The sequence below is a fragment of the Anser cygnoides genome, chromosome 2 (genome assembly GCF_040182565.1).
Source record: "Anser cygnoides isolate HZ-2024a breed goose chromosome 2, Taihu_goose_T2T_genome, whole genome shotgun sequence".
NCBI classification, from domain to species: Eukaryota; Metazoa; Chordata; class Aves; order Anseriformes; family Anatidae; genus Anser; species Anser cygnoides.
In genome coordinates, this window is record NC_089874.1 from 6,837,501 (window position 1) to 7,802,624 (window position 965,124).

Consider the following 965,124-nt stretch of genomic DNA (forward strand, 5'->3'; position numbering starts at 1 on the left):
ACATCAAGCTGGAGCCGGAGCTGTGGATGATTTTAGTTCTGGTCTGCTCCAAATTCCAGTCATGCCTGTCACAGGCCCGCAGCCGCTCCAATTGTCAGGCACAGCCCTTTGTGTTCCTAATCACCCCTGAAAAGCCCTCGCTTCCGCGATATGGCCGGGCACCCCAGCGTGGTTGCATTTGGGGCCATGGGGTAAGGTGGTCCTGCCCCTGCTCTTGAATGCCCAGATGCTTCAAGAGGGCCTGGAGAGAACAGGGCTGGGCTCTGGTCACCAGAGCCAGAGATGGAGATGCTCTGCCTGCGAGAGAGAGCTGAGAGATGGTGGCACCCAGACCAGCCTTGGTCTGTGGTCAGCTCAGGTCCACCAGCTCAGGTTATATTGTACTTTCTGCAACAGACAGTGCTGCAGGATAAGTCAATTAAATACCTAGGGCAAAGGATCATCCACTTCAAGAAGTTTTTCCCATTTCCATGTACCTTAAGCATCCCACCAATTCCAGCCATGGGTGGAAGCTGTACTATTAACTACCAAGCCCATTACAATGATAAATAAACAGATAGTTTAACTGCAGCCTCTAATTATTCACCATTTTAAATCCTTCCTTCCAACCTATATGCTCACGCATCCTTCAGTCACTCTTAGCTTTAAGCAAGTTGGCCTGGGCAATGCTACGTTCTTGTTTAAACATTGCTCATGGTGCCACAACAAGTGGCAGGCACTGCCTTCTGATCCCTCGCCTTGCTAAAGCCCACCCGGTGGGATGCAGCTCAGCGTGATGCTGCTCAGCTGCTGCAATGGGCTGAATGCTGTGGAGGATGCAGAGGCTCACAGACAAATGAGCTTGCTCTGAAAAAAAAAAGAAAAAAAAAAGTTACGTACCATCCCAAATCTCCTGCATGGCTTGGCTGGAGGGGAGAGAGTCTCAGAGGCCTTGGGAGTCAGCTGGTGATGAAGATGAAGGGTTTGGATACAAATCAAAGTGCCTGCATACTTGGGAAAAAACAAAATTAGAAAATTGCATTGAGTTTAAAGCAAGTTAGCACTACCACTGACTGAAACAGCTTCTTTAGACCTGGATTCTACAGGTGAAGTCCTGCTGAGCAGGTCCTTACAATTATCCTGCTCCCTTTCCTGTCCAAGGAGCTGGGTACAGTACCAGGTCTGCAGCCTGATCGAGCTCTGGTTTCTGGGACAAAGCACACCCTGATTTCAGTACAAGGTGCATTAGGTAAGGACCGGCACAGCCCATGCTTCCACGGACAGCTGTCAGCTGGGCTGCTAATGTGCGAATATCTGAACTTCACCTCCAAGCTTTGATAATTCGCTATGCCTTTTCATTAGCTGCATTTTCCTTCTGGAAACTACCATATATCTATGGCACTACACCTTTACAACACAAAACCCAAAGGGTTTTATACCCTCCCATGAGTGTTTCTAACTATTCCCAGTTCTCGTTGCTAGGAAAATCTGCTTCTCCAGGATGCTTACACTGCTCATGTATGCAATACATTTTCCAGATTCCTTCCACCTTCTACTCCTTTCTACTAGAGATGTGCTCCAGATTGAGACGATTAAGCTGAAGCAGAGGAAACACTGGGAGCAGGTTGGCTCATCAGGTTTATAGTAGAAATCTATTCTGAAATCTGTGCGAAGAGACACAGTGCACAGACATTAGTACAGCCCTTTGGTTTGCATAACTTCAGCCTTGCTTTTAATAAATAAGCATCCAATAGAGGCCACCATCCTCAAGAAGTAAAATCCCTACTTTCACTAAAAATACATGATATAGTAGTATATTAACCAGGATATGATGGTGATTTCATCTTCTACTCTATGACAAGGCACAGCAAGAGCCAACTGCTACCTAAGGGATGGGGAGCCCTAGGATAAGGATAACATGGAGACATGGAAAGGTACAAGCTACATCTTACCTGCAGCACCACCCTAAACACAAGTCTGAAGTCACCACTTCCAGACAAAGACTTTAAGCTGTCAGAGCTGGTCATTTCTGCCCTGTATCTCTGCCTGCTTAGTCCTGGCTCCAGTAGAGCTCACCTGGTTTGTCCCAGTTCAGAACTGGGCTCTCCAAGCTCTGCTAGGATTTATGCTAGCCCAGTAACCAGAAGTAATGACAGGGAACAGGTCCTGTTGCATGAGGCTCTGCAGAAACATGAGATAAGAGACCATATCTGCCCCAAGGAGCTCATGAGCTTTGTAGATGAAACAGCAAATGGCACAGAAGAGAGAGGAAGACATTGATTGAACATGGCATAGTGTTGCAGGTTGGGTGTCTGAATGCCACACAATGATTATGCTGCTACAACACCGCTTAGACTTGTATTTCCACCCCAATGCACTAAATCCTTCTGAGGTTAAGCTCACCCAATTTAGGAATACAAGTAACCTCAAAAAGCCCCATTTTGGAAGCCTCTACTCCTTGGGAAGCCAGTGACAGAAAGATGACGTTGCTCTAAATTCACCTCCAGGCAAAGTAGGCTTAGTCACTGCTGTGAAATTGTTGCCTTCTTTCCTGCCTCTCTCCTGCCTTTCCCGACTGCTCCCCATTTGACACTTTTCACCGTGACAGTCATCAGCCTGTGTATAACGTAATCAAAAGGCTGCTTCTGGCTTCAAGCCGTTCCAGAAAAAAATTTTCCAAGCAACCTACATTAAAATGCAACCCCTGTCCTGTACCTTCTTCCAATGTAACTTTCTGTTCTTTTCCTCCTCTCCATGCTTTTGGGTTTAGGGTGTTTTGTTTTGTTTGTGTTTGCTTTTTTTTTTTTCTTACTATCACATTATCCCATGTTGCAATTGTAAAACCACATTATAAAAGCAGCCAATATTGAACTAATTTTATCACAGGGCTAGTAATAAAGTTTAACACCAACTATAATATTGTTGTACAACAGAAATATTGCAACAGAACAGTAATATCCTGTTAAATTCATTTTCCATCCAACACCACAAGATCTGTTGAAAGATGTTAAGGGTGAAGGGTTTGTAGGTTTTTGTTGTTGTTTGCTTTATTTTTGTGAAGCACCATAAATGCTTAAATTTCATTTAAAAAAAAAATACATCGCAAGTTTGGCAGTAATCATTCTGGTGATATGTCTAATGCCTTCATTGTCTGAAAAGTAATGGATGGCCAGTAGCTAACCTGCAAAGCAATGTACATCATTAGAACCTGTTCATGGAAAGGAAGAGGTAATTTTAACAAGGTCCCCACCACTGCAGTATCTTGTCCCCTCGTAACGCTTAATATATTTATTCTTAGGCACCCCAGAGAATTAGAGGCAATTATCCTTTTTTTTCGTGGGAAAAGAAATGGGTAAAATGTTAAGCAGCTCGCCCCTGGTGACACCACAAGTTTTATGACACTTCATGGATCTGAATCAGCATCTATGGGGCAGCGGCTGGGCTGTTTGCTCCTCCCATGGGAGGAGGACAGGGATGGCTAAATGCTTTACCTTGCAACCATCCCTGTCTGAAAATGATGGCTACTTTCTGCTGCCTCCGAGGAAGGCCTCATCCACCTGTAGGAATGCACAAGATTAATTAAAGGCATTTTTTTAAAACCAATTAATTTAAACAGGTAGAAACCCTTTTGTAGATGCTCTCAGTGGATTTAAACCTTTATAAAAAAAAGTCTGTTTAACTTGAGGCTGTACATTTCCTAGTTTTGTCCCAAACATCTTTTGCATTATTTCAACTGCTTCTGTTTTTAAGCCAATTTTAATTAAGCTCATGCAGTCTGTGTGGTCAAATCCCAAAGGGTCTGTAAAAAGACAGGCAGAAACACTAGGAAGAGGAGCCCAAGTTGGTTCAAGGAAGTCCCAGGCATCACAGCACAGCTCTTTGGAGGTGCCAACTCATTTTAAGTTCAGTATGTGGATGGTGAGACAGATGAATTTACTGCCTCCATAGAAATTAATCTAGGTATTAATGAGTTAATTTGTCCACAAACAGAAAAAGTGAGACTCCCCCCGAAAAATGAGCAATGGTGAGCAGCTTGCTATGGAAAATCAAGAGCAAAGCAGGAGGACACCCCATGTCTCCCAGAGGACAGTGCTGCTGGCTCCCTGCCTTCTCCCAGAGCAGGGCTAAATGTGGCCTGAGGACAATGCTCAAGCCTGAGCTTTTCAAGCTCTTCAAAAGCTATTCTCTTTTTGAAAGGTCATTTAGTGGTTCTTTATTTGTTAATGCATGTGCCTAGCAGACAGTAAGTAGACTGAAGCACGGAAGTCCTCTCTGAGCTCTATCCCACTCTTTTCCATCTTGCTGTAACTACAGCTCAAGGACACTACTGCTCCCAGGGTTTCATTGTTTGGGTTTGGTTTTGTGGCTTTTAAACCCCCTTCCCTCCACTGAGCTAAGCCTACGCTTTGATTTGTCAGTCTTTGATAGTCCCCAGAATGGAGATGGTCGTGCAATAGTTAGTGACTGTCTCTCACTGTTGTAGATCTTGTTTCTGAGGGCAGAAATGAAAGCCCATGGAAATCTCCTGGTCAGACACTCCATGCAGCTATCTCTTTGGATAGAGGCATTTATATTACCATGAAATAGCTCTGATAACAAAGCCTTTTTCAGTTAGGTTAACAAGCATTGTCTTAAGCCTATGCCCTAAAAATGTCTTTAAAAAATCTGCTGTCCTGCAATCTGAGGCCATTTGTCCTGTGATGAGGTTTACTTTGAGAGCTGATGTGTGCAAGGAATGGTCTCCAGGACAGCACTGTGTGCATGCGTGCATGTACAAACATTAAAGCCACAACCAGTATGCCCTGGTGCTCAAAATAACTTCGCACTTCTAGTAGGAATTGTAACCTTCATAGGAGCTTTGCTTCAAGTAATAGATTGAGGATGAGAGGAAAAAAAAAATCCACTCTGAGGGATTTTTTTTTGCATTGTTAGTTTATTCCTCTAGAAACTAAGAATTTTGTGGTGGAGAGAGATAAAAGGGGAGAGGAAAGGTCTTAAGGACCTGTGAAAAGCTGCAAGAAAGAGGAGAATCAAAGGACAAAGTCACAAACCAGAGAAAAACAGATTTTAAGAAGATTTTCAGAAATCAGGTGGTGATATATTAGTGGAATGATTTCTCATGGCCATTCTCCAACAGAAGCTGGAGAACATGAAAGTCTGTGGGCCAGGTAAGTGTACACGAGTCAAGCAGAAGCTTCGTTGCAATTGGAAAGCAGAAAGACAACAGGATAGTTGAGCTGGTGAAAGTTTGCAGGTGAACTCTGGGAAGGAGGTGGAGGATTAAATAACGTCAACAAAATGTGACAAGAATCAAGAGGTAATAGGGGGACTATCACCAAGCAATGATTTTCTAAATCTTTTTTAATGTTTTCTAAAGATGTGCTTTGATTTCTGGTGGGAACAACAATGAGGGGATTTCCTGCCCCTTGCATCTTAAAGCACTTTGTGATGCAGTGACAAGTGGACATGAAAGGGACCTTTCTGAACTGCCACAGGTTTATACACATTCTGCAAAGGTGGAAATAACATCACGAAAGGGACAAGGTTGGAAATAAGTAAGTCCACTTAAGACATTGTCAAGCTATTGTCTACTAGAAAAAAATAACATGATTTCCTTTCCTCTTTCCCCAAATTTACTTTTCTACCAGGATAATTATTTACTTAACTTCTCTTAAACTATCCCAGATTTGCAACAATTTAAATGAGTAAGACTTTTTACATTATTCCCCTACAGAGTGATTTACCCTCGCTGAGAATTTTGAACATATCCGGAAAGGTAAAATCAATCCAGCTTGAAGAATGGCTATGTGTAATCCCATAGTGCAGCCCGAGGGAGGCTTAAGAAAAGCGTATGAGGGTGTGAAGCCAAGACACAGGTTTTAAGGCCAGGAGAGACTGATAAAATCAGCTCAGTTTATCTAATAAAAGAGCATGGATTTCCGGAAATGCTCCAAAGGAAACCCCTGAGATTACACAGCACATCTGTGGTGAAGGTGGAAAGTGAACCCAACATGTCCTGCTGCAGCAGGTTACCTGCAAGACCACAGTTCAATTCTTTTAGACTGAAGCAAGCTAGCATTTCCTTTGTATCTCACATACATGGGGTTACCCTTTACTTTTCCTGTATCTCACATGACTGTGACATGGGACCATGCCCTCAAGCAGGCAGCAGAGTAAATCAAAGAGTGCAAATTGCTTGAAAAATTTGTGCAGGAGGATAATGAAAAATGGAGCCAAAAGCAGTTTTCTATGAGGAGATACTGAGAACAACTTTTCCTGAAAATGGAATTATTCCTCCTGTTGGCATAAGCTGTTCTTTCACTGTCTTTCCTGAACCCTGATATTCAATGCAAGAAAACTAAGCAAAATCATTATCTGGATGGTTAAACCCAAGTTGTCTTCTTCTGAATGATTTATTTGTATGGTTTCATGTTGTCCTACAACCAGACAAGTAAATGCCTAAAAAAAAAAAAAAAAAATGTAATTTACTTCTCTTGTCTTTACTTACCAGAAGAAAGTTTCAAAGTTGTCTTGATAGCATGTCCTTCTCTTCCCCCTCCAGCTACAAAGCCATGTACCTCATATCTTCCACACTTCTTCTGCTTGCTGCCTTGCTTTCCTCTGATCATAACTTTGCATAGATCGTACCTTCACCTGAGTGTCACCAATTCTCTTTTAAATGCTCTAAGTGGTTTTTAAATGTCAAAGCTACCTTGCTTTTAACAGACTGTGCACACAAACAGAAGGGACTTAAAAAATGCAAAGGAGTCAACTGTTAGAGATAAGAAAGAAAAGCCCTTATCTTGTCTAAGGTCTCGCCATCCTCACTAGCTCTGGACACAATCACAGAGCAGAGGCACCTGGATCCTATACAGATACTGCACGGAGTTTTTCTGCCAGGAGAACCTAGAACTTAATTTATTGTACATGTTTACCAAGCTGTCTTTGGGGACGTCCATAATGATTCTGTTTTTGTCTGGCAGCAAAAGAGGACAAAGGCGCAGCAATGTGAAGAAAGATACATTAGCTGTCAGAAGACAAGTAACACATCTTGCTAACATTCTCCATTCCATTTCCCCCCAAGTAGCTTGGAGCAGTGTTTTCCTTTTAAAAGTATCCTATCACCTCTGACAGATGGATTAAAGCTTAAAAGCATCAATATTTTGGGAAAGTGGTACCTGCTAGCAAGGTAGATATAGGTTTGTCATTCAAGGGGTTTTATATTTCCTATGAGGTCCTTTTTCTGGAAAGCAGCAACCATTTATTTTAAACTTTATCTACTGGTAGAGTTTTTCTTTTTTTGTCTTTTTTTTTTTTTATTTTGTTTTGATTTTTTTTTCAGCAGACACCTCATCTGTCAGTAGTGGGGAAGGGAGGAAGTGCATTTCCTTAGCTATGCTGAAAAGTGAGCACTTAAAAACTGCCATTGCACTTGCTCAGAGTGGGTTACCAGGAGGTTATTTCAAGGGATTAGATGACAAAAAGGACGAACGCTACCCCAGAAGCAGATTTAAAGAGTTCTGATAACTGAACTTTTCTTTCTCTCCCAAGAAAGACTGAATCAGTCATGTTGTTCGTATTCCCCATCACATTTCTGATGGGCTGTTTTGCTTATCTGGCATTTCGGCTCAGATGCATCCCACCGAATAGTAGGCAGAGACACCAAACTTAGGACTGTCATTATCTGGGTGCCAGCTACAGTCACTGAGAAGAGAGAGACACCTCAGGAGAGGGATTCACATCTGAGGAGGGTGAATCATGCTCTCAAGATGCCAGTATTTCTCCATTTCTCAGGATGCTGCTGGCACAAACAGCAGTAAGTCAGTACAATGAGGCTTCTAATTTAGGAACCTTGGTGAAATGCCTCAGATTTGATGGGTGAATGTAGACTGGTGAATCTCTCTCTCATCATAACTGCAGCTTGATGGAAAGAGAGATATCAAAGACACTCACCTCTTTGCCGCACAGGACTCCTATGAAGGGAGATGAGCAGCTGAATAAAGGAAAAGAAGAATAAAGAGAAGAGAAACTTGGAGCTTTCTAAGAGGAAGTGATGAAATCTACCCTGCTATTGCCTTTCGGCTTTGTGAGCTGAGTTACATGGCTTCTTGTCTATGCCACCTCCACAGCCAGAAGGCTGCTCAAATACGGCATAGGATTCTGGCCCAAAGCTCAGGCGGGAGCATAGCTGAGGATTTGCACGCTGTTTCCATCTGCTCCCCAACAAGTCCTCCCCAATAACTTCATGCAGTTGAATGCATGCTGTCCTGGGAAGGTCAGTGCTGGCATGGCCAGGGACTTTGGCCCAAACTCTCAGGGGGGCTGGATATATTCACTAGAAGGATGGAAAAACATTGGCAACCTCAGTGCAGTTCCAGAAGAGAAATTTCCCTCCCAGAGACTCTTTGATCTACAAAGTTTTCTCATTCACAAGTATTAACCAAAGTACTAAGAGTTAAAGAAACTGAAGTACTTTAGGGGTCTAAACTGTGTTAGGAGGTAGAAGAGCAGGCACAAGTTGGGAAACAGCACTGAGCAGCTCAGCAATGTGATCTTATTTGAAGACCCCAGCTCCAGGATGTCCTGGTTGCTGTCTTTGCGTTGCTCTTCTTTGAGCCTTGATAAGTAAGCCTTCTCCAGAACGGTCCCAGCTCTGCCACTTCCTGCCCCAGAACTATCTCCAAATTATTCCCTACTGTGCTCAGGCCCACAGAAGCATCAATGAGATGCTTGGCAGAAGCTCTCTCTTGGCTGTGTTCAGGTTTCCCAGCTCAGCCCCTCTGGGCTGTGGCTGTATTGGCAGGGCTGGTGCAGCTCTCCTCCCGTTCCACTACCTTAGGGAGATGATGGCTTCCCAGCACCCTGATTCCAACCATCCTGAGCTCAGAAGTTCATTTTATCAGATCCGGAGCACTCCGTTCTTTCACACATTTGAAATGAAGGTAGGAGATGGAGAATTCAGGATTTTGTCTTTGCTCATTAACCAGTACTGGCAGATGGGTCCCTGCAAACATCAGGACGGCACATTAGTGTCCATGAAAGACACGATGCATCTGAGCACAGTCACACCAGATACCCTTGGTACTAAGGAAGAGGCATCTATAAAGGGCATTCAGACCACTAGAGATCTAAATCATGCAGCACAGGCTTCTGTCATTCTTCATAAAGAAACCCCAGAACAGCTGCGCTATGGTGGGACATGAACAGGATGAAAGGAGGGTGCTGATGCCGTGGGGACATATGACATGTTTTGGGTCACAAACCAGACATGAGGGCAAAGCCCTTGTTTCCCATCTCCCCTTATCGATCACTTTGGGAATCCCAAAGTCATGGCTTAAAAAAGAAAATCCAGTGTCCAGACTGAACATGGGAGTCAGGATAGGAGCCTAAAGACCATGCTCAGAATAGCATGAAGTGGGACTCCAGAACCCTTGTTACTCCAGGATGGGCTCCCAAGTGCCTCGTTTTACACATCTCAAACCTGTGGGTGACTATAATTATCAGTGTTGCTTGGCTGCAAGAATCCCAGGGAAACGAGCATTTACAGGGAGATTGTGTACCACCTACTACCACTTGCAGGCATTCCCATGAGAAACTCCAGTGAAGCCAAGGATGCTACATGAGTGGATAGTGTTGAATCTCCTGGTGAAAGAGGTTTGCAGCCTGGTCCAGAGAATTATTTCAAGCCTCTCACAGGTCCTCTGCAAATCACTGAATCATTTCTCTGCTCACAGACATGCACACTGCAAGTTTTGCCCTGCACCTAATGGCTTTCCAGTTAATGGCTACACGAATTAAAAATAACGTATTCACTGCACTGTGTCATGTCCCTGCACACATGTGTAATAGCGAGACACTACAGGCACCATAATACACAGTTTTCCAGACACTCTGTAATAAGATCTGATAGTTTCAGTACCTTTTTGGTTGCCATTTTTCACCTGAGTGACATGCTTATCCGTTTTGGTATATAAACTTCTACAAGGTCATCTAGGATGCTGTGTTTTACGTTGATTGATAGCACAGTGCAAAGAAGTGTGACTGATCATAGAATCATAGAAAAATTAAAGTTGGAAAAGACCTTAAAGATCATCTGGTCCAACCATCCCCCTACCACCAAATCACCCACTAAACCATGTCCCTAAGCACCATGTCCAACCTTTCCTTGAAGACCCCCAGGGACGGCGACTCAACCACTTCCCTGGGCAACCCGTTCCAATGCCTGACCACTCTATCTGAGGATACGTCTCCTAATTGTTTAACTGTTGAAGAGTAGTGCTCTTTGTTCAATTCTTTGTCTTAATTGTTGAAGAGTAGGGGCATGATGTTTCCATTTTTCCACTCACCAGGGACATCACCCGAATGCCAGGACTTTTCAACTGTGATGGACAGAGGCTTGGCAACTACATCAGCCAGTTCCCTCGGGACCCTGGGATTCATGTCATCAGGTCCCATAGACTCGTACCTGTTTAGATTCATCAGGTGGTCTTGAACCTGCTCTTCACTTACAGCGGGTGGGACTTTGATCCCCCAGCCTCCATCTACAGGTTCAGGGAAATGAAAGACTTGGGAAGCCCGTCTACCAGTGCACACAGAGGCAAAGAAGTTGCTGAGTACCTCAGTCTTCTCCACGTCTGTCGTTACCAATTACTCAGATATAGAAACTCGCTCCTAATACAAGAAATTAGCCACCTATAATCACTTACACACTACTATTTTCACCCCTCAGTCTATTTTCACAAGTGTTAAGGGTCCATGGTGGCCCTCGGGGACTCCTCCTGTCACCCCAGCACAGCAGCCTGAAGGAAGCTGGGTCTTTTCTTGTGCTCTCTTCCTCAAGGCTCTGTGCAGAAGGGATGCCACCTCTTGCACAAGGGCTGCAGGATGGGAAAGAAGCACTCACACAACCCCTGAGAATTGGCAACAGAGTGGTTTATTGCCGGGACACCTCGCAGGTAAGCCTGCAGGATGTCTGTGGTGTTTGGTGGCTCCAAGCTAATGCTTGGGATGGAGCCTGAGCGACGAGTAGGGAGCTGGCCAGGCACTCCTGCGATGCTGTTTGTGCTCTCTCATGGCAGAGAGCGAAGACATGCCAGGGTAGTCCCAGGTCTGATCTGGCCGAGGTGGATCCACTTCCATTGGTTCCTCCGCCTCTTCTGGTGGACCCAGCTCCATGGGCTCCACGGTGTTTGGCAGGAGGACAAGCCAGTCCTTGCCCTGGGACTGCCCAAACAGGATGCCTTCCATCGGGAATGTTTTCAGGCCAGGGTGCCGCACCAGGGGGTCATCCAGTTCCACGCACAGGTCCCACGCCACTGTCCAGTTCATTCCCATGCATGGTTTTGACGCTGCCGTCTGTTTTACGGCCATGGCTGGGTCCCACGCTGTATTCTGGATGACAGGCACACCTCTGCTCCCCGCGGCTGTCCAGCTGACGCTCCTGCTTTCGCTCCATGCCACCATTATGACACTGGGAAGGCCCAGGCCCCCTGCTGCTGTATGGCTGAGGGGGCGGCCTGTTCCCCGCGTCGCTGCGGTACCAGTGGTACCGCCTGTAAGTGTCTGTGGGCTGGGTGCCAGAGGTACCTCGGGCACTGGTGTTTCTTGTGCTGCAGGTGCTACCCCTCTGCCCATGACACTTCTCCTTCTCATTAGCTGCCTTCCTTGGTGCTTCCTTGGACTGCATTGCTGTCCTCACACCAAGAAGGGCTGCCTCTCGCCTCCTTGCTTCTGCTCTTATTCCCGCCACACAAGCTGGCTGTCAGAGGGCCTCGAAGCTCAGCGAGTGGTGGGCCAGCTGCAGGGGTCCTGTTTTATAGGGCCTGGAGCACAGGTGGGGCAGTGGTGGCCACTGTGACTTCAGCAAGCCTCTGTGATGGAGCGGCCCACGCGTGGCCAAAGGCGGCTGTGTTGGGAGCGGCCTGGAAGATGCCCTCATGTGGAGGAAGAAGGAGGGTTGGGGGGCTGAGGGCCCCTTTTCTGGGGCTGGCTTCCCCGGGCCATTTGGCTTGCCAGAGAGAAAGGCTGCCCCATGCGATCCTGCCTCAGCCCGTTTTTCTCCAGATCTCCAAGGGTTAGGATCTCTCATTAACAAAAGAAAACATCAACAAAACCAAAACGGGCCAATTCAAAAGGATAAAGCAGTCAAAACTGAAGTACCCATCATGACTGTTAATAACTTGCAAAAGTTTTTACTGCACATTTGGAATGTGACGGTAAAATTCTGCAACACGCACATGGTGTGGGAGGAATAGAAATTACATTCAGAGTCTGAGTCTGGAAATTTGTGCCTGAACAGGGAAAAGCAAGGGATGTGTTTAATCAACAGGCTCAAGCACTCTCTTCTTACATGAGAGAAAAAGACAGCACTTAAACTTGATAACTCCTTACAAATAACAAGTGAGGAATAAAGATAGGACATCAGCATTCCTCAAGAGGGAGAAGAAACATGAAATGGAGTTAGAATTAAACATGTCCTTTACACACACACATGCACCATGTATTGTAGAGTACAACGTGAGTGCACGTCTAGTGATTTCCCTATCTGCACTCCCAGCTGGATTACTGGTGTCTTATCTCTGCACCCTGCAATACACCCTTTTATAAATCATATGCTTGATTCACCGGGGGGGTTGGGAGCTTCAGCTGAGAGTGGGGTCCTCTGGTGGGAGTCGTTAGATACTCCTCAACCTCTTAGTGACACAACAGCATTGAAATGAGTAAGAGGAAGGAGACTGAAGCACTAAAAAGGGGAAACCTTTGTTTAAAAAGGTTTTAGCAAAGCCAGGAACAGCAGTCAGGGTGTCTGATCTGAGGGCGTTGTGCCCTCAGTAGGAAAAATCAAGTAAGCAATGTTGGTCTTGTGTCCTAGCCTGCCAGGGCAACAAGGGCCACCGTCAAACACCCAACTGGATTTTATTTTAAATGGGAGCAAAAGAGGCAGGATAATGAGGAACTAAAAACTTCTCTCCTTCCAGCTGGACATCTAAGTGGGACTGAACTCATCCTGGAGAGTAGCCCGACCTTGATCAGACAAGAAACAAGCCACTGGGGCTTTCCTCAGCCTTGGGGACCAGGAGCCAGACTTTTTGCCTGATTCCCAGGCATCACTACGGTTTTCTATAAAGAGGTCATCCACCTGTCCTGCCACAGCTCCCAGGCAGCGCCAAACATTTTCCCAAGCTGATACCTGCTGATACCAGTGCTGTCACCAGTGGGTGTGGAGGAATGAAGAAATCCATGGGCTAGGGCTTCTGGGCAAAGGTGTTGGCCCACCTCCTTCATAACAGGCTTCACCAAACAGAAATTAGTTCTGGTTTAATCAGAAAACAGGGATCGACACTTCGGTCATCGTAAAGCTTTTGCAGACCTCAGGGAGATTCTTGAAATATTCATGCCCCATTCGCATCAGACAAAGATCTTGCATCTCCCCTCCTAGCACCAGTTCCCTGCATTGGCTAGAAAAGCTTGGAGGACAAGTGCAGGCAGCAGCTGTAGCAGAAACAGCGCTGAAAATAAGGATATAAATGAGTGACCTGCAGATAGCAGGACCTTTATTTTGCCACTAGAAATACTGTCATTCAAGTGACCCTATCGATAGCACGTATGTTCTGGAAAGTCTTCCCAGCACAGGCAGAGCTGGTAGACTTGGAGCTTAAAGGCCACAGGAACCAGTCTGATTATTGCATGCAACCCTACATTGTTACACCAAGAAATGCACCCCAGGCTTCCTGCATCAAACATTCACATCTCATGACTGAGATAGAGCTCTTCTTCTCAAAAGGCACCCAAATCTTGATTAAAGTGGTTAATTAACTTCATTGTAAAAGGGAGTGCTCTCCTCTTTGACTGATTTCATCCTAACTGCTAATTTTAAGCTACGAATGCTACTGGACTGTCTACTTGAACAAAGAGGGGCTTCCCAGGAAAGATGCCTTTCAACTAGGATATAGCATTTTTTCAAAGCAAAGATGAATTTCCCCTCTCTCTCTCAATAGGGAGAAATGAGGTTCTGACTACTGTAGTGTCACTCACTGAAATGACAGGTTAAGGATAAGTGTGTATGATTGCAGACTGCAAGATGGTAAAGTATATGCAAACCCTTTTCAAATGCCAGAGTATGTATTACTGTCTTTTCATCCAGGAGATAAATATATATATATATAAATATATATATTTTTTTTTTTCACTATGTGAAAGGTAGATATACTCACTTTGGGCTCTGTGTTCTGATTTCATACTGCTATAAACTGACTTCCCAAGGGCTCTTACAGATTTGGGCCAGCGCCAGCAGAGCCCTGGACCCAGATCTTTGTTTATTAAGCCCAACTTTATTTTACTGTTTCAAATCCCTGAAATCTTGTGAAGCAGTTGTGAGAGCACCTTGCCTCTTCAGATCAGCGTGACTGTGCCCACCCTCCTAATCCTGTGCAAAGACGGAAGGTTAATTAAGCCTGTGTTTGATTTATAAATGTTATCCCTTCTGCAGAGCAGAGTGCAACTCCAGCTAAAAGGCAATACTGTGCTTATTTGACTTCTCCACTGGCTCTTCTCTACATGCAGTGGTTTAGGATATAAATAGTGCTTTAGGGCAGTGAGTGGTTCTGGCGAAAACTAAGCGCAACTTTTGAACAAAACATGAAAAAGAGTAACTTGAATCATACAATGATTTCTAGGAAGCTGAAGCAATTAATTCTTTCCTGGGTAAAATGTAAGCCAAAAAATAAAACTTCGCTGTCCCGTGGTGACAGCAAAATTTAAAAGTATGGTATTAAAGAAGGCAGAATTCCCTGCTTGTATATGAAAACAATGTTTTCATTTAGACCAGTGGAAATCTGGACTAGTTCCATTTGGACCTCTGAATTTGCTCTGGATTTACCCCAGGGTAAATGAGAACAGAACACAATCCTCCTTCCAGGTTTTCTTTTTTACTCCTTCCCATTAATTTCTAAAGAAGAATGAGGGCCTAGTATCATTACAGCTCCAAGATATTCATTACCACTGGTATCTGCATGGATGTAAATATTTGTGCTCCCTATGGTACTCCTCTTTTTGGCAGGGCTCCTTTTTAAGGGCAACCACCCTCCAACTCCATTCCTGTAATGTTACCAGCACCTTGGCAAAACTTATATCAAATCCTGAAGAGTTGTTCTTATTTGCAATAGGGAAATAAAGAATCTGAAGCTGTGTACATCTAAGTTAGTGTAGGATATTTCAGTTCAGACAAAAGAAGATGACATCCTTGGGAAAATGTACTCCATTTATGAGTGAAGATGGTTATAATTGATAAGGCACCTATTCAAAAAAAAATAATTTAAAAATCAAAATCAACCAAACAAACAAACAAAAAAAAAACTTAGAACAGACCTGGTTTCATAATGCAGTGCCCAAAATGGCACCAAGAGTATTTCACCTCCTGTTAGCATCTCTACTACCTTCAGCCAGTCATGAATCTATGAAAGCAAATGCTGTTTGTACATCCCACACCTGACACAGCGAATCAAACCAGCCCAGGTTTCTGGGGCCGGGACAAGCTTTCTGTACTGCCCCAATGCTCCTGCAGTGGGGACTCGGTCTCTCTAAGCTGGGTACCAAAGTGTTGGGCTAACATGAGGGTGGAAGATGATCACTCAGTATTTTTTGCCACCATGCTGGTGACATCTCTGGAGACTTCTTGGAAATAATGGCAAGATCACAGAGATCAGGGCAGAGGGATGTGTCCCACAGATGACTATAATTTGTTACTTGAGTTAATAATAGGAAGATCATGAAGATGCTTTCTGTTATCCTAAGCAGAGCCTAATTTCTTTTTACTTATACTATTCTAACTCCATTTATGCCCCTATTCAGCAGAGTGCTTGCAGGCTTGACTTTCAATAGGAGAAGAAGTCCCATGGAGGTATGTCCTCATGCCGTGAAGAGATGCCCTGAGGCTGCAAAGCCAGACGGGGCTCACAGTGAGTTTGCAGGTGCCGTCTCCGGAATAGATTTGCCAAAGGGTGCAGGACAGACAGCGCTGCTGGCTTCAGCTGGACTGAAGGAACTTTTTCAGGGCTGGACCCTGAACGGAGCCAAGTGTCAGGGAAGAAGCCAGGGAAGTAAACCCAGACCTGGCTGACACACTTCGCACCCATAAAGGGAACCTCAGTTAGATTCATGCTCCCGAGCCAGCCCAGCTGCAGCTCAAAATTCAGCCTAATGTTTGTTCTGCTTTCCTGCAGGTAATATCCCTGTAGCAGTGGTTTATGCTACTGTAAGAAAAGTATTTTAAACACTTTAATGGCCTGCTTTATATCCATCCTTTCCTTCAGTGGGTGCAAATAATTGCTGGTGCAATTTTGTACCCCCAGTTATTTGCAGTTATGGTGTGTGTCATTGACGTGTCTAACTAGCTGATAAGATACGTGGGTGCAATCAGATGCTGTAATTAGAAGTTTAAATGACACGAACTGCACCCACACATAACTGCAAGTGCAAAATCGTATCCGTAACATCTCAGAAGCAACAAAGAGAGGAAGGACTTGGAAATTTGTCCCTGCAAATGTTAATTTGCATGGCAATAAGCTTGAGCCTATTTGGCAAATACACTTTCATTACACAAGATTTAAGCCAATTGATTCTAAACAACCTGAGAGTGTTCAGACACTTAGCGTTAGACACAGCATCTTGAAAAATTATAGTAGTCTGCTCAACTAGGGCAAGGAACTTTTCCCTTCAGTTAGGTAACATGTAATTCACGTCTTCGTTATTGCCTTCACTGTGGCAAGAGTAAGCAAGAGTCCTCGCTTGTGATGACAGATTTTTATAACGATTTCTCAAGGCTGTAGCACAGTGTAAGTACATTTCGTATTTCATGATAAGCAAATGGCATGTAACAAATAAGAAGGTTTTTGCTCTGGAGTTTCTCTCAGCACCATAATCATATAATATACAGCCATATATTCCAGCCTAATGCAAGCCAGAAATTATAATCTGACACCTCTTTGTAGTCATTATCCAAAGCTTTGGGAACCTTAAAGGAGTGTTCCACTGTTTTACTGGGAAAAGACAGATGCATTTTGAGGTTAAATCAGAATCACTGGTGTTGCTCTTATTTCTCCCCCATCTGAGCCCACATGGCTCCACACTTAACCTTCCCCATGCACTGCGGTGTGCACAACACCACTGGAAATATTTCCTCAAGCTGTTTATTATTTCTCCCTCTTCTGTCCAAGGGAGGCCAAGTGAAAAATTGAACCAAATCAGACAGTACAAGCCAAAGAAAAGCATAAGAGAAGAAAGCACAGAAGGACAAAATGAAAAAGCTGAGAGAGGGGGAGATCGCTTCCTTACATCCCTGCTCCTGTGTTTTGGCTCAGAGCTTGGCATTCCCCCTTGCTGGTAGAGAGCGGTGTGAGAAGCCCATGGCAGAGTAATGCAGTGCAAGCCCCGGTGTGATGCACCACTGCAAGCCTTGCTTGGCCTGCTGAAGGCAGGAAAGCAGTTTCCAGACAAGGAGCCATCGCTTTAGCTCTTTAGGGCAGCCAAAATGCAGTGGTGCCTGCTCTGAACCCTCCCCAATGACTCCAGAGCCACATTGTCCTTCAGCTGTCCTGCGCCTGCTTCTACCGCTGGGATATTCCTGCACCCAAGTGTCTGAGGAATTTCAAAGCTTCAGGAGACATCCATCCCATGTTCAGGAAGTTTTCTATTCCTCAGACCCCAAAAAGTGTCAGCCACATCAGCTCAGGAGCCAGTACCTCCTGTGTATTTCAATGCAGCTCAGACCCCAGTGCTTTCCTGCTGCATCCAGCTCTGCTTCTCATCTCCCGTCTACTTCAAATGCTTCACAGCTGACCCTAGAAGAAACAAGCCAAAATCCCAGCTACCCCAGAAGCAGTCCCCGGAGAGCATGACTCGCTAATGGCAAACAGCTGCAGTCATTAATGTTATCTCAGGGGATCTAGGCTTTAACAGCGAAGGTCCCAGGTTCAGATCCTGTTGACAGACTGTAAGATTAATACTAACAATCTTGCCTAGCAAAATACTGCAGGGATCACCTTCTCCGAGGCCTCAGGTGCTTGGGAGAGCAGGCAGCCGATGATGTATGAGGCACAGTGTTGTCCTCTTGGCTGGGTAAACAGAATGATGCCCTGGTGGCTTTAAAACTTTTTTTCCCCCTACTTTTTTCTTCCTTTCTCTGATGTTTTGCATTATGGCTGTCCGTAGACTGATGGTTTCACATCATCCAAACCAAATGTCTGCTCTCCATTAGGACCAAGGTGTTTTGCTACGTTCTGGGTGTTTCTACTGCCTTTTTTTGCTGCTGAAACTGTGGAGATGCTGGAGGTATCATCCAAGCCATGCCCTTCAGCTCCCCAGACCTACCAGCTAACAGTAGGATGTGAATATGGATTACAAAACAGCAGGTTCCTGGGTCAGCATGGGACCAGTGCATCTGTAGCCTTTGACTTCCAAAATTCAGTGCAAGGCAGAGTACCTGCTGCTGGTGGTAATTCAAAAGTGGGGCAAGACAATCTCACTAAAGCAAAACCACTGAGATGAAAAGGATTAGATAACATCAGCCACGTTTGTCAAATCAGCTGGAGAGAGCTCTTGGTCCAGCTTTCAGTAGACCTCTGGCTGCATGGCGCTGCCTCGAAAACACCAACCTTCACCTCCATCCCCTGGGACACAGGAGAGGGCAGAGGAGCCACCAGCTACAGATAAGGTTTGGCTGTGGTAATAAGGAGGCCATTGCAGCCATGAATAATCTGTTTTCTACAGTCTCCACAGCCCGTGTGGTGTGAAAAGCTGGACAAGGATTTGTAAATGAATTGAGCCCAAGAGTAATTACACGTTCCTGCAGATTACTTGGTGCCGTAATTGCACTTAGTATTTACCATGTGACCTAAGCCAGAAATAATCATGTATTTACTTTATATTTATATTGTAACGTGCCATGTACTGTAATTATACTGCCACTCCATGGTACTTAACACATCATCGAATGTTCCACAATTATCATGTTAGTAAATAGCACTTACCGAGATTTGTGGCCTGTAATTTCAAGCATTACCTGCTAAAGATTTAGTGTAGCAATGTCAAAAAACCTGTTTCTTGACCATGTCATTTCATATAAAAAAATGCTAAGTCCTAGAACTTAGAAATCAGTTTTTTAAAATTCATAAATTGAAAATACAAAGGAAAAGCTAGATTTGGAATTAAAGGTTTTTCCAGTAAAGTAATCGTCCATTCCATAAAGAATTCTCTGAATCCTGCTACTCAGGGTGGCAGCAGATTAAAAGTGAAAACTTTCAAACTCGTGTGATTAAATGGAGGTGTTAAATCTAACTTGAGACTCTTAAATAAAAAATATTTTGAAAGAAATTAATATCTACTCAACCTCTCATTTAATTCTGATTAAATCTTTGAGTGGCTAAACCCAAAACTTTTACATTGGATTTTCTGAATGGGCTTATGCTTACATATACATTTGCTCTTAGAAGCATTCCCCTGGATTTCAGTAGTTACTCATGTGACTAAAGTCAAGCATGTGCTTAAGTGTTTTGCTGGTCTAAAGCCAAGGTTTAAGTATGGAAGTCTTAAAATGTTGGTCAAAGTAAACTCAGTTAAACAGGAAAGTTTTAGAATATTTTTTCATGATTGCCCCTTCAGCAGGATTTTTCCATACTGTAACAATGATGGATGCCTGGATATCACTTGCCTCTAGTAAAAATTCAGTCAGGACTCAAGATTCGCAGTGAGGGACAATCATCATACTAAGTATGTTACAAAACCTTTAACGAAGCCATCCCAAGCTTCCCTTCCTTGCTGATGTTTTATTTCTTTGTTTGATACAGGGCTCCACTGAATGGCATCTAATGTGGAGACCCAAACATGGAATTAGGAATACCTTTTTTACCCCTCTAATTTAAGAGCACAGACAAGCCATTACTTTAAACCGAAGGATGAAACCCTGGTTGCACATGTGGTTGGCAGTTCTGTTGTTGAAGTCCTCATAGCCCAATTTTCTCCCTCAAAACCTGATCTCTTACTTCAGCCTTGATCTGCCCAATATATACAAATGAGCTTAACTTTAAACACTGATAGTACCATTTACCTCATTAACTAGAGCTGGATGAATAATTCATAATGCATAATTTATCCAATGAATCTCACTTCTTTTTGTGTTTGTGAATTGTCTGCAAATAGATTCTTGATTGGACTCTTCATCTAAAATTATTTGCAGGTTTCTTCGGTGAATCATAATCAGTCTGCGGAGCATTTAAGCGGTGCATAGCGAGCAGTCACAGTTTGCAGCTCACGCTGTGTGGGTTCGCTGTAGGAACGTCAAGGTAACGCTCCTGTTCCCTCGATGGAAAAATCTTATGTAACTAACCAACAGCAGTATGAATTCTGAACTGCACATATGAGCGTAAAACTTGGAAATTCACACCCTTGCTGAGTGTTGTTGTCGAATTGAGAACCTTCCTTCAGCGAACGGTCAAACGGTACTACAGGAAAGTAAATACCAAAGCTGCAATATGTGCCTGCAGCAAATCTGCGGGCTGGGAAACATGAGCAAAGTTACTGGAGGGCAACACATCTCAGCCTAACAGCTGATCCATGATAGCTGTCCCTGTGAACGCTCCCATTAGGAGGCAACCTGAATTTATTGAGCCTTTCCTCGGTGGAGGTTAAACCAGCAGATTACCTTGCACTTGCTGTGGGCGAGGAGTTCTCATATGGATGCAAATTGGCAGTCACAGGGGGACTTGTTCATGTTTCTAAGGCCTGAAGGTTTTTTTCCATCTAGCTACCCTATTTACTGTAGAGAAGGAAGATCTCACCCAGGCAAAGTATCTTCTGCAAGGGCAATGCAATTACTTGCAAAGTGCTCGGGTCCACTGCCTGCATTAAAGCTGGTGGAACTAGAAAAACTCTTGTCAAGCTTTTGTCATGAATACTGCACTGGCCTCTATGAGCAGAGACAAGAAGCCAGCCTGCTTTCGACTACCATAGCTCCCACCACTGCTTCACTGTATGCAAGTGACCTAAATTTGGTGAGAGAAGTAGCAGAGAATCCCTTTTCTAACACCCCCCCGCCCCTCGTTCTGCAGGGCTCCCTGAGCAAATCCTTCAAACCCATTGACCCTATCACAAGTTAAGCACTTGCTTTCCGTAAACCATGTGCTTACGTGCTTTGCTGAGTGGATTTGGTTTGCTAAATTAGGACTTTGGTTCTAAGTTGGGAGATTTTGTCTGATTAAATCAATCTTTACTATAAAGGAACATAATAACCCTTCAAAAACAGAAACAGACAAGCCCAAAACCGATGCAGTGTAGCCCAGGGCCACGTTCAATATGTAAAGATTAATACAATTAAAAAAAAAATGCTGCTGTCATAAAACAGTCCCCAAGGTGGTCAGACGCAGAGTAGACTTTCAAGTACATCATTTTGCAGAGAAAGAGGCAGCAATGAATATGCAGAAGAGGATTGGAGCTGTCAGGCGAGTGTAGATGAAAGCATGTGACCAGTCACCCCTTTGACCTGCGCATCAGATTTCGAAGGGAAAAGGCTAGTTTTCAGGCTGCCTCCGAATACAAAGCAACCACGTCTGCGACCACTTCACATAGTGCTGAGCAAAAAGGTGGGTTTTGCGGGAGGAAGATCACAAAAGCAGGGAGGATCTCCCAGGCTCAGCATTTGTTCGAACATGAAGAAAAAGTCAAAGACATTTTTTAACGAGTACGGGGCTGCGTGTTGCTCCAAAGAGACCATGGGGGACCAGAATTTTTTACTTTTCAGAGAGATAGATGCTGTGATTATCATCAGCCAAGATAATGGACTCACTGTTCCGGCTTTGCCATGTCTGTCAATTTTGGCACAATAGTTTGATACAAAAAGTGCGAATGGAAAAGATGGCAGTGAATAACTTCTATGACATTAGAGCAGGTGAGCTCCAGTGGTAACGTGATATATTTTTTTCATGCTTGAGGAAATATTTGGTCTTGGCAAGCACATTGTTAGCTTTACTACACAAGGCTGTAGGACGAAGGAATGACAGGAGTAGCACAGGAACGTATTCCCTGCATTGATCTGCCATCAGTTTTTAAGAAAAGTCTTGGAACTAGACATGGTAACTGCATTGGGCTTCTCAAGGGAAAAGATTATCCTCTGTGCTCTGGTCTGTGCTGGCAGACATTTAAAGACAAGGGATGTACAAGTACTTCATTGCGGACATCTTAACAAGCAAGTCACCCTGGATATCTGCTCCAGCTCATGAAGGAATGCCTGAAAATTCAGGCTCTATGATCTAGAACGTGATCATCCATTACTCCCACCTGGTTTCTGGTATCAGCACACTGCACCTCGCCCTCAAGACAAGGAGCCAAAGACGAGCCCCCAGCTTGCAGGGGGTTAATGCATGGGGAAATAGATTAACCCATTTCCTGGCGAGATCTTTAGTGTAACCTCATTCACGCCACAAGTAATATGAGCAAACTTCATGACCCCTTATTGTTTTCTAAGCCTGCCTGTAAACATCACCAAACAGTGAGTCCTGAATCCAGGACCAACAGTGCCCCAGGAATGCCCTGGCACTCACAGCAGCTCCTCCAGCCACTGTCCAGCCTCATCTTTGCTGGACCAGCTACCAGAGAAGCCAAGCGTCCCACAGCACACAGTGGGGCATGTGTCCCACCGATGAGTTTGGGTAATTCTGAGCCACTTGCTCTCTCCCATAAATTCTTTCCTGCAGCAAAACATTCTGATGTAATGAACATTTTACACGAGCCATGAGCTTAGAGCTTTTGCTGCTATGCATGTGCCATTGATTAGAGTGGCTGCAGATGGTTTTATTTTAGATAATCAAGCTTGCTGGGGTTTGCCAGCATCAGAACAAAGGCATAGTTTCCCCGCTTACTAACCAAATTTGCAGCCAAGACACTTGAATTGATCTCAGCTCTGATGGATGGTGAGAAAGTGGGGAGGGGGGAGAGAGCAGCTTTCCCATATACCTCAAGCCAGGTGGCTCATACCTCTGCACACCACATTTTACCTCCACATTAGAGGAACTGTATTCCTTTTTGCTCCTAAACAGGGCAGGAAAAAAAAAAAAAAAAAAGTATCTTTTTTCTTTAGCAACTCCCATGCTGCCCGGCTGTATTATAACAATATACAGAGCTGCCGAAAACAAAGGAGAAAACAACAGCGGTCACAACAACCCATGCAAACACTAAAGCCTCCAGAGCTGGAATTCCTCCTGTGAGATGTCCCCTCTGAAGTCTCCAGCCCATTCTGCAGCACCCCGCTTCGCGTGTCACTCCTCGAGTGCTCCTCAGTTGTTCCCACACAGCTGGAGAACCTCTGGAGGCTCCTTCCCTGGGGAAGCTGGCCAGGGAAAAGACAAAAGAGTTGTATGATGATACAGGACATGGAGTCATTCAGACTAGATCTGTTTAAACATTCATGTTGGTCTCAAAAGAGCTTGGTTTTATGGGACACGGACTAATTTTCAGCCTCAATGAAACCTGAAGAAAGGTATACAGCAGCTTGCAAGATCTAGTTGTTTGACTTTTTGGGTGTCTCGGAGATGTGCAGAGCAATGGTGGTGTTTAGGTACAAATCAAAATGTCCCTCTCTTTGCCCTTTCCCAAGTGCAACAAGATGGATAGAAGCAGTGGGAACAGATATATGGGATCCTTTGCCAAGGCCAGATAAGCAACACCTCTTGCTCAGGCTCTGCACGGAATATCCCCTGTCGGAGCCTCGGAAATGCATCTGCTTGCCAAGGTGTTGCTGGCTCAGACAACAAGAGAGCTGTCCTCTTGCAAGCAGTCACTCTGTGGCCTTTGTTTAAAGCTACACATTGTACCTATAGAACAAGCGGCCTGAATGTAAAGGGAGAGAAGAAAAAAGAAAAAAAGAAAAACGCAGAAAAATGAAAAGAAAAAAAAACATGCAAGAGATAAATCAATAGCAAGCATTTAGCAGCTGGGGTGACATAGACAAAGTGCATTTAGAACCACAGACACTTGACTTCAGGGCTGGGGGGAGAGGGTTGTTTTATTTTGTGCTTTGCTTCTTAATATTTTTCAGATTAACAGTTTGCAATTCTCTGCTGAGCTGTAAGGTCTCGGAGGCACTGCCTGCTGGAACGTTTTGATCAGTGTAAGCCGGGGCATTTCCAACAGACAGGTTTATTAACTGATTTACTGACCACATGAATTTTGCGTAGCTGAAACTATTTAGTTGGTCTCTTTCTCTCCCCTTTCCCCGCACCTCCCGATTATTAATCATCAGGGAACTTTTTTGCTTTTGCATGAAAACAGCCCCCAGACAGTGCTGCATTGCCTCTAGTCACACACAACATGACAGGTCCACCACTTTGCCAAAATTTTCCTTCTGCAGCAAACTATGACACAGGGCAAATGGGACTTGTCCTCTGCATGGGAGATGTTTTGAAAAGATGTAATGCTGTTAAATATATTTTCTGGACCTACTGAAGATAATTGCTTATAAATTCTACTATCTCAGAGAATTTTGGAGTCAGCTCCATGGAGAGCTCCAAAAGCCGCCTGGCCATGGGCGTGGGCACCCTACTCTCGGTGGCCCTGCTGGAGCTGGGGTTGGACCAGGTGGACCCAGAGGTCCCATCCAACCTCAACCAGTCTGTGTTTCTGTGAATTACCACTTTGGTTCAGGTGGCACTGAGCCACCAAAGGTTTTTCTGTGGGCTCCTTTAGGGGAGCCAGGGAAGCGAGATCATTTACAGCCAAGAAAGGATTCACCCTCCAGTTCAACAGCAATGTATGCAAGGTGCCACCTTAGATATTTGACCACCACTTTTTGTTTCTTTTTTATATATATATATATATATAAAATATGCAACATGCAGAATGCAAACAGCACACTGTGTAACGATTGCCCAATCAAAATTTCTCCCTATTATATGGACTTAAATTTCCAGCTCAAGGAAAAATAGCTTATATAAAGAACACCATCCACGTTTAATGATGAATTTACTCGTTTGAAGGACTTGCTTTATGTTCTTTGCAGTGGAGCTAGTTAGTTAAAAAAAAAAAAAAATGAAGAAAGCAAAGCTCTGAAGGAAACATTTTGCAAGAAAACCTTTCAACATTTGAGCAAGAAAGCTTCAAAAACTTGCATCTGTTCTCCAGCAAGTCAAACCATAGATATTTTTCTTCTCTCTCTCTTTTTTTTTTTTTTTTAGCATTAACATTTTCATGTTTGGAACATTTCTGTTTCTATTACTTTGCATTGACTGTTGGAGTACAAAGTTTTCTTAGTGCAAAACATCCATCCGAGGATTTGAAGGAACTTCACCCAAGTTCACTAACACACATATTCTCATGAGTTCATGGTAATCATAGGAGATATCGTGGCCACCAACTTTCATGCAGAACATAAGGCAAAGAAAAGCAAAGCCACTCTTGTAGGGTCCCAAAGTGAGCTTCTGTTGGCAAAACGTTGTCCACGTTGCCCAAATCTATTTGTGCTTTGGCTCCAAACCCACCCCTTCCCAGGGACAGAAGGATATACAGAGGAGGTCCTACAGTGACAGCATACCCCACTCCTTCACCTTTCCCTATCATTCATCAAATAATCTCAGACATATTAGAACTAGCGAAGCCAGTTTTCCTGCAGGTTTAACATATATGGAGGGATTCTCTGGTGTCTCTGAAGAGCCATGCTCACACGGCAACCTTTCTCTAGGGAAGGCATTAAAGGGTTTGCCTCTGTACTGTCTATTTTAATGAAACTTGTAGGACTGAAATATCTGTAAGACCTATGTCAAATTTGATTGAAATAGGCCAGCAGGCTTAGAAGGTAGCAAGGGAATACATGCAGAGACACAGAGATCATGTAAGTCTTATTTTCTAAGAAAAATAGGCTAGAATACATTCCCAGTCTTTTCTTACACACACACACTTACCTGTTGAAAGGTCAATGATAATTTATTACATGGTTATATTTTTGTTTCTCTGTGCAGAAACAAGTGTCCTACACTACAGTGACATCCAGTGTCCTGATGGTCTATCAGAAGAAAGCTGTTCTCAGGGTATTTTTGGCCTCAGTAGAGGCAGAAATATGGAGGCTGCTTACTGAAGGTCTGTTTTTGTAATATTGGCAGCCTAAGTTTGCAAACAGCGACAGCATCTATATGCCAAACAGTAAGGCAACCCTTGGTTTTCATGGTACAGCCAATTACCTTGCTGTGGAATTATTTTTCCCAAATCAGTTTATACAAGTTTAGCTCTTGGCACGAATCTTTCAAAAAAAAAGTGGACCTCACTAAATCACAAGACAAAGACCTCTTTCAGAGGCTTGTTAAAAGAATAAGACCTGTATGTAAAGTGATATCCTCATTGTGAGTATGTAAGGGGATCTCCTGTGCAGTCAAATGGAGACCACTTTCCTCTTAAAGGGACTTTCTCAGAAGTGGTAAAATTCTTTTGCCAATCATTGAGCCGTTCAAATCCAACTCAGAAGATCAACACTTGTCAGTACCTGACAGCTATCCAGTTACCTTCATTGCAAATTGACCAAGAGGTTTTCAGCCATGCTCATGCTGAACAGACAATCCCATTAACAAAGCCTCCTATCGCAGATTTAATGCCAGGGTTCTCCATCTGAATAGCGACACAACCTAACAGGGCCATGAGGAGCAGGTTATTCCCTCTTCCTTTCAGGTTGTTAAGCCCAGGACAGAGCCAAGACACATCAGTAGCCTGGGTTTATGCTGCCTCTGTACATGGTGTACCTGTTCTGTAGATAAAAAAGGAACTTCAATTTCCAGTGCTGTCAATGCAGTGACTTTTAATCAGTAAATTCCCTCTCTAAGACAGGCAGGGAAAAAAAAAAAAAAAAAAAAAAAGTCCTCATCTGAAAAAAATATCAAATGCATTTTCAGCCAGAAGACATAAATATAACCAGAAAGCCATTTGGAAATGCTTTCATCTGACAACTGACATGCTTAGATCATCTGCAGCCCACCCTGTGCTTTTCTCACTAGAGAAATTAAACACTAGGAGAGCTGCTGCTGCTTTGAATACTCCCCTTAAATATTTTCTGGCACAGACTCTCCCAAAGGCAGCAGTGGTAGTCTCATTGCTCAGGACAGGCAAATCTTCCTCTCTTTTTCATGAGACGTGACAGTGGGTACCCTGGGACATGGGAAGAAATAAGTTTAGATTTAGGAGAAGTAGCTTTCTTGGGCGAAACTACCTACTGGAGAAGGCCTGGCACTCACCTCCAGGGTGGGGATCCTTGCTCCGTTCTTGCTTGTGCACATTCACTGGTTCATTTTGGATCACTGGCTGAATTCTGGAACAGTGCCTGATTCATTTTGGATCCCCAGTTAAGCCCAAAATCCCAGTTTGTGCCCCAAATCTCAGTTTATGCCCCAAATCCAAGTTTTTGCATGTGTATTTGGAAAGCATTCCCTTCCAGTGATAACCTTGCTGAGATGTCCATGCCACTCAGGACACTAGATCAGAGCCCTGATATGCTCTGTAAAGGCTGGGTCCTGCTCCCTCATGCTGCGAGGCCCTTCAGGCAGTCAGGCAGACATCCACAGCTGCCCTTGTCCAGCAAAGGTTCATTCACAGTGCTGGGACATGGTGTTCAACAAGGCCATCACAAAGTTCAACTAGGCCAAGCCCAAGCTCCTGCACCTGGGCTAGGGCAATCCCAAGCACAAATAAATACTGGACAATTAGTGGATTGAGAGTAGCCCTGAGGAGAAGGACCTCAGGGTGCTGGTGGATAAGAAGCTCGACATGAGCCAGAAATGTGTGTTCACAGACCAGAAAGCCAACCGTGTCCTGGGCTGCACCAACAGCGGCGTGGGCAGCAGGGCGAGGGAGGGGATTGTCCCCCTCTGCTCTGCTCTCGTGAGACCCCACCTGGAGCCTGCGCCCAGCTCTGGGGCCCCAGCACCAGAAGGACGGGGACCTGTTGGAGTGGGTCCAGAGGAGGCCACAAGGATGCTCAGAGGCTGGAGCACCTCTGCTGTGGAGCCAGGCTGAGGGAGTTGGGGTTGTTCAGCCTGGAGAGGAGAAGGCTCCGGGGAGACCTCACAGCGGCCTGCCAGGGCCTAAAGGGGGCTGCAGGAGAGCTGGGGAGGGACTCCTGGTCAGGGGGTGTGGTGATAGGACAAGGGGAAATGGCTTTAAACTAAAAGAGAGTAGGTTTAGATTAGATATTAGGAATAAATTCTTCACTCAGAGGTTCGTGAGGCCCTGTCCCAGGCTGCCCAGAGGAGCTGTGGCTGCCCCATCCCTGGCAGTGCCCAAGGCCAGGCTGGATGGGGCTGGGGGCAGCCTGGGCTGCTGGGAGGGGTCCCTGCCCATGGCAGGGGGGTTGGGATTAGGTGGGCTTTGAGGTTCCTTCAAACCCAAACCATTCTGTGATTCTGATCCCAAGCAAATGCACATTTGAAGTCTAATTAGGAGCTCTCACTCGCTGTGGGGGTGGCAGTGACCACACAGTAACATTAATTGCAGAGGATCTTGAGGCTCTTCTGGCTTCATGTCCAAGGTGTAATTTAAGATGCTCAGAGTAAACTGTAATTCTTTGATGAGGGGGTTCATCCAGCCACTTCTCACTTCAAGCCCCCATGAAAGCATAAGAAGTGGGTAAGCTGCCGTTCTCAGTGATTTCCAGGAAAACTATGAGTGGTAAGCAGGCGGCCTAAATCCCAAAATTGTCTTGTTTTCTTGGTTCACCAGAGGACAACTTAACAGCCAGGGCATGGTGCAATGTTGAGTCATATCTGCACATCACAGCTGACTGAGGCACGTATGCAGCTTTACTCCAAATCTCTGCAAATCCATGCAAAGTCCAAATCCATGCAAAGGTCTTGCCTTTAAGAGTTTTCTGAGGCCTGGATGAGCTTATACAGACAGGAGTGCTGTTTTGAGTCCTGGATTTTGCAGGGCAGAGAGAGGTTGGGTACACTGATGGTTGGTGCTGCCCCAAGGTCCCTCCTATAGCCTCCTGTAGAGAGCAGAACAACTTTCCCGCAGCAGAAGCACCTGCTGGAGAAAGAGTCCTAACTAATAGGGCTGCAAATTAGCAATCCTCCATGAATACATCTTTCAGGATTGAAACATTTGTTGAAAGCTGGACCCTGGCCAGAAACAAGCATTTGGAGAGTGCCTAAATTAAGTTAACGTTTGCAGCCATGATAGACTTAGTCTAAAACACTAGGACACAATCAGTCAATTGAGTTATAGCATCTTAAACTGGCAAGGTAACTAATTGCTTCTCGTTGTGAGTTAAGCACAATATTTTATATCTCAGAGTAAAAGGGGAGAGCTAATCTGCACCTCTTGTAAAAGTAGGTAAAGAATATGAACATGGATAGCTGTGGCGTTGCAGTCAGGAAGAATCAGATAAGGCCATTGCCACTTTTCATGTTCCTGTGTGCTGTATTCCTATATATATTATGCAAATCCATGTGATCCTTTCATTTAGAAGCAGTTACATTTCACTGGCATATGCCTTAGTGCAGATGGAGTTGCACAATTGTAAAAATGTCTGGTCCCTAATGCCAACATAGCTTGGGTCACGTCTCTAGTATTCAATAAACCTAGTTCTAGAGTGGCTAGTCCTGCATCAAAAGCACTGTGGCCAGAAAACACAAATGCAATGCAACCATAATAAAAAAGCATCCACACCTCAAAAAAAAAAAAAAAAAAAAAAAAAAAACAGACAAACCTAGATTCAAATATAGCTACGTGTATTCAAGGAAATTTTCTAGTCCTGAAAGACTTCACAGCAAATGTGGGTTGTTTGCCCATACCCTTCTATCCAGGTTAGGACCTCTGTCCTCTGGTGGTCAGCAGATAGGCAGTGTGAAGACCAGATTGCACACACTGGCTAATTTATGGAAATGCAATTGTGTCAGTCAGTGTATCTACTTCATGTCAATATAGCTTCCTGTGTATTGCATAAGCCACACCATTATTTTTCTAGAATGAAGGTAGTGTGGACACATCAGGTACAATCTGAGTATTTGTGGGCATTAGAAATGTCTTAGATTATCCTGTATGGACCTGGTTGCCACTACGGACAGGTACAGGTCTTCTGTGGGTCCCATCTACCTGGCCAATGAAGACATCTCAGTTACCCAAGAGCACCTCAAGCAGTACCAAAATTTGCCTAAATCTTTTATTTAGGAAAATGAGTCATACCCATAGAGAATCCATAAAAGTTACAGTCAGACATGCACATCAGCAGCTGAAGTAAGGGAATAATGTTACTTCTATAAGCTATATACTCAAACTGGTTGGCGTGATTGTATATTTATGGTAGATTTTTTTTCTGAAGTACCTCATTTCACAAATCCATCAATGAGTGTAGCCATACAAGGAGGCAAGCAAGTACTACTGCATTAGCTGTCAGCCACCAGGGAGCAAGGAGAGAAGCTGGTGGAGCCAAGGGTGAGCAGTTCTGGAGGAGATGTATATAACTACATCCCAAAGCCTGTCATCCAGGTTTGCTTAACTGGCCTCCCTGATGTCAGACAGGTCTATTTCATTTCAGATTATGTTTGCCTGTGGCTGTGAATGATCAGGACTCATCCTGACAATTTTTCTGTAGTCACACTCTTTTGTTTACTTTCAATAAAAGTGATTCCAGGAGCTGGGAATTTATGAAAAGTGTAAATATGTTGACAGTGCAGCTATGCTAATGTTGGTGTCTCAGCCCTGGACTACCTCTTCACACCACAAACTGTACTCAGACATTACGGGCAAGATGAAACAAATTCTACCACCAGGAGAGATCTGGCCCATGGGCTACTGAAAATGCCTTTGCCTCATGTGTGAAGGTGCCCTAAGTCCATCAGTTAAATGCATAGTGCATCTGGTCTTGCAAGCCAGGACTGCAAGACAATTTGAACTTAGCTGGAGTCAGGTAGAAAACTGCCTCAGAGCATCAGACTGCAGGAAAACATTTCACCCGTGCTCCCCTTATGTACCATCGCCTCCCCATTCTGCTTTGTTTTATGGAGTTTTCTCCCTTTTCATGGACTATTCCTTCAAAAAGCCCAAGTCACTAACCAACCACAAAGAAGGGTGTTATGGCCAAGGGTTTTAGGATGGCTGTCATAAGCAGCTGAGTAAATTATCTCATAATGACAAGCTCCGCAGCTTTCCGTGGTGACTGTAAGCCACAACAGTGTCCCTCTGGGGCAAATTCTGGATAACTGTTAGCCAGAGAAGATGATGGAGTTACACCAGAGATGGTTTATATCGTCTGCTTTACATGTGCACAAGGGTTAGAAAAGTTGCAAGGAAGGTTCACTCGAGGTTTCACAGCTGATGGTGCCAGATCAACTGCAAAACCTCCTGGTGGTTTAATGGTGACGCTCAATCTCCCTCTTTGGAGGGGACAGAACGTAATGGTACTCAGCTGTGACTATGACTATGCCAAATACCATTTGCTCATCTGAGATGAGCACAGATGGTCATATTTCCCTCTGTTTATTTTTGCTGAATGGCCTTTTCAGCCTGCCTAGTCTATGACCTTCTCCTAAAATGGGTGGATAAGGTTTTGCTCTAATGCTGGGTTTCTTCTTCCTTCAGGAGGCAAAATAAAGGCTCTGCTGGTATTGGCTGGGAGGGCACAGGTGGACAATGTAGCCTTCGTGCTTTCAGTTTATTCTCTGCAGAAATGCAATAACAGGTACTGCAAAGGCATCCGGGTATACATGTGAAGACTGTCCAACTTGCTGCTTCTCAAGTACAAGTTGTGTAGACTGTAACAGGAACCATGAATTATTGCACTATAACTTAATTCATGTCACTTTTGATCTTCAAAGTAAAACTGCAGTCTAATATAAAAAGATATTCTAATCACTACATTTAAATACAAAAGGGAGTAAATCACTAAACAATATTTTAGCATGTCAAAGGTAATAAAAAAAGGAATGACTAATAATGAAACAGCACCTACCATCCTGGCCACTGATGAAAAGGGAAATTGAGAGGGTGTGGTGGCCTCTGAGGATCCTTCAGATTGAAGGGCAGAGAGCTGGTAGAGTCTAAGCATCATGAAAGCTCAGCTCTGCCAAGCCCTGCAATATCACTGCACACCTCACACTGCTTGGTGACTCAATTTCTAAAGCCTCATCTCTTGTAACCACAGAATCGGGTATGAAGCTTAGAGAACAGCCTCTCTGCTCTGAATAGCTCTGCCAGCAGAAACTGCCTTTGGAGCATTGATACCTTAGGGGGAGGGAGCCACGGCCCTCGGGCAGAGATCTGGGTTCACAGGACAGAGGTGCTCCGACCCGGGGCAAGGAAGGGGTTTTAATGCAGGCAGGAAGCAAGCGCTGCTCTCCTTTTAATTTTCAGTTTATCTAATAAGCTGATGGCTTCGGTGTGTCAAGAGCAGTAATGAAAAGCATGTCTGCTGCATTTATTATGGAAGAGTTTGAGGCCCTTTGTACTGGGTCATTCATAAATACATAACAAGAGGCACCATAGATCAGTATTCACATCTTGTACGAAGTAGTAAAAATGAAGAGTGAAAAACATCCGTTGCCTCAAAAAATAACAGCTTAAACAGAAAAAAAAAAAAAAAAAACACAAAACCAGTATCACCTCCATTTTTGAGGAAGGAGGAAGGAGGCACAAAGGGAAGATCTGTGTGATCTTTGTGAGGCAAGGATTCCTGCACTGACTGTTATTCTTGTCCATGGAGACAGCAAACCTAAAGGGATTGCACCAGCAACCAATGAAGCTGCTCCCTGGAGCCTGCATCAGTCCTACAGGACATGACTGGATAAACCAGCCATGCATATAGCATGCAAATGCAAGGGGACAACCATTAAAAGTGTCATGGATACGTCCAATGAGCTGCTCAAGGTGATTACCAGGGGTCTGTGGAAGAGGCTTAGCATGAAATTAATCTCCCAGAGCTCCACCAGCCTCCAAAACTCCCCCATTTTAGTAAGATTTCAGGGAGCATAACACCACGTGGGACTTGACCCACTACCTACCAACATACCTGTTTATACTTTGTACCACTTTAAAGATTCCTGGTCTTTCTTGATCCCTAAGTCCCTGCTTGAAAGAAATGAGACACTGGTTGAGGCAAAACCTACCTGGGGTGTAAACAGTCGGTCTCTGAGGGATTGGCAGTGGGACAACTGACTGCTGGACAAACGTGTGATAATACTGGCATTGTTGCAAGACATGATCCTGATCCGCACCACAGTTTTCCTTCAAGGGGCTGTATGTCTTATTTCAACCTTTTTCACCCAAGTTTGGAGGACATGCCAAGTCAAACCAATACATGATAGGATTTGCTGAAGCGAGTTGCAACCAAAACACTTACTTTTTTATTATTATTATTCTTTCTCATCTTCGTGAACTAGCAATACTACAGTCCACGTGTTTTGGATGACAACCAGCAGGATGGGCTCCAGCCACGCTGCCTCACTCATTGCGTCATGCGGCTGGATTACGTTGATAGGCAGTCTCAGATCTCCCCTTGGGGTGTGTTAGTAACATAGAGTCCCATTGGCTCTGAAACAGCTTGAACTTCAGAAAAGCAACCTTCAGCACTTTGTTCTTTAGGACAAAGGTGCTCAGATATCACCCTGATGGGACCTGTAGAGTGATTAAACAGAGTCCCACAGTGGTCCTGTCTCCCTCTCTTGGTGGACACCAGCACATTGCAAGGGCACCCTGAAGCCAAACTCATGCCAAATTGCCTTGTTTGTACAGTATGTTTCCAGCCTGGAAACAATTTCAGCCCTACTGAGCCATCAGTTGCTCAGATAGCTACTTCCAGAGGTGCCTGGAGCTCTGTTTTTTCAACTAACCCCTTAGAGTTAGATGGCAGCAAAGCAAAACCACTGGCAAGCCACGGCAATTTCCTAACCTCAAACACTTTTACTCCTAGGAAAGCACAGAGAGCAATCAATTATGAAAAACAAACAGCCTTTGAGAACATTACTCTTCTGTGCAGCCTGTTCTAGGGGAACCTGTCCTGGACCTCCATTTTCCAGGCTTACTCAGGAGCTCAGGTGGGAAATTCCTGATTTTGCCTCAGAAAATCTGAGTACATCAATGACCTCTCCCACCTATTGTCAAAAGGTCAAGTCATGATGTTGCAAATCCAAATACACCCCATCCGTGGACTACTAGATCCTCCTCAGACACATTTCAGAGCAAACCTCATTCAAAGCCAATAGTCTTCATTAACAGCAAGCCTAATTAAGGGGGGAAGATCCCTCAATGGCTTCTTCACTCTGGTAGCTCTCCAGAAGAACTTCTACCCACTTAGTGTAAATCATTGTACCCAGGATGGCTCTGATCAGATTGGGAATGTTTCAGCCCCATCTGCGTCTTCAAGTAACAAAGCAAGTGCAGGGTACAAAGTGGCATAATAAAAGTTTGGGTTTGCAACTTATCACAGATAGGGTTTATCACACTGAAATACATTTAAAATAAATAAATAAATAAATAAATAATATTAAAGAAAAATATAATATCTGATGAAGACAACTTTAGAAAGTTTTAAAAGGCAAAAAGGTTATCAATCATCTTTGAAATGTTCAGGGCACTCCCAAGCATGAATACAGGCTGGATGATGAGTGCATTGAGAGCAGCCCTGAGGAGAAGGACCTGGGGGTGCTGGTGGATGAGAAGCTCGACATGAGCCAGAAATGTGTGTTCACAGACCAGAAAGCCAACCGTGTCCTGGGCTGCACCAACAGCAGTGTGGGCAGCAGGGCAGGGAGGGGATTGTCCCCCTCTGCTCTGCTCTCGTGAGACCCCACCTGGAGCCTGTGCTCAGCTCTGGGGCCCCAGCACCAGAAGGACAGGGACCTGTTGGAGTGGGTCCAGAGGAGGCCACGAGGATGCTCAGAGGCTGGAGCACCTCTGCTGTGGAGCCAGGCTGAGGGAGTTGGGGTTGTTCAGCCTGGAGAGGAGAAGGCCCCGGGGAGACCTCACAGCGGCCTGCCAGGGCCTAAAGGGGGCTGCACGAGAGCTGGGGAGGGACTCTTGGTCAGGGGTGTAGGGATAGGACAAGGGGAAATGGCTTTAAACTAAAAGAAGGTAGATTAATTTTAGATATAAGGAAGAAATTCTACACTGTGAGGGCAGTGAGGCCCTGTCCCAGGCTGCCCAGAGGAGCTGTGGCTGCCCCATCCCTGGCAGTGCCCAAGGCCAGGCTGGATGGGGCTGGGGGCAGCCTGGGCTGGTGGTCACTGCCCATGGCAGGGGGTCAGGATTAGATGGTCTTTGAGGTTCCTTCCAACCCAATCCATTCTGGGATTCTAAACTCTTTGCAAAGATTTAATGGAGTGACATTTAGCAATTCTCTTAGCTGGTTCAAATCAGCATTTTGTGAACCAAGATCGGCAGTTTCGCTGGCAGAATTTGTAGAATTACACTCTGTGCCTGTTCTGTGATTAACAGGATAGAGTTAACCAACTAACAGCAGATTTCCTTCACTACTACAACACCTCAATTTAGAGTCAAACATCACTTTTTTCATTAATATAAAGACTGGTGCTGCTGAGCAATATTTAAGCCGATGCCCTACAAAGTTGAACTCCATGCCACTTGCATTTAGAGTCTTGGTTTTCCCTTCTCATGGCCACCATTCTTCATTTAACATTTTTTTTATTTTAAACCAATGGATCTCAGAGTCACGCAACATCCCTTCAACCATTTGACACACACCTGTGGAGATGCTTTCTCTAAAGAGCAAATTTTGCTCTACTGGGAGAGCTCTGAGCTCGCTGTGGCCAGCTGTGGGGTCTCCATGGATAATGTCACATGGAGAGCAGGCTGCCACGAGCTCCCACTGGGCTCAGACACCACAATGTTGTTTTAGTAGCTAACAGAGCTTACACACATTATCTGCCCACAGACAATTAAGAAGCACACCACCGTTGCAACACACCATGGCAGTCATGGTTGTGTATCACTATTAAGTGTTCTCCTCACTTGGTGCACAGGCCAACGTGGGGAGCAGAGACAATTGGGATGGCTTAACAATTCGAGGTGCTGTCATCAGTGGAAAGGAGAAGGAAAAAGTACTGCTTGGTGCTGGTGAGTGAGGCAATTTTCTCATGGGCAGGTGAATAATCTTAGTTTAATGAAGGAGAAATTGTGATCTTTTTAATGGGCTACTCAAATTATTACCTAGGGGGAAAAAAAAAGAAAAGACAGAAAGAAAAAAAAATACTGTTCACTTCTGCCGCTAGCCTCCTCTGAAAGACCCAGCTCAGATGGATGGCAGCACTGGACAGAAAGCTATCAGCCACTTTACTGATGAGCCTCGCAAATATTAACCCTATATAAATAAGTAAGGGCTTGACTTCACAGAGACCGATTATTGGAAATAGAGACAAAATTGCTCATTCTACAAGCCCCTGCTTAAAAAAAATAGGTGGGTAAGAGAAGAATTTAAAAAAGATTAATGGATGTTGTCACAACCTTCTTTAATGACAAACAAGGCTGTCAGGGCAGGTCTCTGGCCCAGATCATTCACAACGTAGCCTAGGTTTGGGCTAGGAAAACAAATGGTCACCTGTCACAGCACTGCAGTACTTTCATTCAGGTCCCTATAAGTGCCACTGATTTAGGCACGGGGAGATATGCTGAGCGGTTTTATCATCAACAGCCAAGTTAACTGTGCTTCTCCAGTAGGCTGCACAATCATCCCCTGTAATATAGCTTACTACCTCCATGCCTATTCCTTGCCAGAGGAGGAAAGGCATGGAAGGGAGCATTCCTCTCTTACCCAGCCCTTTCAAAACCAAAGGAGCAGCAGGGACAGATCCTGCCTTGCGAGGCTGGGAGCAGGGTCCGGGTCTGGCTGGGTCTACGCCAGGAGCCCATTAGATTAGCAGACATTCCCTTGTGCTCGCTCTGTTGGCTCAGCAGGCAGGGAGTTAGCAGACATCTACTTTCACAGCTTGTTTCTAGTTTGGGGGGGAAATACCATCCGCATATCCCAAGTGATTCCATCAAATATAGATGGTGTGAGGGCTTCTGCCATCTTGCCGAGCTCCTCGCTGATTCCCACAGCAGACAGAGAGGAGGGAGGTTAAGCAAGGATAATGAATGGCTGTAGTGGCAAATAAAAAGGTCCGTGATTTCCCAGAGGAAAAAATAAACGGTGATATTCTCCCACGTCGCTGTATATTCCAGCTCAGTGTGCACATGTTCACAGAAAAATCATAGAAAAATAGAGCTGGAAGGGATCTTGACCATTCCCCTGCCCAAAGACAGGGTCAGTAACACTCTTCTGTAAACATTTTGATAAATTACAATCTTTAATATCAAGACCAACACAAATGTCATGGGGTTGCAGCACTAGCGCCAGGCTGAGGAGTGACTCATGTTCCCTATTTCCCTGGAGCTATCCGTAGGCTGCCTTGAGACTCAGGTAAGCATCACTGTACAATTCATGCCTGGATAAATACAGTGGTAATAAAGGATAAACGCTTTTGCTCTTTATTTTAGGTGTAAAATTGGATTGTAGCATTTCAATGGTCACCCAAAATAAAAGGTCCAGGTTCATGTAAATACAGGAAATATCTCTGCAGGGATAAGGGTCGTGAACAGTTTGGCACTTTTCTGCTTGTAACGTAACTTATATGCCTTCACTCAAGAACTCCTCCCAGTAGACCTGAAGGTGTTTCCAGACAATCACCTGGAAGTCATCTGCCCATCTTTTCCCTCCACAATGTCCAGCAGAGATACTTGGGCACGGAGAGGAGCAGAGATGGTGCCATGAGTGCCTTGAAGACAATATATTATACTCCAGTCTGAGAGCACTGTAGTAGGGGTATTATCAGGCCTGCCTTAGGTGTAAATCTATGGCTATGTTTAAAAGAGGGTCTCGTTTTGCCCCATTAGATACAAGACAGCTCGTGGTTTATGAACCCGCTATTGTATCCACTTCTGGGAACCAGGCTTCTAGCACAGGGCCTCACAGTTGATGTACCAGGTTCAATGTCCCCTGAGTGTCCAAATGCTCCAAACCCACAGGAAAATTCCTGTGTGATTTGTTTGGTGGATGCTGCCAAATTCTCCTACTGAAGGGTAAGGATTTCACTGGATCCAGAGCAGACTTTTTACTATTCCATTTACAATAGGGAACATTCTTTAACTGCTTATTTCTGTGCCGCTGTTGTGTCTGAATGGATTATAATAAGGGTTTGTGATATGCACGAGTACAAATGGGCTGGCTTAAACAGAGCAATACTAATTAAATAATAATACATCAAACTGAGTCTCATTTTGTGACATGTCTAGCTGTGTTAAGTATCCCCTTGCATGCATAATTGTTCTCCTTCATTCCAAAAACTTCAATAATTGACTTTTATTGCTCAGGCATAAAACATGTACCAGGACCTCTAACACACCACCCTCCTGTCATGCCTTGGAATTTGTCACACCTAAGGTACAAGACTGTGACTGCACAAACCCACAGAAATGCTTGAGATCCCGACGTGGGGCTGATCTCCTTTCCAGAGGTGTTCACAGTCATGTGGCCGGCAACAGGGTAGAAAGAGAGAATACTTGAAGCAAAATGGGACATTTGCATTTTAGTCTTTGCCTTTTCCACAAGCAACTCCTCTCCCTCTCTTATTCCTCTAGCTGTAAACCAGTAAAATCCAGTAAAGCACATATCTCTCCCAGCTCTCTCTCAACTTCAGCCTAGTTTAAGCAGCAAGCCTTTCCAGGAAGAGACTGTTTGCAGGCTGGCTAAAACCAGAAGACTGTAGCACCCACCTTGGCCTCCAGGTTTCATTTTGGGGTACATTGCAGTGACACTAAGTAATAACAACAGTGTCTTCTTGCTCCATTGCTACTTGAAATATAAAGCAAGATATACTAAACACACATGCAACTTGGTATGGAAATCTCTGGCTCCTTCCGAGCTGGTCTAGGCTAATCACAGCCAGAGTTCATATGAAGATAGTTTCATGGGGTATTTTTTAAACAATAACAGAAAAAATACAACAGCTCATTTTACATTGCCTGATTGTGTTTATACTCTAAGACAGAACCGATCATGTCATATCCATAAACGTGATTTCATAGATGCTTCTTAATCCCAGACTGTACTTCTGTGCCTGGAAGGGTTACCAGTTACTCAGGTCAGGTCTCCATTACAGGTCAGACACCTGGAGACCACCAAGACACCAGCTCATATTTAGATGGCCTTTGAGAGCTGATGCATATTGCTGATCAGTTAATCCAATCAGGAAGGAATTCATCTCATACTTTCAGGATGCTAAAGGTTGTGGAACTAATGTCAGCTAGAAGCCTAGGCTTTTCTCCTGCATGCCTATGCACCTTCAGAGGATGGGCAGCCTAGTGCCAATATCTAAACTGAAGGTCTTGTCATTGCAGCTGCCCTCACTTTTGACTGCAGAGGAACCTTGTTAGCTGATTAAATTAGGCCCCTAACTTTCATAAAGCTCAGGTTAGGGTATGATTTGTCCCACCTACATGATGTCTTGAAGCCCAGACATGGAGATGAAGCCCGGATTTGGACATGAAGCCCAAACGGCTTCACTAGAGCAGGCTTCCCAGCTGCTGTCCCTGAAGGATGAGCAGTGCACTCATTTCAGGGCAAAGCATGGAGCCAAGAGCTGCCACCAATGGAGAAGATGAGGACAAGATGAGGACACCAAATTTGGGAACCCCAACCTAATGCTTCCCCAGATAACTGTGTCCGCATTCTGGGAGTCCTTCACTACTGGCAACAATTACGCCAGAACAGATTGGCCTCCTGAGATGCTGAAGCTAAAGTTAACCTCTCCCACAACTCCACCTGGAACCCATGAAATATATTTCTCTTCCCAAGGGTGAAAAGCCCTATAGTGTCTTCTTCAGAGATTCACTCCAAAACTCACAGGCTCACTGGGCAGCTGTCACCTTCAGACACAGGCAAGGTCAGCAGGATTCATCTTTAGAGGTCTGATTTTTGGAGGTGCTGAGCACCACTGTCTCCCAAAGGGAATGTGGCTGCTCAGCACCTCTAGAAAACAGGCTCCCAGATGCCAACACATAAAGCACAAGTGAAAAAAAAAAAAAAAACCTGTCATAATATCAAGCAGTTCTCCCCTGGGCCTGCCCTGATGTCTATTACCATTACAGCTCAAGGCTCTGCTTCAGCATTTATCTGACAGAAAGAGCCCATTACCCTGAGAAAATAGTTTCTTCCCCCATTGACGTTATCACTTTATTGAGTTTTATATTAGGTATTTTGAAATATTTACCAGAAGGTGTAGATATTACTGCATTTTTTAACTAAACAATGTGGAAGGTACAGAGGGAATGGCTACAGCTACAGCACAAAACTAAAGGGTTGGGGCATACCTTACTCTGCTACAACCCTCTTAGTTGTCCCCTGGGCATGTTGCTTAGCTTCTTTTGGTCTGTTTCACCACTTTCATATTAAGATGGGGTGTTTTCCCCTGGGTCTTGGTGTCCAGGGGTGATCTGCTCCATCTCCCCACCACCACTGCCATCTGAGTGGCAAGACAGAGGAGCAGGAACAAGTGCTAGAGAAAATTCAGCTTAGCTGATAATATTTATACAATAATTCAGTAACAGCCGCTCATAAAACAGACCCTGCCCCATAAAATTTACAATGTAAAGCAGACATATAAATGGGATGAAACGGCAATAATATAATGTTATAGGGACTTGGTGTAGGGAAGCTGTTGACCAAGGCCATCCAGCCTTGCATGGACAGAGGCAAGAACTGGGCCCAGCTGGGAATTTGCCACCCCTGTCCAGCACCCTGCAGAAAAGTTGCCTCTCCAGCAGCCTTTTTTTCTGGGAACAGTTATCTGCCCATTGACTGTGATGCTTCCGGATCCAACATGAACTTCATCTAGCAGACAGCCGCTATCAGCCTGAAAGGACTTACTTTCTTTAGGATATCCAAGGCCTATATCCGTGGCAATTTCAGTCAGCTGAATGCAGACAATAGCCACACTTATCTGAAATGCTGCAACACTGGCAGCTAATGCACGCTAAGTTAATCACTGGCATATTTGTAGACTGCCAAGTATATAATAGCGCGATAATGAATTTGTATGGCTGGGCCTATAAAAACTTTGCTTTTTATACTCAGGCATTTTAATTGACACAGAAATACATTTTAAAAGAGAAAGCAGGCTTGATGAGGTCAGCTTAAATTCCTTGGTATAATTACCAAGTCCATTGAACACAAATCTGAAATCATTTAGGTTAAGTTAATAACTTATGCCTTTAGTTTATAAGCACCACATTACATTTCAGGCAGCTCAGATCTTGGCTTTGCTAAAGTGGCCTGGCCTTTAATAAATTCCTCCCCACGTTTTTCATGTTATAGTTCTTTTACAATCATGGTTTTCAAATGGCAGTGCAGGTACAGTGTGTTTAAATCACCATAAATTAGACTTTTTATTTTTTTGTCTGGCTATAGCACCTTTATTGTAAGTCCTCTACTTTTCTTTCAGCCACAAAAGTTATTACAGGCGCAGATCGGAAATGAAAAATAAGCCATGCACCGTCTGCGAATGTCCCATGCCAGACCCCTCCTGGAGCAGGATCACTTTCAGAGTTTTCCAGAGGATTTCACTCCAAGTAAGTATTCCTATCATCTTGGTCAGAGTGACCTTCACATTTACCATCACTGTAGATGGACAGACTTGTATTTCATATAGCCCTGCATCATGGGGGCATTCAGTCCACAGGATGGTACTCAAGGTAGACCAGACTTCTCTTTGTTAGACAGGAGGCTTATTAAAGCTTGTAGGAGGAAAAATAAAATAATAAATAAATAAATAAATAAATAAAATCCATCACCTAAAGCTGAAGCTGGAATTAACCACTTGGTCACACATTTCTGAGGAGGTTGGTTACCCATCCTATGATGGGTAGATAAGTCTCCCACTGCCTTTTGCAGTTAAACTGGAGTGATGCAGTGGTGGAGTGATGATGATAATAAATAGGAAGGAGTATATTGGAGACCCCCTAATGGGAGAAAAGGCTCTGTTTTTTTGCTAAGCAACCTGGGGAGAGCCTTTGGGAGGTGGTGCTGGCACCTGTGTTCAGAAAACTTGCCTAACCAAAACACACGGTGTGCAAGTGGCTTGGGGTTTGCAGTTGGATAAAGCAGGAGTTGTCCATTCATGGAATGGGACGTGCCTGCTGCCGGACTGAGGCCAGGAGACACGCACAGAAAGCATCACCATGGGCCATGTTGGGATGTGGCATGGCAAGAATTCCTTTGGGCAGCATCCTTCCCCCTGCTCCCTCCTGCACAGCCTCCTTTGACCTGTGCAAGTCCATCTTTCCCAAGGATGCCAGAGAACCCCTGTGCACAGTATTAAGATAAGCAGTAAATAATGCTGGGAGGAATGTGCTGAGCCAGCTGGTCCTTTGCACCCTGTAGGATGCACAGACCAAAGAGGCATCTGCCACACATGTCACGCAGATGAAGCCAACTTTGCATTCAACAACTGCACCAAACAAAAGATAAAAGCAGTTTCAGCATAATAGATCATTCAAAGGGGTTCCAAATCCAAGCTCCCGCCCCTCCCTTTGTACCCTCTCTCCAGGTTGCTTAGCAAAAGCTGATTTTTATTTCCAATTAAAGGATTTCAGAGCAGCTTTTATTTATTATTTATTATTATTATTGTCTGACCACTTTGAATCATACTGCTGCATTCCAGCTCTTTAATCTAATCAAAAAACTGCAGCACATACAATTCCTCCCTGTGAAATGCTCCCATTTTTTTGTTTAATGTTTTGCACAGTTACACTCAGGTTTTTGGTGTATTTTTATCTGGCTCCAGATTCACGCTTGAATCACCACCAGCCCCACCAGCAAACAGGAGTGGGGCGGCACAAGGAGCAAAAAACCTCCTCTCTCACCGTGTTCCTGGGATCTTCTTTACTTGGAGAGATACTGATATCACAGAGGAGCCTACAGAGCCCTGTCATGTTTAATGTGCACAGGCTGACACTAAGACAGCAGCTTGAAATGCAAAGGAACACAAGTACAGTAATTGCAGCATCTTGCGGTGGTGCTCACAACGCCGCCGCGCTCCTGACTGCCAGCCAAGAGGAATTTCCCAGGGGGATGTACAGTGAAACCTTCCTCTGGTGGGGCCAGACAAAGTGATGTTTTGTTACTGAGCGGTAACAAAGAAAATTCTTTTAATTCCGTGCAATGTGAACCTCCAGGTTCCAGCTCAGGTTTTGTGCTGTTTACATAAGGAATGAAATGAGCACCAGCCACCGGAGCACTTGTGGAGGGCTGTGGAGGTGCTGAGTCCAGAAAGGGCATATTTTTCAGAAGATGCCCAATGGCAGAGCAGTGCCCGAGTCCTACCAAATGATTAATGCGAGTTTTGTTCTTCTATCTAATTGGAGATTTTGAAATTCCTATGGCAATCTCATACAAGCTCTAGATGCACAAACAAGGCTCACCGTGCTCGAGCAGCTCCTCACCTGAGTCTCAAGCAAAGAGCCTGCAAAAATGAGTTAGCTCAGTCCCACAGCCATGCAGGTGGATGAAGTAACCTGAAAAGAAGTGGTTTTAATGGTTTGGAGGCTAAAGGTATCTGTGGCTGCTAGGGGCAGAAACAGAGAAGACAGACATGCCCCTGGAGCATCCCTCAGTGTGTCCAACAAGAGGCCGCAGGAGGAAGCAGCGGGGGTGTCCTAAGAAATGATGGGGGTCAGCAGGACGAGGGAGGATGGCAGCCACTTATTATTAATCCTGTTGCACAGGGCAGACCTTCCATCACTCCTATGATGGAGAAATGTAGGGTTCAGTCCTGTGGATATAGTTTTTAGGTACAAGATTCAGACACTATGGCCACCTACATCCTGGTTTAGAAGAGGAGCTGAGGTAAGTGGGCTCAGGTTTCAATGGGAATTAGGCAACAAATACTTCAAAAATATTTTCAGAAATATTTCAGGTGCCAAACTGCAGGTCGGGAGTGCTAAATACCCCTAAAAATCCACCCCTTGTACAAGCCAGAGTGTACAAGGCTAAATCACAGAATAAACTGGGATGTGGGGATCAGATACAGGAAAAAGCAGATGTATGATGGGTGATGTGAGCTTATGTCTGTGCTTTTATCCCACAGCAAACACAAGGCACTTTGGACTGGCCCAGTTCCTGGCAAAAAAAAAGAGCCTGACACCATCTCTGTCTGGGGGCAAACTGGCCACAAATGTCAGGAGGGAATAGAAATCCCCTGGAACTGAAAAGTGAAAATACAATATTTATCACAGCTGGAGATCTTCTAGAAGAAAAAAGAAAAAAAAAAAGAAATAAAAGAAAAGAAAAAAAAAAAGAAAAAATCTATCTCTACATTTTTCTTCTGTAATCTCTCTATGATCAGAAGAGAGTGGGCTGAATATGTTGCAGCAGATTACACTGCCGTTATTTTAGGACCCATCAGAAATACTGTAATTTTCCTGAAGAATCCTGTTATCACAAAATTGCAGCCTAATTTGGCATGCTCAGAGATTTCTGTAGGTCAGATAAGATTTGAGTAAACATTTGAATCTTTGGCTATATATCTGAACTGTACTCGTCAAGCACTGCTAAAACACAGTTCACGATACAAAGGAGGGTCTCCCTCTGCCTTTTGAAAGTCTGTTCCGTATTCTGAAGGGTTCTAACAAACCTAGGTTTCATTTCTTTAGAGTGATATTTCCTGAGGTGCACTTACAGATAGCGAGAATTGTGATGAGGTACAACCGCTCAAGATTCAAGATTTTTGACTTTCCATTTTCTTTTCTAAGTTTTAAAGTTCAAAGTAAAGTTTTATTACAGTTCTTATTATAAGCAAACATTGTGCGAAATCTTCCAAGATCCCAAAGATCCACATGCTAACTGTTTTTCTTAAAGGCCGGGAGGCACCATTACAATGATCTTTTCATTTGACCTCTTCTATAACCCAGGCCAGATGAACACCTTTGACTCCAACACCTCGAAGCAACATCCACTTAAGAAATCGTTTGTTTGTTCTGAAACATATGGAGTCGTTTCCCCACCAGCTGCCTGAAAACATACTCAGACAGGGGGTACGGAAGAAGCTATTTGGGGTTGGGGATGCCAGCCCCCGGGCACATTGTCCAGGATCTACCCAACGATTTAAACCCAGCATCACAGAGCCTCTGAAATTGCAGTGGTTTAATTTCTTTAAAGATAGTATCCCAGGCTGAGTTTTTTTACTGCTCATTTTACTGCTCAATTCTGTTTGTAACTTATATGACACAATCAAATGGAAAACTCATGAGATAGGAGCTAACAGTGACCTCAGCAGTGGTTTGCAAGGTGACGCTGTCACAAAAAGCAACATAGAAATACGTCTTTTGGCCTATTTAGTTTTTGTTTTTTTTTCTCTGGACAGGCTTTAGGCATTTTACCAATATTATCTAGTGAAGGACAATAGGAGATATTTTCTACTGAATTTTGTTGTGGTGACTCAAAAAACTGCTGCCCCAAGTGCTCACCCTGCTGCTGCACGGGTAATGACGACTCCTCCACACACTGCCTGTCCTTCCCCCTGCTGCTTCGGTTCACATGCCAGCATTTTAGCACAAGTCCACTTTCACCGGACAGGAGAGACACCCGTGCGTGATGACATCTGAAATCGCAGCTACAGGGTTTGTCAGCGACCAGCTGTGAGTGATCCGTGTTTCACAGTGCCCTTTCTCTGTGGTTTAACAGGGCTGTCTCCATTTCAGAGGAAGCAGAAGCAGAGATGAGCACCCCACCACACTCCCACAGCAACCACCCCATGCTCCATTCATCGTCTCATGGCCAAAATTGTAGAGACCTAACCTCCCCTAAAACTGCTGCTGTGGATACAGGCCATAAGGTTCTTGGCTCCCCTTGAAACCCATGGGGATGACAATAGATGATGAGCTGTATGGGGAGAAGAATATAGTCCAACAGAGCTATTCACTTAGGGTAGAGACAAGCCAATAATTTAAATAACAGTGATTAAAAAAGAAACCCACAAGACACCTTGCTATATCTGCCTTAAACTTCCTGCGTTTGGATCTGCCTCCACATGTATTATACTCAAATCCTTTCTAGTACCATAGTTACATCTCAGAGTGGGAACCATTCAACCACTTAATGACCTAAGGCTAGATCCACAGTACAATGAAGGCATTCAGATATATTCCCCAATCTGTGATAAGCCAGAAAAAATGTATATCACATTCCTATCTTACAGGATTTTTTATTTTTTTTTTTTTGCTTGCTTCATAACAAATGGGGCTATGCAGAAAATTCTACATGAAATGCAGGAAAATCCTGCTTTCTCTGTGTTCCGAACACACAAAAACATATCCAGGAAACCCTGCCATACTGCACTGAAGGGGAAAAAAAAATAAAATTGAGCGTTTGCGGAGCAGAAAGCCTACCTGTCTTCTCTTTGGAGATAATCCTTTTACGGAGCAAAGAAATTCATAAAGCCCACAGCTGCTTTTGATGTGTTGGACTTCAGAGGTCTCCATTCTTTTCTCACGAGACTCCATTCACACCCAGGAGCAGGGGCAGGTCATGTTCACTCCAGACAAGTGCCATTTCAGGGAAATGTGGCTGCTTTGGATATTTTTGAGGTTGCCAGAAACAGCTCAAAACCCAAATATTAGGAAACACATCCAAATGACATTTTGACAACTCTTACACTTTTTTTTTTTTTTTTTTAATAATTGGCCAGTGAGGTCAGGCTGCATCCCCATAAATCAGGAGTGAATCCACCAAAGTCAGCACGGTTTCACCAGCATTCAGATGCTGCTTGGTAAGGAGGACTTGTGGCTACTCCTTTCCTATCCGCCATTTCCAGGGACTAGCAGCCTGTGAATTACTCCAGTCAGAAGCAGGGCAACAATAAAGCGGGTAAAGCATGGTGACATTTTCTCAGCTAGACGGTGTAAGCAAACAAACAAAAATACAAAGGGAGGAAAACAGTCTTGGCACAGATGGGCTCTTTTGCATGTTGCTTTCCACACATAGAGCAATTTAATCTTGAGTCAGCACGAGTTAGCAAAGGAATGACAGGTTGTTACAATTACAAGCTGCTTTGGAAGTATTACTATCAGTGCTGCTGCTATTTATGTTCAGTATTGTTATTGATGCTATTAATACTGCTTGTACAAGCGTTTAATGTTACTGTACCGATGTAAATAACATCTGGATTAACAGTTGAGAGAACAACATGATGCAAAACAGATTGATGGCTGAAGAAGGAACATTTATTGGGTCACATTTCTGGGTTGCATTCCTGCGGATGTTGTGCATTCATGCTACAGGAGTCAACGGGAGGCTTTTCTAAATAAGCACCCCAGGATCTGGCTTGCGAAAGAGGACTTGATGCTGTGATTTTTTTTTTCCTGCCTCTGCAAGGATGCATTTGTTACAAGATCACATTGGCAGAACTGACCACAAAAACTCTAAGTTTCAGTCCTTCTAAATTAGCCACGAGGAAGCATTATCCGAGAATTCAAACCAGACCTCTCTTGGCATCTTGTTTGTATTATTTGTGGTCTCTGATTTAACACCACAAGCCACCCTTTGCCCCAAACTGCTTTAATCACAGCCATACCTAGGGGCTCAGCAGAGACCTGAGACTCGCCGTGCTGAACGCTGCCTGTACACAGACGAAAAGCTGATACATGCTCCAGAGACTGTGTATGGTCTAAATAGATGACAGGAAAAAGGAGACTGCAATCTAGCTTCTCTATATAACAAACCCCTGAGGGACTTCGATAAATGTTCATTTTAACAGGGTTTTCACTGCAATAAACTTTTTTCAAGTCGCTGCCTTGGATGTCTGAATTGGATAGCATCACGGGGCACTGTTAGAAGCCCCCTCCAAATCTGTGGGGCTCTCCCCACCAGCTTCCCAAGCAGCCTGACCTGGCTGCTGGGACGTGGTAGCACAAGCAGAAATGGAGCTTGGTCCCCTCCAGGTGGCCTGGAGATATGCTGGGGCACTGTCCACAGAGGGAAGGGCTCAGCTGCTTCCCTACAGGCACCCAGTGTTGGTTTAGGTGCTGGCTTTCTGCTCCTGCCCCAGGAGGATGCAGGTCTCCACAAAGTCCTGCATTGTAGCTACAGCTAGGCAACTGAATTCCACCCCAAAGCAAGGACTCAGTGCTCTCCTTTTAAGGATCACTGCATACTCCAAGAAGGTGCTTGGGGCACATCAACATCAGCATTTGCTGGAGCAGCAAAGCCCCTCATGGACCTTGTTCACCATATTTTGGTACAGGCTCAAAGCACGTGAAGAGGGTTCCTTCTCACGTAAAGGGCTATGGAAGGTGCTCTTTGGGAACACATCTAGTAATGTCTGTAGGAGTAAATACTTTTTTTTTTTTTTTTTTTTTTTTTTTTTTTTTTCCCTGGGGTAAAATCCGAAAGCACATTGAGGATTATTGGACTTCTGTACCAAAAGTGTTTTGTGTTCTTTCACAGCTTTGCTTTTCCAGCGCTGTGCTGCTTGGTACACAGGCAAAGTTTATGTTGCCTGTAAAGGCCGCTGAAGTCAGAGACAGCAGAAATTAAAGGAAACAGCACTGAACTGAGCTGTTGCCAAGGGAGTACACCCCTAGTTTAGAATCAAAAGTTTGTTTCTGCTCTGCTCCACAACCTACCAATGAGACATAGACATTTCCCTGATGCACAACCCCTGGTCCAGGTTGCATTCCCAAATGGATGTGCCATTATCCCTATTTATTTAGGGATTGTTAAAGCTCAGATGTTTCCAGATTATGTCCCCCAGTTCCAGCCATCATCCCAGGGCTGCATCCTCCTGCCCCAAACCGCTCAAGTCCCCATCACCCAAGCACAGCACACAGAAGCTGATCCTACACATTAAAAAGCAAAGGTTGCTTTTTAAAGGTAAAGCCCTCCTTCCTGCCTGGGAATTGCAGGCTTAAGAGCAAACCTGTTCCACGTGCTGAGCTTTATGTTAAAAATAATCCTTTATATTTAAAAAATATCGTTTATATTAGCATGTAGATGAGGTTCATCCGCAGCCCCTCACTGTAACCAGGCATGACAGTACATGTGTTCCCATGGTGTCTATGAGGGACCAGTAGAGAGAGAAATGGCCTCAAATAGCCAATATTTAAATTATATTTTTAAAAGAAATGAGTAAAATATTTAAAATACTGCATATAAAATACCAAATATACACACCTTAAATAAATAAATGAAGCTGCTGGATCCAAGTCACTTTCTAAGCATGTTTGCTCTGGTAGCAGGAGAACAAAAACGGCTCTTGCAGCTGAGATTGTAATAAACAGGGTGTTATAATAGTGCATTAAAACTGCTTTGTTCCTTTGGTTTATAAATGGGAGCCACAGTCCCAGGTAACTGCTCTGCAGCCATGGGAGGCCTGTAGGAGCTTGCAAAGAACCCAGCTATTTGGATTTTAAAAGCAGAACCTGAAAACCAGGGCCATTTTTGTGTCTCTTCTGATCACTTCAAGTTCTACCAAGTGTTCCCTCCTTTATTTATTGGGCATTTATCCTGGCCATGTTTCTAGGGAATGGAAAACTCCTCTGGAGAAGCTTTTCCAAGCAATCGACATTAAAAGTTAAGCATCTTAACGTCATACAGAAGAACTGTCCCCATGATCCAAATGCACATGCTAAACCCTTTTATTCTCTATTGTACATTGATTATATTCAGTGACAAAAAGGTAAAAAAAGTGATTTCCAGCTGCAGTAGCCCAACCTATACGAGATTTTATGCCTATCAGTGAAATACACAGAATGACCCATTTAGTTTTACATTACAGGTATTTCAACAGCTATCATCACCAGATTGCGTGATCACCTCATCAGAATTAGCCATTAGAGAAAGAAAGTCGCTTTTTAAAACGTGAAACCTGCAGGCAACACAGAAAGCTACATATTAAGTACATAAAAGTACATATTTTAAAAAAAAAAAAAAAGGCAGATTTTAGCTTCTACAGTTTTTAAACCTGTAGCATTAATAGGCAGATTTGAGAGGCAGAGGTATGATCCACACATACAAGGCTAATTCAGCATGTCCATTGCTGGTGTCCCAGCCCGGCAAATCCCTCTGCATGGACACATCTCCCCCTCCAGAAGCAGCTTCTTCAAGGCCTGGTATCTCCCTTGTGTTTTAAGTAACCCTCTCTGTTCTCTGTGCTTTCACTCTGGTTTTCCTGCTTTCAAATCATTTCTTATTGTTATTTGAGTTGCTTGTTCTGGTGAGAAGTGAGTGCACGCTAACAAATTACCTTATACAGCATCTGACATTGGCATCAACCTGAGGAATGGGCCAACGCCAGAGCAGATCTGGCATCTACAAGAGTCTCTTAACCTTTACATGAAGCAGTTGCTACCCAAGGGATAAAAGTCCATATCTCAGGCTGCTGTGAAATTCAATGTAGGTGCTCCAGGGTCACAATTACTCTGGAGCACAAGGTAAAGAAAGACATTTCCCCTTGGTAGTGTGGACAAGGGAGCCTTGGAGGGAATTTGGGAAGGGCTGTGTTCTCAGAATACTTAGCCATTGAATTTCATAGGGAAGCCCTAAGAGAAGAGGAACATATAAGAGTCAACGTCCGGTGATGGTCCTCCTGTGACACAAAGATTTGTTTTCTGAAAAATCTGATAAACCTTTTACCTCTGTCCAATTCTCTGCAGTGGCTTTATTGTAGGGCACCCAAAGAAAGAGCTCCCAGTTTCATCAATGTCATGATGTGCCACTTATACTGGCATAACTCCACTGAAAACATGGGAGGTACAACTGGTTTACTCAGTCCTAAGGAAAAACAGCATGAAATCCTCTAATATACTAATATCTGTCTCACTTGTGGAATGCAGTCATTGAGTAATTTTTACTTATGTACTTCAGCTCACATTATTCCCTGATCAAATAAGTTTATCTTGCAAATCCTGTATCTGTAGCAGCAGAGTACTCTGAAATCTGAGCACAGTGGGTCACAGCTTACTTTCTGGAATATGAGTAGTTCATATTCCAGGTGATGCACATATGGCAACTCAAACCACTGCATCAATAGGTATCAGTTGTTTCCACATTTTAATTTTTTTTTTTTTTTCCCTAAACACCCGTGGGCAAGGACAACGAAGGAAGTGGAAAGGCTATTCTAAATCCTCTATTCCACTGATGTCTAGAAACAAAGATCTTCTGACATAGCATATTTCAATGTCCTTTGTTTAACCTTCCCCCTTGAAAGATCGGAACACGGAGTCTTTGTTTTCTGGTGCTTTGTAGGCTAACCTACAGGTTATGCTTTGATAAATATCCAATGAGCTATGGAAACATCAAGGCTTCTCCTTAAGATGCGTAGTTGCTATTTTGTCTAACATCTACTATTCTTGTTAGACATTATCATAAGTATTTAGGAGGGCCTCTCTGCCTCTGAAGCTCTGTTTGCTGTTAGTACAGCATGTTAAAATACTCGGTGCTGGTATTTTATCTGTTTTAGCCACTTAAGACTTCATCGGGTCCTTTAGAATTCACACTTCTGACTCCGCCTCAGGAGAGGAGGCAGCGAGCTTCATCTTTACAAAACAATCACGTCCCTGGGGCTCGACACACACTTTAAAACAAAAACAGAAACCCAATAGGAGTGATGTTGCAGTGCTCTGGAAGCAGGAGGCTGATAGTAAGCGACTATCCTGGCATAACATGAATAAGCTTGTGGCAAAGCTCCTATCACAGCCATGTCCATGCATATTACTCCTGATATACAGCAGGATGTATGCATTCCTCCAGTCTTAGTCACAGGAATTCCACCTTGTCGAGCTCATTGGCAGTTCCAGACCCCATAATCCTAGGTTAGGACAATTTCCACCAGGGCTGCCTCCTAGGGAGGATATGCTGCACTGAAAAGCAAAACCATTACTGTCATTACCGATGACATACAAAAGTCTCTGGAATAGAAATTGGTGGGATAAACCTACATGATAAAACAGCAGAGAGGAAGTGGCTGCTGTCAGGGCTGCTTGCTTTGCGCACTGCGTTTTGCTTCAGATCTTCACTGCTTTGAGATGTTGGGCCTAATTCTCTCCCGGATTACAAAGTGCTCTAAGTGCTTTTCCTCTTGAGTGTATTCCCTGGAGTCACCTTTCCTTTCTGAGGTTAGCCTCACTACTTCGCAAGGTCAACTGTGTCTGGATTTTTTTTCAATGCAGTTTCAGCTGAAACTCAGGCCAGCAGTTAGTCCCCATCAATCCCCAAGTGACCAGGATGAAAACGTCTGTACAGTTAATGTCTCCCTCTTTTCTCTGTGAGAACAAATGTGCCTGGCACTATCTAGTCTAGGAATCAGAAGACAGAATCTACACCTCTCAGGAGAGAGACGACAGACCCATCTTCCAGTAGGAATAGAGGCTAAAAGACCTGCACACCTCCAAGATGAAGTGTGGTCCATTCCTGGGAGGAATTCACATCCCTTGTTGCATGTGGATGTTGGATGAGCCAAGCATGTCCTCAGCTGCCCATAAGAATCTGCCTCTTTAGATTTGCCGTCCTGTCCTTAGGTTACCATCAAAGTTTGTCATTTTAATTAACCCAGGCTGCTGAAGATCTTGCCCAAAAGACAGGGCAAGAAAGTAAAGCATGATTCAGTCTAACTTATGGTCCAAGCAAATTTTCCTCTACAGACGTTAGTGAGCATACTTGTGCTAGGGCCACATCATCATTTTCAATTTCCAGATTGTTTTACAGACATTTAACAAACCACGTAAGTAATTCATGGCACGTTTGGGACAAGTTAAAGATGAACTTATGTTTAAAAGATTCATACCTGCTTGAGATGCCTGGGGCTGGAACGGAATAAAATACAGTCTCCGGGTTTATTGTACATGGTGAATGATGAATGGCTGTTTTAATGCTAAGGGACTCATCGGGACAGAACGCAAAGTTGCAATGCTGGAATGTTAGGTTAATGTGAGCAGAGGAGCTGCTACAATTTTGGGGAATAGGAAAATGCTTAAATTGTAAGGCTGTTCCACCTGGGAAGGTGTGGAGAGCAATTAGCACCAGAAGGCAAAGGGAAGGTGCAGGTGCCTGCATTGCCCCAAGCAAATATACCCAAGAATTTTCTGATGGATGAATGCACCAGAGTCTGCCCGCTTCCTACATGCAAGAAATGCACAGCTAAAATAGCACAGAGCATCATTTGGAGCATCTTGCAGAGCCTCCTGCAGCCGGAGCAGGCTCCTCAGGGCAAGCTCCCATCACAGGCTATTGCTGAGATAATTATTATTTGTGACAAAGTGGAAAACTGTACTCTGTCCCTTCAGGGAGGAGAAATGAGCTGTAGTGGGGAAAGCAAACACGTGCTGCATATGCAGGAGCATTTCGCGTCAGTGCAGTGCATGCACGCTGCCTCTCCTCATCATCCCACTGCACCAGAGGGACTGAAGCCCCAAAGAATAACCAGGACAGCTCTTCTGCAGTAGGTCACTCTGACCAGAGCCTAGCAGTTGTCACCTCCACAAATGTGTCACCTACAATGCCATCCTCTCACTGGCATTGTGTCAGCATGTCATATAAGACCGGGACCCTTGGGAAATCCAAGCTGGCAAAAACGGGAATCTTCCAGGGGAGGTGTTAGCATTTCCCATCCTGGTTTCAGCTGCCCTTCACCAAGCACAAAGTGCCCTGCTCTAGGACGAGGCCCCCTCGTGCTCCAGGAGCAGCAGAAATACTATTAAAAACACAAAACACAGTGACACATACTTTAATTCTGCAAACACTGGTAACAGCCCCGATAGTACATTCCATCATAAAGCCATTAGATAACATATGCACATTTTGGAATCATCTCATTTTATATGTTCCTCATTAAATGTATTTCCTTCCGAGTGCTTTTTCCTCTTGAAGAACACAGACCACATTTATAACTAAATCTCATTTCGGCCATTTTCCCTGAGAATAAGCAAAACATGCTGTTACTCAGCATGCTTTCCCCACCAAGCACGCTGGGTGAGGGAGCAGGATGCGGGCATGGGAGCCCATGGCCACACGCCTGCAGCTCCACATGATGAAGGTCTTCTCCATCCCCTGATCTGCACATTTTCTGCACTTTTCTGCACATTTCCACCACCCAGGCTCCCCCTGTCTCTTGCAGGCAGTGCTGTCAGTGCACCCACAGAAATACAATCACACATTGCCTCTTCCAAGCACTTGTTCTCTGCTGTTTTTTTTCTAGCATGCACAAAGCCCTCTTTCTTCACAAAAAATGAAAGGCGTGTGAAAGAAAAGCCTCGAGAGCCAAGGCAGTGGCCTAGCCTGTGTTAACGCTTGATTCCCAACTGTCTTTTTTTTTTTTTTTGCTGCAGTTGTTAAGGAACCCCATCATCTACATATGGGGAAACCGAGGCACAGAGGTTGGAAAGAAGGTCACTCAGGACTTCATTGTGGTCTTCCACTCACACAAGCACATGCTAGCAAAATCTCCAGCGTAGGTGCAGGTGATGTTAAACGTTTGCCCATTGCAAATATGCCAGCATTGTTAGCAGATAACGCAAGGCCTGATGAAGGTGGGCCCTGTCACTGGATAAATGGGCCCCTTCCTAGGGAAACAACAACAGACCCTCCCAAAACTCAGAACACAAAAAGTACACTCAAGTGGGTTTTGCTTCTCCTGCCTCTGTTGATGTTTGGCCACCACAGATCCCCCACTGATTTCCCAAAACCTCTTCCACCCTGAGGTTTCATTGAAGGTTTGCATTAAATGTGCCCCCTCAGAGGTCTTTTGACATTTGCAAAGCCCAGGAAGAGCTTTATGCATTTGTGAAGGCCATGTAGGTGCCTGTGAGGAACCACAACAGCCCACAGGAGCCCTAATTAGCACCAATTACATCTCTGATTGAGCTGCCCTGACTCCATGGGTCGCTTGGGGAGCTGCCACTTGGGTGTCCACACTGCCTGGGACAAGGCTGGACCATGGGAGGCCACGAGCACCCCAGGGGCACATTTCACATCCTCCAGCTGCTCTTGCAGAACTTCCCAGGTCCTCCATCCACCCAGGAGGAAATCATGGGGAGTTATCACCCGGTCAGCCCACGAGTGGTGCAGCTTGCCTCTGTGCTCTCAGGCAGGCCCAGGCTCCATAAAGCTTCCCGCAGTATCACAGGAAAAAGGTAAATAGCCCATCTGTGGAGCAGAACATCACAGGAAAAAGGTAAATAGCCCATCTGTGGAGCAGAACGGGAGAGATGTCCCCACACAGCCCAGCCTGCTCGACTGCCTGCGAGAGCCTGACGGTGACAGAAGGGCAGAGCAGGAGCATCTCAGCCACTGCTCTGCAATGCGCGGCTCTCGCTGGGCGCTCTCTTTCTGAAACATATGATGCACTAATGACGCCACCCAGGGATGACAAGCAGCTTAAGAGCTGGCTCTATCCTCTGGACACCTGGCACATTAAGCCATGCAGCAAGCGGCATGTGCTGGCTTGGGAAAAAGCCATTACCGCTTTGGAGAGCCACCGGGCCCAAATGTTAATCCAGTGCCTTCACCTCCCCTATTGCTATTAATATCAGAAGAGAAAGGAAAAAAAAAAATCCAGGAGGAGGAATTGACTTGGCCATTGAAGCATGTTATTAGATTACTGATTCAAACCTCAGATGATGAGCTGAAATAGAATAGTGTAAAATAACAGTGAATTAAACCTGGGAACGCTGATGTGGTGTCTAATCATTACAGACTAACGATACCCATCCCGAAATCAGCCCATGCTTTCTTTTCTGAGACTTAAGGACCAAAACCTGTCATAATGTGTGAGAGAAGCCCAACACCTCAAACCCAAACCTGGACATTGCTGCCGAGGAGCTGCTGCAGCAGGTCAGGGTTGGGTCTGGTACCCCATGCACTGCCAGGGCAGACGGACCTGGCTACATGAGAGTTTGTCCCCAGGGAAGCTCTCCTCACAACTGGAAGTGTGTTTTTCTTCCTCGTGCATGAAGGTTTAAGTGATTTCCATTGCCTGTATTTTTGCAACCTTAATTTAGCATTCAGTTAGGTGGTGTTGCAAAAGGCTTCCAGAAGGGTTTGAAAACTAGACTGGAGTCAAAAATTGCTGCCAGGAGCCCCCTCCTGCGACACAGAGGAGGGTCACAAGCTTAGGTTATCTTATACATGGGCATTTAATGTACCTCTGGGAGGGCAGATAAATCCTTTATTTCCAACGGTGACCGACACCTCAACATTGTGTTGCTTTATCTGCAGAGAGAATTGGCTCCTGCAGAATTTCAGGGCTGCTGAAAAGACTGAAAACCACCCTTACACCATCGTCTGCATGCACCAGAGCTGCAGAGCCCTGTGACATCTCTGTTCCATAAACATACAGTTGTCCCTCCTCACACTCAGCAAACCTTCAGGGTCTGTTTATGTAGTCACCCAGAGATGTCGCACATCAAAGTGATAAAGAGCAAAGGTTGCATAAAAAACACAGGCAGCTTTTGGACTGAGAGTGCAATTGCAAGAACCCCCGGCTTTTATATTCAGGTTCTACCTGCTCTCCACACTGAGAGGACAAAGCTGCCCTCAGTGGATGCTTAGGTCAGCCACAAAGCAAATCCTCTTATGTCACCGAGGCCACCGAGCCACCCACAGAAGTGTCAACACCTGGTCTCAAACCCTACCCAGGACCAAGCACTGGAGGAGCAAGTGCTGCAATTGCCAGCACACAGACAAACTGTGAGCTATTAGGAGTCTAAAATAAAATTCTACCACATACAGTGTAAAAATAAATAAAACAAAGCCCTTTTCTAATTAAATAGATGATGAAGGGGAAAGCTAACAAGCGGTGCAGCTGGGAACCCTTTGAAATAATTAGATCTACCTACTTGGCTCTAAAGTTTTTTTTTACTATCAGGAACATCAAGAAGGGTGTCAGCAAGAGACCTTCTCATTTCTTAGGGGAACGGCACTGAAGGATTTAAAGCCTATTGAGAGAAGCCTGGGATTCTTTAAGTTCACTGAAGCCAAAGTAATTCACCCTGAATGCAGGCCCTGAAGGTGACTGTAGAGCTTAGAATAAGGATGTCAACACCGTGCTTTCATCGTTTGCTAGCAGAGCTGGTGCTGCACATGGAGCTTGCCTTGACCATTTAATTAATAAAGGGACCCACGCAGCTGGAATTAACGTGAACTTTCAAAGCATCAAAAAGTCCAGCAAAGGATCAAGCTGATATTTTCATTTATATATATTAGCTTATTCTGGGCCATTGTTGTACACCTCATTCACATGATACAGCAGCCTCTTACTCACACACACCCCCTTACATATTTCCTTTCATTTTATCTCCACAGTGCTCCTGTGTGATGGGGGCTATCACCAATTAACACTGACAATGGGAGCTGGAAGGGAATTTTAGCAAGCACAGTAGGGTTTTTTTCTCCCCAAAATCTTTGAGGAAAGGGATTATTTCCCCCCTACCCCTTTAAAAAAAAAAAAAAAAAAAAAAAGAGGAGCTCCGTGCCAATGTTTCTCTCTGATCTTTTTTTCTCTTCTTTGTTTTCCTCTGTATCTTTTCCTTCTTTCTTTCATTTAACACCAAACAATAGCAAGGAGGATCCTTCAAGAATATTTTCATTGTAGTGTGTTGAACAGAGCTGGCTTCAACGCTGCCAAGTCAAAGCATTCGCTCCACTCATCAGCACTCCACGGGGTCCTATAAATTAGCCTGTGAGAATCCAGCAGTTATTGCTACCTCCAGTCCTTGTAAGCACTGCCTTTCCTCTTCTTCCCATGCCAAGGGACAAAGGTCTTAATTAATATGATAACAAAACAGTATCTGATAGCTTTTGTCTATTTATAAACTCTACAGTTGCTGTTTCACTCCTATAATTCTCAAGCAAGATGGGGCTTCTGGTTAAAGCAGTCTGCAAACATGAGTGATAAGGATTTCGAATTGACGCAGATGGTCTAATCAAACATAAGACCTTGGGCTCAGTGCTCACATCGGTGGATGACATTTTCTACCTTCTATGTTCAAGAGAACAGAACAGATAATCAAATTGCCTCTTCTAGCCTTGAATCCTACTGATCCTCGGTACTATGAGTTCATCCACTATCCTGGTTTTCATGTTTAAGCTCTGTAGATAATCATCACTGAACCCACAGTGGATCACTATTCCAGATGCTGAGGATGCATGCACTTTAATGATCCATGCATCTTTTAGTTAGGTGGCAAAACAAGTAAAAATTGCTTCGTGTGAAGTCCCTTGTTCTAGGGAATGTTAAGTCTTTAAAATTCATCTCTTCTCTTATTCTCAATTAAGCGCCCACTGAGGCCATTGCAAAGATTGCTTGTGATGGCCTCAGTGGGTATTTAATACAGCTTTAAAGAGCAAGAAACTGGTTCCCAACCAGTATCTTATCAAGCAGCTGCTCCTTGGATGAGAAATAAAACTGAGACTGTAAGCAATTATGAGTGCAGCAGAACACAGATATTTTCTCAAGATCATAGAGTCATAGAATTGTTTTGGCTGGAAAGGACCTTAAAGATATAATCATAGAATCATTAAGGTTGGAAAAGACCTCAAAGATCATCTGGTCCAACCTTAACCTTCCAGTGCCACCCCCTGCCATGGGCAGGGACCCTTCCCACCAGCCCAGGCTGCCCCCAGCCCCATCCAGCCTGGCCTTGGGCACTGCCAGGGATGGGGCAGCCACAGCTCCTCTGGGCAGCCTGGGACAGGGCCTCACTTCTCACACTGGGAAGAATTTCTTCCTTATATCTACTCTAAACCTACTCTCTTTCAGTTTGAAGCCATTACTCCTTGTCCTATCACTACACCCCTGACCAAGAGTCCCTCCCCAGCTCTCCTGCAGCCCCCTTTAGGCCCTGGCAGGCCACTGTGAGGTCTCCCCGGAGCCTTCTCCTCTCCAGGCTGAACAACCCCAACTCCCTCAGCCTGGCTCCACAGCAGAAGTGATCCAGCCTCTGAGCATCCTCGTGGCCTCCTCTGGACTCACCCCAACACGTCCCTGTCCTTCTGGTGCTGGGGGCCGCAGAGTTGAACGCAGCACTCTATAAGAGCTATCTTTAGTGTCCTCACCAATCTGTGTTGAGTTCTGCTTGGCTTTTCAGGTCAAGTTTTATTTCTCCACCTCCAAAGCCATTAGCCAAATCCCTACTTCCAGGTCACACCATACAGGTGTCATGGTACACGGGTTTACCAGAGCTGCCATGTTCCACCACAGAGGAATAAAATCATAGTTAACCATCATTGTTCAATAACCTCATTTTGGGAGTCATCCTAAACATTAGGACTACAAGGTAGTGAAAGAAGAAACCATTTATTGGACAAGACATTGACACTAAGAACTCTAACATTAGTTCTGAGGGACTTAGGAAAAATCTGATGTCTTCAGTATGTGAGTGTGGTAACTTCTGTCTGTGAGTGGCCAAGGGAGGAATTAAGCATCACTAAAATTTCAGGAATCAAGAAAATCACAAATCAGCTCTGATTTGCTGTGAGCTCTCGTCTGTCTCTAAAGAGGGATACAGGTCCTGAAGCACTGATACTCCCAAATCCAACTTCTACTGAAGCAATTCAGATCCAAATGAGGTGCCCAAGGCTTCGAAGACCTGGAAAACAGGAAGGGAAAGACAAGAAATTCAAATCAGGATCCAGAACAACCAGCCTGTGGATGACCCAGAGACATCAGAGCTCAGAGGCATCCTTACCTTGGAATGGTTCAGAGGCATCCTCTTAGCTTGGAATGGTTCATACTATGCTGCAGAAAGATGCCTCTCCTGATGCTATGCCCACAAATTCTCCTCCTTGGCAGGAGGGAGAAGACGGGGCCCATTTACTAGAGTAAGTCCTGATGCTGCTGCCTACAGAGATGTGAACACATTTTCTTGTCTCTCCAGAGACTGTCTTAAGAAGAAAACCACAGGCTCTTTGGGAAGTCTCCATCTCGTCTGCTCAACCTCTTCTACCTTACAGAAAGGAGTGAGATTGACTTGCCAGTTAGCACATTCCTCTGCAGAGGAGGTGGAGGGAGTCTCTGTTTTTAGGGCTGTCTGCACTTGATATTAAAAATATTCAGAAGAAAACACATGATTCATTCCTGGAGTGAGGACTGGACATCCACAGGAAGCGTGGTGCTGGAGGTGCCCTACTTTTAAGCAATTACTGGTGATGAGAAGCCTGGGGAAGGAAGTAGGAGTCCTAGGTTTAATGACTTTCTCTGCCTCAAGGAATTCAGATCCAAGTCTCCCACTGCCCAGGAGATACCATGCCTGCATGGTCTATTGAGGACTTAAGGGGACAATACTCTGAGAGCAGCTGGGGTAACTGACAGAAATATAAACTGAAATTCTTTGATGCAGACTGGAGAAGTCAAAGAGCAAAAACTGCACAAGAGTAGATTTAATGTGTTTAACCTCCTGACTTAAATTGATAAGGATGCATCATATGCTCCAAAAATATGCCTATTTAATGAAGGAATTGTTCTCCGGGCACCAGTTTAAGACAGCACCCAACAAAGTCAAGACTGAAGTACTTCATTGATGCCAGGTACTGGTGGGAACAGATTTCTCCTCTTACATCAGGCATTAAACTGTCCTCAGCTTCCCATTCCTGCCACCTCTTGTGTCTCTTTGAAGATCCTTTTTGCACAGGCTGTTGTCAGACCAGAGCCACCACTGGACTGGAGCCTAATTTAGGTCTTTAGTCTCTCATTCTTCCCCAGGCAGTCAGAGGAGAATATGGAGGTAGGCTTATTCTCCTTCTGTGGGGGTTTATTCACCCCAGGAAATACTTCAGGGCAGAAACTGAGGTGGACATGAAGTTTAGCACAACAGGACTAGGAAGAAGGTGGGGAGAGTTGCAAATTGCAGGGCTGCAACTGAACTTCCCAAATCCAGCTGGATTGGAGCAGGCCTCCAATATCTGGCTAGCACAATGCAGCTCCCCTTTGCCTTGACCATTAAATACCTTGCAATGTTCAGACTCCTCCCAAAGAAGTCTTCCTGAAGTGGAAACTCAAGGAAGTTTCTGGATAAAACAGTATTCAATTGATTTCCACTACAGTGTCTTTTACTAGAATCCCAATGTCTCTCTGAGAGTCTCAGTTAAATATTTTGGTAGCTCCACTAGCTGCTCCTCAGTACAGCCTGACAAACATTTCACACTGGTTGCACGCCTTTTGGTTGGAAGAAATCCCAGCTTTGTTGACACTGACTTCAGTCAACTTCAGAGGGCCTCTTAACTCTGCTTTTGGGCTTGTCAACACGCATTGGACTGAGACACACTGTCAGCAGGCAGCTCCTTCTAGAAAACATCATTCGAATCCAAATTGTCTCCCAGGCATTTTGTTTTAACTTCATATTGTGCAAGTAGCACGCTTGTCAGAATGGAAAATCTGGGTTACTCCTTCATTGTTCGTATTTAAAGAAGATCATCCCTCCGATCCTGCCCCTCAACCCCAAAAGTATCACTTCCTGATCATTCAAATGTCTTCCATATGGCAATGTACAACCAAACCTAACATGGTGCTGCTGAATAATAACCATATGCAAAGACAGATGACCACAGTAGCACTTTGAGATTATTTATACTTAGAAAAATAACTTCATAAGGGGTGATTTTTAACTTCTTTTACCTGAACGATCAAATGCCATTATTGCTCTTTTGCACATGAAAATCTCACATTCCCCTCTTTTGCCTGTGGTCTCCAATAACAAGACAACACCTCTACTTTAACATGGATATTGATATATTTAGTCCTGTTTAATCAATGCACTCCTGGGGTTCTCAGTCTAGATCTCTTTAAAAATACACCACCACTTGCAAAACAGCAAAACCCCACAGGAAGCCTCCCCAGCACATCCTTCAGATATGTTCCACTTTATGCAAAGGAGAAAGTAGGGAAGTAGCATCAAAGGGAGAGCTTTGCTCATCACTCCATAAGTATAAGACCAAACACTAGTTTTACTACAAGTCTTGCTTTATCAGAAGACATTTATAGTGACCAAACTGAAAATGCAGTAGTTCTGTAGAAATTATAATCATTCACCTGAATTAAAGAAGAGCCTATAAATGTCAAGATTAAAGCCCCATGATACTAGGCTTTGTACTGAGAGTAGAAAACTTTCAGGTTTTTGAAGAAGTTCTGCTCCAAACAGCACAAGCACACCACAGGTGAGGAGAGAAAACAGTCAGAAAAGAAAACGTTTCATCCAAGAGCTTAGAGAAGGCAAGAATAAAACCTTGCTTTTCCTGCCACAGCACTTGGTGCATTTATTGGGTTCATGTGGCAAGGGTTTGGCAGCGGGGGGCTGCAGGGGTGGCCTCTGTGGGAAGAGTCCAGTAGCTGCCCCATGGCAGATCAGGGCCAGTGCATGAAATAAGGTGGATGTGGCCTGGAGGAGGCTGCGGCCCATGGAGAGCCCCCGCAGGAGCAGGCCCCGGGCCGGAGCTGCAGCCCGTGGAGAGGAGCCCCCGCGGGAGCAGGGGGTCTGGGGGGAGCTGCCGCCCGTGGGGGACCCGCGCTGGAGCAGTTTGTTCCTGGGGGATGGATGGACCCCGTGGTACAGAGCCGTGTGGGAGCAGTTCTTGAAGAGCTAATTTAGCTAATTCTTCCTCTATTTGTAATTAACAGAATCCAAGTGCAATTGGGCTGGGGAATGGCATGTTGGTAGAGAAAACCCACCAAGCTCCAGCACAGGAAAGGTCCATCTCATCACTAAAAGTAGATGTGAAGGAAGAGGAAAAAGATTGTACAAACGTGCAGTAACCTGGTTGATCCATCCAGCTTCTGTCAGCCAGCAGCTCATTTTTTTTTTTCTGAGCTGAAGTTTGGGTGCAAGCCATCATTAATAGCCTCCAGTAATGCTATTAATTCTGCTATTAAAGCTATTCATGCATCATAAGTCTGTTCAGTCCTTTTTAAGTACACTTAAAAATTTGGTCTCCACAGCATCCAGTGGCAATGAGTTCCACAGCTTTATTATGTGGAAAACACCACCTTTTGTTTGTTTCAGGTATGTCACCTGGTAATTTCATTGGGTCAAGGTAGATCTTGCATTTTGAGACAAGGTGGATAATTATTCCCTCTTTCCTTCCTCCTTTCCATCCCTGATTTTGGTGCCCTCGAATTTGTTCCCTCAATGTTATCTGCTTTCCAAATTAAAAAGACCTGACCTGTCCAGTCCCACCAGCGCTTCCTTCTGATGGAGTACAGGGCACGAACGCAATTTGTCTCCCTCAATGAGTCAAATCCACTTCAGCAGTAGCTTCAGCTTCAGCCTTTAGCTCTGTGCCCACCCAGAGAAGATGGAGGTCTTGGAGATAAATGTCAACCAGGCTAGGGAAGCAGGAAAAAAAGAGTTAGAATACAGTACTCTGAATATTGTGGCTGTTTCAGATGCAAAATCCCTCCAAGTTATTAAATGAAAAGAAAAAAGGAAAAAAAAAAAAAGAAAAAAGAAAAAGAAAGAAAAAAAATTGTGATTAAAAATGTAAATGTTACTTGCTTTTATTGTAGGAAAGAAAAGCTTCAAGTTTTTGTGCATCATAAAATAAACAGAAAATGGGATGGCTGCTTGCAAAGCATTTTGAAATTTCCTAATTATTAAATAAGGTCTGGAATAAGCTACTGTGGATTTTTCCCATGCTTCAATTTCCTTTATGTCATCTTCATTTTTGTCTCCCTTTTTCCCAGCTATTTCAAAAACATCTGAAGATCAAGTGGCTAAAATTGAAAATGAAAAGGAAGGGATGAAAGAGAGAAGAAGCAAAAGGAGAAAGAGGGAAAAAAAAAAGAAAAAAAAAAAAAACCTTGAAAAGGATTTCTCCGGAATGCAGAAGAAAACTGGTATTTTCAGTGTTTTTTGGGAGGGTCCCCACCAGGTTGTCACTGCAGCTCCCATGGCTGTGCTTAGGAAGCATTCTCCTTTTTCCCTTTGTTTGCAGCCCCTCAGACTCAAAGCGCCATATGGAAATTACTCACATTGCTCTGACTGCAGATTTGGGCCACAACCACTCCTCTCTAAACCTCATCGGAGGCCAGAAAAAAACTTCTTTCTGTGAGTGCCAGCAACAGTCTATACCTACAAAGCAAACACCAGATGCTAGAACGATGGGCAAATGTCCAAATAGATAGGACAACCCTAATTAAAAGAAGTTTTCTCATGAAAAGCTGGCGATTATTAAGTAAGAAATGCTTAGCTGGGCAAAACAAACCACACTGCTATGCTGAGTGTACTGTAATACACTGTTAGGACATGCAAAGGTATGGTTAAGTTTCCTGATAAGACAATGACAAAGGCACAGCATAAATTGTGATTAACTTACTGCACATTGTCAGAGCAGATCAGTCACTTCAGAAAGTTCTGATTTCTGCTTCTTTCCCTGGGTCTGGAAATGCACAATGTCGGGAAGTTGTCCCTATCCCAAACAGCCCTCACATTTCCAGTTTGTTTCAGCAGGACTGAGGGACCCTGGATCCAGGCTGTCCAAAGACAAGCTCTTCATGTTTCTCCACACTCCATGGACCTCTCTGCCATGCAAGGAAAAATACAGTTTTAAATGGGCAATTTGTTATTTCCTCGCAGAAGACAGCTCCCCCAGCTCTCACAGATCTTTACTGAAGTGGATTTTTTCCTCCAGTGGACTACATTATCTTTTTTCTATGATTTTTCTAACCATTTTGCTCGGCCAATGGACATGGGTTTTCACCACAATTATTCAGTATTCGGAGTGTACCAATGAGTGCTGTTCATCTAAGGGCATTTCCCTCCTGATTTGGAGACAGGCATGGCATGACATAGTCAATAAAGGTCTGGGGACAGAAACCAAGGTGTAAGAAAATTGCGTGCAAAGGAAAATTTCTGAGCTATGGGGAACCTGGGAGTACTGTTGCAAAAAATCTCCATCAGCTTCTTCAGAGCCTGGACACACGGCAACAGTGAGCGGCCTACCTATGCCCAAGTCAGCCCCTGACCAGAAAAGCCCAGTTTAAATGTTAGAACTGTGCAATTATTGGGAGTGTTTTTAAGGAGTGTTTTTTCCCAAGGTAAGAAATAAAGCCGTTGAAATGATAAGGAAGGTTTTTTCAAGCTTCAGGCTTGGATAACACTGAGACATAGGATGATTAAACAAGTTACCCTTTAGTGTGATTCAGTGATCAGAGGACAGGAGTGGGAGTCAAGGCTTCCCATTTATTCTTCTATTTACCTTTAAACAAATCCCTGATGGGATCCCTACTCTTCGCAGCCATCACATACCCATGGCTCCTCCTGACTTCAATTCAAAGTGCCTGTGTTCAGCATCTCCACCACATGGACCTTTAGTCTCTCTGGGCATTAAATTAGCCAGTGCCAAAATAGGGTTAATGCTACTGACCTTCTGTGATAGATTTTGCACCTATGTTTGAAGAGCAATTTGAGGTCCTCAAATGGGCTGCTCCAGATGTGCAAAAATCTGGCAGTGATCCTCCTAAACTAACCTTGTGATAGTTATTATGCAGAGAGCGCTGCCAGACCCAGAGCTGAAAGAGCAAATGTGTGCACAGCCATGGTGTCAGACAGGCTGGCAGGTGATTTTTGCAACACAATCCAAACTTTTTTCTTGCATTGGTTTATCCCCAAATCAATAGAGGAACCCTTTCAAAATTACACTGGCAGAAGCACACACCTTTGCTCTGTATCTGTGCACTTACTGTACAGGCAGAGCCTGTGCTGTCTTAAGCAGGTGACAGAACCCAGCTGAGGAGCACAGATTTGATATGGGCCACAAAATATTTGGGCCACAAAATATCATCTTTAGTGTACTATAAAACCAACAGCAAAAAAAATAAATAAAATAATTAAAAAAAAAAATCCTGGTTTATTCTGTGGGGCACAAAATGTGGGAAAAAAAATTAATTAATTAATTAATAAATAAAATCAGAAAGTCAAATGCAAGGACACAGGGCCCAGAAATGATGCAGGGGACGGAGCTAGGAGTTGTGAGAGCCTTCTAGGGAAAAAGGATGCAGAAAGCGAAAGGAGGGGGGACAGACAACAAGAAGTTTTAGATGATTGCTTTTCATTGGCCTAACTAGCAATAAAAACAAATTGGGCAAGCTCCTGAGAATAGCTCTTGGATAATCAATCACGGATAACAGAATTAGGCAGAAGCAGTAAGCAAGTGGCGGGACGTTAATTCAAGCTACATTTTTAACAGCCCTGGGTGAATAATTCCCAGCAAAGTATTTCCTAGCTGAAGTTTACGCAGTTCTTTTTTTTTCAGTCTTTCTTTGCCACCTGGTCAAATGCTGAATACAGTCATCTACAAAATTATTAATTACTTGGTATTCTGCACTGGATACTTTCTATCACTTATTCACAGAATCGCAGCCCGGTGAGGCTGGCAGCACCTCGGGGTCCCTCGGGCCCAGCCCCTGCCCCAGCAGGGCCACCCCGAGCAGGGTGCCCAGGCCCATGGCCAGGCGGCTTTTGGAGCTCTCCAAGGAGGAGACCCCACAGCCTCTGGGCAGCCTGGGGGTCAGGGGAACCTCCTGGGCTCCAGGCTGGGCCTACGGCCTCCTGTCCTAGCACTGGGCACCACTGAAAGGAGCCTGGCTCCGGCCTTGTTACACCCCTCCTTCGGGTGTTTACAGATGTCGATATGGCCTCCCCGAGCCTCCTCCTTTCCAGGCTGAACATGCCAGCTCTCAGCCTCTCCTCATAGCAGAGGTGCTCCAGGCCTTTCAGCCCCTTGGAGGCCCTGTGCTGGGCTCTCTCCAGCATGTCCATGCCTCTTTTGCCCTGGGAGGCCCAGAACTGAATGCCATATTACAGCCTTGTCAATGCTGAGCAGAGAGGAAGGATCACCTCTTTTAACTCGCTCGTGATACTTCACCTAGTGCAGCCAGGCATACTGTTAAGGAGCAAGGGCACACAATAGAGCTGATATTTGACATGGTGTCTACCAGGACTCCTAGGTCCTTTTCTGCCAAGCTGCTTTCCAGCAGGGTGGCCCCCAACATGTCCTGGTGCCTGGGGTTGTTCCTCCCCAGGACTTTGCACATCTCCTTGTTGAACTTCATTTGTCAGTCTACCTGTCCAGACTGTGAAAGTCTCTCTGAATGGCTGCACGGCCCCCTGGTGAGCCAGCCACTACCCTCAGTTTTGTGTCGTCTGCTGCCTCTTCCAGATCATTAATATAGATGTTAAACAGGACTGGACCCGGTATTGACCCTGAGGTATTCTGCTCATTACTGGCCTCCAACTAGACTTTGCACCACTAACCATTCGGGATCAGTAATACCTCAGCAAAGCTGTGTTTAGAATTGAGCCCCAAAAAGCCAGAAAGCCCACCACCACTAAGGAAGGGGAAGGCAATATGGGGTGGCAGCCATGTCAAGAGAAGGTGCCCCCCACAAGCACCCCCATTCCCTGTCTTGCACAGTTGCTGTGGGGCTGGCACTCACCTGTTGCAGCAAGCAGGGGTCACAGTGACTGGAGGAGAGTGGGAAGTCAGTGGGAAGCGCAATGCAAGCAGAGCAGCTCCGTGTCAGTATTACTAAGCTTACATATCCAGATCCTAAAATACTTTAATCCCTGCTTGCTTGCCATTCAAATAATCCTTGGTGTAAATAATCTGATAGCAGACTTCTCCATTCACTGCCATGTGGGATTGACCATACTGACCAAAAACCCTCTCCCATACAGATCCACTCCAAGTCTCACTTTGTGCATATATAGTACTTACTCAACGGGGTTCTCCTCCTGGCAAGCTTCTAGCAATGCTCCTATACTAGTACAGCACATAAAAGTGGCTGTACACATATTAATATTTCTCCTCCCCGTTGGAGAAAGTCTGATCTTAAAATTAGGTTTCTGCAGGGAATAAAAATAGTCACTCTGAATATTCACTGTTTCTTTATATCTCACTGCTTCCACTAGCATTCCTGTCATTTAATTTGTTTGATAGACTATCCAGAGGAAACCAATATGTGGCACAAAGACAGGGAGAGCTAAAAGATGCTGAAATCTAAGCACATATTCAGTGTCATTATCCACATTATTTGCCTGGCTCTACTATTTAAAGCTCAAGTCAAAGGGGAAGTTTTGTTTTTAAAAACAAGGACTTGCACACATATGAACTGCATCTCCTTTCCTCAGAAGCTCTACTTGGATCAGACAGGTTCAGCAATCTGCATAGAAATAGAGAGCAGCAATATTGCACTTGCAATGAAGCAGATTTAGCCCTGATGCAAACACAACAAGCACAATTCCCTGGCTTCAGTAGGAGTTCTACCTGTTTATTCCAGACTCATAGCTGCTTCTAAGCTTACTAGCCTGTTAGTGTTATCAAAATCTTAAATTAAAAGGAAAAAAAAAAAGGAAGGAAAGAAAAAACTGCTTTTGGAAATGCTTACTTGCAATTGAATGTCCATTTTCAGAGACTTTAAGCAGGCAACATATTCAAATATTGGATCGCTGCCATGGTCTGAAATAGGACAGGGAAAAATCAAGTTGTGACTCAAGTCAAAAGTAAAAACTTAAGTGCAAATACTAAGAAAGAAAAATGATGCAGCATTTGTACATAATAGAGAGCATTTCCATTAAATTTCCTACTTTGAGTAATGCAGTAATTTCTGCAGGTTATTGGCAACATTAAAAGACACAAGATTAACATTGCATGCCCTTTCTTCAGAGAGAATAAACAAACAGAGTATCTGAGCTTCAAGTATCTGTTCTTCCTGATTGGCTTGTTATAAAAATTCCCTTGTAAGACTGAAATAGTCAAATCAAAGTAATTTTGCTGTGAAGAATGTGTGTGCTAACAAAAAAATAGGTTCCCTGTATGGTGTGTACGTAAATACCAGACCTTTAGCCTAACCTTCTGGTCTCAACTTTTGTATACATACTGTGGTTGCTCAGAATGGGCACCCTGTTGTGAATATTAACTGGAGTGGCTGAAGCAGGCCTGGGGCTGATAATTATAATTTGGTCCCCTGAATGGTTGAGAAGCCCAACACAGGACTGTGCAGTGCAACTTCAACAGCACTTGCCGATGCCTAACTAGAGAATCTGTTTCAAAGGGGCTCCATGAATTGTAGGGTACAGTCAATTAACTTGAATATTAATTATCTATAATGAATGTACCCTTCTTCAGGGCTTGAAAAGAAGCAAATTACTTGGAGAGGGACTAATTAAGATGATGTAATCTTGACCATGAAGAATAATTTCTTCCTAGTGACAGAAATGATCTAATTGAAGTATCTCATTAATTAATGTCTCATGAAATTGACTGATAAAATGCCTCTATGAATGCCTCCTGAACTCGGGGCCAGCAGAGCATTGTAGCGCATACACTCCCGCTTCAGACCCTATTGCTGACAATATAATTAAGCCTTGGAAGCACGCTGTGCTCAGAAGGATTTATAACTCTGCAGTGTGGATAATCTACAAATGCAAAGTTAAGACAATGCAGCTTGCCACTGCAAGAATCCCGAAGTCAATGAGCGAAACCATGAATCAGGTATAATCCAATGGATGACAAGTGAATTCCCCCTCCCACCAGCTTTGTCAGCCTGCACCGAGACCAATCCCACAAAGCGCCGATAACCCTATACCAGGTGCTGGCAGCTCCAAATGGCTTCTTAACGGCACCACGTCCATGGACTCTTTGTATTGTTTCCGAGATAAATAGAGTCAGATTCCAGGGGGCCAATTTTCCCTTTTCCACTAGATTAGTGCATGCCTATGGATTTTAGTTAATGATGCTATAAGCCCCTGGAGAGTGAGGGGGAGCAGAAGGACCCTTCCCCCTGCTACACAGAAGGTCTTGCCTGGGAGATCGTTGTTTGCAACAAGCAAGTCTTTATGAAGAAGATTTCAGTGGAAAGTCCAAGACTTTTGACCTGGCTCAGTGTTTTTTTGGAAATGAAACCTGTACTTGAAGAATGAGATTCCTGTTATTCAGGATCACAGGAGATGTTTGCATGGTTTATCCATGCAGATGGGAGATGTTCATCACTGGGACCACCCTGTGGATGGCCGTGGCCTTATCTCTGCCTCTTGGTGGGAGAAGGATCCCATGGTCCCCACTATGGTTGGTCCCACCCGAGTGACCTGCACCCACACCCCTTTGCTTGCAAGTGTCATCAGAAAAGATGGATTAGAGCCTTCAGTAACAGGAACAGGGAGAGATCCCTGACGTGCTGTTAGCTTCCAGGTGTGCAGAGTGCTGAGATACCTGTGACGAGTGCTGTATAAAAGCTCGGGAAAGGCAGGCAAGCTTTAAAGATGATCAGCACCTCTCCAGTGTGCCTGGACTTTGAACTTAACTTGCCACACATTAACTTACCATAAAGTGGAAATAATAACCAGAGCTCCAAGACAGCTTTTTTGACAACCGGTAAATATGCTAAAAATTCATTTTCATCAGTCTGGAGTTATGTGCAAATTTGGGCTTCTTATTCAGGCAGAGTAAATCGGACCTCTAGTCTGTGCAGCTCAGGCAGGCATCTCTCAGCTTATCTTGTTGGAGTCGGTCTGCTTTGAGCAGGTGACCCTCCTTGTAGGCATTCAGGACACACACATCAGGAGGTGGTACACCCAAACCTACTCTCTCTTTTGGTAAACCAAAACCTACTCAAGGCCTATAAGCCTTTAATTGCATAAAGTGAAATGGAGCCAAAGAGAAATACCGACTGTTTCTCACCCAAGACAAGCATTTCTCCTGGTGGCTAAAGTTTTCTCCTGGCAGGTGCAGGAGTGGATGCAGGTTTTCTCAGGCTGAAGCAGCAGCTAAATAGATCTGGGTCTCTAACATCCTCTGTGAGTCTTCTGAAATGCCCACTATTTGGGAAATTTGCTGTTTTTTCCAGAAAAATAACTAAAAAAAAATACATTCCTCCAGGTTGAAGGGAACATGCTGAGGCATATAAAATGCTATTTAGGGTTCTTTATTTGGGTCAGATAACCTGGATAATAACATGATTTGGTTTAATCCAAATGGTATATATTTTAGTTTGACCACAAAAGTGGGGAAAAAAAATAAAAAATAAAAAGCATTATTTGAAAGCTTTGTTAGTAGCATTTTTCCTATTTTATCTGTTCTTCACTGCTGAGAGTCTTGAGCAAGGACCTCTAAAACTGACGGAGGTTCCTGGGCTCCAGTGAAATATGATAAGCAGTAATAAATGGTCTGTGGATGGTATAAAGGGAAATTTGAATCTCTGAGCTAACAATGATCAATTTACTACAAGCCTGCGGGAGCTAAAAATCATATAAGGAAAATGTAGAAACACAGCAGCCAGGCAGGCAAACAAGATGAAACTAGGCCAGTTTCAGGACACTATATTGTTATTTGTTTATGTCTTTCCTGTTAAAGTGAATTAAATGCCCACAGCTGATAAAAGGTTCATCTACCAGTGCCGGAGCTCCTGAGTATCTCATATTATTCCAGCACTAATTACATTTCATAAAGCTACCAAATATACCATAACTAACATTTATTGGCCAATGAAACGTTGCTGTAAGTTAATAATTACAGATATATGTAGACAATAAAAAGTGGAACATCAGCCTGGATGCAGGACGAGAGATTAAATGCTTTTGCTCTTACTGAGTATTACTGAGGGGCTAAATTTAAGACCAGAGGCCATATTGGCCCAGGAAAGCATGCAAGGACAGAGGAGAAAAAAGAAATGTGAATCTGGGGAGTTATCCAGGAGAGGGATATTTTACTGCACCCATCTGGAGTATACCTAGTGCTCTAAGACCACATATCCTTCTGTCTCTGAAAGAAGAGCTCAAATGGAGGTCCTGGGACTTTTCCCTCCGGCTTCTTACACCCAAGCAGAAATTCCCATAACCCTAGTGATAGGGGGATTTCCTATTTTACTGCCACCACATATCCCAGACTGCTTTCAGCATGCTCAGGTTTATACTATGCACAGAACAAACACCTCTTCCCTGCATCTCATCATATCTCTGCCACCTCTGCTGGTTACCTGGGGGTGGCCTCCTGTTTTGGGGCAGGTTAGGAGTGAAAAGGAGACTGACCAAAGCAGAGCTGCAATTCTTCCTGTGAACACACAGCAAACATCAGGCCTGCTACAAATTTTGTCATGCACCAAACCAGCCTTCAGCAGTCCCTGTAGAAATAGAAAGCAGGAGGTCACCTCCTCTCTGGTATCTCACCAAGGTAAGGATAAATCTACTTCTCAAACCACATCCAAACAAAATACCAGGAGTCGATGGCTGAATATTGTTAGTAGTTTTCTTCACCCAGATGGATTGGGAAAAGGTTGGTTAAACCAAAAGGGAAGCGGAGAGAGGAATCAGCCTCCTTCTAAATCTTTTTGTCACTTGGCTGCCAGGTCACATCTTCACTCCCATTGATTCCTGTGTAGTCAGTAACCAGATACGGTGGATTTTTTTCACCCTGTAGTGCTTAGAGCCTTATTTGAGCTGGCCTGCTTGGGTACAGATTCTCCCTCTAAGACTCTTACTTCCTTATGTAATGAGATTAAAGCAGACTTAAAAGAGCAGTAAGGAGATGAGGAAGGTCAAAAATGCCATTAACTATAAATAAATGCTCTGTCACATGGAAGGCACAGCACCATCATGGTTCAGACAAACCTTCCTCTGCCTGAAAGGGTAGCATTGAGCAGGCTGTCAGTCCTTGCAGACATGTCCCCGTGGGTGTGAAGGGAGGCTGGGAGAAGAGGGAGTGATCTGTGGGGTGCTGATAGCGTGGGATGATGTGTTTCTGCTCCAGCAACATCTTGCAAATAGAGACAGGATCTCTGAGTAGGAGGCCACGCTTGATTATCGTCGTGACCCCTATGGTCTTTAAGGTTTTGAATAGATACACACTCCTGTCACTTACTATCGCTAGAGCACTAATGAATCCCAGTGAAAGGTTACACGGATGGTCCATGCCAGGAAAGCATGAACTGGTGCAGACCACCATGACAATGCAGCCCCAAAACTTAAGGGAATTTTGAGGTTTAAAAAATCAAACTCATGCCTGAGCTCAAACTGAGCTTAGTGGCACTCTTGAAGTGATTTATATTCTTCTTGCTTATCACATAGATAGATTCACACCTGCTCTGTGGGGCAGCTCTGTTATGCACACACAGCCCATGTCCCTTCACCAAAAAGAGAAGGGGACACAGGGATGCCTGAGGGTTCACCCCCATGCACCATGAAGAGTGTCCCATTCCTTTTTCTTATCCTACCCCACTACTGCTAGGCCAGGTAAAGTCCTTCAGAGGTCTTCAACCGAAGGAAAAGGGACACCTGAATTCCTGAATTGACAAGATTTCCCCTCTTAGAGACTGTTCCACAACTTATGAAATGTGACAGTGCAAAGCGTGACCTAATATTCAAACTAAACTCCCCACCCCCTCAATTTTATCCCACTACTCCTAATTAATCCCCTTTGCAGCAACTGCTCGTCTTCCCTGGCACGTATAATTGCTGATTGTTGCCACAGGGCTAATTCCTCTCCACATAGAGTTGGTATAAATCTATTCTATAGGGCAGTCAGAACATTTGGGAGGTTAAGTTTTGTCTTATTTCAATTCCACAGGGAAAACATTGCAAAACTATCTAGAAGCTGTCCTATTAGCAGCGAGAGAGCAAAGATGCCCTGGGCCGGGCACTGGCGTCGTGGTGTGAGAGATGGGAACTCCCGTCTACTTGTAACCATGGCATTGCTTCAGTATATCGGCATTCACTCCTTTCAGACCCGCCACAGCACGCTGACCTCTACTATTTGCAGGTCGTTTCAGTACCATAAGTGATGAAACAAGATGTCAGGCATTGGGGAATAGCCTCCTGTGGATGTAAGCACATAGCTCCCATTAATGTGAATGGGAGTTATGCACATGCATCGAGCTGAGGATGTGCTCTCCGGTCTGCAGAACACACTTGGCAAGTCTGAGTAATCTGTGGTTGATTTTAGTTTTCTCCCCAGAGCTCCCGATGAAGGGAGATGCATGAGAAAGCTGGTGTACAAGGCATTAGCATCAAGGCACAAGTGAAAGAGCGCTCAATGGGATTATTAGTTCTTACGCAGCACAGGTAATGGATGGTGTCCTATAGGAATACTTTACATTCAGAAGTCATGAGCCCGGCCCCTCTTCTCAGTGTAAATCAGGAGCGGTGGTTAAAGCAAAGGGGAACAAAGCTAAAAGCAGAGAAAGATTTTTTTCTTTTCCCTTTTTGTGGTTAGGAGATGTTGTTTCTCTCTCCCATCTTCACTTTACTCTTGGTAGAGAGCCGCTTGCGTTGCCCATGTGCTCTGCACACTCACACTCTCTTCTGTTGATAAATGCCCCTGTTTCCTTGCTGCCAATTTGGGCCACAAGTGCTCAGGCAGGATCTGGTTGTCACCTGCGTGGAGAAAACAGAAACCCACATAGCAAAGAGGGAGAGAATCACTGGAGGTGAATCTTCACCTCCATGGGATGTGCAGTCATAGCAGAGAATGATTGGTGTATTGAGCCTACACTGGGACACTCAGAAAAATTAATTCATTTTCTGTTCACACTTTAAGTTAATTTGGATTATTTAATCCACATTAGGCTCCTTTATGCACACTCTCATTCAGAATTAAAGTGTCCCTAATTCAGTTTACAAAGTAAATTAAGCTCAGCTAAATAAGTGCTATGTTATACTTGAATGAGGGTCTGTGAAGAGATTTAATGTGGTTTAATTACCCACTTTGCATATCAAAAAATGCATAAAATATCACATTAAATTACAAAAACAATCCCTGGAGCAGGAGGGACAGGAAGCTGAAGCTTTTCCTCCCAAAATATGTCACTGGATGAGAGTCCAACTACTTCATTTTAGCTTGGGGGATCACTGTGTTATATGGGAAAGTGGAAGCCTTTCAGCAGCTTGAGTAGAGGCAGTTGACCCCTCTTCCCTGCCCCTCATCGTGACTGCAAGATAAATCTCCAGAGACACAAGGGATCAAAGTCTCCTGGCTGCTGAGAAGTGCTCTACTGGGTGAGACGGCTCACCTCTCCATTTAGGACAGTGGCTCTGAATATTGTGCACAGTCCAGCAAGTATGCTTGAGGAGATGTTCACAGATCAAGCGTTTTGGGGAGGTGGGCAGAATAGTACCTGCTCTACACGTATCCCCAGGATTTGCACAGCACAAGGTGAGGATCCAGCAGCTCAGCACTGAAGGACCCAGAAGGAAGAAGATAGCTAAGAAAGCATTGGCATTGGCTTTGCAATAGCAGGCTAAAAAAAATCTAGAAGCCTTTGGCAGGGCTCGTCTGGATCTCATGAAAAGTGGTGGTGATTACAGGGAACTGGAAAATGGCCAACATAGAGGGAAGGGAGAGAAAGAGTGGAAAACCAATTTAACTTCAATTTCTATAAAAATACTGGCACAACAAAGCTGTTTGTAAACATCTAAGAGATAGCCAGGAACACTGAGCAACACTCAGTTTGGATTTTTTGAGATCAAATCATTTTTAAACCAATCCAATGCTCTTATTTGGCAGCATAAATAGGAGAAGAGCAATAGAGATCATACCTCAACTTCAGCAACTTTATCTTTTCACAACAAGGTGAAGCAGTCTAGGTGAAACTGCTATTGAACATGCAAAAAAATCCAAGAAAAAAATGTATTTGTGGAGTAGTAAAAAACAGAAGGAGGTATATAACAGGAAAAAATCTTCAAGGTTCTGACTGGGATGTCACACTATGCAATATTTTCCTTAACAATTTGTATGACACTGTAACCTTTATGTTTACTTGTTCACGCACACACCACCACAGAGGGAGGGGCTACCAGCACACCAGAAAACACAGGGCTAGAGTTCAAAATCATCCTGGCAAATGATAGAAGTGGTCTGAAAAAAAAAAAAAAAAGGATGCAAATGAGCTTTTGTCCTTACAGATATCAAGATCAGGGAGGAACAACAACTGCACCATTACAAACCAGGAACAACAGACTGGGTGGCAGCTCTGAAGAGAAGGACTTGAAGGTTGGAGTGGATATGCAGTTAGATGTGAATCAACAAGGTTACACTGAAAACAGCAAACACCATGCTGAGGCATGCAAAGAGCACCATCATATTTAAGACGTGTGAAGAAAGCCTTCTGCTCCATTTGCTGCTGGTAAAGGCTTTGCTGGAGGGCTCTTTTCTGGTTTGGCCACTGTATGTCAGGAGAAGTTAGATTAATGGGAAAGAGAGCAGAACAAACAAACAAACAGCAACAACAACAATAATAATAATAATTAAAAAAAAAAAAACAGCAGACTACCATCAGAGAGATACGACACATGGCTTGTGTAGAAAAAGACCAGGGAAGACCAGGGAAGAGAATATGGAAAAGTGGCACTACTGTGGTTTCAAACATGTAAGAAGCATCTGCAAATACAAAGGGAATAAACTCTTTCTGATGACTGCAGTGGGTAGGAGATGAAAACTGCCACAGATTGAATTAAAGGGAATTCACTTCAGATGAGAGGACAGCTTTCCTATACAACATGTGCCAAGGTAGTCAGTGGAATCATCACTGGAGTATTTTAAGAATAAGATAGAGAAGTTTTTACTTGAGTTGATGCGACGTAGTCATTGAGGGACAGACTAGATCACTGGCTGGGGTCCCTCACAGTCTTTGTAGGTCAAAGAGTTTTGGGATTTGCTCCCATTTCTGGCAGGACAATGTGATTTTGTCCAGATCAATACATTTCTCTACTTATCAGTGTTCCCATATGCAAATACACAGAAACAAAATATTCTTCCCTTTAAAGGAAAAAAACAAATGCTCCTAGAAGGTCTGTCTGATTATAGATCAGCTGGGATGGTGCTGCCTTCTGAAAAGAGGAGGCAATCTGCCCTACTCTAGGTGGAGATCATGTAGATCAAGGTCCTCCAACTCATTTTGTATATCTGCAGTAATCATAAAAGAAAAGCTTTGCAACCTAAACAATTGTCTGTCATAAAGCCTCATTTCCTGGGAGACTGAGCAAATATAGTTCCTATAAAAATTTCACCATTTGCAGCAAAACAAGAAGAGTTTCAAGACTGCAGGAGTGTACAGAAGTAACAGAGCATCAGCATCTCTTTAACTTTGAACCTGCATCCAACCACTTCTTGCTTAAAGGACAAAAACAAAATGTGTGTAAACACAATGAAAGGAGGATTGTTTATGTGCCACCCCCATACCAGCAACCATGAACTCTGGCTGATTTTGCTTATCATCCATTAAGGGAAATGGCTATAGGTCATCTCTGTGATTACCTAACACTCAGGGGAAGCAATAAAGCTCAGCTGGAGTTGTCACACTGCAGCAAAAAAGGAAAGCAAGCCCAACTCTCGTTTTTGTTTTTCACTACATTACTTCAGTTAACATAGTGCACTGTTAACATTAACTCCTGGCCATATATTGCTTTATAGATAGACAATCAATACTGCGACTGAAATATGATTTTGTTAAAACGTCTAGGGGACTGTATGCATTTAGCTTTCACACTATTTTCAGAAAATGAACATCAATATAAAAATAATGAGCCTCATAAAATAAAGCCTAGTTCATGTGGCTGAGCTGGCTTTTAAGAAAGGGGACAGAGATTTATACTAAAGGCATCACAAAGGAAACAGCTTAGAACAACATTCAGCATCTCTTTCAACCCCAAACGAAGGACGTTCAAGGCCAGCACTGAAACACAGTTTGCCTTTGCTCAGTAGGGCATGTGCTGTGATGGCAACACTTGGCAGCAGCTCTTGGATACACCAGCAAGAGGAAACTGCAGCAGGGCCTTTGACAGGAATACAAAATCACCTCGTATTTAGAGATCATTGAAATAAGTCACAAGCCTCATTTTTTTAGTCGAGCTACTTCTGCTTATGAAAGAACACAAGAAATTAAGCATAGTTCCTCCTAGTGACTGTAGGGACACCAAAGAGGACAGGAAAGTCCAAGGGACAGTAAGGGTACTGGTACTGGTGGTGGCGATGCAGGGAAAGTCCTGCTCCTCCTAAGAGAACCAGAGCATTGCACACCAATAGGACTGTTGTCTTATATGCTATATTAGTTTAATTTTCCTTGGGATGAAAATACTGTGGGTAGAATTGGGGTTGAAACAGGGAAAAAAGGCACATTCCAACTCTTTGACAGCTACATGATGTAGCATAAACCTTCACATGCTGTACCTCAAAAAATAAGGATTGTGGATCCTCACATGTGGCATGTGAGAGTGCCGCATGCACAAGGCACAGCCTATGCTAAATAGTGCAAGACAGGAGCTATACATCAAAGCCAAGAGGAATTAGGACACGTACACTGAAAATGATTCCCCCCGCCCCTTCCCATCCCTATATTTGTCAGGATTTCCTAGTACTACTTTTGTTAGACCCTTCTGAAACATTCGTAGTGAATGAAGAGGTGACAGAGTTCTAGAAAGTAATGTTGAAAGGGAAGCCTGTAAAACAGCTGAATGACACTAACCTGAATCAAAGCTGACGGGGGACAGTTCACTTTAGGATCAGATCCCTTTTAATTCATTTAAAGCAAGTCTTCCTCTGACCCCTCCAGCATTTTCACGGGACGTCTACGTTCAGAAATGAAGGTACCAAAACTCTTTGCCAAGCCGTGAACAAATTTCTGCTCATGGCTTTCCCTTTCCACTCAAGGGACATCACAGACTATGGGATGTCCCCAAGGAAAAGACAATCAAGTGTGAAGTTCAGCTTTGACATTTCCACATTACACCTCTGTTCCAGCTAGCTCTGACCACATAGTGGTTGGTCATTGACATTGGCAGAACACCAGGAAGCACCACAAGAAGCTCTGCTCAGGATCAGGTCTAAATGTGTATCAGCCCACAAATGTTCCTCTTAGTACCAAAACTGGGATTAAACACACATCAAAATGAGCAAAAGGTACATTAGATCTGAATATCCTGAAGCAACTGACTGTACCTCATATATTGTTGAAGTTCACCAGAGATGCTTGGCTTTTCTTTTTCCTTTTGTGTGTGTGTGTGATATGAATTTATGGAAACTTTCATTTTGCTTAAAACCCAATAAAATATGAAGTGTTTAAAAAATTAGTTACTCATTTGGAGTTTTAAGTTAGGGATGTGCACAGACGGAACAACTTGCCACCCGCGTGAGGCAGGAGGAGGTGATTAAAAACCATCCCTTTTTGCAGGTGTTGTACAGTACCAACTGGTTTCTGCTTGCCTCAGGGAAAGTCCTTTCATCTATCACATGTTGTGTTACGGGTGGATTATGTCATATCAAATCCAATTACCTCATGTCATGTCAGTTCCTGACATAATGCAACAGAACATACTTGTGAGGTGCAGATCAATGTAGCACGAGGCATCCTAAATGTATGAAGGACGCAGTGTTGCTTGCACCAATAGGGTGGCTTTGGGTGCTAAAGTATCCTTTGGCAGTTATATTACTCTTGTCCTACGCAAGGGCAAATTCTTTCCTCACTACCTAGGTCTCAATAATCCCTGCATGGACTCAAAAGTTGTTCTGGGATAAATTTCTTCAGTCTGATGTAAAATGTGGGTAAGTCAGTCTGGCATCAAGCAGCCAAAGTTTCAGATCATAGAATCACAGAATGGTTTGGGTTTGAAGGGACCTCAAAGCCCATCCATTTCCAACCCCAATTCCATGGCCAAGGACCCCTCCCAGCAGCCCAGGCTGCCCCCAGCCCCATCCAGCCCGGCCTTGGGCACTGCCAGGGATGGGGCAGCCACAGCTCCTCTGGGCAGCCTGGGACAGGGCCTCAGCTCCCTCTGAGTGAAGAATTTCTTCATTAAATCTAATCAAAATCCACCCTCTTCTAGTTTAAAGCTGTTACCCAATGTCCCACCCCTACACCCCTGACCAAGAGTCCCTCCCCAGCTCTCCTGCAGCCCCCTTTAGGCCCTGGCAGGCCGCTGTGAGGTCTCCCCGGAGCCTTCTCCTCTCCAGGCTGAACAACCCCAACTCCCTCAGCCTGGCTCCACAGCAGAGGGGCTCCAGCCTCTGAGCATCCTCATGGCCTCCTCTGGACTCACTCCAACAGGTCCCCGTCCTTCTGGTGCTGGGGCCCCAGAGCTGAGCGCAGGCTCCAGGTGGGGTCTCATGAGAGCAGAGCAGAGGGGGACAATCCCCTCCCTGCCCTGCTGCCCACGCTGCTGTTGGTGCAGCCTAGGACACGGTTGGCTTTCTGGGCTGCAGGTGCACATTGCTTGGTCATGTCGAGCTTCTCATCCACCAGCACCCCTAGGTCCTTCTCCTCAGGGCTGCTCTCAGTCCACTCTCCACCCAGCCTGTATTTGGGCTTGGGATTGCCCCAGCCCAGATGAAACATTTCAAAACCTCCAAATGATGTGTTATGAGATATGGACAAAGCTTGAGTGCCTTACATGAAAGGCAGACCTATTTGATCTGCGGAATGGTCCTGACTTGAGAAGAAAAAGAAGCTCTTAAATTCAGCCTGGGTGGACTTTGGGAAACAAGAAAAACATCAGGACTGAATAATCAAACATCACCTCCTAATCCATTTGGAGAAGCAGCAGAAGTCCTACTCCCACTTCAAAATTTTCAATGCATTGCACACCACAGGCGCAAGGAGAAACAGCGACGGGTGCAGAGATAAAGACGGAGGGAGGCTGCAGAAAGGCTACTGCAGGCTGAAGAAAGCACAGAAACACAGGCATGCGTATCTCCTTCAACAGGCAACACAAGCAGCAGCCCAGAGCCTGATTAAATCGAGGAGGCTGGGCTGCCTGTTTTATATTTGTTTACATGTTTCCTTTCCTTTTTTCATTTGTCCCAGAAAGGCAAGCTCCCAGGGAAGGAATTTAATCACTATCCTCTCTCATTTAAGAGTGTGTCTGAAAGCAGCTCATGAGAGGATGACAGGACTGCTATCCTTTCCTGCTGTGAGCACAGGGAATGGTTTCCCTTTAATCCTCAGTCCTGCGACTCTGTAATGCATTCTCCACCAGCTGCACGGATGACTGTGAACATGAGGCACTACCTCTTCCAACTTCCAGCTCAAAATTTACCTTTTTTTTTTTCTGGATTTGAAGTCAGCCACTTTCTGTGCCCTTTCCCAACACAAAAAGGTGTTAGCTAAGCATGACTGTACAGACCCTGGTTTGAGCAGGCTCTGATTTAACACACGTTCCTCACTTTCCCCTGTCACCTCCCAGAGCTGGGTCCAGGGCTCACGTTGCTGCCTACTTGCAAGCTGGCAGGAGTCCCTGGATCCTGGCCAGCCCAGCTGCATGGAGTCTGGGGCTCTGCTGGAGTTTGTAGGACATTTGTGATCTTCACGCTAAAACCTAAAGGATCAGCTATTGGCTCATGTGAGATTGCAGTGGCAGGAAAGTAATGCTACAGGCAGGGGTATGGTAGAGAAAAGCATGCACCATGATTGGAGTAATCAAAAGGAGCTTTCTCCCCATCTCTTTGATATTTTCTTTCAATGCTCTTTAATACTTTTGATACGCTAGGATCCTTTTGTTTTACTCCAGTACCAGAGCTGACCTACTGGATCCTTCCCATTGCCCACATCAATAATTCCCACAAAAGTTACCCTGAAATTTCTGAAGGTTCCTCTGCTGGCATAGGGCACTGAGGGAAGAGCCCAGAGGTGCGACAACCCAAGGCTTGCCATGGAGGTTCTCCTGTCCAAGCTAGCAACCTTTTCCATGCCTTGCACTTCTTAAAAACTCCCTGGCATGAGAGATACAACTTTGTGTATTCATGCAGTGTTAGTACAACATGTCCTAATTGCTCCTGATTTATTTCATAACATAAATATTAAGTAGCAGTGTTATGACCCTTTGTTGATAACAGCACCAGGGTGATGAGGATTTTGGCACAGGATGAGCAATGTGTGCTTGGAGATTTTCATTAGATCCCTGATACTCCAATTACTCTACAAATTGCCAGCTGAAGAAATATGATCATATTGAGGAGTTGGATCCTTACCAAAGAGATCAAGTCTCCTTCCTATACCATACGTAGCTTATACACTCATGTTCTGTTCTGGCTGTTTTTACAACCATCACTAGCACAGTGTTGCTCTCCAGAGAGATATATTAAGTCCCCCAGGTGAGGACATATCTGTTATCAAAACCATCCTGGATGGCCTACCCCAATCTGCTAGGTAAAATATGACTAAGCAGCTGAGCTGTGCATTGATGCCACCATGCAAAAGTTAATTAGAAGGCTACTTCCCATAAGTAGAACAAAGACGCTTGACTTTGCTGCTGCTTTGAAGTGCCTTGTGGCGTATGTCAGGTCCTGCACGTCATGCACAGCAGTTTTATGCAGATGCACAAGAGGGAATTCCTAAAGAGGAACAGTGAGCATGGGACTATGCCTGAATTAACTAATTAATTAATTAATTTCCTTTGCACAGGTAAAGACCCTTTCAATTATTTTTCAAGATACCTGTGTGTCATCATGGTCTACACAGGGACACAAGGAAACAGTCTGAACGCAGAGGTTTACAAGACTTACCACCCCATAAGTCCTGTCCTCTCTGCCATACATTGGATTATTGCAGTCTTGGTAGCTTTGGTGAGCAGGATCCCAAATCAGTGGCCTTTATGGGAGAAGACGATCTGGAGGTGGAGCATAGGAGAGGTGGATATGGGTCGTGGCAGATCTAGGGATAATGGTCAGAATACAGTAAATTCTAAAGATTTATAGATTTAGCCTGATATCCCAAACTCGTCTAACCTTGCTAATCTTGTGCATTTCCACACAAGGCGACCATGAATTAGGTGGAATAGTTTTACACACCTTTCAGTAGCAAAAGTTACTGTAATTAACAAAGTCTTTTCTTCCTAGTGGAACAGTGGGCAGACAGACTATAGCGCTTTGACAGGTTCCATATAACATTAAAGCAAACAGTGAGATAATAGAAATCACATTTAACTGCCAATGAAGAAGAGAAAAGCCCAGCAGTTCTTATCTCAGTTTTATTAGTCCCTGTGCAATGCTGTTAGCTTTTAGTGTTGTTGATGCACCCAGTGTCCATTCCCATAATTTGTGCTGCATTACTTATCACCTGGATGGGAACGTGAGAAGAATCTAGGTGTGTCTGAGGAGCAGAAATTAAAGCAATGGGAGAGAGAGAACATCACAGCACAAAAGTTTTTCCTTTGCATTAGAGCTAGACTAAAATGAAGCTAGTGGTATGCTTACATGGAAGGCACGGTCCCTCACACTTGACTTTGGGTACAAATCTTATCTATATATGTGTTCCCCTTCCTATGAACAAAAAAACTCTCAATTATAATCTTCACAGATAGCCTCCTAATACTCACCTACACTCCAAATTCCTGACATATCAAGAAAATCACAGAGTTGTATTGCAACACCCTTTCCAGGCAAGAAGTCTCCAAGGTCCTGCCTTCAACATGTGCTGTGAAATATATCAAAAATCCTCCAGAAAGCACTGAATGCACTATCCCAGAGTCAGAAGCCATTGGTGCACCTTTGGAAGAGTGCTAAATAGTCCTGAGAAATTGGACTTGTTAGGTTGGGCACAGCACCTGACTAACCTGTCCTTGGATTCCAGCTGGATCCCAAAGGCTGTCCAGTTGTTGAATTGCCCTGCATATATCAGGCCGTGCCATTCTGGTCCAATGTAAAAATCAACCAGGGGAACATGGACAGGCAGAAAGAAAGCGACAAATACACATGAAACTGCAAGATGAGAGTCTTCTGTCACTGCAGAGTCACAAGTACCATAAGGGGAACTGGAATAAATTTGAGCCCTCACGTAACAAAATCCATCAAACCCACCACATCAGAGTGATCAGCAGGACATTTAGAATAAAGATAATCCTGCCCATCTAAGACAGGGCTGGTACCTCTCCACAAGACTTCCTTCAGCCTCCACAGTAACAGGCTTAGTTCAAACAGCAATCTTGCTGATGATCTCCTGAGGTGTCCCAGCTGATGGACTCATTTCCGTTTAGATGTCAGAGCAGCAAAGCATCTATGAACTTCATAATCTTGATCATCTTCAGCCCAGGGAGCCAGAGGCAATTGTGTTTCCATTCAAGCAAGAAAAACACTTGAAACACCAACATGGGTAGAAACACTTAACTCTTTAAAAATCTCAGCCGACGGCAGCTGTCATGTTTCAAACATGATCACTCTGGTTTTAGAAACAATAGGTCGAAAGGTACAATTTTAAATTTAGGAACAATTGGAAGTGCTTATGGACTGAACCAGGCAACCTTTAATTTCATACATGTAAGACGTGGAATAGGAAAAAAAAAAAAAAAGAAGACTGTGAAGGAGTACACTTGAAAGCCCTGGTCAACCCAAGAAGCTCCGTTATCCTCCCATGTCATGGAGGCCTTTCCACTTCCCCACCTCTCTGAGGGCCATGTGCCAGGACTTCTTTTTTTTTTTCTTTTTTTTTCTTTTTTTTTTCTTTTTTTTTCTTTTTTTTTTTCATAAAAAGTCATGAGAAGCAAAGCAGTTGTGTCATTGCATCTCATGGCATGTCACACCAGCCGTTACCACTGAGGCGGCTGAAGCTGCTTGAAGCTTAAGTAAATCCATGCCTGGAGCCCAGAGCCTCACGACATACTAGGGATCCTCACCTAAACACAATCCCAGTAACATATCTCCTTCACATTCAAATAAGAACTAAAGCATCTATATGACGTGCCCTTAGAGTGCAACCTAGGGCCAGGATTTGAACCCTGGACGTGCTCTTTCACCATGGGGTCCTCCTGCCTGCCTGGCTCTCCCTTACCCACAGATGCTACAACCCAACCAGATGGATTTTGAGCCTTGATGCCTCACAGCAGGATCAAGGATTCAGTTTCCTGGATTAGCAAAGAGAGCAGTACAGGTCACCATGCACATCAGTGAGTACAGCCCTGGCATGTCATCCTGGGGAACTTTTCCTGACACGGCTGTCAGAGGAACTCCTAGAAGCCTAAAGAGTCAATTTGCACAGCATCTACATGCATATTTTTGGTACCAAATAAAGGTCTGATTTGCACATAGGTAGAGCTGTCTCAGCTCTCATTAGTGTTCATGGTCTTTGTTGCAGGGGTGCTCACATGGCTGATTTCCATCTCCAAGTTTACAATTTGGGCTGCTTAGCTTTAGAAGTTGCAGTAAAGTGGGATGCATCAACACAAGGCTGCTTTACCAGCCTTATCTCAGCACCTCTTCTATTCTACCACTACAGCTGGGCCAGAGAGCAACTTGTCATTTAGTGTTGTGCCTAGGCATTTTGAACAGTTACCTCCAGGTTAGCAGGAGTGTACCAGCTTCGTATTGATCACTTGTCAAATATCATGCACATGGATCTGAGGCTGGTTAAGAACCATTTCCTCTAAAAGTCAATATTTATTCATTAACAACCTTTTAGCTGGTTAATTGAAAGTGACAGGATGCATTTTGCCTAACAGATTGCATTTTACTGAGTAATTTCTAATTTACAGTAAATATGATTGAAAATAAAAGTTCATTCCTGCTATCAGTTTAAAAATGGTTTGTGCTTCCAACAATTGTACCATAGGGAGCTGCTCGGCACTGATTTATTTGTGCATGCGTGTGTGTGTGCATGTTTTTTGAATTGCAGTAACTTAGCCGAGTTTGTCTCTTAATTCTGGGTATCAGAGCAAAGGGACCTTGTGGTGAAGGTGACGGCAAATTGTGTTAAAGAGTGATTATTCTACTATTTCACCTTCTGGCTCTTTTTTAAGCAGGATTAGATTTTTTTTTTCCTCTCCCTCCCTCTGGCATCTCTTACACATTTAAAAACCTAAGCACCTAGGGTTAATATGCTCCAGATAATAGTATAACAGAGATTTAAAAAACAAGTCAGACGCAGAGAACTTTGAACAACACTACTTGCATTGTGGAAATACTTATAAATGGGCACAGAAAGGAATAATAGGTGCAAAGAGATTTTATTGCCTCAGTAACAAAAGCACTCAGCTTGTTAGCATGCCTTCCCCTCAGCTCCTCTCACTCTTACAGGTGAAGAGTACTATCCCTTTCACTTGAAGTGTGTATTGCAGAGCAGATGAGAGCCTGAGGCCTCCCAGACTGTGTTCCCAGCTCAGCCAGGGTGTGGGAGCTGCTCTGAAGATAGCCGCAGGATCTCCTTTGTGTTGTGGTCCAGCAAGGTTATGTCCAGCATGCTTCATTTCCAAATAAAATGACAAGCATGAGTGTCCCTTCCACCCATCTTGTAAACTTATCCACAGTTTTGAATGTTCAGTGGGGTATGTTTTGTTCATGTATCAAGGAAAAAGAAAGCATCCAGAGCTCGAACTGAGGAAACAAGCCCACAGACAGGACAGGCATCAGATGAGAGCCCGCTTGCTCCCCAGCCCCATTCACATGGAGGGGCAGGCAAGGTGCAGCCCCTCTGCCCTAATCTGAGTTCCCAAAAGTCAGACATCTGAGACTTGCTCATCCTCAGCCTCTGTTATAGCCAGTGGTGAGATGGGAAGTGACCTCATCCTAAAATAAGCATCCAGGAGAGGTCAGAAGAACTGCCCTCTAGAAAGGGGCACTTTTCTCGCTGACAAAATGTGAAGAGATACTTTTGAGATTGGTCCCCTGAATAAAAAAGAACCGTGCAATCACTGACTTTAAACTTAAGCACCTCTAAACTTCTCCATCGGAAGCATATCTAAAGCAGATTAAATGACTCCTACTTTTAATTGATCAGTTATCCCACTGAAATCCTTTTGAACCTGCCTATAAATTTTTCAGCAGCTCCCATATGGGGCTGAGCTGCAGCAGTAGATGCTGTCCCCAGCTGATCGAGTGGGCAGATGTACTTCTGCCTACAGGTAGTTGGCAGATCAGTGCAACAAGAAGATTACACTTCTCACTGATATATTCCTCAGAGCCAGAGCCACGCTTTTGATCTCTGTAGGAATGGATAACGAACTATGAGAATAATCCACGCACAACATTTAAGTACCAAACAGAATTGTTTTCCAGTTTAATTAATAACTGCTTTGTAGGGTGGAAGGAAGGTGTAATGTGATTACAGTAGCCTTAACATATCATCAGAGACTGCTTAGGAATTGCTTTTTGACAACTTTACCCAAGCTAAGACAGCAAGCATGTACACACCAGGGAACACGAGAGGTTAGCCTTTCACAGGACACCCTGTCCTCCATTTTCAGGGCAAGTTCCCTTTCTTCCAAAGGAGAGAGCCAGAGGGGGAAGGCTGTGCCACACAAACCCCAGGAGCATTTTTCCCATCTATATTCATACACATAGTCCCACCATGTGAGCATTAATATCAGGAATGTATCATAACAAACACGTTCTATGTCTCAGTCCTAAAACAGGGTCACATTTATTAAGCAGAATTTCTTCTTTCTTCACCCAGTTTCTATTAGGTTTCACCACAAAACTCTGTGACTTTATGGTAGATTTGTCAATAAGGGAAACTTTAAAATCCAAGTTAATTTTTAAACCAATGCTTCATTTCCTCAATTATTTTGTAAAAAAAAAAGAAAAATAATTGATGAAGTACCAGCACATCATATTGTCAGCACAACTCTCCCAGGACATCCAACAACAGGTAGGAACTTTTCAGTGGTGTTTATCCAAAAATTGTCCTGAACAATACAAAAGGTGTCCCCTCCAAGTAGCAAGGGACATATGTCAACTTTTGGGGAAGAAAATAGGCATCTTAGCATTGTTTCCATTGTGTGAAACTTGGAAGTGGGCAACTAAATCCTTCCCCCCATCCTGGGCATCCCACCCTCTCAATTCACCCCTTAGCTTCAGACAGTAACCAATAAAATATTGGGTCAGTAATAAGAATAAATATGCCTATCCTATAACCAAGTTATCAGTAGTTTTCCATGGCTTTGCTCCAGTAAAGAGTGGTCCTATTTCAACGTTTTGCTTCCTGAAAATCCCCCTGAAATCCTGGTAATGCTCACAGTACAAGGTCCCACATGGACTAATAACCTCATTGAAGGACACCGGCAGCTTAAATACCTCATCTAGAATATTTACGGATTGGGAGATAAGAAATGCCATCCTTCCTGCATGACATTATGGGGAGGGGAGCAGTATGTTAAAACAGCACTTTGGACTCAGCGGAGAGTAGCATCACTGCCAAGTATCACAGCTCAGCCTGGAGACAGACCTCTTTTGTTTTAAATCTCTCTGGCTACACTTCCTTTGGGATGATGCAATCCTCAAAGCAAATTAACATACACAGGAATCTCCAGTGCACAGGAATATGTCATAAGAAATAACTATTTTTAATGGTGTCCTACCAGGGCTATGACAGAGTCAGCGAGCCAGCTGAATACAGAGATGCTTCTCACCTGCAGTACATTCAGCGGTGCCAGAAATCCAAACCACATGAATAGTCTTGAGTCTTTGTTGTTCTTTAAGTGCCCTCAATGTGGAACTGGAAAAAGAAAGAGCATTTAAAAAAAAAAATAGAAACAAAAACGGGATGTTCTGATTGCAGGCGAATCTGAGCTGAAGGTTACTGCTATTTTTCTCCTGCTTATATTGCTCCTGTTGCACATTTATAGTACAAGAAGGACTTATCTCCATGGCCTTTGAAGAGGTTTGAAGAAGTGAGGGTTTGTTCTTGGAAATCCGTTCCTCTCCTCTCTCCCATTGCTACAGAAGAGACACAGAAAATCCTCTGTTTAGGGCTCTAGCTTGGGACTCAGGAGACCAGAGTTCAGTTCTCACTCTGCTGCAGACGTCCTGGGTCGCTTTGGGGAAGTCTTTTTGCTGGCTCTTTAAAGCTGATTTCAACAGGAGAATCTCTCTGAAGCTTCAAGAATGTCTCAGTTGCTCATCTCCAAATGCCTTCAGCTTTCTCTGGCTGCAAAAATTATAATTACATCACAGTGGGAAGAAGAAAAACACAACCAACTTTAGATATTACGGCACTCAACAGAAATCTCAGCAGTCAGGTGAGAAGCAACCCCAATGGGGATGCTAGTGGCTGACGCAGACTTTGGAAGCATCAGCATGAAGAAAACAGTAAATGTGAGCTGTCAGCTTGTGAGAGGCAGTTTATGCCTCTGGTTTGTGTCTAACAGACTCTCTCCAGAGTTTTCTTAAACAGGACAAACTGCTTCCCCAGCAAGCAGCTAAACGGGCTGGTTTTCCTTCTGATATTGATTACTCTCTCTAGAGCTAGGAGAGGAGTCATCATATCCAAAGGAAATTAGATGGAGGTGGGAAAGTGTTGTCAACAGAGCTGTAAGAAATTAGGAAAAACTGCCTGGGGAAACAAGCTGACTTGTACTTCTTCTTAGAAAGGTCATCAGGATTAGGAGTCTTGGGAGAGCTTCATTAAAGTCAGTAGAAAAAAAAAATTACAAGTGGGGAAATTAATTTGGGCAGCAAGAAATTAAACTTACACAGAAAGAGACATTGAAGTCAGTAAAGAAGGCACCAAGAGGGAGATGCTGGTACAATTCACCCCAGATGCAGGGGCGAGAGAAATGAAGGGCAGGGAAGGTCCCCGTCATGAGGAACAACGAGGTGCACACTTTGCTGAAAGCCTTCCCTACAGCTCCGACCAGGTGTGCATTGCTAAGTTGGACACTAACACTCAAGGCCAGCTATAAACTGATTTTACTAAGATGTAAAGTAGTATCTGTGGTGGACAATTCTCCCAGAGTGGGGCGACACGAGCTTGCTGTGCATAAGGAAGAAGAGCTGCAAAAATTCAGCTTGGGAAAGAACTACACTGAACAACGGGGCAGAGGGTTGTTTAAAAGGCAGAAAGACCAAAGAAATGCTGTCTGACTTGCTCTGCTTCATCAAACTACTGAAAAAAAGAACAGATGTTAGCGTGCCAGGCTCATAGAGTCCTCTAGGTTGGAAAAGACCTTCATGACACCTCACAGCCCAGAGCAGGGTCTTGAAAACGATCCTTGCACATCCAAGCCAAGTATCTTACACATAATATTGCTTAGTTGACAGGAGTCAGTACCCACGTATCCCTTTCTAATTTTCTAGCATCCTTACCTTGAGAAACTCACCCTCCCGAAGTTGCACTGATGGGTGTCTGTTCTGGGAAGAGCTCGCTTTTGAAAGACGGGTGTTTTCAGAGTGGAAATTTCTTTGGAAGATTCCCACTTAGATCAAATCATAACAAAAGTGGAGAAGAAGCTGCAATTTTAAAGTGTAAATCCACGGTGTGCCTTCAAAGAGAACCCCTGAAGATGCATCTTTCTCCTGGGTTTTCACTGCACAAAGCAAGGCAGGACTGAAGCCTTGGATCAATGCCCCACTGCGCGTTATTAAGGCCCCATTTCAGCTGGGTTTCATCTTTGCTGCCTAAACATATGGCAGCTTCATTATCCTAGGTGGAACTTAAAGCAGCAAAAAAGTAAGAATAGAAAATGACCTGCTCCTGAGTCTTTGAATTGCTCCTGATCATTTTCTTATAGGACTATCGGTTATAAATAGCGTTTCCATACTAGGAAATAACAAAGAGGCCTCTTTTCCCTAAGAAGGGCAGGAGCAGACTGGTACGGGGTGACTGACACCAGCCAAGCTGCGAGCCATGGCCCTGTGATGCTCTAAGAAAAGGTACAGGTCCCCTCTTTGCCTTTTTGTGATTTCTAGCACTACCTAAAAAAGAGCTTGACGCTAGAGAGGTGTGAGACAGCATGTCAGGATGGAGGCTAATTTAGGACAATTTGGGTCTGTTTTCTGCATATTCAAAAAAAAAAATTAATAAAAAAAAATAAAAATAAAAAAGGAGAGGGGCTGATCCTGGCCTGTTATAGGTAGCTGTGGAAAAGGGAAAGCACTGGACTCTCAGTGCCCTCTGCACCACTCATCAGGACCGAAGAGCTCTGCCACCTTCAGTTTCCAGACTCACACAGCCAGAAATGAGTGGTGCAAGCCTGGCACAACAACTAAAGGGCTCCACGTGCATCCTAGCCTTGAAGGCTTCTCCTTCTAAAGAGACGCCAGCTCTGCCTGGGCAACTCGGTTACTTTCTCCAATGCTTTTTGTACATCTTCACCACCCATGGAAGTGGAAAATGATGCCCTCAGAGTGCACAGATAGGGGAAGGCACTGAAACCCGCTCCAACCATCCGCTGCCTCCACGCAGGGACAGGCACAGGGCATGTGCCAGGCAGCTCCTCTGTGCTCGTAGCAGCTTGCAGCTCTGATCCAGGGGATCCACAAGGGGCAGGGGGCTCTGCCCTACATTTTGCAGGGCACCCAGAAACCCAAACCCAAGCAGTGCAGCTCTGGGGGACATGGTTCCTTGCCAACTCCTCCTTGCAAAGCTGCTGCGTGCAGCAGGGGTGATTACGGAGACAAAAATGCAGGTACCTTTGTTTGAAAAAAAGAACAAATAAGCAAAAATGTTTGCAAAAGAGACATTTGTCATGAAAGAGGAACATAATTAACGGCCCTTCATGTGGCACTAAATATGGAGAGTAAATGAGCGCCCTCTGATCTCCAGGCTTTTATGTTTATTTCTCTATTTTGCTCTTGCTGGGGGACAAGAGCAGCTTTTCCCAACGAGAAGGCCCTCTCACAATAGCAGGTAATTAGTCAAGGGGCCCGAAGGGATCGAATCTTGTCAAGGGAAACTCATTTATACAGTCAGGTGATGAAGCCACATGATTGCAGCTGAACGCCGCAGTGGCCCATTGAGACACAACGGCACGCTTGTCACATGCCCTCCACCAAGCTGGGAAATTGCTATTTTCAGACATCCCCCTTCCCCCAAAAGGAGCCAGAAAGTGCAGCAAATAGGTTTGTGTACCCAAGCATGCATGCATGGAGTGGGATGGGGGGACCAGACCCTGCGTGGAGGGGGAACAGGCTCATGCAGCCAAGCTCCCCGTGATGCCTCACAGAGCAATCACCATAACACATCTCTCCTTAAGAGCCCTTTCCCCAGGAAGATTGCTGGCCTGTTTATAAATATTGCCTATAACGAAGCCTCACACTACCCCATGTGAGCTATCCGAGCACTATAATTAGGGCTGTGATGAATCCACATTGTTATGGATGCGCCGGACACCGAATATCAGGCCTTAAATTTCCGAGGATGCCAAATGCGAGCGTGGCAGATCAGACACTCTATCCCATTTGTTGAAAACAAATGTCTTATTTACGTTGCCCTGGTTGTAATCTCTATCCCCAAGCTGCTGTTATTAACTAACATGAGTTTTCTCGGATAGCTGAGCAAGAGACAAAGATCATCAGGGAGGCAGGAGCGTCGCGGGAGAGGCAGGATTAGGAGCATACTTTACTCAGACAATTATTTTCAAAGCCTGTGGATGTTTAGGCCTTTATTATCTCCCCAAGAGTGGCACGGTTTCCCTCTGTCTCTAAACACTGAGGTATACGACCAGCTGTTTTTGCACCACGATTCCCCATACACAGAAAACACAGCCTGTTCTCACCTGCTGGAGCCAGGAGGATATTCTGCAGTGCCCAGCGCTGATACAACACTCACCATCCCCTGGTGGCCCACCAGCACACATCTGGCCCATCTCCACCCTGAGCCCACCCTCCAGTCCAGGTCCACCCAGCACCGGCCCACTCCTCAGCCCCGCTCTCCAGCAGCCAAGCCCTGCTCTGGAGGGCTCTCTCTGGGGAAGAGCGAGGACCCTGAGCCCCATCCACGAAGTCTGGATGAAGGCAGCCCAAGCTCAGTGCTCCCAAAGCACCGTGAAGTTGCTGAAGTCAAGCCATCAGCTGGTAATACAGACCAAAGTCAGAAGAGTCGGAAGCATTGGCGCAGCTTGAAGCTGCCCGCAGGTCCAAGCATCATTTCACAGCCTGAGGCAGAAATCAGAGTGGTTTTGAACGTTTTCTAGCAGCCACCCTGAGCTTTTACCTGCTACCATCGGGAGCCAAATCTTCAGCATCAAAAGGGGAGCGAGAGCTCGTGCGGCAGGCACCTTCCCACTGCGTGCCGAGGAGATGTTCCTCTGAGGTAATTTAAAACTCAGGGCTGATTATTCATTGCTTTGGGAACCTTCCCAATTAAAACGGTCTGTCTGAAGCTAAGCTTTGAGCTTAAAGCCTTTCCTTCTGGGGCCATGGCGTGAGCTCTGCCTTGCAAACACTGGTCCCTGGGAAGCATTCCTGGCTGGGGAAAAGTACCACTAAGTACAGTCAGAAAGATGGAGAAAGCCAGGGCTGAACTTGCCTGCGCCTTTGTGCCTGCAAAACGTCAAATTGCATGCATAAGCACCTTGTTTGCGCAGGCAAATGTGGATTTAGCATGCACAGCCAGGCTCTGTGAAGTAATTTTACAGTCAGTACGTACGTGCCAACCTCTGAAAATTTGTCCTCAAACATCCTTTGGATTCCAGAGTGTATCCACGCAGGAGTCAAAGCGACTTCTGTGTTTGCGTTTGCCGTGAAATGCCTCCTCGGCAGAAATGAGGCAGGACCAAATTTTGTCCTTCCCTTTTCCTTTGGCTGGCTTTGGGGAGTGGGCTCTGGGGTGAAACACCGCTCCAGCACACATTCAGACGTAGCCCAGCAGCTTCCAGTAGCTGAGCTCAAGCCTTACTCACCAGCCTGGGGCTCTGCCACTGGCCGAGGGGTGCAGGTATTTGGGAGAGTTGTGCAGAATTGTAGGGGATGGCGAGGAACTCATACAGGGACACTGGGGAATGGCGGGTCAGGCTGAGGCTTTTTCCATTGCTCATTTTTCAAGTCCCTTGTCATGCACAAGCACACCCCCGCAGCAATAATAAGGCCCCAGAGGCCAAGAGAGGCCAGAGGTATTTAAGTTAAACTTACAGAGTGTTTTCGTAAAGTCTTTACTTGTGTCCTTTATGATCTCCCTGCTCTTTCCCATAACCTTCCTCCCTCGGTCACCATCCTCCATCCCAAAGGGTCACTGGAGACGCTGTAGGACCCCTCCTATTTCCCAACTGCCTCAAAGAGTCAGAGACTGAGAGCACCAAATACAGCACAAGATGCCCTTACATCAACATTGTTGAGCCAAAGGAGGCTGTAGGGTACCAAAGCCCAGCCCTGGGGGCCAGCTCGTGGCTGCTGTCATGTACCTCCACTGACTTCTGTGCAAGCAGACCATGGTCTTCAGCATAAGGATCACAAAAGTGTTTTCTTCTATGGTAAATAAATAAATAAATAAATAAAAGAAGAAAAAAGAGATCTTAGCTTGGATGCACATTGATGACTGGTTATTGATGCTGAGACACTGGCTTGACCTCCAGAAAGCACCGAGCACCTCTCCTGGGATGGGACCTCTAACGGCCCATCCTAAAATTCACACCACCCTGAACTAACTCCCCACTGCGGACCACATTTTCCGTAACTCTTATTGGATCAACCACCCAATTTGCAGCAAATGATACAATTCTAGAGAAAACCAGCACGCCTTTTTCCTCTTTCCCTTGAAGATCATGCAGCCCGTGTTCAGCCTGCGGCTGGTGGGAGTTTTCGCGTTTAAAAATACACGTCCCCATCCTCTCTCACATACATGCATGGCTTGCACATGACGATCGTTTATTAAAACTCCTCGCTCGGAGGCAGGCGGCTGCTGCAGACGAATTGTTGCAGGAGAGCTGGCGACGGAGGAGGTGAGCGCATCCTCACACCAACGCCGGAGGTGTCTCTGCCAAGCCGTGCCCGGCAGGTGGGCTTTCTCTCCTGCCTGTACCCTTATTTCTTGGAGCTGCCATGGGAGGAACCTCGCTGGGGCCCCAACGTGGTCCTTATGTTCTTCCTCCCAGCTGCCCTCTTGTTTGCTCGTCTTATTCTGCCTCTTAGTTAATGATGAGCTCTGATGTGGTTAAACACTGACACAGTCAGCGAGACTGACTACAGTGATATATTTTTATTATTTCTTTTGTGCAGCACTTCATTTACAGTGGTTCATATTATACCAGGAATCTGTTTAAAACACACTTTGGGGTCTCTTCTTCCTATTCACTGCATCCCATTAATGCATCCTGAAAGGGATTCTCACACATACACACTTTCTGTGCTTGCTATTTTCTGCCCTTTCTTCCCTTTACCAGTCCGCATCTCTCCATCCTGCCGGGGGATTAAGGCCATTGTTGCTATTTAAAACAGCTTCCCTTTGGTCTGTGCTCTGAAGGCTGGACGCTGGCCCATCACTTTCCCACCTGCTTGGATAGTCTCTGCTTGGGACTGAAAACCCTCATTATGTCCTTGACTTCAATGACGCAGATCTGCCGGGGAATCAGGGCCGTACACAATGGGCAGCCGGTGTGGTCCTGCCTCTGCAAGTACCAAATCAGGGCAGCCTTTCAACTGATCCAGTTGGCCCACCGAAACCGAGAGGCGATGGCTTTGTGTCTACCATTGTATGGAGAGCGGGCCTGGCTTCTCCTCCATCCTACAGCATCAGGCCTGGGGCACGCAGGTACACACAGTTGCAGCTCCATCATCCGGGCCTCATCTCCACTTCCAGCTGGGCTCAGCTTCGCGCAAGGTCTGCAATGGGGTAAGAAAAGAGCAATCGAGAAAAATGTAAGCCTTCATATAGCAATATATATGTTTATGTATACATATATATATACATCATGCATCTTATATATGGGGAGGAAACCAGCTTCTGTGCATGTTTCCTGCACTGGCTGTAACTCCACTCCTGTCCTCCTCCCTCCAGCCTGAGCACAGAGCAGATGCAAATAGGGGCTGCCTCATCTTTATGCCACCTGAACATTAAGGTGACAAGGCAATCACTGGCAGCAAGGCTAAAGCAGCTCTCCATCCTCTTAGTGTAGCTGGGGCGGTTTAAGAGACAGATCTAGGTGCTTGGGTCCAGCCCATTATGTTCAATGGAGCTGCATCCATTTGCAGCCGTGCCGCATTTCACTCCTGTAAAACACATCGACATGGGGAATAAATGAGTTTCTATAGGTCTTGGAGTTGTACACAAATGCACAATGATCTCAGATCCATCTGCTCCCCAAGGCCTGAAAGTAAAATCTGCTTCCAATCTTATGTTTTATGCTTATTGCTGTCATGCTGTTTATACACCCGAATGCTGCACATTCTCGTTTTGTTTAACATAAACAACAACTATGCACCGTCTGCTGAAACTTTGTCAACTGCCTTTTCCTTCTGTCTGGATAATGAAAAGACACAATCCAGCAAATGCATCTTATTCTAACTGTTTGCTTCCAGACGTGATACATCAAGCCTGAACATCAGAGGCGAGGGGAAAAAATTAGATGGATTTGGTTTCAGTAGATGCAATTCAGCTTAGCTTCATGGAAGTCAGAAGAACAACAGCAAGCAAGCAACAGCCAACAACCTAAAACAGTGCTGTTTTCTTCTTAAACCCATCCCAGAGCTTGCTGATATGCCATGCCAGGGTGGTCCACAACCAGGTTTATGCCTCATGGACAGATGTTGTATTCACTGGGACAATATTTGCTTTTAAGATGTCTTTAAAGCAAGACATGTACATGGAACAGCCTTCCCACCTCTGCAGTGCTGGACTTTCCTTTGATACATAAAACTGTGGGCTGCATGGACCTTGTCCAGTACAGAAATAGAGGGTAATACGAACCTTTTAGGTACTGGATGCTAAATATTTGAATGCTCATAGCTGTTGTGCCCTATGATGCATCCAGTCGACAGTGGCCAACACCTTTAGGGAAGATGAAGCTATTTCTCTTCTCAGGGTCTCCATTACAACCAAATGTGCCATGCACTGTGCTAGGCATTCTGCTCCTCCTAATTAGACTGAGCAGTGGTAATTCCCCTCTGAAAGTGAATTTTCTTCTAAATGAATGCTCTTATGCGCACAGCCGGGGTTTGAGAAGTGATGTGCAGAAAAGAAACTATCTGGCTGTCATTTTCTCCTGGACACCAGAAATGCAAGAATGTCAGCCCTGTCCAAACAGCGTGTCATTGCTGTTCCCTCAACAAAATGACATCCAGCTCCTCAGCTTAAGCTGCAGAGCTTATATGAAGAACAACAGAAAATACAGAGAAAGAGAGAAAGGAGGAGAGACATTGATAAACTGCTTTTAAACTCACTATGTGCATTACTGTTATAAAACATATGTATCATCTTAGCTTCTGTCACGCTAACTGTGCCAAATTCAGGGGGGAAAAATACATAGAAAGCTCAGCAAAGCCCCATCCAAGAATACAGAATCTGAAAACTTTAGATTTCTCTTTTTTTTTTTTTTTCCTTCTTTCTCAACTCACATATTTGTGTAATGGCAACAAAATCAGTTGCCTAAAGTTCTTTCCACCCTAAATTCACAAAGGGACACGGGTTTATGCAGGTCCCCTTCTTTACCAACAGCCTTCTTTCCTGTAGGATTTCCACCGAATCTGCTCTCCACTACCAACCCTTGGGTCTCAGGTTCCCCCTGCTCCACCTGGCCAATTGCACTATGGTGTATTTGCAAGTCCCAGCATCCGTAGCCCAAAATTCAGAGCATCCCTGTGGCCAGAGATGTTCACCCCAAGGACATAAGGATGCTCCCCAGCAGCACATCTCCGCAGAGGCAGGGTAAGGGCCAACTTGGTGCTTCACTGCTGCAGCATCCCCAGCACCACCCTTGTGCAGGGGTGTGGATTTCTGCACTGCACAAACCACTGTCTTTCTTTGGCTTACCATAGCCTCCAGGCAGATTGCAGCAGAATTTACAACATCCTCGTCGGGCAGAAAACAAACAGGAATGGGCTATCATAATGTTTTGCAAATATAGAAAGACTCAGGAGCGATGAAGAAAGCAAGAGCATGAAGAGTCATGGTAATGATAGTTACTGTTATTGATAACTACAAAATTACTGGAAAAAAAAAAAAAATAAAGCATTACACATAGCTCTTGTCTGAGCAGTTTGATCATTCCATTTCCATTTTTGAATAAAGAAAAGCTTGTTTTGCTATTACAGCTTCTGAAGCAATCTAAGCCATATGCAGGGATGCCACACACAGAAAATAAAACACACACACATCCACCACCAGAGACAGCCCGACATTTTCCAAACCTAAAAAAAAAAAAAAAAAAAAAAAATAGAACCGTGAGTTTATCCTGAATGTGGGCGAGTTCTTATTTCACTGAGACAACTTTCTGGTGAAGATGGATAAATAATCAGCTGGGAAACTAAAGCCAGTAAAAATTATTTCACTGAAGTATTTCTGGGGCCCTGGGTTTAACATAAAGCGCAATTAATCCATGCAGTTCACTGCTCAGGTGAGTGCACACACCTGAGTGAGCTCAGTTCACTGCACGTCTCCACAAGCCACACGTTTAAGAGAGGGTTGGACATTTCGATAACAAGAACAGCAAGAGTAATAAAACAAGGAGTTAAAAAAGCCCCATCAGTTCAGCAGTGATGTAAAACCCCTTGGTGGGATGGGTGGGGGAAGATGAAGACAAAAAAAGATTTTGTAGGAAAGTTTCCCTCTGAGTAAATTCTTCCATAACAGTAGCATTTTTAGTGTCTTTCCTGAAGCAGTAAGTAGCAGTAGGGTCACAGGATGGGCATTAGGCTGGATTGTGGATCGACTGAAAATCCAGTTTTCTGCCTTCCACGAGAGAAGCATATTCATCTCAAAAGAGAAAAGAAAGGTAGCTGGAAGCCAGGACCCCGGCTCTCATTCCTTCCAATCTATTTCCAGGTAGGTGTAAGAGCTGACCTTCATTTCGGCTAAATCCTGTCCCTGCTGAGGCCACCAGGGAAGCTCAGCGGTCCCCGAGACGTGGTGTTGGTTCAGGGCAGGGTGCCCAAAGGTCTCCTACCGGAGGACTGAGCAGCCAGCTAGCTTTGTAACCACGGGTGCTGAGCACACACGTTCCCCACGCTCAGCATAACCAGCTCTAAATTAGGCAACGGTGAGGTCAGTTCCTGAGGAGGCTGGAAAAAACGGAGCTGATATTATCACAAAAGCTCCTGTCGAGGGCTATGTTTGCTGGCAGCAGCACGGTGGTGTTGCTCATGTCTGGAAGTGCCGGGAATGACAACATTTCTGCAACAAAAACCCAGCCCGAGCCAACGTTCAGGAGCAAGAGAGGAGCTAGAGGTCTGGCAGCTGACCCACCTGGAGAAGGCCTCAGCTCCTGAGTCCACTGAGGAGGGCATGGGCTGCTCTATCAAAATAATAATAATAATAATAATGATTAAAAAAATGGGGACTGATGCACTGATGCTCTGAGACACAACGCCCAGCTCATCCTTGCCCTGTTCTTGGTGCTGAGCAAGGTGCTGACCAAGGTGAGCAGGTGAGTGTGGAGGAAGGATGGAAACCCACTGTGGGAGCCCTCTCGGAGCAAGCAGGTGTCTGAGATCCGGGGTGAAGCAGTCGCTGAAAGCTCCCCTGTGCTCGTGGCGTTTTGTCACCATGAATATTTAAGTAGGCCGCGGCCTGCCTGGCGCTTTGCAAACACATTCCCATTGCCATGGGGCTGCCTGAAACCTCCACCAAGACAGAGGGGACATGCAAAAGGGCCCTCAGCCTCAGGCCAACATTTCCACCCCTGGTCCATCCTAAACCCTTGACCTGAACACTTGGCTTGCTGGTTAGAGTTGTTGCAATTGGCACACTAATGCCAGCTTTTCACATCCATCAGCAGGATCCACCCCTTTCAAACCAAGGTCTTCAGAAAGATGAGTCTGTCCTTGTTCTCCCACCATCCCAAAATGCACCCAGCACCTCCCAGGGCAAATCCGGCACTGGGCTGAGCAAACAGGACACACTGCAGCCGGGAACACTGCACCTGCCAGCGCCATTTCGGTTGAATCCCATGCCCAAGGGCAGCCAGCAGCCAATATCTTGAAGACGGTAGGTTTGAGGACTCTGCTGAGACCTGAGCACTGCATAGGCTTCCTGAGAAATTCACCCACAGCAAATCCAGCAGCACAGGACAGATAGTTTGACTCCAGGTGACTGCAGCCACTCTCAGGGATCACCATCCCCAGACCAGCTCCACAAAGTGGTACATCTCAGGCTGCCCTTTCTCTTTCTCCCATCCCTTTTCTGTTATTAGAGATGAAGGGAAGCATCTTCTTCAGTGAAAAAAATACATATTAAAAAATAACCCTGATCTCTTCCTCTTGGGCTCACATCTCTCCCATGAGCGCATAAACCTCAATCATCCTGACATTTTCATTGATTCCAATGAAAGGACAAATTAAAAGCTGATCATTAATTCACAGGCTCCCTCTGCCCCTCTCCCACGTAGGAACATCGGCTTATTTATGTCAAATATTCACTTTGTGCTCTGTCCTCAAGTGTGCCATTATGCCCCAGAAGAAAACCCTCTGCATCATGAGAGCTTATTTGGGAATTACCTGGACTGCAACGGATCCTTGCCCACTGGAGGTCTCTCCTCAACCAACCCTTTCCCACCACTGCAGTCAGTTCCTAATTTTCTATGCTTTTAACCCTGTGATACCCCTTCATGCCAGCTTGGCTCCGTTTTGAATTCTCAGCAGGCTTCCAAAAGAAGAAATCAGCCTTAGGATCCTTTGACACCAGCTTGCCTGCTGTAGCCCGTTGAAATTTAATTTACTCCTCAGTGGATGAGCCGTTGGCTTGCAACCACCCTGTGCAAATCAGCTTCCATGCTGACATGCAACCACATTGCAACCAGCTCCAGTAAATGTGTCCGTGTCCTGCTCGTGCTCCAGATCTTCTTTCTGCCTGTAGCCTGACTGCTTCCCAAGTCTTTGCTTGGGAAAAATGCTGGAGTCAGGAAAAATCCTGACTCTTTTGGCCTCGGGGACTGCGTCTGCTTGCACACCGCCCCTCACACCCCACCAGCTCAGCACAGCGTTGCCTGAGCTCTTCCACCCAAACTTCATCTGCCATGAGTTGAGCTAACTTAGCATCAGCTCCCCCCACCCCAAACCAGGCAACTCTGGCTGTGGCTTTGCTTTTGCAGGGGTTTTCCAGGCAGAAAATGTGGTGCGTGTTAAAGACCCCAGAGCTGTAGCAGGAGGAGGTCAAATAACTTTGACAAAGTCACAGAAGAGAAGCTAAGAGAGGCCGTGGTCCATCTGAGGCCTCCCAGCCCCATGCATTAACCGCAGCCATCCTCGCCTTACATCTCATTTTATCCTCTAAACGCTGGAGGCTGTTTAGTGTCTCTTTTTCCTTTTTTTTTTTTTTTTTCTGTTCAAATATTTTACTAGCTGCACTGAAAAGAGAGCTACAAACAGTGGGGGAGAATCTCTCATGGCCAGAATACAATGAAGTGCATAAGTGCGAGGGATTGCTCTTTACAAAGCTCGAATCAAAGATAAACATGAAAAGAGCCGCATCCTCAGAGCATAAAACAGAGGAAGACACCATTCCCACGGGGAGCGGTAATGCCTTTAACAAATAAACTACCTCAGAGGTCAGAGAAATGTGGGGAAGGATATTTTTTTCATCCTGCGACCCACCTGAATTTCAAATCCTGGCAAATTACTAGCAAACAGCTCTGGAGAACAGCACTGAGGTGTGGGATGTGCTGCCGACAGAGCCCTTCTCCCAAGGACCCTGGAGCATTCTGAGGTCTCTAACTGAGGAAACTTCACAGCATCCCTACGAGCTGGCTGCAAAGCTCTCATCCTTAACGTGACATCAGGCCCGTATCAGGCTGATGGATCACTCCTGGGCAGCCAGGAGCACAGCGTGCTCCTTGTGTTTTCCAACCTGGAGCTGCCTCACAGAGTTTCAGGCCAAAATACCCCAGGGAAGCAGGCAGACTCCTTCCCAAACACAGGGGCTGTGGCAGGTATCTCCTGGGAGACCCTCTGAAGGGCAGGGGGAAGGCAGCATTTTCACTCGCCGTAGGAAACAGAGCACTTAAAATATTCAAAACCCCTAAAACACGCAATCTCGTGAAATTAAGAAGCACAACGACGGGGACAGCCATTTCTAAATCACTACGGAAAGGCCAAATACGAAGCCCCTATAAGCTCCTCCAAGGGACTTCATTGCCCCATGTGGATCTCCCTGCCCAGGACTGCCCCGTTTGAAACCCTACACAGAGCAGCACCCAGGAGGGCAGAGCAGTCCTGCTCACGAATCACTTCTGCAAGTTCTTCACCTCTCCTGGGATCAGCACTAGTGCGACCCCCCATGCCGGGGGCCAGCAGCGCAGAAGTCACCTTCAGCATGGCCACTGTGCACTAAAAGCATCGGGGCACGTTTGGAGCCCACCACCTTCATGTTCAGCCACCAGAGCGAATTGTTTCTGCATCTGGGGGAGATGGAAGGCTGCTGAATATTTATCAGGCTTTGAGGAAAGCTGCCCATCCCCATCAGTCCCACAGAAGCAGAGTCAGGGCTCTGCCACTGCTGGCCGTAGATGTCAAATTATTCTACGCTTACACCAAGTGTACAGCTCTGCAAAACTGCCCTGCAGCAGGGTCTACACGCCCGGACTATCAGTAATTTTATTCAACACTGACGAAAAGATGCAGGAATCAGCCTGGCAGGGGAGGGACAGGGACGGACAAGTGCCCAGGACAGACACTGGGACACGCTCAGCTGCTGCAGGCACAGCTGATGGTGGGGAGGAGGAAATCTGGGGGGAGGAAAAAAAGAAAGGAAAGATCAGAGAGGAAGCAAGCATGAGAAAAAAATGAGCAAAAAAGAAGCAGAGCACAGCTCCTTTCGCTGGTATTCCCCTAGCACCCGCAGGCAGCCGAAAAGTTGGGGGGAAAAAAGCGGTGTTGTCTTTCAGCGACTAATCCTTTGAGGGAGAAAATCAAATTGATGTATTGCCCAGGGAAAATAGGAGCCCACCAGCAGCACCAGAGGAATTCGATCGTAGGAGGGCTAAGTGAAGAAAATGCTTTTATATTTTATTCAATTTGAAGACGTCTTTTCCAGAAAAAGGGGGGGGATCCCATTGTTAAGTTACATCAGTGCTCTCCCCGAGTCCTATGAAAGCCTTCTGTTGCCATCCACGAGCGTGGGAATGGGTCATTTGGGGCACGTCCCAGCCAAGGAGAGATCCCCTTGCCAGATACCCACCAGATGGGGTTGGGCTCCCCATGGGACCCTTGTGCTTTATGTTTCAAGTCTAAGGATGCTCAGCCTGCACCGTTACCAGATAGTTATTCTGGCCAATTTATTGCCGTTTTGTTGAAATGGGACCTTCTTGCTCCCAGAGCTGGAGGTGCCTTCACCCTTTGACACATTCCCAGTCACTTGGGCACTTTTTCTGAGCTCCACCCTTGCATGTGCTACAGTTTACTGTTGATATTTTATCTGCTATGTGATGGCTGAGTTGGGTAGTGCTCGGGTTTCACCAAGGCATCTAACACAGTTACACTAGCTAGCACAAGAAACACACTGCCATAGACAAGAGCAAGAAAACACCTTGATACATTCAGCTGCCTCAAACCCCAGCTTCTAAAACAAAAGGCAGGCAGGAAAAGGTTACCTTAGCAGTTGATGGCAGGGCTGAAAATCAACTTGGTTTCCAGCTGGTGCCAAGGAAAGCTGCTCCCAAACCTCTCTCTTGCAGTGCAGATGAGGAACACAACGAAGTTGAACCTGCTCCAAAATGTGGTTATAGGGCCAGGGTCCAACATGTGCTCAGGACTGGGTAAAGGAGTGCTTTGCCTTCAATGGATTGGTAGGAGCCCATGGAAATGGCTGCAAAGGCGACCTCAGCCAGGCAGCAGAGCACTCGTCTCTTCCCCCACGCTTCTTGACCCTCAAGAGACATAGAAAGAAACACCAGTCAGACTGTATTTATGGCAAATTCACAGCTCTCAATAGGTCTTGTGCAGCCCAATGGATCGAGAATCGGCAACTCTTGCCCTTGGCTACAACACAAAGCCACCACAGGTGAGACCAGCTCTTTGCAGGTCCCCTGGCTAGCTTTTCCTGCAAAGCTCTGCCGAGTGTTTGGTCCCTAGGAGAACAAATTGTCCTTCTGCCCTTTCTGTGTGGATACACCTCACTGGGAGCAGGGAGCACTGGGACTGACATTTGCAAACTCTGGCTTGAAATCCTTTTTTTTTTTTTTTTGACCATCATTTTTAGTGATGGCATCATTATTTGCAAAGAGCACCAGGGAGACTCGGCCACGACACCCGCACTCACCCAGTCTCAAGGATGCCCAGCCTTACGGGCAAAGCAGCCCCCAGAAATGCAGCACACGGTCACTGGGGGCCTCCCATTTGCGCTGCTCCAGGTGGCCACGCTCCACAGCAAGCACGGGGCTCGGGGAGAAGAAAGGCTTTTGCACGGTTCATGTGTCAGGCACAGCCCAGCAAGGTCAATCGGTTTTGCAGGGGTAGCCAAAGGAGAGGGAAAACTGCAGCTGATCCGGAGGAAAGGGGGGAAGGGGAGAAGGAATCCGGGGCTGTGCCAAGAGCTCTGCAAACAAACCTCGCTGCAGCCTCGCAGATGAAAGAGCAGCGCCCGGCGAGGGGGCTCCGCTTCCTAGGCATAAATCAGGAGCCGCTCAAACCGAACCAGGGACACCCCGCTGGCACAGGCAGGAGAAGAATCACCCCCTCCTGGTCCCGAACAACAGCCCTGGGCCCCAGAACACACTGCCCACATCCCCGACGGGAGCAGCTCTCTCGGATGGCAGTGTGGCCACGGTGCTGTAGGAGATGCAAGCCCCCAGTGCCATCTTTGCTTGGTTTTGGGGAGCCATCGAGCTGCAGCCACCCATGGGAGGCATCCAGGGAGGCACCTCCAGCCTTTGTTTCATCCTCCCAGCCTCACTGAGGCTCCCTGGACATCCAGCATCGTGCACGGATGCCCGGGAAGGGAAAAGGACGGCTTTCCCAAGAGGAGACGAGCGGTGACAAAGACCGTGACTCGCTGACAGCACGCTGAGCCACAAGCCACTTTTTACACCCTTTTTACAATAAATATTAGCTGGAGGGGGCTGCGCTTTTCCCACTCTCCCGCCAGCACAGCCTCTCATTGTTTACTCTCCCCCAGCAGCCCAGGCGCTCTTGTTAATGTGCTGTGATTGAGCACTTCGGAGGGGACGGGTTTGGGGTTAGCTCCCGGCTCCCTTCGGAGAGCTGTTTACTCTTTAGTGATGCCTATGGCCCGCAGAAGACAGCGCTCCTCCACCCCTGCTGGGCCCATCTGCTTTGTCTGCCTGTTTTCCTGCTGCCACCGGCAGGCAGCTGGCCTGCGCGTTTCAGCGAGCGCTCGCAAACCCCTGGAGGGAAAAATAAAATTAACCCGGTGAAGAAGGGGGCTGGGGAGGACGTGGAGGAAGGAGAGAGCAGGGCGGCTGGGGAGCCTGCGAGGACAGGACCCAGCTGATATCAGGATGCTGCTGGCACCTGGTGAGGGTTTGGCCAGGTTTTTTTGTCTCGTTTTGTGTGTTTTGACCTGGAGCAGACAGTGTGCAAGAAGGCTTCATCTCTTCTTGGGTCCTAACATCCCTGCCCGATGGCAAGAGGGCTTCGGACCCCATTTCTCCTGGTCATTGTGTTGTGCCCTGGGTCTCCTCTGGTTGTCCTACCCCTGCACCTCTGTCACATCTGGCACAGGCCACCTGCAGGCACCCATCCTTTCCCCAAAAAGAGCCCAGCACAAGAACACGGCCATGGGGCTGGCCTGCTCCCCCCTGCTGTCACCCCAGCTGTGCCTCCGTCATTGTCCTGCCAAAACGCCGCACTTGGCTGCAGCCACAGCTCCCTGGGAACCCACATGTGGTCTCAAGGCTCATAAAAAAAAGGTCTAAAGAGAGCCGTGACCACAGCCACAGCTGGCACAAGCCCCGGGGCCGCGTCCATAGGCACAGAGATTTCCTGATCGATGCCTTTGGAAATTCTGGCTCTGCCTCCTCCCACAAATGAGACCCTTTGCAACTCAGGTGGAGATGTCAGCAGAAAATAAAAATGGCAATTGAGTAGAGGTCTGTCCAGGGAACCCCCCTTCCCACATTACAGCCACGTGCTGGGGGCAGGCGGGCTGATGCAGGCACATACATGCGTGCAGAAATGAATGCACTGCCTACACTTCACGTGCACCCTGCAGAGCTCACCGAGGGGGGGGGTCTTCACCTGGCGTTTCCTCTGAAGCCCCCAGGTCTGAACACTGAGAGCGACCAGGAACCAGGGAGGTCTCTGGTTTGCCTTTGTCTTCCCTCAGATCCACAGGCAAAAAACACGATCTGCACTTCCCTTCCCGGCTAATGGGGAAAGTAAGTGGAACCAGAAGTTGGCCACAGTTGTCAAGCCGATATTACATGCTTGGGAAACCGGCAAGTGTCACTGATCTCCAGGGAAAACTGAAAGTCCCTGTGCACACAAACACCTATGGATAAATAGGTGTGTAGGATCAAGCCTCCCCCAGGGGGTCTCAGCTCCTGAGCCTGCTCGTTGGGTGTCCTGCTAAAGCATCTTTTCTTCAGCTTCATGCCACCCACTAGGCACACAATCCCCTCTCCTTTGGGGCAAGGTAGCTGTGGCAGAGGGAATGGGCAGCGTGGTGCTCATCAGGGCTCCAGCTCATGCATGTGCACTGCTGCTTGCTGCCACTACAACCAAAAGACCTTTGCAAAATTTGAGCCCCCATACCATGCCCCCTCCCCAGCATGAAGAGGTGAGCGATCAACACGGCCTGCACGGCACATTTACCCACGTCCTCCTCTCCGGGTGTGGACAGCTCCTGCTGACATTAAAGAGAGATGCTCCCGTGCCTGCAGCAGAAAATAGACCCCCCTCATTGTCTGAGCTGTATTTACAACAGGCAAAGTCTCTGTAAATTACAGTTATCTGAACGTTCTGCTGGTCTGGATCCACTGGTGACACTTATTTTTCCCTTCTCTCCTTCCACATACTAGGCTTTGCCAGCACTGGTCCCATCGTGCTGCCCATCAGAAAGAGCTGCAGAGGGGAGAGGCTGAGGACATTCACTCCCCAGAGCCTTTGACAGCACAGAAAAGGGAGAAAATGCCACCTGCTACCTGATGGGGACTAATTTCCTACCTGGAAAATCTGGTTGCTAAACATCTGGCCTGACAGGCCAGCGAGATGGCTTCCAGCAGAGCTGGGGAAGGCAGCAGCAGCATGCACTGCACTGGAGCCCTTGACCACAACTCAGCAGCACCAGGCTGCCCACAGAGAGAGCAACAGCAACAAACCCCCTCATTTATCCTAAACCTCTCGTACCATAATCCTCTGCAAACCGTGCCCAGGGAGCTCAGCAGCACCTGTATGTAGGGGAGGGAGGAAAAGCTCTTCCCCAGGTGAGAACCATCCCAAAATGATGGGTGCGTTGTGCGAGTCAGGACCTCAAGCTGCATCGTGGCAGCCTATGTTTTGCAACACAGCTGCATGCTCAGAAATGAATAATTTTGCATTATGAACTAATTGTTGTAAGCTGGAGGTTGTGAGGGGATGGTCTGGGAGATGGGGAAGCTAACAGAGCAGTGCACACACATGAGACAGCACGAGGACCCCTGGGTGTTGCAGCTCAGCCTCCTGCCCCTGTTTCTTCCTCTAAGGCACATCACAAAAAGAGACACAACCTCCATCCATACTTTGGAAACAAGGAGACTGATCTGATTTTGCCTTTTTTTTTTTTTCATGAAATTGAATGAGCTTTTTTAGCAGTCTGACAACAGAGGCTTGGCATTGTCACCATGAAGCATGAGAAAAACCATGAGCCAGGTTTGGAAATCATGAGATTGGCTTAAAAAGCAGAAGACTTTTTTTTTTCCTTATTATTCATGCATCTGTTTAGAAACAATACACATTCTTTGTGTTCAGCTCCAGCCCTCTGAAATGTCAGGGACTGGGCTTTTAAGGAAATTTATCTTTTTCAGCCAGAAGGAATAAGAACTTACTTCTTTTCTCTTCTGCGATTCTTGTGTGGTTGCACGATACAGAGCTCTGGGCTTTGGGGTGGGGGAAGGAATAAAGACTTCCATGGGGCTCACTGTCAAATGACTGAGCTCCATGCTCTCACCACTTGGCTGCACAAGCCAAGAGCATCCACACTGCATGCACACACACAGGGCACACGGGGAAATCAGGGCCTGCCTTCCTATTTGTCTGCAGCGTGCTTTAAGTGAGGTTATCCTCCTGCACAAGGCGAATTTCTGCCCAGATTTGTCAGACCTGAGCATATAGACACGAGGAAACGTGGAGCCACAGTGGAGCCCACCAGCATCCCTGTGTGGAAATGCAGTTGTCAGGCTTGAGGTCTGCATCTCACCAGTCTCAAAAATGAGGTGCTAAAGCCTTCCTGTTGCTTTGATGTAAATGTTGTGGCTGAGAGTCATTGCAATGGGTCGTGATATAAACGACCCCAAAACATTTATCTGCCCAGGAGAAACCCCACTACAGTTCTGGTGTTAGGCAGAGCCCATCCCCTGACACCAGCTAATGCATACAAGCAGGACCACAGTCAGGCCCTTCATCAAAGAAGTGGGCAGTTTTCTCCAAGTCTTGCAGTAAAAAAAAATAAAAATAAAAATAAAAAATGACCATTGGTTTGCATTAAAAAGAAAACATAAACTTCTTCTGAAGCATTCAGCCATGGAAAAGCGCTTATGTGGCTCCTGGGATCCCTTTCCTTTCGTCAGACTTCACATGAAAAGCCCTCTCGCTGCTTCCCATGTCAGCATTAACTCCTCCAAAGCAATCGGCACCAAGGGTGGAAAGCAGAGCTGACGGGAAGGGAGCAGCAGTCGGTGACTTACAAGAGTGCTCGGGATCCTGCCTCGTGAAAGGTAGACAAAACCTGAAGGTTTTCTGCAGGTCTACCTGCACGGGCGTTTCTGCCTCTGATTATCCACTGCGCCGGTCTTCCAATAGCACTGGAATTGCAAAGCTAATTGCACTGTAAAAGTAACGGCCTATGAAATTTTTAATGGAGCAGATTGCACTTATATTTTTTTCCTCTGTGGTTCAATATACTTTGATATCTTTTCTCTCTCGCAGCATTTCATTCAGGCTTACAGTGGATTTATACAATTGCTTTCCTCAGCGCTATAAAGGCTGGACCGCAGGACGGCACCAGTTTGTTTTCCAGCTGGACCCAGGCAGCCGAAGCCCACAGCTGGGCACTCAAGTGTTTTGAGGATCATCCAAAAATACATCCTCACCCCTGAACCACTGATACATAGATAGGTGGAGCAGTCACTTATCACATCACAGCTGGCACGGCATAGCGCAGGCTGGGGACGAGAGGCACAGGAAGGCATGGCTGCTGGGCTCCTCCTGGTCCTCCCCTGAAAATACTGAAAATACAACCGGGAAAGGGAAAAGCAGGGGAAAAAACAAAACAAAAAAAAAAAAGTAAGAGCATGTATGAGGGACAGAAGCCAAGCAACATTTAAGGTAGGATGAGGATAAGTTTTAAAAGTCACAAGGAGCACTGTGCTAGAACGCAGAAATAAGAGGTGGGGGCATAGTGATGGCAACAAGTTCTGTGCCAACCACAGCACTCAGGGTCACATGAATACAAAAAAAACAGGGCCAACAGAGGAGGAGAAGGAGGAGAAGTACGTGAGGTATTGGAGCTCTGCATATGGGGTGAGGACAGCCAAGCAGCACAGGGATCCAGGGATGTTCCTTAGAAGACATCAAAATGAAACATTCTCTTAGTTGTTTCATATCAATGTTGTGAAATTCCTGTTCCCTCTGAGACAACAAAGTGTTCCATCTTCCATGCTGCCTCGGAGAATTCCTGGGTGAAGAATTCCAGCTCCAGCCAGTCCTAAATATCAGCAGACAGGCTGTGAAGCACCTGCCGAACCCACTAGAAGAGATGGGACCTCCTCAGTGCTGTGTGTCGGTTGAGATAAAGAGCAGTGAAAAAGAATGAATAGAAGAACTGTAGAATGCCCACACTCCAAAATTAGCCATCACCCTAAGCATGATCAGCCCCAGCCTGAGCTGAACATGTCACCCGATGAGGATGATGTTCAGTCCAGTGCTCCAGTCCCAGAGCCACCCATCTCTGTCACATTTGCAGAGAGCATCAATTTTAACAGTATGGCATGAAGCTTGCATTACTAGCGCACGCAAACACGTGTGCGATTCAGATATATTCTAATAGACAGCTCTGGCCCATGACATTCCTGCAGGTCAAAATTAAAATAAAAGGGAGAGACGCGCCGTGAGCCTCTGGTTAGACTCTGGGCTGGCTCGGCGCAGAGGCAGCCTGCAGTTAATCAGCCTTCTTTCTCCACTAACTGTCACTGCAAACAAAGGAATTAGCAGAAGGTCTGTAGGGAGCATTGAGATAATTTGGCTGGCTGAAGAAAAGAGAAAGAAAAGAAAAGCAAAACAAAATTACTGAGAAATTTACTCGCGCTGACCTCTCCATAAATATTTAGATATAATCATCATTACCTTGGAGTAAATTAAGTTATAAACAGTCTCCACAATTGCTCATGATGAATGCGTATCGGCATCAGAGAGCACTTTATTGCAAGTTAATGTGGAAACGGAGCACCTCAATCAATCAGGACGCAGAAATGCTGCCGGATGATATCAGCCTGTCTCACCCTATTCACGCTGGGCACCGTACGCTCGCCCACCCAGCCCCCCTGCCCCCGATGTGTTATGTTAACAAATACACATCGAACCGATGGCAAGGGGTACGTATGTGGAGCCAGAACAACAGGGGAAGTACAATACGTGTCCTAGGATGTGTTAGCGGTACTATTTATGCTACAGTAATGTCTACAGGGACCGAGGATGTGCCCCCCTGGTGCTGAGCTCTGTACATAAACACAGCCAGCAGCTTCCTTGGGGGGATCCATCCAACCCGACCCAGGCACCCACAATGGGGATGTCCATGGCCAAGCTAACCAACCCCCGTCAGCCCCCTTCACAGCCAGCAGACAGAAATCGGCACTTTCGGAGCTCGGCTTTCCAGACCTATTTGAGACGTCTAGTGGAAGCAGAGACCAATCGTGCCCCGGGCTCCTTCGGTGCCTTGGCTCCATCTCCGTTTGGGAGCCCCGGGTGACTGCTGCTGAAGTCAGCATCTGCTCTGCGGATGCCGATTTGATGAGACGAGTCCCATCCGCTCCGACCGAGAGGTTTAGAAAAAGCAGACAACCACACGGCAGGCAAACGGGAATCGTCTCCGGGCTGCGTTTTTGGACGTGAAACCCATGGAGCCTCGCAGGGCCGATGACTTCCCCGAGAGGTTTTTCAGAGCCCAGCTGCCAAAGAGGAGAACGGCAGAGGGAGCGTGCTGCAGAGGAACTCCTTCGCTTTCAGAGTGAGAGCTGAGAAGTCAGGAGCTTTGTTTTCCATTCCAGCCACCACGTATGAGAAAAATCAAAATTGTTTCACACTCTGCCCCCTTGGGTCACCCACCTCCATCTCCTTCCCACCCAAGCCAGCACAGTGGCACTTGCATGGCAGGTCACCCAGTGAGCTGTGCAGTGGCATCGCCTGGTAAAGGCAGGATTTAGGATTTGACTACTTCATGACACCTACCAATCACCCTCACTTTCCCCTTGCCACCACCCACAGCACCCAGAACCTAGAGGTGCTGCACACACAAGACTAGAAAGGGATTTCCATGCTACAAGGTAGGAAGGAATAGGGTATAAGACAACCGGTGATAAAAGTGTTTCTAAAAAAAGGAGCATGATCAGAGATTTCATTAAGGCTCTTGACTTCAGCAAGGTGGTGAAACTTGTGAGAGAACAAAGATTTGAAAATGGAGGGTACGTGTGCCTAAACTTCTTAAGAAAGTCATTGAAATAGGCCCTAATAACGCAAAGAGCTGAACTGGGGTCAATTCAAGAAATCAGTGCATCATGCTGTGCTAAGGTTCTTAGGAAAAACCATCTTCATCTGGTCTTCATCTCACTTCAGGGCTTTTTCTTATGGAAAAACTTTATTTCCATTTCCCATTTAAAAAAAAAAAAAAGTTATGATGTCCAGTTCATGGTGCTGCTTGGCTCGAATTTAGTGTTGGGAAACAACAACAGCAACAGACTCAACAGATGAAAAGTGCCAGACAGAGAAAATAATTAAAATGCAAACAAAGTGGGCTGTGAAGATCCTTCTCGCAAGCAGGTATTTATAGCAAGAGGTGAAAGAGAGACAGCGTAGCACTGACTGTCTCTACCCTGTTGCAAGGTGAAATAAAAATACTCCTCCTCTTATCCTTCTTGAACATAGCCTAAATAGAATGAAATAAAACTTTGCTGGTAGCTACCTCGTTCTCTGAGCTGTGGGAACTTTCAAAAAGAAGCATCATGGATGAGTTTGCCACTTTTCCTCCAACATTACGAATTTCTTCTGACAAGACCTTATCTGCTGTCAGTGCTTCCCTCAGTGCTACAACACCGACCTCCATCTGATAATTTCCCAGCCCAGGACAATTAAGCCCCCTTCCTGGCCGAGGACAGCCTCCGACAGGACTCCCACCAAGGCTCGTTTTGTCACCCGTGTCTCATCCCCACCGAGCCTTAGTCAGAGGGGAAAGAAAGAAATCTCTAAATCTTTTGACACAAGGCAAAGATTTCTATAGATACCAAAAACCTATTGACTGGCTCAGATCAAGGGGTTTTTAATTGAGTGAGCAACGTTAATTAGTAAATCTACTGACTTCTAAACACCACGAGGCCCAGGGCTTCAGATTGCCATTGTGCGAGGACAATGCAGCTTTCAAGGTCTAGAGAGCATTTTCCCTGGGCTGCCCTGCCCCCAGACACCAAAAAGTTTTGCAGCTAATTGTGGAGGCATTTGGGTGGTGGCAATCAGACATCTCTTCAGCTGAGGGAAAGGCTCAAAGGAGTCTTCAGGGATGTTTATCTTTGAAAGAAGTCTGAAAAAGAAACACAAGGTGTTTCTCGAAAACAGAAAGATCAAAGGTAAAAGCATTTGGACGGATAAAATGGCTGCAAAGATTATTACTTCTTAACATAAAAATTACTCAAATCGCTCCCATCTGTCTGCCTCCACTGCCATATGAGAAAGGAGACCAAAGGCTTAGCTCCCAATACATTAAATCCTAATAAATCCACCCATGTTTTAAGTTGTAATACATGAAACACTTTTCCTGGAAAAACTGTCTGCAGACCAGCAGCAAAGGCTTTAAAACATGTTTGTTATGGAATCAGGAAAAAAAAGGGATCAAACTGTAGCAGCTCAGCAGTGAAGGATTGCTGGAAAAGCAGAAACTAAAAATGTAATAACGGGAACATGAAGGCAGGAGGAAGAAGCTTAGCAGAAGGAATGGCCTTGCTGGGGAAAACGCACCAGAGTTTATGGCCCTGCTCTTTATTAGCTGAGGAAGTCAATGCAGGCTTCTGGGGAAAAAATAGGAAAGGAAATAAAAAGGAGTTTAAGATCATTTTAATGGTTCGAGGCCAGATTCATAGCAGACCTGTGCTGTGCCCGGGGATCTCACCTCTATTTTTAACATTCCCTGAAGTCTTCCCACGAAGCGATGACCAGGATTCTGACAATGGCCACATTTATCCTGTGCATCCGCCACCGTGCCAGCCCACGAGATCCCACCAGTGGCACACAGCAAACGTTCAAACCATCCTCTGCTTTCGGAGGTCCTGGCCCCCTTTCTGGAGACATCAGCAGCCCTTTAATATTGCAGCAGTGAGTGATGTGACATGGCTGCACATATGAGACACGCTTCCCCACCTGGAGACACCACTTTGCCAAACCGTGGTGCCTTCGTGGTCTTACACAAACTCACACGGGGACATGGATGGGCAGGGGACGTATCTCGGCATTCAGCCCTGGGTGAGGGCAGCCTGAGAATTTTTCGATGGCCACAACATCTTTGGATTTCAGCTCAAAACTCAGAAGTAGATCCAGGGATTTGACAAAATACTTGTTCACATTTCTGTGCAGGGCTACAACACATTATGCCCCTGGTTCCTGCAAGGTCAGCATTTACAGAGTGCAGCAAAAACAGGACAGTGTGAGTGACACCCTTCCTAGACGTGGCTCTTGCAGCGACACCTTTTTGCCTTGGTGAAGTCAGAGCCCGAAGGAGAGATACCTCCTAAGTCACAGACAGTTTGCAGCCTCTGGTGGCATGGTGGCACTTCACCGAGACACAAAAACATTATTTTATTGGAATTCTTTTGCAGGGTTTTGTTCTCTTGACAAGAAGAACAGCTACTGGCGCAGCAAAAGGTTCTGCTGGGCTGTTTAACGTAATCTAGAGTTAAACCTCACAAGTGGTGTTTCCTATGTCAGCTCACTGCTTCAAATCTTACCTGACGTCCTGCATCATGTATGAGACATCTGCACGACACGTCGGTGGAACAAATCCGTCAGCAGCACGAACTTGCAGGGACAAATCCATCCCTGCTCCAACAGCAGTGGCCTTACCTCAGGGGACCACTTTTGGCCTGCTGGAGTCAAATCGGATTCAGAGCAAGTAGGTCCCTATGTGCAGCTTGGAAGACAAAATGAACGACTAAAATAGCATTAGTGGAGGCAGGAGTGCCTGCTCGGTATGCCAAGATACATCGGCTCGGCTGCGGCTGTGGCAGTCACACTATGTTTAGATTCAGATTGCCACCAATCAGTTATGCCCTATGCAAATCCCTCCCCCAGTATAAAAATAAATAAATAAATAAAATAGAAGAAAAACTTCTTAAAACCTATCTTGTGTTATGCCTTCAGGGCAAATTTGCTTTTATGAGCATAAATAATTCATGCATGTTCATTTATTATTAATTAATATTCCATGAACATGCATGGTTTATCCACCCAAACAAAGCCCCACGCCCCGCGCGCCTTCCCTGCAGCCTGACATCAGCTGCTGGCTGCAGCCCGGCTGACCAAGGCATTAGATCAGTACCATTTATCACCTCTTTCTCCCCAGAAGCTGCTGAAAACTTTCTGAGCCTCCTTGCTGGTCACTGGCTTGCTCCATTCCCGGGGCCAGAATAGGGCGATTCGACTCTTCTAGGCTTAAATATTTGGGAGAAGGTGGAAATGTGGTGGCAAGAGGGAGGCACGAGGGGGAGTTAGGATTTTTGGGGCTTTTTTCCATTTCAGGGAGCATGGGTGACTGGTGAGCACGGCTGCTGGGGGTACCCGTTTCACACTCGGTACCCCATCACCAACACCCCCAGCAGCATCACCCAGGTGGAAATATCTCCCATCATGGGGACTCTTGCACGTGCCTCTGGCAACCCTGGTCTTCTGCAATTGGGGTCCCCCTCTGTGCTGAATGCCACATAAACATGGCAAAAGAGAAATCCCTGCCCCAAAGCCTTATTTTTTGGATAAAAAATTGAAGCAATTTGGAAAAAAAATAGATTTACAATGACTTTTTTCCCTTTTGCAGTGGAATGAGTTAAAGGATCTTTTCTGTTACGTTTAAGGTCTGGTGTGTCAGGTATGAAAATAGGGAGAAGGGTTGGAGGAGGCAGGCTCAGCACCATTTCATTGCTTATGGCAGGACTCGTGCCAACCACGTTTCCCTGCTGTGCAGGCAGCTGGCTGAGAGCACACAGGGATTCCCCAGCAAAGCCAGGAAACTAATGAAAATCTCTTCCACCTCAATATAGATCCTCATGTGTATTGACTCCGGCATCGGTCCACGCCGGAGAGAGGCAGCCGGATTTTTCTTCTTGGTGTCTATCCTCTGCAGATCCCACGCTCGGTGGTTTGGCTCTGATGCCTGGATCAGCCCTCGGTGCATGAGCAATGCCTGCAGAGGCAGCACGCATCCTGGTCTGAGGAACCCCTGCTGAACCCCTCCAAGCAGGGTAAGAGCTGAAGACTCAGGTCCCTGCCAGCACCCACAGGACCCCACACAGGAGATATTCAGCTCTCAAATCTTCACCGGGAAGCAGCAGCCTTGTCACAAGCCTCTCCTGGATGCTCCATTCATGTCCCAGGTCTCCAAACGCCCATCTCACCTGCATCCTGGGTTACAGACATGAGGATGCAAGGCCAAGAGCTGGATTTTCTTTATTTGGGCTGAAACATTTCAATCTCTTTATACGGTCCTATGTGAGTCCCGATTTCAAGCACAGGAATGCTGCGAGGAGATAGTAGAAAACTCCCTGTGCGTTAGACACTGGAACAGCTTCAAACCAAGAGTGAGCTGAGGCAAACAGAGACACGATTTTGGCATTTGCTAAGGGCTGAAGCAGAGCGCACGGGGAGAGGTGGAGAAGAAAGCATCACTTACAGGAGATGTTCCCATGGCACTCAGCACAACGGGGACCCAAATCCCTTGATATTCCTCAGGTGGCAAGTGGAGGAAGAGAGAAATAAGAATTTACAGCGATCTATGCACAGTTAGTGCTGGGTCCAAACCTCAGGTCTAGAGCCAGATCTCCTCCTCATCTTCGAGGACCTGCAGAAGGGAGAGGAGTTGGTCTCCAGTGGGTGTGAATTGCCCAATTTCTCCTGTTTCTCTGCAATGTTTTACACCGAAGGCCTGGGTCCAAATTCCCGCAACCTTCATGTGTTTCACAACCAGACCTGAAGTGTGTGACTCCAGCAAATACCCCGGGCACCCGCCTATCGCCTCGTATTGTTTTACAAATAGAGATACGTTCTATAACACCGAGAGTTACAGACAATTTAACACAGAGGGGCTGCTCTGGGAAAACTTAAAACTGTCATAATTCATCCTCCCCTTCCCCCAGTACAGAAATGAAAGATTAAACCTTGGAAGATTTATTAAACTGACATTTTAATAGAATTTTTAGACTTTCCCTGTTAATAGTTTAAATATAATTGAATTCCATGAAAGGGAGGAATATGGGATAAAGTCGGTGTCTCCCAACAATAAGAGCATTTTAAACACTGTGGCATATCACTACTGCATAATTTAGTCTTATTTGCATGGCCCTTAGAACCGGGAGTAACGAAAACACAAATCTAATTAAGAAAGTGAAAGAATTGCCTCTACCAGCAAACTTCATCACAAGCTCCACTACCACACACCCACCCTCCCTGAGTTACAAACACGAAACAGATGGCAAGAAGGAGAAAAAAAGAAAAGACATCACACGTCAGCTCTTGGAGAGGAAGAAGGGGGGGAGGAAAAAGAGAGAGAAAGCAGAAGGGACAGGATGGATAACTATGCTACTTGACGATGCAGCAATTAACTTGCTGAGGGTGGAATAATTCTTGCGCTGCCTCTCCGGTCGGAGCACTCTCCCAACTTAGCCAAGTAGTAGATGTATTGAGTGCAGCGGAGAGTAAACTAGTTTTCATAAATCCCAGCAGGACTCCGTTTCGCTTTATGAGATTCGTGTGAAAAATTGAAAATTCAGGTTTTTCCAAATGCATCTGTAATCAGCAGCCTGAGCTCTGCGGGTCCCCGGAGGTAACTGATCACAGACAGCACAAAGTAGGGTTTCACAATCACACTGAGCTTCTACACTGCATTTTTAAAGGTTAGACATTAATTCCTGATCAATACAAGGAACAGCAGGCTATCCCCTACCCCCATTCTCAGAATTGTCTTACGTTATTAACTGAGCCATGGCTTTGTCCTAGAATTACTTCAAATCACAACTTGGGGCTGTAAGACTCAAAGTCCCTTTGGATGCTGAGCAGAGGGGGGTGAGAAAGACCCCCAGTACCTTCTTCCCCCATACAAATCCACCAGGTCTTAGTTCTGAGTGGCATCCACATTTTGTTGCAGCCCCGTTTTATTAATATACTTTTATCCTGCTACAGGTTCGCTCAGGTCACTGATGGGTTTTGTCTTCTTCACTCAAGAGGTATCCCCTTGCTGGACTGTTGAAGGCAACAAGGCTTGCTGTGCTTGGCACGGCCCAGGCTGTCACCCAGTTAAACACAGATGGCAATGAAGACCTTTAAAGCTCAGCCATAACCACAGACCTCCTTCTAGTCAATATTAAAACAGCCATGAAATCGAGGGCACAATTCATCCTATTCTAAAAGAAACAGCTAAGTTTAATCAGATGAATCACCCCCTAAAGGTCTGTGTTTCTGTCCATTGTAAGATACATTTGGACCAAATATTGAGAGGCTTTCTTATTCAATCCCCAGAGCACATTCACATGCATACATATCCATAAACACAGATTTCATATTTTGCACTCAAAAATAAAACCAGAATTTGAAGCTTCTCCATGCCCAACAGTTCTAGCTGGATGATGTACAAACAAGCCACTCAAAGTTATTCTTCATGTCTGAGTATCCCTCCCTTAACAATGTGCCACACTAAACCTATTTTTGCTGGGTTCCTCTGTGCCGTTACCATTGCAAATTTCATTGACACCCAGAGAACTCCCTTGAGCTCTGAAAACAAACAGTGTGTCCCAAGCATCCAGTTTTCCAGCAGCTTAAGAAAAAGCAATCCAGGCTGCTCAGCAGCCTGTAGGGTTCAAAAATGTTCTGGTCTTCTCCACACTTGCATATTGGGCTGTTGTTTCTTTCCAGTCGTGTGATAGATAGGTGGTGGCTGCTTTTATGTGAAGACCTGATGCAGTTTGACATGGTCTAGGTCGGTGGCAAGAGGGATGCAAGCAGGTCAATCAATTAGATTTAGGATCAATGTTTGACTGTTGGCTATGATCCTCCACCTTCCTTTCCCCTGTGGCAAAACTCCTGGAGCTCTGAAGTTCTCAGCTGGAGACCTGGAGAGAGCCTTGGAGGAGAGTCTTGGACTTCAGGCAGCCTTCTGGGGAGGTTTTGGAAATCTTCACAGATTTCTAGGCAGGCACGGATTCATTAGCATGCACTCATGGTCTCATATTTTTACTGACTCTCTTCAGGGCTCATTTATTCCACTGAAATCAAACACAAGAATTCCCCCAAGGCATCCTTGTCAGATATGAAATGACTGGGCTACACAATGCACTCTTTCCAGGTACTGCAACAGGTACAGGAAGGTTTATTGCGGTTTTTGGTGTCATATCAATTCATTATCAAAGGGAAATTGATGAATATCCACTTTTGCTGAATTAGAGAGTCTCCTGATGGTTAATGAGCGTGAATAAAACGTTATGCAAATTAGCGGCTGAGAAGGGACTTCTGGATCCGAACTTGAATATGAAACAGGTCATTAATATGACATGTTTTTAACATCTGTTGATTGTTTCAAGTGTTACATTTGTGGAGAAAATGCCTAAGATTCAGTGAGAAGAACATAAGATACCCCTGTGCTCATGTGTGCACCACTCTGAGACCTGTGCCACTCTAGGTGTGAGAAAACAGAGAAATTCTGGAAAAACAAGCAGGCCCCTGCTCCTAGCGAGGAAACTCAGTTTATAGCCCAGATTGCTATTTGCTCACCTGTTCAGCACAGCTCAGTATTGTGTGTGCCTAGCCAGCTGTGCAGAGATCCTCATAAAATATGAATACTTCTTCCAGATACGGCTGGTTCTTAACTTGCGTTTACAGTATGAACAGTTATTGGGTTCTATTATTATTTATAAGCCTACGGTGTGAGAAACCTTTCTCTAATGCTTAAAAAGTGGCAGCTTCCCTCTTGCCCTGAGCAGAAAGACAAGGGGACACAGTAAACCAAAGTGGAACAAAAAATGAGATGTGTAGACATGACAGCCTAGATTTTCTGTAAGCCGTACAGGCAGTCTAAGTGTTTAAAAACAATTAAAACCGGGATGGATTCGGGCTTTGTGGGCTTGGCAGTGTAAGGTACAGTCTGTGTCTTATCCTGTTGGTACAATCCAGTCTGTCTGGGTTCCTTCTCATGGGGTTGCTTGTTTTTTTTTTTTTGTTTTGTTTTGTTTTGTTTTGTTTTAAGGTTGAAGAACAAGTGACAAGAGCCAGGTAAAACAGAAAAAACACAGTTTCTTTGAACTCAATCTGTGGTGTTAGTAGCTGCGTCCAAAGGGTCCCCGACACATCAGACAGGAGGAGTGGCAAGGTAATATTTTGAGGGAACCTTGCAGTGGTTTTTAAAAATGAGAAATGATTACTGTGACATTCAAAAAAAAAAAAAAAAAAAAGACAAAATTGTCAGACTAACAGAAATGTTCCTTTGTGAAAAACAGACATTTGGACACACAGTTGTATTCACATCCCTCACCTCCCCTGCAGCAGGATCAAGACCTCCCAGGAGGGCTAAGTCTGGGTAGGGAATGGTTATCATTACAGGACATTTTAAAATCTGGTTCTCCAAATCTGCAACCTTATGGTCTTGCAGACGTTCAGAGGGAAGAGGGTAGGCGGGTGGAAATGAAGGAAAGCTCCTTTCTACCTTCTCCCTGGGCAATGGTTATTGAGCTACCCATATGAAGTGGGCAAGGTACAAGAGGAGAAAAATAATCCATCCAATAAATTGCGAGCAGGGCAATATTCACAGGCTGCAGAAAAAGTGAGTTTCAAGCCACGGTAGTGACACAAGCTTCCATTTCTCCCGTCTGAGGTGACCACCCAACTCATTCCCACTTCAGGTATTTTAGGTGAGGATATTTCTCTCTGACCAGAAATTCTACACATCCAACATAAAGTTTCAGCTTCCCCAAACTACTTTCTACTATCCTGTCAGAAATTTCTACACAAACTCTAAACAGAACAGCATAGGAGCTCTCATGCAAATGAGTACCATCCTCAGGAGAATATAAAAATGGCTTTGTTCTCCTGTCATTGCTTCAGATCCAGATCTTCATTCACATTCGCCATTTATGAAAAAGAAAAGTAAATCAAGTCTTTTGCCAACAGATTTTAAAAGCTGGCACAAGTGGCCCATGCAAACCATGGTCTAGAGGCCATGACACTGATGTTGGTCAGCAAAAGGAGGAAAGCAAAATACGACAATCATTTCAACCTGAGGCACATATCCAAGGAGACACAAATAGGATGACTCTGCAAGAGAAGGCTGGGATGTGCTTCTTCGGAGACAATGCATGAAATGGCATCGAAATGAAAATTCAAGGAAAGAGGAATAAAAAGGAATGACATTTTGATATCTTCCCAGCCAGGCTCTGTGTAGTATCTGCACTTGCCCATTAGGTATGAAATCTCAATCACTGCATGATGTAGGAGTATTGATCCAATGTGTTGGTCTCCCAGCTGATAAGATGTGCCCAAATCTTCTATCTCCAATGGATAAAGATCACAAAACATACCCTTCACCAGAGCAAGTGAGAGAGCAGAAGAATAGCAATGCAGGTACTTGGGTTGTAGAGTTCTCCAAACAGCGAAGGATTCAGGTTGTAGAGATTCTCCTCAAAATCCAGGGTAGTGTTCTCAAAGCCCTCATTCCAAGTCAGACCCACCTCAATAAACAAGGGTCAAGAAGAGACGGTAACAGAGTTTTTCCATCCAAGGTGCATTGCAGCCCTCTGGATTGACAATCCAGGTTGACATAAGGAATGACAAGTCGTGATAAGGTAATGAAACCTGCAAGTCATGCATCTCAACCATGGCCCAGGGCTTGGAGGTGCTGAGACATCAGGCTACCAAGACCAAGAGTCACCTTATTTCTTGCAAGAGGACCCACAACCAAGTTCAGATGATCCTTTCCAGGGCCCTCTATTTCTCACTCATTGCCTGCCAGCAGTCACCTCAGTAGCTTCATCTCCAGCCTGCAAACCACAGTGGTGGGCTACTATATTTATTTTCCCATCACAATTAACCACTTCTGATTAGTTCAACTAATTACTGGGTGCAAGCAATTATTCTCTGACAGGCCTCCTCAGTCTTTAATGCCTGTTCCCACAAGATCAAACAGGTGAAGGCCAAAAGAAGTAAAAAAACTAAACAAGTGGGAAATGAGGGAAAGAATTAAGAAATCCCTGAACAGATCCAGGTCCTTTGAGACCCTGAGTAGCAAACAGCCGAGCTAATTAGCATGCCTGTTGCCTTGCCAGCATGCATGGAAATTTCCCCTCCAGCCCTTTTTCCTGCAGAAGTTCATGATCTGGGATACCTCCACAATACAAGCACAAGATAAGATGCCTTTGTGCATTCTCATTTCAACACCGCAATGCCTCTTCTTTGAGCAAAATCCAAAGCACTAAATCATGTCTGAGAAATTTTGTTTAGAGGGTGAATTTTGGATCCTAGTCCTCCAAGTGGGGGGATTTTCTTTGCAGCTGAATGAAGACCACTGACAATGGGAGGGATTAGGAGAGAATGGAAATGCTGACAAAGGGATAGCCTTAACTGATGGGGAGCATACTTTTATGGATCTCAGAGGCAAAATCTTTAGGAGGATGCTCTAAACATTTTAATGGCAACTGTATGTTTTCTGCCTCGGATCGTGCTAACAGAATTGAATAGAAAACAAAGTGTTAAAGACATTCATAGAAGTGAGTTTGATCTGTATCAGATTCTGTAGGATACAAGAAAAAAATCCATAGCATGTTTGACAGAGGACCATATTTGTCAGAGAATACTCGTTCCTATCGCCATTGAATTTCATGTAATTTTCCCCAAAGAAGACTGCATCCAAATAATAATAACGTGGTTTCCAGCTGTGTCTTTTTGCACCTCTGGTGGGGTTTTCAGATGGCTGGTGAGGTCGGCTGAGGTGCCAGCACCACCTTTAACTGTGTCTCAAGTCAGTCCTCTTAGAACACCCTTGTCCATGGTAGCCATGGACACGATGGTTTCTTTGTGATGCAGATGCTTGTTTTCAGAGGGAAACGTTCAACTCTTTGAGCCTAGTAATGCCACGTGTGCCATGGAAGGTTGGACATGGAAAAGGTTTTCTTAAGGAAATCGGTAGAAAACATCATCCCCTTTGGAAAACAAGCTTCCTGAGCACAGCCCTCGTCCCTGGGGATAGGCATCAGACTTGGGTATCTGTGTGGGGTGTGATGAATCCCACCCAAAGCCGATAAATGCAGGCAGGATCATCCGCAAACCAGTAGAAGAAACACCAATCCTGCATGCACACAACTTTAGTACCCCAAATGCACACCCTGCTCGAGAGGGGAAGGGCAGCGAGCGTGGCCAGGAGAGCTCAGCCCCTGGCAAACGGCACCAGGCAGGTCCTCCTGCTTTTTGAAGAAAGACAAGGGGAAGAGGGGGAGGGTTACGGCTAAAGCTAAATTGTCCCATAAAACATTTTACTACAACAAACCGATTAACATTTGACTCTGCTGTAGAATGCTGAACAATGCTACAGGCTGCAAAATGCCTCTCTGAAAAGGCGATGCCAAACAATGCGGTCACACAAAGAGCCCTTGGGGAGGCAGAGGGGCCCCTCTACGGCCCCACCACCCAGCCCATGCCTGCTTTCATCTTCACGCTAGCTACCCATGCTGAAAAGGCACAGGAAAGGTGTTTTGTTTCAAAGTAAAATCCTTCTGTAGGAAGCGTGTGCTGCAGAAAGGCAGGGCACAGCCCCCGTCACGATGGCGTTCTGCTTTCACCGCACTGACGGGAGGCGTTCATTCTTGCAAATCAAAAATACTCCTGGTGTCCTGCTTTCTGCCTTCAAAGCTCTCTACCCATGCATGAACCCCAACAGGCTCAGCCCCGGGGGTCCCTCCTGCCCCACTCGCGTGGAGGTCAGAAGCACATGGGGTCCAGGGGAAGCAACCGTGCAGCAACCCTGAGCTCAGACAGACCATTGCTCCCTCTCTCTTTTCTCCACCTCTGCTGGTACATTAATCTTCACAGAATCGCAGCCTGGTGAGGCTGGCAGCACCTCGGGGTCCCTCCATCCCAGCCTCTGCCCCAGCAGGGCCACCCAGAGCAGGGTGCCCAGGCCCACGGCCAGGCGGCTTTTGGAGCTCTCTAAGGAGAACCCACAGCCTCTCTGGGCAACCTTATACACTTATAACACTTATATTATACAACTTACATTCTTCTACACTACTGGATGAGTTTCCTAGACCTAGTGAGGAGATTATCCTGTGAACTGGACTGGGGAAGACTAAGTTCGAACTCATAGACTTTTGTAAATATATTCATTGTTGGAAATCAGCTGAGCAGCTACAAGAGTCTCTGATGTTAGACTTGATATTTTCAGTCAGCTATAAGCAATATATTTTCCTACAAACACATATGCACATAACACTTTTCATCAAAACTCTATTCATACCTTTCCTCCTTTTTCCTTTTTTTCTGCTTGCTGTTTCGGATCACAGAGCTGATCCCCACATGGGTATTGCCAGTAGCCTCTGACATTTGGGGACCCAACAGGAAAGCAACAAGTGGCTGATGTGCTGCCATTTCACCCACCTTCCAAAACACAGCAGGCTCAGGTGTCCAAGAATTTCCAAGGAAATCCACACATATGGCTGACATCCAGGAGCAGCAAGCCATGGCCATGGTGGGCACAGGAGTGTCTGAGAGCGGCTGCCATCAGAAAATCAGCATCACTTGGGAGCCTCCTGGGTGGGAAAACATCAGACCCGCTTGTTTGTCAGAGGGCAAAGGCTGATGAAGGCAAGTTTCTTGATGTGTTTTACTGGGGATTTTTTTGTGTGTGTACTCACAAGTAGAAATTCTGGCTTTATCACAGTCACGAGATGCCTCTTGCAGAGCATCCCCTCCGCTCCCCCCAGGCAGGCAGCAACCCAACAGCGATCAAGTCCAACCTACGGCTCCAGGTCCACCAGAAGCAACCACCATGTCATGGGCAGGTCAAGCAGCACTGGATGGGGGCTTGTTTTCAGGGCTCTGTGTCTGCAGGAAGGGGACTTGCTGTTCATCAGGAGGGAGAGGTACCCGAAGGAACCCCCTCCACCAAGTGGTGCATGAATAGCCACACAGGTCTGGGGTGTTTAACATCAAACGGAGAGGGAATTAAGGTGCTTGTGTCTGTGGCTGCTTTACACACTAACTTTTGACAGGATGAAAACATAACCCCCTGTTTTTGCCTTTATAAGCGATACTTGGCTTTTTCTGCTCCCAAGTTTGTCTACTGTGCAGCGTATTTCTTCTGCTGATAAATATTTATGCTCCATGATTTTGATTTATACGAAGGGCTTAAATATCATAAAGCTGGATATAACCAGCATAAAATAACATAAAACAAAGCACTAGTATCCAGAATGGGGTGGACTAAAAAGGCATGGCTCCCATGGCAGCCAAATTTTGCCCCAGAAATGACCTCTTTCCCCCCAGGAATGGCACAACTTGGCAGCTTCCCGCTCTCTGCATTACAATTGAGATTCCAAAACTGTGTGTATCAAACAGGAAAGGTGTTTGCAGTATTGCCAAGGTTACTAGAGTGAAAACATTGCAAATGTCATTTGCATGATTGTACTTTCAAATCCTAACTTGTAGCAACAGTGCATTTTAAATGAAGGTGATTTATAACTCCAACCAGAACACTAATCATATTTTGGAGTAATAGGATTTATTTGTTGGTTGTTTGGTGGTTGTGTTCTTTAAGCTCAGAGACAACAAGCTATGTTCATGAAAAGGGACATGGCTGGGCTTAAACCCTACCCCAACAACATTTTGAGAGGATTAGAAAATAAACACAAATGAACTCTATTTTCAATATGCAGTTCAGAGTCTGGGTAGTCTTTAATGTTTCCTTGCTATGAGAACATCCTAAATTGCTAAGCAAGTTCAGACAATTTCCATTTTAAATGAAAAACTCAGATTAACACAAAAAAGAAGTCGTCGTTTGGGGATCAAGAATGGATGTTTAACAGCGCCCAGCTGTTCTCCAGCTCTGAAACTCCTTACCCAAAGCACACTGGGCTCATTACAAAGCAACATTCAGTCCTACACCAAGACTAGGATTTACTGCTCAATATCTTGACCAAAGCTAAAGCTGGAAGCAGTTGCCATGTTCTCTATGACACTGGATTTTTGGGACTGACCGTTAGGTGCAGGGGCACCTATCTTTGAGTCATGCAGTATTTATGGGGAGAAACAGCTTGTTTAGGCCATAATTTAGGAGGTGCATTAAATCTCATCTCATGGCCCATATCCTTACATCGAACAAATGGATTAGATCAATATATACCACCCAAAGAGCTTGACTTTAACCTCCATGCACACCAGACTTACAGGAACAAAGGTGCTCCGTGAGGGACTAAAAGTTACAAGAAATAGTTCCAACAAATTCCCTCCCACACCTTTTTTAAAAAAAAAAAAAAAATCTTTTCCAGACATTTCTGACATATCTCTGTAAAAAAAAAAAAAAATGAAACAACCACATTTAAGCCACCTTCTAGGTCTTGTTTTAATATAACTATTCTCAGTGGAAGCCTGTTAAGCTAACCCGGTAGACGTGGGAATCCAGGAGTGCTCACGTGGTCTGTTCATGCAGCCCAGCCGAAGGGATGATAAACTTCATCTGACCACTGGGAACTTCATAAAACACGCACTAACGTGGCCACTTAAACTACATGATCATACACTTATTGGCAACTGAGTTTGGGCTAGTTAAAGGGGTTTCAAGTTAAACATCTAGAAACAGTACCTAAAGACTCCAGTTGTGCTTGGAAATTTTGACCTTGAGTATGTTCACACACACACACTGATTTTATACAGTGTGTATATATATATGTGTGTGTATATATATGTATAATTTCACATGTTCTTATACCCACATCTATAAATGAAAAAATTAATCTAAAATATGTCGCCCTGCAATCTGTCAAATAAAGCTGATATAATAAATATGTCACTTTATTTAACAACTGATGCTGAAGAGAACGAGGCAGAATGAAAGAAATCAAGACAAGGCTTAGTAAAAACACTGAGGAAGGCAGAAATTAAAGCAATCAATCACATTCTCGTGGAACGTCTACACCACTCGAAATAATATTTTATTGTCTGCTATTGATTGGATGCCACTGAACAAAATTGCAAACAATGAATCTGGTGTTATAAGCAAGAATCACAATAAGAATAACTTATTTCAAAGCCTCGGCCGCACAACAGTTTGCAGTTCCAGGCATGGAGCATTGGACTTCTTCTTGCTCTACCACTTAAACCTAGGAGAACATCCCGGTTCATTAACTACTGAAAGGTTCTTCTGCAACTCTGCCAGAAATAAGGGCACATTCCCCTTTTGCTCTCCTTTGTATTTTGTATGTGAACATGCAAACTGGCAAACTTTGGTAGAATTAGAGGGAAGGACAAGGAAGCCAGGGAGAAGTGGCACTGCTTTTTCAAATGGTGAGCTCTCCATTCAAGGAGGAGGAGGAGAACACCCCGAAGGAAAATACACTACGAGAGCAAGGCTTGGCTGTGGTGCATTCACCAGCAGCTACATAGTTCAAACCCAGGCAATTTTGTGGAAATGAAAATTTCCATGGGCCTTCCAGCAGCCCAAGTCCCTTCCCAGGTGCTTTGCCCTTCCTTGGATGGGATGCTGCCACACTGAGCTGTGCAGGATAAAGGGATGCAGGCAGGGACTTGGGCTCTCATTCAACCCTGACGGAGAGAACTGGGTGCAGGACAAGCCACAAGAGGCCATATCCTCTCGCTGCTAACCAAGACACACAATTCTCATTGAACACCCCACCTGAAGCCACCAGGATGACCCAAGAAGGTCTGAAGGATTCAGCTCCAGAAGGGATGAGTTGCCACAATGCAGTGCTTTACAGCAGCAAGAAGTACATCCAAAGCTGGTACCCAAACCCTTCTGAGCTTGGCTTGCTGTAAGGTGCAGTGAATATGTGGCAGGGCTTTTTGTGCAACAGGGAGAAAGTCCCACTTCATTCTTTCCTCTCAAAACTCACAGCCTGTGCCACCTCTACGAATGGTTAAACAGAGTACAACTCACACAGCTAGGAAAATCAAAGGGGGTGGTCTCTGTGTGTGCCATCCAATCCTGATAATATCCAGACTCTAAAACAAAGGCAGGCAGTTGTGAATGCAATAGGCTGGACGAAGGAGCAGGCAGCCAGGCTGGATTAGGAGGACACATCCCTCCCTGGGTTGTCTTATGGTCACGTTAGCCATTTGCATACACGTGTGAATGGCACGAAAACACTGGGCCAGATCCATCCACGGTGCAAACTCATTCAGTTCCAGTGGCTCTGCCCTGGGTGCTAATTGACATTTTTGATTACATCTCATATCGCGTGTCTAATTTGCCCACAAGGAGTAAGAAAGACGTAACACACAGATTAGGGTCTGGCTCCAGGTGTGACAGAAACAGGAGGGAAAAGGAAAACCATCCCCGGACCTGTGCAATATGGCCAGAGGAAGAGGTGGAGGCTTCCCCCTGCTGAAGAAGCTCTTTACTCTGCTGGTATCCAGGAATCAGGTTGTTTCTAATTTACTGTTACTCAGCTGTACCAACCCAATAGATTTTACCCACCCCTAATATATTTAGTCTCTGCAATTACAACAGGAGTGGGAGTCCCTGTGGGCATTCTGGGGGTAAAATCTCTGCTTGGTATTTGGGGGAGTGTTTGTGCATGGGCAGGAAGGATTACAGCTTGGGGGATTTGGAGTTTAGAGCTATTTTCTCCTACCTCTCTCGTATACTCCCCCTTCTCTTTCAGACTCTGTTTCGCATTAGGAGACAATTGTGCACCCATGGGGATCAGCAGCAGCAGTGCCACCTTTGTGGGGGCGGAGAAGTATTCCCAAGGGGCTTCCAGTTAATCTGGAGGAGGTTTTGGTACTCTCAATACACCCACAAGCCACTTTGGGAGGAAAAGCTCTTTCCTAATGAATTATAGTTACTTGAAAGGTTGCCTGGGACTTCACAGTAGTGTCCACAGGCAGATCCGTGGATCCCGGTGAATATGGACTGCGGATGCTTAGGGCCCAGAAATCACAATAACCTCAGGCTGTCGGAAAAGCTAAGGGGGAAAGGATACCAGTGGTTGAAAGACAGCATGCAAAGTGGTTAGTGATGGCTCACTCCCAAACCTGCAGAGGCTTGCCTCAAATCCGGGCCTGGCCAACATTTTAATTGATGCCTTTGAGGAAGGGTAGAGAAAATGTTTGTGAAATGCGTGATAGAACCCAGACTGAAAGGGGAGCGAGTGCTCAAGAGGTGAGGAGCAGGACTCAGACCAACCACGATCTGCAAGGCAGCAGTCTGGGAGAAGCAAGGAGAAATGTAGAGGGGAGAGCTGAACCTCCTGCCCCCCGGGAAGGACATGTCCAGAGCACAGGCATGAAATGAGATGCTGGTTTGTGGTCTCAGGGCAGGCAGAAGGCCACAAAGAGCCAGCCATGGGAGTGACAACCCAGTGAGAGGGCTGCAGGGAAGGGGTACACGGGAGGCAGGTGGGGTTGGGGGGGGATAGCCCCAAACCTCCCCAGCGGGAGAGCTGAGAGCAGCTGCTGCTATTCCAGCCTCCGGGCTCACTACCCAAGCCCAGGGATTACTCCTGCTGTCAGATCAATGCACCTCCTATGATCAACACGATTTTTTCCGTGCCCGCCACCCAATTCCGGGAAGCAGCTCTGGCTTTCGGACCAAGCCAGCCCGAGCCGAGGAGGGCACCGCAAGGATCTGGGGGCGCCCGGCGGACTCGCGGCAAGGCTGTGGCTCCTACAACGAGCTATTAAAGAGGGAGGAAGGAGCCAGCGAGGTGCACAAAGCCAAACCCCTCCAAACCTGGGCAGGGGTTTGCGTGCAAGGCAGGCGCGGAGGGAAGCGATCTGGCACCCTCTAGCGCGATGCTCCGGGAAGCGCTCGTCACCCGGCACCCATCGCCGGGCCCCAGCCGTGTCCCCTCGCCCTGCAGCCCCCCAGGCAGTCCGAGCCCATCTCTCCAGCCCAGCAGCCCCCTTTCTATGCCATCTGCTATCCCAAGGCACCCTATCTCCCCAGCAGAGGAGGCGCAGCTACAGCCGCCCACGAATATTTTGCCTTTTACGACTTGGCTCTCGAGCCATTGGAAAGGAAACAGCTTTCTTCCCGTCCTCCTCACCTTCACCGTCCTCCGGTGAACTTTTGGGCAATGTATGCTGCGTCACCGGAGCAGCACCAGCCTGTGAATGGCAAACAGGCACCCGCACGTTTCCCAGGAGGACATCTCACATCATCTCCAAAGCCGAGGAGCCCGCACGAAGCACGGGCAGGAGGAAAGAAGATCACCCCAGCCCAGGGCACGCCAGTCCCTCCCAGGGATTCAGACCAATTCCACAAAGCCTCCTGAACAAAACCTGCTCCTTTCCCGTGTTGTCACAAGCAGCATGGTTTGAGGGGCAGATGGGGGGTGGTGGCCTCAGCATCACCACCTGGGAAGGTGCAGGTGGGACCATGCAGAAGCCACCACCACCAGGACAGCCACCTCTGTGAGCCCTGAGACAGGGCAGGGCCAAGCCCCGATACGTTGCTGCTGGTAAATGTTGCTGCTGGTCTTGCAAGCACATAAATGCGAGAGCTCCCCTTGGACCCGGAGAGCTGGCACCTCACCAACCTTCACGTCATTGAAAAACACCCTTCCTAGTTACCTAGTCACTGACATTTTTGTTGAAGGTTTCTATTATCTGGGGAGAAATGAGTATTTTGTGCTCAGTGCAGGGCAAGCTTGCCATCCCAAAACACACAGTCCACTTTATCAACCCCTCTTCCATGCTCTTTCTTGTCCCCTTGGTCCAAAACCAAAGGACTGCTTGGGCAGAAGGCAACCCACGTATCTCCTGCCCCACTCTCCCCCCAAACCTTCCTCCTCCAGGTCCTGTGCTCCTCTGCACCAGCCAGATGCTTCCCATGAAAACCAGCTGCCAGTAATGCAAGCCACGGGTCTGGCTCAGCTCTGGTTCAAGCTGGATCTGATTTTACAATATTCATCTCGCAAGCAAGTTCATCTCCTATAAATAAACATAAAACCTGGGATGTTTGCCTGGCCCCTGAAACAAAAGGACTTTTGCTACACAGCTTAAATTTTTATTGCTAGTTAGTGTAAGAGAGGGGGAAACACAAAAGCGAGGACTGAGCCAGGATCTGTGCACGCTTTTGCAGGCAGACCAGCCAGTGAATCCCCTTAACGACCTTTAAAAACGCTTCTTGCCTGTCGTGCTAATTGCGTGGTCACTTTGTGATGTGGACACATGTTCACAGGATACTCAGCCGAGACCATCAGCGAGACAGATTGCTCTCAATTTATGCACATATTCTGAAAAGTGTGATTTTTCCCTCTTAAAGATGTAAGAAGCCTTTTTAAAATCAGCTTACATTTCCAAACCATAGACCCACCAAACTGAATAAGCCGAATTCAGCGAGCCAGAGCTATCAGCGAGGAGACTTGAGCCCTGGTCAGTGTGTTGGGATTATGACCGGATCACTTGCCCCCATCAGAAGCAGCAATATTTATTTTTTGGAGGCAGGGCAGAAGGATAAACATTAAAGCAACTCACTCACACTGGCTTTTCCACTTGCAAACCACAGCTTCCGCGGCACGTGCAATGCTTGCATCCTTTTAGAAGACCACAGAAGGATTCAGCATTGCCATAAAACCAGTACAAGAGCAGTGGCTTGCAGGAAATTACTAAAAAATGGTCTTGGCAAAATGCTAAGGGATTGAGTATTGCCTTCCCCACTGCAAAACAGCCAGCTAAGACTGTTAAATCAGGTTGCATTTTTTAATTACGGCTTACAGAAGACACAAAAGGAAGAGAAACAGGGGCCCGGGCAGGATGCTTGGTCCCCGTTTGAAGAGCAGGGCAACATCGTACTTGTCCGTGCACACAGACGTTAAGTGCAAGTGTGGTGGAAAACCTAATGCAATAATACCCAAATCACTTGAGACGCCCTGTGCTCCCCCCTCCCTTGGAGCTTTAAATAAGAAGCATTAAATGAAAGCCGGAGGGCAGGTTGTTGCTCGGGGTCAATCGATGCTTCTCCCACGCGGTCGGTGACGTTGCAACTGGCGAGGGCTCGGCCCCGGGGTTTCAGGGGCTGCGTTGGCGAGAGCAAAGTCAGAGACAAGGAGAGAAGCAGCCTGGGCTGTGGGAGCACCGAGCAGCTGAAACGACCACCTCTCTGCCCATCCTGGGGAAAGAGAAGTGCACGAGCAATGGCACATATCTGTGTTGGCACCATTAGGGGGAAAGCTTGAAAGTTAACACATTATTTCTTGGTTTCAAATGATAAGTGAATCATAAATGGATTTTTTTCCTAAATAACCCTATTACCCTACTTTTCTTGACTGCTCTTTAGTCATTACCTAGTTAACTCAAACTTGCTGGTGAATGTACTCACATCAATGCTGGTCAAAAAAAGCATTTAGGCACGTGCTTAACTCAAAGCAGATAACTAAGGTGCATTCAGTGAAACTCACCCATCTGCCTCAGTGTTTTTTTTTCTCTGAATAGGGCCCCTCCGTCGTTTTAAAAGCTATATTTCTTTTCAGCATAAAGTACTGCAGCAGCGAAAATCAATGCGTCGTGCTCCATCAGTGTGCATCTGTCACTCAGCTCCCAGCGCGGGGAAAGGAAGCAACGCACGGAGAAAACACTCACCCTGTCCCCTTCCTTTAAGAACAGCCAAGAGTAAAAAGATGCATAATTTAGTGGAATGGCTTTATTTGTGTATTGGGTTATATTCAACGTCAGCCGAGGTTATGTTCTTGTCTTCAGTTGCTGCTGGGTGTTGCTTCAAAGTCATTCTGAGTCACTGCTCTCCGTCTTCATCTGCTGATGGGCCCCCAGGTAGTGATGGAAACATAACTTCCCTTGACATGGATAACCTCCAATAAAGGAGTGACTTCTCTTTTGACATGCTGATTAGAATAAATGGGGGGAGGCTGAAGGGAGGAGGAAGGGGGCCGTAGCTCTTGGAAAGCAAAGAAAATGGGTCACATCCTGCTCTGCCTCTGTGGCCGCAGATTCACTCCGAGCTATTTGCAAGGAACTCATTAGACTTACTGCTAGGGCTATTGATGGAAATGCAAATCTTTACCTACAGTACCTTATTCCACAGCAAATGAACAGCAGCCTGGGGAAAACCAGAGAGCTGTAGTCTAGGGAATGCAAACCTCCCGGTCCCAGAGTCCGGCAGGTTGAGGCATCACCTCTCTTTTTCAGATCTTAGCCTGAAAAACAAACCCCGAGGTCTGACTTCACTCAGATTTTCCATTAGCTGTGTCAATACTGACTTTAAAGAAATTCCTCCAGGTTTCCACGAGCCTCAGTAAGGTGAGAATCAGAGCCTGAGCATTCGGTAAATCAGCCTTGGCTGGTGCAAAGGGAAAGGGCTGTGCTCAGAGGGACGCGGTCTGGCTGGCACTTTGCAAGACCAAGGGAAGTCTCCTCTGGAGCCGAGCTTTTGTTTCAGCCTGACACGAGGCTTGCCAAGGCCAGTAATTCTTTCCATTACGTTCAATGGGCTTTGGGTCAGGTTGTTTACAGTGAATTCAGCTTTGGCTGCCTAGAGCAATACGTTGTGAGATCAGCTCGCTCAGAAACCAGGTGGGAGGCTTCCAGAAAAATCCCACCCTGGTCTTCCAAAGGATCCTGCTGCGACAACGACCCAGTGGCTGTACTGGTCCCAGTAATGCTACCTGCAATGGGATCACACGGCCAAGGGCTTCCCCTCTCTAGGAAAGAGCATTAACGCTCCCCATCTCGACCCCTCAGTGGGGTCTGCACTTGCTGTCACATGCAGGCTTTCCACCGAGCACCAAACATTGTCATTTACACCTATAAAAAGCTGAATTCAGCACTCTTTCCATAAAACGGATCGTGAACCCTTACCACCACTTGCCTCTCCTTGGAATAATAAATTATGAGGACAAATGGCAGAATCATTATCAGTTTCAATACCCAGTCATAAATAGTCTTGTAAGAACACTGAAATGATGGTGTTTTATTGCGTTAGATATCACTTGCCATTAATTACAGCATGAAACTTTTGTACTTTGATGAAAAGCATTTTAGCCAGCCCAGTTATAAATTTAAAACAGCCTTAAAACAAAAGTCACCTCAAGATGTGTTGGTCTTTTTTTTTTTTTTTTTCTCTCTCTATAGATCTAAACCCGAAATAGCATTTTAAGCTTGGACAGACACAAAAGCAAGATTTTATAAAGCTATTTTATTGCATGCACATTCAGCTTTTGCATTTACGGCAAACTAACAGTACCCATGGCTATTTTTTACAGTAACATCGTTGGCAGATGGATTTCACTGGTGCAGATACTTCACACTTGGCTTGGTTTAGTACGGGTTTTCTTCGTAATGATCAAGTGCTGTTGTGAATCAACGTGATCTAGTTTACATTTCTGCCCTGTTTCTTCTGTTTGGATCATTTCTCTTCCCTTCTGTAACTGTACCCACAGAGGACAGAAACAGCTGAGTGCAGAGCAAGCTTGAAGTCAACAGAAGCTGGTGGGTTCAGCTCCTAACAAATCTGGGGGACTCCCAAGAGCTCACATAAAGAAGTTGACTTCAGCCTAACTTTAGCGCAACAAACCACAGGAGTGAGGTTAAAAACCTACATTTTCAAACATTTGTGGGATCGGCCTTTTTGATGCAGAGGTCGAAGGGCTTCCTGCTGTAGCAGTTTAAGTCGCTGCCACCGTGGAAGAGGTTATCAGCCCGTGGCATTGATCCCATTTTGCATTCGTTTACAGAAGGGATTATTCCACCCCGCTTTGGGATGGGTAATCTTACAGACACTGCAGCCAAATCCCACAGAGACCAAGATTCTGTCCTAAACTAATCCCAGCGGGACTGCTCACGTCCATACGCGAATTTACCTTGCCTAATCCAGATGCGCAGCACCATCTGTACCGACTCCCATATTTTGAGTAGACTTGGAGAAGACCTTGGAGAAGACCTCTTTCCTTTCCCAACCCTCCACGGTGGATGCTGTGAGGCCCAGAATTTGAGTTAGTCTCATGAGACCTGGCAGGCCAAGGTTTGGCTTTTGCCCTGCCAAAGGCTCTTGTTTTGCTCAGGCACACCACAAGAACCTCCTCAGAGGTATGGTGGGAATCAGCTCAAGTTTAAAACAAGCCTAGGAGTCAAATTGCCTTGATAGTCAATGGAGATGTGGTCCCTGCATTCAGCGGTGTCTTCTCGTCCTTCACATGCCTGGAAATGGCTCCCAGGAAGATTTGCTCTGTCACCTTCCTGGAGACAGGTGGAGCTGACCTGCTTGCAGTTCCCTTGCTCAGACACATCGCTGTCTGATCCCACACACCCACGTGTGCCCATTTTACTTCACTAGCCCCTAAACTGACCCTCCTATCCTATAGGTAATGCCCATCTTCCCCAAAATCTGCCACTGAACCTAAAGAGGCTTAGCAGCATATCTTGCCAGTAAAGACAAAAGCAAAGCTTTTTCCATGCTCTTTCTGACTAGGTTGGCCAACCCAGTCAGCAGCAGATCAATATATTTCCTGATTTTCCTTTTTCTGATGATTTACCTATAGAAAACCTTATTCTTGCCCCTCGCATCCCTCATCATCAGTTTCAACTTGCTTCTGGCTTTTCTAATTTCATCCATGTTGGACGATATCTGAGCTCTGAGGACAAGTGACATTCTCCAGGACTGATGAGCACCTGTAAAAACAGATGTCATTATAGCAACTGAACTGTTGCTTGAAATGGTGACCATTTGCTTTTTGACACAAAAGTGAGAAATTGGAAAAAGAAAAAAAACCAACAGCCTAATTGCTCATTTAAAGCAGCCTGTTCTTTCCCTTCTGCTTAGCCTCATTTGACAATCTGAGAGTTTAGCTCCCAGTGCTCTTGCTTAAAATATAACAGATGGCCTCTAATAAGTAAATTGAAAAGTGCAAATAAGGTTAAAACAATTTTTCTTTATTGAATATCATTAACTTCAAGGCTGTCCACTTTAAAATGCTAATTAAACCTCACTTCCTTTTGCAGGGTTCTAGTGAAGAAAGATTGCCACGGGGTAAATTCCTCTTGCTTGCAGAGGACTAACCCAGCAAGCTGATAGCAAACGGGGCTGTTACGTGCCCCACTGTTACGAAGCAGAGTTGGAACCTTTCAATTTATCTGCCCCTTCCGTGCTCCTTCCTTCCCACAAGTCTCATGCAGTCAAGAGGAAATTCAAAAAGAGGTGTAGCGTGAAACCCCGCTCTGCCCACACGGCAAACAGCAGTTTCTCCCAAGGTCACTTCTGGTCCAAGGCTAATGCAGGTTTCTGCAGGAGCAGGGGATTGCTGACACGGTGCTACAGCCCTGCCACGCGTCATGCTGCAAGCACGCAGCTCCGTGCTGCTGGCACCACGCTCAGGGTACGGGAGGTCCTCCAGCACCTTCCCCCTGCCTCGCTCCTAATTTCCAGTCCAAATTTATTCCCAGTGCGTGTCGTTTGCTTGTGTGCCAGCACTGTCCTTTGGCTTGAACAGCTCTTCTCCTGCTCTTTACCCCCAACCTGAAGGATTTATGCTGCACGATGGTATTACCTCTCAGCTTCCACTTGGTAGGTTAAGCAAGCCAAGCTTTTAGTCTCCTCTGCTAGGACAGCATTTCTCTTCCCCTGATCAACACATCAGCCCTCTTCCTCACTTGTTCCAGTTTAAATTCTGTCTTGAACACAAGAGAATCGATTTGCAAATGCCCTCCCCGATGGGGTCCCACCAGTGCCTTGCACGAGGCAATGCTCCTACCTCAACTGGAAAGGCGCCCAGCTGAGCTCAAGGACAACACTTAACCTTCATGGCCAGTTCACACTCTATATTCTAGTCACCATGTGGAAAAAAAAAAGAAAAAGAAAGAAAAAAGTATGTCAAAATCTTCCACTTCCTTTGTCACTGCTGAAGGCTGAGCTCCCAGTCCAACACGAGGCCCTGGAGACACCACAACTCCACGGCCAGCCCCATGTACACTGAAAGCAGTGGCTGTGGGGCATTCAGCCTTTTGGACAACAGCCTTGAGGTGCTACCCCACCACTGGGAGCTCTGATGCTACCTCTGCCTGGTGTGTTTGACCCCAGTTCCCAGTTTTCAGGCTGGAGGAAGCTCAGGGAGGGAGCCATGTCCACATCCCCTGGGAGCCTGGAGCACTGTACAGAAACACAGCAAGATGCATCAGGGCAGAGGAGGGGTCCCCTCCCCGAGCAATTCCCAAATCCCTCCCCCTCCAAACACAGCATTCTCACTCATCTGAGAAATTTAATTTACTTCTTCATTTAAAGACTCAGAGCGTAAATTACAAAATGCTGAACTTGGTATACAAAACACAGAACTTGATACAAATTACCTGGCCAGTCTCACCTCAGTGATTTCTCATCTAGACAATCTGGCTCGCCATCAGCACGCGGGCGTCCACCCCCTACTCCAAAATACTCATGCTCTGGACAATCCAACAGTGCCTGTCCCCTGAGTTGCAGCAATGTTTCTAGGCCAGGAAAGAAGGGAAAGAGTTTTTTGACGTTCCTCCTGGCCTGAACTGTGAGCACTTGTCCCAACGGTGGCTCTTCTTTTTTGCTATGGAAAGCCCATGAGTGATAGGAGTGACTACTGACAGGCAGGGGAAGCTGTTAGCAACAGTTGTTTAACTAAGAAGCATGCCAAAACTGCACACGGTACAGATCAAAGTCAAAAATCTACATTCACTGGGCAAACAGCAAAAGGAGACTTTGCAGAAAAGCATTTGGGAGAGTTTGCCACGCTGCAAACACGGTGAAATAGAATCAAATAAAACACCACAGACATATCTTCTGAGCCAAGAGTCACTGTGAGAAAAAAAAAATGCATTCACGCCAAAGGAAGTCTTGAAATGCAGTTTATTTGCTTATTCATCCACATGAACTGACTAAATCACGTATTGGATTAGCTACATTCAATGCCTTCTTTCTCCCTCTGCTTAAGTAGGCATTTCTTCTAAGGGACAACAATGGCAGGCACCAGAATAATTAAGCTGAGAAATTGAAATTAGGGAAACGTATTGTTGCCTTTCAACAGTATCTTTCTTGATCAAAAGGGTCTTTTTGCAATAAGCAACTGTCCTCAGGTTGAGTCATTTAGGGCAGGAATCTAACAAAGAAACGTTATCGGGAGTGACAGGAGAATGTCCCGTCCTAGCCTAACAAGCTATGGCAGCAGTGCAAAGAGATGCTCTCAGGAGACATAAGCTGTGACATCAAAGTTGTGTGAGAATCCTTTGCTCCATATTTGTTTTCTCTAATGTGTTTTATTTTAAGATGAAAGTCCTCAGCTAAGAAGCAGCTCCGTTTCTGCCCTGTTTCTCTAAGCCCTTCTTTTATGCAACGTGGCTCAGGCTGTTTTCAAGGAGAATGCCATCTTCCGACACACCGGTACTGGAACAGAGCTGAGGTTTCAGGAGGGTAGTGCATACACGTCAGTCAGAGAGTAAATATTGTCTCCCAACAGCAAGTTGAACAGAACTTTGTTTTCCTCTGTAATGCTTGTCTAAGTCTTAAGGGAGCTGTCTTTTACTGTACCAGAGTACTGAGCTTGCAGGCATAATACAAATGCCTGAAAGAGTCCAGCTTGAAGGGATAAACACGAGCAAGGGCATGCAACAAAAGGACAAAAAGCAGAAAGGTAACAAAGCTCCCAGCCCACGTCCGTTGGATATCTCCATGCAGGTGTACAAAGAGTGCTGCCTGAAGGGAGCTGGGGAGGTCAATCTCATGGATTTGACAGTAAAAACAGAGCAGTCCTGGAACAAGAAAACTTTCTCGCTGTACAATGGCAACTGGGGACAACTCCTGCCTCCAAAGCTGAGAGCAGCTTTCAATCAAGTCTTCAAGAGTTTTGACACAACCTGAAAAACTGGCTTTTTCTGCCCTTTCTCCACAAAACTGCCTTTCTACTCCCTGTGCCAGCAGAGAGGAAGGGCTCACTCAGGAGACAATTCACCTGATCTCTTGTAGACATCAGCTGTAAGATAAGAAGAGCAGCAGTCAAGAACTCCTTTCCCTTGTCACCCTCTTCTTTGATTACAAAGAGAGCCCCTATCATAGGAGACAGATGTCTCCTATATCTGGTCAGACAAATCCCACCCCAAACATAACCAAAGACCTCTGTCTGATCAGATGCTAAGAGGGAAAGGACAACCAGAGAGATGCATCCCATAGGACTAAGACACAATTTACCCAATAAAAGCAGAGTTTGTAGCAGCATCTTAACAAAAAACATAGCACAAATTTCTGTCATCCAAAAGTCTCAGAGCAAGAAACGCTGCATGCATTTAATAATATCCTCAGTTGTTCTAAGGGATAGGTTGAATTATTGAGAACTGAGGCAACCAAGATCATCTAATCTCAGAAAACCAAGAGCAGAAAACCAAGTGAAGAGTGTTGGGTTGACTTTCAGCAGGAGACAAGCTCAGTCGGGAAAGTACCACGTAAGAGAAGTTCTTAGCATCCCTCAGAAGTGGAAACAGCGGTACAGGCAAACCGTGTACAAGAAAAGATCATATCTGCTCCTGAAGGAATGAGGAAAAAAAGGGTTGTATGGAAAAAAAAAGTCTAAAAATCTTATATTCTTGTAGTGTAAGCTTTGATGACTGAAAGCTAAACCACTTGAAGAGGCTAACCAAAGAGATTTGACCTAGGCTGCAATCAAAGCACAGAGGGTGAGCAGGAGCTGTAACTGGTCTGAATAACCATGCTGAAGATGTCGTATTAGCACACTTCAGAGACATACTCAGAAAGAAGCTGGTTACCAAAAAAAATCATCCCAAATTCTTTTGCCTGGCACATCACATTGCAATTTTGACCTGCACCAAAGAAACAAAGTAATAAGATCCTTTGGTGCAGATATGATTTTATGCCCAATTCACATGTGTGAATTGTACTGAAACTTCACTGTACTAAAAGTTCAAGTCATGCGGGATTAGGACTACAGTCACCTCTAGTGAAGCTTTGTAAGGAAACACTCCTCATGGGACAGTGATCCCCTGCTATCAGAGGGAATATCCACCCAGCTGCTCATCATCCCTAGCCATATTTTTAACCGTTTCCCAATTTCAACCCAATTTATCCAAGGGTTGAGATCTAAAATCCAAATCCTGACGGTCACATGAAAAACATCAGCGGCTGAGGAAAAGAAAAATCAGAATTAGCAGCTTTCAGATAGAAAGTGGTTACAACTTGGACGTGTATTCATGACATGCACCAAAAGCAGAGAGTTTAGTTCTCTAAAACAACTGTGCTTTTCTTCCACACCCTCTAAGCTGCATACAGAAGTCTGGGGATGACAGCAAGAGAAATGCGGATAAAAGAAATTCTGCTTTGACTTTTTGCAGCTTTAGATACACTGTGCTGCTCTGTGATCTGTGGTGGTAGCCACGACTCCAAAGGAAAAGAAAGCTGAAAAACAAAAAGGTCCCACCGGGATCACACACGGCGCTACTCAGTTCAATTACTTATTAAAGCACCGACAGAGCGTGGACTTTTTCAGCACATCACTTATTCAATCAGAGCTCCAGCTCTCTCAGACCGATCCCTTAAGAAAACCCAAGCACCTTTCCCTGTTTGTTTCCAGTTGCATCACAAAAGACTTTAAAGACTTCAGGCTGCCAAGAAAAGTGTCTCTGGGTCACGGTACACCAAGAGCTTGTGGGCGAATCCTTTGCAGCTCTGACTGACTGACGAGGGCACAGGGCCATCGAGCTAAGGAAGCTGCTCGGATTTTTCCATGTAACTCCACGACCCACCTGCAACCTAAAGGGGCTCTGCTCCTGCCAGGTGGGAGCTGCGGATCAGACAGCACCGAAAAACTTCCTTGTGGCTATCGAGTGTTTTTCTTGTTTTGTTTTGTTTGTGGTTTTTGTTTTGTTTGTGGTTTTTGGTTTTTTTTGTCCAGCAGGTGAGATCAATCTTCCATACAAGTTCCAGCAGATTAATCTGGACTGGGAATAGCTCAGCAGGTCTTTAAACACAGAAGCTAGCCTTTCCTCTAGACCAGGTGGGGATACCTTGTGGCTAACCTTGAAGAACAGCAAGGCCCCTTGTTGCTAACCTTGAAGGTCCCTTGAGATGGAGGGAGGACATCAACCCACGAAATACGTTGAGGTAGAATACATTGCCTTTAGATTTGTGCTCACTAAGATGTTAATTAATTGGGTAACCTCTTTACTCCAGCCAGCCAGAACAACATGAGGTAGACAAGCTGGCAAAATGAAAACAAAACAAACAAACAAAAAAACACTTGATTTTTGAAACTACAGTACACCAGAGTCTTCCATCACTGTGGGCTCCTTTACAGGGATGTGCACATGAGAGCAAGAAACCTGTGGTTCCTTGACAGGCTAATGTGCATTTCTAGGAAAGACAAAAAGAAAACAGTGGTAGAAGTCTTCACCAAGGGAAAATCGTGTTCGACCAAACCGATAGCCTTCTATGATGGCATTACCAGCTGGGTAGATGGGGTGAGAGCAGTGGATGTCATCTACCTTGACTAGCAAGACTTTTGATACTGTCTCCCAGGACATCCTGCTACCACAGCTGAGAAAGTGTGGAATAGATGAGTGGACAGTAAGGTGGGTTGGGAACTGGCTGACTGGCCGAGCTCAGAGGGTTTTATTGGGCAACGTCAGTGTGCCCTACACGATGACCTACACCTCTGCCACCTTGCTGGAGCAGTTTGCGTGCTCCTAGCGTAAAAACCCGTCTCTTGGAGGGCCGGGGGGCAAGGCGAGGCAGAGCTGGAGGTGGTGTCAGGGAGGCCTCAGCCCTGGGAGGCCGGCACCGCCCTGCAGCCTCCTGGAGCCCACTGGGTGCCACAGCTCCATGCTGCCTAGCAACAAGCGCAAGCTGCCTCGCTATTGGCTGCGCCCAGAGGCGCCAAGGCGGGTGGCCAATGGGGCGGCGCCTGGCTGTGAGGGAGCAGAGGTGTCACAGGGCAGGGTGGGTGGCATGGTGCTGGGTGTGCTGGGGCTGCGGCACTCCAGTGATGGCAGCGCGCAGGCGAGGCACGGCCGGCGGGCTGCTTGTGGCCCCTGAGGAGTGCTTCTGGGGGCAGCTTTTTTTTTTTTTTCCTTCACTGTGTTTTCCTGAGGACGTCTTCACCATGCAGCTTTTGGGGTTCTCCACACCAGGTTTCCCCCAAGGAGTGCTTCATCATTCTGCTTTTAGTGTCTTTTTTTTTTTTTTTTTTTTTACTATGGCACTTCAGGAGTCATTTTTCGCGGAGCTTTTTGTGTTTTCCTCACCTTGTGATCCCTGAGGAGTTCTTCATCGTGCAGCTTTTGGGGTTCTCTTCACTTTGGGACCCTGAGGAGTGCGTCATCATGCAGATTTTGATGTTTCCTTCACTACAGCCCTGAGGAGTTCATTATGCAGCTTTTGGTGTTTTCATCACTGCGACCCTGAGGAGTTCTGCACCGTCCAGCTTTTGGGGTTCTCCTCACCATGTTTTCCCTGAGGAGAGCTTCGTCATGCAGCTTTTGGTGATGTTTTCACCTTGTTGCCCCTGAGAAGTGCTTCATCTTCCAACATTTGGTGTGCTGTTTTTTTCTCATTCCAGGCCCTGAGGAGTCCTGTGTGCAGCTTTGGGTGTTTTCTTCACTATGGCCCATGAGGAGTTCTGCATCGTCCAGCTTTTGGGGTTCTCTTCACGACATTTACCCTGAGGATTTCTTCATCATACAGCTTTGGGTGTTTTCTTCACTGCAGCCCTGTGGAGTTCTGCATCGTCCAGCTTTTGGGGTTCTCTTTACCACGTTTACCCAGAGGAGTTCTTCATCATGCAGCTTTGGGTGTTTTCTTCACTGAGGCCCTTGAGGAGTTCTGCACCATACAGTTTTGTAGTTCTCATCACCACGTTTTCCCCGAGGAGAGCTTCATCATGCAGCTTTTAGTGATGTTTTCACCTTGTTGCCCCTGACAAGTGCTTCATCTTCCAACTTTTTTTATTTTTTTTTCCTGAGGAGTTCATCGTACAGCTTTTGGGGGTTTTCCCCACACCACGTTTCCCCTGAAGAGGGCTTCAGCATTCAGCTCTTCGTGTTTTCTTCACTATGGCGCTTGAGGAGTAATTCTTCATGGAGTTGTTTGTGTTTTCTTCTCCTTGTTGCCCTGAGGAGTGCTTCTGTGTGCAGCTTTTGGTGTTTTCTTCACTACGGCCCTGAGGAGTTCTTCATTGTGCGGCTTTTAGGGTTCTCTTCACGACATTTACCCTGGGGAGTTCTTCATCATGCAGCTTTGGGATTTTTCTTCACTATGGCCCTGTGGAGTTCTGCATCGTCCAGCTTTTGGGGTTCTCTTCACTACATTTACCCTGAGGAGTGCTTCATCGTGCATCTTTAGGTGTTTTCTTCACTGCAGCCCTGAGGAGTTCTGCATCGTCCAGCTTTTGGGGTTCTCCTCACCATGTTTTCCCTGAGGAGAGCTTCATCATGCAGCTTTTGGTGGTGTTTTCACCTTGTTGCCCCTGAGAACTGCTTCAACTTCCAACATTTTTTTTTTAATTTTTTTTTTTCCTGAGGAGTTATTCATCGTGCAGCTTTTGGGGGTTTTCCCCACACCACGTTTCCCCTGAGGAGGGCTTCAGCATTCAGCTCTTCGTGTTTTCTTCATTATGGCGCTTGAGGAGTAATTCTTCGTGGAGCTTTTTGTGTTTTCATCTCCTTGTGGCCCCTGAGGAGTGTTTCTGCGTGCAGCTTTTGGTGTTTTCTTCACTACGGCCCTGAGGAGTTCTTCATCGTGCAGCTTTTGGGGGTTTTCCCCACACCATATTTACCCTGAGGAGGGCTTCATCACTCAGCTCATTCGTGTTTTTTCAGCATTCAGTATGGCGCTTGAGGAGTAATTCTTCGTGGAGTTTCTTGCAGCTTTTGTGTTTTCTTTCTCCTTGTTGCTACCCTGAGTTTTCTTCAGTAGTGTAATTCGTGGAGTTGTTTGTGCGTGCAGCGTTTTGGTGTTTTCTTCACTGCGACCCTGAGAAGTTCTGCACCGTCCACCTTCTGGGGTTCTCTTCAACACGTTTTCCCTGAGGAGAGCTTCGTCATGCAGCTTTTAGCGATGTTTTCTCCTTGTTGCCCCAGAGAAGTGCTTCATCTTCCAACATTTGGTGTGGTGTTTTTTCTTTCTTGTTCCAGGCCCTGAGGAGTGCTTCTGCGTGCAGCTTTTGGTGTTTTCTTCATTGCTGGGGTTCTCCCATGAGGAGTTCTTCATCAGAGAAGTGTCCAGCTTGTTTGAGGAGTGCTTCTGCGTGCAGCTTTTGGTGTTTTCTTCATTGCGGCCCATGAGGAGTTCTTCATCGTCCAGCTTTTGGGGATTTTCCCCACACCATATTTACCCTGAGGAGGGCTTCATCACTCAGCTCTTCGTGTTTTCTTCACTATGGTGCTTGAGGAGTAATTCTTCGTGGAGTTGTTTGTGTTTTCTTCTCCTTGTTGCTCTGAGGAGTGCTTCTGCGTGCAGCTTTTGATGTTTTCTTCATTGCGGCCCATGAGGAGTTCTTCATCGTCCAGCTTTTGGGGATCTCTTCACCACGTTTTCCCTGAGGAGAGCTTCATCGTCCAGCTTTTGTGCTTCTTCACTGCAGCCTCTGAGGAATGCTTTGTTGTGCAGCTTTTGGTGGTTTCTTCACTACGGTCCTGAGGAGTTCTTCATCATGCAGCTTTTGGGGGTTTTCCCCACACCACGTTTCCCCTGAAGAGGGCTTCAGCATTCAGCTCTTCGTGTTTTCTTCACTACGGCGCTTGAGGAGAAATTCCTCGTGGAGCTTTTTGTGTTTTCTTCTCCTTGTTGCCCTGAGGAGTGCTTCTGTGTGCAGCTTTGGGTGTTTTCTTCACTACGGCCCTGAGGAGTTCTTCATCATTGATCTTTTGGGGTTCTCTTCACTTCGACCCCTTATGTTTGCTTTGTCGAGCAGCATTTGGTATTTTCTTCACTGCAGCCCTTGAGGAGTTCTACATTATCCAGCTTTTGGGTTTCTCTTCACCATGTTTACCCTGAAGAGTTCTTCATCGTGCAGCTTTTTGTGTTTTCTTCTTTATGGCCCTGAGGAGTTCTGCACCATCCAGCTTTTTGGGGTTTTTCCCAAACCACGTTTCACCTGAAGAGGGCTTCATCATTCAGCTCTTCGTGTTTTCTTCACTATGGCACTTGAGGATTAATTCTTCGTGGAGCTTTTCATCTTTTCTCCTTGTGGCCCCTGAGGAGTGCTTCTGCGTGCAGCTTTTGGTGTTTCTTCACTACAGCCCTGAGGAGTTCTTCACCATCCAACTTTTGGGGTTCTCTTCACTTCGGCTCCTGAGGAGTTCCTCATCATGCAGCGTTTGGTATTTTCTTCACAGCGGCCCTGAGGAGTTCTGCACCGTCCAGCTTTTGGGGTTCTCCTCACCATGTTTTCCCTGAGAAGAGCTTCATCATGCAGCTTTTGGTGGGTTTTTCACCTTGTTGCCACTGACAAGTGCTTCATCTTTTAACTTTTGGTGTTTTTCTCTCATTCCAGGTCCTGAGGAGTTTTTCATCATGCAGCTATTCGTGTTCTTTTCACTGCGGCCCCTGAGGACTTCTTCATCGTGCAGCTTTGGGTGTTTTCTTCACTGCGGCCCCTGAGGACTTCATCGTGCAGCTTTGGGTGTTTTCTTCACTGCGGCCCTTTTTGGCATCTGCCATGTCTGCAGCCAGACCGACAGCTCAGCTACATGAAGTGTGAAGAAGGACATTCTTCTGCTTGTTTTCAATTTGCCAACCGATCCTTTCATGTAGAGCTCTTTCTTTTTTGTACTAGGAGGTGTCATGTGTAATTCTTTCTTCTCCTGCTTTTCAGTCATGCTGCTATAAATCTCTTTCAAACCATTTATGAGTTCTCTTGCCTTATTCTGTTTCAAACCATTTATGAGTTCTCTTGAACAGGCTGCCCAGGGAGGTTGTGGAGTCTCCTTCTCTGGAGATATTCAAGGGCCATCTGGACGCCTACCTAAGCAACCTGCTCTAGGGAACCTGCTTTGGCAGGGGGGCTGGACCCGATGATCTCTGGAGGTCCCTTCCAACCCCTACAATTCTGTGATTCCGTGAATTCTTACAGCTGCATCTTTTCAAAGGACTTTTCTAGGGGGAGATTTATTGAGTCTTATTCTATCTGACACTAGTCAGTGAACATGTGCAACTTTGGTGAGCTAGAAAAAGAAAAAAAAAAGAGGTTGTCTATAAATTCTTATACTCCAGACACTGCTCCTCAGCGGCCAGCCCTAATAAACCCATCACCACAGCAATACTATAATTCAGTGGTGCTCAGCTCCTGGTCTTTCGGAGTCTTGCATCCGAGTCTTTTCGCAGAGACTCCTGCAGCAAGCACACAGTGCATCAGTTACCCTGAGGAAAGCATTTTAATGCTGACACGGTACACATCAGAGAGCCCCAGCCCAGCCCAACATGACTTACCGTGGCTGGGAATGGACATACGTGGCTGCAATACAGCCTTGAACACAGAGAAGAGCTCAGGCCCTGAAAGTAGCTAAACCACCTAAGCAATACCCCACTAACAGTACTGCTAATAATCTAGAGATGCTCTGACTACCAAAAAAAAAAAAAAAAGTCCTTGTGCCTAGTAGTACTGTGCTATGAGCTGGGAGACGTGAGCTTGCTTACTTTCTTCAGCTAAGCAAGGAATTGAATCTCTTATTTCACTGGCAAAGCCACAAAGCTGTACGAGGCATCAGTCTTCTCGCTCTGGTAAGCCAGCTGAGCTACTCAAACTGTCAGCAAAACCAGACAAACCTAAAACACCTCTGAAACCCACCTCTATCAATTAGTAACCAGCTAATGATTAATGATGACAAACTAGTAGGCATCGCTTAACTTGCATTCACAAATTCCTCGGTGCCTTTCCACAGTCTTTCTCAATGACAGAGCGACTGCTGAAGGTGGAGGCTTGTAAGAAGTATTACATGTTTTAGCACTGTACCTTGGGACTCAGAATAATAAGCACATAAAAGAGATAAATGTGTATTTATAATGCCACCTTTTAAAGCAATTGCTTAAAAGAAACCTACTTTAGAAACTCGGAAATGTAATTCTTGACCCCACTGAGTAATCTTGCTAATATCAAGCGAAGTTACAATTATTCAGTTATGAACAAAAAAGGCACTGTTCATACTCACAATGTTCCTACTCATATATAAAAGGGAGAGCAAAGGAGGAACGTGCTCATTCCCCCTCCCCTCACGAGGTGAGTCATTGCAAAGGGTTCCCACTCCCACCGCAGAGATGCGGCAGGGACAAGGTGAGTGCTCCTACCCCGCTGTAAGGTGAAGAACACAAATCTGAGTCACCCATCTCCAGCAAATACTCAATAGAGAGATCTCCTCCCTACAGCTCCCTGCCTTGCTCCCTAGGCACTTTACAACTTCTGCAAGAACAGAAGAAAGACTTCAGTCATTTACATTAAAACAAGCCTACTTTATTCCCAGAAGAAATTTTATCCTAAGGGAAAAATATTGGCACTGTACAATGGTGCAGTAAAGTGTTCCCACTTGCAGAGGGTGATTTAGGATGTTCACTCAAATTCTGTGACTTCCACACACCTCTGTAGAAAGATCTGTATTTTCTCTGAGATTTTCCTCAGCTAGCATCTACTTAATCTGGACTGAAACATTTGAAGTGGAAGAGTAGCATCAGAGCAAGACAGCTCAGCATTCTGCTCAGCACTTCCAAGAAAGAAAAATGGCATACTGCTGGTATAAAAAAATAAATAAATAAACAACAAACAAAAACAAACAAACAAAAAAAAAAAAACCACAAAACCGTGACCTTCCTGCCCTGTTTCTTCTGCACACACAGTCAGCATGAAACAAAGAACTTCATGGCCGTGACACCTGAAGGAGGAAAGGAAAACAGCGTAACTGCAAACAATTATGGAGATGAAACTGACTCTTTATGAAACAGAAAGAAAGCATCTAAATCTTTTCACATCTGACCCTTATTTTCATCTTTTCAAAACTGTTGTCAGATAAAACTTTGTGCAGCTATGTGGGCATCACACAGGGCAAATTCAAGGTGTCTACAAATGCCTCTGCGATTTCCAGTTTCTAAAACCCAGTCACATCACGTTCCATCACACAGCAGACTTTCCATAGTGTCAGGTAACAATAATTCCCCTTTTCTGAGGATCCCAGGGAGCGGTCAAAAGCTTTAATCAGCCTTCACAGAACACATCCCCTACCTACTGAAGAAAAACGGGATGGAGTATGCTTCAGCTTTCTGTTGGTATTATGTGGGCAAAGATGTAAACATAGATAAATTATGTAGGTGGAAGAGGTTGTGGAATTTAGATACTGTACTAGATGGGTACGTAGAGAGTCTAGCACACTGAACACATGGAATCGAAGCTGATGGAGATGGGTGGAGTGATTCGTATACACAAGGGACGTGACTTGGTCAGCCAGCTATTCCAAAACAGCAAGCACCATCTGAAAAGCGCTCAGGAAAAACTGAAGTCACACACACAGAACAATAAGATATTTTTTTAATTAGGGTTTTGATCACAATGTAACTTTTTCCATCAACACACTCCAACTCAGCCACTTAAAAATTATTCATCTACAATGAGGAAAAAATGATTTAAACAACTCCAGTAAATTCTGAGCAAATCTCTTTTGATCTCCTTGGGAGTCCACTGCAGCCAACGTATAAATTTTGTTTGCTTATTATTTCGCAGGACAAGAAGAGGTTGGGTTGTAGATCACCTTCTGCTCAAGCTCTGCATATCTTTTCAGAAGTGGACGATAGAGCTAGAAAAGAAAAAGAAACAAATACGTCTAATTTGAAAAATCAGATTTTTAAATCACACTGCAGTTAAAAATATCTTCAGACCTGAGAAATGTAGCATCTTCATAGGCACCTGAAGGTTTCAAGTCTTTTTCCCCCAATTTACCAAAGAAAACGCTGCAGCGTCTTCCTTCTTCAAATGTCACCGTCCTTTTTACCGTCTCCTTTATAGCCTAATTTTATGACACATGCATGTTGTTCTTATTGTGATTGCGTTCTTGCTATAAGCAGAAGTCATCGGTTCCAGAGGAAGCAGCTCTGATAAAGTCACCTCTCCGAGCCTGGCGTGCCCCCCCAGTTATAGCTGTCCTGACCACCCAGGCAGAACTCTGTCCTTGCCTCCCTCCCTCGGGACGGATCGCTGCCTCTGTCCCCTCCTCCTCTGCCTTGCTAATAGGCACGCCGCCACCCCCTAGCACACTGAAATACCACTGCAAAAAGGTCCTCCCTGGCCAATGTGCTGACTGGGGCTTTCTAAAGAACACTTCCCACTCCCTCTCCCACCCCTCTTGTACTCTCTTATCTCCTTCAGCTTCTCCTCTCCCTCACGCCTTCCAACACCACAGTCCTCCCCATCTACAATGTGCTCATGGCCTGGCTCCTTGCCCTGCAATCCCAGGGCACAAACAAAGCCCCAGCTCCTTTCCACAACCACACCGAGCATACGAGTAGCTTTCTCCTATTTCTTTAGCTGGAATCCACCAGGAATTTTTAGATCCAGAATTGTTCCGGCTATGAAAAGTACAATCAAGAATCAAACATATTCAAAACCCCACACTGAATCATGTCTTGGGCTTTTGGATATGGGCAAGATCCATGCTGGGATTTGCTTCACTCATCTCCCCCCCCCCCGCCCCTTTTATTTTTTTTTTTCCTTCTGTTTCAAATTCATCACAGGACATATCTTAGAAGATGAGCTGCTTGTACATGACCGGGTTACATAGCAGAAATCCCAAATAAAGCCTAGCCCTACTGTAGGCTCCAACCTAAAACTATGATGCTTCCAGATCTGCTAAATAAACCGCTTCATTATCTCCTATGTCTAGTTTTAACTGTCTAATAAAAATGTAATTTGACATGCCACGCCAGGACAGCTTCCCTCATTCACTGGCCTTAGCATAAAGAAGGGACAGCCAGGAGCCTGTGTAGGCTCTGGTACAAACTCGAGCAGTCCTTAGGAGGATGCCATAAGGTCACATCCCTGCTGCACTGCATCCTATGGGCCGCCAGTCTAGTCTACGAGCCCTCTGCACTGATGCTATACATAATCAGGACAGTCTCGCTCCTGGCTCCGGGATCAGAGAGGTTACAGAGCCACAATGAATCATACCCAGTAAACTGAATTACTGCTCTCATCAATAAGTGAGATCCAGCATTTAAAGGCATGTTATCCTCTTCCACATAAGAGCCACAACCAACAACTGTATGTGCATGAAAAATTCAGGAGGGAGATGTTTTGAGTGCAAACTGTGAGGCTGTAGGAGAAGACAGTGCTGCTCTTGCGGGGTTTTGTGCACAGTCCTGCACTGGCCTCAGTATCTGCACCAGTCATTTTCTCAGATGAAAGAAAAGAAACATGAAGCGTTTGCAGAATTTTCTCATCTAAGAAATAAAGAACTGGAGCGTTTTGTTCTTGTGATCCAGTTATATAATGCAGTTCTTGCTTCCCTCTTCCTAAAGGGTAGTGTCAGTCTGCTGAGTGAAACCTGGAGGCACTGCTTCAGTCCCACTTCCACCTTCCTCTAGGGCAGGTGAGAGAGACCTAATAGACACGTTCTGCAGCAGGAGCCTGTTTTGATCAACTTCTCCCTTTCGCCAACATGATGTCGCAGCAGGTAAAGTACATTTCTTCAACAGATGAAGTACATCAAGGGGAAGAAGAGAAGAAGCACGTACAGCAAGCAAGCACCGTTCTCTAGCCGTGACCTCTTCAGGACAGTTTTTCCAATCCATCTCACAGTGATTACCAGAGTCTTACAATGCCTTAAACTTAAGATTAAAATAGATTAAATTTAGATTAAAATAGAGAAATCTACTCCCTCTTTCCTGTGCAACAGGCTAACTCGGTGGCCTCGGGCAAGTCATTTAACATGCACGTGCCCCAGCTCCTCTTCTCTACAGGACAGTGATGTTGAGGCCCGTGGAGGTTTATGCAGATTACGGAGTTAGCAAATAAAACCAATACTATTATTAAATGCCACGTGACTCAGCATGCCGTTTTCAACTGACTACACGGGGACCTTCGGTGTTCAGTGAAGTACATACACATATTCTTTTTCATGTTCCCGAAGAATATTGTTGCTCCCATTTCTGCTAAATGCGCACATCACAGTAAACAAAATATTGAGCAGGCAACTACAGCTGTACCAGGAGTATCAGCATACCAGACAAAACCAGCTCTTTTATTCACTGAAGCATTTATAATCAAGCTTCGCTATTTCTTACTTTGCTGTTCTGTAAATTTGGAAAACCCTCGGTGTTTCTCAACAAGGTTTCAGCACCACAGAGATGCATGGGCAAGTGTGCTCAGCTGCTAAGAAAGGAGGCTCCTTATTACCTACCCAGCAGTGTTTTTACAAAATATACAACAGCACATTCACTGGAAGGTTGGGAAGTATTATTGTTAATACATCACTCTAAATTAAAATGTGTCAAAATAAATGAACAACCACGTTTACTGATAACAGTTCCTTTTCCTGTTTATTGGACTTAAGCACTTAGCCTGCTAATTGACAAAATTCAGGCATTGGCAATAACCTTCCCAGCCATTAGTGTAAATGAATGTTGCATTGTGTACCATCTGAAAAAAATGCAGACAACAACTAAATTCAAGACCATTTCTTGTACTCTATTTATTTTCAATTGGGGTTAGAGGAAAAAAAAGAAAAAAACAGCAGCACAGTTCAAAGGGCTAGCACAAAGTTTTAAATTCCTCTTCATTAGGGAATTTGGCTGCAATACCTCATGGCTGGTAAGGGCAGCAGTGCTTCAAGCTTTTCATAAGCTGTGCTTTTCATGCCAACCTTACAGCAGATGAAGTTTGGGGCCGAAGCAGCACTGCTCCCATGAAGCACATGCAAGAAATGCCAAAGCATCAGCTGAGAACCTGGCCTGAGCATGCAGCCAGCTACATTTGTGAAAGATGCATCTCCACATCTGCCACGACTGAACTGCCTCTGCAAAACCTCAGGCAACTCCTCCTAAGCGATTCCAGGACCCTTCTTCCTGAGGCAATTATATAGATTTATTTTTCTCATTGAGGTCCAAAGGGAATAAAGAACTCTCAATGATGCATAAAAACTCAAGTACATAAATTCCCTCTCTGTCATAGCTTCAAACCTAATATATCAGAGCATGATATTTAACGAAAGTAATTACATGTATCACAACATGAACCTTATTATTGTCCATAATTTAATTGTCCTTGCTATATTATGGCCTTTTCTCCTGCTTATCTCTATAGCCTACTCTGCAACATTAGCAATACTCCGATGGCTTCATTTACAAACCCTAAACTTCACTCCTGGGACAACTTGGCCACACTCCGACAATCCCACAAATAAATAAGAAAACAGTAATGATACATATTACATTGTGTAACAGAGGAAAAACTTGACCTGCCTTTCCTGGAAAATATGTTCAAATAAATGTACCTTGCTCTCTAGTCCAAATCAAGTATGTCATCCTCGTATTTTATCTCACCACAGTACTAGCCTATAAACTTAATGCGGCTGTTAATATTTCCTCATGCAACGTCTAGAAGAATGGGACTTTGTCCCTCTACAAGCAAAACCAGCTACAAATTATTACAAGTGACAATCCTCACGGATCCTTCTGTCTCCGGCAATGCTGTGTTAGCCAATGATTGGAGCAATTCAAAATTTACAAATTACAAAGATGATGCTGATGATTATCTAATTTTAATCTACCCAAGTACATTTAATCTACCCTGAATAGATTAAAATCAATCAGTCCCTTGCAAACACTTGCTACTTTTGATAGGTTCCTTTTTTTCTTTAAACCACGTTCAAATTACTTCAGCATCAGAGAATTGCTTAAAAAAATCAAGAGAGACAGATATTTTGTTTTTAAAATCATGGCAGTTGTTCACCTTTTTTAACACAGAACGAATATGCTTAAAGCAGAACGGATATGACAGTGTCTAGAAATACCCCGAAGACGACTCCAAGGAACCACACCCCAGTCTCTTTATCTACTTCATATATTCATTCTATAAGCATATCTGAATCAGTTTAACAGGTTAAAAAATTTACTGGCTTCACAAATCACTTTAATCAAACTTCCATCGATACCTATTATCATATTTCCATAGCTGCATTATTATTACCTACTTTGCACTAAATTACCAACCTACACCAATCCTGGAAAATAACCATCCCCCTCCAAAATCTAACTCAACAAAAAATATCATTATTTCAAATCAATAAATAGGTCATTATAACTTTCCTGGGTAACAGGGTCACTTCCATAAATACACACGCTTACAAGGCAGTTCACCAAAGTCAAGAAAACCTGTTAGGCCCACATTTTCCCACGTTTTTCCTCCTTGAATTTTTGTAGAATTAATACATCTCAGTACAGTCGATAATGTAATCAAAAAATACATATCCAGAGGTAGTGAACTGCGCCATGCCTTCCCCCTACAAAGCCCTACACAGTATTACAATAAATCTGATGCTATGTCACAGGGACATGGTTTGTATAAACACGAGCAATCAACTCCAGATAACCATGTTCCCCTCTCATGCTTTTTTGTTAATTAACCAACAAGCTAAACAACTCCATTTTAATAGATTACCGAAATACATCTGAATTCTAATGCCATAATAAGGCATTCTTTTGGTCTTTTAATATATATCTATTGCTCTAGAATCTCCTGGTTATTTCTGTCGTGCTTAGTGGGTTCTGATTAATCTTTTTCCTTGGGGGATGAGACAGCTCCAAAGAGGTGAGATGACTAATTTTTGTTGTTCTGAAAATAGGGAAGGAAATTCATCAGGTTAACCCACAGATAGCTGACTTCAGCTAGCCTGGTTGAGTCATGACCAAGGATTATTGGCACAGTGATTACCACCAGAATTCTTTATGACCTGTTTGGGTATCTACAGAATTCTAAATAAGCTCAAGGTGGTGAGCCCCCACACTCTACAAATATTCTGTGAAATCATGTTCAGCTAAGAGGCTTAGGGTCAGCCACAAAGAGGAATTTATCCTCTTTGGAATAGTCTCTTCCACAGCAAAAAGTGACATTTTTGCCAGACAAGTTGCAACTTACGGGACCTCGGTTTCCACTGCTATCTCACCACACATCACAAGCTCTCTACTTCTCATCTCGTGACTTTATTTTACCTGCTCATCAGCTTAACTGAACTGGAAGAATTGTTTTGTGTGTCCTGCTCCTCCCTTCAAAAGAAATCACTTTCATTATTACAAACAATCCTGTGGCAATCAAAGAAACACTTTTTGCGTTTTTGGTTCCTGAAAAGTCCTACTGCATGGATAAGCCTTGGCACCGAAGAAGCAGCCACATCAAACTGTCGCATTTGACCTCTGTCTATAGGAGGTTTTCCTCCTTCCAAGGATGTAGCACATGTTGCCTCCAACCTCCACCAGGAAGAAAGGACAAAAACCAGACCAGATTGCTGTGTTATGACTGTTTTTTCTCCGCACTGCCAAGATTTAGCTGTAGCTGTCCAGAAAATGTAGGGAAGTGGTCCAGGCAATTTCACATTGGTTAGCCAGACTCTTTCAGAAGAGCTCCTCAGTGAGACAGAACCTAACCTCAGGATGACTTTGAAGTTTATAAAAAGAACCGTCATTTAAGTGAAAGCCTCTAAACTCAACAGAATTAAATCGGAGGGACAGGGAGATGCAGCTCTGTAAGAAACAGAATCAAACTGACTCATCACATTATGAATTTTTACTGCACTGTTCATGCTAACACACTATTACTGACAGGCCCTCTGGCTTTCTGCAGTTTCACAGCCATGAAACTAGCCAGGGAATCCACCATCAACTGTAAAATTGTAAGACAGGAAGGAAAAAAATGGTGTGGAATACATAATTGCAAGAAGCTCCTTTTAATGGAAGGAAGCTGGCAAGCAAAGCTAAAGCAGAGGCACGGTTATTCCTTTGCATGCTGTTTGGTCACTACCTTCTCTATCATTCACTCCTATCCATTGGGGCAATAATTCACTGCTGTACATCATTTAAAACCAATAAAAAGATGTGCTATGAGAGCCAGGTTTAACCAAGTGGAAAAGGAGAAGAAAAGTATCGAGAGGGAGATAATTAACTCTTTTAGCTTCCAGGCCATTTTATGCAGACAGTAAAATAGAAAGAGGTAAATGAATTCCCCACTGATCCTTCCAGCTAGGTTAGCCTGGCCCCTGCAGGGGCACAAGGTGCTTGCTGCTCTTGCAAGGCCTCTGTGACTGACAGCTGTATTCCCTGCCCTTGAGCTTTCTAGCTGAAGCAGCACTGGGGGGTCAAAAGCAGGTCTCTGAGCACTCTCCACCTCCACCAAAGGCAGCCTGTCAGCTTTTCAGCAGAGAGAGTTTTGGGGGAAAACAAGGCAGCGAGAGGAAGCTGAACCAGACACCAGGGAGCTGCTCCCGAAGCCCCTGCAGGAGCCTTCAGCTGCAACACATGCGGCACAGGCCACTGCTGTTAATTATTTTATCTTTCAAAATGAGGGGGGAAGGTTGAGCAAATGAGATCAGATCAATCAAGTTTAAATTATTCAATGTCTTAATATTTCTGAAGGGGACTTCTATTCGATTACTGAGCTCCTTCATCTCAGTTAATAATTAAATAATATGCTGGCAGGCACAATGCAGCATGATCATTTCTATTATTACTCATGATGATATCTGGTGCTCCACTACACATGTAGCTGGGAGTTAGTACCTTTGGCAGATCATTAATTTCCCAGTTTAAATAAAAGCTTTAAAACCTTGTTGCCTGTAGTTAGGGCACAGCCAAATCTCATAAATGAAGAGTGTAAGTGTCTTGATTTAAAAAGTTTCTACACAGCTGAAGATGGGGGCTTTCTAATTTAAACTCGAATTCTCTAGGAATCTTGCTATATCCTACTGTTAATTTATTATCTGGCTTTGTATTTCAGAAGCTGTTGTAAACTAAGGCCTTTGGCACTCAGTAGTGAGAGGTACAGGGTTGCACTGGAGGGCCCAAGACTGAAATTCCTTCCTTGGCAGGGATATGGGCAAGAACCGTGCTGTTAGCAACAGTGACTGTTTTGCTTTATCTCTGAAGCACAAGCTTCACCTTCAGATATGCTGAAATTCCCAGGGTGGGCAAGCTCCCAAGAAGACCTGTGACTACTGAATCCTCCCAGCTAGCACGCTATTAGCTGTTCCAACTTCAAGCGACAAGCAAAGACACAGAATTGCTGTCCTCTCTTTCAGACTGGAAGGGTTTTTCTGATGTTTTCCACCACCATGCTTTTTTCAATGCTGCTTGCTGCAAGCAAGTAAAGACTGTTTTGTCAATTATTATCAGTTACAACCTGACCTGTATCTAAAGTCTACCTATTCTATAACTTTTTCTGTCCCTTAAGGAGCAGATTCTGCTCTCTGATCACACCCAGTTAGGAGAACACGTCTCAGACCTGGATGGAGTGATCACGCAGATTACTACATTGTTACAACACTAGGCATCTCCCAGAATGAAATCAATCTTTACAATAAGACCTGTGCAACAAAATAATTCTTAAATTAATCTATTGTATTAGAAAAAAAATTAGTTAACGACTACATTTTGAAGCAGACAGGAAATGAAAAGGAAAGTGACATTTCCAAGCTTGCTCACCTCCTCAGCCCCGGTGGTTGGTGTAACAGCCAATCTAGGCTCCGGTGCTAATTTCACAACATCAGCCAAGGACACATTTGTCTCAGCTACAAGTCCTGCAATGAGAATCACAATCCTGATCAATGCAAAAAGCAAGATGAGGGATGTGCCTTGACTCCCTGGCAAATTAATACTTTATATTGATCTTCCCTGTTCAGGTCAGCATTCAGGATTGAAGGATAAATGGCGAAAGATCTTACATTCCAATGCAGTGGGAAGTAGGGACTCTGTGATTGAGGTTTTTGCCAATCACTCAATTCGTACCCTGGAGAATAGGCAGGCAGCAGAAACACTACTCAACAATATCAGTAATTATTTATGGTTACAACAATACAGTAAGCAGCAGTGGAAGTATGTGGAAGCAAGGGATTCAAGGACAAAATGTGATCCAAAAAAAAGGAAGTGAAAACAGCGTCAAGAAAACCTGCTACAAGTCATTAAATATATTGATATATAACAAAGCAGAATAATAGCGGGGTCCCTCTACCATAGCATTTGGCTTTGTAAGTGAATCACAGCATTTCAGGAGTTCCTTGCTGTACCTGCTAAGAACCCCAGGCTAACTGTGGAAAACCCTGCTTGCAGATGTACACTCTAATGTTATTAAGGAGCCCCTGTCATCAATATTTCATTTATATTAACTAGTCTTTGCTTTTACCCAATTCCTTTGCCTGGCCAACAGTGAGTCAGCTGAAGGCATCAATCAAAAATGCCATTTAGAAGCACACACAGCATGCCCCGGGGGCTTGGCTGGCAGAGTACCTGAGCGAAGGAGTCCCTCTGTCAGCATGGCATCCAAAATCTTCCCTCAAATGCTCTGTCAACCAAGCCCCAAGATTTCACATGCCAACTGGCAGAGGGAATTTACATCTTCCATACATATGAAATAACTGCAGAAACTTTAACGACGGCTCTGCAGCTCGCTTCTATTCGTGGACAAGGAGTTTGCCTGTGGCATTACGAACGGGAAAGATTCTGGTGGCTTCTGAAGCAGTAGGCAAATTTTGAGTAAAGAGTTTGGAGATTTGGCCCCCAAAGTGCAAAAAGGAACCCATTATGGCCTCGAACATAGCGATAACCTAACAGTAGTGTTTTCACAGTCCTGCCATACTTTGCCTGACAGAACCCTTGTGTCTTTTCTGGAAATAAAGCGGAGAGCATGCTGTTTGTGTTAAACACATTGACTCAAGCTTTTGGCTGTGCTGCTTTCAGATGCACGAGAGCATGTAGTCTTCAGATGTTCTAATGTGACAGCAGAATTGGCTTCTAAAATTAAAACTTGGCTGATTTTTCCTGATGGCTGATGTTATCTTTTCCATGCTTGCTGCAATGCCATGGATTTTGTATGAACCTGTGCAGAATCTATCCATTTCTTAAGGGTCAAATCCTAAAGCTTCTTAGCAGAAATACTGAGGCTAAACTGAGTTGGCCTAAACAAGGACTTTACAATTTGATCCACGTTCCTCAACTTGTTTAGCACTAAGGTATTAGAAACTTTTAAAAACACTTTAATAAAATGTCCCGTCTGGGACTGAACTCTTAAATGGCTGAGGGCCTACCCTGAACATACAACTGCATGCATTAATAAATACAACTTCATTAACCCTTCAAATCTGGGACTTGGACCACCGTGGTACAGTGAGTGATGTAGTACAACGAACAAAATGACTGCATAACCTAACATATCCCAAGATTTATTCTTTTACAAGACAAAGTGCACACAGTTGAGCATGAAGCCCAATATGCCTTGTATATCCTACGTCTTGACGTTTAAAAGCTGGAAGATATATATAGGTTTAATAACATTTACTCAGCTAGCAGTATTACTAGTCCTGTCATCCCTGCCCTCTTGGATCTTATTTGCTAGGATTGGTCCTTTGTTTGGTTTGTCCATTTCAGCAGCCCAGTTTACAGCCTGGTCCACAATCCATCGCTGCAGGAGACACTGACATCTTCAGATTGCTGTATTCTTCTTTGGAAAAGACACACGGAGATCATAACTTAATGCATTAAGCTCCTAGACCCTACCCTGCCGATCTCAGTTTCCAGGCCCTATTCCCCTGGTTGAGAAGCAGCCTTGAATCAGACTTGAATTATAATGTAAATGCTATTCTTGGGCCTGATCCAAGTGTATTAAACTAAAAAAAAAATACCCTTTGACCTCAGTGACCTTCCAGTCAGATCCACACAGCTTTATTCTCCCCTTTTTTTCAGTAATGTTAATCCCAAGTATTAACCAGCTGAAATTAAACGCCCAGACTGCTCAGAAGTATCTCCTTACAGTCTTACCGTGAATTGCTCTGTAAGCACTTCCCAAACAAGCAGAGTTGGCGGTATCAATAGTGTACACCGGTGCGTTGAACACGTCAGACAGGACCTGAGAAGTATCAAAGCTTCAGTTATGCATGCCCGTGAAAGACAAAGGATAGGCAATCCCCTATCACTGCATGGAAAAACAACTGACTTCTGTACACTCCAGCCAAGCATTTGGGTACCCATGGAAAGAGGCACCACAAGCAACGAGTCCTGAACTTGTCACACAATGGGGTATTGGTAAATCTGACCTAGAGGTGTAACTGCAGCCAGGAAATGAAGACCTATTTCTCTCCAGATCTCATTACTACAAGTTCAGAGGACTCTAAATTCGAGCATCATCTCCTTCATAAGCCCACACAATCTACCTGTGCCAAAGGCTTACATCAGGGCAAAGATATCCACTGAGGAACCCACAACTGGGTCCTCTTTTCCACCATCCAGTTTATGGCTGATCCAAGGGGAAAGGAAGGAGAGAGGAGCCAGTTGTATCTCCTCAGTTCTCAGCTTTAATACAACAAAAGCTACAGCAATATGAAGGTCTACATTTGTCATCTTTGCCTCCAGCACTCCCACCACATTATGGTTAGCAGGAAAAATGACACAGGAGCTGGTTACACAGGCTTTACACGCACTAGGAATCCTCCTGCACTTGTGGAATCCTTAGCTACGAAGACAAAGCAAGACTGCATGTTCTCAACTTTGCTTTGCAATACAAAGAAAATTGTACAGACAAAGAATTTGCTATGATATCCGACAGACACTACAGTTATTCCACCACGCACCATTCCACCCACTGCACTGAAATCTACACCAGGCATCTCACATTTAATGAATATATGCTCTATTCCCCACAGCGTAGGTATAAGAAAAAAAGATACAGAAGAGGAAAAATGAAGACAAATGTGGGTAGGGACAAAAGAGGTTCAAGAACTCTTTTTCTGAAAACACTGCCAATAAATTCATTCCAAATTAAACAGACATTTTGGTTTCATCACCCTGAGGTCTGCAGGTGTCCCTCAGGCTAGGCAATGCAAAAAGCAGGTAGCAGTTGAGATTTAACTTGTGATGGTTATTACTTTTATCAAAGGCAACAGTGTATCACCCAATTTACATCGGTATATAAGAGGCTGAAATAAGGCCAGTGTCCAAGAATCCAAACCATTCAGATTCATCATCTGCAAACCCCAATCCAGGAATTAACAGCCCCACCAACCATGGGCCCTAGGGCTTCATAAAAAAATGAGTAAGGAATTCAATTCATATATGCTATAGGAAAAATTGCATATGACATTTCTAAAGGATTTCGCTTCTTTCTCTGAAAGGTTGGGTCAAATCTGCAAATCAAAACCTTAGAAAATAATCTATTTTGGGAATTTTAAACAAAAGTGACTTGTTGCTAATAGGATTCATTGAAAGCCTGAGCTTATACGCTTAACACTCATATATACCTAACTTCAGTTGCAAGCAAGCATTGAGCAGTATGTGAGCTTCAGTGCTAGAGGACAAGTAGAAAATTAATCACAGTATCTATTAAAAGGTCCTCTGGAAATCATAAGGCCATAGAGTGCTGGTTCCACTGCCCATCCTGCTGGCCAGTAATACTGTATGGTTTCAACATATCCCACATCTGCTTCTCTCCATCCCAAACAGGTGTTCCTTGTCTTATGCTTGAATTGTAAATTCCTGTGGACAACAGAGGTCTTTTGTTTTGCATAGCTGCAGAGCCTTACACAATGCAGCTCTACTCTATCCTGAATGCTAACATGTACTGTAATACTACAAATAATAACTATCTTGTGCCACATGATTATCAAATTAAAATTATTCAAAGTTCATATTTTTAGTATGTCATTTGAAACCATGATCTCCCTCATGAATAGTTTTAAAAGAAACTGTTAGAGGTTTTACTATTAAAAATATTTCATTGTGTTTCATGTGGTCATTAATCAAGCACCAGGTAAGTTATAAAAAGCTTCCCAGAACAGTGGAAAAAAGCTGCCCTACTATGGCTATATTTTTAAAGCACATTTTCCTAAGTTGCCTCCTTTACTACATAAAATATAGGAGTTACTGAATGTTGATTAATTAAATGATACTCTTTTGTAGCCCTGGAACAAATTATCCAAAATTGAACACGATAAGGGGGGAAGCTGTTATTCTTCATGCAACTGATATGGTTTCTGAGGTTTTGATTAAATTAAAAAGGAGGACCCAATTAACCAGTGATTGAATTAAGTGGATGACACTGTATTGATCATATTATTTTAAGACACCTCTAATGAGTTTTAAAAGCAGCTCCATTGTTACACTTGAAGAGCAAGCACCACAGCAGTCACTCTCTCATCCCCACAATTTTCAGCTCTGTTTTAAAATCCCATGTTATAAAAACATCCTGTTCTCTGCCTTCATTCCACGGCAAGGAGAATCCCTTGCACCTAAACACTGCTTGAAAAACAAACTCAAACTAAACTAAATTCAAAACAAACCCTACTAATTCGACCTCTTCCTTGACATACTCTTAGTAGAACTACTTCAGCAGGGACCAATGTTTTAAGCAATTAACCCATCAGCTAATTTCCCAATGTCAAGTTCCTGAGCAAAATAACCAAAGCAGAGGAAGAGAAGTGACATCTACAGGCAAAACATGCCAAATCTGTTGTGTCCCAATCAGCTCTACACCCTATGGTTATACAAACATGCATTTTAGATGACTGAGGAGAAAGTGAGCTCTTTGCTCTTCAACCTCCATTTATTCCAACTCGGGTTTCGGAGAATGGAGGCATTCACTTTGTACAACTGCAATTGTCAAAGACTGTGGTGCACAGCTGACTTGCGGTAGCTGATGGAAAAGGATTGGTATCCACAGAAAGCAAACACCCTGTCTCTTACTAACTTCAGGGCCAGGACTCAGCCCAAGACTAAGAGAGGTGCTTTTTGGTGCAGATGCCTACCTCCAGCCTCAGTGTGTGAGGCTCTAGTCAAAAGGAAGCTTGTCAGTGCAGTCAGTGAAGTACAGAAAGCTCTTTGGCTCACCCAGAGGGAGACACCTGCATCTGATAAGTTAAAACAGCGTTTTCTTTGCACTGTAACTGACTGGCTCTCCCCTGGCTATTACAGGATTTTCAGTGACAGACCGCATACAGACATCACATCACAGATGACTGGATTCGGGCAACATGAATCCTAACCCAGAGGTCTAATTCTGCAATAGCAAAATCTAGGTGAGAGGCCTCTCGCCATCAGCAAGAGGCTTTGCTAAATCTCAGTGCTCATTTCTGCAAAGTAAAAAAACTACTCAAATATGTTGTTAGCGGCTAAGTGCCCCCACCCTAAATCCAGTGCCATCCCCCTAACGCTGATTTCACAAGGGAGGCCAACAATTAAACAGTCTGTAGAGACTAAACAACCTTCCCATCCCTTGGGAGGGTCCCTACAGGACAGGGCCAAAGTGCAGAAGCAGAGCACGCAGTACTCTGCTCCCAAGACATCTTCTTGAGACAAAGGATCTTAACCAGGGCTGGACGTGCAGCAACTGCAGCAGACGAGGAAGGTGGGAAGATGGAAGAGAGACTATACAGAAGCATAGCCTCCCCCACAATATGTGACACACTGCTAATAGGTAACAGCTGCTCAAAACAACAGGGACAGGGTTTATAGCGTGTTTTGTTGTTGGTGTTTTTTTTTCCTGTTACTTTCGCTGTTTTTTTCTGAGTGTTTAGCACCAGCACAATCCCCCCCCAGATTAAATCTAAGGTCCAACTCTGACTTTAATGACAAAAACTAGAAAAATCTCAATTATCTTAGCAAGTCTCTTCTTGATTTCTTTGCTGATTGATTTGACGTAAGTGATGAGATCTGGAAATCACCAGTGTTCCAGATACACGTTCATCAAACTAGTCAAGTATAAAAAAAAAATAAAGTTCAATACAAAATTAGCACTGGGCTAACGGTCTCTCCACATTAAATCTGAGGAAGAATCCCAAAGACCTGAAGCAGATTCATAATCTCATACCCACACCTTCCTGTGCAGCTGCAGTGGTTTGGATTCTGTACATCAAAATAAAAAAGCAGATAAAACTGTGCGTTGAGTTCAATGGATTTAATTTCCTACTTACCTGTAATATCTTCTTATTGTGGGATGCACCACCAGTAGCCAAAATCCTTGTTCTGGGCACTGCAATGCAATACAACATATAGATCAGCCTGAAATTGCATATTGTCCGGATTTGCACTACCGAACCAAGCAATGAGAACAAGGTGGTGGGAGTCAAATGGCCTGGGCTCTCTCTCTGTACCTCTAATCTACTTTCTGTAAAAAAGGAGATAAGACTAATTACCCACCTTTCCAAGCCACATTAGAACACTTCTTTAGACGAGGCAATATAAGTTTTGCTGATCTATTATTATTATAGTGCTATCAAAGTCTGGGAGATTTGCAAAAGAGATATCCAATACGAAAGGCTGAGTGTTATTATACTACAGCTCTGGTTTGAGGTCAGATTGGTTTGGCTCATAGCTGTATATATACAAGCTGACAGATAACCTTTAAAATCAGCAGTATTTTCCAAACTTGTCTCCTCGTGACGTTCACAATCAGAGTTCACGGAAACCTGCGCAATCTCTATCTGCTTGAATGACAAGGAAGTGTGTCAAAAGGCAATTAGAGATAGTCTAAGTCAATTCAACAAAATAAAAAATGATCTGAATCTTCATCCAATTCAAAAACATAGATTTGGAGGTATTGAGAAAAAAAAATTACCCTGCATTCTTTAGTCTTTAAGGAAACCCACCCTTCCTCATCATGTTCTCGAATTTCTGTCCAATGCCTCATTATTTATTTGTGCGCATGCTCCTCTGGAGCACAACATGCAACAAGCCATACATCTATTCACAACCACAATTCAGCAAGGTGTTATAAGCATCAGTAGTCCACATATCTCACTGAAATTCTTTAAAGGCTTACAACTAAATAAATGCGTAAATACTTCAATATATTATATTTTTAAAAAAACATTAAAAAAAAGACATCGATTATCCTAATCCGTGACAATAATAACACCATCCTCCTGAAAGGGGAATTTTAGCGTGATATTATTATGTTATTTTAACCTCATTTTTAATGAAAGCTAAAGATAATTTATTTCACAGAAAGAAAACTTGGTCAACTTATACTGAGGCCCTAAATGACTTCTTGTCATTTATCTTTTCAAGTACCTTAATGACCAGGTCTCTGAAGACAAAACCAGCAACAAAGAAGATGCAGCTCACAAAGGTTCCTCATGCCATTTCTTGACCCACTACTAGATTCTCAGGTGGAGTCTAAGACCCAGCTGAAGCATGGAGGACCCTATTTTGCTGATAAATTTAATTTTATTTTCCTCTTTGGAGGATATTCAGAGATGCACAAATTGGGTTTTAAAAGCCATTAGGATCTCTGTCAATGTCAGTAAACAAATAAAACAAACAGCAGAGCGATTCCTCAGGGAAAACAAGTTTCAATTATACCAACACATAGTGACAGATCCCTGCCAAGATTATCACAACAACATAATAGCACAGAAACCAGTGAAAAATAACTGGTAAGCCTCTGTTCCTAGAGACCAAACTGAACTCTGAATGATTTGCCTAGTAGTTGCAATTCTGTCTTGCTAAAACCTTGTTGTGAATATAAATTCTTGCCAAAGTACCATATCCAACACGAAACCACAGTTCAAAGACAGCCAGCAAGACAGAATTAGAAATAAATGTTTGCTACACTTCACAGCGACTGAACAAACCGAATGAATGAGGCATGCTTACTACCCCCTGCCTCTGGAAAGGGGCTTTGTAAACTGCTGGGATATCCCCATCTGGAAAGGATGGTGCATAAGACATTGGTGGTAAAGCCAGGCAGTGGCCACCCCTGTGAAAACTGCAAACAAATCTTAGCTCAGCTGCTTCTGGTACTTCCACCTGCATGCCAGCTCTCTGTCTTAGGGCTGCTGCTACCCAACTTTCCAAAAGTTTGGGGGTTCTGTCAGTAGGTACTGCATCTTCTTTCACTGGCACAGTAACTGATAGGCCAGGTAGGGCTGACTTATGCCTTCAAGCTGACTTCAGTGTCCCTGTAACAGATAACATATCTGCATTAGGAATTGAGGACTGGACAAGAGACTTCTACTCCTTGCTAGGTCAGAAGATTCAGGTTTTGTATATGTTACCATTTTAGGCCATAACTGTATCTCAGGATATTTCTATATAAATGTTTCCCTAAGAAAAACAGGGGTAAAAAAAATAGGGGTAAAATTACACTACATGTACACTTCATTCTACAGAAACCACCCATGAACCTACATTTACCCTACTTTTAGTTGAGGTAAATACCTAACAAGAGAGGAGACAGAACTTAAGCCTAGAAGTGCTTAACACCCCGGATTATCTGCACACCTATCTTAATCCAGACTAATTCTTTTGTAGGTAAACACTAAGAATTATTTCAGTAAATGGCTAGCCTACTTGATAAAAGGAAATGATGTAGTTTATGCAATGAAGTTTCTGATGTTGGTTGGACATCTCAAGTTCTGAATGGGGTCAGCTTATGAGTACAAAAACACATAGCTACACAGAAAAAATAAATAAATAAATTCTATGCTGAAGCTACATAAGGGGCAAAACCATTCATTCTTCTCCACTTTGAATAACTAGGATGGTTTGCTTCACCAAAACATATCCCAGTAGGTAGCAGCCTAGTGAACCGTAGCCATCAATATCTGACAACAGAATCTGACCCAGTGTGCTGGTGGGACTGGTCCATCAGAGCACGTGGAAGACAGATCTCAAGCGAACCCGGTGCTCCACGCTTCCAGCAGCAGCTCTGCGTATGTCCAGAGCCGAGACGACAGCTTCACTGGTTGAGTTTTATTACAAACAAGAAGGTCCCAAAAGAACCGATCCGAATTCACTGAATTTTAGGTTTATTCCTTATTTCAATCTCTCCCTTGAGACTGGGGAAAAGGCATTGATCACTGATTTCAGGATTGCCTTTTTAACGCCAATACTGTGTGCTTTACTGAACGGTGGACATTTGCTCTGAGGTGTGTAATTGGATACATCTTATAAATAAATAAAGCCCATCATTTATGTATACAGGGGCATTAACAAAGACATCGTTCATCCATCACTAGTGGTGTTCTCAGCCAGCTGTGTTTGAATCTGTCGGGAGCTACCATCTATCCCCTACGGCAGTGCACAGAAAGAACTTAAACACAGTGCTACTAAAAAAAAAACCAAACAACTGTAGCAAACATAATTCATGAATTCAGTTCTTTGACAGTTGAGAGAATCAGTTTAAACATCTTTTAATTAAAAGCTCCCTGCATAGTACCTAACCAACCAGTTTATTTCCTTCCTATTTAAAATTTTATGATTTTTTGAGAGCCGATACAGATTTTTAACCCTGTCTAGAAAGTGTTCACAGGGCATGGTGTCATCTTGCAACATGCACATCTTCCACAGATCTATTACCTGCTGCGGAATGGGGTGACTAATTTAAGGAAATTCAGTTAAAATAGTAACTCCCATGGCAGCAGACAGAGCGAGGGGGAGAAGAGACAAGTAAAGAAGTTCATTTGCACAGCAAGATGGAGCATAAGGCACTTTCCCAAACACGACTGAGATGTTAGCCCTCTGAACGTGTTACTGCTCACACAACCACCCCCACTCTGCCTTTCAGAGATCCAGTAAGAAGAACTGAATGATGTTAAAGTTCACCTCCTGGCTCTTGTTTTCAGTCAAAATACTGTTTTCACTGAAAGGCACAAAGGGGAACAAAAATCTGTCACTGAGAAGACAGGGAAACTACTGTGGTTTGTGTTACAGCAGTTTCAGTGCTCCCCAAAAGACTGAAGTTCTGTACTGATGATGCCTTCCCAGAAAAGCAAGCAGCTTCATCGCATTAAGACAAAAAGCTGGGGGGTGTGGACAAAAAGTTTTAGAAAGTACAAACTCAAAGAGCATCGCCCACGTGGATTCAGCACGTGAAACAGGAACCAGTGGCACAGGGAGAGTCCCTCCAGAGCAGCCCAACATCCCCTCCAATGGTCTTGGCGCATAACCATAGACATTAAGAAAAATAATCACGTGAGCAAACTCACATCAATCAGAAGGTTAGCACCGATGATCAGCACAAAGGAGGCTGGAGGTAGAAATTCACTCTCCTGTTCCACCCGGAGCGGAGTCAGATCACAGCGCTAACAGGTCCAGGTGCTGAAATCGATGGGAAGACTCCTGACCTCAAGGCTTTGGCTGTATTTCAGCTGACAGCAACAACATGTCCATATCAGTCCTGAATTTCACTAGCTCATGCACCGCAAAGCCAGAAAGCAGAAGCTGAGGATGAAAACCCTCCAACTTTTTCACCTAAATTTCCATTTCTATGCCCAGCCCTGATTTGTACCCCAAACTCCAAGCGCTAGCTGACATTCAAAACTCCTAAAAGACATTTCCAAGGCTTCATTCAAACAACTTCATAATGTCTTTCTCATCACAAATGAATCCATAAATAAAACAGAACAATAGAACATGCATTCAAAAAGCAGCTGATTACGCACACGAACCCACGCCAGCTATAAGCATGATTGCGAATAACTGCAATTTACAATTTGTAAGCAACAAGAAAAGTGTCAGCCCCTCCTTTATTTCTCTGATTAACTCCAAACACTATAATTTTAAAAAATATATTTTCTTGCTTTTCATTCAAGAAAAACAAAACAAAAATACATCATTATTTTGCCCCATTTATAAAACCAACGTTCCAAAATCTTCCTCCTTACAAATTAACTCTTCAAAAACTCATGCTAATCATTCTTATTCAAATAAGCACCGTGAACTGAACTCCCACTATGGCAAAAGGTTTTTGTTGTTTATACCTTTTCAAATATGAAAATATTCAAGTTACAGGTTACCAAACGGCTCTTACATCCCTGTGACTTCTAGGATTGAGTCCAAATGCACTTGCTTCTCTACCTTGTTGTGCTCTGTTACTTCTGACATCTCCAAGCATTTCATAGCACAGAAGAAACAGACTGCCACAGTCTTCAGCACGTTAGACAGCATCTGATTTTTAACTTTTTTTTTTTTAATTTAGAGATCCGTACAACTGCCCCAGTGAAAAAAACTACAGGCTTGAAGCCAAATAATAAAACAAATTCATCCATCTTTGCAATACTAAAAAGAAGACAGTAATTCATAAAAGCTATTCAAAATCTGTTTTTTAAAAGGCCTTTTTACTTGTACTTTGAAGTGTCAGCTAATTTATTACAGAGAGAAGCAAGCCATATTTGCCATACAGGTTGGCCTTTTCCTTGCTTATAAGCAAAGCTTTCATATTTCGTTAAGACTTTTAATTTCATTGAGGGTTTCAATTGCTCAACTGCATGTTAGAAGTTTTCCAGGCACAGAATTTATTTTTATTTTTTTTTAAATGCAGTGCCTGGGGAAGAAAAATAACTTTTAAGGACAGAATTGATCATCAGCCTGTATGGCTACAGCTCCCATCAAACCAGCTGTAATTCAACAGGAGAAAATAAAAGCCTTGATTTTCTCAGCAGCAATGACAAATATGCCTAATATCTTCAACATTTACACTGCTTACATAGACAAAGTCTCTACAATGATGTAGGGAAGAACGAGCATGATTCTTCTTGATCACACTGCTGCAAGGCAAGAATAATACCACTGCTATGAGCTGATGTGCACATGCCTAAGTAAAACAGAGTAGAAATGTTACCCAGAGTCAAGATTCATATGCTACTGCTAGTCTAGATCGCCTCGTGTTCTCAAGCAACAATGTTGACTACTAATAGCAGAGATTGTTCTTCATGAAGATGCCAAATTCAGCTTTCCTAAGACCTTGCTTCAATAAAGACAAAACTTTGTATTTCACAACCTGAAACTGAAAGACACCAAATCACCTAACTCTAAAATTCTTCTTAATCTAACTCACTTCAGACAGGAAGAAGCCTTCCCCGTTTTAATGGATTTCAGGAAAAATAAACGTAGAAAAAACGCGTACAAAAATTATCTTTTTAACCACACCTCACAACATTGCAAATTACCCCAAAAACACAAATAGTCCAAGACGTACTATAGGGAACCAGAAAAAAAAATTTACGATACAACGCTACTGACAATTCAGCTTCATTGACTTCAGCAGAGTTATGCAGCAAGGAAAAGTTTGGTTCATGAACGTTAAAGACTTATTTGGGAACAAGCTGATCAATAGTCATAACAGCGCTATCGCATATACATTGACAAGTGCACTATGAGACCTCTGGAATATTTGCACTTCTTGTAGAAATACTGCAGAGCTCAATTGCTTATCAATTCACTGTGATTTTTTTTTTTTTTTGAAGACGTGGATCTCCATTTGACAGAGTATTTTCTCAAAGCCTGGGCTAAATTCCAAGTGTAACGTATAAAAAATATACCCACAACTCAACACTAGAGTTTACAGGAAGCAGTTAAAAAAAAAAAAAAAAAAGCAGCCGATTCAGACCAGAAGTTTTCATAGGTACAGGCTGAATAATTTGGAAAAACCTTCCTGCAGAAGCTTTTAAGGAAAGAGGCAGAAAGCAAACGAGAAGGAAACACTTAAAATCTATTTGGTCAAGACTCAAAATGTACTTGGGGAAAAGTCCTCTCCTGAAGACATTACTACTAGACACAATTTAATAAATACTTGTTATCTCTCTGACTTGTATAAATTCTTGGTTCTGAATTAATTCCTTATAGAAAAAATAAGTCACCAGGAATTAGTGAGGTAAAATGCACTCACCAACAGAACTCAGAACTGATTTACTTCAGCTTCAATGGTTTTTTTTTTTTTGGCACTCAAAGTTTTCATCTTTTCTTTAACCGAAGTTTAAATATGGCAAGAACTGTGGAACTTAAAAATAGTGTCTTGGGAAAAATACTAATCACCACAAAAACTGTTCAGCAGTTGTCCAAACATCCATGAGGTAGCCAAGGTTTCAATTAAAGGCTCAACAAAGTGTCACCTGCTTTGATTTACACCATGCCTCCGTTAATTATTCAGAGACCCTTGGCAACACCTCTATCTTCACTCCCCACTTCAGAATTGCTGTCCTTCAGCAGATAAACAGGAAATCTGGAACCAACGGGACAAACTAACTGATTCTTAAAAAATGTTCTGAAGCAGAACTTAGAGGAGACCAAACCTTAGAGGAGACCAAAGCTGCGTGTTTGAAATCTAGCCATTACATCCAGCTATTTAATAATCTACCTACAGAGAGCTCCAGAAGCGTTAAAGGTCAGAAGAGACCATCTGCTTTATCGAGGTCACACAACTTTAACACCACGATCCCACCATCCAACCCAGCAGTGCATTTGCTCAAGGACAGTAATGCGAAGAAGATACAGAGCCTCTCCGCTGAGAGAGGCAAAGTGACAGAGAATTTACTGCGACTACTGGCTATTTTCATGCTGAATGAGACTTTAAATATTTATACTTTTCCCATCATTTAGATTTTTATCTTTTAAACTTCTAGCCAGTTGATCTTTCTGGGTTCAGCCTTCCAATTAAAACATTAGTGTAGAGCTGGGCTTCCCCTTCATGTCTTGGCACTTATAGACCACAATTAAATTACATCTTGTCTTTCTTTTTTTGATAAGCTAAGTATATTAAGTTCTGCTACTCATTAAAAGGCATATTTCCAAGACCACAAACCGCTGATGCTTAGAGCCGCTGGTACGCTACCAGTACCTAGCAGAAATGTCTTCACCACTAAAACCACTAGAAAAAAAGAGCAGGGTCAGTAAGAGCATTGAAAACATCTACCCTAGAATTACTTGATGCTGCATGTTGTCAGTTTGCCTGGCCAAATAGTTAGTAGGAAGGTACCAGTGTATAAAATGGTTGTGCAGAGAGGTGGTGGAGTCTCCATCCTTGGAGATATTTAAAAGCCGCCTCGATGTGGTCTTGGGCAACCTGCTCTGGGTGGCCCAGCTTGAGGGGGGGGTTGGATGAGGTGAGCTCCAGAGGTGCCCTCCAACCACAGAACCATAGAACAGTTGGGTTGGAATGGACCTTTACAGATCATCCAGTTTCAGCCTTAACCATTCTGTGAAAAACTCTTGATTAATCAGAGAAACTTTTGCTTGAAATCTGCCAGGATTCTTGGGAGCATGTGCCAGCTTTGAAGGTGTGCAGCTCTGGAAGACGTGCTGTGCAGAGTACCACAGGAGGAGGGCAGGCATCCTGTCGTCACCGTCACCAGAAGCACCAGAGTTTGGGAGAGCTCTCCACCAATCCATGCAGCAGTGCCGCTGGGAACGCTGGAGATGCAAACCAAGAATTCCTACTGCTCAGTTCCCTGGGCCAGAGGCGAGACGTTCACCTACAGTCAGGACCATGCAAGATGTTCCCAGAAATAGGTTTAAAAAAGAAATAAGTAAATAAAGTGACCACTACTATGATTTTCTTCAATGTGCTCTGTTGCTAGCATTGCAGCACGTCTCAGTATTTCTTCAAAATATTCCAACGTACGAAAAACTCATGCCTGAACCTGAGCAAAACATATACCCTCCCATGCCTATCCCAACTCTGACGTGGGTAATCACCATGTGGCTTTAGAGACCACGCAGCAATGTATAGTGCTGCTGAGTTATTTAGAAACATAAACCCACCATTGTTTCATTTGTAAAAACTATTAGTCCTCACACACAGCAATATTCATCCTTGCAAATCTTTTAAGGGAACTAACAAATTACATTGGCAAATCAACATAGGACACCATCCATGGAAGGTTAAAATGGGAAAAGCAAGGAAGGAGATAAATGAGCTGCCCAAGGTCGCACAAAATCAGTGGAACAACCAAGAATAGAACAAAGGCCCCTTCATTACTTAGATCACAAATGCATTCGATTCTGCATTAGTTAATCTGCACAGTCTGCGCATCAGTAGCAAGACATGTCCACAGGAGAAAATATAATAATAATCAGCTGCAAGTTCAGCATTACCTAAAGCCACAGAATATAATTAAAAGGCACAGGGTGCGACGACTTGACCTTGAATGCCACTTGAGGGAAGAGAGGAAAGAACATCCTACAGGGTATTTTGATTTTAGAGAAACCCAAAGCATGATGAACTTTGGCAAGAAACGGCTTATGATCTAGATTTGCAAACCAGATCTCTAGGAGATTTCAAATCTACTCTGCTTCTTTACAAGTTATCTAAAAAACATTAACAAAGGCCTACAAACAACAGGAAAGAGTCAATGTCCAGGGATCATCTTATTTTTGCAAAGGATAAGCCAGATGAGGAAAAGAAAATATAAAACAAGGCAACTTCGGTGTTTTCTTCACAAGATATATAAAAAAAAAAGTATTATGTTTGGTACTCACAAACGTTGCCTGTACCTCTCATTCTCCTAGTCCTGTAAGACTGTTTTGTGCTGGTGAAGAAATTTTCTTCTTGATTTTTCCTTTTAATACCTCCTGTTCCTCTCACTAGATATAACCTACAGGCCATAATGGACTTCAGAAGAATAATTAATAAGAGGGGTTCACCTGCTCGCAAAACACCAGGCAAGTTTTCCGAGGAAGGCAGAAAATCTGCTTATTTGTTTCATATACCAAGAAGGGGAGCACACAGAGTGAGTTGGAAACAGTTTGTCCTTTTTCTCCCTAAGAACTATACAGAACTTACTATCAGGAAAAAAAATAATAATAACCAACACTAATCTTCCTTATATGACTATGGTGGGTCACTTCACAGCCCAGAACCTCCTCCTTTCCGTACCGACAGCACGCAGCACTGGGGACCGCTTGCATCGGCTGAGGCTCTGAACACTACTAAACTCCTCTGTTATTAATAAACCTCCTCCTTTCCGAGAGGATTACTTATAAATGAATTTTGTGACCTCTGGCGGACTGGAACTAAACAGAGAACGGAGGGTTTTTTTGCCTTTAACTATAAAATAAATGCTATAGGAAGATGAATAGGCAGGAGCAATTAATACTTCCTAATAATTGTCATAGCGAATGGGAGAAGCACTACGTTTCTCGGGGTTTCGGAGCAGAAAGGTTCCAGGTAGCTGTTCCTTCCCGGGCTGGGTTCATGTAAATCGGATGCAGTTGCCAAGCAACAATAGGTGCTAAGGAATGAAATACAGGCTGCAGAAACCTAATAGCCTGGAGAGAACAAGAACTACAAGCTGAGATTTATGGCAGATATAAAAGGAAAAGAATCATTCTCCCACACACAAAGAACACATATACTTTATTATCAATGTCCTTAGCATGTTTTTTCTAAGGCATAATTAAGTAATAAAATCCCCACTCCACCCAAAATCAAACAGGTGTGTTTTTTTTTTTTTTTAATGCTTTGCTCATTAAGCTTTTTCGAAAAGGACCTTGAGAAATTAGCTACCAAGACAAAAGCTGAAATTTAACCCAAAAAGCTTTCCTTCACACGAGAAAGATGTCAGCTACACAGACAGCGCTGCAACTGCCAATCAGCGATCCACGTTACCTTCTTGTGTTTTTATACCCTGCTCATTAACATTGCATCTGATCATCAGAAATTCTCTTTAAGCTTATTAAGATTTTAAAATATTTTTAGCAAGTTAATTAGAATACATTAACAGAGCTCATCTGTGTTCACCCATCATGCATATTTTATTTTATTCAGGCAAATTGCTTTTAAATGAAATATTAGACCCGGGAAGGGTACACTGTTGGGCACTGTACCAAGGGGTTGTACCGTTCGATATTCCATTCCCAAACACCCCCAAAACTTCATGCCGCTGGAAATGGGGAGATCTGGTGGCAAATGGTGGGGTTTTGTGGTGCCTGCTGTATCACATTCCCCTCTAGGTGGGGTGTGGGTACATCAACCTGATGGATCTTCCTAGTACCTGAACCATCCTTAGCTGCCATCACGTTGCTGCACAGTTTCCAGGGGTCAATATAAATTAAAGGCATCAAGAGAGCACTTGAATGGGAACCCAAGGCACACACGAGTGCCTTCAACCCCTCACTCTGTAGTGGAACTGCTCTTACAGATTCATGTATTTATTTTTCCTGTTGATGGTTGCTGAAGATGTTATTTTACCTTGAGGAAGGAGCCCAACCAGAAGCTCGGGCATGTAGCACAGGTTTCTAGCAGGCAGAGGTGCACATGGACTTGGCAGAATAGCAAGAAAAGCTCACAAAGAACAAGCCTGAAATATACTTTGCCTTAGCTGGAGTTATAAATTCTTCCCTTTAATGTGCACTAAATGTCACCAAATTCAATCACCTAAAATTAAATAACAGTTTATGAGGAAAAGGGAAACAGCAAAACCTACCTTGGGGTATTTTGGGCATGCCAATTCCAGATTTTTGCTCTAGTGAGATAAAATCCATCACCAGACAGTGAAAAGTATAATAATACTATAATAAGGCGTTCCTCAAGATCTGCTATTCATTCACTCAATCCAATCAAGTGTGACATGGTATATTTCAAATTGTTCCTTCAGACTCCATCTGGCCCAAGTCCTTCCCATGTAAAGAAGGATGGAGAATGTCACTAATTTCATCAACAGTTCTCAAGCTAAGCACTTACTTTTAGAGGTCTGCTCATAGAAAAGGATGAATGAAGTTTGCCAGCCTCGCGCTTGATCCAGATTTTGCACTCTCACCGCATTTCAATTAACCGACCCCAGATTGCAGAGCTGACATGTTTGATTCAGATAGTAAAGAAAACATCCTTTAAAAAGCAACAGGTCTGAAGCTTTTGATGAGTGATCGTACAATTCATATCAAAACACATATTTAAATCTCAGCCATCGCACATTTCAAGATCTGCGTCATTAACATGGCCTGGTTTGAAGGATTTCAATAATCTCGTTTACAGCCTATAAAAGTTTTTTTCTTTATCTCCAAGGCACTTACTACTTTTAACCAATTACCATTATTTAGGTACGTGTTATTCCTGTAACCTTTCCTGACACGTTAACCTCTTCAATTCCAGTGGCTGCTCTTTCATGAACTGATGCCCTATTCGCAGTTTTCTCCCACTGAGGAACCCCAAAACTAGATGCTTTTCATTTAGCACATGGCTGAACACATCAACTGTGCTGGCATAGGGAACCTGAATCACAGCTGGGCAATTCTATGGCAAGCTCTTCCAAATGCCAAAAGACAACACCTGTATGGATGGGTGGAGTCCCTTTTCTCTGACAATAAACCTATCGATTGCATTGAACCCAAAACTACCCCGTCATAACCTTCTCCTTTTATTTCTGTATTCATTAACTCCAACACCCAAAGCACACGCTCCACCCTACCCTTTCTCCTCCAGCTTGACTGGGCAGAAGTTTTGCTGTATGAAGGAATTCTCTGCTTCAGAAAGAGATTTCGCCTCCCTGCCACGGAGCTGGCAGCAGGCAGCTGCCATGGCCAACAACGCCAACAACCTACGCCTTTGCATTAAAGGACACAAACTGTGTTGGTTTATTTTGTAACATTTAAGCAGAAATATGCCCTATCCTAGGGAAAGCACCTACCTGGAAATCGATGCACGTTTCTAACAACACCTTAATTGCAAAAGAGTAAAACGAGAACAAGCAAGGAAAGCAAGCTGACATTTTAATGCCATTTGGAGTGACCAAAGACACTGAAATATGTGGACAATTAAAAACACTCACTAAAAAAAAAAAAAAAGCATAACTAGTAGACAACAGTAAAAAAAAAAAGCATAACTAGCAGACAACAGTACAATAAAATGCAATTTAACAAAGCACGTGTTGCCACTGGCCTACCCTGGCGAGCATATGCTGTTCATAGAATGAAATCTGTGGCTCAGCTACGCAGGCCAGCATGATGTTAGCAAAACCCTACAATAACCCCACTAGAGCTGCACCTGTAATGCAGCTATGCTCCAGTTTTGCAGCCTCAGGATTTAAATGAAAACCTGAAACCCTCTGGTGCTTGCAGAAACCTCCCTGTCAACCCAACGATCCCCAGAGCAGCTCAGAGCACATTACCCACCCCAATCCCCAGCTGACTGCCTCTCCTCCAGAGAAGTCCCAGCTACCTTTACTGCAGGGCTGCAAAACTCCTCCTGTCCATCCTCTCCTCCCCTCCTCCCAAACCCATACTCAGCAGAGAGGTTTCACGATCAGTTCTTTAGGTTTTCTTCTGCAGAAGCCAAAATCTTTTGCCACCAAAAACCCAGACCCACCTAAATATGCAATGTCTCTGCAACAGCCACTGACCCTATAAATTATTCCCCGGTCTGGGTCCGTCCTCGGGGTACCTGAGATGAGTTCACCACGTAGACTTGAACACAGCATATTGCAAATCCCATCCGCATTACATCCAACCCTGACATAAAAACAGCAGTCGCCAAAAACGCACGACGCCTTTTCCCAATTCCTCACCCTTAACACATCAAGCAGCAATAATGGGTGCAATGACTTTCCAAGGGCATGTACCTGTTTAATTATTCAAAAGCAAATTGACTCAGGCACCACGGTATGAAACACTAAAATATGCAAACGAAGGAAATTATGGGGGAAAGCAACAAAAGAGGGAAAACGATCATGGTGAGAGGAACACATGGGGGCCCATTCTGATCTCCTTGCATGCTTGAGTGTCTCTGTATGTTTCCACAGAAGAAGAAAAGGTTGTGAAGTAACAGAGTAATTATTATTTACTCCTTTCAGCACACTGACTAGGATCTCGAAACCAGCTAACCGTGCCAACAGCACCCTAAATAGAGTGACATTTTCACCTATAGACATGAAGCAATTTCTGAAAAAGGGAAGTTTACACCTTTCTAGGCAATCAAATCTTATTGCTGGGAAAACACTTCTTTCAACAGAGGCTGTATATATCAGATGCAGGATCTGATCCATCAGTGATTCTCGTTTATTCTATATTAAGGTCCTGAAATACCTCATTAAATAATAAGAACAGGTTAACTGAGAGATACTTTAACACAACTTCTAGTTATTTTTCCATAAAACATGAATATCCCATTAAAACAAAGAGCATTTGATTTTGGCTTGGACCGAAACAAATGTCTTTCCAATCAAGACCTCCAGTGAATTGAATGTCTCTTGTAAGCAGGTGCCACTGTGCTATATTTTCATCCAAACTGCTGAGAATAAGCTAGAAGAAAATGGCAAAGTAAATTGAACAAGAAAAGTGTCTGATCTTGATGAATAATTCAATGATGCAATGCAACAAATACGGATTTTTTTGTTCTGGTAAATGCAGTTTACAACTGTCCTTTGCTTAGAAAAATGACCTTCTCCTTGTAATTATGCTTTTGTCTTTAGGCACTGAATCATGGTCCTGGTAATACTTGCGATTCCAGTTCACAGCTCTGACTGATCTCAAAGCACTCCACTCCTGCTACGTATCTAATCGTTCTTTAAAAAAAATAATACAACGTACAAAGATCTTCAGCTATAGTATTAGGCACCCTGCTCGCTGACTGTTCTTTAATTTATTTGGTCACTTTCCTTGGGTCTTGAAAAGCATGAGAGTATCTTTTAACAGAGCTTGTAGAGTGACAACCTGCACATGGACTCGAGCCATGGTAACTGCAGTGTGATGGACTGGTCAAGGCAGGAAAGACGCCATCTGCCAGGGATGCGGCAGCTGAGCGGACACCTAACTTCTTACAGCAGCAGCCAGAACCTGAAAGGTGAGGATTTTGAGATTCATATTCAGCATTAGCTGAAGTCTACTAAAAGTACATTAAGTCTACTTTTGTCTGTTAAAAGGTTTTAGACCAGACCCACAGGAGGAAAGCAGAACCCAGGGCTGTTGGACCACATTTCTGCCTTACACCATCACTGACTTCTTGCATTACACTGGGCAACCTTTCTTCACCCTTAAGGGTAAAACTTGTACGCTTATAAACAGGCAGTGCTAACACTAAAACTAGTGGAAACATGATTAAAAGAGCATCCACAAGGAGAAGGGGAATCAGCTCTTCTCCGTGGAGAGAACAAAGACTGGCAATATTAAACTGTGGCATGCCAAAGTTCAGTTTGTTGTGAGAAAAGCTTTTTAAGAGTCAAGGTTGCAAGACGTGGGCATAGGTTAAGCACCACTCCCATTCCCCAAGGGTACTGACCTGACTCCTTGGATAATAGCATGAACAGACACCCATCGCTCTTACTCTTATGGAAAAGTCACCATGCAGACAGGACTGCCAGAGTCACAGGTCCAGAATAACCACGGCTACGTAGTCTAATACGAGAATTCACTGGGGAAAGACCTGAGCTGTTTGCGAATCTGTTCCCAGAAATATGTCCTTTACTGTTGACAATTAGAAAAATATAAATAAGAATTCACCTGTCAGCCTTGTTGTATCCACAGCAAAGACGGTAGCAGAAGAACCCCACTCGATGGGGAGGTGGGCACAGCTGGATGATCTAATAGCCACAGACCCTGAGAAATCCTCCTTAGAGCTGTGGTACGACACAGTGCATTCAGGTCCTTGTGTAAGTCACACCTGGCATATCAGCATTAGAAGTGGACACCACATGATCATGACTTAAAAAGACTCTTTTTGCCTTTTTTTCATTTATTTTTCACCATTTCTGCTGTATGACTCTTTCTTGATGCATAGCCTTATTATAACCAAAACATATAGGAAAGAATCCAGATAGACACAAAACAAAAACAAACAAACAAAATTAACCTTACCAAACTCTACGATACGAGACATATAGTGAGTAAGACTAGCTTAAACACAAGTAAGGACACAGGAACTCAGGTGCATATTTTCTGTCCCCTGCAATATATCAGCATCTCTTGCTCATGAATACTCAGATTGCATTTGGCCAGTTGGCAGCACTTCCTAACACCTAACAATCTAATAAAAATATATTTTTTCTCTGCGCTAGACAGATCTGCCCACCTTCAACCTCTGCTACCCATAAAACACACAATTTATTCAAGTACCTTTACTCAGAGTATAATTAACCTTTTCAACGTACAAAAGCTTCTGTGCCTCTTAAATGAACAAAGAGCTATTAATGAACAAAAATACTTTCCTGATCAAATGTTTAATACTAGTTCTGGGAATACAGAGTATAATATTACTACACACACATTGTATATTATATAGTATATAGTTCACACATTCTCTTCCAGAAGGTTTCTGTTTTCTGAGTATCATCATATTAGACTGATTTTTATACACCATGAGGATACTTCAGTCAGGTTACTGTACACACTCACAATATGAAACTGCACAACACAGTCATGAACAAGAAGTCTTATCTGCCTTAATTTTAAGGTAAAGAATAAGAATAAGATGAATTTGATTTTATTGATTTCAAGGTTAGACTGTAAGGAGCCTTAACATCACACACGGACATAAGTTTTCAAGGCACAGGCCATGAGCTCTTGACAGCCCATAATATAGAGAAACAGGCCTGTTGTGTAGGAGACTTGAATCTTCCACATAAGAGATCCAAGCCCATACTGAAAAATTTATGGAACTCACAAATTTTACGTCTGCAAATCAGTGACCAAGAGGAAAGAAGGCATGTGAGTTGTTCTCATCTTCTTTCCCTGGTGCTAATTTCTTACAGGGATGAGAGATCAGGATTGGAATAAAGGCTTGAACTCACCAGTGCCCCACATCTTCTGGTGTGCACGTTGTGCGCTTTCCATCAAGGCAAATGCTAGCTTTAGTTCTGTAATTTTAGCTGTGTTTTAAATGAAAAGATGCCCTGAATCCTGCAGCAATGCAACTGTTGATCACACTCTGTTCGGTAACAGAAGTCCTGTCAGATATTTAGCCTTAGTTACCAAAAACTACCTTCAGGGAGTACAAACATTTCCCCTCTGGCATCCTGTCAGTCACAGCGAATCTGTAAATAAACTGTCAAACTCCATTCCAATCATTCCTGAATCTGTAAGGGAAAAAGTAGTAAAATTGGTGCAGCTGGTTGGAGTCCCTGTAGAACAGGGCTGATTTCACAGCTTTAATATGGTTCACTACTTCACAGCAAGTCCGATCTGATATACAGCATGCAGAAATGAGTGACACCTTTGCTAATCACTTTCTTAAACTTATCACATGTGGAGGTAATAATGGATGCAATGACTTTTCAAGGGCACGGCCTGGTTAATTTTTCAAAAGCAAACTGATTCAAGTTCTGCAAAATTAAAAATCCACTAAGACACACTGTAAAGCTATATAAATTACGGAAAATCACAAGAATAAAGGGGGAAAAAAAAAAGCTCTGGTCACAGGAGTCTTAGACTCTTATACCAGCATATAGAAAGTAGGAATACAGCAACTGCATACAAGCCAAGGATTTAACTAGAGATGCTGACTATAGCAAAGACTAGTTAAATAAAAGGGGAAAACCCATGCATTATTACCTAGAACATATTGGCACCCTTGTTTTATAATTCATAACTTACGAAGTAGTTCTGAGAGAGCTGGTCAAGAATTTTTCTGCGAGATATTTTTTGTTGGACCATGACAGCTAATCAAAGAATTTTTCAGGGCCATGACAGAAAATTAATAACTGAAGAAAGATCAGAAAAAGAATAAACATTATCACCCCACTGCCCATGGACTCACCTAGGATGTAAATCACCTGATTTAGAGTAGGAACAGAACCTGAACCGGGGTCTGCTTTATCCCACAAATTTTCCTTCACCATCAAGTTATACAAAGTCACATTGTCTCTCTGGACCAGTGAATATTTCATAAGAAGTAGAATAGCCCCAAGCAGAAGCCAGGCTGACTCTCAGCCCAAAAGCAAATGCACTGGCTTGATTTATGTCAAATCCAGGTTCAAGACGCAGTCCTGTTATCAGTCAGAAAAAGGGATTTCAATTGCCATCTCCAAAAGGAGATGTTTCATGTTTCTTCACAAAAGCCCCCTGAAGTGTAATTTTAATTCTGTGACAGCTTGAAAACAGATTTTGAAAGCATAACTTCTTATGAAACAAAAAGGTAGGTATTTGATTGCACACGCTTCCTCAGCCTCCTGCTCTTGGGACAAAAACTTTTCATGGCAATAGCTGAACACACCAGAGGAAAGGATTAGGGGTAGTTGTTAAGGTCAGTATGACTGCAATGAGTATGATGATGAAAAAAATAACATCAGCCGCTTAATTAGGGTCACCGTATGTTCAGACTTCTATACTCATCCTGTCTTTTTCAAGCTCAAAAGTTGGCTGGCTGGAAAGAGAGGAATACAAAATGCATCATGATTTACCCTATGGGCCCTGGCCTCCTGTGTGCTACATGTGTCAGATCTGACGTATCAGAGACACGCTCACCAGGCAGACTACATGGCCTGTCACCTCCTAGCTCCTTTCATAACCTCCCAGAATAAACAATAGAAATGCTACCCCACATCCATATCCTACCTAAGTTTTAAGCAAAAGCAACAATTCAGCCCTCCAGAACCATGCAGCAAACTGGTTTATTCTCCTCTTTGTGCATCCAAGTATCTCATCCAAGGCACAAATAAATCACTGTGAACCTGAAAACATCAGTGACTCTGGACTAGACCTCTGTTGATGTACAGGGTCCATAAGAAGTTTTTCCATCAGAGGATTAACCACAAAAAAAAAAAGGAAATCTCTGACCCGAATTTTATTTCCCATATAACAGCTGAGCTAGTTTATAATCCCAATCTGATAATAAGCAATTCATCCTCAGAACACCCTTAACAACCAGGAATTATCATCGTCTGTATTTTAGAGGTAGAAAACTATTCACCTACATGAAGCAGGGCTGCGTGCCATGTCTCGTGAGCGAGAAAGCAGCACCCATATCACACCACCTTTTCACTGCGAACCACAGTCAATGCTTTGCTTTAAAATCAATGAGACATCAAAATCCAGCCTGTACACTTCTTTCCATCCAAACAAAGCAATATCGTTTCAATTTCCAATAAGAAAGAAAATGGTTTATTGGATTGTCCTTTCAGTATCAAAATAAATAAATAAATAAATTTACTTCGCATACCGAAGTTTCAGTCCTAAAAGCCAGCAGTGAAACACAATCCTCTGGCAGACAGCACAACAGCTCGTGACATGACATGACCCCTAAGAAAACAGCTGACAAAAAGGGGACTTTAGGTAAAAAGAATGAAATGGTCCCAGTGGGAGTTGCTCCGGGGCACCTGTGCTAACTCCCCTGCCAAAAGCATTTTCAACTCTCCAATGGCCACAAACGATAAGAAAAACCTATGATGAAAGAAAGTCCACAAGGCTACACCTGCGAAGTGAAGTATTTTCTCAAAAATACTTCAGATACAGAGGCGGAAGCAATCAAAAAACAAAAGAAAAAACGTGTGCTGCTGTCTTTGTTTTCACCCAAGCTGAACTTCCCCTGCGATTGAATCGCTGGCTCGCTGGGGCAGCTGGCCGGGATCCTGAGCCGCGGGCAGGAAGAGCTTGTCTGGGAAATCGGTGCGGGCCTCAGGCCTGCCTCTCTGGAGACGTGCCCACAGGGACACGCTCACCCAGCCTCGCAGACCAAGGCCTGCGCCACGCTACGCCAAACTGGACCTGGCGATGAAGGAGCAAAGCTCCCGATGCCTCCCTCACCTGTCTTTACTGCTAAGGCGTGCTTTCAGGTCCCTGAGACTGGAGGAGGGAAGACTTCCTCTCAGGGGAAAAGACCACGCTGGGGAACGTTTAAATAAACTAAATAAACATATATAAGGCCATGGGACCTCGTGGGATGCACCCATCGGTGCTTAGGCAGCCTGTTGGTATCGTTGTGAGGCCACCCTTGACCACCTCTGGAGGTCACGGCAACTGGGGGAGGCTCCTGAGGAGTGGAAGGAAGCAAATGTCACTATCTTCAACAGGGGAAGGAGGATAAAGGGAACTACAGGCCACTCAGGCTCACCTCGATCTTTGTAAGGTGATGGAGTAAATCCTCCTGAAGACCACTTCCAAACGTGATAAAAAGGTTATTGGGATTAGCAAGCATAGCCTTCTAAGGTGAGGTGACTGGTTTGGTGGGTGAGGGGAAAGCAGTGGACGTTATTTACCTCAACTTCAGCAAGGCTTTTGGCACTGTCTCCCACAACATCCTCACTGACAAACTGATCAAGTACAGACTGGATAAGCGGTCAGTGAGGTGGATGGAAACTGGCTGAGCTGCTGGACTCAAAGGTGGTGATCAGCAGCACAAAGCCCCGCTGGAGGCAACTCAATGGTGGTGTACCCCAGGGGTCGATACCAGAGCTGATACTGTTCAACACTAACAGCCTTAGATGATGGGACAGAGTGCATCCTCAGCAACTTTGGAGACCATACAAAAACGGGAAGGGTTGATAAAGAAGAGGGTTTTGCTGCCATCAAAGGGACCTCAAAAGACTGCAGAGAAGGGCCAACAGGAACCTCACGAAGTTCAACAAATGGAAATGCAAAGTCCTGCACTTGGGGAGAAACAACTGAGAGCCAACTGGCTAGAGGCCATCAGCTGGAAAGCAGCTTGGAAGCAAAAGGCCTGTGGTATCAGCATGTAAAAGAGTGGTATCAGCACGTCAAGGGAGCACTGCTCAGCACAGACAAGACATCTGGAGCGCTGGGTCCAGTTCTGGGCAAGAGCACAAGAGAAACATGGACATACTGGAGCAAGTCCCATATAGGGCCATGAAGATGATTATGGGATTGGAACATCTAACCTGTGAGGAAAGGCTGAGAGGGCGGGGAGTCTTCAGGCTGGAGAAGAGAAGGCTCCTGGAGGATCTTGTCAACATGCATTAATTGTGGGGGACAGGAGGAAAGCGTCCAGGCAACAAAGACAGATTCTTCTCAGTGCCATCCAGTGACAGGACAAGTGGCAAAGGCCACAAACAAATACAAGAAATTCAAGAAACTCCTTCCAAATTATTTTTTTTTGAACTGTATAGGTGATCAAACACTCCAATAACTTTCACAGAGAACCTGTGGAGCTGCCATCCCTAGAGATATTCCAAACTCAACTGGACACTGTCCTGGGCCATCTCCTCCAGCTGGGCCTCCTCTGAGCAGGGGATTTGGACTGGATGATCTTCAGAGCTCCTTTCTAACCTCACCCATTTTACAATTCTAACTACCTATAAGCTAAAACACAGAACCATGAACAGTTTAAAAAACCCTAAAGACGACTTTAAAAAAAAATCAGCCTGAAGTGTGTGATACTCATTTACAAATATTTATTTTTCATCATTAAATGCTTCAGTTTGTACAGATGAAATACTAAGCAGCACATAAAAACCTACTTTGAAATAGAGAAACTAAATAGGGAGAAGGGAGTAGCAGCAAAACAGAAATCCGGTCATATGCCTGTAATTAGAAGTGCATCTTCAGTAGTCAGGGAAGAACAAACTCGAGATTATAAAATAACTCAAGAAAGCACTATTATGAAGGTTTATTTTTGACTAGTAAGTAAAGAAATTCTTGAAGACATGACAACTATTTTGCAGAGCAGAAGCTTGTGAAGGTAGCCAACTCTGCTTTGTGGGAGCCTATTTGACCCCAGCTAAGCCACCTGATTTCAACAGGAATTGGATAGGATCAAGGCAACACAGCGCAACTTCAACTTGTGATAATCTAGCCCTAAAGACTTTAACAAGAAACAAATGTGTCTGAAGCTACAGACCACAACAACAGCTAATTTACAACTACAGAATTGAGATAACTTTCTATCCCTCACTACAAAGGCCATAGATGTTCCACTCAAGTTTTTTATATAAATTTCTTCAGAAAATAACAGTACATCCCAGCATACATAGTAATTTGTTTTTCCAGTGAGGAAAAGAAGAATATATAGACAGGACATGACTAAATTAATTTTGAAAAACTCCTGATTTTAAAGTGCCTGGTATTTAACATTGTGATAATTGCAGGGAGGAGAGTTGTCCCCGCGTATATGAGGAGGAGAGAAAAGGAAGCTCTCAGATACTGCAGAGAAAGAGGCAGACGGACAGATTTACTTGACACGCTCTCTCAAAGCCCTGCAGGCTTCATCAGCGGTGCTTGTAAGGCCTTTGAAGTGTAGCTGTTGCACAGCTTGTAAGTCCCTTCCTCTGGAGCTGCCGAGGTTGTGGTGTTATAAGCTACTTAAGCTCCTTACTCCAGATCTAAGCAAACGGCTTGACGCACTTACAAGCTTCACTCCCTCTTATTCTGAAGATTTTAAGCTGCTTAGCTTACTGCCTTCAACTTTCAAATTCCTACAGCCAAATCCTACCCATGCACCACGCACCCACCTTTATTAACCTGCTTCTCTTCTCCTGCTCAGGATCCTGACTCTCTTGTGCCAAGTCGACGGCAGAACAAAATCATCTTTTACAAGCTTAGCCCTCCCAAAGTCACAGCCAACACCTGAATCCTATTGTTTGGCAGCTACCACTCTGCATTTTCAGGATTCACGGATTTACTGTAAAGCAAACAGGTTTTCTATCCTAACAAAGCTTTTTGTCAAGGAAGTCTATTTTTTGGTTATGGTTTTCAAAAAAAAAAAAAAATCTGCACTGGCATAACTTTGCTCTCGTAAATGTGAGCTTTTACTGTTAATTTTAGATTCAGGAGGAACTGCAGAAGCTTTTGGAAGAAGGGCTGCTTATACAGGAGAGATGAGCTTCATCTAAATCAAGCTGGTACCAGACTGCTGGCATTTACAGTTAATAACATTACAGGAGAGCCTTTAAACTAAGAAGCGTAGTAAGGCTGGCACAAATGGACATGACACGTTTTCTAGGCCTGAAATCAGACATTAATAAATCCGAATAAGAAACCGCAAAAAAAAAAGTAATTCCATTTTAATCACAGCACAGAAAATAAGCTACTGAGCCAACTGTGTAAGTGCTGCTACACAGACACTAGAAATCTAAAAAATACGATAGAAAACCTTAAGTGTTTAGTTTTCAGTGAGGATATTGACAGAAGCAGCAGAGTAGTGAAAGGCAGATAATCATTGCCATGCTGTAAAATAAAAGAACAAATCTTATTGCAAAGCTATAGAAAATCACAGCAGTGAGGTTGTTGCTATACATTAATGAAAACCTGAAGCCTAACCAGACATGCAAGCTATCTGTACCAACTTGTAACAGCGTCACAGAGTCACAGGGATGGTCTGGGTTGGCAGGGACCTTAAGGACCATCCAGTGCCACCCCCTGCCACGGGCAGGGACCCCTCCCACCAGCCCAGGTTGCCCAAAGCCCCACCCAGCCTGGCCTTGGGCACTGGAGAATGCCCTCCCTTGCCCTGCTGCCCATGCTGCTGTTGGTGCAGCCCAGGACATGGCTGGCCAAGCACACGTTGCTGGCTTACGTTCAGTTTTTCATCCACCAGCACCCCTAGGTCCTTCTCTGTAGAGCTGTTCCCAATCCACTCATCTCCCAGCCTGAATTCCTGCTTGGGATTGCTATCCGTGGAATCCATGTGGTTTGAATATCACACCAATACTGGGATCATACAACAAGACCACTTGCCCAGAATGATGACAGTGACAAACACAAAGAGACCGGAGAGACTACCCGGACAGAAAATACAGGAACACTGAGAGACTACAGTTAGCCCTTTATGAGTTAGGGTAAACATCACACTCATGTATCTACATGGTATATATGCTTTGCGCTATGGTATATATGTTAAATATGCTACAATTACTCAAGAAACCTAGAAGAAGAAAAAAAAAGAGATGGGTTCAGAAAGTTACTACTCAAGAACCCCTTTGTAATAGTTACCGTGAAGTATTTTGGTATATTGGTCTAGGAAGAGCCAATAAATCAAAATAAATAAATAGAATAAAAACCCACAACAGAAATGTTATTTCAGTGAAATGGAGTACCATAAAAAGGAGAGAGCACATTAAAAATAAAAGCAGCAGACGAGAGCCTAAAATGCTCATAAAGTAACCCGGACTATTAAAGACCAATATATGAAGAAGCTCTTAATTCAGGATGTGTTTGAAGACATGTCCCAGAATGAGGTGTCAACGAGGGAGGCACAAGAACAAATAAAATAAATAAATGAGGAGAAATAGATAAGATCCTATGTTACCCATACAGAGGGTGCATAGGAATCAAGTGTAAAATTGTTAAAATGTTCCCTGTGGGAAATAAAACCTAAAGAAATGGCAAAGGGGATACAGGGGGAGGCCAGGAGAGCACAGCATTCAAGGGGATCAATAGGGAATAACTATTCCCTGTTTCTCATAGTAGAAAATGAAATTATCAGGGGAGATGTTCAACACAAAAAATAGGGGCTTCTCACACAATGTGCAGCTGAGCTGAAGAGCTCAGTGCTACAGGATACCACGGGTGCCAAAAATCTACATGCCTTTAAAAAGCCATTAGAGAAGTTCATGGGGAAAAGTTTGTCAACAACCATTAGTTTGTCAACAACCATTAAATGATAATTAAAAACACCCTCAGGCTCAGGATGTTGCTAAATTGCAGAATGATGGAAGCTGAGAGGATATAGTAGATGTTGTAGCCTTCCCCATGTATTAGAGACCGGCCACCGTCAAACGAGGAGTCTCACCTTGCTCGTCCTTTGGCCTGACTCAAGACAGCCTTTTTAACCTTCACATTTTTCACTCTCAAATTTTTAACCTTCGCATTTTTAACCCTCACTCATTTTTCCTTTCCCCATCACAAAGTCTTTTACGTCGTCCCCATCACATGAAAGTCTGTTACACCAAGCATTTAAAAAATCCACTATCAAGTCAACAAATAAGGCAGCCTCAAATCTTGCAGACACTTAACTGTACTGTGCCTAAATTTCCAGGTATAGCCATTTTCCCCTGGATGTGTTTGTTTTAAAAGTTATGACAAGTCTCACAACCTTTATTATATTTATCATGGTTCTGGAGATTGCAACAATCTTGACCTTTTTTCCCACATCCTAATGCAATTTCAAATTAATCTTCTCTGTGTAACAAGAGTTATCAAATGCCACGGAGCATGTAAACCACATCTTGACTGCTGAGAAAACATCTCTTAACAGAACATTATTTAGGCAAGCATTTAAGCTTCATTGACCTCGCAGGTACCTGAGCACTTCCTTGCATCAACCATTTCTAATCCTGACAGCACCAAGAGTTGATGTGAGCTGGAAGTTTGCACTTCAGCCGCGAGACTTTCACTCCATCGCATCCTACTGAAAGGGCGGCTGGTCAAGATGCAGTTTTGCCTTTTTCCACCGTCATGAAGGGCATAACACAATAAAGCTAAAAGAGAAAGCATTCTTTATTTGTCAGAAGTAATTAAACATGTCACTGACTTTCTGCAAAGCTCAGGAGTCATCTGGGAAAAGAGCAGTATGTCCCCTCATCCATCTGAGTGACAAGGTCAGAGCAGCCCTCACTTTCTTGGTTGCATCTCCATCACTGACTCTGTTCATCATGCTGTAAATTAATCTGTAAAAATTTGGAGAGAGTACCTAGTGTAATTAGCCCTATCTGTCCGAATGAGGCAAAACGAGATGGGGTGGCAGCTGAGGGCTCCAATTGGCTTGTGGCTGCTGAGTGACAGAACTAGGTCAACACACCAACTTGATTTGGAAAGAGAACAACATAAAATTAACTTTGAGTCTTGTTACATTTCTGAGACAAGGCTTCAAGACCTTCCGTTACCAAGAGGCCAGCGATAAGATGCTTTATATTTTTATTCCTCCTTGCGAAAATTTTGGTTTGCATATCCAGTTAGAATCCCTCATCCGTTGTCACACATTCTTCTGCCATGCATCTCAGCCTCCCTAAAGACTCCTCTTCTCCAGGCTAAACTACTCCAGCTTTCCCAGCCTTTTCTGCTCAGGGCAGCTCCCTCTAGCCCTCAACCACTTTGGTCACCCTCCGCTGCAGTTGCTCCAGTTTATCAATGCATTTCTTGTATTTAGTGGCCCAAAAGTGGGTGCAGTAACTCTGAATGTGGTCTAATACATGCTGAATAGAAGACTAGCTCACTTCCCTCGATAGCCAGCTGTGATGTTGATGCAGTCCGTAAGCTGTCAGCCTTCATTGCTGCAAGGAAGCATTGTTGGCTCTTTTTTAGCTAGACCTCCCAGGTTCCTTTCAGCAGTTTTTCCCCCCAGCCTCTTATCGATGCAGGGAGTTCGTGTGCCCCAGGTGCAAGACTTGACATTTTTCCTTGTTGAATTTGATGAGGCTCCTGACAGACCATTCCCCTATTTAACATGCAACTTACGTGATTTATTCAAGTCACAGGCATGAGCTTCTCATCATCATATCAGAGGATAATCCTGGAGATAGAGCTGAATGTGTAAAACAGGATTAAGTGCAGATAGGATGAAGTAGTGTGATGCACAGCTCACCTCTTTGGCCTTTTCTCATTATATCATAAGACCTTTCCCAATGTTTATATTCACAGCTACTAATACGCTACACTAATAGTTCTCAATTCTGAGAAATTTGGCCCAAGCTACATCCCCGTTCAAGGGATTTCTGCAAGGAATTGCTAAGCATGCACTGGATCACAAACGACATGACTCAGTTTTTTTGCTGGCTCTCAGCAGGAGGAGAAAAATTAAAGCTAGGAGCTCAGGAAACCACCTCAGAGCATGCCTAAACACAAGTAGCATCGCTAGCGTAAGCAAGACAGTGGGATGAAAATCTCTGTAGTTAAATCTACACACAAAAAATTAGTTGAACTAGAAATAAAGCCCATAAATAAATGCATACACTTTTTTTCCAAAGGTACTTTCTTGAGTCGGAGTTGGGATTGATGGGTAAAGAAATTTTCATTGCTCATGTCTGCACAGAACCTGTCCTGCAACTGAAGAAGCAGTTACAACTTCCACCACTACTGAGCCTGCAGAAAGTCTGTTTTCTCTTGGGTTTGTTTCCTTCTAAATTTTCTGTGGACCTTTGAGGGAGACAGAAGCAGTTCGGGACTGGCTGCCTGAACTGGTAAAGTCAAGTAAAAGAACATAGGGAATCTCTTTTTTATTTTTTTGGGGGGGGGGGGAGGGGAGGGGAGGGTCTAGAAGACTTACCCTATTACATATGAGAGAAGTGCAACTAAAATGACAAGTCAAGGAAGTGTATTTATTTGGATTTTTGTATTTATATAAACCTATGTATACTTATGGATACGAATCAAGTAGGTCCTGAGGTAAAATAATTTCCGCCTCTAAGATCTGAATAGCAGGACATCTGTGTAATTAAATAAATAAATAAATAAAAAGAAAAAAGAAAAAAGAAATAAACATACCAAATCTCAGAAGTTCTAAAGACAGACTTTTCACTACAAAAATGTTCCAAAACAACTTCTCTATGGTTATTTATTAAAATTTTTAATAATATTCATAAACTTGTGCATTCCTCTTTGAATCTTGTCAATTCCAATATATTAGACAACTGGTACACTTGCCACCCAGAAGCACTTGGGGTTTTCATGTATGAGTAGCACTAGAAGGTCAGGGAGAAGTTCGTTTGTGGACACAGAAAATGGATTTGTTGAGGAAGAAGAGGAGGAAACACTGCACTGCTGCGGAAGAACATGGCATTTCAGCACACAAGGATACACCAGCTATTTTCTTTCTAGGCAACACGGGAAGCGCACTGCCTGATGCTCCATATCTTGGCAAACTGAGTGTTATAATTTTCACAAAACACAGAAGGGAACGAGGGAATCACTTCTCAGTACAGTGTGGGATTTGGTAAAGGATGAGCTGCTGTCCTCTAAGGGTCTGGACATGCCTTTTTTCCTCTCCTGGTTACAAAACAATTTTAATCACGGTGGGAAGGAAACAGTTATTCCATCCTGTTCTGTAGCTGAACCATGAATCAAGATCTGAGCTATCAATTTACCCTCAGGAATCCTTTGTTGCACAAGTTAATTTACCTCTCCTCTTATGTAAACCTGGTGTCACCTTACTGTTTAATATTGAAAGTTATTGACAAGGGAAATGCTGATTCATGAAAGTGAGATTTTGTTCTAATGCATTCATGTGAAAACAAATGAGCCAGCACCGTTACACGGCCGTTCCTCTCGCTCACATTTCATTCCAGCCCTGTCAGAATTTCCAATGGGGTGAGCGAATCCTGAGCAAATCCTGCGGCAAGTTCTTCTCAGTCAGGGGCCAATGAATTGGATTTCAAAGAAAAGCTTCGTCCTTAGTGCAGTAAGAGCTGCCCTTGGAGTGTAAAAGGGCACTACCGCTTACAGACTGCAGCTGAGCTATCTGAAATTGGGGAATTTGTTTATCTAGTTAGTTTCCTATTAATATTTCCTCCTGTCTGGTGACCAGAGATAGGATACAAGGGAACACCATGAATCAGAGGAGGGTCAGGCTGGGCGTTAGGGAAAGGATTTGCACCCAGAGGTGGTCAGGCACTGGGACAGGCTGCCCAGGGCAGTGGTCACGGCACCGAGCTGCAGGAGTTCAAGGAGCATTTGGACAGTGCTCTCAGACACAGGGTCTAGTTTTGGGGTGGTTTTGTGAGAAGCCAGGAGTTGGACTGAGTGATCCTTGGGGGTCCCTGCCAAGTCAGGATATTCTGTGATTCTATAGAGCAAAATGTGCCATGTTATGTTTGCTGTAGCCTAATCCTGATTAATATTTATACTCTAATCCAGCACTACTTATCCTCACTATTCATACACCTGCACTGGGCCCAATCATAGCCTACCAACCGCTTCAGCCACCCTGAAACCACCCAGCCATTGCAACATGAAATCCTCAGGTGGCCAGAGGACTACTCAGGAACTCTAGACATCCTCTGACAGTAAAAAGATTCACAAGTCTGGAAGAAGCACCCGAAAACATCTATGTAAGAGCATTTTCAAAATCTTCCAGAAGAGAAGCCCAAGTACCATCAGCCTCAAAACCACAGCCCACCTCCTGCCAGGGAAAGCTCTCTGTTCCTAACCCAGGAACTCCCCATCTACACGCCACCACTGCAGGCAGGCACTCAATAGCTGGCAACACCCTCTCCAAAGGGTGATGTATGGCAGGTTTTTGAGCTAGAATGATCTCATTTTTAGACCAGGCACAGAATGAGGACCCCAATGGCCAAGGGAATGGAGGAGCATAGATAAAGTACACCGACAGGCAGAGATGCTTGAGGGTGATGTTCTGGAGCCATGTTCTAAGGGTTTGTGAAGTAATGGGTATGAGAGCAAAGTTTAAACAAAGGAAGGAAGCGTTTTGCAAACTCTACAGTAGCAATTATTGAGCAGTCAAATGTGTGAAACAGCACCATGGCATGATGGTCATCATCATGGTGAGGAAAAAAAAAAAAGTTTTTTCATTCATTCCAGTGACTAAACATTACAACCTCTTTCAGTGCCTTCACAGGACTATCTTCAGTGACTCTGGATGCAGGTTGACCCAGAGACTGGAATCCCATCTCCCAAAGCCAAGTAGTACTTTGGTAGTCCAGCTACATCCTCCAAGATGTAGGGAACGAGAGACAGTAAACACCTCACAAGCCTCCGTCACGTCGCCTCCAACAGTTATCCTGCCAGAGACAGACAGCTTAACCACCGACTGAAGATGTATCAATCTGACTCACAGGGATGCTAATGAAACTAATAGTGCTGCTTACCTCGTACATTGGCAAAAAGAAGCATCTATATATAGGGAAACCAGAGCAACAGCTGTAAGCATCAGCATCTCCACTGCTTTGTCAGCATCCCACTTGTACGGTTTCCTCACCGAAGTCCAACAGTGCCTTCCAAAAGGTTGTAAACCAGTGCTGAGGTCTCATATTCTCTCTCAACACCCTGCTGCAAATGCAGCAACGCCAGAAACAGTCGCAGCTCATCCACTTATGCTAGACCCATGCTCTGACACTGCTGGAATAAAATGAAGCGAGGAGTGTGCTAAGCTGAAAGTATTTTATCCTGGAGTACTGCTAAGCTAGGAACACTTCAGTATGGGCGCTCAGAAGGGCAGCCAACTTCTTCCACAATACAGGAGGATACGATTCCTCTAGCAGCTCAAACACGAAACCTGAAGAATACCCCAGAAAGATTGGTAATTACATGTTATCCAGGGCAACGCAGCACCAGGACAGATGCAGGGGCACAGGCACGAATCATACCCAGCTGTGCAACGCAGCACTGCCACGTGTGCTTGGCTTACCCAGAGCTGCGCTGGGCCAGCCACGCAGCAAGGTGTGCTCTCCCTCTACGGTGTCCTCTCTCCAGGTGAGACTGCCACAGGGCAGCTTTGACTACTTGGCTCCATTTCACCTCTCTGGATGAATTCTGAAGAAAACACTAGCTTAAAAATGAAAAATGAATGTTTATACAGATGAGTACCCTGCCTGTGCACAAAGCGGGCTAGCCCAGGATGGCACCCAGCCTTTCCTCTTCCTTAACTAGATTTCTACTGATTTCAGTCTGTTTAGGATACAGCATCTTCAAAAATACACACCAAAGCATAAAGAACAACTCGGAAGGAGCCAGTTCTGGTGCTAGAAAATATGCTTCATTTATTTTGGATGTTTTAATCACACGGGGAGATAAATCATCTGAAACTGGCATTTTCCTCGCTAGCTACCAGTATTTTAAGTAAGCATAGCAGAAGCCAGTGAACATTTATTCAGGTGAACTCATGTATGTAATGGAGTTGCCTTTAGCAACTCTCCCTCGCTTGTGGGCCTCCTGTGACTACGCTGCCTAAAGTTTACCTTTATACTTCTCTGATGATCACAGCTGGGCAGGATTTGTAGAACTTCAGACTAGAAGGCCTTGCAGCCTGCATTATACACAGTGCTAAGAGGCCAAACGAAGAGGCAAAAGCGGCAAGAGGTTTATTGTAACACTGGTATTTTCCTAGCTCTTATCGAGCACAGCATTTAATCTGATGTATTACACTTAATGAAGAGTCAGGAACTTGTACTGCAAATAACAGATCAGATATAATTGGAATTTGTTCCACACCACTAGCCTACATACATCAATAAAAACAATAACCACATTGGATTTTGGGCTCACTTCATTTGCATTTCTTAATTTAGTGTTTAACTAATTTAACAATAGTAATGATTTAATTCAAATTAAAATCTAAGGAAAATAAAACAATTTTAAAAAGCCATTAAAGATTTCATTAAGTTCCATCTAAATTAATATTAGCTTTCTTAGTATTTTCAGTAAATGATTTTTTTCTCTCACCGCTGAAACAAACATGAAGTTTCCTCTGTGCAGTCAAGCTTTAGACAAACCTTGTTAGATTTATTGGTATTATTTCAAGCAATTAATTAATATACATTGGAGTTATTCAGAGGAAAAGCACAGAAATGGCAGGAAAATGGATGAAGCTGTTTTTAAAACACAGCGTTCAACTTAGATAATTGTTCTTTGAGCCTTTTATGCAGAGCTCTTAGGTATACACCGTCTGTTAGATCACATTTCCCATACATTTGCGGTACTGCTCCTAAGCAGCAGATGCACAGGAGTTATCCAAGCCACACTAGTTTTACAAGACATTTTTCTGCATCTCCACATGCAGCAGTCACTTGCACACGAGTGGCTTTTCAGACAAAAGAATTCATTACAGGAATACGTCAGTTATACTAATTAAAAGGGAAGTTCTGTAAGTATCCAGTCCTGCTTCCCAGCCTCTACATGGTACAGAAAAGTTATTTATATAATACCAGCTATATAGATTACCAGCTATCTAAATCTATATAGATTTAAATAAATAAATCTATTAAAAAATCTAAATCTATATAGATTTAGATAAATCCATATAGATTTAGATAGATACAGATATACAGCACATCTATAGAAACTTTCCTGTTTTCATCAGTAGAATAAAAACACCAGTCCTAAACGTATTTTTGCTCTTGCAGTCTCCAGGAATCTGCAGCTGATTTTGGAGAGTTGGATGTGCCATCACGAAGGATATATGGAGGAGGTAAGTGCAAGAAGTCAAACCAAGACCTCTCTAAACCAGAACTGCTCACTACTTCAGTTTAATCCCTTGGTTAAAGCAAAAAATGGTGAAATGCTAAGGCCTCTGAAGAGCTACCGAGCTCATTTTCAAAGCATATAGAAGTGTTGGAAATTAGGTTTATAGTCCTGCACTCTCCTGGTTCTCATGATTAACCTTTATTCATGCAAATGGCAGCAGTGATATCAACAGGAACACTCCTGCAGTGATTATGCTTGCAAGTAACAGCTTAGCTAACATTTAAAATTTGCACTGGACTGTATTACAGCTCATAACAGCAACTGTAGTTGAAAGAATTTATTAATACTCGTAAGACCTGAGTAAAAAAGGAGGTTAAAAGAAAAATAAACAAGAAGCCTTAGTCCTCCCAATTTACTTAAAAAGACTATTTCACCTTTTCAAATAGATATGCCAGCAGTTTTTTATTCTAATGTGCCACACTTCAGAAACAATGGCTCCAGATTTTCACCTGCATTTCCCTGGGTATCAGGCTTTTGCATTCAAAGACAAAATTAGGTAGGAAATACAAAGCTTTGTATCACTTTCTCTGAAGCACAAGTGTTCACTTGCAGGTAAACTTAAGTCATCTAACTAGAAGTGCACTTAATTTGAAGAGATTACTCAAGCAGCTCTCCACTTGTACACTTGTATTACCATTATAATTAGAACTACTTCAAAACAACAAAAAGTTCAATTTTGACCACAATAAACACAGAGGAAAAAGATCAAGAGCACCTTGACTGAAGAGGATGAATGCTTCTGAAAAATATCCTTTAAAATCCCTCCAGCTCTGTGACCAGTGACCGCCTTCATTCCAACGCTACTTACAGGGCTGCAACTACACAGGCTAATATATGACATTATTTTCTGCTGTTTTGTATGCTTTAAGTAGCCATTGAGAGGCCTGAAATACATCACTGATTGGCAACAATGCTGAGTGCCCTCCAGCTTTCCATAATTACCACTTCTTGAGATGCATACGTGAAAATTGCTATGTACATATAAATATTGACATTTACCTGTTAGGTAGCAGATACCAGCAAGGGAGAGAGAAGGAACTGAGTAACTGAGTAACCCAGCCCTGGAAAAACTGAGGAAAAGGTCAAGGATGTGCTGGAATAGAGCTTTCAGAAGCCTTCCTCCATAACATGAGTACCTCTCTGCAGCAGCCTTGAAGAGCAGACCACCAGGTGCACAGTGACAAACGCTGTGAAGAGCAAGTCTCAGACCTACAGGTTTCATGGAGAGGAAAACACCAGCTCCAAAACTTGCCTAGAAGACAAACTGCGCACTGTTTTCAGCCAAACTCTCTCTCTGCTCATTGATCAAAAGGTCTAGAGGCTTCAGAGCACTAACATTAACTTCAGTTCTTGTCTTAGGAAATCAGCTGCAGACTGTCCTTTTGGCATGAAGCAGTCCTTTGAAGCATGTCTTTTTGGCAGTGCCTAGTAGGGTCAAAATATAATCCTAAACCTTCTACCAACTAAGCTCACAAGAGTAATCTTTATCTATTAAAAAAAGTACATGAGAATGTCCTGAAAAAAGCTTCTATCATCGATGGAGGACTTACCTAAGAACACTGAAACTTTGGCTACCAACTTTACGCTAATGAAGTCCAATGTATATTCAGGTCAGTTAATCTGTTGTCCAAAATATTACTGGCATTTTATACTGCATATATAATACATCTGTATTGTTTAGCATTGTTACCTTCCATGACATTGTTGGCTTGTAAAAAGAAAGAATTCACTATTACGTGTTTGTGCATACCAAGCACTTTCAAGTGGAGTTTTCCAGACAAGGCATTCAGCTCGGTCACACTCCTACGCAGCTGTTCCTTTCAGTTTGTGTTACTGCAAAAGTAAAAGTACAAAAGCACGCAGATTTGTATTTCAGTAAGATGCTAGCTGATTTCTACAACCAGGAGTGAGTTGAACTTTCCTCCACCAAAGCTTCCAAAGACTTCTAAAAAGTATGCATTTCAAAAGAATCGACAGAGATAAGCACACCTAGAGGTGATATATTAAAGAGTTAAGTCTCATTTCAGTAACATTTCATATAGAGATTAACAAGCACATTTATATGCAGTAGTTATCCTCTAAAAAACTTCAAAGTTCATTCTGAGATACTACCAAAAATAAAACCATCACAAGTCCACCCTCTGTTTATATATATGTGTGTATATATATACACACACTTCTATTTTCAATTTCAAATTTCCAACTTTCAGAAATTTCTTGATATGATCTTATTAAGCTTCAAATATTGTCAGATGGAAAAGAAATACTTCAAACCAACATTAGTGATAGAGAAGAGGTTGTTTTTAAACTCACTCTCTACTTGAGTAGTAACTGATGAACAATGCTTAGCAGGTGCTCCTGGATTTAGTTTTAAGTCTGTCAGATGCTGTACAATCACTGTAAGATTGTCTCTTTCCTGCAGCTTTCAGATTCAAGCAAACTTTTTTCTTTTTGCTCTTTTATCTATTCTTTAGATTTTCCAGCTTGGAGAAGTATAGCACTGATGAGCCAAAGGGACACTGCAAAAGATCATGAAGTCCAGGCTTTCAAACATTAAAGAGAGAAATTATATCACTGTCCAGAAACTGGGATCAGGAATTTCATGTCACCTACCATATCAGCAGTGGATTTAATTCTGTGGATGCTCTAATCCCACTCTTCTGCACATCCAACCTTCCTACTTGAGGTCAGTTTTGTCACTGATTCCAAATTTCAGTCTTTAAGTGCAAAGCTAAAAAACTTTCTGCTCCTATTTTCAAAGTTCTCTCTTTGACATGAGTAAGTACTGCACTTGAAACTTATTTTCACGAACTTCCCATCCTTTGCCACACTTTACACTTGGACTAAACCGGCACTGTGAGAGCCCTGGGGCTGAGACTTGTCACTTCACGTGCACTATGCATACCTGTTCTAGTGCATAGATTAGACAAAACATATACAGGCTAAAAAGCTGTACATATACAGGCTACATTTTAAAGGTGGAAAAAGAATACCCTCCATATGCATTCTTAGGATCCACAGACCAGAAATAAGAAAGAAAAGCTGCCCAAATTAATCCTTTCATGTCTCAAGAGAATTAGGTATACAAGTAGACTGCAAAATTCCACCTGTCCAAAGAAACGGGAACTTTTATTTGGTTTTTACTTACACAAGAAATTGGGGGAGGGAGTATTTTTTTTCTTGATATCATTTAAATAAGCACTGAGTAACTGCCCTCTAGAAATCAAAGTCTGGAGGGAACCAAAGATTTAGATACTTAAAGCTGTTTTAAAAACATAGGCTCTACTCTGTTTTAAAGCAGGTTAAATCTGTCTTGCCTAACCTCATCCAACAAACACAATCATAGCTAAAAAATCACCATACATGTAGGCAAATAGAGTAGGTAGGGAAAGAATGACTTATCTAGTAGAACCCTGTTAACGCTGAAAAACTCGAGTGTGGGTTGATGCAGCTGAAAGCATTGAGACACTTAGTGCTCAGAGCTGATGCATAACGTGAGATGTGCAAGAGAAGCTGAATCACCTTAAATCAGAAAAAAGGAAAGACAGGGTCTAGGGAATCTTGGAAGAGCTGATTAGAGTTCGCTAACAGGCCTGTCACATTTGAGCAACAAAAAGGAAAATATGGAAAGACAGAGAGAGAGAGATTTAAAATAATAAATATCTAACATTTGACTCAGTGTTAACAAAGGCAAATGTAGGATTTTACGAGCAGAATGATCATCAAAACAGGGGATCACTTAGGGTGATAACAGCATTTGGTATAAATGATTAATACAAAGCAATGTTTGGATAGCTATGAATCAGATGAGCTTCCCAACAACTGCATCTCCTACAGATTCACATTTCTGAGACAGAACGAACAACTCTGATCCTTCAAACTCACCCTTCAATAGCATAAATGATCCCTTTACTAAAAACAGTATACCTATTTTTAGTAAAAAATCCATCTTGTTCTTAAAACTGTCAGAGCTTCAGAATCTACTATCACACTGTCAATTGCTGCATTGTTTGATTTCAGTCTCTGTTAACAATCTGCACCTTGCTTGTCATTTGAGGTTTGCCTACCTTCAGCTTCCAGTTATTGAACCATAATGTTTCTGCCTGTAAGGCTCTAGAGTCCTATACTGTCAAGTTTCCTTTCCCAAAGAAGGTACTTAAGGACTGCAATCATGTCATTCCTTTGCTAATCTAAATGGATTTAAAACTATAGATCAGTCTCAAAAAACAAGTGATAGAAGGTGATTTATTAGATAACCCGACTGATCTCCAAATCCCTAGCTTCTAGAGATCCATGAAGCTCTAACAAAACCAGTCAACTGACAGCTTAACTATTTTTCAGAATACTGCTTGAACAGTACATCCACTGGAACAGCTATAAACAATCTCTCCCCCCATCAGGGTACAGGAATTGAACCATTTAAATACTTGGTCTTTTGCTGACCAAACATTAAAAGTGATTGTTCAAACAATGACAACATTTCATCATTGTGTCAGGAAAGAAAGACAGATAGTGCCCCTTCCAACATTTTTATTAACTCTTCGGATTTTCTGTCTTCATTGTGTTTCCTGTATATGTATAACAACAATAAAACAAACTAAAAGCAAGACAATAGCCACTACATGAAAAAGCCTAGAGCACGTAAGCAACTTCCTTATGGCATATTAGGTCATTTCCTTCAGAGACACTTTATCTAACCCGTTTAAAAACTAGCTAGACTAATACTGTACTCTCCTGAGCCAAGCAATAATAAAAAGCCCTTTTTGTAAAAGACTTGGTCAGGGAGTTGGTAATGAGCTAACCAACCTCTCACTCCAGATCACTGGCTTAAAACCAAACCTTGCTTGATGGTGCTTAAAACCAAGCCTTGTTTGATCGTGCCTAAATGCTTGGCTGCAGGACGGCGACGCACGCCCGATGCTCTGTGGGAAACAAGAGGAGCTGCAATAAAGTTCTTGGCAAGGCATTGCCCATCTCAGGCTGGCATTCTTTTCAGCCAGAAGTTTCATCAGAAAATACAAATATCCTCTGCAGCAGTATCAATGACTTATCTGGGAGGAATATCCTGCCTTTGATGAATTCGAAAGTACTTTTTTGAGCCAACACTCCTCCCTCAAATATGCATGCCCAGTGGCACAGGGTGTTTACACTTTGTACCACATACTAAGCAGTTCACTCTGCCCCATCACTATTCATGTATGTTCCAAACTGACCATTACCACCATTCACTATTATTTTAAACATAGGACTTCAACCTCCTGTCAAGGGCACTGTCCCCTAATTATTTTTAAACTGTTTTCACTCACTTGCTGAAGCAAAAGGCCCCTAACAAAGCCATCACCCTCGTGCTGCTGAAACCCCATCAGCACTCTTGGCAGCAAACATCAAGAAACAAGCATGAAGCCAACACAACATTTTAGTATTGATTCCTCTAAGAAATTTAAATCCCGTAGGGCATAAACATCAATTTAATCTGTATGCATCTACAAAAATGCTTCACTCGCAGCGTTCCTCATTTCGGCCAAAACACTGCTACAACTCGAGTAGAAACACACTCAGCAGTGAAGACAAAGACTGACAGAACAAGTACCCCAAAGCTGCTGCTAATTTGTAAGAGAATTGGAGACTACAGCCATAGAAGCCATTCCTGTGAGGGTCCCAAAATCCGTGGCACCTCGCCTTGCCAAACCGGAGAGCCACTTATCATCAAGCAGACTAGTGACAGCCTCACGCCTCACACCTTTGGGCTGCTGTGCCTCCACCTGACAAGGTGAACAATGAAACACAACAGCTCCACGTTACACTAATTGATATTTTCTGAGGTCCCTTCGCTCCATTAGACTGCTCTCCCTGCAGACAAAGAGGCACACATTATTACTACCGTCAACCTGCTGAAAAGAACATCAGATGAAAACATCACCCGAAGAAAAAAGGAAATTGGGGAACGTGGAGTTTGCCCTTGTGCAATCTTAGACTGAGCTCTTCAGAGTGAGAACGTATATTTTCTGACTGCTGGAAAGTCAGGCCCAGCATGCTCTGACATTTCCTCATTTTTCTAGCACTGTATGACTGCCGTTTTGTGTAAGGATGCATCCCATTGTACACGTGACCAGCAAGATGCATTTTCACACGCTTGAAACAGCAGTAACATACGGCACTTAAAGAAAAAAAAACATCTCATTCTTCTAACGGTGCAAAAACACAGGCATGTCTGCGTCACCCCAGCCAATACACAGGCACCAAGTGCTGTCAGTAGAATTCAGGGCACCACCGTTATTTGCAAGTGATGGATTTATGTACGTAACAAACTGTAAATTCCATAATAAACACGGACGCAGGATTTTATGGACAATGCTTTCGCTTGTAAAACTTGGCACCTTCTATCCATCTCTCCCTGCTGATGGTAGTTAGGTGGCAGAATCAGATTCCTGAAGGTACAAACATGACACAAACAGCACAGGGGGCACCTAAGAGTATTAAGAACCCACCAACGGAGGTACACACCATGAACACTGAGAGCCATGCCCAAAGCTAGCAGCTTTTACACACCCGCCCCAGAGAATTTTTTTTACCTACAAGGCAGGATTTATTAATTACTGTTGCAGTTCCACGGCTCTGGCACAGGTGACCTAGTATTCATGCACAGATTGCCATCAACACAAAGGTTTCTATACTACCAGCACACCATTTCAACATCTATTGGCTGCACGTGCAAACACCTACTTGTGTACTGCCTTCCTTCAGCATACACAACCCACACCATGGCAATGTTTACTTCACCCACCGGTGGCCAGCAGGGCAGATTTTGCTCCCAAAAATAATCAGTTTTGTAGGTCTTCACCAGGACAGCTTCACTGGGTGCGAGCAAGGACCACCATAATGTTCTCTGGCCAGTATCAACATGAAGTTTAGGACTGCTTGGTCAGGAGTAGAATCAACTCTGAAGTTTATTAACGATTATTATGAAGATTATTAATGCATGTACTGGCAGATCACTCTAAGCCACTGACAGTTTTATAGCTGCTGTGATCACCTGTGTCACCGAGCTGCACACACCGTCATTTCTCTGTAAAGTTGCCATGGTTTTGACCAACGAGGATGGGTATGTTCCTTACTACAATAGGTCCCCAAACCAGGCAACAAGCATGTTTACACAGTCAGCATCTGAATTCCAGTTGCGAGCTTAGCTTTCAAAAAGGGATGGCTGTAAGCACAAGAAGGAAGTGACAAAACAGAAGGTGTTTATGATATAATCAAAATCCAGGAAAATAAAGGCAAAACAGCAAACCTTCCCCCTTATCTGCATGAATCTCTGAATGAGAGGATGTAAACAACAGGCACAGACCAAACTTTGCTTGTTTGTTTCTAGATCACAACGCTCTATCCAGCCCTTAAGCAAAACAGGATACAGGGTGTTACTGAATGATTTCCCCTGAAATCTGATTGAGAAAGATTAGAGCAATTAGAGCAAAGTGACACACACTTTTAAAAGCCTTAAATCACGATTAATGTACGGTCTAACTTTTCTCTCAAGGATTATCTGGTGACTCTGAGCCATTTTCGGAACAAGGCTGACACACACATTCCAGCCTCAAAGAAAAAAAAATCATGAGGCAGAATCCCCTGCCCTCTACTGGCACACGAGATGCACTGAAGCCTGTGCACACACCCACAGCCGAGCACAAACACAGCAGCTGAAAAGCTGTTTTAATTTTTTTCGTACTATGATTTGTAATTTGTGAAAGATCTATAATGTACCGGACACACCAAACTGGCTGCAAAACCATACACGTGAGATAATATTTCGGCATCACTGCACTTCTTCCTGCAGAGCCGGGCAGACCGAGGAGATTTAAAATACTGCTACTAGCAAGATAATACATTCTTTAGCCAAAAATAAATTCTAAGGGATTATCTGATATTCCTGATGCTTGCAGTGCATATCCAAGAACTCTGAAAAACAGAAATATATTCTACAAAATTCTCTTCCACGCACATGGCTTTCTGGCTTACCTGCTGCCTTCCAGATCACTGTCAGCCAAAGAGTGTTTGGCCCAGGAACTGAGAGGCAGGTTCATGACTCTGCAGAAAGGATTTTCCAGCACCTCGGTACCAGAGCTAGGAAAATTCTCAGCCATGATTCTGGCTCATTTGCACCACTGAGATGGTACCACATAAACCTCGGGATACCACAGGGAATTGCTTGTTGTGACTGACCACGTCACTTCCATCTTCTGTGCAGACCAATTTAATAAGTATCATCATGTAACTTTCTGGATCTTGTGAGCAGTTATTACTGTATTCTCTTATTGGTGAAAACAACAAACAAACAAACAAACACACACAAAAGGTTTACACTGCTGTACTTATATTTTTGAATGCAAATCTTGATTTCTGGAAAAAATAAATTGCCCATATAGACAAAGCCTAACAGGAATTGAATAAACACAAGGGTCCTGACTGTATCTTTCATCCAAATGATAAATAATCTTTTAAATCACATTAAAAACAAAAAAGCAGCCTGACACAGAGCAGCTATTAAACAAGAGAAAGTCTGGTAATATCAGAGTAATTCCCACAATGCTCATCCGTACCCTGAAACACGTTCAGAACACACCCTGTTTTCAGAGCTGTCACACAACAAATGCAGATGTAAGCCTGCCACCACCACACAAACAACAGAATATGACATTTAAATAATACCACTAAGGAAAAGTGGGAGATGTATCCAGCCTACACTACGTAAAGCAGTTCTTTCTTAAAGCAACTCATCTGTTAGTTACCAAATAGCTAGACCCTTGGGGATGAAACAAAACAAAAGCATACAAGGTTCCAAGGAAACTACAGGAACACAATGCAATCACACCCATCTCCTTTTTGCTGTAGATACCTACAACACTAAAAAAATAAAGCTCTAGAATTTTCTTTATTTTATGAAGCCACATCCTAAAACTAGTTAGGTTTTCACATGTTCTACTAAGCTTAAATGTATTTACAGATCATTTCTACTCATTTGTTTCTGTGTCAGAGTTGCCTGGTATCTTAAATCATTCTCCTCCTACTCTGGTGTTTGTCTAACCCCTGACCATTTAAAAATTACAAATGTATCCTCTTCAGCCATGAGCTTTCTAGCCTATATAAGCCAATCTTTTGGTACAGCAGAATCTATGATTGAAGGATAAACGGGTATTTTAAACATGATGTATTTGAATCTCTGTCTCCATAAATAACCTCCGCAATTAAATACTGTTTCAAGTATATAAGAAAACACATAACAGGAAAATCTTTACAGTGTAAATTTATGAGGTGGTGTTGCCACGCCTTGTGATTTGTTCCAGTGTCTCTATATTTTCTTAACTTGCAGCTCCTGGAGTTCTCTCTTCACAAACAAACAAACAAAAAAAAAGCACTGTCTTTCATGGTTATGAATAAAAGTAAGAGATTCGAGCAAATAAATGGCTCAAAGCATTAGGTCAGGATTGGCTTGTAAATTACATAAATAACCAACATTTTATTTTGTAAAATCATATGATTTCAAAAAGCCATCAAGAAAAGGTATTTCAATGTTTTTAAGATGCCACTGGCTGACATATTGGCAGACAAATCCAACAAAACAGCTTACCAGATCTCCTATTTTTTTTCCTAGAATTTCACATCACACTTATTTAAGTAAAATGCTATCCTATTTTGCTGTTTCAATGTGCTAAAAACTATATTATTAATTCTGGGGAGCAGGATGTCTTACTTTCTAAATCACAAGACAGAGAAAGGGCTTCTGCTTTATTAACAGAAAACTATGGTGAAGAGGTAAGTGACCATTTTATGGCAGGTCCAGGAGCTGAACATAGATTTCAGATTTTCAGAGTTACGGTCTTGTGCTTCAGGCAGAAGGCTGTTCTTCTTTTCACTTAACAAGCTATCGAAAATCCAAACTCTTATTTAAAAATTGACAATGCAGCTCAGTAACAATGAAATAGCAAGAATACGTGAAAAGAAGTAATCAAAGCTAAATCACCAGTCCTTCTAAATTTAACATCTGCAAAAATTTGTCCCCAGCATACTGTCAAAAATGTTTCCAAGAGGCTAGTTTAGAATTCATACCACTTTCTGTATCCGTTAGGGCATGAATCACGATACTGACATTACTGTCAGAACTCCTATCTTTGTGTTTGAACTCTAGTGCCATTAGTTCTGCAGCTTTTTCATCATACTTACTGACTTTATATCCCAGCTTTTCAGCATGAATCCTCTTGGCCATGAACTGCCCTTCAATCAAGGCTCGTATTTCCACCTCCTTTGGAAAGTCTGAAACCTGTATCAAAGAATGAATACATTAAGTTAACCAGCACCTTGCACAGTACACAATGCCAAGTCGGAGACAGGTTAAAAGTACGAGACAGATTTATAGTTCATTATCCTTGTCTTCACCCTGAAGTCAGCTTTCAACTAGGCCCAGCTCTGCAGTCACACACAAAAGGCACACCTAAAGACTCAAACGCAACCCATAACCGCAGAACTGTTGGCAAATCCATCAGTCTTGAAATCAATGCCGGATGGATGGGAAGAGGTGCTACTGTGAGTTGTAAACTCTTGGCATTTCTCGGCACAAAAAGCTGCTTAAAGATCAGTATCTCAAAAACGTTAAATTAAAGCAAGTAGATAAAATTCAAATGCATTAAGCAATGTCACAGGAGTTTAAATCCATTTCTGTCTGCAGAGAAGCAAAACAATCTTTTCATTAATTGCTATTTATAACATTTTTCTGTCCTTCTGTTAACTAGAAGAAAGGCAAAAGAGGTAGGAAAATGCTGAACTACAAACCAATACAAAAAACATCTCACAAAAAGTTGAGTTTTTTCATACACTACAAAAACAGCAAGAAGTGACTAAGCATTCATTTAAGCAGTAAGTGTTTAAAAGACCAGCGCTACACTGCAAACACAAGATAGTATCAATCTCTGTTCACCTAAGTGAGGTCTAATCAACGGGGAGTCATGATTGATTAGAAACATCTGTTGAGTTCCAATACCACCCAGAAAGCCAGGCATTTAAACAACATCCATTTCTCAAAAGAAAAAAAAAATACGAACATAAAAAGAACTTTTCATAACATAATTTTTATTTTAATTCCTGTTGTACTTGAGCTTGTGTTTACTTACTTACCACCATGGGGCCTGTAGGTTAACCAAAGACATGCAGGACAGCCAAATGAGGTCTTTGCACTCACATTTAGAGCAAGATAAAAGGAAATACTATAGCCCAATGTTTCAACACATTCTTATCTGTGTCCAAAATTTAGAAGCTGGGGACTAAGTGATACAAGTTTACCAAGCTCTCAATAACCCTAAAGCTAACCTCTTTTCAAAAATAGCATTGGCTTTAGTAAATCCACATTTTCTAGTAAAAAAAAAAATTATATTTCCTTAAAAAAAAAACAACATTTAAGTTCTAGTTCCAACTTTGTATTGTGGATGTTCTCTAGCTACAAACCAAACCTTATGTAAATCATCCCTTGGACTTGCATCAATCAATGAAATTCAAAAGCAAGCATCTCAGACCCAAAAAAAATAAAAGAAATGATAATGGCAAAGGTTTTGAGCTTTGAGAGTACTCCTTCAAGCTTTTGGACATTAGATTATTACTACCTTTTGGTTGTCACTGTTGAATCTGTGAATCCCAACTGCTTCAGGAGTAATTTCCATCACATCAAAGTAGAAACCTGCATCAAGGAACATTAAAGAGTGTCATGTTTTCTCCTAGCCCAAAGTTGTAATCTTATTTCAGCACACAGCTAAAATGATAATAAATGCATGTCATATATTTGGAAAGACATTTGAGACACCGCACAGCTTGTTTCTTAACTCATTTCAGTCCAGATACTTACTAAATTTAATTACTTTCAGTTTACAAAATAAGAGGATCTTAAACATATCTGGCTCAATGCCTCTAATACTTCATTAGAAATCCAAACAATATAATAAAAGACAACTCTACAAAAAAGCACATGCCCACCAAAACATGCACACATGCAAGTAATATAGTAATAAGATAATATATAACATCTCAGAAATAGTTTCAATAAATTATGTGCAAGAGTGAAAGAAAAAAATGGAAAAAGTGAAAGGTTAGTAAGAAGAGTACAGGAATAGGGGAACACTTCATGCACTGGATAAGATTTCATGAGTTTATTAGAGAACATCAGATATTTTAAGTCATGAAGCAGAGCTGGTCTCTGAATAATTTTGATGAGATCTAAAGAAATACAGTAACGCTTTGCAGGCAGCTAGACAAAAAGTGAGAAAAAGATTTCCCTTGTGTTGATGGCAAGTTGGTCAGAAAAGATATTCAAAAAAAGGAGACAAAAAAAAATAAGAAAATGAGAACAGAAAAACTGAACAGAATAGCTAAGAAACTAAGGGCAGTCAGCACAGCCTGTAAGACTCAGATCTTGGGAAGAAGACTATGCTGCCCTAGCAGCCCCATGAGTATTACCCCTCAAAAAAAGAAACCCACAGAAAAAGCACTGTGCTTTAGTGCACACAACCTTTTTGATTAAACATTCTGAAAGCCTGCCAGCAAGGAACACTGTGGGTTACAGATCTGCAGGCCCTACCAGGGAATTTATATCCCGAAATTTCCTTCTTGAACCTGCTGCCACCTGGCATATGAGGTGTTCGGGTAAACTTGCTGTTTTAATAGCTTTCTCAGGGACCTCCCAGATGTGACAGGACCTTCGCCTGTTCACCACTCTTCTTTCTCCATTTGTTACCCCCGTTACTCTCGTTATCCCAGCCTCACCCTAGCCACTGCCTCCGCTCATCTCCAGATCTCCAAAGCTTCCAGTGGCATCTTCTTGCACAATAAAGGGTGCAGGGAACAAGTGTCAAAAGGGAGGATGTCTAACCAGGTCCTTCTTCACTCTGCTTCCCTCAGGAACTCGGAGATTCCTGTATTTTTACGTGTATACTGTATCTTCAAGTAACACAGAAGTTAACCAAGGATACCAGTTATTGAACATGACTTTCAGGAAACAAATTTTTACAGGGTACTGAGTTATCCGAAGGAATATACAATAACACAAATTTTAAGACTTAAAGACAGTGTCCTGGTATCCCTGAAATCACTAACAAGATTTCCATCAACTTCCAATTTTTTACTTTTTTTTTTTTTTAAATATTGTCTAAAGTGGCTGACTTCTGGGTTTTAAAATAACATCTTCCCATTTTCTGAAACACCTGAATCGATTTGTCTTCTAGCGAAAAGAGATGCCTGGCCATTTTAATACCCCACAGAGACTGGATTTGACAGACAACATAACAGAGCATCTAAAAATGAAAACAGTGCTAACCTCACTCTGTCAAGAAACTCTGTCTTTAATTCGCTTTTCTAAGGAGTAGAGTCTTCTATAGCTTAATTATCCTACTTTTTTTTTTAATTAATTTTAACATATCAATTCAGATCTAGTATGATTGCAATGATTTCAAATCCAGTTCTGCAATGGTTAAATTTTAATCTTGATTATGCTCACCTTCCAATAACTTATTTCAGAACTATATAATACACCCATGAAATGTTAAGCCTTAGGAAAAAAATAATGTAAAACTACAAATACATGGATTTATTAGTATTTTTTAAATGTTTGCATCACCGTTTTACTTCATTCACTTAACAAAATGTGGGAGAAAACAGGGATGAAATGACTCTGTGACATACACTGGGGAAAATGCAGGACATCTGGGTACGATTTGATACTTCTGCTTTGTTCACATGCACAGAGCATGATTCTAGGGTAATGTGCAGAGAGCAAAACCATTGAAGACAGAGAGAAACAGCATGGAGCTACTTAACACACTTGATTTGAATTTCAGCAAAAAGCAACAAACTTTCATGAAAGCCTCCTTCAGAAATTAGTAGTTCTAAACATTCCTTAGATAAAATGCCACTAACACCTTTTCAATGACCAAAAGAGCTCTATAAATACCATTTTCTTATTTAGTGAACACTGTAGAAAAATACTCTTATGACACCCACCACCAGAGTATTTCTGAGTATACATTAGAAATTTACCTTGCTTGGCTTAATTCTTGGCCTTTATCACAACCCAAATAAAAAGTAGGTGCAACTCCCACCGAATTATGTCTCCAAGCAAACCCTGGAACTCCCAGCCCTGCTAAGGCTCATACCCAAGTTTCCGTTGTTTCCAGCAACAGTAGATGATAAGGCTTTGGAGAATTCATCCCAGGAGCCTGAAGCACAGTCATCTCTGATCCTCTCTCTCATCAGAGAGCCATTCTTAAAACTAAAACACACAAACATACCACATGCATTTTTCAAACCATTTGGCTATTTTTTAAGCAACTTGATGTTTTACTTAATACTGCTGTTCGTTGTATCACCTGAATACAGCCAGGCAAGCAAAAAGATACAATCATCTCTTCATTATGGAAAGAAAGACAGAGGAAGGAAAGTAAATAAAACAACCGTAACAAGACATGCTAAGGAAAACAGCGCAGAGATGCTCTTCTACGTAGATCTCTCCAATGAGTGAATGGCTTAGATCTACTCTGGCAGGCCATGCCAAACACAAGCTAGCTCTGAACAGCTAACATCTCCCCAGAGCTCCACGTGCAGGAGTTGCAGCCCAGAGCCTGACTTGTTGCAATTTCCTGGAGCCCAAAGCCTTGAAGAATACACACCGTGCACTGCTGGAGCAGCAGCAGGAGCTCCAATCATGCTGGCCGTGAAGCAGGACCCGTGGAGCTGCGTTTCTGCTCTGTGCCAGCACTCTCATCAAGGGCTTCACTGAGTCTGGTTGCACCCAAGAGCAAAGACACACCTGCTTTTGGACATCCCCCAGCTGGACCCAGTAACTGCTTTCAAGCGAAACGGTCCGTGCCGCGGCTGCAGAGGTAGCACTCATATGCACTGCCAGCAGTACTCTGACACAGCACTGAAAGCTCACTGTGAGATGGCTGCAAGGAGGAACAAGAGCATCTCCACACTGCATTACATCATTTATGATTTCAGGAGCCAGCTTGGGTCCAGTAAAACTTACGAGGTCTAGATCCGTGCCAGTATCTGGCGAAGGGAAGCAGCACAGCTGCATCTACACGGTTCTGTCCCAGAGCCAGTAAGACATGCTGTAAAATATGCATCTGTTGAGTGTGCACGATCTGTGCGCCCTTTATGCCATCTCCTCCTTTGTCTCCTCTGTGAATATAACACTCCTGCAACATACTGCAGCACTGGACTCAGACCCGAAGGAAAGCAGTCTGAATACTCTCCAACACGGAGTTATCACACCAACTCAGCAGGAGAGGCACAGAAATATCCAGAAAGAGGGCAAGGAAATTATTGAACATGCTCCATAGCAGCAACTGAAAGCATTCAAGTTTTCTATACGTATATTCTGCCTGGGAGTTCAGGCACTTTTCCTACTAAACCAGGCAAGTCCCCTATTAATTACACTGCTCCATTAGTAAAGGGGTGCCAAAGGAGCAGTGTCAGGGCAGGACCAGCTAGACTGGCAGAACAGGAACTCTTTACATCTGCATGGCTACAGAAGTAGCCTGTGTTCTGAAGGACAAAGATTTGGCCCTCTGCGCGTGCTAAGCTGCAGTAGAAGAATGACAGCAGAGCAGTTATTCAGAAAAACGTCTCAGTGCCTCCTATTACAAACAGGTTGTTTATAGAGCTCTTTCACACAGCAACAGTGGGAAATAGAGAAAAATTGGGAAAAAGGAAAACTTGAATGCAAAGCTTCAAAAATAACCAGCTGCTGGGAAATCACATTATGAAACTCAGTAACTTGCAGCTGACATCACCCTTTTAAGCTCCACTTCACAACACAGTTCCCACTGTCATCTACAGCATCCTTTCACCGTAAAGGTAAGGCTCAACATCACAGCTAAAAGGCAGATTTGAGCTCTGTTGAAGTTTTCAGTTACAAGCACCTACAGTTTGATGTCGTAGTGTTAGAGATACGAGGTAATCTCAGGATCCACAGGGAATGGGGTGAGTTAATCACTAATGCCATCAAATCTCCGCTTCGGAAAATGCTACCTTATAGATCTGATCATTTGTAATAACTGAAACAATATTACTACTGTGACTTACAAGAGACAGTCCAAGCAGGGGAAAAAATAATAATCCCTCTTAAGTCCTTAAGAGGGTTTTATGTGCACACTCGTAATTAACAGGCCTGTTACAGAAGTGCTGTCCACTTCCGAAAGCCTTCCCGAGGAACAGCCCTACCCATTCCTGCCAATAACTGCTGTGCTGTGCTCTGTGCAATCCCAGGGATTTAGACACTAAATGTATCTGTGTATTGTGTAAATATTTGCCTCTGACTTCTTTTGGAAGCTTTTCTGGTGAACACAGGGACTCAGTGAAGGACAGCGCAGCTTCAGGCCTTCCTTCCACCTACTTGGCTGGCGAGGGGCCAAACCATTCCCACATCACAGCAGCCAAAAGCTACCAAGAGAATCATTCTGTCAGCTGGGTTTCTTGAGATCTCAGTATTTTCCACATGCGCAGTCTAATATGTCCCTGAACAGCACTGATTATACTCGTCTATGAAAAGGAAGTCTTCACCTGCCCCATTATGTCCCCTCTGGACCACTAGAAGAGCACCGAAGTTACACAGCCCGGTCAAGCTTCTGACATTTCAGATTATTACATTTCAGAAGACTGCTACTCCTGTACATTAAATATATTACCTTCGATTCACAGCGAACTGGCCCTATGTATACATAAAAATAATTTTGTCTTTTTATCGCCATGAGAATTTATCCTTCACAACTCTGCAGTTACCCACACTGAACAACGGGAATGCCATAATCTTGATGCAGATGTTTCAGCAATAGGTTGCCATATACCGTACAGAATGCTGAACATTCTTTTCATTAACGTTTTGCAAAAGAAATAAACCACTAATACAAAGAAAGAATTATGTTATTGGTCCCAGATGTACAAAAAAAAATGGTATTACCATAAAAGTGCCATAAATGTTTGCGAATCAACAGGATTGCAGAGGATATGACCTTCTAAGGCAGGAGTCGGTTCCTGGATCCACAGAAACAATGTGTCACTTGTGCCAAGGCTAATCTGGAAGGAGAAAAAAAAAGTAATTGAAGCGTTATCACAACGTGCACGGAAAGCAATACAGAAATTAAATTAAAACCATTTGTTATTACCACTAATTGTTTTTAAATTACACATTAAGTCAATTGGATTCGTATTGAAGCTAGCTCTGACTTTTAGGTTGTCACATCAGTGAAATACATAGCAGACAGAGACTTGGGCTTTAGGGTCTAGAGCATTAGTTAAAAATAGTTGCAGTTTACTTAAAATCTTTCAGGCAGCTTGCAGATTGATAGAAATAAAACAAGCATGAAGGCAATAAAAAGAAAATCAACACTAGCAGATTAATTTAACTGATAACCTACAGCTATCGTCCTTGTTACCATTTCACATTTCATGTATCCCATTTATTCAGGGATACGGACGGTTTTCAGGAATGTTTTGACTTACTGCAATATCTCCTTCTTGAAGTCTCATCCCTGCCAATGATGCTGAAAGCAGAAGTCAGAATAACAGAGAGAAAGTTACTCATATGACTTAATTTTAGCATGCCACTTGGCACATCATAGTACACTGCACTCACTGTCTCAAAGTAGAAAAAATGGGAATTATGTTCATGATAACCTTGGCCTATACGTTGCAAAAGAGGAGCCAAGAGTTTGGGTGAGAGAGTTATTTTTAACACTTAATCAAAACGCTCAAAACAAACAACTGCAGAACTACAGGATTCTCTGAAGTTTTGTATGTTCGAGTTTGAAATGCTGCGGACCCTTATTTAACAACACACTTTTTAGTACAAAGCCTCCCACCTGCATCAGACTACTCACATATTTATTGGACTAAACCGGACTCGAATTTCTAGAGGAAAAATTTGACTTTCAAGAAATTCAGAGCTTAATCATGCCCCATAATACACATGGGAAACATACCATGATGAAGCCTACATCTTTATTCAAACCTGAATATGCTACTTTTATATGGATAAGTATTTTATTTTCATATTCTTGAGAAAAGATGACTGCTCTGCACTGAAACAGTCATGAGGATTCCAAAAACTGATCCTAAATTAACACCTTTCCTTACACTGGGATATATCAGTCTGACAAAAGGACAGCTCTAATTCTTAGGGAAAGGCTCTTTGATTCAAAAGATACAACAGCAGGTTTTGAATTCACATTTCCTAAGTTAAAAATGGAAGTAATTCGTATTACAAATAGTTTATTCTCTTAGGTGGAGACAAACCAAAACCTAAAGTCACCTCTAATTACTAGGCTACGGGGAATTCATTTGCAGTACCCAGCTTATCCAAGATGCCTATACCTCAGAAGAGCCAGTGATGGATGGCTGTTGGAAAAAGCTATTAATGCTGATAAACATGATATTCTTTCGCTGTATAAGGGAGCATCTGAGAATTAATGAGATTGATCTAGAATTTCAGTACATGCATAATGATATTCACTGAATCTTATACATTTAATCATCTCACCTGGGTTGTCTCCTGTAAAGGCTACTACTTTACAGTCTGGACTAAACCCATATCGCTGAATATAATACAGAGAAATGGACCCCTAAGGAAAGAAATACGGAGTGAAAAAAAAATGCTTAAAAAATGGAAAATGATTTTGCAATGTATGATACAATTGGTTGTAACGTAGAGCTGAAAAACCCTGGAGCAGCTGCAATAACCATTTCTGTATATTTAAGGCAGGAATATTTCATAGATTTTGAATCTTTTTTTTTTTTTGTCGGAGAACCTCATAGAAATATCCCAAGATTAGATTTTGAAATACATTAAGTAAATAGTAGCATTTTAGCTCTGGGTCACTCTGGAATTATTCACATCAAGTGATATAAACATATCCATCTATTTTGCACAGATACATGAATATTAATACATAAAAATTAGAAATTCAATGCAAACAAAAGAGGAAACAACATTAATATACATCACAACATTAAATGTGAAATAGGACATCTATTATTTTAGGGGTCAAGAACCGTATTCTTTTAAGCCACAGAGAAAACATAGGAGAAGAAAACTATCCTTAAAAAATACATGGACATTTATGCAGACTTTTGATTTGTTCCTCTTCATTACACATGATCAGCACAGGAATCATAAGTCAGCTACTTCACTAGCACTGAATTGAGAGGGATCAGGTGACAGATATCTACCCTGTTTTACACATGTACCACCTAAAGCAGTAGCTCTTTCTGTGCTGGACGGTAAGACTAAATTCATTTACACTAAGAGGTGCGGGCCTTGATTTCATCGTTCTGCTGCATGAAACGAGGAGCTCTAAACATCCCAAATGATTCAGGAAGATTAACTTATTAACTCTACAAACAGTATAAAACAAGGTCCCTGTTAAGCAACGCAAATGTTGGGTTCTGTTTCTGCAGTAATAAATACTGTGCATAGTTTTGCAGTCACCAGGTACTTGTGGGCATATGGGAAGTCGGAGGGAAGAACCCCAGTGATTCTTATCATTGCAGCATCTGCCAAAACCTTTATTTTCATAGCCCAGGGTGTGCGAGAACCCCAAGTGATCCATGGTGAAAACTATGGCAGATACAAGGTACCAGTTTTCAAAAATGTCCATTTCTGCTCTGGCATATGCATCTGGAATATCAACTAGCATAACTCTCAGGGTAATTGTACATGCATGCACACACACACACACAAATATACTCTAAGAAAGTACCATCAGCAGGACTCTCAGCACAAAGCCCTATTTCTTCCAGTAAGTTTGTGGTTGTTTTTTTTTTTTTTTAACTCTTCAAGACGGGCACATACCAGGACTGAATGGGATGGTACAGGGCTTCCCAGTTTCTCTTCCAACCCTGGTGCACAGGCATCAAGGCAGGACGCTGACCATACCTTTTCCCAAATCTGTAGCAGATTCATACCAGAACCTACAAGACACAGACCAAACCAAGAATCATAGATCGTTAAACACAAAACTAGAGTAAAGAAAACAAACAATATTGCATCAGAAAATTCCACCTTGTTACAGGTAACAGAAAGTTTACAGAAGTATATTTTACATTCAAATAGAACAGTTTCAGCTATTCTAAGCATAAAGGATACTGGTTATTCAACCTCTAGATAGCTTTCACCTGTAAAGTTATCAGAAGAGTCTTCCCCGATGCACAATGCACCAGACAAACCAGTTATACCCACATGAAAAGCAAAATAAAGAACACACACTTCCCCATCAACTCCCCCTCAACCTTTCCACCTTATACAGAGACTTCACTACAGCTACTAGAGGTGACGCAGCACTGTCACTTGCAGGTGTGCTGTGCTCATCTGAGACCTAAGCCTCTAATTTTGGGGCTAGCTGCGAGGATCAAGCTTTGAATATTAAAGTCGTGATTTTCAAAAATGCTGAACAACCCACCCGAACCCTGAAACACCTCCAAAGTCTAGATGCTGTGAACTAATTACCGGTTGCAGAAATTCAGATTTGGCCACCTAGGTCCACACCAGAACTATCACTGAATCTGAGGAAGAGCTGGGCATTTTCTGTTTCACTTCCCACTGCTTTTTTGTCACAGTCTCATTTGCGTTGTCCTGGTTTATAAAGTGAACTCAAGTTGGTTAGTGGCCAAATCTATGTAACTTCCTGAGCACTCCACATCCCTTGCTTGCATTTCTAAGATGCATTTAATTGCACATTTCATTAGACTTGAAAAATCCGTGCGCACTTCTGGTTAGTGCTGTTCAGGGACATATTAGTCTTACTCTGGATTAACAACATTTTCATTTCAAAGACTGTTTAGCCCGTGACTTATTTATCCCAGAAACACAGCCACGTTCTCAGCCGAGCACGGTGGAAAACTTCAAATTCACTTCAATTCAATACATCTTTAAACTCAGCGTAACACAAAGAAGGTGAGGCTGACCAACATGTAGAGTTTGTGGAGTACGGCTACGCTTGCAATGCTGGGACACAGAGGAAGAGAAGGGTCATAATTACATCTCAGCCAGCACATTACAAGGCTCTAGCAGAACTCTTATTCTCAACAAGAGCATAAGCCTGCCATATTCCCTGCACATACCCTACTGTTGGTTACACACGCACAAATAAGCTTACACTATCAATTCCCAGTAGCCTTTTTCACTTAATAATGAGTTTAATAATGTTTATTAACAAAATACCCATCTGTACAGTCGAATCCTAAGCACCAACAGCACGGTCTGGACCCAGTGCTTTGCACGGCGCTGTAAATAGAAAAAGTGTCGCACGCTCCAGCTGAGACACCAGAATAAACCAAGCCAAACAGCAGGAAATTTGGACTATACTTAGTAACACAGAAAATAGAATTACATTTATTAAATTCAATCAATCCCATTTCATGCAAATTAAACACTTAAATTATGCACTGGTAAATTTGGCCTGTGATGCGACAGCAGGAATTTGACAGAGCACAAAGCGTGCTTGCTCCCACAGGCAAAGGGTGCGTTTCCCTTTTCTGCTGCCAAAGTCACTACCAGCAACAGGAGAAGGAAAGATGGCAAGATTTAGTCCAGCTTTTCTCAATTCACTCTTACATCTAGCCACCCTCCTGCCTCGGTAAACTGTGTCCAGAATTGTTATCTGCACTTCCAAGACATGGAGCCTCTTCCCAAGCCTCTCCGGCTTAACGAGGCTTTCTATGAGAAAATATACGAAGCTAGAAAGTTTACTAGAAAAGAGCCTAATGTAAAAGGCCAAGAACACCTTAGCCAAATTAATCAGTGAGCAAGAGAGTCTTTAAATAAAGAGGAATTTCATTAGAAAAGGGTTAGCTGTTGTTTTTTCTTCTTTTTTTTGGTGGTTTTCCTTGTTTGTTTTCTTTTAAATCCTTCATCCCCACATCCTGCAAGCCTAGAGAAGCATTTAACCAGTGTCCTCCAATGTAATTCTGGAAGAATAGGCACAGCCTCCCATCTTTCCTCCTTAAACCAGGCAAAACACTAACCTTTGTAACTGAAAAGGTCTAAGCTTATATAGAAGCTGAAACAACACTTCAGTTTTATTGACTGGTAGATATAGTTGCAAAGAGACTTTAATATGCCCTGAGAAGAGAAAGATGAACTAATTTATCCCACCCTCAAAAACTCATTTAAAAGACGTGAAACAACTATTTTACAAGAACTACTCGTCTGTTGCCCTGGATTCATCCTATCCAGCTGCAGGCACGTGAATGAGAATCTCTAGTCAGCAGAAAACCAAGACCAGAGAGCTGAAAGCTCCCTGGAACTGCTTCTCTTTCTCCTTCAGTCACACAGGGAGCGATGCACAGTGAGTTCCTAACTCACACATGTCCGGTCATGCATGATCTATGCCGCTTCTAGAAGTTAGTAAAAAAAAAAAAAAATGGCTTAAGCACACCATTGTGAGTTTAACATAAAAATAAACAACAACCTTAGAACTAAGATCACAGGAAAAAAACAAAGGCAGTCTTTAGACTCGTCACTCCAACTAGGTACCCCATCAGCAACGAAGGTCAATAGCCAAGCCCATGGTCTAGTAAGGATTGAGGAAAGGATTAACACGTGGATGAGTAGGATTCAGTATTTCACTGCAAGCATCGCTGACTTCAAGTGACCAAGGAGCACAACTGGGACTTGCTAATATATACTGCTTATACAAAAATATAATTATTTCAAGACTGGAAAAAAAAAATCATTACAAAGACCAAAAGACACTGACTAACTGGCTTTATCAATCAGCAAGCTGAAGATCAATATTTGCATCCATTTAGAAATGGGTAAGTGCATCTATATTACAGCATTCTGGATTGCCTTTTCAGTGAGCAGTGCAGCTCTGCTGACACCAAACAAGCTACAGAAGGAGTAAATTCAGCCCAACAGGCTTCCTTCTGCAAAGGCTTCAGTTCAAAACAGCCTTAGTTGAGACAACAACAGAAACAAATATGCTAAGCTATGATTTGCCTAAGGCTCTTGGAAAATCATTTCAAAAGATAAAGCTTCTCTAGGTCAAGAGCTGAATAGCTGTTCTTTAAGGCGTCTTCTAAAAGAAACAATGCCTCGAGTGTTCGAGTTATTTAGGTCCCAGATGTATCTTACTTTTACCACCTGCACAATATAAATGAAAATCATTCTTCGTTCCACCAGAACGTAATTTGATTTTTTTTTTTTTTAAATCAATCACACAAGGTGCTCAGCCATTCATAAGCAGTGGTTTGAACCTTGCAATATTGGACCTTTAAGAAGAAAAATTCCTGAAACTGAGTAGCACATTTCCTACAACAACCCGCAAATTTAAAGAGAGAAGTTATTGTGTAGAGCTAAACAATTTGACAGGGTCTTTTAAAGACGATATGACCTGAAGTTAAACCTACAGAAATGAAGAATAGGTCTATTATCTGAGTATTATTTTGAGATGCATTTCAAACTACAATATACAGGTGCAACGTAAAAGATCAAGTGAATTGCAAGAAATCATATATGACAAGAAAACAGGTTTTTAAGATGGATCCAAAAAACTATTGCATGCATTATAATTACATTTTATTACTGGAATTAGAATTCGCTCTCATTATGTTAACAGAAGAAAAGAACGTACAAGACAAAATATAGCTTACAACACTGAAAAATCTGTTGTCTTGTAAAAAGAACTGTAACATCCTGCTTAGTTCCCTTATCTTTTTTCACACAAAAATTTAATAATCTTACATGCTCTGAACAGCAGATAACATTGATTCAAGTTATGTAAATAGCCAGAGGTGTAACAGAACAGGCTCGCCTTAGAGCTGTTTGAAAAATGCAACACATTTTCTATGAAAGTTTTCCAACGAAGCAAACTTTTGTTTTGTTTATAGTTTAAAATGTTTTGGTTTCCAACCAAACTGAAATGATCATGTTCCAAAACAGAAGAAGCACAGATCTCCCTCACTCGCTTCCAACTAGAAAAGTCAGAGATAGCATTACCAAAAAAAAAAAAAAAGGATTTATTATTTGCTTGTGTTTTAAACAAAATTTGAATTAAAATAAACACTCCCTGAAAAAATATCAACAACCAACATATTTCTTTGTCAGAAAAAAGGATCTTGGAGCTCTCACCATCTCTATTTGAAATACAGTACATAGAGCTAGTTCTGTAGGTTGGTGAGTGGCCGAAATGCTCAGCACTTGGGCCCACTGAGGAGCAAAGTGCAACTCTCAACAGGTATTGTGGGCAATAATTCATAAAAAAAAAATAAAATTTAGTTGTGAAAATACATGGCTAACAGAACAAGACCAGAAGACAAATGTAATAATCTCACAATTGCTGCAAAATAAGCGTGGATTGCCTTGCAATTTTTAAGGTCTCAAATATAAATGGGAAATCTAGTATTGAATAAGTTGTCCATTACCTAAAATTGAGGTGTCTTGCCTTTTCCTGTGAGCTTTGATGGAACAATGAAGGAGAAAAAATAAGATCGTCTTCAGACATGGGTGTCAACTATGGCTCTATAATGCAAAATTTCCTTAGAGAGCCTTGTTATCTAACCTTTCAGCTCTGAAATATATCTCCTCTTATTTTCAGAGAAGGAATCAAAAATGCTATTTAGATATAACAGCACAGCTCCCAGGAAGAAGGTATCCCTCATAAAGGCTGTTTAAATTTGCCATTTAAAAGCTGGATAGCTGAGATAACACACAACAGAAAAGAGAGACACGTGTCTGGTCACTTTTTGGTCTTTGTTATGATGAATGAAGAGATAAAAAAAAAGGTTAGATTTTATTCTTTTTAACTGAGCTTGCTTGTTTGTTTGTGTTTTTTGTTGTTGTTGTTGTTTTTGCTTTGTTTTTTCTGGCTTGGCTTTGCTTATCCTGTCAAAATGAACCAGCAGAAATTTCTCTTACAGATCCTTACTCCAGTTAGGTGTGGGGGCGTGTGGAATAATCACAGTATACATCTTGTTTGCATCCTGTGCAACTCAGAGCTAAACCAGCAAAAACAAAGAATATCAGAACTATGAAGTCTACCTGGAAATCCACAACTTTTTCATGCTTTTAAATAGATATGTCAACATTCCTTTCACATCAGAAAGTAATGAAAAAGGTACACTTTCATTTAAGAACTTTTTCTCTGGATCCATTTTATAGAAATTGGAATCATGGCATGCTGGGGATAAATAAGCAGAGCTGACAACACTATCAAGAGTAGCAACAAACCAAAAGGAATAACTTAGTTGAAAATCTAATATACTTGTAATTAAAGTTTAAAGATTGAAAATAAATGGCAGAGAGCCTGTCCCCCCCTTTTATGTAAGGTGGGGAGGGATAGAGAGGAAAATTTCCTTCTTGACTTGTCACTACCAGAAAAGCCCACACACTTACCATCACTGTAATCGATGGGCGCATAAGCTCCTAGGAAAAGGGAAGCTGCGAAACTACTAACCAAAGAGATTCTCTGAAAGGAAAAAAAAAAGAAGTGTGAGAGTGATTCCCATCAGTAGTCACTTCAAAGAAAATAAATAATTGGAAGCAGCAAATGTTAATAGATGCTTTATGTTAGACACAGAATGCACACAGAAATACACCTAGAAGGATTATTCAGTTTTATATTCCTGCCTAAGTAACGCAGCAGATATCAATCTAAAAGTAACCCCATGATAAAAGCTGTTAATAGCTCTGCTTTCTGAAACATGCAAAATATACCTAGTATATTAGCGTATTCTATGTTATCATGAATTAATTCACAACTGTGGTGTATCACAGGACCTCGTTTAAGGAAAAATACTCACCGAGAAAAAAACTGTGTGTGGATGACCGGGGAAATGCCCAGAAGACATGAATTGGTCAACCCTGGGTACAGGTCTGAGAGCTTTTCTAGTCACTCTGGCAAGGTTCTGATAGCACCTTTACGTGAGCTCTTACCTTCCTCCCACCTGTGACCTCCTCCCAGCTGAGACCCCAGCCCTCCCAGGAGTTAATCCTAGGAGCTGGTAATAACCAGCTCTGCACTAAACCACTGCCTGCAGCTCTGCCTCAGGATATGTTCCAACAATGCATGAAATCCAGCTGCAGGGCTCCTAGTACTGGCCCCTAAACGCCCTGGCCGTGTAATACAAAGCACTGATCCAACACGAACTCACCTCCATTTCAAGCCTGCTAGAGAAACTACCGAGTTAAGCAGCCAAGCTTTCTGCAGGATCAAGTATTGTATGTCCCCCAGAAGCTGGCATAAAAGCTGTCAAATTCCTTATTGTGTGCTCTAATTCAAAAGAAATATGATTGTCACCCAGTAACTAATGAGAATCAAATCTCTACTGGTGAAGTGAGCCTGCAGTGACAGGTTTTTGTATTAGCGATTATGAAACCACTGCTTCACACAGCATTCAGAGACAGACTATAGCCAGAGCTCTAAGAAGTGGTTACAATGGCCAGGAAACTTAATGATGCACTTGCTCTTCATGTGTCTCTCCCCAAGAATATGTCACATTGTGCTTAGATAACGAAGGCCTACCTTCTCTGGTGCCCCAATGGGCACTAGCTGCCTGAAACGGAAGGAAAAAGGATGAAGTTAAACTGTGAATCAGCCAGTTCAGCAAGCTGACCTAGAGGAGGAAAAACATCCACCTTCCACGTGCCACTCAGACTGCCAGGCTGCTAAGTGCTGCTTGAAGGTCCCCAAAAGCAACTCTGGCACTGAAATATTTGTGCTAGAACACAACTTCTTGCATATCCTTATTGCCAAAAGGTGCCATCAGTGCCAACCAGTCCTCAAAGTCTTAGCGTACTTAGTCTGACCAGTTCTCAGTTCCCAGGGACTTGCTCCCCACCCTGCCCCTGCTATTCATGCATCTTTCTCTAAACTTACTCTTAAACTTGTGAGCAGACTGTATTAGTGTTCTGTTTCGTCCCATCCCTTACTAGCATAAAGGTTACACAATGAAAAGAGAGAAAAAGAAATTTTTAAAAATGAAGCATTCTCCCCAGAAAACTTTGTAACCCATTTCCCCATGAAATTAAATGTTCCATGTAGAGGTGAGATTCTAAAAAACAGAAAAATTATGATCAATACTAACAAGAAACTGCAGTAATATAAAAACACAAGCCACCTGACTTCACAGGTCATGGGTGTTTTCTAACCACAGGGCAGGAGCCTTTCCTCATGTATATCATACCTGCATGGAGGTTTCACCTTGCTTCAAACCATTTTTGTCGCAGCTAGATGCAGACTTAAATTGAAACAATACAATTGCACATTGATTTCTAAAAATTAAAAATCAGAAGGAAACTACACAATGCAATTCATTTGTACTAACAGAATCAAAGTAGCTCCTCAAGGGAAAATCTATGAAAAAAAATCTAGAATTGACTGCAGTTTTTTTCCTATGCACATCTGCAGGGACGCCAGCTTTGTATGGCAGAGCAACCAGATTTCTGTATGCAGACAGACAATTCTGAGCGCTAAAATTTCAGTTGTGTGCTTAGTTACCCACTTGTATTTGAATTGCTGAACATACAACTTACTGCCACCCAAACGAAAGCCTGTTTTGAAAAACTTCTTCCACAAATGCAAGATTCAATGGAGCCTGCTGTGGTAAATATAACATTCAAAATGGAACTGATGCCCGATTATTATCCGCCTAATGACTACGAATATAACCAAAAAAAAAGCATTTTTTTATTTTAATTTTAAAAGCAAACACAAGAATAAAAATATTTTTAGCCAAAAAAAGTAATAATCTGACATCTGCACAAAATTCTTTTTAAAAGATTTTCAACTGTGATTTCCAATAAGTATATTGAAGTTGAGCCAACCTCAGTTTGCGTGTAGACCTCAGGATTCTGGCTGTAAATCTTTGCTATCTGGTTTCCTGTAAAACGCTGAGAAAGAAATGCAAATGCTTAGAAACACAAACCCTAAATGGAGTCAATAATCATTAACTCTGTGTAATGAGTTCAGTACATTGCACTTTGGATATTTAATTTGCCTGATGCATGATGAAAGTCAGTGCACAGCAGGCAATCTGCACTAAACAGGCTATAACACATAGTCTCATTATGAGAATTTTGCTCACCTTTTGAAAAAAAAAGCTTGTGAAAAAGCATTACTATCCATAATTTACACTTCAGAAATGACAGTTCAATGGAATGAATCATTCTTATTACATGCCCAGGAACCAACACTATTCAAATGCTGCCTTCGAATTCTTTAAAAGATTTAGGCTACCCAACCTATGCACCTCTCTGCGAGGAAGGTGAATGGAAGCAGGCAGCAAGTTTCATACTCAAAGAAGCAACTCCAGCAGAAGCTAATGGCAGTTTTAAGAATAATTATTTTTCATTCATATATTGTATCAAACAACAAAAATCTTCTAACACCGAACTTCTGAAACCTTAACCTTTGCTAAGTTAAAAATAAACTGTTAGTGGTATGCAAAGTCTGATTTCAAACACTGGCCTTACGATGATTCAAAAACAGAATCAGCAATTTAGGAGATTAGAGCCTTATTCTATTAAACCAACAGTAAGAGCAGCCAGGTGCCAAGATGCCTGGAGGGCAGCCCCGATCCCACTCAATGTCATAGTTAAAACAGAGGGAAGGGTTGGGAAGAGGAGATGAGTGACTGAGTACTCTCTGATAGGGTCCCGAACTTCCGAAACTCATTTCTCTCTTAGGTCGACAGCTACTTGTTAGCCTTTGAGGAACATTAAAAGGCTAATTCTTTTAACTACGGAAGTAAGCTAGAGCAGCTATCCCCAAACATTGAGTCATAACCCCAAGTAAGCCTGTAACACAAATTAAATTGTCATCTCAGTGGAAAATTGGCTGTACGGGAGCTCCCAGTGGAGAACTGGGCCCGGGGAACCACAGGCCAAGTGCTACAGCTCACTACAGTCACTGTTTCTACGCTGGTTCCTGCAGCAAAATTGCCAGTTTTGCCTAATTTCACCTTAAAATTACCATAGAATACGATTTCCACCTCTTCCTTTGTGAGGCTACTACAAAGCACAGTACTGTCGGAGGTTCTTCAAAAACACTGAATAAAATTATCTCTTTCATAGCTAATGCCTGCTCATTATCTGCTGTGGTACGACTTAACAGCAGAATTGTTTCCGTCACCCAGCTCTGCCGAGGACTTTCTTCTCACTGCTCCTCACCTCATAGGCTCGAGATCCAGTGATAGCCGCTAGGCGCTGTGCTCCTCCCACAGCCTTCTCCAGATTGCTGCACTGGGAAGCTGTGCTCGAATCCATCCAGATGGGGCTGTTACTGACAGCAAAACAAGCCTGGAACAAACAATATTCTTTATTAAGAACATCTGAGCTCTTAGAAGTCCCTGCTGGAACAATAACAATCCAGCAGACCTAGCTGTCAGCTCACAGTTCAGTGCTCTGAGGTGCCTTCTGTTCCCCTCTTGATAATTACAGGAAAACAGATACTGGACAGCACGTTGGTCAGCAGTGGAAAGCCTAACCCAACCTTCACACTCAAGGGAAGGAGCAGGCTCCACCTGCCAGTAATTCACACATGCCCTGCAGCAGGATGTGCTGTGGCAATGTATCAGTACACTCCTTTAGTAGCCAAAGCCCCAGGTCATTTTATACAAGTTTAGACCCATTTTTCAGAACGTCTCTTCAAATATTTAAGACTATCCAGAGCTGTTCTAAAAGATTTCTCTTCAGTGACTGGCATAACCAATGCAAGTGAGGCTTGCCATAAGCAATGCATGTGAGGCTTCGTACATCACCAGAGAGTATTTTAATTCCATTCCCAAGAGTTTTGCATAGATGAGATTATTTCCAAAAGTAATCATTTAAGAGATCGTTTACACGAATGCCTCCTTTTCAATATACAACTGTTGTTTCTGATCTTAGAATCACAGAACATCCTGAGTTGGGAGGGACCCACAAGGACCATCGAGTCCAACTCCTGGCTCCACACAGAACCACCCAAAAACCAGACCCTATGTCTGAGAGTGCTGTCCAAAAGCTTCTTGAACTCCTGCAGCTCAGTGCCGTGCCCACTGCCCTGGGCAGCCTGTCCCAGTGCCCGACCACCTCTGGGTGCAGAACCTTTCCCTAACCCCCAGCCTGACCCTCCCCTGTCCCAGCTCCATGCCGTTCCCTCGGGTCCTGTCGCTGTCCCCAGAGAGCAGAGCTCAGCGCCTGCCCCTCCGCTCCCCTCGTGAGGGAGCTGCAGGCCGCCATGAGGCCTCCCCTCAGCCTGCTCTGCTCTGGGCTGAGCAAACCCAGGGACCTCAGCCGCTCCTCACAAGTCTAGCACTCCAGACCCTTCAACATCTTTGTAGCCCTCCTTTGGACATTCTCTGATAGTTTTACATCCTTCTTATATTGTGACACACAAAACTGCACCCAGTACTCGAGGTGAAGCCACACAGCACAGAGTAGAGCGGGACAATCCCTTCCCTCCAGCAGCTAGCCATACTGTGCCTGATGCACCCCAAGGTACGGCTGGATACAGATCTTGAAGTAAGGAAGGTCAGGGACTTTGAAAGGAAAGCTGTTTTCTCCCTACTTCTCTTTTCAAACAAAACTCTGTCAAGTCTATATTCAAAACATACCAAACACAACAAAAATAGCATTGAGGTTCAACAATTTACTTGTTAGGAGGTTCTGTCCTCACAGCATTACACTTCCATTGTTTAAGGGGAAATGTAAATTGATTTTTTTTTTTTAATATTTTCTAAAGAAATCTCAGGCATTTCAAGGAAACTCAGGTGCAATAATATTCTTCATCGCAATTTTTTTGTTAATACAAATTAGAAAAAAATACTTACAGGTTGTTAACAAAAATATTATGTTTCCTAAAAGAACAAACAGGTTGTTACTCTGACATGAAAAGATTGTGGAATGCCCACTGACACCTGTAAGCTTTTAAAGCAGTACACACTGTCACTCAGGAGAACAGGAAATGTCAAAAGCCCTGGAGCTGAAGGAGTAACCTGTATATTTCCCTTCATGCTGCAGGGACACGCAACTCAGCTAAACATGAGGAAAGGTTGGCAATGAAAAAAGCAATGCCTAAGTATCAGAAAAACTGTAGCTCTCCCTTCAGAGCTTTTTTATGCACATTACCTTTAGTAACTGATGTAAAGGCAGTTCAGGTGATGCATTCTTTAAAATCTGGATGCTTCCTTTCTTCCAATACACACTCCCGTGTTGCTGTAGGAATGTACAGAAACCGAAGTTGGAGATGGCCTGTCAGGCTACAAAGTTCATACCCTGATCTGAATTTCAAGCTCTAAGGGACAGAGAACTCTCTCCAAACTAGGAGAAAAAAATGCACTTTTTCAAATCAAGTGTCCCATTAGAAGACAATTCAAGATTGAGCAAATCATATACTGAAACAGAAAACACAGGAGTTAATACAATAATGACCTTGAATTATACCAACTACACCAATGAAACTAGATGTACACAAAGAAAACCAAGCCCATAGTTCTTGACCCACAGCTTCATCCAGATTGCTTCAACATCTCTCTTCTGGTTCTTCTGACAATTGAAACCTGTTTGCCCCGTCTTCTGGGGCAAAAACTGGCACATCAGTGCACCTCTGCTGTCTGATCTGCAGCACAGAAACAAGGTTCTTAACAGAGAAAAGGGAGAGAGACGATGTGTGTTGGCACGTGACAGCTAAGTGAAATCTGTTCTACCTGAAAGAATCTGAATACAGCACCAAGTTGATACCCCAACTTGTTGAATTAAGAGGAAAACAAAGGGAATGCTGGTAGTCTGGAAAAAAAACCTTCCTACCTTCACTTGAGTGAGTTGGGGTTGCCTGGCAGTCCCTAACTTCTGTTCCACTGAGGAATTCTTAACAGGGCCTTGATACAAACTATGACTTTCAGACATGTTGCTCAGACTTTCAACTGAAAGCAATGAAACATGGAGATTAAAGCAAAAATTTTGATTAATTAGCCCTAGATATATCAAGATGATTAACTAAACCTCATGCATCACAATCAGCTATCATTTCGGTGCTGTCCTTACCCTGAATATAATTTTTAAGTCTGTAAATGGAATAAAGGACTTCCTTATCTCACCACAGTACTAGGAGACTGGAGAACCAACTTAGTATCAGAATGGGTTTTATAAACCTCAAAAAATGTACTTAAAGGATAAGAAATGGCCAAGCAGCATATTTGTCCTCTTTGCATCAAAGACTATCATAATTTGTTTTCTTTTGTTCCTAGGCAGATCTCCATCCTAGCCAACAAAAACAGTGCTCAACAGGACTTTACTATGCCTTCAGCAATGTCAGCTAGTCACTGTTTTTCTACCCTATTTCCACTGCACCTGGATAAAGTGAAATTCAAAATGACCCCAGTCATTTCAGAATCTACACGTATAAAGAATTTAAGCAACAGGAGAACAACTAGTTATGCACTATACTGATCTAAACTATTACTATGTAAACCTCATCCTCCCCTCTTACTACCTGCTATAGATTGCTTTGAATGCTTCAGGTTTTAGGCTACCTTGAGTAACGTGTCTTTTAATGGATGCTTACACAGAAGCTTTGATCTTACTTGATGTCTTTAAGGTCTTCTGCAATACAACTATTTAAAATTTATCAGTATACCTTGTATTATATTGAAGAAATACAGTAAGATGGATTTATTTCTTTATAAACTAACCTGGCCAGCACCAGACAAAGCTCTGACTTGAGCGAAGTTAAAGCCCGAAGATTTCATCTTTTCTAAAATCATATCCAGAGCCTACAAGAACAAACAAAATCAAGAATGACTGTAACGAGCTACCAAATTATGCATACTCACAATCCTTGGAATTAAAGAGTAAATTCATGTCATCACTGATAAGAGTTCATTGGCAGATAATGAAAAATTAGCTAATGACTATGGACTTTTCAAGAAGCTGCATAAATTAATTTACTAAGTAAGAGTCCATAAAAGAAAAGTTGAATCACACAAAGGAGGAAAAAAAAATCTTTAAACAAGCTCAATCACAAAGAATCATTCTTTGAAACCTAAACAAGCGGCAAGATTTAAAGAATTCCAATTCATTAAAAAACATCTATTAAGAGTGCCAGACACAAGACATGATTATCTTTGTCTGTTCTTACTTTTGGAAATCTATGAAATCTTTAATGGTGTGCACCCTGCACCCCATTCCACAAGATGCTAGGAATCCTCAATACTGCTGACTGTCGTGTCTGCTGAAAACTCAGGACCTCTTTAATTCAAGTGAATTTTTGCACTTTAAGCCCCTAGGTTACTTTTGTTCTTGCCACATTTTACTGGATTTTAAAACCAAAAAGTAATCTATCTTTATATAGTCCCATTCGGATCAGCATTTGCCAGACTTTCTTGACAAATGGACCACTGTAAGGCTTCAGAACTTCCCAAGAAACCATATTCCTTTATCATATACCTATATCATCATATTATTAATTTAATAAATACAGCTGTTCCTGTTTATTACGGTTCAAAAGACCAACTGCGAACAATTTACCAAATCTTTATGGATCATCAGACAGAACTACAGTGGAACACCAACTGGGGATTCCATGACCTTTTAGATGTCTTAACTATTCAAATCATGCTAGTAAAACAGATTGACGTAGCACCATGTGAGAGCAAGGGTTGCAGAATCTGCACAGAGGCAAAAAAGGCCTGCTTTTAAAACAGAAGAGAATGTTATCTGTATTTCAAAATAAACAGCAGTCAAAGTGACTGGGAATTACTGAATAAATTGCTCTTTAAACACCTGCCATTTGAGAAATCAATTTGTTAGCACAGCTTATTCTAAAAAGATAGTGCGAGTAACCTGGATGCTGCAAAAAAACAGAATTAAGCTAGGCAAAGCTACAGTGGTCCATTTTGCATATGAAACAGGAAGATGGAGGGAAAAAAAAGAAAAAAAATGGCATTTTAAAAATAGGGGAAATCCAGGAAAGGATTTTTCATGCATATAATGCTATAAATAGCAGAGAGTGAAAAAAGAAACAAAGAAACGAAATATTATGCATAACCAAAGTGGAAGTTGTTTACATTAACATCTGCATCCCAAAGACATAGAATAGCACTTTAAAAAGCAAAAAATAAGCAAAAGGACTGCAATGATTTTAATGATGAATTTCACTGTTGTTCGCAATACATATCCATTTCAATAAGAGCAAGGAAGAAGTTGAACCATACACTACAGATACTTCCAAAAGGCTGACAATAAAGCTCGTTCATACCTTGACCCACATTAGCACAGGAGAAGTGACTGTCAGCCTGTCACTGTGAACATAGGCTCCACCTTGAGTCCTACAGAAAAATGGTATTTTCTCTTGGTAAATTCAGTCACTTTTCCCCACCAAGCAAAGTTCTTTAAGTTTAGTAATAACCAAGGAGAGCTTGCAATGTTTTTTGTTTTTTTTTTGTTAGGAGCAAAGATAAGATCGGTGTTTGAAACCTTAAAAACTAAAAGCCAGCTCCTAGGAAATGGCATTAGAGACGTTTGACTCAATTGCAAAGAAAACAAATTGGAAGGAAGGGCTGTGGTCCCGAAGTAAGACCTGTGACAGACTCCAGTGCTGACGCTGCTCATTGGCTCCATGCAAGTCACGGTTATCTCTAAGTTTCCTAACTGTCACCATTAGTGGCTTGAATCTAGAAGATGAAATTCAATTTTTGCTGTTAAACCATCAAGTAGATAAATGTATTTTATTGGCACTTGTGACTATGATGGAAGAAATCTGTAAATCTGTAAATTCTAGTCTATAAATTGAGTTTATACATCTTAATGTGCCATTTGGAGCCACTGAATTTGTCTCCAAATGCCTTTCAGAAGTTTCCCTCATGCAATTTATTTCCTGTTATCATAACATTCCATCCTGACATAAAGGCGGTGCTTACTTCTGTGTCCCAAAAAGAAACAGCCAAGTCCAAAAGTCTGAAGTTCCAAAAGAAAAAAATGTTGGTTAATTTACACCATGTTGGTTAATAATACTTCACGATGGGAGGGTCTTTTTATTTTCTATTGGGAGTTCTTGCCATGCTTACACACAAAGCAAGGCAAAAGGACATACTTCCATTGCCAAGTATGAAACACAAACACAGCATTAACTTTTTCCATGCCTCCACACATATCAAGAAGACCAAAGTAGGGAACAGCCCCTCATCCTAATCCCCAAAGTTTTACATTTTATTATCCAAGTAAAACATAAAAAAAACATACTTAAATTCTGGAAGGTCTTTATCAAAATGAACACTATCCTCATAAATGACTCTCAGATGTTCATCAATTGCAATGACTTTCAGCTAGAAGAAATAAAACAGGATATTAACAAAAACCATCTAGAACAATAACTAGAGAGTACTGATAATTCATTTATAATAATTCAATTCTCATAGATGAAATGGGAAGGAAGAAGTGGGGATCACCCCAATCCATGCAACTAACTGTAAGTATGGACACAATTTTACACAAAACAAGTTATTATGCGAGTTTACAGCACTGATGTACGCTTATCCAGCAACATGTGTATTTGCTTGCTACATTTTCTCCCTCCTTAATCACGCAAGAACCAGATGCTTTGCTAAAGATCACCAAGCAAGTTATATAGTTCCCAGTTTGCATCACAGTAACCAAGCTCTCCAAAGAGCACAGTATCTTAGGTTAAAGATGTCATGCGTTGTTGGTTCTGTTTTCTTAACAGCCTCATCTTACCAAGGAAACTAGCAGACATTCGGGATACCTTGAGGACCTTCCCTCCTGCCCAGAGTGTCTGAACTGCACTCTACCAGCCTGGCAAAGCTCAGAGGGCATTTCACAGCTTCATGCTTGGCTTCTGCAGCCTGTGCAGAGCTACATCCAAATCCCAATTCCATCAAGCCGAGCTTTCTTGCAAGCACTGACTAGAAGAGTACCACAAACTAGCTTTTCTCAAAGTCACCTGGCGCAGAAGAAAAGCGTTAACAGCCTCAAAGAAAAGCAAGAACGTCGTTCGCATCCTGCATGCGTTTTAACAAGGGAGAGTGCGAACTGCCGCTAAAGGAGCAGACTGAAAAAACCTACAAAGAGCGAGTCAACTCAAAGGAGCTCTATTCAAATAATAAAACCATCCCCATTTGGGGGCGGGCTACTTCAATTTTAGCCGTACTACTGTAGGGCCTCATTTATGCACTAGCACAACTCATTACCAGGCTGGTGCACGGAGCTAGCTTAAAAACGGCTCTGACCCACTGCGGTTTAATTGGCTTTCTGCTTGTGGTGCACCCCCTTCAAACACAGTTGATCAACCTAACGTGGGTAACCTGGATATGTCTTGTCAAGCTCCCAAACTTCAGCACAGCTGTAACGAAGTGATTTATGCCCGAGGAGGGGAGGGAAGAGGCCGCGGTACCTGCTGCGTGCTGAAATCCCAGCCCAGGAAGCAGGGGGCGGCCATGTCGCGGCCGGCGCGGGGGAAGCCCTCACAGGGCCGGCTGCTCGGGGCCCTTCCCCCGGCTTCCCGGAGCCCTCCCCCGGCTTCTCAGGGCCCTTCCCCCGGAAAGGAGCCGCCGGCCCGGCCCCGCTGTGGTGCCGTGGGTGGGGAAGGGCCTGCGGGCGGGCGGGTTAAAGGAGCTGGGCGAGGAGGAGCAGCCCCCTCGTCCCTCTCCAGCGCGAAGGGGTTTGTGAGAGAGTTGCGGCTGGGGAAGAGGCTCTCCGGAGCTGATCCCATGGCAGCTCGCTGGGCTTTGCTCAGCTCCACGGCTCGGCTGAACTGCCGGCGTTTGGAGGAGAAAACGCCGAAGCAGTCGCACGGCGATCGGCCTAAACTGAGGCACAACGAACAGGGCAAATCTGCGCCACAGCCCGAAGCAATCCACTGAATTTTAATATATCATGTGTACGGGTCTTGGTGTAGTATCGCACCCTGGGTTTGTGTAAAAACACACAAAATTCTGCTTGGTTTTAGGACTTTGCATTTCCTCCTATAGCAACGTGACAGAGGCGTTGCCTAATCAAAGGAGGGCTTATCTAAGAAATACTCCCATTCTGCAGTCCAGGCTGTATCTCAGCAGAGCCTTAACGAGGTTTTGCATGCCCAGGATCCTAAGCTGTTTTAAGAGTACAAATACTTAATTTGAAATGCCCTTTAAACTATAAAACATTACTACATTTTGTCATATACTGAACGTTTTGAAGATTCTGTAAGTATTCCCAATGATTTCTCAAAGGCCCAACTCCTTAAGCTTATGCTTCAAGGTTTCTAGTGATTATTGCAAAGAAAAACCTTTAAAAAAATAATACAGATTTAAATCTATAATGCAGCCGCCATTCTAATATACTGACTTTTAAACAAATCCTACACCATCACGTCACCTTTGAATACTCTGTGTTGACAGTGCCTGTATTAGAACTCCCAAATACACGGAATCATAAAATCTTTAAATAAGAATTTAATTTAAAGTGGTCTGGGAAACATTTATAGTGTGGGGATCCCTTCAAATGCATACAGTGGTGTTGTCCAACACTTCACAGTTTAATCCTGCAAATATATCTAAATAGTTCGCAATCAGGAAATGTCCGAATGAAGAAAGCACTAACAGTCCACTTGAAAACAAAGGCATGTAGAATTGTCACCCAGTTTGTAGTTTGGCTTCCTTAAATCAGATGGCTTCCAGTGTCTGGTGTTGGTGGTTTTTTCCTGCCCCGAAGGAGTTCATGCTGGATGGACCTGTCCCGGACAAAGGTCTCATTTAAGCAAGAAGAGACTGTGAAGAAAATACAGTTTTTAAAATGTTACTAAGAACTGTTTCCTTAGTATAACTCCTACCAGAAGAGAAAGGATCAAGTAACACACCCTGGCTTTTCCATTAATGCAGAATGTGACTGGTGAGCCAGGGAGGAGAAGCTTGCTTTGCCCTTTAACTTACTGCATATTTCCGATAAATAAGTAACAGATATGGAATTTGAAGGCTTGAAGTGCTGCAGTTTTCAAAGTACAACTACTCGCAAAAAGTAAGAGAAATTGAAGTCGGTCCTGAAGAAAGCCATAAAAATAATACATGACTTCAGAAAGAGACAGCTGTGCAACTTTTGAAAAGATAATAGAAGGAGGTGGTAGTTATGCGAAAGGAAACAATAGTTTATAAATACGTAAAGCAATCCTGTGGGGAGGTAAGAATCCATTATATTATTCGGCAATGAGATCATTCAATGGACAGATTGCTGCATGAAATACTTCATTTTAAACAGCACGGAAGAGTTATGGGATTGGGATAACAACCCACGTGTTATCAGATCTCCTTAAACTGGAACAACAGTGCAAGTTTGGTAGAATCCACTCAAGGACAGAATGGGAAAGTTAATGTTACTTTTACTCCTTAGGTTTTTCTAAAGAAAAGAGGGAAGTTTAGAGAATCGTTGTCTCATCCTGTCACTCTGTTGCACATCCTTCCATCAAGTCAAATTCTCTCAAATGTAGTAGTTTGTGTGCAGAAAATTTGCATTGCTGTTGTTCCTTCTGCATTAAAGCTCCTGCTGACAGTTACTACCATAACCTCTAAAATTGTTTCTTGAAAGCAAACAAAGCTTAACTGTACAGTTACCAGTGAAGTTGCATTCACGTACCATTGATGTTTTAGCACTGACAAATCCAAAATTTCCAGAGGGGATGGACAGAATGCCATTTATAATTGAAATGTCACGATCAGAGATTAACAGCTTGAGGCAAAGCACAGATTAATCACACAGGACACATAGAGCAGGGTAAAGGGAAAAGCGAGTTTCTTCCCCTTTTCCTATCAACCTGTTTCTGCAGTTATGCACAGACCTGACAGAGAAGCAATACCTTTATGCTCTGCTAGGCCATTGGATCTTTTAGTAAGTTATAACTGTTAAGCTAATTGATGTGTTTTTTTTTTTCTTCCTGACTGTCAAGTTAACTTCAACCCCACACTCATTTCAATTCATTGCAAAACAAATTATTTTAACTGTATTGCATAATCCTACATACAAGGAGTTTTCACTTTTTATTCTCACTTTGTTTCAAACTCTGCCTCTGATCCCGGTTTTACCCTGATATAAAAACTTAGATTTAACTGCACCCTTCAGCTTTGCACAGGTGTGCAGGTAACAAAGAAATCATACAAATTAGAGCAGTGAACTCTTTCAAAAACAGTGCCAGCCTAATTACCATGCTTTGATATCATCACATCATCTTAGATGTGCCAACAAACTAGGGAACAGCTAGACCAGACCTTTGTTTGATATAAGTTAGGATTAGCATACTGACTGTAGTCCAGCTATCCTGATTTATGCAGGCCATATAAAATACTTGTACCTGCCTACAAAGGTACGAGAAGTCCATGAACAGCTACAAAGCGACCGATCCGTCTGCTTCCAGCAGATCTGGGGCCTCTACCTAGCTATTTTATGTAGTGGAGCAGCCAAATATTCTCGAGTCCCAAACTGATAGTTCACATTTGTACATCAACAGAGGTTGGCGCAGCAGAAACAAGAAGACAGCTAAGAATCATTGCACAGCCACCAGTTATGCACATGCAATACGAAGGCAGCCCATGTTAGACCTGGCACTGTTAGGCCTGCTGGCACGGTTATCCTTTTCCCAGTAAGAATTCTCATGGGTCTTTAATTAGCCTCAGAAACATTAAACATACTAAGCTGGGTCAGATAAATTCCTGTGTATTTGCCAAGTAATCTGACAGTCACATGCAATGCTGCTAATTAAGTGGGAGATGTTTACAACGTTAAGCTCCGCATAACACAACAATAAAACATCACCTAAACAAAAACCTCAGCATGAGCACTAGACCTACCTACTGGAAAGATATCTGAACAATAATAATTCTCTAAAGGTCATCCCTTTTCTGCTTAGCACCGCTGGTACTCTGTTATCACACAATCTCCAGCAATGTTCAACCAAGTACTGATAACGCGGCATACCACAGTACCATAAATTAAATACAAAGTTGCTGTTCTTTCTAATGAGACGGCTCTGTAGCATTTAAAATGTTTTCCTTTCTGTAAATATGCACTTTTTTTCTGGAAGTTACTTTTGCACTTGATTTTGTGGTAACCATTTTATTTGATCATACCTCCAAATGCTGTGGAGGGTCTCATTATTCGCTCTAAGAATAAATACTTGATGTTTAAAAGCAATGTATCTAGACAGCTGTTACCTACTTTAATTTTACTGATTGTCCTGGGAATGGGTGAAAATCTGTAAAACAAAGATCTTGCAAAAACCTTATGTACGAGTTCCACTAGAGGAAGCCCAAACCAGTTACTGAGACACAGTTGTTACATTGAGACTGAAAACACACCTTATTTAGGTGTAATCATTCCACAATCTTACTGGATAATTTAGTTCCTTATCTGCATATTGACATGCACCTGGTGCTGCATTCAGCTCTGGGCCCCCAGCACCAGAAGGACGGGGACCTGTTGGGGTGAGTCCAGAGGAGGCCACGAGGATGCTCAGAGGCTGGAGCACCTCTGCTGTGGAGCCAGGCTGAGGGAGTTGGGGTTGTTCAGCCTGGAGAGGAGAAGGCCCCGGGGAGACCTCACAGCGGCCTGCCGGGGCCTAGAGGGGGCTGCAGGAGAGCTGGGGAGGGACTCCTGGTCAGGGGCTGTAGATTCCCTGGGAGTGTTTAAGGAAAGGTTGGACGTGGTACTTAGGGACATGGTTTAGTGGGTAATATTTGGTAGTAGGGGGGTCATTGGACCATTTGGGTTCTTGGAGGTCTTTTCCAACCTTAATCATCTTATGATTCTATGATAGGATAGCGGTAACAGCTTTAAATTAAAAAAAAAAAAAAAAAAAAAAAGTAGGTTTAGATTAGAAATTAGGAGGAAATTCTTTACTAGGAGGGAGCTGAGGCCCTGGCCCAGGCTGCCCAGAGGAGCTGTGGCTGCCCCATCCCTGGCAGTGACCAAGGCCAGGCTGGATGGGGCTGGGGGCAGCCTGGGCTGCTGGGAGGGGTCTCTGCCCATCGCAGGGGGTTGGGATTAGATGGGCTTTAAGGACCCTTCCAACCCAAACCATTCTGTGATTCTATGCTATTCAAGCTCTTAGGCATTGGACTGCATTAACTAATTAAGGCGCTTTAATGAAGAGGAGCCTCTCATGAAGAATTGGCACAGGATTTCATATAACAGCACATGAATGTACAGGAACAAAAGATATAAGCAAAGAATTCAGGTGATGGCTCAACTGCACGGTCTTAGTTATATTGTCAGTTTCATGTGTTTGGGTCAATTTGCAGCTTGTATTTAATCAAGTACATAAAATCCTCCAATTTCATTTCTACTGAATTCAACAGAAGATGTTGACTTCGGAGGTACTGAATCAGGCACTGTGAAATTGTTTCTGGTTTTACATACTCCAGTTTTACAGATGTAATGTCATTGACTTCAGTTAGGTTACTAGTGATTATGAAGCGCAGTACAAACTCCTCATGAGATCTCTGCATGGAAGTGAAGTGAAGAACGTTTCTGAATAGCAACTTATTTTTAGGACGCTTTTCTCCCCTGTCTGTACAATTTCAAGTCCATATTCATTCTCACAATAGCAGTGGCACTTAACCATCCTCTTCAGAGAACTACCTTAACTAGAGTCATTTGCAAGGCCTATTAAAACTTACACACCTGCAGATTTCCTTGAAGATGAATTCTTAAGTTGTTTGTGTCCTAAAGCTCAAAAGCAAGATGTTGTCATCCAGATAAAACTTTTCATTAACAAGAGATTAACCGGTTCTTTTATGCTGCATTTGATTCTTATCAAACTCCGCTTACAGATAAGTACATTTTATTGATTGAAAACAATCAAAGATCAATTCATTCTTACTGAAACAATGCCTTAAGTGGAAAATAATAAGGGCCAAGCCTCACACTGTTCAGCATTACCCTGCAAGGATCAAAAAGCATTTTACAATCAAAAATAAATCAAAATCACATAGTTTACAGGTGGAAAAAATTGAGGCATAAAATTTACATAGCTTATCCAATTCTTTTTAGGCCCTACTTGAAATTAGAACTTCTCCTTGAGTTCCTCTATGGTTATGTCTGTTGCACGAACAAATAAACACAGGTTGATGTCATCTCAAAGAGCTATAGCCATCATAACTATATGGATAGGAAACACTCTTGAGAAGTAGCTGATATAGAAAAGACATTTAGATAGCAGTACCACAAATGTGAATGCTGCTCATCAGTAACTGGAATTTAAGACATCTGCAGAATCAAGGAAACTTCAATCAATTTCCAAAATCCTCTCAAGGTCTATTCTGAAGGCAACCCACCTTCCATCTCACCCTCTTCTCATGGATAGTTTTATGATGTCAAAACAGACTGAACATAACCATCTTGTTCATACTAATTTAAGAAAACCTAGAACTACGAAGGAAGGTAAACAGTGAAGGAAGATGTCAGGGTTCATTTGTTTAGAAAGTCTAAATTGTAAATAACTTCAGTTTCTTCTTTGACTTGCCTCTGCACACTGTCACTTCTAAACGGGCATCTCAGAAGTGCTCAGTGAGCAAGGACAACAAAACTACAAAATGAACACCAAAACCTGACCCTAAGTTTTGGATGCTGATTGTTCATACAGAGGGAGAAAGTCTAGTCCTAATGATGCAGGCAGCCAACAGAGCAAGTAGCCCTCTAACAGATCAAAGTTTAGCATTTTAATTTACTTTCCATAGCAGTTAACAATCTAAAGGAAAGTTGTTTAATCCTCAGCCCCAACAGAGTCAAGATGGAAGAAAAGGGGTTTTTAAATGCTGCCTGTGCCAGACACAAAAACAAACAAACAAACAAACAAAAACAGCACATACAGGACATCTGCTGCATTTAACTCCTCACAACCAGCACAATTTAATTTGACTTAGGTGAACCCAGTGATTTCAGTGTGGCTGCATTTACCACCCACAAAAAAAAAAAAAAAAAACAAAGAACAAAACCCGCTGTGGTTCTGCAAAGGGTACTGCACAGCACCGAGTACAGATGAAAGCATATACCTAAATACACACACATTACATAATTATATTTACCTAAAGTCCCCAAGAGATAACAAGGGAAAATAGAATCCTATCAAGGAAAGTTGAAGAAGGACTACCTAAGAACCGGGCTCACCAAACCTTCAGAGGGACTTGAGGACAGCTGGGCTGCTCTCCCTTTGATACGCTTGAACCCTTCATGTCTAAAAGCACATAAAAAGTCAGCAGATCAGATGAAACGTCTCAAAATCATTCTGAAAACTTGCATCATGGGCACCTTCATCCCATTAGCATGGACATACAAAGAACACCAAAAAAAGGTCTTGCATCATCAGAGAGTCCTGTGCTCAAACTACTTAAGCAATCCCGGACTGTAGCATGCTTTAAAGTTATGCTTTCAAATAACAGAAATACACGTGTCCTTATAAAAAAAAAAATCATTAAAAAGTAAATAATTACTATTGATTCTGATAATATTGTCTGGAGCACAAATAATAGCAGTCACCTTGTTTCTACCTTTTTTTTTGTTCTTACATTTTCTAACAATAGTCAGTTTCTAACACTTACATACTGTGTTTGAGTAAAAAAAAAAAAAAAGTATATAGAAAGTTACAGAAAGGGGATTATCATAGTAACTTTTTCCATCTCAGTGCTAGTTAAAATCTAGCTATTTGTATTCTACCTTTACAACCTGCACAAACAGTGTAGGACATATGCCTGTAATTCTCCACATGAACAGTCTGAATAATCATACATACCTCCAGTCCCAGGTGTGCAGGAAAATCCAGTGTTGCAGGAAGTGCATTCAGTCACAGTTAACTGTTAGGAGCATTTTTTAATTATCTTTAAATCAACAATTATTCCTATAAAATCCCCCAAACATTTTTTAATAAAAAATTAATTTACTACTCACAAATTAATTAGCCTGAGAATTAGTTGCATCTTTTTAAATGAGATTTTGCAACCAAGGTCAAGGGCAGTAAGCATCTACTTCGAGTTCTAAAAGCCATTGCTTTTGGATTATGAAGTACTCTCAAATTTATTTTGCCTCAAGGAAATGAAAAATTGCTTCCATTGTGTGGTGGAAGAACAGACTTAAGAGAAAATATAGCACTTCAGACTTCAGTGGATAATCAAATTAAAATCACTCAGACGACGTTTTTGAGAGGAGTTTGTTCAATTAGAGACAGACAAGTTTGTACAGAAACCTAATCATGGCAGTAAGTTTTCGAAACCTGTAGTATTGTTAGGAAATACATCTACCAGTGATAAGAAATGGCTCGACTGCTTCTATTCCTCAGCAACCTACAAGCCAAATCTGGACCTCTAACATTTTAGGACTAAGGCAAGCCTGCAGCCATACCACTCCAATAGTGCCATCTGCTGCGTATTTTTAAAGCGTACAGGGGTCTGCAGATGCAAGTGTTTAAAGACTGAATGACTGATTTAAACCAGTGTCATGATTTCAATTTTGTGTGTGTATGTGACAAGATTTTTTTTCTTTTCATTAGCAGCACTTAAACAGGCTAGGGGTACGAAGGAAGTTGTTCCATTACAGCGTAAGAAGCCATGGGTAACCAGTTTGCAAGTTTATGTCAGTGGTGTAACAAGGATTAGTTACATCAACTCACCATACATCAAAAACACATCCCTATTTACTTTGTGAGCCTCTGCAAATTAGCCCTGCACCTCATTTTATGAATCATATCCTGGCTGCAACTTATTCACAAAACACACACACGTATGTATGCACATACACACCTTGAGAGCAAGCAAAGTACGGACCCACAAATACATACGTACACACGAGCACACCTCCTGAGACCGAATCAAGATGCCATGTTCACAAGCTTCCCCTGAAAAGAAAAAACTGCAACATGTAAGGGATTGGCTCTGTAACACAAAACTTGTCCTATTCCTGGTTCCACTGATCTACCATGCCACTTGGACTCATTTGCTTAATTTCACTGGGCTTCTGTTTTCTATTCCCTATTTATATTTTTGCTATTTACCCTTGCAACCTGGGAAGAGACCGCCCTGTATAATGCATTTGTGTAGCCAAGAGCGATGGCTCTTCCACGAGCCTGAGGTGCTGGTATAGTACAAATGATTAAAAATCATAATACTTTCTGATCAGATACAAACTCACACTTTACATGCTCTTCTAATGAGAAGTTAAATGTCTGTCTTTTAAGACAGAGCCCACATGTCACATCAAAGGATGTTACCGCAGTAATTCTGCCTGCAACACACACTCGGGTTGTACAAGTCACTTTCTTAGGAGGGCAGTGAGTCAAACACTGTGCCTGGAATTTTAAAAAGCTTGGGTAACTTTTATGACCATTAATAATGTTTGTATCGAGTACCAGCTCAAAGTGTAACGGGGTTAATTAAATCTCCTGTCCCAATGTAAGGAACCAACTGCCTGAAGGTCCAAAGGGGGACTCCATGTGCCACCAAGTCAGAAGACTGAAAAAACAAGGCGACAGAGGTACTCCTTTCCACAGACCACCGTGTGTTTGTCACTGCTGAAGGCAGGATATCCACGCAGGTATACCAGAGCCATGAAACATCAGAACATCTCTTAACACAACACATGATTTTTCAAGGGTCAAGAGAGAGAAGCTAACCTGAGGAGTATCCACAGTGTCTGACAGAGTATTGTGCTTACTTTTGTCTCCCTGGCAAGGTGTTGTGGTTTTAACCCGGCCAGCAGCTAAACACCACACAGCCGTTCGCTCACCCTCCCCCCTCCCTCTCTGGGATGGGGGAGAGAAACGAGAAAAACTGAGGCCTGTGGGTTGAGATAGAGACAGTTTATTAGGACAGAAAATATAACAACAATAATAATAGTGATAATGATAATAGTATTAATAATAATAATGTGTAAGAAACAAGTGATGCACAATGCAATTGCTCACCACCCGCTGACCGATGCCCAGCCTATCCCCGAGCAGCCGGCCCCCCACCCCGGCCAGCCACCCCTATATATTGTTTAGCATGACGCCAGATGGTATGGAATACCCCTTTGGCCAGTTTGGGTCAGCTGTCCTGGGTCTGTCCCCTCCCAGCTCCTGCTGCACCCCCAGCCTGCTCGCTGGCAGGACAGAGCGAGAAGCTGAAAAGTCCTTGGCTTGGTGTAATCACTGCTCTGCAACAATTAAAACATCAGCATGTTATCAGCGCTCTTCTCATCCTAATCCAAAACATAGCACCCTACCAGCTACTAGGAGGAAAATTAACTCTATCCTAGCTAAAACCAGGACACAAGGGTAGAACAAGACAGCAGCTGAGTTAGGGAATGTGATTCGCAAGACACAAGCACTTTGGGAAGGCAGAAGCAATTAATAAGTGAATTAAAGCAGATTTACACGAGTGTGTTGAGCCGTACCAGAACTCTATGCGCATAACTCTGTAGCCAGAGCTATGTCACCTGTAAACACACAACTTCCAGACAGGTTCCTCAGATCTGTAGATTTCGAGCCCGATTCAGTCAATCATTTATAATGCAAACGAGAGCATAATTTCTGCCAGTAACTGGAAAAATACGGCACACAGGCGTTCCTTCCGCACACTGCCCTTTCACACTGTTTTTGTGTCATGTTTCTCATTGCAAGGAACCTAGCAGCTGAACAATTATATTGACACTGCTGTTTAACAGCATTATTTTCTCCCATGCGACTCTCTTGGACTCTTGTAACAGCATCAAGTGGACCTATTTCAGGGACAGAAATTTACAGCTGATACTTCAGACAGTCTCATACTTTCATTGACATGATCAAAAGCCATGCACTTTTTTTATATAATTATTAGATAACACTGTAACATGTAAGAATGTTTAAAATGTGGCTCACCACATGTTCAAAGAGTTTATTCAGCTCTCAGTAAATAAATTATTATTTCTGCAGCTTATTTCATTTTAGAGAAATGCAGAAAAACTGAATGAGTGCAAGGGAGGCATTCCTATCTCTGGCTTCCCAGTTTCAAGTGTCGTTGGCACACGCTGTTTTGGCTTTGCACCAGGGAATACTTCAAACACATTCTGAAAAGGGAGCAATAAGAACAAGGTTGTTATTAAGGTTCTCAGTCCAGTCCCCATCCCATTGCCCAAAGAAGCTGCAACAAGAATGAAGCTGGATGAAAATTAAGGAAGGGAGAGTAGAGGGGAAAAAGGCACAAAATACAGAAAGAAACCTGAAGAAAGATTTTTTTTCCCTGATGGAATTACTGTCATGGGCAGGTCACCACGACAGCACCCCTTTAAGAATTAACATTACTACATAAACCAGTATTATCCGGCCCTCTTTGCACCTGACTGTGTTCAATGAGGTTTTGTATTTCACTGTTTTTTTTGGCAAAGCCTCGTGTGCTCACAACCTTAAGTCAACATTAAATCCAACTATCCGGTTATAATCATGAACTCTGTATGCAGGAGCTCAAGACACGCTGCCCAAGAACAAGCTGACGGAAATCCACGACTTCAGAGAAGACAGCACAACTTCTGAAAGAAATCACCACACTCAGAAGAGAGTTACTTCTTCATTTAGGAAGATTTCAGATGCTTCATATTTGATTTGCTTTTTCTACCAGCACAATGAAGGAAGTGGCCTGCTTTTGCATGAGTTTTTCTTCCTTGTGGGAACAGATGGTAAAGGCTTACAAATACATAACTGGTATTTTTTCAGTGACTCATACCTCAGAGCAACAAGCTTCAGATCGTGATAAGCAGCCAACCAAGATGGATGTAAGCTTACTTGAGGAGCAGTATGACCATATAAAACAGAAGCAAAAGCTGCAGTCACACGTTATTGTATTTAAAACAGGTATGCTTAGATTTATAGGAAACGATGTGAATGTAGATGTAAAAACTTTTACTTTAAATATTGAATAACTTTGTTCTTTTCATTCTCATCTTCAAGAGAGGTACAAAGTGAATGCCTTTTCTGTCATTTCGTTGTTTGTTTTTTTTTTTTAATTCATTTCACTAAAAGGCAGTCTTAAACTAAATTAGTTTCACAGCAGTGAAACACTAACATGAATATGAAACAGATGAACGTATTTGGTATAAGGTTTTACAGATTTTAAGTCAGGAAAGTAAAGTTCTTAATACTGATGCTTACTCTTACAGGAGCCACGTACTTCACATCTATCATCAGTTTCTTTGTGCAATGTACTCGGCAACATTTCTGCTCTCTTGAATGCTTCCGTCAGAACAATCAATGCTGGGCTTCTCTCTCCTTTTCTCTTCTTCTTTACCTACATAGAGAAATGCCTTTTACAAGACTACAAGAAGCAATACCAAATATCAGCCATAAGCTGGGCTTTTGAATTAAAAAAAAAAAAATCTACTAAGTCATAGTGGGTAACTAAGATACAATCTTTGAAGAAAAGGTTTTTGAAAGCATTTTCACTGCACAAAGCTCAGAAAATATATTTTTAAAAGTAATGAAGTATCAATCATCTACCTGCTATGTCAGACAGCTTTTACAAAACAAACATTCAACTACTTTGAAGTTTTTAGTTAGACTACTTCTTACAATATTGCTCTGATATATTTTCATTCAATTTCTAAGTTAGTGGTATTGAGAATACTAAGTCCATTAATGAAGTTGTCTTTGAATGTAATATTACGTAATAATGAATGAATGTAATAATAATATGCAAAAACTGCTTCCTTCACCTCCAATATAAGTATTTAGCTCAACAAATGCAGAACTTAGGCTATTTCCACTCTTTACATTTTCTTCTACATTTTTCAGCAGTTCTTTATTTTTGCAGCCAGACCATATCATCAAAACAATTGAAAAAAAAAAACACATAATGAGCCATAAAACAGATTAACTTCTTCAGTATCATTTCATTCAAATGTCTAGAAATTGTAATGTTAAAAGAATTTAAGCCTCTGTGAGGAAGAAAAGGATATGAATATACAGGGTTATTTTTATCAGGTATGAGAAGGCAACTAACTTGAGGACAGAACAGGCCATCTAGTCAACTATTGCAACAACATAAACTATGTAAAGAAAGGAAGCAGAGGTCTGTATTTAGGTGAAATTCAGACGAAACTTCAGATATAACGAATGTATCCTTTTTTTTTTTTTTCTTCCAGTACAGCAATAGAAGATTAAAGAAAGATAAAGCAGGGCTGTACGGTTTCTAGGAAGTTTAAAATTTAGAAGTTCACATACATGTTTTCATGTATATACACATAACTCAAAACATTCACAAAAACACAACCCTCTGCATTGAACTTTTAAGCAAGCCATGTGGAAAGGATTAATGTTGCTGTTAGAAGCAGCTGATTTTTTGTTGTTGTTGTTATGCTGAGCTCTCTGTGTCCTGAAAGTTAATCTTAAACATTCCTATGGGTTGGAATTTGGAAAAACCTATTACATAGCCCAGCACTTTGAAGCTGTTACATGCATCGGTTTCCAAGAGCATGTCAAGCAGCAACAAACAGCACACATCGAGGCAGCATATTGCCCTCTGCTCCTTCAGTTACAAGCTTGAACAGAGCTGTTCAGAAATAATGTGAGTTACTAACTGATATGCCACCTGAAAACAACTTTCTTCTGTTCCTTCCCCAAAACACACAGCCGCATTCACACTTCTGCCTGTTCCTGATTATTTGAGAAAAAAAAGCTGACAAGACTTGAAACTCCCCAGGTAGGGGATGATACAGCAGTGCATTCATTATTCATTGGCTGCGAAGCAGAAAAGCAGTGTTTACTGTAGGAATTAAAATAGCATTCAGAGCACGCAGTGGCAACAGAGTAAACATTGGGCCTCTGGCTGCAGAAATCTCCAAGAATTTCCCAAGCTACCTTGAAGCAAGATCAACTTTTGTTACTTCACAACCGTAAAAGCACCTACGATGAGAGCACATGGAAAAGGCCACAAGGTAGACAACCTTGCAACAAGGCTATTATGTGCAATTTAAAAAATAATCCATTTTTTCAAATGACCAAAGATCTGATTCAAGCTTTCTTTAGAAGTTCAGAGTGCTGAATGTTTGTTAACTCAACAGAGGACTCTAACATTCCTATCAGAGCTCATTGCTCAATTTTGTGTGCCACACCTGTAGCCAAGGAATCAAATCAAACCTGAACCGAAAACCAGTTCAGGCTATTTGACTTGGACTGATGCACTACCCTGAACTCTCTGTTCAGCTCAAGCCAGCCTGGAATTCTTCCGATGACCAGTTCAAATGGTTTGAGATAAAACCTGATGTTGCCTATCAATGCCAGTTCATCCAAGAGCGTAGTTATATGCACAAAAAATGCGCAAAGCTGCATCCCTTCAGTCTCTCCATTCCTCCTTTCTCTCGCCTTTTCTCTCACATGTGAAGAACAAACCCAGCTTTGTAGGTTGGTGCTACACTGTGCTCTTCTGCAGACTTTAGAAGGATCTCCTTTGCAAGTGAACTTTTTGCAGCCCCCAAGCTGAGCTTTATTTCCTGGGAAAAGTCCAGTTGTAACTTTGATTCTCACTGTTCCACGAGAGAACACTGTGTGATCTTATCTGTAAGAATGGTTTCGCCCTAGGAAATTCTGTGAACATATTTCACGGTATAGACATGTGCAGAGACACATCCATACTCTGCGTGTCCTTTCATCTCTTCTCTCCTGGTGGCACTGCAGGAGAAGGGAAGACGTGGGCTCACGTGGTTCTCACTGCCAAGAGCCACCAAAGCAGCTCGTATCGGATCAACCTTACTCGGCCAGCTGAGGGAGCAGAAAAAATTCTATGAAACTGTGCCGATGTCACTGCTTGAGCAGTGGGAGCCAAAGACAGTGACGGAAGCCCCTCCTCAGCTGAAGCCCTGTTGTACAGGGCCATTTACTGCCAGTATATCAGCTGGGTCTGGCATCTTCAAATAGGTCCTTGTAAAACGGTATGAAAGGCAGCTATAAGGCTTTTTGTGTGCGCATGCATTTTTTAAGGCAAGATCCTATTCAAACTAGCTTCGTTTCAAATTCAAGGTGACAATTCTTTCGAACAGCTATTCAGCTCTCCTGTTTCAAAATACAATCACCACTCTGTTTTTTTCACTTCAATATGCTTTATAATTCATTTTGCAACAGACACAGTTCCTGTAACTCAACCCTGTAAATAAGGTCAGCATTCTCTTACTCCTACTCCTACTTTAAGCTGTATTTATAGTAACTGAAGTGTATTTCATTAGCACTTACAATGACAACAGTGCTGTTTGCTTATCTTTAGTATAATGGTTCAGCTTCTATTCATTTTCAAGGCACAGGCCAGTCATGTTCAGGAATCTGATGGCTGCTACATGTAATTAAGGTAGCATTAGCATTTCTATCCTTAATATCTTATACATTTCTAACAGTAACTTTCATACTGCATGAGAAATTAAGCCATAGGGATGGAAAACAATGTAATTAAAAAATAAAATACACACCTATATGCTAATGATCCCTTGTTCAGAAAAAGAAGAAAATTTCAGACTATTTTTAGGTTGTGAATACAAGCCTCAAGCAGTATCAAGTTAAACATTTTTCTCTCTCACATCACAGTACCTATCAACACACTGAGCAAGCCCCTGTTCACCTTAAGAATTTTTGCTTACAAGCAGTTAATTACTAAAAGTCAATTCTCAATCTGTGCTGTTAATGAGTCTTAGAGTAGTGCTTAGATCAATATTGACTTGATAAATCTCCATTATCTTTTGACCGATCCTATCGTAGCATTTATGTCCTCAAAACTGAACGTGAAATACTTCTACTCCGTAATTTGGCATCAAACGAACTTGTACTACTCTCAGTCAAAGATGGAAAGAGTACTGATAAACGCAGCTGAAGAGCTTTAATGGAGCAGTGTGTGCTACAGAAATTAGACCCTTAATTTCTGCCACAATAATAAATTGCATATATGCAATTCTCTTGCAGGTGCACAGGAATCTGTTCTCCCAGAATCAATGGTCAGCGCTGTTTTAATTAATAAAAAAGTTAGAAAATCGAAGTCATTTACAGAACATGTTCCCATCAGAAAGGTCAGACTGGAGGTGACCAGCAATGGCAATGTGCAAGACAACTCACCATGGCGCACTCACCTGGGAATTCACCGCCTGGCACAAGCCCCTTGTCAAGAAGTTCCCTGGGATCCTTCCGGCTGCAGGAACGGACCGTGCAGTTTTGACAACCAGAGACTGATTTCAAAGGAAAACGGCCCACTGCAGCACCAGGAATTAGAAGGTGCGAGTGAACTATCCGTGCTCAGTCAGCTGGGAAGTTCGAGCATGTCGAACGGTTTCAGCAAAGAGAACGGCAGCAACGTTTCAGAAGGCTGCCAAAAGCCTCCACTGAAATCAGCCGCTTCGGCAGTTTGGATGCAGCAATACATTTCCTCTACAAAATGCACGCCAGCTTGCCACAAACTAGACTTTTACCCTTTCCCCAATAAAAAAGCACCCAGAATTTCCGAAGCAGCAAGGAGGCTTGGGTTGTATGTCTCGCGATGAAGATCTTCAGTAACACCTAAAATTTAGTCAAAAAAAAAAAAAAAGAGTTAAACTTAAAACAGCAAAACAGTCTTCCTAGTTGCCCTGATCAACCTCCTGAAAGCCTAGTACTTTTATTAGTCAAGGAAGATCTTCTCTAAGTAATCGGTTGCTTTACAGCCCAATGTAAAGTGAGATTTTGTAACGAAGATCCTGGACTGCAACAGAAACTCACTTTGGCTGCTATTCCAGATACAGGAGCAATCTTCTGTTTGTTTGTTTCCTTCTCTATTTTCAGGTTACTTGTTTTAGAAACTAAAACTTTATCACAACAGCATTTGAAATACCTGAAAGAGCTAGAGCAAAGATTAGCAAAACTGCTAATGAAGCAACTTGGCTAAATTTCAATGCGGTACAATTTGACTAGACAAATAAGTAATGAAGCAGTATTGAAGGTGATTCATACAGTAAACATGATTTGAAAATTATCTTTCCTTTTGGAATGTTGAAAAGATATTCATGATACTTTCCAATGTATTTTTAAAATCAATGAATAAAACCTTTGCTCATTTCTATTGCTGTTTTAATGGGATATAGTAAATGGCACCTGTTCCCTATATATAAACCCTATAAAAACATACTGCTGGTTCCATTCCACCCCCAGAATTTCATTAGAAAAACAAAACTCTGAAATAGTTATTTAATTCCCCAATACCCTATAGCAACATACTTTCCTTACCAGAAATATAACGCACCTTTCTGCTGCTACAGCTGTATGCATTCAAAGGGGATATAACCATTTCACCTACACAAATATAACTGCAGCAATACAACTTCTTATGGGTAACTGCTGTTGTGGCACAACCACACCACAAATCCATGCCTTTTTTTTTTTTTTTAAAGGAAATTATTTCTGGTCTCCCCTTCCTGCAAGACCTTTATCAAAGGAGACTCTCTGTCCCAGGTGCTTTCCAATGACAAAAACCACATGCTACATATCACCCACTTCTGGAGGCAAGTGTTAGGACAGGTCTCTCTGTCAAATGTAGGTTTCAGGAAAACTGAAGACTTGAGATGCCTCCTTTTTTCATGAGGACTGATTTTGAACTATACCCCTGGCAGCCAGTGGCTCTTCTAAACTATTCCACATCTACCAGAGCCCTGAGAGGACAGCAAAACAAGGATCAGGTGGATGGCCCACAAACTTCATGACCCTACAAACAGCCTGCTGGCACATATCTCCCCTTACCACCACTGCCTTAAAATCACACCATCCACAGACAAGAAAAATGAACAATATAAAAAAAATGCCAAAGTTGCTTAGCTGTGGTTTATGTCCTAGACACAAACTCTTCTAGGCCAGAAACAAACTATCCTCTTACAACATATCTTGGAAATATGTTGTATTAGTTAATACCCATGTGCTAACAAAATCTTTTCAGAGGCAGCAGTGTTATCCACTTGTAGGAGAAACTACCATTTTCTGTCCATCCAACACAACTTCAAATCACTTAAATTTTGTAAAATTCCACTGACTTTTATTGTGCTTCATGCAGGATACTACATCTGGAGATGTTTGCACACAGCCATCACAGCCTATGCTTCCACTGCAGGAGATTCACAGCCATAAGTGTACAATCAGAGAATGGTTTGGGTTGGAAGGGACCTCAAAGCCCATCTAATTCCAGTCCCCTGCCATGGGCAGGGACCCCTTCCACCAGCCCAGGCTGCCCCCAGCCCCATCCAGCCTGGCCTTGGGCACTGCCAGGGATGGGGCAGCCACAGCTCCTCTGGGCAGCCTGGGCCAGGGCCTCACCGCCCTCATCATGAGGGATTTCTTCCTAATATCTAATCTAAATCTCCCCTTTCTTACTTTAAAGCCATTCCCCCTTGTCCTATCCCTACACCCCCTGACCAAGAGTCCCTCCCCAGCTCTCCTGCAGCCCCCTTTAGGCCCTGGCAGGCCGCTGTGAGGTCTCCCCGGAGCCTTCTCCTCTCCAGGCTGAACAACCCCAACTCCCTCAGCCTGGCTCCACAGCAGAGGGGCTCCAGCCTCTGAGCATCCTCGTGGCCTGCTTTGGACTCACCCCAACAGGTCCCCGTCCTTCTGGTGCTGGGGCCCCAGAGCTGGATGCAGCAATCCATGTGAGAATACCCGAGTACCATGGCACACAGTACTACAGTATTTTGTAAGAGCACAGAAAAGGAAAGACTATCATGGAAAATAATGCTGTTCTAACCCCTCTTGCCAAGCCTCGTTTTTTCTGTGCCATTCAACACAGTTCCAGACTTAAATTCAATCGTGTCTCACACTGATCCAGCCAACATCAGTAGACAGGCAGTGACTGTTCTTAAGGCAAAAGAATATCGAGGTTCCTTAACAAAATTCTCCAAAGATATACTTCAATAGCTTTTACTGATCTTCTTGTTCAGGACTTGCTTAGTAATGTACTTCGAGATGCCATGCTGAAAAGCACCAGCTATTACTGATAGTGATGAGTATGCCCCAGTAACTCCTGAAGAATTTTTCATTCATGTTTAGTAAAAGCAGCAGACTGGAGACATCAGTTTGGTAGAAGCATTCATTGTGATTTTTCAATGTTTTCAATTTTTTTTTGATGTTTTCAATAAACTGGCTTGCCACAGACTGGTTTCCAGCTCAGATACTGATTCCTGTTTCAGTGTAGGCATGAAACATCAATAAGCAATCATAAACACTTAAAGAAACAAACTAAAACAACAGCAAAAAACAGTACTTAGAGTACTTAAAGAAAGATTAGAAAGAAAGAAAAAAAAAAAGAAGATAAAACAGATATGAATAATAGGTATAGGTATAACAGGAATGAAATACTAAATAACCAGACATAAGAAAGTACCTGAGAGAAATATCAAGGGACAATGAATTTTTTGAACTATGTGATACACATTAGCTTTCTATTTACCTGACTTGCTGATTACAGAGTATATTGATTTGTACTGCAGCCTTTCATTACACTGGAGTGCTATTTTTGTTGCATCTCCAAGTCCGTAGACCATAAGAGAATCACATAAAGCTAAAGGAATAACTGAAAAAAATCCCATGCTAGCAAGAAGCCACTATAAAAACTATTAAAAATTTAATTTAAGATCATTTTGGCTAGGTACTTGCAGTAAAATAATTGAAAACATTTCAGTGAATGCAACTTAAGCTTTTAAATCAGTATCACAGAAATTTTAAAACCTTATCTAGCCACTTACCTACTCTATAAACCTATTTGACTAAACTAGTGATATTATTTTCTGCAAATACTTTTAAATTGTTTTTAAGGTGCTTTGAATTAGTTATCTTAATTAAACATGGACCTTGAATACCTTGATTTAAAACTCGGTGAAAGTTTATGCACGGACTAAGTAACTCAATCCTTTGTAGGCACTTTCATGCAAACATTTCACCCTTTCCTGAGTCTTCTCCAGCAAACTAGCTTGCTTTGTACTAGCTGGAGCTTAATTATGAAGGGCATTCTGCCTCTGGAGAAGTCTTTCAATTTAATTCCTAAGGACATTATGGAAGATAAATTTCAATGAATTTTCATTTGTTAGTGGAGTATTTTTAGTTCTGAGAAAAGTTATATTTCAGGAGACTAAAATATTACACAGGTACATTGCCTGAGGAGAATTCTACTTTTTTTTTTTTTTTTCTCTAAAGCAGCCTTAGTATAAATGAAAAAAAGGACACGTTCCATGAGAAAAATGGAAAACTTCAAATATTAGAAAGTCCCAATTCTCAAGTGCACCTGATTTGCAAAACCCTTTGCTGTTTGGAGCTTCTTCATGTTTGGAGATCATGGGGGAGTAACCACCATCACTGCGTTACTCTGCTTTAGCAGAGTTTTAAGCACTGAACTCAAGACTGTCATAAAAGCAAGTTCAGTAACAACACCCTTATTTCACCCATGGGCAAACTTGAATGATTTATGCACATGGGGGAGCCTGGAATCCTGAAATTCTAGTTCAGAGTGGTGTTCACAAACCACGATACCTGTGAAGTTCCCATTTTCTAAGCTTCAGTATGCAGCACCCCCACCTAGTCCCCATGACTGGGTAAGGAATATGTTTTACATAAGGACTGACCTGCAGGGCCATCTATTCTGGAATAAGTAATACTCTTGGGCAGTGCTTTCACTCATGTATCAGAGCAGTTAGAAGAAAATCCCTTAGCTGCTGGGACAACTGGGCACAGGAAAGAATTAACCCACAAGTTAAAGTATTCTTTTAATGGGTTACACCAAAAATAATGACATCTTTTACAGGCACCAAAAGGGTTCCAGGAGCAAGCTTTATTCTGATTTTGGGTAGATCCGTGTGGAGCCAGGAGTTGGAGTCGATAATCCTTGTGGGTTCCTTCCAACTCGGGATATTCTGTGTTTCTGTGAGCTGCAAACTTTTAGCAGTCTCTGGTACAAGTTTAACACCAGACAGCCCACCTGGCCTCACAGCCTGTTCCCAGCAACGGGGCATTACAGGGACCAGAGCAGGAGGTACAACGCATGCACGCGGACCATGACACACAATGTATTTCTCCACTCAGGTCTCTGAATCCAGTTTAACACCCTCACAACAAGCACAAATCTGCTCTCCATCACCACAGGAGAAACTCAGGCTCAAAGAGAAAAGTTCACCCTAGACACAGCAGCAGGGAAGAACCCCCCCTCGGCCCTTCCCCAGCATCTCTCCACCTTTGGGGACAAGCTCCCTCTCAGAGCTGACGCAAACCGCTGCCCCTTTTGCCTCGAGAGCAGAAGGGCTGCAGCTGAAAGAGCCTAGTTATCCCCTGGAAGGCCAGACTCGTGTAGCCATACTTCTTTCGAAGACCTAAAACGGCTAAAACACGCCACAGGGCAAACACCAACACCCCGCCCCCCCCCAATCCCCTCCCAACTAAGGGCAAAGCGCTAAGATGGCGGCTGGGGCTCGGCTTCAACCACGTGACGCGCGCCCGTCTCCCCGGGCTCCTTCCGGCTCAGCGGAGGCAACCGGCCTCCAGCGGCCTCCGCCACCTCCCTGAGGCAGAGGAGGCGGCCGCCATCCCCCGGAGCCCCCGAGCGGGGCTGAGGGGCAGCCGAGCAGCTCCCCCGAGAGCCCCCCTGAGCCCCTCAGGGACCTACTGGGCCCCGAGACCCGGCCTCTGCCTTGGAGGCTCAGGTGGGTGCCCCTCCCCTTCTTGGGATGCGGGGAGATTTTAGGGTCGGGGGCTGTCGCCGTGGTGTCGTGACAGGGGGAGGCTGGGGGTGGTGGCGACAGGGGTTTGGGGTTCTGAAAGTGCTTCGTGTTTTTGCCCGTGGTGCTGCTTGAGGCTCTGCAGCCTCCCATGAGCCGCGGGGGTACCAAGCAGATGCTCCGGGGAGCTCTGCTTGCCACTATTTAAGCCATATCTTTTTATTATAACCTCTATAATATTATTTACAGCTGCTGTGATATTTATCATTTATAACTGCGCTGAGAATCTTCTGTCCCTTCCCTTAAAAATTTCTTTTTTCACCCTTATTTCTGTATTTATTTTCGTTTGTGTCACCTATGAGGCCAGTTGGCCTCAGAGGACAACCCCCGAGCTACCAGAACCTCCCCCTTGCACCCCATAGCCCTGGGGAAATCCCCTCCGGTTGTTCACCAAAGCGGTTTTGAGAAAGTCCCTTTAAACCCTTACCGAAAGTGAAAGCATTTCAGGCACACTTGTCGTGCTGGCTGGTGGCAAAGTAAGTCACAAAGGCTTTGTTAGAGATTCTCTTGCAATTTAGTTACATTAAAATATTAATTTATGATAAACAGTAGATATTTTGCATATAGAGTGATAGATTTTTCTTTGTGAAGGGAAAACGTATCTTTTTTTATGCAGGATGGGAAAGGGTAAGTTTAACTGGAGACTCCAGTGTTGTTTTCTGGCTTAATAGATGAGTAAGGAATCACAAATGTACAAAACTATAAAATATCATATTCGTAAAAAGATGAGTGTACAATTTGTAGCTTTATTTATGCATTGCAACTTCAGACTTTGTCTGGATGCCCCAAAGCTCTTGATACCTTTTTGTTTTTCAGGTGTATGTTATGTAGACTTACAGGTATGAGGTGCTTCTTCAGCGTACCCTAAATATGCAAAATCAGTGTTTAAAGTTATTAATAGGAATTATGAGACATATTTTGGAAAAGGAGAACAGCTCTGTCAGTAACTTTAAGACAATCTTTGGAAAATGGAATGTGTTTGTTGCGTTCTGCTTGTAAATACTGTATTTTGCCTTGGCTGTAAGATGATAACAACATCTCAGCAAGAAAAAGCCGGGCTGCCTCACCTGGTTTGGCCAGACGCCATGCAAATTATAGGAAACAAAACAGAAGGGTTGTTAAAGTACCCACTCATACAGTTAGCCACTCTGGCTCTTCTCTGGAAGAGACTCATGTCTTTTTAGCATTCAAAGATTCTTTGTAGCTGGCTAAAGCTGGGGCTGAGATAAGGTTGACAAGTGAATTTAGGAGCTGTTGGATTTTTGCCTATTTTGTTTGTTTGTTTTTGTTTTCAGAAAGCATGTCTTGAGCAAGGAACAGTCTCTGTGCAAATGGGTAGTAGCATCTTATTCCCATATTCTGTCTCCTTCTTCCTGAGTGCTCTGTGCTGATAAACAAGAATAAGAAAATGAAACCACTCTTAAAGAAAAATGAAACCATTTAATCAGTTTTGATGCCAGTCTCAGTGCATAAATGCCAACACTTTAAGTGCCTTTCTATATAAATTAAAAGATGTCTTGCATAGGATTCCAAATGTCCAAAAGCCAAGTGTTCCATGCTTTAATATCCAAATCGATTTTTTTTTTTTTCTGTCGAGATCACTGCGTCTGGCTTTCCTTGCCCTCTCTCTGCCTTCCCTGTTTCTTGTTGTGGTTTTTGTTTGTTTTGCTTTGTTTTCAGGGACACGCTGATGCCCTCACAGAGGTTACTGCTTCCTCTCAGCTGAATAACCTCTGATGATGAATTCAGCCTAAACTATTACCCAGGAGACAGGGAACTGCTCTGTTCAGCCACAACCATCTTCTACCTAGTGATGGGAACTTTATTGCCTGGTGCAGATTTACAGTACACATCGCCTCTAATCTCAGCCTCTGTTCTTTATGTTGCTTGTGCTCAGTGTGCCTTTCCTAACTTTGCAGCGGGAGTGGGAAGAGCATCTCTTGGACTGTGACAAGTGATGCCCTGCTATGTCATTGTTATGATACCAGAATTTTACAGTTCCATTTAATGATACTGTTAAACGTGCTTTCTTGTCAAACGATTGAGATTGGGGAGACAAAGATCTCTCTCATCACTGTAGCAGATCTCACTTTGCTGGAGGGATGAGAACTTTATACTTACAGTTACTTACAGTACTGTAAGTAATACTTACAGTATTCTCATGGCGAGGCTTGTGGTACTGAGATGTTTCTTCATGATAGCTCCTTTCTGTCTTGCCAAAGAGAGTAATAATTCACGTTCAACCACCGCTGGTCTAGAAAGGCTGTTGAAGCAAGGAAGTAAGAGAAGCAGAAAGGCAGAGGTATAGCAAATACATGTTTTAAAAGGGGATTGGAATGAGCAGCCCTTTCCAGGGCAGGGCAGAAGAATTGTATCACAGAGTCTGATGAATCAGCACATTCTGTAATTCCATTTTACGTGAGAGGTTAGGAAGAGATTTAATTCCACTTGAAATACCAAGGTATTTCCAAATACCAAATCCAAAGCTTGAATTGCTCCTGAATTAGCTCTGTCTCGGTCCAGCTTTCACCTTCTTCCCAGGGTTTTTGATAATAGTGTGGTTTTCAGATTCCCCTCATCACCCAAATGCATAGGATGTATTTTATACTCCAGGGGATTGTTTGTTTGCTTTTGTTGTTTGTGTTGTTGTTTTTTCTTTCTTTGTTTTTACAGAGTTCTGCAATATTGTTTAGACTCAGTGAAAAACCACAATATCTTAATGCAGGAAAGCTATATGAAAAGACTGATTATTTTCCTTTCTTTTTCCTTCCAACAATGCTTTTGTTTTAAAAGAATGGCACAAAAGAAGTATTTAATAGCAAAACTGACAAGTTGCTTACGAGAAGACAAAATTCAGCTATGGAAACCACCATACACAAATGAGAATAAGGAAGCTGGTGAAGAGATGAAGGTAAATATTCTGTCTTGAGTTAGTGTCACGTGCTTTTCGTGTCGTATTACTGGTGTATTTTGCCATTTTTTTTCTTGCTGTTTCCTTAGGAGCTTGCACAGAAATATTCATCCAAGCTGAATATCAATGAGAATGATGCAGAGAATATGCTTGAAGAAATACGATGTAAAGCAGTTGAGCGTGGAACAGGAAATGAAAATTTTAAAGTGACTGGGATTGCAAGACTTGATATATATCTGCCTCGTAGAAAAGTAAGTGCCGTTGCAGAAAAGTTAGGATAAGTACCTTTATTCTACAGCCTTTTGAGTTCAAGTTTTGCATCTAATTCAAATGTTTTCACTTCCTCAACTTTTTGGGGTGATTTGCATAAGAGATCTGTGTAGAGGTATAAAAAATATGTTGGGGAGAAGTTCTTTAGGTATATTTTAGTTTCCCAGATACACAGAAATAGCACAGCAAAGGAATATAATAGAATATAATATTGAGAGATTAGTAATTGTCTTCCCTTTAGGATTTAATGAGAAATGATCTTTCAATTAAGAAAAGTACATTAGATTTAAGTGTCTGTCTAGTTCAATTTGATTCCTTCTGACTTAACCACTCACATTAGCAGTAAAGAGCAGATATATTTTTTCTGTTGTGAAATACCTAAAGTTGCATTAGCATATGAATATCACTTTATTACCACTATCATTGTTTGAATGACAGCTTTAATTTAAAAAAAAAAAAAAAAGGAAAACTTTAAGTGCAATAAGCAACTTGAATGCAGTGTCATCTTAGGCTGTGTGTAGATGATGATATCAAAAAGAACTCCTTTGGCTTTTAACCGTGGCATTTGGCAGGGTTCTTACAGTGACTTTACATCATCCTCGTGTAACTCCTCCAGCCCAGGCAGCTAACTACACCTACTTTAAGGTACATCCGGTGTTTGAACTTGGAAACGAGAGGGGTGGTTTTCTGTTACGATGGTACACATCTATTCTAAGTCAGGACCAAAAAACTTGACATAGTTAGAACTGCACTAAGGATTGCCCCTTTAAATCCAGGATTCAGCCTTTAGTTCATGCGTAGCACACACCAGAATAATGAAGTGAATCTGACTAAGTCGGTGTCATGCTAGTCACCCTACTGGATTCTGTGGCTACGTCTACCCTAGTCAGCTCAGCCCCCATGGGGCCAGCTGGCTGCTGTTCCACAGTCAGACATCCTGTGGATTGGTAACATCATCTCTGATGCAGTTTTGCCCAGGCCTCCTGGTGTTCTGCCAAGCCACGACCAGGTGCAGTGTGAGGGCTGATGTGGGCCAGGGACTGATTTCCATCAGCTTGGACACAGCTGCTCGGCTTTGAAAGCTGAGAGGAATCACAAGTTGAACAGAGCCTTTGGTTAGGGTTTTTAGCAGTGCAGACAAAGCCAGTCTCTCGCAACAACTGCGATCTCCAGGCAGTTCCCAGTTTTGATCCTGCTCTGTGGGAGCAGCATCTTCTCCAGTGCTCTGTATCTTCATCCACTCTGATAACAGTAAAAGAGAACTCCCCTACTTAGGGACACTTAGATTGTAATCATTGGCAACAGAAGTGAGTGGTCACTCTGGAAAAGGGCAGTATTTTCTACTGAAGACAATGATCTTAGATAACATCTGCTTCAGAAGGATTTTTTTTTGTTGTTGTTACTGAATAATTTAAAAAACACAGCACAGTCATAATTGTTCTCTCTCCTGTAGTGAAAATTAATTACTAGGGGACGTGATGGGCAAAAGGGTAGAGGGTGTTAAGTGATTGCCATGCAGTTAAACCAAACAAATAGTTTCATGATTCCTCTTTTCAATGCTACTGGGCATAAGGGAATTAATTCATTTAAAATTCCAGTTTATCTAATCTGGGGCCAGACACACTAATAAGGAATTAATCATAACTTAGCCAGTCACAGGTGAGTGGCATAATTACAAAGCAGAGTTCAGATTGGAAGTGCATAATTAAATTAGTCAGTTTAAATTGCTTGGTTCTGAATTTGGATTTATCTAATTCTCCATCTTCTGCCGTTGTAATGCTTATTTTTAGCACTGCATAGCAAGTGCAAGACTCCCTGGCCAGAAATTACTAATATGTATGCCAAGCCATAACCCTGTTAACATGATTATTATTTGAGGAAGAAATTGTAGTTGTTGTAAAACAGTTGATTAAGAAAATGTCCAAAGTATCTTGATATCATGCTCTTTTCCTTCCCTCCTCCTTACCCCACCCAATATAATTACTACAGAGCAGAAAAATCCCACTGGAAACTAGCCTGTTCATCACAGGCAAGGAGCTCAGATCACAGTAAGTGCAATCACCTTTGGTTCTTCTCTTCTGAAGTAGCATACTGTCATATGGTACTAAAAAATACAAATGGTGCGCTATTTATTGCGTTGTCTTGAGCATTTTCTTAGCATTGAGTATGTCTGAATAGGATGTCCAGCGACCCTGTAGAGCAGTTCTTCATGTAAAAAGCAGTTGTTTAACAGATACAAAAAAAAGGAAATTTACAACTGTGGAAGGAGACTCTCCTCTATAAATCACCAACAAGTACCTGGGAAGGCACCACTGATCAATACTCCAAATCTGTAACAGTTTTTTTGAACAGTGACCATCAGCTTCTCTCCCTTCTGTATGTTTAACCATACTAAAATCAGATCCTTTTCTGCCTGTTTTGCTTTTCCCATTTTGTATCCCATCTTTTCCCTAAGCGATTTCGAAAGCTTTCTGATGCTATTTTTATTTTTAGCAGCCTTTTGTAGCAAAAGGTTAAACCAGTTATGAACATATTCATTTTCAAGTTTTGTCACTATTCTAATAGAAATATTGTTTATCCTTACAATTTTATATTAATGGGTGCAATGATTTATTTCACAGGATAGCACAGGAACATGCGTTAAAAGAAAATGCTATCAAAATAATCATAAATAAGAAGCAGCTTGACCTGGGTATGTATCTCTCTCTAGTTGAGTATACTTCTGTGTTTTCCATTTTATTGCTTCTCAGAAGCAAAGTTTCTTGCAATTTTATTAATTTCTAAAATCCCCAAGGAATAGCAGTTATATTTGTCAGGTTTTGCTCTACAGGAAATGTAAGAAATCATAATGATCAAAACCTCAGAAAGAATTAGAGTGATTATATGAATCCCTTCAGAAAGTAGATTTTCATCATTTATTAAGTGTTGAAACGCCCAAAGTATGTTTAAGAGGAACCATAAACTTCTCCAAAATCCATATTGTATAACAGCACATTCAAAAACTTTTTGTAATGTCTTACACATGTTCAACTTCACCTACTTTCTTTTTATTGATTCCCTAAGCATATTTAGTTCCCTTGGAAGAGGTCAGATGTAGTTAAAGCCATAAACTTGATAATAAGAACTTGGCTTCGATTCCCACTTCATCTGTCCTGGTACTGTTGTGGTGTATGATTCTGGACACGTTTAACCTCACATTATTCCACTTTTTTTCCTGGAGATCAACTAACTGAAACACTCATATTTCTTGAACGCTTTGGAAAAAAGCAAGCGAAGAAACATACCAGTCATTTTAAAAGCATTTTTAAAATGCCAGTCTGCTTCTGGTTTCTGAATTTCTGCTGAAGAGGTCAGCAGTTGTCAGTGGTTTTGACTGAGTACTTGGGTCTAGTAATTACTGTAGTTCTCCAGTACAGTGCAAGTAAGGCAAGGGGCTGTTTAGGTTGTTTTTTATTTTCCAGTGGCAGTACAACATAAAATGGTCTCTCTTCGTAAATCCGGTATTTGTATTTCATTCATCATGCTTTATTTTGCAGGAAGAACTCTTGAAGATCAAGGCGTAACACACAATGCGAAAGTGATGGTACTTCAGCTGGAACAGAGCGATGAGGAAACTAAAAGAAAGGTTCAGGAAGAAGAACTTCAACGCAAGAAAGAAAAGGACATAAGTGACAAGATGCAAAGAACTAAGAAGGGTTTGGAGATTCTAGCAGAGAGAGGTGAGGGAGAATTGGTTTGGAGGTGGAGAGCTAGGCACTTGTTAACTCTCGAAGATCAAAACCTGTCCTCTCAGTGGCCTTTCAGTTTAGAAGAGTACCTCTACCATGACGAGACTTCAACTTACACTGTTGTAGTTTTCTGACAACTCTAAAACTGACTTTTAAGTTGATTAAAACTTCCTCTTTACTCTAACTCCTATAAAACTGGAATGCTAGAAAATGTTTGGCACTTTGAGACGGATATAAAATGAATCAATTATTATTTAATTGGCACTTGACAGTTAGGGGACTGACAACGCTGAGAACAGGCTTTAAATTTATTGTACACATAAGCACAGTGGAATAATGTATTAGCAGTCATTACACACTTTTTTGTAGTTTCCCTCAGATATGACTGTGCGTAACCATGGTTTCATTGTGCAGAACAGCTCACTTGTCATTCTGATCTATAATGTGGCTGTTCTTTTCTCACTGTGTTTGATGCTGATTGCTAGCAACCGTGGATTAAGTTAAAGGGATATAGTCAATTTAACAGTAATAATTTTTCAAAATGAGGTTAAGTGTGTCCATGAATTGCACTGCTAGATGGTGAGTTTAAATCATTTTGCTACTTTATTGTTTGAAAAATCCACAAACAAGAAACTGAAATTGAGTACGTAACGAATTCCTGCCAAATGCAAAAAAAAATACGTGAACAAAGCTGCTTTTAACAGTCAATGACAGCCCGTTTCTTACTATAATGTCATATTTTGAACAAGTTAAAAGAAGTGATTCCTTTTATTGACTTAAGGGGTAATTTAGATCCCAACCCTTGAATCCTGTATAGGGCATTTTAAAGATATTTACCACTGTCAGTTATAGCACAATGCCAGAGTGTGGCATGGAGTCCATAATGGCTTCATAGGCTCAAGGCTGTCTTCAAAGCTATGTGAAATTTAAAAAAGATTTAACAAACCTTTTGTAAACTTTTAATCTCAGCAAACTCCTCTTAATTGTCTTTTGTTTATAAGAAAAACATCTTTTCATTTTAAATTAAATGTAGGTGAGAACAAAATTGATAGTTTGGTCATAAACATTAAATATATGGGGAATGGAAAACACTGAGCTGTATTTTTGTTTTGTTTTTTATCAACTGTGCTGAGGGTTTTCTTGTATTCTGTAGACTTTATTTGATAAAGGATTTCAAGTGTCATATAAAATGTAGGTGTTTTTGTCTTCTGCAAAAAAAATCTTTACAATTCATGTAAATTAAGTTGGGTCTAAATTTCTGGATGATGATAGCTCACTAAGTAAGAGGCCCTAAAAGTTTCTTGTGCCTGGCTGGTCGAGGCCATTGGTGGTAGGTCTGTCCAAAACCAGCCTTCATATGTAATTCAGATTTTTTTAGTTTTATTTGCTTTTTGTTTAACCATGCACTTAATGACGTAATCTTATGACAGCAGTGTTATTTTGTTGGAAGGTGGTACTTGAAACTAAGACTGCTTTTTCTTATGTTTCAGAGGAGTACTTAGATCCAGATACTACTCCATATCTAGATATAGCTAATCAGACTGGGAGGTCAATCGAGATTCCTCCTCAAGCTAAAAAAGTAAGTAAAAATTACCTTATAAAGGTAATAAAATAGCTTTGTGAAGCCTAATTAGTGAAGTATGTCAAATGTGAGATTGAAATACTCAGGCTTTTGGGGGATTGTACACTGGGTCCAGTAGATGTATGCTTAATAGAAATAATTTTGAAATAAAAGTAGAACTCTATAACTGGGAATACTTTAGTCATCTCAAGACAGACCCCTAATTGCTGATATAATCGATGTAATCTTGCCTTATTTTTGTGTTTTAAGATGAGCTATAACTTTGTTATATCATACCACCTGTTGTTAATTTGAGTTGCCCTAGAACCACATGAAAATAACTTGTTCTTTAGGCTCAGTCGGTTTCAGTTGGAAACTTGCTGAGTCTCACAAAATTGGACTCTTCAAAAATAGTTTTGAGATCTTTGGCACTGTGACCTCTCTCAGATTTAAATCTGTTCACGTTCAAGGCCAACATTCTCAGCTGAAAATTTTTGGCTGGGTGCGTGCATTGAATTGTAGTAGGAGTGACACCTGATGTTGGCTGCTGAAGCAAAAGGGTGGTGGTAGACACTGTCTTTTCAGATTTTTAGATTTGATGAAGATAAATAAAAACTCTCTACAAAATGCTTGGAATTATGCCCAGTAAAAAAAAAAAGGGGGGGGGGGAAAATGAGTAGGCCCCAACATGTGTTAATTGCAGCTCTAGCATCAGTTTTCTGGTTCATCTCGAGTTTCTGGATGATTGGAAAAAGTAACTGTCCATTTCTACAATGCATATTGTCGTGATGAAGTGCTGAAAGTAGTAATTCGCACTGAGTTGAAGCATCAAATGTGCAATCACACAAGCTTTCATCACTATTGAACATGGGTGAGAAGAACTATTGCAGATTGTTTCTATCAAGAAATATTATTTGTATTTCCATTTGTCATACTGCAGGAACTAGAGTGTTTTCCTGCCACGTTCAAGGTTTAATTTTCAATTCTGAGGTTTTGCAGGAGGTGAATCATTAAAGTTTACAAGGTAGTGTTAATAACTAAGCGAAACAAATTTGATACTGGTAGGAAGTGTAGGACCTACAAAGTACTTAGTTTTTTATCAGTCATTATTGAAAATCTATCTAGGGTTTCGGTCTTAAATTTGGTACAGCATCTCATGTGTCAGCAGCATTCGTTGCTTTTAATTAGACAATACCTTAATATTAGTAGCTGGGAGGAAAGGTATGAAGCAATGTTGAAATAGTGTTGATCTTACTGAACTGATAGAATGGTACTTTTTTAGAAGGAACAAGAGCACTATTGGATTTCCTAGATATCACTTTTCAGTTATAAAAGTGAGCTGGGGGGAGTGCAGAAATGTCTCAGTATGTTTTTCATAGGCACTTCATGTTTTCAGGCACTCGTGCTGGCAATGGGTTATCATGAGAAGGGCAGAGCGTTAATGAAGAAGAAAGAATATGAAATAGCACTGCCATATTTGTTGGATGCTGATAAACACTTCTGGTAAGAACCTTTTTGAGTCCTTATACCTGGCTTTCCTGTACTCTCAACCAAATATAGGAACGCTGTTAGGTCTGCCTGTGCCTGTAATTCAGGGCCTGTTTTGCCCAGGGTTACTTCACTCCCCCTTTGCAGATGGGAAATAGCAGACAAAGGCTCTGACTTTTGGTGACAGGTGGCTTCATGGAAAACAGCTGAAACAGATACTGCCACTGGGCAATTTAGTCTTTCATATAACATAAACAAACCATCAATATTCATGTACTGGGCTATAGATTGCTGTTGCTGGACAAGCAGATACAGCTACTCTTTTGCAATTGCTCCTGTGAAGGAATAATTTCCTGCAAAGGGTGGAGCAGATAGCAGAGGTCAGTAAGCACGTCAGGGTTTCTGCAGGTAAACTATTTTGCTGTCAGCAGTCAGAACCTGAAGTTGCTCTTTTGAGAACACCAAAAGTATCATTGTCCCCATCTGCTTCTCATCTGTGTGGGCACGCAAGGAGACTGGCACAGAACCCCGCGTGATCACTTGCACTGAGGAAGATGATTGATCTCTGTCCTCTTAAAGGTTACGTGGGATTTAATTAATCCTGCATTTAAAGAGATGCTATCTTGAATAGTAACAAAATGAATTGTGACTCGTAATTCTTTGAGGTGTAGTGTTATCATTCATGTCCTATGTATTAGTGAATATGTTGGGAGATTGGTGTTTTATTAAAGTTCCATTGGTGTCAGTTTGCCTCAAATAAGAAGCACATGCTTCCTCAAATATGTGAGTGTACATACTTCTAGCATGTTGCTTCATTAGTATTAAAAAAAAAAAGGGTAAAAAAGCAAACAACCACCCCCCAAAAACTAAATTTTTGTTTTGCAGTGAGTGTAGCACAGAGCTGCTGAACACCGTCGATAATTATGCAGTGCTGCAGCTGGATATAGTGTGGTGCTACTTCCGCCTGGAGCAGCTGGACTGCTTGGATGATGCCGAGAAAAAGCTGACCACAGCCCATAGATGCTTCCAGAGGTGCTATGGGGAGAACCACGAAAGGCTGATTGATATCAAAGTACGATGGTTTGATTTAATTTAGATGGCTTTGGTTTTTTCTACATATATTCAGTTATTGCTCAAATATTACAAGGCCTTCTTGTAGAAGTTTAATGTTTTCTCATGCTTCCTTAGCTGGTTATCTAGTTGTGTCACTGCCAGCATGGTGAAAGTGTTGGACCTGACAACAAGATCACAGCAAACATGTGCTTAAATGCACAGACGCCCCTGTTCTAGACGTGATGCTTTCTCTGCATACTAAGTGCTGTATATTAGAGACTACATTTTCTTTGTATAGTCTTCTGTTGGTAACGGATTCACGTTCTTATTTATGTTTCCCCTTCTTCCTCCCTTTGTTTAACAATTCTTTAGGGAAGCTATGGTCGTGAGAAGGTTTTATTTCTACGGCTTTACCTTCTTCAGGGGATAGGACACTATCACAGCGGTAGAGAAAAGGAGGCTGCTGAGTACATTCAGAGGGTAAGATGCAACTAGGGAAAACTTTCAGGTTGTTCACACTAGGAACCTTATTCAAGGAAAAGTGCTCCTGTGTTTGGGTTCTGTGTTGCACCTACCTGTTGTTTGCTTGCTCAGAAAAATGGGGAGAAACTTTTTCTCCATTTGTATGTTAGCAACAGTGTTGGTAACACCACTTTGTGCCCTTTACATACAGGCATCTCGTTTATATGAAGAGCTGTACATAGATCCTGAAAAAGTCTATCGCCTGTCGCTCCTGGGATTCTCTGAACAGGAAGCTCGCCTTGCCCTGCGAGCGTGCCATGGGAATGTGGAGCATGCTGCCAATCTCATCACCAACAGGAGAGAGGTATGGTGCAGGACTGTATCTCTTGGGGTGTCTGTTAGATCGTGTCTTGCGTGACTAATGCACCGTGGTGCTAAATTAAGGACTTTGATTATTCTGCTTTGGCGCTGTTACTGTAACTAACAGCTTGACATCTGCTGCCACAAGTTTGAAACCAAAACTTAACAAAACAAGAGAACCTCTATCCCAAAACACATGGGATGAGAGAGCCAAAGACCTGTGGATATGCTACAGAGGTACATTGGAAGGGTTTGCCCCAGTGTTTGCTACTCAGCTCTTGCCCTGTATGCAAACAAAGCCACCATGGTCAAAGTTATCACTCCTGGCATGGGAGACAGGAGGCTGCACACTCAAGTGCTGTTAGGGAGACCGTGAGGCTGCACTGTATTGCTTTGGGTTTACAAGATCCATGAGGGGAAAAGGCTGTTCTCTGTTGGTGTGAAAGAGGCTGGGGGTGTTGTCTGGATTTGAAGCGCCTGAACTTACTTTTGGTATGTCAAGGTGGCACTTCTGGACTTCAGACACTGAAATGTGGATAGAAAGTCAAATGGCGAAGAGAACTTGCTGGCCACGTGCCCAGTTCTGACTGTATGTCCTTGGCAAGTCTTGTCTACAGGCCCATCTGCCAAATGGGTTTATCACTTACCACAGAGGGCCTATAATAGCTGTGATAGCATAAGAATCTGATCTGCTGAGACTTCAGAGCAGAAGTACAGCCACAGTGCTTGCTCATGGGAATACAACTTTATTTAGGGATGAGTGTCTGGCAGCAAAATCTATATTTAAAACAAGAAATCCTTTTTCCTCAAGAAATTCAAACACAAGTAAATCCAAGAAACCATATGCACCAGAGGAAGGCTGAAGTATTGCCATGCACAGTTAGCTTTGTAATGCTGTGTTCTTGCAGGAAAAAGCACAGATAAGGAGGGAGGAGAGAGCTAAAAGAAGGCAGCGACTAGAAGACATAAACACCTTGAAAAGTATGGGCTATTCAGAGAGAGCTGCTCAAGTAGCTCTTCATCATGCACAAGGAAACCTGGACCAAGCCTTTAAGGTAAGTGGTTTTCAGGAGCAGTGCTTCCGTACCAAAGCAAATACATTTGGGGGGTGAATTGCTTAGCAGATTTTCTGCCTTCTGTATTGGTTAGCTCAGAGCAACCCTTTTTTGAACTGTAATGACTGAACTTCCTGACCCAGTGAATCAAACATCAAAGATGGCTGAGGTTTTGCTTGTATCAACCGTAGGGCTAAACAAACATCCATACTGAGGGCTAATATGACTGCATTGCTCTATTCTGACCGCTCTCTGTTTTACTGTAGTTTATTCTGGACAATCCAGAATTATTGTTGGAAAATGATGATGACGATGATCCCGTGGCCATGGACCAGTTTCAAGTATCCCAAGAAAGTATTGATCAAGTAAGTCAGACCTTTTTCTTTCTCGGGAGCTGGTAGTCATGTTTATGAATTATGCCTTCAGCCCCACCAGATCTTCCTTAAGCGAAGCTGTACAAATATTCTTTGTCCCGTGTCCCTCGTGAGCTGTCACACTTCCATTGTCTCACATCCGCCCCTCGCAGTGAACTCGCGCTCCGGCTGAATTGTAATTCCTGTTTACTTCCTGCCCCTCACACCAAGCTGTTGTGCACAAATGCTAAGGGAAGTGTGTGCACCCGAATGCTCTAACCCTAAAAGGACAGCAGATGAGAAACGCATTCAATTCTTTAAGCATATTGTGGTGCACAAGGGAAAGAGTTGGCATGTGCCTTTCTCACCACAGGCCATCTGAAAAACTCCACGATAATTTGTGTGGCTCTGCAATTAGTGTCAGACAGGCAGGAAAACTATACTGCATAGAAAAAGTAAATAGCATTCCAGGAATGTGAATGTGCTGGAGTGCTTTGAAGTTTCCTTTTGAAAACAGACGAAGAGTTGGTCTGATGTTAAACAAGAGGCTCTTGATTCTGCTCAACATCCCCATTCCTTTAATAGGTCACTGCCCTGTTGTTAACTGTTCCAGTAAGCCAGAGTCAGTGTCCTGGAATTCCTGGTATGCAACGCTTTCCTCTGTGCGAGAGGAGTGACTGTCAGACGCACAGTCAGATTCCTGTCAGTCACTGATGCTGAATGAGCTTGGATTTCTCCATATGTACTGATTTTTTTTTTTTTTTCCCTCTCCCTGTAGCTGATGTACATGGGCTTCAGCCATGAGTCGGCAAAGCAAGCTTTAAAGGTCTTTAAAGGCAACATCCACTTAGCTTCTCAGACCCTTGCTCACTATGGGGGAGTTCTGCCTGCCTCATTGCAGCTGTCTTCTGAAGGTTCCAGTCCATCAGAAGAATCTGCTTCATCTAAAGACTCGCCCACAGAGTCTGCAGGTAAGAATTCCTGCGTGCCCCAAGCACCTAACACTAAGCACTCCCACCTACCTGTACTCATCACGCCAATTAGGATTAAAACCAAACCAACCTCTCCCTGCCTGTACCCTTTCAGAGAGCGAGCAGCAAGTTAAGACTGTCATTCTTCCTGGACCTACACCACTGTAGGTGATGATTTTTGGCTTGCTAATACCTGATTTCTGATTGCTAAGAAGTTTTATTCCAAATTTGTGCTGTACAGTAGCTGATTTGACCGCATATCCCATACTGTGATACAGCTGTAACTGATACTCGCCACTTACCAGGGAGGAGCATTGCACTCTCTCTCTCCCCCATGAGCTGTCAGAGCTCTAGGGATCCCCGTTGTACATCTAAGGGCTTTCCTACAGCCTTACACAGTAGGACAATTTGCCATCCTGTAACAGCTTCGGTAGAGCAATTTGAAACAAGAGGTGGTTTTACAGTAACTGGTTCTCGAAGAGCAGTGGTGGTGGTGAAAGGGGGAAAAGTATAAACTTCTTCCAGCAATGAAATCACCGCTGTTTTCTGGGTTTTGTTTTTTTTTTTAATTGAAGGTTCTTCTAGTTCACCGACAGACGAAGACATGGAGACCGATGCAGTCAATGAAATCCTAGAGGATATTCCTGAACATGAAGAGGATTATCTGGATTTAACACTGGAGGAGGAAGAACAGATCATTCATGAATACTTATCCTATATACAAGTACCACAGCATTAAATCTCATTACCTCTACTTCAGTTACATGCTTTTCCCCTGACAAATTGAGTTTGGATTATAAACGCATCTTCAGCTTATCTCTTACTAAATGCCTTGAATTCAGTTAAACTGTAGGTGAAACACTTAATTCCTGCGTATTTATAAATCTGCTTAAAGCCTACATTTGTGATACGTTGTAATTTATTGTCATAGCAGAAAAATAGAAGCGTTTATTTTCAGAAGAAAATTTAATAGAACTTAACTATATTTTTATTGTGAAATAAGTTGATTCACTTAGAATACAGGTAAATAAGCATTTCTATGCCATTTTAAAATACCAGCTTTAAAAATTGTTTGTAAATGAGAAACCTAGCTGATGAGGCTGTAGAGGTAACTATTTACAAACCGTTCTTTTCTTCTGAAAGATTTCTAAGAGTCATTTATGTATCCGTGCATGGATTTATACTGCGTCTTGCTTGTCACTTCATGCAGGTGTTACACAGGCAATAAAGATAACTATATGCTGCTTCAGCTTTCCGTCAGTCTTCTGTTCTTTGCTCCCAAAAAGCTGCAGGAACCCTTCCGTAAGCTCTGCGTGTGTCTAGGGGGGGTATTTCAGTTTGTACCTAAATAACCAGTTTTCCCAAGCAGCTGCCCCTCCTCTTGCAGGTACCTGACATACCTCAGATGGATCGAACTGTTTCATTTCATGCAGACCAGTTTCTTTAACTGGCTGTTGAACAAAACCCAGCTCAGCCACTATCACAGTGGTTGTACCCAGCTAAATGGGTTCTCAACGTTGTGGAGAAGTACTTGGGTTTGAGTGCCTTTTTATAGCACCCAGGTTTCTGCTCTGTAAGCACTCCTCTCCGCGTGGAAGGCAAGTTCACCGTGCGTTAGCTCTTCTTAAAAAATGTTTTATTTACTTTCAGTAGCTCCAGTCTCGCGGTAGAGGGAGCTCATGTCCTACCTGCTCCAGGCAGAGGCGCTGAAGCTGGTGGGAACGCAGAAACTAGCCAGGATCTTTGCTTAGAGGTAGGTCCAAAAAACCAAGAACCTTTTATGTGGTGCCAGTTTATTCTTACCCAGCACTTACTGATGGGGAAATGAGGGCTTGCAGTTGTGTTAGGGCGAACACAGTGCTGTAAGTAGAGCCACGGCCTGCAACACGACAGCACCATTCCAGTTACGGATTTGATAGGTCTCAGTAGTGGACTTTTTTTTTTCCTGGCTACTTTAGCCAAGGGCAGCAAAAAGCAGGGAATGATTATACCGTAAAGGAACTATTTGTGTTTACTTCACACTTGTGCATCAAGACAAATGCTACAAAAATGGGGTAGTTTTGTATCTTGTCCTCATAGGTTGAAGCGTTTCTAAAGCCAGTAATACAAACTTCTGAGGAAAAAAACAGCAATTGTTAAATCCCATTTCTCTAGAGGAGAGCACTGAGGAACCCCTGAATGATACTGAGCAAAAAATATATATATACAACAAAATGGGGAAAAAAGTAAATAGAAAAAGCATGTAGTTTTGACAAGAAATAGGTGGGAAAGCATGAATTTATGCTTTCCTTCAGCTAAAAGGTTCACAAACCTCCTGGCATGACGGCATTGCCTTATGCTAGCCCATAGGCATGCGCTGAAGGCAGCATTTGGCTGCACAGGGCTCGTTTCTCTTCTTTGAAGTGGCTCGCATAGCAAAAGTGGCAATGACAGCTCAAGAAGTGCACGTTTGTCCTTGAGGAATTTAAAATTAGCATCACAACATGCAGTGTCTGCCAGAGAAGCCATTCCTCAGTGATGTAATTCTGCCAGCACTGCCCCCGAGTAACTGTGCGTGCAGTTTTAACCCGGGTGGGAAGCATTGGCTAAAAATGTAGTTAATTTTGAACCTGTACTTGAAGACACTGATATCTTTAGCAACAGGCAGAAATGGTACTGACTCATTAATTCCGCTCCAGGAGATCTACATCTATTAAATCCATTTGTGATCTCCCTGTGCAGCTGCTCGGTGACAGGCTCTCACGTCTGCCCCAAATGCCTGCAGTTCAAAGTTTTGAACAAAAACTACGTGCCGGGCCATCTGTGCAGCTCTGTCCAGCTCTGCTGAAGGCCTGCTACTTAGCATAGACTTAAAAGCAACATACAACTAAACTGAGCTGCATACCGAGCCCGCACCCCCAGCAACCAAGAGCCACCATCTCGTAAACGTTTCCCACAGGGCCAGCGCTGAGCTACAAAGAGGCCCGCCAGAGTTACAGGGGAATTAGCCTACAGTATGCAGATGCCCTCCAAAACTGGTCTCTTAGCAGGCATTTAACATAATTAAAGCGCTCTTTCCAACTAGATGCAGAAACCTGCCGGGTAAGAGCTAACGAAGCTGCTCAGCAGGAGAGGCGAGCAGCGTACGTAGCAGCAATGACAGCCCTGACCCAGCGATGCAAGGCAGGCCTTCAGCACGCTGTAGCTGGTGTGCGTGGCTCTTCATCACGCACGATTTTTCCTTAATGTTTGTGGCTAGTCACCCCTTCCACCGGCTAGAGACACTGAGCTCCATCCGTCCGGTCGCTGGCAGGAGGCAGGACAGCTCTGCAGCACGCCTGACTGGCCCCAGCACTGAGGGAAAAGAAAGAAATGTTTTCAAAAGTGTATGTTTGTTTTTCCATGTTCCAGCCATTCTTTGCTGCTGCGCTTCCGCAGACGGCTAAATCCCCTCCAAACGCGAATAACAACCAGACAGTTATCTGTAAATGCCACATGTTTATTAGTCCGTTCTAAAAAGGAATTACAGCATTTTTATCTTGCCGTAGTACAGAATAAATAAAGCCATAAAAATAAAAACATGTGGTTAGCTATTTTTGTACTGGTTCTACAAAGAGTTATATCTGCAAATAGAAAAATATAAGAACCCTTGTTTATTCATGGCTCAGTGGTTATCAGAAAGGAATGAACCTGGAAAAAGACTGGGAGAAGTACCCTCGACTTCAACTGCTTAGTGACGCTGCCAGCAAACCAAGGCCTGGCGTAACCGCATAAGGAGGGAAGATGACAAACCTAGCGCTCTTTCCTCCAGCACCCAATAAATCTTCCTCTTTCACCTCAAAAAAAACACGCTCAAAACACCCCGTGGATAGAAGGAACACCTTTTCCCCATGAGGACAGCCAGGCTGCCCACGGAGGTTGTGCAGCCGTAGAGGTGATGCCCGCTGACCAGCTTCCAGCCCCAGCCGTGCCGAGGCCCGTCCCAGACGCACGTAAGGAGTTTCCCGTCTGGGAAACTGCGCCTGGGGAAAAACAGGTGGTTGGCAGCGTGCGTGCCCCTGGCAGCACGCACGAGATACACACGAAGCCACTGAGGCTTCCTTTGCTGAAGCGTGAGATCTTAAAGGAGGAACCCACGAGGCTGCTGGGAGGACAACTTGCTGTGCCTTGGCAATTGGCCTTGGTCTAAAAGGTCTGAGGTGTGGATTGTTCGCTCGTTTAGCGATTTAATCTCTGCCCTGATACGCTCAACTTCCCAGAGAGGCGTCCAGTCTACTTGAAACTCCTCCCTGCTAGGCCGTATCCTCCTGCCTTCGTCGGTCTGATCAGCAAAAAAAACCCGAGCCAAAGGTCAGCCTTGATAGTTGACCTCGTAGTCATGCTGCAAGGCACCTTCACTTTCTACATTCAGCTGAACAGAGGGCACACGAACAGGCGACAGGAACGGGAGGAAACGCTTCTCATTACATACCAGACAGGCGGAAGCGTGCAACACCTCTGTGCCAGAAAAAATTGGAAAAAAAAGCAGTCGTAAATCAAGTCCTTAATTACACACCCAGCACAGAGACATCACCTGACCCCCCCCCTGCAGCCCCTCCTGCCCCCAGTACTGCTCAGCTGAGAGTCAGCTGGAGGGGCAGCCTGACTTGAGTCCATCTGCCAGTCCCAGAGAATCAATCCCGGCTTCTAAAAGGTTCAAGCAAAGCAGTTTCCCGTCTCTTCCCAAGTTCCAGGTTACATGGACACAGTGGTGCAGAAAACAAAAGGTTCAGCTTTGGTCACCGATGAGAAGTCCCTTCCGGACAGTCACATTAGTTCAACGGTCTCGTGGTCGCCGTTCTCTTGCTGTACCATACAGCCGACTTTGTTGTTGAAAAGCCGAGACAGGCTTCCCTTCTGAGAGCTCCTGCCCTGCGCAGACCTCTCCTTCTTCAAGCGCCGCTTGTTTCTCTTGCATATTCCCCGGATGTCCCAAATCCTTAGCGTGCCGTCGTGGGAAGCCGTGTACAGCAACTCGTTGTGGATCTGCAACAACAGGGTCACACAGCATCAAACTGTACGGCTCAGAACGAGCACGATCAAAAATCAGAGCGAACGCAGCTTGAACCGATCCTTAAGACCTGATAGCTCATTGCAAGAGGCAGTATAAATTATCACGAAAGCTGCTGAAGTGGGATGAGATGTTACCAAGTCAGGCTTCGTTTCTCAGCCGCTTCCCAGAGCCATAAAATATAAACAGCAAGAGTTATTTATAACAAATCTACCAGAAAAGCAATGGGGAGCTAACTTCTCAGTGTCAGAGTAGGCTGGAGCTGGGAATTTCTGTGCTGGTTTCAGACTGCTGGTTTTGAAGATGAAGCTGAAGGCAGCACCAAAATCAGCACCGGTGGGTGGGTCAGGAATTGCTCTCCTTACCACCTCCCTTCTTCCTCTGCAGTACATAATCTGCACAATTCCCCCTCTGAAATCTTTTGTTCTTGCAAACCTCCAGAAATTTAACCTCAACGCCCGCCTGTAGTTAAGGTTCCTCAATGCAACATTTGCTCCGTTGGCAGTGTTCCCAGTTGTCCCCTCATCCCCAGAAGAAAGCCATCGGTCTTGTTCATCCTCCCCTTCCCGGTCTCGTTCATCCTCCCTTCCTGTGTCTGCTGGCCTGCCAAAATGCTCGTGGTCTCCCTGCATGGGCACCGAGCGCCACACGAGCCCTGCACGCAGCCCCCGTCCCCACCACAGCCCTGCCTAGCACACCAGATTAAGGTCGCCACTTCTCAGTCCTCTCCCTTCCCGGGATGTTTTGCCCTTGGGAATTAAATTACAAAAAAGTACAGAGGCAAGCTCTGCTCTCGTCAGTGCTGTGAAGTGATTCTCGCAGTTGTTACCCAACTTCACCTGCACCCAGGTGACCATCTGCTACGAAACCAAACTGCTCAACATCCAAGCATTTGCAGTTTAAGACCAGCTAGCCACATGCTAATGCAGAAAAAACATACAAGAGGAGCATATTCACAAGTACGTACGCTTGGGATCAGCTCCAAAAGGAATTTCATCCCCTCTCATTTTTCTTTCGACCTTCAGCCTGCCAGAAACGCTGACAGAGTCTCACGCTCTTCATCAAAATCCTCATCCTGTACTCGGCTTGTACTGAGATCCCCATGTGGGGAAATGTGGATCTCACAAAACACCCAGGGATTCCAACTTTCCCTCCAGGACTCCTTGCAGCGTAACTTAAACCACAAAACTGGTCTTAGCACGGCCTGCAAGGATTACTAACTTCCCCACTTTTAAACCGAAATGCCCATAACCCTTGAGGATGTGCGTGCAACTTTTGAAGGGCTTCAATAACTTCCAGAACATTTTTAACCCAGCAGCAGAGACTCTTCCATTTGTCTGGTGGAAGGTGGACCATATATCAATACAGAGCTGCTCTGTCATCTTGATACCTATAGAAAAATATATGCCGGAGGCAGTATTTTATGTAGGGTTCTATAAAGTTTCGCTTATCCTCACTGGAGCTTTTCTAAAATTGCACGGGGAACATTTGAGACTGTCACGCTTCATCTTATCCCAGCCCAACGTCACAGAGAGAACAGCCACACCAGCTCATGGAAGAACGGGGGAGAAATCAGAAGTTAAATCCCGGCAAAGAAACCCCTTTGGTACCTGGATGCAGTTGATGATGAACTTGTGTCCTCGGAAGATCTTCTGCAGGACGCCGCTCCTGGAATTGAAAGCTCTCGCACAGGCATCACCGCTTCCTGTGAACACTGCAAAGCAACCACACGGCGCGGCACGTGGCCAGGCGTGAGCAGCCACGTAACGCTAGCTCACACCAGCTCACAAACCTTCCCAAAACCAGTTCACAAAGGACCGGGGCCTATCGTCATTTGGCCTGAGCCTCTTCTCTGGTAGAGCAAGTTCTGATTGTTTTCATTTCAGCCCCCTGCATGCCTGACTTCATTTGTATTTTTCAAGCTCCAAACTCCCTACACACATCAGCATTTCACTCTGCACATACTTCAGATATCTATTTCTGCTCTTCTTTGCCATGAACATTTCCCTGCCTAAACATGCCTCAATAATTCTAAGCAGGCAATTTATCTCAGGTGTGGTTTCAAGGCTTTCCTCTAAGCCTTCCCTTTGTTTTACCATAGCTATTTCCCATTCTGATCATATGAATTTGGCCCTAGCTTCATCGTTTTTACAAACCATATTTTCCCCCCATTTTCAGCCAGAAGCTTACTATCCGTAGCAGGGCTGTCTGTGTTGAAATACCATGGTTAGATCTGGCCTCGGAGGTGAGCAGCAGGTGCAGGCAGCTTTACAAGAAGCTTTATAAACTCCTCCAGCGTGGTAGATTTCTTCAGCTAAATCCTGCAGCTTAGGGTCTTTGCAAGCAGCAGAGCCTTTAAGCGACTCAAGGCCTAGGCTATACCCTGTTTCGGTACAGCACAGAACTATTTGAGGATTTGGGCCATAACTCTTCTATTCTAGGTGCTAGATATTGTAAATGTGCTGCCAGATTTGTGTTTTTAAACTAAATTAAGCATGAGCAGGGATTTTGACTGAGGATCAGGTTTCCGCAGGGTATCTTAACATGCTCAGAGAACAATTTCTCAGCTCTTCAGGAGCTTCATTGCTGCAGCCAGAAAGCGTAAGGCAGTATTGAATATTTAGGCTGTGTACTCAGCATTATTCCCCAAAGGGAGCACATCTGCATGCTTTAAGGGTTACAAACTGTCCTCATGAACACTTACTTTCCCTTCACTTACCCCAAATTCCTCGAGTTTATCTAGAGATAAAAATTTCAGATGTGCAAAAAGCAACATACTCACTGCTCCCTGCCTTTCACATCTCTGCAAAAGCCACTAGCGTGGAAAGACTTTTACAAAACTGAAATGCCTGAAAACAGATTTCTTATATTTTGGGAGAAGCTGGGCAATGAATTCCTAAATAGATGTGAAAAAATTAACACATGGTAAATTCGGGGCTACAGTGAGAAATGAGAACAGGCTACCTACTGCCACCAGCTTTTCAACTTCAAATTAAACAGCAGGAGGCTGGGTACTTTGGGGTACACCTTCAAGAAACATCTGGATATGGAAAAATCAGCCTCATTTGATGTGGGCCTGCATAAACTCAGTTGCCGACACAATCCTGAAAAAGCATTCGTCCCATTTTGCAAAGCACTAACAACAATGTAAAGCACAGAACAAGATTTATTTTTTCAGTGCTCAGAAATCACTGAATACCTACTACACACACACACGCTGAGTAAAAACGAGTTAAGAGTTGTTTTCGCTGTGCAGCTGTCAGTTTATTTCAGCTATCAGGATTTTGCTTTTGACAAACATCCCTTACATCTTTTGAACTGCCACTCTAGATTTAAGGAGCTTCTCTGCAGCTCCGAGTTTTAAAGCAGAGCTGTTGATGTAACCCAGATTCAGCATTTAAATATATGGTTATATATGCACCTCTGTGAAACAAACAAGCAATTAATATATAAAAATAACAATTCATTTTTATATTTTACTTAAATTTCACAGTATCTTGGGAGGGTGGACAGGTTTTAAACATTCCCTTGGGAATTTTGTGTCATGAAAAAAAAATAATAAACTGAATTAAATTTTAAATGACCGTGCACCTACTGCAGGAGAGAAATAACCAAGACAATATCATTAAGTAAATGAAGCTGAGAACAAGCTTTAATATTCCCCATGCTATTAATTACAGAAGCATACTGAGGAAAGCCACTAGAAACATATTCTGATTATTTTAGGCTTAGTTCTCAGATCTGTCTGGCCTCCCTATGTGATATAAAGCCATTTAGGAAACACGTGTATATTTTTCCTGCCCTCCTTTTACTGAATTTTCTTAATTACACTGTGAAATCTTCTTGGCAACAAGCCTGTGGGTACTGATCAGACAGCAAGCAAAAAAAAATGATATCTAAAAGAAAATTACCACTTCTCAGCTGAGATTCTTTCCATATTCTAGGGCAGGTGCACATGCGACATAAACCATAACAAAGTTAATTTATCTCGAAGTATTTTCTCCACGTTTTCAAAAAGCAGAGAATGCCCACACAGTGCCCATCTGTCCCAGGTGAGCAGCTTGAATTTCAAGCTACATTAACTCCAATATTTGGTATCGAGTGCATATGCCCTGAATCACTTACTTACACTGTACCTAATAGTTGTGTTTCAATCACAATTGCAGCTACTATAGAATTGCCTTACTGTAATACAACCAATCATAGTATATAAATTCATTTTTAGGGGGAAATTTCCTCTTTCAAGAGTTAAAATGCATCTGGATTATTATTCGGTCACACCCCTACATTTTTCCATGACATGTATTCCACCCTTCACGTGGAAGGATTCAATTTGCCCTGTTTGACACCTTTAGTATTTTTGCATTTGATTTAAAAATGAGATCTTAACTAACACTATGCACACTTCTCTCACACTATCAGGATGTTCTTCACAGGCCTGACTACACGCAGCAACACTGCCTGCATTTTGAGAGACTGTGAGGGAAGTGCAGCGATGTGTACGGCAGGGACAGGGCGTGGGGCTGAGGGGGAAGAGAAAGAAAGCTGCAGGGTTGGTGGGGGTGGCCTCAGATGATTAAACTTCTGTCTGAGCCTGACTTTCTTTAGGACGGTTTTATGGAGCCTGGTCAGATCTGCACTGGTTGTCTCCTGTCTCCTCAGTAAGGATTCCTCGCTGGACCAGGCCACCATTATAGCTCAGCACAGTTATCTTGGTTTTGGGTACTCTCGATGAATTCAATGTTTTGGTTCATATTGGTTTAAAGGGTGAAAATAAGACAAAGGGAAAAAGAAAGAACACTGTTTGCCAGTGTTCCTCCTGGATTCAAATTTCAGGTTCATTTCCCCTGCCCCACCTGTCTGCATCTTTGAGCAATAACAACTTTGCAGCATAGGCTCGGACCCCTTTCCCTTCCATTTCAGCCTTTTAGCCACCTGCACAAGTTTAAATCAGAAGCAACTAGAGCACGGGGCAGTTCTGGGAGCTGAAATTAACCATCAATTATGATTAACTATTTTAACGGAGGCTGGTAGTGCTGTGGGTCTACTATTAAAAGGAAGGCCAAAAAAAAACAGGGCTTACCTGTTAAAAATCTAAGTCTACCTATGGGCTTGGTTTCGTGGTAAGTTTCCAAACACAATTAAGAAATCACTTCAGTTACTGGATTATGAGTGCGGTCAGATATTCGGTCATGTCAGACAGCCCATTTATCACCATCATACCAATAATCTTCGAAAAGAGATACTAAGGCCCAATACTGACCATTCACTTGGTCTTACGTGTTGGTCGCATAGCTGAAGTACAGAAATCACAAGCTCTGCAACTTCTAGATTAGCTTAAGACAGGTATTCCTTCACTGGGTGACGTGGATGGCAGAGAAATACTTGCTTGGGCAGTGAATGAAGGCTCATCAAGTCTGATGTCAGTGGCAGAAGAAGAACAGGCTGATAAAAGCAGAGGAGTAGTCTTGCAACCCAAACCCTGAAGCGTATCGATGACATGCAGAGGGAAAGCCAGCCAGGAGAGGGATTTAAAGAGACTTCTTGGTCAGAATATGTTATGTCAACAAGAGACGGTTATGTAAAGACACCACTGTTATCAGAGTACTGAAGGGAGGGAAGCTGAGTCCCAAGCATTCGTAAGAAGGCAAGCAAGAGCTAGAGCAGAAAGGTAGTTTGGGGAACAACTACATGGAGGAAGGCAGATTAAGGGAAAAGGATTTGTGGAAAATGAGTCTTTGAGACAGTCAGGGTCTGAACGGGAACCCTACCTGTTAGAATGAAGCAGCGAGGACTTGAGATGCGGTTCTGGTTTAGGACAATCCCTTACACAGTGCTGACAGGGTGGCAGAGGCAGGCACAGGGCTGTGCATCCAGCAGCAGCGCTTTGTGTCCACAAACTAGCAGCAGAAGCAGACTGACAGACATCAGACCGGTGAGGCCAAAGCGTGGCTGCACAAACAGCCCCCAGACAGCTCTGGATCCAAGCCACTTCCCTTCCTAACAGAAATAAAGCAGCTGCCCCTTCACATGCCAGAAGAGGGAGGTGGAAAATGGAGGGAAGATCTAAGCTTCTCACACGGAGCAGCGCAGCAGAGTTTGATACTGCACACAAAACATGCTGGAGCTGAAAAAAGTGACAGTTTCACAAGCCTTCGCAGTTACAGTATCCTCTATTAGCAATCTTTGATCAAAGACAAACATCCAAAAGGAGACAGGGGATTGCTGAACATAGGAAAGGCAACTTACAGATCCCAGCGTGGTATTTCAAAGTGCTAACGCTGTGCTTGTGAGCCTTGTACGTTTGGATTCGCTCCCCAGTGTCTACTAACCAGCACTTCACTGTCCTGTCCGCACTTCCTGAATACAAGTGCCGATTCACTAGCTGAAGGGAAGAGAAAAAAAAACATCAGCAATAGTCTCTCAGGCCTGCTGGTGAGAGAGCTGCACCGAAGTGACTCATCTGAAGTCACGGCTTCTGACTGAACGGCCTCAAAAAAGGAAAAAAAAAAAACAAACAAACCTGCATGGTAGTTTCTGCAGAGCGTAGCTGACAAGAACACTTAATTAAAACACTTTGTTTTAATTAAAACAAAAACCCCAGAACAATCTCGAGTAACGAAAAATGTAAATTAAAAAACATTTCCACCCAACATAAACCAGAGAATAACAGGATCGCTCTGCACAAGGTCAACATTTGGAAACACTAACTCTTCAACGGGTCTTGTGCCTTTGTTTCCAGAAGTCTTTTTGGACTGTTATCTAGAGATTAGTCCTATAAAACCCAAAGAACGGCACTTCGTGGATGGCCGTCATCCTCCACACTGTGTGAGCTCACCAGTGAACGAGGTTGGTTTTTCCTTTCCACTCAGACACGGCAGAGGATGGCAAAGGGAAGGATTGCAGGAGGGAAACTGAGACAGCGAGAACGTTACTGATCTGTGCCGGGCTATAAAACTAGCTGGTACGCACCAACCAACTATCCGAACCTCCCAAAGCCTGGCAGCTTCGCAGGGAGACCCTTTGGTGCAAAGAAAAAAAACTTGCATTCAATGTTCAACTACGGAAGATGAACCGAAGGCTTGAACAGCCACCGTTCTGCGGAGCTATGAGCCCAGGCAGAGAGCTGGCCCAGCACCTGAAGGCAGGAGGACGAAGGCAGCCAGTCGGACACGTGCTCTCACAGTAACCCTTCGAGGTTGTGGCAATTTGGTTCAAAGGCAGAGAGAGCTGGGAGGGAGAATCCCAACTCCCCAGGGAAACAGGATTCATGTAAGGAGTAACACCACCTTGGTTCCCCTCCTCATGCACAGATCAGAAGGCTCAAAGCAATGGGCAGAGCACTGACCCCTGAGGCTCCCCAGACGCCTCCAGGAAAGCAACTGGACCTGGGTCTTGCTCTGAGGTCGCTTTTAAGGGGCTGGTTCATCCACCACCTTGCATTATTATAAACCCTCAGTGTCCGCTCTTTACGCGCTGTTTCTGCCAGGTTGAAATGTTTTTCGCCCTCTCCCATCTCCATCCCCACTCCCAAAAGGCGTCGTTCCTGAACGGTGTCAAAGATGAGCAGAGCTTGGCCCAGGGGCAGTTTGCAGAGCTAAACGTCAGGGGGCTGTGAAACACACGCGCTGTTAAAAGCCAGCAGTACTCTGAAGCGTCACATCCTATTACTTCTCAGCTGTTGTAGCAACGGCATTAATACCATGTCTCCACCAGGGAAGAGAAGGAACGACCGGCTGAGACCTGTAACAGCCAGCCCGAGGAAGGAAACCTGACCCTTAATTTCCACGCTCGACCCGAACGGGCACGAAGAACATTGTCTGATGGCACCTGCTGAATGCAAGAGGTTGTTTTGAGCCGAGATCCTGCTGGGTTGATCTTGGCCAGGTCAATACATTTTTTTTTTTTCAGACATCCTGCTTGCAGAACAGGGGAAAAGAGCAGGTGACAGCCTCCTGCAGGCAAGTGCCACGCGGCGCTAGGTACCCGTTAGGTCGTGCCGCTTGATTTCCGCCTTGAGGTGGGTGTACAAGTGCTGAAGTGAAACAGAACGGCAGCACCGTGCCCAGAGTTTCCTCTTCGATAGATCTAAAACTCTTCTGAATGACCTGTGCTCACCCAGGTCATTTGCAGCACTGGGATCACAAGAGCTGTAACAGCTTCTGAAGGTGATGAAGACAGTTGCTGAGCCAGCCACCTCTCCAAACCCAAAGCCTCCGAGCCACCCAGGCGGCCCTGTGAGTGCCCGTACACCTCCCTCCCACTCTCCAGTTTAAGCAGGTGAGCACGGCAGCAAAAAGGATTCTCAGCAGAGGCTGGGAACAGAAATACCATCGGGTTGAACAGCCCACTGGATGTCACAGACCGAGCCTGCAGCAACACCAACAGCAAAGCCGTGGTGTTTGTAAAATGCAGAGCACGAAGTAGCTGTTAGTGGGGAAACCTAGCAAGAGCCATAGCTCAGGGTGAAGACGCAAATCAGACCCGCCACCAGCAGTACGATGCGGGCATCTCCATCTAAATGGATGTAGATACTTACAGCTAAGATGGCTCCCTACAGTCACCGCAGCCTAGGGCACGACTCGTCTCATCCTGAAGCAGGCGTCTGAAACAGTTTGTACCTTAAAACTGGGTATTTTGTCCCTGGACAAGGAAGGCTGCAGCCTTCTCAGCTGTAGCCATCTGTATCCAACTTCTGCGGCAAGGGCCAGGAAGCATTACACACCAACGGGCAGCTGTGATGGGCATCAGTGCCTGCAATTGCCCAAGAGAATATACGAAACCAGCCGGGATGCTCTCTGAAAAGAGCAAGACAGAGGCACCAGCCCAATCTGACCCGTGTCAAGGCAGCGTCTTTACTCCAGAGCTTGCTTTCAGAGCTTGCATCCAAAAGATGTGGTTATCCCCAGTGCAGACAGCCTACGGGGAGCATTTAATCCAGATCCTGATAGACTGCAGACTACAGAGCATGCTGACTTCTTCACCAGAAGGCAAAACCATGCTGTAGCTTCGATGGGGGCCAGGCCTCCCCGGTGCCCCAAGTGGCACCCCATTTTGTGTCTGGGTAGTCGGGTGCGCTCATTTTCAGCAAACACTTGTGGGCTTACAACCCTCCGTCACAAACTACCGGGCCTTTTCCCTCCCCTCATCCCAAAAGGCTCCAAAACCCATACCTAATTCCCTATCCCCGGCCCTATTCTTAGTGAAGAGTTTAACTTCCTTATGATTTAAAAGGAAAAATGTAAAATTTCACCCAATAGATTTTCCGAATATACCCCAGCCTGTCAACTATTGGTTTCAAAACGATCAGGAGAAAGAGTTACACGTTCTAATCTGCAAGTGCCTGGAGAAGCAGTGATATTTTCAGAGCTGTATTTCCCTTGGCTGGCTTTTAAGCCCTTTGTTCCCTTTGGCTAAGAGCCCAACAAAGTTCCGGATGAGGCAAAGCATGGCAAGGCGAGGCAAGGCCACCTGTAGCAGAGCACACAGCACCCAAGGGATTCGCAGCTTGGATACTAACAAGCTGAGTGGGCATTTCAAACCCAAGGAGCTTCACAGGAATAAACAAAAAAGCTGATGACAATCAGATGCCCGGTTTTAAAGCCTGAGCCAGACAGAGAGAAAAAAAATCACGGTGCTGATATCTGTAATTCTGGACTGTTCGTTTTTCCTCGTTACTTTGAGGGACTTTGCTTTGCACCAGATGCAACCCAGACACCAGAAGGAAGGAAATTCGTCTTAGTGCTTAGGCCAAGGTCCTGGAGGTGTACTGCTCCATGAAGAAGTTCAGTCAGACTGGCCTTTAAGCTGCAGTGGCAAAATACAGGTTGCAAACACCAGAGCTGTTACAGGTTTTACTTTAAAAATGCTTATTTTATGCAACCCTGCTGTTGGTGGCAGCCCCTAGACACGCCACAGCTCAAGCAAACAGCAAACCAAGGGCTGGTCTCTCAAGGCAGTCCCAACCCTCTTGCTCCGCAGGCTTGGCTGAACTGAATACTTGCCGCAGCTTAAGACAGTTTCCACCTGTATGAATGCCAACGGCACAGCAGCAGAACTGTTTAGCAGGTATTTCAACCCGCAGCTTACAGGAACGGACTTTGCTCTCCCCATTGTGTCTCCCTAAATTGCGTGAGACACAATTCAGCCCCCGTCCACGGAGAGGCAATGAGCTCACCGGTCAGATTTGGGCACGTCCTCTTTCCGAAGACCAGGGCGCTCAGACCGGCTGCCAGGAACTCAAGTTCACGTCGACCCCGTTTCCCACTGCCAGCTCTTCCTCTTCGTGGGGGTCGGCGTTCCTACAACCTGTCAGCCGGGTCTTCTGTTCACAGCTGCTTCTAAGTTCGAAATCGCCAACTTGGAGCTGCCTCAAGTTACAACTATGCGAGCCTTCAGCCGAGTTAGACTTTCAGGATCCCATTCAAACCACATTCATTTTAATGAGCTAAAGAACTCCCTGTGGGCAAGGGATTGGTTTTTTTTTTTTGTTTGTTTTGTTTTTTAACTGAGAATCCATCTAGAGTGAGCTCTCTGGTCTGGCTGTTAAAGAGCGTTTTTCGGCTTCAGTGCAGTGCAAAGCAATGGTCCTAGAAACACGACCCTTTTCTGAAGGTGCTGTACACCTTCAGATCTCCCTAATTTGTATCTTCACCCTCTGATGAATGATGCAACGAATTACAAAACGTGCGTGCACTTCATTCAGTTGATGTGACAAGGAAAACAATTCTGTCCCCGTGATCACAACAGTTAAGTGCACAAACGGAGTTCAGGCAATGGCTTTGCTCAAAGCATTCTTTTCTCCTAGCCAGCTCTAAGAGACAACCGAAGGGAATGCTCCCAACAAAGGATCCCTTGCAGGAAAACCAGAAGCAAGTCCTTGCCCGCTCTTGTTCATTTAAAACTCCTTTTGCAATTCTCATCCTCGTCAGAACGTTCACTGCAGCATCCAAGCTAAATACCAAGCTGGAGCGTTTTCTTTCTGCCAGCTTCTGGCAGCACAACTTTTACAAATACTCGGTCTGAACAATCAGCAAATGACAAAGCAATCCTTGTGACCGATTTGCAAAACCGCTTTGGAGGCATTTAGAACAACATACACAAGGAAATATTTAGGCCAGGGTTACTGCAGACGGCCACGTCAAGGAAAAGCAAAAATCGATTATTAATTACAAATAGCAGGGCTCTGAATTTTTTAAGTGGAAGCAGCAGAACGAGCTGCGTGATTCCTCTCAGCCCACCCTTGCTTCTTCCCCGTTGCTTCCTACAAAACCTCGCCGCTGGCTCTCGGACGGTGAGGGAGCACGCAGAACAGCTGCTGGCCCTCGCCTGCCAAGCTCTCGACGCGCTGCGGGAGAGCGGGGAGCGGAGCTCTGGCTGCCGCGCTGCCGGTTACCTCGCCTGACTGCCTGAGCACAGGCTGCCCCAGCACCGAGCTCAGACGCAATCCTCGCAGCAGGCGGGAAGTCTTCTGGGAAAACGTTGTCAGTCGAAGCAAGTGGCAGGAGAGGAAGCTAGTACCTGCAGCAGAACGATGAGGGGGGCACAGCACGTGCAGGACCTTCAGCCGGGACAGGACAAGGAAAATGGGAACGGCTCATTCTGTTCACTGCATCCTCCAGGATCACCAAGGAGAGGGGAAAAAGGAGAGCTAAAAGCTAACCAGGGCTTTCTCTCCTGCCGTGCTAGTTTAGAATATTGAGGCTCCTCTAATCCATGCACCTAAAGGATCTCAGAGCAACTGAGGAACATTCAAAATCCAAACGTGCCCGTGGTATCACCTCTCTGCTCTCCATACAGCAGCCCTGCAGGAAGCAAGGTGGAAAACACAAGCGTGCTTTGTGGTATCTACCCAGAAAGGCTCCTCCAGGAAGCTCCACTCACACTACAGAAAGGCTACTGGTATTTACTGGAAAGCAATGGGAACAGCCCAGACCTAATTTCAGCAGTTTGGAGCATCCCGGGGCACTCCCGGTAACGACAGTGCATTTTAAAGTTGGGGAAAAATACGGTCTCGATATCCAAGCTTTCCCTGTCCCCCGGCCAAAGTCATTTTCGCAAACTTTTTGAAAGGTCAGCCTCCCTTCGGAACCTTTTTTTGCAAAAATGAAATGAAAATAAGTACATTTTGCCCCATCGGTCTCTTCACACAAGCATATACCAGCTGGTGAGGAGGTAACAACCGCCTTTAATTGCTGGTACCAGCTCCGCTCCTCCAGGACAGGGGAGTAAAAATCTGGTGTAATTAGCAGCTCAGTCCTCTACCCCGAAGAAACTGAATTACTGCCAGTAATTAAAACTGCTGGCTACCGGGAGTGACTCACAACTACCTCCCAGCCCTTCCTGGCCCACTGTGTGAAAAATGCTATGCTAACTCACTGACACAGATTGCAACACTGACACAAAGAAGCCCTGGGCAAAGAAGGCTCCAAAAGCTTCGGGAGAACAAAAAGTCATTAGAACAAAGAGCAAAGCAAACAAACAAAAAGGGAAAAAAAAAATAAAACACACACACCTCTGTTCAGGAAGTTTCCCTTCTGTTGTACCATCTTTGTATGGGTTCTGGTGACTGACCCCTTTACAAAAGGCTGAAAATCCCACGTGGGCTGCACGGAGAGGCAGCCAAGCGGAACAGAAGGGCTCGTGTTGAACCCAGGACGAAAGAGGAAGGAATTAGGAAAGATCGACGGGCTGAAGCTATTCACCAGCGACTGTTCAAGCTGGGGTAGGGTTTAGAGGCCTTAAAACCGAAGGCTCTCTGCGGGGCAGCGTGTACCCAGCTGGACTCTTCCAGCCTCAGACACCAACCGGCGATCGGAGCGGCTCCCAGTCACTCACAGCTCCTGGAAGAGGATTTGGCCAGGAGCGCTGCCAGCACAGCCTTGGCAGCAGCGGCCCTCGTCTACCCTGAATTGTTCAGGTTTGCCAAATAGATCTTTGGGGTCTGCCTTTCTTCTCTCCTACGAGAAGCTGTGTTTGTTTAAAGCCATTGTTTAACTCCGTGCTCACAAGCAGAGGAGCACTGCTCATTCTGGGGCGTTCAAAGAGCGTAATTGAATTTCCCAGGCTTCTGGGAGAGGGTCAAGCCAGTTTTGTCTAACAATTTTAGCGAGAGCCCAATTAAATTAAAGCAAGCTCTGTCGTTGCCAGTCTGTGCCTGGGAGAAGGGCAGCAATTAAACAGCAAAACATAGCGTGACACTAGGAACAGCAACAGCTTCACTTGAGCATCCTCAAAATACATTACCACAGTATCTCAAGACCAAGCTGTAACATCCAAGCAAGACAAACACTACTCCAGGGCATCACAATTTAGCTCTTTTTTCCTTTCTAAGACTGAAGGAAAACAGAATTCCTTCAGTACCGCTGGGTTTTCAGTCCGTTAGTGTCGGCTGTGACCATCTTCTTTAGAAACAAAGGCAACTTTTATTGAACAGCTATTAAAAACAGATACTGCAGCCTCCCTAAAGGAGAAGCTGGTAGGGCCACAAACAACAAGAGCAGCGAGAAAACTGTTGTCTGATGGAAGTTAATATTACACATCTATTCAAAAACATTTAGGTTTACTTACCTACAATTAAGTTACAGACCATCATTCACCTCCTTTAAACACTCCATTACTATTTTCTGGTGAATAACTGACTTTACAGGACAAGTACGTGTTCCGTGGTTCCCCTTTTCCTTCTTCATCTCCTTAGCCCCCTCCCCTCCCCTCCAACATTATCAAACTTGGCAACATTCACCAGACAAATACTGCAAACAGAAAAATAAGGTACAGTTTTTCAAGTCACACTAATTTTTTTCCCCCTCTTTCCCTCACTATTTCTGATTTCTCTCCCCCAAGCTCTATTTCTCTTTTCCATTTTCCTTGCCCGTTCTCCTGTTTGGCCATCTCCTTCTCAGAATATGTTTGCGTGGTTTTAAAAGCAGGATTTCTTTCAGCTTTATGCTCTCCTATTATCTCTTGCCCATAAATTCAGGTTGGTTTTTGGTGTTTTCTCCTTTTTTTTTTTGGAAGGTATCTGGTTTACTCTGATTTTTACCCTCCCCCTTTTAAGTTATCCATCCCTGTGTCTGGGGGACAGGGCTCAGGTTAAGTTTCTTCGAAGTCTGGTGAACACAGACCCTATACAACCCTACTCAGAAGAACAGTGCTCCCTGCTAATCTCACACAAATTGTGGGATCTAGGAGGCTTTGAATAGATACTGGGGTAGAAATTAGACCAAGAAACCACTAGAAGCCAAGAGGACACCAGAATGTGTTATAGAGAAAGAGAAGTTGTTCCAAGACTGCAGAGCAGGATTATTTTGTTATTACATGAATGTTTTACGCTCACCATTTCTAACCTGTCCCAGAAGAGCGTCTCTGTGAATGAAAGAGACAACTGAGGCCCACACAATTAGGATATGGACACCCCCTTCGAGTGGCTCTTGACAAGGCCTCCATTCTTACCTCTAGACAAATTATGGATCCTTGATGCTCTTTGAACACTTTCAACTGCTCACCAGTGACAATGTTCCACGTTCGGATGGTGTAATCCGTGCTGCCAGAAAACAGCTCCCTGTTTGGTGCGTCAAGTATAAGGCATAAGACAGCCCCAGTGTGTCCCAGCAGAGTCTGGTAACAGCGCCCGCTGGACACCCACCAGACCTTAACAGTGCAGTCCGTGCTACCTGTCACCAGGAGGTCTCTGCTCACTTTCTCCTCCTCTTCCTCCTCCTCCTCCTCCTCCTCGAGGACATCCTTGGAGGAGTAGTGAGCTAGAGTCAGGACACAGTTCCGATGGCCCCGGAATTCCTGGATTTGTTTCTCCTTGTCCACACTCCAGCAGCGGGCTGTCCTGTCATAGGAGCCACTAAAGAGATAGTCTTTGGCAACCAGGATCCTGTCAAAAATAACATCTATATGTATTAACACTATCACTCTTTCGACATAATCTTATTTTTGTCACAATTTGAGTTCCAAGCGCACTGAAGTTAGCAAGAGTAGCATGAACACAACACATCTAACTCTGATTCAGCCTCTGTTTCAAGCACATTATTTATGAACAGACATTTTTCTACATTTCCCTGGTTTTACTTTTGAAAAGTAACACCCCTTATTCACGTACACCAATGTGGATATTTTTGCCCTGTAGCACTGCAGCTCTGAGTGTCTGTTTTTCTACAATCTTTTCCAGCAGCACTACTACTTTTCGTAAGTTATATGTGCCAATTAACAGATATTAATTTGTTAGGGGCAGCGTGGGGGCAGGTTGTGTTGTGGTTTTTCTGTGTGTTCTTGTAGTTGGCTGTGGGTTTTTGTTTTTACAAGAAAAATTATTTTTCTTGATGAGTACGTATTAGTATTTCTTTACAAATAATTACTTACAAACTGACCTACGAAAATCGCTTGGAATTAAAATACAAAATACATTCCAAGAACCTGAACTGTAACTAATGGTGTAGAAATACAAACATATTTCCATCAACAGATAGAGAGTGCAGAAAAAAATAAATTGTACAGCTAATTTCTCATACTGCAGGATCTTAAAAAAGGTAGAGCAAGAGCACCCCACTTCTAACAGTAAACTAGAGCTTGCAGCTCAAGAATTCAGCTTACTGGGCCTCCGCAATAACGAGCTGTAGCTGCACAAACACATAACGGATAAGAGAACAATCTCTGTGGTTCACATTTCCCAACTGGAGATAGGTTATAATGTTCCCTATCTCCTTTGTCAGCTGAGTTTGGTCCTCTGGAATCTTTCAAACTGGCAACAAAGACTTATGAATAGGGAACACATTTCCCCATTTGCTGATTCAAGCAAAATCAGGCCAGTGCCAAAACACAGACAGAGCCAGCCCTCCTATTTACAGGATCCAGCTACACATCGTATGTGTTTTCTGTTCGGTAAAGAACAAAAAAAACACACATAAAAAAAAATAAAAAAAATCAATATTTGACTGCTCTGTTTGTGATTAATTAAAACCATTCCAACTATTAAGAGGCACTTTACAATGGGCCGATCAGTCATGCACAATCAGCTTAATGCTAAACTTCATTTGCACGAGCAGGAATAGTAACTGCAGAAACAGCCCCGACTTTTTCCCTCTCAGTGACTCAAAGGCTTGACGTGATGTTTTTACATCTATTTATCAGAAGCATCTGTTATCAATTGAATAATTTCTTGTGGAATTTCATTCCTAGCACTGGATTCAATTCCCCGGCTGTGTGCCTTTCATTTCTCTCCTATCTGCTGTCTATGGATGTGTCAGCACTGTTGCTAGGAAAACTAATCATTACAGCACAGAACACGTGTAGCTTGCACTCAAAGGTTTACACAACCTATTTTATTAGCGCAGTAATGGAAAGTTGCAGTAAAACGACAACACACGTGATAACAGATTACAGGAACACAACGGAAGAACTCCGTGGAACCAACCTGTTAACAATTGAGGTGTGTCCTCGGTAAATGGCCAGGCACTGGCCTGTCACCACGTCCCACTTCCGAATGGTGTGGTCGGCGCTGCACGTGAAGGCAGCCTCGTTTTCTAAGTGGCAGAAGGTGATGTAGCTTTCGTGTCCTAGGAACAAGAACAGAGGTACAGACATTCAACCACAGCGCACACAGGCAGGGCAGACTAGGTGTGTTCTTCAGCTTAACTAAAGATACGAGAAACAAACAGACTAAAGCCCTAGTTTTAAATGCACAATCATGTTTTTCACATTTAAGGATTTGTGTAAAACACAACGTGTTTAATTAACAGTAGAAAACTCTGCTTCATTGATATAAGGATCAAGTGAAAGAATAAAACAGTACACTTCCACCAGTCAGGCAGCTCACATCATTTTATAAAAGCATAATGAGCTGAATTAGTATCGGTATAATAAAATTTAGACTACTGGAGTTTAAAACTCATTTTTGAAAGGGGGATGGGGGCTGTTTGTTTGTTTTAAATAAAAAAATGCTTTTGATTTCTTCTTCTGGTCAGGAAAAAAAGGCTGCATTTCAACCCAGCCTATTGATTGTTAGGACACAAACAATGTTCCTAAATTAAATCACGAAACTATGAAAAACAGAAGAGATGGAGCCTTACCAGCAAGTTTAGTTTCACTGTCCAAGCAGAATGAAACGCAAACAAAAAAAAAAAACCATAACTAATAAAATGTCAACCAGTAGTTTCCCCATTAGGAATGATAACACGAGTGAAAACAGAGTTTTCAAAACATTAGTATACTTTTAGGAAACGACACAGAAAGAAAGAATAAGAGCAGAATTATTTATACAGTAATCAGAGTATGTTGGGAATTTACTGTTACGATAGACAAAACCGCTACACTAAAATTGCATGCTGAAAAATATGGTAATGGTAGTGAAGAGGAATCTATATTGCAACCCGAGGCTTCTGTTGCTGCTTAGCAAGATGCGCCTTTGTTTTATGAAACATACTGCATTTAAAACCACCTTAGGATTTGGGGCCCAGCTTTGTCCAAGACCTCGTGTGAAATATTGCCACTTATCTAGGTAACTGATGAGACAGTTACCTAGACTTTACCTCTTACACTTTTTCATTTTTATATATTCAAAGTTTTCAGTCCAGAACTGTTTCTTCTGAAGTGTCACAAGAGAGCCCCAGACTTCGGCTGAAGCCAGTAGGCCTTACTGGGATTTAGAAAAGACAAAAATATAAAAAGGATGAGTGTGATTAAATGGAGAGAAGCGGACAAAGACACTAGAAAAACAGATCTGTGTTATACAATCAAGATACTAAAGAACTGAGGGAAAGCAGACTGTCCAGTAAAACACTTAGGTTCACTGACTGCAAAAATGTGATTTCGTTAAAATTCCTGTACTTCAAGAGCCTGTACTTCAAGTAATCAGCAAATCAGAATCCACATTACAAACACACAGTCTTGTTTTCTCTTAAGCAAATTCACCAGATGTCAAAAATTAAACAGGCCTGTAAGTAGGACTGTAAGTAAACTATACCCATCCTCATATTACTTGAAAACTTTTTGCAAAGCAGCTTAAACGGGGCAGGTCTCAACCACTGGCATTTTTCTTGCAGCAGCTTCTAATCCTGCTCTTAGAAGATCAAAACAGCATTTTGGTTACTGAAATAAAGTCTGTCAGTCAGATTTTAACCATCGATACTACTTGAGCCACACAAAGGATGCCAAAACCCCCTGTGGCAGACAAGGTCTGGTGATGGTCTGGTCAAAAGCAGCCACCACGGAAGTCTGGTCAGTTATGTTGTGGTAGAAGCTTGAAGCTGTGCTACAGATACAGTTTGATTAGTAATTATAGCTTTTATAACATGAATTTACACAAGAATTGTGTGAGTGCAGAGATATAAAATACATACAATTACATAAACAAAATACATACAATACATACAAACCATCTATCCAACCTTCTTTAAAGTTTACCCCCAAAACTAGCAGTTCACAGCCAGATTCTGAATATTATCCAATATACTCATCTTTCTAGTCAAAAGTTAATTAGTGCTTTAAATGGTTTTCTAATCCTGAAAAAGCAAATGCAGTGAGTTTTCCAGGACACAGAACTATGGCAGGATGTGGGGGAAAAGACAATACTCTATCATTAAAAACAAGCAGACAAACTAACAAAAAAAAAAAAAAACGTTTATTTTTGGAAGAAAAAAGGATCAGAAATTCCAAATGTAAGAGCTTCCTTTTTTTTCCCCCCTGTTTTAAGAGAAAAAGAACACGAGTGAGTGAGAATACAAACATAATCTTTGGTCCACAGTGTGACCCTTGCATGACTGTGTTCTGCAGAGCTTTTCCTTTCTTTTTAATTATTCAGATGTTAGTCTAAGGACAACAAATTTTGTTAATAATGCAAAAACAATTTAGAATGAAAAAGCCCAGCAATTAACATTTCTGTGTCAAATGTAAAGTTCTGTGGGGAAAAAATATCCTACTTATTAAAGTTTCTTTCCAGAAACTTTAGTTTCTGGGTCAAAAGCTTCTAAATAAAGATCATCTGAAAAATGAGAAGATTAAAAGGACAAAAAAAATAGAGAGACAATAATAAGAAGTCAAGATTTCATCGGGTTGTAAAAGAGAAGGCTTCTGGAAAGAGACAGAAGTTAAACTGCTGTGTTCCACACCCTGAGATGAAAGGATCCGTGCCTTCAGTAGTGCTGGTAACCTGTTTTGGGTTGAAAGAGCTTCTGCTTAACATTACTGCAACCAGCCCTCAGAAAAGCACAGAACAAAACAAGCATGATTTTGGCTGCACAGCAGGCAGCAGGGACTGAAAGAGACCAGAACACGCTGTGTGGCCTGTCCCAGGCTCCAGCCTCGAAAAGCAGGCTAAAGGCAACCGCCGTACCTTGGAAGTGGCCGTGGCACTGGCTGTCGGCCGTGCTCCAGAGCCGCGCGGTGCCATCCTCGCTCCCCGTGAGCAGGCGCTGCCCGTCGGGGCTGAGGCTCAGCCAGTTGATGCCTCCTTGGTGATCTGCGCACACCTTCACGGCGGAGCCGCTGTTCCCCATCCCGGCGGAGGCAGCAGAGGCTCGGGGTCAGCTCATGGGCGCTGGGCAGCCCCCTGGCACCGCCGTGGGCCTCCAGCTGTCTCCCACCGACCGACTTCAGCCATTACCTCGACTCCCAAAAAATCAGCCGGGTAGTCCTGACTCCTGCATGGGGACACAGAGCGGGGAGATAAGGACGCGCTGAATCCCACAACCTCCCCCATGGACACATCGCTGCCTCAAGCAGCATGCGGTCAGGTTCTCGAGCACCCCGTTCTCCACAGAAAGCCCTACCGTGGAAGACGGGTTTCCAACCCCTCGTGCACCTTCTCCATGGGCATCCAAGACCCTGGGAGAGGACCAAGCCCTCCCAGCCCCGCAGTGTGGGCACCTGGAGCCCTGTGCTGAGGCAGTGGGGCACGCTTCTTCTTTTTAAACCACCTCAAGGCTGAAGAGGAGACGCCTCCAAGCGGGGGGGGGGACCCAACCCCATGCAGCCCCCAGCGCCCAAAGGCGCCGCCTGTCCCCGTCTCCCTCGTCCCCCCCAGCTCCACGGCCACCACGAGCTCACCTCAGAGACCCCCCAGCCTTCCTCGCCATCCCTCCCACACGACCCCCGGCATCTCCGCCCCGGGCTCGGCTCCTTGCGAGGGGAACGGAGCCGGGGGGGGGCTCAGCTCCGGCAGGACGATCTGCTCTCACCCTGCAGCGGGAAGGGGGAAACCCTTCCCCGGCTCCCGCTGGGTTTTTTGAGGGGGTCAGAGGGGAAAAAACAACGGAGGCACTGCTCTGGGGGGAAGAGGGAAGGGCTCCCCCCGGCGCCCCGCCGCCGCCGTGCCCCCCTCAGGCCACCCCGGGGTGGGTCCCCGGCGCCGGCTCTCCCTCCATGTTAGAGCCGCTTCCCCCCGGGCGGGAACCGCGGCCTCTCCCCGGCCCAGTGCCGCTTCCTCGGAGCTCCCTCTTTGTGCTCCCGGCACGGCAGCCCCCTTTTTTCAAGAAAAAGAGGCACCCCCCAAAAAATAGAGGCGCCCCAACGCACCCTCCCCGCCTCCCCCCGGGGCTGAAGCCGCCCCTTACCTCTCCTTCCAGTCACCCGGCGCTGAGGGGGAAGAGTCGCCGGGGCGGGAGGGTCGTTCCCAGCTGGGACCCTGTAATGACCGCCCTAAAACCGAACGGATCCGACAGCCCCCCCGACCGCACACACCCGCCGAGTCCCCGGGCTCGTCCTCGGGGGGAGGCAGCGCTTCCTGCGGCACGTTTCGCCCCCTCAGGCTGCCTCCCGGCTCCGCGGCGCGGCTGCGCCATTCCCCCCGCCTCAGGGCGACCCCCGGGGGGCAGCGGCCCCGCCGCGGGCTCCCCGGAGGGCAGCCGCGGTTCTTTTCCTCCTTCCCCTTCCGAATGGCTCCAGCCCTCGGTTCCCTCAGCCCCCTGTCCCCTTCCCCGTGCTGCCGCGCCGGGGGCTGGCTTTGAGGGAAGCCATCGCCTTTTGTTCCTCCTCTCGGCCCCCCCCCACCTCGCCTTCCCCGAGGACCAGCTGAGGTTGGGCTTCTCCTCACGGGAGCCCCAAACATCCACATCTTCCTCGGAGCTTTTGGGGCTGTTTCTCGTTTAACATGGTCCCTCGTCCTCTCTGACCCATGGGCAAGCCAGGCTGGCTGCAGAGCCCCTGGCTTCGTCCAGCCCCAAAGAGGGATGTGGGGTGGTGGGGTGGGGATGCTACAAAATGGGGCTCCGCTGTGTCAGGAGCAATACAAAACAAACATAGGAAGGGTCCCATCCCACCACAATGTAATTAAATGTACAAAAGATAAGTCCATCAGGCGGAGAAGGTGATAAGAGCCCCCAGCAAGGCAGTGGTGGGGATCAGACAGGGATCCTGTTGCCCAAAGTAGTCAGCTATGAAATGGGCAGCTGAGGAACCCGTGCTGCTAAAAGCACACCTGCAAGGTAGGATATGTAGCAAAACCCACTTTTCTTGTCTCCCACTCCATTTAATCAGAGAAACACCGTTTCATGTCAAGTCACCAACCTTGAAATGGGCCCGCCAGCTCCATTTCAGGCTGTCGTGTTCAATCTAGAGGTTCACCAGACATTGAACAAGACAGCGGCCCCGCTCCTGCGTGATGTATTTCAGTGCGTGGGCTGTACAGAAATGCATGCATTAAATGGATACTTAATGGGATATTTTATTTTGCACAGCGCATTCTGGCAGACATGGAACAGAGCTAATACGTCCCGCCCAACACCAACACGAGATGGTCCTGATTCTGCTGCCGGCTGTAACCACACAACCATGGGGAGGCTCACTGGAGATGCAGCTGCAAATTTGAGTTTTGCGTGGCACGTTGTCGCAGGCCAGCCCTTTTCTGAAGGCATACCCTTCTGCACCATCCCTAGGATGAATGCTGTGCACTCAAGAAAGTAGCCAGGAACTTTTGGTGTGAGACATGAGCACTGGATTTCTTCCCTCCTGGATTTCTTCCCTCTGAAAATCACATTATCCGTGGAAAGATTTTTTTTTGGATATGTCGGCCTGGGAATCGGCTGCTCTCAGGGAGTGTCCCTCACCATCTGCTCGTACATCTGTCAAATCCACTCACAAACCACTGCCCGGAGTCCCTCTTTGGGAAACTGTAGGATAGATTAGCACTCCTTTTTGTTTTCCTGTGCTGCAATGATGTGAACACAAGGGAAAATTCAGATGGAAGGGGTATTTTGTTAGGTGGAAGGCAGGTACGGACATTTTAAACATACACATTTTAAATCTCCAGGGGAGGCTGAGCTGCAGGGAAAACCCTTGGCCACAGCTCAGGAGGCCGTGCATTGACTGCAGGAGCCTGTGGGAACAGAGGTTGTGCTGTTCCCTCCCCCTTTTTTTAAAAGCCCTTTTAAGGTTTTTTATTATTATTTCAAATGAATATTTCCTCCTGTGGTGACTGATGAAAGAATATGAGCTTTCAAACATTTTCATGAATATTTATTCATTTTCTTGGGGTTTTTAATATTCTTTTTCTATGACTTTAATCTGCTTGAATTTCAGATTATGTTTCTTTATTACATTTCTATACTCCTTTTTCGTTTTTAATTGTCATGAGGAAGGCAAAATAAAATTATCAGCTGTTTGATTTTGCTCTTCAGGGCCCAGATCCTGCAATGAATCCTTCTTCATCCAGACACACAAGGATGGGCAAGCACAAAACTTAGTGTTGCTGGTATACATTTCACTTGTCATTCTCCAACAATTTTCTGTTAGCTATTTACATAAATATAGATATTTGCATACACAGCTGCTCCTGTAACATCCAGATAAATATAAACCTTTGAGAAGGCATCTAGACGTTTATGTCTAGATTCGTACTACATGATTTGAGGGATCCAATGGCTATTGCTAAGTTTAGAGCCAAGTTGTTTAAACTCTTCTACCAGTTACCAAGGAGAGGCAAGTGCCTTCCGAATAAGGGATTTAGAGTTCATTTACATTGTCTTTTGGAAGGGGAGGGGATACTTCTTCTCCTTCCACATGGACGATGCTATGGTTCCAATATGAGCAGGTTCCCAATTCTTTTCCATTAAGTAGGATGAACTGGGGCCTTTGCCTTTAAACCATGTTTTCTTTCCAGCACAGATTCAACTTGTTCTCACATCTCTGATCTGGTAACAACATAGTGCAGGGATACTCCTTAAATCACCCCCAAGAGAGTAAATGGTCAGGTGGAAAAGCCTCTACCAGCAACCTTCATCCCAAATTACTTGTATTTAGGGTCTCACTTGACAGACCTTGACAAGCAATGTAGGCTCCATCTTATGTATAGCTGTAAAATGTAAATGCTGAAGAACACTTCCCTTAATAAGACTTGAGTGATAATGCAAATGATTTCAGTAATCTTATTGATGTAACTTGTGGGGGACGGAGAACAGGCAGCTCTGCCACCTCCCCCTTCTCAGGCTTTGGGTATGTGGATGGAATTGCAATGGTCTTTAATGGACGACAAAGGCACTTTTGTTCTGTCAAAGAAGCAGAGCCAATAATGCCCCAAAGAAGTCAGCACCAGAGCTCCACTCACCCGACCAAAAACAAAAGAATAAAGTGTGCAGCAATGCAAATTATCTTTCTTAGAGGATTAACCCCTTCCTCCACACAAACCCCTACGCATTCCCACAGAAGGGCCTCTATGTCTGCCAGCCTCTTTTCACTGAACACTATTGCTCCGCTTCAGGCTATCAACGCCACTCACCATCAGATTTGCAGATAATTAAGTATTTCTTCCTCTTTATTCACCTCAGAAAAATCACAAAAACCAACCAACTCTCTCCTGAAACTACTGTCTGGGTCCCAGAAAATTGATACTGGCATATCCCGCACTGATTTTTTTTTAATACCAACCACATCATTAAAGAGATTGAGAACAGTTAACCTCAAAAGGCCGTGTGGTGTCTCCAGTGGCAAAGTTCCTCACAGAGCAAACCTAGTCTATACTAAGAAAATTTCTCTAGTAGGGTTAAATTTGATTTTAAAATCGATCCAGTTACTCTGGTACAGTGTAAATAAAATTTAACCTTAAATAGATTTCAATGTAGCTTCCACTGGTTTGATTAAATTCAGAATGTCATCGACGTCTAAATAGCTTTGCTTGCTTTAAGGGCTGATATTGGCAAAGGCAGATTGATTTTTACATGGATTTAATTATCAGAGCTTGAGCAGATGTAGCCTTACTCTGAAGGGAGGATGGGGGAGTAGAAGTCAGCATAGCTTCATTGGTACATGGCCATGCCCCACAGACCCAGCAAGTGCATTGCTCAAAGGGAGTGGAGAAGCTACTCTCTCCTCTTCCCTGCATCCTTTTGTAGGTTCAGTAGGAGCAACATTCAGCTTTTCCTGGCCGAGCCATGCTGCAGCTAAAAGATGGGCACAGAGCTTTGCGTTAAAATGCAGCAGCATAGCTTTGTAGGATAAAATGTCTTGATTTCCCAGCCCGATGCCACAAGTATGAGGGCAAGTCAATGGAAGCCAGATAGTTCTCAGCTCTGAAAGGAAATACCTTTTAGGCAACATGTAATCAGTCTGTGGAACTCATTGCCACAGGATGCTGTTGTGGCCAAGAGTTTCACAAAGAAATTCCCTAACAATTCATACCAGCAGGACCCTGCCAGCCCTCAACATTTATCGGAGACCGCCATGTAGCTCCAGATCCATGTGGGGCCGTGCCCCCGGGGTCACAGCGCAGGGGAAGGCTGTGACCATGCCTTACATCTGGGCTGGGTGCAAGATTTCTTGGGGCCTCTTTGAAGGGAAGGGCTGGTTTGATCCACAGCCCAGCTGCAGTCTTCTTGCCATGGTAATGTCTATGTGTGGGACCACGAGCTCTTTAGAGCAGCCAGCCCTCTTACCACCCAAATAAGAAGCCCTATTGGAGTAGGGTCCCTTCCGTTGTAAGCAGCACAGGCAGGATGCTGCTTGCCTGCACAACTCTCCATGATGCCTAACACTGGAGCACAGAGCAAGGCTTTCCACTCCAGAACACCAGTACTGTGTGAAGTCTTGCTTGGGAACAGGACTGAAGAAGCTCATGTGGAAGTACGCAGACAACTGCAGGGTTGGCAATTGTATTAAGAAACACCAAAAAAAAAAAAATCATTTTGGAAAGTACATTGACCCTCCCTGTTCGCCTGCTCTGGAATTTCTTGCATTTTCCCAAGGTCATCCAAAGGCCTTTGGAGGCTCTGGGCACCAGGCTCATGTGTGCACACAGTCTGAAGCTATCCTTGCAGACTTCAGACCCAGATATCACAACTTAGATCAGCACTGCAGTTCCTTCTGAACCCTCTGTGACTAGTCTCTGTTGCAGGTAACACTGCGTGCAGGTGACAGTTCTCCCTTTCTCATGGAAGTGTGGATCGTTTGCAGTTAAAAATGTCCCAGAGTGCTCAGAAGTCTAGCTTGGGTATAAAGATTTAGCAAATTCCCCCTACAGGATAAAAAGATGGTTTGAAACTGTCACATAGCCCAGGATTTCCTATAAATGTCTACCAAGTTCTTTCGGTTTTTAATCAGATCAGAAGCAGTGGTTTCCAAACAGTTCTTTCAAAAAATACTTGGTTTTCTAGGTTTTCTATTACATCTATAACAAGAACGCCTCTCTGCTAAACTCAAATACATCTCTGCCATCCACTACTACTTTACCCAGGTGGACGGACTGCTCCCTATCAATGTCAGGAGTCTGAAAACCTGAGATTTGGAAAATCAAGTGGTATTCAATGACCTAGGTTAGATGATGGTAATATTTCTGGTAATATTGGGGTCTTAGTACCTAACCCCTGCCGGCAATGGGAGTTTAGCCATGAACTCTCAGGAGGGTTGAATTGACTTTTTGCTGTGATGAACTGATGGCTTAAAACCCACTGCTGTGAAGGAATCTTATCTTGCTGGCTAAGAAAGCAGATGTCATTTCCTAGAAATTTTTAAGATGCTACATGCCAGGACGTGTAAGGTCTTTACTGTAAACAGCTTTCCCCTCACGTAGTCTATAGATGGCAAGGTCCTTCCATCGTGTCACTATACAGTGAACTTTACTGCATCATTCAAAATCATAAATATTTACTAAATTGCAAAATAATGGTAAAAAGCTCATTTTACCCTGTTCCCTACTTTGATGGGAGCCCTGCTGTTCCTTCCAGACGGTAAGCTGGCCTCTTGCCCAGACCTTATATCTCTTATGACAGACTCCTTAAGGACCACATCTAAATGGAAGCCAAAAGAAATATGTCTTACTAAGTGACACAAGACTGACTTTCTGAGCCCGATTCTGAGCCTGTTTTAACTGATTTTGCACTGATACAACTCTGCTGGCTTTGACTGCATCGATCCAGATTTATACTGACACAGGCTGAGAGACCCAGCACTCTTGACATTGGTACAAAAAAACAAATTTCTAAAAATGCCGAAGATACAACCAGTGACCTATGCAGTATTATAACAATTGTATTCACATGTGGCCTCTGAAAGATTTCTCCATTGTTTGTCTGCCTGGTTGTCAGCAGAACCAAATCGCCATGCTGCCTTAGGTAAGGGAGGATTGTTCATGATCTCCTACACCTCCTTGATCAAACCTGAAAAGTCTTCTAGAGCTACGATGAAGATTTGGTCTTCATGGCCAGACTGCCCCTGGTCCTGACCCCAGTACAGCAGGAATTGCAATCTTGTTCCAGAAGGTTTAAGAGGGGCAGGAAAAGGCTTTTTTTTTTTTTTTTTTTTTTTTTTAATAGGATTTACTAGCACCTCTGAAGTGTGAGCCACCCGAATGCAGCATCCCAGTTGGTTTCACAGAGAAAATCTTCACATGATGCACCTACTCTTTTTAGGCACATATATTTTAATTATAAGGTGCATTTTTTTTTTCACCTACAACAAATATAGCACCGTGTTTTCAAGTACTCTTGCCCTTAGGGCTTGATTTTACTTCTAGCTGACCTAATATGGGTTTGCGTAGGGAAACTGCACTGCAACAGCCTCCACCTCTAGCCACCAGCAGTAAATTCACAGGTGACTTGAGCTCTCTGGGCTCACCAGTGAACAAGCTGTGTCTCTTTTTCTCGTCGCTGTTGGGTGAGTAGAACTGGAACACGCTGCTGCAGCCTCACCAGGCCCAAGCAAAACCCCCCTGAAATCAGTGTCATAAAGAGAGCATGAAGGACTGGTGAGATGGTGGCTGGTGTTCCGCTGGGGAGACACAAAATGGCAGCTGTAGGGTAGCAGGAGGAAGCTCGACGCCGTGTGCTGCTAATGGTGTGACAAGGTGGCGGGATGTCAGTCTGCTTTCACTTCCCAAACGTCCCCACGGCTTGCTTGGTGAATAAATCTTTCCTCATCTCTGTTCTCCTTTTTCCCTCCCCTACCAGTGTTCATCTTAGCCTTTTTTTTAAGAAGGCACCCCTGCTGGAGTCCTTTGCTGTCGGGAGGAGAGAGTGCAATTTAGCTGGTCCGCGACCGTCTGTTTCCATTCATTCCTGAGGTTTTCCAGCTGCCCACGAAAACAATGCACTGATACACTCTGGGTGGACTTGAACCATGGCCAGTGCAGAGGGTTAGGTGGGGCCGGGAGATCCGCAGTGCTTTTTGTCCTGCAGAACGGAGCGGATACCAGCGCCACACGGCCAGAGGCACGATGGTGAGGAGCAGTTTGCTGAGTCCTGCAGCCCACACGTGCCAGGTCCAGCATCCAGCTCCTCACCAGGCAAATATCAGCAAACTCAAGCATCTAAGGGCTGGGATTAAAAACAAACTGAATTTCAAGGGGGGCTGGAGCTGTTTGCACTTTCACGGGTGTAAGGTAGACAGATCGCATCAGAAAAGATGTGATATTCAGCTATTTTTTTCTGTTAAATTCCCTCTTCCTCCTTTTATCGTCCTTCTTGCTCATGCAGAGGCATAAAGTGAGTAATAAAAAATGCTAACAGCACAACTTCTTGATTTATACCGCCAGCAGATCTCAGGCAGAACTCCCTGTTGAGTTGCAGGGAACAGCCTGATTAAAAATTGATGCCACAATATGGTCTGTCTTAGCAACGACACTCGCAAGTGAGATTCATCTAGGATATAAACCGTGACATTTAAGATGCCAGTTGGGTGAAACTTGACCAAAAACATAAAAATACAAATCGGTGCGCGCAGCCCTGGGGAATAAAGGCAATTGCCGTGCCACTTTATGGAGTATCGTGTGTGACTCACTGAAGCCATTAAGTCTTCTTCTGCTGCCTCTTTTCTGGCCTCAAGAGGTTAACTTCTTCCCAGAGCCATTCACCAGGGTGGGAAATTAAAACTGAGTATGTGTGCCACAGAGCCGTGTCGGCCTGGGTACGCGGGTGAACACAGCTTCGTGTTGTTTGCCTGAGAGGTCCAATGGAGGGGTAATGAAGGGGTTCAGAAGAGGAATGTGCTTTCTGCCAGGAGTGGTCTTTTAACCAGGCCTTTGCTTATTTGTTGGGGGAGATTACTCACAGGGTCACCTGGCAAAAATGACTGGAAGTTATGAAAGAAAGGGCCTCCTGCCAACTATTTAAGAGAAAGAGGGAGAGAAGTGGAGAAGAAACAGAAGAAAGAGCAGTGAGTTGGCTGCAGGGCAAGGGACATTTTGTGATTCAGAGGAGAAGCCAAGAACCAAGGCTGTAAAGGGAGGGAGAGGACCCTGGGCTCCTTAGGAGGCTCTGTGCTGTATTCTGGTGACATTCAAGCACAAATGGAAAGCGGAGATGAAGAAAAAAGGCACGGGAGCTTATATGTGCCTCATGGAGCCTTTATGGAAGCTCTGGATGTACTGGCAGAAGTGGAGCACGGGCAGGGGTGAGCACGAAGCCCGGGGGTGAGCTGGGGCTGGTGCTGCTGGTGGAGGCCCAGCTGGTCCTCCCCAGCCCAACGCTGGGCCGTAAAACGTGGTCACTCGCTGGTCACCGCGCCCACAGAGGTGCTTTGGAGGGTACTGCTGAGATAACCCCATAACTCTCAGCCTGCACCCTTGTCAAGCCAGCAGGGCCCTCCTGCGGCCTAGGCAGGGCGGGATGTTGGAGATCTAGGCCTCGAGCACCCCGAGAGGGAGAGCTGTCGCAGGGCAGCGGCGATGCCCCCACTGCGATCCAAGGGCGATGGAAACGCACGGGCCCGGCGCGGCTCCCTGCAGCTCGCACCACTTTGGCGAAACATCTGCTCGTCTGAAACAAAATCCCTCCCTTACCCCGAGCAGATTCGGTTCCCCCTGAAAGCAATAGGAGCTGCTGCATCTGCTCACGCCACGGCCAGGCTTCGGCCCCAGGAGGATGAGGCCTTAGCTAAATCAGGCTGAGCTGCCTGCTCTATCTGACACTCTCCTGTGAATAACTTTTCTTATTACACCTCTCTACTCAAGCGCCAAACCCCAAACAGGCAGGAAAGCCATCCAAAATTCAGAAGAATTATGACAGAGGCTCAGGCATCACGGGGTTTTGGAAAGGTTATTCGTTTAGTAAAAAAAAAAGTAAATGTGCAAATCAAACTCTCTGGCAGCTTTCGTGTGATGATAATCATGCTGATTAAGTGTTTGAGCCTCAGGATATGCTGGGAACGGCACTAGGACCTAGAAAATAACCACTCCGTGCTTTTGGAAGACAGCTGCAGGCTCTTCCTGTTCTGCTCTGTAAGTGATCCATCTCCTCTCACAGATCTGTTCATTTTGGATGCAATTGCTCAAAATATGCATTACTTATGGCCATACAGATAAATACAAAGGAGACCAGCAGTTGTGCTGTTAACCCTTCGCATCCCCGTTAGGCCTGGACATGCAACGAGGAAGCAGAAGAGTCAGAGCCCGGTTTTACCTACAACTGATTTTGATAAAGCCACGGCTACATTTGCTAAGGGTATTAAGCTTAGGGAATATACTCTTCCTCTCTCTCCTCTAAATTTGTCTGTGGTTTCCATTACCCTTTGCTGATGAGTAAGGTGCTTATTCTCCCGACTTCCGTGGCGGTGAAGCAAAGAAGCAGCTGCTCAAACCAATGGTCTTGATTCACTTTCAGCCTTAAATTTGATGTATCATCTACAACAAATCAGAACTCTGCATAGGTTTAAGTGAGTGCTTGATGTATTCAGCACAGAGCTGATTTCCCAGGAATTTACAGTAGCACAGAAGGGGCAGAAGGAAAGGACGAGGACTGAGGAGATGCTGTTTACCTTGGTCAGCTGCTCCGGGACTTTCCTCCCCCCTCAAGCGTGGATTTCACAACAAAACCACTGAAATGATAAAAACAATAGCTACTTTTCTGTGGCACTGCTGAACTATGCAGCCTTGGAGCTCTTGTACGGGAATGGAAATGTGAAGAATGATCTTTAACCATATAGGAGCATATACACAACATTGGCCAGCTATTTGGCCGCCGTAAATCAGTGCAGTCGGGCTAAACAAACTCAACTGTACTACGTGGCTTGCTCGATGAGCCAGCTCCGCACCAGAGCCCCGCGCCAGGCTGTGTCCCTCTGGGACCGGCTGCATCAGCCAGCACACAGCTCCGGGACTGCCTTAATTCATAGTAATTGGCACTGCCTGCCTTCGGCGTTGGGTAATCGCACTTTGAGACTGGGAAATGAGAGCTTCCCCGCTGCTGCTGCACCCAGCAAAAGTCAAGAACTGCAAAAGGACTGAGGCTGGAGTCTCCTGAGACAGTTTTGAGTCTTTTCCATACAAGCTAAAGCATTTGCTGCTTCTTTCAAAGGATGATTTGGACCCAAATAGAAAAATCACTGATTTGACTGTTTTTGTTATTATTGTCAGTGGTATTATTCTTACTATTACCATTCCATCAAACTAGGTCGTGGGGAAACAGCACCTTCTGTAAGAAATCAGTGCAAGTTTTGAGAATCTGGTAACCTGTGTCCTCCCCTTGACCTTCCAACATCTCAACTGCAAGTTTGACCTGGATATTCAAATGCCAACTTCATAGGAAAAAAAAAAAAAGAAGAAGAAGAAAAAGGAAAAAGAAAAATACCCCAAGAACTGGAACAAGGGAAACTCTGTCTGGTATTTCTTTCCAGCCAAAGAACTCTTTAATAGCAATCTATTAGACAAATCCCAGGCCTGGGGGTCTGTTACAGAGTTTTTGGATTCTTACCAGATTTTCTTTCCTTTTTTTTTTTTTTTTGGTCTCCAAACCTGTATTGCCTGAATGCAGCTGAAAAGAAGAATCAGTCAGTGCAGTCAGAAGGTTTTTCAGTGCCATAGAAGTCCCTGTTTCTGATGGGGCATGTCATGCTTTATTGTCAAGGGAGCTGACTGTTATACATCACTTACTAATAAATTATAGAAAAAGAAGTCTGAAACCCTTGAAATGCAGATTGCCAGCTCTGTAGTAAGATCTGAACTGAAACGATAAATTCCAGAAGCCAGAATGGTGTTTGCCTACTTTTTTTTTCTCTCTTTTTTTTAAGGGTAGAAGATAAATGAATCTGGCCCCGGCCCCCAGTTGAAAAAAGCAGCTCTATTATTCTCAGAAAAATAATTTCAAAGGACAAGTCAATAATAGCAGGATACACACAAAATAAAGCCTTTGGAATCCTGTTATTATTATTATTATTATTGTAGGTTCAGATGACTCAAATGTTATTATTTTCTTCTTGCATTACCAGCCAAGAAAACCAATGACAACCACATAAAGCTCTGCAAATCTCAGCAGTTTTGGTTCCCACTTACATTACTGGAACAGCTGCTGCACTCGCATAGCTGAGCCGGTCAGCTCTGCGTGTGGACTGGACCACACGGTGCTTTCTCACTGCGAAAGCTCGAGGATGATTTACGAACAGGATTTATGTTCATCCCGCCCTGCAAAGCGGAACGAAGCCTGGAGAGTCAGGCATGTTACCGTGTCGGGGCAGGCTCGGTTATGCGCTAGTACCCCGTGGCATATGGAACATACAGCAGTGGTTCACGGAGGGGGAAGAGACTTGTTTTGGTGGTGGCTGCCTTCATGAAGGCATGCGAGGAAGGGGATGATGGCACAGACACCGGTTCAGGGGTGATCAGAGACTGATCCTTCACTATCCCAGACCCTGTGCTGTCCTAGCAGGAGCACATAAAGCCATCCCTTCCAACGGAGGGGAAGCCATTAGAACATTTTGGATGGGGCGAGTGCAGGTGTGAATGCCTACCCAAAGTGCAGGCTTACCACAACCCACCGGAGATCATCCTCTTTAAAGAAGGAATCGACATTAACAATTTCAGTATGATTTCGGGTTTGCTCCACGTGCAATTTGACTGCGAACACTGATGCATTCCTCCACGTGCTAACAGGCTTGAAGCGGGGCAGCTTGACTCGAGTACAAATGGATTTGTGCCGAACCACACCAAGATGGTCAGCCATCTGTGGAAAACACGGCGTACCTGTTTGCTCCTCAGTGTTTCTGTCCCTCCATGGAAAACTAAAACCCTTCTGTCCTTTTCCACACTTTCTTCCACGTGGGTGTGTTTGGCTTCCTTCGTTGTCACCAACTTGTCACCATTGTCACCGGTTGTACGGGAACAACTCAAAACTGATGATACGTTATTGCACCTCCTCTGCTGGATTGAACGATGGCTGATCGAACTTTTGGAGCAAGAGGACACCAAGGTACAGCCCCTACGGGAGTCCCTGTCACTGGAGATTTATGGAGCTGGCTTTAACCGCTCCGATAGACCAGGGGGGTTAGGAATTGCCGTTTGTGATGCTGAGGGTGCTGACCACATCAGGCACATAGATATCATCTGACTCAAGGGCTTCTCAGCTAAATCAGATTTATTCCTGGGCAATAATTTGAGCCCATGGAGTGAAAATCTCCAAGGCAAACCTGTTTTCACCTCAGGCAACTTCTCCTTAACTTGAATACAACAGCTAAAACCAAACTTTTCATGGGAGCCAGGATACCTGTCCGTGCTCCCAGAGGACTGAGATGTGTCCCCTTCTACATTTTTGCCCTGTCATTGCTTAGGCTTTAACAGTGGCCGTGGCTCTCCTGGTGCCAGGTTAGGGATGTCCTCTGAAGCTGCTCATTGCCTTGCTGCAGCCAGTGAAGGAGGTCACTGCGGAGCCAGGCTTTCTGCTCAAAGAACCAAGAAAACAGCTCTAGCAGACACGGAAGAGTGAATTCATTGCTACCTGATCCAAATAGGTGGCTCTGGAGGAAGAGAAAAGAAAGGACGCGAGGATCTCTCCATGTGCTGGGTAATGTAGCAATGCGAAAGTACTGTAGCTGTGCAGATGTCTTCCACAGATTCATTTGCAAAAGATATTCCATCAAATTCCCACATTATCCAGCTACAGAGAAAGGACATTCGTGTATAAAGGCATTCTGGCAGGAGCTACTGGCTTTGGGGCCAGATGTAATTCAAAGTTATTCTGAATATTACACTGCAGCAGCCTGGCCAAGCCCAGTAATGCTGATTATTAGGGCTTTCCTGGCTTTCCAGATGGAGCTGATTTCATTTAGTTCCCTCTCTTGTAATTAATAACTTGCCCCTTTTGTTCTTTTTTTTTTTGACTCTTTGTTTTATCCTGGCATTTTGTAGGACGGTTTCCAATTTACTTAATCCTTTGCTTGCTGCCTGGGTGCACGTAGCAGAGCTCGTTCAGCCATGCAGTTTAATGCCGTGCGGCTCAGATCTGTGCTGCACGATCTCACATCCACTTCCCAGCAAGCTGGCACTTCTGTCACTGAGCTTTTATATGCTACAAACACACAAATCAGACCGTTTCATACTAGAGCAATGTCAGTAATCTTAAGAACAGCCACCACCCTAACCACCAGCGTGCATATGGGATCCGTACGTTCTGTCCTTTAAACAAGTGCAGATTTAGCAAGGAGGAGGAGGGAAGAGGAAGAGAAGGCGAGCTGCGTCCCCCCGCTGCCAACGCAGTGCACGTTCTGCAGCACCACCAGGCTCATGTCCACCACATTTAGCTTTCAAATCAAGAAAAAAAGGAAAAACACAATTCCCCGCCGCCAGCTTCCAGTGATATGACGCTTCTACGTACGGAGGATGGTTTTAAATGAAGTTTTCACATGAGACTGGCTCCTTGTGCGGGGAGTGTGCTCATAAATGGGATATCACGTGTTAATAAATGATGAGCGTGTGGTCTGGAGGCATAGCACGGACATGTGTAAGGTGTGCTATAGGTAGCTAAGTGCTGGTTACACGCAACCGCACAGCTTAACCAGGCTGCCTCTTCTCTGCTTTTAACCCTAGCAGGGTTCAGCCCAGGACTGGGGCTCCTAGATACCTCCGCAGTTTAAATAATGAATATTAACCCACCAAAACACATAAACAACCTGAATTTGAGACGTATAGAAGGAGTGGACCTGCATGCAGTGCCTGTATGTCCGAGTGGGGCTGTACATCTGTGCGTACGTGCACATGCCCACGCATCACGTTAAGGAAGGGGAGGGATGTCCATGCTCCCCCCTAAGGGCTGCCGAGCCACCGAAATCTGGAATCCATACAGCTCAGCTCTCCAGGGTTTCTCAGGTCTGACCCAGCTTCAGCAGGACAGCCAAGTGTGGAGAAACCCAGGTGTGTGGATTTCTGGTCTTAGACCGCTGCTCTCGGGGGAATTGGGGTGGCTGGTTTGGATGGTTCCTCTTTCTTTTCTTTTCTTTTGTCCTCCAGCAACTCAGAGCATCTGGGATTCCTGTTAGGGCTTATTTTAAGCCCTTTGTTTCTTCATCCTTCATACTGCACCGTGACATCGAATGTGCTTCACATGAATGAAACTCTTTTAAAGGTACTCACAGTTCAATGCCCGTCTTTCTTTGGGAGCACATTTGTGGTTTTTTTTTTTTTTTTTTTTTTTTTTTAACAGATTACTGTCTGGAAGGTCACAACAAGAGCAACACATGTGACTGAATATTAACTTTTAATAGAGTGCATTGAACTCGGGAGCCGATTAGATCTTTCACGAAGCAAGAGCAATGCTAATCCTGGAAGAACTCCTAAAATCTTTCATAAGCTGCATTTAATTAAAAGAAAACGAAGTACGCAAGAGTTGATGCATGAGTTGTACATTTGTGCATCCTACTCAATGAATGAATCATTTCCCTGCCTTCTTTTCCGACCCAGAAATACCTTGCAATCCATTAAAGATGCTTAAATATTTTTACGGCCCCAGCAGGCCATGTGTCACTGCAAGCCACCCAGGACATGGCCATCACAGTCTGGAGCTGTTGTCCATCAGGGGACATCATTGCCTGTATTGCTGCTAAGGGAAACATCAACTGAAACGTTGTTAAATTCACAATGTAGGTTTTTTAGCTGTTTCCATACCCCCATAACACATATATGTCCTATATGGGCATATATGTGTCATGATGGGCCTGATGGGCTCTGTGCAAGATAAGGAGGAGCTGCTGAACACCGAGTGTGGGCTTGGGTGAGCTGAGACAGCTGGAGATGGAAATGGGCTGGGAGCACCCAGGGATGAGGGCTGTGCGAGTGGCAGAGCTGCGGCTGCATACTTTGGTGCCACCCCTAAAATGTTTTTATTTTGTTTATTTGGAATCTGTTTTTAGTATGGTTTTCAGGGTGTGCTGATCTAAGCTCAAAGTAAGTCAGGAGGAATTACTTCCATCGCCTTCGAATCAGGACCGGCGCATGGCACTCAGATGGGTCCCATGGATCAGTCAGATTGGGGCATGAGCCTCACGTGTGTCCCAGCACGGCGTGAGCAGCTCACACCCCTCTGATGTCTCACAGCACATGTGTGTAGCACCCTGACCCCCTCCAGGCATCAGGAGCTGGCTGGGTCCATCGTGTGGTGGCCTTGGACGGGACACAGCAAGCACATCTCAGACCAGAACCACACTGGGAGCGCGTTTTGAGGTTCCCCAGGTCTGATTGTCACCACCAGTTCTGGGAGGAGACCTGTGCCATCACCCCTGTGTCCTCCCTATAGATCTCTGCACCAGGAAGAATGAAATCCCGGCACGTAGCTCAAGCTCAGAAAGGTTTCAAGTCCATTCCCTCTCGAACTCATACAATCGATGGAAAAAAAATATACTTCGAGCCAAAAGCTGATGTTTAATGATTTATTCCTTGGGCCAGTGGGCAGACAGGGGGTGATGCCCAGTCTCAGCTGTTGGGTTGAGAGCTCAGCTAGACGTAGTTGACGACTCTCCTGACGGACTGGATGCTTGAGCTGCACGCCTGCCACGCTCTGAAGCTGCTGAACTCGCCCCGCTCCACCACGTACATACGGCCTCGGTAGTTGGGCTCCTCGTACAGCACCCACCTGAGCGGAACGGGAGGGTTACGTGGGGCCCCGCGGCCCCGTTGTGCAAGCTGGGCTTGGCCACGCGTTGAGCAGCTGCGTTTAGGAGCTTCTGTGCTGTGAACCACCAAGGCCTGCAGCCCCAGCCCCATTCAGCACACAGAAAGCCCCCAGAAGAGTTTCCAGCACAGCCTGGCAGTCACCCCACAGCCAGGTGGGGCAGAAGTTGGTTTGGGTTACACCAGCAACAAAGCCTGCGCCCAGAGCCTTCCCCCTTCACATTGCTGTAGGAGTTGTATGTTTATGCAGGAGCAGAGTGAGATGCAACAAATCTGATCTTCACCATACACGACAGAAACAGATTCACAGCATTCAGCGCTAAAGAAGGACACAAGTCCCCAAAAAATCTAATAAATTTAAAATTTTAAATCATAAAACCAAGCTTCAGGGTCAAGAAGCAAGGCAAGTCTGAAGAATTCCTAAAGGCTGGACAAGAAAAAATTCCTGGGGTGTACCCCAAAAGTCCCCTCAGCCCCTGGGTAAACACATTTTGGACTCTAAGGAGAAATATCCTTCTTGCTACACTGGAAATAAATCTTACCTCCTTGAGCTGACTCTTTAGCTGTGATGGGAACCATGTCTATAGCCACGCTTAGTAATTTCTCTTTTTCCTAGCAATTTTCTCTGACATTTCTAACAGGGAACAGGTTTGGGGTCTGTTTTATTCACCTTGTCTCTACGCCCAGAGTTAACTCCAACTTTCCCTTGGAGTGTAGTCACATAGGCAGAGCACTCAGCACCCTTTGGCACAGCTGACCTCTTCACCTAGCTTGGCCAAGTCTCTTTAGCATACCCGTAGCATATCCAGTTGAAGGTCTTCAAGACAGGAGCAATTCTGATGGTTGAAGAGGACACATTTTGCTGCTCTTCTTTCCATTCATCCTTTTAATACGCACCATGCCATGGTCTTAATGCGGCCACAACTATCACCTCTTTCCTCTGTTTAAATCTCTGGTGCTTTTTAATCATTTCGCCATTGCTCTGATAGTTTTACATTTAGGTTTCCACCCTGCCATTGCTGAACTTTTCATCTCTGCCTCATTCGTCTCATCCCAGAATCACAGGTCATTTTTTCACGGATCTCTGCTCCTCGTCCCATCTGCGGGCTCCGCAATGACAGCAGAGCACAAGGTTAATCTTCCAAATCATTCAGTTTTTGTGGTCGATCTCTTGCCAGACATTCAGCTGTGACATCTTGGTTAGGACCTACTGCATGTGGGATTTCCAGGGAGAAACTCCTTTAAGTCCTGCACGGGCCAGTGACTGCTGAGCCTCCAGGGTCAGACAACAGCTGCTGAGCTCGGATCAATCTGACCCAGAGCTGAAAGCTGCAGCCCTTAGGAAAAATGTTGTTTATAAAACCAGTCATCCATGAGCACTATCAAAGAAAAAAAAAAAAAAAGAAAAAAAAAGAAAAAAAAGGAAAAGCTTAGAGTGTTTAGTTGAGCCACTCCACGGACTCCCAGACATGTCTAGATTTATTTTGCACTTCTGAAGGGCACCCACCCATGTGGTCCCGGTGGTCCTGCTCCTTTCCGCAAGCGCACAGCATCGCCGAAATGTGCTCAGCCAAGACAGTTGGCTCCTGAGCGTTCCCTGCAAACAAACAAGTTCATTCTTTGGCACTTCTTGCAGCCGGTTTATATCAGAAGCGGAACTGCAAAGTCGTCCTCAGGCTTTCCTTGAAGGCTGCCCACTATCACGTACCGGCAGGGTGCCCCGAAGCCGCGTGCACCCTCGTGTACCTGACCCCACGGAGAGGGTGCTCAGCCCTTCAGCTTAATTAAGAAGAATTTACACCACTGCCATTCTCCTCTGAATACACCCCGCCTTATTCATAAGGCACGCCTGGCTTTCTCCCTTTTCTACCCCATCCCAGCAACGCATCCCTGCGTATTTTTGGGTGATCTTCTTCCATCAGCTCACCACCTCTCCCTCAAAAACTCTTGAAAAGAGCTCCCACTCCTACTTTCTGCGCCTTCCAATCACTCCCTCCCGCTGAGAACACCTAATATTGAAAATAATGCACGGCAGTAGGACAGGGCTGTTCACCTCCAGGTCGCAGGGCGTTGCTGGCCCACCAGGAGATGGTGGTTCTTCCAACCCTTCTCTAGGGCATCGTTCAGCAACGGAGGAACCCCAGGGGACAGTGCGGGGCTAGAGCAGCCCATCGTAGCCCCAGAAACCTGCGTTTCTCTCCAGGCCCATGGTTCACGTGTCCACGGGGTCAGTGGAGCAGTTGAGCAGGCCCTGGGGCAGATGGAAGCGGACGGCACGACCTGCTCTGGTGGTGAGAGCCCACCGGTTTGGGGAGCCCCCCTGCTTAGGGGAAGGCAGCGAAACAAAAGAGCAGAAGAGCAGAAGGACAGGATTGAAGCGTATTGGCAGTGCAAGGTGATGAGTGAGGACTTGTACGGCTTACTTAGCTCTTCCTTTATTTCCTAAAATTTACGTTCACCGAGGCAATGGAGTCAGTCAGCCCAGCAACGAGACGATCCTGTCCTCGAGCCCAGCAGGGGCGAGCTGATCCAGGCACAGAGCACACAACCCCCCAACATCTCCGTGCTGCGTTTCATTAGCACATAAACCCAGAGGACGCTGGAATGAACCTTGCGTGGATCCGGCTGGGGCCCTGTCAGCCGAACCTGGCTGCTCGCGCTGAAAATCCAGCAGGGCTTTGGCAGCAAGAAACCTGGCTCCGTTCTGCCTGCTCGTGGCCGGGGAGGGACGCCGAGAAGAGCAGGGGTGATGGGGGCAGGGGAAACACGCAGGCCAACGTTGGCGGAAACTCACTGCTTCACCCCAAAATTGCTGTGGCTACTAAAATTCAGCCTGTCCTGTCTGAAGGGCCTCAGTAATTAGCACAACGAACACTCAGCTGTATTGAAGTCAATGAGATGTTTACACTGGAGCCCATGGCTTGGGTTTGCCTGCTAGGAGGGGCTCTTTCTCGCTCGCCGTACCCGCACGTATACCACAAACCTGGGAATTTCAGCCTCTTGGCCTCAGGAGAAAACCAAAAACCTGCGGTCCGCTGACCCATCTCTTCCTGAAACGTGCCCTGGCTTGCTCTGAAGCCGGCCGATGGGTTGGGCATGGGAGCCCGGTGGGTGCTGCAGGTTCAGCTCTGACCGAGCAATGGAGCTCCATCCTTCCCTGTGTAGGATTCGGGCAGAATAAATGTTTGGTTTGGTTTCTCCAGGTTATGTCACTATAGTTCAGAAAAGCCCTTTTTTTAGGTGTTCTCTCCCAGACCGTGAAACAAATTCAGCTTTTTAAAGTAATGATTTCCAAGCAATCCCCTGCAGGTGGGAAGCGCGAAGCCGCTTGCCATCAAACCGCCGAGCTCCCATGGAGGCAGTAACGTCTCCGAGTGCCCCGGAACAGCGCTCTCGTTCCCAGCATTGCCTCAACAGCTGCACCAGCACCATTTCTGTCCCTGTGTCCCCAGCCCCAAAGGGACAGGAACGTGTCCCTGAGCCCCACACAATGCCAAAGGCAGGCGCAGCAAGCAGTGTTTTCGCGGCACGTGGCACCATCCACGGGCTTTGGAGGGGAAGCAAATATTTCTGTATCCAACCAATGTCATGCCGGGGGAATGAGGAGGGAAAAAAACGGCGGAGTGAGGTTTGGGCACTGCTGGAAGCTCAGAGGAGCCCTGCTTTACATCGCTCTCGGATGTGCAGGGTGGTATAGACATGCTTTTCGTCTGGGGATGAGCTGGAAAGAGCCTGCGGCTGAAATTCTCCTCATTTCTGGTGACTGCATCTCCTCTGCTCTCCAAATGGCCGAGGCAGGACTTCACCATCACCAGGCAGAGCTATCTTGACCCATGCAAGGGAAAGAAGGTTTTGTGGCCTTTATATATATATATTTGGGGGGGTGTGACTCGATATGAAAAATTTAACTGCTTGAAAGTTTCTGGGCAGCATCCCAATTTCTCCAGCTCCAGTCTCTACTACAGGGACACTTGTGGTAAACGAGTGGTCCTACAACTCTTAGCACACTCGTTGGCTCTCTCTTGGCTTTATGGTGCTGGTTCTCCCCACTGCTCAAATGCCTTTTGCTTCAAATGCTCAGTGCTAAGGGGGTCCCCAGTGGGCTCTGGCCACTGCTTCCCTTGGATGCTTCTTGGTTTTAATGAACTGTCACTGCCTGACCATAAACCCTTTTTTTGTTTGTTTTTTTGTTTGTTTGTTTTTGAAATGTGGAGATTTTGGCTGAATTGGAAAGGCTCCTGCAGAACACCCAGGGTCAGGATGTCTCAGTCACAGGGCACACCAAACTCTTCCCCATTTTGGGAAGATGTTGCTGTGGACAGAAAGTGCCCAGCATCACAAACCTGACGCACACGAGATGCGCAACATCCAGGACAGGACAGGCAAAGTGCCACAGTGCTCATGGGGCACAAAGGCACATTGCCACCCAACAGCAAGACCAAGGCAAAGCCACTCATGCAGGGCTTTTGGGCAGGAGGATGGGGCAACGCATCCACAAAGTGGGTTCATGAGGGACAGGGGAGTGCCCAAAAACCCCATTGGGGCATCCCACTTCCATGCTGCAGCAGCTGCCACGGTCTTTGCAAGAAATGTTTTAATTTTAAGGTGAGATGCCCGGGACTTCAGGTGTCCGAGGAGGTTCCTGGGGTTGCAGGAAACCCTGGAGAAGCTGCTTGCAAAGCAAAAGCCCTGACCTGCAGCACCCAGAGCTCAGCCTCTGGGAGGGTGTTAAAGAGGTGTTTGGAAACATGCACTGAAATGTTAAAAACAAAACAAAAAAGAGGAAAGAAAGAAAGAAAAAGAAAGAAAGAAAGAAGAAAGAAAGAAAGAAAGAAAGAAAGAAAGAAAGAAAGAAAAAGAAAAAGAAAAGAAAGAAAGAAAGAAAGAAAGAAAGAAAGAAAGAAAGAAAGAAAGAAAGAAAGAAAGAAAGAAAGAAAGAAAGAAAGAAAGAAAGAAAGAAAGAAAGAAAGAAAGAAAGAAAGAAAGAAAGAAAGAAAGAAAGAAAGAAAGAAAGAAAGAAAGAAAGAAAGAAAGAAAGAAAGAAAGAAAGAAAGAAAAGAAAGAAAGGAAGGAAGGAAGGAAGGAAGGAAGGAAGGAAGGAAGGAAGGAAGGAAGGAAGGAAGGAAGGAAGGAAGGAAGGAAGGAAGGAAGGAAGGAAGGAAGGAAGGAAGGAAGGAAGGAAGGAAGGAAGGAAAACCAAGTTTTAAGTTTCATGCATCTTCAAGGTGCCCCAGAGCTCTTGCAACCTTTCACCATACAAAAATCATGCCCCTTGGCAGCAGCTCCCGTTCCACACTCAATACTGGAGTCACCAAAATTCATCTTTAAACCCCAGGCTTGACTAACATTTTGAGGCTCCCCCAGACTCCTCCAGCATCAACAGGCTTTCCCCCGCTGGCTCCTTTGCAGCCGCATCCCTCGCTCTGACGCTGGCCCCGGAGGGCGTGCGGGAAGGGACGCGGAGGATACTCACGCGCCGTCGCCGTACACCTTGATGGCGTTGACGCAGGGCTTGTCCCAGCCCTGTCCCTGCAGCGAGGGGCAGTCTTCAGTGAGCTCCAGGCTGCGGCCGCTGAACCGGCTCCCCTCGAAGATTTCCATCCTGTAGTGCTCGCCGTGCTGGGGGCAGAGGGAGTGGAGTCAGCCAAAAAAGAAACAACCCACGAAACAAATCAACCCACGGTGAGTTGTTTCCCCAGCTTCTGCGAGATAAAGAGGGAAGGTTCTGGGGTGGAAACGGGAGGAAAAACTCATGCCATAACCTCGTGCCACCTCCCGGCCATGTCGAGCTGCAGCCGCTGCGCTCGTGCGGGCACATGCAGCCACCTCTTCCCTGTGAATCCCACCCCCCCCGAAAAGATGTCATAATGTTTCCCCCAAATAATTAATTAGGAATCTACAGTTCCTTACAGGAGCCGCTGTTACTTTCTTGAAGAACAAAAATAAAACAGAGAACGGGAAGGGAAACCTTCACAGCAGCATCGTTATTTGAACCCTTGAGGGTGAAATGAGGTGAATTCCTCCGGGGAGAGTCCTGCAGCCTCTCTGCAGCATAGGCACACGGGGCAGACCGAGCTGAATGGGGTTTCTGAAGCCGAATTCAAAGAATACCTAAACGCATACTTCAAATAAACCACGCCGAGGCACGGAACGGCCGGGCTGCGGTGCCAAACCCCACAGCAGGCGAGCGGATACGGCGCCTGAGCAAACATTCCTCCGGGAATCCGTGCTGCAGAAACGCCTGAAAGCGCTCACGGACATCCAGCGGGGGAAAAGAGAGGGCCAGGAGGGGAGGCGCACCCTCTGCTCTGGCTCTGGGCCCCGGGAAGCATCCCTCCGTGTAAGGACCAGCAGCAGGAGCGGTGAGCCATGCCCTGGGGTGCTTTGGGAAGGAGGTGCCCATTGCCGTGCCAAAAAGCTGCCGGCGAGAAACCCCTCCAGGCCTGGATGGGTTGGGTGGTTGCCCTGGGGGTCCCGAGGGATGGGAGAATCAAAAAGGGAGAATGAACCCAGCTTCACTTCTCTTTGCTGCTTTTTAACCTTCGCAATTATACCTTCCTCCAGGTGGTGCTTTTAAAAGCTTCGTAAGGGGAGGGCTCTCCATTTGGGGGAAAAAGAGGTGGTAGTCTGGAATTATTTGATTTCTTTTTGCCATTAGCAGAGAATCCAGATAAAATCCACCTGGAGCAGCTGCCCCATGAGCCCGGCTTGGGAAGCCCCTGGGGTGCACATGGGGATGCTGAGCTGCTTCAGTCCCTATTTGTCCCAGCACTGAGCCTCTTTGAGCATCTCGCAGCAACCCACGTGAAAAAGGCACGCCATGCCATCAGTTCGTCCCCACCTCGTCTGCAAACCACAGGAGTAACCCCATTCCCATCGAGGCCGTTGCATTTGGTGCCCCGTGGCATCTCCGTCCCCTCCAAGGCTTCATCCACGACAAGGACACGCTCGGCCAAGCCGCGGGCAGCCACTCACCATCCCCACGGGCCGGCAGGAACCCAGGCGGTCGCCGCGGCCGTTCCAGCGATGGAAGTGGGGGTACTCGCCGTGCTCCAGCACGTACTGCTGCCCTTGGAGGTTGGGGTGGGCGAAGCAGACCCAAGCCCCGCTCCGGACGCAGATGGAGTTGACCCGGCTGAGGAACCCCCGGTCCTGGAAGCTGCTGCAGGTCCCACAGACGTCCAGCCTCCTGCCCGTGAAGCATTTCCCTTCGTAGAAGGTGATCTGGGATGGGGAAGGAGAAGGGCACGGTGGTGATGAGCAGGGCACAGCCAGGCCCTGATGTCAAGCCAACAGGAACCTCTCACAGATGCATCATTTCGGGGTCGGTTTGTTTTTTAGCCACTTCCCAAAAGGAGCATGCAACCATCCCTGGCATTTTTTTTTTCCGAGAGCCGTGTTTGTTTTTCTGGGAAGGCAGCGCATCCCGCATTTACGACACTTCTCGCTCCCTCACATACTTCCAGCAGGAATGTTTAAACAGGAAGCTCCGCTCTCAAACGCGGCTCCTTTCGCTGCACCCTCCCCATCCCTTCTACCAAATTTTTTTACCTTCACCCCATACAAACCCGGGCTCCCCTGGCGAGATTCGAGCGGTTGGGTTTTACTCACTTTTCCTGAGTATTGAGACATTTTCTGCTGGCTGCTCTCCAAGACCAAAAAGGGGAAGCCAAACCAAAACCACGGAGCCGTCGGCCACCCCGCTATATAGCAGCAGGGGCAGACGGGGCTGCTGTCGCGAGGGCTTTGGGACAAAGCAGCAGGAGCCGGGGCTTTGCACGGCCGTGCTTAGTAGGCAGAACTGGTGGTACCGGGGCCTGCTGAGCGCGGGGTTTTGATTTCGGGCAGACGATTTAACAAAAGATTTGCTTGGCAGGGCTTCGGTCAATTAGCGGTGTGCATTTACTGCTCCTTTTTGAAGGATTTCTGTTTTTTTTTTTTATTTTATTCTTATACAGAGCAGACAACAAGAAAATAAGGAGAAGGAAGTCATTCGAAGCACGGCTGTTTCTTTACCAGACGGCTGTTGCTTTTTTCCCAGAGTATTCCGCCACTACTGATGTGTGGCAAATGTCCTTGGAAGACTCCTCACCAGAAGCAAGTTGCACCCCATCCATCAGAGAAATGGTTTCTTGGTCGACCTTCCAGCCCCGTTAACTGGCATCTCTGAGCACCACGGACCTCATCCCCTCCAAAGCACAGTGGCTGGGCTCACAAGCTCACTCGTGTTACTCATGATCATTGTTTTTATGAATATTTCCATCTTTCAGCACCAAAAGGCATATATAAGGCAGGATTAGAGGGATTTTAAAGCAATACCATTGACCATAAATTAATATTTCCCAAAGAACTGCAATTATGGCTTTACCACAGTGGATGCTCTGCATCTGGCACCTCAAACGCTATCTCAGAGCCCTGGCCCAGGCTGCCCAGAGGCTGTGGGGTCTCCTCCTTGGAGAGCTCCAAAAGCACCCAGAGATGCTGCCGGCCTCATCAGGCTGTGATTCTGATAGAAACCAGCCTCACGTTGTTCTCTTCTATGCTCTAAGAGATGCAGCTATGCATCCAGAGACTTTAAGAGACTTCTCAGGACAAAGAGCCAAGGAAAGCCCCAGCCCACAAACCCCACGGGGTGCATGCTTTGAATCCATCCCCAAAACTCCCTTCCTGGCGGGTTGCTCCCACCCCTCCGCGTGCCTGCAGCCTCGTCCTGCAGCGCAGCCCGGCCTCCCTCCCTCCTCGTTAACTGCTTCATTTTAAGATTACAGACCATTTGCGAAGAAAGGAGGTGATTATTAAGGATTAATCACGTACCGCCCTTTCAATTAAGATGTAAAAGTTAATGAGCGTGTGTGCTGAGCTCAAGGACGCCAGTGGTTGGGGTGTGCAGGAGGAGGGAGGAGGCACGCGTGTGTTGGGGAAGGGAGAGCATCCTTCGGCCAGCCCAAGCAAACCTGCCTCACTGCCACAGGAAAGGGGGCAGGAAAGCTGCTTGCGTCTCCATGTCCAGGAAATAATGGAGAAACAGCTAATTAATGAAGAAACAAAACCCACAAAACCGTGCCATTATCAAAATGGTTGCAGCTGTTTCCATCAGCTCTCCGGTGAGCGGAGAGGAAGACCCACAACATTCACTGCAGACCGGCCCCCAAAATAACCACGAAAGCAAGCTAACCACAAAGCTGGGTTTCCCCTGGCCCTGTCTCACGGTGGGATTTTCCCTGTGTCTCCTAAGGTGCGAGCTGTAATTAAATCTGCAGGGACTGGACGTCCTGAGACTCCAGCCCAGCTGTTAAGTTTGTTAGAAGCTGTCCAACAGGTTGGGAAGCTATTTAAGGAGACAGAAAGAGGGCGCGACCGCTTTTTTTCATATTTCTTCGAGAAAGCATGTTAAAGATATGAAAAAAATAAGGAGCCATTAAAAAAAAAAAAAAAGGAAAAAAAAAGAAAAAAAATAATACTGAAGAACTGCAAATCCTAATTCTTGGACAAAACCCCCTATTCTTTTGTAAAGGACAGAAAGGCTACAGCCCCTAGCAGCCTTTTGACCTCCCATTGGTGCCTGGTTGCAGGATCATACCACAGAATCGCAGCCTGGTGAGGCTGGCAGCACCTCGGGGTCCCTCGGGCCCAGCCCCTGCCCCAGCAGGGCCACCCCGCGCAGGGTGCCCAGGCCCATGGCCAGGCGGCTTTTGGAGCTCTCCAAGGAGGAGACCCCACAGCCTCTGGGCAGCCTGGGCCAGGGCTCCGTCACCCACATCCAACTGTGGCTGATGCCCATACTGCCGCAGATGAGCCCCACAGCTTACGATTTTGGCAGCAACACGGCATTGCAGGAGCACAGGCCCAGCCAGCCCAGGTGTCACAGCCCACAGCTCCATTTTCCCATTGTTCCCAATTTTGGCCTAAAGGTTGTGGCTGCAGCCTTGGAGGCGACATTTGCTTCCAGGTGCCCCAAAATGCTGAAGCAGCCCCAGAAGAGCGGGTGCAGGGGTGGCTGGACACCCACCGGCATCCAGGACACGTCCTCTCCGTTGGTCTCTCCCAGCTGAGAGGCACAGGACTCCCTGGATGAGGCCCAGGGCCTCCTGGAGGCCCCATGGCTCTGCTGGGGACACAGGAGGGAAGGGCTTGATGCCATGGCACACTGCTGGTGCCAGCTGCTCAGCAGCGCCCAACAAAAGCTCACCAAGAAACTCAAGGAAAATCCCTTGTGGCTATCGCAGAGCCCCTTCCCTGATGCTGAAGGCCCTTTGGCTGGTGGCTTGGCTGTGGACTTGGGGACACACTGCCAGACGTTGGCCCTCTTCTCATTGTCCCCTCCAGGCCAACGCCATTGGCATGACAAGACACTGGGCTGACGGACATCTTCTCTGACCCCATCTGGCTGGGGCCTGAGCAGGAACTGCTGCCCAAGGAGCGCTGTTTTACCACAGAAGTAGACGTGGCCGTGCTACCAGCCCACACACAACCACCCAGGACCATCTCCCCAGTGGGCCCGCCCTCATCCCCATGTCCCACCTCAGGACCTGCGAGCACAGGACCAGGCCGTGAGCATGGCGGAAACGAGTCCAGGCCGGGCAGTGCCCCAAACGTGGCCGTGACACACCACCGCCTGCTTCGACGGGGTGTTTTATGGGCTTTATGGGGGGATTTTTCCGTGCTGCTCAGCAGACGCCGACGGTCCCACAAAGATCTTTTGCGTTACGTGGCGCTGACAAGATCCTGCTGGAATACCTGAGGTAAGGTGGGGAGAAGCCCAACTTGCTCCTCCTCTGACAAAGAGATTTCCTCAAGAGAGCGGGGTGTGACTCCTGGAGGCAAAGCTTTAGGAGTGACCCAGCAAACGCTAACAGGAATGTTTATTGGCACAGGATTAGCGTTACGCCGTCCTGTGCTCAGAGGCACCTCATATGGGCAGTGCGACTCCATGCAAATAATAATTAGGTGAGCAACAGCCAAGAAGTTGCCTCGCACCCTTTGAAAGGGCCATGCTCCGACTTCTGGAAGAGCTTTGGGTATTTGCAAAGCAGTGTAAGACCAGGCCCTGTACATTTCTGTGTCTTACTGCTTTCAAAAGGCCATCTAGCTTAAAAGCTCACAGATGTCTTTATGTACTTCCATAAGAGGTACTTCTAGCTCATTAGAGGTGGCTTCACCAGCTACACAGCCACTGCTCTACACGTGGTCTTCATTGCAGATGCACCAAGACGTAACCTCTGCAACATCTCCACAAGGGGTGGCTCCCCCTGACACAGAATCACAGAATGGTTTGGGTTGGAAGGGACCTTAAAGACCATCTCGTTCCAACCCCCTGCCATGGGCAGGGATACTTCCCACCAGACCAGGTCGCTCCTGGTGACCTACCATGCATCCTGGTGACCTGCGTATCCATGACACACCCTGCGTCACCACATAAGAGTGCAGGCTCCAAAAAACCTCCTAATGCCTGCGCAAACTCTGTAACAGAATCATGGCTCGGACCTGGCCAGTTTCCCACTGTGAAAAACAGCCCCACGCCTCACAGTTGGCACCTGCTGGTCGGATTAAGCCAAATATTTTTTAGCTGCATTTCAGAGATGGATACTGAAAAAATAAGCAAAAGCTTATTGTCGGGAAGACTCTGGGCTCAGTATTAGTGCAGCTCATTGCACATCTCAACAAGCAGGACCACATAAGTGAGCGGACCGAGCTGGGACTTGGATCCCATGTTGGAAGATGTCAGAAAGTCCCAGGTTTTTGGTAAAATCCTTTCAGTTTCCATTTTGTTTCACTCAGGAACAGGATGTGGCAGAAGCATCTGGGCCACCAAGGACACCTAGCACCAGGCCCAGCTCAGCCACGGCTCCTCCGTGCCCGCGCGTGAAGGACATCTGCCGCAAGGCCCTGCCTCCCCCAGCTGTGAAGGGGGAGTCATTTTGACCTTATTAGATGAGGTTGTGAAGATTAGCCAGCCTTAGCAGCATGCTCCGAAGATGAGCCGTACTGATTACATAAGGACTAATTAGATCCTGTTGATTTCTCCTTCTCGAGAGGCCGCAGCACAGCGGCGCTAATTAGCGACCTAAGCCCAGCAAGCCTGGGTGGATCAGTGCCCGTAACACCGGCACGCAGCGGCAGCACACCTTCTGTAGCAACAAAGGTGTGAGGCCGCACATTTCTTTTAAAAAAGGTGAAAGCACACAGTAAGGTAACGACATAGGATGCCTTTTCCACTTCAGGCCGTGGCCTGTCTCATGCTTGGAGAAGCGAGCTGGCTGCAGCAGCAAGGTAACTGCAGGAGCGATGCCCGAGCTGCTCGTTCGGTGTCAGGGTGCACGTTTGGGTGTAGGAGCTTCTCTGTTCAAAGAAGCTAGAAAACAGAAAGCCTGAAGTCTTCAATTCTTCCAATGCTATAACAACTTCTTATGCAAAGTCCAGTTTCAGTCCATGTTGCTCCACCCTTGGCTGGGCAATAATGTAAGGTTACTCAGCTCAGCTACTACCAGACAGCTCCTGCAGGCCCCAGGGAGCCATAAACCCACTTTCACAGCTTTCTTCTTCTCCAGGGAACAACAGTGGGCGCTCAACACCCCTCTGCAGAAGCACTGACCACCCCTCTGCAGAAGATGGGAAGAAACATGAGGCACGACACTGCCCAGCCCCAAGGCAGACCAACTCCAAGCACCCCCCACTGCAAAGTCAATCAGACAGGGCCAGAGTTCACCCGGTGTGGAAGCAGTGAAAAATCAGCGTTACGTAGCCACCTTCTGCCTGCAGTCCATCCTCCAGCCGCTGAACAGCACCAGTCCCAAGGGTTTTGTGGTCCTCAGCACCCCCGAGCGCTTTCTGTCTTCATGCAGCAAAGCATGGAGTTGGACAGGAGCACGAGTAAGGCAGGAGCTGTTACCAGAACCAATTTAAGCCCACTCAAGTCAGAGGGAATTTAACTTGACTTATGGCAGTTAAAATTTGCTCATTTCCTCCTCAGGAAAAGGATCTTTGCACATCCACCCTCGCCAATGACCATCCCTGAAGAATAAGGCTGGGCCCCATTAAGTGTGCACCAAACTTACTCCAGCCCGGGCCAGAGAACTTGTCATTGCCTTCGTGATTTACCTTTTAACCCGTACACCATTTATTACAATCCTCAGCAGGATCAGGGCAGCTGCCAGACAAGGCTGTATGAACTCCAGGCAGGCAGCGGTTTGTTAAATACTATTTCTTGCTTCCATTCATAACACAGGGCTTCCAAGATTGCCCACCCCCCTTTCACCAGTGTAAGGAAGCAAGAAGCTGCCCACAATCCTGACTGCTGGAAGGTGCCATCCCGAGAAGTCACCTGAAATCTCTGGATCCCCAAGTGGTTCACGCTGATCATGTCCGACTACGTATTTCATTAAAACTGCAAGACTATCGCATGTGTCTGTTCTCTAGACCTTATTAGCAGAGAAAGGCTTGGGCAAGTAGAATAATTTCCATTTCTTGCTGCATGAGCCAGCCATAGGACAAAGAAAACAATCTATGTATGCCTTTTTTCAGCTCTTACATAAAATGACTTCTTGGAAGTTCTCTTTGCAAATAATCCAGAGAACCTGCATCTGCATTTGATCTCCCCTGAAAAGCTTCACCACTGAAAGCAGGGCCTTCATTATCTCAAGACTATCAAGTTGCACATTTCCTCATCCACACCCTTTAAGGCTTTAAGTGTGCTAGCTGCTAAGGCTTTAATGAAGCAACTTTTTCAGGGTTCAGAGATTACAAGTACATGTGGGCATTTTTTTTTTAATTAGCATATGGAGTATTTGAGGTGTCTGGTACTCTAACTTCCAGCTTTTCATGCCTACATACATGACAAGTCAGATACTAAACTTGCCTATTTCAAGCCATATATATATATATATACACACACATATCAGTAATCACAGGAATTTGTAACTCCCCAATACTATGTCCAGAATGCAATGCCAAAGACACTGCCTGTGCAAGAAATCATCTCAGGATCAGGCAATGAAGGATGACACGAAACAGACACATTGACCCTGAGCTCCACTGACAACCATTTTCTGAATCCTCTACAACTTCATTACCAGAAAAATTGCCCTGCTTCTGCGTTCTTGTGAAGGAAACCTGCTACACAGCTCCACATCAGCCTGCTTCTGAAATGAAAGCATGTATTTTGTCCCTGAATGAGCACACCGATGGTGCTGAACTTCTGTGATCTATCACATACAAGTTCAACTTCTGTAAGGGTATGAAAATTTAGGTAACAGAAATGAGCTTTCAAAAACCTTTTTGTCCAGGAAGCCAGTTAATCTCACATGTGGAGTTTAGACAATTTACTCAATAGTATGAGGGAACCGCTGTACAAGAAAGAGATGAGACTTTCTCCATTTGCATCATTTAGAACAGAATGAAATGCAAAAGCTACTTCTGGTTGCAAAAACATTGCAAGTTTCCCTTCCATTTTATTCCTGGCAGGAATCAAAAGTTTTCAATGGACACAGAAATGCATGAGAAAACACTTCCTTTAATAAAACATTCCCTTAAATCAGCATCTTCTTCTATACAAAGTAGGTCAACTGCACATCTTTTTAAATACATAGTTGAATTAGTTTGTTTCCAGACTTAAGGTTTTAAGGCTCATTAAGCCCTGAGTCCAAAAGCCCAGCAAAAGCTCGCAAGTGGTGGATGAAGCAGTCCAGAGCTGCAGTGGGACTGACACGGTGAGAGGCCAGGTGCCAGGAGACCACCCACCTCTCTGGATGCACAAGTATAGAAATGCCCGATAAACAACTCACATCAATTTGTTCAAGACGTGCAATTTATTTTAAGTGACATTTTTGTTTCCTTAGCAAGTCTACACGTGTAACCTGGATAAATCCACTCCATCCTGAAAGCGCTCCTAGTTACAAGGTGACGGGAGCAGTCTGCAGTGCAGGTGCATACTGGCCTGTTCCTTGGGAGAGCTGCGTGCCCTTTCCTCCACAGCTCTTACAGTTACACAAAGGAAAAAACAGCGTAGGTTGGCTGCCAAAATCCAGATCTTCCCTTCCACATCAGACCAAGGTGTCCCTTGCATCTCCTTTCCATCACAGGGCACGAAATACAGCTGAGCTATTTGGCCACCCTGGAGTTCTAGTAGCAAAAAAAAATGGTTGGGATTGCCTAAGCAATAGTCAATCCAGTGGTTCCAGGGATCCCACACTTCCTCTTAAGGCCAGTAGGTGAACATTTTTCATAAAAGCAAGCTGACATGGGGCAACTAACAAAAAATTATGAACAGAACATTAAGGTTTGCAGCTATTTTATTTACAAGTATACATTTAACACAAAGAAACACTGATATCCAAGCCTAGTTAATAGTAGTGTAACAATATGCATCATTTTTGATGATTATTCTAACCAACAAACTACACTGAAAAATTAATGCCAGTAAAATTCTTGGTCATAATATTAAGAAATACAATATATAAATTGAAAATATGATTGCTTAAAATTTGAAAATGGAAGTGAAGCCATTTGCACAGGAGTCAGAGTTTAACATAATCTGAAGGGAAAGGCTCCAAACCAACTGTTTATCTTTCAGGTTAACAGAAGAAAAAAATAAAAATAAAATTAAAAAAAAGAAGCATAGTTTATCCTTAAAGATAACGGGCAGTTTTGCTTCTTCAGGTAGAATGTATTCCCAGTGTTTTCAGATTTTGCAGTGGAATTACATTACTGAGCATGAAGACTTCCCTTGTGAAGCTGCCCCATCAATTTTTTCTGCCTCCAAAATTATCCTCTTAAAAACATCAACGGCAGTCTGCAAAGAGAGAGAACAAGATTAGTAGGTAAGAGGAAACTACCAGACACTTAAAAAAAATCTTAGTGGTTTCACTCACTATACCAACAGATAAATGCGTGTCCAAAGCACATTCTCAAATCAGAGAGAAAATAGGGTAATTTCAGTTTTGAACACAAACTTTTGGAATAGCATAAAACCCTTCTCCACAACAATCCTCAACTATTTTCTCCATCACTGCAGAGAGAGAAAGTTTGAATTGAGCCATACTCAAAAGAGAGCTAATAAAATATAAAGCAGACTTATAGTTAAGTATGTAAATAATAAATTTGCTTTGAATGACCGACAGCATTGAAGATTTTGATGCTTTGCTTCTCCAGAGAACAAACCAATTCATTTCCCCCGCGTAATCTTTAACATTCCAAGTAACTACAGAACAAGGCAGATTTTTCAGCTCGAAGCACTTCCCAGTATGAGGGTTAATTTAATATTCTTCATCTGTGAGAAGAGCCAAGTCCCTCCACACCACTGTGATGCTCTCATCTTATCTACAGTTAACAATGCGATTTGACATGGTGCAAGACCACGAAGGGAAACACAAGTCAAACTAGCCATTGTCTAATACTAACCGCTATTCTTTGAGGAAGTCTGAGTACAAAGAGGTTTTTATATTTTAAAGAGCTGGAACTAGAAGATAAGTATCACTAACACGATCAGGCTCACAGACACCCTAGTTTACCATATGGAACAAAGGACTAAGCAGTCTCTCCGCAGACCCGTGAAGCACACAGGCACCATCCATCCCTTCGCTCCCCTTCAGAAGGATGATAGCAAATACTCTTGGAGTAGGAGTCACCTTCTGTTAACAACTCCCCTTGGTCTGGTCTATGCTGAGTCTCCTTCATCCACATTTAGCACAGCACAGTCTGGTGAAAAAGGCTCTGCTGTTCTCAGGTAATGAAACTGCGTGCATGGGCTCCAAAGGGCAACACGTCGCCAGTCATGTGGATGCTAGAGAGTACCAGTTAAAAATCTTTGGATGGAAAGCTAGAATGTAAATGAGTTTAATGGAATCAGAGAGACTAAGAAAGGATGCCAGAGCACTTGAGAGATTCAGGAAATTCTATGGGAGAATTTGCTTAAGCGTAGATATCTTTAAAACAAAACGAATGAACAAAAAAATACTGAAAGAAGGGTATAGAAAGGTGCCTGGGACAACATCAAGAGCGCTGCAATAAGTATCTTACACCATACATCTGGTCTTTCCAGGATGCACTCAGTTTTAAGGCTTCCAAAAGTATATACTAGCCTCCATCAGAAAATCCAGACACTAAAACTACAACAGACAACATCCCCCTGAGACTGCCTGTAAGCAATTTTAAGAAGAATTCCTAATTTTAAGAAGAAATCCATGCAACAGTCAAATATGCTGCTGAAGTCCTTTTCTTCACTATGATATTTCCCAGCTGAAGATTCACTGCATGATCAGTACTGCAGCACACATCTCCAGTTTGGAATTGGTTCCTGATCATCCCATACATGCCATTTTAAGTTTCAAGCTTGTTTGTTTGTTTTTAATCAGCATGCAGAAGAGCACCCTGTGATTTATGATCATGTGTTTTGGCCTGACAGATGTTTTTCTGCCTCCACAGGATATAATTCTTAACTGGATCATTTCCAAATTAAACCCATTGACTAAACTGGCTCCAAACAATCTTGAAGTATTCTTAACAAGATTAGACTGAATTTTACAGTTTCCCATATTAATACCAGTTGTGCACAGTATCGTCTCTGGAACTATTTAAAATACCTGATCAGCTGGAAATAGATTATTCCCCCACATAATGAGGCTCCTCTGCAATCCAAACAGAATCTAGCAGAAGCGGCTTATTAGTCCACCACAGCACAACATGTTTCCTGGGCAAATCAGACTCTAGGAAAGCCAAGGACAAGACTCCAGTTGCTATCAAACTGGTTCCAGTACTGATTAGTTTCCCTTAGCCAAAAATAGGTGCTGTACTGATTCACAAATACACTGTACCGATGTGTCGTTACTTACAGCTGACATTTCCAATGCTTTCATTTTAACGCACAAGTTCTTTATATCCCTGCTTGAAAGCACCTCCTAAAAAAAAAAATAATCCCACAATCTATTCTGTCAACCAAGAAGCTGCGCATTCTTTGTCAAAGCCATGCTGTTTGAAGCACTGAGATGTAGGAGTTCCCAGGGCTTGTTAATTCATTTCCCAGAAAAATACACATTCACTGAGGTGGTTTAATCACTGTCCTCCAGTTAACCCACAGCGCCTCGTAATTCAGCCCAAACACACTGCAGGATTTTAGAACGAGCTTTTTAAACAATGCAGGAAACTGTTTTGCAACAAGGAATGAAGAATGTAGCCAGACTTCATATGCATCTGCCTCCATATGGCCCAATTACAGACCGCAGGTCACATCTTGCCTACAGAAAGCCATCTGGCTTCCTCCCTGGAGGAAATGGAGTGGATGTCCGCCTGGGCAACGCACACTGCCTAGGGAGCTTAGCACCTTGCCGAGTGCAAGAGACACTTGCTCACTGCTCAACTGCTTCTGCAGGTGTGTCCCGTGGTATGTAAGGAGCAGACAGCCCAGGAGGTGAATTCTTGCTGCCCAAGTCAGGAACACGCTGCCAGGAGCCAGCGCAGGAAGGTCCAAGCACCTAAAGGCAGCCCACAGCTGCCACTGTCAGCTCAGCCTTTGTTGGGCTCTGTTTCTCAAATACGCCCCCGTTCTATTATTTTAAAGAGGAAATTCTCCACTGCTCGTGCTCCTGGTTGTTCTTGGCACAGAACTGGGCAAAGGAACTTGAACAATAGTCAGGTGAGGAAGGTTTGTTTTCCTCCTCAGTCCTTTGCCAGCCCAAACACCCTCCCAGGTGAATGTTCCAGATCCCAGAGGGGTGTGGGGAGGCCGAGATCCCATGTCTCTCTGAAGCATACACCCAGCACTGCAGCTTCTGAGCTTGATGAAGATGAAATCGCTTCTTTTTGAAGAGTAATGTCCGAGCAGTTCATTTTTAAGAGAACTTTTGCTCCTTCCTTCCCCTTTCTCAAGTAAGTCCACCTAATGAATTTTACACAACTGGATGAGCACACTTGGATGCTTGTTACTCCCCAAGTTCTTCCAGTTAAAGTTGGCTTCCAGCTTCAGCTGGGTTTAAGGACCAATTTGGATTCTGTTGTATTTCAGAGCATTGCTATTTTATTGTACTGGGATTAAGACGAAGTACTACACTATGACTTCGGAGGAACAAAGTAGGGAATTCCACTTGTGAATTCCACTTGTTAGGGTTGAAGCTCCTGAAGTTAGCCCAGTGGATACAAAGCAGTTCGACATATCCAGTGCTTACTAAGCAGCTTGAGAAAATACAACAAGCACATTTAGGGTCCAGGGAAGAGATTTAATATCTGATGCTGGCTTCCAGCCCACAGCCCAAGAGGACACGATCCACATGCCTCATGTTGCTTACAAGATAGCTGATGCCCTCAAACACTTAGCATGAAGGTGCGCTTGCGCTGAAAAAAATCCAAAATTCCTGTTTTGTAGGAAGCATTTACTCAATCTGGTTAATATTTTCTAGCCAGTAGCAGTAATTTGAAAGACATCTTTTCCATCGAGTCCCAGAATTGCCTTCTCAAAGGCTAGGTATTTCCCCAGATGAGTGAAATGTTGCTGATACACAGCCTCCTCTGAAAGCCTTACCAGGTCACCAGAGTCTCAAGGAGGTGATACAGAGCCTAAAATAGATTTGACCTGGGGAACTCTTGCCAGCCACCACCATTTATCGTCACGTCAGCTCAGATCTTTGTCTCTCCTGCTTTCCACTTATTCAAAGCCACGCCATTTCACGGATGTGGTATCTTTTGACAATTCCTGGCAGAACAGGTACAGTTGGATTACGTTGATCTGCACAACTATTTTAATTGCCTGACTTTTAATTGCCTAACACAGTATGGATATGCTCCTAGAACTCCCACAGATGCTCCAGACAGGATTTTTTTGGATGAAAGCAGGAAGTGAGATGAGTCAATGCTCTCCCACCCCCCTTTAGGGGGCGAAGAGCTTCTGCTATTAGAGCCTGCAATAGGGAATACCTTCTCTGGTTTCAGCAGTTCCTCGCAACAAACAGAGCTGTCGAAAAGGACAGACCGTGTTGGCCAAACCTGAAGCAGCCTCCCGCCTCTCTGCAGCAAGGAGGCCTACTCTCCTCACTGCTGTGAAGAACGTCATGTACCAAACCAATTGCAGCCTGCACAGCAGATAGAGATTGTCATTCTGCTCACATCCACCAAATACGCACGGATAGATTTCAGAGAGACAGAATTAACAGGGTCCCCCTCACCCAGGAAGGTCCGAGCTCTCTACTGAAGTTCTGAAGCTCCAGTCTAGTCCAGCTCATCCCTTTACGCATCAAATTAGCTTTCTGTACAGTAAAAACAATCTGACGCAGTTTTGGAAGGAGCTTAGACTTGATCTTCACAGGCAAGTTATGTTTGCTGTACCAAGGCAGGGCACGAAAAGATCTGGATGAACCTCCAAGAGCAAATTGCTGCCAAGTGATGTTGACTTAAGGTGAATATCCAGCACTAAAGCATGACAATAAGCCTTGTTACTAAACTCAAAATTAACCTTTTGCCTCCCCTGCCTCGCCCCAAACCAGAGACAGTTTCAGAGCAGGAAGAGACATTCTCTCTTGATAGAATTCCATGTATGAGCTGGTTTGATCCTGTCAAATTAGGATTTGGGGGGGGGGGGGGGGGGGGGGGGGAGAATACGTGAGTTCAGAAGTCTCTGTGGTATAACTCATAGGAAAAGACACTACCCCATCTTGCTACCTGCCCGGTGTCTCTTTTTCCCCCAGCTGTAGACTTTATACTTTGCTTTCAAAGCACAATCAGCCACCTCCTTCAGCAACAAGCATTCCTCAGCAGCTGTTTGCAGGAAGACCAGGACAGCTGCCCCAGTTTTGGGCTGCTTCACACTGTCTTCTGTACATCCCAAACCCCCAAAGGAAGCACGTGAGACAGCCTAAAATCAGTCACGCGTTGTGGGCACACGAAGTGACACATTATCTCCCGAACTTCTGAAGTCAGCCAAATTTACCAGGTGTATTACACAAGAGGCACGACCTTACTACCGTACTTCCCTTCCCACAGCAAGGAGGAATTGTATTCAGCACCTGTTCCTGAGAACCTGCTTCTGACCCCAAAGGGACAGCATCTGCAATTTTAATGACCCGCACTACCCAGTGATCTGCATCCTGATGGATCACACCGACAGGACAACCTGGTAAGAACAACTTTAACAGCAAGAAATATCAAAACTTCTGGCTCTCCTTGGGATTTGTATGGAACAAGATTGAATATCTGACGATTACCACTCTGATTTCCCTGAAGCCTACGAGTTTGCTACATGAATTTCAGCTAGCTGCATAACTCAGTGCAGTACTCTTAGACTAAGAAACAGACACAAATACATGGCAGTCAATGGGACTTTGTTAGTGCAGCAGTTTAATATGCAAGGCATGCCAAGCATCACATAAAGCTCGTAGCTTCTTTGCATAAATATACCCAGCTTTTTTTCCCTTTTTTTAAACCACGACAATACAAACTTCAGAAAGTTATTGAAAAGATATTCTGTAAAATATACACTACTGTACTGTTACACATTGTGAACATATGCCAAAAAAGAAAAAAAAGTACAGGGAATAGTTTTGCCTACTCCAGATATAAAGTTGTTTTAAAAAATCAAATTCTTTTAACTGATTTATTCTTCTTCTGTACTTTCTGTGGGTTTGCGTTTGAAGCTCTCCAGCAGTAGAGAGGATATTGAGAAATTCCATGCTTTCATCATACCCAGATTTGACAAGGTTAGTGCAAATCTTAGCCAGAAACAGAAGTACCTAATTCCAAGTATTCCGTATCTGGAGAAAAAAAATCTGAATTTTCTTCCAGGGAAAATCCAACTTTACACAAGCATCTATTGTCAGTAGTTCTACAAATTATCAGACAAGAGCTATTTGTTTTGCTTTTGGGGACGCACAGAAGGAAAGAAAGGCTGCGTAAACAGGTGCTGTTCTAGCTATAGGATTGCCCTTTTGATTCTGCTGATGTTATCAAGGAGGCCAAGGATGCGATATGCTAAGTTAAAAATGAGACAACGTAAGCATTTCTTCTGCATAAGGACTCATTTGTTTAGAACTAGCCTGACAGCGTCCTTCTGACCCTATCGTATGTTCGTATTTGCAAAAAGCAGAAATTTTAATGCTGTTGAGACAAAAAAAGAGAAAAAAGAGACACAACCCTCTTGAAATGAAAATAAAGTTTTTCATTAAGCTACAAGAACCTACTGGTTTAGGCTTGAAGTAAATACGTAGGTTGTCAAATCAATGACAAAGTGTTATTAACAGCCACAGGAACAAATTCAAAAGCCAGAACCGATTCAGAAGGCATTTTAAAGTAAGTTACAGCACAAAAAATAAGATGTTATTTAACACATACTTTTGTGATAGGAAACCAGCAGGAGTAAATGTATGCCGGTTATATTGGTCAGACTGTGCAACTTCACTACTGTTCTATCATTCTGACAGTCTCTGCTGTAGACAAATCAGAAAAATGTTAGACATGGGCCTGTGAAACTATTATTACCCTTATTAGAGGGACCAAGTCTTGCCTAGACCTGAAAACATGAGGTTCATCCCCTTACACCAACTCATTCCTCCACGATAGCAACAAGCTCCTAAATTAAGGTAACTGCAGCAGATCACAGATCCTGTCCCACCCACCCACCGCACAGATACGCAAGGTTTAGTATGTCACTAACTGTTCCGCTATGCTCAGTGAAGCTTAGCTTTCAGTTCTTCATTTCAACCTCACGCTTACAGTTGCACCAAAAAAATTGTATACACAAACCTGAATGCAGACATCCATTTTGTTTCCAACAATCTACACAAAGTATCTGTACAGTACATGCAAATACTTCAGCTTCCTGTATTAAGTGAAACTCGGAGACATCCCATTACATTGCTATTCAAAAAAAATCTTAAATCTGTTACCTGATTTTCTTTAGCAGAAGATTCCAAGAAAGCTGCATTCCAGGATTCTGCTAAAGCTTTCCCTTCTTCATAGCTGATCACCCTGATAGAAGAAAAAAAAATGTGTTTCTTTATGATTCACAGAAGAATTGGAATTTGAAACTCCAGGAAAGTCTTCACGGTACTGAAGCACATAAATGCATATATAACAGGAATGTTTTGCAAAGTCTGATCCTGAGCACTTGATATTTGCTGCTGTCAAATACACAACTGGGCCAGGTAAAACTATGTGACTCAGAAAAGAGTTGTCCCAAAGTCCCGGGTTGTTCTCCTAATCTGTAGTATCATCTTATCTCTTACAGTCGTAAAAAACATTTCTGTTACTTGTTTTGATGAAAGGGTAAAGCCACTTTCTTTGGAACCCTGCAGCGAGAGTCAACATTACAACAAAAGCTCCTGGCTCCTAGTTCACATTCTGGACACAATTCCTTTGCCAGTACCTTGTTTTAACCTACATTTTGATTTTAGTTACGGAAAGCCAAGAACAAAACCAGCCTATTGCAGCCACAGGAATGCCGGCTGCTGTCTTGCATTTCACACGTACTGGAGTTCACATACCGTTCCATATGCAGGTCTTTTTTATTTCCAACCAGCATAATGGGTATTCTGTGAAAGAAAGTTCAGAACTTCAGAACAGTTATAGTATACTGAACAAAGTACTAGTAACATGCCTGCAGTGAAATGAGATGAAAGTGTCACTACTTACTGGACTTTTCCCACCATATCCAATAACTTGCCATGGATAACTTTTATCACTTCAAAACTGCAAAATAAAGGGATGAAGTCACACATGCACTCCAATGTTTATCCTTAATACCCAATACACAAGCAATTAAATGCATATGTAGATATGCTTACTCTGTGTATAGCGGCAGAACTACAAAGATGCTGAAAGCGTTACTGATTTGTGTACAATAGACCAAATGGTCCTAGAGGCAGCAACAAAGACTAGGCTACGACTATCATTACAGCCTCCCCAGTTATGATACTTGCAGAAATAAACAACATTACCCACGACTGATGTGTCTAACATACAAATGCTAAAAGCCCCACATCCCCAATCTGGTTTGTATCTGCAGTAAGAAATTTAACTACTTGAGTCCAACAACCCTGGATGAGCATGTCAAATTAAAGCAGAGTTTCAAAGAAAAAGTTAATAACAAGAAAAGTTATTAGGTTAAGCATAATCCACCATGAAAGAATTCAGCATTTTAGTTTGTACAGGAAGTTAGCTCCTACAGAATTCTTTGGTTTTGTTTACGTGAAAGCCAAGAGAAGCCCGAATTCCAACCTTCTACAGAAAGTAAGTAAACTGATCAGCAAGATGGTATTGAAACTGTGGTTATTCAGATACTTGTCAGTTCCCCTACCATATAGGTGAAGTCTGCATGACTGGAGATAAGGAACAGTACTGTGAAATGCTGAGAAGCCTAAAATCCCACTAAGAAAATCCCCTGCATTTGACATTTAGCACTTTTGAGAACAAGCTATAAACAGGGTTAAAGAGCAGATGTTGCACTCCTCTAATTACATTATGGAAAAAATGCTGGTACATGAAGTGCACAATTCAGAGTTAAGAGAGGCACAGGTTCACAGACCAGACACACAACTACACAACAAAAAAAGCGACTGAAACTTCTCCAACTTCCAAGCTTGCTAGCTACAAGCAATGTCTTGACTTGTGCTGCATTTTAATTAGAACTGAAACTCTTAAAAAATAGAGCAGCGCTCAAACTTCCAACTCCAAGTTCTCAAAGAACTGGTGCCTGAAAACACTATTCGAGCTATTCGAATCACTAAAACTTCTCACTTCCGGAGCAATAAACACGACCATATTTAAGAAGAATTTTGTGTCAAGTAAGATTCAGTTTGGAATACTTCAGAAATAATTCTTGAAGTGTTGAGTTCTACTCACCCTCTATGTTTTGCTAATAGTTCTAGTATATCCTATGGAGAAAACGAGCACTTTGCAAAGAAAAAAGTGACTTAGCGTGGCACAACTCGATCAACTTGCTGTTAGTAACTCAAATACTACAGACTCCATTAAAAAAAGTGGAATCAACGGAAGGTCTTCAGGGTTACAACGAACTTGTGATGAAAGGGAAAGAAGTGAAATTTTGGTCTTGAGAACTGCCTTGGGCTTTCAGGTTCTTCTAATTACTTCAAAAGAAAGATTTAAACAGAGTTTGGTTGTGACAAAGTTCAGATGCATCACTACATATGAAATTAGATGACCCTGTAAACTGAAAGAAAAAAAAAAATCTAAGACTACAAAACTGTTTCTCAGTTCATCTGAAGCAACAGGAAAGATCTAGCATACTAGCCACAAGATAACCGAGTCACAAATCTAATACAATCACTTCTTTCCTTCCACTATTACGCGTGTTGCTGTCAGTATAGCTAGAAAAATGCCATGCCACTGCACAGCTCAGCGGTAAGACCTCGCCCGTGGTTCCAGTGCATGATTCTGCTAAATACCCTTGAGACCAACCCACCCTCGGCTCTTCAGTTCCCAATTCTGTGCATCTGCTTATCTAGTCCAGTTGAAGAGCTCCATTTTTAGTTTAAAAAAAAGACTAAGGATAAACAGCTGATCTTTATTAATAGATCAAGGTGAAAACTGAAAGAAGTGCTATTTAAACCTGAACATGACTCTGACACAGAGATACGAGCTGCTAAGAACTACCTGGAATGAAACTAGCTTGACCAGATCGATTTAATGTTCTAGAAAGCTTTCCAAATTAATAAGGCTAAAAGGAACAAGGGTACAATTTAAGACAGATATTGACCAATCCAAAAAAGAACATCATCACATCAAGTCTCGAAACAGCAAGAGGTCCAGAGAGCTTAAGAGGTCCTTTCCAGTTCTGTCAAGCAAACAGGGTTACAGAAAACAGCTCGATGTGTGAAATACTACAGAAAATTATTAGCTGTCAGAGAGATATCCTATACAAAATCATGGAACAGAGGCAAGATACAGAATTGGAATTTAAACTAGAGCAAAAGCCCTCCAGTAACCTTGTAGCTGAGAGTCTGGGAATATTAAAAATGTAGGTCATTAGTTTTTACTCAAGTCCCATTTTAAACTTCCCAGTGGAGATCAGTAGGGAAGACAATCATTTTAAAAGGACATTTCTATTAAGTTTGCTGTCAAAGCTCACACCCAGCTCAATCAATACTCAGATCAATATATACACTTTGACAGAAATCAACAGAGATGGCAACTGTAATCTGATTGCCTGGGAAAGTCATCAAAGCTACCAGACTACCCTGGAAAATCTATTCTGCCTAAACACTGTCTTGATACTGAAGATAAGGTTCTGAACAATAAAGGATCATCAATACTTTAAATTTCAAAGGAAAAAAAAAAACTTGGATTAAGTTGGATCAAGACTAAATACTAAGGAATATACTATCTACCTACCGTAGATAATATACCTAAATATCTTAATCTGTATTAGTATTTTCACCATGATTTGATTTTTATTTTGTTTGAATGCTACAACAGAAAACAGATTCTCGTTCCTTTAATTGGGTGACTTTGGTTAAAGACACTTTTGTCCCAACAATACCACACACCAACGAACATTTTCCTCTTCACTTTAGAAGTGAAAGGTTTTCTACTTCAGTCTGGGAATACTAAGTCCTATTTTATACAGGTTACTCAGCACCAACAGCGAACCTCCGATTAAGGGGAGAAAAAAGCAAAAAGGTGGTGTATCTAGAAACACATGAAAGCCCAACATCTGTTGCATTTCCTCCAGATCACACACGCTTCCTGTTCACTTCTTCAGAACTAAAGATGAAAACCAAGAATGAAGGACTGAAAATCTGTTCAGCATTAAAGACCTTAAAAGCAACTGAAGTTTATAACCAGACCACGTCACTTCAAGAAGCACAGAAGAGCCAATAAGCAAGCTGTTTTACCTGCAATTTATGATGGTCTTACTAAAGGGATGAGCTGTTCTGTCTGCTTTAGAGGAAAAAACTTGGAATGCTTCAGCACTTGAAAAAAGTTTATCAGCTTAAAAGTAGAAGGGAAGCATTACCTTTTCTTCTACCTGAAGTAAGCAAAATGCTTCAGGTCTTAAAATAATTGTAAACAAACAAAAATAATGCCATAATGAAGATGCTGTACTGTACTAGAAAATTAAGACCGATTAAAGAATGACCAGTACTGAAATCAAGAATAACAAAGGGAAGGCACAAAATAACAGCAGAGGAGAAAACCTTAAGGAGGTTGAGACACTTGGTGCAAGTAAATGACTCCAGCTATGACAGTGTCCTCATGTGAGGGCTGCCTACAGGCAACAGTGGGGACAGAACAGATACCCTGGGAAATTTGTCAAATAAGGCATTTGAGCCAGTCTACAGGCCAAACATCTCATACTGCTATTTATATCAAAGTTTTTGATGGTTAACCAGAACAAGCCAAGACAGGAAGCCAAAGAAATCTCAGTACTGTAACAAGCTGCTAGGACAAGACCTAACAACTAGCTGGGCTCTTCACACAAACGTACAGTGCCCACTTAGATCATGTTCAAGTCCATCTTTGTAACGTATGCTCCAGCAATGAACTGTTTATTCCTGGTACTAATCCACGTAGTTTTACTTACACTTCAACCTATTCAGTTCAGCACTGCCTCGTTTCTTACCCAGTACCTTTTGTATCAGTCTGCAAAGTATCTGTGACATTTGGATCTGAGGGGAAATTTCTGAAAAACATTTTTATTTCCATAAAACTTCTAAGGTGAAAAGAAATTAAATGAATTACATTCTGGATTCAGCTCCTGCCTGAGCTATATTTTCTTTGTGTGTGTGTGCATCTGGTTAATATCTGAACTATTAGAACACAACAGATTTTATTACCTTTTTATTGACGTGACTGAATAAACAAGAATGTAGCCATTGATGTCTATGGAGTATGTCTGAGGAAATATGGAGTATTCATCCTGTAGAAAGAATATTGCATTTACAATTACTCACTGCCACAGTTGAGAACTTGATGCTAGCAAATCATGAGCAGTTTTTAGTCATACTTGTAAGACATGAGGCACCGGACCTTTTTGTACATGTAGTACTTTCAGAACTACGTTTTTTCATCGTAATGCCAGCTGTGGCTTCTTTACCAAATTAAGAGAAAGCAAGGCAAGCTTGGGACACAAGCTTAGTTAGCCTGTTAGTCTGTATACTCTACAGCTTTTTCGCTTTATTCCCTCTAAGACTATGGATCAGCTAAAGCTATTCCCAATCCTCTTACCCCGCTTAATTATCAGTTTACACTAGTACAAAACATCCACTCTGTCCTACCGCTAATTAGCCATTATGCCTCTTATCTTGCTAGTGATATGTTTCAATCAAATTCTAAATTTCAACAGCTGAAGATAGGATCTGGCACTTCAAAACTTCCAAGTGGCAATGACCGCATCTAAATTACCCAAGGGGTCCGTTAGGAAGTAGCTAGCTGTGGCTTACCAACTAATGCACGCCTATCAACTGTAGATGCACCAACTATAATTATTAGCTGCTTCATGCCAAATGGAAGTCTCCATTATATGGCAAATGTTTCATAGAAAACAAACAAACAAAAAAATAAACAGAAACTCAGACACCTAATTTCTAAACTTATTACCCCTGTAGAAAAGGAAATGATTAACTAGGTAAATGAAACAGATCGATGTACTGCACAAAACACAACACAAAACAAATCCCATGTTAAATATCTAAATTGAAACACTGCAATAGCAATTCCCAGGTAACATTTACATTTTGACAAGAGCTATACATCTTACTGTATGGGTTCTCAAATTTTTTAACCCGTGTTTCTAACGATGTTAATTTTAGCTTAAGATCACAACCTCACTGTATGTTGTCATGACTGAACAGATGGAGCAGTGCAATTACGCAGCTTAAATCTAGACAGCTAAAAGGAATCAAACTTCCTTAACTAGCAAATGGGAGGAAAACCTTTCATAAATCAACTTCACAGATTCAGCCAAAAAAGATTTCAAGAATAACACCTGCAAAAGTACCCTTCTTTGCCTTTAATGCTACACACTGACAGCAGCCTTCCCCCATCTTTGTTTAAATGCCAAACTGCCACTTCTGTTGGCCTTGTAATCCGAAAGTCAATACAGAAGGGGTCAGAGCTGGCCTGCACGCAAAACAGGTGAAAGTGCAACCCCGTAGCTATTTACCTTTATCTGGAATTAGTCTGGATTGCTACAGTTTGAATCCTGTTTTATACTCCTGTTCTGTGACCCCATACCAAGACTTCTGTTTAACTGAACTAGGTAAATCTGAATACGTAACCACAAAACGTAAAGAGACACAAGACAAAAAAAGGTAACCAAGAAAACTGATTTTCAGCTTGTTAGAAAAAAGCCTGCTATGCTTCCTGGGACTTGTAGGTCAAATTAAAAACTTTGCCAAGTGACAAAACAAACCTAGGTATAACTTTTCAAGCTGTAGCCACCTTTTCAAGTAGATAACATAAGTCTACAATATAATCTTTGCTACGCTGTATACACAAGGACTCTCTATGGATCATTAAGCAAGACAGAATTGAGAAAAATCTGCTCAAGTCACACCTTCCATAACCCAGTATCATCTCTTCCCTCAAACCCTGTGAGCCACAGCTCAAAGTTCAAGTCACTTATAGGAAGAATCAAGCTTGAAAATAACCAGACTGGGAAAAATGTTAGTTTCACATTTTCAATTTACATTAAAACAACTCTGAAAATAAACCTCAGCAACAGAGGCACGTCACTGGTGAAGTTATGCCGCCTTCTGAAAAGGCCTTTTCTTTTTCAAAGAGAAATTTTACCTTCATCACCATGCTACAGTTTGAGATGCACACAAAGTGAAGTCTACGGGGCTTGCTCTGCTGCTCACAGCCTGCCCGTCCCTCAACCTCACTCTCCTCTGCAGAATATTCCCATCAAACACTGCTTGCCCCAGTATGTGTGGTCAATATCGTGTTTCTAATCCCTTCGACAGATTACAGGATCACTGATTAACACCGCATAAATAAGGCGTGTTTATTCTTAAATCTATTCTTAAATTCTCTTCAAAGAAGGTGATCGAACATACCTAGAAGGTCACAACCCTTCTGAATACTCTCCCAGCTATAAGCAAGTGTCCTGCAGCTTTCAAGTCTTTGTGAAACGTGCTGATACTCCTTAAGACTGTTTAACACTGCTCAGCTTGCAAAAACCAAAAGGCACAAGCCCACAAATCACAGAAGCTAAGCACACATAACCAATAAAAAGTTTAGGGTAACAATACAAGGATCTATCAGTCCCTTTTCTTTTTTACATACAGTGTCTCTCAAAAGATGGAGCACTGCTATGTGTGGAACGTGCACTCTCACCTGCAATTGCTGCCAAGCAACACTATGTAATGAACACCTTTATTTCATGAAGGTGCTCACCATGCCACAGGACGGTTGTTTATTGTCTCCTCCTGCACTCCCTGCCATTACACGAAGCTCAGAAGCACGCGAGGAACCATCACTTACTCAAAAATGTAAACAAACTGCAGTAGTTTATGGGCAGCCCAGTAAGCACTACCTACACGCATTGCTGCCTGCTCTGGGCAACTATTTCATGGACACAGTCGTGGTGTGTTGTAGCTGGAGAATACAAACAGGAGAAAGTCATGAAAAACTTCCCTGTGGGTTATCGAACTGGGTTATGGACCAGTTTAGTCCATACTTTGGACCTTTCAGTACATCAGAGTTAAGGCGGTTCTTTCTTCACTTTTTTTGGCATATGTACTTTAACCACTAGCTACTGTTTCAATTTCAGTAGACAGGAAAAAAAGCCTTCACATAAATACCACACAGCTCCCTGGGGACTAAGTTAGAGGCTGAACTTCAACTTTGAATGCACGGTCGCAACCAGCTTCACTCTTCAGGAGTATGAAGAGCCGTTGCCTTACCTCTGATGAAAGATTCAGAGGAAGAAAGATGACTTACTTGGCCAGCAGTGTCAACCAGCTGAAGATGATATTCTTGGCCATTTACTGTGATCAATTTTGTAAAAGCTGGAAGAAACAAGAAACACACACACATTTCAGAATTATGAACAAGGAAAGGATCAGTAGTCACTTATCTGTGCCATTGTCAGCTGAAAGGTTAAGAAAAAGAACTTTAGTTAGAGACTTTAAAGTAGCTAGATCAGATTGCTGTAATTTCAACTAGCACATTTTAGGTTTGGAACTCAGAAACCTTAAAACTTCAAATTTCAAAACATTCTTATGCTGCATGCAGCAGTTCTTCCTTTAGAGTGACTTAAAAATGAAGAGCAAAAAGCTTTTTACATGCATTTCAAAGAGACTTCCAGGCAACTGTAATTTGTGGTAACATGAGACACTTACATACAATTAGCATCAAAGCTAACTTTGAACTTAATATAGGGTATTCTCCCCAGTTTCCAAGCAGTTTAGCAAGATCAATTTCCTAAATGTAAATACCACGAGGTAAATGATCTGCATTAAAAAAACTCTTTGGAGGCTAAGACACAGCTTCACTTATGAATATGCTAAAGCTAAATAATGAGAATTCAGCTAGCAGCTCACCACGGTGCTCAGTCAGGAAGTACATTCAGTTCCTAAGAGATGAGAATTGCTTCTCTTCCCAGGATTTATGAGATGCCAACGCACTGCGAGCTGAGGAACCTTACTCAGTGTTTGTATTATGCAACTGCAAAAGCAAAGCGTGTCAGAGCTCTTGTGGCATAATGTACTACCGAGCACTACACAGAGCAAGCAGAGCACAGAAAGCCAGCTTCAGGGCTCCGTTTTGCCCTTAGTGGTGTACTGTAATACAGTCACTGGACAGCACACATACACTGAATAAGGTCTGCGTTGTCTCCTGGTTAAGGCACTTATCCCAGATACTAAGTCATGAGAAGCTGCATCTTTCCTTGCAACAACGACCAGGGAAATAGCCAACGCTGCAGTGACACGCTGATCGTGTCCTCAACTGTCCATCCGAAGCTGCAAGGCTGACTGCTCTCGATCCAGCTGTGCAATCTCCTGCCCACGCCTTCCGTGTCTTGTACAGGCTCCCCTAGAAGCTGAAGTTCGCCAGCTTTCCTCCTCCCCGCCAGCGCGTGCTGCCCTGCCAAGCCTCCACAACACACGCATTATCTCGAGTAAATGGGCTGACTCCACGCCGAAATATCTGAAACTCTCAGTTTTGGCCCTAGTAAATCCAAGCGCCCTTTTTAAAAAGGGGCGATCCAAACAAAGCGAAGTCAAACTAACGCAGGATGTCTACACACACAGCACGGAGCGTGCGCGCTGTTTCCATCACGATACCAACAAGTGCAATTTGAATGAAGCCTCAAGAAAAGCTCCTACCATATCCTGACTGCCCCCAGAGGTACAGCTGCTGCAGCACCTGTGCACGTGAGCTGCTGCCAATGCTGCACAGAATCATCGGGTTAGGAAGGAAGAACCCACAAAAGCTCTTTGCTATGGCAGGGACAGAAGCCACCGCTTGTTGGAACAGATGTTAACGTGCAGGGTTGCCATACACAGCGCCGCTGCTTCAAGTGTGAGGGAAAACAGCCTCATCTGGAGAGCCGTCCTGCGTTAACAGGTACCCGAACAGTAACAGCCTCTTTCCGGTCTCTTGACACCTCACGCACACATCAAAGCGCTCCGTAATCAAACTAGTTTCAAGAGCCTCATGAAGTTAATATTTAAAAAGGGACTGAGACAGATGGCAGCTTTTTCAGACTATTCTGGAAGCCTAGAATAGACCAAGCAGAGACATCATCATCATCAGTACCGAAAGCAAACTGTGACAGAGCTAGGGAAGGGAAACAGTGGAGGAGTCACCGCAGGCTGGGTGAAGAGAACTGTTAGCTCAGCGCGGAGACTTCCAGCCCTAGGAACAGCTTACTTGGGCAGCACAAACCTCTTCTGATGCTGGCATAATTAACAACTCCCTGGTCTTTGCTGAAGCTTTTTAAAAACACTCATGGTAAGAATTACATCCCAGGAAAAACCTGCAGCTGTATTTAGCGAGGGTCAGTGACCCATGAGCTCCTCTCCTGTACCTAGAGGAAGCCTTCATTTCCAGGGTGATCACCTGCCGTTCTGGGACGTGTTGCTCGCTCCCATACCTACAAGCAAGACAAATGCACCCAATAACACTGTCATGGCACATCCTGGGATGACAAGAACAGATTTCTGCAGACCAGAACAAGTCTCCGCAGTCCGCGTCATAACATGGCCATCTGTGAAATGTTGCTCATCAGCTGAAGCATGGGTGAAGCCTGTTTTAACTCGACGAAGCACACAGATCTCAGAACAGGACACGCTTACAGCTTGCAGCACATGGCTCAAGTGGAGTTACACAAAGAAACTGCCATCCCATCCCACCTTCCCCTACAGTTGTTTTAGTTCTGGTGTACTGCTGCAACGCGGAGAATTGGGTGATGCAGTGACCAGCACGACTCCAAACAGGTGTATTCACGCAGCTAAGGGGAGTTTCAAAGGGAACTAAAGTCATGTTGCTGTCAGGGACAGACCTGCACAGCACAGCCCTGACTGCTGCTACGCCTCAGAAACGTAACTCCCCCAGCAACTCCATCACCTGCTGGCCACTGCTCCCCAAGACCAAGTCCATTCAGTTACACTGACATGAAGTGGTTTGCACATGCAACTCAAATGATAGCTGCTGCAAAAGCAAGCTGTTGTGATTAAGAAATGTGTTCCACGCTTATGAATGCGCTTTCAGACCAACAACTCTACTGAATAAGAGGTAGGGGAGTGGTGTGAAATGGTTCCCAGAGCTCCTGGCTGGTAAACGCAACCAGCTTATTAGCGTTCATCAGTTACTACCTTTTGCAAACCTTTCTAATTATCTTTAATCCAAGGTCAGTGCCTATCACGAATCCCTCAGGACATCTTTTATAACACTGAGATGTGTAATACAACAGAGCTATTTTGGGTTTTTCTCAGAAGCCTCATTTACACCCCTTGAGAAGGCCACTCAGCAGCAGCTTCTGGGAAGCAGCAGACTGTCACCTTCCAGTGCAGCCGGCCTGACACACCAGGGAGAAGCTGGGCCTTAAGGATGCTTCTAGCAGCCCATCCAAACCTCTATGTATTGCCTCCACAGCTACTAGGTGCCTCCAGACCCCTCCCCTTTTCTAATACACTTTTAATCACCATTGTATTTTTTAAAAAAAAGGGGGGGGGAGATGGAGATAGAAAGCCCCCAGGGGAAGAATCCTTCCCCCAGGGAGCTACCGAGCCTGTTGAGGGCAGAAGGGGCAGGCGAGTCACAGCACAGTGCTGGAGACCTCGCCAAGGGTGCCATGAAAAGCAGAAGGCAGCCAGGCAGGCTGGAGAAAATATTTGTGAGATGCAGGCAAGATGCAGCTTTCCTGCAACGCAAAGTCACTGAATTAATGATAACCGAAGAGATCCCTGCAGAGACGGGGGCAGGGGGAGCTGTGGGCACGTCTTCATTTTCAATTCCTTCTGACCTATTTGCTTTGAGCTCCAAATTAAGATTCTTGGTTTTATTCCAATAAAAATTTAAGAGTTTAAAATTCTTCTGGTCTTCGGGGAAGTGCACAATAGAAGAATGCCTGAGTTCATCTGCCTCCATCCAGCTCCGCGTCCACGCAGACTCCTTCCATGCACTCCTGCTCTGCAGTGGTTTTGCTTCTCTTTCCAAGATTTCCTCATGTAATTGTTCCACTGGTTTCTCAACCTGGCTGTCTCAAGAATAGCCACCCATCACAGCGTCACTCTTGTTGGGACATTAGGAAGAGGAAATTCTGTTTTGCTAAGCAATTAACTCACCTCCACTGCTGCCACAAAATGACACAAGTTACTCTTCCCGATGCACAAGTTTATTAGAAGCAACTGAATTCAACATGCTTATTAACTTAGATAAACTAACTTTTCTGGTTCTAATGTAATATAAACAAAGCAAAATGCAGCAGAGAAGAAGTGCTGACTTTAATGAACATTAAGTGAAACCCAATGCAGCTTATTTTCGCTGCACCACTTCCAAAGAAGGTAAAGATTTTTACATTGGAAAAGGAAACTGCTGGAATATTAGGTCATGTTCTTATAGTTCAAGGCTTATATTCTACGCATCTTGTTCCTGTGAGAGCTTAACTATAGTTTGCTTTCTATGCAGTTTAATTTTAGACTCAATTTCTCATGCAAGGTATATTATTTGAGGACAAAAGTTACAAAGACTAAGCTAACACCAGTACTGCAGTTTACTACCCTTTCATCAGTGCTGTTAAAATATTTTGATGATTATCAATAACAATTTCTGGAGGCAAAACAGAAATCACATAGGCCAGACCACTCTTCAGCCTGTATTTTTTTTTTCCGATCACTCTCTGAAAGTTAAAATGTTTTACAGGCTGCTATAAAGCACTGAAGAAATGCAACATCCTTCATCATCATCCCTTGTACATGAACTTGGGTTTCTGAACCCCTTTTCCCAGTATTGTTAATTGGATTCAAAATTACACGCAAGGAAAGCATGGAGAGTTGATTACACATATCGTGCCTTATGACCTCAGACAGAATCAGAAGCATACAGTTAGAGGTGTCAAAAGACTTGACTGATTAAGAAATTATATTTAGAAAAAGCGTGTGAAAGATTAAGAACTTAAGTCAAAGGAAGGATTTTATACTAGGACAGACTTCCTACTGTTTTGAACCTCAGGGCATATCTTGTAGGTTTTCAACCCCTACTTCCCAGCGATACATTCTGAAGCCAGAATCGACCTTCAATTCTCTACCTTTCAGAGAGCAAATTCCTCCAGCGATACCGCAGATCACAAGACTTGCGCCACAAGAATAACACTGTTTGTTTTCTGAACAAGCACAAAATCATGCGAAATGTTGAGCTTTTTCAAGATGCCCCCATGCCCAACAAAGTTTTCATGGCCATGACGTACTTAATGTTCTGCACTCCGAGAAAGTGAGCGCTGCCAACTAAAAGAGCCAAATAAGTGCAGAATTCATGCACAGCTGAATTATCCACATGTATGTAATCACGCTCAGTAGTCAACAAAGATTCTAACCAAATCCAGGCGTAGACTAACTCTGGGTGTGATGTTTTAAATGAGTATTTTTTCATATAGTTAAATGCTACCAGTGATAGATGTGGAACTAGAGAGCACAGGAGTTATGGACAATAGGTTTCTGTGGACAGAGTTTGTAAAGGGTGAAACAAGCACGTGTTTTGCCAAGGTGTCAAAATGCTAAAACAAGATACACAGACTCTCTCCACGCTTTTGACTCCTTGCATCTCAAATCACTTCCATATACATGCAGAAAACTACAAGATTACATAAATACGTCACATTTTTATAGTGCAGACAATGAAAAACTACCTGTCCCAGTTATTGCCAAGATTTAAAATACTGAAATCTAACGCACAATATCTCATTTGTTAATGGCTTTAATTCAAAACAAACCTTATTATAATTCTAACAAAGTAAAACAGGATGATGGAAACTGTTTAAGAGAGCCATAGAAGGACTAACAGATCACTCATGTCAAAAGGCAAATTATCCAGCTTGATTTGCTAAAGCAAAGCAAGAGATTCTTCAGAAAACAGTGTTTGAATTTTAGTTCCCAGTGTTTGAATTTTAGTTCCAAACAGTAAAATAATCCTGAATAAAATGTGCTGATGGCCACTGACTCCTAATTGTTATGATGTTAGTCAAAAAGTAATCTTGTACTGATGACTACTTCATTCCAACTTCCAGACTAACACACAGACTCAACATCCTAGTGCGTTAATTCAGCTTGAACTCAAACATTAAGGTAACGAGCTGCAATGTTAAAATACATATTATTTATATAGGCATTTACATAATCACGACTTCTAACAAAACTAGCTACAGAAGAGCAGCTTATCAGTTAGTTACTTACTGTTCTCTATGGTTGGATCATATGAATCAACGAACTGCCCTTCCACAAACTGAATCGTCAGTGAAGATTTTCCTGTAAAGCAAGGAAAAAAATCATGGGTATTGAAACAAGTCTGCAGGCTGTTATCACTTTACATTTGGTAGCAGATAGAGTAATTCTTATTTTTTATTTTCTTACAAAAGCCAATATGAGCTTTGTATGGTACACGTAAACTATCTATACACAAAAACTGACCTATTTTTAAATTAAGTGCCTATTCCTAGGCAACCGAGTCTCACGAACTTACAGCAACAACACCGCAAAAACTACTCGGCACGTGTTCTGCTTTTGTTTTAACACAGATCCTACAGCATTATTTAAATGCTTCTTCCAGTTGAAACAAATCTAAAAGTTGCAGAGTCCAACCCTCATAAAACTAAATTTAACGAAGCGTTATAATCGGAAGGTTCTTCCATCCAGAAACAAGGAAAACCAGAAATAATTTTCAGTCATCGCACGGAAAACTAGTCACTTGGACAGCATTAACTAAATTTGGGTTGACTAGAAGACTGGACATCTTTCCCTTGACAAAAGGATGATCTCAAGAGCTTTGAGGTCAATATACCCTCCTCTTCTACTCATCCTATTAACGCCCCACGACAGAGCAGTGGACGCAGTACTTTCAGCATAGCAATTGAGGAGGCATCCTTGGATTTTTATTTTTTTAAAGCAATTTAGCAGAAATATTTGCAGACGACTCAACATTCCCAGTTTCCATGATGCTGATCGGATCACACACTCCCAGTAAAGAACAAAACAAAATGTACTTAGTAACAAATAATAAAAAAAGGAAACTTAGTCTTGAAAGATTTTACAAGACGATAAACAAAAACGAATCACATATGTTGACCATAAGTAACTTTAAAGCTCTGAAAAAAAAGATGTTTCAAAGCATTACCAAAGCCTTAGCACAATTTCCATTACAGCACATCATCTACATTTGGGAATCCACTAGATCCTATTACATCATGTTTACTGGACAAATATACTCTTATAAAGACTGCCAAGTGTGTTAGCTGCCTTTGGATGAGTACACACTGTGTTCCTTTATGCTTCTTGCTGATGAAAGTATAAACAAAATATGACCCCAAGTTAAAATTTAGCATCAAGACCATCCTACTCAGTAGAAGCATTTCAGTGACATCAACGATAATTGATATTTTGGGTAAGCCAGTCTGCAGTAAAACTATTTTCCTGAATTAATTGCTTTGTATAAAGATTGTCCAATGGCTGTGCTTCAACCACGCTGTGTTTACACTTTGCTGGAGAAAAAGTTCCTTCCAAGCATTCCTAAAGGAGATATGAGAACAGTTTTCCATTTTTTCCCCTTGTTCTTGCTTCCTCATACAAGGCTCTTGACCTGTTCACATTCAAATTTTTTACTTTTTATGTCAACATACTTAGGAAATCGTTTTGCTAACAGCATGCTAAAAGTTACAAGTCAGACAAATAAGGTAAAGGATAAAAGTGGTGCGAAGGCAGTTCAGTATCTACACATGAAGTAAACTTCATTAACTGCAATGCTTTCTGGACTTATTTCTGCAGACACTGAGGAAGAAAATGTTATGGAGTATCATCATTTGGGATCTTGCGATTAACGAAAGCGATAACCTTCATCAACTCACTGCTTAGCTTATTCAACATCACTTCCCAGCTCTGCCACGCTTTTATCCCTTTGCTGTCTCCTATCAGTCTTGGTGGTTTATTCAAAAACCAGTACACAACCTTTTAAAAGCTGTTTTTTTTTTTTTAAAAAAAATCAACTTCTTAGATATCTTTTTCTGATACAACAGTGCAAGTAAAGGTATCATACCCAGCGCGCATCGGCTTGCAGAGAACACTGTACTGTAAACTGTTGCTTCAGCAAGGACAGAGGGGGGGGGGAAAGCAACCCTGCACATCTGAAATCATCCCGGTCAGGACAGGCTTAGGACCGAGTCTATCCATCCCAGCAGCTATCTGCAAGCGCGTGCGTTTTAGACACCACTTAGAAGGCAACAGACTTTCTAGCTATTTCTTCTTCAACTGTCAGTTTGCGAAGTTGCTACTCAAAGCTCGTGGTTCCTCGCTCTTTGCCAATGCCATTGAATGGTTTGGGTTGGAAGGGACCTTAAAGACCACCCAGCTCCAACCCCTGCCATGGGCAGGGATGCCGCCCACTAGATCAGGTTGCCCAGGGCCTCGTCCAACCTGGTCTCGAACACCTCCAGGGATGGGGCATCCACAGCTTCTCTGGGCAATAATACCAGGAGGTTAAACACTTTGTTTTAAAACAAAGCTAGGTATTCCTATATTAGACTGTTGTATCTTTTTTTTGTAAGTTTTCCACCTAGAAGGACAGAGAAGTTAAGCACAGATCATTGCTGAACAGCTTTCCCCCTAAGAAGGATCCTAAACTGAAAGGCATGACTGCTACCGGCTGTGCTAAGTTTGGAAACCGAGTACTAGGAAGGAGTCGGAGCCAACAGCAAATGCTGCATGTAGCATCCAGCTGTATTAATTACTGCTTTCCTCCCAACACTGAAAGGGAAAGAAACAAACCAAAAAAAAAGACTACAGCAGTATTCCACCACTCTCCTCCTAATTTCCTCCAAGCTCCCTAACAAACCAGCTGCAATGCCATGTTTGTGATCCCAAATGATCCTGCTTTCCTCCCTGAGCCACAGGGAAGCCCCCCAGCCTTAGGGTCAGCCACGTACCCCACGGGTAAACATACACAGCAGCATCCCGCTGCAGCAAGGCTCCCAAGGCAGGCACCAAAAATTAGGAGCCTACGTCATTACCAGCCCCCGTGCCACGTCCCAGCCCATGCCTGGGAAGCATGCAGGACTGTGTCAACAACAGCTCGGCTTGAACTTTGTCCCACAGGTTTTATTCCAGGCCTTTGAACCACGCTCACGGACAGAGAGGAGAATTCAGGTCACCGCTGAGCTCCTATCTCCTTTTTCCCCAGAAAGATCAGGCAACTCCGCTCTCGGTTTTCGGAGAATTACAACGTAAACGCACAGCCCGCCAGGCACGGGCCAAGGAAAGGCACCCAGCTGTGCTCTGCCTGCTGTGCTCACTGCACCTTGTCCTCTGCAGGCAACGGGGAAAGGGGGAACGATACAAACCAACCGTACTCACACCACTCATACACCAGCCTAGAGGATCAAAGAGCCAGGCGGCTTACGCCACGCTCTGTTGCTCGAGGGTCCATGCTTCAAAAGAGGCCCAGCTCTCACATGCCCTCGTTGGGAACAGACGCCAAGTGCTTTTTCGGTTTGCTAAGCTTTTCCTCGCATTATTCTCTACAACGGTACTTTTCCTGCCTTCAAGTTTTAGGGAAATAAACATCCGTGGAAACCAAAAGGAGAAGCGTCGTGAGCAGGAGCAAGGCGACGGCCGCTGGGAGCAGCTCCCCGAACTGATGCAGACCTGTGATTTTCAGATGAGACGCATAAAAACCTTACTGGAGGAAGGTTATGGTTTAACCTTCTGATCCTCCATTCAGCATCACAGAGCTTAAATTCCAAAGAAATGAATGAATCAAGTAAGGGCAACACTGGGGCAGGGCAACGGGATAACTCCTCCAGCTATACTTGGTTGTTGTAGCTCAAAGCGCTGGATATTTTATGGCAAAGGAGTTGTAAGCAAAACCCTACAGATTTCCTGACCGCCCTCTCCCTGGAGGGATGGGAGAGGAAGAATTCAGAGGGATGGATTTGATGGTACCTAGAATCCATGTCCCAGGCAGCTGGAAGCTCAGCTGAAGTTGTCCAGAAGTATCAGACATTTATGATTTGATGCCGGAGTGGTACAGAAAAAAGTTTTCTACTGTTAAAAGAGAAAAGGAACAATTTCCAGAGAGAAAACCATTTCAAAAAAAATAAGCTGCCGCATTTCTATTCACACAATAGACCACCTACTAAATAAAGCGGAGCAGACCACATCAGCTACAAATGCCATTGCAACTGTCAGTGCAAACCAACTGAGTTTTTTACTCGTCTTCTTACTTCTTGGACAAGAGCTGTGGTACTTCGTCTACCCTTAAATTTCGGGCTACACAACACAAGGCAGTTTACCACGAACATGAGCAACCCAGCCCGTGTGTGCTCATCAGCAGGTGGCCTCCCGAAAGAGGACATCACCTCTTCGGTGCGCCACCGGCCTGCCAATCCCTCCCCACGTCCACAGGCAGAGGGGAAGCCCAGCTGAAAGTCTCATCTGCTGCCAATTTCCCCCCGAAAGATCTCCCCAGGAGACAGAAATGATGCAAGCGGCCAGCCAGGCAGGCGAACAATGGCCCCACAAGCAAGGCATTGTGCAAGCTCGGCCCCGCAGCTGCCCTCTAACGTGGCACCGCCGCGATGACGGCCACGGGCAGCGCGGTTTGAGCTGAACAGGGAGGATTTCTTAACACTAGAAACGGGCTGCACAAGCCATCGGTAAAAAATACGATGGGGTCAAGAACGACAGCTACTGAGGAGTTGCACTTCCCTGTTCTGCTCGGATTTTAGGTGCCTGTGGTTTCTTTAACCCGTCTTTTTCACCGAAATGCCTGCTTAAGCACTGTGCTTAACTATTAAACGCTGAACAGCTGGCAGCATCTAACCCATTCATACCACAAACCCAGCATCTTACAGAAGTCAGGCTCTGAGCAGATCTACTCCTACCTACAGGACAAATCAGTTCAGATTTTGTCAAAGAAAGTTCGAGGAATTTCATAATAAAACGCTGTCAGTGGTATTAAATCAGATAACCCTACTGCACACCAGAACTGCAGCATCTCACACGCATTGACACCCAACTTGCTGTGTTGCACAAAGATTAAGATTTCATACTTAGTTATATTTAACTTGAACGTCGGGACCTTGATCTTTTTTAAAATTTGGAATACCAAGACGTGCAAAACGGAGCCCCCAGCACCTCCCCAGGGCAGATTGTCTCCTTGTCCTCAGAGCGCAGAAAAGGACCGAGATGGAAGGTTCAACCGGGTAGCAAAGGGAATTGTAGAACTGCTCTTGGACAACAGTCTTTTCACAAGATAGTAGATCTCAAATTCATTATTAGCTCACCATTCATCCCAGGCTTCATCATTAGCAATTCTCTATGGTTAATTAAGATTTTTCTCCCTCTCAGGTACTAACTACAGCTATCCAGCTGCTATTTTGCTGACCACTGCTATGCAGTTCAGTAAACCATTCTAACGCCTAGAGAAATATCTGGGTCAATGGAGAATTCTGTTCCTGAACTTCTGAAGACAATACAATGAGTTGTTTTACTCAGATACAACTTACTTCTATTAATACTACTTTTAATTACGAGGAATTATCACTTATAATCATAGCACATACATCTATTTCGAGATGCAGTTTTACCCATTTTGTAGTGATTTCCTTGTGACATCAACAGTATGGTAACAGGATTGAAAAAACGATCCTCTCATGCTTCCAGAGAAGAATCTCTGAGACAGCCTTAGAGCTCAATTGCTGCACTTCTGATATTCATGCTCAATTCACAACTCCAGGACTGCTGGCACTCCTCTCAAGGTGCTATCGGAGCTTTCTCAAGGACAAACTACAAGATTTGTACTTACAAATCCTCGAACAGCAGACGTGTGAGAACCTCAGTGAAACAACTTTTGGTTAAGTAGCGAGGGACCTCAGGAACAGAAGAGACCCTAATGACAACTGGAACAGTAGTTCAGGACACAACTAGCTCTTTTTCAACTTCTGTGGCTCTTCATGCTGTTGCTACCACTGCTCCCTGCCCTCTCCTGATCTACTTTCCCATCAGGACATAAGACAAGGTATTTGAGGTCTCAGGCAAGGTACTGTAGCAAGAACCACTCCTAGTGCAGAAGACGACGTTCACGTGACAGCCGGTAGTATGAAGAACACAAGCCTGGAGGAAGAACAGGACACGTGCTCGTTTCCCTTCCTCCTGCATTGCACAACCTTTCTGAGGTTTATCAAAGGTATTCCTCTGAAAGCCAGAAGCAATCTGGGAGTCCCTTTGAACGGAAGTCAGACGGCTTCCTCATTTCCTTCACATTTCAAAGCAGGCAAACTCACGTGCATTTGTGCAGGCCCTCGCTAGGCTGCCGGCAACAAGCCTTCGAAACACAAACCAAGAAGTCCTAATAATGCTCTCTAGATAAAAAATTTCTCTAAGGAAAGCAGGAAATCCCTGATGTGGAACAACCACTTTGCTCTATTCAGGGGCAGTGCTTGCCCCTCCATGTTCACCTACAGGTTGTTGCAACGCACTGGGTGTCAAGGGAAGTACGTCGAGAAAAATTCTGGTGTTTTAATGCAACAGCTTAGTTGACACTTCCACATGTCCATTTTGCCTCATTTAAGCCACCAACCTCATCAGATGATTATCAGAAGATAAGTTTCAGCTATTTTAGTACACAGTGCAGTTACCTCTGCTTCTTACCTTTGCCAGCAGAAAAAGAGTGACACAGTTTGCCTGATATTTCCCTTTCAATAAAGGACTTTAACTTCACATGCTAACTATCAGTTGTTAAAGACGGAAAAGCCGCTACAAGGCTTTAAAAAAAATCCAGAAGCTTGTATGGCATGCATCTCACCTAGCCACAGTATTCACAGATGGTTGCATTAAAGGGGCTTTAAACAGCTCAGGTGAACTGCATCCTGCACTCTCCTCACGACCAAGGAAATTCAGACATTCACTTGTGCAGATAAACACCATCCTCTGTATTCTCTTCAGACTGCCTGCAGACACCCTACATCCCTGCAGCTCCATGGCTAAAGCATTTAAGGTGACAGCAGAAACTCAGAGGTAACTCAACCTGCCAGGCATGTGCTGCTACCCTGATTAGTGAGTTTACTGCTAAACTAAATGTTTGGTGTTACAGTTTGATATGCTGTACTCTGAAAGGAAAGCTTGTTAAACTTAAAAATCAGACCCTAATGTTTTAGTTTAGGGCACACTTGGAGGGAAAGACTCAACTTTACACTGATTTTTCCCCCCCCAAGAGGCCAAATTTAACTCAGTGCTGGGTAGAAGTCCATTCTCCCTGTGCACACACTTCAGGCAGATAATTAGGGACCTGAATAAACCTGACCTTTCCTTGGATCACTGGGTATGTGTAACATGAAATGCTTTTGAAAAATCCTTCCAGTAACTGCCATTGTTTCATCATTAAATCAGCTTTAAAAATCTGTGCCATTAGAAATAAAAACGCCTCTTGCTTTAACACATTCCACGCATTCCCCTTCTTCAGCTTCAAAGTTTTAGTTTCAACACAAAGCAACTCCCAGCTTCCAGTCAGTTCCTTCCTGAAGCTAGGGCTTACTGGGGCGTACAACTTAAATTACCTTTTTGCAAGTCAGAAATATCAGGACGAGGAGGTTTTAGCACTTCTTCAAGAGGCAGACCTTCCTGAAGTTACCAGCACTAGCTCTCCATCCGCGGTACAGGTAGGAACTGCACCTGTGGCACCGCTGAATTCAGCCACAGTGGTTATGAGCTACGTTCCACGCACGCTGCAGGTGATAAAACAACTGTTTGGGTTCACAGCAGGTTTGCAGACATTTTCCTTATTCCATTTCTACACAACTGGCTGAAGCTAACACCAGCCACAGTGAGTCACGTGCTGCCGGTCGCCTGGTGCAGCAGCGTGCCGTCGACCAACACAGAGCGTGTCTTTCTACCCAAACTTTGCATTTCAGTTAGACAGCAGGATGAACTCCTCCCTGTTTCCTCGTGCTGTACATCTCACTGCTTTAAGCCACCTGATCTACACCACCAACAGAAAACCTCAATAGCACAGAACTCTTGTCAATATGAAAGACCTCAGTCTGTGTGTCAGTGAAACAGTTGAAAGGTCTTCCCTACCGATCCAAGGACCAGAGCCCCTGCATTTACTGTGCCCACCACAACTCACTGCTGCTCACAACAACCCCCAAGCAGAAGGCTAAATCTCTGAAAGTGTCAGTGAATTTTTCCTGGCATTATTTTAAAAAAGAAAGCCCAGGAGATTGACCCCGAGCACATCATAACACCAAGTGAATTGGAGGAAATGCAACTGAAATGGTGGGGAATGGGCCCTTGTGTGTGTGTAAAGGCACACGGAGGTATAACTGCACAATAATCACTAGAGGATCTTTGCAACAAAAGGCAGTTTCAGCCTCAGACAGGCTGTATCGCTCTAAAATTGCCAGTCAATGTAACTGGCTCTTCTGTCTTTGCTGATGGTCCAAAGTCTGGTGAACCCGATGTCAACAACTGCTAGCGCTGCACGTGGCAGCCAAAACCCACCTTTCGTGGAAAGCCTGCTGCTACCAGCGGTCAGGATGGGCACGGAGCACCATTTCCCTGCCGCGTCCTGCGCTGCGGGGTGTTCCCAAAGCTGCACGAAGCAGGAACCGAGGCACCCACCCTGATGAGATGAAGATCTCCGAGCATGAAACAGAAACGGTGTTTAGGGCTACAGAAGGATCAGTGCTGCTCCTCTCTCCCACCAGCAGTGCGGGACACGGTGAACTCCACTGTGCCTCTGTCAGCAGATGCACAGGTAGACACTGCTTAGTGACCATAAAGTTGGGCCTTGACAAGTTTAATTCTCCTGCACTAGCCCGGGAAGCAGCAGGTCAGGGCACAAGCACACTGCCACAGCCGCTACAAGGTCACAATGTCACAGCTAGTCACACCTGGGAGTCCCTGCTATAATCTATGCAAACCCATGCAACACTACAGCCAGAATACTTGAAACAGTATTTCCCTTTACAAAAAGCTTTCCCCCATGACTTTAAATCAACTTTTTAAAGTTACTGTTGTCTCTCTCCAACTCAGTTCTAGATCTTTGAACTAACTATACCTGCACCTTGGATGTTCTCTCCACTCAGGTGCCAAGTTCCTTCCCTCCGTACTAATCAGGGCTGCATACAGCTACAATCAGTTAAATGGCACCTTCAGAGCACTTGATACAGCCAGAGCTAGTCGGTGACACCTCCTCACTGATTCTGATTGCAAGCCTTGTCTTTTTACGCACTTACCACTTTTCTAGGTTATCCTTCACACCTATACAACATACTCCACACTGTAAAACCTACAAAAATGACTGAGAAAGGATTTTGTGTAGAAGAGGAACATAACAGAGCAGGCTCTGAAAACAGAAGAAAATCTGTTAACGGTAAGCAATGTTCAAAGTAATGATATGCTAAAATCACAGCATGACAGACAGGTAAAACATCCGGAAAAAAAAGCCTGCAGAAGTAAGAATAACACCAGAGTACTGAATAACCTAGTGGAAGAGTCACCAACCTTGGGAAACATTAAGGTAACATAAGGCAAGGACAGATCTAACATGACATAGTTGATTTTGTCATAGGGCAGAGAAGATGGAATAGGTAACCCATGATTTCAATGACATGTTATAAACATTTTGCCTGTCGTGACAGCCAGCTGGCTTTCTCACCTTCTGAACCAGTGCATATCCATCTGTTGGCTCATACAGTTTTTTAAATCTATCCTCAGTGCTTAAACCATCTAGTACAAAAAGGTCACAGAACAGAACTCTGATCTTTGCAAGGAACAAGAAAAAAAAAAACAACAGAACAAACAGCAAAAAAATGAATCCCCCCCAACCACCTCAAAAAAACGACACCAGGGAAGTAACTGATGATGACACCTGTAACCCGACGTTAAACTATTTTTACATTTAGACTGTCTTTCACAAGTGAAATGTCTCCCAGCCGGTCCAGCTCCAGCACACGAGGAGGTTCTTGCCAACAGGAGCTGGATTTTCCAGCTCCCAGCACTCAGCTGGCACAGCCGTGCAGCTTGGAGCAGACGAGGAGTATCAGGCTACAGCTCAAGGCCCCCAAGCTTCAGGCCGACCTTCACAGACAGAGCAGCACGCTGCATTTGTCTGCCGTGCGGGTCCTGCACACCGACTCAAAATTCTCCAAGTGTGGCAGTGGTTATTAGTCAGCTGTTATCCTGTTAAATCATAAGTTAATCCAGTTAATCGTAAATTCAAGTCTATTTTAAACACTATCTAAGAAGCTAACTACATGACATCTACTTGGCAGAAATGGGTAAAACACAAACTACTAAAGGCCAGTAGATGAAGGGCAAAGATTTACCGTAGGTACAGCAAAGCCTTTCAGAAAGGGCTTACATCCTTAGCCTTATTATTTGGAAAATAACTCCCATCTTCATTTTTGGCTGCCACGATTCCACGCTGTAAGAAGTGCAGGGGCACGGCCCAACTTCCCCCGCAAGAAGCTGCCCTTCAGACTTGGCTGCACGCGCCCCGCTCACACACCATGCTTTTTTCTCCTCCCCGGCCCCCGCCTTTAAACCCTTTCACCCTTTGGCGCACACGGCCCGTGCCCACATAAGCAGCTGGATGCCAAAGTAACTGGATGTTCAAATGACCTTCGGAACAAACAGCAGTACACCCAACAGCCCCACCATTAGCTGTAAATTATGAATGAGAACGGCTTTTTAAGATCACAATCTTGCCTGGAAATCCTAAGAGAGAAGGCATCATCTTATTTATCTGCAGCACCATTACCTTGCACTTGTTCCGAGTGGTTTGTATTGACAAAAGCACAGCCCGACGCTACGAAACACCTTCTGAGATGCCCATCTAGCAGACATTTCAACAAGCTACTCACTGAAATGCTGGCACTTTCACTTAGCTCTTCCTCTGTCCTGCCACCACAGTTTTGTGGATGAGTGGGGACAAGCAGAAGAATACTTCAGGTGTCATTAGGCTCCCACTCAGAAAAAAAGACCACGAACATATCTTGCATTTAAACAACTGTTAGATTTAAGTTTAGCGACCAACAAGAGATTTGTCAAGAATTTTGACAAACGCAAAGGAAGTTAAAATAGCACCGTTAACACCTCTCCTTAGAATTTATTCACCAGCACCAAGCCACACGGATGAAGCAGAACATCTATTAGAAACGGACACCTCCCAAGACAGCAAGGCAGAAGACAGTACTGCAGCAAACGAAGGAAGAGTGCTTGCTTATGTGCAAGTTTCAGAGCAGAAACTTCCAGTTCTAGCTCAAAATGGTGATTCTGAAACAGATTTTAGAACACCAAGAATTTGTTATTAATGGTAGACCAAGCCTTAACGCAAAACACATTCTACTGCACTAATGTCAAGTGCCTGATTGTTTTGACAGCTTGTGGGACAGATTTAATGGAGTTTTCCTACACATGATGCATCCCAGCGCTTCTGCGTGGAGCAAGAGTACCTTTAAAGGAGGTCATACATCTTGAAGGAAGTTTTGGCAATACAATCTGACAAGCTGTTGAAGCCAGACAGATGTATCCCACTAACTCAGGAGACAACGCTGTCAAGGGACACTTTAATAGCATAATTTCGCTTTGCACTTGCACATGTTGGCACCCACACGCTGAAGACCACTTATGTATTCCTTCTTTTTCCAAATTAAAATTCATTTAAGTCAGTACTCCACAGAATACAAATAACCAGCTCAGATCTTGCAGGCAGGCTGTTCTGCTTGCTGTAATTTAAAATATTTAAGGATGCTGATAACCATTCCAGAAATATTGACCCCTCGTTCATTAAAACTTTACCGCTACATTAAAAAAACAGCCGAAAGGAAGCCTCGCTGTTTAAAGCGTAATCCAAACCAAGACAGGGAGTAATGATTTCTCCACTTCTGATCTACTTAAGATATAAGCACTGCAGCTTTTCTGAACTGGTCTTCCAAACGTCACACATTAGGGTCTTTTGGTCCTTAAAAGGCCTTCAGAAATCACTTACTTAGTCTTATGCCTCCAAAAGATTAATCTTTGGCCGTTATCCACAAGCTCCTAAGGACTTCATCCAAATTCAACAACTATAAATTTCCTCTTCGTGTTCCAATTCACGTAGGAAGTCCCACAAGAAATTCCAAGCAGTTTTCCCTCCTGCGGGAACTCCCAAGGCTCACAAGCTATTCTTCGCCTGCCCTGTCTTCATCCCGACGGGCACGTTATGCTTGATAATCCAAGATCTGCACTTCAGCAGCCTGTGCTGCCCATTTATACCACCTTTCTCATCACTCTGACCCCTCATCCTTCGCACAACACTTAAAATTTGCACGCACAGCGATCAAAGCGCGTATGGCAAGCCGAGGAAGAACCAGTGCGTGCGAACAGATTCAGTACTTGCGATTCCCCTCTGTGCTGCAAGAACGGATACCTACACCTAAACGAGGAGCCGACTGATATTTGCCCACAACAGATATTCTGGGCCATAGCTGAGCAAGCACTGAAGATTGCTTTGGAATGCAACAGAGCCTTTTAGACTCGTTTCCACTGTTTTTCAAAGAAGAGAGGCAATCAGTGATTCTGTCTGGACCTTGCCTCTGATCCACAGTAGCATCTTTATCATTAAGTGCATCCATAAATTCCAAGATTGTATCACTTGGAGCATCATTTGAATCTGAAGACTTGAAAATGAGGTTTAGATTTACCACCGGTCAAACTCCTTAGTTTTCCACGATTCTGCCCGAAAGGATTAGCTTTGACTACAAGGTTATTTAGACAAGAATCTTGAAAAACTTGATTTCCTCGTGGTTCCTCAAGGCACGGTTCACCACCTTTGCAAGGCTATCTTTTCCCGGCAAGGGAACGACTCGGGTTCAGAAGGCCCGCAGCCGAAAGTTTGCAAAAAAAAAAAAAAAAAAAAAGCGTTCACGCTTATCTGGAGCGGCGGAGGAAAATACTCACAGATGTGGTTTCGTAACAGGTCAGATCGAATCAAAGTCTGCAGTGCCGCGGAGAGGCCGCTCCACCCTCCCCAAACAGCGCTCGCTCCTGCCCCAGGTCCTGCTGCAGAGCCGAGCCCTGCGACAACTTCTGCTGCTTGCTGCGTTTGCGAAGGAAATCAGTTCCCCGGGCTGGGGGCCGCGCTTCGGGCGTGCCGGTGCCAGCACACGGGTGGGGGCAGGAACCGGCCGCTGCCAGGGCAGGGTGAGCGAGGCTTGTGCCAGGCAAAGCCCCACCCTGCGCTGTACGTTTGCATCTGCCTTCGTTACAGGCAACTGAAAAAGAAAGCGGCAGCCACGGCTCTAGAGGAAAGCTGCGTTTGAAAGCCTGTTTCAGCGCTGTTCAACACCTGCCTCGGTTTACCTCCTTGTTACAAGTTCAATACAACCATCTCCCCCCCCCCTCTGCAAACAATTCAGCATCCACTGCACTTCATACGTCTCAAAAGGAGAACACGATCTTAAATGGCCCACATTCACCTGGTTTTGGTAAATTTAATAATCTGAAATCCCATGGAGACCTACATGGATTTCCTCCATAGTCTTCCCTTCCCCACCCCACGCAGGATAGCTGCCACTGGTGTGCGAGCGCAGCAAATGAAAGCAAATTTCCTGAGCAGGACTGGAAGAGAGAAATTTGAAGCAACCACCCTTCCTCCTCCCCCGCCCCCAACTCAGGAACAACATCTCGGTTTCTCACGCTAGCGAATTCACAACAAATTTGCTGGTTGCTTCAAATAGAGGCCTTTGAAAACAAAAGGAAACCTCTCAAGTCCTTAAGGAGCCAGGTTCAGAAGCACCAAGGGCAGCTCACTGTTTCTCTATACCACACTCCCAGTTTCCAGCTTCTGGTTTAGGACACGGTGGGTTGACACCCCGACAGGTTAACTTTGACTCACGCAGTACTTGCAGGGCTTGAGCGCACGTGAAAATCCCGCAGAGGAGCTGTTTAGGTTTTGGCCTGAACATACAACTGAAGCTGAGAGCAGTTTTTAACTCATGCCTTTGAACGTCACCTTCAGGAGAGCTCCTGGAAGTTAACCAGGCGTTAGTTTATCGCGTTGGAGCCGCTCTCCCCATCCCAAGCGCGTGGTTACACCACAGCAGCGCAGACCACAGAGGTGCTGTGCGCCCCAGGTCCACGCTCACGGCTGTGCTGTGCCTCTAAACGAACAGCTTTGCCATTTTATAGCTTATGAATTACAGGATCTATATTTCACTCGGTTTCCCCCGTTGATATTAGCTCTCGGTTGCATACCCAAGCGCCAAAACACTCCACCGAGCAAGCAAACCCCGCGAGCGTCACGAGGAGAGGAAGCCAGAGCAGGCAACGGAGGAGTTAACGCAAGAGCCTCGTCCTCAAATAACCCCGCCGGCTTGATATTACAGCTGAGCGCGCTGCCTCCCCTCCGCTGCTTCCAGCTCCTGCCGGCAGATGCACTGCAGCAGCCCGCACCGCTGCGCCGCGCCGGCGGCCGAGCCAAAATGCACCCGAAGCTGGCGCTTGCAGCCTCCCGGCAGCTGCCAGCGGGGCTCATCCCGGTGCCGTGCGGGGCTCGGCAAAACGTTCACCCTCCCCGTCAGCCGGGTGCCGAAGCACTCCATTTTCCTGCTCGGTCTCAGGATTCCCAACGCCGCAGACGCGACCGGTTCTGGAAATCAGGCTGCATCCCGCACCAGCTCTCATTTCTTCGCTCCTTCTCTCCTGACAGTCACACAGGCAATTTATTGCCTCCCACCGTCACCTCTTCCCCCTGTCCAGCCCCGAAGGGCTGCCTCCCCCCGGCGGCACGTGCTAACAGGTGCCATCTTTCAGAAGTGAGAGGCAAGGCTCCAGCTCCATTTTACAATACCAACCTCCTGATGCTCCAGCGACTCGTGTTCTCAAAACCAGGCTCTACTTTTCACCCAAAACAATTATCCTTACCGTTTACAGGTCTCTATCACCACTTTTTCTGCCTTTCAGGCAGGGCAACGAAGCATTTTTTAATCCCATTGCAACCACCTGGAAGCCTTTCGGTATGAATTTGAACTCGGCAGATAGTTTTGTTCAACTCTAGTTCTTTCACTATGCATCTGCACGGCACATTCACAGATCACAGCTATTTCTGTCTGAAAACTGCTCTCCACCTACACGAAAGTTTGTTATGTATAAACCTGAAAGTCACCAAGCGCTATTTATCTGGAGGAAAAAAAAAGAAAGGCAAGTAGGTGAGTCACCAGCAACTCGACTGACCCCTCTCAGAGCTACTGACCAGGAGAGAACATTTTCAGATCACCAGTTCAAATGTGTAAAGTCAGAAATTATTTCCAGAAGAGCAGCAGCAACAGCCGTATTAACAGCAAACCAAAACAAAAAAGCTGACGAGTGAGGCTGCGATAGCAACCTACCACTGAAGCACCTGCTCCAAGCGACTCCTTCCTGCCTATCTCAAATCCATCAGTTCAGAGAACCCCAGCACTAAACTCTTTTACAAAACAATCTGAGAAACCTCACTGACACCAGCATTCACAGTCTGAACTTACATTTTTTTCGTACAGACAAAAAAATAAGCAAACTGAATGCATTTTGGACAACTACACACTGCTTTTCAGAGTAAACGTTACTCCGAAGAAATTCACAAAGTTGATCCAGATACAAAAACCTTCTCGGTCGAATTATTTCCATAAATATCTAACACAGCCCAAATATAACTGGAAATAATGAATTACAGCTAAAACACAACGAGGGCAATGTAAGACAATTCTTTTCAGCAGAGGCCTTATAACTTTACGAAATCTCACACTTCATACATCAGACAGATTTGCTCTGGAATCAAACCTCAAGTAGCTGGTCCACTCCGGTCACTGAACTGACATCAGTAACCAAAGACAAGTTCTTCCCATTGCAAAACCATCAGATTTCAGGATGAAATCCACCCAATTTCTATTATCAGAACCTCACCGAGACGATCACATTTACATAATGGAATTAAACTTTCTTTTTAGACCGCTTTAAGCCCAAGCAAAACCCAAAGACGACGTTCTTGTGAGATTTCTGTCTAGCGTCATGCCACAACCTGCAGGCTATACCCACGTGTAATTGGCCTTCTCCACCAAAAAACAAGTCCTGAAGTTCCTGGCACATCCTCCGCCCGCATCTCCCTTCCCAGGCAGCAGGTCTGCACGGGAATTCGCGAGGCTGCCGCCGATCTCTCCCATCAGCCAAGCACGGTAGTTTCACCTACGGAAGGGTTGCTGGTGGTGTTGAAAGACAGAGGGAGTGTATCCAAACAAGCAGGCTCCTGAACTTTCTATACCAACAGCTACTCCGTCAAAACACCACTCCCAAGCCCTGCCGCATTTGACAACACCGGGAAAAGGGTAAAATGCGGTACAAGTGAAAACCAGGGCGCAGCCTGAAGGCAGTGACAGATTGAGACTCCCGTTTCACAAACCCTTTGAAGGACACGCCTGTCCATCACCGTGCACGCTCGCAGCCTGAAAGAGCTGCAGTCATCGATTGTAGGAACAGCTCGCTGCTTGATGTTTGTCACCAAAACGCGGCTATTTCAGGTCAGAGCTGAGAGAGAGATGAGGAAAAAAAGGTCGCTATTTGCTGATTAGTCTCATCTCAAGCACCACGCTGCACGTGCAAACGACAAGAGCTCACACAACCCAAGCATTTACCCGAACCTATACAACTGGAAGCATTTCACACCTTACTGGAGCTGGCCTCCCTCACTCCAGGGTCAAAATTACAGCTAAGGACAGCTACAGCTCTCTGTTTATAAAAGGAAACTTGCAAACCTTCAGCAGTCCTTCAGATTTCGGAATTATTCCCCATCCTGATGAAAATTAGCTCTATTCAAATGCTGCATTTTCCCCAGAAGTAACGTTCCTCATTCTCCCAAGGAATTATTGCCCAAAATCTCGTCCTAGGAAGAGATTAGATCCTCTTCCTAACCCAGCGCTTGATCGGTATTCCTGCCATCATGACGCAAAGCAAGACTTACTTAAAAGCTTCTCTGAAGCCAAACTACGTGGTTATTCTCCTAGACTTTAAAGGCATGCTTGGGTAAACAAAGGATCCAACCTAAATCTCGCAGTTTAAGTTCCATATTTTTCTAACGGCCGTACAAGATGGAAGCAAGACCCCAATGACCTGTTTCTGCTGCCTGGGCTGTTACATAAGTATTTTCCTAGAAACGCGATGCTCCCGTATTTAAGAGGAGCAGCTTTGTGGTTTTAACAGGCAAGATTTCTACCTAGGAGCAATGAGGCAACAGAGAGCTGTCAAGGGTAATGAGCGGAAAACTACTTATTCCTTCTGCTGCGTTCCTATGACTTGTAGCTGTCCTAATAAAGCTCACCGTGTCCCACAACGCCTAGAAGCGCCCTAGTCTCAGAAAACTGGAGTTGAAGAAGTTCAGCAGCAGGTCTTTACGGGCATTAGGTAACTTTTTGCCCATCTCTTTCTAGAATGCTTTCTTCCATACGAGCACTATTGCTCAAAAATGTTCTAGGCCGCACCGCCGGATTAACAACCCCATACTATTTGTGCCATCCTTTTCTCAACCGATTACATACCCTACGATCATCGGATTTTTTTGACTGTTGCTTTTCACCATCAACAGATGACGGACCAAAGCTCAGCAGCGCACCCAGTCCCCTACACATGCTTCTAAAGAACAGAATTTCAAGAATTTTTCCTTCCCACTTACACTGCCCATTGCTTGTTTTTATCCAAGGAAAAAAAAAAGAGGAAAAACAGCACACAGGACAACGAAACTGACTGCGACAAGTCACACCAAATACACTATGCAAACCGATCGACCTACTGCTGGCTGGTCCTTGCAAGGACAACACAAAATCAGCATCTTTTTTCCCCTCACCCCATCTCGAGGGCAGGCTGCAGTTATGCACAGAACACCTAAAACTCCTCTGCTTACAGAGCCTTTTTTCAATCTGGAAAAAAGGCTCCGTTTTCCAGCTTCTTTCTGCTGTGCACGACCAAAGAAATAACGCTAATTCAGCTGCTGCCATAAAAGGGTTTCTACAGGAAAGTATCTCTGCATAGAATCTTCTGTATTTTCCAGCCACGCATTATCCTCGACATCGATCTGCGCTTTTAGGCCTGATCGATCAGGAAAAGGACCCGAATGCCAAAACGCCTGCTTTCCATCGCAGACCACGAGGGCGTTACAGGTGCGGGCAGCCCCAGAGAAGCTCTGGGCTGCTACGGCCTCGTGCCGGACGCTTCCAGGCAGTTCTTCCCCTCGGGTTCGGCCGCGGTGCTGTGCCGGGGGCTCAGCGGGGCCGCGGCACCGGGGCACCACGGGGTTGTACAAGTACAACCGGCGGCACCATCTCTGGGAACAGCGCCGGCGCGATGCGTCTCTACGGAGGGAGGAAATAATGATGGTGATGATAATAATAATAATAATAATAAAAAAAAAACAGGGATTGGACTGAAATAGAGCAAAGGGAAGGGGACTTCTGGGGAGGAAAGGGGAGTGCTGGTGGCTGGGGTGCTGGAGGAGCAGTGCTGGCAGCCTGCAGGACCACGGACACGCCGCTCCCTGAGGAGGCTGCGAGCCCTGCAGCCTCCCATCCCTACAGACAGCTCCTTATCCCCGAACCACCCCAAAACCACCTCAAAACCCGCCCTGAAACCCTCCTCCGCCAGGCAGCCCGGCTTCCTCCGGCGGCCCCGGGGCCCGCAGCGCTCTGCGGCGCCGCCATGGCGCCCTGCCGGCCTCCGGCCTCCCTCCTCGGGGCCTCAGGGGCCCCCGGCCTCCCTCCTCGGGGCCTTCAGCCTCCCCCCGGCCGGTACAGCCGTTACAGGGCGGCCCCACCCGGCACAGAGGTGCTGGGGTCGGTGTGGCCGCGGTCGCCCCCCCCCACCCCCAAACGGCCCCCACAGCCCCCACACGGCCTCCCCTGAGGCGCCCCCCCCCCCCCCGCCTCCCCCTCACGCCGGCCCCCGGCTCTCACCCACGCTCCGGTAGCCCAGGATCGCGATCTTGCGGGACTTGGACGGCGGCATCTTGTCCCCCGGCCGGCCCCGCACCACATCAAGGGCGGCGGCTGCGGCGGCGGAGGCAGGCGGCGAGGAGGAGGAGGAGGAAGGGCGGGAGGCTGTGAGGGGGAGGCTGTGAGGGGGGGGAGGTTGGCGCTGAGGGGGGGGGGAGAACGCAACGTGGGGGGGGAGGCGGCGAGGGGGGGGGAAGCGCGCGCGGCACCGGCAACGGCGGCAACGGCGGCGGCCGCCCCACGTGACCGCCCGCCCCGCCCGGCCGCGCGCGTCAGCGCGTCACGGGCCCGCCGCCCGTCAGGGAAACGGGGGGGGGGGAACTTGCTGCGTCATCGTGCCGCCAGGCCACGCCCCCTCGGGGGGGGCGCGCGCGTGCGCGGGGCGCTACCGGCCGGCGGCGCGCAACGGTCGCTGAGCGCGCGCGCGGGGCTGAGGCGTTGGGCGCCCTCCTGAGGGGAGGAGGCGGGAGGTGGCTTCAGGAGCCCCCCCCCCCCCGCCGGCCAACGGCCCCTTAAAGTGCTTAAAGTCATCCCCCTTTGTTCCAATAGCTCCTTGCTGCTCATCACAGAATCCTTAAGGTTGGAAAAGCCCTCCGAGATCATCATCTGGCCCAACCACCCCCCTACCACCAACGTCACCACCAAACCATGTCCCCAAGCACCACGTCCAGCCTCTCCTTGAACACCCCCAGGGAGGGTGACGCCACAGTGAGGAAAAGTGTCGCCCTTTTTTTATTTGTTAACCTTTTTATCAGGTGAAACTCCAAGCTCCAGCAAGCTTCATACCTCAGAGAGCAGGTCCAGCGCTCACTGCATACTGAATTAAGGGAGAAGGGCTTTGTGAAGAAGCTTTTCCCCTCTGCTGTTACTTATTTTACACACATTCCACATTTTCTTGAAAAACGAACATTCTTGAGTAACAAACAGATTTTCCATGTGCATATTTTCTTTTGGGGACGTACATCCATATATCTGATGTGCAATTACACACACTATGTACAACTATACTAAATTGTTACTCATTATTATACCACATTATGTACTAAAGCAACCTAACAGTCAGATGATATTAGGGAAAAATGGTCTTGTCCCCGATGTCAGCCACTCGTTCTCATGTGCTGGCATTCCTCTGACCTGGTAAGAGGGCAGGGAACTACAGCAAAGAAACTACTTGTATGCAAAAGCCATTTGCTCCTGAAGATCAGATGAGCTCTACGGAGGTATCTACATTGTGGAGGATAGCCTGATTACACCCTTCATCCTCCGGATTATAGGATCTTCAGGGCTAAGTACTGGTAACCTGTGAATCGCCAGATAGGGTGGCCTTCAGTCAGTAGGTGCATGGTGAAAACTCAGTTATTTCATGACAAAAGAGGGGCTTATGTTCTTGGTCATGATACTGACAGCTGTGGGGGATGTTGTGTGTGCTCCTCCATGTACAACCTCTCTCCTTTCCACATACTACAGGACAGATCCCCCCCGTTTCATCCCTCTAGAGTACTACACTGTAAGGACTGGTACAATCCTGTCACACAGACGGATCTGGTCAGGTTGGGGAAGAAGAGTAACATGTAGAAACTCCATCTCTGTGAACAGCCACGTTGTTGAAAGCTCTCTGGAGGGGCCGTCCTGCCCGATGCAGAACTCTGTATTCCTTCTTGCCTTGTGTGGTGTATTAAAGGACACGAGACCTGCAGTAGCCATAGTGATCCAGCACCATTGATACTCACTGCCATCGAATCTCTCCGCAGCTGTGCTGTCATCTTTGCACCTGTTCCTTCTGAAATCACGTCATTGTCCAAAGTTTGGGCCATTTACCAAGCCAAGGACTGGAAGAACTGAGGTAGGAGTTACCTTGCAACAATATTAATGGATTTGGAAACCTGTGAAATCTGTGGGAGTCATCCTTTCAACCTCCCTAGCCTTACGTTTCATATGATTTGCCTGTAGAATGTAGGCCCTGTGCTTATCACTCTGCTCGAACCTCATCTACATTTTCAGACATGATATCCAGATCCTTCTGCATGCCCAGAGCAAGGAGTGGTAAGCACCAGTATTTTTTTCATTTCTCAGGGGTTTTTAGCTCCCTTCCTTGACACCTCTCTTTAGCTGCTTGGGTCTTTTCCCTTATTCTTTTTCTCTTATCTCACTCACCTTTGGGCTGTTGTCATTTTGTCTCATTTCTGTTAACTTGCACTTGTTCACTCTGTTTTTTTATTTAGGAGAACTTAGTACCACAGGTTCTGACCACAGGTTTCCCCGCCTCCCTTCCCCTTTACTGCCTTTAGCTGCAATGGTGTTGTTTCATCTTAGGGTAACATCCATGCTTGCTCAGCCCGAGGTGGGGCAGGAACCCAGAACTCACCCTTTGTGGCATCTTTTAAACTTGGGAAAAACCTCCTGCATCCTTTTCTTCCACTGGTTCTTTGGCAGGAAGTGACTAATCCTCATGCCGTGAGCATCTCAAGCGTTTTGTTTTGTCTTGACTGGGGCACTCGAAAGGGGCAGATGGGGAGCTCTGAGACCAGCTCCGACCTTTCCCCATACACGAGGACTTGGTGCTGTTGCTGAGTGGCCTTTGAGAACGCTCTGGGATGGTGCCACACGAGCAGCAGCGTAAGCAGAAAGGAGCTGATCTGCATCGTGAGACGGCTGTTGTTTTATTTCTAGTCGGGATAAATGGAAACGCTTCCTGGAATGCTCTACTGCAGCGCGAGAGCATAGCTTTAGCTGTGAAGCATATGTCACCATGTCTGATTAGTGCACTGTGCTTTATTTGGGCTGGTACTGCTTATACATTTTGGGCTGAGCAGCTTCACGCGCTCGCTACGCAGCCCTGCCCTGAAATTCTCTTCCCCTAACAACCTAGACCGGGTGCTCCAGGTGCGATCGCCGCAACGTGCTGAAGCAGCAGCAGCAGCAGCAGCAGCAGCATGGCTTTCCCTGTGCCCTCCCTCACACCGCTCCAGCTTCGTCATTCCTAGAGCACGTGCCAGTCGTCCTGCAAACAGCAAGGGAGTTCAGAGAGCGCTGGGACGTGCGGTGTATGCCACGCGCCCATGCTCCAGGTGTATTCCGAGCTAGTTTAGTACCTCACCTCGCCAGATACCCCTCCAAATCAAACGTACTCTTGGCACTGGTTTAGTTGACAAGTTATATTAATTTTATTGTAAATGAGTCATCAACAGGCATGGTCAGTGAACGCAACACATCAGGTATGGTCTATGTTCTAAAAATATATATATCGAAAGGGAGAAGTGCAGGCACAAGTAGAACATGTATATGCAGTGAGATCAGGACCAGATGTTGTGGCTGAGAAAAGGGAACGTGTCTGTCTTTTGTGGCCTATGTCTGCTTTGCTGCGATGGAGGAAAAACTGCGATGAATTTCATTTAGGAAACAGAAAAATACTGAACTGCTGGGTTCTGACAATACAGTACATCCAAGCCCACGAACACAGTGCTGCTCATATTCCAAATGCAGAACAGCTCCGACTTGTACATTCAGTTCCTATAACAGCAATTACCAATTTAATTACCTGCTCGATCCTCTGGCAAATCAGGACCTTCCTGAGGAATTTTTGAAGTGCGCCCAGTGTTAGCACTGGGCGTGCTTCCACATGTACAGCATACACTTTACTGCCCACAGAGGTTAGAAAGTACATCTAGTTCAATCTTCCACTTGTTCCCGCTCCCTCCTGAATTTTGACAGTGATCACATTTTCCATTATTAGGTTAGAAACACTGGCAAAATGATAGTAGAAAAATAAATTAAGGGACTAATTCACCATTAAGTGGTACCTGCAACTCCAGTCACTGGGGCTACTGGCATCACGGGCTCCTGCCCTCAGCTCTTGGTCCCCAGGGGCACGGACACGCTCCAGAGATCGACGTGAGGCGTGAGCGTGTGTCACCTGGTCCTGCCCACTTCAGTAGGAATCAATAAAATTGTCATAAAACAAGCAGGTACTAAAAAAGAGGCTTTCAAAGCTGCACTAAAATTAAGACCTGAAGTTGAGAGCAAATCGCAGTGTCTGCAGAACACTCTTTTTGCGTAACACACGTGATGTGGATACAAGGGTAGTATTAAATTACTCAGAATGACATTTTCCCCTGCAAATTACCCCTAGTAAATGTTTAATGTGGCAGTATAAGGTGTGAAAGTTCACAGAAACTCCTGAAGCAAGCCAGCTCCTCCTAGCACTGGCTGGAGAGCTCAGTACAACCAGCCTGCTGTACGCGAGGATTAAGCACGTGTGGTTTCACTTCTGCTTGGACCAAAACTGAAAGACTCCAGCTCACCCCACGCTCAACTGAATAATTCTCCTAAGACAATTTCTAACACCTAAACACATCCAGAGTAGGTTAAAACCAGCCTCCCGTCTGCTCCCTTTCAAGACCGAGAAGTACGTTAGGATAATTATCTCTTGCAGACATCTCTTGCTGGCAAGGAAATGCACAGGAAAGCACAGAAATCAATCACCTACGTCTTACCATCCTGTTGGTTAAAACAGGATCCATGTCTGCAGCATCTCACATCCCTGGGACTGAAAATCCACGCTACCCAACAGGCTTTCAGCAGAGCTGCAGGAGAAACTCACTGCAACCTCCACTGCAGCATCGCCACGTTGTTGTAAAAAAAAGGAGCAGGGGGAATCACTGCTGGGGTCTCAGCCATATAGCACCGACTGCGTCTGTCCGAAAAAGACAATTCTGCAAGAAATTGAGCTTAATGACATTTTATTCATTCATTTCTCTGGCTGAGACCTCTTGTGAGCCACGTGAAAGGGACGAGGCCGACATCAAAGCTTTAGCCGCTCAGTCATTTGAGCGCGGTACATGCTGCTGAGTCATCCCTCCCTTTTCTACTCTCATTTACTTACTCCTTTCCCTTCCTGAAGCTGCAACAAGCATTTTTTCGAGCTCTGTAGTAAACCGATCTATGTTAAAAAGACATGATTTGCTTTTGTTTATGCACCAGCACAGGTACTTGTGCCAGGACAAGGAGAGCGGTACGGTAAAGTCCCTTTTTGCTGGTGCTCTTTTCATACTTACAGTTACATTGCAATTCTACTAAAAAATTATAATTCAGAACTGAATTTTAGAAAGGAAAAATAAAAAATCTCTAAGTACAGTTTTTTATCACCGAGGAGAGGGTGGAAATTCTCTAAACACAGTTTTGCATCACCAACTGCTTTCCATGATTTTGCTAGCCCTGTGCCCACAACACGTGAACGGCACTTATAATAACGTTAAAATAAGGAGTCTGTGCATGGTTGTTTGAAAACTGCAAATTCATTCTGGCTTCCTGCATACTGATTTATGCAGACGAGCCCAAAGCTGTCTGGATGGAGCAGGGCCAAAAGACTTTGTGCTAAAAAAATATGTACATGGAAAAAAAAAAAAGCGCATTTATCAGTGGCTCAACCCTTCATTTTTAAAAATATCTTAAATATGGGGCTGAAGAAAATGCTCACAGACTGGCACCAGGTGGAGCAAGATGGAGTGATGCATTCGGGCAACTCCCTTACAAGTATCTTGTAGAGAAGGCTGTAATTCACAGGCGGCATTTACAGGTACTACTGACCACGTATCCTTAACAGCAAGTTCCAACCTACCACACATTTTCCCCTACACATACCCCACAAAGAGCAGGAGCTGCTGTTCCTAGCTCCTGTCACTCCATCTCCCCGGCGCAGGCAATGAGAGCTGGGCTGGGGCTGTCTGCGGGGCAGCAACCAGCACCAGACCCCACAAGGCCAAAAAGAGCTATTTCAACTCAACTACGGGGAGCACAGTTGGTATTTACCCAGTCAGAAAAGGTGATGGAGAAGACAACGTTCTTCAGTGAGTCAGAAACTGAGACAAGATTTAAGAGAACGGTTTTCCATCGGGTACTACACGAACATTTTTATACATGTGAAAAATAGCCAGTAGGAAAAAAATCTTCACACATTCAGTTTCAAAATTTAATTTCTTATAGGAAGCGAGAAGTTCTGAAGAAAGGGCTTTTCGTTACTATTAAAGACCTCACATTTTGTGAGCAAAATGAAACCGGTTAACCTTTTACCTCGATGTTTATACGTGGAAAAATTAATAGATCAAATTACTGCCCTTATTCCAGGACCGCATTCTCACAGAGTATTTTCAAGAGCAGTACTACCTGTGTGACACCACGACGAACAGCTGCCTTTCAGGTTGAAGGAAAACAAGAATGCCTCCATCTAGTTTACACTAACCCAAATGCACGTACTTTTATACGTGTGAAAAAACTTGGCAAGGACTGCTAAAACCAGACTGATGTTGTAGGGTTTAATTTCTTCCGTCTACAATTATAAAAAGCTCAGCTTCAAACTTTACAGTACATTTACATTAGCAAAACCCCGCAGCCTTCCTCACTTCTCAGCTTCTGTACAAGTCATATACAATCACAAGGTTCGGTTTAGTTGTACAACCATCGTTTTACACTTTAATACAGAGGAAAGCATTGTTCTCCGGCACCTCGTTTCCTCCCCGGTGCCCGTGCGTTACAGGACGGAGCACTTTTGATCCGTGCTTCTGGAATCTTCAGCTCAAGTAACATGGACTGATCAACAGGCCACAGCTTCTGCAACTCCAAGGTTTTAAATAATGAGAAAATCTACCACTTGTTTGTATAACAATCAACAGTTTATTAATGGATATGGTGAAATTTTAGCTATCCACCAAAGATGTGTAAAAAATTGTCATGAAAGTAAAAATAAATAAAGCTGTTTTTAAAATCAGTCTCGTTTTACATCTCAGTTCAGAATGCAACATTTAACACAAAACTGTCATTAAAGTTTTAAAGAAGTCTACTGATCTTCAAATTACAGCTTTTATGACAAGTCTAATGAGAACTGAAACTGATTTGGTTTAGGTTTAAAGACTTTCACATTCAAATACAGTGTCTCGTTTAGCACAATACTTCCTTTGACAGTGATGGGCAACAGTGATGACATATTGCTGTATTTTGACATAAGGCACTATGATATGAATATGCCATACACTTGCCTTATGTCACATATATCCATTGCTGACCAGTGACTTCTGTCAAATACAAAATGAAAAGGTTTCAGAATACAGTGCATTTTAATGAAGGACATCATGTGAAGTCTTCCAGCAAATGTTCTGAAGACGTTTTGAAATACAAGCCTACATTTTAACATAAGCTTTTGTCATGCTGCTTTGTTTTTTTTGCGACATCACTGGGGGGGAAGAGACTCATCATCCATCACTAAGTCCCAATACACATCCTCAACCATCCTGCTCTGTTCTATTGCAGTCACTGTTCTTGAGACATACTTGACCCAGAAACTTTGTTCAAGTTCTCCTACAAACGTTTATACATTCACAGCAGTCATTCACTTTCGTTCTCCTTTTGTTTGGCACCTGTTAACAGAAGAGGAAAGCACGTGTGATTTCCTTATGCGTATGGCACTGGGCTCACGGACAAGCACGGCTCATTGTGGATGCTGCAAAATTTGTCTGAACACATTATTGGAATCCTTGTGCTGGACACCATCTATGAAGAATACACTTCAGGACTGCCAATGTGATCAGAGCGAGGAAGGCCTTGAGCCCACCATTGCTTCTAACTTCATTGTAAAGGTGGATGTTACTAAAACTGGCTTTGAAGCACCGTTACCTTCCCTCTTACCCGTTATTTAAAAGGAGCCCAACCAAAATGTCACACCACAAACCTGTCCGTCTATTAGAAGCCAAGCTTAAGCATCAAAATGGTCTGAAAAGGTGAGGTCCTACTTGAGAAATAAAAACCACATTGGAATTCAGTTTAACTACACTGTGTTGACTGATTTTTCCTGGCTCAGAGGCAGGTTTTGATTACAGTATGGATCCAAAAGTCCTGTTCAGCATGCCCGTGTAGCATCTTGCCACTTCTCCAAGCTCTCAGACTAGCCACATGCTGGGCACTGGCTGAATCCTGCGGTGAGCTGGCTTTGGCATCCAGCTCTGGAGAGCAGGAATCTCTTGCCAGCAACCTGGAGTTACTATTTGTAATGTATAATCACCAACACTGAAAAATCCATTAAATACATCCAGTCTTCACATCACAGCTGATTTTTTCCCCCCGTGTGTACACTGGTCTTAATTCCTGCCAATGTATTTTCCTTTCTAGTCAGGGAAGAGAAATGGACACGCTTAGGGCATGATTTATCTGGTCGTTCTTACACATCCACCTCAAGAGCTGAATCACACACTGAACTCCACAGACTAGATCTGTGTTGCAGACATCCTCGCTTCATCAGACAAACCCCAGTGCCTCCTAAAAAAAACCCCTCCTCACCCCATTTCTTCCAGCAGCACAATCCTGCCCCGTGTTGCTCTGCCTCCTGTACTCTAGCACTAGACTCTTCTGCGTGCTGGCTTGGGGTGCTGCCTGACAAAACTCCACAGCTTCTTTGCTGGCTCAGTTTCCTGTTAGATCAATGAGTTAAAGCAGCTCACAGAGGCATCTGATGAGAGCGGGTGCTGTCACACGCTAAGCAACAGAAGCACCTGACCTAGAGTACGAGAGCAGGGGAACTCCCCTTTTTAATTACAGAGCACCGTTAGATCAGCTCACAGAAACGTTATCTTCGGTGTCTGTGCAATTCCCATACAAAAAGCTCTTGGTTTCTCAAAATTCGGATAAATCTCTTCTGTCTAAACTTTACTTCGTTAACAATAACTGAAAGTTTCATCATCCTTGTAGGTCAGGCGACCTTTCCCTCCAGTCACAAGGGAAATGACCTCCTCTGCCTGGCACTTTCACCCCAACCTTCTCTACATGTCTACCTTAGGAAGGACATCTACCGCTCTCATTCTGCCCCTCCATTCCCCTTCTAGGCAATGAGCCTCTTTGACCCATTAAGCTCAATTAGTTTTTTGTTTCATTTTGGTTTTTTTGAAGTACACATTTGGGTCTGTCTGCTTAGCCTGGTATTTTTGAAAGCGAAGTTGTAATCCTTAAAACCTTTTCTGTCTTTGTCACAAAGCTGAAAGAGGGCTTAGCTTTAGTTGTTGTGACACTGAAGCCATCTCATTTACACGATCAAAGTGAAGTTACAAGTAAGAACATAGAGCAGATCAGTAACTTGGGCAAAATTTAAAAAATAAAAATAAAACCCCAAACAACCAGCATAAAGTAGCAGAATGAATTATATCTACCGCTGGATACTCTTGTTAAAAGGAACCTGATCATGTTAGTAACACACTAGGGATTTCTACTGGAATAATTCCGGTAGTCTGGGGCGATGTCCCTGACATAGCTGTGCCAACAGAACCCACAGCAGAGCTAACAGCTGCGGTGCTCCGAGGGGGTGGTTTTGCAGAGCTCGTGGAAAGCACGCTAGGAACAGCTTGCCAGGGTGCAGAGATTCCGGGAGATGGGGAAGGTGCCCTGTTGCAGATGTCTATGCATGCAACGTTCATCCTGCCTTTCCTGTTAGTAACTAAGACCTCTTTTCTAAAAAAGGAAAACAGAAGACTGACAGTTAAGTATTTTGGCAGCATTTTCCTGAAGAGAAGTGAAACGTATTGAAAATTATGACCAAACAATTACAAAACTTTAAAACCAAAATGTGTTATTGTCATTAAACCAGTTACGACCGGCAAGCTGTGTGCACCACTGACTGATGGCAAACGTTACAACGCAACGTCTGTACTGTACCTGCTGGCGTGAGTACCAAAGCCTGTAGAATGTCAGAAAGGGAGATGATACCCACAATGCTATCTGCTTCATTCACTACCACCAAACGATGAACCTGCAGGCAGGGAAAATATTTTGAGATTCTTCTGTTTTAAATTAATAACGAAAGCGAAGAAATGCAAAAAATCCTAAACTAGTAGAAACAGAGAATTTTGAATCTCACACAGTGATACCAACACACTAGCCCTGCATAAATGAAAATTAGCACACGTTTAAAAAGCACACAGCTGTCTGACAACAACAAAATCATATTTGAAATACGAAGGTAAAAGCCAACATCTAGGTCTTAAAAACACTTCTGCTTTCAGATAACACCAACGCTTTTCCCCAGTTCACAGGCTCTGCCTAGCTTAGCTTGCAATCTCAATGAAATAAAATGAAATCGATTCAGGCTTCCTTCTGAGACATACTTTCTCAACAGAGAGAGTCACAGCACTGAAGCTTGTTGTATCTTGACATGCCAAAACTGTTTCTGGCCTAACTGTTCTCACAGGGCTACACAACCGCAGCTGAATGCCGGATTGGTTACAAAGTCTGGATTTTGCATGAGGACAGAAGGATTCCATTTACCTACGGAAACCCACTGTAGAGGACAATTGGGAACAAATTTACATTTAAACCGCATTTTTGAATATCGAGCTTATCCTTACAGCTCTGTCCTATGGGCTACTTTATACTACACAACTTTTGTTCTAGCTGCAGGGTAAGTAGCAGGGTGCTGCCCTGTCCTGAGGCTCAGCACCAGGAGCAGGCTTCAGCAGAAAGACCGCTGCAGAACTGGGAGAGTGCCCTAATCTCAGTCCTGGCACCAGGGCCCAGCACAACTGGGCACAGAGCTGGGTAACTAAAATCATCACAGCTGAGCCAGCTCATAAAAAAGTGAACCTAGAAAGGGTGTTTATCAAGAGGCGAGAGCCTACTCCTGGTTTTCTTCTTATCTAAGCAAATTCTCTCCCTTCTACTTAAAGTCTAAATCATCAAAATGTAATGGCAAAACGTGGAAAGAATTTCTCATTTTTTCACAGAGATGATATCAAGAAAGCTACAGGAGTCTTGATTTAATGGATATGTTAATTTTTGGCTGAGGTCAACCACTTCATTGCCAGGCTGATACAAAAAAAAAAAAAAGAGAAGCTCTGATGCATTTGAACAGTCATACCCTCCTGACACAGAGGGGAAACAAAAGGAGTGGCAAAGTGAGAGAAAATATTTCTGCATTTTCTTTTTGACGAAACCACGTTGGCGATATATTTCAGATGGGTACATGCACATACTTCATTTTTCTTCTCAGTGTAATGAATTCAAGAAAAATGGACAATATAATTGTTTCATTCCCAGTAAGATCAAGCATTTGTCTGACAGCTAAAAATAGCATCAATTACTGCCTTACTTGTAGCTTTGACTGACTCATTCTTACATATATTCTCACTATGTTTAGGCTGAACCAAAGGGTAGGAGTTGTTCTGAAAACCCAAATGTCTAAAGTTTCTTAGAATATTAACAAGATTAGCCACGTTTGGAATCTGTACATCAGCAATGCTAAAATTACTCATTTTCAGGATGAAACTAAGCTGATGCAGGAAGCTGGAAGTAAAAATTGTCTTATGTAGGTTCTAAGGGGTGGAAATTTTCACAAAGTGGAAATTTTACTCATATTAAGTACATGCAGTTACGGCCCTGAAGATGAAAAAATAAACTTGTAAAATTGAAGAAGTTAAATCTTCTGGATGGAGTTGATCACACCTCAGAGAGGACTGGTGATACTGATTTTCTTCTGCAGAGAGGCATAACAGGAAGACCTGCATACTCTTTCACCTCCACGTATAAGAATGGAATGTGTAAGAATGTAAAGAATGAAAAAAAAAACACACAGAAATCATTTAGAAGAGCAGTTTGTGAATTCTTTGTCACAAGGATTTATTTTCTGGCCTTGTTTCACAATGTTTGTATGAGAGCAGTGTGGGATTCCATATGCATCTATTAAATTTCCTGAACAATGGGCCAAGCAACCCAGCTCTGAGCTGGCATTCAAAGAATTATTTCCCTGCAAAACTTACGGCAGGCTTGGAAAAAAATTGATTCTGCCCAAGAAAAAAAAAAAAGACACACACAAAACCAAACAAACAATAACAACTAAAAAAAATAATCCCCCAAACAAACAAAAAACCCCACAAACCCCAAACTCCAAAGCTTTGAACATTCACATTCAACTAATACCGTAAGCCAGCAGTGCAAATAACTAGGCATTTTTACAGACTGCATTTTCCACATCCATTTAAGCATCTGTAAGTCTATGTATCAAATTGATACCTACGTATGTAGGTACGGAAAAATTATTTCCTTGAAGTAACCAAAATAACTTGAAGGATAAATTTGCAGTGTTTGGTCATACAACTTTTAACTTACCGTAAAGGAAAAAATAATTATAAGCAAACTCACCTCAGCCTTCACTATTCTATCAACAATGGTCTCCAGTGTTTCCAGCATACTACACTTTACAACACCTTCAAAATACTGAGAACGGTGCTGTAGGGCTTGCGTCACCGTGATATCTAGGTTATTATATGTTTTTTCAGCAGCAAGATTCTGAAAAACAAGGCAAAGAACTCACTACTCAGTAATAAAGTACTCAGTAAAGTAAATATTTTGGCATTGAGTAGACACATTTCTGGGGTAAATTGAGCCTGTTCCAAGTCCCATATTAAACAAACCAGATGCTCTTCAGTTTCAGTTTTTGGGAACAGTCAAGCATGCAATTATGTTAAACACCATATGACAGACTGGATTAATTGATAATACTGTTTTGTGATTATGCAGTAGGCTAATGAAAATCTCCTTACTTCTTTATCTGATATTTGGCTTGATGGCACTCATCCTGCTTTTGCCTCAAGCAGTAGGAAAAGGTGAAGATGGAGTTCTACAGATTTTAGAATACACAGAATACACTTTAAGAATATATAGTTTTTTGTTTTTTTTTTTTTTTTTTCCACAGGACAGGCGAGGACCAACTACTCTGAACATGAGCCATAAAGTAGATGCTACCGGAGATCCAACTAGAGAACAGATTTGGTTTCTTCACCTTTCTTATTTGTGGGCTCAAACTCCCTCTCCTGGACTGTGCTGGCACTGCCATTTAACAATTTTTAAAATATAATTTGTTTTAATAAGTACTATAGACTAATAAAAAAGTCCATCCCCAGTAAAAGCAACAGGGTTAAAAGAGTTTGAAAGCTAACATTCCCAACTTGCATTCTAAGAACAGTAGCCTGCTTGGAGCAAGAGGACTTTGTCCAGACTAGCAAAAGCTTTCCTTGTAGGAAGGATGCAAAGGAAATACATTTTGTCTTACCTGAGCAAGAAATGAAATTTACTGATGAGACAACACTACTGGAATCATTGAAACAGATACACGCAAAGTGTACATAGAGATCTACAGTAAGTAGATGACCCTGACAACTGGAATAGCATTGATGGGGTGCACTTGAAGAATACTGAGGATATACGCACCTAAGATCTTACAGATTTTTTTTGCTATAGCATAAGATATCAGCCTGATCTAAATGAAGAGAAAAACCTAGATGTACTAGTCATTCAATCACAGGATAACTATTAACAATCGTTTGCTTCTAGCGAGAGGCAAAAATCATCCTGTATTACCAGAAGGTAGACACGAAGCAATGTTAATGCCAACACAAAAAACCAATTAAGCCTTCCATGAAAAACCATGTACTAGTGTGGTCACCTGTGTTCAAGAATTAGGCAAAGTAGAACAGATGAAGAAATAGGAGCGTCCTTCAGGAGACTCCTTGTCAAAATGTCATGCAAGAAGTGCACACTGTGCAGGGTGAATTGAATCTGTCTTAATCAGTTGGTTAACTAAAGCCTAAGGAACAAAGGGTCACAATCGATATATATTAGCAAATTCATTTCTAATTGCTTACTACATATAAAATATTTAATAGAATGTGAAAGATATACTTACTATTACATCAAATTTGGAATAAATATCTACAACTTTTCCTAGAAAGAAAAATATATGTTAATAAAGTGTTTCAAATATGAAGTTAGTTTTCTTACATCCTGTTTGCATTTGTTATCTTATAATTACACAGAAAGCAAAGAGACAGGTCAAGAAGGAAAATGGAAAAAAAAAAACAACAACAAAAAATTCACAGCCCATGATGAGTTATTTCAGGCTCATCAACCTACATCTTGCATAAATACTTTTTCAATATGTTATAATATTTTTTAATGTTATATATAGTGTATATATACATGCAGGTTTTCTTCATATATATATATATAAAATATATATATGAGGGGAGGGTGGGGAATAAATCATTTGTTTATCTTAACCACGCTCTTGTTACAGAAGACTCGACACACACCTGACTCATCCACAACAGGTAACGCCGATATCCTTCTCTCTACAAATATATTCAAGGCTTTAATGATAGGAGTGTCTGGATGTATGAAGGCAATGTTGTGATAAGTTCCTATTCCAAGTTCATCCAGATTCTTCTTCATAAAGGCAGGCTTTGGCATCTCTGACATCTAGGAAAATCAGAATGAATGTATTTACTGTGCAGTTTTCTGCAAGATGCGCTACAGCTACCAGGTTCCCCTAACGACTGATACATACATTAGGAAATCTGTATTCATTCATCCATCTACAGGCTCCAAATGATTGTTACAGATCATTACAGTAATCTGCTACTAAATTTACATAAAGCTAAAACAAGCTTAGATCTAGAAACATTACTACTGTTTAAAGAACCTCTACATTAAGACAATGTAACTAGGTGTTGGGTTTTTTTTTGCTTGTCAGTTTACTTTTATAGTACCCCATCACTAAAAGCTTTTGATCCTGAGCTATGTCATTCCCACTGAAACTGAAAATTCTGCATGCTTTGTGCTTATTTTGAACTCCTGGTGCTTTGTTTGGCCTCCTGTCCATTCCTGTGGCCAACGTATGGCACAATGAGTTACGACGGTCTTGTCTCTGAGAGACGATTCATTACTCTATCCATGCAATCAAGGAAGCTTCTGAATCTGAGTAGACCTTCCAGAAAAGGACACCAAAATAGTCAAAAAGTCGAGACAAGACCCTGGTGTTTAATTGTTTTAATTTGTTTTTGTTTTAAATGACTAAAAATAAAGTAGTGTATGGGTACTCCATCAAGCTTACTTCTTTGTTATCAAAAAAAGATACGCAAAGACAAAATGCAGCGCTCAAATATGAAAGATTATAAAGACGTTTCTGAACTAAGACTTGCATTAATGTTTCAGATGTCTACCTGGGCGTGGGGGGCAGTTAAAGCAAAACATAACTTTAAATACTTACAAAAAGCTGGAGGAACTTCAGGATTCTTTTATGGGTAAGTATATAAAGTGCATTTCCACTGACAGGATCTATAACTGGCAATCTGTGGATTTTGTTTTTGATCAATGAATATACAGCATCAAAAAGGCTGAGGAGAAAAATATTTTTTAAAATGAATTTTAGCCACCAACATGTAACGTTAAGTGATACATATAGAGATTTACTAGCCCACAGAAAGTACACAATTATTTGCATTATCCATAATGTTATAGAAAACAGAAGCTAAGGGATTTCAAACTATCTATAGCGATCTGCTTACAGACATCCTAAAGCAGTAAGAAATTGTGACAGAAAAGTGATTTTCTGTGATGAAGAAATATTTCTACAAGAGTAACTTGTTTTTCAAATGGCTGCTGTCTTCACTGCTGTCTCTTCTGTTAAGAGACAAACAGTGAAAATAATTGTTCTTGCAATTAACGCATTTCAATCCCAAACTTCTGTAACATTTTCTAGGAAGAACATTTTTATGGATAAGCGTATGCATGCAATTAAGCCAAAACAATTATCTAATCATTTCACTGAATTATCACCAGGTATTAGCAAGCAGTTATTCTCAAGAGATCTGAAATATTGCTCCAGACTCCGTTCCTCTGTATTACAGACTACAATTTAGCAATATTCCAACCTATGCACGTCTATTCTCCTTTAAGTATCACTGATTTTGGTCCTAATAAGACTGTAATAAAAACAGTTTACTGCCAATTATAATAAATTAGTAAGGAATACATTCAGTAAGAACTTTGCATGTTCTGAGTCCCTTACAGGGACGAACTATCTCCATTACATACACACGAAGCCAAAATTCCCCATACTGCACTTTAGATTCCACTCCTGAAGTCAGCATTTAACTATTCCTAAGTGTTGCAGTCTGACTGTCACAAGTCCCTTTCTGGCTCAGGTCTTAAGCTGACTTGCTGTATCCTTTTAAACACATCCTACTGCATCATCTCCATTTTTATACATCTCTTTTTGCACCTTTGAAAGCAATCACTGTTTTGTTCTCATACGATATTCTTTGCAACCATTTACCATTCAAACACATTCCTTATGACTAAATTGAGTAACTTATTCATGACTTAATAGTAGCAATTATACCGAGGATATAGCATACCATTACTTCAAGGTAATCACTAATTCCCTTCATTAATTTCCTTAGATTGGGTATAAGCAATTCTATTCCAGCAACTGAAAGCAAAAATCAGAACTGTACTCTCCTGTTCTGAGATTAAATAGTACAGAAGTTTTAAAGTGATCAGCTAAAGCTGTCTCTCAAATTACCTTTGGTAAATAAGGTACAATGGCAATTTAAAAAACATTGTTTTAAAATTCCATTGAGACAAAAAGATACCTGCTGAACAAAGGTAATTTAGATTTTAATGAACGCAACCTAGTAGAAAAGCAGAACAAAGATTCAGTGTTGAGATGGAGTTAGTTTATTTCCAGTTAAGCAAAACGAAAGGAAAATCCTACCTTGCATCTGGGGAGATGTTCACTAAAGGTTTAAATGTCTCTTGTAAATAAAGCTCTGTGTATAGAAAAAGAGACCATCATCACTTAATATGAAAACATCAGCATTTTTAAGAAAGCCTTTTACGAATTCCTTAGTACAAAATTAAGTGGACAGAAGAGAAAACACATATACAGTTTCTTTAGATGTTCTACCTCTTACACACATTCACCTGTATTGACATTAAAAAGAATCCAAAGTTTTAAAACGAGTAACTGGTTACCACCAGGGGTCACTGCAACAACAGCAAATAATTTTACTTTACCACTTTCCTCTTTTCTGAAGGGGTTTGTCTGCTGCACAGAGGATTTCTATATGTTATTATATGGCATACAGCCATTTTTCCCATTAAAGTTTCTCCCTGCATTCAGCACTTCTGGTCACACCCAACCATGTTCTACGAACTTCTAGTCACATCATGCAATTCCCTCAGGTGTGACTTGTTGCTTATCTCAGTTCACTCAGTACCCCCATCATCTGATACTCATTCTGCATCCAGGTTCAGATACATTCCCATGCCAGATACTCCCATCGTCTCTACAGCCACAGACAGCCCCTTCCTCTGCTTAGTTTTCTTCTCTTAAGAAAGAGTGAGAAGGTACTAATCAGGAAGAAGCAGTGAAGCAGTACATACAAAGCATAATCACTCTGGTTCACATCGTTTCAGGTAGAAAAAAAATAAGCAGCAGGAACAAGCAGACAAGCTTTTGCTATTCCTGCTTTCATTAAAAAGTATTGGAGATAAACTAGTTATGTCTATGATTAACTAAGAATCCACTATGCTGAACAATATTAGAACACTTAAAATTAGCAATCAAGTAGTAAGTAATCTTACCCCTCCAGGTTTCTATCTTGTGCTCCTCCAATTCATAGATCTGAACCTGCAATAGGTACATGGAAAATTTAACTTTAAAGCAATGATTTTAAGCCCAAAATAATTACCCAGATTTGAATAATCTTGTTAATTTCCTCGTATTTCATTGGAGGCAATTTAACTTTTAGAGTAAGAATCCCAGCTAATTAACTGCCCAGTGCACAGCAACATTTCTTGGCAATACAAGAGGAAAGGGTGCAATCCTGCTCAATGCACAGTGCCATACTGGACCTATCATCTCAGCGGACAGGAGAGATTTTTCCCCTGCCCAGGTCGTGGTCTGGATCTCTGCTAGGCTCAAAGGCATCTCCTCGCTAATTTACCTCACCTTAAAACAATCATGCTGGGTAAACCCTCCAATGATACCTCACACACCTAAACAAGTAAAGAGCTTATTCCGATCACTACTTAATGCCAAAAAGAGATTAATTTTACTCTTCCTGGACTACAAACAAGCAGCAGCACTTGGTTTAGTGCTCAGCTCAACCAGAAGAATCACTGTTATATTTTTTTTTTCTCCCCAAGTTTACTCTTTTACTGATGTTACATTCTTCAAATGTTTTTGGGAGCTGCATCTCCACCACGCTGGTACAGCAGAAATGCTGACAGCACGCAATGCTGCTCATCTAACCTGCGTTCAGCTGGTACAGGGCACCAAACAGGCAAAAAAAACAATGTAGTGAAAGTTACTAGTTTTTTGCTGGTTTAGGTTCCTTAGCTGGCTCACAAAAAGGCCAAACAACACTGTGCAAAGGATGTGGCAAGTCTCCACCTTTTGATGGCAGTTAGCCTTCAGATAAGCTCAGCAACAACAAAGCACCAACAAAGAGTCTGGTCTTTGATGTTAAAAAACAAAAACAAGTAAACTGAAAAAAAAAAAAACCACACACAAAAAGGACACAGTCACCAACTTCCCGCTGCTCAGCAGCCATTTCACAAAGTTCTTTGTCAAAAGGTTGCATAACCTTCCTCTGGTAGCTCCTTCCACCTTGCTCACGGTTCTCTGAGAACATTTAGGATGTGAAAGCTGCCTTTCCCTCAAGGTATCAAGCTGCAAGCCAGCCACTTGCAAGAGCAGTGGCACGTGCCACAGCCTAGGCCAAAGCAGCCTGTCCTCTTTTACACTGCTCCTCCCCGTCAGGTACCTCTATAAACCCTGCTGAAGCTGAAAAGTTTATAGGTGAGGTGTAGGAGTGTCTACAAAGCCTACTACATTTGTCTTTGGACCAACGGAGACTCCTTTTGGATTACTGTCCAACATTTTTATCAGTGATTTGGATGCAGGGTGTCCTCAGTTTGCTGCTGACACTAAACTTGGGGGAGCTTTTGACTGCCTGGAGGGGCGAGGCCTTGCAGAGGGGTCTAGATGGGAGCACTGGGTGATTAGGTGCGGCAGGAAGTTCAACAGAAGGGAAACGCTGGGTGCTGCACCTGGGAAGGGGCAATGATGAGTGGCTCGAGCACAGCTGAGCAGAAAAGGAGCTGGGGGGGCTGGTGGCAGCAGGCTCAACATGAGCCAGCAGCGTGCTCCCACAGCCAAGAGGGCAGACCACATTTTGGGGGGCATTAAACACAGCATAGCCAGCTGGTCAAAAGAGGTGATTCTCCTGCTCTACTTAGCGTTGGTGCAGCCTCACCTTGAATATTGGGTGCAGTCCTGGGCTCCACAATATAAAAAGGCTGTTAAGGTTCTTGAAAACCTCCAGAGGAGGGCAACAAAGCTGGTGAAAGGGCTGGAAGGCATGTCCTAGGGAGAGGGGCTGAGGACACTTGGGTTGTCCAGTCTGGAGAAAAGGAGGCTGAGAGGCAGCCTCATTGCTCTCTACAACTTCCCGAGCAGGGGAAGTACAAGAGGAAGGTGCTGGTCACTTCTCCCAGCTTACTGATGACAGGACACACAGGAACAGCACACAGCTGTGCCAGGGGAAGCTCAGACTGGACATGAGAAAATAAACTTCTTTACCATGAGGGTGGTCCAACACTCGAGGCTTCCTAGCAAGGTGGTTATGCCCCATGCCTGTCAGTGTTTGAGAGGCATTTTGATAACGCCCTCACTCATGTGCTTTAGGTTAGCCCTAATGTGATCAGGCAGTTGAACCGGATGATCTCTGAAAGTTCCTTCCAGCTGAACTATTCTATTCCATTATCACCTTTCGAAAAGTGTAAGGGAATGTTAAATTGACATACTGTAATTAGACCACTCAAATATACCCTTTATGGATGGTATAAAAGATACCTACATGAGCAAGCTAAACCTGCTTATGTTACTTGCCAAAAAATCAGCTAAGTCTGTGGAGCACAGTCCAGTCTACTGAAGTGATCAGAAGAACAAGAGAACTCTTCAGATGCTGGCAAAATGAGGTTAAATCTCATTCTTTGACCACACCACATGGATGAAATTCCTGAACTTTCCTTATCAATCATTTAAAAAAAAAAACAATATAGTACATGGATAGCAATATGCTTCACACCACGAGGTGATGTGTTTAGAACAACCGATTAAAATACTTAAGACTTACATTTTCAGCACACTTGTACCTAGTAAGACTAGAACATTCCCCAGTGGAACATCTATTATTATTATTATTATTATTATTATTATATCTTTTTCTTCTATAGAAGACTGCATCAATCACTCATGTCAAATGTTGTCACTTCTCTGTTGTTCATCCTTCCCCTGCCCAGAGGCTGTTTTAAGCACAACCGATGGAATAGCATGTTAGGTGACATGAATAAGTGACAACAGTTAGACCTTAGGTAAAATTATATGGGAAAGTTGGTATTGTTGGAGGTTGAGAGTCATTACAATATGGAAACCACATGGAAATTATCAGTGTGCAATCACTTTCCATTCACCTTTTTTCCCCTCCACCTTGTAAATCCCCAGAAGACAAAAATAAAACTCTGAAAATTTAAAAACAAACATGATCAACTGGCTTTGAGAAGCCGAATATATCAGATATCCGCTTCATCCAACTGTTCTTGGTATTTTAGCTGGTTGAACAGTAGGTATATTTTAATTGGAAGAGGGGGAATTGGGATTTGACAGGAACAAGAAAGGGATGTAAATGTCTGTATGAACATGTAAGCAAGAGGATCTCATCAACTGCCTGCCAATGGGAATGGTAAATTACAGTTAATTGAAGCCAAGAGATCTCCAAGTGATTGTGCAACTCAGCCATGCAACTAAAATATTTCCATATGTTTAACTAGTTTAACTCGTCTGTTCTCCAGCATCATTTCCAAACCTGAGTAGCCTTTTAAAGCATCCAAGCCTCCACAAGCTAGCTTGCTGCTTAGCTCCACGTATTGCTTTCAGGATAACTCTATCATAGTTATGAGGCAAAGATGATTTACTTATTTTTTTATAGATGTATAAGTTAATAAAATCACATGAACCACTGTGTAGCTACATATGTGATTTTTAAATACAACTAACTTTTTTTATATAATTTTAAACACTCCCCCCAGCCCCAACTACATTTTTGGTTGACATTCCACATTTATACAGAGCTCTGATTACTTTGCTTTGAAACAACCTGGACACAAACACACGCAGTGATCAATAATCGAGTATTTCACCCTCAAACATTTTATATTATGTCTAATATTTAATTAGTATGTTAACATAGGTCCTTCACCCCAAATGCATTAGACAATAGCTGCAATTCCAAGTGGAGCCTGGTATCCAAACCCAAGGCTGCCATTATAGTGAAGCAGCACACAACACGTAATAAATGGTAGTACTCGTTAAGGAAATTCCTCATGTTTATACATGTATAAGTGAAGCAGACAAATCACGTTACCTGCCCAAGCTCGTGGGACCTTCATGGGCAGAGCCAGGAACTGAACCCAGGTATCTCGATACCATCCTACGACCTTGATCACAAAACTATCCTCCTCTCTTTCAGAAGAACTCAACAAGCATACTCATGACATATCTAAGCTTCCAGACACTTAAAAATAACAGCAATCAATCCCTCAAGCAGTTTGATATTTCAGTTTGTGTACCGTCTAACAACCGACAGCAGCTTAGCATCGTACTTACCATTGGAGATTTATAGTATCTATGCAGTATGTTAATGAAATCTGTAATTGTTAACATTCCTGCAAAAAGTGATAAGGAAGAAGTTCTTCAGATATATACTTAAGATAAACAGTTATGTTCTCCATTTAAAGTCATGCTATATAATTTATTAAACATTAAATCTGTGTAACAGACTATTTGTATTGGACTAATCAACTGCTTAATTTCAAAAGTATGTATATACATTTTCACATTGATACAAACCTTCAGAATAAAAAGACACAAGCCTGAATTCATATTCAAAACTATGATCTATGTGCTTCTCCTCTTTCAATCTTGCCCAAAGAAAATCTATTTCTCCCTGTATGGGACATAATACCTGCGATATTCAGAGTTAGCTCTGGTATTTAGTCACTTCAGAGAGCACCTTACTGAGAACATGCTGAGAAAGAGATGATTGCATCACATGCATATTAGAATACTGGAGCACTATTTTTTCTTTTTATAGTTCCTATTTTTTTTGTGACTGTTGCATTTATTTTTAAAGGCATGGAGAAATAGACATATTAGACAACAAATTTCAGAAGCTCAGGACCTGGAAGAGTCATCGCAATTCTCAGAGAACAGCAAAACTATGCAAGCCAGCAACAATTCGTTACTCACAAGGAGAAAACAAAGAAGCCCAATATGTCTTAGGATGTTAGACCATGGCTAGCCCCAGACCACGTTTTGCAACAGTGCAGCACCCTGAAAATTCAAGTAATCCTTAACAATATTAGAACCACCTACCTACAAAACTCTGTTTTTTACTCTCCCACAGTGGAGCTGCTCTCACACCATTTGCCACCAAGGCAAAAAAGGCCTTCTTTACCTGCAAAAGGAACGAACAGCTAAATAAATCTTTGCTCTTCATTTAGTGCATCAGACACCAACAGAAGGGTTTCCTCAGTTGCTAGGAAAAACACAGTACAGAAAGGTAGCCGGGATTCAAAACAGAACAAAAGCCACACACACAATAAAAAAACCTTAAGTTGTTTACTTCTAAGATGTTTAAAAAGCTTAGCAAGACCAGATCTGGTTTTGTTCCATTATGTGAACATGCTGTGTGAAAACCTCTGATGAACAAGTAGGCTGATAGAGCTGAGAAGATATCCTCATTAACTGCAAATTTATTCCTTTTGATATTAACCATGACAATTATTAAAAACGTCGTGCTTATGGGGGGGGGGGGGGGGGGGGGGAATAATCATCTGTAATTAACATAATCATCAGAACTACACAGTTTATAAGTATAGCTTGAGACTTGAAAATTTTACTATGTTCTAGTTACCATTTACTATAGCAGCAGTTGCACGGAAAAAAAAAAGAGAAGTTTTATTTCATCTCCAGCTTCTAGACTCACATTTAAACAAACGAAAAGAGATTGGTTATTTTAAAATATGACCAGCTAGCCTGTTTTGCTTCCGAAGAAGCGTAACCAAACTTGTTGATTTTTGAATCAACTCTCCCCAGCTTTTGTATCAGAGGTTATAGTGTTACAGTGTCAGCCTCAGAAGAGAAGACCCTTCCCTGTGAACAGGAGCCCTCTGAGGCATGCAGCGGTCAGGCTCTGGTGCACCTCAAAGTCCTGCTCTCTTAATGATATGCTTGAGCATGTTATGGTTCCTATCCTGCCCAGGCATCTAAATTGCCTTCCCATGGAAAACACAACACCAAAGTGGGCTTCAAGAGGGCTACGCTGTCAGCAGAATCCAGTGCCATATGATGTTTGACATTAGACTGAGTGTTGTAATTTATCCGTTTAAAATTCTACAAAGTTCATAAGCCCTCTGGTCCGCACCAGAACACATCACCTCCCCTGCACTTCAGTAATTTGCATGCAGCATTTCAAATGCCTAGCGCTAATCCTCTTGGAGGTGAACCACAGTCTTTAAGACTAGACTTCCGAAAGCAACCCGTATTTTTTGCAGCCTCTCTACAGCTAGCCTGCTTCTTCCCTGATCATGAGAAGCCCCTCCGCTCTCCTGACCTCGGCAGAGGACTGCTCCCAAAGCCCCTTTCTGACTTTACCAATGCTTCTGCTGCATCATCAATGAATAGGAATAATGATCCCTGTAACCACCATCCCTAAACTGCACTGAAACTGAATTAAATATATGGGAAAAAAATACCCAGCACCACGAATAAGACCATAATGCGCACACCGCGTAGTATTTCTCTAGAAAATGGTTTAATAGAAAGGTCCCGGAGGTATTAAGGCACCTCACTGACACAGGGAGGAGTCAAGTAAAACAAACATTACCAAATCCACCGCAGGAACCCACTGACTCCTAAGGAAGGCTGAAACCACAAAGAAACCCTCCGGGCAGCAACACAAAGTGTTCCCACATAACAACATCACACTTGCTCTTAACGCAGTGAAAGCTAACAGCAGCGAGCTATTTGGGGAGCAGATAAGAGGCAGAAGTGAGTTCACACAGCCTAGCTCCACCTTGGGGCAAAGCAAGCAGGTTCTAATTATTCTTCATTAAAAAAATAAGTACACTCAGACTGTCTGAAGCTGAGAACCTTCAGCTTTGGTCTCTTTTGTAAGAATGGCTGTTTCAAGACTTACTGGTCACTGTCAACTTACGTCCTACGTCTTCCATGAGAACTGTTAAGTTCAAGCCCCATCGCAGCATGAAGGTAACAGCTAATCTGGTAAAACCAGAGAAGAAAAGGGTTTCTTTCCAAATAGGAATCATGCAGCAGAACTCCTCAGGAGAGTTTACAAACTCTGCTAACCTGAGGAGAAATGCCCACAGTAGAAAAGACGTGAAATGCCAAGAGTGAGACTTCAGGCAGCCTCCAAACTCACGGCACTCATCTAGCAAGATGGTAAAATTGAGGATTGTTTTACAGTCAGAAATGATACTTCAAGAGAGAATGCCAAAAATGTACTAGGCTATAAACTGAGGCTATAGACAATCCAGGAAGAAAAGAGAGCTTCCTAAAAGGATCAGATCTTCCTCGGATTCATTGATTTATTTGCAAATACTTGTGTCAAAGCAACTCACAAATCTTCTGTTAGATGCCATCTTGTCTAGCTTTAGAAGAGAGATTTTGGAAGAACTGCGGCCTGCTGAACAGATAGATATGCTAAGATAGCTCAGAGTTAAAGTCTGCATAAAAGCCACTGAGTTCAGCTTGGGAATGAGGATATTAAACGTCTGAAGTAAGAGAACACAAACATTTAATAAAAGAATATTATATTCATTTTCCTGGGTTGTCCTTCTCAACCACAGCTTAAATGATAGTCTCATTGTTTCCTTCAGTTTTAGAATGGAAAGTGTTACACAGTTACCTTTTAAATAAAATAGCAGCGCCAACAGTCCTTTATGTAAACATTTCACTCTCATTTCAGCAAGGTCATTACAAAACAAAAAACAACTTAATTCCTACTTGCTCGAACTGCTCGCAAGCACAAACACCCCTCATCCACTCACACTTTCCTTCAGTTTCCGTGGTTTCCCAATTTCAGTTGCCCAAAGCATTGCTTGGTGGCCAGCCAAGGCGCTGGGGTGTGGAGCTGGGCTTCCGTCCAGCACATTTAGATGGCTCGGTGATGTCCGTGCAGAAAATACCCACGAGGACCTCCCTTGCAGATTATGTACAGTCTGTAGGCTTTGAAGGTTGCTGCCGTGTCCCATCCTCAGACCTCCAACAGCGCTGTTAATTCTCGACCCCGCCAGCCTCCTCCTGCGGGAGGCCAGCTTCCCGCTGCACTTCTCTGATGTTCCGTGGAGTGTTGGACTGGCCTGACCTCCACAAAGCCATTGTTCCTCAGCCAGATCCCATAGATTGTTGCTGTTCAGCGCCATGTGCAGACCTTCTTCAAACAAAGCCCTTTTGTTCTTATTAACTGCATAGCGGCCCTAACAAACAAAGGAGCTGCTAAAGGATGGGATTTACCTGCCCCGATTTAAAGGTTAATCCGACACGTATGCTGATCGTGCACACTCACCTCACCTCTTCGGAGCCAGCAGGGGGAAGCAGCTACTTCTCCGCAGCACGACTCACCAGGCTTAGACCAAGACAAACTGCTTTGCCCCTGGCTACAGGCTGCCTACTTTCTAGCTATTTCCAATTAGATGAGGAATCTCACCTGATGGGACTACGGACCTTCTCCAAAACCCTGCCCCTTAAATAAAGGGTCATATTATTGCAAAGAACAGCGACAGAAGTCCTGCACCACGTTGTACGTTGCCTCAGCGATAGGTGCCACCGCCATACAGCAGAACGAACAGGAACAAGCTTTTCTTACCGCGGGAGCTCCTTCTACCAGTTTTGAGTATGCTGAGTAAAGGCACAGAATAATTTAGGTTAGGTAGGACTTCCAGAGCTCGTTGCTTCTGTACACTACCCAAATGTTTTCCAATGTTTAAGTCTTAGGGAGGACACAACCTCCCTCCAATGTGAGGGTCACTACCAAGAAAGATGAAGCGGGACCCGTACGCAGGAAGCCCTGTGCTTCCACAGAGCCAAATACTTGGAAAACCTCGTCCCTTAAAGGTTACAAGCTCCAAAACAGCCTGACTGCCAGGCGGGGGCACGTGAAACAGTCACAGCGGACTAAAGATTTCACCAAGCTACACAGACGTTTTTTCCTCGCTGATGGGAAACACCGAAGGGTCACTCATCATTGTGACACTCCTGACCAGTTATCCCACTAGTTAACTTAAAGGGTCATTTTTGCAAGGGCACGTGCGAACGAAGAAAGCCTCTGAAAGGAAAACAGAGGAAGATTTGGTGTACAAAATTCCATGTACACACATGTATTTTTACATTGATTTACCTAACCACGTTATGCATGTAGTTACGGCTTTCATAAGTGACCAGGGGCTTTTAAACTTGTCTGCAAGGACTGCCCCATAAAGTAAAGAGGGCGTCTGCCAACAACATTACCATCACTTGTTTCATTTGCTTAGCTAAAAGGCTCTTGTCCTGGAAAAATGTTAAGAGAAAACCTGTAACAGGGTCTTGGCGGTAAAGGGTTAGTGCAGAGTAGGGTAGAGGACCCTGCTGTGCTGACAGACACATCTCCCCACCACCACGGCCTCAATGCCAACGTTAATTTGAAAAAGGTGGCAGGTAACAGAAGCGAGGAGCACAGAAGCTTCCGATGTGCCAGTACAAAGCGTGGAAAGGACAGGGAAGACTAACAGCATGGAGGGTGTTAAAAAAAAAAAAGTTCCAGAACTCCTACGGTACAGGTGCTATCCAAGGACAAGGTGGTAAGGTGCACTTCTCTTGCCTTATCTTTCGCTCCATAAACCAATACCAGGGCACTAGCCTTACAAACCTGAAAAGCCCCCTAGTGCAGCCCCAAGAAATCTCTATTTATTAGGTCGAGAAAGAAAGCGGATCCTTGATACTTTCACCGTGTCCGATTCCTGATGGATGGGTAGTCAAAGGTGAGCTGGAACATTCATTGCTGCTTTCCCTCGGCAAGTTGAAAACTTAAAAGCCTGAGGCTGTTCTCATGACGATGTTTAAGAGCTACAGCTGAGGAATTTAGTGGGAAACAGACACCCCATAAAATTCACATGTGGATGAAAGCATCAAGCTCAGATCTTTCAGGAACTCACTGAGAAACAATTATCTAAGGAAAGCTTACAAGCAACAAAGTTTTCTTGAAAATCTATTTTAGTCAAAAGCAGAAAGCAGCCAGTTTTCACCCATTGGATAAAAACAGCTGACATAGCGTTTAGAAGGTTACAGTCATATACCTGTGAGTGTAAGAATGCCGCGTGAGAATGCCACCTCAACTGGTCCCTGTATTGGGTTTACATGGCAAGGGTTTAGTAGCAGGGGGCTCCAGGGATGGCCTCTGTGAGCAGAGCCCAGCAGCTGCCCCATGTCAGAGCAGAGCCAGCTCCAGTTGGAGCAGGCTGTCCCCCTGCAGCCCACGGGTCCCACACGGAGCAGATCTCCACGCTGCAGCCCGTGGAGGAGCCCCCGGTGGAGCAGGTGGATGTGGCCTGGAGGAGGCTGCGGCCCATGGAGAGCCCCCGCAGGAGCAGGCCCTGAGCCCCCGCATTCCTTTCATTCCTTTGCTCTGTGCGTGTTTACGAGCTGCCTGGCTTGCAACTTCTTTTGGTGTAAAAATCCCAAAGAATGGGGCAAGGGCTTCCAGCCCTATGGCTGCCCTGATCTTGGCAGAGCTGGGAAAGGGAAACAAACACCCCCCCAAAAAAACTTACAGCCAATTCATGAGATGCAAGCCTGACATCTAACTGCAATGATGTCTCCTTGACGCGTTCTCCCCTGCTGCTCGCTCCCATCACTAGGAGCGCAGGTGACTCTCAGCTCTAGGAACCTATCCAACTCTTATCTGAAAAATACTCTGCAGCAATGTCTGGAGGTACTCAAACTGGTTTTCTCCCCCTTACTTTACTCTCAGCTTCTTTCTATATTACCTGACATCCTGAGACTTTTCAGTAGGTCCTTTAGCCTGGAAAAGGCCGAACACCCAGTTTTTATCTGAAGCAGTGTTTGGAACATAGGAAAATACAACACTAAGTTGAGAGCAGCCGTACTGAGAAGGGCTTGGGGGTGTTGGTGGATGAAAAAACTGAACATGAGCTGGCAACGTGCGCCTGCAGCCCAGAAAGCCAACCGTGTCCTGGGCTGCACCCACAGCAACGTGGGCAGCAGGGCAGGGAGGGGATTGTCCCCCTCTGCTCTGCTCTCGTGAGACCCCACCTGGAGCCTGCGCCCAGCTCTGGGCCCCAGCACCAGAAGGACAGGGACCTGTTGGAGTGGGTCCAGAGGAGGCCACGAGGATGCTCAGAGGCTGGAGCACCTCTGCTGTGGAGCCAGGCTGAGGGAGTTGGGGTTGTTCAGCCTGGAGAGGAGAAGGCTCCAGGGAGACCTCACAGCGGCCTGCCAGGGCCTAAAGGGGGCTGCAGGAGAGCTGGGGAGGGACTCTTAGTCAGGGGGTGTAGGGACAGGACAAGGGGAAATGGCTTTAAACTGAAAGATGGGAGATTTAGATTAGAAATTAGGAGGAAATTCTTTACTGGGAGGGAGGTGAGGCCCTGTCCCAGGCTGCCCAGAGGAGCTGTGGCTGCCCCATCCCTGGCAGTGCCCAAGGCCAGGTTGGATGGGGCTGGGGGCAGCCTGGGCTGGTGGGAGGGGTCCCTGCCCATGGCAGGGGGTGGCACTAGATGGGCTTTGAGGTCCCTTCTACCTCATATCACTTAATGAACTCTATATTGAAAAATATATATTAAAAAAAAAATCCCATAGAAGGTTCTTTAGGTAATCTTCCTCTTGTATGCTGTTAGCATCATCTCCAAATAATTTAATTCTATAGCACGGCAATTTTTGTAAACTGAAATGGAACCAAGGACTCCAGCATTCCTCCCCACATCCCACAATCATCACCTTGACGATCCAAGATCAGCATGAGTGCAGTATTCTCCAAGTATTTCATACACTTTTGCTTTGATGCAATTCCCACCCAGATGGAATGACATTTAAGACACCTTTGAGGATAAAGTAGTTTTGTCCAAACCCAGGACCTGAAGCAAAGAAGTTTGAGGGAGGTGGATCAATTTTCCAGGGAAGCTAAGCATTCACTTTCCAAGCAGTCGGAAGAAAACCAAAAGCTATTCTGCTGCCACTCACTTCCATCTGCTGTTTGAGGGGAGCCTAAGCACTCTAGTTCTTAGTGTGCAATAACATAAGAAAAAAAACAGGTTTGCCTTCTAAGAAAGCAGAAATTCTGGCATGAAGTGACTGCTGTTAGATGCCATGCTGATGGGGGCTAAGAGTAAGAAGCGAGGTCTTGGAGGCAGAGCCACTGGGCCAACTGTGTTGGACAGGGTACAGAAATTCCTTCCAAGATTAAGATCTTGCCAAAAAAAGTGGCAGGGGTGGGGCAGGGGAGGCAAGAACAATGCACGATTTTCACTGAGCCAAGCACAAACACTTTATCTACACCCTGTGTTGACGAAGATATTTCCACTTAATTGGTACAGAGGAACTCATTACCTTCCCCCAAGACTCAGGGCTGAGTGCTTCATGTTGGTTTTGAGAGCTGCAGGAACTAAGCTCCGGTGCTTGTTATCTGCAAGAGACAGGAGCAACTCCGAAGGAAAACAAAGCCTTCCAGTGCTGTCCTGCTGATTCTGGCCTGATCTCAACGAAGGGAACTGTCCTGTGGTCCGTCTCAGCCCATGTGCCAGCTAGGAGCTAACTTACATCGTCCTCTTACAGTTCTGTGGGACGGGTAAGCAAGGAGGGGTGCTCACACTCCTCAGAAACGCAGACAGCCTTAGTTTAAATTTAGCAGCTTCGGAGAGGAAAAAACCTCAAAGCCAATTAAGGAACAGACAGCCCCTTTGTAAGGCTGCACAAACTGTTATGACAGCAGCCCCAGAGACTGTTGCATGGTTCTGGAAGCAAAAGATTCTAGAGCATTCTTCCTGGAAGCCTGGTCTACCTCATCACCTTGGATAGAGGCAACACCCCAGTCAAGAATGACCTGGAGGGAACAAGAACAAAGCCATTTACTTAGTGTCAGCACGAGGAAGAGAAACAAATCCTCTTCCACTCTTCTAATGTGGAATCCACTGCATGCTCTGCAGAAGTTCCGTTCTTCCAGCTTGTTAAACCACAAATTAAGTTCCAGGAGATTATCCCAAATATTTTTTCTAGTTATGTAGTAGAAAAATAAGCAGTTGAGCTTTTCCTAGGGTGTGATAGTTACTTACAAAATTCTCTTAGTAGTAACATCTGTTTCATTACCACCTTAGATTTAATTAAACAGACAGGTTAACTAATGCAATCTTCAAGTCACTCAACTGTCCAGGATTTCTTCAGGATAGAAGGCAAAGAGAACTCTGAAAATTTGTTCTGATGAGTGTTTCCATACAAAAATGATTATTAGTTTATGAAACACCCGACAAATACCTCAAAGATAACTTCAGTACCATACTGCGCAAAAAGCCATGTATGCTTTAGTATTAAAACAAACTAAACAGATGAGGATGTCATGTAGCCAAAAGGTTAGAGCTTTTTACTCCCCCCAAGAGCTTATACAGACTTCACAAGACACAGCTACTAAATAACTGTGCCATTATCCTGCTCGTGGGATTGCAGATTACTGCTGATATGTAGCAAGGGAGTCCCTGTCCTACACTTACCTTTTACCTTTCTTTTAGAGAGTAAATTGAGAAGCACTAGCTTGTTTTGTAGCGCAGACCAAAGACAAAATATATTCAAGTAATAAATTTGTTTGAAGGCCAGACAAAGGTCTAGCCTTAAATAATCTTATAGAGATAAGCTTCAGGAACCTGCTATAAGCTATGCTGTTAAGAGCCACTTGCTTTAAATATTCAAATAGAATTCACGATGGGGTGGAAGAAACACGTTGTAATGTTTTGTTTGCAACAGACCTAAGTCAAATTTAGGCAGTAACACAGAAAAAGTGAAATGACAGTAGTTAGTACCACTAGAGAGAGTAAATCTGACTGATGGAAAGCGAAGGAAGTGCTACGTTTTACCCATACTTCTGTCTGATACAGAGATTACTGGAATGCCAATTTTCCTTCCAAAACATTTGTATCAAATCAAAGAAAAAAAAGGTCAAATTGCTGTGTCACTACACGGACAAGTTGCAAGTTAAGACACCAACAAACAAAAAGCAAACTCAGATCTGGACGTTGCTATTTTAACATTACATGTTAAAAATGTGTTAACACTTGTACTCAGACACCTCACTGAACACACACGCAGGTAACCAGTAAATCTGCACCCAGCTCAGTGTTTTCCTGGAGTCTGTTACAGATGATCCATCTATTGAATAATTAGAGGGAAAGAGAACAGTAAGTGAATGCTCAGTCACTGACAGCAACGTAGCCCTTCAGGGGACAACCCTCCTAACCCTCTCTGAGGGGCTGGGAAGTGTTTGTTCTGTTGTTTGCACTCTGGGAGATGTGCAAGGGATGAGAGACAGCTTTATCCACCAGCAGCTGCACGCTGTTGCTGCTTGCTTAGTTCCCCCACCATCCAGAGAGTCAGATTTCCAAACTTCACAGGATAGCTCATGACATCTAACTCTCAACTCCAACTCTTCATGCTCAGATCAGACTTTAACATTTCTTCAGTGTGTGTTGAAGAAAGATAGTGTCTTCTCTGGGAAAACCAAAAGGCAGGAGCTTGTCACAAACAAGTACTCACAGGTCACAGGCCAGGCTGAGCTGTAGCACCGAGGCAGTTCGATGTTTTTGAGGAGCAGTTATTTACAGGCTACAACTATATCAGCAAATTTAAAGAGTGAATGTTGCTGTAAGTCACGAGCACTGTACCAGCCAGCACTTTCCCAGACAATATTCACCATTTCTTGGGGCTCAGCACAGGCCAGGGACCATCTCAGGCAGGCAGGCTCAGTTTTCAGAGAAGTATAAGCTAAGCTATACTAAGGCAAACTGAACTATGCCAGTTAAATACGGCGTACAGAGCTCAGGTCTGTTTATTTAGGATAGCTATTGCTCAAGTCTGTGCCAAGGGACACCTTCCCTAGCTGAAGCACAGCACACTTTTCTCCCTTCCCATAGGATCAGAGCCCACAAACCCCCAGAGCTCCTGAGGAAGAAACAAGCAGGACTGAACAGACTGCCAGCCTGTTCCTGCTCTTTATTAGCTGCTCCTACTGCTGCTATTTCACGTGCAAAGCTGATAGGAAGCCTTACCATCTCCTCATTCAAGGATAAAACAAGATTTTACGTTTTTTTTAAACATTAAATCCCTCCGAGACACTGGGACTATGGGACTACACATTTTTAATGAAAAGATGTCACTTTAGTGGTAGGGCCTGTGTCACGTGCTATCAATGACCGCCTCCAATTTTCCCACAGTTAACAGTTCTGAAACACTTCTCATATCCCACGGACAATTTTCCGGGGCAGAAGGGCTGTGTGCTGTGACTTCTGTCCAGCAGAGGGAGACCAGATACCACAGTCAAACATAAACCCAGCGGCAGTTTTCCAAGGAAAGGATGAAATGGAGCTGCACAGCTTTCTTCTGTCTTCCGTTGATTGCTACAAGCTTACACTAAGGCAAAAAAGTGAGCCTTGCCACAAACTGTTTTAAGCTCTAGCACTGTTCAAAACCTAAACTCAGTTTTGAGACATTTGAGAACTTCAAGCTTTTTTCTTGTTCTTAAATTAGGAGAAAGTGATTTGGGTAGGAGTGAAACCGATCCAGGAAAGACCAATATATACAAGACCCTCTCACTCTGAGGACACTGGATGTTCCAGAAGACTGTGCTCTAAGTCATCAAAAGATGAATCAATTTTCTAGTACCTCACGACTTTGTATTAGTTGTTGATACATAAGAACCAGAACAAATTTGGCTACCCTTATAAGGTACCTTCTTCTCTACGTTTTTAATTTAGCCATGTAAGAGCTATTCTGCTCATATTCCAGACACACGTACGTGCACCAGCCACACTGACAAGACACTGAAGATTTAAGATACTGAAGGTGGAACATTAATACAATATACTAGGCAAAGAACTGCAAGGGAAATACTGAAGAGAAGTATTTAGGAAGTCTTGCAGCATAGCCCAGAATGACTGTTCTTATCAGACCACTTAATGTTTTCTTAAATAACCCTGCAATTTACTAGTTTTGCACAACGTGTGAAGTTAGAAGACAGTATCAATGCTGGAAGACAAGCATTGCTTAATATTATGTTATAAATGAGAGAGTAAAGCAATCGGGATTACATTTAATGGCACGAAGTCCAAAATATCAAAGTTCAAGCACGATGTTAAAGACGTTCATGTTTGTCACATACTAGAGTCTGAATGAGTTAACCGCAGGCTCCCCTCTACCACTCCTTCCCACCACCACTGCTTCCAAACACCTGGAGAAGGCTCAGAATATGCCCCACGATCACAGACCAAGGTATGCCGTCCGTTCTCCTCCAGCTTCATCCACAGCCATTATTAAGGATCTCAACTAAGACAGGGATTTGGTGGAAGTCAGGTGAAACATTTTCTATTACCGTTAAGTTACCCGTTTTTCTTTACGACAAATATTCAGAGGTTCCTTCACTGAAACCCTACTTTTCCAATCATTACCTCACCAACTGGAGATGAAACCCCAACTTCTTGATGTTAATAGCATTATTTCAACACAGCTCCAGTGAGGAAGGCTGGTATCGGGGGTCATTTTCTGTAGTTCATCTACAGATTTGGGGAAGCTGCCCTAATGGCTCCAAGATTCACCAGTTCATGTAATAAAGAGGAAGAATTCACCTTTCTGACTGCGATGATGACCAAGCTCAAACTTTTGACCCAGGTGGCCACTGGCAGCTGAGAAGTCAGCAAGTTATGAGCCGTGCCACAAGCAGCTGCAGATAGCAACTCCCAGCAGATTACCTCCCTGTGAGAACAAAACCTCTGGAACAAAACAAGCTACACCATTAAGAAGAGCTGAAAGAGCACCAGTTAACACCAAAATCACCATCAAGTCAAAGTACATTTGACCTTTCAGGGTCTGAAATCTTTAGTTCAGAACCGACAGTCATTCTCTTCTTGGCAAGAGGAAAGAAACCACAGAGATGTAGCACCGTGTTCTTCTGAGGTGGTGAAAACGTCAGCACGATCTGACTCCCACATCTGTGCACAAGAAGCACAAGCTTCTGTGGGACAAAGAAAACTCTGAACAGGAATGAGACAAAAGAGCCTAGGGTGAAGTATTCGGTATGTCTAAATGTCAAACCTTCACTAGTGCTTACAGGACTTGCACAATCAGAGCCTACACGAATGCTAACTGCAAGAGCAGATGCAGTTGAAAGACTCCAAACAGTCAAGACATGGCAGATACAAGGGAAGTCAGCTACATGAACCTTTGAACTCTGTGGGATTGCTGTCCCTGTGTTTGAAAGCTCTTCCTTTACAACCAGTGGCTACCACCACCTAACTGCAGACCAGATGTCTTTGCACCACAAAATCCAGCATCCAGTCAAGCACATGGAGGGAACCCTTGGGGAAGAAGCGCCTGTTCCATTCATACCAAGGTGCTTTAGGAGGAAAAGCTCTTAAAAGAAGTCTGGCTGCCTGGGTGGAGGAGAAAACAGTCACCACTGCCTCATGCCAGGTTAACCGCTATGTTCAGCGCTGCCTTCTCTGCCACCACATCAGTTAGCTGCAGGAAGTCCTACAGCTCATGGGCAGAGACTTCACCACTGCTCTGCTCAAGTTTTAATTGAATTCCAGCAATGGTAGGATACTTACCTTTGAGGACTCGGTCAAGATATCAGCATCAGAGGCAAGATATTGAAATCTCAGTGTGCTCTGAGTCTAAAGAGATTAATAAACTCCCTCATGAGTGAGACACCTGGATAATCAAGAAGTCCATTGCGGAAGCTACAAGCTGCTTTTTTTTTTTCTGAGCAGTAACTAAAGCTGTGGTGCTCTTAGTCATGCTGCAGAACTGACCATCAGTGGTATGCCCTGGTCTAAACGCTCTTTAGTGAAAAGGACCTCAGCCTGCCCAAATCAGTCTCCACGTTCCACGCATCAGGATCACAATCACACAAAGCAGGAAGGGACAGAGTGCTCTAATTATCTACCCAGCCTTCCCTTCCTTACACCACCAGTTTCTGCCTGTGCAGGTGGTGATCAACCCAAGAAGGATGCTCTTGGTCCTTGTACAAACAGACTAGTTTGTGTGCAATACTCTTGACCTGCCACAAAACTTCGCACTGTCATGTAAGTAGGCTTTCTATCTTCCAGATCATGGTACTAATTAATAATCCTCCACTACATACTAGTATCCAATATGCAAGATGATTCTGTGAATATTTTGGGACTAAGTATCTATTACATGGTTTTCTTTAACTGTGGAAGGCTGGAGCCTAACTGAGTACATTCCAGGACAAAGTACTTAACGTGCACAGTTAAGCCAGAGCAGAGTACCTTTGAAAGGAATCAGACCAAAACCAAAACAAAAAGAAATCCACCCCCAAAAAAACATCCATTGCAAAATCCAGGAAACAAAAAGCCACAGTGCTCTACCACACTGCAGAACAGATTACTCCATTTCTGTAGCAGGCAGCTATTGCCATCTTTTGGCAACCAAACGCTTCCCACAGAGCCAAGAGCCTAGCAGATGATGATTTACTGATTAAAAGCAAAATGAGAAACTGAAAACAAAAAATTTTCTGGAGACTGTGGTAATTTGTGTCATTAAGCCATCCATTTCAGTCCTAAATCATCGTACCAACATAGCAGCAACAGGCTCAGAACACCTAGATACTCTAACTACTGCACAGGGATCTTTATGTAAGATGTCTTTACAGAAATTCTCACAGCACGAAGAAGCCAATATAAATTTAGATTTTTTCGAAAGTTTTCCCAGCCAGTGACTCTAGCTCCAAACAAGTTACCTTCTTATTCTATTCAACCAGGAAGCCTCCCCACAGCTCCTCCTCTAGCAGGACATGAAAGATACAGTTGAAACAATATGGGGGCTTGCATTCAAAGTAAAGCATTATGGGAGAGCTGCTCAAATTGCATTTAACACTCAGGAAACACACGCCCATTAAAAAAAAAAAGAGAACTGCAAGCAAAGGCAGACTGAAAGGAGAATACTCACTTGTAGCGTAGTGTCGAAAACAACAAGCTTAGAGCTTGTTGGAACAATGTCATAACACTTGTGTGACCTCATGAATCGCACATAAATGTCACTTTCCGATTCTTCAAGTGCTGTAAGTAAAAACATTAGGTTGTTTTATTTAAATAACCTTAAAAAAAAAAGAGTAAAAAAGCATGCCAAATCAACTGAACACCATTGCAGGACATCCCTAAAGCAAGACTCAAATTCATGCTTTCAGATCTAGACAGACAGTTTGTAGTCCTGCACTTTGCATTTCACTTATCTTTCCTCTCCGATTAAACAGCACACAGGCAAAACGCGTTGCTCCTCCTTGACAAGGAAGGACTTCAGTACTAAACGGTTATGTTTTGGTTTTGTTTCCCTACCAGCAAGCTATTGACTATGCATACTTGGTACCTGAACTCCAGGTATGTACAAAGCAAGTTGCACGTTTAAGTAGTGTCAGGCTTAACTAAGCCAAGCTCCTTAAGTTAACGCGGTTCTGATCACACTTCTGTTCGCTCCACTTTTCAGTTTTGTATTTTCTTAAGAGGCAGTAGGCAAGTTCCACAATCAGCACCACTCCATTCAAACTACGTTACACAAAACATCACAAATCCCACAGTTCATTTATGAAAACAGGATCCATTTGGGCTGGACTCGTTTTTTTTGGTATTTTTTTGTTGTTGTTGTTCTTAAATGTGACCTGTCTGTAGCAAGGTCACACAACACAATCTATATTAAATTAACTTTGCATTTGACAAGTTCAGAGGCATATGCATACAGTCTTTAGATCTGCTTGGGTATGTTACTTTATTTAAAAGCCCTTTGGCCCTCCATTCTTCACAGCAGGTACCTGAAACTCAGTCAAGGTTAACCTCTCTATCAGACGTGCACCCTTTCAATCCTGTAATAATGAGCAGGGATTTGGTCATGTTATGCTTTTGCAGAGGGAGGAAAAAAACCCAAACCAAACCTACCTACTAACCATTGAAGAACTTTGTATTAGAAAGCTATAAACCTCAAAATCCTTGTTTGCTACACGTGCTCAAAATTAATCCTCTAGTGCCAGAGAAAATGTCACTTCCACAGGGTGGCTCAGCACAGTTTTAGTACAATCCTACAGAAGCTAAGATGAAACTCCCCTGTAAGTGGCTACGCTAGCATACAGGCAGTCTCTCTGCATACTAAGTTAAGTTCTTCAGCTCCCCCTACTCTTTAAAAAAGCCCTTTCCCCACTAAAACCCAAGCAGCAGTTCCAGAGGAATACAGAAGAGAGTTCAACTGGAAAGAAGCACAAAAAAAAATCATTTGCTGGATTTATGTTCCTATAAAGGTCAGGACCAGGAGTGAAAATAGCAGGAGCTAGGAAAAATTGATAAGAGATTAGGAAACAATGCGAGCAAACTGATAGGGGAAGAATGAGGCAGATTGACTTGGACAAGGCTGGTGCGAAGCAGCCTTTATAAGATGATACCAAAGGGGAACTGGTACTGACTCGGCAAGGGCATGTATAAGAGAGGTCAAAAAAGGCAGTCGGGAACAGAGGACGCTTTATGTAACTCCGTAATAGAGTAACAGCTTCTCACCCTCCAGCTTCCACAACAGCTTACATGGCTACTGTCTGCACAAGGCGAATGTACTGACCCTGCAACAGGGCAAGTTATGGTTGGCTTTCTTTTCTAAGAGCACACGAGAAGGAGGGGGGTGGATGAGACGCTAAGCACTAGAAACAATAATGAGAACATTTAGATGACAAGAGAAATAGCCTGGTCGTTAGGAAGTTAAGGTCGCTTCTACAGCCACCAGCGCAGTCCCTCTGTGCAGTATCCTGAATCTGTACGTCCTATTGATTCTGTAGTCGTGACAACGTTACTTTGTATACAATTAGCCTTTTTTTTTTTTTTGTAGACACAAGCATAGGAAAATATCAAATAACCAAGGAACTGCAAAGCCACCAACTGTTTTTAGCTGAAAAAATGACACCCTTAGCAGAGGGCATCATCACTGGGTACCATTCTGTCGGCCTACCAACAGTTATGCAGATGTAGCAAGGGCAGTAATTGCTGATAGAGCGTGTTGCCAGGTTTAATCAGGCAAGGTTGGGAATGGCAGGCACAGTTATGAACCCTGTACGGACCAGCACAGTAAAGATGTGCCTAGAAACCCTCCTCTTGCTCAGCACACGCTCTGCACACATACTTTCAACCAGACCTCAACAATCCTCACCCATTTGGGATGCGTGGGGTTGGTTAGGCGCTGCCATCTCACCCTAGTTTGTCTCCCAGCTCAGAAATCAGGATTAGGCACATCACCCCGGGCACCACAGAGCAACCGGTTCCTTCCCCGAGGATGGAAAGTTAGGATCGGAAACATTCAGAAGCACAAGACAGTCATCTGTGAGCTCTGTGTTTAACAGCTATAAAAATAGCTAGGGAACTCCAGCAGGGTCTAAACAAGGATGCAATTGTCCAGCTGGAACTGAGGTTTGTTTCTGCAGATCCTTATACGACAGACCAGCATAATGCACCGCTATATCACCCACCAACTAAACATGCAAAAACATAAGCCCCGCTGCGCTTCCTCGTATGCTCTAAATGGTGTCATCAAGTGGCTAGTGGAAAGGATATTCAAGACCTTCCAAGCCCTTCAGCTACCCATGAGTACTGAGGAGCTGCCTCCAGCTAGCTCTTTGTGCAAGAGCTGCGTGCGAGTTACCGGTGTACGCGGCTGCTGAAAGGAGAAGAGGTCTCCAGCAGGCTTGGGACTCCCCAAGGGTGCACTCCCACCCTCCTTTCCCACACAGCACAGGGACAGGGCAGAGTCTTCTTTACAGTTCCTTTAACCTTCGAGAGGACAAACGTACTGCCTTCACTTGTACCCAGCCACCACCGTGCTGCAAATACAAACTATCAGATACAAATACCCTGATCTCTACAGGATATTAGTATTCTGTTACTTACTTCTAGCTCTGTTTTCGCTAGAAATGCCCATCCTTTCTGGCTATTAGGCTACTGCAGTCTTGCCCCGTACCTGCAAAGCAGCACTCCCTTCAGACAGGCAAGAACAATACCTTTCTGCTTGACCTAAAGCCCCACCCAGTCTCTGCACATCAGCTCTGATCTTCACAGAAGATCACTTGCCCCACAAGCAGGAGTTGCATACATATACTGGCTATTCTTTCACCATAAATCAGCAACATACTCAGGTGTTGATACCAGAAGGGTGAACGACATGGACAAGAAGTGATGCAGATCCTCCGCTCCTGCTGGAAGAAGGGATTGAGGTGTCCAGGATTAGATTTGCATCCGGATCTCATTTGCAAAAGCCCAGTTACAGTAAGGGATGCCCAAAGCTGTATGAGAAGCCCCAGCAGGACTACAAGCTACGGTAATTCTGAGGGCAGGGCCTCCTAGGGGAGCGCTTCTCCCTGGCAGCTGAAGTGGCACGGCAGCAGCGCCAAGCACAGCCCGTCCCTGCCGCTCCTGTCAATTGTATTCCTTCTCCCTGAGGCAGAAGCCTGACATGTGCCTTTCTTAAATTGCTTCTGTAACAAGTCCTGTAAGGTGTGTGAGGATGGAGTGGCACCAGACAGCTACGGGTGTCCTGACTCAGCAAAGGCAGCTGCAAAGAAGCCCTGGGGAATACATTTGCTGGACCTATACCATGATTTAGGACGCTGCCTCCAGCCAGACCTCAGCTTCCCACAGCTGATGAGCCAAATGTTACCTGGCTCGATGACAAAACAAATTCCCAGCAGGAGGCATCTTAATCTACAGCAGGGATCAGGGGAGAAGAGTCCACTATGAGTGATAGTTTGTTTCCTTAGGGGTGTTCTCTAGTGAAAGCTTGTTTCTTGAAGATGGATCAGAAAGTTGCATTGCAAGTGGACATTCTCCACGTGCACTCCCTCCCCACAAGCCATAGGTTAAGTCAAAATACTCCAAACCCCCAGGGCTTTCTTCTGCAATTTTTTAGACAGAACACAAGCAGAAGTTACCTGAAAAGTTACAAAACTTTTGGACAATTTAAGCACCTGATTACAGCCTGTCTTAAGGTCTTTTATAGTGTAAAGTCATCACACATCCTCACTTCATTCCTACAGGCAGAGATCCTTTAAAAGGAAGACCAAGCTATTTCCCCTCCCAATCTACACCATTTTACGCACTTCAGACCAAGTAATTTTTACTCCTTTCTCCCCCACCCTCCTCTATAACAGAGATGCTTTAACTTTATTTCAGACAGTAAATATTTTGAAAAACACTGTGGCTTTTTTCCCCAAATAAAGCATGGATGAACTACTCAGCAATACTGACTCAGATCACGGTGGGACCTGGTACTAAGTGTAATTATCTATTTAGAGAGCTCTACGGTGGAGTTAGCGTCTGAATACTCCTCCTAAGTGAAAAGGAAACTTCCACAGTGTTCCTGAAAGCATTCCTCAGAAATCCCCGGTACAGGCACCTTCAGTTCCACTCATCCCTTTGCCACCACACAGGGTGCTCTTCTACTGTAGCTTCCTCAGAATTTCAAGGCCTTCAAGAAGAAAAAAAAAAGAGAAGAATTGCCTGCAGATGGACAACTGGAACCTGCAGTAGTACATATGGCCGACACATACTGAAAAGCCTTCAAACACCGCTACATAAAAGCTGATAGGAAGTTCCCCAAAAGTGTTTTCCGCAAGCCACAGGCTCTCTTTCTGTGCTGTACCCCAGCAGGCAGGCCCAGCAAGGAGATCCTGGACTGTACACGTTTCCCAGTTTCAACAACACAAAACCATGAGCTTTTTTACCTTATTATGCTCCTTGTATTTCTGCACTGGTATCCGGTCACTCTTAAAGTTTGTTCCTGGAACCACAAACACGGCATTCCACAAAAACCGTTTTCTTTCAGCTAAGAGTTAATTCCACCACAGCCCACAATCGTGCCGCTGCAGCTGTAAGAACACGCAGCAGCACTCCTGCTCCTCACAATTAGACGGAGAATTACCGGAGTTACCAGCTCTCAGGTGTTCTGAAAACACAAAGACTCCTCAGGAACCAAAACAATTGTTTGGATAACTGACATTTCTAAGTTTATTATGAAATTAACTACTTAATTTTAAAGATCCTTTAAAAAGCAGGAAAAACAGCTTGGAACAGTAAGTCAAAAATATGTTCAGCTAACTGCTTAGTCAGACAAAGGATGGCAGACCACATACAGACACATCAGTCCTTCTCTAGAGCTTCCTTACAGCAACTGGAGCTATGAAGTGCCACTGCCCAATGCCAAACACTCCAGCTTAGACCACTACCAGGAAAAACAGCTCCTCCTGGCCAGTTCAGATGGCAGATAAAGGCAAATGGGGAAGAGTAGAAGTGTACTTATGTCAGCCTCACGTGTACTAAACCCAGTTACTGGAAAAAAAGTCTTTTCCATTACAGGACACAAACACATGCATCTGTAGTTTAAGTTGCTCCAAGCCACTCACAAAAAAATAAAAAAATCAAAGCTTCAAAGATACTGAAGATCACATTTCAGATACCAGCAAGTTACAATTGTTACTGTTAGAGGCATTTTTCATCCCAATTTTTAATCAGAGCTGATCGAACAGCAATGCATCAGGTGAGGTTTATTGGTATAACCATGCTGAGAAGCTTTCCTTTTCTTGGTATAACACTTCTTTTAGTAATCTTATATTCCTTACTCATGTAAAATAACTCATTAAAAGTACTTAGTTAACAGTAATTTGTAGTAGATAAATCCATATGGCAGTGAAAATAGCAATTTGAGAATGGCTTAAGCAGCAATTTAAATTTTTTTTTTTATTTTTATTTTTTTACATTCCTAGCCAACATTCCTTTGCCACCAAACGCAGAATAACTCCACCTTTCAGAGGCCAAGTCCAAAAAACGTGGCTCCACAGCAGCATAAGCAGCAGCAGCTGCTGTTCCCCTCGTGCTAGCTGTGTGGCACCCCTCCCTCACCCGGTGCTTCTAGATTTCCACAGAACTGTTCCACAAATTGGCTGCAAACGCTGGATTGCTCAGAGATTTGGCCTTCTGGTCTTACCAGTTTTAGGTCTGTTTACCTCCTGTATCTAGCAGGTGACTCCTGCCCTTCCCATGCCCTAGAAGCTGCAGAACACCACATCCTTGTCGTGGCAGCTAGCCATTAGGTTGGCTCAGCTACATCCAACGGTGCCAGAAGACACCGGGGTGACTAATCAGTTAAATAAGGCAGTACGAGTTACAGGTAGCTCTTGGCAGAGTACACAGTAGGTGGAAGGCATGTCACTAACCTTGCTTGTTGTTCTTCTGTCTATATTTTTATCTTTAAAATGTCACCAAACCTTATAAAGTTTCTGTCTGCCCTCAGTCTGAAGTTATTGGATGTGTTGGGGCGCATCAGGCACGGCAGTGCTGGTGGGTGGAGGGAGGGGATTGTCCTGCTCTGCTCTGGTGCGGCCTCACCTCAAGTACCATGTGCAGCTTTGGGTGCTGCAATATAAGGACATGAAACTATTAGTGTCCAAAGGAGGGCTAGAAAGATTGTGAAGGGTCTGGAGCGCAAGATGTGTGAGGAGCAGCTGAGGTCCCTGGGTTTGTTCAGCCCAGAGCAGAGCAGGCCGAGGGGAGGCCTCATGGCGGCCTGCAGCTCCCTCATGAGGGGAGCGGAGGGGCAGGCGCTGAGCTCTGCTCTCTGGGGACAGCGACAGGACCCGAGGGAACGGCATGGAGCTGGGACAGGGGAGGGTCAGGCTGGGGGTTAGGGAAAGGTTCTGCACCCAGAGGTGGTCGGGCACTGGGACAGGCTGCCCAGGGCAGTGGGCACGGCACTGAGCTGCAGGAGCTCAAGAAGCTTTTGGACAGCGCTCTCGGACATAGGGGCTGGTTTTTGGGTGGTCCTGTGTGGAGCCAGGAGTTGGACTCTATCTTCGGAGGTCCCTTCCAACTCAGGATATTAGTTAATATTCTGAGTTCGTTAATATTCTGGATAACTTCTGCCACAACTTTCAAGCAGCAGGAGAGAGCAGCAGTTCTTGTGTAAGTCCCTAACACAACTGCTCCAGGAGACACCCAGACCGGACAGAGTTAACCCACCCAAAGCACAGCAGTGACAGTAGTGAGAACCACAGCCTATTCCTCAGGTGTCTCTACAAGCTGACCAACAGTCCCTGGAAAATTATTTTCAAAGGAAATGAAGGTGTTTGAATGAGAAAGATGTTCTGAGATCAATACTCCAGGAATCAGGCGTTCGGGTGGGCTTTTATCAGCATCCCCCAGCCAGGAACCAGCACTGGAAACAAACCCAGGGCTGTGCTGCGTGCAGAATCTTGCTGCAGTGATGAGCAACAGCTCTGTCTCAACCTACCCCCCAGAACAGAAATATGACTAATTTGTCAGGATAATGTTCTTTTTAAATAGATTTGAAGGATACACAGACAAATTGAATGTACAAAGTATCCGATGAAAGGCACGGGAACTGAGGGACTGGAAGAAAAGAACAAGCAGCTTGTTTTGTAACAGAACAATGCAGTACGAAGGCAGGACTTCTCGGTCTGCTGAGCTGCCTGCTCTGCAGCCAGGAGCACTGAAGAGAGCAGACAAGAAACAAGGCACCAGGAGAAGAATCAGTGTTGGACTCCGTAGGAGAAGAATACTGACTTAGATTAAGAAGGGCAAGCAGAGGAAAAAAAAAAAAAAGTGTTGTCATACTGTACCATTTGGTTTCTGCTCATTCATGAGGAAACTTCTCAGGAAGAAAGCACCCAAGTGCCAAGAAACACCCACGTAATTAGAGGATAAGACCTAGTGGCAACAAAAGATGGAAAAGGTGGAAATAGATGGTTACAAAGATGCCTGCTGTAAACAGCAGGAGATCAGTCATGAAGTTTTTAGAACATGCCTGGAACAACTTTGTTGCTAATGCAGCGACCAAGGCTAGCGAAGGACTAGTTCTGATTTTAGGAAGAGAAGAGCGAGTTTAGTCTTACACATGGAAAGCACGATGATGACAGCGATGGGGTTGGCTATTCCATGACAAGCTGAGAGGATTTCAAATGCAGGGAAGCATAAGATAGGATGCAAAGACAGCGACAAGAAATCATTTCTTTCTGAAAGCTGCAAACAAACCTAAAATACGCTGGCAGACCACACGTTAAACTTACAAGGCAGCATTATTCACGCAGCCACAGGCTACGTGATACAGACGTCGCAGATGGATGTTTCCTACCCCTGATCTAAAGGAACGCATGAGCTGGCAGCTAAAGAAAGATCAGATTGAGTTTACAGATCGGAGATACGCTGATACAAAGGAGTGATAGGAAGTTTATCTGCAGATCTCTATCAACAGCTTCTGCGGTGATCCAAGATGAATTCAATTATGTATTACAATGAGAATACGTAACTTCGGGTAGGAAGAGCACTTGACACAGTGTGAGCAGGGACACTATTAGAAAGAATAAGCTATGTCCTGTGAACTGTAACGCATCCTACAAACAGGAAGAGGTGCCAGAGGTACAAGAAATGAGGAGGAAGAATAGGCACACGAACAGGTTAGGGACAAATGTCTCGTTGCTTCGGTGTTCAGAAGAAGGTTCATTTTTTCTTAAAACAACAACTCAGAGCTAAAAGAAGCCACAACACGTCTTAAAACATGTCAGCTCTGAAGTTGTATTTGTAGTTGCTTGAGACACTGAAATAAGACTTAGGATTGCTTGCATCTGCACCTTTTTACACATAAATTTGGCTTGTGAACTCTGGAGTCTGTGCGACTATTCAGTCACTTCAGGTCACTAAGTGATTCAGATGTCATCTCCCCTCGTCACAAGGAGGTGCTTGATGCAGAGACAGGAGATATTACAGATGTAGACAGGAGACAACCTACCTGTAAACAACTATCCCCAAATTCACCAATTTCATGAAGGGGAAGATACAATTCTAGGCTAAAGGAAAGCCAGACAAATTTAGGAAGGGTCCAAACACTTAGGTACGTGCTGAAACAAGTTATTAAAACCCACGTATTTATAGGCACCTAGAGAATAAGCTTATTGAAAGCAAAGAAAACCAATGTGATTTTCAAGAACAGTTCAGTCCAACTCAGACAGGATAAAGTAGTAAGTGGATTAAGTAAGTGGATGAAAAAAGGAAGGGTAAAAAAAAACACAGCACATTTGCTATATAGATATTAAAGCAAACTTTGATGCTACTACACCTGAAAAATGGGCAGTAGAATCACCACAAGGTGATTCCACAAGTACACAAAGCAGCCCAAATTGCAGCAAAACTAAGACCTCTTTTTCAGTGAATTTGCAGGCCTGGACAACGAGGGCTGGGCATTTTTTAAGATATGAGCTCCAAAACAAACTCTTTTCAAAGAGTTTTGGTCCACCTTATATGTCATTTTTCACTAGGCAATTTGTTTAAGTTCATGCCACAGCTCTTCTGTACAAGTGCTGTTGCAAGAGGGACACACTCTCCACTTTCATAAAGCTTCACAGAACTGGGGTTTTGAAGCCTTCATTTCTTAGAAATTAAGCTGAAACTGATTACCATGTCCAAAAACTACTGAAAGAACATGGAAAGGAAAAGTGGTTTCAGTGACAAAAAAAAAAGAGCACATCCTGACCTCATCACCTTAGTTTTCTACAAGCTAGGCTCAGAGATTTTTTTTTTTTTTAAATCAGCACCTTGATATTTCACAGGTACAGCACTGCAAAAAGTCTCAGAGAATCAGGGCTCCCTTTTATTCAAAAAATTTAATTACTGATCTTCAAGTCAGGAATTGATTGAAGATGTTTCCAAGAGTTTGCAGCAAGGTTGCAGGAATTTAAGCTCATATTCATAAATGGCTTGGAGTTAGTCTTTCAAAGAATAACAGAACTGGAAAAAAGCACTCAGTCTGATGAGCACAAATTAGGGGAGTGACTAAACAGTACTACTAAGAACTACCCTACTGTTATTCATTTGATTTAATAAAGCACAAGTGGGGAAAAGGCAGTTTGCTTAAACAAAACAAAAGCAAACAAACAAAAACCCACCCCAGTTGTTACAGGGCTATTAACTCCCTCCAGAAGCTGGCTAAACAGAACAAAGCAACCTTGGGATATTGTACGGTCTCCTCCTTCAAAGGTCCTAAACGTGGAATGAGACAAACATCAGACACTGCCTAGGCACATCCTGCCTTAGTGAAGAAAAAAACGGACTAGGAGTTCCTGAGATCAGAAAATCCACTTTTCTGGGTTTTAGGCTTGAATATCTCCACTTCTCCCAAGTCAGTAAGAACCAAGATTTGTAAGAGAAAATTAATGCAAAGAGCTGCCTGAAACAATGCAAGACTCAGTTTGTTTTCAGCCCTCCATGTGTGTCACAGCACACTTTGAAATCCTGCACTGAATTTTGTTGCTCGTTTTTGGAGTTAAGAAGTCCTAGCAAACAGGCTGAGAAGTTAACGCTTTCTTTGTCCTGCTGCCCTCTGCTAGCAGGCTGCCTGAGCAAATAATTATGTGAGATTTGAGGCAGACAAAAAGCGACGAGCAGCTTAAGAAATCTCACATTCCAGAGCTAATCATAGTAACTCTGAAGTTTCTTGTCCAGGCAGGCACAGAAACTTATTTGTTTACATGCGAGAGCCGCGTTGTTTGGGGACTACCTGGGGAACTGGTAAACAATATCACAAGCCCAAGTGAGTACTTCTGACACAGCCCACTATCACCGACATCAACTGCCGGTCAAAGTTAAAGATTTGTACTTTGCCAAAAGCTGCTTCATTGTGGTTTTGTGAGTAAGGCAGCAGCTTCACCCTTCAACCTAACAGCGCTTCTAAGATTTTTCACCACAAGAAAGAAGAAATGGACCTGAAACATTTTCTAACAACATGTTCAAGTTCTTCCCTCGACAACAAGCACTGCAATTTTTCCCTAAACATCCCCAACAAAGATCTAATTTAAGATGTCGCCTGTCTGGAATGCAGACATGCTCTTCAAGATTGCGAGATGCAGGCCACAACCCAAGAAACCAAAAATGGTATTAAGGCTCTGAATATTACTATCGGGATCCATACGCTGGGGAGCTGCATTCAGGGAAGGTTCGAGGTCTGTGAGGGATGTAAGAAGAAAGCAGGCTGTATCCTGGGGAATATCACCTGTACAGGAAGGCTGGTAAAAATGGGAGCTTTTGCAGTTTCTTTAGAGCAAGCATAAATCCTACTACATACACACAGCCCACACACTTTAGAAGAGAGATACCCCTTTAAGTCTGTGCAGGGTTAGTTTAAGATCACACCGTAACAAGCAGCTTAACCAGAGCACTGTCCACAAGACCAGCAGCTCCAAAATGAGCGCACACATCCTCACCAGGCACAGCTACATCCTTATTGAACAGGGTAAGGATCTAATCTGTGTTAGTCTTCAGTGAAATATCTCCTAATCTAATCTCAAGGCATAAAATGCTTTAAAGGAAGAAATAAGTTTTTTGGCTGAAGCCTAAGGACTTTGGACTATGCTTGCTGGAGAAACAGTTCGGTCGGGTCTAATAAAACGTGTTGTAAGCATGCATTCAGGCATTTCTCCACTCAAATTTTTAAACTGTTGGTCTCAAATACTGAGTAACTACCTACTGACAACATCTGAAAGCTTTTAATCACTCAGTACGCCACTGAAGAGACGTAACTAATGGCAGGTATTGCTTGGAGCTGCACAGAAATAGAACAGACAGGTGCTAACTGAAGCAGGTGAGATCCAACACACATCAGTACAATACATTCAGCATTTAGCTAAGTTCTCTGGAACCTAGTTTAGAAGTTGTATTGATCCATTCTCTGTACCCCATTAACTGCAGCTTCACCCAAAGCTGATCCTTCTCCAACATCCAGGCAGAACAAAGTTGTATTTTTTATTTTTAAAAAGGAAAAGGAGTAGATGAGTTCAAGGAAGGCTATGGCAGAAGACAAACACACAACTACAAGTGTAAAGCAAAGCAGGGCAAAGCATTCACCTTCTGTGTTACGGCATTCAGAGCCTTCTATTAACGGTGACCACACAACCCCTTTCACTGAACGATTGATTCCTCTCTCCTTGAAACAACTCAAATCACCAAAAGTGTATCCTACGGACCTCACTGCCACAGCAAACATGCTGAAATCAGAATACTGTTCAAAGGTTTCTACAGGAAGTGTCTGTATCTATTTGTTCTTGTGCCAGCGTTATTCTTCATTCAGCTAATTTTCCTCCTTGGTGTTTACCCCTTCCCACACTCCTTAGAGGATATTTTCATACACAGGGTTATCAAGTCCCCTCCTGGCTCTCCTTTCACCATAGTAAAGGATCAAAAGCCTTTCCAGTTGCTTCCTGTAACACAACTTCTATATTCTCTGGTGACATAAATGGCCCTTTTCCATGCCTTCCCCAGTTTGCTCTCTCCTCCAGCACCTCAGGTATCTTCTGCCTCTGCGGCAGCACGAATTCATACTAAGTAGCCAAAGAATACCATGGGGTACTGAATGCTGAAAGTTTGTTTCTGAAAATACCCAGTGTCTGAACTGAATAATCAGAGAAAAGCAAGAGTCTGGGGGGAAAAAAAAAAAAGGAGAGAAAACATCTTGGAAAAGAAAAAAAGAAACAAGCTTTGAAACTTCCCTGTCAGAAACAAAACTATGAGTCTGCAGCATAAGAATGCTGTTTTTAGACAAAATTTAGGAGTGCCATCTAATTTCTGCCACAGTTAAACTTGACAACATTGACTCAATAGAATTCTTCATCAAGCTGGTTTATGTAAAACAGCAAAATCCACATGAAGTTCAGCACAGGAGGAAGGCATCTAAAAGACAAGTTAGATTTACTCAAATAGTCTTCAAAGCTCCTGTGAAAATATCCACACGCTCAGAAACATGCCAGACACTGGTGACTAAGAAGGATGAGGTTATTTCAGCTTTGCAAAGCTCTGTCTTGATGCCAAACTAGATATCTAAACATCTATTTCAGCTCTGCATAGTTATGTTTGTATCTGTATTGATTCGATTTGGCGATACCTCAGTACTAGACACTGGTGTAACACTCCATGGAAGGATTCTCCCCCAACCTCCTTGGCTTTGCCTTTATCAGTCCTCTCTGCTCACAGAGCCACAGTAAAGCTCACCACAGCACGCACCCAAAGGCGAACAGTCCCAGTATGGACAGGAGAGTTTTGTTTCAAGGGCAAGAAGCGATAAGAAAAACTGGTATCATCAACTGTGCTTCCATGGGAAATGCTGCATTCCCTAAAATGTTTGGGACTTAACCACTCCCCTCCTCCTCGCAACGCTAGTCCAGTTTTAAATGCTGGAAGCCAAAATATTCAAATAAAGTCACTGTATGCAGCTTAAGTGCCATGCAAAGAGCAAGGTCCTAACCTAACAAAGTGCTGTTGTAGGTGACCTCACAGGAAGGCCCCACAGACAAAGCCTTCTGCTCATCCAGCCTCGAGTTATCCGGGAGGCAGCCTGCTTCACGAGGAGCCCTATCGTAAAGGACAGTCACTTCTGCTGCAAGCGATTAGGAGCGGAAGGATCTCTCGTGATTATCTAGCAACAACCAGATCGAACCAACTTCAGCAAGTACTCCGCTGTCACCCTTACCACCGCCACCACCACCACGTTATTTCACCCCTACCTCATCCCTGGCGAGGTGTACCAGGGTGTACCAGACAGAATCCTTCAGATCTCCGTCGGGATGTTGCTCAGTGAAGAGGCCACGCTGCTCAAACACGGGGCTTGCTCACCAGAGTGGTCACAGGCAAGTGGCAGCATCGTGTGGTCAGCTGTGAGGCAGCACTGACACTGTCACATCTGTCACTTCTGTCACTACTGGAGCGCATGTCTCTGCAAGCTCAGCATCTTCTGATCAACACATGAAGGGGTTCTCGGGACATTTGGAAGTTGGGATGCTGTTACCCAGAGCCTCTGACCTTACATCAAGCAGTTGCTAACCCATAATGGCTTTCACTAGGAGGATTATAAAGCCACAGAATCAACTAAGTAGGAAAAGACCTCAAAGATCATCAAGTCCAACCCTTACCTAGCTGTGCCAAGCCTACCACTAACCCATGTCCCAGAGCACCACAGCTGCATGTCTTTTAAATACCTCCAGGGACAGTGACTCAACCACTTCCCCAGGCAGCCCGTTCCAATGACTCACAGCCTTTCCAGTCAAGAATTTTTTCCAAATATCCAACCTAAACCTCCCCGGCACAGCTTGAGGCTATTTCCTTTTGTCCTGTTGCTTGGGAGAAGAGAGCAACTCCCACCTCAGTACAACCTCCTTTCAGGTAGCTGTAGAGAGCAATGAGGTCTCCCCTGAGCCTCCTCTTCTCCAGACCAGACACCCCCAGTTCCCTCAGCCTCTCCTCACAGAACTTGTGCTCCAGGCCCTTCACCAGCTTTGTAGCCCTTCTCTGGGCATGCTGCACGGCCTCGATGGCCTTCTTGCAGTGATGGGCCCAAAGCCGAACGCAGCACTTGCATTCATAAAGATGTTAAAGGAACCCAGCCCCAGTGCTGAGCCCTGGGGGACACCCCTAGCGACTGACCTCCAGCTGGAGGTAACTCCATTCACCACAACTCTCCGGCCCCAGCCAGTTTCAGTTTCTCCAAAAGAATGCTGTGGGGAAGTGCCAAGAGCTTTACTAAAGTCTAGGTAGACATTGTGTTTGCAGATCATGCAGGTGCAATACTGCTAGGACACAAATCAGCTCCAACACTTCCTCAAACGTTCTGCTTTCAGTCGCTTGCAACTCTACCAGTGGTTACATGGCCTCACCTCTGCCATCAGACATTTTTCCTATGTTTGGGGAAGTGTTTTGACAATATTAAAATTTTATAGAAATTTTTCCATCTGGAAGCTCCTCCAACCCAAAGACCTAAAGCAGCCATTTTTAGAGCTCACCCTATGTAACAGAGCCGTATCTTTTACTTTGGCAAATGATCTTCAGGACAGTAATAACGCTTGAAAAGTTTGTTTCCTGAAAGACGAGTTGCTCTGGGTGCCTTAGCTGCTGTCAACTGGTTATTTCCTAGTGAAGATCAAGTAGGGCTTTCCTCACTTTAAGAGCAAGAGCTGCATCTTTTGTAGGAGCAGGAAGAGTTAGGACTGGCTGGAGACAGTGAGCACCGGGCTTCCAGAAAGAACCCAATGCAGTACTTGCACAAGGTAAGAGACCAGCGTGCAGACTGCATGAACAACCTTTACCTAAGACAGAACCGCCAAAAGTATGCTTTATGCTGTTCAAGGAAGGCTTTGTACTTGCACTGACCTGTAATTTCATACATAACGGCCATCCTTCAGCTTTGAAGAGGGAAAATGCCATGAGAAAACTTGTAAAATGTTCCTAAATAGCAAAGTGGCAGACAAGGGACGTGAGGTTGCCCAGGACAGCAGGGCACTCGATCATAACTTTTTGCATGAAGTAATAAAGCTGAAATTTGAATACCCCACAGAAGTAATTCTTCTGGAAAGTTCATGGTACCCTTGGTATTCTTAGCTGTAAGATGACAGAAAAATAAAAGTTGAGTAAATTCGGTGGGAGCAGTTGTTGACTGTAGTTTTGGATGCAAGTATTCAGTCTGACTTCAAACGGGGTACCCAGGGGGAAAAAGGCACCATGTAACAGGATTTTTGTTCCTAATGTGCTATTGTGCCTCAAATATTACACCACAAATGAACTGTAAGGCAGAGAGAGAAACGAATCCTGATCTACAACTACATAAAGTCCATTAATGCCAATTATCTCCATGTAACAACTCTTGCTACATACATTTAGGGTTCCAATTGGCTGAGGAAAGGCCCTGCAAAGCACCCCCTATCATTATCACCGCATACCCTGATATCTCAGAGCACACCTCATGGTCAAAATACCATTTCTCAACAGCTTGAACAACCACCTAATTAACATCAGAAACAAATTGCAGTTATAAAAGAAAGCCTTATCTTTCGTATTGCTAAAGAAATACGAAACACAATAGGGTTAGGAAATATTAAAGGATTCTTTCATAACCTGAATGCTTGATCCTTCAGCCTTACGTTCTGCAACAAAACCCGGCATGTACATGAACGTGCATTTTCTTGCTAACTTCTTGCAGCTATTTTTGGCCTCAGAGTGCCATTTGTTTGCGTACCTTGATTCGGATATTCATGTGGCAGCGGGAGGCTGGCAGAAAGGAGGAGCTCAGTAAGAAACCACTTCCCAGAAAACCCACGGAGCGCAGAAGGAATGACTCCAGACACAACAGTTAGTCAAAAGGGGATGCAATTACTGCTCAAAGCCTATTTCCAGAGACGGCCAGAAACAAGGGTATGACACAGGCGAAGAAGAAAGCGAGATGCAGGCCAGAGCATTACCATGAGAGATTCCACTCCAATACAAACTGTTTATCAAATAACTGCCTAAGTGCTACTTTGTGCAACAATCCATGGCAGGAGGGCGTTCGAGAGCGAGCGCATCAGCCCCGTGACCCCAGTGCTATGCCGCTGCCTGCAGAACTTTTCCCAGGCTAGGAATTGAGCACAGATACACAAGAACCATGCAATTATCTCCTGTCCGCAGAAAATGCATCGCGAAGACTCCCGGACGCCAGAACAGTTAGCAGATGCCAGAAAAGAAGTAGTTAAGCTTTGCCTCATCAGTAGCTACCAGGAGAAGCGCAAGGAGTACGCGGAGGAGGGCAAAGCCCGGGGAGCACCCCGCTGGAGAGCAGCTTGGCAGAAAAGGGTCTGGTGTCCTGCTGAGCACCGAGTGGGGCACAACCAGCAGCAGGCCTTTGCCACCAGGAAGGCTAACAGTGCCCTGGGCTGCACTGGGCAAAGCGTAGCAGGTCACGGGAGGTGATCTTCCCCTCTGCTCAGCACTGGTAAAGCCACAACTTGAATATTGTCCAGGTCTGGGCCCCCCGGTGCAAGAGGGACCTGGACATGCTGTAGAGAGTTGAATGAAGAGCCATGAAGATGATAAAGGGACTGGAGCACCACTTCTCTTAGGACATCAGCCCAGAGGAGGCTCAGGGGGAATCCTATCGATGTATACAACGACCTAAAAGGAGTGTCCAGAGAGGACGGAGCCAGGCTCTTTGCAGCAGTGCCCAGTGCCAGGACAGGAGGCAGTGGGCATGAACTGGAACACAGGAGGTTCCTTCTGAACATCCAGAAACTTATCTCAGTGACAGCCCTGCCCCAGGCTGCCCAGAGGCTGTGGGGTCTCCTCCTTGGAGAGCTCCAAAAGCCGCCTGGCCATGGGCCTGGGCACCCTGCTCGGGGTGGCCCTGCTGGGGCAGGGGCTGGGCCCAAGGGACCCCGAGGTGTCACCAGGCTGCGGAACAACTTCATTGCCCAAGCTGAGTGAATAGAAGAGGTTGACGTGGATTTGAGCCAACACTGCAACAAAGCTAGCTTCCAAAAAACATGCTAAAACTGTACCAATGGAATCAATACCACTGACAGGTACACATTTGCTTCTCTAACCCTGCTTCCACTCGCACAGCACAGGTAACTGCTGTAACACAACTGTTTCTGAAATTCCAGCTTAACAATTTACACTTTGCTTTCATTTGTTAACTAAAGCCCTTTTTCTTTTCACATTAGACCTTCACAACAATCTCTTCTTGCTCTTTTCCACGTTCATCTCATTCCCCATAAAATACAACCCCTAAGTACTCCTGACATTGATCAGAAGTAAAAACAACCCTAATATAAAACATGACTGCGTAAACACTAGTACAGAACAAGCAAAGCCACAATACATATAAAGAAAAAAAAATTGATAGTCTATCTACAGACTTGTGAGAAGTCTCTCAGCACTAATTTCAGGCTACAGTGAGGAATTCCACACCCACCAACAGATAACCTTCATTCTTTTTGAGAAGACACAGGTAGGTCAGCCCCATCCAAGGAACACTGAGCAAGATGAGTTCAGAGTCTTACATTAATAACGTTTTAACTGGAGGATTTTCTGTTTGAACAGAAAAGATACTCTGAACTTTTTACAATAGCATTTTTCCTTTTCTGATCTGACTACTGTTGGGGAAAAAGCCCTTTAAGGAGTCCTAAATAAAACCAGTACCCATTGCACTACCCAGTCTTTCTCCTCTGTGCACACGATCAGCCCACAGCCTGTCCTACCTCAGCTGTAGTGCAGCTGGTGCTGTTACACACCATCTCACTGCGATCCGCTCTTCTTCATCACTTGAGAGCAGTATTACTGAGCCAATGCTAGAAAGAACAAGTGATCAACCCCTAAGAAGTTTCCCTGATCCCAGAGAATCCGGACAGATATATTAAGTAGACAGGCTTTCAACCAAGAAGACTAGCATTCCTTTCTGGTACAGAAACGTCATGTGTAGTACTGCCCACATTAATTATGTACAAAGTGTTCAGAGGGGAAGAAGTCCCCCTTGAGTTGACAGTACCATCTTATTGAGAAGTAATCTCATCAGGCCAGACTCTGCATATTTCCTTACATTACTACTTAGACTATAAATCTTTCTCGTACTGCTTTTTCCAATGTAACTCTCTTAATTAGAATCCAAATTAAATGAATGCCTTCTGTGCTTTCTCATTCTCATTTGTGTAACCTTTGAGGAGAATGACAAGCAGGAATCCATTTCAGCATACTGGATGGCATTCAGGGAACACATTGAGCCTCATTTTCCAGCCTTTTTTATTAACCCGTTTCAAGAGAACTGCAGCATAATTTGACAAACAAGACAATTATCAACTGTTGATGGATACAGAAACTCAAAAGCTAGCAAGAAATACTCAAAATTAGAGGTCAGAAAAGTAGTTCCAAAACAAGTTTCAAATTTCTTATTTACCTTCCAATTTTGGTATTGTTGGAGTGAGTTCACTTGGAGCTTGACAAAAGATCATCAGTTAAATTATGGCTGCATCCACCTAATTAAATCTTACTAAAACGTTAAGGAAGCTTCTCAACTTCCGCATACTAACTACTTGCCATCCAACAAAAATATTATCACCATCAGATATCATCTTACTCCCCCACCCCCAATATTAGCACAAACTACAACAACTAGTGCAAAAATTTAGGTCATAAAACACGTACCGCAACTAAGCTGCCGCATTTCCGTCCGCGTCTCAATTTTCTATCAATTTCCTTCTACAGGCATCCCGAACAGTAAGTTCTGCTCCGATAATCACACCCCATTTCACTTGCACCTTACCCTCTGAATATAGCACTCCACACCCTTCCCACTCTGCTATAAAATTAGGTATAAAACCAGGTATTCATTCAATCCGGAAAGCGAGCTAGATGACAGCTTCCTTTCAAAGTTTACATACCAATTTAAACTGGTCACACATTTGCTATTAGGCAATGTCCTTTGACAGATGCCTGAACAGCTCTCACTCACCCAGCTCAAGTACCTACCCACAAAGCCTTAGTTTTGGCGTTAAACGAGCTGAGAAACAAAGCAAATCTGAAGTTTGAAAACCTGAGTTCTGTAGAAAGCTGCTGGTTATCTTACTGCAATGTTTTTAAGAGCCACACAGGCATTCAGCCTACTCAGGTGTCTCTTCCACCAACATAAAGTAGTAAAAGTGTTATAAAACCGAGTTTATTTTTTTTTTTTAAACCTGATATCCCTTTCAGATATCTAAGCTTTAGTGTTTATAGCAGCTCTTATGATGATTTAACTGTTAGTGAGTCAGCAGCTTTTAGGATCTATCTAGTAATAGCAGCTAGATTTTTGTAAAAAAAACAAACAGCAAAACAGTAACCAGTAAATTTAATTCTTAATAATCACAAAATGAAAGCCTGACTAAAATTAGTTAATCAGTTTGAGAAGAAATCTAGAAGTTCGCAACAAATCCCTTGCATTAAATATTTATATTTCATTATGTTTACAACTCAAAGGCACAAGTGTTTCATGAGAAATCAGACTCTGTACGGGCTCCTAAAAGAGCTCGAAGAATCCAATTGTCAAGAGCTTCCTTTTCTCACACACAGGAAGCTTAAAATAAAAGGTGTTACTTTTCCAGTCCAGCCCCACAGCTGCAAAAAGCACGCTGCTAACCAAGAAGGTGCCTTATTAGCATACCAGCTTAGATATTTATTTTCACAGAATGACTCAGCCTACTATTTCCAATTTTTCCTTAAATATTTGTCCTACATTTTACAATAGCAGCCACCAACTACGGAAAAACCCAGCTCGTGAAGTTTGAGGCACTTCACAACACCGAGCACACAGATTAGCAGCGCGTCCACTGATCTAATCCTTTCTGAAAAGCTCAAGACGTTCAATACGGACCTTTTTTGGGGCAAGCGAATGCTTTGGTCAAGTCAGTGAAAATATTAAAGATTCTCCACGATAATTTTGTGCTTGCAAGATAGAGAAACTCCTGCCGAGTTTCTCTGTCAGGCACAGCCCTCTGTTAAGCCACAGCTCCTAATAAAACAGCGAGGAACAAGGCAGGGGAGCTGCCACACGAGGAAAACCCAGACCACGGGCGCAGGCAGAGCCCTGAGGAGCAGGAGCCGCAGCTCGCAAGCCTCCCAGCTCTGCTCGCACCTAGCTCTCCGCGCCTATATTTGGTATCACAGGCGCTTTAGAGGAGAAAGAGGGCTTGAAAGGCGGCCGGGGCCGCCCCGCGGGCTGCCTCCCCTCAGCCCGCCGCCCCTACCAGCGGCCCTGCGGCTGCAAAGCGCGCCCGGGGCCTCTGAGGGAGCCCCCTCAGGAGGCAGCGGCCGGGACAAAAGGCGCGGGGCTGGGGCTGGCTCCTCAGCGGGGCTGCCCCTTTCCCTCCCCTTCCCCCATTTTTTTTTTTAATTTTTATTGTTATTTATTTTTTATTTTTTACCTTCATCTTCGAGCTCCAGTTTCTCCAGCATCCCTTCGGAGGCGGCCGGGAGCTGAGAGGGAGCCGGAGCCGCCTGCGGGAGGGAAGAGAGGAGAAGGAGATGAGCATCCAGCCGCCGACTCACCGGCCCCGGGGCGGCATCGGAGCAGCCGGCCGGGGGGAATAGGAGCAGGAGGCGGCGGCGCTGAGGGGAAGGCAGGCGGCTGCTGAGGGGAGCACGGGCGGCTCCAGGGCAGCCCCCTCGGCTCCCTCACCCGCTCCCCGCCGCCTCTTACACACAGCGAGAGGGGAGGAACCGCGGCTCGCCCTTCCTCCCCCTTCTCCTCGGCGGCGCCCGGCCCATTAACCCTACGCCCCCCGCGGCTCCCCGCACCCGCTCCTCACGGAGCCGCCGCCCGGCCCCGGCGCGCAGCGAGCGGCCGGGGGCGGCCCCGCCGAGCCCTCAGAGCCCGGGCGCCCTCTCGCTGGGCGCCGCTCGGCCGCCGCCGCACCTCGCCGCCTCCTCGCTCCTTCCCCCCCCTCACCCCCCCCCCCCCCCGGTGGAGGGATTGGTACGTTCCGGTTTGCTGCAGTCGAGGCCTTCGGGCAGCGGCGGGAGGGGAGGGAAGATACCACTTCCACGAAAAAAGGGGAGGAGGGGAGAGAGGGGGGTTGTTGTTTGATGGCGCCTCCCCAAAAGCTCTGCCGGGCCGATCGGCTTCCTCAGTGTATTCCCAAGCGCGGGTTCTCGCCTGGCTTCGTTGGGCCAGGGAGGTGCAGGAGGGGATAGAAGGGAGGAAAGCCCTCCGATCCCCCCCCGCCAGACGGAGCTGGTACGGTCCCGCGCGTCCACCTGCAAGGCAGCGGCGGGGAAGCCGGCGGTTCCACTGCTCGGCTGGGGGGGGGGGGGGCGTCCGGAGGGCTTCCCCGGGGTGCTGACGCTGCGCGAGCGGAGGCGCTCGTTTCCACTGAAAAGTTCCATTTTTTAGAAGTTACAATTCCAGATTAGCCCGAATTTCAGCGTCCTCCACGTCAATCGCACACCTCGGGGAAAGCCGGTCGCTAACCCCCGGAGCCCGGCGCCGGGGCGCTGCGCGCTCCCCTCACAGCCCTCTGAGGGGGCGGGGGGCGGCTTGGGAGCCTGCTGCGGGTCAGCCCAGCCCGATCGTACTTTAAAATCCCTCTTATGACCAAATGTTCTAACTAGATTCGTCAGATGTAACTTAAATTTATTTAGACAGATGTGGTGAGCTAAACCTCGGCTGTCCTGCCTGCACTGAGGGGATTCCCCGGTGGCTGTTGGGAGGCTCAGGCACGGGTGCTGGTGAGGGAGGTAAGGAGATTATCGTATGGCGCTGGCAACAAGTCTCGTGGCAGGCAGAAACGTGTGTGGTGCTCCAAAGGGGTCACGGGAGCCATTAGGGAATGTTTAAAATGTGGTGGTCCTCAAGGAGAGCCTCAAACTTCAACGGTTCAGCAAGTCTTCAGGGAGGGGAGGAGATCAGACCTAGGGTAGCACAGCAATGTGCATACATCAGCCAAGTACACGAGTCAGAATTAAAGCTGTGGTGGGAGGAGAGAACCAAAAATTATTGGAAAACAGAAACCTGCCTCTTCATCACTTCTTAATTCCAGAGAAGCTTCAAGTAAGGTATCTACACTCAGCTTACATCCCCCAAGCTGCCTCTTTCTGGGGATGCTTTTAGGGATAGACAAGGATGTTGACAATATCCAGTTCTTCTTTACCGTAGTGATCCCTTGGAAATAAAATCCTAAAATATTTCACACCTAGTTGCGTTTTTTAAAAGACTAGTAGGATTTCAATAAATTTTCTAACTGACCAGCCACAAGATGTCAAGGAAATTCATATTAATGTATTTTTAGTCTACTAATTAAAATGCTTTGGAAGCTTCTAATTATCTCCGAGAGCTATTTTTAAAAGCTCTGAATACTTTATCTTCTATGTCACGTGCCTTGATATTGATCAGTTTTTGCCTACTTTGCTAAACAAAAGAGAAGAATAAGGTGACATGCCTGGCAATAACTGCCATGATTTTGTGTCTTTTTTAAAAACCATAGGTATTTACTCCACGTAAGAATCTCCTAAGTACCAGACATGAGGAAATACAACTCCAAGGTTGTTTGTAGGTGGAAGTAACACTGAATCTTCAAAGGTGTGCATTGCATTTCACCTGCTATGAAACACGGATATGTTTATAGTAAGCCAGGTAAGCCTATTTAATGCAGTGAGCTGCACTGCATTGTGAACCTCAGAGCTTAATGCAAGATCAGGGTTTTACAGTTGCAGAAACTACACCCAGATGACGAGTATTATGAGAAAGTCAAGATAATATAAAGATAGGAGTGTAATATAGAGCAGAGATTTGTAATGTAAACTTTATAGCTATGCTGTAACATCCATACTGTTCAAAAAAGAAAAATAAAAACAACAAAGGAAATTGAGAAGTAAAGGCTGAACTCCATCCCCCATTCTGCCTGCGGTCTCACAATTTGTTTAAGCCTATCTTAGAACACGCTACTGATCACAGCGTTCATTTTGCTCCTCACTTTGCATTCTAGCTCTTTTTGTGCTTGTAGGCAACACGGTGAGTCAGAACAGGAAACAGATGCAGCTGAAAATCAAACGGACCGAAAGAAAAGACTGTTTTTTTCATCCAGATCAGTTCCTGATCCAAGTCACTGTGCGGTTGTACAGCCAGCAGTGCACGAGAAATGCCAAGGGCAAGAGTGACAGTGGGACCATACCGTCTGGAAACACCCCACACTTAAGTTCACTTAAATTAAAGGTGAAAACATTCGTGTTCATTGTGAACTACTATGGCGGCATACAAATTAGCAGATATTTTCAGCAGTCTTAGGTATTACCTCTCTCTACAAACTCTGCCTGCTGTTTTACAGAAAGATTACTGGTTAAAGACAGGAAAAATCTGTCTTTCAAAGGAGCTGTAATTCATACCAAGACAGTATTATATACTGTAACATTCCAATATCTGTTTATTGCGACTCTTTGTTCTACTGCCACAAGAGGTTTCTATTAACTATATCCTAGAGATTTGTCTAGATTAGGATTTAAATGTTTGGGCAGACATCAGAATGTATCAGGTAATTCATTTCAACTGTTTGAGTTGAGCATATACTTCATGTACTAAATATTAATGGGCAAAATAAATGTTATATATAAAAGCTTAGAAGGAAAATATATATAAAATCAAAACTTCCTGAATACATTTTTTCTTTGCCAGGTTTCAGTTCAGTTTTTACAGGGGCATTACTTAAGCCAAAAACCCAAGGACCTACGACATAACGCTGATAGGGGAGCTTAATGCAGCAGTGCCAGCAATCTTTGTAGAAGCAAAGTAAAACAAATAACTCAAGGTTGGTACAACAGCAAAAGTCATAAAAAGGTGGATGTAAACAAAAGAGGTTTAAGGACTCCTGGGAAGGCTAGGATGTAAGTTTTAATAGATAACTGCTTACTTTGACTTTGATTGTTTTCTTTAGTTTTCTAGGGTAAAGAGAGTTAATAATACTCTGTAGAAGTAAAATCAGTCATGTAAATTAAATATGCACTTATAATGAATATAGTAAAACACATCTGATTATCTAGATGTCCTTTTAGTCCTGTGTCCTGATGAAGGAATTCCTTTATTTTCATAAGGACATTCTAAATATTTAAATTACATCATTAACATCAACAGATAACTATTTTTGATGTAGTTTCCTGCCAGTTTGCCTCCCTGAATTGGTAGGAATGCGCCTACTGGGATAGAGGTCTATCGGTGGCAGTCATCAGGTCAGACCAGCTATATCAAATGAAGGAGATTCATCTCACCTGAGCTTGGACACCTACTGTGTAGCCTTTTGTACTGAATGAGTTAACCTAGGCTGCTGCTTCTACCACCAGTGGAGAAACAGACATTTCTAGAACGTCATTCACATGACCTATTTTAGACGAGTACTTATGATAAAATGATTTGTGTGCTGGACTCCAGTCGCTGTACTGCCTAGATCTCCAAATTGATTAGGCTCGTTCCACTTAGAATGTTTATCTGTAAGGGAAGGTGGGCAGAGAAAAAATAAACTAGAGGAGAAACTATAAACTTGTAACTTTGTATGTATGTATTAAACAATGTAACTTTGATTCCAAGACGGATAAGAGGTAAAAATACCCCCATTTTAAGTAGCTAGAGGAAAGGAAGATCACCGGTAACAGCCAACACAGCCAATCTCGGTCACTTTAATAACAGGTTAGAAGTCTTGTGGTAGGCAGATGCTGCATGAGTTAACAGGACTTTTGATACTGTCTTGCACGCCACTTTCCTAAGCAAGCCAGATAGTCTAGATGAAACTACTGCTAAAGGTCAGAACCATACTCACAAGGAAGGTAGTAATGTTTTTTTATCTAACTGGAAGGGTTTAAGAGAGGATTCCACAGTGGTCTATATTCTGCCTAATATAATTCACCGTTTTCACTGGGGACCTGATGAAGGAATAATGAATATATGCTTTCAGCAGTCATGCAAAGAAATGACCAGAGAATGAAACTAAATGTGAGACAGCACAAATTCTTGGAAAAAAAACATCACACTGTCTACAAAAGTGTTACAGATAAGACATGGAAAGTCTGTTCTACATATCTGCTGGTTAGTTGCCAGCTGGGATATTGGATTTGGTTTGGGGCATTGAACTCAAGAATCCAAAGAACTCTAGAGTCTGAAGAAAAACAACAATGATTGTCTAGGAGTAGAGAAGACATGGCCTCTAAAAAAAGACTTAACCTCCTCAAAAGAAGAGGACTGAAAGAAACTAAAGCCACAGGTTCAAAATGTAACATGTTTTTGCAAGAAGGAAAGTGATAAACTATCTTCTGGATCCCTGGGTTATGGAATAAGAAGTTACTTACTTAGCCGTTAGCAAGGAAGTCTTTGGTTGGAATTTGGGAGAACTTTCTGAATATAACGGCATCCTGGCTTGTATCAGGAATAGTGCAGCCGGCAGGACCAGGGAGGTGATTGTCCCCCTGTACTTTGCTCTGGTGAGGCCGCACCTTGAGTGCTGTGTTCAGCTTTGGGCCCCTCACTACAAGAAGGCCATCGAGGCCCTGGAGAGTGTCCAGAGAAGGGCTACGAAACTGGTGAAGGGCCTGGAGCACAAGTCCTGTGAGGAGCGGCTGAGGGAGCTGGGGGTGTTTGGTCTGGGGAAGAGGAGGCTCAGGGGAGACCTCATTGCTCTCTACAGCTACCTGAAAGGAGGTTGTACTGAGGTGGGAGTTGCTCTCTTCTCCCAAGCAACAGGACAAAAGGAAGTGGCCTTAAGATGTGCAGGGGAAGTTTAGGTTGGATATTTGGAAAAAATTCTTGACTGGAAAGGCTGTGAGTCATTGGAACGGGCTGCCCAGGTAGGTGGTAGAGTCACCGTCCCTGGGGGTGTTCAAGGAAAGGTTGGCCAGGGTGCTTGGGGACATGGTTTAGTGGTTGACATTGGTGGCAGGGGGATGGTTGGACCAGATGATCTTGAAGGTCTTTTCCCTAATAAACCTATGATTCTATGATAATGACAGTGAAACACCAGCACACTTCGCTGAAAACAAAACAAAACAAAAAACTGTAAAATGCCCATAACTGGAGTTTATTAGCAACAGGTTAGAAAAAGCATTTGTTGGGAATTATTTACACGTAGTTGATTGTGCTCTTGGGGAAAAGTAATTTAATTTAATCAATTCTTTCTAGACTTACTTCCTTTTGTTTCTATGTCTTTGCAGTCTTTTGAAAAATATATTTAGTCTTTGTATGAGAATTCAATGAGAAATCTTTATGTTTTGTAAGAAAGTCAAAGTTTACTAAAAATCTAATAGAAATATAACTCTGCTTTGCTTCTCCCCCCAAAACAAGCGGCCTTCATGCTGCATTAGAAAAATACTAAAATACTGTTTGAGTAAAAACAAAGTCTTTGATGACTGGGTAGGAATAGGAAAAAAAAACAAAACTGAAAAATGAAATGCTGCTGCAAATCACAAGTTTGTGTGGAACACTTATTCAAGCATTTCAACAAAGATGTTACCTGTTCTTTAGTAAGAAATACACATTTTCAGATAAATTCAAGGCAGTCTCAAAGCTTTTCCTTTTTCCTCCTCTTTTCATTCTGATCCCTGAAGGCGGTAAGTAACGTTACTGATACAGGTGTGTTGGGGGTGCCACCTGTGCAGCTCACAGTTCAGCAGTAAAGCTGAATGCCCTTCGAAGTACTTCAGAAAGGAAAAAAAAAAAACTTACCTTATAAAACCTAATGGATTGAAGAGCAACAAGAAGGAATTCCCATCTAAATGCAAATCAAGGCAAACCCATTTTGAATGCAAGAGTAAGCCACAAATGGTAATTTTCCCACCATTTGTTACTGCTACTTACAATTACAGTTCTATACCAGTCAAGTAGTTAACAGCTCTTCGCTTGATGAGCTGTCAATGAACAATTCAGATTTTTTCCAAATGTATGTCATAGATATGCTTATTCTGTAGCAATCTGTTTGTGCAAAGTTAATTTAAAAAACTGTTTATTTTTTTGGTTTAATTTAGTCTGGTTTATGAAGTGGAGAGAGACAGAAAATATCAGAAAAAAAGGTTTCATCTGCTGGTTAATCTGTGAATTAAACTCCTACTTGTTTTCTGCTAGAGTGTCATAACTGATACCAGTGGCTTGCAACAGCTGGGAAGGCTAGAATCAGTGAGTCTGAGATCAGGATCCCATCCTGAATCCCTTCCATATTTAAAAATATTAACTGCGTGATGAAAAGGATGGCTGTAGGATGACAGCCTGAGAGTCTGTTACATGTCTGGAGAACGTGGTCGGTCCCAGTGCAGAGCCCTGGCCTGGTTCTGATGCAAAGTCCTCCTTACCTCAAAAAACTTGGAGTGAAAAGAGCAGCTGTGCAGGAATTGTAGTTTCTACCATTTATTCTAAGGAATCTCTGTTCCAGCACCCAAGAAACTAGTAAGGAAGGGGATGTCTGATACAAAATACTGGATTCAAGTGTTTTCTTCCTGTACCTGGAAGGAATGCAATAAACTTTGCTCTAGTCTTAAAGAGGTTTTGAAATACTAGATGCTGTAATCGTTTCAGTGCGTAGTATGTGCAATGAAGATGGTGACAACTCAGAGATTACAATTTGTTTAGAACACAGTAACCAAATCCCAATAACAATGCGTGGCATTGAAAATGAACTTAGCGGCAGCGTTGCATGTTCTCTTACCATGCTCTGTCCCTAATCTGCACGGCCCTCAATGAGTTAGACGCACAACTAGCCTGCAGCAGGTGTGAAAGTGATGGAACAAGGTGTACCTACTCTGCATATGTTTCTAATATTGTGCAGTGAGATTAAAGGTGGCTGTAGTGGTTTCTTTTTAAAACAGCTCGAACAGCCATTGGGTAAGAACTCTGCCCGGAAAGGACTTTTTTCTTCATCCCAGCGTCATCAGAATGTGAATCCAACAGTTGTCCTAATCCGGAATCTGCTGACATGACACAGTAGCTATGTACTGCTTTTACGTTTCAGAAGTAGTAACTAGCCTCCCACTGAATTATATTTGTATCCTCACACACACCAAAAGCTATAATATTAATTACTTTACAGAGTTAATTATTAGTGATCGGGAGTTACAGTTGGGGACCTTTAGTAGGTTAAATGGATAACATACTTGGAACAGCAATAACACGTAGCCTAAAAGTGGTTATAGGAGTGCATTCAGCACCAGGAAAGATATTGAAATGAACGATGTGCATTTATACTAAATCTGCACTGCAATTATAGTACAGAGTGTTGAAATCTCTTTACCCTGAAGATATATGAACTGAATGTGGAGAGTGATTTCTAGTGGAGCGCCCTTCCTAAATATTTCTGTATGGAAATGAACTTGCAGTTTAATCCCAGGGAGTTCTGACACTGGCTTAATTGAGAAAAAGGATGGATTTAGAAAACTTCTTTTGATCTAACATCAGAAACGAAGAACCTGTCTTAGATAAGAACAGTGGCCTATATCGCTTTCCTGCTTTGTCTGAGAAAAAAAGTTGGTAGCAGTGCCAGAAGAGTTAAGCACTTCTAAAAAAATAAACCTCAAGGAAGTAAACAACCAAGGTATGGTCTAGATCCCCAGCTAAATTCTTACAGAGAAGTCAAAACAGAAGTGGTGAAGAGACAGGATTTGTTTACGTAACCTCTAATCTCTAGCTGTATGTCTGATCCTGCATCACTCTGCAACTCAGATAAGAGTTTTGCGTCAAGAATATCAAAGAGGCATTCTCTAAAGAAGCCTTTGTGGCCAATATTCATTCCCCACATTATGCATGTAGAATATAGGTGGAGACTGAATCGGTATTATCAGCATGGCATGTTATTAATCAAGCCACGATTTAAATTCTGTCCTTTTGAACACAAAGTTCAAAAAAGTTACTTGTGAGGAACTGTCTAGAGGTTGTTTGTTAAGAATAGTGATGTGATGATAGTGCTATCGCTGCAAACATGAGGATCTCACTCAGTAGTTTAACGTGTTCCTGTTTTTTTAAGTGTTCTTGTCTTAAATGTTTATATCATATATGCTTGAAAAGATATGCTTTAGCTTTTTTCACACGTGATTGAGTGCTCCCAAGTCTCTTTGAAATAGGACCTCTCTCTTATCGCACTTTGATGGCGGGAGGGAAAGGAGAAATGATTGCTGGAGAAAGCTGTAGTAATCAGCTCATAAACATTACAGTTAATATTTGTGATTGTGACAAACATACTGTGGTTTTGTTTGTTTGTTTTTAATAATAATAATAATAATCAGATTAAGCTAAATCATTGATTAAAAAACAGGTAAGCATTAACTAATTTAAAGAGGATGGACAAGAATAAGTGTGAGCCCACATTTACCTGGGGCTTCATTCACAGGCATCGAACACAGAAGGATTATTTGTGTTAGTTAAAGTTAAGCACTTACTTAAGTACTTTCGCTGGATTGAGGCCACAGTACTGCAGAGTACTCTACGGAACAGAGGCCACTGAGAATAACAAATCAAAAAAAGAATACCCAGAGCCAAATCTGATTTGAATAAACATTCACTATACACCATTTTGCTTTCTTCATCTTAGTGTCGTATTTCAAAGCCTCAACCATGGATAGTGACTTCAGTGTGCAAACACTTATTACACCAGCTATCAGTGGTGGTGTTTTTAAAATCTAAAATGAAACACCTTTTCCCTTACAAAGCCTGAAGGTAATTGATATCACACTTCAGGTTTGAGTAAACTCTGCAAAATTCCAGTAACCTATTAGCAGCCTACTGTTAAAATGGAATTTTCATGACCATCAGCAGTTCAGAAAGCCTGGAAGCAGATACATCGAGCCTAAACATCAGCAGGACAACACAGGTGAGAGTTGGAAGGATGGTTTACTGAAAAATAGAGACAGTCCAGCTCAGAGCTGAATCACCCACGATCTCGACAAAGCTTTAAGAAGGTTACATACACCTAAACTGAACAAATAATTCACTCGGTGGCACGAGCTGCACGAAGGAGCAGATAACTGCTCCCTGAACGTGTAGCAAGTGAGCTACGCAGTAAGTAGCTGCCTTCTACAGAGCTTGTCATGACTGAGGATCTCCATACTCAGTAGGACACCAGAAGTATTCAAAAGCTATCTCAAAGAGGCAGGCAAGCTTCTTTCAACACAGAGCCCATGGTTGTCTTGTAATCTCCAAATAAATCATTTTTTGACATAAAATTATTTTTCAGATGGCACTAAGTCTGCATAGCTTGAGGAACCTAACTATCCTCTGAATTACTTCCAGATCTACTGCTGATCACTGCAGGCATAATTGTGTGCTGCTTCTCCTTTATTCTGCATAAAAGAAGTCTGCAATGACAGCATCGTGCAACAGCTATCTTCCTTCTGTCATGCATGCTTTCCCTTCTGACAACCTCTTAACCATATTGTTCCGTCACTTCAGTTGTTCCATCACTGCAGTATTGTTCCATCACTGCAATTGAGACCAGCTCCTCCAATGTACCGGTTCTGTGGTTTGACACCACCTGGAAGGGACTGAAGCGAAGACTTTGCTAAGCAAGAAGCATATCAGGTGCTTCAGCTAAATGTTTTATGACTCCGAACAATAGCATGAAGAGATGTGGAAATACCGATAAGGCTTTTCCCTGTATTCCCTGAACCAGAATCGAAAAGAATTCAAATTCGTTCCACACTAAGGACCTGGGATATACCTCCAGCAAGCCTGCCACCACGCTTACATTACTGCAGTTTGTGCAGAGGTGGATACAAAAGTATTCGTGGTCAGTGGATGTGCACAGTGTGCATATGGTTCGCAAGCACATACGTGCAGACTGCTTAGACACAGTCGGTAGTTAGATGCCTGCTGGGAGCTGAAATTATTCCTCGAAATGCTCCCCAAGTTTTTTGTTGTTTGTTTGTTTTGTAGCTTATCCCAGTCTCTCAAAATAGGGAAATAAAGGATTGCATTCACTAGTCAGCGGTCTATTTGAGGAGACCTCTGTATTAACGTAGCGTGGTATCTCCCAGTTATCAGTAGTGTGAAAATGGGCTGCTTAAATTGTCCTTACAGGTAAAGTAACAGTCGAGCTATGAATAGCCTTTCTGAAGCCAACAGAATAAAATGGCACTCATTACAGTACAGTCAGGCTTAAATTCTGCTTTGAGAATTTAACATATGTCAATGATACGTATTACATACACATAGATTACATTGTATATAAGGCCTATGGAGATGTCTCTTACTTTCTGAAGTGCATTTAAGTAGCTGACTGGAAATTCAGTATCTGTTTCACCTAAATGAAAAAAATGCAGTTGGACACTAAACTAAATAATGCAGTCAGGAGTTCGCGACGAAAGTGATTGTTTCTGCCAAGATGGTCGTATTTCCAAGGTTTTTGAAACCGAGAGCATCACCTTTTAAGATGAGAAGTTCTGCAAGCCTTGGACCTTTTTATCAGGGATACTACCTCTGTGCTGTGCTGTCTGCCACAGAGGGAGCCAGAGAAAGGGCTCACGGAGGAGGGATGGCAGTGCAGAAGGGAAACTGCTGCTGGCTGGGCAATCCCAAGAGCCCGTTTGAGTTAAGCTTAGGAGTTTCAGCTGGGTTCTTCTCAGAGGATGCCCAAGTAAGGCCTTGTGAGCGAGAGACAGGATGGGGCATTCTTGAAGGAAGGGGAGCTCGTTTGGCTTTGACATTTCAGTGGTTGTTATATTCATTTTTAGTTTGTTTTGATGATATTTTAAGCTCTTGGGAAAGGCACACCAAGTTCAGAACGGATGCCTGGCTATAGATCTCCAGAAAAAAAACTGTATTTATTTAAGGTTGTTAATTGACTTAGGTAGACATTATATCGATTCCCATTTTTAAAGTAATTTCATGTTTAGTTGTGGTAAAAACGAGTGAAAATGAGCAAGTCTGCATTCCAGCGCACAACATTAAACCCGGGGCATGTGTGAGTATTTACTAATCTGTATACAATCTGCAGGACAGAATGTCCTGTGGTAATTCTTCGAAAATGATCAGTTCCTGAGAATGTCTCAGCTATTTTAAAGTAAGCTCTAAAATACATAACATGGAAAAGCAGCCTGCTTTACAATGATCTTTTGTGTAAATCTTGATGAGCTCTGGAAATGATAGGTTTCTATACATGATTATAGTCTGTAGTGTTAAAGCCTGTTGCTAAAACCTTTCAATGCAACATGCTATCTATAGTCAACTTATCTTAAGCCACTCATATCTCCTGCTTTATGAATATCTGACTTCTGTAGAACTTCTTCATGTATCTCTTTGACTCAGGGCAGTGTTACAGCATGTTTTTAAATACATGGGAAATCGAGGCACTGGGACACCAAGTGACGTACTCGTCATCACATCCGTGATCTCTGACAAGACAAATAGGTGCAGCCGGCTCTCCCTTACCTCAAAAGCATGCCCTAGCTACTAGCACTGTATTTTTCTCTTTTTTAAACTCCTTGTTTTCCTTTACAACTCTTTAGCTGAAAAGAGTGGAAATCTTGAATTCAGAGAACTAGAACAGCAACAGCCATGTTTGGGGCCATGAGGAAAAGAAGGAAGACCGAGGAAATCATCCTTTTCTTCAAAATGCAACTTCTGTATCTGTAAAATCTTGGATGATGGAAGAAACTACCTGGTGACCAGCTCGTATTATGTCCTTTTGTACCAGAGCGGTGCCCAGTGGCGTCTTGCTGTCTCTTTCTGAAGACATATTCCAGGAAAGAAAGCTGTGCACTCTCTCTAGAAGCAATTCCTCACAGTGCTTCCTAAGGAATCAGCTTTGGCAATGTCCTGTCCCTGTGTGCAGCGTGTCTGTGGGGATGTACGCTCGAGCGGTCATTACCAGTACGCTTAAGGGAAAGGGGCAGGAGGGGAATGTGTTGTCTTTCACAAACTATTTCTTCATCAGTAGCTGTTTCCACCTGTGTGAGGAGCTGGGTGCTGAGGCAGTACACACCACGGATGTTTCCAAGTAAATATCCCAACACCCCAGCTTAAAAGCCACACAGCAGCAGGCAGATAGCAATCTTACAGCTGCTGCTCTCCTTGCTGCTCGGTGATCAGCTATTTCCCATTGTCACCAGGAGCTTTCTTCTTTTCCAATACCTGTATTCATTCCGTCATTTACTCTCTTCTGAATCCTTCATGTTTTCCCCAACTCTTTTTCCGTCCTCTGTCTGCCCATTAGCTTCCTATCTCATCTCCAGTACTTGTGCTGGTCATTTGTAAGTGTTTTCACAGACAATAAAACTTGTGCAAAGCCCCCAGCCGAGCAAAGTGGCTAAGCATGCATACAGCTCTAAGTGTTCTGGTACTGCTGACTCCAACCGGACCACCAACGTGCTTAAAATTAACCACACGTTTAAGTGCTTTCCTGGATCGAGGCCATCATTGCATTGACATAAGCCAAAACAAAACAGCACCTGAGATTCAGCAACATAAACACATAGCAACCTCAACGAGACTCAGCGCTGTAACCTTCAGATTACCTTTCTTCAGTGCACTGACATTGCTGGCTGTGTTATGGCTACACTTAAAATCTGTTCTGCGAGCGTGTACGGGAAGTAGTGCTTAGGAACAATCCTCTTCAAGCCCATGCTTACAGTTTTAGAATTTGCCTGGCCTGTTTTGCTAGATCGGGCTCTTGGACAATAAGGTCCTCAGGCAAGAATCGTGTTTCTTTTCCTGCTGAAATCCTATGTGCTCATACACCGCAAACTAACAATTAGTAACTTTTTGTTCTGAGGTAGAAGGAGGAAGGCTTTCTACATGCTGCAGATTCCCTGGCTTGTGCAGGTGTAAGTGAAAAGGTGTGATAGATAACATTTTCAAAAATCTAAGGTATTAACCTTATCACTGACAATTGACTGTAACCCTAATCATGGAAAAAGACTACACTGAAACCCCCTCTTGTGAATTCTGCCCCCTCCCCTTCTTTTGCTGACCCTTCTGCCTCTGTTACCTTTTCTCTTTCGTTGTCTGTTCAGGAGTCAGACTCGATGATCCTTGTGGGACCCTCCAGCTCGGGATATTCTGTGATGCTGTGCTCTATTGATTACTTCACCGTTCTACACTTCAGCTTATAAGCTCCATATGGTAGGAGCTTTGTTCTTTATTAATCATAAAATAAGATTATGCATACCTTGGGCATTGTACAAATCATTATTGTCTTCCTAAAAACGTCTTCCACATGGCCTCGCCCTTAATTCCAGCTAAGAATGCTGTTGTGAACAAGCTCAAAGAATAAATATTTTGCATTCATTTCACAAGCACAATGGAAACATTTTTCCAAGCTGCTGCCAAGATGGTATCTAGTCCTCTTCTGAGTCAGCAGCCCATGCAGCTGACTTTCAAATGGCCAAACTTGCTTGATTGTTATCTTAAAAGAAAAAGAACACAGACACAAGCTGTATTTCTAAAGAGCTGGATTGCTCTCCTCATGCATAAGCAGACAGTGACACTGAATTATGAATGCTGCAGGAAAGAAGCTGTACAGAAGGGAGCGTTGCTTGCAATGTCCCCCCTTATTTCTCCCAACCTGAACAGTTTCCTCCAGATAGAGGAAGGGACGAGGCAACGCTGTGAGACAGAGAGACAGGAATATTGCTGCTTTATGTCGTCTGTGCCCTTTTGGTATCGACCAGCTGTTTACATTCGTTATAGCTCTGTTGGCTATTAAAGACAGTGTATCTAAAAATACAATGCAGACAAAACCAGGCTAAAAGAGATGGAGATTGGAGAGGGACTTGTAGAGTTCCCTCCCAACGATCCCAGCCTGTAGCATTTTTTGCTTATTCTTAGCTGGATTTTCCATCTCGTCAAATACATAAGCAGGCATGGTGCAACAGAGAAGGTTCAAAACATAATTTTTGTCTTCCTACAGTGCCAGATACAGTTGGTAAGAAACTGGCAGCGATCCTCTGTTAAGCTGCACCTATATATTAAATCACAAGGTGTGTATCAGGCTTGTGATCACGGATAGAGCTTACTCTTGTAAGAAGTTCCACTCTCCTAACAGTATGACAGGATGCTTATTAAGTTAACGAGTCTAAAATGGAGAAGTAAACTGTGACTGAAATCAGTTCAATGGTAAAAGCAGGCTGTAAATCCTAAACCACCCTCTTACATCACGTTGTTCATCGAGAAGCTACCTGTTTATATAGGCACATGAAGCCAGGTGCTTGGGTTTAGCCTTTTTATACCACGCACAGTGCAGGGCATACGGTGATAAAAGTAACTTTGCTTTAAGCCACTAACTTTCTCTTCAGGATGCTGGGGTCATGAGTTTGGTACCGATGTGTACCTTAGAAGAAACTCACAGATGCTCTGGTTTTAACTACCTTAGCTACTTACAGCCTTATGAGAGCTGCCCAAGCAGCTGGGAATTGATTCAACCCAGCATTTTGGCTACTCATCCCTTCTACCTAGCCTTTCTCCTTTTGATCCAGGACTAAGAGGAACAGGAATTGTACGACTTCATGCCGTTCAAATAAATTCTCCGCACAGTAAACTCATAGATAGTTGATTAAATTAGCTCTATAGAAAAAGCCACAAGCTGACACAGACACGCATTTCCTCGGGGCAGAAAAGTTTATGCAATATCATTTCTCTGCATCCTAAGATTGATTGCCATGAATCCGAGCGCCGCAACCGGAATACAAATACATTTGGAAACCAGTGTTACAGGAGGTTGTGACTGCACATTTTTTCTTCTAAACCAAATAAGTAGTTTTAAAAAATGCGAATTAGCCAATAGAAAATGACTAGTAAGATGCTTTTTGCATATTTTAAAAGGGGAGAAAAATACCAAATACGATACAAAAGGCAAGACTAATAGGGAGAAGGTAAAGGGACAGAATAGAATATTATTAAAATGGGAGTTGTAATTAAACAGGAGTGTGGTAGAGCTGAAGTTCTCTGGTTTCGTAACATTCAATTCCGAGTGAGTTTACTGGTTCGTCTATTCCTAGCGTCCCACTGAATCTCACTATGGGCTTCCCAACAACATTAAATAATTCTGTGGGCCTGTATTCAGCTCAGTGGAGCCACCCTGATGCTCTGTCAAAGCAGACTGAAACCAAATCTGGTAGACTCAGGACATTTTTCCATTAATATCGCATGTAATTGTTAAGTAGTTAAATTACACAGTATCAAAAAGCTGTTCATTTCCTAGGTTTGCAACTAATTACTTGCATGCCAACTGTTGGACAAGCATATACCATTTTTAAATTAAATGCACTTTCACATGGACAGCAACAGTTGAGGAGGGAGAAATGTTGAAACACAGATGGCTCGTCACAGCCCAGAGGATCCATTAGAGAACAGAATCATCTCCCAGAAGGAGTGCTGGTATTAAAGCACTTAAAACTAGTCTGGACACAACACTGCAAGAGCCTTCTTACTGGTAAATGACAGCCTTGCTGGCTCTAATTTTTATGATCAGTTTACTGTGGTGTAAATCAAAGCTGAATCATAGTAATGCCTTGGCACTCGTATATTTCCTTAAACCACATGAATGCTGAAATAGGGAGTTCTCGTATATTTGCAGACCGGATTCCTTTTTTTTCCCAGCCTATACTTTTTTTCTTCCTTTTTTTTTTTTTTTTTTTTTAAGTCAGCATCAGAATCAAAGAACATTTTCTGTTCTCTTCATCAGATTTAAATCTCTTTAATCAGCCAGCTTGATTACGGAGCTCTGATAGGTGGCATGGCTTTTTGGAGAGAGCCAAACTGAAGGACCTGCTGCACATATCCTGGTTCCCAGGCTGCCTGCCAGCAGCAGGGTGTGATGTAATAGTCTTTCACGCCGAACAAGTTATGAGCCCTGTTTTTGACTTTACTACATTTTGGCTAAGAAACAGCATGAATAGCCTCGCAGGGAAATGCTCCTGTTTAACAAACAGGTAGCTGCTGAAACAACCTTCCCTTTCCCTCTGTGCATCTGTGACTGGAAGGGAGAGTCCCACTCGTAGGTTATACCTCTCCTCTTCCATACGCTGGAGCAGCAGTGACTGTGTAAAATGGACACAGATGCATTCTTCCAGCCTCTCCTGTGTCCTAGACGTGCAGTTTTAAGAGGACTTACTGACACAAGCTTAGCCTAAGTCTCAGACAGCCTTCTGGCTGAGATACCTCCTTTTTAAGAAAGTTCTGGGAAATTAGTAGGCTTTAGAGAGCAGTAGTTAAGTCTACGACCATAAGGAAGGGGCCATTTGTAAGTGTGTTCTGCCTTCGTTACTTCTTCAAAGCAAAGGAAGCCCAGTCCTGTTTTTCACCAAAAGAGAACTCAGTTTGGAGCTGGCATCTTCTCTCTGGCCTGGACTCTCCTCATGCAGGGAAAGAGGAAACTCATAAAGGCCAGGAAATGATGGGCCACAAAAATGCTTGTGTTTGCAGGAGGCAGGGAATACTGTTATTTTCACAGTGTCCTATGCGTCAGTGGAAGAAGAAAGGCCAAAATGAAAAGGATCCAAGCCCACCAAGCTCAACGTACTACGTTCCGCTTCAAAACAGGGGCAAAGCGGAAACAGGGAAAACACGTTCGTTATTGAATTTGCAACCTCTCTACATTCCTTTCATGGTTAGTAATGTCACATTACAGAAGAGTTATCATTCACCACTTAACTGCCTGGAGGTTACACAGTCCAAACAACACAAGGCCGAAGTACAGAGTTGTGAACTGCACGGTGAAAAATCAAGTTGCTCCTTCCCCATTTAATGTGGTGCACGCTAATATTTTGGTGTAGCTTTGATCTCTTATCAGGTGCGTTTCTCATTCTAACCTTCTAGCTCAACCACCAGGAACCCCTACAGTCCCAGGGGAAAGCCTCTAAGAGGTGCCACAATGGTCTGTCACAGGCTCATCACATCTAGCTTTGGGCACCTAACAGAAACGCTTCAGCTAGAAATGCAAAACCTGGACTCAGCCCCTGTATAATCAGTGCAAAGGGCTGTTCAACCCACTTAAGATCTGATTTATCCTCTGCGAATGCCTCTCTGACATACAGAGACAGCCAGAGCTACCATACTCCCCACTTAAGCAGCTCACATGGGTTTCTAAAGTTAGGTGGGATAAATCCAGGCCTTAGTGATTATCACAGATATCCATTTAGCATGGGGTTAATTGCTTAGATTTGTGTACTGTGTTAAGATGATACTCGTACAAGCAGCATCTCCCTCTGTTCAGGCTTAAAAATCATTGTGAAATGCAAGCTAAGTGCTATTGAAACAAGAAAGTCCTGATTATATCTGCCGGGAAATAAATATTTTGATTCTTTCTTTCACGTCTTCTCTATTATTCAACAGATTTAACTATTCACTGCCACAGTCTCAGACATATAAAAAACGCTTACACAATCAGCTTCAAATGCATGTTCTTATAAAAATGTGTTTAATTCCAAGTCCTGATATGCAAGTTCCTATCCTCATCCACTGTTCTGTTTGGTTTGTTTTTTGTTTTTAATAATACTTCCACCTCTGGCCCCAAGGATTCCTCTTTGCTATTGCAATATGTACGGCAATCATGAATAATTTATAATAGTTTTAGGATCTCACACATTATCATCACTAATTAAACAATGCAATGAGATTTAAGTTGACAGAGCCCTGCAGATAAGAGTTCCTTGTTTCAGCTGTCAACATAAAAGCTTCCCTGTCATTAAACTGAACATCTAACAGCATGTCCACTCCGAAACCCTTTGTCATATAATTTATCGTGTTTTTAAGATATTTGGAATCGTTAAGCCAAGAAACAGTGATCTAAGTCAACAAGAACTTGAGTTTGCTTTTTACAGATCTGTTTATGGCATTTGCACTGTGAAAACAAGCACTTGTTAGCACGCAACTAAGAATAAATGAAATGTCTGAAATGCAGTATTCAAATCAGGGTTGTTGGCCTACTGCTGTCATATTTGTGAAGGAATGCAAGCGAAATAACTTACAGGGACTGAAAGACGCAACAGTCCTGAGTGAACACCCATCAGCTTCAGCTTTGTGCCCTTCTGCAGAAACTTAGCCTTTCCCTCCGAACAGTTTCTCCCATTAGGAGAGCGTGACAAATCTCTCTCTATGGCCCCTGTTGAAAATTAAACGTCAACGGCTTTGTTTCGTTCCTCGCTGATCTGTAGCTGCTGACATTTGTTCCCAAGTAAAACAAAAACCTAACGATTCACTGGCAGCCCTGCATGCTCACTCTTCTCAGATATAAATGAGAGCAGAGGATACAAAACAAAGATAATCAGGTGTTGTACATCCTACGTATCTTATATGAATTTTTCTGTATCCTTTGAAAAGGAGATAATTGAGTCCAATATATCGAGTTTTCATCCAGATTCTCTCGTGTACAGATACACAACCTCAGCAGCTGATAAATACTTGCCAAGAAGCCTGTTTCTTCTTTCTGGTATCTTCACTTAACTTCACATTGTCCCAGTCAGCAAATAATTAAAAACAAAACAGACTTTTCAGTCTTTGAGATGCTGGAATATCCTAAGATGATGTTGTTTCCCCATTTCTGTTCTGACAGGTACAAAGACTCCCCTGTAGCTGCCTAACAGAGAAAACCACATTCACATGCAAATAATATGACTGATAGACTGAAGCCTACCAGACATACATTTGTGTCCTGCAAGCCCTTAAGTTTCATAATTTGTGTATCCCAAGGCTACTTCTTACATGAAAAGGCAGTGAGTAGTCTGGAGAAGGGTTAGTGCTGGAGTTTCTGACTATAAGCATAGGATTTATTTTATTCAATGCTTTTCATTATTTATTTTTGCGTAGCAGCAGAACAGAAGGCCTGTGTTTTGCAAGGAGAGTTTGGCTTACTTAGTCAAGAAAAACAAAGGTTGGCTACAGGTACGACAGGATGTAACGAGCAGGGAATGAAAACATCTATTATTTATAAGAGCAAATGGTCATAAGCTGCCAATGAAAAAATGCAGGTCAAAAGTCAGAAACTTCCTAGCCAGTAGAGGAGGGCTCCCCAAACGAGGGCATGTGTTTTACTGGATGGCTGCGAACCACTTGAAAGTGGTATTTGAACCGTTAATAACCACACAGCACAACAGCTGCAGCCGCTACTGGGGAGCTACCGACACAAAAGCAAAAAGGTTGGGGACTGCTGTGTTAGCATGTCCAGAGACATCCTGCCTTAAGAGCAGTCAGTAAGAGCTGGGATGAAACAGAACTTGTAGTACTTCAAGAGGGAAACAGAGCTTGGGAACCTTTCTGTCCTTTACGGTTCTAGATTTCTAGATTCAGAAAAAGCCAAAGATTTTACCGTCTGAGAAAGAAAAAGAAGAAAAGCTGGGGAAAGATAAATACAGGGTAATTAACTCTGGAGACAGAACAGCATTTTCTAATTCTGTGTGGCGGGGGAATGTTGAACAGAAAGGTGCAGTTAATGAAAAGAATGAACAGGAAAAAAGAAAGAGCAAAAAGGCAGAGGAGCGCAGAAGAACAGTGATGCCTCTGAGGCTCAGGCTTGCCAAGGGAGGGAGGAGGCACGACAAAGGCTTGCAGTGCTGTTGTTGCAACAGAGAACATCAGAGGCTGGAATTCACAATTCCCAGGAACTGCTGAGTTCATGCGTTCCCAGGAACCAAAGACACCGCTCCTGTGAAGACACCACTGCTACCTGGAGTCTGCTTAAATACCCTGGTACTTCTGCCCTTTTTCCTCTGCACTCAGGTGGGGCAGACAGCGTGATTGCAATTAGTGCCATCAGACAGCAGCCGTCCCAGTCACCTCAGACTCCAGAGGCAGCAAGAAATCAAAACCCTGTAGGCCCTACCGTGAATTTCTTTTTGATATGCTCTCCTTGGCTGCTAGACCCCTCATCAGCTCTTTTTAAGGGAGATGGAAGACCAACCTAAATAAAATTTTACCCTTCTCTAAAGTGGGATTTCAGCAATGTGTTCTGGGATCTGTAGCCACTGCAAAGCTCACTTGGGAACAGTGCCAAAATTAGTTGCTATTTGGTTAAATCACAAGAGGAGCTACCACCTTTGGATTCCTAGTGCCTTGTCAACCGAACACTGGGATGCCAAGACAAGTCTGGAGTAAAAGGCGCATGAAATCGTTCTTGCTCTTCCACTGTATGGGCACACAAGCTCGAGCTTGTAGTACAAGAAACAATTACACACGACACTGTACATTTTCCAATGGAAAACTGGACACAAGATTTACTCACTGTTTTTGAGGTAGCACAGGGAGATGGTGTCATTATAGGAGGCTTGGCTGCACTTTGGGAGGGAGGCAAAGAAAATCTCTGCCCTGTGTCCGGAGGTGAAGAACAGTGAATCCGTGTTTCTAGTCTCTCGGGCTCATGCTTATAGGATTCAAGAGGAAACGTGGGCTGCTTGGTCACTTGTGTTGGGGTAGATGGAGAAGAAGAGAGGCCAGAGGCTGTAAAAAAGAATAATTACTAAAAATCATTTCTGAAGAAAAGCAGATAGAAATCTCAGCTTTACAGTAAACTTGTATTTTTTCATCACGTTTCTGCAGGCAAACAGTATGTATCTCATCCTCCCACTTATAAAAAGGAATTGCTCTGCCTTCCCATTAAAACTTTTTTAATCATTCAGCTGGGTGAGCTGTGTGATCCGTTATACAGGGAGGCGTAGTGGCAAGATAAGAGAGCTCTAAGTTTGTGTTATATTAACCTCCTGTCTGGTCCCTTATTTCTAAAGCGATCCTAAGCAGTGGTGTTACTTTCTTGTCGCAATTTTAATACTCCTGCGAATGTCAGGATTACCTCTATCTCATAGCAAGTCGCTCTAGAGCTTTAATCTCGCTTCTGCATTTTGATTATGCTAATTGTCTCACCCAACAGTTAGAACAAAATTAGGTGCAGAGACAAAAAGAAAGAGGGTATATTTCCCATGAGCCTCAGCCTGCTTTCTATAAAGCTCGTGGCAATGCCTTCATACAAACTAGAATTGTTTTCAGCAGCCTTTTAGGAGAAAGACTATTCTTATCTTTTGCTGAAAATCATTATCAGAAGCAGATCGTTTGTCTTGTGAGCATCCTGTTTTTATTTGACACATGTATCTACCCCAGCTGTATTTTAGGTTATGTTCTTAAGGCAGTTCTGAGCTGTGATCAAACACGTAATTTAAGCTGTATTTACTACCCATTTAAGAACAAGCAGACATCTACATCCAATAAGAAAATTCATTACAACATCCTTGTTTCTTGTTATAACATACTTATAAATGTATATGACATAGATCTGTTTGTGTGTCAGCAAAAAAAGGATGATTCTCTTATGCCAGCATGAGCAGAGCTTCAAATTTTTAAGTGGGCTATAGGCACCTCCAGGACCTCTGAATTTGGTTCACTTCCTGTACTTCCAGAGATCTGTGTACGTAACCAGTTAGTCCATAGTGGATTCAAGTCCACTGACAAGGAACAGATAGCTTTTAATATGCAGAAAATCCCAAGCCATTCAAACAAATGTTTCGGAACATGACAGTGCATCTTCGTGGCAAGATTGGTTCAAGCAAAGTTTCACCAGAGACTTTTGCACACCTCCATTCAAACACTTTGCACTGGTTTACACTCAGCCTCTGCTGGTCCTTGCTTTCAACCTAGGGCAAGACGTATTAGTACAGCTCACTTTATTCTCAAAGCACTTTTGCAATCAAATGTCTGATTCACATCAAGAACCCTGGTTGAATGAATCCTCAGCAATGTTTTTGTATCCTGACTTCCATTGACCTCAAAGGATGTTCATTACTTCTCAGTGCCACTGTTCTACCCCATGAGACAGCATTTTAAAGTAAACTTTGTATTTATGGAAGGTAAACAATAAAACTCAGTATTAACTGAGACGCTAGAGTCAGAAGACTAGCGATCCAACGACTTAGGAAGGGATTTATTACTTGAAGAAATAATTACTCCTGACATATCTAGGAATTAATGAGGAATTCAGGTAACTGTTCTTTTAATATCATTGTTCATTAAAAACAACCTTTCTTGATGGCTTTTACATATGAAGAGACAATAGAATCACTCATCTGGAAACTTTCAAAATGATTAAGCTAAGATTTTTTTTAAGCTAAGATGTTTTATTTGTAGTGGTATTAGTGTTCTAGTGTAATATATTTATTTCAAGAAAATCCTAACTCTCACTGAAAAAATTTAGCTTTATTGGAATCAATATTCACTCCTTCTCTTCGTTAGAGAGACCTGCAGCTCTGCTGATCAAGCAGCAGTAATCACAGATCCAGTGGAGAGTGGGTGTTATATAAATATAAGGCAGATATATATATATAAGGCAGATACAAATGTTGGCTAATGTGACATGCCACAAGGAGAGGCAAGAAGAAATGCCCTGGTTGTTTTGAATGTCCTCAGCTTCTCCTGATTTCAGTGAGGTTGGGGAGTGTTCCATATGCTGAAGGATTAAAAGGACGGTTTTTGCTTGCACATTTAGATAAACAGTTCTGGGGAAGATGCTCTTATCTTCTGTGTTTTTATGGGTGTACAAATGTTTCCTAAGCACTTAGACTGAGGTTTGAGGTGGATGGTAGCTGTAATTGTTGCAAATGGAAAACCACTAAAAGGGAGAAAAACACCATTAGATCTTAAAGTCTTACTGCAGGGATGTGCTCATTATGTGCTAATGTATCCGCAAGTCTACAGAAACGATTTCCAGTATCAGCAAGCCCTGCCAAAAGAGTAATTACCAGACATAAGGGAACCACATATTCACAGTCCTAACAAGGCTGGCATACAAGTATAGAGGACAGCTATAGGACACCGGAAGATGTGGATCAAAGGAGACCAAGGAAGTAACATCCCTTACATCTCATGAAAACTATTGTCACCTCATTATAAATGTGTAACAGCACAGCCAGGAAAAGTTCCCTACAGACAGTGTGGCTTCCATTTTATAACAACGTTCACTGATGGTGAACTTCCTCGTGGATGGCAGCTTGGGAAACTTGGCACGAGTTTTTATAGATGACAAGTGTCTGTGACTCCAGCAACTTCACTGAGAGCACTTTGATCCTCAGAACCGTCTGTTTCTCCCGGGCTCTTAAAACGTAAGTACTCAAAGGGAGGCACATTTGAGATTTAATTTTTCTATGACGCAACTTCCTCAAAGATGTGGAGCGAAAGTCATAATTATTTTGCAGGGAATTTGATTAAATTATGTAATCAGATGTTTTCAACATTTATTATTTAAAAGCCTCCCTCATGGCATTATTGTGGTATATATTTTGTTTACACTTCTATAATACTGAGATTGAGGGAATAATCCTGTAGGAAATGTTAAATAGCTTTACGATTGTTAAAACAAAAGACTTAGCTGCTATGATACAACTCAATATCCTAAACCCTACAAAGAATTTTATGAAAGCCTGTGACATGAAAGGATGAAAATCTCTAATATATCCCCAAACTAAAATCAGTTCAGGAGTAACGGAACTTTGTGTTAACTTAATCCTATTGAACTGCCTTCTAAAACAGATGGCATTGGTGTAAATATATAGGTACATATATTTGCAGTAGCTGCACTTGCCTACTACAGAAGAAACTGAAGAGACAAGATACATCTTGTATCGTATGGCTGAAAACAATTTGTTTTTAAGAAAGTACATGTTAAACAATTAGGCCTGCCACCATTTCTAGACTTTTCTATAATATGGCTGAAAAAATGCAGTATGTATCTAGGATTTTGGAGAAGAAACAGTCTTGGAGGTTGCCTGCATACTCCTCCAGTTCTGATAAGGAGATGAACTGATATGCCAAGTAATTATCTCTAATGCTAATGTTTCATTCATCAGACAATGAAATGACTAATCATGTGTGGTATTTTCATGTTAGCAAACTAAAAAAAAAAAACCTCTTCCTTTTTTCCATTAGATTAATAAAACAATTTTACACAAAAAAAAAAAAGGAGGGGTGGTGGAGATTCTAGTAGATCAGTTACTATATCACTGGCCAACAGAAAGTTTTGTCCCATGTTTTCTATTGTCCCAGTCTAGTTTTATAATAGAATCACAGAATATCCCAACTTAGCAGGGACCCCCACGGACCGTCGAGTCCAACTCCTGGCTCCACACAGAACCACCCCAAAACCAGACCCTGGGTCCGAGAGCAGCGTCCAAACGCTCCTTGAACTCCTGCAGCTCGGTGCCATGACCACTGCTCTGGGCAGCCTGTCCCAGTGCCCGACCACCTCTGGGTGCAGAACCTTTCCCTAACCCCCAGCCTGACCCTCCCCTGTCCCAGCTCCATGCCGTTCCCTCGGGTCCTGTCGCTGTCCCCAGAGAGCAGAGCTCAGCGCCTGCCCCTCCGCTCCCCTCGTGAGGGAGCTGCAGGCCGCCATGAGGCCTCCCCTCGGCCTGCTCTGCTCTGGGCTGAGCAAACCCAGGGACCTCAGCTGCTCCTCACACATCTTCTCCTCCAGACCCTTCATCATCTTTCTAGCCCTCCTTTGGACACTCTCTAATAGTTTTACGTCCTGCTTATATTGTGGCACGCAAAACTGCACATGGTACTTGAGGTGAGGCCCCACCAGAGCACAGCAGAGCAGGACAATCCTTTCCCTCCAGCATCTAGCTATGCTGTACGTGTCGTATTCATCTTGCTGTCAACCAGAAACCCCACATCCCATGGGACTGGCTCCCCACATCCCACAGGGCTGCTCTCCAGCCTCTCATTCCCCAGTCTGCACATTATAACCAGGGTTGCCCTTCCCAGGTGCATAATCCATCACTTGCTCTTGTTAAATGTCATATTGTTGGTGATTGCCCAGCCCTCTGGCTTGTCAAGATCTCTCTGTAAGGCCTCTCCACCCTTGAAGGAGTCAACAGCACCTCCTAATTTGTATCGCCCACCAACTTATTTAGTGTGCATTTGAGTCCTACGTCCAAGTCATTTATAAAAACATTAAAGAGAACTGGCCCTAAAATTGAGCCCTGTGGAACCCCACTAATGACTGGCTGCCAGGCTGAGGTAACCCCATTTACTATAACCCTTTCAGCCTGACCCATCAGCCAGTTCTCCCATCATATTATGTACTTGTCTACCTGTACGCTGCATATTCTGCCCAGAAGGATACTGCGAGAGACAGAAAATAAGGCAATTTTCAGTTGTCTTCCTCTATGACAGTGTTGTCTGTGATGGTAAGCAGCGATGGCCCAACATTCAATTCTTTGCTTATTTGCACAGCCTCAGCTTGGATCTAGCTGCACATCACAGGTTGGATGCAAGAGCTCCGAGAAGATACTGCTGTAACAGCAGAGCCCACAGCTTTGGCCCAAGATAGTATGCAACACTAACTGGCATTTACTTAGTCACACGCATACAAAAATAATGCTGCTACCTTCCCTTGCTTCTTGAGATATGTGCAACTATTTCTTTTAAATAAAGCCCTTATTTTGCATGGTATTAAATTTTACATCCACCTACTTGGGCATTCGGATTCACATCATCCTTCCACAGATACATAACAGGAAAGGATAAAGCGCTCCATTGTCATTCCCATACTCCCGAGAGAAGAAGGGTGGCTGCCCTCCTACATTCCCCGGGTGACACCCACAATTAATTCTGTCACCTGCATTTCATGCCTGACCTGGCAGGATGCATCTGGTGGTTTCTGGGAGGAAGGATGCTCACAGCCCAGTGATTCCTGCCAAAGCCTCCCTTTTATTTATCAGCAGTGCGATGTGTAGTTCTGCCCAGAGCTCCAATCAACCCCTTTCCAGAAAGAAAAAAAAAAACCAGCCCCTGCCCCCATGGACCTTTGGAGCCTCCTGCCCACAAGTTACGCTGCTAGAGATTTCAGGGATGAACTAATGATCCTTTACAAAAGGGTGGGTCTGGACAGAGTTGCACCGCCCTGTCGAGGGTCCAAAGGATATAGCCAGCAGCCTGCTGTCAAACATTTCATTTGTATTTATGTGCTTAACATGGAGTTGCTAAAACTGGTGAAAGTTACTGGCAACGAAAAATAAATCACTTTCACAGTTTGCATCTTCCTAGGAATCACACTTCAGTATTCTCTTGTCCTGTACCTGAGCAAGCAGATAATGCCATCACTAACAATAAAAAATAGCTTTCCAGGTTACTACGTAGGGATGTATTCATTTACCATTTAGACTGAAACATCTCCAAAAAAAAAAAAAGGGGGGGGGGGGGCGAGTTTCCATTTGCGGTGTCTCCAAGTGACACTTTTTGTCTGATTCCTTCCCAGGACAACATCGTCCTTTCATTTGCATTCTTCAGCTGGCAGTGAAACAGAGAAGTAGGCAGGCTGTGGCTGCTGAATTTTAAGTAGTCAGAAGCACAAGTGAATCCGAGTTGAGCCTGCTGTTCATTAAGCTGATTCACTCTTCAGACACAATACTATGTTAATTTTGACACATAAGCAAATTGATGCAAATTATGTGAAATGAAGTTTAATGCCACTTAATGGCAGTAAAACTATGAGCCCATAAGCAGGTAAATGGCTGTTTCTATTCAAGTCGTGTTGGTGACATTGACACTAAATGTTGTAAAACACATTAATTAAAAACAAACCTGAAAAACAATCTTATTATAACCCGAAGTATGATGGAGCAGCATCTATCCTAGCTGCATTTGCTTCAATCTTAATGAAGCAATGCCATGGCTCTTCATCTAGCTGCTGCGGTGTTCACTGAGAGATTTGGTTGTTTCCAAAATGATCTTTCTATTAATAATAACAATAAAAAAGGAGTAAAATACATCCTTCAAGTCACTGCATGAGCAGGCTGGATCAGTCTGACGGGCTCCCAGCCACCTGGGATCTCACCTGCAGAGCTTCCCTGTCCCACTGCAGGTGCACCCTTGCAGCTGGTTTCTGCCCTCTCAGTGCCCCAAGCTTTGCACTTTGTAATTGATTCAATTTCAAATTTCAAAGAGACCTCAAAGCCCACCCAGTGCCACCCCCTGCCATGGGCAGGGACCCCTCCCACCAGCCCAGGCTGCCCCCAGCCCCATCCAGCCTGGCCTTGGGCACTGCCAGGGATGGGACCCCAAGTCCCTCTGCAGTAAACTGATGCAGTCAGGCTGGTAATCAGGTAATTATGAACCCTACACTTTTCCTCTTGCTCTGTTGCCCAGGCACCCTCTATTTTCCCCCATCCAGGACAAAACACTGGGCCAGACAGCCTTTCGGTCTGAGCTACCTTTGGTGCCTTCATGTGCCGTGGACCGGTATCGTGTCATCAGGTCGCACCAAATGCTCTGCAGCCCTGAGGATATTCGCTGGTGGGGCAAACAGAGAGCACAGGGAGCACTTTTTGAGATCCAAACCCCCATGGTGACCCTGTGCTTTCATGCTTAGTTCATGATAGTTATTCTCCCCAGCTAGATAAGTTTTGTAACTTTGTTTTTTGCATTGCCTGTTTCCAACAGACTTGCATTTTTCCCATATTCATCAGAGAAAATTATATCAGAATATACACATACACCAGGGAGCCTTATTGTCGGAGAGACACGGCTGTTAAGGGCTGTGAACTTGGGCTTTTAGGGCAACAGGCAAGCTGCAGAAAGTAGTGCATAGGATCCAGAGATCTATACAGTTATGAATTTGCTGCTTTTCAAAGAAGAAAACATTCCTCACAGTGTGATTTTTCAGGTTCTCATGGGCAGGAAGTGCTGCTGTGACTGAGGTCTCAGCCTGGTCTCTAACTCTCAGCTTTCTGTGACCCCTTCTCCTTTGTCTTGCAAATACTGGAGAGAGCACCAGATGCAGGTTTGTAGCAGAGAAGCAGCTGTGAGCCACAAGCTGGATGGCAAAGGATGGCTCTTTCTTTTTTTTCAAGACAAATGCAAATTCCACTGCTGTTTGACAACCTCACAGGTGATAAATGAAGAGGTCCTGGTCACGGTTGAGGCACAGCACTGAGTAAGTGCCTGGCCAGGCAGAAGCAGTGAGATCAGTGCGGTAATTATGTTGAGAGATGCGACACCAGGAATTTACCAGACACTAGGCTGTGGCCAGCAAGCGTGGTCGGAGACACCAAACCATGCACCTTGCCAGCGCAAGTGGCATTGATGGGAGCGAAGCATTAACAATGATCCTCAGCAGGTAACAGCACCATGGGGAAATGCCCCGCAGAACCACGAGAAGCAGAAGCAGGAGTCTTGGCTGAGCACGTGAGCAAAGAAAGCTTTACCCTCCTGTGCATCCATCACCCACAGAGCATGGGGTCAAGAAGGCTGGGAATACCAGCCTTGCACTTTCTGAACCACCTGGCTGACTTTCCAGTCCCGCTGCTGACAGCAGAACAACAGGAGTTCAAGACTGCCGCCTTCCAAAGGACTCTTGCTGTACGCAAACCCGGGACTGCTGCTGATGGGATGTGACATTGTGCAAGCGCTGCCTCAGGGCAGCCACCGAGTTATAACAAAAGCTAACTGTGCAGTCCTGTGATACAAATCTGGAAAGTCACTAGAATGAAAATCAATCAGTCCTCTTCATTCAATCTGCTCCGTAAAGACGCGTGACATCTGTGCAAACACCCGGTTTCTTGTCGTGATCCAAACCAGATGACTCACGGGCGTGCGCCAATCCGTGCAAATAAGCCACGTGCAATAGCTGACCCTTATCAGCACAATGATAACCGCTGAAAGAAAAGCCTCCGCTGACTTCCCAGCCCGGTATCAGCACGTTAGGCAGGCATAGCACTACATCACATGGCAGAGATTCACATGGCCGCTTGTACTACGCGCTGGTTATAGCCGGCTGCTGTGAGAAACAATGCCTACAGCAGGACGACTTTATTTACCTAATACACCACCTGGCATTTTAAACTTTCACAGAGTACTTTGTGTTCGGCATCAGAGGCTTTAAGGAAATAACGTTTGTTCTTTTTTGTTTTTTTTTCATTTTACCAAAGCTGGGTCTGGCTGCTAAAGCTAACATGCAACATCTCTTTCCACATTAATCTCAGTTGTCCAGTGTAGGCTTTCCTTGCTGCTTTGTTTCAAGTTGAGCTAAATTCTCCCCTGCTGCTGCAGAAAGCTGTAAACTGCCTTTCCGCGGTGATATTTCAGGAGCCAGCACTGTGTCTCTCCATCCCAGCAGAGGAGAGGCTGCTGTAACTGCTCTCTGCCCCAGCACCTTCTCCCTGGGTTCGTTCACTGCCGCCTGCTTTGCACGGCAGAAGCTGCAAACCGCAGCGTTATCGTTGTCGTTCGTGTTTTGTTTCTGGTAGCACCAGACGAATATAACAGATAACGCAGGCCCTGACCTGAAGGATTTACATTTGGACAGGCAAAGGAAAACAAGAGGGAAATTAAGGGAGGAGAGAAGGGAGGGGCAATGCTGTGTGCGCAACATACAAACACAGGTTTGGAAGTAATTGCTTGCTAGCTCTGATGCCTAATTTCACACTGCAGATTTCGTACTCAATCACTGCACTAAATGTCAGCTTCTTAAAAGCAGCAGCTTGGGGGAGTGCAGAACGGTGCAAGTTGTTGCTTCTGTGATGATTTATGATACACTCTTCCAACACAAGTTTAAAAAAAAAGGTGGAATTGAGGCAAAGATTTTCCTGGCTCACTTGCTGTAAGTGACTTAACTATGTACCTTACTTCTGTAATACGCTAAAGCAGAAAAACACCCTGTGGAACATCTCCTCTTTACCTCTCACTTTGCCCCTTTCCCCCCCCAATTTTTTTTTTTTACAAATATATCACTAGAGGTCCAAACTGATGAAAAGACCGGTCTAAATCCTGGCCTGCAGAGCCCTGCTGAAATCGCTGTGAGCGATTTCATCTGCATACTCCGGGTAACCGAGAGACGGAATATTAATGCACGTAAAGACCACTAGGATATCCATTTACTGCATACGCATGAGAGCTCCAGAGCTGGCGCCAGGGGAATGCACACTGTAATGCTGCACACAGCCACGGCCGCTCAGCAAGAAGGCAAGTGTTCAGAGTATGCCACTTCGGAGCTTCAGAGCAGCAGGTTACAAGAGTGTCAGAGAAGAGTCTTTAGGACTCAGGTCCTGGGACCTGCACTGTATTTAATTTACCAGTTCATATTATCCTCAGTTTTCTGCTCTTGTAGTGAAGAAAGCAGCTCTAGAGCTGCTAGTAAAGGCATCAGAGTTGCAGCTGGACTGCAAGTCTCACAGCACAGCTTATTTCTGTTTATTTTCTGCAATGCTTACAAGGGCACTGAGGTGAGAGTAATTAAATATTTGCAAAGTACTCCAAATCCTCAGGGTAGCTGTAGCTAGAGAATGAAGCCATAATTCGCAATTTCTTTGCTTCTGAAATTCATGTGTTTCAAAACCTCTGTTCTTCTGTAATTAAAAGAATAAAAAAAAAAGTTTCCCTCTCTCTAGCTCTTCTCAGAATTCAACAGGAGTCCAAGGATGGCTTCAGCCTGCAGCGTTTGCCTCTCCCCCCTGCGTCTGACTCAGACTTCTGTCTCATCATAATTCTTATCTTGCTAACCTGGGAATTAATCTTTTCCTGCATACATGGCACAGCAGAGATAGTACAGTACTCTTTAAAACACCTAGCAAAGCCTTCTGAAAAAATAACTAATGACTTCATGGCTCTTGTCTGATGGAAAATAAATTGCCATGGGCCTGCTCCTGCTCCTTCTGCCACTTGGTCGTATAATTTCCATTGCCTTCACTGGCACCGGGTGATGCTTTTAGCTGAACATTACTGCAGCACACAGCACAGCCTGGAGAGTTTCAAACCCTTACCATCACGGCTTTCTCCAGACACTCACAGACTAACCCTCTCCTTCCCATGGAGCGGTTCACACAACAGTGGCTCTCTTCTGCCTTTCACAGTTAGATCGCAAAGTGACAAAGATTAAAAATAACTCCAGACCTCTGCCCTTCCACTGCAGGCCCGCTAGAGACTGATGCTATTAGAATAAGAGAAAGGAATGCCTCCCACATTTCCTTTTTTCTCACTACTCCGACTTCTGTTTGCAGGCTGATTAAAACTTCCCTCATCCACCAGACCCCTGCAAAGCCAGCCCCAGAAGCACGGCACGGGGTGCCCTGCTTTGCCTGGCTGTGAAACGAGTCACAGCTGATGCCTCCTCTCAACACCCAGCTCCGCGGTGCTGCAGGAAAGAGCCCACGTGCCCTTCAGCAGTGCACGCTTACATTTTCCAAAGGGCTGGCCAGGCAATTTTCCTCTCCAGGAAATCCTTCCCCTCCCTTGTCATCCAACCCCAGCTTCACCCCACCGCCCGTCCCAGGTCACTACTACGGCGTGCCTCCGGCACATGACAGCAGTCACATTCCTGGTTTGTTTTACCCCTCAGGGCTGTCATCCCGCTGTAAGGCATCCGAAAACGCTGGTAGCCAAAAGGACTCAGCACGCTGAGAGCGCAAGTACCTAAGCAGCAGACTCGTTGGAGCAGGGCCACCTTCGTGCCAGAGGTTTCCCCCATGCCGTGGGGAAATCTGATCTATTTAAGGAGCTCTACCTTTGCCCTTTCGCTCTGCCTTTTGCCCTCTCACACCCATTCTTGTGCTCCTGCAGGTGTCTGTTTCCCTCCCTTCTCTCTCCATGTTTCAGTCCCTGGGGATGTCGGTCCCATTCCTGCCCACCAGCATCACCTGTGGAAGGACAGCTCGTGCTGACACTCCGACTCGCCTCGCTTCATTTTTGGGTTAATACTCCTCAGCGGGGCAGGGATTTCGCAGCCTGCAGTCAGCACCTCAGGCCGCAGGCTCAGGAAGCCCGAGCCATGGCTGTTCACATACAAAGAGACAAGAGGGAAACCCCGAGGACTAACACACGTTAAAGTGCAGAACCCAGGCAAATCCAGCAGCCATAAAACCCACACAAAGCGAACACCGTGTTTGGTGCTTTCATTGCATCGGTGCATCTCCAAGCAGGTACTTTTGCAGAGGTCCTTCCTTGAAATTTCCACCTCTCTGACTACGACAACAGCACCTGAAAGCTCAGAAATAAGAGATGGAAACGAAGCTTCAATATGAATGTCAATATATTTCAAGGGGAGAAAACAGGAACAAATCCAAGCAGCTACCATGCCAGAGAAGAAAAGCAGAGACAGATCTTAAATGCCTGATCTCAGTACATCCTTCCCCGGATGGATCTGTAGAAAAGCAACATCAATAACTAGAAGATGGGCTGCATTAGGGAACGACCTATGGGCAGCCATCTTACGTCTGCTCTATGGTTTTCTTTAACTCCGCAATGGTCAAGGAAAGGGAGCGTGCAGAAGACACATATCCTCTTTTATTCAAGGCGTTAACCCCGTGTGAATCTGCACACAGCAGTGGACATGAAGAAGTCTCCAGAGAAGGCTGTGAGGAGGGAACCTGAGGGCAGGCCTGGACCAGGAGAAGGGACAGGTCCACCAGGCAGGCCCAGGCCAAGCAGCCGCTGAGGCTCTGACAAGGCTGCGGCAGCACTACGGCTGCCCCGCACCTCAGATCCTCACCGCAACCTCCACCCCACCGCCCCTCGTCTACCGACAGAGCTGGAAACGCAGCATTGAGGACTTTCTCTCAGGAAGAAATCGTGTTCGGCCCCAAATCCTCTGGTGCTCATGAGGCTCTCTCACAGGACCGCCGAGCAGGCCCCTCGCAGGTAGCGGGGCTGCGGCCGGCAGCGTGCTGGTTATGCAAGCACCGACTCAGATGGCGCTGAGCAAAGCCAGCACCGCAAAGGCCACGGCGAACAACTGTCAAACGAGGAAAGATTTCGGTCACTGCTGACTGAAGCTGGATTTAACCTAGCGGGGAGAGGCGTTGTATCTGATTACCAGCCCCGCTGCACCAGTCACTTCCCTCCTCAGCTGCACTGTTTTGACCTCATTTCTGAAAATAAATGATGAGCTGTTTTCTCCTCTTAACAAGTAACTGTTGCGCTGGAAAGCTGGATGTTTTCGGCTGTTGAAGCGAGGCAGTGCTGCAGCCTGTTTCTTGAAGCACAAGGCAGCTCAGGCCAAGGCCCTACCCTGAGCCCTGCATATCCCCTAGGAACCCTAGGCACCCTCTCAGAAAGTCACTTACGCTCAATTCGCCTCCGCAAAAAGCCTGTGACACGTTTACAAGCACTTCTTCAAGCAGTAAAGTGCTATGTATCACCCCAACTTGCTGAGCTTTGCCGATACAGGATCTGGTGCTGAGTGTCACCTGCTGCTGCCCAGCACGGAAGAACAGCCAGGCGGTACCAGAGCATCAGGCTCTGAAGAGCCAAATGGATGAGGGTTTGCGGCTGATGGTCTGGCCTTGCCAAAACCGGTCAGGAAAGAACACTGGTGCTTAGTCCTTCCAGCCCAGATTCAGAGGACATAAGCTGAGGAAGGGCTGTACTTGCCAAGAAAACCCCGTCCTTTGCTTTCCCGAGCCTCTGTTTTTTCTGACAGCTGATTATGTTCCTGACACCTCCAGAAAAATAGAAGATGACACTGCAGAGACAGCATGAACATATGATCCTTAACCCCTACCAGACCAAGAGTTTACAGACAGACTGACAAAACCTAAGGAAGTTCTGCAATATTTTCCCTTCAGCATGTCAAGAGAGGACAGGATAGTGCTGAACAGTGCTCATGGCTCTCCAGACATATCCTTAAGATTTGTCCTTGCAGGCTCTTGTCTTGGGAGCATCAGCAGTCCATTTGCAACACCTTCTTCATCACACTGTAAAGCCGTGGCTCCAAGAAACTTTATTTTTTATTTAAAAACAAAATAAAAAAAAAAACAATATTGCATTGATTAAAGAGATACAAGCTGCCACAGTTTCCCTATTGTAAAAGCAATTTAATCACTGCCTGGTGGATGATAGCTGGTATGTAAGCGGACATTCTTCTTGATGCAGAATAGAACATGAAGCATCACCCCGGAGTTCTGCTGAACTTGAACGGGATCCAGCTGGGAACAACTCGGCTGTATCAGTGTCGGACCGCGGTCGGTACAAGCTGAACACCAGCCCAGGCCAGCTGAGGTCTCCGGACCATCACGTGGCTGGCCGCCAGCCTCGCAGGGCTTGTGCCCAAGGTATTCACACCGTGCGTGGAGCCAAGAGCAGGATGTCTTCCTGCATGTGCCTTCGCCCTGGCCACCCTGATGATGCAAAAGGAGAGCTTAGCCTGACCCCACAGCACAGATCGTGCCAGGCACTCTCACCCCACAAAACCCCGAAGCCTGGGTGAAAGCAACTTCCCAGCAGAGGCTTCAAACTTCACTGAATTAAGAGCAGCAAAGAATTTTTAGAGGAGGCTCTGCTGTGCATTTAACCGTGGTGGCAGCAGTAGTGGTAGTAGGCAAGGGGAGATGGGTGTTGGATGTGCCAGCACGAGTCTCTCAGGCCAAATGGGCAGAGCAGGAGGGTTGAGAGGTCAGGAGCTGGGGGGCAGTTTCACCAAAACGAGGATTATTTGTCTTCCTCTCTGTGCTCCGAGTGCATTGCTTCATCTCGGTAAACAAAACTGCAATGAAATAAAAGGGCTCTGACGGTGAACCAAAGCTATTTAGTGTGAATGAAAATAATCAGGGCTGGGCAGGGAGCTGGGGCACAGCTGGCCGCAGGAGGAGGTGAGCGCTGCAGAAACAAAAAGGATCTGGACCAGAGCAGGGTCAGCCACTAAAGCGGCCAAGGCAAACAAGGCACAATCTGTGGCAGACCCTCAGCAGCATGCAATTAGAAAAAGGATCCCTGACGGACATCGTTAAGTAACTTTGTCACTGCACTGAGCGATGACCTTGCTTCCCCGTGCCCCATGTCCCCCCTGTGCTGACGGGGCTCCGGGCCACTGCACAGCTCCATCCTACAGCAGCATGCAAGACGTTGGTAGAGCACATTACAATCTGTATTTCATACTATTCCTTCAATCTGACACCTGAAATCAGGCAGAATCCAGAAGAAAATATCCTAATTCCTGCGCTCAAACAAACAAAAATCACGTTGTTTTCATTCGCATCGATATATTCTTCTCCATTTCTTTCCTGCTGATACCTAGAGCTGGAGCTTTAATGACATTTCGCTCTGGCTCTGTTTCCAACACCACCGAAGATAAATACATGCCAGCAGCGGGCTGAAGCAACAGTTGCTGCGGATCCAGTGTCAGAGTGTGACAGACATGTGGACGGCTGCTCTAGGTGGGGGACACGCAGCTGGGGAACCTGTGATTCCCGATCACGTGCCATAATGTGATCCAGGAAAACTCGCTCAGGCCTTTCCCTCGATCTCCTTCCTCTCCAGAGAGGAGCTGTCAGCTTCCCTCTGCTGTGCTTGTAGCCGTTTGGTTTGACAGGTGACGGGGATTTTTTTTTGTAATTAAATGAAGCCAAGACAGGGGAAATGTGGGCTGAAAACAGCGAAACTATCTGACGACAGCGTGTACGGAGCTGAGGGTGCTGGAACTGCCTCAGAACATTTACAGCCATCCACAGACCCTAGGAGAACAGACATCACAGAGGGACACGTCCAGCTCTGCAATATTCCCTTGGACCAGCTACGGCACCCCAAGCCACAGAGCACTTTGCAGGAAGTAAAAAAAATGCTTAAGCCCTACAAGATAGAATTCTTCTACAGCAGTTCATTAGCAACTAGGAAGTTCTCTTCCAGGCTGCAGTTTTCTTGTTCTGTGGAGAGAAAATTATTCATCAATACAGCTGCCTTAAAGCATGTAGTAATGCATGTCTTATCCTGCTCTGCCTCTTAGAAGGGCTAACACATGTGCTCAGACCAACAGGCAATTTTGAAGACTGAAGCAGTTCACAGAGGAGGATTTCTGAAGCAGCATTGAGTCATGGCTGAGCACTGAGTTCTTCCAGATAAATTTTCTGGCCACAGAGCTACCGAAATTGTCCCTTTAATAAAATAAGGTTATTTATACCTGTGGTGCACTGCATATCAGTTGATCAAACTGCAACTTCAAAAGGGTCTGAAGTGCTTGGAAGCAGCAGTGTGGTTAATTAATAATGCAAAACAAAGCCCAGCAGAGGCAAGACATCACCGGCAGCGTGTATGGGGCTCTGCAGAAATGAGCTTCCATTAGGCTTAACCAGCGCAGCACCGCTCCTTCCCCTGAGAACCCTGCTGCAATCTATCCCTTGAGCTACGCACCGTCTTTTGGAGTCAAACCTATTGCAGCATTTACATCAAATATATAAAGCATAGCCCGCAATGAGATGTAGATGAAAATAACCCACACATCTTGGTTTAGCAAACCATGATCGATATGCTCCCAATTAGCAGTTGGTCTTCAAACAGCGTGCAGGAGCACAAACTCCTCTTCCCTTTTCAGAGGAAAAGCACATGCTGATCATAACGCTAACACGTGGGATGCCTTTACTCTGTAAGGTGGCTAACAACAGCTTTGTTTTGCTTTTCTTAAAGGCAAGTGCCTCCAGAGGAGGCCACGAGGATGCTCAGAGGCTGGAGCACCTCTGCTGTGGAGCCAGGCTGAGGGAGTTGGGGTTGTTCGGCCTGGAGAGGAGAAGGCTCCGGGGAGACCTCACAGCGGCCTGCCAGGGCCTAAAGGGGGCTGCAGAAGAGCTGGGGAGGGACTCTTGGTCAGGGGCTGTAGGGATAGGAGAAGGGGGAATAGTTTTATACTAAAAGAGAGGAGATCTAGATTAGATATTGGGAAGAAATATAAGGTGGTGAGGCCCTGTCCCAGGCTGCCCAGAGGAGCTGTGGCTGCCCCATCCCTGGCAGTGCCCAAGGCCAGGCTGGATGGGGCTGGGGGCAGCCTGGGCTGCTGGGAGGGGTCCCTGCCCATGGCAGGGGGTGGCACTGGGTGGTCCTCAATGTCCCTGCCAACCCAAACCACTCTGTAATTTTATGATTCCAAGCTTTCTCAGTTCTGGGAGCTTTCATTTCTGACCCGCTCTCCACTGTCTGCATACCTCATCCCACTTGGACATGAAGCAGATCCTCACCTGGGTTCCCAGTGCGCCCTGGTGGCAGCCTGGCCCTCCGCTTCTCCCACAGGAGCACGGAGCCGCTGTGCTCAGGTCTGCAGCACGGGCAGAAGCAGACAGACTGAATTGCACTGAGATGCCATGAAACCCCTTTCCTTATGTTAGCAGCTGTAAAGCCTGCCCGTTTCAGAAATAAAACTTTTTTTTTTCTTTTTTCTTTTCTGAGACCCAAGCTAGTTCCATTTCCCTCTGCTCCAGGCATCGCCAGGGGATTTTTACGCCTTGTCTCTAATGCAGCCCTCACCCCTTTTGCTCAGGGACAACGGGCCCCGTCTCCACCTCTGCGGGTGGGACATCCCAGATGTTGCAAGTAGAGGGTGGGGGATTTCTGCGATTTCCGAACTGAGCTTCTGCCCTTGTTCAACAGTTCTCTCAAAAATTCCCCCCCCCGCCCCCCGGGGATGCACACAAGGTCATTTATGCGTTAATAAGCCAATGCCACTGACCTGGCCTTGGGTTTTGGGCTGTGTGTGTCTGCCCAGGCAGGCAGGAAGAACAAACTCTGCAAACCGCCACCACCTCCCTGCTGCCACGGTGGCCAAGCTGAAGTTGGGGTGCTCCAGAGCACCCCATTTGCTGGGGGGCTGTTTCAGACCCACTGGTAAAACGCTGCATCCAGCGCTCCCAGTACCATATGCCAACACCCACAAACTGCTCCTCCTCCAGACCTGGTTTCAAATGTAAATATAACCCAGCGTTCAATAGCCGTGGTGTTACAAGTTGCCTTGATGTGGCCACAGCAGAGCTACCAAAACGCTGGGTTAAATGTAGACATTTTACAAACCAATCCAATTTTAACTCATTCATTATTAGCGTCACAGGCAGCTCAGCTCCCTTCCTTGAATGTTGCACAACGAAGAACAAGAGGCAATGTTTTCACAGCAGCACGCCTCAAGCTATGCACGTGAAGCCAATATAAAGGCCCTATAAAGCCAAGTTCTGTTTCAGATGCTTGGTTTTTCATTGATGCGAGCCAGGTGAAAATTTAAGATCAAGCGAGCAACATTACACTGTAATTATACAGCCATTTTAATGCATATGGTCCTACTGTAACAAGCATAACATTTGTATGTACATATTGTATTCATCAATAGCACTGGTTTCAAATGCCAACAAAAAAAAAAATCACCAGCTAAACCTTCAAAGAGTCACGGTATTTAAAATTGTAAGTGTCGGGATTCTTCTCTGCATTTTCTTTTGGAGGCATTAAGTTTTCACAATATTTCTCTGCACCCACAAAGGGCTAGAAAATTCCAAAAGGAAAAAAAAATATCTAAATGCAAGCTTTTGTTTAGTATATTAAAAAAAAAAAATCAATGTATTTCTGATTTGTACCTATTTATGAAGAAAGAATCGGACTTGCATTGTGTATAACATGATCATAAAACCAGTAAGTATTTGTGAGTTGCGATCACAAAATCACCGATCACAAATACCCATAAATATTTGATTATTATAGTGGTATTACTGATAAAAATTAAGGAAATTAGAGATGATACCAGCTCCTCAAACAATTCCTCTGTCCCTTCTGTAAATGCTAGCGACATTTCCTACTGCACAGTGGGTTTTTATGACTTGCTATATGATGTCGTGAACGTATATGAAGCCTCTTGAATTTTATACAAAAATATTAGGGAAATGTAAAGTAGACTCCTACATCATCCTAGCAGTGCTGAAATAATGTGCTCCACGCCTTCAAAACTGATGGAAAAAGCTGCAGTAGGCGACCACGTTTTATCATTGCTGTTCCTCAGTGAGGCTGTACTTCAGGAGAGGGGAAGTGGCTCGTGATGGATTCTTTCTCTCATCTCACGCACTAGCAAAGGGCTGGCTCTAATGCCCAGTAACAATCAATGAAAGACCTGTATTGAACCTGACCTAGGCGCCAAATAAGTTATCAACCTATTCTATGCACCTGCTGGTGCTGTCCCTGCCTCAAAGAAGCTCCTAAAGAAAGGCGTTAAGACCTGACTTGCACAGACTTTATCATTTTCTTCCCCCAATTTTTTAATATCCAAAAGAATTTAAGCTACTGTGTGCAGGGCTTTTCTCCTCCTTCAGTATATAATTTTTTTTTTCCATGCATGCATTAGGTTTCTATAGCAATGTGTGTTGTTACCTAGGGTATGGCCAGGGTTGGTATTTTCCTTTGGCTGTGACATCTGATGAATTACCAGACTTACAGCCAACTTCAAGCAGCCCATACCAGCGTGTATTTGTACATGCGTACACACGTTCATAAGCAAATTAGGGAAAAAAACATAACTACTTAGCTTTTTAGAGCCCAGATTTGCAACCATTACATGTAAAAAACTTGGGCTGGACACCTTTCAGATGTTCTGTGAGTAAAACATGACTGAGTCTTCGAAGAGCAAATCTGGGAACTTTAGTAAAAAAACATCCAAGAAAAAGGAAAAAAACAAAACAAAACAAAACAAACAACATTCTTTCCAATGTCCAGTAAGGTATATTAAAGAACACAAAGTAGGCTGTCTGAGATGCCCTTCCAGGATTCCCTTATGTTTGATTTAACCTGCTCACACAACTCCCAAACTTGTCTCAATGCCGTTTAATTGAATGAAAACACATCAGCACCCTGAGACTTAAGCTGTATGTTGTAATCCCTCTCTTTAAAACCAAGATGACTTCAAATGCGGGCATACACGATGACACGATGAAGGGGCAGCCCTCCAAATACACCAAAGAACAACGTGAGCGTGGGTCCGATGGCCAAGCCACGGGACTTGGCAGTAGCGGGATAAATCCTGTGCCGTTTGGTAGCAAGCAGACACCTGGACTTAACGCGAGCCCGCTGCAGCACCCTGAGGTTAAACCCCTCGTTTTACATCTATTGCTCCATGCTGAGAACTTAGCACATGCTGTCATGCCACAGCCAAACCCTCCAGACATGGAGGTGAAAGGTCTCCATAAAATTGGGCAAACACAGTTTTGGGGAGGGTCCCTTCTGCAAGGGACATCGATGCCCTCTGCAGCAGCAAGGACGGGGCAGAAGTGGGGGTCAGAGCAAGGCTGAGGGCCCGAGGATGTGGTCAAACCTCCAAGCTTTGCCTCAGCACATCTGGTTTTTTTTCCCTCCATCATCTTCACAGTTGCATTGGGCCCGTCCTGGTGGGCTAAGCAACCTGAGCAGCCACTGCTGCTCTCACGAAGGGACAACGACAACCACAGCTGCTGAAATGCTCGCTACAGCCCTCGATCATCTCTGCTGCTGCTCCTCAGCCTGCAGAGGGGATTCCCTGCTTTGGTCCCACCAGATAGCCTCCAGGCGAGCCTGGTTTACGAGTTACGGGGATCTGGACGGAGACTGATAATGGCATCTTCGATCTAAGTGGCTGCCAAAAAAACCCTTGTGGAAATCAAGCAAAGCTGCTCGCGAGACCAGTTGAAGGTGGGGTGGTGTCTGTCAGACGTCGCAGATAACTGGCGTGCTCCTGCTGCCAAAGCGTCCAGATAATCCAGACAGCACCCAGAATTTAACATTAGTTGTACAAAATTCTGAAACCCAGCCTGCAAAACTGACAAACCCGATGGTTTTAACAAGGCTGGAAAAAAAAATGGTTAAAGTAACTGCTGGTTATAAACTCTGGAAATGAAAGAGGCCGTTTGTAAGTACTGTTTGATGCTCTGCAAGCAGGGAAGTCAATTCACCTCCTGTAAGATTTTGTGTGGGAAATAAGCGTAATGACAATCCTGGGCAAATGCCATTTTGGAGACTTTTATCTAGTGCCACCAAAGGCACAGGAGCTTGCAGAGGACACTGCAGACTCCCCCCGTCACAAATACGTGACCACAGCCTGGCTCCCTCCGGCCTTGGCACGTTCAACGTATGCTCCCCTGGGTGCACTTCTCCCACCTCCAAGCCCCTTGCCAAGGTTCCTGCTGGAGGAAGAAACAGCCACACACTTCTGCCCTGGAGCCCCTCTGCCAACTGCCACCTCCACAGCTGCCCCCCTGCCCCTCGTGCTTGTAGTGCAATGCTAACCTCTATAAAAAGTGGAATTCTGCAACGTAGGAGAGATGCGTCGCTCCCTGTCCCGTCCCTATGGGCAGGTTATACAAAATTAAATAGGAATGCTTAGAGCTGACAGAACCAGTCACTGACACGAACAGTCTCTCAGCACATTACTCAGATGAGGAAGCATTTACAGTATTTGAAAAGCCAAGCCCAGAAATTCGAATGTAATTTTTAATATAATTTTTAATACATTTACCTACAGCTTTAATAGCACACAGATGCAGGGTAACTCACTAAAAAGCACACCGGGGCATACCATTAGGTGGTATAGATCTACCACCGGGGGCATGAGTACAGCCTTGTTGGTGTATGTCTATCACACGTGTACGGCCTCGTTGGTTTAGGCTCATCGAGACCACGTCAATAACTCAGCAGTGCTGTGTTACCACTTAAACCACCATTTCGTGAACACTTCTAAGATACCATGCCTAGCCGGGCACATTGTTTGGGTTTAAATCATATCACAACAGGAAAGCCCGATTATATATGTATTATACGTAAAATAAAACCATTGGAGCTTGAAAGCCTACACATTTGTCATCCACAGCTCTCATAGTTCAGGTTCCCACCAACGCTCAAGCATCGTATGAGTTTGGCTCTCATCATCGCTGGACCCATTTTGTTTCTCTGCTTTTGAGAGTCAGGCTCTGTGGGTGCCGAAGGAGGCAGGAGAGGAAAGCAGCCCAAAGGCCCCACCTGAAAACCTCTTCTGTCTGGAGATGAAAGGCTGACATGGAGGAAGCTCTATGTCACCTAATGAGTGCTGACAGGAACGGAAAAGATTTTATGGGCAGATAAGAGGGCAAGAACTCACCCAGGTACGTTCCACAGCCCATTAAATCATTAGAATGAAATACACAGAAATGGACAAAAGAAATTAAAAACAATAATAATAATAAAAAACTTTCAAGTCTCTGCTCCTTTCTTTCCAGTCCAGAAGGTATAAGTTTCCTCCTTCTTCTCAGAAAAGGCTCAACAACCTGTTTTCTGGGGCAGAAAACCTCTTCCTGTGTTTTTGTTTGGTGACGTATTGCATTGCTACTCGTGCTACCAACACCTTTTGGTAGCATGAGCTACCAAAGGCAACACCTTTGACCTTTGACTTTCGGACTCCAAGCTGTGCGTCCTACCTCTCCCTCCTCGGTGACTGCACCGGTAAAATCACATCCATGAGCTCCAGCACCGCTGCCTCCTGCTAAGGAAATACTCAGGACAGAGGATGCTGTGTTTCCAGAATCATTCCCAGAAAGATTCAGATCTCACCGGGGATGAAGCAAAGACCGACATGGGAGAACGAATGGCAGCTGCTTTTCTTTGCAGTTCATCAACCAACACTCACATTCATCTCAGATGAATGAATCTTCAAATCATCATCCTCTATCAGTGTGCATCAGATGGTAATAGTTTAGATAAATTAAATTTGGGAAGATTGGGGGTAATGGCAGATACAGCGAGGTTACTGCAAAATGAGAATCTCCACTTAGATTTAGTGCTCACCAAACGCAGCCTCGCTGAATTCCTGTGCAGCAGGGAGCTCTGACTTCCCGGCGGTTTGCCAGCTGGGTAAACAGAGAGGTTAAGGGAAGAACAGTAAACTTGGGCCTGACACCCAGCTCCACAATATTCACTGAAATAAATGCCTCAGTGCCATAACTAAGGCACTAAGCCCCTGGGTTCACAGGTTGCTGAGGATCCCCCGTTCCACTGAAACCTGTTCTGGCATTTCTGCAGGGCTTTAGGAAGTTGACTGCAAGCACCTGGATGTGAATGTTTTTATCTGATCTCTCCAAGATCACTCAGCAAAAGCTCTGATCAAAGAATAAAATCTAAAATCTTCATTTCCCCTCTGTCTTATCTAGGTGCTATATATATACATTAACACCCGGATCCGATACGGAAAGCCTTGTCACCTGAAACCCAGCAGCGTGATTTCCTGAGCATCTTTTTAACCCCCCCCTTGTAGGAAAACCCTGGGCAAACAACATGCTGACTGCAGTGAAGAGCAAGTCTGTACCGCAACCGAGAGACGTGAAACTGCAACCATGCAGTCCCCAAGCCTGCCAGCACCTTGGGGTGTTTAGGCAGGTGTCTGAAGGCTCCCTGACACAGTGTTACCTGATTTAGCTAAATTAAAACCTACTCTGTATAGCTGCTAGGCAGCTGTGTGTAATTACAGCGTCAGAGCCAGGCACACCGACACAATCCATCAGATTTCCTCCACGTGGGCCACCTAAGTGAATTAAAATGCGGCGGTCTCCTCTCCGTGTGTTTAGCAATGTCTGCCCTCGCTGTGAAATTACAGCTTATTCCACGCATGTGTTCGGTTATCTCAAACACAAAACACAATCTCATGTTCAAAGGGACACAGTTCCCTCCAAAATCCCACTCTGCCTGAATTTCTCTGCTTGCTCTTGCTCGCCCCTCTCCCTGCAGACACAACCACAAACCAGGACAGAGAAACTGGCTTTATCAGCTTGCTTCCTCTGGGCATCGAGCACGACTTCTCTGTCTCCTTCCGAAATATAAACCTGCTGTGTTTCCCCTTTGCTCGTGTGGACTCAGAAAGAGCTTTAAAGTGGGGAACCCCCCCCCAGAAATAACCTGAGAGATTTGAAACCACTACAGAACCAGAAGCAGCTTTCCTGTCCTGGTGTCTGAAGTCCAAGTTGCCCCTTTAATTGTGAAATACTCAAAAATCGGAGTTCCCACCTGTCAAGGATGGGCTGGAGAGGAAATCCCACAGGGTAGGCGGGCCTTCTTTTAAAGCTTTCCTTCCTAGACAAACGCCTCTGCCAGAGAGCAGCAGTGGCTGGTTGAGAGGGGATGGTCTTTATGGCAGCACCCAAAAGAGGACAAAAGGGTGTGAGCTCATCCTGGAGTTTGCAATTTGTTATCATTTCAAGAGAGGCCTCGTTATTTTTCTGCCTTATCTTTCTCGCCGCCCCTAATTGCGCCATTTTTCCACTCCGGTGCTCAAAGTCTCTTCCTGAAACAAAGGAGCGAAACCCAAATGCAATATTAATAGCTGCTCCTGATGAGCTTTTAAGAGCTAGAAGGAAAGCTGGCTGAAATTCTGCCTGGCCTACGTGGGGACTGTCAGGTCCTTCTCATGGCTTCCTTGGTGGGCAGCTGGAGGAGGCTGCTGAGACACGCTGCCACCACCACCACCACCACCACCACCAGCAGTATCGCAGCTTCTCAGTGCCCCCAGCAGCTCCTCAGAGGCTTCATATCCCTTCCAGAGGCTGTGTGTGGGACTGTGGTTATTCATCCTGGGAAGACATCGGGCTCTCTGAGGCCTCCTGTGGAGCTCTGGGTGCCAGGGCTGTGGACGTGGCACTGGCTGACCCCAGCCCTCTTCAGCAACAGCTCGAGCAGAGACATTCTCATAGCACGACACACAGCAAAGGGTTTGGGTGAGCGCCTAGGACACCTAGATGCTTCAGTCTTTTCCAAATAATGAAATCTCCCTCCTCCTCCTTCCGTGATGAAGGTCTGAAGAGACATTCAGAGAAAAAGAGCCCAACAGTAAGGGACCTGACTGCAAATCCACTGGGTGCAGATCTGCAATGGATGTACATCTATGCAATGGAGACCCTCCACATGCAAAATGTTTTACACGTGAACTGTGAACACACAAGTCTGTCCCTCTGTTTATCTCATGCCTCCAGTGGGTTTGCCTCTACCTTCTAACAGTTAGCAGCATGGGCAGAAACACTCTTCATTCTCCCAGCTGCTGAGCCACACCGAGAAGTACCCGTCTGAGCAGCTATTTCCCTGCACAAGATGCATGCACACACACCCCAGGTGTGCCCAGGACAGATCACTGCTTTATGAATACGCACAGGCAGATACCAACAGCCTTGGGCTTGCACAAATTCCTAACGCGTTCAATGTTTGCTGAAAACATTTGCACAGAAATGGAAAGCTTCGTCTAAATTCAACTCTGGATACCCCCAGTGAAATTGCTGGAGCTATAGGACAGCTGGATTTAACTCTTCCACATATGTTCCTGTGCTCATTCAAGGTGCTGAGCACCTGGGAGCAGACCAGCCACGCGAACACAAGCTCACTGTGGTTAATAGGACCAAGTGGGTCACAGCGTGTGGTGCTTTGCAAAGCTCAACCTGTAGAGTGCTGTTGGGAGATAAAACTAATCTGAATGAAATAAATGAACCAGTGAAGATATTCTCTGTTTTATGCAGTGGAAGTCATTATTTGAAACACTGTCATTTCATTTCCACAAACAATAAAGCCAAAACGATTGTTTATAAAAGAAAATAATTATGAGGGAAGTAGTAAATTAGAAAAAAAAATCTTATTACCAAAATACCACCACTAGTAAGTAAACCCCCATTCAGCAGAGAGTCAGTATTTGTCCCTCTATCCATCACTAAACTATTTAAACTGGAAAAATACGGAAAACCCTCTCCAGATGAAGGTGGCCACATGAAATGGGTGCTGTCTTCTCAAGCAACAAGCAGGGCAGGTGATTCACACGATGCAAGCACACACACCAAAAAGTAGATCAGCAATGCCACTGCAAGCAGGAGCATTTGTCCCACACAAATTACACTGTCCAGCACGAGCCAGCCAGCAAATATAGTTCCCTTCACCTGAGCAGAGAAGTGCAATTTGAAATAGCAGGTCTTAGGGTGACCCTTTTGCAAGGAAATGCAGTTTCAGTTCTGGTTTTGATCTCTCCTTGGCCAAATTCATTCATCTCTCTGCAGCTCAGGCTCACCATCTTCTTTAAAAAGAGTTATTTTTTTTATAAAGACTCTTTATAAAGAGCCTTTATTTTCTTTGAAACAAATACTGAACATGGTATCGCTTTCCCTCTTTAAGCAGATCGTGGTAACTTATGGCAGATATAGAAAGTGGATCATAAAGACTCCTTAGAACTGCTACAATAAAATCTCCATACTGAAATATCTAGGCAAAAATTGTTCTGGACAAGCAACATTAAGAATGATACAGGCTCATCCAAATAGTTTTCTTCAACCAGTGCTTTTACAGACACCAGTCCTGTGACAGTCCCCCAGGACATCCCCTTGTGACCCTCCCAACCTATGGAAAAATGTGGAAAAATGACTATTTTGCTCCTCGCCCTTGCTGGCAGAGGTTGTCTTCCTTGGCCAGAATTTCCTATATTCGACTTTTCCCTGTGAATGAGCAGAAAGAAAAGCTCCAAAGCTCCTGACCTCAGCAGCAGCACCCGTGGGGCTGAGCTGCATCCTCCTGCCACAGCCCCAGCATCAAGAGCAACCCGCTGCCAGCAGAGCAGCGCAGCTTCAAGGCATCTCTGATCGCAGTCAGAAACTCCTGCGCGCGAGTAGGAGTCAGCCAGGGTGAAATGCAAGCTAGCAGTGCACTGAAGACAACTCCGACCCAATAATTCCTCTTCCTGTAACAGCTAATTTTCCTGCACAGCCTCTTCTAGCGGCTTTTAAAATCGCAGCAGTCAGGTTTCTTTTGTCAAGTCTTCCCAGCAGGTTCAAACAAGGCCTGGAAAACTGAGGGCAAGGAGGGGAACAGCAAATCATCACATCACTTCCTTGCAAAATAATGCATTTTAATACAATTCAGCTATTTCATACTCAAATCCCTCAGAACGCCAGAGCAAACACCCAGAGCTGGGCTCTGTTACTGTCCCGGTGAGATTGTCTTCTCATCTTTCTGTTTAACACGAAGGCATCTCCTCAGCATCTGTGATAAAGAATATTATTGCAAAGAACATAATCGGCTTCCCCTGCGTCTTCTTGTCCTGAAATGTTCCTTTTACTGCTAAATAATGGAAGAAATCCAAGATTTCCATGTGAGTTCCCATTTCCAGTCTATCAGCGAATGCTCTGTTCTCATCTCTTAACTGCGTGCCCTTCAAACTGTCTCTTACCCTGCAGGCGGTTTTGCTCCCCTATTTCTGCTTCTTCCAGGTGCCAGCTGAGCTCGGATGAACTCTGGCACCTGCCACGCGAGCACAGCGCTCAGGACGGTCCAAGTCGGGAATAAGTTTGGTCTGGGGGAGCAGGTGAGCTGGCACTTCTGCTATTTCTCGGTTATGTGAACCATAAAATGAGCAAAACTTCCGCCAGCTCGGTGTAGCTGATTAGCAGCTGTTGGGAGGAGAACTCTCTTAACCTGTTGAGGAATATCATTTTAGAGATATGGATAATTATGCTCCAGGAACTGCTTAAAATTATCTACGCTGAGGAACAGTATTGATATGCTATGTCCCGCCTCAGCTGTGTGTCAGGACTGCTCTCATCACAAAAACCTTTACAGGCAGCAAGCTCCACGTTTCCATTCTCTCCTGTTTTTGCCTCATTTTCTTGCCAGCTCACGAAGGGGCTCAGGGCATGGGTTGGGGCTGAGCAGGACCAAAGCAGGAGCTCCAGCTCACCTGCTGCTACCCCGGTTCTTCTCCTCCTGCCAGCGCAGGTGCCATGCAGGGCTGTGATTAAATTCCGGATCAGATCTTGTTGAGCTTCTCCTACTCATCACTTCTAAGCTCGCTTTTATCTGCTCAGCACTTCCCACCTCCCGGGTGCATCATCAGCCTTTTGCTTTCAGCCTCTCATGCCTTGACGATGTGATGCTAATCAGAATATGGGGAGATAAGAGTTAGGGAGGGTTTAGACAGAAAACCCTGAGGCTGGCCAGAGGAATAACCGGGTGACAGTTAGATTGCTTACTTAGGGAATCAATAACGATTTAGGACATTCGTGGCAGTGTGAGGATCACAAAGTGAGGCTCCTCCTGTTACTGGTTGCTCTCACAACATCTTGATGGGACTGATCGATGTTATCAGAATTTCACAGGTGGGAAAACAGGTTTTCTAATCCCAGCTGTAGTCTATGGGTAGACAACAGAGCCTACCTATACATCAGCAGCTTTCTCCACGGCACGTACCCGTCTGCATGCCCGTCTGCCCCTCGCCCCACGCACCAAGTGAAGGCAGCGAAGCTGCCACCGCTGTACAGGAGCAGGTCTAAGCAGGCACCGAGGCACCACGCTACGAACTGCCACGCTGTCAGGAAGCACTGCTCTGACAGCCCTTTGCCCAGGGGTAGAACATATTTGGAAGGAAAAATAAAATAAAATACAAGCCACTCATTTTCACGTACAAGGATTTTCTCCTCGGCCAGAGGAATGCAAATGCCATGCCGCCTTTACATTGTCTCCAACAGTTTCGCTGATTATCACACCTCTAATTCCAGTTCACACAAGCCTCACAGCACTTTCTTATTATGGATGTGCTGCTGACATGTGCAAAGGCTGATTAGATAGCTAGACACAAGCCAAGGAAATAATAAATATGCAACGCCACTTTTCAGAGATTTATTTTACTATAGGTACTTGTGTGCACAGTTGAACTTGTGTTCAGAGTCTGATCTCTGCAGTTTCTGAGCAAAAATTTTTCCAGCTATTGAGTTAAATATTCCAGACAGATAAACCACATCTTAGTATTTTTCAGGTTTATTATTCTCCCATCAGTTAGACAGGGAAGTATTATTCACTGTCCTTATTGCAGCTCATGCAAAGCTGCAGTCCTAATCCTATCAGTGGGACATGAAATGCCTCTGTGGCCATGTGCTTGTCCCACCTCACAGGTGTACCTGCTCCTCATAGTCAGTACAGGAGAAAACTACATCACAAAGTCCAAGCACACCTTTTTTTTTAGGTAAACAGCCACTGGGGTAGCTAAGAGAAGTCTTCTGGTTACATGCCGGAGTGGGCAGTCTATATATGTAAACGGGTGATGAAAATTGTCCTTCTCCTGGAGCAAGCCCTACTGCTCAGCCCCCAGGCTGGCATCAGTGGTGACCTTGTCCTGTCTAATTGTGTCGCCAAAACACTAACAAGTGTCCTGTCACTTACTGGCCGTGCCCAAAGGCACCTTTCTAATACGGAGGTGCAGACTGGGTCCAGGCTATGCGCTGCAACAGATGACCAGGGGTTTCTACTGGATCAGCCTCGAAGAGGACTCCACAAAGCTAGAAAAGATGCAGAAAAGGCTGATAGGGTCGATCAAAGGTACGGAGTAACATTTCAGATTAGGAAAGATGAGTGAAGGGAAATGATAGGACAGAAGTCTGTAAAATGAGGAATGAGATGAAGACGACAAACAGGGAAGGAAGCATCAGATGCAAGAAGCAAGGCTCAAAACAAATGCAAGGGAATATTTCTGACACACCACGTTCTCAAATGGCAGAACACTGCAGATGCTAAAAGCTTGGTTCTGAAAAGCAATTCGACAAGATCATGGAAGAAAAATTCATCAAGGGCTCCAAAACACCAGTTTTAGCTCAGAAAGTAAGCTATGAAGTTCTGGAGGCTGGGTGAGTATAAAGGGAAACCCCCTTGTATTCTTGTCCTGCTCTCATACTCCTCCCTATATCTGCGTTACAGAAAGAGGCTGATCTGGAAGGATGTTTGGTCTGACCTGGTACATTCATTCTTGTGTTTGAACTGAAAATGAGTTTCAACGCAGTAAAAAGAATAACATAGTCTCACACCTAAGCAGAAGGTGCCTTTATTCCAGTCCCATCCTCACTACAAATATCATAAACCACTTTATTTTCTGTAGCCTAAACTCCACCATTTGTAAGATGATACTAACGGGATCTACCTTTTAAAGACACTCCTAGATCTACACCTGAGCGAATAACAGGGTGACAAAGAGTTACCTGTGTTATTAACCAGACCTGTCTGTGAGGCAGCTGTGGGTCAGCATGTGCTGGTGCTCAAGTCCAAATAGTCAAGGGTCTGTGACAAAGCCTTAAAACAAGACAGTAAAAGACGTCAGGCATTAGATTTCTTTTTCAGAAGCACCAACTGGCGCTGAGTATTTAACAGATTTACGGTCAAATCCTCCTTTTTATGTTCATTTTGGAAGCCGGGGCAGGGGGCCTCGGGCTGCTGCTTTCAGCAGCGTGAAGGGTCAAGTCCAAGCCTACGTGGCCTGTTTATGGTTACAAGGGGTTGCAACACCAGAGACAGGACCAAACCTGGTGGATGCCTGACTCCTATCAGGAAAGAAGGTGGGGAGGAAAATACAGGGTGGAATTGCACTGCCTGCGGTGCGGCGAGGACGAATGCAAGTCACCTTTCAGCACAACACCCAGATGCATGGATTAGCCATGTCAGCCCAGCTTTAAAACTTGCCTGGGAAGCAAGGAAAATTAGGAGCTCCATTACAGCTGGGAGGCTGATAGTTCCCTTTATAACAGCTACTACCTGAGTTAAAGTTTGGTCCTGCAGCATTATCCCGCACTGCAGGGGCTGCAGCAGAGCCTTGGTCACGTCCATGTGGTCACCCAGGGCTGAGACAAGACCACGAAGCCACCCTCCAGCTCTTCAGCTGCAAGGAGACGTCTGGCTATTCCCCATCCCCACATGGAGGAAAAAACCTTGACTTCTTCCATCCCTTTCTTTTCTAGTTCAGGTTGACCTCCCCCTCCACGTGTGCAGCCTCCTGGGGCTCATTTTTCAGCCAGGATCAAGCACGGTTCAGGGTCCTGACCCATCACCAGCTCCCTCCAATGCAGCAGAAGCACCTCGTGAGCTCCCAGACAGTTTTGCAATTAAATTTTAAGGAGCGCTGCTCACTCATGTATTTTGTAGCAGGCTTTAATTTCAGCTGGCGGCTCACTCCCATAACACGGGCATTTCTCCGTGAGTCTACTCAGTTAGGATTAGTTTCATCAGTCTTGGGCATGGCAGGTTTCCTGTATTAGTCTCCACGTCCCAAGCTTAGTTTATGCTGCTGGGATTTCTTGCAGGGAGCTTGCTGCTTTGCTTTGTGCTCCGCATTGGAGCTTCCAGTGTTTATTTTGGGGAAATTTTGTAACGGTTTACACTAAGCCCTTGTTTTACAGCCCTTCAGTTTTTAAGTTCAAATAGACTTCACATAGTCTCTAGGCTCCAGTTTTCCTATTGCCGCTGCCAGGAAGGATCTCCATAAAGTTTTAAAGAAAGACCTGGCTGATACGAAGGAAAACTCTGGTATCCTTTTAGGAAGGAAAGGAATAAAACCAAATCTGACAGCAACATCAACAAATGTCTACAGGAGTCTTGGCAAGCTAGGGATGCACAGGACCTGAAAGGATTGTGTACAGTGAGCACGGTTCGTTTGCTCTCATCTTCTCACCAGCAGCTGAGTATCAGCAGCCAGACGTGCGCTGAGACAGCTCCCTGTCCCCAGACAGCAGTGACAACTGGGCTAGGGCTACGGGCTCTGCATCACTGGGCTTCTTCAAAGAATGGTTTACTCTGTTCAGAAGATTTACATTTCTGTTTTCACACCTCCTGTTTGGGAACGCACCGGGGATTTCTAATGACTTTGCGGCTCAGTTCCTTCATAGCCCCAAAGCTGATTAAAAGGAGCACCCAGTGAAGTTGTGTAGAATATGGGTCAGATCTCCAGGTGGTGTAAAAGCAGCAGATCTCCAAAAAACGTAAGAGGAAATATTCCTACTTTTTTTCCTTGCAGTAATATGCTTTAAGCTTGAAAAGAATGGTGGAAGCTGGGGGCTGGTGCTCTTTCTCGCTGCTCCGCCAAGGCTTTCTCCTGAGATGCTGCATGCTACCACAGGAGACTGCTTATCTTAGTTCTAGGAAGATGAACCGAAAATAAAAATTACAATTTATAATATCAGAAAAATAATGCTCACGATACAGAGGGCAGGGCAGTTAAATACCTTCACATCTCAGTGTCAGCCATGCCTGCAAACTGTCAGCCCAAAAAGGTCATTAAAACAATCTGCCCTTTTATCAAGCGCAAACTCTGATTGTGCTGAACACACAGTGCTAATTCCAGCCATCTCTGACAGCTCGATTAACCCTTTTCTGAGTGTCATACACACCGTGGGTCATACTTGAGCTGTCTTCACGCAGATATAGTTCTTTTCCCATCAAAGGCACTTTCAGCGAGCTCTGCAGCCTTTCAGCTGCGGAACGAGCTTTTCATCTTGTTGCTTCTTTGCTTTCACAGCTACCGCCCTATCTTCGCAAGGACTTATTCTGTCCCCTTCAGAGCTAAGGACTAGCTACGTTTGCAGGAAAAGTAATACCAAGTATCATTCACACTTCCCATAGTACAGAGGACTCTGTCCCCATCAGGTACCAAAACTCGCAGCTCCCATCAACTTCAACGTGAGGCAGCAGCAGCTTCGCCAGCAGCATTCGGTGTTTTCCAGGTCTGGGTCCCTCACACACTCCTGCAGATACTGCTAACGTGTTCACGACTGAGCAGGGGCTTTGATAACCTCATTATATTCAAGCACATGAGGCTAACAGGTGTGCCAGAGCTGCAGATCTCCTTACTTGGAAGACGAGATCCTTCATATACGTCTGAGCAACCCAAGCAGCATCCCACACGTTTTTTGGCAGCCCTGTGTGCTCGGTGGCAACTGCGAACCCTTCCCTCTGATAAAAAGCAACGCGTGCCCTTTGCTAAAGCTTCAAACCCACTGACACTGTGGAGTGTCAGGACTGAAGAGACTCCCCTCGAATATTTGTTTTGCGTGATAGATTATTTATAAGAGGTTTCAAATGCTCCATCCTTCAGTCAATAGCTGACTGCATAGCTTCCGCTCTCACTGCCCCTTTTGATTTCCTCGGGTTTTCTTTCCCCGAGATCAAGGTGATCTATTTTTAGGGTGGTTAAGCGAGGAGTTGCTATAGTGACAGATTGCTGATACAAACCAAGCCCCGCTGCGGATCCTCGGGCTGGCAAAGGATGGGTGCCACCCAGAGGGGGGCAGTGGCTCGGGGTGCCCAGGCAATGCTCAGCTCGGGGCTGAGTTAACGGCAGTCCTGGACTCTCAAGGCCATGCTTGATTTATACGAACTGGCCAGAAAGCAGCCTTTAACACTGGGTGCCTTTTGTATGGAACACAGATCTTGCTGCCTTTGTTGGCCCAAGAAATTCCTTGGTGTAGCTAAGTCTTGGGCTTCACTGTGGTCTTCTTCTGCTGGTACAAATGAGCCATACAAGCGTCCCAAGATGCCTCTACCTGAGGATTCAATCTGTTCTTGAAAATTTACGAAAATGAGAGCAATTGTACGTTGACACTGAGAACCGGGGGGGACAGATGCACAGTCAGGATATTTGCAACTTCAGAACCAAGCAGCTGAGCAACTCCACCAAATCACAGAAATCATAGAATCACAGAACCTTTAAGGTTGGATAAGCCCTCCAAGATCATCTGGTCCAACCCTCCCCCTACCACCAATGTCACCCACCAAACCATGTCCCTAAGCACCACGTCCAACCTTTCCTTGAACACCCTCAGGGACGGTGACGCCACCACCTCCCTGGGCAACCCGTCCCAATGCCTGACTGCTCTTTCTGAGAATAAATGTCTCCTCGTTTCCAACCTGAGTGTTAGTTGGGAAGGACCTCTGGAGCCCTCTACTCCAATCTCCCCCTTAAAACAGGTCTGTCATCAACCAAGACCAGGTCAGCCATGGCTTTGTCTAGCTGAGTTTTGAAAACCTCCAAGGATGGAGGACAGCCTGCAGTTACTCCGCCGGTGCTGCACCACCCTCTTGAGGGAGTTCTTGCTAACATCGAGCCTGACTCTTTAACTCCTTTAACCATCTGCCCCTACTAAGAAGAGCTTTGCTCTATCACCTTTTCAACTCCCCTTCCAGCAGTTGCAGGCCACTATTAGATTGCCCTGTAACCTGCAGGACAAAAAAATGCCCACTGTCCTCAACCTGTCCTCACAGGTTATGTGCCCTAGGTCCCAGAACACCTTGGCAGTCCTCCTGGAAAACCCTCTCTTGTTTCTGAGCATTGTTGTGACTGGGGGACCAGAAACTGGACACACGATTCCAGCTGAGGCCCAACCAGACCCAGGTAGTGGGGGGACAACATCTTCCCTTGACTGGATTGCTCCGTTCCTCCCTATGTAGCCCAGTATGTGCTTCGCACTACTTGTGACTAGGTGAACAGCACATTTGGGGATCACTTTCCACACAATATCCACCACAACTGTGTCCTTCCCTCTGGGAGTCAGTCACCAGTGCCCAGCACGCACTTCTGCATGGGTTCATCTCACCGCAGGAGGTGAGGGCTTGGAGCTTCCTCTTGGGCTTTTTCTTGGCCTAGTCCATGTGCTTTTTCTTGGCCCAGTCCCCAGATTTCCTATGATCCCAGAACTGAAGCTCTCTTGCACAAGGTATTGACTACCCGCAGTGTCACATCTTCCACACATCAGCTGACAGTACACCATGCCTCATCATCCAGGTTGTCTACGAACATCATCAGTCCCCATCCTGATCCCTGGGTGCTGGCCACACCTAAATGCGGCTGTTTCCCTTGGGAAAGGTCAACACTTTTCCAGTTCCTCACCCTTTCATATCAGTCCTCCTGTCAAGGAGCCCCGCACAATCCTTGCCTCTGAACATCTGAATTTTGATGCCACTATTGCAGGAAGAACCTTTCCTCTGCAAAGGCTTTATCTGCCTCATTTCTCTGGTTGTTTCCACCTCATTTCTCCCTTATCTGTATTTCTTAAATTGGTTTCTTTCCCTATTCTTGTTTATTATCTCTAATAGGGTATGCAATAATTTTGAAAAGAGTTTTAATTTTGTGTAGAGTAAACAAAATTATATAAAAGCACTGAAATGGAACTGAACTATGCTATGTCGCAGAAATCCTATAGGCTCTGCTCCTGGAGATTAGTTCTTCTTTTATTCATTGCGGATGTCTCTTAGCTCCTCAGCAGCCTGTGCAGACATCTCCACTCACGTTCTCAGAAGGAAATGCTACACCATGTACTCTCCACTCTGAAATGTGCCCCATTACACTGAGTGGATGTCAGAGGACAGATGTCTCTGAGGTCTGCAGATCTGGAAAAAACAGAAGCTTTGCTCCCACCAGGGTCTATCCAACACACGGGAGGCTCAAAGGCCACTGCACCCAGGACCCCAGGAGATGCGGGCATGCCCCAAGCAGGGGATGTGGGCATCTCCCAAGCACTTCCACAAAGCTGAAGCCTGCAGCATTTGCTACACCTCCCTCCCGCTGAGCCACGACTGTGTGACGCCAGCAGAAAGCAGCGAAGACGTCACACTTCATCTGCTCCTCCCCAACAGCACTGCCAGGAGAGGCAGGACTTGTCCTGGGAGTCCTCTACACGCTCGTGTAGCTCTTGTATGGAATAAAATAAAGCCGGGGGGCAGATGGGCAGGATCTGTTAAACAATCCGGTTACTGTAACTCCGAGAGCTTCAAAAAGCCCCTTGTTACCCTGCTGAGAACACAGCCTGGGGAAGCAGCTGTTTTCCGATGCCTGGAAAAAAACTCCAAAGAAACAACAGGATGTTCTTAATTAATATCAGCTAATCCTATCATCCCTCCTCGAGCTACTTTGCCCTAACTTTATCATAGGAGGAGCAGAAAAAGGACAGGCTAAGATGGGAACTGCTTTGTGTAAGTGTGCTGGGCTGTGTCCTTAAACCAAGCGGGGCTGCGTGACCTTTCCAGCACGGCGAATTCAAGCCTCCACACCAAGCCTGCCAGCTGCATAACGACAGCTCCCAGAGCAGCGCTTCACTCTCAAGACCTAAGCCCTCGCCTTTTAGCACGAGTCCGTAATGACAGAAAAACGGCCCAAACAATTTCGAGGCGTTGAATCACCCTGCTCAGAGCACTCCTGAGTCCTTGAACTGCTTTTAGGTTGGACAAGAATAAAGGTGAAAGTAGAAAACAGCTGAATCCTAGTAATTCCTGGGATCTGCTGATCCAATAAACCTGACAAACAAATTGCCTTAACAACATCTTTTAAATTGCACTCTTGGGCAATTCACTGAAACTTTGAGCAAGGAGTCAATAGTCCAAAACATTGATTTCAAATTAAACAGAAGCACCCCCCTACCTAAATGCTACTGTTGAGTGGAAATTCAGGCTGCGAAAACAGATCTGTGCTTGAAATTTGCTTTTAAAGCCTGGCAACAGCACTTGTAGCATAGATGCAAGGAAATATAAATAAATTGTGGTCTAGCTGAGCACAACGCGATCAAATAGAAGTCAGTCTCGGATAACAGCTTCTCACACAGTTATTCTTCAGAAAGTCAGAGCCCTTGAATAGTACAAGTAAAATAAAGAGGAGACAAAAGAAGAGCACCATAGCACTCCCAACTGGGGCAGTAAGGGTGAGAGTGCAATTTTGGTCACATGCGGAAATCAGTAATTGCAGTGATTTTGGGGATGTAAATTGTGATCCTCCAGTGTTCAGCATGAAATCACTCCAGGATGCATTCATTAAAGTGAGATGTCATATACGCAAGTCTTATCTGTGTTATTTTCTTTTCACATAAAAAATAGATCAGATAAATTATTATATTACAAGGTAACCGAGATAGCTTTCCGGTCTTATATACATATAAATATTGTTTGCTTTCAGAAACAGGCTATGTCTGCATCTGCTTCCACTCACAGTCACTATCAGTTTTCCATCTCGGTTTCTCCTTTTCCACCTCAGCAAATCACCTTTCCTCTCATGTTTGCATTTCACAGCTCTACCTAGATTTAATCTCAGCATTTGCTTTTCATGTCTCTCCTTCAGGAAAAAACATTCATCCTGCTGTTTCAAACGATGCCATTTGAATAGCAGATTTAAAGTATAATTAAGAAGCAAAAAAATGGAAGTATCTATGCTGCTGCTGCATCTGTGTCTGGGGGACAAACCCCTGCACCAACGAGGACCATAGCCACATGGACTCCCAGAACAAGAGCTCTCTCTGCCGCAAAGATGCAAGTTTTCTAAAACAGCCTGCCCAAAGGGAGGCCAATCCTGCTGCTCTCACCCATGGACACACCGCTGACAGCAGCATGTCAATGCTGAGCAATTCTCACATTTATAGGAATGTAAGTATTTTGGACCAAACTAGCAACACAGACCTGCAATCTGTAAATTGGTGCCTCATGGGAACTTGCTGTATTCTCAGGTCTATAACCTTCCATTCAAAGAAAAATAACTTAATTTCTGAAAATGAATTACTTGGAGAAGTTGCATTCTCAGACAACTCATTGTGAGGCCAACGAGTCTGCATCTCCTTTAAGAGGAAGGATGCTGCCCAGCTCCATGCCAGCTGGGGCACCGCACTGCTTGCAGCTCCTCCAATTCAGTTTCCACCAAAACAGAAGAGATTTTCTGGCTTTATTACTGTCCTAATTTACCAATACCTGATTGAAAACACCTTGCTGATTTTACTGCTTCACCAGAACAGTCCTTCTCCCCATATTAAGAATGTTTCAAAGCAGAGTGTTTATAGAAAGCAGCTGCACAGGTACCACATGAAGGCAGAAAATGGTTAAAAAAAAAAAAAAAAAAGGCCTCAGACATTTCACCATGCTTCTTGTCACTGCTTTTCTGCTTCCTGAAAACCAGCCACTGAAATTTCACAGCTTCCAGGTCTCAGAGCTCTCTGCAGTACAAGATTAATCAGTACTGATCAGCCAGGGCTACACATTTTCTAAAATCACTGCCAGCTCAACAGAGCATGAAAACCAGTAGAGAAAACCATTAACAAACCAAAGTGGTCTCAGTTTTTCATGCCCGATCTCTGCTACTGACAGCTTTAGCTGCCTTTATGGAGCAACAGGAATTTGGTTTTGGTTTTGTTGTTGGTAGTTTTTTTTTGTTGGTGTTTGTTTGTTTGTTTTCAGTGCTTTTACGACAGCTGCTGGATGGGCAGCAACCCCTTCACGCCCATTTGTTCCTCCAGAAGTTTTTTCGTGTTTTCTGTCCCTGCTCTCAGCACAATGATCTGCACCCTGGCTTGTGCCAATAAATGGTGCTGTGAGCCACACAGAAGCATCGCTTAGGTTTCCACTCGCACTTGGAAATCCTATGAGCATGTAGACCCTTCTCCAAGCTGACCCCATCATGGGTCACATTAAATATGGGTGGCACGGTGTGGGCTCAAAGTGGCACCAAGCCTCAAGTCACACCAGGCCTCACGTTGCACCAGGCCTCAAGTCACAACAGGACTCAGGTAATAATAGGCCTCAAGTCACAACAGGGGAGGTTTAGATTCCACGTTAGGAAGAACTTATTGATGGAAAGGGTGGTTAGGCACTAGAACAGGCTGCCCAGGGAGGTGGTGCAGTCCCCATCTCTGGAGGCATTAAAAGACGTGTGGATGTGGCACTGGGGGACGTGGTTTGGTGTCGGGACTCAATAGGTCATGTTGATGGTTGGACTTGATGATCTTTTTTCCAGCCTAGGTGATTATATGATTTCTGACCAAGAAGGGAAGGCATTTCCACACAGGCTGAGCCCCGCAGCTGCTAAAGCTGTCCTAAAACACAGCATCTCCTCGTGACTCAGGGATGTGCCCCTGCCCTTCACACCAAAACAGACAGGTTCATGTAATGGGGGTGCTGAAGCATGTTTGCACTTGTGTGTACAGGGTCTGAGTCCAATTTCAGCAGGGAAACTCCTAATTTAGCCCTAATTTAGACCTAAATGATACCAGGCCGACCAAGTTGTAAGGAAGGAGTCTTTGGGTGCTGATTCAACTCCACTGAGACACATCCAGAGAGAAGCAAGGAACAGGCTTGGCAGCTCCTGGGCAGCTCAGTGAGGCCAAAAGTCTCCAAATGGAGCAGTTTGAGGCGAAACACCAGGGCAGGTGGCAGCTCCAGGGCTCACTGCTTCTGACTGTGCATCAGAGAGGTTTCTGCGCTGGGTGCTTGCGGCTCCAGCAGGGAAGAAACACTTCTAACACCACACCTTTTGCATGTGTTATTCAATCCTTCACAGAATGGGTGGTGTCCTCTGAAGGGCAGAGCAATTAGCCTCACTGGGGCCAGAAAGTTGTCCCCATCAGCAATGCCATGTGCCTATCCATTACGACAAGCCACACTGTAGCAGGAGCCATTGGCTCTCCTGCCCAGACAATAGCGATTGCAATGGGGAGAAGGGAACTCTGCCAAGGGATTCAGAAGTCACATAAATTTAGGGTGATCCCCATCTTCAGCCCTGCCAAAATCATATCCTTTTCCTGCTGTTCAGTGGAGTGGGGATGGGATAGTGAGGTCTCCCCACTGGCTGCCCCTCTCCAAGAGCAATGCTCAGGGAGTTCTGCTTTCGTCCCACTGCTCTCCCTGCTCTCCATCACACCTGGTGCTCCCTCACACATTTTTCCTTTACCCCTCTATGTTCTCTCTGTCAAGTAAAATCAGAAATCCCAGATTCAGTTAGTCCAGGTGTCAGAGCATCCCTTTCTAAGGCATCAGGGGACTTTTTCCTCTTTGTACCATTTCCACCCCTTTTCTAGAAAGGATGGGAGCCCATTCAGAAGCAGACACATGCCTGCCATCAACTCTAGCAGTCCAAAATGCTCCCTGAGGTCACACCTGCACCATTGAGATGGGAAAGCGCATGCTGGTTTGCCACCATGCACTTCTCATCCACATTGAGAGCTGGCAGCTAAGAGGAAGGCACCCGTGCACGACAGCACCTGATGAGCCCCCACGTCTGCCTGTTGCAGATGCTCCAACACGCAGATAATGCTGATCATAAAACCTTCACAGTGCCTTTTGTTCCTTTGAGAGCTGCTCAGAAAGTGTTTAGCAAAGCGTAACAGCAACACGGTACAGACTAAACTTAGTAAATAATGCAAAGCTTTTGTTGTGATATTTTCCTGCAAATATTTAAGGCTGTTTAGAGCAAAAAAGCGTTTGCAAGTGTTAGCCTGTTTCCCAAAAGGAATCCAGGCTCCTTTGGGATGGCAAAGGCAATCCAAGCAGCAACGGATCCAGGGGAGGCAGGAACACAGACATCTCTGATTGTTTTTTCCCCACTCTTGTGGCTTGGTGGCTCTCCATTCATGATGACCATGGATGCAAGGAATTGACCTAGCCATGCTTTACAAGAACAGCAGATGAAAATAGTGTAGAGCAAATACTGTGCAGTGAATTGTGCCTAAAGCTGCCGGCATACCACCAGAGTGGGCTACACTCTGGATTTATGGCGAAAACTACTTATGGGAGCTAGTCAGGATGCTAGTTAGCTGCTGGATTATAAACTATTCACCGAGGAACCCAAACACAGCCTGGCATTTTTGGCATTACACTTTCAACCAGTTTGGTTATAACTGCCACAAACATCACAGGTTCACATAGCCAGAACTCTTGGGGCAGGATGAATTATTTTCTCCATGGAGGATGATAAGCAGAGGGTTTAGAGCTAGACTCTGTGGAAGCAGACTTGTAACCACACCTGTTGCTACCTGCAGTGAATCCTTTTGCAGATGCTAACTATTCCCATCTGACTGATGAAACCAAAAGAAGAGGGTCAGCTAGTGACTCAAAGTGCCATTAATCACTCAGTCAACAAATAGCACACATGCTACTGCCCAGGTGGGAATTTAGGAGTTTTCATCAAAACTTTGGGAATATTTTTGTGGATCTGGGCAATCTGTAAGCCAGATCTTTCCCTTTTCTTGCACAGAGGCTGTTACCTGTCTTTGTGCATCTCACCAACACCGTGACATTCCAAGGACCTGGGTCGTATCTCACTCACAGCAACTTGACCTTACTTGCTCTCCAGCAGAAACCCTCAGACTGTTTTAGGGCAATGCAGAACAAGCCTCAGCAACTTAGATTTAAAAACACTTGATTGTTAAAAATAGGAAAAAAGAGAAGCATTTCCTAGGATGTTTTAAAAACATCACAATTGGCCACTAAATAAATTCCAAAACATTATATAATAGAAAAACAAGCTCTCTGGATTGGCAGTCACCCATCCATCAATAGCAACTCTTCATCACCACATCTGTGTGCACCTCTCTGCACCCTCCATATGGTCCAACACAACTCATACCTTCCTCATCCCTCTGGATTTAATGCAGTGACTCTTGACCAATAAACCACATTAAAAAAAAAGCCTTGCAGACCCGTTGTACGAGTCAGCCTCTCTAACCTCGGCGTGATCTGGCTGACTCAGTGTAACATCATTTTTAAACCCCTTGGTCACAGGACACAATCGCTCAGCAGAAATCATGGCCCTTGGGCAACCACACACACAACTCAGCCCCTGCACTGTAGTTTCACTCAGTGACCAGGAAAAGTTTTTGATTAACAGAAGAAGGTCCCTAAGTGCACCTCAGATGCAACTATACCACAGCCTGCAGGAACAGAAAGATGGGTTTTTAAGTGAATTACTTATCAGACCAATATGCAATTTTATTCTACTTAAAATTCATCTTTCAATATACAATTTTAGCCCCTAACTTAGCATTTAGTTGCTCTTTTTGTATGAAAATAACATTAGTCTGAAATATACAGTCAACACTCCCTTTTGAATGGATTTCATAGAGTTTACTGTGAGGTTTACTGTAACATCACTCCTTTCCTAAAGCTTACTTCTGTGTGCTACAGGTGTCAGCTCAGATGTTCGCCCCTGGTGCAAAGTAACATATAACTAATCCCCATACAACAACTGCACAGTTCAGTCAGTGGAATTAGGAAGCACGAAATTGTTGCTCGATTACCCGATACCCCACGCTGCCCTCTCCCAAAGACCGGCATCTCTGCCTTCTGGACAGGTCGCGCCGCCGGGCCCTACCTAAGAGGCCACGAGGATCGGACCGGCGCCTCTCCAAGGTTTTGCACTGCTCCTTTCTCTTCTTGCTCCCTCTAAAACTCCCAAAACGCTTCATGAGCTGCAGCATGCGCCCACGCAGCAGCAGCTGTCGGTCATGCCCAATATCAAAGAAAAAACTCACAGCTCCAATCCAAAGGCAGAGCGAGGGGCAGGGAAAGGTGCCCCCTGTACCCAATGCCCACGTGCGAGAAAATAAAACTCCAGGAAGACCGTGTGGTTACAAAAAAAACGGGCAGCTTGCTGGAAATTCAGCCTCAAGGTGCTTGATTGTAATCTTGGTGGAGGGAGGCTCCCCAGCAGGATAGCAAAACCTGCAGGCAAGGCACTTCCAGCCTTAATCCCAGCGCACAGGAACTGCCTGCGAGCGGCTGCGGATACCGGGAGAGGCTCAAAGTCTGCCCAGCCTGCAGCTGGTGGCCGTCAGAAGCCTCAGAGAGTGAAACAACATTTCCCAGCAGATCAGCTCATGCGGAAAGGGTCAGCGAGCGCCTGCTAAGCTCCCCCGTTTAGAAAACACTAACTGTGCAAAGGCGCCACAAGCCCTCTTGAAGGGAATTGTCATGTGCAGCTCGGCATGATGACTCTTTAAAAAGGCTGTAAAAGGAAACCACCCCTATACAGACAATTCCTGGCACCAGGCGGCCCGGGCACACTCACACCGTGACATGACATCACCCAACTATTTTGATTCATGTGCGCGAGGTCTTCACAGGGACAGCCCGGCCCAGCTGCCTATCGATGAGCTCAGAAGCGCCCGGCCCTCTGCGACTAATGACTAACGGCTTAATGGGAACGAGCGGCTGCCAATTCATAAAAAGAAGGCTGATACTTTCTGGAAACCGTAGCCGGAGCTGTGGGCTGGACTTTCTCCAGTGACATGCCCTCCCTGTGTTATGCATATCCATATGCTCTGCATAGATTGCCTTGGTCAAAGCTGCTGTTTGCAAACACAGGACGGCTGTTTGCAACACAAGTGAAATCTGCTTTGTAGTCTTTTCCATCAGGCAAGCATTCACAACGCTGTTGCTCACCCCTACGGACAGGGGTGTATTACAGTAGGCGCTGAGTCCGTAAGGTTGGAGCTGTTTATTTTAGGAAAGGGTTGAGCAGCGTGGGCTAGATGTCGAGCAGGTGGAAAGGGGAGCAGGCACAACCCAAGGCATGGTCAAACTATCACAGCCAACCTTCCTACGACTGCAGAAAAAAGTTCTGTTAAATAAAAAGCTTTACCTTGAAGACACAGAGTGCCAGTCTTTCCTTTGGATATCACCAGAACTTGAGGCTCAGAGCTTTCTAAAACCAACCCCTCGTCTTGTAATCTAGAGTAATGAGAATCTTATCTTTTTCATTCCTAGGAAGAATTAAAGGTTATATCACCTTTTAGTTCTCCAAAGAAGCATAGATTTTTCTTTGTGCTCATGATTGCTCGTGGGACTTAATGTCATTGGAAAGGAAAAGAAAAAAATGGCCATGAATACTGGAGAAAATACCTTTATCAGTACAGATTTCTTGTGAGCTTTGGTCTCCCAGAAAGATCATTGTCACCAAGGCATCAATGCAAGCGTGTCCCAGGACTTCAGGGACCCAGAGTGAAGGTGCAGAGGTGACAGCAGAGCCCTCTGGCATCCTCAGCTACCAGGGACTTCCCTCAGTCTACCCTATGGAGAACACAGAAGAAGTCTCTACAGAGGGCACCTTTGTCCTTCCACCTATCGAACAAAAGAATAAATGAAATTAACAAGACATCATCTTGCAGACACAGCTCTCATAATAGCCATGTAAGGAGCTAAAATTTAAGTATTTTTTTTTTTCCCAGCATTTCCCCTCCTGACTTGTCTCCTACTTCCTTTCACCCCTACCTTCATGGCCCTAGCCACATTTCAGGTCTGCATGTGAAGTGCTTTACATCAGGTAACAAACTTTGATATAAAAAAGCCTAACATATCAGTGCTTAATCAAAACCTTTTTCCAGCTGCTCCCTTGGGGCTCACTGCTCACCCAGTGCAAAGGGGAAGCAGGGGGAGCAATGAGAGGTGGTTAGGGATTGGGAGGAGAAAGTGTTGGTGCTACCTAAATTTTTTCATTATTTTTTTCTTTGCATAATTGTAACAAGTGTCAAGCTCTTCCCACCCTGTCTGGCCTTGTGTGACCATCACATTTACTTCTGCAAGCATGATTTTCGCTGTCCCTTCCCTTCATTCTGCCCCACTGGTGGCACCACGACTGGGTCAGCAGCCCTAGTAGGGTAAGCTCCGGCTGTCCCCAAGGGCACGTGTCATGGGCCAGCTCTCAACCCACTTTCACAAGAGTTATGACCTTCATAAGTCTTTCCTGTTTGAGAAACAGTTCCCCAACGGCAAAACTGATTATTCCTTGCTGCGATTTAAGCCCACTGCTTCTTGTATTATTCACTGTGCGTACGGAGAACAGATTGTTCCCTTCTGCTCTGGAGCAGCCCTCTACATATCTGAAGACAGTTATCAAGTTCTCTTTCCAGTCTTTACTTAGCCAAAAACACAAGCAATGCTGCCCACAACACCGAAGCAATCTGGACCTCAAGTTTCCCCTTCTTTGAAAAACATTCCTCCTCCTCCAGTGGCCAAAGGACTGCTGAGAAGAGCTTAATGTCATCAGAAACCAAAAAATGTAAATCCCTTTTTAATGAGATAAAAATTGGTATTGCTTCAGCACAGAAACAACCCCCGTTTTAGTAGAGGCCAACGATAAATAGTAACTGGTGACCTCTTCATGCAGGGCCGTTGCACCAGGAGGGCTCATTCCCCCTAATTAAGGAAAGCAGTGAGACCCTGATGTTTCTGCACAGAGCTACCAGAAAATGAAACAATAGTGTTTAACAACCGAATTTCACAGTAATTTGTTAAAAAAGCACAAAGTGTTTTGAGTATGATCATTTTGTCTCCCACAGCTAATGGTCTAACAGATCCTACCATATTTACACCAGATACTACATCCTCTTAATGACTCTAGTGGAAGGATCTTATAAAACTAATAATAAAAAGCTGGGCTTCAAAGAGCTCCTTTGGGGCCATCTACATTCTGGAGACTGAAAACACAAATCCCTTCCAAACAACCATGAAATTGACTCTTGTCAAGCTACTTTAAAGGCTCCCAAATTAGTTATAGTACATCGTGCTTCTTTAATGTAGAAGAATTACACTGTCCCTTTCCACTTACACTGTTCCGCTGTTCCTCTAAGCTCTACCTCGACGGCCCAGTGTCAGGTCTAAAAGAGAGCCCAAAAAAAGGCTCTGCAGCTAAAAAAGGCCCCCACTTCTGCAAAACTCCCTTACACCAACGTCGGTCTTGGCCCCGTCAACCACCTGTGTTCCCAACCTGTCCTGCAACACCCTCCCCTGCTCAACCCAGCCCTCCATCCCCTTAAACCAGCTGTATTCTTTTTGAAAGAGAGGCTGCAGCACGCAAAACTAGAGAGACAAGCCTTCTGCTATTTTTCCCTTTGATGCATGAGGCCACATAAGGAGAGGAGTCTCATGGCAGTAGCTGCCTGCAATCCAACCCAAGAAAGCCCCGTCCACGGCCTCTTCTTGATGCTCCTTGCTTTCCAGTTCCTCTTCTCTCAGGAGAAAAGCACCTTGTGTATCCCACCACCCCATCAGCAATTTAACATGACTCTTCAGGCACAAACATAGCAAAATATTCCCACCCCTGAATGCTATGCAAAGATTTTTTCAGTGAGGTAGAACTGGGGTTTGTTAAGATTTGGTCTCCTGCCCTGATGGGAAATATGGAAAATGGCATTTCAGGAACTGAGCGCAAGCAGCACGGGCTGTCTGACCACCTCTCAGAGTCTGAGACATGACCTGATTCATCCATCTCATAGGGGTGTAAATTCTGTGCTGTGGTGAAAATACTCGGAGTGCTGATGTTTGGAACCATTTCCCCACTTGCCTTTTTAATAGAGATTTAACCAGGTATACAAATGCAGCAGCAGAGCGCAGGGCAGGTAAGGGGGAACAGTGAGTTTTATTGGGTATTGCCTGCATGAAAATGAAAAGAAAGCAATGTTTTCCTCCTCCAGATTTAAGATCTTCTTTGGTTTAAAATGGGAAGGCTAAAAAGAATATGTGACAATTAAAGCTTCATCTGGCTGCAGACTGCAAATCAACAAACCCAAGTATTTCCCTTTCCTTGATGCTGAAACTTTCCATGTTCAGAAATTCTTCTGGTTTTGTCACTGCTCATAGAAACCAAAGAAAGGTCAGATCCACCCTTAGAAGAGCAAAACATGATTCACATTTGCATTTTTACATGCATCACATTTCTCTACATTGTTCTCCTTAAAAATTTCCCTAAACTGGAATTTTTCTAAATCTCTCTTCTCAATTCTACAGGCAGATGTTCTCAGAATTACAATTTCCTATTATTGCCACCGGTACCGGGACATGTAACAAGCGTCATAAGACCAGACTGGTTTTAACTTCAACTGTATTTCATATAAAGAGCAATTTTGGAAAGTATTTCAAAATAACATACAGAGAAATGTGTAAAAGAGACCTCTGCTATTAAAAAGAAAAAAAAAAAAGAGCTCAAAACTAGAAGTGATGCAATGCACAATAATAAAGAGTATGTTTGCCGAACAACATTTGCACACCAGTTGGACAGACCATACAAGCCTGCATTTTCAAAGGGAAATACAAACTACCACTTTCTCCATCTGGTCCAAGTCCAGCTCACACCCCATAAAAGAATTGCAAGTTTATGACTCCAAGCTGGGCTCAATTACTTTCCATAATCATAACCAAGTGTTTCACTGTAATGAGTTTTTGTCTTTATCCCCTTTTTTAATAATACTTCATGCTGCTTTCACTGTACATTAAGAAAGATTTCAATCTCCGAAGCTGTCAGGCTGGCACTAAATTGGTTTTGAAAAATCTGAAAGTTAAATTTTACTTATTTTTAGAATTCCCCCAGGTGCACTCTGGGTTCCCCAGATCACTTGGTAAATTACTTATAAATTACATCCTGGCGTCTTTGTCGTGTTTTTCTATCCTACCTTTCCAGAGCTTATAATATGAACCAGCAGGAGTAGGAGTAATGGTGATTGTAGTGTTGGCATAGTGGATTTCTAGTAAGGCTCAGAACACCTACCCCAAAAGACCAATGATTTGGGACTGATGAATATGATAATTTTATCATTTCCCCCCATCCTACTAAAAAACCGTGGGGCATATGTCTGCAGCACTCCCTTTCTTGGCAATTTCAGTTTGCAATGTGAAAAATGGAGCTGTTCTTATACATGCTACAATCTGGCTGTGCTCAAAACAGCAAAACAGTATTTGATCCAGTAATTACAGGATGTCTGGTGTGACAAATGCAGCTCCTAAAATTTAATAAGTTCTCAGCTAAAGGAAAATATCTCAGCAGTAACTTCTGCAATAAAATAGTAGAGACAACGAAGTTCTTCAGAAATACTTTTCCACTCGTGCTTTTCTCATCTCTTCTTGCTTCTCTTCCTCCTTGCTTTGATCAAGTCTTTCAACCATGTCCACCCACAAAGCCTTGAGACGGAGGTAGGATTCACTGGAACTCACATATCCCCTTTTTGTCCTCTTCTTCTTCTTTTCTCTTTTCCAGTTCCTCACTGCTTGTGCAGGACAGAGCAGACTGAGTGCGTTCAAGTTGTACTGGGCATTGTGGGGCTGAACAAAACATCCCCTTCAGTTTAAACGCCAGAAAAGCTCTTTCAGCCAGCACTGAATAGGCTGCAAACTGAATGACAGCAAATGAATAGAGGCAGAAATGACTTCAAGAAACTCCTACATTAGGGGTGGCCGGCACCCGAAGAGTGAAATCCATATCAATATCCCATAATGAGCACCCCAAAACACAGGAGGCTGAAAATCACAGCACCAAAACTTCACATAAACATAGTCCTCCACTGATTTTACCTTAGGGGACATCCTCAGACATCAGCCTTACACTAACCCAGCCAGCATCCCTTCCCTGCACAGGCACAGCTCCTACATTTGCAATTCATGAGCTAGTAAGAACATTACCAATAAAACAGCTTCACACACATTTACTGCAGTTTAAACATTTGTGCTGGCACAGTTATCATAAAATACAGCTCTCAGTGACAAACACGCACATGTGAAGCAATGCCCTCATCCTAAAATGTAGACAGGGAGTTGAGATTTCAAAGTCATTTCAAGTTCTCTATCCCTCTGTTCCCCACAAAAAGCAGCCGAATCTGACAGCAGAAGCCAAGAAATTTACTTACACATAAAATAAGATGACAAACAGACTCTTTTCCTGGCTTGGCATTATTATTATCTGCTATTTTAGGTTGAAAATAATCTTCAGTGTTCCCTAACAATAAAAAATGCAGACAGTGCAACTTTGGGGTTGACAGTCATCCCACAAACGATCCCCTCCCCTGCCACAGTGGATACAATATACTAAATATATTATACACATAAAATTAGAGATGGTGACAAGCATCCTATTAGACATGTGAAACAACACAGACAACACTGACTAAAGAGAAAATTGAACCACACCTTGAAAAGCAAAATGCTTAGCTAGAAGCTAGCACTGGAGAAGCCTTCCTCGTTCCTGGCTCCAGCAACATCACTGACGATGCTCCAGTTTTTCAGTGATGGAAGAGGGGTCTCATTGTGTTCAGCTGCAAGATGGCAGCCAATTCCAGGGGGACAAACCTTTCCCCTTGAGCTCCCAACCTCCAGTCTCCAAAGGGCGAAGGAGTTTCCAGATGCTGCCTCTCCTGCCCTTGTCTGCTGTGGTGATGAGTGAGAACCTGAGGACCATGCTCAAATTACTACAGATGGCCTCTAATGTGGTGTTTATACAGAATGGACATTTTCCATTCGCTATTAACAACATAATTTTGTTGACAGTGAAAGCAGAGTCTTGTAGCTGTAGACCAGAGATGATCTGAATTAGTCTCTGAACTCAAACTCTGTAGACCGGAGATGATCCAAATTATTCACTGAACGCAAACTCTACGCTCACAAAATCCCAATGACAAACCTAGGTACCTACAGGAGGAACTTTGCCTACTTATTGTATAGCTGCTGACTGCAAATTTACATGAACCACCGAGGACATCACGCTGGCCTAGATCCCAATCCTGTGAACTAAACACAGGCATGATGCCAAAAGGGGAAATTCCGAATGGATCATCCAACCCTGTGCTGTCATTACAAAGGGGGACTGCTCCAGCCAGGGGATTACAGCAGAAAGGGAGGAATCCACCATGCGCAGGCATGGGCTGCACTGAAATTCACCCCGTGTGGCATCTTTGCAGTGCAGCCAGCTCCCCTGGTCTGCTTGTTCAAGCCACCCGTAACAAATACAGCAGATCTTCACTTGCTAGTTAACAAAGAACACAAAGGATTTGGAAAAAAAAAAATCAAACACAACTGCACAAAATCCTAAGATCTGTCCTCATTTTTCTACCCCTACCTTTTGTAACCCTTTTTCTATGAATTAATGATTCTGAAGCATCGTGATTTGCAAGCAAGGGAATGAAACCAAGCACATTGCATACTTTAATGCCAAGAATAATTGAACAGACAAATTGGCCCTGCTAACTGCTTGAGACGAACATCTCAGGAAACACCACCACCAGCTAGACCTCCCAGAGCACCTTTTTATCTCCAGCAGAAAGGAGGTGAGCATCAGGGTTTGCAGCTTCTTTGCCCAGGAAGAAGTGCCTTTCCGAAAGTCCCCCAGCAGGCTGGCACGAGGCTGGAGAGGAAGAGAAGGCGACGGAGATCTGTTGGACTCGGTGGCTCGGCTCCTTCCTTTGCAAGAACACGACACATTGTTCACACGGCTTTAAAGCGCTGTGTGCGTGAGGTGGCTGTCTCACATGCCCGAGCTCCGAGGAGATTACTACAATTAGTCGCCCAGATTACTGCAGATCTGCCAGAGCAGATGGAAGTGTAGAGGAGGAAACATTCATTATCACATACATGAGGTCTGGAAGAGAAATCATTCAACATCTTTCTGGTTTCTCTTTCCGTCTTTTTTTTTTTTTCCCATGAGATTTTTGCACCCAGATCAAACATAGCAATTCTGTTGGCCACAGAAACTTTACTGAATTTTTAAGAGAAATGAAAGCACAGTGAGAAAGACAGATCCCGCAGTTTACCGACATGGCAATTGAGGGACCTTAGCAAACTGCCAGGGTACAGAAGGAACAAACACTGAGATGGAGCACATGTAAAGAAAAGTTGGCACTGTCTCAATGTCCACAATGAGCTAGAAGCCATCCCAGCCCCAATGTCTTGATAATTCTACCAATTCATGCAATTGGCAGACAAGTAACTTGGAAAAAGGCATCCAACACATCCACAGCATCCAGCTGGTAAGCTGCTGTGACTGCAGGATGGGAGTGGATGACGGGACAGCGTGGGATGACTTGGGTTGTACCAAGTTCCACCTTTATTCACTTTGCACATGAAAATAGCAAACAGCGTTCAGTTCAGAGATGCTATATTTAGGGCTGTGTGAAAAATCTCCGTGGGTTGGCTGGGACCAATGTAGACATGACCTAGGGAAGGCTTTCTGTGTGTTTCTTTATGCCTAGATGGCAGGAGGGATGGAAACTTGGGAGCAACAATGCACTAAGAGAATATTCCTGGAAAATCCAACCCTGCCACTCTGCACAGACAGGAGAAAAGGAGTCTGAAACCTTTTCACAACTGCTCCAATAAGGGAAGGGAATGTAAAGGCTATTGATTGTGTCCCTGGGAGAGTGCCCCAGAGATGGAGTGGGCAAGAGACAACAGTAACTCCTTGTGCAACCCTTCCTTGGCTATTTAATTTTTAAGAGGTTCTCAAGAATCAGAGGACAGGTACAAGTTCTCAGGCTGACCCCAGCTCAACTCAGTTCCCAGGCCAACGCTTAGCTTCCAACCAGCATCTTTTCCTACTTCATTAAACCACATTGAGCCTCAAATTGAGAAGAGACTTCTGGAGCCATGAAATTTTGTTTAATGGTGATTCAGCTTGGCAACGCTCTGGGCCAATCACACTACTATTTTCACCTCATAAAACTCATTTGAAAATGACCCAGACAAGCACCATGGATGACCAGAACTTGTTGTACGGTGCCATCAGATTCCCAAATCTTCTCCAAGGACTGCCTTTGTGTAGAGGCTTGAGTCCTTAAAGTAGAAAGCACCACACAAAGTAGCTGCAACATAATTAATCAGTTTAAATTCCACATCGAGAATCAAAGCAGAAATCTGGTGTTACAGCAACAAAAGCTCTGGTTATCTCTAACAGCACAAAGCACTGTTCTTGAATTTCTGTGTCCTCCCCAAAAGCATCCTGCATCCTTAGCCCCCCCTGCGAGTGTCTCTGCCTTCAGGGACACGTGCCCTACACCTAGCTAGGAGCTTCCCGTGATGCAGACTGGTGTGATCCTGGCTCTCAGAGACAAGGGTGCCTAAAACAGCCTGGAAAACCCTATCAGATGGAATGCTTTTGTTGTTATTATTACTTAACACACATTTGTGGGGGGAAAAAAAAAAAGTCCCTGTCACCACCTTGGCAGCTAGCAATAAGGCCTGGCAAGTCTGCCAGTCGTATTATTTGCGTGTGACTGGAGCAAAAAATATTAAAACCTCTGTGCTAACAGACAGGAACAGAAATGATGGCTCCAGGCAACATATTCCTGTAAACCAAGTAGGCAGTTTCCAGTCATAATAAAATACTGACAGAGAGGGCAGAGGAGGGGAGCGAGGGGCACTGAAACGGGGCTGAGTGAGGAGTTTGGAGACTCCAGTTTTATTCTCAGCTCTGTTATTAGGCTACTGCTTGACTGGGGATAACTACATCTATCACTGGCCTGTGTGTTCAAAAGGCAAACACCAAAATCAAGCAATGGCTCGGCCTGGGATGAGGCAAACACAGAGACCAGTGTGGCCTGAGAGACCCAGCTGGCAAGTCGGTTTTCACACACATCTCTGACTTCCCAGCCCTGAGGAAAGACACAGCTCTGCTACAGCACCACCCAGCACAGAGAGCTTGTATTTTGGGGAAGCAGCAGCAACCTGGGGACCCTTTCTTCCCCACCCTGCGGCACGGCCCCTGCAGCCTTACGGCGCTAGGCCCAGCAGGCCCAACACCCTCAGTGTCCCCCCCCAGCCCTGTAAGACTTCATCCCTTAGCATCTTAGTGTTATTAGTGTGTTAACGAGGTTCCTAGCCTCATTTAGCCACTTGGTTTTGCGCTATGCAAACAGGAGGAGGAAAAAAGAGGTGGAAGCTTTCTTAGCATGGCAAAGGGCTTCTCTAATCCTGCAGCCTACAGGACAGAGGCAGAAGTTGCTGATAAACCTCTTAATCAAATGCGATCAAGTCCCTAATGCACAGCCAGTGCCTGCGTCCAAGGGAGAGGATAAGAAACTCTGGGGGAAACAAAATGCCTCGATTACAGAGAAACAAGGCACCCGCACGGCCTCCCAGCCACACACTTGCCAAAGGTTTTTCTTCCCCTGCACACTCTGCCTTTTAGCAAGACGTGCATGTGCTGTGCATTGCCGAGCCTCGCATCTGCTGGACGGATGAGAAATTAATTTCTAAGAATTTCAGTGATGTCAGGCATTTTCTTCTTTAATGTGACCATAAAGTGGCGAGAGCCATCAGCGGCGCTGGCAGTAGCTTAACAAAAAATGTTGACGTTGCCTGGATACTGAGCCCTGCTCCGTTCAAGGATTTGCTTGCGTCTGCATTTGACAGCAATAACTCCTCAGGATTTGGGGTTTTCTTTAATATTCTGAGAGCCATGCAAATATCTCTACTTATTCAGAGCTCTCCTCTTCTCTCCTCCCCCACTTTTTGGCTTTGTAAAATGCAAAGTAATTCTTCAACCGTAGTAAAGCCATAAATAAGAAGTCATAAAAATATTTTTCTATCCTTCTTTTTCTCCAAGGTTAATCTTTTCAGTTATATAAGCACTTTATAATATATCGTGGGGAAAGTATACGAGGATCTGTTTATATGATTAAGACTCAGCTCCTTCTTTAGCTTGTCCCAGTGACAGCATTTTATGCTTTGCATTTGCCATTGCCAAGGCTCACGCAGCCGTCTCACTGTGACCTCCAAAGCAGACCTCAGAGAGATTTAACATTGCTTTTTAGGGGCTGCTTACAGTAAGTCATTATGCTGGGTACCTGTGGATCCTGGGGAAAAAAAGAGCATTATTAAGTACCTGATAATTGTTCATTACAGTGGGTGGATTCCAGGTTTCACTGATGGCAAAAGTCCAGCTACTCCAGGGGGAAGTGATTTTTTCCCAGTCTTTCCCTTTATTGCTGTCCTGCTCCAAATATGCCTTGTGCAGAAACAGATCTGGATGCCGTTTAGTGAAGTGCTGTAGTGTTTTATAATCTTTTATGGTAAAGAATTTGGAGGGACTTGAGAGAGGGCTTCAGGCAGAACAGAAACAGAACTGAAGCACATATACAAAATCTCAAAACTCCTCTTCCCGGCAGCTAGATGGCAGAGAATTAAAAAGCCCACTACAGATCATTTTTCCAGTCTGGTTCCTGACATGTCTCCTAAGTGAGGAACGATGCACAGTTATCCCTGCGCTCTGCTGCAGCAGATCTCAGCACACCGTGGGGTTACTTTCCAAAGGAAATGATGTGCTATTTGGGTACTTTCTTTAGTGCAACTTGTTTTATTTGCTTAATAACTTCACCGCCTTTCAATACACGAGCAGCCAACAGCACCCAGACTCGTCTCTTTCAGCAATCCTATTCCAAACCCCGGTGCCCCAGACCCACAGGGCTGCTACAGTATTGTAACTCCCTCTGACTGATGCCCGCAAGCCCCTGTGAACACCACCTCTCTTCTTGTCAAGCTTTAACACTGGGATGGACAAAGCCGCAGCAATACACAGTGGAAAAAATGATAGCACTGCCTGACCAGGCTCGTTTGGTAGCAATGCCTCTTGCTGTTGCCTTCCACAAGCCTCTTGTGGCTGGGAGACGTAAGAGCACTCACTGGTTTTGAAGATGCAGAAGGCGGCGCGTGGCGATTCCCACTTAACACGCATGAGTGCACGGACAAATGCTGCCCTCCCACCTGCGTGGCTCTTCATAAATACAAAATGCAACGAGAGAGTAAAGGAGTGAAGATGGAGGTGGGATTCCTGAAAGGTACAGGCCTTCTGATCGCTTCTTTAAACACTTCTAGCAGCGGGCAGACACTGCTTTTCCACAGGTGCTTGAAGACCGTCTGGTGCCTCAAAACTTATCCCTAAAACCTGATTCAACACCCCCACACACATCTGACCAACACTCACCAGCAGCTTGTTTGACTTTAATTGGATTTAATTGCACTGACTTGTCTTAATAACAAATCTCGTGCCAAGAAACTGCAGCTGGAGCAAGAGCTGACCCAGGGCCAGCTTCCCAAAGACTTGCACCCCCCTGTCCTCTACCTTGCTGCCCCCCGGTGCCACAGAAACTTTCCTGGATCACCGAGGTGGCCGTGGCCATCCTGACCTCCTCCAGCTCCTTCTGTGGTTGTGCATAACAAGGTGCCTCACCCCAAATTGCTCCTTCTGTAATGCTCCTCCATCACCATCCCCCAAGGCTGGCACAATCCCAGAGCAGCTATCATCCTTGAGTACCCAAGAGCATTTACACACTTAAAAAAATATCTGAGATTTCCCTTTCTCACCCCTAAAGTGCGTGGTTAGAGGACAATGCATCACCATGGGGCAGGGGACAGAAAGCTCCATAACGAAATCTCCCTCGCACAGCAGCTCCACACCAACCCCAAAACTTCAGGGGATTCCTGCTCTCCCCAGAGAAATATCTTGGCTTTAAGGACTTGTAGTTCAGGGTTTATCTGACTGCATACATATATGGTACTTTTTTTTTTTTTTTTTTTTTTTCATACTGTGATGTTTTTTACACATTCTTTGTCCCAGTGGTCTGGATACTCTGGGAGCATCAATTCACAATGGTCAAACAAACATGAAGGAATTACGGCCCATCACTAAGGAATACCAGAGGGGTGGCTATTAATTAAATACATTGATATAAGTAAGAAGAATGTTAAATCTCAGCTTCTTTCTCAGTCTTTGTTTCTACAACAACGGAAACCATGGAAAAGAAAAATGTTCCTAACCACTGCAACAGAGCCCCTATCTGTTACCCCATAGCCCCGGCTTTGATTGTTTTTCTAAGTTCAGAACACTGATCCCTGCCTGTCTTTGCTTACCGCTAGTAAGAATTTGCTGATAATTCCCAATTTTTTTTCTGCAGACTGAGCTTCTGACTGAACACAGTCTGGGCAGCTGTACAAACTGGTTTGCACTAATCCCCACCGTTTGCTTGAAAGCTTTCCGTGAACACCAGTGAGCATACGAGATGTCAGATTGGTGCTAATCCTCACCACCAACTATTTATGTTTTTAGGAGGGAAGGGTCATGATGAGGCGAGGCTTTTGTCAGTGAGAGTGCCTTTGATGGCATAGGAAGTAGGGCTTTGCTCTGGCTCTGAAGGACTAAAACCAACTCTTAAGAGCCCACACAGGAAGCTATTCCTTGTTGCTCACCACCATCATATGGGTGATGAGCAAATATCACTGAAATTATTCAAAAAAATTCATTTTTTTTCTTCTTTTTTTGCTTTTCTTAATTAAAAGGTTCTATTTTTTCAAGCCACCCAGCTTCTTAACATAGATGTCTCAGCAAGGATTTACACTATTAACTCTAAGCAGCCAAGTCTGGAGACAGTTCCAATGTGTTAGAATAAGTTGTCAAATGCAATGGTCAAATCTTTCCCTGTGCCACTCTCTCAGAAAGGCAGCTGCAGCAAATCAGTTGTTTTAATTGCACGTAAGACAGCAGAATTGGACTTTCACAGGGGTAGAAGCTGCACTTTAATTACCTTCCCTGGCAGCAGCAGTGCTTTCTTCTGAAAGATGAAAAAATTCAGCTAACCACTCATCTAAATGTTTACGTCGATTCATTTTTGAACTCACTTTCACAAACAAGTTTCGGCCAGCGCTGCGTTGCGGTCACCTGCTGCTGTACTAAGGACCCGCACACCCTGAGCCAAAGCACTATATTTATTACCTGGCTACGTGTTCCAGCTGCTGTTTGTGACTTCAGTCTTGGAGAAACCCTTTGGCATGAGGTGGCTGCTCTGTGCCTAACGCTGCCCAGTGTTCCTGCAGGAAACATGAAGGCAGCAGGTGCTTCGTGTAGACGTTAAACACATCGTAAATAACACAGGCACTATGTGCCACGTGCGGCTCCTCTCGGGTCAGTATTAAGTGTTAGCTCATGTGCAATTCTTACCCATCCCAGTCCAGAAGGTCTTGACCTTGTCGCATTTAGACGTGGCGCTTTTTTTGGCATGGACTAAAGGTGGTTTTGGCCTCTGGTGCGGGGGCTGCCAGGTGGGGTGGGAGGCAGAAGGAGCCTCCACGGGTCAGGGGCTGCCCATCGGGCTCTGTGGGGGACGCAGTGGTGAGGGAAAGAAACCCCCTAACTGCAGCACTGTCGTCCTGCTGAGGTGTCAGGTCAGGTTGCTACACGCAGCTCACTCACCATTAAACTGATCCGGGAAAAGATCGTGAACGTTAAGAGCTACGGAAATCTTATACTGAGGTTAAGCAAACAAATCTGACACCAAACCTTCTGCCCCGTGCATGCAGGCAGTTCAGCACAAACATTCACAGCGCCCCTGAAATGCTCCGGATTCCCAAATAACGGCGTTCACTGATGAACATAAGATGGATGGCTTGCCTCTGCACGACTTCCCCAGCAGGAATGAATTGCGTTAGGGTACAGGTACTTGTCAATGCAATTAAATGTCCTTCCTATTGAGGGCTACGTCCTGACCCCAGTGGTGGCAGTGACAGAGCCTCCTGGGACTATGAGAGGAGGACTTGGTTCCCTGAACAACTCCAGAAATCACTACAGCTACATACATTAGAGGGATGGGTGCTTTTAGCCCTCACTGTTTGAATGGGTTTGGAAGCAAAGGGAAAAAAAAAAAGTATAATAAAGGGTCCTTAGCATCCTGCTCGAAACCTAAAGCAAAACATCCAGAGGCACACGGCGCAATCCCAGCCTCTCCGTACAGTAAAGAGGAGCAGCAGGATGCCCACAGGAGGGCACCTATGTTTCGTGGTTGTCTACGAGCTCCCAGGGAGATGCATTTTGGGCTTTGCACTGTGACACTGCCTGGCACAGCCACCCCCACACACTTATCACCGCAGTCCTGCATCACACACCTACATGGGGCTCTCAGAGCTGCTCTTCCAATTCAGTCGCTGAGAGCCATGCCAGCAGGAGATGCTGCAGGAAGCAAGCTACAAAGAAAACCCTTTTGCAATCCGCAGAAGCTGCCTATCAAATCACGCTTACAGAAACCCGGAGTCAAGCTTCAAAATAATTTAACAAGCAAACAAAAAAGCCCACAATACATTCTTTGTTTTAAAGCTGAAATAAGAGAGATCCTATTTGGATTTCATTAAACACTCAGCGCCCCATAATAGAACCAGCCAGCCCAGGTGGGAAGGAGGGCTATGAGTCTGCTGATCCACCCTGGAGTTCCCAGGCACGGGGACCTTCATAAGCTCCATGCGGGCTCAGTGTTCCTGTGATTGTCATAAAACAGTTAGGTTTTGACATTTGGACCTTTCCAGCAGTGCTCTACAGATGTGTTGGTTTAGCTGTTTAGCCAGATAACAAACTCCAGCATCCTGAAAGTGGATCAAAGAGAAAGCTACTGGCAGAGAATACCAATTACAGATTATTACTCATGGCATACAGGTGACTACAGACTAAAATCTTCCCTTCAGAAAGGTCACTGTTCAGGAAATTACTCTCTAAATTACAATCACTTCCAGCATGTTTGCTTTTCCCAGCTTTACACTGTAACTACAATTCATTCTCATCTTGCTGCCCCATCCTTTGCATTTTGCAGCACCAACCACTGCATATCCTGGCTGGCAAACCACTGTTAGTGCTTCCAAGCATTGTGCAAACCCCACCATGAAAGCCCAGAATAATGTGTACTTTGAGGAGCACGGAGCTCCAGATAACGTGCATGTGCATTCCTGTGTCTACCACAAGACTTTTCTGAACCTGATTTGGGTTCTCTGGACAGTGTCGTCCTTCGTTTGGTATGTCTGTCCCACACCATGCCAGGGAAACGTGTCAGAAGGTTTGCTGGATTATCAGAGCTCCCACAATAACAGTTACTGGCTCCCAAAACACGTATTAGCCTACTGAGAGGATACATGATTCAAACAAACTTTTTTAGAGGTCCTGATGCTTGGGTGCCATTCTTAGATCAATGTACAAAAAATAGACTCAAGACTCATTTTCTGACATCGGCACAAGACCTTGCCTGTCCTCTCCTTATTTTAAACTAAGAACAGGACTTCTAGCCTCCTCCAGCTGATGTGTTCATTATTTTAAGCCCAATAAAATCCAAACCAATTAACTCACTAGGCTAGAAAATCCTAAACCAATTAATTTTAAAAACTGCCGTCCTTGTCCTCCTCTGCTTTGACAAAAGCAAACGTGAGCTTACTTTAGTGAAATAAAGAGCGGCATGGACAGACTTACCTCCAGTACACAGATACGGGAGCATAGAAATTAGTAGATCAGTGAGGCTGGCATAACTTTAGTATTACACAATTTCCACTGCCCTTTCACCTCCGTAAAACTGCAAGTACAAAAAGGCTTTACGCTAGATCTCCTAATCCAGTCTGATATTTGCCTTAGCATGGCAATGGGGAAAAAAATCCGAAGCCTGGTGCTTTGCAGAGCTTTATACTAGAAGAGAACTTCTGTGCTTTCCCACATCCCCTCATCCCAGTATCCCATCTGCATTTAATTTTTCTGTACGCACCAAATGGGCCAACAACGACTTCATAGTTGGATGATGACTATACAAGTTGCTGTAGGTGATCCAACCACTGACTGAATTGACATGGGTGATATAGGCTCTCCTTGCCCGATTCACGACTCTCCTGGTGACTGCTGGAAGTGACCTTTTTCTGAAGCAGCTGCTGTGAGCTCATGTGATGGTTTATACCAGCTCAGCTGCCAGCCTGTGGTGTCTGCCTGTGCCTACTTCTCATGAAAATGGCCTACTAGAAGTGGGAGAAACGTCTTCCCTGAAAGACCACAGAAAAAGTAGAACTGAAATTTACTACAGCAGAAGCTGGACTGGGTGTCCACAGCTCTCAGCCCACTGAGTCATGCATCTTGCTGTATTGAAGTTGCCTCCACCACCTTTGCTAAGGGCATCTTAGAAAACTACTGGTAATTCCTAACCAATACCAAATGTTAAAGGCCTCTCTCATGTCACTGCGTTCATATAGTCATAGAATCACAGAACCATTTAGGTTAGAAAAGACCTCAAAGATCATCTAGTCCAACCTTTAACCTAGCACTGTGAGTGAGCAACATCTCACAATACCATCATTATTATTCCCTTTTTTTTTTTTTAAATGTAATGTTTTCTTTCAGCCCCATCTCAATCAAAACTCACACTGATTCAGCAAGGGCTACGTAAGAACTACTGGCTGCTGGACTGAGTCTAAAATTTATCTATACTTACTTTACTACACACACTATACCCCCCAAACTACGCATTTTTTGCCCTGTAATCAAGTTCTTTCATTCCCTATTTTTCCAGATCAGAGAACTGATTGATTCAACATTTATCATGCATTTTTGAAGCATTTTCCATGGGCTTTATCTATGAAGAAGAGCACTCTGAGAACTTATGATATATATAAAGTTTGGCTTTGATACCTTAACTGGCTGGTAACACTTCAGACTCGAACTACGTAAGACACTGGATGCACAACGCAGTTTCATTGGGATCATGACTAGTGCTCGCTAAGCTTCAGATAAAGTGATGCACTTAATACTAAGTATGTGAACAAAGCTACTAAAATAAACAGAATAGGATTTCTCCAGTACTTAAAACCAAGAACTTGCCTAGGGACTAAATTCTGAAATGATTGATCTCAATGGAAATTAGACACCTAAGTATATTTGAAAATCTGCCCTACATGTTTTCCTGGGTTTTTATACTAGAGATAGTCTAAAAGAAATACACAAATTATTTCCAAATGGTTTACTGTCTAACACTTTGAGACTTTGAAACTCTCTTTTCAGCTTTACTTTTGCTTGCATTACCGCCTGTGGGGAAACAAAGCTGCTTGCAAGAGAGCACTGCCCTGCAAACCTTCCTTACACGAGGACTTGAAGGAGATGAGCCATGAAAGGCCACCAGAGTTCAGCAACCTTTAGAGATGCTCAAAGTGTACAGTTTCTATATGTATATTTCATATTAAAATAAATGTGGAAAGCATTATTTTACTGATCAGGAATTCGAGAATTTCTCTTTCCCCTGCATGCCAGCAGTGGTCTCTAAAAGAACAAACATAAAACTAAGGTCACTGACTTCTTCTCTGTACATCACAAGAAATCAAATCTTGTTTAGTTACCAAAAGTAACCATTTATAGCATGATCCATAGTTCAAATCCCAAGAAAGAGAGAAAAATGGGAATGACTCTGGTCCCAGGTCCATTGCATACCCTACCAATGAAAGTTAGACTGAAAATTTTTCCTTTTTTTTTTTTCTTTTCTTTTTTTTGCATCATTTCATCTAAGCAATTAGCGGTTTGAAGACAGTCTGAAAAATCCTCTCTGCCAAGAATGAGCAGTGTAGAATACAAAAGTATGCTGGGCGCGCTCCACCTATGCGGATTACAGGTAACACTGACCATGGGTAAACTAAGGTGAAATGGGAAAGGCATTGAAAGATTTCTCCAAATAAATTAAGACCAATCACAATGGGTGCATTCTAACCAGAAAAATCGTCTGCTGCTGACAGCAGATGTCAGTAACTGGCAGAGGAACCGGGGCTGAATGTGGCTGGTCTTTGGCCATGGGAAGCTGTCTGTGGCACCAGTTCAGCTGCAGCCGTGCTGCTGACACATGTTGTCTGCAAAAAGTCATTTTTCTCGTGTAGGCAAGACTGAAATGAATTGTGTTAAGTCCCCTGCCTCTGTTGGCAAAGCAAACTTGAAAAATTATGATTAGATGTATCTGTGCAGCAGTGCAGGGAAGGAGAGGAAGACAGAAATGGCTCTGCTCCTTTCCTAGGCTTTATGGGATGATGCTGGATGAGACTGCACCATCCAGTCCTATGCAGCAGGCGTGGGGGCAGTCACAGCCAGACACCGAAGCTGCCATGTGGCATTTCCCTCCAACATCCCACCCGCCTGCAGGTCCAGAAGGCAGGGGAACCACGGACACAGGCTGAAAAACTGAAGGTGAATGTGGCCCCAGCTATCCAGCGTCCCAATGCAAGTTATATTGATGTGTCTCTATAGTTGTAGTCCGAAGAGCAGGAGGGTCCCAGACTATGGGTCGAGTGTATTGATTTAGCAAAGAAAAATACAAACATAGACCTCAGAAGCTTGCAGGAGGGATGTATCTCCTCGCATCCTGTATGGCATGAGAAGGAGATTCCTACAGAGTAACGGTGGGCAGCCAGCTTGATCCAATGACACATGGGATGCCCGTGCCTGGCATCTCATGCCTGTATCTGACCAAAATGCCACTTCACTGCAAATTATTACTTAAATATCATGAATACGGAGTAAAATCTTGGAGCTGTGAATTGCATGAACGTGTGAAGAAAAGCTTCAGTACTGATGTGCCACGGTCAGGAGGCCTCCAAGGTTGCAGAGCCGAATGTGGCAACATGAAACCCTGTAGGCTTTTTCCCCATTTCTTTCCTGGGCTATTGGAAATGAGAGCCACTGGCTCCATCTATGGGTAAAAACTAGTACAGTTTTATTTCCTTACAGATGGCATATTCTAACCACAAGATGTTCTCCAAAAAAAAAAAAAAAAAAAGGAAAAAAGAAACCTTTCTGGTCCTTTAGTACTGGAGCACCAGGACCCCTCCTTATGGATTATGTTAGGCACCATGGTTAATAGCACTGAATTTCAGATGCAAAAAAAATATATATATTTACTAAGAGAAAGCAGAAAATCAAAACCTTGTATTGAAAAGCATTTCCTTCCTCACATATCGTGCATGTTCACTGTTATTCAGCTCTGAGCACCTACTTCAAGGTGTTTGAAAGCTGTGTAATTTTAGATACAACAGTCTGTAAGCAGCCTTTAATCCTGTGCTAACTTATGTTTTGATCCCAACCACCACAACCCAAAGCTTAGGTCAATGGAAACCTTTTAATTGATTTCCTTTGCTGTTAAAATTGGCAGCGCCATCAATGCGCTGTGATTATTGCTGCTACTTTGACTGGTATTTTTGGAACAGGAAGCAGGATTGGAAAATGTCCTGCTGTCCTTCAGAGAGGGCATTCAGCCCTGGTAGAAAGCTTCATTTTTAATGAGTTAAATCTCACACAGCCATGTACTTTTATTAAAAACATTCCTGGTATTTGATTTTAACATATCTGCAGGGATAGCTCCCTAATTTCCACTCGGTAAAGTGATGCTCTCCTGATTTACTTGTACATGTATTATTTCTGAGGTGAGAGCTCACGCAAGACCATGGAAAAATGTAGGCTGAATTGTGTTTTCTGCCAGTGCAGGTCATCCTCCCACATTTACTTTGGATCACCTTAGTTTGCTTTACTTCTATACATGAGGTGCTGCCTTGGGCTTTGCTGTTCTGAAATTCCTGAACCAAAAGGGCTGTGCTGGGGGCCAAGAACAAATCCCAGTGAAAAGAATTCAGTTGAGCTTCCATCAGGAGGGGCCAAGGCATCTGGAGCATCTACTGCCTTTTCAAAGGTGGGACAGCGGGCATGAAGCCCCAGCCTGTAGCTTGCTGTTTCAAAGCTGTGCATACAGCTAAATATTTTTTGCAGGAAGGTATCTTTCACTTCAAGGCAGTTATTTAGGTCAGTCATGGGGTTGTGGCCAGCTGTTGAACTGGGGTAACCAAAAGGAAAAGACACAAAGATGAGCTTTTGGTTATTGCCAGAGAGAGAGAAAAAATATTAAAGATGAGCAAATGCTTTAAACTCCTAGCCTCACACTGGAAAATGTTTTAAACCTCATGTCTGCAGATCACTTGCTGCTTTAATATTGTCCTAACCATTAATATCCTTGCTGAACTGCATATATTTGAGTGGCAAAATAACTTCACTGGGAAAAGAGCAGCTACATGGGAAAGAAAACACTGCAAATGTCACACATAGCCTTTGAAATGAAAACAAGCTAGGAAGAAGTCGCTTCCAAGAAAAACAAGGAATACACAGAGTAACAGGTTAGTCTGTGTTTTGAACAAGGCGTGGGAGGAGGAAGCGGAGGAAAGACGGGGGAGTTTATTTACAATGAAGACGGCATATACTTCCCTCACATACTGCTCCAAGATAATAGGGGAAGGAGCATAGGATGGGCTCAGTTCAAGTAAAGTGAGGAAAAAAAAAACCAACTACAAACACTGTGGGCTTTTACCTGATGCTTTTTTTCAGCTGTGGATTGCGTGGGTAAGTGCAGATATGCTATAAATCAGAAGGAAAGTCTCCAGTGCCGAATTTCACAGAGCAGCTGAGGCTGGGACGGACATCTGGTGGTCTCTGGTCCAGCCCCTGCTCAAAGCAGGGCTACAACTTCTGATAGGGGTGCCTCGTCCTGTTGCACTATTAAAATCTGCAAGGAAGCAATTTCACAGCCCTCTGGTCGCCTGCTCCAATGCCATGTCACCCCCATCAAGAACATTTGGCTTATGTCTGCCTGAAGCTTCCCTTGGTGACTCCTGTCCTGTTGTGCATCCCTGACATGCCTTGCTCTGTTTTCTCCATAAACTCCCGATAGGTAACTAATGACAGCTAAAAGGTCTTCTCCTCCTCCTTTTCCCCCTATACCATGTGCTCCAACCCCAACCAACCTAACGGCCCTTCACTAGGCTCACTCCAGTATGTCCCTGACCGTCTTGTACTGGGGAGCCCAGAGCTGGACCCAGCCCTACAGATGTGTCCCACCAGAGTTGAGAAGGGGGAGGATCACCTCCCTCGACCTGCTGGCGATGCTCCTCCTAATGCATCCCAGCACACATTTAACTTCATTTCATTTTAATAGTATTAGCCCATTTCAGTTCAATAGTATTAACCCAGTGCCAGCAGCTGATCACCTGTAACTGCAGGCAAGCACAGCAAGTCCACGTGATTTCAGCACGCTGTCATTTTCAGAAGAAATAAAGCAACCTAACCCCCCTTCACTTTTAGCATGCTCCCATAGTGTCCCAAGCTCCTTGAGGAAATGGGATTTTAATCACATAGGATGTGGCAATTCTGAGCAGTGAAGCATTCGGATAGCTTCAGAAAGGTAGCCATGTGCTGTTTTAGCGCTTCTCAGAGCTCTGCAGCTTGGCACCTGCACAAAGGTCTGAAATATCTGGTCTGAGGGGTCTCTGAGAAGTCTTGTCACTCAGAAAATGCTGCTCGGCCTACACAGACTTTGCTTTGAGTGGGACTTAGCCAATTAACTTAGTGCTTCATGGTACTTAGGGTTATTCTTTCTTTGTCGCACAGCAGAATGTAAAAGTTTTGCCTGTGAAAAACTACTTAATACAACAAAACTATAGGCTTTCATAAGTTTCCTGAAGTCCTGAGAAGTGTTTGTTAAATACAATTCAGTTGAATATAGTACACCTTAAGAGTGTAATTCATTACCAACCCCTGTTTAGCACACTGTGAATAAAATCTACTTTAACGTGACAGAGTGAAGAGCGTGTATCTGCATAAGTGTCTCTGTAAGAGAGCTTAATGATGTGAAAGCACCTGGTACAGATTGCTCTGCAGATAAAAAAAAGAAAAAAAAGCTGCAGAATGAGACAAGTTATCACAGAATCACAGAATCGTCTAGGTTGGAAGAGACCTCCAAGATCACCTAGTCCAACCTCTGACCTAACACTAACAAGTCCTCCGCTAAACCATATCACTAAGTTCAACATCTAAACGTCTCTTAAAGACCTCCAGGGATGGTGACTCAACCACTCCCCTGGGCAGCCCATTCCAATGCCTAACAACCCTTTCAGTAAAGAAGTTCTTCCTAATATCAAATTATCAAATTTAATACAAATTTTAATCAACTCACCCTCAGCAAGAGGCCCTAAAAACAAAAAACCACAGACATGCAAGCCCAGCACAATTCCTGCAATGGCCCCTGGAGTAGCAGGGTCATGGGGATCTTCTGTTAGCTCAGAAATAGCATGGCCCCGTTCCAAGCCTGTCCCTGAGACAGTGATGTGACCTTACCAAAAGGATTTTGCTGACTACTGGAAGATTTCTTTATTTAATATTCTGATGTACCTAGCTAGGATCAGACTTAAGCGGTGCTATTTGCTTGGATAACTTAGTCAAAACGTCACACGATGGCTTAGCTATGCAGTGTGTATTGATGCAGGAGCAAGCTCTTCTGGGTCCACTGAGTCAGCTCCATACTGCCTGTGCAACATTGAAACCTATATGGACCAGCAAAGAGAGCTCAAATGATCTTTAATGTTGTGAGGCTTGAGAAAAAGGGGAGCATAAATAGCACGTTTAAACTTTAAGTGGAGAAGAACAAATGCCCTTGAATAGAATGATGCTTGCAGTTCAGTTGGTGTCCTTCAGAAACACTGACTCTCCTGCTTTCAGTCTCCTGAGAGTGTTTCAGAGATAGGCAAGGACTGGAAAAGGTGCCATTTCAACTAAGCTGCAGCAGAATAAACAGATAAACAAAAAGAAAAATCCAACATGGGTTTGTATAGCTGTGTTCCTGTGTACAGAAATCACTATGAAATTATTTGTTCTGATTAAAGCCAGCATTTTGAAGAGAAATCCTGATGATGAAGGTGCTTCTACACTATTTATAAGCCACAGAAAATTATCAACACTTTGCAGTAAACATACAGCCACATTTGGGTATTCGCATTGCTAATTCTGCACCTACATTGTCTCAGAAGATTTGACAAAAAATACATCATTAAGTTATTTCTTCTGTTAACAGAAAGGAAAGTCTGACAGTCCAGCACCTTCAGTGGCATGATGTTGTTCCTCTCTTTCCCCTGTAACTCAGTCCCCTTCCTACAGCCACTTTTCCCTAGGCAGAGTGGCCACAACTGCTTGGAGATCAGCACTGGGAGCCTTTACTCAACAAAAAAGCCTAAAAATCAAAGCCCTTTCTCAACCCTGCTCATTTCTGAGTTGGAGAAATGGTATATTAGTCCCCGGGCTGGTGAAGAAGCAAAATTTATTCCTGATGCAAAGTAGGCAACTGCTCTGAACCATGGAGGTCTGCCACATCTTTCATGTAGTAAAGGAGCTCAAACACCCCTTTAGTGGTCATTTGATCAGAAACACGTACCATTTATTGCTACCTAGTCAAGGCTTCTCTTTTTCCCCAACAATAGGACAAAGAGATACCAATTAAAAACCTGCTGATTCTCCATTGAGGCAAGCCTCCCTCAGCTCCCGAGATGACATCCCTTCTGTGCCCACCTCCACCACAAACCCCACGACTGCTTGAGCTCTTCTTGAGCCCTGGAGCTGACACCCAACCAGCCCTGGTGAAACTGCTTGGGAAACTCCCCCTGACATGGGAGCAGGATTCCTAAGCAAAGCTTTGAAGAGTGATTTCCCTTCTCAGCCCTGTGCAGGTGTCCTGCAGAAGTCATTCCCTACTCGCCAGCCAAAAAAAAACCCAAACACATGGTCAGTGAAAGCAATAACGAACAATTAGCACATGCCTCATCTGCACTTACTTCACTACCGCAGGTAAAGAATGGGCCAAGCCCAGAGGTACTGTGTATCTTCCTGAAATAACATGAGCAATTTCTTACTTTTTCTTGATCTGGAGAAAAACTTGATGCCCCCAGGAGAGGTAGACGGGTTAGAATTGGGGGAGGACTCTTTGGAGGAGGACCTGAAGATCCCACTGAAGCTCATTCGGCGTGGGGAGCGTGGGGGAGACTCCTGGTAGGGGAAGGGGAAGACTGTTTTGGGTGAGCCGGGGCTATGTTTGGATCTCACAGGGGCAGAAACAGGACTGGAAGGTCGGTTCTGGAGCCCTTTGGAGAAAAGGCCCTTTGAAGGGCTGCCTGCAGAGTAGCTTTCTTCCACCTGAGGAGGACAGAAAAAGGAAGAAAAAGAAAAAGCAACATTAATTCACTTCAGCTTGTGCCACTGGGATCTCAGAACTTGTCTCAACACAGTTGTTCCTGATTATTTGGGCTATGGATTAGCCAGGCCTGCCTGCGCTAACACATATAGATGCATATGTGCCACCTCTCTGGGCTCTGTGCTGCCCATGGCTGTTAAAGATGACTTGAATTTCGCAAAAAAAAAAAAAAAAGTAAAATTATGTGCATAAACTTTATTATCACACATATAATTCTGGATATTTTTAGTAATTTTTTTTTTTTTTTTGTTAGCCACATATTCTTATTCCTTCCCTGGAAAACTTAAAGACAATAAATGTACATAGGGCAATCACAACGCCCTAAAGTCTTCCTCCTGCACTTAAGCACCCATCTGTGGCATTTAAGTCTCCTCCACACGATACAGCACAGCAGAGAGCACAAGTTCCCAAGCACCTGGCAGCTCTCTACAATGCTGGGCACTGCTACTTTCAACTCCAGTCCCAAAATAGAGCGACCATTTTAGAGCAGCAATGTTCCAGCTAATTAGCCTGGCCTCCAGTTTGGGCACGACCTTTCTAACAGCTCTGACTCTTTTGGGACCTGTGCTGGCTTTCCAGCCAGCGTGAATATCTGTGCACAACACAGCACGGCACTGTGCAGGCTCGCCCAGCGAGGGAGTGGGGGGAAATCCAGAAAAACAACCCAAAAAAAGGAGCAAAGATGAAATTCTCCCCACATGCAATTAACAGAAGCCTACCCAAACCGCTGTGGGATTTGCCTGTGCCTGAGCTATATGCGGAGTTTATTGCCTTCTGGATGCACAAAACACTTCTGTGGGCACGAGGCTTCTTTTTTAGCTGGGGTCATTTCTCGTGAATGAGGGGCCTTGTTTCTGGCAGACGGCAGCGCTGGGTTTCAGGTCTGCAGGGAAGGCAACAGCAAAGGCCATGGCTTATGCACCCATGGGCACAGCGTGCTGCCTCCTGCACAAGGCATGCCGAGGTCCAAGCCCTTTGCATGCCTCCTCGCTCCCCAGTTATGCAAAACAAAAGGGAGGTATGGGGCAGACCACAACTTCTGCTTGCCAGGCACACCTGATATGCATCAGTCGAGCTAGGCAGGGGTGCTGTTGCCATTGGAAGAATGGCAGGGAAAATAACATCTTTGATTAGAACGACTTAAATGAAAGAAAGGATGAGAGCTGGAACGGATCTTGTTGTGTGGGAACTGCAGAAGGGCCTGCAGAGATTGTGGTGCCTCATTTGGGAAGGTTTCCAACCTGAAAGGCCTGTGGTACTTCACCTGGGAGACGGGCACCAACAGCATGGGTCACCAGCAGCAGCACGGAGCCCCACTGGCATGGCAGAGCCCTGCACAGCTGATGAACTCTGCTCTGTGCTCCTCTGAGCAGCACGGAGATGTCTGGCAAGATGCACAACTGCTTTTTATACCTCCCCACTTATTTTTTACAGCACGGAAAAGAATGTCTTGGCAATACCTGTCCTTTTGCAGAAGCATTAGAGGAGCAGTTGCCCTCATGGGGAAATTTTTGGAATGGATAAATCAATTCTAACTAAAGCACTGGATACAAAAACCAACAAGAGACTCTTGACTCTTGATTCTTCAGAAGAGAAAATGTAGTGTTTCATGCTTAACGCAGCGGCCTGAGCCCTCCAACTCCATCACGGTTTTGTGTGCAATCTTGAAAACTCATTTCTATTCCACATCTATTCTGCTGTGAGGACAGTATCTCCTTGAGTATCTCCTCTAAGTCCTCTGGCACACAGAACGTCTCGTGGTGAGTATTTATCATGAAGAATAGGGCACAATCCCTCAGCTGAGACCTGGAATAATTAACATGCTATAAATAAATTACTAAACAAACTGCATTTTTGTTATGGGTAAACAGTCTCAAAGTGGTAACTTTTTCATAGCGGCTTATTAACTTCACTAAAATATCATCTGTAAGTCATCTGAGACTACTTACACGTGGTTCTCTCCCAGCTACACAGCCCAGGAAACAACCAGGTAGAACAACAGCACCTCCATTCACACTGCACCTTAAACAGGTCTACTGCCAAATCTACTGCCTGAAAGCTGGGAGTTAGAAGTACATTTTCAAGTTCATTTTAGTCATAATACAAGTCTGCCACCACTACTATAATTTAGGACTGTTTCCAAGATTGTAATTTCATTATCATTTTTCCTAAAGTGACAAGCAGTGAAATTTGTAAAGCTAAGAGAAGGACGTCCTTCTGGTGCCACCTTTAATACTTCATGCATCTTTTTTTGCATGCTTATTTGTTTATAACCAAACATGGATAGCAGACACTTCAAAAGACTATGCTATCTTCACGGGATAAAGCACGTCTAGAAATGTAAAATGTCAAGGAACAATTTGTCAAATAAAATCAGTATTGCCTTGCACACACGAGCCAGACATGGAAGCAAAATGTTCTCAAATTCTGAAGAGAAGCAGCGGGATGTTTTTATTTATTGCAATCACAACCAGTTGCTTTCCCTCCATCACGCCAGGCAGTTGAATTAGCTAATTGTTAGAGCACCAGGGGCACACTGCTAAATACACATGTGCATGCTACTAAATTAAAGGAAATTACTACAATGAATTCTTCCCCAGCTGCTCCACACATTAATTACACAAAGGTTACACCCCTCATCAAAGAGGATAAATACCTGTGATTTTGCTTGGGGAATTACATCAGTATTTCTTTCTTAGAGTGTTATTGGAGGCTAATGATTGCGAGTTTTTAAAGATGATTAGGCGCTTCTCTGAATAAAATCAGCAGTAACAACAGCTATGACAGCACATGGAAAAGTCACAAGGCGATATTAATTTCCATGCATCAGCTGGGAATGCAGAAGAACCTCTGCTGTGGAAGAAACTGCAGCATCCTGTGCAGACCCAGAGTGACGACTCCAGCAGTGCTGCTGGAGGAAGGCTGCACAGCTAGATGGATCATCAGCCTGTTCTGCATGCTTTTGGGGTTAATTTCCTGAAGCTGTGACAGGCAGGTGGGAACAAAACTCCCACACGTGCTTCTGAAATATAACTGTTTCCCCTGCTGAGCTGTAGCAGCAAAAGACAGTATCGCACCTTAGTTTCTCACATTAATAACCCTTTTAGATCAATTTGTGATGGCCCAGGAAAGCCAGTGAAGCGAGAATGAGGAGAAATATGAATCGCACCCAGCAAACACACACAGTGATGTGGCTCATTTGACCCTGGCTGGATAATTGGGCTTTTGGAGATAAGTAGTACAAACACCAAACGGAAGTACAATACAAATCAAAGCACAAATAAGGCCTAATTAAACAAATTCAAAAATCGTCCAAAGTATGAAGACTGTTCACTTAATAAATAAATAAATAAATAAATAAAAAGCAAACAACTACCAAAAAAACATCCCCTATGTTGGCTTTGTGCAGAACATACACGGGGTTCTTGAGCTCTAACCCTGGGCTCCCTGAACCTTAAAAGTGGTGATGTTGGAGAGGCAGAAATCTCAGCTTCTGAGCACAGGTCTGCAGAGAACAGAGCAGCTGAAACAGGGCTACATTAGCAGCTGGGTAATAGAAGATTATGTGAGTGCCAGTACAACCCTACCCTCAGTCTGCAGGGATGTGCTCCCTGCTGAGGTTAAGCAGCCAAGCAGAGCCCCATGCTTGATTACGTGTGCTGTTTCTAGCGACTGGCTTTGGTTGTTTAAGGCTTACATAGCCTTACATAGCACTGAGTAAATGTATCCCAAAATGCCGTAAGACTACCAGTGTTCATGCTTCAGAGCACAAAAGGATCCTCAGCTGGGGACCGGGGAGAAACCTTGCCATGTTTTATAAACTGAATGATCTTAGGCAGGCTCCTAAAGCATATCCAGAGCTGACTGCTGTTGAAAATAAAGCAACAAAATGAGAGGAGACTTGCACTGCTTTACATTGAGCAGACGTGCTTTCGGTTTTCTGAATGGAACGTAAAGTGGTAGCTTGGCACCTGCCCCGAGCTGGGCAGCTCTGGAAGATTTCATCTCAGCAAACAGCATCCTCATGGCTCTCCTTGTCCTTTCACCTGGATGAGGGGCTCTCTCTCTCCCTAATCTCTTCTTCCTTTCCCACAGCAACGCACCTTAATGACTCAACTCCATTCTGTGATGGACCAGAAGGCCTGCATCTTCATTTCCCATGGTCATTTTCAACAAACTCGTCGATAACAAAAATCCCAGCACAAACCTCCACCAGTGCCAGAGTACCTCATACCAGCAAGCGAGACACAGCTGGACACAGGCCCAAACCATCACGCGGTTGTTCGTATGATTTCCCTGCTTGCTCACCACCCGCTGGGGATTTAACCTGTGCTGTGAGCACTCCCCAGGCATTACCTGGGCTCGGGGAGAGCTCAGGCAAGGGACAGGCCCAGGCTGCATGTGGCCACCCTGTGCTGGTGGGCGCAAGAGTCTGGCCCTACAGCAGGACTGGGCCCAAGCCCAGCATCTCTGGAGCAAGAGAATGGTCCCTGACCTCTCTTACTACTGCTATTGACGTATCCCAAGTATCTTGTGCAGGTAGGAATTATCCTATATAAGGCCCTTCCTATATAAGACCCTTCTCTACATCCAAAAACACCCCTCTGTCTTTGTATCACCAACAAAGTTCATTAGCATTTCTATTTTTCTGTGCCTTACTACCAAAGTTCAGTCCAAGGACTGAGCCTGGGAAGTGCCACCAGTTCTGTCCCTCCACCCAACAGTCATCTTTTCGATACCAGCCTGCCACCTTCCCCTTAAACTATTTTCTTACCTAATTTACAATCTTCTTATTTTACAGGAAAGATTAAAGCACATTATATTGAACCACTGCAGTATGATAACCCCAATGCAATGCACTGAGACCAAACTATTCGTCCTTCACCACAAACCAGACTCTCATCATCCACACATGAGCTGTCTCAGTCCTGCCTCTTCTCACACATAGACACAAGTTTTCCCAACATTGTCATTTTCTTTCTCCTGTTTTGTACTGAAATTCTGATCCCTTCTCTCTTTTGCCAACTTATGTCCTCTCTAAGAAGCCACTTGTGCTCACAACTTAGAATTTAAGGACTGCTTAACTGCAGGGAAGAGAAGCGTCCTGCCAAAGAGATGTGGCCAGAAAAAAATGAACGAGCTGTGCTGAGAAGACTCCGACCACGAGCAGGCGGAGACCGTGTCAGAGCTGGAGAAACCCTGGCTCTGTCCTTGACCCTACCCCAGCACCTCTCTGCAGCCACCTCCCCCCGTTCTCCTAGAAGCAGAGAACCCTATCATAGGCACACAGCCTCCCTCAGAGGATGCCCTCATTGCCTACTTCAGGAATCACCAAGCTAAGGCACTCCGTTGCATTTCCCTATTCCTTCACCATTTGGACAAACTCATCTCTCCTTGTGGAGAGATGTGCTACAGCTCCTCTCTGGGGTGACCGACTCCACAATCCCTTCCCATCTGCCGTGGGATTTACACAGCTCAGTATCTCTGAAAAATCTCTGGCTTTAATTCAGTTACTGGTGAATTTAGATTCATTTTCAGAACAGTCTGAAAATAAATCAATAAATAAATAAAAAGAAACCAACACCCTGTATAGAATATGAATGGGCTCAAACTAAACAACCCCCAAGCTTCAAAATGTTTCTGAATTTAAGTGAAAGTTATTAAAAGTTCCTGAGCAATTCTCTTTACTTCTCCAGCTCCAAAAAGTTAGCACAGTTATGGAGCATTTGAGTTTTGTTTGCTTTTACAACAGTGAGTTATTTGACCTTTATTTTGCCTCTTCTCTTAAAAAAAAATTTGGAAGGTGAATAACAGGAAAGGAATCGCCTCCCACCATCCTTGTCAGGGACAGTAAGCACAATTAAAGACGACACACCAGATAGATGTCTGCACTTATTTCCTGCCCTTCTGCTGAATCTCAATAAAAAGCCCTTTGATAAACTTAATTGGATGATTCCCTCATTCTGGTGGAATAAAAGAGCTCACAGAATCACAAGAGCTGACTTCATTAGTCCGAAAGGTAATGAAGGACTTACTCTCCCAGGCACCATGAGGCTGCATTCACCACCGTTAGCTCCCTTGGTTCTGCATGAGCAATAACAATCGGGATGACAACATGTTTTATGGGATCAGAGATGTCACTTCCCAAAACTAAAGTACAATGACACTTCCCAAAATTAAAATACAATGGGATGCGGCTGGCTGATCTGGCAGGTCCTGAGAGCCCTGCATGGCTGTGCGGATGGTCGGGGTTGGGTTTCCCACAGCAAGCAGTGCTGCTTGAAGGCAGAAGCATGCTGGAGGAAAGGTGAAAGCAGGGCTGGCTCCAGGTGAGATCAGGGTGGCTCCTGGCTCTGTTTCCTAACCATAAATGTTTCTGTTGAAGCAGCAGAAGAGAAGGAGGCAGGCACAGGGCAGTGCAGATATTGTCACGCGTGTCCTCGTGCCAGGCTCGCTGCATCCACTGCAGGTGCCCCGAGCCAAGGCTGCCGCAGTGCCCAAGACATGCTCCCCATCCTTCCTGCTGAGGCCAGATCACTGTTCACAAAGAAATGGATAACTAAAGGCTGAGAAAAAAATAAATCAAAAGGAGATTTGTTGTCCAGGGGAGAGGGGGATAAAAATCAGACATTTTTTTGCTTCTCCTCCCTGTTCTACCATTTATGAGTCACTGCACAAAGCAAAAACAATGCTGGGACCAGAACCAGGGCAAAGCACTCCCCTGAGTCTTTCAGTACTGGAGTCATTCCTCAGATCTTTTCTGATCCTAGTTCATCAACATTTTCCTGCATTACTGACAGCAGAACTGTAAGTCAGTGACAGATGCAGTCATAACAAAACCTACATTTTGCCCTGTTCGTTGATTTGCACGTCCAAAACACCAAAGTAATCCTTTAGCCATCACATCACATCCAGAATCTATGTGCAGCTGATTACCTACAGCTGCTCTCAAAATCTAATCAAAGTTTTGTGAAAGACTTTCCAAAAATAAAGTCTTCATTATTTGCTCCTAGGTGTAACTGCTCAGTTTGGCCAACCTGAAATAGGCAGTCTGCTTGCAAAGTGTGTTTTAAGTGACTCAGGTCATTCTGCATTGGAAAGTTTCCTGCTCTCTTCCCCCTCATTTTTCTATGAACTAAAATCTGCAATTTGCAATTTGTACAGTAATGAGCCTGTATTTCTTTCAAGTCACTGATAAAGTAATATATAGTAGAGCAACAGTATGTTTTGTCTGCCTAGAAACAAAATTTTCCACTGATGAGTCTCAACTTATTTTATCAGCCAGGTTTTATTCACTTAGTAGGCTCCACATTTTGTCAGTATCATTCCACTTTCTTAAATCTAAATGTCCTGTGCTACATTTCTATGTACATGACACCAATACATTTTCCAACTAAATGTATAATCTCATTTAAAATGCCAAATTCTCTCATAAAGAACTGTCTGCCATTAATTCCAATCAAAATGAGTCTATTGTAATAGCATTATTAACTATCCAACATTAGATATTTCATTGTTTTACCCAGGACTAATGCCACACTGACAAATCTGAAAATTATCCTAATTACAGGCATTGTAAATATTAACACAATAATTGCCTTTTTTTTTTTCTTCAGTCTTTTGCAATCTCCTCTCTGCTCCAAGATTTATTCAAAATCATCACTAATCAGCCAGTTTATTCAAAGCTGTTTTATCAGGGTTGTTTGGGTTTAATTTTAAAATGTCTAGCTGTGGTATCTTCCGTTTTAAATGCACTTGAGTCTTTAATGGGACAGAGTCACCATTATCATTAAGATAAACATCTCACCTGCTTCTTCTCCATGTAGAGAAATGAACATTTAATGCACACTTCTTTTTCAAGCTTTCCTGTATATGTTAATAACAAATCTATTCTTTCTGTAAAGTAACAGAACAATATTATTTTTCAAACTTCTTTTCTTCCTCTTCCTCTCCCCTCCATATACAATCTGCTAGTTGCTCCCCCATGGACAGTTTTCTCATATCATTTTCTTCTCACAGTCATTCACAATCCCAGGCTTTCATCTGAAAGCAATGGTTTCCTGTAATTCCCACACCTTTTCCTGTAACCTACATTTTAGAAGGAAGATCTATAAATATTCCAAGTGTTAAGAGCTCTAAAATTGCTAGTGCCACCTCGTTGCAGAGGGTCACTCATCCCTGACTGCCACCCTGCCATGTCGTACCACAATTATTTTCTGTTCTCCTGCTGCATATCATTCATGATTCTCCAGTCCTCTAAACTCCCCCTCTTCTGCTGTCTTTTCCCAGACTGGGGAAATCTGGTATATATAATTGCTTCTAAGCTCCTAGTTACCCTCATCTATACTAATGTATTTAATGATCCTGTAAGGTCATTCTGCGAGGATTCAACCCACTTCTGGTGAGTCTTTGAGTAGGGGGCAATCAACAATGCCAGTAATTTTGGACATAGCTGCCAGCACATGTATTAAAGCACTTTATCAGGCAACAAGAAGGGCCATAATATCTGCCACATGCACAAGAGCCACCTTGCTGCATCACATCATACCAAAAAAATTCTCTGCAGGAGTCTGCAGAGAATTATATTCTGACTTCAAGAGAGGAAGGTGAAAACCACCCTGTCCCTTTCCTGCCATCAGGTTACAAAGCAAAGAAGAATACATCAGCTATAATAATAACAATGCCAATGAAAGTGATCAAGGCTAAACTGCATGAAATATATGCCACATTCCCACCACTGCCAAAAAATTCTGACATGAAAAAGTAATTCTGCGCTTGAGTTCCTAGCTGTGAAATGAGGATTATTGTCACAGGATGATTGAGAGGCACTCACACGGTGAAGTGCTGAGAATCCTTGTGAAAAATGTTAATACAATTTCTAAAAGCTTTTCACAAAAAAAAAAATAAATAAAATAAAACACTGGCATTAAATTAATCACAGATCAGAAAGACAGGCTATGAACTACCCTTCTCTAACTTGATATATAGCCCAGGTGACAGAAGAGTTAAGTGCAGGAAGACATCTCTGATTAATTGCCAGTCTCCAACATGGCTGATGAATGGAAAAGTCATGGTATTGACGAAATATTGGCTTAGAGAATGCAAAAGTTACAGATCACACTGTGATTTCAAACTTGAACAAAGGAAAACCATTTCACTTGAAAGTAAACAGTAACTTGGGAACTTCTCTGTCCCCTCTGCAGAGGGGTCTGGGTAGGATGGGTCGATGGGCAGAGGCCCATGCGATGAGGTTCGACATGGCTCAGTGCCGGGTCCTGCACTTGGGTCACAACAACCCCATGCAGTGCTACAGGCTTGGGGGAGAGTGGCTGGAAAGCTGTGCAGAGGAAGAGGATCTGGGGATGCTGATTGATGCTTGCCTGAACATGAGCCAGCAGTGTGCCCAGGTGGCCAAGAAGGCCAAAGGCATCCTGGCCTGTATCAGGAATAGTGTAGCCAGCAGGGCCAGGGAGGTGATCGTCCCCCTGTACTCTGCTCTGGTGAGGCCACACCTCGAGTGCTGTGTTCAGCTTTGGGCCCCTCAGTACAAGAAGGACATCAAGGCCCTGAAGCGTGTCCAGAGAAGGGCTACGAAGCTGGTGAAGGGCCTGGAGCACAAGTCCTGTGAGGAAAGGCTGAGGGCTCTGGGGTTGTTTAGTCTGGGGAAGAGGAGGCTCAGGGGAGGCCTTATTGCTCTCTACAACTACCAGAAAGAAGGCTGTGGGGAGCTGGGGGTCAGCCTCTTCTCACAGGTAACTAGTAATAGGACAAGAGGGAATGGTCTCAAGTTGTGCCAGGGGAGGTTCAGGTTGGAAATGAGGAGACATTTCTTCTCAGAAAGAGCAGTCAGGCATTGGGACGGGTTGCCCAGAGAGGTGGTGGAGTCACCGTCCCTGGGGGTGTTCAAGGAGAGGTTGGACGTGGTGCCTGGGGACATGGTTTAGTGGGTGACATTGGTGGTAGAGAGATGGTTGGACCAGATGACCTTGGAGGGCTTTTCCAACCTTAATTATTCTATGAACTTCTTTATGTAGCACCAGCAGGACCTGGCAAACTTTTAGTTTAAATGAAATAAGATCCTGCAGTCTGATGCTAGTCATCAACCACTAACAGCAAAGATCCCATCCTTCACATTAAGGAGAAAAATGATATTTAGAATGAGATGTGCAGCAATGGATTTCATTAGATGATCTGTTTCTTATCAGAAGTTGAGCACTGGCAGCTGGTCTTTTATCACTTTGTTGCATGTTTTGAGCAGAGCTCTTGGTTAGGGAAAAAAATATCTGGGTCTTATACACTCAGTCAGAAAGGTCAGTTAAAAAAACAGTTTCAGATGTCACGCCCCAGATGATTATTCCAAAGTTAATCACACTTCCACATGAAGAATTTGACCCAGGTTTGGGAGAGAAAAAAAAACGCATCCCATGAAATTGCAAAAATGGGTAACTACTGAAATGTTATTCTAGTTCTTCCCAAGACAACTGCTCATTAAAAAGGTATCCCGAGACCAGTAAGAGAAAAAATGGGGACTTCATAAATGGTAAATTGGAACTTGTTAAACAATATCACATAACACTATACACAAGCAAGATTAGCTTTAGCATATTTTTTTCTTTGGGACTGAGATTTGTGCAGTTTCCCCAACTTTCTTTGGGAGAAATCAAGTTTCAGTTAGGAACACCTGCACTCTCCCAGCACGACAACCCTTTCCAAAACCATCATATTGTTCACTTTATTCAAACCCACCAAAAAAGTCCCTTTTGATAACACTGTTTATTTTAGCTTCCCTGGCATCTATGAGTTTCTCTGTGCTCACCAGCAACTCCTATGTCACAGTCTTAAAAGCTCCACTGCAGAAAAGAACAAGGCTAATATTATAAATATATTCAGTTACTGATGGACTGCAGAAGTTTTTAAACAACTGTCCTTTGCTGCGAGGTGTAAAGGAATAGAAACTCATGCTGTCAACAGGGCTAAATTATTATCATTCTAGATGCAGATTAGCTTCACTAAGGAGATATTTATTGCTTCACCTGCCTTGAACTATAACTGCAGACTCTTTGACAAATGGCCTATAACAGGTTTAATCTTCAGAGAGGTCCATATCCTTGTAACTATTGTCATAAGTCTACTGCGTAGCTATAGATTAGCTTTTGGGGATATCTACCGTTTATAGAAGTCTCTCTCCTCACCGAGTCCTACCTTGGCTGATAGGGGGCTTACATTCAGCAGACCAACTTGTACATCAGCACTCTGTGAAAACTATGAGGCCAGGAACCTAAACATGACAGATGCTATGCACAATTTTTATTGCTTTGAAGAATGTGTAGGCACTGACTAACTGGTCCTAAAGTTGTCCATTGAATATGCTCATCTGATCATCTTAAAGCAAGCAGACTCTGTGAATGTATTCGTTTAATCTAATAGTAAGCTGTTGGAAAAACGAATGCTGGCAATACCTCCAGAAGGATAACCTTGAGTTAATCTCACATCAAGAAGCAAATATTCCATCTTGCTTATGGGTAGATGCTACAGTTATGACTTCAGAAAATGAATGTTGTTCATTTTGCCAGTGCCATGGATGGATAGATCAAGGACACTGAACAGTTAAACCCTCCATAGCCAGATGACAACCATTAGGAGGCAACTCAAGGAAGACAGACCGACAGCCACAGATGCCTATTTGGGCACTGCATTTCTGTAGAAACACCACAAATTCTGGTAGCTAACTGTTTTCCTGAGAATACAGTTACCCAATATCACTTTATCGAATTACATCATTACACACAACACCTGCAGTTTCTAAAGGAATATCACCACAGAGGTTATCATTCTTTACAGGTGATAGCATTAAGCACTGTCATGATAAGGCCTGCAAAAGTCACAACGCTTGCCCTAGAGTATCTCTTTCAATGTGTTAATGGCATGGCAGGAAAGACTAAAATCCTGAGGCTTTTTTAAGTCTAGTAAATTGTGTTTATCACAAAGGGACTCAGCCACTACAGTGAACGTGAAGCTTTGGAAATATCCTACCTTGCGAGAAGCATTTTTGTCTGTGTTCTCCACATCACCGTCCAAGAATGGCATGGCAAAAGAGCTGAGATCCTGTCAGGAGAGAGAAGAAAAAATGATGTCCTGTACTAATGTCTTCTTCCTTCCATCAGAGCTCCCACGATTGTAGCCCACCGTGTTATTTACAAAGTGCCCACTGCTTTACCCATAGCAACCACCAAAAAGTAATAACGTGGGCTCTGACAGTTCTCCTTGCCTGCAAAGGAGAACAGATTTAAGTAACTAGTGAATAGAAAGCCCTTTGCAGTGCTTCCAATCCATCACCATCAAAAGGCACTCAGCATCTGGACAGACAAAGCAGAAAGTCCTGCAAAAAGTTTCAAAAGGGGGTGTACCCAAATCCCACAGAAAAAAAATGGAGGAAATTACAGTCTAACTATAGCTACTTACTCAGCAAATGACCTATCTGGCCTTTAGTGAGGACTACAATCTTTGTTTAAAGAGTACTCATGGTGATAAACAAAACTTGAATGAGAATATGTCAATGTTCTCAAAATATGTAACATATATAACAAAGAGGGAGAAAACAGAAATGTGGTGTTGAGGATGAGATAACCAATTCATTTTCACAAGGTAGAGAAGTCCCCTCTGTGACCAAATTCTGTGCAACTAGAGAAAATAAAGCCATAAGAAAAGCACACATGCTCATCTTTAACTAACAAAAACAAACTGTAATTATATTCTACCTCCTGCCGTCTGTTCTGTTTATGCTACTTCGTGTTCCAGCCACGAGATTTTTAGGGCTCCTTTGTAAACGCATAATGAAATTTTCTGTGTTAGTGTCAAGTTTAGCATCTGTTTGATCAGAAAAGTAGATAATAAGTAGTTCTATGAGCAAAAGAATGGTTGTCAATGTTGCGTGCTGAAGAACTAAGGCTTGGATCCCAAGCCTCGATCTCAAAGTCAGGAAAACCTCCTCAACACAGAGCCTCTCTGATGCAAGGCATCACCCTTTAAATATAATGATTCAGAGCTTCTCTACCATCACATCTGCATCTCATTTAAAATTGCTCAAAACAAAAATAAATAGCAATTTCACTTAAACTTAATTTGCGATTAAATAGAGCTTAATTAAAAATTAGCACTGGCTGAGAAGTCTGCAAGGCTTGCTTGCCAAAAGGCCTTCAGAATTCTGAACAGCCACAGGTCTAATCACATCACATTGTGTAATCATACTAAATCCAAAATATGCTCAAAAATGTGTGTAACTTGGGCATAATCCTTGCAAGTGTTCAAAAATATTCTGGTTACATAATGAACAACAAAAATAAGGAACAAAATATTGAATTACTGGAACTGAAGCACATGGGAGTAACTCGTGCCAAGCTGGAAAGGAAAAAAAAAGCAACCCCACTTGGCCAAACTGGCCCCGAGTCCCTAGGCCACAAACCAAAGTATTCATGACAAATAAGTGTGCTCCGAGCTAGGCAAATTCAATGGGAACCATCTACCAAGGCCCAAACTACAAAGCACCAGCCCAACTGTATGTCACCCTCATCACCACGCTTTGACGTGTGTTTCACGTCACATTCATTTGCAAATGAAAATGTAAGCAAATATTTCAAAATCAAAAGAAGAGTCAATTTGTTTGTTTGTATTTTCACTGTTATCAAGATTTGACAGGGTTATTAAACCAGGCACCACAGGACCTTAAAGAAAAACTTCTGTATTAATTTGCTTATTCCTACCATTAATAAAGACCAAAATGACTTATGTACTCCATATAAAAATTACCTACCCATAAACAGTGTTTATAAACATTATCAATAAATGGATTATTATATTCCTACTTCATAGGTTACCACAATAATTAAATAATAAATCTCTGTGAAGAATTTTAAGAACCTAATGGAAAGTTACACAAAATCATATCCCCTCATGTTTACTTTAATTTAGCCAAAGGATTTACCAACACTTTCTTTGACCCATCTTTGGTAGTGAAGAAGCTTGTATCTGATGTGTGCTAAATCATTTTCCATTAAATAAAACAAGGAAATAATATCTTTTGAGCTCCATATGTTAGCATCCCTATACCCCTACTTTTTGTAATTCACAAGGAGAAAACCTGCAGTTAGGGAAGGCTGGAGCCTGGAGGAAGAAAGTAGGTTTTTAAGGGGACACATACCTAGCAATTAGGGTTGAAAAAGCTCTCCAGGAAACCTGGAACAGCTGGAAATGAAACCATAACTTTTCTTTTGAGCAGAAATGTTCAAAAACAGGAAGAGGTAGGAAGGCAGAATTATTTTTCTACCAGCTAAACTTCAGTTGCCAGTTACAATTCCAAGCTTAAAAATGGATACATGCTATATTCTAAAGCCTAAAAGTATGAAAACCACCTGATGATTTTATTCTATTTTGTAATTCTCAGATTCGATGGAGGTATGTTTCCTTCATCTGTTTTCAAATGCAGAAACAGTACATCTCTACTTAAAAGTGGAAATAACTGGGGCCGTACCAGAACCTCCCTGGACAACATGAGACCTTTCTTTGTCTGCTAGCGAACATTTAAAAAGGATAATTTTACTTGTAGTCCCATGATAGAGTGTGTAAGCAGCTACCTAACAATATTTTCATCTTTCTCTTCTTCACAAAACTCCAGTTACAGAAGGAAAAATTGCATATATCAAAAGCCAGGCTGCAAATACTGCTCTCTCAATTCCAGGCTGTTGGTTAAGCAAGGAAATACTGGGTATTTATTTGCTCTTTGTGTCTCTGCAGAATACAGAACAGATTCTTCTTTCCTTTTTGTGTTGCTCTTCATCCAGAAACATACGCAGCTACAGGGTTGATGACACAGTAAAAAAAAAAAAAAAAAAAAGATAGGAACTGCTCCAAAAGTGTTTCAAAACACCTGTAGTACCTCTTGACAGGCCAATGGTGCAGCCCTAGCTCTTACTGCATATCTGACTGCTCTGATCTTATGCTAACTGACACACATTGAAGGCTTGCTCTGCCATCAACCTAGGATTTAAACTAGTCTTAGGTAGCTTTTCACCCCTACAGAAAGCTGGTGGTGCTATTATCCACCAGCCCCTCCAGCTCTGCTTCATTACACTTGGTATAAATGCTCTAGAAAATCCCATGGTTTTGGAGATACTTTAAAAATACTTTTGCAAAGGTGTACAGTGATGTGTTGGTAAGAGGAAGCTCCTTCTCATTTGAGACTGCAAAGCCCTGGCTGAAGACTAAATGGCATCACTCCTTGTATCCATCATTTCTGCATCACATCCTTGGAGAGAAAACTTCTGCAGAGACCAGTCTATGGTCATCCTTGTAATGGGAAAGGCCACCAGAGGCTGCAGCTCCTAGTGGTGCTAGCCTGGAATTAAGGCTATTCAAAGTCCATTTTGTAAAGTTTTGTTAGCTTTCTTGTCATGATCCTGTTCCTCAGTAGGTCCTTCGTATTGCTCAGTGCAGACCGACAGCCAGACATCGGTCCTGTCATGCCCCATTAGAAAAAACGAGCTCTTGAACAGTTTAGATTTACTTTACAGCCACGAGGCTGGTTTAGATTTATATCCAGACGGATATAGTGCTACATCACTCCTTCCTGATTCCTCTCTTTTTCCTTGGACAGCCCTTATATCAGAATACTTGGAACTATGTGAGAAGAAGGAGGAATAAAAATTTTGTTATTTGATATCTTGGGAAAGCAACAACAACAAAAAAGTCCCTTTCTCAGAACTGTTTTGGAGAATAGGAAGGAAAACTACATTTTAGGATAGAGAAAGCAAATATATCAGCTGGCAACATGTAGCTAAATGGCAGCAGGAGCAAGATTTGGTTCGCCAAGCAATTTTTCACCTTTTCCAGCCAGTTTCAGTTTCTTTCCTTACCAGGGAGAATTCCTGCCAAAAAAAGCCTGCCCAGACACGCTGGTCTGGACGTGGCTGCAGTTGGGGACCTTGGTGTCAGAAAAGAGTTTCCAGCAATTCTGTTGCAGAGGCTGCAGACTTAAATAACAAACCACTAAAGCCTTGAATCCAGTAAACAATGTAGTCGGAATAAAAAGGATTTATTATTATTATTTTTGTTTTGTTTCAAGGCTGCTTTGGCAGCCAGGCTAAAAAAGCTTCCCTGCAATGGCTGAAGCCGGTGAGCCATAAAAGGCTGGGCTGTGATTGACAGGTCAGAGACCTATTTCCAAAGTGTTTTGGGTGGGAGTAAGACTTGTTTTATGGCCCTGATCAACAGTAGTCTACACATCTTCCTCCTCAAAGGAAAAGGGAGAGAAAATACGATGAAAAGGGCTCAAGGTTTGAGATAAGGACAGGGAGATCACTCACCATTTATCGTCATGGGCAAAACAGACTCAGCATAGGGAGATTAATGTAATTTATTACCTATCATTAGTGGAGTAGCACAATGAGAAACCAAAAGCAAACCACAAACACCCCACGGCCCATCTCTGATGTAAGGCTGAGTCCCTCTGCTCTAAACAACTTCAGGATCGCAGCGGAGGTGGTAGCAGCATCGTGCAGTCCTGACTACTGATGGTCTCACCTACGAGACATCACTTTTCTGCTTCACTAACTTCTATGTATGTGCTAGGACTGCACCAAATTTAAGGACGTGAGATGCCTGCCAGACACCACAGTCTCTTTGTACAATATAACTCAAGCAGGAAGTATCACTTTACTGAGACTGCTTCTCAATATGGGGAGACGGCTCCTTTAATAAAATAAAGAAAACAAGATACTGAGAAATTAAGATAGGAGTGCCAAAGAGTGCTGATCTCATAAAGCATTGCTAAGAATTGCACTCCTCAGCATCTCAACATTACAAGCCTCTCGGGGTCTCCTCTTCTGCTAGCATTACTGTGCATGTCGACTGTCCTACCAAGGACAAAGAAAGTCAGGATATTTATTCACATAGTGGTGAACCACTTCTTTCAGCTCAGCCTGTGCACCAGCAGATTTTTGTTAGATCAGCCTTAGTTTTTACCTATTACAAGCCCATAGGGAATTCTGAATAGTAAATATACTACATATGCTAATAGCCTGTGAGCAGAATCCAAACTTTGAGCTCTGTGGAATAGGGTGCAGAGCTCGGCAGCTCTGATTGCATTAAAATTTTACTTTTTTGGAGAACATTTCTACCTAGAAGCCTTTTAGGATTTATATCAATTCAAATATTCCTGTTGCAGACGGAATGATTCCAAACTGACCTACATGGGAATTTCTATCCTTTTGATCCTGTTGTTTTGATATAATAGGCATAGTATCGTAGGACTTGCTACACGGCTTTATTCCTTTAGGAGTAGGTTGCTCATTGCTTTGCTTTCCTCCCTCCCCCATGCCATCTAGACTGCAGCATGTGTTTTGGAGACAGATATATAAATCGCACTGTGAGACATAGGATGCTGGTGACTAAGTCTCGGGATGACTCAATGGGAGTGGGCAGTAACAGATGTACAAAGCTGGTTACATTTGTGCAAGCCAGCTTTGTACTTCACAGGGCTATGGCAATTTATTTGTGTACTGTTACTTTTCAGGCTGTTCACATTAAAAATGAACAATTGAGTGGGTCTGGACAGTTTGAGATGGTAGAAATGAGCTATAGAGACTTTATTTTGCCCACAGCATGAAGATGCCAGAAGCACCGTGGTCCTTGGTGACTGTGCAGGACCAGTTGCACAAAATTCAGTGTCAAGGTGGACGCAGCACCAGACTTGAATTAACAGAGGGTACGTCACCTTAATTTTTTAAAATTAAATTAAAATAAATAAATGACCTGCCTGGAAGAAATGGGAAATATTCAGTCCCGAAGAGGCACAATGTAAAAAGTTAGGGAGCTACGGCTGGCTGAAATCCAACACAGAACTCAGTATGTGAAGATCACCATCCATCTGGTGATTATTCAATGTCCTATAGCAAAGAAAACTTGGCACTCAGCTGCAACAACAAACAAGCAAAGAACTAAAGAGCTACCGAAGCTACTTCTCCCCTGTTCTCACTCATGGGTTGCCTGGCTTGAGTTGCCACCACTTGGTCTGAAAGAGCTGCTAAAACTGAGAATTTCTTGGAGAAGGGGATAGCAATGAAAGCAGTAATTCCTTGATATTTCCCTCAAACAGCTGTCCAAGCTGCTCATCCTGAGTTATCCTGACCATGAGACGCTGGCAGCCTCCAGCACACCCTTCCAAACCTCTCGACTGATCCTGACTTTAAACTACAGCAAGCAGCCCACAGCAAGCGTACCCCTTCTTCTGAGGCTGTAGGCAAGGTTCATCCAAAAAACCTGCCAAGAGATTGTGGACTGCTTTTTGTTTTTCTCTCAATCTCAGAATTAAATCACCAGAACACATTCGTACACTGCTCATGGAAAAGCTGAAATTTTCTTTCAAGTCTGTGCTCTCCTGCCAGGAAACACCTCGGTATCTTCTTGGTGATTCAGCCTTTGCAACCAAGCTGAGAACAGCCTGGAGCACTCGGACCTGGGGTGGGATGTGATCAGTTCTGCCTGGAGCCCCACGGTGTTTATAATGTCCACGGAGCTCAGGGTGGTACAGAAACATTGCGATGAAGAGCACTGCTCTCGCCTACCCAGAACATCACGCACCATCACTGGGGGGTCTCTGACACAGCCTGAGCAAGATCCCCATGCACACGACAGCCTGGTTTGTCAGCTCCTTCACACCAAGAACCACACAGCACGGTGACTGGCAGCATGCATATTACAACAGCAGATGGACAACCTAGCGAAAGCGTAAATAACAAAATGTCATTAAAAAAAAAAAAAGGAAAGAAAAAGAACAGCAGAGCAAGCAAGTCAGGGAGGAAAACAAAATTTTCAATATTCCCTGTGACACCACGGTCCACATGCAATGTCTGCAGTGGCTGGCTCCTGCATGTATCCAGCCTATGGAAAAAATCTGTTGCTTTTTAGATGTCGTAGCTTGATTTACACGTATGAAGCTGCCTACTGACAGGGGAGCAAGACTGAATGTCCCCCAGTGCTCCACAGACTCTGGTGGCTACAAAGTCTTTATTAAGCCCCATTTTTAGGTGCTCAACCTAAGACAACCTTTCTCTGGCTAGGCATTTCCTCCGAGAAACAACCAAAGTTAAGACAGGCAAGGTGAAAGCAGAAGGTAACATACCTCAGCCCCGGTGAATGTGATCAGATGAACAATGAGATGCTCAGATGAACGATGAGGGAGTTAAGAAGCAACCAGAAGAGATACCACCGCGGGGAGAGATGGCAAGAGACTGCCAATGTTCAGATGGCACATCTCGGTGCCAACAGAATTGCTTTCCAATACTTACATAAACGAGACACAGGATCCCAAGGTATTTGCAGAGAAAAAGTACACATTTTCTGTAAAACATAACGTCAGCCGCAGTGGAAGAGCAGAACCACAGGAAACAAAAGATGATTTTGCCATTATGTAATGAAAACACTTGAGACACTACAGCATGGGGGCAATCTGAAGGTATTCAAAGCCGGGATCATCATGAGTCTTTCTAAATCATCTCCACGCTTTATCTGCTTAAGAAGTCACTGTAGCTGACATTTTGATGCTTTTCTTCACTCTCTATAGGCCAAATCTCTTAGAAAAACATTTCCTCGAGGAAGAGCAGAACGAAACAGAGTCAGAGCTGAAAACCTCCAGCTGATGCCATTATCTGAGAAAGACTTAAAGGGTTCCCCCTTGCATGCATCTCGCTAAAAAAGGTGTCAGAGATTTTCTGCCTGGTGTGAATGCTATAAGCACTTGAACTACAACTATTTTTTGCAGTTCACTGCACTTAGGAAAACATCTGCCTACTGCCTCCTCTTTCCATTCTTTTCAGTTAATAACCATGAATAATCTTAACAATTAGAAAAAATAATAGCTGGAAAGCCAGGTAAGTGCTTAGAGCTGGAAAGGCAGGTGAGGGACCTACTCTGAACGAGTAGTCCCTCAGCTAAAAAAGAAAGTAAAAAAGGTTTAGAAGCAAAGAGAAAATGAGGTAAGGAAAGGAAGAACAGGATGGCTATGTGCTTGGTGTACTGAAGACCTGAATAGAAGCTCAACTGGGACAACGCATGGAGCCCACGATGAGGGAAGATTTCACAGTTCATGCTTTCCTGATGTAAACTCCTTTGTGACTGCAGCTGCAGAAAAAAAAATCGTATCTACAAAAATTTACAGTCACTTTGCTATAGCTTTTCTTACAGCTTTAGCACCACCTGTAAAAAGAAACCATTATACGCAGGATGCTTAATTTCATAGGATAGACTATTTGTTTTTCTTTTCCCAAAAGAATGGTTTCTCCACTCTCTGAGCTCTTTACACATTTTGCTGGAGCTGGCAATGTAAAAAACCGTCAAGGACAGAAGGAAGATCAAATTCTCAGAGATAATCCAGAAAACACTGTCACAGTCACAGTACAGTACCCTGCCTTAAATCCAGCTTGCATGTCCTTCAGTCTCACCCTAGGCTTTGAGCTGAGAGATGCTGAGAGCTGCAAAGATTTGGTACCTTTATTATTTTTTTTCTAGTTAGTGGTGCCATGTAATACTAATAAATTACATTTTTCATCCTGTGGGAATCCAAGCAGCTTTACAAACTGCATATCCAGTCCAGAATAGCTTCACAGATGGACTTAAGCAATGAGACTTTCATTGCCTGCGCCAGCTTACCGGCTCACCTCTGGGAAAACATCAAGGACAGGATATCTATCACTGAAAACACTAATCATCTACCCCACGCTTTTTGTCTAGCCTCCCATGATAGAGCTCAGGGAAAAGCCAGCATCTCCACCGGGGTATTTGTTCCCGTTCCCCTGGTACAGGGCTCCAGGGAAAGGCTGGACAACTTGCTTAAACTTCGGATGGTTCGGCGCAGGATGAACGAACCTTGACTTTCACCTCTCCCTCTTTACCGCCTACGAAGTGGGAATGAAATCACTTATTTTCCCATTTCCCTCTATTTAGAAAGCAAAGCATCCCGAATAGGGACCGCGTCGTACTACGGACACGTCTACACGGCAATCACGAGCGCGGCTTAACCCAGCTCGGCACCGCACCGACAGCAGTGTAGCCATGACAACACACGGGCTAGCGTAGGCTGCACAATCCCCGCGGGAGGCTGAGTAAATACTCTGGTAATTTAGCTCACTTTGAGCTCCTCGCTCCCGCTGTTGTACGGCCGTCGGGACTCAGCAGGGTTAATTTACCCCCAGCTTTAATCACGTCTTCGCCTGCGGGCTAGACACGCCATGGGCATCCATACAGTGGGTGGCACAACGAGGTCCCAGGCTCTGGCATTTCTAAGTGTTATTAAAATGTACATTTTCTTCACCCAGCTTTGGCTGCTGTATAGGACACGGTTAACTCTTTGATGGAGCGAGCACCCATTGGAGTCAAATTGAAGGAGACACCGTGTCCAACTGAAGCAAAAAGAATTTAAATTTTAGGAAAATAGGCCTGCTGTATGACCACAGAGAGAACCCAGTTTGTTAGAGAATGGGCATGATCTAAGGGAAACGTCCAAGGGTGAGGTCCAAGCACCTCACGCTGCCAGACCTCCTCACACCCTGGCCACTTGCTAAGGCTGCCTCTAGGGATGTGCTTCAAAAACACCACAGCTGTGTTCGGAAAAAGGTGTTAGAAGACACAAATGACCATCTCTGGAAGAAAGATGGAGGGAATATTTGCCCATCTGGAAAATCTTGTGAACAACGACACTAATGGAACAAGACATAAAAAGGGATTACTAATTCTCACTTGAGATAGCCATTACTGAAAATAATTTTTTGCAGTGGGTCCAGTTTGGAAATAATCTTCATATGGAATGGGAAGGACAGAAATAACACAGAATAAGGTGGTTTTTTTTTTTTCTAGTTACTGTACATGCAATACTAAAATTTTAAAGTGAATATCCTCCCAAATAAATTGCAGGTTTCTTTCAAGGGCTGTGGATTTTATTGGTATGTACTATTTTTTCCAGAAATTGTTTCCTGTTTAGATCCAGTACAGGGAAAACACCTTAAAAATGAGCCATGTGCACTTCTTTAATAAGACCTCTGATCTCAACCATCTAACTCCTCATGCCCATTCGAGCACCATGATTACGATGGACCTGGGTGAACACACTGTGAAGAAAAGACAAGTAAACACACCTATATTCAGGTAAGTCTTATTTAAAACTTAAACTTGATATATGTATATGCACACGCATATGTTGCCAAAAGGTGTTTCTGCCTTATGTATTGTTTTTTAAACCCAGCAGACACTGGTGAGCTGTAACAGGCAAACGTGCATTTGGTTTGGCTGGCAGTCTGTACATGAAAATGGTTCAAAAAGCATTTGATCCTGTCCGGAGCGCGTGGGACACCCTTCCAAGTCGGCAGGGTGCTCTGGACACAGTGACAGATGGACAGAGTACGAGCCTGGCACGAGAGATGCCATTTGAGAAGTGGCTGCTGCTCCAAGACATGTGGCAGACAGTCCCAAGCCGGTTTTCACCAAATATCAAACCTCCCTTTGGAATCACCAAGCCAGGCTCCGCCAGAAGCACCAGGAGGGACTCCGCTTGTGGCTCACCCCATCACGGACACCCGCCGTGCCAAGGGGCTTCACCAAAAACCTCTTCACAGAAGAATCAAGCACCCGAACAGGAAACAAAACTAAGCAAAGATAAAAAAAAAAAAAGCCATTTTTTTTTCCTCGAGGTGAATTAAAACAACAAACAGGAAACCTTGATTCAAAACAACAATTTTTATTCTTGCTTGGCTTTCTATTTTTATACAGAGCAGAATACTACCAAAAGCTAAGTTCGTGCAAGTAATACAACCCTCAAAATATATTGGCTATTTTTCTCATTAAAAATGGTAATTTCAAGCTATGTGTATTAAATAGCTGTACAGTTATTAATTAGTACACCTTTAAGTTTTATTGACATTTACTTTGAGCTCCTTTACCTTTTGTATTAGGATGCAAATTTGCATTAGGATCCAAATTAGGCTGCCCACAAACAGGCATTATAAGCAGCTAAATACCTTATAAAAAAGCATCTCTTCCATCAGAGGAAAAGGATAAGTTCATCAAAACATACCAGTTCTAAAACCAAAAGCATTTGCACCTACAGTGAGAAACAGAAGCAGACTGTCACTGCTGACTGTGTCCTCCAGGGTGCTAGAGCTCATCTCACAGGGCGTCTTTTTTTCTTTTACTCACATATAACGCATGCTCTCACGTAGGAAAACACACATGGTAAACACGTATTGAATCACAGAACAGAATCATGGAATGGCTTGGGTTGGAAGGGCCCTTAAAGATCATCTAACTCCATATATTGGGTGTATATATACATGATAACAAGCTCTCAGGTTTTTAACTGCCAGTTCTCTTAAACGTAGATGATTTAATATTTCTTGGCTCTGAATCAGCTCGTCACTGGACCTACTTGGGTGGTGAAACACGCTGAAATGGCACAGGGATCTTCTCTTCCTGGTGGAAAACCCGGGTCTGTATACTGCCTGAAGCAGATTGTGGTTACAGGTGATTTCCACCTGCTCTGCGATTTACCTTTAAAGGCTTACAGCAATACTGTTTTTTATTCTCCTAATTTCTTCTTGATGACTGTAAGACATCCTAGTACAAATTCATGTGTTCTTGTTTGTTTTCAGTGTGCATTTCGAATTGAGGCATTTTTTAAAATAAATATATTTTGCATTCTACTCTCAGCAAACCCTGGACAAAAACAAAGTGCAACAGAGAGCTCTCTTGCTGGGTTTCCTGCTGCCTCCCTTTCCATCGAGTCAGTGTTTTGAAATGCAGGGGGTTGCCCCCATGGCAGCAGGATCCGTTTCATCCTCCTGCCAGTCATTCTCTCTTCCCGCTGATGCTCCTGAACCCCAAACTCCCAATTTTGGCAACTTCGGATTTCTCTCATCCCCCAGGGCTGCTTGTAGTCAGAGCAGCCTCTGCTGTCCAGCCCCTCTGAGATTCCCGACTCTTCCCCCCATATGGGAATGTAGCTGAGAGTGAAATCTCCTCGCAGCGGACACCCTAATCCTTCCCAGACTCCATGTGCCTGAAACAGCCCAGAACAGCAGCTAAAACACAGCAGAACAGAGAGGAGCTGGCAAAGCCCACTGCATCGTACACGGGAATAAATTCCAGTTGCCATTCACCAAACCCCTCCCATCACCCCACTAACGGGGCACTGGCTCTGATGCCAAGACAGAGTCAGCCTCATCGTTATCAGACGTTCATTATCTCATGGGCCCATTAATTGCAAAGCAAACTGTGTGAGCTCAGCATTAAGTCTGGCAGCAGGAAGGGAAAAATGCAAAAGGAGCACACGAAGCCTGCAATACTCGTCTTTACCCTGACATACAGTCAAATATTGCATTATACTGCATTAAAAGAAAGGCAAACAGCAGAATAGGAGTTCCAATCAACCAGCTTACCAAAGCGCTGTGATTTGGGGTTTGCAATGACTAGCCACAGCAATTAGTTGCACAGCAGTTCAGGCTGCTCTGAGATGATCAGTATGAGCAAACAGGCATTGCAGGATGCGGAGACCAGATGGTTTTAGGCTGAAATTAAATAAACACCCCAAAAAGATAATCTCTCTTTCCAAAACACTAAGAAAAAGTTATGCAAGGAAAAAAAAAAAAAACAGCTACATTCTTTAACTAGATAAAAGAACATTTTGTTCAGCCTTGGAATATCTATTGTAATTAAATGCTGTAAAAACAGGACAACAGCCCTGTGCCAGCCATGCATACAAAAGAGACAAAACAAGATGAAAAACAAAACACCCAAGAACCATGCATTTCTTACACAGCCTGAAGAATGCCTGCCTCTCAGCAGAGTCCTGCAGTGCACTCAGGCTTCTCCCCTTAAATGAATGTGAAACCTATTCCCTTTACAAGTCTGGTAGAATAAATGAATAATAATAATAATAATAAAATCAAACCTGAAAAAAAAAAAAAAAACAAAACCAAAACAGACAGCCAAGCCACGCTCTGACTTACAGCTCTGAAAAATCCTGCAGTCTGGCTGGAAACGTCCATTGAAGAACTGCATGCAAAGCTTTTCCCTAAAGGCAGGCGCATTTAAAACATTTCAGGCTCTGCTACTGAAGCCGATGCTGCAACAGATGGGGACCAGGGCTGGGTGTGTTCCTCCTTCCCATCGCAGCGCTACGAGAGGCTGGCAGGAGCCGTAGGTAACTCAGGATAACGCAGGCGACAGTTTCCTTCGCCGCTGCCGGCTTTGTGCCAAAAATGCTTTAAGCCATCGCACGATTCGATTACAGGAACCTGCCACATCAACGCTGGCGGGGGCTAGCAGCACGCCGACCACGCAGGCAGGTGATGAAGGGCTGCTCTGGGTGCATTAGCTAAATGCTGTGGGTCCGCCAGGGAAGTTTGAGAGTTCAAATAACCGCAGACGTTTTTTAATATGAGAAGAAAAAGGATCCTATTTTCGGCAGCAGAAGTTTCACGTATCTGAGGCTGCATCTGCATCAGCCCCTGGTACCTCGGGGAAGGCAGCGCAGAGCAGCGGGCGCGGTATGAAAGGAGTGGCTGCTGTGCTGAACAGCCCTGCTCCCAGCCCCTGCTCTCAGCCCCTTGATCCCCCCTCAACCACAAGCCCACTTTGTATCGGTACAAAAATCACCTTATTTCTCTCCGTACTCAAGTTTTCCTATTTGCAACACGAGGAAGGCTTACGTGACTTTGCATTTTGCTATAAAGACCTCATTGGGAAAACGTGTTGTCTGAGTGCAAAGTACAATGTTACCGTTAAAAATAAAGATAACAGTAGAAATAGTTGAAAATAGAATAGATGAAAATAGAATAGAAAATAGAATAGTTGAATAGGATAGCATGTCACGTGGACGAAAGCATGCTGTGCTAGCACAGCAAACCCTCCAAGTAGGAGCTGAGGGATGGTGGGGATTTGAGATTTCTTCTTCAGCTACAATTTTTTGAAAAATCCCTCTTAATAATCATTCTCAGCTTTGCTTAATCCATCAAGAAACCTCATAAAGTGTCCTTTACTGGCAAAGAAATCACCTCCAGACCGTGGGGCCGCGTCCTTGGCCAAGATGCTCCTGAGGTCTGCCACAGATGAGGTCACCCCCGGTAGAGCAACACGAACGTCAAGGCAAAAAGCAGAGAGATCCCATCCACAGCTTCCAGGATTTGAACAAAAGACATCAAAATCCTCCTGCAATGAACTGACACTTCTCTGGAGAAACAGGTGGCCGAATCCTGAGCCGTGAAGCATTGCCAGCCCTTTCTTGGCCATTTCAGAACAACATTTGTGGGGACAGACTGAAATATTCTTTAATATATAGGGCTTGCTTTAATCAATCAGGATTTTTAATTCAGCAGCAGCGAGGTCGTGCTGCTGCCCCTCGTGCACGTCCTTCTGCTTCCCTTTGGCGTGCTGAGTGTGCTCTCACCTGCTAGCACAAGGCCCTTCTGAGCAAAAAGGCTGCAAAGGGTACACGCTGCTCACTCGCACATGGCAGCTATTCCTTGAACCACTTTAAGACAAGCTCGGTTTCTGCCCTTTTTAATACAGAAGTGAACAAATATTTAGCGCTTAGAAGGTTTCTCCCCAGCTAAATGAATATTTTATGCCTGCAGAATATACAAATAGTTTGGGAAAATAAACAAGCTCTCTTTTATAATTCTGTTTTGGTGGTACCAGAGATATTAGTCAAGCAGCTGGGGCAAGCAAAACATGTTTGTGCCTCCCCACTGCAGCTGTAGGAGAAAGGACACATCTGTGGCTGCCCTAGAGAGGGCAAAAAGGAGGATGGGTTTTGCCTTGGAGTAAAAGAGGTTCTCCTACAAACCAGGCTGCAAAGCAAGGTTCAGCTCAGATGCTTCCATGCATAGGCAACTTAAAAGGATTATTCTGATTAAAGATCAGATGAAATAAAATGGGTATTTACAGCCAGGAAAATGTCTCATATCCCTAAATCATTCCTTTCAAATCACTCGTAGGGCTCAGTTTGATGCAGCCAATTTAAAGAAACACCAAGACCTATTAAAGGTTTTTTTATTAATTAATCTTCAAAACCAGTTCTGGACACAAAGTCTGAGTTGGCACAAATTCTACCTTGAAAATATGCCTCTTCCTCCCCCACCTTTGGATAAGGAATACGAAGCAAGAGAAACACATTGCACAACTACATCTGAGATAAGCAGAACAGTTAATGGTTTAGATACCATTTCATAAATATTTGCTGAAATAGTTTTTGGATTCTGTCCAGCTTCTGACATCCACGAAAAACATTTAGTGATTTGCCATTTTCTTTCACCCTTCTGCGATGAAAAATAGGCAGGGATTATTATTATGATTATTTCTTACTGTTATTTAATGTCTACTTGCATTTATGTGACAGGCATCCTGCCAAAGAGCCCCAAGCTATTCTTGAATCTGCAGGCCTGAGGTGTCAAAATCACGTTTATGTAAATATTTTGTATTCTTTATTAATTAATTAGCACCTCTCTTATGACTGCAATACTCCCAGATCAAATACCCATGCTCAGATGTGGCTGGTTAACCAACGAGTGAAGATGCAAGAAAAAACAAAACAAAACAAAATGATTTCTGAACAAATACCTTGTTTCAAATTGTGATTTCCGGTGCACATGCTCGGATCTGAGATACCAAAGCTGTATACAGCATCTTGCACAAGATTGTGCAACGTGAGAAAGCCACCCAAACAAAGCCATTAAAATATTTTTGCAGACATACTTTATTGACTTATTCTAGGAGTCTGTAAGAAGAGGGATCCAAAATTCCAGCTGTTTCCTTATGCACTAAGGACAATCTATAAGCCTCCAGAAAATGTTTTATGTAATCAAGATTCCATGCAAATAGATTTTTCAGTGTTGTTTTTTCTTTTTCCTTTTTTTTTTTTTTTTTTTTAATTTTCAAGCCTTTGCATTTCAAGCTTAGCAGTCATTATTGGTTTCATAAGTACAAGAGTTCAGAAATTATTTCATTTTTGAGCACTCCTAGAACACTCACTTATTTGGACTGACCATAAGATTTTCATATTTTTCTGGACAAAAACAAGGTGGGGAAAAAAAATCACCAAAACCCACTTGTGCCTTCTACAGTAAATCACTCACTCGCTCGTGCTCCAAAGATCAAAATGCGAGGAAAGCAGTTTCATGACTACCCCGGTCTCACCAGCAAAAAGCTACGGAGTTCTCTGGCTCACTGAAATGGTGCTGTACCAGCTGTATCTTGTTTTTCCATCTGAAGAGTTTAACGATTCTGGTTTGCAAAAATGCAGAGCCAGATCCTCAATCAGCTTCAGATTCTGTTGCACACAGTTCCTGCACAATTCGCTCGCACTGTTCCAAAACACCAATCCTCTTTCTTCTTTTTGGTCCAAGTACAAGCCTAAGATATCATAAATTTCCAACTGGCAGTACAGCAACCTTCCACAGCTCCCCAGAGGAGACTGAAAATGCACTGCCATTGGTTGGTGTTATTTATATGCTGTAATTTTCACAAAGATCTAGTGGTTTTGTAAGTACTACATAAATTAGATGAGTTCATAGGGCCTGCTTCCATGAAAATCTCCTTGTTCTAAGCAAGCAGTCCTTTAAAAATCCATGAGGCTACTGTCTGCAAAGATACCCCTTGGATACCTGGCAGCATACAGCGATTGCTGAAGCACGCAGTGAGCCAGAACTGTGTGTGGCAGGGCAGGGCATTTGTTCAGTGCATATTTAAAAAAGTATTTGTCATATTTTTACACGGTTTGCGGTCACCCTGCAAAATGTTACAGGGAGCAGCAACCAAAAGTGTCACACAGCACGGATGCGCACCAGAGCAGCCTGCAGCCAAGAAAGCAACACATTTGGGGGAAGCTTGGGGAAGAGATGCGACTCCTGGATGGGCTTTAAAAGCCACAGTGGTAGTTGGAAGACAAGGAGAGCCCAAGGGGAAGGTGAAACGGGGAGAGGAAACTCCTGAGTAGCACCATAAATTACATCAGTTCTTAGGGGGACAGCCAATGTAGTCTCTCAAGAGCTGATGCTTGGTAAAGGGCAGCCGTGATCTGCCAAGGCTGGAAAAGGGATCACAAGGAAAAAAAGCATCACACCCCAACAGTAAGAGGTAGGGATGAACTGTGGAGTTCATCCCTCAAAATCAGGCAAAATTGGAAATTCAGGGTGGTAGAAATGGAACAAAATGAAAAGAGAGAGGAACAGGGAGAAATGTCCCATGCAAAACAAAATCTACAGTTCATTTCTTTATCTGCTTCAAGCAACCATTGTTTTTTTCTTTGCAGTTTTCGTCATGATCTACCAAGCAATGAACTGAACATCTGGAATTTGTAACTCACTGTTGACAAGCCAGAAGCACAGCATCCATGTGAGAATGACCAAAATCCAGTAAGTGTCCATCTCTCCCAGCACCCCACCAGTCTCTGCAAGGAGGGTGGGTTGTGCCATGCAAGGGATGCCCTGGCCAGCTGGGTACCAAAAGTGGGGGAGCTGCATGCAGGTGATGCCCTGCATGAATTAAAACACATAGTTCTTCAATAGGATTCAAGTAGTCATTTATGCTCTCTGTATTTACACACATACCAAATCCAAACGATATTGAAATGATTACGTGTTCACACAGAGGCAGCTTCGGAGGCTGTGCAATAACAGCAGCCTCATGCCCTGCTCTGCACTGATCCTTCCCACCGCCTTTCCCAACTCGCTCCCACATCCAGAGCTAGGCAGATGGACAGACAGAGCCTCTTTCCTATATGATGGTGGAGAGGAGGAGGCTGGAGGCTCTCCTGGCAAGGTGCTGGAGCAGAGCTGTGCTCTGCATGGGGTCAGCAGAAGCCTCTGAGCAACAGGGCAGAAGGACGAGGGTTGTGTTAGGACAGAGATGAACAGAGATGCCTCAGCTCTGCTGCTGCCTCCATGGTCCCTCTGCCCTCGAGCTGCTTCAGGCTCCCTCTCCCAGCAGGGATGGGGAAATCAGTGCCCAAGAAGCCAGGGAATGGGATGGGACAAGGAAGCAGCAAGGAGAAAAAGAGAATGTCAATTAGCTCTGCCTAAAACCAGCCACACCTGTACTGTCCACAGCATTTTAAGCCTTTGGTGTAGAGCTTGTGGCTGAGCTCATAAAATGTTACAGCACATTCACAGCTCCCTAGAGCAGAGAGCACTAATTATTTACCTAAAAGAAAACATCCCACTGCAATACCATCACAGCTCAACTACCCAGGCATTAAGATGCTCTTGCAGGGTGTACAGCCTGTTTTATTTTCTTTCAACCTCATGACTATTTGTCACGCATTTTAAGGCTCAATTTTGCTGAATGCTGAGTTATTTCATCTAAGTTGTCCCCACAGCTCCAGGGCACAGGTAAATCACTCACGTATCCCACCCCATCACAGCTTGGCTAGGAACGGTATGTTCTTCATATTGGGGATTCTGGGTTTTCTAAGGCACTGCATGTGCATGCTGCACGCAAATCTAAAGTATGCAATAAATAGTAACCATTAACTTTGAACTGAAGCAAGGGCCCACCTAGAAAAGGATGAAGCAGCTGCTTACATACCATAATGAGCAGTTAAAATGTCATCAAAGGTTTAGAAGGTGAAGTACAAAGATCTTCACTGGTATCAACTGGCTGCTGCAAAAAAATGGAGGTAACACCACCCTGCAGCATTTAAAGTAGGTCAGCACTGACAGAAAATAAGTACTTTTAAATACATCTGTTGCAATGCAGACACCTGTTAGACAGTCAAAAATTCACCATGAGGAATGTGGGAAATGTATTTGTCATCATAATGAAAATGAAGTTAACCACTTTATCCACTCATTTTCATTTACAGAGACGTGGTTTGGCTGGGGGGGCTGGACATCATAGGTACAAGCAGCATGGACATTTCCTGACTGGTGTGACTTCTTCAGGAATGGTTACATCTGCAATATTATCTATAATAGTGTTGCTAGAGCTCAGGGGCCTCTCACCAGAGTCACATTCCCCCCCCAGGGGGCTGCAAGAGGCTGGGAGGCAAAGCCCCGCCACTTTATTGCAACCTCCGCTGGCACAGCGGAAGCCCCGTGGCAAGGATCCCTGAAGCACATGCCATTTATGATAAGAGTCCGGTCTTTATTTAATGGGCACAAGTTTGCAAATAGCAATTCTGGATATAGGAAGCGTCCAGTGAAAGAGCAGTCATTTTAAGGAGAAATTATGGATTTCCCCTGTAGGGAATTGGTTAAAAAAATAATAATAAAAAAAAATAAGAGCACACACAGAGTTTAGGTTTTACTTCCTATTTTTACCATGTCAATAATAATTTAAAATAATCTACCCACACTGGAAAGAAAAATATGTTCTCAACGTCTGTGACCACAGGCAGCAGCATTTTTAATACATCCTAGAAACAAGATTTGCCTAAAGGAAAGTGAACATAATTTGGTTTTAAAGAACCCAACAAATAAACAACCAATATAATTAAAAATAACTAAATACAAGTTCAAATCATTGCAAAAGAAGAGCTTATGTCTTCAGCATCGTTTTATGTTTTTTTAAGAGGTGAGGTGGCACCGCACATACAAAAACCACTAAGGCATAAAAAAGAGTCTTGATTAATGAAATAATTGAAAAGGTTAAGCCTTTTAAAGGGTGTAACCTTTGCATGCAACAAAGAAAAGGGTGTAAACTGTCACTGGACTCATCTTACTCATACCCAGATCCTGAGTAATAGGATTAATGATGTGCATGGATATATATACCTGTCTGAAAACAGACACACACATAGATAGATATAGATACATATATAAAAGCTAGTGTTGCATAAGAATATTTTTAGGCCTTCCCATCTTCCATGGTCCATACTCGCTGCTACATCTGTATTTTGAGGAGTGAAAGGTGGCTTTGTGTTCAGGCTGGCGGGGTACCCCAGCCCTACTACCAGCCACAGCCTGGATAAACTCTGGCAAACCCCAGAGGACAGAGCCTGCGGAACGCAGAAAGGTCTCTCTTCTCAATCAAATCCTGGCTAGTTTATTTAGGAAGAGTTAATTTTATTTTACTTTTTTATATGTACTTTGAACTTTTTCATAAAACTGGATGGAAACAGGAATTCTGTTTCTCTTCCCCCCACCTTTGTGCATTTGACACAATATTGGCCTAAGCCCACAAATAAAACAGCAACAGCTACAGCCCACAAACCCATCACTTGTTTCATTCCTCAGACCAAATTCCTCTTCCACAGACAGGCCCCAAACACCCCAGTCTCAACTGGGGGAGCAGCGCAAGCCCCAGACCTGCGGCGTTCAGCAGTGCGGCCTAGCACACCGTCATTGCACTGCCGGGGCTCGGGTCAATAAATATTATTGAACTCCTCAACCAGTTCAAACCCCATCCTCCTACCGAGGGCAGGGACACACTGTGATATTAATAACCGTGCTGTCAGTGCCCTCCTGGGGAGCTGAGTCTACGTGAGGAGAAGAAAAGGTGACAGTAAGACCTCTCGGATTCACAGGGCCAGAGGCTGGCAGAGTGGCCACAGCATTTCCAGCCAACTGATTTCACGGCCTGGCTGCAAGTTGTCCCTTTGAAAGTCCCTTTTAGCGTTCTTTTTCAATATTTATCTATCATTTACTGTTTACTGCACCAAATTTGGGACAACTCTACCAGTTTTTGTGAACCAGCAAATAACCTACAGCCACTACCAAGCTGCTTGGCCCTGTCATTTTCTGCTCACAAGCTCTTCTGTCTTTCAAGCTTCACCATTTCCAATTTACTACACAACAGCTACTGCTCATTATCTACAGACAAAATCCAGCTAGCCTACTTGATTATTTTACAGGTACCTTCCTAGTACTTATTTTAATGCTCCCAAGATAGCATTTGTGATTACAAGGTCTGCCAATATTAAAATCAGATCAAGAACATTTTCATTGAATTTCTTAGGTTGTAGGCATCTGAGATTCATTTCCAACTGCACCTCACCTTACTAAAATCAAGCAGCACAGCTGAAGAGACAGCCCTGGAGAAAACCAGAAGTCAGCAGGGATGCCCCACTTTCATATCCATCATCACTTCTAACCAAAAACATAACCATGCTGCAAAAATATTCAAGGCTGCAATAGGAAAGCTAAATTCTGTCTTATCAATTAGAAAGATATTTTGATTAACCAGAATTTAACCCAACATACCCCAAACACTCATGGCAAGACCATTTTCATACCTCAAAATACCACGCTGTTACATCGTGCCTGTTTTAATCACTATGCTACTGTGCTGTGCTGGATAATATACATCTGAAAACTTGCCGAGCTCACAGAAACCACCCTGCAAGCACCCGGCGGCTTCCCTGCAGCTGTCAGCACTAGATTAGCTTCTGAACAGGAACAAGTCCCATAAACAGCAGGATCATCTGTTTTGAAGGTTGGAGACCGAAATCTTGTTTCTTGGGCAACGTTCCATAAATTAGAGCACAGTCTTATGTGTTTGATAAAACGCCTTTTCTTTCCTTTTCTAGTGTTTATGAGTCCATGTAGTTTCCCTGGAGGCTGGTGGTGGCCATGGGTCGCATTCCCATCCCCCAGGCTGACTCCCAGCATGGCCCCAGTAAAAACGTGCTTCAGCCTGGCTACACATTTATCAGCAAAGAGCACTTTTTGACACCGGGCTGTGCAGCCACTTTTGCAAAATGCAGGAGTAAAAACAATGATTCCTTTTTGTTCTTATTGTGGAAAAAATGAAAATTCATTGACCGTTCTCACAACTTTTCTGTGTATGGGATCTTTTTCCTCTCCCGTCTCATTTCTCCCCTCCCAGTTGTTCTTTGCTGCTTCTTTAGACTGTATGCTATTCAGACATACTGCCTTTTTACAGAACATTATAAAGTAACAAGTATCATTCAGTGTGACTGTGATACAGTGATGATAACACAGCATTTAAATAGGCAGCATCAAATACCCTAAGGGGCATTTGGCCAGGACACCAGAAATAAGGAGACAAACAGCAACTTTGGATCTCGATCAACAAACAGCCAGTGGTTGAGGGCTATGCAAACCGCTCCAGAAAGACTTTCAGCCTTGCCCTTTCTCTTGGATACCTCTAAAGTGCTCCTGCCAAAGACAATCCACCCTACAGTTCATTAAAAGAGTCTGAAGAGAGATTTTTATTTATTTTAGAATATATTAATTGTTGTATGTACGTAATGTTAGCAGCACTTTTCTCCAGAATGCACAAGTTCTCAGCTATTTTGGAAGAAAAGAGGAGGAAACACAGCTACAAAATACTTCTGGATTGCTCTCTCCTAGCACTTGAAGTGAAACCATTACCAGCGTAGCATAATATACCCATTATGATGTCCTGAAACAAAACAAACATTTCCAGCCACGTACAGCTTAAGATATTTGTTTCTCCAGGACCACTGACTTTCGTCTCGATTGCAAAGAAGCCTTTGAAAACAAATTTCCCAATCCCTCAGCCTTCCATTCTAAGACACCTGAAATACCAACATTTAACAAATTGCAGAGGGTCCTTGGGGACCTCCAGCTGAAACTCTGCCAGCACACTGGCATGTGTAATAAGCTGTCTTCCACTTCAGCTACAGCTTTTATACAGGGTTTTTCTCTACAGGATTAACTCTTTAGTGTCAGAGCCCGATCACCCCCCCTTTAGACCCTCAGAACAGAATTCCACTGAAATTTCATCAGCAGACACAGTTGCTAGGAGAGGAATATGAGAAATACCTTTAACTTGAACTTTGCAACATAATCTTTCATTGCTTTTGGAAGCTAGACCGTGAAGTCAAATTTGTAATTGTGTAGTACAGTGATGGCATCTCAAGCAACAGTATATATTGAGTTATTTTCATTTATTTTCTCCAGGGCAGGAGGTAGGGAAGCAGAAGGGAACTGGGAGAAGGAAGCTGAACCCTTCGAACTGCCCACAGTATGCCATTTCAAATGCTAGATTTCAAAGACACGAATGGAAGTGACCACTGACAAGGCTACATTTAAATTTAAAATGGAGCTTAATACTGTGCTTATTTTTAGGCAAGAATAAGAAGCATTCCCCTCATCTTCTGTATGAACTTGATCCTAACCAGCATCCAGTCCAAAGAGTGATCCAGGGCAACTTCTAACATTGACAGGAGCGCAGGATGGTGCTATATGGCCGTCTACAGGAACTTGGAGGTTTGTTGGTTTTTCCCAATACCACAGAGATATTTCCAGTGTATTTCCTTCCCAAGGGCCAAGTCCAACACGTCTTCCAGTCCATGATAATTCAGGTATCGTGTCAGACTCTAGACTACACCCCAGCTGAAAACCAGCCAAACCAATAACCCCCAAATCTCCAGCCTTTACTTATCTGTGATAACCTTAGCTGTGGTCTTCCAAGCCAAGGCTTGCCCAGACAAGTGATACAAAGCCATCCAGGGAAAACTGGACACCAGCAACATCTGTTATTACAGATGTATTAGTTATTACGGGTCTAACCTTCTTCCTGAATTTATTCCTCACTTCAATTTTACAAAAATAAAGAGGCTTATCTAGCTTAGTGCTAGAGTTTGAGGTTTCCTACTGAAAGGACAGAAGTAATGGTTGTGCATGGGCTGTGCATTGGCTTACTGGGAGAAGGAGAGGCGATTCATGTGCTCAAGATTAAAACAAATGGAGTGCTTTGGGACAGGAAGAATTTCCTCTTCTTCCTTCCCTACTGCCCCAGTGTGAAAGTGCTTTGTTTGGTTGTTTGTTTTTCATCTTTTTATGTGTGGTCCCTTTTCAAGGGCCACCTGGGAAATTTATCTAACAAATTCTTCCTGCCAGGAAAGCAAATTTCAAAATAAAAAGCTGGTAGTACACTTAGTTACTCCAGCCCATTTCCTGTAACATATTTATTATGGTTGTGGTGCTTTTTTTTTTTTGTGTGTGTGTGTGTGTGTAATGGGTCTAAGCTTTGTTATTGGAAGCTGTGAACTCTTGTGTGTGTGTCTCTGTGTGAAGGGTGTAATCAATATACTGTGAATCCTTGTAGCGTGAAGCCTTTGAGATGGCCAGTACCAGTGCTGCCAGATGAGCGCCTCAAAAGTAAGAAAGAACTGGAGTCATTCACATTGAACAAAAAGCAAGCACAGCACTTTTGGGACATATCTGCAAGTTTCTCTCTCTCTGACATACATACATGCCATGAAATACTCATTGGCAACAAGTGCCATTGCACTCAGATCTTTTTAAGAAACTCGATTTATTGTTGCAAGCAACCACCAGCTCAGCTCGTTCCTCCAGATGTAACCGCAAACATTCAGCTGCTTAAACTAAGCTTTCGTGCCAAATTCATTTCTTTTTTTCATAGAGGAAATGAGGTAGCAGGACAATACAGAAGAGTCCATAGTGATCTTTCTCCACCACTGAAGTTCTTCAGTTTATAAAAGTCACAGAGGCAGTTCCTGCGTCAGCTGCACAGAATGCTGCAGAGCAAGTCAGCAGCTCTAATACCTTACAAAACTAGATTTAAAGTCATAAACTTGATATATGGCTTCAGATACAGCCACATATTCAAAACTGTAATTGCATCTGAATCAACTATTTGGCAATTCCTATTTTAACAACCTGTTTTAAGTTGCCTTTAAGCTTTGCCAAACTGTAATGAGAAAGAACAGAAGTTTTTCAAAGCCGCATCTGCCTCAAACAGGAACTGGCTAGGAAAGCTTCAGCCAAAATATTTCAGCCATTTCTCAAAAGTGTTGCAGAAAACGGCACTTTTTCAACAGCCAAAACTATTTAATGCTGACTTTTAGAGGAAAAATTCTGGCTCCTTAGTTTGGATCAAAGAGTTGCAATTGGGCAGGGCAGACAGTGCATCAAACAAACATTTCTGTTCTCCTTAAAAAATGCACCTGAATGTGGCTACTTTATACAGGGACATTGACAGTTACTCTGTGTAAGCTCTCACAGTAATAGGACTGGCAGTGGGAACAGGACAACTGGCATCCTCTGAAGAAGAAGGGAGAAGGAGCTAGGGAGAGAATTCAGCCAGACAGCTAACAAGCAGCTACAGTGTTTGGAAATATCTCAAAAGGAGCAGAGGTAGAGGACAGAATCAAAGACTTGCTGGGCAAGGGGATTGAAATTGAGTTCAGACATCCACAAAATAGAAACTGGGGTTAAGAAACAGTCATGAAGTAGAGTCAGTGCAGAGAGGGGGACAGGATGAAGTCCTGTCCTCTCACAGGCTGTGAGGGAGACAGCTCTGCAGTCAATGGGCAGAAGAGACTGTTCAGTATTACCATCTCCAAAATACTTAAACAAAATTGATTTCTTTTGGGGAAATACAGATACAAGTTTGGATCATTTGACATTACAGGCAGGAGTCACCTCAACTCAAACTTAGGTGTCTCAGCATAAGTGCCTACATGTGACCTTGTGCTTAAACTCATGGGATAGTAAATTAATATTAAGGGTGGCATTCAGTTGCCTAAGCAGAGATCCCTATTGCCCTCAGAGGCAACAGATGACAAGGCACAGGGCTGGCAGATCTGCCACAACACCTACACATGACCTGTGCTCCACAGGAGAACGCTTCACCAATTTGCCTGGCATTCTTTTGCAGGAAATATGCTCTTCTTTGTGACCGACATACCCTCTCTCCCAAGAGCAGACAGAAACTGGTAGAGCTGCCTGGTGTCAGCAGAGGTGCCGGCAAAGAAGCTGAAGGCCTGAGAGGACTCCTTAGCGCAACTTGAATGCTATATTACAGACGTACACATGGGCAGCTGAAGAAACAGCTATATCTTAATACATCTGTAGAAAAGAAAGGAATTTAAGTTGGACAGGCTACTTATATCCAAACATTTCCTAACTTTTGAGGCCTTGAATTTCTAACCTTACCAATATTCTTTCAACACTTCTTGGGTGGGTATGCTTATATAAAGTCTTTATACATTAATTTGGACTGAGATAGTCCAAAACACCTAATGAAATGAATACAAATCCTCTTTGATTCATAATAGTCATTAAAACAGCACCATGCATACATAATACACAGCATGTTCTTTGCTGATAGATACCTTTGCCAGTTAAAGCAACCCCAGTGCTGGTTTTCCCAACCACCCAAGACAAATAAGATTAAACAAATTATTTTTGAAAGCCAATAGCAAGGCAAGATCTCCCACTGAGAGAAGGCCAGTCTAGCTTGATTTCTCTGCCTCCTGCCTCTATGTGCTTGAGGAATTCAAACTCAATACAAACTCTGTACGTAACTTGTGAAGACCAAAGAGGAAGCTCAAAGCCCCATGAAAAGGTTAGTGAAGAGAACAACTGGAAACATAGAACAAAAAAAAAAGCAACCCAAACACATATATGTTTCACACTCTGTTAACCATGGGTATTTTCGTTTGAAATCTCAAACACAAGATCAAGCACTTCAGGCCCCAAGCCTGATGTGGATATTTGGCAATCACCAATCTGTGTGCAAAAGAATAAAGAAAATGTTGCTCTTTGTACTTCTGTTATAGCTGTTTACTTTCTGGCAAGTCTGCAGTTCCTGAGATCTTATAATACTTTCTGTAACCACAGAGCTGCAAAGGTCTGAGAGCTCTATCAGACCTTGGGCCAACAGTTCAACAAACTACAAAAGAAAAGCTCAGATCTTCAAAGAGAAAGAGGAAGGAAATCAACTGTCAGCTTAAAAAAAAAAAAAAAAAAAGAAAGAAAAAAAGAAAATAAAAGAAAAGATGATTTATCGCTCACCAGTTTGCTTTGGAAAAAAAAAAAATCTAAGATCCTGTGAGACTAATCATGAAAGGGAATAGAAGCTTTAATTTTCCCCCTGCAAAGAGGCACGGTATCTTTTTCAGCAGGGATGGGCTATGGGGGTATGGGGACCTTCACTGAGCCACTGAAGGGCAGTCTGTCCCAGTCCCTCTTCTGTCCGGTGACCAACACATAGGCAGCTCCATCACACCACGCAGGACATGTGAGTGTGCTTCTTTGCATTATCAGACACATCACGCTCACACAGAGAGCACCGAGATGACTTTCCCCAAAGCCAGGTGACCTGACAAACATATCTGCACTGAAGAAACCCTTAGAAAAAGCAGCAGGAGCACGTGAAATGTTCCAGCAGACTGTATCCAACTGTATTTTTGCCATCCCTGGCCTTAACCATAGAAAATACTTGATATATTTAATATTGGTGTTCTACCCAAAGCTGGAACAAATCACGCATTTCAGAAAAGAAGCGGTTAAACATCTTCAATAAGAAAGAACTATGGCTCACACATATTCATTAGTCAACTTTAAGAGAAAAAATATCCTCAGATTTGGTTTATTCTGCATATCCCTGACTGAGGGATACAGTGCTCATGTCTGCCATTTCACGGACAGTGGGTACAGATTTCTGCTCTTACCAGCTCACTGGGTTTGCTCAGGTACTAGAGAACTGGAATTTGGCTACAAAAATCTGGGCTACTATGAAACAAATAATAAATTAATATTATTACACAGTATGGAATCTGTTTCTTCAGTTCCTTGTAACATTAGGAAAAAAACAGAAAAAAATAATACAAAAAATGTTTGGGTTGCTACATACCAAAATGGTTAAATTAATTCTGGGATGTAAATAAAGCTCGTATCACACATACAAAAAGGTTAAATCAAAGCCATCTCACCAACCTCTGCATTTCAGGCTTGATTTTTTTTTAATTGTTCAAGATTTCAATATGAAGTTCATAGCTCCAAGCCAAATCACCTAAATGGGAATATACAGATGCCCTCGGGGGGAAAAAAAAAAAAAAAAGACAAAAAAACCCACAAAATATCCCTAAGACAATGCCAGTGTATGATCCCAAAGCTGTACTACCATCTAATATATTTCAACTGATTTTGATATTTTGCTATTTCTTCTGACCAAAACTTTGTGATTTTTTGCTTTCACTGAAGAAACATGAGATGGAGAAACAGCCAACAACAGAAAGAAATACAGGGCCCTGAACAGAAAATCAGCTTTAAACTTCCATCCCACCCCATACTGATTTCAATTGCCTTATAAATCTCTCAAGGTTCTTACAAACTTTTAAAAGGTATATTACAGAATTCTATTTTTTTCTCGTATTTCCCAGTTATTTAATAAATTGTTGTCACTTTGGGAACATGTCTGCTCTTCCAGGTTAATTTATTAGCAAGCACATATTTTTTTCCCCATGGTCAAAAAGCTGACATGTCTGAGTAATATCAAACAGGATTATTTTTCAGACATGAAAATAAGTTGTTATGTCAGTGATGCCATCCTTTCCTTCATCTGTAGCAAATGTGTAAACTGGCTTCAGCTGGTTATGATGCACTGTGGTCTAATAAATCAAGTAATCTTAGGGAGTGCTTCATTTTGTTTGGTTAAGGTATTGATACCTTAAGGTATTGTTAATTCTGGCAATAACACATTTGTCTCCTTTTCTCATTATCACATGTTTTGCTCTCATTTCTGTCCTTTCATAATTTTGTTATGCCAACTAAACCACATATAAAATACAAGGCCTTTAACTTTCATCCTTATTAGACATCTGAAAATGCATCTATTCAAACACGATTACACCCTTTCTTAGTCTCGCTGTAGTTATAGTGTAGAAGGTCAGGTCATAGAATAAAAATTTGCATAGGGTCCTTGAGGGCCTGAAGGTTAGGATTATCCTACTTAATCTCAATTTTTCTCATTTTCTGCTTCTGCCACCTCTGCTAAAAACTCAAGACTCACACATCTCTCCCCCTAGAGGACCGTGAGGTGAGAACATGATCACCCCAAATGTGCTGCTCCTCTGACACAGGCCGATCAAAAGAAAAGCTTGGAAGATAACCGTAAACTGGCCCAGCATACAAGCAAGATCCCACAAAGAGAGGCACTCCCAAATGAGCACCATGGCCCAAGCCATCTTCTAGACTGACCTGCAGAAAAGCTGGAAGGACACTGGAAGTCTGGCTGCCCAACAGGACCAAAGAAAGCTCAGGGAGTCATCAGCTACCTCAGGTGGACTCAGCTCCTCGATAGCACAGCAGAAAGAAAACCCTACATGGCTCATGTGCAAGCAGTGTCAGGCCTTCCCGGCAGCATCCTGGGTGCTTCTGCCTTTGGAGTCTTCTCCAGGACTTCAGGGAGTGCCAGAGTGTTTTGAGGCTATCGCCCTGTGATCCTAGCATTTTCTTCTGCATCCTGACAAAAAACAACCCCATGAGTGGAATTGGCCCTGCACAAAGATGTATTCCCATTCACCATTTACTCTGAAGTAAACCAGCAGAGCAAAGCCTCTCAAAGATAACCAAATTTATCATTGGCTTCAAGATGTACATGCCAATAATGGTTAGAGAAAGGTCTCTGAACTCTCTGTCTCTTGGCTGCTGTTTAACCCAAACACCTCAGTTAAAATGCATATGACAAAAACAAGGCAAAATCCCTTAACTTAAAATTCAAATCCATAAAAACAATCCAAGCCAAGAGAGACACTTTGTACACCCACATAGTACTTTATGGGAATTGCTATGGGCCAGAAGTTGAGCAGCTGAGATTTGTGCTAAGTATTGACTAAGGACATTTTTTGTTATAACTTGTTTTGTTATAACAAGAGGAAATGACAATCTACAATTTACTTTATTTTTCTAAGCAGGCATCTTGCAAAAGTACAAGAAAATGAAATCACGATTGACAGTCCACATATAATTCAGTATGTTTCACTTAGATCTCAGAGCACTCTAATTACTGAAATATATACATATATATTATTTTTGCCAAGGAGCTATCACCAACTCAGCACGTAGTAACTATTGTTTCAGTTGAAAGATGCAGGGTTAGTTTAGAGAACACAAATTAATGTTATCCCAAATAACAAAGGTCTTCAGCTTTGCCAGTGAAAGAGCCTAATCAGCTCAAAATTAACCACAGACCTTCCAATGACGGATGACTCTCAAATACTGTTTGTTAACAAATATCATACATTAACACTAATAGCAGTCAAGAACTGAGATCTATGAGTATTTGTGACCACAAGTAGCAACATATTCCATAAAAATAAAGAAATATTTAGATCAATTATAGCAACCAAGAGTGACTCCAGGAACAAACATACTACCTTCCTCAAGTACCTCAACACCCTAACATGATAATTTAATTCTTCTCGTTGCCTGTCCTACATGGTTGTAATCTTGTTTGAGCAGCTGCAAAATAATGCCACCTTCAAGTCAAAAATGTCTAAGCTCTGAAGGCAAGGCAGCCTAGTAGGCAACCCCCTGGTGCTGGTAGCAGAAAGAAATTCCAAAGCCAAAATGCTGTTCACAAGTTTGAAAACAAAGTTAGGAATTTCCCCCAGAAAAGCTCTGCAGCAAAGTGGCCTGGCTGAACTGCCGGCTGCCAGGGAAACGTAAATCTGGATGGCTCTTCAAGGGGCAAGGCATTCACCTGCTGCCAAGGAGTGACAGGTCGGCTCCTATTCCTGCTCTGCCAGCAGGCTGAAGTAGCTTTTGCAACACACAAGGCAAATTAGCATGAAAACAGGAGTGCAACAAATTAAAAAATGTTATGAAGTTGAAGGCAGAAAGTAGTCGCAAATTAGGATTTTCTGGGCTGCAACTGATTTGCGTGTTGTTTTTCAATGACTCTGAGTTTATAAGGTTGTTACTATAAATATATTCATTAAGGCACTGCAAATATTAGGTGAAGCTGTTCACCTGGTATTTGTTTTTGTGGCATCGCCTAAGATACTCACAGGCGAAACCTTAACATCGAAGTTCAGAGAAACACCGATCAGGTTAATATGGAGGGGAGTTCACAACAATAACGTGCAAATAAAACTTCTCATGCCTTAAGAGCTTTACAAACATGTTCTAATTCATCTCCACAACAGCTCTATTAAGGAGATAAGGACAAATTATCCTCCTTTTTAGAAACGAAGAAAAGAAAACAGAGTCAGTGATTTACCCAGAGTCACTGAGGGAGCAAGCGGGATCTAAAGGGGATTTGATCCTCAGCCATGCACCAGCCCGCACATGTCCCTCGCATCCGTGCGAGCACCAGTCCTCACCACAGCTCCTCGATCTGTGGCAAGGATCCTAGACCTCGTTGCAAGGTTCCTGTGTCAATACCATCAGCTAACGTTTCAAAAGAAAGACATGGGAATGCTTACTAATGAAGCAGTTCAGCAGTGAGATGAACTGAGCGCCGATCCTCCTCGCAGGCTTGGCACGTAAGTCTCATTAAAGTTAACAACAGATACGAGGCTCATGTGCAAGGGAAAGCGATTAGGGCCCTAAATCCAGGCAACATTGGGATTACTGCATTTTTCACTTCAGCAGCTTCATTTGCTGCCTACGCGGATGCTGCTTTCTGAAGAAGGTTATTTCTATTCACATTCCTTTACACTGCGATCAGACAGACACAAATATTCTGTGTTTGGGGTTGCTGTTGGAGCTGCCTCTGTGAGGAGGGTGGGTGACTTTTAAGAAAAAAAAAAAAGGTAATACCTGGCTAATTGGGAATGTGAGCATTAGGTACTGTTACAGAATTAAGGACTTCAAACAAAGCTATACGCAGGGCTCATAGTTCAGTGAAGAACTACCCAGAAGGATGAAGATGTACTTTAGGAAGATTTCTTTATTTCCTTGCTCAGCGTGGCAAAATCCAGATTTGGGGGAATGGCATCTTTCTTCTAAAGCAGCAGGACTCCATTTTCAGAGGAAGGATAGCTCAGCACTTCCCATCTCACACACAAACACACATACAATTAAACTAGTGCTCAGACTAACAGTGTTAGCTTTTTTACCAAAACTAGCCAGAACCAGCCCAGGGCAGGGCTGTGCAGTGCTCACCTCTCCACCGCCCACCAGAGACAATGTGGGCGATGCTCTCCAGTTTTATTTCCCCATCCTGAGACCCTTCAGGCCACAAATCAACAGACAAGACTGTCTTTTCAAGATCCTTTCTCTGTTTACCTGGACGCAATGAAAGCTTATAAATGGTATACACATACTCCACAAGAAGAAAAAAATAAAGCTAGTTAAGAAAACAGTTTACCGGCAGATGCTGCAAGATGTTAGAGCAGACGTAAATTAGAGAACATTTCTAGAGGTGTATGAACATGATAAAACCATCTTAAGTGTGCAATAATACAGAGCTTGGTCTTTTTAAAGCACAGACAGAGAAAAGAATTTGTCTAAAGATGCTTCTGAAACATGCTTGTAGCCAAAGCAAGTAGCAGCCTGCTCTCTGAGCTGCCAGAAGTGCTTTCCACCCCTCAAATATTGGCCATGCTTCACTGATGTGACCACTGGGATCTGCAGAGGAAATCTCTAACTCTTTTTTTTCCCCAATTTGTATGCAGGCAGTAAACAAATGCATCCAATGTATATAATAAATATTACTGCATTGTAGTTTCTCTCTCTGACTGGTTCTTTTCATCATTGAAATGAGGGAGTTACAGAGCAGGAGGCACAACCTTATTCTATAATCCTACTTTTTTTTTTTTTCAGGAGATCAATGAATTACTGCAGCTACCCAGATGAAAATAAGACAAATATCTTACGTGAGTTCATCAAGAATAAATCACAAACAGCAGATACAATACATCTTCAATTCTGTAAAGCTTCTTACATTGTCCCACAGGACACTCTCATAACCAGGTTGGGGAAATAAGGTATAGGTAAAATCACAGTGACACTGTGACGAAAAAAAAAAAAAGCCTTTAAAAGGGAAATGGGTAACTAGTGATGGCTTGCCACTAAGCTAGGAAGACTTCAATATTGCATTACTGTTGGCCTGGCTGTAGGCAGTGCTTTTATTTACTACCTAAATAACAGATCAGAGAATACACTCCATAATGATTATGAAATAATTTCATTTACATTGCATGACATTTCTGGGCTTTCTTGGGGACTGCAAGAGTAACAAGCATGTTCTTCCAAATTAGTGAAATAATCCTCATCCATAAAACAAAATGCTACAAAGTACTATAGAAAGGAGGAAGGAAATGCCTAAATATGAAGTAGGGAACAGCCAGCTATTAGCAGGGCTGCTAAAATGGGTGACTACTGGAGGATGAGGCAGTGACAAGAAACTGCTGAAAAAAAAAAAAAAAAGGAAAAATGTCACAAAAGTATGGTAGGAGAGTGGTCAGACAGAAGTAGGGGCATTTTTTCTACTTTGTAAGACACTTGAATCCCCAGCTATATATCGTTTGTCTAGAGCTTTTTCAAAACAATGCTCTTAAACAGAACAGTCCAGAGAATATTAAGATACTAATAAACTATGGTCTATGTGTTAACTGAGAAAGAAACAAAAAGAAAGAACAAGTCTGTAGCTGTCACAAGGATGTCAACTAGTCTCTATGGCCACTGAGCCAAGGACAAAAATAGATAAACTTAGTTTGCAGGAAAGATTTAGATTGGGCACAAGCGATAGCTTTCTGTCAAAATAACGGGGACAAAGTTTAAGAGACTAATGTGGGATGCAGCAGCACCTGCTGCTTTGGAAAGTGTCACCAAAGTAAGAAATTCAATCAGAATTTAAACCATAAAATGGTTTAGCTAGAAGTGGCCTGATCCCATCAGCTTTGGAGGCTGGGTCTGGGTTTTGTAAGGTCCCACATGCTTCATTTTCACGTAAGGGGTGGCTCCCAGCTCTTGGATGACGGATGCCATTGGGTCAGCTCCTCTGCCCATCTGGACTCTGCACGGGCAGCTCCTTGACCTGTATCAGGACAAGAGCTGGTTGTGGGAGAACCACATGCCGCACAAGCAGCCATTCCCTCTTTTCATCAGTCCTGCTGGCTCTGTGTGACCTCAGCCCAGCCCAGCTACACCTACCCAGCTTTGTGCAAGAGGCTGCACTGAATGATCCTCTGAGGTCTCGAATGGGCCAATGCTTCGAAGAAGTGTGTCACGTGGAGATGTGGCTTAAGAGCTTGGCTTCGGTTTCATAAGGGCTGAATCCATTCATTCCAATCTTTTTCTCTCACAACGATACAATTATGAGTTGTCTGATGATCCACAACAGGAATTAAATACTCTTTTAAAAAATAAAAATATAAACACAACACAACAGACCTTGCTCTTTCATCACCCATCACAAATGGAAATAAAAATATATATTAGAGTAGTCCTGGTCTTAAGTGCCTCTACTAGCTAGCTCACATGCTATAGTTTTCAAAATATTCTTGCAATCATAATATTTGTAATATTTTTTTCTACTATCATTCAGTGCTTATATAATCAAATTAGTCACTCCAGACAACAGTTTTCCAAGGACAGGATCAAAAGCAAAGCCTATAGTTTTCAATAAATTACATACTTATCCTAAAAAATAACCCCTGAAGTACGTGAATAAACACACACATACTGATACCCATTCTTGGTTGTTCCTTCTACCAGGTCACCTCCATTAATTTTCCCTGTGCACCCAGGCCTTTCACCCAGATCGGTGCACAGTGGGTTTCAGCCAGTCCTCCCCTCCCATGGGGAATGGGCAAGTTTCTTTAGGTGCCAACCTATCTCCCAAGGCCTCATTTGCACATTCCCCTCCATTCTTTGGTCCTAGAAACACTTTTATTTTGGCAGAAACTCCACACCTCCCCTTCAGCCTAAACAAGGGCTCACTTTGGTGAAAGTGAGCTCCAGAAAAAGTACAAAGCTTAACTAACAAACAGGTCAAGTAGATTTCCTGATCAGGTCTTTTTCTTATTCTTTGTTTGCGTTGCAAAATGCTCCAGCCAGGCTAAAATCCCACCCAAGCTGTTCACCAAACACTTTAGCTACATCTCAGCATTCTTGCAAAATACCCGAGCACGTTCCATTTCGCTTATGGTAAGAACGCAGCACAAGGACTGCCCATAAAGTCAATCACCGATTCAGGAGGAAAAAAAAAGCGTCTCAATTCATAAAGGCTCCTCTCCCAACACACCCTTCTGCAACCAGCTCCAAGATCCGTGAGAAGATGAGGGCTGGAGTTTGGGAGAGGTGAACTGGTTGGCACTGTACTGTCACACTACGTCACACCAATGCCCTCGTTTGCTCTGCTGCCTCTGGATTTTTCCTCGTGGGACAGAGGCACGTGTAACACTGGTGCTGGGTGGATAACGCAGGGCACAATCACTGAGGAAAGCCCTGCTCCACCACAGTGGTCTTCCTGAGACAATATTCACATTATACGTAGGTGCTGAGAGTGCAAGGGTGAACTATGACCCTGTCCCAGTAAAACAATTAATAATTAAGCAAGTTTTGGAGTTTCAATGCACAAAAACATTGGCCTGATTAGTGTCAAAGCAATAAGCACATTTTTTTTTAAATAATATATATATATTTATATGTATTATGGGTGCAGAAAGGAGGAAAGAGAATTCAAAGCATCCGAAACTTTAAAATTTTCATTTCAACACAGTTCTTTGTTCCTATTGCTTTCATCTGGAGAAACACAGGCATGGTACAACCATGGTACAGCCACGCAGTAACACATCCAACCTACAGCAATGTTCATACCACTCAAGGTTTTCCTTCAGGTGCTGAGCTTTAAGGCAAACGAAAAGGCGCATGACTAATCACAGCACATGCTCTCTATGGAAAAAAGAAATTAAAAAAAAAAAGAGGAATAGGGGAAAGAAATAAAAACAGAAAACAAAACCTTCATATTTAGGTGGCATTCAGGAACTAAATAAAGAGACTACACTCTTACATATGTCCATCTTTCCATCCAAACTGATGAAGACATTCCTTGGGATGATGACAAGGAAGGTGCAGTGTTGTGACACGTCAGGCAGGAGGAGGATGGCAGGTCAGCAGTCAGAAGAGCAGAACTTGCTTCCTTTAGCCCCAAATACCAGATACTCCTCAAATACCTCTCAGTTTTTGCCTGCCATCACCAATGAGAGGATCCAGAAAGTGGTAGTGAGCAGCACGGTCATCTCATTGCTTAATTTAGCTTAAAATTGCTTAGTTTAGTTTACCAATTATTTTCTTAAAGAAGTTCTTGGGACATCATCAAGCCTAGCTTGTTCTTTTGCTTTGGACTGTACTGCCTTCTGTAGAAAAACACATTACTTCGAAGAAATCAGAGAACAGGCCTCTGGCAAAGCTTTCTGTCCCATGTATTTCGGAGAACAAAAACCAGATTGCTTACAGCCGGAACATTTTCACACCAAATCCTAAATTTAAAAATATGGCTCAAATTTGCAGCGTAAGGAGCTTAGTTGTTCTTTTAAAACACAGTCCACGTTTTCCCACACTTATCCTATAATGCCCCACACAAGGAACCAGCCCCGTTGCTCAAGGGAAGCTGAGAAAAGAGAACAAATTTTCACCATGGCATTAGAGACTGACAACTACTGGAGGCGGGTTACCAGACTTAACTGACAAATTATTTCACCTGCTATTGCAAATCCTGCATTCCTAAGTACTTTCAACAAACCTCCTCATAAACCTCTTAATCTACCACTTGAAACAATTCCCAGGCTGGAACAGTCACCTCAGAGTGTTATGAAGTTAACCCTCACCAAAGAAAACTCACAGCCTTAAAAAGATGTGCTCTACAGCAAATGTTAGCATCAAATACATGGACGTTCATTCAAACATAACTGATTTGTAAAGAGAGAGGGTTTTTTTTATTTGTTTGGTTTTTTTTAAGAGGGGAAAATTTGAAAGGAAATTAAATATTGAAAAATGGTTAAGATAAAAATGACACAAATGAAGAAACCACAAGGAAACAGGAAGTGCCAGCTGAGTATTTTTAACAAAACCCCAAATATCGAGGTATAAGGTTGAAAAAGCGACCTTATTAAACTGACAATATAGATGAATTAATATAACCAGAAATTTTTCCTTAACTGTTTGTGAATATATGGATATAAACACAGGGATATAAACTTGTCCAGGTCAACAGCAATTGTACTACTGAATTAAGATGCTGTTGCCAGAGAATATAAAGTCTTCCCATACGCAGATTACAGGAGAATTCCTAAATCCTGAAAGATGATGTGATCAAGTGAACAAGATGCTGAATTGTCATCTCCATTGCTGACACACTTTCTGACTTTTACTAAATCATTTCTCTGTTGTTTGTTTTTGTTGAAGTCCTTCCTCATCTTTGACCATAAATAATATGAACTCCCCAGAGCAAATTTTTTCTTTCAGTGTATATCTACACAAGGCTTAGCACAAAAAGGAAACAGGAATTTACTTCAATGAAAACAGCAACAAAGATCCATAATCCCTCAAAGGCAATTCTTCCCACACAGTTTGATTTCTGCAGAGGCCAAGGAATGCCCTACAACAATTTCTCCATTCCTCCCAGGCACTTGGGTTTGAGCTGCTGTGTCCCTTTCACCAGTGATTTCCAGACCTGAACACAACAGGCACCAAAGGCTTAGATACATTAACTACAGGTAGAACATCCCATGAGGAATTTAATAGCAGACTGTTTTTATCTCATGTCCTGTCATCACTCATCATCTGTGTTTGACAAGGACCTACTAATGCTTATGAGGAGAGTTGTGCGTGATTCAAGATCACGGAATAATTCAGAACGGAAGGTATTTCAGGGTTTCTAGTCCCCTGCTCAAATAAGGGTAAGCGATGAACGCAGACCAAGTTGCACAGGGCTTTGGCCAGTCTCATCTCGGAAACCTCCCAAGACCCATTATCATCTCATTATCTGAAAGAAACAATCCCTTCCGAAGCAACATAGGGAGTCCTCCCCCCAAAATAAAGTTTTGTTGGCTGCTACTCCTCTAATTCACTGTGAAATGGAAACATTAAACTACTGCCCTGAAGGTGTTCCCCCTCACCTTCTCTTTTAGCTCTGCAGACTCAAACCACACCTGTAGTCTTCAACATCCCAGATGTTACGTTGATGCTAGGGTAAAATTGTGGCTCCACATAAGATAGAGATGAAATTTCTTCAGGTTTCAGTGGACCCAGTCTGAGGTTACAGGCTCCCGAATATGCACTGATATAAACCTAATCCCAGAGTTTCCTACTGGGAACTGTGGTTGATGATTATATTCACGTTAAGGGTACAAACTGCATTTCCAGCAGCATATCAGTTCTTTATTCAAATGTCTAAAAGACATTTCTTTTCTAAAAGTCATCTAAATCATAAGATATAAATAATAAGATCAGAGGATAATGCAGGTTGGAAGGGATCTATGCAAAGTCTTTACTCCAACCTCTTACTTAAAGCATGGTTAGCTATGGGGTAAGACCAGGGGGTTGAAAGAAAAATTCACCGACACCATCAAAATGGCTCAAAAAACATCCCCATATTTAAAAAACAAACAAACAAAAAGAAAAATTCAACATCAAACATCATTCAGCTTTTGGTGAGGACATTTGCAACATACAGTTTTGGTTATGCAGGAAAACAGACAATGTTGTGTGGGTAATGAATTGTTTTGGTGTTATGTAAGACAATGTTTAAAAATCCACACAACTTCAAAGGAAGATTACACAAGATTATAGACCTAGGGTGAAATCCTGGCTCTGACTAAAATCACTGGCAGAAAAAATCAAAACATTGACTTGGCCACTGTGAGGATTTCACCTCTAATATGACGTGTCCGTGTTTTGCTAATGTGGCCACGTGAACCCACACATGCTGACCCAGTCACATCTTACGAGCATATCTCTCTGCAGTGATAAAGCCCCAAAAGCTTTTTGTGATCTCCCTCACAGCTGTGGAGTTTGTCTCACCTTTAAGATGTTAAGTCATGTTAAGTCTCCTCCACTGTAGAGTTTTTGCTGTGTACAAATTAGGAGGACTGTATGCAAGCAAACCCAATCTGTACTTCTGACACCCACATTCTCCTTTTTAACATCCACTTGCCTTTCCTGCAAGGATGCAACCACAGGAACAACTCCATGACTGAATAAACCAGCCTAAAAGTAATCACTTAATTACTCCTTGTGCCACAAACAGTGGAGACGGGCGGCTTAAAGGCGGTCACATAAAAGCAGGTTCTGATCCCAGCTCTTACGCTGCTTCCTCATTGCCCTGGGCAAACCCCGCTTGACTGTTAGAGCTCACCAGCACGCTAAGGGGGATGAGGCCAACACCTCTACACGTGATAACACCACAACAAAAAGCCAGCCAGCCAGCTGCCGTGCTGCTCCAGCAGGAGATCACCACCATAGATACTACACGTGTGGTGCAGGATGCTGTCTGGGGATGCTCGCTCTTCCCAGTGAATCTAAAGGTTATGTGTTTTCGTGTATTCTCCCCTGCCAAACTCATTGCATCTTGCCTTAATTTTCCAAAACGTGTTGCTGGAGCCTGTCCCAATGCCACTGTTCGTTTTACTTGTGCTTCCAACACAGCTCTGCAGTTCAGCAAGAGGTTTCTCCAGCTAAAAAATGAGTGTGATGCTCAGTTACAACAAAAACGTTGACAGTCAACTATGAAATGCTTGTAGAGGCCTCTAAAAATATAAATCACCACAGCGTTGAATTATTAACCTTGATTAGTATTGCTTATGTACAACTTTGGGTTGGGGTTTACAAAGGCAACAGCAGATTAATTATAACTTGTCCTAAATGCAAAATAGGAGGAAGTGGAACAACCTCAATTTCGCTCTTGTGAAGGAAACCCACAGGCACCCAGAGCAGCCTGCAGATAACTTGGGCACATGGTTTGGCTGATTTTGCCACGCTCAGCAGCCAGGGCACCGAGGTGCCCAACAGAGCCTGCAAAAATGCTGGTCCTGCCTCTCAGGCCCAGCAAGACAGTTTCACAAACATATAAAATGCTCTTTCTCGAACTGGTCCAGTGGCAAACTTCACCATGTACACAACTTAAAAACATCAGCTTGGAAAGATCCTCTTCCCAAAACCACAACTGGGAATTTTTTCATAAAATTTGCTTTTTGTAGTATGCTACTGTCAGGAACTTAACACAGCAACAGTAATTTAAATTCCAGGACAATAGAAAATATTAATACCAGAGCTCTTAATGCAAGTCTTGAAGTTTTCAATGTTTTAAATGTAAGCCCTGTCCTGCTCTGTTCTCCGTGCAAACATTACACCACTGTTACACTGCTGGGCTGCGGGAGGAGCAGGAGAGGTAGCAGTGGTTGCAGCTGGACAGGTGAAGTGATACAGAACTGATACAGAAAATCCAACTTCTACTTGAAATTACACCCTTAGTAATTCTGGAAATGGGTAAGATGTAGCAAGTGAAACCAAGACAACACTGATCTTGCTTTTAGAGAAGCTGAGCATCTGTCCAGTTTCCTCAAAAGGCCTGTGGGATATACAGATCTATTTTCCTTCTCAAAATAATAATAATAATAATTAATAATAATAATAATAATAATCTGTCAGACATGTTGTGCTATGGACTCAACTCTCCAAAAGTATCAACATCCTTGTATTTGTCCTTGCCCAAACAGATGGAAGAGCTAAAGAATTATCCGTGTCAGCATGACATGAAAAAATTAACCCACTGCTACCAATAGCTACAAAGTCAATACTTTTTCACCTTGATCATACCTCCCTAGAGAAGGAAGCACTGCACTTCAGAGGACCTCACTGAAAGATCATCAGAGGTTAGCAGCTTATGTACTTCTGCAAGTGAAACTGTGGTTTCTGTGCTGCTACTGAAAACTTTTGCTGGCTGCAGTAGCAGAGCAAGCTAATTTCTTCCAAGGATGGGGGACTTATTTAGCTGGACACACTGTATGTGCTAATCAGAATTAATATGCTTGACTCAGCCACTATTTCTTTATTTGGATCTAAACCTTCAAAAAATCAGCAGGGATTTTTTTATTTTTTTTTAATCTTGCTGCAGATGGAAATTTCCATACTACAGTTCTGCAATGATTGTAAACAGGAGACTGGTTTCAACATCATCAGATCTTAACCCTTTATATAAAGAACAGTGGCTGAATAATCTGTCTGTAAGGAAGGGAGAACAAGGCAGTTCAACAAGGGCCCTCTGCAGAAAGGAGGAACTGAGACTGAGAGCTACTTATTTTCTCAGCTCCCCATTTTGAAACTTTATGAAGAAAAAGAAAAAAGAGAAAAGAATCAAAAAGTTACTAACTTATCAGAACTTAACACTTTAAAGTTTTCATCTGCTCCTTAGCCCAGTATTATAGACTAGCTTGCACATGACAGAACAGACAAATTATAAGAAAAAAGCTTATACAAATACTGCAGGATTCTTTCCAAATCCCTCACTTCCTAGTTCAAGAGCAAAATAGAGACACTTTCCAATATTGAATAACTTCATTTTTAAGCCATGGTATCCAAAATTTGACACCTTGAGTTTTTTTCATTAACCTGAATAGCAAACAGGGACAGAGTATGCCTCCTAAAATGCAAATTTTTTCATTCACATTACCAGGCTGTTGTGTGGGAGGAGAAGCAGACGATGCTGTGGGCTTCCACCATCCATGCTCTGCATCCCTTCAGCTTGCTGTGCACACTGGAGATGCGGTGGCTCTGCCTCTGTCATACCTTTAACAGAGCATGTTTTCCAGAAATACGTGCACAGAGGAAAAGGAGATGGGCTTTCCGAGTTCCCAACTCTTGTCCTACGCACAACAACTGATTTTTAAGCTACTCCAGGATTTGCCTCAATCTTCAGACATGAATAGAAGGATTAAATGTTTCAAGGGTGTATTTATATAATCTGGGCCTAAGGTATCCCTGGGACAAAGTGTCCCTGCCACACCTCTCCACGGCAGCAGCCAGGCAGGTTTGCTTTGTTTTCCCTCCAGGGAAGACTAGAATGTAATAAAATTATAATAAAACAATTTTAAAAGCCCAACATCTAAAGATCTGACTAATTTCACAATGATTTGGGGTTAAATCCCAAATTCTAGATCTTCCTTAAGGCTGAAATTATAAAACAAATGCAAAACTGTCAAAACCTTGCATCACATCTATCAAATGCAAGCAAATATTTTCAGTGCAGAAAGAACATTTCAAACCCCTGACACACAACCGATCTGGTTAACAAACACACGTTCCCCAAGCAGAGATGTTCCAGTTCATGACTTCTGTACTTCGTACCCAGAAGTGATCCAGCCGAGGCAGCCTTGTGCAAAGTTTGTAATTTCCATCGAATAGATTTGCTCAGCTAGCACTCTCCTTTTCCCCCAAAGAGTCTCATTTGAACATTCCTACCTTTCATTACATTCACTAGCCCTGTTTACTGTCTGCTGTTTAACAAGATATCCTCACAAAATCCTCTTGTTATGCTGTTACAGCAGTCTGAACAAAAACAAAAGCAAATGGTTAAGGCTCCTTCCACTTCTCCTGTATTTTTGCCATCAAGGGACTATCATTCGATCCCTGTAGTGCTACATCCACTAATTAAGGAGTGCATTTCATCTGCATTGCAACACTAACTGTGAAAAAACATTCAACTGTCTACCACAATCACAAATTAATATCCGTGAAATATCATACCACGATAAAACCAGATGTTACCGTGTCCTTTCAAAGTAAGATGAATCTTCTCCCTCACAGAGGTGTTCCTTTTTATTTTCCACTTAAACCTAGCTAACTGGAGGGAGCTGGAAAGCCTGGCTCCATGTGAGTACCAGTCTCCTGAATTCCTTGTCTGAGTTTGCAGCCTATGTATAGTTTTTGGTTAATATTTATTTGACCATTTTGACTTTCTTTTGAGTTCTGCATATCTTACTTGTGGGCCTGGTTTCACTAAACTGGCAGTGATAAATTTGGGATTTTTATATGCATCAGCATGGATACTTTTTGAGACTATGTTTTCATTTTAAAAAAAAAAAAAGTGCTGCACACAAAAATGGCTACTTTCATACACATGTGAGCAGGGCCCTGGTTTGCTGCTGAATTATTGCATAGATTTGAACACAGTGCTCCGAGAAAAGATCTGTAATTGTTTAGTGGTTGGGCTGCTGGCAGAATTCCTGGGGCTGTTTTTATAAATAGGCCTAAGGACAAACAAACAAGCTACTAATAACAAGTCGGCTGTTCTGTTTTAAAGCAGCTCTGCTTTGTGTTGTCCAGCACACGAGAAGCTCAGATGGCAAATATAGCAAAACCCGTGGCAAGAGCTAAGAATAGATCACGCCAATAATCAGTAGCGCTTCTATTTCTCTAAAACCTTAAAAATTCAGTTCAATTAAATAAGCTTAATTTGAGGGAAATACCAAGATACACCAGGCTGTCTTTGGCTGTTCTGTCTCAGATCTCCATTTCCACTGATACTAGATCAAGTTGAGAAGTGGTAAAATGGCTTATGAATAGACAAATCCAACTCCAGAAAGCCTGCTAAATTTCTAAAGTTGGTCTTGCTGCTCTTGCATCTTCCACCCGTTCTTTTCACCATGTCCCACTGCTGAAAACAGTGGACACCTTGTCTGACCCTTATGAAGTTCTATTTGTCAGGAACATCACAGATTTTAGTGGGAGCTCCTCTATCTGTAAGTAATCCTTTGGGTACTTAGCCATCAGCAATGCTCAGACTTTCTGCCACCTCCATTTCAGCCTATTCACTTAATTTTATGATATTGGTATTTACTTATTTGCTTTCAGGGTTCTGGGAAAGTGATTTACCCTTCCTAGCTAAATATTCAAACCCATTTATTAGCCCTTCAGTACCTTTATTTGAGAAAGGCACTTTCTTGGATATCTTTCTCTGGTATTTCATGTATATTTATCTATTTCAGGAAGTATGTATATCAGAAGAAGACCTTTTCCACCTGTGGACTTGGAACCTTATTTGTTACTAATCAATCAGCTTATATGGGAAAAGCCCATCCTGAAACAGTAACTCTTGTAAACAATGCAGCTCTAATAAACTATTTTGGAAGAAGAGAGGGAAAATTAGGCCCCTTACCCTTTTAATTCCTCTTCTCTTACTTATAGATCTTATCTCTGTTACTTGGAGGATGATCTTCATCAGCCACTATTGGCCATGGGGTCCCTGATCGGGATGTCACGATTTTGTTGCCTGCTGCTCATTTCCTCTGCTAATCCTCCTCTTGGAGGGGCTTATTTTTAATTTCCATAACTATGTTGGTTTTGCTTTGTTTTGTCTTTTGTATCCCCTTGGAGAGCATACTTTGTCCCCACAACCCTCCCCAGAGACTTAGCAGCTCTCTTTATCTCTTTCTTTATGTCATTCAGCATTAGCAGCTTAGTCTGTGAGAAAACAAATCCTCTTTCTTGCTGATAAGAAGAGTCACTTACGCTACTCCTTCCCTTTGTTTTCCCCCTCTCTTTAGAGGGAAGATCTAGCCAGCCTTCATGCCACTTCCCGGGGTGACGCAGGAAAGAACAAGATGCCCGGTGGACCACACGCGATTGCTACTGAGGTGAGTGCTTTCCTGATAATGCCCAGAAATGGTGGAGTCAGCACGGATTAAGGAAACAACGAAGCGCTCAGCATTTACAGCAGTGCTGAACACACACTGACGCATGTCAGGGTACACACTGCAGCCCCAGGGGAAGCAGCAGCACCATTGCTAGGTGAAAAGACTCCAGGTGCCTTTATAAAAACACTTTTGCCCAGAAGAAAATCCTCTCTGGTAGAAGTACGTTGGTCATAGGGGCAGCACAGCAGGAAGAGGAGCTGGTAGGAATAATGGTCACGAGAGCAGCAACCGGCTTCTCTTGACAAGCACCAACCACAGAGAGACAATTTCCTTGGCACAGCCCTCCCAGAAAACGGCCTCGTAAATCACCTTCACAGCCATGAGGTGAATTTCTACTTGGTTGAAATTCAAAAGGCCCAAAGTCTGCAACATAAAAGCATCGCAGTTTTCAGAGAAGCATAACTTCTCGAGCCCTTTCAGGGTGGTTGTGGGCTGAAGAGGCATTGAAATGGACACTCAGCATCCTCTCAAGGGGGTCTGGATTGGCAGCCGAGACAAAGGCGATGCCAGGCCAGGCTCTAGGTGGTATTTGCTCTCTGGATAAACCCACCACTACAGGGCTGGAAACCAGCAACTGTTTCGGAAGTGCTAAATCCACACGCACACACACACACACACACAAATCCTTACTAAAGCATAAACATTACCAAAGAGATCACTTAAATATTTCACTACATTAGCTTACACGTGTGCAAACAGCTTTGTTCTTGAAATCTTGCTGCTTTCTCAGCGGGAATCTAAATTCTCAGGAAAACCTTCAGAACACCTGCTTACATGGGAAGGGGTGGGGGAGCAAACACCACTCTTTTTCAGCTTTAAGGAAAAGAGTTATTTCTGCAAGTTTCTGCTGTTCTGCAACACAACAGCTGCTCCAGCCTCGCTGTCAGCTTAAGCCAATTGTAAGTCATCAGTTTTCAGCACACAATGCAGCTGAAAGCGAATTCAGCTGGTAGCACTGTTGGAAACAAATCATTATTTGCCCAGAACTTATATTAACCTTTTATTTTCCTTCAATATCCCCACTGAAAAAGTACGGTTCATACCCTTCAAACAGACGGGAGAAAACAAGTAACAAAAAAGAAAAGGAAAAGTGGAAATAAAAAGGGAAATAGGACACCAGAAAAGTTTATAAAATGTAGCAGAAAGAGAAGAAAAAGCTCTTGGAATTACCCCAAGCATTATCAGTCTGTCAAGCAAGCTGATGAAGATCTTGAAGCAGAGTCTGAGCAACTTCTACTCCAGATGAGCTCAGATTCTCTCAAGAACTACATAGCCCTTCAGTATACCATGCTTGAAAGTCGGGTTGCCCTAAACAGAGGTAGACCAAAGTATAAGAAGGCTCAGCTTCAGGGATCATGTTGTTTCAGCCACACCACCAAGCCCATTTGCTTGCACAAATGACTCTACTGTAAAGGTAAAGATATAGACAGCTACTACTGCTGCAAAGATGACAAAAGTAGTCCTAACTAAATGTGCTTAATTCTGTCTTATCTTTAGCAATTTGGTAAAGTAATGAAGTCATCTTCCTGCACTGAATGGATCTATTTTCATTTGTACTTCTGCAACAAGAAGTCTATATGCTATACAACCTATAGCAAATGCTATACAAACACTTTGCAAATGTAAGCCCTGTTCTAGTGATCTATATTTTGTCAAGTTTTAGCTAAAACCTGAATGAAAAAAAGGTAAAGTTAGAAAATTAAACGACTTGTCATATTAATATACATATATTAAATTAAAAAGATCTATCATTTTCACTAAGACCTTGAAATCTCACAGGGTAGCACAGATCCATCTTTGGGTGTCTCTGTGAGACTCCACCCAACTCTGGCCTAATGCTAAGCCAGATAATTGTGGAAGAGACCTCAATTTCTTAGTATGTTCTTCCAAGATTTAGTTTGTAGATGGTGAACCCCTCTTTGTTAGCCCTCTCCTGTGCTCCTTCCTGCTGACACACCAGGCAGCATGGAGGAGAGCTAGGAATTTCAAGTCCCTAGTGCAAAGAAGCGGTTTTTTAAAACCCAGATGAACAACATAGTTTTTTTGTTTTTGTTTTTGTTTTTTTCTCTGCCACTGTTTTGGAAATAGTTTTGTTCATTTTAGCTCAAGAGTCCCCTCAAAATATTTTAAGCTGAGGCAGACAGCCTGGTGATGATACGAAGCTACCAGGCTCACTCACTAGCAGAAGCACCAGAGTAGCTCACTGGAAGGACTGGATAACATTACTGAGTGAAGGAAAAGAATCAAGGCTAATTTTATTAATTTGATTTAATGAATTTAGTTTATTCCCTGAATTCATGTTCTTATGGACTATAATTTTGTCTAAAAACCTGAGAATTTAGCAGCTGGGTAGAGATGATCTGAAGTGTAGCAGTCTCTAAAGGTTAACAAGGAGCTATCATTGTAATGCTGCTATGGATAGAGCACCTGTGGTTACAGAGCGTGTCAGGAAGCCTTCAGAGCAGATAAAAAGCTTTAATAAGATATATGTATTAGCACTGTGAAAACTCATCTGGAATAATGTGTACAGCTCTGGTCGTCTGTGCTCAGGAAAGGTTAATTCAGTTGGGAACAGGTGCACCGACAGACTATTTTGATGACGAGCAGAACGGAGGCTCTCTTACGGGACGTGACTAAAAGAGATTGGCTTGCTCAGCTTTGCAGTCGACAGCTGAGAGCGTGTGCGATCGCGCTCCAAAGTTACATACGGTGGACAAACACCACTGAGGGAGAAGAGAGATAAAGGACACTTTGTGGGTGCAATCGTCAGATGGAAACAGATTGTGAATAAACTTGGGTTGGAAATTAGGAATGGAAAGACTGAAATTCTGGAGCAACATTCTAGCAAGAGCAACGGGGACAAAAAACGTAACTGCTCTGCAGACTGATGGAGTTTCTTACAAGGAAGTTATGATGGGGCTGCCTACAGTATTTTCCTACAGGAGCAGGAAATGGAAATAAATGGCAGGTTAAAAGAAGGCTTCTTGTTTTGTACATATACTACAACGAGAAGGAAAAGATGTGGTAATTATTTCTAGTAGTTTTTCCAGGTTTAAGCAGTTGTGGAGACCCCTTAGCTGGTAGATCTGCAGAACAGAAGCAGCCAAGATATCCAATGAATAGAAGATCTGAAAAGGCTACTGACATCTGGAAAGAAAAGTCATTCTACGTATGATGTGAGAGTCATCATAAAAAATATAGGATGATTCAGAAAGTTAATTCTGGACCATTTTCCAGATTTGGAAAGAGACTGGTATGCAACATGTGACCACGTGTCTCAGAGAGACACCATTTCAGCGTTCAGAGTATGCCAACCACATTCTTTTGCTAGACCTACATCAAAACATGCGAAGCCTGTTGTAAGAAGTCCTTGCTGCATGTCCTTCTCGGAAACCTCACATCAGATGTGCCACGTGGATTAAATGCAAAAGTACGCATGGAAATAGGGGTGTGTGCAGACACACCCCTATGCATATATATGTCACAAACATGGGATACTACACATAAAAACAGATCATCCGCTTACACAAGGGTCTGAAATGCCCCAAGGTTTGGTGAGGAGTTGGATGATGACTCCAAAGTGGAATCAAGACGATCCGACTTATCTAAATCAACCAACAAACAGAAACGATCTCTGCAAACCTAATGAATAGCTTAGAAAAACAAGCAAACACATGAAAGATATTTTTTTTTCACATCTGAAATATTATATTTTTAGCTAGACTTGAAAGAGAAGCTCAAAAAGAGGAAGGGAAAGTTTAAAAAGTGAAATTAAAACTGAAATAGGATAGAGAAAGAGAAGAAAAAAAGGCTTCCTCAAAATGGTTTAGAAAGCAAATGTACCAACACTGTTCTTTTTCACTTTAAGCATTGACCAGCCACCACCATGGTCCCTGTCCCTACTTTCACCTGTCTCAGCCACCCGGAAGACTGCTTTTGTCTTATATATGAAAAGCAGACCCTCAGTAGCAGAATGCTGAGCTGATTTGTCACCGTCTTTCCAGGTTCAAACCACGGTTCCCACGGTGAGGGAGTCTTTCGCAGCATACGCTCTTCCTCAGCTCTCCCTAGGGCTTAGGGAACAGACGGCTCTCCAGAGGCATCAGCTGCTGTAACTTTGGGAGTCTGGTGACCTGGCTTTTAAAATAGTGGGAGTAACTTCCGCTGCTCCCTCAGCAGAGCTTTTATGGAGCCAAGAGCATGCCAAAACCCTGCTCGCCCTTGTGCACAACTCGAGTAACAAAAGAGCAGCTGTGCTCAGTTTAAGGCAAGGCTCTACTTTCCCACTCCTGATTTAAAACTGGCTTATTTCCATCAGCAACAACATTATCCATCATTAACAACAATGAATGGCAGAGAATGGATGTTTTATGGGGAGCCATAGGCTCACAGTGCTATCTGATTCTGCTTCGACTGGGTCAAATTGACATCATCCCCAACCGAAGGCAGTAAATCTATTTACATAGGAGTCTGGCAACTCCTATGTACTTCATCACAGGTAAATTTCTGCAGCCAAAGGGAGGCTCATTACTGTTGATCTTACAGATGAAAAGCTCCATACAGAGTCAGCGCGGGATCAGGACTAGTGTGGGCCAAGACATCTGCCAGTGCTGATTTACCTAGATCAATCTGGCTTTAAGCATGATGTTTTAGCTAATGTACAAGACTAGGGAGCCTATAAGCTCTACTTTCCATCTTGCTATGGACTTGGGCAAGTTACCTTTTATATTCTTGCTTTCCAGGCTTTAAATCAGAAATAATGATACTTCCAGGCAATTTGGGTATTAACTCATACATTTCTGCCAAACGTGCAGAAGGAAGAATACAGAGGAGGGCAGTCCATTAGGGTTATTATGTTATGTTGGCTCTAACACCAGGCTTTCTTTTCAGGAGAGTTTTAAAACAAATATTTGGATCAAATACCCCATCAATAAAAACCTGGACACCCTCCAAGAGTCCACTTCTTTGGCAAGTTCAAATAAAGCAGATCTCCCTGTGTTTAACGTATAAGTGAAAACTGGAGCGCACAGAAAGCTGATATTAGAGGGTACAGTTGTCTGATAAGAGCTATGATCTACAGACAATACACTGAATAGCATATGGATAATAAGATGAGACTGGTGAATATCAGGATCTTGCAAATACCTGAGAGCTGACAGTCAGGTGATTGGTGAAATTTCAGGTTCAGCATAATTAGGGTATTGCTATTACTGATGGTTCACTAGGAATTACGCTGCCCTCCAAACCAGGAAGGCAGCACAGTGCTGGCAGCCAAAATGCTGGAGAGGCCTGGAATGAACATAACCATATGTTTCTATATACAGAGAAATAAAACACTTGTAACCATTCAAGATCTCATGACACATTCCCTTTAGAAAACAAATTTTTACTCCAAACTCTGTTCCACAATTTGCATTTTTAGGTGATAAAATTGCTCCCTGTCAGATACGCCTGATGAAGTAATTTTCCTGAATTCCTGGAAAAAGTTTTCCCAGAACTGCTAAGTACCAGCGAAACACCTAGAGCTCTCTGTCCCAGAACTATATAAATGTCAGTCATAAATGGCAAAATAGAATTTTTAAAGCACTTTAGAGCTTTTCATATGAGAAGGCTTACAACAGTCCCCGAGTTTACTCCATGTACACCCAAGGTCAGTGCAGTCTGGGCTATATGCTCCCCTCAAGATCAAGAACAAAGTCGTCAGGGTGTTAGGGTCAAGACTGCCATGCTTCATACTACAGGGATATCCTTTTCCTCTGCAGTCCCGACATATGGAAGGAGAAGCACAGCTGGATCCAAGATAAAGCGAGCTTGTGGTTAGGAGGTTGCCCTGCTGCTCGGAGTCCAGCTAGACTTGGCTTCAAGCACCAGATCGACTGTGTATTTTTGGGTTGTTGAGGAAATGAGACGTTCATGACCTGATTCAGAAACTAAAGCTTTGGACAAAGTTTCAGATGAATCTGTTAATGAATTACCCGCAATAGCTGAGTTTATGTTTGACTGAATTTCTATGGGCAGCTTAATGAATACATCTACTTGGAAAAGACTTAAACCAAGATGCACGTTCATACTTGCTCTACTTTGCCATTGTACATAAAATATACAAATATGTTGTGCAGTCACAGTTGCTTTACTTATAATTTTGCAACAATAAAAAGTCAAGAACAAGAAAACATTATGGCTATTGCTAGAATATATATGTTTCCTTCCCAAAGTTATTACCTCCCGTGTAGCCCAACCAGTGTGCCAGACAAAGAACTCCAGCCCCTGGACATAAGTCCCATGTCTCCACTGGTATTATGGGTGGAAACTCCTCTTCTGAGCAGTTTGGTAACATGACATACAGCCAGGCTCATGGACAGCAGTGCTGAAAAGCCTGAATAACAGATTGTCCTAGTAAGGAAATACGAACTTCTTAAGGCTTATTTTTAATTAGTTGCCAGATGGAAATGAAGTATTTTTCTTCAGAACTTTTAGAAGCTTCTCAGAAAAGTCAAGCTTTCCTCAGAACCAGCCTTATGTTCAAATAGGGACAGATAAAAGAACTTTTTTTTTCTATTAAATAAATCATGATAAACTCTGACATGATTTTCAGAAAAGGAAACAACATTAACTAAATCACTATGAGGATTCCAACATAAAACATCTAGTCAAGTATAAGTACTGCACATAAAAAAGCATATATTATGAAAACATACATAAAACTGCTTCAATTTACGGATCTTCAGCCTATTCACCGAGGCATACTTAATTTAAATGACTTAAAACTCCATAGAAAGTACATGATTTAGCCTTATAAATGTCTTTGGTCCATACTGTCACCAGGCATCTACTTAAACAAAATATGGTCGGTCAGAATTCTGTATGGGCTTTTTGTACTTTGTCTCTATAATGCGGAGGTGAAAGAGAAAGGCTGAATGTATCTATTCTGGTCTGTGCACTTTGCCAATACTCACAGAGATATTTTAGGTTTCTGGCTCACAATGAGTTCAGCCTCTTACCTGCCTCCCCATTTAGACCACTGGAAGAAACCACAGCTTCAGAATTACAGTTGGAACATAATCGGAATAGTGGAGAGAGTGAATCATAGCATTAGCCACATATTACCACTCTACCTGAATTTCTCTCATCTGTCTCCATAAGAGGTGTCTTAGACCATCCATTTTGCACAGTCCTTCTAAATGATGCACTCAGACTTGTGGTAAACAGTGATATGAAAATTGTCTGCAAGGAGAGAAAGCTCTCAGTCGAATATCCAGAAGAAATTTAGATGTTTGTCAAATTGCATTCTTGTAAAATTGAAAAATATATATATTTTTTGGTATTTATTAACAAGGCATTTATCAATGCACCATACGTTTCTCATTTATACCGGCTATAAGAGCACTCACAAGCTGAGGTGGTTCCCTCTCCCATCCCTCTGACCTGCAAGAGAGCCATAACAAAACCTTAATAATTTCATTTTGAGCAGAAATAGTGCCTCCAGCCCTGACCCCGTTGACTATAGCAGTTCCAGAGGTGGCATGGAAAACACTCCCACCAAGGCAGGTAACGCCAGAGTCAGGCCCAGTATATCTAGTGGTGAGCAGCCCATACAGCTGGAAATCCTCCAGGACGTTCAGCCACTCCTTGCTCACCACTGAACAGACCACTCAGGCCAAAAAAAAATCCTTTAAATCCCCTAAAATGCTAATTGTGAATATCCTCCATGAAATAGAAGGAGCATTGTAGCATTCTTAGCATTAAGTAGCCTACCCTTAGGTAGCCAAGGTCCTCAGATGTTCTGAAAAACCTGACATTCATCCCTAAAGTCTACCGTTGTCTCAGGGATGCAAAGAAAATGAAAAAATCCTTTCAATAAAGACACAACTTGTAACTGCAAGACTGATTTTTGTGGTGCTTGTATTTTATGATTGTGGTGGGTTTTTTTAGAAACTGTATCTAGAAATAGCAGTTAGTGCTTTTGGCTGGGAGGATACTGCTAAGGAATTACTATTTTTTTTCCAAAGGGTACGATGGCGTTTGGAAATAACTGGATTACAAAAACAGGGACACATATTAAAGGGAAATCTGATGTGAAAACTGGAAGACTGGCAAGAAGACTGAAAAGCTATCTTTTGGCAACAGGTTCAAAATCAGTCTTAGTCAGCAAAAATGTTTAGGAGATCACTAAGAAATGAAGTTCCCAACCCAGTGCCAGGAAGTCGGATTTCCTCACTATGACGATAAATATCTTCAGTGGTAATTGCTTAAAGACCAATCCTGCCTGTCAAAACAGAAGTGCCACAATGAATTGTTGTGAGGAATTTTATATGATGGACTTGATTTGTGCTCTGAGCCATGTTCAGTCTTTAGGGCTGTCCTCATGCTAACTTTCACAGCACTTAATTTAAATAATTTTCACTAAAAAGAGATAAATCTATCTCTTTGGATAAACCATCATATCTTTCTACATTCTCTCTTTTCTGCAATGCTAACAGCAATCATATTTCTACCGGTCAATAGTTTTCCATCTTCCTTAACTCTATTATAATTTTCCATTTAAAATGCACTATGGCATAATCAGACTGCTTTTCAAGATCATCAGCTCTGGTAGGAGCAATATCTGTCTTGAAGAAAAAGAAATGGCACTGGCATAATCAATTTACTAATGACAGGTCCATTATACAATCAACAAATTGGTGTTTCTGCTCACTATTCCCTTTTCTCTTGCCTCCATAATAGCTCTTGGTTCAGATTTAGACTTTGCAATTCATGTAGTAAATGGATAAAGTAAGCATTTGGATTTTTACCAATTGCGTCGATTACTAATTGCAGCTGTTGCATTTTACTGCAAAAATAGCTACTTTTCTGCATAAGTATGATGATGATTCAGGAACAGATGAACATGCAAGTGCCCTGTGTATCACTTGCGTTTCGTGTTTCCTTGATGTAAAGAGCCTTTTCATCTCCACGAGATGATGAAGAACGCACAGGGCTGTGTAGCTAAATTCCACTGCGTAGTAAAGTAGAAATTTACTCATTTTTCTGTATGAATATGACTTTCCCAATTTCATTTTCTGTTTTTCATTATTTTCTATAGCAACAATCCTATAGGATAGATGTTTCATTTTGTAGCTCATCCTAGCAAATGGTCATCCCTCCATCACTGTATTTACCTGATTTTTTTCAGGGTTTAAGGAAAATGCAGTTTAGACATTTCATTGCAACAATTCTGGAGAGGAAATTCTGTTTTTTATTCCTTTTTATTATTATTATTATGAGTAAAAATCTCATCTATATAATTTTATTCTATTTTATTTGTTGTGTGCAATTCATCTGCAAAGCACTGCAGCCTGCCTTGAGTTAGAGGACACAGTACAAATGAGATTCCCTGAGATATTTGACTGTGCTTTAGCAGAATATATCCAAAATGCCACTAGCATGTTACATTAAAATTAATTAACTTAAAATTCACATTTGCAATATTTAGTAGCCTGATAACTAGAACCAAAAATTAACATGATTTCAGGTTAGCTCAGCAGTAAATTGTCACTACCTGTTACCGTCCACATCCCCAAATAACCAAAAAAGCCTCCACAGGTAAATAACTAAAAAAGAAACCTTCTAAAATAACCTGGCAAGGGCAGAGTAAAGCAGAGGATTCCTGTTGTGGGAGTTCTCCTGTGCAACAAGTACATTCCCAATGAGCAAGCCCAGGCATATTTGTTTTTACGCAGCCGTTTCCACACCAAGACACATTTCCATTCCCCCCTCCCTCCTTCTGCTTTTGTATTCCATCGTCCACATCAACAATTAGTGGAAGTGGCTGGCTGTGCCTGCTCACATTGTTCCCAGACTTTGCTCTCCCCCAGTGAGCTCTGAAGACCATGCATTATTTGACATGACATGACTTGGAGGCCTTCTACAGCAACAGCTGTATGCAGGGAAGCAGAGAAAAGAAAGAAGAAGGTTAGTCCAGGTTACAACCATCCTGGGCAGCAGGACACAAATTAATACCCCTTACTCTTTTACCACGTTGTCCTAGGTGATTGGCCTTTAATTTATTTAGTGTTTTAAATCCAAAAAAAAAAAAAAAAAAAAGGAGAGAGAGAGAGACAAGGAAAAAAAAAAAAGGAAGAAAGAGAAACAGCAAAAAGGTCAAGAAACAAAGTCAGTGAGCTGTTCTATTTGTTTTGTGACATTAAAACACAGGATATGAAATTGAAAATTATCTCCATAGAGCTAGAAACTAAATCCAGATGTTTTAACATCGGGCAGAATCATATTCATAATGATTTTTTTTTTCTGAAATCATTCAATATCTATTGCATTTTCCATCACAGTTCATTTCACTGGAACATGAGCAATTTGCCAGCCTGTACATACACACTGAATGTATTCAGCTTGTAGTAAACAGCTGCACACAGGGCAGCCTCCTTTCATACGTACACAGGCTCTGCACTTGTGTCCTTACGTTATTCTATTTTTTAAATTAACCCAGCCAAGTACACAAAACTTTCAGGGGCATAAAACAAAATTAAGGGTAAACTATTGCTTTCTGGAAATGGACTCTTAGCAATTTCTCATCTCAAAACTGATGTTTCCTTAGGGTATATACTTAGTATTTCCTCTCATTTTGTTGCTGGAGTCCACAGAAATAAGATTTTACTGGGAGAAGGTGATCCCCACGTGCATGTCCCCAGATGCTCAGGCTGTGTGTTCCAACTCTCATCATTAAAATGCACGCACAGATCACTGCCATTGGTATTGACAGTCTTTGGTAATTACACGTGTGCCCTTCACTCCATTACTTTAACTCAAAAACAGTCAAGGCGATGAGCTGTTTTGCAGCAGATATGTACACAAAAATTTCGAGTTGGTTACCCCATCACCTTCTGACAGCTTGAGGTGTTCTCTCATCTCTTTCCAGTGACCTTGACAAACAGCAGCCTGTGAAGCAATATCGGCACCAACTTGTGCAAATCCAAACACTTTTAAACCCAAATACCTCTGTTTCATAAACTTTCGGACAAAAAGTTGACACAGATCGTGGCAGTGAAAGATACTTTTCCTTTTAAAACTTGTCTATTTAAGGGTCAATTTGAAATAACTATCCACAGTAAGTCTGAACACATGAAATGCCTGCAGTAGTTCACAACAAGTTTTAAAAGGTAACACAGCTAAAAATATGTAAATAAAAAATCCTCCCAGCTTTGAAATGAGTGCAGCTTTTTCTCAAGTTACATTTAAAAGTTAAAGGGGGTAGGAAAGGAATTTAGTTTGGAAGCCTTTATCATATGCAATAATTGGTCACTCTGTCAAACCTAAGTTCGTACATCAACTTTATTGTATCACAGTGAATTGCACCACACCAAGCACTGGTATTAGTTTCAGTTTTCATCATCAAGAGAACGGCTGCTATTTATTTCTTCCCAGATTACTTCTTGGTATTACATTCAATCTCTGTTCCATAAAAAAGCAAGCTTCTGACTTTTTTTTTCTTTTCTTTTGTTGTTGTTGTTTAGCTATCAGGTGCAAGAGGATGTTTTCCCCATTCAAAGCTGAAAATAAATTGGGAGTGGAAAAAGTAGGAAAACGAGCTTTTGTTTTGTAATACACGTACAAAAAACAGAAGGGGAAGAATGGCATTTTGAAAGCCTGAAAGATGTAAAATTAGATTTTCAAACGTGCTTAAGGACTTCCTGATGCAGATGAACTAGTAGGATCTTCAAATACTGCAAAGGGAACTACCATGCCCAAAATCTTTTGAAAACTCCATCTCTCTGAACTACTAGCCTTCTTAGCACCTAGTATTTTTTCTCTAGGATTAATCTTGTGAATGGCATTTCAAGTAATTTGAGTAATCCGTTGTTCTAGGGTTTTTTTGATCTCAGATTATAGTCAGATGGCCATCAAAAGTGAGTGAGTTACTGGGGCTCACCAAGTTACCGCTCACCTGCTGAGTTGTTTTATCTGTCGGTGTCCACTACGAAAATGAAACATGCTGGCTAATGAAGAAAGCATTTTAAGACAACATGTTTTACTCAGCATTGCAACAGGACAGGGGGATGCACGTAGGCTATTAATAAAGCCAAACTGGAAAACAGCAGCTTGCTTTGCCTGGGTAACTGTTGGTTGGAGGCCACCAGGACAGCTGATGAATGCTGCATTACCCAAAGGTGAACAACATTATTCTCTTACTAAGTAATAGAGACTAGTCCCCTACCGTACATGACTAAGGAAGGCATGCTTCCTCTTTTCATGTCTTCAGTGTTTTACAATCAAAAATCAGTAGAGTTCATTTAACAGCAGCTTTTGCATGCCAGCTGATGATGCCTCCACAGGCCTGCTCCAGTGAAAGGAGCCAACAGTCTTTAAGTACACAATAAAGGAAAAGGAATTGAAGTAATTGCAGTTTTTTAATTACTGGTATTACTTTATAAAGAGAATTGTTGGCATGTACCCTCCTGCCTCTGCATAGCTTAGAGCTGCGTATAGTCATTCTCAAAAACATTAAAAAAAAAAGGAAAATGTATAATTAATCATTATCCAACTAAAAGAAGTCTATTAAATTAGTATTTACCTTTAACATCAACTAACTAAATAAAAGGACAAAGGGAACAGCTGAGTAACATTTCTTACCTCCCATTCATCTCCAACTATAAATCTTATGTTTATGAATAATGTTGGCTCAACTTTTCAAATGGCAGAAGCTCTCCATTTTCCCACAAAAAAAAATAGAGAGCTGGTGTAGCATTAATGGTGGGAGTATCCAAGAAGAATAGTTTGAGACAATGCTGGTATTCTCTCTCCTGCAGTAGCTGGCAGCAGGATTGGGGAATGCCCAACTGTGGCAACTGGAAGAACAAGTCAATAGATCGAAGGAATGGAGACAGGATGCCTGCAAACTCTTTGGAGGGTGCTGTAGGTTGGTACAATGCTGTTTGGGATGCTCCAAAGCCCATCTGCTTGAGTTTATAGATGACTACGCACTAAATGGCTGCAGATCCCCTGTTTCAAGAACTCTACACCTAATGTGCCAACACCAATTCAGAAAAGATTAAAAAAAAAAAAAGGACAAAAAAAGACTAATCTTTCACAAATTTCAACAACCACACGAACCATATGGAGAGTGTGATAAGTAGGCACACTCATTGATGTGTCACTTTGCGTGCTAGAATTTAATGTAGTCTTCTCTATATATCTAATCTCCTCAATCCTTGGTTTTCCTGATCAGACCGTCAAAAGAGCACTAACTGTTATTTTAGGACACAGAATGATGGTAGACAAAAACTGGAATCCTTTCACTTAACACAGATTTTCAAAAAACAAAAGGAAAAATACTTTCAGTCACTGCTGACTTAGGCTGAGCTTGTACACTGTTTCTTCTGTGAAAAATACCACAGGAAGAAGGATGGGGTTATTGTTAAGGTAAATGAACTAGGTCTCAAGAGTTCATGAGTGCAACTGCCACACTCCTCTACAACATGGGAAAAGTTGCTTAAACTCAAAACATCTACCTGAAAATCAGTACTGCAGGAACAATACTGTTTCCTCTCATGTCTCCAGTCTATAACACCTTTCAGGTCCTTAAATTCTTCAGTTTGTCTCTACTAATATATGCATCCTATGTGTGCATGGATATCTAGCTCAAAAGCGTTAGGTTGTGCATGGAATGAGCATCCCATAGGGGTTTCGGTGTGGCATACTGATACTTAAAAAAAATACATTGAAAGTGGTTCATAGTTTACCAGCCTCCATGTTAAAACAATGGAAATGTGACACAAAAATCTAGTATTATTTTGCACTGTATGCATGGAATATTCTTTGTGGCTCTCATGCTTCAGCCACTCATCAATGCAAAGCTTACATCCAGGACTCTCTTCTGTCCAACCTCAGGCAATAAATCAGATAGACATTCAGATAACTAGGTGATGATTTCATGCTCTTGAACTGTCTTTCCTCATGCTTCTTGATTTAGATCATACTTCCAACACAGAAGCCCTGATTAATACTCCGTAACAGCAAATCCCCCTCTAATTAATTTATGCAAAAGGAATGACAAGGCATGATGAAAACCACATTCCAGAAGATGCAAGGCTCTACTGAGAAGCTGGCAAGCTTCCGTACGTATTGTGATAACATTGACTAAGCATCTTTTTTAGTCTCTTCCTTACTCTCCCCTTCTTCCACAAGCCTTTTTGGGAACATTGTGCCTCCAGTTTCCACTCCCATCTTAGAGCATGTTTTTCTCAGAAGCCTCTATGCTACATGATCAAATCCATTTTCACTTCCCAAATGAATATTATGCTTGTGGGACAGGATCCAAACAACTGCGGAGCTATTCAGTTTGCCTGGCTAGCAGCTGAACAATATTTAGTCTCAATGAGCTTTCACTTGCCCAAATGCATTCCTTCAGACCAATGAAGCTGTGTGGTCTTCATCCTTGGAGATACCCAAAACGTGATAAAACAAGGAGCAACACACTGTGACTCTACTCTCAGCTGCAGAACTGGACTAAACAATATCCAGAGATGTCTCCTGACCTCATTTTTTCCATGATTCTGTACAAAATACTTGTTGGTAGTTACACCTTTGAAAGGCAACATCACCAACTATACCTTTTCAATGGAGAGCTTGTCTTCACTGCAGTATTTCTTCATGCGTGGTTTCAAATTTTACCCCTAATCCAGCTCAGCAGGTATCGATTTCTAACTCCACAGAAAATATGGAGTTAGAAATCCAAACTTTTCTAAAGGAATCAACAGGCTCATAGCTTCTAAAAACCAGATCTGAACACCAGTGATTCATCAAAGACCATTAGGAAGTCTACAACTAGGCAGGAAAATCCTGTGTTTTGTAGTGCTGTACGCCAGCACTCTAGCCACTGTGATAGCTTTTCTTTCTGCAGCTCTCAGAAGCAGGGTGTTTTATTTTCATTGTTCCGATAGCATTACCAATGTGAAAACTTGACTGCAAATTGCACAATGCCTGTTGTGAATAAATGATGATAAAGGTTTCATAACATGGCAGATAATGCTTATAATGCACACATTTCCTCCTAATGAAACTCCAGATCTATGAGTGTGTTCTCCAGAGGCTTAAAAAGGGTATGTAGCTCTATCGTCCTGATTGCAAAAATAGATTAAGTCTTCAGCTTATGACATAGGTTCTGTTTTTGGAAGAGAATATCATCAGCACCCTGTGTAATAATGACCAAAAGGTCTGAACAATCACGGTGTGTAATATAAATGACAACCATGAAACACATTCTGCAATGCATTTGCTATGCAGCCCACTAAGTCACGCTTACATAATGTAATTTACTGCTTTAAAGATTTCATATGTAGTTATATGCAAGCAGTTTGCGAGGCAGTATTACAGAAGCAAAAATTAAATTGATGCATTACATTCCAATTCCTGCAACCATACAAAGAAAAATCAGTCTGCTGCAGAAATTTTCATATACGCCACTGTTTCAACTCACTGCTAGTATGAGAATAATGTAATTCTAATTGTAATTACTAATTGTAATTACTAATCGTAATTCTAATTCTAATTACTAATTCTAGTAATTCACTAGTAGCATAGTACTATCCTATACCACCAAACCACCAAACATATTGTATCTTTATTGATGGTATCTTATATTTATGTGTATACATAAGATCGTCTTTTCAGTCACACGCAAAACATACTCCATTCAAGATACATTGAAGCTGCTTTTTCTTTTTGGCTTTGAAGACTTGCACTCTCCCTGTTTGCCAGGCCACAGCACTTTCTCTTGTGTGTAGTAGAAAACTGAAACAGCAGTCCTCTGCAACTAGAGCAGGTTCTGAAAGCAAGCTAATTGTTGAAGCCTGACGATCAGCTTAGGGTAATGTAGCCCACGAAAGGGTTATTTTTATGCCGGACAGCCTTATTCTTCATTTCTCTTGGAACTGACTCTGCTCTTTCATTATTCCCTATACATGGAACACTTTCTGATATAAATTCAGCTTTTCTTCAAAATAATGAAAATTAAAAGTCTCCACTCACCATGTATGCCCATAACTCAGTCTACAAACAACCATGCTGATGCTGTTTTGACTTTCTACTATTTTCTACTTCTTTCTTTTCCCATTAGCTGTGTTGAGCCAACCACAGGGTCATGCCAACCTACACTGCCCATACATCATCAACAAAATGATTGTTTAACCCTGTCTTCAGAGCCAAATTCTGCTTTTGGTCACCTCTGAGCAGGTCCCTTGAAAGCAATGTGGTGCCCAGGTGAGATTTTACATTAAGTTGAGCCTCGCAGGTCTGTGAATAGGCACTGGAACCTCCCAGGTACTAATGTGGGCATGCATTAACCGCAGGATATTAATGGAAATGATTCATGAGAAGGAAAGAACGTAGCTGGTTTTCTCATACCCTTGGACTGGCACATGGGGAAAGAAAACAACGATCTCAAAAGCTGAGATTTTGAGCAGTCACTGATGTCGACACAACATGGTGCAATGTCATCTGCTCTCTAAGTAATAGTGTGACTAACCTTACATGATGGGAACTATTAAAGGTAGTTTAACACTTAACTACATGAATCCTCTTTGGCAAAGGACAACAAATTCATGAACTTAATTTCACTCCTCTTTGTCTTACTCTCACCATCAAAAGACCTTTACTTTCCTCATCACTCCCAGCCCCTCTAGGAGAATGACATTTTCTTCTATTTCCGTAGTTCCCAGTACAAGCATGGTGTGAATAACCTTCTAAGAAGCCAAATCTTACAATCCACATTTCTGTAAGGTTTCTTCCACATTCATGACTTCTTCCTCCAATGAAGTTCACTTTCCTGCAAACCCACAGACCTCACAGGGCTCACAGGGATAAATAATGGAGGGTGATGAGATAATTTAGGAGTAGAATCTCCTAGCAGAAAAAGTGATGTTTCAAAGAAGCAGTGCTTTTCAATAAGATGATGATCAGTTTCCCTTATGCTTTAAAACTAAAAAGACTAAAAGCTTCTTTAAGTACAGTGGCAGCTACTGTTACTGCAAATATGAATCCGTTATTCTTTCCTTCAGATAGATTCAAAGTGCAATCTCAAAGCTCCTAAGCAAATACCTGTTGCCCTCTTCAGATCTTTAAGATATCAGCCCCCTAGGCAGGAATCCAAATATAAAATTCAAGGCCACAGAAGCTCAGGACAACTTAGAGTCCTCCCTGCGAGAGCAAGGACAATCTCAGATTTAATATTAGGGAAAATTTTCTCTCTCCTCTTTGACTCCCTTCACCACCTCTTCCCAAGAAAACAAACTTTTTTTTTTCATTCTTAGATCAAATTGGAAGCTGATTCCCTCATCTTTGAAAGAACTGACCTGCTTATTTCTCATGTGCAGCTTTCTAAAGTGTTCCTTAGATTCAAGTGCAGTTCTCATCAGCCCACCCAGCAATTACCAGGAGACAAGCACCCTGCAAAAACTGTGCCAGAACAAAATCATTTCACAGTGACTTATTAGGCATGCAGTCATTAATGACTATGCAAGCGTGGCGAGCAAGATGGAAGGGCAGAGCCTGAGCCAACACGAACTGTCAGGACGGCGTTGTAACCTATCGGGTTAGAAAAATTTGAGCCATCTGATGTTTCAGCCTGGCATCCCAACATAATAACAGGCCTGGAAGCAGCAATGAATTTGCACGTTGGGGAATGTGTTCAGAAGCTTGGCAGATGACAATGAAATAGGCAAGAGTGCAGAGATGTTTGGGTGATGTTGACAAGGAAGAATCGTGGTCTCCAAGAGCCTCCTTGCAATGCATCAGCTTTGCTGTCAGGGCTGAAGTGTCAGAGGCAATAACCACTTCACCAGGCTGAAAGAAGATGTTTTCACATTCATTTACAGATGTTATTTTTGTCCTTATTGTGAAAAAAATCTCTTTGTTCTCTTGCATAAAAAGTCACCTTGTGATATATTTGGGTACAATCCAAGGAAGTGCCAAGGTGCTGTAATGCTCACCTGCTGGGAGCAGCAGGTGCTTGGCACTTGCCATGGCGAAGCTCTTGAGACACGTTCTGCTCTCATTTGCACTAGTGTAAACACTCTCAACTTTGCTGGCACTGACTGAATCATCCCAGCTGAAATTCAAAGCAAGCAGGAGCAGAATCTCTCCTTTTTTTCCGCAGCAACACAGGATTACAACGGTAACGTTAGCATTAGAGCAGATCAATTTTGCAAGATGACAGAAGAACACGCTGATCTCACTACTGCGAGCTCCTACTCAGCAGACAATTGCAACCCATCTTAGAGCAGGGTTTTTAAAATGTTCAAAGTAATGTGGCAGCATTATCGTCTAATGGCTTAAAAAGGAATTCTATAATGCTAATGTCTTCATATTACAGACATGATGCATCTAGAGAGCAAAGAGTTGTATCCAAATCTGTAGCAGATTTCAAGAGTATTGGACCAGAAATTTCCATTTAGGCAGCTCTAATTTCAAGCCCTCAGAACATGCTGCTCGGAAAGACAGAGGCTGATACGACCTCTACCTCACAAAGGCTCCTGCGACCACATTACGGTCCGTCTAAATCACTAGTTTGTCAGTTGTGCATTTACAAAAAAAACAACAAATAATACAAAAAGTTGTTCAATCAGTCCGGCAATTTAGCAGATCCTTCCCTGCCATGCTAACAGAAAACGGTGGCCCCTGCTTCTCTCTGGGTTGCTGAATGACAAGCTGAGAGGAGCTAGGAAACCCAACTAGCAGGAACTAAGTGGTCAACCACTATTCCCAGAAGCAAAGGTTGGGCACCACTGACTTGTCCCAAAGGAGATTCAGCACAGAAAGAAGGTAAAAATAGAGTGTTTCGAGACTTTCTATATAATGTTTTGATGCTCTTGCTTGAGAAAGATGTACCTGAGAAATGCCCTGGAGTGTTGCAAGACACAAAAACAGCTTTCTTAAATTGATATTTTTTCCGCACCATCCAAGGCCAATTCAAAAACAAAAGAAAACAACAAAAAAAGAGGGAATAAAAGCATACAAGTTTTATTTTCAGACATGTCTATTACTCCCCAGTCTTCCAGCCATTATGTGTTATGTATACAATTATGTAGTATATTTTGCACAATTCGCCTTTTTTTCCCCCCCCACAATATTTATCATCACTTTTTAATTCAGGATTTCCACACGATTAATAAATATGTTTTAGGGTAGCCTGCGTCACACCAGCACCTTTCTGGCCCACTGCTCTCTCTTTCAGAATTGACTCCGCTCTCTCTTCCTGTTCAGACCTTTTCAGTTCCTAATTTGAAGATGTCAATGAGCAAGAATTACATGTCTCAGCAATAAACATGATCTCACAGCAAAACAAAGAAGAGGATGAACAAAATAAAAATTACTGTCTGGTGAAAGCTCCCTTGACAACTACAGCTACACTGACAGGCGCCACTGAAATAATAGGAATGATGCTTCAAAACAACAGCCAAGAAAACGTTATGAAAGAGAAAAAAAAACACTCTAAATGGGCCTTTTCAAATGCAGATTCCACTGTCAAATGAGGAGAATGACAAAAATGTTCTTTCTTATAGCACAGTCATATTTAAACTGCCAGATAACAGAAACCCACCAAAAATGAGAGTACTACCTGAAAGAATTTGGGTCCGATAGCCCATTTCAGGAATACTGAAATGATGCAAAATGAATCAAAAGGATCATATTTTGGGGGTAGAAAGGAGAAATGAAAGGTGTTTGTTCATTACCAAGTCTCGAATTGCTCCCAGCTGGGGGAACAATAAAACTCACATGGACTTCAGTGCAGTGTCAGGCATTTGTGGCTGAGTAACTACCACCATCTAGATGATAAACTATAAAGCAAAGAAACTAAATGATTAATGAACATGAAGAATTATCGTCTGGTACAAGTGATGTTCCATCCAAGACAAAACTAAGCGACGCCCATGACAAAAGGCTGTCTACAGGCTTAAGGAAGTGATTAGGAGAGAGCATCAGCCTTCATCTGTTCAGTGAACAAGTTATTCAGCGTTGTTTTCCACCTTAGCTTCACAGCCATAAAGTGGGGCAAACTGCTCCAAGCACTGGTGTGGTCAGAGATGTCTGGTGCTTGGTTTGATTTCATAAGCACCAGACAGATCCTGTAAGATCCTGCAGCAACCGCAGCATCTCCCAGGCTACCTGTGGCTCTTCAGCAGGCAGAAACTGCATTTTCTCTGAGCAGAGGTGGAGATAGAGCTGCACAGCAGGTCCTGGCTAGACTGAATCAGAGGAAGGGGGCTGTGGTAAGAGCTGGTAACGCAGCAAGGCGGCAGGCAGGATGGAAAGGGAAAAGGAGTGTGAGTGGCGCTCAGACCTGGTAAAGCTAATTTTCACGGTATTTTACACTCCTATTATGAAGCCCTGCCAGTAACGTGGCAAAGATCGCTGCCTAAAAATTCCAGCCCCAAACACACAGGCAACACCCCTGTGAGCAGAAACAGACCCGGCTCTCCTAGGATCGAGCGCACTCACGCAGCTCAGCAGAAGTTTGGCTTGGGCTCCTGGGCTTGCATTCCTCCCCAGAGAAAAACGAAATGTGCAGAAGAGCCATGGATTTCTCCTCCATTTTATTCCACGCACTCAAGACACCTAATAAATTCGCTTTGACTTCTTATTCTCCTCTAAAAGAAAGGAAAAAAACTTAGAAATATCTTCTTCGCTCCCTGGTGGCCTGGCAGAGACTTGTGTAGGACTGTTTCCCACTTTTATATAATGAGATAAAAGAAAAACAGATTGCGCAGGAAAAGATATTGGGGCTCAGACATTTTTTATTTTTTTCATTTTTTGCCAGAAGCACTGGAACCAAAAAGATGTTGGTACTGAGAGCAGAGAAACTAGTTACAGAGATAACAAGAATGTCCTAATAGTAAAGAAAAGCAGCAAACAAACTTTTGAAAGAGATGTGAACTCTGAAGGCCCAGATAATAAGGCAGCCTCTGAGTACTCACGGGGAGCAGAGCGAAACTTTCGGTGTGAGGTTAGTTGGTGTCTACACGCTACAGCTTCTCGCCTGGTTTACGCGACCGCGCAAAACAAAACTTGGGCAGTGCGCAGGCTGCGCGGCTCCCTTGCCTGCTCCACCGCGGCGGTGCCACCGTCCCTGCCCTCCCAGCAACAAACGCAACTGCTCGTGTCAAACTCCGGGCTCCCGAGCCCTGGGAAACTCAGCCGCCGGCTGGTTTCGAGCCCCGGCAGCGCCGGGTTAAGCGCCGCGCTTCAGCCGCGAGGCACGGACAGTTCCCGGAGCCAAAGCCGGCGCTGCCGGGCCCCGCGTCGGGGGGTGAGCGGGCTTCTCCCTGAGCCACGCTCCGAGGAGCGATCCCACAGCTGGGTTACCCTCGCTGCTGGTGCCACTCGCTGCAGGCGGGACCCCACGGGACCCCCCCCCACACACACACACCTTGCTCCAGCCCAACCCAAAGGCGGAGGGCTCGCCTGTCGCACCCCAACACCTCCAGCCCTCGGTGTAAGCAGCCGGAACCCCCTTTCCCTGCCTCTCCAGCCGCGGGGAGGCTCAGAGGAAGCCGCGCCCCGGTGCCCAAGGCACGGCCGGCCGCCGAAGGGGAGGAAGAGCAGGGAGCCACTTACGGGGATGTGCACTCGCAGCATGAGTTTCTTCTGGCTGGAGCTTTTCCTGCTGCTGCTGCTGCTGCTGCTGGAGGCATCTTTCTTCTTGGTGTCCATGGCAGTGCTCCCCATCCCTGCACCCCGGCGTGGTGCCGGGCGATGGATCCGCAGAGGAAAGCTGCTCGTCCCCTACCCCACCGGCCGCGGTTACTCCAGGCTCCTTAATTATTTTTTTTTTTTCCCTCTTTTTTTTTTTTTTTTTTTTAATGGCCTTAGGAAATAGGAGGGGGGGGGGGGGGGGGGGGGGGGGAGAAGAAGCGGAGGGAAGGGGAGGAGTTTCTCCAGCCCCAGCCTTTAATCCCAGAAGCGAGGTGTCAGGGGGACCTTCTCAGGAGCAGGAGATGCCCCTGGGCGCGCTGCTCGCTTTCTCACTCTTCCGCCCTTTCAAAAATATCCGGAGCATCCTGCGGGGGGGGGGGGGGGGGGGGGGGGAGGTTAAGGGGTTAAGAAAGTTTCCTTCCCTTCTCGCAGCCCGGCCGCGCTCTCCCTGCGAGAAATCAAACCCCGGGCTCCCTCCCCTAAAGAAGAAGAAGGAGAAATAAAACCCCAACGCCACCAGCGCCCGCAGCCCCCGGCCGACACCGCTCCCCCGCGGCCACGGGCCGGGGCTGCCGCCAGCCAGCCGGCGCCTGAGGCAGCAGGGCCCCAGCCGGCTCCTGGACGCGTGGTTTATCCTCTGCCTCCCTCCCCAAAAAGCCTTCAGACGCCCAAATCAGCCGAGAGCAGGAGGCGGGTGGCAGCCCCCCGGCAAAGCCGTGCCCGCCTCGCAGGGTCGGGGAGCGGGACGCCGCCGCCTCGCCTGGCGGCTCTCGCCACGGCCCTGCCGCCTCCGCTCCCAGCTCTGCGGGGGCCGAGGGTTTCCGACGGCAAATCCTGCAAGAGCGAGGGGTCTTTGCCTTAAAACCAATCAAGAGGCTTTCGTACGTGTAGAAACCGGCACGCATTCCGGATCAAGATAGGGGTTTTCCTGTCAGAAGTGACACTGCTCCCCTTGAGCGTCCCGTTTTGCGGGTGCCCGAGGTGTAAAGCCCTGCCAAGCCTGCCCTGGCACAGCCACACACCTCCGATCGCAGCATTTAAACCCAGATTTTCACCGGGCTCCCAGCTGTGCGCGTGTGTATCCCCACAGTCTACACCTCGGTTCCTGCTAACAAATCGTACAGGATTCTATAAAATAATGATTTACAAGCACCGAGGGGAGAAGGGGAAGTGTTTTCCATGCAAGTCTTCTTATCTCCTGAAATAAAACCACCACCACCAGGAATGTGATGGCTATCTTGAAGATACACACGAGTTCAGATTTACTTCCCTCCTTAGGGAAGTCTCAGGAATTAACAGATACAAAGCGAATTTGGGTATAAGATCTGGAGCCACTTTTATAAAAGCATACAGCTTCAAATACAAAAATACGAAGCCCCTACTTTAAAGTTATATATAAATGCCCCATAGATTCCTACTTCATGTCCTAGAAGGAAGCGGATCCAGAAATGACACTGCAGGGGTTAACAACGTTGTCACTGGATCATAGAGGGATATTAATGGCAGGTGGAAGGGGGCAGCAGAATTCCCCCAAGGAGTAAACTGTGTCTGGGGCAGGCTGCGAGACCCCCAGAGAAGCCGGGGGGTCTGTAACCCACTTTCCCACAACACTTCTATAAAGTTATAAACACTTATATATCCCCCCTGCTTCTGCAGGGGGATATAGGAACAACTAAATCATCCCTTGAATGAACACTGAGAAAGTTACTAATAAACACGCTTCTAGCAAAAAACTGTTGCGACATTTTCCATTGCTATTATGTTCTTGAAAGTTTTAAAAAAAAAAAAAAAGGAAAAATGGTAGAATTTCTTTAGAAGGATTTTAGCACTACGTACTATAAGTGAGCAGACTTCTTGGGTGTTCTTTCTTAAATTAACAGGCATCTGAGGTGGAATAAAATCTGCCACAAATATAATTTATTCCGCTGTTTATACAGAATTGTTTCCTACAATATTATCTCTGATTTTACACATGTAGCATTTTAAATATCAACTCATTCCTTTTCTTGCAGATTATTTATATAAATAATGGTGGAAAATGTGAAAAAGGGTTCAGGAAGTAGCATAAAGGCAGTATTACAAAACTCCCAAACCTAAAAAACATCATGAATCACCTTTCCCCCTCCATTATAATATTACCCTGAGTGCATTTTTAATTTTAATAATATTACAATGTGCGGTTATTCTTATTTTTCTCATTTTATCCTCTAAGATCACAAATACAGCCTCTGAAACTCCTTTAAACTTTTAATTGCAGCTCTGAGGATTAGAGACACACTTTAAAGAACCAAAGCCAAAATTCTCCTACAGTTGCTAGGCTTCAGTAGCTTGACTCTCCATAAAATCAAGTGTTAATAACACCCTGCCATAAAATAAAGGAATTACCAATTATTTCAAACAGTGAGGCATCATGGTTCTGCTTTCCTTGCTTTTTTTTTTAACCTTAGTGGACAAAAAGAATAATTTATTCATCATATGAACAAGCAATATTGTGAATACTTCTAATGAGAGTTCAAGTTATTTCTCCCATGTTAAATCCTGTTAGTTTGACTGCTGACAACCATGTTTTCCGAGACTGGTAAGCATCCAAATTACTAATTTCACAGACTAATGGACACCTAAATAACTTCAAGGATATGACCCTAAGTACTTAAAGGTTTCATGCATCCTCGAGACGGGCAGCAGAAGAGGATCACAAACACCCCATCCATTTTGTCCCTCCCTGGTACGGTGTGAGTGCTCCACGTTGGCAAGCCTTACCTGCAACTCTGCACAAACAGCCCATGGGTTTTGGTCTACCACCATCAGACAACTTGCTGTAGTTATTCCTTAAATGCAGGTTGAATCGATTTCGCCATTATACATTGCCACAGTACATTCCTAAGTTTATAAAATAACCATAAAACTTCACTTTAAATCTTGGTTGTATCGACTGTAGTTGCCATAATTAAAATACCATCTAGCTAGCTAACCGTTGTGCTGAAATTTAATATGCAATATAGAGAGATTTTTTGAAGACTTTATATTTAAGTGAAAAAGTGTCTGAAAAAAGTGGTGCATGGAGATAATCGTCTGAGTTGCTGGTGGTTTTTAAATCTTTGTTCAAGTTTTCTGTTAGCAATATTACCGAGCACTCATACATTTTAATACAGAATAAAACTCTATTTTCCTCCATTTTTCTCTGTTCTCCAGCTTTCCGCTCAATTTCCTGAGCATGCATGAAGTCGATTGTTCAGTTTCTATTCAACACATTTATTAGATTTAATCTGACCCTGCTGCATAGGGCTCCTTAATTTAATCAACAGTACAATGTAATTAACATGATGCGGAATGGAGTACTATAGGCATAAGTCTTCTGCAGAGGCCAGAGAGGAGAGGACAAACACTCCTACATCTGTCTGCCCTTACGCACTCACCTGCTACTTGCAGACACTCATCACACTGCAGGGAAGAGTTTCCAGAAATATAGTCAACGTGAGGAAATACCTGCAGATAAATTGCACTGTTTGCACCAAAACTGTAATTAAAATGGTCTTCTGTGGGGAAATTTGCAGGGAAAATTGCAAGCCTGCCAGGAAAGCTTAGCTGGTTGGAGCAAGGTGAGACAATGAGGTCAATGAGAAAGAAATTTCTGGTCCCCAGTGGGATAATATAACTGCAACAAAGGCTGCCAAGTCTTTGTGCTGAAGGAGAGAAACTGCGCAGTCAGGTGCCTGTGCTTGCACTCTGGGCTGTCAGATGTCCTCTGGTACACGACTGGTTACCGAAACAAATTCTGTCCCAGCACCTGAAACCCCATAGTGCTGTTTTAAAGCTGTGCGTTTGGGTTGAGCTGTGCTGCCCCTACAGCTCTCTCCTCTTGCTCACATCATTTGCGCTGCTGTGTCTGTTGGGCTGGAGCTGCTGCACTGACGCACCCGCTGATTCAGCAAAAAAAGTCTTCTTACCCAGACCATAGCGTGGAGGAGAGGAAGTAGGAGGGAAGCTGCTTCATAGGAACTTTCTGTGCTGCTTATCTAATTTAATCTGATCTACAATTTCTCCCCAAACAGCCAAAGGCAGGGGCAGGGTTCTGTTTTTTGTTGTCTTTGTTTTCGCCATAAAAGTGTATCAGTTGCAGATCTAAAGAAATTGTGCAGCTTGGTCCTGGGTATCAAGAAGGCCCGAGAGTTTTCATTTGAGATGAGCAGGCCCGTGCAATAGGTACGCGGAGCGTGACGGCATGGCTGGCAGTGGCACTGGTGCAAGGATTGGCAGGAGGATCCCTGTTTTGCCAGCTGCAGCACTTGCCCCACCATCTCCCATCTTCTCTGCTCCATAGCCTTAGTCCTTCCGAAGTTGCCCACAAAGTCCGTGGTACTGACACCACAAGGACAGACAGAACTGCAATAAATCATAAGAGTACACGCTGATATGCTCTGAACCACACTGCATGGTTCACATTAGTGCCTGCACTGTACTGTAGACTATAGTGCCAGGTGAGTAAACCTGCTCAGGTTCTCATTTGCATCACTATAGTATAAGAGCAAAATGAAACAGTGCTCTCAATGTCATCTCTGCATAGAAAGTAAGTCTCTGGGAGATCTGATTAGGCATAAATATAAAAAGTGCATTTTCTTTTTTGAACCACAACAGCTTGATAAAGGACCTTGAAGCTGATTTTTCAAGGTTCACACAACCTCTGTTGGTTCTGAGAGCCAGGAGACCCTTCCAGTGATTAGGGCACCTCCTGAGATAAATCATATCTATTTTTTCATATTTCTTTCTATACACACACACACACACAAAAATCCATTAACAGGAATGACACTGTTCAACCCCAGAACTTTTCATAGTACTGAAGAATCACAGAAGAAATGGACAAAGCCCTATAAAGCATCTAATTTTCTCCTTACTGATTGTGATTCAGGATTTCTGGTTATTAGCCAGACATAATAGTTAGTGATTTTGAGTTGCATATAGAGGCCTGCAAGTTAGACAGATAAAGTCAAGAAAATTTTAAAATAGCAGATTACATGCAAAAGCAGTGGAAAGATACACTCATTTCAAGTATTGTGCAATTTTTGTCAGTCCTGCAAATGAAGAACAAAAATAAAAAACAAATAGGCTTCAAGAAGAGTCTGCTTTTTTACTTTCTTTTCCAACAGTATCCATAATACAGTATGTCAGCTAAAAGAGCGTTTACAGGAGGCAGAGGCATAGTTCTTACCAGATATGTGTGGGCACAAGAACAAAAAGTATCTTCAGCGGTAAAAACTTGAAAATACTTCCCTGTTCTTTCCAGAAAGCTGGGAAGAATTCAGAGAGCTGAAGAACTACAAACTCACTTTCTGTGAGCTTTGTCTGTGTAATAATTTTGGAATTTATTCCTTGGCATAGAGTGAGTTGGGCCTCATGCAGTACAGTAGGCAGTAATGACCCTTTCCTCCTGGAGCAAAGTGGGTGAGACTGCTCCAAAACATGAGCTTTTTACTGTGCAGTGGTGCAAATGTAGAAATCAGTGAGGTTTCAAAAAGCAATCATAAGCAGTCAGTTCCAGGATGGTTTCTATGAGCTGAAAGGAAAAAAAAAATTGCAAGTTTAGCTTCAAATTTATTGTACTGATAAGTGTTGGTGGCAAGGTGTTGCTATCCAAGAACATACCTGTAACAGTGTTCCTCCACTTGACCTCCGCTCAAGGCCAGTGGCTAGACTCTGTTCAGGGAAAGCAAAATTGCACTCACCAAATATATTTCCTGCATAAAACAATGCAAACATGTTTTCTCACATGGTATTAACTAATAACAGCAGAATACCAGAAATCACATTATATATGGATACCCAATACGAAGGTGACCATTCATGGATGAATAAATATGGAGCAAAATAAATAAATAAATAAATAAATCCCAGAATGATATGAAATCTCACCTGCACAATGGTTTCCAGAAACTTAGAGCACACACTGAGACTTTGCTGGTCTACAGAGCTTGGAAGGTCCTCTGCATATCAGAACATGCACAGCAAATTGCAAACATCACAAAAGCACGAGATCCGAATGGTAACTTCTTGTTTTCATGAAAAATAATAATATGTATTTCTCCTATACTGAGAGCACGGTCTGTTCAAATTAGTTTTGCTGGCAACAATACCTATGCATTATTTAATCCCCAGCTAGCTATTCTGTCTAAAGTTAAGGTGTTGCAGAAATTGTTTTTATGTTTCTCCATGCGTGATGAGCACAGGCAAGAAGCGCAGGCACAAAGTGTGCACTGATGCATATCCAAGATCTCATCTCACCACAACGAAAGGTGACATGTTGGGAAGGATGCTCAGAAACAGCACTTTCATCTACACTAGCAAGCCAACCACTGTCAAGGCATGGTCCTGAGCACTGTCCTGTGACTGCCTGTATTGTTAAATTGCTCATGCAGTCTGTGCAGAGTTTTGGCTCAGGCCAACTACAACTCCCCAGGACACTGCCAAGGCATGGTTCAGGAATTAATACACGTCAGGGATCTTTCCCACTAGGAAGTCTGGACATGGCTGCTCTGTCTCAAAGAGAAGAGAATTTCACTAGAAGCCTTGCTGTACCAGTTGGCCTCAGGGCATGAAAGCCATCTGTGATCTGCATCTTGGACCAGCCCCAAGAGGCTGGAAATGTCATATCCTGGCTTCCCTGCACACTTTGGCTCTGTACAATCAAGTTGCTCCTCAGTCTTTTTGAGGCCTGTCAGTAGACCACTTCCATAGGAAGAGGCAAACATGATCCCCTTCTATACTACTCCTGTTTCAGCAGAGAATGAGATACAAAAAGGCATGCTCTACACGTTGCGCTGTGGTGTATAATGCTGGAGGTACCAAGGGTCGTAATTATTAGCAAATCATTCTGCCACACGAACGGCAATGGATATATGCATTTAAAGACTGCAAATTGCACATTGCCATAGCAACGATGTAATTCCAAAAGAAGTATGTATTTGTAATGTAGCAAGCATAGATTTAACACATTTCATTTTTCAACTCCATTTGAGATTCTGAAGACAGGGGAACGGCTTTAAACCTCTCAAACAGTGGTAGAAAATGGCAAAAAAAAATGACAGTAAGGAAAGATTTATGGTTATGTAATTTCATGTCAGGAAGAACTTTTGTTTTGAAATATCTCCAAATAACTGCATCATGTTCTTAAGATGATGGTCTAAAATCTCATCAGAAGGGTTTAAAGAGCAACAAATGTCTAAAGATGGTCCCAGAAGATAAAGGTGATCTCCAGCCAGGATCCAACCAACTCCAAACAGATATTTAGTTATTGTAATTCATTGTAGCTTCATTGAGATTATTATTTTTTTCTTTATTGAAATTTGATTATGTCTTATTATGCAGAGTAGCTGGACTTTGGAATCTTAAATTAACAATGAAGAGCTAACACTGTAGAGGTGTGCATAAGCCCAGTAGATAACATGTAGGATAAATTGGGTGTTAAAGAAAGTAACTGGCTCAAGGAGAAAGTCTGGACCTTGAAGATAGAAGACAAAACCAAAAAGAATCAAGAATCGATCATGTCCTGTCAATGACAAAGAGTCTGTAAGCATGATGTTTCTAGAAAGGGCATAAAGTACCACACGAAAGGCACAAAGCACAGTTAACAGGAATCTTCAGAGGTATGCTGGCACTGCTTTCAGAGTATTTTCTAGCAAACACCCTCCCCCTAAAATGAAAAGAAAGCTGACAGGAAAAAATCAGTTCCTACCTCTAACTGAAAACAGCTTAGGTCCCCATTTTGGGCCAACTTAAGTACCTTCAGCAGAAAACTGTCAGTCTTCCTCTGAGTACTCAGTGCTGAAGGGAGAGCACAGAGAACGGTCTTGAAATTGTGGTATTTTAAGTCAAATTGACCTCCCTATTTGTGGTATTTGTTTACTCTTATTCAGCCATCAGTTTACAGTCAAACAAACAAGCAACCAGCAGGAAAATGTCATTTCAGTGAATGAGCACACGGTCAGAAGCTCACACAAAGTGCTGGGGAAGTGTGGGAGACAATAGGAAGTATCAATAGGGTGTACTTGCCTGCAAGAATCATGGAGGGATGGGATGTGAAAGATCTGCTTAGAAAGAACAGTTGTCAAGATCATCCACTTGTAAAGACCATGGAAGTCACACTTGCAAGGGTGAGAGACAGGGTCAGCTGCTGGGGAGAAAACTGGCCAAGAATCCATGAAGAACGATCTCTCGTCTGAAATATGTCAAAGACAGCTGCCAACCAGACTGAAAGAAAGGCGGCTTCTTGGCAAAAATCTTGCCAAATTGCATGAAAAGAGTAATAATAAAAGTCCTAAAAAGTCTTGCTGCCGGCCCTGAGAGGTCACCGCTTACAGACTAACAGCAAACCTGAGGGAAGGCTGTGTTTGAGCCAGAATTTGGAAACAAAAATCTCCAGGTGTATACTTAGCAAGATAACTGGTGGAAAGTGGCTGAAAGGTCTGTAGCATCCCTTTAGCACCACTAACAGCACACTTGGGCTGGGTGACACAAAGCCCTGGCCCATGTTTCCTCCTCTTCCTGTCCCCTTCCCTATTCACCAAGCAGCTAGATCCAGCAAGGCTTAATGTAATGAACTGCTAAAATCCTGCAACAGCTCCTGCACAGCTCCTCACGTGAAAATGTACTGCTGTATGACAGAAAACATCAGGAAATGCATGGAGGAGAAGAACAGAACCTATATACTGGAGGAGAATAAGCAGCAGGAAGAAGACTGAAACAAGAAAGTTAAGAAAAATTAAAAAGTCATGGGACTCACAAGCAGGTGAGTTGCAACCAACTTTCACATCTGTTGCTGCAAGCATCTCTGCAAGCTTCCCAGATGACAGGAAATGTATAACCTGGAACTGACAGTCTTCTTTTTAAATACAAATATTAATTTTCAGGTCCCAACCACTTTTAATTTCTCCAGCACACAACGAAACAAGGGTGGAAAATGTGGGAGACTTTCTAAGCTGAGTGAATTATACTAAAACTGTTACTCAATACCCAAAAGATTATAATGGCAAGTGCTTTGTGCCTGGGAACTCCTGATAAGATCCCTAACACATCTGTATTTTGAGTAGCATATACTGTGAGAGTAATTAAGTAATGTATAACTGATTAAGAATATAGGAGAACCATGCATATGTAAAAATCACCATAAACAGGGCTAACTTCGTAGTAAAGGCAATGCCAAAGTAAAGGTCCAGAATTGCTAACATACAGACATAAACATATGTGCATATGTGGTGTATGTATCTCAAAGTTGGTCCCAAGCATTCCATAACAAATTGGCCCCTAGGTAACTGTATTTTCTAGGGAGGAAGAAGTGTGGATAGTTTTTGCTGGAGGCAGGCCATAATTACTAAAAATGGGACTAATCCTGCAATCTTATCATAACGGAAGTTATTAAACAAATATCTCACTGCCAGAACAAAATGTAAAATACTTGGTACAACGTGTTTGATTTTTTGGAATATTCAGATTTGTTTTTCAGATGCCGCTCTTAGGCAATTGCTACTTAGAATTTCCTTTTTGGTGTTTGGCCTAACAACTACATTATTCTTCAAATCCTTAAGGTTTGCTATCATTCAACTCAGCAGCAAGACTTGATACCTGACTGCAAAAACTTGAACATTGCATTTTAAACCGGACATGAAGGGACAACTTTTCTTATTCATCTCTTCAGAATCTGACAGTAATCCCTTAGCAAAGGGCTTAGGCCTACCAGAACACAGACGTGCCACTAAATTAGGACAATTTTAGGAAAGATATTTTCAGTATGTTCTGCTTGTTAGCACTAAATGAAAAACTGAGGAAACCCCAATAGCCAAACAAGTACATGCCAAAGATAAAACAACTGCTCAGCAAGAAATCACACAAAAGTTACAGCTTCGAGGGTATTGTTGAATGAAGGATGCTGGTTTCTTATCTTTAAAAAAATTAAGCCTCTCATGAATTCTATTCACAGTAAAGCTTTTTCATTATTTATCTTCTGTTAAACAAATACTAACAAAGTTCATCCCTAGAAGTGTATGCTATTTTCCTCTTTAATATCTACTGCAAGAGACCAGATATTTCAAGGTACAAAAGCTAAATTAAAACAACCCCCTAAAACTGAAGAATTGCTTTAAGGAAATTAAAAGAACATGTTGGTATCAAAGCATCTCTGTTGCCGGGCAGGAGGAAACATGTAGTTTCTCCTTGAAAACTGGAGAGCACTGGAATTAAAGATTTATACGCTCTTTCAAAAAGCGTCAGCCTCTCAAAGTGTTCTCAGCTCCCACTCAAATCAATTAAGCTGAAATCTAAAGTTGATACAAGAAGAAATGTAAATAAATTGACTTGTATACGTTTAGTTGAGGAATTAGAAGAAGTTTCTGAGCTATAAGAACAAGCAAGTCCTGAACAGATTTTCAATGAGAAACTGGAGGGGGGAAACAAAAAAACCAACCAAACAAACAAAAAAACCAATGTGCAACATATTCATGAAAGTGATTATACAATATGACATGGGTAATAACAAGTGATTGGAATATGTTCCCATGCAGGATGTAAACATTAATCTCAGAATTAAGCCCACCACGGTGTGACTACCACAAAATTTGTTTAGGATTCACAGCTGGATACTACAACTGAAATTTCCATGCCGTTATATTGTCCACGTATTGCCCCCACCTTACCTCTTACTCAGAGAAAAAAATGTAACCATAAAATCTCAGTCTTCTCCAACTAGAAAGCCTATGTTGAAAGCACCACATCTATCAAATTTATCTTGGGTTATAAACTAAAATTAAAGGGTTGACTCATTTGGGTGAAATACTTTTATTTCCTTAGAATACTGTGGATAGGAGATAAACTATTAAAATTCTTCAAGTCCTCCGAGGTTCTCCCAGAATACGTGTGCTTGATCAGAAGGAAAGGTGAGTTATCCCAAAATTCATTGGGAAAGGATAAGAGCGACTCATGTTATCATAGTCCTACAGACCAGACTGTGAGATTACTCTGAACATTATGAGACATACATCACGAATGTTATGAGATGTAAGCCAAAGATGGTGTGGCACCACTGTTAGAGTAAAAAATCACTGTTAGAATAGAAAATCACAATTGACTTCATCATCTGACTTTATAAACCAATAGCACACCAAATATCAATTACCCTAGTAAAGGTATAACAAAGGTATAACAAAGGTATAAAGCATATTGTAATGCAAGTAAACTTTTTTTGTAATAGCTCAGAACATTTTAGGAAAGAAATGGTCCTGTGGTATGAAATCTGGGGAAGTGGAATACTCCCAGGGCACAAGGCAATTCTAGCTGGAGGAAATGGAGCACAATCAGTGAATAAGGCAAAAGCATCAACATACACATTATGGAAGGCAAACAAGCGGGGAGGCCAAATCAGTTCTCAGAGGTTCCTGGATGTGGGAGTCCCAGGCTACAAGCCCTCTGCCACTAGTATTGACACAGGAATGGATTGTCCATTTTGTCCCTTTTGTCCCCCCTCAAACGCTGCAAGTCACTGTGAGTTTCACCTCCAAGCCAAATGTCACGGTTAAGCTTCAGTGTTAGTGGTTTGCTGTCACAGTTGTGCAAATGGTGAGCACCTTGTCAAGCCCTCAGAAACTTCCTGAAATCAAATGCTGAACTTGTCTCTTGTGAGTAACAGAAAACCACAAACCAGCCTTTTCATGTTCCCTTATCACATTAGATCTTACAGCTCTTTCTCTATTCTTATAATGAGCCAAAGTAAACCTATTTTTCATGCGTTGCCATTAACCTGTAAAATTTGCATTTTCTCCTTTGTTAGACAGAAGAGTTTTGGAGCCCTTGGTGATAACCATTGATAGTCATTGCTCAACATTTTAAAATGTGCCTATTTAAACTTGGTAGGAGTATTTTGCAGGTTTTGTTTTAGTGTTTCTCCAGAGTGTTTCGTGTGCTTTCTGCAAAGAAAATAAATAGATCAAATATTATGGCAGCACAAGTTGGTCAATTATTAGCTTTTGCATACCCAGATCATGGCCTTTCTTTACAAGGACACATGTTAATATATAATAGGAGTGTGCTTCAGTTCTTTTTAAATCGATTTTTCAGATGCACATTGCAATCTTATAAGGCCAGCTGGCAAATAAGGTGACTAAAGAGAGGCCTTTGAGAAAAAGAAGCCACTAGACACACAACTGGAGCTAAACATAGGAAATTTTTTTTTAATTTTGTACGAGCCCCAGGCTGACATTTGATATACACCTCATCAGCCTCATTTAAAAGTGGGTGAACTGTGCATAGGAGAGTTTTAAACTGCGATTCTACACTTCTCAGATCAGAGTGGGCCAATTTTATAAGCCATTTTTTCAGGCTACTGATGCCTACCACAGCTGTGCCTATCCCTGTGGAGATGTAGTTGCTATTTAGCATACAATATCATTTTCAGGATGTCGAAATAGTAACAGTGGAGAAACTGCAAACAAGTTTAATCTGATTTTGTATACAGCAGGTGAGGTGGCATGGAATCCAAAATGTCCAGGCAAAATACACACTGCAATCAAAGTTTGCATGGCAGGGGCAGAACTAGGAAAATAAGAGAGAAAAATATTTTATTCCAAGACAGATTAAGGCAAATCAGAGTTTCCTGAACCAAAAGATTCCACCATATAGTCACAGATAAAAATGCCCAGAGAAGAACTGGACAGAAAATCAAGGAACAGTAGCCAGAAAAAAAAAATAAAACTGGCTCATGCAACTAGAAGACAAAGACTGGGGAAAAAAGAAAAAAAAATAGTAGTCTGGACTCACCTGGTTCACTGGGGAGACTTTTGATAAGATAAAGAAAATCATATCAGAACAGTCCAGTTCAGGCTTCAACAAACTGCCTGAACTTTGTACTGTTGTGCCAGATATGGGGCAGTTTTAATGCAAGAAAGACTATACTACAGGTCATCATAGCATGCTGAGATCACGTTTATTCTGTACCGAGTTCAAAATCTTACAGAGCTAAAAGCACCTAAACAAGGTTACACCAGAGTTGTAAAGGTAAGAGAATTGAACCCTCCTATACACAAACCTGCACACATAAACAAAGAACTCTTGAGTGGTACATTTAATATATCTAGTGGCTAAACTCTCCCATCTCTTTGCTAAGCAGAGGTGTGAGGGGCTTAGAAGGAAAAAGGTCCTCATAACTAACAGGAGAGTTCCCCAAACCCTCTTTCTAGAAACTCCACTTCTCAGTTTTGATATCCTTTTACCTTCAAGTATCAAATCTAAATTACTAAAAATGAGCTAATTTCAGCTGCATTTTCAAATGAGATTATAATAATAATACATTATTTATGAATTGGATATAATATATTTATAATATATTTGAAAAAAAATAGCACCCTGTCTGAAGGGGCTTGTAAAGGAAAAAAGAAAATAATTAAAAAACGAAGCAAGGAATGTGTTCTAATCAAAGTGTATGACAGAAAAAGTAATTAAGCACTTTATAGAGAACACTGTACAGAAGTGACATGATCTCCTTCATTACCATGAGTCTGTGGATCCTAGCACAAGAAATAAGAAGGGAAAGTGTTACTGGGAGTAGGTGACAAGACAGTCTGCTTTAGGCTAGGATAGCTGTTCCACAAGACTCTGGGAACTCTCTTTATCAACAGGAACATGAAAGATGCAGCTCTAAGATTTTCTAGGTGTACCAAATCTGATATAAACTGCAGAAACTAATCAGTCATCCTCGTACTGGATGAGATATTGGAGCAGCTATGAAAGGTCTTTATTGCCAAGCACAATCTTAGTGACAGATCTTGTTGTATCATTTTGTAATTTTCTCCATTACTGAAAATCTTGTGTTCTTAAGTACTGTTTTATCTTTAATCTTCTCCCACGATAAAGCAGGTTCTACACATCTGGCAGTTATCAAATGCAGCACTCCTTTCAGCATCATGAATCAATTACTTGGTGGGTAAATGGCAAATCCTGGAATACTTACCACACGCCACCTGTGGGACTCCCACGGGTCACCAGCGGGATTTACCATTGAGCTGCAAGGTCTGAGCCGCGGGCAGGCAACACAAATTCCTCCGACGAAAAGAGACAGACAGCAAGTTTGAGTTGGAGTGTCCTTGGCACAGTAAAGTAATGGAAGAGCTGGAGATTTACAGTCACCATTACAATGCTGTTTCTTAAGCTGACAATCTAAATCACATCTCAGTTTATATTGATGAGATTCTCTCATGTTACATGTCTCATGTGACAGATAAGTGAAATGCAGGTGAATCTAATTAGATCCAGAAACTTGACAGGAAATAAAGAAAAATGGTTTTGGAACTGTCTGGGTAAATCTAGGACAAACTTGAACACAGCAAATGTTTTTCTGTTTTATTCTCTTGGGGCTTAAAGTGTGTTCATCCGTAGTTTGGGATTGTGTCCAATTGTTTTATGAGTTTGTTTTTCATTTTGTTGCATCAGAAAAAATCTATATAGATACCTGGAAACCTTAGATAGCCAGGTGTCTTTTAGCAGTAGAGACTTTAACCTGGTCACCCAACACACACACATGTTTTTGAAGGGTAAGGTTTCTAGCTCTTAACAGCTGTGAGCAAAACCTCAAGAATTGCATCAGTACAGACAGACAGGTCAGCAAGGAACCTGGAATATGATTTCTGAGACTCATACATCAGCTCGAATGCCTCCTAATGGCAATTTGAAGGACAACATTGTTAAGTAAGTTAATCATTAACTTATTAATACACTTATCAATTATAATTTTGTTCATTATTGTTTCTATAAGAAAACAAAGACGGATCAAAACTTACACACAAATGCCTTCCTTCGTTCCCCAGACTGGGTGATATATCTGCTACTGTACCACATTCCCTACCTTCCAGTCAGGAAGAAACCAATCTGGCAAAATAACAGACCTCTGCTGGCAGTTTTCTTGCAGGCAGTTTCAGGATGTTTACTGCCAAACCCCTTGAGACCTGCCTGTCAAGGGTACTGTGTGCTCATGCTTCTGGCTGAAGTGGGGGCTACAGCAGGTCCCCCTTGCCCCTGTCCCTCGCACGGACCTGATCCCACATGGTTCATTCACCACCACTGCCATTGGAGGCCTGAGGAATGAAGAAGGAAGGCAACAGGCTCATCCACTGTGGGAGTTTTGCTTAAGAGAATTCTTCCAGGGGCTGAGTTCTGTGCTACTGTATCCTCATAGCTAACTCAAGACTCGCAAGGCTTTTCCATTTCACAGGGCTGTGGAATGATAAAAGGTTTAATTCAGATACACTGAAGTAATAACATAACGTGCTACATATCCTTGAAACATTCTCCGTGAGCCAAACGGAATCAGACAAAAATGTTTTAAAAAGCCATAGGTGGAAAAACAAAGCTGTCTTTTCTTCTGTTCTGAGTCAGCTTTGGTAGGAAGGGATATACTGCCAAAACTGCACAATAATTCTTCTGCTTTCAGATGTGGAAAAGAGTTAGAACTGAGCTACAAGAATATTGCATTATAAAAGGACGATCTGAGAAAGTACACATCCTGGGGATTACACAAATGTCACTGACCTTACAGTTCCTCCCGGTTTTGTTCAGGCTCTGTCTGGACAGCATATAAAATATTGACGATCTAGTATCTGGAAAGAGATAAACATTTAATTCCAGGTGAACACTTTTGCTTATGGAGAAGCCCATTGCTGTCGGTAGTGCTTGCTGTGTACACAAAAGCGTGGTAACTGTAGTCTAGCTACAGCACCAGAGTTTTGGGTCCTGACTTTCCGAACTGCTCAGTACAGTGCTCCAAGAGCAACCTCTAGCAGCTGGAGTGAGGCGGCTGAATAATTTTCAGACTAGGCCCATAGCACCACATTGGACTGGGCCTTTCTGTCTTAAACTTTGCATGACAGGGCAATGTGCATTGCTATTACTCTAAGGGAATTTCTCTCCTTCTGTTTTTGCCAACAATTTTGGCTACCAAAGACTGCTGTGGAAAGAAAAAAATATATATTTCCCAGCTTACCCTCTTGCTTCCAACCCCTCGTCCCTAGAACACACATTTTTTAAGCACCTTTCTGCGCAATACACAAAATAAAGCAGCTGGCTGCCCAGAAGGCCTCACCCAAGACAAAACAGTAACAGTCCTTCAGTTAATCTGTCTCCCTGGCTCCACCAGACGCCAAGGAATCCAGAGCCTCCCAGGCTTCTGGGAAGCGAGCAGATGTCCTAAAATGCCGTAGGTCAAATCATTTAACGTTTCTTTGCTCTCCTCGATCTATAGCTGCTGGGGTCCTGCTAGTCCTCAGCCTGATGGGGAATGCTGATGCTCCGGTAGCTGTGCTAGCTGGCAGGATGCTGTCACTGCTAGGATTGCGCTGCTCCTCTTCACACAGCCAAATGAAATCATCTCCCAGTTCCAGAAAAGGCTAGGAACTGAAATTGCCCCTTTGTAAAAAAGAGGGTGGGGGCACAAAAAAAAAAAAAAAGGCAAACAGGAATGTGCGTTTAAGTGGTTGTGGTTCTTTGCTTGTTTTTGTTTAGCTCAACCCTTGTGGTGTGTTGGAAGCAAAGACATAGCCTTGAGCTAATGCCTGCAGATTAAAATGTAAGGTCGATCACTATCAAAAACGTGTGACCTTTGTGACCTAAAACAAAGCTCTGAGTAATCATCGCAAGTGGCAATATGCAAATTGAAGAGTTAAACATCCTTAAGCCATCAGGATGACGCTGCCAGGTAGAGCACCCAAACCTTCAGTTCCTCTACAGCTCTGCCAGCTAAAAGTTTTTACTTTTCATGGTCTACACTGGCTTTCCTCTCAGGGCTGGATTTCACTGTTACATATGATGATGATTTTAGTGTACCACTCTCTCCACATTCCTTTGCTGTTAGCAGCAACTACTCTTGCCATTTCGGTCCTGTGCCTGAGATACCCATATGGATCTCTATTACTAGAAAATGAGAAAATCTCACAACCTGTATACACTTACTTCCCACTACTCCTTATCTCCCTTCCCGGTAGGTCAGGGACATCTTATTATTGCCATTGAGGAGCTGAGGAAGGGAGGCCCAGTGAGCAGTGATTTGTACATGACGTCTGGTGGTCTAAGAAGAAACTGAGCATGCATCTACCAGAGATGCTGGTTGGAAGCCAAACCAGATGACCATGTTTGAACCAAACAGAACTAAATTCAATAAAGGCCCTCTGCAGCATTCAGTACAATTTTATTTATGCCTTGAAATAGCATATCTGTTCCCCAGATCTTCCTATCCAATTATTTAAAGGCTTGGTCCAACAGAGATAACATACAGAACCTGACTGTCAAAGATCTGCTGCCAGCTGCAGTCACCTGCAGGGACTGGGAAGAAAGACACGTCTGATGATAGCATCAAGACTTTGGCTGAGACAGTCAAGCTTCATAAAGCTGTCATTGTTTGAAAAGGGATGTCTGTTCCTTCTGCATCAAGATGGAACCAGCGATGATCCATCCCCTGGATTTTACCCAAGGAAAGGCCAAAGAGAGACGTGAAAAACAAAGGAAATGAGCAGACCGCTGCTGCCTGCCTCTGCCCCCAACCACAACCCACACATGCTCAGTTTGTTGTTTTGGCAAGGAGAGCAGGCACTGAATAAGCGAGAAGAGCTGAAACTGGCAGAACAGTCAGAAAAGTATTTAGAGGTTGTTTATGTATGAATGATTGCAGGGTGGGAAGGGCAGACATCTTCTATTTGGATACATCAGGTAAAGCCCTGGGGGCAGCGCTGAAAACAGAGCCCTTTGCAATCAGATGAGTAACATGATCCTGGCCTGCTTTCTCTTCTCCCTCTGTGCCGATTCCAAGTTATAGTCAAGCTTTGCCTTGGAGTCCTACCGAACATTAAATTCGCAGGCATTTGCTAAATCCTGCTATAGCCCAGAGGATGCCTACTACTTTAATCCCCTTTGTTAACAACTCTCAAATTTTCTGTGTTGTAGCCAAGATTCGCTTGCTGGCTCCCTCTTGAGAGGCCTTGGAATATTTATATGGTCTACTTACCTCCTTCTGAAGTACTGCTATTCAGCCTCCTATAAAGGAGGAACAAGCCCTTCACTAGGAATATAGATATGACACCACCAGCTACGCCAATCAGATTCAAATCCTGAGTTGTAAACAAGAAAACAGTCCGAACGCAATGCCCATTTTCCACAACTAATAATCTGACTCAGAAATCACCGTTATTTGACATGTCAGATGTCGCACTGTTCCCTTTATTGTGAGGACTGAACCCTTTGTAGGCACAGCCACTGCGGGGCAGTAACACATAAGCATTCACCGATGCACACGTCTTAGTGTGCCTTGCATCTCCCAGGATGCTGCTGAGGCTGGTTAAGCCTTGTTACCCTCTGCCTGCAGATAGGGGGCAAACGCAAAGGTTACGTGGTAACATCCTCTGCTGTGAGCAGATTTCACCAACCGGGGTGACTTAGTGACTTGGGAACAATTACAGTTTTTGAAGGTAATGCTGAAATAAGACAGCACCAAAACTGCTTTTCATAGTTTATGTGTCTATTCTGAGAGATGTTGTCAACAGCTCATAGCTTGAGGATGTATGAACTTAGTTGCACACGGTGCCAAATTATATGTTCTCAGGAGGATCACGCCTACATGCAAACAGGCAAGTTGCTATTTGCTTTTGCCATTTTCCCAGAGGAAACGATGGTGCCAGACAAGTGTGAGCAGACCAACCTCATATAGTATGTGAGGCTTTGTGGTTTCAAACTCTGGAAGTAGAAATGACAAGTACTCCCACTACACCTCGTGTAATTTCCCAGGGAAGCAGAACGGTGACTCTAATTCAGGAGAGCAGGAGATCCCCCTCCCAGATCAAGTCTCTGGGCTCAGGTACACAACAACTTTCTAAATGTAAATCAAGGTTTTGTTAGAATTTCTCACTGTTCCACATTGCCCTGGATTCCTCGAGCATTTGTACTCAGCTTAAAGGTAGATTTGGCCCAGAGCTGAAGAATGGAGATTGCAACTGATAGTAGGCTGATGATGAAGAGATAACTACTGGAGCTCATAACCATCACCTAGAGACATAAGTAAACTGAAAGTATACAGTAGCTATTTTTTTCCAAGTTGGGATTCTTGCCATCAAAATGAAGCCAAGGAGATCATTAAACCTGGCTTCGGTAAAACACTGAAAATTCTACCTACCTACTTGCTAAAACCAGGAAATCAGATGCTACAGCCACTGCTGAGGATCAATTTTAAGCCAGATCTCTGACATTAAGCACTACGGTGCCACTGTTTACTGCGGCAGTCTTTGTCTTGTCTGACATTCATTATTTGATGGACCAAGGTTTCCTGAGTTTAAATATATTCAATAATGAACATCAGCTTTATTTAATACAACTTAGTCACTGAGCAAGAAAAGAACCTAGTTTTCAGTTTATCTCTGTAATACATAATGCAAGAATTTTCTGAACCTTTCCTTTGCCCTCTAAGCATAGATCCCATGAAACAAAACCTTTATTTCAATCAAAATTTGCACTTCTTGCTAGACTAGCAGATGAATTGGCTTACCATGCCAAATAAGCAGATGAAACAGATTCACTTAATGAGCTCGGATAAGAGAGGGAATGAAGGAAGAGGAAAAAGAAAAACTAGCCTCACAGTAATTCAAATACATTAGCTAGGCTGCTTCATTCTTCTTTCTGTAGGTGCCAAGGTATGAGAAGTAGACATTGAAAGGTAACTGATAAGCACCCAGGGGTTACTCAGTCTGAAGATAACACTACAGACTATGCCACATAGAGAGCTAGCTCTGTGTGTAGAAGCCTGAATGTCAGAAGCAACCTGGACCTGACAGTATAGAGCTTTCTGAAGGTTAACTGATCCTCCTTCGGAGCAGGGTGAAGACAACAACCGAAGACAGTACAGAAGCTACACGCCTCCTCGTTCAGAGCACCAGGACTTTTAAAGACCATGCAGCTCTAACTCCAAGAATTAGCAGGCTGAATAGCTGCCCTGTTCCTGACGTGCAGTTTTCTCCCAGGTTGATGTGACAGATGGGTGCTGCAACAGGCAGGAATCATATTCAGAATCTGGCTGGGGGAGCATGACAAAGGGCTCACAATCTACACATGTCTAGTTCTTATTCTGCCCACCATTAGGTTACCCTAGCTATCTAATAGGACTTTAAGAAACCTTGCTAGTCTCTCACTTTTTTTTTTTCCTTTATCTTTTTCATGGGTCATTATGGGATAGAAAGAACTAAACTTTTCTGTTTGGACTTTGTTTTGGTCAGGTTTAGGGAGTAAGTATTTTTTGATATAAGTCCCCACTCATATAAAGAATTGTACTTGGAAAGAAAATTTCTGAAGATTTTAGCTAAAAAGTCTTTTTTTTTTTTGTCTTGTATGGACAGTAAATACCTTACACACATGGAAAGGTATACTTATTTTTGTTGTTGTTTTGACTAGTATGGAAAGTCACAAAGCATTTAAGATATGCTGGCTAACTTCTGATTTTGGAAAGGGGGAATATATTTGGTGTTGCTAACCAACCAGCTTTGCATCACCCTTTGAAAGGTAAAATGATTGCAAAGTTTGATATGGCTATACATGACTGGCTACAAGAAGGGCACGTTTGTTTCAAACCTCAGTTGAAACAGATACATTAGAAGGGAATAATCTTAGGAAGATCTCCAAATCCAGTCCCTTTATGACAACTTTGCAGCTCTCAATCCGTTTTTGAAATCACTAAATTGCACATCAAAACATGTGGGGCAGCATACTTCTGCCAAAAAAGTGGTAATAAAACTGACTGGGAGATACATTTCCCGAAGGGAATTCAGGCTATTCAACACATTGCTTACCCTGTGTACTGTTGTGGGGACCCACCTAGTGAAAGCATGAAGAATTGCACCAAATCAGGAAAGGAAAGAAAGGGAATATTGAGCCAAGGAGACAAATAATTGAACAATATAATTTAGAAGCTTGCAAGTGGTGAAACATGTGGCTAGACATGAGAAACCGCAAATTCCAGCCAAACTACATCTAACCACCATCTGGTATTGCTTTGCAACTCTCAGATAACATGGCTCTATAATATGGTAGAGCAGAAACTTGCATTTAAAAGAGGGGATAATATATTTTGGTTTAGCTCAAATTGGTACGGTGCCATTGGGCATCTTTGGGACGTATGCTCAGTATTACCAGTCTGAGAACTGTCACAAACAGGAGTTGGTCTCTGTAAATTCAGAATGGCTTTACTAAAAATCACTAGAAGAGATTTCTCTTTCTCTTTTAAATTTTAATCTGGAAATATAAGACAACTTTTTACACATATGTCAAATTTTCAAGGTCTTATTCCTCTGTCCACAAGGACTGGAGGCTTTCATTACAATGAAAGCTGAATTTCTGACCTTATTTCCTTTGGCAGCAAAGGCTATAAGAACAACACTAGTATTGTTTGGTTTGCAACATATTTTTACATAATGAAATGCTGCAAATTTTGTTACAACCAATACCGATCTGTTCAAAGGGATTTTGCCCTCATTTCCTAAATGCCCTGTCCTCACTCATCTAATTCACAAGAGAACCAAAACTTTCATAATTAATCAATCTCCAAAATATGTCGACATAAAAATCAGCCACCTAGCTAAACCCTGGTATTTTCTCTTAATGATACGAGATGACATGATCTTTTTTCCATCATAAGGACATACAAAAGGGGCAGAGATTTAATATTCAGAAAATAATGAAAATAGCTTGTGAATGAAAACATCTGCCTTTTTTTTGCCATCTCAAGATCCCACAAAAGAAAGTTGCAAATATTGAGTATCCAGTTACAAATGGCTATGTTATAAGGTAGGAATTCCCCCCAAACCTTAATATCACTTGCTTTAGATTCTGCTCATGTGTATACATTTTTAGTTCCACACAGTTTATGTGACTTTATTTCCAGAAGAGTCCTGGAAAACCAGCCCCACAGAACCACTTGCTAGCATCGAGTACTGCCACTTACGGTTGGTGAAGAGCCATGCCAGTTTAGAGGCAAGAACAGGATTTTAGTTTATCTCATCCTTATTACAGTGTTCTTCTCTCTTCCTTGACAAGACTATTGCAAGAAAATCCCTACTCTTCTAAATCTCCCTCATGCCAACTAGCTTAATCTCAGACCTTGAAAATATTTTATTTCCACTTTTTTCTTGTCCCAGTTTTCAGGATACTACTAGGTAATTATTAGCATTTCCATAACAAGGAATACTTTTACCGTTTTCTGCTTAAAAGTCTGCAAACGCATTTGAATACAAAAAGCTCTACCTGAAAACCAGGACTCTGGTGTGAGTCTGTCCTAGCAGTCAGAGCATTGCTATTTGGGGAAACAGGGATTCTGTTCATGGTTCTGGACTACAAAGCATTAAATCACGCAGGCCATACGTTCCTTCTGCCTACACAGCCACTGCTGCCTCCAAAAGAAATGGAAGTAGGCACTAGAACTGGAATGGCAGTCCTTAGGAGCAGTGATTTTTGACCCCAGAAATAGGAACAGAAAGCCTCGCTCCCTAAGGCCTTCCTCTTTGGCTTGGCGCCTTGTAGTCCTCCTTTCCCCTTCGCAGAAATAGTCCCTTTTCTCTTGTCCCTTCCCTGCTTCTCCTTCCTCTTCTCAGCAGCCCCAAGCAAGTAGAAATTGCTGTAGGAAGAAGAAGACAGGAGGTATTGCTGCTTGTGGCAACCGCAGTTGAGACGTGACTGGAAAGGGCAGGTCAGGGGTTCCTATAACTCTCAAGGTGGTGTGGCAGAGACATCTGGGTGAAGAGGGAGACACCTCTCTGCAGCTCTCCAAAGCCTCTCCAAGCCTTCCTTCCACCTATAGCATCCACAAAATACTGCTGACCTCTTCCAAACTGGGATTTCCGTGCGGGATCCCCATCACCACCCCCCTTTGTGACTTCTCTTTGCCTGTCACCCAGCATCCCCCAACCCCTGCTACTGAAAATGTTACTCAAAACTGAGATTCTTTTTATTGTAAATAGCAATTAGACCCTAAATGGCACTGCTACCAAGCCCCCTTCTCCAGCTTTGCAGCTTTCTGTAGCTTCCATTTACCATTTACGCTTTGTTCTCCTCTATCAACGCCTCGGATGTTTTATCCTGCTCTGACCATGTACAACAGAACGAAACAGTGGAGCTTTATAACACCAGGGGGCATCTTACAGCCTGCGCAGAATGTTACATTATCCCCTTGTCCAGTGCAATATCTGTCCAGGATAGATTTTAGCAGTATTTATCTTCCGTTTTCACCATTTTCCTTAGGCTGTATACTTCTTTCAGAGTTTGACATTTTCAGACAGTGCAATAATGGCTTCCTCCGGTCATTCATTTAATTGCCTACTAATAATCCTTCACTAAAATCATTAACACAAAGGTCATGTTATTTGCATTAGGGCTTTTTTAATAGTCCCAAAAATTATCTTGAGCTTTTAAATATTTTTTAAATGATAAAATAATGAGTAAATGTAAAAGTAACTGCACAGCACTTTGATTCTGCATAGACCAATTAGAACATTCGTTTTCTACTTTGTTTTCATAATTTATTGAATTCAGGCTTAAGGCATTTACAAAACTTACATTTTAGAAAGACTGCTTGTGGTAGCCTCCCCTAGCACATTCATCTGGTAAACCACAAGTCAGTAATGCAATGAAGAGTATGTTGCTGATGGCGATCCTCTTTTGTTTTGTTTTTTGTACTGGCACTGTGCCTACAAAGTGTAAGAGAAGTCGGGTGTCCTTGTTTGTAGTGACACATAATTGCCCAGTAAGAAACTGTGTTTGGCCACAAGCGCTTCTAATCTAAATAGATAAAATAGATATAGGATGCGGGGGTACAAATTTTATCACCATACTGCACATAATAAATGAAGTCATCAAGCAATAAACCCAGACTAATAGAGGGAGCCTTGAGGGACAGTCATGTCTCTAATTCTTGTCTTCTCAGCTGTAAGAATGTGATTTCAGTTTCTCACATATACATAATAAGATGGGAAACACAACTATCTTTGAATTTCGCATATCATCCTTAGAAAAACAATACAAAGATGAAGTATATCGCTAATATATCTCAGGCTTCTGGAAAAAAAAAAAAGAAGGAAAAAAAAGGAAAAAAAAAGAATGATCTAGTGTGTCAGTTTCCAAATGGTTGTATAGTTTTTCATGAAGATTGTAACATCTTGAAAAGTTTTTAGTGGGGGGATTACACAAACAGCAGACTAGAATGACAGACTGTGGAGGGAGTGGTGGAAGAAGAAAGGGTACAAGACCAGTTCACCATATCCATCTGTGATTCTGTGATTACAGCAGATAGTAAAGTTGCTACAGAGCAGCAGGAACTGCCTCCAGTTGGTTATGAATCAGCATAATTCTGTAAAACCAAAGGAAAAAATAGAACTAAGATGAAACTACAAATATTACCAGATAACCTTTTGCCTGTTACGCATACTTCTTTTTATGCTTTTCTCAGTGCTAGGAAAGTGAAAGCTCCATCCTTGAGAACGCAGAAAATTAAATTTCAGTATGAAAAAAAAAAGGCTCAGCATCCTGTTGTACAATAGGTATGGGACTCAAGGTTAAGATATTCCTTGGTGAAAGATACTAGGAGGATTACACCAGCTATGAGGAAGACTTAAAAGATGGCAGCACAGACGTGCCACAACTCAGGCCTTAGCATTCTTGTCTCAGTTTGAACCCTGTCTAGCCCCTGTTTACATGACATATATAAAGGTCTTGGTTTCCAGGCTTCAGGAAACCTGAATCTTTCTCATTTACTTACCTATGAAAATTAAATTTCAGACATTTTCATCAAAATAGGAAGACGGAGTGGTGCAGTGATGCAACGGAGTGAGCACTGAAGGACTCCATTCTATTTTTCTCTCTGTGGCTGCTCTGCTGGATGACCTCAAATAAACAACTTCATCTTTCTGTGCTTTAACTTCCACATCTGTAAAAAGAAGACAATGAGACTGATCTCCTCTGCAAAGAAATTATTTTCCTCTTCTTACCTGGGTGTAAAAGCAAAGGTGGAAAGAAACTCTGGGTATGATTCTAAAATAGTTCATTGGGAAAATGCCAATTCAGTTATGAGATTTCTGGGTTTTACTGATTGTTTTCATTCTCAGAACTTTGCAAAACAGTCCAAAGTGGAACAGAAATCAGCCCAGGCTGGCCCAGACCCGAAGTTTGTGAAGTGATCTGAGCACAGTTGAGCAATGCTGGACAGAATCTTTAGCCAATTACCTCCCTTTACAGATTCCAAGGAATGTTTTATTTCAGGAAAATGACAGAAAATGTAACATCTTGCTCCCAGCTCTTAGCAGTGAGAACTTCTGAATACCGAAAACAGACAGAATTTTGTCAGCAACACTTCAAAGCTAAAACACAACTTTTCCACAGTTCTGGTAAGACTCTACCGAAAATATCCAAAAAAAGTCAAAGCATGCTGACTTATTTATTAAATAAGCCCAGCCCAACAGGACAGCATTAGTGCTAAAAATTTATTCATCCCAACTGGAAAATTAGAGTTATTTTAAGTGCTAGAGGCTGTGATAGTCTGCTTCCTCCCCCACGTCCCCAGCCTGACCTTATGATTTCTATGATAATCCTGCTCGAGCAATAACCACCGGTGGCAGACGTGATGGATGTGTCTGGGTTGTGATGGCTGCATCCGTCTCAAAGTGGATTTGGTGGAGACAGACAACATCACACCAGCTGAAAGCTAATTTGAGCCATGCACCCACCTAACCACAGTTGATGAATGTCCAACTCAAGCCAAATTTGGCAGAAACTAATACCTGCAGCTGGTATGCAAATATGACTATTAGTCCATTGTCTTACCCCGTAAGTGGTGAGCAGCCCAAGAGCCCTTTGAGCTCACCTGCCCAGCAGTGGGCTGTTTTTTCCTTGAGTAGGGCTGCCTCTCGAGGTTACGCCTGCCGCAGAGATCACTCAACACTGGAAGACTCCTTTCTGCAACAGACCCTTGGTAACTGACTAATAGCTTGCTAAACTTTGTCTGCTAAGATGATATCTTAGATCAATTGTGCACGTGTAATCCTTTAGACATACACTGCTGACCAAGTCTGGGACTAGGACTGGATCCAGCCACACCGAGGCTCTTCTAAGTAGGAGTTCAGAAAGCAAGGGGGCCCTCTCTGAACCTTGTGACCCCAAGGAGGGGCTCCCCAGCACATCTGACTTACCCTGTCCTCTATCCTGGAAATAACCTAGTGTACCTTGCCATCAGTGGAACTTTGTTAAGATGCATAAACTTTGTTAAATCACTACTTTATATCAAATACACCATATTGCAGCTCCTGGCTTCCAAGTGAAGCGTATATCATTTCCACCTGCGACAGAGAGCGAGAAGAAAATTCCTTCAGCTTTCCAAGTCATCTACTTATCACTCAGATTTTCTACTTATTTTTCTTTCTAATTTCTTTAGCCTGAATCTTAGCCTGAATTCTCCATTGGCAAGTTCTGCTATTCTAACAAGACCAAACTGGTCTGATTCACAGGAGAGTGTGAAGTCTGGCATCAACCAAACTTGTTTTGATTTACCTTTGTGAAAAAAAAAAATATATATATATATATATGTTTTCAGTTACAGGATCTAATAGCTTAAAAGTTGTTATTCTGGTGGCTTCATCAGCAGTATCTGTGGTTGACCCAGAACTCTTACCCAACACTTATCTTCTAGGCTTAGGGATTTATGAAACAACATTCACTGTCACTACCCATCAATGCATCATTATACTATGTACTGTGAATGTAAAGTTTCATGTAATCATTATTACAAATAACATCTGAGTGTCTTAAGAAGGTTTTTCGTATGTAATCACCTGTCTTCTTCCCCTAAATCAATACCAGTCAAATCATCTCAATGGTTTGACTACCTAAAGAAACTTAAGGAAACAGCATAATAAAAGCAAGTTTACCTTCTGGTACAACCTGGCAAACCTCTAAGTTCTGACACCTTGACTGAAGTGTCCCCACATAGATATCTTCATGTGAGTCTAAATTCCTCCTAGGGTCAACAGAGAATTTCTCAACACAGATAATAAATAATTGGAGAGTTATACAGATGTTGAAAAACACACTGATACATTTACTTTAAGGCTATCTGAGTAGCTTGCTACATCAGCTATGAGCAGGGTTCAGCTTGCTAACCATCAGCTTAGTTACAGGTACGATAGTCTGAGAAATCAAAGATGCCCCCATGAGACTGACAGATATGACAGGGGGTTTTTGTTGTTGTTGTTTCTTTTTTAAGGAGACCTGCATCTTCTTGGAACAGGAGCTGGAGGCCAGGTACGAACCTCTGCAATGCCTAACATGGAATTAGATCCATGCATTTATGTAACTAAATCCCACATTAGTTCTCTACTGAGTATAAAGGGATCTTAGACATCTGGCTCACATGGAGACACCTACACGCTGAAACCCAAATTTAGGTGTTTTAGTTAATCTGACAGCTGAACCCACCCCTTTACTTGGAGATTTCCTGAGCTGGCAGCTGCATTAGCATTATGCTTAACGTGCCTCAAAGGACATTTTTTCCATGTCCGTTTCTAATCCGCTCAGGAGGACATTTATACTTTTGACCTCCACGATATACTTGCAGCAATTTACAACTGTGACTCAAGAGCAAACATCCTTTTGTTTCTTTTAAATTTATTACCTGAAAACTTCACTCAAGACACCTAAATCTTGTGCCACAGGAAACACAGAATTCACTTTTTCAATAACAGAAGACTTTACACCATTACCGTGCTCCCTCATACTCCTTTTCCAAGTTAAGTTGTTCTAGTTTATTTCAACTATTTTTAGAGAAGCAGTTCCACGGGTCTGCTCAACTTTGTGCTTTTCTAAGGAGGCAATTCCATATCTTTAATCAACTTGTCATTTTTCTCTGTACCTTTCTTGGTGCTTTAGGGAGAATTCCATACAATAACATTCAACGTGTCCCAGCACTTCAGGTTTTACAACAGTATCGCATCTTATTCTTTGTTCCTGTCCTAACATACCTAACATCCTCTTAGCCTTTTCACCTACTACACAGCACAGAACTGATGTTTTCAATAGACTAGCCACAACAGCTCCACAGATTCTTTCCTATGCGCTACTAATGAATTTAAGGGTATGTGGGATGAACTTGTTCTACGGGCTTTTCCTCAGTAGTAGGTCATAGTCTCTCTCTTCTATCCAGGCATCTATTTTTGCAAAGCTGTTCAGAATATAATCTCTTTGAGATCTCCCCTAACTTCCAAATTTGCTGAAAATGGCCCAAGAGTTCAAGAGCGTTTGAGAAGAGGGAACAGATCAGACAAACCCATATACATACATATTCTGAATTTTCATTTGACCTTCTCTCTTATGGAAAGCGGGTAAAAAAACCTGTGATATTTAACAAAAAATAACTGGAAGGAAAATTCGGGGAGCAACCAGATATGTGTCCTGTTTGCTTAAGTACTCCAAATAAAATGTCCAGTGCTTTCAAGGGCTTGTTTATCCATTCAAAAGTGTAATCATGTAGAAACTCTACTAGGCAATGCGCAGACTCTGCCTTTAGTCATGAACAGCCCCTACACAAACTATTATGCAGGAAATCACTGAAACAAATGTAATTTATCCCAGTTATTAAAAGAACAGTTGGTGTTTCTTCCAGTCTCCTCCATCACAGCTGGTCAACTTTGTTCTGAATGATTTGGATGTAGAAGAATAATATACATTAATTCTATCTGGGGATATTCCTCTTCTTTTTCATAAAGTAAAGAGACAATTTAAGAAATTAGGCAGGACTCACAGAATATTTTTTGCAGCTCAGTGTCTCTTCCTCATATCATTTCTGTGTCTAAAATGTGCCTAGAGAAGGAACATTTAATAAATGAAATTTCAGTGCTTGAGTACTTATGGATCCTAAATTCTGACTATAAGCCACACTGACAGAGTATTACTTCAGGTTGCTATTTCTAGCCAGCATTTTTATATGAATTCTTGCCCCTTGCTGTGAACATATAGGAAGTGGAGCAATTAGTTAACACTAATGACTTATTGTAGAGCATATTAAATATTTGGGCTGGAAAGATTATCATTACCAGGGATTTTGAGAAATGACATATGTCTCAAGGTCCTTACAGTGAATGACATTAAGAAGTAGCAGTTTATTAATTGTTAATAAAATGATAATCCAGGCACCAAGGAACCTCTTTTCAGTAAGAAATTAAAATAGCTATTTGGGTAGATTAAATACCTGGAATTACAGGGTAGGCAAGAACTGTCCAAACTAGAAGGACTACAAGGATAATCTTTCTGCAGAAAGCAGATAGCATATGCACTGAAGCTGCTTTTACTTGAAACAGCTTAACACACACCTACAATCCTCAGGCTAAATTATTACGAATGAGAGATCAAAGCTGCATATTAGCTATTATGAAATAGGAATTACGAGAAGCTGGCTGATGGGGTTGCTAACTATATGGCTACCTCATTTAATTGCACATATTACTTTCACCTTGATTGCTGCTGCCTCCTTGCCATCTGCCAGCTAACCCCTCCATGGACTGTCACTCCTTTTTTTCTCTTACTGGAGCTTCTGATTACATGCTGCCCTTTTGGTCCCTGTACTTCAATGCTATAACTAGTTTTTTTGACAAGTTCTGTTATTCTGCTCTGTTTGTGTTGTTACAAAACACCTTGTTGTAATGTCTGTATACCAGGGCTAATATGCACCAAATAATGCACTCAGGTATGTCAACCTTGTTTAATTTGCACTTTACTAAAATAAAACCTGCCATCCTCAAAATGTCATTCAGCAGCTATCAAAAGGTGCAGGCAGCTCAAGTTTTTGCATGTGGGTATGCTCAGAAAAGCTTCCAGTCCTGACTATGTTGAGGAAGTCAACACTTAGGTCATTCCTAAACCTCGCCAGGGTTTACAAACTCAACATGCCTTCCAGTATCACTCCTCAAACGACACCCACCAAGTCAGGTTCTGCACAAATACAGATGAGTGATGAAGCTGCCCCACCACTCTTTTGTCTGAAAATCAGTGGTTAGATCACTTTCTCTGGATCTGAAAGATCTGAGGGTTCAACACTCCTTTCCACCTGGCAGGATGTCAACTCTTGTCCCTGTAGGTGTGCTTTAACTGCCACGCTCAGGTTATTTCAGCATTGTTGTGGTTGATTTCTCTCAGCTTTCTCTGTCTTCCTGACGAACTGCTCCATTCTGCAGGCGATAATCACTGGGGCAGAAGTATAAGAGTGATAATAACTTTGTAAATGAACAGTTGGGGCCCGATTTCAGACTTTTGTTTTCTAAGCAAATAACCCATCAACCTCTACAAACCTGTTCTTTCTCACAGCTTAATACTAATTACACACAGAAAGCAGAACAGTTTTCAGAGGCGCTACTGAATATTCTCTGCTAGGACTGCTGCTAGTGTCAGGCAGGTATTTGTAGTTTCATCAGGGGGTGAAATTAGTCCCACACACGCCAGATAACTCCACGGCAAGGAAACCCACGCTATTTAACCCAAACATCCCCTGCTAGCCTGACCTCCAGCTGTCTCTTTTCTCCCCTTCAGAGCCCTACAAGTACTTCCAGACACCCTTTAAGACCACGAAGCCTAAAGCAGGCACCTCCTGAGGGACTGGAGAGGGTTTTTGCCCTCAGAGAAAACTGCAAGCGAGCTCCTGGCTATCACCCTCAGGGTGCCCAGCGGGCTGGGCAGAGGTACAGCAGCTCGGGGGTGGCAAAACCGAACAAACCCAACCCTTACTCCGGGGTGGGGAGACTGAACCCACCCAACCCGACCCCCTGCGATGCTTCGGAGCCGCGCACGGCTCAACGGGGAGAAAAGGAGGGCGAAAACCCTGCCGCAAGCCCTCTGCCCGCGGCGCTCGCCATCTTCTCGAGCCGCCCCAGCCCCCCCTGTCATGGCGGCCGCGCCCCGGCCGCGTCACGTGGGGGAGGAAGAGGAGGAGGAGGAAGAAAAAAGGAGGAGGAGAAGAAGGAGGAGGCAGGGGTTACGTGGTGCCGCTGTGGGGCGAGCCGCCGCCGCTACCGAGGGCAGGGGGCGGGCGGAGGGACCATGCCGCCGCCGCGGTGAGTGCGAGGGGACCGGCGGCGGGGGTGTGAGGGGCAGCCCCGGGGCGAGGGGCAGCCCCCGGGGGGGGGGTGGAATGAGGGACGCAGTCGATCCCCGGTTGCCCCGGGGTCCCTGGATTTTTATCTCGTTTGTCGTTCCCGTGGCTTCCAGCGCGGGCTCGGCGGCACCGCGGCTCCGTTTCCGCCCCCCTCAGGCTGGTTCGCTTGGCTCCAGCCCTCGTCGCTGCCGTGGGGGATTTTCCTCTTCGGTCTGCGGCTGCTGGAGGGGGCTGCGGGGTGGGGTGGTGGCAGCCGACAGCCGCAGCCCTCCCCCAGGTTACCCGGGGGGCACACGGTGCCTGTGCCGCCACCTGCCCGGTGTCGCCGTGTCCCCGGTGTCGCCGTGCCACCCCGGGGACGGTGGCCTCACAGGGCTCGGCAGTGCAGCCCCTGCTCTTCCCAAGGGAAAATCCCCCAAATCGGGGCCTGGTTTTGCTGTTGCTCTGCGAATAATCTGTGTTTTATCCCGTCTAACGTGTTGGGAGTGCGGCTTTCTGCTACAGACAGCGGTGAAACCTCCTCATGCCAGGGTGCTAACTACACAGGTGGGCAGCAGTGCTCGCTGATCCACCTGATTTCTCCTAAAGATGCTCTTCAGCTAAGATCCCGTCCCATCTGTCCTTACAGCAGTCTGTAAGTGACACGAAATATATCAAATACTTTCTGATCTAGCATCTGCCTTTTATTTATTTATTTTATGGATCCCATCTTAATAGGGAACTGTTCGCAGGCATCCCTGGTTAGCTTAAGCGGACCCGAGGGCTCAGGAAGGGATGGCACCCAGCTCTCCTGGCTGTATTTCTGCCCTGCTGCCGGCTGGAGAACCTCTCTGCACGTATAAAACCACCTGGCTGGGATTCCTAGGCCCCGTTGTATCCTCCTAACAGCCCAGGTGGTTCCAGATAAGAGGCTTTTGATTAGGAAGTGATTGGCCTCCCCCAGTAAAACCGGCTCTGAAGAACCGCGTGCCTTCTGCGTAAGCTCTTGCTCGTCTCTGGGTAAGATAAGCTCCTGCGGAGTTTCAGGAGCTCTTCTGCAGCAGGGAAGGGGAGAAATAGCACTGCAGCTCTAATGAGCCTTCGTCTCACAGCCTCGGAGGAGGAAACCAGCAGGCTACGTGACACGTTTTGGGTTAAGAGATTCTCGCTGCAGGTTTCAGGGCCTGGTGCGTGCCTTCTGCTATATGATCACTTTGCTTTGGAGCAGGCGTGTCGATACTCCGTTATACATGGGTTTAAAACTGGAAGGAATTCCTGGTGAGCTACTGTGTTGATGGGAATGGGTGAATTTGGATCGTCCTTCTCATAGTGGTGTAAAATAACAGTAGGTGTGATTCAAGCTTTTTCGGGGAAAAAAGCCCCCAAAACAGCATGGTGAGGGAAATGAAGGTGAATTATTAATGTAGAAAATTGTTCTGTACAAAGTATCTTCGTGATACTAAACGCTAGAGAAACAAAATTTTTTTGTTGCAGGTAAAGGGCATCTATGTGTAGAGCAGGGCAAGGTGTGGGTCAAACAAATGAGAAGAATAGAAGTATCTGAGCGGATGGTAGAAATGGGGAACTCGGGTCTTCAAGCAAGAGAAAATAGCATACAGCAGGGGTGGAAAGAACGGAGGGAGGATCATTTTTACTTAAGTTACCTTACCTTGGAACATACTGTAAAATGGTGCAGTCTGAGCATCCATGTCTTGATTACTGGGACAGGAAAGTAAAAGGAGGCTTCCAACTTAATGGACAAAGTCAAATTTAGGGGGCTTGGCGTTTCCAGAGGTCCCTCCTAACCTCAATCTTTCTGTAATTCTGTGAAAATGAGGAAAAGTCGTTGTTTCTTTCTGTGACAGTTCAGTTTATGACCTTCCTAAACTGTTCTGTCTGACTAGGCAGTATCACAGCTATGGGTATCCCCTAAACTCAAGTAACTTTCATTAGTACATTTCATTTTGGAGAGATGCTGCAATACAGCTCTGTTTCTTGCTGTTAAAGAGCAAGAATAGGCCCATGTATTTCAAGTGCAGAAATTCATGTGTTTTTTTTCCCTCAAAAAAGTATTACAGGGGTGAAGTCTGTTTCAATCCATGTTAGGCTGTGGGAAATGGAAACTATCTTGATCCTTATCTGAGGTTTCATTTCAAATCGTATGGTGGCTTATGGAGATGAATGCATCTGCTGTTGCAGCTACTGTGTTAATGTATAAAGTACTGTCAGTACAGAGCCTTTGGCTGTTAAACCAGTGTTTAGCAGCATGAGAAAATGGATTTGTTTGGCTCATTTTGTATAAGAGTTAATGGTATCTACCACATCTTTCAGCTGTGCTCCAGCACGTTTCTCATGTGAGTCAGCATTGTGTAATTAGTGTAAATACTTTATTGTGAAAACCAGTAATACAGTGCGAGAAAAAAGGGCAGAATTAGGAAGCTGTTGATACTGCTTCAATCAAAAGCTGACTTCAAGCCTACTAAGTTTCAGATATTGTTTTATGACCTTCTGAACTCCTTCACCGAGCAGTGAAAATATAAGCCTGTGGGTTAAACAGCTGATGGTGTTACCAAAATAGAGAGTATGGATTGAAGTGCCTGTAAGAGTGATGTGCTATATCTCAGCCCTTTCTTGTGCAGTCTAGTGTTTTTTGCAGCCAGACTCTTGGCATTTTTGAAACTGGACTACAGCGCTCAAGGGTGAATCAACTTTTCCACTCTTTCCAAACCCCTAATATGGGGAACCTCAGAATTTCCTACTGTCTACGTTATGCTTTATTATATGAGTAAGAAATAGACGTGCAGGCTAGGGAAGAGACCCCACTACCCTGTACTGCTCACAGGTGGGCACTTAAATGTCTTTGCTGGCTCTAAACTGAGTTCAGGGCAGGTGAGCTGTTGTGGTTTTCTTTCTTTTTGGTGGCAGTAGCTGTGCAAGGTTCTGCATTTCGGAGGCTGAGCGTTTGCTCTGACTGACAAGCGATACCTTATCGGCTCTGCTGCAGTGGCGTTTGGCATGCATGGTCTCTCTAACCCCTCTTGCCGTGGAGCAAGCTATGTGAACAAAAATCACTTCTCTTGCCCTGTAAGAGGGAAGGAGTACGTGCATAAAGAAATGTAGCAGAGAGACTAATGCGAGGTAACCGCTTATCTGCGGTAACTTTATTGTGTAATTCCCGAGACTTGAACTGTAAGGTGCAGCACTGTTCAAGAAGTCAAATTTTAAATGGACAGGTTCAGCTAACAGACTTGCAGAGGCATGCAAAAAGCAGGGTTCCTCCGTAAAAGGTGGCTATATGCTGCGCTGACTTAAACAAGTGCTTAATGAATGCTAAGAATATGTAGAGGTCTTGGTTCTAGTGTATCTAAAGCTGTCCAAGCATTGTTTGGCTAAGTGGCATAGATTTTCTTGTGCAGACAAGGGTTAAATTAGATGCTTTAGACCTCAGAAGTGGGCTGAATTAAGAGAGACCCTCTTCGAGGAAGCACAGAACTCTATCCTGTTTTGATGCGCAACTCCTTATAAATCAATCTTTATAGGTATTTTGACTATTTTGCTAATTTCTGAAGTGTAATACCAAGAAGAAATGATTTTATGGGTCCTGTTGATACCTCTTATGCATTTCTTAGGGAGTTTGCTTTTTAGAAGTGCTTTCTTTAGTCGTCTGTTTCTTGGAATACCTTAATTTTATCAGTTAGCATGCCTTATCTCTTGCATCAGCAGACACTGAGACTCACCGCTTGTGAACCAGGAGAAGACTAAGTTTTGGATTCCATGCTAACCCTCTGTGCTATCAGTGCGTTGGAAACCGTGGCTTCTACTGAAATGGGAAAATGAAAGAACAGCAGATCAACAGTGCTATTGCAACATCCTCGATTTCAACATCGAAATCGTGAGAATGTTTTCTTATTAAAAGCATTGGCAATAGATAAGCAGAAGAGAAGTGACCAGTAGGGGATGGAGAAGGAATTTCCTTGGAAGAGGAGGGAAGCGTGTCTGTACAATCATGTAGAAGGAAATAAAAGAAAAAATTAAGTATTGGCATAACTTGCACAAGTTTGCTTTCCATACAGACAGTGTGAAATCTGTGTGCTGGTGATTTATCACTCTAACCCAGCAGTTAAAATCCACAATTTTTTTTCGGAAACATCCCCATAGAAGGTCTGTGTTTTGGAAAACATTGGAAAACTCCCTACCCTACTATCAAATACAATATTTAGCAACATAACCTTTTATTAAACTTAATAACTTAGTTCACATACAACTGAAAGTGTTTTCATTGACTCCGTTTGTAGATAGGGTTGTAGCAGTAAAGGTGGGTACCTCTTTTGTTTGTATTACTGGATTTTATTAAGAAAGGGGAAAAGTGTCTCCTATGCAAGAGTTCACAGGTAGGCTTTTTGGGGGAGAAGCAAGAATGAGTTCTTGCTCTTCTAACCCAGAACTTCACTAGATATTTGTGTTATTTCTGCTTATTGTGGCCGCAGAACCTTTGATGTGTTTGCCTTAATGCATCGTTTGGGTTTAATAGGAGGGACCAAGACAATGAGTTTCTGAGGATCTCATCACAATCCGTAGCAGAGCAGATAGTTCAACCAGAACATCCCATAGCTCCATCCGATGCCTTAACCATGTGGGTGTCCTGGTTCAGTCTGGGAACTGAAGGGAGAAGATGGAGTTGGTTTGTACCCTCAGGCTTCCTCTCTCGTATAAATGGCTTGAGGCAGTGAGAAAATGGGAGAACTAGAGAGAAACTAGCGTGCGGAAGTGACTTTTAACTTCTGTTGTGAAAATAGATCCACAAGCAAGAAGATGGGAGAGTTTCAGAGAAAGTTCCTTACTGGAGGGGAAAAAAAAAGTCTCTTGTTATGCTGTTCCAAACGGTGTGGACTCTGTGCTAAAGCTTGAAGCGAAAAACTCCAAGTGACCTTTGTTTCTGGACAGGAGAAATGCAAATGGTCACTGGGTTCAATTAAACACATTGGTTTTAGCATTCCTTACAATTCTGCGTGTTTTAGCAATGGCTAGCCATGCAGGAGAAGCCAGGCTGTAAGATGTGGAGGATCTCACTAAGATTGTGCTGTCTCTTCATCGTGCAGAGAACCTCACCAGGAGTTAACACTTCCGAGCAGCTGAGAAGGATTTAAACATCTTAGATCACAGGTGTGATGCGCCAGCTCTTGTGGATTTAAACCCTAACTTGTTTTCACCTCGCTCACAGCTGTGCTGCTAGGTTTTGCCTTTCCGTTTTAAACGAATACATCTTTGTGTACTACTATCAGTTGCTCAGGCTCCGTGGAGGTGTTTGATGCAGGGCTGACCGAAGTGAGCTGCACAGGCAGACTGCAGAGCCGCAGCGAGTAGCTCACCGCCTCCTGTTGCCTGCCCGTGGCAATTTCTGGCTGCTGACTGTAAGTGAATGCAGCGCGCCTGGGCTGCAAACATAGCACTGCTGTCATATTTGTTTATGTAAGTTTCTGCATTTTGAAAATAAAAATCCTCCAAAAAAAAGGAGAGAAAGGAATCAGCCTTGTAGGATTTGTAGGAAATAGGCTCGGAAGTCTGAGTGAATTCTGTACCCTACTGCTGTAGGGCAAGGTACAACTTAACCATCCAGCCTCATTAAGTCAGCATCACGGAGTTCTTAGTTCTGTAGGAAATAAAGTAATTGCAGCAGCTTTGCATTTTACACGAGCTCGGGTATAGTTTTTTAGGAAGTTTCTAGTCTGAGTTTGCAAACGCATATTTTATATGCAGCTGTTGATTTCAGTACTGAGTTCTGCACAAGGGGATATCTGCTTGGAAGTAATTGCAGAATTGGGATTTGCAAAAAAAAATATCTATGGTCAGTAGTCACAGGCTTAAAGCTGAGCCCAGTCAACTCCAATTTTCACTGCCTCACTGCAAAGTACTTCAGTGAGGTCTGTTTTATTGCCAAATTTCCTACCAGCTTTTCTGGTGGGAGGGCTGCCAAATTAAGTTTCTATTTTTTTATTTTTTTTTTTTTTTTAGAACTGGATAATGTTTTCACTTTGCTTGTAGAAAGCTGGAAGAAAAAAAGCTCAAAGCACTTTTGATTAAAAAATTTTCTAAAAAGAGGCATTTGAGCGGAAAGCATACCTAGAAAACTGCAGTCAAAACGTGGAAGTCTTAAAATTGCTAGCGATTTGGGAAATCGGGACTAAAGGAGTTTGTAGAATTTGTATACAAGCTCAATGATGGCTTTCTCTAGTATTACTGAGGTCTAATCCACTGATGCTATGATGAAAGATTCCTTAGAAATACACTCACTGGTTATGTTTCTCTAGTGGCAGTAAAATGACCTCTTTTTTTTCTTTAGTTAAAAAAAAAAAAAGTACTAACAGTGCTTTTGGGGCAGTCTGTGCAGTGAAATGAGGAATAACCTTGTCGAGTTCATGTCCTGAACCCCCTCCAGATCAGCCTGTTGTCATAGGGAAGCTTGTGTTTGTTACCCCGTTTCCAGTAAGGGCTTGGAAGCGGCGCTCAGCAACAAAGTGTTAAGTTTCAGGCTCAGCGTTTTATTGTTCACTGAGAATGAAGACACCAACTGGATTTGACTGCTACTGCAGTGAATGTGTTTTCCCGATGTAACCTTGCACTGCTTCCTTAGTGCCGGCTCTTCTGGAAGAAGGTGAGCGTTCTCCCGTTCAGCTGTTCGTGTAGAAGCATTTCTTATCTACTTATTTTGCATGCACATCTGTATTTTTACTCTTATTTTGGTGAGCTTTGCGGACATAATATGCAAGGAACAGCTAGGTAGGTTTTAAACATTTGGAAAAGGTATTAAGCAGCTTACTTGTAGTTGACCTTGTAAGCTCGCTTACCTTTTGCATTTATATATAGTGCTGGGGGGTTGTTAAACTAATACTTAGATGTGTGGATCTTTAATCTGAGAGATGCATCAGAAAAGGAATTGTCGGTGTGGTTTTTCTTTTTAATCCTGACATTTCCTAAGCTATACGTGAGAAGGAAGAGCCGCACTGCAAAGTGCACGCACCTTTCTTGGGAGACAGTACAGGAACATTCTGGCTTCCTTGAAAGCTGGCTTTGCCAATGAAAAGAAAATCTCATTGTTTCAATTGGCAGAAAGCAAATATCAGCAACTAAAAGGAAGAAGGTATTTTAGGAGTCCGTGAGCGGCACGACATGTATTTCTGTGCCAGATGGCTGAAAGCAACATCCAGCAGAGCAGCCCTATGGTGCAGCGTGTTTGGTGGAGATCCCCCTAATGCCATGAGTGCAATTGTCTTCTAGGAAACAAGTAGCTTTTGGAGGGAGAAGGGGAAAGAGGACACTGCAGCAGCATGAAACTGTCCGTGGTATAGCACTTACTTTTTCAGTGTTGAGCACTGGGATTTTGATTAACTAACTGTCTAATCCAAGTGTACTTGCTGTCTGTAATCACAAACTGGACTGCTATGTTAACTTCCAGTTTAGTGTTGTTTTTAACCCAAACTGGTGTTCTGTTAGGTTGATTGTTAACGAGAGACACTGACTCTTAACTTCTCAATTCCAAACTTCCAGCTGTTTTTTGCATGAAAATTGTATCCATAAATGAGAACCTTTTTGAGATATCCTTTCCTTGGATAGGAGAAATATGCAGGGAGAATGGTATTTGTCATCAATAAAAAGAAAATCCAGCATGCTTTGTTGTTGATGAAGTGAAAGATGCTGAAAAATTTTAAAATACCTTCTTCAGCAGGGAAATACTTGAAATGGAGATTTAAAAAGAAATGCTTGAATATGTTCCCATTCACTTCAGTGTGGCAGCCTTTTAAGCAAAGCTTTTCTATGGGCGTTGAGAAATTCCGAAAAGCTTGATAAGAGAAGTTATGTTCCTGGAGGAGGCATTCATTATATCGTTTGCAGATTTAAAAATAGTGGTATGCGGGATTTATCCATCTGTGGTTAAAGTCCAAAAACTGAACTACGCATCACTGTATGTTACAAGTGAATCATTTGACAGTGATAAAATAGGGAGGAGTGGGAACCTAAAACCATAATTTTTAAAAAATATTATAAAACACTATGCTTTTCGGACTTGTGTACTCATAGTTTCTTAGGCCTTCAGCAATTGATGCAACTAGCCTCTGTGTCTTTGTATCTCTGAAGTATTATTGGAGTAGAACGTTATTGGTATTTTAGGATGATTTTTCTGTAATGTGTTGATTTCAGCAGGATTTATTTTAGCTGGTGTGACACGGATTTCCATAGCTGTGCTGAAATGACTAAACTGTTGGCTCCCAAACCTTTTAAATTTGCATTTAGATGTGACTTGCAGTGGCTCATTAAAAATAGATTTTAGTGTGTCATCTCATTAAAATGAAAGGGAGAAACGATCTTATACAATAGGACAGCCGGTGGTCTGCGGTATATTTCTTTGCGTGAGGGTTGCTGTGACTGAAGGTATATCAGCCTTGTTTTTAGCTCTTTCCTTCTTCTAACTTGCGCCTCAGTGGACAGCCTGGCTCTGCAGGCTGCTCTTAGGTCCTCCAGAGCCATCGCAGAGCAAATGCTCCAGCCCGTGACCGTCTTGGTGGCCTCTGGTGAGCTCGCTCCAGTTTATTGCTGTGCTGGAAGATCCCCAGGTGGGTACCGTGGTCCTACAGGGGTGGTGTGCCCGCATCCCCGTCCTCCCGGCCGCACTCCGGCTGATGCAGCCTGCGTGCTGCTGACTGGCATTCAGCTGCATCTCCTGGGTTCTCCAAGCTGTGTCATCAGCCGGGGAGTTTCTGTCTCAGCTTTTGTCTGTGCTGAGGCTGCTCTGGGGCTGTTTCTCCAAACAGTCTGTATGTGAGCAGTTACCTGCCTGTGTTGTGTCAAAAATAGCCATTTAATTCAGAAAGTGTGATGACCCATCCCTTCTGTGAGGTCAAAAATTAATGGCTGTTCTTGACTAAAAGCAAGCAGGCAGGTAGATCAAAATTTGTGCTGAAACAATCCAGTAAGAGGTTTGTTTGTTTGTTTTTTGTAAGCTGTTAAATTAGGTTTTCTTAGGTTTAGCTTTTAAATTAGAAATGCCTCTAACTTGTGTTCTGAATGTGTGTTCCTTCTAGTGGTGTGTGCTGGAGTCCATAAAACCCTGCAGGAAAAGCGACCTAAGGTGTCCCTTTTTCATCCCGCTCGTCTAGTAACCGTCTCTCCCTGGTGACTATCTGCGATGTAAGGGATGCCTGGAAAATAAAAAACCAACAAATAGTTTCACGAAACCGCAGCAGCTGGGGTGAATGCCATCTGTATGTGTGATGGGTGTATTACTGGAGTGCTGCTGCTTCCCGATCTGGCCTCTGTTCGTTGTGCTGCTAATGCTGTCTGCCAGTGAGTCAACAAGAAAATAGGAAAGCCTGGTCATGTCGAGGCTTCTTGGGAAGAGCAGCGATGGTAGCTGTCACGTCTTGGAGGCTGAGAATTGTATGAGGAGTTAAGGCCATTACAAGAGCAAAATCTGCATTTGTAAATAGTGTTACCTTATCTTCTTGTTCTGCTTCTCCCCCTGCCCCCCAATAAATAATGAATTAAAAAGCAGCTGTAGAAGGTCATGTAGCAGTTTATCCTGATGCTTTGTAGCAAGATAAAAATTAGTTTAATGATATTTTACTAGAATGCTCTTTAGAAATGAGGATTATACACATCTGTTCCCTGCCTTAATAGAGGTCCAAAATACACAGGCAGTCTTGCAGGAAGTCTGGGTAGTATGAGTTGTATCTCTGTCATTCCTGTATTTTCTTTTTTTAAAGAAAAGCTGTTCTTGGACAAACTACAAGCAGAGTTTCAGGTTTTCTCAAATAATTCTGACCGCTGCTTCAAAAATCTTGAGGTTAATCTGATCCTCTGTTTGACCTCTGACAAACATAAGTTTTGGCACAGTCCTGAAATATCCAGTCATACGGTGTGTTTACTAAACTGCTGAGGTTAATCCAAGCAGATGTGGGTGTTTAAGCAGTGGCTGGACGTAGAGGAAAAGTAGCTCCAGGCTCTTTAAGCCAAAATACTGTGAAATGTGGCTGGCATTTTGTTTTATTACAAATATCGAAGGCTTGTACCTTGGGTCAGTGTGAGAGCTGCGCAGGTTCCTAACGGCGCTCTTCCAGCCTGTCTGCAAGAACAGAGTGTAATTGTTGGGCCAGTTATTAAACGTAAATGTTACCGGGTTTGATGTGTGGGTTGGATTTCGTGCTGGTTCTAGAAGAAACCCACAAGAAGTTGGTGCGACGTGGAGAACCCTATTGCACAGTAATTGCTGAACCTTGAGTCAGGCAGGTAGGCTCCTGCGTTTTCTTCTTCTCTGCTATTGATTGACTTTCGGAGAGTTTTACTAAGTTACTTATACTTTTTTTTTTTTAAAGAGGGGTGTAAATGATTTACTGCTTGTGCAAGGGACTGGGATTTCTGGGCTGGAATTTGTGGGGATTAGAGAGGAATACTTTATTCCCGGCATTCTGTTGTGCAGACTTAGTTCCAAGGCTTTGTCAAAGTGGGAAAGCTGTCAGACGATACATATGGCAGTCAAAATGGAGCAAGATGGGAGAGACTGTAAATCAGAATACTTGTTAGAAATGCCCAGAATACTGCGCATTACAAACGTCATCTCTCTTGAGCTGATACCGAGGGCAGCTCTTAAGAGCATGGACTTCTTTCCCTTCTCAGTCACTGCAGTTGCCTCCAAAACGGGCTGTAATTTCCTGATGCACGAGATGCTGCCACCTCGGATGATTTATGTCTGTCTGGATTATGGATTATGTTCTGACAGGATTCCTAAGTAGCCCGGTGCAAACAGCCCTAAATCCTGTGCATTGCCGCTTTGTTGTGAATGTTAATGAAGGCTTGTAAGATACTTCAAGGTGTGATGTATTTATTATTTGCTGTGACAGCTGCTGTGTTGCTGACGGAGAGAAAATGTCTTCTGTTCAGTCTGGATGTTCATTCCCTGCATGCGTTGCTGGGAAAGAATTGCTTGAGGTAGTTCGGAAACTTTCTTTTGGCAGCTGCTGCTCTCCAGAAATTAAGAGGCAAAACACTTTAGATCCCTCAGATCTAATTGGAATTACAAGTAAAATCCGTGAGGAACTGTATTATTAAATTATTCTTGATATGTTTAAACCATAGGGGTTTGGTTCTTTAGGTGGCAATTACTATTTTTGCTTGCATTTGATTAAATAGATAAAAATAGGTTTTAATTGTCCTGTCCAAATAGCAATTTTGTGGTGACCGGATTGGGTGTTACTGTACTTACTATGCTGGTGAAAATTATTCTTATGAGCACATGGACATTGTCTGGATAAGGAAAATCTGTTTTTTCAGCTTGTTGTTTCTATCTAACTACTTAAACCTGCTAACTCTGCTTGCATTACTGGAGGTTTAGGGCTCCTAAATTCAAAAATACACAAGCAGCATGAGAAAAAGATTACATCTGGGTTGAGAAAGATATCAACACTTTGGGGGAAGGAAAAAGTAAAGTTTGGCTTTGCTGAAGTTTCAAAATCCTGCTTGGAGAAACCAGCTGGGAGAGGATGGATGTTTTTAGACAGCCACCGGCGAGCTGCGACGGCGCGTAGGCAGTCGGAGACGGTTGTTGGTAAAGCAGCAAAGTGCGTTTGCTGGAGAACTTCACAGGATGGGAGGCGAAAGGAGCTGGGCAGGGTAAGTTTATTCGCTGGGTCCAAATGGCTTGCAGAAGAGAGCCCTGGATAGGGAGGACGGCGAGGTAGAAGTGGAGGCATCCGTGACCGTTTCCTCCGGGTCCTTGTGACCAGTGTAAGCGTTCAGTCCTTCCCTCTGGAGAGCTATGCACAGAAAGGTAGGGCTGAATGCTCTCCTGGTCCCTCAGGACAGGTCCCAAGCAGGACTGGTGCTGCTTAGGGCTTGAAAACACGCTGCTGCCTCTTCACTAACACAGACCTGAGAGACACATCGTGGTTCATTTAAGACTGGAGCATAGAGCACTGATTCAGACCGTGACTTCTGCTGCTGTTGAAGTGGTAGAAATGGTTGAAATCCATCAGAGAACGGTTGTGTAAATGCTCACGTGCTGGTAAATCAGGTAAGCTAATAAACCCCGCTGAGCTTTTCGTAGGCAGCGTTTGCATTTTTTTCTACCCTGCCTCCAAAACGAAGCCTCTAACAAAACATGTGGATCTTAAAGAAAATAAATAATGAGTCTGCGTTTTCCTGCCAAATGCATTACCAAATGTCTTGGTTGAATAGCAAGCTACTGAAAGGGCCTGGTTTTCTGCATCGTGGAGGTTCTGGCATTTGTTTTAAATGCAGCATTTCAACCTTTGTACCCTTTCACCAAGCTGCAAAGCAGCAAAGGAGGGGAAAGGAAGGTGAAGCAGTCCTGCCTTAGGAAAGAACGCGTGGAAATGCTGTCGTGCTCAGGTTTGTGTTTGCCGCTGCTGTAGCGGTGATCTGGTAGGTGTCCAAGAGCATGCTGTCAGCCCGCTCAGAGGGCTTGCTGGAGATGGAAGGGATGTACGGCAACCTTTTCGCTCTGGTGATCACTCATTTCGTCCCTTCCTTTTTCATCTGAGTACGTCTGATCTCAGGCACAGCAAACTTGCTTTGGTGTGGCTCAAAGTGCCTCAGCAGCACTGACACAGATCTGTGAAACACATCTGAGAGGCTGTGGAGATGCTGTTCCGTGCTTTTCCCTTAGCTGGGACAGCAAGGGTGAGATTCGGTTCTCCTGTGCAAGCTGCCGTGTAGATGCGTGCCTCCGTAGCTCCCAAATGAAAAGGTTGGAGGAACAGCTGTCGGGTTAGAACAGCTCTGTCTGCTGTGTAAGCGTGTGCCACGATGCGGGGCTGCGCATCTGCGTTACCATAGCGAACGGGAAAACAATTCTAGAGGTTTTGAGGAGCGGAATATTCGCCTTGGACAAGTGGGACAGCAGCTGACCTTCTTGTGGCCCGGCAAGAGAAAGCTGGCAAGCCCCCAGATCATCTTCTAGGATAAGTATTAATTGTCTGCAGGCTGTCTGGCAGGAAGAATTACTATGATGAGAGGATGTAGCTGTTTATCTAATCTTGGTCCTTTGCAGCCTCCTGTGCTTTTTTTCTGAGCCTAGATTCGCCTTGGTATGATAACTGACCGCTGTCCTCACAGGCAGTGAGGTACTGGGGATAGGTGATCTGCATCTCTCCAGCTGGTAAACCCCTTCTGCTAGCTAGAATGAGAGGGTTTTTTTAATTATTTTAGCCCCAGAGCATTTGTTGCCTGACCAATTTCACGGCCCTACAGTTAAGCAGCAAGATTTGTGCGTGGCAGCGTTAGAGAGCCTGTTTCACAGAGCATGCAATTCACGCTGACCCTGTGCGTCCAGATGAGATTTAAACCCCGTTTAAGACCTTTTTAAGCTCCTTGGGCTTAACTGCTGCATAGACTGTTCCCTTGCAGAAGTGAGGAAGTTTGACGTGGTGAGAATAACAGGTAAATTATTTTTGAGGAGGTTGTTTTTCTCCTTTATTTAACTGGAAACTTTCCTTTCTGGAAGGGAGACAATGACTTGGTGCAGTCTGTGAAAGTGGACTTTGAATTTTTGGATGCAGGTCACTTAGGACTCGGAATTGGGCTGCCAAAATAAGTGGGATCTTTATAGATTTCTTTGGGATCGTGAGCACCTTCTACTTCTGTTTAGTAGTTTTCCATACTGAGAAGGGAATAATCTGTGCTCATAAATGTTGTTGTGGTCTGTTCCTTGCCAGGCTGACCTGAAGACTTCTGGTTGTTTCCAGTTTCTTGAGAAGTCTGAGAAATGCATTAGTGTAAAACCCTGACCCCCACCCCCAATACTTTCTCTTAACACAAGCATTTTACTAATTAAAAGATTATTAAATGTTTTCCTGACTTTTTGTTACTGTGAAAAAAATTCATTCTGTTGAGATATTAGATTTCTCTCATCACTTCTTTGAGTTATTTTTTTCCACAGTTTTGGGAACTGAGCCTTGTTTAGACGTGAGAAACTCCAAAAAGTTTACCTGATTCTCTGGGGCTGTAAATACAATTTTATGACCAGTTTCACATGCTTCATTCCAGGGATTTGCTAGCTTTAGTAACTCGTAAAATACTTTGCAAAAGTGCTGTTAGTGGAGGGATGCCTACAGGAGAACTCTGGGTTGTTTGCTTCCTTCCAGCTCTAGGTGGGCATCTCCTCCAGAGTCTGCAGGAAGCCAAAGAATTACTTTAGAGCTTTTTGCTCTTCCCCTCTTCCATATCTGCTTCCTCTGTTTTTGAAGGGAAAAGTATCTGTAAATGTGACTGTCTTGGTACTTGTTAAATTTCATCCTGTGATTTCTGTAGTTTCTGGGATGCTCATGATGGTGTCCTTAAATATGGAGCAAGGAGAACTTAACTAGATAGCTTTTTGAGTCTGTGTTCTCTCGTCCCGTGTTTCGGGATGGGAACTGAACTGCAAGAACCGATTCCTTGTGTGTGGTATGCCTGGTTATACACTGTTCTTTGTGTGCCTACGTTCATTTAAACATCTCATACTGCGGTGGAAGAAATATAATTATATAACTGCTATGAGGGAAAACTGCTTGTTTACCTTTGAGTGTGATGTGTCATTGGGCTCTTGGTGGTTGTTCCCTTCATTTTTAAAGGCAATAGTGTCTATGTAGATTGAGCAATTGTGGTCATCCTTTTTGAGTGGGAAAGTGAAGAGGCATTTCATTCTTAAGGTCTGTGCTTGAAGTTACAAAAATTGTTTAACAGAAGAGTAACCTAGAGAATGAACTTCCTAAGAGTAAACCTCAGGAGTTAACAGGCAGTGCTCTCAATGTGTTTTTATTCTCTTTCAGGTAATTGAGAATGGGTCCTCAACGATGCTAAGTCTACAATGGGAAGTGTCACGCTTCGCTATTTCTGCTATGGGTGCCTTTTCACATCAGTGACCTGGACGCTTCTGCTCTTTGTTTATTTCAACTTCAGTGAAGAGAATCAGTCCTTCAAGAATGTGCCCGTCAAGGGGCTGGAACCTCAGAGGCCATTTCCAAAAAAATTCTACCCTCGTTTTACCCGGGGGCCAGTTCATTTACCTGAATTGCAACAGAAAGAGAATAAGATTGGAAATCCTCTTGGAAATCATGTCCAGGACCCAGTTAAGGGGGAGGTAGACTTCTCTCCTGAAATGGGTAAGTGCTTTTTAATGTTGGTGACAAAATTGAAAACAGTAGCAGAAATGGAATTTGAAGGTTTCAAATTTAGAGGATTTCTGGTGCAAATTGCTTAATGAAGTAGTTTTGGTGTTAAAATGTAGGTAGTACTAGTGGCTCCCTTAATTAGAAATTATTTGAAATTTATTCTACTGTGTGTGATCCAAAATATACTATTCCTAACACTTACAGCTGTGCTGTGTGTTATTGAGGACTGGATTGCAGCAGGGTGTCTACCCTTGATGTAGTTCTTGATTCTGGAAGTTTCAATGTATTCTTTCATATCTTGCTCCTATATTGATCGGGCTCAAATACATGAACTTTTACTCCCCACAGAGGAGCTCTGATCATATGCAACAATTAGAAATAGCTTGATAACAATACACAATGAAGAGGACCCATCGATGGGAAGAACATCCTTGGAGTATGAAATCAACGATAAAAAATGTGTGGGGGACAAAATTACAATGAAAGATTGATTGAGATGGCAGTGGTGAGGGCCAAGTCCTGCTTGTTTTGTACCAACAAAGGTCTGCGTGTTTCGTTGGAACATATTTCATCAATGAGATGATTTGAGTTTGTCTTCCAGACTTGCCTTCCAAACTAAAATGCTTTGTTTATTTAACTGCTTACAGCTTAGTTTTGTTCTCTGCTGTGTTTGAATTTGTGTTGCATTAGCCTGCAAACTTTCTTTAAGTCTGGAGGTACATGTTGAGCATTGCAGTATTGGTATCTGCTGCTTTTTTGGGAATTACGGCACAGTATCCTCCATAGCCAGGAGTTTAATACTTATATCTGACTGACGTCTTTTGTCATTACTTGGAATGCTGCATCACCAGCTTCAAAAATTTGTAGGCCTTTGCCAAACTTCAGTTCATGAGTTGCACATAGACTTGTGTGCATATGTGGAAAAACACCTTCCAAAACAGAAATGTCAATTTGCATTGCCTTGTGGCATTTCAAATGTTTATCAGTTCACTGCAAAACCCATGAGAGCCAAGTGAGGTGAAAGCCAGTCCAGAGGTGGCCGTTTCTTTCCAGCTATTCAGTGCTGGCCAGGAAAGAAATTAGAGCTTTTTGACTGAGAAGTCCCTTGATCTTCAAACAGAGTGACTGGTTTGGCTGGTGAAAGCCAAGGGGATTTATGGTGCCAGGATAAGTTGTACATGAGTCATCAAGAGACAGCTGGCTCTCTTTGAATTAGATCAGGTGCTGCAGGAGAGGGCTTCCTGTCCCTGTCGGGTAGGGTGGTGATAAACACGCAAAGCAAAAAAAAAAAAACACAAAAGGATTGGCATATGACAACCAAAACCACTGATCTGATGGGGTAAAGTCTTCTTTATAAACCTGTGAGATCCGAATAATTCTGCTAAAGTAAAGCCAGAAATGTTTCCGTTGCAAACTTTATTTTCCAAGGGTCTGTGTCTGCTGTTTGGACTGAAATCTTTCGGGCCTTGTGTGTGCATCTTGGATGATGTTCTTCATGAGGATGTTTTAAAAGCATTAGCATTCCTTCTAGTCTATATTCAGAAGATCAGAAGGAAGTAGTTAGTGGTTGGGTATGGGAGGATTGTAGAATGAAGCATTTGGTATGTGTTTAAGCTTGTGCTTTGTGTCAAGGAGATGTCATAAGTCGACCCAGCATCATGGTGTTCCTGTGACACTGAGCATGTAGGAATGATTGAGCTGGGTGTCAGAAATGACAAGCTGGAAACCTCATGCTAGAAATGCATGTAGTTCAAAGGAGGGCCATTTTATCCCTTTAAACCTGATGCTGGCAGAGAGGCACTGCCATTGTGACAAGGCTTAGAATCACAGAATATCCCATGTCGGAAGGGACCCACCAGGATCATCGAGTCCAACTCCTGGCTCCACACAGGGCCACCCAAAACCAGACCCTGTGTCTGAGAGCAGTGTCCAAACGCTTGATCTCTGTCAGGCTCAGTGCCATGCCCACTGCCCTGGGCAGCCTGTCCCAGTGCCCGACCACCTCTGGGTGCAGAACCTTTCCCTAACCCCCAGCCTGACCCTCCCCTGTCCCAGCTCCATGCCGTTCCCTCGGGTCCTGTCGCTGTCCCCAGAGAGCAGAGCTCAGCGCCTGCCCCTCCGCTCCCCTCGTGAGGGAGCTGCAGGCCGCCATGAGGCCTCCCCTCGGCCTGCTCTGCTCTGGGCTGAGCAAACCCAGGGACCTCAGCCGCCCCTCACACATCAGGCCCTTATTCTTCCTCCCTGTGAGGCAGCCTGGCCACAGTGGGAGCAGTAATCTGTGAGCATGACAGCTTCCATCACCACCAGACACGCGATGTGGCTGTATCCAATGCCTTCAGCAGGCACCGCTTCCCAGCACTTCCAACTTGGTCCTGCACAAATGTCAAGACCTTGTATTTGACAGCGTCACTGCATTGTTATTGCTGTACTTGAGACTAAAAGTGCCGGGGTAGGAAGTGTAAATGGTGATCTTGAAGGTGATCTTTTAGCTGCAGGTAGGCATTGCTGCTGAAACACATCTACTGGTGACACAGCTGTGCTCTGAGGGCCAGCCAGGATTTGTCCTTAGTTTTGAAGCTTTCTTCATTTACATTTTTTGTATGGTCTTCCTTTCGTTTTCTTTAACACGTCACATTTTCTCTGGGTTTGAGCTCAGGTGGCTTTTGCATAGATGTTGAGAATGGGAGAACGTGAGGAGAAGCTGAGATTGCTTTTATTCTGCTTTAGGGAGAAGGCAAAGAGGTGAAATTTTATTGCTGTCAAAAACATCTTAATGGGAGGCTGTAAAGAAGATGCAGTCAGACTCCTGCTGGTGGTTCAAGGGATTTTGATAAGTTAAGGAGATTTGATTAGACAAATGGTGGGGAAAAAAAATATCGGTGCAGTGGTGGTCAGTAAAGCTCAGTGCACTCTTACCAGTTCCTCCACTTCTTTCTGTAGAGGACTTTAATTTGAAGCACCATAATGTTTTGTTTGTCTTCACCCTGGTGACCATATGGCTCAGTGAGAGAGAAGCCCGTGGCACTGAGACAAGGCAGGCAGGATGGCATTCAGGATTTCACCTTGGCATCTAGCAGTGTGCTTATTTATATCGGCAGTTGCTGCCTCTGCCGTGCTCAGCGACAGTGGATGCTTCTGCTAAAATAATCAACAGAGAAACAGCTAGCTCTATTGCTGTTTTATTTGCTGTCAAAGTCCCAGGTGAGAGAAATAAGAAATTTGCAGTTCTGTCATAGCCATTTCTGTGTTACTACAGGCTCAGGAAAGCTGCGTGGAATTGGAAGTCATGCTGTGAGGGTTTTTCCACCATGGTCAATATGTTCTTTTCTCTCTCCAAAATCCTACTTCTAGTCCCCTTCATCTGTATGACTAGGTGCTGATGCATTGTGTGGCTGAAGTCTCTCCTGTCTTGCTGCTTTGATGTCGGGTTTTTTTTGTTGGTGTTAAGAATAAGAGGCCATTTCAGAGAAAGGAATGTATCTGGTAAGGCAATAAATACAATGGAGATGTCAGTTTGGAGAATGATTTCATTTTATTACAGCTGCGCAGGCTACTCAGAAGCACTGCTTACCGAATGCACTCTGCAAAACCAGAGGGTAAAGTGATTTCTGAAGAACGTGGTTGGTTTTAGAGGAAGTTAAAGCATACATTTCACTCCTTGATTGTTTCCAAGGGATGCTTTTAAGCTTGTTAACTGATCTTGGCATGTTCCTTCTGCAGGAATGATTTTTAATGAAGAAGATCAGGAAGTGAGAGACTTGGGCTACCAGAAGCATGCTTTCAACATGCTCATCAGCAACCGGCTGGGATACCACAGGGAGGTACCAGATACAAGAGATGCAAAGTATGTACTAAGTTTTGGAGAAAATATGATACAATTACATGTGTTCAAAGACTTGGCATTGCATCAGATACTACCTGATTTAGTATGTAACATTTTTGGTGTTACATTTCTATCAGATACTCTTTCAGCCTCTTGTGTCACTGAAGGCAGATTTTCAACCATTCTAGCAGGAGCGCTTGGGGTTAGGAATTTTATTCTTTGGTCTCTTCTATTTTTTTTCCTGCATATTGCATGTGAAGATCTAGCTTTTTACCAACTGGGAAGATATGTGGTAGATATGTGGAAGGTATGGGAAGACTGTGGTACGTAAATCAACCCAGAAAACAGATAATAAATGAGAGGGGAGGAAGACAGCTATTCCCTAAAGGCAAAGTGTTCATGATTCTTAATTCACTTTAAGAAGGCTTAAGGAAGAAGTGGAATGGATAGATGCTTATTCAAATGTTTATCATATTAATTTTTGTAAGCAGTTGATTCACTGACAGCTCTTTTGATAGAAACAAGAAACCAAAAATAGTACTTGAAAAAATAAGTCCAAGGAATCAAGCTTGCTCTCCAGCCATACTAGGATTACACATCTTATGTCTCTTTCATATTGCTGGCTGTTTTTTCTTTTACTTAATATGCTACAATATTTTTTTTTTTGAACCTTTATTTTTGAGATTATGAGTACTGTAATTACCAGAAGAGATGCTGTAGTTCTGTATTTGGTACGTTTGTAAATGGGACATGAAATATTCCAGCGCCCAAGTTAATGAGTGTTCAATGGAGAAGACTTTTGCCTTATATACTGTTTCACATTTGTTGCAAGCCCACAAGAGGGTAAGATAGAAGAAGAATGACCAAGGACAAAAGCTTTATTTCTCATTTGAAATCTTTGATATCTAGACTGCACTGCTGAATATGCTTTTATTAAAAAGCGGAATTTTTCTGTAATCCATCTGATGCATATGGAAAAGAAAAAATACCACTAAACTGAAAAATAAATAAGCCTACATCTATTTTTTCTAGTGGTTGCTTTGGTGTGGGTCAAGGTAATGAATCGTACTTGCTGAAATCTCTCCCAAGAGTTGAATTCATTCCAAGTCAATGAAGACTTTTCTTGTATCCTGCTGGGTTTCCATTTATGATTTTTCATATTTTTATTGGATTCCCTCATGCATGGCATCTTGAAATGGCATTAATCTGTGATACAGTACCCTATTAGAAGTATGGACAAAATTTGGAAATAAGTAGAAAGAAAGACCTTTTTCTGCTTTGAGTGAGATTCAGCAAGCAGCTTAAGATGCCTAAATTTAGTTAGCTGCACTTTAGTCAGTTGTCTGTACTTGTATTATATGTGCCAGTGCAGTTAATGGAGCACACAGAGCTCTGCAGCTGACAAAATGCAATTCTCTGCCTTAGGGTGAGCTGGACACTGTCTAGATTCCACTGACAGTATTAACTAGACTTATGTGTCTTAATCTGCAGGCTGAATCTCAATGTTTGGTTGTCAAAGCAGGTATTTAGTACCATCGGAGATATTCTGGGATATCCAACCTGGTGTCTACCAGCTGGACAATTAAGATGTGGGTTTTTTTAGGCCTCATGTCATATTTGCCATTCTTGTACATATCTGAGCCACCTGAGAGTATTAGACAGGGTTTTGATAGCTGAAACAATCCTTTAGTGTTTAATCTCGTTATGTTTTATGGATCTGTCAGTTTCTCTCCCACCCCAATCCATCATATCCCATGTTTTCTAACAAGTATTAATGCTAATTATAATTCTGTATTATGTAGCGAGTAACTTAAAATGCTGTGCCCTACTATAGATTTTATACTCCTGGACTCTTTATGTTCAAGCTAGGGGTTCTTCCTACATATTTAATGTCATCTATGAAGTTTCAATAGTGACATATCCCTATGGAAGTCCCTCTGAAACAGTGATAAATTCTGTGTTTCTGTTTGCAGATGTAGAGAGAAGTCCTACCCTTCTGATCTGCCGTCTGCCAGTGTTATTATCTGTTTCTACAATGAAGCACTTTCTGCCCTGCTTCGCACAGTACACAGTGTCCTCGATCGCACTCCTGCACACCTTCTTCATGAAATTATTTTGGTGGATGACAACAGTGAATTGGGTGAGAACCTTCTGGTAATATTTTGGTCAGGGCTTACGCTTCTCGACTTTCCTGTCTCTTTCTGTGCTTTACTGACCAATCAGGCTAAAAATGTATAATTTATTAAGCAAAACCAGTTTGTTCTACTATCCATATCTGAAAAGGGCCAGGCAGTGCAGATGCAAGATGTTCTGAGAAGCCCACGATAACATCCACTTTGATACTGGTTCCATTTTGCTGTTGAGCTTTGTATCATACGGATCTGAACATTCAAAAACACGTTTTGAAGCTAATAGTGAGGGGTGTCTGTGTAGAAGTGATTAAGCAGCCGTTTATAGCACAGCTGTTTTTAACAGTACTTTTCTGGGCAACTTTGGTGCTCAGAGCAGATCACACTTTCCATATATTTTGTGGGCCAGTCCTTTCCGTGAATGCTTCTGAAACAAAGTCAGTGCACATAGTCTCAGCTGTGGTCTCGCAAATAAGTTGATGTGGCACTATGGAAACACTGAGTGGGTTTTTTGTACTCTCTCAGCACTTCAGGCTGGTGGCGTGCTGGGATCAGAGCTCAACCTTTGCTGGAAGGGGCTCTGCGTGGCTCTTGCACAGCCTCTTGTGGTCACCCTTGGAGTAGCTCTTGTTGGAGCAGGCCCTGCTCCATCAGTCTGCGAGGGGACCCAGAAGGAACTGTGGAATTGTCTGACTCTTGAAAGATTGGTGCTCTGGCTTTCGTTCTCTTGAATAATGCACAAGGCAAAGACAGACATGTAATTCAGGTGTTTTGGCACTTCAGAAGCTAAATGCCTGTTGAGGAATGCATTAGTCTAGCTATACTTGCAAACAGGACTGTACAGGTTCCCTGATTGCCTCTATATAAGCCCACAACTTTTTGCATTTTTAAAAATAATTTATAGATTCTTCTTCAGTACATATAATTAGCTCCTTTGGTCTCATTGTTTGGTTTCTGCTTTAAGGTCTCACTTGCTCTGTGAGACTGGTATGTATAATGTAGAATTAAATTCTCTTGTTCTGTAGCTGGTTTATTTCTGTGAGGTCAGATCAAATGTTAAGATGCAGGAGAGAAGAGATATCAGACCCTGTCCTGTTGATAAGTATGCATAATATTTAACACTTGTTTTGTTCCTTTGTGCTTTGGAAGCAATGCGCACCCTCGTTACAAAGTCCCTTGCACGATTTGTTGCTGTCAAGTTTCATAACCTTCATATTCAGTACTAAGCTTACTTCGAAATGCACTCTTTTGAATATGGTAATGACTTTGACTGATTAATGCCTGTGTTTAGGCAGGAATACCATCACTCTTCTGGCTTGTTACCTAATTCACAGGCTGACTTAGGTTCAAAGCATTCAAGTAGCTACTCTTGCCTTTCTGGCTATAAATGAATATGTTTTGAAGCTGAAGATGGGAGGAGATACGGTTTATACAGAGAACTACTGGTCTTATTGATGAAACAACTGGTATTTACACTGCTGCTTAATTTTAGACAATGAAATTTTACAGCTAAAGAAAGCAAGGCTCTTTGGGTTGCTGAGGAAATGGATCAAGACTTTGGCTTTGCCGTGGATGTCTCACATGAGCTTGAGCAACTTGCTTAATCTCAGTGCCTCTTAGATTTTATTTTATTATTTTAATTCATTTTCCCTGCAGTACATATGTCCTGAAATGTTATCTTAGATGAAATTCTGCTTATTGCTTCAGCTCTAAACATAGGGACTCTGCTCTGCGTCATTGCTGTTGTGCAGAGCTCGTTTCTTTGCACCTAGTTTTGCCTCAAAAAGCTTCTTACACTCAATCATTAGTAGTCTTAGCAGCTAAGCAGGCATTTCCATGGCTCAGCTGAGCCTACTGTTACATTTTTCTTTCCCTTTGCAATAGGACTTCATTTTCTAGTGCGGTCTCTTTCTCTCTGATGTACACTTTACCTAATACAGGACAGCCTACAAAATATGTTCAAAGCTGTTGCCTGAAGGGTGTGTGAGACTAGATTTCATATTGAGAACGGTCTGTGATAGGTTCTGTTCCAGGCAATGGCTGGGCCCAATTCCCAGCGGAGTGCTGGGTTTGCCCAGGTCAAAACTGTTCTCTGAGGGCATGTTAGCAGTTAGATACATCTGGTTCTTAGGCTCAAACACCAGAAAGCACGTTGTGGCTCTGTTTTAGCTACCAGTATAGGCATGACTTTTTTTTGCTGCTGTTTCCAGAAGTTTGCATGTCATTACATACAAAACTACCATTTCTTGTCTTGCGTGTTCTCTGCCCCAAATGCTGTGCTTGATAACTGCACTTTACTGCTTTGTGCCAGCCCTTTGTTTTCTGCAGCTGTACACTGTCCTTCCCTTGCCATAATATATTGGGTGAAGACTGATTTAAGTACCAGTGTATTTTGTATATACTGTATATCTGTCTCAAAAAAAAAAAAGCTTTCCTGTTATGTGACAATACTGTGTCACACTGAAGACAAGGTGAGAGAATCCTTGTGACCCAGTTATATCCAGCGTTCATCTCTCCGGAGACTTTTCTTTGTCCTACAACATTCTCTAGCACTGTATTTGCCATATGAAACCTTCTCATTCATCATCGGTGATACCACCTAGCAGTGCAGAGGCTGAGATCTTATCATTTGGAGTTGCTTCTGGGAATCTGTTTTCCTGCTTGAAAGTTCTTGTACTCCCCAAAAGTTACAGCTCGGGCTTCCACATGTATTCCTTAGGTATTTAGTCGTGGTAACAGCAACATTAATATTTGAACTGACAGTCATCGGAACAATAAACTTCATTCCACCGTATCCTCTATTGAAAATCTATTTGTGCCTCTATACCAAGGTTCTCTATGAAGTCTCAACTGCTTTTTTTTCCTCATTTTATATTCATCTTCATTTCTGCATTAGCTTTTATTTTTCTATTACTTCAGCCTTTGTGTCCATCTTCTCTTCAATGGTAAAAGCTTGCTGCCCATATTAATGTTAGAAACCACTATCCTCAGAAAAAAAGTATTGTAACTTTTAAAGTTGTCATTGATGTTAGTTACACTACAGTAGTGCTTACCGGTTTCAATGAACTTTTGTCTCCTTCAAAAACATGTACTTGTCAGCAGTGTCTCTGATCATTTTGAATTTCAGAAAAGCACCTACCTGTGAGGAAGTTGTAATTCTCTTTATCTGCTGTTGTATCAACTAAGAAGGTACAGATAATGAAAGGTGTCTTTGTGCTTTTTAAAAGTGTCAGTGTTTGTTTTAGTGTATGGAACATAGTAATTTATATCACTTGCCTGCGTGAAAGGGCTTTTGTTACTCACTGTAAATGACAGTCATCATGAGAAGACTTTAGAAAGAGGAATGATGTTTCTTTCTACAATGTCTTTAAACTTATTTTTGTATTTTTAGAAGCTGTAATTCCTTTTAGCATTGAGTCTATTAGTTCCGGTTAACTTGAGTGATATTGTACTAAAGGCTTTGTAAACAGATAGTTCCTTGAATACAGACTGGATTGCTAAGGCTAAGTACGAAGCCTGAGGCAGTGGCAGCACATAAAACGTTAGTTGGGAAAACACATGGAAACGCTTGTCAGCAGGATAGGTGCTGTGGAAATCCCAGCCATAGGGTTCGTCTAGATTACAGTTTGTTTAGATTGAGTTGAACATCATGGGACTTAACTCTGCCATCTCGTTCATCCATCCTGTGTTAATCTTGTGTTTTCCTTCTTCTAGCTGACTTGAAGAAAGACTTGGTTGAATATGTTAAAACTCAGCTTCCAAAAACAACAAAACTGGTCAGAAATGAGAAGCGCGAAGGCTTGATTCGAGGAAGGATGGTTGGAGCGTCTCATGCCACAGGTATATTTTCTTGTTTCTTTACCTACTTTGACTGCATGTTAGTTGGGTGACTCCTCTTTCTGTAGTGAATCTCTTTCAGATGTCAAATGTTTGACCTGTGATTGCTTTAGCCCTCTGCAGGGGACTCTGCATGTCATGCCAATTTCAAAGCTACGCAACATAAACCAAGGGAAGAAAGGTTTGGTATAATGCTATCTTAGGTGAAAGATGTTTTAGCAATTGTTTCAGTGTCAGTGACTAGGAAATAAGCTAATTGCATCATGCTTTGGCTGCTATGTCAAACTGTTGTAACAGCTAAATAAAGTGTATCTGTTGATACCTGTATGATGATGATTGGAGACCTTAGCTAATATTACCTGTATATTTAAATGTTTACATCATGCTATTGACTGTGGTCTACATTAAGTCTTTCTGTATTTCCTCATAGCTTTGCTGAATTATTCTGCACCTGAGGTTGTTCTGTTACTCTCTTAATGAGAAATAAGGAAGAACCAAGTCTTCCTTGCTTATATGTAAACGTAGAATTTTTATATTTTGTAATTAACTTCAGGAAATTTCTGCTGTGTAGGAGGGGGACGTATTTTTTCTAAGTCACCCAAACAATGACTTGGCAAATTTAGAGCCAGATTTGAGTATCTCTTAACTCGTTTTGAGCTATTGATTTGTGTTTTATTTTGCTTCCTGTGTAAGTTTCATTTTGATAAAAATGAGTGAATTACTTAGAGTGGGTCAAGGAAATAGTAAAACAAACAAAAAAAAACCACAACAGTATTTGATGAAATTTAGTAAGGCAGTGTAGAACTTTCCTTATTTCTGCCCTGAAAGAATGGTGTCTCAGGAATGCTTCCCTCTACCCTCCTCTGCCCTGGGTGTTGCGTTTGCAGAGTATTTTCTGTGTTTCATGTGAGAACAGTTGCTCTAAAACACCGTTCTGCTTCCTTATTAGGATAAACTCTAAGCTGACTTCTAAATTACAGTATAGTTGTAATGTTTCTCACACAAGCTTTTCTGTTGCTGCAATGAGTGTTAATTGGGATAAACATGTCTGGCCCTTTATGTACACTGTGCCTTTTACCATAATATGCTTCCGGGTTAAATTCTGTGGCGTCTGAGAAAGTATGTACTACTTTCTCAAACAATTTGGAGTGGTGGATAAAGTTTCTTAATTGGTGTTTACTCATTAGCATTGTAATGGGATAATCCAGAGAGAAAATCGTGCTTGCGCTTCCTGAGCTGTTCTTGGACCCGCTTGAGTTAGTGCAATTGTAAGTCACTTTATTGCTCCTCTGAAGTTCTGCAGTCTGTTTTCCCCTCAGTCAAATGCTGTCTGTTGTTAATAGAGACACACAAATTTAACGAGTCATCTAAGAAGAGGTAGAAAAGAGCTTTAGAATAAAGTTATGCAAATTTTATGTCGTGCAATTAACGTTCAGATGACTTTTTCGACCTGCTGAGATAAGGGTTTTTCATGGATCAAACTGTCTTCTCTGACCATGGCAGATAATCCTACGTAAGCCTATAGGACTGAGTGTTGGCTCGTCTGATACCAGTGGGTTTGGCTGTGCCAGTTCAGGGCATTCGCTCTCCTTTTAAGCTGGTGTGAATCCATAATAACTCTAAAGCTAATGAAATGGGGCTGTGTCCCTTTATAATCAGGAATTGAAATGCTGTGGCCTGTGTTATGGATGAATGCAGGTTAATCCATCAGAGTGGCTCAGCTTAAAATCCCCAGATTTTAGCTGCGATGGTAACTGGATGGATGCTGAAGTCTGGTACGAAGGAAGCCCAAGGCGATTACAACCAATGGACAGAGACAGCTTTGTCACGGGGATAGTTCATCCAACCCAACCCAATCCAATCTTTGTCTCACTCTGTAGTCTCACTCAGAGTGAGAGATGCTCTGTGCTGGGACAAGTGCACCTCCTGATTCCAAGTGAGTGGTCTGATGATGTTTCGTTTAAATTATAACAGCGCTGCTGAGTCTGCGTGGAATACTTGATGACGATAAAACCTTGCCAAAGAAATGTAAATAACTGCCCACTTGAGCATTCCTAGCTAAATGTGAATAGCCAGGATCTACCTTCTGTAATTGAACTAATCCCTGTGGATTCTCTGGTTTGTAAGCTCTTTTGGGTGCAGAAGGTGTTCCCCTTCTGTGACACAGGGTTGTAAGGATACTGCCGATATTCTGCTGCTGATAAAATTATGCATGTGTTCCTCTGTATTTCATGTTACCATGAAATCTTTATATTTTGTGTGCTTGTGTCTCTCCAGGAAAGGTGCTGGTATTTCTGGACAGCCACTGTGAGGTGAACGAGATGTGGTTGCAGCCGCTGCTGACTCCGATCAGCGAAGACCGCAGGACCGTGGTGTGCCCCGTGATTGACATAATCAGCGCCGACACGCTTACCTACAGCTCCTCCCCGGTCGTGCGTGGAGGGTTTAACTGGGGCCTGCACTTCAAGTGGGATCTCGTTCCTGCCTCAGAACTGGAAGGACCCGAGGGAGCTACTGCTCCGATCAAGTAAGGTTCCTCCTGCATGGTGTACAGCAGCCTGTAGCAGAGCTGATACTGTTCTGTATTATATCTAAATATTTCAACCTTAAACTGTGTGTTGATGTTTGTTCCCAGTCTCGTGTTTGGCTTAATAATCATGATTTTGATAACCGTCTCGTCCTTAGTAATAGTCTGCGTATCCCACTAGGATAGGCTCTGGACTTTCTGTGATGAAATGCTGAAGAATTGCTAGACTGGGAAAATACATTTTTGGGGTAACATGAAGGTGATTTTGTAGCTGATGGGAGAAAATGCAACATTTGGTAGTCTTCTATATCAACACTCTTCTGTATAGCTTTCACTTGTGCTTTTTTTCTCAAGCATCTGTCATAAATCTTTGTAAATGAACACACATGGATGTGAAGGCCATCTTTAAAACACTATTTGTCTCTTTGCACAATGTGGCAAGTGCCTGAAATTGTCTATTGGAACCCTGTCTTTATTGTTTTTGCAGTCTGAATTGCTTGAGAGTTGTTTTGAAACAAAAGTCCTCGTAAGACTTAACACTAGGAGTTGAAAACATCTTCCTTTTGTCTTTTAGCCACTGGCAGCTGTCTGGCCTGTACAGAACTGGCAAGATCTGGTTCCTGCTGGATTTGTAGCTGTTATAAAATCCTTTTAGTAGGCACCTTTCTTTAATAGGAGAGAGAGGGCTCAGATAGGAGAACAGAAGCTTTCCCAGTGTGAATCCCTTCATGAAAACAGCTACTGCTGGTAGAGCAGTGGGAAGAAGCTGATTGTGCTGTTTCTAGTTGCAGGTATCAATTTTGGTACAGAATTCAGGTTTATAAAGGGGAAGAAGTTTTTTTGTTTTTTTTTTTTCAAGACAAACTGACTGCTTAGAAGGAATGTGGTATTAGGTTTGCAAAGTAAGTCAGAAATTGGGTGCTATCATGTCTCTTTCATTCTCTTTTCTTGGACTGTAAATGAAGTGTGTTTCAGGCTGATGCAAGCAGCTCCAGCACGAGGTTCTCTGCTGTGGTCTGACAGCTTTGCAGTATTTCCATGTCTACCCATCACAAGACTGTTCGAGAAGCCAGGAAACTCCTTAAGTTATTTAACAGTTTGATTTGTATGGGAAGTGTCGCTGTGGCAGTTACTGAAGTTAAAAGGAAAAGGACAGGCTGAGGAAATCTGAATGGGGATCCAACACAGAAAGTCTTAAAATCTTTATTCTGTTACTAACCGTTGTCAGAGTTAATATGGGGTATGCCTGGAGATCAGTTGTTGCTACATTCAACATTGTTGTTGCCCTCCTTCAACCTACTTTTAGGAAAAATTCCTATGGAAAAGGCAGAGAACTGTATACTTGAAGGGAGTCTCATCATCGAAGGAGATCACATTTTCTGAGTATGAAAGTGACTTTTCCTACTTCGAGGTCTCTGCCTGCTTTTAAAGAGAAGCTAGACTGCTATTTAACCTTTAAGGATGGCTTTCTATCAAATGGAAAGTCTTACATTTTATGATCTAGGGACATTTGTAATGAAAAACTTTGGTGTCAGGGCTGGAAAAAGTGAGAAGAACCTTTCAACCCAGGCTTTAAAGTAACAGAAACTGTAGTAGAACATTGTGTGGGAACAAGCAAGAAAATCCAGATTTAGGATTAGTTTAATCACGGAGCTATATTAACAAGGATGAGAAAAAGCCCGTTCTCAGCCCATTATATGTTCCCACTGTCATATGACGTATTTACTTGGTGTCTTTATTCCATTTTATACCCTTCTAGGGCATGCTCATATTATAACTTCGTGAGACGAGCAATTTAATCTAGAGACTGTAGAAGGGGCATCATATACAGACTTTTACAAAATAGACCACCATTCTAGTAACACACAGGCAAGGTGAAAAACTGGGAAACTCCAAAGAGAACATCTATGCAAATGTAAAAACTCAAATAACTTCTCAAGGACTCATCAGCTGGCCATGGCATTGATGGTGAAACAATGCTGCTCCTGGTGCTTGAATTCTATCTGAGATAGGGTACCATTTCTTTTAGCAGCCTTCTTGGCTTGTATAACTTAAATTTAGACCTTCTTTCACATAACTGTTACTTCTTGATCTAATGTAATATGGGGAAGTAAAATGCTCTCTGGGTTCTACGCTTTTTTTTTCTTGTTCAGTTGAGCCCAGTCTGTGTGATTTGCTCCTGTACGAGGGAGAAGAACTTAAAATTTTAAGTGTACATGTTTGTGACTGTAGGGGAAATTAGATCTGTCTTTACCAGAAGCTAATTAATGGCAGCTCCTAATTTTCAATTTAGAAAACTTGATGGACTCCAAACTTGCCTGGGTGTTTACTTTTTTTCCTCTTTCCCTGTCCCATCCTTCTTCCTCAATGTCGTTTACTGTACGTACAAATACGGTTTACAGGTACATCAATAGTGAAAGGCCACAAATACCCCTTACAGATCTGCTTTTGAAAATGTATGGTAAGACTATAGAACTGAAGTCCCTTAGAAATAAGTAAACAAGTTGAAATTGTTTTCAGTGTGTCTAAATGTAAGCTTTTTAACTGATCCAGCTAAAATCACAGGTTTTGTCTAAAAGAGTGAACTACTTTAACTTATATTTTAGGTCACCTACTATGGCAGGAGGCCTGTTTGCCATGGATCGTGAGTACTTTAATGAACTTGGACAGTATGATAGTGGCATGGACATCTGGGGAGGAGAAAATCTGGAAATATCTTTTCGGGTAATCTTGCTTTTATGTGTATTGGAGTACAAACCTTTGTCTTGCTTCTTCTCTTCCTTCTTTATGCTTTCTTTAGCACTGGAATAGCTACTTCTGCACCAAAACCAGTGTTTTTATTTCTAGGAAGAATGACTTTAGCACACTAACTAGCTTTTACAATAATTTTCAAGTTAAATTTTAATGGGAAAATTGAAAAGAATTCAGCTTGGCTGGAAAAATAATGAGAAAAACACTATCAGGAGACTTGAAAGTGATGTTTCATTGGGCTGTCTGTGTTCTTTGTTGTCACTCCCCTGATGGAAAACAACTGTATGTGCTCAATGCCATGTATAGCTCTTCACTTTTGTGAAATGGATTCATCAGCAGATTTGATGAGTGTGTCCAAAAGTGAGATGCTACCGTAAGAAACATGAAATGGGGATTAAAAACTGAAGTTAACAAACAACAACAAAAAAAAACTGAAAATAAACAGGCAAACAAAAGCAAACTACATACCCCAAAACATTAGATAAATCTGTCAAATAGAGAAATCAAGCTTGGAGTTCAAAAATAAGAACAGGCACTTCATAAATTGTATATTCAGAGAGCCTGATGAGGTCTGGAAGCCCTGTCTCCCTAGGGAAGAGTTGTGAAGAAAGCAAAAAGTGACTGATCTTATCCAGTCACTTAAAAGTGAATTGATTATAAACTGTTCCCTTGATGATATTGAGTGATCTATGTCATGTGGTGTGGAAGTGTGGACGTGTAATTCACATGTAGGCAAATAGATTTCGATATCTCAATCTGAAAGTTAAATCCCAGCCCATATAATCCAGTGATTTTTAATAGCAATGTGTTATGCTTTAATGACCTATTTGCATAATATTTGTTTCGTGAAGGCTGTGATGTTTGAAGTGGAACTTGTGATGATACGACCAAAGTGTTTTTTGTCCAACTTGAAGATCTAATAAAGTAACTTGTCAGAAAGCACGGCATTAGACCAATGTTGCTGACACTTAATTCCATCATTGCACGTAAACCTACCTGATTATCTCTTGAAGGGGAGGAGGTAGAGAGCCTTGTCAGTGTGCAGACAACGAGCTATGTTCTGCTTTCGTTTGGACAGATCTGGATGTGTGGGGGCAGACTCCTCATCATCCCCTGCTCCAGGGTGGGACACATTTTCCGTAAAAGACGTCCCTATGGCTCACCACGGGGCCAGGACACCATGGCTCATAACTCCTTGAGGCTGGCACATGTGTGGATGGATGAATACAAGGTAAGAGATGTTTCTAGGACATGAAATAGTTATTAACTGGTGTGTTTATCTAAGGACTGTGTCACAGCGAGGTCTGTTGGCATTTCTAACAAGGTCTTGCTTCTGTATTCTGACTTCCTAATGTTAATTTTGGTACGGAATCCTAAATTCTGTAGGCTTGTGGTTTTGGTTTTGAGTGTTCAGATTTATTCCCTGTTACTTACACTGCCTGCAGGAGATTCAGTTTTATGTCTTTTAAATGAAATAAAAGATGATGAATGAGTTTCTTGTGAGCTCCACATTATTTTGTGTCCAAATCAATATCATGTGGCAGCCGTATGCCTTCAGGTAGTTTCTGTGTTGATGAGACAGGCTTTTTTTTTTGTTTTGTTTTAATTAGCAGTCTGAGTCTTGGTCTGTCTAGCCCTGCGAGTTCAGTCAGGACTAACTTCTGGATTCAAGGGCAAGCGTGTTCCTTCTCTGTTTTCAGGCCTTCATACTAATGCTTTTAAAAGTGAAGCCTAGTTGTGAAGCCCAGTTCTCTGATTCTTGAGGGCATTTTGTGTTGTGAGACCATAGAATTTCCTTTCTGGCCAGCTCCTGTGGTCCCGACTATTTCTATACGAGACATACTTCCTTAAATTTATATTCCTTAAAGGTTTATATTTCAAAACCCATCTTTTATCTTGATGCCCTATCACTTTGAGGAACCTATTAAGAGTCATTAATTTTTATCTCCATTCTCCATAACGCATCGGTAGATTTGATCTATCACTTTCCCTTTTATTGGTGTCTGGGCACAGTTGTTTTGTGATTAATGACGGCTTTGTCTGCAGCTTGGAATTGATTCTTTGTTGTTCCCAGCTAATACTGCTTTGTCCAAAGAGGACTTAAACTGCTGATTGTAGCAGTCTCTTATCACAGAATTGTGTTCTGACCTTTTCCAGCTGTTTCTAATCTAATTCCACGATAGTTGCCAGAGACTGTCATTATGACAGATTTACGGTTGGAAGGCAAGCTCGGAGATATTTTTATTTGTTGAAGTGATTGTGTGATGAACAGAACAAAGATAAGACTGAGAGGACCTGTTTTGCAGCAAAGAGCAAATATCAACGTTTAATAAATACAACTGCATAATGGAAGGCAAGCAGCAAAATTTATACTTTGCTTTTGACAGTTATGACATAGATCTCAGTTCATGCATACAATGAAAATAAAAAAAAAAAAATCCAGAGAAAGTAGGATACTAAAACTTGAACTTAAACCAGAGAAGAGGCAACTGGAATAGCAGGGCTACTCTTTTGAAGCAGACCAGTTTCTCATAGTAATGTCCAGTCTATTTCCAAACTTTCTCAGAGTTGTCCAACATTGCATTGTATTTGATGTTTCCTCCTTCTTTAAAAAAAAAAGTAATGATGCATCAAGAGCATCTGAATGCTCAAAGGTATTGATAAGGACAGATGTGTGATCTGTCTTGAGATGATACAGTCTGTTATCTCTGTTCCAGAAAAGGCACCGGGTAATTGAAAAGTGTCAGAACAACAGTAATGTCAGTAAATTCCAGGTGTCTAGCAGAGATGAATCCAACAAAATACCCCAGCTCAGTGCCCTGAAAACTGATTTTTAAATAATCTGATAAATGAATTGATGTAAAAATACCATGCCTTTTCTATAAAGCCTGTAAATCCAGCTGGAATTAAAGACTCTGGGGGGGGATTTTTCTTCTAGTTCTGGTAGTAATATTGATGAAAGAAATTCACTGAAATGAAACTTTTGAGTTCTGTAAGCCAGAAAAAGTTGGAAATCAGTAATCTGAAATTACTCTCTTCCCCTTCTCCCTCAACCTTTTTCTCTTAAATACAGGAGCAGTATTTTGCTTTGAGACCTGAGCTAAGGACGAGGAACTATGGAAACATTACTGACCGTGTAGAATTGAGAAAAAGATTGAACTGCAAATCATTTAAGTGGTATTTAGATAATATCTATCCTGAGATGCAAATATCTGGGCCCAATGCCAAAGCTCCGCAGCCAGTTTTTATTAATAGAGCACAGAAACGACCAAAAATAATCCAGCGTGGAAGGGTAAGATAAAGTTTCTTAAATACAAACGTCTGTCTTTAGAGATTCTTTCTCAGAAAGATTTGCTGAAATATAAGAAAGATGGTCTGTTTCTGTAGAGCACAGAGTTTTAGTTTCTGTAACAAACTGTCTTGAAAGTAACTGAATGTGTGCCTTTAGAAAAAGGTAAATCAGTTTGATCTGTATTTTAGGTCACCCTCAGAGTAGATACTATTCAGTGAAGTTTCTTACCTTACATTTCTGAGTTCTGAAGTTTTGATGCCTTTAGAGTGCACTTTCGTGGCTGTTGGATAAAGAGAAATTTGGCCTGAAATATTCATGCTCTGTTGGTTTACGATAAGAGCACAATATAATTGCTTTCTGAATTCATTGCTTTTATCAGGTAATTTTCTGCAAAGATGACCATTTGCACCTGATGATGGCCTTTTTAGTCTCAACTCCTAGATAATGGGCAAAAATGTCTTGCTCCTTTTCTTTTTTTTAAGTAGAAGGGGAGAAATATATTTTTGTGTAGTCATGAAGGAAATCCTGTTAAAGATTCATGCCTTAGCCCTGACGCCTGCCTTTATAGAGCTGTACAAAGGCAAAGCCAGCATGTATTTGCATCTGTTCCCTCCAGTGCCAGATTTGGCTAACAAGTGCTTTTTGTGCTTCCCAAAATAATGGAGAACTTCCAACCTGATGCAACTTTGTCAAGGCCCTCTTAGAGAGGACCTTTGCACTAATGCATGTGCAGTGGACAGGGCTGTGCTAACCATCATCTGTCTCAGCAGTTGGCACCATTAAGTGTATCACTGTCCGCAAGGTAATGCAGTCTGGCTACTGACATTTGCTGGTCCTATAAGCACATTCAGGCTGGAGGACCAGAGCTCATGGGCAACCTATTGACATCATCAGATTTTTATTTTTGCTTGGAGGCAGCTGCCTGGGAAGCCACGACTCCTGTAGTATTTTTATAATTGTATCCCAGCCAAGTTGTAAAGTTATTTATTAGGGCAAACATGCTAACTTCCCGGAATACAACTGATACAATGAGCTGATGTTGTTATTCTGTTATTCCCCTAGTCAGACTTTTTTTTTTCTTCTCTCTCCATGAAATTTAATGGCTTTCTGCTTTCCTTCAGACAGAAGTTTAAGGAAAGGCTGATCTGGGGGGAGGCTACTGAGGCACCAAGAACAGTAAGGGGAAATCTTCCTAAGTGATTTTTTATGGTTTAAGTTGGAGGACAAACTTAGTGTATCCTTTAAGAAGAGGGAGACGAGACACAGAAAAATGCAGTTCCTGAGCTTGGTTCTCTGGGGTTCGAGGATTATGCCCAGCATTGTGTGAGAGCGTGAGCTTTGGCTCCGATGACTGCATAAACTAGTTCCAGATGCCTACAAGGAACAGAACGATCAGCCAATGTCACCGCTGCCTGCCAGACTCTTCAGGGTTCAGGATGAATCACTCCAAATCCCAGCTTATTCTCAAAAACTAATTGGGCCAGAGATAAGTGCTGGTTTGACAGCTGGGAAGAACTGTAATGATCGCAAATCGTGACAGTTCTTAACAGTGTTATCAAACGCTGATCATTATGGCCAATAAAAACAAGGGGGGAAAAAAAAAGGTCATATAAAACTCACATAGCTGTGTGGTTTGAAAGCCTACTGTTGAGTGAGGAATGATGAAAATGAGATCTCTCCTCGAAGTCCCTGGGGTGTGAGGAAATGTTACTTAGAAGGTTTTGTGTAATTTGTTTCAGATGTGTGTAGGGAACAGGCGAAACATGGTGCGCTTGAGGAGGCTGTTGTTGATGCGTCTTGGGACAGCTATTTCCAGAAACTGTTTAGAGAAGAGTACTGTTTGGTGTTTGTGCTCTCTAATTTTTTCTGTCGTGTGATGGAGCAGCTCGTTCTTTTTATTACTGGAAATGTCTTGTGGTTTATAAAAATCTGCAGAATCAATACCAATGCCAAGGCAGCTATGTCTTCGTAATAAAATGCAACCAGCTAATTAGTCAGCCTGGCCCCAAGTTCAGGGCAGCGTATAGATATATCTCACTCTCCATCCAGCTGCAGGTTAGGGGTAACTATTTTAATATGCACGCCAGATCTGCCACCCTGCCGTCTCCCACACTTGCAAGGGTTGTCAAACGTGTTCCCCGACGCTTGAACTGGAATGGGCGTCTGGGAGGTCCTTAAATTCTTCGCTTCTTCCCTGATCTGTCATTACTTGGGACCTCTCTTTTGTGGAGGGTGAGGAAGGGAAAGAAACTTGACAAAGGATGGCCTGAATGTGCTGAGCCGTGCTGTGTGTATTGCACTTGTAGCATAAAGGGAAAACTTGAACGTAATTAGAAAGCAAAATGGAACTATTTAATGCTGGCTTTTTGTTCAAATTATCTGAAAAACAAAATGGTATTTTCAAAAGGGAAGGAGGGCTCTTATTACGTTGTGTGTGTGTCTGTGAGCACATTGTGTGCTTGCAAAGTATTACCATATGTTCTGTTTGGTGTGTGATGTTTGTTGTTTACTCTGCCCATCAAACTGTTTTCCTTTTGTAGTTGTATCACCTTCAAACCAACAAATGCCTGGTTGCCCAGGGCCACCCAAGTCAGAAAGGAGGCCTGGTAGTGGTTCGGGAATGCGACTACAACGATCAAAACCAGGTATGACATTCCTGATTATTTGAAGAGCTATCTTACAAATTTCTAATGCGTCTTCCTGCTGGCAAAATGCCGCGGTGTAACATCTCATCAGCCAGCAGGCTGATCCCAGAGCATTGTTCAGACTGCAGTGCTGGCAGAGGAGGCTGTGGAACTTAACACTCTGCCTACTGAGTGCTGGGTATCATAATCTTCTGTCTTTATGGGCTGAATCTCTGTGTGTGGCTGAAGACTGTCCTCAAGGGGCTCCTGACGGGTTTGTAATCTGTTGACTGACAGTTCAGAATTTGTAGAAGCTTTCAGCCAGTTCCTTGTGCTGGATTCAAGGCAGCCTCTTCCTGACCTGCTGTTCTTTGTGCGCTGTGCTACCAGTGGTCTGCTGCTGGCGTGGCTGTAGTTTAGGGTGAATGAATGTTTTGTTGCTATTACCAAATAGAAGGAATTGTAAGGAATTTAGAGAATTCTTTGGCTGCAGGTGAATTGCTGATCTGGACGTTAACTGGGACAGGATGTGAAAATCTAGTAACAGCTTTTATATCACTGCATGAAGCCTCTGCTATTCCACTTCTGTTCGTTCAGGCAACAGAAATTCAGGACTCCAGAAAAAAAAGAAATCTCCAGGGTAGAGAGATCCTCACCTAATGCCTTAAAGACTTAAATCTAGCTAAGAACTACCTTGAGAGCCTTATGATTTAGAAGCCCATGGCATCCAGGTCTAAAAACTAGATCTCATCTAAAGAGCAAAGTAGTCAAAGACAAGGTAAATGGAGCAAGAGATGCAATGCAGCATAGCTTTATCAAAGGAGGATTGTGCTAGACTAACCGGGAACTGGATGAAATGGGCAGTAGTGTTCAGGATATGGAAAGTGCAAGAGTAGAAGCAGGATGATGTACAGCAATCCAGCAAAAGTTGTGTAGTCTGTCAACTATCGGGACCTTCTGCTCCTGCATGTGATCTCACCAGATGAACATGACAGAGGAAGATGGTGTGAGGGTTGTTAGCCAGTGTCGGGGTGAGTGTAGTCTGCTGTAGACACATGGTCTCAGGGACATCTTGCACAGGACCAGACCAAGCAGTACGTCCCTGCACTCAGCCTCTAGAGTACAGACGAAGCATCGCTGTGACCGAGTTGCAGGCCCCTGTTTGAAACCTGGATGAATTGGAGGTGGAATGGGAATCAAGATTTGGGTCAAGGTATGGCCTCTGCTGACTGCATAACCGTAACCAACTGGCACCAGTGGTTGTACATTCATGGTGCCAAAGGTGCTAAGCTGCCTTCGGAGCCTTGCAGCCTGTGGAAGAGAAAGCAGAAATGACTTTCCTGTGGATGATGTCCACAACAGGAACAGATGAGTCCTCACAGTTAGTTTCCCTCCTCTTCCATGTGCTGTTTCTAATAGTGAACTGCTACATGGTTGGAGGAGGAAACCTGTTGTTTTTTCCCCCTTATCAAAGCCTTTTTCTGATTTTTTTTTTTTTTTTTTTTCTCCTGGAGACAAAACTTCAGTTAGCCTTTTGGTTTAGAGAAGAACAATCTGAGCATTAATTTGTCTATCACTGGCTTTCCTCATGAATCTAGTTCACTAGTGGTAAACAGAGCGATTAGCTCTCACAAAAAACTGGCTGTGCTGTCTTTAACAAATATTTTGATCTTCAACCAAGTATGTTAACCAACACTATGGTATTCTGCCATTATACTTGTTTTACTCTTCTAATAAATCCCAAGAGTACGTCAGCCTGCTGTCTTTCACATCTTCTTGACCGTTCTTGCTCTAGGTACATAAGAACAATGTAAAGAAAAAGAACACTTAACAACTCCTGCTTATAAAATATAGCAAGAAACTTCAGTATTGGAAGTTTTTAATTGCCATTTTTAGTAATGTTAGGCGAAAAGGCCAACAACTATAATTTTTGCTCTAGAACCATCTGTTCTATGCCTTTAGCCTTAATACAAAAGCCTGCGTTGGGCCTGGTGAAAGGCAGGTACCCAGCTGTCCTGTCCCCAGGGTGCTCACTTACAGAAACTTAACAATAATTGGACAATAGCTTTGATTCTTTTTATTATTTTTTTAATGAGCATTTCATTGCGTTTTGATCTCCTGTAAGCTCTTGGCATCCCGTGGCAGTGAGTACCGCAGGTTAGCTGTGCTTTCTGCGGAAATAATGTGATGCCACTTGGTGATGGTTTCCTTTGAAGCCAGTTATTTTTTTCCCCAAGGAGTAAGTTGTCACCATTTATTTCTTTCCAGGCTACTTTTGCTCTGTGAATACTTGAAAAATACACGCTACTGCTCAGTAAGATGAAGGAGCAAGGTGAACTCTACCTGGGAGAGCGTGCAAAGGGCTGGGAAACAAAATTGGGCCTTCTTGAGACTCGTTGGTCACACTCCTTTGACTGGAAGATGGTAGTCTATAATTTTGTAGTTCGAAATAGCACAGGTAGGAGAGGTGAGAGGATTTAGCAGAACAAAGGTCAGTGCAAAGAAGCCTGAAGTAACAGAAATCGAGAAGCAGAAATACTGAATGTGGATTTTGCGAGCTGAAGACTAACGTGGAATGAAAATTTGTAGTTGAGGTGTGGTCGCGTGGAGGAAGTGCCAAGACTGCAAAGTAAACTCTCCTTAAACTCTCCTCCTTGATGTCAGCAGTGTGTCCGACCTCCTTCTGTAAGCGGAACTGAGAACGCACGAGGTAGTGCTTGCCATAAAAACTCGGGTGTCGAAGGAGACTAGAAAATATTTAAGGACTTGGAAAGATCAGACATCTGCATTTTGTTATGAAAGACAGAAGGAGTCTTAAAAAAGCAAGTGTTGTGGATTCTACTCAAAACCATCATGTCTAAGGTTAATCAGATGGTGAGTAGATGTCAAGGATGCTGAAGTGCTTCGTACTAGAGCCTGTCCCAAAGGAAAAGAAGTAGAAATAGTTACTGATAAACTTGGAAGAGGAGCATCGAAGAGTGAAGGTTTTGGAAGGAAGCATAATGGCCAACACAAGACTAACTAGCAGGAGTGTCTGTGATCTGGCGTGGGTTTGTCATATATCTGATGCCTGCTTGCCTTTTCCTGACCCAAATGCTTAAAGCCAAGTTCCTTTTCTAGAAAATCTCCTCCCAGTCTGAGTTATGTGTATTTTTCCTACTCTTCTTTAGAAAGAGGTTATTCTCCTCTGTGCATTTGCTTCATTTCAATAATTCCAGCTCTCTCTAACTTAGCAACATAAAAAGCTTTAAAACTGTGACTGTCGCCAGTCAGGCTGGGAAGTGGCCAGGTCTGTGAGCATGTGCCTCTGTAACGGGACTCTGATAGAGAACAGGTTTGGGCAGAAAAATTCAGAAAAGCTCTGCTTCTACTTTTGTAGAACTTCACAAATGTCAGCATGCCTCTTGAGCAGTTTGTAGAAGGAAGCGCTCACTAAATTCCAAGTTTATCTGTAAGATCTTTCTCCCTCGTTCTCTGCATCACGGGTGTAAGTTTGTTTTTCTTCTCCAACGCGTGTCTAGAGTGAGCGTGAAGGAGTGCAAGCTGAGTCTGCCTGCTGCTTTTTCAGCAGATGGAAGAACACAGCTCTGCAGTCCCTCTAACAAACTGTCACACAACGTCAGCAACACTGAAAAATGGAGCAGGAAGCATACATCAGTTTTTTTTTTAAAAAAAAACACCTTCAGGACAGTGGGTTTCCTGGACGGACCACAAAGCTCTGCTGGTGACTTTCACAAGTTGGTGCTATATCGTTGTTATACATAAGAAGAGAGCTGAAGTAGATGAACACAGCTGTAGTGATGGAAATCAGTAGGCACAGCTCTTCCTCCTGCTGAGGTGGCTTCTTTGTGCTATTAAGCTGAATATTTGTCTCTTAAAAACTCTGACTAAATGATGCAGCGGTGCCAACCTAAGCAACAGCTTGTAACTGCTCGAGTACTGGAGAGCTGCTCCTGCCAGCACGGCTCGCAGCAGCGACTTCCCCACAAAGGGCTGTTCCTGCTGTAGCTGCCGCCTTGCGTGGAGTGCAGCTCCTCTAGCACTAATGCACTTTGCAGACAAAATAAGAGGGTATGTGCATGAAGCTAGGCCAGTTGGCCAGCCCTGCCTTTTGCTGTGCTCTGAAAGCCAAAGGGCAGGCTGGCGCTTCCATACAGCCTTGAAATATTTGTTCCTTAGGGACAGGGAGCTTCCCTCTGCTGCCTACTTGCAGCTTCCTTGGTTTGTTTATTTGTCCTAGCTTGGGGTCATGGGTTTTAATGCGGTTGTCCGTATTGACACGGGACCTCAAATCTTATATAGTTAACCCAATTTCTTAAAAGGGATAGTAATATGGGTCATCCTCCTAGGTTAAGACACCCTTTGAGCCCTCTCCTCACTTGAATTTCCTCTAGTAGTTCAGCTGCCTGTTATCTATTTACATTAATCACCGAGTGAAGAGTGTCATCTTTTCCTGAAGGAGGAAAAAAAAAAAAAGATCAGTAACATGGCCCTGTATCTCTTTATTATGAGTGATATTAAAAAAAAAAAAAACACTCCCCCTGTGCTATACAGGGGTTTATGAAGGAAGAGAGTGCCTCCTGTACCAAAGGAGGCAGCCTGCCCCCCCCCCCATACTAAGTCCAAGTATTAATAACTTGAGAGAGCACAAAGCTGCAGGAGCCAACCTGCAGCAGTGCGAGCTACCAGTGAACGGTTTTGGTGAGCTGTGGGTGAAGCTGTGCTGCAGAAGCTCTGGTTCCTGCCTCCGTAGCTCCCTGCGCTGAACTCGGTGCCAGAGGGAATGCCCTTGGTGCCCTGGGGCCACGCAACGCCTTAGAGTTGTCCAGGGCAGTCCTGGGTCTCATCTTGCCCTGGAGCCTGGGTTGAGAGGGAGGGAAAAAGCAAATGCTGGGAAGGGGCCCCTCCTGCGCCGTTCACCAAACTAAAGCGTATTTGCCCCTAAATTTTATCACTGGTGGCGTGGAGAGAGGTTTCTGCATAACACCTGCCTCTTTGCTTGTGCTTGGAAATAGAAGCAAGCCCTCACAGTCCGGTTGCATCCCGGTGTTTCTCTTTGACTCCAGCGACAAGGGCGAGAGCTCTCAGGGGGGTGCAGCGCTCGGGGTGGCGCTGGGGACAGCAGTTCACGGCGCTTCGCTCCTCAGCAGCAGGATCCGGGCACACTTCCATGTCCACTAAGGGAAATCTGCCCCTGATGTGCTTCCGGGTGGTAGGAAGTGGATGCCCAATGAAAATACCCTGTATCATGTCTGTTATTTAAAAGATAAAAATAAAAAAATGCCCAGCTGACAGTAGGAAATAAGTAGGAAGGACAAGCCAAGCCATCACGTAGAACGGAGGTCTAAAGCCTGGGCTGGTTCCTTACTGGCCAGCCTGCTGCTGCTGGGCTTGAGCCTGAAGCCAGGCAAATCACGGGCAAAAAGCAAAGCAGAGCAGATTGTTTTCTTTGTAGAAAGATTTTCCAACCTATTCCGTGGACTTCTGTGTGATCGGTGCTGTTGTTCTTGCCAGCCTGTACCACCGAGAGCTAAACATCGTCCTGCCGCTGTCAGCAGCAACGTACTTAATAAATTTTGGAGTATGCAAAGGCTTCAGTTACATAATAAAACCCCCCACAGCATGGCTTTGCTTTCCCTGTGTTTGAGTCTAATAGTCTGCAAGGTCCCAGCGATACCCCAGCCTGAATTTGGAACCGTAAGGTGTCCCAAATTTGGGACTTGTATTTCTCTTTCATTTGTTTTCTACCCCGAATGCATAATTAATCTGAAGGGCACAGGATTTCACTGCTGTTGTGAGTTCTTTGCTGTTACTCAGCCTCTGATTAACGCGGTGTCGCTGCAGTCCCGTCTCCGTTCTCCCCGCCTTCACCTGCTGCTGGGGCTTGGTTCTTCTTTCAGCAGGAATGCTGTTCCGGCGAGTCCTGCTGCGTCTCCCTTTTCTCCTCCTCTTTAATCTTGACGTGCTTTCCTTCTCAGGACGGGGCTTAAAGCGAAAAAGTGTGTTAGAGAGCACAGAGCTCCTGAGGCTGGGACAAATGCTAACGTTAACACCTGCATTTCTCCAAGGGAGCCGTTCGCTCTGTTACAGTAGGCAGCAGGTTGAGGAACGAGCCGCGTGCTTCTTCATCGTGCCGTCCAGCCGAGGCAGCGTCCTGAACCGCAGCTCCACGCAGCAGGGGGTGCGTGATCCCATCGAACCACCCAACAAGCAGGGATCAGGATTGCTTCTGTTTGCTTGATTTTTTGCTGCCTGGAGTTAGATGTTTTATATACAGCGTAAAACTTGTGCAGACTTCGTGGGGACACAGAAGTGGCAAGGAGGGCACGCGTGCTGTGGCACCAGAGCTTAGTCCTGTGGGTCCGTGTTTCCGGAGCAGTAACGGGGGGCTCCATTCCCTCACCGGCAGTGACAGAAGTCAAGGGAAGGGAGCTGATGGGGGTGAGCGAGGTGGTGAGCAGCCTGCTGAGCACCCAGCGGGGCTGGAGGGTGCTGCCCAGCTGCTGTGCGAGGCAGGGGCCTCCCTGCGGGACCAGAACAGTAGGAGCTGTTGGGTGTTCGGCCAGGCGGTCTCACTATCGTCCCCTCACTGCAGAGCTCCAGTTTTCCCATACCCCTGTCCCACCTAGGCTCCTTCGAGGTGCAGACCCATCAAAGTTCATCCATGCCTTTGCTTTCTGGCACAGAGATGAGCGTCTCCTGTTGGTTATGGGCACTCCAGGGCCTCTGCCAAACCGATCTGAGGGAGGAACGGGGACCGGCAGCTCCTGCAGTGCGACCAGACGGAGGGTCCTGCCTCCTCCGGCCCTAAGCCACGTCCAGCAAGCCTTGCCCTGCAGCAGGGTGCTGGCAGCCCAGCCTGCACCAACCGCAGCAACCAAAGGTGCCTGGCGGTGTTTTACCCCAGCAGTACAAATACCTGCTTGTGCCACCTTAACACGTGGGCGAGGGCACGCCGATGGCTGCAGCGTGTCCTTGCTGGCTGTTAGAGGTGCAGTGGTTTTCAGCATGACAACAGAAAGCCCCCTGAAACAGTCATGTAAAGTCAGGAACCCAAGCATGATCTTGGAAACATGAGTCCATGAATTCTTGCTTTACCCAGCTCAGCCTTGGAGAGGGGCTGAACTCAGTTCTCGCCACCAGCGGAGCTGCTGGGGTGTTGTGTAGGTTCCTGAGGTCCAGATCCAGGCGTTTCCGTGCTGGCTCAGCTAAAACAAAGTGGATGTGAAGCAGGAGGCCCGGTCTCAGCTTTGGCAGGGCACAGCTAGGAAAAGCAGTCTGCCTGGGGACAAGGCAGAGTCCTGTAGGTGCCTGGGTGTGGGGCGATGCTGTGGGAGGCCGGGAAGGCGACGCAGCGCTGCAGCTGCACTTTGGTTGCTGGAAAAAAGGCAGCAAGCAGTGCAGGGCGCATCTCTGACACCTGAAAACTCTGCGATAAGCTCTGTGATAAAAGTCTTTCTCCTTCTCCTCTCAGGTCTGGGTTTACAACGAAGACCACGAGCTGATTTTGAATAATCTGCTTTGCTTGGATGTGTCGGAAACGCGCTCGTCCGATCCGCCTCGTCTCATGAAATGCCACGGCTCCGGTGGCTCCCAGCAGTGGACGTTTGGGGTAAGTGGCGTGGCTGGCGTATTTATAGCGCGTTGCTTGGAATTAATGCCTTGACAAGTGACGGTACCACTAACAGGACATCAGGGTCGGGTTTAATGATGACTATACCTGAGATTACCAAGCCAGATGCGCCGCACTAGGCCTGGCACACAGTTGAGGCAGCGTCAGCCCCCGTAAGCATCAGTTTAGCTTCAGTGTGACAGCGACGTAGGACAGAATTTTAGGAAATGAATCCCGTCTGTCTTCCTCTCTTCTCCAGAAGAACAACCGCCTCTACCAGGTCTCCGTGGGGCAGTGCATGAAGGTGGTAGACCCGCTTAGCCACAAAGGGTACGTGACCATGGCCATCTGCGACGGGTCCCTGCCTCAGCAGTGGCATTTTGAGAGCTGAGCCAGCCAGCCCCGGAGCGTTGAGCCAAGACCAGGAGCCCCTTCAGCCACCTGAGGTCACTCTGCAGGGCTTTGCGAGGAGCCCTTTGCTGCTACCCCCACCACAGCCATCGCAAGGACCCCGCAGGAACGTCCCGCTGCGAGGAGCTGCGCTGCGGGCGCGAGGCGGGCCGGGCGGTCACCGGCCCCGTGTCGGGCGCAGCAGGAGTGGCGGCAGCCCTGCTACAGACCCGACACGGTCCCTTGGACTGTCCTGGATTATTGAACTGTTTTTAAGTAAGAGAAATTATTAGAGCGGTGTAATTTAAATCGTGAGATTTTAGCCTTGTGGATCTTTTGAATGACAGACAGGAGTCATTTTTGAGTATTTCATGCGCAGTATCTCGTTAATTTACATTTTTTTTTAGTATGGTTTTACTGGCCAAATTATTTTACTTTACCTGGAAAATATTTTTATTCCCTTTTATCTTCTGAAAATTGTCATTTGCGGTATTTAAATTTAGTTCTTTTAATTTGCAGTTTTAGGACATTTCATGTAGTTTAAATTCTTAGCTGTCATTCGTCACCTCATATTTAAAAAGAAGAAGTAACTATTACAAAGTCTATTTTGATGACCCATGACAGTAGCTGCATTTAAAATAAAGTCTCATTTTTTTATTAATCAGCATGGCTGTACTCTTTGTAGCCACCAGACCGGAGAGCACCAGGTAGGAGGCTGATGCAAACCAACAGTCACACAATTGGGGTCTTCCCTTGTTTTCACTCCCTTTTCCTCCCAGATGGTTCTTTCTTGCTTTCCTTTGAAGGGTTTGACAGGTAATTTATTTTTTTTTCTTCCTCTCCACTTCTCTGTTTCCTTCCCCAAGTTCCTTTATTTCACTAGTTACCTTTCCTTGCCGTCCTGCTTCAGCCCCAGATATTTCTTCAGCAGGTGTGGAAGCTGCTGCACAAAAGCTCTTCTTACACACTGCGTTTTTTTTCTTAGCGTGTGGCCTTACCCATCGTGCCAGAGCCGCCTGCCTTCCCCGGGAAGCACGCAGTTCGAATGTCAGCAGCGCTGACAAAGCCTTACCCTTTAACTCAGGCAGCAGAAACGTTTTCCAGACACACAAATGCTCTGGCAGCCTGTTACTGACATTTGGGCTGCGGGAGGCAAGTAATGACGATGTTGGAGTAATTACAGACCAAGCCTTCCTGCGGCGAGGACAGAGTCACCTGGGACGAATTGCATTGGGTCCTTCAGCGGGCAGCCACGAGGGGAGAAGACGTGCAAGAGGAAGACAACGGGCAGGTAAGAGCAGTCCCTTGCTGCTCTGCAGCTTTTTGCCTCGTTCAGCAGGAGCAGGAGCCGAGTCCCAGCGCAGGGAGGAACCAGGTACCCAGCCTTTAGTAATAAGCCTCAGCAATCGGCTCAAGTGGATTTTCCTCCAGATAAATCACTGGAATGTAAGTCAGATGCCAGCCAGCGCCTTCCTACCCAGAAATGCCCCTGAAAACAACCCCAGCCCCACAGCGGCTGCATTTCAGGCATGGACTGTGCCTCTCACCAGCTCGCTGGGGCCCTCGCAGCAGAGCCTGGAGTCTCGAGGCGGCTCCTGGTGCAGGTGGCCGCCAGCTGAGCCCTGGGAGCGAGGGCCGCACCCAAGCACCGACAGCTCCAGGTGGATTTGTGCAGGACAGAGCGGGGCCTCTCGTTGCACAGATGCCTGTTTCCATGGGGACCTGGGTGATGGCCGTGCTGCTACAGCTGCTCCCAGCTGCAGGGCAGCCTTTCCTGCAGCCTGTGTCATTTTTTTTATTTTTTTATTTTTTTTGCAATCAGATTGGCTGTGCACTGGCCCGGCTCTGTCCTTTTTCTGTGCTGTTTAAAAAAAAAAAGAACCAGAGCCTCAGTCAGGCACAACAGATGTTTTATTTATTTACGGTCTGGGTCTAGTGCCACAGTGACTTTTTGACCTTTTGCTGCTCTGTGAGGCAAGGTGGGGGCTGCTCTCAGAACCAGCTCAGCGCACGTGGTCTTCAGGCCTGCAGTAACAGATGAGGCTGTACCTTGAGCAACCGCTGAGATGCAGCTGGTTTGCAGCTTAATGTAAATCTTCTGCCTCCCTCTTGCTAGAAATATGACTTATTTTTAACCCCGCGCTTATTAGCTACATAAAACATTTTCAGTCTTTCCCTTTGAAGGCCAGGTAACCCTCCTTCCTCCAAGTGGCTTGTGGCTGCTCTTCTACCACGTGCAAAGCCAGATGCTGCGTGCAGGTGACACGACCCATCCCCACACTTGCTGTGTTGAGCGCAAGGGCCTGGAGTCACGGCCAGAGCTGGGGGGGGGGGGGGGGCCAGGAAGGGGCTGAGGCTGCCCACGAAGGGCTCCCCTCGCCCACTGCACTGCTGCAAGGCCCGAGGCACAGGGGTGGTTTCAGGAACAAGGCGCCCAGCAGCGCTTCGGGGTGCCGTGTCCCTGCAGTGAAAGCTTGCTGCTGGCCAAAGCCAGCTCTTGGTCAGTCCCCGGCCTCCCTTGCTCAGATTTTGGTGATGAGCGTTTCTACGACCACCCGGCCCCGCTCAGTTACGTGGTCTCTGCATGCGTTGCCTGTGACCGGGTGGCATTTAGTTTTCTTCCTATAGCTGAGTGACCGCCAACAGCTGACAGGGCTTCGGCTGGGCAGGACGAGCAGGACACCACTCGGGCTGCTTGCGAGCGGCTCCAGCTCGGAGGACGAAGGAGGACAAGCCGAACCCAAGGGACTGGCATCACTTCCGCTGCCTCCAGGGACGTGGCATCGCAGAGTAAAACCCAAGGTGCAGGGAGCGTGGGAGAGCAGGGGAACACCCCGCACCCACCGCATTCTCGCCGCTGCTTCTCGCTGCTGGAAACAGACACCGAGATCCAGAAACAACTAGAAGGCAGACACCCCGAATGAAAACAGGAGGGTAATTTATAGATGTAAAATATTTTTATTTGTAAATGCTGATCTTCTAAATCTGTTTCCACAAATTCCAAAACCCATAACACTCTGTATACTTCAAAAAATTCTTTTTTTTTTGTGTTGTTTTTGTTTTTTTGCCAACATTAGATACTATTATACAGAACAGAAAAAACTGTAGGACAAATACTGGTAGGATGTTGGAATATTGTACAAGAGAAGAAAAATATTCAAGAAACAATTTCATACAGCTATTTATCAAGAGAAAAATATATACAATTGATTTATTCTGTAAGATAAAAATACATCATGCCATATACATTACAAGTTCAGAACTGTATTACTGAATATACCAACAGTTTACAGTCCACTTTAATTGTGCACACAAAAAAAAAAAACTTCATTTTTTTTTTATATTTAGTCTGTGAAGTGTCAGTACCAGAATTTTAAGTACAAAATAAAAAGCTAACCTGGTTCAAAATGCTGATTAAATTTCTACAAGCAAACACAAAACAGTGTTTATTTTTTTTAAAGAAATGTAAACAAAAACAATCCATACAAACACATCTTTAAATTACATTTTCCAAAACCCTATTGCCAGCGTCCTGCAGCTGCAAGCACATTACATCTAATTTTTTTCCTTGTTTTCCTTTTAAGAAGGCTATCATATCAGACTTAAGCTCCAACTACATGATTCTATGCTGTTTACATGATTTAATGTAGGCTGAACAGTCACCTAATCTTGACTACTTTTGCTGAAGAAAAACGATGTTCAGCCTCTATTTTGGGTGGTTTTAGCAGTTATTCACAGTTATCACAAATTTTAAGCACAAAAAACCTGACTTAAGAAATAGGGATGCAACAATATAATACAAATAAAATTAATCTAAATTACCCAAACATCTACAAAAGTCTTATTGGTAATATACACGCCCTGTACCAGGCTTAAGGTTTACTTAAAAAAATTCTAATAGACCACAGTTGAGACTGCTTGAAACATAAAAAACCCTCTCTCTTTAAATTGAGATTTTGGTTATTCCGTAATTGTAATCACATGTCTGTTAATACATGAGATCATATTGTAACATCCCTATTGACATTTTATAATAAGCACCCGAACTGCTGCAGAGTCTGGTAGCATTTGGTCAATAACTATTTTTATACTGTATTTTTTTTTCTCAAAATATTTACACTTTTGTACAAAGTAACAGAGTTTGTTAGTTCTGCAGGTAACAGCAGCAGCTTGGCTTTCTTCTAACTTTCTTTTTAAAAATAGCTTCATTCACTTATTCAATAATAAATACAAAAAGGTTCTCTTATTTTACAGAAATCAAAAACTACAATAAACTGACTCATGGAATCAAGTATTTAAATGTATTTTAGTGCAAGTTATTTTTCCCTTAGCTCTATCCCTAAGGAAGTCGTTTCAGTACATTCCTTGTTCAGTGGTGTCTACTTTTATTTAAAATTTTTCTTTAATTAGAGGGCCTGCCCCTTTATCAAATAAGGCTGTGGCCAGCACTTTGGACTTCTCCCTTTCGCTGGTGATTTCAGTCTTACATTCATATATGCCCACCTGCACTTCCGCAGGTCAGCCATCAGTTCTTTGCCCAAGTTCAACAGTTTCTCCTTAGTGAGCTCAAAAAACAAAAGTGCTGGACCATTCTGTTAATTCAGTTTAACCTCCACGTGTCTGGAAAGTTAGCTTCAGATTTTGCCGGCTTGCTTCTGGTGCTTGTTTTTCCTTTTTCTTTTTTTTTTTGTTTTTTAAATACTTGAGTAGAAATGTGTACTTCCAGAAGTGATTTTTTTCTTCCCTTCAAAAAGGCAACAATTTTATGTCGACAAAATCAAAATGTGAATCACTTCTTCCTAGGGACAAGCAACCCTCAAAAGACAGCAAGGAATGCATTCTAGTTCATCCATTTTCGGCAGTTTACAGCTCCACAGTGACATGGAATCTTGTGCTGGTCATCTTCGAAATCAAACTTATAGTCATAGCAAAGCTGGAAAAAGATGCAGGAGAGAGGTTACAAAAAATGGATTTACATCTTCCCTTGTACCTACAGATTAAACACATCACACATTGCACCTGTAGGAACTGGCAAGATTTAACATGCAAAAGGGGAAGGGAAATGTCAGTCTTCCCCACCACAGCACAAACAATTGGTGCTAGTGGCTGTAGGAATTGGGTAAATATCTAGAAATGAATGTAAGTGGCAACAGTGATGTAAAAACAAAGGAGACAGCCCTACCTCCTCCCCTTTCTGAATTCTCCTGCTGGAGCTAATGATGATTTTGTGTCCTCTCTCAAAAGTTACCACCTCAGCCACGCAGTTAGGTGCACACGAATGGTTGATATACCTACGAAAACAGAGTTTGAAAAAGGTAACCTTTTAAGAAAATGCATCATTTGAGACAAATCTAAACCAAACCTTAGAATGACCTTAGCTTCAGGGGTGCATTGACTTTCCAGATAAAATTATATTACTCTGTACTTGTTTCTTTACCTAGAAAATGCCAAAAAAAAAAATAAAACGTTAAAAAAAATCCACTTTCTTCACAGCTGCCATGAAATACAATCAAAGATGAGTAAAGCTAATGAAAAAGACGACATTATTTCAGTGGGACGGTCTAAAGACTGAACGCGCCAGCCTGCAGAGTAGAGGCCATTGAGAAAAGCACAAACTTGAGTCCCTCAACAAGCGGCCCCCAAAGAAGGGGACAGGGACAGCTCTGCAGAACAAGGCCAGGGATCTCTCCGGAGCCACCCACCTTGCAGGACCTCCTGTCAAGGTAGCATCGATGACGTGGTCATTGTCAATGCGGAACATGTACACCCCGCGATTCTGGAAAGAATTGAGAAAAAAGTAGATTTTAAATAATTGTCGATGGTTAAAAGAAAGCAGCAACGTGGGTTGTCTCCAAGTGCTCCGTAAACATGGTCAGACACCCACTGGCTCACTGGGGACACAGTGAGGATGCACACACTTCATCTGACAGTCGCATGCTGCCATTAACCTCACTGCTTTTTGAGGGATTGGATGGGTCATCAACACGCATCTGTCAAATTAGTATTTCCCTCCCAACAGTGCACTAATAGCTCGGGTTTCTTCAAGTGCTTCGCAAATGTGTATCAACTGTTACAATACTGCTACATTACGCAAAGGAAATTGCTTTAAATTTAAAGTTCTCATTAAAAATTGAGGTCCTGACATCTCTCTAAAAGCTCTTTCTTTTTCCTCCAGGAATGAGAATATGCATTACCTGCCTGGCTAGGGTGCTGCGAGGTTTATTAAACATTTAAGTACTCTGGGGTCCTTTGATAAGAAAACTGTAGCCTCCTGTGGCTGTACTTCTAGCCTACTACATTTAGAGCACAGCAGCACACAGAACTGAGGGGACCTGACTCCTGTTACCTGCTGCAGCCACGTCTCACGTCTCTTCACGATCCACAAATTCATCCAACAAACAGCGAGCATTTGTCTTGCGATATGAATGATGGAATGGGGAAGGGGAAAGAAACAGAGAACAAACACCAGCCCGTACCTGAGATTCATAAAGCTTCTCTTTCCTGTTTGCCACCTCATTGCGGATAATAGTTCCGATATATTCAATGACCATAGTGTGCTTTTCAATGTCTCTAGCAGCATACAAGCCCAGGCCCTACAAAAAACACACAGTGATTTAGAATTTCATAATGAATTTACATTTACACTGCATTCCTCACCATGCCCCAAAACCATTCCTGCAGAAAATCACGTGAAAGAAATTTAAAACTAACCAGAAAGAATAAAATAGCAAAGAAAAGCAACTCATGTTGTAACAGTCCGGATGAAAAACTCAGGTTTACAGAAAAAATTTAAGATGCAATAAGACATACTTGGCTTCTGTCTAGGTGAGAAAGCAGGCTTCTCTTATACCTCTTATACCTTATGACTGACTGTGTGGAGATTACAAATTCACTGAAAAATAAAGTAGGCGCCTCACAAGAACGGAGAAACATAAGAGGAACACAATAGCACAGTTAAGTCCAACCTAAAACAAACAACAACCATGTTCACACACAGAAAGATATAATGAACTTTTTGCACAATAGTCTGTGGAGTAAAACCACAAACAATTACATGGAAATCGTAAGAAACCCGTTTATGAATGCAGTCAAGTGTTGAACTCCCTGTGCTGTTTCATACCACTTTACTCAGCTTGGTCTGGGTATGTCATGCTTCCACTGCATATTTCTGTATTTATTTTTACTATCTTTTTGAGAAACATGGACAAAACCACCTTGAAAGGAAGTAATGCATTTTTCTAGATGACAGTAACAAATTATTTTTTAAGGTATTTACAACAATTATTAAGAAACAGTGCTTGAGAGTCTTATGAAGTGATTTGCCACGTACAAATCGCCAAATTTTGGTACAGACTTGAAGGAATATTGCAATTGTTTTGTTACATTTTTAATATAAAACAAATATTAAAATAATTATATAATGATTATTTATATAAATAAACACATCCAATTAGATTAAAATATAAATTATTTACATTAAAATTATTTATATTAAAATAAATGAAAAACGTGTATGTAAAATATATGTATATAAAAATATAAAGTCTAAATACAAATTGGTATAAGAACTTCCTCCGATGAGAACTGACCTGAATGCGAGAGCGAGCCAGATACACATTGGACTTCCATTCAGTTTTCATTTTTCGGTACTGAGAGGACTTGGAATGGACGAACTGCTTACTGTAAGGCGCATTCAGTTCTCCTGTAACTGTGCTCTGAAATGACTTCGATGTGCTGGTGCTATTCAAGGTGTGAGGCCTGTAGGAATTGGGCATATAACAGGAAAAAATACAAAACAAACTGAAGATTTCTCCGAAAACAGCCACAAAGCCAATTAAAAAATTCTTTTAGACGCACACACACTTAAAGCCAGCTAGCATAGACGACACAGCAATCCCGTTGATTTGGGCATGCACATACACAGCCAAAGACGACAGGGTTTGTAAGCAGCAGACGAAAGCACAAATAACCCTAAGCAGCCTATAAACCCTGGGCTGTACTATGTGAAATTAAAACAAAATACCTTAACACAAACCTCTTGACATGGGTACTCATTTTAGGCTCGGCACGGGCACAGCCCGTGGGGTTGATAGCAAGAGGAAGTTCCATTAAGGGGTTTCGGCCATAGCGGAAAGTGTAATTCTCACAGGCCTCAACCCCTGGAAGCTGCAAGAGAACAGACACAAACAAAAAGAAAAGCCAAGTAATTATCAGTTCACAGCACGTAATGAGATGTTTCATTATCCACACTTCCTCCTGCTCCCTTTCTCATGTGTGTATGAGATAGCCAACAATTCTGGGTGATCCAGCAAGAGCTGTGATGGTGAAGACTCACCGATTCGGCAATCCTTGCCACCGCAGAGACTGTCAAACCAAAGAGGTCTTCACCCTTCAAGTAGCCAGGAAACAGCTGGAGCATTTCAGACTCTTTTCTAACAGAAGCAACAGGCTCCAAGATTTTATCCCACACACCTACACAACCATACGGGAAAGAATTACATGGATCAAAAAAAATTAAAAGTCCACTGTACTGGTTTTAAAACTAACGCCTGAAGATAGCAGGAACCAGAAACTCATTCTGAAAAGGTGTTTTGTTGCTGTCAAGGCCAGCGTTTCAGAAGGGAAATGGGGAATGATCTGATGAGATACTATTTTGTCTTGAACGAATTCCAAAGCAGCATAATACTTCTGCGGTACCCTTCCTTGCTTCTCAGGAAGGGAGCGTTCAGTATTCGTAGCATGGAAACTTTCGGTTCTCTGACAACAACAAACGTTTCTCTCCAGGGAACCAGGGGGCTTTCTGAAGTTACAGAAGAGATTCTCCTTAGAAACCCTGCACGAGGTTGCTAAAAAGTTACCTGTGTGTCCTTTTCCCATAAATGGCTTACAGTCAGCACTCAGCTGCCTGGGGAACATTCTGCTGAGGTTTACCTGCATAGAGCGGGGCCAGGCGTATCAGCACCCACAGCACAAAGTGGTTAAAACCCAAAGCGTTGCAGGTTCCCAAGACCTGCCATACGTTTATCCTCTAACGTGCTGCTCCTCACCCAGCAGAGTCAGTGCTCCCAGTCCTAAGAACAACTTGGGAACCTCGCTGTCCTTTTACTGCATATAAACCTCAGCACGACTGATTTGAAGACAACTGTGTAGCAGTATCATATTTAAACACAGTCATTTTTCAGGAAAGAAAACTTGTACTAACGTTCTTACTATTGATTTTAACCTCAGCTGAACCCGTAACAAATCGTCTTTTATTTGCAGCCTATATGGCTTCTTCGGAGGTGTCCTCAGTCTTTAGAGCGTTAAATTAAAAACGGATCCCAGAAGCTCCCTCTAACATTGCAATGTCTGAATTAGAGCAGTGTCTGCAAAATTGGTTTGAAACATTTATCACACGTGATAAGTACCATTAGTAACAAACAGCAGACCCACAAAAGTCATCACCTTTGTCGACAAAATTTACCTTTTGGTGTTGTGTCCGTGAGAACCAGATCTTCGTGGCCTTGCTCCACAACCTTGATGACAAACAATGGAAGCCCGTCCTTCTCCTCGATCGAACAGAGATAGCGACAGCGCCTGTTTGCGTATCTCATGCTCCAGTACAACCTGCTGGCCTCATAGCCCACGGGGAAGAGCGCTTTCGAGGAGTGAAACGCCTGCATCTGCTGCGGCAGCAGCTGACCAACGGCGTGGAAAATCAGGCTCCCCACACGGAAAGTGTGGTCGCGTTCTCCTCGCTGCACGATGCTAGCGATCTGCCGCACCTCGTCGCGCTGCACGTAGACCCTCCTGAAGACTGCAAAGTAACTGAGTTCTTGCTCATGAGTTCCCTTTGGTTTGTGCATGGGGCAAAGCATGGTCTTGTCTTTAAAAAACATGCATTGTGCTTTAATGGCACAGGTAAAGTGATAAATATTGGTGCACCTTAACCTGTGACAACCGCTGGTGGCACCCATTTTGTGACAGAACATGCATTTCATCTGCAAGCCTCTCCGCAGTGCTAGTTCCACGTTTATTAAGGCACCAGCTTGTGTCTCGTAGACTTCTGTAGACCAAAGAGCACAGTTCAAATGGACCCAAAGGTCTAAATCCAGGTTCAGAAGCCTTGCTGGTCCATCAGTTAATCCATCACCTTCCTCGTGACAGAAGCAACATTTTCTGTAGTCTTTGAGCACAGGATCTGGTTTAAGGGTTGTGCCCAACTTTTTGAGAAATTCATCTATTTCTTCTTCACAAGGAGGTTTGAATGATCCTTTAGGAATCACAATCTGAATGCTCCATTTCTTCCACTTCATTCCTTTCCATTTCTTACTTGGAGGCCGACAGTCATCAAGACTACTGTGTATTGCTTTTAACCTAGGTTTTAGTTTCACCGTTACCTTAAGCTCGTCCGGTTTCGCCTCTACCTTGGCTGCTTCGAATGCAGGGGGGAACATGATTGGGGGTGACGACGGTGGAGACGCTTTTTCCTGCAACTGAGGCAGACAATGGACATCCAAGGTGGAGATGTTGTTGCTGTACTGATGGAATGCTTTGGGTGGCCTCTCCTTCATCGGTGAGTGCGGCAAAGATGGAACCGACTCCTGATAAAACAATAGAAAACTCTTAAGAAAAAAATCCCAAACCATTACGCGTGTCTTGAAAACTTTCAGGTCAGAACTGAACTGAAGAGGCTGCTCTGAATGCCTAAAATCGTGACGCGGCGACAGAGAAAGATGGAAATCACCTTCACCTGTTTTATCCCAGCTTGTGCTGGGATACAGAGCACTGAAGCTCCCCCAGTTAACCCAGAACACGGCATCCTTTAAAACTTCACAGGAAAAGCAAATAATCCTGTGTACAGCTTTTGAATGAAACACCACTCAAATGCTCTAGAGGTAGTTGAGGGATTTACATTTTAGGTATTTTCAGAGTTCTGTTATGACACAAAATAACCGAAAATATGGGTCACAGAATTAATTCAAAGAACAAGAAACTTGTTACTTGCTAGAAGGGGAAGACTGGGAATTAATGCCACATATTTTTCCTGGAAACAAGTGACAAGGAAATTCCTGGACAGTTCTGCATTAGTCATATACCTTGAGGTCTTAACTATTCGGTTACAGTAAACAAGAATTAAACCTGCAGAAATTTATTAAAAAAAAAGGAGAAGAAGAAGAAGAAGGGAAGTTTAAATTAAAAGTGCCTAATGTGGTTTGTGTGATTAATCTTGAAAGAATAAATGAAAGGATTAAGAGGCTGAATGTGACATGTAATTAACTTAATTACGTATGTGGTGACACACTTGTCCAAGCACGTGGATGTAAACATTTTTATCTCCTTATCCAGTATTTTGCTGTTTCTTTTGAAAAAATAATTTAGATGCATCTGAAGGAAGGCAGCATATTCTACAGTAAGCATATGACTATGTGAGAAGTCACTAATTAGGTAATGCTTCAAGCACGTTGCCCATTCTGTCCACTGGTTTAGGAAAAAATGTGGGTTTGAACTACCCAAAAGTAGAAACCAAGCTAGTTAAAAGTACTTGAACATTTTTATCTATGAGAAAATAAACATCACGATTATTTAGTCCTGAGTGAAGACAATTTCATTTAAATGATTAACTGGATAAATGTAAGTGTTCTTGTAAGATTTCAGTAAGTTATTATTAAGCATAATTTGAGGATGTACTCAAAGGCCTACTAACCTTACAGTGGCACCACCTTCAACCTTACAGATTTAACCCATTATATTCATTTTAAGCTGAAAGCACCCAGAAATAGCAAGTATCAAGGCCCTGTGCAAAAGTGCTGAGCATCTCCAAGTTGCTGTATATCCCTAATAGCTTTGGTAGGTAGAGAACTAAAGCGTCCTATTCTGGACATTCATCCTGTCCCCCACCTGGGAAAAATCCATGGCCTAAGTTCAATTTAAGTTGAACAAGTTTTTAAGAAATTATTTTTCCAGTAATTACAAGCTAATTTTCCTTGTAACTGTCAGTCAGCAGACTCTTTATTATTGTGTTGGTAATTAATGCTTTAAAATGGCAACTTCACCCAAGTAAAGTAACTGAAGATTATTTTTTCAGTTGCAGTAAGAAAATACAGATGTTTTTGCAAACTTGCCATTCAGTTGTTTGCATAGGTGTAAGACTTTTACTGTATATAAGCCAAATCAAAATGCAGAAAATAACTCTTGAAGAGGTATGTGTGGTTTCTAACAATGCCCAGACAACTTTAACCCATAGACTACTTTTCTGAGATTGCATCTTTAAAGCCTGTGAGGCCAGCACAAGATGGCTAGTGTTCTGACCTGCATCTCTGTTAGACAGAAGGCTCTGCAAATATGAATGTTATTTCACACTGATGGTTCAGAATTTCAGTGTCTGATCCCCCCGCTCCATTTCTGTTTTTCAAAAAATAGCTGCAGTAATCTCCGCTCGCTAGCATTTACCAGCATTTGATACTTACTTTGTTCTCGGAGTTTTTTGCCTGCACAGCTGCTGAATAAAGAACAAAGCAGTTGTTGCTACAGAATACAACGTCCTTCATTTTATCAGGCCCTTCTTGGGAATCCTGGGGATCAAACATGGAAGATTATCAGAAGTGCATTTTAATACCATTCTTCACATACTAAGTGCAATGAAACGAGTCTTCCAATCTGGCTAGAAACTGTCTACCTCTTTATTTGTAGAACATTTGGGAAGTAGCAAGTGCTACTGTGATATAAAAATACTTGATTATTTGACAGATAACACCACCTACAACCCTGTTCTTCAGCATTTCTTCACAGAAATTTACTTTTCTGCCTTTAACAGAAGTTTAACGATCAAAATAAAGCTTTCTAATACCATGCATCCATCTGCTCCACAGGCACACGTGCAAAGTAAAAATCCATTTTCTTTTATCTTTAGATGACAAAAGAACATCTCATTTTAGGCTAGTCAAAGGCAGTTCATACTGTTTTATCTACTGATCCATCTGCAAAACATTACTGGGAATTCGGTGTTTTTCTGACTACATGAACCCATTAATTTTATATACAAATTTTGACTTTATACCTTTGTTGCATAATCATCTCAATCTTATTCAAACAAAGAGCAATGGTACATTTTTACTGAGTGACAGTTCCCTGTGCAAATATTCTGTATTTGCATATGACCGTAACGAGCAGCTTGGGATTCTGTTTACATGAAAAACAATATAAAATACAAGACATTGAGACTGAAGACTCAGGAAGAGTATTGCTCAGGAAGAGTAAAAGTACTCTCGCTGTTATAGTACTTTAAGTACAAATACAGGTTGGGCAGAGAATGGATTGAAAGCAGCCCCGAGGAGAAGGACCAGAAAGCCAACCGTGTCCTGGGCTGCACCAACAGCAGCGTGGGCAGCAGGGCAGGGAGGGGATTGTCCCCCTCTGCTCTGCTCTCGTGAGACCCCACCTGGAGCCTGCGCCCAGCTCTGGGGCCCCAGCACCAGAAGGACGGGGACCTGTTGGAGTGAGTCCAGAGGAGGGCTACAAAGGTAATCAACGGGCTGGAGCACCTCTCCTATCAGGACAGGCTGAACAACCCCAACTCTCTCAGCCTGCAGAAGAGAAGGCTCCGTGGTGACCTTATAGCAACTTCCTAGTACCTACAGGGGGCTACAGGCAGCCTGGGCTGGTGGGAGGGGTCCCTGCCCATGATTAGATGATGGAATTAGATGATCTTTAAGGTCCCTCCAACCCAAACCATTCTATGATTCCATGAAATGACAGTGTGGAGCAGCCTTATAAATAGATTCTATTTGAGTATTTAAGGTTCCTGCAGTGGCTGTGGAAGGAGAGTAGCAGCACCACCATTTATGGGACCTCTTCCATGAAATTTACTAAGTACATTTTATACAACAACTTTGACATTTGTTATTTGCACTACAAATGTGCTTGAATGTCCCATCCTGAATTAGGACTCTCAGAAAAGGAAGAATACAAAGAAACTATGAAGCAGTATGAGTTGGAACATTAAGCAGCAGTCTTTGTTACCTGCATTTGCTTACTGACCAGTACATGCAAGAAACTTTACTTCCACTGCAGTACCTGTTTATGAAAAGGCAGGTCTTTGAAGGACTTCCGCACGCCACTACCAAGAACTACCACTTTGCAATGAGAGCACCATCGAGGTCTCAGTGCTGAGCTTTCTGCAATATTTTGACTGTGATCCTTATAGCCAGCTATACCTAGAAAAAAAAGAATTCTGTTAGAAGCCATAGCAGACTAAATCAAGCTTTTGAGAAGACACAGCATTCTTCAGTGGCTTAGAGGTGTATCATCCTCCTGGATAGGGGATGGAAGACAAGCTTTAAACCAGGTCCTGATGGGGAAATTGTTTAAACCAGAGCAAAAGCACCTGTGTGAACAAGGCAAAAATAAATTATTGTATATGAAATGAATAATTAAAACAATAGAGAAATACATACTTAAAGACTTGCAGAAAATTTTCCAGCAGAGTAACAACCTTCTAGAACAATGTATTTAAAAACAGACCAGCCATGAAATTACTTATGTTGGGTACTACTGGAAGAAATATCTCACTGACAGCAAAGTGCGTAACAGAATGGAAGTCAGAGCTGGATCAGACCTGTTACGTTACTGTTAGCATCAGGAGCAGGTCTGCATGACCTTATCACACGAGAAAAGTATTATTTAGAATGAGAAACAACTAATTATAGAGCATAAATTAACAAAATTGGCATGCATTACTAATGACACAATTAGAATTCTGGTGCTGCAGATTTAAAAGAACAAATGCCCACTTACCATTGCTGCTTGCAGGAAATGGCACGTTGGGTTGCTTCAGTCCGTAAGACCCTGAGATCCTGGCAGGTCCCATGGACCCTGCCTGAGGACCCTGAAGCAGTAAGTGCTGCCTGTACTCCATAGATGGGTTCACCCTGTGACTGTTGGCCGCTGCCATGGAGGATGGGACATCTGGAGCATTACTAACCTCGTAACTGTTGGGAATTCGGACGTGCAGCAGGTTGGAGAAGGCCGCCACAACGTTACTAATATTCTAGAAACAATAATAAGAACACAGCTCTGTTTTCACCAGATAGGCAGTAAGGCAGAAGTAACACAAATTATGAGAAGATTACAACAGCTGTTTAATTTTACTATGCTATAGCCCCCTTCAGATCCACTGTTTGAAGAATATTTGTATAAAATACAACAGAAGTTAACTGGCTTTTTCTTTTACCTCAGCAGCTGTGGGATGTAATGTAATTGCTACAGATATAAGGCCAGATTTAGGACCATTCTGGGATGGACCAAGCTGAGAGGCAAAGAAGCCAGAACCAGGTAATGCTCCAGAACCGGGTTCTGACTTTATGTAATTCCTTTTGGCTTCTGAACCTGAAAATAAAACAAAATACCCCAGGTTAATCCTACATGCATACGAATGAAAAAAAAAAAAAAAAAAAGAGAGAATAAAAGAAAGACTACTTCTAATTGTTCATTCTGCTGCAGTCTCACCTTTTCCAGTACTGCTAGGTAGGATGGGAATGATGGGAGATGGTACAGGTTCTGGGTTCTCCTCCTTTACGACTGACAAGTCGGGATACCTACTTATTTCCATTCCCACCACGCTTTCAGGAGAGGAAGAAGGAACAAAGCTGTCAGGAGTGTCCCTGTCCTCACAGTGATCTTGAACCCTGGAACAAAACCCAAAAGAAAGCTATTTTGGAAACAGTCAAAAAACCTTTGGTGAGCCAATGTTATAAATTGTGACAGGGAATTATCTTGAACTTGCTTCTTTCTGTTAGTTATGAAATGGAATTATGTGGTAGGCCATTAATTCTGGCTAATAGTCCACCGCACAAAGTGGGTTCTTGGGAAAGACAAAGAAAAAACAGAGGCGCCAGCAATGCCCTGGCTTCTTTACAGAACTATCTGTTCCCCATGGCTCCATCCACCCGAGTAAAAATCAGTATTTAATACTCAATTCAGAAGTCCATCCTCTCTCACACACCGAAATTTGGTTAGGCAGGTGAAAGGACAAGAAAAGGCAAGATCTTTGTAGGGAGACTCTCATATTGTAGCAAGCATGTCTCACACAGTAACCGAAACTGAATAGAGCAGGGGAGTTTTCAGGCTGTCTGACACTTGCACCATACTGCTGTCATCACCATGTTGCTCCATGAAAAATATCAGTTTGTAAAGTTTTCTTTCACTTTTAATAGGGCAAGGTAATGAGTTCTTAGTAACTTAACAGGATCCTGAGTGTAGCAAAGGCAAAAGTCACTTTTTTTACTGCACAGCTCGCTCACACATGGAATGCTAGGAGCTAACTGGAACAAACAATCCTACTATGTTCTCTGTACTGTCTGCCACACACAATGGATTTTGTTTCTTCACACCTCCACAGTCTCATCTCCTACTGAGAGTTTGCAGAATCTGTTCCAAATCCATTATTTAAAGATGTCAGGGAAAACCCACCTTAACTCCTCCTGATTGTTGTGAGGTGGTGTTGGAAGCGAAGCAGGAACATCCACAGTTTTAGGGCCCTGAGCCATTGCTCTTACTAATAAATCGTCTTGTGGTCTGAAAGGTAACTGGAACTGCTTTGGTCCCAGAGCTTTGGTAACTAAAATCAGAGAAACAGAGCACAATGAGACATCCATACGGCCCTTCCTATTGATTTGCATTCTGAAGTACTGGCAGCTCCCAGATACAACCAAGGCATTAACAGCAGATGGTAACGCAGCTCTCATCCATTTGCAGTTGAAAAAAATTTTGACTGTTCATGATTAATCTCCATGCTTTAAAAATAAATAAATAAATAAATAAAGCAAGTTTTCAGCAAAAAGGCTTGGCACTTTCAAGTGTGCCTTCTGCCAATATAAGAGTATTTTTGTTTTACTTGAAGTCAACAACTTTTTAACAACAAAAGAAAGAAGTCTGGAAAGAAGAATTTTATTACTGAACGGTCCTCAGGAAAAGGCAGTATGAAGTTCTACTTAACAGAAAGCAATTTTAATTGACCAAATTACAAGCATTAGAAACATATAGACTACATATAAAGTCTGCTGAGGCCACTTTTCAATGAGACTGCTCACTCAGCTAATTGGTCAGTCATCTGTAGTGGCCATAAAAATTTGACTTTGAAGTTTTCTTTTTAATTTCTTTAGCGTACTTCTAGATCTCAACTTGTTTTCAAAAGGGAAAGGAAAAACCTTATCATTTGATATTAATACTGGTGTAAAATAAAACTAGATAATAGTGATTACAATCTCTAAAGAGGGGCTAGCCATATTGTTTTTATAAAAGAAAATCAAAAAGCATCCCCGTTATCTATTTTGTGACTTGCTACAAACTCGACTCATTTATTATGGAAACAATATGTATTAATCTTACCATCATGACCTCCTAACATACCAGCCTTGCCAGCAAGTTCTTCAGTGGTTGCAAAGCCATTTACCAACTTCTGGCATGCCACAGGAGGTGGCGTGGGCGGAAGAGAGGCTGGGGGTGTTGGAGGATTACTCAGATTGTTCTGCTGCAGGAGATTAAAAAACTGTAAATTAGCTGTGAAGCACAGGGTGAAAACTTGCCTCGTTCTAGTACGAGATAATGTAACCCACTCAGTTATTTTCACACCCAGAGGTAGCAGTGAAACACTGATAGATAATTCTCAAATATGTGACCACATACATGGAATACACTATTAAAAACATGTTTTCCTCTTCTTCTATCAATGAAACTATCAGAGAAGCATACTTTGCATGAGGAGTATACATGACAGAAAGAAAGTATAGCTAAAGTATTTACACAAAAGCACAGAGAGCACTTTTATGAACTGCTCGGGATCCGCAACAAGTTCCTACAGTTTAAGCAAAGGTCTGATCTTAAGATTGAGAGAACTATACCACAGTGACCCTCCATCAGAATCAGTGAGTTACCTTACCCTTTTCTCACAAAAAAAAGGAAGTTACCTCACATTTAGTACAGGATGAGCTTCCACTGAAGCAGGTACTATGGAGAAGCACACTCAGCAAGTTCACACTCCAAGCTACTTCTCACCAGCTTACTAAACTGCCCGTATTTTAGACAAAAATTAAATAAGAACTTCAGCATCTGTTCTTGTGGCAGTCATGCATACAAAGCAAATAAATATCATCACTCTTGACCACAGCAACCATATCTGTGAGGTCACATTCTCAGCTCAGTACACGTCTTTTAAGGCTGGAGTACATATCACTTTTTTAATCATTTACTGAAGTTTTTATATTAGGGTAGCTGGGCATCAGGTTTGATTCTCTCTGTTCACTGTCTTGCTGTATCCCAATATTGCTATTCTGATCTCAGAGACTGAGTTTTAAATTCCGTGGGTTATTAGCTTATCAACAAATGGTCTATTTTGTTCAGAGTTCTTAGTTAGGGCTTAGTGGACAAATGAGAAAAAGTCTATTTCCAATTTAATTCACATTAAGAAATGCTTTAGTGCTTTCAACGACTTTGCAAAGTACTGGGAATTCAGCCTTTTCTGCTCCATAAAACTGTAATTACAATTTTCACTATTTAGCATCCATTTGTAAATGGAATACTTGTACTTAATTTGTTTACCACTGTTTCTAGAACTGATTTCCACTATCAGAGGGTAAAACAATCTCTGTTTCAACACTGAACAGCCCATCTAGTATAACAAGAGAGTTTTCTTCTGGTTTCATAAAGGGCACAAAATACAACCAACCAGCAGCAATAATGAGAACTTTTCTCACAGAGAGCCCACAGTGGATATCTAGATTAAAGCTGTACCTTGTAAATGAGCTGGGAGTAGTAATCTGAAGCTCCATCAAGAGTAGCGCTACCAAAACTTCCTACAAGTCGATTTCCACCATTTAGCTGGCCACTGCCGTAAGGAAGAAAGTGTGCAAAGCTCACTCCGATTATTGGTTCCATCAAAGGCAGGAGAGAAAGCTGCTGTATTAAAATTAAAGAAAAACGTTAGAAACGAGTCTAACTATAAAATAAAAGCGTCACAGATATCCTATCATTAGTAGAGTAGTTTTTATTCTTTTTTTTTTAAGGGAATTCACCCACTCAGACAATTGCCTCAGACATAGGCCCCTCTGCTTGTTCAGGAAGATGGTCCCCAGGCCACCAGAGCCACAACGCCCAGCTCTCTGGCAGCTCAGCCAGAGCTGCTGCCAGAGCAGACAGGAATTCCACGGCTTTGAGACTAATGAATGCTGCCAAGTCAGTAGATATTCCAAACGGAAATAAAACCAAACCTTTAAATTTCCTTGTTTTGTGAACTTTTAATTTTCTCCACCCTGTACTCAAAATTCAACTTCATTAACCACTTCATTTTCATCATGAGAAAGCCTCTCTTTAAAGCTCCTTGATGAGTTACCCAGTCTCTGTATACCTACTTGCTTGAGCTGGATGAATGTATCAGCGTTAGGGTAAATCGCTTGTTTTTCTTCTTCCTCTTTTTTTCTTTTCTTGGACCGAGGAGCTGCCTTCTCCCCCGTCCTCTGAGTTCGCTTATTTCTCTGTTTCTTGGTTTCATGTCCCACATCTGTTCTCTGAAGCTGGCTGTTACTACACCCAAATGCACCTTGCATCTGGTTTCCTGGAGTTTGCTGGTATGAAAAGAAAGAGAAGCAGAATCTTTGACGTTTTAATATACAGTTCATTCAAATTTATCGCACAATAGTCTAAAGAACACGCACAGTAATATATCTCGTTGATAACAAACTGAATTTATGGTTTGTTTACTTTACTGTCTTGCTGGCAACTGTAACTGCTGCACTGTCCCTGCGCGCAGAATTATGGCTTACCATTAACACCACTGACGTCTGAAAACATCATTAAAACTCACAGAGCAGAAACATATTCTTTTGAATACCCACTAAAATAAAGTCACATGCGCATGCAGCCTTAGAGATTTTCATGAGAGTATAATAAAAGAGAAACTTGGTTACAGAAGAAAGGCGTGTAAGTTAATGTAATACAAATGTCTTTGGAGTTTAGAACAGAAACAGTATTGTGAAATGGTTCTGGCCTGTACCATTTGATTAAATACTTTTAGTACTAATTTGCAAAGCCATTCTTCATATAAAAGGATAACTGTGGAAAAACAATCAGAATGGGACTTGGTAATGCAACAGATGGTGTCATGCCAAGAGAAAGTCTAATTTCTTTTTAGCAATTATTATTCTAAACAGCTCTGTACAATCCCTAACATAAGGACTCTCACAACTATTCCTGTCATGTATGTTTTAACCGTGGATCTTTAACACTTACCTAAATTACTTGCTGCTCACAATTACATTTATCAGTTCGTATTCATTTTGAATGTATTTACGTTTTATTTCAAGGATATACTTAAGAGTTTAGGGAGTCATAAAACAAAACTGTCGAGACTAAAGATCACAATAAAATACCCAACAAAGTATACACCCTACCTGTACAAAAAGCCATTTTCTAGATTTTAAGAGCCTTATAAATTATTAAATCATATAATGCCATTAATACAAAGAATTAACACTTCCTTCCATTAAAATAAAAGTAATTGGAGAAATATCATGTATAAAAAAAAATCCAGCAATTTCAGGAGATTTAATGATTTCACGCTTTTGATAAAAATCCTAAGAAATGGTATCCATTAAATTTAAAGAGAATACAGGATTTTCACTGGCAAAAAATGAGTATGGGCTTGGTTCATTCAAAGAACACTGCGGGTGGGCAGCTGAAGGTGTATGAAGCCCAGCCCCACACCTCTGCAAAGGTGCACAGGTCATCCTGTACCTGACAAAAGGGGAGTTACAAAAAGCCACATACAAACATATAGCGTACTGTACAGGGACATACCAGGATGTAATTAAGAGTCATGCTGTAGAATCTTGCCTTAATATTAGTACATATTAGGATGTGGCATGTTTTAAGATGGTTACCCACAGGAAAAAAAAAAGTTTTTTGCATTTTAATGATTTCTGAATACACTCATCTGTGAGGTCATTAAATTGTGCTCTTTTTGTAACCTAGATGATTTACTCCATGAGAAAAGAGAAGAAGAGAGGTAAATAAATCCTTTCACCATTTTATTCCACCCTTGTGCAGGTAGGTTACCTCCCTGCACATTCTCAAAAATGCTTGCAGTAAAGACACAAACTAGCCTTTGACTGTTGGTAATGACTGCACAACAAAGCAATAATATGCTCACCGCTCCTTCAGGTGGATTCTGCTTCTCTGTTAACTTCTTATCCCCAGCAGTCTCGTCTTCTGTTCGACAGCTGTTCTCTGATTTCTGATTTAGAAGAGATGAGGATTTTTTGTTTTTAAGCAGGTGTTTCAGCAATTCGTTCCCTGACTCCCCTTTTGCTGCTGGAACGCTAGCTGGCTGGGCTGGACTCTGAGCTGAAGAGGCAGGCTGTGACGTGACCTTATCTTCTTCCACCTTAACACTGCTTTGATTTTCTGTTTTAGGCTCAGCTTGACCTGAGCATTGATCAGTTTCTGCCTTTTCTAGTTTAACTTCTTGAATGCTGGCAGATGTGTTGTCTGCTTTATCCTTTTCAGTCTCTGTACTTACACTTGGCTGTTTCTGTGGCAAGCTGCTGCTGGGGAGCTTACTTTCCAGCTCCGGAGAGGTCTGGCTCTCTGCTGCATTTGATGTGGATGGCCCCGTTAACTCTGCTGACTCTTGCTCATCCTGATGACGTGGAAGTTCGCTGGGGGTGTTAACTGTGGGGGTGGAGGTAGAATCAGAAATGGTTGGAGTTGACGGTGCAGTAATGTCTGAATGGGGAGTTGAGGGGGCTTTTATTGACTCAGCATCATCGTCCTTTTTCTTTTTTCGTGTCCTTTTCTTTTTCCCTTTCTCTTCTGGAATTATGTCAGAATACAGCTGTATGAGAGACTGGCTTGATCCAGGGAAGTTTGTTGCCTGGGGCATGCTAGTGTCCGAACCACACGGGGCACCGCCACTGAGTGCTGTAGATGAAGGTACTGTAGATGAAGGTACAGAAGGAGCAAATGGAGGCCTGACTTGGTTCTGCGTGAAGGTGGCCCCAGGAAGATTCCCATGAGTTTGTTTTACGTTATGGAAATTGGGGGCTCCGCCTGGAACAGCAGATCCATCGGGTCCAAAAGCTGTAGGTCCCACCGGCCTTCGCTCACCGCTTTGCATGAAATTTGTGGCGGGAGGTGAGTTCACAGGACCCTGCTGCAGCATTTGTCCCATTTGTTGCTGCTGATGCTGTGGAGACTGCTGAAGAGGGCGTGGAGTTTGTATGAAATCACAAGGCAGATCAGAATTAAAGAAAGGTATCTGCGATAAGGATGCTCTGTTATTTAGTTCAGACCCTATCATACCATGCTGTTCTAGTTCCATTCTCTGCTGCAAAGCCCTCTGTCGATCTACCTCCTGCATAAGCTGAATGCGCTGCCGTTCCTGTTGCTCTCGTAAACGCTCCTTTCTCTCCCGCTCTTGAAAACTTTCACTAAAAGGGTTGTTGTCATCGAACTCCACCCTTGGTGGCGGCCCCGATTGTGCAGTTGCATTTGGACCAGGCACGGGAGCTGGTGTACCAGGAGTAATTGGCAACGGCGTCATTGGAGGCTGCATCCTTGCTGGATTAATGGAAATATGACTCGCAGGGGCATTTGCAGATTGCCATCCCGATAAATTTGGCATTCTGGTTGGGTTGGGCTGCCCCGGGATCACCACTGCATGCTGCTGATGCTGGAGCTGTTGTGCCACCATGGGGAAGTTCTGCTGATTCATCGCTGGTGATGTTCCTCCGGGAACCATCGGGGGCTGAGCCTGGACTCCTGGCATGATGCCGTGGGGTGCCATTCCACACTGCTGCTGCTGCTGCTGCTGCTGCTGCTTGATTCGATATTCCTCAATTAGTTCTGCATGTTCCTTCTGCTGCTTTCGAATCTGTAAATTTAAAAAGTCATTACTCATCTCTGACATGTACTGACTACATGAAGTATCATAAAACATCCAACTTACCAGGAGAAAATTAAGCTTATGTGAAAATAGCACTTCTGCATAGTCTTATTTTCTCTCCCTTTCTAAGGTTAAATACTCATTATTTAATTAGGAATACTATCCACCCCAAAATTTTAGAAAAAGTAAGAGTGCCTAATAGTTATAATTACATACCAAGACTGCACTGTGCTACAGAACATACAAACCTAAAAACAAAGCGATCCTTGTACAAATCTTAGCATCCACGTATAGAATAACAATAGCTGGGAACAGACAGGAAGAAGGGAACAGTGAGATGGATGACATACACACATCATTTTTTTTTTAAAAGATACAGCTGAAAAGAAGAAGTTTGCAGGAAAACAGCGATTCCCAAACATCACCCAGCAGAGGAAAGAGACAACTGCTGCTTGAGAATTTTTAATTCAAAGATGGGAATACGCTGGATGTGGACACTAGCAGTTAAGTAGTTTATTTTTTAAGGCAAACGGGAGAAGCCAATGAAAGGATATGACAGTGTCACCAGGATGAGATTATTTCAGAAATACAAATAGATACCTAACTACACAGCTCTCCAAGAAAATCAAAGGACTTGTAAACCACTGGTTTATAACATACGGAATCTGCCTCTTTTGTTTGTTAGATTGCAACTTCTGCAACTTCCATTTGCTATTTGCACTGATATGAAAAGTCCATAACATAATTAAAAATGTTTGAAAGCACTCCCTTAATCTGGTGCAATAGATACACTAGAAAGCTCAGGACAACAGAGATATTACAGGACACACTCCAGAATGCAGGACAGATGCACCCAAAGGGCTATTTACAGAGCAATCTCAGGTCCAAGATAACTTATGAGTTCTGGCTTGGCATTGGTACTGCCAGACAAACAGCGACACCGCATAAAGCCACCAACTGGATCCTCCTGCATTGCACAGCCCAGTGCCCCAGGACTTCTCAGCTGTTACACAGCCCTGTGTTGGCTCAGTACGGTTAAACAAGGAGGCATCCAAACCACTATGCCCTCCCAGAATGTGCAGTGGCAACGAGCCCCGTGACTGTACTTGGAAGTGGATGAGACCTCACAGGACCAGCACCTGCACAGAGCAACCCAGTGACTCTACCAGAGCGGTGGAGAACGACGCAGAGCTTATTAGCACAGGCACGGCGCCACACCAAAGCAGTCAGACTGCCCTGGCCGTAGAAGCAATATGGTTGTGGCCGCATGGCTCCATGCCTGAGCTAATATAATAACTGTCAGACATAAGCTCACATTGCACCGAGTCAGCTCCAGCTTCTCTGTGCCTGCGACCAGCACAAGGCATTCGAGAGCTTTTTCCTCTATGCATACATATATAGTTTTCCCTTTTCAAAAAGTGATAGAAGCTTGCAGAAGAAGGACTTGATCTGTTTTGAAAGAGTGAGAAAATGCTTCAAATAGGTCCGTGAAATATAAACTTCACATATAAACCTTCAAACATAAACCTTGAAAATAAACTTCAGTAAAAATTTATTTAAGGTCCATCCAGGTATATAAGAAACTACTGTTAGGATCTGGATGACTGGTCTAAACCAGTGCTCGAATGGGAGTAGAGGACATTTTCCAGGCACATATGAAACTTAAGTTTAAAAATGAAGAATAAGAGAGCCTTAATTGCAAGGCATTAAATGAATCTGCCAGCAATATCATTATTAGCTGTTACTTTGACGTAACTCCACTGCAAGACAAGACTGAAGTATGTATGATAGAGATTGGTTGAAGTGAATATTTTTGTGTTTATTCTACTTGTCATTCATTGTGGAAGGGAAAGAAAGAAAAAGGAAGAAATGACAGACATAATTATCTGCATCATCCCTCTTCTGCACAGCAAAAAGACAAGCCAACAAAGAGTCCATCCAATGCATACTTTCTCTTGAGGCAACACAGGAGCAAGAACCTGGGAGTCAGATATAACTTAGGACTTCATTCCAAGCAGCCTGCTGCCAATTTTTTACCTCATATTAATAAAAGATAATTCTAAAGCATTTAAATATTTGGCAGGTCTATCTGTTCCTGACAACAAAAAGATTCCCCACCCATACAGTAAGGTAACATCATGCCAGATAATTTCTACATGACGTCTTGAGGAACGCAGCATTTAATACTGTTGGCCAAACCATAAATTTATCAAAGCAATCACAGGCTTAACTTTAATCTCGCGTACTATAATTACAGTTACAAGATGCAGCAAGTGAAATTCCAACTGAATATAAAGAAAGAAAAAAACCAGTGAAAGTGGTTACACATTGGAACAGGGGCCCAGAGAGGCTGGGAAATCTTTGCTTTTGGAGACTTATCAAAACTTGAGTGACACGGCCTCGAGTAACCCAATCTACCCACGGAGCTAGTCCTCCACTGATCAGGAGACTCAACTAGATGACCTCTAGATATCCCTTTGACCTTTATTATTCTACAATACAGTAACAGACAACGCACTGATGATTAGTGTCTAAGAACCAGACGGATGATAAAACTAGGCTAGCATTAAAGATATAATGAGGAGAGATTTTCAAACAGTAACATTTAACTGGCATATAACCAAGTTACTGATTACATAAGGACATCTGAAAAAGCCAGAGTTATAAAATTCATTCAATGCTGAAACAAGACCCTACATGCTCAGACTTTCTTCCTTTGCAATTTCCATCTTTCATTTGCGCTTTTCATGGCTCTAGGAACTCACTGTAAATCATCCTGCTAGAAACATTCTCTTCTTCCTGAAGTACTAAAATAGCTTTTTGTTGTAATTTTTGCTGTAGCATGTTCTCCTACAACTCCAGTGTCAATGGTGATCCAGAGTAACAGTTACACACACAACTTATAATAGGGAATGGCTCCTTTCAAATAAGCTCCGCTATATTTAAGCATTTCGATTCATGTTTTATCAGATTTAAAGAAGAGTCACACCAGTGTAACAACTTAGTCTGAAGGTGAACCGTTTTGTTTCCCGATGATTACCTGTTCTAGCTGTTTTTGGACCATACTTTGCTGCTCTGTAACATGTTTAAGCTGTTCTGCATCTTCTTCTGGGAACTCACGGCCAGCTTTCTTGGCTGTACGCTGTTTTGCTGAGAGTGCTTTTTTTGATTTTCTGTGTGCTCCAATTTGCTCCTCAAGGTACTTCTGTTGCATTTGGAGAAGCTGTTGTGTTTCTTGCAGCCATTCCTCATATTGCTTTCTTTGTGAGTCATCTAAGAGACAAGGGAAATAAAGTATGACATGATCTCACTGTATAGAGATGGAACTTAACAATCAGGTTCCCCCCTTATCTTATGAAACTGTTGGTCAAGTTCAGCCAAATTTGACAGATGAGTTGAGATCTCAAGAGACATTAAGCTCTTGGAGTGATCTGAGTAAAGAAGATGAGATCCAAATTGCTGCCTTTATTGAGAAAGCAGTTTTAACTTAAGCCCTTAATTTCCAGAGACACCAGACCACTATCCAGTCAGTATATGTGCATATGTGCTAGCCAGCGAGCAAAAGTAGCTTTGCAAACAGCTGCAGAACCTGCAGGTGGTTCCCTGCTCCATCACAGAAGCGGGGATGTGGAAGGCCTCTGGAAGGCCTTGGGTACAGGGAAATATAGATCAGGGAATAAAGACACAGATTTACATGAAATATGGTCTGATTATTTCTGATACTTGCACACGTTTTGTACACTTAAATCTATTTTTGTTATGACTTCTAGGAAAAAAGATCATAAACATCAAAAATTCATGAAATGAAAGAAAGGTAAGTCTTGACAGGTTTCCAGTTCCATATACTATCTTGTATTTCAAAATCAACAATCATTGTTGATTGTCCAATTGTACTCAACTTCAGGATGATGGAGAAGGCAAGGTAATTTGAGCACTACTAAATTGGGATAGCTAATTAGTAATGGAGAAGTAGAAGCTATTTAACCTGAGCTGAAACACAAAAGAGAGTGGAGAGACATTCTCCACTAGTAGAGAAAGACACTCACTTCACCGTAGATGTAAAAAAGAAATTGGATAAAACACTAATTTCTGTCAACCAAAACCAAATCCCACCCAGATGATAGAAACTGGGGTAGGAGTCCAAAGGAAAGAAATACCAATTTATATACTGAAGTGTAACAGATCTCTCATTTCTAATCGCAGATGGCCTAAGCTTCACTTCATTTGAAAGAAATCTTGAAAGATCATTAGGAATGAAGAAAGTAGTGGGGCAGGTTGATTTGTTTTTAGAAACGTCTGATAATTTAGACTACATGACATATTTCTGACTAATCATTTATTATAAATTACAATAGAATAAATTAAAATACAAACTAGTCTACAATTCAAAGTTACTGCATGAAAATTACCGCACCAAAAAACAAGCTTTTTACAACTTGTCTTCTCTGTAAAAATATCTTTCTCTTGGCTCTCAGCACAGTGCCTTCAGTACCAATGCCTTTTCCTCCCCACAAATAACTGTACTGTCATTTAGACTGTAACTGTGACATTACTCTTTTTGCAAATGAGAAATGCTGATCTGCCAGGAGCAATCCATGGCTCTCAGATATTTTTCTGGAGGCAAAACAATCATGTCCAATAACACTTCACTGGCACTGAGCCCAGAAAGTGAGACACAGGGTTTGGTGACAGTATCATTTGTCTCATGATCACATTGCGGCAATGAACTGGATAATCAGGAATAAGGCCTTGAATTTCCTTGTGAGGAATGTTTATCTTGTATAAAGAATAAGGGTATCTATACAACAGTATGATTTCAGTACAACCACATCCTCCTTGTGCTCCAGTTTCTACCACATTCCTCTTTAACAGTCGCTGTCGTAGAAACAGTCATTGAATCTAACAGCTCAACTAAATCGATTCACAGAGCTATCTACAGCCTCAAGGGGCACTAATTCTTTCAGTGATATATTCTGTGAAACTAATCATATAACCTGAAGGGACAACCGAGTGGAAATGATGGAGAGGAACTGCAGATGGAAAGTAGTGAAATATTAACAAGTTCCAGGTAAGAATAACTACTACTGAAATGAAGAACAGATTTTCTCAAATGCTCAGAACCACCCCCCCCCAACAGAGCTAGGCCACTGCTGAGTGCCATTTTGAGTCTCATCAGAATTTAATACAGAAAATATTACTAAAGCTTCTCATTGCTTATTTAGCACTGCTACTTCAGTTTCTGGAAAAGATGAAGGTGTTTACTTTGTTTCTTTTATTAATGAATATCAAGTGAAGTTTTTGCAGTAGCACTTTTTGTATGTCACCTTTCTCTCCCAACACATGCTGTTTTAATTTCTGCTAACAAATCTCTTTCTTGTCTCAGAGACTAGGATTTGCAATTGATCTAGGGCAAGCAGAAGTAAGGGAGCTATATATTTTTTGCTTTCAGCAGCTATGTTTTCCAACCAATCTTGCTTAATGCTTGGAAAGCTTTTGCTGTTATTTTTTAAAATGACAATGATGCTGCACCAACCTTTTTGCTTCTTGAATAAAAATAACCCATCAGTATAGACTCTTGTTCTCACTCAGCTCAGAATACTACAACACAGCAGAAGACCTGATCATTGAGATAGCAGCCTATCAGTTAAACACAATTACTGTTCTCAAACACATACAAATAATGCTAATTATTTGTGTGTTCCACTTCCCCCTTTCCTAATGGCGTTTTTTTGAGGATAGTTTTCTAGAAAAAAAAAAGTTAATATAATTTACTATGCACCCTTTTCTGAATTGGTATTGTAATGATGAAGTGACTCAATTTAAAAAGGATCCATTTATGGACATTTTATTTGGAAAAGAAGTAACAAAACTGTCAAATTAAACATCAACATACAACAAATTATTCGATCTGTACTTACTGACAAAACCAGGACCAAAATTGGGAGGATTGGGTCTAGAAATCTGAGGTGTTAAACTTCCATCCTAGAAATTTCAGAAAAACATATAAATAAGAAAATTAAATCATGATCCAATTAAAGAAGGTTATCATTACTAAACATTTGTGTTGTAAACTCCGTATCAAGTTGTACTACCTGTGTAATGGCCTGCTGCATGTGATTCTGGCCTTCATTGCTCTGAGCTCCTGGCACCGGCTGACCCATAAAGGGAAACCTATTGATACATAAACACGAAATCAAACTGGAACATTTAAAACTGCTGGGTGTTTTTGGGGAGAAGGCAACATTCTGTATTACAATGAACTTCAACAAAGCATGTATATATTTTCTAGACATTTGCTCTAACTTCCTTAACAAATGTTTTAAAAACCTGTAGAATATTATTTCTCATTTGCCCCTACAACACTTTGCTCGTGGCTTATACTACTGCATTTTTACACTTTTCAGACAGGTGAACAAAACATTGTATACTGTGCTAAAAATAGCGAAGGCACACAGAAAAAAATGTATTAGTATTTTAAATATTCTAATACAAAGAAAAAACGAAGAGAATAACGCGTTTAGATATTACAGGATCATAGAATCTTTAAGGTTGGAATAGACCTCCAAGATCATCTGGTCCAACCATCACCCTACTGCCAACATTACCCACCAAACAGTGTCCCTAATTAACTACTCTTTCTGAGAAGAAATGGCTCCTCATTTCCAACTTGAACCTCCCCTGGCGCAACTTGAGGCCATTCCCTCTAGTCCTATCACTGGTTACCTGTGAGAAGAGGCCGACCCCCAGCTCCCCACAGCTTCCTTTCAGGTAGCTGTAGAGAGCAATGAGGTCTCCCCTGAGCCTCCTCTTCCCCAGACTAAACAACCCCAGTGCCCTCAGCCTCTCCTCACAGGACTTGTGCTCCAGGCCCTTCACCAGCTTCGTAGCCCTTCTCTGGGCCTCGATGTCCTTCTTGTACTGAGGGGCCCAAAGCCAAACACAGCACTCGAGGTGCGGCCTCACCAGAGCAGAGTACAGGGGGACAATCACCTCCCTGGCCCTGCTGGCTACACTATTCCTGATACAAGCCATCTTGGCCACCTGGGCACACTGCTGGCTCATGTTCAGGCGAGCACTGACCAACACACCCAGATCATTTTCCTCTGCACAGCTTTCCAGCCACTCTGCCCCAAGCCTATAGTGCTGCATGGGGTTGTTGTGTCCAAAGTGTAGGACCCGACACTTGGCCATGTTGAACCTCATCCCGCTGGCCTCTGCCCATTGACCCATCCTGTCCAGGTCCCTCTGCAGGGCCTCCCTACCCTCTGACAGATTGACACTTCCCCCAGCTTGGTGTCATCTGCAAACTTACTGAGGGTGCACTCAATTCCCTCATCCAAGTCATCAATAAAGATGTTAAAGAGGATGGGCACCAACACCGACCTCTGGGGAACACCACTGGTGACCAGTCACCAGCTGGATTTAGCAGCCCTAAAGAAAGGCATTGAGCATTGCTTACCTGTTCATAACCATTGGTGGCATCCCCATGTTACTCTGTGCCATGACTTTATTGATCCCCTTAAGAGCTACCATTTTTGCTTTCATTATAGGATCTGTAATTGCATCGAAGTCTATGAAAGAAAAACAGTAAAATTGAATTACAAACCTGAACGTTACAAGTCATTAATTGGAACTGACTTGTTTAGATCTAGTTCATACATAAATCATCAGCAAACAACGTAACTGCATTACTATTTCAAATTACTTGTCTTCTCCAGTTTGAAATTCGTGGTTAATATGTTGTCTCATATATTCCCTGAGGAAAGTTAAACCAGCCACAACTGCTCTTGTTTTCAGCCATGACACACAAAGTAAAGCAGATCAGGTTGAGAAGGGCTCTAGACTAAATTTGAGCCAACATATTAATAAACTCTATAGTTCTAAAAATCAGGAAGTTGGGTTGTTTCTGAGTTCAACTGGCAAAACTGACACATCACCACAAACATACTACAAAGAACTGTTTGGTTGCTCTGTAATTACTGGCAGTACTGCAGGCAGAAAGGCACACGCCACGTACAGTATCTACAAAGACCATAAGCACGGTGAACTATGCCTCTTCCCTGCCATCTCTCCTGTTAGTTGCTCCACAGAGCAGGACAAACAGGCATGACTGATGGTCCTCATGAGTGAGTACAGAACGTCTGAGACTGGAAGGGACCTCTGGAAGTCATCTTAGCCATCGAGGGTGACCAGACTACATTCAACGATTCCTTTCTTTGAGTCACCGTGAACATTGCCAAAAATGTAGAACAACCATAAACAGAAAATTGGTATTTTGAATATGAAAAGGTCAGTTATTGCCCTCAATCATGTGATTTTGTTTACAAAGGGTGCATTTACTCCATATCACATATGAGGTGACAGAGCTCATGCTTGACAAATTAACAGTAATACAGCATTAATCCTGATCCTGCTAAAGTCAATCCAAGCCGTGCCAATGTCCGGCGTTTCACTTACACACTCAATTACCAGACTTCCACTATACCTCCTGTTCAGGTTGATTTTTTGTTATGCCATCTTCACATTCCAAACGTCTACCCGCTTCTTTCAGTGCTACAGATTATTTATCTATTTATTTTTAAATAATTAACCAAAACACGCATACAAATAGATCACCCACATACCAATATTGGGGAAAAATGGCTCCGAGCGTTGGCGAATCATGGCTTGCATCTGCCGCTGCTGCTGCTGCTCCTGCCTTTCCTGATCCAAAAGATCCTGCAGAAGAAGTGGCTGCTCCTCCAGCAGCAGTGGTCTCTCTCGATTTTGTTGTTGAGCTAATGGTTGAGGGAGCATTATCTGCTGAGTACCAGATATGCCACTAGGACCAGGACGGTTTGTTACAGCCACAGTTTGATTAGATGTCTGTCCTGTCCCAAAGTTATGATTCGCTGACTGACCCTGAATAAACCCTGGGTTTGGTGACCCTTGAGAAAAATTATGGTTTATTCGTGGAACCATGGTCAAATTGGAATTTAAAGTGTTTTCCAGGATCTGTCCACCAGGTGTCATTAGTGTTTGTGGAATACCTGATGCTTGGTTCAGTTGTGTTGCTGGCAAAGATTGAGAGGGAGACCCTAGTGTCCTTGCTTCAGCGTTATCTGAGCTTTCATTAGCTAGCAAACTCGAGAGGACTGGTGTGGACCCAGAAATACTGCAGGAACTTACTGCTCCTTGAACAGGCAATGGAGCAGATCCCTGAGCATCTGGACTAGGCACAGTTGTTTCTTGACTGGGAACAGCAGTAGTTTTGTCAGGGAAGTCTGGGTTAGCAGGCTGCGCAGAAGCATTTTCTCCATCTTTCAACTCCGTTTCAGCAGCCTGTTGAGTACTTGTCGATTCAGCATTTCCATCACTTTTTTCATTTTCATTCTTCTTTTCCTCATGAGTCTTTGGGGAAAGCACTTCTGTTTTAATTTCATTTTCTGTAGTAGATTTCTTCTGTGGCGACAGGGTCTCAGGATGGGCTTCAGTTTTATCCCCTTGTTCCTTCTGTTTTGGTTCTTCTGCCTTGCCCTGGATATCTAGCTTGTCATCAATGGGGACACTAAGATCTAGTTCTTCATTAAACATTCCTTTCTTATCCCCCACGTCAAGGTCTGGGTCTGTGTACGCAATTATATCAAATTCCCCAGATCTTAGAAGGTCATCGAGGTGAGGATCATTGGTTTCCAAGTTATCTAAAGTGTCCAGTTCATCCCCTTTTCCATCCTCTGTGTCTAGATTCAAATTTTCCAGGTCCTCATCATCCAAATCTTTGACTTCAACCCCATCAAGGTCTTTCACATCCAAATCTTTTACAGCAGGATCATCAGGATCAAGCTTTTCTTCTAGACCATCACTCGGCTGGGTAGGAATCTGTAAATTTGCCGATTCATCGCTTGGTGCAGGTGTAGGCAAAGACGGTCCTGGGAAAGCATCAGCAACTGGTGGATGGCTTAAAGAACGTATTACAAGTGCAGGTGGGTTTTCAGGATTGATTTGATCCTGCTGGGGCTGCGACATATGCTCCAAACCTGTAGACATCTGCAACTGGTTAGGTATACCTTGAGAATTATGTCTCAGTGGTTCTGCTGGTCTTGGGCCCGGAAACTCCTGCCTGGGTATAAACCCTGCATGTCGCTGATGTTGCGCTGATGGATCCATAACATTTGTTGCAGAAGGATTAAAAGGCAGCCTTGGCCTCCCATCAGGAGCTCTGTGACGTAATTCAATAAATGCTTGACCCAATATATTGTGCTGCTGAACTTGAATTCCCTGCGGAGGAAAATGCTGAGAGATCCCAGATGTACTATTTATTTGCGGATTGTTCACTGGCCGAGACATATCAATAGACAGAGATCTTCTCAGCTGTGGTGGAACTCCAGGGCGTTGCATCGGCTGCTGAGGACTGAGGAAACGTTCTTGACCTGATGGTGGACCATGGCCACCTCCTGGAAACCCAAATCTAAAATAAAGTATGAAAGACTAAATAATCTTTTTTCTCAGGACTGCCTAGCCATACTTGACTAAGTAACTATTCACCAAAATGCTTTACATGATACATTCATTAAGATATTTAAATAAATATTGTGACTGATTATGCTTATATTTAAACGAGTTTTATAACTACAATAAAATAATTGCTTTAATTATGTTTAATAAACAACCTGTTTTCAATTTCAATAATAATGAATAGAAAGCTCTGTGACAGCAAGATCTAAGCAAACAAACTACATTTTAATTCAACTTAGTACACTTAAAAAATAATGCATGGATTTACTGAAATAAATTCAAAATATTGAAAATAGTAACTCCTGAGACTACAATATATGTCAATACTGGTATTCATTGTAAAATGGCAGAGACAGAAGTCAACATTTGATTACATATTCATTATAGAGGAAAACAAAAATATTACATTGATCCATTTCTAAGGCATGAAAAGCTAAAGTTATACCTTTCAAATTTTTTTTTTAAATAAATGCCCCAAAACAATGGGCAAGAGTATCTTTCAGTTCACCAAAATTTCCAGTTTCTCCTTTTTATTTCTGATCAACTTCCAATAAAATACAGTGTAGAACAGTGTTAATCAGTGAAAAGTACATTCTAATGTTACAGATACTTACAAGAAAATGTACTGTACATACCAACTTCAGTAAGATTACCAGCTACTGCAGACAATGTATGATTTTTTCACCCTCCAAAAAACCCAGACTTTGTATCTAACAATTTCTGTAAATTTAGAACTACCGCTGTAATATCCTGGTTTTAAGAGACCAAAGTGCTTACCTAAGACCATGAGGTCTCATCCCCATGGCATTCATATCTCCTGGAAACTGGGGTCTATTGAATTGCCCGTCACCAGGAAATGGTCCACGTTGATCTTTTGGGTATACTGTGAACCTTGGCCCGCCCGGAGGGACAACAGAGGACCTAATATTCCCAGGATACGGAGGAGGAGGACGGTTAAAAATTGGATTTAAGTTGTCTTGCTGCCAATGCTGAAGAGGAGTTGCATGGGGAGTAGCTGCTTGATCCTGTAAGGCTTTTTCCTGACGAACTGCATTCTTCTTCTGCTGCTGTTGTTGCAGAATAATTTCACGTAATTTCTGGCGCTGTTTAAAAAAAAATTCATTGTGCTTGACATTGCAATTGACATATTTTGAAGTGTTATACTTCGGTAGGTTAAGCCTCTCGGTGGAAAGAAATTCTTCAATCACTACAGAAAAACATTATATTACCATAATCACCTCAGAAATTAGAAGAGGGATCAGATTGTACAAGAACGCTGGTAACAGAATTTTTATCTCCAGACCTCTTGTTAGAGCATATAGTGCGAACCCATTTTACCAGCTAACACAGAAGCAATGCTCTTTTCCTTTTTCTATTCCAGCAACGCAGGCCCTTTCACCACATGAAAATGTGCATCCTGAGGGAGAAAGGTGACTGGAGGTGCACTAAAGAAAATTCAGCGAGAGATTTTACACCAAAGGCGCAGAATTTACTCTGACTCTGTGTGAGCAATACTACCAATTTTTCTGCTAAATCCACTTCCCATTGCACCTTCCAAACAAAAGACCAAGCAGCTTTCCACAAGTTGAATGTAATTTTATGTATGTCTCAACAAGAACTGTTTGCCAAACATTCACTGACGAAAGCCTGGAGTGAATGTGCCTGCAGAGGAGCAGTGACCAGTGGCAGAATCACCTCAACACGTCAGCTGCCCGAAAAGTTGGATGTCTATGCTAAGACTGTTGCCTACACTCCCTTTTTTTCAGTCGGTGAACAAGTCACAATCAGTTCTACATTTCATCTATTACAGAATACAATTAGTTGTCCTTTCAAGGTTTTTCCTTTCTCACCCGGTATATGACAGAACTATTGCAGACCAGTCATCTACCTCTTCAATGGCTTCAGCAATAACCTTTACTTCATTTTTGGATCTTGCCCAAATTCCTTAAAAATTACTGATGTTTTTATACTCTATATATTCTGGCTCTATCTAGGAGAGCCAAATGAACACATCGAGTGAACAGATGTAATTCTACATTACACAGCTATGTTTAATGCCAAGAAACTTCAAATATTTAACAAAAATGAGGAAAATTCTACTTATGAAATTTTAATACCGTCAGTATTAAACATTATTCTCACCTGTCTTAATTTTTCAGTATCTGCTTGAGGAGACATATTCATGGTATTCTGTGTATCCGTTACTCCTGTAGTGGGTGCTGGGCCAGGAACTTGTGAAACTTTGGGGAACTGCTGCCCTTGAGAACTCATCGGGGAATTTGCAGATGCATTGAAGTTGCCCTCAGATCCAGGCCGTGACTGTTCGGCAGCATCGTGGGCTAGCTGACCAGTTCCAAAAGATTCTGGCTGAGGTCTTGGAGTCATGGGTGGTTGATCGTAGGGGTCACGTGCTGGAGCAGCAGGACCATGGCTAAATGAATCCGTTATTGTAGGTCCTGCTGGTCTGGGAGTTTGAGAACACGGGTCTGGCGGCCTGACAAAAGTGCCCTGCAACCTGTTCTGCGATGTCTGCAGGAAAGGATCTCTATTTGGTATTAGTCCTGGTCTTGTCATTGCAGGTCTGTTAAAACTCTCTGGTATTCCTGGCCTTGGAGTTCCCGGTTGCTGAGAGTAAGGATCATTCAGAACTGGCCTTGGTGTTCCAGGAGGTTGAGCGTATGGATCAGAATGTCTCTGATTTGCTGGGGACTGAGCAAATAAATCTGCTGGCTGTGCAGGTCTTGGTGTTGGTGGTTGCTGCATATATGGATCGACTGCGGTGGGCCGAGGAGTTCCTGGAGGTTGGGCATAAGGATCGGCGACTGGCCGAGGAGTACCTGGAGGTTGGGAGTAAGGGTCCTGAGAAGCTGGCCTTGAAATGGGTCCGGATTGAGGGAAAGAATCACTCTGTTGTCGCACTATCCGGGGTGGATGCGCGAAAGACTCCTTTATTGCAGGATGGGGAGTAAGAGGAGGCTGGCTGTAGGGATCGTTAGGCTGATTATGGGAAAAGTTATCCACTGGCCTCGGTGTCAAAGCGGGCCGTTCATACGGATCAACAGGAACGCGCCTTGGTGTAGTTGGCATCGATGTGTAAGGATCTTGTGGAGACTGAGGTGGGCGCATGGGAGTTTTAAAGGGTCCAGGGCTACCATCAACAGGAGTAGGAGTAGGAGTCAACGGGGGCCGCGCGTACGCATCGGCAGAAGTTACCCTCTGTCTCTGAAACGTATCGGTTCTGGGAGCTGGCTTAGTGAACGGATCACCGCTTCCAGCTGTCAAAGGAACCTTCCCTGACTGCTCCATAACTATGGGTGACCTTGGGACCCCCAGGGGTTTGGAGAACTGATCTGGTGTCATAACAGGCCTGGGTGTGTCTGGTGGCTTTGCATAGGGATCGCTGCTGCTTGGAGATGAAGAACATGAATCCCTGACTGGCGAAGGCCTGCTTCCCGATGGTTCCGTGACCTGGATGGGCCTGGACATGGCTGACTGTGGTGCACAGGTGTCTAACGGTGTGATGCTACCTCTTCTAACAATGTTTTGATTAATAGGTGCTGGTCTAGGTGTTCCCACCATTTTAGCGTATGGATCCATTGGAGAAGGAGGCCTTGTGTTTGTGGAACCTGGAGAAAACATCTGCTGGGATGACGTCTGAGGAGTCTGAGACTGAGCCAGTGAATCGTGTACTGGGATTCGGGTTGGAGTAGGGGGTGGGGCCTGTGGTTTTAGGAACACATCATCTGAGGATGCTGAAGTAGGTGTAGCAGGTAGCTGCTGCTTTGCAAATAGATCCTTATGGAATGTTTGCTGTGCTGGGGACATACTGCCATTGCCAGTTTGTGGTGTTAAGGGGCTCTGGATCCCACTGCTAGGCGTGTCTGAGCCAGACTGGCTCAGATGCTGTTGTGAACCAAACTGCTGCTGTTGCTGTTGCTGCTGCTGTTGCTGCTGTTCATTTTTCACTTGTTCAAGCTTCTGTGTGGCTTCTATTTTGGCTTGCTGCTTACTTTTTTGCCGCATTTGCTGTTTTAAAGTTATAAGGGAAAAGGTTACACTTCTACATACATGATAAAATCGTCGATGACTGAAAATGGATCAATAATCAAAACTTTAAAACACACTAAGTATCAGCTACGAATAGTTGTAAATTGTAAATGCAATGGGAGCAGAGAGCACAGGTATTCGTAAAGTTCGATTACCTTGACATGCACCCTGGATTGCCTGGGAAGAACTTTTTCCAGTTTGCCTGAAGAGCAGCCTTATACTTTGAAGACGAGTACTGACGGATGCAGCACTGATGGAAGCAAACTGTTTCTGAGAGACAACCACCCTAATCTGAAGCAGTAAGCTGCTGCTTACTGCAAGGATAAAGTTACTGCAATATAGGGTGTATAAAAACAAACTATTGCACCAGCTAACCATACAGAGAAAGAATAAGCTACTTCCACAATAGGTAGAATTTAAGAGTAGAAGTTTTAAAACAGAATTTTCTAACATCTACTAGCAGCTTTTTCTGATAGCATCTATTTTCTTCCATAATGTCTGAATTTGTACTCTTTTACAAAGAAAGATTAAAATTGATTTATTATAACAGAGGATTCCAACAATGCAATAAAAACCAGGAACAAAAATAAAACAGCCTAAAAGCAACACACCTGTCTGAATTTCCATTCTTGTTCATGTTCCGATTCCCTCTGTTTTAATGGATCTTTAAAGAGGTCAGAGTCGATACGTGAGCTAGGATCAATGCTATCCTGTTGCTGTTGCCTTTTCATGGAGTCATTTGACATCTGTACTTTATTGATGCGCAAAGCAGCTCTATTATCTCTGGCTTTTTGCTGGGAAAAGATTAAAAAAAAACATATGTAGTAAGCCTCGCTTTCTTTTGCTGAGTGTGAACACTGCATCTGTTATTACTACAAAATTTACAACCAAATTATTTGTACGACCTGTTTCTATCAAACATATGCTTGTAAAAACTACATTACAAACGTTACTACGAACTTCAAACTGAAAATACTTCACCCCTGTAGAAATCCTGTGTTTAAACTAACACAAACAGAAAGAACTAATGAGTTACTAGCAGCAGAGGTTTTGTATATATTAGGAGTCCCTGTTCAGGTACTGTGCTGAGCCAGGAAAGCATGAATCCGACCAGTTTACCTTTCAAATCGCGTATTGTTGTGGTCTAAAACCTGAAGACATGAGCACAGCAGATAATGCTTGGATCAATAAAGGCCAATACTGCGAAGAAGTTCAATGACAAGAAAAATACAGTCTACTCCATTAAATAGCCTCTATAGATCTCAGTCTGTGTTAAGTTAGCAGTATAAACATAGGATATGGGTTTATAGATCAGGAAAAATTGGATGGAAGAACAGCAATTCCTCTTCAATGAGGCATTTTACAGCCATACTGACACTTTAAAACATCTAATGAAAGTTTCAAAGAGTCTGTTTTACTACCAGTCTAGGATGCGATTCCTTTTCCGAATCAAATCCTCACATCTTCTTTTTTACAATTTCATTTGCAGTTTTCAAGTGGGGGCTGTTTGGCAGAAAAGGCTTAAATCCTTCCCCTCCAACAAAGTAACACAGATGAGAGCACCAGTGCCACAACAGCAGAAATTAGTGTCATTTCCTTTCTAAGTGACAGGATTGTGCATAGTAGTAAGGAAAGTAAAATGCCAACAGCAAAAATGCAATAACAGTCTTCTGAATTTCATTTCTAAGGTAGCCTTTATTCATGTCCCCTGAGTGAAAGATCCTCAGGACAGGCAACACAGCAGCTCCTTGTGTGCACAATGCTAAGTACAGTAGAAACAGCTGTATTGTAAGTATGTGGACTGTAACGTCTGTGAGGAAATAACTGCTTCTTACTATGCAAATACTCTTATGTACATGTATCTGCAACTGCATGTTCCCTTCCCACCAAACATGAAGGAAATAGTATTTGCATCTAAGTCTTGGATATCCATCAGGAGAATAGGACAGCATTTATTAAGAGCAATGAAAAAGGAAAATTCAGTAATAGAATTAATTGTAAAGGGATAAATGCCTGGATAAAAATCCACTCATCTCAGGGAATAGTTTCTTGTAAATGCTATATGGAGGGAATCACCAAGATTTAATATAGCATGGATGAGATGACAAAGAGGTCCAAAGGTGCTAAAGTTACAGGCCTGAATGAAAAGCAGAATAATAATGATATCTCAGTGATACAAAGCAGACAATAGAGAAGGACTTTTCAAGCGGACAGGATTTTTAGAAAGACCAAGATCTTAATGGCTTGGGTGTCCACTTCCCACACTGAATCTGGAATAACAGGTGGGGGGAGTGAAGGAGACTGAAAGCATAACCTTGAAGAATCCACAGAATCTACATAGTGAGAATGAGAACAATCATCCAATTACTGTTGTGATGAAAGAAAGAAAAGGTAAGAACCAGAAGAGAATGGAGACATAAGAACATTGCAGAAAGGTACATTTACCAACGACAGATGGGCAGGTTGAGAAGAATGAAATCTAGGTTCTGAGGTTTGGATATCAAGAGGCTTTAACAAGAGGTTTCATCAGAGCACAAGGGTTGCCAGTTCAATGGCAGTTCTACAGCATCAGGAATCAGAGACCACGTATTCCAGACAGCTACTACAAACATGCCTGTTTGCTTGACTCAGATGTGAAGAAGGTGAATGCTTTTGGAGAGAATGGAGTCCCTCATGCTCCCTATAGCATGGAAGATATTAAGAGTTTGCACTGCAGAAAGAGAAGAGAATGTAGTAACAGGGAACAGTAAGGCAAAAATAGAAGAAGAAAAGAAAATGAGGAAAGTAGAGATGTGAAGCACTGATGTCTCTGGAATGGTTAGCAGTTCAACAGGTGAAAGACTTCAGCAACACTAATGGGGCTTAAAAGAAAACACTAGTGAGAGGGGAAGATGAAAGAGAGGAAGGTCACGTTGTGATCTGTTATCATCCTTATGAAGAAACTGGTGAGATCCTGTGCAGAAAGAGACAAGAGCAAAGTAAGACTTGAGGCATGAATCAAATGTAGCAAGGAGGTAGTGAGAGCTGCAAATATTCTCATCTCAGTTGATGTTTTTAGATTGCACAATACTAATATAGTTTATTTCAAGGATGAAAAGGAGAAAACACAGAAGTATTCAGAGATAGAAATTAAATCACATTGACATTCTTAGAATAAGTGATCTTTCACTAACCCTACTTATTTAAAAAAATAAAAATCAAAGTCTTGTAGATGAAATACTACATTTTTGCTAAAAGTATGCAAATGCAGGTGGTAGTTGTTCTTACCACATATGGAGCCCTCTCTTGCGAGCTTGCCTTCCTCCACAGTTTAGCAATCTGCTTCACTCTTGTAGCCCAGTCTGCACCAAAAAATGTATTAATACGCAAGGCATTAATAAGTCTATTTTATATCATTTAAAATAAGGATGCATACATTTCTACACAATATTTGACTTTACATGGTAAATTGCTCACCTGGGAATTCTTCCTTTAGGTTAGGGAAGTTGATATTTGTATAGAGAACAGGTGCTACTGTTGCCATTTCACCCAATGCTTCCTCTTTTTCCCACTTAAGAGTGCTTCTTTGAGCATTGGACATCGTATCACCTTCACCTTCCAAAGGTGGAGCAGATGGTGCCCACGAGCTGTTTGGATCGCTTACCATTGGATTGAATGCCTGATTCTTATCCCTGGCAAGGCAGAAAATAATTTGTTTTGTAAATAAATTTATCTTAATATACAAAAACAATTAACAAACTTATTCTGTTTGCTATTTCAGTAGTCAGCAAGCTGCAAGAACACAGACCTTCTGTAGTGGCTGTCTAGAACTAAGTAGTTAAATGCTAACTGTATCACAGTATTAATACCACCTCCACCACCCAAGTGATAAGCAATGGATATTTTTGACTTCCCATCTTAACTTACCTGGTATCAGTATATGGTTGCTGCGTTATGGGAGAGAAGGTGCCCAATCCACCTCCGGGAGTCAAAGTTGTATGAGGGAGATGAGGGTTAGGGCCAATCAGACCATTCATAAGCGGTACTCTTGGAAATGCACTCTCTCCTAGAAAAAGAAGTTTACATTACTGTTTTAAATTTTAAAGGGTGACTACTTAGGGTAGAGGTGGAAATTTCTGGTGAAGAAGATGTTTCACCTAATGAAATACTAATTGCTTTAAAATTTCATACTACTGACCTTACCTTTTTGGAAAGGCTTCGAAATCAATTTACGTTGCTTCCCTACAAGCTTAAGGGGTTCCTTGCTACTGCATCACATCCCTGCACAGATTTTCTTTTTGTGTCTGTTTTTTTAAATGGTTTTCCAAAGCTTTTGCATTAGTCCATGTTGTGGTACCACACTTAATATTTAAGTATATTCTTAAAGGTTAATGGTCTGTAGTATGTTATACCCAATTCCAGCAGAAAAAAAAAAGTTCCACAAAGAAAAGAAAAATCTACACTGCTGCCAAGCACCAATCATGAAGAAAGTTGCTTTCGGTCCTTGCAGAATTACGATTAACCACCTGAATTAAACATCTCTTCTTCTGAGACAGCAGTGTATCAAAGTAAGCCCTGTTATCTACTAACTGCCTAATTTGTAACCAATGAACTAGACAAAACCTAGTCAAATGAGCATCAGCAGTGTAATTAAATGTCCAGCCTAGCAGTATTAAGGAGGAAAATTTTATTTACTTGATTAAAATATTAGGCAAATCTGGCAGAGGTAGATTCATTCTAGCAGATGGTCTTTGCAGATGTTCCTACACAGAATTAACACTGACCTTTGAATCCCTGTCACTTAAGTGCAATTATCAGTGTGTTCTGGATATTTTCCTAACAGCACAAAAGTAATTCAGGAATAGACATATCTGTAGTATAATTCACTGTATCACTCTCTCGCACTTGACATGACTGTCTTTTGATTTACACGTTACATAAACTACACAGGGAAGTTTAGTTTGGATGAAAGTTAACTCGATTAGAATTTAAGAAAACGTGCCTTATCATAGCTGCTAAACAGCTAGTATATGGTAACTGAAGTCCTGACAAACACCAACAGAGCTGAGGCTCTCGTTCACACAGTAGGCTTACGTGTCTTTATGAGAAGAGACTGCTAATTTTACTTGAAATTGCTGAAACTTGATACAAGCTTCCTCATTACTGAAGTATTTATCTCACAGAAACATGTGGATCATTACACCATAACTGAACCAAATTACAAACCTAAAACTTTGTAATTGTGGCAATTCCCACAGGGAGAAAGTTAAACAATCTTACCGAGCTCAAATGCTGAAGTTATCAAGTATCCAAATAACTGGGAAACTGGCACTGATATCTATATTATCTTTTGCTTTAAATCACCTCATTATTTGCTTTAAACTCTCTCCTTTCCAAGACTTTTTGAAGTATTTCCTTTTTACGGAAATTCAATCAACTAGGAAACCAATCATTTTTTTTTCTCTTGTGATTAATTCACGGGTGAAATCAATTTGCATGCTACGTTTTGTAGTACCAGTATAATAAGATTGGGCACTCTTTACATAAGCTCAAGGAAAATCCACTAATGGTGATGTGTGATGAGAAAAGTGCATTTAATTATGCTCATACATACTGCTAAAAACCTGTTCTACTAGAAACAACAAATAGTATCAGTTTACCCCTTGCTTTCAATATAGAAGCAGTAAGGCGCTGTATCAATTCATAACAATTTTAATTGTAAGAAAGAAAATAAATGATACATTCCGAAATTTCTTAGCCTCCTCTTTATTATTTGGATAGGAATATTTAACATGTAAAACTCAATTCTTAAAAGAAATTTAAGACTCACTAAATCACTGTCACACAGACATTTTCATTAGTCTTGAGGAGGTACTCAGAAGTAATGAAAGAGCAAATCAGAAGAGAACACATGCTTTATCACAGACAATTTCAAGAATATGGAAGTGTCGGCTAAAATAAAAGCTCCAATATGTCACAAAAATCTGAAATGGCTGTCCCTTTCAGTTAGCAATATTTACCTGCACATTAATTACAGACTCCCTTCAGAACATTTTTAGAGAAATATTTCATGAATTAACAAAAGCGGGCTCCATGAATTAACAATGGCAGAAATTAAGGCGTGTCCTACTTTCATGTTGGCATTTAACAGATGCACAACCCTCCTGACTAAGCTTCTGTTGTTAGAAGTAACAAAGGCACTTACCTTGACTGTGCAAAGACATAAGTTGTGGTGGAGGTGGAGGCTGCGGCAAAGGAGCTGGCTGTGTGGTTGCTGGACTTAATACAGCTGTGAACAGATCTTCAACATCCTTTCCTCCTAGTTCTGCAAAAACACTGTGCATAAGTTGGCTGACATTGTTTGAAAACTCTATCTTGTAGAAGACAACACAGATTAAGAACACGTACCTGGGATTTTGTACAATTTGCCAAGAATAGCACCTGGGCAAATTAAAAACAACACAATGAGTAATCACCAAAAATGCAATAAAATTAAGTCTGCAACCAAGTGCAAATAGTCAATGTTACCTTACGTAGGTAGCAATTTAAAAACAAACAAACAAAAAACCCCACCAAGTCTTCCGTAAGACCAGATCAAGAATGACAAAAAATTACCATCTGTGACCATTTTGTCTAGTTCTGGACTGAGGATTCCATCCAATTGTTCTTCACTCAATGGCCGTGAACTCGGGTTGACATTTGGCTGAGGCAGAGAAGAAGGATCATCAGAGATGGGGCCAATATCCAATCCAGCTGAAGGAGGAAAGAATATTAAATTAGACATAAGCAGTAAAACCTACTGATGTAGAATAAAGGCCATAAAACTTATTTTTTTTTTCTTGCTAGAGCTATCAACTAAATGAAGACTTTCTTAAAATTTGAAAGGGAAGGCAAAATATGACATCCATTAGAAAAAAGTAAACAAACACTCCCACTAATTATCTCCAGTTTACTGTACTGTTTGAGGAATGTTAATTGAATAGAATGCAACTGGAACAAGAGAAAAATTTTGTTGAAATAAGACTACGAAGTTCAGTTACAGCATGTTTTCAAGCATATAGTTTTCAGTATGCAGTTCCAATATAATTATTTTTCACATTTTAAAAGCAGTAACACTAGTAGGCAATATGTTGCATCCTCATGTACATTAAGCTGCACCCCAAACATTCTTACATATTACATTAAGTATCTACTGAAGTGCTCTTGAAGTGTACTCAATATCAAACTGGTTATAGCAGCTTCCATCTCAAAAACAACTACTGAATATTCCAGGTTATATTAGACAAAGTTATTTGTTGATACTGAGAAACCATAACTTTCTACTTAAATTTCACAGCGTCCTTTACAAGTCAATAAATCTCTCAAAAGAGAAACATCTTTGAAAATAAAGCTAGACACTTCAGTATTTAAAATATATTTCTGTATTAAACATCAAATAAAAATATATTTAAAATAATGAAACATGCCATTCTACTTATTGTCGAAGTGTTTTACATAAAGTGATGAACAATCATCCAGTGAAAACAAAAAAGATTGATGCTGTCTATTTTATTCATGCCTTAATATGTTCACATTGTTAAAATGCTTGTAATTTATTAAAGATACAACTACAATAAAAACTACACACTACCACTATAAGTAATATTAACGGCGACAGAAAGAAAATGCATGGTTTTGTAACATGAAACACAAAAACTCACAAAGGTTTTCAAAAACTGGAAGCAAAACTTTATGCAATACTCTACTAAATGTGGAGTGCAGAGTTTATAGGTCATGTTAGACTCAAACAATACAGAAAGAGTGGAAAACAAAAGCATGAATTAGTGTCACAGTAAAGGAGTACTAGCTTCTACACATGCAGTTGTTTCAGCTAAAACCACTAGGAAAGATGACTACTTCTAACCATGGATCATCCATTGTTTAGTTTCTTACCAAATGGGGAGGGTGAGTTCTCAACCTGGAAAGTGCATAAATCAAGACCTACAGGACCCAAACCAGATAAAATGGATGATTATAACATGAAAACAAAAAAAAGTAAAGAAAAAGCTGCATGCTGAAAAAGCTACGCAGGTATGACAGACAACAGAAGCTTTTTTTTTTCTCTCTCTTAAGGAGCAAAGCAAAGAGCCAGGTTAAAAAAAAAAATGTTGAAGAGGTTGAGTCGTTTTTTTGTAGAAGACAAAATCACCTCAAACCAAGGTGTTCTTAAGATACGAAAATCCTGTCTGAAATCACCTACAGCACAACCTAGAATACAACAACTACATCTATAGTAAAGAGAAAAAAAAGAACACAAATACCAGAGAGACCTTATAAACATACATACCTGAATGATCTCCAGACTTGACCAAATCATCAGAAAGTATTCCGAGAATATCATCATCAGTGTTTAAGACCTCAGAAAGATCAGCCAAGGGATCGTCAGTGCTACCTGTAGAAGATGCAAAGTAAAATTAACCGGTCTGTGGCATTTTTGTGCTTAAACATGACTCTGGTGATGTATGATAGCTTGAGCTATAGACTCAAACACAGGTTTACCAGGCTATACTGGCCCTCCTCGTGTGCCATGCACTGCAGGTTACACTGAAGTGGGAATCAAGTCATCATCCCCTCCCCACTCAGTACTGTAGCCATGTTCACGTTTAAATTGATTAGTATTTCTGGAGCATAATAAAAGCGATAAATCAGTCGTGCAGAAGAAAGACTGGCTTTTTTTTTTTTTTAAAGAACCTTTTTTTAGGTTTTAGGAAAAAAAAGATCTAACGAGAACTCAACATCTAAGACACAAAGGCCCACGAATTTAAGAATCAACAAATGTGTTTGGTGAAGGAGACAGCTCACAGCAAGTGTACGGGAAATATTAAAAAAAAAGAAAAAAGAAAAAAGAAAATTATCAGTATTCTTCTCTTACCACCACTATCTTTCCTAACACTATAGAGCAACCAGTTACTACACCCTGATACGGAAAGAAAATATAACAGTAAGAAGTAGTAGTAAGTAAATGGAAACTGGAGCTGCTATTTTTACGATCAGAAGTCCTGAAGAAATGAGAACTGGAGGTAGAAATGTCATGTTTGTTTGCAATCTAGCAAAAACTAGTCTGATCCTAGCAATAAATTATGGAATATTAAATAATAATTCTGGATATGATTATCTTCTTGACATCCTATTCACTAGGGTGAAGCAACTCCAAACGACCCATCTGGTTTTATTAACTAGGTTTTAGGACGATTACAGACATGCAATGTTTAAAGAAAATTATTTGACAAACAAAAAGAAATTGAGAAAAATATTAAAAAAAAAAACCACTGCAAACTATCATGACCACATGAGAAATCACTGCAAAAACAAACATGAAGAGATGGTAAAACACACCAATATGCATATAATTAACAGAGAAAAGGTATTAATACAAATCATACAGCATACAATATGGAAAACCAATATGGGCAGGTAAAAGGGACCAGAAATTCAAAGGGCAAACGTATTTCATAGATATATGGGTATCTTTCCCACTGCTCCTACCCAGCTTCCCCAGAAAAGTATTTCTAGCTTAATTGCGAGGCCTGGTGCCAAGGATTTAATTATATCACGAGGCTATTTTCCAATCTGCTAAACTTTACAGTGATTTAAAAGTTCCTTTTGTTCTTCAGAGACGACTCTTTTCCCTCCAACCGTCAGTAAAAGTCAAAATGAAAATTCACTTTACTACTTTTGTTCTTCATTTTTATCCTCTATAACACAGAGGAAATGATACCATCTTAATTAAATAGTATCTTATGTTTGCCACTCAGTTAGGTCAATCAATGTGTCAGCATACAATGCTCTGTTAACAAAATATATATAAATAATGCAGCTCTTACTAGTATTAGGAAGAGTACTTAAAGGTATCTCCAAACCACGTATCACTTTGTGTGTGTCCTTATTTTAGTTGTGGACTTGGTAAAAAGGACTATGAAATTTAAGGTTTTAAACACAAGCTAGTTGTTTGGGGTTTTTTTTGATACACATTCTTCCTGGCAGTTTGGTCAAACACAATCATGCAAGTCAGTAAGTTGCACCAGGCACCATGCCGTGGTGTTAAGGTCTTCACTTGGCTGACAGGCAAAGAACAGACTTGAGCTGTCTTCTAACTTTTCTGAGCTCCTGCCTGAAGGTGGACAAGTAGCAGGGAGAAAAAAGCCCTTATGAGGGAAGTACCAAGACCATATCAGCATCCTTCAATATGCTATGGTGCTTTCCTCCACAGCCTTTAGTAATGTGCTTGGGAAGAGTCCCTAAGAAGTCAACTTCTAAAGCGAACCCAAATACATTGAGTAAGTAGCAAGAAAAGACTCAGGTGTAGAGATGTACAACTGAAGCGTTTACCGCCCATAGTTACCAAATGATTGTGAATAAATTCAGGCTTCAAGTTTTAAGGCTTCTAACTGTTAAGGCAATCAGGTTCTGTAATGGCCTTCCGATGAGACTGGTGGGTTGCAAAAAAGCCAACTGCTATCAAGATTGATCTGGTTAAGTCTATAAAAAGACAGTGTTGGTGATAGCAGGGGGGTAGACTCTATGATCCACAAGCTTCATGTAAGACATCTGAAGTAAAGTGTTTTTTTTTTCAGTTTTAATTCAATGGATGCTAAATATTATCTTGGAAATAACCAAATCCCTTTTATTCAGCTGCTCCAGATCGGAATCAATAGCCAGTTGACATCTGTGCCAAACAAATAGCTCAATACTGCTCATTAATTTGACTCTTCAGAATAGAGATGAAAACTAAGACAAAGCAAGAAGGGAAATTACTTGCTTATAATGCTGGATCTCTAACAGAGCAGGATTCTACTGCTACCTCGTGATCCTGATTCCTCCGACGCATTTAGTTTTATTTATTTATTACAAGAGTAAAAACGCCTCTCCCAGGGCTGCAGCCACCCTAATGTGTTTAATCACAGACTGACTTATCTAGTTTTAAGATGTCCCAGTAGCAATGGAATTAGCTGCGCAGGGACGCAGATGACTCCTCTCTTTTTGTTTAAGAAGAATTTCCTTAGCATTCTCGAGACCCTACTGAAATAGACGACTTTTTCAGCATCTCCAGGAAAAAAAAATAAATACTGAATATAGCCTATTTTATACACAAAGAAAGTTCACATTTTCAGAACCTTGCCAAGAGGCATTTTTTTAAAATTTTGATGAGACACACTCAGGTCAAGGCTCTCAGGAGTGACACAGAGCCCCCACATCACCCAGGATGTATCAGATCACAACCCCAGATCACAGAGGATGTACAGATCATGGTCAACACCTTCATCATTAACCAGCGAGCAGCCAGGAGACTCTGGAGACCTGGTGCTCTGTGCTCCCGGTGAGCAAGCCTTTGCACTCTGCTCCAGCAGCTCTTTTAAATGATTCTAAGGTTTGACCCCATACACCGCAGCAGTGTGCCACTAGTGTCATAAAACCATGGAAGAGGTGAGTCTTACAACCAAAAATACAAATTGCAACCTCTTTGCTAGATCGAAATCAGAACTGGCAGCCTAAAGCTCACTTTAATCACCGTTACTAGTAACCGACAGTGAAGAATGGACTCCAAAAACCCTCTTCTGTCTGGCTCTGCCAATCACCATCACTACTGCTATCTTGTCTGGCAAACGCTTTGGCTACTCTTAACCAAGCTCTAAGAATAAACAGTCACAGCATGTCACTGCGGTGCATTGTCAATTCATTAGCAGACTGAACACATCACTGTTAAAACTCCCTAGCAGTCCTGTGTACATGTGGAAAAGCAAAACAGATCTACTAAATTCCTCCTAAGATGCTTAAGAGCTCTTTGGAAGAAGAACAAGCATATCTAACCCTTATTGCTGGGTTTAATCAATTGAGTTTGCATGAGAAGAACATCTTCCTTGTGGGAAAGACCTACCCAGTTAAGCAAGGATTCTCACAGGAGTTAGCAATCCTGGTTACAACTGGCACTGTAGGAAAGTAACACAGTAATGACATGCTCCTACCACCTCCGGGTGCAGTGAACAAAGCAGGTCTGTATCAAACTGATGGAAATAGCACAGGTGCTCTCGGACACTGCTCTCATCACCAGCTCCTCTGCAATACTAGCCAGAAGGGAAGATCTGACTGCTGCTAGCTCGATAATTAGCAAATTTAGCAAGGTCTCCATCAATCAGATTGAATCTGGCTCTGTCAGACATGTGGATGCTATTGTGGAAATAACTGTCTCCCACATGGTCACAGCAAAAGAGTAAAGAAAAATTGCACTGGAACTGATCGATGTTGGCAGATGACTTCACCCGCTGGCTCTCCAACTACAACAAACAGCTCCGTCTGGACACAATTTTGGCCTGAAATCTTAACGGTAGGGAGACAATTGTTGAGAACATTCCTATGGCCAGAAAACACTGTCCTTTTAGACTCTCATATAAAATGGGAAAGACAGGAGGTTATCCACTGAAGCTGTTGAAGTAATTCATTTATTTCCTAATAACCACCCCTTTACAATTTATTTCTGCATAGAAGAAGAGGAAATGATGAAGTTTTACAACTTTGCTGGTTCATAAAGAGCTTAAAAAAATAATCCTTTCCACTTTGGAAAAAGACATTATACTAAGTTTCAACAGTTTTAAAACCTTCCTTATACTACCATAATACATAAACATTAATGATTTTAATCATGCAGTTTGAGATGCCAGCTTAGACTTCAAATCTGTGGTTCCTGAAAGAAGGCTGGGGTGAGAAAATGTCTGTGTGACTATTTTCTTGTAGTGTTGGAACCGATGGAATACAGAACTTGAAACACTCCATTTGCAGTGGTTTCCCCTTAAGGGGAAGTTAACCTTTGTATTCTCCATTACTCACAATTTCAACTGTATAACAATCAATGTTTAATTATAATGTAGCCTTTTGCTTTTCATTTAGCAGATTTTCACCGAGTAACGATCACAAATAAGTGATCTTTCTGCAAAAGACTCTCTGGGCATAGGAAACTGTGTTAGTGTATGTCAACATTTTTAGATGGAGAAAGTGAAGATGAGCTGAAACACAAGTCACAAATTAACCAATATAAACAAGATATAGAAACAGTTTTTAAAAAGTTCAGGATAGTAAGACACCTCCAGCTAACAGCATATCCAAGACACAAAGGGAAAAAAAAGAAGTGGAACAGACAATAAGGTTTTTGTTTTTAATTGCTCCTTTGTGTGAAGCTGCCCTTTCAGCAGCATGTATAACCCTCTGGCTACTTGCAAAACTCCCAATAATATCTCCAGCAAAGTTTTGCAACGGAAAGCAAAACCAAAAGATCGCCTAGGGGCTACAAACTGTACCTTGAAAGGGCACTCATGTTCAGGAAGGGCATGGTGAACTAAGAGGAGGAGAGGAGACTGGTAACCTAAAATAATCTAAAACATTAAAGAAGATAGAAGTTGGCTGATACTTATCCAACTAACATTCAGAACACTACTAAAAACGCCTTTTAATCTGAGGGTTTTTTTGTATTCTCCTATGAGAGATCTGTATGAGCATTCTTAGACGGAATTCATTTTCATGAATTTTACAGACACGGATGTTACAGTCGAGGAGTGTCAGATTTTGTATTAAGTTCCAATTGCCAAGCCATCCACTGCTCTTGCTGCAACAAGTAAAGCCCTGGAGCTAGATGTCACTGATTATAAATGTAACTTAACCTCACAAGAGCACTTGACATACAGAATGCTGGAAAATACATCAGTCTACACTCTGAAAGTGTGCAAGAGCCCCATTTACAACAAAAACAAACTACTGGATTATCACTAACTTTAGCTTTGTATACCTTGAGGTCCCAGTTTTGCCTGAGCTGGAGTGGAGGTTGAGCTACGAAGTGGGTCTGATGAAGGATCCAGGAAATTGGTGGTCAGATTTGTTTTACATGAGAGTGGAAGTGATTCTTCAGGCAAATTATCGAGGCTCATCTTGTTTTGTCTACTGGTATCTAGCAGATCTTTCCCAAAGAAAGCTTCCTGCAAAGAGGACAAAATGATTCAATATAGGAAGAACAGTCTATCTACTGAAAAGGTTACACACGCTGCAAAGTTAAAATGAAAACTCCAATGATTACTAGAAATGTAAAATTACAGTCTCAGTCCCATACCTCTCTGGGTATGGCATCATCTTCTCCAGACTATGAGGCATGGATACAACTGATATATAGCTTACCTGAGGTAGCTACGTAACTCCCTTAAATTCACATCTTAAATTATATAGAAAACCTTCCATGTCTTCTTACATATATTCAGCATAGACAGTGTACCAATACAGTGCTATTAAAAAAACATATGAATCTCAAAGAAGATATTCAGTATTTCTTCTTGCACAAAAATGAGAGCTGAAGAAGGGGAAAGCTACTGAACAACTCGATAAAAGCCATGAAAAAGTTAATGAAAAATACTCCAGCTCACTGTGGTCCAAGTTCTGGAATGATTAAATGCTGCATTGCAGTTAGTACAAAATCGTCCTAAGGGAGAACTGCAGTAACAAAATACCTAAAGCTATTTAAAATACTATTCACAGCCACCACTCACCTAAACCTGAGCACTTGAGTTATTTGACAAGAGCCTATCAAATCGAGTTTTACTCATCGCCTAACAACTTTTCCTGTTTTCATATAGTCTTTAAAACCTCGATTTAGGACGTAGTGTCTAGAAATAAAGCTATAGACTGATTTTTATTATCAGTTATTCCTATGAATTATTCTGTTCTATGTGACGAATATGTGCAGTAAGAAAAAGCATTTGTTCTTATTAATACAAAGGGAATTTTGCTCAAGTATTTTCTTTCCAACTCACTTCTCCACTTGTGAAATACAAATTATTTTTAGACAGATTGCTCCGCCTCTGTCAATTTTGCTTTCAGTCCTGACATAGTTTATGCCATGAACTTTGGTAAATATCTACAAAATAAGGTTTTCATGAAAAAGGTGGCTGAGAAGAAGAACAAAACAAATAATGTTCTTGGTGAGAGAAAGATACAAACCAGCTGGTTTATAAACCAGGTGAGGATAGGTAAGCTGGTCAATCAACATTAACATCTTGGTTATTATCCACATTCCTGAAGATCAAGTGCTACCTCTCTTAGCTCTGGGGACATCACGTTAGTAATGGTCAGTAGAAGAGCAGGGATTATTGTGGTGGGGAGATGCAGAGCATATAGAAAGATGAATCTACGGAAAAACCTTCCCCTATGAAATCATGTTCTACAATCTTCTGTAAAGAAAAGGTAGTATTTAGAGGAAATGGAATGATCAAACTAAGACATCTTACACCGCTGAATGTAGTACACAAGATGACAAGCTGAAAATGTCATGTGTCAGTTTACAAAGAAAACAAAGAATTTATTTTTCCTCTCTCTCAGAACAAGAAGCCTAAACACTGAAGAGATTTAACGTAACATACATATTTCTCTACAAAGTAACAAACTTTTCCTACAGAAAACACATTACATTTGAACGATAAATTGGGAATCAGAAAAGAAGCATTTATGGTTTAAATGACCTATGAACTAAGAAACACGAAGATCAGTTTTTAAAATGTATTTACTCAGAAAGTATACCGATAGTTTTACCTGCAAGTAGACAGGAAAAGTTTCTTCAAGTTTATTCTTCTTTTTCCTGTAACGCTTTTTAATTTTCTCAGTACTTTCAGAAGCTGGGGTAGACTCCTCAACTGGAGTGTCTGGCAACTGTTCTGTCCAACCTGAAAAATAGCATTCAGGCACAAATAAATAAAATGCTCTGTGTCTTGCTCAAAATGTACAGGGCTAGCATGCCTAACACACCTTACTACCTATTTATGTGCATGAGTTTATTATTCTGAATATCACTGTAGATACATTCTGAAGGTGGCTTTTTGTCAGCTGTGAACCTGGTCACCTGGGTTCAGGAAGGCAGAAATGCCATCTGCGATACTAGCCACATCATGATCTTGCCGTACTTCATTAGCTTTAGATAGACCTTTAACTTTTCTATCTCTAAGCCAACCTAGGAATTTGGTCATTTGAGAGAAGTTATAGCTGGCATTCAACCAGATATTTGCAAGAGAATTCTACTGAAGTACTGTGTCTAGAATCAACACTGTTGAGCTACACATTAATCACCCTTCAATTTATAAACTAATTTTTCTCAAAGTGAAAGCACAAACCATTTTTTAAAATCTGAAAAATGACTTGTACAAATAATGAACAGGCCAGAAAAAGAAATCTATAAAGAAGCCCTTCAAGAAAAATTACACATTTATTCAGCTATCATATATGAAGCTGCACAGCATTTTTTCCTAACAAACGCCAAAGCACAGTGTGCTAATCAATCATTTAATACTTTATTTTGACAGACCAGTGAAAACACTAGAGGTAAAGAGCTAAACTTTTTAAGTCCTTCACTTCTCCCTTGCCAAAGCTAACTACATGAAGTTAATGTCCCTGGGAAGTTATTTAAGAAACTACATTACGTAGTAAAATTTGCCATGCTTTATACTACAGTCATCTCTTGCACCACATTCAGAGGGCACCGAACAGACTGAGGCTCACCGACCCTGTGACCCCTGTGCTGGTCAAGAGTGAGCTTTTGCAGAAAAAGGGAGTGGGACATGACAAGAATAGCAAACAACTTTGTAAGGCTGATGAGCACTGGCAGCTGAGGAACAGGCTCTCAGCAAGCTATGATGATTTACAACATACAAAGACATTCTGAGTTATTTTTTTCTTAACAAGCAATTGTGCCTGAGCAAGTAGAGAAACTCAGCTGTTTAACTGAAAAATACTTAAAAATACTGCTTTTTAACAATTTGCGTTATACTGGTACACAGAATGGGTAGTTAACTTTTCTTTAACTTACAGGAGAAGATCCCTACATACAAACTGAAAAACGTTAAAGCAAAGTTTTTCAACACTATCTGAAACAATCTAGTATACCACACCAAAACAGTATTTACAAAGCAGAAAAACATAGCTATAACATTAACATATTGAAGAAAAAGCAAGGACTTTTTCTGAACTGGGGACCCAAATACAATACTGGGTTGCACTGCTAACAGAAACATTTGTTGACTTCAGAAAGTAGTTCTACAAACACAAGCAAGGACAAAATTATTAGTAATATAAGTTGGTAACTTGTATTATTTTTTACTGCATTAACCATGAACAACAAAAATAACAGCTAAGTTTCTGCACTTACCTTCATCTCTGCCAGGCAACTGCTCAGAAACAGATCCAGAAGAATCTTTCCTGGAGAGAGATCTTTTAGTCTTCCCCTGCCCTGTACGACTTCTTTGACGTACCATAAATCCACCAATACCTAACAAGAAAAAAAAATTCAGTATAGCAATTAAAACTGTGCTTTATAGCAAGAACGAGAGGCAAGACTATTCTGCAGGTAAATTGGACAACTGCATCTGCAGAGGTCTAAGAAGAAATCTGATATACTTGATGAATTTTCATTTCTTAATTTTGATGCCTCAGTGGGTATGTATGTAATTATCAAAATGGATCAGAATTTTAGGACTTCAATACATCCACAAGAAGATTAAATCACCAAACCTGGCAACTTTCAGATGCTGTTTTTTTCCTCCCTTGGCAAGCTGATGAATTGCTAAAATTAATCAATCTACTAAATGAAACCTATTAAAGAACATTAAAGGGTCATAAGAAACTACAAATTGCTCTGGAGAGCCCACCACTCCAAACGACGGTACTAAAGATGGATGTATTACAAAATAAAAAGGTAATTAACCAACATTATACTGCCTGAAACTCCAGAATCCTTCACCAAAGATTGACTGCAGTGTTCCTGGTCCCTTACAGTTGGTGTATAGGTATGTAAATGCATCAGACTCAGGTTTGTTTCATTTTTCAGGGAAATTGTTGGCTGCAGAAAACTAACAGATGGCTGCGCAACTCATGATCCAAAATCACTCTGAGCAAATGAAGCTCTCTCCTCTTGAGGACCCGTCAGTGGAAATAAATGGCTTATTGAAGTGTATTACTTGTTGAGAAACAGGAAATCTCTGTTAAGTGCTGTGGGTTTGTACCACGATCTCAACGTGGAACGCAAAACACCCATGGGCATGACCTGCTGAGTGCTGGGTTGGGGCTCTTCCTCGGCATTTTGGGAAATGACACGGGGAGGGAAAATGGTGGTACAGATTTGTTTAGCTACTGATAGAGAAGCAAGAGAAATTGGACCATGTTGTAGCTCCTGCTTCCTTTCTCTGTTCTCCTCCCCTGCTATCTTCATAATCAGAGGATATGGCCCATTACAACAAGAAGGATGGGCGTGACTGGCAAAAACAGTGTTTGTGACGGCAAAGACTACAATCGGCTTATTATCCACAGTAGTGGGAGGCTGCGTAATGAAAAACAAAACCACCATGTAACACAGACACCGAGGCATACTGAGGGGTGTGATGTAGGGGCTCTTCAAAAAGCCAGACTTTATCTAAGCAGAGCTTATTAACTCGGGTTCAGTATTAGCCCTAATAGATCAGAGCCAATTCCTCCTGAGTCACTCACGTATCTAGCTTTTTGTGCCTGGAGACAGCTCAAGTGCTTCTGCATCGAGGATACACAGTTATTCTATAGTCAGGATAATAAAGAATCGACACCACTGATAAAGTAAAATAAAATAATTCATCCAGTAACTGCATTCATTAAAATTCATCTGCAAATGTTTAGTAAATTACTCCTAACAACTAGTTCAGAAATTATGTAAAATACTGGCAAAAAGTTCCCTGAAGTTCATATATTGCCAGATGTATATAAATACATGCACACACACACAAACTGTATTCCTTCAGTTATATAATTACAGTACATTTTCCTATCAAGTTAAAAATCAGTAAAAAAGTATAGATTTGAACTACAAACCAACAACTGGCAACGCTTTACTGCAAGCGTATGGCTGTGCAGCAGCCTTTGGAAAAGTATGTTGGTAAGAGAACTAAAAAAATATTTTAACCATAACAGAAAACAATGCTAAAATCAGCAGATAGCTTAGAACAATCAGAATTCTTTTTCTATATATTTTTTAATAATACAGAAAAAAGCCTTAAAACAAGCAAGTGACACAATCATATAACTTATTCATCCTACCAGGTCTGTATGGTTTTCGCTTTCTTTTCTTAATCCCATCAGCTCCTTCTGCCACTTTGGTATCATCATCCACAGCCTCCCGTTCTGGGCTGGAATCTGATTTTCCATCACAGTCCATAAGATCACCCTCTGCAGAAAAAAATGCAGTGGTAAGTTCAACTGGAAAAAGGAAGGAAGACATTTTTTTAAAATGTCTACATCTGAATGGTTTCTCAGAAATTGATTGAAAATAACAGATTTTTCAGACAGGTGATAGAAAGCTACACCCTTTAGACACTTTTGAGAAACCCACCCTAACCGTACACAATGATCTGGTATATACGTTTATTTCCTGTGAGGTTATGTCTACCCAAAACCAGAGAATAAATGCTATCGTTGCTGTATGTGAATCCTGACATTGTTTTCCCCATGGAAAATCCTCTCAGAATCCTGTGCAGCATGTTCTAAGTCCCTGAGCAATTTCTAACAATACATAGAGGAATATGAATACCATCTACCATGCAAGATACGCTCTGTTTACCTTCCCCTAAATTCTGTTTGGGAGAGTTTGTTTTTATTGAGAAGACAGACTGAAAAAATGCAGCCTACACTTGGAAGGTAAATATATAATGACTCTTAGTTTGGAGGGTTCTTGACTTGAAGCTGTGTGACTGACTGAAAGCAGATTTATTTATTCAGAGGAGTTTGATTTATATAGCAGAAAATTCAGCCCAAGGAATTAGTCAGCCTTGAAGATGAAGACCACAATTTTGAGTTAATATTCTGTGGGAACACAGGGTGAAACCAGATGTAAAGTACAATGGCATTAAAAAGTCTTCGGTGTTGAAAAGAGACCGAGTTAATTCTGTTCCTGATAGCCCCAAAGAGTCAATACAATAATGACCTTACATCTTCATTTTACTGTAAAGCTTTTGAAACATCTAGACTAAACATACTCTTGTCCCTGGAAAGAGACCAGAATTCAGATTCTCTGCCTTGTACTTTCACACACATTTGTTAGGAGGAGAAATATTGTTTATGAAACATGCCCTGTAGCCTGTTCGGTTCTACTGCAGACAGAGCTGGACTCTCAAACCACTTCAGCTGCAGTACAACTACAACAACCCTTGCTCTTTTCAGGGCTTGGTCCCTGACCTAACTTTTCATAGAACGGTTTGGGTTGCAATGGACCTCAGAGCCCATCTAATCCCAACCCCTTGCCATGGGCAGGGACCCCTCCCACCAGCCCAGGCTGCCCCCAGCCCCATCCAGCCTGGCCTTGGGCACTGCCAGGGATGGGGCAGCCACAGCTCCTCTGGGCAGCCTGGGCCAGGGCCTCACCGCCCTCTGAGTGAAGGATTTCTCCACAGTGTCTAACCTAAATCTCACCTTTTTTAGTTTAAAGCCATTTCCCCTTGTCCTACCACCACACCCCCTGACCAAGAGTCCCTCCCCAGCTCTCCTGCAGCCCCCTTTAGGCCCTGGCAGGCCGCTGTGAGGTCTCCCTGGGGCCTTCTCTCCAGGCCGAACAACCCCAACTCCCTCAGCCTGTCTTTGTAGGAAAGCTGCTCCAGCCTCTGATCATCTTTGAGGCCCTCCTCTGGACTTGCTCCAACAGGTCTCTGTCCTTCTTCTGTTGGGGGCCCCAGACCTGGATGCAGCACTCCAGGTGGGGTCTCACAAGAGATGATGGAGAGGGAGAATCCCCTCCCTCAATGTGATGGCCACACTTATTTTGATGCAGCCGAAGATACGACTGGCTTTCTGAGCTGCAAGTGCACACTGTCAGCTCATGTCCAATTTTTCATCCACCAGTACCAAGCCCTTCTCCACAGGGCTGTTCTCCATCCATCCATCTCCCAGGCTGTGCTCATGTCTGGGACTGCCCTGAGCCAGGTGCAGCACCTTGCACTTGGCCTTGTTGAACTTCCTGAGGTTCACATGGGCCCACTTCTCCAGCCTGTCCAGACCCCTCTGGCTGTCATCCCTTCCGTCTGTCGCGTCAACTGCACCACTCCGCTTGGTGTCATCCACATCATTCGTGTTTACCTGGCATTACTATACTATGTCGCACTGATCGAAGCAGTGGCATAGCCTTATTCAGCCTGATGCCCCCACAAAACCTTCGGACACCCAAAGAACTGGCACCAATCCACCCTACAGAGCACACGTAGTTCTGTCTGGAGCTTCCAGGAAACCCAGACCATTTACCACGTATGTGCTGTGCAGTTACAGTCACATATGTGAGCGTGCTCTAACTCTTGATGCCTAAGACAAACATCTGTGGAACATGCAAATATATTTTTCTTTGGTATGTTCCAGAAAAAAAAACAAAAAACAAAAAACAAACAACACAAAAAATAAAAGATGATCAGAACTAAATTAAAGTCTGTGGCAGCTTTGGTTCTCCCATTCATACTCTGCTATTACATTTATATATCTTGATATCTAATTGAAAAGGGATACCTAGGATACCTATAAAAGCCAACAAGTGGACACCAAAGTTAGACTACATTATATAGAATACATGCATACAACTGTAGAAGTAAAGATGATTAACCACTGAAAAAGAGCCGGGGAAGTGGTTAATTCTCTATCTTGATGCCTTCGAACCAAAACTGAAAGCATTTTTGCTTTCAACAACCCACTTAGTGGACTATATGAAGGCATAAGATGAAATTTAAGAGTCAGTGTAATGCTAGAGTAGTCTACCAAACCCTGTGAATTCCAAAGAAAACAAAATAAAATAACTACTTAACTGTTTTAAAGGTTATAAACAAATACAGGGAACCTATCATAAAAAAAATACACTTCTAGTCAACAGCAGAGGGTTAAGAACGCGCTAATCAAACAACAGCAACAATTCTTATATCAACAAGTTAACATGGCAACTGTGCTGATGGGTAAACTACCCAGTTATGTCAAGTACACTCTCTGTATCTAAAAAAAGCTTCTCCTGACATTTAATCTGATTAACAACAAGGCAATGTTGCATCAACAGAGAGCACTTTAGATTGTGGTGAGGTGGGGTGCCTGTGTTCCACTTGTAACAGACACCTGCATGACTAATGTAATGACTTTCACACCTGCCGGTTCACTAAGCCTTTCCTCAGGCCACGGATTAACACCTCTCCTACCAACATTTTTATCAGGATGTACAGCCAGGCCATGGCAAAGAGGACAGGAGGGCGGTGCTGCACCATGCCGGTGCCTGAGAGTGAGTATTTAAGGTACAAAGCAGCTGACTGCTCCTACCTACGTGCTTCTTTTCGCACTGCATCTCTCTCTCGTGGCCTGGCTGCTGTGCTCACTGAGCCCTCAGATGGGACTGAGGGCTGCTGGCCCCTGGGACACACGCATCCTTGCTCCATGTCCAGACACACGGTGGAAGGAACTCTCTCAAGGGCTTATACAATTTACCGAAATCTCACTGCTCTACACAGTGTGAGGTGGTTGGTAGGCACGTGTCAGCCCAGACCCCTTCATCCCTCGTCAGCCTTGGGTGCTGCACAAACACTGTTAACCATCCCCTTTCCTCTATACTAAATTCTGGATTCCCTATCCCCAACACTCACGCCATTTGGCAGGGCTCTGCACACAGCATGATTGACTTGAACTAGAGCAACACCCCAGAATTTACTTCCAACCTTAAATTCTGTCTTAAATTCTACTTTGGAAACGAGGATAAACAAAAAGTTCAGTTATCTGTGCACATATAAGAAAATATTTTTTCCCCTCAGACTCTCCTTCACTCTTCATCCCACCTCATTTCTTTCAGAGGAAACGAAATACTCTAAGCAAAGAGCTTTTTATTCCTCTTTCTCCTTGATTTCAAATACAAGCTCTACAGTAATCTAGACATTGCTTTGCTGAGCCAACACTACCACTTTCAAACGGTGCCTGCACTGTTGATTCCTCAAAATACACTTGTACCCAGTGAGTGCACAGCATTTCCCCAAATAACCTAAGGAATAGATAAAAAGGCAATTCGTATTTCCAGTGTTGCGAGCCTTAGCAAAGTGTTTCACATGGTATGGATGACACAAACAGAACAATGATAAAAAAATCCCTGAAACGGGCAACAATGAGCCATGACTATTGTCCAAGCAATTCCCACAGTGCATTCTGTACAGGATATACAAATGTCAGTATACCAAAAAATCCTACTGATGTACGCAATATACATGTAGTAAAATGCTATAAGATGCAAGACATGCCAAACGTAGGTCGCTACCTCTACTGTCATCCATCTCGCCATCTCTTGAGTGTTCTGACTGGGCATCCGGGGGTGTCTGAAGCACAGCCACACTGTTCTGATTTATAATCTTCAGTTTAAGCTTTGGTTTCGTCCGTTTTCTTCTAGGTACTGTGACAGTTAGGCTCTGTAACTGAGACATGCCGGATTCTGTCAAGCAGACTCCATCCTGTGTGTATGTCTTCGGTGGGTCTATAAAAGTTAAATGAATCATAACAGCAATATAAAACTCTTTAATTTACAAGATCTTCAGGAATAGCACTTTTAAGAGTTAATAATTCACATGTATGGAACTGATTCATGAGCGAGGAAATCAGTATAAATAAAACACAGAGATCTGATATTGGCTTACGCGTTACAGTTAGAGCTTTATGATTTAGAGCCTGATGTCAAATCCAGTAACAATCCATTACATTGCTACAAAACAACTTACATCCAGAATTCATTAGACAGAACTATTTGATTACAGAAACTGGTGCCTTGCAGGGTATTTCTGTATCCCTAACGCTCAAAAAACCCATGCAAGTCTTAGTTTGGGTCCCTGTTGCTTATTAGCCAAAGCCCTCAGCACTGCAGTTTCATGTTGTTACTCAGCTTTAGCCTCCCAGAACTCTTGGTCCATCACGCAAGTTATTAGCCCTGGTTTATAGGCAGACAAAAAAAACAAATTATATCGAGTGAGCTGCTCAGTATCAATTCATAAAAGTATGGGCAGGACCCAAGCCTCCCAAGACCTGCAATTCTGCTAATCCTTAAGCTGTTACATGCCAACTGAGTCTACTGATCAACTCTTCCCACCAGTTCTTAATTCACAATGCAGAAAGGCACTGCTATCTCAGTCATCTGCACCGCCACCTGCAAGTGGAAGCTTGGGAACTTTCAGGGAATTAGCAAATAACGAAGAGGCTGCAATGATGCTTCTGCTCTTTGAGGCCAATTAAATAATGACTGGATAACACAGTTTCTGAAAACATATGAACATCGTAACATTTGTTCTCTTTAACCAAAAATATTTTCTTATGTAACATGTCACATCCCAAAACACAGCTGGTTCTGAATGTAGCTCTTCACAGATGATTCTTCTCTTGTACTGAATTAGAAGAGTGTTCGTTTAAAAAATTTCATCTATTTTTTCAGACTGAAGATTGGAGGGCAAAATCTTCTCTCAGAACTGCAACTGTGCAGTATCAAGCAGAACAAAATTCTGATGTGACAGAAGCTATCCTAACATGTGGGAAGCTCTTAAAGACTATCATTTTAACAAATGACCTGGGAGTAGCTCGTCAAGATTGTCAATTCCTTGCACGAAATATACAAATTCAGAGAAGTTGTGTCCTCCTACAGTTTGAGCCTGTAACATTTGTACATTTGTTTGACTCAGCCACACGGTTATTTATCAGGGCTAGTATTAAGGCAAGCAACTAAGTCTGCAGAATCAAAGCATAATTTAAGATTATTATTATTATTATAGTGCAGGTATGGCAGGCAAAAAAGAAGTAGAGAAAGAAAAAAAATGAAAAGCATGCTGTGATAACGAAAGGATAGTTAATGTTGTGTGTTATAAAAACAAAAAGGAATTTTTGCCTCATGTAAAAGTATACCCTTAAAATATGCTAAATGATCAACGATTAAGCATTTACATTCTTTACCTAGTTCTTTTGATTTTGAAATAATCTGAGCTCCAACTGATGAATCACAACAGTCCAAAGAAGGCACTGAAAAATATAAGGAAAATAATTTCAACTTTTAAAAATGATGACTCGATTTAAGCTGAAACTACCAAGTAATTTTCCTTCAAACGGTTCTGTTAAACTCCCTAATTAATACTGTTGGCAACATTTACTAGCACCTTTAAAATAAAGTGCTTTTCAGCGTCACAAAGATGTGACTACAAAACAAGGCTGGTATCAGCTGAAGTTCTCCAATTCCCTAGAGCCAAGGATGGCACTGGAAATGCTCTGAACGTGATGATAAATGATCTCCTTCTACTGGTCCACAGGCATGCACCGCATCTACTGGATTTTAAGGAAACCTCTACACTAGGCATGACGTTCAGGCTTTGCTAACCTAAGCGTAAATAACAGGAGGACTTTGTGAACCAGCTACTGTCTCAGGAGTGGATCTCCCACCAGCTTCGCACACAAGGTTCCAGCTGTGTCTGTGCTGTCAGATGTCTGATGTAACATAAACGAGAAAGAAAGTAAGGCCAATAGCGAACCTGAGAGCAGATGGGACGTAACTTGTTGATGTTAGAAAGGGTAATTCTTATTCCAGGTAAGATTACTGACAAATGGAACAGCAGAAACTCAGTTTGAAAATTGCCTTGTGTGCTTCAGGGAAGCACCGCAGTAGTGTGAGCGAACAAAGGATGATCAACGTGTCCTCCAATGCTAGAACACTACTGCTGCAGGTAGAAATGTTCTCCTGCCTTAATTACAGTAACTGTAATCCTGTTTCACTAACCTGGGATATGTAGACTGATTTTTCATATTAGTAGTGACTTTATAGAGATTATACAGACAGAAGGTACAAGAAAAATTAGATGTTTAGTTTGTGTCTCACAAACGCTGAGAACAAAAACCAAAAAAACTGTTAGTTTGGCATGGTTAGCATTACCACACAGTCAAGGTTTATTATTCTTTTTTTTTTTTTTTTCCTAGAAATCTTAGCCAGGCTGAGTCTGAGACTCTGACAAACATCCGGTGTTTTTAATTTGCATCTACTACACAAGCCCTGACCGCTGAGGCACAGCACGTGTGGAAGGCTCTTGTTTCTCAGCCCAACTGCACGTGCTCCAACCTCACACACAGAGGCAAGACTAGAAAAAGACTAAGAGCTTCACGTAACACTTACACTCTGCTAAATACGAAACAACAGTGTAGTAGCTACAAGATTTGAAATCTAGAGTGAGCTTTCTAAACATACATAAAAAATAAGGTAAGTGAAAGTCTGTCTTCAGAAATTATCGTCCTCTGAAAGTTTTTAAGGTCTAACTAAAGTATACGACGTAACCTAGAGAAAATAAACATTCTGTGCAATCAGTACGTGTAAGGAGCCTATCGGCATTGTTGAAAAACTGATACACACACACGGATGGAAAAAAACAAGGAAGAAAAAAAATGAAAATGAAATTTTGAAGGAGACACTGGGCTGGAGAGAAACAAAAAAATTATGGGACAAGCTGCAGGATGGAAGATGCTCAAAGGCCCTGAACTGAAACAACAAAACAAGAGCAGACTTTAAGAAATACTCCACGGGGAATGAGACCTCATCTGATTCCTTAGTCGGTTATAATTTACAAGATATCTAAGTCAGAGCTAACAGCTACTGGACTGGAATCTAAGGTAAACAAAAAATTCAGAGAGCTGTGAATGGGGATTTGATGCCCTTACTCTGAAGTCATACAACAAGGAGTCCACATCAGACTGAGAACAATTTTAGCTTTGGAGACTGAATAGACTTGAAACAGGCAAACAAATAAGCTGACAGCAACAAACGGGAGGCCTTCAGAGACCAACTCACAGAAGTTGCACAGTGTTTGAAGCTAGTATTGAACTGATTTCCAGAAAAGGAGCTAATTAGAGCACGGGTTAAAGATTAAATCAATAAAATGGATAACAGAGAGAATTCCAAGCCAGAGAAAACTATACGGGGAAAAAAATAATCGTTAAAAAACAGAACAAAGAAGGGACGGTGCTCTCTGAGGCACTTAGCTAAGTTCAACCAAAATTATATGCTTATTTTCAAAAGGGTTTAAAAATGCTGGACGATGTGCAGTGTTTAGTGGCTTCAGTTAAAAAAATTGTTGCACAGAATACAATATGATGAGAAAGATCACAGTTTCAAAAAGAAAGGTGGCTGCAATTCAGAAGGCTGTAATAGAAAATAACAACTCTAGGAAGAAACGGAATTGGTTAAGGGACAGTGCAAAATGTTTGATATAAAGACACAACACCGCAGTACTATCAGCTGCCTGCTTAACTGTGAGTGTTATGCAGGGATTTTTTTTTGCAAATACTGTAACTTGCAAGAATGTAACAGCTGAAATAATAAAAATGACAATTAAAAACTCAAAAGTTAAAATTTTAGCTTCTAATATTACTTCTGTATCCGGTATTTGTGAAGTACACACGGTAAGTTTTAGAATGAAGACGATCTTAATTCAGTTTCACGAAGACTGTGCAACAGAGGATCCCAGCCCTAACATGCCTATCACCGAGTACTCAGCATCTCCAAATTAGTAAGTGACACGAAGTCCTCACTGCTGCTGTGGGCAGGCTTATCTGAGCCACAGGAAGAATACTTGCACACCAGCAGCTACCAGAAACTACTACCAGATCGGCTGTAACTAGCTGTTACGTGCGTTTGCAGCTCATGTCTCTTCAGCTGTTCCCACTAAAGAAAAGCAGACAGAGCTGGTCCATTTCCCTCCTGCAGAGAAAAACAAACAAACAAACAAAAAGCCAGCACCAAGGAGGAAGCTGGAATTTGTGGATGGAGAGAGTGGGGGAGTAAGCAAGGAAGGGATGCAACTTACAGTCTAGGTATACATACACAAGATACGTGATGATGCACAAAGGCAAATGATAGAAAGGCAGAAATTATGGGTAGATGGCTGAGATTTACTTGTCTGGAGAGTGTGTGACTGTGGGTGAGATGCACATCTCTCTCCTGACTGTGCAAGAATTACAGCACAGAGCCAAAAGTTGCTGCTACCTAGAGCAGTTGCCAGTACTCAGTCATGACAACATTCAAACTAAACTAGAACACCTTTTCTACAACAGAAAACCAATTCTACAACACGCTGGAGGACATATTTATCTCCAAGAGTACTGGAGGTGCTGGCCCAAGGGCTCGCCAAGCCATAATTAACCAGCAGTCCTGGCCGAGTAGGGAGATCCCAGCTGACTGAAGTTAGAGAACGTGACTCCAACTTACAGGAAGGGCAGGAAGGAAAATCCAAGGAACTGCAGGCTTGTCATCACCAGGAAAGGCTATGGAGCCCTGGTGAATGGAGTTCAGTCTTGTAGGCTAGATCAATGGGCCGGGCCCAATCACGACATTCAACGAGGGTAAGTGTCGGGTGCTGCACTTGGGTCCTAACCACCTGATGCACCAGTATGGGCTTGGGGAAGAGTGGCTGGAAAGGTGCCCAGCAGAAAAGGACCTGGGGGTGCTGGTCAACATCTGGCTGAACATGAGCCAGCAGTGTGCCCAGGTGGCCAAGAAGGCCAACGGCATCCTGGCCTGCACCAGAAATAGTGTGGCCAGCTGGACTGAGGAAGGGATTGTCCCCTTGCATGCAGCACTGGTGAGAGTGCACCTGAACTGAATTCGGTTTTGGGCTTCTCACTACAAAAGGATATCGAGTTGCTTGAGTGTGTGCAAAGCTGGTGAAGGGACTAGAAAACAAGACACATAAGAAAACAAGACACATAAGAACAGCTGAGGGAAATGGGGTTGTTTAGTCTAGAGAAAAGGAGGCTGAGGAGAGACCTCATCACTCTCTACAACTACCTGAATGGAAGCTGAAGCAAGGAAGCTGTTGGTCTCTTTTCTCAGGTGACGAGTGGTAAGACATGAAGAAACAGTCTCAAGTTGTGCCAGGGGAGGTTTAGATTGGACTTTAGGAAGGATTCCTTCACGGAGAAGGTGGTCAAGCATTGGAACGGGCCACCAAGGGATGTGGTGGAGTCCCCATCCCTGAAGTATTGAAGAGATGAGTGGACACGGCACTCAGACACGTGGTCCAGTGATGGAACTCAGCAGGTCGGGTTGATGGCTGGACCTGATGATCTGGAAGGTCTTTTCCAACCTAGATGGCTCTATGATCCTATGCTGTAACTTGAGACCACATTAAAAGCAACCTGATGAAACACTGATCAGAGATGAGTGTTTCAAAGGAGTCTATAAATGAAGGTTTATGATATACTACTCTGGAGCAAGTTTTTACCATGTGCCGACTGTGGATATTTATGTATGCTCAAGAAGAAAAAAAAAACTACTTATATTTTATTTCTGTTTCACAAAGAAGATGATTTTAAGATTATCAGATATGCATCTGATCTTCTGAAGATGAGGCAAGGAAAAGCTCTTCAAGTTCCTGTTTTCTGAAGAGACAAAAATGGAAACTCTTTCTCAATACATACATTTTAGAAGGTATTTACTTTCTACCAATAGTACACCTACTCCATCTACAATGTACTGTCAAGTTATTAGGTTGAGGGGCTCTTCCTTATTCTACATATACAGTAGTTAAACTTGTAATAATGTTTGCTACACATTAATATCCTCTGTGGTACATCAGATGGAAAGAGAAGGAGCCATTCCAATAAGAAAACACAATACAGCATATTGTATATTTATACTGTTAATATTTGTTTCTCTTAAGTTTAGCAAATGCTTACTGCTCTCACCTTGAAACAAAAAATTAGAGAGAATTTTCAAAAGAGTTGTAGACAAGTTAACAAACCACTGGAACATTTCATATAAAAGTACATGCAAGTATTTCCATGAACATGCACCAAATGACATTCAGACATGCAACTGTGCAAATGCACACGTGTTAAAGACTTCATATATACGCTGAGTCAAAAGCAAAAAGAATAATCAGAGAAACTTGTCTCATAAAAGAATTGGAAAAAAAAACGCAAAGAAGGGTGGGCAACTTTCTAACAGGTGTTGCGGGACTGGCTCCTATTCCTCAGAAGACAAACCTACGCAACACAACTTCACATTGGTGCGCAAAAAGGACTAACTCAGGGGCCGGTTTATGCCTGGAGGTGAAACATCTCTGACACCGCTTTCTGAAGTTATTCCACCTCATATACTGGGGCCTTTATTATCTTCTAAAAGGTAGCTCTGCCAGCTCCCAAGAGAAAGGAAGGGGCAGTATTTCTTACCTGGACCTTTGTGTTTTAAGTGCTCAAAGCTTATTACCAAAAGAAACAAAAACCTGTGTTGTATCTACGAGTTCCTTGTTTTTCCCACTTTAAACCCCTTTTTTGTTTTGAATTTGCAAAAGCAGATTACAAAGATGAAGTGACTTGTAGAAAAGCACAAGCGTAAGTCATTCTTATTTGTAACAGTGATAGAAGTGGGATACTTAGAAGTGTTCCACTACCATCTGTATATAGTTGATCAATTTATACAAACAAGTACACAAACTTCCAAGGCCACATGAGTAAGTTACAATTACTGTCACGGTGTTATGAGGACATGGGGTATAAAGGGACATCAAATGCTCCACTGAACTTTTCTTGGCAGACCTCTCGAACACAAGCCTCATGGTATAGTCAACTCTTGATCAGGAAAGCCAATCTCACTGAAATCCTCCTGGTGTATATTTCTTCAAACATTTGCCTTGTTCCTTCTTCCTACCACATTCTCACAATCTGATGATACCCCAATAAAGGGTTAATGTGAACACTTTAACATACTATTATTCTAAAAAAAAATATGTAGAGGTGTCAGTGCTCTGGTAAAGCAGCAGACTGCAGCAGAAACTCCTGTGAGCTGACATGCAGAGAAAACAGACCCAGGATACTATTCTTGCAGCAAGACCATAAATCATCTAATAGGCCAATCTAATTGCTGACAGGCCACTCACTATAAAATTAACCACTACCATCCCACAGAACCAGATGGTGTAGCTGTGCTCAAAGAGAAAAACTGCAGTAACCTCAGCTCCTGAAGTACCAATGCTGTGGAATTGCGTACTACTGACTAAAAAAGAAGTTGGTATATTCGCTGACAACATGTGCGGAGAAGAACAAAATTCATCAGAAAGAATATGCATTTTAACTAACAACAAAAAAAAAGAGACTCCCAAGCAGGAAAATATGGCGATTTTTTTTTCAAAGACCAGAGCTAGGAAAAGCACTGGTCTTAAATACTGGGAGAGCTTATGGAGTGGTGTTAACAAAATATGGGAAAGGAGGGGAAAGATGCTTGTATGGACTATTGTTGCAGTTACTGCTGCTTCAGCGGGCCTCAAAGTCCTGATATATGGTACATTTTTTGCTTGGAACTGATTTTAATATTCTTCCACAGTTCAGATGTTTAGAGAACCGGTTTTTCTTTATTCCGCTTGACAAAATGAGATGCATTTTACCCTTCCAATACCAAACACCCAAATTTACCCAAATTATCTTCAATAAATCTGTCCAGAATTCCCCCTGCTAGGTTGTCTTTTGCTGCAGGGATGTCCTTACAGCCAATCACTAGGGGGTGAGAAAGAGCTGAGGGCACTTCCAGAAGGCCTTTAAAATAAAAACAAAAAATCTTGCTTCTACAATGAGTCAACTCTCGACCACAGACAAGAACCATAACCCATTCCCAAACCTATTTATTGCAGTGTGCAATCCTGCCATTGGTTTCAATTGTCTTCTTACCGTTTGTTGGTGGTATGTATGGCCTACAAATGGTACAGTCAAAACCCATATCAGCTATGTTTTCCACTTCCTCCTCTGTGTTTAAGTTCTGACAGATTGCATGCATCCATCTAGAAATTAAGTGGGGGAAAAAATACAATTTAAAGGAAATATGTGGTGTTTTAGGAGACCCAAGTATCAGTATATGGTCCAAGTACATGTGAAATACTTGTTTAATTTAAATTCTTTTAGGGAGAAACGATGAGTCAGGTTCTCCATACAGAGCAATCCTCTATGGTGGTGTGTGTTAAAATATACAGTATCAGATTACCTATTTCCCTTCACAGGAAGGAAAACTGTAAAATAATGTCCCGGAAGCAAATATGTCTTAGTATTATAATTTCTCCCTGTATTTGCAGTCATCTTAACTACTCACTTGACACAAGGTAATCTAGATGTAGCCTCACAGTAACAGTCTTGTGAGGTAAATTAGTTTTATTTTCTTTTTACAGAGGGGGAAAATGAGGCACAAAATAATTAATTAAGTTGCCCAGAGTCATACAGTTATTAAGTCTGTGGTACAACTAGTTACGAACCAATATGAGACTTCTGAGACTCAGTCCAGTGTTCTTTACCACAAGACCATTCCCTTCATCTTTATGCTTTTACGTTATGAGAAAAAAATTAAAATAAGCCTGAACCAGGAAAAAAACTGTAAAACAGTAGAAATCCTTACCGATCACATTGTCTACACTGAATTATAAGCTCTTCATCCCTGTAAGTGCGATAGCAGATTGGGCAGGTAGACAAACTTGCACAGGGAGCACACTGCGTGTAATTATTTTGCCATTCGCATCTTAAACCCGGCGAAGTTGCTCCACAGTGTCTGCACCAAACACACCTGCAGAACAGACAAAATGATCTATTACTTTCAGTCCTCAACACAATTATTTTGTGGCTTTAAAACCCTCCTAACTTAGAGCTGGGTGAATAAGTTTTAAGTTTTAGATCACTAACCAATGGCTGGGGTGAGGGTGGGGGACACCTTATTTCAGGTCAAAATACTTTACTTGAACAAAAGTTTATTATTTAGATTTTGAACATTACCAGCAGTTTTGATACATTTTCAAGCAGTTCCTACATAAGAAGTCATTTCAATCTGCAAAACAGGTGGATGGGTGTTTTTAACAGCTTAACAGGTCAAAGGAGTTCCTGCTTTCAGTTGCCATTCACTTTGAGATAAAAAGACTTGGCCATGTGAGAGGTCTATTTTGTTTGTATTTCACCCAAGTAACATGAATGGTTTTCAAAGGGTTTTTATCTGGAGAGCAATTTGGTGAAGTGCCCATTTATTTTTCCAGCAGTTTCAATGAACATAGATTAGAATTTTTGGCCACAAAGTTTCAAAAGGAAAATGTTGTCCACCTCTACTTACCTGGTTTTTGGCCCTAAGAAACAGCATTAAGAGGAGATAACTGTTTCCATATTAAACTGAAATCTGAATGAAACAATTCAAAAGTATTTTGTTTGCTTTGTTTAATACATCTAACTTCAATAAAACTAAAACTTTATTACAGTTAAATTGGCATTACAAGTAAGAAAAAGGAACAAAAAAGGCCAGTATTTCTGACACCCAAACCAAACACACCATTTGCACTTCCAGCCTCCTTTTGGAACGGTCTGCAGGGGCGGATCTAAGCAGTAAGTGTGGTAGCTGATGTCGCAGTCATCACAGAGCAGCAGCCTTCCTGGATCTGTAGCTTTCCCACAGGCTTCACACACCGTACACTCCAGACACCTCCAGCCTTTACTAAGCACCACTTTAGTAATCTGCAAATGCCAAGGTGAAAATTATTTGAATGCAGCTCTCTGAAGTGTGGTCACTGTATAAATGACAGTCTGGCTAGCGCGAGATGTTCTTCTGTGCACACCAACGACATCACAAGTAGCCATTTATCAATTAAACACTGAAAATTCACTAAATGGGAATGGATCAAACAGAAAGGAACTCTATGTTGATGCTGATACTGTTATGGAATATAATTTCAGATAAATTAGCACGCCAGAGAATACATACTTCTCTGGGTCTACATGTAGGGCGGTTTATTCCTTATAGGAGTAGCTGGTCCCACAAGGAAGAAAGAGAACATACTGCTGCTTTTTTCAGGTATGTAGTAAAGCCAGTATTCAGATCACTAAGAATCCTGTATCTTTCCTAAATTATCTGTGATAGCCAGTGCTAGGGTTTCAGTCATCCAAACCTAATAATTTATTGTTTATTAGATACCGTATGAGTGGTACACAAATGCAAAACCGAAGTATAGTTGCATGAAGAATGCATATAATGTTTTGTAAAGTAAATTTCAAATAAAACATTTAAAGTACTCTGAAATGTTTCAAGAAATCAGTTTTACATAGATGCACTTATATAATAGTGTTTAGTTTATATATTGCAGTAAGCAGCTTATTATGCGCTTCCTAAATCAACTCATACCATTCATATTTAATTTTCACAAATTCTCTCCTAGATTAATGAAAGTAAAGTATATTAATTAACCACTCCAACTGCTGTCAGTTCTGACAGCCAACAGACAAATTGAATCGACTAAGCCTTATGCCTGTAGTAAATGAAGATGCATTATAAATTTTTGTTTTTAATTTTGCTTGTATTTAGGTTTTAAGCTTATATCTCCAACTGTTATTTTAACCAACTGCTGGATAATCAGTGCTATTTACGGTTGTGAAATTACAAAAAGGTTAATTTCTCTTGAGGCGATGCATACTATAAAATGACATTTAATTAAAGTCTTTCACAAGTCGCGTACAAATAACGGTCACATTAGCTGAAGAATATCTAACAAGTTAATGACTCCCCTAATTACCACAAAACCAAAGGCAGCGTAGTGCTATTAAAGCACAATATGAAAGCAGTGTAATCAAGTCATCTCTTATGTAACAAAGCACTCACCTTAATACTGACACAGTATGGATGGTAACACTGACCGCATTGAGAACAGGCGAGCAACCTGCCCTCAGCACCTTGGCCAAAACTCCCACAAACTACGCACATATCCTGAAATTACAGAAACGTGCAGATTTTTAACACATGCCAGACAGTAAATTCTGAAAACAAGTAATTGTAAAATCCAGCTAGCTTGCTGTATGATACAACTCCTAACAATGACACTCATTTACTTTTTTGAATTAAAAGAAACAAACAGAATGAAAACCTGAGTAACTATTAGCCTAACCTGATGGAGAGTGAACTTGTCGCTGCTAGAGAAGAGAACAACTGTATTATGCATTGAGTTTTCTTCCTCATCTTTGTTAGATGAGATATCCATAGTTGTGACCTATACAAAAAAAAAAACACAACATAATTAGCAAGCATATCATGTTTTCTAAGCCACAAAAAACGACAAAATCTATTCTTTAAACGTTAGTTTTTTAATACTACTGGAGAATACAAGCTTAGAGGATACGCCAGAAGACTGTGCATTTGTCTATTCACATGGTACAAACTTTCACAAAAAGCTATCTTGACAAGAAATTGTTGTACCAATTCACAATACTTTCCACATGAATACAAGTATCACCACCCTCAGTTTTACAGACGTGTTCTATTCCTCTCCTTTGTTCACCTTTACCTGTTACCCCCATGTTCTTTAAAATGGAAATTGAAGGAAAGAAGCAGTCTAAGAAAAAAACCACTAAGTAGAATTTGTCGTATTGTGACCATGTCTGACCTTTTTCCTGTCTTTAAGCACTGAAGTTCTTCTTACTGAATAGTTAATTGCAATGACATACTTTGAGTATGAACTCAGAGAGCACTCACAGAAATGTAACTTGTCCTGTATTACCCAAAATGTGGTTTAGTTAAGGTTCCAGCCGTGTTAGAGAAATGACCAAGAGTTCAGATGTTACAACAGTGAGGACACACTCCACAAGGTCTTTCTTTATGAGGTTTATATAGCTTTGCCTGTAAAAACTTGCATTGAGCTGTGAACTTGAAGCTGCTGTTTTGTTTTCAATCTGTAAGCCCTTACTACAGACTTAAGAGCATCATTGCTTTCACCTGCCCTTTATGAATTCAGCGTATATATGTATACATAGCTCTTCAGGAAGAAAAAGAAGACAGAAGACCTAGTGGTTTTGGGAGAGTCGTTATGAAAAGATCAGTGAATGCTTTAACTGTGTTCGGACCTTCATGTAAATCTTGCTTTCCACAATTTGCCACCCGTGAGTTTCCATTAACAGGCCTAGGTATTTACTCTCTGAATCAGCAGTGGCCATGAAAGCTTGGAAGAGAAGAGCACACATTTCTATGAAAAAATAAAATAATGCATGCTAGAGAAACTTAACTTTGTTTTACCAGCTGTTCTTGCTTTATAAATGTGGATTATTTTAAATACAGCTTGAGTCTTATTTAGCTAGTTTTGTTTAAGTAATACTTTAAATGCTTTACAAATCCAAACATCACTAGAGACAAATGTAAATACTGTTACAACAGCTACAGGAACCCTTCTGATAGACTGTTACTGAAAATCAGCATTTACTGAGAAACAGCTAAAAAGGGAGTATGAGTATACTGTTACCGTGCCTTAATTACTGTATTGCTGAGAGCTCTGCAGCTGGAACTAATTAACCACAAAACACCCGAACCACCTCTTGAGATGTTCAGGGAGAGCTTTTCCCTTGCATGTGTTTCCACGGGTTGCACAAAGTTCTCAGAGCTGCCTCCACAAATGAAAGAGCAGAATGTGAAGGACACGAGCACTGAAGTTTTGATGCGTGCCTAACACCAGCCGTGAGCCAGCTGGGCTTAACCTGTATCCTCCTGCTACCCCATTCCCAAGGTGTACAAAGAAGCTTTTAAGTTCTTTTAGTTGTCCACTGGTCATGATCCCATTAGGTTGAGTTTGTGCAAAAGGGCTGAAAATACTCCTATTTCAACCCCTTATCTGCCAAGAGGCAGATATTTGTATTTTACCTTTGCATTGCTACCTTCACCTACATTATTACAAGACAGCCGCATCATAGAAATATGAAGCAGAAAAGCTGCCATTTACTTTATATGTCACAGGATCAATTTTCTATAGGAAACCGTGGACAGTGATGGCCATTTTGTATTCATAGCACTTCACACCACTGAATATTCTCTGTTCAGTTACAATTATTTTTTTTAAGATTTTGTTCTAGAAAACGTGGCTTCTTTTGAAGTACAAAGATCAAAATAATCACGTGAATGCCTGGATGTTGTATACGCTGAAGCAGACAGTATATAAGAACACAAAAAAGCAGTTCTAAAGAGTCAGAGGAATTACTTAATGGAGACATAAAAACGAGCAAGTCCTTTTCTCAACATGAGGAAGAGGAAGCCTGTCAAAATCTACAGGGCTGCTTGACAATCACACTATAACAAGAATGTTCAAAGATGGCAAGTCCACAGCAGAAAAAAAATAATTTTTTTTGCAATCCACATTTCCCACTATTTTTATACCAAATTCTCTCCTCTTCCAAGAAGCAAAACAGGATTGCAGATCACAAAGATTTTAAAAGGACTTCAAGTATGAAATAGCTTAACTATCAATTGCAGTGAGCAACCACTCACTGAAAATCACTCAGTGCTACTGGAATGGGAGATGGCAAATATAACTATTGCTTTCTCAAAATTCTCAGGGGGGAAGCCATGTACCATCAGACAGGACAGCTAACATCTGATCGTAACAGAGAACCTGCAGCCACATCGAGATATATATATATATATATTACGTTTTGTTAAAGAGTCAAAGCCTTAGGTATGGTAAATCATGATCTATTGGGTTTCTTTCAAGGCATCAGCAAGCCCAGAGACAGGGAAATCTGATTGACGTAATTTACTTCACTGCCAAATTGTTTTGGCAAAGTCACTCACCAGAGCTCTTTAAAAAAAAAAAAAAAAAGGCAGCTGAACTTTTTTTTAGAGGAAACAAATTAGAGTAAGTGTCCTTGCACTAGAATCCTGAGAGGGACGGCTGCCAACAGGCCCTGGTGTTCAGCACACGCACAGTCTGGAAGACTGATCAAGGAGCAAGGTGACAAAGCTTGCCAACAATATTAAGATATTCAAGGTAATAAAAATTGAAAGGCAATTGTGAAGAGCTATATAAGAACTTAATAAAGCTGAGTTCTGGTCTATAAAATGTCAGATGAAAGTCAACAAAGATAAAATTTTAAAAAGGAAGACAACTAACAAGGAAGATCAAAAGTCTGGAGCAGCTGCCATACAACAAAAAATTCTGGGATTCGCCATGCTAGCAAAGAATGAGTGGAAGGAAAATGAGGAGGAATGACAGAAATTTATAAAAACTGAGTGGCAGGAGGTTAGTAAAAAACAACTCTCAATGGTCTCTCCTCTAAGGGCACTCAGGAGGAGAAACAAATCGAAGGAGGTATTCCTGAATCCAACAGGCTCATGAGCTGTAGAACCAAAAGAGGTTAGTTAACGCGACTATCAAAAGTTATTAGAAGCACACAGACAAATTTATGAAAGAGAACTCCAACAGAGGCTGTCCGAGACAAAGACACCACCTCCTGTTCAGCAAGTCCCTGAGCCACAAAGCGTTGAAGTATCTCATTCTCTACGGCTCTTCTGTTTCTGTTCTCTTCCCTCAGCAAGCAGGTTTGGTCCCCTGGGTAGAACCACCTCTGGGCTGATCTGCTAAGGCTGCTGTTAGTTGTATGCACATGCTTGGCTCTCCCCTTTTCTGTTGTTCCAATGAATGCTGCATTTACTTGGCATGTTTTCCACTTGAGGAAGTGGAAGGAGTACGCCAAGTTTCCCAGCAGTTGTCCCTTTAAGTGGCAATAGCAGCATAAAATTGCCTCGGGTCCACTTTGCTTCACTGCTCTAGTTCATAATCACACATACTTAATAATAACCAGGTTTTATGGAATACCTCTACTTTTTAGTGTTATTTGGTTTTACGCAACATTTTAATGAAGAATTACAGCTGGATTAGGTTATGTTACATTAACAGACTACAACATGACTTGAAAATAAATGTTCTTACCCCTGGAATGACTACAGTCCCAACTCCATTTTTCAGTTTCGATCTACCTCTGCCACCTCGTCCTGAAAGACCTGCACCACGTGGCCTCCGCTTCCCTGGGAATCCTGATCCACGGCCCTATTCAATATAAGATAACAATTTAAATGCAATCTGAAGTCCTTTTGTTATAAGGGAATCAAACTTATTCAATGCATCTGGGGAAAAATACAAGCAAAAAAAACCAAAACCTATGGTTTCAAGTGCATAAGGGCACAGTCACCAAGTTACTGCATAAATCATTGTGAAGTACCTCTAACTCCTGTAACTACTTACATGAATTAATATGATCACTTTTATCATCTGTGAGAATGCAGCCAAACCCAGAAATGTATATTTTCTGTTCAGGATTAACTGGAAAGATAGAAATACTATCTTTTCTACATTGCAAAGTATCCAAAGTAAATACCCTCTATTATATGATTCACTTTTCTTTTTAAGCAGCCAGCTCGGCCAGATGAATTCTGCATGTGGTCTGGGCCCTTGATTAATTGCAATCATAGACACTTTTCTTACGCTATTAATGATCAAGCAAACACTGAAGTTTGTTAGGGCTCAGTCCTGTTCCCAAAGTGAAGCAGGAGCTGACTCCATTGAACTCTCTTAATTCAGCAGATACAGAGAGAGCTTTTTATATTACTTATATCAATCAAACTCAGATCAATACTCCCCATAACAGTATACTTCTCGTAGAAAATATACACTTATTTGAGACACCTTCTTTTCCCCCTTCCTTTATTTTATATGCAGAGACATATGGTTGTAGTGCTTCTGTGCTCTTGGAGTATTCACGAAGTGTGTTCAATTACAATTTACTGCAGAAAAGCAAATATATATATATTTTTAATAATAATAGTTACCTGATATTGCTCCTGTGACCCAGTTTGATTTTTTTTCCTTATCATTTCAAAATGAACTGAATACAAACTGTAAGAGGAACTCCCTCCTCGCTTCCAGAGAGAAAATGAACATCCTGACAATGTCCCTGAGTTCTGGCCAGTATGTCATACACCTTCACAGAGCTTATATTTCAGAGCTCTGCTCTCTATAAATACTGATAATTATGGTATATACCCAAGAGAGCACCTCTCCTGCTACCAAGTAAGCAATGAGATTATTTATTGATTTTAAATATGTGAATAATCTCTGCTCCTAAAATAGCCCAAATCCATCCACGGGGTATCTAGAACACGACAGCGCATGTATCTAAACATTTGCTGGAGACTACTTTTAATGCAAAGACAAAGGATTTACTTGATAAAACTATGTTGACTGAGCAACAAAGCTCCTTGGGGACAGTGTCACCAACATACATGAACAGTTTCTGCTGACAGAGAAGGGAGCTCTGTGGATGGAAAGCAGCATTACGGGCTCAGTGTTGCCAACAGGATTTTTCAAATATGCCACCTCCTGATTTAAAGACGATATACAAGTTTATGGTCAAAATTCAAGGGAGAATTCAGGTATCCCAATGTTAATTTTTTATCAATATCCACCTATTTCAACTGATTCACTCTTACAAAATGAGGCGATGTAATGCAACACTACTTTAGGAAGCGAGAGGAAGGACACCACTGATGGCTCAAGAATTTGTATGTAGTAAAGGTGAAGGGATAATGTTGTCCTTACATATATATGGAGTTAATACGTATGCACAGACAGGACATACAAGCATCAATTATTATTAAAATGTATACTCTTCTGACATGTTTCTTATGCTGTGTGTTTCAGATTACATATCAGTATTGTTATTTTCACAGAGCTAGTAACAGGAATAAGCACATACTTGTACCAATGTTAATGCTGAACAGTAAGCTGGAAATTAATGCTTGAAGCAGCAAAAGCTAAGCTAATGTCAAATTAAAATAAAAATAGCATGAGTGTTAAAGTGAGATGAAAATAAAATTATTCGGAACCTACAGCTATTTGTTAGTGTTTCATCATTTAACCTTTTGGTCATTAAAAAACCTAAATTCTATTTAGTTTCTGCAGGTATTTTGAATGGTAACCATCACTGTGGATGCAGGCTTTGGTCCATCCAAATAGGCAGGAAGGGTGTTATTTATTCCCCCATAAGCTAAAAACGCTGTCACTTTGAATCCACTCTCTGTAAGGCTTCTCCACAGCTACAAATTCAAGCCCCACCTCAGAGCTCTGCTCCTTTCAGCGCCTGGCTTACTTTCCTGCCAGTCTTAAGGCCATTTTCTTTCTCACCTAACTTATTTTGACAGCTACATAAAGCCAACCACAAAAAATGAAGTAGTAAGCACACACAAAAAATGGTATTACAAACTAGTCTTTGCCATGTAAAATCAGGGCAATGCCATCTTATCGTACACTCTGGAAAGCAGATTTTTTTCTTTACCCTGAAAGCTCCAGAGTTTTAATGATTTTTAAACGTCTTAAGCAGTACTAGAAGGGAAGATTAATTCAATTGTGATATACAGAATGTCATCAGCAGTCTCTGCAGCAGAAAGATAGCAATGGATACATGAAAATAAATTCAAATTATTTACCACTTTGATGCTCCAAATGGCACTGCCAGGAAGCTGTCTGGATTTAAAAATGTCCCGACCTTCTGAAATGTCTGGGGACCAGGAAGGTGGGCTGACTGTATTATTGGTACTCCAAGCCCCCTAGGACACGGTGGGTGAGAAAATAGATGTATAAAACTTGGCAACATAAAAAAAAAAAAAAAGAAAAAAGCAAGCAACAAAAAAATCTGAAAAGCAAAGCACATGCAGGCATAGGCATTTCTGTGTTAACGAGTAAATTAGTTCACACTGAGTGAGAGGAAGGCGGGAGATTTTTAGGCTGTCATTGAAACTTACACTAGAACAAATATAGCAAACTTCAAAGTGTCGGTTAAGTACAACAACATGAGTTTTATAAACAGAACATTAATACAAATATAAAGCAATCGATCATAACAACAAGTTACATCCCCAAATTGTATTGCATCAAACTGAGGAGGCAGGACTTTAGGACAACAGGATCCCCTTTTGCACTTCAAGTCCCATTTTCAGAGAACAGATGTCCTTAGTCGACGTTTGAGTCTGAACGACTGACAAGCACAGCGACGACTAGTCTTAGAAGCGCATGAAAGAAAAGGAATATAAACAAGCCATAGAAGAAAAATAATAATAAAAAAAAGTAGCCATGGTAATTAAAACATCTCTCTCCTGCAAGTTTGCCACAAATAAACCATTACAAAATCCCACTAGTAAGGTTGTATCACCCTGGTGTTTTCATGTTACTGTGTGTTATCAAACAATAATATGTTGTTATAAACATGTAATAATATGCATATATACAGTGTACCTACAAACTCTTTTCAAGCTCCTGATTATATTATTATCCCTACTTATGTAGTTCCTGTCATGGTGACATGTCCTATACCTCTTCACCAGAAATACAGCAAAGAAGAAAGTGCTAAGATGTACACGAGAAGATGCTGAAGTTCCTCGTGCCAATTAAAATCTGAGGAAGACTTTCTTGAACCCTAAATAAAGGCTGCAGGAGCGAGCCATCACTGACAATAAATACCTCCATTCTAAACTTGCTCTGAGCATATCTGAAGGATAATACATTTTCCTAATTTTATGTTTGGCAGGGGAAGAAATAAGTAATACTAAAGATGAGAAGCAAAGCAGATGAGAAGATGTATAGGTTTATCAGCTCGAGAATGACATTGAGCAGTAGGACAGCATGCACAATATGACCACTTGTAGTCCCAACTATTCATGCATGCTAACTGCTCACGTGTTCAAGCATAAACACTTTTATACCTTTGAATACTGGTCTATACAATAATATACATTACAAAAAAAAAAAAAGAGCTATCTACAAAATGTGTTTTTTTGAAATGAATCGTTCTCCACCAAAATGTGGGAGATGGTTTCTTTGGAATCAACGATTCATCAAAACGTATATTCACCTCTGACTACGAACAGGTACTCACTTTGCTAACAGCTCTGCTGAAAACAGGGCCACCCATCGCCTGCTGTCATGGCCAAGACCTTCCTCAGCCGTTCGAGGCGGAGCTGAGTTAGGCTGGTCTCCCGACAGAGGTGTGAGGCCACCGCTCGCTCACCCTCGAGCAGGCGAGGGGCAGCTCGTGCGATGGCTCTGCCTGCAGAGCCGGGTAGCAGTGACCTCCTGTGAGCCGCTCGCGGGGCTCGGTGCTCCAACTGGCACAACAGATACCGAAGAAGTATCGGTCAGCGACCTAAAAGCTTAATGATTCGTAAAAGTTGCATTTTAAAAACGCCAGCCCTGGCCAAGTGGTACAACCCACAGCGCGGACACGCTGGTATTCAGACTAAATCTACTTTCTAGGGTTTTGGCTGTGTCTGCATGGGAAATATGGCACCTAGGAGAAATAAAAACTTCCCGGATTTGCCCACACAAGCGGGAAATCAGACATGCAAGCTACAAACCGCTTTGCAGAGTGCTACCTGCGTGTTTTCAGCTACCCTGACCAATGCCACAGCTCAACCGGCCATGTGCCAGCAACTGCTGCCCTGCGCCTGCCTTAAAACGAGCACACTCCAACAGCTTAAACTGCAAAATTTTGCTGTCCCTGAGGTTTGTGCGACTTCAGGCAGGCAGGCAGCACGCGGACAACTGTGCAGATCAAAGGGCTCGGTAACCTCTACCGGGGGACCAGAGGCGAGCAACTGGAGGCAGAAACCTTTCGTGCCTGTGCACAGTCAGTGCAACGGCGTAACGCTCCTGGCACAACTGCACCAAGTTAGAAATGAGGGGAAGAGAGAAAAAAAGCTTCCACAGAGAGAGAGCTGATACACCCATCCTAGCGCAGCCTTGGTGCAGCTCCTCTGCTCAAACCCTCCCTGTCCAGCTGGGCCAAACCCTCTGGGCACCCTTGGGGCGCTTGCAGAAGGCAACTCAGGGCACAGCAAGGACAGAGGCAGGCTGCTGGCACCCCATGCCTGCTGCTGCTGGCCACAGGAACCTCGAGGTGAGTACAGGAGGGTTGTAGGCTGCAGATGTCCAGGGTTAGGTGGGTGAATCCCAATCCTCCAGCCTGTAGCAGCTTCCACCAGACAGAAATGGAAGGAGTGAAGCCTGGTTCTGTTCTGCCAGGAGTCCTGTCGTTTGTTCATCAGCTCTCCTTCTGTCAAACCTTGTGGTTTTAACTTTAACTATGACATTTAACTAAGAAATTTAACTTTACTATGTTAGCCTTACTTTTAAAATCAGGGAACTTTGGATTCTAGCAAGATAAAGTTAGAAATGTATTGTATGCAAGTTATAATTCCCTTATTTCTAAAATACGTTATGTGTAGTAATTGTTCTTGTAATATGGGAACTCAAAGAAAACCTGCACAGCAAGCAGCACAAAGAAAACCTGTGCATCACGAAGTCTTCCCATCAGTTCACAAGGGAGGGGACATGCTAGCAAAGGGTCAAAATCCATGAACCCAAACATGCTGAAAACACTTAACAGCTAAAACTAGCTGCTCCCACTTGGGATGTACAGCATTATTTTCCCTTCTAAGAAGATACACTCCTCTCGTGATTAGGTATAGTGAAAAGATTAAGAGGCAAATGGAATATTCAATCTGAATAGGAAATGTTCAGTCGTTCAAAACACAATGAATTGCGTATGATTCACGAACCACATTGTTCAGAAGTAAATTGGAAATTTAATCCAAGTTTTGTTGTAGATCAGAAACATTTGAATTCTTGGTCAGATAAACTTAATTAAAACCACGCACTTCCACAATACTTGGAACAAATGAATTACATCAAAGAGATGCATTAATTATATTTTGGCTTTTAATTAATGCCTATTGCCACTCAACACTGAAGAAAGTTTTATTCGGGGCAATAACGAGGTACTTTGACAGAAAAGGGAACTTCTAATTCTCCATCGTGTTTCCGAGTCCTAAAATTGAACAACACAGCTGCGAGGAAGTTATGACAAAAGAAAACACAATGTCATCAAGGGGCAGGAGATCCTACTCAATTACCACTGGCTGTGTTTGGCAGTTTAATGCTTTATGGAATACGCTGCAATTGCAAATATCCAAACCTGGACTTTCCTTTTAACATTTCATGGAATTTTAGGGCTGTGAACAAAATTTCATCTGTTCAAAATAAGCCCCTCTTATTAACAACAACAACATAAAAACCTAACAAAAATTAAACCTTCAAATGGACCCTTTTTGACCTTTTTTTCAACATTTACCCCTATAGTACCAGACTAAGGAGTACCACTAATCCACTTAGCCACTAATCGATAGTGGAAAAGCCACAATTTGTAAGAAAGAACACGAATCATGACATTCTGCATTTTTAATTTGTACAAAATCCCTTAAAAAACCTAGAAATATGCAGTGAGACATCTAATAGGGATCACCAATACCTTCATGATGAGAACAAATCCCTTTCTTTTATCTAATGAGTATTTTCCATGGAATGCATTCTAAAACAATACTCCTGTAAATCAAAACCAGTAAAAGCTTATTATTTTCTGTTCAATGTAATTTCATAGATCATTCTCAAGTCTACCTACCAGCCTCACAATGCTGCACTACTTCTTATTATGCTTCCCAACACACAGTTCAGTTGCAAAAATAACTGGTGATTCCAAATTTCTCCCATTCAGATACACAGAATATACCCAGTGCCACTAAAAACATATGCTTGCAGAAAAAAAATACTCATTTTTCTTATAAAGATTTATTTCAAACTTGTTAAATATCAGATTAGTCATCAACAAACTTCTGTGGTAATTCCTTTCGAGACCCCTCCTTCATGAAAAAAATAATGAAAAAGATCAAAGCAGAAACCCTGCCCCCTGGCATGAATCTGAAAATTACTTGTGGGCATGGGTGGACAATCTACATGGTTAGTCCATGGAGGGGATGCTGTACAGATACAGCTCTGAGGTCAGCCCTGGAGCAACTCTGCTGTGCGGGCAGCTAGTAGGAAGTACCTCTGGTCTATGAACTGCATTCAGGATATGTGTAAAAGGCAATTTGGCTCCCTTATGGAATAGGATAAGAACAGACTAGAAATGGACTACAAACCACAGTAAGCCAATGAGTGAGATGCCAAGCTAGGTGGATAGAGTCCTCTTGCTGGGCTGGATGCGGGGATCGAGGGCTTACCTGTAGCTGAAGGCGTGGATAACAGGCTGACCTAACAAACGTCATCAGCTGATGTACGTGGTACTGAAGGTTCCTAGCCTAACACAGGGAAAAAACATCTTCTCCAAGTGACAGAAACTTGTACCACCAAAAGTAACTTTTACAGGTACAGCTGTACCTACCCATGCATGTCTACACAGCTCCCCTTTTTGTTTTGGAGTGTTTTCTTTTACTCCTAACCAAAATCGTTTTGGCTGCAGGAACGCTAAAGGGGAGAGGTATGGGGAGGGAACCGGTGCTGACAACAAGGGCACAGCCCTGGAAAGGGGGTCATGAGCTCTTTTAAGCAGAATTTTGTCTTGACTGTTTGTGAGATGGGATTTAGTCTCTTCAAAATAGGAGCGATGTAATGGTATCTCAGACTAAAGCCTACTACAAATGTAAGCTACTTCAACCCAATACTGGAAAACACTTCAGATTATACATTGCTTTGCATTCAATATTGGAACCGAACACCTATCCAAATATATTTTCTTAACAATTGTATCAATAGAATTTGAAGAAAGAGACAATCATTCATCCTAATGCACTACACAATAAATTAAATGTAATGAAAACAAATCCAAATCAGAAACTATTCATTTATGTGGATTCCCATGCCTCTGGTGAAGGCCAAGCTTATGCCTCTTATCAAGTTGAGGAAAAATATATTCAGGGTCCAGGGATATTTTTCCTATTCTTCTCCATATGAAGTCCCATAAATCCATTGCAATACATTTCTTCCTCTACTTACAAAAGGAACAGGGCATTCCAAGAAGAGGCTACATATTAAGATTTAAACCTCCTAGAAGAAGTGGATAATATTGCCATCTGTGGAAATTGGCTAACGTTGGCATACTCACAGAGTGATCAGACACTTAATGAAGCATCTATTTTAAACCTGTGCAATCCTGGATAAGCGACCAGTGCTGCAGCGACGGCTCCTTTGTGCAACAGGAGAAAGCAGCTCTGGATGCAATGTGAGCTTCGCCAAGGACAGGAGCCACACCTTCCTTATTCAACACACAGAACCCAACCCTATCTCGTGTGATTTTTCTCCCTTACTTTACTGGCCTCAAAGATGTGTTGCTAAGCTCTCATCTAGCTGCAGTTCTTAACCCAGGTCCTGACAAAAAACATCACAACAGCATTAGACAGTGAAGAGTCTGAAAAAGATTCAAGACCAAATCCCTCCCAATTAGTTATGCTGAATTTAGACTGCTGGTAGAAGGTTAGGCAAACAGCTGTTTTTCACAAATCAAGTATCCGCAGGGTCTTCATTTTCTTTCTGTCCTTTCTCAAGACAATTTTTCACTGATTTCCACGAGGTGCTGATCTGTGCTAGAGCCAAATACTCTACGAGAAGTAAGAAAGCATACTGGGGCTTAAAACCAAACACGCACATGCTTTTCTTACCAGAAAATCACTATTCACTTCACCAAAGTTCCAGCTTAATAGGTGTTCAAAGCAGGGGTCAAAGACTACCAACATCAAAAGAAAACCTTCACAGACCCCGACAGGTACTTTGAAGACAGATCAGTGACTGCACAAGTAACGCGTCCAGTTCTACAACAGGTACTGCAAAGATGCTAAGTACCTTGCTCTTTTGAAGTATAATCTGCAAACTGATGAGCGGATTATATTAAATCAGCACTGCTGGGATTTTGGTTGTTACTCCTCCGTTCTATCTAAACTGCAGTTCAACTCAATTTTATTTGCATTACTCACAGCACATACTGAGATGTTCATGTCTATAGCTATACGTACCTATAATATACAAACTGCTACTACTTTTACAGCTTTTTTTTCCCCTTTTTTTTAAGGAGATGCATATCTATTCTGATACACGCATTTACAGCCGGGGAGCAGCCTTCACGTTGTCCGAAATGGGCTCTCTGCCAATTAGCTGATTTTATTAGCAGCATTATGATGCTGGTCCCTGTTAAAAGCAGGGACAAACTGCACAGAAAAATAAATACAACTTCTACTGGAAAATGAAACAAGACAGAAAATTCCCCAGCAGAACACCTGATTCCATTTTAGACTGCCTAAGAACTCCACCCCTTTTAAAAAATGCATTATAAACTAAGGTAAATTGTTAACTGAGGAAATGAATTTACAGCACACAGTATTAGGAAAACATTTTTTTAAAGTGATTGTGTTTGTTTAAGACAATAGCACAGCAGAAGTAATCAAACACTTTCCTCCTCCTTGTAGCTCAATGTCTATTTCTATAAGCTCCGCCCTGCTTGAATATGAGAACACAAAAACCAACAAATGAGAGATACTCTAAAACCTTCCAAATTGAATTTCTTATGTTTGTTGCCTCTACTACATATTCTCACATTTTCAGAACATTGTCTCATAGCTTAACAACCAAAATTTGATTCTATTTTTGAACTCTTAGCTAATGTGAAAATGGAAAGAACCATGAAAACTTCAGAAAAACATTAAATGATCGATGTAGAAGTCCCAAGACTAAAAATTAAAACTGTGAAGGGAACAGAAATGAGACACTAGATCATCACACTGACATACTTTCTGATAAACCATTTCTCCCCCAACTAGGCTACTAGGATAGAGAGCGGGATGTTGCAGGAGGCTATAGACTCGAGTGTTCTTTCCAATTAACAAATTTAATCCTAAACAAACAACAACAATTCATACCAGACAGCTCTTGCATGGTATTTACTCATGGAACAAAACATTAATTATTTGCAACAGCATTAAAAACATTGATTAAGAACAAAATCTGGAAGCACGATGGAAATGGAGTTGTTGCAGATTTTTCTATGGAGTCAGTTTAAGAAAGGTTACAACACTCTGAAACTATTAGCCAAAATAGACGAATATGCAAAGAGTGAGAAGTTAAAAAGACACAACATTATGTTTATCAGCATTTGTAGCGGATGTATTAAAAATACAGTACGTCTTATATTTTGTTCTAAGCACGATCCAAAAGCAACTGTAATTCTAACTGCAGAATCTTCATGAAGTCTCTGACCTTTTTTGAAGAAGCTAGCTACGCACTCACTTGGGAGAATAAATGCGTACTGTATTCTAAAAAATAACTGAATTTCACGTATTATACTGAAATTTTAACAAATATGCGCTTCATAAACATACAATGAGATATTGTACATGCTTACCTGTCTTGATCTGGGTCTTCCAGGAGAAAACTTCCGTTTGGTGATGGCTGGTTTCCCCATGCCAATTTTTGGAGTGACTGATATGTAAGTCGTTGGGAGAGCACTTCCAGCAGTGGAAGGCAACGCTGGGGGCTGGCTGTGCTGTACATCCCGTGCAGAATGCAAGTCTAAGGAAACATCCGGTGAGGAAGACACGTTTGTCTTGTTTAGGTTAACTGGTGGGGGAAGTGAGGGGTAAGTCTCAGCTGGTGATTTTATGGGTTTGTCTGCAACTGGAGAACTGTTTGCAACACCTTCATTTGCAGAAGCAGTTTCTACTTCCAGAAGAGCTGGTGTTTCTGACTTTTCAGGGGTTTCTCCTTTTTCTACCTCTTTTTGCACTTTTATTATTTCCAGTTGATGCTCTACATGGATACAAACATCCCCTTTACTTTCGTTCCCTTGTATTTCTGGCGTCACAGTTACGGTCTCAGGTACTGAAGGCAGAGACCGAGAGTCTACTGTGGATACTTCTGATACCTCAACGCTACCTTGAAGTGGCTGTGTCTCTTCCACTTGTTTGTCTAACTCCTGCTGTACTACAGCTTGAACGCTTTCCATCACTTCCATCACTTTCTCGGTCTGACTGTCACCAGTTGCTGGTGTCTTTTTGGGAGACATTTCCATTTCAGCAGAATTAACTTCATCAGAGACTTCTGTTTCCAGTTCTGTGGTCTTTTCTTCTGGCAATATGCCTGTAACTAAGCACGAAGTATTAAAGACTCAGTATGAAAATCAACAACTTACACAAGTGTACTGGTCAACAAGTACACCTGGTACACATTATGTATTTTAGTTAACTGAATTTTATACATACTTTAAAATATACTTTTAAAATATCTTTCCTTGAACCTATGTTTGTAGTAATCTGTATTTTTAGCATATATTCCCACTGTTGAATCCCTTCTTTTCCCACCCCGGAAACAGCAGAATAAATCACAAGTAGGACATGTTCAAGAACAAACTCAAACTTGCCCCTTCACATGTTGTCTACAAAAAAGGTATTCAGGCAAAGTAAGATTTCATTAACGTAATAGGGCAACTTCTCAGCTGGTAACAACATAGAAAAGGTATTTCCAAAGGTAGGTACTAGGCAAAGCTCCCACTGCTCTATTGCTGGAAATCAAGTTCACAAATGAATAAAAACTACAGTGCGCAACACGGAACATTGCTTTAAAATACAAAGAGCATTCACTAGAACCTGGACTGATTTGGGGGGAATCTGAACACACATTTCTGTGTAGGCAGCTAAAAGTAGCGTCTTCTTTTTCATTTCTGCTTATTGAAGATATATGCTAGCATACATTTATCTATTTTTAAGGAACTGTCCCAACACTTCCACGAAACAAAGAGCTAAGAAGAACAGGACATGTATAAATAACAAGCATTTTCCTCCTAGCGCCCTTCCAGACTTCGGGAAGTCACCTGAAATAATAATAGTTGACATGATTTATCAGTTTAGTCACGTCTTAAAAGATTTTGTTCCAAGTATTTGTCTAGCCTTCCCTATAACCTAATCAAGCACCTTTCATTCACAACTTACTTTGTCAAGGAGTTGCAGTCTTACATCTATTCCATGGAAGACCACATCATTTGCTCTGAATTTGGCTTCGCATATCTTCTTTTGATGGACCTTGATTCTCTTACAGTCCACTTATTTACTATTTCACTTGTACTTCTGAGATTCACACTGCTACACAAACTCCTCAGCCTCTACAGTGCAGAGCCTAGCATTTCGTTGTGTCTTTTCTGATGGTTTTAAATCATGGCCCCTGTACCTACTACAAGATACATTGACCCCAAACCCATTCTATTTGTATTCTTCTCTTTGGCTAATACTTGATGTGTGCTTTTAAGATGCATTTATTCCCAGAACTTAAAGATCAGCTCCTGCAGCACACCCTGTACAGATGAGCTGTAGTATTAAACAAATTCTCTTTTATTTGCAAATGGAAAAAAGAAGAAGTAAAAACCTTATCCAAACATATACTTGCAGCTTACAACTTGCACTTACAACTACAAAACACAAGCTGGAAAGGTCTAAGGTGTGCCCCAAAACACACCACGCGAAATTCACACGTACCATTTACTTGCAGCTAAAAACAAAAGAGACTTGAAGGGAAAGAGTGAGCAACCTTATTTTAACAGCAACAAATACTGGGGTTTTTGATTTTTTTAATGTAATCCTCCAACGTACGAAAGCATCTGTTTTTCCACCTTATACAGAAAGCCATTCCTACCACACAATTGAAATGATTTTCTCTTACACAAATCTTCTGAAGACTATCTTTCCTTTCAATAGAATACTACTTCAACCAAAAAATGAACACTATTTCTTGAGAGTTCAGACAGTGGAACCTAAGCAATTTGTCTCCTACTGCTTTCCAGGCATTTCTTCTCCTAAATTTACAAAGTACCACAAACCTTACTAAATGGAAAAGGGTTCTGAATGCTGTCGTGGTATTTTCTCAGACTGCAAAACTCTTTCTTACCATCTGTGACGCATCCGACAGCTGATTCTTGACTGGAGCCATTACCAGTAACGGGTTGTTCCTGAAATGTTGCAACCTCTCCACCGCTTTCCATTTCCACTTCATTTGTACAAGCTTAAGGGAAGACAAATAAATTGTCAAAATTGACATACCGTTTGTTCTATTACCTTGGCATCAGTAGTTTCTGTCAAGGCTTGACCTTTTGGCTAAACAGAGTGATATTTATCTATATGATGTCAGTTAGGGCACATCAGGTCAACAAGAAAGTTGGGAAGGACGTATATAGTACCCCTTGAAGAAGTCTTTTTCTCATTAACACTGAAGCTGTTTTGTACCTTTCAGATGGCGAAAAAGATCTGTAAAGCAATTATATATATACACCTAATTGTGAAAATATAATTGAGACATAGTCACAGACTCCTTTGCATTACCTCAGCAATATAAAAGGTCTTTTATCAAATTTCACTCTGCTAAATTCGACAGAAATTGTAGCACAAAGGTTTCAATTTTTTTAAATTTATTTAAAAAAAAAAAAAAAAAAAAAAAAAAAAAAAAAACCTACAATGATTCATGACACAGATGAGGTTCCAGCTACTATCAGCACCTGGAATACTGATTTTCAACCCATTTGTTGAACTCCAACAACGTAACAGTCCATTTTGCTGCTTTAGTACCAACATTTTTATCTACAAGCTCCCCATACTAAAATATGAAATTGCACGAAAAAGGTGCTACTGAGTACTTCTTCGGTTGACAGTATTGTTATAGAGCACAGAAACAGGAAGTGTGTGTTTTTTTCTCATGTAAAAGATTTTTCAGTTAAGGAAATTCATTAAAACGCACTAGAGCAGGAGCAAGAAAAACAAAGCATGTAAGTAACTGCCAGCTCAAGAGGAACTGATCCTTCAGGGACATCAGCATAAACAAGGTAAACGAATATAGCTTTCTGTTGAGGAAGGCCTCTTTAAAGTTCATAAAGCCAGGAATTATTAGGTGATGCTACTTTTAGCACCTAAAATCTACTTACAGATTCTTGTCAACTTTAAAGCGCTCTGTTAACGTTGAGGAAATGATCATTTAGATTTGTACAGTTAAATTAGATTTGGAGCCAAAGTGCTCTGCTGGGCATAAAACACGGCATGACTATACTCGTGCAATAGCTCCAGATTGCTCCTAGTAGTTGAGATGACAGCCCTATTCTTCCTTGGGGAGAATAGTATGCTCGTCAATGTTACTGTACTAGCCAGAAACTGTAAGAGACGAATTACTTAAAACTTTAGCCTTTCAAAGAAACCTAACTTACTCAAAAGGGTTTCCAGTAGAAGACGGGGAGTTTAAATATGACTCAGACTTCTTCCTAAATTACCTAAATACTGAGAGTCTAACAGCCTCTACTAATCTTTCAGAACAAAAGTTATCTTCAAAGTCTGAAGTTGCCACTCTAACTTGGTGCACATGTTCACTGACAGAGCTCTTCCACTCATTTGCCTATTGTCTCTGCCCTTTCTCTGAGGTTATCTTTTTCATCATTTCCTTACCGCTCACCAAAGGTATACGCTTACATGTACATCAAAGTGAATGTCTTGCTTATGCAAAACTTCAGTCTGAACACATAAAAGCTACAGCTCTTTTGTAGTCCAACACTTTCCAGTCAAAAATCACTGGGCTTTCGAAAACAGAAACTTACGCAACTGAGCTATCTACTTCTTATAACAAAAGATCAAAGCACAGGCATTGCTGTTTAGGCATCAGAAATGCACATGGTGTTGGTAGAGCAGTTAATCTGTTAGATTTTACCTTGCTTCCAAATGAAACGATAATTGCATTTCTCTTAGGAAATTCAGCTTGCATGAGTAGGCACTATCCAACAGAGCACATGGTACAAATACAGAAAGGCTTTCAGTTATTTCATTACCCAGGTCTTGTGGAAGACTCACCAGACTCAGATCAAGAGATCCAAGTTCTCTCTGTATTTCCTTACCATTGCTGAGTACTTAAAAAAAAAAAAAAAAAAACTTTATATTTTTCTGTATCTTCCCTTTCTGCTTTTTGCTTGACTTGTATATTTAGACAAGAAGCTCTCAGAAAGACGATGACTAATCACAAACTGTTTTGAAAAGAACACCTGATTAAAAGCTGTTCAGTGAAATGCACCTGGCCCTTGAACACAGCCCAGCTCCCACTGCTATGTCCTACCTGGACATAGTGAGGGCAAATGGGTAGCATGAGATGGACAGGTACCAAGAGGCACAGAGGAAAACTAGATGTCTCCAGGAATATCTACCAGAAGCTGGCTTGTGCCTGGTAGACAGGAGTTTCCCAAGAGACTTCTCAAAGGAGTGCATTTATGAACTATACTAATTTAAAAACGAACAAATAAAAAAACTAGAGAAGTTTACAGCTACAAGTTGTGAAGACTGAGAGCTACTATAAAGGTGCTTATTTGCCTGTGTTTCTAATACAGAGTCCTGAAGCCAAAGAGACAGCACATTTAGAAGACAGATAATGCACAGATTGCTTGAGAAGCCACTGTTGGTTAAATAAAGGAATGGATGAAGTCTACAGAGTAGGAGTGGCTGGTTCACAGAAGCCTTAGTGAGACATCTGCAGATATTTGGATTTGATGTTAGTGTTTTGCAGCTCTAAAGATTACATTTGATTACCTGTTATACTGTCAGGTTCAGGAATGAGTTCGGAAGTATCCATTACATCACATGACTGAGTCTGATCCCCTTCTTGTCTACAGAGAGTGCAGATGTAGTCCTTCAACTGAGACTCCAAATCACTACCTGGAAATCTGTCACATTCTATGTGAATCCACCTGGGGAGATTAATTTAGTGTGAATGTGATTTTAATAATAAAAAATATAAAACATACTACTAAGAATCAGTTGAAAAATAGCACAGTTCTCCATTCCTCTGGGGAAATAAAAAAAAATAATCAACCAATACTTTACTAGAGGGAATTTTGGAAAAATAAAAATGATATGGATATGTTTGTATGTCAATATCTACATGAAGACCGAAACTGTTGCTAAAGCCAATCAGAAAGCACAACATGTGTAGCAATATGAAGATGTTGCATAGCAAGGTACAAAGCACTGAATATGAAATAGTCAACATTCTTCAAGATGCCCAATAGCTTATTTTTTAAATTATTATTATTATTTTTATTTCTGGCATAGGAAAAAAATATGTAAAATGGAACAGAGAACACATGTAAACAGTCTTACGTAATCAATATACATGTAAAAATTAAAATACCCTGCTTATAAAAATTAGGATGATGACCCTTCTTGTCTGTTTACTCATAAAACAGATGCAATGTAAGAAGCAACAGCAGCACATATTTCTCTTTACACCTCACTAGCAAGAAAGGACAGGTAACTGCCAATTACGAATTATTTACTAAGATTAAAGTAAGGCTACCCAGTACTGTCCGTTGTATTTAGGGCTGGAGTATCAAGATGTACAAAAAGATACAACAGCATTGTGCATCATGCACAGTTTACACCTTTCACAAAAATGCATGAAATGTCATTCAGCTTTCTTTAAGCTTTAGGCATTTTGGTACCCTTTAATAAAAAATTAGGATTCTTACCTTTTGCACATGTGACAATGCAACATATCTTTCTGGAAGTCTTGGAGGCACAGCTTTTCACAGAAAGGACATGATAAGTTGTCTTGCTGTTGGTAACAACTGTCACACACCAAACAATTATGGTGCCACTGACAGCTGGTTCGTGTGCCACACTCAGCACATACTCTACAGTTCTAGAGATCACAAGAATTTATTTGTTAATTATGATATTTCACAATGCGATAGAACTGCCATTAACTGACATTTTTCTCTTCTGAATTAAACTAAAGGAAAATTCTATCTTTAACAATACTAATAAATTTTCCAGGATTTGATAACAGAACATAGAGACACTGCAACTGCAAGAAGAGTTTCCTCGCACTACCCCCTCACCTGAGAAGAATATTTCTTATCTCTGTCTCCATATGACTACCACAAATCGACTATGAAATTACATACATCTTGTGTATAAGGATTTCCCTTGTTAACTTGAAGCTGTATTTTTTTTTTTATTGATTACTCACAAAGTTTCTGACAATACAAGAAATTCTCCTTGCCCTCCCCAAACCCACAGGAACCCTGAGCTACAGAACTGCTCTTCTGGAAAGCAAGAAGTGGTTGCATATAACGAGCCTTCGAGGATAGATTACATGTAATACACTGCACAGGTTTTAGTTTACATGTGGTTTAGTTCATGAGATCAGCTGTCACTAAGCAGAGGTTATCCACTCCACTTGGATCCTATTCTTCCCTTTTCCCCTGTGGAGCCACATGTCTACGTACAAGCAGGATTTCTTCAGAAATTGCAAGGTATGTTACGTGGTAACACCCATCTGCAATACACCTAGAACAGCATCGTGTGGGTAGCAAAATTTGGGCCCCTATAATGAAAAGGAATTATTCTTTCAACTTACTTTACATTTCCAACCATTTGTTGGTACAGAGTCCATAACTGGTTGTAGACAGAAAGTATGATAGCCTTTGTCGCATGTATCGCACACCAGCATCTTGTTGTCTTCCCCAGAATGTCTAAGAATAACAAAAAACAATGGTATGAAAAAAATTATTGAAACAAACCATAACAAAAAATCTGTTTAATGAAAAGTCTAACCAGAAATACAGATAGCTGAGCACATGAGAACACATTAAAACCACTTATAAATGGTTCCAAAGATGATACCCTCAAGTTCATATTGAATTCACAATGAATTCAGACGCCATGCTTACTTTGGAAAGTGCTGAGCCTGTGGCAGCCAGACTTCTGGAAATCAGCCCATTTTCACTTACACAAGTGTACGCAGATTTAATGGCATTTCTGTACTGAAATCAGTTCAAAATCAGTTCAAAATCAGTTCAAAGATTTGCTGTCAGCTGTGTGTGATCAGGGAACAAACTTCTTTAAAGAGAGTGGATCTGAATGCTGGCAAATTGTGAGTATTCTTGGAAAACAACACAGCACAGACTGATCAGGTACATGAGGAAGCCGCGAAGTGGCATTTTCCCTTCATGCTGTCCAGCTGATCTGACTAAAGCTGAACAAAATTCTTATCTTTTCTGTTAAGCCCTTGAAGAAAGCAAGCGAGCAAAGAACCTTACACTGCCCATCAGATTGGGTTTTATGAGAACAAGTGCACAAGTGGTCACAGTTTTCTAAGTGGCAACAATCATGCTTTGCTGTCTCAGTACTTGTCTGGCGTAACAATTCAATCATGGTCACTCATATTACTTCTTTCATTTGCTCAACTAAGCTTTAGGATTGTTTTCAGAATGACGCGTTATCTGCCTCTGAAAGGTACCATGGAATAGAAGAGACGGCCTACTGCAGCGGAGCTACCCAGTAATTGGTACATGCACTGCTGAAATGTCAGCTGAACAAGAGCCCAGGTTCCCAGACAGGAAAGATGCTATAATAAACTAATTTATTGATTTGGTAAATTTGAGAAAATTCCTCCTGTATAAAAGGATGATGAAATCACAAGCTTTTGCAGCTCTCCAGAATCTGCCAAGTTGAAAATAACCCTGGGGGTACAAAGTGCAGAAAAGCCAGCTCAGCTCTTTCACAAGACAGATCCCAACACAAAGATTTGACCAAGTTACTTAAATTAATATAATATCATAACACGTATCAGGCAATGATCTACAACTTTTTGACAGAAGAACTGTAAATAAAACGGATGTTCTGAAATCACAGAACCTCCTCCCCTTGTGTCATGGAAGTCTTACTTACTTGCAGTTCTGGCACACTTTGCAATCAGGACACTGCCAACCTGCTCTTTTTAAAGGTGTAACTTGTATGTCTAGGCACATCCCATGGTAGTGCTGGCCACAGGTAGTACAAAAAAGTTGATCTAAGAGGTCTCCAGGGCTGTCGCACACCGCACAATTTGCTTCTTCCTTTGCTACAAAGAAATCATTTTGCCAATTATTATTTCATTTGAAATGATGAATAATGCAATAAACTCCATGAAGCTAAGAAATTCTTCAGTAGTTTTTATGCACATAAAACTTGATCATTCTTACAAAATTGGAACTTTATTAATATGCTTAATAACCACTCCTTTCGTTTGGTCTGCTGATATACTCAACTATCTTCTCATAACAGGAATACATTCATTTTAAACCTTAATAAAAGTCTCAGCAAAACAAACAGGTTTACAGGTTTAGGTCTAATTCTTCTCTGGAACAAGTACAAATAAAGCTCCTAGCAGAATAAAACTATTATTTATCTGAGGTGTTTGCAATATGGTTGCTCTAACTTGAGCTAAGGCAAGCAAGTCTATCAAACTGAACTCAAAACTGCCAGAAGACAAGCCCTTCCACATTGTCTTAAAAATAAAATACATATTTTGCTGTGCACCACTGGCAGTCTTTAAAAAACAGGAGTGTGAGTATACATCTTGCTCGTGCCTGAACACACAAATTCTTGGGTTCACACACTGGAAAAATAGGTCTAAACCAATGTATTCGTTCAGCTGGTCCTACCACACATCAGTTTTTATAAAACCATGGAATACAGATGTCTGACAACTTTCTCTATGTCAAGAGAAAAAAAAAATCTTACAGCACTCTAATGCCTCCATGCCTGAATTGAAAATATGACATTACGGAAGACAGAATGCTTTCCATGACTTGTAAGATGTATGCTTTGTCCTTCCTATAAACGTGTGGCCTCTACAAATAAATCCCACTTACCCCTGTTAAATAGCAGTATTGCAGTTCCACTGCTAAACTCTCCTGAGGTTACACTTGCATTAAGCACGCTCATCTTCTCACGGCTGCTAAAACAGAGGTGGTTCACCAGAGCTATCTTGCACAGTGATCAAATGTGCCCTATTCTAACGCTTCAGGGATCCGGTCTTTTCCTGTAGCTGTTTCCCCAAACGACTGGGGTCACGGTGGTTCTGCACTGAGGAGCAGGGAGTCTCCCTCCTGTGCTCCCAATGCTCCCTCTGCTGGCCCCAGTTACAAACCAGAAGGGAAACCTGCACCTGAAGGCAGAGCGCGAGCTACAGGGGAGGAAGAGGTCTGGGTTGAGTCAGAACTGGTCTATGTTCTGCCAGTTTTAAAATTTAGGTATGTTTCACCTTGCGATTTTAATATTAGACTCATCTTCTCTGAGTCCATTCGTATATATGTTTATATACATATATTCAACTGTAGATATATATATATATAGTGTATATATAATAAAAACTCGTGAGTTAGGTCTTCTTATACTTCATTATGAAGTCAGGTACCTTGAAATTTCTACAATACCAGCTCCTAACATCAATACTTCTTTTTCCATTCATACTTAGTCGAATCAATTTGAGCATTCACTCAGAGTAGAGAAGGGGAAAAAACAGAATTCTGTTTTCCTTCTATATAATACAGCTGGAATAAAAGGTAAATATTCAAAATTTTAATTTACTTTTAATAGTGGTTATTATATTTGCTTCACGAATTACACTAGGAGGCAAAAATGCAGAATCCTACAAGACGTTCAATTAACAGGAAACAACCTAGCCTGACTGGAAGGAAAACATAGACAAGTATGTGCAAAATGTGGTCAGTAAATGTGTTTTGTTCTTTTTATTTCTAACAATCCGTGGTGACCGAGGATGTGCCTCACCTGAACAGATGACACTTACCCTAGTTCGGGATTTTCAGCTCTCTGAGACATGATTAACTGCACGGGAAGGTTTTAGACCTGGGCTACGTTACCTGGCTGTGGGTAGAAGGAGCACTGCCGCGTCCTGCTTAGTGAAGACTCCAGGTGAGGGTGGGCAGGCCAGACTTAAGAATGGGGAAAACTCTAATCCTTTTGCAAATTTCAGCTTGCCAGCTCTAAAGCACTTATGGCTGCAGAGTGCTCTCAGCGCTCGGTGCCAGAGGCGCAAACAGCTCATGAGGCCAGCACAGGAGAGCACGAGAGCTCTCCCACCTACCTACCAGCACCGCAGGGCAAGGGATAGCAAGGGGCACCGAGTCAGCTTGGCTACAGCATGCTCACTCCTTCTCCCTCCTCCTGCAAGCAGCATCTCCTCTGTGTCTTCCCACGCGATGAAGCTCACACTGTTTTGGCTGCCCTCACCTGCTACACACAGCACTGCTCAGCCCACTTTGGATAAGAAGAATTAAAAGAACGGTGGGCAGAAAAAATCTGACATGAGGGGATGAAAAACAAAGTGGGACTTCAGAGGACAGAATTAATTACTTCCCAAGATAAAGGAGGATGTGAGCATTTGGAACAGTTGCTAGCATCACAGGAACACTATCTTAAAACACTCTACAAACATCACTTTTAGAATTGAGGACAATTAACTGGAAGTCTCCCACAAGATGGATGTTAAGACTACAGGGCTCCTGTGCTATGAACTGTTTCCAAACTTGCAAAAATACAGTAAATAAATAAATAAAATTCAAAAACCGCACTGCAGTGAGAATGCCAAGAACACCCCTATGCCAGTGTGTAAAAGACCAGGTGAGAAGTATGGTGTCTGTATTACAGAATCACAGTCTGGCTGAGGTAGGAAGGGACCTCTGGAAGCCATCTGATCCAACTCCCCCCTGCTCAAGCAGGGCCACCTAGAGCCACTTGCCCAGGCCCACGTCCAGACAGCCTTTGAAAATCTCCAAGGAGAGAGATTCCAAAACCTCTTTGGGCAACCTGTCACCTTCCTGAGGAGTAAAGGAGTGTTTCCTGGTGTTCAGAAAGAACCTCCCGTGTTCCAGTTTGTGCTCATTGCTTCTTGTCCTGGCACTGGGCACCACCGAAAAAAAGCCTGCCTCCAACCTCCTTGCGCATTACCTTCAGGTATTTCCATACATGGGTAAGATCCCCCCAAGGCTTCTCTTCTCCAGGCAGAACAGTCCAAGCTCTGTCAGCCTTTCCTCCTAACAGCGATGCTCCAGTGCCTTAATCATCTCCACGGCCCTTTACTGGACTCTCTCCAGCAGATCCATGGCCAGGAGCCCAGAAGTGATCACCACACTCCAGGTGTGGCCTTACCAGCGCTGAGCAGAGGGGAAGGATCACCTCCTTCAACCTGCCAGCAATACTTTGCTTAATACAGCCCATGATACCATTAGTCTTCTTTGCGGCCAGGGCACAACTGCTGGCTCTTGTTCAACATGGTGTCCACCAGGACCCCTAGATCCTTTTTCTGCCAAGCTGGGTGGCCCCTGGCGCATCCTCGTGCCTGGGGTTGTTCCTCCACAGGTGCAGGACTTCACACTTCTCCTTGTTGAACTTCGTGAGGTTCCTGTCAGCACATTTCTTCAGCTCGTCCAGGTCCTGATGCTGACCATCCAGTAGTTCCCTCAGTCCTTCTGCCTGTCCTTCTTGAAGACAGGTCTGACATTTGCTTTCCTCCAGTTTTCAGGCACTTCTCCCAGTCACCGTGACTGACCAAAGATCAGAGAGGGTAGAGAGTGCCCTCGCAATGGTATCTGCCCCCTTCCTCAGGGCTCAGAGGTGCATCCCATGACAGCCCACGGACCTCGATTTGCTCACGTATTCCTTGACCTGATCCTATTCCATCAAAGGTACATCTCCCTTGGTCCAGCCTTTCCCCTCACCTCTGGGACCTGAGAACCATAACGGCACTCCCATACATCCCCTTCCTCTCCTCTGTAGAAACTACCGTTTGAATAAATAATACTAAATGGAAAAAGAAAACTTCAAAAATATTTGAATGAGTATTTGAAAAATATTTGAATGAATTACATTTCAAAGTTTGAACGTAACAGCGCCAAACGAAGCTTCCCTTAAAAGACGCACAGACAAGGTAACAAGGCTACGCTGCAATACACCTGTGATCAGCAGTCAAGTACCCTGCCTGCAGTGGAGAATCTTTAATCCTACGAGAATCTGTGAAGTACAGCGTAAGCTGGTTTGCAAACAAGCTTTCAGGATGTACAACAACTGGAATGCAAATATAATTTTTTTTAACATCACCAAGAAACACATCCTATTAGTCTGTTCCAGGAAATATCAAAGTACTCTGAACCTTCACAACTATGCTTCTATTTTTAAGAGACATTCAAATGCATACTTTGAATAAATTTTTGAAATAAAAATTTAATAATGGCTTTTAAAAATAAAATCAACTTCTAGAAATAAAATAGACTTCGTATATATGGCATACATTCTCAAACCTGCATGTAACAAACACTTCAATGAAACCTTTTACTCGTAGACTCCACTGACATCAATCACATGCTGAAATTCAGCTTGCTCAAGCAAATTTAGGCATCTTACAGGACACTCTACTCTTCTGGAGTGGGTTATCAGTTAAGGAAAAACAACCATACCTTAAATACAGAATTACTGTATCTCCAGCTGATACGAATCACATCATTTGAACCAAGTGTACTTACATCTTTCGGGAGCCTGATCAATGTGGTCTGGACAAAGGAGGGACAAGTTACTGAAATCCTGAAACGTGCCTGCTCCAGCAGCACAGGGGTAATGGTACATCTGGGTACATTTCTCTTCACAGCATTTGATAGTGGCTCCAAGGTGCTTACAATATGCACATCGCTGAAAAATAAACGCACAAATCATTCAAAAACTATTTTTTCTGGCATTTTTTCAGGCAGGTCTGTTACCCACCTCCCTGGACACACAGGCACCAAGGCCAATGGAAGGGAGTGAATACTGAGGAAAAGAAAACAAGTGGCTGGGACTGTGTCTTCCAGTGGCCCTCTCAGAACTTTCCAACTTAAAATATTCAGCAAAACCCACCCTCAATACACCCTGATGACCGAGATTCTTCTCGTCACGGAAGAGCACATTTTCTTCTATCTGTTACCTAACTTCAGCGATGTTTTCAGTAGAGAGGCTTGGACGCTTACTCTGAATAACAAAGGCAGACCATACCACGCTGTCAATAGGCTGTAACTAAAAACCACGCAGTTCTGCGTGTTGTAATGTAAAACCGTAGACGCTGTAATCAGAAACGCGACTGGCAGTGAAATATTATGTTCTATTGAGAACCTTAATGACATCATACAACTATTCTCTCTGGCATGATAAGGCATTAAATAATCCAGTACTTTCTTTTCGTCTCTCGTTTCAATGCTACACAAATATCAGTCACATCTGTAAAGAAATAATTTCCCATAAAGAAGTATCCAATAACCCTCCCGTTCGTTAGTCAGGAGGGAACAGAGTCCATCAGCCTGCTTATAAAACATCACCCACACCTTTCTGATTCAGTTAATCAGTTTTTACTTTCTTGGATTTATTACAGTCCCTGAAGCACTGTAACAAGCTTTTGCACTTTTTCACCAAGGCAACACTACTTTTTAAGGATAGAGCACAGCACTGTGAGATTTAGAGCAAATTTAAGAAAAAAAAACAGGTCAGTGGCTCACGGGAAGACATACATAATGTAAAGCACCAGCTGAGCTCAGGGACTCTCATTTTTCTTCATAAAAATATAGACCTTAATACTAACACTGCCACGTTCGACTGCTAGCTCCAGTGTCAAGTAACATCCAGATATGAACACACCAAACCAAGGAGAAGTTACACGCTGCATCTGCTTAAATCTTACAACACAGAAAATATTTATTATCGTAATTCTTCTGTGTTTCAAAGTCTAGCATGAAATTAGGCATGAAATAGTGCTATTACAAGCCCACAGATATCAAACCGACCCACACGAAAGCTCAAATCACAAAGCTGACTGTGTTAACCGCTGAGCTGACATTCCTAAAACCAGGCGAAACTCACATCTTCAGCAGAGCATCTGCCTGCGCTACAAATCACGGACAAGGCAAAGAAAATACAGGTTTATGCTAGAAAAACACAACTGCAGTGTAAAAAGATCAACTGCTTAGAAACTAAAGCAGGTCAGTAAGGGTAACTACTGCCAAGCTTACTGTGCTGCAATGCTTGGTTGACAGTTCTGAGATCTGCACCAGTTCTCACTTCTACCATCTCGCTAACACCTACTAAAAGTATGAAGAAGATATATTTTGTTACTTGAGCAGTCAAAATGCACAGGACAAGATAAGCAACCTTTTGCATGGAGTTTCTGAAGCAGGTGAAGAAGCTAACACTGGTAATTAAGTTTAAGGACTGCCAACAAAACCAAAGGAACGCAAGGAACTCATCTTAGGAATCCGTGTATTTGCTGAGCACTCGCTGAAGATGCTGTACAAGGTAAATCATAAAATTCAGCTGTGAGGTCACGAAAATACATCCCAAAGCCTGCAACTTCATGAACTGCAACCGCACGATAAACTACACACAGCCCAAAGCATTATTTTGTCCTTGTGCCTCCTACAGCCTACCGAGATGGCCCACATTAAGCCAAGTCCCAACTCTTACAGGCAGGCCACAAAATCTTCAAAGGTATTACTCAAGAAGAAACATTAGGAAAAGGAACCTAGGAGGGGCGAATGTCCTAAAAGATGTTCCCCAAGACAACACTCAACAAAGTGTTCATTAGATCCAATTCCTTAAAAATTTATCTAATTGGAGATAAAAATCATGGAAGAATTGCAAGCGCTCAAAGAACCAAACATACTAAAAACTGGAAATAATGAAGATGGATTAAATAGTAATATTAAAAATATTTTTAAATGTCACATCTGTTTTTCAAAACCAACAATCAACAATGGTACATAACAACAAAAACAGAATACTTTTTTCCAAATGCTGTATGACTGACTGATGAAATTATCAGGAAGGAGCAAAATATAGGATTAAAGCAAAGCCTCGAAGAATGTTGATGTTGATTTAAAGAATCATGTAAAGATGCTGGAAGAAAAATGGAAGCCCAAATTACATTTAATTGAACCCTTCAAACCCATCTGCTAAACTGCACTGGCAATGAAAAGCATTTGGCAGCTAAGTGAAACACACACTTTAAAAACAATGTGGTGTATATCATCTGAAGCAAATAAAAAGCACAGAATATCAACATTTGCTGAATTTATAAGACAGATAAAGCAGTCTGAAGAAATAAATGCCCAAAGGGATTTTTTTTTTGGCAACAGCTGCTGATGAGAAGAGTTACTTTTCCAGCAGAAGCCAACGTTTCTCTGCAAACAGGCCCCCGTGACCCTAGGGGAGCAGCATGCAGCCGGTACGACCGACTGACCGCCCAGATGAAAGTAAGCATGTGAATAGCAGGAGTATATTCATTTAAAAAATATAAAAGCTCTGCTAAACGAAGCTCAGTAACCAATACTACCTTATTACTCTATTGCTAAAATGTGGCATCAGGACAGCCAGAGGTGAAAGGAAGGCATAAATCCCACTTTTGATCTTCAGCACCCCACGAGGCCAGTAAGAGAGGACACGCCAGGATGGAGTTTCGTTAGCACGAGCACAAAATACAGTGTTATGTGGAAGGGGTGGAAGCCGAATCCAAGCATTCAAAGGGTAGGTATACAAAAACAGCAAGCTGTCAAAGCAAGACGAACACTGTTTTGTGCACGAATCAAATAATTTTACAGTCCTGTTCTAGAGAAAAAAACTTTACAAGGCATCACAAAGCTAGAGAGACAGTTCATTACTTATCTGGAGTACATTCAATAACATAAATGTCATTAAAGCAGCGTCAACAGAGCATTTTCCTCTTCAAAAAGTCCTTCATTGGTTACCGATTGTTTTCTTCAGCAAGCTTCTAGTGCGTTCAGCCATGGCAAGAAGGCTCTCATCCCACCCATACTTCTGCTGCTTCCTATTTTTGTAATTTTCATCGTTTAGAACTGTCCACACCTTCTACTTGGTCCTTCACACCTTCTTTTATAACATCTGATTTTTCAGATAGACATTAAAGGAGCTCATTTTCTAAAGCAAATGGCTATGTGCTTTTCCAAACTTCATTTTAAAATTCCCTTTATTCACTAATCCAATTGGATAAACAATTTTTCCTGCCTGTGGCTTGGAAACTCAGCTCAACATCCTAAATGCTACTGGCTTTCACGGAAACACGAGGCCAAACTGGAATATGGGGACAAGAGAAACAGCTCGCTGTTCACTCCTTTCTAACCTTCCTACATTAAAAATGAAATAAAATCAACCAAAGATTTATTCCAAGCTTACATCAACCTTTCAGCTGCTCCACATCTGGAGTCATTTTCCAAAACTCTGAGCAGGTTAAAATGAAGAAAAGGCATCTGTGGTTATGATAATTTAAGACTATCCAGATAGTACCATGAACAAATCAGAGGTCGTATTTTATCATGGTTTTATTTGCCCTTAGAATTACTTTATAGTATTATTGCCTCGGCAAATGGACAAGCAACAACACTTGGGAGGCAAACATTAAATAAAGGCTAAAATATGGACTTTGATTACAAACCCAGTTGCGACCTGATTAGTAGAGTTAAATATTAGCATTAGGTATTGCAAGAAATTTTTAAGCAAAATGACAAAACATTTGCATTACAAACTTATTTAGTTTTAAAAAGGTCAGCTGACAGAACCTGTGATAACAATAAGCAATTTTTATTATAATATACAGTGTATCCAAACACGCACCAAGCCATCTGTCCTTAATTAAACAATTTAATGTACTACCAGTAAGAGCAAATTTCAAACTTGGCTCAAAACCTATCATAAAAGCCTATAACTAATGAGAAGAAGTGGACATTAACATCCTGTCATTAATGAGACCTCAACAAAACTTTAATGTAAACAGGGACTAATAAAATAGGTTTTCTGTTAGTTCTGGTAATCTTCACTGATTACCATTATTCTATGATCCAGAAAAAAAATCGTATCACTTAAAGATACTAATAACCATTAGCACCTCCAACGTCAAACCCCACTGTTTTAAGTACCATAAAGCATTTCCAAGTACAATGCAATAAGTGGTACCAGAAACAGGATGAAGAGTTTTCCATTGGACTACTGATTAGAAAAGGTACTAAATCACGCATGTTTCCCGAAGTACCAAATTACCTTCTAATTTCTTTATTTTGTAACTATGTCACAGATTTGGAAATGACTGAAATGCATAACAAGCAACTCCATCAGAGATCAGTTGGTTTTGATCTTCAACATAAACCAACATTGAAGAAATTAAACTTCAGACTTTTCTCCTACAACCATAGCTTAAAATGTTCTTAACACGGCACGTATTAAAACATCACTATAGTGCCCACTTCAAGCACTCTGAAGTTTGACAAAACAAAAATGGTAACTGTACAAATAACCGAGTTTTGCTCTAAAACGTGAAAAACCACGGATAAACAGAAGAGCTGCAGCTTGGCCAAGCTCAACACGACTGAAAGACTTCTAATGCAGAATTCTTGACTCGATGCTTCATCTATAATTAATCTGCTCAGTATTTGTATAGGAATAAGCAACACAAGTGCAAAGATACACATGATGATGTATCTACTGCTGGAGACTCTTGCATGTAATCAAAGCAGACAGAAGTCACTTCAAGTGTGGAGATTTCAGGTTGTCTTCACCTGACTGCTTTGTTTCTCCTTCCCCCTAAGTTGATTCCCTTTTTTTTCACCTTTATAGAAAATAACATTACATAAATGGTGTTGATACCAATGCATATGCAAATCAAAACAATATGTTTTGCTCTTCTTTTTTTTTGGCAATGGTTGTAATAAGTTAACAACCTGTAAAAGGCAAGTTAGTTGAGGAGAGTATTCCTTTCTCGATTACCAAAACTGATGGACAAAGACATGCAAACCTCATGGCATGCGATTCCTTTTTTTATATATTCTGAAATGTTCCCTAACCCTGACTATTCAGAAGGTTTACAGAAGGGTTTGTGTGCTCTGACATTATATTCTCCCCACCAGTTGGTTGATAACTGCATGACATTTCCTCTATGGACTCTGCCTTTGCTGCTTTTTTCACACTTTGGGGAGGAAAAGCAGTTTTTTTATTCACCTCCTTGCTTTCTATAGGATTTAGGATAATGTAAATGTTTTGAGTGAGTCTAAACTTCCTACATCTAATAACCAACTATTCCTTAATTCTCATCTAATACCCACTGTGTGACAGTAGGGCACACGAGCCTGTTGTTTAGTTAGCAAGTCAACAACGAGAAGGACAGTGATGTTTAAGGGAATTTAAATTGTGATTATTAGACTTCAGCATCCACAACTTCAGGACAAACAAGGCAGGAACAGAAATCATCAGTTTGGGTTTAGGGCTGCTTTTTGGCAGGCTCAGAAAACAGACTATTGTACCAGTTCCATTTGATTCATGCTTGGAAGGTCTTAAGAAGTACACGTAGACATTTCTTTTTGCTGGCAGAGCACAGTCTGAGCCACAAATTGTTGGAGGCTTGAAAAAAACAATAATTGGGGAAAACACTACCACATGCTTGCTGTTTAACAATTGTCTTCTCTATCCAGCTGCTAGTGGTCATTGGCTGCCACAACTATATTTGCAGAGCTATTTAACAGGAACTCAGTGACACGGGGAATTTCCTCCTGATGCAGTTGCATTGCTTTTCCCAATGCCGTAAGGCTTGAGATGAAGACATCTCAACTTCGGCATCTATTTTTTTGCCTGTACAGGAGCCAAATGCTTGCACTCCCACTACACTTAATAGAGACTTTGTCATTTTATGGAGTTTACTTCACTGCAACTCAGTTGACCCACCAGCGGGTGTCCGTTTTCAGGCTCCGCTGACAATACATGCTGGATCTCCACTGACTGTAACTGGAATTTACACGCTGCTCACAGGCAGACACATCTACGCAGGGGTCTAAATTTAGGTGACAGCCTTGAGCTGAAGCCTGCCTAAAATACGTTGACAAAGCTAGTGGTAAAATAGCAAAATCCACACCAAGGGTTTTGTTGGCATGGCAGTATCACGTCAGGGATGTGAAGGGGTGCTACTTACAAAGCTGTCCATATAAATCCTGTCCTGTTCTTGTAAGTTTTCTGACTGATAAAAATTTGGGCTAAAGCTGCAGATTACACGCATCTGAATTTGCTTCAATACTTTTGGAGCGCTTTGTCGCCACTTCTGAGGACAGAAAAGTCAGTGGGAAAACCATTCTGTTCATCTTACAAACGACTTCACTGACAGACTCTGCAACTTGGTAGGACAGATATTTTAGCACAGGGGATTCAACTTTTGCCCTTACTGCGCAGATCCGTCCAGAAGCCTGTCCGTGACGATCGCAGAAGAAGCTGCTCTTGTTGACATTTACTGATCCTCTCAGGTTTCTAGCACCGATCACACCACGTGTACTTTCTGCAAAGACTGCTGCAGCACAGCCGAGATTACAGCAGGGAAGTCTGTAATAAATACTCTAAGCCTTAACACAATAAGCCACTGGAATGGAAAGCAGACATTAAGGATCCTGATACTCCTGTCTCTTAAGCAGTTTGGGGAATGAGAGCATCCAGCACACATGCAGATGGACACATACAGGTCAGCGGGACAAAAGGGCCCAGAAGGAGCCAACGTGTCTGATGAGAGTGGAAGGAGAGAAACCATGGAAGCTGGGGGGGGGCAAGGATGGCACTTCAGGTGTCAATTAACTGAAACCGGGCACTAAAATTGGATAAAGAGCCGACGACACAGAATTGCTATGAAATGGTGGAGAGATCTCAAAGGGAACCGGGGAACAAGGGAGTAGAGACGTTAAGGAGATGGGATGCTGGAGGAACAAAGGGTGGAAGTGACTAGAAAACCAACCTGGATAAAAAGTCAGAAGTGCAAGGCAACTGAAACTGGATGAAGACTGCAAGAAGGAAAAGCGCAGCCCTCCGCCTCCTAGCACTGCATCAGTGTCACGTACTCGACCAGCTCAAATAGCAGAGGTCTGCAACTAACTGTAAAGGTTTTAAACCTGCACTTTGGGAAGGTTATCTTCTTTTCCCTAATGCCAGGAAGCTGTACCGTCAGACAGTTATAAAGAAACACACATGCACAGAGAAGAGGATAAAGGAATAAATGGGTACACACACGCACAACTAAATATATCCATTAAAACACAAGAAGGACTGCAGATCAAACTGAATGATGACCTGCAGAACAGTTCTATCACCACTTCCTTTGTAGGGCTCCTTTATGACACCAGGCAAGTAACTAAACCAAGTTTTCCATAAGGGTTTTTAGTCCTTAACCCAACTTTTAAAAGCTTGTATTGTTCCCCCCTAAAAATACAGCCTTGATTTCTACCTAGAGTGTGCGCTCGCAGCTCCAGAGTTCAGCAAGAGCTGCAGCATCAGCGCAGCTTTCTAAGCAAATCTGAGCATTTTCAGAAATCAAGCTCCCAAACGTGCCATCCAAATTAAGTTAAAAGCAAAGCAAAACAACTTCTCTTGAGGAAAATGGAGCGTAAGATGCATAAAAAGGCATAAATCTGCTCTTTTGAAAAATTCTCACATAAGTTCCTCACGTCTTCGTTATAGTACAAGCATCACAAGAAAACTCCCATGGCAATAAGTTATTTCAGTAGCATTTAAGTAGTCTACATAGCTACACACCGAACAACGAAAAACGTAATACCGAAGAGGTTTTTTCCTAAGACAGTAATGTCCAGCCTGTGGGCTGAACTAGGCGCTCGCTGTTCTGCATGTGATCATACAATTACAGACTGCGTAATGAGGGGGTTGCACAAAGGATATTAATTGTGTACAGACAACCTGTCTTCTTGCGTGTCCTAACGTTGTGTGTTTGATTTCATAGCCTTAATAATGCAGTCTCTTAACAAAGGTTTTGTAGATGTATTAGCTCAGATTAAAAGAAAGTTACTGTCAGCAAAAGCCACTCTGTATACGCAGTGATCCACCTAATTTACAAGGTAATAGTAGGGATGCAGTGACAAGGAACTCTGGATTATGTACACACACAAAAAATACAAGAATTTCCTGCCTTTAATACCTTCCTCATTAGTGAGCACCTCCTTAGTATTCCTTCCCCACTGACTGCAATCAGTACCTTATTGTTCATAATTCCTATTTCCTTGGCTGTTCCTAAATTGCGCTCTCCAAATGGCACAGAGTCATCGTAAACAAAATCCTACATCTTCAGTTCACTAATTTTTGTAAATTGAGCTCAAATAAAGCAATTAGATGGCATACTTTGAAACTACCAGCTTGAAACATTAATATAATTTCTTTTCTAATAAAAGCTTCACATGTTTCATCTGGCTGTGGCTTTTATTTTTTTTTCAATTTGACTAAATTAGTCGCTTACACATATTTCTCCCATCTTTCCTCCCAAAACATGGTGCTCCCAAACATTACACATCCTTCGTTTTTTAATTCATTAGTTACTGAAAAAAAAACACACACAAATAAGCCGCTTGTCTGTCTTATCATTCGCTCCTACTACATCACTGACGTTGGACAAGCATTATGAAGTGCAAATTTAAAATCCTTAAATCACTGGTCAAACATTTAGCAGGTAATTCAGCTGTTGTGCAGGGGGTCAGGGAAGCGGGGATAAAAAGGGGCTGTTTGTTTCGTTTTGCAGCATGCTGCCTCAGTAGCTTGTGAAGGAAAAGGCTGCCAAATTTTGTAATGAATTCCACAGAACATTAGGTCTGATGCTTAGCAGAAGCCATAACTGTTAAGTAAATGATATCCTTTTGATGAATACCCTTATTTGAAAACAACATTGATTCTTCTAACCCTTTAGCAGTGTCCCAAAACAGATGTGCACAACTGCAAATTCTGTTTGCTTTCAGGTTTACGAAGTGTGATGACATTTTTACAATCATGCATGAGCCCTTTTACCCAGGAGTAAAATAAACCACAATAATTCTTCACCATCTGTTTGTTAATTTTGCATTCATTTAACTTTGCATTTTAAACTAATAATCATTTTCTTATAATATAGTTTGTTCCATTGGTAGAAATTACAGCTGTTCAATTAAAAAAGGAATGGTTTGTAACAGCATACAGTTTTTCTCTAACTGCTTCCATTGCTCTTAATTATAGAGATATTAATGCCATCGAGTGGAAAAAAACTACCAGGAAATAGTGTTATGTTTTATACGTCACAGATTCCCTTAGTAGATGTACATATTTACTTCTGTTCCAGTACCAATTCCCACCTGGTCTCTTTTTACACTGAAATTCCTTTTCCCACTACAAGACTCTGTGCAGCTTTTGATGTTGCTGTGTATGACAGGCTTCTTACACTCCTGAAGGAGCAAGGCACAAACAATTAGATGATGTCTCCATTTCATTTCTTGCATACAGTCAAACAAAGCACGGTCCAATTTTTCCATAATTCTTTTCCTTCATCTCCAATGACAGGCCAGCGAGTTTTTGATGATTTTATCCTTATCTGGTTTCAGCTAACCTAGGACTAGAATAACACCATTAAAGCATTTTCTCACGTAAAATGGGGAAATCCCACCGCCTTTATCAAAAGTAAAAGCACACTGAAACAATATGAATAATACATAGAACTAGTGAAGGGAAAATAACGCCGATCAACAAAAGGCATGGGGTCTGGAGAGAGAGAAGGAGCTGGTCTGAGATCATATTTTTGGATTCTGCCTTTCATGTTGCTCTGCAGAGCCTAGGCTGCAAGTCCACAGCAAAGATACAATTCAGCCCTGAACGCTGAGTATCCACAAAATACCACGGTGGAAATTCTCTTGCCTTGTGGTTTCTAGGCTTAGTAATGATCACCATCTACAAATAAGCTCTTCTAGAGACACAGCCTGCTCGGCTAATTAATGCGAGCGTTCCAGTGACATTAGAGAGGCTGTTCAGATGGTTGAGAGAATACAGATTCAATCACTGTTTTCTAAACCCAATTTTATTTGATGGCACGGAAATCAGCTGATAACCCTAATTCTGTGGTAGAGTGAAGATAACAATGCTGCCACAGTCCTAGGATGTGTATTTCACTAAAAACACCCTTAAGGCAAGAAACAGTTTATCACACCATGGATTTATTTCAATTAAAGAAGTTTGGTGATGGCTGAGGAACACCAGACTGGTGCACAGGACTGTACCAGTGCAGTCATGTAAAGAAATGAACTTCCACAAGTACCAAACGTATTAGGCTCACATAAAATTAAGAGTGGAAGTATGACCATACGTTACTGTGATGCTTGGCTCCTAGTCTTACCGGTGTCTTGAATATTCTGACCTTTTGGTTTCTCAGATGAGTGAGCACTGCTGCCAGGTCCGACCTTTACTGGGGGATTTATCCATCGCAATATTTTAAGTCTGACAGAAAGCAAACATTCTGGAGGTGCCTACGGCACATACTGATGTGATGGATGCACAGCTGTAACAGTCTTCCTAGCAATTCACCCTCTATTTCATGTTACTCACATTAAAAAAAAAAAAAAAAAAAAAAAGCTCACCTAGTAAGACATTTGGAAAACCTGAAACTTCTCCATTCAATATATCAAATTCATTTACATCTTGGAGAATGAGTATTCTCCTCACAAAACTCAAAGAATGACTATTACAACTTAACTGTCTTGTTTCTGTACAAGTCTCTGTTCACTTTTAAAGGTTTATGATTTGTCAACACACCTCCCTGGAAATACCGTACAGATAACACCTAATATTGCCATAACAACCTGCCGTACTTGAAAGGAAAAAATAAAAATAAAAACACAGCTAGTATGTGCTTGGATATTTGACAGCAGTTTATGTAAATCCAGCCTCACTATTTACTCTGCATAATCTGCCACTCTGCCCACTTCTTTGGGAGGCAATTTCATTCAGAAACAGAGTGGAAAAATATTTTTGATCAGAAGAAAGTAACATTTTACTAATCAAAAACTGGGAGAAGGCTATTTGTGGAAATACCTGCAGCGTTATTAGAAAAATAACTGCCTAGATCGCAGATTGAATACATGTATTCACATTGTATAGGAAGTGAACCCGTGTCACAGCCATCTATTTAGTGTGTATCAAGTTGTTTTTACCAATGTTAGATGCTCTAGGAAATGTTTTTTATTTATTTATTTTGCAATATCAACTTTTCCCCCAACATACTGAAGAGAAACATGACATCTTTAAAGGAATGGAAACTGATGTCATCTACCTGGATTTTCTAAGGCCTCTGACATGGTCCCACACAACACCCTTATCTCTAACTTGAGAGAGATGGATTTGAAGGGCAGACTATTTAGTGGATAATGATGACATCTCTCTAGTCCTCCTGAGAGGCCTGCCCCGTCTTCCAAAGGTCATAAGCCCTCTTCTTCCTGAGCTCCAGCCACAGCTCTCTGTTCAGCCAGGCTGGTCTTCTTCCACACAGGCTCATCTTCTGGCATGCGGGGACGGCCTGCTCCTGTGCCTTTCGGATTTCCTTCTTGAAGAGTGTCCAGCCTTCCTGGACGCCTTTGCCCTTCAAGTTGAAGTTCCCCACAAGAACAAGGGCTAGCGATTCTGAGACTTCAACCCTGTCACCGCCATCATTAATCTCAAGGGAATCCAAATGCTCCCTAACCTACAGGGCTGCCCCACCGCCTCCCCCTCCCAGCCTACCCCTCCTGAAGAGATCGTAGCCATCCACTGCAGCGTTCCCGTTAACGCACGTAACGGCTGTACTTATCACCAAGTGTTACGCACTTGCGCACGAAGGGAACATTCCTGAACATCATAATTCATAAGATGTCTCTCACGTGAGACTTTTTCCATGTTATTAAAACGAAACAAACAAGCAAAAAACAACAACAACAACAAAAACGCACTCAAGGACACCTGCATTAATGGGACTACTTCATACTGATGCCTGTAATATTTATGCTCAATCTGCAGCTCTTGGACAGAACTTGTGCTAATGGAAGTCAGTAAGAAAATCTTTAGGGAGTTCAAAACTATTTTTTGCTAATGCTTTGATTTTTGGAAGCTGCTGAGTACACCAATCTCAGTAGCACTTTTTAAGCCATTGCTTAAAAGCAAACCGATGCCAACAGACTAATATGAGTACTCATGAGTTTTAAATTAAAGTGTTTGTGTAATTTTTTTGACAATGGGTGAAAGCCCCAAATGGAAATATGTAATATAGTATAAAGAAACATACAATTAGTAGGAAAAAAAAATTACCAAGACTTGATTGGAATGATCAAAAACACTTTAGAACTCAAATTTCATTAAACTTTACAGTTCTCATTGCAAAAAAAGAAAGTGACCCATGTCCATGAAAATTTCAAAAGATGTCATTAAATAAAACATTATTTAAAAGGGAAACAGCTACAAAACCAGGATTAGAGTCAATTGTCTAGCACTATACAAACAATGCTACACCTTGGCATATGTACCTACAACTTGTCCCTATGGGGGTATTTTCCTTTTCCATACACAGCACATGAATAAAAGGAAGCTTCTGAAGGCAGGGATGATGCCTTATTTCTATAATGCTCAGAGCATAATGAGTACCCATTCTTGTCTAAAACTAACCAACAATAACTACAAAAGAGTTATCAGCCTTTTTTTTTTTGGAAATGTAACCATCACATAAATGCGAAATTAGACCCTTAATTGTGAACATTAAGGAAAAAAAATCAATCCACATTAGCTTTGTAAGATTGAATATAAAACATTTAAATAAGCAGCCACGAGGGAGATGGCAGTAAGGCAGGAAAATGAGGTTTGCATTCAAATATCTACAAAAAGTCAGAGACTGGTGGTACTGCTATACTTCCTCAGCTAAGCTTCTATGGGCATACTTGATAAGAGATGTATGAGGTTTCCTGCTTTATATATATATACACACACACACATATATATACATATATACATATATGTATATGTATGTTATTTCCTTGTGTCAGATCTAAAATTTGGGGGCATTACACTGTCATTCTCTTGCTTTTGTAGATCTTGTTACTTCTGCTGAGCATAGAAAGGCAAAAGGGAGAGCAGCAGCATCCATCTCCTCATGTCCTACAGCAAAGCACCACTACAGGTTATTCCCTCCAGCGAAGTGAAGCACTCTCTGAGGGAGAGTACAATCTCAACCAGAGAGGCTGATTTTCCTTTAATGGACTTTCTTTACACTTCAGAGATCAGGTTCTCTCCATTTTTAACACACAAGCTACGTAAGCCCCCAAAATAACTTGGTGTAGATATAAACTCTTGAAATCAAATGCCCAGCAAGAGCGCTGCCTCAACACGAACTGCTATGTCATTGCCTTAATGCTTAGAGTAACATTTAAGAAAGGCCCTGGAATGGGAGGAGGGGAAGACCATGCAGATTTTCTTTGGGCATATTATGGAAAAAGTGTTTTCTACTCAAGTCATGCAAAAAAGGAAGAAAAGGTCTTTGTGAAGTGCACTTCACCAGTTTGGAACACACACTAAACTATTTTACTTTAGAGCTTTCAGTAAATTATTTCAGTGAATGTTAGCGAATAAAGGAAACCTGCACTGGAAATTCCTTCAGGAACATAGGCCCTTTCATGTTTCTCAGCTAGGCTTCTTGGCTTTCATTCCTGTGCCACTGCTGCTTCTCTCTTGGTGCCCCTAGCCCATTTTTCTGCTTCCTACTCTTCACAGACTGCCCCTCGCATCTGCAACACCTATCTTCTATTCAGCATCAAAACCCTCTCAGAAATTTCTGTGGAGCAGTAATCTCTCTCCCCCGATTCTTGTACCCACATATTCAAAATCTAAGGTTCAAGAAAGGTGCCTTTTTCAAAGCATTCATCTTGAAAAACCCACAGAATGAAGACTTTAAGGCTGACTCTGCTTCCCTGCTCCAGTGCCAAGCGAGCACTCCAGGGCAGAGCCTGCCCAGCTCTCCCGGCGCTACAGCACGATCAGCATCAGCAATTCACGGCGTGAAGAAAAGGAATACGTGAGGCTGAAAAATAAAAGACTTTGCTTTAGATGAAGCCATAGGAACTGTCTTAAGAAAAGGAGGTTTGTGCTCACTAAGGAACTCTGGGTTTTTCCCTCCCCACTTGCTCCTATGTTGCAGACGTGCAGTTGTTATGGGAGAGACGGTTTCTGTCGATCCACCTCTCAGAAACGACACTGTGCTTCTATTCCAATCTGCAGAATTGCAGGCAAGGGAGTCACAGAAATTGTATTAATGTACTGGAAAAAACAGTTTACGAAAAGGCCTCTCTTACGCCGCATAAAGTTTATTACATAAACCTAAAATGTATGTATTAGGATACATGAGCTAGTCATTGTCCATTTGCAAGGCTAGCAGGAGTTGAGTGTTAGCACAAGTTTTGTATGCACCCAAGGAACAAGACACCCTTCCACTATAATTGCCGAGTTATAACGTGCACTGACAATAGTACTTGCCATGCAGATAAATTCACTTCTTTTTTCCCCGTGTATTTGGAAACGAAAAGGTAGGGATAAAAACACAGCTGTTACTTCACAGAAAGCACATGGCAAAGTGAATCAACAGAAAAATCTCAAAAATTTCCCAAAACTCCAGTTTGAAAATGTACATCTTTTCCTCTGCTTCCTCTGAGAAGCCAAACACTGCTCCTCCAAACCTCGGGTTGCAAATTAATGCTTTACTTCTTCTTGTAATTAGAATCAACTCACTGAAATGAAATTAACCATAACTACATTAGTTTCACATTATCATGCGCTCCTTTTTCTAATCAGCAGGTCCAAATTATTATGACAACAGGTTATGAAGCAGGCAACTACTATAAAGACTGAAAAGTCACGTTGAAGTGTTTGTGCTTGTCATGAAGTACTTGCTTGCCCAGCAAAAAAGCTCTAAACGTTCGTTAAGGTATGGTGACCGTGTAGTACTTGGATGTCGAAGCATTCATGAGGGAGCAACAATTCCATCAGAAACACTAGGAAAATAAATCAGGTTTTCTGCCTCAGTAAATGGAAAATTCGAAACAAAAATCTATTTCAGACCCCTTCTCTCATCAAAGACTAGACTGCAGATTACCCACACTTCCTCCACATGCTGCTGTCTCCCTGCGCAATCACACTATTTGGACAGACCACGATTTCACAGCAATCCCTTCAAACTTTTATATACATCACTGAGGGTCCACGTTCAAGTGTGAAGTCTAATTACATCCCAAGGTATCCATACGTTACATGCCAAAATAATGACAAAAATATTTTAGAAGCAGAGAAGCATAAAGGGTTCTTGATTCTTGTTTATTCAGTTTGAACTATTACTGGATGTTCTTAAGCAGTAGCAGTGATATAGAAAAATGTACTTTATTTTGTACCAGAAAACATGGTCTATGAGACAACTGAGGAAATTGAAAACTGCCTTCTGAAACCCGAGTCCCAAACTCTGTAATTTTAAGTGTTGTGTTTTGATAGGGAACCAGATTCTTTACCTGTAAGAACTGTAAATTAGTTTTTCCTGTTCCGTGTTTCACTGCAGAAAAAAAAACTGAATGAACAGAACCCCACTGGATAATTTAAAAACAATAATAAAAACTTGGCAGAAGTGACTGTAGGGTCAAAAACAACTACCAAGCAAAAAGCTAGTTTTCTTTTTGCATGAAGTATATTAAATCGTACTTTTTTTGCTTTGGCTCCTAGAGTCAGATTATAAAAGAAAAGAAAAAAAAGAAACAGGAAAGGGTGAATTTTTCAATAATCGTAATGATTTCAAATGTCAACCTTCTGCCTTCTTCCTATATGCTTGTTCTCACTTCTTTCCCATCCTGGTTCCTCTATCTTGATGTTTGCTTTTCAAAGCAGCTGCTACGGGACAGTGACATCCAATGAACAACAGTCCGTTGTGGTATAGCTTATTTTCATTCCAAGGGAAGAATACTTTAATCATTGTTCATATGACAATATTAATGAGAACTAAGTTGTATATCTTACTGAACAGGAAAACATGTTCTCAACTGCTGGGCCTACAAAAAAACAGAATACGCATACTGGTCTGACAGAAGATCTTAAACCTCAGCAGATTTACCCAAACTGTGTTGGCATCGTTTATGGTATACAGGGGTATTCCTGATGAATTGCACACAGTCAAACAAAAACAACTGTGATAATTTTAAGATGTCATGGCTGCTTTGCAGACTTTGAAAAATTGTTATAGATTAATTGGTGTAGCGTTCCTGATGGCTTTTAACAAGCTGTGAGAACTGCCTGCTTCACATTCTCCGCAACACAAATGACCTGGCTTTAGGTGACCAGAATCCAAACTGTTCTGGAACACGTTAGTTCATGGAAGACAATTTACACTATGTCACTGTGTCTTTCCTTGAAGTATAAGACTTATCATCGGCAGGAAAATGTTGTCAAATCCCTAGATGAATGAGTAAGTACTGAGAGGGAAATTCAGAGAGAACTGAAATACCTCGTAGCCCTCAATGCTAAACTGTCACAGCATTTCTAGGAACATGCTAGGAACTGAGTGAAACTACCAACGTGACCAGAAGCATATGAAATTGTCCTCTTGAGGAGACGATGACACTACTCCTCAGCCTTTCTCCAGCACTTTCTATGCTAGAGTTCTGTAACAGCAACACGTAAAAAAGTTACGGATGGTATTCTGGAAGAATAGTTCTTCCTTCATCAAAACAGAAGAGAGGAGCAATTACAGAAAACAGACTTGGCAAGATAAAATCAGAAGCCACTCCAACAGAGCAGCGAGGCAGTCACCCCCAGATTTCGGAGCAGGGAGATGCGGAGAAGCCGTGTGCCTGAGGACTGTACGTAACTCCAGAGTTGGGAGGGGAACTTCTGGCTACCTGAGCTGCTCATATAGTATCACATCACAGAATGGTTTTTCTTGAAAAAATGGGCAAACACAGAAGACTCTGCTCAGAAGAAGTATGTATTATGATAGATGGTATTCCTTATGCATTTTCCCTTGGCTTTAAGAATTACTAGCTCTTCCAGTAACAAAACAGGAAGAAGGGAACCTTTGAAGCATCATGGAACTCCAAATCCTCCTCTCTACCTTGATAAAGGAAATCAGTACATGCTCTGTTCAGTTCGGTTGAGATGGATATGAAGTCAAGCAGGGTCCCTACCTCCAGAATTCTGCAATTTAAACCAATTTTCACACCGTTTTTCTGTAGTAACCAAAAATAAAATTTGCCCAATAACTGCTGTGGTTAAACATCCTCCACAGCCCATGAAGTTCATTTTGTAAGATGTGCACACTTACTTTCACATACAAGGAACAATAAAAGGAAATATCAATTCAGACAAATCAGTTTTCAACTTGTACAAAGAAGCACAAGTAAACATACATGCATGCCATTAAAAACTTAGACAAGACTCAACAAGACAAGGAACTTACTGAGGCTAAGGGGTGAGGATATCTTCCAAATGTGGACAAACACTTAAAAAAAAAAAATCCTGTACATGTTTTAACTGGTTTTCATCTTTCTCCTCAATTTACTTTTTCCTTACAGTTTAGCTTCATAAACATCACGCTAGAATTCAATCTGGAGCAAAGAACTTAAAAATGTAGATGGAAAGGACTTTAAGAAAAAAAAAAAAAGAGTGTGAATTTAATACATAAGCCTCGTTACATTGCTCCAACTTGGAAGCATCCACAAACAGCAATCTCATATCTCTGGTGGCACAAATCAAGGGAAAATGCTTTTTTAAAAAAAATTAAAGACTGTGTTACCATGTGAAAAAGGGCTTACCAGGAGCGAAGAGTGTCAAAACAGCAGATCGTTTACAGCTTGGAACAAGGCAAGATGCTATTGATTAGCTTGCCTCTATGCAAAGCAACAACTCCTACAGTTCTCAGCAATGATAACACGCCAAACAGCCTGCAGAAACTCAGCAGGAGCCGAAAACAGCTGCCTTGTACAGAGAGAAGATACTGCCCTGATTAACTAAAAAAAAATGGATGGGTGGGAGAAGACGCCGGCAATTTTTCAGCTATCTGGTTGCAAGAGTCTTGGTCCTGAAAAAACACTTGACTGTTACTGGAAAAATGAAAGCTGTGAAGTAGATAAATATGCAAGGAGCTATAGAGAATCTCGGAGCAAACAGAAATCCACATCTTACAAAATGGAAACAGAATAATACAGTATTTTGGAATGACTGCTTTAGACATTTCATCAGTGTTATGTTTCCCTTATTCAGCCCTTAAGCAGATAGGAACCTCCTTTCTGGTTTCCACCAATACTGTTTTCTTTGACTTGTGTCCTTGATAAATACTCCCAAGACTTGTAAAGTGCTTTCTACACTTTATCGGAAGAGAAAGCTGGCTGGGAAAATTAACATTACATTCCTTTCTTGTGCACAGTGTGTTCAGAAGTGGTTCAAACACATCAGCTACTGAGTCCTTCTTAAATTCACTTCTTTAATTGAGATACTCATATATATATATAAAAATAAAAGCCCACCTTATTGCAATTTGATTTATACAACTTCCTAAACCATTACAACTAATCATCTTCCCCTTTCTAGGCAATCCATGTAACCCTTATCTGCTAACGTCTGTCCAACCCACCAGGGTCCTTTAAAGCACTTTCCTGCAATTTTGATGCACGCTCTTGTAGTTTAGAGTGCAAGATGCTCTAGACGGGAGCTTCTAGAGCTTTCAGCAATTAGAGAATAATGCAGCGATGTGGGTCTCTGCAGCATAAAGAAGAGTTATGGCTAGACAATGTAAGGCAGACGAGTAGTGAACTTTATTATTTCCTCAACAGACCAGAGAGAAACAGCCACCTACTCGATATATGTAAAATAAACAAGGAGATTATAAAGCAGTATTTAAAAATACCTGAAAATATTTCAAACACCATTCTTGTTAAAAGCCGAGCAGATGCAAGCCCTAAAGGCCTCCATTTTTAACGGTAATGCCAGGAAGGTTCAGACCGTATCATTCTTCCAGATATCAAAAACCAGCATAATTAAGAAAACACGGTGCTGAAGCCAGAAATACAACAAAAAGCAGAACTCTCTGCTCATCCACATCCATTATTTTTTATGCAAAAACTGTGATTTCTGTTCAATCATTTCCCTTTGCTTTGTTTATTTTCCTAAGTCTCCATTTAATACCATCTCTGCATCTTACCACAAAGATTTGCAGAAAGACCTCACCGATTAAAGATTATCTTCATAAAGCTGACAACATGACAACTTCTTTACTATGGTAATTTTTTATGTACTCGGTAGAGCACTTATAAATTATAAGCAATTTAGTTAGGTTTTGGATCAAGCAAATCACTAGAAATTTTCTCTCCTGCTCTCCATATTCTGAAGCCATTTTCTTTCAAAACTTGAAATGAAATGACTCCCAAACCCCAAGAAAGCGTATTAAAACAGTAAGGGAACGAACTGCCACACCGGGGTGTTCAGATTTACATACTGCTAAAGCTCCAGAGCTAAGTTTCCGTATCTAGCTAAGTTTCCGTATCTTAAGAGTCTTCCTGAATAATGCTCTGACACTATGCTTGCCAACTGGATCGCCGGTTCTTCTTTTGCTCTCTTGAAAACTGGTTCTGAGACTATCAGTGAAGCCTCAGTTGCTCAGATGACCATGGTAAGCAATGAGATAAAACGAGGCAACCATACCACCCAGAAGGGCTAGAGCACCATCTACTACCAGAAATCTAACGGTACATTCCGGCTTTTATTTGTCACTTAAAAAACATGATGAATAAGAGTTTAAGCACCTCACATATATATATACGTATGTATACTCATTAATATTAAACAGAGGCGAAACCAAGACTTTGATAGAAAGTCAAAGAACCCACATACGTCTAGATGCAAATGCACGTAACAAATTGGTCAGATGCCTGAGTAAATAAACTGCCAGGCCTTCAAAATGAGTGAATCAAAAGAAAGAACCGAAGAAAAAAGAAATGCTAAGCAGGCTATCTTGTGAGACGTGCACGCACACCAAAATCTCTGCAGTACTGTACTTTACACCTTCAGAAAACAAAGCCAAGAAGAAACAAAAATGAATTAACATACATACTTTGGACTAGGTCAATGAAATATGTCCACACAAGCTTTATTAATGCAATCACGAGTTCAGTGAAGCCAAATGGACATCTCAACTGGTAAACAGAGTAATGAGAAACATTGTCATATCCAGTTAGAACAGATTTGCAAACAATAGACATCCTAACTAATGAGAAACACAACTGTAACTTACAAGTTTAAGAGACCCTCAAGGTAAGAAAAGCTCCAAAATGCTCTCCACAACTTAGAAGACCTAAACCAAAGAACTTTACTATCAAGAAAATGGTTGTTGCATGTCAAAAATTCATCTGTATATGAACGTCAAGAAAAGAAAACATACTTTCCCAGCTGAAGAAAGATGCCAATGCTGCAAACCACATCATAAACCCATAGAATGCCAGAGGGACTTCCAAGAAGACACAAAGCCCCAATCAACAACAACAACAAAAAACAAAGCAAAATTGGTGGCAAGTAGAGGAACTAGCATACAGCTTGTTCTTATTTAAACCATTTTTCTGTAAGCCCTGAGCACATACTTGCATCTGCATTGCCAACAGTGCTTAGAACATTTAAATAGAAACTTTACTCTTAAAATGCAGTAACATCACACCAGAAAGAAACCCGGAATTTTAGCAAATGCAAAATGCAAGCAGCTGTAAATGCAAAACCATATATTAAGTCGACTGCTATACCTCTCATTCAGAACTTTTTAAAATGTCTCACACAAAAAGAATTTGTTCTCAGAAACTACTTTTTCCACTACTGCAGAATATTACCAGCACTCCTTATACTTTTTTGTGCCTTTTTTAGCTGAGTGACAAGATAAAAGCACTGAGGCCAGTGAAAAATGGTTACCGAGCAGTGTAGCCTGGACACAACAAGCGAACAGGGATTACCTGGGCTCCAAACCAGTTACACACAAATGTAAGCAGCCCCCACGTCACTGCTCCACGGTCAGGAACAGAGAACTACAAAAGAGTTTGCTGCTTATTTCTTGAAAAACCAGAAGCCAAAACTTCCCTGGTGTGACCGTGGGATAAAGATGTCCCATTTGGTCCAGCTACTCCTCCAGAATCAATCGATGTTGAGCTCTTACTGTGCTCTCCCTGAGGATCTCCCAAGAAGGATAAAACAGAATAATCAAAACAACTTCTTTCTTTGTTGGCTGACTGCTGTATTGCAGAGAAGAAAGTTTCTCAACATTTTCAGCAAAGACTGAATAGAAAATATGCAGAACGGCAATCGATGCAAATTTCATCTCTCATCTCTATGCACTGCACTGTGCAATAGATGTGTCCAAAAAATTATTTGCAGAATTTGAGAAGATTAGTAGAGAAATTACACAATGGCCCATGAAAAGACAAGACTGAAATGGAAACTATTTCACCAGAGAAATGAAGAATTCTTAAAAAAACCTTAAATATTTACATTATAAACATTTATTCAAAACTGAAAATGTGCTAATGACAGGAGGTTGAGACACCATCAATACAGGGGAGAAGCAAGGTACCACAGAGAAAGAAATGGAACTGAAATAATCTAAATATGATGAAACTCAATAGAGCAAAAGACAAGCCTGAACACTATCAGAAGGATTCTGTTATAAACCAGCACATTATTAAGAAAATGACTACCGATGGGAATGAGCTGATCACAAAATGGCTACAAACTACCACCATAATCATCCAAAACAGAGGACTAAAACTTTCCAGCACTGAGATTTAAAAAAAAAAAAAAAAAAAAAGTCAAATTTTGGATGCTCATTTCATTCTTTTTATGATTTTTTTATTTACACACGCACACACACATATGAATGTTTTAACGTCTTCAAGCTCATTTAGAACTTAATTCTGTCAGGTTCATTCATTCTGAATAGTCTCTTACTTTGAAAGCAGAAGCACAGCAATCAATTAAATTATTCAAAGTAAAGCATTTATTCAATTCAAAGTAAAGCATTTATTCAATATGGGTGTATGTAAAAGCAGATGGCATAAGTAAAGCTGTATTATACAGCTTGTACTGAAAGACTGATTTAAAGCAGCTTTTTACTCCACACAATGGAGAACATTTACTGGCATCTTACACATTGATTTGTTATTTTAATATAATGCATGCAAAACTTTAAGAATCAATTAAAAATACGCCTAAGCATGATCATTGGGAAAAAAGCAAATGATGCAGACTTGATCACAGCACGACTGATTAATAAAGAATTAATTAATAAGAAACTAAAATTATTAAAATAATCTATTAGACATGACTAAGTAAGACCAAAAAGTATACCTACATGTGGTAAAAACAACGTGACATCTGTCTCATCATCACTCCAACGTGATACCACAACATGACACCAAAAGACTGCCCTTTTCAAAGGTACTTAACTTTTTCAAATACATTACCATTTCAAACTAGAACAGTCAACATTTAAATATGTATTTCTATCAGTATTTATAACAACAACCTAGGCTTTGTGTTGAACACTAGCTTTCCTACACCCACCTCCTCTTTGCAATTAGTATAAAAGTAATAGTGAATTTTTTTTCCTATATTTGAGTCACACAATTTCAGAATACAAGCTGGCAAACCCAAAACTATTTCCTCTACTGAGGAGGGCATTTGCTAACATGAATTCAACTATTCTTTTGTCTGTATGTCGGTCAGCCATGTACCTTCTATAATCTAGCTATCCCAGAACAGGCCCTGAAGTCAGCCTCTTTGATATATTGCAAGAGTAGATTTTACCATGAATACTTGTCCAAAAAAAACTTATGATGAATGTAAGCTCAGAGATCTGTACGTGGATACTGTTGGTCATACCTTATATTGCATTAGTTTACTGCCTGTTCTTCAATCCCATCTCACCATCTATTTCCCTGCTGGTTCAAACGTTCTAATTTATTTTTTTACTCACTTCTGTGCTCCCTGAGACAACAGCTTTGTCCACGTTCACCGATAGCTGCTCTTCAGTCTGGCAGACTCCCAATGACCACTCCGCACAGCGGTGATGAGCCCAGCAATGACCTAATGCATTGTGAGGAAAGGAGAGCTTCAGTTTTACAACTCTATCAAGCATTTCCTTTAAGTACAGAACCGCGTTCTAGCAGAACACACTTGCCAGAGAAAATGAGCAGTCTTTCTTCCTATTTTTCTTGTTGCAACATTTAATGCCCTTATTATCATACACCAAACACAATGCAGTTACTATCAGATTCCAAATATACTGCATTTTTTTTGATACATAAAACACCTTCCACTTCATTTCCGCACGTTCTGTACACCTGTTTCTAGCTTTCAGATGCCTGATCATAAAATCCTAATAAGAGGGTATATGCATAATGATTGTGCACAGGACAGACGCGAAGGTCTTGGTTTTAACTCCAGACAACATTTGTCTGTATGTACTCTTAACATGTTTGCCAATGACCACACACAGATCCGTATGTTTATGTAGAACATGCTCAAATGACGCTTTAGAGTTCTACATAAAATTTTTAAAAGGTAAAAACATAGCATGAACAGAAGAACCACATAAGAAAACTGCATCAATGCAACAGATGCGTAATACAGATTTAAGTACAAACACATTATTGATAAATGAGTATCTGCTTAAAAACAGAATTTGCAGAAATCAATGGATATATCTTAAAAAGAAGTTTCTAATTCAGCCGTGGGAAAAGACAGTGTAAATGATGAATACTTCCAAAGGAATTCTGTGACAGCTTTTTCCTAGATTTGAAACAATGCTGTACATTAGCTGCTGAAATTAGATACTGCAGTTGGCCAACTTAATAATTCAGCCACAAAAAAACTCCCTCAAAAATTCTGCAATAGCCTGGGAAGAGTCCTCTACAAATAATAATGACAAAATAATTTATATTGATCACTCCCCCATCCCCACACACTATAGTATAACTATTTAAAACAAAAGTTGTTGTTTTAAATTAGACTTTGAAATCAATTTTCACACTCATGAAAGAATAACATTTATATTACTGCACAGGTTTAAACAGAAATGTATTTCCATTTTTGAGTCAAAATATGTGAGTGGACTACTGGCATCAAAAGAATGTGGACACAGACGCTTTCTGAAAAAGTCATTCATAATTGAATAAAAAGAGAAGCTACGTTAAAACAAAAGCATAAAAGCATACAAACCAGACAGTTTTCTTACAGAGAAGTGTGCAAGTGTGTTATATCTCTATTGTTTTATCAATACCTGCTCTTTTAAATCTTTCCTTCCATTATTTCAGATAATCCATAAGAGCAGCATGAAGTTAGGTGAGGCTACAAGATTGGGACTTTAAAAATTGTATTAAGCTGTGTCTCATTTCTTTTCCTCTTTTTTTCCACAAAATACAGCTGTGATACTGAGATGTTACTACCTGAACAACAACAGTTCAGTAGCAGATTACAACTATTTCCTCATATAGTCATAGAATCCTTTAGGTTGGAAACAAAACATCGTCCACGACCTGCTAAGATTCTGTCCAGTACTGTACAGAAACATCACAAAACACTGGTAAAAGCTAAGAAAGCACAATCAAATACTTTACAAACACCAGAGCACAGAAAATGAACAGCTGAATAACTTCACTCATTGTCACTGCAGCTACTGGTGTATGCGAAACAATGAAGAAGAGCAACATATCTTACCTGTTGGCTCAAATAAGGCTTGAACATCAATGTCATCTGGTAAGCCAACTAAACTGAGTTCATCCCAGAATTTGACAACCTGATCGTCGGAAGCAGTTTGGGTGCTTACACTTGTACATGATGCTATACTCGATCGAGATCTGTATCAGGAAGAAGAAAAAAAAACACCTCAGAAGTGACCACATAATTCATTCGATTAGCTAGATACTTGTAAATGATACAAAACTCAGGTAGAACAAAGTTTTCCAAACATATTAAAATATAATCAACATGACCAAAAATCTGAGAATTGGAGAATTAAGTAACAGCGAGCAGTCTGTTACTCTGGGGAAGACAAGATGGAGAAGGAAGCCAAGAGGGTGCTAAAGGTGGGGAGCATCAACCTCGGTTGCAGCGGATAAGTAAGAAAAAAGGGGAGGGGTAGGGACAGCAGGAAGGAATGCGGGGGGATTCAGAAATCCAGTGATATAAAGGTTACTACCTTGTGCTGACATGGGCGTATCTCATTTCTAACTGTATTAATTTGTTCCCCAAATTCTAATCTTAACAGAAAACAGGTAATAACACTCAGATTAGTCAACTAACAGAAGGAAGTGGTGATTCCTCCTGCTTTATTTCCTGCAGGCAAAAATTTATCTTGGACATCTGAGGATCTGCATTAAGCTTACTTACTCAAGAGATCTGACCTCATTCAATGCTTCACTGGTTAGCAGGAAAGAGGGTGGTGGTGTGTTTTTTTTCTATTAACGTTCTTTGAACTTCATTATTCTCTCCCATTAGTAACTCAAAGTTGTACATTTATTGTTTCTTCCGAGTTTGTATAGTTGAGACAGCATAAAAATACCTTTCTGCTGACTTCTCTCCTTCTGCGCACAACCACTAAAAAAGGACACTAAAAATGACCTGGTGCCAAGAGCTACAGTAAACAACGGACTTGTAACCTGTGATAACACTGCCTTCCTAAATACTACGTGTGCTCTACTCCAAAAACAACATTCAGAAATATACAGGGAAAAATCAATAAAAAACTTGTGGGAAAAAAAAAAAGAGAGAGAGAGAAACAACCCTCTTGTACTGCCAGAGAGAGCTTAAAAGTTTTTAATTACTAAATGATATTCTAATGACTCATGACAGTTAGCTCCAGCACTATCAGCAGTGCGATGCCCCTTACAGAGCACCGAATTAACCCGCTCTGGTCTACAAAACTCCCTCCTGAACAGCCCCCACGCTCAGCAGAGCCAGTTCCAACATTCAACCACCACTCAAAACACCAAAACTGAAAAAAAAAATTAAAAAACAATTAAACCCCAACTGACACGGCATTTCTCACAGGATCCAATCCAGTCAGCAAACATCCTCATTTACTCTGCAGTTTTATCCTGAAGTGAAACACACTCCGCCCCAGCCTGTTTTTTTTTTTTTTTTTTACTTTGTGTTTTTTTAAGGCACTATTTGACGTGCATATCAAACACCGAGGAACCGTGTGAGGCGAGGGGGTAGCTCTGTGAGGCTGAAGAGAACCTGTTTTCCCCCGCCAGCACCCTCCAACGCCCACTTTTACAATGTTGACAGAGTCGTACGGCAGCATGCTGTCGGCCTGACCAAGCACAAAACTACCTCCGCCAGCAAGCCGGGCCCAAGTACTGAACCTTAACAAGTCCCGTTGGGCACACCCAGCCGAAAATACGTCACCAAAGTGCTCCTGTCAGATCTGGCACCCCTAGGAGCGAAGCTGGGTGGCAAAGAGCCATGCACCACACAGCCGCAGCTGCCCTGCCAGCGGCTGCAGGACCCCGTTCGTGGCTCCATCTTAAAGCAGGGGGGCCGCTGCTGCTCCCTTCCCTTCCCTTCTTTTCCCTTCTTTTCTTTTCCCTTCCTTCCCTGCACTTCCCTCAGCTTCCCTCAGCCGGGCCTCGGGGCTGGCGGCGGCCCCGCGCCCACAGCCAATCCCCGACATCCAGCACGGCCCCGCTGGGGGATCAGCCTAACAACCCGCTTGTCTGATTAGTCACATCCGAAGCGTCGTCGCCGTATCTTTAATAAAACCTATCTGCGGAGTTGTGTTTGTGTTCCTGCCATTTTTCAGAATTAGTGAGTTTGGTAATTCAGGGCGTGGAACACTTCCCCTCTGAGCTGAGAGCTGGGACTGTTCAGCTGGAGGTGAGGGGGAGATACCAACATCTATAAATACCTGGTGGTATTTCAGTGCTATTCTCAGTGGTGCCCAGTGCCAGGACAGGAGGCAGTGGGCCCAGCCTGGAGCCCAGGAGGTTCCCCTGACCCCCAGGCTGCCCAGAGGCTGTGGGGTCTCCTCCTTGGAGAGCTCCAAAAGCCGCCTGGCCATGGGCCTGGGCACCCTGCGCGGGGTGGCCCTGCTGGGGCAGGGGCTGGGCCCGAGGGACCCTGAGGTGCTGCCAGCCTCACCACGCTGCGATTCTGTGATACTGAAAGGTGGCACCTACCTGACAGGACACAGGATACCGCTAGTACAGTGACTGACAACACTGTTTTAGGAAAGCTAATGAACACCACTTCCAAAGGGTACTGAACATGCTACGTGTGTGTAACTTTCCTGTCACAGTGGCATGAACCAGTTTTGGAGGACATGGGGAAAATGCTTCCAAGAGATGGAGAGAGGCTTCTATTTACTCCATTGTACAAAATAAATGGCACTTCAGAAATCCATTATCTTCTATCCTTTTGCATACTGTCTTCCATTTACTTTCACAGAATCACACAGAATTGTAGGGGTTGGAAGAGATCAGGTCCAACCCCCAACCCCAATACTTTGAATTCACAATAAGATCTGTGCTTTCACAATAACTTCTAAATAATCTTTTCTATAGTCTTCTATTCAAGATTCTCACTTAAAAGGAGAAACCAATCTTTAAGAAGTGAAAAAGAGGCAACCATTTCTGTGTGAAATCAGGAGTTCAACCTAGTGATCTTTGTGGGCCCCTTCCAACTTAGGATATTCTACAGTTCCTACAGGATTTCCTATACTGCTTGCATTCTTTCAAAATAAAAAAAATAAAAAAATATATAAAAAATAAAAACCAAAACAAGCCTACTTATATTAATGAACCACATTAAATTTTCACAAATGCAACAGTACAAGTACCTCTAAACATACTTTGTGAGCTGCAGAGGAATCAAAACCATAAAACTATAGATCCTGTAAAACTGACTTACTTCTTCTGTCCTCTTTGTTTGCGCGGCACTGAGTTTTGCCTTGGAGTTTTCTCGCAAGCTCCATCGGTGCTGTCGCTGGCTTCGCTCTTGTTTAAAGGCTGGTTTTTCCATGGGATAACATACCCAGGAGTTGGACTGAATTGTTTTAAGTCTCCTTGTCCTAATGAGCTTCGTTCACCACAGTAACAAAAGGCGCAGAGTTGTTCGCTGTGGGAGGGAAGATAATTATTGCTTTGTGGGGAGGGGGGAAACGGCAGAGATATTCCATCCCAGATCAACTTCCACGCCAATTTAACCCATCACAGAAAAGCAACAACAGCTCACAAGTGCTGTCAGGTATCAGAACCCAACATTCAGGAAGGCAAACTACTTCCAGCCTATTTACACTTATGCTAAAGAACCTCTGAATTTACAGAAGCGCATGATTCATATAAATAAATAAACAGGAAATATCCAAGTGCTTAATAAAAAGATCATCTTTTTGTTCAAAAATTCTTAGCACGTGACAGGTCCACCACTATCTCCAGACACACAGTAGCTAAAAGGCAGAAGAAAACAGGGCAAAAAAGGAAAAGAATAGGAGGAACAACTTGATTAACATCCCGCACCCGCTGTAAGACCTCAGCTCTGCCATCACGGAAAAGGCAAAGCCTTCTGTACACAGTGCGTGTGCTACACATATACTTTCTATAAGCACATTGCTACCATGTGTAACAGCACAGTGCACATATCCTATACACCAAAAGGTTTATTCAGACAGAGAAAAACAGAAATGGGAAAATCACAGCAATGACTGCAGTCCCACACAGCAGAGCATATGATGTACACAGATCCAACTACCCTCTTTCACACTTAAAAACAATACAGTACCTCCAAGTTTGACTAGAGGAAATTTGTATTTACAGAACTGTGACCGTTACGCCATCCCTGTACCATTTGCAATTATGTTTTAGCATGCAGAACATAGCAACAGCACTGAAATGACAGCTCTGACAGCACTCCTTGTGTCACATCATATGGAAGCTACTGAAAAATATTTCTGTAATAAACATATCCACAAACTTAAAATGTGAACTTCTGCAACTAATGCAGTTTGCATTCGTTTAAAGGAAGGCCATTTAACACATTTTTATGCTTAAATGAGCAATTCTGTTTTCTTCATATTCCCGCCCCTAAGACCCCAGAAAGATGCCTGAGGGAAATCAGGCACTTGGCTAGAGGCCTCGTTTTGACTGGATCCCGTTTAAATAGATTTAAGCGCATCTGCAAGGTGGCATGTTTGGGTTTTGGTCTGTGCTGGGTGGGTGGGTGGAGGGAGGTAACGTGGGAAGAAGGGGAAATCTTAAGGCTAAACTCCTGCATACATTTCCCAGTAAATTCTGGAAAGAAAATAAGAGTACCCGTGCTTTTCAGCCAGGTGAGGTCTGAGCAGCGACAGAAGAAGAAAGCAAAAAAAGAGAAGCTCCAGCTTGGAACAGAAGACCCCGAAAACCAGCAAAGCCACCTCAGATTTGATTCAGCACACTCTGTGACAGGTCTTTTGCCTGCACCACAGAGCAACACTAGAAAAAAGAAAGATGAAAGCAATTAAAAGTGAGGTACGTAAAATACCTTTGAACTGTGCTGCTATTACAGCGCTGGTAATACCAGATAACGCCTAACGCAGGGAGCAGCATGTCAAGAGTACTCAGCCCGAAAGGAGGCCGCTTCCTTTCACTGACAGGTAGGACTGCACTTTCCCCAGGGCAGACACACTCCTTGGGGTCATGCAGGTTGGTGGGCAGGTAAAATAGGTGCCGTTCCTGGTACTCAAATTAATACCCTGCCATAGTACCGATAGAAAATGTTCACCTCCGCGTTTCTGGCCTAGGTCCCACGTCCCTCACGGATCCTGCCTGAGCGCAGATCCCAGGAACTGATGGTAAATCCCTGCCGCTTTCCAGAAATCTTTAGAAAAAGATACTCGAAGGTAAAGCGATGTGAAGAAAACGAGGATAAACACAGCATGAGACTGAGGAAAAATGCATAGTTACAGCTAAATGGGAGATAGATCTGCCTTACAAGCTAGCTTTCCCTGTGGCCCAGCACCAAATGAATGCTGCTGTCTATGTCAGCGCGTGTAACCCACCAGGCCAGCAGCAAAACCTGATCTGACCTCACAGGCAGAGTTTGTAAGGCGGGCAAGCAAAGCTATTTAGGCTAGCTGAGACTAGAGAGACTTGTGAGGAGACTTAAGAGATTTAAACAGGCAGCACAATGGCATATAAATTACGCTAGTTACAAACACAAGATTATCCACAGTGGAATAAATAATTATTCACACATCCTGTTAGGACAGACAATTGCTACTCACTAAAGACTTGAGGATAATTATGAGTAAAGAAACAAAGCTCCTTAAAGTGAAGTCGCAGCAAACGTGCTAACGTTACGATTTATAAAAGGGAAACATGAAACAATAATTGAAATAATAAACCATCTTTTAAAGCAGTAGTAGTTTCAAAAGGCACGCGGGGGTAAAGCAGCTATTTCTGGAGACTGCAGCTCCTGCATCGCGACTTCCAGCAGGAGCTTTCTGCAGGAGGAGGGAAGCGAAACAGCAAGAGCCGGGAGCTTCACAGCTACTCCTCAGAGCGGTGTGGACAGCTGTGATGCTGTCAGGCATCAGATGGTTTGTGCTGCTGCTGCTGCTGCTCCAGCAAAGCTGAGGACCACGGGTGAAGCAAGAGCTCGCACGCCCAGCAGGGAAGGGGCTGGGGAATCCTTCGCTGAAGGCTCGCGAACAGGCAGACGCAGGAGTCGAGGAGAGGAGAAGCAGAACACTGTCAGACCGCAGCCAAGAGGGGAGGGATTATAAAAGGGGGAAAAAAATGAGTTGTCACACTTTCAAGGGAGGGTGAAGAGAGCACGCCGAGAAGCTGCAAATGCATCTGGCCCCCGAAGACGTGGAAACAAGCTGAGCCAGCACCCCGACGCTGGAGAAGCTCAGCAGGAAAGCTGTATTCCTCCGCTTCCCAACACGTCACATCGCTGGTTTGTCGCGCGGTACGGAGTGGCCACTTCCATCATGTAAGCCTTTTAGGTTTAAGTGCTCAGTAAATATTTTAAGTTATGTCTGCATGGGCAGAAGGTAAGAGTTTTTTATTCGTATCATCTGAGGATAGCAGAAAGTACTTGCGAATCGACTTTCCATATGTCAATATGCAATTAGAGGAGCTAAATCTGCGGTGCAAGAAGAGCTCTCATGGTGAAGATAATGAAATTGAGATATTGGCAACTCTTAAGATCAAACCCTAGATCTGTTATCATAATTAGCATATTTTCAGAACAGGCTAATTCAAAATGGGATAACAAGCAAGAGATGATGTGTCACATATCTTTTTAGAAGCTAGTAAGGGAAAAAAGAAAGAATAAGCTCACCGCATTCAAGATATACGTATGGTGCTCCAAAAGAAAATTTGAAATCATTAATTTCAACCCAATTCCTAAATTTTCCTAGAACAGATGCTACTTTATGTATATAAAATTTAAAATTCCACAGCTGGTTTGTTGCCAGTAGGTGCTGACAACTCACCTCATCCCAAAGGACTTCATGTATTTGTATGCAACACGTGATGCACAGAAAAAAAATGTTCAGAACAAAACAAGACACGCAACTGGATTTAGTAGATGCAGTAAGAGGCAACGAGGTCAATGTCTGAAGCTAATGTCTGCTCCTACCAAACCTTCACAGGAGGTCCAGATGTTCCCAGAAGGTAACAGAGATGCCCTTTCTAAAAAGAAACGCATCCAACTCAGCAACCTGCTGCAGCCATTATCTTCTACAAGTCTCTTCCATAAGCAGAACTGACTCAACCCTCTGACAAGAATCTAAGATGCTACAATCCACCATGGTCCACATCCCAACAGAAGAAAACAAGATGCCCTGGAGTCATTTAATCCTGCAGGAAGGGAGAAGAACAGTCACTATTTCCTCTACTTAAGCGATGACATATAGTCATTAGGACTCATCCTAAAACACAAACTTTCCTGTTCAAAGCATTTCATTTCAACACATGCAATATTGGGCAACTAGTTGCACAATATTAAATTAGAACCAGAGAAGGAGAAACATCTTCTGGCTTGCTTGCAAATATTCAGTGAGGGAATTAAGGTAAAATTGAGTCTCAAAAACTTCATTAACAGAATAAAAGCTGACCACCAGGCTTACCACTGCTTGAAGAGCACCAAGAGCCGCTACAGTTATACTCCCAAGAGAAAGCAGAAGCCCCTCCTGGATCCTTCTGAGATGGCAAATGGCACTGGGGTCCAGTGTCAGCCAAGGCTCCTTGCCAACAAGCAGATGTGCAGGCTGGCCTAAGTAAACATGCCTTGTTTACACGGTGTCCCCGTCTCACAGATCTACGCTTGTGTCTGCTGTGCTGCTGGCAGGAATGGTTGGTCCCTATGAGCCAGCGTGACCCTCGATGGGATCAGCAGTGACCCTTCACTTTCCTGCCTGTTTTTCATCCCCAAGTGGAACTCAGGACAACGTGCAGTGACGTGTGGCACTGCCACTGATCCGTAACTTGGCTGTGCAAAGCTGGGGGAATACATTTCCCTTCCTCCTTTCCGTAGGAATAACTTCACCAACAATCCTTCCCTACAGCCATACCTCTGTGGTTGTCTTCCAGGATCCCTATCCAGCTCAATGCCAAGAAGAAAGCAATTGGCCTGTGTTGATCGCATCTGTCAGTACAATGCTTCAAGGTACACACAACTTCTAGAACTGAATGATGAAGGACGTGGACTAAAGAAAATCCTTCAGCCTCCTGTTCTGCAGAGAGGTGCTAAAGGTCCCCTTTTTGTGGGGAACATGCACAGGGGAACCCAAAAACTCTACAGTGATGAACAGAAATTGTCAACAGCATAAGAAACAAACTCGTGGATTCAACTCAACAGATGCCCTCCTCTTACCTCTTCTCAAATCCCTCCCAGCCTCCTAGGGAACATCAATTACCAAAGATTTATTGTGCATCCACCTTTCCAAACAGCCTAATTATTAAGAGCAGGGGTCATCATTGCTGTTTAAGCAGGAAAAGGCATTGAATTGTATCTGAGAAAACACAAGGCATGGCAATTCCAGTAAGATCCACTAGCTATAACCATTGCCTTATCACTAAATACTGTGGTACAGGGGAACACTACTGCCATTTCCTACAATAATGACTGAATTACAGTTTTTCATGTAAAAATAAGATGACAACGAACAGGGCATCATTCAATTTTTGCTATGGGTTAGTTTGCTCATAAAGGAATTATGCAATGATTTTCCTAAGGGTCTACAAATGTCTTCAGGGTGTCTTTTTTTCACACACTTTGGCGTTTTTGAAAGGTGGAACAGAAGCATAAAACCTTGCGTGGTATCGGCAAAGTTGTTACAGAATTTTAAAACTGTTTTATGCAAGTATTATTTGAAATTACAAGTAAGCTCAGCAGAATGAAATGGAATGCTTGGGAGCAAAACACAACTTCAGAGCACTGTTTGTACAGATTATGAAAGCAGACTGATGGGAACTGGCCTTGAGAATGAGTCTCTCAGCTAACCCTGTCGGTTGTTTTCACATATGCTAAAAAGCTAAATTAAACACTACAGGGGATCTACTATTTATTTACCTATGCCAAGTTGCAATAATGCACTAACTTTATCTTTATTTTATGTTGTGTTATTTAAAGAGTGAATTGTTTTTCTCCTTACTGAAGATACACCATTGTATCATTTATGTAAATTCAAATCAAGATCTGCACACTACACTTTAACCAAAAAAAAAGATTTCTGACTTAAAACAATGCCAGTGATCTGCACCAGTGTGAGTTCTAATATGTGAGATACTCCCAGAGGTGAAGTTATTAGAAATTTTAGGGACGTATGGAACATCAGCTTTTTATCTTCTAAATATCCTGTCCATATCTGACCTTGGATAATGAAGAAACTTGAAGGAAAACTGCCAAAGCCAACTTCGGAGAAATCTCCTGACAGGGCATGTAATGGCTTCACATCGATACAGCATGACAAACCCAACAAATCACCCTGCTGAATTAATGAGACTAAGAATAAAGAAGTATGAGAAGTGCAAAATAAAGACATTACAAAGAAAAAGATGCAGAAGTTCTCAGATGCGAGCTGTATTTAAATGTCTTACACGCGATGCTCTCCTTCCCACAGGAAACTGAATCGCAGGACAACGTGAAATTTTCAAGTGGGCTGACACTCTGCACTACTCCACAGATGTGGTTTTGAAAGCAGCATTTAACTTGCACAGTACAATTTCTTTAAAAAGAAGGGAGGTTGGGGCAAGTTCATATGAACTTCAGAACTTCTGGTGAAGAATCTTCAAGCTCAGTTTGCACAAAGCAATTCAACGACATTAAACAGTAACTGCTCTCCAATTTTTTCACACCAGCACAGTTGGAGTTCTACAGCCGTATAATCTACTTCATGATACTCTTCCCATTAGAAAGAAAACATTAACCCCCAAACACCATCAGCAAAACACCACATTTACCTGATGTTTTAAGATTTAAAAAGTACAAATATGCTTTTATGTATCATCAATGTGCATCAATGTTAGGCTAAACAAATGTTTAAAGCTCATTTAGGACTTCGCAAACCATAAATGCAGGAGGAGCTACGCTATTTTGAGAGGTGATTTAACCTGCGAGTGATAAAACCCAAAGATAAGAAGTAACGTGGTCTGTGTCTTCAGTGTGCCTTAGTGCTCAGTGGTTTTGTCTGGTCAAGGCAGATTCCCTCTCCTGGCACATGTGTATGGACCATGCCAAAAATGCATAGCCTCTGGCACCCTTAGGGGATTTGTTACAGGGTCTCATTGCCTGAAAATCACTGAAATTGAACACCTACCAAGTTGGCTGTTTTTCCAAGAAAGTTCCATCAAAATCGTTCAGTCACATTAGGGAACGGAAAACTATGCTGCTCTGCATAATTCAAATCTCATGTATTTTCTTTGAAAACATGCTTAAAGAAAAGGTGAAGTACACCAGAGAGGGCTCTTTAGTCAAAATTGTGCTGGGTCAGGCTAAAGGTCCAGCCAGCCCAGTATGGTCGGTGTTGGAAATAGGATAAGCACGGGTGGTATTAAAGAACAGGGCAAACATATGATACTTTCCATGCCTCCGAGTATTTTCAAGTCAGAGCCTTCCTGAATCAGGTGCTATTCCAAAATATTCAGTAATTCTCAGATTCTCTTCCATGAACTTGCCCGGTCTGCTCTTGATTTCACGTAATTTTTTTCCCTCACTCCACAACATCCTTTGGCACGGATTTTCCATGTCAGTCTAGACAACCGCCTGCCGGGCAAAGAATCGCCTCCCTTTATTTTGCATCTAGCCCTCAACATTTCATTTGACAAACCCTTGTTTCTTGCATTAAAACAAACTGAGCAGCTAATACACAGCCACCCTCCGCAGGGCACCTATGATTTTGTAGGCCTGCTATCCTCCTCCTCCAGCCTCTTTCAGAGTGAAGGGTCCTACCTTACTTAACTGTTCCCCATAGGAAAGCCACTCCGTGTCTGTGACCAACCTTTCTGATGCTCTGTAAATCTTTTCAAGTTTTCTATACCTGCTTTTGAAGTTGCAGATATGCTTTCTGTAACCCTCTCAAAATTAACCCTAACTTGTTTTTCCAAATGTCTCTGACCTCACCAAGTAGACCACGTGCGCTCGAGCTTTGCAGATCAAACCTACAAGAAATTCTGAACGTGAAAATGTGAAACCTGCTCAGAAATTCTCTCAGCACTAAGCAGGCTCCAGTCTCGGTGCCTACGTGAAGGCAGGCTCCAGATGCACCATCCTCTCCCTGTGAACGCTTCCAGCAAAGGTTAGAGACGCTCACACAGGGATCATCTCTGCAGTGACAGCTCACGGCTGCTGTGAATCCAGATTCTGTCATTTAAATTGCGGGTACTTTTGAGTCAGCTGTCTGTCTGCCTCCAGGAAAGCCAACACGGATGTGAAGAGAAGAAACTCTCGGCTGCAACGCAGAGCAGAGGAGGAGGGAACAGGAAACTGCGTTTTGGGACTGAACTGGAAGTGAATGGAGGCGTGATGAGTGAATGGGCAGGGCGAGACTGAAGGCTTACGGTGCAGGGGAAATGGAAGGTGATGGGGAACAACAGGACAACTGGCTGTGGGGAATAACACAGATCATACAGAAAGCCAAAGGGAGCAGGAAGAGAACACAGCCTCTGTTTACAAGGAGAACGAACAAGAAAATGGAGGAAGAGGTGAGAAGAAATGTCATGTCACAGAGCTGGGGGTAAGGAAAATGCAGATCTGTCAAAGAACCAAGAAAGAAAAAAATACAACTGACCAGCCATAAACTAGGATTAGAAATCTGATGAGCAGGAACTAGGATTAGGAATATAAAGAGAGTGGGAAAACAATGAAGAGTCAACAATATGACTGAAAAATATATGAAAAAAGGCAAGGGACTGACAAAGAAGGCTGGAGGGGAAAAACCATACAAGGTGGTATTTGGAAGAAATAAGAGAAGACGCTGCATTCACCAAACACTGTAACAGAAGTGAAGATGCCCAGCTCCTACCATCATTCCTGACTGAAACGCAGTGGTGAAACCCTCTGACAAAGCAGGCGTCCCATCCACTTCTGTGCCTGGGTCTGCGTGAGCTGCTGCCTAACACGTAGTGCTGTCAGAGCTTCAGCGTGGTCTGACAGACTGCCAGCCACGAAACCCAGCTCATGGGATGCTTCTGTCTGGCTGCCATCTCTCAGAGGGAGGAAAATCTGTCCGAGTAGTGAACGGATCTGACCTGCCAGGGCTAGGCTCGCTGCCCGCAAGCAGCAGGACAGGACAGCTGCACGTAAGCAACGGGGCAGAACCAGGTGGAGAGAGGCAGACTTGGTAGGATGGCAGGGACAGACAAAGTGCCTCAAAACCTTCATCCGTGACAGGCGGGCAGTGACTGGGAGCAGGACACCATAAACCTGGAGAACAGGCTCACACAAGGCATTTCTAAACAGGGTTTCAGTGGTTGGACCATCTCTACGTAGCAGACTAATCCAAGTAGCAAAGGAATGTGCAACTCAAAGGCATGGCTATGAATGTCGAGTTCCACCAGCAGAAGAAAGCATTAAAAACATTAAGGCCAGAAAGCCAATTCAGAGAACCATAAAGGCTGGAAAACACCTCCAAGATCATCTGGTCCAACCATCCCCTTACCACCAGTACCACCCACTAAACCATGCCCGTTAGTACTGGCAGAAGATTTAAGAGCAATTTACATAAACTTCTGACCAGAATGACGGCTGCAGTTACCTGCCTTAGGAAAGGAGCTAGCTAGGGGACTTCCAAAGGCCAGAACTGCTTTAACAACCATCAGTCATAAAATTCATTTCCACAGTCAATGCACGAGACCGACAGGATGGACAAACAGGAAATACTTCTTAATTTTTCTGATTTTTCAGTCTGCTGTCTTAGCCTACAGCTACCGACAATATTCAAATTGGGCCGTCTTCGTGATTTCACTCTGTGGTTGGCTGGTCATTGATACAACGACAAACTATTATTTTGCTACTATTAAATAACCTATTTTTTTAGGGGGACGATGTAACATGAAAGGATGATGCCTGTACTTTGCAGATGTAAAACTCCATCACTGATTTCAGAGAGAAACTGCAAATGCTTACATGGATCTAGATCTGAAAGCCTAAAGGTAAAGCCATGCAATGACTTCAGGTGCCCTGTTTCATGCATACGGTCCGCTCTGCACACAGAATTCTTACAGAAAAGCATTTATGTAAAACTACAAACTGTAGTTTCCTGCACACATGTGCAGGAAAGGAAGTGATTAGAGTTTCAAAATTAATCTTAATTCTGGTATCCCCTAAAATACGTGCTTGACTTCACAAATTTAACAATTTTTAAACGTACTTTATATTAAATATTCTACCTATCTCCCTCCTGCCTTAAGATCTAGCTTCTCTTTCCATCACTGCAATGATTCTTCCTAGATTATCTAAACTCTATGCCACTCCACAATTTCTTTTTCCACTTGAGTGTTGCAAATTTTGTAATGATCTTCCCTTGGAGATTAAAGAAAAAAGGACAGAAAAAGAAAAAGATAAGGAACGAAGATAAATAAGCTCATTACTGTTTTTTTCACCAGATATTTTCTTTGTTCACACAACCAACGGATGTTCACCAACTTCTTTTCAACGGAAGAAAGAACCCCATCCCTCTACCTCCAGACTCCAAATTTGATCTTAAAATCTTCAACAAAATAAGGGGGAATAGTGTAATTTGCAGGAATGAAAATGACGTGCTTTGCCCAATTACAAAATGAAGCAGAAGACCAGGAAGGTGTGTTGCCAGCTTTTGTGTAGTTTTAGTGACAGTCTCACAAGAGAGACTCTCAGCAAAAAAGCTCTGTGAAAATCTCCGTTCCACTTGTTGATTTTTTTAAGGATGATCTGTCTTCGTGATTTCAGCAAAAGGACTGAAAATGCGCAATTAATGCCCTTTACAGTCTCAGAAAGCAGACAGAAAATAAAATGAACCAAAAGGTGTTTTGTTCTCCTAGGAAATTGTGTTCCTAGGCCATTCTTGTTAGCTTTTAATGCTTGAGGCTGGCGATGTGGGAAGCAGAGGAGGAAGGTGGATGTGGGCTCTGCAGCTGGTTCCTGGCCAGGTGCCCATGTCGTGGGCTGCACTGCCCCTGCTCCTTGCCAGCAGCACAAACTCCAGGAGCGGGCTCCTTTCGAAGGGTCTGGATTCCACTCCACCATAAGTCCTGGGCTGACAGAAGCTTCTCACAGGGCTTAGAAAAAGAAAAAAGAAAGGGAACGACCAAAGGAAAAGGCTCCAAACCCCCTGCCACTCCTGATATATAAGCGCTGGCAGCGTTACTTTGACCACTGCCGGGCTCGATAGTTTATCTTTGCTTGACGTTGTTGCCCCTCCCCACGTGTGGTCAATAATTCACTCATTGCTCCGCAGCGCGCACACACACCTCTCATCCCCTTTCAGCCTGCCATACCCCAGTACGGCTGAGGTGATGTTTATTCTAAGGTTTTAGCACGTTGCTTTCAGAGCACTAATCCTCAATCTGTTATTAAATTCCCAGCCTGCAATCCTCTTCGCAGTTAATGGCTCTCTTGGACACCCCGCTCTGTACTACGCACTGCGAGGCTCCAAACCTGGCTACACCTCCATCACCTTTCTCTTGAATGTTCTTAGTTAGTCTCAGGAGAGGTCAGGAGAAAAATACCACGCTAGCCAAGCTTTGGCTCAGTCCCCATCCTAGTGCTGATGCATCCCTACTATGCCAAGATCACTATTTTTCAATAGCAAATCACTTAATTTTTTAAAATTCCTTTTATTCCCCATGTCCTATGCTTCTCTAACTCCTTTCTTCATCTTTACTGCCATAGGTAGAAACCCGGAATTGTCTTATACTCAATTCTATTTACTAAAAAAAGTGATGCAAAAGTAGCTCTACCTACACCTGCATCTACCACTGGTAGGGGCTTTGGTTCTCTTCTGTGTTCTGGCCAATTTCTGCTCTGTTACAATGTACTGCCATACCTCTCGCACACCTAAATTTATTTCTATACAGATATATATTCATTTCCCTTGGATTAAGTTACTTACACTATAAAATGAAACAGAAAAAACTTATACAAGAAGAGATGAAGCTGATGAATACGACTAAGCTGGAAGTCAGCTTCAGTGCTGCTTCCCCAAGTTACAGGTCCCAAGCCTTTATGGGGTTTTATTTTGCCCTTAATCTTCATACATTTCCTCCCACCCTTACACAAGAGAACCAGAAGTGGCCATTGTGTGTTATTTGACATGTTGTGCTTTCTCCTAAGCAAACAGAGTCAAGGCACTCGGAATCCAGCCCTTCCACCCCTGCGAGGCACGATGCCTGTGTCAACACATCACAGACAATGATACCGACGACTGATCAAGAAGTCCCAGACCAGAAGAGGCATTCTTCTGTTGCGTTTCAAGACATGGTGCCAATAAAACCTGGCGTTACATTTTTTCCATTATCATGAGGACACAGATGATTTCTGCATCCAAATCTGGAACCAACTGGGATGAGAGAAACCTCCCTCTCCCAATTAACTATTCCACATCTTTTTAATTCATTTCTTTCAAAAACGTTAGAGACGGGGTATGATCCTTGCTATTTTAATTATAAATTAATAGTACCTAGCTTTTCAGTGCTTTGATCAGCCAAAGCAATGGACCCATACTATCCTTTCAGTATTGACTAATCGAACTCAGCACTGCCAGTTGGCAGAACAAACATACTGAGTGCAAATAAGGGCTGGTTTTTGAAAAAAATAAATAAAAATGCAGTTTTTTTTTTTTCTGGCTGACTGTTGTCCAGTTTTAAAGAAAAAGTTTATGGCTAGGGAAAGTGCTGTAATCCACTATCCACGATAAGAGCCAGAAAGTAACCTTGAGAAGAACAGAGAGCGGATGAAACAACGTGAAAAGCAACTTTTGCAAATGATCCAAAACAGGACCAAATAAAGAACCAAAACAACTGCTCAGTAACAGCTGCTCTACATATTTACTGCAGTTTAGTATTAGCTTAGGAAAATTCCATTAAAATCAGATTTTGTGTGTATTTCTTTCAGGTATACACAAAAGACCTATTTAACCAAAACTCTCTGTAAGGAGGGAAGTGTCTATTGGAGCTAACAAGTCTGTGAGCAGGTAAAATATGAAAATGATACATGCAGGAAGTAAATGAAGTAAACTTTTGCGCATGGGAAACGTGCTCTGTGTCTGATTAGGAGGACGTACAATGACTACATTATTCTCTCCACGTCTGTCAAAATATAATTACACCTGTAAGTGTCTGGTAACTGCTAACAGACTGGTAACAGCAAGCTCTGCAGCCAAAGAGAACTGCTACTGGGTTAAAAGCTGTTAGCAGGGCTTCATCACAGAAGCTCTGCTAGAATTCTGTGATACCGTTTCAACAGCGATCACAGGCAGCGTGTTTTAATTTTCCCCAAATAATGTAATTACGCGTAATTAATACTTTCACTGATTTTGAGGCAATTTATACTGAAAACAAGTTGGAAAAAAACCAGTAATGTTATTTTCTTTATTATGAATTCTTAAATAAGGAAAAAACATAGTAGAAATTGCAAGAGATTTTTTTTTTCTTCCTGAAAACATAGGAATACAAACTGAAACTTAAGAAACAATTGTATATGAATTTGCTTATACACCATTTTCTCTGCAGGAACACTTCAGTAATCACATTTTATCTCCTATCACTTATATCTGTTTTAATTTAAACTGTTAATATGCTGTAATCCGAGGGTTTACAAGTGTAATCTGAGGACAACACTCAAGAAACATGCTTTTCACCTTGATCTCCCTCTACACTCATTAAGCCATCAGTCTCAAACACAAGAGCTGCCAGCACAGGCTGCCGTTACTAATACTTCAAAGCACCAGTAGCGTGTCCTGAGCCTGTGTTCCAAGCACTCTGTGCCCCGTTACTCAACTCCTAGCCCTGCCCCAGCACCCATCTCCTCGCTTACTCACCTGGTTTTCGCTTCGACACCAACAGAGGCAGTGGAGCTTGCAGACTCCTCAGACACTGAGCGCTGAAGGACTGGTGTTAGCTGCTTGGTGCTGTCCACTTCTGCTTGGGCATCTTCTTCTGCAGACTGCTCTTTGACTTCTGTTTAAAAAACAATATGAATAATTATTTAATTTGACTGTTAAAACCAGACCTGTAAGCAGGTGATGCCAACATCTATTTTATTTATAGGTAGATTAACCCACGTAATTGTCATCAGACACGACAAAAGTAAAGTAAGAAAACATTATCTTTCACACCTAAAACATGGAACTGAATGTTTGTGAAGTATTTACATACTGTAGCACACAATCGTGAATTGAAGATGTTCAATAAGCAATGAGGAATGGGATGGGGAGGGTTTTGCTCAAAAACAGCCTTTTCATACAAGGCTGCAGTTTTACATGCATTTCCAGCAAGCATCATGCAGAAGGGCTGCCAAAAGCAGCGCTCTCCTTCTCCCCTCACCTATTCTGCGCCTGCATTTTCATCCCAGACCAAGTATCAGGGTGACCACACTAACTGGGGTTATAACACACCTGTTTTTCCTCCCAGATTAGCTTTAACTCTGATCAACTCCCTGCTCTAGCTCATTCCTGATTACACTAACTCTTTGCCAGCACAAGGCTGGGGTGGTGAAAGAAGGAAGGAAATGATTTACGCCAGCTTCATGTCCATACTGAACTGTTGGAATATAAGCAGTTCTTGCAGATCCCTTTAATTTAGCTTAGTTGTTAGACAGAAATATATACATCCACAGCTGACAAAGCTTCTGTTTGTCTAGAAAATTTGTTTCTGAGCAGAAACACGAAACAAGTGGTCACTGTGTGTGCAACTTCAATTCTGCTCCCGTTTGGTCCTGTCCTTTGCACCGAGTGAGTCAGGCGTTTGTCAGGAGAGCGCTGCAGGGCGTCGCTCTGGGCGTACCGGCACACAGAGGCACCAAGGAGCTGGTCAAGGCTGGAGAGCAATAAAACATGGTATATCTGCACTCCTCTATACCTTCATTTCGAAACCTAAGCAAGAACAATTACAGGTCTCCGACTGATGCTCTTTGGCACATCCAGCTTAAGACACTTTGAAAAACGATTAATATACGTTTCGCAAGACAAACAAATATTGCAAAAGACAAATGATTCAAGTGGAGAATTGGATGACTAGAAGAATCTGTGACACAGGTGGGCACGCAAAAAAGCTGCTACAAAATATAATCTTACAAGAACAATAAAAGAGGAAAATCCTTAGGACAAAAGACTGCAACTTGAGGAGAGCCTTTCTTGGTCTGTAATACTGAAATACACCCACCAGAGCAGATCGAGAAGGGGAAATCTTTCTTGTTTGATACAAAAAGATTTAAATAAAATTATTCTTCAACCTCAAGTGAACTCATTTAGGGAGACACTGTATAATGTTTAAAACCCTTGATGAATGCATCCAAAAATATTTAAGAGAACCACAAAATTGAGAAAAAAGTATAAGAAATTCCTGTTCCTGACTGGGTGTGCCAGGTATTTGAGCTGGTGGAAGCTGGAAATGCTTTACTTATTTCAGTCACGCTACTGAGTACCATACATCTGAAATGGTTTTGGACATCTGAAACATCCAAGAACGACTACCTGTCACAAGGCCAAATGGCTCACTTCAAAATCAGTCCACCAACCTGTCCTTAAAAAAAAGATGCTGGACAAACACTTTATACTAAATAAATGCCCTACCAGGAACACATTCCTTGCAACACTCAACAATATAGATACATCTAGAACAACAACACCTACAGACCAAAGTATCCTTCGTTTTTGGCCCATCTGAACAATCCCTACAGTCATTCCTGGACTAGGAAAAAGGCAATGTCCAACAGAGCCCTTCAGAACAATCTGTAGTTAGTTTCCAAAGCAGGTTGGATCTAAAGAATAATTTTGTGTAAGCAACCCCAAAATTTCTAAGCACAGACTTGATTAAGAGCACAAACTCCTTTTTATTAGGGATCAGAGGAGAGCTGTTGTGTGTCTTGGAGGGTGCGCCACCAGTTGTGTACAACTCATGGACACCTACAGGACAGGAAGATTCTCAATCTCAAAACAAAACCCGTAACACAGCCTGGGACACACAAAGTACTCAAGAAGACCCAACACAGCCTGGGACAGCCACGCATGAAGTGCTCAAGGAAGACCACCAGAAACCGTGGCCTTCCTCTGATTCACCACGTCAACTTTAATTAACCTAGTTAAACTCCAAGAAAGGAACTTTGCTGTGTTTTGTGCCTGCAAAAACTTTTAAGTAAGCAAAAATAATTTATTTCATCTCACTACACGTTAATGGACATCCATTACAGTAGAAGGGCAAAGTCTGTGCCCACCAAGTCACTCTCAAGAGCTCTGGATTGTGCAAGGAGACGCAGCTTGTTCCACTGCACGTGCCAACTACGTGAGCTTACAGCCTCATGGTGCTTACCCCTGCTGCTTGCTTCCCTGGAAAAGAAGGGACCCAAATTACACTAAATGAGATGAACAACATCTCGACTGCTGTCCCCGTAGTAACCAAACTGTGTCTCAATATGCCGTTGGAAGAGTGAAAACGTGGTGCTCACAGAATCACAGAATTGTAGGCATTGGAAGGGACCTCCAGAGGTCATCAGGTCCAACCCCCTGCCAAAGCAGGTTCCCTAGAGCAGGTTGCCCAGGTAGGTGTCCAGATGGGCCTTGAGTATCTCCAGAGAAGGAGACTCCACAACCTCCCTGGGCAGCCTGTCCCAGGGCTCCGTCACCCTCACCGTGAAGAAGCTCTTTCGCATGTTGGTGCGGAACTTCCTGCGCTCCATTTTGTGGCCACTGCCCCTTGTCCTGATCCCACAGACCACTGAAAAGAGGTTGGCCAAATCCCACTGTCTCCCACACTTCAGGTATTTGTAAACATTGATAAGATCCCCCCTCAGTCTTCTTTTCTCAAGGCTGAACAGACCCAGGTCTCTCAGCCCTTCCTCACAGGGGAGCTGATCCAGGCCCCGTAACGTCTTTGTGACCTGCTGGACTCCTTCCAGGAGATCCCCGTCTTTTTTTGTACCGGGGAGCCCAGAACTGGACTGGGTTCCAAGCTTTCTGACAGAAAATTCAGGAACAACAGAGGTAACAAACTTCCTGAGTCAAGCTCCTAGGATGTGGGAGTCCCCTACCGGCATGGGAAAGGTGCCGGGGATATCCTTATCACCACCTCGGAGACGTTCCTGAAGCGCCGGGCCTAATGCCCTAACTGCTTTTCACTGCACTTAATGAACTTCCATCAGACTTGGCTATGGCTTCCTACTTTGAAGTTTCTGGGAATGAAGGAACCATGAATGATTAATAAATGCGAGGCTCATTTGCAGATTCCTGTACAAGGCTTTATTTTGCATCCTCTTTCCATGCCTGCTTCTGTCCCACTTCAGGTCTGGCCCACGTGCAAGGAGGTGGTGGGGGAACCGGGAACTGAAGAACCTAATTGTGCAATTCCCAACTGTAAGTTCTTGATTTGTTGTTTTTGTTTTAACGTCACCATAATTCAACAGGAAACACAGCATTTAAAATGTTTATTGTTTGAAGAGGGTAATTCTTCCCCACCTGACTGGTGAGGACAGGAAGGCCTTCTTTTCTCAGGTACGTTAAGAGAAATCCCCTAAAGTGCAAGGAGGAAAGAACACCTAGGTGCAAGATAACTCAGCACATTGCCCATGAAATGAGGACCAGTAACACATGCACAAGCCCATGGCATCGCACACAATGCCTCTTCAGAGACATGGTAACAAAAAGCTAGTAGCTACTTGGGGTGACAGATATATAGGAGAGAAGGAGCAGGATTAGGAAAAGTTACAGCACATGTATTAAATTTCTCTTTTAATTAACACTCACAGCATTCGCCTGAAGATGGGGCTTTGGGGTGAAAAGGTAAGTCTTAGGTTTTACATTAAGAAGTCATTCTCAATTTTCATATGAGGAAATAAAATCTCTCCAGAAGTTCTGCATTTTAAGCATTCAAAAATTTATTTCCATAACAGTTATTTTTTATTCCTCTTTCTAGAGCAGAAGACACCAAACACCCAAGGAGAAAAACACTGTACACCACTCTCATGACGACACAGAGTGCCCACTTTCCAAATACTAGCTGCTTTCCTTCCTTACGCTGCCCATAGAGATTTGTATCTGTCAGAACAACTGTGCTGCCACCTTCCTCTTTTCCTGCTCCGTCTTCAGACACGGGCAGAGGGCTCCTGAGGCCAGACGCAGGGGACACACAGGTTCACGGGTGGGAGCCCTGCGTTTCTGCGAGCTCATCGGGGGCACCGGGTCCCTTTCAGGCTGTCGCAGGCGTGCTGGGAACGAGGACACGGGGGATGGCTGCAATGGCGTTACGCGATCGCAGTTTTCTTTGGGGACAGGATGAAGCAAGAGTGATGAAGCAACACCGACTAAAGGTCTGAACTGCTCCCTTTTCTGTTTTCTAGAAATCACAAGACGCTATCCTGCAAGCCACCTGGGAAAGTCCACAGCAAGATAAGGCAACATACATGCGGACTGCTACGGCAACAGGGCAAAGAAAAGACACCAGCAGATCCAAAAGCTGTGTTGTTTGTACTGGAGGGAGGGGTTGGGTGATCTTCATTTGTTTTTCAACATTAGGGACTGTTTTCCAAGTCAAAACCTGAAAATAATTTAAGGAGTTCTGCCACAAAAAAGTCTCCTTTAAAATCTTACGAGACTATTCAGTACGTAGTGCTCCTGACGGGGAAAGGAAGGGGGTATCAAAGCAGCTGTAATAAACATAAAATAAAAACCCTACCGCTGTTTAGGTGCGACGAGGTGGTTGTTTAACCAATTTACTGGTTGCTGTCAGACCTACTTGTAACTTGGCAGCCAACAACGCACATGCTATGAGCTTGCAAAACCCCCAATAAGAGCAGAAAGCGTTACAGGCTGGAAAACACCAGTACCACCGCGTACAGCCGGGGCATTCCAGGGGTCTCAGCTGTTGCTCACTGAGATGTCTTCTGCAGGAGGGAATAAGAAGTTTCTAACTAGCAGACGCAATTGTTATCTTTGCACAAAAAGGGGCACTGCTGCTGCAGATAATGCCTAACGGGACCAAGTGCTTTACACAGCCTTGGAGGGGGCTGCAGAAGTACCAGCAACACCAAAACGCTCCCGTTTTCGGTAGGGTAAACGAAGAAAGCAAACAGGTCAGTGCAGCAACAATATGGAAAGAAATCTTAACAAAGGGGATGTAAATTATGAATTTGAAATGCCTGGCTAGTGCCAGACGTTACCAAGTTTCATGGCTTTTCCCTACTCAAGAATAAAACAAGTGTTCACTGGTCAGGACACAGTTTAATAGAAACACTGCCTCACCACCACCTCTCCCAGTGCCTTAGGAACCATCACCCCCAGCAATCATTTAGGTGCGGAAACCAGCAATCATTTAGGTGCGGAAACCTTTCGTGTACTCTAACTTTGTATGTATAGGTTCTAACAGCCAGAAACAGGGGAAGAGGTTGATACGCTGAGGTTAACCAGTCCTGTGCAGGGCACCAGTGACCACTCAGGACCCCAGAGCCAAGCCAAAGACAAAGACACACGGAGATGGCTGCCAGTAGCTCCTGCCCTTACGCTGCCTTCGTTGAGTTTGTGGCCATATATTCTTCTGTTAAAACATAACTGGGGGGTAAAGGGACAAAAGCAGACTGAAGTTTGAATGTGACAGTAATGGCCAAATGCACGAACCATTTGTCCACAGACAGAGGGAAACGTTCTTCATCTCAAGTCACCATTGCCAAATTCAATCCACAATAACAACGTGTACAACCACCAGAAGTATTTTTTTCCCCAAGTGATGCACCTACTGCATTTAAAGACCTCTACATAACCTTTATTCCCCGCTATCTGAAAGACACCACAATGCTTTACCTACTATGACGGCCATTACACATGGAGATAAGAAGAAAGCCCACATTTATTTTTTCGTCCATTTCAGTGTGGATGTTAACTCTTCATTCAAGTAGATGCATTTCACAGAGAAAATACCTTTGTGCAAATTTTATACCTGTTACAAAATGAAAACAAGGCTTTCGGTGTACGACCATCTAAACTAATAGATGTCATTACACACGACATATATTCTGGTTAACCAGCTACCTTGCTTCTGGGACTGAAGCAAGCAAGAAGTGAAATTCAACAGAACTCATCTGATTATTTTTCCGTGATTTTTTTTCAGGTCTTTTTGAAACCCACTGAAATTTTCCATGCCTGCTGCATCCAGTAGCAATGAATTTGATAATTTAAGGACATGCTGAGTGCAAGCGCACCTACCTTTATGCTCTGACCATGACCTGATGTCCCTTAAGTTTTGAGTTACCAAACAAAACGAATCATCATTCCCTGTTCATCTTCTCTCTATCAGTCATCATTTTGCAGGACCCTCTTAAATTCTTCTCAATCACACAATTTCAGGCTGAAGTCTTTCAACCTTAACTGCTCCCTGCACGGAAGCTATTATTTACTTCTTATCATACTTAATGGCCTTCCCTGGACTTTCCCAACTACCGTTCATCCTTACTGGAGAAGGGGATGCACAACTGCATATAGCATCAATACGCAGTCGTGTCACAGATTTATAAAGCAACCGTTAAAAAAACAAAAAAAAAAACAACACAACTGATGGTTCTTTCCCCTTATTCCTTTGCACCAGTAATTCTTACTATTTGATTTGTTTCTCCAGCGTACAAAAGCTACTTCCAATACTCGGCAGGACGACAGTACTACTTTGCTACTGCACAGCTACTCAGGTAGTAACGGATATTTGAGAGCCAATTCTTGTTTATACAAAATAAGGGTGGTTATTTTCCCCTCCGTGTTACTTTATATATATTACTTGTGAGTTTAGATTTAGATTAGGTATTTGGAAGAAATCCTTCACTCAGAGGGCGGTGAGGCCCTGTCCCAGGCTGCCCAGAGGAGCTGTGGCTGCCCCATCCCTGGCAGTGCCCAAGGCCAGGCTGGATGGGGCTGGGGGCAGCCTGGGCTGGTGGGAGGGGTCCCTGCCCATGGCAGGGGGTGGCACTGGGTGGGCTTTGAGGTCCCTGCCAACCCAAACCATTCTGTGATTCTGTGAATTTAAGATTCATTCCATTTTCAGTGGTCCTTCTTCAGTGCTCTGCAGGTGGGTACTTCTTTTATTAGCCTGAATAAATTTTTTTATCACCAGCTAATTTTTTCTGTTTTTGTACCTGATCTGGAAAAGGGCTACCAAGGCAGATCCTTCCAGGGCTCCAGAGTCAATGCGGAGATTTCAATTAGGACTGAGACCTAAATTTCTCTAGCATTTCTTCTACCAAACAAACTGAAGAGTCAGCCTCGACATAGTTTTCCAAAAAAATGACAGAGATCTACACCAAACAGCCCCATTTCCAGTGATTCTGTGTAAGGAGTGTATGACACACAAGATACACGCTACTATTGCAAAATACTGACTGGGAACGTCAACACAAATTCCCCTATTACGTTACTAATGAGCCAGCAGCAGCAGTGCTAAGAAAGGGAAGGCTGAGTATGCTGGGTCCCTGAAAACTCCTTCAAAAATAAAATGCTTTTTTTTTTTAATGCTTAAAAAAGCATAGTTTGATACATAAAGTGGAAAAGCACTACCGAAGAAAATAAATAAATAAATAAATAAATAAATAAATAAATAAATAAAGGGTTGCATTTCAGAAATAGCCTCCACACTGAAAAACTGAGTGAGATGAGAATTTCTTTTGAAAAAACAGACTCCGCCTACTGCAAAATAGAGACACAAACAGCTGAGGTATCAGTCAGATGGAAAAAAGAAATCAGATTTTTCTAAATGGCCCATTTTAAGTGTGTATGACAATGTTATTATCAACTAAGACAGTAATAATTTAAAGGAAAACATAAAAACTTCCTGTTGCATCTGGTTTCCTTATTCCATACAAATTGCCAAAATAAGAAGAAAAATAAGAAGATGTTTAGAGTAACAAGATCCTTCTGTTCTGCCAGTTCTTCCAGTGCATGGACAGGTAGGAGACAACTGCACAGAGAAGAGGGAACTACTCATTTTTTAATGAGTACACATAATATTAATTGCCTACAAACATACGTAAGTGTGTTTTTAAGCACATACTTGTCTCAGATATTTATGGATCTATTTAATCTATAGGTAATATCCTCAGTAGTGTCAATTCTTCCTTTCATCAGGTTTAGAAGTGAAAGAGAGTACAGTGATGAAGCCTAAGCAGCTGTCTGAAAAGCACAAGGTGGATTTCAAAATCTTTGCTAACAGGTTGATGAGAGCTTTTCCCATCGATTTACTCAAACCAGGCCTTCCTCAGATGTATTTTATTTTTTCTTAGTGCGAGCCTCTGCTCAGTATGGTTCGTACCGCTACAAAAGATGGTGGGTAAGATACTGCAAGAAGTTCCTTTCAGGCTGCTTCAGAGTTCGTGAGATTCTGAATTTGTCCAAAACTCTCTGGCAGCCTCTACAAGGATAACTTCCCTTCACTGAGAAACGTCTGGTTCTGGTACTTCTGTCCTTTGTCCAGGGACAAAAGACAAAGAAGATTTACCTTCAGGAAGTTCACACGAAGCCCAACAAGAAAGCAACCGGGCAGGCAACGTCCCTGGCTCTGATGATGAGGTTACTGAGGATGATGATACAGGCATTGATAAAATAACCTGGATTGCTTTATGCATTATCACTTCTGAAGTCTCCAAATAGCAATGGGAAGTAAGGGTTTGTTATGAAGGGTAATTTATTCTAAGGATTGCTTGATGTGGTACAGATAGTAAACAGAATACCCGATGGATTTACTATGAGTTTCCCAAGAGACTCAGAAGTTAAAATAAACTTACTTCATTGCACTTCTCCCAGATCAGAGTCTGAATCCCAGCATTTTTATGTGACACAAAGGCAGGAAGAATTACAGACTCTACAAGGAGTTGGATATTTTACAAGTGTTCTCAAAAAGGAGAGGGAATAATAAAAGAATTCAGTTTCAGTGAATTTAAATGCAGAACCAAGAAACCGCCAAGCACAGAAATTTGCTGAAACTAACAGAAGATGGCAAAAAAACTGAACCAAGTGTTCATTAGTACCAAAGGGCCTCCAAAACTACAGAAAACTTCCCAGGACATACTCGTTATTTCTTTCTGTAGATCAGCAGTTTTATATCTGTATATATGTATGTGCACAGACAGGCACAATGCTTTCCAATGCTTCTATTTTTGGGGGCATTACGGAGGTTCAGTCATCAGGAGTAAACTGCTTAGGCCAAGAGGAGCAGAACAAGAGGACGTGCAGTAAAACACTGTATTCCACAATGAAGGGTGTTTTACTGAGAGCTAGGAAGGTGGAAGGTGCTGATGGGTCGATGGTGTTGACAGAAGAGGTAACTGGCACAAAACCACAGAAGAATGTATATATATATTTTTTTTTTTTTCTTCTTCTTCTTCTTCACAGTGTAGGTGGCCGAGCCCTGGCCCAGGCTGCCCGGAGGCTGTGGGGTCTCCTCCTTGGAGAGCTCCAAAAGCCGCCTGGCCATGGGCCTGGGCACCCTGCTCGGGGTGGCCCTGCTGGGGCAGGGGCTGGGCCCCAGGGACCCCGAGGTGCTGCCAGCCTCACCAGACTGCGATTCTGTGGGTGCTAAGAGGGATGGGTAAGCTCAGGATCGGCTGGATAGTGAAATACCAGTGGAAATTCACTGGTGGGAACCATGGTGAAGAAAAATGGGAGTAAGGAACAGACAACAGATTTGAAACAGCTGGAAAGGGTCGTGCAGTCACGAAATAAAATAGTCAGAAAAGGAGGAAGACAAGAAATCAGCAAGAGAAACAGGGCTAGCAGGTAAAGGGAAGAAGTCTATGCTGAAGTTGACAAGAACCTGAAAGTCTATTGATTCAGTACAAGCAGTTTTTGTCTTGTCTTATTCACTTCTTTGTTGTCTTTTTTGTTTGTTTGTTTAAGGAAAAGGTACAGTTAAGTTCCAAGTAGCTCTTGGAAGTTTCCAAACTTCCCTCCTCCTTCCATCTTCAGGAATTCCGTGCTCATTTCCAACGAAGCGAACATGGCAGAAACATTTGGCAGAAAATGGGCAAGGCTCAGAAGTCACTTGGTTGGCTGGGCTAACAAACCATACTGAAACGATCAGGGAACACGCCTTCCCCTGCCTCGGTTCTAATTCTGCCTCTTTTTACACACAACACCGAATTTTGTTCAGGGCAGCAACTTTTTTCCTCTGCTGCAACTGAAGTCCCTGCACCCTACCATTATTTTAGAGTCGCTTCAGGAAGGATTTTAGCCAGAAAACACCTCTTTAGTCCAGGTGGGAATCATTTTAATATTTTATTAAAATAGCGCTTCAAAAAAGGGAACCAGTAATACTAGACTCCATAAATAATTAAAAACAAACAAACACGCACACAAAAAATCCTGACTATTCTCCGCACACAAAACAAACAATGGGAAAGCAGCTAGAAATGCAGAGACGAAATATGTCAGAAGTTGCACATCAAGAGGATTTGAAGTTCAAGTGATCTCATTCCGAGCTTTAAGATATTACTATATTATGTTTTGGTTGCCAACGACTACACCAAATTGCTGGCAAGCCCACCGTTCACACAAAAACAAAACAAAAGACCTTTTTAGTCAGAGTAGAAATTCCCAAACTGGACCACAAATGCACTTCAGTCTGAGTAACACAAACTGGGATTTCTCCTTCTCCCACCCTTGACTGTTGACACAGCTAAACTTAGAAAAGTTTCAGAGGCAGCAACCTTTCCAATTAATACAATTAAAACTCTATCAAGTCACAAACTGTTCAACTTTTAACTGTGATTGTGTCTCTGCCACGCTGAGCAGTTTGATAATGGGATTTTCACAACTATGTATTTCTGTATGTAAAATGTGCACAGATCTCTGTTGAGAATCTTTGTTAATAATGAAATGTAAAGCCAAAAATATATAGCTATCACCAAAATCCTGGAACAGTGGTGTATCGTCAGTTGTTTAGCTGGAATTACTTGTGGGTGGTTTTATTTTGTTGTTTTAGTTTGCTTGCTTGCTTGTTGGGAGGCGATGTTTAAATATATTTAAGATTTACAGAACTTACCACATACAACCACACTTTCTGTCCCCTTCTCTAATTTCCATGAAGCTGTTTCCTACCATAGGAAGAGTAATGAATGGAACAGAGGACACATTTAGAAGTAGTCTTCCTTTACCCTGCTCTGTTTTTCTACAGGCAAAAACCTGCTACCACTTATTTAATTTCAACTTTAATAACTGGTAATTACCTACTTGTAGAAGCTGGAAAAGACCATCCGGGTTCACTACCACCAGTAGCTTATTACCAGGAGCAGAAAAACAACTGACAGAAGAAAACGATGAAACGCTCTTGTGTTCAGCTTTCATCTAGACTCTCTCCACAAACCATTAACAACACTTAAATTCAACAGAAGTTGTGACTAAACACTCGTGACGCTCCCAAAAGCGTAGAGTCTTGGGTAAAAAGCCTTCTCAAACCTGTTCACGGCATCTACCAAGTCAGAAGCAAGAGACCAGCATGCACAGCCAAAGCTCATCCTCCATCCACTTGAAGATTTCAGCCTCCTCTCAGAGCTTTAACCACTCCAACCCTATTCCTGTATGGCATACACAAAACCTTGCTGCAAAAATGGCTCTTCTGAGGTCCTCTACTTGTTCTCCCTATAAATCCACACTAAGCGCAGACTTTCGACTTCACATTCGAAGACTTCACAACTCTGTCTGCTTTACTTACCAGCGATAATTGACAACTCCTGTAACTCAGCTGGCATTTCCACGCAACTGCCTCCCTGACCGCCAGCTTCTGCTGTTAGCGTGTCTGTGCTTTCTTCTCCACTTTGCTCATTACACATATAGGGCTACCTAATTAAATTTATAATCCCTTATGTCTCGGTGAATTTTTAAGCTTTATTTCTGTCAAAATCTACGAACTTCCGCCAATTGGCCGTGGCTTCATCCTTCCTGGCAGGTTTCATCCTGCTACATATATTCAGTCCCCGGTTAAAAGCAGGCAAATGGCTACAGACGTGTGCCTGGCAAAGACATGACAGTTCTTCACCACGGCCTTTATCTTGCGAGTTAGCTCATCTGCTCGTCTCTTTAGACTCTTAACCTGCCAGCACAGACTTCACAAACCGTTACAGCAGTGCTCGATCCAGTGCAATCCGAGCTCTCTGGTAACTGAAGCATTTGAGCACCATCAGAACAAATATTTACGAAAGCAGGAACCGATTCTTATCTCGTTTCCTCAGCAGCAGTAGGAAGCATTAACGTTAGGTTATCCCAGTTATCCCTCTGGTATATAATCTGAATTAGTTAGCTGAGTTAGCTCAGAATTATTTAGCTGATTACAAGTCTGTTAGTAATACTGTATTTTGGCAGGTATTCTAAAAATAACAGCATCAGAGGTTTTATTTCTGCTAGATACAAACTTAAAAAAACAAAACAAGAGCAAACAAACAACAACAAACAGAAAGAGTCACTACATAACTACAATATGGAAAGCATCCCCATTACACTACTTACAAGCACTAAGTTCAAAAAGCCTTAATTAACATAGGTTTAAATAATACAGCTTTTTTAGTATCTGCCCAAATGCATGTCTCATACTTCAAAATTAAATAAACACTTCTTGCCTACCAAAGGCCCGCTTAATTAAATGAATTTCCGAGAGAGAAGCAATAACCGGAGAGCACCAATGCCGTATTCTCATTACCTGTTTCCACAGTGTTTTCTGTTTCTGCTGCCTCCAAACCATCCATACTGTCTTCATCCTCCACTGCAGTTTTTCCTCTACTCCGAGGCCTGCAAACACAAGAAGGGAAAACTGTTTTTAAGCTGATAGGACTTTTTATTTTTAAATTTACCCAGGGTCTAAATAATTGCATTTTGGAGGGATAATCATCAGCACCAAACTGTAGAGCATTTAAGCCAACCAGTGATTTCAGTCTTGTACAGATCGAGTTTCCCCCCTTTCTTCCTGTTTTAGGGAACGATCTCAAACAATGCTCACTTCGCTCAGCAGCTGGCCCCTTAAAGTTTCCTGATTATTATTACAAGAGAAGTCCTATCATAAACTTCTGATCAAAAAAAAAAATACATTCAATATTATCGTTTTATGATGAGTGTCCTGCTTGCTCCACATTTGTTCATTACATCGGAGACACCTGCAGAGATAACAGAGAACACGACCCAAATCTGGCCAGTAGTTACACATGCAATAAAATAGACACTAATTCATTCAGAGCATCCTTAGGAGAAAAAAAAAAAAAAAAACACTATAGAATAATAACAAGGCTAAAGCAACTAAATTGAAACTTGTATTATTTTCAGTGAAATAAATATTTTGACACCGAAAATCAAATGTTATGAGAGATGGCTGGATGTTACCACAGTAAAGAAGTCATAACGTGAGGACAGCACGTCGAAACTAAAATACCTGGCAGATCCGTTTCCATTTCAATCAAGGTCTGACAGAAAGCAGACAGGTTTGCATCCCGGATTTCAGCCTTTTTTCCTCTGCCTGCCTCTCCAGCAAGAAACGCGGTGGGCTGTCGCGAAGCCCGAGCATCCAGATTCCCAGCTGTTCGGCAGCCCATTTGAAAGGGAGCCAGGAGCTTGGCACCTCGCCTCCCAAATTTTCAGGCTACTTGGCAAGCTGCCTGGCACGCCGACAGAAAGCCTGGGAGACCCTGGGAGCTTCTGAGTCCAAGTACACAAATTCGGAGCGCTCTGGGGCAGCTCCGTGCTTCCAAAGCCCCCGAGCTCCAAGGCAACCGGTCAGCAGCCAGCCTGCCCTGAATCAGGGTGTCCCCCCCCCGGGGGAAGCGTCCCCCGGCACCAAAACCCCTTTGCTTCCTCTTTCAGGGATTCTGAGAAGTTTGCTTTAAGTTCTGCATTGGGAGATTTTTTCTTTTGAAGCGATTCAATCATTCCAAAAACTGCGTTTCCTTTTTTTTTTTGTACAGCCTGTTAAAACACTGTGACCTAGCAGAAGTATTAGCTCACAACTAGATCTGCTAAACCGGCTACAAAATACACTCCGTGGTGCAATGCCTTTGGATCTCCGGGATCAGAGACAATCGCGTGCACAGAGCTGGGGCTGACGATCATCTTCTGGGCCTACACTTCGTTTTCTCCTGCTAAGCAAGGGGCCCTGCCTGGTATTACCGAATGAGAAATCCTTTTGAACTGCGATGGGAGCCCTTTTGCCTCTGCAAAGGACGAAAAAAGAATTAAAGTGCAGCTAAAAGCAGAGCCTGAAACAAGCCACGCCTCTGCAAAGGAGCGAGGGAAAAGAGGAAAGTGAGAAGAGACTAAGGACGGGACTTGTATCTTCTTGGCACTGGAGATTTGATCCAGCAAAGCCGAAAAACGTGGGAGCAAGGTTACCCCTCGGGACACACGGTTACCCTTCTCCTTGCTGGGTTACCCACAGGCAGTGACAGCCCCCCAAAATAAACATTTAGGCTGTATTTCTTGTTTTTCTCTACAACAGCCCCACGCGTCAGCCAGCCCCGAGCGGAGGCAGGAGAGCGCAGGTAGGCCGAGGCCGCTCGCTCGACGCAGGCACGCTGCGAGGCTTTGCCAAACGCACCCAGCTGAGGACGGGGATTATTTCTAAATCCCATCCCCATTATTCCTGCACCAAGCAGCCCTCCGCAACGCGAAGGTACGAGTTCGGACTACGACGGGATTACTTGTAAACCGTCACAAACCGAAATGATAATTCTGCTTTCTTCCCAAGTACCCACTTTGAGTGATCTCCGATATCTCTTTCGGTAAAGGCCCCCAAATAGTGGAAGACGACTGTTTACATTTCTTTGATAATTCACATCTGGGTTTAGACTTGCTATTACAACCGCATTTAACGTACGAAACGCTGAAGTGCCTCACAAAGCTCTTTTGAACGCTTTGTTTAAACAAGAGCAGCGTTCGCTCCCCAAAGTCCCCACCGTATTTTAACAACCTATTTAACACTGAGGAGAAGCAGAGGTTTCAATTAATTAAACATAATTGCTTCTTCTCGGCACAAGATAGAACCACGTCTGGTCTTTTCCTGCCATTCCCTCCTCTCCCCACCAGTGTTTTACTAAAAGCCCTCATAGCGTCAGGCAAGTCTGAAACAGAGAACTGGAAGAAATGCTGGATTGTATCATCAGCTCGTTTTTTGTCACCTGCGTTCATTTCACAATTACATGAGATTTTACAGCCTAAAAATTCAAGTTTGGTTTAGAGAAAAATAATTCACGTCCCAAAGCTGGGAAACGCACGCTGTACTGGCAACTCTAGTTCAACATTTCCACGGAAAACGCGATTTGAAGAGGCTGTATCGTGTGCCTTATTGCTACAATCAACATCTGCAGTAAGAATGGGTTGTTTCATGTCATTTTTATTAATTTTAGAGATTTTAGTAAAGGCTGGGACTGCTTTGCGTAACACTAGATTTTCCTCTGACAGTCCCAGCGAAGTTTTTTATTTATTTATTTATTTACTTATTCCACTCTTCTTTAAATCAAGTGGAAAAAGCAAACGGCTGGGACATTCTGCTCTTGGGACTTGACTCTGTAAGTTACCAACAGGACTAAGACCTAAGCCTGTTCTCACTGGAAAGTCTTCTAGAAAGCTTCACCTTTTGGACTGCAAATTAGCCCAAACCTGGTTAGTTAATGAGGATGCAGAGGAGTAACGCGTCCATTACCGTGCATCCTCCGCCAAACCCAGCACCCCTAATGCTGGTCCAGTTCCCAAGCAAAGGCTCATCCCAAACGCCACAGTAAGAGAAACAGAGACAGAACAAATTTGGGCAGCTTTGGGGTTTTCTAGCATATATTCCTCAGTCCCAAACTTCCTTACTAGCAGGGCACAGCACGCCACACCTCTACCCATCACCGCAGGATCCAGAGCCCCCGGGCAGCGGCCGGGCGAGGGCCGAAGCACGGATGAGCCACATCCCACCCCGTTACGGACCGGGAACAAAATGTACAGGCAGAGCCTGACCGATACAGGCGAGGAGCACACAACAATAAATATCAGGCAGTACAATAGGCAGTGGGCTTGGCACACAGGCTGAGCCGCTGCCAAGTTGTCTGCGATTGGCTTTCTCACTTGCCTTTTCCTACAACAGAGTGCAATTTAGAAGGAAAAAACAAAACCACGTCTATTTATGTTTAAATGAACGGATCCACTGTGAGCAATGCAACTTCTTAAAGCGCAGTCAGTGTTTCACGAAACAAAGTCAACAAAAGAAAAAAAATTACTTTTTTTTTAATGTATATAGGACTCCAGTTGAATTTAATTACTGTCTACAATAATTTTATTCGTATTTATAGAACATTGAGTCATTTATCAAAACCCTCTGTGACCTACTCCAAAATTTGTTATCAATTAGCTTTCTTGGCTAATGCCTTTCATTAATCTCTATCTTTAAATACATCATAGTAAATACAATTCTTGCGAGCAACTAATCACATTTAGCCCACAGGAAAAAAAAGTCCCAGCAAAAAACAAAAAAAAAACCAGCAAAACCTGCTGCAGGGCTCAGCAGATCATTAGCTAGTCCGTTTGCAGCAGGCAGAAACCTCAGTGAGGTTGCTTCCAAGCTTTGTCTTTTCACTTTTCACTTTAACATCTCCAAGCATCGAAGGGGCTTCTGCTGAATTGCACGGAGAGTCATGGATGCACGATGCTAGGATAAAATAGAAAAGTGTATTTTTGTGTTTTTTTGGTTTTTTTTTGTAGTTGATGGTTGTTTTTTGTTTGTTTTGTTTTTAAAAGCATGACATTTTTTGTAGTATACTTCCCCCCTTCTCCCATGGTGACAGCAGTAACTCTGTAGGCTTACAAGCACAATACAGGTCAAAAGGACACCGTGGCTCTTACTCATTCTTTCCTTACAGTCATCAGTAACAAGGCCGTGGGCCAGCATCTCCTGGAACCACGTGAAATAACCGAAGAAGAGACTCTGCTTAGGTTCTTGTCGCTGCCAGGCTGCCAGTTTCTGACCGCCCAGAAGTTACCGCCAGAAAAAGTTTCTGCACGTTCTCCCTAAATTGCTACCAACAAAATCAGATGACGACTTGTTCAGAGCATGCCTTGAAACTACCTTACTCCTCCAGTGGATTTTATCTCAGCTTACCAGAAGGTGTTCATACGAACCGTTCCAGAGCTTCGCCCTCTTTCTCGAATGCCCTAAGTCGCTTGGGGAGGAATTAGCTCCCTTCCTACGCTTCGCAAAGCGCTGAGCGCAACGGTGGGGCTGCATACAGAAAACAGGACCAATAACCTTAAAAAGCGGTGTAACATCTGGGATACAGTAACATCCTAAACCAGCACAGATGTCTTGTTAAAGGAACATCTGTCCGCAGCCTTACCCTGGAAGGCGGTAGAGGAACGCTGCATAAAAAGGCTCCACCAGTGATCCAGCCAGCAGGGCTGGCAACAAGCCGGTGTCCACACGACATTTCCTCGCCTGAAAGCTGTCCCCATCCTCTCAAGAATCTTTTCCACCGGTGTGCAGAAGCGCGTGCTCCTGGTATTCCTGAGCAGTAAGTCATCGGCACAGCTGCAGAAGTTCAGCACTGGAGCAGCTCATTTCAGCTACCAGCCCCATGTGAAGGGAATCACAGCAAGCAAGAATCAACTCATGGAAATACCTAAGGAAACTTCTTCCCCTCTCTGAATGCAACTCATCACTGCAGTCTGTACAAAAAGGTGAGAAAACTCAGCATCTCACCCTGTACAAAACGAACAATATGGCTCTGGAAGCAAGGCACTGCCAGCTAGCTCGAATTCATTTCAATAGCTCCAAACGCCAACAGGATCCCTGCCATTACACCGCCTTGGTCTTCAGACTGATCCCAATTCAGAAGCTTCTTAAGAGGATTTTTTCAACTGAGCAATCAGTAACAGGTGAAAATGTTTTCTGCGTTTTCCCTCTGCAACATTTTATTTTGCATATTATAAAAAAAAGAGCTTGGTGTTTGCCTTCTTCCTATTTACTTCTTACATTAGTGATGTGTATACGAACAGCAAAAAGGCCCTGATGGATGGAAAAGAAGAGCAACAGAAACCTCCTAACTGATGCAAGGCGATAAAGCTGACCTTTCAGAAATAGGAGTGAGAGACTAGAAACAGTTTTTGTTTAACATCTGTGGAAACAGAGTTATTACAATCTCATTACAGAACCTGCTCAACCTTCAACTTAATTATTAAGAGATCTCAAAAATATACTTTATTTCCTGTTAGCCTCCTGGTACAATCAAAGACAAGTATATATCTTAACACTTCTGATTTATATAGCGTAATCATCTTTTCAAAAACTCTCCATCAAAGAAAGGTTGCATTTCAAACCAAAACATTGCAACTTCCCATCTTGCAGCTCCCCTAATCAGTAACGACTGCACAGCCATCACTCACTCACTGTGTATTACTCATTCACCCGGGCTGCAACGTGCTCAGAGCTGGAACTTTCTTCCCATCTGTATTTTATACAGTTAGCACTAAACACCTGAAATAAAAAGAAAGTATTTTAAAAGATATACAGCCTTTGAGATCACAGATGTCTGAGAAGAAGCATAAAAAGAACCTGGACTCCAGTCCGCGAGTGCTGATTCTTATCTGCACTTTTCTAGTACTCTCCTGTGAAAGAGTCACCAAAGATTTCCTACGCTGCTCAGAAATGCAAATAAGAGTTTTTCAAAGATTACTTGTAGTGAACGTTGTAGTTGCATCTTTGCTTTTATTCTAGAGTACGGTCACAGTTTACAGAAGTAAGCTAACACCAGGAAAAGTGACTGATGAATGCAGAGCTCAAAGAAAAAAGATGTCCTGAGACAGGTCTGGAGTAAAATATTACACGTGTAAGAACTTGCATCGAGCAGTTCTAACAATGTAAAGGCCAGATGAATCAGCACTTTTATCTACAGGTGAAGTTTGGTTTCTCTCTGTTTTCAGCTTCAACTGCTCTTGCAGTTAGTTACCTTTGCTACGTGAGCCCCCAGCCCTGCCTTCGAAAGGCTGCTGCGTGACGGCGCTGCTCTGGCCACTGCGACGTCTTCAGCGCCTTCGCTGCTCCTCCCTGCGGGTACAGCTGCTCAGTTTGAGACTGGAACTGTTCTAGCAGATGAAGACCAACCTACCCTAGCTGAAACAGACCCTTATACCGACCAGGCCATGACATCTTCTTCCCAACTTGTCACCCCATTTGGGAGCATCACTCAGGGGGCAGGGAGAGAGGCGCAGCTGGGAACGGCTGAACCAGGAAGATTCCTTACCGACAGAAGCTGCAGGCAAATAAAATAATGATCTTTTCACACCAGCCCATAAAGTATTTGTGGAGTCACAGCTCTGCTACAGCCAGTGACAGAAATATTGAAATACTGAGGCTGGGGCTACTACACCGCACTTGTGCTTCTGTGCACCTCTTTGTGGTATCAGTACGTGAGAATCCCGAGTCTGGTGTCCAAAGCACCAAGGCAGGTTGCCTGACCCGTGGCTTTGGGCTCTTCAGACTTGGAGACATTTGGAATAAACGAGTGAGAAACCACCTGAGAGGCTTTCAGGTCTTATTTTCAAATTGACTGTTCAGACATCTATAAGGTCCGTAAGCTGGAATTACTGTTAGTCGAGTACCTGTCCTAGTATCACAGCAATACACAGCACCACGAACTGCTGCAGACTGATTGTCCAAAACCTACATTCGCGTTGATAGACGCTCTCCCTGGCTGCCTTGCAGTTTTATAGTGTTAGTTCTATGCCATAAAACGCATTATATCCAGAGCCATAATACCCATTATGCCCAGTTCGGGAATAATTATAATGCAAAGAGAACCTGATGCAATTATGACCTTCCGATCCATTATAGATTTGCATTTTTGCACAAAGAGCATCCTTTACAAATCTGTTATCAATGCACTCGGCCATATTCGCTATCAAAATGATTCAAAACAATGTACCACAGTTTCACCATTTGCACTCTATGTTTTAAAACCTTTTCTGGCACCAAATCTGACGAACATTCAGGAGCACCAGCAGCTACAGGCAGAGCTGTGTGAGTCTTTTCTGCCGCTGTGTCCCCACCCGCCTCCAGCCATGGTGATGGCTGCTGGCTGGAGGAACCCTAAGAACACAGTGGGAGGCTCTGCCATGAGCTTCATCGTGACCACTGAACGTTTTCACATGAGTTTGGTGTTGTTTGGAGGGGTTTGTTTGTTTTAGTTTTACTAGCAGAGAAGGAAACGGCAACCGTAACAGCTGAGAGACGACTGGCACCGTCAAACCCAGAAATCTTCTAACCTCTGCAGGAGTTTGCTGGTGCCCCATCAGGAGCACTGTGCTTGTCCACACTTCTTCCTTTGTCTAAAGTCAACAAAACTGCATCAAAATATGCTACCGCTTCAAACACTGTCTTTTCTTGACTGGTAGCATAAGTGTAGCACTTGCAGCAGAATACAAGATGTATTTCTCCATGACGACGGCTACGGGAAGTTTTAACTTCGCCAATCTTGTGACAGACACGATGCCAAAAATTCTTACCCGCAGCAGGGCCAAGCTCTTGTCTTTGCTGCGAATGCAGAACCCTCCAGCTACTCCCCGCTACCACTTGCCTGCTGCTCTGTCCTCAGCAGAGGTGCCAACGCAACGCTAAGGACAGCAATCCTCATCGCCGGGGATTTCAGCATCTCGTACGTGAAATTCAACAGCTCTGAGTCATCGTGCAGGAGAAGCAGCTGCCAAGTATCTGGAACTTCGTGCAAGTTTTGGTCTCCTCGAACAGCTTTGTGTAGTTTTAGCAGCATTAATTACGAGTCATTCTCAAAGATTTCCTTCTGACACTGCCCGAGTCTCACTACAGGAACACCGTGCAGGTACTTTTACGATGCACTTGGCTGCTTACCTTACACCTCCTCACCGCATACGCAGGAAGGGCAGGTGCAGACCGTGCTGGGATACTCAGAAAAACGGATGCAAATACTGACCTCTTACCTATGATTTCCAACTCTGTAGGACAAACTAAACGCCATTCACACAGCATCGTCCTGAGAGATTTCCAGATCCTAATGAAATTGCACCAGTCAACTTCGAACACCCCATGCTTTCCCCTCAAATAAAGTTCAGCATCTTTTGTCTCAAATCGATTTTACTAATGGTTCTTAAACTAAGAGCAAGCACAGGTCTTTCTGGCTGTAGGTTACAACAGGCAACACCATCAGAGCATCGCCCTACTGCTTCGCCCACCGAAGCTTCAGCTGGCGGGATCGCGAGAGGGCTGGCAGTACCCAAAGGGCCCATACCCTGCTCCTACACAAGATGCTGACTTAAAACACGTTACGTAGAGTTTTGCTAATATTAGCCAAATTAATTGATAGCATAAAATATTGTCATTTCCAATCTGAAATGGATTTAGACAAAAAAAATGGAATGAATGTCATAAAACCACAGACTTCATTCATCTGTTAGCCTTACCCTTACCCTTCGTGCTCCCTAGAAAAAATGCACTTTTATTTCAGATAATGTCAACAAGTTATGAAATATTTCTCTTTCGGTAAGATTGTTAAACCTAGGAAAGCCAAAAGGGAAAAAAAAACACCATCACCACCAGCAAAGCCCACAAGATCTGCTCACTAATTAAAAATCCATTAAACCTTATTCAGACGGCTTGGAAAACCTTAGAACATCAAAAATAAACCTAAAAAGAAGATGGGTAATGTAATCAGATGGGTGTCAGGGTAAATTTATAATTCACATGAAATGTTGTAACAAAACTGTTTTCAAACTAGAAGTAAATCCTAAAAGCCAGATCACGGAAGCTATTTTTATCGCAGAGTAAATAAAACTCCAAAAATACTATTGTGAAATATGAACAACAATGCAAGCAGCATAATAAGCATGCTCCAAAGCACTGTCACAACTAATAAAAGTCTTTAAAAAGGTTTAAAAGCTTCTGTATAAACAGACGTATCAGTCTCTAGGGGCACGGATAAGGCAGAAACGCTGCAATCTGCTAACAAAACTGCCTATCGTGTTTTTCAATAAAAATCCCTGAAGAAGATTCATCTGACCTGGAAACACGAATTTGCCTTCTGATCATTACAGACTAAGCCCAAATAATTGTAACAGAGAGCTTCTAATCTTCTGTTCAAGGGTCTGTTAAATCATCAACTTATCTGGGGCAGTATTTCGCTGCGCACCGATGTTCTCAGAATTTCACCCCTATATCTGAGACCACTACGAGCCATGTTGAGCTTTCTCTGGTTTTGATCCGTGCTAGACTTCTGCCAGCTAAAAAAATTAAAAAAAAATAATTCACAATATTCAAAAATAAAATTAAACACCAAAAAGGTTACTCCCTAAATTTCTTAATGAACAATAAGGGAAAAGAAAGGTAATAAATGGCCGTGTTTTCCAGCACTTGCTGCTGGGTCTACTACCTGATCTTCTCCGCGCTGCCCGGTGTCAGGTGAGACCGGGCTGTGCCACAAGTGCTCGCGGCAGAACGATCCTCGGCTCGCCCTACGCCACCCGATACAGGCCAGAGCTACAAACAAAACTGTATCCGCGTCACAGGATAGGGGCAAGCAACCAGCGAACATTGTTACAGCCACTACTACAATGGAAGTCATCCAAGAGGCCCAACTGATAGCTCCAGGTCAAGTTCCTTTGAGGCCACCAGCCAAGGACACCCAAGCAGGAGGCTTACTCCATTTACTGCGTTACACGCCGCAAGTCCTCAAGCACTGCCGCTTATCTCCAGTTTTGCAGTTATCCTCAGTTTAAACAGGCAAGGAAACCTGTTCTTATGGTAATACAGTTTCCAAAATTTCGGCTCAGTATGGAGAAAATGCAAAAATGCTCAAGATTCAGAGATGCTGACCTGAAGACAGGGGTAATTTTGAAAGTTTAAGAATTAACGCAGATCGAACAGGTAGCCGGCAGGACAAAGCCCAGTTTTTTATCAGGATCATTCAACAGGTGTTGAGGATGCAGCAGCAGTGACAGAGAGTAGCCAGCAAAGGACGAGAAGGAATCCAGCAGCAACAACAGCATCTTTGGGCAGCAGGGCAAGCTGTGCTCTTCTAAAATCTTCCGAATTTACAACCTGACTCACTTGCTTCCTAACTTTTTTCCAGAGCCACCAGAAAAACGGTAACGAAGGTAATCAAAAATGACACTGAAGTTGGTTTATCAGAGGCTTGTTTGTGTATTTATTTAATTTTTTTCTGAGGATAGGCCTTCTGGAATGACAGCTTCTTAGATATCTATACTTTTATTTCAACTGCCGTTTTACACATATAGCCATATGCTTCTAATTAACATTTACAGCATGAAAACTCGATTCTACCCAGTAGACCACACAGCCTCAAAAATTACCATGAACCCTCCAGAAGCATTTCGGGTACCAAAAGCTGGCACAGGGACAGACGAATACCTGCAGCCAGCCGGGGAGGTGACCCCGCCGAGGGAAGCACACTGGGCTCGGGTTCTCTTACAGCACCCCACAGCCGCTCACGTTTACCAAAGCACCGCCGTGGCATCCTCGCAGAACAGGGGCTGGATCACAGTGTGGCCAATGCGTGAATTTCAGAAGTAAAACTGTTCTTTTTTGGTACAGTATTACTACTGCATAATCGTGATTTTTTTTTTTTTTGCACACTGAAATTTTCCTTAAAGTACCTGAAAGCCTACACGATGAGAGAAGAATTGCACTCGCGGTGCTCCGATCCTCACAAGCTTAGAAACCACTCAAATTTTGCAATCAAGTTATTAAAGGCTACATTTTAGAAGCATCTTCAACAATATTTCATAAAGCACCCGTGAAAAAGCTGCTAAAGGGCACTATGAGAACAGAAGGCCGATTGCTCAGACCTGCTGAACATGATGCCAGAACCACTGCCCATGTAAGCCTGCTACCTGTAAATCCCGCTCCATGACCACAATTGCTCGAAGTCTGTCTTGCAGAAAGGCACCCACTTTGCCAGACCCTTTGCGGTTTGTTTCCCTGTTAAGGATCCATGCTTATTTCCTATGTGAATTTCTCCCGTTTCAGATTCCAAACAGTGGCTCTTGTCGTACTTTTTGCTGTCGCATCGGGGAACCCTCAAGTATTTGATATTTTTTCCACTGGAGATACTGCCCAATGTCATCAAGCCAGTTCTTAGCTTTAGGGCTTGGACTCCCCGCCGTCCCATAAACAGACCGAGCACCTTCAACTTTCTCACCACAAGCAATCCTCTCCATGCTTCCCACAGTCTTTGGTCTGTCTCACGGATTTTAACACGTCCACCTTTTCATCACGGCTAGCAGAGGCCCATTAAACACAGCAGCAGCCAACCTCACCTACGCTACCAGCAGAGCTCCGGCACAGAGCTGCCAACACCCCACACGCGGTTCCTTCTCCGAAACGCCCCTTTCCTGGCCATAGCCCCTCCAAGCGCTTCCACCTGCTGACAGCACTTCGGTGGTTTGAAGCACGTTTTGTTTAATTGCAATTAGTCAACCCAAATCGCACTGCTGCTTCTTCCTCTCGCTCACCCGCATCATCCCGTGCACAGCATTCACCAGCAGGAATTAGCATTTCCAGACCACAGTTCAAACTACTCAAAATATCAGGTCGCATTGCCAGAGCACCATCCAAAAAACCCAAAGCCGTGCCAGAAGAGTTCCGAAGACGAGAGACCATCCTGTCACTTAACTCAGCTACTGTATGCTTTATTCCACTCAGTAATTCAACTAAATATTTTAAATCAGAATATAAAAGTTAGGCTCAACACCTTCTACAAAAAATCCACATACATTCTGCTTTTATAGAAAACTGTGTAAAGGATCAGAAAACTCCGTATGTACACCAAAGGGAGCTTCTTAAACTCACGAAGCAGGTAAAAGGATGAAAAAGAAGGTAAGGAATTTTAAAAAAAAAAAAAAAAAAAAAACCACCTAAGAGTTCATGACTCTGAAGACTGTACTGAATGTATTTTCCAACATAAAGATACAAAGTTAGAAGCCATAAATTCTGCACGATTCTTCATTTTCCATACTTCACCACCAAGGCATAAGCGGCGCCCATCACAGCACCACGAGACTTGCTCAGGCAGAAGCTGAGCCTTTGGATCGCACCGATTTCAGTGGGACCCGCCGGATCTCACCATCGCACAGGAGTGAGCAGCATGTACTTCAATGCACCTTTAGCAGAATTAAATACTCTACTGAAATGATGAGATCAAAAAAAAAAAAAACAACGAATTTACGAATTTATTGCTTCTTACAACTTTTTCCCCTGTAAAATTCAACTCCAAGGTAGTAATTGGCAGGGACAAAATTATGTAGCAATTAGGGCATGACAGCAAAAGCAAACAAGAACTGAAAATGGGCTCGACACTTCTAGTAACAAGCAGGTAATTATCACAGCAGCTTGAAAGGGGCATAATCAACCAAACTGACATCATCCCTCCCACATAATAAAATGTGAAATCCCTTTACGTGCAGCGCAGCTCTTACACGCAGCTGGTAAACGCTGCTAGTCGGGTCCCTGCGCCTGCGGAGCAGCTGGGGTTACAGTTGGGACAGTTCAGCAGTGGGCAGCATCCATTTCTTTATTTAGAATGATGACAACCCATCATGTTTTGATCCACTCTGGAACACCGAGACTATCAGCAGAAAATAGTATTGCATACAAATGTCTTTGCTTCTTCCAGGAACTTTGGAAACAAAAGTTAGAGCGTACCACCGAATTCTGTGCCTTAAGGGAAAAGTTACTGGTACACCACTGCCTGCAAGATAAAATAGGTTTAATGGTTTTAATTTACGAAAGAAAGTGATGAGTTTTAAGTATGCTTGAGTTTTACCTACTAGATTTCCCCACAACTCGTTCTATTTAAGTGTAACTTTAACTCTTGTCTCAGTTTTATTACCCCAGGGACATTTCCTCTGTCCGCATCAACACCACATCCAGCCCCATCACAAACAGTCACGGTTCACCACAACGCATCTGAGGTAATTAAAAACCAAGCTGTAACGAAATAAATAAATAAATTCATTTGTCTGCTGTCCACTTTTAGCACAGCTTCATCGCCAGATTCCCACCCTCGCCGGCGAAGTGTTTTGCAAACCTGTCAGTCCCGAGCCAGCAGCGGCTGCGCTAGAGGCGGGCACAGCCGCCTCCCTCTCTCCTTTTGCTGTATTTTATGTATTCCCGAGCTATGTTCCTTTCCGCGTGCTGTCTCCGTGTGTTGACAAATGCATTTACCTCGGTGCTGTCTGTCAATATCATTAGCTTGCTGTTTCCGCCTCCTTCCAGCTCATTAGCAGAATCCCGCACTAATCCTGCAGGCTGCCGTTAACTATTTCTGCCCGGCGCCCAGCTCGCAGCCACGCTTCCCTCCTGGTTTCTTGGATACAAGCGATTCCAAACACACCGCAGCAGCGGCTCGATTTGCATTGATTTCTTCAAGTGAGATTTCCACAAAACGTTTGCAGAGCACCCGTACGTATCAGTTTGTAAACCGCGCCGCACGTACCCCGGGTAAAACACACACATTATTAGCATTTGTTCCCTTGGCTTTAGAGGCTAAACAGATGATGTGCAGCACTAACACAACAGAAATTCTTTAGACACCTGTTACCTCGGGCAATCTTGTAGGGGTTTTGTTTGTTTGCTTGTTGGGTTTTGTTTGTTTTTACCGATTAGGCGGAGAATTCTCAAAAAACGCCAAAAACTGAGCTCCCAGATCTCAACTTTTTAAAGTTTCTGGCATATTTGTAAGTACTATTGTTCATCTCAAAATGCAAATATGATGAGTCTGTAGCCTTGCCGTGTGGAAGGTTTGGGTTACTGGGCAGTAAAGCAGCTGTAGGGCTAGGAGAAGCCACGCGACTGCTGACTGCATGCTGCTGACAGGATGACGTTAATGCTATTCCAAACTTGCCTTTTTTCGTCACATCTGAATCATTTTGCACCTGACAGTACTTATAAAGGTTAAAAGTCTATCAAGAATCCTATTAACTAGGAGAATATGAAAAAAGCGCAAGTTTACTGATTTAAAGCTATACCATGTAAAGGAAGAGGAAACGTTCACTTCTAAGCTGAAAAAAAGTCTAAAAAAAAAGACATAGGGAAAAAGAATCCAAACCCCTTTATCATTAAACCAACTGTCACTGATGAAACCTCTTCTTAGAAGCTTTGCTTCTGTGAACACAATGATTTCACCACAAGGACCTACAAGCACAAGAAACAGCTTTGTACGTAACTCTCCAAAAAGCTAGGACTGGCCCCAAGCAAACCAACACAGGGCTCGGACTCAGGGAACGGCCAAACCTTCACCTGAAGAACCAGGTGAATTGCACATCCCCTTTCCTAAGCGAGGTTATAGCGTCAGAAAGGAGCTCCCAGCCCCACAGGCGTGCTAAGAGTTGGGCTGGCAGAGAACAGATCCGAGCAGCTGCAACAGAAGGTGACTGCCCAAGCGGTGCTGCCAGCACAACACGGCTCTCGAGCCGTGCCCTCAGGTGCCCCCGCACGTACCAAGCTCACCAGAAAATTTCCATTCCTAACACCACACGGGTAAGTAAAGTACCAGGGAGCAGGTCGGTGGATGTTATAACTGGAAGAGACGAGGTGGGAAGCCCCCAGTAATGCACACGGTTTTTCTTCTACGCGTGTGGATCCTAGAATAAAGGTAACGTGCTTTGTTGCATGCCCCTGAGGGAAACTTTCTTCATCTGAGCGGCTGGGAACGGTGCCTCGGTGAAGGAAGCGGGGCATTTTGAAGTAGGGCTCCTCCCTGCAAGAGCCTTGAGAGGGTGCAAGGCAAACATACCTTTTTTTGGTGTTGCTATTAACTTCTCTAAACACAGACACACCCCAGGACCTTATTTTTTTTTTTAATACCCAATCCTGTGGCCTCGTTTGCAGACAGGCTGAGAATTTGCCTCCTCCGAAAGCGAAATCAGAAGCTGAAGTTTAGCTTACCTTGGAAAATAAGCACAAACCAGGGCTTCAGTCACTAGACACACCCCGTAGCAGCATGCTCCAGCGTTTAATTGCAGAATACCACTAGGCTGGTAACTCACACAGCAGAAGAACTACAGCTTAAAATAACACTGCTAATAAAAAATAATAGGTAAAAGTGTGCTACCGTTAAAAGAAGTCATTGCTCAGCAATGCCACTGGACTAATTCTAAGCTTAAATAAGATCTATCACCAAATGTCAACTTTATTACCTGTTCTGCCGTTTCACTTCCAAATCAAAGAACTGTTCATATGCTTAGCCTCGGACGCACACAAAAATGAACACACCAACGAAAGTAAGGCTGAGAGTTTGCCTCAAAGCTACACTTGCAGGTGCAGTGCTGAGTAATTACCCTGTGCTTTTTCGAGGACCACCTGAAAGCCCCTCTGTCATTTATGCTTTCTGTTACCAGCATTAGTCTGAGAATTGAGATGAAAATTGTATAAAATTTTAAATGATTATGAGAGCTTTTTTTCTGGATCAAAACCTACAAATTCTTAACACTTCTTCATGAGCTCTTCTGAAGAATTCTTCTTTTTTTTTTTTCATGTTTCGTTGGCCATAAACTTACTAATCAGGTTCACTCAAGAGAAATCACAAAACTTAAAAATGTTACATTTAATATATCATCACTACCGTACGGTATAGAAGAATTGCAATCAACAGCTTTGATTTCTGAAATTACAGCATGCATTACAAAATGCCCTGCTGGAGAACGAATCGAGGGTGGGGAGGACTGAAAAATTCCATATACTCCCAGAAATCTCAGACAGAAGTAAGTGTACTGTCCTATTTCACCAGCTCCAAAATTCAATCTCTTTGTGTAATTTTAGAGTTACACGAACAAGACTTCAGATCATTAGGAAAAATCATGGGCAAAACACAACGGTGAACCTACGAACATCTTAAACACGAAGAAAGGTTTCTGCTTCTTTTTATCAAGCAGCTGCTCTCAGGGAGGATAGCAACTACGAATTCTCCTAACACAACAAATGAAGAGGTTTTTCTTCTGTGCAAGATACTCATTTCTTAGGAGACACAACAGAAAGCACCAAGGCCAACCAGTTCCTCTAGATGACAACTGTATCAAAAGAAAACGTACTTAAAATAAGCACTCCTCTGATGAGCAGCTACTAGAGGTTTAGAACAGTGATCTGGGTTCACTAAAGCTAAATGAGTTTTGGTGTTCTCCTACCACCAGATTTTTAATACTTGCACCGAAGCAAAGGCGTCGTTTCTGCAGATCTAGGAAAACAGTCAAACTCTTATTACACAATTTTAAAACCAAATTTATAAACATATATAAAAGAAGTACGTCTGAAGTCACAAGTATAATCTTAAGGAACAAATAGCCAAAAAGCTACTTAGAAACTGGCATCCTGTTACTTAGGAAGATCTGAGAATACCAAAATATTTTTAATATGATCATATAAAATCAAGAATCAAGCTACATTAGTAAACTTTCCCCTAAATCCTAGTTAGTCCAATACTTTTTAAAGCACACTTTCATGGCAAAAATGCTTTTTTGTGTAGCAGAGACATACAAAAGGGTTCTTAGGGATGCCAACCACTTTCAGAACTCTCCAGTGATGACTCATCCTGTTATGTACACAAAGCTTTCATTAAAAAAAAAATAGTTGGCATCGTTACAGATCCTCAGTTAGCAATCTTCGACTTACTGTTATTTCTTGTACAAAGTCTTCCAAACACACCGCAACCAAGTATTCTGGTATGCTAATTTTGGGGAGGAAAACATGCAAATTCACTCGAGCGGCCTTTCTTACACAAAGAGTTTCTACTCTACTTCGCAAAGTGCTCCAAGATGGAGATGGCCTCTAATAAAATTTCCAGCTGAACAGAAATCCTTTGTTGCTCCATGTCGGTCCCTTGCCAGTTGCACTGATCAACTAGTTTGTCAAAACGAGAAAAATAAGTCCTTCAGAATGAGTCTTGACGAGTGCAACAAAAAGAATCACGTCTTAAAAACCAAAGAAATACAATAAACAAACAAAAAAAGCCCTACCACCCCTAACCCAGCCCCTAAAAAATATCCTAAAAACTTTTTCTGGCCATCTCCTTAGAAACACTGATGTTTCGCAGTAAGCTAAAAACCACCACATAGGTGCAAATAATTGTAATGAACTGCGTTACCATACTAACTAGCATTTGCCAATAATAAAGCTATTTTTTTCTTTTAATATAGCTTCTTTGAAATGTGTTGATTTTTTTTTTTTAACTGCCTATAGTTTGCTGTAATTATACACGGGAAGGTTTGCAAGATGTACCAGAAAACAGAAGCTTCCCAGTACTGTATGCAGTACAAGCCTCGTGCACTTTGCTCCAGACAGAGTTGGCTCTGGTCATTCCAGACCAGATCTCCAAGTTGAGAGGGCTGTAGTTGCCATCCATGCTCGTTCATCATTTATTTATTTATTTTGGGGACCCAGGAGTTGGACTCAATGACCCCTGTGGGTCCCTTCCAACCCGGATAGTCTACGAGCATCTACCTGTAGGCAGAAGCTAGCCATACGCAGACCCAGGTCACGCCAACCGTGGAGCCTTCAGGTTAAAATAACATTTACCTTTTGAAATCCATCTCAAGATTTGCTTCACACAGGCAGCTCGTCTGGAGATAGCAACCCTCCCACACTACTGTCTTGCCAAACTGAAAGGAACAAGCAAGGTAAGAATGATTCCCTTTATTTCCAACTGCTTTAGCCACTCACTTCCCTAGGAATTGAGCTCCTGGTGTTGATCCTTTCCTAAACACGGCCATACGTACATAAGAAGCTAGTCTCGGTGCCAGCTACGCAGTTTCTCTTTCCCACTGGGGACACTTTCCAGCATCTCAGATGTTTTCAGAACAGACGTCTCCCCCACCGCTGCCACACAGACATTTTATTTTTCTAGAAACACCTCTTATCCACAGTAGTTACAAGAGCCAAATCATCAGATTCCAAAGTGCCAAGAGAAAAGCCAGAGCTAAGAACTTTTATAGCATCTTCCATCCCTTCTTCTACAACATACTGATTTGGAAATAGTCCTCTTCGTTTACCCAAATTCCAACAACACAAGGACTCAACTGTCCCTCTTGCTGATCCTATGCTGAACCAACCTGTGCTTCACTAAGTTTAAGCTTTCCATAGTTACTGTCAAAGCCACAAATTAAACTTCTGGATTTGAGCTATGAAAACTGAGCTTGAAGCATACCCATCTCTACTTTTTACAAAAAATAAGCCTAAAGAACCACCCATTTTTTCTCCTTCCAGGCGAGATGACAAGGCCTGTCTTAGAAAGTATAACTAAACCCTTTTGATTTTGTTAATTTAGTTGTAGGTTTTTGTTATTCTCTTGTTATTTACATAGTACCACAGGTGGTCATGGCAAACTACCAACGTAATTTAGGCTGGCTCTCTTCTGCAAGATCAGCTTATTAATTAAACGGAACAAAAAAAGACAACGGTCTTTGGTAGTTAAAAAAAGCAGAGGTAGAGGAAAACAGGAGACACCCGCTGTCAACACCGGTGTTTCATATTTGTCCTTAGACGACTACGTTTCAAATGAAAGCAGAATCCATTCACATTTAATCAGCAGTCAATGGAAGAGAAGAGATGAATAATGGACGCGTGCTGAACGACGAGCATCTCCAGCACAGGCTGGAACAAGGCTGCGGTTTGGGTGGCGAACAATCAGGCTCAGAAACCAGACAGGCATTTCACAACACACAGCGCGAAGGGAACGGGTGGTCCATCACAGAACGCGGGCTGGGCCCCACTTAGGGAACAAAAGGGGATACTTTAATCGTGTTTTAATGAGCATTTGCATGTGCCCTGGTCCGTCAGAGCCAGCTGATGTAGCCACCAGAGCCACGTCGGTCTGACCAGTGCCGTACTCTGATCTGTCACCATACCGAGGCTTTTTAGAGATCTGCAAATCCAGAGACATCAGCAGGATCAGGCATGAAACCTAAACTCACTGAAAACCAAATCTATCAGGAAACGTAATAAGGAGAATAATTAAGCCCACTTATGCCATCTACGACTGGTTCATCATCCAGATACAAACACTACGAAACTAAAAGAATGAAGCAAAACCTAAGCTACGTAATATGGACGTCTAACATCAGAAAACAAGATCCCACGATTCCCTTAGGCTGCAAGAAGTGAAAAGACTCACTGCCTGAAGGACCACAACAGAACTTGCTAACAGTCCAGATACCCGAATACTTTTCGAGCCCGTAACGCCTTCAAAAAGCAGCCCCGTTCACCACACACACAATTTGTCCTCTCAACTTTCCACCATGATTTTTTTCAGTTTAAAACTTCACTGATCTGACCTACAGCTCTCTTGGCAGCTCTTAAGATTACATGGTCTGCTTTTCCCGCATGAGCATCCTCATGCACCTCGGTAATTAAAATCACAGATCACACTGAAAAGGTGAACAAAGAATCTGTGCCAGAAAGGCAAACACGGTCTCTTGTAACACATTAAATGGTATTGGTGCACATACATAGAAGCTTCAAGAAAATCCCTAGTAAAAGGTGGTGGTTCTTCACACGACATGCAGTCATACTGTGGTATTCCATGCTCAGTGTTGGTGAAAGCCTGCGTGGTCAAGGAGAGGCTGGATACATGGAAGTGCGATCCTTAATGCTCAACAGATTTAGCACAAAGATGCTTCCCTTGACTCCAGATCCCACAATTCTTTCTCAGCTTTCGGCGGTTCAGGGAAGTGCCATTACAGGATTTCCTCATTTTCCTTCCTAGGCACCTGCTCTGCACCGCTGCAGGAAACATGACGATGGGACATTTAGATCCCTGATCTGGCCCAGCACACAGATCTGGCCACCGTGACACAGATGATTTCTGCAGATTATCTTACAGACTCTGAACCAAGAGCTGGCAAGGCAAAGGTCATCTTGTTGCCCAAATTACTTTGGCACCTAAAGACTGATCAACAACACTAACCTTCATTTACAGCCTTCAGTAGTTTATAAACGTTTCATTTCTTTAAAAGGCTTGTTCATTATTTCCATCATCTGCAGACTCTGAATTCAGTCTTAGAAAATCAGTTCTGCCTGGGAGGTGGCAAGGGGGAGAAAGAGTAAAGAAAACGTCTGGGCATCCCATACACCTTCACAGTCAGTAGATGGCTTCTTAGAATCTTTGTCCGTACCATACCGAAAAGATAATGCCATTTACACCCTTCGTCAGATGGTCACCACCACTACCACACAACTCAAAACCAGCAAGCTTCAGGTCACAGTCATGCTTCTCTACAAGATGCTTTCATAGTCAAAAAACCCTACTTTGCTTCTACTTAAGCAACACCAAGCTCTTCTTGCAGCTGAGGGGGTTCTCCCAAGACACAACTCTTTGCAGAGCCTCAGAAATAACCTAAACGTCATGTGTCAGGTCACTGAAGAAAGTCAGGTGGCACTTTGCTGCAATCTTCGGATTTGAAATAATATCCAGTTCTAGCACACCAGCACTCTAACCTTACTCTTTGTAGAGAGTTCATTTTTTGCTACCCGTAGTCAGTTAGAAGACAACAGCGAGGTATTTGTGGGAGTTTACTTTGCTCTCCCCAACCTCGATCGAGTGAAATCGTTAAGTAACAAACAAGCTACTGGACACCAAAGCTCTTACTTGAATACTATGCAGATACCACAATCTTCAGCGTTAACGCTGCGAACACATCTAGAAGACAGGTAAACAGTACTTGTAAAGAGGACTGAGGGAAAGCTCCTAAGATGGTTGCCTCCTGGGGAAAAGACTGAGAGGCGATTTATTACCTGTGGAGGACAAAGGGCTGAGTTTTAGGGCACGGGCGCAGAAAAAATATTAGGAACATCATGCTGTTTTGTCATCAGTCTCTTTTAGGCTTGTGACGGGTTAAAGTCATGAATCTCATGTCCCAAGCTCATCTCTTTGATGAAATCTGTCACACACATTTGATTGCCAGAACCAAAGAGTTACGGATGGAGTTTTATGAGAAACAGCTACGTGTTCACTGACTGCATGCGAGTTCATCCTTATACCTAAGAGTTGCTTAATCTCATCCACCTACTTTCCACGAGGACATATGGTGAATGTCCATGAGGAAATCTGGGAAAGGACAACGTGTGTATTGTATCACAGAATCCTATGATCTTGGTGATTCTGTCTCACAATGCATTACCAGGGTAGCCGTGAAGCTCTGCTGGCAAATTCTGCTGCTCGGGAACGATTTGGTATAGGGTGGTCTGCAGTGAGCTTACTTCTGGTGAGTTTAGCAGGCTTAAGAAGCTGTTGGAAGGACCGGAGAGGAGATTCCAGGAGAGACTATTTCAAGATATGTCTTCTGCCAGTATCGGCTGCAGCCACTTAAAGATTTTGTAAATCGGTTAGGGACTGCAGAGACAGAAGGTGCTTTCTGTGACACTACGTGATTCTGGAGCAGTCAGACACTTTGCGAAAAAAGCAGTACGTATTTCCTTCCACGTGCCCAAAAGCTCAACCATTTTACTAGGTTACAACAGTTTTACGTAAGCTGCAATCACTCCCCATGATCCTCGCTTCTCTTCTAGCCTTAACAGACGTAACAACACTACCACTGCTTTTTTGCCCATAACTTTACCGCTACAACACATCCTTCAAATTCCTTGTAAATAAATTTCAAGCTCTCTCTGTTCATGCCATGGAACAGTCAAAATGATTACCCTTCCGAGTTGCTGAGGAGATCATAACCATCACAGGGTTTCTACTACAAAAGAGATCTTCAGAACAGTCTTCCTCAGAAAAGGTCTCCTACTCTTCACATGAGTCTATGTAACTTATGAGGAAAGCTAACCAACAGCTCTTCTTTCTCTATTTTCTGGCCTGAAACGAAACTTATGGCACAGAACACTGAGAAAAGCTCAAGGGTAGTATGTGGAGTCCTACATGCAAAACCATTCATCCCTACATTGCTCTAATAAATTTTAAACACATAATACCAGTACTTATGATACTGCTCTGAGTTAGATGAAGCTGTATAAACTGCAGGCCAAGGTCTCAGAGGCCTGAGATATGTTCCTAGCTCAGAAAAACACAACCCAACAGGCCCAGGTCTCGCTGAGCAACCCAGACATGCCCTTCATTTTTTTTCTCTACACACAACGGGCTTGTGATTCTTGTCAGGATTTATGTTGACAAAAACTAGCCTCATGTTTGCTTGAAATGTGAAGGATGAAAAACTATTCTGCTATATCTGGTTTATTTTTTCTAAAGTATCCTGTTCTCTACACTATTTTGTCACATGCAGTAGCAATCGGTTGGCATTATTCAAAATAATACATACCAAAGGGACTAGACTGTAAGATTCCTACTCATACTGCTGAGCATTTGCTCTCACGATTATTTTATTTCCATAGAAAAAATTCTATTGACTTCAGTTGTCTTTGAAAGAGACTTCTGCACCTTACAGAATACCCTATCACCCTGTTTAATAATGAAATGAATCCATACCATACATATTCACTGCCAGTTCTTTATTCATAGGTCCAGTGGCATCACTACTGAGGACTCCCGTGGTACTGGTGAAGTTGTCAACAGCAGAGGTTGAAGATTAGGCAGCCAAAAGAAAATAATCAAACATACAGGCCTGGTTCCATACAAACTATCCATAATCAGTGATCAGAAGAGCTACCTTCCCCTAAAGGTCCTTTCTCCCGGGTATCACCACAGGAAACAGCAGCAAACAATCCTCATCAGCACTGGCGATGGCAGCAGATGTCACAGCTGGAAATAGCAACTCCTGGCTATGCAGCACACGTCACAAACTCTGACTTTCCGGTAACGTAGTAAACAGGAGTCAACCGATTGCAAAATACTCCCCAGAGAGGCATGAGAAATGCCCAAAATAGTGGTTATTCACCAATTCGGCACTAGGATTCCAAAACTTTCTATGGAAAAGTGACGTAACCATCTCATGTAAGTAACCAACTGCCACCAGGGTAATTTAATACCTGTGTGCATCTCTGGAAAATGGAAGATAATTTACAAACTTTTGATAGCTGAACATTCTACATCATTCTAGGTGGCTCTGTCTACCTAAAAACAAATAGACCGATAAAAACATTTCACATTTTGTTGACTAATATGTAAGCTAAACAATACACGGTAAACAAATATACTCCCCTCCCCAGACCAGTTTTAAGAACTTGCTTATACAAGACTGTACCCTTCGTCTGCATGAACCACTTCAGAAGTTTTCCAGGCTTCCTCAACATCATGCTCTTCTTCTAAAAACTTGTCTTCAAATTATAACAGTTGCTACTCGTGGAGCTGCATAACACTGCCTTTACATTGTTCTCAAAACCGGTTCCTTTAAATAAAAATCTTTGCTTCGTTTAACCAGGAAAAAAACAGAACTGACAAGGGAGGAACAGAAGGGAAAAACTGGTTAAATGCTCTTGAAAAGAAAGACTACTCACAGACGAGGAACTGCATCAAGATGGATTAAGGTGAAAGAAAAAGACTGAAGACTATGCTCCTCATCCTCAATCCCCCATCTGTCCGAAAGATTACGTGCCTGTAACTCTGGATCCCCCTTTTCTGACCGCTGCAAACCCAGGATTCTTCCAAAAGCGCTCTACCCTGCTTCAGTATCCATTCCTCTGTACATTCAGCCTTCCAGGAAAATACTGAAAGGCCCAAACAAACCTCTTCAAATGAGAATAATCAGTTTAAAAAAGTGTACTCACTGTTCAATCCAGACCTCCATTTTATGACAGTTCTCACCATACACTGACTGACAGCTTCTGCCATGACTGTGACCCACCCTTTCGGGCACAGCACAGTGACAACACCTAGCACACCTTCTACTTCCTGGCCCACATCAAATAACCTTTGAAATGATAACTAAATATTCTAGACACATCACCCTCCTTGACCACTGTATCTTCTTGCTTGTTCAACTCGTTCTTGCTCATTATCTTCATTCTCAGTGGTGCTCCAGAACTGTACTGCCAAAATCCCGACCCACGAAGCACAAGGTGACCAAAGCACAGCTCCAACCTTTAGCCCTTCTCCCAGCTCCAGATACAAAGTCCTCATACATGCCCGTCCAACCCATCCCTTCCTTTCCATGCTCTCTGTGCTGCTGACTGCATCATACCCCCAGGCTTGGAAAAAGCCTTCAAAGCCTGTCAAATTTGAGATCCTTACAAGACAGTAGATTTCTGCAGATCTAGGAGCATAAATAAGAACTCCACTTGAGGTTCTCTGAATTTTGGAAAAAAACTTAGCTCCCATTCCGGCTGGCACGATCCCATCTCCAACAGATCCCTTACAGAATGATTATTCCACAACTGATTATTCCACTTCAGAGTTTGTCACATTTTTGTCTGTGCCATCTGATGTTAAACACTACCGGGGGCAATGGGATGAGTGAGATCCTCTAAGCTGTTAGGAGCAGAAGGCTAACTAGGAACATGCCATCGTAACCTGCTCGCACATGCGCTGCTCGCTGAACAAACGCCTTCCATGTTATCTGCATTTTGGGCACAAAAATTAACAATTGACAATAAAGATGAAAAGAAAGAAGAAAAAAAAAAAAAAGGGAAAGAGAGCTCTGGAGTTACAACAACATGGAAGTGCTTTTAGGCTGATCGCATTCAGTTCCATCTAAAAGAAACCAGCGCTCGAGCAGAATTACACCCAAGGACTGCAAGTCCTGACCAAAATAAACAAACACACACACAAGCACGCTCTTCTTCCAAGGCCTCACCTTCTCCCAGCACCTAATTAAATAATATTGCTTAAGTATTTACCTTTCAACACTTGGTAACGTGGATGAAGACACGGCTCCAAGTATCCAGCACGAAATATTTTATTTTCTGGATTACAAAAGCACCCCCAGCACCAACTACATTTACCGTGTAACATTTCCGCAGCGATTTCAGTCACCAGTGAGCCTTCACCAGAGAGACAGACAGAATGATAATGTACTATGACTAACTTTTAACAGATCTTATGGAGGAGTCAAATATCCTCCATATGTGCAATATCATCTACACTTATGCCTGGCATTGCACCTCAGCTCTGAGATGAAAATAAATCCTAGCAAGGCAATATATAATTACGATCTGTTTTTAAAAAATCCAAGCTATTTTCAAAGGAAAAAACTCTAACCGTGACGTTTTACCACCCATTTTGATAAGCATTCGTCATCTAGGATGTTAAATGTTTGGGGAAAAAAAAGTAAAGATCCCTCAAGTTAAAGACGTTTGTTTGCTGAATACATTCCACATGCGGATACAAAGATTTGAACACCCCTGAAAAGCATTCCTCTACCTTCAATAGGACACTACTGTTTCTCTTATACCACTTTACCAAATTTCTGTGACGTTTCCTGGTTCACCTAAGCTATCCCCGTGACACAGCAAATGCCAGGAATTACACGAAGACATCCGATACCTGCGATACGACATCCCGGGATACTGCCAGTAAAGCAGAAGATGCCAAAAGGATTTCAGAGAGGAAAGGCAGAATTATAGAAGCCTAGCTAAAGGCCTACTGTCAACTCGTTTTTAAAGCTCTTGCTGAAAACACATTACACTCTAAAGTTTCCAGAAGCCTCAGTAATTACTAAAATTGGAACAGTCCAAATAAAGTGAAAAGTATTTATCTTTCAGCTTTTAGAGTGTTTAGAGCGTGCTTTTGATGGCACTCCACAGTCAGCTTCCCTTCATTTTTGAAGGCTGAATATTTTATACTGAAATTGTATATAAAGAACGCACTACTCTATACTGAGTGTTTTCTACCAACACACAAAGAACAGGAAAGCAGAGTTGCACAGCCATAAGAACTGAGAGCAGTGATGGTAAAAGAGAATACTTCTAACATTTTTAAAGAGCTGACTAAATTTCAGGCTGGAAATACAGATGCTGAGTGGCCCTTTTAGCCTGAAAAAAAAAAAAAATCAGAAATCAATATATGGCTTCTTTTCATTTCAGCTCAGCCATTTACCTTTAAGAGATCGTCGTCTGCAGGCAAGTCCAATGAACAATCGCATTAAGAAAGCCTGCATGATGCAACCAATTTTTACTGGCAAGATATGTCAGTGACAATAATGCCACCCCCTGCCTTCCCCCCGAAAAACTCTCAGGGAACATTTCTGCCAAAATTGTGAGGGTGTTTCTGCTTGGGAAAGAACAGTACAGGGAAAAGGATGTAAGTCAACCAAGTACGCAGCCTGACAAAATAACGATACCAAATTTCAGCAAGAATTCATAAAAAAAAGAAAAAAAAGTTTGGGCCCTAGGACTCTTTGATGTGATGTAAACAGAATATTACTTATTACTTTGCATCAAACTGATAAATGTCTCTGTAAAACAGCTTACAAAGACAACTTGCAAGTGAGGAAAGCAATGAGAAACTACAGATACTGAAGCACCGAGCATATTATCGAAAGTAAGGGTATTTACAAGTAAGTAGTAGAGGAAGCATACACCAAATACTTCAAAATAAAACGCATAGTAGTCATTAGCTAGATTAATGAATGGTTCCCATAGATGCAGCTAATCACATTAGCACTAATAAAAGCGTATCTTGTTTGTCCTCTCCGTTTGTCTTACAAGTAGCTGGTTAAAATATTTGCACTTCGCAGTCTGGAAGCTGCAGCCTTCTCCGTAGCAAGCGCACTTTATTGTGCAGGGACATCAACCCAACATCCTAACATCGTGACAATGTGCAGAAAGTACAGAAACCCTACATGTAAGCTACAGCTCAGTAACGCTGCTTAGTTCAATACACGGTATTTCATATAATCACTGGGAATCTTTAAATGTCTGCCTAGTTGTTTCAGTTTTGCAAGAGGAGTATTAACCCACTGCTGCTTTTCTTCTTCAGATGCAAAAAGAAATATTCATACTTATCTTCAGTTCTTTCAAGAACTGTAACTATGCCAAATTATTGTTTAGCTTTACCGTTTTCTAGAAGGATATAAGACTATACTAACTCATGAACAATTTTCAATTATGTAATTAATCTGGCTATAGTATTAACTAGCGATTCACTAGTGAACAGCTCATGTTTAGTATCCGGAGCAGACACACCACTGAAATAGTTTTTTGGGAAAATATAAAACACCATGCAAATTAACTGGCTAATAGTTTGAAAGTATAAGCTTGGATTTTTATTTTTTATTTTTAACGAGCATGCTACAAAGTAATTTCATTAAGAAAGGGACGGCTAGGCTGTCATTGCGTCCATATCCAAAAAAAAAAAAAAAAAAGAATACTTTTTCCTTTAGTTTGTATCAAGTTTGCTAAAGCCAGCCAGTTACATAACACTTACTTTGACTTATGACCTATTTGCTCGCTGCTCATACAAAAATCATCACAATATGATGGTCTGCACATCCATTACGTGCCAGGAACATATTTTAAGAAGTGGTTTTTATTGTGTGTTTTTTTTTTTTTTCAGTTTAGATCTACCGATAAAGGCAGCCGGGAAAATCATCTAGCATTACCATCGGCCAGCTATGCCTTGAAATCACGCAAAATTAAAATGGCAATCTTTTCAAAAGCACCATGCACACCGAAATATTTAAGAAAATTTCATCTTATCACATTTTCCATCGCTCCAAGAATTCACACCAGGAAATGAAAGTAGTCAAAAAAAAAAAAAAGGTAAAAAAAAAAAAAAAAAGAGTTGTGCTATAGGTAACCATATAAAGTCATAAATTTAAAGGAGTGTTCGTGGGTGCCCACGTCCGAGCCGGGGGGTGCCGGGTTCACCCCAAGCACCATACGGCCCTACAGAATACCCAGCCGGCCTTTTTTGTTTGTTGTCCTCCCCCTCCCCCTGCTTTTAATGGTCGAGGATTATCTAGTGACCGTGTAACTTGAACCTACATGTACAGATCTCCAGTCGGGAGGGGGCCGGGGGTGGGTTTGTGGGGTTTTTTTTCCCCCCCCCGGTTTTTACCCACCGAGCGTCGGAGGCAGGCGGCGGAGGGGGGGGGGCTCGGGGCAAGTTCGCAGCCGGGCTCTGCGGGTGCCCCCCCGCCCCAAAACGCCGTCTCCCGGCGGCATTACAGCACCGGGTGCCGTGCAGCCAAGCCCCGTGCCTGCCCGTCCCCTTCTCCCCTTTAACACAAAGAAGTTGCCGGCGCCGAGCCCTACTCACCCCGGGCGAATCGCGCACCATAACCCGGCCCTCGGCAAGCGCCTCACGGAGCCCCTCAGGCAAACGGAGGGGTTGGCATGGGTGCCCAAGGGGCTGCTCCGGGGGGAGAAGTTCTCGTCAGGCCGGGTGCCAGAGGGGGTTCAGCACCGAGGGGGCTCAGCACCAGGGCGCTCAGCACCGAGGGGCCCCGGCCATGCTCCCCTTGCCGCTGCCCCGGGCGGGGGAGGGGGGGGGGGGGGGGGGCCGGGCGGCGCCGCGGGGAGCGCCTCACAACTTGGCCTCCTCCGGGAGCCTCCCCGAGGAGGAGGGCGAAGAGGAGGAGGAGGGGAAGGAGGGGGAAGGGAGGGGAGGGAAAATAAAAAAAAAAAAACTAGAGAAAGTAGATCCGACGCAGCCGGGCGCCGCCAATGTGCGGAGCGGAGCGGCGGAGAGGAGCCGGGGCCGGCTGCGCCACAGCCCGAGCAGCGCCCCCGGCGGAGGCTCCCGGAGCTGGGGCCCCTCGGCAGGCTCCCCCCCGGGGCTGGAGCCGAAAGGGGAGGCCCCCCCCGGGTGCCACCGGCCCCCCCCGGGTGCCACCAGCCCCCCCCGGTGCCCGCCTGCCTGCTGAGGAGTCGCACAAGGCGCCCCCCGGCCCCGCTGTGCTGGGGGACCCGCTCGAAACGCCGGGCTGCGAGCACAGGGAGCGGCTTTTTTCCCCTTCTTCTTCCTCTTTTAACGCTGTTCATGCTTTTAAATGTTTCTCCTGACAGGTTTGAAGCGGACTGGCTAAGAAAGTAAAGCTTGATGTATGTCCATCTAAACACGGCTCTTTCCTAACCCCCCCCCAAATGGCCCCTGCCGTTTTTTTTTTTCCCTTCTACAGACCTCGGAGAGCAAAACAAACCCAGAAATCATTATGCAACTCTCGTTTCGCTCCCACTGATGGACACTCGCAAACCCATCGCCTTGCCAATCGCACTCGTACCTTTGTTCAACTCCCCTCCGCACCGGACTCGGAGCAGCTGCTGCGCGCTGCTTTGGGTCTGTCAGTCTTAGACAAGTTTGCTTCAAATTTGTTTAAAGCTCAGACATCTGCAGGACAGCGACACGACAGCACTACCCTGACTTATCTGAACAACAAAAATAGCGCTAGAATTACGCCTTTTTTCTTGCTCATCTGACTTCAGTTGTTTTTTTTGGAGTTACACTGAGCTGCAACATCCGCAGGCAGGGGCAGCCTTCCTCTGTGGGCACCAAAGGCGTCCCGTCCCGTCTTCCCTTATTAGTCCTGTCAAGAGGAATTCTCACTAAACGCACTTAGGAAGAAAAAAAAGATCGTTTCAGCTCTGCAGCTGAACAAAATGAACCCCAAAGCCTGCACCCACCCAACGAGACCTGCCCTGGCACTGCCTATCGCTCCATTTCCAACGAAACGCTCTGCAGGTGCCTGGCCTACAGGAAAGTTTTTATCAAACCAATTCTCCAGAGATTAAGATAAAATTTTAAAAGGAAAGTACTCACATTTAAAAAAAGAAGAAAAAAACCTCCCTGTGTTTACAACAAGTCTATTGTACAAGAGCCCTCGTGCCGTGCCCTCTTTGTACAGGTACGGACAGAGCCATCAAGCCACCACTGGCAGCACATCTCCAGAAACCAGGCGTGTCAGCACTCTCTGCTGCAACGAGAAGGTTAAACGTGTTAGTCTGAGCCTTAGCTGCGATGGTAAATGTCCTTATTTTATTTTGCTGTAAGGGACAGGTATTTTGGTTCAACCAACAAGTGGTGAGTGGCGAAGCCGCTCCCACTCCTCCGCGAGCCCTGCTCCCTGTAGCACTGAGAGTCCTCTAGGTTTAAGCAGGACGAGCCCCTGTCGGACACAGATCTCTGTAAGTTCAAGCACTTCTCTATCCAGTCACGTTGAGATTAACAAAAATAAACTACCCTGAAACCTCTTCACTCCCAACAATGGACAGAAGCTGTGCATTTCCCAAATCATATTAAATAAAACGAGTCGCCGTGTCCACACGGAACAGTCAAGCGAGGTTAGAGCACCAATGCCAGCCATCCCCTAATAATTTATATGAACTTCCCCTAGGACACAGGTGCAGTACCTCACTTCCAAGATGACACCACCTGCATCTTGACATGCCCTAAGTTCACATTCAAACTGTTTGTGCTGCTGTAGCTTAAGTTTATCAACGTTTTCAAACACGTTAGTCTGTTAAAAAGCGCATGTTTTAACATTTACCTGATAGGAACGTTAGCACAAACAAGACAAGTTGCAATTTAATAACAGCTGGTTAAAGTAATAACAACAAATTACTCCCAGTACTTTTCCCTACCGTTCCTGCAGCCCAAGCTAACAGGTACGAAGTTGTATTAGCTGGCCTTGTTCTTCCTGAGAGCTTCAAACGCCAAACTGCATTTAATCTCGCATTGAAGACGTGAGATTTAGGTCTTTTACTGTAAAAGCACACATTAATTGCCAGAAAAATCTTTGAAAGGTCAAAACCATAATTTTTGGTACAACAGAATTAGACGCGATCCAACGCCAGCCGTGCTGACTCATCACTACCTTGCCATACAAACCGCCCCTGCGTTGCCTTCCACAGGATCATACAGAGAGCTAAAGGAACAGCTCGGGGTAGGGTTTTGCATTTGGCAGCGCTTCTAATCGAAGCTGATCCCACCCCGTGGCCCTTTATCCCAGCCTCTAAACCGTGGCGGCTCGGCTGCAGGTTGGTCAGCCTGCGAACCGGACGACAGGGCTGAGCTGGCCACAGGGGAACCCAGCAAGAAGGGATGGGGCAGGACACCGGAAAAAAAAAAAAGGCAAAGCGACTTCGCCTACTTCAGCTCCCTGCCCCGATTCACACGTCTCCCCAAACGCGTGTCACCACCGTGGCAAGGCACAAACTGCTTAAGCCAAGACTTCTGCCAAGAAAATGTACATGGAGAAATGGGATCAGTCAGCTCTCCAGAGACAGACTTTTTTTTAAGCAACAGAAGCTATGGATTTAATGATTAAGATAAAAACTTATGTCTATGCATATGTTGGACTGTTTTCTTCCAAGCTCAAACTGATTAACTCAAGGATTCAACTCTCTTGAGTTAATCACGACATATTTAGCAGAGCATGCCTTATCTGTTTATTATTTACAATTCCTAACTTTTGGAGAATGATTTTCACAGTAACCATGAGAAATTCACACACAGATATGGCACCACGTCCAATATATTCCAATCCAAATTTCAAATGCAGTACAAGTAGGAGAGGTGGGCCTCATGACAGTTCTTTGGTTGGTTACAATAACTACTAGGTCACTAATTTGATTCGGTTCTTCTTTAATTTTAAGACACAAAGATGAAAATATAAGAAGCACAAAATAGTGTTTGTCATTTTTATATGTTTGGTTTTTCTTAACTTCTGTGGACCTGCTCTTTCTAGATCTTTTACTTCACTGGGTTTCTAGTAGCAATACAATAAAATCACAACAACGACTTGAGATTAAGCCAGAAGGATCTAACTACAAAAAGACAACAAGCAGAAAAGGCAACTTGAATATTTTCCTTAGCCCGGCAATCCTTCTCAAATGTAAAGGCAATTTACCTTCCAGCGCTCTTTTACGCTTTCATGCTACAAATCGGCTTGAACCAGCCTTCTTCCGTGAATACAGTTTCTCTGTTACTTCTACTTTTCATGCCAAAGCACAGATTAGACAAGTGTAGTTTAACTTCTTTTTTTTTTTATTGCATTTGAAAGGTTTTGGAAGCTCTTAGTTTCTAATCTGTACTATGACAGACTCTGGAGATAGACTCCATTTCAAAAAGGAAAAAAAGAAAAAAAAGAAAAAAAGAGGTGCCAAACTGTATTCTTTCCTCTTCCCTGCTCCATCTTCCTATGGGCATGAAACCAGACTGTATCTGGACCTGAGACAGGTTAACAGCATGTTGTATGGTCAAGAAATGTATTTCATGTGTTAACTACATACAATATTAAATAAATCTGATTTAAAGCCAGTACATCCAGGATGTCCTATCTAGCAAGCCTGCTATTCGTAAATAAAATTGGATGTGTAACGTAAGTTAGGTAATTGAAATTTCCCAATAGAAGGCATCAAATTCGGTCTGTCCTTGGGGCTTTGACAGACAAGTTTTGACAAATACTGCTGAAAAGGCTTCAGGTATCTTTCTCTTGTTGTCTTTCCATTCTTTGGCCTAAGGTTATCATCCTTGCAACTAAGGTGGCAGAGCACCACACAGAACCAGCACACTTAATTCAGTGACGAACGTGAAATTGAAGTACGAACACCAACCAACAAGCCGAAGAGCACCCTTTCACCTCTGTGTGGCTGCTATCTTCTGAAAGAGCATCGGCACAGCCAGCTCAGCGTAGCCTGAGCTCACCAAGCCTCACCAGCTCTTGTCCACTAGCAAACGTAAACAGAGATATCAATGGAGAAGGATACACCCTATCAGATTAAAAAACGTTTCTGAGAAGCTGTTTTTGAAATGAGAAATACAGGCCTTCAAATTTTCGACAGATCTCAAATGTCCTTACTCGCTCCTTCAGTTTCCCAGCAGAACTATGCTACCTGCTGTTGAAGGAGCACGGCATGTGGTGCTTCTGGGCAGAAACACTACAGAAGGGACAGGAGCGCCGTGATCTGTGTCACTTAACACTGCTACCAAGTGCTGCTATGGTTCAAGCCTGCTGCGTAACCGAAATGATAATGTAGTCTGCTTACCAGAAACGGAAATAAAGGCAAGAGCAAATGAATTCAGAAAGAACTGAAAACCAATGTAGACAAGCAGACCACAAGCTGAAAAGAAGACAGTAAGAGGTAGAAAAAAGGCAATACCTAAACTATTAGAAAATGACTCATCGCTAATAGCGAGTTGTTCACTTCTAGCAGGACAAAACTGGATGTCAGAATAAAAACTCTGACAAAATCTTCAAAGTAACCAAATCTGCCCTACCCTTTTCTACCAGATACTTCTTAAAATGCCCTTTAAAAAAAAATAATGCTGGCAAGCAATCACTGATTTAGTGTATGTGGAATCAGACAGATTAATAGATAAAGCAACTACCAGGTGACAGGGAATAAGGAATGCAGAAAATGAAACAAAGAGATATGGTAAACTGCTTTCTTTCAAGAAATCAGACAGGAAAACACCTTCTACAAAATTAAGGTTATTATACTTTACTGTGTAAAAGCAATGGATATGACAAGCAATGGGCAGGACCATTAAAAGGGACGGCCACAGAATCAGATCATAGGGTATCTCAGGTTGGAAGAGACCTCAGAAAGTCATCTAGCCCATCCTCCTGCTCAAAGCAGCTCAGAGTCAGTTCCCAAAATGGTTTGCAAATATTTTTCACCTTCAATTAGTTGTTTGCATAGCTCTGTAATTACACCCAGTGCTAAAATGTGATGGTGGGACCCCATCTGAAATTAACTTATGCCCCAAACCAAGCACAGACAACAGCCATCGGGGCATTAGGGTGATAGTCAGATGGCCCAAATCACAGCTAAATCTCTTTGTCTAGGGGTTTCCTATACGGAGGCTCTAACAAACCGCCTGCTCAGACCTTACTGAGTCCTTCTGCATTGCATTTCAGAGGTGCCCAGTTCTCTCTTCTGACTAAGCACGGAGACTTCAACAGAATTCAAGCTATTTAAGTACACTTCCTACTATTCATTAGCAAGCTCCTTTAGAGCAGTAAAATAAATATCGTTATTCTTTTCAAGTTTCAAAAGAAAAATATCCAGCTAGAAACTAGACCATCACAAAACTGCCGAAAAAGAAACCGAGGTGACATGACTATGGGACTAGAGTTCAGTCTCTGCCCTGTCCCCGAGGCCCATTACTAATAGCTGGGGTGGAAAATACTGCCGCACCGCGCGGTAGGGTCACATCCACGCAGCTGTGTATTCCCCAAGTTCAGTTAAAGCTACACCCTAAGAAAAAAAAAAAAGAAAAGAAAAAAAAAAAGAAAACAAACAACAACAACAAAACTTCACAGACTTTAGATAAAAACCAGCTAACAAAAATCTATCACGGTATTTTTCCAAATTCTAGTCAAACCTGGAAAACTGCACCTTAGGAGATGGGGGATAGCTGAGAGCCCGAGCTTCACCCCAACAAGTTCATACATGTCCACGACAATTATGATTTGACTTTTTTTTTTTTTTTTTTTTAAAGCGTGGGCATGTTAACTAAGTATAGACAAGAAACTGTCGCATATCACATGAATCCTTGGTCTAAAAAATCCTTGAGAACAGCATGGTCAAGCTGACAATTTAAAACCCAGATTCCTTCCACCTATCAAGACCAAGTCTAGTGCAAATAAAGTAAAAAAGACACAATAATTGACAAAAGAAGTATACTGAAAGTATCCTTAAGACAACATTTATTTATGTTACCGGTAATTTAACCCCAATAACGATGTCTGGTTAATGAGCCTGGAGATCGAGGTTCCCGGCTTGTCCATAAGGCAGGAACACAACCAGCTGCACCTCCCCTGCTCTGTTCCACCACCGTGCCCTTATCTGAGAAGGCCACGTGCAGAGTACACAAAATATTTGCGTCAGTTTACCAAGTTTTTGTATTTATTCTTTACCAACAGACACCTTTGAAACAGAAAGGATGTTACCTCCAAGCTGTGCGCCCCACACGACAGGACAAAGAATGCTCTCCCATCCCACTACAAAAAGAGGCGACAGAACAGCCAGCCATGAGGCAACCCTCGCTGCTGCTGCTGGATGGAAGACCTTAGGGAAATAATTTCTTGAAATAATCTTGCTTACAGGTCACTCATTTCCTGAGCCATGTCCCGCCCCCCCCACCTCTCCCGCCTCGTTTCTGGGCCCAGTTCTCTTCTAAAGGGTTTCTGGAAGACACGGGCAGGAAAATAAACTGGAATTCCCGCTGAATCTGCTTTGCACTTGCCTTTGTATAAATCTCCATCAGGATGCCTGACGCAAGGTTAATTATGCAGAATATGAACCAGGACAAATTGTGTGTCAGGAGCCCGAAGAAGCACCGAAAGCAAGCATTTCTCAGAGCCTTGTGGCTCCTACATCCCATCTCCCCTGCTCCCTCCAGAGCAATTCTGCTGTGAGCTGTTCTCCCTAAACTTACATCCCTACGGGTTAGAGAACATTAACTGTGGCAGCGTATGCCCAGGAGGCTGAAAGTAAAACTGATGAGAATTGTGTCAGTTTCGCTGAATTCCTTCTAGAAAAATACCGGTTATCGTTATTCTACTAAATTAAGCAGAGCTGGGAGCGTTGGCCTTGAGACCAAGCAGCGCACGACAGCCTACGTCCACGCCATCAAATTGTCAGCCCCCAAAACAAAGCAGCCACCTGTCAGCGGGACTGAAAGCAGGGCATGGCCCGCACGAGCTCCTGGGCCAGCCCGGAGAGCTGTTTGGGAGGTGCTGGCAGGTCCAGGTCAAAACGGAACTAGTGACCACGGCCATAACCTAGCAGCAGAGACAATGGTGCTGCGGTGTCCCAAAGCGTTGCCTCTTTTTGCTTACAAGCACAGGCACGGCTGCTGTAAAGATGTGGGGTGCTTCAGGTGTCAGGGCACTGCTCCTAGCTGCAAGCATTGCGCTCACCTACAGAGAGGAAGCATAACTGAGAAGTAGCCAGAAGCATAAGCTGCAAGACTTAAAGACATTTTAACATTTCTGTCATCTTCTTTTTCAATTTCAAAATTCCCCTTCACAAGCCCTTCTCCACAATGAAAGCATCCCATCCGTTCCTGAGCAAGTCCTACTCTCCTGCACGTCAGTGGGCCGCGGTGAGAAAAAACAAACACACAACACAATCATCCGCTTTTATTATGAAAAGGGAAAAAAAAAAAAAAAAAAACAACACAGGAGGAAGAGGAAAAATGTAGGAGCAGAAACAAAACCCTAAGCAACAGAGAATGGGAACTAGGGAATAAGGAACTGAAAAGGCAAGGAGAGAGAAACTGCTCCACTGACCAAACGAGGGGGCGATCGCTTCTTAAGCAACTCGCAGAAGCTTTCAAAGCTTTTCATAACCGGAGGGTAAGAGGAGGCCTAAATCGTCCAAGTGTCTGATGGAAACCAAAATAACCGAGCAAACAGCCCAACAAGTTTGTGAGAAACGTTGAGGACAACTGCTTCACAAAGTCAAGGGCGCCAGAAGAGCAGTTATTTCACACTTCACTCTATTAGGGCGGGCTCCATCTTAAAAAGCTGAACGTGTACAGAGATTTGGCTGGAAGTGGTAACGAGAAGCGCTCGCTGTGCCAAGGAAAGGGGAAAATGAGAGCTGGAGAAAAAGGAGAAGAAATTTTTATCTTCAATTAAATGGAATAAGAAAAGCAAATTTCAACCAACTCTTTGAACTTGTTGCGAGAATCTCACGAGAATGCAATTTAAAGGAGGGCTGGCAGTTATTGTACTGGAATACACACGATAGCAAAGTATTCCAGCTCAGGGGAAAGATAGGAAATGTAGTATGAATACAGGGTGCATCAAAAGCAGCCAGTAATAAGGGTCTGAAACTGAAAAATCATATTAGGAATGGAAACAAGGGCATTTTAATGAGTACAAAGGAACAGCATAAACCGTCAGGGATAAAAATCGGAAGAGATGAAAGCACAGCATGCATTATTACCACTGTGCAATATGAAAGGCAAACAAAGTTTCAAAAACATTTTAGAAGTAAGGATAAAGACAAAAAAAGTCAGTACGTAGAACAAACGGGTAACAAAACAGAAGCAAATGCTGTTCTCTGCATTTCAACCTCCGCAGAACAGATTTACTATACCTAGTACTAGAAATAGATTGTGTTCTTAGGCTCAATAATCAGGGAAATTCCAGGCAGAAGGACTGGAAGAAATTCACACTCCGCTTCTGAAGCGAATAGAAGCCATCTCTAAACCGTCAGTGATTATCTTTGATGATAGAGTCCTGGTGAAAGTGCCCTAAGACAGGTGGACAACAACGAGCTAGAGCATCAAAAGGTATTTATTTGCAAATTATTTTCAATTAAGACTGAAGAAAATTTCAAGGAAGCCGAGAATCTGCATGAAGAAGCAGATTTGGAAGAGGTGCGTATGGTACATGGCTGAGGCAGGGGTTATGAACATTTGAGGGGACAGGATCTTACAAAGAGTAATTCTGATAAATAGAAAAAATGGGTCATTTCAGCCAACTGAAACTTCATAAAGATGAGCAAATTTTGGAAGGATATATCATGCAAGTCAGCATTATGGTGCTGCGATCAGTGAAGGCAAATCTTATCCTAAAATATATTGGGAAGTTTAGCTTGTTCAGTGCCAAACAAAGGAGACAACCTCCCAGTAAATAAAAGTTTATTATAAAATTGTTCTCCACATCAACTGTGGGAAGTCATGACTGTGACCAGTACAAGACAAAACCGGCTTCCCAAACAGTAAAGAATATTTATTTTATATTTTGGAAAATGAGTTACTGAAACTAATTGCCTAGGGATGCATTGGAATTGCATCCAACAAATGCTTCAAAACCAAGAGGGAGGGAGCATCATTTGTCAGAAGTGGTACCAACACACCACACAGAAGCATGAGCAAGATCCGCCTGAAGTCTTTTTTGGCCATAATTTCATTTGGCTGTGGCAATACAGCAGAACTAAATATTCATTTTTAAAGATTTCATTGTGCTTCTCAACTCCACACTTCAGAAAAAAAAATCTGAAGCACTGATGGAATCACTTACTACTGAAATCTCCCAGACTTTAATACAACGTAGTTCCCACCTTTCTTGAGACGCGCTATGGAGCCAGCCTATCATGTTTTTAAGAGAAAGCTTTGATTTTGAGCACCGCCCGCAGTCACGGTTGTCAGACGGAGACAGGAGGGTAGGCGTTGTCACCTGAACAGCCCAAGTCCCACGAACCTTGGGCTGCTCCAGCAGTCACTTGGGGTTAGCTGGGACTTCCAGATGGTACTCTGAAACAGTCCCGTAAGACGCCCTAAGTGTTTAGCAGCAGAGACTGCACATTTGGAGCACACCTTCACTACCAACCTCCCTTCTTACCGTGCCATCTTGTCTTACTGCACTTCCTTCAGCTGCGCATGCTCTGAGGACAAAGTCAAAAATTGGTAAATTTTCCTGAAGCGGATTTTTTTTCCGATAACCTACTTACAACTATTTCTGGCAAGAATTTGTTGTCAGCAGTGACGTAGCAGAAGAGAAAAAAAGCCTTCAGTTTAAGGGAGAATATCCTGGTTTGACAGGATTTCTAGCAGTTTCTTCAAGAGCAACAATTAAAATGCTGATAAATATAGCGCTGCAAATTAGTAATTATATATCTATACTGGAATGGCTGGCAATAGGGTTTGCTACACGCGTGATTTAATAAAAATAAGTCCAAAAAGATGAAAGGGAAGAATATTCTGGAAGGAGCTGTATCTAGTGTTATTTTGTTATAATGCCCATCTATTGAAATATTTTAGGAAGGAGCTTCCAGAATGCCAGAAATTACTTACTAACCTAAAACGTTTTACTTTACTATTATTTTTGGCATATTTATACTATTATTTTAGGAAATTTTTAGGAACTTAAGAATAATTCAGAGGATCAAAGCGAGAAACAAAGTTCCTTATCTAATCAATGCCGACAGATAGGCTTGTTTGGGGCCAGAGCGAGTTAGATCAGCACAACTCACCTGTGTAAATGCTCTGAAGAACCCTCTCAACAGCACTTTTTTAAACAACTCACCGGCATGCATAACATGACTACAGGCTGTAAAAACCTCTCCCAATCTCCTCCAGGATCTCCTGCATTGAACAATTCACCAGAGCCAGCCAAAAGAAAACCACCCAAGCCCTCACGTCTCAGAGGACCGAGGCTCCGGCTTCGCAGCCACGTGAAGCTGGCAGCGCTACCGAGGGACGTCAGCTCTGCCTCTCCGCGCCCTGGCTGCTTGCTCTGGCCTCCTCCCTTCGGCTATTGCAAACACGTTTCTCTGCCAGGTTAGTTTTAACCCGGATCAATTTCCCAATGCAGTTCACCACATGGCTACACAAATGCCTGGGTCAGCACAAGGGAGAGAACAAACAGCTGGTAGCAGAGGGAGGGCAGGAGAGCTGCTTCTTTTCGCTGCCAGAACCAGCTCAAGATTTATGGTGCTTGGGGAAAATAACCACCTGATGCACTCCACGCGCTCCCTGCCTCTGTTTCTCCAAGTAATGGATATTCTAGATTTTAAGGTTTTTATTCCTACTTTACCTGACTTGAAAGAATGAAAGCACTAATGCTACTAGGAGAAATTACTGAACGTAGCTCTTGAAGCAAGTGCCCAAACTTGTTTTGAATACCCCATCTGAGGAACCGAGGGATGGCATGAGTGGGAATATTTAGGGCCAGCCTTCCAGCACAGAACAGTAAAAAAAATAAAAATGAAAATGAATTCAAGTTGTTTCACTAGCAAGCAGGATTTGCTACAATAACATCTTGCACATCTGTAGTTATCCAAGCTATATGAATCATGCAAACCGTATGAATCGGTAATCAAACATATTAAGCACAGAAAGGAGAAAAGCTTTCAATATTTTTGGAATTACTAGTAGCTTAACTGGTTAGCATTTCACAACATTTTAGCGTACCCAGGACAACACTTCTTAAAAAGGTAAAGCCACAGCACTGGTGTACACCAACACAGGGGTGTGACCCGTTGTGGTAGATAAGGAACTTGTATTTTCCCTCATCATACACAGCCTTGCTACCCCTCCAACACTGTCGTGGGACAACCGAGCCTACGAGTGAAAAAGCAGCTCCAGCTACTCTGGGCAAGCCCACTGCCTTGGAAAACCACCCCTCAGCTCAAATGGCAGCAAAGAACAGAAACGTCCATTTCAATTACTTGAGAAAGAACAACGGCATGAAGTTAGCAGGAGTTGAACACGCTAATAATAAGAAAAAAAAAATAGCATCCACAAGCAAAGCCCCCCTCCAAATGATTTGTTTTTGAAGCTAGCTCTCGCTGAATATAGGATGAAGTGCTGTGGGTAGGTGGACCAGAGTTTGGGAACCGCGAGATTGGGTTCTTATTCCTACCTCTGCAAAGGCAGCACTGACAGCCAATATACATAATACCCTGCGATTTCACAGTGTCATGATACTTGAGCTGTCGTAATCCTGTCTGATAGCTCTTGGAGGTCCTTTCTTGAAAAGTGCCACCCAAGTTCAGTGGGTTATCAAACACAAATATTAACAACCTAACCGCTGGAATTGAAAATTACAAAGTCAAAAAAAAATCTTCAAAGCAACCTGCATTTGCAAGCGTGGTCTGTATCAAACTGTGAAACCTACGGGCTGAGGTTATAGAAAACGATCCATTTCCAACATTAAGCCTAAACTCACCCTTTAGAAACATCCGAAGACACCAGTTCACTAAAATCAACATTTTAACAACATCGCAAAGCAGTTCTGTAAAACGCAGCGTGTCCAACAACTCCCACTGCCACCCCTCACTGAAGTCCCCCCGGGAACTGCACACCAGAAGATCCGTACCGACATCACCTACCAGAAGCTCCCGAGGAAAACGGAATTAAGAGCTGTTTAAGCCAGGCTCCTGTGCAAGAGCAACACCTGACAGTAAGGGCTCTGCTTGGTAGCAGGAATTCCTCGGCCGATGGAAGCACAGGGGGGGCTGCGGTAGAAAACAGCCCAGCGCTCCCATGGGACCCTGCTGCGTGCCGCCAGTCCCCTTCCACGCCGGCCTAGAGGTGCCTTCCAGCAGCCAGTGTCACATCCTGATAGTGGAGCTTGTCCCAGCGCCCCAGCTCTTCCCACCGTGTGAACACGCACACACACGCACACCCCTTCTGGCTTCTGGCCCAAGCGTTTTGATAGGTGGCTTGTACAGGCAGAAGCAGAGGCCAACGTTTGCTGTAACACCTGAACCCTCGCCCAAACAACAGGACGCAGCCCAGCCACTGAAAGGCTTCAGTCGTTCCACGGTGGGCAGTAACTACTTGCCCTAACCGTGCATACTTATTTAGGAACATGTTAATTGTACAGGACAATATATATTTCGCATTTAGAAACATTAAATTTTGAAATGAGAACAAGGCAGGACAGTAAAGCTACAAATAAGCATCACAGGGAAGGTGTGCGATGAACACAGCTGAGCTATAGAGAGAAGACATCCGACACGTCAAGGTTCTTCTCAAATGAGCGTAGATATCTTTAAATATTGGCCTACCCTAACACAAATCCAGCGAAAGTAACGATAAAAAATCTTAAATAATCATTTCCTGGCAAAAACACCACGCTTACGTTTCCTCAAAACTATCTGCGTGTGTGAAATCCATGGCCTTTGAAAACCTACTGCAGCTCACGCCGGCCAAAGTAAGTAATGAATAACTACGATGAAAATTAAGTCATAGATGCTTAAAAATAAACGCACAAAGTTTTCAGTAGACAAGTTTCAAGCTTTTTGAAATCCTTATCCTATGCTGGTGTAAACAACACACATTTGCAAAATTTTTAACATGGATCGGAAGCCTGACGGATGCTGAAAATACTACTTAAAATGAACACAGGTACCGACTTGAAAGGTAACTTATCGTGATCAGAGTCAGTGAGACTTCTGCTACTAAATTCTTGTTAAGACAAATGTTTGTGCTGCTTATGACCTGTATGGATTAACAAAGCTCTAGTAGTGAAAATCGATTACAAAGATGTTTACTGCACCTGCACAATGCTATTCTGATACACTGTCATGAATAACCAACTATTCTCACAATGACAACAGTCAAAACTGATCCAATTCTCTTCCCCTGCAACTTCTTTTTGAGCATATTTCTACCACTCATGTCCACAGCCTGGAAGCTGAGGAATAATCCAAGTACAGGAGTTAAGTTCCCAAGACTTCAGGTCATGAGATAAGATGGTCCCTAACTATTTCTATTTTCTCCTATGCAATACCAGCAACATCCAGATTCCCCTTTCTTTCTCCTACATCATTTTGTATCTTCGGTGATGCAACTTCCTTTTTTTTGTCTTTGGTAAATACACTCTTGCCAACCCTTAAATTCATTTGAAAGCTGGTATTTCGAAAATATTGTCCTCGTTCATTGCCTTGATTACAGTTCTTTGTGTTCTTCCATCCTCCTTATGAACCGTGTCAAGAACAACCTACTTGCTCCCAATTTCACGGCTCTGCATGCCCTCTTCTAGCTTTATCTCTTAAATTTGTACCTCTGCTCTATACAAATACCCCGTTGTCAAAATGTAAGGAAGAAAATATGAGTGTTTGTCTAGCACTCGAGGCAGGAAACACGTTATCTGTGAAAATCCTCAGGGCGACAAGGCTACCCTCCTTTAAATGTATCCTCCAAGTCTGATGCCTATGAATCATTCACCGATGCTGAGATAGCCAGGGTACTTGAACTTCTGCACGTTCTTTCGCTCGTAGCATTCTCACAGCTCCCATGTGCTTTCCCAATACATTTCTAACATTTACATGTTGTCTTATCTTTACATTTAAATTAAGAAATTGTTTGCGCAGAAGCAAGCTTTGCTTATGCATTTGTACTGTATGTAGTATAATGGTGCCCTGGCCTCTGGGCACAATTACAATATAAATAATAAAAATGAACTGTTCACCCAAGATCAACTCTCCTGACAATGTTATTCATAAAGCTGTATCCTTCAAATGGTGACAAAAAGCCGTCCTGGTGCCGTGCTCTACCACCAGGAACTCTCCAGGCACTGACACCACAACAAAACTGACTCCTGGCCCATCATCACCTACAGGAAACCTCAGCTGCTCCCTGTACATCCCTGCGTCCCCAGCACCGCTGGAATTTTTATGGATAACCAAATAAAATGCATAATGATGAAGACTCACAGAGAACCATCCCTACTGGAAGAACCCTACGATCTCTTAACGTACGAGCCTAGTTCTGTGAGGAGTTAAGAATCCCTGGTATCTCACAGAAACAGATTCAAGGCAGTTTTCCATCTGTCTACTTAAACTCATCAAATTTGCGTAAAAACATGGCCTTCGAGAAGGAAAAACACCAACCTGCAGCATCCTCAAATATTGTATTGTTCTTTAATGGAGGCTTCCATGAGGAATTATTCTTTTTTTTAAGCTATGCTGTCTTAATGCAGGGCTCTTAGTTTTATCATTACTTAGACTCCACTTAGCCTGAACATTCAGTGGAACATTTCCTATAATGGGATAAAGCAGTTGAACAATTTGACTGGCTAATAGTGATTTAGACATGTGATTACAGTACAGAAAATGATCTGACATATGCTCTTTTATCTGGTTTACATGAGGCACGTAAACCCAACTGGAAAACACAGGAGTGGAAAGGAAGACATGCCCAAGCAGTCGTATGAAAATAATAGAAATTATTTGTACTTATTTTATTTCTGCATTTGCTTAGTTAGTTTTAATCAGTATTTTGTAACGAGTAAAACATGATATAAAACCGTTTTTCCTCAGAACTGATGCAATAAGACCCGTATCTACTTTGTGAAAAAGTTGGAAAATTGGTATTTTAATAACAGCCTAGCTTCAAATGCATTTATGACTTATAACACCTTTACCAATATTACAGATTTTCCATAAAGATACAGAAGGACACCGGCCATGCTTAGCACCACACCAGGAAGGAATAATCATAACGTAAAGAAAAAAAACAGTACTGATTAATTTTAACTTTTTGTCTCAGCTAATTTTATTTCTTACACAGATGCTTGTACTCATGTCTGCGGAAGTACATATTTTTACAGGAAAATTTACTTTCCTCCTAAAACCAGTTGACAATATTCCCACGACACCAAAAACCTATCTGAAAAAAGGAATTACCTCTTCAGAGCCCACTTTTCGTCAAGAGCATGCACTCAGCCTCAAGTTGGCACACAAGATATGTCAGTTTTCTCTGATAATGCTATTTTGCCTTTTGGATAGACTGGTCCATTTCCAAGGTAGTTGCATTTTTCTTCCTAGAACAACTTCTAAAATAAAGCACTCAAGGTTTTCTGTGTAAGGCTTGGCTTCAACACGTAGAAATAAAGCGAAAGTATGTAAAACTAAGCATAAAGCTGGTGAACCTAATAACTTTACTGCGTATATATGCTTGGCAACTGCTTTCAGCTATGGTTTTAAGAAAATTTGTATCAAACACGGAAGACTATGAAGAGAAAGCTGCAAGCAACGCACCAACGCCAAAACCAGGGGGTGAACGCTCGAATCTTTCAAGCGCAACTTTCATCGACACGGAAAACGCCATACAACCCAACCTACGGACGGGTCTGTCCTGGAGTATTTACGCCACACGGAGCTGTAAAAACAAATTATTGCAGAGGAAAATACCGTCTCTGGTGCGTGTTTCCTGCACAGCAGGCTCCCTCCCTAGCGTTTTGGAAATTCGGGGTGAAATTCAGCGAGGGAGGCCTGGGGCGGGCGCTGAGCGCGGGGCGAGGTGCTCACCTGGCTCAACGCACCCGGCCAGAGCGGCCCTTGAACACAAAGGGAAGCCAGCTCTAAATCCCCGAGGCTCCCCCGGACTGTCCCCCACGGACTGACTTTTCTGCGTGGCTCCCAACCCCGTTCCTTGGCCGAACGTCCCCGTCCGGCTTTGTCCTGTTACTGCTGCCCTGGGCTCTGCCGGGGCCAGCTCGGCCGGTCCCCGAGCGGCTCCTCAGGGAGCCTGCCGCCCGGCCTTCCCTCGGCACCAAGCACGTAGCAGCGGCCCAGCACCCTCCCCCGCTTCCCTAAACCCCGCTTCCCCAACCCCCGGCTCCCCAAAACCCCGTCTCCGAGCCCTCCCCAACCCCCCCAAGTTTGCTCGGAGCCGCCGGGGGCTGAGGGGAGCGCGGGGCCCCCCTGAGGAGCGGAGGCGCTCGGCGGCGGCCGTTGTGGGGCGGCCGCTGCGGGGCTAACGTGCGCCATAGCACCCCGAAAGTCCCCTCGATTAAGGGCAGGCTGTCACAGCAAAGGGGCAGGCAGCCCCCCCTAAAGTCTCGTTGTGTTCCCCCCCGGGTCTGCCCTGCTTCGCCGCTGTCCCCTCTACGCGAGGGCAGCCGCTTGACAGCTCCCCGAGCGGCGCCCTCAGCCTCTGGGCGCCTCAAAGTCCTGCCCCAACTTTGTGTGTGTGTGTGTGTGCCGGGGGGGGGGTCCATCGCCTGCCACTTAGGGCCAGAACCATCTTTTTTTTTTTTTTCCTCAAAAAGGGGAAAGAATTGGAAGGCGACGAGGGGCTGCCGTGGAGAGCAGGGGATATTATATCCGATATCCAGGCGACGCTGAAGGAAGGAGAGTCCTGGAGGAGAAGGGAGCCCGAAAAGGAGGAAGGGGGAAGGTGCAAAGGAAGGGGGAAAGGAGGAAGAAGGGGGAAGAGCTGGAAACTCCGAAGAAAGAGGGAAAGAAAATAGGGACGGTAGAAGAAAAGTGAAAAGGGAAAACGGGCGGAGGAAGACAAAGGTGAAAAAGGAGGAGGAGGAGGAGGGGAAAGTGCAAAGGGGAGAGGAGGAGAAGAAAGAAGGGCCCTTCTCAAAATGGCATTGGGCAGGAGGGAGGGGGCGACGAGCAGCGAGTCTCTGCTGACAGCTCTGCCTGCGCCTGGCCGCCTGCCCCCTGCCCCTCTCTGCCTCGCACACACACACACGCTGAACTTACTTCTTTCTGGCTCTCTGGAAAGGGGAAGCGCCATCTTTGCGAGGCCGGCCCCTAGGTCTTTTGTCTGTGGCTGCTGCTGCTGCTGCTGGGGGGGGAGCTCCAGGCTCGGGGGGTTGCTGCTGCTGAGGCGGCTCCACCACCGCCACCACCAGACTCTTGTCCTCCGTTGACATCCTAGTCAGCAGGACGAGAGAGACACATGGATGATGATGATGGGGATGAAGATGAGGATGGTGATGGGGATCCCGATGCTCCTCCTGCTCCCGCGGCTCCTCTCCTCCTCACCTCCGCCTCCTCCACCTCCGCCTCGCATCGCTGGCCTCAGCCGCCGCCGACCAGCACAGGTAGCAGGGGGAGCAGCATGGGGGAGAGCAGCAGCAGCAGCAGCAGGAGGAGGAGGAGGAGGAGGAGGAGGAGGGGAAGGGAGGGCGAGAAGGGAGGGAGGGAGCGGGGAGAGGCGGGCGGGGGGGGGGGGGGGGGGTGCGAAGAGAAAGAGCGCGGAGGAAGGAAGGGTCTCGCACACAATAACACCCCCTCCCCGGCTCGGCGGGCTCCGTCGGGGCCCGGAGGAGGGGGGGGGGGGGGGGGGGGGGGGGAATAAAAAGGCGGAGAGCGAACGAGAGGCGGTGGCGGCTGATCCCCGCCGCTGGGCTCCCCCCCTCTCAGAGGCCCCGGGAGCTGGCGGCGGCGGCGGCTCCTGCGCTGCCCGGCTGCGGCGGCCGCCGCTTCATTGTGGGGCGGCCCTGCGCCCTCCCCCCGCGCACAGCCCCCGGGGGCGGAGGAGGAGCGGGAGCAGGCGGCGGCGGTGGTGGTGGTGGTGGAAGTTTTGACAGCTCCAGCTGGTGTGTGTGTGTGTGTGTGTGTGTGTGTGTGTGTGTGCCGAGTCCGGCCGGGCTCCGCGTCCCCTTCCCAGCCGGGCCGGGAGCAGGAAGTTTAACTTTTGGGGGAAAAGAAGGGGAGGAGGAAGGGTGAAAAAGGGGGAGGAGAGCGCTCTCCCCTCCCTCCCTTCCCCGCGGGGAGGAGAAGGGATCCCGGCGCTGCCCCGTCACCCCCCCCCCCCCCCCCTTCCCCTCCGCCTCCCTTTTCCCTTCCCTTCCCCCCCGACACATCGACGCGGCAGCCGCCCTGCTGCGGCCCCACACTGCGCCTGCCCGGCCCGGCCCGCCCGGCCCCGGGCGCCGCCACCCCGCCGCCGCCGCTGACCTCACGGGCGGGCTGCGGGGAAAGCGCGGAGCGGGCACGGCTCGGGACGGGGGCGCCCCGTCGCCTCCCAGCCCTTGGGGGTTTTTAAGTTATTTTACAACACAGCGCGGCACGCGGTGCCACCACAACCCCCCCCCCCCGGGGAACCCCACACACGCACAGCCCGGTGGGGAAGGGAAGGGAAGGGAAGGGAAGGGAAGGGAAGGGAAGGGAAGGGGGGGAGCAGAGTTCAGCGCTGCGTGCGGGGGAGACAAAGTCTGCGGAGCGTGGCCGCCTTCCAGCAACTCCTGCTGGAACAGCTGCGGCCGCTCGGGGCCCTCCCCCGGGCAGGGGCCTCGCTGGCTGCCTGCCCGCCCGGCTGCGCCGCGGCGAGGCGAAGGCGGGGTTCGGCCGTCCCTTACACGGCACTTCACGCGGCCCCGGGGGCCCGGGGGGACTCGCTCCGAGCGGAGACGGGGGCGAGCGGGGCAGCGCCGCGCCCAGGGGCTCGCCGCCCGGGGCCTGGCAGCGCTGCGGGCCCGGCTGAGGGGCGCCGCCCTGAGGGAGCGAGCCCCTGAGGCGGCCCCCGCCGCCCTCCCTCAGCCGGGCAGCGCCGCGGGGCCCCTCAGCCGGGGCCGGCCCCCTTCCCTCCCTCCTTCCCCGCTTCCCTCCCTCCTTCCTTCTCGCCTTCCCTCCCTCAGCCCGGTGCTCCTCCCGGCCAGGAGGTGAGCCCGTGGGGGGCTCCCGCCTCGCCCGAAGGCGTGTTGCACAAGTTCTCCGGGCTCCCACACACGCCGTGGGCAGCGATAGCGGCCAGGCTTGGTGTAAATACAAGAAAAGCTCCGAGAGCCCCACTCGGGACGTTTCGGCCCTTTGTCACGCAGGGGTTTGTGCGCTGCGTGAGGTCCAGGTGGTCAAAAGCTGGCCTGAGGTAGCACACGGAAGGGCGAGCACAGTTTGGGGATGTAAAAATAAACACAGATCGGTCCGGACCCTAACGCTGTTCCTCCTCACCAAAATTTTCACTTGTCAGCTTCAGAAGTACCAAATTAAAAATGACGTGCTGTGGCAAACGCAGCTTTTGCTGGCCTGTTTTCCTGGGAACTATTTCATAACAAAAAGCCTTCCTTGGTTCATTCCCTAGGTAATTAAATAAGATCTTCGTGATATTTTCTTGTCTATCTGTGGAGATAAAGGTGATACATTTATCTCCATCTCTGTACAAACACATACGTACGTATACATGATTATATAAAGCCACTCAATTTCTCAGCCATGCCAAGACAACCGCTGGATTATTGGCGTGACTTCCTTGGCCCGACTGCTGAAAATGTACCAATTTCTGCCAAATTAAAGAATACATTCTAAGCTAAATGTTTGTATTACAGTGTCCCTACATGACCACAGAGGTGTACTGCTCGTACGACTTCAGATAGCGGAACTTAGATGTTTACACGTTGTCTAATACATCGAATTTTGTTAAGTCAGGCAAGCGAACGTAAATTAACTGAAAACATTTCATCCTGCACAGGCCCAGACTTGGGTGGAAGGGAAGGGCAGGGAGAGGGAAGCGAAAGGCCACAGCCTCCACGCAGCCGGATCACCGGCGTGGCATTTGCTGGAGTTGCCAGGTTGCCATCTGGCCTGCTAAAAAAAATGGCCATCTCCTGAAATAATGACTGTGCGAGTGCGGATCCACTGCACATGCGCAACAGCTTGGGTGAGTCTAGGATGTGTCAGAGCTACTATGCATGTGCAAATTGATTTGAGCTTAGACACGTGAGCATGCTGTGGGCTCAGCTCAACTGCTAGGTGTATGAGGAATAACTGTCACAGCCCACGGCAGGGATACGTTCAGTGAAACCAATAGATTCGCTTGTACGTGCATGGTTCATCCAGTCCTGCCATTTAAATATTGTTTAGTTTCTTTAGGCCCGCTGTAAGTAGTTGACGTTTGGGGATTTTTTTCTTATTATTTTTTTCAAAAGCAGATATGTGGTTAGCACTGTTTAACTTTTTTTTTTTCTCCATTGTTTCCTATAATAACTATGTTTATACGTACTTATCACAATACAAAATCCTGGAGCTAGCTTTGGTTTAGCGTGGTCTAGGACAAGAGCGTGTGAAGGGACTTATGCCCATTAGTCACAGGGACGTGCATTATCTCGTTACATGTCAGAACAAAGCTGGGCAGGTCTGCTCTGTAAACTGCTGCTGCCATTGCTGTGGCAATCAAAGGTGTGAAGGACTGAAAGAGACTTGTGAGCAGGAACCCAAGGCAGAGATGGACTTGCAGGAAAGTGTACATTTGCTAGCATTATTTATATCGCTCAGCGATGGCAGGGGGACAGGCTAGGAGAAGCGGTGTCACCAAATATAAATCCCGTGTAGGAGTGCTTTGTTGATTAAGGACATTTGAACAGCTTTGTCAGGAAAATTTTTAAGTTTATAACTGGCCCGTGCTACCCAGCTATTATAAATTATCTCCGCATGGGAAAAGCACATTTCTACAACAAAGACATAATATTAAATGAACAGGCCCTCTGCTTTACTGAATGTTAAGAGATCTTCCAGTTCAGTGTAAGCTAACTCAGGTGAACTGAGACACCTATTTTTATTTATTTATTTATTTATTCATTTATTTATTTATTTTAACTTTCAAGGGCAGGCATCTTTGAAACTTTCAGCTAGAATTTTACATTGTCTTCTGTCTTGAAATAAACATTCCTGTGTTCTTCGTATGGTTTCTGAAATATAAGTGACACTCTTGCGGTACTGATTAAAGAACACATGCTTACAGTTTTGACTGCAAAACATCTCGAGTTGTCCCAGTGTGCTTAATGACAAACAGTGATATTTTCATGCAAAACAGTAGAACAAGTTGAAGACAGGACACTGTCTTAAATCAGCTCATTAAGGAGAAGGATCTTGTTATGGAAATCATTAAAGGAAAATGACAACTGGTATGTAAATATACTTGGTATGTAAATACCAATTGTACTATTATACAACTGAAACAGTCTATGTAACAGAAATGATGAGAAATAAGATTATTCCGGAGTCTATCTGGAATGGGATCCAGATACTTTCTCTTTTAAGACATTAGTTCAGAAGTCTCACAGTTTAATGATAGTTTCCTTTATTATTTATCACAAAAAACACAACTTTTTGTTCTGTTTGTGCCTGTGTTTCAGTTGCAGAAAAGATCACCAGCTTATCACAAAGGCTTCACCTAAGATACATCAGCAACATGCTAACATTTTAAGTGTTTGAAGTATTAAACCACTTTGTCTTTAACCTGTGCTAAACTAATGATTCTACACCGTAGTCTTATTGCTTATTGCTGCTCTGAAAACTGGAGAGAGTCCGTTGCCCATGCATGTCCTTGTGCACGAGTGGCAAACTGCAGGAAAAAGTTGCGGGGCACAGCTGAGGGTAGTGACCACATCAGCTGCCTGTGACACTTTTCCAGATGTGCATTAGTATTCAACAAAGTAGTTCAGAAATAGCTGGATAACTGTTTTTTTTTTTTTTCAGGATTAAAAACAATAATAGTAATAAAGAATTATAGACCAGGTCTAAATTGAATAGCAAAATCAGGATCACGTCATACAAATACGTGTCTCCCAGTTTATTTGTACTAAACTTGGCTGGACTAAAAAAAAAAGTTAGCATATGTTAATTGTCGTATGCTAACGAATGCGCTGTAGAAGTCTAGTTTTAAACTTGAAATGTTTGTTTCTCCTTTTCATCAGTTTTGCTTACTTGTCATCTTGTAGATGTCTTACTTTGTCTTACTTTAGGCAACAGCACAGCCTGGATATTAGGTACGACATACCCTTGAGCAGTGGTGACTTTCCCAGCAGTTTGGTGAGACGCTTGCTGCTGCAGATGATGGGGGATAAGCCTTGCTTCTTGTCCTGACCGGTATTCCCAGCCAGCTGAAGAATTTCAGACATCAGGTGCAACAGATAGGTACTGTGGAGGTCCGGTCCCCCTAAAATCAATCTAACTGCTCTTTGCAAGCCGTGTGGTTCACTCTCTGTGAAAAAAAAATAATAGAATAAAATAAATCATTTTAGTTCTATTTTTTTCTCACCTGCTTCCCACCATGAAACATGATGACTTGGATTCCACAATTCCCTGCACAAACTGATCTAGAGTAAGCGTATGAACATGGGCTAATACGATCGTGTTAAAGTCTAGCCTCCCCATCCCCTGCCTGCTTTAACTTGATCGGTTTAGTATGTGTTAAAGGCAGCCTTGCCTACGCTGTGATATATGTGCTAACATCACACCTTTACACCTTAGTCTCGCCAAAGCCCGAGGCCTTTTCATCATATTAAGCTACTTTGACTGGGCTAATGTGACTGAAAAACACACCTATTTTATCCATTAAGACGGGGCCAAAAATGTTAAATGCTCAAGATGCAAGCCCCCAGGGCTTGTCTATATATCGAGTTATTACACGTGGAGACTTTTATCTTCATAAGAAAATGTTCTTTTTGTGCACGCCAAAGTGTGAGTTTAAAACTAGTGGTTATACTATAACCCTCGTGCAGACTCATTCATTCTGGCATCTTCTGGCTTTTTTTCAGATTAGCTTCTTCCAAGTAATTTAAATTAAATCAAAAAAAGGTACTCAGAGTAACTTTGTCCACACGAGGAATTTACTCTTACTACACTTAGTGGTAGTACTATTAATAAGACATTCCTACATGGAGAAGTTTTGTCAGGTAGGAATGTTAATTTTGCACGTTTGCAGTTACCATTTGCAGAAATGCTTAAATTCTTCCTAAACTATCAGTTTCTATAATTTGTTCTTATAAGGAATGATGGACTGTGCTGTGTTACGTTGTATTTTGTTAGCATCTACGTGCAGTTTGTAAACATCCCCAAGTTACTTACAGACATCAGTCTGCTCCCTTTTTTGTTACCTAATTTGTGGCAATCCATTACAACTTTATGAATCTGTAATTTTATAATTGTTAATATTCTGAATTTTAGTGTTGACATATCTGTGGTGGTGGGCAGCCGAGAAATAAAGTTTCATGAAATATTACTAGATGCGTGTGATTACTTTTTTTTTTTTTTTAATCCAGAAAGGTAGAATGCCAATGGCTTGAGTAAAATCTAATTAGTATCTGAAAGCAGGACATCTCTTGGGTTAAACGCTGGCTGTGTTGCAGATAAATGCAAGCCAGGAAAAAAAAAACACAGCCAGTAGCAAGCAAACAGGGCAGTAGCTGGCCACTGTGTGTGCACCTGTGGGAAAAGACTATAGACTGGTTGGTGTGAGGGTAGGACTTTATCATGTAGAAGGTTCAATAAATATCTGAGCAGTGTTTGCTGTTTGCAGGAGTGGTGCTTTACACTCAGATTGCTTAACAGAAATAATGAAAACCTGGCCATGAAACAGGAGGAAGGATTCGTTTCTGTGCATTCAATCAAACGTTTTCGTGACCGGGACTGTTTTTATTCCGTTTCGTACTGTTCCTAGTGCCTGGCAGTCCTGGTTCCCGATACGAGATCTTGGGTGCTACGATAATGGGAATTTAGATGTTATTAGCAGAGATAACCTTGTCACACACTGCTGGTTTTGCCAGGAAATAATCTTTGTCCCAGACCTTTTAAAGGGGCTATAGGGTAAGCGAGACGGGTGCCCAGGGTTGAAGTCAGGTGAACGCTAGGAGCCGAATCCTGTTGGCAGCTGTTTCCTTCAAGAGAGCTACATGGGTGAGTAAGAACAGCAGAATTTGGCCTTTGTATTTTGAAGTTAATTGCAGGCAATTTATGGGGATGTCACCTACATGAGGTCAAGCCAGAATTCAGGCCTTTACTTCCTTAATAACTAATGTCTTAAACCAATTACCTACGTACCCATATGGAAACAATAGCAGAACCTCCACTGTCACGACTACCCTGAGATTCTAAATTACGTATACAATAAAGGCTGTGCATGCATTTTCTGGCTGCAAACAATGTTATATTTCAGCCTCAAGCAGAAATTTTCTCCAAGCCCCTCGACAAAAAAAAACACTTTTTAATGAAAGTCCCGACACCACCTTAATTACAGTGCTGCAACATTACCACCGTAATCCCATTTCCTCCTTAGGCAAGGAGGGCATCCCTAGGGGCCTGGCTGCCTTTCTTTACTAGTGACCAGTTTGGCAGAAACTGCCTTTTCCCCAGTGTTTTGTTGTTGTTGTTGTTATTTAACCTCTACTGCACTGCCCTGGGGGAGATGCACGGCGAGGTACTGGTGCTCCTCTCCCCGAGCTCCTTGCAGCCCTCCTGGTGCTCCCTGCAGCTCCGAGCCTACAGGAGCAAGGGGCACCAGGGGAAATCCAGCCTGCAGCCTGGCGCTCAGCATCCCACATCCCCTCCGCCTGTCTCCCGCGAAGCCAAAACTTCAGGTTCAGCCCCTTGGTACGACACGGGTTTCACCCTGGCCTTTCCGGCAGTCCCCAAGCTGGCTGCTTTGTGTATGCCAGTGTCCAGAAACAGTCACCTCCTTTTCCTGGCCTGCCACACACCAGAAAAATCCTCGCTTTGGGCCCAGCAACGCAGGGGGGAACTCTGCAGTGGCAGTGTTAATCCAAGTGGGTGAGGATAGCTGTTTGAAAAAAAAAAAAGTCTGTGGGCACCCTGGAGAAGCCTGCAGCGTGCCCAGCAGTAATGCGTTCGCTTAAAGCAGCCTTGCAGTGTCTCCAGGCGTCCACAGCGTTGGAGTGGGTAAACAAAATGTGATTAGTTTCTCACTAACGTATTGATTCGGTGAGGAGAGTTTGCATGCGGGCTAGGATATCAATAGGACAAATTTACAAGGATGTTTGAAGCTGGGATCTTTTCCTACCAGAAATATGGCGAGATATAAATGTATATATAGAAACACAAGGGGATACTTGTGGCTCTTACTTTTTTTTTAATTCCTGCCTTCTTAAATCAAAGTAATAAATCTGTATGATCAAAAGAGCTAGAATAATCAATCTCTCCTTACATAATTGATCCGAGGCTCCTAATTAAAGCTACAGAGAAAATAAACATAAGGTTTCTTGTTCTCTCTGCAACATTGTCAAGTACAATACAGTTTTCTGTTATGGAACTCCTACAATTCTTATGCACAGAGTAAAATCATGAAGCTAAGATACTTTCCCTACAAACACACCAAAGCCCTGTATCTGCTGGGAGGACATTTCTGTTCTTCTGTTCCCTTCTATTTAGGTTCTCATATGGTGTTAATCACCATGGTATCTTACAGCTTTATAAAAATATAGTGCGCCATATGTGATAAATCATTAATATCATTAAGAATGAAGACGCTGGATAAAAATATGCTTCACAAACCTAAAGCAGAAGACGTGCAACAATGGCCATACCCAGATGAGCAGCCTGAGTGAAAGAAGTACACGTATGAATACAAGAGGTGGGGTCAAAATCTTTCCTTAGGTGGTAGTATTGCATCCAGTCACTGTATGTAGGCTTGAATGGCATATTCACTCCTTTCTTCCCTAACCTAATGCTACAATATGCTGAAGCAGAGGGAATGTGTAAGTCCCACCCTATTCCCTGCACTGCATGGCGGAAGAGTGCCTGCTTTGCAGTGCTCAAGGTCATCGGTCAAAAGAAAAGAATTTGCCAATAAATGCAAGGTAAGCATACACATTTATTGCCAAATAAATGCGCACACAGTTAAAATCCAAACATAAGGCAAAATCAGGGACTGTACTTCCACTGGAAAGAATGCACGAGAGTGGTCATAAGTTTTTCCCCCGACTGGTAATCTCACTTACATATTTTTGCATGTTTTTCGTTTTCCTCTTAAGTTTCATCCAGATCTGTTTTCTATTTATATTGTAAGTGTCAACACATAAATAATTTTCTCTGTTGTATCCCTCACTACTAAATTCTTTCTCTTGATGGAATAGCAAAAGTAATTATATTTATAAATGGAATGTCTGTTTTGCCTAAGCACCACATATAATTCCCTTCTGTAAAAGGGATTTTTATAATTCCTCCAAAAATGCCTTGGCAAAGAGCAACCCACCAGTTGGTAGCATGGATCCAGCCTTTAGGGACAGACCTCAGGATTCCGATTCCTTTGGCCAACAGGCAGGAGGGCACCATAAAAAAAAAATGCCCTAGTTTCTTTGAGAGAATGGTGCTGGTGTTGAATATGTGCAGTTATTAAGCACCCTAGAAAAGGAATTCGCTAAGAGTTGCTTGCCACCTGTGGATTTCACTATTCAACACAGGATTATTTTGGCAACTGAAGCATTCTTCATTGTGGATGGCTGTGGGAAGATATTAATCCTGCTCTTCGAGTAAGATACAGTCATTGATCTAATAGATCTGTTCCACTTCTACTGTACGATATTGTGAAGGGAAATCAAACAAGTCCTGAGTGAAAGGATGGGGAATCTCAAGTCCTTATCCCCTTTCCACATTCTTTTTCAGCTCCCTTCCACAGACAAGTTCAGGTGTCCCTGGCTTTACAGGAGTAGGGTGGAGGGAGATCTGTTGTGAGTTAGCCTTGCGTTAATGGAAGCTCAGTTTTTCATCTCCGGGTGCTCCTTGAGAAAACTTGAACCAAAATCATTGTGTGGGGATGGTGGATGCTAGCCACGAACAGTTCACAGCTTGCTCACAGATGAAACAGAGACAGGCCTCCTGGAACTGATCTGCATCACAGGAGGAGAAAAGCATGATTTTCTTATTTGGCTCTCCAAATCTAGTAAATATGCATGTACATTATTTTCCTGACTCTTACCTCAATATATGCTTTCATTAAAGTTTTTTTCCAGGCCATCTACGAAGCACCTTCTATTCCTACTGATGTGGCAAACTTGAAGAAGGTTGTACCAGGGCACTGAAAAACCATGCCCCGTGTGGTTTGGGACCTGCAAATGTGGAGGGCCCTGTGGAGAAGGCACGTCTGATGTGAGGCAGGAGGTCCTTGGCATGCAGCGTGATGAAAAGAGTGCCTAACCCTCTGGGGTCTCACGGACCCTGCAACACGGTTAGTATCTCCATGGGTACCAGTTCCCCAGCTGCCAGAGCTTCCAGCCCCCAGCTTTCGCTGAAACTAGAGAAGGATCAGCAGGAGCAAGCACACTCCGCTCCTGAAGCTCAGCAGCTCCAAGTCTTTATCTTTAATATAAAGCAATTTAAACTCACATGGAAGTTTCACAGCCACGTCAGCGGCTCCGGAGCTGGCACACATTTACTTCTGCCCTCTCTGCTGCAAAGGGGCCCTCGGCCAGGAAGGCAGGGATGCCGCACCTTCAGCCACTGCAACCAGTCCCCAGGGGCGCTGAGCACGAGTCCCAGGGGTGTCTGCGCTGCCCTGGCCTAGTTTATGCAGGTGCTTTGAACAAGCTAGCTTGTGTGCCTCTAGCAGCGTCGTTCCAGCAGTGTGAGCTACTCAATCCCTCTAACTGGGAGCGCGCCTGGGTGCTCCCCAGCGCTCCACGGCCCCGTTGCTGTCCTCTCAGTGGGTCCGACTTGGCTGCTCTAAAGCCTGATGTGGGCTGCAGAGAAACCCAGGTCCATTTCCCACTCGGTTGTACGTTTAATCAGAGGCCCCTCAGTAGTTTTGGACTTCTGTGTGTGCTCTTGCGAAGCGTTCATGTTTATTTAAGATGCGACTTTATGAGCGGTTTTCCTTTCTCTCAGTAATTCACATACGCGGTACAAATTTGGTCTGTCTCCTCAGCTTTTGCATCCAGTTTGACTGCGCTAGCGTTGCTGATTTACCAGCATAATTCAGCTTGTCTGAAAAGAAGGAAGATTGATGTTGGCTGAAGTAGAATTCTGCGATGCCTATGGAGTTTTCTTGCCCTAGATTTTGGGATTGCTATTTATTTAAAATGTAGGCAGAGCCCTGACTTTAGATTTTCAGGAATGCCTGCATTATGTCAGTGTTGCTAATTCTTTGAGTCAAGTCATTGTGGTTAGCCAATCTTGTTTTCTGTCTCTGTGGTAAGATTTTAAATCCAGAAGGCTAACCTCAATGCTCCCCCAAGAAAGCAGGCAGAGATGACAATGCATTTCCTTCTTTGACCTCTTCCGTAGGGCTGCACGGAAAGATGGAAATCGATCAAGTTAGACTGAACGCCAGGTCACCCGCGTGCGGATGAAAGGGTCAAACCCTGTTCCTGTAGCAATAAACAGAACAAAAATATATTTAAAAAATAATGATTTATCTTTAAAGCTTGGATTTTAGTAAATTTGGACGACGATCTGTGAAATTCCATCATGCTTGTGAGTGTCACAGGACCATGTGGCACTTCAGAGCAAACTTGAGGCTATCTGGATGTCTAAAAATCTGCATTTCTGTACTGCAAGACTGTGCATACATACCGATCTTGAATTTCCTGCCTGTGTAGTGTTTTTTGGGGGGTAATTATAATTAACCTTTGCCTTCCTCTCCCGTCCTAGTGCTGCTAGTAGCTTGGAGTGCGGTTACAGCTTCAGGTGAGCCAGTGATTGTGGCTGAACAGTCGGAGGCAGGGGTGAAAGGTGGGCACAGATGCTCCTCGAGGAGGGCCTGACAGCTGGGGCAGCGCGGGGTGAGCCCGTCCTGCTGCCACGAGGGACATGACGCAGACCCGCAGCACCTCCTGCTCTCCGTACACACATAGGGGTTTTCCTCTCCTTCCAATTAGCAACATAATCAGCCGTGAACGTTAACTAAAGAACCCAGTCCCACCCAGATGGGACTGGAGCCTGTTTAATGAGTGGAAGATATATAATATCAGCATTACATCATTTTAAGACTTTGGCTTGTCACCATGATACTCACTCGTGCTCTGCTGGCCTCGTACCCCTGGAGCTGTGCGAGGCGGCTGAAGCGAACTGGCCATTTGGACCAGGCTGAACTCCGGCTTTAAACCACGGGATTATCATGAAAGAGCAGGAGTATTTATCGTGCTGGAACCACCTCCTGAATGGCTGCTGGGCAGCCCTGGCAATGTTCAGCTCAGGGACAGATCAGGCCGGTGACAGCAAGCGGGTCACCATTGAGAAGCCTGCCCACCTTGCATAGGGCTGGGTGGACTGGTGGGTAGGCAATTCCCTCTAACTGCAGAATTTCAAATGCTCAAAATGAAAATCAAATCAAAATAAAGGCGTGATTTGGAAACTAACTGTAATAGAGAGGGGACAACCGACTGCTTTGTCACCAATGCCACTTTGGCATTACTGAAGACTGACCTGAATTCTTGATCTGGCCAGTCTGTTGATGTATAATCATAATGATCATAATGATTCTTTAATTACTTGACCTAATTAGAGCTAATTTATTCTAGTGAAAGGTTTACCTATATGTAGATCTTTAAGTTTCCATGCTATTCCTCACTGAGATCATTTTGGGGCACAAAAGATACAGCAAGCAATGCCTTGTAAGCCCCCATTTCACTAAGAATGCTGACCTTTACTGGTAAATTTTCAATAAAATATCCTTCAATCGGGCAGTAAATACTGTACCCACGAGAAACATCCCATACTCTTCACTCACACAACGGGGGACTGGAATCCCTCTCTGCACCGCTTCAGGCATGCACTTGCGTCCTGTCCTTCCATCAAACCTCTCTGCTGTGAGATTAGCACCAGGTGTACCATCGGTGTACACCCACCTTTTCATGTTATCTCCAATAGAAAGATGCAGTTAGCAAACAGCATCAGGTATTAATGCAGAAGTGCCCTTTTAACATCACGCACAGGTATATAAAGAAAGAACTGCCACTGCAAACTTCTGATAAAAGATAAAAGTAGGCGGCCTACAAAAACATTAAGATAAAAAGTAAACCCGTGTGCCCCAAGTTTCCCCTGCTGTCCCACCTCCTACTCTAAATTGATGTTGTCAGCACTCATGATTTTATCACAAGTCTTGTGACGTTTGATGTTTCACTTGCACTCCAGCTACTAGAGCGGTGTAATGAGGTTAGAAACTCGGCTTTCCTCTTTCTTTAAATTAAAGTCAGTTTCTAGTCCTAATGGTTGGAGTATAAAGCTTGCAAATGTGACCCAGGTGCACCCTAACGGCTCAAAAACCAGAAAGCAAAGTAAAAGATCTCCACATTTATCATTTTACAGACTTACGATTTTGAGGGTCAAGCTGTAGTGTTTGAACATTTGGAGATGGCAATAGAGCTTGAAAAAAAAAAGAGTGTCTGAACAAAGTACCACAATATGTTGCATTTTCCAGGGAAGCATCGTAATCATTATACCAAGAGGGAAAATTCTCTTTTCAGATGTACGTGTTCTTCTATTTAGTTTGGTATGCAGCCCAGACTGACTGGGCTGGAGGGGACTGTACTGATGCATAAGCATGTTGCTTGATATTGGAGGGCTTGCGTCTACCAACACAGAGGAAAAGACTTGCCTCACTCCTTAGACACCTGGCACGCCTGTGCTCAACACCTGCAAAAACAGGAATGTTCTGAGCTCCAGCCTCGGAAGGCGAGCTGCCTTTCCTAAAGGTCCAGCAAGAACGTAGGAACACCCCAGCCCTGCCAATCCAGCAACAAAGGAGCAACCCAGCCACGCAAATGCGAATATGCAAATACAGCAACATCTGAAATGGTTGGGTTGACTTAAGGAGCCCCAAATATACCAAGTAGGGGTTTTGATGCATAGACCAAAAATACTCAGCTGTCAGTTTTTGGAAAACCAAGCTCCCAGCAGCAGCAACCGGATTTGAAGAAGGCACAATATTTAAATGGAAGTCCAAATTATTGAAGGCTTACCAGTGAAAAACGTGAGTTATACCCAGAACTGAAGAGGTATGCAAAGCAGCGAGTGGAGCCTGAGTGTTGTACGGGCACATTGGTGAAAAGTTCTCTGCAGTCCACAGACGGGCGGTCCCAAAGGTCCCTTGCAGCTTGCTCTAAATTGTTGTGTAATTCATTTTGGAAGTGTCAAAACTACAGATAAATTGCAGACTTTGTGGCAAAGCCTAATTGCAAATAAAAATCGAGTTCTCTGAGACCAAACTTCTACATGAATAAAGAGAGTACATGCAGATGTTTCACCAATACAACCATATATGACAAACCAACATTTAATAATATTTTAAAAGGAGTAGTATATAATACTGAACTAAAGAAGCTCAATTGAACCTGTAGTGACTCTGTTGTTAATTTTGACCTTGAATACAGCAGTGCTTTCCATGTTGTAATTTACATGAGACTGCCACATTGCTTCTGAACTTCTTCCCCCTTGGAAAGCTGAAGAATCCATTATTGAATCTCAATCACTTTGCTGAGCGTCTCAAAAAGCACGTATATATTTTTTTCTTTCGTTTTTCATCATGACCCACCTTATTTAAGGCTATGGACTTACAGTTTTTATCTCTACATTAAAGAGCTGTGGAAAACCTGCATCTTGCAAGAGGTATAGACTTTAGCCTCAGGAACTTTTAAATAACTTGGAAAAGTAGATTGAAAATTTATCTCCAGGAAATGCAAACCATTGGAAGGGTCTACATCTTTCTTATGTTAGTTTCTGTGAAGAGGAAACTGAACTTTCTCTTCATGCTCCTTCTCTTTCCTTGTAATCTTTTCCAGGTTCCTTCTAGCTCCATAATCTCTAATTACTTTCAAATATACCCAAATCATCAGCCCTGAATTGAGATGAACTGTCTCTTATTCTCAACCATGCAGGCCTCTGCCCCTGTGATACCAGTCAGATGTATTTCTTAAATCTGAAACGAGTGAGGTTGAAAACGTCTCCCAGCCTGTATTGTTCTTGCTTCCACATCAGTCTATGGCAGGGCTTTTATTGCAGGACAGTTTAATGCTAGTTGTTGTTGCTTTTTAAATAATGGAAAGTATACAGACTCCTTGCAGTACAGCTCTGGGTAGATAAAGCTGCATTCGAGCCATTGATTTGCCTTTGAAACTCTACCACATATGAAATAAAATGCTACAATTGTCATCCCCTGAGTCTATCTCCTTTTCTGCCTTGCTAAGCACTAATTATTGTGGTCCTGACCCTGTGTTCTGCCCTTTTCTGCTCTGTCCTCCTCCCCACTCCCCACTGTCACTCCCAGTGGCTGGGGAGTCTTCCCAGTACAGCAATCCAGTTCATCTCCCAATAAAGGGCCACCAGCCAACACATTCTGGGCCTAAATTCATCTCATAAATATTGGTACAGGCTTAAACAAATGCAGCCCCTCAGCTAATGTACTAGATTTCAATGGAATTACATGGGGAATTAATTTTCCTCTGTCTGTAGTCTGAAAAACAATAAAATAGGCAAATGCTTAGAATCTATGGCATGGATTTCCAAACTGGTCGAAAGACTGGTTTTCACATGTCACCCATTAACGCAGGCTGTAGCAAGATGCTCCTGCTGGGCACGTCCTTTCTACACAAACATCTAACCTATTAGGCCTTATTGTTAAGGACGTAAGCACCTCAAGTTGGCAACCCAGTCAAGAGTCAGCCAGCAGAGCCGGACGGTTATTTGGTACATGTAATGGCATCTATTTTAGGCCACGTGTAATTTCTGCTACATGTGATGACACCTATTTTTGTGTGTTTATCTCACTGGATAATAACAACACCTAGCATTTGTGTAGCACCTTACCAAGAAGGATGCAAACAGCATTTGCAGGAACTAATCTGGCCATGGCCAGCAGGGTATAGACAGTTGGTCTGACGTGCACCAATGTGTGTAATATTTTGGTAACTCCTGTGTGCCCTGGGACTTGTTCCACTACCTAAACGAAAAGCCAAGTATCAGGATATCCTAGTGGAATTAGATGGAAAGACACAAAAATAAAGAACCCACAATGAATTTTTCAGCTAAAACATCTTTTTTTTTTTTTGATTCCACTCAAACATCTCCCATCCTTTCTGTCCGCATATTATACTGTTCTCTTTTCTTACCATTTTCCCCATTGCCCTGTGCTTCCTTCCCAAATGAAACATTCCTCTTGTTCCCATTCATTGCCCTCCAAAGGATCCCTCCATATCATTCATAATTTCTCTCCCTCACTCCCTCTACTCATCCTGACATCTTGGGCAGCGGTGATTGAAGCAATGGTATGCTGAAAGAGCAAACCATTCTCTACACAGGATGTAGAGAAACACTACAGATCATTCTTTTACTCTCTATCTTCATGGAGAAACAGAAAATGTGTAGGGTCAGTTGATAACATAGCAAATGCGTAGCTGAAAGTCCTTTTGTTGTGAGAGGTTTCATAAATATAAGGTACCTACAGGTGTTTGATCTGAGCAAAGTTTTTCTTGATTCTTAATATTCTCATTCCATATTCATGTCTAGTTGATGTCTGTAGGAACACACGGACAGTCCAGATCTGTATGAATGGGCTTTTACTGTGGAAGATGCAGATTTTTTTTTTTTTCTTTTTATCTCTTCCAGAGTGGGCAGCACACAAATTCCAATAATTTGCATGCTGATTGTTATCGTGATACAACTGAATCTGTCCTAGAGCCTTTTGCTGACTGTTCATGGTGAGGTCTGTTGTCACAGTGAAAAGTGCTTGAGCTGAAGCTTTCCAATTTCAAATGATTTTCTAGCTTCTCTCTGAAAATAAGAAAAATAAGAATACAATAGTCAGGACTCCTTATAAAATCTTACTGGAGGAGTCCAAGGATACTCACCATCGGTCTCGGTGGAGCTTTCACACATCCTTGAAAGGAATTCATTAAGCTGGAAAAGCTGGCTAGAAACCAGTCTTCCTATAATGTCTTCCATAATTTGCTTCAAGGGACACATTTATAGTCACTCAGTCTTTTTTATAGATCTTGTGCAAGATGAAGGGCTGGGTCACAATTGCAAGACTTAAATGAATAGATGTTTGTTGCATGCCACAACCCAAACAATTTTTCAAGCATCTCAGTACAGTGCAGTCTTTTGGATATCCAAGGATATGCAATGGGATGGTAGCTGCAGCCTCCGGATTCACAATGATATCATGACCGTTTTTTTCCAGGTGCTCCTCCTGTGATGATCCATTCAGGTGCAGAAAGAAAACATCCAGCAACTGCAATTTCCACTCCTGATTTTTTTTTTCAAGGACCTGAAAATTTCATCTGTTTCTTTTTGATCATATTAACGTCTCTACAGATTTGCGTGGAAACAGATTGCAGTAGAAAGACTCCTCTGATTAACAAATCTATAAGGTATGGCCAGTTCCCAGGATGACATGGCTTTTCAAAATAGTCCTTCCTTCTTCAGGAAGTCCATTTAATTTATGAGAATGGTCTCTCATTCCCCTTCCAGCAACTGCTGGTAATGGATGATAACAGTTAGAGACATTGAAAAAAAGAGGGAGATGGTTTTGGGGTTTGAAGCTCACATTTTAAAATAGGGAAGTAGGTTTGGCTGCTGACCTTTGATTACCAAATAAGAATTCAATCAGAAACTTTTAATCTGAAGGTAGCCCAAAATAAGAAGAGCTCCCTTCCTAATTCCCCTTATCTTTCTGTGAAAACTGGGCACATTGGCACTGGGCTTTTTTTTTTCCTGGACGTTTTCCACCTGGTCACAAACATTGGAAGTTCTGTCTTAGCAGGGTAAGCCAAGTAGCTGTTGCACAAAGAAACACTGAATGCATCTGTGTATTGCAACAGAGACAGCCTTGAATCACCATATTGATATACAAAGGATCAGATAGTAAACTTTTTATTAGCAGCCAGGGATTTCTTTTGAAAATGATTCTTTCTCTTTGACATCTCTACATATGTGCTGAAGGATGCTGGTACAGTTTCTTCCTATCAAGACAGGATATAATGTGTGACTGTGTTCTAGAAAAGTGTTACTTTTTTTTACAGATTTATATTTTTTTAATGTCAGACCACCATAAAGCTTTCAAGCAATAGCTGCTGGCCAAAATTACATTAGGAAAGTGCATGTTACGCTCCATTTCCCTCCAGGAAGGGGAGGTAAACACAGACAATCTGGACTGGGAGGGCCAGAACGGAGGTAAGGAGGCGGCCAGCTCCCCAGCGTCTTGGCTTTTACCGTCCTCCACCTAAGGTCTCTGCTGGGCTGATCCATGGCAGTTTCAGAGAAAGATAACAGGGCCTTTCCCCAAACGATCGTCTGATCAGAGGCCTTTGCTTGCAAGCCTGAATTCGTATTTAATAAAAATTTATCTGATGTTATTCAGCAGAGATAGCCGGCCCTCCGCTTTCCAGGACAGGCCTGTTAGGCGCTGTGCAGACAGACACGAGCTTCATCTGCCCATGCCTTCTCGGCAGGCGTATTAGCTTGGGCGCCGAGCCAGGCTAAGGCAGCTCTGTGGCTCCTGGGCAGGGGCTGGCACGGGTCCGGCTGGCTTGGAGTCGGCGCAGGGTGAGCTCACATCTGCCTGCACCTGCCTGTGCCGCCGGAGCTGAAAACCAGGGCGGAAAAAGAAAGAGGAGGAAACCTAAACGAGCACCTCCGAGTGCACCTGGCGCTTGGGGTCAGGGGGTGCTGGGGTGCAGCCACAGCACGGCTGGGACCGTGGGGCCAGATCCTGCCCCTATGAGAGATCGTAGGGGTCATCCTTACACCCGTGTCTTCCCGAAATGGCAATACAGAAGTAGCAATACAAAATAGCGAAGAAAGGATATCCTATTCTGCTGAATACCAGCGGCTCAGGGGACTGGGCAACATGGCATGATCCTGAAGGAGAGATGGAGACAGCATCCACAAAGGGGGAAGCAATATTTATGTTGAATTAACACTGCTGACAGACATACCTGGTATACAGGGCTGGTGGATGCTCTTCCATCAATTTGCAGGGAAAAACGATGCACTGTAAAGCGCTATGGCATTCTGAAATACTTGTAAAAGCTGTGCAGCGCAACCTGGAACTATTATTATCTGGTTAGTCACGGTGCTGCTAATTGCAACAGTCACCTCATACCAGGGAAGTTGGGTTAAGGAACTGAGCTCAGGAAAAAGACCACCTAATTTAGGCCTCCATTAGTCACTGCAACAGCTAAAATTAGGTGACTGACTCCAGCAGGACAAGCCAGGTCACCCAGGTTAGACACTTAGGTAGAGAGTGAGTCAAAAAGCTGTGCTGCTTTCCTTGGTGAGGGAAGGGTTGGTGGGATTTAACCAGTGCTAAATGCCTCCTTTGTGTGCGCTCCCCTCCCTGAAGGTCCAGCCTTTGCCCCAGGGCTGCCTTTCTCTTTGGTGACAAACCAGCTGGGTTCACTCTTTTTTAAGAAATAATCAGTGGCACCAGGCCGAGCAGAGACCATCGTGCACCCTTCCTCTGTCAGCATGTGTCAGGGTCTTCTGAGCCTGTCCCTGCAGTGATCCCTCGAGCAACTTGTAGGCCTTGGCCTAAATCTGGGCTGCCAGAGGACAGGACCTGAAGGCGGGGTGTAACGAGGCCGGAGCCAGGCTCCTTTCAGTGGTGCCCAGTGCCAGGACAGGAGGCACTGGGCCCTGCCTGGAGCCCAGGAGGTTCCCCTGACCCCCAGGCTGCCCAGAGGCTGTGGGGTCTCCTCCTTGGAGAGCTCCAAAAGCCGCCTGGCCATGGGCCTGGGCACCCTGCTCAGGGTGGCCCTGCTGGGGCAGGGGCTGGGCCCGAGGGACCCCGAGGTGCTGCCAGCCTCACCAGGCTGTGATTTTGTGACCAACCAGGCTTTCAAGCTGACCAGAAGGTCCCTTGGGGTTGGAGGTGCCTGAAAGCTGCCTAAATACCCATGCAGGAGCATGGGTAACACTGACTACCTCCCTAAAACAGCAGTTGGTACATAGATGGCTTCTCCTGCCCACAGCCAGCCCGCATTGTCTGGTTTGGTGGCAGAAGGAAGCAGGGTCAGGGGTTTCTTTTGTGCTCGGTGAAATGATATCTGCTGCCCAAGAAGCTGGCAGGAACACCCGAGGTCACCCAGTTCGGCCCTTGCTGCTGCAGACAAACATGATGTCATTGCTTTCACTGCACGAGCAAACTCCCAGTCTAAAAGTAGTCAGTTTTGCTTGTTTTCCTTTTCCTCTCCACTTATTTTGCTCTCCTGTCCTCCTTCAGTGAAGTTATGCCCAACCTTTCTTTTTATTTTTTTCAACCTGTGTTTATTCCAGGCCAGTTTTGCCTATTATACGCTTATGTCTGGCCTTTGTCTCCACATTTTTTCTGTCTCTGGTGGGTGGAAAAGGAAGATGGAGTCCACAAGAGAAGAGTTCAATATCACTGTATTTGTGCATATGAACTACTCAGCCCCTGGTGCTTGATTAGACAATTTTGAGATGCAGGCAAATGATAATTACGTTGGTCACAATACATTTAGCTGAACGTCTGAAGTAGCCATTAGAAAGAAAACCCTTCTAGAACAAGAAGAACTTTTATTTTATTAAACAATTTATAATTTGGTTGGATGGTGCTCGAAGATACTTACAGCTGAATTATAAAGTGGCTTGTTTCACTTAGTGTCACTTCACATTTTACGGGCTGGAAGATCTGCAAAGGCTTTGGCGAGGCAGAGAGGAGTCCCCAGGACCCTCCCAGCTGTATCTGGGAAGTTTGGGCTCCTTTGCTGGAGCAAAGCTACCAGCAGTGTCCCCGTCAGAGCCCTCACCAGCAACCCGGCATCTTTTTGCTCCTCATCTCTGTCACAGCAGACGTGAGACATGATTTGAAGCCAGTTTTGTAATGGAGGCGGAACAGAACAGCGCAGGCTTGGGAGCGAAATGATGAAGGTAGTTAAAATGTTCACTGTGTGCAGGTGACTGTGGTTAGAAGGAAGTGTGAACATTTGCTGGCTTGCCTAGCACAACAGAGCACTTTGAATGGCCTTCCCTTATGATACATTCAAGGCAATTTTATTTTGAATTTCTGTCCAAGTAAAAATTTAAACTTGTTTTTTTTGATCAGTTTAACACATTGGTCCCTGGGACATTCTGCTCGATGCCTGTAAGAATGCTTCTTCTTCAGTTTCTCCTCAAAACTCGGCTCTCCCTCATCAGCTATACAATATTTAAAAAATGGATAGGCGTAATCAGCATTACATATATCGATTCACGATAATACAAAACCAATTGGAATTTGGATATATGCATAATCAGCATTGCCTGCATTGATTCACAATAGCACAAAACCAATCTGAATTTGTGCATATGCATCATCAGCACTGCACGCATCGATTCACAATAACACAAAACTGCAAACACGCGTGCACTTCTGAACTGTGCATAGCCATCTGGATGTCTCGACTCATGGTTTGCATGCGGCAGCCACCTCCGCGGGCCGATCCTATAAGCAGCTCCATACGTATGGCCACACCGTGGGCGCACCGACAGCCTCTGCAGAGCCTCGTCCCCCTCCTGAGGTTCGGCTGCGGGTGCTGCAGGCTCCCTGCACCCGGGCAGGATGCCCCTGGGGCAGGGGGCACAGGACATGTTCCTCACATCGAGAGTTAGCAGTTCTCAAGCAGGCACCTGAGTGCTGGGGTAATGTATCTTTCTGTAAATTATTACTTCACTTCATCACTTGCAACCTCTTTTCATCACCTCTTTTCCTCCAGACTGATGACTGTTTGGGGTGGAAGGCTTTTTTTCCCCTCTGGCTGCACCAAGGCCATTCAACAGAGTGAGCAGCAGGAGGCTTTGAAAGAGAGATACTGTTAGCACTGTTTCCACATACCCGAAGACTGATCTTTATGCAGCTGAGACTACAAGGGATATCCCTTAAAATAAAGGCCAGCTTATTACCCATCTTCTCCAACTCCCGTGGAACTAAATATCCCGAAGCTGCGAGAAGCTGCTGCACAAAGCTTCTTTATAGCTCTCAGTGTGCCTCCTTTGCTGGCTCCAGCTGCCCCTACGCTCTGTTTTTCCTCAGCCTTCTCTTCAATATTTTTTCCAGTTGACTTAGTTATTACAGTACGCGGAGCGGAGCGAGGAAAATACACCGAAGGTGGGAGCTGGCAGAGCAGGGGAGCGGCGAGGGAAGCGCTTTTGCCATCCCATGACATCACCTGCGCGGCAATTGGTGGCACGGCGGCGGCGGGGAGGCACTGGCCGGCGTCCTCGGGCTCACTTCCGTGACACGGAACAGAGACGGGGCCTGTCTCCTGCCAGCCTCGTTCGCTGCCAGCCTCCTGGCAGAGCTCGGGACATTTATAAAAACAGTACAGTACTTTATTTAGCCTCGAGTGAGAAAAAGTCACTTCACAGCTCCAGTTTAGGCACAAGGCACTAACAAGCAGATTTAAAAAAAAAAAATAAAAAAAATCCCTTGCATAAACACAGCTCGAATGAAAATTGATTTGTATTCCAGATGACCCCTCAAATCGGGAGATTGAGCTGTGCCTTTTATCTCCGGAGAAATGGGTTCAGCTCCTGATTAGCCCATAGAGGAAATTCCACTTAATGGTCTAATTCGGGTGGGCTGAAAAGCCGTTCCCTGCCTAGAACCACCATCCATTGTGGCGTGATTGGCACTCAGTGTTCAAGACAGAACAAGAACTTCACCTCGGCTCTACTCCTATGACTTCACCCTGCCATCAGCTCTCAGTACCTCACCCTCCGCTTCCCGAGAGCCTGAGAAAGCCGGCAGGGATTGCAGCACGAGCAGAGTCATGCAGCTGCGTGCGGGCAGCGGGGTGCAGGCAGGCGGCTAATGGGGGCTGTGGAGGTGCCAAGGGGGAGCGGGGAACGGCAGAGGAGGGCCTGAGAAAACAAGCAGCAAGCTGATGGAGGGATGTTTCCATGGAGGGAGAGGGAGAGGGGTGGGGAAAGGGGAAAAATGGGGAATGAGGATGGATGGGGAGAGGATGCGTGGATATGGGAAGGGTGGGATGCAGGTATACGCAGAGCTGAAGGCAATACATCAAAATGAATATAACTCCACCCAAAATGAATACAACTCCACCTAAACTGCAGCAGGAAACATCAGCTGTAGGAGGGAGTCTGTAAGGGTCAGCTCCCTGAATCCTCTCACTGTGTCTGGAGGCCCTGGGTGGCGCAGAGAGGCCCCGAGTCCCCAGCTCGTGCTAAATGCTTTGTGACTAGAGTATCTCAGCACCGTTGTTTTCCCAAGTCTTCATTCCTCAGAGCGTGAAACACTCCGTTCTGCAGGGGAGAGAGGATCTGCAAGACTGATCAGCAGCCAGCTCTCTTCTCCATCGTGTCTTTGCAGGAGCCATAGAGTAAGAAAAGAAATACTCATCTCCAGCCTAATCAGCACAGTACCTCCAAATTGCTGGGCTGTGTTTCTCCTACCAGCATGAGAAGCTTGCGTGGTGTCCTGCAAGGCATTCTCGAGGGACATTAAATGGAGGAAAGTATTAGAAATGTGCACTGTGGCACTAGTAAGCCTCATGACCCAGTTCTGTGCAGTGTTGTGAGAGATACAGAACATTATCACTCTAGGGTGGCTGCAGAAGTGGATGAAAGCCGGCAGGTGATGGGAGTGAAGGTGTTACTGTCACACTAGGAGGGCATTTCAGCCAGGCTTCGCTGTTGCCTTCAGCCCTTTCATACTTACCTCGGGTGTCAAAGCAGTGAATGTGCGTATAAAATATCTCTGTTTGGCTGGTCTTACTTGGGACAATAAAATGTGAATTTCGAATGGCACTGATAATTGGAAAAAAAATCTTATAAAATCAGCGTGATGATGAAGTGCAAACTAGCGCATTTGGGGAGGAGAAATGCCAAAAGGGGACCTCCTGGAAGCTGCCTCCTGGCAGCAGCATAGCGAGGTGGGGCTGGGGCTCCGAGTGGCCTGAAATCTGACTGTGAAGATGACATCGGATGTCCTTTTCTGGCTGCAGCTCCTCCAGCAGCAAAAACCACTGTCCACAGCCCCATTGCTCATCATCTCCTCCCACCTGAGGCTTTGGCTCCTTCATAGCCGCTTATACCTCAACCTTAGCCGGGTCTGGGAAATGAAGGATGAGAAAAGACCTGCTGTTTGGATCACCACCTCTAACCTGGGTCATGCACCCGGATTGTGGCCGGGAGCGGTGAGACGGCAGTAGTGCTGGCTGACCTGAGAAGGGGGGAGCCGGCAGCTGAGGGGTGGTGATAAGCAGCTGGAGTGGGCGAGAAGAAATAAACTTTTCACCCAGCTCAGCTGCAGCCAGAACAGGATGTGTGGCTGCAACCTAAGACATAGGAGATAATTATTCTACTCCACTTGGCACCGGTAAGGCCTCAGCTGGAATACAGTGTCCAGTTCTGGGCACTGCACTGTAAGAAAAATGTAGACAAACTGGAGGGAGTCCAGGAGAGAGACACTGGAAATATCGGAGGCATAGAAAGAACAACCTAGGAGGAAACGTTGAAAGGATTGTTTGTTTAGTCTGGGAACAGCAGAGTCTAAGGAAAAGACATGATAAAAATCTTGCAATATGTTAAAGATTATTGTAAGGAGGATAGTGATAAATCTTTTCCCATGGCCACTGCAGGACAGGGAAAGAAGGAAGCAGTTTCATTTGCAGCTAAGAAAATTTAGAGGATACTTTAGGAAAAACTTTCTGGGTAGCAGGGCAATGAAGTAAAGATAGCTAGGGAAAGCATGGGTCGTGTTAAAATTCATAAGTGTGCTTTATTTTAATAACGAACATGAAGAGTAAGGATGTTTCTTGTTTGAATGACTGTTTTGGGCTAAAGCCTGGGACTGAATTTCTACGTGTCCATGGTACAATCATGTGGGTGCACTTGCAAGAAATAGCTCTAGTTTTGCAAGCTTCGGGACAGATACTGTTTTTCATGATCAATGTGTATGAAACACGGCATCTTGTGACTGATCTCTTATTGCAGGATCTCTACATATTGCTGCTGTACAAATAAGTCATCATGTAAACAAGAATTTGTATAAAAATCTGTAAATACAGGAATAACTGTCTTCTGATTTCTTTTTTTGGCTGCACTGTATTTTTTTCCTTGCAGGTTCGTATCACATATCCTTAATCCCTTCTCCATAGATTTGCTGGATGTGCACAGCTAGAGGTCTATCCACTGATAGCTGTTAATCCTTTGAGTGTTTTTACATTTATGGCATATGTCCAGTGACAGTGCTGCCTTATGGTTTTAAGGATACTCACTGATTCTCCGGCGACACTACTACAAACAGCACATTGCACCATCGTGTTTCAATCCCAGGAAGTTCTCAGGCTGTAACTTGGGTTTTCTTCGACAGCAGAGAACCAGACAACATCGTGATATTTTCAGAAGTTCGGCCTAATGTGCATGCAAACTCAGAAAAGAAATGGAAGGATGATCCAGAAGGCTGGATGTGGAGGTGGGAAGCCAGCAAAGGTCATTTGTCTGTGACCTTGCAGAGATCAAAATCTATAGCTGTAGCTGGTCAAGTGTTTGTCTTGAGACTTAAGACAGAATATGGTTTTCTTTTTTCTCATGAAATAAAATCTACTAGTGAAAGTATTTGTTACAGAATGCACTTTCAATTCTTAATCTCTTTGGATTTTTAAATTTAAGTATGATTGTTTTGGATTTTTTTGCTCCTTGATTTTGGTTTAGCTGCAATATATTAGAGATGCTTTACTTTAAATTCCCAGTATATGTACTCAACTTTCATTCCACCTTGAGACAATTTATCTGTAAATGCATACTAACCACGAAACCTGAAGTCATGGCTACTATGGGATATTTCTAATATTTTGAAGATGATTAATATTAAGCCTAAATCACCTTTAAAGAGTATATTCATCGGAGTACTAGAGCAGTACAAATCAGCAGGACAAAACAGCCAGTCAAGCTGAGTTTATAGCTGCTTTGTTTTCCACAAAAGCACAAAGCACCCGCAGGGTATTAATTACCATATTAATTAATATTTTTTTGACAGTTCTTTGCAGGAGATAGGTGTCTACAGCATCTATGTCGAAGAGCCAGGATGTGGTCAGTCTTGTCTATTAAAGTGCGTTGGGAAAGGAAACTGTAGCTTGTAAACCTCCTCTGCATGTTCGCTTGGTGACAGGAGAACTTCTGGAGATCTTTCGAGCCTGTAGCTCCGTGGGGAGCTTCCAAGCCCCTGGCTCGTGGCTGCTCTGCAGGGGATTAGGGTAACTGCGTGCTCCCAGGCCTTCCCGTCTGAGCTGCGGCATCTTGAAAGGTTTATGGGGACAGAAAGGGAACATGGGAAAGGGGCGGAGGGAGGAGAGGGGGAACTCATCTGCCTTGGTTTAGATATTGAACAGTTGGACTTCAAAGACTGAGTTAGTCACCCCAGGCTCCACGCACAGTCAGTGCAGAGGAAAAGGAACTCCAGGGAGATACTCGTCTCCTTTCAGGACAGGAAATGCCTGTTTCTCTGCTGCCTGTGTGAGACATCTAGGTATCTATCTCCTAGATACATGGAGCTGAGATGACCCCGCATGGCCTACTGGCTGTGGCACTTGTCGGAGAGGAGGGAGCCTGAGCTCTGGCCTGTTCTCCAGGGACTGCTGACAGACTTTGTGCAAGCTGCAGGTCCTACAGCCACATTCCTCCACGCGGTAACGAAAGCACAGCCTCCCTCCTTCCTCCTTCCTCTTTCCTCCTGCCTGGGACACTGTGTTGTCTTGGCAGGTGAGGCACTGCTGAGGAAAGAGGGAGCTGTGGGTCTGGACACAGCTTCTGTGGGAGAAGGAGCTCAGCCCACACATCACTTCATGATGGTTGCTCTGAGCATCAGGTGATTGCCTCAAAGTGGGACCTGCTCTCCTACAGACCCTGCTTTGTCTGCAAGGCTCCTTCTGTGAGGAGATAGGCTACCACGGAGCTCTTGCCATCACCCAAAGGCCCTGACAGACCGGTCGCTTTAGGGCATTTAGGCTGAAGAGCAATTTCAGAGGCCCAAAGTTGGACTTGGAAGTGAACTCGGTGCAAAACTTTTCAGGCTTGTCAGGCCTGAGGCGCTACCTAGGCAGGAGCATGAGACATCAAAGTTAAAAAGATGCCTTTTCGCTCGTCTACACCTGACATCTAGGCAAAGCAAATCTGACATCTCTCTCACAAGGGTATCAAACCGAGCTGTTGCTGGCCTTCCTCTGGGTTTTTTGACATCCTCTCAATGAGCTGTGGTGGAACGCAAGGATGAGGCTCCAGCTGAAGGGCTCGAGGTGATGGCCGCTCCAGGGCACCGCCGTTTATCCGAAGCCTTGCAGCCAGAAGGCAGTGCTGAGGGCTGGAGGGAGGGAGAGCGGGAGAGGGACGTCACCACATGTTATACCCAGAGAAAAGGATTTTGCATCAAGGATTATGCAACTTTTGACATGTCTTATATATCAAGACCCAGCACCCGGGAGCTAGCACCGTGCCGTGCTGTTAGCAGTGCCTCCTTTAGACAGTTATTGCTAAATGACATTACTGTCTTGTCAGAGGTTCTCCAAATTCATGTCTACGCTGTCCTTGTGGGGCAGCTCCTCAGATGACACCTGCTGTGTGGCACCAAGCCAGAGCTGCATGTGCTGGGGCAGGGAAGTCACTCGTGCCTTCTGCTTCAGCCCCCTTGCAGAAGGATGGATGCTCACAAAGAAGCCCTTCACCCTGCCGCAGGCCTGCACCCACCAGGCTGCATGAGGACCTGATTTGAGCTTAATTAAACCTAAGGTATAGGAATCCTCACGGTTTGGGAAGCAAAATCCTTTGGCACTGTAACCAGACCAAACCCATCTTTGCTAGCTTTACAGCCCCTGATAGCTTTTCCACATTTCACCTGGGACTGGGCTCTCAAATGCTTTTTACAAACTTGACCAACTCCCTCCAGCGTCTGGCAGGGACCTGACATTTTGCTTATTCCACATGAACTCCTCCACCTTTATTTATTTATATTTATTTATTTTTTCTCAGCAGGGAAACGGGAAAATGGAAGTGCATCACGTGTAATGTCTGGGAAGAGCACAGAGGCAGCCAGGCGGCCGTTGCAGGGGTTTGGCACCTCGCGCAGGAATGAGCACATGCAGGTAGAATGTTATTTCGCCGCTCCTGCTGAGCACACTGCAGTTAGCTCTCTGCTGAATCCTAAAGTCGAGCAAAAAGCAGCTGGTTAAGGTGGAATCTGAAAATCAGTCATAGGATAAACAGGTTGCAACGTTAAATGCTCTCCAAGGGAAAAGCAGCATGCAGCATATGTTCTTACTTCGGAAGATATTTAAAAAAAAAAAAAAACTTTAATAGACCCTTTCCTAGCTTATGCTAGTGGAGCTGTTAATTAATTAAATAACTGTATGCGAATGGCATCCATTGGGAAAGAGCCTCACAGCTTCCAGATGCCAGTTATTGGCCCCATTACGGGCCTAAAACTATTACAGTAAATCATTACATGCTCCAAGATGAACTGGCACACGATTGCTGGGAGGAAGGATGGAGATATTCTCACTTGTGCCATTTTGTGCCAGTTTTTATCTAGTGAGATTAATCAGTACTTTTAGAAGTGCAAGTCAGAGCTATAAAATATTAAAGGATATTCCATCAATGGAATGGAGACATGCTTAAGCAGGGCTTTTAAAACTTTTGGATGTTGACGGATAGATAGAAGTTGGAAGAGATAATGAGCAACATCTGATTTTAATTTTTATTTTTTTGAAGGTCGGATTCATAGCTAAAAGAGCTGCACTAAGTCTCCTCTGTGTGCAGGGGGAATACTCAGAGGAGGACATTAAAGTTTATCACTGGAGTTCAGGTGCCAGGTAAGCAAACAGTTTCTCAGGCCAAAAGCAATCATTTAAGGCAGTTATTCCAAACACAAAATCAACCAGAAAGTATTAAATAACCTTGTAGCCTGGATCCCCCTCTGGGAGGGGAACACTTTCTGACATTGGATGGCAGCCTAAAATCTATGCTCTGGCCTAGAAGGGGCCTTTTTTGTTTTTCCTTTCTTAATTAATGAGCTATGAATTTTCACCCCAAATGACCACCATGGACCTTGCTGTCCTTTTAGGCTGTGAGGGATAAAACCACAGAGCCACCTACATCACCCGTGGCCCAGACAGACTGCCCTTTGGAAATCTGCTTGCCTGCTTGGTCTGTCTCAAATCCAAAGGCTGAGTGCCGGAGGGACACTCCAGGGGCTGTTTATACCATTTAGCCAATTATTAGACACATTAATTCAGGGGCAGACACTTTCTCCGAGAAATTATTCCACAGCCAAAAGCCCTCCCACGGCTGGATGCGGCAGGCTAAGCACTGGGGCTGGAGATGCCGCAGCGGATCACCAGACCTTCCACCGCTGTCCTCCCACGCTCAGCCCATGCACAAGCTCTCGCCCACGTTCAGAAGTTTCCAACGGGGCCGAGGGGGATATGGGGAGCCTCAGCGGGGCTTTTGCTGATGCCGATCACCAGCGGTCGCCCTCCCACGCAGCCGTGCCGGTGCCGAGCGAGAGGTGCGATCGCTGATAGGCCTCCGCCGCCTACCGCAACAACCTGTTTGCCCAGAAGGACGGACGGATCTCCCACGGCTCGGTGGGAAAGCGTCCCAGGCTGCTCCAGCACCAAGAGCCTCCGCAAACGCCCCCGGGACGTGTACGGGGTGGTGGCCGAGGGGGTGTGAGAGAAACGCGGCTCCGCTGTGTAGGCCGCTCGCGTCCAGGTGAGGCCCGTTGCTTGGAGGACACCGCTTTGCTGCGCCACGGTGTACAGGATGCAGCACGGACCGAATGTCCAATAACAGTTCGACACGGGTAGAAAAATCAGGTGTTTATTGGTTGTGTGGGTTTACGAGAGAAATGGTATCTCCGGAAAACCAGCCTCATCTAGCTGCTTCTCCTAAAGCGAAGGTAAGGACACAGAAACCGCGTTCACACAGACGCTACCAGGAAGTGTGACTTACTGTGTGAGAAACGCATGAGTAAGAGTTCGCTGACTAACCCCTACTTAAAGGAAAGGAATTGATTTATTACAAGAGCATGACAAATTGAAGCACCAGTCTTGCAGGTTGGTCCGTGCGAGCAGATCTGTGCACCCACGTGGCTCTGATAGGGCCCAATAGGGCTCGGAACTGGGTGTTGCAGTTGCCCAACCAGCCAGATAGCTGGCTCAATAGCTAAAGGTTGGAACAATGCTGGTTAGACTTTTCTGAACACACCTGACATTTCTGTGGGAGCCGAGGGACCTGACGCACCTAAGCTGAAGCAGAAGGACAGAGAGCTGAAGCACTCCCCAGCGTGTGTGCTGGTAAGAAAACACTGCCTCGTCTGGCCTTAAACGAAAACAAATGGCTTTCAGGACCTCGGAGCTGAAGAGGGGAGTGTCACCATGTGTCCAACAAAAACAAAAAGGCGCTGAGCCAAGAGCAGCCCAGTGCTTGTCTGCCATTCCCTGGCTGTAACCTCAGGAGACTCTTCTTGGCTTGTGCGAGAATGGGAGGGAATGCAATCAGTGAGCAAAAAATGCTGTTTCTACTTGATAGCTTAATATTACGTAGGCAGCAGTTATGCTTTTGTACTGAGCATGCTTTTCTGCTCTATGGAGCCTTAGGCTGGCCAATCCTTTGCGGTAGAGAAAATGAAACCGAGAGGAAAAACACAGCTACTTTTTTTCTGTGATGTAGATTTTAAAAATATATGTATTTTATTTTATTTCATTTTATACCCTAGTTCTCTTCTCCTCTTCTCTTCTCTTCTCTTCTCTTCTTCTCTTCTCTTCTCTTCTCTTCTCTTCTCTTCTCTTCTCTTCTCTTCTCTTCTCTTCTCTTCTCTTCTCTTCTCTTCTCTTCTCTTCTCTTCTCTTCTCTTCTCTTCTCTTCTCTTCTCTTCTCTTCTCTTCTCTTCTCTTCTCTTCTCTTCTCTTCTCTTCTCTTCTCTTCTCTTTCTCTTCTCTTCTCTTCTCTTCTCTTCTCTTCTCTTCTCTTCCTCTCCCTTCTCTTCTCTGTGGAATATTTATGCAAAACACTAGTGTGATGCTAAACAGTCAACATAATGACTGATGCATTTGAAAGGGCTATGAGCAACCCAGGTATGAATAGTACAGGGGACTTGCAAAAAGTGACAGAGCTCTTCATGTTTAGATCATGGATTTGATCCAGAAGAAGGTGAAAGTGAGTACAAGTCATTACAGTCCGGTACCTGTGAGCTCGTGGGTACCGCTGCGGGCCCTGGATTGCAGTGCAAGACACCAGCGATGGCCAGCGCTGACACTTCCCTTCTCCAGCCAGCAGCAGCTGGCTCTGTCTGTGTGTGCTCTTTTCCAGCCACCACAGTAATGTTTTCATGCCCCACGTTCTGAGTATTTTGGGACAGAAGCACGAAAAAGGAAGCCAGTCATACACCTTGCTCGCACAGTAAATGGTGGATTTCAGCTTTCCAGTTGGAGGAATAATGGGCTAGTGTTAGAATGCTGGTGCAGTTAGGTGTGTGCATGCAGACACAGCTGGAGAAAAGCTTTGGGCATGGATGCAAAGTCTAGGCCAACTTTGTGAAGATGTACGCACACCCTTAACTTTAAACATATAAATTTTCCCATTGACCTCCCTGGAACTATTCATGCATTAAACATATGCATGAGCCTTTCTAGAAATAGATAATATAAATGAGACTACCAAAATAGTTAACCAGAAATACTTTCTGTACAAGGAAATAGGAAATTTTACAAGGGGTGTCTGAATATGAGCTCCTAGTGATCCCTCTTGACAGAAGGGACTAAATAAAATGTAGGCCAAATTGTTAAAGGACAAGGCATTGTTGCTCATGTATGAGAGGGTGTTTCCAGCTGCCCATCGTGCAGACTGGAGTGTAGTTTGCATTAATTATGTTAATTAAACAATTTGCTGGAATTTAGCATGTGGTGGATTGGCAGGAGGCAACTTTAACTTGGGTTCTGCAGGCTGAGATGCTTTCATTACATGGATGACCCTGAGTCACGCCAACAGAGCAGCACCCGTGGTAATGCGTTGTTGTTGATGGCTTTTGTGTAAAGTCAAACTTAAACAATGCAATTACGGCCTCAACAACAACAACAACAACAAAAACAACAACAAAGGTAGAAACAATCAAGATCTACATTATTTAAGCATCCGGTTGTAGGCAAGATATCTAGAGTCTAGTGATCGGTACAGAGTTATCGTGCAAGGGGTACCATTTGGAGGCTGAAGGCCACTTACTTATGCAAAGCTGCACTATACTTTTCGACCTGCATTTGCTAAATCATCTTAAAACGAACCTTTAAGCTTTGCTGTTTCATGGCAGAACTTTCAGCAAGGTGCATTCTCAACTATCTTCTACTTTTGCTTTCATACATTAAAAATGGATACTTGATTTGAACAAGGCCATTAGCCGTAGGTCTACAAAAAGCCATCTCCTTATTCAGGAGCACTTAAGGCTTTTAGACAATTGCGTGTACTGGGAGGGGAGGGGTTGCTGGTTCCTTATATCAAGACTACATCCCGATCTCTCTCCTTCTGCATTCAAAACCTAATGTTACCCTACACAGGATTATCAGGGTCTTCTTCTGAGCATCAAAACCAAGGAACTAGTGAGACTTGTCAAGCCAAGTCTGAAAGGAGGTGAGGCTCCATTCTCCATGCCAGTCTGTACTTGAATTTATTCTGCTTTACAATGGACCTCTTTTGGCACAGGCAGATTCGCTGCGCTGAGCTTTGGCACACTGCTTCAGACATGGAAGAAGTCTGGGATGGGAGACCACAGCGTAAGAATATTTACTTTGCACTCAGTTTTCATTTAACTTGCTGGAGCTAAAGGGTTTCTCCATTCATTCCTTTTGAATGTCCTGTTTTGTGTGATGATGACTTCATGAGATGAAATATCTTCTGTCCTATGTGTTGCTGTCATTCACACCAAGAATCCTGGAGTCAGGAAAATGTATGTTTTAGTCTGGGGATGAATTAACATTTTAGTTTTAGTACATCCTACCCCATAATTATACAGAATGGTTTTTGGAAAGAGAGTCTGAAAATCTACCTAGTTCCCAGGAATAATGATTTTGGCCTCAAATAAATGGCAGGATAACAGTGACGCTGCTATCCTCCAGAGCAGAGATTAGCCAGTCTCCAATTGTAAATATTGGGAATAAAGCACACGTCGAACCTCAGTGCTGCTATTTTGTGATTTCTTATCCCAACAGAGAGGTAACATTTGTGTTACCTTTATTTTCCTAGAAGCTAGACCTTGCTCCTGGAGAAAACAGATTGTAGGATCAAAAGAGATCTACAGAGGCAGCCTTGGTGCTCTGTGTCTGCATGTTTCCATCTGCAGGCTCTAATTCAGCTGTGCTGGGTATGTAAAAGTGCAAATGCGGAATGAATAGTTCAAAGTTGTACTCTTGGCTTTCATACGCTGCAGCATTTTGTTCTCTTTATATCCACTGTGTTTATTTAAATATCTTTCTATCTACCTGCAGCTCTGCCTGCACCGTCTTTTAGTGCTCCCTTCTACTTCTCCCATTGTCCACGGTATCTTTGATCAATCCAGGAGCGGAACAACACCACTGTGTAACACTCAGTCCAAGCTGGAGCATGGATTCAGTCCAGGAGATAGGTCCAGAAACTGTGCCCCTTTCTTTCCCCTTGCCTTTCCAGTCCCCTCTGGGTAGGACACCACACAAACTGGGACTTACCAGACAAGGAAGCGTTGGGAAATTTTGTTTCCTGGAAGAGACACTAGTAGCGGCCATAAAACCCTAACAAAGAAGAAAAGAAAAGGCTGTTTTGAAATCTCGACACTGTTACGCTGCTCTGGTTTCTTAGCAGTCAGACTGTTGCTGATAGTGCTAGGGTTGGGTAAAATGGCACCGAGACTGATAGACATGACCTATTCCCTTCAATCAGAGCAGCAAAACCACTCGAGTTTCTTCACAAAACAAACGCGACTCAACGCAAATCCCAAGCAGGTGATTCCCACCAAACCAGAGCCACGTGTAGAGCTAAGCAACTTCAGTAACAGGAGGGAAAGGGGTTTGCTTGGTGCTTTTTGTGCCGTGGTACTGCCGGGCCTGCTGCACCGCGGGGATGTCCTGGGGGAAGAGGGGACAAGCGATGAGGTTAGGAGGCACCATCACCATGTCTGAGTGTGGTCCTCTAGGAGAGGAGAAGAGAGGAGAGGAGACAACAGGAGATGACAAAAGAAGAGAGGAGAGGAAAAGAACCTGCCCTCGCCATGCAGGACCTCCCAGCAGGCGCCTTGGGGCGAAGTGCTCCTTTGGCTCTCACGCTGGTGGTGGGTCACGGGGGTGTTTACTGACATCAGTGTGTGTTGATCTGTAAGCAGCAAAGATCTGAGAAGTGCCAGAAATTCCCGTTTCCACCACCAGGAAGGGCTGATTTGCTATTGTATTGGGTATAATGAAAACAAGGTGCATTAGGATTTACCTTCTGAGTCTGGGGGTGTCCCGCTTATTCCCCTGCCACTGTGGGAGACAAAACCTTTGCTGAGCATTTAGCAATCAGTGGTGCCTTCAGGGGGTCGATGAAGATTAGAATAATCATATTTTGAGTGCTTCCATGGATTTTGAAGACAGTGAGCCCCTTTCTCTAACTGCATGGCCTATTTCAGCACCTGGGTCTACTGGCTTCCGTAGCTTCATTACTTGTACAGTTGGTCTGTATCTTTTGCTTAGGTTATTCACAAATTTTATTAACGACTTGACTTTTTCTGGTGGATGAAAATACACGTGTATTTGAGTGGCAACCTGCTGTTCCCACCAGGAAAGGCTCAGCAGGGTTCAGAAGAGCAGCTCAGCAGCTCCGGTGGTATGTCCTCTCCTGCCAGATCTTCCTCTTCATGGTGTCCATTCGCTGTTCCTGCAGCCTCCTGGCCATTTTAGAGTCTGCCGTTCCTAGCAAAGCCATTCCTTGTCCTCGTGGGCATTTCCTACAGGCTCCTGAGTGAAACTGAGCCCTTTGCCTGCCAGCTTTTGATAATCACATGGCGTTCCTTTCTCCTAGGCTTTAGGAAAACCTAGAGGAGCTCCCACAACAGCCTCCCTTCTTCCTTGCCCCTTCCCATCCTGCTCCCCTACTTAGCCTGGGCAGTAGTAAACTTCTGGGTGGTGTGGCTGTGTGAGGTGGTAAGCTCGTTGGGTGAGAAAGTAAGAAGCTCTTACTCATTATTCAGCCTTGCAACAGACAATTTTGGTAAAATCCTCTTCGCAGTTTCATACCCCAGAGCCTCTTCCCAGCTATCCTTCTGTGTGTCTTGAACGTGGAAGAGAAGAGACCTCCATCAAGTCAGGGTGGCTCAGGGTGACGCTGCCTGGGACAAGCTGGGTCCTTCCTCCCCTGCGTCGCCTTTCACAGCAGCGAGGCAGTGCGTGAACCAACCTTCAGACTAACACGTAGGGACCCTCCCGAGGTCCTGTGTCCTCATACAGGCGCTGCTACAGGTAATACATTCCTTGGAGGGCAATATCCTACCTTTGAACCAAAATAGTAAGGGTATGCTGCTTTTTGAGGAAGGCCAGGGGAGCACAGCAGGCTGCACACTGCTGATATTCACCGAACTAACCCCTCATGATGCTGCGTAGCTGGGCTGGCACAACTGCCCCCGTGCAAAGCACTGAGAGGGGTTTCCAGGCCTTACCTTGTTGGGGACATACTGACTTCTGTGCCTAAAAATCCCATTCGATATTCCCTGGGAAGACGGTCAATTTTTTGGTGCTGTTAATGCCATTTTCTGCCACATCGTGGGACTAATCTTATTTGTGCCTTGTAATTGTGGCGTGCCACGTGGTGCTTTGTTTACTTACTTCTGTAACCACTTTTTAACAGATCTGAAAAGCACTCTGCTGAAATGTTGCAAGTCAAAATCTGCTTCAGAGCCATCAAATCTGCCCGAGATTTTACTGAGCAGAAACCTGCCTTGACGAGATCTCCACCAACATGTTTTCTCAACCCATCCATTGCGTGGTCCAAGTGCAGCACAGCCTTGTAACGTGGGGTGACACTTCAAGTCATGCACTTCTGCGAAAAAGGATTCTTCACTGGATGTGACGCCTGCTCACCCACCTCCTTTGCAGCACTCCCATTAATATGAGGGAGGAGGATGGTGGGAGTTCACGGAGATGTTGGGCTGGAGACAGCTCTGCCAGTGACAGGGTCTAAGCAGAGCTTTGGAGATGCCCTTCAGAGACTGGACTGCCCACTGCAGCGCGGCCTGCTCCCTTGGCAGTACGCTGAAACGTGAGGACACGCAGATATCCCAAGTTAAAAATCCTATTCACCTCTTCATAATCTGGACAGCTGGTAAGGGCGATGTAGAGTCCATCCCTTGACCTTCACCAAACCACCTCTGAGGCCTTGACGTTTACCTGCCACTGCCAGGAATCCCACAGCATTGCTTGGTCTCTTTTTGTAGCAACAGCCTAAAAATCTTGACTTTCTTATACTCAGGAATCAAGATTTCTTCTCTTCCATCTCTCCCCAGAGGGAGAGGAGGTCCTTAGCACGGGCCTGGTTAGATGCATGAGAAACAAGCCCGGCAAATGGTTTAAATTATAAAGTCTAGTGGCTGTGCCAAGTCCTGCAGTACAAGAGCGCCAAGATCGGGAACACGGCCGTTCACCAGCATTTGCAAGGCGCTGACATCTCGTCACTGCTCTCCGCGAGCACTGGGGCCCACACGGGTACACGGAGCAGTCGGTTGGGGCAGGATGCAAAGCAGGGTGGGAGAGGAGAAGGAGGCCTGCCCGACTTTTCCTAAGAAACGCCATGGCCATGTTTCTTCAAAAGCCTCTACTCTGATGAGAAGTTATTCCTGATCACAAAATGAAAAAAAATTAAAAATAAAAAAAATCTGTTTTTACATTTAATTCTTTCTGGGTCCAGAGCAGCATTCTTTTTTTAAAAAAAAAAATTATTTATTTATTTATTTGTTTTACCTTCATTATAAATAAGCTATGCAGCATCTACATCACTAGTTTCATCTCTTAGTTGGAAGAACCTGCAGGTCAACTCTGGCCAACTTTGTACTTCAGAGCATTACCATGCTAGACGTGTTAGTTAACAGTTTAAGAATCTTTTTGTCTTACTGCACATTATTCATAGCCCAGTGCTATTCTGTCTTCTTTCAGGCTCAGAGATGGCCAGACTTTTAATTTCAGAGGCTGCTGTAGGGCATCGGGGTTTTCTATCCAGAAGATCATGCAGATGCATTGCACTGATGCTCCCTTCCCAGTCTGAAAGATTTTTCCACTGCCAAAGGCTCCCAAGCTCTTCCAGTGTTTCCCCCTCGTTATAAAATCCACAAGCCTTCTGATATTCTGTAGTTGCTGGAAACATTACAACTGTCTGCAGCTCTTACACCGTTGAGTATTTGCTGCAGCCTCCTACATAAGCCCAAGCTCGGCGATGTGGCATGGCTTTCCCCCGAGGTGGGGACTGAGTTTGGCACAACGGCGTTGCCCGTTGCCCCAGTACGATATTTGTGTAGGAAAATATATTTGAATAAAGAGGGTCAAGAGACTATTATTACAGCAGGCACTGGAAATAACCAAAATGTCACGTTCCTCTCCAGGACGTGGTCCAAGCCTTACGTCCAGCGGCCATCAAAACAGGATTGCTTTCTGCCTTTGTCCATTAGCCTCCAGTAAAAGCACAACTGTGGGCATGTTTCCACACGAGAACCTTTGTCTTGTGCCATTTCCAGACTCTACCAAAAATTAAGTGGCTGGCATCAGTTATGTAAGAAAAAGGAAACTCCAATTTTATGTGCAAGTAGAAACTTAAACCAAGCAAACTGGTATTTGTGTTTTATTTGCTCTATTAAAAAGTCTAGGAATGCAAAACACTTTTTGCTGAATATAGAAATGACATTTTCTTTTCAGGTGTCTGTAAAAACACAGGTTTATCCGAAAAATAAATAGAAAACCTGCAAAATGCCTTGATTTGTTTTTGGTAAAAAGCTCTCTCATTATAAAAGGATGGGGAAAAAAGGGTGAACTAGTTCCTCTTTATTTGAGGCTTGCTGCTTTAATTCAATGTTGCATATGAAGCAACAAACAGGAATTCTAAGGAATGTAAAAAGTTCCTATGCCTACAAAAGCCGTAATAATACAACATTCAGCTGAAGTACAATGACACTGACATGAAAGGATTTTCATTTCTAAGAAATACTTGGATAAATTAGAGTTTGGGTACATATGCGTTCTTTTCTCATCTTAACAATGCACGGCGGCACTTATCTTTTGCAGGGCTGCCAGCGACATAGACCTGCTCACCCCAAATGCTCTCCCTCCCTGCAGGGAGACTGAGCTGCGGCAGCACAGGTCACTGCAGGCTCCGCAGGTGGCTGGAGACTGGGTGGGAACAGGTCCGGGTGAAAAAGGAGACTTCGGAGGAGAAAGTTCTCCGCTAAAAACACGGTGAAAAAATAAACATTTTTAACACCCACAGTTAATTAAGGCACAAAAATTGCTGCTTCCCAGGTTCTTTATCACTGCATCTGTTTCAGACTTATATCCTAAAGGTTTGTTTTTCCAAATAGCATAATTCTGGCGGAGCATAAGGTCAGCGCGCTCCCAAATTGCACGCTGCCTATCCCTCCTGCAAGCTTACAGGGATATGCTGATGCTCTGCATCTCTGAAAGCGAGGCTCGCTGTGTACCTAAAGCAAATGTGCAGAGCATGAATATTACAATCAACAGAAAGCTGTAAAATCTGCCTGCATTCAAAGTAAAATAAACTGTGAATTTTCAAAATTTCCTGAGGTAAACTCTTTTTGATCAACTAGAACTTTGGCTTCATTTCAGTTTATGCATTTATTTTATATTACAATGCAAAATATGAACTAGATTGTGAATAATAGAAAAGCTATCTTTTCCAGATGGGAATACCAGAACATTTCCATTGTTGTTGTTGTTGTTTTCTTTCTCAAACATATTTTAGCAAGTACAATTTTATGAAGCAGTTTATGTTCAGCAGAGTTGCACTCTGATAGAAAGGGGTTTGTTGATTTTTTTAAAGTAGAAATCATGTAGTTGTGTAATTTTCACTTTTAAAAGGTCTGTAGTTCTGTTTGCATCTTCTTTTTTTTTCTCTCTTTTTTTTTTTTTTTTAAAAAGTGCAGGTATGTCTGTATAATAATTCCCAGTGGAAGCGTTCACTCATATTAAAAGAACCAACTCTGCTTCAGACTAGAATGAATGTTTAAGTTTTCTGCTTTTTATGTATTTGTATACTTACACAAGTTCTGAAATAAGTAACGGTCATGATGGAAGAGTAATGGTCTGAATAAGTAATGGTCATGATGGAAGAGAAAGCACAAATGAAATGACAAAGTCAATAAAACCATCACCTCTGTGGAGATGTTAAAAAGGGAACGTTCGCTCATTATGGCTCACAAGAAGAGAACCGAAGCCATGAAGTGATCAAATGGTTGGAGATGAGACAAAAAAAAGGAAGTTTTCCCACAGAAAGAATAATTAAACTGAATTAATTTTGAAGAGATGTGGCGGAGTCCAAGGGGATAAGTAAGTTGAAATTGGATTGGATGAGTGCACGGAGGATAGGTTTGATCACTGGCCATCAGACACTGGTCTGAACGCAACCTGTGGTCAGGAGCTCCCCAGAAACGCAGTTGTAGAAGCCAGGAGCACTTCTCAGTGAGAACTGACTTTTCTGATGCTCCTCCCAAAGCCTCTGGAAACAGCTCCTGCTCCAGCTGGGCCCTGGGCTGGAGGGATGCACAGCTGTCCAGAACCTTTCCAAACATCCAGCCAAATCATGCGGATGCCCAATTCCATGAACAAGAGGATGGACACACATTCCTAGCTCCATACCCAGAAGCCTGGGCACCCGAGCCCACTTGTGTACTGCTGGGAATTCAGGTATATTCAGCTTGGAAAGGCTGGGTTCAGAAGTCAGGAAATTAAAAGGTAAGGCATCTTCGTCAAAAAGATACTGTGCTGGGTACTTATTCTTAAATATGCATTTTTATTAATAATCTGTTCAATCTAAACTATAAAACGTGTTGTGCAACATGACTGAACGAATATTGCTGTGAGAAATATTTTCCCCTTGTTTGAGTAATTTAAATTTGTAAGCTAATGTAAGTTTTTGTATTAAATAATGTACTGTGTGCAATTTTCTCTCTTGTAAAGCACTTTGAAGCTTTCAAAGGGCACTCTAGGTTAATAAATAATACGGTATCCTTTGCCAGAACTGTAGGGCATTTCCCATAAGTTCTGAATCTTCTCTGCCAGAATTGCAACACGTAGCATGCCAAATCCTGCACACAAATGTTCTACATGTGGCAAATGCATATTGGTGAAGACCAGAGGCATGGCATTCCTGGATTTCTTAGGGTGAGCAGGGGAAGGGAAAGAAGTGGGAGGGAATAATGAAGGAGGGCAGGGAAGAAATTTATGTGTGTGCATACATCTTAAAAAAAAACCACACACAAACCAACACCACCCACAACAACCCATAGCCCATCCTTCATTATTTTCAAAGACTAAACAGCTTGCTGCATGTAGCGCAAACTCCCAAGTACCCAGAGCTGTTTTTCCTTCGTTTATGGCAACAGGGTTCCATTTTTGTGATAGCTTTAGGTTCTTCAAACCCAGACCCTTCTAAAGGTCAAAACACCTGCAACCCTTGCATCTCCGAGCACGTGATAAAATAAGCAGAGAGACTGTGAGGCTGGAGAACCATGGTCGGGACTACTGCTATTTAACAGGCTGTGAAAGCGAATCCTCGTCTTCAGGCAGAGTTGTGAATGCATTTCGTATGCCCTAGGCTACTGGGAACGAACCAAGACCAGTATTTATGAAAAGTGAACACTTGGCCTTTTTGCAGTCTACCCCATGGAAAAGCAGGCTTCTACGTCTGTACCCTGGGAAAAGAGGAGTAAAAAGCAGTAAGACTCAGAAATGAAGTCAGTGCATTTGATTGCATATCACAAAGGTTACGTTAATGAAGGATACTAGGAGTTTTAAATGACTTTGGTTATAATTTTCTTGATTTAATCGCTTCCTGCATTAAGCACAAACAAATAATTGCCAACATTCCTCACTGGCTGGGACTGAACGTAAACAGTAATTCAAAAACGTTAAGGTTTCCTGCCCTTCGCTAAATTTTAAGAAAATGATAACAAAAATCCTTAATCACCCAGCAACAAACAGCTCATTTAAAAGGTACTAAAAACTACTTAGAGCTTACCAGGCCTTAAGCACCAAGATTTGCTAGACGTTTAAAAAACAAACTGAAATTAAAACTGAACACCGCATTCTGCAATACTAAATGAACGTTTTACAACATTGTTTTTTTTGAGGTGGCAAGAAATGACTGTAAAACCTTTGCTGTTGCCAGAATTAAATTGCTTGGAGAAAAATATCCTGTGGGTTACCATTTGTTGCCATGATTTACAGAGATAAGGCCTATAGTCTGTATCAAATTCATGCTGAAGTTTTAAAGGAAAAAAGCTTTCTGCAGAGCTTGTAGATTTCTGCATAATTGTCTGCGTTGTTGCAAACAGGGCTAAGTGGTGCTCCCTCACAAGCTTTTCAAGAAAGTTAGCACATTTCTTCAGATTCATCTCCTGCAAGTTAAGACTCTCCCCTCCGTTGCTTCTGTCTATCCAATAAAAAGCCGATATGCTATCTACAATCAAAAGGCAGAGAGAGGGGTGAGTGCAAAACATGTTTTCTAGAGAGTAAAGAGTGAGAAGTAACTGGGTGCTGCTACTACAGTTCACAAGAAATAGCCTTCCCAGGCACTGCTTTATCATTTCCTCTGTGCTTTGCACCAATCTGTGCTCAAGAATGGTCACTAGACGAAGCACATCGAAATGGTAGTCTGTATCAATGAACATGACTTCTACTTCCAGTCCTCCTCCTGACTTTGGAATGATGCAGCGGGCTACCAGGTGGTAGAGCATTTCAGTTTTTCCTGTTCCTTCTGGACCGTGGAATTCAATGACATCTCCTGTTCAAAAACAAAGAAGCAAGCTGTCACGTGAGGCCATTTATAGCTTGGAGTCCAATTTCAGTGTTTACTGAACCAATATTCACTATTCCACTAATTGGAAAATGTGTTTTTGAAAGCTTTGAGAGCCATAAAAATTGTTTAAATTCTGGTTGGCATCTACCAAGAGAAATTCCGATTTTCAAGGCAGGCCTCTGAAGTGAGGAAAATCAACTGGCAGCAACGGTTGAAAAAAAGCCTGCCAATAGCATCTAGGACAATGATACCACTAAGAGGTTGGCAACTGGATTTCATTTATCAATACAGGTAGATGAAGGTTGAAAAGGAAACTGCTACACAAAAAAAGTGGCTAAGAAACCATCTATTTATGTTATGTACATAAAACTAGGGAAAAAAAAGTAGAGGACAAGCGAAAAAAAAAAAAGATGACATTAGAGGTTCAAATCACATTGGCATAGCTATTTTTGCAGCACAGGCTGTCCTTCAACATTTCATGTCTGCAATGTGCTTGTTTGGTAGCTACACGCACCACAACATCCCGATTCTTATTATGAGACCATAATAAGAAGCTGCTTCTTTGTCAGAAAGGGTCTCGCAGGTTGCTTGAACTCCAGACAGTGAGTGCTGTCTGAAGCAGAGGTCTCTGTTCATACATACACTCAGCCTAACTGCCTGATCTGTGTGTGTCAGTAATATGAATATCACGTGAATTTAACAAGTTAATTAAAAAAGCATAACCCATGACTAGGAAACCAGCTCAAATGTGAATGCAAGGGACTCTAAAGCCTTTTCCAAAGGCCTCTTATGTCTTAAAATCAGAGCAAGACTCTAAAAAAAAGGTTAATTTATTAGGTGTCCTTTCCAAACTTCTAATTTAGAAAACTGGATTATTTATGATATCAAGGAATTTAGGCAGCAGGGTAAATATAAGCAGTAAGGAGAATCACACAACTATAGCCATAGGAAGGTCATGGACTTCTGTGGCCTTGAGAAGTGCCAATGGGCTAACAGCTTTCCAGAGCAGGATGCAAGAGCAGAGAATTAATTGCAACTTTACCTGAACGTGTTTGTGCCTGCCTGAGTTAACAGGGTAACCTCAACTCACAGAGGATGCCCTTGTTTGCACATGCATATAATGTCAACATGCAGCTTGGGACAAGGGGCAGAGCGTGGTGAGGAAGAATTAAGCTCTTCACCCATTGCAAGTGTTGAAAGGAATTTACACCTAATGTGACAATTCGCCCACTTCAGTGGCACTCGGGCTGCCCGCCTCTCCGTATTCAAGTTCCCTGCTCCTCCAAAACTGCAATACCAGTTTCCTGAAATTCTGATACTTTGAAACTTATTTAAAAAGCTTGATTGCCTCCCAAACCTTCATTTATCTGTTCTGAATGGCTCTCCCCACTTTTGAGATGAAAGGTGACTACACGTCCTATGACATAGATCTTCATTTTCTCTTCCTGTTGAGAAGTCGCAATATCCAGCTCCACCACTTGCAGCCAGCTGATGCTCTACTGCGCTACATCCATTGTGCTGCTGACATAACAAACCTGTGACAATAGGACACCAGCTTGGGAGAAATCCTTCCAAATATGCTGGGTAGGCCCTCCTATTTCAAGTCTACTGAAATATTTTAGAGCAATTGTGTAAGGCACCTGTCATTAAAGAAGAAACTGTATGTTCTGCCTGCCACACGTTTCAGCACAAGGCTTCTGCCACCCTGAGTGGCATTGCTGAATCCAGATCAATGACTGCACTGGGCCACCCTACAATACAGATTGCTAGACCTACCATCACAGCAAAATACCTTGTTTATAAAAAATAACAAAGTATTTTTGTTGCCCTTTCAGAAGCAGCAGCGGGCAGATCTGACTTACTAGCTGGTATTATGCAAAAAAAATGATTCTGTGAAGTGCTTGACTCTATCCGTTTGAAGATGTTTTATCAGGAGCTCCATATAACCTCCTATAGCACATTACGTAAGAGACCTGCAATGCACAGAACAACACTGGAGGGACCTTTATTGGCAGAACTAACACATTTATTTAAGTAAAAATTATAAGCTCAATGAAAAACCATTCTTAAGAGTTTTTGTGGTGGCTTATAAACGTTAACAGCACGACAGCTAAGCACCTGTCAAAGTTTGTTCCATATTGCCCCAAAAGATGGGTTGCAGTTTGACCAAAACACGGACATTATGCTGACGCTCCAAAAAGACTAACAGTTTGGACTGTAAGAAAACCTCAAGGGAGCAGGGGATTTCTGTGCCTTCACGATTATTAAGGAGACTGCCCACAAAAAGAACTGGGGCTAAACAGAAGCCATTTATAGCAACAACTGTAAATGCAGGGTTCTATTAAATTAGCAACCAGGCTGTAGCAGTAAGATAACGAGGGGAAATTCATCCTTCTGGATCCGGGTGGACAAACAGTGACACAGCAGAGGAGGAAGTGTGGCCAGCAGTGTTTTCAAAAAGCCACTGACACTATCTCTCACGTTAGGTCATGGAAGAAACTAGGTGATCAGTACCAGCATCATCCATTAATGTCAAAAGAGTTTGAGAGCAGGATTAGTAAAGAGATACTGGCAAGGGATGGAAACGGTCTGGGAGGCCGAGTAGGGATAGACATTTTAACGTGGAAGAAAGTTAATGGGAAATTTTTTATTAGAATTGGTGTTGCCCAACATTACTGGTTCATCTACCAGTAGACTGATCTTCCATTAGCTTGGCAAAAGGTGGAGAAGACAAACTAATTGGGTTAATAACTTAAGGCTGTGAAGGTTTTAACGTATCAAGATAGATTATCAGAATGATTTCATAGGAAATTCAGCACTGACAAATTCAAAAAGTATGTTTTAAGGAGTAACCCAACACATCGCTTGGCTCATAGCAGCTTGAACTAGAGACAAAGCGGAGCTGGCCCACTACAGGCAGACTACAGAGCACAACGCTCCACTGCTATGCAATGTTGCATAAACTTCGATATTCATATAACACTAATATATTTTTAACTAAAACATTGTGCTCAGTTCTGGTCATCTTTTCCATGTTATTGTTTGAACTACATTAGTCTTAAAATTTTCCTGTAATCATTACATTAGTGAATGTTGGTAAAACTATTTTCTGACACTGGAGTTAGAAGCAGCCGATTTAGAATACTCAGCAATAGCTTTGCAGGTTTCATACCATAAAATACCTTTAAGTTACTGGGCTACTGACTTATAATACCATGCAGAAACTCTCACTAATATTTGCACTATCTGTAAGTGGGGTAGAAAGGCATAATATTTATTCCAAATCCATTCTGGGTGTCACACTGCTGCTGAGCTTTATGTGGACACCCATACCTTCGTACCAGGGCCAGAGGAGAAATATGCCTGGCAACAGTGGAAGCTTATTTAAAGCTCATGTCACTTTTCCTCCATTCCAGAAGAGTTCAAATGGTATGTAATTAATACTTATGTCTTCTTAAATATACAGTTCCATCACAATCAGAATCACAGCACTACCTATATTAACTGTTCCTATTCTGTAGTATTCTGACATACATGTTATGAACACTTAATGATGATGTAACCTTTACATGGTTTATTGAAACTTCATATATACGTAGCTTTGTTACAAATACCATCGGGAAAAAGAAAAATGCAGGTCATCACGTTGCTTTAATCATACCATTTCTTTGTGGGCAATGTGTTCCAGTAGTCCCTAATGACCTACTAAATGCCAAGTTCATGACAAATGGAGAGGTAGATCTTCAACAGGGATTTAAGACAATAACGAGAACACACATCAAAATAACACATGGACTCACATAAATATATATACTGTGATATTAAAAGACAAAGCAAAAATAAAATAAAAGGTGAAGGCCATTTATACATATAAAGATCTCTGCTAACATTATGCAACTCCATTAGTGTCAGCCAAGAAGCATGACCAGTACAGACAATAATTGATGCCATTTGTTTAAAGCAGAAGAAAAACAGAAGTGCTTCCCAAGCTCAATGTATGTGTTGGCACAGGGAAAAACCAGTGACGAAACTAGAAAGTTTCCAGCCATCTCAGAACTCAGGTTCTGGAAGAGTTGTTAGACAGACATGAACAACCTACATAGCGTTAAAATCAAAGTTGATCATTTTGGGAATGGAATTATGTAACCCCGTTGACTGCAACACCAAGGGCAATTACTGAATCCCAGGAAGGCTTCTTGGAGGCTGTTCGACCAGAGAAGGCCCAGTTCAGTCTCAAACATTTGTTACTTGTAGGTAAAGTACATAAAAATAGACTGAAATATCAGCATTTCCTATAGCTGCATTTCTTTTAAAATAAAAACATTTCTTCTTAAACAAAACAACAACAAAAAAACGCGTTACAACTCCAGGAGCCTTTTGAAGCCTACACCATTTTCACTACTGGTTCTTAATTCTTCTTTTGGCAATTCAGAACTGAGAGCGTTTAAATAATCTTCCATACTCCCCTCCATTCGCAATGACTTACCAGGATTTCTCTGCCCTTTATCTTTGTTATATCACATTTGAAACTTCTAGGGGCAGGAATCATATATTGCTAAACCCTTAATGTACTCCCAAGTGCTGCAAAATAATATGTGAATGGTCTCGCAGAGACTGCATTTGTAGACTAAGCATCATCTCTCATCCAATTATCTTGATTCTTTTTATTGCTTTTTCTGCCATTTCTTCTGAACCTTCTATAATTTGTGGGAATTCAAATTGCAGACAAGTATGCTGATAACCACTGCAGCCACATACTTTTCATATGAAGCCCATTCATTCATTCATATATGTATATATATATTCAACGACTGTGGTATCTCACAGCATGAGCCTTTCAGTTTGCCATTCATACGCCTTTTTTTATTATGCATTTCTAGTTTTGTATAATCAGAGTAGTCTTTTCCATTGTAGAATCCATGAAATTTCACACAATCTGGAAAAACAGGCAGAATTCCTGGATAATCAAGAAATTACTAATTGCGTTAATTTCTATTTAGCTCAGCAATTTCTTTCATTACAACATCCAATCTTGATTGTAAAACTTCTGGCTACAAGACACTACTTTAAACTTGCACTGGTGTCAAAAAGACCACTGATTAAAATTAGACCACTGATTAAAATAAATTAAAAAAAAAGGTAAGTGACAATGTAGAACAAATATCTGCAAAACTCTATGGTAACCAACATGCTTGGTATTTACTCACCTACACCTGTGCTTTAATACCCATAAACCATTTTAAAGTAGAATAATGCTCAGGAGGATGACTTTGCATTATTTCATTTTGTCTGGTTTGCCTAAAATCACATCAAGAGTTAAAATTCTGAATCCAGGGTAAAAAGATCTATTTGAATGCTTCTCTCTGAGAAAATTTTTACATTGACATTTTTGCATAAATAGGATAAAGATACATTTTTACCATGAACGGGAGATCCTTCTTCAGCAAACAGACAAGGTTCAAGATTTTTCAGAGAACTTCTGCCCTCAAGGCGTGCAAGTAGCTTTTAAAAAAAGATAGAAGAGACATGCTGTCAGCTCAAAATAATGGGTCTTGGGAATCACATTTAAAGGACTTCAAGAACCGGGAGTTTTCAATGACAGTCCTATCAAAAGATTGGTTTGATTTGAAAACATTTTTATAAATACATAAGCACCCCCACAGTCTTTGGGCACAGCAGCAGCAGCATCCTTACAAACAATTAACACACAGATTCAGTGGCGATAAGGAGTGGATATACACTGGGAGAAATATAGCTTAAAGAAAAACAAAACAAAACAAAACAAAACAGAAAAAGCTGCACAGGTAAACTAGCAAGAGGGATTGCCTCTGGTACAGAGCAGTGCTGCCATTCGACACAACAAAGGGATAGCAGAGCATCTGTAATAACCCACACCTCCACAAGGCCACAAGGTTGAGAGGCAAAGCATTACCCCTCATGAGTCTCCTGAGTCAGCCTCTCTGCATATTTATAAGTAAAACCATGTACATTTCATTTGAAAAGTATGCAGGACTCTTATGGACCACCTAACCTGTATTATTTGCAGTTTTGGCACACAATTAGCACTTCACCCTGTGCAAGAGCAGTTATTCCACACGTACATTAACGCACACGGGAAAGGACACTACCAGGACGCCCACAGCACCTATCCTGGTGCTGAAAATTTTATTCTCCAAGACAACCAGCTGCCATTTAAAAAATTAAGCCAAATGAAAAAATCCTGTTTGCTTTTACTGCATCTTCCTTAAAGGCAGTCATGAAAGGAGCAGTGGGCACAAACCTCTAAACATGCGCTGCCTTATCTTGCTTTCCTCCCTGCCATATTGATGAGGAGCATTTACTCTGAATTGTCTTAAAAGTTGTTTAAACAGTTGTGCATGTGTTTGCCTTTAATAGCAGAATAAAGCCCCATTAAATGGCCCTGAATTTACTTGAAGTGGTCATGATGGGAATTTAAGTGTGACATTTTCATTGACATTTTAACATTCCCTTCCATTAACAAAATGTCAATGTGTTTGCCTTTGTTTGCCTGTTCACACATTTCCAGGGGAGTTTTCTGACATGTTCACTGAAGGGCCATAAAACACTCGAACTGACCTCGCTCGGGATCTGCAGACCCTCCTGTTACGTTTTTGCAGCGCACAAAGCAAACGCGGAGAACTCTGGAGTGTTTTGGGAACCAGTAGGCTTCTGTGACCTGACCAAAGTAAAAATCTGGATGGATTTATATCCACGCGAACACACGAACGTCTCTGAGGGCACATAAACTAGGAGCTTGCGACTACCAACCGCACTGCTGCAGACCCTACGCACGCAGCCCGGGGCTGTGGGGAGGAGAAGCTTCCCTTCCTGGAGAAAGGCCGGGAATCTCACCCCCCTCATCTGGTGCTGGAAGTCGAGAGAAACAGGAAAACCACCACAGGCTGCTGCTTTCTGATGCCCTTCGGTTCCCAGCGATAGGAAGGACCACTGCGGTGCTCCGCGATGCCGGGTGCCACCAGCACTGCTGGGCTGGGACACGAGGCCCCACGGGATGGTCAAAACATGGTGATGCTGCCTCCTGCTCCCAATTTCATTCCTACGTTAACAAATACATTCCCCACAGGTTTTTTTTTTTCCCTTTCTTTTCTGGAAACTAAGAGCGCTTTCCTCTTAGACTATTACCTCTTTAAGATTACCGCTCCAGCTTTGGAAACGCACAAAAGATTGATCTCTATCGTTTAAATATGAACCTGTGGTTGTTTAAATGATGAGTTTTTACATTCATTTTAAATAACTACAGGTGCTTACTCTGAGCAGTGCTCATGTAGGTAATTTATGATAATTTGCTGATGATAGTGCACCTGTGTTTTTATCAAACTTGTATTTACTTCCGAGTTCTGAAGCAGAATCTCCAAAGGCACTCGCCTCATTAGTGTCACGCTGTGAGCAATGGGGTTTCTGGCAGAAACAGCGAACAATTTTCCTTCAGATCTCACAAAGGTTTGTCCACACCACAGCAGAAGTGACGGCAGCGAAGCTGCACCGAGATGAGGCACCAGACAGGAATCCCTCACCTCTGCAGACAGTGAAGACAGTGACAATATGGGTTCTCCCAAATCAGCAGAAGCTGCCTTGGCTCAGCTCCAGGGAGGGCATTTCCATGTTGCCTTCTTACACTGTCTTCTATGTGGGAGGAGGGAAAAATCTATGGCAATTAAAGAGTAATCTCGATGGTGGGAGTCGGGTGTCTCATGCTGTGTTGTGGACATTGTACTGCTGGATAAAACACTGCAATGGAAAAAGCTAGGAAAAAAAGAAGCCTGCAATTTCAAATAATGTATTAGAGACAACTGATTCTGTAATTCAACTGTAGATGCTCATTTCTTCCTTTTTAATGCTTTCATCTTCTTTTGTACAAAACATAACCTTTTAGCAGCATGCTAGCAGTAGGTCTTCGCTCATACGTGTCCTTGAGAAATGCAATTACACAAACAAGAAGCTGCGCACAGGTACACGTGGTAGAAAACAAGCTATCCAGCATGAGCTGGGCAACAACTGGGTTAAATTTCATTAATGACAACAAGACTGACAAGACTGAAGTATTTCAGTAATGTCTTTTATGGCTTATCAATTCCATCTTTTTAATAAAGAAATATGCATATGGGCTGTCCCATTGACTAATATATTGTAATGCTTATACTATATTGGATTCAATGAAGTTATGCATAAATGTAAGAATACACGTAGGTCTTGTCAGAGATATTACTTAATTAAAATGTTAAAGAAATTCAAATTAAATACTCTAGCTCTGCTAGAGGCCGTGAGCTAACCTACAGGCTATTTATAAACAAAAATACATCTCAAGTATGAGACAAAATTTAATTTTCAACCACTACAACCACTCTGAGCTTTTGTAAACTTTGGGCATGAAGATGTATGCTAGCAATTTATCATTTATTTTGTTGTGAGATACCAAAGGTGTTTTCTGAGAAGTTCTAATTTGTTGCATTAATTACATTGAAGAATAAAATTGTAAGACTGCGGTCTCAGCCTAACCCTCACTGAAGTCAGATATTATGCATCAGGCTATTTGAGGAAGTTTGCTTTAAATGAAGTTCTGTTTCAAGGGCTTTAAGCATTTTTCTCCACCATATTTGTTACTCTTTCTCAACGCCTTGGTTGTCAGTTCTTCCCTTGTTCAGGTCTGCTCATCTGTTCCACCACTGGTTGTTCTGCCACGTGAATTCCCAGCTGGTGCTGCTCATGTGGACAAATGCATTTACCCACTTGGACACAAGTGGAAGACATGTCCTTAATTTGTGTGTATTTGCTGGTACTGGGCAGCTGTGAGTGTTTTATGTGCCAAAAGGGCTTAAGAACTTGTGCCTTGAACAAAAAGAGAGCGCTTTAACAAGAAATAAATACTTACTATCATGCATGTTTCTATGCTTTTGTACTTAGCATATCATGATACACTAACACACATCTCCACCTAATTAACGTGCTGATTGGAAGTCGAAGTAACAAGTAAACATTTAAGGGCAGTGAAGACTAACAAACGCCAAAACTCAACCCCCTTTTATCTGAAGAACACGAAAGCAACTCCACTTTGCGCGCTGTATTGAAACCAAATCCTCCTCGTTCGTTTCCACAGCTCTTCCTCCTCGCTCCATCCACGGCTTGGGAGGGGGACAGCGAGGAAGACACTCGTGAAGGCGGCAGTGTCTGGGAGCCACCGTGACAGGAGCTTCTCCTGGTGGAACAAACCCTCCCGCCGTGTCGCCCCCTCTCCGCCTCCCTCACCCTGAGGCGCTTCGCAGGGCGGCGGGGCGCGGCTCTGCGCCTTCCCCTCCCCTCACACACCGCCAAGCACGGGGGCAGGGCGGCCAGCCGGGTGTACCCTGCCCTGCCCCGCACCCCCCCGGGGAGCGGACGGAGCGTTTACACGACGCCCGGGCACAGCGAGGGGACGGACGACCAACAAAGACCCCACAGCCACCGCACCGCCCGCCCGCCCTGAGGGAAATGGCGGCGGGCGGCGGCCCGGGACTGGGGGCCCTGGGGGGGGAGGGGGGGCTCACCTGAGTGCCCGACTCCGCCCTCCGCAGCGCGTCACCCATGGCGCGGCTGGGGGAGGGGGCGCCGCTCCCCGCTCCGGCCCCAGCGGCGGCGGCGGCCACTGCGCAGGCGCGTTGGAACCGCCCGCCTGTCCCCTCCCGGCGCACGCGTGGCTCAGCGCCCGGCGCGGGTTGTGAGGCGCTGCTCTGGGGGTCGCGGGTTCGAGTCCCGCCTCGGCGCTTTGTGGCGCCTTATGGCATTCCCGAGGGACTGATCACTGCAGGGAGGCCGAATTTTATTTTGTTATTATTATTATTATTATTTTTTTAAGAGCGTTTCTTTTTATATGTTCTTGGTGTGGGCTTTGCTTTTATTTTTGCTCCTGGTCATTATTGGTGGCCCTGAACCACCACCTTGCCCCTGTGGGGAGCAACATCAGGCATGGCGCAGGTCAGCGTCCTGTGGGGTGCGAGGCTGCGGTGTGCCCTGCGGGCGCTGAGGGCATCGCCCCTGTCAGCCTTGTGGCCAGGGAAGTCCTGCTCCCTTGGTTTTGCATGGCGAAATGTGAGCAATGTTTCCCATCCGCGGAAATGGCCGTCTTGGGGCTGAAGTGACTCAAAGGAAACCCATCCGCGTGGCCACCATTAAACCCCGACGCCTGCGAAATTACTTCCGCAGAAGCCAGCTCGCAATTATGGCTTAGATGAAAAGAGCTCTGGAATATTTTGCATACATGCATACACCTGAGCGAGCCGGGCTCGCATGGCGTGCGATGCTCCTGGGCAGGATCCGACCGCCCGGCATGTCTCTGGCGTAGGCGGTGGCGTGCTCGCGGTCGGCAGTGGGATCTGCTGAGGACCGCGGCCTGTCCACCGCCACTGTGCAAGGCAGCAGCGTGAGGGATGACGAGCAGGCGAAAACGTGGAGAACCTGTTTGTGTTTTCCATAGGCTAAATGCTAAACCAGCAGGATAAGAATAGCAATCCCACTCCCCGTATCTGCATATCAAAGAGCAGCGGTGATATCATCCCTTTGGGTTTAGCAAGGTTATCAGCGATACTGCACGTTCTTACAGTTAGGAGGAGAAACTGGTGGTGGTGGAGTTCTTTGTTTCTTCAAAGAAATAAGTTTGTCTGTATAGAAGTCTCAGCTAGCTTGAGCCTGAGTACACCACAAATCTGAAAAACCTAACCTCAAATGAAAGGCATAGGCCTTATTTACTCTTTCAACCTTCTTTCAGCCCCAAATATTCTCCCTCTAATTCAAAACACCCTGATGTTGCCACCCAAATCAAGGTTTTAGATGCTTCCACAAGGACGGTCAGATTTGACCTAATTCCAGACAGTACTTCTAATGTCAAGTCCTAATATCCCTCATTAAATCACTGAAAGGAGATGGTCTCTTTTGGACAGCTGTCGTAGCTTTTCTTATTCTCTGTGTATGGATACATATGCAAAATTATCAAAGCCAAGGAAGGTGATTAGTGAGCTTGGATGGCTACACAGGGACACGTGGCACAAAACACAACTGCAGTACTTAGTTTAATTTTACTTGAAGGAAGCCTCTGCCTCACGTTTTGGGAAAAGCCACCACAAGGGACAGACAACCTTAAGAGTTGTGTTTCTGACTGTTGTTACAGTACCTTAGAGGTCTGAACCATATTCCCTGGAAGAGTTCAAAAGGCTTGTTAATTAGAAGTGATTGCCCTTGAAGCTGACTGATGATTGAACCTAACCCAACAGTAGAGTGGACTCATTGTGAATTATGACAAAGACACTACTCATTGCATCAACCACTTTTTTTTTTTTTAATTATAGCTTCTTTGTTGCTGTTCTCTAATTAAAGCCGCTGCGCTAATTTAAAAAAGTGATTGCTGTTTGAATTTGGAAACATAAAATATATAGTACGCATAAATGCCAGTTGACTGAAACCCCCTCCTACCTCGTCACCTATCACTGTCTGTATCCCAGTAGGGTCCTATGGGAACTCTTCTCCTGCATGGGCGAACACAGTTTTGGTATTACAATCTAATGCAAGATGAAGTGTCACAGTTGAATGGAGATCAAGTGACAAAGATTCCAGAGAGGGTAAAAGCATCGAATTCACCAGAACAGTAAAAAGTGGATATTTTAATGGCTTGATATATTTAGTACATAACACTTAGAAATGTGTAAATCAAACACAGCGGTCATCTTGATAGACAGATTGCTGTAACCACCTCTCATATGTTACCTTTGCATTCATTTGCTTAATACAGTGTGGCTGGCATTATGAAGTTAGAAAATTGATGCTTACTTTGACAGCACTCTGCCTTAATAAAGAATCACATTTGTGCTTTTTACATTTATTTGTCACTACATGTACTTCTTTTCTCTGCAGATAAAAAAGCTAGGTTTTGGCAATGATACACACTTCAGCCTTTAACCCCAAGCCTTTCATAGATCTTTGTATACCTAAACTTCTGCTCCATGCACTTCAGCAGTCAACGCCACTGGCATCTTACCAAATTCAATATTATATTTTTTTCAAAGCTGTATATGTATTTCTCATCCCTTTGCCTTTTTTTTTTTTTCTTTTTCCTATGTGTAGAGTAAATCTCAGCATTTACCTTGCTCCCGTGTAGAGTAAATCTCTGCATTTACCTTGCTCCTTTAGAGGAAAACATAGGTAACATAGGTAAGCAAGAAATCTCTTTACCATTGGCTTCAGCAGAGCCAGGATTTTTTGCTCTCCTTTTTTTTTCTTTTTTTTTTTTTGGTTCTATTTCCATTCTTTCATATTCCTCTGCTGCATTCTCGAGTGATAGTGAGCACCAGAAGTACAGGATCCTACCTGCTCCTTACTCTGTTTCTCTCCTAAATAGCAGAGTCCTCCTTAATGCAGAATCCTCCTTAATGCAGTATAGTTTTAAGTGGATTGTAGTATCCAGGGATTCTATGCCGCAGCACTCCTGTTTCTACAGGCAGAAAATTAGTCTTCCTTTGTTTGGCATGTGGGGAGCCTGAGGGTGCCCCTTGAGCCATAGGCACTGTTTATGTAGTGATTCAGTAGCAAGAGCAATGACTTTTCTGATAGCAGAAAGATCAGACTCTAGGGGTATGCATCTCTCTCTGTATAAAGTGTATATTGTGGAGAAAATCCCTCTTTCCCAGTCTAGATTTTGAACGTCTTCCACGGTGAGAGATTGTGTTTTCCATTGCACGTGTCTAAGACATTCACCGTAGGGAGAGAAAATGACGGTGCTAGAGAGAAAGATATTTAAAGAGGAGTTGCAACCCTAAGTGAATTTTGTTTTTAATTTTTTTTTGAGGGGTGTGGGTATTTGCTCATTTATGTGTTCATCATTGCTAATTTCAGCCAACAGAAGGAAACTGGGTTGGGCTCTGGGGAAGGAAGGACTTGCACAGGTGCCCCGGGGCTGTAGAGACCTGAGTCTACTGTTTATACAAATATTAACATTTTTTTTTAGGACACAAAGTCCTAACCTTAAATTGCTAGTTGGTCTATAATACAGAGCCAGCCTAAAGAATTAACACCCTGTCCTGGAACAGGGCCTGAGGTAAGAGCTAAACAAAAGGGAAAAGCATGAAGAAAACCAATGTGGTGACAGGAAATTTAGATTGTGTGAGGATGTTTGCAAAAAAGGTTAAAATACTTCAAGCTACTTTTATATTTAATTAGGTAATAGCTAAATTAGAAACTGGAATTTAAATGTTTCCTCCTGTAAGCGATTTTTTTTTCAACCACAGAGATTTTGTTCCAACATGAGCTTCTTCATTTTCAGTGTATTGTCACTTAATGTTCTCTTGCAAGATTTGTGTGGGTGACATTCCAGCACAAACCAGCTCCAAACAGATCTTCTAGGTTGAAAACAGTTTGTCTCTGTTCATATAGTTGAATTAAACTCTTTCAGTAAAGTCAGCTGTTGTTTTTCTAATTAACCTCTAGACTCGTAAATACCTTTGCTCCAAACGTGACAAATTGGCTATCTGAAAATTCATTAAGCAGAAAAATCACTCCAAAAGTCAAAATAGGTCTCATTTTCTCCGTCTGTCTTATCTACTCCTTTGTCTAGTAATGCTCAAAACCCCAAAGGTTTATGAACTAAAGGCGTTCTCAAAAGTTGTAAGTCTCAGCCAGGATTAATAATAACAATTTTGAAAGTTGTGACTTAAGGTTTATGAACTAAAGACGTTCTCAAAGTTGTAAGTCTCAGCCAGGATTAATAATAATAATAGCAATTTTGAAAGTTGTGACTTAAGGTACACGTTGAGTCTGCAGGTGGCAAAGCAAATGATGAACTGCCTTTCAGATTATGTGCAACCTGTCTGCTGTGTGACTCCTCCAGTTTCACGCGGCTGATTTCTGCCCCACTGTTCCAAGTTTCTCTCAATAACTGAAGTGATCTGTCACTGGGCTTTATTAGATTTTCTTAGAGCAGATGGCTGATTCTTTTTACCTGGAGAGCTGCCACTTTCTTTAGATGCATCTCCGTTTTATGGTAGTATAATTTATCTGTTTACTTGACAAATAAACAGGTTAAATTACAAGGCTGTTATAATTTCAGTGACCTCAGAGAAGGTGATAGATTTGCTGTATAACCTGGAAAAAAAAAAAAGAACAAGAAAAAAAAAGAATTTAGTCCATTGGTGGATCGACTGCTCGCCATGAAAAACCAAGCCCAAGTCATTACTAAATTCTGGCATCCATGATAAAGTTTCCGAGCTGGTTGCTGGATATTTCACTTTATATTTCAGCTTGCAGAGCTACATGGTGAATACACTTGGTCTGTGTAGCCATTCACATACACTTATGAGTAGACTTCTTATTTCTGGAGGTTGCCTTTTATCGGCTTGTATTCCTGAGTTTGAATTCCTCTTTGTTTATTTGCACCAGGTTGTTCTTTTCCTGCTGCTGCTTCCGTCCTGTTTGAATAATTCTGTGCTGGTTCATTGTGAAACTGCCAGATACGCCTCATGCAGCAGTTAACCACATAGATAAGGACTGGTTTTGTACCACTGACCTGCTGAGGGATATTTTCTTGCCTTTTTTTTTTTTTTACAAAAACTGCCTTTAATTGGAGCCTGATCTGAGACCCAGTTTAAGGTTAGCAATAAATAAATATAAAACATACAGAGAAGAGCATGCAATTTATATTGACATGCTTCATAGTCAGTGGTGACTACACACAAAGTTTTGTTCTGAGTACTCTGGCTCTGACCTAGAGCCCACTGAGGGAGAGGTTTTGTGTTTTCCCTTGTGAAGCCCCATCGCTGCTCAAACCCCATAGACAGGAATAATGCAAGTTTTGCCCCAGTCAAATGTGCTTTTGAAAAGGTTCTCAGGCTTCTACAAAGCTGTTCAATGAAGTATGGATGATCTTTCTAAATTCTACTCTTGCAAGTTCCCCTTTATTTGACTGTTGATGGTCTTACAAACCCCAGGTTTTACAAATGTGACAGAGAAGCCATACAGCCACTATGATCTTGTTGGAAAATAATGCAAATTCTAGGCTTATTGATAGGAATTAATTAGTACGTTAATTAATTTGCTATCTATGTTGCACTGGGTATGTTGCAAAAAGGTGCATCCAGGTAGTTGGAGCCTAAGCCAACTGGTATTCCTTAACAAAAGTGAACCAGACCTTGCCCCTATGGTGCAGAGAACTAATGGACTAATGGTGCAGTTCAAATGTGCATTGCTAACCGTGAAACCATGAGATAAAGCCCAGAAAGAATAACTGAATAATCCAGGCCATTCCTTTTTTTTTTTTTTTTTTGAGAACTGACTAGGGAATCCCCATTTTACCCTTTTTACACAAATTTAGCATTAAAGTTTCTGTTTTCTGTAATCCCGACGGACCTCCTGTCAGCGTGAAATATACATCTATTTCTTTTCTTTTTGATCTTAACACTTGTAAGTAATAAATAATTGATTGCCAACGGAATTCTGGGAATATATTCAGCCTTAAATTGAGCACTAAACTATTTGCAAATGTGCTTAGGCACCAGCCCAAAAGATACATCAAAAGAATGTCAATTGGATATTGGGAAGTGAAGTGCCATCGCATGTTAGAATTAGGAAGCATAAAATATAAGCAGAGAGATAACAGCTGTCAGATCTGTTACTAGTAGTAATAGAAAAAGGTATGTTTTTATAGAAGGCTATAAACCTCTGTTTAAGCTAGACCACACTTTCACCTCGGTAATGACACTCCAGACCATATTCAGGGAATGCCTCGTTTGCTGGCTGTAGTCTTGAAAGTGGGGCTTGCTAGTGAGCTTACCCAGGAGACACCTACAACTTTGTCTGAATCATCTAAATAAATCTATTAGAAAGAACTGGGGTGTATCTACTGCCGTGACTAGCCGTCTTTGGTACGGATGACAGATTTACTATGGCAGTCTTATTGCAGCATGGCCTGGCATGAGCTTGGTCCATAAAGCTATAGTCTGTGCTCCTGTGGCTAGACTATTTTTAGGGTCTGAACTAACCTGATAATACTTACACTGCTGTGTTTGCAATGCAGACAAACCCCCATATCCGAATGTCTGTGGAACGAATTTAGATGTTATAAGATGTTGGCTTTGCCACTGCAAATGAAGCTCAATGTGCTTTTCATGGAGCACATCTCTCAGAATCCATTTCCAAACACACAAATGACAAGAAGGCAATAACAAGGAAAGACATGGAAAAGTGATGACAAGGAAGAGTGAACATGGATTTATTTACCAATGGTAAGTCGTGCTTGACCAACCCGGTTGCTTTTTTATGGTGAAATAGCTTGCTATGAAGACGAGGGGGAAGTGATGAATGTAATACAGCTCATCTGCAGTAAGGTTTTTTGACACAGAATTCTTATCTGGAAGCTGAGGAAGTACGGGTTGGGTGAGCAGAACGTTACATTGGTTGAAAATTGCCTAGACCTCAAGACTTGATGAACAGTCATCAATAGCTGATGCCCAGCTGGTGACTGGTAAGTAGTTGTGTACCCTAGGGTTGATACTGGGGCTGATACTAGTCAGTATTTTCATTGTGATCGGTGAGAATGGAGCCTCAGAAAACTTATGTGTGATGCTAAATTAGGGGAAATGACATGCACACTGAACAGCTTCAGTCCAGAGGTGCCTAAAAAACGTTTGGATTGGACCTTACAAAATTTAAGGTGTGTGAAGCTTCTTATCTGGAGCAGAATAGCTATGCAGCACTACAGACTGGGACCTTACTAATAGTACTGGGAACCGAGGCAAATTTGAGGGCAAAAGCCAGAGTCTTCATCTTGCAAACTGGATGTTAGCAACATTTCTTAAGTAGGAAGAGAGTACAGCACTGGAATACATTATTTCAAGTTGTGGAATCTCGATCCTTGGAGATTTTTAAGCATCAGCCAGATAAGGCTATTACTGACTTGATCTAGAGTTTGTGAGAACCTATATTTGAGTGGGAGGTTGGTTCAGATGGCCTTCAGGAGCTTCTTGCAGTCAGTGTTTCTCTGATTCTGTAATCTTTGTTTCCACACAGCAGCTAGAAGAGTCACAAGGCCTCTCTACAACTACCTCAAAGTTGTATTGGGCTGCGGGTTGGTCTCTTTTCCCAAGCAACAAGTGACAGGTCAAGAGGAAATGGACTCAAGTTGCACCAGGGTAGGTTTAGGCTGGATATTAGGAGACATTTCTTCACTGGAAGGGTTGTGAGGCATTGGAACAGACTGCCCAGGGAAGTGGTTGAGTCACCATCCTTGGAGGTAAAAGACGTGTAGATGTGGTGCTTAGGGACATGGTTTAGGCGTAGACTTGGCAGCAGTAGGTTAATGGTTGAACTTGATGATCTTAGAGGTCTTTTCCAACCTTAATGATTCTATGGAGTGAGTTTTCTTGTGACATCCTCAGATCTGTTAGGTTTGTCGTGTTTAGAATTTTCTTGCATCCATCCAAATTGGACATCCGTGACCAGAGGTGTATATCGAAGACGGCCTTGCACTGGTTTTGTCAGAAGCTGTTCTGCCTTCTGGAGCTACGGGAAACTGCATCAACTATGGCGTAGGTTTCATTAGCCTCAGAGATTCTCTTGTGTAAGGCAACTTGCAGTAACTCTTGTGAGGTAATGCACGTGTGGAGTGTTGCAAGGTGAGCCTGCTCTGTCCATGTTCATCTGGCATGCTTGTGGTTCAGTCATGATGATGGAAGATGGTCAGAGGAGTGATATGGAATAGAGTCAGTCGAGTTCAATGATCGGTAGTTTTCCTATCAGGGATTACAGGCTGGTGGAAAACAAAAAGTCCTTATGGACTGTCTTGTGACAGAATGAGAAGGGGTCGGAGGGGATTCTCATCTTCATAACTGCAGGGGTAGGTTTTTTGGAAGTTTTGGAGACATCATCAGTTAACGATTTCAATGCGAAAATTGTCTCATGGAACAATATTCTTCTTTTTATAGCTTTTGAAGTTCGTTATGCTAAAACACTTGAATGGGAAAGGCCATAGCTGAAATGAAACATTTAAAAAATGTTCATGTTGGCTCACTGGTGGATTAGAGTACAAGACTTTGCTCTTTTGGTTTTGAAGTTTTGAAACTCCCCTAGGATGGAAACCTCTTCCTAGTGTATGAAAAAGTGAATAGCCATCTACAGTTATATTACATTAAGGTAGGACAAAATATTCTTGTCGCTTGAGAACGATGTCCTGTATTTTGATTTCTTATATTCACTGCATCGTTACACTAGTGAAAAAAGTCACTTTGTGATAAATAGCATTTCTCTAATTTTTAGATGTATTCACTTTGCTTGTGCTCATACCTATTTTAATACTTGATTTTCTGCAAATGTTCTGACAGTAAGCTGCTAATAGGAATGTTCACTGAGGCAGCAAATTTTTTAGTGAACTTTCAAGTATATCGTGAATGAAAATGAATTCTAAATATATATATAAAGTGCAAGATTTTTCATCAGCTGTATGATCTGTGCGCTCACATAAGCAGTCACAGCCTGAATTTTCGGATGGTGCATATGTATAACAAACGTGCTGAGACACAGTTTACAGAAGAAAATATCTTACAGAAAAGTTTAAAAAAAGGTTAGAACTGAGATCTGGTAATGGCAGTTTCTGGATAAAAAAAAAGTATATGACAACATCCTTTCTCTGCAAATGGGGTTTTCTGAAATGCTATCTCAGATTATGTAGATCATAAAAACATGGTCACCTCTTCCACTACCATAGTTTTTAATTAGCATTGCAACAGTGAATAAGGTTGTATTTAAACATTAACTGTGAAAATGAAGCACTTCAGTAAAACAAATTTGAGTAATTTAAGTTTTCCAACGTGGAGACTTAGGCTGCAATTGCCTTATGCTTCAAAATGGCATTAATTCAAGCTGCTGCTGCAGGACCTGTTCTCCCTCTGGGCTCTAGGTTCTTGCTGCCTCCTTTGTGCTGTACTGGTGGTTGAGAATGAACCAGCTCAGCCCTGTGAGCCAGATGGGAGCTCATGGAGGCGAGGGGAAGCAGTCTGCCTTTGTTTTCAGCTGCTCAGCTCCCTGATGTGGTGATGGGAACATGAAGCCAGAGGTGAGGGAGGGCAGGACTGTCTCATGCTGGCAGCCTGTATTTAGTTTGGCCAGAAGTGACTACAGAGCCAGTTGCAGGGAGACCTCGAAGCACTGTTTAATCTCAAAAGGTTGATTTCTCCTCTGTGAAATTTACTGTCTCAAAAACAAAGCTTAAAATTCTGAAGCACAAAATGAAGTGTGCAGAAGACACCCTGTTGCTAGGCCATCCGGAGGTGATCCAAAGTGTTATTTGTGCCTGGCCCAAAGCAGGGCAGTTTCTACCCTTTAATTTGTGAAGGAATTGCAGTAGGCTAAATTTTTTTTTTGTATAAATCCTCTGACGCCATCAGAGTTTCAACAAGGGTGATTTTGCCCAAGGTAGTATCTGCAGCAAGAGATGTGTTACAATGCCTCCCAAAGACGTGCACACAAGCACCAGCGTGGATTTATTAAACAGATGGTCAATAACAAAGAAGATTGTGTAAGACAACATGGTGAGTTGGGAAGGTGTAGCAGACTTGTGGGAGCTGTCACCATAGATTTCTGGGAGCCTCTCCATGTCCGTATGGCATTTCACAAGTTACCAGCCATAATAAAAATAATTACAAGGATCCTCTGCATCAAGAGCAAGGTGTCTGATGCATTATGGCCATTACCAAAGGTCACTGGATTTCTGAGAGACCATTGCAGTTGCCAGCAAATCTTTCTGTTGCTGCAGGCATCAAGCTAAGATTAACAACCCAACTTCTAACTGAGCATAACATCGCTGAAATTGGTGAAAAAAGATCTGAATTTAAGGATAACATCATTAAGTTTTGAATTATTTAGACCATCACAGAGCCACGGGGACCCAGAATTGCTCTTTTCACCCTGTTATCTGGAGTCATCAGCTGACTGTCATATTTTCCTATCTTTCCAAGGTGAATCTAATAGTTCCTTTAAAAGGAACTAAATAAAATATCCAGACTTTCCCTCCATTCCCCTTTACCTCTTCCTCTTGGCAAACAAAGCCCTGACAAACAGAAGTCTTCACTAGTGTAGCCTCCAACCCTCAAAATTAAATTGAAAGGTAGCATGGAGGTAAAAAAAATAGTATGATCTGGGTAATTTTACCCATTATTATAATTAGAAGTGTTTATAAGCAAGTGTTCTCCAGCTTCTTGAGAAGTGAAGTGCCTCTGAGGATTTAAACAAAGCTGGGTAGATGAGGAGTCTCAGGAACAGTGAAAGGGAACACAAATAGGTCAGCTTGCTTTCCTTGCAAGCAGTTCTGCAAATGTTTTAATGCAGACATAAATCAGTGGCCTGGAGAGTGAAAAGGAAGCAGTCCTGATAAGTTTGATCGATTGTGGAAGCATCTTTTGGAGGCAGAGTTCCAACTTTGTCTGCATCTCCGATATTTTCCTTTCTCTTGGGACCCTGTCTTGGAAAAAAATATCACATTTCACAATCCAAGGTAATTAGCCAACAAATGTGATTTAAATCATTAATTATGAGCATCTCTGCTTGCACATGACTATGCGTTGACCTTTGTATGGCTGGATGGACTCCTGTGTTGCTGCTTTCTTACATCTTTTTATCACTTTTTATGGCCCATCTCTCTTGTCCTCATGGCACGTTGTCTTTCTGTGCCTTGCCTGTGGGGTATTTCAAGCCAGGTAGCAGCCGTGCGCTCCGTGGATGTGCAGCTATTTTATTACATGCAGTTATTTTCGTTCAAGCTGGTGTCCTTTCCACTGGCACACTGGCTCCTCAGTGGCAGCAAATCCTCCGGATCTGGCCTAGAAAATGGTGGCTGGTAGATTACAATATTGCTGTCTTCACAGTGGCAGCCGTGCATTGACCACAGCAAGAGAGATACATTTTTATTTTCTTTTTCTCTGGGTTATCCTCTCTTTTTCAGTTAAACAACAGGTGCATCAGGCTCAGTCGGTGCCGAGGTGACTGCTGACATTCTCCAGCTGTGCATTTATCATCTGCTTCTATTTTTTTTCCCTTCCTTTTTGTAGGATGAAAGTAACGACAATGTGGGATTCTAAATATATCCGAGTAGCTCGCAGGTTCTCTGATTGCGCCGTAGGCTGTGTGAAATCTGCAGGCAACAGGACGCCTGCTTTCAGTGTTGCTTTAGGTGAGAAGCTGTTTAGTGCCCTAAGACAAAGTCAGAGACATACAAAGGCCCAAAGGCTAACACGCTGGAGGAGACGCTGGCAGGGTTTGCCTGAAACCCTCCTTCTGTTAGCAGGCCGTGCTCCTGCTGGAAACCAGTGCGTGTAGCTCAGTGGTAGATCCCCATTACAGTGAATTAGGCACCCACCAGCAGACAAAGGTTTATCCAGTGAAGCAGTGCTGGGATAGGGCAGAGGAAGGACCATCCTCGCAGGGGAACCCTAAAACTAACTGATCCTGGGGAGGCATTAATTTTTTAGGGCCTCAGGCCTGCTGAAGCAGTCCCTTCTGCTCTCTCACCTCTTCCTCCGGCCAGCCGCTCCTTCCCGCTCCCTTCGTCCTCCTTCTGCTACCCTGGCACAAGCATTTGGACATGTGGTGAAGTGCAACGGGAGAGATGGTCTGGCTGAAAACAATCCTGGCTCACAAAGGAGGGACAGGGGGCTAGCCAGCTCAGCTCCCTGGCCTGGTCTATCTGCTGGGGGCACAGGGAGAAATGATGCAGGGACTCCTTAAGTAGACGGAGCCACTGAAAATAATGCTCCTCAGGCTATGGTGGGATTTCCTTCTTGTGATTACTTCTTCCTGCCACCTGCACGGAGACAAGGCTGCCCCATTGCAGGTTACTTGGAGAGGATGGGGAGGAAATCACCTCACGGCCTTCAGCACTGGGCTCCTTAATTTTGGGGGCTGGGATGTGAGCTGAAGGGGGAATTAGAACAAAGGCCCCTGTCAAGATCTTTTAGATCCTTGTCTGTTTGGCATATAGTTCAATTTAAAATAACAGGTTTAAACTAGTGAAGCCCTGTGTGGTTTGAACCTTGTTACCTCCAAAAAGAGGAACTGTTCAAAAGCACTGCTAAGAGAAACCAAGAGACTATTAGAGAAACATCTACGTAAAGGGAAATGTCTCCTTGGTTCAGGAGTACCTTAACTGTGCTCAAAAACTTTTATTGTAGTGTTAAATATTATCATTACATTTATGTCTATATCAATATTTAAATATGTTTCTTTTATTTTTCAGTGTTACGTATCTCTTGGCCTGAAAAAATAACTGGAGGCTACAGAGAGCACGTTCAGTGAGGAACTTCTAAAGTTGCTCTGAGGATCTGAGGTTGCACGAGTGCTTTGTAAAACATGACCGAGGGTCACACTGGACTATACCCTGCTGCTTCAGGGTGAAATAATGCTTCCTGACCAAGTCCTGGCCGCCAGGTGGTGACCCCAAGCAGCTGAGCAAAGTGCTGGGAGTCTCCAGGTAGTCAGTGAGGACAGCTGAGAGGGCATTTCAGAGTGCCTGAGGCAACAGCTTTCCTTCTGTCTGTAATGAGCCCACGAGATGAGGAGGTCTGAGGGAGAAGCTCCTGTGCTACCCAAGGGGAAGTGATGGATGAAGATGTACCCGAGACCAGGTGCTTGATTGGGACTGCCCGGTGGGTGTCTCTATCCCTTACAGGCCAGGAGTACTGAGCAGGAAGGTAGGTAGGTAGTGAAAGGTAGGCTCATAAATGGAAAAATGCAAGTAGTCCCTGAGTGAGAATCAGTTTCCTACCTTCTAGAGGTCTTACTATTGATGAGTAAGGAGTCAGATTCATGCTTATTTTCTCACTGGCCTATTGAATGCTGCCTTCTTAGCAGCTCAGTCCCCCAGCTGTAGTAGGAGATGTACGGGATGGGGGCTGAGCACCTGTGTTCTGATGACTGGAAGGTCTTGCTGACATGTGGGAGCAGGGACAAAGAGGAATCTGGGTCTTTCATATCTTAGGAGGATGCTACAAAACCCTCCTCAGTTATGATGCAGAAGATTATTATCTTCTCCACGTGTGTTCTGCAGTGAGTGCCTGTGTAAGACTCACTCAGATATACAAGGACGGGTTTTGCAGGAAGTACGAAAGTTTCACAGCAAGTTTGAGACAGTGTTAGGGGCTCTGCACGCTTCTTCTTTTCCAGCCCTAGGTAAGTTTGTATTCCAAACTGATGACAACAGCTGATTTTGATTTTGTTTTTATTTAACATTTATTTTAGTTCCTCTGATAACTATTTGATACTATGGTAAGTGATTCGAATCACTATATGAGAGTATCCCCAAATTGGCTAAAGTTGGGATTTGATGATGAAGTAGGTGTGGAGGATCTGACCTTCTGGCTATTAAATTAAGCTTTTTTTTTTTTTTTTTTTTAATTGAATTGTGTTAGAGAATTACAATATGGAGCAAGTCCTTCGCGTTATGTTTTTTTTTCATTCCACCAGGAATGGCTGGGGGCAGGGAAAGGAGGGGTGTGATGCACACAGATCAGCCCCGACTTTGTCTTTAGAAAGTAAGGATTTACAAAGTGATGAGGCAGTGGCTGTGTTTCTGTTGTGTGCTGGGCAGATTGTGACTGCTGGATAATCTTTAAACTATTGCCCCACCCTCTGTAACACTGAGCTCCCGAGTTACATTAATCTCATGTTTCATCTGTAAAGCTGTGAAGCAGATACATTTTTCAAAGCGTAAGAAACATTTTTCTTTCCTATTTTTTTTTTCGTGCCAATTCCATATCTTTCCTGAGAGAGCTATAATGCCTGGCTGAGTGGAAAAGTAATAGTGGGGCTGCAACAAGTAGATAAGATGGAAGGCTTGCTCTATTGTACAGGGTACAGCTGCTTGATTGCATCTGCTTATTTTGTCTGCGTGTGATATCCACTTTCTAGTTGTCAGAGTTTGAGATTATTAGTACTGCATCTTCACCTCATTGCTTGCATCTACTGATAGCCTTTCTTATTTTCAACCCCATCATGTGATAGTCTCAGCTACTGTAATGATAGCTAAATTTATGAAGGAAAAAAAAACAAAAACAAAAACAAAACATAACTGAAGCAAGTCGCAGCACCCACACAAGTTCCAGAGAAGTGCTTCTTCCTTAGCTACTCCACGGAGTTGCTACAAGCCTTGACATTTGTCAGAGTGGGATTTTAGGCAGGGGGAGGTTTGGTATGCAAGGACTCACCCAGTAATGGAGTGGCCACGCATGTCTACCTCCGCTGGGGGTCTGCTCGTAGCATGGGCGAATACGTTTGGTTTGGCTTTGATCTGCTTTGCTTGGGCAACAAGCAGAGTGAAGAGATCACAGGAAGTGCCACCCACTTGGTTAATCACCCACAGCCCGATCCATGCTGCGGTGTTGACGCTGCTGCCTATAGCTGAGATAGGCAGAACAGGAACAGTTTGCAAATGTTTACAGGGGCTGCAATTTTTTTTTTTTTCCAGGTGCAGAACAGCCCTGTTGTTCTGTGGTGTATGTGAAGGTATTGTGTGAAACCAGGGGTCCGTGGATTTGAAAGTCTTTGTTTTCACAAATGCTGAAGTTAAGATATAGGAGACCTGAACCAGGGCGTTTGGGCTTTATACAGAATTAGTACCAAAACATTTCATAATTCATTAGCAAAATTCTATCATTTATGGAAACATCCTAGTTCGTCTGTTAGTTGATGTGTATAGCAACCCAAGAAAAAAAGTGGAGGTGAATGCCTGGAAGCATTAGTGGAGATATGGGAGGTGAGAGGAGAGAGTATTTGAGAAAATTATTTTTTTCCGTGTAGCAGAAGATGAAAACACTAGTTTGGGAAGATGGGTTTCCTTTGATATCTCATGTAGACACACGCTAAGTTTTGGTGGTGGCTGGGCTTGCATAACTTAGAAAAATAAGGTGGGCATAAATCTTTATGGTGTTTGAGGTACAAAAGCAAAAAAGGGTAAACCAAGGGACAGTTGTCAACAGAACTACCATAGCTATGAGTGCTCTGCAGTAGGTGGCAGCTGTTGGATGTTGGATCTGTGAACTGCAAGTCAAAACAACACCCCTTAATCTGCATTTTTACTGCTAAATGGAAGAGTGCTTGCTCTGAGTTAAGTCCAACTAGAGATTTTTGGGATTCTTAATCAGCTTTCACCAGTAACTGCCCCCCAAAATTTATTTGCTTAAGGTAGAAGTAAGGTCCAGCTCCAGTTTTTGTGAATCTTTTTGTGGAAAGGCCTTTGTTGGAGGAAATGACCCATTCCTCTGTTGTCAGAAAAAATATGTTCTAATGTTTTCATACTACTGAAGAGAATTAGCCTCTGGCCTCTGTGGAAGGCTGGGCTTCCACCTCAAAGTACTGTGTGGCCAGTACCAGCCTCAGAGCCCTTCTGGTGCGTGACTTGTTGCAACCTGAAGTATTCACAAGATTTTCCCCAAAAGCCTTTCTTAAAAAAAACAGTTCTGCTGCTTGGGAAAGTTAAACACAGACTTGGAAAGGTATTTCATAAAAACAGCGGGCGGTTAGGAGATGAGGAATGGTGTGCTGCTTTTAAAGGTGCCTCTTGGGTAGGTCCTGTCATGTGCATCTTGGATCTTCATGATTTTGGACAGCTATATATAGCTATAATAAATATTTTTGTAAAGCCCGATCAGATCAAAATGATGTTTGTGTTGTGCTCGAGGGTTCTTGTGGTGACTCGGTGAACCAAAGACTTCGTCTCCACAGAGAGGCTTCTTGATATCTCTGGTTTGGCTGAGTAACAAATGCATTTAGTAACTGGAAAAATATGTTGCTGCTTTGTTGATGTGTTGACTCATTTGATGTATTGAAAAAAAAAAACACAACAACAAACCGATTTGCCTGTCCAAACTAGTCTAACTGACATGTCTGCGGAGGTAGGCTGGGCTGGAGGATGTCAAGATTGGCTCTCATCAGACCATTGTGATCTCTTGTTTGCTTCATGGTCTTTATGAAGAAATCGGTTCTGTATTGCCAACAGCTCTCCTGGGCCTCAGATGAGGTCTCATATGGCATTGCTGTGACAAACAGATCTGTGCTTTGTGAGCAGAATGTTGTGGGAAACTCACCAAACCACGAAACATGAGCATATTTGAGATTTGATAAAAAACTACATGAAAAAAACTACATTTGATTGATACTGTAATGACTCAGTAAGAAGAGAAAATATTCTATTCAGTGCACAGGGGATGAGATTGGCAGTTTCCAAGCTAGTGTAATCGTGGGTTAGTTGAACCTGCCGGCAATTTTAAGGGTGGAAACTCTCAGGGAGGAAGTTTTGCACATATTTGTGTAGTCGCTTTTGAATGATGCACTTCTCCTAGTGGGGGTGGTTCTATATAGCGCAGAGCTGGGTTATTGTTTGCATCCTGGTGTTCCCATGAGGGAGTTTGAATCCATCTTTTTAGTGTGTGCGTGTCCGTCTAGGCGGAATTGCCATTTTGGGAACTGGCTGTAATGCATCTGTTGTCTAGCAGATAAGGATTATCTGCAACTATCAGAGAGAGAATACAAGCTTTTTTTCCCCAAGAATACCAAACTGAAAACTCAAAGATGGAGTTTGCGGGTGAACACTACAATTAATATAGGAACTAGAAAAATATAGCTGACTTCACACTATTCCCATGTTCATTATGGGCAGTCTTCTTTTTTCCCCTGAAATTTGCAATTTGTAAGTGTATCACTGGCATTGTTTAGGAAGATAGGGATGAATAGAGTAGTTCAGACCTTCCCTGGGTACTGGCTAGACCTCTTGTTTTCCAAGTTTCTTCAGAAGTGCTGAGGTGAAATCCCCTGACGTAAAACCATAGCTTCTGGTGTATTATTTCTAAAGATAGAGGTGTGATATTTGGCAAGCTCCATGATGCTGCATCATAAAGTAAGTTGAGTATATGGAACAAAATGTTGTATTAGTTTTTAAAAGCATGTAATGCAGTTTTGTCATACATATTGTGTTTATACATATACACATACATATTCAGAGTTTTACCAGAGTTAATAACCAGATTTCAAGGTAGACATGAAAAGATATGAAAGTGAACACAAGAATTTACTCAAAGTCTGCTTGCTTTACTTGAGTTTGATGAACTACTGCTTTCATTAATTATGAATGTTGTAGCATAACATTTCTCTTAGAGTAAGAAAGCTAACTAAATAAAAGGATATTATTAAAATAGTTGTCAGAGTTACTGTGGTTGATATTCGCAGCTAAAACTGGGTTCCAGGCCATGCTGGACTGGTTTCAAGTTTCAGACTGTTACTTGCAAAGAGCAGAAGGGTAATTTCTCAGCTGGGGTAAACTGAAGTTGTTAGAACTCGATTTTAAAGGCAAAGAATTGGTGTGGTTTAAAATAAGCTTTGCGTAGCCTCTACCTCAAAGAGACTTTCTAAGGCATTCAGCTACCATGGTGATGAATGTGGTATAAATAGAAAATAGATTAGATAGAATCCAAAATGTTTCCGAGTAGATCTAAATTAACAGTAGCCATTCGGGAAAGAGAGGTAGGAAATCACTGTGCACAGTTTAAGAAAATACACCAGTAGTAAATCTAGAGTGGTTTATACAAAGAGGAAGGTAGGAAGCGGTCGGTAAAGCCATGGCTGGGAATGTAATCTCAATGGGAATACTGGGTTCCGATTCTGTTCAACACTAGCATGAAAAAAAGCATAAATAGAAGATGTACTAGAAACCTGAGAAGCACAGAAAAATTCTACCTGGGGCACAAAAACCTCTTCTGAGCAGGCCAGTGTTAGAAATGGCAATGTTGCCCCATCTGCCTATGGGGCGATTAAAGGATCCCGCAGCCACTGGGAAGGGCACTCAGACATAAGTCACCTGTTCTGCAAAAGAGGTACAACTCTGTCCCCCTTCAACCAAACCACCGACTCTCTTTTAAACTTGTCGTAAGAGAAGACCCCAATATAATTTAAAGACAGCAAGTACTTTTTGTTCTGCTTGTACACAAGCAGCTTGTGGCTTTTTGCCACAATATATTCAGGTCAACTGTCTGGTAAAAATTAAAGCTTGTTTAGGCCCCAATTTCCAGTTACTTACATGGTGTACAAGTTTAAGGATATGGATAATTTTGTTTTTAGTGGGGCTATTCGTGTGCTTTAAATTACAGATGGTCTTACAAGTAGCTGCTAAAGGCCTATGTAGGTATAAAGAATATACAATAGATTAATGAATGCTCTACAGATACATCTTTGTAAGAATAATTTGTGCTGTGTTGCTGTTACCCCCCACCCTTTGCTGCTTCACCCCTCTTTGCTCCTTGGTTTTCTGCCCTTTGCTTCTTCTTTTTTTTTTTTTTCTTTTTTCTTTTTCTTTGGCTGCAGCTGAGGGAAAAGCTTAGACTCTCCAGCAATTTACTTCCCAGTGATTGAGTAATACTTCTGTGATTTCTAGTGTGTGAACACCATTACTTGGTGACCTTTCCTAGTGATTGTATGATGACAACTGCATAACAGCTGCCCTTAAACTGGCCTCATGTCTGAGATGATCAGAGGATTGAAGACCTGTCTTTCGTGCTGTTACTTTTTGAGCTTCTGAAGTGAGTCTTTTTTCATGTTGTTGTCATTTTTGCTAGTTAGAAAAAAAAACAAGTGCATACTGCAATTATGTATTTGTGACCAATATGTAAGCACATTTTTTGGCTGATCAGATGAACAAAATGAGAGGGTGTGGTTTATCTAACTCAAAAACAATTCACAGAATATGATCTGATAACAGTTCTCTGCTACTTGCCCAAAATCAAGGTCTAGAGGAACAATGCTGACCAGCCATTCATTTAGAGATTGAAGTTTTAGATTTCCAAGTGCCTTTTAAAAAATACACAGCTGAAATTATTTTGGATGGAGGATGATGTCTGGGTAGAACAGAACCTTTTGGGGATGTGCTGATGGTGCTCTCTCACCCTTACGTTACTTGATTCAAGATACCACAGACATAGCTGTGGGGTGCAGGAGAAAGTTCTTGGGGGGCCTCTGTGCAGGTTTCCACTAAAAAAGTAGTGATGGGGTCAACACAACTATCCCTTCAACTAGAATTCATCACAAACATATAGCCTGAAGGAAAGCTGTTCAGGCAATGTGAACTTAAGCGCTAGCAGTGTCATCCTTTAGATCCTAGGTCTTATCAGTACCACCATGTTAGCCTAGTGCTTTTACAGATCAGATCAGCAGTGAAGAAGAGCTGACTTAAGCTGATCTCAAGCAGGGGGAGAGGTTATGTAAGCAAAGAAAATCTTATTTGTAGCTTCGTTTATTTGAGGGTAGGCAAACACAATTAGTTAACTTGTTAATTAATTTGGCAGTGTCCCTGGACTCTGAGCTTTTGCATGCATTTTGTTTAGGAACCCTGTCTCCTCCTGGCAGATTGCATATGTAACTGAAGCTGGGTTTCCATTACCCCTTCTCCAAAATAGCAATGTGATATATCTGGATATGACACTATCAGCTTTTAAGATGCATGATTTAGAACACAATGTGCAGTTCATCTTAATAACACAAAGCTAGTGCAAGTGCATCAAAACCATCCTCCTCTTCCACACTGACTTTTCATAGCTGAGCTCAGGCTCACTATTTCAGTTATCTGACAAGTTTCTTGAGGGCTGCCCTGTTGCTGTTGAATTAGTCTCACAGGAGTTAAGGGTTATCAAAACTTCAACACCTTCTACTTCTTTAGATTACCTTCTTTATTGTAAACATAGAGTAGCATCAACACTTTAAAATAAAAATCCTAAAATAAAAAACAACCATTTGCTGCCTACGCAGTTCTCCCTTTGAGAATGAAATGAAAGAATGGCAGATATTAGCCACATCACTTAACACGTTCCTCAAAGGCATTTGGATGCTGTGGTGAAAAAGGGTGTAGTCAAACTGATCTAAAGGATCTTCAGTCGTGTAACTCATGGTAGGCTCTACAGATATTAAAATTGAGACCACTTAAGTTTCTTGGATGTCTTATTTCCCTTTCAGTATAGCTTAAACTTGGCACAAACTGTTGTGGCTTATATTGTGCAAAAGGTGGAAGGACACAACGATCCCTGTTGGCTAAAAGCATGAAACTACAAATAATAATGGCGGTGTTCTGAGAGGAAGCTATGACATACTTCAAATGATGAAGAAGAATCTATCATTCACTAAGCTATATAGATCAGGCGTCTCCTCCTTCTTCCTCTACCTGAGGAATTACTTACCATTATTTTCATTTAAATAGTCATTAGCTAGTTGAGTTCTAATGCATCACCCGGACAGATGAATGTTCTCACATTTGTCATTGCTGCTGGATAAGATCACTAGCTGATGTATGTTATCATAGTTTTATGGCACAGTTTTTGTTCCAGGTTCTCCATGGACTTGTCTCTGTGTTTCCTAGGCTATGGACAGATGTCCTCTTCTGGATCCAGCTGGAACAGCTCAAGATGTTACTGTGCTTTACCCCTCCCCTCAGTTCTGCTAACAAAGCAATTTGTTTGAGTGCTCCCTCACCCACTTCAGGCACAAGCAACTGAGTTAGCTCATAGCACCTATTCAGACTGTTTGAACTATCTCAGCTGGTTTTGCTTGAAGTGGGTTAGGGAGCACACCAGCAAACAGCTGGGAGAGCTAGGGGGTAGTAATCAATGCCCCAGGGACCACGATAAACAGCTTGAGAAGAGAACAGCAGGGCACAAATGTTTCAAACCTCTGCAGCTGTTTGCAAATTGAATTTCTACACGCAGGCTGCATGTGAGCCATGGCAACGCCTCTCTTTCCAGATGAGGCTTTCTCCTCAGCCATCACAGCTAGAACCTTCTTAACAAGAACAATAAAAATTAAAAATTAAAAAAGTGAAATTAAAAATGGTAAGAAAGTTTAGAGATGTGCCCAGATAGCATACGAGCGCGTATTCTCCGAGCATAGCATATTGTGCAACAGCATGAGAGGGAAACTTTTGGCCAAGGAAGACAAAGTATATTCTTTCTTTTATCTGTTGGATCTCAAAGCAGTGCCTTTTATGTGCTGTTCAGATTTGACTGTCCTGAAGAGGAGGCAGATGATTTTCATCCAGCTTGAATCCCCAGTTCCAGAGCCTACTTACTAGAGCCTGCCTGTTAGCTATTTCAACACACTGATAAGGGAGCCCTTCCAACAAACAAATTGGGCTGGCTTCCACTCCACTCTGTTATCTTCCAAAATTTCCACAGGGACTGGAGTGAGCAAATATGTTCAAGCGAGTGCGCTCGGTTTGGGTAAATGGCTGAACAACCCCCTAGGGCGTCTGCACAGTCTACAGCTATTGCACCAAAGACGGCATTTCTGAGGACCACGGGATGCATTTCATTCACAGTTTTACGGACAACCTGTGTCTGTACGAGCTTCTGTGTAGCGATGTGAGGCTGGAACAGGGCGGTAGGAAGCAACACCCTCATGATTAACAAACTTGTCCTTGAGGTGAACGCTTGGGTCGAGGCATCTGCAGGGCCTATTTCTGGCATGCACACACAGTATGACCATGGCTGAGTCATGTATGAGAAGGCATTATCATATATGTAAATAGGGTGTCAACAACTTTGCAGGTGATGTTTGTTGCAGCCTATTTTTTTTTTTTTCAAGCATCGTTGAGACCTGTGTCTGAATTTACTGCCTTCTGGGCCTGCTTATGGCCAACGGAGAGGATTTGCGGGCTGTGCCACAGCCACCTGCACCCAGAGAAACCCAGCTTTGTGTTTTTACAACTGGCTGATAAATGGTGGTGTTTTTCCGGGGGCAAACCCCACCATCACTGAAACGTTAACCACGAGGCAAGTCTTGCTTGGAAGGGCAGCAGCATCTGTGATGCTCGCTGAGGGGCGGCGAACCCTTTCTTTCTCTTCCTTCCTTCATTCCCCCACTTTGTGGCCATGTTTGAAAGAAGCTTTTTAATCTGATGAACTCAGTCAGCGCGGACTTGCTGAGGTGAAGGGGCGCCCCTCGGAAAGCTGGGAGATAAGCACAACACCCCTCAGAAATCACCACGGCATCAAGCCCTGAAAGAAAACCACAGCCCTTCTGACACGCATTGCCCGTGACAAGCTCCTCCACCCCTCTCTGGAGCCTGTAACAACGCGACGAAGCTCCGGGACGGACCCCACGGGGGCACCGGGCTGCCCCTCCAGCAGCCCCTCCGCCCTCACCTAAGATGGCCGCCCGCGAGCGGCGGAGGCGGGCGGGGGCCGCGCCGTGTGGTGGCGGCGGGCGGCGCATGCGACCCGGGGGCGGCGCTGCCGGGCGGCTGCATGGTGCCGGCCGCCGCTCCGCCGCCCATGCAGTGAGGCCGAGCCGGGCCGGCCCGGGGGGAGCCGGCGGCGGCGGCCCGGGTGGTGGCGGCGGCGGCGGCGGCGGTGGTGTAGGACCCGCGTTGCCGGCTCCCCAGCATGGCGAGCTACCTGCCCCCCTGCGTGATAGACGGAGGCACCGGGTGAGTGCGGGGAGCTCGGGGGGGGGATTGGTGCTGCCGGTCCCTGTGTGGGTACGTGGGAGATGGGGTCTGTGCCGGGGGGGGGGGGGGCGCGGCGGGGCGTCCTTTTCCCTCTCCGGGTCTGGCTTTCCTTTGTCACCAGCCGGGCTCATGCTGTGTGTCCCGGTCCCCTCTATCCGCTGCGGGCCCCTTTGCTGCTGGGCAGGCCGCTGCTTCCCCCCGCCGGGTGCCCTCTTCATCCTCTTCTTCCTCCTTCTCATCTTCCTCCTCTCCTTCCTCCTCCTCCTGACCTTCCTCCCCTCTGGCAGCCGCAGCAGGGCAGGCCGTGTCGCCCCCGGGGATGCTCCGTCTCCCTGTGCCCGTTTCTCCTCATGAATCCAATTTCCATTCACATTCACTGACTTTAAACGATCATAGGGCTAAAACGCTAAAAACACGGGTGGTGTTTCGAGTGGCTGCGTGCTGAGAGAAGCCCTGTGCTTGTCTTGCTTGGGAGTTGCACACCAGGGGTGACCGTGGGCCAGGTGAGGTGTACTTGCTGCGCTCTGGCATCTCCCTTGCACTCAGCGGCTGGACCACGGTGGCCTTGATGGGTTGTATCTGATCGTACCTCTAGGAGTGTACGTCTCCTCGAGCCTTTTGGGGTATTGCCTTCAGCCAGCGGAGAGAGGAAAGCCACCTGTATCATATTAGCGGTGTTTCTTGGTGTGAGGTCATCCCTTCTTAGCCCTTGTCAAGTCAACGTGAGATGTACTCTACGTTTAGCCAAGCCACGAGTTTTGTAATTCTCAGTGCTCCAAGGACTCAAATGAATGTAAATTGCAGAAGCTGTGCTGAGGAGGCATTTCTCTTCTCAGAGGAACAGGTCTTACCTACCTGTCTGTGGCTAGAGAAGACCAGTCATCATCAAGTTGGTTGTGCCTTGGGAGTGGGAAGTGTCAGAGGGAGCGGTAATGAAGAAGGTACTGGATATGTAATGTGCTCTTGCTAATCTCTTTCCTTTGGCCCAGCAGTTACGGAGAGCTTTCGGGAGGAGAGGAGACACCGGTCCATGAGTAACTGTTCAGCCAATAACTTCACCTGTCAGGCTGTGGCTCAGGGTCACTCATTGCCTTAATTTATTACGATAATAGACCTTCCTTCTGCAGGGAGCTTGCTGCACTATCTTAATTTATGTAATGCTTGGAATTTACCTTTAAGATTTCCAAAACTGAGCCATCATATTAAGAAAAAAAAAAAAAGAGATAACCAGAGGAAGCACATTACATTGACATGGTGTCACCTTATCTTCTTCTGAAAAAGGGTTTTGTATTTTGAAGTATGTCTTTATTAAACTGTGACAAAATTTTAAGAAGTCTCTTGTCCTGTCTCTGTTTATACCTTATATTAGAAGAAATCAGTTCAGTCTTCTCAGTGGAGAATACTGGGGTCCGTAGCTGAAAACTTTGGGAGTAGAATAAGAATGGGTTTCATCTTGCACCTGATTCTGCGTGTGCATTAGCTACTCCTTGGTAGTTCCCCAGGTTCAATCTATTTATTTGCTGAAGATGCTTTAAGTATCTGTTCTGCACAGAGCTGTTGGTGTTACAGGAGTATTGATTCGCAGTTTTGAAGAGATTTCCTGGAAAGCGAGGGGAACTCTAAGTGAATCCTTTACAAAAGCTACAGTATAAACTACAGAATTCAGAAAATGCACAAAATACATCAGTGTCTTTCAGGAGACCTCCTTTGCTCTAAGTTTGTGAAGTGATTCCATTCCTTCACTAGCAGTAGATATTACTGACCAAGAGTTGTACAAAATAAATAAGGACAGAAAATAGCTTACTGCGTGCCTGCAGAAAAATAATAATTGAAGTGGAGTTTCTGAAATCTATTTAGTGCTTGCATGGCAAAAGTTGTTGGATGTGTGTGTGCTTGTATATCAGTTTGTTTCAGAAAGGGTTCAGATATCCCCCAAGTGGACTTTTAATTTCCATGCCTCCAAACAGGCTTAATTCATGAGACAACGTGGTGTCTCTTCTGATGGGACTTTTGCTTGGCTTTGCTGCACAGCACCTACATGTTGAAGAGCTTTTAGCAATGAGGTTACTAAATCTGAAATAAATAATCTTCCAGCACGAGAAGAAATATTCCGAACAAAAGCAGCCAGAAGAAGTAGCTTGACTCACTGATACAGTCTCTGGAATTTTCCTCTGTGTGGGTTGAAAACCTTCTTATTGTTAGAGTGAATCTACTTTGGGCTACAAGCTTCAAACAATTCATTCAAATTATGCATGAAAAGGCTTTCAGATGAAACATTTGGAAGAGCATAGCGGAAATGAAAAGGTATATGCAGACGCGCTGTGGAACGTTACGTATATAAAATACACTTTTCTACTTCTGTGTCTGGTATTGAATGAGGTGCTTTGTCTGGGGACTAATCCCTGTTCTTTTCGTGTAAGTGGATTTAAGAAGTTTGTGAAAAGACTCTTTCTGTTGTTGTTTTGTGCACAAGAAGCCTGGGTGAATTTACTGTTTTTAGCAGCAATAGGCCTCGGTCCTGCACAACGCTGGAGTTCCTCAAAAAAGCAGCAATGGGTGTATAGGAAATAGGTACAGGGTTTTAGTGAGAAACTTACTGTCATAGCAACAGGTTAGCATTCCTGTATTAGGCAGATGACTTTTTCTTTATGAATGAAAAGAGAACCATTTATGACAAATGTTTGCAGAGCGCAGTAACAATTCATTGGATATGATTGCTCTTTTCCATTAGTATTTGCAAATGACTTGTCCAATTTTGATGCGCTACGTCTTCATTTTCTTTGCGTGAGGTTTTTCTGGCGGTCGGGTTACGTGTTGCTATCAGTCTTTTTGTGGAGAAGGGCACGCTATTTTTAGTTTGTTAGGACTCCCAGGCCTTTCTGATGTTGCTGTTTTAAGTAGCTTTAAACTTCATGACTGGTTTTAACAACTGGCATTTAGTGGTGGGACGTCAGCGTGCTGGTAGGTGGGTGCGCAAAACAGAGGTGGCTCAAAATACTTCTCTTCATTGTGTGTATTTGCAGACACTGAGGAATACTTCTATTTTGGGTTTATTTTATTCGAGTCATTTCATTTTTATTTTAGTAAGGAAAACTTATTTTGGCAGCGCATTAGTGATCAGCTTAGAGGTAACTGCTTGATTTCTGGGTGGAGTGAGCTGAACTTGTCTAAAAATTGGGGGCATGTTGTGTATTTGTTTATTTATTTTTAATTTTTTGTATGTGTGTTGTTGCTGGGCTATTAGAGATAACATCTTCCAATGTTCCAGCTACATTTTTCACCCCCCCTATTATATGTTTCTGGTGAGAAATGGGTTGCTCTATGCAAGTATTACCTCTACCCTTTACACGTGAGACTTTCAAACAGCCATTTTTCTAATTGCTGCTCTGGGTCTAAGGAGCATGGGTTAATTAGCTGTTGTTTCTAATCGCAGGTTTCAGTCCTGTAAAGGTCTGAATCACAGGCCCCAGTCCTGCTAGACTCTCTCAAACCTATAGCTCTGATCTGTAGTTTATTACTGTAGTGGCTGGCGGTGCTTCTTAGTAAGTCGTGCAGACATAATAGATTGGGGTTTGATATTTCCTACTTTGCATTCCTTCTTTCTTTGTTCTCCTTCCTTTGTCGTGTCCTTTTTCATTTCAGAAGTGCTTTTTCCACGTCTTGCACTGCAAGTTTCTCAGGCGCATTTGTAAGAATGAAAATGCAATCTGCTTATGGCAGGATGTCGTGACAGGTGTTCTGGAAGTAAAAACTGCTAAGTTCTAGCATCATCTGAAGTTTTCCCATTACAGAAGTTATTATTTTTTTTTCTTTACAGGACTTTCTTTAGCCCTTTTGATATTGTTCATTATTTTTTCTCTCTTCAGAGCTTGTTTATGGATGTAACACACTGCTTTTTGGTCCCAACCTGTAAAACAATAGAAATGAAGGAAATTTGAAAATGTTCACAGCTGGGCCTTGCTCTCCTGCATAGCTGTCCAGAGAAACATTGTCTTCTGTTTTGAGATGGATAAGGCAACTGTTTGAGTTTGTGGTCTTATATGCCTAAATCACGTTGTTTTTATGCTTTGGTAAGAAATTTCCCAAATATATCCCTCTTTAAAGTGGCCGAGGGGTCCATATATCTTTTACAGGTTTGGTCTATTTCTATATCTTTGCAGTCATCTTCCTGTACATTTCATTTTTCTTTGGATTTCTTTTAGTATCTCAAAAGGACCTCAGGAGGGGCAGGGGCTAGACTTACCATTCCTCATGCCAAAGCTAGTTAAACTGATTTGTGTACTAACTGATCACCTGGGAAAACAGTATATATTAAAACCCATTTCTTTTTTAATTTTTAGAAACTGTTTCAACAATACATAATTTTCAGGTGACTTTTCAAAAACTGAGTGTTTCCTTCATATCCCCTTTCATAATTTAGCTTTAATCTATTGGATCACGTTTCTCGTAATCTTTAATGAAGTCTCCAATTTGCTGCGTTTTGTAGAGTTTCCAGCAGGTTCCTATCTCACTAGCGATAAATCTGCTACTTTTAATGAAATTAAATTGACATACGCATTCCCTAAAGCTGTCTGTGTAATGTACAGATCATGAGATGTCGCATTACCATTAGTCTGCTAGGCTGTTGCCCAGGAGAAAGAAAACCATGTTTGAGATGCTTAAATATTCATCGGAGAAGGGACTGGAGAGCAGGTAACCTCCCCAACTGCTTAAGTCCAGAGCCTTTCAGGTCGATGAATATTCAAGTGATTCGTATAAAAGGGAACAAGGTCTGTAGGAGGTCCTGAAAGTGGGTCACCCAACGCTTTAATGGACTCTTGGGTTCTGCTCTGGGAGGTGGGACGTGCTCAGGTCCTGCTGGGCAGGAGAAAAGTCTGGGGCCACGTCTGCGATGCTCTGAGCGAGTGGGCTGGGTAAGAAAGGGGAGCGTTGTTTGCATCGTTTTTCTTCCTCAGTGGCTTTGAGAGTACTTTGAGTTTCCCTTTCATGTGGTTTTGTCAAAACACCTGAAATATGCCACAGACACTGGGAAGTCTCTGTGTCTTGTTTGGTCCTAAATAGATTCTTTTTTTTGGTTTGTTTTTGAACATGATTTTTTTTCCACTTCCTTCAACACGAAACTGAAAATACAGTTATTTATATAGCTCTGATATTAATCCTTCATGGATTGATGGCATGCAAAAGAAACCTTTCCGGATGATGTCTTCTGTGAGGTACGTTCTTCCAAGGGAGCTCTTTTCACTGATACTGAAAAATATCAGGGAGATTTTTCTGGAGCAGAGAAAATTCAGCTAGTGACAAAATGCTGAGCTATGGCCTGTCGGTAACTGCTGAAGTAATTCTTCTGGTGGGATCTGATCCCTATTTGGGTTATAAGGTAATGTTTTTAGAGGCTGCTGCCCCACATTGGCTCTTTGAGGGTGTTTTCTTTTTAATACCGTGATTGACTTGATGAGTTTGGCAAGCGTTTGGAAAGGGAAAAGATGGCAACCCGAACTCCCCTTTGGGCCACTGTTTAGCTTAAGAAATAAGTTTGGGTTGTATTGCAGGAACCTTTTAATTTTAATTTACACACATGCACACACATACAAATAGTATTAAAAAGTTTATATACATATTTATATACTTATACATATGTGTATATATGTATATAGCGACTTATTTTGTGTCAGTGGGGCTTGGAGGGCTGAGGTATGACTGATATTTTCATGATTTCATGAGGCTTCTGCATGATTGCCATTTCTAAGGCTTAGACGTAGGCCTTCTGAAGCCAAAAATGGTTTTCTTGGATGCCATTATGGGCATGCAAGCCAAACCCCTTTCAGAGAGACAAATGAAGAGTAAGTATCCTGTAATGCATCTTAAATCCCAGTGTAACGCCTGCTTTGTTGTTGGGTACGTTTCAACGGTATTCCCAAGGTGGCCTTCCTTCTAAAATGTGCAGAAACGAAGCAGTAATTATCAGAAGAAGAATTCTTGCTAGTAATGGCCTTCTTTACAAATCAGTCTAATTTAATGCCCTGATTATATCTTTTGAGAGCCATAGAAAGTATGCATAAACATTCTGGATTATACAGGCATATGCTTTCAGTCTAATGATGATTAAAAATACAACAAACCCTTGCCCCCAAAACACAGCCCTTGTCTTTTTAGCCTTGGGGAAAATGGCTTTTTTTTTAAGATTACTTGAAGTCTATTGAAGCTACAGCTTTGAAGAGATGTTGAAAATGTAATATTTAAATTCCAAGGTCATTGCCAATTCAGTTTTGATTTAATTTCTTTATCTAAGCAAACTGACTCTTAATGAGTGTTTTTATGCCGAATACTCCATTAAGAGAACTTTTTAATCTGTTAATGAAAAAACAACCCTCAGTTTTAGGGATGTAGTTTGCAAATATTGAGAGCAGGCTGTAGGTGAAGATCCTAAATTCACTTTAGGACCTAGGTTGTGATTTTGTGATTGGTCTTATTTAAGATTTTTGTGGCTTTAGGTTTTCAGGGCAAAACTGGGTGCGAGTAATGCTCATTCCCTCGCATCTTGCTGCTGTTGTACTTTGTATCAGTCTAATGACAATACTGGAGGAAAAGTTCAGTCTCTGGAATAATTTTTGTTTTTCTGAAACTGCTTCTGAATGTATTTGTTTATTTTAGGGATTAGAGCTATTTTTCATAGTCTGGGATGTTAATTATTTCTAGTTGCTAAAAGCCTGAGCCAGCCTGTAGCCAGTAATGTCATGCAGAGATCTTGGGTTTTGTGTCAAAATTCCTTTTCTTTTTATTTTCCTTCCCAAGTTACTTTTTTTTTTTTTTTCTTCTTTATACTTTAGTTGATAAATATATATTATATGTATAATGAGACAGACAGACAATGCTTCATACCATCTGCTGTGTTTTATGAATGCCTGCTTGCTTCTGTGTAGTATGTATATATTACCATACCATACCTGTGGCAGAGTGAGTGGTTTGTGCAAGGCATGAAAAGAAATTGTACTGGGTTGGAAACTGAAGTTCTGAACTGTGGTTTGTACTTAAGGCACACTTTCCCCCTCTCCTGTGTTTGACAGTATTAAATATGCCATATCTCACGACTGCTTCACTTACATTAGCTTTCTGAAAGGTAAGATCTCCATCTTCCTTTAATCACAGTGTGGCCTGCCCAAATTTTGTCACAGCTGGTGAACAGGATGGAGGAAGTAAGAGCTGAGCGCACAGATTTCACGGTTCTGAAAATCCACGTCCGAAATCTCTGGAAAAGCTGAAAGTGTCTAAAAAATAGCACCTAGAATATTTACGCCTTCCGAGTTTTCTTTGCAGCAGGTTTACACCTCAAAGCATAACGTAGAAAATACAGACTTGGTATGTGCATGTTTGGCCTTCAGTCTGAGAGATGTTGTGAATTTTTGCTTGTGCATCTAATGCATCTAGTGACCTTTTGATCATTCTTTTCCCAGGTACACCAAACTTGGCTATGCAGGGAATACAGAACCTCAGTTCATTATTCCATCATGTGAGTAGTTTTTTATTTTTGTCCCTCCAGTACTCAGTGCGCACTGCTTATTACTAAGCACATCGGTGAGTACATGGCTTGCTTTCCAACTCCCAGCGTGGCCTTCGTAGTCTCTTGTCCATCTGGGAAGTGATATTCACCGTGTTAGCATCGTTGGCTGGAGTGTAGCTAAACAGAACTTGTTGTTTGCAGTTAGCTACCACTGTTGCTCATTAAATCAGCTCTTGGTTGCTATGACAAACATGAAGAGACCTCCAGTCCTATTTCCTTTTTATCTCCATTCTTATTCTGCCAGGACTCTTGAGTAGACAGAATGCAACTCACCTCCTGTCTACCTGACACCATGGTTACTGCCTGGATAATCTGGGGAAGGCTTCCCATCAAATTAAGTACTGAAGTGCAGGTGGCGTCTGCCTTATTTACGTTTGTCTGGGGCTTCAGAGAGTTCAATAGTCAAAAAAAAGACTAGATAATGGTCATTTTTAGTGGGTAAATATAAACCAAATGTTGTTACCCATTTGTTTTATTGAGCAGAATTACTATTGTAATTTGTTTTCTATGTTAAAATTGTTTAAATTAAAATGTTACACATTTTCAGTGTTCTTGATTTTAATCGTAGTCTTAAAAGTTCCTCTCAAATGTTACATATTTGTATAGATGGTAGCACTGACTACGTATTTAGTTTCCTAATGGCACTTACCGTCTCATAGTTAATCTCCAATTACACTAAACACTGTCTTTACTTTTTGTGAACTTCATCAGTTAACTCCTTACTAAAGCGTCTAGCCTGTCTTTTGAATACTCACAGTAGAAGGTATAAAGATAAAAAAAAATAAAAAGAGGGTAATCAGGCTGTCAAAGAGTCTTCTAGACTACTGGTTATAGTCTAACCGTTGTAAGTATTGTTTAAAAAAAAATCTAACAAAAATTTCTAATGTAATTTTTTTTTGTAAAAATTTAAATGTCTTATGTTAAAGATGTGGGATAGCAGGTGTTTCCCATGAATTTGTTTTAAATACTGTTACATAAAACTGAGATAATGTGTGGAGGCTTGAACGTGTTTCTGAAGGAATTGTTTGCTTCTCGGTAATTTTTGGTCCTGGTACTGCTTGGTGTGTTTGTGGATGATGCCTGTCTACTGTGCGTTTTCTACTCTGTGTGATTAAATAAGCAGTGTTTTACAGTACTTCATTCCATTTTTATTTATAGCTTGCCCCAGATTTTTTTTTGCTGTCTCATCTTCGTGCCTATAGCAGCCATCTAATAATTTTAGTGATAGTTGCAGGCTGATAATGGGACACATGAGAGTCTCCAAAGATTTCTTTGTAGCACTGCAAATCGATTTCTCCCCTCCCTGCTTCCTTGTTCTCACCGATGGGGATAATGACTCCAATACTTATTTCTGAAGTACATAGCTTTTCTTCTCCTGTGCTCTTTTTCTTAATTCTCAGAGTCGAAACTGAGAAGATCACGTCACTTGCTGACTTAAAGAGTATTTTTTGGTGGAGTGTTGTACTTGTGCAAGTCTAGTGACTGCTGTAGGCCATAACAAAATGCATTTTTCGAGATTTCTTCTGAGTTATCATTGACTTTAACGAGAGAGATGACCAAAATCCTACCTGAGAGCGTGCTGAGAATGAATTCTGCTTTATTGGTTTGTTAGTAGATATAATTTCTGCTTTCTGGCAACTTTCTATATTCCAATTTTTATTCCTGGTAAAGAAATCTTAATTAAAATATGCATATCAATTTTATTTTTAGCTATTTTAATTTTGCTTCAATTGGTTTTGATTTTATTTTAAGGTATTGCAATCCGAGAATCAGCCAAAGTAGGTGACCAGGCTCAGAGGAGGGTAATGAAAGGTGTTGATGATCTGGACTTTTTCATAGGAGATGAAGCCATAGATAAACCTACCTATGCTACAAAGGTAAGAAAATATTCAGTATTTTTTTCAGAAGGTTTCTCAAATTTTCACTTTTTTATTACTAAGTGTTGTCCTAGAGCTTCTTGATAGCTATTTAACAAACACATTGGCTTTCTTGTAAAATATTTTTGTGGCATTTTAACAACTGCATAAGGTTTGTTGGCCTTGCCTCTTTTAAATGTCTGTTTTACTAGTGCTGCCCTGTGTGATTGGTGCTTGATGACTTTTGTAAATATCCACTGTACAGTGCAGTTGTTCAGTTTTCAAAATGGTTCGCTATTAAAATAGTCATAAACACTGAATATTTAAATTCTTGCTGAAAGTGTCTCCTTTTAATGTGGTGTATGAATTGGGGAACGTGTTGGATACTTTTGCTTCAGGGAATGTCACAATTGCTTTGTGGAAGGCTGTCTTCAGTGTGGCTTCTGTGTGAATCATATTTTCCATATCCTACTAGAGGACTTGTTGTACTTACAAGATGTTAACAGCTTATGAATTATGTGGAAAAAATCATATTTTATACATCCTACTGTATTACTTAAATGTCATCTGTGTTCTTAACATTGAACAAAATGTAAACATATCAGAATGTATGTTGAAAAAGGTATTGCCTGTATGGTCTTTATTTCTTTTTATAGATTGGCAGACATATTGAATATGAGTATAATTTTCAACTTTCTAAATGATAAAATTGATACAAAAAGAAATTGAAATACAGTGCTGCTACAAAACAATAGTGGGATTAAACACAGTCTGGCTTGCAGTCCTGCTACATAAAATTGCAATTAGAATTACCTGAGGGTACAAGATAACTTGGAAGTAGTTAACTCTAAATTAAAGTGAAAATAGAGGATTTGATAATGTGACCATGAGATGAGATGTTTTAATTCTTGCAGAACATGTAAGGCTTTGTGGGCTTCCAGTGTTGCTATTTTTGGTTTTGTTTATTCTCATATGGTCTAGAAGGTTGACGTGTTTTCTTGCTTCAGTGGCCTATACGACATGGTATTGTTGAAGACTGGGACCTCATGGAGAGATTCATGGAGCAGGTCATTTTTAAATACCTACGAGCTGAACCTGAAGATCACTATTTTTTAATGGTGAGTTATTGAGACTGGGGAAAGAAAACATTTTTGGAAGGAAAACAACATTTTTCCAAGAATATGTTTGTAAGAGGAAAAGTAAATAATATTCCAAGCACAAGCTTCCAGTATTCCAATTCCAAGCTGTGTTAGAGGATTTTTCTCTGTATGTCTTACATTTCTTCATCAACTGGAAAAAATATCTGTGAAAGTGCATCAGAACCAAATTCTGTTCATTTTGTGATGTAGGCTACTGAAGGTTGGATTTTGTTTTTGAAAGGCTTTAGTTGCTTTATTTAAACTGAATTTTATTTGAAATTAGTGGCTGAGTTTACAACGTAGTAGAGGATATTCTTGCTTAGTAGAGCACCATATGTTAGTGGTAAAGCACAAATGTATGAAAATTTCTCTTAAAGATCAAATTAGGATACTAGTTTTTAACAAGTAGTTTGCAAATTTGACTTTAAAAATTATTCTTTATATTCATTTGCCCTTATGCCTAGTTTATCTCCAGATTTTTCATTTTCATTTCCTTTAAAAGAGCTCTTTGTTGGTTCTAGTTTGGACGTGACTTAGAATCATGGAATCATCTATGTTGGAAAAGGCCTTCAAGATCACCAAGTCCAACCTTCAGCCTGGCCTACTGAGGTCCATCCCTAAACTATGTTCTTTAGTGCCATGTCCACACATCTCTTAAATACCTTCAGGGGTGGGGACTCGACTGCTTCCCTAGGTATCTTATGTTAGAGTAGTTTAACAAAAATTCCACCTCCTGCTAACTCTATGGTATCTCTCCCCGCCTGGCTAAAACTGAGTGTAGGCCACATGCAGCCATCCCATTTCCCCAGCGTGTCTTATTTTGTAGCACCAAGCAAGTGTGGCAGTGTCTCAGCTCACAGTTGCTCAGTGCACTTCATGAACATGGAGGTCTTCCTCTGAAGCCTGACTTCATCACGTTGTGCTCCTTGATCTGGGTTATGCTGCGTACACTATAGATCTAAAAATTCAGCAGTGCAGCAACAAACTTATATTTTGCATCCTCAAGATCCAATGCCATTTCGAGGCTAGCTGAATGAATGGTGCTAGTGGCTTTAATCTTGTTGATTTTTAAACATTTAGTAGTTTGCACAGATTGAGTGAAAGTGTATTTGTAAAAAACTGTGGTATGGATGTGATTGCTTACGCTATATGGTTGTGTGTAAGAAGAAATCTTTGCTTATGTGGAATCCTGCAAAATATTTCTAGCATTCCATCCTTTTCCAGGTAGGAATATCTGGGACATGAGGAACCTTCTTCAAAGATAGTCTGCGCATAGTATATATGATTAAACTTTTCTCCTTTGTTTAAGCATTGAGTACTGTGTTTTTTCCTCTGAGTAGTCCTTCTGAAATCAGCTGTGCTACTCTAACACATCACTCTCCTTTTCTTTGTGAACATTTGGGTGTTGAAATCATGCCACTCTATCTAACCGCAGTGAGACAGTATGGTACAAAACAACATTTCTTGTAACATGATTGTTACTTTCGTTTGAAAACTTAATTTAAATCATCTGTTGTGGAAGATAACCTCCTTGCTGCACTTCCCAAATTGTATGAATTCTGTATTTTTAGCTTTGGAGCTTGTTTGAGACTTTTGAGTTCATTAAGAATTTTAAAAGTTTATTAGCATACTGAGCTAGTCATTACATTAACTGTTAGGACACTATTGAGGAGCTTTTTCAATCTTTTCCTTTTCCTTTTTTTTTTTTTTTTTCCAGACAGAACCTCCACTGAATACACCTGAAAACAGAGAGTATCTTGCAGAAATCATGTTTGAATCATTTAACATACCAGGACTTTACATTGCTGTTCAGGTGAACAAAGTGAATATATACTTCTAAAGTACAGTATAGCTGCAGTATGTATAGTCTTCCATACGCACATGTCTATAATGCTTGAAACATTACTTTCTGAGATTGTAAATGAGCACATTCTGCCTGCCGCTAAATGTGTACTGTTTCTCATATAGGCAGTGTTGGCCTTAGCTGCTTCTTGGACATCACGACAAGTTGGAGAACGTACGTTGACTGGAATCGTCATTGACAGTGGTGACGGGGTGACCCATGTGATTCCTGTGGTATGTAGCAGGGTGCATTTTGAAAACATCGGTTGTTTGGACAAGCATACGGTTTATTTTCTATAGATTAAAATAAGAACTGTCAAAGTAAACTTTGTTTAAAAAATTTTAGAGTTGCTTGGTTGTTTGGGACTTTTTTCCTCCATATGGAGGTTTGGCAAAATTTGTGTTTTATTATGTGGCTTTATTTATTATTTATGGGATTATTTTAGCTGTCCAGGCTGCGTGAAGACCACAGTAAGGAATCGTTAGGCCATCTTTTGAAGAATATTTTTATGTAACTCCTTGTCTTGCATTATTGTGATGCCTCAGTTCTGTTCAGTATTAATGCATATCACTGGGTCAAATCTCCTGCATGCCTAGCATGCTTCTTGTGAGACATCCAAACTTTTTTTTGATGTCCTGCACTTTGTGTTGTAGACCTGGTGTCTGCTTTTCATGTGCTTTTTTTTTTTTTTTTTGTATTTTGGAAATTAGTGAACTCTGATTCTATGGAAGCAACTGCAAGCTTGTACAAATGCATGTTCATATATATGTGGTTGATTTCAGATGGCTTAATTCTGTTAGGATGTTAAAAATACCCAATTATCTGTGCATTACTAACATCTGCTCTATTGATGACAGTGTATTTCTGAAGCATATAGTGTGCTTGAATGATCAGTTATTTTAGAAATGAAAGTTTGAGTCCTGTTAATTTCTTGCATTTTGGTATTAATCTGGTTATGTCACTACTGTCTTCAACTGGGAAATATTAGGAAAAAACCACAACAAAACACATTAAACATATGAAGTTCTGAAGAAATGTATGTAAAAGGCAAGATAAGAAATAGGGTCGGCTCAGCAATACCAGTGTTCTCAGTCAATACATCCTGGGAAAAAAATCAACAAATAGATTTCTTGTTTTCATTGTACTTATTGTTAGATATTTCTTCATTTGATTTTTTTTCTGATCATTTTAATAAATTTATACTTTTTCCTATTTGTTCTTCACTCTGACACAGGTCATGAGCAGTCTATTCATATTACATTATCTTTTCAGATTATGCCTGAAAAAAATAATCTGACCAGAATTCGGGTTGTAATGTGTGCAAGGTGTTTTTTGTCTACCACTTGTGTGTTTCAGTGTCTGTTATCTAGTTAGTATCTGCTTATATGTTGTAATCAAGTTTTTTTAAATAAAAATATCCACCTCGCAGGGGGTTGCTTGTACCTTCTTATAGTCATTTTAAAGTTTCAAAGATTTTACTTTTTGATTAAAAATCAAAATAAAGCATTATAGAAATGAGTGATAGTTTTGCTGTTTATTGTTGGTATTCCACATTGTATGAGTATGCCTAAACGTATTTTTTTCTGTTGTTGTTTTTCTCCCTCTCCTCCCACATAGGCAGAAGGCTATGTAATTGGAAGTTGCATCAAACATATTCCTATTGCAGGTAGAGATATCACTTACTTTATTCAGCAGCTCCTAAGGGAGAGGGAAGTAGGAATTCCTCCTGAACAATCTCTGGAGACAGCAAAAGCCATAAAGGTACACCCTTCTTTATCTCATAATAAATATATAAATAAAATTCCTTGAACTAATTTTTTGGCTTTAACAAGTTGCCGGTGGCTCACTTAAAAACGCAAATACAGGCACTGTGTTGTAATTACACAAGCTTCTGCTGGTTTGTCCCATCAAGTGCAGGGGAAGGAGAAGAAGGAAATCTTCATGCTAGACTCTTTGGTAGAGTTGAGTATGTTCTGCAGATTAAATCAGCATTTTAAGCTTGAGATTTGTTTAAAATTTGCTTTTTAATTTAATAAATATGCCAGTAGGCTGATTGTATGGGTCTGATCTTGCCATGAAAGCTTGTCATTGAATTTCCCTGTTGTCTCACACCTAGTGCTTGTGGCATTTTCATTTTGAGACAGACTAATCTAGATGAGTTGGTGTGGAATTTTATTGAATGTGTGTTGTCTTGGATGGTTGAGGCTTCAGCATTCATTTGTGTACAAACATCTGTTGAACAGCCCCATCTGTAAGAACAGTTGCATCTTTTTGTTTTTCTGTTTGCGATACTCTGTAATTCAATAATGGAATAATTATTTTGTCAAATTCTAATGCATGGTATTTCTTAACAGGAAAAATACTGTTACATTTGTCCTGACATAGTGAAAGAATTTGCTAAATACGATGGAGATCCACGAAAATGGATCAAACAGTATACTGGCATCAACGCAATCAACAAAAACAAGTTTGTTATAGATGTAGGTTATGAAAGGTTCCTTGGGCCTGAAATTTTTTTTCATCCTGAGGTAAGAGTAGGTACTAATAGTATTAAGTTACAGTCACTTTATTGTGTAAATAAAGTGCTGGGGGGAGGGAGTTACAATGATTTTTGATGCGAGTGCGCCATCACGTGGAAGTGAGGAATCAGTAAGTCTCCTAACTCAAGCCTTGTAGTCTCAGGTAACATAAGCACAGAAAAACATGAGCACAGTGGGTAATTATTTTTTGTGTCCCATATTACATTTAAACCCTCGTATTTCGTTTCTTTAAAGGCAATCTAAAATTGAGAAGGAAGTTTTTGAATTCTCAGATGATATGTAGTATTTTTATTCTTTCTTTAAGCACAGGTTTAAACTAGTATGCTTTTATGCTGTGTATTTGGTTATGTTGCCAGTCCTTTTGGGCACTGCTCTGCATGGTAGCATTCCACTGATAATATTTTAAGTCTTGGACACTGACTTTTTTGTCCTTTCTGTTGATACTCAGTCAATTTATAAAGCATATATGCTAAATTTCTCCCTGAGGAAGTCCACTGAAATCTGTTGCTGTGGTAATAAGCAACACGTACGATTTTGGGAAACATTTACAGTACCTAGTCTGTCTGGTTTTTGGTAGTTCAGTCTGAGTGAACGTCAGGATGTTGTGATATCCTGGGAGAAGATAGAATCGATTTTTAATATGTTATAGCACGGCAGAGTATGTCCTCTCAATTCAGCTTATTGCAGTCTGTAAAACTATTAAAAATTTAATCAAGTCCATATTAACACTGAAGTTTCTTCTTGTCTACCCTCTTCGTATTGTAAGGGCATTTGAAAATCTCATTCTCTCACCTTTTGTCTAAATTCCAGCCTTAATCTGTTTGCGGTCAATTTATAGGCATCTAATCTTATGTTACCATTAAACCTTCAGGCTAAATAGTTTCTCCTGCCTGCTGTTTGCCCATGTGATTCTTATAGAATCACATTTCAGACGTTGTTTTAATAGTCTCTCTTTCCATAGTCCTACAAAGACTGTTAGGAGTAGGATAAAGGACTAATTTCCATTTTCTTCATTTCTTAATAGTTTCTTGGCTCTGTATTGAAAAGAAAATTGAACTGACTTTCTAGACAAGAAAAACACAGTAGATGATACGTACTGCATCCAAAAAGAATTTCTCGCTGGACTTCATTAACCCCTCACTTCAGAGGGTATCACGTTAGCTTGGTAAAGCTACCTTTGGTAAAGCCATCTTGTCATCTTATCCTATTTTCAGTTTATCTCTGTCTAAAAGATTTCAGAAAAAGTTTTGTAATTCTCCTGAAGTCAGGCTTTGGGGTTTGTAGTAATTCAGATTATTTCTCTACTTTTAAAATAAGTACTTAAGTATTTTACTTGTCATTCTCTAGCCATATGGTATTCGCTATGAGATGTAATTTCACAAATCGGTTCTCTGGTCCCCTTTCTGGGAGCACGTTACGCTCTGCTTTGGATACCATAACTCTAATTTCTACATGTCCCTTCTGCCCTGCTCTTTTATCAGTATACTTACTGGAGAGGTCAGGAGAAGATTTCTGGCTGTAGTTCATTCATTTGAGAACTCTCCATGTGAAGCAACACCATTTCTTTCATTATTCTCTTTTAATTTGTATCTTAATGTTCTAACTTCTTGCATGATTAATTCTTACAGTGGAAATTAGCTTGACTTCTTGGGGATTTTTCACATCATTCTTATGGCTCTTGATCTCCAAGCCAATTTCATTTGCTAATTTCTCTTTCAGTTCAATGTATACTTTATGTTTTGGCTTTTTGTTATTCATCCAGTTAGATACTTCATCTCGCTTAGGATATAAATCCGTAATAGTTTCTGCACCTTTGGGAGAGTCTTAAAATTATATAATAACATATCCTAAAATAATATCTATTTCTCAATAATTCAAATTACTCAAAAATTTATCTCTGAAAGGGCAAAACCTAGGCTACAACCTTTTTTTTGTTTTTAAAGCATGTGTTAAATTAACAAATGGAAAATGGCCAGTAGTCCAAGATTATTTGCTAGCATTAGCAACTCTGACTTTCTAGTATTTATAAATGCAGACATTATGTTAGCACTGTACTGATATTTGTATTGATGGGGCTTCCACCCAGAACCTAGAATGTTTATGTCTGTTTGAGTATAGGAGACTTTTCTGTGCTTGGGGAGGGGAAAAAAAAAAATACAACAACAACAACAACAAAATCACCAGCCCCTCCCTCTCCCCCTCCAAAAAAGCCTCAGACAAAAAACCCTCAGATTTCTTTGTGGGAATTTAACATGTGTGTCTTAGTAGGGTTGAAATCTTTTGCGTAGAACATTCTGATTTGCGCACTGATGTATTTGATTTCTATTAAAAGGAAAGACGTGACTTCACAGTAACAGCCTATTTAATATTGCAGGAGAACTCAAACTCACGTCACATGCAGTAGTAGGCTCCTAGTGCATAGATTTTGAACAGTGAATTTATGAACAAGGAAGAGAATCGGAATTTCTCTACAAGGGAAATAAGAATTCCTTTTTTGGTGTAGAAGTGGGCTTGATATAATGTAGAATACTTGGTGAACAGGAGTAATATTGGCTTTTATTTCCCCCATCTCCCTTAAAAGTGCTATTGCAAAATTGCTCTATAGTCTCACTTCTGTCTTTTTGCTTCTTTGTTCTTCTTGGAAGGAAAAAATACAATGTCTGTTCTGTTTGATTCTAGTTTGCTAATCCTGATTTTATGGAATCCATTTCGGATGTAGTCGATGAAGTTATACAGAATTGTCCCATTGATGTCCGGCGTCCATTATATAAGGTATGACCTTTCTGTTATAAGATTAACTTTAATTTGATAGCTAAAGATCAACGTCATCATCATGAGGCATTTATATATGGTATGCATAGCTACAATTTCCCCCAATATGACAAATGTGAACTTTGAATAGAAATAAAGACAAATAGGGTGTTGCTTCTGAATGAGGAGTGCTTGGTATTCGCTGCTTTTACTTTTGAAAGAAGGATTACCTATAATAATAGTGGCTTGATACGTAGGTAAGTATTGTCCCCAAGGAACTCTATTTGTATCTGACATTTGCAATATAAATTCTTGTGCATAAAGGTTTTAGCCCATTTGAAGGGACCTCATGGTCTTCCCTTTGCATAGTTTTATATATAGATTTTTTCATAATCTTAACATGCATATGTTCACTGTCTGCAGTTTTAGCCAGGTGTTGAACCCATTGTTAAAGTACATGAAGATCTGAATTCTTTTAGGAGACAATGATTAAGCCTGCTTAAACTTGTCTAGGGGTGTAGTCCAGAGAGTTCTTTCAGTCACTGCTCCCTTAAGAAATGAAAAGGAAGGTATTGACAGGCATAGCCTGTGGCAAGCTCTCTTGCTGTATTGGCAGCAGACCCTATGCTTCCTAGTTGCTTTCTGCTTGTGCAGCAGCAGTGCTCTTTTGGAAATAACAGCCTAAAGTGAGAGTGTGGAGAGGTTTGCTTTCTCAGGTAGAAGGCAGTAGTTTTTGTCTCCTGTTAGAATGAGCGTTACCCCATCTAGAACAAGACATACTGATTCAGAGCAAATCTGGAGCAGGTTGAAAGAGGAAGTTCAGCTACTTTCCAAGCTCAGATGTAAAGTGACTTTTGTAGTACTTCAGTAGCTTCAGGCTTAGGTATGCTGCAGAAAGTTTTAGGAAGTGCTTAATGCCTGTCTTTCGGGTCTGTGTTTTTCTCCTGCAAGACCAAAGTTTCCGTAGAGAAGCTTCTTTGCTTGCTAGGGTAGGGATTAGTAGTGACTTCTGGAAAGTGGTATTCAAAGGTTGAGGTTAGTTACTCTTTCTGCACCATAATCATCAGGCAAATAATTACTGACAAGCCAAGAGAAAGTTGGGATGTTTTTTTTTTTTTTGCCACTTTCTGTTTTTCATTATACTTCCGTAATTAAAACAATGTTACACAATTGCCTACTGAATGTAAATCAATGTCAGTAGTTACTAATACTTACCATCTCATTTAAGCAAGGTCATTGCAAAGGGAAGAACATCTCTATTGTCATCTGTTAAAACTGTGTAGGTGCAGAAATCCATTCATATTTTCTCTTAATTTGTGTGGTTTGTCAATTCCAGTTGCCCACACTGCTGCTTGGTGGCCAGCTAAGGCCCTGTGCTGTGGTGCTGGGCTTCCACTGAATATATTTGGATGCTTCATCAGTGTTCAGGCAGAAATTATCTGCAAGTGCCTTCTCACAAATTACATGTGGTATGTAGCCTTTGAAGAATTACTTGCAACCCATCTTTTGATGTCCTATCATGTTTCTCTCAGGTTTTATTGCCAGTATCCCTGTTTCCTGATCTTACCAACATCTCTCTTAGGAGGCCAGTTATCTCACCTTATGTCGAGGTTTGGAGCAGCAGGACCTTTACAAGGCTGTTGTTTGGCCAATTCCTGTAGCTGTTCAATAAATAGCACATGGTAGCATTCTTTCACACATTGTGCAAATGAAGCACGTTCATTCTTTTAAATTGTATAATGGTTACTAGTGACACTTTTTTTAATTCCTGTGATTACACCATCTTAATGTGTTTGCTTGGAAACATTGTTTTATATTCAAAGAATCACAGAATGGTTTGGGTTGGAAGGGACCTTAAAGATCATCTAATCCTACCCCCCTGGCCATGGGCAGGGTCACCTTCCACCCACTCAAAGCCCTATCCAACCTGGCCCTGGGTACTGCCAGGGATGGGGCATCCACAACTTCTTTGGGCAACCTGTGCCAGTGTCTCACCACCCACATAGTAAAGAAAACTATGTCACTTTTATTTCGTACTCTATTTCATCTTCCTTTTTCCCCATCCAGAGTCTCTCCCCGGATACTTCCAGAGTTTTGACAGTAACAGGTGATGAGAACAGTTATTGACAGGTCTGAGGTCCGTGCCTTCTGACAGTAGGAGGGATGCAAGTGCAAGGTCATTGGTCATCCCCATGATTTTCTTCATTTTCTGCTGTGGTTTTGGCACAAATGTATGGATGAAAGACTTTAAGATAAAAATGATGTCTGACAGAGCATTCACCTGGTTTCAGAAATATCTCTGGAAGGTTCTAGCCAAGTAAGTTTAAATATTCAGGATTCAATTCAGGGTGGATCGAGTTCTGGTATCCTTGGCCTCAGACTTTTTAAGCTAGCTTTTCGAACAGGAATCAATGCATGAGGAAGGAGCTGTAGCATGTTGGAGATTGTGGGCTTTTGTTGTGGGTGGATCATCCAGGTTTTCGGTGGAAATGGAGGAGGTGGGACAGAACTTTAAGGATGCTCGTTCTTTTCCCTAGAGATGACTTTTGGTTGGGTGTGCAACTAATGTAGGAAATTGTCAATTTGAGCTTGCTGCTGCAATTGAGATTTGGCGTACGCTTGTTTTGTTGGCAGTCTTTCAGAAGGTTAAACCATTGAATACCCAGCTTGTAATGACCCATTGTCGAAACCTGGACAGATCCGGAGTTAGGGAAGCTAATCAGGGGTAAATACCTCTCTCATTCCACCTCTAACTTCAGTTACTTTTACACGCTTTGTGTGAGAGCAGCTTCCCATACGCTGCTTGGTGTGTAGATGGCGCTGTCAGACCGCTGTGTGGTGTGCGAGCTGCAGGCAGAAATGCTGGCTGTGATGGTTCCCAGCTTGTTTGCCTTATCAACTCTGTCCTTACCTTTCCCCTCTGCAACTGTAGGTGTCCTCGTGCAGAAGACTAGGTAGGGTACAACTGACTTCTGCTGATCTGTGCTTTAGCAAAATGATGTTTGTTGTTAATCACTAATGCAGAGGGGGGTCACTGGGGGGGAGTTAAGGCCGGAGGCATTGCCAGGCCTCTAGATCTGCGTCATATAGGCACTGATGGTAAGTCATGGGGAAAGGAAGGGTGTTCCTACTACTTAAAATGGAAGCCCCAAGTGATTAACACTGTTAGTAGCACAGGAGCACTGAGAAAAAACCCTTTATATGCTTATCCCCTCTGTTATTAGCTCTATAACATTTCTCGTGCTAGCTGGTCTGACAGGAGCTGAATCGCGGTTGCTTTTGTGTCTGAGTGCAGATGTGTTCCTGCAGAACAGCAGGGACTCAAACTGGTAAACAGACATTGACAATCGTAATTTTAAAGAAGCATATATTTTTTTTCTTCATGATTAAAATAAAACTAATTCCAGAAATAGTGTTTCTTACAACACGTTTACTTTGTTGTGGAGACAATGTTTCTTGCTCGGGATGTATAGTATTTCTTCTTACACTTTCCATACAGTCTTGGCAAATATTGCCCTGTTTTAACTAAATTAACAAAACTTAATTCACTTGCTCGTGGAACACTTGGTTTCAGATTGTGAATCTTCCCATTTTTACCCATGATAATTTTTATTAACAATCATACATTCCTCTAGTTACATGTCTCTGGTGGTGTGCTTGTGTCATATAAAAAATCTTTTGGCTATTATTTGGAAGGACGGGAGCTCTGTTTGTGTTGCTGAAGTTCGTATTGATTAGGAAAGCAGTAGATGCTTATCAGCAGGGTGCTGCAAAGTCTGAAGTGTCCAGCTGAGAGTGTTCTTACACTGTGTTGCATCTTTACACTGCACCAGGCAGAAACCACTTCTGTACCCTGTGTTTGATAGCGTGGAGCTCTGCAAAAACTTCGAGATGTTTCACCCCCAAGTTTCCTCCCAGAAATGGGCTGCTTTTATTACTTGTGGTTACCTTAATTCAGGTGCATGGAAGGTCTTCCACCTTCTCTTCTAAGGAAATATACTTTCTTAGAAGAAAAGAATATATTCTTTCAAACCAATGTAACTTACAGCCAGTTAGCTATAAAAGTAAAAATCAGCTGGAGCTTTTTTCCATCAGATGGTAAGATAGGCAGTGTCAGCTGTGTGAAACCTGTGCTCTGCGTAGAACTGTTAAACCAGCTGAAGTGTGTTTAAGTACAGTAGGATCAGAAGAAATCTCATTTAAATCAATCAGCTGTAAACAGATACTTGAATCCTAACTCTTGATGTCTTTTTCTGAGAGGCTAGAGAATTCCCAGGCAGTCTGGAAACCCACATACCACATTTAGCATACTTCATTTTTACAGTGTTTTTCATTCCAGTAGATACGGGAATCTTTGTGTTATGCTCAGTTATTCTAGAGTAGCTATTTGCTTTTTTTTTTTTCTCCCTACAGTCTTTTGCTACCTTCACTGTGTCCTTTGTGAATTGTGGTGTTTGCTCAAGGGGTGGGGAACGTGTGTGAACGCTACCTGTCTTCTGCCCTCCTTCCAGAAGATTGACCCGCTGAGCTGTGATGACTTGGTGAAGCCCACATGTGAGCAGTCTTCTGCTAAAGCAGTAGGAGAGATTTGGCCCAGTGCTGACAAGAAGTGCAGGGAATGGGAACTGTAACAGTGTATAATCGTGTTATGATGGCAGTTGGTTTCACCTTGTATCACACATGCTGCATGGCCTGGCTTTTCCAGATATGTGGTAATGAGGTGACTCACCTTTTCAACCAGTACACCCTCTTCTCCTTCCCCTTGACATGTAGAAATACTTAAATAGCCATAATCTGGGGAAGCTGTGACCTTTTAGCTTCTTGCCCTGGAATGATAAAAGATCCTTTCAGTGTTACCACTATCTCTGTAGCTGCGTAAGTTGGTCTCAGATGTATTCCCACAATTATTCTCAGGTATATTCTGAAATCCATTTGTAGTGGTAGCATTGTCTACTTTATGCGGTATACTCAAAGTTTAATTTGCTTTGAACAGAATTATTGCTTTCAGTCTCTTTGCCAACTTCATTATCTCCAGGTAATATTTTCTGATGGCATCTTTTTAATTGCTATTTCATCACTCAAGTTAGTTTTTTTTTTTTTTTCTTCCCATTAGCAGTTTTCTCATATAGAGTGTATGACCACTTTGATGCAGGGGAGGAGATGTTCTTGAATATGAAGGGAAAAGGGGGATCTACCCTCCTGCTTAATTTTCTGACCAACTGTGGTTTCTGGCTCCTGCTTTACATCTATGGCTCCTTTGTCCTCCTCTTATGAGAAATCTTTCAGTAATGCTATAGGGAAGTGTGCTTTTCTTTTAAGTATCTCTACTCCTGCTTTGTTATATAGTTTTTTATATTGTAGATAATCTGAAACCATGAAGAAATGGGTTTTCCTTACTGTAATGGTTTTTATGATGTGCACAGACTTTATTTTTTTCATAAATAAGCAAACAGCTTTCTTCTCACTTAACAGGGATAATCTTGTTTGTGTCTTGTAATCTGTTGCTTAAAATCCAAGCAGTTACTTCTGCAGCCTGCAAGTGAATGCTTATTATGCATGTCTTCAACTCTTCAGATCTGTATGCAGGTTTCCTGGCCATATTTTTTCATTATGTGCACAGTTTTGGTCTACAGTGTCAAAAACTATTACCAAGAGGTAACCCTTTGCCCGGCGTGTAATGAACTCTTGATGTAAGTCTAGCTCCTTGTCAACGCGTGTCTCAGGCATAGAAGTGATTTTAGTAAGCGCTTGCTGGCATTTGGTTTGCAGTAGCAGCACTATGCAAGGGCACACATGCTGATCTGTCACTTAAAGTTCATTTTTTGTTAGTGAAGTGCATTCTTGTTGCCACCAGTGTTATGTTCTAGTGTTCCTGTTTTGAGTCCCCTTACCGTTGAGATGACTTCTGCATTAGTCTGTGGCCTTGCAGCATTATCAGCAGAACTAAGGATGTGACATTCTGGAACCTGTCTTTAGAATCCAAGCACAAATCCCACTATCAGGCTGTCACTTCTGCTCTGAAAATGAAGTAATACCAGAAAAGGGGAAGGCACTATATTTTTCTCAGTATTGCAGCCCTCTTTGGAGGCCTGATGCATTTTTGAAGAATCCTTGGACTTGCTGGCTACCGTGTTTAGGAGGAGTTTAACTCCTTAAAAAATAATAAATTGAGTTCTAGATAACTTTACAGATTGTGGAAAGACACTAACAGTAATATAGTCAGGCTAGAGCCTTATTTGACATCTGGGCTAAAACTGCTTACTGTGAACATCTCTGAAACTTCTTTCTACTGCTCTGCACTTAGAGAGTACTAGCTCACTATTTTAATGGAATCCTTCTCTTTTGTGATAGCATATTCTACACAAAACTCTTCTTTAAAGAAAAAAGGAGAGAACGTAGGGGGCCGTGGACCTACTACAGAAAAAGAGCAATGCTTAAGGTGTTCTTTGTTGCATGTCAGCTTCCTAATACCTTTTGGGAAACTTGCTTGAAGGTGGATTTAAAGAGTGTGTCTTTATTTTCTGCACAGAATGTGGTCCTCTCAGGAGGATCCACGATGTTCAGGGACTTTGGACGACGACTGCAAAGGGATTTGAAAAGAGTAGTGGATGCGAGATTGCGACTTAGTGAGGAACTCAGCGGTGGTCGGATAAAAGTAAGTAGGCATTTCAAATGCGTTGATTATGAGAGTAATAGAACAAATGAAGTTCAAAATTTTCACCTCACCAGTGAAAACAGTGCTGTAAGATGAATTGTGTGTACGTATGTATTACTAGATCTGTTGGTAGCCTTGCAATATATGACATGTCTTTGTAGGAATTTTGAAGTTACTGTGAGCAGTCTGTAAGGGCGTTTCTGGTAGTATCTTTCTAGGAGATAAGTGATCTTAGCAGTAGGCAAGAGGGGTTTAACTGTTGTGTCCTTCAGTGTGCTAATCAGGAAGAGTTATTTGACTTGGTCTCCCAGGGAGTATGGTACACTGAGTAATAAGAGTGAGATAGCGATGTTAGGGGATGAGTGAAGATTTCGGGTTATTTTCAGTTTATAAGGGTCTTGCCAGGAAACGTAAACTGACTAAATGTGAACTGTTTCTCTTAGCCCAAGCCAGTTGAAGTTCAAGTGATAACACATCACATGCAGCGTTACGCGGTTTGGTTTGGTGGTTCCATGCTGGCTTCAACAGTAAGTCTTTGAGAAAAACTGTTCTGAATTTTTTATTGCGTGTCTTCTGGCTATATTTGATCTGAATACTAACTTTTAAACCTTCTAATGGTGACAGCATGAACTATGTCACAATCTGGAATCCTCATGCAACTTCCATCACAGCAAAATTTGTACAGGTCAAGTGGGAGCTTTACTTGAGTAAGGATATCATGGTATGACATAAGTCTGAAGTAATTTTTATATGGTAGCTGTAATATAGTCCATTTATTCTTGAAGATATCATTTGGGATTAGGCAGGACTTCAGCAGTATAGGATCCAAAGCAATGTTCTTAAAACTGAGAGAGAATCAAATGGAGGAAAATGGAAACAGTTCATGTCTCCAAAGTGGGATTTCTTATTGCTATATTTAAAGGAGTTTTTTGTTCAGACAAACTTTTATTGATTGCCTTCATATTTTAAATTTTCTAATTTTATTCTGTTGTGAAGGTGTAATACCAGATCATAAAGCTGCAATCTGCAAACATTTTAAATCATTATTTATTTGTCTGTTTTAATACTTCATGTATTCTTATGTTTTTGAGAGAATTTGTTTTATATTTTCATAGCCAGAGTTTTTCCAAGTATGTCACACCAAGAAAGACTATGAAGAGTATGGCCCTAGTATTTGTCGTCATAATCCTGTTTTTGGAGTCATGTCATAATGCTCGTATAATGGAAACAAGGTCTCTGATTTCTCGCTCGTGAAGAAACTTGTGTAAAGCAGAGGAAGGCAGCAGGTACTGTAAATACTGAAACAAGATGTGGTTATCTCTCGGAAGCATTTGGATCACCACCGTGCACTACAGCACAGCTCACAGCCCCAAGTCATTTCAGTGAAAGCCATTTCTCTGCAGACTACTTCAAAGCCTATCCTTCTTTCTTCCTAAACGTGAGGTAATTGAAAGTAGGTAATTCTCTGTTTAGGAGGTTGTGCAAATACTACTGAAATGGAATCTAGAAGAATAAGGCAGTGTTTTACTGCTTGTGGAAAGATTTAAACCTTTCCACTTGCCCCGATTCTGCAATCAAATCTTTAGCAACGGAGCACTAAATACCACATTGCCTTCAGGGGAGTTGGAATGGTTGCAGGTACCTACCCAAACAGATTAGGTTGCAGGATTGGGACTGTACTTTGTAAATGTAGTTTTTTCATATCATTTTGTATTTTATTATATTGGTAGGGTGAACTGATGACTAGTTCTAAGCACGAACTGCTGTCAATGTCATGGAGTGATGTTACGCATTTCTGGGTGTGAGGCATGTACTGGAGTTGTGCTGGTATGTTTTATTTTTGGGGAGAAAAAAAAAGCCATGTATGCTAAAAACCGATTTGTTCTTGTTTGAATGACACAAACTAAGTGATTTACAGTATTGTATGAAGTTTATTATAGCCACTGTAATTTTGTTTTGAATTTTCTGAAACTGTTTTATAGAAGATGATGTTTTGTTTTGATGTTGGTGAGTGGTGGATGACACGCGGGCCTTGCACCAGTGAAATAAAAGCTGTTAACATCTTTCCGAATGTCTGTGGTAGTCCTGATTTACATACTCCTTTGTCTTATCTCCCAAGGTTAGCTTTTCATTTATATGTCATTGATATGTAGAATCATTTATATGTAAAACTGCAGCTGAAAAGGGAGATCTCTGGTCAAGACTTCTGGTCAGGGCAATGCTTGCTTCAAAGTTAGGTGTGGTTGCTCTGGACCGGTGAAGTTTCAAGGATCTTTGAAGCTTGTTCCAAGGCTGAACTACCCTATATTGGTACGTGTTCTTGTGTTAGAAGAACAAACACTGTGTGCCCATGATTTCAATCTTAATATGGTAGGAAACTCTGCTTTTTTTTTGCCCTCTGTGCTGATATTTATCTGATCTTTGGCAACAGGCTTTGCAAGTCTGCTCTTGTAACAGTTTGTGGAGCCCAGTAAGGATTTTGCAATCGACATCAATTTGTTTTTAACTGTCATGGAAGGAATGAGACCAAGCAATTATTTGTTCAGCATAAATTAAATATTAAACAAAGCGTAACTCCATGACTCAAACCTGGTTCTGAATGCTTTTGAACTAAAAGTTCGGCTCAGGGTGAATGTATTGAAGCTTACTTTGCTCAAGTCTTTCCCTAAGAAAGAAATGGATAATCCAATGTAACGTGCGCTGTTTCAGCTTGTTCCAGTGTTACATCAGCTTGTCTATGTTCAAATATTTTGCACCAAGTCTTACTGCAAAATATGGTGAGGTACAGACTTTAAATAGGTGCAAATCATATGAGAGTAAATCGCTAGGAATACACTTAAAATGCTGGACAAGTATTCTTATGCAGTCCTGAATTGAATGAGTTTTTTTTACCACTCTCAAATCATCTGCTTAAGCAAAAGCTCGAGGAAACAGAAACATGGGAATAAGCATGAAGAATTCTGACATGTTAGCCTAGCAGAAGTTCAGAGGTTATTAATTCAAGGAAAATGGGCAATCCTGAGAATAATTTGCCTCAAAATTACACACAATCAAGAGCCATTAGCACCGTCCATTCGGCTAGTCTCAAAATGGCGTTGGTTTTGAGGATGCAAAATAGAAATTTGTCACTGCACTGCTGAGATTTTTTTTTTTTTTTTAGTGGATGCAGCAGAACCCAGATCAATGAGCACAATGTGATGGAAGTCAGGCTTTAGGGGAAGACCTCCATGTTCAGTGCACTGAGCAGCTGTGGGCTGAGACACTGCCACACTTGCTTGGTGCTACAGAATAAGATGCTGGGGATGTGGGATGGCTGCATGTGGCCTACGCTCAGTTCTAGCCAGGCATTGAGAGATACTGTAGAGTTATCAGGAGGTGGAATTTTTGTTCAACAATTCCAGTGTAAGATGTGGGCACCTTTTTTTTTTTTTTTTTTTGTGTGTCAAAAAGCGAGCAAGCCTCACTTTGAAAACAAATGGGGAAATGAAGGAAAAAAAAAAAAGGCCCACCCCATTGATAGCTAGAATACTAATACAGACCATCTGAGTGTACTGAAGCTGGTTTCCCCTGCTCTTTAGGTTTTTGGAAGGCTGCCCTACCTATCACACAACAGAGACCATGTGAGGTTAAAACCATCATTGGGCAGAAAAAAAGTCCAGATGAGATGTCAGAAGACAAATGTAAATGTGAGTTGTTAGCCCCTTTATGCCTAATTTAAGCTTGTTGGCAACTCAGCTTGCTTTTTTACAGATTCCTTGCAAACAGTTAATGAGTAAGCACAGTTCTCTGTGCACAGCAAGTTGAAATGTGCTTCCTTAACCTGCTGCTCTGGGCACTCACCTGAGAAGGAATGTGTGCATTGGGTTTAAATGTTCTTGGGCAGGGGAAGGAACTGAACCCAAGACGTACATCGAGAAGGAATAGGTATCTATTCTTCCTCCAGTCACATGCACCACCAGTTCTTAGTGTATTTCTACAAACCCCATTTCTTAAAGTGTGTGCTCTTAATACCTAATCTTTCAGGGCAAATTTCTGGAGCCCCGAGAGGCTGGTGGATCAGTTACTCATTCCTCTAAGACAAGTCTTTCTGTATATTTTCAGGAACGGAAAATGTGTTTAGATGGAAAAGTGCCTGTTTTTATCTACTTTGAAGTGGTGAGGTGGTGTTGGTATGCAGTCTTCAGCAATATAATTTGGGATTAAACTCTGCTGAAGCACGTAGGACTGTGTAGACTAAAACAAGTTGGAATTTAGAAGTAGCTAGACCAGGTATTAAGTTTGACAGGCTATTTGATTTCACCTACTGCTGCAGCCTGAGTGCTGAGACCCAGTTTGAATCTGAAACAAGGGATCATTTGCCTGGGAACTGCTGTGTGGTTAAGACGGGGTTTCAAAAGCACCTGAATTGCTCTGATAGCTTGCTGCTGGAGGGCTTGTGGTCCTGCTTTGTCCCTGCAGCAGGCTCTGGTGATCACAACACTTCTGTGAGATGATTTGATATGCTAGCCTTGCAGAAACCTCGTTTGTCTGTGTTGTTCTGTCAGCCTAATGAGTTGAATTAACTCTTTGAGAGTCCGATAAGCACTGGAGCTGAGGCAGTGGAAAGGTAATAATATGCAATTTGAATGGTTGGGGTATTCTCCCCCACCCTTTTTTTCTTGCATGCAAAGATCTGCTGGATTGGTTCACCGTGTTGGGTGAAGCTGTAAATTTACCAAACCGAGCTGCGACCCTGGACCTGAGCTGGTCTTGAGCTTTGCTGCTTGTTGCTCGATGAGTCTGGTGAAGTCAGATCTTCTC

General features: G+C 43.1%; 11 protein-coding genes and 8 long non-coding RNA genes across 58 annotated transcripts; 6 read left to right on the forward strand and 13 right to left on the reverse strand.

The window, feature by feature from the left end:
• Positions 1-59,402: 59,402 nt before the first annotated feature.
• On the reverse strand, positions 59,403-64,654 carry LOC125182609 (uncharacterized). Its single transcript, XR_007162699.2, has 4 exons — positions 64,337-64,654; positions 63,993-64,092; positions 63,185-63,347; positions 59,403-59,619 (listed from the first exon to the last, which is right to left on the reverse strand). It is a non-coding gene; the product is annotated as an uncharacterized lncRNA (long non-coding RNA).
• Positions 64,655-74,270: 9,616 nt separating this feature from the next.
• Positions 74,271-88,437, reverse strand: LOC136790002 (uncharacterized). The gene is made up of 3 exons (XR_010829048.1): positions 88,333-88,437; positions 82,502-82,649; positions 74,271-74,385 (listed from the first exon to the last, which is right to left on the reverse strand). It is a non-coding gene; the product is annotated as an uncharacterized lncRNA (long non-coding RNA).
• Positions 88,438-94,820: 6,383 nt separating this feature from the next.
• Positions 94,821-107,515, reverse strand: LOC106036809 (uncharacterized). Its single transcript, XR_001207669.3, has 3 exons — positions 106,907-107,515; positions 103,375-103,650; positions 94,821-95,458 (listed from the first exon to the last, which is right to left on the reverse strand). It is a non-coding gene; the product is annotated as an uncharacterized lncRNA (long non-coding RNA).
• A 29,899-nt stretch (positions 107,516-137,414) lies between these two features.
• On the reverse strand, positions 137,415-231,083 carry XYLB (xylulokinase). Of its 10 annotated transcripts, none has more exons than XM_048062328.2 (20): positions 230,945-231,083; positions 229,777-229,859; positions 228,794-228,863; positions 227,229-227,309; positions 225,667-225,753; positions 223,729-223,857; positions 222,385-222,450; positions 221,084-221,110; positions 219,955-220,027; positions 214,414-214,532; positions 213,103-213,184; positions 212,067-212,107; positions 211,525-211,640; positions 208,718-208,833; positions 206,180-206,253; positions 204,750-204,846; positions 162,719-162,777; positions 158,577-158,664; positions 156,249-156,343; positions 148,078-148,360 (listed from the first exon to the last, which is right to left on the reverse strand). In XM_048062328.2, exons 1-20 carry the CDS (start codon positions 230,987-230,989, stop codon positions 148,277-148,279), a joined length of 1,632 nt encoding a protein of 543 aa, XP_047918285.1. In that variant the 5' UTR covers positions 230,990-231,083; the 3' UTR covers positions 148,078-148,276. The 10 variants fall into 10 exon arrangements, 9 of the variants coding, with proteins under 9 accessions (XP_047918292.2, XP_047918285.1, XP_047918283.1 ...); XM_048062326.2 differs by lacking the exon at positions 230,945-231,083 and adding an exon at positions 230,269-230,506; XM_048062335.2 differs by lacking the exons at positions 148,078-148,360; positions 221,084-221,110 and adding an exon at positions 137,415-138,795.
• A 6,669-nt stretch (positions 231,084-237,752) lies between these two features.
• LOC106036869 (uncharacterized) lies at positions 237,753-246,752 on the reverse strand. The gene is made up of 3 exons (XR_001207706.3): positions 246,619-246,752; positions 242,666-242,801; positions 237,753-241,587 (listed from the first exon to the last, which is right to left on the reverse strand). It is a non-coding gene; the product is annotated as an uncharacterized lncRNA (long non-coding RNA).
• Positions 241,740-247,578, forward strand: C2H9orf152 (chromosome 2 C9orf152 homolog). The gene is given in 3 exon segments (XM_013182508.3): positions 241,740-242,368; positions 246,455-246,960; positions 246,962-247,578. Coding segments are annotated over 3 exon segments (813 nt in total). The 5' UTR covers positions 241,740-242,139; the 3' UTR covers positions 247,040-247,578.
• A 4,409-nt stretch (positions 247,579-251,987) lies between these two features.
• Positions 251,988-267,722, forward strand: NUB1 (negative regulator of ubiquitin like proteins 1). The gene is made up of 15 exons (XM_048062356.2): positions 251,988-252,186; positions 255,055-255,172; positions 255,262-255,423; positions 257,432-257,490; positions 258,064-258,134; positions 258,979-259,161; positions 260,661-260,749; positions 262,128-262,234; positions 263,105-263,291; positions 263,645-263,752; positions 263,946-264,098; positions 265,003-265,149; positions 265,416-265,514; positions 266,281-266,473; positions 267,049-267,722. Exons 2-15 carry the CDS (start codon positions 255,056-255,058, stop codon positions 267,210-267,212), a joined length of 1,839 nt encoding a protein of 612 aa, XP_047918313.1. The 5' UTR covers positions 251,988-252,186; position 255,055; the 3' UTR covers positions 267,213-267,722.
• A 2,208-nt stretch (positions 267,723-269,930) lies between these two features.
• WDR86 (WD repeat domain 86) lies at positions 269,931-292,461 on the reverse strand. Of its 4 annotated transcripts, none has more exons than XM_048062358.2 (7): positions 292,185-292,461; positions 290,839-291,145; positions 287,923-288,064; positions 285,954-286,386; positions 277,752-277,887; positions 273,113-273,216; positions 269,931-271,477 (listed from the first exon to the last, which is right to left on the reverse strand). In XM_048062358.2, exons 2-7 carry the CDS (start codon positions 290,999-291,001, stop codon positions 271,259-271,261), a joined length of 1,197 nt encoding a protein of 398 aa, XP_047918315.2. In that variant the 5' UTR covers positions 291,002-291,145; positions 292,185-292,461; the 3' UTR covers positions 269,931-271,258. The 4 variants fall into 4 exon arrangements, with proteins under 4 accessions (XP_047918315.2, XP_047918314.2, XP_047918316.2 ...); XM_048062357.2 differs by having other exon boundaries at positions 292,058-292,461; XM_048062359.2 differs by lacking the exon at positions 292,185-292,461 and adding an exon at positions 291,683-291,701.
• A 15,078-nt stretch (positions 292,462-307,539) lies between these two features.
• On the reverse strand, positions 307,540-317,575 carry CRYGN (crystallin gamma N). Its single transcript, XM_066991006.1, has 4 exons — positions 317,375-317,575; positions 314,770-315,072; positions 313,268-313,413; positions 307,540-307,756 (listed from the first exon to the last, which is right to left on the reverse strand). The coding sequence occupies exons 1-4, from the start codon at positions 317,573-317,575 to the stop codon at positions 307,621-307,623; spliced, it is 786 nt and encodes a 261-aa protein (XP_066847107.1). The 3' UTR covers positions 307,540-307,620.
• A 5,488-nt stretch (positions 317,576-323,063) lies between these two features.
• RHEB (Ras homolog, mTORC1 binding) lies at positions 323,064-363,580 on the reverse strand. Of its 2 annotated transcripts, XM_066991131.1 has the most exons (8): positions 363,392-363,580; positions 344,625-344,696; positions 338,671-338,738; positions 335,562-335,644; positions 331,399-331,455; positions 331,251-331,298; positions 330,654-330,735; positions 323,064-323,581 (listed from the first exon to the last, which is right to left on the reverse strand). In XM_066991131.1, the coding sequence occupies exons 1-8, from the start codon at positions 363,441-363,443 to the stop codon at positions 323,489-323,491; spliced, it is 555 nt and encodes a 184-aa protein (XP_066847232.1). In that variant the 5' UTR covers positions 363,444-363,580; the 3' UTR covers positions 323,064-323,488. The 2 variants fall into 2 exon arrangements, with proteins under 2 accessions (XP_066847232.1, XP_066847233.1); XM_066991132.1 differs by lacking the exon at positions 331,399-331,455.
• A 6,147-nt stretch (positions 363,581-369,727) lies between these two features.
• On the reverse strand, positions 369,728-586,022 carry PRKAG2 (protein kinase AMP-activated non-catalytic subunit gamma 2). Of its 9 annotated transcripts, none has more exons than XM_048062404.2 (16): positions 585,798-586,022; positions 519,812-519,883; positions 507,441-507,720; positions 441,163-441,377; positions 420,424-420,496; positions 399,606-399,715; positions 385,740-385,821; positions 384,972-385,030; positions 380,885-380,930; positions 380,013-380,067; positions 378,504-378,630; positions 377,548-377,713; positions 377,142-377,179; positions 375,599-375,745; positions 373,121-373,214; positions 369,728-370,839 (listed from the first exon to the last, which is right to left on the reverse strand). In XM_048062404.2, the coding sequence occupies exons 1-16, from the start codon at positions 585,906-585,908 to the stop codon at positions 370,808-370,810; spliced, it is 1,707 nt and encodes a 568-aa protein (XP_047918361.2). In that variant the 5' UTR covers positions 585,909-586,022; the 3' UTR covers positions 369,728-370,807. The 9 variants fall into 9 exon arrangements, with proteins under 9 accessions (XP_047918361.2, XP_047918362.2, XP_047918363.1 ...); XM_048062405.2 differs by lacking the exon at positions 585,798-586,022 and adding an exon at positions 561,173-561,301; XM_048062406.2 differs by lacking the exon at positions 585,798-586,022 and adding an exon at positions 532,825-533,114.
• On the forward strand, positions 420,977-423,601 carry LOC106036830 (uncharacterized). Of its 2 annotated transcripts, none has more exons than XR_007162719.2 (3): positions 420,977-421,735; positions 422,482-422,630; positions 422,983-423,601. It is a non-coding gene; the product is annotated as an uncharacterized lncRNA (long non-coding RNA). The 2 variants fall into 2 exon arrangements; XR_001207687.3 differs by having other exon boundaries at positions 420,989-421,735; positions 423,001-423,601.
• A 5,275-nt stretch (positions 586,023-591,297) lies between the features above and the next one.
• Positions 591,298-600,100, reverse strand: LOC125182616 (uncharacterized). Its single transcript, XR_007162725.2, has 3 exons — positions 599,863-600,100; positions 591,519-591,610; positions 591,298-591,429 (listed from the first exon to the last, which is right to left on the reverse strand). It is a non-coding gene; the product is annotated as an uncharacterized lncRNA (long non-coding RNA).
• Positions 600,101-600,139: 39 nt separating this feature from the next.
• Positions 600,140-616,723, reverse strand: LOC106046948 (uncharacterized). Of its 5 annotated transcripts, XR_007162723.2 has the most exons (4): positions 614,710-616,723; positions 612,842-612,930; positions 610,681-612,253; positions 608,280-610,272 (listed from the first exon to the last, which is right to left on the reverse strand). It is a non-coding gene; the product is annotated as an uncharacterized lncRNA (long non-coding RNA). The 5 variants fall into 5 exon arrangements; XR_010828938.1 differs by lacking the exon at positions 608,280-610,272 and adding exons at positions 600,140-601,121; positions 601,437-601,504 and having other exon boundaries at positions 610,681-616,723; XR_010828935.1 differs by having other exon boundaries at positions 612,842-616,723.
• A 150-nt stretch (positions 616,724-616,873) lies between these two features.
• Positions 616,874-661,838, forward strand: GALNT11 (polypeptide N-acetylgalactosaminyltransferase 11). 5 transcript variants are annotated; one of them, XR_007162721.2, is made up of 12 exons: positions 616,874-617,011; positions 631,851-632,183; positions 635,913-636,036; positions 637,989-638,155; positions 641,859-641,984; positions 644,259-644,508; positions 647,115-647,232; positions 648,338-648,490; positions 650,333-650,551; positions 653,092-653,196; positions 655,444-659,356; positions 660,650-660,787. XR_007162721.2 is itself a non-coding variant. In XM_048062421.2 (12 exons), exons 2-12 carry the CDS (start codon positions 631,889-631,891, stop codon positions 661,176-661,178), a joined length of 1,827 nt encoding a protein of 608 aa, XP_047918378.1. In that variant the 5' UTR covers positions 616,874-617,011; positions 631,851-631,888; the 3' UTR covers positions 661,179-661,838. The 5 variants fall into 5 exon arrangements, 4 of the variants coding, with proteins under 4 accessions (XP_047918378.1, XP_047918379.1, XP_013053664.2 ...); XM_048062421.2 differs by lacking the exon at positions 655,444-659,356 and adding an exon at positions 661,047-661,838; XM_013198210.3 differs by lacking the exons at positions 616,874-617,011; positions 655,444-659,356 and adding exons at positions 618,027-618,051; positions 661,047-661,838.
• A 4,001-nt stretch (positions 661,839-665,839) lies between these two features.
• On the reverse strand, positions 665,840-861,953 carry KMT2C (lysine methyltransferase 2C). Of its 8 annotated transcripts, XM_066991125.1 has the most exons (61): positions 861,765-861,953; positions 861,480-861,653; positions 815,385-815,473; positions 802,553-802,691; positions 788,959-789,165; positions 785,767-785,906; positions 784,025-784,134; positions 760,704-760,866; positions 756,070-756,241; positions 754,757-754,871; positions 753,864-754,036; positions 752,926-753,083; positions 750,263-750,376; positions 747,732-748,471; positions 739,942-740,061; positions 737,390-737,506; positions 733,589-733,690; positions 733,306-733,410; positions 731,986-732,167; positions 731,074-731,238; positions 730,359-730,468; positions 723,615-723,680; positions 721,945-722,157; positions 717,732-717,860; positions 715,819-715,938; positions 714,213-714,343; positions 712,426-712,612; positions 706,939-707,043; positions 706,545-706,592; positions 705,228-705,365; positions 705,021-705,053; positions 704,818-704,937; positions 702,540-702,678; positions 702,090-702,304; positions 701,901-701,974; positions 699,245-699,427; positions 696,729-698,612; positions 695,364-695,689; positions 692,717-694,539; positions 691,552-691,663; positions 690,185-690,263; positions 690,011-690,074; positions 687,133-687,365; positions 682,359-684,080; positions 680,563-680,775; positions 679,946-680,110; positions 678,545-678,686; positions 677,627-677,774; positions 676,664-676,842; positions 676,389-676,543; positions 675,953-676,205; positions 675,233-675,372; positions 673,627-673,731; positions 670,641-671,760; positions 669,513-669,649; positions 669,201-669,343; positions 668,767-668,935; positions 667,654-667,770; positions 666,880-666,953; positions 666,360-666,468; positions 665,840-666,110 (listed from the first exon to the last, which is right to left on the reverse strand). In XM_066991125.1, the coding sequence occupies exons 2-61, from the start codon at positions 861,650-861,652 to the stop codon at positions 666,018-666,020; spliced, it is 15,000 nt and encodes a 4,999-aa protein (XP_066847226.1). In that variant the 5' UTR covers position 861,653; positions 861,765-861,953; the 3' UTR covers positions 665,840-666,017. The 8 variants fall into 8 exon arrangements, with proteins under 8 accessions (XP_066847226.1, XP_047918338.2, XP_047918337.2 ...); XM_048062381.2 differs by lacking the exon at positions 861,765-861,953 and having other exon boundaries at positions 679,946-680,107; positions 861,480-861,652; XM_048062380.2 differs by lacking the exon at positions 861,765-861,953 and having other exon boundaries at positions 678,545-678,683; positions 861,480-861,652.
• LOC106046953 (uncharacterized) lies at positions 805,927-807,580 on the forward strand. Its single transcript, XR_001213522.3, has 3 exons — positions 805,927-806,080; positions 806,219-806,360; positions 807,064-807,580. It is a non-coding gene; the product is annotated as an uncharacterized lncRNA (long non-coding RNA).
• A 38,589-nt stretch (positions 861,954-900,542) lies between the features above and the next one.
• XRCC2 (X-ray repair cross complementing 2) lies at positions 900,543-913,170 on the reverse strand. The gene is made up of 3 exons (XM_066991130.1): positions 913,031-913,170; positions 908,888-908,969; positions 900,543-903,452 (listed from the first exon to the last, which is right to left on the reverse strand). Exons 1-3 carry the CDS (start codon positions 913,067-913,069, stop codon positions 902,737-902,739), a joined length of 837 nt encoding a protein of 278 aa, XP_066847231.1. The 5' UTR covers positions 913,070-913,170; the 3' UTR covers positions 900,543-902,736.
• A 13,483-nt stretch (positions 913,171-926,653) lies between these two features.
• ACTR3B (actin related protein 3B) lies at positions 926,654-962,389 on the forward strand. 3 transcript variants are annotated; one of them, XM_048062425.2, is made up of 12 exons: positions 926,654-926,675; positions 943,434-943,489; positions 945,293-945,417; positions 946,404-946,514; positions 948,253-948,348; positions 948,504-948,611; positions 949,996-950,139; positions 950,733-950,906; positions 953,598-953,690; positions 960,199-960,324; positions 960,768-960,851; positions 961,444-962,389. In XM_048062425.2, exons 3-12 carry the CDS (start codon positions 945,346-945,348, stop codon positions 961,576-961,578), a joined length of 1,143 nt encoding a protein of 380 aa, XP_047918382.1. In that variant the 5' UTR covers positions 926,654-926,675; positions 943,434-943,489; positions 945,293-945,345; the 3' UTR covers positions 961,579-962,389. The 3 variants fall into 3 exon arrangements, with proteins under 3 accessions (XP_047918382.1, XP_013053660.2, XP_047918381.1); XM_013198206.3 differs by lacking the exon at positions 926,654-926,675 and adding an exon at positions 935,770-935,961 and having other exon boundaries at positions 961,440-962,389; XM_048062424.2 differs by lacking the exon at positions 926,654-926,675 and adding an exon at positions 935,770-935,961.
• Positions 962,390-965,124: the final 2,735 nt, after the last annotated feature.

What these genes read in the sequence shown, in the direction of transcription:
- PRKAG2 (XM_048062405.2), bottom strand. Translation starts at nt 561,286, where the DNA reads ATGACAGAGGCAGAGCCACCGCATCTCCAGTGTGCACAGCAAGCTGAA. An exon ending in TCCTCCCACACAACAGCCTG is followed by an intron (nt 519,884 to 561,172) that starts GTAATGTGAATG and finishes CTCTCCTGACAG; the next exon opens with GATCTCAGCTCTTTTGCCAT. An exon ending in GATACTATAAATCTCCAATG is followed by an intron (nt 380,931 to 384,971) that starts GTAAGTACGATG and finishes TACCTATTGCAG; the next exon opens with GTTCAGATCTATGAATTGGA.
- NUB1 (XM_048062356.2), top strand. Translation starts at nt 255,056, where the DNA reads ATGGCACAAAAGAAGTATTTAATAGCAAAACTGACAAGTTGCTTACGA. An exon ending in TCATCACCAACAGGAGAGAG is followed by an intron (nt 264,099 to 265,002) that starts GTATGGTGCAGG and finishes GTGTTCTTGCAG; the next exon opens with GAAAAAGCACAGATAAGGAG. An exon ending in CCCAAGAAAGTATTGATCAA is followed by an intron (nt 265,515 to 266,280) that starts GTAAGTCAGACC and finishes CTCTCCCTGTAG; the next exon opens with CTGATGTACATGGGCTTCAG.
- XYLB (XM_048062335.2), bottom strand. Translation starts at nt 230,989, where the DNA reads ATGGCCGCCCCCTGCTTCCTGGGCTGGGATTTCAGCACGCAGCAG. An exon ending in ACAATAAGAAGATATTACAG is followed by an intron (nt 158,665 to 162,718) that starts GTAAGTAGGAAA and finishes GATACTTCTCAG; the next exon opens with GTCCTGTCTGACGTGTTCAA. An exon ending in CAACCACCGGGGCTGAGGAG is followed by an intron (nt 138,796 to 156,248) that starts GTGAGCAAGCTT and finishes TTTTTTGTTAAG; the next exon opens with ATGCTGCTACAAACTCTGCT.
- CRYGN (XM_066991006.1), bottom strand. Translation starts at nt 317,575, where the DNA reads ATGGGCATCAGCCACAGTTGGATGTGGGTGACGGAGCCCTGGCCCAGG. An exon ending in CACCAGGCTGCGATTCTGTG is followed by an intron (nt 315,073 to 317,374) that starts GTATGATCCTGC and finishes GCTTGACATCAG; the next exon opens with GGCCTGGCTGTGCCCTGCTC. An exon ending in CCTGCCGGCCCGTGGGGATG is followed by an intron (nt 313,414 to 314,769) that starts GTGAGTGGCTGC and finishes CTCTGCCCCCAG; the next exon opens with CACGGCGAGCACTACAGGAT.
- GALNT11 (XM_048062421.2), top strand. Translation starts at nt 631,889, where the DNA reads ATGGGAAGTGTCACGCTTCGCTATTTCTGCTATGGGTGCCTTTTCACA. An exon ending in TGGAGCGTCTCATGCCACAG is followed by an intron (nt 641,985 to 644,258) that starts GTATATTTTCTT and finishes GTGTCTCTCCAG; the next exon opens with GAAAGGTGCTGGTATTTCTG. An exon ending in GGAGCTACTGCTCCGATCAA is followed by an intron (nt 644,509 to 647,114) that starts GTAAGGTTCCTC and finishes CTTATATTTTAG; the next exon opens with GTCACCTACTATGGCAGGAG.
- WDR86 (XM_048062358.2), bottom strand. Translation starts at nt 291,001, where the DNA reads ATGGGGAACAGCGGCTCCGCCGTGAAGGTGTGCGCAGATCACCAAGGA. An exon ending in CACACCTCAATTGTTAACAG is followed by an intron (nt 286,387 to 287,922) that starts GTTGGTTCCACG and finishes TATTTTTGACAG; the next exon opens with GATCCTGGTTGCCAAAGACT. An exon ending in TCATCATCAACTGCATCCAG is followed by an intron (nt 271,478 to 273,112) that starts GTACCAAAGGGG and finishes CTGTTGTTGCAG; the next exon opens with ATCCACAACGAGTTGCTGTA.
- KMT2C (XM_066991125.1), bottom strand. Translation starts at nt 861,652, where the DNA reads ATGTCAACGGAGGACAAGAGTCTGGTGGTGGCGGTGGTGGAGCCGCCT. An exon ending in CATTGTCACATGTGCAAAAG is followed by an intron (nt 753,084 to 753,863) that starts GTAAGAATCCTA and finishes TAATCTCCCCAG; the next exon opens with GTGGATTCACATAGAATGTG. An exon ending in GAATTCAGAAAGGGGAGGAG is followed by an intron (nt 666,111 to 666,359) that starts GTAGGGCTGTCT and finishes ATCTTTTTCCAG; the next exon opens with CTTTGCTATGACTATAAGTT.
- XRCC2 (XM_066991130.1), bottom strand. Translation starts at nt 913,069, where the DNA reads ATGGGTGACGCGCTGCGGAGGGCGGAGTCGGGCACTCAG. An exon ending in GGGCGGAGTCGGGCACTCAG is followed by an intron (nt 908,970 to 913,030) that starts GTGAGCCCCCCC and finishes TTTTTTTAAAAG; the next exon opens with CTACTTGCACGCCTTGAGGG. An exon ending in AGAAGGATCTCCCGTTCATG is followed by an intron (nt 903,453 to 908,887) that starts GTAAAAATGTAT and finishes GTTTTTGAACAG; the next exon opens with GAGATGTCATTGAATTCCAC.
- RHEB (XM_066991131.1), bottom strand. Translation starts at nt 363,443, where the DNA reads ATGCCGCCGTCCAAGTCCCGCAAGATCGCGATCCTGGGCTACCGGAGC. An exon ending in TCAGTCACGTCAATAAAAAG is followed by an intron (nt 331,456 to 335,561) that starts GTAATAAAATCT and finishes TTTATTTTGCAG; the next exon opens with TTTTGAAGTGATAAAAGTTA. An exon ending in CTTCTGCTAAAGAAAATCAG is followed by an intron (nt 323,582 to 330,653) that starts GTAACAGATTTA and finishes CTCTCTTTGCAG; the next exon opens with ACTGCCGTTGATGTTTTTAA.
- ACTR3B (XM_048062424.2), top strand. Translation starts at nt 935,918, where the DNA reads ATGGCGAGCTACCTGCCCCCCTGCGTGATAGACGGAGGCACCGG. An exon ending in AAGATCACTATTTTTTAATG is followed by an intron (nt 946,515 to 948,252) that starts GTGAGTTATTGA and finishes TTTTTTTTCCAG; the next exon opens with ACAGAACCTCCACTGAATAC. An exon ending in AAATTTTTTTTCATCCTGAG is followed by an intron (nt 950,907 to 953,597) that starts GTAAGAGTAGGT and finishes GTTTGATTCTAG; the next exon opens with TTTGCTAATCCTGATTTTAT.